Source organism: Schistocerca americana, chromosome 4 (assembly GCF_021461395.2).
Source record: "Schistocerca americana isolate TAMUIC-IGC-003095 chromosome 4, iqSchAmer2.1, whole genome shotgun sequence".
Lineage (NCBI taxonomy): Eukaryota > Metazoa > Arthropoda > Insecta > Orthoptera > Acrididae > Schistocerca > Schistocerca americana.
The window spans coordinates 466,833,517-467,986,949 of record NC_060122.1 but is presented as its reverse complement, the minus strand read 5'-3'; the positions used below and the strand labels follow the sequence as shown (position 1 = coordinate 467,986,949).

Here is a 1,153,433-nt window from a genome sequence, read left to right as displayed (position 1 = left end):
GCAGAAGCCGTCAACCGAACAATTTACATGGGAGGAAATAACAACAGTCCAGTGCAAACGCCCTTCCATACACAATCTTCTCAAATTTCCACTTGATCACTAAAGCCGCCCAACACATATTACGTATTAGTTCGCTATTCGGTCATCTAGAGGACGGCAAAGCTAACTCAGATACATTACTACACTCAAACAGGTCTCTGCATTCCGACAGCTGCTGCTGTTAACCAGAAACATGAATCATTCCCACCACAGGCCATGCATACACGGAATTATTCCAGAAAACTGCTCACATATGTTTACCATTATACCTACAAGTAAATCTTACAATCATGGCCTCAATTTAATGGCATTCGACAATGAGCGAAGTATCGGAAATACACCCTGATGTCGGCAGTGGCTCTGGAAATACAAATATCACTACCTTTCTTATGACTAGACACACTCTTCCCTTTGCTATCACAGTACTCCAGTCATATCCATACCCTCCTGACGACTGGACATAGCCATTTCCATCCCACAAACACATACTTTATAAATCTGATGCCGAAATGCGAACATATCATACACCCACAACTACTACTAAGTATAATACTTCGTCAATAACTGATTGCCTACCACACGAAATAATACTCACCGAAAATCAACCACAGGTGGGCATGTCTCTTGTGTTTTTCTTGCATGTGTTACCACTGTGCCTTGGAAAGAGAGACGTAATCGGTGAGATGTTAAAGAAAAACCCGATCGCAGCAACTACCGTATGTTACTGTCACAAGCGATCTTGGTTCGTCAGGCGTGCAGAAGTATCCAGGTTAAAACCTATACCCACTTTACGAATCTTGGTACGACATTACCTCTGATTGAGGTAGTTTTTACCGGGCAAATACCGTGACGGTGATCGTAGGAATGTGCATTACCGACCATGATACAACCTCAGGATAAAATTACCGCATTTTGAAAGTGATCTGACTAAGGAACGTTGTAAGTAAGCAGTATTTGCGACTCCCTCATACCGCCCCAACTAGATAATTATATAGTATTTCTAGAGGATTCTGTCTCAATACCATGTCAGAGATCCTGCGATATATCCACTGAGCTATAGGCAATGATTGATTGAGAAGCAACACAAACAGCAGTAGTAGATGATGTGCCGATTGAGGTTGTATGAAATGTACACTAGCTTTTTCAGATCTCTAGTCTTAAGCTATCTGCTAGAAATGATGTCTGTCATTTGGAATCAGGTCTTTCCAGTCAACCACATATCTGTATCGGATCACACCCGCAAGTCAATCATATTTCTTGCACTCTCATATCTCGAAATGAGTCACCTTCCTCGAACCTGTCTCCTACAGTAAAGTTACAACCTGGTTTTACTCACCCCCTGTGCATCTAGCAGCAATATGTACTAAGTCAGTTGGAGTCTGGGTCTCGTGGTAAATACACTTGGTGTCGCCATCTTGGACTACGTCACAGATGAGAGCGCCGTCTGGTGGTGGCGATGTGTGTTAAGTCAGTTGAGCTCTGGACCCAGTGGCAAACACACCTGAATGAAATTGTTTAAATAATGAAGAGAAGTCCTTGTTTTCCACGAATTCTTAGGAGGAGATGGCGGTCCGGCGAATGAGGTTAGTACAAGTGTCCTTTCTATTGCGCCATTTTCTTCGCTTAGTAGAGATATGCGAATTGACCTTTGTTTACTGCCAAAATTCAAACTTGGTGCCAGTTCATAGGAAGAGGTGATGGTCGGGTGACATAGGTTAGTAGAGGTAGGGCAAGTGATATATCATCCAGCGATTTTTTTTGCTTAGCAGAGATAACAGTGGTGTGATGCATTGTGCTGTTGGACTTCAAACTTGGTGCCAGTTCCTAGGAGGAGGTGGTGGTCGGGTGACTGAGGTTAGTACAAGTGTCCTTTCTTTCACGCTATTTTCTTACCCTAGCAGCGAGATGACTTTTGCCTACCACCAAAATTCAACCTTGGCGCCAGTTCGTAGGAGGAAGTGGCGGTCGGTTGACTTTGGTTAGCGGAGGTAGCCCAAGTGACTTCTTGCGATTTTCTTTGCTTACTCGAGATAACCCAGATGTGTCTCATTATCCTGTTGGAATTTAAACTTCTCACCATTTATGTGGGGGGATGGGGGTTGCGGCACTTTCCTGCCAAAATTCATACACGCAAAAACCCGCCATCTTTAATGACATCACAGCCGCCATATTGGATGATGTCATTCGTTGTTGCCAAGTCTAAACACCGCCATCTTGGATGATGTCACCACCGCCATCTTGGATAAATCTGGCAACAATGCAGAGTGTGCCAGAATCACTCTTGTCCCAATACTAATATATGTAAATGATTAACATTACGAGATCACAGCTTAATGCAAGTGCGAGGATCACCATTGCAAATGTGAAATGCTTGTACATTAATAACCGATGTAACCGCCAGAATGTTGAATTCAAGCATGCTAACATGCATGCATTGTGTTGTATAGGTACCGGATGTCATTTTGTGGGATGGAGTTCGATGCCTGTTGCACTTGGTTGGTCAAAACAGGGACAGTTAATGCTGATTGTTGAGACGCTGGAGCTGTCATTCGATAATGTCCCATACGTACTCGTTAGAAAGGCATCTGGTAATCGAGGATACCAAGGTGACATGACGACGCTCTGTAGAGCAGTGGTCGCCAATTACTTTTGCTCAAGAGCAAATACTGACATTTTTGGATGGCACCTGGGGATGCACGCCATCTTGTTATTAATTGGTGATGTACCCAATTTAGTATGTTGTGAAGCCCCAATAGATGAGCTATAATAGGTCGCAATAAATTGGTCGCCGACTCCCATGTACTGGTCATTAGCAGTCGGCAAAATTTGGATAACTTCATGCCAACTGTTCTTTGCTGCCACCCTCAGCGACCTCAAAATTATGACACAGTAATTTCCTGACGTTCTGTGTGAGCAGATGATTAACTGATTAATAACTTCCTATATTTAAAAATATTACGCAATATTAGACATGATCACAGATGTTCACTAAATGTGTCACTTGTTGTAAACAAGTACCGCATTTGAAGATGATCATCTCTATAATACATGTTACTCCCGTCTCTAAATTTTCACCATAGTAGCTAATCAGTATGAGGCAGACATGACTGTAAGTTTTTGTACTGGAAGACAAACCCCATAAATTCCACTTCTCATACTTTCAAACCTGGCAGTTGTCATGCTACGTAACCCTCTGCCACTGAGGTAAGCGAGTAGTGGGATATCAAATTAACTATGCCAATAATTTAAATTGATCAATTTACTACCTGTCAGCACTAGATGACATCATCTTTTTCCCCAGCCGGCACATGGGGCCCACTCAGGAAACTCCCCTCACACTCTCCCTCTCTCTTCCTGTGTTGTAATCCAAGATAGGACAGGGAAAAAATGGCAGGAACTTCACTCAATATGTGTCGAGCTGCTGGACTGGGAGGACCGCAGGCTCCCCTCCCCTCCCCCACCCCTTGAAATAGACAATTAAAGCACATGGCAACAGTCTCCTTTCTGTTCACAACAATTAAAAACAGTATGGTGGCTGTTCACAACACTTAAAAAGGGAATGCACAACACTGCATTATAGAGTACGAAGGCATACGGAGGGGGAGGACCCAGGCATATGTGGGAGGACCAGGACAGGTGAGGGCAAAAAAAGAGGGAGAGGAGAGGAAAGGCAAAGAAGGTGGGAGCCAATGGAGGGAGAGGACACAGAAAAAGGGGGGAGGCAGGGCAGCCGTGAGAAGGAGTGGGGAAGATGGTTAAGTGGAAAGCAAAAGGACTCGGTGGGTGGGAGGGGGAGAGAAATGAGTCAAAAAGAAGGTAGGGGAGAAACAGGATGGAAGGGGGGGAGAGGGAGCCCGGTGAAAGGACAGAGGGAGGGGGAGGTGAGGTAAGAGTTGGATAAATGGAGGGAGAGAGTTCACTATCCGGGAGGAGGTAAAGTGTCTATAGAGAGCAGGAAGGGTAACACGTGATGGTACCCATACCATGTTAGGTCTGTTAGGGCAAAAATTTCCGTGCATACAAGCTGAGACATCAGGAAAGCGAGCATGAACTATTTCTGGGACACTATACACTTTCCGTGAGGTCAACTCGATTCTTATTTTTACGTATTCATGTGACATCAGTATAAGATTGAGAACCTTGCTTGCCAGGGTTTGTAGCTACGGGCGTGTACTTTGCGGCATAGCATCAGTCATGCTGGACAGTTAAGCACGGTTAGATGTGTCTCTCATGTTGCGCAAGGAACAATGCACCCTGTGCTATTCTGGGAAGCATTGGAACATCTCTCTCTGCTGGACCGTACCACAGCTATGTATCATCACGTATGGGACCAGCATGAGTGCGCCTTGGGGTTCTGTGACGTCAGTATAACTCTCAAAGAATTCTAACTGTATACACGAAAATAGACCCAATTTTCACCTGCAGCAGTGTGAGAGCAATGGCTCGCGCTGGCTTGTGTCTGACGGTGGCTCGCAGTGGCAGCGGCGACTGTGGCAGGGGTGGAGGCAGCGTCGAGTGGCGGGATGTGTTTTTTATTAGCAATCTTTTGTTTAAGTTATATTCCCTTGATGCTGCAAATTAAGAAAAACTATCCCATACATGTGAAGAATAACGATTTAATTAATTTGCATAAATTTTTGGTATCAATGTGGTGTTAGCGGTACAGTAGTTAATGGGAGGAAGTGCGTAAGTGGGTGACGTGGATCAGAAAAGCAGGTTAAGTGCAGAACGCTAGATTAATTTGCATAATTTTTATGTGAAACGCAGTACAAAAGATTAAGGGGGTGTGTGGCAAAGAAGAATGGAGCTCAAAAGCATGTGAAATTCGAAAAGTGTACCAGAAAATGCTGGGAGGACATAACTAATTACTTAATTTGGTATCAATAGCGCTAGAATATTTTAAGGAAATGGGGGTGACATGGAAAACCTCTTAACAGAACAATAGGTTAAGTGGCAACAAAGGCCCAAACATTAATTTAAGACACCCAGAGTACAGTGGCGAACATTAGGTTATGCATAATGTTTGTTCCATGTAATTACTTCTTACAAGACCTACGTGTTTCCAGATGGCAGGGAATGATGAGCAAGAGAAATCCAAGCCCCACAAATTGATTTTTTTTTATAAATAAACAATAGGCCCTTGAATTTTCTGTTAGGAGCTCCTTCTTCTCCACCAATTTCCATATATTCCATACAATGCCTTGAATCCCCTAAATTGTAGGTTGGAGGTAATGTATGTGCTGAAAGTTCTGAGAAAGCAAGTGTTCAAAGACAAGTTGAAGCAGATCATCCATCTCTGGCGGGGATGACGTCACTTATCCGCCACTGTGCCATTAGGACATCTCCCGACCTGTAGCTGTAGGATACAGAAAATCCAGGACATTTTTCTCTTCTGAATGACAGTGCTTCGAATTCTGTTTGCATAATTGTTATGATTTCCCCCCATCTGTGCTTTGACAGTGATCTCTTTCCAAACAACAAGAATGCTTTTATGATTAATGATGTTTTAGTATGAGTGCACAGGCTTTTTAGCGGTGTGAACATTTAACGTTTCTGAGAGGTATATTGACAGCAGGATGAACATTTTGCCGTGAAGCATTAGCCGCGCTGGGTACGCGTGCATGGTAGACACAGCTTGCAAGTTCCGTTAGGGTCGCGAGGAACAATGCATCCTGTGCTATTCTGGGAAGCATTGGGGCGTCTCTCTCAGTGCTAGACATGTACCACAGCTATGTGTCATTGCACCAGCACAGGTACCTAGGTGAACATGTGTTCTGACAGGAATTTCTCAGGTGTCATGTATGAAAGAGATGTCGCAGCCTCATCCTTGCGGGACCCGAACCGACACCTACGCGTTGCTTGGCAGCTGACGGCGGCGGCATCGGTTGTCGAGTGGGGGGACAATGTGTTTTTTACTAGTGATCTTTTGTTTAAACTGTATTCCATCGATTTCACTGACCAATAGGATACTGCAAATTAAGAAAAACTACCCCACACATGTCAAGAATACCGATAAAATTAATTTTCATAAATTTTTTATATCAATGTGGTGTTAACAGTACAATAGTTAAGGGGAGAGTGTATGTGAATGGGTGACATGGAGCACAACAGCAGGTCAAGTGCAGAACAATAGGTTAATTTGCATACTTTTTATGTAAAGCGCAATACAATAGTTTAAGGGGAGGGTGACAAAGAAGAATGCGCCATAAATGGCGTTCATAAGCATGTGAAATTCGAAAAGTGTACCAGAAACTGGTGGGAGGACATAACTAATTACTTAATTTGGTTCAAAGGCGGTAGAATATTTTAAGGAAATTGCCTGTCAATCAAAAGGAAATGGGGTGAGATGGAAAACCACTTAACAGAAAATAGGTTAAGTACCTGTTAATCAAAGGAGAACAATAGGTTTGCCCCCTGAGTGCATACCTGCCCCTGATGTAGGCAACTTGCACTAACAAAATGACTCTCACCCCTGTAGCCCCACTACTGCCCGTGTGTGGCTGAATTTCTATACCACTAGGTTTTGACACTATTCCTTCCACAATCACTGAAGATGTGAAATTCCCTACGGCCACTCATTTTGATGGCTCACAGCACTGTGCACACACCACCATCGAGCTAGTATGTTTCCGCCATGTTCCCGAGACTAAACTCATGTGCACAGGCCGCGTCTGATGCGATGGCAAGAAGGATTTGACTTTAAACTTCAGAAGCAGCTACTAACCAAATTGCGTGCCTACCGATTTCACAGCTCTACCGGTCGTTGTGGGACTCCTTGACCTTGGAATCGCTCCTAATCTGTCGAACAGCTCCCCAGTTGCTCTCACGAGACTGGGTACACGCCCTATCAGCCAGCCTACCAAGGAAAAATCCCTGTCAGTGCCTAGAATCGAACCCTAGTCCCCAGCATGACAGTCAGCCACGCTGACCACTCAGATATGGAGACGTGAAAACTTCTTTACAAAGTTTCTAGAGCCATCTTTAAGTGATGAATCTAGGAATATATCACAACCTCCCACGTATTGCTCTCAAAGAGATCGCGAAGACAAGATTAGATTAATAATTACAGCACATTCAAAGGCATTTAAGTAATGATTCTTCCTGCACTCCACAAGTGAATGGAATGGGAAAAAGGCCTAATAACTTGTATTATGGGACGAACCCTATGACATGCGCTTCACATTGGTTTGCAGAGTATAGATATAGATGTAGTTATAGATACACTGCTTTTACGCCATCTGTACAAGCTGTTGTTTGCCTAACTTTGTCTGCGCCGTTCCTAAGAGGCACATGCGCAAGGAGCGGGGAGAGAGACGGGATTGCCTTCCGTTATTTCTGCCCGAAAAACTGTTCTTGAAGCTGCTGTGTCGTCCGAACAAGACACAGCCAGGGCAAAAGCACCACAGGCGCAAAGATGCAAGATGGTGCCACTGCCATAGAGACTCACCCCTTGTGCGAGTTCTACCAGCGCCACGGGTGGCGCTGAGGATGAAGATATCGTCTTCGCCTCCACCAATTGCCGACCGAGTAGAATCCACCATTGATCGGGCGATAACGGACAGAAGCCTACTCGGAAGATAGAGCAGCTCTCGCCCACTTGGTTATAAATCATCGTCCAGGGCTGACTTAGACAGCGAACGTCGTTTAGTGAACTCTTAGAAGTGAACAGACAGTTGTAAATTACATTTGCTATGGACTGTGAAGTTAACCTTCGATTATTAGCACTTAAGCATTGAGGACCTTGTATTTGTGTTACATTACAAGCAGTGTAGCAGATTTCATTATTAAACAAGTCACAAGGATAAGCAGATATTTTTAATTCATTAGTATGACTCTGTTACTAATTTCTTGGAGTGTTGTAAAACCTTCGTTATCCTGTCCTGTTATCTGGTCCCGGGACACAGCTGTGTAATAAGTGGCAGGAAGAAATAGTGTTAGCGGTGTACTACACCAGAAGCCGTTTCACGTATTCGGCTAACCATAACAACTTGGCCCCACAGCAGTAGCAACGAGGCCATTGCAAAACTGGCAACGAGGCTATACGAAAGAAGTAGTCTAAGCAGAAAATCGCGGTGTAAGTCATTTTTCTTCGAATGTCTGCCAGTTGAAGTTTCTCAGTATTTCTGTTACATGCACTCGCCAGTGAAATAAGCCTGTTACCAGTCGCTCCACTTTTCTTTTGTATGTGCTTGAAGCACCCTGTTAGCCTTACTTGATATACGATCTGTAAACTTAATTTGTATTTGGGTAAAGACCGTACATGTATTAGGCCGGTATTACACTATAAAATTTTCTTTGACAATGAAATTTCATCAAATATTCATCATATTTCTTTGACAAAGATCTTTGATGTGGCGCAAAATGGATTTTTTTTTTTTCCATAGGCATTACACTGTCATCAAGTATTCCACCACAGTTCTTTCACTGCGCTTGCGCCAACGTCATGTGTGCTCTCGGACTTTGTGGTCATATTTAACTTTTATAAACTCCACATTAAACAGAAAACAGTTGCGGCAACGCTTACGCTCCTAGCGGCTACATTCCTCAAAGCAGTAAATAGAAGACGAACGTTTTCTTTGATTAGATCTAAGGCAAGGCGCTAGATTTGATCAAAGAAAATTTGACCAAGGCCTAACTTTGACGAAGTTCCTTATTACACTGTTTTGTTGTGGTCTTCAGTCCTGAGACTGGTTTGATGCAGCTCTCCATACTACTCTATCCTGTGCAAGCTTCTTCATCTCCCAGTACTTACTGCAGCCTACATCCTTCTGAATCTGCTTAGTGTATTCATCTCTTGGTCTCCTTCTACGATTTTTACCCTCCACACTGCCCTCCAATGCTAAATTTGTGATCCCTTGATGCCTCAGAACGTGTCCTACCAACGGGTCCCTTCTTCTTGTCAAGTTGTGCCACAAACTCCTCCCCTATTCTGTTCAATACCTCCTCATTAGTTACGTGATCTACCCATCTAATCTTGAGCATTCTTCTGTAGCACCACATTTCGAAAGCTTCTCTCCTCTTCTTGTCCAAACTATTTATCGGCCATGTTTCACTTCCATACAAATCCTTTCAGAAACGACTTCCTGACACCTAAATTAATACTCGATGTTAACAAATTCCTCTTCTTCAGAAACGCTTTCCTTGTCATTGCCAGTCTACATGTTATATCCTCTCTACTTCGACCATCATCAGTTATTTTGCTCCCCAAATAGCAAAACTCCTTTACTACTTAAGTGTCTCTTTCCTAATCTAATTCCCACAGCATCACCCGACTTAATTCGACTGCATTCCATTACCTCGTTTTGCTTTTGTTGGTGTTCATCTTATATCCTCCTTTCAAGACACTGTCCATTCCGTTCAACTGCTCTTCCAAGTCCTTTGCTGTCTCTGACAGAATTACAATGTTATCGGCGAACCTCAAAGTTTTTATTTCATCTCCATGGATTTTAATACCTACTTCAAATTTTTCTTTTGTTTCCTTTAGTGCTTGCTCAATATACAGATTGAATAACGTCGGGGATAGGCTACAACCCTGTCTCACTCCCTTCTCAACCACTGCTTCCCTTTCATGCCCCTCGACTCATAACTGCCGTTTGGTTTCTGTACAAATTGTAAATAGCCTTTCGCTCCCTGTATTTTCCCACTGCCACCTTCAGAATTTGAAAGAGAGTACTCCAGTCAACATTGTCAAAAGCTTTCTCTACGTCTACAAATGCTAGAAACGTAGGTTTGCCTTTCCTTAATCTTTCTTCTAAGATATGTCGTAGGGTCAGTATTGCCTCATGTGTCCCAACATTTCTACGGAATCCGAACTGATCTTCCGAAGGTCGGCTTCTACCAGTTGTTCCATTCGTCTGTAAAGAATTCGCGTTAGTATTTTGCAGCTGTGACTTATTAAACTGATAGTTCGGTAATTTTCACCTCTGTCCACACCTGCTTTCTTTGGGATTGGAATTATTATGTTCTTCTTGAAGTCTGAGGGTATTTCGCCTGTCTCATACATCTTGCTCACCAGATGATAGAGCTTTGTCATGACCGGCTCTCCCAAGGCCGTCAGCAGTTCTAATGGAATGTTGTCTACTCCCGGGACCTTGTTTCGACATAGGTATTTCACTGCTCTGTCAAACTCTTCACGCAGTATCGTATCTCCCATTTCATCTTCATCTACATCCTCTTCCATTTCCATAATATTGCCCTCAAGTACATCGTCCTTGTATAGATCCTCTGTATATACTCCTTTCACCTTTCTGTTTTCCCTTCTTTGCTTAGAACTGGGTTTCCATCTGAACTCTTGATATTCATGCAAGTGGTTCTCTTTTCTCCAAAGGTCTTTTTAATTTTCCGGTAGGCAGTATCTATCTTACCCCTAGTGAGATAAGCCTCTACATTCTTACATTTGTCCTCTAGCCATCCCTGCTTAGCAGTTTTGCACTTCCTGTCGATCTCATTTTTGAGACGTTTGTATTCCTTTTTGCCTGCTTCATTTACTGCATATTTATATTTTCTCTTTCATCAATTAAATTCAACATTTCTTCTGTTACCCAAGGATTTCTACTAGCACTCGTCTTTTTACCTATTTGATCGTCTGCTGCCTTCACTACTTCATCCCTCAGAGCTATCATTTCTTCTTCTACTGTTTTTCCTTCCCCCATTCCTGTCAATTTTTCCCTTATGCTCTCTCTGAAACTCTCTACAACCTCTGATTTAGTCAGTTTATCAAGGTCCCATCTCCTTAAATTCTCACCTTTTTGCAATTTCTTCAGTTTTACTCTACAGTTCATAACCAATATATTGTGGTCAGGGTCCGCATCTGCCCCTGGAAATGTTTTACAATTTAAAACATGGTTCCCAAATCTCTGTCTTACTATTATATAATCTATCTGATACCTTTTAGTATCTCCACGGCTCTTCCATGTATACAACCTTCTTTCATGATTCTTGAACCAAGTGTTAGCTATGATTAATTTATGCTCTGTGCAAAATTCTACCAAACGGCTTCCTCTTTCATTTCTTACCCCCAATCCATATTCACCTACTATGTTTCCTTCTCTCCCTTTTCCTACTGACGAATTCCAGTCACTCATGACTATTAAATTTTCGTCTCCCTTCACTACCTGAATAATTTCTTTTATCTCGTCATACATTTCATCAATTTCTTCATCATCTGCAGAGCTAGTTGGCATATAAACTTGTACTACTGTAGTAGGCATGGGCTTTGTGTCTATCTTGGCCACAATAATGCGTTCACTATGCTGTTTGTAGTAGCTTACCCGCACTCCTATTTCTTTATTCATTATTAAACCTACTGCTGCATTACCCCTATTTGATTCTGTATTTATAACTCTGTATTCACCTGACCAAAAGTCTGGTTCTTCCTGCCACCGAACTTCACTAATTCCCACTATATCTAACTTTTTATCCATATCCCTTTTTAAATTTTCTAACATACCTGCCCCATTAAGGGATCTGACATTCCACGCTCCTATCCGTAGAACGCCAGTTTTCTTTCTCCTGATAACGACGTCCTCTTAAGTAGTCCCCGCGCGGAGATCCGAATGGGAGATTATTTTACCTCCGGAATATTTTACCCAAGAGGACGCCATCATCATTTAACCATACAGTAAAGCTGCATGCCCTCGGGAAAAATTATGGCTGCAGTATCCCCTTGCTTTCAGCCGTTCGCAGTACCAGCACAGCAAAGCCGTTTTGGTTAGTGTTACAAGGCCAGATCAGTCAATCATTCAGACTGTTGCCCCTGCAACTACTGAAAAGGCTGCTGCCCCTCTTCAGGAACTACACGTTTGTCTGGCCTCTCAACAGATACCCCTCCGTTGGGGTTGCACCTACCGTACGGCCATCTGTATCGCTGTGGCACGCAAGCCTCCCCACCAACGGCAAGGTCCATGGTTCAGGGGGGGGGGGGGGGGGGGGGCGCTTATGACACTATCAAATCAGAAAATTGGATAGTGTAATACCGGCCTGATGTATGTATTCTCATCTGTGAAGAAACTGTAGTTTCCCAGTATCATGTCAATGATACAGTGGCCCGTCATTCGCTTTACCTAATGCTGAGCATTTGTGATCATTCATTTTTATATGCTTACACGTTGTTACTAGCAAATACTGTGCGATCGAAAAGTCATGCACATAAAAATAGGTGTGTGTAAAGTGGAGTTTTATTGCATTCATTTTATCAGACACACCAAGATAGCAACACAGATGTTACCAATAACAAACAAAAACGCCAATTTTACGGGCGCAGGTCACATAACTTGTGTATTACTGGTAAACATGCTTATTTCCATTAGCAACGAGTTCTCATTGTTGACTTGTATTTTGCCAGTCGTTCGTATGCATATGTACACACAATTCGTGCGTAATATCCAAATGCCGCAGTGCTGAAAAATTCAATAACGAGTTTTTGTTGTTGACCTGTATTATTCCAGTCGTTCGTTTGCCCACGTACACGCAATTCCTGGGAAATATCCAGACACAGCAGTGCTGAACGATTCAACAACGAGATAAATCGCCCGTTTCCGGGAATGCGGATCGGTTGCAGACAAGAAGATTATGGGAAGAACGGGCCATTTTGACAGACGCTAAGCTGACTGAAGTGGGTGATGCGATGCTGCGCTCGCCTTCGAAAGCTTGAGGAAACTGTCAGCCCAGTCTCAGGTTTCGTACGGTAGAGCTTAGAAAGATACACAGAAGTTAAATATCGTGCATATCATGTTCGAAGTGTGCACGAAAAAATAAAATAAAATAAAATAAAAATAAAGGCGTCCAGTATTCCGTGGGCTACGTGGTTTCGGTCACTTCTTGACATCCATTGGAGTGCAGAACCGGGCCATACTTTCTTCCCTGATGAGACGTGTTTTCACCTTAGTGGATAAGCGAATAGTTAGAACACAAGAATTTTGTCAACCGAAAATCCGCAAGTCTTTCATGAAAACACACTGTCAGAAAATGCGTATGTTGTACCGTATCGAGTGGCAGAATAGTGAGCTCTATTTTCTTCGAAACAACAGTGAACAATGTCGTTAGGCCTACACGGTTAATTCGCTTCTTGAGGCAGATGAACGATTATTGGTTGCAGCAGCGTGGTGCCACTCGTCACACATCAATTACGTTTTAATGTGCTCGACATTTCGATCACTCTTTATATGTGTAATATTAGCGAATCTAGTTGTGGCTCATTAATGTGTTAACCAAAGGATATCAGTCTTTTATGTCTCGTTAAGCGGACAACCGCACTCTTCTTTACATCAAGACCAATGTGGCAGTCTTTGCACAAGGTGATATGTTGCTCAGATCTAAGTGGATATTTTACCAGCTAGAATTTCCTCATAGGTAACTGAATCATCTGCGAAAAATCTGAGATTGTAACCAATACTATCAGCCAAGTCATTAATTTATACACTGGTGTCTAAAATTAAAGCAACAAACTGCTATTTCTCCGTCCTGTGTCTAATGCACGATATAATCGTACGAACTGTCAACAGATGTCGTTACGATGGTGTTCTGCACAGAAGCTGGCATTCCGATCAACGGACAACTGCGCCAGCAATACCGTCTGGGCATCTATTAAGCGGGGTAGTGTTTGTAGGGTAGTCCCACATCCACAATCGCTGTGTACACAGTCACAGACAGTGCAGTATGGCACAGAGAAGACCCCTACACACTCTCTGCTGTGAAGGCCCATAGGAACAAAGGAAGGAGAAGAGTTGCAAACTGATGTGGCCCGATGGCTCGAAAATGTGAATCGTTCTGTTGTTTCTCGGATGAGGCGACAGTTTATAGAGACCGAAACTGTATCCCGGAGGACAGGGGCGACTTCGTGTGACGTCAGAAAGTGTGGACCCTTATTTGGCTGTAAGGCCATGGCGGTAGCGACTTACTACTGCACTGCATCTGGCAACTGACCTCGCAGCATCTCCAGGACGTTTTGTGTCGAGCCAAACGGTGTACAGAAGGCTTCAGCAGAGTGCCCTTTATTGTCGGAGACCTGCTGTCTGTTTAACTCCGGCGTGTCTTCACAGAAGGGAGCGCCTAGAGTGAAGTCGTCAACATGCCACCTGGACGGCCGAACAGTGGGCCAATGTTCTTTTCACAGATGAGTCCCGATCTGGCCTGGAGAGTGATTCTCGACGGATTCGAATCTGAAGGGCACGTAGAACACGATTTTGGGACCCAATCATTGTGGAAAGAGACCGATGTCGCGGGAGATACCCAATGATGTGAGCAGGGATTATGTTGATCAATCGAACACCTTTTTATGAAATTGCATGGGTGAATCGGAAAGTTTTATTTGCTGTCAGGTATCGTGACTCGATCTTGGGAGGTGCTGTGCGCCCAGACTTCGTATTGATGGACGATCATGCTCGACCTCATAGAGCAGAAGTGGTTGATGTTTCCTTGGAAACGGAAGATACTGCATGCATGACTTGGCCGACTCACTCTCCCTATTTGAATCCCATACAGCATGTCTGGAGAGCACTAGGAAGACGGTTTGCATCACGTCAACATCCACCAACCACTCTTCAAGACTTGCGAGCAGCTCCGCCGGAAGAATGGGCGTTATACGAGGGCTGTCCACAAAGTACATTACGTTTTGGAATTAAAAATAAATGAAGTATGGGAAATTTTTTTTATTATATACAGATGAAAGCCACAAAAAATGGTTCAAATGGCTCTGAGCACTATGGGGCTGAACAGCTGTGGTCATCAGTCCCCTAGAACTTAGAACTACTTAAACCTAACTAACCTATGGACGTCACACACATCCATGCCCGAGGCAGGATTCGAACCTGCGACCGGATGAAAGCCACACTTAAATACTACTTTTCTACATAGTTGTCATTTAAATTAAGGCAATTATCGTAGCGATGGAAGAGCTTGGAAATTCCTTCGTCGTAAAATTCGGCCGCCTGCGCCTTCAACCACGTGGTTACCTCTTTTGGAACAGAAAAGGTGTGATTTTTGTGGATTTCCTGGAAAGAGGCACTACAATAAACTCTCAAAGGTATTGCCAAACTCTGCACAACCTCAGAAGAGCAATACAAAACAAGCGCTGGGGAAAGTTGGGCTCAAAGATCTTGCTGATTCACAACGCCCGGGCCCACACGGCAAATGCCACTCGTGAAGTTCTCGAATCTTTTAAGTGGGAGTTGTTTCCTCATCCGCCGTACAGTCCCGACCTGGCACCGAGCGACCTCCACTTATTCCCAGCAATGAAGAAGTGGTTGGCTATGCAGCGTTTTGATCACGACGCACAGCTTCAAGAAGAGGTAACCACGTGGTTGAAGGCGCAGGAGGCCGAATTTTACGACGAAGGAATTTCCAACCTCGTCCATTGCTACGATAAGTGCCTTAATTTAAATGGCAACTACGTAGAAAAGTAGTATTTAAGAGTGGCTTTCATCTGTATATAATTAAAAAAAATTTCCAATACTGTATTTATTTTTAATTCCAAAACGTAATGTACTTTGTGGATAGCCCTCGTATATTGATGACTATTCACACCATGCTCTGTCGTATTACTACCGGAGGTGGTTACATCCCATAGTGAATACATTCAGCCAGTTGCTGGAACGTGTGCGCAAATCTGTTAGATTGGAAAAAACGAAGAACATTTTCATCAACTGTTATGCATGTTGCAGTTGTCAACATTCTGTATTCTTTGTTTCTACTTTGCTATCACCTGTTTCTACTGTTTTGTGGCAAAATAGAGGCAACGTGGCGAAATTCCCTCTTGTTGCTTTAATTATGGACACCAGTGTAGTAAGGCATACTTCTTAGGCGATTTCGAGAAAGTTGCAGGAGAATTTTTATGCATCAATGATGTACCGGTGCATTGCGACTCTGAGCACGATATGGTGGCGGTCCTCTTGTTTTGCATTCAGGCTCCGTAATCGGTGGATCGCTGGATTGAGTCCTGCTCGCTTTTTTAATTTACATTTTTTTTCAACACTACTTATGTTATTTCGTACATTTTACATTTGAAAGGCAATATGACAAAAAGACATCAACTGTTACTGAATTCCAGTGTTATTTGGTAGTTTTCTAATTTTTATTATCAAGACAAATGTAATTGATTATCGACACGTAAACGATCAAACGCGTAATGTTTTCCTGAAAATGTATGTGTGCCTTGATTTCTTAAATCCCTTATATCAGCTGTCGGGTAAGATATCGAGAACTGCTATGCACCTGGACGCTTCGACCTGGACACATATTTTTCAAGGACGAGGGACAGGCTTGGAAAACACAAGTCTAACATCGGTAAATAAAGTTGTATATAACTTTATTCAGTATTACAATGAGTTACAATATGCCAGAATATGAGGGTAATGTACGATTAATCGTCGGATGTGCTGTCGACATTACAAGCTGCAGGTTGATATTTTTCATACAGACACAGAAAACATAAATTAAAATGGCATCTACTATATTGAATGAATACAATTTTCCCGCATGTGCAAGAAATATTCATATTTTCTCAGAAAAATCAAAGGTCTTCGACATTTTGAAAAAATTCTCTTTCTTCCGATAATGTGGATGCAGACGATCCGTAAGGCGACGCATTCGTCAATATCGGTGGCGAGAAGTTGGCAATGTGCGATTGAATGTATTTTAATAGCATCTTCACGCGAAGCAGTTTCTCGTTCGTTGTCAATCAAATATGAACAAGTTTGAGCGCGGTTGATAAAGTCTTTAACTTGCCCACAGAAATAAAAGTCGCAAAATATTTGTTGCAATAACAAAAATATTAAACAGAGAAATAACATTGGAAATTCAATAAAACTTCATGCAAATACCCTGTTCTTTTCATCATATTACCTTTCAAATGTAATATGTACGAAATAACAAGACTATTGTTGGAAAAAATTAAAAGACGAGGGGGACTCGATCCAGTGATCCATCCATTACGGACCTGAATGCTAACCACCAGCTCGTGCTCAAGGTCGCACCACACCGATATATCACTGACGCATCAAACTTCTTTCGCGATATTCTCGAGATAGTGTAAGTAGTACGCCTTCCCACTCGCACATTCTGTCGTCCTAATGGACTGTTAACAGTGTACGAAGTTTAAAGTAAACGCGTGATCCGAACGCCGTGCCCCCACCCCCCGCCCTCTTGCAAGAGATACCTACCATGCGTCAGTAGATTCTCACATTGCTGTCAGTAGTTATTCCATCCAGATAGAATGCACGGCGTTTAGTTTCGTTACTGTACGTTGGATTTGCGCTATTTGGAAATTAAAACGTTTCATTAGATGAATCTATTCAAGATATAGATATTCTGTAATACCTTTCTCGATACTGTAAATGACCAGAAAAAAATGGAGAAATTTTGAATTTTTGTGTTTATTAATTTCCAAAATTTTTCAAATAACTTTCGGAGAATGTAGCAGCATAAAAGCTAAAAATCTCGACAATGCCAACACATTGCCATAGTATGCAGACCTGTTTTCACAATCTTAGTGCTCATACAGCCATCTCAAGAATGGAAATATTATATTACAGTTTGTTTTGAGAATTCAAAGTAGACATTAGTTTAAGTCGTACTCTGGTACGAAGTAACATAGGCTTAACAAAGGACTGAATCCGACATAAAATAAGTTTTACAGCCACAGTATACTGAAAGGAGTAAACAAGATGAAAATGTAACGCGGGATACACGGAAAAAAGGAGATCATGTAGCATCGTCGGCCCGGAGGCCCTAACATGGGAAGTTCGGCCGCCGAGTTGTAAGTGTTATTTCAGGTGACGCCGCATCGGGCGACCAGCGTGTCGGTGATGATGAAATGATGATGAGGACAACACAACACACAGTCCCCGTGCGGAGAAAATCTCCAAGCCGGCTGTAAATCGAACCCGGGCCCATCCTCGGGCAGGCAAACACGCTACCACTCAGTTAAACAGGTGGGCGGGATGCAAAGATGTAGTATGCTATAAAAATCCTGCTGGTGACACAATAAGAAATGACAAATCGCCGTTGGTACACATTTGAGATATTCCGAATTCAGTCCATATTTATCTAAAGTAACAGTAAAATGTTCTGTTGTATATCCTGCACGAACATTTGTGCAGGTGTGTAAGAACCATCTAGGCAGAACAGGGGAACAGTTTACAAGAACCAGATTTGGATATTACAGCCATACGATTAGTTACAAAAGTATTCGGACAGAAACATGCAGGAGATACATAGTGACATACATTTTGGTGAGTAGCACGTGGGAATGTAGTCAATTAATTGAGCTCTGGCATTCCCCTGGCACTGTAGCTGCCAACAGCATTAGATTAGTAGCCCGGGGAGCTATATCTTGATGTCGGCACTGTTGACGAACTCATAGCAGTATATACATATATTGCTATATCGTTGATAACAACGTTTGAAGGCTGCTTGGGAACTGATGACAAAGAGCCCGAAGATTACTTGCAAGTACGTATATGTGACACGTGTCCCCAGGACATCGTAGACATACATGGTTTGGATCTACTTCCTCTCCCCAAAGACATAGAGGGGGGACGCTTAGGTTGAGTCGGTAGAGGTGCTTGTTGAATTTGCAGTCATTAAATTTCAGCCCTGTTAGAACTGTCGTGAAGCTGCTTGATGTTTGTGCGTTTTCTACCATGGTACTCTTGGAATAGTGGGATGAATTAGTGCATAGTGACTGCCTTTGATTTCTGATGCCCGTGAAAATTCCTCTTGCCAGTCCGAGAACAACCGCTTTCTGAATCTTAGTGCTAAGTAAAATCCAGATAACGGTGAGTAACATTGGTATCCGAATAAGCTTAAGCACTAATAGCAAGTTTAAGTTACAGTAGCACATCATCCACTGCAGCAAGACAAATAGGTAGTGTCACTGCAAGTCAGGCGTTTACGAGTTCTATGAAGGCCGGACAGGAGGAACTTTCACTGAAAGGAACTGGGAACACATGGATGCCTTTCGGCTCAAAAGCTTTGATAAATTCATCTCTGCAAAACATTTGAAAGAAAGTAATCACTCTGCCACGGGTATTAAAGCCAACATTCAAATTATACACATTGCCAACAAAGGAAAGAAAATGGATCTCCTTGAAGAACTTTAAATTTAAATTCAGCGAACAAACAGAAGTAGCAAACAAGTCATTTCGATACATCTTTCTTGAATTATTTAGGAAGAAAACCTGTAATTACTGCCCTCACACAACCACCAATCATAAAATCTTGTGTTATTAAAGTCTTTAGCACAGAAAACAATTTCATCCACATTACTTGACTCGTTTAAATTACGTGAAACTCCAAGTTTTGAATACAGATTACTTTGCATTCGCTCTTCATGTTTGCATACATTTATAATTTGCTTTATATAACAGGTTAGCTGAGTACCCAGTGTTACATGGGTACGAATTGATTCCAGTCTCCTATTAGCCCATCTCCTGCTCCTCACTCTATCCATCTCCTCCTTCCCCTTCTCTCCGTCCATCTCTTCCAACCACACTCTCCATCCACCTCCTACACCACTAACTCCCTATCCATTTCCTCTGATCCCTCTCTCAGCCCATTTCCTCCTCTTTCCTTTCTCTCTCCATTGTCCCTTGCCCCTCTCTCCGTTCGTCTCTTCCTCCCACCTATCTATGACTATCTCCTCCTTCCTCCTCTCTGTCTTCGAACCAAATTTCGTCGAAATCGCTACAGGTGTTTAGCAGGAGCTTTTTACCTGTGGATTTGCTCACGTACATACATGTCACATATATTTAACGTGTTTCACACATAATCATCTTGGGGTTGAAGCCCTTTTTCCCCGTGTTTGCTTTAACAATACATATGTTTTTGGACAGGGTCTGCCTTGAGCAACATATGATTTTGTTTTTTAACCCAAACATGTTTTACTCCATTTCCGTGGACTTTTATTTTATGGCTGTTAAAGATAAAGAATGTTCTGTACTGTTTGTATACATATAAATTTTAGTTTTTAAATCGTAATTACAGATATTTGAAGAAACACATAACATTATGAATTCATACCTATTTACCACATGGTGTTGTTTTCCTGAAGTATAATGTTTCTACAGTGACTGTTTTGTTTCACAGTTTGTCACCTGCAACCACTTACACCTTAAAGTAGACAAATTATTTAAGCCAAAATTACGATTTGACAATTGTTATGGCTATGCCTGAAATTAATTAATTCTGTGTATGTGTGTGTGTGTGTGTGTATATATCTATTTACATTATGTTTCACTTACATTTTATTTTACCTCATCTTCTACACTGTGAAACACTATAATTTATCACTTGTTTTCGTTCCACTATGGTTTTTTTGTATAGGAGACACAAGCAGAAACTTTAATACCAGGTACCCAGAACATAGAAGAGCATTAAAAAGTAACAGCTGTCATTCCACATTTGCTGAACACCTTATGGACAAGCAACATAACCCAACAAACATCAATACTGATTTGAAAATTCTCAAATGCAGCAACAGCCCCCCACAAAAACTAATTATTGAAGAAAATTATCAAATACAAAAAGCCACAGTGGAAGGAAAACAAGTGATAAATGAATACACAGCACTCTGAAATGGAACTCTGTTCTCTGCCCTCAAAGAATTATTAGATAAGACCAACCTATAGCACTCTCACCCCCTCCCCCCTCCACACACACACACACACACACACACACACACACACACACACACAAAAGATCTTCAAACCTACTGTCACTCTCTTTATCTCTCTCTCTCTCTCTCTCTCTCTCTCTCTTTTCACACACAACACACAACACACACACACAAAATGCACATACACCTCTGAAAGATTCAGAACAACCACCACAAACACCTTCAACTGTTCCACTGCCAGCCATCTTGTTTTTACACCTTCAACTGTTCCACTGTCCGCCATGTTTGTTTCTACAGCTGGTAAACAGTGAAACAGTGACAGTGACAGCTCAAAATATAGTGTTTCACAGTGAAGAAGACAAGGAAAAAGAAAACGTAAGTGAAACATAATGTAAATAGACACACACACAGAATTAATTAATTTCAAGTTTAACTATAACAACTGTCAAATCGTAATTTGGGCTTAAATAATTTGCCTACTTTAAGGTGTAAGTGGTTTCAGATGAGAAACTGTGAAAAAAAACAGTCACTGTAGAACCGTAATGTTAAAAAACTAATATTTACATGTATACCAACAGTAAAGAATATTCTTCATCTTTAACAGCCATAAAATAAAAGCCCACTGAAGATGCAAAAACTGCAGTGAAACATGTTTGGGTTAAAAAACAAAACTGTGTTTTGCTAAAGGCAGACCCTAACCAAAAACATGTGTATTTCACACATATTTGTACACATGTTTCCCCTGTTGTTTGTTGTTGTGGTCTTCAGTCCTGAGACTGGTTTGATGCAGCTCTCCATGCTACTCTATCCTGTGCCAGCTTCTTCATCTCCCAGTACCTACTGCAACCTACATCCTTCTGAATCTGCTTAGTGTATTCATCTCATGGTCTCCCTTTACGATTTTTACCATCCACGCTGCCCTCCAATATTAAATTGGTGATCCCTTGATGCCTCAGAACATGTCCTACCAACCGATCCCTTCTTCTAGTCAAGTTGTGCCACAAACTTCTCTTCTCCCCAATCCTATTCAATACTTCCTGATTAGTTATGTGATCTACCCATCTAATCTTCAGCATTCTTCTGTAGCACCACATTTCAAAAGCTTCTATTCTCTTCTTGTCAAAACTATTTATCGTCCATGTTGCACTTCCATACATGGCTACACTCCATACAAATACTTTCTGAAATGACTTCCTGACACTTAAATCTATACTCGATGTTAACAAATTTCTCTTCTTCAGAAACGCTTTCCTTGCCATTGCCAGTCTACATTTTATATCCTCTCTACTTCGACCATCATCAGTTATTTTGCTCCCCAAATAGCAAAACTCCTTTACTACTTTAAGTGTCTCATTTCCTAATCTAATTCCGTCAGCATCACCCGACTTAATTCGACATCGAAATTCGCCCTGCAGTTTCGTTTTCACCCGGCTCATGGTTATGACGTGATGTCTCCTGAACAGTGTGTCGCTCAATAATACAGGGTGTGTGAAAAAGAATCTACCGATTTAGAAAAAATAACTATTATGCTGTTTGAGATATATGCGTGAACAACGTACTATTGGAAAGAGCGAACTCTCGAGTTTTACTTGGTTCCCGCTAGATAGCAGCACTGTGCGCCCACTTCAGTTCTAGTAAAAATGGTGTCGGGTAAAAAGAACGCGTTTTGTGTTCTACGCTGAGCTCAGTGCGGGTCAGTGATAACTGTTCGGCGGTGATTTTCGTACTAGGAATGGTGTGGACCCTCCTACAGCACGATGGCATTATCAATTCCGAGAAACAGGTTGTTCGTGTAAAGGCAAATCGTCGGGCCATCTTCGAGTGTCTGATACAGACGTCGAACGCATCCGCCGTAATTCCATAAGTAGTCTTTTCCCACCGCTGGAGGCTGATTCGAACGACTTCATTTACCAACAGGATGGGGCACCGCCACACTGGCATCTGCAAATACAGGAATTTTTAAATCATAGGATTACTGAATGATGGATCGGTCGTACTGGATCAAATGATTCGGCCTTACATTACTGGCCTCCAAGATCACCGGGCCCGACAGTATGTGATTTTTTCTTGTGGGGGTTTATAAAAGACTCTGTTGTTGTGCCTCCGTTACCATCAACACTGAACGAACTGAGACATCGCATAACAGCAGTTGTGGAATCTGTAACTCAAGACATGCTCGCTGCAGTGTGGGAACAATTTGAATACCGTATTGACATATGCCGCGTATTTTAACGGGGCATCTTGAACGCCTATGAAAAGATGTGAAAGAAACTTTCTGAGTTCCCTGTTCATCAAAAAACAATGAGAATAGAATAAGTTGCAAAGAAGTAATAAATTTAAACGTCATGCATGATGCGGCAGTTTTTCATGCATCTCAGTGTTTATGACGCCATATCTCCTGAACTATGCGGCGTAAAATTAGATAATTTTCCTGGTACATGCAGTGCTGTATGTGAATGCTGTCTGCAGAATGTGTCGCGAATGTAAATTAAAACGTCATGCTTCATGCGGCAGTTTTTTTGCATGATCGGCGGAAATGTAGTAAGCGGTAAACTTTTTTTCCTCTTCAGCATTTTGTGGAGGTTGTCAGCGAAATAAGGTTTCGTTAAGGTTTGAAATTATATGTGAAGTTTGTTGCATGTCGTTATAAGTGCTCCAGTTCTCAGTTTGTGCGCCGTCAGCTACTGTATGCTTCTTTTCCACCCTCACCCCTTCGATAGGCAGGCGGTTCTTACTCCCACAGCCATTCTTTTCACACAGTAAGTGATACTGAAACCGGTCCAGTTGTTTAGGAGGAGATGTGGAACATACATACGTACATCCATTTTTATAACATGTGTAGATTACAATGTCTTTAAGTTAGCCGATCGGATCCACAGTCTTGAATCGTTAGAAGCCGGTATTTGTCGGAAGTCTTCGACGGGTATTCATTTGTTTTTGGTTGTAACCAAAGTTATTATGTGACTTTAGTGTGCGAGATAGTTATTGTTGACCGTTGTATTACATTGTTGCACTTCACTCTGTTTCGTGCTGTAAGTTTCATTTGTGTATCGGTTAGCATCTTTATTAAACATGTCAGTACATGGAAGATTTCAGTTCAACATTTAAGCGATCCGTAACTCTTGTGCCTGGCTTTTGCTTTCGCGGAACCCCGAAGCACAGGTAAAGCTACCGACACTAAGATAGGCAGACGGGGCCTGTTCCCCTCCACTCCCCGCAACACCCCTCCGGCTGAAAGGTGTCGTAAAAATCACGCAATGTTCTCTCGGCGTGGCCTCTTTTCGGAGAATGTGGGTGAGCCCCCTGTTGCGTGCTCAGAAGCTACACAGGACAGTCGAAGTGGTTAGTGTGTTCATGCCGTGAGAGACTCCCTCGACTGTAGTAAATCGCTTGTTCTGATACTGCGAGCCCAACACCGCTTTCGTTTCACTTCCAGATTTTTGTGTGGAAGGGCCATTTCGCACAACTGACGGAAAAAAAACACCAGCGAAAGGAGGACAAGGGCTGGAAAACATGCACGGTTTGGTTCTTGTGGAAGGAGAGAGGTGGTGGCACACTTTGTCACTCTCCCCCCCCCCCCCTCCCTCTCTCAACCCCCACCGTAAGGCTAGGCCGCCGTAAACCTCCCATAATAACAATTAAATATAAAGTGTTCTAATATAATAACAGTTGACCGAGCGGTTCTAGGCGCTTCAGGGTGGAACCGCGCGACCGCTACGGTCGCAGGTTTGAATCCTTCCTGGGGCATGGACGTGTGTATTGTCCCTAAAGTTCTAGGGGACTGATGACCTCAGATGTTAAGTCCCATAGTGCTCAGAGCCATTTGAGCCATAATAACAGATGATAAACGTAATTGACACTGCAACTGAGAAGGAAAGGATGCAAATATTAACAATATAATAATAATTGTTTAGATTGGTACTTCGCTTTAATATAACTTGTAAGAAACTGCAATTCAGAGAAATACGAGGCATGTCTGGAAAGTAAGTACCGTTTTATAAAAAAAACAAAAACTTGTGGAAATAATTTTTAGTTTGAAAAAAAAAATGTTTTTATAAGAAAGAGCATTTCTTGAGCTATTTTTCTACACTGTTCACACATTTTTCATAGCGGGAAACCAACTTTCTATGCCCTCTTCACATGAAGACGCCACCATGAAGAAAGCCACTGCTGAATACCTTTTCTGCGTTTTCATCGCTGTCAAAGCGTCTTCCTCCAAAATAACGCTTCGGGTGAAGCAAGAAGTGGTAGGGAGAATTGCGAGGTTGGAGCTGTACAGCGGGTGATCGAACTGTTACCAACCGAAATGTTGAATAAGGTTCTGGGTGGCACCATCAGAATGGGGACGTGTGTTGCCATGAAACAAAATGGTATGACTGAGCATTCCAAGCTTTTCGTTTTAAATTGCGCGCTGGAGTTTTGTCAGAGTTTCACAGTATCGCACCGCATTGACGGTTTCACTTCTGGGAAGGAACAGAACGAGCAGAATACCCTGTGTGTCGCTGAACACAGTGCACATGATTTTTTGTGCTGACAACATTGTTTTGAGGGGATCGTGGGTACTTCACACCATCTACAGTTGTTTTAATTCTGTAGCGACATGAAATACTCAAGTTTTATCACCTGACAGAATTCTGTTTAAGAATTCATCTCCCTCAGCACTGTATCAGGTAAGAAACGTCAAAGCACTGCCAATTCGCTTCGTTTCATCTTTATCGTAATCATTTTAGGAACTCAACGGGAACAAAATTTTCGAAAAGATTTGTGACAGTCTCAAGCAAAACAGCTTTTGAAATTTGTGGAAACTCGTCACAAAGCATCCTTGTTGTGAACCGTCTATTTCCACGTATTTTCTCGTTCACTTTCTCGCTGACAACAGACTGCTGCCCAGTTCGTGCTGCGTCATGAAAATTAGTTCGTCCATTACTAAACTGCCTCACCCACTTTCTCACCATTCCACCCGTCATCACATTTCCACCAAAAATCTCTAGAAGTTGAGGTTGGATTTCAGCTAGCTCAACATTCTCTGCATTCAAAAAACCGTATCCGAGAATGCACTTCACATTCGGCGGGCTCGGTGATAACCTTAAACATTTTGAACGAGCACTAGCAAATGTAATCACAGCACAATCCGGCTGTAATGTCGTCATTGGAAAGACAATGGGCCAGAGAGATGCGTGCGAATGTGCGGAACTGCGACGCTAGTGCTGCGGTGGCGGTAGAACAAAACTGTATTTACTTTCTGGACACGCTTCGTACATAATTTGAAAAGAGCTCGCCCGAAAAATTGACATTTAAGTGTCTCGTGGGATTGATCTAAGCACTATAATAGCAAGAAACTCTTACAACTTTGATAACTTCGTAGTTTACACGATGTAAATCGAAGTCTACATTTATCATTATCAGTATTTCGCTTAGCACTACGATTGCGAAGACGGGTCTGTAGACTACGACTAAAGCAAGTGTATAATTGGAGGGGAAAGCAGTTTCTTCCAGTCGCCGTCTACATTCAGAGATGCTGTTTTTTTTATTTATGTTTTGGGAGAGTCTTTTTGTTTCTGTCTTGTCTTTTGTCTCACTCAAAGTCCTGTGGCTTGATGGTTCTGTTTACGGACTCACGAACCGTGTCGGACTTGTTGCTGGCAGCAACTACGGACAGACTGTGAGGTGGTGCTTTTTTAGCCACCGGTCAGGCCGTAAACATTTGGAAAGTGTCCTGAGTTAAACATAACTCGAAATTTCCGAAAGCTAACAGAGAAATTCGGATATCGATATGCGTAAGGAGGAAATCGATATGCGTAAGAATATAAAAACTTTTAGTAAACTGTCCTTGGGTGTGCGGGGCGGGGAGAGATGTAAGGATCCTCCAAGTCCGCCCCCCTCCCCTACCCACCCTTTTTTGTACTCCGCCCTGGACAAGGGACTACGAGAAACGTTTCTTCCGTTAAGAAGCTACACTACTCATTAGCTGGTGTTAGTCCAAACTCAAATTAGAAAGTATTAAGAAAAGCAAGAGGAAGAGCGATTACACTATAAAGGGTATTCGAAAATTCCCATTAAAAGCCTCTAGGAATTGTAGACTGAAGCGAGTACATAATATTTTGGCTAAGAACCCTTCGAGCCTCATTCACGTGTCTGTGAGTGTTAGAGTAACATAGCTGAGTACACAGTTGCAGAATACTGCGGAATACACAGACATGATCCTTCTAAATGGCGAAGCTCACGGTAGTGGAAGAGCAGCAGCTCGTCACCTTTATGGAGATCGTTGTCCACAACGTCCGACTCCATCGCATACCCTTCTCACCACAATTAGCCAATGATAGCTTCACCATCAGCAGGCGTGACTGCGGTGTTCCAAGGGGAAGCCGCACATCCGAATTGGTAGAGCCCGTTCTGCATCGCGTAGGAGAGAACCCCTCAACGAGTGCACGAGCAATTTCGTTGTATATGAATGAATGTAGTATAAGACAAGTGATGTACTGGGCACGCCTAATCAATTATTTGTAAAAGCGGTCGCGTTACCAACATGTTTAAAAATGGCTGTGACACGAAAACAGTGCATTTCTGGACACGAGTTTTAGTTCAAAATATTATTCGCTCATTCCCCTCTACAAGTCCTAAAAGTCAGTAACGGCAATTTTAGAACACCCTATATACCAAGAAATGGTTTATGTCAGTTTAACAACACTTCCTGATTAAAATTGACTTGCAGAGCCCGAAAACGACCGTAGTTTTCCGAAAACAACAATTATTTTTCAATATTTAGGATATCTTTGTTTTAAAAAGACCTAGAATAGAAAACTGTTTATTCATATATTTCGATAAATAATCAGCAGAAATCACCCAGTGTCATGTTGGTTATTAGTTTTATCCCCATTTTCTTTGTTAGTACCATAGATTACCACGAGATAACACTCAATTGCAACATTATTCCTCTGTTTTCTAGGTTATTATGTCGAGCATTTAAGATGACTCGATTCGTTCTACGACTTCAAAGAGTGCGTCAAAAGTATTCATGTTTTGTCTGTCTATGGGATAGTAAAAAATGAGCGTATGGCATCGTTGGGCGGGAGGCCCCATCCGAGGAAGTTCGGCCGCCAAGTGCAAGTCTTATTTTAGTCGACGCCACATTGTGCGACTTGTGCACCAGTGACGAGGCTGAAATGATGAAGACAACACAACACCGTCCCCGAGTGAGGAAAATCTCCATCCCGACCGGGAATCGAACGCGGGCCCGCTTGCATGGGAGGCGAGCATGTTACCTTCCGCCCAGCTAAGCAGGCGGACGGCGACAGCAGAGCAACAGCCCAGCACAGTCTTCGAAAAGAATGGCTCGTGAGAGAAGGGTTAATCCTACTATCAGATAATGTACTTACAGAACCTCATGTACCGAGGGAACAACTTTCGTTACCCTCTCCACACATTAAACTGGTACTAATTAAATACTTCATTAAATATTTCCACAGATATCTGATACAAAAATCGGAGGCGGAATTTTTACTGTGCCCAAAATAAGTGTTTCCCCAGATACGTGATGCAAAAATCGAAAGTGGAATTTTTACTGGGCCCCAAATTCTGCAAATGTTACAACCAAAAGATCTGGAGGAAGTAATGGCTCTAGAAGAACATAATGCATGGGATTCACTAAAAAAGCTGGTTTGTATGCAAGGAAACAAGCGAGAATTACTTAGAACTTACAGAAGTTTTAATTAAAAGTCGCAACGTCCTTGAATGTAAAACGTCGATAAAAATTCACTACTTGCCTTCACATGTTGATTTCTTCAGACATAATTTGAGAGATGTGAACAAAGAACACGGTGAACGTATAACGAAGGTAATGCCACCAAACAGAGAAGTCACTCTAATGTCCATGTTTTATTTAAATTCACTCCAAATATAGAATATCCTTTTCGGATGTCTAACAATGGAAAATCCAGGATGGAATAACGGCAATATTATGAAACGGAAAAATTGCTACACACCATATACACTCCTGGAAATTGAAATAAGAACACTGTGAATTCGTTGTCCCAGGAAGGGGAAACTTTATTGACACATTCCTGGGGTCAGATACATCACATGATCACACTGACAGAACCACAGGCACATAGACACAGGCAACAGAGCATGCACAATGTCGGCACTAGTACAGCCTATATCCACCTTTCGCAGCAATGCAGGCTGCTATTCTCCCATGGAGACGATCGTTGAGATGCTGGATGTAGTCCTGTGGAACGGCTTGCCATGCCATTTCCACCTGGCGTCTCAGTTGGACCAGCGTTCGTGCTGGACGTGCAGACCGCGTGAGACGACGCTTCATCCAGTCCCAAACATGCTCAATGGAGGACAGATCCGGAGATCTTGCTGGCCAGGGTAGTTGACTTACACCTTCTAGAGCACGTTGGGTGGCACGGGATACATGCGGACGTGCATTGTCCTGTTGGAACAGCAAGTTCCCTTGCCGGTCTAGGAATGGTAGAACGATGGGTTCGATGACGGTTTGGATGTACCGTGCACTATTCAGTGTCCCCTCGACGATCACCAGTGGTGTACGGCCAGTGTAGGAGATCGCTCCCCACACCATGATGCCGGGTGTTGGCCCTGTGTGCCTCGGTCGTATGCAGTCCTGATTGTGGCGCTCACCTGCACGGCGCCAAACACGCATACGACCATCATTGGCACCAAGGCAGAAGCGACTCTCATCGCTGAAGACGACACGTCTCCATTCGTCCCTCAATTCACGCCTGTCGCGACACCACTGGAGGCGGGCTGCACGATGTTGGGGCGTGAGCGGAAGACGGCCTAACGGTGTGCGGGACCGTAGCCCAGCTTCATGGAGACGGTTGCGAATGGTCCTCGCCGATACCCCAGGAGCAACAGTGTCCCTAATTTGCTGGGAAGTGGCGGTGCGGTCCCCTACGGTCTTGGCGTGCATCCGTGCGTCGCTGCGGTCCGGTCCCAGGTCGACGGGCACGTGCATCTTCCGCCGACCACTGGCGACAACATCGATGTACTATGGAGACCTCACGCCCCACGTGTTGAGCAATTCGGCGGTACGTCCACCCGGCCTCCCGCATGCCCACTATACGCCCTCGCTCAAAGTCCGTCAACTGCACATACGGTTCACGTCCACGCTGTCGCGGCATGCCACCAGTGTTAAAGACTGCGATGGAGCTCCGTATGCCACGGCAAACTGGCTGACACTGACGGCGGCGGTGCACAAATGCTGCGCAGCTAGCGCCATTCGACGGCCAACACCGCGGTTCCTGGTGTGTCTGCTGTGCCGTGCGTGTGATCATTGCTTGTACAGCCCTCTCGCAGTGTCCGGAGCAAGTATGGTGGGTCTGACACACCGGTGTCAATGTGTTCTTTTTTCCATTTCCAGGAGTGTAGAAGAGATGTTGAGTTACAGGCAGACAGAACAAAAAGACGGCCATAAATGTTGAGCTTTCGGCCATCAGACCTTTTTCTGAAGAAGACAACACACACACACGCACACACACACACACACACACACACACACACATTCACGCAAGCACAACTGTACACACACATGACCACCCAGAGACAATTCCCGTGTTTGTGAGTTGTGCTTGCGTGAATGTGTGTGTGTTGTCTTCTTTAGAAAAAGGCCTTTGGCCGAAAGCTCAACACATATGGCAGTCTTTTTTTGTGTCCGCGACTCAACATTTATTCGATGTCTTTTGTATATTATGAGAATTGTTGTCATTGTAAATATCAGTATTAATTTTTTATGTGTTGTTCTATTTGTTGAACACAGTCGTTACTCATGTTAGTCCAGTGCCAAAAAAATGATTATTTTGAAATTATACCTAAAATATTGATTTTTTAAAAAGTAGTTTTGTATCTTTCATCAGCATGGCAATGACAAATACATAAACAATACAAAGATTAAGAAAACTTGGCTAAATTTTCTTACGTTGTGTCATCAGTACCTGTTATTATTTATACGTGCCATTGAGTCCCTATTACAAAATTCTCAACGTTATGAAACACAAGTTAGTGACAGTTGTGCAGAGTGACACCGGTGCAGAGGTCATCCATCCATCTCCCTCTCATAAATATATGTAGTTTTAACCAATAAGTCGTTTATGAGACATTATTTTATCCCTTATGGAAGGTAGAACTCCGTGACTGTTGATGTAATGAAAGACTGAAAAGAGGATGGGCAAACCAGTGGGTCGCAATTTCTTCAACGTTTCAACAACATACATTAAAACTAATTCCCAGTAAGACGTGTCGTAGACTGCTCCGCGCTGTGCTACACTGCTAGACAGGAAACAGATTCTTACTGTGCCCTATACTACCTGCCAAAAGCGACGCATCCCAACAAGAGCTCCAAGCTCCACGCCGCGCGTTCTGCGGCGCCTTGTCACGGTCAGCGCGGCTCCCCCGTCGGAGGTTCGAGCCCTCCTGCGGGCATTGGTGTGTGTCGTCCTTAGCGTAAGTTAGTTTAAAGTTAGATTAAGTAGTGTGTAAGCTTAGGGACCGATGACCTCAGCAATTTGGTCCCATAAGACCTTACCACAAATTTCCAGTCCCCAAGTCCAAGCTCCACAGATGATCCACTCCGCACAAGTGTTCCGAACACCAAATTATCACACATAAATGTCAATTATCAGATCGAATACTTTTTTAACACTAACTTTAATACTACAACGAGAAATGGTGTATACTGTCCACCCTCAGCCTGAGCACGGCACAGAATGGTGTATAGCCATAAAAATCTTGGACCACCTGCTCACTGGTGTAAAGCACTTAATAGATGATAAAATTAACTTTAAACGCAAATTGAAATACTATCTGCTTGACAACTGCTTCTGCTCCATAGAAGAATTTCTGGATGTGTAATAGTATGAACTTGCGCTGCGCGCGCGCGCGTGTGTGTGTGTGTGTGTGTGTGTGTGACTGTAACTTACATGGCTCAGGCATTATTCCGAACGAAGGAGAATCTTGGCGTCCCCCTTGCTATGTCTCGTGCTGCCCTTCGTCCTAGGGGCGAGGATACAAGTTGGGTTTCTAACTTGTAGCGCCATCATTCTCACTTCTGTGAAAAGTAATAACGCGATGAAATCTTACGTTTTGGTTTCCATTGTGGCACAGATTTGGTTTCGGACGCTCCTCAAGCAAATTCCATCTTCATGTCTCGATATCTGGGGCTTAATATACTCGTAGAATCAAAGGTGAAGGATGTCACCTGCACTATTTAATATTGTACTCAGGTATAACTTCTGACCTACTTTAGTATTAATGTTTTCTATTCTGCATGAATACAGATCTCATATTCGTGCTGTTACACAGAAAGCTCCCGGTTTTCCAGGTGTGGATTGTCTGGCTTGTAGAGTACCCGTGCAAAGTTGGGCGGTTATTGAAATCAATTCTCGGATCTTCTGTTGTAATTGGAACGAATATTTTCGTTTAGAATACATGTGGCCCATGTTATGTCACGTTCAGGCACTGAAATCCACTGATCTGCTACTAGAGTTGTTGTTGTCGTTGTTGGTTAGTTTGATACAGCTCTCCATTCTACTCTACTCTGAGCAAGCCTTTTCACCTCCGACTAACTAATGCAGCCTGCATCCGTCTGAGCTGCTTACTGTTGTCATGTCTTTTTTTCCATCTACATTCCACCTCACCCTTCCCAACGTAAACATGCTTCCCACCATTACCAAACTAACGATCCCTTGATGTCTCAGAATGTGTCCCATCAAGCGAGCCCTCTTTTCGTCAAGCTATGCCATAAACTACTGTTTTGATCAGTTCGATTCAGTGCCTCCACATTAGTTACTCGATCTACCTACCTAATTTTCAGTTTTTTTCTGTAGCATGAACTTCCAAAGCTTCTATTGCCTTCTTGTCTGAACTGTTTATCGTCCACGTTTCACCTCCCTGCAGACAAATAACTACAGAAAAGGCATCATTACATTTAGATTTATATTAGCTGTAAACAAAATTCTCTTTTCTAGAAATGCTTTTCTTGTTATAGCCTTTCTGAATTGTATATCTTCTCTATCACTTATTTTACTGCCCAAAAAGCAGAAGTCGTCTACTACTGTTAGTGTCTCATTTCCTGTTCTAACTCATTCACCATCGCCTGATTTAATTCGACTACATTCCATTGCCCTTATTTTACTTTTATTGATATTCATGTAACAGGCTGTTTAGCGATGGAGTCCCTGATTTGAGAATTTATCATCTCGAAAACCATGGTCGACAGATGAGTGCAACAAAAGGTATGTTTATTGTGAAAACTGTAAAAATTTGATACAAAATTTATGCAGAAGGTTCGAGAAGCTGGTAGAACATGGCGCTGTGCAGTATGAGAGTACATAATTAAACTCGTCCTCTGCAAGCAGTCTTTGCAATCACATCGCAATGTCCATCACTTGCAGTACAGAGGTGGCGCAAATTAGCAATGAAATTTGCCATCACCGTCTATAGTGTTGAAAGGTCCCCTTAGAAAAATTTATGAATTACTGTGCTGATAAACCTCTTACGTTATTTGATTTTCAAACAGCTGAGCAGAACTGAACTTACTCAGACATTTCTCTCTTTACTTATTCTGATCAACACTAAACTGACACACAATATTTTTTAGCGCAACGCAGTCTGACTTTCAATAATCCCTACAAAAGAATGGCCCCGATACCTTTCATGAATCACTTACCTCACAAAAATCTTCGTTACACGAACTACTGCAATACAGCGAGCGCCAATACTGCCAGCTAAATAAAAGATTCTAACTACTGAAGGCAGTAACTACTGATAGACATAGTTAGCAAATGAAAGATTTTGATAGAGAACAAACAATGTATTTACCTTAATAATGTACAAAAGTCATCATATATATATATATATATATATATATATATATATATATATATATATATATATATATATATCAGTTCATGATATCCAGTATTACAAATTTACTCTTTCTGATGGGCACACGTCCAGATCGTCCGCTCTTAAAATTCTGCCATATCTCTCCCCACATCCACCACTGCTGGCAGCTCACGTCCAACTGCACAATGCTACGCGCTGTTCACATCCAACTGCCCAACACTACAATAGCGAATATTCCAACAATGCCAGCCAGCCACAGACTGCACACAGCACAGCCAGTGATTTTCATTCAGAGCGCTACGTGACGTTACCAACATAAAAACCTAAACAGCCTACTTACAGTGTCTCAGCGGAAATGGATTCAGATGCCATACATACAACCGATTTAAGCTCGTCAGAGTGGTGGGATGCTCCCAGTAGATAGTATCTTTCAGTGTTCCCCACAAAAAGGAGTCTCAAGGAGTCAGATCGGACGAATATGGAGGCCTGTCCATCCCTGCGCCAGCAAATTTGCAATAATCCAAGACAACGATCCTACTCCCGAAGTATTAATCAAGAAAGCGAAACACCTGTTTGGTGCGATGTGGTCGAGCTCCATCTTGCATGAAATGTTTGATGCCTGGTCAGTCTTCCAATGCTAACTGTGTAACAACAAATTGTTTCAAGATTGCAACGTAATGTTCACTATTGATCATTTCTCGCATGACAAAAAGGTCCAATAATGCCTCTGCTGCAAACCGTAGTCCAAACAGTAACTTTGGGAGAGTACAATCGTTTTACCTCACGCAAATTGAGATTTTCGGAACCCCAAAATCGCCACTTTTCTTTAACCACGATTCCATTTAGGTTGAAGTGTGCTTCATGTGTGAGCCAGATGCAGCCAACATCAAATTCTTCTTTATCAGCCATTGTGAGAAACTGTTTCGCAAAGCCAGCCTTCTGTCGCACACTTTTATGCAGACTTGGGCTGATGGCCTTGGATTTTGAACGGAGACATGTGTGGGCTCTGTCTCAGCATTTTCTGCTTAGTGGAACGATTCAAACCATTCTCCACAGAATTCTTCGGACGGGTTTCCTTGGATTTTGTTGATTAGTTCCAGAAACCGTGGTGACATTGTCAGGAGTAACTGTAGTTTGCTTGGGGCCATCATTCGGCGCTAGATCATCAGCCACGCTGCCTGTCCGTAGGAATTTGGCGAAGAGCTTGCGAATGGTTTTCGCATCGGGTCCTTTTGGAACACTAAATCGTGTATGAAAACTGCACCTTCTTTTATGTTGGACTCTTTTCTAGCCTATGGTGTCCAATACCAGAAAAACATCTTTCAATGGAATACATGATTTCAACCTCTTCTTTCGATACACTAACCTCCTTTCACGTTTAAACGGTGAAACTGATTGCTGTGAGCTGCGGCGTCCTTTTTATAAAAATTACGTACAAGGTCTATATAGAACCTTGTTAACGTATTGCGATTACAGCACTATCTGTTACCAGCTTTCCGAACTAGTTCGAAATTTCCGTACAACCTCTGTATAAAATACAGCTTTCGTAATGAACATATCGTTTGTTGCACTCGTCTACCGATCTTAGTTTTGGAGATACTGAATTCTGAGATCAGCGGTTCCTTTTTTAAGACACTTTCCATTCCGTTCAACTGATCTTCCAAGTGCTTAACCGTCTCTGACAGAATTACAGTGTCAACGGCATCATTAAAGTTTTTTTTTGCTTTTCACTGAACTTTAATTCCATTTTCAAATTTCTCTGTGGTTTCCTTTGCTGCTTGCTCAGTGTACAGATTCAGTAGCATGGGGAAGAGACTACAACGCTATCTCCCTCCCTTCTCAACCACTGATTCCTTTTCGTCTCCTTCGACTCTTATAATTACAAGCTGGCTCTATACATATTATAACTAAACTTTCGCTTCCTGTGTTTCATCACGCTGCCTTCAGAAATTCAAAGTGTCTGTTTCAGTCAACATGGTTAAAAGCATTCTCTAAATGTACAAATTCTATAAGTGCAGGTCTGCCTGTGTTCAGCCTGTCTTCTAATATAAGCCGTAAGACCGTGTTACCTCGTATTAATATATTTCTACTGAACCCACTCTGTTCTTCTTCGACTTCGGTTTCTACCAGTCCTTCCATTTTTCTGTGAATAATTCGTGTCAGTGCTTTGGTTATTAAAGTAGGCAGGGCTAAAATCTTTTCCTATATCGACGTGTAACTCTCCAGAAAATGAGAACTGTCGCTAAATTGTGTAATTATTTCCCGAAAGTGAACTGGAAGCAAATGGTATGAAAGGCATTGCGTTTTAAATGTAGTTCTGTAGACAAGTTGTCAGTTTCTGGTGAGTAACATGTCATACTGTGGATTTTCGGATGTGATATGTACGAGTAGCGTTTCTGTAAATAAATGGCTGTTTCTGGGAAAAAGATAATTTTGTATTTGGATTATTCGTGCTTTCCAGTTATCCGTTCAGTCTCGGGTCCGCCTTAAACGATAGCTTGCTGCATTTTTTTCTGGGAGCAATGATGCGCAGTCTCTATAATTTGTTTCATTCAGACACACACAGTTGGCAATATATAGAAAAGCATCGGCAGCGCTATAACATTGTGTGCGCCTTTGTGTGTGCAAGGCTGATGTCCACAGTGTATGAAGCGTAGGTTCGTGCCGCACGGCCGCTTATCTTATCAGCAGCGGACGCAGACGCAGCGCGATCACCCGGGAATTGTTGATAAACAAAGACGACGGGTGCCCACGCAGCGGGCAGTGTGCGAGGTCAGCTGCCTCGTCGCCTACTGGTGCGTCTATTTTTTTACTCCGCCTGAAAGTTGGTGGGCTCGCTCGTAGTTGCACAAGTCCCTCCTGTATATTCACAATAAATGTTCGAATATCCCACAGTCAACTTCACTCCATTCGTATACTCTTGGGAGAACAAGCTGTGTTGCTTGCCTGAGTGCCTCTGCACGTTCCGTAATGAGGGCAACAACGTCCTTGATGCGACCAAGTAGTTCATCTCGCGTGTTCACCTTTCGTTTGTACGCGTCAGACTTCATCCAGCCCCATAAACAAAAATTTAATGGCGTAAGGTCTGGCGATCCCGATGACCATGGCCAGCCAGTCTAGCGATTAGGGTAAGTGCAAATAAGATGTTCCCTCACAAGTCTGGTAAAACTCGGAGAGGTTCCTTCATGCTGGAACTAGATTGCAGTGCGCGTGGCCAAACAAACGAATTTGCCATAAAGTGCAAGTAATTCTGTTCCCCCATTCGCTCTTCTAAAATTAATGGACCTATCAACATGTAAATAATCATACCGCACCAAACATTGACGGAAAAACGGACTGTAAATTGGTTTCCACTGTAGTGTATGGATTTTCCTGCGGCCATTGATGATTATTACGTGTGTTGTTCATTCCATTCCGTGCAAATGCGGCTATATCAGTGAACAGTGATAATGGAAGCTAGTGACGATTATCATTTTACCAATGACAAAACTGTCGCCAATGTGAAGGTTTTGAACACGCTTTATGTGATACAGGTACAAGTTTCCGCATGTTACGTTGGCCATACACGTATTGGTGGGATACTGATACCTGCAGAAAGTTACCGTGTGGTGGTGGTGGTAGGACTTCAGTGTACCATTTCAAAAATGTGTTGTTGTTGCTGCTGCACAGGTTGTTGAACTCCACGATCAAAAAAAAAAAAAAAAAAAAAAAAAAAAAAAAAAAAAAAAAAACTGATAAACACTTTACAATCAGGAATCTAACGTCAGACGGCTTCTCTCAAGTCTCGCACAAAATTTGAGAGTATGCGACGTGTAATGTTGTATGCCATTAATATAATCGGTCTTAATTAAAACCACTTAGGTCCACTTAACTCAAAAGATTATTACTTCTATTAAACATCTGCTATAGTATACCATACCATCGTACTATAGACCATATGCGTGTGCTTCTGTGTAATGGCAGAATCGAACGCTCTTTTGCCACAGTTCATCAAGAAAGACAATGCAAGACTAGTCATTCATAATCTTCGACAAATAAGGAGGCAGGCAGCGATGGTCTGCACTGTTGTGCTTGGCCACCAGCGCCTCCTGTGCAGTGTCCTCAGTACGTCGCAAGTGCAGTCGTGGTCAGAGCAGTGTTCTAGGTAGTTGTCAGTGTATTATATCGGAGCTAAGTGAATTCGAACCTGGACAAATCGTTGGTGCACGTTTAGTGGGTGTGGTGTTTTGAGTTCCAAGAGGTACCTTATCGAAGTGGAGTTTATACTGCGCACAGGGGAAGTGGGAAAACATTACTCCTTAAGTCACAACACTGACGAAAGCGTGTGTTGAGAGATCATGACGGACGTTCACTGAAGAGGATTGTGACAAAAATAAGACGGAGATACCTGCAACCGTCACTGCAATACTGTCAGCACCTAAACAACTCGAGGGGAGCTCCATAAGCAGGGAATTTTAATGCGAGCTGGAATTCAAAAACAGCTCATCAGGAATCCAGATGCCCGTAACAGGAAAACGTGATGCCAAAGCTATAAAATCTGGACTATGGCGCAATGGAAAAATGCCATTTGGTCGAATGAGTCTTGATTCACACTGTTTCCAACTTCTGGCCGCGTTTACGTCCCAGGAGTGAAACATTGGAGAGGTGGGGATTCAGAGATGATTTGGGCAACCATATCGTGGTATTTCATGGACCCAATAGTTATTCTGCAAGGTCGCATTACTGCCAAACATTATGTGCCACTTTTGGCTGCTCAGGTCGGTCCCACAGTAAAATGTTTGTTCTTCAGTGGTGATTCTGTGTTCGAAGACGACAGGGCCCGTGTTCGCACTGCTCTCGTCTCCCATTGCCCACGCTTGTTTTTGTGCGCACGACATGAATTGTGTCTTCTCTGGCCACCACAGTCGCCAGACCTCAATATTACTGAGTCTTTGTTTTATACTTTGAGAGAAGCGTGTGTGATCGCTGTCCACCTCCATCGTCGCTATCTGAACTTGCCACTGTTTCGCAGAAAAATTCCATTGAAAACTATACAGGACCTGTATTTATCCATTCCGAGGGGACTGGAAACTGTCTTGAATGCCAACTGTTTTCCTACACTGAATTAGGCACGGTAATTTGTTATGTTTTTGGAATTTCCCTATTTTTGTCTACCCCCTCTAGGCATTCCGAAGACAGTAAAGCAAAGAAGTACGAGCAGCACAGAACACTCAGCTTCCCAAACATACTCGTATTAACCACAGTCATCTATCGCCATGTGGAGCAGAAAGTGGTGGGCTATTTACAAAATGACCAGGATGGGTTTCGAAGGAATCAAGGAACACAAAGGGCAATACTGATTTCACGGTTAATTATAGACAAATCCTCGAGACTCAACACTCCAGTCTTGACCGCCTTCAAAAACACAGAAAAAGCGTTCGTAACATTAACTGGAACAAATCGTTCAGGAGAGGGTGAAGAATATAGGAATAGACTTCAGGGGCAAAAGGAAAATCTGCAGTTCTACAGACCACACCGTAAGATATCGAAGAGAGTAAAGAAGGGGTGAGAATTATCTCCATTGTTAAGACTGCGATGAAGAAATTTTCAGAAACTAGCAACAGCGGGGTAACAATTAACGGAGAATTGTTCAAAATATTCGTTCAGGAGATGACATTGCCTTTTTGGGCAGAAACTTAAGCGAACTACGGAAGCCGCTTCAGCAGACGAATGAAATCTTAAAATAGAAGTGCCCGCCCGATATAGAGGGATGTTCGATGCTAGTCATCGGCTTCGACCACTGACAAACATGTGACAAACGCTGCAGACAATATGGCGACTATAACGTGATGTTCCTGGCGATTTTTTCAAACGGGCTAAGCTATTCCAATCCCAAAGAAAGCAATTGTTGACAGATGTGAAAATTACCGAACTATCAGTTTAATAAGCCACGGCTGCAAAATACTAACGCAAATTCTTTACAGACGAATGGAAAAACTGGTAGAAGCCGACCTCGGGGAAGATCAGTTTGGAGTCCGTAGAAATATTGGAACACGTGAGGCAATACTGACCTTACGACTTATCTTAGAAGAAAGATTAAGGAAAGGCAAACGTACGTTTCTAGCATTTGTAGACTTAGAAAAAGCTTTTGACAATGTTGACTGGAATACTCTCTTTCAAATTCTAAAAGGTGGCAGGGGTAAAATACAGGGAGGAAAAGGCTATTTACAATTTGTATAGAAACCAGATGGCAGTTATAAGAGTCGAGGGGTATGAAAGGGAAGTGTAGCCTCTCCCCAATGTTATTCAATCTGTATATAGAGCAAGCAGTGAAGGGAACAAAAAAATAGCCCGCATCTCGTGGTCGTGCGGTAGCGTTCTCGCTTCCCACGCCCGGGTTCCCGGGTTCGATTCCCGGCGGGGTCAGGGATTTTCTCTGCCTCGTGATGGCTGGGTGTTGTGTGCTGTCCTTAGGTTAGTTAGGTTTAAGTAGTTCTAAGTTCTAGGGGACTTATGACCACAGCAATTGAGTCCTATAGTGCTCAGAGCCATTTGAACCATTTGAAACAAAAGAAAAATTCGGAGTAGGTATTAAAATCCATGGAGAAGAAATAAAAACTTTGAGGTTCGCCGATGACATTGTAATTCTGTCAGAGACAGCAAAGGACTTGGAAGAGCAGTTGAACGGAATGGACAGTGTCTTGAAAGGAGGATATAAAATGAACATCAACAAAAGCAAAACGAGGATAATGGAATGTAGTCGAATTAAGTCGGGTGATGCTGAGGGAATTAGATAAGGAAATGAGACACTTAAAGTAGTAAAGGAGTTTTGCTATTTGGGGAGCAAAATAACTGATGATGGTCGAAGTTGAGAGGATATCAAATGTAGACTGGCAATGTCAAGGAAAGCATTTCTGAAGAAGAGAAATTTGTTAACATCGAGTATAGATTTAAGTGCCAGGAAGTCGTTCCTGAAAGTATTTGTATGGAGTGTACCCATGTATGGAAGTGAAAATGGACGATAAATAGTTTGGACAAGAAGAGAATAGAAGATTTCGAAATGTGGTGCTACAGAAGAATGCTGAAGATTAGATGGGTAGATCACATAACTAATGAGGAGGTATTGAATAGAATTGGGGAGAAGAGGAGTTTGTGGCACAACTGGACAAGATGAAGGGACCGGTTGGTAGGACATGTTGTGAGGCATCAAGGGATCACAAATTTAGCATTGGAGGGCAGCGTGGAGGGTAAAAATCGTAGAGGGAGACCAAGAGATGAATATACTAAGCAGATTCAGAAGGATGTAGGTTGCAGTAGGTACTGGGAGATGAAGAAGCTTGCACGGGATAGAGTAGTAGGGAGAGCTGCATCAAACCAGTCTCAGGACTGAAGACCACGACAACAACAACAACAACATGCTACAGATTGGTCTGCCACCACAACCAGATTTTTTTTTTTAGTAACACATTTCTTGACTTTGCCATCTCACAACGAAACTACTACCTTCCAACATAACCTATACCTCTGGCTAAGCTAAAGATCAATGTATCACCACAAGGAGTTTTTATTTGTGCCTTCTTTGGGTTCGTCAAGTAACACGAAAACTGTGAATATGTTCACCGAATGGTCGCGTGACAGCAGCCATTAAACGTCACTGGCCAAAGCCGACGACTCGTATTGAAGATTCCTCTTGGCCCTTGCCCACCTCTACCAACGCCACAAGAACATCAAACAATTTTTTGGAGGGAAGCTACTGTTTTTATACAAATGGTTAAGTGAACAAAGTATAATGTTAACTATTTTGTAGAAAGTTTTTTTGAATGAAAACTAATAAATAAAAAGTAATTTTATAAATAACTGTTTAACTGAACATTAATGAAGCAGTGCAAATAACCAAAGGTCTTAGTGATAGGTGACCCTAAAATGTAGCCTAGAATCTCTGTTTTCTAACTTCATTTGTTGCAGATTTTGAAATTGTCCTACCCAGTTACTGCCTTAAGCTACTCTAATTCGACTGACAAAACTGCCAAACTATAGAGCCGTGCTTGACACGTATTGGACCTCAGATAATTCTTAATTAATTTGAGCTCTGAAAAACTCTCAGTGGTGCTACCGAAACACACAAAACTAAGGAAACTGATATAAGTTCCATGGTTTTGCAACGTGTAAAGATTTCTAGTGGTGACCCGTAGATAAGTGGTCGTCAAACCTCCTTGCTCAAGAGCGATACTGAAAGTGTGGGGGAGCACTTCGGCTCACATATGGTCCGATCTTGTTATTAAACGGTAACCTGCATAAATTATGTTATGAGGTCCCAATAGACCAGCTCTAATAAAGGCGCGATAAGGGCGCTCTTGTCTCCCAGTACCGATCGTTACAAGTCGGTACCATTCGGAACACTTCGTGTCAACGCTTCTCTGTTTCAAATTGTTGGCACAGTTCCACCCTTGGAAACCCTAAGTGCGACTGAGTAATTGCCCGATCGAGTTTTGTTGTATTGTCAGTGTGAGAAGATGATTAATTGATCAATAAGAGAAATTGTACTTACATTTAAATGCATTATGCAATGCGAGACACGACCACAAATGTACGAATGCATGATTTCCGGCCGATATCCATTAACAAAATATTCTCGGGTTTCAAGCCGCGTCAAACTGCACACAAGCTTTCGGTAGAGATCACCCCTGCCATTGTCAAGTGGTTTACTGTCGTTGGAATGCCGCTGCCATGCTCACATAGACGTGCAGCCGCCAGTGACGTCAGTGGTGCCTAGTCCCACGCCACATCCAGCAATCTTTTGGTTGCGCGACCGCCGCGCCTGCTTCAGCTCCCAAACTACGGGCGGCGGCACGGCTATATAAGCACGGCAGCGGCATTCAGGCGATAGTCAAACACTTGACAATGGCAGAGGCGATCACAAATGTTTACCAAATGTCTTGAATGTGATTTTTCTTCTACTGTTGTATTACAATTTAATTTCATATTCCTTGCTACAAATTCCGCGCGTAATGGGGGGTTCTTTGGGGGAGGAAACCAGACAGCGAGGTCATCGGTCTCATCGGATTGTGGAAGGACGGGGAAGGAAGTCGGCCGTGCCCTTTCAAAGGAACCATCCCGGCATTTGCCTGGAGCGATTTAGGGAAATCACGGAAAACCTAAATCAGGATGGCCGGACGCGGGATTGAACCGTCGTCCTCCCGAATGCGAGTCCAGTGTGCTAGCCACTGCGCCATCTCGCTCGGTCCGCGCGTAGTGGCCGCGCGGTTTGAGGCGCCCTGTCACGGACTGCGCGGCCCCTCCCGCCGGAGGTTCGAGTCCTCCCTCGGGCGTGGGTGTGTGTGTTATTCTTAGCATAAGTTAGTTTAAGTAGTGTGTAAGTCTAGGGGCCGATGACGTAAGCAGTTTGGTCCCTTAGGAAGTTACACACATTTGAACATTTTTGCTAGAAATATATACCGCATCTGAAGATAGAGACTATCTGTATAATGCGCATTCACGAATCCGAGTTATTTCCGTCTGACATTGATTCCATAGCAGTTGATCGAAACGTGGAGGGTTGCCACATCTAGCTGGGACCTTGTGGTTCGATGCGTCGGTGCCTATACCGTAAAATGAAACTTCTTTCAATTTTTTTTATGCTTTCTAACACCGAGTGAGGTGCGTGAACATTTTTAAGCGTCGCTGTAGCTTTGGTCTTAGCTGTAGACTTCCTTGCTGTGGCTTCGGAGTCAGGATACTTTCCGCCATTCAGTTTTTCGGTGCAGCCAAGAGAACTGAAGGATTTTTGATGATAACTTTATAAGCTGCTGTTAGTTCTGTAGCAACAATGAACAATTCTTCGGGGGTATTTTTTTGACCATTTTTTACGGCTATAGGACGCTACGGACTATAAGACGCACCTTAACTTTTAAACAATAAAAAAAACATTTTTACCATTTTTATTATTAGATAGCAAAGCGAGTATTAAAAATTCTTGGTTTATAAAACAGAACTGACCTTTAAAATCCATGAAAATCGTCATACTTTAGTTTAGTTTTGGCCATTTTGCATTCAGTACTCTATTTGCACATTTAGTCTTCCTCATTTTTTTCATTTCTTCTTTAATAGCCCGCAAATCGCGAATGGTTTTTTCTGCTGGTGGAGAGCCGAAATTCCGCTCAGCTGCTCTGTTTCCATGTTCTTCTGCATATGCTTATTACTTTCAATTTATAGAAAACTTTTATTTTTTCCATTACGGAACTAGCTACTAAGAAAAATATTACACTGCTATCGATAACACTAATGACTTTAAATTCAAGTGCACTGGCACCGTAAACTGCAATAACGCATCATAGGCTAGGCAGTGCTCTGGGTTTGTGACGGCGGGTCGGGTGGGAGACAGTCTGAATCCCCGCAACTCGTGCTGGTTGCGTCTGTCCGCTGCTGCTGCTCCCAGTTGAATCAAATGTTGCCAGATAGGTATAGTAGTTAGCAGTAGTAGCAGTAGGTATTCTGCCTTACGGCAGGTCTTGTCATGGGTTAAGCCTCTTCCACTTTTGTCTGTCCATAGCCAGTCCTTCCATTCCTGAATATTTGTCTCCTTGGATATTGTCCAGAATTTGATATCTGCTTTTTCCTCTTCCCCTTTTTCCCTCCATCATTCCTTCTATTCCTTCCTTCAATAAACATCGTCTAGACCGGCAGATGAAGTGGGAGAGTCGTTGCTACAACCTTGCGACTCTGGCTAAAAAATGGGGGTGAGATGCGAATATAAGAACTCAACAAGAGAGTTCTCTTAGCCTCTCTCACCTCAGTTCTCCACAATCTTATCTACACGTGGTGCCCCTGTTAAGCTGAGCAACCCAGTGGAAGGTTGCGTATCTAACACCAGCGGGAAACTGGGCCAGCGAGCCGACAGGATGTGGAGGACAGTGGAAGGCAACGGAAAACCACCACTGGAATTACTTCCCTACACGTTCATGAGATGGACCTCTTTGCAGATAAGTATAGGTATGGCAATTTTTAAGACCATATACAGGGTGATTCACGAAGATACACAAATATTCTAATATGTTATTCTACAAGTAAAACTAAAAAACATAGGTCCGCAAATATTTAGTTACGGCTAATAAAAGATTTTGCCTGAAATTTAGCAACTTCGCTAACATGAAGCCATCGCAAAACTGTACGAGGTTAAAGTAAAGCACGATTTCCATTATGTTCTTTCACGGAACGATACAGAAAACTAACTCGTTTCAAGCTTAGGAAACGACTGAAGCAACTCACTAACGGTTGCCAACAATGACATAAAAGTTTCTACATTCTTAATGGAAAGTAAACAAATTTACTTGCATAATAATCTTTGCTTCTCTGGGTGTTCTGGAAAACTACTGCAGATACACGTCTGGGACGTGTTTTATTAGATTCTTCAGGTCAATAACAACAAAACAAATGGAAATCGTGCTTTAACCTCGTACAGTTTTGCAATGGCTTCATATTAGCGAAGTTGCTAAATTTCAGGCAAAATCTTTTATTAGCCGTAACTCCGTTTTATGTTTATATGAACTTTTTTCTTTGGTTTTACTTTTAGAATAACATATTAAAATATCTGCTTATCTTCGTGAATGACCCTGTATATGGCCATTTTTAAGACTGGTGGGGATTTTAAATCAAACACTGGACCTTTTTGTATTAATTTCGAGTATAATACGCAGTAATTTTTCGAAGAAGGAAGTGTGTATAGTCCGTAAAACACGGTAATCATGAATGTAGAAATAGGCTTTGTTGTTGATGCTAACACGAATCTATTTTTAAGATTCTTCGTAGAAATGTGATGCCTCACATCTGCCTTAATTCCATGAGTCACTGAGATGAAACAGCTACGAATCTCACACAACGCTTCCTGATTTGTACGCACTATCTTGACAAAATATCACTCTTTTTTGTAATCATCCGAAAAGTAACGCTTTCGCTTTCCATCCTTAAGGTGTTTTCACAACCTGTGATAAAATAAATGTCTTGCCACGGTTCGCGCGGCCTCCGCCGCACCCGCCCCCCCCCCCCCCCAACCCCTCCCTACCCTCTGTCGGAGGTGTGTCCTTAACGTAAGTTACTTTATGTTAGATTAAGTAGTGTGTAAGCCTAGGGACCGATGATCTCAGCAATTTGGTCTCATACGAACTTACCACATACATCCAAATAAAATAAATTTAGATTGTAAGCAGTCGACAGTAACACTTAAGTCATCGAAGTACATGTCACTACACACAATACCCGTAGTAAATACTTCAAACATTACTAACTTGCACTCGTCGTTCAAATCATGTTTAAAAAGAATTGTCTTGTTATATCGCTATCCTTCCGCGTGGCGCTGCGTAAATAGTACCAGCCCCGTATTACTGGAGTATTTTCTCGAATGAAGGCGCTTGATCTAGAAAGTGCTTACATCGTCGATACAGGTATGCAACATGCAACGCCATTTGTGAGACTATCTTTTCAACATAAACTTGTGGATATTAACAAATCTAACTGGTCATAGGATTTGAGAGACCAGGAAGATCAGAGAAGGAGACGAATCGGAGCTTCTCGAAACCTCTTCGCAAATTCTATATTGGCAGCCTCAACACAAATACGCTGGTCAAGATAGCCACATTGAAACGGCTTTCAGATGTTCTGGAAAAATTTCACATGAAAATCCTCGCTATAAAAGAAACACGTTTCACAGACGAAAACCACTTCAACACAGAAAATAACAGGATATATTGCGGAAAAGCTGCTGTCAGAAGAGGAACACCGACAATGTTTGGCACAGGATTTGTGGTTCAGAAATCAATCATAGAAAGAATCTCTATAATAACCTTCAAACTAGGAAACAAAGGTACACAATCATCAGTGCACATGGACTGCCAAACAATTAAAGCAGAAAGAAACCACAAGAAGTCGAAGACTTTTGGGAAGAAGTGGAAGAAATAACAAATACAGTACCAGAAAGACATGTTGAAATTGTATTAGGAGATTTCAACGCACGACTAGGCAAGGAGAAGAAGTACAAGCAAATCACAGGCTCATACACAGCACACAAACGCACCAACAATAATGGAGAACATCTCACACTTTACTGTCATAATTTTAGCTTAAAGATTATGTCAACACAATTTCAAAAGCCGAAACGAAAACTCACAACATGGAAAACCCCCCAAAACGCGCGGGAAGAATTTAAAATAGATCACGTATCCGTCACAAGCGAAAATAAAGGGCGAAATTCTGAATGTGAGAACACGCAAAGGGTTTTCCGTGTCCGACCATCACTTGCTACAAGTAAAATCAGGCCAATCCCAAGAAACAGAAAGACAACACAGAAAAAAACTATAGGACTGGACCCAGAATACTTGAAGATAAACAAAGACAAAATTATTGAAGAAATTAATCAAAGTTCAACAGAAAATTACACAGGTCTCGCGAAGGCAATTCAGAATGCAATGTGTTGGTGCCAGCGTCCTGGGAAACGAAAATGTAGCTGGTGGAACACAACTAGGGATCAGGTCACCGAACGTAGAATCCAGGCCTGGAAGAAGTATAGCAGCAACAGAACAAATGAGACATGGCAAGATTTCCACAAAGTCCAGAAGCAGTCCTCGAAAGATATTAGAAGAGTGAAAAGAACAAATAACAAAAATAGACTAAAGGAAATCGAAGAAGACTTCGAGAGAAATAACAGAAGAAACTTCAACAAAATTTTCAGGGAAAATTTAAAGGGTTATCAGCCTCCAAATATTTGCTTTAAAAGAACAGATGGATCCCTGGAAACAAACACTAAAGAAAACTGCAAAATTCTAAAAATTATTTTAATAAACTCCTCAATTGCGAGAAGCCTAAAGAAAAATTACTCTTCACGAAAACAGTCCAAGCCCAGATTCAAAGCCGCCTTTCTTAACAGAGACAGAAGAGATTATAAAATAACTAAAAAACAATAGAGCACCAGGAGAAGACGACATCATCTCCGAGATTTGTAAACCCAAAGACCAAACAACCACAAAGAAAATCGATGAACTTCTTGCAGAAATATGGAATACAGAGAAAATTCCACAGGAATGGAAATGTGCGTTGATTCTCCCACTCGACAAAAAGGGCGACAAGACAGACCCTAATAACTGCAGAGGTATCTCATTATTACTGGTAACCTATAAAATTCTCTCCAAAGCATTACTCTGCACTCTAGAACCATAAGCTGATACAAAGATAGGTGAATACCAAGCAGGCTTCAGAAAAGGAAGGTCCTGTGTTTAACACAAATTTGGAACCTGCGAACGCTCCTGAACATCACACAGACGAACAACACTGTAATCATATTCGTGGACTTCAAGAAGGCCTACAACTCCATAGACAGGCAGATTTTCTTGACGCGTTAGAAGAATTTGGAATAGACAGAAAACTAGGACACTCACACAACAGATATTTACAGACACCACATTCAAAATAAAATTTATAAGAGGAATCTCAGACCCATTCCAGGTACACACAGGGGGCAGACAAGTAGATGGTCTCTCACCACTTTTGTTCAACATTGTCTTGGCCAAAATTATCAAACAACTGGCAGAAAAAGTAAAAGCAATTCAATTAGGATGATCGTGTGCGAACAAGACGATCATAAAATGCCTGGCATTTGCAGGTGACCTGGCAATACTCAACAACAATAGACAAGAACCACCGAAATACTCGCAAGAAGTTTATGCGGAAACAGGTCTACTGATATCATATGAGAAGACGCAATAAATGGAAAGAAAGAACAACAACAACCAAGCCATGAACACAAAATACGGAAATGTTAACAGAGTGGAAAAATTCAAATAACTTGGGGAATGTATACGAATAGGAGGATCGAACTAGGCAGCCAACATACAAAGAACAGAAAAAACTTCAGAAAGCATACAAACTGACATGGACGCACTACAATAAAAGAAATATTTCAAGACCGACTAAACTCAGCCAGTATAGTACAGCAATACTATCAGAAGCGCTCTACGTAGCAGAAACGACCACAATTGGAGCATCAGCCATCATAGAGACATAAAAAATAGAAAGTAAAATCCTCAGAAAAATTTTTGAAACAGTACACAGATATGGTATGTGGAAGAAGAGACCAACCAAAGAATTATATAAAAAAAACAGACAGGCTTACAGACAGACACGATCAAAAAACGCGGGCTAACATTCTATGTACACATACATAGAATGAACAACGACTCAGGAAGATTTTTGGCGTAGTAAACAGTTAACAGTTCAGTAAAAAAAAAGACCAATTGGTTTCAAAAATAGAAGAAGACCTGGAACAAGCAGGGATCAGTACTGAAATGATAAATAAAAGAGACAGATTCAGAAACAAAATTATGAACACGAAATCTGAAGTAAAAGAAAGGATTCAACAGGCAAAATATGGACAAAGCAAAGGAAACAGGAACACAGCCAAAGAATGAAGAGGTTTTGGGAAGAGAAGAAGAAGGAAACAAGAAAAATGGATAATCATGTAACATTCAAGTTAATCACTGTTGTGGGGGCAAAAATGTCTAATACGTAATAATAATAATAAACCCTGTATTTCAACGTTGCGCTAAGGGATGGCGTTACTTTAGTACTTGGGCCAAGATCGTAACAGTATTTTGCAAAAACGGAACAAAATTAGGTTTTGTCGGGACAGGAAGGTCCACAACGGTGACGGCCCCGATGTATCGGGACGGTCCCACACACACGCACATTCACCCTCTCACATCCTCTGACCCCGCAGTGGCCGCGTTACTTACACTTCTGCCCCTGAGGTACGCGGCCAACTTTACTAAGCTCACTACCGAATTCACCAAAGTCAATGAAAATTAATCGCATCTTAAAATATTACTCTGTTTGTTGCTGAGCAGGGAAACTACACACTTAAGGAACTCTTAACGTTACCTAATTTTTGCAGATTCGGCTGTTAGCTGCTTGGTGCACATTATTATACACTGAAGCGCCAAAGAAACTTAAAAGCATGCGTATTCAAATGCAGAGATATGTAAACAGGCAGAATACGACGCTGCGGTCGTCAACGCCTATATAAGACAAGTGTCTGGCGCAGTTAGATCGGTTACTGCTGCTACAATGGCAGGTTATCAAGATTTAAGTGTGTTTGAACGCGGTGTTATAATCGGCGCACGAGTGATGGGACACAGCATCTCCGATGTAGCGATAAAGTGGGATTTTCCCGTACGACCATTTCACGAGTGTATCGTGAGTATCCGGAATCTGGTATAACTTCAAATCTCCGACATCGCTGCGGCCGGAAAAAGAACCTGCACCTGCAAGAACAGGATCAACAACGACTGAAGAGGATCGTTCAACGTCACAGAAGCGCAATCCTTGCGCAAATTGCTGCATATTTCGATGCTGGGTCATCAACCAGTGTCAGCGGGCGAACCATTCAACGAAACATCATCGATATGCGCTTTGGGAGCCGAAGGCCCATTCGTGTACCCTTGATGACTGCGCGACACAAAGGTTTACGCCTCGCCTGGGCACATCAACACCAACATTAGGCCATTGCAGCAGGGAAACATCTTACCTAGTCGGACGATCTCGTTTCAAATTGTACCGATTGGATGGAGCGTACGGCCGGCCGGAGTGGCCGAGCGGTTAAAGGCGCTACAGTCTGGAACCGCACGACCGCTACGGTCGCAGGTTCGAATCCTGCCTCGGGCATGGATGTGTGTGATGTCCTTAGGTTAGTTAGGTTTAAGTAGTTCTACGTTCTAGGGGACTTATGACCACAGCAGTTGAGTCCCATAGTGCTCAGAGCCATTTGAGCCATGGACGCATACGAGTATGGAGACAACTTCATGAATCCATGGACCCTGCACGTCAGCAGGGGATTGCTCAAGCTGATGGAGGCTCTGTAATGACGTGTGCAGTTGAAGTGATATGGGATCCCTGATACGTGTAGATACGACTCTGACAGATGACACGTACGTAAGCATCCTGTCTGATCACATGCATCCATTCATGTCCATTGTGCATTCCGACGGACTTGGACAATTCCAGTAGGGCAATGCGACACCCTACACGTCCAGAATTGCTAGAGGGTGGCTCCAGGAACACTCTTCTGAGTTTAAATACTTCCGCTAGTCACCAAACTCCCCAGACATGAACAATACTGAACATATATGGGATGCCTTGCAACGTGCTGTTCAGAAGAGACCTCCACCCCCGCGTACTCTTACGGATTTATGGACAGCCCTACAAGATTCATGGTGTCAGTTCCCTCCAGCACTAGTCGAGTCCATGCCACGTCATGTTGCGCCACTTCTGCGTGCTCACGGGGGCCCTACACAATATTAGGCAGGTGTACCAGTTTCTTTTGCTCTTCAGTGTAAAATACGGCTGGGAGCCGCAGACTTCACGAATGCTTGATTTGGGCTGCATGCAGGCCGCAGGCTGCAGTGTAACAACCACTGCTGCAGATGAACTCTGACATTGACCATCTCAGCTCTTGGTGTAAAGTCAGCGTCTCGTCTGTTGCCTCCTCTCCAGGGATCGTCTTTTTCTTCCATATAGTTATACTTTTTTACATGGGAATGCCCATCTCATCACACGTGTCTTTCGCGAATCGAAGTGCGTCGTCAACACGGTAATTTTTCATGTCTTTCAAAATTGACTTCTCATCTTAGCAACACACAATCTGAAGCTGAATCCAAGAATATCTAATACTTTTGAGCATGGCTGACTTCTTCAAAGACGAGTCCATCAACACAAGAACGAGAAATCACACAATGCAGGCAACAGAGTTTGAGCTCCTCTGGTTTCTACAGTTTTCGAAGAATCAGTATCTCAGCGACATCGATAATCTATTTAAAGCACTGAAACACAGGCTTAACAGCTTCATCTAGAGCACTTCATCACCCATGTCAGAAACTCTCTTCATTGTAACTCCAATTTTTTCAGAAGGATCGTTGATCTGTGGATAGATGTTGAGTAAAACACGAATAAACTTTGTAAGGTCACAAAACGAGGTCACACACAATGGAACTGTTGCAAAAGTGTGTAATCCGTACATATTGAGTCATTTGCACAAACAATGCTGTATGATTAAAACTAGGCGCGCACGGACGATTTTTCAGTCTGTGCGACTAAACAACCGCTGTCGCGGAAATACATCATGGTGCGCACACATCGACAGGAAAATCGCACAAATATATATATATCCTTGTTTCCTTGTCTATTTGCCAGAATTTCGACCTTGCTGGTGGCCAGTCTGCCTTCCATTTGAGGCAGCAGAAATTGCATCGAAGTACAGATACTGTCTCCGTTTTCTTGCAGCCTCGCCAAACGAAGACTTTTTCTGTGATGTCAGTTCTTTCGCGAAACAGTCCTTAAGATTCTTTCACTTCTTTTTAATTTCTTCACCTGTCATGAATGAAATTAACAATGTCTACACTTCGTTGTATGTAGCCTAATATTCCAATGATTAAATGTTGATGCTGTTACTGAAAATTATTTGTTCCAGATATTTTGAAACTGGAAATAGCTTTCGCTCGTTACACTACGAATATCTGCTAGGATGCACTACAATCAAGAAGGAAGGATACATTGAAGAAAAAAACTCAAGATGACTGGATGATTATTGCCAAACAGTTTTTAGACAGAACTGACTTTCGAAATTGCATTGATACTGTGGGCGGAAAGCATGTAAGTCTGACGAAACGTGCTAACAATGGCTAAGAGTTTTATAATTACAAGACTTTTTTTCGACAATACTTTTGGGTGTAGTGGACGCTGACTATTGTTCCACTGTAATAAACGTGGGCTCATACGGCACCAGAAAGCTGATCAGTTAAACTTCCCACATCCTCAAAAATTACCTCACGACGAGGAAGGAGAACTTCAGCCTTTTCATTTTGTACGAGATGAAGCATTTCTACTATCTAGTGCTTAACTGCTATGGATGGGCTGTCAGACCGATACAGTTTTTGTCTCGTGATATTCCACACAACCTTGCGAGGCGAAGTAGCTTCTTCTGTGTACCTTCTCATTGTATGGCAATGTTGTTGCAATTTGTTTCTTATTTTTGGGTCTTGAGAGGTCTCACAGACGTACCGTAGTGTTAGCGTGTCATGCTTTTGTTGAGCGTTACCGTTTCTCTGTGGTGAGAAAAGCTAGACCTTCTATGCAACGTTTTCTATGCGAGGCGGATGTGGTCGTTCAAGAACGCCTCAGTGTATTCTGAGATGAAGGTTTTGTTGACAGTCATAATGACGCTGATTTCGAGTTTTTAATGACCACGATACTAATTTGGAGATGGAAACTGAATGTGATGAGGATGTGACAGGGGATGGCGATGGAGAAGCGTACTTCTTCGGTAACAACAGAAAGATGTTTTCGATGGAGAAAACAGAAGCCGCTAACGTAAGAACAAGGCAACTCAACATCACCTTGCAGCTACCTGGGCTGCAACAGATTCTGAAAAGTCTTAAGGAAACTTGCTATTTCGGAGATATGAGCCGCAAATACAGAAATAATGTTTTGAAAAATGAAAGAAAATCAGTCTTTTGTTATCCTTGTTTGAAGTGGAAAACAAGATATCGGTGCCAACAGTGGGGTGTTCCGATTTGGTTGGAGAATTGTAGGAGGCTCTGCGTGAAATGCAGGCTGAAAGCGATTAAAATGTGATTCAGGGCCTCAGAAGAATACGGAAGGTAACTACTTTCTTCTTAATTTATAAAATAAATTTTTTTCGGAATTTCTCCATTGACAGCATTATGGGGTGGAATAAAAGCTCTAAGGCTGAAACGATGAGTAGTAAACTCAAAGCTGATTCCAAATACAATTTGTCGTAACTGAAATGTGTTTTTCCATACAGTTATCTTGCGAATCTGTAACAATAATCTGTGAAGGGGTAGAGAGGTAATTATGTGCTGTTATTTTAGTAATACATAAAAATAAACTGCAAATTTTGCCGAGTTTTATGTTTGACAGTGTTTTAAATTCTGCATTATTTAAAAAATGCCAATTTCCATGAAGTATATTTCCAAGAAGAGTAACGAATAACAGGAAGTCATGAAAATATATATTTACCAAAACAGTGGTTTTATACATAAAAAACAAAAGGGTGGTCTGACAGACCTCTCCATAGTAACTGTGTTCCTGTCAACATCCATAGTAGCTAAGGGCTAGACATATTGTGTGGCTTTATTCTGAGAGGAACCTGATAATGAAACAGCGTGTTTTAACTACAGACTTTTACGTGCTCGTAGAATGGTGGAATGTACTTTTGGGATTTTGGATAACAAGTGGAGAATATTCCATCGGTCTATCGATGTGGGTGTCGGTTTTTCAGACATAATCGTAAAAGCGTGTTGTATTCTACATTATTTCGTAAGAAGAAACGACAATATATGACTGGAGGACGATCATACGAATGCCTTCTACAACGCTGTTAGCCTGTAGGAATTAGAGCTGATATGTGTGGTACGCAGATTAGGGATTACTTTGCAAACTACTTTGTCACTCACACGGATCAGTACCTTGGCAATACGTCAAAATATAAAGTGTGGTAATGATGTTGTCTACATTGATGAACAAAATTAGTGAACCATGAAATACCTTTGTTATTCTTTTCTGGTCCAGACAGTTCAGTCTAGTTGCGAATGACGCTGTAGCAAACTTCACCCTATAGTTTCTTTTTCAAATTGCGATCGCTGTATTCTTTTAATTTCCTATTGTAGAGAGCTGGCCTCTTTCCTACTTCTGCAATTAGTCTTTCTGAATCGACAACACTAGTTGACAATGTCGCTATCAGACATGCTGCTGGCGCACAGAACGTGTCTGTCTGCAAACACACTGCGTGAGTGACTGACAAGAAAAACCCACTCAGATTTCCTTGGGGGTGACCACATTCACAGTCATACGGCTCTGTGAAAACAAAGCAAAAGGGAAACAGTGAGCGGTCCAAGAACAGGAAATGCAATAGAGAGCAACGTCAAATAGCAACGCGGTCGTGGGTAACGGGGCACGGTGTTGTGCTACCAACGGGCGAGCCGTATTCAAAACTCCCTCCTACTAATTATTAACTTTTTTCACAAGATTATGAACTGTCCGTCCGGTCACTGAAATGTTTGTTCTCTTTCTGTAGTCTTGGCAGTTGTTGTACTATACATTGGTTGCAGACTGTGGGTCACGTGGTAAGAATACGTTACCTCCGCAAGTAAATGTGATGAATGGTGAGAGCAGGCGAGATACCACACAGACGTCTCACAGAAATGAAAACAACAAATAAACGGGTATGAACTATATTACAACAAAGGAATTCAAGAGTTAAGTCTCCCGAAACGCAACGCAACGCAACTTCAAAAACGTTAAAACGTACTGTATATTTTGACAGAGCGCAGAGAAACTTTGTAATTGTGAAACTGTTGCGTTCATTTGTTGCAGCTTATGAGACAAACCATTATGTTTTCATCATTTCCTTGGGGGTGACCACATTCACAGTCATACGAACGCCTATATCGGGCAGGGAAGTGTTATCTCACTTGTATTGTATTGTATTGTATTGTATGGAACTGGGGATCTAGAAACGACGGAGAGGTTTCGTCCCCGCCGTAGCCCTCAGTGGTTCACAACCCCACAACAGCTACAGCAGTCCACTCACCCCACCGCCGCCCCACACCGAATCCAGGGTTACTGTGCCGTTCGGCCCCCAGTGGACCGCACCGCGAACGTCTCACACCAGACGAGTGTAACCCCAATGTTTGCATGGTAGAGTAATTACGGTGTACTCGTACGTGGAGAAAGTGTTTGCGCAGAAATCGCCGACATAGTGTAACTGAGGCGGAATGAGGAGAACCAACCCGCATTCGCCGAGGCAGATGGAAAACCGCCTTGAAAACCATCCACAGACTGACTGGCACACCGGACCTAAGCACTAATGCGCCTAGCGAATTCCTACCGTGACGACTAACCGGGCGGGCTATATCTCTCTTACTTACCAGTTGTACAAATTAGGTGCGTCGATAAGAGATTCCTATCATATGACACACGTACTGTCACGAATGCCACGTATGACAGACCAGGCGTGTTTTCCGGTGGAGGATTCGATTGACTTGTCGCCTTGTCTTCAAACGTTTGCAGTTCCCATTCGAAAGCCACTTCCTTTCGGCCACTAATAGCGTTGTTGTGCAGAATCAGCTGTCATTGAGGACCCTATCTTACACTTCGGTGTTGCAACTGAAAGTTACACCACGACTTAGACACAAATTTGGATAAAGCGAACAGCGAAAAAAAGAAGGAAGGAAAAAAAGGCATTTGGGAGGTTTGAACACGGCCAGTCGCTTTGCAATCCACTCTACCACGTCGCCCTTTGTGCAGGTAGCTGCTGTACGTTGCAGTTGTTCTTGGACCGTTCGCCCTTTACATTTTGCCTTTTGTCACAGTCCAGTACACCTTCTTGCTTTTTTCATGCTTGATCTGTGTTCAGTTTTTGACGGACTGTCCACTGGGCCCTCTTACCACTAAAGCTGAGGTGGGGGAGTGGGGGTTGGGGAGCTTCCATTGTAAGAAACAGCTTCGCCAGTGTGCTCGGGCTTGTGCCAGTGTGTGTGATCCATTCAACATCTGCGACTATCGTGTCGTACGTGAAGTAGAGCACGTTGGTTTTTTAAATCGCCGCTACTGTTTGATCGCAGGTGCGTGCGCTCTTAATCCAGCCACCGTCTTTCATTCTTGTGACAAACTATTCGAGCGACGGAAAATCGCCTGTGCGCGCCAAGCCGAAGTCCACAAATTCTTGCTTGAACTTCTGAATGCACTCCATCCATTGTAGAAGCGTTGTCGTATCCATGTCCTCGGCTCACTGTTGTGTCCAAACCATGCAGATCACTGACCAGTATAATTTTTTCCGTTATGTTAACGGCTTTCAAAACCTAGAAATGATATCTTTACTTCTACTTTTTTGTTTCCTAAATGGACGCAAAGAATGATTGCACTGATTTTACCTGTGGCAGACGTCTGGCGTGCTCTCAAAGATGATATAAAAACACTTCGAATTTCTTATCTCATTTAAAATCTTTTCCTTAACAATTCCATCCAAACGTGTGATACGTTTATTTCGTACAGCGGGCGATAAGTAGCTTACTTGTGAATAAGTGGGCTATTCTAGCTAGCTCAGCTATTCTCTTAGTACATCGTCATATTTAGTTAAGCTTGATCGGCTGTAGAAAATTTCCAGTTTTGCACCACTACTGTATATACCTTTCCCATGAACCATGAACCTTGCCATTGGTGGAGAGGCTTGCGTGCCTCAGCGATACAGATAGCCATGCTGTAGGTGCAACCACAACAGTGTTGAGAGGCCAGACAAACGGGTGGTTCCTCAAGAGGGGCAGCAGCCTTTTCAGTAGTTGTAGGGGCAACAGTCTGGATGATTGACTGATCTGGCCTTGTAACACTAACCAAAACGGCCTTGCTGTGCTAGTACTGCGAACGGCTGAAAGCAAGGGGAAACTACAGCCATAATTTTTCCTGAGGTATGGTTAAATGATGATGGCGTCCTCTTGGGTAAAATATTCCGGAGGTAAAATAGTCCCCCATTCGGATCTAGGGGCGGAGACCACTCAGGAGGACGTCGTTATCAGGAGAAAAGAAAACTGGCGTTCTACGGATCGGAGCATGGAATGTCACATCCCTTAATCGGGCAGGTAGGGTAGAACATTTAAAAAGGGAAATGGATAGGTTAAAGTTAGATATAGTGTAAATTAGTGAAGTTCAGTGGCAGGAGGAACAAGACTTTTGGTCAGGTGAATACAGGGCTATAAATACAAAATCAAAAAGGGGTAATGCGGGAGTAGGTTTAATAATGAATAAAAAAATAGGAGCGCGGGTAAGCTACTACAAACAGCATAGTGAACGCATTATTGTGGCCAAGACAGACACGAAGCCCACGCCTACCACAGTAGTACAAGTTTATATGCCAACCAGCTCTGCAGATGATGAAAAGATTGATGAAATGTATCATGAGATAAAAGAAATTATTCAGATAGTGGAAGAAGACGAAAATTTAATAGTAATGAGTGACTGCAATTCGATAGCAGGAAAAGGGAGAGAAGGAAACGTAGTAGGTGCATATGGAATGGGGGTAAGGAATGAAAGAGGAAGCCACCTGGTAGAATTTGGCACAGAGCATAACTTGATCATAGCTAACACTTGGTTCAAGAATCATAAAAGAAGGTTGTATACATGGAAGAGGCCTGGAGACACTGGAATATTTCAGATAGATTATATAATAGTAAGACAGAGATTTAGGAACCAGGGTTTAAGACATTTCCAGGGGGAGATGTGGACTCTGACCACAATCTATTGGTTATGAACTGTAGCTTAAAACTGAAGAAACTGCAAATAAGTGGGAAATTGAGGAGATGGGACCTGGATAAATTGAAAGAACCAGAGGTTGTAGAGAGCTTCAGGGAGAGCATTAGGGAACGACTGACAAAAATGGGGGAAAGAAATATAGTAGAAGAAGAATGGGTAGCTTTGAGAGACGAAATAGTGAAGGTAGCAGAGGATCAATTAGGTAAAAAGACGAGGGCTAATAGAAATCTTTGGGTAACAGAAGAGATATTGAATTTAATTGATAAAAGGAGAAAATATAAAATGCAGTAAATGAAGCAGGCAAAAAGAAATACAAACGTCTCAAAAATGAGATCGACAGTAAGTGCAAAATGGCTAAGCAGGGATGGCTAGAGGACAAATGTAAGGATGTAGAGGCACATATCACTAGGGGTAAGACTGCCTACAGGAAAATTAAAGAGACCTTTGGAGAAAAGAGAACAACTTGCATGAATATCAAGAGCTCAGATGGAAACCCAGTTCTAAGCAAAGAAGGGAAAGCAGAAAGATGGAAGGAGTATATAGAGGGTCTATACAAGGGTGATGTTCTTGAGGACAATATTATAGGAATGGAAGAGAATGTAGATGAAGATGAAATAGGAGATATGATACTACGTGAAGAGTTTGACAGAGCACTGAAAGACCTAAGTCGAAACAAGGCCCCGGGAGTAGACAACATTCCATTAGAACTACTGATAGCCTTGGGAGAGCCAGCCCTGACGGAACTCTACCATCTCGAAAGTAAGATGTATGAGACAGGCGACATATCCCCGGTTTTCAAGAAGAATATAATAATTCCAATCCCAAAGTCGATTTGCACAGGTTTATTTTAACTCACGATCTTCAATCATCACATTACATGACTCTCCTAACAGGCAGTGGTAATAAGTTGCGTTTGTGTGGAGTAAAGCGCGATAAATCAAAAGTAATTCCTATCGACTGACCCAGGTGTAATGTGAAGTGCGAGAAGAATTCTACAATACATGGCCCATGAAACCCTCGTGGAAACTTTGCCGACGTGATCCAACAAATTAATCAGTGGCCGGAGCGGGCGCAGTATCACCGAATTCAGCGTGGCGGCGTGCCGTCGTTATGCGGACATCAGCTGACCTCGTGGTGCTGCAAGATTGCGCTCGTCTATTCACTTCTAGCTATCTTGCTCAGTACATAGCTGAACGAAAACTTTCTATCTCCAAGCTCAATCGTTCCGTTTGCTAAGTCCTAAACTGAAGAGATGCTCACGCTCTCTCAGGCAAGCTGAGTAAAGAACACCACGTCCGCACTCTAGGCAAGCTGGGAACAGAAGACCACTACAGAGTCTTCTCCCAGTCCGCTCTTCATCTCGGTTTCCCCTCCAGCAAAATCACTTACGCCAATTGCAGTGCAAGTCACGTTAATTATGCGTCGCTTCCCAGCACCGACCAATCCCTGCTCTGGGAAGTGAACAAATTCCCACAAAATTTCCCTTCCTCTCAACTTCTGCTGTTTAGCTCCTCCCAGGCCACCCATCAAGGTTAGCGTCTGCACAAAACACCAAATTTTTTGGAATCCTGACTCCCAGGAGAGTACTTCAAATTCCTTGGTCCTACGTTCCCATTGGAGGCCAGCGTATTTCATTCTGTCGCTCTTCACTTGATTTACTTCAGACTCTCCAGACCGTGAATTCAGCCTGAAGTTGATATAGTCACGAACACGCATATTTTGGCCAATGTTGACCTCTCCACCGTAGCTTTGCGCGGCTTTCTCGCATGTTTCACTGAAAACGGGACGACAGACATTTATCAACAAGTTCTCCATCTGCTTCCCGGTACACAAGCATGGGGTCAACCACCCACTCACTGTCACTCATCTTAAGACAGCTGGAGGCCGCGGCCCGTTACCACTTTCTCCGAGCTTGAGCCGCCATAAGCTGCCTATTGTAGCTTCCCTTTGCCGCTCCCCAGCCGGCCACGGTTACTCGAATACTTCCCTGGGATAAACTAGCCTCCAGTAAATCGATGCGTTTCCACAAAGTTTTCATGTCATGTGAATTACTTTAAAACCATCACCTGAAATTAATTATTCCAATACGTCCATACTATACCCTCTACAAGATGCATTGTGCCTTGTCAGTCATTTTTGTTCAGCCCTACTGTTCGCTCAACGTGAGTTAGGTGATCTTTAATGACTTCATGTAAGTAGCATAGTTCTTGCCATCTTACAAATGGAAAAAACTGTTAGAAGCTGACCTCGGTGAAGATCAGTTTGGATTCTGTAGAAATGTTGGAACACATGAGGCAATACTGACCCTACGACTTACCTTAGAAAATAGATTAAGAAAAGGCAAACCTGTGTTTCTAGCATTTGTAGACTTAGAGAAAGCTTTTGACAATGTTGATTGGAATACTCTCTTTCAAATTCTGAAGGTGGCAGGGGTAAAATACAGGGAGCGAAAGACTATTTGCAATTGGTACAGAAACCAGATGGCAGTTTAAGAGTTGAGGGGCATGAAAGGGAAGCAGTGAGTGGGAAGGGAGTGAGACAGGGTTGTAGCCTCTCCCTGATGTTATTCGATCTGTATATTGAGCAAGCAGTAAAGGAAACAAAAGAAAAATTTGGAGTAGGAATTAAAATCCATGGAGAAGAAATAAAAATTTGAGGTTCGTCGATGACATTGTAATTCTGTCAGGGACAGCAAAGCTCCTGGAAGAGCAGTTGAACGGAATAGACAGTGTCTTGAAAGGAAGATATGAAATGAACATTAACAAAAGCAAAACGAGGATAATGGAATGTAGTCGAATTAAATCGGAGGATGCTGAGGGAATTAGATTAGGAAATCGGACACTTAAAGTAACAAATGAGTTTTGCTATCTGGGGAGCAAAATAACTGATTATGGTCGAAGTAGAGAGGATATAAAATGTAGACTGGCAATGGCAAGGAAAGCGTTTCTGAAAAAGAGAAATTTGTTAACATCGAGTATATTTGAATGTCAGGAATTCGTTTCTGAAAGTATTTGTGTGGAGTGTAGCCATGTACAGAAGTGAAACATGGACGATAAGTAGTTTAGACAAGAAGAGAATAGAAGCTTTCGAAATGTAGTGCTACAGAAGAATCTTGAAGATTAGATTGGTAGATCACGTAACTAATGAGGAGGGTGGCACAACATGACTAGAAGAAGGGATCGGTTGGTAGGACACGTTCTTAGGCATCAAGGGATCACCAATTTAGTACTGGAGGGCAGCGTGGAGGGTAAAAATCGTAGAGGCAGACCAAGAGATGAATACACTAAGCAGATTTCAGAAGGATGTAGGTTGCAATAGTTACTGGGAGATGCAGAATCTTGCACAGGATAGAGTAGCATGGAGGGCTGCATCAAACTAGTCTCTGGACTGAAGACAATAGGGGGGAAATAGGGGATGAACATTTTCAAGAAAATATTTCGTTATATTAAGAAAAGCTAAATCTATGAAAATTTATGTTTCACTTCTCGGTCAGATATAAAGAAATATGTGTTAGGGGATGAAAGTTGCCATGGAAATATCTCGTTTTTAAACCCAGGCGATCCTAAACCGTATATCTCCTTCCTCCACAACCTCAAGTTTTGTACGACCATAGTACCCTCTCTTGTAAAAGATCGATTTTTTTTATTTTACAATCTCAGATCTCCACTTACCACAAAATCGTAAAAGCACGAATACCTTTGCAGCAAAACCAAATCGTAAAATCCATTTAGTGACGGAGGAGCTATGTTACCAATGATCCCTGTAAAAACAAAATACATGTCGAACTAAGATGAATAAATACTGCCCCATGTTCTTTGTGAGAACAGATATTGTTTACATACTATTTTAGCAGTAAAATGTCACTATTCGCTCATCCGCTGCCATAAGTGTGAGGAACGAAACGACGAAAAAAATTAGTTTTACAACTAGTGCATAGCCCCCCCCCCCCACACACACACACACAGAGCTGATATCCAGTGCAGAAAAAAAATAATTAAAAAAGATCCGCTATCCCCTAGCTATGCCTTTGAGCATATGTCTGATTGGGCAGAAACTTGGACGCTGAGGAAGGCGGGAACGAAAATACTGTAAGCTTTCCAAGTGTAGTGTTGGAGCGGAGTATTGAAGGTACCAAGGACTCATAGTGCACCAAACGAAGAAGTGCTGAGAGGAGCAGGGGACACAAGAAACCTTCTCGAGAGTTCATGGATGAAAGATATATCGACAGACTGGTATCAAGTACATCTACATGCATAATCTGCAAGCCACCGTGTGGTGGATTGTGCCACTGCTTCCATTCCCGTTACAATCGCTAATGGAGCGAGGGAAAACCAGTCTATATGCCTCCGTACGAGCCCTAATTTATCTTATCTAATCTTATCTACACGGTTCTTACGCGAGATGGACGTTGCCGGCTATCGAATCGTTCTGCAGCTAGCATCAAATGCCGGTTCTCTAAATTTTCTCAGTAAGGTTTCGCGAAAAGAATTTTGTCTTCCCTCCGTGGATTCCCATCTAAATTATCGAAGCGGTTCCGAAATGCTTGAGTGTTGATCGAAACTTCAGGTAACAAATCTAGCGGCTCTGAATCTGAGATGGTGCGAGTCCCAAACGTTAGAACAGTACTCAAGATCATGTCGCACTATAGTTGGAGCCACGAACGAAGACGGCTGAGTTTAGGCTTGTTCTGCGCACCTACGTTTCGTATGCTCCGACAGCCAATGAGCGTTCAGTATGTTCTTAGCGCTCTGCTGAGAATGCTGTAGCTAGTGCTAGCGATAAACGTGATAGTAGTCTATAGTTTAGTGAATTTTTATTCCATTTGTTGCGAGTTGTCATTGCCGATGGTGGTGGTAAGTGATATATTCCGCAAAAGCAAGGGGAAGCATAATTTGCAGGACATACGCTTTCATGAAGCGGAAAGCACGCGCATGCGCGTACTTCAACTGTCGCTTGGAATCGTCAACAAAGCAATCCCCGTCCGTGCCTCGACATGCGCGAACCGCCATCGCTCGTCGATCGGACTTTCCTGTTCTATACGTCGCCTCTTTTATCAATACGTTACACTTTCCTAAAATTCTCCCAATAAAACGGCCATCCACCCTCCCGACTACCGCCCTTACGTGCTTGTTCAATTTCGACCGATGACCTCAGCAGTATGTCCCTTAGGAATTCACACACACTTGTTCCATTTCAAACAGCTTCGCAATCTTACGACTACACCTTCCAGCAAATGACAGCGTCGTCATAGCGGAAATAGTGGAAACAGCAAAGAAAAAGGCATGGGAAGAGTTTACAAAAAAACTTGAAGAAGATGTGAAGAGCAATAAGAAAATGTTCTATAAAATGATGATAAATAAAAGGAAGGCTTCTGAAGTACCAGTAAAGATGGAAACAGAGGACGGTATCATTATTGAAGATCCAGGGAATATAAAAGATCTCTGGAAAGAACATTTTAAGAAGCTGTTAAACGCTGAGGAGCAGGTACATGAGGAAACAACAAATAATGGAGAAATTGAGAGAAGTTGGGAAGCAGAATTAGGGCAAATTACACGGGAAGAAATGGAAAAAGCTGTGAAGAAGATGAATGGGGGGAAAGTCCCAGGACCTGATGAAGTATCAGTGGACATTATAAGAGCAGCAGGTCCAGTGGGAATGCAGTGGCTATATAGAGTACTATCAAGCGTGTGGAGAAATAGTAAAATACCTGACGACTGGAGAACAGGAGACATTGTGCCCATCTTCAAGAAAGGCAATAAAAGACTTTGTAAAAACTACAGAGGAATAACCCTCATGAGTCATACAGCCAAGATTTCTGAAAGAATTTTACTAAATCGAATAAGTGAAAAGATAGAAAAGGAGCTGAGTGAAGAACAGCATGGGATTAGGAAAGGAAGGAGCACGATCGACCTGATATTTTCTATCCGTCAACTGATGGGAAAAAGTTAGGAGTGTAACAAAAGGGTGATAATGGTTTTTATAGACATAGAAAAGGCATATGACTCAGTTGACAGGGAAAGACTCTGGGAAGAACTGAAGAAGATAGATACAGAAGATGGATACATTAATGTTATAAAGACAATGTACAGAGGCCACAATTGTAGAATTAGAACACCATTGGGGAACTCTGAATACTTCGAAATAAGACAAGGACTTAAGCAAGGAAGTATTCTATCTCCTGCGCTTTTTAATGTTGTGATGGAGGGAATGAATAGGGCAGTTAAAGATATAGTAAAAGAAAAAGACAAAAAGATGATTTTTGCAGATGATATGATAATATGGGGTGATAAAGAGGTAGATGTACAGTTACAGCTTGATGCGTGGAAGGAAATAATGAAAAGGTATGGATTAAAAATAAATAAAGATAAGAGTGAAGTAATGGTATTTGGAAGAGAGAAAGGAATCAACGGAAATATTACCTTGAATAGAGAACCCCTCAAAGTGGTAGAAAGTTTCACTTATTTAGGGAGTGAAATATCTAGGGATGGAAGAATAACTAACGAAATTTATACAAGGTTACAGAAGGGAGGCAATTTCTACCAAACAATAAAACATCTGATTTGGAATAATGAAGTTTCAGAAAGAGCAAAACTCCTTATGTATAAGAATTATTACATCCCTATTGTCACCTATGGTGGAGAAACATGGACAATGACAGAAACGGACTGGAGCAGACTGCAAGCAGGGGAAATGAAATTTCTCAGAGCAGTTAAGGGAAAAACAAGAATGGACAGAGTAAGGAATGTAGAGATTAGAAAGGACCTCAAAGTATGAGAGAAGAAATTGAAAGAAAGAGATTAAGATGGTATGGGCATGTTAAGAGGATGCATGGGCAGAGACTCCCCAAAATTATGGAAGAACTAAAGATGGATGGGAAAAGACCTAGAGGGCGCCCAAAAACACGGTGGAAAATGGGAGTGAGAATATCTGTTGAAAGGAGAGGTGTGACCTGGCAGCAAGTGGAGGAAGGAAAGTGGTGGGAGGACCGAGCCAAATGGAGAGGACTCGTCAGCACCCAGACCCGGCAGTAGCTGGAGCGGGATTCGGATATAGATAGATGGATAGATAGACCTCAGCAGTATGTCCCTTAGGAATTCACACACACTTGTTCCATTTCAAACAGCTTCGCAATTTTACGACTACACCTTCCAGCAAATGACAGCGTCGTCAGCAAAACAGTCGCAGATTTTATCTCACCCTGTCCGTCTGATCACTTATGTATGTGAAGAGTACCAAGAGCGTCCTATAACATTTCCCTGAGGCACTTCTGGCGAAACCCTTGCCTCTGATGAACCCTTACCATCCAGGACAACGTACTGGCTTATATTACTTAAAAAGTCTTCGAGGCACTCACATATCCGGGAACCTGTTCCGTATACTGGTACCTTCGTTAACAGTCTGCGGTGGGACACCGTGTCAAACACTTTCCGGAAATCTAGGAATATGGAATCTGCTTGTTGCCCTTCATCCAAAGTTCGTGGGATATCATGCAAGAAAAGGGCAAGCGGAGTTTCGCACGAGCGATACTTTCTAAATCCGTGCTGATTCTCGAACTCAGAATATGTTCAGGAATTCTGCATCAAATCGATGTTAAGGATATTTGTCTGTAATTTTGCGAGTCCTTTCTTTTATCCTTCTTACATAGGATAACCTAGCAGCGAGGGTTAATATTCAGGGATATGACAGGAACGCTCATTTGAAGCAAAAAAAGCATGGATGTATGTCTAATTCCGAATGGTGTCCCACACAGAACATATTAAACGTTCGTTTCTGGGCTTGTGGGGCAGACGTGTGCGCTTTATCCGTCCAACCTCTTTGACGTTTTATGCTAGCCCAAACTACGCCCTTTCTTTCAATATCTTTGCTTGGGATGTCTTTCTGCGATTAAACTAGCCCCTTGAACGACCAGTTGCCGATGATGTTTTGTGAATAAAGTAGTGCGAGGGATGGCGACTGTATCTGAGAAAAGCATCGGTTAACTGTGTTTGTACACGCACTGGCTAAAATGCCATACATCTACACTTATGAAGAATATGTAGATATGGTGTTACGTTTACGGTTTTCGCGGTAGTAGTGCTCCTGCTTCTGTTGAAGAGTACCTTTACTTTTTGACTTCCCCCTCGAATTTACATAAGCATTCACATTGTGTGATACTTGTTGAAACTCTTCAGGGTGTACTGTTTTCCACGTAATTTCACTCGAACTGTTCGCAAATGAATCACAGTCATCATCAAAATCATTCTCGTTCTCGTTTTCAAAAGCTCTACAATCTCTTCCTCAGAAAGTTCTGTGCGTGAAGAACTAGGTGTTTCGTGGCTACTACCTTGAAAGTGATAATTACAACTTTTCTCTCAACTCGACGGCTACAGTTCGACACAGGTACCACAGGCTTCGCTAGGTGGCAGTATTAATGCTTAATACAGTCAGCTTCGAAAATGGAGCATGTGAGAGCTACGAAAAATTTTGTTGTGTGAGGCTTGATAAGGGAGTGGAAAACAATGATTAGCAATTTCGAGCGCTGCTCACCGCTGGAGTGGAAAGGGTTAACTGAATGAAAGTTTCTCGTCTGTCTTGGCCCACTGGAGCATGCGGTGGCATTGTCTTCTTTTCATTTCGCTCAAAGAGATCAGAGTTGAGAACGCACATAGTTCGTTGTTCCCAGGCGGCTCGAAGCCTGGGTGGCCAGAGGGAAAGGCGTACGGTAGCAGACCCGTCGTAAATCACAGACCGGAGACCCGCCAGCACCACGGGCGGGCTGGCCGCTAGCTGGCCCCGACCCGTCACATGCTGCTAGCAGGGCAGAAGTGTGGGAGGAGGTGGCAGGATTTAACGTCTGCCCGTCTGTCACTACACAGCGCTGGTCCCTCCACCTTGCCTCCCAGCACTTCGCGAGCCACGGCGAAGCCCGTGCCGCAACGCTCACCCCGCGCGTCACGTTTGCGTATGCGGTGGAGTAGTTACCTCATCTGCATCTTCAAGGGTCTTAAGGTTTTGTGTAATAAACCCAAGTGTGCAGGATGATATAAAGTTGCGAAAGTTATTTTGCAACAGCATAAGCACTTGCATGCACTTTCACATTTCCAAACAAGAGATTTAACGAAATATAATTTTGAAAATCCATTACAGACGTCTTGTTATTGTGGTCTTCAGTCCGAAAACTCGTTTGATGGAGCTCTCCACGTTACTCTAGCCTTTGCAAGTTTCTTCACCTCCGAATAGTTACTACCTACATACTTCTGAAACTGTTCATTGTATTCATCTCTTGGTCTCCTGTACAGTTTTTGCCCCCCACACTTGACTCCAGTACTAAATGGATAATCCCTTAATGTCTCATAATGTATCCTATCAAGCGATCCCTTCTTTTAGTCAAATTACGCCACAGATTTCTTTTCCCTCCAATTTTACTCCTTATCTCCTCATTAGTACTCTTCTAATCTTTACTATTCTTTTGCAGCACCACATTTCAAAAGTTCTGTTCTCTTCTTGTTTGAACTAGTTATCATCCATGTCTCGTTTCCATAAGACTTCCTGACACTAAAATCCATCTTCAATGTTAACAAATTTCTCTTCACATTAAATGCGAACATTTTAGGTTAGGCTTTACTGTCACTGTTATTAACATTAAATGAAACAACAAATATACTGTTACCAGTCACAGTTTTACACTACTGGCCATTAAAATTGCTACACCACGAAGATGACGTGCTACAGACGCGAAATTTAACCGGCAGGAAGAAGATGCTGTGATATGCAAATGATTAGCTTTTCAGAGCATTCACACAAGGTTGGCGCCGGTGGCGACACTTAAAACGTACTGACACGAGGAAAGTTTACAACCGATTTCTCATACAAAAACAGCAGTTGACCGGCGTTGCCTGGTGAAACGTTGTTGTGATGCCTCGTGTAAGGAGGAGAAATGCGTACCATCACGTTTCCGACTTTGATAAAGGTCGGATTGTAGCCTATCGCGATTGCGGTTTATCGTATCGTGACATAGCTGCTCGCGTTGGTCGAGATACAATGACTGTTTGCAGAATATGGAATCGGTGGGTTCAGGAGGGTAATACGGAACGCCGTGCTGGATCCCAACGGCCTCGTATCACTAGCAGTCGAGATGACAGGCATCTTATCCGCATGGCTGTAACGGATCGTACAGCCACGTCTCGATCCCTGAGTCAACAGAGGGGGACGTTTGCAAGACATCAACCATCTGCACGAACAGTTCGGCGACGTTTGCAGCAGCATGGACTATCAGCTCGGAGACCATGGCTGCGGTTATCCTTCGCGCTACATCACAGACAGGAGCGCCTGCGATGGTGTACTCAACGACAAACCTGGGTGCACGAATGGCAAAACGTCATTTTTTCGGATGAATCCAGGTTCTGTTTACAGCATCATGATGGTCGCATCCGTGTTTGGTGACATTGCGGTGAACGCACATTGGAAGCGTGTATACGTCATCGCCATATTGGCGTATTACCCGGCGTGATGGTATGGGGTGCCATTGGTTACACGTCTCGGTCACCTCTTGTTCGCATTGACGGCACTTTGAACAGTGGATGTTACATTTCAGATGTGTTACGATCCGTGGCTCTACCCTTCATTCGACCCCTGCGAAACCCTACATTTCAGCAGGATAACGCACGACCGCATGTTGCAGGTCCTGTACGGGCCTTTCTGAATACAGAAAATGTTCGACTGCTGCACTGGCCAGCACATTCTCCAGATCTCTCACTAACTGAAAACGTCTGGTCAATGTTGGCCGAGCAACTGGCTCGTCACAATACGCCAGTCACTACGCTTGATGTCGGCCGGGGTGGCCGAGCGGTTCTAGGCGCTACAGTCTGGAACCGTGCGACCGCTACGGGTGCAGGTTCGAATTCTGCCTCGGGCATGGCTGTGTGTGATGTCCTTAGGTTACTTAGGTTTAAGTACTTGTAAGTTCTAGGGGACTGATGACCTCAGAAGTTGTCCCAAAGTGCTCAGAGCCATTTGAACCATTTGAACTACTCTTGATGAACTGTGGTATCGTGTACACGCCATCCAAGCTCTGTTGGAATCAATGCCCAGGCGTATCAAGGCCGTTATTACGGCCAGAGGTGGTTGTTCTGGGTACTGATTTCTCAGGATTTATGCACTCAAGTTGCGTGAAAATGTAATCACATGTCAGTTTTAGTGTAATATATTTGTCCAACGAATACCCGTTTATGATGCATTTCTTCTTGGTGTAGCAATTTTAATGGCCAGTAGTGTGTTTATCTCCACGACGCATTTGAAAGATTTAAACCTCCATCATCAGGTGGATTTACATTAGTTAGTGTGACATTTGTGTGTGTGTTGTGTTACGATTTTTTGGAGGAACTTGTGGCACTGTCTCCAGAGGTCAAAGGTTCCTTTCGCTGTCGTAACACATCACATGTATACTGTCATATTTTTCAAAAAAATTTTCTGACTCTGACAGAATTACAATGCCATTGGCAAATCTCAAAGTTTTTGCTTCTTCTCTCTGATCTTTAAGTCTGCCTCAAAGTCTTTCTTTGGTTTCCTTTACTGCTTGCACAGTGTACAGATTGAATAACATAGGGGACAGGCTATAACCCTGTCTCACTCCCTTCTCAACCTCTGCTTTTGTTTCATGTGCCTCCATTTTTGCAACTCTCATCTGGTTTCTGCACAAGTTCTAAATACACTTTCGCCCCCTGTATTTTACCCCTGCTATCTTCAGAAAGTCAAAGAGTGTATTCCAGTTGACATCGGCGAAAGTTTTCTGTAAGTCTACGAAATCTATAAAACTAAGTTTGGCTTTCCTGACGAATGCATAGGATCAGTATTGCCACACATACTTGTACATTTCTCCAGAATACAAACAGATATTCCCTGAAGTCGGCTTCTACCAGTTTTCCATTCTTCTGCAGCAATTCGTTTTTATTTTGTAACTAAAATCTATTAGACTGACACCTGTTAGCATCTGCTTTCTATGGAGTTGGAATTATATACATTCTTCTTGAAGTCTGAGGGTAATTCCCCTGTCTTCTACATCTTGCACGCCAAGTGCAATAGTTTTGTTATGAATGGCTTACCCAAGGAATGTCGTCTGCTCCAGGAGTCTTGTTTCGACATTGGTCTTTCACTGCCCTGCTAAATACTTATTGCAGTATCGTATCTCCTATTTCATCTTCATCTACTTCCTCTTCCTTTTCTGTAGTACTGCCTTCAAGTTCGTTTCACTTGTATAGCCCATCTTTGTACACTCCTTCCACCTTTTAGCTTTTCCTTCTGTCCTTAGTACTGGTTTTCTATCTGAGCTCTCGACATTCACACAGCTGCTTTTCTTTTCTCCAAACGTCTCTTTAATTTTCCCTTAGCTACATACGCCTCTATATCCGTGCTTTTGTCCTGTAACTATTCCTGCTTAGCCATTTTGCACTTCCTGTCAATCTCATTTTTTAGATACACCGAAGAGCCAAAGAAACTGGCACACCTGCCTAATAACGTGTAGGGCTCCCGTGAACGCGCAGAAGTTCTGCAACACTACGTGGCATGGACTCAACTAATGTCTGAAGACGTGGCATGGACTCAACTAATGTCTGAAGTAGTGCTAGAGGGAACTGACACCATGAATCCTGCAGAGCTGTCCATAAATCTGTAAGATTACGAGGGGCTGGAGATCTCTTCTGAACAGCACGGTGCAAAGCACCCCAGATATGCTCAATAATGTTCATGTATGGAGAGTTTGGTGGCCAGCGGAAGTTTTTAAACTCACAAGAATGTTCCTGGATCCACTCTGTAGCAATTCCGGGCGTGTAGGGTGTCAAATTGTCCTGCTGGAATTGCCCAAATCCGTCGGAATGCACAATGGGCATGAATGGATGCAGGTGATAAGACAGGATCCTTACGTACGTGTCACCTGTCAGTCATATCTAGACATATCAGAGGGGCCCCATATCACTCCAACTGCACACGCCCCACACCATTATACTGACCGAAAATCAGCGATAGGTGGACATGTCTCATAAGTTTTTCTTGCGAGTGGTACCACTGTGTCTTAGAAAGAGAGACGTAATCGTCTTACAAACCACATGATGTTAAAAAACACGACCATATTACAATCACAAGCGGTCTTGGTTCTACAGATGCACACAAGTATCCATGTTAAAAGCTATACCGGCTTTACAAATCGAGGTATGGCATTACCTCAGAATGAAGTGATTTTCCAGACAAATACCGCGACACTGGATATAGACGGTGATCGCCGGAGTGTATACTATCAGACCAGCAGTGCGGTTACACGTCGCTGACGGTGCATCCTCGTAATAAAATTACCGAATTTAGAAAGTGATTCGGCTAAGGAACGTGGTATGAAACCGGTATTTGCAACTCCCTCAAACCACCGCTAGATATTTCTCAAGTATTTGTAATGCATTCTGTCTCGATGCCACGTCAGAGGTTCAGTGATATCTCGACAGGGTTATAGGCAATGGTTGATTGAGAAGGATCACAAACAGTAGGAAATGGTGTGCTGATTGAGGTCATAAAAATGTACACTAGCTTTTCAGCTCTCTAGTGCTACGCATTTGGTAGAAATGACGTCTATAATTTGGAATCAATTCTTCCCATTCAACCACATGTGTACGTTGTATCTGATGGAGAAGTCCTTTAATGATTACAGCCACTAGTAAGTCATGTTTCTGGCACTCTCATATCTCGAAACGAGTCACCTTTCTGGAACCTATCTCCTACAGTAAAATATTAGATAGTCCCTATGCCTCGTGCAACTGCTGCCATTTCTGCAGCTTTTGCGCATGTGATCGTTCCAATTTAAATAGATCACCCCATCAACACTCTGTTATCCTTTAACGGAGATAAATGTAAGTTTAGAGGAAGATGGTTCTCTGTTTTCCTGAAAAGCTTCAAAAACAATAGTCAACTCGCGTGTATCTCCGGGACCTCAATAGACATTCAGTAGAATGCTGCGACGGAAAAAGGGCATTTTCCCTGGTCCCCTTCGCTTTCATGACGACGTTTCCTCGGAGTCTTCTTGCTGTCGCATCCTTGTTCACATGTACAAGAATTATTCAGCGCCAACCAGAGGATACGCAAGTACTTCCTCAATTTCCCCGTGTTTCAGTGTATTTTCCCTTAATTTATACCTATTTTCAGTCACTTGTAGCAGTTATATCGACTTTTTAATGTCACTTCTCCCCATGCGAACATGATGTACTCTCTCGTTCCGCATTCTGAAATTGCTTGTAAATCTAGTAGAGTTGCCAACACCTACCCCAAATGCACTATTTTTCTGATCGGGAGGCGTAGTATAACACTGTACTCAGTTGTATCGAGTCGCCTCCACCCACATACTTCACATTTGCAATGTATTTGCTCTGTTTTCTGTATGTCTGTGTATGTGCCTGTGTCCCGGATGGTCCCCAGGATCCGCAGTAGGTCTCACTTAATGTTCTAGTGCGGATCCGCCTCGCGTTATATTCGGAGCAATGCTTGGATGTGGATCCACACTATGCCACGTCCTGGATAGGGCTGGATAGGATTTGAAGGTGGATTCACCACACACAACGTACGAAGCGATGTTGGGATGCAGAGCCACAATATACCACAGCCGAGTTAATGTTCAAGTGTGGATCTGGCGGGCACTATATGTCCAACAGATGTTCAGAGGTGGACCAGCCAGACGCTACGTCCGAAGGCGTGTTCTGTGTTTGAAGTTGGTTCCACCAGCGGGAGGACTGGGTCCTGGGGGCTATCCAGGACATGGGCACATACAGACATACAGAAAACAGAGAAAACGCACTGCAAATGTGGAATATGTGGGTGGAGGAGACTGGATGCAATCGAGTACAGTGTTACACTATGATTTCCTATCAGAAAAATAGTGCATTTGCCCTATGTGCTGGCAGCTGTACTAGATTTACAAGCAATTTTAGAACCTGGAACGAGAGGTTATGTCATGTTCATATGGGTAGAAGTGACATAAAAAAATCGATAGAACTGCGAAAAATGACTGAAAATAGGTATAAATTGAGGGAAAATACACGGAAATACGGGGAAATTGAGGAAGTACTTGCGTGTCTTCTGGTTGGCGCAGAATAATTCTTGTACATGTGAACAAGCATGCGACAACAAGAGGAATCCGAGAAAACGTCGACATGGAAGCAAAGGGAACTAGGCAAAATGCACTTTTTTCCGTCGAGGCAGCATTCTACTGAATGTCTATTAAGGTCCCAGTGACACACGCGAGTTGCCTACTGTTTTTGAAGCTTCTCAGGAAAACAGAGAACCATCTGCCTCTACACTTACATGCATCTGCGTTAAAGGATAACAGAGAGTGGACGGGATGATCGATTGAGATGGAGCTGCAACAGGCTGATGGTGCATTCTAGAGAGGGAGAGGTTGCTGCAGGTCATATGACCATTTTTTCCGCTGTTATGTCTAGATGCATCAGTCACGTGACATAGTCTGCATTCGAATCACATACAACCACGTGTTCTGTATGTGACTTAGAGCACTGTCTACTTGCGATCGTTATCAGCAAACCTCTAGGTCATCAGAGGACTTCCATCTCGTGTGTGATGAAACGTGACCATCCTGTTTAGACATATTCCTCTAAACCAACGAAGATTTATGTGATGTACTCCATTCCCCTGTCGCTTCTTGGGTATAAAATCGAGATTTCAGTTTCATAGCTAAGATGATTCTAAGTTAGCGATAGGTGTTCATGAGACACTGCAATTCCCATGTATACATCTGCTTGACAGATGTGCTGTTTACAGAGTTAGTGCCGGCTTGACGTATAATTTCACATGTCGGACGCCGCTGCTATGTGTTTGTATGTTTCCTTGTAATAGGTATTCTCCGTTACTGACGATCATTTTGTATTCGGGCATAATATAAATTCTGAACCGTGATCGGATCTGAACAGTGGACACTATACATCTCTGGAAAGATATATTGCGCATGTATCGCACAGAGCCGCTGTTTTGAGGAAGTAGTTTTTTTCATTTTCAGGTTGTTATCATAGTTTATCGTAGAGAAACCTGCATCAAGGATGTATGTCATGCGCTGGAAATATATTTTCTTAAAGTGGTATATTAACCTCGCCACATTCCACACGACTGATAGGTCGGAAACTGAAGTGATCTAACATTATAGCCTGTTTTAAGTGCAGAACCGTGTCGCCTTAGGAGTGCGTGTGTTTATTTTATCTCTTACCAATACCCTCCAGGGTACTGATCCCGCACACTAGAACAATACTTTAAAATTGATAGCATAGTTGATTTACGTAAAATACTTCAATCTCCATCCATCTGGAGCACCATCATGCATAAAAACCACTCGTTTCTTGTTCTTCTTAATCATTTGCTATTACAACACTTTCAAATCTGTTACTATACACCGATAGGGGTGATAACCTCCTCAACATGGGCGCACCTGGAGAAATCTTTTGCACTTGGATGGGCGAGGACTTGGCAAGGTCCATTCATTCACGAGACGCGGAATCTAGTGGTCTACTTCTGGTAAGCTGCAGATTAAATTGGTAACGATTCTGCAGGATGGGTTGGTCAAAAGCAGTGCGAGGAGGTCTTTCAATCTCCAATTTTATCCTAAGACCGCGAGAATGCTCTGTGACTCCCATCTGCATAGAGACAGATTGTAAATTATGCACCATGCTCGAGGTGCTAGAAATATGTACAGCGATGTCTAGTATACTTTGATGATGTATATGTCCGAGAATTAACAATGATTGGACGTACTGAACAGGCATCTATCTACATTCGCAATGATACTCGCAAAGTAGAGAATGGGCGGTTTAGCGATGATACTGAAATTGGGAAACATGCTGTAGCATCATTGGTCGGTGTTGAAATTACTGTAAAATTGTTATCGCTATCAACTGTGATGCTTATTATTACAGTAAATCGATGGTATCTTTTCCATCCCATCCGTCAACTGGTACACTGTTGGTTATCTCATAATGATTGACTGACGTCGCTTGTATGAGTTGAAGAAAGAGTTTTGGTGGAGGGGCAACACCGTCGGTGGGGTGGGGGGGGGGGGCGTGGGGGGGGGGGGGCTAGCACCGAAACAGTGATCGCGTACATGACTGCAATATGAGGAATCAGTCGAAATGGAAAGCAGAGCCATCAGCTATTCCCTCACTGTGACAGATGAGTTTAAATGTATAGGTTGTCAATCACCTTCGGACAGCTGTTTGGAAACGCTCCACAACGCCGCCAAACTCTTTCAGTTTCCTTATGTTACAACTGTCTTTTATTTAAATTCATCCAGTGTGTGTGGTTTGTTATGGTAGCACCAGTAACAACATGACTTATACCGTGCGACATCTAGTTTTCTGCGAGAAGCAATGGACCACAATGTGTTAATGTTAGTTTAGAACCTGACACAGACCCCGAAGTCGTGGCAGAGAAACAAACTGTATGGCAGTGTACAAAGCGTGTTACAGCAGAAAAAAAACAATGCTTCAAACAAAAACGCAGGGTCACAGGGTGGAGGGGGGGGGGGGGGGGAATCTCTTTGACGTATAGTATAGTTCGTGGGATACAGTCATCATCCTACAGTACAGGCGATGCAACTTTACACTGGTCTGTGCAATGGATCAATAGCTGTATATATAATAGGATCATCATGTGCTCGATGCCAGCATGCAGACTGTATTTGTTTTCGATATAGGGGAAGAGAGAGATGTGGTAAAAATGTCTTAGAGTTCTCTATCGGATGAAGTTAATGGAGCTTTTATAGTTTTTTTCTCTGTTGAATGGTACAGAATAACGAAGATAGCATTTTGAGCTGATAGATGTGAATGGGCCCTGAGTGATGCGGATCTGCTTCGGACAGCAGTACTTATATGTAGTTTGGGGATGCACCACAATGCAGTAGCAAAATCCTCGTCCTTCCCCCAGTTCCCGTATTGTCTTTTATACTACCTCGTGTTGCAGGAGCAGGCTTCGTTTGGCGCTGACCTTACACATTGTACACTGTTGGCGGAGCTACGACAACATGTTCCCATTTCCACGGAATGGTCAAAACACGGTCCTGTCGCACTAACTCAGGTCACACTGTTTCTACATGGGTTGCAGAAGGTGGTGTATACATCTCTCTCAGACTTCGGCTCAGTTACTACTTCAATTAGAACGATCACGTGCGCAAAAGCTGCAGAAATGGCAGCAGTTGCGTGAGGCATAGGGACTATCTAAAATTTTACTGTAGGAGATAGGTCCGAAAAAATTACTCGCTTCGAGATATGAGAGTGCCAGAAATATGATTCACTAGTGGCTACAATCATTAAAGGACTTCTCCATCGGATACAACGTAGGTATGTGGTTGAATGGGAAGAACTGATTCCAAACCATAGACATCATTTTTACCGAAAGCGTAGCACTAGAGATCTGAAACGCTTGTGTACATTTCTTGCGACTTCAATCAGCACACCATCTACTACTGTTTGTGACCCTTGTCAATCTACCATTGCCTATAACCTAGTCGATATATCACTGAACCTCTGACGTGGCATCGAGAGAGAATGCATTACAAATACTGGAGAAATAGCGAGTTGTGGCTTGAGGGAGTTGCAAATACCGGTTTCATACCACGTTCCTCAGCCGAATCACTTTCTAAATTCGGTAATTTTATTACAAGGGTGCACCGTCACCAACGTGTAACCGCACTGCTGGTATGATAATATACACTCCGGCGATCTCCTTCTACGTTCAGTGTCGCGATATTTGTCTGGAAAATCACTTCATTCTGAGGTAATGCCATACCTCGATTTGTAAAGCCGGTATAGCTTTTAACATGGATACTTGTGTGCATCTGTAGAACCAAGACCGCTTGTGATAGTAATATGGTCGCATTTAATAACATCTAGCGGTTTGTAAGATGATTAAGTCTCTCTTTCTAAGACACAGTAGTACCACTTGCAAGAGAAACTTATGAGACATGTCCACCCATCGGTGATTTTCGGTATGTATTATTTCGTATCGCCAGCAATCAGTTATTGGCGAAGTATTATACTTTGTAGTAGGGGGTGCGTGGTGGTTCTCGTTGAGCATCAGGCTTATAAAGTATGTGTTTGTGTTCCGACATATGCAAAGGAAATGGCTATGTCCATTCATAAGGAAGGTATGGATTTGACGTGGAATATTGTGATAGCAAAGGGAAAAGTATGTCAAGTCACAAGAATGGTACAGATATTTCTATTTCTATTTCCAGAGCCACAGCCGTCAGCAGGGTGTATTTCCGATACTTCACTCATTGTCGAATGTTGTCCAATTGATACCGCGATCATAACGTTCAATTGGAAGTATAGCAATCAAATACGTTTGTGACTGGTTTCCTAGGATAATTCTGTCAAGTAGTGAGTGGCGCGCCGGCAGTGGCCTGTGGCAGGAATAATTCACATTTCCGGCTAACGGTACGAGCTGTCCGAATGGAGAGTCCTGTTGTGATGCAGGAATGTAGTGTCGTCCTCTAGACTAGCTTTTGTGATCGTGTGGATATTTGACAAGATTTAATATGGACGTGTGTTTGCGCTGGATCATTAGTCCCTCCCATGTAAATCGTCCTGTTGACTGCTTCTACACATTTCGCGCCTTTATTTAGTTGAGAGAACATCGATTGTGCTGTGTACATCTAGCAGGTGAAAGACGGGCGGAAGACAAAATTGCAGGTCCTCTAGACATGAGAAACACCTTAGTCGACTTTGTCAATTATAGGGATGATTTCGAATCTGTTACATAACCGACCATCGGTATTAGTGAGTAGAAATATCAGTTTCCTCTGTTTTTTTCCAGTTTTCACATAAAGGTTTATGCAGATGGGATAAGTTTCTAGTTACTCAATAGTTTACAGCACACTCCATCTCAATAAGTTTCGAGTTTCAAGAGAAAAAATTTCCAGTCTATATATTCGGAATTATGTTGAGCGAGCGATCGGTAGCATGCTGCTATGTGCTCGATATCGAGAAGTATCGCATAAATGGTATAATGAACCATTTGAAAATACATGTGTTCTTATACTCCCAGAGTCTAGAAACGTTTGTAGAAAGGAAGCAAATAGGTTGGGGCCAGAAACAATGACGCTTTTGTGCCGACGGGAACTAACCCAGCATTTGCACAACAGTCTTCGCGGTATATGTGCGATTGTCTGGTGGTCGCTACTGCATGTCCTATTGTGAGGGAGGTACAGATTCAGCACATCGATAGGCATAAGGGGAATGAAAAAAAAATTTTATGTGGAAAATTATGTGTGGATTGATACTGAGATTCGTTCCAGAACCACAGTCATGAAGAGGAGACATAGCCAGTACATTGCTCGGTGTCAGACTGTGGCAGCAATCCTAATATTTAATTGAAGTTACACTGATAAATATGTGTCTGGTTCCTAATATTCTTGTGAGTCTGGAGATGGCCGTAGGAAGTGATGCAACAAGCAAGCGTGCCATCCTTTGTACACCGGTTTGGAGAGTCTGAGAAAGCTTTTGACAGTAAGAACGTTTGCGTTTTGGAGATGTTTGTTGAAAGCAGGACTTAACGATTTCCAGGAAGCGTAACACATGGTGGACGGGGTGCCACGATAGGACCATCAGGAGGAATTCATTCGGTGTTATTCTAGGATATTTTCGTAAACAGGTTCTGTTTGGACAAGAATTTTCATGCGAAAAAGCTGAGTCATCACGAAAGCGACCGTTAACTATTTCTGGAACAGTATACAACTTCCGAGAGGTCGTTAGGGCTCTTCTTTACATAGCCATGTGACATCAGTATAATGCTGAGAACCTTTTAGATGTGGCTGTGATGATGTGTTGCTACTTGAACATTTCACGGCAATATGTCAGTCACGCTGGGCAGGTATACACGCGTGCACAGCTAGATATAGCTCGCATGTCCTGATAGGATTGCTAGGAACAATGCACCCTGTGCTATTCTGGGAAGCATCGGAACAGATTTAGACCTGTGAAGTCAGTATCCATAGGTAGGTTTCGCGCCAGCAACGTAAAACACACGCAGGCAGCCCAGAGGGTGACTTGGCTCTTATTTACATAAACATGTGACATCAGTATAACACTCTAAGAACTCTAACTGTATACCCAAAAATAGACGCGACATTCACCTGCTGGCTGTAATCTGCAGCAGCGTGAGAGTGATGGCTTGCGCTGGCTTGCGTCCGGCAGTGGCTCGTGGCGGCATATGCGTATGCATGCATTGGAGCCTCTGATAGTCGTGGTTGACGATAGTTCAAAAGCGTTTTTTACGTGCAGTGAGTGTTTGTGCACTGAATTATTTTCGGCTGTTTAACTGTTGTGTGCGGTTTGCAGAACCTTTTACATCCATTTTTTTGGGAATTTACGAGTTGTTTGTGTGTCTGTACATCAGTGTACTGCATTATTTCGACAGTTTGCGAGTAGTCTGCAGGTCTGTAAACTGTGTATTGCGACCCCAAGCACGTCAGAGCGCTGTATTGTATCAGTTTAGTAAATGAACTACGTGAAATCTGTCCCTAAATAAATTGTTCCAAAATAAAGTACACCCCTTCCTCTCTCCAGCAGACCATCGCAGGTTCAAATGGCTCTGAGCACTACATCTACATCTACATCTACATTGATACTCCGCAAGCCACCCAACGGTGTGTGGCGGAGGGCACTTTACGTGCCACTGTCATTACCTCCCTTTCCTGTTCCAGTCGCGTATGGTTCGCGGGAAGAACGACTGTCTGAAAGCCTCCGTGCGCGCTCTAATCTCTCTAATTTTACATTCGTGATCTCCTCGGGAAGTATAAGTAGGGGGAAGCAATATATTCGATACCTCATCCAGAAACGCACCCTCTCGAAACCTGGCGAGCAAGCTACACCGCGATGCAGAGCGCCTCTCTTGCAGAGTCTGCCACTTGAGTTTATTAAACTATGGGACTTAACTTCTGAGGTCATCAGTCCCCTAGAACTTAGAACTACTTAAACCTAACTAACCTAAGGACATCACACACATCCATGCCCGAGGCAGGATTTGAACCTGCGACCGTAGCGGTCGCGCGGTTCCACACTGAAGCGCCTAGAACCGCTCGGCCGCTCCGGCCGGCAGACCATCGCAGGCTGAGTCCTTTTCCCACCATCCCCCGCCCCCCAGACCGCCATCTTGGATTATGTCACGAGAGGGACAACAGCGCCCTTTGGTTGCAGTACTCTGGACCTCATCGTGGACACAGTAGATGGAGCTACTCCATCAAATTGTTTAAGACTGAAAATATAGACCTATCCAGCACAGGCTGAGTCTTTTCCCAGCCAATTCCTAGGTTGGCTCTGAGCACTATGGGACTCAACTGCTGAGGTCATTAGTCCCCTAGAACTTAGAACTAGTTAAACCTAACTAACCTAAGGACATCACAAACATCCATGCCCGAGGCAGGATTCGAACCTGCGACCGTAGCGGTCTTGCGGTTCCAGACTGCAGCGCCTTTAACCGCACGGCCACTTCGGCCGGCGCCAATTCCTAGGAAGAGGTGGCGGTAGGATGACTTAGTTGAGGTAACTCAAGTGACCTATTTTCCCGCCCTTTTCTGAGGTTAGTGGAGGTAGCCATGGTATGTTGCATTGTGCTGATGGAATTTGATCTCCCCTCCGTTTTCTGGGAGAGGGGAGGGGAGGGGGAGGGAAAGGGTTGGGTTATGGGAGGTAGCCCAATTGACCTATCTTCCTGGCAAAATTTGAACTTCCCTCCATGAATTCATTGCGACGTTGCCATATCTATCACTGCCATCTTGGATTCGCCATCTTTAATAAAGCTGGCAACAATGGAGAGTGGGGCGAAACGAATTTTGTTCTACTACTCATGTAAATACTATGGAGATGCATCGGGACTCAAATGGGAATCCCTGGAGGAAAGGTGATGTTCTTTTCGAGAAACAATATCGAGAAAAATTAGAGAACCGGCATTTGAAATTGACTGCAGAACGATTCTACTGCCATCAGCATACACTGAAGCACGAAAGAAACTGGTATAGGCACACATATTCAAATACAGAGATATGCAAACAGGCAGAATACGCTCTGCAATTGGCAACGACTATATAAGACAATAAGTTTTCGACCGCAGTTATTAGACCGGTTACTGCTGCTACAATGGCAGGTTATCAAGACCTCCAGTACTACTTCAGACATTAGTCGAGTCCATGCCACGTCGTGTTGCGGCACTTCTGCGTGCTCGTGGGGACCCTACCCGATATTAGGCAGGTGTACCAGTGTACATGTCACGTACGAACAAAGAAGATACGAGAGCCACGCAGAGTGGCCGCACAGTTTAAGACATCCTGTCACGGACCGCGCAGCCACTTCCACCAGAGATTCGAGTCCTCCCTCAGGCATGGGTGTGTGCGTGTTGTTCTTAGCATAGGTTAGTTTAAGTTAGTTTAAGTAGTGTGTAAGTCTAGGGACTGATGACCTAAGCAGTTCGGTCCCTTAGGAATTCACACGCATGTTAACATTTTTTTAAGATACGAGAAATTAGTTTATACGCTTTGTTTGTGAGTTGAACAGTAACGGAAACGAGTAGTAGTGTTACTGGGAACCCTCCTTCACACACTGTGCGGTGGCTTCTAGAGTGTGTATGTAGATGTTGATGTACAACATGCTGACCAGTGGTCTTAGATATCATGCTTCCTCCTAGTGCAGTCGATGTCTAACACTGTTGTGTCATTACACTTTGTGTAAAAACATGTAAAACCATCAAGTGAAGATACTTCAGTAATGACAAAGCGTTTGTATGCCTCTCTAGGAGTCATTATTTTTCCTATCTCGAGGTTCTTATGTGAGATAAGATTCGTTTTTATGACTGTCTGACGTTTGCGACCATAGTGTGTGGTACTTGACTGCTGAGTGTATTTCAGGCGTTGGAAATAGATTTCATACACTGAAATGTTAATGACGCTGCATTGTAGACGACTGGTGTAGGATATCTGGGCGTCTTAGGGGAGGGAGAAGCAGACAGAAGACGTAGATTTCTTAGCAACATTAACTAGCCGTTGTAGCACTAGCACCAGTATTCACCAAAATTTTGTGTTGAACTCTCGGTTTCCTAGTTGTTGTTGTGGTTCTGGATCTGTAGCAGAAATGCAAATTGTGGTGGTTTTGGATCTGTAACAGAAATGGGAGTAATGAACAAATCTTAAACTGCCATTCCATTATGCTGCCAGTACGTGTTTGAACTTCCAGCCAGTGTTAAATACAGTTCCGAGATGTCACCTGGAAAGAGAGTTAACACTTCTTTAGGTAGAAATTTCTTTGGTTTCGATATGTTATTCGTCGATTTGACCATACAGTTGATGTGAAAACCCATTGAATTGTTGTATGTATGTCACCTGTCGTCGTTTTGAAAAAGGCTGCACTAGGATCTTAGGTTTCGGATTCTGATTGATTGAGCTTCATCAGTACACCCTCGTCAGCCATCTTGAGTGCACTGTTTGTGGCAGAGCGCACGACTTGTATCAGGCAAAGATGTTCGCTTCCATTTCTCACTGCTGCTCTATTCTTGTTATTGAAAGCGTCAAAGTCCCTAACCGTGCATCGCACAGTGGCACTAAGTCTCACAGCATATGGTCAGTGCAGGGGCATGCTAACTGTGGGGTGGCAGCTGTAGCAGTGTGCAGAGACCATGTAGGCTACTCCAGCTATGAATATCAGAACTGTTCCATTGCCTGGTGCTAGCAGGTTTATATATACCTACTGCAGGTGAAAGTACTGGTGGTGAGTTACACACAGTATGTGAACCTGAGAGGATATCTCTGGTGTGGTATGCAACCTGGCCTGGTCACAGCGAGTTGTGGCAGAGATGATACGAACTGGTATCTGCATGTCGACCGATGGTCATTTCAGTATGGTATGAGGGGCAGAGGTGTTCAGATAAAGATGCAAGTGAATACCTCTCCTGCATAGTGGCGAGACTCCAACGTAACTGGTTCTTAGCAGGGCTACTGAGATCAGAACAAATACTTATTAATGCCCTGGGAAAGTTAAAATGTCAGTGGATCACTCCTACCTAGTCAACCTCTCTTCCTCATATAACGAGTTATGTGTTGTCGAATCACCCGACTTGCATTCCTAGATGCCAATCCAGAAATAACACTTACAGCTGCTCCTATCAAACCTATTAATCATTATGAAATGTCCTCATATCTCTGTCAAGTCCTATAAAACTGTTGGGATGTCATGCCCCTTTGCTTTCAGTCCAAATATTTTTAATGGCTCAGTCGCATTCTGCATACAGAACCTCATCCTACACTTTCCTCAGTTTAAACTTTGTGGATCTTAGGTCCATGAACCATGATAACATGCCCCATCATTCGATAGGAGAGCTTTCAACTTCAGGTTTGTAGACTTCTTTTGGTGTTAACATTTACTACAACCTTTGATCAATTCACAATGGCGTCATATAGCAACGCCTTATTTCTGAAGTTCAGTATACCAGGTGCAGTCTGACATACCGCTAAGTTTGTAGCCATAAAAATTACATTCAGCAGTTTTAGTGAAACAATTCAGTTTTTTATGTAAAAGGTTGCATTAATACCACACAAAAAAATGTGTTGCTGTTGTTGTCCTTCATGCTACTCTATCTTATGCAAGCCTCTTCATCTCTGAGCAACTACTGCAACCTACGTCCTTTTGATTCTGCTTGTTGTACTCATCTCTTTGTCTCCCTCTATGACTTTTACCTCCATGCTTCCTTCCAGTACTAAGTTGGAGATCCCTTGATGCCTCAAAGTTGGTTCTACCAACCTATCGCTTCTCTAGTCAGGTTGTGGCAAAAATTTCTCTTCTCTTCTATTCTGTTCAGTACCTCCTCATTAGTTGCATGATCAACCCATCTAATCTTCAGTATTCTTCAGTAGCACCACATTTAAAAAGCTTCAATTCTCATCTTGTCTTAATTGTTTATTGTCCATGTTTCACTTCCAAACATGGCTACACTCCATAAACATACTTTCAGAAAAGATGTCCTGACACTTAAATCTATACTCCATGTTAACAGATTTCTCTTCTTCCACTTCTTGCCATTGCCAGTCTACATTTTATATCCTCTCTACTTCAACCATAATGAGTTCTTTTGCTGCCCAAATAGATAAACTCATCTACTACTTTAAGTGTCTCATTTCCTAATCTAATTCCCTCAGAATTACCTGATTTAATTCACTACATTCCATTATCTTAGTTTTGCTTTTGTTGACGTTAATCTTAAATCCTCCTCGACAGAATTACAATGTCATCGACAAACCTCAGAATTTTTATTTCTTCTCCCTGGACTTTAATTCCTATTCCAAATTCCAGTTAACATTGTCAAAAGATTTCTCTAAGTCTACAAATGCTATAAATGTAGGTTTGACTTTCCTTAGCCTATTTTGTAAGATAAGTCGTATGGTCACTATTGCCTCACATATATATACTTTTTCCCAGAATCCAAAGTGATCTTCCCCAAGTTCGACTTCTACCAGTTTTTCCATTCTTCTCTAAAGAATTCGTGATAGTATTTTGCAGCTGTGACTTATCAAACTGATAGTTCAGTAATTTTCACACCTGTCAGCACCTGCTTTCTTCGGAATTGGAATTATCGTACTCTTCTTGAAGCCTGAGGATAATTCGCCTGCCTCATACATCTCGCTCACCAAATAGAAGAGTTTCGTCATGACTGCCTCTCCCAAGACTATCAGTAGTTCTGAGAGGATATTATCTAGTCCCAGTGCCTTGTTTCAACTTAGATGTTTCAGTGCTCCATCAAATTCTTCACACATTATCATATGCCCCATCTCATCTTCATCTACGTCCTCTATGATTTCCATTACGTGCCCTTTGCTTAGGGCCGATTTTCCATCTGAGCTCTTGATATTCATACAGGTGGTTCTCTTTTCTCAAAACGTCCAGACGGTACTGCGAGCTAACATCCCAAAGATGTTCAGGCTCACATCAGTTCCTCTTTGACGAAATGTCTTGCCTCAAACTCGTCTAGGGGTTGAACCACACATGTCGCATTACACGCCTTAAATTAGACGCTTGTGACTCTTTGGTTAGATTTTCTGGCTGATGGCAAGTTTGCGAAATACAAAGTTAACATAACATATAATAACAGTAATAATAATATCAGGAACTAAATTAATGACCCATAAATGATGTAGGCCACACAGTTGCGATTTGGTTAGAATAACGTTTATTCAGAAAGCAAACCAACAGCGAAAGTCGTCGTATTTAGAGTTACTGTTACACTCGAGTGCATGTGTATTTCATACAGTTCGATCATTCACAATCTCATCGCGAAATACAAATTATCTACGCGAAAAGATGGTTTACACCAGGCGCGCGGCTGCTCACCGTTTAGAGACTAAGTTCAGCTATACCACACAACACGAAATTTTCTAAGTCGTGTCACTTCCTAGCTGCCTAAAGACCGACTGTCCGCTTTCGCGTCTCAATCCGAACTGTACCCTTTGGTGTCTCCAGCCGAACTGTCCGCTTTCGCATCTGTACGAGGCACCAGCACTGTCCCTCTGCCGCCGGCCGGATTGGCCGTGCGGTTCTAGGCGCTACAGTCTGGAACCGAGCAACCGCTACAGTCGCAGGTTCGAATCCTGCCTCGGGCATGGACGTGTGTGATGTCCTTAGGTTAGTTAGGTTTCTAAGTTCTAGGCGACTGATGACCTCAGAAGTTAAGCCGCATAGTGCTCAGAGCCATTTGAACCATTTTTTGTCCCTCTGCCCGTCCCTGGCAGCGTTTCCCGCATGTCGAATATCCTCGCTCAACTGACTAGGGCAGTTCCCTTTCCTGAAGCCGTCCATCGGACTATAGCTTATTGTACATTATTTTACATTTTAACATATTTAAATAATCAAAGCTTGATCACTTTCACATTCTAAATAAATTAACAATTATAGACATTACATAATAAACGTTAAATTCTGTTACATAAAACCAAAACAATTTCCTTCTTAGCTTTGAATGCCACGGCTAGTAGCCTTGCACCAGTGTGCTTTCTGATAAATAAATAAAGAACAAAATGGTTCAAATGGCTTTGAGCACTATGGGACTCAACTGCTGAGGTCATTAGTCCCCTAGAACTTAGAACTAGTTAAACCTAACTAACCTAAGGACATCACAAACATCCATGCCCGAGGCAGGATTCGAACCTACGACCGTAGCGGTCTTGCGGTTCCAGACTGCAGCGCCTTTAACCGCACGGCCACTTCGGCCGGCAAATAAAGAACAAAAGTAACTATTATGCACTAATCTTTACAACAAATATCCTTTACCTAATGATTTAATAAGGTGTCATGCTGTCATCGTTCAATGTGTTTTGTGTGGAGGAAATGATAACCTGATGTTTAACTGAAAATACTGATAATTTAAATTTACTAAATCTTTTAAACAAATAAAGTTACTGATTTGATATTTACAACATTCATCATTTCAGTGATCCGTTTCTGTATGAAATGTCGATCGTTAAGATCGTCCAAAGCGTTCTGATTTTAGCATTGAGGTCTTTGTTACAAAACTTGTTAATCTCACTTTAACAGTAAATCCTAAACTATTATAGATATGATCAACATCCAAGTTTTAGTGGGATCACCTCGAAAATTTATGGAGGATGGCAGATTAAAATTAATGTGGCTCCATTCCCTGCATTTCTAAAGAATTAAATATTTTTCATAAATGTTTCCCTCTATGGCCAATCTTAAGTGCGCCATATTTAACACTGCTACCTCTCCTTGGCCACAAACGGCTTCTGCTGGGTTTCCCTATGATGTAGGTTCTCGCCTCTCACTCGCCCATTACAGTGCTTAGGCCTCAATAGACAACAGACGTCTGTGAGTTTTCCCATCTCGTGGTGAATCTGTGTCCTTTGTGACCCCCCCCCCCCCTAGGGGGCTCACGGTTCTTTCGTGAGTACGTGTGTGGCGAGCACGGGGCCCCGAGCTATTGCAAGCCTTCCTTCTTTCCAGGGCTACATTTCCATGCCCTTCCCCTCCTTTCCTCTCCTTGCTCCTTCCCCTTCGCCCTCTCCTCTCCTTCTCTTGGTGTCCTTGCTTATGTTTGCCCCGCTGTCCTCCTGGTTATGTTGGTTTTGCAGTTTTGTTTTGTTGTGTAATCACCTCATCCTTTTGGCATTCCCTGTTCCCCCTCTGGGGTTTGACCTCCACTACTATATTTCGATTCCGTAGTGTGAGCCATTTGGGGAAGAGCACCTTACCTAGTGTCTCCGACGTGTGTCCTAGTTCCTTCCACATCTTCTTTCACGTCGTTGTCTGATGCTAGGGTGCATAGCCAGCACGGTAGCCAGCCCGTGTGGTGCGGTCGCTATGTGCCCTTTTGGTTGAGCCCCCTGAAAACGCAGGGATCACGCTTCTGATACCTGAGCTGTGACCTCCTCATGTAAGCCTAGGAGTGGTTGCTTGTCGTCCTGGAGCATCGGAACTCCTGGCAATGGCCGCTGTGCCAGATGGCCCTTGCTGTGGCTGGGTGGCACCTGTGAGGAGAGCCCCTGATCGGAGTGGGTGGTATCAGGGTGGATGCTATGCAAATGAAACGCATACAGGTCCAGAACTCTGGCCGTTCTTCTGCGGCCGTCTCTCCGTGTGTAACTGATTCTTTTAGTGCTGCTTCTCCTGCCCCTACGGCCTTCCCTTCCATCGCTAGCCCCTGGGAGGAGGGTGAGGCCCGTCGGCTAGGGGTGAAACCTTTCCCCCGCTATCTGTTTTGCACCAGGACTGATGGGGATACTTTCACCAATACCAAACCACATCGTGGACCACATTGAACTAAAGTTTGGCGAAGTGGACTCTCAGAACAAGATGCGGTCGGGTTCGTTGTTGATCAAAACTGCTTCAGCTGCCCAGTCTGTGGCCCTTCGTGCCTGTAACCATCTTGGCACAATTCCTGTGTCCATTACCCCCCACCAGTCTCTAAATATGGTTCAAGGTGTGATTTTTCACAGGGACCTCATCCTTCAAACTGATGAGAGACTTTGGGACAATCTTGGATGGCGGGGTGTTCACTTTGTTCAGCGTGTTCAGAAGGGTCCAAAGGACAATCGCATTGATACTGGTGCCTTTATCCTGGCCTTTGAAGGGGATACCCTCCCTGAGAAAGTAAAGATAATGGTTTATCGATGTGATGTGAAACTGTACATCCCACCTCCTATGAGGTGTTTTAAGTGCTTCCGTTTTGGACACGTCTTCCCACTGTTCACAGGCCCCTCTCTGTGGTGACTGTGGACATCCACTCCATGAGGGGAGTTCCTGTGTTGCCCCTCCTGTGTGTGTTAATTGTCATGGCAATCATTCTCCACGTTCACCAGGTTGCCCAGTATATAGGAAGGAAAAGAAGATACAGGAGTATAAGAAGTATACATGTCTTCACCCTGTGTCCATGATGTATAGTTATGCTTTAGTTACATCTTCACCCCTTCCTCCCCCTTCCTTACCCCAGTCCCGAACCCCTCTCCTCCCCCCCTCCCATGTGGCTCCCACACCTTCTCCTCCGGGCACTGTTCCCCCTCCCCAGCTGGAGAAGTGTCCCACTTCTTCGGCATCTGCCAGTCAAGGACACCCCTCCCGGGATACCTCTTCCCGGCACCTTCCAGGCCAAAGGTCTGCTGCCACGCAATAACTGCGAGAACCATAGTGTGTGGGCCCCCAGGTCACCCGATCTCTTTCTGTTCCCGATCTTGCTGCAGCTGGCTCCTTTATGCCACACAGCCCTCCTTGATCTCAAATAGAAAACAAGAAGAAACATAAGTCTCGGGACAAGGAGCCTCTGGTGTCACCAGAGGTCCCATCCCAGGCTTCAGAACCTGATTCTGACCTGTTGTTCATGGATGTCGCCCCCTTCTTGTCAGTGAAGGGTGGTGACCCGGCAGCATGACTGGCTTTAGCCTGTTCAACCCCCATTTGAATCATCGTTCTGTGGTTATCCAATGGAATTGTAATGGATATTACCGTTACCTTCCGGAGTTGAAATCCCTTGTTTCGTCTTACTCTGCAGCTTGTGTGGTTCTACAGGAATCTCATTTTACTGATGGTCACTCACCGACCCTCTGTGGGTTCCGTGTTTTCTGTCAAAATCGGGTCGACCCCCTGCGGGCCTCTGGTGGCATTTGTATCTTGGTCTGTGCAGACGTTGCTGGCATGTGGATTCCTCTTCAAACTACATTGGAAGCGGTTGCTGTTAGGGCCACCTGGACTCTGAGGTCACAGTTTGCAATCTTTATCTCCCTCCTGACAGGATTCTTACACCTGCTGCCTTAACTGCCCTTCTTCAGCAACTTCCTCCTCCCTTCCTTCTTCTCAGGGATTTTAATACTCATCCTCCCTTGTGGGGCAGTGCATTTCCATCTAGACGAGGTCATCTCATAGTCCAGTTTCTTGCAGACCACGATTTGTGCCTTCTTAATGATGGCTCCCCTACTCATTTCAGTGCCGGCCATGGTACCTTTTCTGCCATTAATCTTTCTCTTTCTTCTCCCTCCCTCCTCCCTTCATTACACTGGTCGTCATACGACGACCTTTGTGATAGTGACCATTTCCCATTGATTCTCTCGCTCCCTTCCCGTTCCCCGATGGACAGGTTACCTCGTTGGTCTTTTCAACGCGCCGATTGGCCTCTTTACACTGCACAGGTCGTGTTTTCTCCCTCTTTGTCGGGTTGTATTGATGACGTCCTACGTGGCGTGTCTGACGCGATTGTTCGCGCTGCTAGCCTTGCTGTACCGCGCTCATTTGGACCATTTCGCCGCCGGCAAATCCCGTGGTGGAGTACGGCCATTGCCATTGCCATCCGCGATCGCCATCGAGCTTTGCAACATCCGTTGCCAACCTTGTTACCTGCAAACGCCTTCGCCCTAAAGCCCGTTATTTAATCAAACAGAGCAAACGGATGTGTTGGGATCGCTTTGTTTCTTCCCTTGTTTCTACTGTCCCTATGTCACAGGTATGGGCTACACTTCGCTCTCTCCAAGGTTGCCATCGGCAGTCCACCCTCCCAGGCCTTCACCTCCTGGATGGCCTTTGTACAAACCCATTGATTCTCGCGGAACATCTTGCGACTTATTTTGCAACGGCATCGGCATCAGCTTCTGGTCCGGCTGCTTTCCTTCACCAGAAAGCAGGCCGATGCTTCCGCCTTATGTTTTACCCCTTGTCAGTCGGAATCTTACAACAAACCCTTTACTGAATGGGAATTTCTTACCGCACTTTCTCCTTCTCATGATACGGCCCCTGACCCAGACTCCATTCATAACCAACTGCTTCAACATCTGAGTGCTCCACATCGGCAACATTTTCTCCGGGTGTTTAACCGTATTTGGCTCCAGGGTGACTTCCCTTCTGAGTGGAGGGATAGCATCGTGGTTCCTGTCCTTACGCCTGGTAAGAACCCCCTATTTGTCGAAAGCTATCAGCCAATTAATCTGACAAATGTTGTTTGCAAGTTACTTGAAGAGATCGTAGCACGTCCGCTCAATTGGGTCCTCGAATCTCGGGATCTATTGTCCCCTTACCAGCGTGGCTTCTGAGAGCGACGGTCTCCGATCGATCATTTACTTCACTTGGAATGCCCAGTTCGGCAGGCTTTTTCCCAGTGCCGCCATTTGGTTGCAGTATTTTTCGACCTTCGCAAGGCCTATGACTCAGCTTGGCGCCACATACTTACATTTCATCAGTGGGGTCTTTGGGGCCCACTCCTGATTTTTATCTGCCAGTTCCTGTTCCATCGGTCATTCAGGGTTCAGGTTGGTACTGTTTTTAGGTCTCCACAGACCCAAGGGACTGGCATCCCACAGAGTTCTGTATTGAGTGTACTTCTTTTCCTCATTGTTATCGATGGATTTGTGGCCTCTGTTGGTCCTTTGGTCGCCCCTGCTCTGTATGTGGATGATTTCTGCATTTGGGTTAGTTCCTCTTCGATGGCCTCTGCAGAGCGGCAGGAGCTATAAAGCATACCTCTGTAGGGACCCTCTCACACGGGTTTCAATTCTCTCCTTTAAAATCGCGGGTGGTCCACTTCTGTCGCCGTACTATGATCTACCCCAATCTGGAGCTCTATCTCGATGCACAGCGATTACCTGTGGTCCCACAGTTTCGTTTCCTGGGTCTTCTTTTCGACAACAAGCTCACTTGGCTGTCTCATATCAGACTTCTGAAGGTAGGATGTTTCCGTAAACTCAATGTCCTTCGCTTCCTTGCCCACACCTCTTGGGGTGCGGAACACACCATCCTTCTCCGCCTTTATCGTGCTTTAGTGCTGTCTCGCTTGGACTATGGTTGTCAAGTTTATGGTTTGGCTGCTCCACACTGCACCTGCTGGATCCAGTTCACCATCATGGTATCTGTTTGGCCACCGGTGCCTTCCCTATTAGCCCTGTTGATAGTCTCCTGGTTGAAGCTGGGATCCCCCCCCCCCTTTCTGTTCGGCGGTCCCAGCTTCTGGTTTCTTAAGCAATCGCTGTCCATTCCTCTCCCACTCATCCTTCCTATTCTATGCTCTTCACAGACCATGGACGTCGCCCACCTGATTCCCACCATCAGGCGGGTTTACCAGTTGGGCTCCACCTTCCGTCTCTTCACCGTGATTTTCAGCTTCCTTCTTTGTCCTGTCTTCCACGCTCCCTCCCCAACACTCCCCTTGGTTCATTGCTTGGCCTCGGATGGATCTCCGTTGAGGTCCGAAAGATTCCATCCCCCCCCCTCCCCCGATGGTGTTCCGTAGCTTTTTCCACCGAATTTTATGGGAGTTTCTGGATGCTGTTGTTTTTTACACTGATGGCTCTAAATCTGCTGATCGTGTGGGATATGCCTTCACGTCCTCTGTTGGCACGGTAAATCATCTGCTACCACCTACATGTGGGGTGTTTACTGCAGAATTGATGGCAATTTCCCAGGTCCTTACCTTTATTAACCAGTCCCAACACAACCTTGTTTTGTTATGTACAGACTCAATGAGTGGCCTTCTGGCTATTGACCAGTGTTTTTCCCGCCATCCCTTGGTCTCGGCCATCCATGACCATCTCGCTGATCGTCACTGTGCTGCTTGTTCCGTCGACTTCCTTTGGGTCCCTGGACATGTGGGTATCCCAGGTAATGAGCTTGCTGATCGTTTGGCTGGGGGAGCAGTCACTTACACCCCATTCTCTGTAACCCCTCCTGCAGCGGATTTACGGCTTCACATCAAATCCCACTTCGCACAATCATGGGCCAACTCTTTGGAGGCTACCTCCCTGTCTAATAAAGGTGACACCAGGCCCGTGCCATTCTTCCTTCCACCTCTCCCCAAAAGGACTCGATCACACTGTGTCGTCTCCGCATTGGCCATACCAGGCTGACCCATGGTTTTCTTTTGCATAACGAACCACCCCCACTTTGTGGTTGTAGAGCCTTCCAGTCAGTAGCCCACATTTTGGTGGAATGCCCCCTTCTTTTGGCTCTGCGTACTAGGTACAGACTTCCCCACACTTTACCTTTAATGTTGGCTGACGATTCCCGAATAGTCGAACTGGTTCTCAGTTTCGTCTGGGAAAGTGGTTTTTATTCTCAGTTTTAAGATTTTTAATCTTACTCTGGGGTTGGGGCAGGGAAGTGAGCGTTGGGGTATCTCCCACTGTAAGCTGTGTTTGGAGATACCCGACTCCCGTCCCTGGCCAAGATCCTCTTTTCTTCCCATTTTGCTCTGTTTTTATCACTTTTTGGAATTGGTTAGTCTCCTTTTCCCATACGCACTTCTACATTCTAGCGGTTGAACTCTTTTAAATGGCAGGTGGTCTTGCCTCTACTGCTTCAGAGGTGGGATATTTCCTGCCTCTAGCATAGCCTTGGGGTCGCTCTCTTGCTGACTTATTTTGTTTTTACCATTGACGACACGACTGCTCTTTTACGTTTTTTAGCCTTTTCCCTTTTATCGTTCTGACTTTTCTGAGATGTCAAACTGTCTGAATGGACCGCATTTGAAACAAGGGACTGATGACCTTGCTGTTTGGTCCCTTCAATCCCAATCAACCAACCATCCTTTGTGGCACCCAGTCCTGGACGACAGGATTCGTTTCACAATTCCTGAATGCTGACTCTTTCGGCAATATACTTCAATGAGAGCGAAATGCTCGTTAACTCACAGTATCTACCTTACCAATAGTGATATATGCTTCTACATCTTCACATTTGTGCTCTAGCCATTTCTGCTTAGCCATTTTACACGTGCTGTCGATCTCACTTTTTAGACGTTTGTATTCCCTTTCACCTGCTTCATTTACTGCATATTTATATTTTCTCCTTTTTTTGTGTTACCCAAGGATTTCTACTAGCCCTTGCCCTTTTACCTACTTCATTCATCCCCTGCTGTCTTCACTATTTCATATCTCAAAGCTACTCATTCTTCTTCTACTGTGTTACTTTCCCCTTTTCTTGTCAATCGTTGTCTAATGCTCTCAGTGAAACACTCTACAACCTCTGGTTCTTTCAGTTTATCTAGGTCCCATCTCCTTCCTATCTTTTCGCAATTTTTTCAGTTTTAATCTACTTTTCATAACCAATAAATTGTGGTCAGAGTCCACATCTGCCGCTGGAAATATCTTAAAATTTAAAACCTAGTTCCAAAATTTCGGTCTTACCATTATACACACATCAAAAAAGTTTTGGAACACCTCTGTTCCGAGAGTTCCGGAACCTGTATAGAAAACTGGACTAGAGATCAACATAAACATCATTTCCGCCCTTTTTATTGCTCATGAAAACCACACATTGCATGTTGTACCACCATACAGCGTGGTCTTCAGAGGTGGTGGGACACATTGCTGTACATACCGGTACCTCTAATACCCAGTAGCAGTCCTCTTGCACTGATGCATGCCTGTATTCGTCGTGGCATACTATCCACAAGTTCATCAAGGCACTGTTGGCCCGGATTGCCCCATTCCTCAACGGCAATTCGGCGTGGATCCCCCAGAGTGGATGGTGGGTCACGTCGTCCATAAACAGCGCTTTTCAATCTATCCCAGGCATATTCAATAGGGTTCACGTCTGGAGAGCATACTGGTCACTCTAGTCGAGCGGTGTCGTTATCCTGAAGGAAGTCATTCACAAGATGTGCACGATGGGGGCGCGAATTGTCGTCCACGAAGACGAATGCCTCGCCAATATGCTGTCGCTATGGGTGCACTATCGGTCGGAGGATGGCATTCACGTATCGTACAGCCGTTACGGCGCCTTCCATGACCACCAGCGACGTACGTCGGCCCCACATAATGCCACCCCAGAACAACAGGGGACCTCCACCTTGCTGCACTCGCTGGACAGTGTGTCTAAGGCGTTGAGACTGACCGGGTTGCCTCCAAACACGTCTCTGACGATTGTCTGGTTGAAGGCATATGCGACACTTATCGGTGAAGAAAACGTGATGCCAATCCTGAGCGGTCCATTCGGCATGTAGTTGGGCTCATCTGTACCGCACTGCATGGTGTCATGGTTGCAAAGATGGATCACACCATGGACGTCGGGAGTGAAGTTGTGCATCTTGGAGCCTATTACGCACAGTTTGAGTCATAACACGACGTCCTGTGGCTGCATGAAAAGCATTATTCAACATGGTGGCATTGCTGTCAGGGCTCCACCGAGCCATGATCTGTAGGTAATAGTAGTCCTTGGGTGGCCTGAGCGAGGCGTGTCATCGACAGTTCCTGTCTCTCTGTATCTCCTCCATGGCTGAACAACATCACTTTGTTTCACCCCGAGACGCTTGGACACTTCCCTTGTTGAGAGCCCTTCCTGGCACAAAGTAACAATGCCGACGCGATGACCGCGGCATTGACCGTCTAGGCATGGTTGAACTACAGACAACACGATCTGTGTACCTCCTTCCTGGTGGAATGATTGGAACTGATTGGCTGTCGGACCCCCTCTGTGTGATAGGCGCTGTTCATGCATTGTTGTTTACATCTTTGGACGGGTTTAGTGACATCTCTGAACAGTCAAAGGGACTGTGTCGGAAACAATATCCACAGTCAATGTCTACCTTCAAGAGTTCTGGGAACCAGGGAGATGCAAAACTCTTTTTGTATAATCAATCTGAAACCTTATATTGTCTCCAGGTCTCTTTCACATATATAACCTTCTTTCAAGTCTCTTGAACCAAGTAATAACGCTACGATTAAATTATACTCTGTGGAAAATTCTACCAGGCAGCTTCCTCTTTCGTTCCTTTCCCCCAGTCCATATTCATCTGCTATTTTTCCTTCTCCTCCTTTTCCTACAATCGAATTACAGTCTCCCATGACTATTAAATTTTCGTTTCCATAAGCTATCTGAATAATTTCTTTTATCTCATCATACATTTCTTCATCTCTCCATAATCTATGGTGGTATTTGAAATATAAACTTGTACTACTGTGGTGGGTGTGGGCTTTGTATCTATCTCGGGTACAAGAATGCATTCACTATGCTGTTCATAGTAGCTTATTCATGTTCCTATTTTTCATTCATTGTTAAACCTACTTTTCCATTACACTTATTTGATTTTGTATTTATAGCCCTCTATTCACCTGAACAGATGTCTTGTTCTGCCTGCCACCGAACTTCACTAATACCCAACATCTAACTTTAGCCTAATCATTTTTCTCCAGCAGCAGTAGTTTTATAAATTATGACGCCGTACCCCAGCCAGAAAACATTTATGTCGACGATCCATTTCCCTTTTTAAATTTTCTAACCTACCTGCCCGATTAAGTGATCTGACATTTCACAATCTGATGCGTAAAACGCCAGTTTTGTTTCTCCTGATAACGACGTCCTCCTGAGTAGTCCGTGCCCGGAGATCCTAATGGGGGAGTATTCTGCCTCCGAAATATTTTACCCGAGAGGACGCCAGCACCATTTAACCATACAGTAAAGCTGCATCTCTTCGGGAAAAATTACGGCTGTAGTTTCCTCTGTCTTTCAGCCGTTCGCATTACAATTACAGCAAGGCCGTTTTGGTTAATGTTATAAGGTCAGATCAGTCAATCATCAAGACTGTTGCCCCTGCAACTATTGAAAAGGCTGCTGCCCCGCTTCAGGAACCACACGTTTGTCTGGCCTCTCAACGGATACCCTTCCGTTGTGGTGTCTGTATCGCCGAGGCACGCAAGCCTCTGCACCAACAGCAAGGTCCATGATTCATGGGGGGGACGAAAAATATATTTAGTTAAATTTTAAAGTTTATTTTCACGAAAAAAACGCGTTTAGACAAAAAACATCACAAAATTAGATAATATTACATGTTGATGTTAATACTGTGAAAACTAAAATACCCTGCACTCTAAATTTTACTTTTTGCCTTACTTTTATTGTTTATTATGCATGTAATAACAAAAACATAAATTCCCATAAAATATTCAAAAAATGAAAATTATGCTAGCAATTTTAGGTTTTTAGTTTTCTTCTCAGATTTTCTTTGCACTCATTGGAAATCTGTGTAGAGAAATCATACTAAATTGGCTTCTTGCAACATTGACAAACATAAGATTTTTCTTTCTCTTCTTTTTTGGGTCACAGGTGGAGTATGTTTTGCGTCTTCTAGTCGTTCTACAACTTCTTCTACCCTTGGTTCTCCTACACCCAAAACACAGCAAATGGATACATGAAGTTTATGGGCTATGTTATAGTTATTTACTCACTTTTTAGCTGTGATGTCACCAACGAGTTTGCAAGCTTCTTCAAAAAATTTAAGTGGCTCATCTTAGATGAGGAATTCTGAAGGATACACACATTCACCCCACTTATGTCCAACATGCGGAAAAATAATGCCATTGGCCATCGTTGGAAGAGGCTTCGACGACCAGCGTTATTTGTTTCAACTAAATATATTTCTAGCAGAACCTTTAGCTGAAGATTCAGCCTCTACAATTCTGTTTTCATCAGTTTGGTCACTTGTTTCATTCGAGGATTTCACAGGTGGCAAAACAAATTCGTCTTCACTTTCGCACTGGTCCTATTCTGAATTACGTTCAACTTTCAATTTCTTTGTCACTACCTGATCAAACATCACTTCCTAAACTGTCCTCAGACCATTTTAAAACAGTATCCTCAGAGTCATGGTCCGTAACGTGAACAGCATATGAAGACTTGGCTACTGAATCCCTAACGCGAAGCCCCATGCGCAGTTCATAGACCCCCAGCACGAAAGAACCAGTAGTGGTATAGGTTCGTGTCACATTAAATGACTGCTGAGATAAGAAATCACTGCATCTCCGGGAAAGAACAACTAGATGAAGCTGTAATCTCCTACCGTACCCCTATGCTTTAGCAACGAAGTAACAAACGCTCGCAGTCTGTGAGAGTGCAGCTGTGACGTTAAGCGTTAAACATACGGATGTACACACCTTCTTCACCATTCTTTGCGCTACCTACTTCACCCTTTATGTCTTATTCACAGAGGATAAAATAGTTGTTCAGAACCATCATCGTTAACGCTACGTTTCAGCAAATTAAAATAGTCCATTTTTACCGTCACTCCGCCCTGGATTCTATCTTCCATTGGTTTCTGTCTTCCTTTGTTCCTGTCATACTCGTTTCCATTTCTTGGTCTATCACTGTTACTTCCTCATTGATTTCTACGTTTATGCGCATCATCCTCACTGAATATGAAATCTAGTTCACGGATGATTCGTTTAAAGACTTGCACGTTATCTCCCCCTCTTCCTACCAATGATTATTGATACCACAATGGGAGCTTCATCGTACAGAGATGGATCAATTTCTCCATTGCTATTCGAATTATGAAGGCACTGATTCTTCTTCGCCATGTTCTCAAAGAATTTTACTGGACTTTTCTCTCCTTCTGAAGCAGCTCGTATTTGATTCTATTCTGTGCTTCAGTAATGCGAGAGAAACAAAGATCTAAACTCCTCATACAGTGTGATAATTATTGAACTATGTGAAATAACATCATAATTTCTGAACGGTTTGCGTTAGGACGTTCAAATTGCGCGGTTGGCCGCAGGGCATGATGGGACTTAAAAGGCGCAGTATGGCTTGGTTTAGCGACGAAGCCCAATTTCATTTGGATGGGTTCGTCAATAAGCAAAATTGTCGCATTTTGGGGACTGAGAATCCGCATTTCGGGATAGAAAAGTCTCTTCACCCTCAATGGGTGACTGTGTGGTGTGCAGCATCCAGTCACGGAATAATCGGTGCGGATCTGAACATATGACTCCTTTTTGTGGAGCTATATTAAACCATTGCTGAGCTGAAAACAGCCATTCAGGAAGTCATCGACAGCATCGATGTTCCGATGATTTATAAATGTTCGGGGATGCAAGGTATTTCCATCCTCTTTGTAATATTGAAATTTTCTTGCAGTGTGGAGGTGGTCATTGTCAAATTTTGTCGTGGCATCATATTGTTGTAATACGCTATTCCTCCCTCCTCTCTAGGGTTGCCAACTATTATTCACAGATATGTGGGGAAACTAGAAATTTATGTATGAGACTTGTGAAAAAAGCGGACCCTAACTCCAAATGTACAGAAGCGAGAGAAAAACAATTGTAATCATTTATACCAGTTTTATTTGAAATTTGAAACAAAATTAACAAAATAAACTCTTCGCTATTACAAAGTAATCGTCACAAAACATCTTTAACAAATCAATAAATAAGGTACTTTGCTCAATCATTTAGTTCTTCTTTTTGAAGGAGTACTTGTCTTGCAATTTGGCACATTTGAGCAATTTTCTGTTCTTCAAAGCATAATTATAAAAATCTTTGCAATTGTACTGAAATTTAATTTTTAGTTGCAGTTCCGCCTTTATACGTTCAACACTCAGTCTGTTTCTTGAACCAGTCCAGGCATTACCACAAAGTGAAAATGGCCTCTCAGCAACGGTGTTAGAACATGGAACGGACAGAAACAGATTGGAAAATCTTTAATAAGTTGGATGTATTCGAATGCTGAAATAGTTGACGCCAAGTTTCATAGAATTTGATTTACAGTTTCCTTAACACTACAGAACTCATCATAAAGTTCGTCCATATCTATGAGTTTACTGAGTGATAATTTTTCGCAACACATTGACAGATCCTTGTTAACAAATGTATTTTCCACCGCAAATGTTCGCATTATTGACACATTATCATCTTCCGAAAAAATCAAAGTGATCGTCCAGGTATTTCAATGCATTTTTGTACCATGCAATCAAAACAATTTTGAGACACTTGTTGATCATTTGTGAAACTGGCGGGGGCATTTGAGCAAATAAATCGAAGGAATTTGTCGTTAATTCTTTGCTCTGTTTTAAGACATGGATCTCTTAGGATATTGTAGGTTTCACAAGGTAATGCTTTATCATTTCCCATAAACATGATGTTGTTTGGAAATATTTTTAAAATATCATCTAGAAATCCAAGAATGCATCCTGTTTTCTCTTCGTGGTTGTCATCAAAATGTTTTCCCAATACAGCCAGATAGTTATCTTCAAGGGTTATAAAATATGACTTCAACGTTGTAAACCAGCGTAGAATTTTTCCAACAGCAGAATGCAATGACAGCCACATTGTTTTGACGTGTCTTGCAGTATTTTGGTATTCTATTCCAGCATCAGTAAAGTGCTCTTTGAAGTTTTGAATTCTCTGGGCATGATGGGATAAGTGCCCATATGCTGTACATACCAATTTCTCCACGTCTGTGTCGCACTTCTCCATAGCATGACGGACGATATTGTGTACCGTGTGCGCTGGAAACCTTGCAGGCAAGATGTTGGCATTATCTTGAGAAAGTAGTTTGTAAACTGAATTATTTTCGCCAAAATTAACATTGGCGTTGTCAGCTGAGTAGGCAGATACATTTGTGACCTCTATATCCAGCGCTTTCAGTCTTTTTTTATGTAAGTATAAATATCAATCGCTTTTTCATCCGAGTCCTCATAAAAATAAAGTAGGCAGGTGCCGATTCCATTTTCTGGAGAGTAAGATCTGACAATTACTGGAAATGATTTTTTATGTCCGTGAATGCGTGTGGAACATGCCTGGACTTGGTTTTTCCACGCTATCTTCGATTGATGTTGGAGCCAGACCATTTTAAATCAAAGAGGACGCCATAGTTCTACCGAGCGATATTTTTGGTGCGATTTGGGAATCGTTATATGTCACGGTGCATAACTTTGAATCGCAGTCAATAGAATTGTACATGTTATGATTTATGCTAGGGCAAACGTTTGTCAGCTCTGCAGCTATCACTTTTTCTCCGTCTGTCGTCAATACGCCTCGCTTTGTTAGCTGTTGTCAAGTCTGAGTACTCTGGTTCAAATGGTTCAAATGGCTCTGAGCACTATGGGACTTAACTGCAGAGGTCATCAGTCCCCTAGAACTTAGAACTACTTAAACCTAACTAACCTAAGGACATCACACACATCCAAGCCCGAGGCAGGATTCGAACCTGCGACCGTAGCGATCGCGCGGTTCCAATCTGTAGCGCCTAGAACCGTTCGGCCACTTCGGCCGGCTGCGTACTCTGGCACCCCGTTTGTGTTCCGGGACGCTTACATGAAGCTTTACATAATTCAAACGTCCATTCAATACCATATATGCACATTTGTATCAACTTTATTCAAAAAAGGATACGAATCCTCCCGTTCTTGCCAGTAGGAACGCATCCGTTTACACTTTATGTATTTTACTTTTTCACTGTCGCTGTCAGCTGTTTCTGAATCAGACATGATTTGACTCCGAAGAAACTGTTCAAAAATAACAACAGCGAAGTTTCAACAAGACAGCAATCACTATTTATTTTATGAATCGCATAACAACATCGAAACCCTGTGACAAGTAGTGAGTACTAACTGCACGGCGCTGGCGTAACCAAGGCAGCGGGGGAAGAGAGCAAACGAGTGACCTAACGCATGCGACACTCATTTGTCTCTTTCGTCTCCGCGCCCGACCCCGTTGCATGTACGCAACGCGCCGCCCGTGTTTCATTTGAATGTGGTGGTTTCTTTTCCGCTACTGCTATGGAGGTAGAGTTGCCACTGTTGTTACGGTGAGTTTGTGAGCTCGTGAAAGAGCTTCTGGTGCAGTACACCGCTAACACAATTTCTTCCTGCCACTATTACATAGCTATGCCTCAGGGTCAGGTAACACTCCAGAAAATTAGTAACAAATTACACAAATGAGTTAAAAAGACTTACTTATCTTTATGACTTGTTGAATAATGAGGTCTGCAACACTGCTTGTAATATAACACAACTAATAGGTCCTCAATGGCTAAGTGCAAATAATCCTAGGTAGACTACACAGTACATAGAAAATGCAATTTACGACAACTGTCTGTTCACTTCTAAGAGTTCACTAGACGATGTTCCCTGTCTGATCTACGAGGTGCATTCAAGTTCTAAGGCCTCCGATTTTTTTTCTAATTAACTACTCATCCGAAATCGATGAAACTGGCGTTACTTCTCGACGTAATCGCCCTGCAGGCGTACACATTTTTCACAACGCTGACGCCATGATTCCATGGCAGCTTCTTCAGGAGTCTGTTTTGACCACTGGAAAATCGCTGAGGCAATAGCAGCACGGTTGGTGAATGTGCGGCCATGGAGAGTGTCTTTCATTGTTGGAAAAAGCCAAAAGTCACTAGGAGCCAGGTCAGGTGAGTAGGGAGCATGAGGAATCACTTCAAAGTTGTTATCACGAAGAAACTGTTGCGTAACGTTAGCTCGATTTGCGGGTGCGTTGTCTTGGTGAAACAGCACACGCGCAGCCCACCCTGGACGTTTTTATTGCAGTGCAGGAAGGAATTTGTTCTTCAAAACGTTTTCATAGGATGCACCTGTTACCGTAGTGCCCTTTGGAACGCAATGGGTAAGGTTTACGCCCTCGCTGTCCCAGAACATGGACACCATCATTTTTTCAGCACTGGCGGTTACCCGAAATATTTTTGGTGGCAGTGAATCTGTGTGCTTCCATTGAGCTGACTGGCGCTTTGTTTCTGGATTGAAAAATGGCATCCACGTCTCATCCATTGTCACAACCGACGAAAAGAAAGTCCCATTCATGTTGTTGTTGCGCATCAACATTCCTTGGCAACATGCCACACGGGCAGCCATGTGGTCGTCCGTCAGCATTCGTGGCACCCACCTGGATGAGACTTTTCGCATTTTCAGGTCGTCATGCAGGATTTTGTGCACAGAACCCACAGAAATGCCAACTCTGGAGGCGATCTGTTCAACAGTCATTCGGTGATCCCCCAAAACAATTCTGTCCACTTTCTCGATCATGTCGTCAGACCGGCTTGTGCGAGCCCGAGGTTGTTTTGGTTTGTTGTCACACGATTTTCTGCCTTCATTAAACTGTCGCACCCACAAACGCACTTTCGACACATCCATAATTCCATCACCACATGTCTCCTTCAACTGTCGATGAATTTCAATTGGTTTCACACCACGCAAATTCAGAAAACGAATGATTGCACGCTGTTCAAGTAAGGAAAACGTCGCCATTTTAAGTATTTAAAACAGTTCTCATTCTCGCCACTGGCGGTAAAATTCCATCTGCCGTACGGTGCTGCCATCTCTGAGACGTATTGACAATGAACGCGGCCTCATTTTAAAACAATGCGCATGTTTGTATCTCTTTCCAGTCCGGAGAAAAAAATCGGAGGCCTTAGAACTTGAATGCACCCCATACAACCTAATAGACGAGAGCTGCTCTTCTATCTTCCGAGTAGGCTTCTGTCCGTTGTCGTCCGATCATTGGCAGATCGTACTCGGCCGGCAATTGGCCGAGGTGAAGTCGATATCCTCATCGTCAGCGCCACCTGTGGCGCTGGTGGAACTCGCTCAAGTGGGGAGTCTCTTGGCAATGCCACCAGCTCGCATCCTTGCTCCTGTGGTGCTTTTGCCCATGCTGTGTCTTGTTCGGACGACACAGCATTTCTTTCTAACCCAGGCCATAAATCTGAACAATTGGCCGTCGAAACTGGACGTCCCGCCTCACGCGAGATTGTTGGCAGATCTACTCCTATCGTACACACTTTACTGTCGTCTGTACGTTGTTCCGCCGTCTGGTGTTACAGACATCCACTGTCATCTAGACATGTGTTACATCGTCGCAACTGTACCCAGTTCTGTGCCTCAAATTGCGCCGTACGTACTGGACTGCCTGTCACGGGTAATGCTTCGCGACCCTTGTACATGCTGTGGTTACGGGGTCTGTGTCCTGACTCGCAGTGGCACTGGACTACTGTACTATATTTACTGTCCAATACAGTGACCTGCTACTGCGGGGCTGTGAACTGATTTGTTTGACACCTGTCAGCGTTAAGTTACATTTTATGCCTGCCGTGTCGGACTTAGATGCGCTCCATATAGTTCCGTTCCTGTCCCTGCGCAAGTGATGATTTCATGTACTGATTGTCAATACTCATTGTGTGCATCGCACGTTTTATCCCTTTGCAAATACATGCATTCAGACGTTCTTTGACATCCGCGTCTGTTAACTGCTTCGCTATCTTTTTCTGTGTCATTGCCACATGGGGGTGATTTTGCTGTGCTCTTAATAGCGCTATTTTTCGGACTTGCTGTTGACTCTGACGTCACAACAGACTCTGACCATATGCTACATTGCTACTCTGACCTTACGTATTCTGTAACAATTCTGATGCGAACGGTTGGAATTGTTCCTTGACTACTGATTCAACTTTTAGCATTCGTCTATTACATCGATTTAAGCCTGCTTTCGTAATCCTGCTCTGTACTATTGTGTCTTCGATTACATGTTGCTCTTTATGAGTTGCCCTTGTTGCAAATACTTCGACCCGTTCATTAACATTTTCGACACTCTGTTCAGTGTCCTTACGGAACGTGTTCATGTCCTTTTGTACCTAATCGATGTCCGTCCGCATTTGTTTGTGACCCATCATGAGCGTTTCAATCACGTGTCGTTATTCTTTTGCGTCGTTTCGCATCAGATCTGTTCGTGTGTGTTGGATTTCCTGGTCGATATCCTCGTGCATTTTTTGTTCATCTGTTAAGGTTTCGTACCCCCCTATTAGGCTTTTTCTCAGCGTTTCCTGCAACCCCTTTTGCACGGTTCGGATGATCTGAATCACTTATTGAAACATTGCAAACGTATTATCTGGTACGCTCGTGTCTCCTCCTGTAGCTATTTGATGCTGTTTTTTCCTATCTTCTCGATGCCGACTCATTGAGTTCGGAACTGAGTGATGGTGCAGTAACACCTTTTCTTTCGGTCCTATATTGTGCCGGTTGGTTCAGTATGATTACGTTCAATTCTACATACTCTAACCGATCATCATCTGGATCCACGTGTACCTCACTCAAAACCTCTTCCCCATGTTCGTCATCTGAAACCAGGTACAGCTGTTGTGTAACTATGCCTATCTCATCATGTGACATTCCCTGCTCTGAATAGTGCTCTTCACGCAAATCATCTTCATGCGTGTCGAGCTCGATCCTATCTAGGTCATCTGCAACCTGCCTTTGCCCTGATCTACTTCCTTCCGCCACTTCGGATCTTTCTAACCATCTCAAGCTTCGCGACATTTACGCGCTTGACTTGGTGTTAACATTCGATCATACGACTTAACTCTCTTCCAAAACAATATACATAGTCCCCATGTAAATTTCGTACGCTTTTAAATAGAAATTTCAGTGCAGAGTTGCACTTACAAACTCAATATTGTTGCAATAGAATCCAATGCAACACAAGAACGACGAAACTTTCACCTGTGCGCCGACAACGAAATACATACAAATTTCTGTAACTACTGACTAATGTCAGTTTGGAGTAATCACTTTTTTTTCTAACAGGATGACGCACCTTATGACGACTACTAACTCATAAAGTATCAGTCAAATGAGAATCCTTGCAGATGATACTACTTTTCCTAGGAACTAACAATTAAATCTGTAGGCAAATTTTCAACTCTTACTTCCAGCAGGATATTTCCCCTATACTGCTTATGATCAGAATAATAACCATTTAAGCATGGTGGTAGGGTCGCCATCATCTAACGTGCGGAGTGCTCCGGCTTTTGTGTAATCTGCTCTACCTCTTACCGCGCAAAGAGGCGCTCTGAAAAGGGAAGTGTTAAGCCTGTGAACCCATGCTCTGCCAGGAAGGAAGATCCCAGACACGTTACACATCAGAAGACCAGCTGTTGTCAGAAACCTACAATAAGTCAATGAGCAAGGGAGACGTCTGTTTTAGGACAAACGAACAGTCTACTCCCTGTACACAGAATTTTTTTATTACATAAATTACCATACACACTTGGGTTCAGGACGCGAAAATGGTAATCTTAGGAACATCCTATACAGTCTTGGAAGATCCTGTGTCAAAAATATAGGGTAAGAAAAGTATATTAATCAAATTTAACACAACTTAATACGAAAAAGTTATAAAAGTGCAAGTAGTAATGTCAACTGAAATTTCCGCCTCACTCTCACAACATAAACTACGCTACTGTAGCTGGGCGATGTTTCCTATCACCTGTGTGACTTATCCAAATTTAAACCTCTGGGTGACGTGGCTGTAACGAACATGAGGGAATTCTTGCTATTACCCCAAGCTTACGTAGCTCTGAAGTGAAAGCATGCTAGTAACTTCAACATTTAGTGCCTCAACAGCGCGTACTTGCTTGTTTGAGCCAATCAGAATTTTTCTAGTAAATTGCTGCGTCGCAATAACGTCGCCTTCTGCCCCCTTGTCTTCATTCCGTCCAATCAGCGTCCGAGTTTTTGTTAGTATGCTTAAGTTTCGCCAGGGCCGGTGTGTTCACATGTGAAGCCCATGAGCTAGCACGGCAGGATCATGTGATCCGAATGTTTACCAAAACTCCGACTCAGAGGGTTTTTTCCACCTGATTTAGAAATGTTCAGGGCGAGGGCCCAGACCATTGACGTCTTAAATTGGCTCCCTGCTGTGAGCGTTGTTTTGTTGTGTCTCGCTGTTTACTAAAGTGGATTTCCATGTTGCACTTCTGCGTCCAAACCTGAGCGACTGGCCCCTTTCACTTCAGTTACAGGTCGCTATAGAAATGTACGTGTTTATCTGCATTAATACCGTGTACACGAAAGGCGTCACGTATGTGCTTATTGCTCATTGCACTCCTCATTATGCAAATTAAACTAATTACGTGCAAAATATGGCATTGCCGTACCAAACGAATCGGCATGTCGTGGAGAATCACATTTGAGGCGGTAAAATACCCTGCCATCTAATAACACTTTGTAGGGATGTGAAATGGAATGATCACATAGGCTTAGTCAGCGGTAAAGCAGGTGGTAGACTTCAGGTTAGTGGTAGAGTACTTGGAAAACGCACGTCTACATAGGAGAGTGCTTCCAAATCACTTGTGTGACCCTTTCTTGAATATTGTTCAAATGTGTGGGACCCATACCAAATAGGAGTAACAGGGAATATTGAACGTATACAGAGAGGAACAGAAGAAACAATTCAGGTCTGTTTCAGCCATGGGAGAGTCTCACAGAGAAACTGAACTGGCAGACTCCTGGGGATGGGCGTAAACAATCCTGAGGAAACCTACTTACAAAGTTTAAAAAAGGGCTTTAAAATGATGACTCTAGGAATATACCATAACCAGTACCCTCTCTAAGGCTGGGCAAGCCGGACATTTGTTCGGGGTGGCAAAATTTAGGGGCGCCACTTCGGCTGTGAGTGTGAGCAAGTGGTTGCCATTGCGTCGGTTAACTAAATTTTCATTACTATGAAGACGTCTTTCGCTGAGCGATCGAGAGCGTCTGTTTGATTTTCGCCGCTCCCTGCTGTGGAAGAGGTTTCCGCTCACTCGCTCCGAGAGACACTATTGTCTCGGTTATGTCACCTATTGTTACATGGCTCGCGGTAAAGGGAATGGCAGCATTGCACCATCTGCATAAGAATACGCCATAAGAATGACAATGAACTTCTCATACGAAGCACGAGAAGGACCAGTCAAACATCCAAAAGAACAATATGAAATATATTTGTATTTTTAAATTTAACAATTGATGAAGCATCTAACGCACTAGATGATAGATTTGAACAACTTAGTAATCATAGTAACTATTTTCAATTGTTAAATAATATAATTTAAATGCCATCTCCAACGATATACTGCTTAAACACTGTAAACATTTAGAAGGTATTGTAACTGAAGATGATTTTGTTGACATAAATTGTGCAGTACTAGCAGAGGAAATTTCAGCAGTATCTCTGCTTTTGGGCGAAAAAAGAAAGCCTAAGCAATGTACTGGGTTTGATTGCAAAATTAAGTTTGGTCCAAATCTTGTATGTTTGCATGTCTGTGTTGAACTGGAGGCCTAGAAACGACGGAGAGGTTTCGTCCCTGACTTAGCCCTCAGCAGTACACAACCCCACAACAGGATACAGCACCCCACCGCCGGCCCACACCGAACCCAGGGTTATTGTGCGGCTCGGCCCTGCAGTTGGACCCCCCCATCCCACCCCCCGGGTGCTACAGAATACTGATAGCTTCAGGCAACTACAGAATACTGATAACTTCAGGCAAGTGGCCCGCCAACATGGTGTAAGCCAAAATACGATTACGTGTAGCCTGGATGACAACTGCTACTTTCCCTGTCACCGGCAGTCCCATGGAGGCCACTTTCAACATCTGTTGTGATGTGGATGCGATGCATATCTGTACTGTGTTCTGGGACGATCTGTTCTCGTTGCATGCACACCGTACGTTTCCGGGCCTTTTTTCCTCCATTTTCAGCCAGGAAATAAAGGGTGACAATTTGTCTTTTTGTCTGGGGCAGCGTAACTGCTAGAGCGGGCCCTCCTACTTATCGCTCACAAAGGGATCGTGAGGACAAGATTAGATTAATTACTGCACAGAGACATTTAAACAGTCATTCTTCCAACGCACAATATGTAAATGGATAGGGAAGAAACGCTAATAATTGGTACAATGGGAAGTACCCTCCGCCATGCACTCCACGTGGTGTGCAAAGTATAGACGTAGATGCAGAAGAAGGCGAAAATCGTCTGTAGACATGCGGGTGAAGTTCTGCAATAAAGCTAGTGATGGTTTCAGCTGTAATCAACTAATTTGAGCCAAACCACCACTTCTTCCGCTTCTGCGCAAAAATTCACATTTTTCTGTTGGCCACGCTGTTTTACTTTGATGACCAACCGCGTGCTCGCCATGCAAAAATACCAAGTTGTATGTTCCTGTTCTTCATCTTGCTGTACGGAATATATGTTAGACAACATTCCCGCGACAATGTTTTAGTGCCAAAAAACAAAAGACAACTGTGCCTTCTCTTAAGTTGTTTTTTTTTCTTTATTGTTATTTCATCCCCATTATATGCGGCGGAGAGGGGGATGGGCTGTCAGCGGAACAATTCTCCACTCTTCAACCAAGCGAATTAAAAATATGCATATATATATATATAATGAGAAATACAAACAAAATTTAGGGCTGTTATTTATTTTTAAAAACACATCGCAGGAAGGTGAAATTCTTCTGATAAAAACATTGAAGCATCGCACTTTCACTTAAAACCTGAAGGAGCTGCACTAGGGTGAGAAATATCGCCGGAGGAAAGTGTATGCTCCATAGGGATGAGGTATTTGGGTAGAAACATCGGGGTCTGGTAGACAGGAAAACTATGGAGATGAGAAGTATTAGTTGAAAAGGATAGTGGGAAATTTAGTCGGTGGGTTCTCTTACGTTCGCTACAGTGTAAATTCTTATTCGCAGTTATAAGTCAGTGATGGTAGGCGCAAGTGACCTCCCTTCGTATTGTTTGCAGAAGCACATTCGCTTGTGTTTGCTTCGGTGTACAATGGGCTTTATGCTACAACATTGGGTACACGAGAAGAATGACTCTGTAACATGAAAATTAACCCTCAGTTTTGGGCTGCTTCATACGGAACCACTGAGAAACGCTTCACGGTGGCGTTTCTTGCTGGCGAAGTATTGCTTTCAATACCAACCTTCAAGATCTAAGTCGAAACAATGCCCCAGATGTAGACGATTTGCGTCAGAACTACTGATAGCCTCAGGAGTGCCAATCGTGAGAAAACATCTTCCATCTAATGTGCAAGATGTATGAGACAGGCAAAATACCCTCAGACTTTAAGAAAAATGTAATAATTCCAATTCCAAAGTAAGTAGCTACTGCCAGGAGTGAAAATTACCGAACTATCAATTTAATTAGGCATGGTTGCAAAATATTAACATGAATTCCTTACAGATGAATGGAAAAACTGGTAGAATCCGACTTCAGGGAAGATCAGTTTCGATTCTGGAGAAATGTAGGAATACGCGAGGCAATATTGACCCTGCGATTTATCTTAGAAGATGGGTTAAGTAAAGACGAATCCACGTTTATAGCAATTGTAGACTTCAAGAAACTTCGTGGCAATGTTGACTAGAAGAGTCTCTTTGAAATTCTGAAGGAAGCAGGGGTAAAATAAAAGGAGCAACTTGTACTACAGAAGCCACATGCCATTTATGAGAGACGAGGGGTAGGAAAGGGAGGCAGTGGTTGAAAGGGGACTCAGACGGGGTTGTAGCCCATCCCTGATGTTTATCAATCTGTACATTGATCAAGCAGTATGGAAAACCAAAGAAAAATTTGGAAAAGGAATTAAGGTTCAGGGAGAAGAAATAAAAACTTTGAGGTTTGGCGACAGCATTGAAATTCTGTCAGATACGCCAAAGGACTTGGAAGAGCAGTTGAACGGAACGGGCAGTGTCTTGAAACGTAGGTATAAGACGAATATCAATAGAAGCAAAATAAGGATAATGGAATGTAGTCAAATTGAATCAGGTGATTTTAAAGGAACCAGATTAGGAAACAAGACACTTAAAGTAGTAGATCAGTTCTGCTCTTTGGGCACCAAAGTAACTGACAGTGGCTGAAGTAGAGAGGATATAAGTGTAGAGTGGCAATGGCAAGAAAAATATTTTTGAAGAAAAGAAATTTGTCAACATCGAATATACATTTGACTTTTGGGAAGTCTTTCCTGGAAGTATTTGTATGGAGTATAGCCATGTATGGAATTGAAACGTGAACAATAAACGCTTTAGGCAAGAAGAGAATAGAAACTTTTGAGATGTGGGCTACAGAAAAATGCTGAAGATTAGATGGGTAGATCACTTGACGAGTGTCAAGGGATCACCAGTTTACTGTTGGAGGGAAATGTGGGAAGGGGAGCGGGGTAAAAATCGTAAAGAGCAAACATTGCTGAGAATGTCTCTATTATTCCTGCATCTTGTGTGTACGCTACGAATGCAACATCTTTAAATATGAACTGTCTACGCTCACCATCATAGAAACCTTGAGCGTCTGCAATGATGTTCAAGCCCTGAGATGCCATTGTGAAATGCTCTAGGTATGGTGCAGCACCTGTTCATTTATACAGCTCGTTGCACAACACCGGTGAGTGGGCACTAGTTGATCACGTGGTCATGTAGAACTAGAGCATACGCGGCATTGTGTTCTGGGAAATTTGTCGAAGATTCAAATTCAATTCGCACATCTATAGGTCCAGACTTAATTATCTCGTTCTGTTTCGCACAGTCTATTACGATGATCGGTGAAAGCTCCTTCAACTTCCGTAGTCTAAGTAGACACACTCCTCCCTCTCCTTCAGCAATTTCATAGTAAGAAGCACGAAACGTTGCATACGTCATATGCTAGACTGTATGCATTTTCATTCCACTGCAGGTGTATATTGTCATATGAGTAGAATTCTGAATTCTGGTAGACTTTGGCCTTAGTTAACTTGCAGTTGTCGAACATGGTGGAATCATTTGCTATATTACATCTTCCCACAGTCTGAAACGCAGGTATGATGAATCTGGGTGTCTCTAGCGGTGACGAGGTTTTAATAGCTCATGTTTGTTCTCTCGCAGTTGGTAACACTAGGTACTCGAAGACCACCCACAAGCGAAATGACAGTGATAGAAATGTACCGGAATTCAGGACTTCTAAAAGCTTCAAACGCTCCTCATCTGATACAATGATGTGAGGCATTGTCCATATTATCTTGCTGATTGTGATCACATTCTCTTCTTGAGCTCCTTGGATGTATGAATTATTATCCGTCACACTCCCCACCAGAATGAGTTCTTGTTTAGCTTTCATAATAATCTGCCTCACGTCCTCAAAGTAGCCCATAAGCATTTTTAGATGTATGCATGCAGTAAATCACTTGTACTCTGCAACTGTTCTATCCTCCGGATCGTCTATGAATCACCCCACATTTTCTAAACTATGCAAATCTGCAGGTGATGCAGAGACGTATGTTTTAAGGACTGATGTTACACCGACATTGCGTGTATGGTCGATCTCAGACCCACTGAGTTCATAGCGTATCTCTTGGAACACGAATGCTAAAGCGTTATGTGTTAGCTTGGATCCCACTGTATCGTTGCCATCGGTTTTCTTGAATGACCCCTCTAGATATATGAAACTCTTGCATGGAAGCGTCAGTGCGTCTTGATGCTGGATGATAATCCTAATTTCATCGTTCTTTTTATATGTGGTTGAAGCGTAAGGTATATGAGAGAAGTATTCGTGACGTATAATTCTCTCAGTATGCTCTACTGGACTGGTTATATTGAGTGAGGACGTCATTGCAAGGTTTCAAGCCAACTGATTTAAGAAACTCGTAGTTTACACGTGTTATCACTTTGCGGTTCGGTAACAAAGTGACGTGCTGTGGATTTCGTGCACTTGTTTTATACCATATGCCCATCCTGCCTTAGATGTAATCTTACAATGATTTCCTCACCACAAAAGTCAACAAGTTGATTATTCTGGTCCACATTACTCAGCTCCAAATAGTCCACTGTCTGAGCTGTCACTGAAAGTTATGTTGCATTGGCAGGGTCTCAAAAATCTTATACCTGTTGCAACTGAGGGGAAGAATCCGCAAATAGTACGAATCAGACTGTCGTTGAGGTAGGAGTTCGTTGCAGTGTTGCACTCGACTGGCATTGTGCTGATGGGAAGTATGTTCACTGTCTGATCTGACTTGTAAAATTTACTTGGATTCTTCTTCAAAACCTGCCCTTTTGTGAAACCCAGTAGGTGCCCTATTGAATGTTTCTGGTTAAAGCCAATCATTGCATTTACAGTCCTTATTTCAGATTTAAGTGCATTGATGTTTGCACATAGCTCAATACCTTTTCCAGTCTGTCTGAAGACTTTGTTTAAATCATCGATATCGTATGCATCCGGTTCCATTTCCACAATGTCTTTTTCACCACTTATAACCATGTGCGGTTTGTTGATAGTCTCAGTGATATTTGGGATGCTGTTGTACGTCTCCAGTGCAATCAATGCAATACTCCATTCTTTTAATATCAAAGTGTACGACATTGCATCTGAACCTCAACTGATAAAGGAATATTTAAAGCACCTCCTTATATAGCAGGCTTATTCTTTTTCTTTGTAAACGTCAAGAGAAACATGATGCAGAGATATCTACAGAGGTATGTATTAAAGTCCTGATAGCGCTGGTAATTGTAGGAAACATGTCTTCTGTGAGTGAAGTATCGCCATAATTCTTCTGGAGGTTGCGGGTCACCAAATGAGTCGAAATAGTAGACGATACCCACATTTTTCATAGCATATGATACCCAGTGGTAGCCGGGGCCTCCAGCAACATCTAAATTCATAATGCCACATTCACCAGTTTTCCACATAGTCTTCAGCAATGTATTCTGCATAAGCACACTACGGAATCTTGGAATGTTGAATTTCTTTCTAACAAACTTAAGATCAGTATTTTTGAGTGGTCGGTCTGGTAGGACCGCTAATCGGCTTTTTTTTTTAATGTATGAATAGAGCAAACCCTTTCCTGTACAGTTTCAAGTATAGTCCTTTTCTGATGGCTGCGGCTTCCATCATGCAGTTATGTCTTCTTGCCTCTTCTAACTGCGCTTGGAAGTTTTGCGTGTTCTTGACCATTCGAGCAATAGCTGCAGCACCACCAACGAGGGACTCTACCGCAGAGAGTACGGAGAAGGCCGGAATGAGAAACGGAAGAAAACCGCCAGATGTCTTTGGTATTGGTAGAACTCGATGTCCTTTAATTGATCCTCTTCTTCTTCTTCCCGCACCTTTCTGCTTCAGTATGTTTATAGCTACATACATCGCTGTCAGTATACAGTTCTTCAAACAGCTCTGCTTCCCGCACTTGCCCTTCTTCTTTTTTAGTGCGCAATGTGCAGCATTCATGACTCGCTTGAAATTCATCACTCCTAAACCCAACTTAATTTTTCCTCGTATGGTTTTATCAGCTGCAAATGCTGTGATGTGTTGACCTATACCAATATCCTTTCATCTCTGTATCGCCTTAGCCTTATCAGCTGAAATCCTATCTAGAATGTGACGATTTGATAGATCTTTATTTGGAGCATATGCAATGTCGTGTTCCATACACGCTTCGTAGAACAGATTAACACTCTTATCACCTCGTGCCAAGCTATGTCCCAGGTCCACAGTAGCTATACCCAGGGATGTGTAATTCCACCGGCCGGCCGAAGTGGCCGTGCGGTTAAAGGCGCTGCAGTCTGGAACCGCAAGACCGCTACGGTCGCAGGTTCGAATCCTGCCTCGGGCATGGATGTTTGTGATTTCCTTAGGTTAGTTAGGTTTAACTAGTTCTAAGTTCTAGGGGACTAATGACCTCAGCAGTTGAGTCCCATAGTGCTCAGAGCCATTTGAACCATTTGTAATTCCACCGGCAGTTTGTCTAGAATATCACCACCTCCTGTAAAGCGTCTCCTAGCACGCATGTTATGCCACTGCGGTGACTGTGAACTGTGCGCCCTCATTATATAGCAGATCGTTAGCATCAATCCAACTGTTTTGTGCAGCAGGAAAACCAAGCCATTTGACTAGTGCTTTATTCCCCCGGCGTCATATGACTCCACACATCCAGTTCTGAGCTTTTCTGCAACTCTTCGGTGTAGAAGCAGCCTGCAATTTCTTCATCTTTACCATCCTTCAATATATAAGTTCTAGGATTCGTTCTTTGCACCTTTGAAACTGTAAATAGCTCTGTTGACCAGTTCGGTAGGTATGATTTCTCAAATGCCGTCTTGTGTTTTGAGATACACACCAAATGACCTACATTAAATTTCTGTTTGCATGGCTCCAGCGTCTTAATGTGATAGTACACCGTATGCATGAGTCCATTATGAAGAACATCGATTGGTCTCATTTTTATTGTAGTATGTTTTGTTCGATTATACTGAGCAATTATTTCTGGGAGGATATCTATCCATTTGTATGAGACGCGAAGGTTAAAACGCATCCACATTCGACCTTTTATTGTTCTGTTCAGAAGCTCCACGATACTTGCCTTCAGGTTATTGAATATTGAATAGTAATGTATTCCATACTGCTGCATCACGGTCTTGAAATACCTATTGTAAAACTCTGTGTCGTGATCGGTTTGGAGGATGTCTGGGCATCGATTCGTCCCTGTCTGTAGCAAACGTGCAAAAACATCCATAACATTTCTACCCGTTTTTTGTTTTAACAGGTAATGCCCAGGCAAATTTGGAGTATGTATTAATAACCATTAAAATATAGTTGAATCCATTATTCTCATGTAAATATTGCATCATATCTACAAGATCAGCTTGCCATAATTCATCCAAACCTTTAATCGCAACATGCCTACGAAGCTTTGCTTTGGGTGCTGGTTTGTGCAGTTCTCGAACTACTGTCTCCATACTTATTGGATGATACCTTGCTCTCTAAGCTCAGAGATTACTGGAACGGCCTCATGCGAGTGAGCTGTATTACCTGCAGCAGCTGATGCCATGAGAAGCCGTAGTCGATCTATTAATTCGCTGGGGTCGTCATAATATGTATACTGCGGGATTCGATTGTTCACTGTTTTATGCTCAATGTCAATACCATCACCGCTGCTGCTGCTGCTGTTGTTGTGGTTGTTTTTCGCCATCAAGTATTGGTCTTATAATGGTTTTATATTTCTTGTTGCTCAGGCTTTGCGCGATCTTATGTACGTCAGTCATGTGCAGTATTTCACAGTGTGTTTCCCTTTCATTAACTGAATAATTTATAGATTTTTTGGTAGGTCTTAGGAAAATAAGATTCATTAAGTCAGGTGCTCTCTCAAACTGCCTACCACCAACCTGTATTGAGTCATGAGTTACAGTTACAGGATGCATGTCCAACATGTACGGTCTTCCCCTGCTAATGCCAAATGTTCTATCTATCTGAGCAGGAGCATGGCAGATAATGAATTCGTCAATGGCAACACCATCGTTATCGTGTGATTTTGTTTTTGCTGAGAGCTGTCGGAGAGATTCAGTAACCAGCTTAAAGGTCTCTGTTCGTGTTTGCTGTCAATCCATATGCCCTAACCACATCAACCATAATTTCTCTCGAACTGCTTTCCGCACTTTAATCACTTTCTGCTTCATTGACATCTCGGTGTATACTGATCAGACAACTGTGCACCGTGGGGAGCTTTATATATCCGCTCTTATTCTTCCTCTTACTATGTGCCTGCTCCCCCTTCTCAACAAGGAATTCTACATCTATTTTCCCCTCAATAACCTCGACCTTTTCAGTTAAGTCGGTTACTTTATTATCGACTTCATCAACTAAATCATTTAACGCATTCACCATTCTCAGAAGTCTGGTTCCCTGCGCGCACCTCTAACTTTATGCACAATAGTCTGAATTTTCGCATCCATGTACAGGCGCATGTTCTGTCTCTGTACACCCATCTTCTCGGGTTGAGAGGTAGACATACGCGCGAATTTGTCCATGGTGTAGCGTAGACTGATGTACTAACCTCTCTTACCAAGCTATACAGGGTGGTCCATTCATAGTGACCGGGCCAAATATCTCACGAAATAAGCATCAAACGAAAAAAATGCAAAGAACGAAACTCGTCTAGCTTGAAGGGGGGAACCAGATGGAACTGTGGTTGGCCGCTAGATGGTGCTGCCATAGGTCAAATGGATATCAACTGCGTTTTTAAAAATAGGAACCCCATTTTTTATTACATATTCGTAAAGTACATAAAGAAATATGAATGTTTTAGTTGGACATTTTTTTCGCTTTGTGATAGATGGTGCTGTAATAGTCACAAACGTGTAAGTACGTGGTATCACGTAACATTCCGCCAGTGCGGACAGTATTTGCTTCGTGATACATTACCCGTGTTAAAATGGACTGTTTACCATTTGCGGAAAAGGTCGATATCGTGTTGATGTATGGCTATTGTGATCAAAATGCCCAATGGGCGTGTGCTATGTATGCTGCTCGGTATCCTGGATGACATCATCCAAGTGTACGGACCGTTCACCGGATAGTAGCATTCAAAAATAATGATATTAATAAGTGTAATACTTTGACTATAATGAGAGAGGTATGAAATGGTATGAAATAAAACACAATCACGGTTTGAGATTATATATACATACATTCTTTATTTAAATATCATAGATAGGATGCAGTATTTCAAGAAAATCATCAGAATCTTTCTGTATCTTCTTCTTCTTCTTCTTCTTCTTCGCACCTGTACAGTATAACCCAACAAAGCTTTTTGACATGCAATAAATTCCGCGCACATCTCCGCCAATAGATGCCTCACAGCAATCGGGTTATTCACACACACATTTAATCTGCTTCTCTTTTGGTTCAGCACTCATGAGCAAACAAAAAGTACTGGTCCAAATCATCGAAATGTACACTATGCACACGTAGGAACTTCACAACATCATTGTATGCAGAGTCTATGCTCAGCAACCAATGGTTCAGTTTTTCCAATGCAAGATGTAGTGCAGTATCCAGATCGTGTAAGTTCATAACTGAGGCGTGCCTTAGATAAACACAGTTGTCACCTGATTTCACACAGTGCACAGTCATCACACACCGTTGTAGTAGATAGTGTCACACCAGTAAGGCGAATGTCTGCTGGAGAACGAGTTGGATAATACTCTGCAGTCATCTGCTGATTGATTTAGTGCTCTGCATGACATATTTCGTCCCAGTCGAACTAGGAAATGGGCACTTAAACACCCTTCAATGCATTTTCAATTTCTGTTCTCGCATGCAAGCCCCATACATGATGTCCTTCTATACTAATGTTTACATGTTTCATTCCACTGGGAGTCAAATTGTATGTAGAACTAAAAAGCATCGGAACACTCGATGCCTTCTTATCCACAGCATCTGCACTGTGTGCCTGCACTAGCTCAGGCATGTTCTGGTGTGATGGGTTGTATGTTGATGACGAGTACTGTCCTCCATCTTGCTGCTGTTTAGGACCACCAGCAGCGTTCGATGTGCTGGGAGCAGATCGCATTTCCTTATCACACAAATCGATGAGTGGGGCAGACAAAAACAGCTCCTTGTCCTGCTCCAGCAAGTGGGCTATGTGCACTACAGGATCCCACATGGTCGCTACAGGCTGTGACGTGCTGGAGGTTGTTGCAGCCGTAGGTCCAGAGGTCGGTGCAGGTCTCAATAAAATGGCAGCTGAAGTTGCTACGGGTCCAAACGTGGCAGAGATCCGTATGTTGGCGCTCGACCCTATGGGCTTGGACATGTGAAGCGCTACTGCTGAACAAAGACGAGGAATCATTACATATGGACCAAGACTTGAAAACAACCAATAATAATAACAATAATAATAATAATAAATAATAATAATAATGCTAACCACAGGGAAAGAAGTGATAAGGGATACTTACTTTTCCATTTCCTCCTGTTGTGGAGGTCTGTGTTGGATTGTTACGGCTGTTCTACATCTACATCTACATTTATACACCGCAAGCCACCCAACGGTGTGTGGCGGAAGGCACTTTACGTGCCACTGTCATTACCTCCCTTTTCTGTTCCAGTCGCGTATGGTTCGCGGGAAGAACGACTGTCTGAAAGCCGCCGTGCGCGCTCGAATCTCTCTAATTTTACATTCGTGATCTCCTCGGGAGGTATAAGTAGGGGGAAGCAATATATTCAATACCTCATCCAGAAACGCACCCTCTCGAAACCTGGACAGCAAGCTACACCACGATGCAGAGCGCCTCTCTTGCAGAGTCTGACACTTGAGTTTGCTAAACATCTCCGTAACGCTATCACAGTTACCAAATAACCCTGCGACGAAACGCGCCGCTCTTCTTTGGATCTTCTCTATCTCCTCCGTCAACCCGATCTGGTACGGAACCCACACTGATGAGCAATACTCAAGTATAGGTCGAACGAGTGTTTTGTAAGCCACCTCATTTGTTTATGGACTACATTTTCTAAGGACTCTCCCAATGAATCTCAACCTGGTACCCGCCTTACCAACAATTAATTTTATATGATCATTCCACTTGAAATCGTTCCGCACGCATACTCCCAGATATTTTACAGAAGTAACTGCTACCAGTGTTTGTTCCGCTATCATATAATCATACAATAAAGGATCCTTCTTTCTATGTATTCGCAATACATTACATTTGTCTGTGTTAAGGGTCAGTTGCCACTCCCTGCACCAAGTGCCTATCCGCTGCAGATCTTCCTGCATTTCGCTAAAATTTTCTAATGCTGCAACTTCTCTGTATACTACAGCATCATCCGCGAAAAGCCGCATGGAACTTCCGACACTATCTACTAGGTCATTTATATATATTGTGAAAAGCAATGGTCCCATAATACTCCCCTGTGGCACGCCAGAGGTTACCTTAACGTCTGTAGACGTCTCTCCATTGATAACAACATGCTGTGTTCTGTTTGCTAAAAACTCTTCAATCCAGCCACACAGCTGGTCTGATATTCCGTAGGCTCTTACTTTGTTTATCAGGCGACAGTGCGGAACTGTATCGAACGCCTTCCGGAAGTCAAGGAAAATAGCATCTACCTGGGAGCACGTATCTAATATTTTCTGGGTCTCATGAACAAATAAAGCGAGTTGGGTCGACGTCAGAGATATAGGTCCATAGTTTTGCGCATGTGCTCGATGACCCTTCTTAAAGACTGGGACTACCTGTGCTCTTTTCCAATCATTTGGAACCTTCCGTTCCTCTAGAGACTTGCGGTACACGGCTGTTAGAAGGGAGGGCAAGTTCTTTCGCGTACTCTGTGTAGAATCGAATTGGTATCCCATCAGGTCCAGTGGATTTTCCTCTGTTGAGTGATTCCAGTTGCTTTTCTATTCCTTGAACACTTATTCGATGTCAGCCATTTTTTCGTTTGTGCGAGGATTTAGAGAAGGAACTGCAGTGCGGTCTTCCTCTGTGAAACAGCTTTGGAAAAAGGTTTCCTAACTTTGTTGTTGAACCACGGTGGGTTTTTCCCGTCCCTCACAGTTTTACTCGGCACGAACCTGTCTAAAACGCATTTTACGATTGCCTTGAACTTTTTCCATAAGCACTCAACATTGTCAGTGTCGGAACAGAAATTTTTGTTTTGATCTGCTAGGTAGTCTGAAATCTGCCGTCTATTACTCTTGCTAAACAGATAAACCTTCCTCGCTTTTTTTATATTCCTATTAACTTCCATATTCAGGGATGCTGCAACGACCTTATGATCACTGATTCCCTGTTCTGCACTTAGAGTCGAAAAGTTCGGGTTTGTTATCAGTAGGTCCAAGATGTTATCACCATGAGTCGGTTCTCTGTTTAACTGCTCGAGGTAATTTTCGGATAGTGCACTCAGTATAATGTCACTCGATGCTCTGTCCCTACCACCCGTCCTAAACATCTGAGTGTCCCAGTCTATATCTGGTAAATTGAAATCTCCACCTAAGACTATAACATGCTGAGAAAATTTATGTGAAATGTATTCCAAATTTTCTCTCAGTTGTTCTGCCACTTATGCTGCTGAGTCGGGAGGTCAGTAAAAGGAGCCAATTATTAACCGAGCTTGGTTGTTGAGTGTAACCTCCACCCATAATAATTCACAGGAACTATCCACTTCTAACTACTACTAACAGCGACAAACACGCCACCACCGTCTGTGCCTTTGTAAAAATTTTGGCAGAATTTATGTCTGGCTTCAGACAACTTTCTGTACCTATAACGATTTCAGCTTCGGTGCTTTCTATCAGCGCTTGAAGTTCCGGTACTTTACCAATGCAGCTTCGACAGTTTACAATTACAATACCGATTGCTGCTTGGTCCCCGCATGTCCTGACTTTGCCCCGCACCCTTTGAGGCTGTTGCCCTTTCTGTGCTTGCCCGAGGCCATCTAACCTAAAAAACCGCCCAGTCCACACCACACAACCCCTGCTACCCGTGTAGCCGCTTGCTGCATGTAGTGAACTCCTGACCTATCCAGCGGAACCCGAAACCCCACCACCCTATGGCGCAAGTCGAGGAATCTGCAGCCCACACGGTCGCAGAACCATCTCAGCCTCTGATTCAGACCCTCCACTCGGCTCTGTACCAAAGGTCCGCAGTCAGTCCTGTCGACGATGCTGCAGATGGTGAGGTCTGCTTTCATCCCGCTAGCGAGACTGGCAGTCTTCACTAAATCACATAGCCGCGAGCGACCACCTGCAGATGGGTGCACCCTGTACCCTTCGTGGCATCTGGAAGGACCCTTTCCACATCTGGAATGACTCCCCCCAGTATGCACACGGAGTGCACATTGGTTTTCTTCCCCTCTCTTGCTTCCATATCCCTAAGGGGCCCCATTACGCGCCTGACGTTGGAGCTCCCAACTACCAGTAAGCCCACCCTCTGCGACCGCCCAGATCTTGCAGACTGAGGGGTAACCTCTGGAACAGGACAAGCAGCCATGTCCTGCCGAACATCAGTATCAACCTGAGACAGAGCCTGAAACTGGTTCGTCAGACAAACTGGAGAGGCCTTCCCTTCAGCCCTCCGGAATGTCTTTCGCCCCCTGCCACACCTCGAGACGACCTCCCACTCTACCACAGGTGAGGAATCAGCCTCAATGTGGGCAGTATCCCGGGGAGCCACAGTCGTAGTCCGATCGGGGGATGCGTGGGACGAGCTGGCCGTACCCGACAAACCCCCATCCAGACCCCCACAGTGATGCCCATTGGCAACAGCCTCAAGCTGTGTGACCGAAGCCAACACTGCCTGAAGCTGGGAGCGAAGGGATGCCAACTCAGCCTGCATCCGAACACAGCAGTTGCAGTCCCTATCCATGCTAAAAACTGTTGTGCAAAGAACGTCTGAACTAATCTACAAAGAGCACAAACAAATCGACACAAAATTTAAACGGTTATTAAAATACAAGATTGCCTAGTAAATGCAGTAATGCTGCTACTTGCGCGCTGCTGACACACTGCTCGGCGGCGGAAGGAGACTACCCGATTTTACACTATTCAGGTACTAAAACAAGATGCTACAACTCTCAAATACTATAATACGCCCAAAATTTATGAATTAAACAATGCAAGTACCTAAAACACGCAAAGAAATTAAGAATTAAACTATGTAACAAATAAGTGAGCTAGGAATATACGACTTTCTGCTGGCAGCTGCTTATCCAACGGCGGCGGGGAGCACACTGGCTGTGACCAACCGACACCAGCCGTTCAAAACAAAAACAGAAGAGACGACTACGCGATTTTACACTATTCAGGTACTAAAACGCGATGCTACAACTCTCAGATACCATAATACCCCCGAAATTTATGAATTAAACAATGCAAGTACCAAAAACATGCAAAGAAATTAAGAATTAAACTATGTAACAAATAAGTGGGCTAGGAGTATACGACTTGCTGCTGGCAGCTGCTTATCCAACAGCGGCAGGGAGCACACTGGCTGTGACCAACCGACACCGGCCGTTCAAAACAAAAACAGAAGAGACGACTACGCGATTTTACACTATTCAGGTACTAAAACGCGATGCTACAACTCTCAAATACTATAATACGCCCGAAATTTATGAATTAAACAATGCAAGTACCAAAAACACGAAAAGAAATTAAGAATTAAACTATGTAACAAATAAGTGGGCTAGGAGTATACGACTTGCTGCTGGCAGCTGCTTATCCAACGGCGGAAGGGAGCACACTCAATGGTTCTTCTCCTTCTTCTGTTGCTGCTGACTGATTGAGCAAGACCGAGGTCCCAGAGCTGTTGAGCCTGCCCTGTATCCCCTTCAATGACATTACCAGATACCGCCATCCTACTGGCTGAAGTCTAACACATGACTGGATTAAGGATTCCTATTGGTTCCCACCACTCCCCCCCCCAGATCGCCATCTTGAATTATGTCACGGGAGGGACGACAGCGCCCTCTGGTGGCAGTACTGCGTACTAGATCAGTTGGACTCCGGACCTCATGGTGGACACACTGGATGGAGCTACTGCCTCAAATTCTTTAAATAAACACTGCATACAAAATAAAGACTTATGTCTATCCTATCCAGCAGCCCAGCACAGGCTGAGTTCTTTCCCAGCCAGTTCCTAGGAAGAGGTGGCGGTCGGTTGACTTAGGTTAGTGGAGGTAGCCCAAGTGACCTATTTTTCCCGCCACTTTCTTAGGTTAGTGGAGGTAGCTGTGTGTTGCATTGTCCTGCTGGAATTTGAACTTCCACCATTTTCTGGGGAGGGGGGGCAGGGGGGGGGGGAGAAGGGATGGCGTTAAGTTAGTGGAGGTAGCCCAATTGACCTATCTTCCCGCCAAAGTTTGAAATTCCCGCCATGACGTCATTGCGACGTTACCATATGTATCGCCTCCATCTTGGATCCGCCATCTTGACTAAATTTGGCGGCAGTGGAGAATTGGGCCGCACATACTTTGTTCCACTACTCATGTTGACTGAGAAACGTCACTGAAAATTCGTTTCCACAGTATCGCGAACATATTCATTTGCCCATACACAAGAGTTGCACGTGTTGTTGATTCCATTGCAGGTAATTGTTGACTCATCAGTGAACAGAATACGTGGAATTAATCACTCATTGGCAATGGTCCATTGGCAGAATTCGTGCTGGGCGGCAGCATCTCCTTCATGTTGTACACTCTGCCGATGAAAGGGATACAGACGTTGCTCGTGTACTGTGCGTGTCACTCATGTTTGTGGGATACCAAGTTGGGCAGCAATTCTTCTAGAGCTAATACCAGGGTTGCGTTCACTACTTGAAGAATGTTCTCAAGATGTTGTTGTACCGAACGTTCATTGACAACATTTAGCTGGGAAGCGTACCACGCTCACACAATCTGTGGAATACCCTACTAAACACCCTACTATCTTGCACTCTGTGATTCGGAAATCGTTGTTGGTATTCTCGCACAGCAGCTCTGGAATTCCCATTGGACAAACAATAGACAAACACCATGTCAGCATACTCTGCACGTGTGAAGATCCGTGGCATTTTCACTACACAAAACTGTATTTGTTGTTCACGTAACAACACTGTAGTGCGGTGCACTACGACAAGCACTGTCGGACTGAGTCTTGAGGCAAACAACTGCACCTTGCGCAAGTGAACTGCGCACTGACACGGTTAGTAAGGATGTCGCTACACGTTTCCCGTTCCTAGCTGTTTTCATTGGTTTACCCGGAAACGGTTACGAAAAGGGCGTTTGTTTATTAGGAGTTGTTTGTTCAGAATCACCACTAGTATCACCCCTTAAAGCATGTACCTATGCTCCTGACTCACCTTGTATATGAAACATAAAAAGAGATCCTCAAATGCATTTTACAAAGACATATGAAATTGCAAATGCATATGGCAAGGTCCTATCGTGGAACTAAGGGCTACTCTAGGAGGAAATTTTCAGGATATTGTACAGTGTAATTGTTCTTGGCTGATCCTACTTATCAATTTATATGATATTTGTGCAATGTCTTCGTCAAAGAGACAGGGATCACAGCTTCGAGAGATAATTAATTTTAACAAACGTCTCGTTTTATTAATGTTCGTTTATGTTCTCGGAAGCGGCGGACTGGAAAACCAAGTTTGGCCGTGAGATCTACTGCTGAATCGCCCGATACCATATACCTTTGACGTTAAGGTCTATGTCCGCTAACTTTATACATTCCGTTTTTGCTTGACTGGCAAGCCTACTATGAAAATCGCTGTATCGTGGGGGTGTGTCAGCGGGAAGTAGATGTTGCACAATTTTCGGCAGCTGGTCTGAACGTCCGTTATCCCTAAATCCAACATGTCACGATAACCATTGTAGATGAATTACCTGACGCAGATACCTTGCTCAATGGAGACTTGGTATATCGCCTGCCAATGGATTTACAGTTCTTCTTTCAGCCGCCCTCGCAAGAGACTACAGGGCACACGTCGTGTCATTACATATTAGGGCTTTGTCGACTTATTAGTCGACTACGTAATATCGACATTTCGGTTGGCAACGAGAAAGATTATCCATACCCTGCTTGATCAAAAAAAAAAAAAAAAAAAAAAAAAAAAATGCGGCTCCTGCAGAGGCAGACATTTTGGAACCATTCGTGTAAAATTTGTACCAGTCATCCCAGTCATGATCCAAGTTTGGCAGTGGGCTAGAGACAGAGTCCGTACTAATGATTTCATCTGTGAAATTAAAGAAAAATACCTATATGGAACGTGGAGTGTGAGGAATATGCAAATAAACTGGAGAAGATTAATTAGTAGTTGACATTCTTTTCCAAGTCGTCACCAAAACCGCTTCAGAGAAGAAGGCAGTTGGTGACTGTTATAAAAGTGATTAAAAAAACTAAAAATACACCACATTTTTATTTTATTACATGATTAAATATGGAAACAAAACTTAATGTAACTTAAATTTTGTGCGAGGTGAACACATATTTTATCAAACTGCCATGGTAGTTGTCCCTCTGCGCTGATAAATTAGACGGAAAATTTGTCACAAACACTGTTCACATTTCTTTCTACTTTTGTTGACTCCGTTGATGTGTCAAGTACAACACAAGTGTCTTCGAATCTGTATCCATCTCGGTGTCATATGTAATTGTGTAACACACAGCTTGTGATAAATCTTGAGCAAGCTCTGGAACACATTTAAAGTCAAGGAAAAATTCTCCATTTGTTAGCAAGAATGCCGGAAGTACGTTAAAAAAAGTTCGTCAAAGGATCGCAGCTGCAGCACGACAGCTGCCCAGCGTGATTTCAGTTGCACCTCTTCTCAGTGGCCGCTTGCCTTGCCACGCCGTGGGAAGGCCAGGTTTTCGGTGGTGTGTGAAGTCAGCCTTACACAGTGTGATCGAAAAGTTGCGCGCATGAAAATACATGTGTCTATAGACGAGATCTGCACTGCATACGTTCCATCAGCCACCGCAACATAGCACCACAGCTATTACCGACAAAAAAAAAAAAAAAAAAAAAAGACGCCAATGTAACGGATACAGGTCACACATCCGTGACGTTGCGCAGTTCACTGCTATTTTTCCCAACAGCAACGAAGTTTTCTTTAATGAACGGTATTGTGCCAATCCTTCGTATGCACGTGCTGTAGACGCATTTCATGGGAAATACTCGGATGCCGTATTCCCGAACAAGCCAACTATTACATCACCCGTTTCCAGGAATGCAGCTCAGCTAAAAGTCAGAGGAGAAAGCGGTGAACCGGCCATTTTGACGCCAAACTGACTCAGATGACGGACGGTGTTGAGCAAAAAGTGATGCAGAAGTTCACATTCGTAGTGAGGAGGAATTGAAGGCACCGGATAAGGAAAAGCACTAGCGTACTGCAAGTGGTTTCCGTCATTTGTTGCCTCCTTGGAATAGCAGTATTGGGCCGTGTTTTACTCACTGATGAGACGTGGTTTAACCTTAGTGCATACGCGAATAATCAAAAGAAAAGAATTTAGGCAAGCGAAAATGCACGTGTATTTGCTGAAAACACCTTGCACTGTCAGGGAACTGGTGTATAGCGTGTTGTATCACGTCGTCGGACAGCGGGCCCCAGTATTGAACCTCAAGACATCAGTACACAGCTGCCTCTGGAGACAAGTGAACGTTATTGGTGGTTGCAGTAGGGCGGCGCCACTTTTCGCTAGTCTAGTGAAACAATTCATATCTTGCCGGCCGGTGTGGCCGAGCGGTTCTAGGCGCTTCAGTCTGGAACCGCGCGACCGCTACGGTCGCAGGTTCGAATCCTGCCTCGGGCATGGGTGTGTGTGATGTCCTTAGGTTAGTTAGGATTAATTAGTTCTAAGTTCTAGGGGACTGATGACCTCAGATAATAAGTACCATAGTGCTCAGAGCCATTTGAACCAATTCATATCTTAAGCGACTGTTATGTCGACTGAGTTGTCTCTGTCATCATGGCACCCACGTTCTCCCAATATGGCACCTCAAGACTTTCTCCTGTGGCGCCACCTTAAAGAAAGGGCCAATAAAAGAAGCCGCTCACACATAGGCTAACGAAAGATTGACAACATCAGTGTCAACGTGTTCGAAAAGTGTCCTCAGACATGGCAAAACGAGTTCGGGCATGCATTACAGAACAGGGCAGCCATTCTGCGCGTATGTCTTGAACAATACGTATTCAAATGGTTTAAATGGCTCTGAGCACTATGGGACTTAACATCTGACGTCATCAGTCCCGTAGGACTTCAAACTACTTAAACCTAACTAACCTAAGGACATCACACACATCCATGCCCGAGGCAGGATTCGAACCTGCGACCGTGGCAGTCACGCGGTTCCGGACTGAAGCGCCTAGAATCGCTCGGCCACGGCGACCGGCAACAATACGTGTGAGGTTACGAAATAAAACACATATTACATACAGAGTACTTGTTTTAAAATATATCGAAAACGGTACATTGTACGAAAAAACTTTCCTAGATGAAAAGTTTATATTAGTGAAAAAGACATGTGTCTGTGCTACAAATGGCCACTTCCTAACTGCTCCTTCTGCGTGGGCGGGGTCAACTTTAATTTTCAAACGACAAACCCCATTTTTATTGCGTAGTTGGGTTCTACGCCAAAAACACGTACAGTTTACTCCATTGTCTTTCGTCCGTGGCAGAAGGCACTATAATCGACAAATATCAAGTGTGCCTGTTTTTGCAATCACGAACCGACGCATTTGATTCTACACGTTCACGGTGTACGAGTATATGTAAACCTTTGTGTCCGACATTCAAACAGCTAACCATATTGTATTTGCACAGCCAAATTTGCAACACTAAAGAAAATTTCGAACATTAATATCGTTCGTTGGAACACAAAGGTTAACATTTACATCTAAAGGAAATGTAGGATCAAATGAGGCAGTTCTAATTGCAAAAACAGGCGCAACTGATGTTTGTCGATTACACCGACATCTACCACCTATGGAAAACAATGGTTTCAGTAAACTTTACTTTTTTTGTTTGAAGAATGCGAATATGCAGTAAACTGGGGGGGGGGGGGCGGAGGGGAGGGGGGTTGTCCCATTTGAAAATACGAAGTTGACCCCGTTCACGCAGGAGGTGGGGGGGGGGGGGGGAGGGGGTTAGGAGGTGGCCAGTTGTAGCACAGACATATGTCCTCTTTACTAATAGTAACTTTTCACTTAGAACTTTTTTTCGTATGATGCGTCGTTTTCGAGATATTTTATAGTCTCCAGTTAAAACAAACCGGATGCGGATATGGAGGGGCATGCGGTCAGCACACTGCTCTCCCGGGCGTATGTCAGTTTCTGAGACCGGATATATCCCCATCCGGTGACGCCTCTGGATGTGAGGGTGACACGGCGGCCAGTCGGTACCGTTGGGCCTTCATGGATTGTTCGGGCGAAATTTAGTTTTTAGTTTTAGTTAAAACAAACACTCTATATTTATACGCTTGATTATTTTTTATGTGCACGACTTTTCGATCAAGCTGCATAGCTACAGTATGTCCTCACGATGGCTCTTTCGTCATGCGTAATCGCAGAAGCACGGGAATAAAAGGGCATACACTAAAGTTTGTGGAAAGAACGCATGTACACATGGCCGTTCTCGTGTCCACACGTTGCCTCATCTTCTAAGCATTCCCTTCTTTGCCTGGGAGCTGCTTTTGCTTTTACTGTCATGACAAGGCGACAGAAAATGACAACACAAAAGCGACTGTAGGTAAAGAAGTACCTAAATAACAGAGGTGCGGGAAATGCGAAGCGATGACAACGTTTTTTCTGTAAATTTAAAGGAGGTCACAGCGAGATTTTTAGATTTTCTGCTTGCGAAACTGCAGTGAAAAGGCAATAAAATTTCGTTAGCTAGTGAATGGCGACTTACATACCAGTTTGATCTATTTATCACTTCAAAACAAAGCATTTCAGTGATTATTCTTGAAGCAGAGAAATATTGAAGGGAGGTTCTTAGTTGTCATGTGAAAGTTAATTAATTTTGAATGCGTCATTCGTATTTCATTTGTTTACACAGCTTTAATCATGAAAGTTGTTGTCTAGCTAGCACTCGACAAATTGGGGAATCTCATAGATGCCAGAATCAACTACAACGGCGGTTGTATTTTTGTTTTGTGTTTGTACTTAATTTCAATTTTTAGTAGTTTTTTGAGGAGCTAAACATACCCCTTCACTTCTTTTGTTCAACTGTCAGGCTCCCCGGATGGTGTACTTTTAAGTCGCCGTAGCGTGAGTATTCGTCCACGTTTTCATATAGGCCAACACTTTTCATAAATTTTTGGCTTATTCTTCTCAGTTTTTCTACTTCTAAACTTGCGGTGCCTTATGCTTTACAAAAATATCATCGGAGACCTTTTATATAATACTTGACGCTCAGGGCAACAAATCTCGATCTTTTATTCAAATAATCTTCAGAAGGGGCACTCCATACGACTTCCTTCTTTGTAATCATCTATAAACTTACGGGTCCTTCCTTTGTAGTCAACATACATGATTGCGCATAATTCGCATCACAGCATAATCTCAACACACTACATACTTAAACACACGTGAGCCTCAGCTACCTGTCGTCTGCTAAAAAATGCAAAGATTCCGACCGAAGACTTAACGCACGACCTCCATTTCCAGGAAATTACGCATGCGCTGTTCGAAATTTACGGTCAAGCGCGAAGTTGAACACAAGACAGGCATCGTGTGGACGCTTCTTATGTGCACCTCAAACAGTGCCACAGATAGGCGCGGCAAAATGATGCTATTGGCTCGAGCGTCACGGGATGTAATGGTCCTTGCCATTGAGCTTCACGTCATGAGAAGCCTTCTTCAGTGCGTTAATATTCTCACAGTGTTTAAATTACGGAAATTTAGTTCCGTTTGTTATGCAAAACAAATCATGTTTATTAATACCCAAACTTGTTTCACTACTTTTGTATTATCAATTGTGCGTACTTTTATTCAGTTCTGCAAAAAGCAAACATGGTTTAAGTACCGCTTATTCTAACGAAAGTAAGCCCAGAATTTTGATTGTCGGGTTCTGTAGAACCATCCGGACATTATTGTATACCGGTAGCTTGGTTAGTTGGTTGGTGCGAGTAGAGTGTGTTAATCATTGTGCCACCTCGCTTGGTCGATAGCTTGTCATCTGCCCCTAAATAAAGTACGGTTAGCTGTCCAGTTAACAAATCATATTGTCTCTAAAAGTAATTTTGTCACGCGAAAATATTTCGCGACAATATACTGCAATTACTTGCAGTTATATTAGTAGTATCCGTCCTCGTGTGTATGCTCCTCTTTCGTGAAAATATACACAGAAACACGATACAAGCTTCGAGAAGTTTCGCTCGCTAATTACACATTAGCACTTCACAAAACACAGTGTTTGCGTTGCTGCTGTATGATCAGCACTTGTTGAGGTTCACTTGTTTTTATACCAGTCTGGCGCCAATTTCGAACTTCGAACTTAGTTTACTTTCTCTCTCTCTCTCTCTCTCTCTCTGTGTGTGTGTGTGTGTGTGTGTATTTGTGTGTGTGTGTGTGTGTGTGTGTGTGTCGTCCTTTTTTTTTTTCTTTTTGCAGTTCCTTTAATGTGTTAGATACTGTGGTGTGCCATTGTGTAGTGTAGTCGTTTATTATCTGTTATCCTTCTGCTAATGCGTTCGTCTGTGTGGAGGTTTTCTTCTGTTGTACACTATCTGGTCAAAAGTATCCAGATACGTAATGCGGAATTGACGACTAGATGTGACAAGTGACGGAGACGCCAGTATAAAAAGGAGAGTGGGAGCATTCTGTTGTCTGTAGAGAAGCAGTAACGACAGAATAGGTCAGTCATTGACTGTCAACTGAGTAACAAATCCATCAGGGACATTTAAAACCTTCTAAAGTTGCCCAAATGATATGACTGCGAAGTAGAAACGCGAAGGAACTACCACAACTATACTACGACCAGGCAGACCTCATGTACTTACAGGGAGCGTGGAACATTGTGGAAGGTGGTTGTAAAAACTCACATGGAAGGAAGAAAGCACTACTGAGTTCCAAGATGCTGCCAACAGTCTAGCTAGCGCAATGAGTTCTAAGAGGGGTGGATCTAGTTGCTCACTTGTTAAGTCACGCGTGACGTCATTATGACGTGTGCGTGCTGTACCGAAGACGACAGAGGTCGTGTATCTTTCGTGATAGCCATACAGTAAATATCTCTGGAGTGAGCATTCACATGCGCAGAACAGATTTTGTGTTGTCAACATACATTGGTCACGTGTTCTCGGGACGTCGTGTGTTTGTCCGTATATTTGTTTGTCTGTATATTTAGAATGGCACTACATCCCCAGTACAGACGGATTCTTTTAGTACGTGTCGTGGATTATTTATTTACATTGCGCAGACATTTTAACAGAATCCATTTGATACCGGGACTAAACCAGCTACGTAACTTTTAAGGGCAAGTGATATTGCATTCTGCTTCTTTGCGATAGGTGTCACAGTTCAGATGCACTCGATTTTTGGTAGTTTTCGGTATGATACGGCACTTTATAGTATTACAGAGCCTGACGTACATTTTTGCAGTGATAGTCTTGCAAAACGACTTGACAGTACGCTAGTACTTTTGCAATTGTCCGAAAACACAGAATTTGCCACACATTAGCGATTATATCCCTGCTAATTCGTCTTTTTTTCTGCTATTTCTGCGTATTTATTTTCTCGTTTTTGCGACCTAAAGCACAATTTTTCCTGCTGATGATACTTTGAACATTTATTTAACGCATTTTACGTACTTGCTCCCAGTTTATTAAATAAATACTAGACTGAGTAAGAAGGAGGGAAAAAAGGCGATCGGAGAATAAATGTACTGTAAAGCAAATACAGTTGCTCATGTAACAGTCAACTCATATAACACCATTAAGGGAAGTGGAAAGTGACACAAATGAAAGAGTTTGGGGACATGTTTACTAGTATTTTACGCTTCTTAATCAAATGGTGAGGAAAATAAATTGAAGGTAAAATACACCAAAGAAGATGAATGTGTACTTTGATTAGCTACCTTCAGCCACACACGTCCCAATTTTTCTCTGTCTAAACATTCCTCTTCAAAGTGTTTTGAACATACTTTGGAATATTTTGTGGGGACAAAATTATTTTCGGGAGCCACATCTTTACTCGTTGTTCATCCTTCGGGAAACTAAAATATAAATCACACATAATCATTCTCCGTGTCCTAGACACACTTAACATGGTCTCCTACTGTAACTTTATAGTAAACAAAAAGGTTTGGGGACACATATTATACGAAGACAATTACAGACTCCCACTCTACTGAATTTATCTGTCTCCCGTCTTTCAAATCTATATACATAATCGACAAGTCACTGATAAATGCATGGAGGATAGTATTTGCTGAAACAACTAACCATTCCCTTTCCTGTTCCACTAGCAAATTTAGGAGAGGAAACGATTTCTTGTAAGCTTTTGTACGAGCCGTAATATCTATTATATAGTCATAAAATCGTAGAAAAATAGGTCTAAAGAATCAAGCCTTAATTATAATGCGTCTCGAAATTTTTAAACATATTACCCATGAAAAGTTACTATCCCTCCTTTCATATATTTTTCTTTGCATCCGTAGCAACAACAGTAATTCGCCATCGCTATTACACTATCAACAAACGGTGAAAACACAACAAAAAACCTTGATATTATAAACTTCAAACTCTGCGTAAAGCACATCCGCACAGCGAAGTCCCGAAAACACGTGACAATCCTGGTTTAATGATGACAACATGCGCAGTACGCAATGCTCACTCCAGAGATACCTACTCTATGGTGATAGCTCGAGTCGCTGTACTGCGGTAGCTATTTTTGCAGACGAATTAAAGGAGCGGCTCATTATATCTTTAGTTGGTATATTTGCTGCGGTTTTGGTAGCTATTGATGTCTTTATTTTCTTTGAAAATATGAACCTGCCAACTTTTTGAAAAAGCCTCACAGCACGATTGTAAACGGTAAAATTGGCAATCTGGATGCAACGTCAACATGGCTGAGTCAATTAAACACAGTTTTACGTTGACGAAGATTCCGTGTTCGAATTACCGAGAGTGATTTTTTTTTTATTTATTTATTGCGAGAATTGCCGCTAAGTAGCAGCGTGGTGCGGAATCCACGTTAAACTGACACCTGACAGATATCACCTATATTGTCGACCTACTGCACATTTGGTATCTTTGAGGACCTGCATCAGTGTGTCCAAAGTTGTTCTAGTAGTATAAGGATCATTGAACCTGACCTTCAAACACACTTTTGAGATTTTCAGTCACACCACGGAAAAAGACAGGTGGCAATATCTAACTTATTTGCATTGAGACATCAGGGAAATCATTAGTCACATCTAATGCTAAATTTAACTTCTCATTTCGTTTCCGTGTACATGATGGATGTACTTTTTTCTCAAGTACCAGTTGCAAGGGACTGTACTCAGGTGACAACATCTGCAAATGATTCATTTCATTAGGATCAACCAAAATTTTTTAACGTTACTCATCGGATACTTTGAGCACATTTTAAAATTTGCAGTAGTACTTTCACTGCAGTTTCAAAATGACGATGAATACTGAATTGAAAAATTCTGTACATGTTGACTCTCGAGTAAAATAGGACGGAGATGTCAAACTACCTGGAAAAATAATCTGCGGCATGCCATGCACTTCTATATCTAAAAGCAGCGCTTACATACATTGCCATTAGTCACTGAGTTCTTAGGATTGTGATGAGTAATGTTAACAAAACTTTGCATTTTGCTGGTATAAAGAACCAGTTGCAAATATTGTGCGCTCAGTACAGTCACCTTAAACTGGAATTTCAGGGGAAAAAAAGCCGGCCGGTGTGACCGAGCGGTTCTAGGCGCTTCAATCCGGAACCGCGCTGCTGCTACGGTCGCAGGTTCGAATCCTGCCTCGGACATTGATGTGTGTGATGTCCATAGGTTAGTTAGGTTTAAGTAGTTCCAAGTCTAGGGGACTGATGACCTCAGATGTTAAGTCCCATAGTGCTTAAAGTCATTTGAACCATTTCAGAAAAAAACACTTTTTTCAGCCAAAATGCTGTACCCATCATGTGAACAGAAACGAAATGAGAAGTTAAATTTAGCATTTGATTTGGCTAATGTCTTCCCCGATGTCTCAATGCAAATAAGTCAGACAGGCACCTGTCTATCTCTCTGGTGAGATTGAAAATCTCGAAAGCGTATTTGAAGGTCAGACTCAATAATGCTTACTGCTAGAACAACTTCAGACGCACTGATGCAGTTTTTCAATAATACTGGTATATGTAATTGGCTAACAATATGGACGATATCTGTCAAGCGTCGTGTTTTAACTTGCAGCTACTTGGCGGCGAAATTTCTTGTCATTGTAAAACTGCATGTAACTGACTAAGCCATGGTTACGTCATATCCAAAACTACCAATTTTACCGGTTACAAATCGTATTGTGTTGGTCTTTTGCCAAAAGTTGGCAGATTCACACTTCCAAGGAAAATGCGTCAAAAGCTTCCAAAACTGCACGAAATTTACCAGTTGAAGATATAATGATCTGCTCCTAAAATTCGTCTGTAGGAAAGACTGCCGCAGTTCAGCATCTCATTGGGTCACAGAAGTCCACACGTGATCGATACACAGCCTCTTGTCGTCTTTGATACAGGATGTTGACGTCATAATGTCGTTACGCGTGACTTGTAACAGCATGCATACACACACACCCGTGCTTAGGAAGTTAAGGAGAGTCGGGTGCAATGGTAGAGCAGCTTCTTTAAGTCACTCATTTCTGCAGTCAATGTTAGCGGCGCTTGAGGTGGTGTAAAGAGGGGCTGGACAGAAGATGACTGGAAGCGACTCATCTGTAATCATAAGTCAGACTGTACTCAGCGGCAATCCGATTCGTGCGTGGTCCGAACAGTGAAGTACGGAGGATGTGATGTTTTAGCATGGGGGTGTTCTCTGTGGTTGGGTATAGTCCCCTTACTGCTCTCAAGAAAACACTAAATGCAGAAGGATGTAAACACAATAAAAGTATTGAGTACTGCGTACAGTAGAGGAACAATTTGGAGACGAGGATTGTTTGTGTCAGCATAGTTGTTTGTGTTCCTGAGAAGGACTGGTCTCCACAGAATCCCGACCTGAACACTATGATGAGTTAGAACGTCGATTTTGCTGCAGACCGCATCGTCCGAAATCACTACCCGCTTTGATTTCGGCCCGTGAAGGGAAAAAAAAGAGAGAGGCTACCATTCCTCCACAGACAATCAGATATCTCACTGAAAGTATCTTGGCAAAGGTCAAGCTGTCATACAGACTAAGGGTGGACACGTTCCACACTAATGTCCACTAACAAGTGTATGGATACTTTTGATCATATAGCGTTAAGTTTTTGGTATAGGCTGTGGCTGGATTTTAGAATTTTTAAATCTGTGTCTATTGTAGCTGGGTGCAGATCGTGTGCTGTTAAGGAGCTATGCGAGTTATTACTTTGTAGTGTTACAAGTTGTGCTTAATATCTTAATTATAACTTTCGTCCATGTTTGCCCTCTGTATAATGACTAGTGTTTGTGTTTCTATCTGCTTCGCCGTTTACTATTTTCCAGTGGCGGTCGTTGTGTAAGAACACAAAGGCACGTGAACAATTCAACTTTTGACGCCTTCCGGATTGGTTATTTTTCTTTGAATGCTATTAAATGTCATGTAGATACGGTAATCTGAAGTATGCGGCACTAAATCTACCGCACTATGTTCAGTTGCTGCTCCTCTAGACTGCGTGAAACTTGGTGTCTTTGTCGTGAGCCAAACTTCAGTTGTGCCCGTTTTACGAAGCTTTTGCGCATGCGCAATTGGCTTGGCGTAATTGCCCTACGGGTCAAATTCATACAGTTTTGAAAATAACGTACACGGTTTACAGCTTCCACAACTACCTGTACTCTGTAGCTACCCGTTACCGCTCGGCGCTCAACTACAGGTTTACATCAGTGCCACCAGATAATAGCACAGTGCAGCACTCCTGCATCCCTGTTCGCTTGGCAGATTCCCGCTAGACGGTAGCACACTTCTCACATGAACCAATAGAAAAATTAGGTCGGACGTCAGTTTTATACTGACATAAAAACCTATTTTGTGAGAATCTGAATGAGATTTAATATATTAAGTTCTGACTTTTATCATACAGTAATCAATTTAAGGCGCTGAGAACCACGAAGAACATCATCGCCGATTGTAAGACTTGCATTTATTCATGCTTCTGACATCTGCTGATGGTGGGTCAAGTTGTATTGTATTGCATGTATGAATATTCACAAAAAGCTGTCTCTCTGGTTTCTCTGACATCCATTTAAATGTAGCATCGACGACGGTGTGCTTTCGGCCCTTGTGGTTCTCAGCGCATTTGTATTCTAGTCAAGTGACTATGTTAGTAGATTGTACTACCTGGAATTAATCATTTCCACAAACCGCAGTCTGTGTTTGAAGTTGGTTGTTTACGATGCAGGAATCGGCTTTCGTGTGCAGTGTCAACACGAACTTTGTTGAATCTGTTTTAAGCGCTAACAGATATGAAAATTACCGGAAAAGTTAGCGGTAAAGGAAGTTGGGCCTCCGAGATCAAATCCGTTGACTGAGAAAGTGACGAAATCAAATAAGCGTGACTACAAGCAAACATTTCACAAAGAAGTATGTAATAAACGTTTTTGTTTGGCTGCAAGGTTAAGAATGATTTTCAGCCCAGAAGTTAATTCGTTAACTAATGCATGTGCATTCAAAGGCATCGTTCAGTATGCCCTAGACAAGGTTTTAAGGGATCGGAAAGATCCACCATGATTTAATAGCCGTGTTAGAAAAGCGCTACGTAAACAAGAGCACTTCATTTCAGATTCAAGAGAAGTAAAAACCTAACTGACAAACAAAAGCTGAACGAAGCGAAAATGAGCGTAAGGAGAGCAATGATTTCGAAAGTAAGACGTTTTCAACCGACCTGAGTAAAAACCCTAAGAGATTTTGGTCGTGTGTAAAATCATTCTCTCAGCGACCACACCGGCACAGAAACGGAAGATAACAGAGAGAAGGCCGAAATACTGAATTTGGCCTTCCGAAGTTGTTTCAGCGCGGAAGATCGTATCACTGTCCCTCCTTTCAATCGTCGTGCGAACGTCGAAATGCGAGATGTTGAGATAACCGATCGCGGAATTGAAAAGCAGCCAGAATCGCTTAGTAGTGGAAAGGCTTCAGGACCAGATGAGATACCTATAAGATTCTATAAAGAGTATGCGAAAGAACTTTCTCCCCTTCTAGCAGTAATTTATCGTAGATCCCTTGAGCAAAGAAAGGTACCTAACGACTGAAAAAAAGCGCAGGTTTTTCCCGTTTTTAAGAAAGGCCGTAAGTCAGATCCACACAATTATAGACTTACATAGTTGACGTCAATCTGTTGTAGAATTATGAACATGTTTTATGCTCAAGAATTATGACTTTGTCGGAAAATGAACAGCTCCTCTATAAAAATCAACATGGATTCCGCAAGCAGAGATCCTGCGAAACCCAGCTCGCTCTGTTCCTCCATGAGATCCACAGCGTAGTGGACAACGGCGCTCAGGCTGATGCCGTGTTCGTTCCTTGATTTCAGTAAGGCATTTGACACCGTCCCAATGTTGCCGTTTAATGAAAAAAATACAAGTTTACGGAGTATCGGAGCAGACATGCGATTGAATTCAAGACTTTTTTTGTAGGTAGAACTTAACACAGACTTAATACAGAGGCTTACCGACAATCATTCTTGGTTCAAATGGCTCTGAGCACTATGGGACTCAACTGCTGTGGTCATAAGTCCCCTAGAACTTAGAACTACTTAAACCTAACTAACCTAAGGACATCACACACATCCATGCCCGAGGCAGGATTCGAACCTGCGACCGTAGCGGTCGTGCGGTTCCAGACTGTAGCGCCTGTAACCGCTCGGCCACTCCGGCCGGCGACAATCATTCTTCCCACGCACTATTCCGAGTAGAACACGGTTGGAGGGATCAGATAGTGATACCGAAAGTACCCTCTACTACACACCATTAGGTGGTTTGCGGAGTATGATGTAGATGTAAATGTTAGGGATCTTGTACGTTTGTCATAAAAAAATGAAATAGTCCCAACTTACACAAAAATGCGAAACGGACGTTAGTGAAAGCTTAAACGTTATTTCGTTCTTGCCCTAAACTGTACTTAATTATCAATAAAATTCTTCTGGGTTGTCAACTATAAAATTCCGACCTTTCCGCGACTATTGCAAGACGCCTTCCTCAGGGTGAATTGCTGAGTAAGGCGTGTTGCAACAGTTGCCGAAACATCAGAATTTTACAGTTGACAATACGGTCTCAAACCCAGAATAATTTATTGACTGTGACAACGGCCGCGGAAGCCTACGCTTACATGTACTTAATTATGTACAAAATAACAAATTCCACAAAAACAATTCTTTCTTTTTTAGACAAGGTATGCATATTGTTATTATTATTATTATCGACACGGCTGCAAAATACTAACACGAATTCTTTACAGACGAATGGAAAAACTGGTAGAAGCGGACCTCGGGGAAGATCAGTTTGGATTCCGTAGAAATGTTGGAACACGTGAGTCAATACTGACCCTACAACTTATCTTAGGAAATAGGTTAAGGAAAGGCAAACCTACGTTTCTCGCATTTGTAGACCTAGACAAAGCTTTTTACAATGTTGACTGGAATACTCTCTTTCAAATTCTGAAGGTGGCAGGGGTAAAATACAGGGAGCGAAAGGCTATTTACAATTTGTACAGAAACCAGATGGCAGTTATAAGAGGGGCATGAAAGGGAAGCAGTGGTTGGGAAGGGAGTGGGACAGGGGTGTAGCATATCCCCGATGTTATCAATCTGTATATTGACCAAGCAGTAAAGGAAACAAAAGAAAAATTCGAAGTAGGAATTAAAATCCATGGCTCGCCGATGACATTGTAATTCTGTCAGAGATAGCAAAGGACCTGGAAGAGCAGCTGAACGGAATGGACAGTATCTTAAAAAGCGGATATAAGATGAACATCAACAGAAGCAAAACGAGGATAATGGACTGCAGTCGAATTAAATCGGGTGATGCTGCAGGAATTAGATTAAGAAATGAGACACTTAAAGTAGTAAATGAGTTTTGCTATTTGGGGAGCAAAATAACTGATGATGGTTGAAATAGAGTGGATATAAAATGTAGACTGGCAATGGCAAGGAAAGCGTTTCCGAAGAAGAGAAATTTGTTAACAACGAGTATAGATTTAAGTGTCAGGAAGTCGTTTCTGAAAGTATTTGTATGGAGTGTAGCCATGTATGGAAGTGAAACGTGGACGATAAATAGTTTAGACAAGAAGAGAATAGAAGCTTTCGAAATGTGGTGCTACAGAAGAATGCTGAAGATTAGGTGGGTAGATCACATAACTAATGAGGAGGTATTGAATAGAATTGGAGAGAAGAGAAATTTGTGGCGCATCTTGACTAGTAGAAGGGATCGGTTGGTAGGGCATATTCTGAGGCATCAAGGGATCACCAATTTAGTATTGGAGGGCAGCGTGGAGGGTAAAAATCGGAGAAGGAGACCAAGAGATAAATACACTAAACAGATTCAGAAGGATGTAGGTTGCAGTAAGTATTGGGAGATGAAGACGCTTGCACAGGATAGAGTAGCATGGAGAGCTGCATCAAACTAGTCTCTGGACTGAAGACCACAACAACAAGATTATTGACAGCAGCTTTAGTTGTATAAATATGTTGATAAGCATAACTGTTAGGCCGGTATTACACTGTCATATTTCTTTGTCAAAGTTGGTGTGTCAAATATTCAAATAAATATGATCAAATTAGGACCTCGATGTAGATATGATCATAAAAGTCGTTCGTCTTCTGTTCACTGCAATGTGAAATGTAACCGCTTCGAGCGCTGGCGTCGCTACAACTGTTTGACATTTCCTTAGTGTCCTTGTGAACGGGGCTTCAAAGCTGGTTTGTTCCTTCGACTTGCTTGGTATAGGGCGGGGGTGAGCAAGTTGCACAGTGCATGCTATTAATTGTGTGTTGATGGACAGGTGAAATATGCTGCAGGCGACTTAAAGTCCACAACCACAGCTACAGCCATCTGGAAACATCCAGGCATCTTTTCAGCTACTGCGATAGAGGATCTGGTCGCACTCTAAAGTAAAAAATAGCTTTCCATCCCACTTTGTCTATTTTTAACTCTGGATGCCACATGTTAAAAAGTGCTTAATCTATTTCGTACTTCTTATTAATTTTGTAGTTGTTGGATCACTAACTCCATTCATTAAATTATTCAAAATTAAAATTCTTATTGCCCATATAGTGTACTAAAAATTTATTTACCTGCACATATTCCCCCTTCAGTGCTTTAAAAATCGCTACACACGTTCCTGGAATTATTTTGATTAATGTGCGATGTGATACTCGATTGTTGTGTTGTAAACTATAGTCCGTTCATCATAAGAATAAACCTAATGTAGACGAACACAAACGCGATGATTTATCAGAAGCCGTAGCACACGTACACTGGTGTTGCTACGCTCTTGGAATTAGATCCTACTTAAGTATTAGATATATTATTACAAAGTTACGTTAAATGAAACTTTAAGATATTCAAATGTATTAACAGCCATCAACGTTTTTCTTAATCACGCTTTAGCTACGTAGTTTTTGTTTCAAAAGTCGTTTACAGCCACAGCCTCTGCAGCGTTGTGGTCTGATCGTCGCGCTGCTAATGCGCAGTAGGGAAATGGCAGAGGTTGCTTTCTGTTACGTAGTGAAACGCGTGTGGAATACGGTTAAAAAGTGCCGAGAAATAGGCTGTTCTTAATGTTTTTCATAAATATACGGAGATAAATGGGCTTTGAAGTTTTCTCAGCCACTGTACACTCTTTGACATAAAACTCGACCGGAGGCCGGCCGCTTCAGAGGCTAAGTCAGCGCCGATCGCGACATGGGACAATAAAACTGGCCAACTCGCTAATTCTCTAAGTCCGGTTATCTGCACAATCTGGCAACACTGCAGACTGCGGCACTTCCTGGAGGAAAACTTGTCCCATGATACAGAAACACTAGGCTGATTACGCCTGTGATCTAGCGGTAGCGTGCGTTGTTTCTGTTCGTAATGTCAGTGGATCGAGAGCAGCTGGCATAAAATATTTTTATAGCCTCTTCTGTCTGAATGCTGAAGACGTGAATGTAATGGTAGCGCAGATTCAATCTATTTCGCTTTCTGACACATCGATATCAAAATTTTATCCAGTAACTATTTTGCGGCAGATTTCCCGCAGACTGTCCTCCTCTGGACGCCGTATGCGGCAAAGCTCCGGGATCCATTTGCTGGCTACCGGCAGCGACCGTGGCGACAGCAGCGGCGCTGCACTCCCCCGTTCTTTATCGAAAGCGCCTGCTCCCGCTCATCGCTTTTGATGATTTAAAACGCTTTATTATTAAATGTTGCTCCACAGAAAATTTCTACGATTTCCATTCACGCTCAAAAGCAACGGAGACAGACGCCCTGATTAGTAGGCGGGTATTATATTACATTAATCGGCAAGAGCTGAGTATGGCCCGAAATTAATTTTATAGACTGGGACGAAATTAAACCACCTCGCTACATTCGATGAATTTATAAATGCTTCATACCTCGTTTCTTTTCCTTTCAAACTCAATTATTTGTGCATCTTTTGGTCAATGTTCGGATGTTTTCGTCAAGCCGGGGTGAGCGTCTGCGGTGTAAAGTGTATTACAGTTCTTGTTTCATTCCTTATGGTAACTCTATGCGATAAACTGTGTGAATACCTTGCAATGCATGCTCTGTAGCAGTGTAGGAACACTGCACATTTGGAGTTTCATGTATGGGTTCATGAAGTATTTAATGTTGATCGGAAGTGATAGATAAGGTCATCAGATTTAGACCAGAAAAATTTGTCGTTTTGGAGGTTTCAGAGAACGGAAAGGAATTGCTAACGCCGGTGTTAGAAAACGTCTACAGTTAAATGCTATTGCAAAAATTTAGAAGAGGGGAACTATATTAATCAACATGTGCACTTCATAAACAACCTTCTGACATGTTAGACCTATATGACGAACAAAACTCAAATTAATATCGTTGACAGTCGCTTTGAATCTTTTCAGGATCTATTTTACAGTGAAGAACCTTGACATTTGCAATTAACTTAATTTACTAAGTCGAATCGGACGAAGATTGATGTTTAAAGGCATTCTTCAGATTTCGTATAAAGAATTTTTACTAGCCGTTTGCAACTCCATTAATTAAAATGGAAAATAAAAGGTTGTAGTCAGCGGCTTCCACCGAGATTGGAACTGCTATGTCATACAGTACGACCACCGCAACGCACAAGGGAACCTCTTTTTTCTTAATTTTTCTTTTTTTCTTTTACTTTGTTTGACGATTACCGCTTTTTTTCTCTCTTATTTTAAAGCCCCTTAGGAAAATGGCAATAAAGAAAGAAACTAAAGTGCCACCGCCACTTTTCATCCTATAACAAAAAAAAAAAAAAAAAAAAAAAATGGTCCACTTTAGGCGTTGGCTTCTGACTAAACCTACCCCAAGAGCTGCCTATATACCAGGGGAAATATGGGAATTCAAGGTTAGGGCTATCATTACAAACAAAACAAAATCTTCCTTTTTCTGAATTTTATTTTTATTTTGATTTTTGTTTTATTTATTTTTGTTGTGTAATTGATCAGACGCCTTTGGCGCCCCACTGGTAATATGTTGAGTCACGTCTTCTCGAAATTGGTGTGTTCCGTTCAGTAGTTCAGAAATGTTCATTGGTTCAAACTGGAAACCTTCTTCACTCTTGGCTTAACACATTCCAGCTGCGAGGCGGGTCGTGGAAAGCACTCCCAAGGAAGTTCAAGAAAAATTGTCTGAATTTTGGGTGGCGGACAACGACATAATGACGGTCGTTGAGGTATGTCCAAAAATCGAGTACAGAGTCTACAGTTTGTCCAACTAGGTAGTGAATGGCATGTCCGCGAATCCAATTCACAGCATTGGTCTTTGTCCGAGGAAAATAGTCGCGTCCCGGAACTAATAATGAAAGGGGAGTATTCCGATTCAGAATGTCCCGCGTTAGAAAAGCCACAATATGACGAATAACCTCTGAACTAACGACACACTGGCGACCACAGACGGACTATAGTCACTGCGATGTTGCCTGAGCCTCAAAACGCAACCTTAAAACACACAAATAGGTGTTACTTATGTGAAGAACGCCGTTCTTGGAGTCCAGAAATTAATTATACTTTCTAAGTGTCTCATCTTACAGTGGATTCTATCGTACGAGTCTTCGATGTGGAAAACGAATGTCAAGTGAATTTAGCGAGGTAACGCCGGCCTACACCCGGAAGCAAATGCACTATCAGAGTGTTGACAAATACTTGCTACGACGCTGCCATTTCTCGGTTCTCTTACGAGGCAGCTCTTCAGCGAAATGCTTGCCGTGATTCTCCGATACGGTCCTTCAGAGTGGAGACGCGCGCGCACGTTTGGTTTTTATGCGGCGTTCTCCCCTGATGGTTTCTGACGTTGCCTTGTGGGCTATGTCTACATTTGAGACATTCAATTATCATTAATCCAGAATGATACAAGTTTCAGCTTCCGGCGTGGAAGAAGGCTGTTGACGCCGACATTATATCATTTCAACGTAGGGAAAGCAAAACGGGTCATTCAATGTTTCTCATTCAACATAAAGCATGTGAGATAATTTTCCGTAACGTTCATAATCATCTAAAAATACAAACGAAGCAAAAGTACATCTGAAGCTTATTCGAATTGAATATAATGTAAGATACCAAACGCTTTGCACCTCGATGTCGAATTTGTCCACGTGCAATCTTTTGCACCATACAAAAAGAATGTCATGATTACCACGAGAATGAAGAAATATGTTGGTACGGATGGAAGCAAGGAGAGACGCAGTCAACAAATATTCGATTCCTCATGGCATTCATTTCATTTGAGACGTTAAAGCGGGATATTACTTTTGTTAACACGAAAGATATGCCGCACATATTGATAACGAGGAAGTCTGCGTCTTCATACATTTCCTCCTTGAAATCTGTATGCTCTCTTACGTATATACTAAGTAGCCTGATCATTGTTTCAGTAATGTTACCCTCTTGTTTGACCCCGTAACGATGAACAGATTCCAAATGCATGTCTCTGCATGAAAGTAGCTGTTCGAACCCTTCCTGGGTTGCTTTTTGTGTTTTATTGCTTGGAGTTCCTGAAGCAGACCACTGTGCCTTCTCCCCTTGTGGGTTAGGTCTCAAAACTAAACCGCTTTTTATCGTCAAACAAAGCCTTCCATTTACAGTTGCAACACTCTAACCAGCACTGACCGAAGTGTAATCCACGGTCATGGTCCGAAATTAGCAGGTGTCTGCTACTGTGGCAAAGTCCGTACTACACTTTCGATTCCGCAGCACCATTTTATCTGGTAACACTGTGTAGTTGCAGAGTTGTGCCAGCATGTCTGTCTTCACACTGTCAACTTTATGTATCTCACTTCTCCTGCAGCGTTGATCACGAGGAGCAGAAGCAAATGAGTGTATTCTGCTTGACGTAACATTCAGTATTCCCTTCTTTCATAGCCACTCTTCATGTGCATCGATACCAAATAGGAATGTGAAAACTCTTGCGAATGAGAGGATGACAATAACAATCGTAACAAGAACAATCAAATAATGAATGATGTTTATTCCAAAGCAGAACGAGAATGGCTTTAAATATAAAAATCTATATCTATATCCATATCTATTGATCTTTGACTTGGCACAATGCAAATATATTCTTAGCATTTAGTTACCGAATTTAGTTCGGGATGTTTGCAGAGAAAAGGAAAAGTCGGTACTTCTCGCTAGTGTAATATAATGTGAACCAGCAACTACCCTTTCCTTAGAACACGACTCAAGCAGGTTCCCAAGTAGGTACCAAGGCACTGCTGAATTTTGTTCCCTGACATTGCTCTGATGACGGTTAATGCAGATAGTTCCGATTATGAAATACAAAACGTATTGCAGGTTAGTTCCTAGCATAGTAACATTAAATTTGCGTTGTAGACGGCACATGAACGTGACGACTATCCATATTACTCATCAATATAAAATGACAATATTATGGGAATTTAGCAGGATTACTCAACATGAATTCTGAAATTGGTTGACTGACCGCACAGGTGCTAAACGTCGTCAAGAGTATACGATGTCCTAATCGCATTAGGAATATGAAGATCGCCTTCGACAGCTCGCAACTTTCACATTGCTATCTCCACCCTACTCCAGACAGCCCTCGGTGGAGTTGCACGAAGTTGCCGATGCAATGTAAGGCCTTCAAACCGACAACAGACCACATATTGAAAATTACAAGCGAGTTCTCTTGCAGCGTAAGCTTATTGTAACTAATCTAAAAATTATTGGACAGGAACATTGTCCTATTCAAAATAAGCTGTCCAGCAGGTTCTCTAATCGCTCCTTGGTACAATCGTTTGACTATTGAAAATGGTTCCAACAAGTCACCACTAGAAAACACTGCTCTGTCTCGCAATAACTCAAGATGTAAATAAATACCACGGTACTACAAATATCAGGGAACACCTTATCACAGATAAGACTGTCCTTAAGGCTTGTAAGCTCACATTTATTACAATAAATGACATACCTGAAATGTTACCACTCTCATTATTACGTCAGATTGGTAATGCACGTAGTAAGTTCGTCGTATTCACGATTTCCTCTTCAAAGTAACATACCGTACTTATTATTTAACACAAAATTACATTAAAAATTTAAGTTATTCACGAGCAGCTAGTTGAGAATATGTATGAACTTCAAATGACACGACGAACCGTCTTGTTCCGCATATGGATTCAAACCCAGCTCATGCAGACTAAGCAAAGATTTCGTTACTGACGGAAACTAACAGTCATTCCTGATTAAGCATACAGAGAGTGATATACCTCGATTTTAGACAGTATCAGTTAGCAAAATCAACTTTAAATTACATAACGCAAACATGTTTAACAAACGCGAATTCCTACCCGTCGCCTACTGTCCCTGTTAACGAACTACGAGAGATGTTAAATATTGCTTCTTCACAAGTAACTTACTTGAAATGCCGTGACGTAAAGCTTTGTGTTGGACACGGATTCGAACCCAGAACCTAATCGGATTGCTATCGAAGCACAGTCAAATGTGACATATCGGATTTTCGCGGCAGTAGCTAGATGTTTTAACTGAAATGACGAGACGAAACATTAATTTTTTCCTTCCCAGGCACCAACCCGGCACCTATCGCTGTTACATTCTAGAGAAAACGAACGTTAAATATGGGATTCTTGCACCAGCAGTGACATGTGAGCATGTTTGAACTAGAAATAATATGACGAAGAGTTCAGCGCTCACTGGGAATAGAGCCCCACATATATCGTTGTTGACTACACACAAAGAGACGTCAGCTAACGAATTTTTCTCCACCAGCTGCTCAGAATAACATCTTGAACTTACAGTTATCTCGAAAATAGTTCTGTGTCTCACTGGGAGTTAAAAACGTCAGATATCGTTAGTGTTGACAACGAATGAAAACACATTAAAAATCAAAATTCTTATCCACCAGCAGATAGTTGTTCTCATGCTAGAGCTTGATAATACATAACTAAATCTTTAGTGCCGGGCCAGGATTCGATCCCATTCACGCGTAATATGTGGAGATGTGGAGTTATCTGCAGTTATGAACAAACAACAAGTTGTAGCCGAGCTGTATTGTCACGAACGGAATCAAATTCCGCTTTAATGGTGGTCTGAGTTGCATTCCCAGTTCAGAACCAATCTTATCGACATACAGAAGCTCAGATAAAAGGTGGAATAAGTGTCCTGTGACCATACATAGCGTTTGTTTCGTCACTTGAAATAAATAACTAGTATATGAAAGGTTACTGGTGATAGAGTTTCTGCATGTCGCCACTCCAGACTTTATTGTGGTTCAACCTACCGTCTACTTGGTAGAGAAGGAAAATCATCTTTAATGTGAATTTTCAGACCACACTGCCATTACACCTTCTTCACATTGTGTAGCCAGGAGAGAATGAACTCTGCTTCTCCCTATCTAAAATCATTGACAGAAGTGGGAATCCAACCCAGACCATAGGTATAAGAACCTACCACCCGTCCAAGAGACCACGAAATCCTCTTCTCTCATTTTTCTATCGTAACGCCGTTGCGCCACACTGGATGAGAATTCTGACACACAGGCGTCCATATTCAGTAAATTCATTTACTTGGTTGACCGAATCACCATGAAGTAGCTGCCTCGGCTACCCAGTGCATACATTCCACTCTATATTTTGTAATCACCGAAATAAAATCACGTAACTGCCACCTACACAGAACTGCCAACAGTGTAGGATGCAGAAGTTTATATAGGAAGTGTTCCTTTCCACTTGAGCTATTCTATTGCGCTATGTGTTTGTAGAAAACGTCGTTCAGTAAAAAAAAAAAAAAAAGCTGTAACTGTTTGTCTCTCAGAAGTCAAGACCTGGCCATATGCATAATCTCACAGTGCTGTGGAATCCAAAAGTTGTGGAGGAATAGTTGTCGAGCTCTGGAGCTGTTGTAGCTACGTGTCAGCTAGTAGCGTAGATAAGATGTCGCGAGTTCGAATACATTCAGTGCTACATTTTATAAAACACAATTCTGCTGTCTGCTGAAGTTGTCAGCCTAATGGAACTTTGAACATACTTGCCTTCACTTCTCAACCCAAAGTAGTCGCATGTGGAAAAAGGGCTAACTACTGTGACATTTTGTTCTGTTCAGGTTTAATAGAGAGCAGGCAGCAGATGCATCTCGAAGATGTGTAGGGAGAGCGCATCGTGCCATAATATGTCAGAAAAGTATTTTCTACATTAGCTGTCGTGTGGTAGTGAGATTTTATTCTCCTTCAAACTTTGTTTGACAGCTTTAACTCAGAACGAGTTTTCTACATGCATGTAATCAATAAACTGCACGTGCATTGTCATACTGTCATAGATAACATCAGAGAATTCGCATATATCGTTGATGATTAATTTCTCTCTCATGTTTACTATTGTTTTAACAACACTAAAGGAAACCTTACGAAAATTGTGCACTATATTATAAGAAATGAAATAAAACTAACCACGATAACCTTACAACGAAAGTATGTTTTAATAAAACCGAGTATCTGTACACAGATGTGCCTCTATCGACACGAATTAGTAAAATACTACTCACTTAGATTTTGATTGGGTCTGTGTTTCATTGGTATGCTGTGTCTTACTCAAGAGGTATGCAAATGTGGCATTTCATAAATATAGTTACGTATTCCTAGAAACTAAAATTCGCTTGTCAGCAGCGGAAAGAGGCGTTGCCTGTTGTGCAGCATTGTAAGTTTTTCGACATTGCACTATGAGCCAAAAGTATTTTCTTGCGATTTCCTTATTGATGTTTGATCCGACTCCTTGTAGCTCTTTCACAGTAGGGATAAAAACGTTGCAGTCAGTGAGACTGGAACTGCAAACCATAACGGACGCTTTTCCACAGGTCAGCACGTTACCACAGAGCTGCCGAACTGGTATGGGTCTGAGCTTCCACTTACGAGGCCAATAGTGGCTAGAACTCGTAAACCGCTATTTAAAGGTCGAGATTAGTTACGATTTCCACCTGCAACGACTTTCCTGGGCTGAAAACCGTAAATTTACAATCTTTTGTTACCCTTCAAGCGATAATAACTCAGATTATTCAATGGAAATGACAGGTAAAATCAAGTGAATTTTGAGGCTTAATTCCGTGCACACCAGGAAGTAACTCGTCGATCACAGAGTTGCCAAACATACGTTGCCTTGTTGCCAAATCTCAGTTACAGTACCAGCAGGAAGAAGACGAACCGATGTGATCCTACAGCGGGCTGGGAAGTGATCATAGCTGGTGTCTCCAAGTCGCGGCTGCTACGGCCTGGAATACGTAATGCGTCTGACTCGCTTACTGTAACTAGGTTTAGGGACTGGAGCGCAGTTACTAATAATACTCAGAACTGACTGCAAACTAAGCATCATAAATCAGTAACTCTCATTGTTGTTTTCATATTTCTTTAGTAAGTGTACTCAAAACTAAGAAACTCATTCACAGGCGTTTTCGTGCCTCGCCGATAGTCAAGCACAACAAACAAATAAAAATAAAAAAGAATGTTTATATGTTTGTGTGTGTGTGTGTGTGTGTGTGTATGTGTGTGTGAGTGTGTGTGTGTGTGTGAGAGAGAGAGAGAGAGAGAGAGATAAAAAAGAATGAGAGTGTAAAAAATTGTTGTAAAGAAATTGAATCATGGTATTTAAAGAAATCTTTCATTGTAATGACACGTTCCATATCATTACGAAATGTCGTATTCATGATCTATGGAACAAGAAGTAATCTAATGTAATGTAATCTAATCTAAATACATCATATTGATGACTAGCCATAAAGAGTCATGAATTACCGAAATTTTTGCCAATACCAGTAACTAAATATAAACTTGAAAATAAAAGACGACAAGTTTTGTAATAAACCGTGACTCCTATCAAGACCCTTTCGTCCCTGTTATCTAACCACGAAAGATGTCTGATATACCTCCATTCTGAAGTAACAAAGTGTGCATGCATTTAAAGATGAAGTGCATGATGTGAAGTTCTGTGACGGAGATACAAACCCAACACGTAATCGGATTGTTAACTAAGAAAAATCAAATGTTACGTATCGGTTTTTCTTACGAGCCGCTAGGTGTCTGAATCTAAAATAAGGACACAAACTTTTGTGCCTAAGAGACAATCGAACTGCACACCTACCGTGCATCCACGAATGTAGCTTAAGTGTCAGTTTCTTACTCACGAACAGTAAGATGTGTGCGTGTTTGACGAGAAATAACGACACCTGTTGCGATTGTTGGCAACACATGAACAGACATTAAAAATGCGCGTTAATTTTCACTAGCAGGTGGGTGTGCACTTGATAGAGCTGGAAATGAAATTATGAATATTTTTGTACTGGATCAGGATTCGGACCCACATATTTACCTTTGGAGGAGACCTAGAGAAGACTGCAGTCTTGGGAAAAGGAACGAAATGATTGAACTATACTGTTCCGAGAGATTCAGATCCTCGAAAGAGGAGATACAAATGCGAATCAGAGTCCAGCACCAAATTTTTCAACGTCTCTAGTTCAATCAAGTACAAGTAAACTAAGAGCCCTGTCCCTTTAAATGGCTATCGGTTCATCAAATAAAATAAAATTTGCTAATGTAAGTAAGCTTACTGGCGACTGTATTTCTGTTTACAATGACTTCCGCTATGTCTTTTCCCAACGTAAACTGGCTCTGCCCAGTTGGTAATGAAGGAACGTGATGTTTAATGCGGATTCTGGATTATAACGTCTTTCTCTTGAGGTTACCAGAGGTAAAATAAATCTGTTTGTGCCTCTTAAAAGCAAATGCCTGAACCCACGAATTGCACCTGTGATAGTTCGTTCCACCAGACCATTGTGGCCACATTTCCCAGCCCCAGGAGTGTGCTGTAACGGATGATGTGCTTAGCTTACAAAATTAATCACGGTGGAAAAAATGCGAGTCTATTAAATGGTTAAGTAGAAGCAAGCTTCTGACGCAGAGATTATGCTATTCTCATTTCATCAGGATGTAAAGGCTCTTCTAGGCATCATAGGCTGGATGTGAAGCCATTTTGATTTTTCACGAATTCAGCAAATTTCTTAGTTCGAGAAAATCCACTGTGAAGTGTGAAGTTGCCGGATAATTCGATTATTACTGTTATTATTGCTATCATTTAATTCATACCGCTGCTGGAACACGACCGTAGTCTTGAGGTAAAACGCGAGACCATCTAATATGACGTCTGGCGACCGAAAGCACATATCGACAAAATTTTTATCGCCCCTTTCCTCTCGGTGCTGAAGCTATGAGTGTAATTCAAGCGAATCTACTATATAATATTATCTGGTCTCGTGTTTTACCTCAAGACTACGGTCGTAGTGAAGAGTAATGTACTAAGACTGGAGTCAAGACTTCCTCTGGGAAGTGCCGCAATCTACATGCTGCCAGATCGAGCATGTTGCCAGACATAGAATTCTGAGAGGAGCACGACTGTATTGTCCACCTTACGTGAACGACTCGGCGGTCAATTTTTTGGTCTAAGACTGTATCTACAACACATATTGCACGCTGGAGACCCAGAAGAATTAAAAAAAACAAAAGTAGTTTACGAGAGCAACGTTAACCATAGCGTTCGAAGTATTCATAGTGTTGTATACGTGTGTGTAAACGCCTTCCAATGACCACTCAAGGAAGACAAGGATACACTGTCTAGCTTCAATATTATAAATACGCCTCAGTTTGTGGATGCACTCAGACTTAGGTTGATAATAATTTTGAATATTTAGCAGCACTGTACCAATTGGTGTTAAACTTGTTTTCAACCAATGATTCCCATAGCTACAGGAACACTACTTGTGATACCTCTTAGACAAAATACTTAAGCAGTGTTATCAGGCGAAAAGATCAACCTGACACAAACTGTGGGAAGTTTGTTTCACAACCTTCGTACCTGGATAATGAGCTTTTTCCTATTTGACATATCTGTGAACGTTGCTGCTTAAGACGACTTAAGCAGAAACTAAATTCCCTCAGCTTCGATAATGTTTAAAGAAATCGTCTTATCGGCACTAACTCGTGATTTGTGAATTGTTTACCGTCCGCACTCTGCCGTATTTCGCCGGTTGGAAGGCAAAAGGTTACTGACAAATTTCAGACAGAAATTACTGTTACAGTGTACTTATGGAGCCAAATGAGTGGATTGCGTATTTTCCGGTGAGAAAGAGCACTGGCAAACAGTCTTCGCTACATGAGGTTACTTAAACTGGTGTCACTCTGAGCTAGAATTTATGGTCAGGTCAATGTTTCGTATGCGAGTTTTGCAACTGTGAAATACTTTCCTACATTATTGAAGCGAATATTAAATTTGAACTAATATTGCGAAAATTTTGTACTTGGACAGCTTAGAATGAAAATACTTCTGTTTATTTCAAAGGGAAACAATAGATTTTCTAAAACATTGTCTGTCATACACAACTTGAAACAGGTCATGTCGACCAAATCATGTGGAAGAACTGACAGCGACGTATATCGGAAGGCAGTAAGATCTCTTGCCTTTTGGTTTGTCAGTACTCGATAGCCATTTCTAGGTGCAAGTAAATGACGAAAGGCAGCGCGTTTTTGTCATCAAGTAACGTCTTCGTCAATTACTTTAGTTTTAATGTTATCTAAGAGTAATTGCTGATGTTTGATATTAACATGAAAAGGATTCCGTAGACAGGGAAAGAACCTGTTCTTGGGAAACTACTTCTATAGTAACCAAAAGGCATTAAATGATCTTCAAGCACTTGTGTTCCAGCAGCGGTATGAATAAAATGATAGTAATAATAACAGTAATAATCGAATTATCCGGCAACTTCACACTTCACAGTGGATTTTCTCGAACTAAGAAATTTGCTGAATTTGTGAAAAATCAAAAAGGGCTTCACATCCAGCCTATGATGCCTAGAAGAGCCTTTACATCCTGCTGAAATGAGAATAGCATAATCTCTGCGTCAGAAGCTTGCTTCTACTTAACCATTTAATAGACTCGCATTTTTTCCACCATGATTAATTTTGTAAGCTAAGCACATCATCCGTTACAGCACACTCCTGGGGCTGAGAAATGTGGCCACAATGGTCTGGTGGAACGAACTATCACAGGTGCAATTCGTGAGTTCAGGCATTTGCTCTTAAGAGGCACAAACAGATTTATTTTACCTCTGGTAACCTCAAGAGAAAGACGTTATAATCCAGAATGCGCATTAAGCATCACGTTCCTTCATTACCAACTGGGCAGAGCCAGTTTACATTGGGAAAAGACATAGCGGAAGTCATTGTAAACAGAAATACAGTTGCCAGTAAGCTTACTTACATTAGAAAATTTTATTTTATTTGATGAACCGATAGCCATTTAAAGGGACAGGGCTCTTAGTCTTCTCTAGGTCTCCTCCAAAGGTAAATATGTGGGTCCGAATCCTGATCCAGTACAAAAATATTCATAATTTCGTTTCCAGCTCTATCAAGTGCACACCCACCTGTTGGTGAAAATTAACGCGCATTTTTAATGTCTGTTCATGTGTTGCCAACAATCGCAACAGGTGTCGTTATTTCTGGTCAAACACGCACACATCTTACTGTTCGTGAGTAAGAAACTGATACTTAAGCTACATTCGTGGATGCACGGTTCAAAATAGTTCAAATGGCTCTGAGCACTATGGGACTTAACATCTATGGTCATCAGTCCCCTAGAACTTAGAACTACTTAAACCTAACTAACCTAAGGACAGCACACAACAACCAGCCATCACGAGGCAGAGAAAATCCCTGACCCCGCCGAGAATCGAACCCGGGAACCCGGGCGTGGGAAGCGAGAACGCTACCGCACGACCACGAGATGCGGGCAATCCACGGTAGGTGGGCAGTTCGATTGTCTCTTAGGCACAAAAGTTTGTATCCTTATTTTAGATTCAGACACCTAGCGGCTCGTAAGAAAAACCGATACGTAACATTTGATATTTCTTTGTTAACAATCCGATTACGTGTTGGGTTTGTATCTCCGTCACAGAACTTCACATCATGCACTTCATCTTTAAATGTATGCACACTTTGTTACTTCAGAATGGAGGTATATCAGACATCTTTCGTGGTTAGATAACAGGGACGAAAGGGTCTTGATAGGAGTCACGGTTTATTACAAAACTTGTCGTCTTTTATTTTCAAGTTTATATTTAGTTACTGGTATTGGCAAAAATTTCGGTAATTCATGACTCTTTATGGCTAGTCATCAATATGATGTATTTAGATTAGATTACATTACATTAGATTACTTCTTGTTCCATAGATCATGAATACGACATTTCGTAATGATATGGAACGTGTCATTACAATGAAAGATTTCTTTAAATACCATGATTCAATTTCTTTACAACAATTTTTTACACTCTCATTCTTTTTTATCTCTCTCTCTCTCACACACACACACACACACTCACACACACATACACACACACACACACACACACACACACACACACACAAACATATAAACATTCCTTTTTTTTATTTGTTTGTTGTGCTTGACTATCGGCGAGGCACGAAAACGCCTGTGAATGAGTTTCTTAGTTTTGAGTACACTTACTAAAGAAATATAAAAACAACAATGAGAGTTACTGATTTATGATGCTTAGTTTGCAGTCAGTTCTGAGTATTATTAGTAACTACGCTCCAGTCCCTAAACCTAGTTACAGCAAGCGAGTCAGACGCATTACGTATTCCATGCCGTAGCAGCCGCGACTTGGAGACACCAGCTATGGTCACTTCCCAGCCCGCTGTAGGATCACATCGGTTCGTCTTCTTCCTGCTGGTACTGTAACTGAGATTTTGGCAACAAGGCAACGTATGTTTGGCAACTCTGTGATCGACGAGTTACTTCCTGATGTGCACGGAATTAAGCCTCAAAGTTCACTTGATTTTACCTGTCATTTCCAATGAATAATCTGAGTTATTATCGCTTGAAGGGTAACAAAAGATTGTAAATTTACGGTTTTCAGCCCAGGAAAGTCGTTGCAGGTGGAAATCGTAACTAATCTCGACCTTTAAATAGCGGTTTACGAGTTCTAGCCACTATTGGCCTCGTAAGAGGAAGCTCAGACCCATACCAGTTCGGCAGCTCTGTGGTAACGTGCTGACCTGTGGAAAAGCGTCCGTTATGGTTTGCAGTTCCAGTCTCACTGACTGCAACGTTTTTATCCCTACTGTGAAAGAGCTACAAGGAGTCGGATCAAACATCAATAAGGAAATCGCAAGAAAATACTTTTGGCTCATAGTGCAATGTTGAAAAACTTACAGTGCTGCACAACAGGCAACGCCTCTTTCCGCTGCTGACAAGTGAATTTTAGTTTCTAGGAATACGTAACTATATTTATGAAATGCCACATTTGCATACCTCTTGAGTACGACACAGCATACCAATGAAACACAGACCCAATCAAAATCTAAGTGAGTAGTATTTTACTAATTCGTGTCGATAGAGGCACATCTGTGTACAGATACTCGGTTTTATTAAAACATACTTTCGTTGTAAGGTTATCGTGGTTAGTTTTATTTCATTTCTTATAATATAGTGCACAATTTTCGTAAGGTTTCCTTTAGTGTTGTTAAAACAATAGTAAACATGAGAGAGAAATTAATCATCAACGATATATGCGAATTCTCTGATGTTATCTATGACAGTATGACAATGCACGTGCAGTTTATTGATTACATGCATGTAGAATACTTGTTCTGAGTTAAAGCTGTCAAACAAAGTTTGAAGAAGAATAAAATCTCACTACCACACGACAGCTAATGTAGAAAATACTTTTCTGACATATTATGGCACGATGCGCTCTCCCTACACATCTTCGAGATGCATCTGCTGCCTGCTCTCTATTAAACCTGAACAGAACAAAATGTCACAGTAGTTAGCCCTTTTTCCACATGCGACTACTTTGGGTTGAGAAGTGAAGGCAAGTATGTTCAAAGTTCCATTAGGCTGACAACTTCAGCAGACAGCAGAATTGTGTTTTATAAAATGTAGCACTGAATGTATTCGAACTCGCGACATCTTATCTACGCTACTAGCTGACACGTAGCTACAACAGCTCCAGAGCTCGACAACTATTCCTCCACAACTTTTGGATTCCACAGCACTGTGAGATTATGCATATGGCCAGGTCTTGACTTCTGAGAGACAAACAGTTACAGCTTTTCTTTTTTTTTTTACTGAAAGACGTTTTCTACAAAGAGATAGCGCAATAGAATAGCTCAAGTGGAAAGGAACACTTCCTATTTAAACTTCTGCATCCTACACTGTTGGCAGTTCTGTGTAGGTGGCAGTTACGTGATTTTATTTCGGTGATTACAAAATATAGAGTGGAATGTATGCACTGGGTAGCCGAGGCAGCTACTTCATGGTGATTCGGTCAACCAAGTAAATGAATTTACTGAATATGGACGCCTGTGTGTCAGAATTCTCATCCAGTGTGGCGCAACGGCGTTACGATAGAAAAATGAGAGAAGAGGATTTCGTGGTCTCTTGGACGGATGGTAGGTTCTTATACCTATGGTCTGGGTTGGATTCCCACTTCTGTCAATGATTTTAGATAGGGAGAGACAGAGTCCATTCTCTCCTGGCTACACAATGTGAAGAAGGTGTAATGGCAGTGTGGTCTGAAAATTCACATTAATGATGATTTTCCTTCTCTACCAAGTAGACGGTAGGTTGAACCACAATAAAGTCTGGAGTGGCGACATGTAGAAACTCTATCACCAGTAACCTTTCTTATACTAGTTATTTATTTCAAGTGACGAAACAAACTCTATGTATGGTCACAGCACACTTATTCCATCTTTTATCTCAGCTTCTGTATGTCGATAAGATTGGTTCTGAACTGGGAATGCAACTCAGACCGCCCTTAACGCGGAATTTGATCCCTTCGTGACAATACAGCTCGGCTACAATTTGTTGTTTGTTCAAAACTGCAGATTCCTCAACATCCCCTCATATTACGCGTGAATGGGATCGAATCCTGGCCCGGCACTAAAGATTTAATTATGTATTATCAAGCTCTAGCATGAGAATACCTATCCCCTGGTGGATAAGAATTTTGATTTTTAATGTATTTTCATTCGTTGTCAACACTAACGATATCTGACGTTTTTAACTCCCAGTGAGACACAGAACTATTTGCGAGATGACTGTAAGTTCAAGATGTTATTCTGAGCAGCTGGTGGAGAAAAATTCGGTAGCTGACGTCTCTTTGTGTGTAGTCAACAACGATATATGTGGGGCTCTATTCCCAGTGAGCGCTGAACTCTTCGTTATATTATTTCTAGTTCAAACATGCTCGCATATTACTGCTGGCGCAACAAACCCATATTTAACGTTCGTTTTCTCTAGAATATAACAGCGATAGGTGCTGGGTAGGAGTCCTGGGAATGAAAATATTAATGTTTCGTCTCGTCATTTCAGTTAAAACATCTAGCTACTGCCGCGAAAATCCGATATGTCACATTTGACTGTGCTTCGATAGCAATCCGATTAGGTTCTGGGTTCGAATCCGTGTCCAACACAAAGCTTTACGTCACGGCATTTCAAGTAAGTTACTTGTGAAGAAGCAATATTTAACATCTCTCGTAGTTCGTTAACAGGGACAGCAGGTGACGGGTAGGAATTCGCGTCTGTTAAACATGTTTGCGTTATGTAATTTAAAGTTGATATTTGCTAACTGGTACTGTCTAAAATCGAGGTATATCACTCTCTGTATGCTTAATCAGGAATGACTGTTAGTTTCCGTCAGTAACGAAATCTTTGCTTAGTCTGCATGAGCTGGGTTTGAATCCATATGCGGAACAAGACGGTTCGTCGTGTCATTTGAAGTTCATACAATTCTCAACTAGCTGCTCGTGAATAACTTAAATTTTTAATGTCATTTTGTGTTAAATAATAAGTACGGTATGTTACTTTGAAGAGGAAATCATGAATACGACGAACTTACTACGTGCATTACCAATCTGACGTAATAATGAGAGTGGTAACATTTCAGGTATGTCATTTATTGTAATAAATGTGAGCTTACAAGCCTTAAGGACAGTCTCATCTGTGATAAGGTGTTCCCTGATATTTGTAGTACCGTGGTATTTATTTACATCTTGAGTTACTGCGAGACAGAGCAGTGTTTTCTAGTGGTGACTTGTTGGAACCATTTTCAATAGTCAAACGATTGTACCAAGGAGCGATTAGAGGACCTGCTGGACAGCTTTTTTTCAATAGGACAATGTTCCTGTCCAATAATTTTTAGATTAGTTACAATAAGCTTACGCTGCAAGAGAACTCGCTTGTAATTTTCAATATGTGGTCTGTTGTCGGTTTGAAGGCCTCACATTGCATCGGCAACTTAGTGCAACTCCACCGAGGGCTGTCTGGAGTAGGGTGGAGATAGCAATGTGAAAGTTGCGAGCTGTCGAAGACGATCTTCATACTCCTAATGCGATTAGGATATCGTATACTCTTGACGACGTTTAGCACCTGTGCGGTCAGTCAACCAATTTCAGAATTCATGTTGAGTAATCCTGCTAAATTCCCATAATATTGTCTTTTTATATTGATGAGTAATATGGATAGTCGTCACGTTCATGTGCCGTCTACAACGCAAATTTAATGTTACTATGCTAGGAACTAACCTGCAATACGTTTTGTATTTCATAATCGGAACTATCTGCATTAACCGTCATCAGAGCAATGTCAGGGAACAGAATTCAGCAGTGCCTTGGTACCTACTTGGGAACCTGCTTGAGTCGTGTTCTAAGGAAAGGGTAGTTGCTGGTTCACATTATATTACACTAGCGAGAAGTACCGACTTTTCCTTTTCTCTGCAAACATCCCGAACTAAATTCGGTAACTAAATGCTAAGAATATATTTGCATTGTGCCAAGTCAAAGATCAATAGATATGGATATAGATATAGATTTTTATATTTAAAGCCATTCTCGTTCTGCTTTGGAATAAACATCATTCATTATTTGATTGTTCTTGTTACGATTGTTATTGACATCCTCTCACTCGCAAGAGTTTTCACATTCCTATTTGGTATCCATGCACATGAAGAGTGGCTATGAAAGAAGGGAATACTGAATGTTACGTCAAGCAGAATACACTCATTTGCTTCTGCTCCTCGTGATCAACGCTGCAGGAGAAGTGAGATACATAAAGTTGACAGTGTGAAGACAGACATGCTGGCACAACTCTGCAACTACACAGTGTTACCAGATAAAATGGTGCTGCGGAATCGAAAGTGTAGTACGGACTTTGCCACAGTAGCAGACACCTGCTAATTTCGGACCATGACCGTGGATTACACTTCGGTCAGTGCTGGTTAGAGTGTTGCAACTGTAAATGGAAGGCTTTGTTTGACAGTCTTGTGCTGATGATGTCTGAATAAATTATGCCATTGGATAAAAAGCGGTTTAGTTTTGAGACCTAACCCACAAGGGGAGAAGGCACAGTGGTCTGCTTCAGGAATTCCAAGCAATAAAACACAAAAAGCAACCCAGGAAGGGTTCGAACAGCTACTTTCATGCAGAGACATGCATTTGGAATCTGTTCATCGTTACGGGGTCAAACAAGAGGGTAACATTACTGAAACAATGATCAGGCTACTTAGTATATACGTAAGAGAGCATACAGATTTCAAGGAGGAAACGTATGAAGACGCAGACTTCCTCGTTATCAATATGTGCGGCATATCTTTCGTGTTAACGAAAGTAATATCCCGCTTTAACTCTTCTTACGTCTCAAATGAAATGCATGCCATGAGGAATCGAATATTTGTTGACTGCGTCTCTCCTTGCTTCCATCCGTACCAACATATTTCTTCATTCTCGTGGTAATCATGACATTCATTTTGTATGGTGCAAAAGATTGCACGTGGACAAATTCGACATCGAGGTGCAAAGCGTTTGGTATCTTACATTATATTCAATTCGAATAAGCTTCAGATGTACTTTTGCTTCGTTTGTATTTTTAGATGATTATGAACGTTACGGAAAATTATCTCACATGCTTTATGTTGAATGAGAAACATTGAATGACCCGTTTTGCTTTCCCTACGTTGAAATGATATAATGTCGGCGTCAACAGCCTTCTTCCACGCCGGAAGCTGAAACTTGTATCATTCTGGATTAATGATAATTGAATGTCTCAAATGTAGACATAGCCCACAAGGCAACGTCAGAAACCATCAGGGGAGAACGCCGCATAAAAACCAAACGTGCGCGCGCGTCTCCACTCTGAAGGACCGTATCGGAGAATCACGGCAAGCATTTCGCTGAAGAGCTGCCTCGTAAGAGAACCGAGAAATGGCAGCGTCGTAGCAAGTATTTGTCAACACTCTGATAGTGCATTTGCTTCCGGGTGTAGGCCGGCGTTACCTCGCTAAATTCACTTGACATTCGTTTTCCACATCGAAGACTCGTACGATAGAATCCACTGTAAGATGAGACACTTAGAAAGTATAATTAATTTCTGGACTCCAAGAACGGCGTTCTTCACATAAGTAACACCTATTTGTGTGTTTTAAGGTTGCGTTTTGAGGCTCAGGCAACATCGCAGTGACTATAGTCCGTCTGTGGTCGCCAGTGTGTCGTTAGTTCAGAGGTTATTCGTCATATTGTGGCTTTTCTAACGCGGGACATTCTGAATCGGAATACTCCCCTTTCATTATTAGTTCCGGGACGCGACTATTTTCCTCGGACAAAGACCAATGCTGTGAATTGGATTCGCGGACATGCCATTCACTACCTAGTTGGACAAACTGTAGACTCTGTACTCGATTTTTGGACATACCTCAACGACCGTCATTATGTCGTTGTCCGCCACCCAAAATTCAGACAATTTTTCTTGAACTTCCTTGGGAGTGCTTTCCACGACCCGCCTCGCAGCTGGAATGTGTTAAGCCAAGAGTGAAGAAGGTTTCCAGTTTGAACCAATGAACATTTCTGAACTACTGAACGGAACACACCAATTTCGAGAAGACGTGACTCAACATATTACCAGTGGGGCGCCAAAGGCGTCTGATCAATTACACAACAAAAATAAATAAAACAAAAATCAAAATAAAAATAAAATTCAGAAAAAGGAAGATTTTGTTTTGTTTGTAATGATAGCCCTAACCTTGAATTCCCATATTTCCCCTGGTATATAGGCAGCTCTTGGGGTAGGTTTAGTCAGAAGCCAACGCCTAAAGTGGACCATTTTTTTTTTTTTTTTTTTTTTGTTATAGGATGAAAAGTGGCGGTGGCACTTTAGTTTCTTTCTTTATTGCCATTTTCCTAAGGGGCTTTAAAATAAGAGAGAAAAAAAGCGGTAATCGTCAAACAAAGTAAAAGAAAAAAAGAAAAATTAAGAAAAAAGAGGTTCCCTTGTGCGTTGCGGTGGTCGTACTGTATGACATAGCAGTTCCAATCTCGGTGGAAGCCGCTGACTACAACCTTTTATTTTCCATTTTAATTAATGGAGTTGCAAACGGCTAGTAAAAATTCTTTATACGAAATCTGAAGAATGCCTTTAAACATCAATCTTCGTCCGATTCGACTTAGTAAATTAAGTTAATATCATGGATGTCTGCTTTGCAAATGTCAAGGTTCTTCACTGTAAAATAGATCCTGAAAAGATTCAAAGCGACTGTCAACGATATTAATTTGAGTTTTGTTCGTCATATAGGTCTAACTTGTCAGAAGGTTGTTTATGAAGTGCATATGTTGATTAATATAGTTCCCCTCTTCTAAATTTTTGCAATAGCATTTAACTGTAGACGTTTTCTAACACCGGCGTTAGCAATTCCTTTCCGTTCTCTGAAACCTCCAAAACGACAAATTTTTCTGGTCTAAATCTGATGACCTTAACTATCACTTCCGATCAACATTAAATACTTCATGAACCCATACATGGAACGCCAAATGTGCAGTGTTCCTACACTGCTACAGAGCATGCATTGCAAGGTATTCACACAGTTTATCGCATAGAGTTACCATAAGGAATGAAACAAGAACTGTAATACACTTTACACCGCAGACGCTCACCCCGGCTTGACGAAAACATCCGAACATTGACCAAAAGATGCACAAATAATTGAGTTTGAAAGGAAAAGAAACGAGGTATGAAGCATTTATAAATTCATCGAATGTAGCGAGGTGGTTTAATTTCGTCCCAGTCTATAAAATTAATTTCGGGCCAGACTCAGCTCTTGCCGATTAATGCAATATAATACCCGCCTACTAATCAGGGCGTCTGTCTCCGTTGCTTTTGAGCGTGAATGGAAATCGTAGAAATTTTCTGTGGAGCAACATTTAATAATAAAGCGTTTTAAATCATCAAAAGCGATGACCGGGAGCAGGCGCTTTCGATAAAGAACGGGGGAGTGCAGCGCCGCTGCTGTCGCTACGGCCGCTGCCGGTAGCCAGCAAATGGATCCCGGAGCTTTGCCGCATACGGCGTCCAGAGGAGGACAGTCTGCAGGAAATCTGCCGCAAAATCGTTACTGGATAAAATTTTGATATCGGTGCGTCAGAAAGCGAAATAGATTGAATCTGCGCTACCATTACATTCACGTCTTCAGCATTCAGACAGAAGAGGCTATAAAAATATTTTATGCCAGCTGCTCTCGATCCACTGACATTACGAACAGAAACAACGCACGCTACCGCTTTTTTTTTTTTTTGTTTGTTTGTTTTTTTTTTCTTTTTTTTTGTTTTTTTTGTTTTTCTTTTTTTTCTTTTTAGTTTCTTTTTTTTTTTTTTTTTTTTTGCTACCCCTTTTTTTCATATTTTTTTTTGTTATTTTTTTTCCCTCTTTTTTTTTAGTTATTTTGTTATTTTTTTTTTGGACCGAAATATGGTCTTTTTTTTTTATTAGACGCTACCCCCTTTTTGGACCACTTTTTTCCCTTAAGAAGCCCATTAGGAAAATGGAACTAAAATAATAAATAAATAAAAAAATAAGAAAATAAAAAAGAAACCTAAGTGCCACCGCCACTTGTCATCCTATAACAAAAAAATCTGATCCACTTCAGGCGTTGGCTCCTGAGTAAGCCCACCCCAGAGAGCTGCCTATAGACCAGGGGAAGTATGGGAATCAAGGTTAGGGCTATTCGTTGCCACTTTTTCTTATTTTGTTATATGATTACATTTAGGGAGCGTATACAAATGAGAATTCTAGTAACTAAGTGTTACAAGTAAGGGTTACAACAACAAAGGTGGCATAAAAGAGTAATCAAAAAAAATAAAAATATAAACCACTGATGTAATTCTAACTAAAAGGTTCTTCAATAATGTAACTGGTTCCACTTGGAGCCTTGCCATCGTTATCTGAAATCTCCAATAGCGCCTTTGAAGGGCATCTGCAACGGAGGCACTCTGCTTCGCTAGTGCCTCAAGGAAAACAGTAGCCTTGCAGCAGCTTGTCTCTTCCTTTGGTCATGGCTGACAAGGCAGAACGTTGAGCCGTTAGTGTGATGCGGCACAGCACATTAACCACAGCCTGGCACTCCCCAGCTGAGTGGGGGGTTAACGAAAACGCTGCGTAAATAATTTGCGAAGAGCGTACGGTATTTCGGTGTGCGTTCGAGGGCATTGTGAGCATTTTGTAGGAACCACCAGTAATCAATCTGCTCTTTCTCTCCGTCGCTAAAGATGTAGGCGACGGTAAGTCCCTTGAACCATGTAAGCGCATGATATTTTGCAGCCGGAAAGTAAGTTTCATCGGGACAGAGTAGGGTCTGCGGGTCAATCATATCAGGTGTAACCCGGAGGTAACAAGCCAGTATCTTCTGTGTTAGTCGCCAAACTCCGGACGATGATGCGCAAGTAAAACGATGTTCATCAGTATCCAAAAGGTGACAATCTGGGCAATAAGGGGAGTCTGCCAGTCCGATAGTGTGAAGTCGCTGGCGTGTGGCATATTTTTTGTTGGCGATCTGATACCACTGCGAACGCACCGTGGATGACAGAAAGTGGTGGTGTATCGTTTTCCACACTCTTGGCCAGTGAACCGTAGGGTACTTGTTTTCCACCACGTTATGGTGAACAGCCCGCAGAAGGTTGGTATAAAAATCTTTCGCCTTCGGTGGACGTGTGGCGGAGAGGTTCAAGCTGACATAGCTGTAATCAAGAATGAAGGTCGACACATGGGAGAGCTGTGGTGCGACGTGCGCAACCGACACCGGCGGGACGTTAGAGGCTGGCATCAGAACCTGTAGTAAACGACCCGTGAGAGAGGTATATTGACTTTTCCATCGTTTCCTCATGTTGCTCATGTAAAGGGCAGCTGCTCTCGCCCTGACGTTGACCAATCCCAGCCCTCCTTTGTGCACTGGGAGGGTAAGAGTGTCGTATCGTACTTTAAAGATATGACCTGCGGAAACGTAGTAACTGAAGGCCGCCTGAAGCCGGCGACCTATCTGCAGCGGTAGTGGGAGGACCTGTGCCACGTGGTTGAGTTTGGAAGCTACGTGGAGGTTCAAGTATTCAACACGTTGTAGCTGATTCAAGTCCCGGAGCAGGTTCTGTCGCACCATTGCGCGTATGATCTGTAATAACCGTCGGTAGTTTGCTGCAGCTGTTTGACGTACATCTTTCTTGAATGTGATGCCCAAATATCGCAGATCAGAAACTGGTGGGAGGGGAGCGAGGGCTTCCGGTCCGAGACCACGCCCAATGTCCAACGCCGCCGACTTGTTGATGTTCAGAAGACTGCCTGCGGCCTGTCCGTATCGCTCAATCCAGGTTAGTACGCTTTGAACTTCGTCATTGGAACGAACCAGCAGTAGCAGGTCGTCAGCGTATGTCCTATAGCGAAAGGTGACGTCCCGCAGCGTGATACCAGATAGGCGGTGGTTAAGGCCCCCTAGGAGGGGCTCGAGTGCGGTTGCATAAAGGTAGGTAGAAAGGGGACAACCCTGTCGTAGAGACCTCTTAATGGGTACTGGTCCTACCGTCCTTCCATTGACCTGGACGTGTGAGCTGGCTGCGGTCCAAAGACGCCGTAGGGTGTCGATGAGGCCCGGGGGGAATCCCATACAGTCCATCACTCGTAAGAGGAAGTTTTGGTGCACTCTATCAAAGGCGCGGTTGAAATCGACGGAGACGATCGCCGCTCTCAGACGGCACGCAGAAGCGATCGCTATTAAGTCCCTGCAGTCACCGGTGGCCGTGTGTATGTTGGCTTCTCCCCCCTGCGACGTCTGTTCTGGAGCGAGGATCATCGGCAAAGTCGTCTTAATACGGCTCGCCATAATCCTGGTGAAAATCTTGTAATCGGCGTTCAACATTGTAAGCGGCCGATAGTCGTTAATCGATAGCCCTCCACCTGGCTTGTGTACAGGTATGAGGAGACCTTCTACAAACGCTGGCGGCACAACACAGTCTGGAGACATAAGTTCGCGGAACATTATAACCCAGCGAGGCATCATGAGGTCACGGAAAGTCCGGTAGAATTCGATGGGCAATCCATCAGGTCCAGGAGATTTATTGGCCGCACCTTTGTCCACGGCGTCTTCGACTTCTTTGAGTGAGATTTCCTCTGTTAGTGCATTCACGGTAGCCTCGTCGATAGTACGTGTTATCTGCTGTAACACTTCAGTAGTGGCCTCGTCAATGACGGTTCTTTCCTTGTAAAGATGACGAAAATGATCCTCCACCGCCTTTACTATGGTTGCTTGGGTCGTACATAAGCGACCGTCGTGTGTCCTGAGTTGTGTGATTAAATGTTGACGTTGTCGGCGCTTATCCGCCACAACGTGGTGCATAGTGGGTTCCTCTGCAACCGTTCGGTCGTGCCGTCGCGAGCGGACTACTGCACCTTCTAGTCGACGCTTCGTCAATGATAGTATGTGAGCCTTGATTCTGCTTTGGTCATGTTGTCTCTCCGGGGAAGGGGGTAAGGCGTCGAGGTCCCTGAGTGCCGCGTAGTAAAAATCGAGGGTCTGTCGATGCCACGCAGTCACGTCCTTGCCATATCGCATAAGTGTCCTACGGATTGCTGATTTGGCACAGAGGAGCCACCACTCCAGGGTCGAGGTGTATCGTGGGTGGCGGCGTTCACAGTCAGTCCACGTTGCTGCAACTTGCCGACGGCAATCCAGGTCCTGGAGATGAGTTATGTTGAGCTTCCAAAAGCCATTGCTGCGCCAGACTTGTTGGGGGCGTAGGTGTATAGTGCAGATATAGGCACTGTGATCGGAATAGGCTTGAGGCCATAATTCGGCGTCCACCACACCTTGTGTGAGATCTTGTGACACATATATGGGGTCAAGTCGGCTGGCCGAATGACTGGTAAGATGAGTGTGGCCAGAGCGGTTACCGTGGACTTTTTCCCACGTGTCGCAAAAGTGAAGTTCTTGGATCATCGCACCCAGTTCCGGACAAGGCATGTAATGTGGGATTTGGTCCTTGGGATGAAGTACGCAATTAAAATCGCCGGCGAAGACGCTGTGGTCGTATCGTCCAAGGAAAAGGGGAGCGACATCTGTGGAGTAGAATCTGGCGCGGTCGTGACGTCTTGTGGTACCCGACGGCGCGTAAACATTAATGAATCGGGTGTTGAGTGCCGTAAATGCTATTCCTCGCGCGGAGGGAAGAAACGTGACGTCGGTAACTTCAAGACCTTCACGCACTAATATCGCCACTCCGGTGTCTGCAGGGCTACCGGGCGTCACATGTGTGGCGTAACCGTAAAAGTGCGGGAGTGCAGTCGTTTTCACTTCTTGTAGGAAAGCAAAGTCAACTCCCATGGCTCGTATGGTTTCTTTCAAAAGTTGGATCTTGACAGGGGAACTGATCATGTTGATATTCATTGTCGCCAGGCGGTAAGCCTGGCAACGCGTTGTTTGGGCGAGGTTATCCATGTTGAAGTTGGAGAGAAGCGAACATCGGAAGTGATGTCACCCCCCGCCAAACGCGGTCCTCCTTGTGCTGCTTATGCTGCAAGGTCCGGCGGCGCCTCAGCTGGCCGCGGGTCGGGATCTTGTGTCTCGACGTCCTCGGCCCACGAAGCGGGCGCGGATGTCTGTTCATGTTCCATAGCCTCGGAATGTTTGGTAGTAAGGGACCGGGCGACTTCGCTGCCTGCACCGGTACCTTCCCGCTGCTCACTGTTTCTGTCAATGGACTGATGTTCGAAAGCTGCATGTTTTTCTGTCTGTTCTGCAAGGTTGGAGTCAGTGGAAACAGCCCCAGCTTCGCGGCTGGCTTCTTGAGGGGTCAGTTGTTCTTCCCCGGCCGAATGCGAACCGCTGTGTTCCGACACGGTCCGACGACGGCGCTTTCGGCGTTTCGGTGATCGCTGTTTCCGTACATGGCCTTCATTGTCAGAAGACGGCACTGACTCACGCTCCGCCGTAACAAACGCTTCGGTCGGTACAATAAGGGAATCAATTGCCATCTTGCCGGCGTCAATGTCTGTCGCGTTCGGTAGCTCCAGAGTCGTAGTACTATTTTCCACCGCTGGCCAGGTCGGCGGATCATCCAGGTTTTTGTCCGTGGAAAGTGATTCTTGTACCGCTGAAGCGGTCGGTCGTGTCTGTTGTGTGGAGAACGTCGTGAGCGCCGCCGCGTAAGTCACGGGTAGAACAGTCTTCGCCGCTGGTGGTGCAACGTCCTTCGGTGGGAGTTGTGTGATCCGACGCTGGAGGCACTCGGAACGAAGGTGTCCTTCTTTGCCGCATCCGGAACACGTCTTCGGCTGGCCGTCATAAATAACTATGGCCCGGCATCCTCCTATCTGTAGATAGGATGGCACGTGTCGTTGGAGATCTATGCGCACTTGGCGTACTCCATTGAGTACGGGATACGTCTTAAACTGGGTCCATTTTTCAGCCACGTGTTCGTGTACCGTGCCGTAGGGGCGGAGCGCCGCTACAACTTCTGCCGCCGGGAGTTCAAATGGAAGTTCGAATATGCGGATAGTCCGCAGTCCCATTGCGGCATGGCCAACCTCGACGTTGCCAACATTGCCATCTGCGTGGCAGAAGCGGAGTTCTTGTTTCATCTCACGAAGCACCTTGTCGCATGTAGTTTCGTTTATGAGCTTTACGTAGACCGTGCTACTGACGATCGAAAAATGAATGCCGACAATGTCGGCAGCCGGGATCTTGGCTTCCTCTTTTAAAAAGCGTTCGACTTCGAGCGCCTTTGGTCGGGTAAAGTCGTTCCGAAATGTGAATTTCAAGGTTGATCTTCTGTATTGGTTTGCCATGGTCTTGTAGCGCTACGGCGTCACGTTAGTGTCGGCCGAAGAAAGTAAACAAGGCGCGCGGGCTCTCTCTGACAGCGGAGAGCACACACCGCACGTCTGCTTCGCTCGGCTGCGAGAGCCGCACTGTCCTTAGACCACGAGAGGAGGAGGAGGAGGAGGAGATTAGTGTTTAACGTCCCGTCGACAACGAGGTCATTAGAGACGGAGCGCAAGCTCGGGTAAGGGAAGGATGAGGAAGGAAATCGGCCGTGCCCTTTCAAAGGAGCCATCCTGGCATTTGCCTGAAGCGATTTAGGGAAATCACGGAAAACCTAAATCAGGATGGCCGGAGACGGGATTGAACCGTCGTCCTCCCGAATGCGAGTCCAGTGTGCTACCCACTGCGCCACCTCGCTCGGTGACCGCTAGACCACAGGCGTAGTCAACCTAGTGTTTCTGTATCATGGGATAAGTTTTCCTCCAGGAAGTGCCGCAGTCTACAGTGTTGCCAGATTGTGCAGATAACCGGACTTAGAGAATTTGCGAGTTGGCCAGTTTTATTGTCCCATGTCGCGATCGGCGCGGACTTAGCCTCTGAAGCGGCCGGCCGCCGGTCGAGTTTTATGTCAAAGAGTGTACATAATACAGTTGATACACACGCCCATCTCATACAGGTAGTGCAGTCGGTAACGTAATGGAATGATAACGAAGGTACAGTTAATGCTTCGTTGAACAAATCTCCACAGAATCATTTCTTTTTCTTGTTCAATTTGAAATATCTACATCTCGTAATTATAAAACTCATCATCATTATTTATGAATCATGCAGGTCTTCTTGTATCTAATTACATATTGGACGCGAAATTCCTGTTTTCATTTCAAATACAAATTCTTAATTATCGATGTTTTATGAAAGACTGTTCGCAAAAGTTGCTTAAATTAAGAAAACATAATTTAATTTTTTAAGGTAAAAATAAAAAAACCAAGTCCTCTTTATTCATACCATAGAGGTAGATAAGTACATAGATACATGAAAAACATTTTCACAGCATCGAGCACATCATACAAATGCTGCATATTTGCGTTTGCTTCTGTACTATTACAATATTAACCCGACAGAACTGATCTGGAGCCAAGTCGCGGTATTTGACCTGAGAAGTAACAACACTGTTAAGCTGCCAGACGTACTGGAACTAACGCCCGCAGTTTTTTTCACATGTCGCTGCCGAACGCGGGCGGGATATAGAACGGCTCGTCACGTAAGAAGAAGAGAAAATGCAGAGCCTGGTTGGCTTTGTGAATTCTGTTGTTGACAGGTTCGTTATCAACGTAGCAAATGACACTTCCAGAACTGAAATGTATTTCTCGGATTCGGATAAGGAAGGAGCTAAGAGATTACCAGACGACTGACTGTTATAATTAATACCTTAAGTGGCTTCAGTATTTAACAGTACGATAAAATCCCTACAGTATGTTTTGCATTACACACAGCTCCCTCAGAAAAATTACCCTATGTTTCAGTTAGAAATTTTCATCACACTTGTTTGTAATTAGAATACTATGTCAGGTGACAAGGAGTGCATTTTATGCTTTCTGTCTGGTCACCTAGCGCGGTAGTGCTGGAGTTCCTCCGAACATTATTTCATTCTCTTTAAAAGTTAAATGACATTCGAAGCTATATTGTATCTTTGCTCGTCTCTTTTTGCGTCTGAACTGCAACTACTCACATCATTGCAGGTTAATTGGACCGCTGGCTGGCCAGTGCTGTCCAGGTTTAATGCGCCGGTCAAGCTGTTGTCCTGCTCATCGCTCAGTCTATGTGCGTGAACACAGCATAAAACGTATCCTTATGATCGTACTTGACGACTGCACTGGTCACAGTTTGGCTTCCGCTCAACGTGAAACGAAATCCAATGAGATTCAAGCAAACGCGGAAGAATACATGGCGTAAAGTTTACACCGGGTTTATTCTTACGATGAACAAAGTATAGAGTAGCTCTCCCGTGTATCAAGAAATCACTGGGTTACAGTGTGCCTGTCTTCTGCACATATAGTATTTCTCAAGAGAGTATTCTGTTTTGTAATATGAGAAGCCACTTTACTGAGCAAATACTGAAATACAAAAAATGGTTCAAATGGCTCTGAGCACTATGCGACTTAACTTCTGAGGTCATCAGTCGCCTAGAACTCAGAACTAATTAAACCTAACTAACCTAAGGACGCCACACACATCCATGCCCGAGGCAGGATTCGAACCTGCGACCGTAGCGGTCGCTCGGCTCCAGACTGTAGCGCCTAGAACCGCACGGCCACTCCGGCCGGCTACTGAAATACACTCACTCATTTGTAAGTAATTTATGTATTGAGACTTGGCTTCCTCCACTTGCAGCTCTCGTAAGAAATTTTTCTGAATGATTTTATATCTCGACGTAATACTTAGTGCTTCATCCAAGTATGGTTTTTTTTCCGCAGCTTTTCTTCCAAATACACACAATGCAATAGCTGTATAGCAATTGCAGCGCATAATAAGTTGTCGTCCGCCATTTTGAAATTTGACGAAAAATATGATGATAGTGTAATACCCCTTTTCAGCGCCACGTCAAAGATCTTTGTCAAAGAAATATGACAAATATTTGATCGTATTTCTTTGTCAAAGAAATATGATGGTGTAACACTGGCTTCATACAGCAGACGCTATTAATTGCACACTCCCAATTTATCTGAATCTAAAAATTTGTGAACACCCCGAATGTATACTCACGAGCCGCCACTGCTTTTTTCGCCGTTGTTTTTGGTGGGAGCCACTGTGGAATTTTTATGGTTGCTGACGGGGAGGTAGCCGTTCGAGGAACAGCAGGTGACAACAGGTATAATGGCGTAGGTGGGCACAGGGTCCCCGCTCCCACTGCGCACGCCGGTGTTCTTTTTTTTACGGGCTGGCGCCAAGGCCGTGGCGACTGAGTGGCTTTACATGGCCCCGTGAAGGGTGCAAAAACAGACAGAAAGAAAAACGAGAAAGAAAAGAATTAACCAGAAGAGGCAGGCGAGTTCTCCTACTGCTTGGGTTCCTATCTTCTGCGTAAGGGAAGTATCCTTTCCCTCGGCCTGCGACTGTAAACGCACGGAGCTGTCACAGCGTCAGTTAGTCCGTGCAGCATCATAAACAAACGGCTAGTAACGAACAGACGTCTATCGCTAACATGGTTTATGTGGCTTCTCTGATTCAGCTGCCGCCTGCGCAGCACGTTCATGCTCCATAGCTTCCGACTTCTGCTGCCGGATGACGAGCGAGTCGCGACTATGGTGGAAGCAAGCAAAAGCGTTGAAAGGGGTATGTAAGCTTCTGAACGGGACTTCGGTCTGATATATCGCTAAAGTTGACGTTAACAATGCTAACGGCGCTGCATGGCGCCCGAGAGAGGGAAGAAGCTGAGTAACCCTCAGTCGGGTCTCGAACGGCAGCTCGTTGTCGGCGCTTTCATTGTTTTCCATTAAGTAGATTTTTCATTACATATTGTGGTTTATGAGACCCTGTTCCGAAAATGTGCATTCTCTGCTGACAGATCGCGTGTTCCTAAAAGTGTGAAGTTTCGCCGGTCTCTCCGATCGGGTGTTCCTAAGGAGTTTGACACTTGTAAGGGGAGGGAATGTGTTGACATTTGCACGGAGCCGAGGACACTGTAGGTAGTGGACAGGGTGTTCCCGGCCTGTCAGCCGCTACCTGCGAAGTATTCTGGGGCTTTAACCCCATTTCCCTGTCCCCGCTACAGTTCGTAGTGTGTGTGTGTGTGTGTGTGTGTGTGTGTGTGTGGCCTTCTCCCAGAGTTCAGTACTGCAGCTGACATTTGACTGGCAAATTGTGTTCCGTGTTTTAATGCTGAGATAATATTCACCGAGACCAACTGATTTCCAACAGGCATCGGTATTAGTGGTCTATAGAAACAAACAAAAAGTGACTTACTGGCTTTGTGTAAACTTTAAAAACAATAAATGCAAAGAAAGATTATCCACAAAAATATCACAGTTTAGGGGAAGGTAGCATTGTTTGTACACAATATGAAGCAGCAAATGAAGTACGAAAAAATTTTGTCAGCGCAAAGAAGCAGGCGAAAGAAACAGACGCTACAGTTTCATCAAAAATGGCTCTGAGCACTATGGGACTCAACTGCTGAGGTCATTAGTCCCCTAGAACTTAGAACTAGTTAAACCTAACTAACCTAAGGACATCACAAACATCCATGCCCGAGGCAGGATTCGAACCTGCGACCGTAGCGGTCTTGCGGTTCCAGACTGCAGCGCCTTCAACCGCACGGCCACTTCGGCCGGCACAGTTTCATCAGTTTGCATTGAAGAAGTAGGGCAGTTCTCCAGTCGAGGCTACAACTCAATAACACCATTACCATCACATAGAAGTGCTAAACAATAGGCGAAAATTTATGGGAACTACACAAGATCCCACCTATTCTGGAGGAATATTCTTCCAACAAAATAATTTCCTGGCGAATGATGGCAGCAGTTTTTTATTTGCAGGTAATGACAGCATACTGGTGTTTGTCAGCGAAAAGGGAAAGTTCGAGCAAGCAGATTGGACAGTTGTTTATATTCCACGCCGACCTTAATAGTTCTTGGAAGGAAACAAAAACCATACCAGTTGTTTACACCGCGTGACCGCTACGGTCGCAGGTTCGAATCCTGCCTCGGGCATGGATGTGTGTGATGTCCTTAGGTTAAAGTAGTTCTAAGTTCTAGGGGACTGATGACCACAGTTGTTAAGTCCCATAGTGCTCAGTGCCATTTGAACCATTTTTTAAAGTTGTTTACACTTTGCTGCTAAATAAAAAGTGAGAAACATATGAACTTTTTTTTAAGCTATTAAAACTATAGTGCTTGGGTGGAAACCTGCAGATCTGATGATGGACTTCGAAATTGCCATCGTCCAAGCAGCTAACAGTTTGTTTCCTGGAGCAGAGGTTGAGGCAATACGCTGTCACATAAGAATTTGTTCTTTTCTAGCACATCTTTCTCTGTAAATGTTGGATGATGGTTGGCTGTTTATTCAGGAGATCACGCCTGAAAACAAAAACTTGCAGGACTATTATGCTTATTTAGTGGATCAGTTGCTCGATGACACACATGCCAAGAAACGTGGAATTGAACTGGAAGACGCCATCGCAGTAATAACGTCCCAGAAGGATGGAACCGAAGAAGAAATACATTAATATCAAAAGTTCATCCGAATGTTTACTCATTAATGAAAAATCTTCGAGAAGATGCGAAGTACCATGGACACCAGTTTGACCGACTAATTTTAAACTTTAATGGGAAAAGAAGAGAAAAGTCGGCAATCAAGACTGACGAAACGATTGAAAAAGCCTTAAATAAACCTCGAGTTGATGGGACCTTCAAATCATTTCTGTCCTGTATGGCCTATGCACAGAAGTTACAATGACGACTAAAACGTCAGAATCATTGAAAATATGTAAATACGGGAAGTAGTTTAATGTAAGCATTGGCAGTCTTGTAAATATTGTAAATAGATGTAATAGGAAACAAGAAGAGACTACCTTCTCGTGCTGTTCCCCGGAAACGATACCAAGTGGGCTAAATGTCTTCGGAAATTTGTAAAATATTCTCTAACGAAGACTGACAAGACTATCTCCAAGGACAAGCCTTTTGTAGGAAATAGTCGCAGCATTTGTCTTGAGAGGTTCTTAGAATCAAAGTCTGTATGGATGGACACTGAATACAAAATCTTTGCGGCAGAAACGCAGGCAAATGACAAGCAATTCAATCCATACTTTCTCCCTCCGTTAGAAGTTGAGCAAACCTGCACGAAACTGGTAAAGACAAAATAAATTATCATAAAAAGTGACTGGTCGCAGTTTTGCAACTTTTCAACGCGCGTTAAAACTAATTTCTAGTAACATGTGACGACAGCATGACTGTTGAGGTTGCTTCTAGCAAAGCCTTCTACCTTCTAGGCGAGCAAGACCACTCACGCTCGCTCGCAACCTGGGCTGTGAGCGCTCGCGGTGAAATGGGGCGGTCAGATGACGTTACTTACAGGAGCACGGTCGACTGGTAGCGCAGACGTGCGAACAATAGACATTCAGAGGAAAGAGCACAGTTAGGCTCGGCGTAGCCATACAGTTTATACTGCTCGGTGCTTACGGGCTGACTCCACCCAAAAATTGGGATTATTGAAGAATGGGATGCAACCCGTCGGCTTTGACCAATGACGTCACAAGTTACCACAGATGATGTATTGCATGGATTTAACATCAAAGATGATATTGAGAAACAAAGGAATGCAGGACAGAGAAAGCAGGCAGTAGGCGTATATCACATACATTCATATTTCGAACATAATGTTAGGTATATCGCTTCTTTGAGTCCAAGTATCCTATTCTTCAGTTGACTTATATAGCTCAACCGACGAATCGAATTCTAGTGCAAAAAAGAAAAAAAAGAAACAGAAGTAACGTTACCTCAGTTGACATATGAGCTGTATCCCGAACTTCAGCTGATCTGTACAAGATCTGTATGGGATACAAATTTAACGTATGTGAATGTATGCTTTCCCGGCGTATACAGCTGGCGAAGAGTTCTCGGGCTTCCAGCCGGGTGGCGGTGTCTTCAAACTGCGACGTTTCGACGAGTGACGTACTCATCATCTTCTGGCGAAGCCGGGTGGCGGTGTCTTCAAACTGCGACGTTTCGACGAGTGACGTACTCATCATCTTCTGGCGAAGATGATGAGTATGTCACTCGTCGAAACGTCGCAGTTTGAAGACACCGCCACCCGGCTGGAAGCCCGAGAACTCTTCGCCAAATTTAACGTATGTTGACCTTCTCGTCTTAGTGCTGCTGTTCTATTCTTCAGTTGAACTATGGGATAAATTCTTCATTTGTCGGCCGGCCGGAGTGGCCGAGCGGTTCTAGGCGCTACAGTCTGGAACAGCGCGGCCACTACGGTCGTAGGTTCGAATCCTGCCTCGGGCATGGATGTATGTGATGTCCTTAGGTTAGTTAGATTTAAGTAGTTCTAAGTTCTAGGGCACTGATGACCTCAGAAGTTAAGTCCCATAGTGCTCAGAGCCATTTGAACCATTTTTTTTTTTTTCATTTGTCGGCCTTTTCGCCTACGATAGTACTAGTATCCACTGAAAAATATCGTGGTAATACTAGTGACAGCAAAGGCGAAAAAAAAAGCGACAACTGTAAAATTTGTATTCCGCACTGCAGTTGACCCTGCTTCAAGTCGTCCATATTCGCAGGAATAGATAAATTCATACCTACGAACGAAAATCAAAAAGTAAAAATTGTCCAGAATGAAACACGATTCTTTCAAAATATCTCAAAATTACTAAGAATAAAAATAAATACCGAATGAATTGGAACGAACAAATGATTGAAATTAATACAAGCAACAAAAATCGTACACAAAGTCCCGGCCGGCCGGAGTGGCCGACCGGTTCTAGGCGCTACAGTCTGGAGCCGCGCGACCGCTACGGTCGCAGGTTCGAATCCTGCCTCGGGCATGGATGTGTGTGATGTTCTTAGGTTAGTTAGGTTTAAGTAGTTCTAAGTTCTAGGGGACTAACGACCACATAGTTAAGTCCCATAGTGCTCAGAGCCATTTGAACAAAGCCCGGTCTTTTGAAAACACACTCGTTTATTTCAGTTTACAGTGATGACACGTCGCCATAGAAGATAATCGATTTACTACCTATGGCTCGAAAATAAAGACATGAATACCTATGAGTAAACTGTGACATCATTGGTTTTTCAAAGCTTTCCCATTCTTCAGTTGACCCCAAAAATTTAACTTTTCTACCACTTTGCCGATAGCAACCAAATTTTAAAATAGTGTCTATTATGCAAGGATGTAGCAGTACCCAAGGTTTGAAGTCCATAGCATTTTTGGTTTTCGAGGCTTGAATTTTTAATGTGATTTTAATGGTATACTTGAAAATCCAGCTTTTGGTACTCACACCACAATTTTCACAAGCAAGATTTTGTAAGTACGTTAACATGACATAGTTTAACGGTTCTGTGCACTCCTTTTCTGAGCAATATTAATAATTTGTTTTCAGTGTTTATTTCAAATTTCAGCCTCAAATTTTCATTAATTATCGATACATAAATGTGGTGATAGAATAAACAAATTACATATTCGATAATATTAATGCATAGAGGGATGTAAACACATCAAGACATTTCTTGCAAAAATTACGTACATGTTGGTTAATATTTATGATTAAAAAGTTTGCCATGAACTTAAAAAAGACAAACTTATGGCAAAGTGGATTTTAACATTTTATCAAAATATGAATGTTGTTACCAAATACATACCTATTAAAATTCACCGGCACCATACTGTGTTCTCTTTCCGCTTATATGAGGCTTCTTGTAATTTCAAGACCAGGGCAGCCTTTTTCTTGAATTTTCTGAATCAAAATCTACGCACAGTCTTCCCGAAGAGGTGCACTGGCAGGATATCTGATTATAAGCCAGTGCCTATTTTCTCGGAGCTTGTTAACTGTACTGAACAGGACTTGAGTAGATTCTCCAAATTTACATTTACACAGTCAACAGTCAAAGTAATTGATTTCCAGCGACCGGCTGTTAATTGTTTTGCTTCAGTTTTCCTGGAAATCTTGCAATTTGTTTTTCCCAGTTTGAGTTTATGCCAAGGTCGGAATAAAGATGGTTCTGTTCGATGGTGACAGAAATCAAAAATTATTTTTGGCATCTTTTGATGTGCCGGAGCCTCTTATGCAGTCAGTATTCCAAACATTTCTTGGACATACTTTTAATTCGAACACAGTCAAACTGTTTTGGGATCGTAAGAGTAATAACATTCCAAAGATGTGAAATAGGCACTAATTATTATAAAAAAATTAAGGTTTGGGGTGGAGTCTCCCCTTAAAATGGGGAATAGCTGTTTTGTAAAAGGATGAAAAGCAGCATGATGGTCGGGTTAGGAAGTTCAAAGCGGACAGACACATCAAAATCTACAAGGGATAGGCAAAATAATGTGAACACCTGTACTTACTCGGGAATGGTTTTTTAATAAGGGATTGGGCCCCCATCTGCCCGTAATACAGCTCGACACTTCTTGGAATACTGGCATGTAATAATTGTATTGTCTCTAGTGGAATGTTGTGCCACTCATCGACCACAACGTCTTGCATTGACGAGGGAGGCGGAAATCTGCTCCGGAGTCTGCGCTCCAAGACCGCCCACAAGTGTTCGATAATGTAAAACTCTGGAGACTGTGCTGGCCAGGAAAGATGCTGCAGTTCATTTTCATGCTCCTCATACCACGCCTATACTTTGCTAGCTGTGTGAATGGGTGCATTATCGTCCTGAAATATCGCATCATTATTGGAGAACAACATTTGAATCATGGTGTGCACCTGATTACCTAAAATGTTCACATAATCATTGGCTGTAACACGGCCTTTGAGAGTATTGATGGGACCAGCAGAATACCATGATATGACTGCCCACACCATTAGACTTCCCCCTCCATGCTTAACCGTTAGAGTCAAGCAATCAGGACTGTAGGCTTCATTGGTGTTCTCCAGACGTAAACCCGGTCCGATGTTGAAAATGACGAAAACGTTGACTCGTCGGACCATATGACGTGTTTCCACTGATCAGCCGTCCAGGATTTATGCTCCTGACACCATGTTTTACGCTTCTTTGCGATGGTTGTCGTCACTAATGGTTTCGGTATAGGAGCTCGTCCATGAATATTCGCTATATGGAGTTCTCGGCAGACAGTTTCGATAGATACTGGGTCTCGATGATGGCTTTGAGCCCTGCAGTCACTTTAGCCGCCGTAGTTTTGTGTTGTTTTGACGCGATTCGTGTTAGCGTACGACGATCTCTGTAATTTAGGTTTGATTTGCGCCCACTATTACGTTACGACGGTGTCTTTTCATGTTTGGTGTAGGCTGTCATGACAGTTGAAACAGTTGCTCTCCGAACATTCAGTAAGTTAGCTGTCTTGGTTACTGATTCTCCAGCTACTCGGGCCCCCACAATATGCGTTCTTTGGAGCACTGTTGGGTCTTTCAATTGCACGTCGACCTCGGCCCCTGAATGCAAATACGAAGTGTGCATTAAGCGTAAACAACCTGCACGGATGTCTAGTCCGTACTGAACACGCACAGTTCAGCGCGACACGTGCCTAACTGCCTATGTGCGTCGTTGACTGTCGAACACAACCATCCAATGACTACCACTGTTCACATTATTTTGCATATACCCTCTACGTATCAGTGCAGGATGCGTAGTCTATATGTTTATTGTATTCGATGGTGTCTTGATACGCCTAGTGTTCTGTTAGTGTGCTTCAGAACTTTGAACACGACGAAAACATTTATCTTACAACAACAATAGATTTCCATGCAAAAGATTATGGACATTTAGAAGGCAAACAGCGAGAATGTGAAGTGCAGAAATTAAAAAAGAAAAGGCACTACTACGCTTATAAGCAATATCACTGATGAAAATATTAATCACAGAGGAGCAGAGAAAAGAATGTCTCAATGATTTTCCAAACATTTTCACTGTGAAAATACATTTTTGTTTTCAGGAAGAACACTCAACGAATGAGTTTACAGTTACATCACACTGCTTTTCAGGCTGCAAAGGTTTGGGCACTTTCACTGGTTTTCGCGTTATGTTTAAGTGTGGAAACTGTTACAGCTAGCCGGCCGAAGTGGCCGTGCGGTTAAAGGCGCTGCAGTCTGGAACCGCAAGACCGCTACGGTCGCAGGTTCGAATCCTGCCTGGGGCATGGATGTTTGTGATGTACTTAGGTTAGTTAGGTTTAACTAGTTCTAAGTTCTAGGGGACTAATGACCTCAGCAGTTGAGTCCCATAGTGCTTAGAGCCATTTGAACCATTTTTTGCTACAGCTAGTACTTATACACCTACTGTGTGACGTTTGCGTGATTAGTTTTATAGCAAAATTAGTCCCGTAGACTTCTGTTGATCCAAAGTAAATTTTGACGACTTTACAGGTCTGTAGCTACGATTATGTCGATGTTTAGACTTACGTGTACATGCTGCTTTTTTATGCCATGAAGAGAACAAAATCCACCCACAGAAGCTCATCATCAGACTTCAGCTTAAGAGGTTGTCTTCGAATTAGCATTACTCGAAAAGTGGCCAGTCATTAATCCTTTGGTGAAAGGCAAAAGAAGTAATATTCATTGTCATTATGTGTTTTCATGTTTAGCGCTTAAATAAAATTGTAATGAAATATCAATTTGTCAATTTAAATTTTATCCTGCAACGGCAGTCATCAGACTGCACCAGTCGTATGAAATATCATTTTCTTACTTAGCTGTCCCCGTTCTTTTCGTGGTCAAGATCTTAAAAAGAGACCTTGAATTTCATTGTCGTTCTCATTCATACAACAGTCATAAAAATAAATTTGGCACGAAACGTGTTAATCAATACATGGTTGCTCACTGGTGTGGTGTGGACGCGAGTGGCTGTGCTGAAATGCTAGACTTCTTAAGCGAGTGAGCTTTTTTGTTCTCTTGGCCGAAACATTTGATCAATTTAATTGAAAGTTTTGTTAGCACACTAGCGTTGGTACTTTTGTATTCATAAGAAACGAAAAAACTGTAAAAATTCCCATTTTTAAATTTTAATTCTAGTTAGTTTTTCACACACACATTCTAATTTACTACTCAAATGTCCGCATTAAGACGGCCGGGGTGGCCGAGCGGTTCTAGGCGCTTCAGTCCGAAACCGCGCGACCGCTCGGTCACAGGTCCGAATCCTGCCTCGGGCATGGATGTGTGTGATGCCCTTAGGTTAGTTAGGTTTAGGTAGTTCTAAGTTCTAGGGGACTGATGACCTCAGATGTTAAGTCCCATAGTGCTCAGAGCCATTTGAACCATTTTTTTGTCTGCATTAAAACTTCGTTGAAATACATTGGATCTAGCCTTTTGGTTTTACAAAAGACATGCCTTGCATTCTTATGCCCCCCCCCCCCCCCGCCCCCAAAAAAAGACAGCCTTGTTTCCTTCATCAATGCAACATTCCAATTACACTGACGCTTCAAATGGTAAACTTCAAATAAAATCTTTTTATAACACCACAAAAGCGGAATACACACACTAGATACGGAGTGAAGTGTTTATTCTGCTACTCGTAAAACAAGAAGGGAGCCGTTGGCTATCTTTTACCACATGGTGACCATAGCAGGATCAAATACAAGTATTTCTTATGGACTTTCTGAAGAAGAAAAAACCTAGCACGTTTTGATTTCCTGAAAAAGAGTTTCTCTATATTTGGTCCAAGATTTCGTGAACTCTCGACCTCCTCCTATAGAATTGACCTAGAATACTACAAGAAATAAGATCCATAGTCGGAATACGTCAGGTTCTCTCTCTCGGAGCTGAAAAAAAAGAAACGGCTGATGATTTTGTTTGCTGTGTAGTTTGGAGAAAGGAGGTTTGTCACGTAAAAAAGGGCGTCTGCCGACTGCTGTTGGAGAGATGCTTTGGTGGACGAAGAAATAAATAGAAAATATATCAGTTGGCATGGATTCAAGTGAAGAGTCGTTATCGCCAGCAGATGTATCAGCTGGACGTCGAATCGACAGACAGTTCAAAATGTTCAAATGTGTGTGAAATCTTATGGGACTTAACTGCTAAGGTCATCAGTCCCCAAGCTTACACACCAGTTGCCCTAAATTATCCTAAGGAGAAACACAAACACCCATGCCCGAGGGAGGACTCGAACCTCCGCCGGGACCAGCCGCACAGTCCATGACCGCAGCGCCTAAGACCGCTCGGCTAATCCCGCACGGCGACAGACAGTTGAGGAAGACTGAGAGACCAGTGTGGAAGCAGTCTATCCGTGAGCAGCGAAGTTAAGGTAAGGAAGGCACTCATGTACCCGTTTCTGATCTACACAGGCACCTAATTCAGTGACACGTATAGCACTGTCCTCCGTAGTGCCGGCCGATGCTGTCTTTTAACTCAGACAGGATAGGCAGTGTCAAATAGGCACGCGGATGTGCCATGGGGATGGGGATGGGGGTGAGGTAGGAGATGCAAGGCGAGCGACTGTCATACGACGGAAATTCACTGTGGCCGGGGCCACACGAGCGGAATATGTGCGGAACGTCAGCTGCGCGGTAAAGCTGCGTTTTCCTAGCTGCGGAAATTTCCCGCAGCGTGCTGCGTAAAACGCGTGCGAGACCCCGCTGCACACTCGTACAATGCAAACATGTTGTTGTTGTGGTCTTCAGTCTGGAGACTGGTTTGATGCAGCTCTCCATGCTACTCTATCCTGTGGAAGCTTCTTCATCTCCCAGTACCTAATGCAACCCACATCCTTCTGAATCTGTTTAGTGTATTTATCTCTTGGTCTACCTCTACAATTTTTACCCTCCACGCTGCCCTCCAATACTAAATTGGTGATCTCTTGATGCCTCAGAACATGTCCTACCAATCGATCCCTTCTTCCAGTTAAGTTGCGCCACAAACTTATCCCCAATCCTATTCAGTACCTCCTCATTAGTTATGTGATCTACCCATCTAATCTTCAGCATTCTTCTGTAGCACCACATTTTGTAAGCTTCTATTCTCTTCTTGTCCAAACTATTTATCGTCCACGTTTCACTTCCATACATGGCTACACTCCATACAAATACTTTCAGAAAAGACTTCCTGACACTTAAATCTATATTCGATGTTAACAAATTTCTCTTCTTCAGAAACGCTTTCCTTCCCATTGCCAGTCTACATTTTATATACTCTCTACTTCGACCATCATCACTTATTTTGCTCCCCAAATAGCGAAACTCATTTACTACTTTAAGCGTCTCATTTCCTAATGTAATACCCTGCGCATCGCCCGATTTAATTCGATTAAATTTCATTATCCTCGTTTTGCTTTTGTTGATGTTCACCTTATATCCTCCTTTCAAGACACTGTCCATTCCGTTCAATTGCTCTTCCAAGCCCCTTGCTGTCTCTGACAGAATTACAATGTCATCCCGAACCTCAAACTTTTTATTTCTTCTCCATGGATTTTAATACCTACTTCGAATTTTTCGTTTGTTTCCTTCACTGCTTGCTCAATATACAGATTGAATAACATCGGGGATAGGCTACAACCCTGTCTCACTCCCTTCCCAACCACTGCTTCCCTTTCATGTCCCTCGCCTCTTATAACTGCCATCTGGTTTCTGTACAAATTTTAAATAGCCTTTCGCTCCCTGTATTTTACCCCAGCCACCTTCAGAATTTGAAAGAGAGTATTCCAGTCAACATTGTCAAAAGCTTTCTCTAAGTCTACAAATGCTAGAAACGTAGGTTTGTCTTTCCTTAATCTAGCTTCTAAGATAAGTCGTAGGGTCCTCACGTGTTCCAATATTTCTACGGAATCCAAACTGATCTTCCCCGAGGTCGGCTTCTACCAGTTTTTGAATTCGTCTGTAAAGAATTTGCGTTAGTAATTTGCAGCAGTGACTTATTAAACTGGTTGTTCGGTAATTTTCACATCTGTCAGCACCTGCTTTCTTTGGGATTGGAATTATTATATTCTTCTTGAAGTCTGAGGGAATTTTGCCTGTCTCATACATCTTGCTCACCAGATGGTAGAGTTTTGTCAGGACTGACTCTCCCAAGGCCGTCAGTAGTTCTAATGGAATGTTCAAAATGGTTCAAATGGCTCTGAGCACTATGGGACTTAACATCTGTGGTCATCAGTCCCCTAGAACTTAGAACTACTTAAACCTAACTAACCTAAGGACATCACACACATCCATTCCCGAGGCAGGATTCGAACCTGCGACCGTAGCGGTCACGCAGTTCCAGATTGAAGCGCCTAGAACCGCACGGCCACAACGGACCTTTTTCCTAGGGTACAGTGCCGCAGCGGGCTCCGCCTGCGAGAAACGCTTGCGAGCCTCGGGAGGAGTCTGTCCCGCACGTCGCAGCCATTTACTTGGCCGGAGGAGCGGGGGTAGTCGAACCGGGCAGCAGCCAGACGACAGTTGCACAGTTTGTTTCGCGCGCACACGCAACAATAGACAATTTTTAACAGAGTTGTTATAGAAACAATCACCAGAAATGTCGGCTGACCGCTGCTTCTCTGCCTCACAGAATAAGAATCTGAGAAATACCTTGAACTTCTCCGCATCGTCGAGCAAATGCTTTGTAACTAAAATTTTATATGCTCCTTTTTCTTCACGATGCAAGAGCATTTGCCTCACTGCTTTGCGCTTCGTGAGTGCTCTTTCCAATAACATACAGTCCTCCTCCTTTTCCCTAACTTCCATGTACTTTCGAGGTGCCAAAATTAACAGTTTCTTAGCTCTAGCACTGCGCTGCGTGCTCGGGCTTCACTGCCTCCGCTGCCACTGTCGCGCTGCACTGCCGCGGGTCTAGCAGGAAGCTCGCAGCGCGCAGGAAATAGCCTCGCGCCAACGAACCGTACGAAACTGCTCCCGTCTAGGAGAAACTATAGCATCCAGCTACTTCCAACAAACTGTAAAAATTATTTCAAACCTTTCCGAAACTTTTTCTCGCTTTCACCCCACACAAAAAGTGTAACAGGAAAAACTTAGTCGCTTACTACATTTTGGACGGTGGTTTGGTAAAACTTTCGCGTCAGACGTTACGTTTTAATTTATTACTTCACTATTACCAACTCTAGTGGTCAGAACTCACACACACACACACACACACACACACACACACACACACACACACACGCACACACTCTCACTGGTCATACCGGGCTCGAGAGTCCATTACAGCAGCAACATATTTTCGCCATCTGTCCCTGTCTTGGGCTATTTCCTTCCATTCACCTTCAATACCTAGGCTCCTCAAATCAGCCTTCACATTGTCCTCCCATCTACGCCTCGGTCTCCCCACCGGACATTTTCCCTCTAAGTGCCCTACCAGTAGTCTGCGCGCTGCCCTGCCCTCATCCATTCGAGCTACGTGACCCGCCCATCGCAGTCTACGTGATTTAATAATACTGATTATGTCAGGGCTTGAATAGAGTTCGTGAACCTCTTCGTTATGCAGTTTTCGCCACTCTCCGCTAATGTCATCCCTTTCTGCTCCGAAAACTTTCCACAAAATTTTGTTTTCAAATACTCGAAACGGCTTTTCATTTTGCACAGTGAGAGACCAAGTCTCACACCAATACAGCATAATTGGTAGAATAATAGTTTTGTATATTCTAATCTTTAAATTCCTAGATGAAAGTAATCTATTCAGTGAGAAGTATCACGCATTTCCCGCCCGAAATCGCTTCTTCAGTTCGGATTCAATCTCATTTCTCGAAGTGATGTCCATACCTAGATCTTAAATGTGTTCACTTTTTTAAACTGCATGTCTCCAACTCTTAACATCTCCTAATCTACTGCTGTTGGCATTCAAGTAGTAACCAGGTATGTAGTTTTGTCTTGATTAACGCATTCGCATTTGCTGTTACAGATTCTTTCCTATCGGTAATGATGTTTAGATCATCTGCATACCCTACTATCTTAATATTTCCATTTAACTCCACACCCTCTGAATTATCCGCTGCCATTCGTACAATATATTCTAGGACTAAATTAGAAAGTAACGGAGACAGGGCATCTCCTGCTTAAGTCCGTTCTCTATTACAAATTCTTCTGACTCCTATACTGGCATATACTACTGAAGGCAACTATAAAGTTATGTTGTAGTACGATATTCAGCTTAGGAGATATGACATGATAAATATCGAGTTGCGCGAAAAAAACTTCTTTTAAAATCTCAAATATTTAACTATTTCAATAGCACAAAATTTACACTGAGTTAGAAAAAGGTATCAGGAGGTAATTCTAGTATCACTCTATCAGAAGCAGTTGCCAAATTCTAAAAAAGAACGGACACCGGAGGTCGCAAGCATATTCCGCAGCACGCTGCGACAAATTCCCGCAGCAAGGAAAACGTAGCTTAAAAGGACGCACCGCTATGGTGCACGGCGTAGGTGCAGCAATACACACGACGCGGGACGTCTGTGGCTGCGGAATTCGCCGCTTGCGCGTAGCGAGGCGGACGTTTTGCGTCGGCAGACGCAGTGCTATGGGCTACGAAAATCAACTGCGAAGTTCACATGGGCGGTGTAGCGGGTACGGAAGAGGAGCCAGCTGACTACAGGCTGGGAGCGGGATGGTTATTGACAGCAGGCTGTGTTGCGTTCTCCGTTGCGTGATGATGATGAAGAAGTCCCATACTGCGTGACGGAGCGTCGGGGAACGATGCGGGAGACCCGCACCGCCGCACTAGGCAAGGTCCTAGTGGAGGTGGTTTGCCATTGCCTTCCTCCGACCGTAAAAGGGGATGAATGATGATGATGAAGACGACACAACAACACCCAGTCATCTCGAGGCAGGAACAATCCCTGACCCCGCCGGGAATCGAACCCGGGACCCCGTGCTCGGGAAGCGAGAACGCTACCGCGAGACCACGAGCAGCGGACTCTCCGTTGCGTGTGTGAGACTATAAATTTTCTTCCACAATGTGTCCTCTGGTTCAAATAGTTCAAATGGCTCTGAGCACTATGGGACTTAACACCTGAGGTCATCAGTCCCCTAGAACTTAGAACTACTTAAACCTAACTAACCTAAGGACATCACTCACATCCATGCCCGAGTGAGGATTCGAACCTGCGACCGTAGCGGTCACGCGGTTCCAGACTGAAGTGGCTAGAACCGCACGGCCATAACGGCCGGCTGTCCTCTGGTCACAGAGAAAATCGACACAGAGATTTTAACAATGGAGGTAGAGAAGCGGGCCTGCATTTGGGACCTAAGGTCCGATGAATACAAGTGCACAAGCAAGAAAGATACTGCATGACATGTCATGGCATCTGTTGTGAATTATTTCTTGATTTCGCAGAGCATTCAAGTACATCAGTTGTTCTCAACCTTTCTTGTTACCATTATCCCTGAGTGCAATCAGATATTGCCAGTACCCCTCCCCTGTCACCCCTCCCCTGACACGCCCTCCACTCTTGGCTGCTCCAATCACAATCACCAACTTTAGCGTCAAACTAAACTTTAGAATGAAAAAGAATTTTCTTTGAACACTCTTATCATCAAAACGTTATTACAGCCATATTTATAAATGTACAAACATAAAATTTTTCCTTGTTGCACTCTGGTGGCAGCATTTAGACATAATTTATACGTCTGAAACTCGACTTGAGTCAATACCAATAACAGGTGCAACTCCATACAGAGACGTATGACCCCTGTTCATCTAGGTTCCATCTACAGGCACACACAGGTCAGTAACATTTGTAGAAGATTCTCTGTCATGATATCTATCCCAGAATCTATTTCTTTTTGGTTTATTTCCACCAATTCCTCCACTGCTTTCTTCATAAAACTTTGGCAGTATCGCATACAGCTTTAACTATTTTTTCAAACCTTGCACAAGACGGAGGCATGTCCAGAAAACCTCACAATAAACTACCTCCTTCCCTGCCTTGTCCAAGGCATCTCAGAGCATGTGATAAACTAAAATTGCTTTCGTAGGTACCAGCGTCCATTTTTTGGAGGAGGAAAATGGAAATTCATAGCTACACGAATAAAAAATCACAAGCTATTCCCGCTCTTCTTTCTTCAACAACAATCATGCATTCCGTATTTTTACAGCTAACACATGAACATGAAAGCTTTATAACTTGGCAGAGAAGCTCTAAATCAATAAGTCTGAATCCAGTGGAATCCATATCAACATCATTCACCCACCTGTACAATTCTCCTGTCCCAAGTTCCGATGCTGAAGCTGAGAGCTTATGTTCCTCATTTCGAGCTGCTTCCTCTTTTTTGTTGGTAAACTGGTTTCCATGAAATCTCCGTTTCCTAACCACAATTTTTCCACCACCCATTCATTATGCATAAATCTTGACTTTCACGTAAAGGTTTGAGAATTCAACCTTCCACCTAGTAATATGTGTTAGTGTTGTCAAAACGTAAATAAACCACATGCAAGAAGGTTTTCAGGTAAAGATATGGATGTCAGCCAGAGATATAGATGTCAGCCAAAGATATCGAAAGAAAATTGCCTTCACACTGACAAAAATTCCGCCGAAGCAAGCAGTTTCCCAAATGTCAGAAGTCAGTGGTCGCCAGTTCAGAGTTAATCAGTTTTGCAATTTAAAGGCATTTGTAAAGCTGCTATCAATATAAAATTCACATATGACATAGGTTACACTGTGCAGATCAAGAAAATATTTTTGAAAAATCTATTTTTTGGACCAAAATCCATTACATCCCCCTTTAAGCTAGGAATTAACGAGTGACAGACGGTTGGCACTGGTTACGTCTAACAACCTTTTTTATCCTCGTATTTGAGTGGTTCTCAGCCAGTACAATCATAAGTTGTGCTCAAAGTCCATTCAGTTTCTTGTTTTTATTTTCATTGCCATCATGGTCAAAAATCTACTATGACATCTACAAATATTAAATACGACAGTCCTTCTTCCATTTGTTGTGTTCGGTAAGAGTGTGTATGTGTGTGTGTCTGTGTGTGTGTTACAATAAGAAAGCTAACTGCCCACAGTGGGGGCAGTTACGCGTTACAAGACATTCTTCTCTTGCACTACTGCTCTCCCTGGCCGTACTTGTTTCACCTACACCCTGCTCCCCCCATTTAAAACCAACCAACTTAAAATGTTTGCTCTATACTTACTGTTGGTAAATCATTTGAGTGCTGATCTCGTTGCTTCTGAAATGGCAGAAATTGACAACTCCAGGCTGCCAGTGTTTTGTGTCTGACCAACAAATGGTTCAAATGGCTCTGAGCACTATGGGACTTAACTGCTGTGGTCATCATTCCCCTAGAACTTAGAACTACTTAAACCTAACTAACCTAAGGACATCACACACATCCATGCCCGAGGCAGGATTCGAACCTGCGACCGTAGCGGTTGCGCGGTTCCAGACTGCAGTGCCTAGAAACACTGTGGAATTTTAATGGTTGCTGACAGGAAGGTAGCCGTTCGAGGAACATCAGGTGACAACAGGTACAATGGCAGAGGTGGACACAGGGTTCCTGCTCCCACTGCCCACGTCGATCTTCTTTTTTTGCGGGCTGGCGCCAAGGCTGTGGCGAGTGGGTGCTTGACATGGCCCCGTCAAGGGTGCAAAAACAGACAGAAACAAAAACGAGAAAGAAAAGAATTAACCAGAAGAGGTAGGCAAGTTCTCCTGCCCCTTGGGTTCCTATCTTCTCCGTAAGGGAAGTATCCTTTCCCTCGGCCTGCGACTGTAAACGCACGGAGCTGTCACAGCGTCATATCGTCCGTGCAGCATCATAAAGAAACGGCTAGTAACAAACGGACGTCGCAAACATGGTTTATGTGGCATACAGTGCGCTTCTCTGATACAGCTGCTGCCTGCGCAGCACGTTCATGCTCCATAGCTTCCGACTTCTGCTGCCGGATGACGAGCGAGATGCGTCTACGGTGGAAGCGAGCAAAAGCGTTGAAGGGGATTATAAGCTTCTGAACAAGACTTCGTTCTGATATGCCGCTAACGTTGACGTTAACAATGCTAACGCCGCTGCATGGCGTCCGAGAGAGGGAAGAAGCTGAGTAAAGGCCGGTTCCCACTAGGGCTGCCGCGCGTCAAAACGGCGCGTCAGCGGCGTGGTTGCCATGGAAATGGCGTCAGCGGCAAGGCGCGGCGGGCTCTGCGTCGCGGTTTGACCATGTCGAACCGCTTCCGCTGCCGCGTGCCGCGCTCCAGGTGCGCGCCGCCAATCACAGAACGCGCTGAGCGTGACGTCAGGTACGGACTCCCGGGCCACACGAACTTTCGCCGAACCGCTGGCGCGGACGCGGCGGCAGCTATGAAATACTTATCATCCGATTCCAAGGAAACTATTCGGTAGAAAAATTTGATTCTTGGGCATGTTACAGCCTGATATCTTCTCTCGATAAAGGACCGAATTTCTTTTCGTTATTCGTCGTGGTTACTTGCTGTATCGCATTTACGTAAACCTTTACACGAAATTTTAATGAGTGTGCAGAGGTAAAAACGCATTGCGTGCACTTTGCGTACAGTTCATTTTAGGTAATACATTATTGCGTATGAAATTTAGTCAACATATCGAAATTGTTTTTAAAGCTGAGAGCAGATCGATAGCTATCACCGTTCTCGAGATATTGTCTGATATGTCGGCGGACGGGCTACGCCGTGACCGCGCGCGGGTTGCTCGGCGACGCGACCGGTACTTCGTCCTGCTCGTCGTAAACCATGTGGTTGTATCAACCGCAAATTTCGTAAACGGTTCAAGAAATCGAATTTTTTTTTTTTTTTTTTTTTTTTTTTTTTTTTTTTTTTTTTGTGAAAAGTCATGTATTTCGTCGCATGATAAATATCCTAAATCTGTTTATCTACCAAGATATGAAAGTAACTACAGTTTTTCAGAAGGGATAGATGAATTTTTTTAAATGGCATTAATAGCATGTCGAATGAGAAGTTAAACCGAAACTAATTTGCTGGTATGTCATAAGATGTAATTTACTAAATATGTAGAGCTATTGATTATTTCCTTTCTTTTTTCTTTATCCAGTGTACTTTACTGATTCAAGACGCGTTTCGCCTTTTACTTTAAGGCATCTTCGGTGGAATCTAGAATGACTCAGTTTTGTTTTGATCTGTGATACTTGGAGATTATAAAACAGTTCACATCTTTTTTTTACGTGAATGACTGATTACTTACAGTGAATTGAGTTTTTGGCGGACATATACGTTTCCCCTCACCTGCTCACATGCTGGAGGTTGAACTAAAACTTAGATTATGGAACATAAGCACATTTTCATGTTCGCTCTTTTTTCTTCTGTCACTAGCAGTAGACGTTTTACCGAAAACTCTGATTTAAAGTCGTAACTACAGTGTGTTCAGCTCATGTCCCTTCCTGTCTGGTTTGTTTATGTACATGTTGCCAACCTGCAGAATTATATGCTGAAAACTAATGTCTGTTTATTTTTGTTCTCCTTATATCTGTATGTGTGTGTGGCTAGCCAGTGATAGTTATAGAAAGTTGAAAGTGAATCCAGTAGTTGTCAGACAGTGGTTGAAAGATTTGGTGTTCAGCTGATTTCAGTTTTGGTTTAAATGTTTTAAGGAGTGCATGGAAGAGTAAATTCACTGCTTACATTAATAGATAAAATAGTAGAATAGTATTTCAACAGATGATTATTATCAGAATACTATCACCCAACCCCTTTGTCTTCACTCTTTGACGCCCCACAATACGCCCTGTCAACTAACCCCTATTGTCGTCAAAGTTGTACCGTAATTTCCTCTTCCTCCTCTATTTAATTCCGTACCTCTTCTTTAGTCACACGATCCTCGTATCTAAAGTTCAGCATTCTTATGAATCACCACGTTTTGAAAGCGTCCATTGTCTTCTTGACAGAAGTGTTCATCGTCCACGTTTCACTTACATACGAGGCTGCACTCCACACAAATACCTTTGTAAAATAGTATCCAACCATTAGCATTTATATTCGGTGTGAACAAATTTTCTTTTTCAGAACGCTTTTCTTGCTATTGACAGTCTTCAGTCAGGTTTGCGTCTGCACCAGGAAATGCCTTACAATTTAAAATCTGGTTTCGAAAACTGTTCCAAATATATATTATTCTTTCGTGATTCTTAAGCAAGGTGCTGGCGATGATTACATTATGCTCTGTGGGAAATTCTATCAGGTGGCTTCCACTTTCATCCCTTCCACCTAGTCTTTGTGTTCTTACTGTTTTCGTGTACCTGCTACCGTATCACATTTTAAATTTTTGTCTCGCTTAACTATCTGAATAATCTCTTTTGTCGTACATTGTTTCAATGTGTTAGGAGATAGTGAACAATCGTGAACGGTAGTCATGAAATCTGTTTATGGTGAAATGAGAAAACATGAATAATGAAATATGTGAAAGAGTACATTGTACAGAAAATGAAAAATCGGTATGTCTTCACCCAACTTCGTCTTTCCTTCATGTAGGTGTAAGATATAGCTAATCAAACGCACCGCGCGTTTCAGTGGGTCCTGCCCCGTACCTCAGTGGCTGTCCGTCATTGGCTACCGCTAGCGTCTGCCGCTTCCAGTGGGAACGCCAATTCCGCGAGCCGCCGCGTCAAAGCGGAAAACGCTTGCCGCTGCCGCTGCCGCAGGACGCGCTGCCGCGCTCTAGTGGGAACCGGCCTTAACCCTCAGTCGGGTCTCAAACGGCAGCTCATTGTCGACGCTTTCATTGTTTTCCATTAAGTAGATTTTTTGTTGCATATTGTGGTATATGAGACCCTGTTCAGAAAATGTGCATTCTCTGCTGGCAGATCGCGTGTTCCTAGAAGTGTTAAGTTTTCGCCGATCTCTCGGACCGGGTGTTCCTAAGGAGTTTAGAACTGCTGTAACATCATATTTGCAGCAGTTCCCAAAAGATGTTGCTTGACGATATTTAGTCTAATTTTAAATCACCAAGAACACATGCCACTTGGCCTGCTTAAGACTTCTTTATTGATTTTACTTAGCAGCTATCCCAGAATCATCACATCTTTGCTACCAAAGAATAAACAAAAAAAAAAAATGTAAGATATTATATCATGTTATCAGTAATGAACTATAACTATTAACGGTTTTGGCAACTTCATAAAATATAAAAATTACATTTAGATTTCATCACTGTTGCCTTTACACTACTCCCCCACCGGTAACGAATTAATACATGGTGACGAAGGAATTTTCTTAAAAAAAAATCTGCACAACATTAACAAAAACAATAAAAACATATTGGAATGACAAAAGATATGCTACAAAATAATTACAAAAACTTTTTACAATGTCTGGTATGATATTTGATTAATTCTCCACAGAGACAACTGCTCTAAGAACCGAGGTGGGAACCTTATAATCCGTCGTGACTTCGATACTCTGATATTTGGAGATGGTTCCTCTGTGCGATGTTGTGGTTCAATGTCCTTGGAAAAGTTTGGAAGTTCCTTCTTTGATTCCCATTTTTCTTGCAGGAGATAAGCTGATTTGAGTCTGTCCATTGACACATTTATGTGTTTGCACTTACTTTTAATAGTGAAATATTTTTCATGTCTTGAAATGGCAGGAGAGAGACCATCATATGTAGGTTCTAATGGTTTTCTAGTCCTGTCATATCTCAGGAAGACATGGGAACAGGTTTTCAGATCTTTTGGAACAAATATTGATCTTGATTTGCTTTGTGTAGGCCTACTTGGTTTCAGATGAAGCATTTGCTTTTGCAAATTAGATGCAAATGAATCAAGGTCAATCTTTGTAGTGGGCTCTTCAAAAAATTCACCAGGAAGTCTTATAGTTTTTCCATATACCATCTGTGCAATGGAATGGTAGGCAAAATTTCTGTCCAATTAGAACTGTTATGGGCCTTGATTGCAGACTTCAGAGTTCTAAGCTGTCACTCAATTTTACCATTGCATTGAGGATGATGTGGCGTTGTGTGCTGAATTTTCATTCCACATACTATGCCCAAATTATTAAACAACTAGCCAGCCGGTGTGGCCGTGCGGTTATAGGCGCTTCAGTCTGGAACCGCGTGACTGCAGGTTCGAATCCTGCCTTGGGAATGGATGTGTGTGATGTCCTTAGGGTAGTTAGGTTTAAGTAGTTCTAAGTTCTAGGGGACTGATGACCCAGATGTTAAGTCCCATAGTGCTCAGAGCCATTTGAACCATCTGAACAAAGTCGATTGAAGTGGCAAATACGGTTGGCAACGGACCTGTTCATGAAACTAAGAGCTACTGTAAGAGAAAAAATGGTCTTCTCTTTTTAAAATATTGTACTGTGTAATTGTTCTTGGATGACGGTATTTATCACATTCTATGATTAGATGTACAATGTCTCGTCAATGAAGCAAAACTCATAGCTTGGAGAAGGACCTAACTTAACTCTTTAACGTTTCATGTGCGATCTCACAGACCGCTGCCGTACTCTGTCGCTACAATAAAGTGGATGTGAACCTATACCATCTCTGCTTCTTTCGTGCTAGCAGTCTTTGAACCGCAACTGGGACTTAGCGTTATGGATTCAGTAACCAAGACTTCATCTGCTGTTCATGTTACAGATCCTGATTTTGAGGATACTGTTTTAAAATGGTCTGAGGATGGTTTAGGAAGTGATGTTGGATTAGACAGTGAATACGAAACTAAAAGTGAACATAATTTAGAATAGGAGCAATGCGAAAGTGAAGACGAATTTGTTTTGCCTCTTTAGAAATCCTTGAATGAAACAAGTGATTAAACTGACGAAGACAGAATTGTAGACACTAAATCGTTAGCTAAGGGTTCTGCTAGAAAAATATTTAGTTGAAACAAATATCACTGGTCGTCGAAGCCTCTTCCAATGATGAGCAATGGCACTATTTTTCCGCATGTTGGCCATTAGTGGTGTGAATGCGTTTGTGCTTCACATCTCCTACAAAAACGGTACACAGATGAGCCGCTTCAATTTTCTGAAGAAGCTTGCAAACTCGTTGATGACACCACAGATAAAAGCAAGTCAGCTTCGTCTGCCCATTCACCATGTTTTTTCGTATCAGAACCTAGAGTAGAAGTCGTTCTAGAACGACTGAAAAAACTCAAAACATGCTCCACCTGTGACCCAAAAAAGAACAGGAAGACGTCTTATATTTTTCTTGTTGCAAGAAGCCAGTCCAGCGTAATTTTCATTTTTTTGAATGTTTTGTGGCAGTTTTTTACGTTTTTATTATTACATGTATAATAAACAATAAACATATGGCAAAAAGTAAAATTTTGAGTGCAGGATATTTGAGTTTCATAGCACTGACATTATCATGTAATATTGTGTTCATTTCTGGCATTTATTTTAATATATTTTTTATGTGGTATTAAGTAACTTTTTACAAGAAAACTGAACTGTTTCACAGAAACTTCTGATGCAATTTTTATGGCTATTTAAACATAGCGGTCTGTCAGACCACCTCTGGGACAAGGTGTGGCAAAAAGAAGGCCCTGGAAGCTAAAGATTAACAAATGTCCCGTTTTATTCACAGATATATGTTACGAGTAGCAATCTCTCTTCCCGTGAGTGCCAAGTTCAGAAACCAAGGTTGATGTGGAGTCTGTTCTCAATCGACGAATACCATGTTCCTTTGATGTTAAGGTCTATGCTTACTGATTTTGGCCATTCTGTTTTTGATTGACTGGCGAGTATACTATGAAAACCACTACATGGTAGGGATATGTTGATGGGAAGTAGATGCTGCACCATTTTCGCCAGTTCATCAGCATGTTCGTTGATCCTAATTCCAGCTTGCTTCTTCGACACATCCTAGAAGACTAATGCAGTTGCAATTATTACGGAATTCAATAACTAGTTCTAAAAAATATGGAGAAAGCAGGTCAAATATTTACGAAAATTCGTAATGATGTGATTTCTGAAGTATTCCCGGCGTGATTAATCGATGATTGGACGTCGGGATACATGTATAACATATTTACTACTAGTAAAAAGACAAATATTTAATCTGATAATTATTTTACTGTAAACATGCAGTACAACTGTAATGAATTACCGATTAGAACGGAACATTATTATCTCTTACAAAGTGTGGCAAAGGATACTATTCCCATGCTCGGTTTCGGCAATAATATTATAGATTCTTTTGTATCAAATTAATAAAGCCACATGATCGCTTCGGATGGTTACCTTATTGTAAAGAGTGATACATGACTAAAAACAGAATGTTAAACAAAACACATTTGGTAAGCATTACTCTAAAACGGGCTTCTGGATAGTGAGGAACGGTATCCGTTTTATGTTTGAGGCGAATTTACAGGTACAGCAATGTGTCTGCTGTTATGCGTTTCTAAGCGAGCGAAGTAAGCCATCAAAGCTTTATAAATACATCCTGAAATAATTGAAAAATTTCGATTTATCTTCTCGTAGGTCGTTAAATAAAATGTGAAAAGTTTTCAGTAGCCGACTACTAACTACTGGATGCACCGAGTCCATTACTGGATGCACCGAGTCCATTGAGCGTATCTTTTTTTCCTCAAAATTTGCAGCCCACAGACACGACTACTGCACGGCGTCGAGAATCCATCTCGACTAACATGTAAAAAAAGAAGTGAAGAAACCAAATTCAGACTACTCGCGTGAACTCTTCGCAGCTACAGAGCGAGCCATCATTGTAGAATATTTCTCGTTGTTCTACAATGAACAGTGTATTTTTTCTGTCTTGAATTTCTATTGTAATTTAGTCGCAAGGTAAATTACCAGGTCGACTTTATTTTTTTAAAAAACTTTGTTAACAATAATAGTTACTGAATGTTTTGCAGCTAAAACTGTTTGTATAGACAAGAAAAGTGATACATACAGCATACAGCTAACTCTGCCGGTGGTTCTGTGAATGTCTGTCATTGCTTTTAAAATGAAAAACTTATTAATGCAATGTGACTGTAACTGTAAACACAATGCAAAATAAAAACACAGGCATTCATTACTCATACCGCGCGCCCAGTATGCTGCGTAATGGCCGTTGTGGCCAAACCACCAATACGTCTTTTCAGAAAATTCCGGAACTTTGTCCGCAAAATTTTTCTATGCTTACCTTTTACTTATTGTTCATGGCCTCCCTCGAAATACTCTCCTCCACAATTGATACACAGCTCCCAACGCCGTTTCCATTTACGGAAGCAGTCTTGGTACGCCTCTTGCTGAACCGCACGAATCGCCGTCTGCGAATTTTCTTGTATCTCGTCTATCGTTGCAAATCTTCGTTCTTTCAACGGAGTTTTCAACTTTGGAAATAAAAAAAAGGTCCGCAGGGCCAGATGTGGAGAGTATGGAGTATGAGGGAGCAAAGTGATTTCGTTTTTTGTGCAATAGTCACGCTTCAAGAGTGCGAGGTGCCAGGGCTAGCAGTGTATTTAACACTAAATTGTTCTCGAATCTTCATGTGGAAATGATGCTTTAAGCCCCCCCCCCCCTTTCCTAACTCCTACTTTTGCTGTTGCACATGGATTAAGAAGAAACGCGAACTGACGGTAATCGACCCAGCAAGTGGAGTAGAAAAGAGTTTGGCACCTGCAGTAATTTAATTGGATAGAAATTAAGGGAAGTTTCATTAACATAGTGAGAAATGAATCGATTAACAGGATGAAAGTTCTGTCCAAAATAACAATTTGATTTATTATGACTAAACTCAAAATAATAAACAAAACACACGAAACATTTACAATACATCAAATTGGATTCTCAAATAAATGCTGCGAAGGTGAAGTTGTCCATAAACTAGATTGTGACATTTATGATCAAGTGGTATGTGGAACCAATTCCTTGCAACTCAAATCTTAAGAGAAACACCCAGCCAATTCAACATTAATTGCTGCTACGGTAGTGATAACTCAGAGAATGAACACCCAAGACAGAACAAAGTTAGATGGTTCAAATGGCTCTGAGCACTATGGGACTTAACATCTATGGTCATCAGTCCCCTAGAACTTAGAACTGCTTAAACCTAACTAACCTAAGGACAGCACACAACACCCAGCCATCACGAGGCAGAGAAAATCCCTGACCCCGCCGGGAATCGAACCCGGGAACCCGGGCGTGGGAAGCGAGAACGCTACCGCACGACCACGAGATGCGGGCAACAAAGTTAGAAAAGGCGAACAGGCGCGCTCTGCTGAGCTCTGATTATCACAGTGCAAATTCCCCAATCTGCCGGTGCTGCGGACATACATTACCAAGTTGTCTTCTTAACTGCAAAGGACACGATCTGGCGTACCGGAAGCGATGGCTGGTTGCTTCGACGTCCCGTCGTGGTGATGATAATGTTGCGAGTATAGCCCGAAACAAATTGTCCTGGTCTGGTTGTTCCAGATTAAAGACTTCCTATCAATACAAATGCGCCTCTGAGGGAGATGAAGAAGGCTCGCCACACAATCACTGTCGGTACAGTGATTGATTTTAACAAGCGAAGTCACACAGTAACTCCGATACAGTCAACTTTAGCCAAAACTGCCCAAGACAGACAACATAGGCCACTTGTACGCAGAACGCTCAATAGCCAACTGTACTCGGAAAGTTACGTTGAAGTCGAAACTTCAGCAACTTCGTCAAACAGTTACAATTAAATGAAAGTATACTAGACAGCCAACGGAAGGCAGGCTGTCCAGAGCAGCGTGAGCTCAGTCTTGTAACCTACTCCAACCGAAAGGCGAGAGCCGACTCTCTCAAGAGCACCCGTACAAGCCGAACACAGAACATTACCGCTCCCACGACAGTGGCCGTGGTTAAACGTTCCAATCAGCAACTCGAAAACCTGCGGAAAATTCCACTCTATCGTCGAAGCACTACCATTCCACCAATGGAGATTCTTGGCGCCAATTTCTGCGCCGATTTTGCTACGTCACGGAGCTATGCCCTGAGCAAGCCAATCACAGTTACGATTTTGCAGAAAACGTGGGAATTTGTCCGCCAAGACTGTCTGGGAACACAAGTCATACCCACGCCGGGCTGGTAGCCCGCCAGAAACGGTTTTCACTAAGTTTCTGCGAAGTAACGGAATCTCTAGCCCAGCCGCCCCTTCCGGCGCATCTGGGCGTGTCGCTCCCGCTCTTATGACAACGTCGGCGTCTGGAAAGCATCCACTCGACTCCCTCACACCCGTCGGCTTAACCCTTTCAAGATCAGCGGAACTCGCCTGTCACCGGACCACCCGGGTGACGAGAGACGCTGCGTGGGAAGTCCGTGTGTGAAGGTTCAAAAATGGCTCTGAGCACTATGGGACTCAACTGCTGAGGTCATTAGTCCCCTAGAACTTAGAACTAGTTAAACCTAACTAACCTAAGGACATCACAAACATCCATGCCCGAGGCAGGATTCGAACCCGCGACCGTAGCGGTCTTGCGGTTCCAGACTGCAGCGCCTTAACCGCACGGCCAGTGTGTGAAGGGATAGCAGCTTTTCACCGCATGCAATTAGAGAGGAAAATCGAATTACTCAGAGTAAGATTGAAATATGAGAGGGGGCTTCTGCCACCTCTCAAGAGAGATGAATGTGCGGGTGCACTATCGTGATGCAAGAGCCATGAATTTTCTCGTCACATTTTAGGCCATTTCCTTCTCTAATTTTCTCACAGGCGTCGCAACATGTACCATCGATTAAAAGTTTCTCCCTGTGGCACGAATTCATGATGAACTAATCCTTCAAAGTCAAAGAAAACTGTCAGCATCGCTTTGATATTTGACCTGACATGATGAGCTTTTTTTTTGCTCTTGGAGAATCTTTCACGACCCACTGCGAAGATTGAACCGTGGTCTCAACATCATATCCGTGAACCCACATCTCATCTCCAGTTATGATTCTCTTAAGGAACATCTTGTTATCATTTTCGCGATCTGAAAGCTCTTCACAGACTGCGAGGCGAAAGTCTTTCTGGCCTTGACTCATGAGCCGTGGGACGAACTTGGGGGCAACACGGTGCATTCCAAGAAGCTGTGTCAGGATTTCATGACATGATCCAACTGAAATGTTACATTCTCGTGCAATCTCTCGGACAGACGATTGGCACACACCATTTCGTCGACGTTCGTGACATGAGCGTCGTTCTTAGACGTCGAAGGGTGTCCTGAACGAGGGTCATCTTTAACTTCCGTCTGGTCATTTTTAAACCGTGTGAATCATTCGTAACACCGAGTACGACTTAAACACTCATCGCCGTGGGCTTCCAGCATCATTTAGTTTGTCTCTGTACAGGTTTTGCTGAGTTTCACGCAAAATTTAATGCACACGCGTTGCTCCTGTAACTCAGTCATCTCGAAATTCGCAGACTGTGCGATACAATGTTCTAGGCAATACAAAATTGAACGATAACGAACGGACATAAACAATGAAACTTCCGGCAGTTACACATTGCCACAGGCGTGTGCAGGGACGCCAACCGCATTTCACTCCAAGACACCATTGGCGCGAAATTACGAATGTTCCGGAACTATTTGAACAGACCTCGTACATATCACTTCTTTACTCGGGACTGAAAAAGAGACTGCCCTGCCAGTATTAAAAACAATTTCGATGTACCAGGTATAATTCGTACACAGGGATGTATGACGTAAAATGAACCAGACGTAAACTGGTCAGCGAGTACATTTTCACTGTAAACTTTTCGAAAAGCGCGCGATGTTTTACATATTTTTGGAATGTGATGAAAACTGTGAGCAATTTAGAAAAGAGAGTCAGCTCATTACCAGGCTGCGATATATGACTGTACGATGCAGAAGAACTAAATTTTTTATCGAATAGTTTCCTCAGAATCGAATGAGAAAGATTGCATAGCGCAGAACACACGCGAATCCCAGAACAGTGGTTTTTAATATTTTACGTGAAAAGTAGTTTTGTAGAGAAACTAATTACATAGACAGATGTAGCTCTGCTTCATTTGCGTAATACAATTTTTTTTGGAGGACAGCAGCTGACCCGAAATTTGGCTCTCCGCATTTCGTTCCGCAGCTAGCCGCCCGCGTAGCTACAGGACAGAACGTGCAATCTCGCTGCCGTGTCTTCCGTTGCGGAGGCACTCCGCCCGTGTGGGCCCAACCTAGGCGTTGTGCAGGGCACTGACGTACCGTATCCACAACGATTACATGGGCTCTCAAATTCTGTTTTCCGTAAATTATTTCCAAAACGTCTTCTGGTTGGTCATGTAAACACTCCAGTATCCACTCTGGAAAGGCTCTATGGCATTGTTTTTCAAACTGTTGGTTATGTGGATGAAATGATTTTGTATGGAGTGAAGGAAAAAGGTATTGTGCTGACCATGAAGCCTTTATTTATTTGAAGAGAAGGGGCATTTTACCTTGCTTAAACGAAACAAAATACACAAATGCTGAAATATTTTCTGGATTAACGAAGCCAAACTAATTGGCAACAAACGTATTATGCTTCGTAGCTGGCAAAAGTGGAAACCATGATAATCACTTCCTCTTGCTGTCAAACGCTTTCGTCCATAATAATTTGCTGGTGACAAAAACATTCGCTAGCTCAGTGCTCTGGAACAGGAATGTGTCTTTCCCCATTCAGAATATTTCTAGCCATTCGAAGTGCTCAGAATTTTTGATAACAATAACGTTCAACCAGGGATTACTTCAGTTTTTTCTAAAAAGCGTGTGTAATAAATGAGTCTCTGTGGATAAGATTTTTAAACAACTCTTCTTGGACAACCTCCACTCATTAAAAAAATCTACGAAGGCACTAAAAATCTCAGTTCACGAAATTGTCTAAATCGGAACAGCTGGTTAACATAATCCATTTGTATTAGACAAATGACACTCGGAAACGGATATTTGGTCGTGTTAGCCTTATCCGCAAACACGACAGCGAACATCGCATTCGGATCTCGAAATTAGATTTTCTTCTCCTGCAAGTTGTGCCACCTGTAAATATGATGATAGATGATTTCTGACAGTGCTCCTCTTGTCAGAATACTGGAATATACACCTGTACTACATCCCCCTCCCTGTTTATCGGCCGTAAATACGACACAGTGCTGCCAAGTGTGACCACGTAACCAATTTGGTTTTACCTTGTAATACAGCTTGTCTTAGCGTATATTTCAATAGGTTATTTTTAGTGAGATTGATTATCTCGTCTACATTTACGCTTGTGTATAATAAATTAACTACATTCAAGGATATGGATTTGGCCCTTCTTGGTATACTAATGTTAATGTAGGTACATCCTCCTGACTGGAGGTTTTAGGGACTTCAGCTGTTCACTGGTTATCACGGATAACCTATAACGACCATGTTTTATCTCCTATCAGATAGTGCGAAAACCAGTTGCTAGATGTTGGACACTGGTGAATCGTATATACTATTGTAGTTAACCCCCTCGGCGTCAGTTAAGGCCTGAATATGGTATACTGGAGCACCGAAACTGTAGCCATGTAATAAATAACATCGTAAGGACGGCTGTAGGTGTTCCATTTTATTACATAAATACTTGCGGTTAGCACCACTAATTCGTTCACTTTTTTAATAGAATAACGGTTTGTAAAAGGGTAATGTTTGTTAATAATGTTATTTAGTGTTTTAATAAGTAAATAACGAGGACTGCCTATATAGCTGACGACCAGTCTGATAGGATGACAATTTAAACTGTGATCTTAGTTTAGATGGACTTGGGTTCGTGGTAACACAAGACTTTTGTTTCTGTTTCTGTGAATGGAAGATCGTGGTTTTGAATAGTGTTTTACTAGTCACTTGGAATGTATCAGTAAGATCCCAACTCATTGCTTTTATTTTATTTTCATTAAAGAATCTTAAAAGTACCTTCTTCAATTATCACTTCAGCATTTCCTGTATCAGCCTTTAAAGCAAATGCTTTTTGGTGATGTAATTTGTCATGAATTTCTTTTTAGTTAAATTAATAGGATTCTGCTTATTTAAGGATGTTACTAATTTAATTTTCCCCCTACTATTTACGAAACGTTACTGATTTTATGTTTATGTTCAACAACAGTCGTTTTAATAGAATCAGTTGCTGTTTTGTGTGTGCTGTTAATGTTTTTACATTTATTGTATTTAACTGAGCCGGAATCTTATGTTTAAACCTTCTTCTAAAATTTCTGCTTCGTATGTTTTAAAAGCAGTATCAGTAAGAGGACTGCTTTCCTGTATAGCGCAAAAGTGGGCCAACATTAAAGTTGCTCACTAGTAATTTGTTTCATAACCTCTTTAATCATTTTACGATACCTTATATATGAAACAGGAGAAATACCTCGGTACCTTAAAAAGAAAATAAGACTTCCAATAACAAAAAAGACAGGTGCTGTCAGGTGTGATTACAACCGAACACTCAGTTTAATAAGTCTAGGTTGCAAAACAATGACACGAATTATTTATAGAATGGAGAAACTGGTAGCGTTCGACTTCAGGGAAGATCAATTCGGGTTCCATAGAAATGGAAACTTGAGGCAATACTGACCCAACGACTTATAACATAGACTGAAGAAAGGCAAATCTGCATGTATAGTATTTGTAGATTTAGGGAAACCGTTTTTACAATGTTGGCTGTAGAACACTCTTTGCAATTCTGAATGTATTAGGGATACATTACAGCAAGGGCACCCATGCCTGGGGGCAAGGGGGAGTGGCCGCCTCCCCCCTCCCCCCATTGATCTCAATGAAAGGAAGAAATATAACTTATCTAGGAATTTTTCTCTCGAGAAAATAATTTTAAAGTCGGTATTATTGAGGCTTCTAAAAGGGTCGGATCTGAAACTTTATATGACTGCTTACAAGTTGCCATTCGCCTTTCAGAACAAAAACGGTTCATATACCCTCCCCCCTCCCCCCCCCCCCTTCTTTCCGGTTTGTGTCCCCCCTGCAAACTATCGTATGGGCGCTCTTGAAATACAGGAAGTGAAAGATTTTTTACAACTTCTACAGAACCAGACAGCAGTTGTAAGAATCGAGGGACATAAAAGGGAAGCTGTGGTTGAGAAGGGAGTGAGGCATGGTTGTAGCTTCTCCCCAATGTTATTCAGTCTATGCTTGAGCAAGCAATAAAGTAAATTCCAATGAAGTTTGAAAATTGGAGAAGAAATGTTTGAAGGTTAGCCGACGACATTGCAAATTCTGCCAGAGACCTCCAAATTAAGATCAGTTGAACAGGTTGGTTAGTATCTTAAAAAGAGGTAAGATAAATATCATTATTATCTTATTCCATCACTACATGAAGTACCTACTATCGCTACTTCACCAAGAGAAAAAAGCACAGACTTTGCCAAAAGAAACTGCATCATCCTTTACTCCGAATATTGCCCTCTTCGATCACTACGACATTGTTGCTGTAATAATACTGTCGTCAGTCATGTCGATAACGGCAAAGAGCGCGTTTATTTCACTAATCTGCGGAAAATTAACAATGTTCTGTACCAACTAAAACCGCTTCAATCTCCGGGGATTGATGGAATAAGTATCCCAGTGTTAAGAAACTTGTCTCCCTGTGCCAGAAGATTGGTGGCCACCATTGTTAATTTAATGCCAAAAATAAGGCATGCCAAGGTAGTTGCTATATCCAAACTGACCAAAGACCATTGATATCCCAAAAATTACAAGCAAATCAATATCTTATCCCCAATTTCGAAAGGAGCTGAACGGATAACATTTCTTCGCAAAACATGTAACGACAAATCAGTCCTACCACATACCGGGTTCGGATTGTGTCCAAAACATTCAGGTCCATTACAGTTGTTGCGACTAGCGGCAGGAATCGCAAGTGGCTATATGATGCTAAATCCACGACAGTCAAGCCCAAAAATCGCAAGCAAATTAATCTTTTATCGTCAGTTTCGAAAGGAACTGAACGGACTCCGCAAAACGTGCAACGACAAATGAGTCCTACCACATACCGAGTTCGGATTGTGTCCAAAACATTCAGGCCCACCATGGTTGTTGCGGCTGGCGCTAACAATCGCAATTGGCTATAATGATGCTAAATCCACAACAGTTGTATACCTGGACATTGCTCAAGCCTTCTATAGCATATGGCACAATGTTTTACTGTGCAAGTTAATGATATTAAAATTCCCACAGTATGTTAATTAGTTCGCATCTTAAAGACGTTACTTTTAGTGTTTTTCTTGGTGATGCTGCTTCTCGATCTACCTACGACAAGGTTCCCTTTTGGGTCCGACACTGTTTAATACACATTCATCTGACATACCAGACTTGTGTTCAGCAATCATAGCTTCCTTCGCTGATGATACAGCGTACCGAATATTCACGACAAACTCCAATGGGCTCTAGAGCTGCTTGAAAAGTGGTTTACGCAATGGCGGGTCAAAATGAATGTGGGCATAAGTCTAGCTACTTTTGATACAAGAAAAAGACAGTAGTTACAAAACTCCACAGACGCTATTCAGTGAAAGCATTCCTTGGACTGACTCTACCAAATATGTAATTGACGTAGTGAACAAAGCAAACAGTGTATTAGCTGCCTTCTATCGTTTATTACGCAGGAGGTCTATTCTAAATGGGAAAAACAGTCTCCTACTTTTAAATGGATAATGCAACCGCGCTTGCCAATGGTCTGTGGTGTTGGTCGTCCCAAAAATATTAACTGACCCGTAGACTTCCTTATCTGACTTGCTGTGGCGTGTTTCATTATTAGGCGTGTAAGCTTTCCAGTTTTTTATTTAGTAAGTTATCTTTTCTAGTTATTTATATCTGTGTTGTTTTGCTATTTTGTTTGGTACTACTTGGTTCAGTGACTGGTAAATTGGTGGTCTGCCTGTACAGTGTCGTCAGAGCGCAAGAAGGGCTGACGATTTATAAGCGACGTTATGGAAATAATGAGGAATATCATGAAATCGAATGATCAAGAAGTTTGGGCAGGAAATTTTAAATATATGGTGAAGCAAAGCAGAGCTAGAGTGTCTACAGAAACGAATACAAAAGCTCGGAAAGAAAATTCCTGTTGGTGAATGTCCTCTTTGCACTTCTGCTAAAATATATCCGAGATATGAAAAATGCAAGTTTCACTGTGATAATTTCGATACGGACGTGATAGACACACAATAACACATATCCGCTCAGTAGAGACGACACTTCCTGCTGCACAAAGCTCCTCGTAGCGATGAGGAAAAGGAAAGTATTTCCATTGTCTGTCTACATATTAAGGAGGTTATTGCAAATCGAACAGGTGTCCTAGCATCAGGTAAATTTTGCTTGGGCGCGCGAAAAATGACGTTTGGTAAACGAAATACGTGGGGAGCATAAGAACTTTCGGTTTGCAGGACAGAAACATTATTTATTTAATCTTTTGTGGGCAGTAATGTGACATTTAGTAAATGGTGGCCGAGTGAAAATGGTATGTGTCACTACGAATACCAGCTCATCAATACTTGTATGAACCGCTTGTTCGTACATGTTCCAGTAACACATTTAACATAATTTTTTCCTTTGACACCTGTTTTTTACCATTTTTTTCTTCAGCATCATCGCGAAAAATAACAACAATGAATGAGCAAATAGTCATCTCCAGCAGCGGATTCAGTGGTCGGGGACTAAGAGGCTCAAGCCCCCCCCCTCCCCCCCCCCCCCCCCCCCCCCCCCCGCCACTCTCCGCCCGAAAAAGCATCTGGTTTCCTCCTGACAAGTCTCAGATTAAACTTGATTTATCCTACCGTCTTAGTACTATACTCCCATACTACCTACAGTACAATTTTCATCACTTGTTGCGTAATCCGTTTTAGGTAGGTGTAGTATGTTTTCAAATTTTACATTTCTCTAAGAAGGTGCTTACGTGACTAGTTTTTAAACCTCGCCACCCATTCGGAACGCAGCTACATACACAAACCACTGCCACTGCCACCGCCACCCGCCCACCCGCTACGAGTGCGCGCACCGCGCTACTGTTCACATAGGACAATGTCGAATCAATCTGCCTCCGTAGCGTAGCGGTAGCGTTACCGCCTACTACGCAGGGGGCCCGGGTTCGGTTCCTGGCAGGAGAGTCATCATCATTGACTCGCAAGTCGCCGATGTGGCGTCACCTAAAAAGGGCTTACGGCACCCGAACTCCCCCGAATAGGGCCTCCCGGCCATCAATGCCATATTACCATTTCCATTTCCATTGTCGATTCAGACACAATAGAATGCGCTGTTCATGTGGTTTCAAATTGTAATCAAGATTTGCTTTTGTTTGTATTTGTCAGATTTTCAAAACAATATCGAAACATAGACAAGGAGGTTTTCGAACCAGTATTACCTGGAAACAATGTCGGTGACTTATTGTCGACTCAACGTTCAGCAGGTACATCTTTCTAATTATTTTGTATGAACTTAATGAAATTCATACAAACACGATTAGTCGAGTTTGTGACTTTTTATTGGGTTGAGCTCGTTGACCTTTCGGTCGCTGTGGTGTGGGTGGCTTGGGACTGGACTCTGGATCAGTATTGCGAAGTTAGTGATTTGTCCCACTAAGTTTGGCGGTTTTGATTACCTGTCTAGTGTGCAGATTTTGCATCTACTGGCTGGTGTTAATTATGGTGCATTTTAAAAAGATTTCGATTGTTTAAGGTAAAATTATTTTTTAAAATAACTTGATTCGTTGTACATACGCCGCGCGCAGTGGCCGCGCGGTTTGAGGCGCCATGTCACGGACTGCGCGGCCTCTCCCGCCGGAGGTTCGAGTGCTCCCTCGGGCATGGGTGTGTGTGTTGTTCTTAACGTAAATTGGTTAAGGTAGTTTAAGTAGTGCGTAAGTCTAGGGACCGATGACCTCAGCAGTTTGGTCCCTTAGGAATTCACACACATTTGAACATTTTGTTCTACATACAGCAGACAGCACTATTTAATTTGCTGACATCTAGTAGCTCTTAAATTTATATCACCCAAACATTTATAATACACGTTATTTAGTCTTCGTTTCCGTGTTGTTTTGTGGCCGTATTATTATGCACCCGTTTTGCTATGCCCTCTAGTATTAATAAATCTGCAATTGCATGCACAATGCATTTCTGTATTGCCGGTGGTAATATGGTGTTTCTTAAATCACTTGCTGTTATTTTAGCGCTAAACATATGTAAAGTAAAGGGACAGTATCTTCCTCAGACGTGGTGTCCCCTATGGGGACATAACACATAGCATTATTTGAAATTTGTTCCTCGAGCTCGTATCATGTTGGCAACACTGAAAAGTGATTCTGAAGAAAGTTCAGAGATGGTAGCTCCTCATGCAACAGCAGTTCATCATCGTTGTGTTGAATCGCACTGTTGCCAGGCAGAATAGAAAGCAGCAGGTAAAGGCATTTTTATTCACAAAACAAGTATGTATATGCTTGCTGCAGAGGATGCCCACACAAACAAACTTGTTAGAATAGAAAATGCCTGACAAAAAATCGTGTTTTCAGAGGAGAGGCTCTTTGTAAGTATTTTATTACTACTTAATTCTGTTTTAATCAATATAATTTATATGGAATAATTATTTAAAATTATTATTTAAAATTATAATTTTAATAATTTTACAACTGTGTTTGAAAAATGTATTGAAATTAAACTGTACCCCATAGGGGACATCTGGGCTTAGTGTGATGTATAATGTGATTTGTCAACAAAATATATTTCATCTTTTTTTTGCAAAAATAGTATTTTAATTGTTCATTTTATATTCTGTAGTGAATATTACATCAATATCAATTATGTTTCAGGAAATTGTAATCTCCAGGTGAACAATTTTACAATTTTTACGCCTGATTGAAAGACATTTGAAGATTTTGTAAATGAATTATTTGAAGGGGATGTTAGTGAGTTGGAGCTCTCTGAGGATGGTGACGATGATGATGATGATGATATCTCTACAGATCCAGATAACCATGTTAGTGGGAATTAGATATAGCTAATGAAGATGAAGATGAAGCTGAAGACAGGAACGATAGCAGATTTGAAAGAATCTGCTCTGGTCCATCTACCACTACAACCGATAGGACATTTTGGAAGAAGACTTTGGATTTTTCCCCTGACACCTGCACCTGAACATGAGGAACAAGTGGCAGTCGGTGTGAACTTACCATGACCTCATGACTATGTGAGTAAATATCTGCCAGAAAATATTACCGAATATACAAACAGAAGGTATCTTAGAAATACTGGGAGAAAGCTGAAGTGTACTGAAACGAAAAGGTTTATCGCTGCAATAGTGATGATGTCATACTTGTGCTATCCTAGGATTAGGATGTATTGGGCCAAAAAGACTAGGGTGGAAGGTATTGCTAAAAAAATTTGCGGTGACACATTTAACAATTAGTAAACATTTGAAACTTGTTGATGATGAAGTGACCCCCAAAGTAAAACAAAATAATAAATTTTGGAATATACAACCAATTCTTGAAAGTGTACGGAATGGTTGCAGATTGAACCCCAGGGAAACTAACGTTTCTGTTGATGCACAGATGATTCCATTTTGGGGTCACAGTCCAGCAAGACAAGTCATAAAATCGAAACCTATCCCTTGTGGACTAAAGAATTTTGTACTGGCTGCAACTGATGGCCTACCTTTAGATTTAGATTTTACCAAGGGGAAGGTGATCCTAAAGTGACCACCGAGCGAGGTGGCTCAGTGGTTAGCACACTGGACTCGCATTCGGAAGGACGACGGTTCAATCCCGCGTCCGGCCATCCTGATTTAGGTTTTCCGTGATTTCCCTATATCACTTCAGGCAAATGCCGGGATGGTTCCTTTGAAAGGGCACGGCCGATTTCCTTCCCCATCCTTCCCTAACCCGAGCTTGTGCTCCGTCTCTAATGACCTCGTTGTCGATAGGACGTTAAACACTAATCTCCTCCTCCTCCTCCTCCTAAAGTGACCGACAATCAATACCAAAATTTCGATGTAGGTGGAAAAGCTGTTATAAAACTGACAGCCACTCTTCCTCCTGGAGTGACCGTGTACATGGACCGTTATTCCACATCGGAGTCCCTTTTAGACAAATTTCACAGTGAAGCTAAGTGTCAAGCTACTGGAACGTTACAGAACTCCAGAATTCGAAAAGCTTCCAAACTATCATTCGACAAGGATATGAAGAAAAATGGTAGGGGATCCATTGATCAGTCTGTGAGAAGTGATGGCGAAGTTTGTGTAGTGAAGTGGTTCGACAATCGCAATGTTATCTTCATGTCCAGTACAGAAGGAGTAAATCCAGTTGATAAATGTCGCCGCTGGTTCAGGAAAGAAAAAAAGTACATTCAAGTGGACTGTCCCGCAATTGTAAGCACCTACAATTCAAATATGCGAGGTGCTGACTTTCTCGACAGGTTGATCAGCTAGTACAGAATAAGTGCCAGAACTAAGTAGCGGACGGTGAGAGTTATCATGCACTTCATTGATTTCGCTATTTGTGCTTCATGGATAGAATACAGATGTGATCAATCTGTCTTGGGTGCATTGAAGAATGACGTTCTAAGTTGCCTCCACTTCAGAGAAAAGTGTGAAGAATATCTATGGCACCTGAAGTGATATCTGATGATGATCCTGACTTCGAAAATCCAGCGCCAAAGCGTTCAAAATCTAGAGTTGATCACCCTCCTGATGCCCTTCGAAACAAAAATGTTCTTCATCTACCAGAATTTCCTCAACTAGTTACCAAAAATCGCTGTCGATTTCAGGGTGTTCAACTAATGAGGCACGCACTAGATATTCCACCTGCAGAGTTTTCCTTTGCCTGCAAGATACACACAACTGCTTCAAGCTTTATCATGAGCTATGAAGACTAAATGAATTAAATTGGTCATCAGAAATAAATGATTATGATAGACCTACTGTATTCCGAATTTTTTCTAATTACTTTTCTTTTGTTTATGTGATATACCTAGGTACAATTTTGTAACAATAAAATGTATTTTTAGTAATTAAAAATAATTTTCTTAATGAAATATGATTTGTGGAACTTCGTTACATGTTGATTTAACGTCTCCTGTGGGAGCAATGAATGATTTTTAAAACTTTTTTTGTGTTTCTGGTGTTGCTAACAAACCAATTATATAAGAAATATTAAAAATTAAATAAAAATTTTCTCAGGACTGAGGATGGTATACCCAGAAATTTCGTGCAGTATCGCTACGCGACAGTAAATTTGCAGACGGGCGAGGAAGAATTCGAGGCGATGACACAAGAACGTATTGTAAATTTTGCCGTAATATTTTGTTAGCGTGTTCTGCTGCAATAATAAGTGACAGTGACGTAAAAAAACACAAGGCAGCGGCAGCATAATTGTCAACAAGTAAAAATATCTTTCAAAATCGTGAAAAAGTATTCAGAAGTGAATCAAGCTGACGGTTCCCTTGTATTATTTGTTTCCACCCATTGTCCGATCATGTCATGTCATCACGTAACTGATTTGTGCAAGAATAAATTCACACACAGTAATATTGCCAGAAAACTTAAAACACGTAGAACAAAATGTAGTGCAGCTATAAAACATGTAATAAGGCGGTATTTTGTGGAAAATTTGCGGCAGGATATCGGAAAATGTAGACTGGCAATGGCAAGGAAAGCGTTTCTGAAGAAGAGAAATTTGTTAACATCAGGAAGTCGTTTCTGAAAGTATTTTTATGGAGTGTAGCCATGTATGGAAGTGAAACATGGACGATAAATAGTTTAGACAAGAAGAGAATAGAAGCTTTCGAAATGTGGTACTACAGAAGAATGCTGAAGATTGATGGGTAGATCACATAACTAATGAGGAGGTATTGAATAGAGTTGGGGGGAAGAGAAGTTTGTGGCACAACTTGACTAGAAGAAGAGATCGGCTGGTAGGACATGTTCTGAGGCATCAAGGGATCACCAATTGGAGGGCAGGGTGGAGGGTAAAAATCGTAGAGGGAGACCAAGAGATGAATACACCAAGCAGATTCAGAAGGATGTAGGTTGCAGTAGGTACTGGGAGATGAAGAAGCTTGCACAGGACAGAGTAGCATGGAGAGCTGCATCAAACCAGTCTCAGGACTGAAGACCACAACACCAACATTGGTGACAGCATGTATATCATTATCATTAATGAATCAACAGACATTAGCGTGACCAAATTTTTAGGAATAACAGTAATGTGTTACAGTGCTGCATCCAATGCGATCATTTCAACGTTTTTAAAATTAGCCGATCTCGAACATTATAATGCACAGCCGACTCAAGAATTGAAATTAGATCTAAACATGCTGCAGGGTATAGACACAGACAATACGAATGTATTGTAGGTATTCACAGTGGTGTCAATCAGATTTTGAAAAACGTAGTTCTGGATTTGATTGTTATATTCAGCTTGCTACTTCTGCTGCAAGTGAGACGCTCCAGGAAATCTGCACTTCTTGGTTAGGGAAACATATAATTGGTTTTTGAATTTTTCAACTTGGCAACAGTTGAATAGTGATATTTATCAGACTGTCAAAGGAGCAGAACCCCTTAAAATTCCACTCGCATGTGATATGCGATAGTTGTCCATACAGTCTTGCGGTAACAAGAACTACAGACCAGCGGTTGGAGGCTAGAACGGACGTTGAAATAATGCGAACCGAAGACAACTGTCACACTGCAGAGGATCCGTGTAGGCTGTTAAATAACCACGTTGTGCTAACAGAATCATTAATAAAAAAAAAGTTTTTGTCCCTACATATCCTATGCAAAGAAAATTAAATTTAGACTTTGAAACCACTTAGGTCCCAAAACATATCTAGGATATTAGTTCGAAAATAAGATTAATGAACTGAGAAAACCTTAATTATACCCAGAACAAGAACATCTCCTATGTCTGAGATGCATCCAGTTTGTGTACTAGCTAATAACTCAGTTGTTGCAACGACTTCCAGACAACAATGAAATATTGAGGAGAATTTCACTTCTTTCAGTGTCCAAAGCTCTTCGTGTCTCTAAAGAGTCATTGATTCCCCTCCTTGAATCGTGTAATATTGATAGTGGCACAGTAACAAAAACTGATTTTCAGTGACAAGATTCAGCTCTTGTCAAATGGTCCGAAACAGACGCTGTTAATTTCTGGTGTGAAGTGCTTCAACACAGGGATGCAAATGACGTCAACCCATTTCACGAACTGATAAAGTTTGCGCTGTCACGATAAATGTTACCATGGCCGAATGCAGAAGTGGAGAGAGTTTTTAGCCAGATGAACATTATTAAAACTAAAGCCAGAAATAAAATGAAATATGAAATGATGAATTCGCATTTGTCGGTTCGAACAGGAATCGGAAGGAAGAAACAATGTTGCCATAATAATGAACTGCCAACAGAAGTGCTGACGCAGGTAGGAACTTAGAACTTTGTGACATGGGCAGCCACAGCTTCATGGTGACCTGAAACTAAATAAAACCGCAGACAGCTGTTAACTGATGGTTTGTTGATCCGACCGGTTTCGCTGCGTTAAAGCGGCGTATTCGGGTGTAAGTGGTGTTACATATATTAAAACATGGAGAGGTTCCCGAAGTTCGTAGTCACAGAATCCACTACTGCTTTACCCTTGCGACTAGTGACTACAGTTGCCGCATCCCCTGCGCTATTTGCCCCAATGTTTCGCCGATTTTTATTCGTTGAGCACTTCTCCTCTTCATGAGGTTGGATTCTCTGACGTTGAACGTTGAGGTGTCTCCATGTGTTAATTTATGTGAAACCACTTACACCTGAAGATGTTGCTTTAACGCAGCGAATCCGATCGTGTTAAATAGACCATCAGTTAACAGCTGTTTGCGGTTTCATTAAATTTCATGTGATCCGATAGGAAGTGTTGACGACATGTAAAGCATCTGAACATACTTCATCCGCTGCTACCTCTGCCTCTGGTGTTGAACCTTCTGTCGCAGTGGTTAGCACACTGGACTCGCATTCGGGAGGACGACGGTTCAATCCCGTCTCCAGCCATCCTGATTTAGGTTTTCCGTGATTTCCCTAAATCGTTTCAGGCAAATGCCGGGATGGTTCCTTTGAAAGGGCACGGCCGATTTCCTTCCCCATCCTTCACTAACCCGAGCTTGCGCTCCGTCTCTAATGACCTCGTTGTCGACGGGACGTTAAAACAACACTAACCTAACCTAACCTTGAACCTTCTGTCGAGGAAGACGTTGATAACCCCGAGCTCTTCATTTTCTCTTAGGTAAGTTCACTGTGCCACATTTCGTAATATTGTTCTAGCATTAAACAAAGGGTTAAATTGGATTGCCTCATACTTTTGGTTATTCAACACACTCAGTGCTTAAAAAGTAATAATCTCATGGTTTTGTTAAAGGCACGATAAAAAATGTAGCGGTTTACAATAGTTTTGAATAAGTTCTTATAGCGGGAAATCTCATTTCACTGTTGGCATCAAAAATGCTCTGAGCACTGGATCCTCTCTGCCTGCCCTACAATGGACAGCGTGGAGTAATATTTAGCGTAAATGATGTAATGTAATATTAATCATCGGGTTTGTTCGGTTTTGAATCCTTTTTAAACTAGCTTTCTTCGCGCGCATGCTGGTGTTGCCGTGAATTTCATACTTTTACACTGCGTTATTCACCTAACATCGGTAAATAATCTTTTAATTGGTTAAAGTACTCATCAATAAGAACAGACTTCACTATGGGACCAGCTTTAAAATCACGAAAAATCACCTGTTTCATACATTTTGGTCAAGTAGGTTAGTTTCTATGCAAAGTTTACAGGGACTAGCTGATTTGAAGTTTGCCCCATAATAAAAGAAAAGCTTCATATTAATGAGTTTTATTTTAAACCCTTAAATGATTATTGGCCTTTTTAAATAACCCTGTAATATAGTTACGAGTTATTTTAGTTGTTGGTAGGTTGTTGATTTGCTTATGTATGATTCTCTGATTCACGTACAAGTTGTAGTTTTTGTTTGCTGTTGTTACAGAACCGGAACCAGTGTCAGTGGGAGTCGCTAGTACATAGACTACTTGCACTGAAAATCCTTTTGGTATTTCTTATGTGGTAGAAAAAGTACTCAGTGACGAGGAAAAGTATAAACTTCTGACGGAGTCTTCAGAACAACTTCTTAATTATGAATATCCGGAGTAGACAGAGGGTGGACAAAAAATGTTCCGTTCTGATTGGCTAAAGGAATACTCTTGGCTAGTCTGTAGCCAACAGCAGAACGTTGCATATTGTTTGCCTTCCGTACTATTTTCTGGTCCAGATAGTGGGGGTAGGCATTCTGTGGCTCTAAGACCTTTAGTCACTCGTCCACTTCGCAAATACAAAAAAGCACTAGAAATCTTCAGAAACCATTCTGCTACAGATTAGCACAAAATGGCAGTTTTGAAAAGCACACATTTCAAAACTTCCTATGAAAACCTTGAAAAATCTGTGAATAATTTAATAGAAATTGAGAAACTGAATATCATTAAATCAAACAGTGAGCGGCTGATTCCTACAGTAAAGACAATCATATTATGTCATCGAGAAGACACACCGTTAAGAGGCCACAGAGATGACGGTACACTGAGTGATGAAATCAGCCAAGGAAAATTTCGACCACTTTTAAAATTTTGCATTGACTCAGGCGATTCGTCTCTCCAAAAACATTTAGAGACAACGCCAAAAAATGCTACATATCTGAGCGAAACAACTCAAAATTAGCTGATTGTTGCCGTTCTGTCATTATGAAAAAGGTACTCGACAAAGTCAAAGAAGCAAAATATTATGCTATCCTTGGCGACGAAACAACGGATACCAGTGGTACAGAACAACTCAGTGTATGTATTAGGTATCAAAATTTACAAAAAAGCACAATACACGAAGACTTCATATGCTTTCTATCTGCAACTGACATGACTGGTGCTGCATTAAGCGATTAAATCGTTCAAGAATTAAATCAAGTCGGCCTACAAGTTGAGAATTTGAGAGGTCAAGGTTATAATGGAGGTGCCAACATGTCTGGAAGTTCACTGGCGTACAATTCCGAATAAAGCAGCCCCAACCGCTAACGACTTACGTGCATCGTGCAGCTATCGTGAGGGCCTGCAGCTTGTCTCATATTCGCAATATGATGGGAGTTGTAAGACGTTTACCAATTTTGTGTGCGAGTCAGCAAAAAGAGAGGAACTTATCAAGCCAGCTACCCTTGAAAAACACCCAGTGGCGAAAAGAATTAGGTTACAAAGTCCTAGTGAAACACTAAGGCATGGTACACTCCTTCAGTTCAAAGAGCTCTTTGAGTCTATCGTACAGGTCCTTGAAGAATGGACAGAACTTCTCCGTCGTCGGAAAGTGCAACGATATGGCTTTGCCGGTAACCGCCGCTGTATTTGAAATTACTGTTTCGCTTTCACGGCAACTTCAGGCAGCTGCATTAGATCTCAACCTTTGCTATGAGATGGTGGACAGTGTAATAAGAACACTCGAACGATACAGAGAAACGAAATATGAAGAAATTTTCCAAAAGGCGTCTCATTTTGTAGAACCTTTTGACATGCAAGTGCAGGCGCCCGGAATCGCCAAACGTTGTGCTCATCGCTGAAATATAGAAGCACCTGATGGTAAAGAATACTACAGGCAAAATAAACCTTTAATACATACACGCGCTGTTTGTCTGTTGCAGCATTCCTTTCTTTTCTTTTGTTTCGAGTTCGCGAAAAATGTCATGTTGTGCTTTGTTTCAGATTGAATGTATTCCTTCCTTTCATCGATTTTGTATTGGGACAGTTGAGAAGTCGCATTTCGAGAGCAGACCACTCTTCAGTTCTCGACCTGTTCACCCTTCTACCAAGTGCCATCGTAAAAACAGAAAATCTGAACTTTTTAGTGGCAGCTGCACGTGTTTACAGCAGCGAAAACTCTTTGGAGGAGTTCTGGAGAGACAGGAATATTCCCCCCCCCCTCCCCCCCCCCTCCGAACAGCAGCAGAGCCACATCAAGAGACAAATTAATTTTTCCCTAGTATAAAAATTCTTTCACAAATTCTCGCTACATTACCAATATCTACTTGTAGTGTGGAGTGTAGCTTCTCTTCGCTTAAACTGATAAAGTCGTACATTCGTACGACAATGACGGATGACAGGTTGAATGGTTTGGCTGCCATGTCTATTCCCCGTGATGTATCTGGCAGCCTACAACCTGTCGAAGTCATTGAAGAATTTGCAAAGCGTTATGCGAGGAGACTCGCTGTGCGTTAAATGAGCAAAATAAAATTATGTGTGCTTTTTAGTATATTAATGTTTACCTTGAGAAAGCCTACGCTCAGTTGGGTCAAGCCCCTCCCAAAACAAAATCCTGGATCCACCACTGGTCATCTCATTGCGCATTAGAAACAGTCGAGAAAAACTGACGGAATAAGACGAAACGTGTGTCATGGGTAAAAAACGCGTCAGCAGTTGAATGCACACCACAAGCTATTTACATAGCACCTGCAGAGCCCATGGTAAATAAAGGATTAACCGTTATTATTCCGAAAGTATCACTACGTTGAAAAGATGTGATGATTTCATGTACTGACGTCGCTTGTATGTAAATAAATAACTGACATAATGTTGACGCAATTCCATTAAAGATATTTTTAGAATGGCGCTTGATGTTCTGCTATCGACTACGTCACGACCTGCAGCCTATCTGCCGACAAATTTGCTCCATAGTCTGCACAACACAGTGACAGGGTTGTCGAGGAAGTGTGAAATTTCTTAGAGCGACAGAACCACACTACCACCAGGAAATAGTTGGACCTGGTGCTGTAATGGTAAAGTGCGTGCCTGGAATCCGAGTGGTGTCGCGGCATCGCGTCTTGGACGCAATACTGAAATTTTCAGTTTACCTTTTAGCCCCCCACACTCAATTGTGTGAGGAGTCGCTAGGAACGGCGCCTCGTCTCCTTTCCCTGGCTGGATAAAGGCTGTAGGTTAGGGTGTCTCTAAGTCCAATTAAAGGACTTTCACGTGGCCATTGAGCCACGTCACACCAGTCATACCAGGAAATTATATTGTGTGACAAAAAATTAAGATGTAGTACACATTGTTGGATGAACCATTCGCAGAAGTGTGCTCGTGGAGGCCAATCAGCTGCTGATAGTGCCTGCACACGCTGTACATGGTACGGAAACAACTGGTTCTCCCGTAGCACTCTCCACGCAGTGACGTGGTCAACGTTACCTTGTACAGCAGCAACTTCTCTGACGCTGACATTAGGGTTATCGTTAACTGCACGAAGAATTGCCTCGTCCATTGCAGGTGTCATGGTCGTTCTAGGTCTTCCCCAGTCGCGAGTCATAGGGTGGAATGTTCCGTGCTCCCTAAGACGCCGATCAATTGCTTCGAACGTCTTCCTGTTGGGACACCTTCGTTCTGGAAATCTGTCTCGATACAAACGTACCGCGCCACGGCTATCGCCCCGTGCTAATCCATACATCAAATGGGCATCTGCCAACTCCGCATTTGTAAACATTGCACTGACTGCAAAACCACGTTCGTGATGAACACTAACCTGTTGATGCTACGTACTGATGTGCTTGATGCTAGTACTGTAGAGCAATGAGTCGCATGTCAACTCAAGCACCGAAGTCAACATTACCTTCCTTCAATTGGGCCAACTGGCAGTGAATCGAGGAAGTACAGTACATACGGACGAAACTAAAATGAGCTCTAACATGGAAATTAAGTGTTTCCGGACACATGTCCACATAACTTCTTTTCTTTATTTGTGTGTGAGGAATGTTTCCAGAAAGTTTGGCCGTACCTTTTTGTAACACCCTGTATATATCTTTCTGTCGTGTGTGTGTGTATGTGTATGTGTGTGTGTGTGTGTGTGTGTGTGTGTGTGTGTGTGTGTGTGTGTGTGTGTGAATAGGTGCAATTACACTTAAACTTTCTTACTGCAGACAGACACATACATCTGCATTCAGTTTTTTTTTTTTTTTTTTTTACAATAGCCAAGGACATCCATAACCAGGGACATCCGCATTACACACAACATTTCTATAAGGAGAGATGCAATTACAATTTGGTAAAACTGTTGAAACATGAACGCTTACATCTAAACCTCAAATGCACTTAGCGCTACCTCTGTGCCAGAGCCAGCAGCCTAGTAGTAGTGGTGACCCACACTTCTGTGTGCAGCTCCTGCAGCGCAGACCACATGAGGCTGTCTGATGCTGCAGAAGGCGGCATGAGGCAGCAGCACAGAGGACACTTTCTCGTAATGTGGTATTGAATATAAACTCAGTTGCTCCTACTGCACAATATGACAGTGGCAACCACATAGTTTTACAGTATTCTCCAAAACAACTTGTTTAAATTGTGTTGTCAGAAGAACAGTTGTTTAAACTTAGGGGAGAAGTGGGCTTACAGATTTTTGAATGTAAATAACATGATGTTGTGTATGATATATGTGTCGGGCACTTGGACTTCAGGGTGGCAACAGTTTAAATGGTGACATTAGAGGAGAGCACCCTGGAATTCTCCAAGTGACCTGACTGCTACAAGTAGCCAAACATGTCAGATTGAAAAATAGCCTGTGGCAAACATGTGAAGTAGGTCAGCAGACTGATTACTTCCCTTTATCATAGCATCCGGAATTCTGACATCAAAGAAACTGTGTCAGCATCGCAGGGGATTCTTTACTTAATAGAAGTAACCTACTTCTACAGTAACATCGGGAAGAACTCAGAGGTCATCTTGAATTCTATATTTTTTGAATTTCCCATCAATTTATATGTAGGACAAGAGCCCTTCTTCCACAGTGACATCATAGCACTGGAGAAAAAACTTAGCTATTTTTGAATTTCCCACCAATTTTTGAATTAACGCCATTTTACATATAGGGAAATTGATCTATGTCAAAGGGGTGGAGGGGGTGGGGTGGGAAAATGAGATGACTAATTGATGTCATCTATTGTGTTACTGATGATGATGTCTTCAGTGACATACTTTGGGCCAGAGATCTACCTGTCTTTGTACTGATTTGTACAAGATTATGAACATAAAATCAAATAGGGTTAATGCTGGAGCAGGCCCAATAATGGACAAGAAAATAGGAATGTGATTAAGCTACTATGTACAGCATACAATCGCATTGTCGTAGCCAAGATAGACACAAAGCTACCGTGCACCACAACTGTACAATGTAAATAAATTACACACAACTGCAACCAGTCACTTTTTTCATTAATAATGCTTTATTACATTAACCGGTTTTCGAACCCTTTCAGGTTCATCTTCAGATGATTTCGGGAGAATCCGGGAAGTTACATCATTACTGGTAGTAGCATAATGCTGGGTGCTGGTTCTATGGCAGAAAGATGGGTCACACTTTAATGTATCGCCATGACTATAGATTATCTGTCGATATGGATGTAAATTTAGTTTTTACTTAGCCGCCTATACTGTCGCAGTAAGTAAAAACTAAATTTACATCCATATCGACAGATAATCTATAGTCATGGCGATACATTAAAGTGTGACCCATCTTTCTGCCATAGAACCAGCACCCAGCATTATGCTACTACCAGTAATGATGTAACTTCCCGGATTCTCCCGAAATCATCTGAAGATGAACCTGAAAGGGTTCGAAAACCGGTTAATGTAATGAAGCATTATTAATGAAAAAAGTGACTGGTTGCAGTTGTGTATAATTTATTTACATTAATACACAGTCACGGTTCTAAAATATCCGTAATGGATAAGCATAACAACTGTACAAGCTTATATGCCAACTCTGCAGATGATGAACAGATTGAAGGAATAAAGGAATGTATGGTAAGATAAATGATATTTTCAGACAGTCAATAGAGACGAAAATTTAAGTGTGATGCATGACTGGCTTTCAACCTGCCAGACTAGCCGAGAGTGCTAATGCGCTGCTTCCTCGACTTGGGTAGGCGCACCCACCCCGAATTGAATCCATCTGGTGGATTACCGACATTGACTGGTGTGCCAGCTAGCCTGGATGTGGTTTTTAGGCAGTTTTCCACATCCCACCAGGTGAATACCGTGCTGGTCCCCATGTTCCACCTCAGTTCCGTGACTTGCAGACATTTGAACACGTTCACACTCTTCCATGGATTACACTAGACACAGACAGATGGGGTACACTAACTCCATCCTGGGGGTTCTGGGGTGGCGGCACGAAGGGCATCTGGCCACCCCTTAACCACCCTGCCCAATCCATACTAACCATGCTGGCCCTGCAAAACCGGAACAGGGCACCAGCAAAAGAGGAAAGATGACTGGATTTCGATGGTGGGAAAAGGAAGAAGGAAAAACAGTAGGAGATGTTGGACTGGGTGAAAGTAATGACAGAGTTGCCTGGTACAGTTTTGCACAGATTGCAATGTAATCATCGCTAATACCTGTTTTAAGAATCGTGAAAGAAGGTTGAAAAAGAAGTCTTTCACGACAGCACTGTTGCTTCAGTTCAGGGTACAACTTTGAGCTTCCGATGATTACCTCCATTGTCTTCATCAGGAGCGGCTGACTGTCAAAACTGCTGCTGTGGCGATCTGAAGTATATTACAATATAATTACTATGGCTCGCATGATATGAAATCAGTGTTCTCCTAGGAAAGGAAACGTGAAAATGTTGAATATTCACGTGATGAACCACCGATTGCCTTCTTTCTTTTCTGCAGCGCTACATCCAGCAAAATAGATAGAGTATTGGGAAGAAAAGGTATAAGATTCATTTTCTGACCTCCTATGACGATAAAGGAGATGATACGCTCTGTTAAGGACAGTCTCGGCCTCAAGATCCTTGCAATTTACAACATCCCTTGTGAGTGCAGAAGCAATTACATCAGTCAGTCCATCCGCACGGTTTCCAACCACTGTGCAGACGACATATTAAAAATCAATAACTGAAGAAATCTGCAGTTGCTGAGCACAGCCTCACAAGCATACATAAAATACTGTTTATCAAAACAGATGTTTTGTCCTAGCGTCCTACATACAGGGATCCTGTAATTAAAGAGGCTACATCTTTAACAATGTGTGGGAGAACGTCTTCAACCGAGACAGTGAATATAACCTGAAAGGTGTATAAAAGCGAGTTCTGGTTGCAGAGAAGACCCAGAGATATTTGTCGCGGTGTTTACATATTGGCAGGAGTAGTGGCACCAGCAGAGGAGACATTGACACCATCTGCGACTGCTTTACGTAATTACCGACCGAACTAGGGGCTACATAAGGCCACCACAGCAGCAGTTTTGACAGTCAAGTGCTCCTGAAGAAGACGATGGAGGTAATTGTCGTAAGCTCGAGGTTTTACCCTGACTTGACGCAGCAAGAAGTCCGAGAATGTTTTATACATTAAAGAAGAGACCAGGGGACACTTGAAGGTTTCAGACTGATAATATAATGGTAAGACTGAGGTAACAAAACGACATTTTAAACTAGAAGACATTTCAAGGGGCATATGCGGACCCTCAACAAGTATAAATGTGTTTCATTCTCAAATGTTGCTGCTACACGCCTAGTACATATTAGTTCGCGTGTTTGACAGCTCTGTAATGTTGGTTATGTTATTGTCAGTAAATAGTCACCGTCCATTCCACACACAATTTTTTTGTGGTGAATTTTACAAACATAGCACCTTAGCACACTATTTTTTAGGCTTCAGAGCCACTGAACAAGCGTCCACTGTACCATGGGTTATCGAATCGGTAGTATGCATGTGGTGCTCTTCTCCGCCGTGAGCTGTCACTGAAAGATGGTGAGCTGGACCCTGACGGTTGAGAGTTCAACCCAACCTTCTCGCAATGGCGTGTGGTGGCAGACTTCTCAACTGCAGACAGGGGGCTCTTTCTGAAAAGAAAGGTATTTGTTTAAATAAAGACTCATGTGTTCCTACAAAACAGTGTACAATTTGGACTTTAACATAGGGCAATAAATTAATCGGGGCGTATCCAGAAGTTCTGTCCCTTCTGGCGTTTTTTCAAATAAAGACACAACTAAATTTAGAGTTAGGAGAAGCAGTGAACATACATCTGTGAGTAAATAGGAGCCACACAAAACATGTCAAATATGTCAGCAGACAGGTCTGGACCCACACAAACATCCTTTGTCTCTGACATCATAGTGTCTGTATTCCAGAACTCAGAGAGCCTCTCCCAAAATGCCGTAGAAGTCATGTTTGACCGTCGTCTTGTAACCCAGAGAGTATAACAGTTGCAGATAATGTTTTTTACAAGAAGATCACGTCGTACATGTTGGAGTAATTCATTATCACGTTATATATACAAAGAACGAAACTTATCCACCAAACGGATATTAACTGCGTTTTTTTTTATAGGAACCCCTATTTTTTATTACATATTCGTGTAGTACGTAAAGAAATATAAATGTTTTAGTTGGGCCACTTTTTCGCTTTGTGATAGATGGCGATTCTGCGGTTGTCCAAGACTAAAGCCTTCACTTCCGCAACCATTTCCGGTATAATGACACGATGAGCCTGTCCAAGACGACCATCGTCTTCCAGTGAGTCGCGCCCCTCAAGGAATCGTTTGCGTCATTCCACAACACTTGAACGACTCAAACTGTACTCACCGTATACAGCCTTCATCCCTCGATACTTTTCTCGGCCTCCGACTCCCCCAACTGCCAAAACTCGAATCATCCTCGTTGTTCCTGCTTACTCGCCTGCATGTTCGGTAGTGGACGATAACTTACGTGACCACCTTCTCTTAGGCGTGAAACCACACTGGCGCTATGCAACATCAAATGGTGTGCACACGTCAGTCTCTCTACCAATAGATGACTCCACCATACCTGCAGTTACGTGGTGCCTCCTTATGTGTAAGGCAAAAGTAGACGCACTGACCAGATTTCATTTGAATGAACCTCATACAGTCCTGCACCATATGTACGAAACTGCTACAGCCAAGTGTCAGAGAACCAACTCAAAAGTTTCCATTTTCCACTTCCCAGAGGAGTGAAACAAGGTGATCACATTCCCTCCCCCCCCCCCCCCCCCCCCCCCAGCTGTTCTCTGCCGTCTCGAAAATGGCAGTGTCAGAATGGAATTGGGAAGGAAAAGGAATTAGAATTAGTGAGAAGAGACTTAATAGCCAAAGATTTGCAGATGACTTCATGCTTTTGGAAAACGATTTTGAAGAACTACAGACACTAGTATTGGATCTTACCTTGGAATGTCAGGTAGTGGGACTGAACGTACACCTGTCCAAGGCAAAATTTATGTCTAATAAATGGGGCATGGTAGGAAACTTAAAACTCAAAAATACACTACTGGACACTATCAGAGTATACATCTATCTTGGTCAGCTTGTAAATATGACTGAAGACGCAAGATGTGAAATTTTTCGATGCATCAGGCTAGGCTGGCAAACGTTTGGAAGACATTAAATTATTTTCAGAGCAAACGTGGCAGTAAAACTTGACATGGACACTCAAGAATATACAAGATGGAAACTTGGAATTGCACAGCGAGGGATGGAATTATACATTGGGCTTTACAAGGAAAGACAAAGTGAAAAAAAGGGGGCAGAAGACATCTTAGACAGAACAGTCACAATGAAATGGAAAACAGTCAGCCATGTCCCTGGAAGAAATGATGACTGCTGGGCAAAGGCAGTGCTGGGAGTCCAAGAGACAGAAACAGACTATGAGGGAGACCACCAGACCAAAGGGACAAAGACCTGTAGAAGACATCTGGAGCTAATTGGCTGAATGTCGTCGAAGACCATTGCTCATGAAAGAAGAACTCAGTACTTGGAGAGGCCGTAACTTAAGGATAGAAACTGCTGCTAATGATAATGATGAGCACTGCAGGACAAAACAAGAACGAGTAGATAATTTCAAAGAGGTTCGTAAGACTAAGATCGTCAAGTTACAAACCAATGTCTAAGTCTTTATAGCCTCTGATGATGACTCCTGTACTGGAAGGTGAAACGTTAGCACAGAAATATGGCTTCGACCATGGCCTAAAGCCCATACAACAAAAATAACTTAAAGGAGTTTTTCCTCGTTCCTGTACGTGCAAAATGGTTAATTAATTTAGAAAAGCAGTATTTCACACTCTTTCATTTTATACATAAATTATGTACAGCTACATCTCCACTCTGCAGATCGCTGTAAACTGCGTGACAGAGGATACTTTTTACAGAAAAATACGTTAAAATCTGTTCCTCTTCCATTTAAAGATGGGACATGTGAAGATCCACTGCTTCTGTGCCTCTTTATGAGCCTAATGTCATTTGGATGACCTCTACGGGACAGTTATGTAGGAGCTGAAGGACATTTGTGGTTCCTGCACTGAAAAAGGGCCACTAGATTTTTCCAAGCACATTACTGACATGTACGATGTCTTGCATCCAGTTCTGTTAGTGAAGATTTTTCAACATTCCTGTTACTGTCTCTCATCAGGCCTCCAACAATTCGCGCCAGCCTCTTCCTTTTGATAATACTGCCAGACCAAATAGCTGTACCTGTGTGATGGTAGAACGTAAGTATTTTTTTCAAAAAAATAATAATAATAATAATAATAAAAATGAAAATAACTTGGAAAGAGCCCTCAGTTTTAACAATGGCCGTAACATTTGTTAGATACATCAGGATGGTTGTGCATATGTCAGTGTATCTCGACATCAGCTCTGCTAAGTCTTGTACACTGGACTTTTTCTTACATTTGTCTTTTGAATAAAGTTCTTATCAGCATTAGTTGTACTGGAAACAGAAGAGAATTGCCATTACAGAATGTCATTGAAAAACTTAACTGCCTCAATTTAAAGATCTTAGCCACAGGCGGTAACTATGCAAACAGGCAAGTAGACATATGCGTCTGTTAACATACATCATTTCTTAAAACCAGGTACACTGGTGTGCGAAAGGTATGGACAAAAGTACCTGTTGCGTGATGCGTCACTGTCAGGTAACATAATGCAATGAAACTTGGACCATATATATAAGGAGCTGATTGGTATCCATATGCCGATCATGATCCAAAGAGCATATTTTTTTAAATTCTCAGATTTAAAACCACGATTTTAGTTTTGCTGTTTCCCCCATTTAAAAATTTATATATCTTCGAATAAAATTATCATTTAATTAAAAAATAAAAATATAATAATTTTTTCTTTATAAATAAGTTCTTGAGATTGTGTTTAACTATATCGATGAATCAAATTTTCATAGATTTAAAAAACAAAAAACTAATAAATTTTTCTCCTTATAAATAAACTCTGTCAAACCTCATCTATCTATATCACTGTTTGAAATTTTCAACCATAAGCACTTTCAAAAATTAAAAAACCTAAATTTTTTCTATATAATTTTAAGTAGAAACAATATATATATTCCAAAGCTGATTGAGATGCCCGCTAAACGCGCTGGGCAGAACAGGTAATAGGGTTGTGGAAAGGGCCAAAGGTTGAGGTTAGTTTCTCCTTCTAATTGTCATTTATTGTAATTTAATAACATTTACAACCAACTCTTTCACGGCTGAGGGCTTCCAAACAAGAAATCTTCACAAATCAACAAGATAAAAATCCAATTAAGATAGCAATAAAATAATTAAAAAACCAGCAAACATATGCAAAGTGCAATACAGATGGCTCACGGCCACAATTAAATTTCAAAATTTTAGAATATATTACCATAGATTTTTAAAGGCAGAAGGCCAGAATGTTTGACAGCAACAAATCTTTAAAATCAACAAGATTAAAACGCAATTAAAGAGGGAAATCAAATAAATAAAGAAACGTATCACAGCTACGTGGAAAGCCTTAAGGGTAAGCAGATAGAACATACATAAGCAAGGTGCAATACCAATGGCTGAAGGCCACAATTAAGTTTCAAAATTTTAAAATATATTACCATAATCTTTTAAAGGCAGAAGTCCACAATGTTTAAGCTTGAATGATAAATTTAAAAATTAATTTCGCGATTTAAAAAAAATAACCATAAGCTTTGAATTTAAAGTAGCCGACAACAGATAATTAAACACCAGCGGCACTCAGAAGCCTCCAGGGAGGTCAGTCTGTCCTCGTTCACTTAGGCGAGACAGGTGGTGAGCCCAACTATACTTGATCCATTGGAACCCAACCAGGGGACAGCCATGGACATAATGACTTGCTTCCCGTCAAACAGTGCATAAGAACTCAAACCGGAAAGGTTACCAACGTCGTAATCCACAATGGAGGATGTATTGGCTGTCAAAATTACACACCATGTTGGACAGCGACAACAGGTGAGGAAAGGGCGCTGCCTGAAATACGTTAGTGGCCAGGGCAGGTAGCCGGAACGCTAACTGTCATTTGGCAGAAAATTCCGCTGGTACACTTGATTTGAAACACGGTAATATAGTTAACTTCACTCAAAAGAACACTGCCTGAATTTACGTCAGTGCCCATGGCAGGTAACCAGAACACTAACGGTCACAAGACAGAAAATTCCATTGGTGCACTCAAATTATAGTAGACCAAAATAGTTAACTGCACCGCATGGCGGCTAAATTTCAGCAGTAGAAACACGGTGTTGCTCACAGGAAAACCTCCCCAACAGCAAACCACCGAAAAGAGCCACCACAACATGGATGGACGTGGCTTGGGTAGTTGAAACAACTACTCAACTTTGACGTACTGGGTCGGTGAACCACGAATCTCGTAGCGATCGGACAGTTCCACACATGCTCCGACACTGCGCAGGGGCTGCCAGCGGTCCCAGCCAACTGCACCACGTGGAGATAACTTCCCTCGTCGGCAACAACCGACCGACTGCCTGCTGGTCCGTCCGTGACTGCTGCTCCGTCGCTACTGTACTGCTGTTGCGTCTCCCACTCACTTCCAGACACACAACGGCGAAAATACTGGCTCGGACCCAACCATGCAGAGGGAACATGCCCACTGGCTAAATGATACCCCTGCAGCAGGAAACGACCAACCCAAGTTCCACAAGATGGTAATTGAAGGGGCCCAGAAGCACTCGGACAACCAGTTACACATCGCCCGATGAGACGACTGACCTCTCAGATGCAATACGCCGACAACATTTAAAATAAGTTGTCAAGGAAATAACACCAACTAGTCACAAAACCTGACAAACACTTGCACAAAGACCGAAACGATACCCAACAGTAGCTAAGCACGCACGAAAACAAATAGGGAGTAGATACGCGCGCGCGCCCCCCCCCCCCCCCACACACCAATCCGACTTCACCCAATCCGACTTCACTAGTGCCACATTGCAATTGCAACTCCCCGACTGGCGGTTCCGGACTGCCCTCTAGACACGTTCCAACTGACTGGCCAACCCGAACTCGCAACCCAAACTCCTTACTACCGACAACGATTGGGAAGTAATACCAGTTGAGCAAAGATACTACGAGAGGGGACATATCGATACACGCTGCTAACGCCACTCATGGTCAGGCAAAGCAGCAACTCAGTGACAGTAGTAATTTAAATTAACGTAGTGAGATAGAAGTATGTTAAAAGCAGGGTGTAAAATACATGATGGTGGGAACACAAGCCACGCATGGCTCACTGATTAAAAGCTTAGAAAACTGTTGTAAGGAAAATGAAGGACTGAGCTATACACATTCAGAAAATTATTGTAAAGAATTTGGTTATTCAAATGTAACTAGACAAGATCTCTTTGAATTTATTGATTATTTTAATATGAAACAAATGAAGAAGAGAGAACTATGACATAAAACTATTTACCAAAAGAAATTAAAGATAAAAAAGCTGTAATTAATATATAAAAAAACACAAATCAAAAATGTTTTCTTTATTCAATAAAATCAGCTTTATCTGCAGCAAATGATCATGTAGAAAGGATCAATAATTACGAAAGTATTGGGTTGCATATTCTAGATATTTCCAAAATAAAAATGTATGGTTTTCATTATAACGCTATGAAACCAAAATATGGTGAAATTATTTATTTGTGTTACATGAGTACAGATTCATTTATTTATAATATAAGAACAGAAAATTTTTATGAAAATATGAATTCAATGATAGATGAATTTAACACAAATGATTAGACAAAAGATAATATTTATGGAATTCCACAAATAAATAAGAAAGTCTTAGGAAAAATGGAAGATGAAAACTGTGGAAAAATTATGTTGGAGCACATTAGTTTAGATCGATTATGTATATTTATAAAGTTGGTGATGAAGAAGAGAAAAGTCTAAAGGAGTTAAAAAACTGTTGTAAAAAGCGAAATTAGTTTTGATGATTATAAAAACATTTAGATAACAAAATAATGCAATACAGAAAAATGAATTTAATTGGAGCATTTAAACATTAATTGTATACAGTTGAATGCAATAAAATAGTTTTAAGTTCTGATGGTGATGATAAACGTGTTGTATTACAAGATGGAATTAATACATTACCATATGTCCATTACAAATTACACCCAAATAAAATAATAAATGATGACAATGATTCCTCACAAAAATTGAACAATTGTATAGAAGATTAAGCAAAAACAAATAATAAAATAAAAAGTTAATCACTTTTTAATATATGTTCATGATGCAGTAATCTCTGATTTGTTTTCAGATACATTTTAAAAACAAATTTTCCACAAAAACAATCAACTTTTTGTAAATATCTTTCTTTATGTTTTTGATAATTGGAACCTATTTTCTGTTTTTTTGATTGATTATGGTCACTGTTATGAATATATTTAGAAGAATTTTTAATTCCGTTTTTACAATTTTCACAAATAAATGTTTTTTGTTCGAATTACTAACAAGTTCTTTTATATGCTCATATCCCTTTTCCCTATATTCTTTTTGATCCTTTTTTATGCAATCGGTATATTCCATTTTTGAAGGCGTTTTGTTATTTTTATTTTTTTTAACAAGTTTATTGTTTTTTGATTGCACAATGGACAAATCATTTTTTCAAGATTTAGTTCATGAAGAAGGTTTATCATCAATTAGAGAACATGGTGAATATAAAATAAAGATTAATGTAAAACAATTGTATGAGGTTCAAATAAACCATTTAAGATCTCAATAAAATTAAGGTTAATTGTATTTTAAAAAATCAGATGAAATATATGATAGAACTTAAAAAATTTTACATGAAGGAATTGAATGAATAAATAGTTTATTAACAAATGTTGTTCTTCAAACAACTGAACGATGATTAAGACCTACCTCTGTTATTTTAAAATTATATGATTATAATTATGATTACTAAGTTATTCGAACACAATTTTAAAATGTTCAAACACAAATAAATAACATCCATGTTGAGAAGAATTTTAAGAATTAATTATGTACCAAATTCCGTAAATTTATGTCAATGAATGAAAGAAACTTTAAGAACTATTTGTTGTCAAAATTATTTCAATACTTTGAATAATTATGCACAAGAACATTTGTATTATGATATAACTAATGCAGCAAACGTTTATTAAGAACATAAAACTTATTTCTCATGATTATATTTAAATAAGATTCATAACGATCTTTATATATATCTAATAAACTAAATTCATTAAAACTATATTATTCCATTAATTCAAATTTAAAATTTTCAAATAATTCCGACATCGAAACGTTTTGTTAACCTTTATTTGAAGATCAAAATGTAGTCTCTCTCAATTTATACATAAATTTTTTTATTAATGTCTTAAAAAGTTACATTACTTTTATTTACCCAACTGTTGTGTGAATTGTCAAAACCTAACCATTTAACTTATGTTCACTACCTTTCTGTTTCAAAACTTTTTCAACAAGATCTGAGAATTTCATTTTCAATAGTTTTTGTTGATAAAAAATTCCTTTTGTTTCTTCACCATTTAAGTCTTTCAGTTTACATGTGGTTGTATTAAAATGAATAAAATCTTCCCTTTGAAACATTTCTGTTGACTAATTTGCTGTGCGTCCATTTTAGAATATTCCTTTTGATTTACTTGTTCTTTCTTTATCAACAATTTTATATTTAGCATTAATATCTAACAAATTTATTACATAAACAGTTTTCAATAAGATTTTTACATTTTCTTTGTGTACACCTTTTGGCTTCATTTTTATTTTTGAATGTTTTGTGTTATTATATTCATCAACTAATTTCGAAACTAGTTCAACCCAGCTTAAAAGTAATTTTACGTTTTCATAGACAGCCACAGCAACACAACTTCTTCTTCTTGAGTCAATGGAGGGCAGGGCATCCATAGAATTCAAGGTCCTGAATGGCAGCCAACTCGAAGATTCAATGCATCCATTTGATCTTCTCCTTTGGCATAGATGATGATATCAGTGTGGTCAAATAATCAAAGTGACATCACCATTCCTTCATAGGGTATACCAGGATCATCCTAGTGATTTCCATGCACTTCTCTGTATTTTAGCACACTTCACTTCCTTGAAAGACCTTGGTGATAGAAAGTGTGCTGAGAATGTCTCTGTTATACCAGCATCTTCTGTGTACGTTACGAATGCAACATCTTTAAATATTAACTGTTCACTCTCATCATCATGGAAATCTGAACTTCTGCAATGATGTTCACACCTTGAGATGTCATTAAGAAATGCTTCGAGTATGAGACCACAGTTGTTCATTTATACGACTCGCTGCATGACACCAGTTACTGGGCAACAGGTAATCACACGTTCATGTAGATCTAGAGCATAAGCTGTTGTCTGTTTGGGGAAATTTGCAGAACATTGAAATTCAATTTGCACTTCTATAGGTCCAGAATTAACAGTCCCATTGTGTTCTGAGCAGTCTAGTATGATGATCGCTGCTAGGTGCTTGAATTCCCATGGACAGAGTAGACATCCTTCCTCATCACAGTAAGAAGCATGGAACCTTGCATACATATCAAATACTGGACTGGACACATTTTCATTTTGCTTTAGGTGTAAGTTATCAGGTAGAATTCTGGAATGAGATTTTCACTCTGCAGCGGAGTGTGCGTTGATATGAAACTTCCTGGCAGATTAAAACTGTGTGCTGGACCCAGACTCAAACTCGGGAACTTTGCCTTTCGCGGGCAAGTGCTCTACCAACTGAGCTACCCAAGCACGACTAACGCCCCGTCCTCACAGCTTTACTTCTGCCAGTACCTGATCTCCTACCTTCCAAACTTTACAGAAGCTCTCCTGCGAACCTTGCAGAACTAGCACTCCTGAAAGAAAGGATATTGCGGATACATAGCTTAGCCCAAGTCTTGGGGATGTTTCCAGAATGAGATTTTCACTCTGCAGCGGAGTGTGTGCTGATATGAAACTTCCGTAGATTAAAAATGGTGTGCCGGACCGAGACTCGAACTCGTCTAGTTAATAGTTCCGGTCACCTTCTGGAATAAATCTAGCAGTGTAAGGGTTGTGTTACAAGGTTACCATCATCATATTTCACCTGTTTGGTGGTCAGTTGCTTGCTTTTTTTTAATTAACCTTTGCTTGTATTTGCTGTTTTGCAGCAGGTTTCTAAATTTTTTGTATAATTGCCGTTCCTGGCGTGATAGGCCTCCAGCCATGATTGTGTTCATTTGCTTTAAAAATATAATTCGATATTTGTATTTTAGCAGTAAGCCTTAAAACCTTATTTACTGCCATTCCTGGCATCTGATACCTTCTGCTGTGTTTGTGGCCACTTACCTTTTAATATTTCAATACCTTTAAGTTGTAATTTTAGCAAGTTCTTAAACATTCTTAATTTATTGACATTCTTGGTGTGTAAGGCCTTCAGCCGTGATCGCAATTGCTTATTATTCTTCTTTTTCAAAAAAAAAAAAAAAAAAAAAAAAAAAAAAAAAAAAAAAAATTATCTGTATGGTATGGTGATTTGCTAAATTGTAACGCACTGAAAACACTATTATTTACAGTGTTGTTTATTCCTTCATTAATAACGTGTGGATATTTTTTATGTATTGTTGAGTCTGGAATTATTGTTTTAAAAATAAATGTGTGTAACTGTAAAAGGCAACCAATAGTAACTGATTACGGCCCCATCCACAATCGTAACTGAATCCTGCCTTCCCTTGACTACCAGGTCACAATAACTAACTTTCCACAGCCTTCAACAGTTTGAGAGTTGTGATGATTTCTTGGCACCATCAGCTTTTATTGCCATTTTGTGCACCACCATTCACCCTTAGCCACTCCACATAACGACTTGCTATGAGGTTCAGCAAAATGTAATATTAAACTACTGTGGTCTAGCGAGGCCAATATGGTATTTACCAAAGTGAAGAACGCCACTGCAGAGGCTACCCTGTTAGCGCATGTAGTTCAGCTCCAATGGTTGATGTATGTGCTGCTGTAGTTGGTGCTATAATGCAACAACAAGTAGATGAAAATGGGCAGCCGTTGGCGTTTTTCAGTAGGAAGTTATCCCCCATCAAAACAGAGCTGGGCAACCTACACACATAAATTGTATGCAGCATATGCTGCTATCAAGAAGTTCCACTGTGACGGAGCAAGCTGGGATAATTTTACTTCCCTTTTGTTTTGCCATCTGCCTCCTTAAAATTCAGTTTTTCAGTTTTAAGTAATTATCATTAACATACGTGATTATAATCTGCATTTTTGTAAAAGAGTAAGGTTGGACCTCAGTTTTAAAGAATATAACACCAGATCTAATTTTGTGCTGTTTATGTATGTAATTGATTTTCTAATTTATTTTGACTATTCCTAGTTAGTATCTTTTGTTATAGGCTGAAATCAGTAATTGTTTTGTAACTTAAATTTTATTGTTCACTTATAAGCAAATATAAATTCTGTACTAATTATAAAAATTTGGAGGAACAACTCATAGTATTCTTAAAGGATCTATTTGGCTCTATTTGAAAGCATGTTAGCAAAGCCAACCCTTAATTAAATCCGTAGTTTCATCAAAAGTATTGTTTGTGTAACTATATCTGTTAATTTTATCATTTAAACAAATAATTTGACCTAATCCTTGTGGTGGAAGAAACTGTTAAAAAGAACAACTTTTTTTTTTCTTTTTTTTTTTGTATGCAGTTGATTTAATGAGCTAAGTTTTAACTGTAATTTCTGTAAATTAAACCTCAAACAAAGTGTAGTTTCAGTGCCTATTTTTGTGCCAATATATTAAGGTCCACTTTTTGGTCATGAGACAGTCTGTCCAGAGCTGAATTTCAGACGAGAAACCCATAATGGTTACATCAGCAGCAATGTCTCAACTTAACTGTGAAATAAGTGTAACACAATTAGGCTGTGTGTTAAAAAAATGACAGTGTCTGTTACATACGTACCTTTTTATTCTTCAAGAACCGTGAAATATGTGGTTAGACTTTTACTACTCATAGATGTTCAACAGTAAACTACTGTAGCAGTATGTGGATGTTTACCTGCAAACTATTAATGAGGCTTATCAAAAGTTAAACAATAGTGCATTGGTCCTATAACTGTGTATTATTGGGGAGGTTATGACAGTGAAAGTAAAGAACTGTGAAACGCAAATGTGCACCTGTTGGCTACATCATTTAAAGTAGTCAATGTTTGACTTCCACCCCCCATTTTTCAGACAGTGTAGCAACACAGTACATCGACACCGAAGACCATCAATGAGGAAATAAAGCACGCATATGTCACACCACTACATGCTTTAGGGGCAGCAATTTACACAGGTTATGGGTCACAAGGCACTAATATGTGTTTTCTGTCAGTGACCAGACGAAGTGTCACCATGCCAAGTGTGCCTCCTTGATTACATAGGACTGTTCACCACCTGCATTATCCACATTGAGGGGGAACTGAATGTGCGAGTGGATGCTCTCCTTCAAATAGAAGTGATCACAGATGCAACAGATCTTTAAGCACTTGCTTTGGCACAGCAATCTAACACCGACCTGCGAGATTTGCTGATACAACAATCAGGTCTGCAACTCTGTCATATCCCAGTACTGCTGTCAAGCTCACTGTTATACTATGCAGTTGCTACAGAGAAACCCTGACCGTTTGTGACCAGTGACTTTCGTCAACATGCAATAGCATCATTGCATGATTTGTCTTATCCTGCGTTACATAGTATGACACACCTAGTGAAGCGAGTTTTTGTGTGGGCAAGCACGGACAAAGACTGGCAACAGACATTTCTCCATCAATGTGTGGCTTGTCAATGGAATAAGATTTACCATCATATCAATGCACTCCTTGGCACGTTTGTCCCACCGAAATGATTATTCGAGCATGTACATCTGGACATTGTCGGCCCTCTCCCACCATCCGAAGCTACTGTTTGCTTTACTCCCTGGCCTGAAGTTTTCTCCATGGTTGACATAAACATCAAAACAGTTGTGATCACATTCTTCAGAGGATGGATAATCCATTTTGGAGCACCGCTCAGTCTTACAACTGACTAGGCAGACAATTCGAGTTGTACCTATTCAAAACACTCGTCATCCTATTGGGCATGAAGTGTATTAGGACTACAGTGTACCATATGGCAGTGATCTTATTAGTAGAATGCATGCTCAGACAATTAAAAGTATCCCTTTGGTGTCATGACTCACTATAGTTGACAGAATCAATACCATTCCGCCCCTGGACCTCCGCACATCCGTTGAGGAAGACCTATTAGCAACAACCACAGAGCTTGTCTATGGCCAACTGAATTGGCTGCCCACTGAGGTCCTCGGCATTGTGCCGAACAACCTAGCTGAGGCATCAGATTTAGTCCACAAGCTGCATTCACGAATTCAGCAGCTGTATTCTGTTGCTCTGAGTGCCAACAGACTTGCTGTCCCTCCATTTTCAATGACCTTTGGAACTGTAATCAAGTCCAACACGATGTGGTACGCAAGCCACTGCAGCCACCATATGACAGACCATATCCACTTATCACCAGGGAGAAGAATGTTATGGAAACACCAACCACCATATCTATTGACCAATTCAAACCCGCCTTCAGCACCTCCTACACTGGTACAAATGCATCACTGGATAGACTTTCCACAGACAGGACTGACTCGCCTGCCACTCCACCACCCGTCATGGACCAGTGGCAACGGACGTCCTATGCCTACACTGATGATTCAATGGCAGTTTGCACAAAGCCTGTCATTATGCAATGTGGGCATAATGTCTGTTTTAACAAAAGGGAGGATGTAGCAAGGAGTTTGTCAAAGGGATGGTTCAAATTGTAAAGAGCTCCTTAAAAATTCTCTTGTTTTTATTTATTCTGGTACAAAATTTATTTATTTCTTGATGTTATGTACATAATTTGCTTCATACAAAAAGTATGTGGTCTGTAAAATTAGCCCACAAAGACTTTTCGCAACTAAGTATAATATTTATTCTCAACAGGGAGACACACACACACACACACACACACACACACACACACACACACACACAGAGAGAGAGAGAGAGAGAGAGAGAGAGAGAGAGAGAGAGAGAGAGTGAGTGAGTTTGTGTAAAACTCTAATAAAATGTATTGTCTCTTTGCTAACAATACACAGCTCGGTCTTCTAATATAAAGTTCACTATTGAGGCAGACTAATCCTAACATTGGCCGCATGGTGTAGCCGAGCGGTTTGAGACACCTTGCCACGGTTCGCACGGCTCCCCCCATCAGAGGTTCGAGTCCACCCTCGGGCATGTATGTGTGTAGTCCCTAGTGTAAGTTAGATTAAGTAGAGTGTAACCCTATGGACTGATGAATTCAGTAGTTTGGTCCCATAGGAACTTATCACAAGTTTCCAAAATTTCCTAAAGTTGGGTTGGATATTAAAGTTAAAGGGTTTAAACCTCTCTTGAGAATAGCTATCTTTCTCCGAAAACACTCATGTACTTAAATTTCCACTTATCTGAAATCAAGTCGGAATTTCTTCAACACATCAAAGCATCCCAAGTTCCTCTATTGAATCTGAAATTAAAATCCTTCAATTTCCTTAAATGATCAAGAACTTCTTTTAAAATTATTATTTCAACAGTCTATAGCAACCAAGATTTATTTATAAAAGAAAATAGAATACACCAGTATTACGGGCTACAGTTTGGAACCTTAACATTGATTTCAACTAGATGTATGAGACACCATAAATGAGTTTGGATTTATCCATGATAAAATGGTTATAATGTCTTTGATGCTAATAAACTCCTCTGTGATGTACAACATGTGTTATTGGTTGTATGATGTTTATTTACAAATACATTAAGTCGTGAGGTTTGGACTCATTGTTCTTAAGATATTATGAATAAGACATTTCACAGTAGAACATCTTTCTTGTAGTAAAACTTGAAGATATAATATATCACCAATCCACTAGTGAGTCTTCTTTATGCACAAACAGATAGTACAAAATGAAAATTGCTAGCTACCTTCCAGTGTAAGTATCACTTAGCTCAGCATATTGCCAAAATCTTACTCAAACCAACATTAAAATTGAATACTGTTTGCCTGAGAAATTTACAACTATTCCCCAAATCAGGATAAGTAATGGTACAAAGCAATGAAAAAGTATTTTTATATAATTGTTTCTACAACTTAAAATCATTACAGTTTGAAGATAATCATAGAACATCTGGAAATACTTTGATTAGCATAGTGTCACAAGAGTGCAAATAAACTACGGATGAAAGGGATGGGAAGGGGGTGGGGCAAGAGTGGGGATGCAAGACGCAGTCAACTTGGACAAATTCAAGCAACCTGTTGAAAAAATCTTTAAACAAGCAAACTATAGAGTATGCTGCCATCATATACCCCTTCTGCTGTCTGCAAACCCCTTCCCATTGTTCTATACCGTGACTGGTTTTCCTAATTAAGTATCACCTCTGTGGCTAGACTGGACAATATTTTGCTTTTTGGGCTACTAATGATAGAATTTTGAGCACATTTTCTAAAGAAATGGAACAATTGCTGTTTGGGTGAAATTTTTGTTAATCAAAGCAATTTTTGGGCGATACAGGCAAATACGAGTGCATTTTTTTGCACTGATTTTAATTCAAAGTTATTTGTAGTTATGTTTATTGCTCCACTGCCTCCTGAAATACTGAAACATTGCAAACCAGTCTCCAAATAAAGACTCCAGTGCTATAGATAAGTAATTAGACTACTATAGTAGCACGTACATATTTTTAACTTATCATAACACAAGTGAACAAATCAGAATTGGTTTTTCTCTTCATTCTTGTTACACACTTACCTGTAATTAGAAACTATTACAACAACATAGAACAAAAGCAATAAACGGCAGCATTTGCGTTAAATTCAACTGCAAGTATAAGAACTGAACTGATGAACAAAACAAAACAACCGAGCTCAAGTAAGGCCAACAATGTGCAGTAGTTGGTCTTGGATGAAGTATGGATAGGCAACGGCTGATAGTGCTATCAATAATTTAAATCTGTCCATGCCATTGTTGACTATCAAGTGTGCATATTGATTTTCATCATAAGATTGAAAATCAAATATGTTTCAGTTTCATAACATGTAAACCAGGTCATGTGTAATTACATTTATGTGACAGGGAGGGATCCGGACCCCTGGACCTCCCCTTTGGCTACATCCTTGACAAAAGGTACTGTTAATGGGGAGTGGTGAACTGATAGTGCAATGTAGTGACATATGTGAGCCAAACATAAAGTGAATAATATATAAATCCTGACATACACTTATTCTTTGCTGTAATTAGTATTCCACTGTTGTTTACAGTTATGGTGTTTAATGTTGCAGTAAAGCAAATCTGTTTAAAACTGCAACTCATGCAACTGTGAGCACATTTCTCCTACTCTGATAGACCATGAACTTGCTCTCATCTGGCCACAACACACAATCCCGTAAGTCCACTGGACTTTCATTACATACTCACTGACAAATACTAAACGCTTGTTCATGTTTACTTAACTTACTTCCTTCTATCTGTTGTGGAATTATACCCTGTACTGCTCACAACCCCACAAATTCTTCTTTCATGAACCACCTCCCAAGATGTTCTTCCATATGCGCTCTGATTTCTGTTGCTGTTACTCAGGGATTTAACTCCACCATTTTCAGCACCTGTTAACTCTAGGAATAAGTTTCAATGTAGCATTTGCCCTATGCTGATTCACTATGATATTATTCGTTTTATAGTGTTGGATGACACACCACAGTGTCATATCTCTGTACAGATTTCCCAATTTCTTTACAAGTTCATGCATATGCGAGATGTTTGTTCTCTCCTGCAGGGTCATCTCTTTTCCTTTTTTCCCCGTGTGGACTGTGGCCACTAGCAGCTGAACTTGCTTGTATGACACTGGATGCGAATGAGTTCAGAAGCTACAAAAGTCAACATTTCCACCATTTACTGTGTTTACTAATGTATCATAGGGCTCATTTGAATACTTATGAGATAAGGTACGGTAACGTTTTATGGGAAATCACATGCTGAATAAAACACATGAATTCTTATCATTCTTGTATGGTGTATGTGTTTGAAAGACACAATAACAAATCATTGGAATCATGAAATAATAAATAATTCTGCCTTCTGTGTTGATTAATTCAAATGTAAAGCTGCATATCCATAGATATGAATATTGCTATCTGCCTCTGTAGAAAGACATGACAGCCTTACTAGCTACAAGGCCGAATGCATTGATTTGTCGAATGACATCATGAGTAAGTGGTGTCATCCCGTGATGATGTGACACATTACATCCTGCAACGGTCCATCGCATATTTAAGCATCCAGTGGACACCAAGCATAATAATCATATCTTTATGATGCTACTGGGGTGAAATGACAGTGAGAACAGTGTATGTTAACTGTGGCAGCCCAAGGTTAAAAGTGCGGGCAGAAAATAGCAACACAAAGGATAGAATTCACTTATCTGTCCCAGTTTATTCTTAAACTGTTTTCTTTTTCGCCGATTTTTGCACCCTCTCTGGATGCACCCTCGGCGGGGGCCTATTTCGTCACCCCTGTCGAGCTTCAATGTTTTATTCATACATAAAATTTTTATAATAAGTGGCGTATTCGTCACTAGAGAATAAATACGTTTTCTAATAGTGAAATATACATTATTAGTGATGTTGTTATTATTAATAATAATATTAAGTTTTAGTTACACTATCAAAAATATGTTGTTGGTTCATAAATCAAGACTTAAGTTATCTAATAATTATTATACTCTGATGCAACATTACCTTCTCACCAGAATTAATCTCTGCAGCAGATGAAAATTCAGTCTGTAAACAATCCCACTAACTGTGACTTTGCCATGTTTCTGCAGTATCCTTTCTTCCAACAGTGCTAGTGCTGCAAGGTATTCAGGATAACTTCTGCCTGCAAGGTATTCAGGATAACTTCTGCAAAGTTTGAAAGGTAGGACATAAGGTACTGGTGGAAGTAAAGCCATGAGGGCATCATGAATTGTGCTTAAATAGCTCAGTCAATAGAGCACGTTCCTGCGAAAGGCTAAGTTCCCAGGTTCAAGTCCTTGTAAGGCACACAGTTTTAATATGCCAGATAGTTTCATTAGCGTCTTGTGCTGTGTAATCTCTCACTTGGCAAGTATGATGTATGGTTAGTGACAAGCATACCAAAGTCACTAATCTTTCAAGAGGTTGGTTGTTTTTGGAAAGCAGAATTTTATTAAGCCATGCAATGCAGTCAAATTTCTCATAGTACATTCACTTCCAAAGCTGAAATGAACATAAATGCAGGGAAAACGCTTAGCAGAGTATAATTGAAGCAAGACATTTTGAGCACACAATTTATCTCCTTTACTGTTTACCAAACCGTCTATGATTCATTTTAAACTATGCTACTACAGACTTCTTATCTCTTCTCATGTAAAGTTCAGCACAAGTTTTTATTCTGTCTTGGACCAGACAGACACGGAAGGAAATCATTCATGCCCTTTTTAAAGAACCATGCCTCCGTTTGCACAGCATAATATGCAAGCCATATAAAATGTTAAAATGGGTGAAATGAGTATTTCAACCTTGCCCCACACACCATAGCAGTAACCATTGAGTCTGATCCCTTTGTGCTAATCCTGCTCCAGTTAGTACTGTTCCAGCAACTGTGTAACTCAGAACTTAATATTTACTCAAATGTAGTTAAATTTGGTTCCAAGTGACAAAGGGCGTAACATTTCCAAGAACTTGCTTGAATGCATATACAAGGTGCGACAAAGTACTGAGACTGATGTGAAAAAAAATGTTGCTTACTGTTTTAGTCAAGTTTAGTGTTGTCCCCTTCAAAGTAGTTCCCTTCTGATTCCAGTCTTTTTCCAGTGCTTCTGCCATTAATGATAATATTTATGGAACTCATCTTCTGTAATATCCTCCAAGACCCTCGTCACAGCTTTTTGGACATCTTGTGTTGTTTGAAAAAGGTGTCCCTTGACCGCCGTTTTGACTCTTGGAAATAGAAAAAAAGTCGCACGGAGCGATATCTGGTGAATAAGGTGGCTGTGGTAGTACTGAAATTTGTTTTGAGGTTAAAAATTGCTGTAGTAACAGAGCAGTATGGGATGGCACATTATCGTGATGCAGAATCCAATTATCAGCAATATTGGCATGGACACGAAGAACTCCTTTACGAAGTACTTCTAAAATTCTTTGTAGTAATACTGGTTAACTGTTTGTCCAGGAGGCACCCACTCTTTATGAACAATTCCCTTGGAATCAAAGCCGCTCACAATTATGCATTTCACTTTTGACTGACATGTGAGCTTTCATTGGTCTGGGTGATCCCTTTGAGCACCATTGCGAACTTTGGCGTTTTTTCTCTGGATCGTACTAAAAAACGAACTTTTGTCACCAGTGATAACAAGGTTGAAGTCTGGATTGATTTCCATTTCCTCTAACAGATCGGCTGCCATCTTTTTCCGTGTTTCTCGTTGTTACGGTTTGAGATTTTTGGGGACCATTTTTGCACAAATCTTTCTCATACCAAGATCTTCAGTTATTGTTAGACGACACGTTTCTTGACTGAAGTTCAGTTCTTCTGCAATCATTTTCACGGATAATTTTCTATCAGGTCATACGAGTTCACGCACCCTGGTCAAGTTGACATTCGTCCGTGAGGTTGATGGTCGTCCACTGCGGTCTTCATCTTCAACATTTGTTCTGCCTTCACTTAACATTTTATGCCAACAAAAACTTTAGCTCTTGACAACACTTCCTCTCCAAAAGCCTTCTGAAGCTTACCGTAAGTTGTCGGCACGTTTTCACCCAATTTAACGCAAAAAGAAATGGCATACTGTTGGGCAATATTATGCGGTTCCATTTCCATGACGAGACACACAAACATGTGTTAACTTATTACAGCACAACTCACGACTGAGCAGTTGCATCGATGTGCTGCTTGGACTAGAAGCAGCTTATAGACCAAGGTCAAAAATATTGTGCCTATGCAAACCTGCAGGGTTGCCACATCTTGCAAAGAAAATCAGTCTCATTACTTTATTGTCACACCTCGTAAGTTATATATTTCTTTATTCATTAGTATGTCAATTTTAATGATCTTTTACAACTTACACAGTAAATGTTCCAAATTACATTCTGGCTCGGGCCTGAGTCCCAGTCTGGCACAAACTGTGATGCAACATCCCTAATGTTGTAAACTTTGATAGATGACAAAATAATCTGTTGAAACCGGTAAATCGAAATAAAAATATCTGTCCAAGTGACGACAATTTTATTCTGAAACTAACCTTTAACCCATCTTAAATGCTCATCACAAATTGTACTGCCAGCTGTGGTGGCCCACTTTTCCATCTTCTTTCACATGTTAAGCTCTGATTACTTGACACAGTGCTCATAAACTGTAATATTTATTTTAGGCTGCATATCTCATGTGATACTAAATCCATGTGGTGCTACCATTTTTGACAACTGTTTATGACTGCAATATTTTTGAAAAAATTGTTCCAATGTTATCTTTGAGATAACTGTCCCTCATGTTCAAATCTTGGACACAAGAAATCATCCTGAAATATCATGCACATGCACACCTTCCTTTCATATTGTTTTAATTCAGTTCTGCACTTTCCATTGTCAGAAATTGAAATTTCTTGTTTTACACCTCGATTTTCACTTCTGTGACAGATGCAAAATGGACCATCACTATTTCTTACCTCGATTGACACACCAGTTACATTAAGTGCTCCTGTGGCAGCAGACTGGTGAACTACGGAAACAGTGCACAAAAAACATTGCTACAAGTAGCATTTTGTAATTTAATCTGTTAGAGCTGCATAGCACAGAATATTGTTTTCCTCTGGGCCAACGCTACCTGCAAAGTGCCAATGTTACCCCAACTAACTCTACTAAATAGAAGAAAAGTGGCACATTTTGTCTTTTTAATCCCTTCAATTTCCTCAGTTCAAAATATAGCATTTCAAATTTTTTTTACAGGATTTAAAAAGAAATAGCTTCCTATTTTGTAGATTCATTTGCTGCAAGAAAATGATGTAGTCAGTTGTGGTCAGATTTGGTAATTATAGTATTGTTAAAAGGATTAAGACTTAAGAAAGAATAAATAAATTAAAAAAGATCAACATATTTTTAATTTCCTTTGTTGACAGGAAAAGTCCACGTACAAAACACACAACCCTGAAATAAAATAAAATCTCGTGCAATGAAAAATATCAACGATTTTCACGATACAAGGTTACCCAACTTCATTTCTCCCAACATCACAAAATAAGTTATTCCAGACAATATTTGGGACAACTTCAACATGAAGTTTACTCTTTAATTTATACACACTGATTGCTTTAACAATCACTTATCATTGGCTGCCTGTCCAATAATTTTCAGGCACAAAAAATACAAGGAAGTCTCCACAAATAAATTACAATGCATTTTCTGTTAATGCTAATAATGCTGTTATGGTAAGACAGCAGACTTGTCATTCATAATTGCTGCAAGAAGTTGTTTGTCCTTTAGAGCAGCAGCAACTTCTTCCTCATCCCACTGTAAGCAAACCTGGAAGGTGAAAAACAAAATATTAAGTTGAGAATGAACTTTAGCAGATAATACAAATGCTGCAAAAAATGAAGTGCCGAGAAGGGAAAAGTAAGAAGGGGGCAATGAAGGGGAGGAAAAGGGGAGAAAGGGTGATAGAGAGGCAACTATTGAAACATTTAAATACATGACGAGTCTTGCTTGCCTAAGAGGAAATAAAATTATTTTCCCCGAGATAAATTTGTTATACCGCCACTTTCTATCTGCCATTTGAAATTCACTGCTGGATCATTGAGTGTCACTGGTGTACACACACACACACACACACACACACACACACACACACACACCACTTGTAAATAAATGTGTAACAAGCATTTGTCTTTTCACAGTAGACATCACTACCGTAAATTTGTGAAATTGTGAGTCTTAGACGTAAGCTTGTTGGCATTGGATGACATGTGATTACATTAATTCCTATCTTCTTCTCTCTGATATGTTTATGCTTAGTCAAGTCATTCACAAAGCCTCTTCCAATCTTCTGTTTTCTTCCACAGTCAATCATACAGCATTTCTTCTTCTCCAATTAAAATGACACTTCTCCTGGTCTCTCCAGCTTGTTCATGGTCTTCTTCCAGATTCTGCCCATTCCAGAGCTCAAATCCCTATCGACTTCCTCCTGTTCATCTCCTAATCTTATCTCATTACTTCTCATTGTTTCCAACCACTCAACTTCTCCTGATTTGTTTCACACTATAGTGCTGCCATGAATTTTCTGGCTGTGATTACTCACACTCATAAAAAAAATGTAATAACACAGTATTAATTACACTGACATTTCTGAAATATTTTATATTCATTACTATATATATTATTATGTGGTTCTCGAGCACTACAGTATTACAATATTAACTTTATAATATCAACTGAACTAGTTTTGTTGAAATAATTCCATAAACATACATCAGATTCTGAGGATGTTATGATATAGCTTTCCCAATAGATTTTCATCCACATACATGTTGTGGAACCGGTAATGGGCATACATCACTTAAGCATCTGGAAGTTACACCACTAGAATATGCAGGCACTAGAACAACCATATTTCACAGAATACATGGAATTTGTGCAGTGGTTTCTTCATCAAAATGCTAATGGTGCTGCCTTCCATAAATGTGGCTTAGTTCATGTGTGCCACTTATTTTAACACTCTGAACAGTCACATTTGGTAGAGTGACCACCACCATGCTGTTGCTGGCAGATCTATCAAAATAAGTTTCCCATAAATATTTGAGCTGGAATGATTGCTAATCTTCTAGAACCTGTATACCTGCAAACGTACTTAACTGGAGCTACTCAGTGTCAGTTACTGCACGGAAAACTTTACACGGTACCAGTTGCGATACAAAGCACCTTCCGGTTCCAGCCTGATGGTATTCCAGCATACTTCAACACTTGACAGATTTCTGGGCACCCTCTGCCCCTCCCCCCCACCCACCTCCAATAACCCAATAATCACTACAGCAACAGAAGAGTGAAGACAACTGTTCTAGGTAATTTTATACTATGATGTCTTTATGTGTCATCTGTATGCATGAACACCTGATGAGCAAAACATGCTTTAAATATGTTGAATGTGTTAAATTAAACATAAAATAAATAAATGACTACTAGCAGAAAAATACAAATAAAGGGTATTATGCTTGTGAATTATGCTATTAAATTCTACAGATTAATTAGTGTTATTTTACAATCTGAAGGATTAACTTCATAATTAATGTGTGAACAAATTTTAGCCCCCTCAAGACATCAGACATTTGAAGGAATTGCAGCAATACTTACAACTGCAGGTCACAAATTACAAAACATTCTTCACACAGGAAAATAAAGTTGAACATAAAAAGGTTTCTTTTAACTATATACTGATGCCTGTCATCCCAGAGTAACATTTCTGTCTTCTAAACTTGGAAGTTATATCCCCCCCCCCCCCCCCCCCACACACACACACCGGGGGAGGGAGGGAGGGAGGGAGGGAGGGGGAGAGAGGGAGGGGGAGAGAGGGATGGGGAGAGGGAGAGACAGGAGAGAGAGAGAGAGAGAGAGAGAGAGAGAGAGAGAGAGAGAGAGAGAGAGAGAGAGAGACTGACGTGACGACTTTGTAACACCTGAAAGGTTAGTATAAAGCAAAAGACCGAAAAAATAACAGCATATAAAATTTTCAACAGAGAAAAAGTAGAAACAAGATTGTTAGTCTGTACCCAGCAAAACTCTTAAGACATACTGAAGGTGTTCAAGTTACCTTTGTGAGCCGCGCTTCTTTACGAGCACCTTGTAACCGGATAATACCACGTATTTCAACCATTTGACACAAACTCCTGAACTCAGCCTGATCCACAGCTAAAATATTTCTTCTACTACAGACACGACGGTACACTTCATGTAGCTGCAATTGAAATATTGTGTTGAAAATATGATTTACAAAAAGGAAAAACTTTATGTCATACAAATTCCAGATCTCAAGAAGCATAACAGAATGGTGTGTGACTAATGCTGCTATTCTGGCGTTTAATTTTATTAAGATCTTACCATACAATTCAACAAACACAGGAGCAACTCACAACATATTAAAAGAAATTAAGGTTGGCTTACACAAGAACAGAAAACACATGCTGATGATCAATATTGATACATTAATTAAAATGAAACTATGTGAATAACCTGTATGCTATTTCTGGATCTTTATTGTCTCATTCAGGTACTCTGGTGGTAACCATTATCAAGAAACTTAACATAAACAGAATCTATAAAAGAAGGAAAAATTTCAGTTCAAGTGCTCATCATGAAACAGTTTACTTAAGAAATTCCTGTAATACTACTATCTGACAATTGAAATGGAGTACTAATTGTTCAGCATCACTTGTGGGCCCACTTCATTTTATGGATTCCAATGCCTAAAGTGTAAAAATCATCGTGAGGCACAATAAAACAGGACAGTTGCCAGAAGCAATTAGTAATGTAAGTGAGGCCTAGTGCATTTTAAAATATTGTTTAGTGCATGCCAGCAGCACAAAGCAGTCTGGACTGTATAATATCAAGGGAAATGAAGTTTAGCTATTGTCTGTTTACTTTCTAAAGAGCCATGGGCAGTGACTCAACAGCCACTGTTTCGATATTACCGCTAAAAACTGTGTCTTTGGAACAGTACTCACTTAAAGCTTCCTGGCAGATTAAAACAGTGTGCCGGACTGAGACCACAAGTCAGGACCTTTGCCTTTTGCAGGCAAGTGCTCTACCATTTGAGCTACCCAAGCACGACTCACAACCCGTCCTCACAGCAGAAATTCTGCCAGTACCTCGTCTCCTAACTTCCAAACTCTTCTAGTCTCCTACCTCCTTCACAGATAAGCTTCTGCGAAGTTTGGAAGGTAGGCAGGTACTGGCAGAATTGAAGCTGCGAGGGCAGGTCGTGAATCTTGCTTGGGTAGCTCAGATGGTAGAGCACTTGCCTGTGAAAGTCAAAGGTACCAAGTTGAAGTCTCGGTCCAGCACACAGTTTTAATCTGCCAAGAAGTTTCATATCAGTGTACACACCACTGCAGAGTGAAACTCTCATTCCGGAATATTCACTTGTTTCTGATCGTTACCAACAACCATAGTTCTGATATTCTAGCAGTCATATTGTTTCCAGCTTAATTTCGCTGTACTGTGACTTGTGTTTTGCAATACAATTTACTGCTTCAAAAACAAGTGAGTCTGAGGATGCTGCTTCAATGATGCAACTCCTTCCAGTCCTCTCCATGGAAAGAACAGCAATTTGCAGCCACACTCACACAATGATGGTGAATGTTGTTAAATATGCGACAAAGAAAAACAACAGATGAATTTGCTACATCCACTTGCTCAGTCAAGAAAGCAAGCTGCTAACGAGACTCTTCACGTTCACAAATACTCATCCTGATGAATCTCCAAAGAAGTTAGTTTCAGTATTTCTTTTATTTGACAGTCCTAGTCCATGAAAATTATTTTAATATGTGCATTCGATTATTGCCTGTATATCTGCGAGGAGAGGGAGGGTGTCATCATATTCAGCTTCTGAGAATACGCAGGTGATCGAGCAGTCAGGACTGATCAAGTGGGTGTCCAGGGCTGATGTTCAATGATAGAAAAGGAACTCAGATAAAATGTATATATACATGGGGCATGTCTAAGGTAGGAAGTTACCAAGTGTAGATCAGTCTGTGACGTCGAATGACTGGAGAGGCAGTGGAAGAGGAGGCAGTTCATGTTAAGAACTGTTTGTGACCAGTCATCGAGCGCAGAGCCAGACATTCTGTCTCCCAAGAAAGATGTCTGTTCTACTCTAGATCTGCATCACATGAGAGAAGCAACTGTGTTCTACTCTACAGACCCCCCCCCCCCCCCCTCCCAGAGTCTACACACTACCTGCCTCCTACACATGCTACTGGTTAAACTGACGGCATGAATTCGCTAGCAACTTCATCAGAGAGCCCCTTTAACCAGACAGAACTGCTTCACTTCTGAAAGCCAGGCACGTTAGATCATGTAGGCACACCCAAAGTTACTCTGGGAGAAAACTTTTAGTAAAGACTTGACTCAGACATTAGAACTATTTTTTTTTATTAAAGAAATTCCCTAAATATTCCTTGAGTAACTGCTGCCTTGTACATGCCAAATCACTTTATATAGAAGTACAACTACATACTGATGTGATATACTTTTGCCTGATGTAATGTACAATGCTGTCTAAGTTTCTCCAGTAAATTGTTCCTTTCCTTAGAGTTGCTGGTTAAGTCCAGTGTGAAATCTAAAACTTCAGAAAGGATGTGATACTATACACCATGTGTGACTTAAGTTGTCCAAAAACTTGTACCAAGTATCAGGAATCCTTCATATTCAGTGATTGTCATGGGCAATGAGCTGTATCACAACAGGCAGCTTGACAAGATACCAATAAAAAGCAATACAGAAGTGGCAACAATGGAATGGCTGCAGAAGAGCAAGATTAACTGCAATGTCATTGACTAAGTGTCTTTAAGTCTAGGCTATTAAGTCGTCCACCTGCTGCCATACAAATGTAACCTCAATGCAACTGAATTCACCTGGGCAAAAGCAAAGACTTTCTGAGAATGCAATGTCACTGGGCAAATATCCAGTGAAACCTTACAGAAGCTTGCAAACACCTGCCTCCACAGTGTCACCGGAGAGGGTACTGCAATAAGGTGGCACAATTAGTACTGAATGAACGATAGCACCATGGAAGTTGCCATCGATGAAAATTATTAATGTGGACACAACAAGTGGTAATGAATCAGAACACTCCTGAAAGGACATGTGTTACTGACAGTTTGAGTGGAAAGCACAGGCTTGAGCTAATCTATTGTAACATTTAGGGATCAAATATACATATTTTCAGAAAAATAAAAAATAAACGTGTTTTGTAAATTTTAACTATTTGCCCCAACTAGATTTGATTTCAATTTCTATTTGGCCACTGTGTTTGTAGTTGTTTTATAAGGTAATGGTATTTTAAATCCATATTACCAACTAGTGATAAATATGCAAGCAGATGACATTTCCAGAAAGAGAATCAGACAAAAAATGCTGCCATTGACATTGTCCAAGAGAGTGAAACAGAAAGTGTTAGGTAAAAACATACGTATATTTTTAGTACTTGCAAATTGGTTTTAAGTACCTTCATTTGTGCAGTATCTGCTACATACTTCATAGCAAAGAGTATAATCAGTGAGCATATCAAATTTACATCAAATTCAAACAATGGAAAATCCATGATGGACTGTAACAATATTATGAAAAGGATAGTTGCCACTCAACTTGTAGTGGAGATAAGTCACAGACAGACACAACACAAAGACTGTCAGAAAGTAAGCCTTCAGCCAACAAGGCCTTTGTAAAAAATAAATAACACATGCACGCACGCGCGAGACCACAGAGTCTGGCAGCTGGAGCCAAACACAGCATGTCCACTATATGGTGAGTAGCAACTATCCCTGTCATAATATTGTTAAATTAAATTCAAATGCAAATACATCTAACATTTCTGTGATCTCTAACCCTGTATGTTAAAATATGTCTGCTGCCGTTTACAATAAAGCACACTGTTGTCTGCAAACTACAAAAGGATGGTAATGCTGAAACTGTTTTCTGTAACTGGGCCATTTGCCTTACATTGAAATAGCAACTGCTGACAGTCATTGCACCATAGCTCTTTAGAAAGTTAGACATACATATACATGCAAAGGAACATCAAACAAAATGTTGACAGCAACAAAATGTTGACAGCTGATCACAGAGACTAGAACTTCTAAAGTCTGAACAACAATGCTGAACTGATAATTTGGAAGATAGTGTTTCAGAGCATAAAGGTAAAAGAAAATACATGAAAGTGGATCAGTATAAAAGTCTCCAACCTGAGTGCTGTGTCCTGGTAAGGATTTATGAGAGAGATTAATACACAGCATGTAAGCACTTTTCAAGTTTCTATGGATAAAACCTACAAACATAATGAGAAATATATGACGATATGTTCACTGGGTGGTGGGGTGACTATAAAGGGAATACCACAATTATACATGTTGCCGCGTGAAGACACTAAGTGAAAGAAATTTATTTTCTGGCCTTACATTCTGCTTTTTGCAGGTTGACCTAAAACTTGGAAAATAAATTCATTTATGGATGAGCTAGATAGGACACTGTCTGTCAGTAAGGTTATTATATTTCAACAACTGCTGTCCACTGCAGATGTGGAGCTACAAGTGGCAAGGTTAGATGGAAAAGACTTTCTGATATCAAGTGGGTGACAGCTGTCAAGGTGGAAGTACTGATCCCTGCAGAAGTCCTGGTACCTTGCAAAGGCCTCAAATCTAGTGCGAAAACTAAATTTAACCATTCCATAATTATAGAAGATGTTTCCTTCACCCGTTCTCTGCAGTGGAAACATTTCTTTGCCACGCATCCCACTGACAACAACCAACCAAAATCCCACATAGCATTGCTTTAAAATAGTTCAAAACTCCAACGAAACTTGATCCTCTCCGCTTCCATCCAACCATGCCCCAGTTATCTTATAGGAATTCTTCACTTCCAACCTGGCCTCGCCTTCCATTCTAAACCCTTTCCCAGTGTGTCCATCACTCCTATTGTACACACAGCTATCCATAACCTCAAAATCAATCCAGACCTTATCCTCCTTACAGACAAAGGCTCCACCACAGTGGTCATGAATATGGTAACAAGGTGGCTGCAGGTCTCCACCAACTTTCGGACACTTTTGCATGCAAATTATTATGATCAGGATCGCAAGCAAGTCCACGTGAATCAATCTCCTTCCTCATACCAGCAACAACCCCCCCCCCCCCCCGCCCTCCCAGTCTTACCTTTTACCTACTCCTCAAATTCCGTGAACCCAGCTCCAAATATCTCCCCTCTGGTCATCCCATTGTGGCTGGGTACAAAGCTCCTGCTGAACGACCTCTGCCTTCATTGCCCAACATCTCCAAACCATTGTCTGTAACACCCCACATACATTCAAGACACTGCTCACTTCCTTTGCCCCGATCCTGTCCCGTTACCACCAGATGTCTGGTTTCAACATCATTTTACACCAACATCCCCATACCCATTGTCCCACAGTGATGGAATACTATCTTTCACAATGTTGTCCTTAGTTAACCACATACTGATCCATAATTATTTCACTTTCACAGGGCAAATCTATAAAGGAATCTGTTGTGCTGCCATGGTTACTTGCATGGCACCATCCTATGCCAAATTTTTCATGTGGCACCTGGAGGAATCCTTCCCATTCAGTCAACACCTAAAGCCCCTTGCATGATTCAGGTTAATTAATAGTTTCATATCAAGTGCACCAACCACTAACAGTACCTCCTCTGACAGTTGTCACCTATTCCACGTCAAAAACAAATTTGAAATTTCCACGCAAGGTATTTCCTCACAATGTGTTACTTTTGTCATTAGTGCAGTACATCTAGGGATGGGGGCAGAAGTGAACAGGTTGTGTCTTTTTGAAACTGGGACACTATTAGCAGAAAAGCACTCAATAATACTTTGAAGGATATTATTTAACATTTCTTCCACTGCTGTATGTCATCTCTATTTACTTTCTCAATGCATAACAGTCACATAAAACATAACTGACATACTTATATATCCATTTACAATAACCAGTTAACTACACCATAGTCAACTCTACAGATCTTTCAGTATTTGTATATTCATGGTTGCATGGCAATGAAGTATGTGGGTTATGTATCACAAACAAGCTGCCCACTTAGCATTCTTCAGTACTTAATTACTAAAAATTACTATTACTCTGTACAAATCTGAATTAATATATTCTGCATGTCTTCTCATCACTGTCTTTAAAATTGTCTGGATTTATTACAGTACTAGTATCATCTGCAAAAAAAAAAAAAAAAAAAGGTGGAAGGTCATTTATATATACGAGAAACATTGGTGCTTCTAAGATTGAGCCTTGTGGAACCTGGAAGTTCTCCCCAGCCAGAAGAGAAGTCCCCTACTTAAATTGGTTGAATTATCCAGTACAACTTTCTGCATTCTTTTGATTAGGTATGACACTGGTTGGCTATACCACCAATTCCATAAAATAGAACATCAGTTCATCTAGGAGGCTATTGCGACTCACAAATGCCTTAGATAGGTCACAGAAAATACCAATAGGTGGTGTTTTATTACTTAATTCTTGTAAAATTTAGTGTGCAAATATGTAAATGGCATTCTCAGTTGAGCAACTCTTCTAAAATCCACACTGATTTACTAGGAAATTGTTGCTCAGGAGGGTTACTATTCTAGAGTACACCATCTTCTCAAACACTTTGAAAAAAAAAAAAAAAAAAAAATGCAGCTAGTGAACACGATTGACATCTCTATCACCAATAACACATCCCACCTCCGATTGTAGAAACAGGCACTGCACTTAAGATTTCATTTCAGTCAACAGCAGACTGCTCTATTTCATGTCATACAGCTCACAGCAGTGCTGAGCCAGCACTGGTCATTGTGCAGCAGGACCTCTATGAAACTCACCTGTGGGTGCAGTTGCTACTCTTATTCCATCAATGTCACCCCCAAAAGTAGTATTTTTTTTTTCTTTAGTCAGGCTGTTCCCTGCACCAACTATGATCACCCACCCCACAAACAAAATCCTTACACAAATTTTTTATGTCCTCCATCATCTAGATAAGACTAGCAATCTGCTTTACAATACTGTTGACACAATACCATGTCCCTAATGTTTTCTGTACCATCTGGTCTACTCCCTTGCTTTGACTACCTATCTCTTGATATCATTTGGCACGAAGTTTCTTTGCTGGAAGTCTTCTGCACCCTAATGTCATCTGCAGCTATATGAAGCTCTTCCCCTCCTAATACAGGCAACAAGTCGAACTTATTGGGTATTGGAAGCTCAAGTAGATAGCTGTTCCCTTTTGCCCATTACTGGTTACCTTTATCCAGTTCCTACTCCCCCCCCCCCCCTTCAAATTTAACAAAATCTAATTCAGCATGAAGGCACGAATCTTTACTTTCTGTTCAGCAATTCACTTGTCTTTTTTGCAGAGCTCACATTTCCATGCATGAGGCTCATTGAGTTCCCATTTAATTCCCCACCACAACTGCCCCAATGGAACTCCAACCGACAATCTTCATACACCACTCCTTGTCTGACTACCTCATGGCAATATCAACACTTATGATACATTGCAACAAGAGAATTAACACTTATCTATGTGCTGCAAAATCAGGTCTACAGTTTAGCATTTTAGGTGTACAATATAATTCCAAAAATATTTTGGCTTAAAGCAAGAACTCGGCACTTAACTGCACTGTGTGTTCCAAAGTTGGTAACAGCAAATGTAATTTTTTAATCACCTTATAACAAAAGTATCACTTGTCACTTGACAATGTTTACTACTAGCAAAATACTGCTTGCTTTGTATGACAATTTTACTTGATTACAAAATATTTGTCAAGGTGAAGGTGATATAAAAGAACGCTCTTGCATCACTTTTCCCTACAAAAATTGCCTATTTTTCAGTAGCAATAAAGAAATATCTACCGATTACTACCAGTGCTGTATAAGTGCACAATACATTGTTTAACTTAGAATTACTGTGGGTATATAAATAATAAATGCTTACCTTTGCTAAAGAAATGTCCTTTTTTGGTCCACTTTTCAACAATAGTAACAATGTGCAAACAAGAACCTTTTGTTGTATAGGAAATGCACTTTCTTCATTAAGGGTTTGTGATGTCCCATAAATGTTATTCAAAACATCCATAACTAGTTTAGTATCAACACCTCCAGTGCTTTTACGTGGTGATCTTGGATTGGCTGAATTTGATTCTGTTGGAAGACACCTTAGTTTAGAACATGAAAATTATTTGCATTTTCAAATGTGAGGCGTGTTTTCAGTACTACATACCATTTTGTGCAATTGGCTGTAATGGCAATGGGTCTGCCTGAAGTCTAGATTCTGCAATTTCAATTACTCGCCGTCCAATGTCTAAAGCACGTCTTGCATCTCCTGACACTGATGCAACTTTTGCAGCTAGAAGATGCACTACAGCAGGACTGAATATCTGGTTTACATTGAACTGAAAGAAGAGAAATGTGGACATTAGAAGACATAAAAATAAATATGCCTGGCTCACGGTAGAAGATTTCAAACTGTAATTAAAAAGAAACACAATGACACTTACATGAAAACAAAATAATGTTTGCTTCAAAGCTTCGAGAGATTACATAAAATAATCCTTTAAAAAATTACATATCTGTTAATAAGCAATCAGCACAAATGTTGAGTTGAATCTGTATCATAAGCATTTCATTTCCTTACTCAGAAGTACCTAGCGTAGTAGTAGTAGTAGTAGTAGCAGCAGCAGCAATGATACAATAACTCATCAAGCAACTGTACTCCTGCTATTTGATGTGAAAAAAAGCTGCTTAAAACTATAAATTGACAACAGTGAGATTTTTGGGGAAAATTTAATCATATAGTGGAAAGATAGGCTAATGGTAAACAGAGGTGGTGTATTTGTCACAGCAGACAAATACAAATCCACCAAGGCAATAACTGAAACTGTATGTGCAACTGTCTGGGCAAAACTCAATACAATGGGTGTGCACAAAAATTTAATTTGATCCTCCTGTCTACCACCAGACTCACCTCCATATGTAACAAAAACTATAGAGGAAATCCAAGTTCACTAGCACGTACCTTCCCCACCCCAACCAATGTCATTACAGGAGACTCTCAATCCAGCCATCAATTGGGATAATAACAGTTTTGTAAGTGGTGGATGTGTCAAGATGTCCTATGAAGCAATACTAAAGCATTCCCTGATAACTACCTTTAACAGATTGTTCAGAATCCCACTCCTGATTCAAATACTTTGGATCTAATAGCAATAGACGTGACCTCTTCCCCAAGATCCATGCAGAACTGTTTTTTTTTTTATTATTTTTTATTTTTTTAGGGCGCACAAAACTGCTATGGTCATTAGCGCCCAGTCCGTGACTTAGGAAACAGTAAAAAACCGAAATTGAAAACCAGCAGCAATGGGAACGAAAGTCATAAAATTGGAGAAACTAAAAGCAGAAGGAAGGCTTAAAAATCCACTACAGAAAGGGGTTGGTTGTCCCCAAAAAAAGTTTCAAATGACTGACGTCATTTCACTGGCAATAATAAACTGGAGAACGCGGTCGGCTGAGCGCGTGTCATCTGCTAAAATCGACGATATATCAGGCAATAGCAGTAGACGGGAGCGTAACGGATTAAAATAGGGGCACTCAATTAAAAGGTGTCTTACCATCCACAGCTGAGAGCAGTGGGGACATAGTGGGGGAGGATCGCCACTTAAAAGATGTCGATGGCTAAAAAGACAGTGACCTATCCGGAGACGAGTTAAAATTATCTCCTCCTGACGACGCGTTCGGGAGGAAGAGGTTCAAGCACAAGGAAGAGCTTTCACGTCCCACAATTTATTATGGGGAAGTGTCGACCAATGCGCGTGCCATAAATGAACAACACGACGACATAAAACGCTCCGTAGATCGGCGAAGTGAATCGATTGAATAGCTGGCCGAAGAAGAGAGACTGCAGCCTTGGCTGCAATATCGGCCGCCTCATTTCCACAGATACCAACGTGTCCCGGGAGCCAGAGGAACGCCACCGAGACGCCCCCCAGGTGGAGCAAGCGCAGACAGTCCTGAATCCGGTGGACCAGAGGGTGCACAGGATAAAGAGCTTGGAGACTGAGGAGAGAGCTGAGAGAATCTGAGCAGATAACGTACTGTATCCCCTGATGGCGGCGGATGTAGTGGACAGCCTGGAGAACAGCGTAAAGCTCCGCAGTATAAACTGAACACTGGTCGGGAAGCCGAAAGTGATTTGGGGTGTCGCCAACAATATAGGCACTCCCTACACGTAACGATGTTTTCGAGCCGTCGGTGTAAATAAATGTGGCGTCCGTCATTCGTGCACATAGAGCAGCAAATGCCCGACGATAAACAAGTGAAGGGGTACCATCCTTGGGAAATCGACAAAGGTCACGGAGCAGGCAGATCCGGCGACGGAGCCAAGGCGGTGCTGTACCCCAAGTTGTCAAGAAGGTTTCAGGAAAGCGGAAGGAAAGAGAATGGAGCAGTTGACAGAAGCGGACTCCCGGTGGTAGTAGGGAGGAGGGGCGGCCTGCATACCCTACATCAAAGGAGGCGTCGAAAAAAAGGTCATGGGCTGGATTAGCAGGCATGGAAGACAGATGGCTAGCATAACGACTCAGAAGGACTGCTCGCCGATTGGACAGCGGAGGTTCAGCAGTCTCAGCATAAAGGCTTTCCACAGGGCTGGTGTAAAAAGCTCCAGACACTAAACGTAATCCATGGTGGTGGATAGAGTCAAAACGCCGAAGAATAGACGGCCGAGCAGAGGAGTAGACTATGCTTCCATAGTCCAATTTCGAGCGCACTAAGGCGCGATAGAGGCGGAGAAGGACCACTTGGTCCGCTCCCCAGGAGGTACCATTCAGGACACGGAGGGTGTTAAGGGATCGCAGACAGCGAGCTGAAAGATAGGAAACGTGGGAGGACCAGCACAGTTTTCTGTCAAACATAAGACCCAAGAATTTAGCGACGTTGGAAAACTGAAGGTTGACAGGACCTAGATGGAAGGAGGGCGGAAGAAACTCCTTACGTCGCCAAAAATTAACACAAACGGTCTTACTGGGAGAGAAACGGAAGCCGGTTTCAATGCTCCAAGAGTGGAGGCGATCGAGACATCCTTGAAGACGTCGTTCAAGAAGGCTGGTCCGTTGAGAGCTGTAGTAGATCGCAAAATCGTCCACAAAGAGGGAGCCCGAGACATCAGGAAGGAGACAATCCATAATTGGATTGATGACAATGGCAAACAGTACAACACTCAGCACGGAGCCCTGGGGTACCCCGTTTTCTTGGGAGAAAGCACGGGAGAGAGTAGTGTTCACCCGCACCCTAAATGTGCACTCTGCCATAAATTCGCGAAGAAAAAGGGGCAGCCAACCTCGAAAGCCCCAAGAGAACAGTGTGTGGAGGATGCCTGTCCTCCAACAGGTATCGTATGCTCTCTCCAGATCAAAAAGTATTGCTACTGTTTGGCGTTTCCGGAGAACATTGTTCATGATATAAGTGGAGAGAGCAACAAGATGGTCAACTGCAGACCGATGCTTTCGGAATCCGTATTGGGCAGGTGTTAAAAGACTGCGGGATTCCAGCCACCACGCTAAACGGTAATTCACCATACGCTCCAAAACCTTACAGACACTACTCGTGAGAGAAATGGGGCAATAGCTAGAGGGGAGATGTTTGTCCTTTCCAACTTTCGGAATAGGAACGACGATAGCTTCCCGCCATCGTCTGGGAAAAGTACTGTCGGTCAAAATTCGATTATAAAGGCGAAGGAGGTAATGCAGACTATGGATTGATAAATGCAGCAACATTTGGATGTGGATACCATCCGGTCCTGGGGCGGAGGAGCGAGAAAAAGAGAGTGCATGTTGGAGTTCCCGCATGGAGAAAACAGTATTGTAGCTTTCGCGATTTTGAGAGGAGAAAGCAAGAGGTCGCACTTCCGCTGCACGTTTCATCAGGAGAAATGCTGGCAGGTAATTTGAAGAGCTCGAAATCTCAGCAAAGTGCTGACCCAACGAGTTAGAAATTGCGACGGGGTCCACTAAGGTATCATGCGCGACAGTGAGCCCAGAGACCGGGGAGAATCTAGGCGCGCCTGAGAACCGTTGAAGCCGACTCCAAACTTCCGAGGAGGGAGTGAAGGTGTTAAATGAGCCAATAAAGAATTTCCAGCTTGCCTTCTTGCTATCGCAGACGACACGACGGCATCGCGCACGGAACTGCTTATAGTGGATACAGTTGGCCAAAGTAGGATGGTGGCGGAAAACGCGGAGAGCACGTCACCGCTCACGTATTGCATCACGGCATGCCTCGTTCCACCAAGGAACTGGGGGGCGCCGGGGCAATTCGAAGGTGCGTGGTATTGAATGTTCCGCAGCTGTAAGAATAACGTCGGTAATATGGGTGACCTCATCGTCGACGCTGGGAAAGTGATTTGTCGTGGAGGCAGACAAAAATGTAGGGACCCCAGTGTTGAGGCAAACTAGATCCGCTTCGTGGAAGACGTCTAGCAATAGTGAGCCACGTGGACAAGGATCTGGAGATCCCCAAAGCGGGTGGTGGGCATTGAAGTCCCCAACCAGCAAATAGGGGGGTGGAAGCTGACCAAGAAGATGAAGGAGATCAGCTCGTGCCATTGGTGTCGACGATGGAATGTATACAGTACAAAGAGAGAACGTGTATCCGGAAAGGGAAAGACGGACGGCGACAGCTTGGAAGGAAGTGTTTAAATGGACTGGGTAATAATGGAGAGTTTCATGGAGAAGAATCATGAGTCCTCCATGTGCTGGAGTGCCTTCAACAGAGGGGAAATTATATCGGACGGACTGAAAATGAGGGAGAACAAAGCGGTCATGGGGACGCAGCTCTGTTTCCTGAAGACAGAAGATGACTGGCGAGTAGGATCGTAAGAGGATCGACAATTCATCCCGATTGGCTCGAATACCGCGGATATCCCAGTGGATAATGGACATAGGGTGAACAGAAAATGGAGGAATGTGACCAAGGGTGTTGTCAACTCAACGACTGCTCAGAGCTTGCGACTGACAGCATGGAATGGCATTCAGCCGAAGGCAGAAGCTCCTGATCCATAGGTTCGTCAGGAGCAGCTCCTGCCACCAGTGATCGGCTGGTTGATCGGCCACCAGCAGCGCGCCTCGGCGACACAGAAGACGGCTGAGGGCGTTTTCCGCCAGGTGGTGCTGTAGATGGGACACGCCTTGGCGGAGGAGGAGAGGAACTGGGTTTCTTTGTAGCCTTCTTGGAAGTATGATGTTTAGATGAAGGAGGAACCGATGGTTGGGAAGTTGCGGTACGTAAAAACTCTTCACGAGTATGCTCTTTTTTCGAAGTCTTGGTGTCACTTTTGGGCTCGAGATTTAGCAGAACCCGACAAAGGGTGAGCCATAGAGTGGGCAGGCGAAAGTGGTGAGGTTGAACGGGCGATCTTTGCGCTGGCGGATCTGACGACCGTGGCACTAAAGGTGAGGTCGCAAGTCTGCGTGGCGGCCTCCTTTGTTGGCCGAGGAGAAGCAAGGACAGTGCTGTATTTTCCTGTCTGAGGCACGGTGGGCTGTCGACTGGTGAATAATTTTCGAGCAGCAAGGGTCGAAACCTTTTCCTTCACTCTTATTTCCTAAATGAGCTTTTCGTCCTTAAAAACAGGGCAATCTCGAGAGGAAGCAGCGTGGTCACCCATACAGTTGATGCAGCGAGGGGATGGAGGTGGACAAGCACCCTCATGGGCATCCTTGCCACACGTAACACATTTGGCCGGATTGGAACAGGACTGGCTGGTGTGATTGAACCGCTGACACCGATAGCAACGCGTAGGGTTTGGGACGTAAGGGCGAACGGAAATTATCTCATAGCCTGCTTTGATTTTCGATGGGAGTTGAACTTTGTCAAATGTCAAGAAGACAGTGCAGGTTGGAATGATGTTCGTGTCAACCCTTTTCATAACTCTATGAACAGCCGTGACGCCCTGGTCAGACAGGTAGTGCTGAATTTCTTCGTCAGACAATCCATCGAGGGAGCGTGTATAAACGACTCCACGCGAAGAATTTAAAGTGCGGTGCGCTTCAACCCGGACAGGGAAGGTGTGGAGCAGAGAAGTACGCAGCAATTTTTCTGCCTGGAGGGCACTGACTGTTTCTAACAACAGGGTGCCATTCCGTAATCTGGAACAAGACTTTACAGGACCTGCAATTGCGTCGACACCTTTCTGAATAACGAAACGGTTGACCGTGGAGAAGTCGTGACCTTCGTCAGACCGAGAAACAACAAGGAACTGTGGCAACGATGGAAGAACTGTCTGTGGCTGAGAGCAGACATAGTGGAAGGTGAGGAAACCATTGCGGAAGAATCCCCCATTATTACCGGCGTCTCTGATGGCACACTCCTCCCTTGTGGGGGCCCCTCTCTGAGGGCACTCCCGCCTTAGGCGATTGTTCACACCTCAGGTCACACCTCCCGACAAACGGACGGAGGGACCAATCGGCACTTGCGGAAGGTATCAGCTCGGGTAATCACCCCTCCCTGGGCCTGGCCGTTACCAGGGGGTACGTACGTGTCCTACCTGTCTACCCGGGGCGGGGAATTACGCGTTACCCCGTCACCGGCTACGCATGGAAATGCGTGGGTCGGCCTTCAGACACGCACAGGGAGGAAAAAAAAGAGAAAGGAAAAGGAAAGAAGAGAGGTCTCAAACGCCGCAGCGGAGAAAAGGGCAAAGAGAAGAGGGAAGGAAAAGAGAAGGACAGAGGAAGGACGAAGACTTGCAAGTGTAGAAAGCAAGGAATTTGTAACAGTTTCGAGCGTCCGTCTCCAGACGTAGGCACAAACCATACTCCCAGAGGGGGAGAAAGGGAAGGAAAGAGCCAGAGGTGAGGGAGGGGGGGGGGGGGGGGGGGGCGAAGATGGGGGACGGTGAAGGATGCGGAAAGGGAAGGTATGCAGCCTGGAAAGGAAGGAGGGTCACATTAGCTCGGGGTCCCGTGCTCGCTATGCACGTGTCCACAAAAGAGTTGTGGACCCCCTGGGGGGATGCAGAACTGTGTCAGTAACAATGAGGCAGCTGCAGCAACAATGATTACGAAAGTACAAAAGGCACTTATAACAAGTAGAAGCACCTAGATAAAGAGGGAGTAGTGTTGCATCTCAATAAGGAATTCTTTAAACATTCAGCTCTGAAGAGGATCATGTAGAAGACATGGTAGTTTCGTCATGCGGGTGCTTCATATTCCTATTTTCAACAACACAATCTCAAAAACACAGGTGTCCACAATTATACTAGTTCGTCTTGCTCTTGTTCGTTTCTTTTTCCTATCTCCATGTTTTGCCACCCCCATTTGCACTGTACATCCTCATTTCTACTCTACACATTTCTCCTTTTTGTTTACACATCTGGAGGACATCATAGAAACTTTTGTACAACCACAAGGACTCCTTGAAAATCATGTTAAATTCTTCTGAGTTTATATAGACTCAAATTCCTGAAATTTTCCAATAAATTAACACATTTGCTCTATGAGCACAATTACATTCATTCTGTTTGAGATACCTTATTACACATAAGCATGTAACATATTCTCCGACTTTACAACAAACAGATGCCAAGGATACTGGATTGTAGTTTTGTGCAACACCTTTGCCATTCTTCTTGCTGGCTAATGTGACCTGTGGTTTCTTCCAACTGCTCAGCAAGATTTTTTGGTCAAATGATCTACAGTAAATTTTAACTAATATGTTACATCCACTTTATTTTCAAATAATTAAATTACTTCTTGCTGAATCAGCTGTTATTAAACGAATTGATGAGGGGAGTCAACCCAATAAAGAGCCTACTCTCAGTCAAATAATCACTGCTTTTGTTTTTATCCTAACTTAACTAAATTTGTGTAATATTAAAATCTTACCTCTGATAACCTTGAAGACAGTATAGTTACAATCTGCTGTTTTGTATATGGTGGGAAATGAACAAGCTTTGGCTTCAATTCCACACGAGCTTGTAACCTAGGAAGTACTCGGTCAGTTAAATCAAGTGCATTTGCAATACCTATTAAGACAAGTTTTGAATCAGGTTTTGATGGCCATTCAAACAATGTATACAGAACGGACTGATTTCGACTATCCAACTGGTCTATTTCATCCAAAATAAATAATCTGCAATAGAAAAACAGATGTTAAATCAACACACAACCAAAAAATAATAGGTTATTTTCTCATTACATCTTACTCACATCATTTTCCTGCTGCTGCAGAGCAACTTTTCAATGATCTTTACATATCCCTTAACAGTTTTTGTTGAGGTCTTCAGATTCAGCTCCGAACATATTCGTGAATATATTGTTTGTGAAGTTTTTAATGCCGTGCAGTTTATGTAAACTGTTCTGTAACCTTCATTAATCTACAAAAAAGGAAGGAATTTTAGGAAAACTAACAGAGCAGTTAAACATGTTACCATCATTAACTCAAATCACGTGATAAAAGCAGTACTATTAATTTAAAAATGCACACTGCTTTCAGGCCCACCTCTTTCAGTCCCATTATCTTTTTCAGGCAAGCTGACTTTCCTGTACCTGGAGGACCAGACACATAAACAGTTCCTGGCTTTCTCTGAAGTAAGTGGTCCTGCAGATAATTTTGGAAGAATTCCAGTTGCTCTTCCCTTCCAGGTAATCCATTGTAGGACGTGCAATGGAGAGCCTTTCTTGCTTGATGAAAGGCAGGATCTGAAAAGAGGGAAAATGAATGAATATAAGTAGATTTGTACCTGTTAGTATGCCAGGTGATAATAAACTAATACAAATTACTACATTTCTTCAAAATTTGAGTAACATTATGCAAAGAAGGTCAAATAAACTTTAGTGATGAGACACACAGATACTGTGGGGATGAAGCCCTAGAAACATAACTATAGAAAATACAAGAATACTGGGAATGCAAAAATTGCAATAATTTAAAATAATGCAATTATTTAACCTCACGCAAGTGCGCCACCACAACAACAACCACCACCACCACCACCACCACCACCACCACCACCACAAAGCATCTTACACTTCCACATAGCTTTTAATGAGACCATGGTTAAAGAGGCAAGCTTAACTCTCTGGTAATATACTAAAGTTAGACTCACTGAGAGGTGGGTTGGGGAAAAGGATCATCTTGTGGGTTATACACACAGTGGAGCAAAACACCTAATTTCAAGTTTAAATAAAAATCAGATGGATCAGGATAAAGAAACTATATTAAATTGAATGGTATCTATACAGTGGAAATTTTCATTTTTTAAACAGTGTTTCAGTCAAATAGTATCCTCCACATCAACGTATAGTCAAATGCACTTCGGAAATTCTGCATAACTAATGACTAATTCTTTAGCAGTAAGACTAGTTTCTTCCTGCATTGCAGTTTTTGGGAGGTGAAGACCTCAGCTGATGTTCAGCCATCAAATGCCATAATACAAAAGGCCCACACAGTGTAAGGTCTGGCGATCACGCTGGGCAGGCGATGTTACATGAAAAACTTAAGCATCTAGGAAACTTCTGTTTCAGCACTTTGAGAGAAACCTGAATTGCGTAAGCAGTGGCTCCATCTTGCTAAAACCAGATCTGGTAAATCTGCAGCTGATTGAGACTTACTGAAAAAAAAAGTGTTAATCAAGCATGTATGATTGAAGAGTTTACTGTCTCACTTGCTCTTCTTTTTTTTTTATTCTGGATTTACAATGTGAGTACATTTTTCCAGCACCTATTCTAGATTACAGTAAGTCACTAATTATTGTTCTCCACTCTTCTCTATTTGTCCATAAATCTTCAGGAATGATGTTCTTCCTCATTGCTGACTGAACTCCCTGTATCCATGTATCAGGTGGTCGTCCCCTTTTTCTTCTTCCAATTGGTACCCAGTCGATTATGCATTTTGGTAGCCTTTCCTGTTCCATTTGTCCGATGTGTCCATACCATTTAAGTTGTTTGTGTTCGATGAAATCAATAATTGAATTTTTACACTTCATCTTGTCTCTGATTACTTCATTTCTTATTCTTTCTCGTCTTGATATTCTTGCTGAACGTCTCCAGAAATCCATTTCTGTGGCTAATAGTTTTGATTTCAGTTGCCATTTTGTTGTCCACACTTCTGAACCATATGTAATAATGCTCCTAACTATTGTTTTAAAAATCCTTATTTTGTTATCAGTTGTTATGTGTTTGTCCCAGAGAATTCCATTCAATAAAGAGATTGTCGTCTTTCCAGAATTTATTCTTGATCTAATTTCTTTGTCCTGTTTCCCATCATTTGTAATTTTCACACCTAAATATTTATATTCCTCAGTAGCTGTTATTGTTCCCATCCCTTCTTCTAATATTAAGTCTCCATTCACTCCACCAATTACCATGTACTTTGTTTCATTCATGTTTACATTTAGACCTGATTTTTTATATTCTTGAATCAATTTTCTGGTCATATACTCTATGTCCTCACAGTCTTGGGCTATAATCAGTTGGTCATCTGCAAATTGTAACGAGTATATTGTTCTATCATTTATTGGTATTCCCATAGCGTGACATTTTGCTCTTCAAAAAAGCAAATACAAATCATCCCAAATCTTCCAACCACACATGACATAGTAGTAATAAGGTCATTATGTAGTGTTTTTTCAAGAAGTTCAAAATCATTCTGTCCACCCCTGTACAGGTAAAATCTCAAGTCCTGTTGAAAAATTTGATGCACATTCTAATCAACTGAAGAGGTGTAACATGTTCTGAGCAGTTCTCTTTACTGACAGCTGAAATAAACACCTTACCGTGTTAATGTTGTTTGGGGTATGGATGTTATGTGGCCTTCCTTCTCTTCCCACAGGGGGAACGTGGAAGCATCTCCAGAAAGCATGCTGGGCAGCAAGCAACAACAGAAAATAACCGTTTGCCAGAAATGATGATTGTAAGGCGGGTACCAGGTTGAGATTCATTGGGAGAGTGCTTAGAAAATGTAGTCCATCAACAAAGGAGGCGGCTTACAAAACACTCGTTCGAACTATACTTGAGTATTGCTCATCAATGTGGGATCCGTACCAGATCGGTTTGACAGAGGAGATAGAGAAGATTCAAAGAAGAGCGGCGCGTTTCGTCACAGGGTTATTTGGTAACCGTGATAGCGTTACGGAGATGTTTAATAAACTCAAGTGGCAGACTCTGCAAGAGAGGCGCTCTGCATCGCGGTGTAGATTGCTCGCCAGGTTTCGAGAGGGTGCGTTTCTGGATGAGGTATCGAATATATTGCTTCCCCCTACTTATACCTCCCGAGGAGATCACGAATGTAAAATTAGAGAGATTAGAGCGCGCACGGAGGCTTTCAGACAGTCGTTCTTCCCGCGAACCATACGCGACTGGAACAGGAAAGGGAGGTAATGACAGTGGCACGTAAAGTGCCCTCCGCCACACACCGTTGGGTGGCTTGCGGAGTATAAATGTAGATGTAGCATAAGCACAATCTTCATCCCTCCACAGTTGGAATTCGTCAAGATTACAGTACGCACTAGCTTAATGTCAATTCGATGTCTTAGTCAGCCCTCATTTTGATATAATTATTTCAACCTTTCATTATAGCAGAGTGCGTGAACAAAACTTCTCACTTACTCAAAGATATAATTTATGTAAATATTTTGATCCACCTGCTTTTTTTTTTTTTTTTTTTTTTTTTGAATTAGTGAGGATGTTTTGAAACACACTTGAGTATTCATGTCTCCAATGGAATGGCAGAAAAAGACCATACATGTACCACATCAACACCAGTAACTCTTCTGAAAAATTGTTATGATCTATGACTGAATCACAATTCGAGAAGTTTCTGACAATGTTGACAATCAACTGGCTCAAGCTACAGATGTTTTTGGTGTGGGACTTGTGACAGCAAAAATTTGTTCCAAAATTTCGGAATTTTGAACTCTGCAACACATTAAAACCTCCACCCTAAAAGCATTAGGGTGAAGGAAGGACATACACAAAAATTTAGATCAAATGATAAAACCCACCCTCACAAATAAAACGAAAATAAATCAGTTGATGAAGCATTGTCAAATAAAATTAGCGGCAACGAGTCCGGTAACCCAAGATTTCGTCGCAGGGCAGTCAAAGTGAGACAGTGCACCAGAATATGGGCCACTGTCAACCGGATGACGCATCGACACTGAGGCAGGTCTTCACGGCACACAAGATAGCCGTGGGTCACCCACGCGTGGCCAATTCGGAGCCGGGAGGTAGCCGTGGGTCGCCCAAGTGTGGCCAATGTGGAGCCGGAAGAGAACCAAAAAGTCCCTGCGAAAGGCCAACAGGGCACACATTCGTAGTCTCCTTAACGGCACGCAGTTTATTATGCGTACTGAGACTACGCCATTCCATCTCCCAAAGCTGAAAAACCTAGCGACGTAAAAACAAATGCAGGTCAGTTATTCGAATGCCGATCTCCATAAGCACTTTCCATATAGCCTGTTTGGCCAGCCTGTCAGCAAGTTCACTGCCTGGGATTCCGACATATCTTGGGGTCCACACAAACACCACTGAACAACCGGACCGTTCCAGGGCATAGATGGACCCCTGGATGGTCACTACCAAAGGATGACGAGAGTAGCATTGGTCGATAGCTTGTAGGTTGCTCAAGGAGTCCGTACACAGAAGAAACTACTACTCAGGGAAGGAACGGATATGCTCAAGAGCACGAGATATAGCCACCAGCTCTGCAGTGAAAATACTGCAGTCATCGAGCAAGGAATGCTGTTCAATAAGTCCTCCATGGACATATGCAAAGCCGACATGACCATAAACCATCGAGCCATCGGTGTAAACCACTTCACGGCCTTAGTACATGTCAAGAATCGAGATGAAGTGACTGCAGAAAGCCGCAGGGTGAACAGAGTCCTTTGGGCTATGTGAACGGTCCAGGCGAATCTGCGGCCTAGGTGTACACCATGGAGGTGTACCCAATTGGACCTCGAGTATACGTGGTAAAGGCAATGACTCCAGACAGAAGGGATCGCATGCGAACTGCAATTGTAAGCCCAGACCTGGGCCACCGATGCGAGAGATGAACCGCCGTGGGTGGGAAAAGGAGACGGTAATTCGGATGAGCAGGAGAACAACGAACGTGTGAAACGCAACTGGCGAACAGTTGTGCACACCTGACCTGCAATGGAGGGACTCTGCCTCCGCAAGGACGCTGGTCACCGGACTCATCCTAAAAGCTTCCATCGCTAGTCGAACGCCACAATGGTACACTGGATCGAGGAAACGCAACGCTGAGGGTGCCGCCGAACTATAAACCGGACTCCCATAGTCAAGGCGGTATTAAACAAGAGCTCTGTATAGCAGCAGCAGGTAAAGTGATCAGCACCCCAGTTGGTGTTGCTCAGGCAGTGGAGTGAATTGAGGTGCTGCCAGCAGTTCTGCTTAAGCCGAAGAAGGTGAGGAAGCCAAGTCAATCGGGCATCAAAAACCAGTCCTAAGAATCGATATGTCTCCACTACAGTTAGTGGATCGTCATGAAGGTAAAGTTCTGTTTCTGGACAAATGGTACGATGCCGATACAAGTGCATAACACACAACTTTTTTCGGCCGAAAACTGGAAGCCGTGAGCGAGAGCCCATAACTGCGCCTTGTGGATGGCTCCCTGTAGGCGCTGCTCAGCAACACCAGTACTGGTGGAGCAGTACGAAATGTAGAAGTCGTCTGCATACAGAGAGGTTGAGATGGACGGCCCTACAGCAGCTGCTAGACTATTAATGGCCACTAAAAATAGCGATACACTCAATACAGAGCGCTGCGGGACCCCATTCTTGTGGATATGGGGGGGAACTATGGGAAGCACCAGCTTGGATACAGAAAGTACGGCCCGACAACAGGAAATTCTGGATAAAAATCTGGATTGGACCTTGGATACCCCAAGACGTATAATGTGTCAAGGATATGATGTCACCAGGTGGTGTCATACGCTTTGCGTAGATCAAAAAATATGACAACAAGGTGTTAGCGTCTGAAAAAGGCTGTCCGTATGGCAGACTAGAGGGACACAAGATTATCACTGGTAGAGTGACTCTGGCAGAAGCTGCCCTGACATGGAGCCAGTACGCCACATGACTCCAGGACCCAACCCAACTGCCGACACACCATACGTTCCAGCAACTTACAAAGAACGTTGGTGAGGCTCATGGGCCGATAGCTATCCACATCAAGCGGGTTTTTACCAGGTTTGAGCACCAGAACAATGGTGTTCTCCCGCCACTGCAAGGGAAAGACGTCATCGCACCAGATCCAGTTAAAGATGAGGAGATGGCACTTGTAGTCAGGCGAGAGATGTTTAATCATCTGACTATGGATCCGATCTGGCCCAGTAGCTGTGTCGGGGCAATGTGCAAGTGCACTGAGGAGCTCCCACTCCGTAAATGGGGCGTTATAGGATTCACTGTGGCATGTAGTGAACAAACTTTCCTTTCCATCCGCTGTTTGAGGGTGCGAAGGGCTGGGGGGGTAGTTCTCCGATGCAGAGGTTCTAACATACTGCTTAGCAAAGTACTCAGAAATCACGTTTGCGTTGGTACATAGTACGCCACTGATGGTAATGCCAGTGACACCTGTTGGGGTCTGGTACCCAAACAGACATCTGATCTTCGACCAGAATTCAGAAGGTGATGTACAGCACCTCGTGGTCAACATGTACCTCTCCCAACACTCCTGTTTCTGTCGTTTTATAAGCTTGCATACACAGGCATGGAGCTGTTTCAAGGCTATAACGTGCTCAATGGAACAGTGCCACTTATGTCGCTGGAGAGCTTGCCAACACTCTAACTGCCTCAGCGACTTCAGGCAACCAACAATGAACCGTTTTTCGCTGGGGGCACCCTAAAGAGTGAGGGATCGCATTTATGCAGCACAAACGATTGCGGTAGTCACCTCCTCAACCATCACATCGATGTTACCATAAGAGAGAGAGTCAACGGTGACATTAGAGGTGAAAGTTTCCCAGTCAGCCTTGTTTAAGCCCACCTGGGCATGTGTCTGAGGGCATGACACTGGAGCAGTGACAGGAAGATGGGGAAGTGGTCACTACCACACAGGTCGTCAAATGCTCTCCAGCAGATAGATGAGAGAAATCCTGGGCTGCAAATTGATTAATCAACGGCTAAGTAACTACCTCGAGCCACAATGAAATGTGTGGCAGCCCCAGTACTTAAAGAGGCAGAGGTCGAACTGAGACGGTAAAGTTTCGACATCTCTGCATCGGCCAGTAAGCACGGTGTCACCCGACAAGGGGTTATGGACATTAAAAACTCCCAAAAGTAGGAAAGGTTTAGGGAGCTGATCAATTAGTGCAGCTAATACATGCTGGGGTACTGCACTATCTGGAGGAAGACATTCATTGCACACTTATTTCCTGAGACGTCCATATTCTGACAGCCACAGCTTGAACAGGGGTTTGAAGGGGCACAGTTTCACTACAGACTGATTTTAGGACATAAGTGCAAACTCCACCTGACGCTCGATTATAGTTGCTTTGGTTCCTGTAATATCCCTTATAGCCTTGGAGAGCAGAGGTCCTCATTGCCAGGAACCAGGTTTCCTGGAAGGCAATGCAGAAAGCAGGTGTAAAGCTTAACAGTTGCCGTAGCTCAGCCAGGCAGTGGAAAAAACCGCCGCAATTCCACTGGCGGGTGACATAATTGTGAGACTGGGAAAGGCATGGAATATTCAATGAGGCAGTTTACACCTCAGGGTTACCTGCTGCCACCAGCTTTTTGCCTGGGCAGTCTACATTCATTGTGTCTGAGGGTTTGGTGAGATCCAGGTCTCCAGGTCCTCAGACGCCAGAATCTCCACCCCATCCTAAGACACAGAGCTTGTAGATAGCGGAGCTGTGGGTGCCACTGTAAGTTCCTTGTTCTTACGGGTCTTCTTTTTCAATTTCTCAAGCTTTTCCTTGGGTTTCCTGGCTGGGAGGACTTCACTGAATCAGTCTCCGGGACAAGGGATGAATGTGAAGCCCTGTGACCAGCTGATTTTGGGCTCTTCAGCCGCTGGCGGGTGTCATCTTTCCCATTAGCAGAAGCTTGGGAAGGGAGTGACCAAAGGGACCCCTTTCTGGCGAGAGGAGCTGACTGGAATTCATGGAACTGATGGAGCTACAACTATTCTCATAGTGGCGGCATATGCGGATGTCATAGCCACAGGATGTAGGCACTCCAATTTCCTCTTAGCCTCAGTGTAGGTCAGTCGGTCCAGAGTCTTATATTCCATGATTTTCCCCTTTCTGTAAAATCCTGCAGTCTGGTGAGCAAGGCGAATTATGCTCTCCGCAATTGACACAGGTGGGGCACATGGAGTATTGGGATGCGATGAATGTCCACAATCTCGACAGGTGGGGCTGGAAGTACAGCGGGAAGATATATGGCCGAACTTCCAGCACTTTTAAGCACCTTATCGGGGGAGGGATATATGGCTTGACGTCACAGCGTTAGACAATCGCCTTGACCTTCTCGGGCAATGTGTCACCCTCAAACGCCAAGATGAAGGCACCCGTGGCAACCTGGTTAACCCTCAGACCCCGACGTATGAAATGAGCAACTCGCCAGTCTAAATTGGCGCGTAGCTCGTCGTCAGACTGCAAAAGAAGGTCCCTGTGGAATATATTACCCTGGATTGTTTTTAAGCTCTTAAGAAGCATGATGGTAACAGAAACTTCCCTCAACTTGCCACAAGCAAGTAATGCCCATGACTGGGCAGAGGATGCTGTTTTCATCAAAAGTGATCCAGAGCGCATTTTAGACAATCTCTCCACCTCCCCAAACTTGTCCTCCAAACGCTCCACAAAAAACTGAGGCCTCATCGACATTGAAGATTCCCATCAACTCTCGCACATACGAGGTACAGGGATTAATAAGCTTCACTGCCATCCTTGGGACTGGGACAATGGACTGGCATTCCTCCCATGGTGTGGCCAGGGAGGTGAACGACTTGGGGACATGTTTCTTAGCTCTTAGATTTTGCCCGCTTAGAGACTGATGGCGGCAGATCACCAGCAAGAGATTATGAACTACGCTTCATGGCGTATCATCTGCCTTGATGCCACCCACTCCGACCAGGGGGCCTCCCCACAGGTGCCACCCAGCTGCAGCAAAGGCCACCTGGCAGGATGCCCGTTGCCGAGGGTCCCGTCCCTATGCCCCAGGGTGACGGGCATCTTCTCCTTTGCATATGTGGGGAGTTAACGGCACAGCCATTAGCAGAGTGATCACTGTGTTGTCAGGGGGCCACAACCAACAGGCTACATGGTGGCCCCACCACAATGGACTGGTTACCGTGCTGAATATGATTGGTGGAAAACTTACCCAGGAAGGTGTCCTCACCAAAGAGATGGAGAATGGGCACGACTGCAATGTGATGACAAGAAAGTGGGCTAAAGATCTCGATGCACGGTGAGCACGATGCACCACGTAAGGTGCCCTTCCCCAATTAGCCCACTCTTTGGGAAAAAATTTTGAAAAATGGAAGTCAAACCCTACAGGGGACCATCACATAAAGGCTGAAACATGTGAGACTCCTTTTAGTCGCCTCTTACGACAAGCAGGAATACCTCGGGCCTATACTAACAACCGGATCCGCAAGGGGGTGGGGTGGGGGTGTAGAATGATTACAATCACTTTAAATTTTTGGAGTTTCATGTCCATGAGAGGAAGTGACATTTGCTACAACAATAACCGCAGCAAGTAAGTTTCCCTGTATAGTCCGATTTAAACTAGTTGTGATGCTATACCAAACATTGTCTGCAGGCAGCCATCTTGATGGCAATACAAAATCACTAAAGCCTCTTACAAGACCCACATAAAATATCTTTTATACAGGTATGATATATGTCTTTACAGTTTTTATATGCATTTCATAAATACATGGCACTTCAGTTTTATCAGGAGCAGGTTTTTCACAAGAAAAAAATTTTCAACACTGCATGCAGCATAAAACACAAATGATTCAACCAAGTAAACATTTTTATTGGGAGCTTATATGTATAGGATATGAAACTTATTAACATTAACTTTTTTGTAAAGCCATAAAGAGTGGAAAAAATCCCCAAACAAATCAAATTCGAAGTTCGAGTTAGCACCAAATCCTTAAATTTAAGGTCATTTCACTGTGGTTAGGCATATATACTGCCATAAATTTAATGTAATATCAACTGATGTTATCTGTATTTGATTTCAGATAACTCCTGAGGGGTTACACTGCACGCAGTCTGCATACTTAAAACTCACAGGCCCTTGCTCAAACACTAATTACAAGGGCTTTTGTCCTGTACTGAAAATCTACGATAAAATAAAGTATGATCAATCATAATCCACAAACAGATCCTTTGAATGTCTTTCCATTGCCTCAAAAACATTTCCAAACTTTGCCAATTTTTTGCTCACTCAAATGAGAACCTAGCCTTAAAGAAGAGAGTAATATTTCCAAAGACAGGGGTGAATATTACTAAATTATCATATGAATATAATGGGGAAACATTCCACGCGGGAAAAATATATTTAAAAACAAAGATGATGTGACTTACCATACGAAAGCGCTGGCAGGTCAATAGAAACACAAACAGACACATACATACACACAAAATTCAAGCTTTCGCAACAAACTGTTGCCTCATCAGGAAAGAGGGAAGGAGAGGGAAAGACGAAAGGATACACAGACACAAGCTACAAATGTCTGCTAGTGTCTGTGTATGGGCAGGTGTGCGCGCGCGAGTGTATACCCCTTTTTCCCCCCTAAGGTAAGTCTTTCCGCTCCTGGGATTGGAATGACTCCTTACCCTCTCCCTTAAAACCCACATCCTTTCGTCTTTCCCTCTCCTTCCGTCTTCCCTGATGAGGCAACAGTTTGTTGCGAAAGCTTGAATTTTGTGTGTATGTATGTATGTGTGTTTGTGTTTCTCTCGACCTGCCAGCGCTTTCGTATGGTAAGTCACATCATCTTTGTTTTTACTAAATTATCAGTTTCATAAGTAATGGATGCAAAATAGAAGGGTTGAAAAACTGGTGGAAGAGGACCTTTAAGAAAGTCAGTTTGGTGGGTCTCAGAAAAAAGTAGACCCCAGGGCTTATTTTAAAAGATACAATGAAGAAATTCAAAATTACGTTTATAGCATTTGTGTTTAATGTTCTCATGCCACACACACAGTTTGCTGCATGTTTTATTTACCACATTCCCATAGAATTTAATACATTCCCACTTCTCCCAATCAAAGATCCTTTATTGGCCTGAGCTGACCTGCCATATTGTCAGGAGGGTGTAACATAATGTTGACATTTAAGTTTTTTCATAATGCTGACTATGACTGGAAGGAAAATAGAAAATACCAAGCGGAATGACAGTAATCACTATCCAGAAGATAATCACACTCCTGTTACTTTCACATTAACACCACAAACACCTTTCTCTGCCCTGCTGCTGCATTTCAACAAAATCAAAATGTAAACCATTCAAAACCAAACAAATAAGAAGAGAACACAATGTTTATTGTTCTGCCATACAGCAATAGCTCAGCTGATCAAGACAAGTAAGGTGTAGAACCACAATATAAAGTAAGATACTAACAAGAGTGCTATATTCCATGCAGATAGCTTCCCAAATTCAGTTCACCTGTGTTGCGTGACGAGGAACGCATCCAATCGCACAGCACAAGGGAATGGTTTTTATGGAATGTATGACCCTTTTATTCTTTTGACATTGAACTTTTGGTCCCATGGCAACAGTGGAGGATAATGTCAGATAAGCAATTTTACTTTTTACACCAGATGACGGAATTTTAAGTGTTCCACAACTGAATGTTGCACAGTTTCTTCATTTTACAAAATGAACTTATACAGTTGAAGACGATCCTTAGCAAGCACTCTGTGTTAGTAGCTTATTTTAGATTGTGGTCCTACTCCTTACTTGTCTCTATCAGCTGAGCTAATAGGGTGAGGATGACCTCAGATGGTCAAATGATTTTACTTTATACACCAGATGATAGAATTTTTTGTGTTTGAAACCAACCCCGTATACAATAAAAGATTGTCGATTAATCCAGCTGTTGTGTGGCTACAACCACAGGGCTACCTAAACCAAGGGTGGGCATGCGGTGGTCCACGATTGGTTCCAATCCAGCCTGTGGAAGATATTCCGGATGAACGCGCAATGAATGTGCCCTATAAGGGGCTAGGGATGCCATTCATATTGGTGCGTTAACCCACAAACATTTACATTTTGATTTTATTTACTAGGAGCACTGCTGCATCAAATGCCAAGTTCACTCAAGAGCTTAAGTATGTGAATCAGGCCAGCTTGTCACCAAAGGTCGTCTATGTCTTATCTAAACAGTACACTTCTTATCATGGGTTCATGGTAATAAGATAGTGCTATTCAGCAAGTGACCATCTAACTCAGCTTGCCCTTTTATCATTTGATATCCTGCAGAAGAACAGATGAAAGGAAACATGTAGATTTCATATTGTTAGATTTCTGAAAAGTGACATGCCCCACTGCAGACTTAATGAATGTACGAACACACCGAATAGGTTCCCAGACATGTGAGTGACTCAAAGATCAAGTAACAGAAACTAGTGCCTCATCCACGACATCGAGTGTTCCTCAGCGAAAGATATCGTCATGAGAGCACAGGAAAGTGTGATACGGCTACATATTCTCTATATACATAAATGATCAGATGGACAGAGAAAGCAGCAATTCTGCAGCTCTTGGAGGATTCAAGATGACTTAAACAATTTCTAATTTGTGTGATGCGAAGGGCAGCTAGCTCCAAATGTAGAAAAATGTAAGTTATGCAGGTAAGTACCAAAAACAATCCTGTAATGTTTGCGTACAGCATTAGCAGTGTTGTACTTGACAAATCACATCAATTAAATATCTGGGCGCAATGCTGCGAAGCGATATTAAATGAAACAATCATGTAAGGATTGTGAATGGTCAGCTTTGGTTTCCTCAGGGAATTTTAGGAAAGCATGTTCCATCAGTAAAAGGCACATCTAGAACACTAGAGCAGCCTGTTCTGGAGCAATGCTCACGTTTGGAATCCCCATCAGGTCAAATCAAACGAAGACATCAAAGCAATTCAAAGGCCAGGCTGCTAGACTTGTTACCAGTATGTTCAATCAACAAACAAGTATTATGGAGATGCTTCAGGAACTCAAATGGGAATCCGTGGAGGGAAGATTTTCTTTTCGATAAACACTATTGAGAAAATTTAGACCCCCACATTTGAAGCTGACTGCAGGGCATTCTACTGCTGACAACATATATTTCGTGTAAAGATCATGAAGATAATATCTAACATAAAGCAAGATATTGGAAAATACTGGCAAACTTAAAGAAAATTAAAAACACATTTTCACTAATCACTGTTTCAATAAATTATCGCAAATCTAGATTCGTGGATTGAAAATTATTGTCAAGCTACATGGAGAGTAGTGTTTTATTATGAAACATGAAGACTAGCAGCCAAGTACTGAAAGATGAACAGAAAATTTTTAAATGTACAAAAATTTTTCTTTGAAAAATACCATTCTGATCAGGTAAATATTAGGCTACTAGCAGCAAATAATCAGCTACATGATGAAACTGACGCAGCAATCATACAAATTTACACTCAGATGTGTGTGAAAAGAAAAGAACAGGAGTTATATTTTATCGTTTCTATGTCGACTTGCTCTCGTGATAGTGTGTATCTTGACTCGTTACACAATCCTGAAGGATCTTCTTGATGGCGTATAAGGAACACAATGAAAAGGAAATGTATATTAACATACCTGAATCGAACAATTTTTTTGGGGTTAAGTGTTTCTCGTCTTGTGAATCACTTCTGGCTTTTGGACTAGTTAAGTTCAGTTTCATCAGTAGTTGGGATGGAGTAGTAGATGGGGTTGTTGCTGATACGCATTTCTCTCTCTTTGGAGGACTCCCGCCATCAATTTGACTACCTGAAAAATTCACATGTTAAGGCTAGCGTCTTTCATACATATAAATCACTTTAAAAAAAGGGGGGGGGGGGGGGGGAGAACTTACCAGCTGATTTCACTTCATTGCTAGTACAGCGTTTCCTTGCCGCAATACGATTCTCTGTATCTTGCTGCGGATTTTCACTAGCAATTCCTGTCTTTGAGTTACAGTTATCTCCACATACATTCGTTCGTGATGCATCAGTATTTTCTTTGCATGTACCGTAGAAATCTTTCACAACCAAGGTTCTCTTGGGATTCTTTCTCACCTTAAATCTCAGATTCGTCTGTACCATCGCCATTTTTGTGGACTTCGTTTTCTAGTTCAGTTCGTAAGCAGACACACTGATAAGCGTATAAGAGACACCGGAATTATGGCGTTGATTTAATACCACACACTTTCACATCCACATTGAAAGGAACACTACATTTGGCGCGAAAAACGCGCGGTAACGCTTGAATCGATAGCCGAAACAACCATCAGTATCGATAGAACAGAAGAAACATTTGGATATGTTTTTTCAAATTTGTATTTATTATTAGTATTATTATTACTGGCCCTTGAATGCTCCAATTACAGCGTATTGTTATTAGTGCATAAGTAAATAATATTGTTCTTTACTCATTACGTCACATTTCCCAATGACACTTCCTTATTTCTGCGTAGATTGGGTTGTATTTTGCAGAACACATGTACATACGTGTAGAATAAATAGCAGCATTAAACAATCTCTAAACATCCAAAACTCTGATCGGTAGCAAAATGTTGCTTACTATTATTACTGCATATCGTCTCTTGCGTTATTCTGAATACTTTGAGCTCCCATGACGTAACTGGTTCAGATCGACAGTTTCGTAGATACATACATTAAACCTTATTCCATAGATCATGAATCCGACATTGCGCAATGATGCGGAACGTCTCATTTAACATAAGTTTTCGTTACACAAATTAATTGATTAATTTTTTTACAATTACTACTTCATATCTAAAAATTTATCTATTGAGTAGATTGAGTTGTCATTCAGAAATACTTTTAATTTGCTTTTAAATGTTGGTTGACTATCTGTCAGACTTTTAATTCTATTTGGCAAATGACCAAAGATTTTTGTTGTAGCATAATTCACCCATTTCTGTGCCGAAGTGAGATTTAATCCAGAATAGTGAATATCATCTTTCTTCTAGTGTTGTAGCTATGCACTTCGCTGCTATTTTTGAATTGCGATGGGTTATTAATGACAAATTTCATAAGTGAATATATATATTGCGAAGGTATTGTGAATATCCGTATTTCCTTGAATAAATGTCTGCAAGGTAATATTGGGTGGGCTCCAGCTATTATTCTGATTACACACTTTTGTGAAATGAATATTTTCTCCCTTAATGACGAATTACCCCAAAATACGATGCCATATGAAAGCAATGAATGAAAATAGGCATAGTAGACTAATTTACTGAAATGTTTATCACCAAAATTTGCAATAACCCTAATAGCATAAGTAGCTGAACCGAACCGTTTCAGCAGATCATCGGTGTGTTTCTTCCAATTCAATTTCTCATCAATGCACACACCTAGAAATTTTGAGTATTCTGCCTTAGCAACAGACTTCCGCTCATAGTCTATATTTATCAATGGTGTTAAGCCATTTACTGTGCAGAATTGTATAAAATTCGTTTTCCCAAAATTTAGTGAGAGTCCATTTGCAGAGAATCATTTAATAATTTTCTGAAAGACATTATTTGCAATTTCCTCAGCTGATTCTTCCTTGTTGGGTGTGAATACTGTACTTGTATCATCAGCAAAAAGAACTAGCTTTGCAAATGGTCAAATGGCTCTGAGCACTACGGGACTTAACATCTGATGTCATCAGTCCCCTAGAACTTAGAACTACTTAAACCTAACTAACCTAAGGACATCACACACATCCACGCCCGAGGCAGGATTCGAACCTGCGACCGTAGCCGTCGCGCGGTTCCGGACTGAGCGCCTAGAACCGCTAGACCACCGCGGCCGGCAACTAGCTTTGCATCTTCATGAATATAGAGTGGCAAGTCGTTAATTTTTACCGAGCGAGGTGGCGCAGTGGTTAGCACACTGCACTCGCATTCGGGAGGACGACGGTTCAATCCCGTCTCGAGCCATCCTGATTTAGGTTTTCCGTGATTTCCCTAAATCGTTTCAGGCAAATTGCGGGATGGTTCCTTTGAAAGGGCACGGCCGATTTCCTTCCCTAACCCGAGCTTGCGCTCCGTCTCTAATGACCTCGTTGTCGACGGGACGTTAAACGCTAACCACCACTACCACCGTTAATTTTTATTAAGAACAATAAAGGACCCAACTCTGAACCCTGTGGGACTCCATTCTTGATACTTCCCCAGTTAGAGGACTCTGCTGGTTTTTACTGATTGTCTGTACTGTGTTGATGATATTGCAGCTCTGGTTCTGATTATGCAGTTTCATGTTCCAGGTGCAATCTAATTAAAAGTCATCATCCTCCTAAATTAAAAAAGCTATTGGACCACATTTATGTGGATATGGACGACTAAGTATAACATCCACCCTTTTCTGTTCGTTGTGTAATGCAGTAAAAACGAGTAAAAATTATTTATTTTGGGTGCCCTGAGATGAATATATAGGCAATTGGAAAACTCCCTTTCACGGTGAGTAATTTATAAAATACAAACCACTTAAAGAGTAGTGTAGCTGCCTGATACTCTTAATAATCATGTCATTAGAGGAGATATTTTGCACTGCAAATCCAAAGAACAAAAGTTACAAATGTCATACACCAATATGGGTAACTTTTTGAAATACTTAAGGATAAGAATAAAAATGGTAAAATTCATCGAAAGTGTGAATTTCAGTAAGGTTTGCCTAAAGAAGAAACTCATCCCAGCCTGCATCAACATCAAGATTTCAGCAAAACCAAGGTTGGTACCTCACATCAGACAATATGGGGCAAAATTATGGATGCAACGAGAAATCTGCAATAAACTGTCTTATAAGGAACACCTAAATCAAGACATGTATGTGGCTCACCTAAAATTAAGTAACAATACTACTCTATCAATTTTTCACATTATGTCACATTTTATAAATATCTATGTTCATAAGATCAGCCTAAGATCAGATCCACATACAAAAATAAAATCAAATGCCTCGTGCAAAAATAATACCCCGTTTCAAAAACTAACAACATAATATCTCCTTTCCATTTTTATCATACCATCGAACCTAGATTACACAATACTCAACAAAAACAACTAATTGCATCTGCAAAAGTATCACTAGACTTAACAAACTTACGTATAGAGCAACAGAGTGAAATCACCCTCATAATAGTGAACACAACATAAAGAGAGCTCAAAATTGGTAAAAGCTACTATTAACGAATAACAGTGGCCCAGTCTAGCTATCATAAATAAAAATGTCTGCATACAAAAAGTTAACGATTTCTTTGGTAGTTATGTTATCACAAAAATCAATAGAAACGCCACAAACAAATTTGTAGCCCCCACCAAGAAAATCATAAAAAGATGTCACACAGTGCTTACAGAATATGAAAAAAAGACATGTATCCCAATGAACCCTAGAACACCAAAGCTCTGTGGACACCCTAACTTACACAAACAATTTGTTCCTACATATCCCATAGTAGACAATGTTAATCATCCCACATACTACATAAGCAAGAAATTAAAAATTTAATAAAATTACTAATATTTATACATATAACAAAAAAACATATAATAAGGAACTCTAGAATAGTAGCTAAAAACATCAAAGACATAAAAATATCCCTGAATGCTATATTTGTATCTTCCCTTTAGTGAATTCATTTATTTCAAGAAGAAAGTCAGTTACATGGGGGTAAATTTTTAGCACATCATGGCTCTTTAATATCAAACCGTATGGTAAGTGACAGATAGGAATATATATATGGAGTGAGTGTTCAGGTGCACAGAACAGAATTATTGCCTTCAATCATGGAGGAACACCTTCAACATTTCCTTCCAGGTCACATGACATTGTATTACTTACCAAATAAAATTAGTATCACACTCTACAGAGTTCCTCTGACTGAGCAACATTATGCCCACCTTCAACCACAATTAAAGAAAAGTTATGACGCTGTAGATTTTAAACAGGGCTGCCTTTAATGTACATAACATGTAGGTTAAAAGTACAACAGTACTCTCCCACGTGTCCCCATACTTTAAGTAAGAAAAGATAATTGCAATTACTGTTCTGATAACTTGCAACAGAAGGAAATAAATTCCAAATAAAAGATAGAGGAGCAATAATTTGTAACCCAAAAAACTGATCAATAGTACAAACAGGTATTTCACCAAAACTGCAACAAAACTACAGTAAAATTCTCCAGAATCATATAAATTGCATGCCAGAAGCAACTTAAACAACTCAATGATTTTGTTACCTGCTAAAAGAGCAGGAAGTCAGAAGCATAGTGTGCAGGCTAAATAATAAAAAATCCTCAGGTTTATGTAAAAATCCAATGTGTATGCCCAAGAAATGTATAGATAGCATAAGATATTATAAATGAGTCATTCAGATCAGGCATCTTTCCTGAGTGCTTAAAGCAAGCCAGAGTGTTGTCAGAAAACAGAAAGTGTGGTACTGAAGACATAGAAAACATAATTTAGTATCTTCGTTTTCAAAGACAGAAACAGTTATGAAATCCCAATCTATATTCAGATATAGAAGTAGTACAGAAACATCAATAGCGGAATTTACTAAAGTCCTAAAACAGGCTCTTAATGAGTTTTCCAGTTGTCTATACATTCATCTCAGGGAACCCAAAATAAATAATTTTTACTCGCCACTTTGATCAACAGTGGCGAAATCACTGGATTATACAACGAACGGAATAGGGTAGATATTATACCACTACTTTGTCGTCCATATCCACATAAATGTGGTCCAACATTTCTTTTTGAATCTAGGAGGATGATGACTTTTTTAATTAGATTGCAACTGGAACATAAAACTAAGTAATCAGAACCATAGCCGCAATATCACCAACACGAAACTGTCGGCTTGCCATTGCACTTCTCTGGGGGCAAAGCTGCAGTTTTGCCTCGTCTTCCTAGTCTTCGTGAACATTTCTTCTCGGTTTGATCAGCTTCTGCTGATCTCTCCTGGGACGTACACTGTGTCATTTTACTGGTGCTAATCAGGCTTGAGAAGGCCTCGCAACTGCACCAGTTTATGAAATGGGGTTTACAGCAGCGAGCACACGTTGGTCAATCATCCTTCTTCAGTGAGCAACCGTGACTGCCCTGTTTGCCTGATTGTCGCAATATTTGGCCATATGCCTCTCTTTTTGTGGCCTGAAGCACTGAGGCTTCTTACCAAGTCCCACAGGGGGCGGTTCTACTTGCACATGGCAGCCACGCAGCTTGTGCAGCACGAAGACTTTGTCAGCATCCTTCTTCCGTCGTCGGTTCTCCGTTCTGTCCACCGCCAAGATGAACAGCAATGGCTTCTGCTTACTGCCCTGTTGTGTAACTGGACTACCACATCTCTGAACCCTGCCTGGAGCAATCCTCTGCTGACCATTTCTTCGTTGCATAGCCACAGAAACCCTCTGAAAAGTACCCTCCCTGACATCATCATCATCTTCTTCTTCTGCCACAAGTTCTCCGGTGCAGGGACGTATTAGTCGAGGAGAGGGGAGAGGGCTTTATAATCGCTACAGTTTTCGACTTGCACCTCGCGAAGAGTGTCGTTATCTGGGCACTTTATGGCGATATCACTACTTGCAATACACTACGTTCTGCCAAGGAGCTCCATGCGTTTTTCAACATGGTATTGGATTTAGAAAGAGAGAAGGGGAATCAACGTCTCTGTGTGCGGTGGTTCATCATCATCGCAGGCATAGTGACAGAGTCTACCAAATCACTGCTGGCCGGGGTGGCTGAGCGGTTCTAGGTCCTACAGTCTGGAACCGCGCGACCGCTACGGTCGCAGGTTCGAATCCTGCCTCGGGCGTGGATGTGTGTGATGTCCTTAGGTTAGTTAGGTTTAAGTAGCTCTAACTTCTAGGGGACTGTTGACCACAGCAGTTAAGTCCCATAGTGCTCAGAGCCATCTACCAAATCACTGGATGGTCACCCGATGATAGACGAAACTTGGAAGACGCTAACGATAGCGTCTCCGCCGGTGACTGTTCATCGATCGGCCAGTGATTTGGTAGACTCAGGCAGAGTCACCGAGGGACATTTCATCTACTTGAACTTTCTCCTCTTAACGTTGCATCTGCCCTTGCGCATGATGGTAAGCACAGTGTTAATATAACAAATTTACTTTTCGATGTTAGAACAGCAACACGAAAATTTGCTAGAGTCATGCAAACATCACTGGGCAAACACATCTCTCAGCATAAAACAGTGGAGCACTCAGCAGCAAAGATGCCCTAGCTACCGTTGCCCAGGAGTGTCTGGCGACGTTTGCAAAGTAGAACGGGTACAGTATTTATATCTACAGTCCAGGCCCCACCATGGCCAGTTCCAGGCATACCGGCTGCAGTCCACTCCCACTTGTAGTGTCCTTAGTCGTTCTGTATTCAGACCAGTGCATATGTCCATGTACTAGCGTTCTATTGTCGGTCGATGTCGCTGCAGGTGTTCTCGCTGTGGTGCAGTCCCATCAGGAACGTTCTTAAGTGCTCCCTCTTCAGTCTAATGCACCCATTTGTGCACTATTGTTCAGTTTTCGCCCTGGAGGAGTTCTATTCGTAGATGTTCCCTCTGTGGTCCACACTCACTATTATCAGTGTCCTTTGAATTCCATTTTCAGTTTGGTGTAGTGGTGCACTGTCTGGAGCTCCTTTTCCATGTCCACGTTCTTAGTTCTTCTTTTCATGGAGTTCTGCTGCTGCAAAGGGGGCAGCATCGGGATGCTAAAATGTCAAATAATTTATTGATGCTTTTTATTTTATTTTTTTTACAGAACTATTTGTGAAGTAAGTGCACTTCTGTTAGCTGCTATCCTGTTTGCTGCAGCATACTCTTACGTTTCTTGAAGCTATGACCATTCCTTGTTTTCAGTCGTCTTTATCGCAGAGAATGGCTGCTCACAGCAGTATGTTGACTCGAACGTGCACATAATCCCAGCTGAATTCCTACATGGCCTCAGATATGTTTCTGTGTTTAAATTAGGATAATATTGGGACAAATTCAAATAATTGCAGTACCTGTCCTTTAGCAACATTGAATTTTGTAAGTCAGGTAAAAGAGTACTAAGAAACTGCTATTCTTTCTCTAAAAAAATCTGTTCTTCGAGCTGTGACTCGAAATTATTTATTATCTGATTAATTATAGGTTGGTAATTTACAAACGAGATATCAGCAGATTAATTTAGAGAACGAAGGTGGGTGAAGAACTTCAGATTTCTCTTCCCTATTCGCATCTCAAATAAATGGAGCTAACTTTGTGAAGAGATGTGCCTTTGGGCGTGGAGGGTAGGAAAAAACTTTCCACTCAGACAGTTGAACCTGCTGCCCTTCAGGGTCTTACAGCCATCCAAGCCATACAACTTTACTTTTTTTACTATCAACAAATCTTTCGACTGCAATGACACAATTGGTGTGTTTAGGTGCATCGTTATAGCAGCCAGAAAAGCAAGATCTGATATTCATTTTGGTTCTCTGAGGCAAGGAGTTTCTTTTCTTTTTCTGTCTAGAAACGAATTTCGTCACGAATTGAAAAAGGGTCAAGAACCTTAATCTGTTGGTGCAGTGAACAGTGCTGTGGTAAGGCATATCTCAATATACAACTTCCTTCAGTATCTCGAAGAAACTCTTTGAACTGACGACAGTTGACACTGAGCCTTCATGCAAAATTCGCACACTCCATCACAATGTCCACTGCGTGACAAAGGTCCATAGTTTCAGTGCACATTGCCTCCCGATGAGGGAAACAGTGTGAATTGCAGGTATCCTTTCCAAAGGCGCCTTTAAGTGTATTTTTAAGCAAGATACGAAACCTTTATAAGGTCCAATTATTTGTGGTGCACCACGTGTGGCCACAGAATGAGGGTTTTCCACGCAAGTTCATTCTGTCCACATCACAGCTTCAAAAAATGAGCCCTGTTTTAGTGTAATCCAGTGGTACCATGCTAGCTGCAACTCCATAACTTGCATTTGCTTGTCCATACTATGTACAAAAACAATGAGTTCCACACAATCAGATTTATCACTGCTCTTCTAGAGTGCGAGGGAACTTCCGGTTTTATTCCTGAGTTTTGCGGTGTTGTGTTGCCCTCATCATCGTTTCATTTCATTTTTCATCACCGGCGCGCAAGTCGCCCAATGTGGCGTCAACTGAACTAAGACTTGCACTTGGCGGCCGAACTTCCCCGGATGGGGCCTCCTGGCCAACGATGCCATACGCTCATTTCCATTTTTGCCTCTAAACAAGCTCCCATGTTCGGGGTTCGACAGAAAGACGTTTTCTTTGAGAGACGAATGCCTTCAAAGGTTACAAACTCCGTGGAACTAAACATTCTGCTTCTGCTGCCAAACATGACTTATCTAGAGATATCAAAGACAATGGTTTGCCACTCAGTGCTTCGACATGAGCTACTTTATAACTTGCACAAATTACTGCTTCATTCAGGTTTTTTTCAGCAGCATTGAGATGAAATGAATAAACGTGTTACAGTAGTACAAGAAGTATTTTTACAGTCCTAAATAATCCTCAATCGCAGTATTGCAGTATTTTTTTAACTTACGTTATGTTGCTCTCCAAACTGGAAAGCAGTTTGTGGCGATCTTTGTCTTAAATACGATTGTAATCAGCTGCATGAAGGTGATTGCAGTTACGGTTTGAATTGTGTTTCATGACACACTATCACTTTCACTGAGGAGATATGTTCCTTCTAATCATGCAGGCAGCAGGCTTCCGTGACTAGACATTTTTACTGACTTCACAACTACAAATCCACGAGAAGACAGAGGCACCACTGTCTACTTGTGTCCACAGACTACTAGTGTGCTTGATGCCAGCTCTGTTCACTACCACAGCTCCCTCAGAAAGCGTGAGTGCTACAGCCCATAGGGCACTTGTTGGAAGAGCTTGATCTAAGGGTTCTAGCACAAGAATGTAACAATAATTGCCTTAAAGTAACTTATCGCACATATGTTTACTCAGTTACTAGGTATAATTTTTTGGGCATCAAACAGACAGAATGTAAGAATAATTATCAAATTATGAAAGAAAAATCATAAGTGAGATCATTCACTTGAGGTATTTAAGAACTAGGGATCTTGACTGTGCTCTTTGTGTATGTTTTGCAAACATTAATGTAGGGGACAGCCACGCAAAGCCGCCAGGCTAATATATTTCTCTTTTTTAACCTGAATTATAATAGACAGAAATGCATAAAAGTCGGTGATTATAATCGGTAACTGCTGAAGTACAATATCGAACACTTTAATTCTTGAGGACCAAATTAAGTACTTTAAACAATTCAGTTTTCAGAAAGTGGCAAAATGGCCACTTTATTCAACATGAGTGGGCAAAGTGGCCATTCTGATTTAAACTTAAAAATAAGGGATAAAAACGATTTTAACAAAGAACTGTATAAATTTTATTGTAAAAAATGATTCAAATTAAATTATTTACACTTTTCACAAATAAAAGTGAAACTGTGTTTCTCAATGCCTGTACAGCCAAAAGGGAACACAATTAGCAATGAATCCACTGCTCTTCTGAACCTGAATTTGAAAATTTTTCTTCGCAGTACATGCACACTCTGTCTTCACTGTTATTATTGAAATGAGCTTTTCCAGGATTGGGATTCATGCTCTTCACACAGTTCTTTTTACTGCCTTCCTTTTCTTCTGCTGCTTTTCATGTTTCCTTCTTATTTTTTTCGTCTCTTTCTTTATTTTCTGCTTCTAGGTCACTCTTAGTAGTGGACATAAATGCATTTCAGAACAAAGAACCTACTGTTCTCCTCAGGTAAACAAACTGTTCAGTTGCTCTAGTTTCGGTCTTGTTTATTTATGACATAATTAATGCCAAGTACTGTCATGATACTGTCAGTTAATGGTCAATAACTGCCAAGATAATTACTGTAATTTATAAGCAAGAGGGCGGTGTTGGTTCATGTTTACTCAGGTGTTCAAAGCTTTTAGCTTAAAGTGATAGCTGTCATTTTTATGTTGGTAATTTATGAAGCTCACCACCATCTATCGGCCATGTCCCCAACAACACCCCAACCACCTCTTAGTGTCCTCCCACCATCCCTTGACAGTTATTCTTCATCAGTACCTCACTGGAGCAGCAGCAGCATCAGTAAATTCAAGTACTATTTCACATTTCCAGCATGGTAAGAGCACCCACCGGAATTGGCCTAGTTTTCACGACTTTTTCGGCAACCCCCGTATTTCTGCAACACACGATGGTATTTACGGTTTCGTGGCTAATTTTTACCGATTTTCTAGGAAGACACAAATTTATCGCTATATTAACGATTCTCCACACTTTTTAACAATATACAAGTGAATATTAGGTTTCTGAATACCACCACGATACATATCCTACAGGCACCTCAGTGCATGACGCTATTTGCATGTTTGGGACAATTTTATCGATTTTCCAAGAAGATACACATAAATACAAGTTTTGCGGATATTTCACTGATATGGGTCTGCAGAATACCACCACCATATATTTCTAGCTGGCACCTTAATGTATGACACTATTTACATTTCTGGGGTAATGTATCCGATTTTTCGAGAGGACACTAAAAATTTAGCTGTGAATGTATAAAAATGTCTGCAATATATCTTCACACCATTGCTACGTATAGTTTAAAAATTTTTTCCTAGTAGTCTACAAATAGGTACCTTCTCCAGGAAGACCAACATAAAAATGTCACTCAATCAATTGCCACATTGCGGTAATATAATAAATTATACGGATATTCAGCATTAGACAATTTATTCCCCACACTTTTTGTGCATGACATAACTATCAGGTCCCCTAAATTATGTGATTATGCTAAAAAAAATAACTGCTGAAGAGTTTCTACAGAGGAACGTATGTTCGCTCATAAAGACTGCACTAGGCTGGGGGTGGGAGGTGAGCCTATGTGTGTGTTCGCATGTACCTAGCATATAGACATCACTTCCAGCTCATGTCGTTGCTCTGCATTTTAGGGATGCAAACTACTGGGGTAGTATGCGAATAATTGCAACATGTATATTTAAACAAACACCAATGTGTCCTTCCATTCGGTGGAGGGTTGAAATACTGGGATGAAATTCTTAAACCATGGGTTGAACATGCTGTGTGGTTTTCCAAATGCCTGTTTGGGCAACTTGTGAAGGTTAGGGATTTTGTGGCTAATATTTGTCAGATCAGAGATGCAAAAGTTACTGCAATGTATGCAACTGATATTAAACATCCATCAGGTGTTCTGACAGCATCACAGTAAACCATAATATTGTGAGAGCTTATGATAATGCTCACCTGTGTAAAATCTTCTTCTGATAAGAAATGGGGTACTGTTTTACCCTACATATATATTGCTGCTCATGTTAAATGTGAATCTCCCCTTTCCTTGTATGCTGTGTGTCAGAGATCTGTTTTAGATAGAGGAAGAGCTTTTTTGATGAAAACAGCGATGTTGTAAGAAATACTATTACTTTATGGTTTATTTTTATACACTGTTAATACACATTGTGAAAAACGAAGCATTGTTGCTGAAAGCGTTTTTCCTTGTTTTTTACTACTTCAGTCAAACTTAGGTCTCCTCTTAATACGATAGCTATGGTTACACTGTGATCTTAACGCCTCCTGACCTGTGTTAAAGAATAGTGATTTTTTTTTAAATATTCATAGACAGAAAGGTTAGAAAATATCATTATTCTGCCAATGTATGCAGTCTTCCACATGTTTAAAAAAACATTACTTCATCCTCAACAAAGTACTATTGCTATGGCCTGTGCTACACAGTTCCACATGGTCCAGTAACAAGCGATACAGCACGGAGAAAATGAAAATATGATTCTGTCTGTTCTGGCGTAACCACAAGCGCTGGAACGAAGAAGAAGAATGCAAGACCAGAGACGGAGGTGAAACGATGTGGGCCAATAGCGCACTGACCAGGACATCACCACGATAGAAGTGGCATCTAGCTGAAGTGAATATAAGCGCCACTGCTGCCAGCCTCAGACAGACATTAAGGGACAGTATTAGCATGGTCTAGCAGAGAGTGCTACAATATCAGTTATTAGTGATCGATATCCACTGCTTGTTTGGACTTTGTTTATAACGAAGAACATTACTGTTTGTATGTCGCCCATCACTTGCAACACTTCTTCTAAATATAAAGTTAAGTATTGTCAATCTGCTTATTTAAATAAAACTGTTTATGTTATCTGCTTGAATTGTTGTATAGCATTTCGAGAATGCAACATCCTTTAGGCACCCTATACGAGATGAATGGGCAGGACCCCACATTTGGCGATGAGGACTCAACATTTGGTGATGAGCCTCCTCTGAACCCCGTGCCTGATGGCCACAGACTTTTTTTTTTTTTTGATGTGCTGGCGCCTTAATTATCTCTTGTCTTCACTTTCAGGGGCACTCATTTGCGTTAACAGTTTCTTGTCGTTTTTGCTAGTCAGTGTTTTCAGGTAGGAGTTGCAGGAACTTTCTTTGCACATATTTTTGTCTATTTGTTACATTTTTGTCTCCCAACATGGCCACCCCACCTGTCCCGCCCCCTGCTCATACGCCACAGCCACAAGCATTAGATGCCACACAGCTAATGCAGACGTTTCAGTTTCAGATGCAGCAGATTTCTGCACTACTCAACATAGTGCAGCAGCTACTAATCAACGCAACACGTCCGATGGAACAAGCACTGCCTACTATAGCTGCTATACCACCTTTTTGACAGTTCTGTGAACAAGAAGAAGAATGGCTCGAGTGGTTACACCAATTTGAGGCACACCTACTAGCCCACAATGTTGCCGGTACTGTGAAACTTCCCTACCTACTGTCCACAGTAGGAAGTGAAGTGTTCAGATTAATTCAAAAACTTTTTCCTAACGCCACTTGCTTCGCTAACTAACTGTTATGACCAACAAGTGAATGTGGTAGCTGCTAGGTATCAATTCTTCAATTGCAAAAAACGATCCGAACAACCGTATCGTGAATGGGTAACATATTGCCAGGGTATGACAAGGAATGTAAATTCAAATGTGCTTGTGGTGTTTTATATTCAGATGTTATGTTGTGTGATGTGATTGTGTACAATGTACCTGATTTCAAACTCAGAGAACAGTCCAATCCATCAGTTCAGCAGGTAGTGCAAATACTACATCAGTATGATTCTGGTGCCTTATCGGCTCATACATTTGTTCAGCCAGCTATTTGCCGGGTTGAGTCCCTTGCTTCACGATTGCCCCATTCTGCACCGGCGGCGTGTGCTAGCCATGCCGAGTAAACAACTTTCCACGTCACGTAAGCAGTTTGCTAAACAGTAGGCATCACAGGCAAACAGAATTAAGTCTTGCTCTAGGTGTTATTCACGGCACAGACGCCTAAACTGCCCCTCCCAACAAGCTCAGTGTTAAGCTTGTGGTAGGGAAGGTCATGTGCAATCCGTATGTTTGCAAAGGAACAAACATAAGAATTCAGCCCACTCACAAAACTCTCGTCACAAGGTCCATGCCATTAATGTAGTATATTCCAAGCCTGCAACAGACAGTAGCAAAACTAGCAAGTGTGCAGTTTCTTTGATGATATGCCAGCCAAACAAACTTTTTGTTCATTTACTTCTTTGTGGGAAACATGTGATATTTCAGTTGGACAAGCGTGCCTCTGCCACATCGCTAAATCATCACACATGTGAACTGTTAGGCTCCTCATGCCTGTCTAAAACTAGCACGTAGCTGATGGCTTATAATGGACAAGACATTCCTGTTCTTGGAACATGTACATTGCCTGCTATGTATCGCTCGCATATGTGAACAGTGTCTTTTACAGTGCTACAATCATGCGAGTGTGAAAACATCTTTGGTCTTCATTCACTTGGTTTGTTCGACTTTAACATTCAGGACAATGTGTTGTCAGTGTTTGAATTCAATGCAAAAGACAGTGTAGTTAGCTTGCTAAAAGAATTCCCAGAACTCTTTTCTGAAGGTTTTGACAAAGCTAACAATTTTGTTACACATATTACGCTGAAAGACAATGCTCAGCCAAAGTTTTGCTGGGCCAGAACTGTTCCCACTGCATTATGGGACAAAGTCGCTGCTGAACTTAAAGAATTGCAAGTAATGGAGTTATTGCGCCCATATCAGCTATAATGTCTGGCACGAAAATATGACTTCAAGGTCATCTCTCCATCTTACAGCATTGCCAGGTCTTTTGTAGCGATAATTTCAAATGTTTGTAAAAATTTTTAATCAAGATATTGGGCAAGTTTATTTTTATTCTAGAATATGACGGAGTACTTTCCAAAAGAAAATTCTCACCAGCTGCTATGAAAAAATGTAAACTAACATTACAAGAAATTTTGGAGAAAAATAATTTTTTACTTCAATCTGTGGTGGTAACAGAATCACTAAGTAACTGGACTGAAAAAAAGAACATCCTCAAAGTTTAAAGATGCATATGCTGCGTCTTTTGTTTTGGAAACATAAAAGTATTCTGAGATATCAAATAAAATATTATAAGAGGTGTCAAATTGTGCCGGCTGCATAGCGAAAAATGTAGTCGCTGATGAATTTTTCGTTCTGTAGGACTGCGAAGAAACTTCCCGCGAGAAAGTTGTTAAGACAACTACAAAATTATTTTTGGTAACTGTTAAAAGAAAAGAAAAAAAATCCTTGAGGTCTATGTTCATGTGCTGCTCCATGACTCTGCTGTCAATGTCTTTATTCTTTGCTTTTGTGTAACTTCTGTGTTTTTTTTCATTAAATGTGTTTTTTTCGTATCCAGAGTGTAATTATAAAGTTAATAAATTGTTTTCATGCCTTTAATATAATATTTTTCATAGGGTTATGGGCCCAGTACACGTGTAAAGGCAAACAACTTAGTTTAATTAAAACAATATTTGAAATGAGCCTATGTCTGTAAAGAAACATGAGTGCTAGCGGCGATTATAAGGTCAGCATTGATAAGCTTGAAGTACCTGAGGACTGGGCCAAATGGAAATGGCATAATTCTATGGTGCTGCATTCATATGGACTAGAAGATATTATTAACGGTACGCGTGAACGTGTAGAGTTGCCGTAAGATGCGACAAGTGCACAAAAAGAAGCGTATGTGGAATGGCACGAGGACGACGCAAAGGCAGTCTTATAGCAAGTGCGCTAAGTAAACCTGATGCAGCACTCGTCTTAACGTGCAAGAATGCTAAAGAAATCTGGGACAAATTTCGCGCCCGATTTGAACGTAGCAGTACTCAGCGTTTGAGTATGTTGATCGAAACATTTTTCCGTGTTAAACGCGATGAAACGGAAGATATTAGTGCACATGTGGCCAAACTGCAAAAGTTATTTGTGGACCTGAACGATGAATTAGCAAAACATGAAGAAAATACGCTATCTGAAAGAATCTTAAATGGTCGAATTTTGTCTACACTGGGAAAAGACTACGACAGTTTTAAGGATCTTGGGGATACGATACCGACAGAAAAGCAAAGCTTGAATTTATTAATTGAAAAACTCTGAACTATTGAACTGTGTGAACAAGACATTAATGGTAGTGTAGCTTTCGTCGTTTCTAAAACAAGAAAACGGCAAACAAGTAATCAGCAAGTAAAGATTCGAAGTCACAATTAAAACAGAAGTTTCCGTGTAATATATACAAACAATTAGGTCACTGGGCAGCAGAGTGTCCACAGAACACTCGTGACAGCAATAAAAGAAAAGAGAAGAAGCGAGAACGTGAACACGCTGCATTTACTTCATACGCTATGGGTGTGTGTACCAGTAATCACAGTGACCCAAATAAATGGTGTTGCGACAGTGGCGCTACAAATCATATCACTCCCAACCAACAGTATTTTGTTTCGTGTAGTGAATTTGATGCTCCTCAGGTAATTTCATTGGGAAAACAAGATGTCAAAATGTGTGCGTACGGTCAAGGAACAGCTTACATCAAAATTCGACGAAACAAGAAATGGTACAATGCTAGAATGGACAATATTTTGTACGTCCCTGATGCAAGTACTAATCTGTTCTCTGTGGGAGCCATTGCCTGCAGAGGCTACAGTACTAATTTTAGTTATAATAATGTCTGTGTTCGAAAACAAGTCAATGGCAACACTGTCAGGTTATGTGAAAAATGGACTTTATGTGTTGAACATGCGTGTTGTTAGAAATGCAAAAACGAATCATGTGAACTTGATGACTTCATTCGAAACATTGCAAGTGTACCATGAAAGGTTTGATCATCAAAATAAACAACATGTGAAGAATATTTTAAAAGGAATGAACATTAATGTGGAAGATGGTAAGAGTGAATTTTGTGACGGCTGTGCGGTTGGAAAGATGCATAGGCTGCAATTCAAAACACGAACAATACACTCTACCAGTACTGGTGAATTAATCCACGCGGATGTCAATGGACCAATGAGCACGAAATCTTTTGGAGGTAAGCATTATTACGTACGTTTCAAAGATGATTTTAGTAAATTTCGTCGAATTTTCTTTTTAAGGCACAAAAGTGAAATGTGTACTGTGCTTGAGCAGTTTTTAAATGAAGCACGAATTAATCGACATGTTGTCAAACAATTTAGATATGATGGTGGCAAAGAATCTAAAAATAAGAATGTCAGTGAACTGCTTGCAGACAGGGGAATAGAGCTTCTGATTCCTCCTCCTTACACTCCTGAACAAAATGCTGTGGCTGCACGGGAAAATAGGACCATTGTTGAAGCTGCCCGGTCAACGCTAAATCCGAGTAAATTACCTAAAGGGTTGTGGGCAGAGGCATGTAACACAGCAGTCTAACTAATAAATCGTACTGGAAAATCGTCAGTTGAAAATAAAACCCCTTATGAACTATGGTTTAATCGTCCAGTAGGACGACTTGATCATCTCAGAATTTTTGGCACAGGCTGCTATGTTCACATTAACAAACAATTCCGTTCCAAGTTTGATGATAAGGCAGTTTTTGGACGACTTGTTGGATATGTTAATGACAAGGACGGGTTTAGAGTTTGGATTCCACCTAAAAGAAAAGTGGTGTTGAGTCACGATGTGACATTTCAGGCAGAAATTGTTTGTGATTTACATAGTGATCATATTGAATTTGAAGTCCCTCAGGAAGAATTTAATGATCCCAATTCATCTAAAGATGACCAATGTAAATCTCCTAGGCTGTACACTTCTGGAGGAAGTCAAACTCAAGAAAAAATTGGCACACTCGATTCTAGAGAAAGTCAAGAGTCGAGTGAATCTGATGAAAATAAAGAATTAACAGAATTTCTAAAAGCAGAAGCTGCTGAATCTTTTAATGAAGAGCAGCAGAAGAATAAAAGACAACGAAGAAAACCAACCTGAATGGAAAGTGGTGAATTTTGTATGACAACAAAAGTTGATGCACTTGAATACAAAGATCCAAACTGTTTTTCAGAAATATTGCATTCAAACGAGAAGGAAAAATTTTCTATGTTCAGAAATTGGCATGCAAGAGACAAAACAATAATTTCATAATTTTTTTTTTTTTTTGGAGGAAGTGTTAAAAGAAAAGAAAAAAAAATCTTGAGGTCTATGTTTATGTGTTGCTCCATGACTCTGCTGTCAATATCTTTATTCTTTGCTTTTGTGTAACTTCTGTGTTGTTTTTTTTCGTATCCAGGGTGTAATTATAAAGTTAATAAAATGCCTTTAAAATAATATTCTTCATCAGTAACATTTCAAACATCATAATTGTATCGTATCACGGACAGAGGCAAATTACTTCCGCGATATTGCGTGCGCAGCAGCGCGCGAGTCGTAGGCCGTCGCCAAGAGTTCTGTTGGGTTCGGACGGCTCGCTTTAATATGACCGAGAATATTCCCTACTTCCCGAAAATATTTTACTGGCTGTTAATACGTATCCTTCGTCATTGCATCCATCAATCAAAATGCCAATATACGCTACGCAAAAGTAATTGCAGTTAGTTTGAAGCCAATATTTTCACTGAAGTCGAGCAAAATATTTGTTAGAAAGGTTTTGTGAAACCTAAGTTTTATCTAAAATTTTCTGTAAGCCTATTATTCTCATCATGCAATACGCGCTTGGTGCAGAAAAACCTCGTTATTACTACTGCAATGTCCCTGTCTTCTGTTACAAATTTCATACATCATTACAGTTTCTGAATTAAAAACCAAGTGGGCGGAGAAGACAGTGCATTGAAGTGACTGGCGAGAATAATCAGTTTTATCACGGACATTACTCAGCATTTCTCTAGCCATCGGATACTATCCTCTGTAATACTAAAGTAATACAGTTCTACTTTCTAACTTTTTGTAAAAGTCGTCAAATATCATAGATTTCTATGCTCTTCTGGGGGAATCAGGTGCTGGGACTGTTCTGATGTTACTGCACTGTTTATATATACAGTGGGTACAGAAGCACCACAACGTTTTGTCATTTTATGAGCTGCATTACCCTTACTACGAAACAGTCATCAATTTTCACACTATTTTCTTTCTTCAGCCATAAGTTTCCCCCCCTTCTCCAATAATATTCTCTTGCAATTTGATGTCATTCTGACCAGTGATGTTATTTCTACAGTGTTTTGAAACTTTAACTTTAATTATAATCACCATGTGTATTGCTGATTTTGAAACATATCTGCTGCCAACTGAAAACAGAACATGCAGACCATGTCTCTCCAGTATAGATCATGTTGGCATACATCTTTATGATTGGGCTATAAAACTGGAGTTTCAATATTGTTTTACAGATAACAAACAGTACAAATGTGTGCAGCATTTTGTTCTGCATATGGATTTAGGAGACCCTGAGAGTTCAGTAACCTAGGGCTATGGAACTAAGCAGAACTGTGACTAATGTGTTATGCCCACATTAAAATCTGTATCATATTGATACTGTCAACACCAACTGTTGTAACCGCGACCGTTCCAGTGGCCGAGAAAGCGCGGTGGGACCAAATGGAGAGCGGCCCGCGAACAAACAAATGAACGGAAAGGATGGACACGAAACAATGACGGAATATGGATAGAGACCTTACGACGAAAACACGCATGAAGCAACTGAGTGACAGAGACAACCAAACGAATGTGAGACGTCCACTAGTAATGAAAACAAAGAACAGTAAACATGCTGTCTGTTGTCGAGGCGATATGTCAAGACACACACTCGCTGGGTGAGCTTTTTTTTCTTTTTTCTTTATTGATTTTCAATACCCCCCCCAAAGGGGATGGGCTGGCAGCAGCTTACTACGCTGCTCTACAGCCTACAGACTTTTCTTTAAATAAAGGAAGAAGAAAGAAGCAAGGAAAAACAGGCGATAAAATGGTGATTTAAAGTGTAAAATGGCGTAAAATTGCGGAAAGTTAAAACAGAAAGCAATAGGGGTTGGCAATGTAGATAAAATACACAGGAATCAGACAAGTAACATAGTAGACACACAATTAAAAAACATGGCGACAGTCTGGTTTCTGTTCGCAAGAGATAAAAGGCACACCCAGCGACAGTATGATGGCCGTTCGCAACAAGTCCCAAAAAACACAACATGGAACACTCACTGTAAAACACGTACTGTAGAACACTCACTGTAGAACACTGCACGAAAGTGGCAGCACAAAGACGACACTCCCGAGCCAAAGGCAGATGGGGGGGGGGGGGGACCCTGGGTGAGCGAGAGGCAGGCATTTAAATACTCTATCGGGGGTGTTGCTATTGGCCACTGGAACCACGTGTTCCACTGTGGCGCCCTCACACTAAGTGCGGGCCAGGAGGTGCGCGCCGCCACAGCTTACAGCGCGATGGTGCAGAGACCTCTAGGGGTCTTCGATGTCCATGACGACTGGCGGGGATTCAAATTCCGCAGTGCGCGGTACCAGACCAATCAATGCTCTCCTCATGGAAGCAGTATAGATGCATGTCCATTGTGAACACCACCTTATGGTGGATAAATTTATGTTTCAAGGAATCCAATCTCTGGAGACCTTCCTTCTACAGACATTAGTTGACCTACAGATGATCATCATTTCTCTTTTGATAAAAAGAAAGAAAGAAAGAAAAATGCTCTGCTTAATAGTGATTGGTACTAAACAGGAATGCTTACTTACTGTTAGCACTTCATAATTCCATTTTCTCTGCTTCAGTTTGTGCTCCATTCACCTGCTCCCCAAAGCAAAGTGTCAAATATTGTCAACATAGTCAAGAGAACTATGTAAATGGATTGTTCATGGTTAGCTTGACAAGGTGCACGCCCTTACAGGATATGCAATAATAGTGGCTACGGGCTGACTGATGGTTTGTATGCCTGGCACACAATCAGGAGCTTTCACAGGACAAGCAGAGGCTTACCAGCTTTGGTAAAGAGTCAGGATGTAGTACTGGTCTTAAATGCTCATGTTGGCAACCTGTTCATCTCATTGTCAAATGATTTTAATGATCACCAACTCATATACCAAGCATATCTATAATCAAGCAGGGACTGTTTTGAAAGGTTGTAGAACTCGAGCAGACTACCTGTGTTACCCCCCCCCCCCCCCCCCCCTGCCCCCAACCCCAATTTTCCTTTGGCAAGGCTGTCATGTTAGACTAAGATTTGAAAAACTGCCCTGAAACCTTAGCTGAATTGCTAAAATTGCTAATAGTGACCCCATCACTAATTCAACCAGTTAACACTTTACATAAAATTGTTTACAATCTGTTTTCTCCAAAGAATACATTAAACAACTAGCATTCAGCCACTCTGTCAACTTCGTAATAGTGAGTCACAACTGCCTGGTAGTAGCTGCAAAGCAAAAAGAAGAAGTAATGAAGTTGTCTGTGAATATTGATTTTGTACAGGGCTCCTGGATGTTATTCTATTAATCACTATTACAAACAACATGACATGTATTTGTGAAACTTTCTGGGTTTGAATCATAATTCTTACTAATCCCCAAAACGTATTTCAGAATGGAGCAACAAATGCCACCTTACATCCTATGAAATGTAACTGAGTGCATCAGGATGGTCGGTATAAAAAGGATTTTGTGAATTACTTTCGTTGGAATATATCAGATGCCAGTGAGTATTTAAAACTTAATAATTTCATACTTCTGAAGGTTTAGTGGTCATCTGGCAAATTGCTTAGCATAGTCAAGCAGCAAAGTTAGGGGTGCCTGTGATGGCGATCCAGTGTTTTTCAAAAAGAGATACATGGACAGGTTATGGTTCAAATAAAGACAAGCTAATGCATCTTCAATTTTTCCAGCATTAGAAGTCTAGTGGCTTTCATTATCACTTAGAACATTTACTGTGGCACTGGTACTGGAAGTCGTTTGAGACATTTTCATCATGCTATCAGAGTAGGGCCTATAGGCAGTAAAAGATTTTTTGTAAAATGTCGAAGGATTCTCTTTCTTTCCTTCATAACTTTTTTGTTCCTAATGGACTGTGTCATGTGGGCTGCAACTAATAAAGGAATACAGTGCAAATAGAATAGTTTTTGTGTCACTCACTAATATAAGCAATTATGCCAGATGTGTCCTGCACCAACTTCTAGCAATTCCCAGAGAGGTTGGACGTCTGCTCTCACAATTTTGATAAATTATCAGTTACTGAATGTAGCTGTAGAGAGCTGCTTACATCATTAATATTTATAGAAATAATAAAAAAAAATCGAAACGTTTCTTTCTGTTCAATGCTGATAACCTTGGCACTGAGTGCCTGTAATTTCCTTCTTTCTATTCAGTTCAATCATTAGTGGCTGCAAACACTCAACAAACTTTTCAAATAATTGAAGTGTTTCAACCAGAACCGTTGCTAGGTATTTTGTTGGCTTAGGCGACAACTGAAAAATGATGCCCACTCTTTTGTACTTCCATCGGTCTCCCTGGAACCAACAGTTTTAACTCTGTGGGCAAGTAATTCAACACATGGCACAATATCACCATTACACATGTATCTGAGAACGACAGATGGAGTTATCATCAAACAGGTTGCTATGCTTGACAGAGGGTGCCCATGCAGTGGTAACCTATACGCATGCATCTCTGTTCCTATTTCTGGCATAAACTTAGCAACATGCACCAACATCTCTAATGTAAAACACTCACCTGATTATGGTCGAATGGTTGTCAGCTGCAATTCCAAAACCTCAAGAAATATTCTGAGTTAAGTTCATCACGTCATGTTCTATCTTCCATGCATCTCACTGTAGAGAACTGGCTTAGATGTATGAATAAAGGACTACATTAAATAGCAGATAGAAATTAAATTCGCATGCTGCACTAAACGTCACTATGTTAGTGCAAGTGACCTAGGCATACACAGGCCTAACAACAAAATAAAGAAAACAAAGACAATTTGCAGCAGTTTCAAAGAAGCTAAATATTTATTTGACCATGGTCATATTTCTCAAAAATAATGATTACCTACAAGATGTACAACTTTGCTTCCACCATTTTTTCCCCCAACATTTGAGGCTTCAATGAAACAAACTGGCTACACATGTATAATTCAAAGTATTTTCCATTGCTGGCCACTACTTTCTCCCATCTTTCAGGCAGTGTACGAACCCTGTGTCGAAAAAATTGTTCATCTTTTGAATCGATCCATGAATCAGTCCAATTTGTGACTTCTTCATGAGATTGGAAGTGTTGGTCAGTCAGGGCATGCACCATTGATCTAAACAGGTGATAGTCAGAGGGGGCAATGTCTGGAGAATATGGCAGCTGGGGTAGGACTTCCCATTTTAATGTTTCCAAGTACATTTTGCAATGTGGGTCGAGCATTGTCGTGCTACAAAACCACTCTGTCATGCCTCTCACTGTATTGCGGCCGTTTGTCTTTTAATGCTCTGCTCCAACACATTAATTGCATTTGATGAAGAGCACCTGTGACTGTTTCACTTGGTTTTAATCCCTCATAGTACACGATGCTGAGCTGGTCCCACCAAATGCAGAGTATGATCTCGGAGCCGTCAATATATGGTTTGGCCGTTGACATGGAAGCATGGCTGGGATATCTCCATGATTTTTTGCGTTTAGGTTTATCGTAATGAACCCATTTTTTGTCCCCAGTCACAATGCGATGCAGAAGTCCCTTCCATTTTTGCCTCTGAAGCAATTGTTCACAAACACACAAACACTGTTCAACATCTCTTGGTTTCAGCTCACACGGGACCCAAGTTCCTTCTTTCTGAATCATGCCCATAGCCTTGACACATTTCGAAATGGCTTGCTGTATCAGTCCCACTAATCATGCCAATTCTTCTTGAGTTTGATGTGAGTCTTCACTCAGCAATGTCTCCAATTCTGTCTTTGAAAACATTATCTCTTGCACCACTATGCCAGTCTACAACTTTAAAATCACCGCTCATGAAGTGTTGAAACCTCTCATGACACATTCTTTTACTAGTAGCATCCTTACCATACGTACTTGAGAGCATTCGATGAGACTCAGCTGCTGTTTTCTTCATATTGAAACAAAACAGTAACACCTCCCCCAAATGATGAGAATTAGGCTCGTAAACTGACATTTTCAATCAAGAACAGCTTTATGATGCAGACACAAATCGACTAATGTTTGAATGATGTTATGTTGACCAAGGTCCAAGCTAACTGCCTGATGTCTGTGATCTGTTTCTTTAGACCGCTATTTACCGTTGTCACCACCTATTGGCAAACAGTGGAAGCAATGTTGTACACCTTATACATTTGTAACAAGAGAAGCCTGTTTACAGTGATCATTGTTATTTCTTGCATGCAGCCAGTAGGAATATTCAATCATTGCATCTAGATAATCAGATAATTTGTAGGAGTGACTAATAAGTCACTTTTTAAATTTTCTTTTGAATATTTAAAGATTCCAAATGTTTAGTGGAAGCATGAAGAACAACTTTGTACTGTAATGTAGAATTCTAATCTGAACCCTAAACAATGAATCAAACTCTAAATGAAAATAAGTTTTGCATCTTTCATTGTGAATGCATAAATAATGAACCGACTGAGACTGTTTTATATTATCAGCAATGGATACTACTACAGAATAAAATTACTGGAAAGTGGTTGTAAGAATTCCAAGATGTTTCAAAAAGTTTCTGCAAAATGGGAAGTTATCTATTTTACACATGCTTGTTACTGCTTGTTTTTCCTACCTAAATATTTTCAGTACTTTAACTGAATGTTGTAAGAAGTAATTCCAAAAAGCAGCAGTGAGAGGAAATATGCAAAATAAGCCATCACTCTGATCTTCAACTCAACACAATTAAAAATACTACAAAGTGCAAGAAATACAGTTTCTCAGTTGGTTTTCTTATGTATGGGCTCCTGTTTAGGTTGTTATACAGTAACTTTGTGCATAGTGTCTATTCTGGACCCAAGTGTTAATGAGACTAAGACTCAAATTGTTAGCTGGGTAGAAGTTATAGGCTCCCATGGCCAGAGTCAGCAGACATGAAAGTTTTTTGGGAATAGTACTGTGTGTTTCAGTATTTCAATTCGCTCTCTGATATCACATTTCACCATGGCACGGCAAGTATACTGGTTTCCTTTCTGCACTTTTTTGGTGTTCGGCCACTGGAGACTTGTTGTGCTACCCAAGTTGAATATAATACTTGTGCTCCTGTATGCATATTGCTGCTGGCCTGCCAGTTTCTCTGATGTAGACTTCTCCATACTCTCATTCCATCTTGTACATGCCTGCAGTGTGCAGAGCATCTACCTTGTTCTAGATGGAACCTAGCACATCCTGGATCTTACTGCTGCTGCTGTTGTAGAGCATGCGCTGGATACGAAACCACTGCAGGTGGTTACCCATCTGATCAGTGACACTCTTATGCGAGGGCTGCCCAGAAAGCAATGCACGACATTTTTTTCTCAACCAAAAACAACGCTATGAATGCGAAATATTACGTATGTATTATTTGAAGTCTCCTGAGTGAGCGCACCAAGTTTCTGTCACTTCCGACAGGTAGCATAGCTGCAGGACAGTTTCAAAATGGCGTCTGTAACTGAGGTATGTTACAAGCAGTGTACCGTCATTGAATTTTTCACTACAGAGAAAGAAACTGAGGGGAATGTTCACAAACACTTATTCAAAGTCTATAGAGCATCTGCTGTCAACAGAAGTACAGTCAGTCACTGGGCACAGAGGACGAGGCCATCAGAAGGCAGTTCGATGGAGCTCCACGATTTCAGCGGTCAGGGAGACCATCCGTGGCTGTCACACCAGACATGTTGCAGTGAGCTTCGACTTGTTCGGGCCAATAAAGGATGCCATTTGTGGAAGACATTTTGAGGATAATGAGGAGGTGACTCACATAGCGAAGCCCTGGCTCCACCACGAGGACAAGAATTGGTACTAACAGGGCATACACACCTTCGTTTCAGCTGGAGGAAGGGATGGAGATTATCTGGAAAAATAGGGTGTGTAGATAAAACACCATTCTTTCGTGTGTGTAATTCTCATTATGTTCAATAAAGAATTGTTGGAGGGAAAAAATGCAGTGCATTACTTTCTGGGTGACTGTCGTACAAGTATGTTATCGCAAGAAACTTCATTCCCATTAATCTATAATGATGCCTTAGTCTCAGATTGCATTAACAATTCTGCAAGCAATATTATTAAACTGATCAGGAGATATTTCAGCTATAGTACAAATATCTGAAGTGCAGGAAAGTAAAAGGTTCCAGCTTGGGTTCAAAATCTGTGATTGCTATTAACTGATTATCTCCATTTAGAACGGACAGGGGATGCAAGACACTGCTTATGTTTTTGAATTGCTCTTAAAAATTGTGCCTAAACAGACAATTTATTTTTTTATGGTTCCTTAATAAATTCAGAGTTGTGTTTGGACACATGCTTTTAACAGTTAATTGATTATGTCTGTTGAAGAATTCAGACAGTTCTAGCAACCGTTTTACTCACTTAGCAATAAAAATAGTCTTTGTTCTTGAATTTGTGACAGTACTTTAAAAGAATGAACATAACCACATTTAACCAGCTAAAACTACGCCCATGTTGGTGAGGGTAAAATACTCCCACAACAGTGGGGCTACTGTATTCAATCTTCTAAGAAGGGTAATGAGTGTGTGTCTTCCACATAACGTTCAGACCTTTATTCAATCCTAAGCTAATACCTACATTTTACAGGTGAATTCATTTCTAAATGTTAGTATAGTATTACCACTACGAGATTTCCTCTGAAGATTGTTGCATTCAGTTTTATCTGCAAACAAAATAGAGATTTCCTTGAATGTCCTATATATGTAATCCAGCTTTTTTTTGTTTTTTTGTAATCGTTGGAAAATAAACCAGTATAGCCTGCAGATAAAAAAAGAGGTCGAGCCTTGGTTGCTCTCACTGATATATCATGAACATACATTAGGGAAAGCAGTCTTTTATGTGTAACACAGCACCCACTGTTTTGTTTCATGGCTGTATGAGATGACTGTTTGTAGGACTGAACCAAACAATATGACACCCCTCCTGTCCCATTATATACTAATTTATAGTTCTATAATATATTAGGCAATAGTATGTGAAGCCAAATGCCTAAGTTACACAAAAAATATTTAGTAGTCAGCTCTTTTCAGAGAGCAAGTGAAAGCAAAAGGATAAGAGCTAACTTCCCTTCTGATGATCCAGTACTTAATATCAAATGTTTATGGTACCATGTGTAATGGAACATACTTGTGGGAAAAGAAAACTTTCAAAGGTGTGACACAGGACCACGATATTAGGATAGAGTGCTGATTAAGGACAGAAAGAGCAATGATTAACAGTACTGTGCTCTGAATGCAGTGGGAGCATGAAAACTCTGAAGAGTGCTTCATTGTTTCAGACACCATTTTGGAACAGCAATGACGTCGACATGTCAATAGAGATTCTATGAGCCCAATTCATGCAGTGAGCAAGCTAGGGCAGTAATTAAGACACTGCATTCACATTCTGTAGGAATGGCACGCAAAACTCTTTTTAACACAATTGATTCTCTACATTACCTTTTAGCTAACGAGTTACATAGTCTGAGGGTTAGGTTCAATATGATTTCTGTAAATCAGTTAAGGTGAATGTTAGAATGGTTCATTTGAAAAGGTTGTGGCTTACTTTCTTCCCCATCCTTATCTATCTGAGATTGTGACCTGACTCTAATGAAATCATCGACATGGCATTAAATCCTAATCTCCCTTCACAGTATGCAGTCAACATATTTTCAGTAAACTTAGCTGTAAGGTCAGTCTGAAGAATTACTTAACACATTGGATGCAAAAAGGTTGACTGTGTATTTGCAAATCATCCTAGTTCCAGGTGCCAATGGAATACATTCAGCCTAGACCTCCACATCAGGCAATCTGATTGCTGATCACACAGTAATACCAGCACAAATTAGGGAGGATGAATGATGCCAAGTTAAGTCTAATGATGAGAGCAGATTCTGCCTTGGCATCAGCAGTAACTGTTGACCAGCAAAGCAGGAACTGTGGAAGTGTGTCATACTATGATGCAGCAGACCAACTCAGAGCATCATGAACTAGGGAAGTCACCGTCTACAATGACCATTAACTTCCCATGTTTGGTGAGAGGACACGGCGGTATGGAGTGCATGTGGAACATTGTGTAGCTCATTCTGTAGCCTTTTCCACAATGGAATCAGATAATACACCACTTCAGTTGTAAAAGATTTATTTGTTCAATCACAACTAGTTCCAGTCAATTAGAAGCCCATCTTCAGGTGAAAGAAGACTGCAGTAGGAGCATGGAGAAACTGTGATAAAAGATTGTCAGCAATCTAACATCTGCTTAGTTATAATAATAGGAATACATGCCCAACTATAAATATGAAGCTGATACGATTAGGTTAGTCAGAATGGAACACAGGTTATGTGTCACATAATCAACAAAATTACTTAAACAAATGGGCAGTTAAAAGAGGGAAACAAGAAAAATGAACACTGTGAGATAACTTGCACAATGAGCTGTGTGGCCACTGCACACTGAACTCCAAGCTGTGGGCTGGTGACAGCCACATGTGAAGTCTAGATATGGTATGATGTGGTGGTAGAAGGCAGATGTGTCCAAAAACTATTGACCATCATATTGCAGAAGGAAGTAAAGCAATATAGTTGTGAATAACATCAGAGATGGATATATAAATTATAAATGGTTAGATGTATATTGTCAAAATATATTAAAACAAAATTATGTATAAATTATGAACTGGGCACAAATAGTGAGTGCCCAACCATCTGTTAAAAATGATATAAAGGTAAAATTTAAATTTAAAAAAGCCACAAATTGCTACTAGTGGCAAGTTGTATAAAAAACTCAATATAGTGACATATGAGTGTCCACAAGAAGAAATAGTGCCAGTTGGTGATTAAAATTAAAGGGATACAAAGAAAATTACAATTCTTTGCAGAGAGAATTTTGAAAAGAATATTGCTGTGGTTTGAGTGCTGTACCAGAAAAGAATAACTATTTAGAAGATATTCATGCTTCAGCCTGATTTGCTCATTTAGGGCTGTTGAAGGGTTTTTGAGCCAGCCTCTGTGGCCGAGTGGTTCTAGGCGCTTCAGTCCGGAACCATGCGGCTGCTACGGTCACAGGTTCGAATCCTGCCTTGGTCATGAATGTGTGTGATGTCCTTAGGTTAGGTTTATGTAGTTCTAAGTCTAGGGGACTGATGACCCCAGATGTTAAGTCCCATAGTGCTTAGAGTCATTTGAACCATTTTGAGGGTTTTTTGTTTAGGCTGTGCATAATTTCTATTTCCTCTAATAAATTAAGGATGTGAACTTTGTGGTAATGGTGAAGGATACTGACACTGATTGAGCCAGGCGACTAGTGCGAGTTTTGGTGTTCTCGTAAAGTTTTAGATAATAACAACATTTAGTTTAGTACTGATTACATGGTAAATAGGTGTATTAGTGTGCTTTTTAAGCATGCCATTAAAGGTTTCATTTTTCTTTACGCAATATAGCAGAAAACGCGAAAAGATTGTGCAGTCGGGTTACAGTCATATATTCTTTTACGTTTTGCCACAGCAAATCTATAGAATTTTGTTTAATTGTTCTTTGCTTTCTCCAGCAATTTAACTGTCAGAAAGTAGTGTAAAGTTTAAGTTGTTTCAGAAACATTGTGGTGTTGTTTTTGTTTACATACAGCTGCGTATAGGCCAAATTTGTGGAATCATATTTTCGTGTTTATCTGTAATTTAACTGATTTATCCTTAATAAACTATTACATTTATCACGAGTGAAAAGTGCCTGACTTGCTGTAGAATTGTTAAGTCAGGGCTTTGGTGTGACGGGTGCTGTAGTTTTTCCCATGTGGGTGACTGTAGTGGCATGGGAATAGGGGAAGTAAATGAGACTCATTAGTGGTTTTGTAGGATATGTAGTAGAGATAGGAAGATATTAGAACAGGAGGGGAAAATTGCTGCCCTTCAGGCTGAGTTAGACAAGGCCACAAGAGAGCTTGACAGGCTAAGGAGGGAGAAGGATAAAGAGAGGTGGGAAGTGGCAACAGGCAGCAGGAGGAACAGGCCTAGAACTTTGTCTGACAGCTTCATGGTGAAGGTGCAAAATAGATTTGACCTGTTGCTTCAGTTAGAAGCTGGTGACCCTCAAGCAGTTGCAGGTGTAGACAAGGCACAAAAAGCTTTCAGCAGCAAATTGAAAAGTAAGAACGTAAGGAAATCAGTAAAGAGAAAGAAAGTGTTGTTGTTAGGTAGTTCCCATGGAAGAGGTGTTGGCCAACTTTTGCAGGATGAACCAGGATCAGAATACAAGGTTATCAACTTTTTTTAACCTAGTGCTGGTCTGGAGCAGGTGACAGAGGATTTAGGATCACTTTGCAAAGATTTCACTAAGGAAAACACCGTGGTTATAGTGGGTGGGCCAGGTAATAGTATTGGCAGAGATCCTGGGTACAGTATAGAGTGTGACCTGGTAAAGATTGCATTAGCATTGAAGCATGTATCTGTTCTTGAGCGCCATGCCTGACCTCATTTGAGCTCTAGAAATGAGAATAATCTTTACAAGGATTTAAAGTCACTTACTATTGTACAAAAAGGTGTGCATTATTCAGGAACACACATTTGCAATAACTTGCCAGCAGCCATAAAAAGCTTTACAACCATCAAATTCTGTTCAAGAGAAGCCTAAAGGATTTGTTGGTGGCCAGTTCCTTCTACTCCATTGATGAATTTCTCAGTAAAACCAACTGATGGTGGTGGTGGTGGTTAGTGTTTAACGTCCCGTCGACAACGAGCTCATTAGAGACGGAGTGCAAGCTCGGGTTAGGGAAGGATTAGGAAGGAAATCGGCCGTGCCCTTTCAAAGGAACCATCCCAGCATTTGCCTGAAACGATTTAGGGAAATCACGGAAAACCTAAATCAGGATGGCTGGAGACGGGATTGAACTGTCGAAAACCAACTGGTGTTCATTGTAAATATATATATAAAAAAAAAAAAAAAAAAAAAAAAAAAAAAAAAAAAAAATTTAAAATTTTAAATTCAGTGCATCAATGTGATCTTAGTAAATGAGTGTTTGTAAAATGATTATTTCATATAGCGTTCATTAAAAAAATTATGATCACTCCACTTGGGGCCTGTGTAAGGTATATTAGCTTATTTGTTTCAGTTGTAAATATTTGTCATGTATTATTGTTTTTCTGACATGTTCTACATCCTGGAGGACCTCCTCACTATGGATCAATTGGAATGAAAGTAAATCTAATCTAATCTAATCTTATCTCAAATTGGTTTTTATGTCAGCAGTAGAGTATCCATTGTTTTTCAAATGGCTCGACAAACTGGATTTAGAATTATTAAGGTTCCGATGTTCCTTAAATTGATGTTACAAGTGTGCCCCGTCCACCCGATGTAGAGGCCCTGGCCATCATTGTGCTTAATCCTAGTTAAATTTGTTGCTGAAATAAAAAAGTAATTAAAAATCAGAACTTTCTTAACCCCTTAACAAAAAAAAGACCCATGTACCTATGAGTACTCAAAAATGCACTTTGTGTGGCCAACTTAAGACGTGGTTGTTAACACAATTGATTCTCGTGATTAACTTTTAGCTAAAGAGTTAAATAGTTTCCCACAGAGGCATTTTTACTTTCCAACCAACAATATAAGTACTGTGAAAAACAGGTATGAATTCATGAGACTTTAAAACCAGATTCCCCTGATAACTATTTAGCTAGCTTCTCTGTCACCAATATGTTTACAAATATCCTGAATAAAGAAGTAATATTGATTAAAAAATCCAGTTAAGTCGACATGCTAATTTATATTTCCAAATAATTGATGAACTTCTTGCTCTTCTAAAGATGGTTCTAAACCACAATTTCTTTAATTTCAATAATGTCATTTACCGACAGACAGAAGGGTTAGCCATGAGATCACCCTTAGTTAGTGTTACTGTCAATATTTTTGTCAGCCGCATTGAACATCATTTCTTCCAATCATTTCTTCCAACACCTTCAGAATGTTGTTTGCTATAAACATTATGCCTATGATGTCTCACTTCTCTACAGTGGTAGTAAAGAACAAGCCCAGCAGCTTCACAAAAATCTTAATATGATGCACCCTAATATTCAATTTATGTTAGAGCACCACACTAATTTTACTTTACCATTTTTAGATCAGAAATCATTTTGCAGAACAATAACATTGCCTATCACACTTTTAGGAAAGAGATCACAACTGACAATATAACTCACAGCTTATTGAATCACCCGCAGAAATATAAGATGGCTGCATTGCACGCAAATGTGCACCATGTCGCTAAAGTGCTCCTTGGCACATAGAGAGATAAAAATGAACTTGAAATTATCAGGTACATTGCAAGTTCTAATGGCTACACAGTTCAGGCTGTGGACATTCTTATGCAGTAAATGACATGTTAAGGACTTATTAGTACCCGGCAACAATTATTGAACTATATGAAATAAAATTGTCATAACTTCTGAAGGGTTTGCATTAGGACATTCAGACTAAAAACTTGGCCACAGGACATGATGGGGGTTTAGCGACGAAGCCCACTTTCATTTGGATGGTTCATCAATAAGCAAAACTGGCAGATTTGGGGGGCTGAGAATCCGCATTTCACGATCGAGAAGTCTCTTCACCCTCAACAGATGACTACGTGGTGTGCAATGTCCTGTCACAGAAAAAGTGGTGCAATATTCTTTGATACCATGGTGATTACTGAATGGTATGTGAAGATTTTGGAAGATGATTTCATCCCCATTATCCACCATATTCTCCAGATGAATACATGTGACTCCTTTGCATGGGGCTATATTAAAGACTAGGTGTACAACAACCCCAAAACCATTGCTGAGCTGAAAGCAGCCACTCAGAAGGCAATTGACAGCATCGATGGTCCACCACTTCAGTGGGTCATGCAGAATTTTGCTATTCGTTGGCGCCACATCATCACCAATGATGGCAGGTATATTGAACATGTCATAAAGTAAATCCGAATATCTGTAGTGATGTTTACATGTTGAAAAAGTGTGTGCATGCTGTGGTTTGTAATTAATTTATGTTTTTTTCCATACAGTTCAATAATTGTCACCCTGTATTCACCATGGAATTACCCTGACACCCATTGATGTAGACATTTAATGTAATTTGCACAGTGAAATATCCTATTTAGGTACTATTTCAGCTAAAGTTGGGTTTCAGTATAGGCGTTATGAAGCCAGAACCCACAAATGCAACATGGCCTCAGGCATTTATCAAATTAAGTGCAGTGATTGCCAGTGCCTCTACATTGGGCAGACAGGGCACACTTTTAACATCTGATTTGAGGAATATCAAGATCTTAATAATTCTAAAAGCCACTTTTTCCGGTCATTTGCAAGTCAGTGGGCACTCTATTGGTAACAAATACCAATCTGAGTATCCTTCATCATCACTACGAATGTCATATCCTTAATTTATTAGGGGAAATGGATATTATGCACAGCCTGAACAAGAACCCCTCAACAACCCTAAATAAGTGAATCACACTGAAGCACATGTACCTTCTAAGTAGTTATTCTTGTTTTAAATAGTGCTCAGACCTCAACAATTTCAAACATTCCTCTTGGAAGAATTGTAATTTTCTTTTTATCCCTTTAATTTTAATCACCAACTGGTACTATTTCTCCTTATGGATACTCAAATGGCACTATATTAAGTATTTTATCTAACATTCCACTGTCAGCCAATTTGTGGATTTTTTAATTTAAACCATTACATTATTTTTAACAGATGGTTGGGCACTCAGTGATTTTGCCCCAGAACACAATTATTACATATTTTTAAAATATATTTTGATGATTGACAGTTTAGCATTTTTATCAGTTACATAACGAGTATCCATCTTTGTTAACGATTGCGCTAGTCAGCCCTGGCACTATTCACCACTAGATGACTTTACTTTCCCCTGGAATAAAATGGTCACTTTTTTTGTGCGCACCTGCCTTCTGCTGCTGCATCTTCCTCTATCTCATCTTCGTGTGCAGCTGTCACCAACCCTCAGACAGGAGTTTACAGTGCAGCGGCTACTCGCCTTATTGTGTAAGTTCCCCCTTTGACCACCCATTTGTTCAGGTAATTTTGTTGATTATATGAAACATAACCTATGTTCCATTCTGACGAATCCGACCTTATCAACTTCATGTTTACAGTTGGGAAATGAATTCCTGTTATTATAACTAACCAAGTGTTATGTGGTTTCCGATCTTTTGTTATAGTTTCTCCATGTTTCATTACATACAGTCTTGTGTCGCCTGAAGATGGGCTTATAATCACCCAAAACCGATGATGATTGAACAAATAAATCTTTTACAGCTGAAGCAGTTTATTATCTGATTCCATGATGCTCAGTTGCGATGTCCTGCCAATCAAATTCTTTTTTCCATTTCTACAATGTTACAGAGATGTGCTGCACCTGAAAAACAATACTTGTACACAGTCTTCACACATTCCCCAATACCCTTTCCGAGTTGTTCTTCAGTTAAACTGGCCAACAAGATAAAATTTTGTTCATGCAAAACTTAGCTTTCATTTTCCATTAGTGTACTCTCCTTTGTTAACATGTGAATCCATACTGCAGCGTTATAGTGATATGACCTTGTTTTTGTTTCTTTCATAGAGTCCTTACCAGAAGGACTCTAATAAATGAGCTGTCCACAGCAAAATGTTTCATAAGAGATTATTTAACTGATACTCATGTACCTCTTATTACTCCAGTTTCTGTGTACACTTGATCGCATAAGAGATATTCAGACTTGGCTAATCTGCAATAACTTGCAATTATTTAACATTATTCAAAATTTTGGTGGTATCTGTGATAAGTTTAGTTTACCGTTTCACTGCCTTGCTCTAGGTAACTTCAATTTCTCTGTACATATTTTCACATTTTTCTCATAAACTCGTATATTAATTTAGCTATATTCTTTATGTGATGCTTTCCACTAGTGCAGCATATAATTTTGAATTAAGTGGTAACATTTCTAAAAATATTGTAATAAATTACTGCAGACGATTGTTTGTCTGTGTAGTTAATAGCTCTGCCTTCAGCATCTCCAGGTAAAGCAGTTTTGGAAAAAAATACAAAAAAAGTTGTAAGAATGCATACATTTATGTTTCAGGATTTTGTACTATACAACTTCTTACTATTCTTGTTCTTTCACAATATAGAGGGACCGTGCAACCTGAAGAGCAGTGATTAATTTTCTACATGCTTGTCCAACTTGGCTTTCTATTCACGCGCAGTCTTTGCACCCCCCCCCCCCACCCCCCCCCCCCCCCACCCCCCCGGCCCTTCTTGCCCCAGCATATTATGAGTTATGAGGTAGTCTTAGACAAGAATGATCTGTAGGACATTGAAAATGACTAAGAATGGCTTTTACCATTGAAAGATTTAAATCAGCATTTTATGACAATAAACTTGCTAGTTAAAAGTAAGGAAGATTTAAAATTGAAAAATGGTAAAAAATTGTGTTAAAGATATAGAAACCAGAGTGAAACTAGTAAAATGTAAAGATAGTGATTTCTAAAAATCAAAATTGGAAATTGAGATAAACTCAGTATAAATTGTGAAAGACTTCTGAAATCATGAAATCAAAGCCAAGGGTGCAATTAAGCTTACAGGAAGGAGGGACTGGTTTGTGGGTCATATGATAAGGGATGTAAGAATGGGTAACTTTACTCCGGTTGTTGTTGTAGCATGACAAAATGTTCACGAAGGACAAAAGTTTTCAATATTTCAAACAGATAATTGAGGTTGTTGAATGTAGTAGGCATGAAGAGATGAAAAGTTCAGTGTTAGACAGGATCATACTATAGTCGAAGGACAAGTGGTGTTCCATAGAATCTCCATATCATTACTGTGTATTGTGTAATGTCAGAGATAAGAGTTTTTTGAAACACTGTCAGTACACAATTTATTGTCTGGAAGTCCAAGATATTTACACACACAGGTGTAGATATGATTACTTTATGAACTAAGTTTATGCCTTTGAGGGACTATTTTGTATTTCTGTTTAAACTGAATTGGAACAAACTATTTTAAAAATGGAACATAAATGAATAATTAAAGATATTCATGATTCTTGTAGTTATCTTACTGTTAACAGTGTTTTTACAGGGCTTGCAGGCAGCAGAAAAAGATAAAAATACAATAAAAGTATTCTGATATTCTTTGATTTTCATGGATAAAAAAGCAAGCCTAATTAAAGGGAACATGGCTGTAATTCAGGCTCCAATGAACATCAGATTTTTAGCTGCAGAAACAACTTTATTTTGCTCTTCAGTTTGTAAGTACAGAGCTTTTTTAAATGAATATAATTTATTTCTAACCATCATATATAGAAATTTACAATGCTGTCCCAAATAGCTTTACTCTAACCTTTCAATCAAGCACAGTCATTCTCTCAAACATTCAGATAATATTTATAATTTGAATTTACCAATATATATTTTTCATTCCTTTGGTGTAAAAAAAGAATTGAGGCAGCAACTATGACTTCTGCGCATAGTTTGTCTTCATTTATATAAAATCACAAAAAACCAAATACTGATTTAGCTCTAATAGTACAGAGGATATTTTTCCATTCTTGGCTGGAATAGGTGGGTTAATAATTTAAATTTTATGATAATACTTGGCCTCTTGTGCATGCAATAATAAAAATAAGATTTTCATTGAGGAAAATGCAATCATATGATGTTAAAAATATTCACATGTCGAAAGTATTTTTCTCCTAGACAGTTTCTGTACTAACATTACATACCTATATTCTTTTGCATGTAAGTAACATCTTAACATACAGAAGTGAATTTCTAAATGAATACAAAACTGATGCTTTACCTTCTATACTTTAAGGTAGATATTTAGCAGAAATGACTTGAATTTAGTTGAAACTGTATTACTTTTGAACCCCCTTCAGACATGACAGGTAAGTGAATGAATTTTCATCACCTGGCATTTCCAAAAAATCATAAGCATTTTTTTTAATGGTGATAATGTAAAGCGTCACATATGTTAACAACACATACAGCATAGGAAAATTTGCATCACCTTTTGAACAATATATATAAAAAAAAAAAACTTTGCTTAATGGACATTTCATATAGGCAGAAAAAAAGAAAAAAGTCCAGTCCTCAATGAGAATCCTTCTAAAGTAAGTCTGAATTCATAAATACTTTTGCTAGCAAAACAGTGTTATAGTATTATTTCTGGAGAAAATAATTTCACAAAGATGTTTTTCATAACGTTATGTATACATGAGTGAACTGATAATCAGAGAAATTGCATAATTAAATTACATAGTACCATGCAGTTTAGAAAAATTTTGATATCAAAGATAGATCACTATATCTGCCATGTTTGGAAAACTAAGAGAATGAACGTTCTATTACTAATACAAGATATAAACTGAATGATTTGTTTTTGTGATTTTGCTATACTTCAGCATAAAAGAACAGTAGCACCATCCTGGTTGATGACGATAGCTACTAGATCACACAGTACATCTAAAAAGATATGCTCATAATAGCATACAAATTTGACAGTGCAACATTAGCCTAAATGGAATCTGTATTTGGTATAATGATCACTTGTAAAAACATCATACACAAGACGTCAACATTTTCTTTTTTCTTCTAAAAGCAATTCATCCATATATTACTTAAAGAAGTATGCAACAGGTAAAAGTTACGAAAATAGTGTAGGCAAAACAGCTGTTTTTTAGCTGTGCCATCAGACTTAATGTGTTGCACCTTGGGAGTCATCACTCCATATCAGCTAAAAAATTGCTGAATTTACATTTTTCCTATTTGCACAATCATAACAGTTACAGTGTGCATAACAATATATTACATTTCCTCTATTAATGAAAAATTACAACTTACAATTAAAAAAGTTGATACCACAATATTTATCATCGCGTAAAATCACAAGAAAAATCTGTTAGCATCCCGCATCAGGGGAGTAAAAAATGTTTATTGAATATTTACAAGGCACTTATTGATAAAACTGAAACACTCACAATTATTTGTGACCACTTAATTAGAAACATTTAATAACAAACTGTGTAATTCTTCTTACCTAACAACACAACAGCAGTTTGAACAACTTACATACGATTAGTTCACTCGCAGTATACCTCTGGTATCTGTGCCACATGGTTCGTTACGTGTTGTCAGGAGAGAGCGTAGTCAACACAAGCATTGATAATTCCCATTGTACATATCCTCGGAGAAATTTAAAGAACAAGCCGGAGTTCGGTATCTCTTAAAACGAGACACCTTCAGGACAGACATAGCAAATACTATGACCGACACAATTATTTTAAATTACTGATTGATTGGATATGTACACTTCTTTGCTCCCTAATTTACTGCTACACCAGCAACCTTCAAATTGACTCGGTATATCCTTTCCAAATGTTCAGTCGTCATCCTTCTTCTCTGGCTTCAACTCTACAGCAGCATGAACTTCCTCAGGAGAGCATCTGAAATTGCAAAATTATTTCATTAAATGGCAGGCAATCTTATAAGTGGACAAAACTTTATTGGAACATTAAATGGAGCTCAAGAAGAAGGAAATATAAATATCCAACAATCTTCATTAATATGCATCACAAGCATATATTTCCAATATTTCAGGGTGTAGAAACACTACAAAAATTTAAATCTACTGTATTGTTCACATTTTACCAACTATTTTAAAACTGAATTAAATCACAGAATCTGACCATTTACAAACCTACTCGAGTTATAGTATCATATGTACAAACACTAACCCAAGAAGAGACTGTAAATCACAGACAAAGCGATACACGTAGCGCTTTCCTGCTGTCTTGTGTATGATGTTCTTGTCATAGTAGTAACGCAGGCCTCGGCTCAGCTTCTCGTAATTCATTTTGGGCTTATTTTTGCGAATGCCCCAGCGACGAGCAACTTCATCAGGATCGGTCAGCTTGAACTCCCAACCGTCTCCGGTCCACGAGATAAATGTTTGACACGATTTGTCAGTAAGCAGCTCCAGTAAGAATTGCCACAACTGGATTGGACCTGAGCCAGTGAAACAAGGGCCTCCACCTGACAACAACAAATTACTCATTAGAAAAACAACACAACAACAACCTACTATTCTGACACATTAATATTTGTAACTGTCTTTGTAAACTGAATTGGGCTGTAAAGGGTAATGCACAAATTGTTACAATAAACTTTTCATGCCATCATTGCGCAAACCAATACTTACTACCCAAGTAAACGCTTTACACAGAGTCGTGTTATGGCACTTAATATTACACACAATGCAGTAAGAAACAGGAGACAAAACCATCGGACAACATGTTTAAAAAAAATTACTAGAAAAATCACAATCAGTTCCTTCCATACATTCCATTTGCCCTAAAGGAAACCCTTACATATACAGCTTTCACTTCTTTGATAATTAAGCTAACAGCCTGATTGTGAGGTTCCAAAAAGTATCACAATGATATCAATTTGAGCTTTTTTGATGCCAAAAATATTTTTTTGTTTATTTTGTGTGTGTGTGGGTTTTTTTTTCTGAAGGAGGCTTTGGCCAAAAGCTAATGTGTAACTGTCTTTTCGTTGTGCCTATCTGCAACTCAATGTATCATCTTTACATTGAGTAGCAACCTGTCTTTTCCTTATATAGTTCATTGTGTCCCCTCTGTATTACCAGTAGTACCATATTCTAAAGATACCAGAAGAAATTTGTGAAAATGATATCATCTCAGATTTGAGTCATATTTTACGATTACTTCATTTTTTGACATCGAGATTCTTGTGAACTGGGATTTGTTCCACTTCAAGCAAATAAAGAAAAGTTGTTTCACATATAGCACAAAAAGAAAGGTTGTGGGTATTAGCATAATGCAGAAACAGTAGTTAAGATATTCATGCCAAATCGAGTAAGCTGTTTTCAAAATTAACTTTGTTGTTGGTAGGTAGTGGACATTTCAAAGCAAAGCTCTATTATCAAGTATTTAGTTCACTATGGAGGGGATGTAATGGCAACATCAGAGCAAAATCCATTAACTAGAAATGAAAGAAAAATATTATAGTGGAATTAAAATATGTAAATGTACAGCCACATTTAGACACTGTTTTTCTCTATTACTTATCAGTTGTACGCACCAGATATGTGCATATATTTAGTCAAAGGTAATCATGCAGCTTCAAAGAACTTCACTTTATACACAAGCTGTCCAGTTGTTCTAAAGCTTTTGATGATACTGTAATCATTATGCACTGCACATTTTTACTTTTATTTTTCTAAATGCAGACCATTAATGTCATATTACATCCACATGCGATTATGCGGCATGAAGGAATATTCATTTCGAATGGTGTGTTAGAAGAATACATTCTTACTTTCATCAGCAAATGAGGGGTGTTTCTGCAGGAGTCAAACAGTTTTAATAAAATATTTTCATAAGAAGTTTCCATTTGAACATTACAGGATTAATGCAAACAGTGCAGCACGTACAGTGAAATTTTTAAAGTTTAAGCCATTCTCACAGCAAATAATTCTTTTGTTGTTTTGTACTTAGCTGATATCTACAGCTGGAATTCTCTACAAACTGTCTCTACAGACAAATTTTACTGTCACTTTGGCACTGAACTGAAGTTCTTCCATAGTAATCTGAAGCACGGTGATGGAGCTGTTAATGACATACGCTGACAGTCAACTGACAAAGTTTAATTTTTAAGACAGCCAATTGCATTTGTCACATTTAACATATCATTTAACCTTCTCACGCTCTCAAGAAAAGCTATTTGTTGCCGTGAAAATGAAAGTGTCCGATACTCAGACAGAAAGGCACATTTATTCCACAGCAGTTTACATTTTAACACATCATTAAGATTGTGGCTGTTTTTTCAGGATATTAATGAGTAACAAAAGGAATGGTCACAGAAACTGGAATAGAAGAGTTGAATTATTGCTCTCAGCGGCTGTAATAATGAAGAGGGCCAAGAAATGGAGAACTGCTTGTGACTATGACCCAATCATTTTTCTAGTTATCATCTGAGTTAAGGATGCACAAAAGTTCTGCCATTAAGGCCTAACTGAGTTTATATGTGTAATCAGATTAAATTAAATTAGCCAAAGACAGCAATAAAATCAGTCGTTGGTGAAAATGCTATAGCTGTGCCCAAAAGGATGTTTTAAAAGTTCAAAAGCTGCTTTTAAAAAATCGAGAGTTCAAAGCTGCTATTTACAGAACAAGTCAGACCAACTTAGTGAACTTCTCAACACTCTGTGTAAAAGCTGTCACAATGAACAAATATTTAGTAAATGCTAGACAATAAGATGTGGGCAGGTTTAGATGAAGATCACAGACTGGCCCCATTAGTTTTATGTGACCACTCTCCAAATGTGACTTACACTGCAAGCACTGCAGACTGGCTTGTCTTGTTGGGTATTTGTTAATGAGCCGTGTGCAATCTCTAAAAGTCTTATAAGAACCTGGTGTAGCCTCTATGGCCAAAGAGATGTATTCACGGATGGACCGACCCCCCCCCCCCCCCCCAAAATTAACATACTGCCTCCTCTTGACATTTACTATGGAATTGCAACTTTGTTTATGAAGAGCAGTCACGAACGGCTATCACATTACATTACATTGGATGCTATACATCTTGTGGAGTGGGCTCTCCAGATTGTGGACAGATGTAGATGTTATAAATGCAATACAGTGAAATTACTCAACTTAATGAAATATTATTGTGTTGTAGTGTTTATATAAATTAATTTTGATAGTTTCTATGAAGATACTCTTCAATGAAGTATCAGGATTTGCCAACAGAAAATTCTTTAATTCAATCTCAAAACTCACTGCACCACCCGCAACATGCTCTGGCAGAATGCTGAATACGTGTGTACTAATGGTAAATTCTGAGTGTTTGTAGAGTGTGTTTTTCGATTACTGTGTTATGTTCTTGTTTCTGACTATTGATTTTGTGAAAAGAAAAATATTGCTATTGACAATGGACTTAAAAACTGAAAAAAAGTATCATAACACATTTGTCAAAATAAGTTTTTGGAAGAAGTTTCTGCAAACTGACGCCAGATATAATTCTTATAACAGGTGTAAGATAATGAAATTACTCTCCTTTAAAGTCCACATTCACAAGGAAAGTATTCCACAACCCATTAGTAAATGGGAATATGGAGAATAAAGTTATTTCTTCATATATAAATTGCATATAGCACTAATCATGCACAGTGTAAATGTAGTTGAACTACATCTCTATGAATTCTAGGCAGTGGGTTTTCCTGTTAAAGTTTTGATCTACATGTAACTCCAAAAACATTATTTACATACTTCTTGCATTTCATGTTTTAAGTAGACTTTTTTTAAATTTTTTAAGTTCAATGACAAGTACTGGGTTGTGCGTACCGAGTCTTGTCGAAATATAACAGTAATACGTTTGCCTTTAACCATCTGTTAATGATTTAGGTATGTCATTACCTGTCTTTTTTCTCATTAAGCGTGCTGGTACTACTTTCTATACCTGTTCTCATATTCCCTCGAAAAGAGGCAAAATTTGTAAGCGGAAGATCATTTATGTATACAAGGTGTGAACAAAAAGTAACAGGAATTTTCATTTCCCTTAAAGAATCTTTATTTATTAATCAACATCCCTTTGTGCCCTTCAAAGTAATCCCCCTCAGATATAATACACTCGTGCCAGTTTTCTTTACAATCTCGGAAGCACTTCTAGAGCTCAACTTTTTGTTACGGTGTTCAGCTCCTCCCACGATTCTGTTTTTACCTCACCAACAGTAACAAAACGACATTCTTTCGAGGTTCTATTCGGCCTCGGGATCAGTAAGAAGTTACCAAAGAAAACATTGAGAAGCACCTTCACTTGCACTCAGACCAGTCGACTTTTTTTCAGTCTCAGCTCTTCAGCCAGTTTCCATCGGGACATTTGGGCCTCAGTTTCAGCATCATACGCGTATACCCACGTTTTGTCACCTGTTATAATCTTCTTTACGAGTTCTGGGTCGTCGTGGACTTCATTTGGCAATTTTCACGCGGTGTCTATGTGACGTCTCGTGTGATCGAAATGCAACAATTTCGGAACATACTTTGCTGCTACGTGTTCAGTACCCAAAACATAAAAAAAAAATCGAGCGAAGGGATATGCTGACATCATCAGCGACCCCAACCTTGACATAAATTTTACTGCCTGGCAGGCGTGGCCCCACCAGATATTAGAAAGAAAGTAGTGGCCAGGAAGGAAAAGACAAAGGCGTTGACCTCACCAGCCCACCTGCTCTACAAACACCAGCCAGCCTGCCGTCGACTAAAATCTAGAAAAGGCTTCCTGCACACAGCAGAAAACATCGTCGGGACACCGCAGCAAGTGAGGCTGGCAACAAGGCGAGAAGAAAACACGCACCTCGGGGAATGGTCAGTCCCAAACGAAGAACTTCTTCCCGGCCGTATGGAAGGATGGACGACATGGAAATCTCTTAATAAGCTGCGCTCTGGTGTCTCACGATCCCAAGAGAATATTCGCAAATGGGGCCTCTCAAATGAACCGACGCTGTGTGACACACTCAAACCACCAACCACCTCACGCAGTGTGTGCTGCGCCCAAGCACCTGCACCATGAAGGATTTGACGAATGCCACCCCAGAAGCGTTGGACGTGGCCAGATTCTGGTCCAAGACTTCATAAAATAAAAAACTACTTGACCCCACTTATATATCTGTATACTTTTATACTCTTTTTGTATTTGTTATATACTTGATATGTATGTGTCAATTATTCTGATTTTATGTACGATGCTTCTGACACGATTAAATAAAAATCAGCAACCCCTCTGGTGGTGATTTGGCTATTTTCCAGAACCATTTTCTTTACTTCTTCCACGCTGTCGCCAATAATTGTGATAGGACATCCAGGACATCGTAGTCGTCTTGAATGTCTTCTCGACCCCTTTGAAACGTTTAATAACCCTCGTAAACTCTTGCCTTACTCGTAATAGGTTCGCCAAAAGCCACAGTCAACATTCTGGTTGCGGTGCTGCACTTAATTCCATTTTTCGCGCAAAATTTAATGCAACTTCTCTGATCCATCTTTTTCCAAATTAAAAATTCGGCGAGCACTCAAAAACGCATATAACTGACAACAATAAAGTAAATATTCAAAACAGCTGAAATTACAGACACACACATCGGGGACACGTGCACCAACGAGATAAAAGATCTTGGAAATGAGATGTGTAAAGCCCGCGAAATTAAGAAATTGCCGTTACTTTTCGATCACACCTCGTAGAAGGCATGGTGTGAGCGCTGGACACTGACCTGAGTATCCGGCGAGCATGGAGGGCTGCAGCACGGGCTTGGTGTCGGGCGCGCTGTGCGCCAGGTCCTGCGGCCCGCGCGCCGCGGCCGCGTGGTGCGCGTGCGCGTGCGCGTGCTGCAGGAAGGCGGCGTGCTCGCCGCCGGGGCCTCCCCCGCCGCCCCAGTGGTCGCCGCTCGTCGGCACCGTCTGGAACGCGTCGTACGGCGACCCGTACGCGTCGGCATACCCGTCGTGGTGGCCGCCGTAGCGAGCTGCAACCGACGAGGGAAGTCGAGATGAAGCCTCTGTCGCGCCACACACTCTACGATTACGGGTCATATCTTTTGATAACGTTGACTGGAACACACCCTTCGAGAGTCTCTGGTTATTATGGATGATGGAGTGCAGTTATAAGAGAAGGAGGACGCGACAAGGGAAGCATTAGTCAAGTATAGACAGAACGAATAAAAGATTGCGTTGTTTTCTGATGACACAGTAATTCTGTCAGAGATGGCAAAGGATTTGGAATACCAGCTGAGCGGAATAGATAGTGTCATGAAAAGAAGTTAGAAGATGAACACCAACATAAGTAAATCACAGGTAATGGAAGGTAGTCGGATTAAAATATATATGGAGGGAAATTATTAACACATGAGACACGAAATGCAATAGGACCCGCCAGGGTAGCCGAGAGCGCTAACGCGCTGCTTCCTGGACTCGGGTGGCGCGCCGGCCTCTGATCGAATCCGCCCGGCGGATTAACGACGAGGGCCGGTGTGCCGGCCAGCCTGGATGTGGTTTTCAGGCGGTTTTCCACATCCTACTAGGTGAATACCGGGCTGGTCCCCACGTCCCGCCTCAGTTACACGACTCACAGACATTTGAAACTTTCACACTATTTCACGATTTACACTAGACGCAGACAGCTGGGGTACACTACTTCCGTCCCGGGGGCTATGGGGTGGCGGCAGGAAGGGCATCCGGCCACCCCTTAAAATTAACCATGCCAACTCCGTTCTTAACCCTGCCGACCCTGCGCACAATGCGGGATAACGGCAAAAGCAAACACGAAATCCAATAGAAATGTTTTCCTATTTGGACAACAAAATGATGAACGATGCAAAAGGTAAAGAGAATATAAAATGCTGACTGGCAAAAGCAAGAAAGGATTTTCTGGAAAGTAGTAGTCCGATGAAGTCGGATACAAGTAAGTGTTCTCTGGAAGCATTCAACTGGAGCGTAGCTTTATATGGCAGTGAAGTGTGAACAATGAACGTTACAAACAATAAGGAAAAGCATTTCCAATATGGTGCTACAGAAGAATACTGAAGATTGGGTGGTCGATTGAATAACTAATGAAAGGATACTGAATGAGACTGGGGAGAAAAGAAATTTGCGGCTCAACTACGATGGATCGATTAGTAGGACAAATCCTGAGACATCAGAGAATAATTTGGTGACTGGCTAGTGGGTGATTGTACAGGAAGGCCATACATCAAATATAATAAGGAGGTTCAAATGTATGGAATGTCCAGGAGTTAGTGTAAAATGATATGAAAAGACTTGCACAAATACGCTAACACGGAGAGATGCACGGAACTAGCCTAGCTACGACAGGGAATCACGCCTTACGTATAATTTAAGCAATTTGTACAATCAAATACTAAATTAATAGGTGATTTAACTGCAACGGAAACAGCTGATAATCGTGAATTTATGTTGTTGCATCAGTGATGTTGTAGTCAGACTCACGGGAGATATTTACTTGGAATGGTAGTTATTTCAACGAATAAAAGAGAAGAGCTGGACTTTTAAGGGTAGGAGACATTTCACCCAGTGCGTGTAAAACTACCTAACAATCTGCCGTCTGTCTCAGCTCGAACCCAGAAACTGCTTTAACCAGCAAATTGTTACATTTCTGCGATTTAAAGAGAGTGCAAAGGACACAAAATGAGAGGAGAGTGAAAAAGTTGAAGATGCTAGTTGCGAGTGTCAAGCCAAGCACTGTTATTCACTACTCGAGAGGAAGTGTGCTGTTTCCCATATGAGTAACGTTCATCTACAGAAACAGACTACAGGGGTCATAGCAGCGTTCCTCCTCGGAGAGGAAAATTGTTTGATACGCAGCACGTTGCGAGGCAGTTAGATAAAGAAGTGCTACGACGTTACTCACCGCGGCTGAAGTTCTTGACGTACTGCTGGTACTTGTCGAAGAGCGGAGGCGCAGCAGAGTAGAACTCCGGGGAAGACTCGAGGTAGGGCGGTGGTTGGTGGGCGTCCAGCGAGTGGTAGTCCTGGTCGTGATCGAAGTGCGCGGGACCGGACGGCGGCTGCTGGCCCTGCGGGGGCGGCTGCGACGAGGGGGGCGGCTGCTGCGACGCCTGCGGGGGCGGGGGCTGCTGCGGGGCGCCGAACCCGTCGTCGGCGCTGCCCAGCGCCGCCGCCTGCGCCTGCCCCAGCGTCGGCTCCAGAGGACCGAATGCGCCGCCTGCGCAAACGGGGACACTCGTCACGGTCCGTGCAGAACGCCGTGCTGGCCAACTCAGTTCGACATTCACACTTCTTTTGCAAGCCTGGTTTTTCGTGTAAGCCACCTGAGAAAGCCTCACGAACTCAAAGGTGCGTCCCTCTTACGTTCAAATCTCTGCATGAGCTCTCCTAGTAACCGTTTAAAATTCCAGAACGAAAGGATAAGTCTATGACGAAGATACTACTGTAGGCTACTCTAACAGGCCCCATACGAGAGTGACAGATCGCAGTAATAGTTCAATCTTGATCGCGATCTGCCCATAGATTGCAGTACGTGGGCAAATTGCATGTATGTGGAAAAACAGCCGGCTGCAGCGATCGACTGTTGATCGTTCGGAATTCTCGTAAAGTGTGATGAATCGCATGTGACGAATCATCTATGTGTGGCAATATGGCTGCGAGTCATTTGTCTGGTCATTGAGCGTGATTGTGTAGTTTTGTTTCGTTTCGCTATGTGCAAGCGGAGTAAGGTCTTTTCGTCGGAATTTATAATTACTTAGGGAGGACTGGCCACTCTGAAAAGTGAACTTGAATGCAGTGCTGTCACTTATATTACGAACAAATCCTAATCTGAAAGCACTGATACCCTTAGATATTACAGTTATTACCACATTGAAGCTGATCTGCAAAGTAGAAATTCATGGGGAAGTTCTTAGTAATACGATATTCTGAGCTCCAGACGGTGATTTTTAGTTACTTATCGAACGATTAAACATGTTATTAAACGTTTTAACTTCTAAACAGAATGAGATAATATTAAATGACCGCTTTAATTTAAATGCTTAGGGCGTACTATTCTACAGATATTCAATAGTCCCTTGGCATTTCATACACTGCTTCGTCATACATTTTACAAGAGTTATGGAAACGAGCAGTGGTGCTGTTGATAACATTTCTGTAGAAACACAGAGATGGCAAGGAGACTGTGTCAATACTTGCAGTTAAACTACAAGACTAATAGATGCAAAAGGAGTTGAGAACATTAAGACACAGATTGGCAGAGAACGAGTCAAACGGATATAAAATATGTAGACATAAGTCTTGCCAAGTAATATGATTCTACCAGGTATATGATTCCTGAACCAGGCCTGCAACAGCAGAGGTTTATTCCACAAACAACAAAATGTTATTAAATACTTCTAAGTACACTGTCAATATTTCCCAGCATTCACAACATGACACTAAAAGTATGAACTTCGTAATTACGTGCAGGACCTAACCGTTTCATAGTAGTGCCTAATAGTGATACGTGTTGGAAAACGTCACGGCCGTTTCTATCCATATTCGTGATATAAAAATCACTCGTTGCCATCATCGGTTTATACCATAAAAGTTTTCAGCCACTAGCAAGAATTAAGTACACAGGCATGGTGATACGTTGCCAGCTATCGTTGATTTCTATCTGTTTAACCAGTTCTGCCCGTTTTGGAAGGACCATTTAGTCCAGTTTTGTTGCAACTGACGTATCGAACTGACGTAAAATAACACCGCGTGTTACGAGCTACGTTCAAAACTTTTCAGATCAATATCGTTTAGCTTGTCGTATAAGATATTGTCACTGTCCCAGGCTGAGCGGTCAAGGTCTCAGACTGCGGTGGTATGACCAGAACCGCCAACGGTTTCTCGATTTCAGGAAGACGAGGGGGAGGTAATGGGAAGCGGGAGCGAGCAGTAATGAGGTGTAGGTGGCGGCCGCAGCACTCACCGTCTTTGATGTGGTATCCGGCGGGCGGGCGGAGGTGTATGAAGGCGGGTGGCGGCGTCGGTTCGTCGCGGCCGCAGTCGGCGTCGCGCGGCGGCACCGCCGGCGACCTCAGGTGGCTGTACCCGCCTGCACACAACACAACACCAGCGTTTAGCACAACGGCACTTGCGTCCAGCTTGTCATCCCACCAGTAACGTCGCTACATTCCCCCCCCCCCCCCCAAATGTAAACGAACGCTTTCCTCAGCGATGCCATTGTCGTTTACCATTAACGCACACAAGGCGAATTGTACCTCGTATCGTTGTTGTTTGCCAGTTCGTTCACGCGTGCTACGAGAAGACAAACGACTGCACATAAGTTGCAGACGTTACATGTGGAGTGTACCTCTAGATAGGTTTTTGTTGGTGTCATGCTCTTCAAATTCTATCGTTATGATTCGTTATACAATAGGAGTGAACACACAGAATTACGCTTGTCGCCGATATTAGAACGAAATCGTCACACTCTGTTTACAGTTTGCTCTAAAGCCAACTTCAGTATTGTAAGTATCCTATTTTTACGCATTTATTTATTAGTAACAGCAATGGTTGATAATTGTTGCTGCTACCGATGTAAATAGCAATACGTGATAGAAGCAACAGTAAATTTCATGGGGAAATACCAAGTCACCACGTGACATACAGGGCAATGTAGGTTGAAAATAAAAATATTTATCTGCTCATCTCAATGCTCATTCCATAGATATTCCTACTCTGTGTGATTCTCGTGTGACCTACGCCAGCACGGTAATATATTTTTACATCCTTCTGTGAAATCAGATGTCCTTCGTAATGATTTTACTGAACGCTCTCACAGGTGAGTTTCTTGGAACCATATAACCCTTCCACTCTGGACAACCAAAAGCCCTCGTCAATCTCGAAATGCTAACAATGCCCGATGAGACACACTCAGAAAACAAACGTACAAATTTTACTTTAAATGCTTCTTTCTTTATTAAACCAGATAACTGAATTTCCTGTCTGCCATTTGTACTTCAAACTACAAAGGGACTATTCCGAGATAAAGCATGTAACGCTGACTGCCCAAGATTTTCTATCTTTTGCATTCCATCTACTTAATCCTACTGCTTCTTGGAGACGGAAAGTACCCTGTCAGGCTTCACTGCCAAAGTATCTTGTTCCATCAATGGGGTATGTTTTGGAATTGTAAGGCGATTGGGTATGTAAGACGGAAAGAAGAAACTGTGATGGCATTTTGTTCAACGGGTGTGAAAGTCCGCCTAAAATTATACCCTGATTAAGCAGCTGATCTCTCGCGATTTCGACGCCCCTACCGCGCCCAATCCTATCTAGACAGCTAACACCTAGTGCTAGACAGGTCAAATCATATACTCTGGGAGAACGATGCAGTCTAGTAAAATCCAACTATTGCCATATGTAACAGTGAAAACATATTAGTGATACAAAACGAGGATTTCCACAATAAGATTGCACACCAACAATTTTCAGACTCTTGCCGTAGTTATGGAACTTGTAATAAAACACTCATTTCTCGCAAACACCTAACTATATACTTTTGCATAATTTGCAATGTTTTGAGACAAGTAAATTTATTTTACAATTATCCAAATATTAAATATTTTACTAGTCTCATTTGGATTGTTAAAATGCTGAGTTTACTCTCAATCAGGCTTTCTTTGATAAAAAGCCAAAACATAGACACTATGTAAAGAGTAATGTACCAATCGATGAGTGTATGTTACAAATAAGATATCGCCCGCATGGCATCAGCAGCTTGGAAACTTTTGCTGTTGCAGAAAAATTTCGCTTACAAGTGAGAAGCTCCCTGAATTTTGCAACTGAGAGTAACCAGCTGTAGGAAACTCACGAGAATAATAGACGCGTTACCTTCAAGAATATGGCCCTGAACTTTTAGTGCAAAATAATGGCGTTGTAAGCACAAGGTAAAAGACAATGTGGTGTTCCGTAAAGAGTAGGCCTAAGTCGGTGATGTAAAGTGCTAAGACCTATGGCAGCTTACGCGCGCCAAGTCTTCACAATTACCGTCATGTAAATAATCCGTGTCCACTGCTTGCACTTCTAATCTGGGCGCGTTGACCTGCGGCAAACAAATAACTATCAGAACCTCGCCACTGCTCACTTCACGGAAACATTATCGTTCATATACGGACAATCGGTTATAAGACGTCCAATTAGTTTAATAAGTTCCTTGCGCTCCATTGTCCATGTTGAAAACATCTTGTAAACATTGTTTACTACAATGGCCTTCGCAACGTTAAAAAGGTTGATTTCAACACTTGGGAAAAGTTCGGACATGAATTACTAATACAAGAAAAACTCATGGAAAAAATAAACCTACATAAAATGTAAGTTCATCACGTTTTGTCGCTGGGTGTTCTGGCATATCGATAAAGCTACATTTAAAAAAATAATGTTTAAAAAGGGTGGTACTGAATGACTACACACACCTGCATATTCTTAACTATAACAATGAGATTCAAAATGGCTCTGAGCACTATGGGACTTAAACTTCTAAGGTCATCAGTCCCCTAGAACTTAGAACTACTTAAACCTAACTAACCTAATGACATCACACACATCCATGCCCGGGGCAGGATTCGAACCTGCGACCGTAGCGGTCGCGCGGTTCCAGACTGTAGCGCCTAGAACCGCTCGGCCACCCCGGCCGGCAACAATGAGATTCTAAATCAATAAACAACGAACAGAAAACTGCAATATTTGTACTTTTTTCCGTTGTGCCTACAGAGTAGGAGCATGGAGTGGCAGCGTACTGCGGTGTCGCCAACTTCAAACGAGAAATGGCACATGACTTTTGGTATAGCAGTATTGTTCACACGAAACTTTAAAATCACCTTCAGTGCTAGAGGTGAACATCGAAATACTTGAAAGAAGGAACACTTATTTTTCACAGGTCACAAAGTCACGTGACGTGGGTGACAACGTAGGCTGTCGACACAAATCCTATTCTGCGTATCCGAGTGCTTACTCCATAGGTATTTCCACTCCATGCTTGTTCTCACCACCCCACACAATTTTTAAGCGTCTAATCCTACGGAAAGAAATTCCAGATGTTATGTACTCGTGTGCCAGAAGATATTTACAAGTTTCAAAGCGTTTAAAAAGGCATGCACTATTTATCCTTTAGCCAACGAGAACGTATTACTTCCTAACATCCTTGTACTGTCTGCTTCAAACGTGGTAAAGATTAATCCGAAATTAAAGAATTCTGAGTACATACAACGTATATTTCGCAAACTGGGAAACACTGCCTCGGTGCGTCCAAGTTCGGTGGTCGCTCGGCGTTCCATATGGGCAGCGAGGCGCGCGCCCACACGTGGCTTTCTCCTGGCTGCCTCCTCGCTCTGCCTGCCACCATTAATTGCGCGTTTCGTAACACCGACGCCGCGTAATACTGCTCTGTAACGCGCGTGTCTTACTGCAAACGCGGAAAGCCGAGGGCCAGACATACAGTGCACCACATAAAACACCTCGTTACAGAATGGAACTGTCGAAATGACGTTTGCTTTTGAGCTTCCGCTGTGAAGACAGTTGCAGAAATTTCGTTATTCATTGCGTTCGGCCGGGAAGCTGTTACATGGGGACAACAAGAAGGTATACTCCGTACTGGATGCTGTAACAAGAGAGCCAGGTTGGTCTCCGCACTTGAGCCAAAAACTGTGAGGGAGTGACTTTATCAGTGCCAAAGTCTGACAGCAATGTGCAACTGCTCACAATGCGCCCACTGTGCTCCTCACACCTTATGTCAGTAGTTCCTCACGTGACAAGAATGAGGCATAGACCGGTGGCAAATGTCTGTGTCGACGAATAATCTTCACCTTTTCAGCATCATCACGGGACCTTCGACGGATAATACCTTCAGAATTTTGCTGTAGGACGCTGCAGAGAGGTCTCTAATTCAACCAAGGGGAATGGCATTCTGGCTGGCGACAGAGAACTGTGCGACAGCATCGAGGTCATACCGAAGGACTGTACGTCTACGTACTCCGCAAACTACCGTCGGTGCATGGCACGGAGTACCATTATTATCGATTTTCTTATTTGCTCTATTCGCGTGATGATCAAGGGGAAAAAATGCCGTCTCTGTACGCGCCCTACTCTCTCCTCTCTTACACTGTCTGATCAAAGTAACCGGACACACCTATGTAATTTGGAACTGAGTATTAGATGTCACTGGAGGCGGACGCCAGGATAAAAGGATGGCGCGGAGTACTGTGTTGTCAGCAGAGCAGCAGGAACAGCAGAATGAGTCGGTCAGAAGAGAGAGAAGTGTTTTCGAACGTGGACTTGAGTAACAAACCCGTCAGGGACATCTCAACCCTTCTAAAACCGTCCAAGTAGACTGTTGTTGATATGGTGTGAAATGTAACCAGCCACAGTTAAACCAACACCAGGCAGACCTCATCTACTGACGGAGAAGGACCGCTTAGCATTGCGAAACGTGGTTGTAAAAAATCGCATCAAATCGGCGAAAGCAATCACTCGTAAAAGTCCCACCGAGCCGAATGACTACCTGAAGGCAGTTAAAAAGAATGGCAGGTCAGCCCCTCTACAGCCACACAGTTCTATAGTCTATGCTAAACGACGCTTGATGTGAGGGACGCCGCTGGACAGTGAATGACTGGAAAGAGGTACTTGGAGTGATGAATGACGCTATACCCTGCAGCAGTCCGATGGAGGGGTTTGGGTTTGGAGAGTGCTTCGAAAACTTCACCTTCCATCATGTGTAGTACTAGTGGAGAAGTACGAAGGATGTGATGTAATGGTATATTTTGTCCTCTCATAGTGCACGCTAAACGCGGAGGAATATGATCACCATTTTACAGCATTACGTACTGCGGTCAGTAGAGGAACTATTCGGAGTCTATGATTGTTATCAGCATGATAATGCACCCTGTCATGAAGCATCGTCTGTGAGACACTTGTTTGTGGATAATAACATTCCTTTAATGGACTGGCCTGCCCAGAATCACGCGCTGAACCCACTACGTTTGGGATGAGTTGGAACGTCGATTTCTCTCCGAACCCCAGCGTCCAAAACCACTGCATTACCCGGTCTCATTCGTGATGAAGAATGGGCTGTCACTTCTCCACAAACATTCAGATATCTCACTGAAAGTGTCCTTGGCTGAGTTCAAGCCGCCATAAAGTTGAAGGCTGGACACACCCCATATTAATGTCCAGATACTTTTAATCGTGTAGTGTATACTGAGGATCCCTACGCAAGACATATGCTCGTAGCAGCATAGCGGTCGCACATTTGAATAAATGTCCTGTAAATTTACTGGGTTTTGCGAGAACTACTTTGCCTTGCTTTCAAGAATCCACGTTTTAAGTTCCTCAGCTTTTCTGTTACACATTCGTATGGACCCTACCAACGTATGACAGTCCTAGTAGCGGTCTCTGTGATCTTTTGATGTCTGTTGTCGTGCCTACTTGATGAGGACACCAACACTGGAACAGAACTCCACAACTCGTCACACCAGCGTCTCGTATGCGATCTCTATTACAGATCAGTCGTATTTTCCCAGAACCCTTCCAACAAATTTGGTCTTCCATTTGCTTTCACCAATAATGGCTTTGAATTCTGCATGATCGTTTTATTTCATATCGCTCATTAGTATTATCCTTAAATGCTTATATGATGTGGCGTGCGTATGTCGACAAGCGGCGCAGGTAATTTCTTGAGCTTGTAAATGTCTCGTGTGGCTTCCAAGGTCGTGCACTGCCCCGAACGGTATTTATGGTGTACTAAGACCAACAAGCAGATGGGCTGAGAGTTTGAAGTTCGCTAGAATGCGTAGTGACTCGAAGAGGTTACCATATAAACGAAGAATGGGCTAAAGCCGTGGCAAATTTCGAAATACCGTGGTAAATTGTGTGATAAGACACCCGAATGACAGTCAGTTCACCTGTACAGTTGACGTATGAGACTTGTGGATCAGTGTGCTGTAAAAAGCAAGACAAGTGATTTACGAAAAAGAAAACGGGTGATTTATCAGACGCTCATCTCTTCTGTCGGAGAATCAGAAAGTCGACCTGGTGAAAGCTAAAATTAGTATATTGGCAAGCTTCTGACTGCCAGAGACCTTCCATGAGCTAATATCCTCCGCGAACTTTCGACGCTGGGTGACATAATAAAGCAATGATATAAATTTAATCAGAGGCCTACCGCTCAAAACGACGTGGGGCTCGTTAGAGTCCTCCTTCACCTTCGCAACATACAGCTGCCTACACGCAAGCGAAAATTCAGCTAGTGTATGTAATAACATTGTAGGATGTGTCAGTTTGTGAACATGCGACATACATCTTTGCAGGCAGGAGAATTAGCTATAGCTTCGCTGACAACAGACATTCTTTTTTTCCGAACGCAGTATTTTTAAAGTATCATCGAGATCATAAAACCAACTGTGCAAACTAAGAAGAGAAGTATGTTGTGGCTCCACATCCACATTTATTCAATTACAGTTACGTTAACTCGAATTAGTGTGACAGTTACAGCCTATGGCAACGAAAATGTGTGTATATCGGATAATATGACGACAACGTACACGGACTAAGCGTCGTGCAGTGAAATGGGCAAACGAAATTACAGACCCTAGTTTAGCACGCGTGTAGCGTAATCCGATACAACTTCGTTGTGACCATTGTCGCAATTATCTAATCAGCAGAGGCAAGCTTACCCGCTAATGAGTGACCCTATTTGGAGAGAGCACAGTTTCAACGTATCGGCTCAATGCGACCGCTCATTGTGTGCCAGTTGCTCGTTAGTGGCCGAGCGATGTTAATTAAAACTGGCCGCATCAGTGACCAGATTAATGGCACACGGGCGGCCGACTGCGCCCACCTCGTGTCCAGCCCATTGTTCCCTGGACCCGCGGCCGGGTGGGACAGCGGGAGGCGTGGCTACGCAACAGCGGCGGCCAATGGAGGCCAGGGCGGAGCCCACGGCGCGCCAATTGGCTGGCAGTGTCACGCCTCCCCCCAATAGCGTCCTGCCCCGCCCGACCGGACAACAGCTCGGGCGGGAAAGTGTAAACAGACGGCGGAGTGGAAGGCGGGGACTGGCGCGCGCTCGCCTGGAACGGCCTCCGACCGGTGAAGTTCCACAGCCGCGCGACCTCATGCCTTTCCTCGCATCCGCCTCACCTAAAGCAAAAGTTTCTTGCGAAGACAACTCACACAGCACAGAACAAAGGAAACGAAGTAGTGATCGCGTCGTCGAATTCTGTGAAACGTTTTCGTCGCCCCTGCGCAGTGTCTTTGCCTAATTAAAGGGCATGATTACTTGTCTACGAGAAACATTGTGTAGTACACGAAGTAATACGGCACCTCGTCTGTTGTGTGTAATGATATCATGTGGTCCTTCTCGACGACGTATATTATAGCTCGTGTACGAACCTTGCAGGACGTGTGTAAAGAGATCGAAAGGATTCGAAGACGCGTCACAACCACTTAGTCATTTGGGCCATTACTGAGTAATCAACAGATGCTCAGTAAGTTTAGAGGGAAAACATAAGAAAGAAACGAGATTCTTTCTGTACAAGGAGAAAATGCTACAGACTAGTGAGTCTGTGACTACACAGATTTAAAGACTTTGAGCGGCCGTCAGATAAACGGTTTTCTCCTTGTTGAATTCTCAAATGGATAAGTTACTTCCCCGTGTGCTCTACAAAATGTCACGCGCTGAACAGTGTCTTATCGTTACCAAAGGGAGGTCATCATATGCTTGCAAAGTTCATGTCCGAAATAGAATCCGATGTAGGATTTATTACCATAGCGCTCGTCTTCTGTGCTGACAGACTTACGTACTGAGGAAGGCGCACTTTCTAATTTTACCCCTCCGTACGGTAACGGTATATTAGCCTTCGGCAGCTTGATTAAGATCCTGTTGAGAGTTAGGCTGCGCCATACGGGAAAACTAAATAACTACAAAACAGAGAGTCGAGCTTCGATCGGTTTGCTTAGCTATTCTTCGGGCCGACGAAACTGCAGTTTTAATTAAGTGGTCGTCAATGGGATCGTTCTAGAGAAAAATAAATCGTCATAAAACTTATGGGGTGTTTTGTATTCTCTTTCCCAGTCAAAAGAGCAAATCTGCTTCTCCGCAACTTGAAGTTCGTCGTTTTAGCGCGTCTTCTGGCCAAATGACGTTTCCATCGCTGTTATTAGTGTTGTAAGAAATAGAAAACTACTACTCACCTTGATCAATGTACATCACTGTAATTCTGCAGATCAAAAGAGGAACAAACAAGATATCCTGTGAGTACAGTCACTCTTTCTGACTACTACAACTGCTCACCAGTCGAAAATAATCAGTATATGTTCCGGATAAAACAAGATCTGGAACAAAATTTCTAACGCATTTGGTGGATATAACCATGGAGTTAGCAGTTTCTTTTGATTGCAGGCACTTTGCATCAATAATGTCACTCGACTCTAGGTCACATTATGCATCGCGATGTTATGCCAACTACACTTCGAGATAGTAGTTGGTGGGCACTAATCTCTTGAAGGCCCTACAAGATTTCGATGTAAATCATGACAATAGTTCTTTCGGTTTGGATAGCGTGGAAATGCTTCTGATACGAAATAACGTACAAAGAAGTAGCTGCCGGTACATTTGATTTCTGATTGAATTACAAATCTGTATCATTTCATACCACTGCGGCAACGTGCAGCATTGCGTTTTGATGCCGAGGTTGAGGAAAACTTTTTATCACTTCAGAAAAATAAACTGCCTGTGTGGTAATTGGTTTTATAACGCGCAAATAACTCAAACCTTCTTAGCACTTGGTGTGACTTGCATTAAGGCTTTGCGTAAATGAAACATTCTGCAAACGTGATTCATCAAAGTGGCTCGTTACAAAGAAAAAGCCCGTTCTGCTAGCGTGCGTCTGCTATTCCAGTGATATTTATTGTGTGAAATAAACTTTTTTGCGATTAAGGTAGCTTTTAAACTAAAGATTTTGTTTGGGAGTGGGCAAGTGCCACTGTACACTGACAGATTTGTCACATTCTTCAGGAACAGGGTTGTGCAGTATCGCTGATCATATCGCAATCCTTAACAGCCATTAGACAAAGGAACAGTTTGCAAACATTTAATCCGGTGCTTCCGAAAGGAGTGCTGATAGATGAGAGACGAGACGAGTTTTACTAATGGAAATGAGACTCTTGTCTCACACTTCGCGAGGAACACTTGAGAACAGCATAAATGACACACACATCTTAAATACTTCACTTATCCAAAACTGAAATAGTCTTGAACTAACAGTTTTGCGTAATCGTTTACATTGCAACATAAAAATCTATTCTCGCAAAACGGAACGTCGCTGCGTTTAACACTGCCACTGTGTTCTGCACTTAGGTATTGTTTTACCGTAAAGGAAGGCATGAAACATGTTGTTCTTGCCAATCTTAGGGAGCGCTATAGGGGAAAAAGTGCGAGTATATTAGGAGCGATACCTGTTGCCAGCCGGTCTCCTGCCTGTTACAGTTATTCGCACGTGTCTATCCACTTCATGCTGCTCTAACCACTGCACAAAACTGTTGCATGTTACGTGAGAGAAACCTGAGACGCGTTCAAATGTAGAAGGCTCCGCATTTCTCGTCGAATCCCGAGTCGTATGACCAGTTAACATTGTGTCAAAACACAGAATAAATGATTAAAAAAAAAATTGGAATCTGCGACAGAATACTCGGACTTCGATATGGAGTGAGATAATCAAGGCATCACGAATCGCTAATCCACTGCGCTATACTCTTAAATTTAAAATTATGCTAACGCTGAATCCATACTGTTTGAACACGCTACCATACTATATACGCTCTTGCATTTCAGCGCTCTAATGTTTGAAAAGGAGCTCAGGGTGATTTATGTGGCAGCAAATTACGTGAGCAGTTTTCTGAAAACGTTCGCGATATTCATCCGCGATGTTCTATCCTGCACGCTGTGATGTGTTGTTTCACAGCAGAATCCAACATGTAAGTACATTGTTCTGCGGTAAGTGATTCGTCGAATCAGTAAATTAACTGTGCCGCCAGTATATCTACGCATGCCTGTACTATAAAAGTGTAGTACACAGTCCAACAGGATGTGTCTCTTGCAGATTATTTGTTTTCAATTAATATTTTCGAGACGAAGCCTGAGTCTCAAAGTATGACATATTACCCGCAACACAGTTTGCAAACAGTTTCCACATATACTACTGAATGGACCTCCAAATTACATCATATTACGACTCATAGTTCAAGAGATATGAGGTTTATGGCCATGGAAAGAGTCGTGAAATTGAGCGAAAATGTCAATTTTCAAATTATTTTTACTTATTAGTAGCACTCATGAACAATAAGTTCCCAATGAAATCGCATCCGAAGTGCATAACAAAATGTGTGACGCGACCTACCTGCCAAGCCCATTTTTTGAAGCAACACTTCAATGTTAACTCAGTGAACAACGATTCTGTTGATTACTTGCAAGCAAGCTTGCGGATATATCTAGAAGGCCGTGATATGTGCTCTTTGGCTTTATGGATCATCTCTGACTTGTCAGTGACAAGAAGGGCAAAATGTTGGAAGATCGAAAGGATACTGGTGGACAAAACGCACTCATAAAGAAGATGACAGACAATCTTCAAGTTGTTATGGCAAAACTATCAGACAGAACTATTCAGTGTATGTCACATGGTAAGTGCGGTATGGGCTACATATTTCCATATGGTGTCAAGAGATGAACAGCCTATTCATCATCTGTGCCACATTAGCTGTTGTTAATGTCTACAGTCTCAGAAGGATAACAATCCCTACATTCACTAGGAAAGCCTTCCGAATTGTATCCTGGGTGTTGTCAGCCCCACGTAAAGGGTGTCTGGACGAATCTGAACTTCTACAAAAGTGTGTTCGTAGCAAAACTCAGAATCCAAATGTGCCTCGTATGGAGGCGATGCCCTAAAACCACATTTTCATTTGCTACAGTTGTCAGAATTAGAACTTACGATGCAGTTCTTATATTTAATTTTGGGACCCTAGGGGGACTGAAGGTATCAGAAAAAATGGGCTTTAAGATGCGAAATTTCACTCAAGACATCTTGAGAAAAATAGATTTACAGCGCCTCTCTGCGGCTGAGAAGTCAGTTGTAGACCTAGTAAAGGAAAGAAGGCAGAAAACAAGAAACCAGAAGAGAAGTCTTAAAGAGGGCACTGAGTACAAATCTGGGGCCTTCTGAAGAGGTGGCAAAAGAAAATAACGTTGGGTTGAACTTTAAATTGCATTTTCTAAACAACACGTTCTTAAAGTTTGTGTATCTTTTTCTCACAGTCTATGAAGGTTACAATTATGAAATTTTGTACACTTATTTCTATAAACCAAATAGATGTTGCCTCAAGAGCAAATTTTGAAATTCTGAGTGTGAGCTGAGATATGAGGCAAAGTGCTAGGAATTTTGCATGAATTTTATATTATACTTACAGAATTATAATTAAAATTTTTTGCAATAGACCCCTACTTCTATTCGATATGTTCAAAAAAAACCTCATTACAGAAGCTTACTACATGCAAAGAGATTAAATAGAGAAAATTTGTAGAAATCTCTCGCATAGTTTCTGAGAAAAAGGTAGGCCTATATTTTTTGAAAATAAATGTCATTGCCGTATCTTGTTGGATTTTTGAAATAGTGTGTTTTCTTCATGAACGGCCGAGCGCCGGCCGGCTGTTCCCGAATGCAGACAGGCGCCGCGACGCCGTGCGGCTTCCGGCTACAGCGGACAAAGGGCGCCGCGAGACTACCTACAGACAGGCCCACACCGACGCCGCCACTTACACCTGCTCAGTGTCCGTACTCCTCCAGTACACCAATACACACCGACCCCGCAACTCACAGCAGACCCGTGGTTTTCTCTCGGCCACTCTCCGCAACACGTCGGTAAGCAATGTTGTACGACTCTAGCAATGTTAAGCTAAACAATACTGTTACATTTTTATTGCCAAATTGACAGAGGGATGACGAAAAAGTACCTAATAACGAGCTTCATTTCCAGCTAATTTTGTTGGCAAGCTATTTTTAAGCCTACTATACCATTTAAACTTGCACGAAACACTTCACTTCAGTGAGTGTTGTGGTGTCACCGCCAGACACCACACTTGCTAGGTGGTAGTTTTAAATCGGCCGCGGTCCATTAGTACATATCGGACCCGCGTGTCGCCACTGTGTGATCGCAGACCGAGCGCCACCACAAGGCAGGTCTCGAGATACGGACTAGCACTCGCCCCAGTTGTACGGACGACGTAGCTAGCGACTATACTGACGAAGCCTCGCTCCTTTGCCGAGCCGATAGTTAGAATAGCCTTCAGCTAAGTCAATGGCTACGACCTAGCAAGGCGCCATTAGTAACATTGCATGTATCTAAAGAGTCTCACTTGTATCGCCACAATCTCCAGATGTACCAAAAGGATGGATTAAAGTTAAGTATTCCAGAAGCTACGTACTTTTCTTTATAGCATTCATTACGTATCCTGTTTCAGACCTCACGCCATCCTGCTTTAGCTTAGCGCGTGCCTTTCGGCTTCCTCTCATTGTGTCTAGGCTGTCTTGTCTAGACACAACAAGTGTAATCCCCCATTTTACGATTTTGCAATTGCACTTTTTTGATCTGTGTTGATACCTGTCTTTCTTTAGTCTTACCAGTTTTGGTACGAAACTACAGCCGACACCATTTACCCCAATGTAATAATCCGTGTGGACTCTTTTCAAAATATTCATAAAATGTAGATGTTAGGGTGAGCCCATTCAAACAAGGAGTTTAAAACGACGATGGAAATTCTTGCGGGAACTCTCCAAATGGTCGAAAGATTCTTCTGCCCAAATTTGTACACACTCTTCTAAGTGAGGGGGCGAGATGCGGAATTCGGATAGACGTCTTCTTACAAGTCCCTCGATGCAGCAAATATCCTAATTGCGTGCTGTGGATCCTAAAGCTACATCGATAAGCAGGCGTGCTGGAGCACGAACAGGCGCCTACGTCGTTGAACTGGTGGAAGTACAGGAGCGGGACAAAAATATGAAAACACCGCGACAAATGCGTGCATAAACTCACGAGTAAATGCACTGCTAGCTAACCCGGCAGGTTGGGCTCTTGTATTTGACAACGAACCTGTGCTATATCCTCAATGCGCTGCAAAATGGTTCAAATGGCTCTGAGCACTATGGGACTTAACATCTGAGGTCATCAGTCCCCTAGAACTTAGAACTAATTAAACCTAACTAACCTAAAGACAGCACACACATCCATGCCCGAGGCAGGATTCTAACCTGTGACCGTAGCAGTCGCGCGGTTCCGGACTGAAGCGTCTAGAAACGCTCGGCCTAAACGTTGCAAATGTCAGTTGTGGTCAGAACAGTGTTCTGTGCAGTTGAGAGTCCATTACGTAGGAGCTGAGTGGATTCGAACGTGGGCAAATTGCTGGTGCTTGAATGGTGGACGATTCCGTAACTGAGATAGACGAAGTGTTCTGTGTTTGAAGAGGCATCATATAGAAGATTTATACCGCACACAGGGAAACACGAACATCATCAGGTAAGTCCCAAAGCGGACGAAAGTGTGTGTTGAGTGGTCGTGACAGACGGTCAAAAGGGGACTATGGAACACTGGAGCAATGTCATTTGGTCCAATTTCTGGCCGAGGTTACTTCCCAAGAGTGAAATATGGTTGGGGTTCAGTGCTGATTTAGGCAGAGCCATATCGTGGTATTCCATGGGTCACACGGTTACTGTGCAAGGTATCGTTACTGCCAAGGGTTGTGTGACCGTTTTAGCTGATCAGATCTATCCCACGATTCGAAGTTTGCCTGTTTTGGAACGACAGGAGCCCCGGTATCACAACTCTCATCGTCCAGAACTGGTTTTGCGAGCACGAGGATGAACTGTCGCATGTCCCCTAACCACCACCGTCACCACATGTCGACATCGTTGAGCCTTTGTCGTCTACTTTGGAGAGAAGGATGCGTCATCGCTAATCAGCTCCAACATCGTTAAATGAACTTGCCACTAATTTGCAGGAAAAATGGCGTATTTATTCATTCCGAGAAGACTGGAAGCGGTTTTGAACGCCAACGGTTTTCCTGCACCGTATTAGGCATGGTAATGTGTCATATTTGTCGCGTTTCCATATTTTTGTTCGCTCTCTGTGCATGCAGAGGAAATACTAGCATTTGCACTTAATGTACGATTTGAAGTATTATCCCTAAACAACGTCCTTAAGGTACTGTCCTATTACCAGGTTTACCAAGATACTCAAGTAGCCCGCCACCTGCGCGGTTATGCCAAACAAAACTGTTAAGATCTATAAGTGGTGGAGCTTACAGTCAATCATTCAGCGTTTTCCTTCGCTAGCTGTGAAGCATAACGACAGGGCCCAGTGATCAGAGCTTGACTAGTGCGCGAGTTTAAAAGTTCGGATATCTCTAAGTAACTGCAGGCGTGTACGAGGACAATCCCCTCAACAGTCCTTGTTAGTGGGGCATTAAAATCTTACGCTCTCCCCCTGCAGTAAAGCCGTCTCAATTTCCTTTTGTCAAACATTTTGTATTCTCCAGCAGCAAGAAAGCTTTGTACTTATACTAAGTGAAGAAACGAATTAGTATTGACTATTGAAACTTTATTCCTAACTGAATTAATCGTAATTAAATTACACCTTTTTCTCTTAGGAATAAGGAAAACAAACTGCTGTTCCATTATTTTAGACAGGGGTTTCCGACAACAGCGATAACAACAAAGCAGCTTCGTAGAAATTCGTGTCTGCTAGCGACAGGCGAAGTGTGGATTCGCTAGAATTAAGCTAAGCTTTTCCACGAGTTGAGGCAGGAGCGCTATTGCGCCACAGGTGTCAGCGGCCCGCTGCTTTCTGCACGCGATCAATAAGGTGGGCGACGCCACAGCCGCAAGGGCTACTTGAGGGGAGGGCCGCACGACAAAAGCTACTTGTGGGTCCCCTGCCGCACGTGCTGTCAATAAGGAAGGAAGGAAGGAAGATTAAAGATTGACGTTCCGTCGACGACGACTTCATTAGACCCGGGGGGATAAGCTCTGTTTTGCGAACCATCCCGGAATTTGCCTTAAGCGATTTACGAAAGACCGGAAAACCTAATTCTGGATGACCGGGCGGAGATTTGATCCGCCGTCCTCACGAATACGAGGCCAGTCTCTTACCACGCTCCCCTTCGCTAGATGCTGGCAAGAAAAAAGGAGCTATTGTAACAGAGATACGCACTGAAAGTCACCAAACATCGAGTGATGCGGCACTAGAAAAACACAGGAATGATACTCTCCCACAAGCAAGGATCCTATGCGTCGTCATTTACGTGTTATTGTTCTACACATGAAACAGAGATGTAAATGTTGGAAACTGCAAGTTTTTTACGCCTTTTTACTGAACTCATAATTGTTGTATTGCTGAAGCTGTGACTTAGGTGCGCTTACTCAGATAATGCAGACTGCACTTAATGTTCCCTGTGAGGAAGGTGGTACAAAATTGTAAAGGGAGCATGGAACACACACAGGTATCGAATGGACTGCACTTGGGCAGTTCAGTATAAGAAAATCGATCTTTCCTTAATTCGCATCCACAGTGTGTGTGTGTGTGTGTGTGTGTGTGTGTGTGTGTGTGTGTGTGTGTGTGTTTTTTAAACTGATATACGCCTTACATCTCTTTTTCACTATTGATGAATTGAAGTCTCTAAGTACGAACAAAAGGAATTATTTTGTATTATAAGGGAGCAATAATACTGACACCTTCTCGTAAGTTTCTTGTGATGTTAGCCAGGCATGTCAGTCGAGCGCAGTTCGCAGCGAGATCCGGAGATCCGTGCCCTTGTCTAGTAGCTACTCGCCATCGTATCCAACTGGTTAAAACATGTTTACCCAGGCCCACACCTGACACACACTGTATGTTAGGCTAGCGCAAGGTCCCAATGATTTGAAGATGCAATATTCGTAAAATATGGACAACATGTTCACATGGTTATCGCAACATTAACTAAGCAATTAATAAGAGATTTGTTTAGTGTTATGTGTAAGACCGTAAGTTATATTTCCGATTCCTGCAAGAGTGCCGAACGTTTCATCGCCGGACTGCAAGTAGAGAAAATGCCAGGCTTCACCCCGGTTCCTTTTTCAATTGCCACATTAAGGCTGTAGTGCCTACGCATAGTTCAAATTTCCTCACCTCTGTTAGTGACCTGACGGAAGGAAGTATTTCATTCTACGGAGAAAAAGCCGCACAAACGTCGATGGAGATCCCGAAACCGCGAACAGTGACCTAATTTTTTGAAGCGCGTAGCGTGGTATGAATCCTCTTCGTCCAACAGGAAGTCAGCCTGAGAAGTCTTTGAGTCACGAACAAATGTTCGTTTCCTGTCAGCAAGTTATTCAACGTTGGGACTGACTGACGGGTAAAAAGGGCACAATTTTGGAAGAAATTTCAAACGTCCCGTCACTGCTGGATTACAGTGAGAGAAAATATTGTCGGTAGCCTTGTTAAATAAATTCTCATTTTTGGAGCCACTTGGAGAGATTCAGGAAAACCATGGTAAGGATGACCGGACGATGATCCGAAACCCACATCTTACCCAATAATAGTCGGTCGCACATTTTCAGTGGTTCATGTTAGCGCAGGAGGACAGTACAGTATAATACGCCAGAAACATGGGACGGGAGATAAGGAGCGGTTTTAGGTACCGAAATGAACGGCTCTATAAGCAGGCACGTGAATGGAGCCTAAAATATATATTATTCAACGCTGCGCAAACAGAGCATTACAAGGCGCTAAAGAATGGAAGTGATATGGAGAAGGCTAAGCCAAATTAAACGAAAAAATCTAACCTACCCTTATGTGGGTATCTCTAAGATATTGCTATACTAATGAGTTGCTGTAAGGAAGCGCAATACTATTATCGATGGTGTCATCTGCAAGTCATGGAAACAGCAGAGGCAGGGGGGAGGGGGGCAAGCCCGACTATGCAGAGTTTTCGCGATGTGTCTTCTTGATCCATTTTACATTTCTGTTTGCAGTTATAGAAATATCATTATTAGTTAAGAACTCGAATAAGTATTCTTTTAGTTTCATAACCATAATTGAAATAAATTATCTACAGCCAAAACCTATTAAAATTTTCAATGTTACTGCTTTGAATTATTTTACAACTTTCAGTGTCCATTAATCTTATTTAAAAGGAAGACGCTGATTGGCGGACGAGTTACTTCCTGTCATTATTAATGTAAAGATATGTAAAAAAATGAGGAACCACGACGCGAGTTAAGTATCTTGACCACTGCGTCATCTCGCTCGTACAAGGTACGTAATGTTGTCGTTACAAGCCATAGCCAAGCATTTTGTCGTCATAACCCGTAGGAAGCCAAAATTTATGCCGTCTAAAAGGGCAAATTTTCAGCAAAAACGACTGCTGCTACAGGAACGAGAAAGAGAAATAAAGTGCTTCAAGGTTACTGTGGTCTGCCAGAACGATATCTAAATCATAAGGCTGTCTGTGTTGCGGAGTCTCTCCTGACGCGAATGTGCCTATTAGGCAGAATTTACAGTGTTTTGAAATGATTCATAGTGACACTGAGGGCTGCTTTCACTGCAGAATCACATAATACTCTGGACTTGCCGGCAGGGGATCAGTAAAATTTTGGGCCTCTAGAGAAATGAAGAACGCCAAGGGCGCTCATACCCGGGGGCAAGAAAATTTTTACAAATCGTTATTATGCAGGCTTTTAACTGGAACTAGAACTTTTTTTATGGCTACTTACAAGTCGCCATTCGTCTTCCAAAATACTAAAAATACTCTACATCCCCAGGTCAATCCCACCCCCATGCAAAATATCGTATAGGCACCCTTCAAGGAAGGAATATTCGAGACTTACCGTTCCGTCGACGACTTTGTCATTAGAGGCATAACAAGAACTCACAATGCAGAAGAGGGGCTGAAATCGTACATGGACTTTTAGCAGGAATTATCCTGATATTTACCTGAAGTGATTAAAAAACACACACACAAACACAGGTGAAAAAAAAAAATGAAGATGACAAGTAGTTGACGTAAAGACAGGTAGTTGACGTAAAGACCGTTGCTTCCAAACACAAATGTTCTGTGCTAACCGGGGCACCAACCCACTAGTTTACATAGACAATTTCCTACAATGGTTTTCCGACATTTAGTTCATTTTGTAGAAGATTGATAGCTGATGAAGAGGTACTGCACCGAATCCGGAAAATGGAAATTTGTGGCACAAGAACCTCAAAGAACGTGTATGTTGATTCAACATATCCAGAGGCATGAAGGAGCAATTGGTCTGATGACATCTGGCGGGTGGAGGGGGAGGGGGGTAATAATGTGGGAGACGAAGGCGTGACTAGACTGAAGCAGCTCACCGATCACTGACTCTTACGCGCAGTTCTCTGGAAAAATAAATAACTAATGAAGATAGAGTTTAGCAATCCGTCAAAGAAATCGTAGGCGGAGCATCATCACAGTTGGAGAAAGATGGGGCGGTCGTCCACTTGATGCGGCGCCAATTAATGACACAAGTTGAGCCCGACCCAACACCACACTCACACTGACGACTACATTTTGTAGAAGCCCCCCAAGCAATTACACAAGGGCACGATATGAAGGCGGTTTCGCCTGGAGAATGAGGCGTTACGAGGAGGAGGAGATTAGTGTTTAGCGTCCCGTCCACAACGAGGTCATTAGAGACGGAGCACAAGCTCGGATTAGGGAAGGATAGAGCAGAAAACCAGCCGTGCTCTTTCAAAGGAACCATCCCAGTATTTATCTGGAGCGATTTTAAGTAAATCACGGAAAACCTAAGTCAGGATGGCCAGACGCGTGTTTGAACCGTGGTCCTCCCGAATGCGAGTCAAGTGCGCCACCTCGCTCGGTGAGACAGTACGAATCCTCGGAGCTTTATTTCTCATTACTCTCTTTGCTGACGGTCTTTCGTTTGGTGTAATGTACGCCTAGCCACAGAGCAAATCCTTTTGCCGCTCGTAATTCTATTCAGGCATCTCCTCGGCAGTCGAACCACTTACAAGTTGGAGATCACTTGACTGCTCGCCAAAACAGTTTGTTGTCTTGTAATGAAGATGACGAAGAGGTGAGATGAGGCGGCGCTAAGAGGGAACAAATAAAGGGCCGGGAGGTGGCAGGTGGAGGCGCACCTGCCCAACAGATGGCGGCCGCCCGCCGCCCGCCGCCCGCTGCTGCCCGGCTGGCCCACGCCGTTCTCTGGCACGAGGCCGCTCGCCACAGAAAAGCGGCACGACTGTAAGTGAAAGAAGAGTCACGCGCACCCCGAAACAAGACTCTTCCAACACTAACACTAAAATGGAAGTGGCGACCCCCTCCTCAACTAAACTTTCCCCGGTCGTGAGTGTATATCGATTCAGAGGAAACGCAGACTTTTATAGCTTGCATCACGTTCTGCCATGTTTTGCATAGCACTGAGCAAATCCTACACGAATGTAATGGACTGATGGTTGTGTACCAAGAAGGAGCCTTCCCGTCAGATATTATTGCAACAAGTCGTGAAGCAATGTGATACAGTGAGTGGCACCAAGCACGCACACTGTGCCTGTTTCAGTTCAGTTTCTATTTTGGTCACCGACTGAACACAGGAAAGCCATCCACCTCTGTAAAAAGAAGGTAAATCTGTGCTAAGCCCGAATACCGCACTACTTTACTAGACACGCTCCTTTTGGAGGTGGTATGCCATACCATTCTTCCGTCGTTTGCACTGACTTGAGCAGAAAGTTAGAGGAGTATATACAGTTCCATCTGCACTCCGTACCAAGGTATTAAAGCAGCGTTTTTCAAGTCACTGCCAAAGGTAAAACAACCGACTGCCGATGTAGCCTAGAATCTTTCGATTTGTACACTGGCACTTATCGTGAGAGCCAGTTACAACTTTGAATAAGACCAAAAATATTTCGTAATTTTACTGCCATCTTTACACGCGAGATGATGACTGTAACATGTTTGTTGACTCGTCTTGAATCGTACATCGTAAGTTTTAAACTTTTTCCTTATTGTCGGTGTCTTTCGTTTCCCCAACCGCCTTGAATTTTTTTTCGTAGCTCGCGAAGTAGAACAGCCAGCCCTTGTTGATTCCATTCACGATTTGAGATGCTCGTGATTGTAGCAAAATTTTTTGCAGCGTAATGGGATTTTGTGGAGGGAGGAAGGGGTGAGGGAGTGTTTCGAGTGTGACCTTCGGACTGCTGTTCTGATGCTTGTTGATTTGTTCCCCTTTTCTGGTGACATCGCCAACTGAAATCCTGAGAGGCCTTCCAACACCACTGCGTGCCGACCAACACCAATTAGATGTACCGGTACTGAACAGTAGGGTTCCTATTTGAGTCATCGCGACAATCGTCTGCTTGATAGACGTTCACTTCTAGAGAGCGAATACTGGCGTCAGCATAGTACATACCTTTTTTAACGAGCGCAGGTTCATACGAAGTGACACGCCACGGACATTTTCGGAACAAAAGTGCCCATCAATATTTGGCGCCGATTACAGCACTTGCGTACGAGGGCGTATTTAACGAGCAACGTGTAGGCTGTTGCAGAACGGATGGAGGAGACAAAATGTTCAAATGTGTGTGAAATGTTATGGGACTTAACTGCTAAGGTAATCAGTCCCTAAGCTTCCACGCTACTTAACCTAAATTATCCTAAGAACAAACACACACAACCATGCCTGAGGGAGGACTCGAACCTCGGCCGGGACCAGCCACACAGTCCAGGACTGCAGCGCCTTAGACCGCTCGGCTAATCGGATGGAGAAGACATGTGCCGGTCTGGGCTGGTAGGAAGGTTAGTGTGTCGGGAAGTGTCGGCGGCGGCGTGCTGAGCACGTGGTCAGAGCGCGAGGCTGAGGCGGCCGATGCGGGCCCCGAGTTCACGGCCCATGCGGGCGCCCGCCCTCACCTTGACTCGCCTTGCTCCCTGTGGCCCTCATGTTACCGCTATAGCAAACGTCTCACCACTTCTGGCCGTATTGTCTGCCAACTTAATTGCAACACTGTCACACACACCGAGTGTACCACCAATCAATTTTTAGCTTTATTTTCGTTTTACTCTTGCTCGCTGTTTATTCGCGATGATGCTGATACAATTAAGCTCTTGTTCTCCGATAAATTACACCGAGACATCTTTCTTTTCGCTTGGTTCAGCAGTTAAGATGCGACGAATTCCACGACAAAGTATAATTTCCGGATTGAGGTGCGTAGCATTCCTTTCCATCTGTTATTTGCAGCGTTGGAACGTTATGAAACAGAACTGCAATTATGTTTATATTAAGACTTCACAAATCTGTAATCCATTTTCTCGTTGATATTTTGTCTTGCGGCTTATTTCCTTTTTTAATGCGCTTTCTTCAAGTGCTAATATTACCCTACTGATCGAAATGCGGCCACATGAAGTGAACAGATTTGCTTTCGTTTTTCAATACGATTAACGAAACATAACCTACTGTACCTGTAATGAATCAATCAGAACGCGATATTTTCCTTTAATGACAACTGATTCAAAATCGAAAATTTTCAGTTTCTCTTACTCAGTGATTAATTTTTCTTCCCAAGTGTGGTTTTTAATGATGCAACTGGTCGACATTAAATCAGAAGTGTCAGAAATCACAGCATTGATAGAAATGCTAGCTGTTGTTCCCTAAAGCTAATTCAATTTGGGAAAAGCTGTTCCCTGGAGCCTGCCTAAACACTGCTGACGTAGTCAGGTCTAGTGGGTGTGGTCCGATGAAGGTGGTAATGGAGGATGCTGAGTGCTGGCACGGTGGTGGCGCTTCCGGAAAATAAAGTACTGCTCCAATGACTGTCGCATGCCCTAAATATGAAAGAGGGGAAATGGACTCTTTACTCCATCTTACGTATTCCGTCCTGCTAAAATAAGGCCGCTAAGTTGCGTGTCGGTTGGTCCCCAGACCAATTACGTAAGGTAAGGGGTCACTGGAGTAGATGGATACTAATTTTCACCTCACGATTGATGCTGCAGAGACAAATAGCAAATTGCATCCTTCGTCTTTATCTGTAATATTACGTGCTTATACATCTCAAAACTTCGCCAGTTGGTGTTAATGTTGATAGCTAAAAAACTACAACCTATCAGTTCCGTTTCGCATTCCATTCTCTAAAAGCCCATTACGCTGCAAAAAGTTTGCTACAACCACGAACATCTCAAATCGTGAATGCAACACCTATTCTCCTCCACACGAGTCCGAATTTCTCCAATTTTGGAACTCTGTGATTACTAGGGGGTGGGGTTTATAGCAACAACATCCAGTACTCGTTTCTTAAGGACAGTAGTTTTACTTTAAGGCACAAAAACAGGCTGCTATTTGTGTGCGAGTGCACAAACTCCGCAGTTCAGTTTACGACCGTAATTTGTCTTTCTAGCGGTATGCGTGACTTGACTGTTAAATTGTATTATAGCCCTTTCGCTCTCTCATTTCGGTTAGTCGGTTAACACACCCTGATGCTCTGCACATGTGGTCTCTAGCTCATAGCTGAACAACTCAAGTGAAAGGACATACTTCATACTTGCGGCTGATACAGCTCGCTGCTTTTATAATTTGCGGGGGGGGGGGGGGGGGGGGGGGAGGGGGAATCTCCCACTCGCTGCGCAATGAACGGTTGCAATTATTACGCAAAATACGTGTAATAATCCGAAGGTATCGAAGCTTGCTCGTGCTGCTTAGTCAGTAATAGTCAGGAGACAACAAATTTCTCCATTAGTACGCGTCATTATATTGACGTTGCACATTTTCGCGATTCCGAAGCAAAAAAACGGCTTTATCAAAGCCGACTTACAATTATCTCGAATTGATTTGTATTAAAAACCAACAAGCATCTGCATTATGAGCTAATTTCAGTTGACTATACTGACCACCTTGCCCATTAATCTATCATTTCACGATGCCACTTAAAATGAACTTCATGGAGAAAACCTTTCATACACGTATTTCAAAAATTTTAGATAATGAAGTTCTGTGGCAATGAGCGTTCAAACGTGAAATTAAAAAAGTGTTGAGGTGTTACACTAAAACAGAGATTAGCTGCCGCCTTCAGTTAGAGCATTAGAGACGCCAAGGACGGAGGAAGATCTCGCAAAAGATGTCTAGCGACAATCGGGAACGGGAACAACTAAACCGACACGATTGGAGCGTTGCACTTTTCGCGGATCGAGCTGGCGCCGTGGTGTATGAGTGGCGGCCGGCGGTTAGCCGGAGACACGGGGCGGCAGATGCAGGCGACGCGTGGCAAGGCGGGCAGGTGCGGCGCCAACTGCTACAATTACGAGTGGCCGCTGGCTCACCTTTGTTCCCGGCGCCCGGCGCCCGGCGCCCGCCACCTGTTCCCTTCTCCACTGCTGCTGCCGCTGCTCTTTTCCTACCTCACAACACACCACTCGTATCGCCAACCCTTTAGTGGCTTACTTTTTCTGGGACTGTCACAGACTTCAGAAAATAACAGCACTCTTCCTCAACAATCTGCTCGAGACGTTCGAGAGCACCGGTTTTATTAGTATTGTATCAGGCTTCTGTCTTCCACCCATCTACCAAAGGACGTACTGCGAAATGGATAATCGCACCGAGAGCCACACGTTTGTCGATTCCCAATATTTATCGCTTAACATAACATGCAACAAACACGGCTCCTTATGTCTCCGCAGTTAACAAATACATAACAATATCTTTATCTGACAGCTACTTCTTCAGCATGCAGTGTTACGCAATGAAAATGGATTGGGTGGTTATTATCCCTTTCGAATGAAACCCTACTCTGTTCAATTCCTTCCAACTGCGACTCGACTCGGCCTAATCTTCTAATCCGTGCTTTCTTTTACAATCGGTAGTCTGTACACTCCGCCCTTTGAATCCAGACAAAGTGATGCAGATTCGAAAAAGGGAGAACAGAATGAACTGAAAACGGGGATTTTCTAATAATATCGAGCTGCTTTTGAATCATATAATTAAGGTATGTCCTTTCGGGCAACAGGCAGTCAATTAACAACTTACACAGAAATAGTATAGTATTGTATTTACTTTCTTGAAAGAATGTTTCTGTTGCTATTCTGTCTTTTGCAACTTCTCTCTGGGTCCGTGTTACACGAAAATATTATGGCTTCTCTGATGTCAGTTTCTCCGGTTTCCTTCTTGCTTTTCTTTTTCAGTTTTCTTCTTTAAACCCTCTGCAGTACATAGATCCACTGCCTTCGGTTCCAGTTCAAATCAGTAATGCACTAGTGAACTGTATCGCAACAGACCCGTATTCTTCAATGTTGCCACTAGCCACACAACAGAAATGCATTCTTCAATTCTACCGCCTGTCACACAATAGATATGCAATCTTCAATGCCGCCACCTGTCACACAACAGAAATGCATTCTTCAATGCTGCCACCTGTCACATAACAGAAATGCATTCTTCAATGCTGCCACCTATTGGCGAAGTAACAACCGTTCCTGTACGAATGGTTCTCTTACTGTACTGGATATATGACATACAGACTTTAAGCTTCTGAAACATTCACACCTATCCTACATCTTGGCAAAAACATGCAGAAACAATGTTGATTTTTCGTAACATGCATCTAACCTCTATCTTAAAATCTAGCCCGTATCTTAGGAGTTCGAAAACTTGACGTGTAATTTTGCAGCAGTATGCTATACTACTCTATCTTCCGTAATTTGTTCTCCTGGAGTAATCTTTGTAAATGTGATGTAGTAATGAAACTGCTAACGAACTGCAACCACATATAGATTAATCACAATAAAAAAGTTAAGCTAAACTAGCATTGTTGCAGAGGCACAGCAAGCTCCTGAGAAACACGCAATTCCAATCGCAAAACTACGGAAAGAATCAGGCAAATAAGCAAAACTTTTTTTTGCTGTCACACGAAGCGTACCTGTGTCTGGATGTTCGAACGTAGGACTATCCGCGTAGAAGGCTTCATGCGCCGCAGCGACCAGGTCTATAACTTGAAGCACCATGGCGACTAACGGCGGCCTTCCGCCTCGGGGCCGAACTCGCAACTGAAGCCAGCGAGCACCCAGTCCTTGGCTGGCCGTGGGCGGGAGGGGACGCTACACCGGCAGCGCCTCACGCGGCGGAGGACCCAACTAACAAGGTGGCGCTGCTCTCAGCGACTTCTTTGTTGGGGGGGGGGGGGGGGGGGGGGGAGAGCTGCGCCGCGTCAAGCGTTATTTGGCCTTCGCTTCGGAACACCGTGTATTAGTGTCGGCGAGAGCACCCACAAGAAACGGATACCTCACGTGCCATGGGATGTAGCCAACTGTCGCGCGGCAGCCTCAAATGGGACGAATGTTTCCAAAAAAAACATCTGAAATATAACTAATTAGACATGTGCCAGCTATTTACGTTGTGACAGGAGAACACTGGGGGATACTCCTATCGACTATACATCAATGCTTATGTGAGGGGATATATGACATTATAAAAGACAGCCCTAAGCTGGCTACTTCGGAAAATTTTGCGCATTACGATAGGTAGCGATATGGCCCAGTTCAGTACCAACTCATTGGTTAATAATTTCGGGACAAGTGTTTCCTCTGTTGCACGGTCCAGTCAGCGTATCAGAAAACATAAGTTTTCCCTCAGATTCGGCTGACATTATTTTACTCAGTCTCGTAGGGCCACATCCTCCACAGTCTTTTGCTGTGTTATATGCCGAAATATCAGAACAAGTTTGTGAAGAGGTCGGTAATTAATGGCTGTAGATAACAACTGTGAATTGTATATTAAGCTCACATTCAAAGAATAAAACTAGTTCTCACTGTCTCCAGCATACCTGAAGTAAAACTAAGGTAAGAAGTCACTTACAATTCATAAATCTAAAACGAGAACCCTTTAATAATAACTGGAAACGAGGAATGAATGGAAGCGGTGCTCTGCTGTAAAAACGTTGTCTTTGGCTTCCTGTGGTGATGAAATTGTAATATGACGCGCGTCACGAATCTCTTAGAAGGGACTCCCACGCCTTCCGGAGATTTCCCCTCCACTGTTTTCCGAAACAAGAACACGCACGGCGCTGTCAGCAGAGCCTAACAGTACATACACAACGCTGAGAGCAAAGAAATTCACATTAACTTCATAACTTTTCAAGACTCGTATGTTGCGGCCAAACTGTATGATCTAAGAATCAACTTTGCGTTGTGGCCAAAGCATATGGAAGAAAATGTGACAGAAATTAAAACGGTTTGCACAATGCACGATAAACCGTAAAGTAGGTCAACCTCCAATAGTACTACATGAGCCACACATTTATCATATTCATTATTTTGTTGAGATGTAAGTTACTGTCACTAAATCTCTCCAAGCAAACATCAGTTCGTAAAAGTATTGTGCGTACGTTTACGAGCTAAAAGATAATAATATGCAGGTAGTTACCAGATTCATGCGTTAAGAACCGTTAGCGTCGCTTCAGCACGCTGATTCGATCTCACCCACAGAGGGGGAGGGGGTGAGGGAAGGGGGGGGGGGGACAGAGAGAGAGAGAGAGAGAGAGAGAGAGAGAGAGAGAGAGAGAGAGAGAGAAATGCTTACCCAAAAATGGTGTTAAGAAAGGCATTTTCATTCGTGGAATCAGTACCTGAAATCTTGTTCAGAGCGTGCACTTTGTGCTTTAGTGCTGTCGACAGCCAGAAGGAACAACGGGAAGCCTAAATCTCACAAATGGGAGACTAGCACTTCAATCCAGCTACCTCGATCGATTCGTTAATTTGCTGAGAGAACGTGCAGCACTGTAGTTTCCTTTTCTCCATGTTGCCACATCAAATGCACTCTGTACAGGCAACATTATTAAGCTAAGAGCAAAATATTTCATAAAAGAAATGACCATAAGTGTGAAATCAAGAAAATACGAACGCTAACGGAGGTTTACCGACTTCCTCCTGGACACGATTCGCAAACGGAAGATGAAAGATGGGAGGAGAGGAGCGGATGGTATGGGTAAATGAAGTACTCTTTGCCACCCACCACAAGGCGCCCTGTAGTAGGCCCGTATGCAGATACATGGTAACGTCTGCTGTGTTATCTGACTCTGTGTATAAGGTATCTGTCTGACTCGGAAAGCAGCAAACGCGCTTGCGTAATTCAGATGATCAGAACTTTTAGATTAAACGCACGAAACAAACGATGCTATGAGGTACATGAAAAGGAAAAGTCAGACGTGACAATGTCAGATGGACCAAATAAGGCAGTACAGACTATAAGAGCGCTACAGATGTCTCAAATTTCTTGACCAAATGACTTACTTACTGGAAAATAATGATGTGTGATGAATTCAGATAACTTAACGAATGTGTTTGATTGACATCTTTACGCGTAGATAACAGAAAATAAAACGGGGAACACAGCTTGGATCTTTATATAAAGGAGACACTGACCGATATGAATACGGTGGCATTTAACTCGCAGACTGAAGAGAGCGTTTCACTAGGAGCTTACAAGTAAGTACGACAGTTGCGGATAAGGTATCACGAGATATTCGATTTTGAAGGTAACAATATCAAGAGAAACAGGCTACTGAAACAGCTAACGTTAATTCTCGGCTATCTGTCTACAGTAATAACTTAAAGAACGGTCTTGTAAACGAACGGCAAGGAAAATATTGAAGCAAAATTGAAAATTATTACAAGGAATATGTAGTGAACTGAAAATTTGTGCCAGACCGGGACTCGAACCCAGATTTGCTGCTGATCGCGAGCAGCAGTCATAACTATTAAGTTATCTGAGTCCACCTCCAGGTGTTAGTCAATTTTTTCGATTGTTATTACATATTTACTACAAATCAAGTGCAGCATATATGAATGGTCTGCAGTGATCCTACTTTGTATCGTTGCAACTTCGGAGATTTCATCCCCATCGATCCATCCACTTCATTTCCGTGCAGCCAATTCGTTTCATTATTACAAGGTACAATAAAAAAAGAGCCTAGTTACAGTAAACCGGCTCGCAAGACTTTCCGTTCGGTGTCCCACTTCCTGCGACTTCCCTATACCGCACAAGAAGATAAAACAACCGCAAGCGTCCTGCTATGACTTCTTAAGCAACGTACTGAAGAAATCGGCCGTGCGACAGAGCATTTTCACAAATACAAAGACAGAAAGAAATGAATATGTGACTACTTGCTAATGTCGCTGTATTTGTCATATCAAATTTGATATTTCTAGTAACTCAACAGGTGTGTCAGACTTATGGCGACGCAATTCATAAGTCGTAATACATTGATGAACTCTAAAAACTGAAACGTGTAAACTCATCCACATGAGTACTAAAAGGAATCTGCACAATTTCGGTTACACGAAAAATCACAAAAATCTAACGGCTGCAAATTCAGCTAAATACTTAGAGATTAAAAGAACGAGTAACTTAAATTGGAACGATCACATAGATAAAAAAGCAAACCAAGGATTGCGATTTATTGGCAGAACACTCAGAAAATGCAACAGGTCTGCTGAAGCGACATGTATTCACTACGCATGTCCGCCCTCTTCTGGAGTATTGCTCTGCGGTGAGCGATCCGCATCAGATAGGGTAGACGGAGGACACCGAAAAAGTTCACAGGACAGCTCGTTTTGTATTATCGCGAAATAGGGGACAGAGTGCGACTGAAATGATAAGCGAGTTGAGGTGGCAATCATTAAAACAATGACTTGTTTTGTTAGGACGGAATCTTCTCATGAAATTTCAACCTTCTGCACAGAATGCGAAAATATTTTGTTGACGCTCACCTAGATAGAGAAATAATGATCATAATAAAATAACATAAAGCAGAGCTCACACAAAAAGATTAAGTGTTCATCTTTCCCGCACGCTGTTCGGGAGTGGAACGGTAAAGGAATAACTTAAAGCTGGTTTGATGAACCCTCTGCTAGGCACTTAATTGTGAACTACAGAGTACTGCCGGCCGTTGTGGCCGAGCGGTTCTAGGCGCTCCAGTCCGGAACCGCGCTGCTGCTACGATCGCAGGTTTGAATCCTGCCTCGGGCATGGATGTGTGTGATGTCCTTAGGTTAGTTAGGTTTAAGTAGTTCTAAGTCTAGGGGACTGATGACCTGAGATATTAAGTCCCATAGTGCTCAGAACCATTTGAACCATTTTTTGCACAGTACTCGTGCTGACATAGGTTTCTTGTAAACTGATACTAACTGAGGAAATGACAAAAAAATTACAGTTTAAGGTTTTTCCCTCACTACCTGTGGATCAGATTTCATACACTCAAGTAAACACACTATAATTCTACATTCTCGTGATCACGGGTACCGTGGGAATTTCCCTAAAGAGTTTTCCAGTGTCATTTTAAGCACCTCGTACAGGTGGTCATAGTAGAGACCCAGTTCTGACGGAGAGAGAGAAAGAATAGGCTGTGAGTTCGATGGACGAATCATTCCGATGCGTGGAAACGTGATGTCGTATGGCTGATTAGAGATGTGATCCGATAATTCCGATTGCGGTATCAGAATTTTGTAGGTGCACTACGCCGTCCGTATGCCTCCGCGCCGCTTTCATAGTAGTTCGTTGAGACTGTCAGAGTCGCAGTCGATTCGACGCGAGCGGCACATGCGAGGAGAGCGGCAGCCGTGATGGGACACGCATTGCGCCCGCTTGTGGTTTCTGCGCGTGTGAAAGCCAGAGCTCAAAAGCGACGATCCGTCAGCTGCCGGATGGCCGAGGCAGCCGCGTGTTTATGCCGAACGGGGCAGCGTGACGGAACGGAAAACAATGGCGCGGCCAGTGAGAGAGCCCTTCCGGTTATGCGGGGGCGTTTATTTGGGTTCGGCCAGGTCGGCCACAGGGAGGTGAGCAGCCATTTGTAAGGAGGGCCCGTAACTCAGGCGCACAAGTTTGTCAGGTTGTCGGCGCGGCGCACAGGACGCAGGTGCCGCGCCCAGCTGACACCCGTCAACGCGCCGCCTCCGGAAGCTGGGAGCTGCCGCTGCAGCCTCCGGCCCACCGCTGCCACCGTGCTCTACAACCGGAACCACTCAAGCACTGCGTTCGTTCTCTTAGTGAACGCTTTCGGATCCCGGTGCCAAATCCCGACCCGTAGTTTCCCGTATCTTCGATAAATCGCTCCTCGCGGATGGCACAGAGGCTGCAACAACTAGACAACGGTCGCCCGTTCCTTCTCCGAGTTGGATTTTCGTCTCTGGTGCGAATGAGGTCCAAAGAACACGATGCTACATGGGGCTCCCTGCTGCTCGGTGTGATAACAAGTATTCGTTTATTCTTCACATCCTTCAACTTGTTGACAGACGCATGTTCCAAAGTTCAGTCCCATCTAGCTGCTATTGCTGAAATATTCTGAAATGAAACTACTATTTGTTATGCACTCGCAGAGCAGTAGGGCAGCTTATTCTATAAAAAATTAAGATATATTGTGCTATTGTCATGTGATGATACAATACAGCTCGCACCATAAATTCGCGTCGTTAAAACACGGGACATCAATTTTTAACTGAATTTAGCAAAACTATTTTAACTTATTTTAAACACTACCAGGAAAGGCAGGAATACGATAAAACTTAATAGAAGGTTCAACCTGTGCGACTTTCGAACCGTCGATTATTTTAACGGATGCACACATAAGTAGCTGTTACGTAGCGCTTCCTGTTACTACAGATGGCTAATTTCCGAGAGGTGCCTTACTCAGCACAGCTGTGTAACTGTCGGCGTGTAGACCATTTACGAAAATGTCTTTCAAATTCTAGTTTTTTATTAACCTATCCTGTCAGCCACAAAGGATCTATAGATCACTTTTCATTTCTACTTCTACAATTGAAATATGCTTTGAGGAGGAGGAGGATATTAGTGTTTAACGTCCCGTCGACAACGAGGTCATTAGAGACGGAGCGCAAGCTCGTGTGAGGGAAGGATGGGGAAGGAAATCCGCCGTGCCCTATCAAAGGAACCATCCCGGCATTTGCCTGAAGTGATTTAGGGAAATCACGGAAAACCTAAATCAGGATGGCCGGAGACAGGATTGAACCGTCGTCCTCCCGAATGCGAGTCCAGTGTGCTAACCACTGCGCCACCACGCTCGGTCAAATATGCTTTGAGAATGCTAATATGTGTCAATACTTTAGCTGTTAAACGATTTGTAACATACCGTCAGAAGACTCACGATAAAAAAAAATGCATTTAAGAAAGTCGTTGGTTGCGAGAAATGGTCAGAGTTTGCGAAGCTACAGTAAAGTCCTGACCGTGAAAGTTACATTTCGAGTAGCGATAATCGCAATTTCTGGAATTTTTATCACACGCGAGGATTAGGTCTGCACTAATTATTGCGCGTGCAAAATTTTTTGTACACCATCTCCGTCCAAATTTATTCACTCACTGGATTTCAGTTACACACAAGTACGAATACGTCTGACTAAAATTTTCATGTATAATATGATGCACTATATTTCTGCACCAGTGTGCTAGGGAGCAGTTATTATGGGTAACTACGTCAAAATGCGTACGTTAAAATAACTGTATCTGAAAAATGTGTGGAGTATGAAACGTACATGATATCGTATTTTGTGTGATCAATTGATGTTACGGCAACAACTGTAGTAATTATGAGAACCGTTCAAATACGCGACAAAATGAAAAGTTCGCTGCTGCGTTATAATAAAAGGAATAATCGAAAAATAGTCATCTATTACATAATGATTGTGTTGCAGAAGGATCCACGTGTCCCTGTACCCTTTATGTCAGTGGTTCCCAACCTTTCTTAGACCATTACCCCTGAGTACAATTAGACATTAGCTAGTGCCCCCCCCCCCCTGCTGTCTGGTCCCTATCCCCCCCCCCCCCCCCGTCACCCACATCCCACATTATCACCAACTTTAGTACCAAACAAAACCGTACAATGAAAGACTTTAGCTGAAACACTTCTATTTTTAAAATGATGAAAGATGAATGACATTTAGTTTGTGAACGTACGTACGTACGTGTGTGTGTGTGTGTGTGTGTGTGTGTGTGTGTGTGTGTAAGAGAGAGAGAGAGAGAGAGAGAGAGAGAGAGAGAGAGAGAGAGAGAGAGAGAGAGAGAATGAATGAATGACGAAGGAATTGGTGGTGCGTTGCAAATGCTACCCACAACTTCTTCCCAGATATGAAACCTAACTATCCGCGGTGATGGTACACACTTGTCACAAAACATACTTCCCCTGCATTACTCCTCTCTATTCCAGCACTTGCTTGATCTGCACTCTGCAACCCAATTTAAAGTCAACCACGTTAAAACGTGTGCACTATACTTAGTGTCGTAGATCACTTGACTGCTGCGGTCCTTACTTCTGAACTGGCAGAAACTGGAGATTTCAGGCTGTTAATGCTTTGTGTCCGACCACAGCCACTAATAATAATAATAATAATAATAATAATAATAATAATAATAATAATAATGAATATAATAGTAATTGTTTGTACAACACTATAGTGGCCCTCATGTAGTTACTGCTGTGTGGTGCTGTTAATTGATTTGTGTGTTTCGAAGCGTGAAATGAAGCAATTTCTGGACATTTGCAGGTACCATCTACAACACGGAGAAGACATTTTCTTGAGATATTTAGCATTTATTAGATATATGTCTCACTTTTGTCATCAGCGATGTACGGGACAAACCACAATATGTGTGTGTAGTGGGTGGACTATGTGAGGAACTTGTAACTTCCACCGCATTAATGCTAATAACTGAGAAAAAGTAATTATTGATAACTTACATAATTATTATTAGAATCTTACAAAATTATGATAATAGTACTAATCTTTTGAAAATAACTTAGTTTCGTGACTGAAACAGAATCGAATGGTTTAGTTTTTACCCCTCAGGGGACAATTACCCCCAGGTTGGGAACCACTGCTCTCTGTGCTGTAAATTTTCTAATGTCATTTTATTCAGCGGCAGTGAAGATGAAAGTCATAGTTGTAAAAGTACTTAAATATTATAGACAATTGCCACTCATTTGGCCTATGCACATCGGGTAACTAGTCATTCATTACTCTCCCTTTCACGGGAAAATGATTATCCAGAAGTAGCACTTCGTCCTTTAACTTGCAGATAGCATGCTGCACCGTTCCCGGAACATTGCCAAACTCAATTTTCTAGTAATTGCTTTGCATCAGCTTCCACGACACAATTTGTTTGTTTATGTTTCCCTCAGGAAGAGTTTAAAAGAATGGAATTTCATTCTCGTCAATTTCAGTGAAAGCTAGAGAAGTAAGAATCTATCGCTGAAAAAAACTACAACTTTACCATGTTTTCATGTGCCTGGAAAACTCATTAAGTACCACCAGTTGGAAAGCAACTGTATATAGCCCCAACAGTAGTACGAGTGGCACGTAGCCGGAAAGCCGAGCATTTCGTTTCGTGTCCAGGCACGGCGAGGTCGCATTCCTTTGTTGGCCCGGCGAGTGATTACACGAGTGCAGAGAAATTCCTTTCCGCAGCGGCGGACCGTGGCCACACACACATACAGGTGGCAGTGGTACAGCTGATAAGTGGCGTGCGTGCCGGTGGCAGACAAAAGCGGGTGGGGGGTGGGGGAGGCCCACCGGAAGCCTATATATGGTCCAGCGGCGCTTTGTGCGCGCTTCCGGCCGGCCGCCGGCGGCACGGCTCGGCTCGGGTTCCACGGGCAGCCACGGGCAGCCGTCGCTGTCGCACAGGTCACAGCCGCCTTCGCGACCGGGGCGGCCTTGTCCGAACCGGAGGCATTTCTCGTCGCTCCTGCATCTCGGCGATCGGGAGCGCCCGCTGGCAAAGCGGCAATGACCTCCCTTTTCCCTACCAATCCTGGGCTGTTACATCGATGCCAGCCGCTGGAAACCGCGCGACCGCTACGGCCGTGTCATGTCCTTAGGTTAGTTAGGTTTAACTAGTTCTAAGTTCTAGGGGACTGACGACCTCAGAAGTTAAGTCCCATAGTGCTCAGAGCCATTTTTTTGTTACATCGATAACAACCAGCTCTATCTTTCGTATTACTCCAAACTCTATTGAAAATGTCAATATTTACGGGCTGGGCCCAATGCAAAAATTTCGACGGCCAGAGAATTATTCTGTTGCAAGATGACACCTCATAACCGTACGACGTTGGATTGCCTCCGAGCCATGTACACTGTCTGACAGAAAGGTGAAACACCCAGAAGCGGAGGAGGAAACGAAATGAAACTTCACGAGCTGGAGGTTATGTGATGTTAGCGATTACAAATTTGATTGAAATTTACAAAGAACTCGGCAGTATGAGCCGATTTATCAGTGTGACGTTGCGTCATCTCTAGCCTGCAAGCATCCGCACATTCGGTTGAGAATGGTGTCAAACAGTAGTATTATCACGCGAGGCATGCTGGTCCACAACTTCATATCCCTGACACCGGCACTGACAAGAGTTGTCGGAACTCGTCTGCACATGTTCTATCTGGCAACGATCAGGAGATCTTGTTAGCGAAGGGATTACCTTATGACGGATACAGTTCGCAGATACACACGCAGTGAGACGACCACTGTCCAGTTGAAAAATGGCACCACGATACTGTTGCATTAGAGGTAACACTCGAGTACGCAAGACGTGAGTAACGTAACATTGTGGTGTCAGAACAAGGCCGGGCTGGTCCAAAACATTGGTAAAATAAGACCCCTCACCAGGTCGACAATGGTCATCTGGGCTGGCACAGAACTGCAATTCACCACTGAACGCAAATGTGACGCCAATTAATGGCAGTCCATGCTTCCGGTTAGTGCTTCACGCCAAACGCAATGTTTGTGTTGTGGTGTTAACAAATGGTTCAAATGGCTCTGAGCACTATGGGACTTAACATCTCAGGTCATCAGTTCCCCACACTTAGAACTAGTTAAACCTAACTAACCTAAGGACATCACACACATCCATGCCCGAGGCAGGATTCGAACCTGCGACCGTAGCAATCGCGCGGTTCCAGACTGAAGCGCCTAGATGTGGTGTTAACAGCAGCCTACGCATGGTACGGTAATTCCCGACTCCGAACTTCAGCCAGTCTCCGACCAATGGTGCAGGATGACCCGTACGTTGCAAGGAGTCCGTTAGTTCTTTTCTGATGGCAGGCGCACACATGGAGGGATTATGACGTGCTTGGTGCAGAATATGGCGCTCCTTCACTGTGGTGGTCAAACATACCCGACTGGAACCTTGTCGACGAGTATGTCTGCCCTCACGTTCCCATGCATTCCAATAAAGGGCAACTGTCACACCTGAATAACTCACAAATCTGGACACTGCAAGACGCGCCGTCTAAATGCAGACACACAATGAGGCCACCTTCAAACTGTCAGATGGCGAGAACGCTGCCTCACGAGTACGGGATGCCTCAGTGTTCTTCACTGTGATCGCTCAACATTTCACGCTTTTCACGCCCCTTACATACCCTAGCAGGCCTGCTAAAAACACTAAACACGAACAAAATTGTGCGCTCTGGTGGCCCGTCACAGGAAATTGCAACTCTAATCATTTACATACACGTCGACGCTGTGCTATGGGACTGGTGATTTAACAGTGATGTTTGTTGTTGCAAAAGTCTCTTGCTTGCTCCATTCTGCTGATTAAACACCCAGGAGACTGGGACGTCCGGAGCTATAAATCCCTGTCACGGCGATTCACCAATCGACAAAACCGAAGGCAACAGGGTTTTTTTTTAACGCCCCGTGAACGACCAGATCGTTAGAGACGGAGTTGTGGATGGGGAACAAAATCGGTCGTGTCCTTTTATTCTAAGGACCCGTCACGACATTTGTCTTAAGTAATTTACAGAAAACCGAAATGTGACTAACTTGGACAAGCATATGAATCGCCGTCCTCTTGAACCCAAGTCCGCTGTTTTACTACTGAACCGCCTCACTGGTTAACGTAGATAGTCGACGATGAAACGAAAATATCAAAATTTGTTAACTGATCAACTATTCTGTCGTCATGTTAGTATTAAATGTCCTTAACGTAACTAAGCAGCGCTGGACCTGTATTTATTAACATGTTAAGGAGGATAATCAGTTTCTGCACATCAAACTATGGTACAGTAGAGATGTTATACTGTCATTTCAGCGGACCGCCGGGGCAACGCGGAGATGTCGCTGCGTCTTTCGCGCGGAACTGGAAGTTTGTGAAGGCGATAAAATTGGTCACAGCCCGCAACCGTCACACTATTTCCCGCAGCTGAATGGCTACGCCACTATCAGCATCCGGGAAGTGTCGATGAGTGTTGCCACGTGCAGAAGCAACGCACGCACGCACCACTGTTTTACATGCGTGTCTTCATCCTACTCTAATCCAAGTCACATTTGTGGTACCAAAGCTTAGTTACAGTTCATTTGCAAGTTCAGTCCTTGGCGAAGAATCTGTTCTCCAGCTGCTAAGGATAAAGGAATGGTTAAAGTATAGTACAACTTCTCAAAACCTGTTCGGAAACGAATTAGCAATGGAGAACGTATAAATTAATGTGTGTTAATCGTTCGTTCTTATTGTTTCATAATAATATACAAAACAAACAAAACAAAATCGATTTTCACATGCATTTCATTGCTGTCAAAAGGGACTTAACAAAATATCGATCCAGTTTAGCGTCATTCTGTTCTAGTAAAAATCATTAAACCATATTACGGTTAATTTCACTTCAATAATGAATACAGTAAAGTTTAACACTATCACGCAAGGTTTCACAGGTATGCCGGCAATTTGCGGTCTAACCTCAAAATGCACTTCAGCAACGATAGGACGAGGCAAAATAAGAAATCTCCGGTGTGTTCGTAGCTAAGCAATCAAAGTCGTGTGGGGTCCGGCTGTGCAGAAATTCCGTTGTACGCTGAGCATCGAACAATACTGTCGCGATCAGCAGGGAGCTGAGAGCCGTAGCGAGCGTGATGTACGGGAGCCGTGGGTGACCAGAGGCTACCCGAGGGGCCTCCCGGCACGTCAGCGTGACACGGCACTATGTAACGGTCTGCACTCCACACTGAGCGACAAACAACTGCTGCTTCCCTAAGGTAAGGGCCTGTCTGTTCTTCTGGTTATCGATAATCCAATGTTGGGGCGAGTGTGTGTCAGTGAATACACGCAAACAAAAGTCATCGCTTTCTTACTCGAATCACTTTTACTTTTTTCTTCACAGATCGCTATTTGACAAGTAGACGTGAGACGTGCACACTAAAAGTATATTGCATGGTGCAAAGAAAACAAAATCTAGCTGATGATAATAATGCCGTGACTACTGCTACGCGTAATTGATTTTAAAGTCAAAATAAAAGTGGCTGAAGCAGCAGATCGATGATTTAGTTTATCTATTTTCTAATCAGTCTCAGGCCATGCCGACACGTTCTTCACGAACCGAGTATTTCCCTTCAAAGCAAGCGAAATAAATAGTACAAAATTATTTTCACTCTGCCTTACGAAGCAAACGGGTCATAAATCTTTCACAATTAAAACAAGAACGAAAAAATGGCTGACATCGAAATAAGTGTCCAAGGAATAGAAAAGCAACTGGAATCACTCAATAGAGGAAAGTCCACTGGACCTGACGGGATACCAATTCGATTCTACACAGAGTACGCGAAAGAACTTGCCCCCCTTCTAACAGCCGTGTACCGCAAGTCTCTAGAGGAACGGAAGGTTCCAAATGATTGGAAAAGAGCACAGATAGTCCCAGTCTTCAAGAAGGGTCGTCGAGCAGATGCGCAAAACTATAGACCTATATCTCTTACGTCGATCTCTTGTAGAATTTTAGAACATGTTTTTTGCTCGCGTATCATGTCATTTCTGGAAACCCAGAATCTACTATGTAGGAATCAACATGGATTCCGGAAACAGCGATCGTGTGAGACCCAACTCGCCTTATTTGTTCATGAGACCCAGAAAATATTAGATACAGGCTCCCAGGTAGATGCTATTTTTCTTGACTTCCGGAAGGCGTTCGATACAGTTCCGCACTGTCGCCTGATAAACAAAGTAAGAGCCTACGGAATATCAGACCAGCTGTGTGGCTGGATTGAAGAGTTTTTAGCAAACAGAACACAGCATGTTGTTATCAATGGAGAGACGTCTACAGACGTTAAAGTAACCTCTGGCGTTCCACAGGGGAGTGTTATGGGACCATTGCTTTTCACAATATATATAAATGACTTAGTAGATAGTGTCGGAAGTTCCATGCGGCTTTTCGCGGATGATGCTGTAGTATACAGAGAAGTTGCTGCATTAGAAAATTGTAGCGAAATACAGGAAGATCTGCAGCGGATAGGCACTTGGTGCAGGGAGTGGCAACTGACCCTTAACATAGACAAATGTAATGTATTGCGAATACATAGAAAGAAGGATCCTTTATTGTATGATTATATGATAGCGGAACAAACACTGGTAGCAGTTACTTCTGTAAAATATCTGGGAGTATGCGTACGGAACGATTTGAAGTGGAATGATCATATAAAACTAATTGTTGGTAAGGCGGGTACCAGGTTGAGATTCATTGGGAGAGTGCTTAGAAAATGTAGTCCATCAACAAAGGAGGCGGCTTACAAAACACTCGTTCGACCTATACTTGAGTATTGCGCATCAGTGTTTGATCCGTACCAGGTCGGGTTGACGGAGGAGATAGAGAAGATCCAAAGAAGAGCGGCGCGTTTCGTCACTGGGTTATTTGGTAACCGTGATAGCGTTATGGAGATGTTTAATAAACTCAAGTGGCAGACTCTGCAAGAGAGGCGCTCTGCATCGCGGTGTAGCTTGCTCGCCAGGTTTCGAGAGGGTGCGTTTCTGGATGAGGTATCGAATATATTGCTTCCCCCTACTTATACTTCCCGAGGAGATCACGAATGTAAAATTAGAGAGATTAGAGCGCGCACGGAGGCTTTCAGACAGTCGTTCTTCCCGCGAACCATACGCGACTGGAACAGGAAAGGGAGGTAATGACAGTGGCACGTAAAGTGCCCTCCGCCACACACCGTTGGGTGGCTTGCGGAGTATCAATGTAGATGTAGATGAAGAAGCAGCACATGTAACATTCCAGAATCCATATCAGTAATCAGTTTACAGAAAATAGAGTTTAGCCCAAGGCAACAAATTAACAAATTTTATGTACAATTTACTCAACAGTAGTTTTTACAGGAACGAAATACACACCAACAAATTCGTTACTTTAAAAATGCTTGTAAAATAGCTAAAAAAGTAAGACAAGCACGAAGTCTGATATCGCTGCCATCAGTTTTTATTTTCAACAATTCACTAAGAATAAATACGAGACAAAACGACAGACAAGAGGAAAGCAATGAGTCAAACATAGGTAAATTACTTTGGGGGCGGGGGGGGGGGGGGGAAGCAAGAAATTTATATAACTTAAAAAAGGTCATAAAAAAGCTGTTATGGCCGTCAACGTTAAACGAAGAGAAATCAGATGATGATGGGGGGAGTTGAGGATACGCTGGAAGAAGAAGAATTCCGATTACGAGCAGATCGATGTTTCCGTTCGATTGTGGCGAACCACGTGTTGCGCTGATATTTCCGAGCGATGTTGAGAGAACAAAAACGAAGCGCGGCTGGAGGCGCTTACCGTCGGCGCAGCAGAGGCAGCCGTAGGGGTCGCAGCGCAGCTCGTGTAGCGCCAGCATCGCACGCCGGCGCGGCCGCACTGTGCGCGGCGCGCGCGCTGCCCGCTCCTCGGCCGCCGCCTCGCTTGCGTCAACGACGCCGCCTCCCGGCGACCGGACGCCGTTTCCACACCTCCAGCGAGAGGGCGCTTCTGGCGAAACGCGTCTTCTACGTGTCGCCGTCCAGGACCACACTCTAACGGCTATTACGAATTTTGCCGCCTTACTCCAAATCTCTCTAAAGCGCCTGCGACGAGTCGACGTACCTGTCTCTTATCTTGCACCGCACATCGCAAACAGTAAAAGCGAATTCAAGGAGTTCAAACTGTAGACGCCTTATCAAACGCATGGTCTGCTGCCTCTCGCGACCTTGGGCCTTGTAGAGCTCACTGAATTTCGTTTCTACTCGCATCCTTACGCGGCAGACTTTATTGCAAAATTCCCTCCCATTATTTTATTATTTTCGCTCAAATATGAAATTAAGAGTGCTTTGTGAGTAATAGCATCTTTTGATCTCGCCCTGCAAAAACTGCGTGAAAGTTGTTGGTCCTCGAGTGTACAGAAAATCGAACCTAGATTACACATAATCTGTTAACACAATCAGCGTCGGTTCCAGACATTACATCATGAACTGGACCCACTGCTGCCTACAATTAACTCAAAGACGATAAATCGGCGATTCGTCTCGTTTCAAAAGAAGTAAGTAGGCCCTATTATGCACCCTATTGGAAAAAATGTTTTCAGTCACCAATCAGTTCGTTAAAAAATTAATATATAAAGGAAAAATAAAACATAAATAGCTCGTAATAAAGCTGAACTTCCGACTGTTACAGTAACGTAGTTAACAGGTAAACATAACAGAGAACAGAAGTTTTTGAAATGTGATACTTCAAGAGAATGCTGAAGACTATATGGGTAGACCGGATAACTATTGAAGAGCTACTATATCAAGTAGTGGACAAAAAACACTTAAGGCAGAATTTTACTAGAAGGAGGGACCAGCTTGTAGGACACACCTAAGGCATCAAGGAATAGTTGAGTTGGTAATGAAAGTGTGCGAGGTTAAAAATGGAGAAAGAAACAAAAGCCTGACTGCAGTAAGCAGGTTCAGCTCGATGTGGGGTAAAGATGCTTGCACAGAACAGACCTGGAGAGATGCATCAGCCCAAACCCAGTCTTCGGACTGAAGGCATAACCAATAACGATTTATTGCACATAAAATTGAGTACACGAAGCATTAGCGATGGAAAAGACTGAAGCGTCGCCCATTTCATATAGTTTTCTTTTTCTTTATCTTTGGAATTTTCTGTCAATTCATTGTTGAAATTACATGAGATGAACAAAAATAACCCAGATAGTAGCTTATTAAGGAAATGTTACATGAAGAATATATCATACATGTTCGACATCAGAAGAGCTACAGAATCAGTTGGAGTACATGCAAAAAGCCGATTAGGACTCATTTCTGATCCACCAAGAGATTCGAAAGAAAGTAGGTATCGCATCCCCGATCGACTGGGAAACTGCATACTGAATAGCGCGGTGTATACTTTCCCATGACAGTCTGAGAAAAACACGCGCATCCTAAGTCGGCGAATCCAAACTCCTTGCTGGCTGTACGGAGCACGGGAACGGGCTCGGTTCGCCGACACCGGTCCGTTATTCGTGCACTGCTTTCACCCGTACTCCATCATTACCCCCGTCTTCTGGCAGATAACAGGACGGACACAAAAGGATGTTAATAAACGGGCGCAGAGCCGAGCGTATGGAAATGGCGTCGCCGGGCAACACAAGGGGCGGAATCTGATAGAGCGGCCGTAATGGAAACTGCGCCAACTGGACCGCGCGGCTTTCAGCCTGCCATTGTTTCCGGCGGTGCGGAACGCGGCTGCCGCTGTCGGCTGCTGGTTGCCGGCGTGCGCGGTGGCCGGCGCTGGGTGGACGCGCTCTGCCCCAAACCAGCCGCACACATCGCCCCGCTGACACTTCGCGTCTTATGGGTTCATACGCTGCTGTTGCCATATTAACAAGACTCCCGAAAATTCGTACTGCACAGAATTCGTGTTTCGTCGCTTCCCTTCGCCACCAGCCAAACAACTGAAGCACGTGGAGGGGAGCCAAAACCGCGCCATCTCAGCCACAGAGGACGTAAGAAATGGTTGCAAATTTCGATACACGAAAGCACGCCCGTACGCCCGCGAATGTTCTCAGTAACGTTCGTCGATTAGTGTGCACGTCGACCAGAAGCCAGGTGTACACTAACTAAAGCCACCTCAAACAAGGAGGAGGAGGATATTAGTGTTTAACGTCCCGTCGACAACGAGGTCATTAGAGACGGAGCGCAAGCTCGGGTGAGTGAAGGATGGGGAAGGAAATCGGCCGTGCCCTTTCAAAGGAACCATACCGGCATTTGCCTGAAGTGATTTAGGGAAATCACCGAAAAACGTAAATCAGGATGGCCGGAGACGGGATTCAACCGTCGTCCTCCCGAATGCGACCTCAAACAAGAAAATGCAAACTGTAACATCAGCGAGCGAATGATGAATTTTAATTCACGCTGACCTAACGGCGAGGGCATAAGGAAGAAATGTCAACCGGATATAAGAAACAAGTCCCAGAAGTACACCGTGCAGTTCACCGCAGTCGGATTAAAATAAGACGTACCCGCGGAACTGTTTGTGAAATCTGCTGACCACTAGATAAACGTCCCAGGGACACGACGAAAACATGTGCCGCAGCTGGTCTCCACTTCCGCTTCCTCGGCGGTTGGAGTGCGAGATACGAGTTTCCGCTTGCGCCAGACTTCTCAGCTCTGCGTCGGCGATACGAGATAAACCCCTTACCACCGAACGCACCAACCCCTGCTGCGTGTTATTCTCTTTGTGACGGTCTTCCCCCTGTTCTCTCTGTCGCTTTTTGTTTTACTCCCCGGCTTGGCTCCTCATTCTGATGGCAGGAGAACAGATGAGACAAATGGAATCAGGAACCTAAAGTCATAGCTCCGAACTGAAAAATCAGCATGTATATTTATATGAACTTTTTACCGATTACTAATATAATAAAACCCAGCTGCAGTTACCAGTAATTTCTTGTATACTACACGACCAGTTTTGAAGTTTGAAGCTCCATCTTAAGGTGCCACCAAATAATAAATGTTGGCCAACCTTTTCGCCTTTTCCTCTATCCTTGTAGATGCTTCGATTGCTTCCACCTTAGCCGTTTCCGGTACATTCTACCCGCTTCCCCCCCCCCCCCCCCCCCCACCACCACTCACACACGTTACGCGTATTATCCATCCTCCCCTCATACACATATAATGTCATATGCCTCCTCCCACACACACACACACACACACACACACACACACACGTATGAAGTCACACGCGAGACAGGGATGAATGAGAAAACAAGACTGCAAAGCTTTCAGGATTCGTGGGTGGTCGGCAGTTAATTTCGGGGGAAGACAGCACAATCTGATCACTCCCTTGACAAAGGGTGGGAAGGGTGATAGAGGGATGAAAGGATAGGAATTCGCTTCTCACGACAAAAATAACTTTGTGGACACGAAAGATACGTCGCACATCGACAAAATCAGACGGAGCAATCGTAAAGAAGGCACTGGAATTGAATCCCAAGGAAACTGGGATGAGAGGCAGGCCCAAAGGCCCATTGAGAAGAATGCTGGAAGAGGAAGCAAGGTGAGTTGGCAAGACCTGATTGAAACTGAGGAAAATGGCCAAAGACAGATGACGTTTTCTCCTGATGCTCTATGATCCCAAGGGGCCAAAGGAATTAAGTCAAGTAAGTGAAAGACGTATCGCAGCCTTCTGAGCACAGGGCAACAATTGAACGTAGTTCTTCCCACAACCACGCGTAATAGGAAGCGAGGCCATTAAAGTGCCTTTAATAACTTACACCTAATTCACCCAGGACGGTGGCCAACGTGAAAACATTCATTGTTTGCTACCGTACTCATCAGTGAAGCGCTGGGGACTATGCCTCTGGGCTAGGTCCAATTGGAACAGTTCTGGCTCCACGTATTCTGATATATCTGGTATCAAATTGTACGAAACATACGGCTCCAGTGATGTGGATTTAGAAACGCTAGGCAACCCTTTGCTATATCATACACACCTTGAGCAGCAATATAGAAACTCCGTAACCCCTACATACGACAAGTGGGTCGTCATTATCAGTATCTACTACAACTACTATGTGAGTTATTGCGAGAGGTATGAGGTTTAATACCGAACAACGTCGCACATGCCCCATTCTGCCGCTGCTGATATTTGCCGCCATTTGAGTTCCAGATACATACAGGGCCATCTCTCTCACGAAGCGAATGATAGGTCAACAGTTAAGATAGTGATGGGAAGCCGTTTCACTACCTGTGATTTGTTCATGGTATAGCAATTTATCTTCAATTTTTCGTCAGCATGACGTCAGTAATCGGACCTTGCATACGGTGAACTGCTGTTGAAATTGACTGGGTAACAGACGTTCCCTCCAGCCTACTTTGCGTGTTTACCGTCTTGCTAAGTTAAAGTGTTATTAAAAGAACGTCCCTGGAGCTATCTAGCGAGCTGTAAGGGATTTCACTTCGCATTGTGTTACCGGCAAAGGATTTGGGCATTCAGTTAGCAGAACAATGCGAGTGGAGACACTTTTGCTGTCGATGTATAGAATCTGTATTGTCTGCTTTCTTGGCTGTAGGTGTTTCACTTTGTGTAAGGTTTTTAGTTTGAATGTGAGCAACTTGTTTACTCAGCCGAACAATACCTGAAGTTGCTATTAGTGATTTCGAGCTCAGCAGTGAAAGTGGATCTGACAATGATTCATTACCACGACCAAGTGTTTCAGCACAAGTTACCTTCTGCAGTCCGTTCCATGACTTGGGATATACCGAGGTCTTCAGGTACATCGGTGTTTCTTGACCCTTCAACAATACCAGACGCAATATCAGATGACTCATCAGAAGACGAGGAGAAGGATGAAGAAGGAACCACGCCTTTGGATATAAAACAGAACCTGGTATGGACAAGTAATAATGTTAACACCACGAAAACATCAGACTCTGGACTGAAAAGTGTAGTTGATACAGCAAGTTTCTTTAGCTTGTTTTCCCTGTTTGTAAGTGAAGAAATTGTGGCTCATATTTGTAACGAAACAAATAGGTATTTTACTAAACGCTTTGAACATCTAACAGGCAGATGAAGAAAGAGTGGGCTGTGCGACACCAAATGAATTCTTTATTTTTGCAAGCTATGTCTCAAATTATGGCAAGAGTAAAAACGTTGTCTTTATCGGAGTACTGATCAAAACATCCACTTCTGTAAACACCGATTTTCTCACTATTGCTTTCTCAAGCTACATATTTGTCCTACGATTTTTACACTTCAATGATAACACTGTGAATACAACAGACAACTTGTTCAGACTTCATCCTATTTTGGATCACTTTCGTATTGTTTCCAAAAAGCACTTATGCCGATGTGAAAACCTTTACGTGGAAGAATCACTCCTTCTGTTCAGAGGGAGACTAAAAGTAAACCAACATAAAATAGCAAACAACTAGCAAATAGTCCAGCGATCATTATGGTAATGACTGACAAAATCAAACTGGGCTGCACGCGGCCGCGAACCAGCCATTCAGCGGGAACAAGCGGCGAGCCGTGCCTCCCGCAGACAGCGTCGCGCCCTACGCCCCCGGTGCCCGCCATTAAAGGGTTATTTCACGAGTACGGTCTACTTACCAGAATTTTTGTGTAACATCACTGCCGAGGGGCAACCGGTCTAGCGGTATGGCGGATTTTAAGTATGCTTATAAAGACGAAAATGTTGCAGGATTCTGTTACTTGCTTGAGTCACGCTGTACTCGATGCGACCGGCGTACATGAAGCACTTTGCCGGTGGCACTGTGTTCTCAGACGGCGGCGGCAGCCAAGGAGCGTCAGCCTAAGCTCACTGAAGAAATGAAACATCTTAAAATATTATTTTATGTCAGTTCCTGTACTGAAATGTACGAGTACAATAGACACATGTCTGCTCCAGGTCAGGTTTGCTCAATGTGTTAATGGAATGAAATTAATGTGGATTAAGGATGCCAAGGGGTGCAATATTTGTTTGGAATTCGAAACAATATATCGTGCTTCAGTTACAGAATTTTGTGACTTGTGATTAGTGGCTTGAAGTTTATCGGAGTGTATTCATCAGTGTGTTTACTGGATACAAAGTTTAATATCGAGCATTTTGATTTTGTTTTGGTGTGAGAAATATTTGTGTTGATTGTTTATTCTTTTGAGCTCCTATACGACCTGTAGGAAGCTGAAATTTTAACATTCGGCATCTCTCTTTTCCAACTGCCCGCAGCCAGATACCAGAAAGTTTTCAGGGCTTATCAGGTGCTGAAAATAGCGGTTATGAGGGGATTTCATTTAGGCCCCCTTCGTGTGATATTTGACCTGGATCGATGACAAAATCTTACTGTATTCGGGTTAGGGCTGGGCAGGTTGATGGACACCTAGATCACTCACCAAGAATAATTCCGTTTTCCCCGATAGCGACATCGTCACAAGGTACAAAAATATACGAACGTATTTGTTGTTAGGGCTATGAGAATAAAAAATGTAGAAGAACCACAGTCACAAGGAACAGGTATTCTGATTCGTACGGATTTTAGACACCATGAAACCACTGAGATAAGGCAGTAGAACTACAGTGATCAGCGATGTCGCTCAAGAGCGTATTTTGAGTTATCAAATTCTAAGACAATGGTTCAAATGGCTCTGAGCACTATGGGACTTAACTTCTGAGGTCATCAGTCCCCTAGAGCTTGGAACTACTTAAACCTAACTAACCTATGGACATCACACACATCCATGCCCGAGGCAGGATTCGAACCTGCGACCGTAGCGGTCGCGCGGTTCCAGATCGAAGCGCCTAGAACCGCTCGGCCACTGCTGCCAGTTCTAAGACGATGACGTAGATATATTACCGCAAAACAATTAATGTAGCAGACAGCGGTTGCAGCAGTATGTATGGAAACTTCTTGTTATCAGCATATGATGCATTGGGAAACAGAACAGATCCGTCATCAGACTATTCGTTACAAAGTTGAGAGTTAGCGCTTTGTTGCCAACGACTAATGTTCGTATTGTTTGTCTGTCTCTGTGTATGCGGTTTTTTTTTTTTTTTTAAGAGGAAACATACGACGTTTCGAGGATGATAATTTTGTTCGAAACGCAATTGTAGGCTAGTGAATAAACGTATTAAACAAAGCTTATAACTGATAACGTGCAGAAGAAAATTTACATATTATGTGAAAACATTGTGGTAGGAGACGCAGCCGGAGGAGCAGCGGTCGACAGGTTGGTACCCGCAGACGGGCGCCAACTGACCAGCGCGACGGCGGGCGTCGGCGGAAGCGCGTCGGCGCGGCCGGAAGTGACGCAGGCGGGGTTCGGGGGAGGTGGTCCGGGCGCTGGCGAGCGGGTCGCGCCCCGGAACCGGCAACGGCGAGGCGCTTGCGTTATACTCGTAATAAGCCGGCGCGGCGCCTAGAAAGCGTGAACCGCGCACCGCGCTGTCTTGTTTCTCTTTTATTGGATGAGCCAGCCGCGCTGCAAAGGGCGCGTGCCGTGCCGCGCTTGTGCAACACTCGGCTCGTCTGCCGCGCGACTCTGCCGACAGGCGAATCCTCAATTTTCCCACATTTCATCTGCATTTACGCGTAGCTCACTCATTATTCCGGCGCCTCTCTACATCGCCGCTGCCAAAGCTTATGACTCATCAGTGGCTACAGTATGTCAAAAGCAAATTACTACAAAGAGCTTTTGGTAAGGGCCGCAAGACTAAAACCACAGTATCTATAGCAGTCCCTGCAACAGAGGCCGCTAAACTGGCGCGGCACTAGCTGGTGGCAGCGGTGCTGAATAGTGCTGCGGAAACAAATGACATCAACACGACTTGTCTCGTACAGGGGAGAAAAAGTATTAAGTCATGAACTTCACTATATCGATTTTGGCAGAGAGGAGAGCCCCACAAGTTTATAATCTTATATTTTAGTTGCAGGAGTAGTACAAATCGTGAATAAATCGATAGGAAAATATTTCCCGCCTAGAAGACCGACAAAAGAATTATCTATACAGCTTACTTGTCCACATAAAGACGCGCAGTTAATTAAAATGACGGCATGCATCATAACTTCTATACTGCCTTTACGTTAATTTTTTTTATTTTTTTTAATAGCTTTCTTCGTAAGCGGCTTTCGATTTGCTCGCTTTTACGAGTATTAGCACTATCGCCATCACCACTCACTCATTTATTTACTTATTATTCCTTTTACAATCGAGAGCTATATTTTTAAGCCTGTAAGCTAATTACAAACTTCGTCCTCTGTCGCATTCAAGTAGGTTCACGGCCCAGTAAGGACGACCTACATAAACAGGCGAAATTCGGCATATTAACTTAAGCACACGAGAAGCAGCTCAAGTTCTCGAAAATTTTAAATTCCCAAAATAGTCTCTAGTCTCATCTTTCGTCTCCGGTTTTAATGGATCAGAAAATTTAACAGCGGACAACCTGAGGTACAGTGGAATTTCTTAACCGTCGACAGATTAAATTGTTTACAATTGCAAAGGTATAGCTCTAGGGAGTCAATACATTCCTGGATCTGTATCTTTGCTATGAATGAACTATTTTTTCGATGATCGAACAATCCAGTGGTAGGGCGATAACTTGTAAGGAACGCATGACTTGAGTGTTGATTTTGGAGCGTAAATACACGGATTAATATGTGCACGTATCAGTACAGTTTTACGGATTTTGAATTGGACATTAAATTTAACTCCGTCATTTTGGCTCAGAATCCTAGACGTAGAATTGATGATTTTTAAATAATTTTTTTTACTGCAGAATCGCGTCCTGTACCACAGAGCATTGAGACTGCCCTAAACGACCACGAGAAGTCTACGGTGAGTCCATGTAATGCCACCCCAGAAAATCACTCCATACCACCTTGTTGCACATGTGAGACACAGATGTGGAGGCGTTTGATATACCTGGTTGTCTCCAGACACCATGTCTGCGGTTATGATGTTAGAAACAAATCTGAGTTTCATCCGTAAACAACACCCGAGGCCAATCTTGGGGCTCCCATTTTGCATAATTTCTTGCCCATCTAAAACGAAGTACGTGGTATAGTGATCTACGACATGTTGCTCGCCGTGGTCGTCGCGAATGGAGATCCTCTTCGCACAAAATTAAATTTTGCAGCACTCAGCCCATGGTTCCTTTGACTCAAAAGTCGTAGACACATGTCCGCATCATAGTACCTTGACTCCAGTGCACACGTCTTCTGCGCTTAATGTTATGATGTGGATCCGACAATTGGTCGCGATTGTCTTTCATAGTATGATGGATGTTCGCTATACTGTTCCACAGATGACTAACACGTCCGTACTGGTGTTTTACTTTCAACTGAAATGCTGCAATACATTCAAGGGCGGCGTTCTGCCCGTAGGTAGCGCTTATGGTAACCATATGTATGTTTACAGACATCGTCAGGGTGTGACCTTCCGACAACTAGAAGAGCAGTTAAGATTTGCGAAACATTTGTTTACGTGTTTGTTTAAAATCAGAGCGACAATGCCCGTTGTATTATACAACTTAAGTATTGAACCTGCGAGTAATAGACTAGGTTTGGACTTGCAGGGATACTTTTCAGTGCATACTGAATTCGAAAACTAAGATAACCTACTATAACAAAGACCGAAGCAGCATGAAAGATATATACGTGAGATGAAGCCCACTCTAAACACGCCATCATTAATTTTCTCTCTCGTTCATTTCCACGGGAATAGAAGTGAAACATTAATTTCATGTGAACTACAAATCGGTTGCACACCATGATTTTACACCTTTTATTTGCAGGCAACAAGTGAGTCATAGCTTAAGTGAAGTTAGTTACTTGCTACGAGATTATATAACCGGTTTACATGAGCGAGTGATTTTATTCGTAAGCAGTAGTTTACGGCGCCAATAAAAGAAACGAGACCTGGCAGTAAAATGTACAGTCTCCCTTTGAGCTTCCGGCGTGCGTTCCCAAGGAGCCGTCTCGGAACGTTGATGGAGGGAAATAGGTCCGGAGGGGATCCGTGTTATCTGCGCTCAGATAAATATTTCTAACGAGCCAATAAACGGTAGCTATAAAATTAATGTTACCGTTTATCTTTATGTGGCGTTTATGTATTCGCCCACATGAGAAGACAGAGGTTATGGTCTAGTTTGAACCCCCAGGTGTGTGGCCACACAGTTTTCGAAAAATCCGTTTGAGTATTGTGTGTGGGTGTGGGGGGGGGGGGGGGGAAGGGAGGGGAGGGGAAGAGAGGGGAGGGGAGGGAGCGATGAAACAGGTACGCTTAAGCAGTGCTGGTGTTAACATCGACACATGGCAAATGAAGACCTCTTCAGTATCTTTTGGTCTGATAGGAATAGTGAACGATGGTTTAATAACATCTCTAGAAGTAATATTGCATATGGAACTAAAGTAGATTATTCAGGTTGCTTGCACGCAGTCGTTACAGCACACGGACTCAGTTTTTCAACATCTACATACATTGATGAAGATCACGTGTGACTCCAGCATCTTTCATGTTCCAAGCGAATTTCCTGTGATGTTTCGGCAGGTATTTGCAATTTATAAGTTGGCAGTCTAGTGGGATATAGGTTTTATCGATGTGTGTTAACAGGGACAGTAAAACGCGGAAAATAACCAGTACCTCAGCAGCACCGCCATGGCCCGCGCCGTCTGCTACAGCCATGCAGCAGCGCTGCTCAGTCGCTGTTACAGTACTTGTCATTGTTTGTGTTTTACTGCCCATGCTGTAGTCATACCGGCAAAATGAATATCGCACGTCACTAATTTGAGACCGCTGTATCGAATCGGCACCTAAAATTTCGATTTAAAAATAATTTTGTTTGCAAAGGGAAGCAAACCGGCGTTTTCGGTCGACAGTGGGCGTCACAAGAAAAACGTGATGATCAGTATTGTTTGAGCTGACTCCATGAGCACATTGCAAAAACCATATTGCAAATATATACAGAAATACCAGAGAAAAGTCACCTGACGACTGTTACGAGGGACTCCATGTATACGTCTACAACATCCAACAAAGGCAACACTTCCGAAAGTTACGGCTTAATTTGTTTTCAAAAATTATGCAAATCTTTAAGAACTCATTATTAATAACGTGACTGAAATTTGTTATGTTATTTCAGGGAACGCATTGTTTTTTAAAGCCCACGTCGAGGAATTGCTGACAAGTAACGTAATCTGTTTCGATGATAAAGCGACATTAAAAACAAACTCGTCACTTTTCCGGACGATGTATTTCTTCCCACGCTGACACCACAGTGGGCGGCAACACGTGGGACAATATATCAACTAAAACATTGATCTAGTACCTATATAGTGTTGCAGCAGAACTCTTAATGTAAACTGGTGGCTTGCGTTAAGTGAACGTATTTACATAGCGGGTGTAACCGGTTTTTAGTGGGGAGACCGAAACAAACTGGAACATGAACGTCGTTTCTCTTTTGGATTGGACTAACGTACTTCTCACATGTACGGTTTTCCTCTTTTTCTGGCACGTGAGACTGAAACTGGTATTAACTCTTAGCTCCAAACACTGCGAGTATCTAGGGGATTGGTGAGACAGTTGTGAATAGAGTGAATTAGTTTCACACACACACACACACACACACACACACACACACACACACACACACACACACACAAAGGAGGGGGGAGGGGGGAGGGGGGAGAGGGGGGGGGGGAATATTCACCACAGTAAAAGCAAAAATCTGCTGACGGCAACGATCAGCCTGCTGTATGCGACGATCAGCAGCGTGTCGCGGAAGAATCTGCCTGAACTCTAATATTTGTTAGTCAAAAATGCCGCATTCCGATAAAATGCCGTAGTGAGTCTCTCTGTTATTACTTATTATAAGAAAATATTTTGCTGATATTATAGACTATATGTCAAAATGGGCAGGATCATCACAAAAAACAGAAAAATAAATGATTTCATTTTTTATTGTTTTAAATGTAAGTTGTAGAAGAGTAGCCAAAATAGTATTTACTACGTTCCGATGGAAGATCAAACTTGGCATGGTCAAGAGGAATTTTCCGGTGGCATCTAGTGACCGTTGCTACAAGTTGGAGATGCACGTTATGTGAGGAAGCTATATAACTAATGGTGGCAATTTGCGAATGATAATGTTTCGTGAAAACAAATGTGACTGTTAAAAGAAGAGTACGAAGAGGCGTGAGGCGAACTATGACAGCTGCCCCAATTGACCTTCATACGGAGAAGGAAGCTGCTTATTGCCGACAAGGAAACTGTGTAAACACTAAGAATTACAGTACAGTTAATCCCAAAATCAGTGACATAGATAAGTTTTAAGCTAAATTCTATCTTTTGTTTTCTTCCTAACATGTAATAACAGTTTTGAACCTATTTTACCAACGAAGCCTTTGCGTAATGCTGAGCAGTGGTTTATGTCACAAAACATTCTTTCAGAAACAATCGAGTTAGCAAAGGTATACTTGAACTAAATGAATGTTGCCCGCAGTTCACGTTTCCATTAAGCTGTTTCTGAGGAGATTTGAGCGCAGACTGGGCACTATCAAAATGGCAAGGAATAAAAGGACCAAGAGAGTAGTTTTGCAGACCACTGGTCTTAAGTACGATTCGCGAGATCGATCTTTGTGTGTCTATCAAAGAATTTTCGGGAATAAGCGGTCAGAGCATCATACTATTCGAGCGGGTCGAATCTACACGTCATCGCCAATCCAGTACCACAGAAAAACGCGGTTGATCAAATTTCAAAAAACAAGCAGAGGGCAGAAATGTTATAGAGATACTCGTACGCTATAATCAGAAATCTCTTTCTTCGGATTAGATACAATGACGCAATGCTGCACATTACATGGACCTTACAGCAGACAATACAAACAAACAAAAAAAAAAAAAAAATTACGAGGAACAATTCTAAGCCTTAATAACAGGAGAAACTGCGGGCTACCAGGAAAGATAACCATCAGCACCATGAGCGGAACGGAACGACACGTGATACTTTAAGTACTGGAGAGGGAATAGGAAATGGCGAAAGATAGTGGAGGCGACATGCAGACTTGGAGAATGATGCAGTCTGTTATCACAGGCACAAATAGCATAAATCATTACAGAAATGGAAACGAATAACTCTAAAATACTAAATGAACATGAGAGAACATTCATGTTGAACAGTTACTGAATGTGATTTCGCACTTCGGAAGGGGCTAATGGAAGCAGAAATGTGTCGAGAAATATTACGTACAGGTGGGTAGTTCACTGTGCTAGCCATTTTACAGCAGATATTTGTTTTTCTTTTCTTTTCTTTTTTTTTTACGGAATCATATTAGTTGGAACGATTAGTTGCGACGTAGATGTACATCGAAAACCTGCGTGCGCTCAGTGCTAACGACGATTATATGCGGCAGCGGTCAACAGCGCCAGAAGATGTTTTAATGCAACATGAATTCACACACAAATATTACTTGTCTGAGGCACATTTTGGCGATTACAGTGTAGAAGCGTGTTACGAAGCAGTTAGAAGATGTGCAAGCGCGGCTTATCGAACGCGGAGGTGAAATGTCGAGTGTTATGAATAGTGACAGTGAGGATGAATTTAATGAAGATTACTTCAATTTTCGTTCGTCTCATAGTGAGGATATTGTTAGTATCGTCGATCTTGCCATTTCTGCATCTCAGGGCCGAGAAAATCGTTCCTCGCGTTTCCTGTGCTCGACTTCCAGGAGTGAAACTGATGACGATGTTGAGGGGACAATGAAGACTGCGAAAGAGATCCCCTTTATGTCTGTGGATAGTTTCCAGTGGTAGGGAACGGGCAGAAACGACCAGCACTGAACAACCATGCCTAGCGTAAGGCGCGCACAGAAAGTGCACTGCTGCCACAGGCTCACCAACGAAAGGGTTAATGGACGTGGATGTGCTGTAAATTTCCCAGTTAAACATCCCATCATTTTAAGAAGCGGTTTTCCAACGTCCGACTGACTAAATAGTGACCAAAAGATACAAAATTCTCACCGTGCATGTGAGGATGCACCTAAGAAATAAGGCATCACTGCCGGCCGTTGTGGCCGAGCGGTTCTAGGCGCTTCAGTCCGGGACTTCGCTGCTGCTACGGTCGCAGATTCGAATCCTGCCTCGGACATGGATGAGTGTGATGTCTTTAGGTTAGTTAGGTTAAAGTAGTTCTAAGTTCTAGGGGACTGATGACCTCAGAAGTTAAGTCCCATAGTGGTCAGAGCCATTAGAACCATAAGGCATCACAAATGAGCTGTAACTCATCAACATGACGCACCACTAGATGATAACTATCGTGTACAGTGATTTGGTCGGTGAGAATCGGCTAAAGCTGTAGGCAACCGCTTAATATGAAGAGCGTCGTAAGAGTGACTGCTGTACATACTTTCAATTACTAATCTGCGGTGTCGGCAGTTTTCCGGGGAGCAGGCGGCTGAGGTGAGCTTGAGCGCGAGCACTACACAGCGGGCCTACCTGTGAAGAGCATGCGTGGCGGCGAGGTGGCCGCGGCTGCGGCTGCGCCAGACTGCGGACTTTCGCCGGCCCGCGCCTTACCCGCACGGCACGCCGCGGCAGCGCAAGGCACGCTCCGCTGCACTTACTGCTCCACTCCAGACTGCTCTTCCTTCATGCCCAATATTCGGCCTACTCTACTGTACCACGCACTCCCCGGTCGCGCTAACCCGAAAGAAACAACCGTCTACAATATTGTTAAGGCTTTCCTGGCCACTTGTTAGCAGACTTCCTGTTGGCTACTGTCTCGGGTTCTTCGGCCAAAGTTTGATGGAAAATTTTTCTGACGTTCCGTCAGCACGAGTGGCTGGCATTGTCAAAGCTTCACCCCCCACTACTGGTGGTGGACTCGCGGCCACAGATTATATATAACTGGCACTCCAACAGCCAAGGGTTTTTCCGTGGTAATTTTCGGAGCTGTTCTTCCCCTGCTACCTACAGCGGTCGTCCGCTGCAGCACGGGAATCCAGGATCCGTCCAGCTTAAGGCTTTCTTCTCTGTCATGTTTGTGTATTTCTATAGCTACATTGAACAAGCGGATATGATATCTCTTCTCTACAGCGTGTCGGCGAATTTTACTGTATGGTCGGTGTCGGACATAGGGCGTCGATTTCTCCACCTGCCCCAGCCTGCAATGTCTGCAGTTTTGTGCTGATTGATCGTCCAGTCATTCCAATATACGCTTTTCCGCATGTCCACGGTATTCGGTAATATTCCCGACTTTAAAAGTGAGTCTCTTTCCTCCTCTGCCGATCTGAGTCACTATTTCATCTTCTTTGTCGGTTTATAAATAGTCTTTAAGGTGTGTTTGCGCAATATACGACCTATTCTGTCCATTATCCTGCGAATGTGTGACAGAAAGGCCGTACCGGACACATTTTTTTAACGATACGTCAGTTTGCTTGTTTGATTCTGCGACACTTCTTATGTAGACTAACTGGTGACGTACCCATTGCTCCTCATATCACTTTCCAGTTCCTGCACCTTGTGTCTGAGGTGTTGGGACATATTGGTCTTTCTCGCGTTACTAGCGTATTAACCATGCCTCTTTTCTGGCTCCGGTGATGATTGAACTGTTTGTTGCAGGTATCGGTCCCTCTGTGTCTGTTTCCGATGCAATGCACTCTGTGTCCCAAGTTTTCATCCTATGTCATGAGCAGAACACCTAGAAAGGGCAGCTGTTGGTCATTTCCACTTCATGGTAAATTTTACGTGCATGGAGGCTGTTCAGTCACCGAGCTGTTCCTCACCACAGATCCACGCAACGTCAGTATCTATAGCACACCTTAGGTTTACAGGGTCCCCAGTCCAGCGCCTGTGCCTCATTGACCAAACGACAGCCTGGCAGCTTTGATGTTGCTTCTTTGTTTACCCAAGTGCCATTCCATGACTCTTTGTTCCATTTTCCCGGGAGACGTCACCAAGCTCTCTCATGTACGTCTCAGCACGAATTATTTCATGTGGAAGGGCAACTTCTACTAACACTTCCAAGGCGTCGCGATGGGCAGTCCACTTAGTCCATTGGTGGCCAACTTCTTCGTGGAACATCTCGAAGCACAGGCACATGAGGTCGACAATACCTTCATTGCGCGGATCCATGGTGTGGAACAGATCAATGATTTCGTAAAACACCTGAACAGTCTCCAAGCATGTAAAATTTATCATGGAGGTGGAAAAGGACCAATAGCTGCCCTTTCCACATGCTCTGGTCACACGATATGTTGAAAACCTGGGGGACAGCGTGTATCGGAAACCGAGACATACGGACCGATACCTGCACCAACTGTCAAATCATCACCTGAGCAGTAAAAAGGCATGATTAATACGCTCGTAACACGAGCGAGACGAATATGTGAGCCGCAACACGCGAGATGCAGCAGCTGCAAAGCGATCTGAGGAGAAATGGGTATTTCACCAATTAGTCTACATAAGAAGTTCACAGAATCAATCAGGTGAAGTGACACACCGTAAAAAGAAATGCCGGATACGGCCTTTCTGCCATACATTCACAGAGTAGCGAAAAGAAACGGTCGTATATTGCGGAAACACAGCGTAAAGACCTAAACCGACAAAGAAGATCGAAGAGTGTCTCAGGTCGGCAAAGGAGACTAGGGATCCACCCACAATGTCGGTAATATACCTCATCCCTTGGACTTGCGGAAAAGTCTATGTTGGAATGAATTGACGATCAAGCAACACTAGGATTAGCGAACATAAGAGGCATTGCAGGATGGGGCAGCTGGAGAAATTAGCCGTGGCGGAGGACACGTTATGTGACACCCATCACATAGTGAAATTCGCCGACACGGATGTTCTGGCTGTACAGAAGAGCTGTCGCACTCGTTTGGTCAGGGAAGCTACAGAAATACACAAATATGACGACAGCTTCAACAAGAGAAGATAGCCTGAAGATGAATGGATTCTGGATTCTCGTGATGCAGCGAACGACTGTTGCCACCAAGTAGCAAGGGGAGAACCGCAGCGGGGAGAACCGCAGCGGAAATGACCTCGGAGAAGCTCTTGGGCGTTGGTGCAGTAGGTACATATAATTTGTGGTCGCGAGCTCGACTCCAGTCCACCACCAGCAATGGAGGGTGAAGCTGTGACATTGCCAGCCAATCATGCTGGCGAAAAGGCAGAAAAATCATCAAACAAACGTCAGCCGAAGAACCAGACACAGACGCCAACAGGCAGTTTGTCAACAACCATTTACTAAGTTTCTTTTAGTACAAACACACCAGGGACTGTGATTCACCTCTGTGACACCGACATTAAACTCTGCGGCCTATTCTTTCTTTTCAAACGCAGAGAGCCTTTTGTTGGCATCTAGTTTTACATCAATTCGGTCCCATAATCATGAACAGGGACACCAATACATACACTCATACAGTCTTAGACACGGTACAGGATGTGACATTGACTTCCTCAAACATGTGAGCGAAGTGTCAATGTTAAACCCTTCTACAACGAGATACTAGTGCATGAATCTAAAGCGGAATTCCAGACCTGTCACCGCCTCTCGGTAACCACATTTACAGGGTAAAGCCCAGTTCCACCGACAAAATTTCGCAAGTTGCTCAGGGATATTTTTTCCAGTATCTCGGAATAAGGGACGCGAGATCTACAGTGGCTTGTTTCAGGGTGACTGCATTTCGTTCAACTTCTTGTCCTCTTTTATCTTGGTATCTTTAGTGCACTGAAAATACCTACAATACAGTCACCTGTTGGCATTATGCGGTATGTATGCGTTATTTGCAGACTAGTTCCATTCACTCACGATACTTGGCGTGGCCAACACTTCCGTTCACTTTACGCTTCGTTCTCAACCTTGCACTCAATGGTGCTCCGATCTGTCTACGGTTTGGTTGTTTTCCGGCAGTGTTACCTGTACGCCATCAGCGCTACATAGCAATACGGACAGGTTTAACCTACTGATTACGAGTTGTATCATTTAAAGTAAACCAACACCACTGAAAAAAATAGCCCGACAGAGATCTGATCAGTACTATATGCACGGCTGCAGGCATTACTGTTGTCAACAGCAAGAATCGTGAGCAAATAAAACAAGTTTGTTTCAAGAAAGACACTACTTTTGCACTATTGTGCAGACATTTCCAGTGCAATACAATTACAAAGCTAAACGGCTTTAAGAAATCAGTTACCCTGAAATATGTCCACGGACACCATATGTCCCTCATTCCAAAATACTTAGAAAATTTCACTATACATCCTCCGATTTTTTTTTTTGATGGAGTTCGAGTTCGCCCTTATTCCACTGGAAAACAACCCACCTCGAAAAACTGTCATACCTTCTGCCACTAAATGAAATATACGTGTCACATTACACTCGACCTATCCAGCCGGTCTGTATCTCACTGAAAAACGAAACGAGAACACTAAACATGGAAACATTTCGAATTTTCTTTTTCTTTTTCTTTTTCTTATTTGGTGTCCAAACACAAGCTACTGGCTTGGCTTCAATGGAAGAAATATTCCGTTCGATGTTGAAAGTGTTCAGTAATCAAAGTTAGGAGACAATAGTAATCATGTCAAATAGACATAGCAGCGGAAAATGTACGAAATACCGCTGAACTAAAATAACTGACATTCAGTGGCTGCGGTTCGCGTATTTAAATTTCCTACGGTAGTGACTTGATATGAGATTTTAGTCTTGAGAGTCCACAGGTAAAGAATATGTTGTGCTCACTGCTGCAAGACCTTGAATGTATTTACTCTTTTCCATACTATCAGTTTCTTAAAAACTTAGGAACTGCTGCACTCCCCCGCTATATATTATTTCTAACGTACACTGATCAACAATGTCCGGGCGCCCTTAGGCTTATGAAATGAGGAATCAAAAGTGGTTCAAATGGCTCTAAGCACTATGGGACTTAACATCTGAGGTCATCAGTCCCCTACACTTAGAACTATTTAAACCAAACCAACCTAAGGGTATCACATACATCCATGCCTGAGGCAGGATTCCAACCTGCGACCGTAGCAGCACCACGGTTCCGGACTGAAGCGCCTAGAACCGCTCGGCCCCAGAAGCCGGCAATGCGGAATCAACCACTAAATGTCACGAGAGGTGAACCTGTTACTATACAAGCGGGCGAGGGGTATTGCGTTGATTGTAGGAAAGCAATACCAGCAGATAGGGTAGGTGAGGAGAGCTCGCCAACATCGAACGTGTAGTAGTCACTGGATGTCACCTGACCAACAAATCCATCTGGGGCATTTCAATCCCCCTAAAGCTGCCCATTTCGACCATTGGTGATGTGAATGGGAAGTGGAAACGCGAAGGAACTACCATAATTAAACTAAAACCAGGCAGACCTCGTGTACTGACGGACAGGCACCGTCGAGCGTTGCAGAGGGTGGGTGTAAAAGATCGCACGAAGTGAGCGGAAAGGTAGGCTACGACTCGTGAGTTCGGAAGTGCTACCAGCAGTCCAGCTAGCACAACTAGTGTCCGTAAAGAGTTAGAGAGAATGGGGTACATTGTCGATGAGCTCCTCATAAGCGACACATTCCTGTCGTCAGTGTTACGTGACGTAAGAGATAGTGTATAGAGCCACGTCACTGGACAGTGGACGACTGGAAACCAGTAATTTAGAGTGGCGAATCTATATACCCTGTGGAAATCCGATGGAAGAGTTTGGGATTGAAGCCAATACAGTGAAGTACAGGGGAAGTGGTGTTACGATATGGAGGTATTTTTCAAGGTTAGGATGTGGTCTTATTACGTTGAAGAGGAAGGATGTGATTTTTTTTTACAGTATTGTGTACTGCGTACAGCGTAGACGAGGGTTGCTTAAGTATGCCAATGCACCCTGTCATAAGGCGGCCCCTATGAGGCAATGGTTAGTGGACAATGACATTCCTGAAACGAACTGGCCTGCCTGGAGTCCCAAGCACAACACGGTCGAACATTTTAGGGATGAGTTAGAACGTCGACCTCGCTTCAGATCCCACCGTCCAACATCACTACTTTTTCTAGTTTCAGCACTTGTGGAGAGCTGTTTTGGCATCTTTGATTTTGGTGCTGCGGTGTTTGCAGGATTGGCCGACTAGGTCGTTTCCAGGGGACGCCCGATTGCTTGTTGTTCGTGTGGTGAATACAATCTTCGTGGAGGCTCCTGCAGCGGAATACGCGGCGCCAGTTTGGAGGAACTCTGCTCACACTAAGCAAGTTGACGTCGCCGTAAACGAAACTGTACGTATTGCCACAGGGTGCCTCAAACCAACTCCCAAAGACAAAATTTATCCCATCATAGGCATAGCGCCACCCACTATCCGCAGACAAGTAGCCGCCGGGATCGAAAGATCAAAACAAAAGAATGATCCTCGACACCCGATGCATATGCACCGAAAACAACGTGTCCGGCTGAAATCTCGCAGGAGTTTCATTGAAACTACTGAAGAGCTCGCCACCAAGCCCGGCGCAAGGCGGCTATCTCTTTGGGAAGAAATGGTGCCACACTCCACAATGGAACTACTTGAGGAGGGATCTGCAGGATTTCAACTACCTTTTACAACTTGGAGGTCATTAAACCGGCTGCACACTGGAGTAACTGGGTGCAAATCAAACCTATTTAAGTGGGGCTACAGCGATAGCGATAGGTGTGAATGCGGAGCAATACAGGACTTGGACCACCTATTGATTTGCCCAGATATGTCTATAGATTGCACTAAAGACGATATTTTGAAAGTCAATGACAAAGCAACCTACGTTGCTAAGTACTGGGAAGGGAAGGTATAATTGGTGCATCCGGATACGGAAGAAGAAGAAGCACTTGTGGAGGAATGGTCTCCAGTTCCTCCACAGACATTCAGAAGTCTCCTGAAAGTATATGCGGTGAAGGCGAAAAGTGGACATACCCCAGAGTCCGGATCCTTTAGATCAGATAGCTACAGCAACAGGCTTAAATGCGGTAAAAGACGAGGCAGTGTGGACTTGGCGCCTGGCCGGGTACTCACCGTCGTGTAGGAAGGCCGCCTGCTGGCCGTGCGGGGTGTTGGCGCCGTACGCGCCGCCCGCGACGGCGTTGCCCAGGTACTCGCTCAGGTCCGGCACGCACACCGACTCGTACAGGCCGGCCGGCGCCGTGCCCAGCGACCGCTCCTTCTCCACCTCTGCAACACAACGCGCCACCAGGTCACTCCTCCGACAAAACAACGTGTCCCCGCTAAGCCTCCAGTGTTACGTTCTACTCTTATGCCCAAAATACTCGCAGACGCCCATAGATGTAAGCAACTTTCACAAAGCAATCTTCTCTTAACATCTTGCAACCTTCTGCGACGTGTTCTTGAGACGTATTTTGCACTTATTTTAAGTGCTCTCTCTCTCTCTCTCTCTCTCTCTCTCTCTCTCTCTCTCTCTCACACACACACACACACACACACACACACACACACACACACACACACACACACACACGAGCGCGCGTGCATACATATTATAAAAATGGATGTACGTATATATGAATGTATGCATGTATGTATGTATGTTCCACATCATCTCCTAAACGCTGGACCGATTTCAACCAAACTTGGTACACGTGTATCACTTCCTGCCTGGAAAGAATCGCTATGTGAGTAAGTACAACTTATACAGGGTGGTCAGAAAATGTGTGAAATGCTTGTAGGGATGTTACAGGGCAGGTTGTACTGAGACATAAATGTTAAGAAAGAAATTCGATACTTTGCTCCGTTTCCGAATTATTTATCATAGAATTTAGCCAATCGGGGAGCCGCGCGCTCGCATTCAAGCGGTCTGCCAGGGGCGGTGTTGCCCAACGAGTGCTTTGTCTCGTTAGCTGAAACTTGTATTTACGCGCGCGACAATCTGATTGGCTAACTTCAATGCTAAATAGCTCGGAACATTCATATCTCAGTACAACCTGCCCTGCAACATCCCTACAAGCGTTTCAGACATTTGCTGACCACACTGTATATCAAAGAGGTCGGGGTGGAGTGGAAAAGCATTGCAGCCCATGAAGCGCGGCTACTTTGCTCACTTGAAAATGGGGGCACTCAGTGCACTTTGCACATAACTGCAAACGTTTACAAAACTTTTCCTCGGCGACGGCTCCTACACAATGAGGAAGGGAAAAAAAGTTTACTGCTTTCTGCATTTTCACTGTTAGTGCAGTAGAGATGCTGCATCAAGCACGACGCTTTAATTTTACTAACTGTATTCGCGGCACATTTTGCGGGCAGTACTCACATTTACCACTGAATGTACCATCAAAATTGTATCATTTTATGACGCACATTTCAGAAGATATGACGTCAGATACTGCGATGCGTAAAAAATAAATAAAAAATAAATAAATAAAAAACTAGAATGTACCTAAAAAATATACCGTTACACAACACAATAGTTCAGGACATACGATGCCATACACATTGAGCTACCTGAAAATAAAACTGCAGAGAGAAATTTGATAGAGATAAACGTGAAATACGTGAACAAATACGTCTGAAATGTGTTAAATATATATTACATATCCACAGGCGGGAAAAGTCATGGGTTATCAGCTCATCCTGGACCCCTGGAACGATTTCAACTAAAGTTAGTATACGTATTAGTTACGATATGGAAAGAAATATTGGGGAAGTAAGAACTATCAGAGTTCTATTCGTGTGTGATAACGTGGAGTGAGAGAGGGCGAAGGAGGAGATGGACAGGGAGAGGGGAAGGAGGAGACAGACTAACATAAGACTGGAATAAATACATACACGGGCAAGGTCTGTTAGCTTGTTTCGAATAACGCTGTGGGCACGTAAATTGTTTTTAAGCTTACAAGGGAGCGAATTCCTGCACTTTCTCGATTTATTAGACGATTCCGTGGGATCATCGAGCATAAGTTAATTCATGTTAAAGAGGAGTAGTACAAATGAGATCATCAGAGACAAACTTAACATCAAAATGGGGACCATGCAGTAGACGAAGGGAAAGAATTCTGTATCTTGGAAGCAAAACAACCCATGACGGACGAAGAAACGAAGACATAATAATCAGACTAGCACAGGCAAAGAGAGCACTGTTGACCAAAATACGCCAAACTATATGTGATACCTGGCTTAATTCGTTACAGAAATTTTCGAGGATGCACGTCTGGAGCACAGCATTATAAGTGTGGGCCATGGACTGCGGGAACACTGAGAAAGAAAGAAAAAAAAGAAAAACAAGTAATCGGAGTGTTTGAGATGTGGTATGGGAGGATGCGATCTCTGGACGAAAGGAACTAACTAGAAGATGATACAGTATGATAGGCCAAGTGTTAAGGCACCAGGGAATAATTTCCACGGCACTAGGTCGAGCTGTAGCGGCGAAGAATTTTGAGGGAAGAAACAGACTGGAATATATTTGACAAAATAATTGAGGAAGTTGAGTGTAAGTGATACTCTGACACGAAGAGAATGGCACAGGGTAGGAAATCTTGGCGGGCCACATCGAACCAGAAGACTGGTGAAAAAAATCGACCTGCCACATAATGCAAATGACAGGAAAGCTTTTATAAGGCGAGAACACCTTGTATGAGCACGGCTGCGCTATTAACGTGCCTCAAGGTCATCTGACCTGGACGCGCTGCTTTTCTTCTCTACGTAAAGCCGTCATGTGTACTAATAGGATAACCGGTCACATTCTATGCAACGAAGTGAAAATGTTTTCTTGTTATTTTGTTTGGAGGACATGGAAGCAGGAACGTATTGACTGTCCCATGAACTATGTATGAAAATTTTGATTTAAAACATACAGATATACAGACCTTCCGCAAGCCAGGGCATAGTGCACGGCGGAGGGTGCTTCGTACTAACATTAGCTCTTTCCTTTCTCATGATCCCCACGCGAGGTATATGGTAGTGGCAGCACTATTAATTGAATACAGGTTCTATAAATTTACTCAAGAGGATTACATACATAACTATAGAAATGAATAGTCAAAATAATAGCCAGCTGAAACTTCACCTATTCCAAACACATGCCATAGCCGTGACGACTTGACTAGTGCGTTGAAGCTGGAGCTGGACGCAGTCGATTCGGATCCTTGTAGCAGAAGAAAAATTCTTCACCAGCATTCTTGACCAAAAGACTGAGTCCAGAGTCTGGAATAAATCCAGATATTCTCTGCGATGTCTCCCTTAGTTAAGGTACATGTTGGTGATCCGTGCACCTGCTGATGACCTTAATCTGGGTGACACCCATGGTGCTATTCGACAGCAGTGGGCTACGTAGCGGCACCGAGCTTCTCCGTTTTCCTTCTTGCTGTCATCACCAACAAAAACTCATTCACTCATAGTTTCCTTGTTACACAACAATTATCACTTCGCGAAAGTTATGGTGACTGATTGACGGGAACAATGAAAAACTGTAGCCATGTATTGGAGCTCCTAATATACGTAATGAACTTTCAGTTTTAGTGACGTCTGCAGAGAATAACCACATCGGACGACGTTGCTGTCGAGGTAGCATAATTTCCATCCAGTCCATGTCCTGATGCAAGGCTGCTGCACGAGCGCCCACACGTCCAACACGGAATTTTCACGTGTCCTATCACAAACACACGGACTACGCTCTTCTACGTGTAACACGAGGCACATATTCAGGGGCACCAGTTGGCGTGCTCGAAGAGTTGAAAGAAGCCTCCCTGTTGGCTGACTGTGCAGCTCGGGTCGTGTAGTCGACAGAGAATGGACGCCGCCTCGGGAACACACGATGGCGCGGAGCTTGAACAGCGGTCCCTTGTTCCTATTCGCGAGCGATGGGCAGGGGAGTGTCCAACGCACACAATTCGTTAACTACGATTTTCCCATTACGTTTCCAAGGTGCAGTAACTGCTCATCCTAGGCAGAAGGATACATTTCGGTGTGCTTGTAGTCACTCACGAGCCAGCCTGTATTTGACCCACCTGTGGAGTATAGAAGCCAGACACACAGTGGCCATCACAGTGTATTCCCCACTCACGCCTTCATACACTGGTGACAATTTGTCAGAAGGGTACATTCCGGTGTTCTCGCAGTCCCACGTGGGAGAGGCAGTCTCGGCTGCAACCTTGTGATGTAGGAGCTTGCACCGTGTATTCCGTAGCGACAACCGCACTCGCGGCCGTAGACACGGCGAACGACTGACAGCAGTAGTAGCAGCACAGCGGCGGCTGCCCGGGGTGGCGTCCGGCCGCCGGCGGGACCGGGGCCGGCTTCCCGTGCCGGCTCCTGCTGCCGCTGCGACACTTCCGCGGCGCGACGGAAGCGTCATTGTCGCGGCGTTTCCTCTCATTAGGCGCCGCCGGCAGCAGCAGCGGCAGCCGCTCCGTCCGGCCGGACGGCCAGCATCCGACCGGCATTGCCGATTGCTATTGAGCCCCGCAGGAAATCCTGCAGTCAATACGGGGGATGTGTGTCAGCGTGGTGCGCGCCGCCAGCACGCAGTTGTGGCCCGACACTCTGCCCAGACGGACGCGACGCGACGCGGGAGATCCGACGCCGCAGGTCACGCACGAGGCGAGTGGCGAGGGACGCCGGTCGCGGCGGGGTGAGTGTCGCGCTTCTGCCGTGCCGCCAGCCGCACGCAGCCACAGTGCGCTCACACCAATTTCCCCGAAATCGTGTGTCCTAGCTTTGCGTCTGTGTCGCTGCGTCCCACTCAGTGTCAGGTGCTGCTTCTCTTGCAATTATAAGCTACTAAAAGATTGTGAAAGTTCCTGATTCGCACGCTCCGAAAAACGTCTTTTTGTTGATACGAATTACGTGCAATCCCTGATTCCCGCAGTACTTATTACGCATCTTGCGTCATTCGAAAACTCTTTGATCGAATGATGTGCTTTCACACGCACACGAACACACAAAATCACAATTTAGTTCTTTATAACTCAGATAATGGCTTATTTCGTTTGTCTGCTGTTATATGGAATTTTTCTGCAGTTAATTTTTTGCTATCTGGTGCCTTAAATGTTCGAAAATGTTGACCATCAGATTGTTTGAAAATATTGCTTCGACTCGCGTCGCTTTGACTTCGTATGGAAGGACACGAAGATTTTTGACACTTACAAGCGTCCATTTACTTATTTCTCAGATACTGTGTGTAAAAGGATAAAATGCACAATTTGTGACCTTCCTATAATGGTAAAACAATGTACGGAGAAAAGATGAAATATCTGAATGTAGAGTTCTATTCCCAAAAATAAATGGAGACAAAATTTGTTGCAAGCATTAACACTAGATAGCGCGAATTGCAATGAATCCCTCCGTTACACACAGTGGCTCGAGGAGAATACATGCGAAATCCGGGAACGTGTCTCTCAATATACGCGGGTTGCCTCAGCGTATTGACTCCTACAGACACGAGAAGTGACTGTTTAGCTGCTTATGGAAAGCAGGCGGGTAAGTAGCAATTTCCAAAGCAAATGTTCTGGGTTATCTCCATTTCGTGTGGTGTGTAGGAAGAGCCTGACGGTAAAGCCTCTCGCAGGCTAGTACGTTAACGGACGAATTCATTTCTTTTAGAGCTTTGTATTAAGCTCTACAGAACATCAAGTCTCATAACTGATGTACCACACTTTCTTCTGATAGTATTTGGTAATATATCAGCTCTTGTTCTCGTTCCCTCTCAGTGCCGCCACCAACGCCAACGCCCCCGTACAGTGTTTGCTCTGTCAGGATGAATGGTTGAACCGTGCCTCGAGAAGAACTGCATCTATGTACATACAAGCAGCAGAGAGGGCTGTGCGGTGCTTGAGAGGAAAAATAGCAAACAGAAGCTAGAGTAATATGACACGACGTCTCGCTGGCGAGGAATTCGGAAATATAAAAGATGTCAGATCATGTGAGAGGTGACACTATCTCCTGGCAATTATTACATTAAGCTTAGCACCTGCGTCTCCAATACGTTGCGAAGTTATGCCTAATGTAGGTGGTTACTTCTTTGACACTGTGTCAACATTTGACGTTAGTCTTCTTCTCCACCGCAAAAAGTTTTTTGAGGTATTTATTTAGGGCGTTCCTAGCTGCAGTCACGAGATATAAGTTCCCCGAAGCCTTCTGTAGCTCCACTGTCAGGCTTATCCTCCCACACGACTTGGTCAACGCAGTTGGCACGTCGTGTGCGTGATCAACAGGTAGCGGGGCCCCCGGAGCAGCAACAGGTGGAGGCGCGGTGCACGTACTCACCAGAGCCGTCGGCGGCCATCTGGACGCCGGCAGGCCTCGCACTGGCCGCCGCGCGGCGGGCCCCAGCCGCCTGGCGGCACTCGCGCGCAACACCCGCCACCTGCTCCCGGCTTATCGCGCGTCTGCCGCCGCACTACTGCACCTCCGTCTCACTTCTCTCATTCGACTGATCGGCGCCTTCTTTCGGCACGTAAATCGCGTCCTGGTTCACTTCCGTTTCCGTTGTAGCGTGGAGCAGTAATGGGATTATGGCTCAACATCGAACCTCGGAGGAAGTAACCGTACGTCTGACTTTCGAGCACGAAGCGTGAAAAACAAACACAAATTACGTAGCAATTAGTCAACAGCATTCAGTTATTTCTTCCCATTTTATCGTTGTATTGGGTTTATTTCAGTTGAGAGCAAGGTCTGCCTGTTTTTCTTCGCCTGTGCGACATTTCTACTGTCCTCTGTCAATGGTTGTCAGTTGACAGTCTTGATGCCATATTCAGTCAATTACTTTCCGTTTAAATATATTTTTGGCTCCTGAACAGCAACCAGGTCTTACCGTCAAACGTGTCAAGTTTTCTCAGCCTGCTGCAATCATGTGAAATGTATTGCCGAAGGAAACCAATCTTTTCTTGATGGTATCTGTTACCTTTACTACTTTGTTATGTAGTTCGTCATTCTTCTGTATTCCATGCATTGTTTTAAAGCATTGTCCAGTTTTGCACTTCAAGCTTTGTGTTTCTGATGCACACAGAACATCTAGCCTTACAACGGCCTGGTATAGTCACATGTCTGTTACACTGATAGTGATTTCTTATTGTAGATATATGTATATTGTAGATATAGGCAAACATTTATGTTAATTATTCTCTCATTCATGCCTAGCTTCTCGGTTTTCCTTATGCCCAGCCACTTTCCTTTGTAGTGAAGGCTTCAATTCGTGGAGTGTCACCCTGCGTTCTTATTTGCTCAAACTGTCCCTGATGTTGGTCATATGCACGAGAGGTCTGTTCAAAAAATTCCGCAGCTTTTAACACAAAATTTTTCTACGCTTATCTTTCACTTATTGCTCATGGTCTCCTTCGAAATACTTACCTCCGCAATTGACACACCGCCACCAAGGCAGTTTCTAGTTCCGGAAGCAGTCTTGCTAAGCCTCTTGCTGGATCGTGCGAAGCGCCGCCTGCGAATTTTCTTGTAGCTGATCTATTGTTGCAAATCTTCGTCCTTTCAACGGGGTTTTCAACTTTGGAAATAAAAAAGAAGACCACAGGGGCCACGTTCGGCGAGTACGGAGGATGAGGCAGAATAGTGATTTCGTATCTTGTGCAATACTCACGCACCAACAGGGACAATGTGTGTGTGTGTGTGCGTTATCTTGGTGCAAAAGCTATGAACTGCCTCGCCACACTTCATGTCGTCTCCTTCTCATACATTCTTGCAGGCGTCGCAACACGTTCCGATAGTACCATCGATTACCAGTTTGTCTCGTGATGGATTAACTAATCCTTCAACGTCAAGGAAAACTATCAGCGTGGCTTTGACATATGACCTTCTCTGACGAGCTTTTTCTGGTCCTGCAGAACCTTTCCCGACCCATTGTGAAGGTTGAACCTTGGTCTCAACATCATAACCATAGACCTACTTCATACGCGTAGGCCCTCGGCTTATCACCGGTTATGATTCTCTTAAGGAACATCTCGTTCTCATTTGCGCGATCCAAAGGCTCTTCACAGATTGCTAGGTGAAGGTCTTTCTGATCTTGACTCACGAGCCGTGGGATGAACTTGGCGGCAATACGATGGATTCCAAGGTGCTGTGAGGATTTCGTGACATGATCCAGTTGAAATGTTACATTCTTTTGCAACCTCTTTGACACTCAGTCTTTGACTCGCACGCGAAGTTTCGTTGACATTCCTGACAGGAGCGTCGTCGGTAGTCATTGGAGGAAGCTCTAAACCCGGGTCATCTTTAACTTCCGTCCGGCCATTTTTAAACGATGCGAACCATTCGCAACACCGAGTACGGCTTAAGCACTCATCACCGTAGTCTTCCTGCATCATTTGTCGCCTCTCTGTAAACGTTTTCCCGAGTTTCACGCAAATTTAATGCAGACGCGTTGCTCCTCTAACTATGTCATCTCGAAATTCTCGAACTTTGTGACACAACGTTCTACTCAATGCAGCACTGAACAATAACAGACATACAACAATGTAACTTCCGACAGTTACACGTTAAACACAGACGTGTACAGAGATGTCAACCGTATTCCGATCCAATGCACCATTGTCTCGCAATTACCAATGTACCGGTAATTTTTCAACAGACCTCTTACTTTTCTTTCCTTTTTCCGGTTTTCTTTGCAGCTTTGAGTTTTATTTATCTTTATCTAAGAGTGTTAAGATGATAATATCGAACACAAATGATAGGCACTCTCCATCGTGACAACCATTCGACCCCCGGTAACTGAGTTGGTTCTTAACTTGCTTACCTTTAACGGCTTCTCGCCATTGTCTAATGCCTTTTTTTTTCAAATAGTTCCAACCATGTGTCTTAACTTAACCAACATACTTTTCAGCAATACGTAATGTCTGCATACTCTTCGTTCAGTTACATCGAAAACTATCGCAACTGATAGTGAAATAATGTATGCAACTTCAGAAATTTTACTATTCGTACTACCAATTTCTTCATATGCTCCATGCCTGTAAATTTAGCACAGAATGCTTCTTGATGTACAGAACAATGAATTGCGTCTGTCGATTGTTGTAATTTTTTTGCTCTACCATTTTAAACTAAATCATAAAATTCTTTTTGCATGGTTTTGCCATGTCGTTTGATAGCAAATTTAGAGAACAGTTCGATTATGTGACTGGATAATAGATACTGAGAGTTCCCATCCGCCTTCACTGCCATTCCCATTTATTTGTAAAGATCAGTAGATTGCCCCTTTTGCGCAAACTGCCACTGAACCTGGGAACGTCCACCATACGAAGAACAAACAGCGAAGGGTAAACAGCGTTGACAGCACGATTCTGCCGTACTGAGGAGAGTACTGCCACACCGCAACTGTAAATGACATGTCGCACTGCACGAGGTACTTCTGGGAAGGGCCTAGCAAAGCCGAGGCACGGCAAAGTCTCAGGCTTCTCGTCCAGCTCTCATACGGTTTGGCACGCCGTAGCCGGCCCCGATATAAACGTATCCTACCCCGGCACGAAAAGTGACCCAAGTTGAAAAATGGCAGTTTTATCTTTATCTAACTGAAAAATACGAAAATTGGTGTAAAGTGCCCCAACATACAGGAAATATGTATTGGAATTAACTGCCAACGATACTTACTTGAAATTTAAACGAAGCTGACACTGTTTCAATGCAGCCAAGTTTCATAGAAGTCATTAAGCCGATTTTTCTGAAGTACTGCATTTCTGAATTGGGTCAGTGTTCGTTTTAGAGTCGACGTTAATGGCGTTTCAGGTGCAACCCAACAACTTTACTTATCTTTGTACCCGTTTGATTCATCGTATGCTAGATGGTGCCGTGTTGCCAAGGGAACTTGTTTACATTGTCATTCGTCTGTCTTCAAGGTGTCAATTGTGTAATTGTACTACAGACAGTGCGTTAACTGAAAGCGCACCGTTCGTTCAAACATGGCAGGATATCCATTTCGTGAGCTTGCAGACATGAATTTTTATGTACAGCGGTGCGGTGGACACGAGGCAGCAGGGCTGTATCAGTCGGTGTTTTCATACCGAAGACAGCCGCGTCATTCAATCTTCGGTGCTGTTTATCGTCACGTTGCTGAGATAGAATTCGTAGCACCGCAGACTATTGATCGAGATGAGTGTTGCTTGTACGACTCACCTTGAAGAGCACTCTGTACTGGCTGTTGAAGAGCCAGGTATTAGCGCTAGACAATGCCCCTGACGTGTCGTCCACCTCCAAGTTCAGCAAGGGGGATACTTCACGAGCAACTCATGTATCCGTACCGTCATCAATGTGTGCAGAGCTTTGTGCCTGCCGATCACTCACCACGGAAGAATTTTTGCCGATGATTTGTTGCACAAACTGCCACTCCATTGTTAGTCACTTCAGCTTTGTTTAAGAACGAAACAACGTTTGAAGAGACATGACAATAAATCTGCATAACATACACCTACTGGCCGATCGTAATCCTCATGCTACAGCGCACACTAGACAGCAGCATCAGTTTTACGATTAATGTCTGGGCTGGAATTGTAGCTACTCAGAACACCCTCCAAGACCTACCACAAGATATTCCTTTGCAAATTGGAAGAAAAATGTGATTTTTTTTTCACACAACATAACATCCGCAACTGAGGTGCATGGTGAAACTGAAAATATCCGCTTCAGTTGTAACTTTGTTTTGTTATAAACAAGCCTTTTTTCCGGAAAATTATATTCCCATTTTCAGGTGTACAAATTTAGTAGTCAGCTGCGAGGTGGTTGCATACCGTGGAGATCAGACTGCACTGTAGAACAGGCGGACGTTACAGTGCATTTGAAGATGAGAATACAATTTTGCCGAAACAGGTCGTGTTTGTAATACAACAAAGTCACAACTGAAACGGATATTTTCAATCTTATCAAGAAACATATTGTTTATGTATGATGGAGCTCCACCATATTTCAGTCTCAGTGTGCGAGATGTACTGGGTGGTATCTACAATCACAGATGGATACGTAGCCGGCCGGATTGGCCGCGCGGTTCTAGGCGCTACAGTCTGGAACCGCGCGACCCCTACGGTCGCAGGTTCGAATCCTGCCTCGGGCATCGATGTGTGTGATGTCCTTAGGTTAGTTAGGTTTAAGTAGTTCTCACAAGTTCTAGGGGACTGATGACCTCAGATGTTGAGTCCCATAGTGCTCAGAGCCATTTGAACCATTTTGGATACGTAGACCAAGGCCAGTTCCTTGGCTGCGCGTTCCTCCGATCTCAATCCTTTGAATTTTATCTCTGGAGGTACCTCATACCATTCATCTATGCAGCAGACCATCCGGATCCCGAAACTCTTCATCGACGTCGCATGGAAGCCCGCGAAACCATTTGAACCGTCAGGGACTATTTGAAATAGTGCGACAGTCCGGGATTCGACGAATACATGCGTGTTTTGAAGCCAGAGCAGGGAATATTGAGCATTTATTATGAGAGTTTGTGTGCTGATGTGCTCCAGTCACTTAATCAGTAAACTTTCATTAATGACTCGAAGACGAAAAATTTTCGGACATACATTTATAGAAAGGTTTTTCTTGTTTTATGTAAACAACCTGTTCCCAAAATTTGTAAAAGTATTTTTGAAAGACCGGTAATAAGAAATCTACGGAATACTCAGTTTAAAAAGAAGTAGTACGTCATTAAGAAGGAAAAACCTATGCTTCTTTACCACTGAACTCTACTAAGCCGAAAAAGTTCCAGTGATGTAAAAGTTAAGGATCACCGAACAACATATTAGAGTGAAAGAAACTAATGCATGCACTTTTCTTACAAAACATTTTCAGAAGAAATCGGCAAAATGTCTTATAGTTACTGAACGACAACTTCATTCTTACAGAAGGAACCTTGAAACATACAAGAACTAATGTTTGTCATCGTAGCTTCGAATGGAATGAGTCAGTTTTCTTTATTAGCATTCTTCCAGTGCTTCGGCATGCGCAGGTTTCGAGTTACGCATACTTTAAGGACCAGTAGCGTATTTCTTTTCGGGAATGGAATGGCACCTAAGAGAACACGAACTTAGGCCAGCCCTGGCCCTGCGCTCATTTAGACTAACCCTGCTGACGAATTTCCACCCATGCTGTCCTCCCCTCCATTTTTTAAGTCTTCTTCCGAGTAAATAGAAGACGACAGACACCTTTTTTGCGTGTGTGTTTCTATCTGCCGCAGTTACTTCGCATATTTATGTTCAACTTCTGTTAGGAGTACTTCAGACTGCAAGATTATTTTCCCAAAATACTGTTAGTGTAGTTGCTGTCCCTGAGGTTTTTACATTTTGTGTGAACTGTGAAATTGTGCGTGAGGCTGCTGCACGCAATATGCTATTACGGGGCGTTCAAAAAGTCTCTCCGGAGTGCGGAGTGCCGTATGATTTGGGGTTAGCCGCGTGTGCCGTATGATTGTTCGCCTGCCTGGGTTACTTCCCTTCAAGCGGACTCTCCCAACATTCCACTGTTTTGTTTATCTTAGTAAAAATTAATATTCAATAAATTAATAACTTTTATTTCACTGAGTTTCATTTCGGTATATTCACTGCGGTATACGGCACGCGCGGCTAACAATCATAAGGCACTGCGGAGAGAGTTTTTGAACACTCCGTATTTCACAATTTCAGTGCCATTTGAGTGTCGTTCTGTGGTGTAACAATGAAACAGAAGATACAACTCGCAAAAAGACATTTTTAATTTTGGTAGATTATGCGCTTACTCAATGAAATCGAAAATTCTCTCTCTGGGCGCCAAATTAACTATCTGAATTCTCACGGGGCATTAAAAGAAATTGTAAATGGTTGTAGAAAAGTGCGATGATAACAATCATTTATACTTACAGCAGGTCATGTTTGCGGGAATTCGCTAAATGACCTAGAGCTGTCTGATTCTGCTCACTATTGTGATGGACGAGTTAACGAAACTTTACAAATTTAAAAGGCCCGAACTGTTTCAATTTATGATACTAAGATTAAGATTACCAATTTTTAAAACAATGACGTATGACAACATCAGAAAATGAATCTATAATTTAGCACAATATAAACATTAACTTGCCGCATTACTACAGCACATAAAGAATGTTAAGGATGGCCCTGCCACCACATTATTTCGGAAATTCATATAAACAGTGGTAAAGGACAGTACATTGTGTACTTATTTAAAGAATTATTCGCATTTACCTTAGCATCGACTTTTGAAGCGCATTGGCATTCAGGACCATACTCAGGATCTTTATTTGAGTCGTCGTCATCGCCATCTTCCTCAAAATTGTACAAATCGTCCGTGAAAAGCATTTTCCTGCACGAAGAACACCGTATAATTTCACGTACTGGAAGCCATGTTTTTGGCACTTACCAGTCTTTACATGCTCTCATCCTGACGAAGTTACCAATAGTGAGAATCTGAAATTGAAGATACAGTTGACATTTCTCGGCTTACCGTGGAGCCATCAGCTGATATGAATAAAGCATACCATGTGTCAAGTTTTGCCTACAATAACTCTGTCTCTCAGCGAGTGTCACTTACCATTACTTACAGCCGAAATATATAGATATATCTTAGTATTCAATTTTAACATGATCAGTAATTCACGACTTTGGTAATTTAGCCTTTACCGCTATACAAAAAGCATCAGAGTAGTATACTGTAACATTCTAGACATAAAACTATGTAAAAATTATCCATCTTATTTTGGTGCTGCAGATACCTCGCCATACAGACTTGCAGATCGCATTTCTTTTGCTTAAAGCGAGCTTACCTGTTGCTTTGCTGCATCAAGCCCCTCTGTGTTCTGTTCTACGTACCTGGTTTTCATGTTATTATGTTTATTATCATGTTCCATTACAAAGAGTAATACTGCATGTGTTGGTTTACTGAAGTACGGACTTTCATTATTCACTACACCACACTGGAAGAGAGGAATGTGGGTTAAAATTTTGTATCCCGCCGATGGTGTGATCACAGAGAGAGCGCACTCTTTCAGTCAGAGTAGGACGGTGAAGCGAACTCAGCCGAAGCCGAAGCTGGTTCAGAAGAATTACGAGTACTCTAGTTTTACAATGGAGCTATTGAATCTCTCAGCTTCTTTTGCACAGAAATCAAAAAAGAAAACAGTATTTTAAAACAAGTGAACGAAAGGACCATGAACTTTCACCGACCGAAATCCGCTGGTTAACTCTGTGGCATACATTTTTTGATGTGGGATGGGAACCTGTATCTTGCACCGAGATGTTTTAAACACTTCCCAATACTTGTAAGTTGTTGTCGACAAATGCGTATCCTTCCTTACATTCAACCAATATGGGAACAACGAATGAGCCAAATGTATATATTGCATGACCGTGTCTAACTTCCACGTTCTAGACCATCATGTCCCAAGTAACTGGTAATGTTACGTTATAGCAGGGCACTGGATTTTCATAAATCTTTTTAAAGGCGAGTAGGTGAGCGTAATGACCAATGGCCTGCTTCTAGCAGGGCTTCGGAGAAAAACTAACAATAGAAATCGATCTGTAAGAGAGGATTCAGCCCGATTACCTAACGTGAGGTCGGTGAGAAAACCTGTTTCATTCGCTAGTGATGGTGATGTCAAACCGTACTTCACTAATAACCACTTTTGCTGACACTTTCGCCTCAAGTAACCAAAGGATTCGTATGGTTTGTTACCTGTAAGCGGCTTCCTGGTGACTGCATTGCAGCTCACAAATGACAGTACATCGTAAAGAGAAATGCTCAAAAGGGGGAGTAATAAACGGCATATAATTACGGCAATTATGTACAGGTGATATACGAACTGGACATTAACATTATATGGTTTATTTATTTGTAAGGAGGTGCTTTTACATATTTTTCAGAAATCATGATTGGATAGAATAACTGTATGTCGCTGTATTAAAACTATCATTTTCAGTCAAATAATAAACCATCTTCAGATATAATAAAACGACATTAATTAGAGGACATGCGTCAAATCATTAGCATTTGTATCTACAGTAACTTAACATATTAACCGCGTCAAAAACTTAGAATTCTGGAAAATATCCGATTTATGTTTTACTTAATAGGCTGGAGGGCATGGCCAAAATAAGTCTGGCAATGTTCTTCGCGCTGTTAACATATTGTTTAACGTATAAATCAAGTACTTTCCTGCCTGCTATAATTCTGATGCCCTTAATGTATGACGTTGGTCTACATGCAAACGATCATCACTGGACGGACGTTCTGTCAGTTTTTATGCGCGATGATGGGCTGTTGTTCGATCACAAAATTATTGATTTATATTTAATAATGAAATGCAATTTTTTTAGCACATTTCATTCCCTCCTTTTATTAGAGGCTGAAGATGTAGCACTTTTTCAGCCAACGAGGTAAGGTTGTATTGTTTCACATTTTCACATCTTTATTCACTGACGACGGGGGGGGGGGGGGGGGGGGAGGAGTGGATTTTTACTCATGTCTCCCAATTGGGACTGTAGACCACCACGTAATGTAGATTTCAAATACGAGCAGTACTGCCGTGAAGGTGCTGTCATCAGAGGGTGCACGAAAACGACGAGATTTATTTGTAGCGTGGCGGGCTCGTTCTTACAGTGGGACGACCGTGTGCGCCTGCGTGTGACGAGTGGGCATGTATTTTGTGTAGACCGGCGTTGGTCGAGTGGCGTGTAAGCGCGTACGCGGCGAAGGCCGAGCAGCTCGCAGCCCGGCGCGGCAGGCCCCGCCATTATGCAGGTTAAAGGTAGCGCCGTGGGAACGCGCAGGTGTCCGCCGGCCGACACACAATGCAGCCCTCCTAATTTACGGTGGCCATTCCCAGACCGTCTGACGCGTTCCCTCCACGCCGGCCACCGCTGCACCACATTTCTCTACAACGCTGCAATGGCCGACACTGACCTCACTACAGCTCACCACACTGTCGTCTTTTTATTAGAATATGCGATGCTGATATTGGCCGCGGATCGTCTTTTGGATGAACTATCAACTGTCATGTTTGTTAAGCCAAACTCTAATTTTGTAAACCAGCTGAACCTTTCCGTGTCGAAGCATTCTTGACACCCCTACAGGGAATAATCAAAATTCGGCACTCAAAGAACTTTAAGATGTTGGCAGAACGCCGATGTTATGGGAAAAATGGCAGCAAGATCCAAGCTAGAGACTCGGTAATAAGTAAGTGTTTCAACAAGACTAGTTTCTGAAGCAGTAACTGAAGGAATGAGAATTCCTGGTGCATTTTATTGATATTTCTCAATTATTTGTTGTTTGCATATTAGTGAAAGGCTTATCAAGATCATCATCTATGGACTATTCCTAGCCTATGATATCGATCATCGACTCCATTCTGAAATCAGTTATGTACTGTGTACAAAAGTAACGCCACGCGTATACTTTGCAAACAGATTGAGTTAAAAGTTATGAACAGTTGGTGCGAACTCATTTAATAACACAGCAGTTATACTTAAGTCTTCTTTCAGGATTAGGCTATTAGCCTATTCCGACCTCAGTTTTCCTGCCAACACTTTATGGGTCGACGAACATACGTTTTATCCAGCCACGCTTCCACGCATCAATGTTGGCACAGTCTTACAAAATTAAAGCCTCTTCTCCCACCCCACCCTTCAGTGTTCGCACAATTGTTCCACGCACATATTGAAATGGACGAACGCTTTTCTTCATTACGTCGCCATCGTTTAAAGATGAATCACAACCACAATGAGTCTAGATTGAAATTTTTTCTGCTGATTGATCGGCAGTTACTCCCTTGGCATGATTCAGTATTTTCCTTACCATGCCATAACTTTCGTTTTTCTCCTAGATATCTGAAAATTACAACTGATATTTACCATAAGTAATGATTTATGAAACTTATCTTCACCACCCTGTACGATTAATTGATCTTCTGCAAAAAGCCAAGTATTTATGTACACATCGTAATAAAATTTGATTCTGGGGCGCACATTTTCCTACCAGTTCCTACTTATATCGTCTCTATAAGTACTGAAGAGCGTTGAGAGTTTGCAACCTTGCCGTACTCTTTGACTGATTAAAATTTCTTCTGTTAACTTATGCTTCAGATACAAAACAATTTTCGTCTTTGCGTATGTACAACAGATAACTCGATTTTTTTTTCTTTTTCATTTCAATTCAGCAGCGAAGAAACCTTTGCTGCATTGAGATTCTGATACTTCGTTAGCTTTTGCTTTGAAAACCATGCAATTCTCTGAGATATTTGCGACATAAATTCGACTAATGCGAAGTTCAAAGGGAAGAGCGAAGAAAGAACTATACCGTATGTCACGATCGACGTTGTGAATTAATTAACGACTACGCCGCAACTGCCTTCATTATAATTGGTCAGATTATAATACGTAATGTCTTAACGACAATAAAGATTTTGAACGGATTCTCGCGTAAAGGAAAAAGGTATCAAAAGTTTTCGTTTATTATTTTCGTGTGACAGAACCCACATGAAGACTAAATTTCAAGCACTAGTGCGAATTTCCCTGAAGTTTTCATTCGTCAATATAGTAAGCCACGAGCTATTTACATTCAAAACCATAATTTTTTGCTTTTAAACTTTGTCTCATGTAGAATTACATCGGCATCGAGTTTTGATTTGACTTTACGTAACCAGGATTAAAATCTACAGAATGACATCAATTACCTACTGATTAACCATTCGTTTTAGTTGAGTTCCCGATTCTGGCCTTTTTCGGACATCCGTGATGCAATTTGGGAATGACAACACGACACCTCGAACGGACAGTAACAATCCGGCGTTTGAACAAATAGAAGACAGAAACTTCTGACATTGGAAACGACAGTGGACACGTCGAGATATGAGCGTCCCTGTTAGTTTTGTAAATAAGCTGTCTGAAATGAGTCCCCTCATTGCCGTAGAAAAAGAGCTATGTTGCTGTAGTATACTATATCATTGACACTGACGTACAGTACTTTAGTTAGTCGTCAAATTACTCTATAATTCAATATGTGCAGTGCTAGCTGTCCTGCTTGACAGATTTTTTAAAAAGTACTGAAGTTATCTTTTCATACGAAGTGTAATTAAGTAAAACCAGTAGTTTATGGCGCACTAGATGACACAGTTGAATTGTACTCATGAAATGACAATATTTTCACCGAGCCACAGTTTGTTCTATATTATATTTATTCCCACATCGATTTCGGTCTTCCACCGTTTTCAAGTAGTTCTGAGGCGCCTTAGAGCATATGTCACAGACTGAGAGGAACAGCCGATGCGCCATATGTTTGACACGGTCAACACTCATGACTGTAAACAGGCACATAAAATGGAAAGTCTGATGTGTCATCGGTCGTAGCATTGTGAGAAGAATCCTCAGTGTTAAAGAGTGAAAACGAATCCGACACTCTATTTGATGTTCATGTATGCAAGCGTGTTTCATTCTTAACTTTTTTTTTTGTATTTTCTGTCTTATGTGATGTTACTGCTGCTTCAAATAACGGCTAAATACCAACACGTTAACGCCTGCCTTTAGACGACTCTTTCTGAACTGTCTCTAGGTATACTAAAAACACTCTCATAGGCTTTGCCTGTCTTCAATGAGACTGCCAAACTAACAGAACACGAAGTATCTGTCGGTAAATGAGCAGGTGATTGCAGCCGGTGTCAACCTGGAAGAAAATAAAAGCTTTTGCATATAATGGAGCATCATGAAGAGGTGACGTTTCGATCAAATGGAAACCGTTTCTTCTGGCCGTTAATAGTCAGAGCGACACTGGTGGTTAACAAGGCGGGTGATCTGAGATAATACGCGTAGAGCAGTCCTTTGCCTTTGCTGGACGACATTGGCGTGCGCTACAGGAGCGATCCGCCCCACCCTGACCCGGGCGCAGCGGCGCCGCTGCCGCAGGCGTGGGAGCCGCCGGCGTGTTCCGCGGTCGTTTCCCCGCGGTCGAGGTCATCCCAGCCCCGCTCCTCGCCCTTCAGCTCTGGTGCCTATCCTGTCTCCTCACCTCGTCAACGCTTTGTTACGGCCACAACTCAAACATAAAGTGTGTAATTGGTGCTTCCGCTGAACGTAAGTTAATCGCTTGACTGATTATACGCGGTCCGACCAAAAGGAGCTGCCCACCCCTACGTAATGCATAACTGACCACTAGATCTCCCGAGAGACGGACACGCCAATATAAAAGGAAACGGGGGTGAGGGGGGAGGGGGATACTGTGTTGTCAGTAGAGAGTCTGGAGAGCTCAGTGACTTTGAACGTAGACTAGTCGTTGGATGTCACCTGAAAACAAACACATCAGGGATACTTCAACCGTCCTGAAGCTCCCTAAACTGACTGTTGATGATGCGATTCTGAAGTAGAAACGCGAAGGGACGACCACAGTTATACCGGGATCAGGTAGACATCATGTACTGACGAACAGGGACCATCGGGCAATGAGGAGGTTGTAAAAAAACAGCATGAAATCAAAGGAAGCAATCACGTGCGAGTTCCAAGAGATACCAGCAGGCCAACTGGCACACCATTGTATGGGGAACAATGGTCGAGCAGCTCTTCATAAGAAGAATTCTGAGATTGTATCAGTATGACAATGCATCCTGTCATAAAGCAGCATGTGTGAGGCGAGGCACCAGTTTGTGGACAACAGCCGTCCAGAGTGGCCGAGCGGTTCTAGGCGCTACAGTCTGGAACCGCGCGACCGCTACGGTCGCAGGTTCGAATCCTGCCTCGGGCATGGATGTGTGTGATGTCCTTGGGTTAGTTAAGTTTAAGCAGTTCTGAGTTCTAGGGGACTGATGACCACAGCAGTTAAGTCCCACAGTGCTCAGAGTCATTTGTACCATTTTGTGGACAACAACAACCTGAAGTGGAATGGCCTGCCCAGAGTACAAACTTGAATACAATGAAATAGCTTTGGTATGAGTTAGATCGTGAACTTCACTCCAGATCCCAGCTTCCAACATCACTGCTTTCTCTAGTTTCGGCTCTTGAGGAAGAATAGTCTATCACTCCTTTACAGTCAGTCACCCACCTCATAGAAAGTGTCCCCAGCAGAGATCAATCCTTCACAAAGGCGAAGTGTGGACACAGATCCCATATTAATGCCCATTAATAGGCACCTCGATACTTTTGATCAACAATGTATGTGATTTGTATGTTTCGTAGCGGCCACAGTGCCTGTTCTTGGCAAAACCGAGACTGTGAAATAAATGGGACACTCATCAATAAGAAAAGGGGATTTCTTTTATGGAACGGTTAAAAGTTACCACACAGGTGCTGCCGCGTTCAAGAGTTCTTAATACACTTTTTTATGCTTATTTATGCGAAATTTTCACTCCTGTGCTTGTTACTGTCTAAAGGCCGTCAAGCTTCCACTTGCAGCTACACTCACTAACATGTTTCTCCGCTTAATTTCTGTACAGGAAACGGAATACTAGCAGACTTCTGAGTGACAAGAACACAACAACTGTCGCTAGTTTTCCACAGCTTTTTTATATATTGCTCTACAATTGGTTGTCAAGTGATGTGGGACAAGTATAAAGCTGTGTGTGTGTGTGTGTGTGTGTGTGTGTGTGTGTGTGTGTGTGTGTGTGTGTGTGAGAGAGAGAGAGAGAGAGAGAGAGAGAGAGAGAGAGAGAGAGAATGGTGCTCTTACGTAGAGACTTCAAACAGTAAGTTATAAACGTCGTGACACGCTAAGACCATTGCGCATCAGGAGTGGCGCACTGTCAGAAGAGTTTACATGTTTCGGGTTTCCTGCACAGACAGTTCTGCTGCAGTCCGGAAATAAGGCGCATCACACTGCGCGACTGAAATGGCGCGACAACTGGAAACGTATTCCAAAGCTATACTTGGTGGAACAGCACGATTCTTGTGGGCAAAACGTCTCAATTGCACACAGATTCGCCGTGAAAATCTGCCGGTATATAGACTAAATGCAATATCGCGTAAAGCCGTGGTGAAATCGTGCCAACAGTTTTGCCAGGGCTGCGCAGGAGTGGATGGTGCCCATCAGGAGGTCCAGATATCACACGGTGCAGTTTCCATCTTTTCGGCAATCTGAAATAACTTGTTGGGGACAGATGTTTTCCAACGATGACGACATTGTCACAGTGGTTCTCGAATGGCTCCGCTACGTGGCCAGGGAGTGGATTTCTGTCGTCAACGAATTAGAACGACTGGTAGAAAGTTTCAACTGTTGCTGCAGAGACATGGTGACTATCAAGTGAAATAGTATCATATATCTGTATCACTTTAAACTACAGTGCAGCATTCAATAAAAGCTACTTGGTCGGCCTTCCACAATATTGTGTAACTTACTCTCTGAAGTCCGTTGTATACGTTTGCAAGTGCGCGTTAAACACATACAGGATGTTTCAAAGCTGTGCGACAAATGTCTCGTAATATATCACGTCATGGGAAACAACTTTTGTTAGAGATAAACTGATTGCTGTGGCGTCGTTTAAGACTGTTTAGGCCTCAAAGAGGCGGCAGGCCGTAGGTACTCTGGGGCTTTCGTATGCATGTACGTTGCCTATCACCCAGTCACTTGCTCCTTGTGATAGCCGGTAAGCTATGCAAAATTGAAGTTCTTGATTCGGTTCTAAAATATCTTCCTTCAGTTAGAGACATACATTCTTATGGATTTCCCGTTGAAAATCACTGTCAATTTTTGGGAGTAGGTAGTATTCTGTACAGAAGACCCTGCTAGTTTGGTGAAACCTCGTTGACACATGGCTGGGGGATACTAAAGATCTCCGATCGTTGCTGGAACGAGTCAGTGAAAATTTTATCTCTGTGAAAATTTTATCTCTAACAAAATTTTTTCCCCTTGACTTTATCTGTCACCACTAGATATTTATAGAGAAGGCTTTGAAACACCCTTCATAACCATCTCTACACTTGCTTGAAACAGTAGAAAATCAGAACTTGGTGGACACAAAGGGATTTTAACTTCTCTCCCAACAAACAGGAGTTTGAAGTCCAATTTACGGCGACATATTGCTGGGCGCCAACACATATCCACATTTCTCTCTCGGCACTGAGGTGTACAGTTTCGCTTATAATCCACAAACCAGCGTGATCTGCTTTACAAAATTAGTGTACAGAGTGCGGCAAAATCTGAGGTAAACGTTTCGAAGCACGGTCTCCTGCATCTTCCTCCTGCCCGGACGGCATAACATAAGCAGCCAAGGCTTGAAATATGCTCAAAATTTATACATAGGCAGTAATCGGAAGATAATGTGTGTTTACATCAAAGCGTTTACTAAAAATCTTTGTGAACTGTTGCAGGGTACTTTTAAATCTTTGCTGCCCGACAGGACTTAAAAGTCCCGTTCACTTTCTGGAGTCATAAAACAGCATGAAGTTGAATTCTTGTACTGTCATCCTGTCTGGACGCCAGTCTATCATTACTGTGGTACAGAAAACTCTTTGGTTGTGATAGTTCAACATATCTGTCCACAGATGACAGAAAACAATGACACACCGTGTTTTCATTTCATCATAACGAAGTAAGGACCTTGCCGACGTAAAAGGACATTATTCTGAATGCTTTGATGTTTCTAATCTTGTTTCGTATTGTTTTCGTTAACGTATACGGATACGGATATTACTAAATCCAGTAGCTAAAGAGCCCTATCTTCCTGTGTGATATCAGGAGGATTCATCTGATCTGATAAACTAACACTCATATTTCTTATATCTGCTTAGAGCGAACAGTGAAGTTGGTTTGGTTGTCTAGAGACACGCCAACCCTGCTGTCAACAGGAAGGAACGTATGTAAATACACATCCACCTTCTCGGCGCAATGGCAACTGAAACACTTTTAATGTGCTGCTACGGTAAATCATGCCACTACATACTGGTACTATTACTGTTACACAAAGCGCTCAATATTGCGCCCGTCAGTGTCCAGAGGAGTCAGAAAGTGCAGGATTACATTCTGCAAAGCAGAACGAAGCATGTCCGTAGGTATGCTGGCTACCTCTCTTGATATGCTGCGCTTCATATCAGCACTTGTGTGAATGTTTCCCTGGTAAACACCATCCTTCGAGTAGCTCCACAGCCAGAAATCACAGGATCGTGCTGGCCAAGCATTTGGAAACGCTCGGCTGATAAGTCGATCGTTTCCAAATGTGTTTTGGAGAAGCAGGTGGACTTCACGAGCGACGTGCGGTGGGGCCCCACCTTGCACGAAAACTGTTGAGTTCAATGTGTCTCTCTGCTTTAAATGAAATGCTGGCGAAACATTTCGCAGTAACGCTGGCCAGTCACACAGCACGTCTTTGGTCCTTGAGCGCCAACCTGTTCAAAAAAGAGTGGGCCATTGATGAACGTAGCCATGAAGCCACACCATACGGTACCAAGTTCACCATACAGAGGAACAGTGACAGGAGGTGAAGATCCTCACACTCGGCAATTCTGTGTGTTCAGCACAGCCGTCTGAGAAAAATGATCTTCGTCTGTCCATAGGATGGCCGAGGGATAGCCCTCGTCAACTTCAGTCCTTGCGAGAAAGTGGACAGCGAAGTCAATACGTCGTTGTGCGTCCTGTGGTGTAAGCTACTGTACGATACGAATGTTGTACGGATACCATTCGTGAATGGTTCGAAGCATTTTCCGTACTGTGTACCGCAGAATGTTCAACTGTCGTGGCACAGCACGTGAACTGCCTGAAGATTAGAAATTGCGCGCAGTATACCAACACCAGATTCGTCATGAAATACGCCTGGAGAAATGGAAGAATCACAACACCAATTTGATCAACCACGTGTGGTGCAACCGGTCGTCGGCCTCTTCCCGGAGCAATGCCCAGTTCTCCAGTTTTTTTTTCGAATTTCATCATCATGCTCCGCACAGCATGTGGAGAAAGAGGATCCTTTCGTAATCCTTTCAGTTGGCGATATTATCGAAGTGCAGCTGCAGCAGTACTGTTGTTTTGATAACGTAGTTTAACCAATAATGCCCTGTTCCTTTTGTCAAAGCTCAATTTGACACGTTAAACAATTTGGTTTCAATGTGTGGTAAGTTCCTATGGAATCCTAAGGTCATCGGTCCCTAGGCTCACACACTACTTAATCTAACTTAAACTAACTTACGCTAACCACACACACCCATGACCAAGTGAGGACTCCAACCTCCGACGGGGGTAACCGCGCGAGCCGTGACAAGGCGCCTGAGACTGCACAGCTACCCCTGACACGTTAACAAGGGCAATGTAGCTAGTCAGGTGTGTGAGACTATGAATCACGGTGAAGGGAAAATTTAATTATAACCACCCAGTATGTGTGTATATATTTTCTCCGTTTGGTATCGCATACATTGCTGGATAAGAATATGGATTGTTATTATTTAGAATGATGGATCCAAGAATTAACCGTAAGTGATTAACAAAATCCAAAGTAAGGTTCGTGACAGAAATTTTGAAGACACGTCGATTAGCAGTTTGTTGTCTGAATCACTATACAATATTGATACGTACCTTACTGTAAAGCAAACTGCAAATAGCTTCGGCGAAACATTCCCAATTTTCAAACCTTTAGCCACAATCATCAGAATAAATGGGAAATGTTCTTAATGACAGTAGAGTCTTCATCAATCATACAGCGCTTCAGAATTACCCCTTCTGACTTGCATTGAGAAAAAGATCGCATTAGTGACTTACGCGTCCATTAACCGTGTAGCTGGGCCTTAATGAAGCAACCGCCCTGTGGCGTAGTTTAGACAACAGACGTATACTCAGTGCTTTATTCGGGGTGGAGTAGCTGCCATTGGCAGAGACTGCCACTACTCAGGAGCACGCACACAGAAGGTGATCTCAGTATAGCTTTTCTCCCATCCAGAAAACTAATCAAACTCAAAGACTTTTAGTTTATTATTACGATCGTATAATTACTGTGCCTTGTGTGAACTGCGCATTTTGCTGAGGTGCGGCATCTTGAACGTGTGGTACAATGACGAGCTGCGGCGCCAGCACCAGGCCTCTCCGACCGGAGACCCCTGCAGATCTACCGAAGATGAACAATAGCGATCGATGTCCGGCGGCGTATTAGGCACGCCCACTGCCCCGCGTAACAAGGCGAGCAGCCAGCTCGTTACCGACACGCCCCACACGCCGACGCCGGCGCCGGCGCTAACGAACGCCACCGCCTGCCATTGTCACATCCAGCTTCTCTGGGGCCACTCCAGGTTTCTAAGGAAATAATATCTAGGAACACGAGTCTCGCGGTTTTAATTCTGCAACCACCACGTGGGCGCCACGCCAGTGGTTGTCCACTTCTCGAAATGAAAAAAATAGTGTTTTACAGGATTTACTAAGAGTTCTGAAACCATTTTACACTGCCTTCTTTCCCGAAATCGAGAAACGTTTGGAGCTGAAGGAGAAGCAGAAAAATGTTAGCCAGGAAGGTAGCTGCGACGGCAGTTGTTCTTGGATGCCAAGAACGCAGAGATCTGCGAGCAGTTTGGATTCAGTGTGTACTCTCTTGTCGTTGCTTTATTTTTTCCGATAATCGCTTCACAGCTATTTTGTATTCGGCTGCCAAGGCTGGGATAATCTGAACTTGAGGCGTAACTGAATCATAATCCGCACGCAGTAAAATCGCAAACGGTCTCAGGGTGGAGACATATTCCCAATATCTTTTAACTTAATGAAATTCGAGAGTAGTAAACGCTGTCATAATAAGAAAATTCCCAATATGATATGGACATTAAATATTGTGGAATTATAAATAACGTCACACTACAGGTAGTAATCAAACCGCTGAAGTCCGAAAGGGATATCTATCTGCAATGGCGACACTCTTACAGTTGACAAGTTGCAATAAGAACAAACGAGAACAAGGGCTGACTTACGGCGTGTCGATAAAGAAGTTTGGGAAAAAAGTATGTCTTACTCTCAGGACGCCAACAGATAACTGAAGTAGAAATCACTAAGTTTAGTTATAATTAATGAGTACTAGTCGGTATGACGAAAATAAATTACAAAAAAATGTTCAAATGTGTGTGAAATCTTATGGGACTTAACTGCTAAGGTCATCAGTCCCTAAGCTTACACACTACTTAACCTAAATTATCCTAAGGACTAACACACACACCCATGCCCGAGGGAGGACTCGAACCTCCGCCGGGACCAGCCGCACAATCCATGACTGCAGCGCCCTAGACCGCTCGGCTAATCCCGCACGGCAATAAATTACATGAAGCAATAAATTCGGCCAGAAATGAGAGCAAGATATCTACAAGTGGTGGAGAAAGGTATGGCTTGAAAATTGAGAAAAAACATTATGTTGCTGCTGTTAAGGTACTTAAATCAAATGCGGCAAACGTTTACTTCGTATTATGGTGCCGCCATCTGCAATATGAATTGTCGCTGTTATCCCTAAATCATGTCAGGCGTTTCATTGGGATCCTTATCAAAGCTAGCTACTAGCTATCCGCACGGAATACCAGCGTAGCCGGCTGAACAAAAGGGAAAGAAATACTTTAGTATGGCAAGAAGTGGGTGGTTGCGGGACGTGAGTGTGAAAGAAGAGTTAAACATAAGAATCAAAAGAGAAAGATCGAGAGTAGTCCCGTAAGTAGTGAAATGCAAACCGTCAGATGTGCCCTACTAGAGCCATAACGATGATACCAGCAAATAACGAAAGCTGCTGACGGGATGGAGGTGCGCTATGCTTCAGGTAGGTGGTTTCCGCACGCTTTCACCTGGCTGTCGCACTGTGACTGGCTACGAATGCCGGGTGGAGCCAACCGGTCGCACACACCACACCCACCACTCACTGTACGTTCTCACACTACCTCTCTCTGTACTGCCAGGCACTCAAAGTCTGCTACCGGTACGACAACTCCGTGTCGACATCATTTTACCAACAAGTTCAGTATGCAATGCAGATTTATGAGCGGCACTCTCTTGTACGCAAATGTGTTTCAATAGAAAGTGCAATTTACTGAAGTGTCCATTAATTTCCTTGGAAAGAGGGAAAGAACATTTACTTTATTGAAGAATGTGAATACCGTCTATAGCCAAAGGTTCCCATTTTGTTAGTCCGTTTATGACGTGATTACAATTAATTCCGCATTTTTGTTAACAGGATGGACAACATTTATGCCGTTCCAAAGTCAGCCTCGGAGAGCAGTTATTAAACTAAGAATGCAACTGTGACAAATAGAAGGTGTTTCCTAGAGACTGGAATGAGCAGTTTTTGAAGGAACTTTACTTCTTTTAGATATAGCACTTGCTATAGAGCGGCAATTCACTCTGACAACTTCGTGAAAGCCGGGCACCGCAAGGAATAGTGACCAAGCTCTGGGCAACGACTAAAGCGGTCGTCACGTGTTAACGTCTTAGCTAAAGCTGACGTGGAGATCTACAAGTTTTGTGACGTCACTTCCTGCTATATCACGTTGAGAAGAGATTTCGTCAGGTAAAATGCAAAATTTTTCGGCAAAGTGCCACGTACAGTAGAACCTACAGGAAGAGAGAGCGCTCCCTGCATAACAAGCAGAACTTGCGAGACGTCACATTGTATTTTTCATGTTAAGTAGAAGCCCACATTCGTTGGGTTTTACGTTCTAACTTACACCCTATGAATATATGCTGTTTCTAAGCATCCGCATATTGATTGTCTCGCTGTTATTGGTACGATTTGCTGAAAGATGCGAAGCGTCATATTAATAGTTAAAGAATTGTAATGTTCCGTTATATTTATGTTACAACCCGTCTTTTTGAAAGTACGCCATTTTAAGGCAACGACACATTGAAGATTCATGAAAGACGTGTCGTTCTTGTTAGGATTTGTTATAATTAAAGGTCAGTTAATTATGTATCGGCGATTAAAGTTTTTGGGAGCTCGCAACGTAAAATACGAGGTCGCTCGTTGCAGAGCTTCAGTGTAGTGTAGTTTGCAGGGGCGCCAAATTACTGAACAGTGGGTAGAGGGCTAGCATCCCTCTACATTCAATTTTTTTCCCTTCACTTTCATGTTTTATAGAAGGATGTGGAGCTTTCGTATGAAATTAATAGAAATAATTTCTGTAATGTCTGATGTTACGTAAATATAAGTGCGCTCTCTGTGAGTAGTAGTTTGTTCGATTTTGTGAAAGTCTATAAGCTGATGCTCCTACTGACTGGGCGTGTATGTTTTCGTCTTATTACATGTTGACGGACATTGCAGTTTTTATTTATGGATACCACAGACATGTTGGTTTTAACAGATTTAAAGTAGAAATTCTACATTCGTAAATTTTCGTAAACAAACAATGTTTTACGAGCCAAATAAAGCAGACAACCGCCGCTGGAGAGCGCAAAATCACGATAACCAGCTAGTCCCATGTGCCGACGGCGCTGTTTCTTATGTCGTTGGATATGCCTTCCTCAGTGACGACGGCTTTAGCAGTTCTCTGTTGCTTTGTATGGAGGCCACTGCATTCAAATTCTTCCTACCACGAACGGTCCCCAAGTCGCCAGTTATTGTTTTAACGCATCCATTATGTACATCTGCTTTTTCCTTTACAGTTTAGCACCTGTTACTGCAACCTGACTGCCCATAATGTGTGTTTTTGAATCAGTCCGTCATATTGTTTTATCTTCATTTGCAGGTTCATGAACGTTTCCAATACCCACGGCAAACAGCTGCCGGCTTGCGTCGGAAGACTCAGTACTGGCAGATGTCTACATGCAACCGGTTCGAACTCACGGTGCACCTCAGTGCCCAACGCTGATTTCCTATAGTCGCCAGTCTTGACAGGTAGCCTATCTTGCACATTTCCTTCTTCCTACACTGCAAAAATACAAGCAAACGTTTTAAAAAATATCAGCAGTTTAAAAAGTCAATGATGGTATTCAGATAAAAAACATGCAGAAACTAAGTACATAAGTAAACAAACTCAATAACTATTAAACTATTTATAGAATGACTGCTTGAACGCCGCATTGATGTAGGTTAAATAAATAAATAAAACATTTCAGGTTTCTTCGTTGTTTCTAAGACTCTTCTCTCGGTATGTGGGTAATTTGGAAATTGGACAACAGCACGGGTAACTGCTAGTCTCGTATTTCAGCGCGGAGTGAAACTTAATCCCCCCCGCCTCCCCCATTTAAACATTCCGCATACCGCACAATAACTTTTGTAAAATTAAATTTCATGATATAAATGACGTTTGTACTTCATGTAAAATGGCAACAAGCAGAAAAGAAATGAGTGGAACAACAAAACGCACGTCTTTATTGTAGGCTACGGCTATTAGCAAGCAAAGCAAGCTACGCGCGTTCGATGTGACATTGGCTGTACCGAATAGGCAGAAGCCTTCACGCCTCTGTGATTAATGGGCGGAGGACAACAGCCAATGGTGCGGCCGTAACGTAGCTCTGTATTACAGTCTTGCAACCCATTCTTAGCGCCTTCAGGTTTATATACATTTATAGACGATGTGTGTTAACAGCAGTATGAACAGCCCACGTAGCTGTCTTCCAGACGATTCGGCGTTCTACAACATTCTATTATAACTTTTCCTTGTTTGTTCTTCGCTAATTCCCATAGGGTGATCAGGAGTTTGAGTTACTTCCTAAATAAAATAACAGTAATTTTACAATACTGCCAGAAAATAACTATTTTCACGACGCAAACAGATGGTGCCACTTCAACATAATTTGTCATCATAGATATATTTTTATTTTCACCAACATTGAGTTTTTTCATTATCTAAGTGTGCATTATTGCATTTAGCACGCCTCCGAATAATTTTTGATTAGGCATTTTGCAACAACTAAAAGATGGGTTTTGAAAGCAGTCAAAAGAAGGAACAACGCGAATCCCTGTACTTCTTAGCGGTCTATAACTTTCTGTTCTTTGTTTTGTCTTTTATTCTATAAAGGTATTTACCAAACTCGTTATTAAACTTCATACCGAAATGCGAGAGCCATTGGTGCGTTGTGATTTGAACAGTCCAGTACTCAATCATCGGAGAATCGATATTCACAGGTTGAAGAAATATTATAGTTTAGTGTATAATTTAGAGCGTAGAAGCATTCATTCTGTTATTTCCCGTGAGCTTCGGAGAGAAATCGAGTGACTCGAAAGAAACACTTGCCACGATCGTGTTGCAGTTATTGATTTCCCAGGCATTAAATGGCATCTGTTAATGATGGTAACAACAATAATTAGGTTGCATCCGGAGAATGTAAACTGGTTAGGAGTCAAAATGGTTTCTGAGTGTGTGTACATGTTTCACTTTGATCAAAGTGGCCTGGCTATTCTACAGTTACAACGGCTGGGTAATGGTGTTTGATGAGTGCAGAACTGTGGTGAAGCTGTAGCTAGCGTGTGCTGCAGCGGTCCCTGACTGCGGCGGAACTGGACAGATAGCGGTGGTCTGCTATCGCACAGTATCGCAATCCGCGGTGGTCTCGGGAAGTGCGCCTTGTCGCCGGAAGGCGCGAGTACAGTTGGGGACAAGCTTGTTGTACCACTGTACAGTCGCTGTTCTTTCCAACGATTCTTTGAGTCTTTCCAGGCCACGTCCTGGATCCCTATATTCTTCCGTCGTGAAGCCGTTGCTGTTTATTTAATAATGATAGTGTAGGCAATTTTTCGTTCTCCATACTGGCGCATGTCACCATGCGAAAGTAATGGTCACTGCAATACTTCTGCTCACCGCCGCCCCCGCCCCCGCCGCCGCACAGTTGAACGACTCGCCACGTACTGACGTCAGCGCCGCAGCCCTTATTAGGGAGCCCACGTGCCGGTCCCGCTAGACACGGCACGTCGCAGGGTTGATTGTACTCCGCTTCAAGGTGAGCACCGCAGCTCGATCCATCGCAGTACCACTGATACATAATAAAACAATCTGCGTGTTTAACAACAGCAAGAGCCACGTAGTATCAGCTTACGTATTAGGTGAGAAATATCTGCATCAGCTACAGATTTAAATACCTACGAAAGATACGAAGGGGCACGAACACTAAAATGAATTGCAGGGAAAGCGAATAGATTGCTCTGCAATTCTAGTGCGATTTTTTTAAGCTGCTGTTGTAATTTCCGGATCCATTTATGGGGTCGAAGGGAGGCGTGGAAAAAATTCGCTGCACGGATCGCAAGAAGTCTGTATAGCAGACAAGGAAGAAAGGTGTCAATGCTGTGGTTAAAACTCAAGTCGCATAACTTTAGGGAACAGTTATTCGAAGTGGATTGGACACCAACTCTGGTGCCTCCTAGGTACGAGGGTCACTCCAAAAGAAATGCACACTATTTTTGTAAACATACATTTTTCATTCTGCATGTGTGAAAGTTTTACAGTGTGTAGATACATCCTTCCCGCTTGTTTTCAAACTTAGTTCAACCAGTTCCCGTGAGTGGCGCCGTCACAGCATGTTTTCAAGATGGCTGCTACACTTGACGTTCGTCAGAAGCAACGTGCTGTCATAGAATCTCTGTGCTGTGAAAACGAGACAGTGGGAAACATCTACAAGAGGTTGAAAAAGGTGTATGGAGATGCTGCTGTCTATCGCCGTACAGTTAGTCGGTGGGCAAGCAGGTTACGTGATGAAAGCGGGCACGTCAATATTCAGGATTGTCCTCGCAGCGGCAGGCCTCGTACTGCACACACTCCAGACAATGTGCAGAGTTAACGAACTGGTGACTGCTGATAGGCGCATCACAGTGAACGAATTGTCACGCTACGTTGGGATAGGGGAAGGAAGTGTTTGCAGAATACTGAAAGTGTTGGCGTTAAAAAAGGTTTGTGCCATATGGGTTCCCAGGATGTTGACAGTGGCTCACAAAGAAACAAGAAAAACGATATGCAGCGAACTTTTGGAAAAGTAAGAGAATCGTGGAGATGAATTTCTTCGAAGAATTGTGACATGGCTCCATAAATTTTCACCAGAGACGAAGAGGCAATCAGTGGAGTGACACCATGCAAATTCACCCAAGAAAAAAAAAAAAAAAATCGCAACCACACCTTCTGCTGGAAAAGTTATGGCTACGACGTTTTTCCATTCCGAAGGGCTCTTTTTTATGACCATCATGCCAAGTGGAACCACCATAATTTCTGATGCATATGTGACGACACTGAAGAAACTTCAAGCTCGACTGATACGTGTTCGACCACATCGGCAAAATCAAGATGTTTCGCTGTTGCACGACAATGCACGGCCACATGTCAGTCAAAAAACCATGGAAGCGATCACAAAACTCGGATGGACAACACTGAAACACCCGCCTTACAGTCCTGACCTGGCTCCATGTGACTATCATCTCTTTAGGAAACTGAAAGACTCTCTTCGTGAAACAAAGTTTGAAGATGATGACTCCCTTGTGCACGGTGCCAAACAGTGGCTCCAACAGGTTGGTCCAGAATTTTACCGTGCGCGTATACAGGCGCTGGTTCCAAGACGGCGTAAGGCAGTTGAGAAGGATGGAAATTATGTGGAAAAATGGTTCTGAGCACTATGGGACTCAACTGCTGTGGTCATAAGTCCCCTAGAACGTAGAACTACTTAAACCTAACTAACCTAAGGACATCACACACATCCATGCCCGAGGCAGGATTCGAACCTGCGACCGTAGCGGTCGTACGGTTCCAGACTGTAGCGCCTTTAACCGCTCGGCCACTCCGGCCGGCAATTATGTGGAGAAATGAAAATATTGTACATAAAGGATGTATCTACACACTGCAAAACTTTCAAACATGTAGAATTAAAGATGGATTTAAAAAAAATAGTGTGCATTTCTTTTGGAGTGACCCTCGTATATCCCCTTTGGTCCATGAGAATAAAATGAGACTAGGTCGCGTTTTTTTCTTCGCTCCGGACCTGAATGGGAGTAACTGATTTTGGTACAAACTATGAACAAGAAGTACGTTAGATTATCCGCAAGACATCGTGTAATGCGGGGCGATACATGTTCATCTAAATACGTACTCAGCAAGCCACCGTATGGTGCATGGTGGTGGGTACCATGTACCAGTACTGGTCACTTCCTTTCCTTGTCCATTCACAAATGGACCGAGGCAAAAACAACTATCTATATGCCTCCGTACAAGCCCTAATTTCTCTTATCTTCGTGGTCCTTGCGCGAAATATGCATTGATGGCAGAAGAATCGTTCTGTAGTCAGCTTGAAAAGGTGGTTGTCAATAGTATACATTTTGCGTGGACGTACTTATCACAGGAAGCCTCTACTAGTAGTGATGAATGATTTCAGATCATGCAGGAAACACAATCTGTTTTCTATTCGTTTCATTTTCCCTCTTGCTGTCCCTTTCAACTATTTTTTGTTTGAATCTTCACTTAAAAATACTAACAATGATGTCTAATAAATTTTCTCATCGGAGCTGTAGATAACAGTTAACTCTATACTAAGTATTTTAGTCAGCAGATGTTACCATAATGCTACAGAAAATAAATTATAGGGGGTAGGGAGAGAGCCAACATTTTTTTCCATTTATTAGTATACACACATTTGTCATATTCCTTTTATTGTAAAGGAAGTTATCAACAAAGGAAATTAGCATACCAGCAAGTTGAAAATTGTAATTTTTCATAAATACTTTTATTAACAGATGATACTCATCTTTTGTATTTTTTTGTTACAACAAAATTCTCTAGTGCCGATATTTCAAACTAGTATTAACTCGTCACAAGCATTTGTATATGTAGTCTCCGTGGATACACGTTAAAGTTTCACGTAAACTGTTCACGGAATTCTTTGAAGTGTTTCTGTAGATTCTGTATAAAGTATTCCACCTAGTGCTTCCTTTATCACACTCATTTTGCAGTAGATCTGGCTCAGTGGATGTTAATCAAATATAATTATGGCTGATTCTCAAACATGGATATAAAATTCTGCTTAAAACTGCTGTAACAAGACACCGTCTGTATGCTACATGAAGGTGCGGTTTTTGTAGAGCTGGTACGACATCGGCGGAAACAAATTAAGCCCCACAGCGCACTCTTGTGTGGCGGGACATCACCCTGGGCAGGGAAGTAGATCAGCAGGAGAGAAAGTTGGCTTACCCCACGTCAGACAGCTGCACGCCGCGCCGGGCAGTAATAACTGCCTGATGCTGATACTCGGTTGCCGTCCTCAATAACAAAAGATTGCAGCCTTCCTGTAACCGCAATTACACCAGTAGCTGTCGGATCGCCTTCTAGAGTTGTAGCGCTCGGGAACAACTACAGCCCACTGCTTTACTGTTCTCGTTGGAGAGCAAGTCGTGTGGCTGCAGCAGCCTACGCCGGGATGCAAAATAAAACACTGTGGAGACGCAGGGCTGTAAAATCTCCTCTTTTTGTCGGTGGTCATTTTCAGGATAATTACTTCCATAAATTCGTGTGCTACAGTGTTGTTCAGTACTCATTCACAACCAGCTGTGGGGAAGAAGATTGTGCTCTTAATTTTACGTTCGCGTATAACGACCCGCCGGACACGTATTTTAAACACGATGCTTTTGACTTGGGATTAATTATCACAAACTGCACGTATCTCATGTTGCTTCACAAGGTTCTGTTATAGGAGGTAACCACATAATTCAAATAAAGTGTCATGCTACAACATAGCACAGGGCGAAAACGGTAGTTACGGTATTCAATCAAGCATCAGTTTTATAGTTCTTCAGCGTGGAATCCCCCCATGAACCATGGACCTTGCCGTTGGTGGGGAGGCTTGCGTGCCTCAGCGATACAGATAGCCGTACCGTAGGTGCAACCACAACGGAGGGGTATCTGTTGAGAGGCCAGACAAACATGTGGTTCCTGAAGAGGGGCAGCAGCCTTTTCAGTAGTTGCAAGGGCAACAGTCTGGATGATTGACTGATTTGGCCTTGTAACAATAACTGCGAACGGCTGAAAGCAAGGGGAAACTACGGCCGTAATTTTTCCCGAGGGCATGCAGCTTTACTGTATGATTAAATGATGATGGCGTCCTCTTGGGTAAAATATTCCGGAGGTAAAATAGTCCCCCATTAGGATCTCCGGGCGGGGACTACTCAAGAGGATGTCGTTATCAGGAGAAAGAAAACTGACGTTCTACGGATCGGAGCGTGGAATGTCAGATCCCTTAATCGGGCAGGTAGGTTAGAAAATTTAAAAAGGGAAATGGATAGGTTAAAGTTAGATTTAGTGGGAATTAGTGAAGTTCGGTGGCAGGAGGAACAAGACTTCTGGTCAGATGACTACAGGGTTATAAACACAAAGTCAAATAGGGGTAATGCAGGAGTAGGTTTAATAATGAATAGGAAAATAGGAATGCGGGTAAGCTACTACAAACAGCATAGTGAACGCATTATTGTGGCCAAGATAGATACGAAGCCGACACCTACTACAGTAGTACATGTTTATATGCCAACTAGCTCTGCAGATGACGAAGAAATTGAAGAAATGTATGATGAAATAAAAGAAATTATTCAGATTGTGAAGGGAGACGAAAATTTAATAGTCATGGGTGACTGGAATTCGAGTGTAGGAAAAGGGAGAGAAGGAAACATAGTAGGTGAATGTGGATTGGGGCTAAGAAATGAAAGAGGAAGCCGCCTGGTAGAATTTTGCACAGAGCACAACTTAATCATAGCTAACACTTGGTTTAAGAATCATGATAGAAGATTGTATACATGGAAGAACCCTGGAGATACTAAAAGGTATCAGATAGATTATATAATGGTAAGACAAAGATTTAGGAACCAGGTTTTGAATTGTAAGACATTTCCAGGGGCAGATGTGGACTCTGACCACAATCTATTGGTTATGACCTGTAGATTAAAACTGAAGAAACTGCCAAAAGGTGGGAATTTAAGGAGATGGGACCAGGATAAACTGAAAGAACCAGAGGTTGTACAGAGTTTCAGGGAGAGCGTAAGGAAACAATTGACAGGAACGGGGGAAAGAAATACAATAGAAGAAGAATGGGTAGCTTTGAGGGATGAAATAGTGAAGGCAGCAGAGGATCAAGTAGGTAAAAAGACGAGGGCTAGTAGAAATCCTTGGCTAACAGAAGAAATATTGAATTTAATTGATGAAAGGAGAAAATATAAAAATGCCGTAAATGAAGCAGCCAAAAAGGAATACAAACGTCTCAAAAATGAGATCGACAGGAAGTGCAAAATGGCTAAGCAGGGATGGATAGAGGACAAATGTAAGGATGTAGAGGCTTATCTCACTAGGGGTAAGATAGATACTGCCTACAGGAAAATTAAAGAGACCTTTGGAGATAAGAGAACCACTTGTATGAACATCAAGAGCTCAGATGGAAACCCAGTTCTAAGCAAAGAAGGGAAAGCAGAAAGGTGGAAGGAGGATATAGAGGGTCTATACAAGGGCGATGTACTTGAGGACAATATTATGGAAATGGAAGAGGATGTAGATGAAGATGAAATGGGAGATACGATACTGCGTGAAGAGTTTGACAGAGCACTGAAAGACCTGAGTCGAAACAAGGCCCCGGGAGTAGACAACATTCCATTAGAACTACTGACAGTCTTGGGAGAGCCAGTCCTGACAAAACTCTACCATCTGGTGAGCAAGATGTATGAGACAGGCGAAGTACCCTCAGACTTCAAGAAGAATATAATAATTCCAATCCCAAAGAAAGCAGGTGTTGACAGATGTGAAAATTACCGAACAATCAGTTTAATAAGCCACAGCTGCAAAGTACTAACACGAATTCTTTACAGACGAATGGAAAAACTAGTAGAAGCCGACCTCGGGGAAGATCAGTTTGGATTCCGTAGAAATACTGGAATACGTGAGGCAATACTGACCTTACGACTTATCTTAGAAGAAAGATTAAGGAAAGGCAAACCTACGTTTCTAGCATTTGTAGACTTAGAGAAAGCTTTTGACAATGTTGATTGGAATACTCTCTCTCAAATTCTAAAGCTGGCAGGGGTAAAATACAGGGAGCGAAAGGCTATTTACAATTTGTACAGAAACCAGATGGCAGTTATAAGAGTCGAGGGACATGAAAGGGAAGCAGTGGTTGGGAAGGGAGTAAGACAGGGTTGTAGCCTCTCCACGGTGTTATTCAATCTGTATATTGAGCAAGCAGTAAAGGAAACAAAAGAAAAATTCGGAGTAGGTATTAAAATCCACGGAGAAGAAATAAAAACTCTGAGGTTCGCCGATGACATTGTAATTCTGTCAGAGACAGCAAAGGACTTGGAAGAGCAGTTGAACGGAATGGATAGTGTCTTGAAAGGAGGATATAAGATGAACATCAACAAAATCAAAACGAGGATAATGGAATGTAGTCGAATTGGGTGATGCTGAGGGAATTAGATTAGGAAATAAGACACTTAAAGTAGTAAAGGAGTTTCGCTATTTGGGGAGCAAAATAACTGATGATGGTCGAAGTAGAGAGGATATAAAATGTAGACTGGCAATGGCAAGGAAAGCGTTTCTGAAGAAGAGAAATTTGTTAACATCGAGTATGTGTCAGGAAGTCATTTCTGAAAGTATTTGTATGGAGTGTAGCCATGTATGGAAGTGAAACATGGATGATAAATAGTTTGGACAAGAAGAGAATAGGAGCTTTCGAAATGTGGTGCTACAGAAGAATGCTGAAGATTAGATGGGTAGATCACATACCTAATGAGGAAGTATTGAATAGGATTGGGGAGAAGAGAAGTTTGTGGCACAACTTGACTAGAAGAAGGAATCGGTTGGTAGGACATGTGTTGAGGCATCAAGGGATCACCAATTTAGTATTGGAGGGCAGCGTGGAGAGTAAAAATCGTAGAGGAAGACCAAGAGATGAATACACTAAGCAGATTCAGAAGGATGTAGGTTGCAGTAGGTACTGGGAGATGAAGGAACTTGCACAGGATAGAGTAGCATGGAGAGCTGCATCAAACCAGTCTCAGGACTGAAGACCACAACAACAAAAGTAGTGAAGCTGCTTATCGTCTGCCATTTGATTGGTCACTAACGCTGAACTATATTTTAAGGTACTTCTGGCCAATGTCTGGAGAACATAAATTTGGAATTAATAATGACCATGTTATGTGCTCTCAGATACTTAACTTAAGCGTACTGTCGGAAGTAGTCTGTTTATCTTTTTACAGTAGTGCTCTCACAATCATGATTTCTGTTCGACCAAGGGTACGGATCTAATTAGTTAATTACATGTATTCTTTTAATTTCGTTCTCGATAGGGACAGTTCTGCGCCTGAGACAGAAGAGTACAAAATTCTTCAATTGACAATTGCCATCTCTAACAAAGGAAGCATATACTCAAACGCTCGGCGAGTTCGGTCGTATTTCGTACCATGTTGGTACGTACCTATGCATCAACGTAAAAGGCAACTGCTCTAATACGATATGCTTCTCTAGCGTTTACGAGAAATCAAGGTTCAAAATTTTACGAGCCTTTTCAGTGCCACACGAGAGAGCCAGTCTTCGACGAGTGGCGTTTGCATAACCGAGTAAGGCAGCAGATCGGAAGTCGACCCGAACTGCGTTCGAGACATGAATATTTTTCCTTTATAATCTTTCCCCAAATACTTATATCGTAACAACAAATCCCGTTTCTTCGGAAAGAGATAAAAAATAATCGTTTTGGTACATACGTGGCGAGGCACAGTTGAGATGTAATAAGGAATAGTGGTGAAATTAACATTTTTTTTATCTTACAAAGTTATCGCAGTTACGTCATTACACTTTCAATTCTTCGTAGTCACTGGTAGACTAGAATCTAATTCTAAAAACATGGTACAGACTAGCACCAAAAATATTTTATGAATGCCACATCTTGACACCAACATTTTATTTTCTATAATAATAGAGGGAAACAAAACACCTCATTAATACTTGAATGTACGTGGCCGTTTCAATGTAGGTACGAATAGCAGGAATTCTGGAGTTATCAACTGATACAGAACCAGGGGGTGAAGACTAATGCAGTCTTCATACAGTTGATACTGCCGCGAGGTGTGACGTATGCAGCGTCGCAAGGCTCATGTGCTACGGGACGCCAGTCCAAATCCGACCGACGGCAATTATTTGGTATTTAGTACTTATCGTTTCTGAGAGGTTCTCGGAAGTTCTTATGTTTGTATATTCCGGAATATTTGATATCTATATAAACAGCAGTACTCTCCGTTCAAGTTGATTTCTGTTCTGGCTGTACTTTCGCATTTGTACTCGATTCTGGTTAAGAAATGACAGTGTTTGCCGATTTGTACTCGATTCTGGTTAAGAAATGACAGTGTTTGCCGGAGACGCCGGGCACTTCAAAACATCTACCATCGCCGTGGCTTCAATTAGGTAACGTAACAGCCGCCGCATACACGGACGCGACCCGGAATACAAGCAGTACGTTGTTCCCATGGTCGGTATATTTAGGACACCAATAGATTCCAAGCCAGCAGAAGGTCAGCTGCACATCAGGCATTCACCAGTGTTGTCTCGAGATGCTGGTCATGACACGGCGAAATGTCAAAGGATTCGCCCGGATCGTCAAATACAGCAGATGGGACGACATGATGTGTTTGGCAAATGTGTACTTTTACTTGAGACGGCACAGTTGAGCAGTGGTTCAAGAACAACGAAGAGCACTCAGTAGATAGGGTAAATTCCAAACCGAACTGAAGAAAATCTTTGGCGATAATTAGCAGCAAGTCCGCTTATCGGAAGAACAATTGGACAGGGGGGAACGACAGTCCTACATACGGAATTTTTTGGTTCTATACCACATTGTGAATACGCTAACAAAATCTCAAACTTGATTTAAAGGAGTCGCTGAGGACGTGTGCCAAGCTTTTCCGATCAATGATATCACTCTGGCTCTACTTCAATGCAGACGCATTCTGGAATCGCTTCAGAAAAGTTTTGACTTGTATAGAAGTATACATTGCACAGCAGACGTAACGGTTTAACGATTCCTTATGATACCTCGATACAATTTTACTTCTATGATTGCCATTTTTATTGTTGTTCCTTTACGAAGAATATGCTTCACTGTATTTGGTAGAAGAATGGAGAAAAAAGGCAAGACTTTAACGCAATACGACCAGACCTACTGCACTAGCCCGTCTGGTATGGGATTCAACAGTCTCGTAAAACTGTAAAGCGCCATTTCTCGAAAACGCTAGAGCAGAATTTGTTGCACTAAAGCATATACAATAGTCGTAGGGAATATGGCTAAAATCGACGATCCACTGAGTGTAAGCTTTCCCTAAAATAAAATTTTATATCATTACTCGTCAGCATTAATCATGAAAGTGTGTATAACGTTTAAAAGGACAGAAAATGTGCGGCTTTCGGTATGCTTGGCTGAAGCTCCAGTGCTGTTTTGGTACGGACGCTCAAAAAGGTTCAAATGGCTCTGAGCACTATGGGACTTAACATCTGTGGTCATCAGTCCCCTAGACTTAGAACTAAGTAAACCTAAGGACATCACACACATCCATACGCGAGGCAGGATTCGAATGGAGAGCAATGTAGCAAGTGAATGTTTCTGGATGTGGATGTTGAAGATGTATTGTTTGTTGTGTGTTTCAGACGAGTACCTTTCTGGAGGATCTCGAGGTGCTCCCAGAGGATGTCGCCCATGAAGGGCGGCGTTCTGGCGAGGAAGGCCTCCTTGCCCATGTTGCAGATGTCCTTGCCGCGCATGTGCAGGTGCTGCATGGTGACGCCCTCCAGCGAGAACTCGCGGATGGCCCACGACAACCAGTGAGCCACCTGCGCCTCCGACCATTGCCTCGGGTCTGCAACACAGCGCAACCAACGTTTCAGTTAGCACGTTATCATGCGATTCTGACACTAGCCCACGTTGCTGTCGACGGAATGTAGCTGAGTCAACCTGAGCTAAAGGAAATGGGTAAACAGATCCAGTTGTGGCAAAGATACTGAAGATACTCGTAGTCGATGTAGTGAGGAATGACTGCGAGCCGATAACAGCAAACACAGTGCTCCTGCTTCCTTAGCCGGCAAGGTATCATATCATTAAGTGAATAAATAAACCAAACATTTGAACAATAGTAGACGTTCTAAATATACAGAGATTCAAAAAATGGCTCTGAGCACTTTGGGACTTTAACTTCTGAGGTCATCAGTCCCCTAGAACTTAGAACTACTTAAACCTAACTAACCTAAGGACATCACACACATCCAAGTCCGAGGAAGGATTTGAAACCCGCGACCGTAGCGGTCGCGCGGTTCCAGACTGTAGCGCCTAGAACCGCTCGGCCACCCCGGCCGGCTACAGAGATTCATGTTTTAGTTTCGATGTGAGCTCAATTTCGTGTAAGCATAGTAATTTGACTATCAGTCCAACAAAAGAAAATTTTCACCCGAACACTGTTCAACTACGTACAAGGGAAACATTAGAAAAATCGTTATCATGTATCAAATGTTGCTGCCGTGTTTTTATGACATGCCAATACTTTCTTCATGTAAAGCTAAAACAAGTTTCCTAAAATATGTTCCGCCTAAGCTTTTATTTCTGGTGAAAGTAGAAGATCTACGTGGCGAAATATAGTAGCTGCATGATACAGTTACACATGTTTACCCAACACGTTTTCCTTCTGACGGTTCCTTGATATCTCAGGATGTTTCCTATCAGCAGAGCTCTTCTTTTAGTGGAGTTATGCCGTCAGTTTCTTCCGTCTTCCACACTCCAGTTCCAATCAGTGCCTCCTCATTAGTTATCCGACTTACCTATCTAATCATCTTCGGCATGCTTCTTGTCTGAACTGTTTATCCTCCACATTTCACTGTCGCGGTTACAGTTCAAGCAAATATCTTCAAAAAGAGACTTCCTAATCTTAAATGTATAGTCGTGGTGAAAAAAACTCTCTCTTTTAGAAATGCATTGCTTGCTATTGCCAGACTGCATTTTACATCTTCTCTATATAGACCATCGACAGTTATTATGATATCCAAATACTGAAACTCATCTACCACTTTTAGTAACTCATTTACTACTTTTATTATCTCATTTCCTAATCTATCTCATTTCCTAATCTAACTCCTTCAGCATCCCCTCATTTATTTCGACTACATTCTAGTTTTCTTTTTTTCCTAAGCACTATGCTGTTGCTTTGTTGTCTCTGACAGAATTACGATCTCAGCGACAAACCTCAAAGTTTTAGTTTCTTCTCCCTGTACTTTAATTCCCTTTACAAATTTCTCCTTGGTTTCTTTTACTGCTTGCTCAATACACAAACTAAATAAGATCGGGGACAGACTGCAGCCCCGTTGGACTCCTTTCTCAACTACGGTTTTCCTTTCGTTCGCTTCAACAAATGTTACACTTTATAGATATGAATATTCCTGCATTAAATACTGAAGAACTCTTATAAATTCTTCTGTAACAGAAGAAATTCTTATTACGCATTTTATCCTTAAAATTTACATAGCTTGACAAAGATATTATGACAAGTTTAATACAGTAAGGAAGCGTCGTTACTGCCTGTGAAATTTAAATCTGATCAAGTGTATTACCGAGAAGGTCATGTGAAATTAATGTGGGGGATATAAAATTGTCGCTCGCACGAATGCAGAAAATTGCTTGGACTGGACATTTTCACTTGCTGGGACCCCTCTGAATTGTGGAGAAATACGCGTTTTTGTGGCCTGGTTGTGGCTACTAGCAAGCCAAGCAGTTTCCCACTTGCCTTCACACGGGTACTTCGTCATTCAAGGTGAAGGCTACCAACAGGAACACAACACTGCCTTCGAGCTCAGATCGGCGGCACAGCAGTAGTGGTACCATCAGATTGTTATCTGTGCTGGTGACAGATTTTCCTGCCTGTCACAAGGAGACTTAAGTAACGCAGCTGTGCAAATGAAAGTGCCCTCCAAATCCGCTGAAGAAAAGGAAAGCAAGGAGATTCAAATGTTCGACTCGTCCACGTCCGTGTAAAAGTCGTAGCGTACACACTTTCGTTAGGCCACACGGTTGCTTGTACGGTTGCTGCTAGGTTGCCCTTGAGGACATGTCCGGCAACTACGAAACGAATTCCTTATTTAATTTCACCTTGCCTAAGCGCACCAAATACAGCGTCATACTTGCGTAATTCAGACAATAGCTACACTTCCAATCTGTTAGTGTAGTCTACCTTTCATGCTAGAAGTATTAAGTACCTTGATCCCGTTTTGAAGCCAAAGCTTCAGCCTTCTCCTACAATTAAACATAACAGTTACGGATAGAATCGTTATTGATCTAAGCGATAAAGTGAAAAACTCGTTCAAATTTGATAAACACACCGGTCGGACGTGCATCTACTATTCACCATTCCAATACCTCCCTGTCTTCCGTCCTTCCATCACGCGCTCGATACTTGATGGCATTTTCATAATACGAGTAAAAACATATGTGACGAAACCAAGAGAAAAATTTTCTACACAGATGGAAGTGAACTTTAGCGCTTCGAGAGGTGTGCTGTACGTTGTCCTAATATGCAGTGTGCTTCAGGAATAAGGATTGCTTTTTTTTTCTCTGCTTGTTAATGGATGTTTCATCTCCTACCCGTAACTAATCGTTTATATTTTACCGCGCAGGAATATACTGTAGACTGTATGTGATTAACACTAGGGCCGTTCTAGCATTCTCTTTAAAGGGACTGCCGAGGGTGTCTGGAGAATACTGTGTTACGCACATTCACTTACTACTTCTGGCAGGGAATACGTTTATGAAGAAACAGACTGTCAGATGCTATAACTGGAATTAAATAGTATTATGGTTAATGGGTCCACAGTTAATAACCTAACATATCCTGAGTGCAAATTCTTGTAGATGCTGCAAGGAAAAAAAAAGACCACCTCCTTATTGGTGAAATCAACAACTACTATTTGGTTTTATAGTTCTCTGGTCCTATACTTCTTTTATTGCATATCTTTTTGATCTTGACCCTCCTTCCACAGAGTCATTAACTTTCTAATGGGAAGGCAACAGAGTTCATACTGCTTAAGAAATCTGAACAAAAGTAGTTTACAGCCGAGTGTGGTCGTCTTCCGGATGCGGCAACCATTTAATGAAGATCGTTAATTGTGTTTGTTTGCAAAGTATTCTAACTTTGGAACAAAGAACCAAAATTAAATGCAACGTCGTCTATAGAGAATGTTATGTAGTATAATGACAACTGTAAGATAATTAACTACAGGGGAAGCGAGAGAGTCCTCATACTTTTGGCTCACAGTGGAAAGCAGTAAATCAGGTTACTGGTCTGAGATGTGTTCGCTGTGTGATATTTGCTGCGGCTTTTTTGTAGTACTTATCCCTCCGGTGGAATTTCGCAATCTCAAGCACCAGGAGCAGCAGCTGCAACAAAGTCTTGTTGAGTTAGTTTCATTTTAATCATTTACGACACCTATTTAATTCTTTACAATAAAATTGATATAAACGGAGCGAAATCACTGTTGGAGGACGACGAGGCCATCCGGAAACAATCGTTTAAATGACAGACCAGAAATAATGTCGATATTGTGTAATTCTTGTATCTGCCTCGACTTAAAGAATCAGGTCTGTCAGTACGTGTATTCGGTAGTCGGATATTTATTTGGAAGAATGAACTTTCTGTTGATATTCATGTCGTTAAAGACAAAGCATTAATTTTGTTATGGAGCTCAAAAGTTACTCTCTTATGACTTCCAGTTAGTCACCTTTGTTTATCCTCTTCATATACTCTAGCAACCCCTATGTTAAGTATTCGACTGTATTACAGTATATCCTGTCGATGCATCCCATCATCTTCTAAACGTGGTAACTAGAAGAGGTTGCTGGGATACATTGACAGGATACATTTGTAGTGGGATTTTACATCGATTACAGGGGTGAAGATGTAGCCGTAATTGCTCCGAAATCGAAAATGTCTCTGAGCACTATGGGACTTAGCATCTGAGGTCATCAGTCCACTAGAACTTAGAACTACTTAAACCTAGCTAACCTAAGGACATCACACACATCCATCCCCGAGGCAGGTTTCGAGCTGCGACCATGGCGGTCGCGCGGTTCCAGACTGTAGCACCTAGGACCGCTTGGCCACTCCGGCCGGCACTCTGAAATCGGTTGCAGACAAATTACAGCAATAAACACAGCTGACTGAGTGGAAAAGCAGTGCGAGAGTAACCTTTATGCTCCGTAGCAAAATACGAGTATTTCGCAACTAACATCCTCAATTTCCATCGCGATGGAAGCAATAAGATAAAGCATTAATTCCCACACAAGTTACAGGAAAGGCAAAAAGGGTAAGAACGGGCCAGCGGCGGTTTACTAGGAGAGTTAAAAAAATAAAATACGGAAAATGTCAACCAGGACCGCCGAACGGTATGGCTTTTTTTCTTTTTTTAATGCTTGGTTTGCCCCTTCCTGAAGATCATACTAATGGTCAAGTCTTATTAGTCTACTAATGACTCAAGGAGCAAGAACCCTTATTCTCGCATCTTTTGCGGTGAAACCGATGTCGCAAGCTGCAACCACATCGAAGTTTTCGTTCAGGATGAGAAGCTTCCAGAACAAAAGAAATTCCTTTGAAAGTTCTTGTTCCGAAGAAACCGTCGACTAAGCCACAGAGGGCCTGGTGCTACCTGATGCGGCCCAGAGCTGGAAATCTGCGGCGTTATCGGCAGCGCCGGCCTTACGGGACGGCCCGAGGAATGGCGATAACGCCGCCGGCACGTCAGCTCCCGCCCGGCAGCACGTAACAAACAAACCGTTGTTATCACACGGGAGCGGCTGGTTACTGGAGCGCGTGAATCACAGCCCCACTGTTAACGCGGAGTGACTTTGACAAATGCGTGTACAGTACGCGAGGTTTTATCGCACAGGCCTAATGTCGCTGCGGTTGTCAGTTGGTACTCAAAACTTCATTTTTATGTGCAAAAGTGAGATTTACGATGGGTAACACTGACATTAGGTAATTCTGCAATGAAGATCTAGGGGTATTCGAGTGGATATGTGAAGATTCCAGCAATTTGACATTTGAAACTTTTTTCTGGTGTTAGTTCTGAGTCTTTCAATTTTTTGGGATGGGGGGGGGGGGGGAGGTACGAGGAGGGGGGGGGGGGGCAAAGGAGGATGAAACTTCTGAATGCCGCATCCTGAATGTCGTCGCCTGAGTTGGTGTATTGATGGAAATTTTTACGGCTCGTGGTAGTCATTGCACATGTGTCTGTCGAGTCAACTCGGTATGCACTGAGACTGTTTTCATACGATGGCTGATGTCTGGATTTAATGAAATCCTCGTAAGCCTACAGCGCTAGCCGTGTCTCAGAAGGTTACAGGAAACGACGTAATTGGAAATGGTTCAAATGGCTCTGAGCACTATGGGACTTAACTTCTGAGGTCATCAGTTTCCTAGAACTTAGAACTACTTAAACCTAACTAACCTAAGGACATCACACACATCCATGCCCGAGGCAGGATTCGAACCTGCGACCGTAGCGGTGGCGCGGTTCCAGACTGCAGCGCCTAGAACCGCTCGGCCACCACGGCCGGCGACGTAATTAGAGATGGAGCAAACTACTGTGAAAGTTGAGAAGTAAGTTTATTTCCAGGAAGTGAGTCCTACGAAATGATGAAAAAAAACTATTTACACAATTTTGGTCGTTAAACAGACCATACAGGCATGGTAATAGGAATTAGTTACCAATGTCGTATATACGTCTTCAGGGAAAAGCAAAATTTGGTTGAGAATGCAGAACGAACTTTTGTCCGGATTACGAACGAAAGTTGTAATACACCTCATGACACACACACACACACACACACACACACACACACACACACACACACACACACACACACACACACTTGTAAATTATTTAGTGGCAACTAGACAAGAAGTTAATCATCACAAAGAAAAACAATTAAGCCGTTTTATTTCAGTAAAAAAATATTCATTGCTGAAGTTAATAAACGAGTGATATTTTTTTCCGAACTCCAATTGGTCACGGAAAGGAAACCACACAAAAATAAATATTTGCGACATTTAGCTACATCTTTCTGCTACCTCTCTACATAGTCGCCGCTTCGACTTACGACATACGTCGTAGCGCGTGGTACCAACTTTGCGATAACCTCACCATAGAAGTCATGTGATTTTCGTCAATTCCCTACGCTGGTCTGCAGCTCATTGTCTGTGCCGAAGTACTGCCCTCTTAGCCAGCGGTTCATGTGAGCGAAGAGATGAAAATCAGAGGGTGCTAAGTCCAGAAGGTATGGTGGGTGATGAAACACTTCCCGCCGTAAACGCTGCAGGAGTGTCTTCGTTGCACCTGCAGTATGAGGCCGATAATTGCCGTGGAGAAGGAAACGCACGACGGTTATGTTTTGTGGGCTGGATGAAATCGGGCAAAAGCCCTCAGCAGGACTTCACACGTGACGCTACAGACGGGCGTACTAGAGACACTGTGCAACCCATCTGCGCAAAGCTTCACCGAATTTTCGCTTTGGTTTGAATTTCGCAACCGATCTGATGTTCGTAAAAAAATTAAAAAAAGGCCTCGTGTTTGACAATAATGAGGCATAGTAATCAGTGGTAACCCCGTCGGGTTTGCTGCCGGATCCTAAAATCAACATGACTCGATATTTCGGCTATCAACCAGCTCGCTATCTTCAGGAGAGACGTTGCTGTCGCTGCTGCTGCCGCCACCGCCGCTGAGTTCCACTGAAAACTGACGCCTAAAATGTGGCGGCAGATGGATCGCTGCAATACCGACTCATGTTGATTTAAGGATCCAACAGCAAAACGAAGGAGACTGCCAGGAACTGTTCATGCTTGCACGTGACCAGTGTCAATAATAATGTTCAGATTTGTACATCATCTTACGAGGGTCGTTCAATAAGTAATGTCCCACATTTTTTTTAAAGTCATTAATATACATAGGCAAACGTCCTTGTTGGTGCTTCACATTTGATGTTTTTTCTGCGGGCCGGTGAAGTGTCGAACCGTTCTGACGGTTGGCAGAACCTTAATACAGCGTCAAAATGGCGTCTGCTTACGACTCACGTTACAAGCAGCATGCTGTATTGAATTCTTGTGTGCAGAAAAAGAAACCGTGGTGAACATCCTTAACCGTTTGTGTGCAGTGTATGGTGATACTGCACTTGATAGGAGAACTGTTTGGCGATGGGTAAAGAAAGTTACAGCCTCAGGAGACGCAGAAACAGAGCTCCATGATCAGCCACGCTCGGGACGTCCTGTTACAGCCACTGCTCCAGACATGGTGAACCATGCGGACGCCGTTATTCGTGCCAACTGGTCCATCACAATTCGACAATTGGCTTTATAGCTGTCGGACAAGAATCCAGCAGAAATCTTGCTCCAACACGATAATACACGCCCACATCCAAGTCCGAGAACCCGGGGACACATCATTAAATTCCGTTGGACATCATTGACTCATCCATCCTACAGTCCAGACCTGGCACCCTCGGACTTCCATCTCTTTGGGCCGCTTAAAGATTCTCTACGGGGAACACATTTCGAAGATGAGGAGAGTGTCAATTATGAGTGAAAATATTACTACGCCTACAGGACAAGCGCTTTTACCAGCTGGGAGTACATGCTCTTCCACAACGTTGGCGTACGGCCATAGAACGTGGTGGAGACTACGTAGGAAAACAGGACATGAACAAGACATGTACGTGTATATTTTAACCAAATTCTGACTTAACAATAAATGTGTTCTGAGAAAAAATGTGGGGCATTACTTATTGACTACCCTGGTAGTTTCATTCGGGTATTGTCAGCAAAGATGAACCTGTGGAAAAAAACTAAAATTAGGGGACGATTATTTATCAGTGTATATTTGCATCGACTTGCAAAATAATTTTGGCTTGTGGTACAGCGGATGGCCTTACGTCGCAAGTAAGGGGTTTTTTAAAGGTTACGCCACAGAAGGCTCCACAGCAGGCAATAAATTGTTGATACGTATTTTACTAGTAACTGCTTCGTTAACCGAAAACGCGTGCACAAACAGTGGCTCGAGACACACTTCTAACACCGGTGCTACTGAGTGGACTACGCATCCAGGAAATGTTGTCAACGTGCCTGGAGACGTTTCTGATGACAGAGGTGGGTTAAGTTTTGGGCGATGCTGGCGCGCGCGTATTTGTGGGGGCAGAGGCAGGCGGCCATCCCGTCTACGGGCGTCTTACTTCCGGCGCGAGGCGCGGCGCGGTCCGCGGGCGCCTGCCAGCGGCTCGAGTTACCTGCCGCCTCCGCCGCCGCCTATTGTTAAAAGCCGCCTGTCAGCCGCGGGACGCGGCTTGGCACATCACACAGAGGTGCGAGCTCGCCTTCCCCAAACCTCGCGAGCCGTAACTGCCCAACCGCGTCGGTAACATTTTCCGCAAAATAGGCTCACAGAAGCGTATGTACTCGGGAACGCGAACGCCGCGAAGAGTAATTACGGCACAACTCGAAAGGTTCGGGATGCAGATATTGTTGTACAATTCTGAATGTGCAAACTTCTTCCCTACGTACCACTGACAACTCGGGGAGCGGAGCGTTCATCTGGAAATGTACGGCGGCAACCTCTCCTTCCCCTGTAGGGCAAATTCCGAGCAAGGAAATTTCTTTCAACCGCTACATCCGAGTGAGCACCACTGCACTACCACGGTTTTGCGAAATCGGTCGCAGGGCAGCATTCTGCAGCACATAAACTGTCATAAAGGCTACCTGAGTACCAATTACGTTTTGCAGCTACGCTGAGAGACTCTAAAAGGTGAAGTTAATTGTCTGCTTAAGAATGCGGAACCGAACAACATAGCTGGCGGCATGAGCAGCAGCATTTTAGTTCGCTGTACGACGAGACAGCGCTCTTAGTTTTGGTATTTCACCGACAGTAGCATGGGGGCTATGCAAGACTTTTTTTTTAACATACTATAACTCACGCTGGACGTATACTGTTCCTTTCTTTGCAACAGATACAATCGTATTAAGACGGAAAATAACTCTCCGACGTAAATACTTTAAATTTAAGAAAACTGCACAAGCGTATTGGTTTGAATTTCCTTATTTCCACATGTTCAGAACGTTAGCCTCTACTAGATGAGGGAACACTTACGCCGTCTGCAAATTGGTTAAGCTATGTAGAAAAACCAATTTTCTGAGAAGAGATGGAAGGAATTGAGAAGCGGAACGTAACCAATGAGACATCGACAATCGCCGGCACAGTGAACCCATCGTACGGCATATCAAACTGCCTCACTAGCCGTGCCACATTCCATTGCTTCTAAAAGACGGAATAAACACTACAGTATTAAAGTGTGGGTGGAGACGAAGAACTAAGAAGTGACACTGAAGTCAGACCTTAGCCATTCATGGCAACAACCTAACAAATCACACGCACAGGCGACATTTTCAGATACTTCTGCTGTGGTCATACACATTGGAACAGGAACCTTATTGTTAGCACAATGTGAAAGTAACTATAATATTTTATACTTGTACAAGTAGCGTTTCGGGTTTCGTTAAAGGACGGGAGAGAGATTAGTGTTCACGTCCCGTCGATGGGGAGGTCATTAGGGATAGAGCACAGTCTTGCCTTTGGTAAAGATGGAGAAGGGAACGAGGCAGTTCGAAATTTCCTGTAAACGGTTTAGAGAAACCAGTAAAACTTTAATACGGAACGGTGGACGAAGGTTTGAACCGCCGTCCTCGAATGCAAGTAAGGGGGAGTTAAGTAATTGTGGGAAGCGGGTAATCGCACGCATTCAATATGTGAAGCTTGCGACAAAAATGATGACTTGCGACTACTGTTGTCCCTATTATGTTTCATACAAGTAACAAACTGGAACAAGAGGACAGAACCCATTTGAATTGAGGAATGAGTGTGAAACAGGACAGTTTCAGTTATTTTCAACCGGAAGCAAATAAGAAGGTAAGCTTACAGTTATTGCAGATTTCTTTTTATCTGCATTGCTTTGCTTGCTAAGTACAACCGTTCAACGTAGAGAATCTGATCGAGTTAGTACGTAATATTACATTGGGGTAATGGAGTGCTGAAAGAGAACGTGCACAAACCTGTGAAAAAGAAGCCAACAAATGAACAGAACCAACAGACTGGGACGAAGATGATGAAAGCTGTTCGTAGGTGCTTTACTGAACAAACAGGAAAGAAGAAAGGACGAAACACCAGTCATCGGCCGTGCCTGATGTTTCCAGCAGATTACGACGACCAGTATACTGGAGCATTGAACTCACTAGCTGAAAGTGGTAAAGAACCTGCTGAGTCGTTTGCATCTCGGGAGAAGTACGTAAAGACAAAGAAGTGTGGTAACGCGTGTTGGGAATCATGCTGCACATACTGTCACTGCAAGACTATGTTACTGATGACTTCTTATCCAAGAAATGAAAACTTGGTGAAATGTGAATATGAAAGTAATTACACATTTCATCTTATTGTTTAATACAATCCACTACAGATATTGGCAGATAATTTAAGTGGCGATTATATTCATTCCTGTATATTTAATATAAGCTTCCCTTCTCGCAGAATTCCTCTACCACGAGGTTGGGAATCTGCGTAGTCGCATCTTTGTGATATTTGCAGTTATATTTCATTGTACTGTTTTTAGTTGCAGTTAACTTGATTTACTATAGTGAGAGTAGAGAAAATACAGCAAATTTTCTTAGCGTTGGCTTTAGATTACTTACTGTGGCTGTTCCAAAATAATAACTTTGCTTAAGTGCGCACCATTCCTCCACTTTCCCCTACAGTGTCTCACCACTGCTCCACCTCGCGCCGTAGGATTCCTTAAAGAAGACTTGCATGGTTAGAACGTCGGTGCCTCGTAAGGAACTAAACAAAGAAACAGTGAACTGCCCAAACGCTAGATACTCAATTTTTTAGACTGATCTACGTACGAAAGAGTGGAAATCGACAAATATTGTAGGGTACAATGTTAGGCATGAAAAGATGGTAACTCACTATAGCACCTGTCGTACCGAATTCCGATACAGTTAGCAGAAAGTGAGCAGGAGAGTAAATAGCAGCTGCATACACTGATGCTGCCTTTTCGTAAAGTTATTCAGGAAGTAGGCTACAGCAAAAAATTCTACAGACTCCCTTCTAAATCTACACAACTAGTTTACTTGAATTAATCTTACTTTGGCGCTATAACATTAACTTTGCGAATAATAAGACTTTTTCAAATGTCAAATAGTCAAGAACAACATCTGCATACATTATTAATTATCGTACGAAAATAATATTCTGCTGTGAAGTCCTAACAGAATTGGGTTTACAACATTTGAACATGTTCATTGGAAGATAGTACTCAACGGATATTAAACAAAATTTTCGTTTCCGTCAAAATAAAACAAAGGTTGAAGGCAGTTTCTTATACGGAGTAAGATAAATGGCGATATATTTAGCTGGCTAACGTCGCAACACAGGCGACGGTCAAGGCTCGCCATTTACATAGTGTCCCGCAGGACAGCTTGCGTCAGGGGTAATCCTACTGCGGAAGAAATTTATTTTCCCACGTCTTCTGTTGAATTTAACGTCTCGTCGACAGCAGAATCATATGACGCGGATTAAGAAAGCTTTAAGGAAGTACAGCAGACAGCGAAATGTGAGGGCGCGTAACTGCACGTCGCATTATACATATCTGTGAATGGAAAGAATGATCTATTTTAGTACCTGTTGAGAACTTTTGCAGGTGCAGAAAAACTGTTTATAACCATGACATACACGGTTTGCCGTCCAGCTTCTAGTTTTACCTGCCGGGTATTGGCACCAGGAATTGCCTTTCCCGTAGAAGGGAAGAGTAGCTTGTGGCACATGTTGTTGTGTGAATACGGAAGGTTGCGGGTGTTCGTTTTTCCACATGCTATTAGAGAGTAGACAGGTGGAAAAATAGTTTGAAACTGGTTCTACGAACACTCTGTCAAGCACTAAGATGTGACTTGCACAGTAGTCATGTAGGTGTAAAATCTAATGTCATCGTACGATCACGAGGAAAACGGCAACAAATACCTATTTACATCAACTCATCTTGATACAGCTCAGTATTCTATTGGTGTCGAGAAAAACACTAGTTACGCTCTCAGCGATTAAAAAAAGCCTCTGACGCTTTTTAATCTATTTTTGTGAACAAATAGCTATTTCAGGGCATTCCTTACGGCGAGTCCTCCTGCTCGCCAGCATACTCGTGCTACAAGCAAGATTCCGCTCTTGAAACTCAGCATATTTTTCGGCTGACTGCAGCATTTGGAAAGCGTCGTTAGATGAGTTGTCTTGTGGTCTGCACACAGACGACCACCTTGTTTCCATCATGAAAGTTCCGGGCTTTGCTAGACTGTATTAACACGACTTCATCAATTTTTCTTAAGATCATCTCTTCAGAATAACAAGCTGTACGTTGGTAGAATCGCGAAACAGCTTTTAATGAGAAAACGTGTGCTTGCTTTCCCGAGTTTTTGCGCAACACACTCATGACTACAGAAAGTGTTACTAGAATGTTATATCCTGCACCATGCAAAGTGTCAAAGAACTTTTTCTGTAACTTTACCTCCAAATCAGTCCTTGCAGCCGTAACGTTTTTAATGTGTGTGATACCTGCCCAATCATCATCTTTCATCATCTCGCTTCGCATTTTTCGATACCGACAGCTTGATTTACTTTGGCGTTAACTAGAGCTGTGCTCTGCAAAAACTGCGGTTCGGTAGTTTTGGGACAATACGTAAATCAGATTACCAGTGGTAACGTTGATAGAAAAGCACATAAATGGATGTGTAAGAGAGAAACTGGGGGCCGACGACTCTTTTGTTTGTTTTGCATGTAATTAATTAGAGTCGCACTTTATTTAATGTTAGTCCGTTGAGTAATTTATATCTTTACAGAATATAAACTGCATTTTATGAGTATAAAAATTAGTTGTCACCTAACTTCCGCACTTTTATGTTCCCAAAGCAATGACTTTTGATACAAGTAGAGTTTACAGTAATAATATATATGTAATTATTATTGTCATTTTGTACTCAGTAGACTGTTCATCATGAGAAAAGGCAAGAGTTTCCTGGTATAGATGCGAAAGTTGTTTATGGGTAATATTAACAAATTTATGTAAGTTCGACGAAGTGTTGAAGCTACATTTTTGTTTTGAGTTTTTTTAAATTTCACCTTTTTGTTGAGGAAATGAGTTTTCTAGTGCTGTATGATAAATCTGTATCGTTTATTTTTACAGCATCATCCCTCTGTTTCACATTACAAAACAATGATTTTCGAATAACACCTGAATTAAGCACCAGAGTTTCAATTTTGCTGTAAGTACTGTTTATTTTTAAGTAACAGGCCGGAGGATAGCTATGTAGAACAAAAATGTTCTGTAGGCTACCTAGCGCTTCATATATCACCACTCACTTTCTAGACTGTTCACCGCTTCCAGGTTTTTGGGGAATCTTTTAAGACACTAATCGCATACATGAAGAGAGCGAAGAACCGCCTTATAGGTATGCAACACACCTAACGCACAGGTACCGAAGGTACAAGTTTAACTGACCAATGCTACTAGGCCGGCCGGAATGACCGAGCGGTTCTAGGCTCTACATTCCGGAACCGCGCTATCGCTACGGTCGCAGGTTCGAATCCTGGCCTCGGGCATGGATGTGTGTGATGTCCTTAGGTTAGTTAGGTTTAAGTAGTTCTAAGCTCTAGGGGACTGATGACCTCAGAAGTTAAGTCCCATAGTGCTCAGAGCCATTTGAACCAATGCTACTAGGAAACCTACCGTAATCTGAGCTTACTTATGGTAACCCCAGTGCTATCTAAAATTTATGATAATGTTCGCTATATTACGCGTAGCCTCCACTGGAAGGTAATCGGAGACATAACACATTAAAGACCCATTCCTACACACACACACACACACACACACACACACACACAGTAGGTCACTACTACTGGTGATTACAAGTAGCCAATATAGCACGGTTAACCGATCCAGCTATATCAAGTCACTCCAAAAAAGACCCTTTGGTATGAAACGAAAGACGTGTTCGCACTCTTGAGTCAAAGCTAAGCCTCTAATTTACTTCAATAGTGCTCCGCCAGATCAGCTTTCTTCTCACAACTGGCGAAGGAACCGACTCAAAGCCAGCTTGACTTCTTACTGCGACACGTGTCCGCAACGTCATCAGGCACCATTCAATCTCGTAGCGGGCAGTGGTCATAATGTTTTGTGTCGTCAATATATGTCACCCGCGAACAACTCTCGTTCTATCTGAGATATTAAATGCTAAGGAACAACAATTGAGAGATTATTTAATCTTCCTTCAAAATTGCACCCAGTAGAACCTTGTTCCTCGGTACGTGGTGCAGAGCTAGAAGAATGCCGTGGGGAGATTGGCAAAATTCGACTGTCAACAGAGCTGGCTGGGCCTGTCCTCGTGCTGCCGGCGAATTAGTCACGCCACGCTATCTGCCTTTGTTCCTCCGCAGGTGACGTCAGCGCCGGAGCGGTCGGCGCGCTTGTAGCCAGGTTCGCCGGAGTGCCGCCTTGTTGCAGTTATCTCGTCAAGGAGACCGCCAGTCTACGACTCATTCCACTCAGAGGCGCAACGCCCCCTTCGGAACCAGCCCACGGCGCATGGCCCGTGACCAGCGAGTCCACGTTGCCGAGGATCGCTAGCATATCACGATTCGTGCTCGGACGTAGAAATCGGTTTCCACTTGGAACCCGCTAAATCGACGCCCTTGCGAGTCCAGAAACCAAAGCGATGCCAACGCTTGCGTACAAACCGACAAATACATCTAAGAGTTGTTCCACCAACGGTGTTGCCTCTCTTCACTGGTTTTTAGCGTTTGTACAAAGGGCGTTACAAAGAGTTTTGCACAGTCGTCTCTAATTTTTTATTTTTTTGCAGGAGGACAATGAAATTTTTTGTTAACATACTAGGAACATTCACCTATAAGTTGGTATATAAAAGTATTTTCTTTTATTTACAGGTTCGCCATAATGGACCGTGAAGTAGATGTCAGGTTGCGACAACGGTCAGTGATGGAGTTCCTCTTCAAGACCGGCGATGACTGCCATATCGATTCACAGGAAATTGCTCCCTATTTATGGGGCGGACACGGTGGATCGCAGCAGTATCCAGCGGTGGTTGCAGAGGGTTTAAAGAAGGTGATTTCTCTCTACTGTACAATCCACGATGCGGTAGACCATCCACGGCAGTGAGTGATGTGAATAACGAGACCATTGATCAAATCATCCAAAATGACAAATGTGTGACGACACGGCAGCTTGCTGAAATAACTCGTTTGTCATTGGGTGGTGTGGTATCACTGGTATGGTCACTAGGGTACAGAAAAATCTGTGGACGTTGGGTGCCTAGATTATTGACAAGAGAAATGAAAACGACGAGGAAGAATAAGTCTGAGGGTCTCATGAAGACTTTTACTGAAGAGTGGAAAAGTGTTTTGAAGGCGTCATCACCCAGGATGAAACATGGTTGTTTTTGTCCGAACCTGAGAGCAAAGCCCAATCCATGGAGTGGTGTCATCCGGGTTCCCCTCGGAAGAAAAGACCAAGACTTTCACGAACAGCAGGACGAAAGGTGATGGCCCCCGACTTCTGGGATCAGTGTGATATTTTCATTGAATTTTTGGAACCTGGCTCCACAATTAACCGGGACCGTTACTGTTCGTCGTTGGACAAGCTGCGACGTGCCATCAAGACCCACAGACCACAGCTTAAGGATCAGCTCATCAGACTACACCATGACAATGCCAAACCACATACAGCCCTTCTGACGAAGGAGAAAATCAGGAAAATGGGTAGGAAAATTTTTCCTCATCCTCCCTACAGTCCGGACTTGGCTCCGTCTGATTTTTACCTCTTTGGTAGTCTGTAGGCCTACCTGCGCGGTAAAACATTTCATAGTGAGAAATACCTTATTTCCTGTGTCAAGCGATGGTGTAAAAGTCATTTCCGAGAATTATACCAAAGTGCATTTACGTAATGGAAAGAACGTTAGGCCAGATGCGTCACAGCCGATGGAGGCTACATTGGGTAGGCTCAATCTCTAGCTAAATGTTCCTAGTATGTTAAAAAAATATCATTCTCCTCCTGCAGAAAATAAAAAAATTAGAGACGACTGTGCAAAACATTTTTAACGCCCTTTGTATAATATAGTGAGTGCCAGCCTACACTTCTTTTACACTAACAATGTCCTTGAATGCAACAGCTGCCTGAAAGTATAACGAGAGCTACAGCCGAGGAGCATCCCACTACAGAGCAACGGAGGTATCTAGGAAATCAAAACATGAAAAATGTCTAACTACTATCTAACTCCGATGGACGAAGACGATGAAGCACACGAGAAGACAAAAATATTTCAGTATCTTGCGTCAATCACTTTGTATGACAGTGTCAACACAACGTGAACGGATCAGCGATGGTTAATAGTTTTCGGGTACATAAAATTTTAAAGGAAAAAACCATGGGACTGTTGGTGAACTGTCGTGCGGCGTCGACGTCGTCGTCGTCGTCTCCTCCTCTTTCTCCTCCTCCGGTCCATACTTTTGGCTCTATCTCCACTTGACGTCATCTAGTGCGTTGTAAGAGAGGAGACCCACTATCTTGAGATATGCGTGGAGGGTGGGTATCTAGCTAATTTAGTACGTTTACAACAAAGAAAACCAGTGTTCCACTATCTTTCTTCATTTGTTCGAAATACCTGCCGATATGTCGTAGACGGCTCAACCTCTCAATGATACTTAACACTCCGTAGAGTCTACGAATTTCGTCATTTGTCACCCGATCATGAAGTGTCAGACCAGATGTCTACCGAAGCACTTTTGTTCACTATGTCATTGCTTTACTTCTTTTGTTGCGGTAAGTAGAGCAGCAACTTGCTGTTGTGCTGAACTGTAGTGTGTGAAGCGGAGGACTGGGCGGCGATGACAAAATCTGGACAAGCTCTTCTCAATGAAAGTGCGAACGCTTGGAACCGTACGCCCGTCATATAACGAAAGTACTGGTATATCAACGAGCAAAAGGGAACTGTGGGTAACAGTGTTGCTGCTGTTGGAAACGAAAGATAAACCGAGACTGTGTTAGGTCATACACATTGCGGAGATTCATTTTTCAGTACAGGACTGCGAATCAAATTAAGCAGATATCGTTTAGTGTGTAGGTTGAACGAGTGATGGGGACGCTCATTTCGATCTCACTCTGTGTCAAGGGCGTACACAGTATCAGTATTAGACACTCATTAGTAGCAAGTGTACCCAGAGCCATTTGCCGTGAAAACTCCAAAGTATTTCGTCAGTCACCGCGAAAGCAACATGAGCTGCTCCTCCACCCCCCACTCCTACTCGATCCTGACAACGTGCTTGCCTTGTTTGTATACGGAATATCAGTCAAGTGACAGTAGCGCAACGGGACGGAGATTTCCTGGTAAACAGAAATCATTGCTCCAGCCTGCACTTTCACTCCCTTCTAATACCTGCACGGACTGGATTGGATAGTTGCGAATATGCACCGCCACGTGGTGAGCGCAGAGTGAGCTGAATCCTCGAAGAGGATGATAAACGCTTAGACCGCTCTTGCGGCTCCAGCCTGAAGGCGACAGACACGCAAGAACCCAGATGTGTTCGCGAGCTGACAAGCATGGGCGGCTCAGGGTTTTTGATGTCTGCCGGGTCGAGGGAGCAAACAGCGCCGGCCGGAGACTTCTCGGAAGTGTCGTATCTGGCAGGTACGCGGCTGGGCGCTCTCCCACTGTCCCATACCCCAGGTCACGCCGGCCTTCTTTCAGCGGCGACGCCTTTCGTCCACTACACTACGACACAGCGTTTGGAGAATAACGCGGCACTGGCATTCACAGACTATGCGGCTGGCACTAGCTGTCGACAGCGAATGTGCGTCTGCGACTGTCCTGTAGAAATCCAAGCGTCACACACGGACAGACAGAACTCTTAACACTGTCTTCTATGTTGAATGCTGCTTTCATTTGAGGGTCAGATACAGTAGGGTAGAAGTAAGAACACTTCATGCACGACATTTCCCAAGTAGAGATCGCGGAGAAATTGGAAAAGGAAATTAAATTACAGGGAGAGGAAGGCGAAACTCTCAGGTCTGCCGATGACATTGTACTTACGTCGTAAACGGAAGTTGAAAGGAATGGATATTGGTCTCCAAAACCGGATATAAGATGATCATCATCAAGGGTAACGGAATGATAGCAAATTAAACCAGGCTATACTGCGGGAACTGGATTAGGAAATGAGACACTAGACCAGTTCTGCTGTTTGGGTACCAAAATAATTGATTGTGACTGAGGTAGAGGGCATTTAAACGCACACTGGCAATAGCACGTGGAGTATTCCTGAAAAAGAGAATTTTATTAATGTCAAATATAAGGCAACTATCTGAAGTTTAGCCTTGGACGGTAGTGAAACGTGAACGACAAACAGTTTATGGAAGAACAGAATAAAAGGAATGTAGTGGATATTTCAGTCTGGCTTTATCGTTGGCGCGTGAGATCGCAAATGAGTGTACTGTATCAGCTCAGTTTTCTTGATATTGATGACAGACAGGGACCACCACACACGTCTATAGGGAAATTCAATATGTTGGCTAAATTTCGTACACAGCAACATATCATGCAATCTACACCGAACACAAAATTACAGCGACCTCTATTTTTAATTGCAATTTATTTCGAATTTCGCGGTGTCTTATTTAAGTGCAAATATCGCAGTAACTATGGCCACTAACGAAACGATGGTCTCGTCATTATGAAGCTGACATATAAAGCTGTAACTAACGCAAAAAATGATTTTTTTACCGGATAGTGTCTGTAAAATCGTTTGAGAAAGGCTGCAGGGCGTGCGCCTCGACTCTGTCATCGCAGCGTTTCACCGACTGGCCGATAGAGGGAAATACTGTCGGCCTCCCTTTCCGAACAAATTGTATGAACTTGTGCAACGCATTCGACGTAAACTGGTCACTGCGCATCAGCAAACTTATCCTACAAGTGTTTCGAAGCGCACCGTTTAGCGCACGTTGTTGCACACGGGGACTCGTAGCATACGATCTGTGTATGTTCTCATGCTGAACCAACCAAATCCTCAATTATGATTGCAGTAGGCGCGAAATCATTGAGATGAGACCGTGAATCGATGGAAATGTGTTACCTGATCGACCAGATCACGTTTCGTGTTACAGCAGGTCGGTGGCCGTGTCAGGATACGCCGTCATCCAGCCGAACAACTCCTTGAAACACCCACTGCATTAAGGTCGCAGGCCAGTTCGTGCATTATTATGCTAAGGGGGTCATTAGTCTGGGCTTCCACCTGATCTGTGGTCGTAATCGAAGAAACCGTGACAGCTGTGGACAGCATTACCATTGTTGCAGACCACATGCATATCTTCCCACTCCATATCTTCCCAGTCAGCGATGGCTCTTCCAACAGGATAACTGTCCGTGTCACATGATCAGAATCGTGCTACAGTGTTTTGAGGACGATGATAGTGAATTCACATTTAGATCTAGACCACCAAATTCTCCTTGCCTCAGTCTGATGGGAACACATCTGGGACGCTGTGTGCGTGAATTGCGTGATCTCTGCATGGACATCTGATGCCATACCAACAGAAACCTACCAAGGACGTGTGTAATCCATGTCACGCAGAATCGCTGCTGTAATGCGTTTTATAGGTGGACCAAACTTTATCATCCAAGTTCTCATAATATTTTGGCTCGTCAGTGTACGAGAGATGTGAGAAAAGTACTGAAACTAATTTTTCATCTACCAAAGCTTTCATTTTTTTTTCAAACAACATTGTCGCCTTCAAAGTAATTCCTTGTAGCAGTTATACAGCGGCGGAATCGTTGTTCTCAGCCTTGGAATCAGCGCTGAAAGGCTTCAACCGGTAGGGCCTGGCCTTTTACGTGTCGGTTACATTCTGTTGAATGTTCTCCAGAGTACCACAATGACGTCCATTTAAGACATTTTTTAATTTCGGGGAAAAATCTTTCAGACCAGATGAATAGGGAGGTGGGGAGGGGGGCGGGGGGCTTTGGACCCACAGGACTACCTTTTGAGGTCAAAAATTCCGTGGTGGAAGTGTCAGTATGTTATGGGACGTTGTCATGATGCAGCATCCATTTGTCTACAATGTCCAGTCTCACTCGATTCACCCTTTTCCTTGGCTTTTCAAGGAAATCTTTATGAAATACTCGGTTGACAGTTTGTCCTATAGGAACAATCTCTCACGTACCCTTTCGACGTTCTCCCTGAGTGAGGTCCACGTTCAACGTGCCCTCGACCTTCGAAAAATGATTTGAGCCAGCGAAAAACTTGTGCTATTGTTACAAGATGTTCCCCACAAGCCTGTTTCAACTTTTCGAAGGTCACACTCTTGGATACCCCAAGTTAAATACAAAACTTGATGGCATAATGTTGCTCTAAATTCCGCTATTCCAGTTCCATAAAAAAACAAATTCACTGATGGCGCTCTCAAAAATCACGTGATGGCTGTACGGAGCTGAAACTCCTACTGAGCGTCTGGACGGGATGAAGACACCGGTGTACGTAAGTGGCACTACGCAGCGTTACCAGATCGCTCGCAGCGTTCTCGGTCTTAATACTTTTCTCACATATGTAGTATTTTGTGAACTATGCGTTGCACAGCAGTTAGAAATCTGATAAAGATTTCTGGATGGCGGTAAATGACAAACGGTGGAACAGTTTACAAGATGCGAAGAAATGCCCTGAAGATTTCTGTTAAGGATGTGTAATGTTTCGTCGTATTCCTGTGTAGTAATTATGAATATTTTCGTCTACCTTACGAGCAACACAAATTACAGATTTGTTACACGATATCGAGATTATTGCTACATCCTGTCTTAAACAACAAATCAAGTTTTTTAAAAAGGAGAATAAAGTCCTGTCGTTTACAATATTGACACAAACGATTACTGATCATTGATACTGAATTTACCAGCTATAACACTGAAATTTATAAGACTTAAGTTGATTTTTCAGCATAGGATTACACAGCCAAACGGTTGCATGTAACTAGTAGGTATATTACCTAGGTTTCGACACCTATTTGGGAGGGGGGGGGGGAGGGGGGTCTTCATCAGAATGAAATTATGATAAATCGTAAAATGAAACGTTCTAGCCTTTACCACGTGTGCCCAGCTGGGAACGACGTCAGACCTAAGTAAATACACAACGAAGTCATAACTAATACACCATCAGGTTTCCATTAGTTACGCACAAATTATCAACTTTTATTTCTCAGCCCGAAAGAGCTGAGAACGACTTTCCAAATGTTTCCAATGAGACTGGACACGTTGTGTATCGATCTTGATACTAGTACACCGATGTGTGGAAGCCATTTTTTTTCCCTGGGAAGCGAAAGGGGGGAGAGCGGGGAGGGAAAGGGAAGAGCTAGAGGGAAAGTGAGGATAAAATACCGCGAAGGAGGTTGACACTCGTATAGATCTACACAGAGTTACAGCGAACAGCAGCAACCTTTGTGGTGGGCAGTAGTGACGCCATAATTGGACGCGTCACCGGGGCAACCGGCTTCTGGTTTCACCGGTCGCTTGCGACACACAAAAGTGGCCCTGGCCCTCGGGATGATCCTCTTTGACGGACGCCGGCCGTGAAATATTTCTGGCCGTGCATTCCTCTTTCGCTGCAGCCGCCTTTGACTGGGCCCGACGAGAGCGCTGGACCGCACCACTGCCCGCCGTGGCGACGCCTGCACGCGCCGTCGTTCCGACAATGCAGGTGCCCGCAAAACGAACAGATCGCGCCGGCACGTGGACGGCCTTTTTTGTTTTAAAAAGCTGGAAACTCCAACAGGCGTAAGCACTCAAGTCTTCTCTGACACAGCACATAGGCAGGCAAATATCGGGATGAAATTTTCACACATCGATTAATCGTGAAGCGCTTTGTGTTTTTTCAACTGTAACTGGAATAACATGAAGCACCAAAGCTATTACGCTTCCAAATTCTTTTCTACCTGTGCTGGCAAATGTACCCTATGCAGGACACATATAAAGGAATTGCATTTTATCAGTTCAATCATTTAGCACAACGATTCACAGAAAATAATCCGTTGAATCTATAAATCGTCTTTACTACGGTAAAATTGTAATTTATCACGTTCCATGCGCTATGTCCAAGCAAAAAATTCATCCATCCATGTTCTGTCACAAATGAAGTTAAAACCTTGGTATTATTTTATCTTTTATTTGCAATTTCAGTGACATAAGAGATACTGCAGATATGGAAATTTTTCGCTAGCATAGTAATGGACTACGGAAAGTATTTAAAATCACTCAAAACAAACGAGAAGGTAGCAAGAACGAATATCATGAGGGTTCACTTTTGTTTATTCGCACTTTTATTTGGTCTAATTTAAATATTGATAATGTATTAAAATCCGTGTGTCACACACAATGTATACCCTAATAACAACATCACCATAACTTATATTTGGTTAAACTAAAGACTCGCAGGAGCAGTCCTAGAGGTACGTAAGTTAGGCAAATAGGGAAATAAAGAGGATAGTTTGTAAGGGACGTGAACAGGGGGCTATATTATACCATAGTTCCAATTGATGATAGAAACAAGAACGAGTTATGAGGTATATGTTAAAAAGTAATGTGATACATTACTAACATCGTCAGCTTCAAGAACACACTATTTTAATTATAACTATTGATATTTCCTTGCTTTCATCTTTACAGTCAAGACACCTAGAAAATATTAGAACTGACACACAACTGTTACTATACTTCTAACAGGCCCTCGATGTAAAGATGTAACGGTCACTTCTTGACAAACTTAGTACAGGTAATAAATGCTACGCGCAGTTAGAAGCTCGTCTCAAAAAAATCCATTGGTTTTGGTAACCTCGTCATCACCCTAAATGAAATCAAAGATCAGTCACATCTGGGAAGTCTATACGTCGCTAAACATTTATAATTGCGTTACACTTGATAATCACACTCAGTTATAGAAGACATTCCGATGTGAAGTGGCTTCCGTTAATGATTTTATTATGCTTGACATTCTTCTCACTTACTGTACTATTATTATTCCTTAAGTTTTGCTTAACAAATGTTCTGTTGCAGTGTCAGGTTAGATTCTAAAATTTTATCAACTACCTTCACTACCTAATGTTCGTGCTTGCGCAAGATGTCCTGGACTCTCACAATTATTCTCAGAGACCACGAACGCAGAATAGTGTAAGTGAACTATGGAAAGAACGACAATGTAAAACTGAAGTTATGATACAGATTTCCTGTTTTTTCTTTTCCCAAACCACCATAGAATGTGAAAGATCATGGGTGATTTTTTCTCTGAAATCTGACTTCCCCTCTCTCCACCATTTCTCCTCTTATCTCAAGTTTAGTACTCTGAGATTAAACACGTTACTGTCAAAAAATATTAAATGCATGACTAATCACGAGCTTCATTTCGCTTCTACAAAACGTATTTTCATCAACAACCGTAGCCAGTACTGACATCATCTTCCCTGAAACAAGGAAATATACACAATTAGTTCCTGTATTTTATTTTATAATCTCATCGCATGACAGGCATGACTTCGCGAATATCAGTTCTCCTCGGTCGCGGCGTGGCTTCAGAAAACTTGAACAAGTGGTTACGACATCGCCAAGGGCGCCCGCACCACATTCCACTAAACTTGGCGCATACAGGTAGGCACAAAATAAAATTCTAGCGGGCCGAAGGAACACCATCATTCTGAGTGGCCAACTCATTTGTTTTACATTTTATTTGCTCCGTTCTACGGAAAGCATGACCAGATGGTTGGTCGAAAGCAGCATTTGTCGTGGTTGAGAAGGGCAAAGCGACGACTGGATATAGCACTCAGTAAAGTCTGATGTTTCACCGTATTCCGTATCTACTGGACTCGGTCTGTCTCATATGAAGGCTTGCCTTCTGAACATGACAATCGGATTTGTTGTGCAAAAGCTATACAATATGCAGCTAATGGCGATTAGTTTATCATCAGATCAATGTTACCAATTATGACTATCGCGATACGCGAGGAACGAATAATTATAACATGTACAGTAGATGTGCGCGATAATTATGATTGTATGTCACAAAGGTCTGGAAGCGAAGCGACAAACTTTTCCTGGTCGACTGACTTTAGTAATGCTATGGAAAATGCGAGAGAAACAAACGAACGTTTGCAAATTTGAAAATGTGAAATATCGGCAATATTAGGTGACAGGCAGGGACTGCCTCTGCTAAGTACGTTAGAAATCCTACATGTTATACATCTTAGTGTAACTGCCACGTCGAAAATTCACTATCGTCGGTAATATTGTCTAGGTACGAAATGACGTTCCAAACATTAGCCCACTGTCTAAAAAGACACTTCAAATGTTCAACAGGGTTCGATGGACAAGAAAAAATGAAATAATGGTGTCTCATATCATCCTGATACAAATATTGCAGGTTAATTCAAAAGTAATGCCAAATCATTACACTGACACATTACAATTACTGGCACAGATGAAAATTTGCACTTTTACACAAGAAAGTACGTACCGTGTATTATTTAGTGGATTTTTATTTAAATCGAGCGTCTCGCCCCACATTCATTTAATTCTTTTGCGAACGTGAAATGCGTATCAAATTTTATTACGCAGTTGCCTACGAAAAAGGGTATTCAAATCTGTATTTCATCATTGTTATTTACTATTTTCGTAGATTTTGCTGTGTGCGTTGTCCTTAGCGTAAGTAGCCTAGGGACTGATGACCTCAGCAGTTCATTCCCATAGGAACTTACCACAAATTTCCAACATATTTCGCACGAAAGCCAGAATTGCGGAATAAGAAGGAAGTTGTTTTTACCACAGTAACGTAAGTCATTCACAGCACCATGAGAATTTTTAAGTCGCTTTGCACTGTATTCAGTATTCGCCGGATACAGCCGCTAAGAATAATGAATTGTTCAAAGGAATCTACAATGGGCGAAACTGCTACTGGAAGGTAGAATAGAAAGCTATACTTCGATCAATTTTTCTGTGATGTACGATGCTTGGTACACAAATCATATAAACGCTCATTGCGTATATTATGAAATACATTTCATCTTGTTAAAAAGCAAAAGAACTGCCTACCACATATTGTAAAATTTGGAAAGTTCTCGAATTATCTAACGTCATCAATCCAAGTTACTGATAGTTCAGAATCATGGAAATAGTTGCTCCACGTATTCCTCTCGAACGACAAGGACCAAATGAGGAACGGGAGGGGGGGGGGGGGGGGGGAGGGAAGTGGAATCAGACGAACGAGTATGAGGCATGTAGGTCTGGTGGTGTGCAGGGACATACACACTTCATATACCATTAAGGTGTGAGAGAGAGAGAGAGAGAGAGAGAGAGAGAGAGAGAGAGAGACGGTCCCCTCATTGAGTGATGGCAACCCATTGAGGAGAGCGCCCCTCTTCAGGGAGAAGTGTCAACAGCGGCGGTCGTGTTTAATGTTTGCTCAGGGCGAACGGTATTTGCCGATCTCAGTCAACACCGTTCACGCACGCGACTCTACCTGTCGGCTGAGTGACAGTGCCGGGGCGGGCCTCGCCACACAACAGACGCGCGGTTTCAGAGTCCGTCGCCAGGTGTTTCAGTGGGAGGAGCTAGCGGCAGGAACAGCAATTACCACTCACCTACATTTTCATGCTAACTCTGAGAATCGTTGTACAAAGTGTATCTTCCACGAGATAGTTCGCGGAACGAGTGAGCCATACTAAAATAAGCCTCAACTTGTCTTGAGGATAACTACTGTATTATTCATAACAAGGGCAGTCACAGCTCTTGAAATTCATGATAATGAACTTCAATAAAACGGCAAACAACTGTTAATTGATGACTATCCACATGACCGGTTTCACTGCTTTATAACAGCCTCTTCAACTGGTAAGCGTTATCACTTCTACTAGCACACGGAGACGTAGTCACCGGAATCCAGCCCACCGTTCGCCCCCAATGCTCTGCCGATTATTATTAGTTGACTACTTCCCCTCATGGGCTGGATTCCGGTGACTATGAACGTTTGGGCTGTCTCCTTGTGCTAATGTAGGCGATACTAATTATCAGCTGAAGAGGTTGCTTTAAAGCAGCGAAACCGGTCGTGTGGATAATCATCAATTAATAGTTGTTTGCCGTTTTTTTCACGTTCAATTTGACATACTGCTAGATTGCTAAGAAGGATGGGCGGGAGGAGGAAGACGGGGCGGGGGAAGGAAGTGCGCAGTATTCGTAGACTCCTTTAAAAATACTAATTGTTGTAACCAGTCAGATTATTCAGCTTCCCACTGCACGCCCTCCATCATCACGCAGACTTTTGTCAAGTAGTATGGTATTGTACGACAGTGGGTAACCTTTGGAACTGTGTAACTGCATAACACGAAAGAAGAATTACTTTGGTGAAAAGCTAAGTTACGTGGATCGCTTGATTACATAGGTGAACAGTAAAATAAAAACGAGCCTTTGACCACTAAAAGGTGTTTATATTAAAATGACTGTTCAAGCAATGTAATCAAAACATCCACATGACATTGAACTTTCCACTAAAACTGTATTTCTTGTTTGTCTTCTGCCGCCAAGCAGTGCAACAGTTTACCCAAAAGTCGCACTTGGCAATGCATCGATGTCGTATTAACTAACGTGATATACCTGATGAAGGAATAAGTGTAACACATTAAATGTAACACATTAAATGTCACTCTTTACAGCAATTTTGAATTGCTACTCGTAACGGTGCTCAAACAAAAATTTTCCTAGACTCTCCCGGAAATATTCATCCTTTAAATGTTTAGACAGATTTCCGCAAGATGCTCACCGTCCTCCTCCTATCGTCTAGGCTGTTCACATTCTTGTACATTCTCGAGACATTTATCGAGTCATACAAACCCACTCCTATCGTAATGCTCCTTACTGTGTGGCACCAAAACACGAGTATTTAAATGCCAAATGGTATTCACCAATATCTCCACTGCGGTGAGCTGGAAACATTCAGCTGCACGGTCCTCGTGATTCTACAGTGATTGGTATAGTTTCGAGTACATACAGATACTTCAGCTAATATAGAAAGGTCAAGAAATCTGGAACCAGAGGACATCATCATGGACGTTAAATGAGCACTGTAAGTCACCGCTCCTGATACAAGTGAGACCTTGAAACGTAGATTATGTTATGGAGAAGCAGCAACAATTATAGTGTTAAGTGTGCAAATTATAAAATCGTCGTTTGTTAATGGAACATAAACATTAAAATAATACGGGATACTATTTCGTGATCGAATGAATTTCTTGAAGAAATACAACATTTCTCCGCAGAGGATGTTGTTCAGGGGAGGAAGGGGTCAGGTGGGCGTGGGTGTTGTTTCTGTGAAGATCCGATGCACACTCAGGCTCGCAGTTGCATCAGACCTTCATAGTAGCTGCAACCCCCGTCCACGCAGTCCCCTCCCACTTGTCCTTCGCAAATGAGGACTGAACGTCAGGCTGCTCCAACTTAGTCACATAAGTACGGCATAATATCCCATAACATTTTAGTAAGCGAGACTTTTCCCGCTGCGAAAGTCTGTATTTTATTACTTTCACGCTCAACTCTATGATTATTGTCGCCTTCCCGACCATAACCTACGCCTCACTTCTCACTTGCACCAAAATCTATTACTTACAGGAATTGCTTAAGTTCGATGCTATGCACTTCCATTTCCTGGCCATCCACTGAGCAGCATAGCCTTGCAATAAAATGATACGCTGTTATTATATTAGCAACCAGAAGCAGCGAATTGGACAGAGAAATGTGTCATATTGCACTCAGAAAGGACTGCTGTTTCCACAGTGGGCGTCATTCGTATAGACTAGACCGGGAGAGAGAGAGAGAGGTGTGGAACACTTCACTCGCGACGTTCGTTTGCAGAGAGGAGCCGCGACGAGGATGCTCCGGTAGCCCAGTTGAGGCGCCAAACAATACAGAGCTCGCGAGTTTCGCAACGCACCTTCTTAATTAGGCGAAAGTGGCGTAATTGCGAGAGCGTCAAGCTGGATGCGCTCGCTTTCGGGACTGCGCCCGTGCCTCTCCCGTGACGTCACAGCTTCTGAACACACACTGCGGTTCAGCGGGCGCGCGCGCGCGCGCGCTCGCTTTTTACGTAAAAGTGGAACAGTCATCCGTATAACACCATAGTTTACGAACAATTTCTTCATACTGACGGATCAATACCCAGTATGTTGCCTGTCCCCCTTTTTTAGAGGCACAAACTTCTTTTATCGTGACGTTACACAATATCTAGTATTTGTTTGAGATTTCTGCAGCAGTTGTCCCTGGTTATCGAAAAGAGTGGCTACGCAGCTGCATATATCCTCCGAAAGCCACTGTATAGTCGGAGATTAGCTCGTACCTATATAAGTGAACACCTGTCCTATCCCATTCGCGTAAAAAGTGAGGAGAAAATGCGTGTATACATGCTGGGTTTTCTCTTATCTTATTCTTCTGGCCCCTGTGCGAGATATACGATGGTTGCGAGCTAATGGTCGCACAGTCTTTTTCGAACGCAGGTTCTGTAAATTAACGGGATAGAGTTTCGCTATAATTACTTTCCAATTCTTCCAAAAGTTCCCCGTGCATTTTAATTTAACTTTTGTATGGGCTGTACCGGTCTGTTACGATGATATCAATGCGTCTCTGTATTCGTTCGCTGTCTGTTTTTATGCCTACTCCAAACACCGAGGTAATACTCTTTCGCTCATTATTTGTTTAATGTGTCAGTATGGATTCATTCGTCTCTAAATTGTTTCTCTTGCGTCTTCTTAGCATTTTCGCCACACTGGTTACGTTGTATGAAGCCCACAAGAAACATCAACACCATTAACTCCTCTATGATAGGGAAAGCTAAAAACATGGAAACGACTGGCGGAGAATCAGCAGTGATCATTCGCGTATACTGATTTAGGAACTCTTAAAAAAGCTAAGTTGCGGTAACTGAACGAGAGAAAGGTGACGTTTAACACACTGCCAACTTAAACTGATAGGAGTGCTTGATCGCGAATAAATGAGGTGTTCAGCCGTTCTGGCTTTGTTCAAAGAACCAAGCAGACATGAAAATCTGAAAAACCAAATCACGTTAGCCTGAATGCAACACACTGTTAATCACACAGTAGGGTTCTAATCATCACCTCGAAAAAATAATGTTGCATTATTATTTTTGTTTGTTTGCAGGATGTAGCTGCAGTCCTGAAGCACACCGAAATCCCTGCGACACAGTACCGCAACACGCCGCTAGAGGACCCAAACCCAAATTTGTGCGGCACGCTGATAAAAGTCGAGTATCGTCTGATAATCCACTTTCTGAATCTGAAGGAAAACAACACTGTAACAACCCACACGAATTGGTGAAATGTACAGAATCAATGAACCAACATATGGCGCTATGGTTAGGCGACGCAGACGCTTCTATTGCCATCAAAATAATCTAAATGGCAGAGAACGAAGACCCGGGGACAGCAAGAGGGGGGGAGGGAGGGGGGGGGGGGGGCACTGGTATACGATACCGACGTGACACATTAGAGGCGAGAGCGGAGAAACTGAAAATCACTTATTAATCAGTTTGCACGACTGCATTCTCCGTTCCATTTTCTCCAGACATGGGACCCGGTAACTTCTTATTCTTTCCTCAGATGAAGAAACTGTTGCGTGGCAGGCGTTGCAGAACAACATTTTCTAGCTGCAATGTTTCCTGTACGGTCAAAATGTAAACTTCTATAACCTAGCTCTACGCCAAGCCATTCATAATCAGGAAAAAATTTTCACACTGAAGGGTGATTACGTATAGAAGGAATAAAATCACCACCAGCTTCCATGATCGCAGACTGGTTATTTCGCAGTGGTAATTCAAACTTTACGATACTTCCTTCGCGACGAAAAACGAAACTGATTTTAGTGCCGATGTTCACGATGATTAACTAGACTGCTACTGCGGCTAAAGAACGAGCAGTGCTTCAGTTCCCACTTGTGAGTATCTATGGCGACAGAATTTCAGATACTTGCACAATTGGTGAAATAAGCGTGTCATGCGATTGCCGATTTGTTTACTAATACAGCACAAAATCTGACATTTATGGATAACACGTTATTTTACTGCAGTTCAGAACTACGCAGTCTCATAGTAAAACTGGCACGGCAATGGATGCTTCAAGAATTGAAGTTCAAGCACAAACTCATACAGCCTGGTGTGAACTGAAATGTTATATGTCTCGCTCACGTATACAGGACACGAATGGAGCACAGATGCAATGGTGTGGATCAGAAATCTGGAGGCGTTATGCAGTTCGGTACGTGCGCCGAAGCCAAGGTGGGAAATGTTACCACCGATTGTGAGAGAAGCGACCGCGCTCCGTGACGCTGCGAACGTCGCTTCGGGGCATTGCGTCACATACGGCCACACTTACGGTGCCCCGACACGTGCCCTTTGTTCAACTCCTCGACGGGGAATGCTGGGAAGACGCCGCGTGACGCAAGAGCGCCACATGCGACAAGGACCAGGTAGGCGCGCCCGTGTTCTCGTCTGCTCTCGGCGTGCGGGTCTAAAACCAGGTCACCTCACTCTTTCACGACAAACTACTTTGATTCTTAAGGCACTCCAATACGACGTGGCGCAAATAATCGCACAAATTTTATATGGATTCACCAGTTTAAAAACGAGTGTCCCAATGATGCATTAATTGCTCATTTTGCTAGGTCGAAAACAATCAGCACGTTGATGATTTTTTAAATTGACTTTTTGTCAACAGGAAGAAAGCGTCCTTCGTCAATGTTTTTACTACAATTTATTACGTCATGATCGCTTATATATAAACACTGATGAGCCAAAACATTATGAGCCGGCCACTGTGACCGAGCGGTTCTAGGCGCTTCAGTCCGGAACCGCGCTGCTGCTACGGTCGCAGGCTCGAATGCTACCTCGGGCATGGATGTGAGTGTTAGGTTTAAGCAGTTCTAAGTCTAGGGGACTGATGATCTCAGATGTTAAGTCCCATAGTGCTTAGAGCCAAAACATTATGACCACCTGCTTAATAGCTTGTCTGTCCGTCTTTGGAACGAAATACATAATTGATTCTGCGTATCAGGGATCTGACAGTTTGCTCGTAGCTTTGTGGAAGTATGTGGCATTAGATGTCTACGAACATGTCATGTAATTCGCGTAAATAACGGGCACTGATTTGCGTACGCGGTGATAGCGCCCGATAGCGACCCAGATGGGTTCCATAGGATTTACATGAGTCGAATTTGGTCGCTGAGACATCAACTTGAGTTCATTTTCATTCTCTTCACACCAATGTAGCTCGGCTCTGGCTCCGAAACACTGGCAATTGTACTGCTGAAATATGACATCGTCTTCGGGGAAGACATCAAGCATGAAGGGATGCAGGCGGCTCGTAGCTGTCACAGGTCCCATTCAAACGCAGGAGAATGTCTCCATAGTGCACCCAGCAGCCTGCGTCCATGGTACGCTGCACGTTTCGAGCCGCCGTTCATCTCGATGACAGCGTTTGTGGAGACGATCACCCACTTAGTGTAGCAAAACTATGATTCACTCGAAGAGCCGGCGCGTTTTCACTGATCGACGGTCGAATCCCGATGGTCTCGTGCCCACTCAGTCGTAACTGACGATCGAACACGTAGGGGTGGGTCTTCCACGGAGCTCCATGTTCAAATGTACGATGTGCTCTGAAACACTTTTTGTTTCTCTTTCGGCGAGATGCCACAGCTCGCCAACCATCCTGCTTTGGAGAGCAGACAAGCCTATGGACCGCACGTTCTGTGAAGAGTCGTGGACGTTCAACCACTTAGCGCCTACTGGTGGTTTCACTGTCGCTCTACCTCTTTCCGTAGATGCTGACGACAGTAGCACGTAAACATTCGACCAGCTTTGCCGTTTTCGAGACACTAGTTCACAGGCTCTGCGTAACAATGGCTCTGAGCACTATGCGACTTAACTTCTGAGGTCATCTGTCGCCTAGAACTTGGAACTAATTAAACCTAACTAACCTAAGGACATCACACACATCCATGCCCGAGGCAGGATTCGAACCTGCGACCGCAGCGGTCGCTCGGTTCCAGACTGCAGCGCCTAGAACCGCACGGTCACTCCGGCCGGTTCTGCGTAACAATAATCTGACCTTTGTGAAAGTAGCTTATCTCAATGGATTTCCCCATATGTAGCCCATATCTTCGATAGTGTGAGCTCCCGTCCGTGTCTGCTCCACTTACATATAACCAGCGTGGCGGCAGGCAGTGATTGTAATGTTTTGGCTGATCAGAATATATATAAAAAAACGGTTTCGGCAATAGCTGCGATCTTCAGATGTGAAAAAACTACAAAAAGATTTTTACTGACATATAAAAAAAACAATTAGGCCCTTCGGACGTCATGAAGTCAATTAAAATATTTAAAGCAATGTAAATCATATCGCCACGTGATTAAAAAAAAGTGTGTATCATCCGGCCTCAGCTCAAACACAACAGATTACAATTTACAAATTTCCTATAACTCAGCCAAAAATACTCATAATCTAAGAGTTTTATAATCTTTCTGAACGGACAACGGGAAGCTACCACCAAAAATCCCACAGGATAATCTAGGTGTTTTGCGCAGGTCAGAATATATACAAGCGGAAAAACCTTTTCACATAAAAATGCAGGACTGAGGTTTAAAGGAAGACTTCTCCGCCGTTGAATTGAAGACTTAAATGGGAAAAGACAAGTTTTATTTGAATAAATTCTCCTGGAATTCAAAACAATCTTTGATCGTAATTTTTTTTATTTTATTTTACGATCATCAGATGCGCCTTTATTCTTAAACCTGTAAACAAAACGAAAAGGCTTGAAGCCAAGATGGGCGTCGTCAAAAATATAAAAACATTATAATACTTTGATATAGACAGTACGCTGACGGTGACCCTTCACTATGGGTCATTTGTGTTTATCAAAGTATAGTAATGTTTTTACATCTTTTGTTGATGGCCACCCTGATTACAAGTGTTCTGTGTTCTGAATACTAGTTTGGGAAAACCGACGCATCTGATGATAAGCTCACAGATTGAACTGGGTCATAAAATAAAGGGAAAAAATTGAGTTCAAGACTGTACTGCATTCCAAGATTTCTTAAAAATTAGGTCATTATATTTTTTACTATAATCATGTTCGACTTCCTCATGAATGAATTTTATTGCCGACTGAGCCGATGAACTTTTTCATCTTTGTAGGAAAATCCATTATACAGAAAGCCACAAAATGAAAAGGACATGTTACAAAGAGAAATAAATTAACTGAAAATTAAGACGCTAACCGGCAATCAAGTACAGTATGGACAAGCTTGTAAGAGAGGTTTGATGCAAAGTTCTGGGATAGATCAAGTAAAGGAATAAAGCAACTAAAGGTGAGAAGCAAGAGGTGACTTAATTTTTGCGATATAAGGTGGCAAAATACAAGCACTGTGACGGGTGCATTACTCGACGCAAATGTTGTGATTGCTTAGTTTACGATACGTTCCCGTCAGTACAGTGCTCGTGTGGCGACTGCGCTGGCGGCGTCCGCTGTGTCCGAGGGCGCGTGCTGCGCCGCGAGGAAGTGGACCGGAAGTAGACTCCTAGAGCTGCTAACATAACGGTCGCCGCACGAAACGTGGCTGTGGCCGTCCTATAGCCCAGCCATCTCTCTCTCTCTCTCTCTCTCTCTCTCTCTCTCTCTCTCTCTCACACACACACACACACACACACACACACACACACACACACACACACAGAGAGAGAGAGAGAGAGAGAGAGAGAGAGAGAGAGAGAGAGAGAACGCAGTTACATTTACTCCTGATAGCATTTGCTACAGTTCCGTGAAGCAGAAAGTCGCCAGCGCCAAATAACGAACGACAATCTAGCATTAAGACGGCTACCATCTTCAGAGTCCGCTAACTATGAAGAAATATGAAGGTCTCAGTTAAAGCCTTGTCAGAGAGAACTCTGTGTCGCATCACACGTACGTGCCGATACAATCTTTCGTATCTTGCATCCACTGCTAACAGAAAAGTCGTACTGAATTTGGCCAATAACGTATAGGTTGCCTGCAGAACAGACCAGAGCCGTGGCGCACGCCAGAGACCGAACCTCGTCGCAGCGCCCCTTGGCTGGCGGCTACCCGGCGAACAGATTCCGTATTATTTGTAACAGCACAACTGAGATCTGAAGTGGACATTAAAAACATACAAGAACATACGCAGTTTCAAGGAATATCGCGTTACGAAATTTACAGGAATCTCATTACAGATTCTTCAGCTTCTGAAGAAAACTAAAGGTGTCTGTCTGCAACGGCACATAGCTTTTTACCATCCGCAAAAGTCGGTGAGGCAATGTACCTACTACCTTACGTCACGCTATGACAAGGTACGAATGGGTTATGTTTATTTCTGTTGAAAGTTCGCTACGAAAAGATTCTCTACCAATACTATTCATCTGCTGGAACAGAACAGCGAACGGCAGGGTTTATTTCGGAGCGTATCTGTCGTATTTTACTAGTGTTGGTGTTTCTTTTCAACTAAAATAGAAACGTTAAGGAATCGAAATACAGAATTTATATTTTCCTTAGTCAACTAGTCTGAAGTGTCCAAATAAAGTGTAAAGAAGAGTTTCTCCTTTCATAATAGTTTTGGGTGGAAGATAACATGAACTGTTGAAGGCGACAAGTCATATCGCAGAATTGAGAAAGATTTTCAGCGAGATCCCCTCAGCTACATCTTTATACCTCACATGTAGTTAGCGTCTAATGACGGAAAAAGAAAGGTAAAGTACTTGGAAAGTCACAGAGGTAGACTTGCCACAATGTCATCGAAGGGCCGATTAGACATTAAGAACTGTCTTATGACTTGTTTTTCTTTTTTGGTTAAATAAAAACGGTCTGAAAATAGCTGTCGAGGTAGTTCCAGAATCTCAAAATTGTATTAATCATCCCTTTTCTGTCACTGATTTGTTTAATTTTGACAGTATAATAGTATTTGACTCTAGTGCGTTTAGTTATTTTCTAATGAAAGAAAGAAGCACATGAATTATGAAATATTCCACTGATGAACGAACAGAAAGATAAAAATCATATACAACAACTAATTCTTAGTGCACTGTATTTCACTGCCAATATGCCTACATTGTGCATTTCGACACCCACATAAATCAATGTACTTAAAAAAGATTATAAGTAATTTCAGCTACGCACTACAATCACACCTTGTTGGAGAACTGACAATATATGCACGCAATAATGAATACAATACACTATTATTTAGAATGATACTCAGGGCCAGATATGGAGAATGCGCAAGGGCTTTCCGGTGAAACTCCTGCAGCGTAGTCTAAACAAGCTTGGCAACCTGTGGGTGTACCCATCTAGTCCCGCTCTGACCCCATGCGATTTCCATATTTTTGGAGCCCTGAAGGAAGACATTCGTGGTCGTCGATTTGCTCCGACCGAAGAGGTATACGCCTAGGTGCAAAGATGGTTTCGTAGACAACAATAAACATTTTCCCGTGCAGGGAGCGACAGTCTTCTCTCACAGTAGGAAAGATGTATGAACAGTTATGGCGATTACTTCTGAAATATTTAACAGTTTACTCACTTTTTTCCCATCTGTCTCGTTTTCATTTGACAGTCCATTATATTTATGTTTTGATAGCTCTACTTCCGTCAGCGATACACCAATGGGAGCCTGGCATTATAGGGTCCCATTGGATTGCCACTTTCACTGTACACAGCTCGTGCCTGTCAGGTCTGAAAGAGTAAAATCTAGCCTATTTCAAGAAAGAAACCTAATTCGAAAAGTAATTAAAATTAAGAGCAAAATTTTCGTGGGTTTAGAGACGCTGTACATAAAGTGTGTTGGTTCAAATGGCTCTGAGCACTTTGGTACTTAAGATCTGCGGTCATCAGTCCCCTAGAACTTAGAACTACTTAAACGTAACTAACCTAAGGACATCATACACATCCAAGCCCGAGGCAGGATTCGAACCTGCGACCGTAGCAGTCGCGCGTTTCCAGACTGGAGCGACTAGAACCGCTCTGTCACAGCGGCCGGATAACATGTGTAAACTCCGGAAAAATTACGTCACTGTGGGAAAGAAAGGCCTTAATCTTCATAACTGTTAAAAATTAAACGCTGACAGATTTACAAAGAACACTGCGTTCTCCGAAGCTTATTGTCGTACATAGCAAACACAATGTGGTACGCAACATTCGAGACATCAAGTGAAGAGCAAGATATATTGATGATCAACGAAAAAAAAGTATATCAGTGAATTCAGTGACCGCTTCCATAGCCGAGTGGTCGAAGCGATAGACCTCCAGTAGGGGGACACGGATTTGGTTCCCGGTACTGCTAGCTAGGGATGTTTCCTTGGTAGAAGGACTGGACCGGGGTGTACGCAGCCTCGGGATGCCAACTGAAGAGCTACCTAATTGAGAGGTAGCGGCTCCAAGGTCGAAACGTCGACAATGGCAGGGAGTGCGGTGTGCTGACTTCGTGCACTTCCATACAGCATCCGATGATGATTGACTGAGAAGCACATGGCGATCGGTAGATTGTCGCATGGTCTCCAGGGCCTGATTGTGGCGTTTCCTTCCCTTTTTATTTCACCGAGTTCAATGGTTTCCAAGACGTCACATGATAAGTTTGACGTTCTTTCTCGGATGGGAAAATTTCACATGTTTAAAAATAATTAACACAACTGTGATCCTAATTAAAATCAAGAAGAATTTCTTTTTACATTCTTAGAGGCACTTTACAGATAAATTCTGTGTATGAATTTCAGCTCTTTCACATGATCTTTGCAGGAGATACAGTCTATGAAGCGGTCTTGACGACGTTGGACCTAAAAATCAGATGCAACCAATTTAAATCAAACTAAAGGCAGCGGTGGCATCTTAAGCATGGAATGTTGGGTCCAGACCATTGCATCAGCGTTCGTTACAGGTGTCGCACGTCACCCAGAGCCACGGCCAAAGTTCAGTGGCTTTCGTTGGCAGCCTGAACGTATTTGTCATTACATACTGCACCGAGTCCAACACCTGGAATTTTCTATGAGATCTCATACGGAAGTCTGCAGCTCATGTCACAGCCTACACTACCCGTGTCCAGTGGGGGCTCGTTCGGTTCTAGGAGACAGGTACTGCGCTCTAAATGTTGTAGGTTACCTGCTCGGATGTCGGGTCAACGACCTGCTGCTTCCTGCCACTTGATCTGAGTCACGGCGGCTGCGAGCTACTCAATGCACAAACGGTCGTAAAACGCAGATTACGCACAGTTTACTTTGGGCCGCACTGCCGGGCCGTAAAGCAGCGCCACGCATCAACGCCGACCCTGCCGTGTCCGGCGTCGGACAGCTTTCCCGACAGCGCGTGGAATTCCACTTGGCACTGCCCCCAATTGCCGGAAACGATGCATTACTCGCAACTGTAGGGTGTGTTAAACAGCGCGCATTGTGCTACACCGGGACTTCAAGAACTGCAACAAAGGTTGTGACTACGTGCTTGGCAGTAATAACTGCAACTCAAGTCGTACAGAACCCTTCAGGTGAAATGGTTCGCAAATGTCTTTCGCTTTCTTTACTTCCGAAAATAAATATTTAAGACTGTCTTTTTCAATAAGGAAACTATCTACAATTAGACACACACAAAATGTAGGGAAAGCACAAGTTACGGACGGAGTCATCCTTTTGCTGCAAGAGCTGAAGGTAAGTGATGCTCCAAAATAAAATACAAACTGATACAAGACTGCACTGCAAGTATCTAATTATTTTTTTAGAAATACCGTGCTCTAAAAGGCTGTATGATGTCTCAATTATAGATGTTTAATATCGACCTGTACAAAACGTGGTCGTCCAGGACTCAAAGTTTATTAAAATATATGCTGTATAATAAGACTCATCTCTACAACAGCTGAAAATTTCTGGAAAAGAGAACAGAAAAGCGAACGGATTAATTACAGAAACTTTTTGAATAGAAACGGGTTCATTTTAAGAAAAACGTGCAGTATTGAGTAGAAATGGCACGCGTATAGGGAAAATATATATTCCGTGATTGGGGCAGCTTTTTGTTTGTCACCGAAACTCTTTAACACAGTCACTGTCAAATGATATTTATGGGTTCTGCTTACTGGAATATGCAGAAACGGATTTACAGTTCATCGGTAAGTGCTTTTGCGCGTTGCTTGGTTGAGATGTACATAAATACTCCTTATGCCACTGCCTAGTGTATGGCCGAGGGCACTTTGTACCAGTATTTGCGATTTACTGTCCTAACCCGTTCGGTTTTGACCGAGGAAAAATGTCTGCCTATCTGCCTCTGTAAGCACTTTAATCCACTCCCTGTCAGTCTCGTTTCTCTCTCTTTTGACATAATTATCCCTACATAGGATATGCGAAGGTTGCAGATTAACAGTTGTACAATTTTCTTTGACTACCGCTTCTCTAAATTTAACTAACAGTTCTGAATTCTTCTTAAGATTCCCCATTTAACTTCTCCGAACATTCTTATCACACATTATTTTGGGCTACACTGGTTTGCAGCTCTGAATTCGTTCGGTGTCTGCTTGTCATGCCTACTGGAAGAAGACTCCAAACGCTAGTACAGTTCTCTTGAACTGGTCGCACGAGCGACTTCACCGGTCGGAGCGGCCGAGCGGTTCTAGGCGCTCCAGTCCGGAAACGCGCGACTTCTACGGTCGCAGGTTCGAATCCTGCCTCGGGCATGGATGTGTATGATGTCCTTAGGTTAGTTAGGTTTAAGTAGTTCTAAGTTCTAGGGGTCTGATGACCTCTGATGTTAAGTTCCATAGTGCTCAGAGCCATTTGAACCAACAAGCGACTTCTACTCGTATTGCCTTAACAGATTCACTGCACTTTCCTAGAAATCCTGCAACGCGTCGTAAGTCTTCCATTCGCGTTCCCACTTCTTAATGCTACTTCAAAATATTTAAAAGATGTCACGTTTTCCCGATGTCTGCATTTCCTTACGATCGTATAATTACAAGCATGGTACTTCCCCGTAGACAGTGGCATGGTAGGCGAACGATCTGATGATGCTGCCGACACTGGTTGATGAATCGTTTATGTACAGCGAGACTATAAGAGATCCTATTATACTTTTTTGGTCGGCACACGATGTTACTTCCATTCCTGTTGTGCATTCGCCGTCCAGTTTAAGGTGCTGGTTGAAGAGCGTAGCCGGACCCAAGGATCCTACCTGTACGCTACACACCAATCCCAATTTCGCGTTGGATAGCGAAATAGTTTTGGGATTACACGACAAATGCTTCAAAGTACACTTGCTACTAGTCAGTATTTCTTCAAACTGATACTGTATCGATTCATACAATTGTAGGTGTTCAGCCGTAACCAAACTTTGCTTGCTGCTAACATTTCGGCTGCAGACCAATAGTCATTTTCGCAGCGAGTCGGTTCAGACCGACGGTAAAGCGCTGCCGTTCACCTGATACAACAGTACAGCGAGCCAACTGCATTTGTGGACAGGGCAACTCACAGTGGGAAAAATAAAACAGAGACGGCAGAGATATATGCTACCGTGATCCCTCTGTGACAGCTCTTTTTTCACATATTCTGGCAGACAGGAGGATCAGGTCCGTAGTCTATGAGAATTTACTACTGCCGATGTCAGATTCCAAATTCTGTCGAGCTCAAAACCATGATCAAGATTAATAAAATCATTCGCCAAACTTATTTCAATACCTGCCCTGAAAACGCTATCCCAGTAGGATGGAACAGATGTTAAAATCTGGACGTTCGCGTTGTCCATATTTCGCAACCTGCCTGTATACAGTATACAGCGCTCAGACACGGCAGAGTTATCAGGCTGTAACAGGCGGATGTAACGTCTATGTTACGTGCGATCTTCAGCTGTATGTGAAGTACCGACAGGGACTCTTATACACTCCTGACTTCACAGAACTAACGAGCAGAAAAATGACCTTAACTTTATACTTATTATGAGAAGCATAAATAAATTACAATAAATAAATTACAATACACAAAACATTACATAACAAGAATGACTAGCACCAAGCAGGTGCACGTAAAGAACATAGACGTTACATGAAACATATGACAATTAAAATGAACAGACTCTGTTAAGACAATTAAAATGTAAACATTTGGAAATTAAATATACCTAGTCTGAACAAGTGCAGTAAAAGAACAAAGATAAAAGTATGTTGCGGATTGGCAAGACAGCCAACCCACTATGAGAGGAAGCCGAAAGGCACGCGTTTTAGCTCACGCAGGCTGGCGTGAGGTCTGGAACAGGACAAGGAAATTAGAATTTAGAAAAAAGGTCGTAGCTGGTGGAATACTGAACTTTAATCCATTAATGTTGAACGAAGCTCTTGTCTGTACATTATTTACAATATCAATAGCAACTGATAATGGCGCCTTGCTAGGTCGTAGCAAATGACGTAGCTGAAGGCTATGCTAACTATCGTCTCGGCAAGTGAGAACGTATTTTGTCAGTGAACCATCGCTAGCAAAGTCGGTTGTACAACTGGGGCGAGTGCTAGGAAGTCTCTCTAGACCTGCCGTGTGGCGGCGCTCGGTCTGCAATCACTGATAGTGGCGACACGCGGGTCCGACGTATACTAATGGACCGCGGCCGATTTAAAGGCTACCAAATAGCAAGTGTGGTGTCTGGCGGTGACACCACAAAGCACATCTCCTGGTTGGTTACATTTAATGACTCCTTTTGAGCCGTGGCCGTTCTGCGAGTTGAGGTGATGCGATACGGACTGGGGTCGGAAGCCACGCAACGGGAATGGATTTCAATGTGCCTGTTACTATCCACATTGTTTCGTTTAGCCGGACGTCGACTTTGTTGGCATGACGGCTCCTATACCACACCGGAGCGCAGTGTTCTTCGGCATAGTAGGTTAAAGGCCAACGCAGCGCTTTGTTCCCCATGAGGTTCCATTTAGTTTCCTGAGAATTTTATTCCTAGTCTTTATATTCTGGGCACTTTTTGTCACCGGCCTTGTGGCCGAGCGGTTCTAGGCGCTTCAGTCCGGAACTGCGCGACTGCTACGGTCGCAGGTTCGAATCCTGCCTCGGGCATGGATGTTCAAAAATGTTCAAATGTGTGTGAAATCTTATGGGACTTAACTGCTAAGGTCATCAGTCCCTAAGCTTACACACTACCTAACCTAATTTTTCCTAAGGACAAACACACACACCCATGCCCGAGGGAGGACTCGAACCTCCGCCGGGACCAGCCGCACAGTCTACGACTGCAGCGCCTTAGACCGCTCGGCTAATCCCGCGCGGCGGCATGGATGTGTGTGTTGTCCTTAGGTTAGTGAGGTTTAAATAGTTCTAAGTTCTAGGGGACTGATGACCTCAGAGCCATAGTGCTCAGAGCCATTTCAACCACTTGAAGAGTACTTTTTGTCAGATGTTGCTTATACTGCAATGATCTGTCCAGAGTGAGGCAGGTGTTGCGCCGTACTCTTTCTCCGCCAAAGTAAAGTCTTTTGTGAGCCAACTAAGATGGAAAGCACTTACTTCTGATTTTTGGGGATTAGGTTCGAGTCAGCATTTCATGTACTGTTTGTGCATTATTTCTAGGTCTTCCGATAGCTCGTCACTTCCTTCCTCCAATTTTGATATTGGGTTGTCAGTGTCATATCATCAGCATAGGTAAATTTCATTGATGTTCTAGGTGATGCTTCATGCTTATATATTGAAAAGAACTGGTGCCAGGACTGACCCCTGGGGTAGGCTTAATTAATTAATTAATTAATTAATTAATTAATGAGAGAACGCGTAGAACTGGATCTGTCATTAAAATGCACTGTAATTATTCTTTCACGAAGCATATTATGGGTTAATCTGGTCATCTTTTTACATGCAATTGCTTGTTGTAGTTTGCATATCATCCACTTTTTCGAGACGTGTCGTATGACGAAGAGAAATCTGTAAAAGCTCATGCGGTTTTAGGAATGGTACGAATGCCATAGACTTTAATCTTTCCCCTTCAGCTTCTTGAGGTATAATACTAATCTTTGGTATGAACTACAAAGCCTTCCGGGTTTTTCAATGTAGATAACGATTATTATCAAAAACTTTCTTGAGATGTTAGAGTACTTCCTGTAGACGGTTCTTGTCAGCAATCATACGTGCTCTGTGTACAAGTGTACTGAGGACACCAATGGATTGTGCTGGATGATAACAGCTGTCCGCTCACTGATAGAGATCCGTATCTACTGGCTTGCGGAAGACCCTATGTCTCAAGGTGCCGTTTTTCTTATAAGGAACCAGTACATCCAAGAACGGAAGGCATCCGTGCTTTTCTACATCGAGGGTAAATTGTATGGAATGATACTGAAATGAGACTTTTGCCTGTGCGGTGTAGCAGAACATGAGCTCGGTTTGTGAAGACTACTTTTCTTTCTGTTAGAAGCAGAGGGTTAGAAAAAAGGGGAGGGGGAAACAGCTGCCCGCCATGCCCTAGCCTTGTACACCCTAGTTTCCAGCTCGATCAGCGAATACCGCAAGCTCTACCCGAAAGCGCCAGGGCTGGTCCAGTGTGGACCCACCGAACACCCACACGTCTGGCCCGGCAGAGAGCGTGTCGCGCCTCTGGCGGAGCGGATCCGCCGCTCGGAGCTGCAAAGTGTGGCGCCAGCGAGATGTGTTTCTGGTCTAGTGGGATCAGCTTTGACTCGCGGCACTTCCTGTAATTGTGTTCGCCGGAGGCCGGGGAGCCGCGTATTGTCCTGTCAACAATGACTGAGCGACGGGCCCGGCGCACGGCGCCTGCCGCACGCGAGCTCTGGCCGCAAGGAGGGCACGTTCGCCTGCCGCCACTTTATGCACCTGTTTCCCTAAAACACTGCCGTGCTGCGGGAGGTCATCACTGGGCGGAATCTACATCGGAGCGTAAACAAAGTAGGCTTCTTGTAGGATCACAATTCTTGTCAAGGACAGTTTACCGACGAATAACTAAACTAGTGTACAGCTTAAATTATAGTCAATGTATGAAGGGAAGTAGCACAGAGAGAGCTACACGTAACGGCGCAGAGTTCGAAACTATTGACGTGCGTTTATGAGTTGGGCGCAAGTGTGACAACAGAATTTCTCCTCAGTTATCAAGGTAATGTGGATTCCAATTAAGTCTTCGCACTTTCTTCGACAAAGAGTGTGATATAACATGAATATCGCACATTTGTTATCAGATTTTCGAAAATACATAACGAAAGTTTAAAAAAATAAATAAATTCTGTGTTAGCAACTACTTTGCAATTGGCTGACGGGGTGAAGTAAGACAGATACAGTATCTCATCAAAAGTATCAAGACATCCCTACGTAATGAGAAACTGACAACCAGATGTCACGAGAAGCGGACCAGTCAGTATAAAAGGAGGGGAGGGGGGGGGGGATATCGTCTTGTCAATAGAGAAGAAGCAACAGCAGAATCGATAAGTCAGGAGCGCTCATTGACTTTGAACGTGGACTAGCCGTTGAATATCCCCTGAGTAACAATCCATATCGGACATTTCAAACCACCTAAAGCTGCCCAGGTATACTGACGGACAGGGCGCGTCGAAAGTTGCGGAGGGTGATTGTAAAATATCGCATGAAACTAGCGGAAGGATCCCTGGTGAGATGCGAACTACTACGAGCAGTCTAGCTAGAACAATGACTGCGCGTAGGGGCGCAATGGTCGAGCAGCTCCTCAAACGCGACACTGAAGCTAAACGACGCTTTAAGCGGTGGAAAGAATGACGCCACTGGGCAGTGAGCTACCATTCCTCCACAGGATTCCAGACACCTCACCCAAAGTTTCCTCTGCAGAGTTGAGCCCATCCTAAAAGCGAAGGGTGGACGCACCCCATATTGATGTCAACTAATGACCGCATACTTCTGATCAGACAGTGTATTGCTTTCCTCTGGCCTTTGAACTAACTGGCTCGGCCAGTTATAGGAGGAGCTATATTTTAAAATGGCTCTGAGCAATATGGGACCTAACATCTGAGGGCATCAGTCCCCTAAAACTTAGAACTACTTAAACCTAACTAACCTAAGGACATCACACACATCCATGACCGATGCAGGATTCGAACTTGCGACCGTAGCGGTCGTGCCCTTCCAGACTGAAGCGCCTAGAAGCGCCCGACCACAGCGGCTGGCAGCTATATTTTAACATGGACCCGGAATCACGGTCCAACTTTGTATTTTATTCAATAACAAATCACTGTCAGAAGTGGAAGACACTGTACACGATAGATCAGATTCTCGTCCAGACTAGGGCTCGAACCTTCTGACAGTTTCATTTGAAGGAAAGAAGGAAGGAATATTAGGATTTAACGTCGCGTCATTAAAGAGGTCATTAGGATCGGATCAAAAACTCTGATGTAAAGGATGGGAAAGGAATTCTGTTATGTCCTTTTGTCTTACGAAATTAAGGAAGAACATGGAAAACCTTAACCTGGTTGACAAGTGGACAATTTGAACCGCTGTCCTCCCAGACGTGACATCTCCTTCGGTCTTTGAATTGTTAGTCTGGCACTTAACTGCTGAGTCACCGAGATACATAGTTCTCTTGAATTCAACAGAAAAGTTGTTTGATATCGACGAACCATGTCTCTTTCTAGTTAAAACATAGAAAAAATGAAATGGTCTTATAACGTTATTGCCCGGGCGTCCCTGCCTGGGTTGTTCGGCTACCTGGTGCAAATATTTCTATTTGATCCAACATCGGAAGTTTGCATGTCGATGATGATGATTAGGACAACACAAACATCTGGTCCCCGAGCGAAAAAAATCTGCGAGCCGACTGGGAATCGGCCCAGGAGCACTAAAAACCGACGATAAGTCACTCAAATCCATGCACTGCACCTTCCTGTTCCAGCCATCGGCAGATTATCAGATTGAAAAAGATATGTATTTTTCTGCTGAAGTCTCTGTGATGCGAATAGCTGAGAATATTAGCGTAACATCATAAACAGCGCCCACGGGTTTAACGTTTTAAGCTGAACAACAGAACAAGCTATAACAATTTTCAGCATTAATGACTACCTGAAATTCACTTTTCCACAATAAGCCACTGTCACCTTCTAGACATATGATCAGTATTCTACCTTTTCTAGCACAAGCTAAGTGACTGTGACATGTCTTTCCAAAATTAGGTGCACAGTAATTCGCAATTCCTGAGGTAATTATTGAAGTATTAATCGTGTAAGAGCTTCAAAACTATACAGCAACTCACCAGTGTATAATTGATATGAACTGCTGGCAATGTGACAAAATTTTGTCCAGACAAGGAGGATTGGAAATGCTCGTTTTGAACAGCTATGCAATTCATTGTCTCTCTTTGTTTACTCGCTTATATAAGAGACTGTCAAGCTGGTTTGTGTGAGTACGTGGCTGTAAGTGGAACAGCACTTCATATATAACTGGCGAACACTGTGGTTAATTCCACCTAATTAAAAGGCAAAGTAGTTCATTACAACGGGGACCACAAAAAGGCTGTAGGGAGGCAACCAAATTGTTATACACTCCTGGAAATTGAAATAAGAACACCGTGAATTCATTGTCCCAGGAAGGGGAAACTTTATTGACACATTCCTGGGGTCAGATACATCACATGATCGCACTGACAGAACCACAGGCACATAGACACAGGCAACAGAGCATGCACAATGTCGGCACTAGTACAGTGTATATCCACCTTTCGCAGCAATGCAGGCTGCTATTCTCCCATGGAGACGATCGTAGAGATGCTGGATGTAGTCCTGTGGAACGGCTTGCCATGCCATTTCCACCTGGCGCCTCAGTTGGACCAGCGTTCGTGCTGGACGTGCAGACCGCGTGAGACGACGCTTCATCCAGTCCCAAACATGCTCAATGGGGGACAGATCCGGAGATCTTGCTGGCCAGGGTAGTTGACTTACACCTTCTAGAGCACGTTGGGTGGCACGGGATACATGCGGACGTGCATTGTCCTGTTGAAACAGCAAGTTCCCTTGCCGGTCTAGGAATGGTAGAACGATTGGTTCGATGACGGTTTGGATGTACCTTGCACTATTCAGTGTCCCCTCGACGATCACCAGTGGTGTACGGCCAGTGTAGGAGATCGCTCCCCACACCATGATGCCGGGTGTTGGCCCTGTGTGCCTCGGTCGTATGCAGTCCTGATTGTTGCGCTCACCTGCACGGCGCCAAACACGCATACGACCATCATTGGCACCAAGGCAGAAGCGACTCTCATCGCTGAAGATGACACGTCTCCATTCGTCCCTCCATTCACGCCTGTCGCGACACCACTGGAGGCGGGCTGCACGATGTTGGGGCGTGAGCGGAAGACGGCCTAACGGTGTGCGGGACCGTAGCCCAGCTTCATGGAGACGGTTGCGAATGGTCCTCGCCGATACCCCAGGAGCAACAGTGTCCCTAATTTGCTGGGAAGTGGCGGTGCGGTCCCCTACGGCACTGCGTAGGATCCTACGGTCTTGGCGTGCATCCGTGCGTCGCTGCGGTCCGGTCCCTGGTCGACGGGCACGTGCACCTTCCGCCGACCACTGGCGACAACATCGATGTACTGTGGAGACCTCACGCCCCACGTGTTGAGCAATTCGGCGGTACGTCCACCCGGCCTCCCGCATGCCCACTATACGCCCTCGCTCAAAGTCCGTCAACTGTACATACGGTTCACGTCCACGCTGTCGCGGCATGCTACCAGTGTTAAAGACTGCGATGGAGCTCCGTATGCCACGGCAAACTGGCTGACACTGTCGGCGGCGGTGCACAAATGCTGCGCAGCTAGCGCCATTTGACGGCCAACACCGCGGTTCCTGGTGTGTCCGCTGTGCCGTGCGTGTGATCATTGCTTGTACAGCCCTCTCGCAGTGTCCGGAGCAAGTATGGTGGGTCTGACACACCGGTGTCAATGTGTTCTTTTTTCCATTTCCAGGAGTGTAGCTGCTCCAGTCTCGTACTGCTTCCACCGCTGGCTCAGGCGCTAGCACATGCGCTGTGCGGGCAGCCTACCTTTGACGATACTGAGGCGCAGTTGCTCCTTCTCCCAGGACGCGAAGGACGCCTTGAGCGCCTCCGTCATCTTCTTGTTCGTGCCCGGCGTCAAGGGGGGCACTTGAGTCGGCATGTCTGCAAAAACCAAACAAAACAACTGGTCAGTAACACGGCGAGCTGCTGCGTTGGGAATATCCCAATTGTGCGTACAAAACTGAGAATTCACTTCACCAGAGAAACGGAGACGAGTCTGACAGGCACTCTTATACTGTAACAATTCCCTAACTTACCAGATATGGCTGAAAGGAAACTCCAGACTCAATTATTTGTTATAGTCAATATCAGTTTGCCTTAGTCATTTATATTTTCCATTCGGAATGTATGTCATTTACATTAATCAGTACATGTTTTGGTCCTTCCAGTGTGGACTTTATGTCTAAAACTAATGAGATAACTTTCAATAATGACAGATTGCGGTAGGTCTCAAAGACGCCTCTACAACGCAGGCATAATAAATATTATTAACAAAGATCTCATATGAAGTACTTCCTTCAAAACTATACAAAGGCATTTACAGTACACACAAACGTGAAATACGGAAATATACGTCTGTCTGAAGAGTCTAATACTAACAACTGCCAAGAGCATTTTTAAGTCGAAGGCTAGTTAACGAAGAAGTCTCGTCCATAAGTTCAGCAAGCAACACCAAACGTACTAGTGGAAGTCCACGTATAAGAATTGCCCAGATGTTGTGAGCCTACACTCATTTCCCGCAGAGTTGTCTAATATTTATACAAATATGGATCATTATATTGTGTTTACCCGGAAATTATGACACACTCAATATCTGAAAGAGAATGTTTACCAAGTACTGCACGCTCAATATAAGGCCATGTAATATTTTCATCGTGGAAGGAAGCAGCTGAATAATGCAAACGCTTGCAGTGTCATCCTAAGGTAATACTTTATGCAGCAAATGAGCCCGCACGGGTGTACACATTACTCATCGCGAGCTACGCTTTGTCACAGTTTACGCCTCACATACCGATGAGGATGTCGTTTAGAATACTACTGCCATCGCTTCCAGCAAAAACGACCACATAACAAAACTCTTCGAAGGTCCATAGAACTAGAATGATAGAATTACACACAAGGCAGCGCAAATTACGAAAGGTAAGAAGTCGAAATTCCCAGACTGAAAAGAACGACGTGAAGTAACAATCTTAGAAAGTTTTTAGAAGGAAAATAGTCGCTAGATAAACATATTCAGTGTTGCGTTTGGAACACACCTAGAATATTGGAAAAACGTATTTCTCAACTCAAAAACAGCGAAACAGATAAACAACCGAACCAAGTTGATATGAAGCAAACTAGTGAAGTGTTACAACAGTTGAAAAGTTGGCTGAAATTGACAATGCTTGATTCCCATCAGATTGTAAACGAATGATCGAAATATGAATGTCTTAAAATAATAAACAGCGGTTCCACTATAGAATTCAGCACAAGATATAGACAGTTCTTACTGGGTTTCCTCGCAAATCAACTCCATGGCCATAACAGGGCATAGTAGGTTACTCTCAGAGAATGGAGGACATCCGTCGCAATCTCAGCATCAAGCAGCACTGAAATTGATGAAAACTTACACGCAGCTACGAAAGCCACATAAAACAGCGAATATTAGAATAAATGGAGTAGTTGAACTGCAACCTTGAGAAACAAATCGTCTTGGTATCATAGGGGAAATAATTTAGATTTAAAATCTCTTGGCTACATGCAGTTCGTAGCTTTGTAAACAGCAATTAAGAGCGGGATTTATATATTAATACCACGGATTAAGGAGACGGTACTTTTAGCAAACATTAAAGGCAACCAAAGCAAAACTTGGAAAGAGAATTGAGGGACAAGAAGTAGCATGTTTCAGGTTTCCCGTTGACATTATTATTTTGTCAGAGACTGCAAAAGAACAGATTGGATAATGTTTTGAAAACAGCTTATAAGAAGAAAACCGAAAGAAGCAAATCAAGGGCAATGGAGTGTAGTCTAATTACAGCAGGTGACTTAGAGAGGAATTCGATTAGGAAATGGAATCTAAAAAGCAGTAGATAAGTTTTACTATTTGCATAGCAAGATACGGACGGTGGGCGAAGTAAAGAGGATATTCTACATGTAATGTTCTGTAATAGCCCACTGAAGCGACACGAAATGTCGTTCTATTGGCTTATACAATTGAAACCAGAAATACTTTGAACTTTGGGAGTAGGATAACTATTTTTTCGTCTTTCTTCGGCTACTGCACGTCATATGCTCTGCATATTTAGAAAGATACTACACAAAAAATTTCTCGAGAAAAATATTTCTCCACCCAAATGCAGAAGAAAATGTTGGTGATCTATCAGTGACGTCTACTGCCTTCAGATGAAACTACCAACATAAGCGATGTACAGGGATGTAAATTTGGGGTTGTCTCCGTATATTTCACCCTATGTAAGTGCGTAATGGGACAAACCGAGCTATATGTTGTCCCTTAGCGTAAGACATTTTGTCTCAGCACAGTTTTGAGATGGAGTGCGTAAGGAGGATTGTCTGGCTAAGTCGCAGGATGATACGTGCCCGCCGTTGTTTCTAGCATTCGTGGGCGGCCGACTGCCGGTTGCGCTCCGCTGCGCAGCCAAATTGCTTTCGACCAAGGACGCAACATGGCGGCGGCAGCGGCGACTGGCTGGACGAGCCAGCGCTGCCAACCGCCGGCGTCTGCCCAAACTTCCCACGCGGACGGGGCATTTTGGGCGGGGAGGGCGGGCGCCTGCCAACCAGTGGCCCTGCCCGCTCCCTTCCCACGGCTGACGGGGGGCGCGCCCCTGGCACCCGCCTAGTAAAGACGCATTTTTATGGCCGCGGCGCCGGATAATCCTGGCAGCGACAGCGGGTAATTGCCGGTGACACAGGAGGCGCCCGCGCTACATTTCGGCAGCAAACAAATTCCCCTTGCCTGCTTGCTCGCTCTCCTGGCCACCTGTGGCTCGCCCTCTGCCGCACGCTATACGTGAGTGCTGGTTATTGTGGGCAACCTCGACGGCAATTAAGTGTCACGCGAGGATAAGTGAATCCTGCAGCGACCAGCGTGGTGTTCGCGTGCTGCTCACTCATTAGTAGAATGACAAGATACGATGAAGATACATCTCTGTGGCCCAGTAGCCTAACAACAGTGAAGTCCTTTAGATACAAGAATCCATTGCTGGTAACTATGAAAACAGACTATAAAGTGAACAGGACCAAAATTAAGACTACGGTAATTGAATGGAGTTGAATCAAATCTCAGGTGATGCTGAGGAAATTGGATTCGATGAGACACAAAGTAATACACCAGTTTTGCTATTCGGGTAGCAAAAAAGGCGAAGGAGATAGGGTATAAAATGGAGACTGACAATAATACGAAAAAGGGAAATATTTTTTATCTAATATCAAGCTAAGTATTCAGATGTCTTTTCTGAAGCACACTATTTGTCTGGACTATATAAAATGGTTCAAATGGCTCTGAGCACTATGGGACTTAACATCTGAGGTCATCAGCCCCCTAGAACTTAGAAATACTTAAACCTAAGTAACCTAAGGACATCACAAACATCCATCCGAGGCAGGATTTGAACCTGCGACCGTAGCGGTCGCGCGGTTCCAGACTGTAGCGCCTAGAACCGTTCGGCCACACCGGCCGGCAGGAATATAGAACTGTACGGAAGTTAAACATGGACGATAAGCAGTTAAGGCAAGAAGAAAATAGAAACTTTTGAAGTGTGACGCTACAGATGAAGGCTGAAGACTAGACGGGTACATCGAATAACGAATGAGAAGGAACCGAATCGAATTTGGAAAGAAAAGCTTGCGGCACAACTGAGTAAAACAAGGGATCGGTTGATAGGACACATCCTGGACTATCTACGAATCGTTAGTTTGGTAACGGAGGGAAGTGTGGCGTTAAAAACCGCATATGGGAGTCCAATGCTCGATATCGGTAAGCAGGTTCAATGGATGTAGGCTGCAGTTGTTTTGCGGATGTGAAGAAGCTTGCAGAGGAAGCCACTAGGACAACAAAACAACAGCAGCAAGTAACACAATGCAATGTAAACAACTACTACAATCACTTGTATCACTGTTCAATTCTCTAACACAAAGATTGAGAGAATGAATCTCTTCACGAAATTAATTTTAGCTCCGTCCCTCTGCTTAATTTGCCTGTCACTAATAAGACACCAAAGCAATGTAACCTAAACGTCAATAAGGCGTCCAGTAGACAATTACGTCCCTTAAAATACGATAAAGTACTGGGACTTCGAGCCGCATTTAAACTCAACATGTGCGTATATTTATTTAGTTTTAGAAGTTTACAGCTGATGGTGCTTCTCCCTTCCCAACTTCATAGTTTCTCGTCTTCCAATGCCCTCTTGGAGACTGCTTGTGTGCGTAGCTTCCTTGACATCTGTCAACCATCTTCTAGCCGGCAGACATCGTTTCCTTTTTCCCCCTTGGGTCAATCACCGTGCCTTCTTGGGCCAGCTTTATCGTCCCTTCGTTCTAAACGTTAGTACTATAGCGCCTAACGAATCTTTTGAGTGAACAGGCAAGGAGCTTTCTGTTTCAAGGTCAGTCATAGACAAGTTTCATATTAAAATAAGTTGTCACATCAAATATGTCCGCTGTTATCTGTAGAACCTTCATACAAGGAAATTTTTTTTGTATGATGCACCTCAGCTTACTATTTCTGTAACTGAACTAACGTCGTATGCAACAAAGATTAGCAGCTGGTCTCAAAGAATTCACAACAATCATAAAAACACAGCTTGGATCTTATATTTACCATCAGTAATGTTGGAAATCAAACCCTGTGCCAATCATTAACATTACGGAAAACGTGAACTGCCAACACATACTACAACACGAATGACGTTTAAAAATTTAAGAAAACACGTAGGACTTTTTTATTCACTGCATTTTGAAACTGACTGACCACCTTAGTAAACACTGTTACATTTCCATCATCGCTGTGAGTTACATTGAAGGTCAATTACTTGGCTCGTGAGACAGGAATCAGGGATCGGCTGCTTGGGAAGCATGTTCCAGCGCTATCTGATACTTTCCTATGTTAACTTTTCATTACAATGTCATGAGATAGTTACTATGAAGAGATTCTAGTCACACATTAATCACTCACCTACCACAACTGCACAATTTGTTTGTGTATGTTAATAGTTTGGGTACTGGGAACATACGATACTGCACTTTGTGTTGACTTGTATTGTCGTTGCTGTATTGTTAAGGACGTTTAACGGTTATATACGGCTCAGGTCAGTCTAGAAAAGTTCGATTCGTAAACAATCGATTGTGACTGAAGACTGCTACAAGAAGATATTCCCACAGAGGGCAGCGCTGAAAATGTAGCTCCTTATCTGCGATTCTGCATAATTTCCAACAGCTGATTCCGGTTCCCCATCGCTCCACACGTACATAAATACTGCGAAATTGATGTGATAAATATCCACGGCAAATAAGTGTTTCGACACTGGAGCACACTTAGCTGTACTGCCTATACAGCAAACGTATTCAATATTCGCTTTTCCCTTCAGTTCATACATCATCCATTAATCATAGTCAACTCAGCTGAGCAGAGGAATATAAAGTGGATAATTCATTACGTTATCAGGAATGGGGTATCTGCTTTCTCTTCCTAAAGTTAAGCAACAGTCAAACCTATTTCTCCAACAATATAAATGCTGATCTGACGGACAAATACGCGCATTCGCGTACGTGGTGTCTCCTCTTGCTATCAGAGTCTGAAACCAGATATTTCTGATACTGATATGGAATAACAGCTCTTGTGTTTTCAGTCACAAAATAAATCATACGAAGCTTAAAGCACAAATTTAAAGAACTTTATAATAGTTCCCTTCAGTGAATTCCTAGTCCCGCAAAATTATTCACAGCATTAGAAACTGTACGCAAGCTAGAATAGTGTTGTTGCAAAAACCAGAAACACCACAATCAATAAAGAAAATTCGGAACATTGACATGAAACGTCAAATTACTAACATTTAATTATCTGTTTAGAAAAACACGTGCGAAGCAGGAATCCGCATGGTACATAAAGGCACATGTAACCGATAACTTGGGAAAGGGATGCCTCCGTGCATTTGACACACCTCGTGGATAATACGAAGAATATTCAGGTACATACGGTAATCATTACGTCTCCTCAGCCGTTCCATTTTACTTGACCCTGTGGTTAAATGTACTGCAAGAAACAAAGTTTATTCCAGACTGTCAAAAGTACGCCAATTTCGTGTAGCTGGGAGCGCCAATACTGTGGACAAGTCGCCGCCCCCCAGCCTCCTAGACGTGCGCCGTCTAGCACACGATGGGGACTCCCTAGCGCAACTCTCCTCTCCTCCAACATGGCGGCGGCGCAACGCGCTAGGTATAAATAACCGGCGCGGTGACGTCACGGCCAAGCTAATCGACAGTTTAAAATCACATCAGGCGCTTTCCACCAGCTTCGTATTCATGATAAATGCCGCATTTGAGGGTGGCGGATTAACAGTAGGGATTCCGAAACAGCTGGCGAATCCGCGTAGGGTGAGAAGAGTCTCAGGAGAGCTGATGGCATCGTTAAAAGAATAAAACATTTCTCAGGGAGCAGTCACAGCATCACGGTTGTTTGAGCAGAAACATCTTCGTGAAGCATGAACCGAGTGAAAAATGTTGCATAATTTAGTCTTTCGTACTGCTGTGTACCTTTTTTAATTTGATTCATCAAAGACCTTCACCTCAAGAATAAAAATTAGGTTTTTGAAGACTACTGAAAGGTATCGATAAGTTTTTATCGATGTCTTATCTGGAGACATCCTTTGAGAGATTATACGAGAGCGTCATATGAAAATCTTAAAAGTGCAATAAAATTCCTAAAACATTATACTACCATTTTGACAGTTGGCAGGAGTTGTGAAAAATGACCAACAGTTGACAGCCCGTGTCACAGCAAAGACGGCCGCCCCACTGTCGACCTGCATCGCACTGGAGCAGCGGCCTGTAATCAGTGGGATACACAATACAGTGTGTATTGTCATGGCGATACAATCCTCATCTCCTAACTGTTCCTCTAGCGTTTGCAGTTCATAATGTTGTAAAATATGTTTATATCTTTACCATTTTGCGCTTTCTTTAGAGCAATAAGGGGACCACGCCCTACACACAAAAAACACCCACATACCGTAAAACCACCTCATCCAGTCTTCAGTGTTGGCACTATACGTGATGGCAGCTAATGTTCTCCAACCAAACCCCTCCATCAGATTGACACACCATATAGGGTGATTCGTCACTTCACATCACTAATTTCGAGCCCTCCATTGTCCAGTTGCTTCGTTCAGTAGACCACCTCAAGTGTCGCTTAGCACTGACTACAGAAATATGAGGAGCTGCTCGATCATTGTACTCCACTCTCTGTAACACCCTATGCACCATCATTGTGCTAGCTGGACTGCTGGCAGCACTTGGGAGCTCACGGGAGATTCCTTCTGCTGCACCCTCCGGAATGCTCAACGGTCCCTGTACGTCATTACACGAGGTTTATCTGTCCTTTCTTTAACTGTGGTTGTTCTTTCGCTTTTTCCACTTTACAATCATACCATCAACGATGGACTTGGACAGCTTTAGAAGGGGTGACATGTCCTTGATGGATTTTTTAATCAGTGACATCCAATGAATAGTCCACGTTCGAAGCCACTGAGTCTTCCTGGCAGATTAATTCTTCTGCTGCTGCTGCTTCTCTGATGACAATACCTTACACTCCGCCTCGTTTTATAGTGCCGGTTTCGTCTCTCGTGATGATGATGATTGGTTTGTGGGGCACTCAACTGCGCGGGTATCAGCGCCCGTACAAATTCCCAACCTTTGCTCAATCCAAACTCGCCACTTTCATGAATGATGAGGACAACACAAACATCCAGTCATCTCGGTGAAAATCCCTGACCCTGCCGGGAATCGAACGCGGGACCCCGTGCTAGGGAAGAGAGAACGCGACCACGAGACCACGAGCTGCGGACGTTCGTCTCTCGTGACAACTAGTGGTCAATTCCGAGTTACATAGCGGTGTCCGGATGCCTTTAATCTGACACTGTTTTGCTGATGCTCGGTGAATACCGGTGAGCCGTGCGTGGCTCATGTTCGTGCCATCTATTATGTATTATCTTGTTTTTACCGTACGGTCGCTACGTCATTTTAAATTTCAATTACTGGTGTCACAGAATTACTGTCTTGCCTGCCCGTGAGTGGCAGCAGCAGCAGCGCGTATCGATATTTTCCCTGCCGTATTATCTTTGCTGGACGGTTATTACTTCCCGGTTGTGTTGTGAAGAGAGATCGCACCTGGAGTGGTTGGAGTTGGAACGCAGCAGAAGTGCAGTCGAGACGTAGCAGCACTCGGGGACGGAGCGCTAGTGAGGCGCGGACAGCAAGTACTCGCCGACCGCTCGCGACACAGGATGAACTGTCCGATGAACGGAGATGGCAGCGGGTTCAGTGGGTCGCCTCTTTGGGCGACGTGTGTTTGGTCTTTTGACCGTTTCTGGGCCGCGTTACTGGATCATCTTACTGGACGTGGCTGGGTTCCTTCTTGTGCGGAGATGTCGTGGCCAATTGGCAAGAGTTACCTCTGCATGATTTGGTCCGAGCCAGTGTGCCCAGATCGCCGTGTCTCCCAGTTCCCGGCGGACAACGGACGCTCATGGTTTGAGTGCCAACGACCTTGGTTGGTTGTTGGTCGGTCATCTGGTCAGATGACGTGTGTTTCGTCACAGACCTTCCTGTGTGTGTGTGTGTGTGTGTGTGTGTATCCGCAGGTGATTTGTTCTAGTTGTTCATCAGTGATTCGTTTTACGAGTGTTCGAGTTTCTCGTGGCAGTGTTTCGTGCAACACTGTGTATCCTGTGTCAGTTCGACTGAGCAATGCTTTAAATGCTGTAAAGCTGTCTGCGTACTGCAGTAGCCAGTTGATCGGTTGCGAAAGAGCAGCGAGTGAGTGTTTTCTTATCGTGTTGATGCTGTCCGCCACGGCGTGTAGTTCCACAGCCGTTGCGATGTTCGTGTATGCCAGTAGTTATTGTGCTTTGGCTTACTGACACACCAACATTTGATGACGAGTGTTACTCGTCTCTTCGCCTCGCTGGCATTTTGGTTGTAGTGCCGTTTGGTCTGGTGACCAAAATCAGGTAGTTGGTTGGTTCGTCGGCCGTCTGTCGGTTGGGTTGCCTTCCGAATAAGAGATCGTGGGTCAGGCTGCCTGTCTCCCCTAAACGGGAGTTAGTATTACAATCAAAGGTTGACCCTTGGAAACTTCTGATCGCCGTTTCTAGTTTGTTACGTAGTAATTTCCCTGTTTGGATTTTAATTATTTGTTTGATGTGTGACTTTCAACCGAGTATCAATATCTCTTAAATTAATGTCCTTGTCTTGCCCTTAAGGCATAAGATTGTTATGCTTTAAATGGGACCTCCAGCCTAGTTCCATTAAAATTAAATTTCTAAGGCCTTCACCCGATTAGATTGAAGATTTAGAATATATTCTTACGTGAAACCTCCAGAAGAGCCTTGTATTTCAATTTTGCTTAAGCCTTGTGTCTTGGATTTTGAATGTGGCCTCCAGCTGATCTTAAGTTAATCAAATGAGGTCGATTAAAGTTTTAAGTGTTTTGCACCCTTGTTGTAATATTGTATGTTCAGTGTAACTGACAGGAACTCATTTTGGCCCCTTTCTTCAACCTAATCCGCTCTGTCCTGCTAGCCCAGGCATTTCAACCGGCACGATACCTATGAAGCATCCGTGGATAATGCCCTGAGATATCGTGGTTCAATAGCTCTATCAACGGCTACGATTAAGAAGGCGCGGCGGTAACAAACGAAGACGAGCAAGAAGTGACGATAAGGAAATGTGTGTTTTACCTGCAATACACCACGATCCCAACATCAGCGTACGAGAAGTTGTTGCAGTCACTGGTATCAGCTTTACGTCAGCGTGCGTAAATGAAATGTGCGTTCAGGAAAGTGTACAATCATTTGAGCAACTGGAATAAATGCACATTCCACCACCAGTACACCTATAGAACGTAGCTAATCATACACAGGATGTTGCATCCATCCCTAAACCTCTGAACGTATCAAACTCCGTAACTAAAACTGATAGTAATTTGATTTAAATTGATTTCTACACTGCTGGTTTAAACACATCAGGGGCACGATTTAACAAAAAATTCTATTTAAAACATAACTATGTCGTAACACTCTGGAAAGGAACTAAAATTTTTTTCCTAACTCCACATAAAAAACGTTTATTCCGTTAACCTGTCTAAATAAATGAATCGTTTAATGTAGAAAGGCTACTAGTCCGAAATTTACAGATTTCTATTTTTTGATGATTATTATTCTGAGTGGGTTACTGCATTGTTCACCGCAAATAGGAAACCTGTTTGCGCTATAACAAGGGTCTAGCAACGACGTCAGTTTTCTGTTTACTGCAGGTAAGGAACTAGTCAGGGACATTTTCCGAGAGAAAGACAGAAGCCTAGACCAGAGTTATCTACAACGAAGCCCAGAGCTTTCATTTTGCAGCTTTACATGCAGCATAATGGCAGACGTAGAAATGTACCGGTATGTAAAAAAAGCACTTGTGGATACACTTTGAAGTAGTGATATCGCCTTTCACACCTCTTACAACTGAGCGATGATTTGCATGGTAAGTTCGTTCCTAGATGCCTGAAAAGGGTTCCCACTATTTCAAAATACAGTGAGATAACACTTTCAGCTGAAAATCTGCATAGTGCAACATTCATATTGCTGGCTTGGCGACGGACACTTTCAGTCTGAGAAAAGCTGTACAACCTTTGGAACTCCCTTTAATAAGAGCCTACATATCTGCACTGCTTATAAATAATGGATGACATCAAGAAATCTTTGGTCTATATCCATCAAGACAAGAAGCAGTTTTGGAACTCAGTCGCCCCATGACCGACAACAACGGCATCTCGTCATCTAGCTGAAATAACTAAGAAATGCAATCATGTAAAACCTCAAATATTATTCAAATACCTGCCAGGAGATAAACTGCATATGCAACGTAAAAGTAGGAAATGTGGACATGTTGCCTTTCTACAGTATTTCAAATTTCTTTCACTTATTTTGTAAATTGCAGGGAAAATTCCCATACATGAAACACTCTGCATATGACCTACGCACAACAGATACACTTAAAACAGAACTCCCACTCTTCGCGAATGAGAAAAGGTACCACTGTTCGCGAAGGAAGAATTAGACGTCAGAGCATACCTCTCGGTGTCTTCCAACCAAGAATCACGAACAACTTCATTTTACTTACTAATATATTGTCTTCCAAATGTTGAAAAGAGGTGAGTGTTTGACATCACAGCTAAGACGACAGAATATAAAGCGGATGTCACGGTGCTAGATATTAGGTGAGCAATCCAAAAGGTCCAATGATTTTTTTCGCGGGACTTTAGCTATGCAAAATTGATATACTGCCATTTTTGGAGAAAATCTGTCATAAATGGCGGTACAATAAATTTCGTTGTCCGTCTAGATTGCATATATCTCAGATTTTTTTGACCGGTCTCTGTTCAGTGAAACCGTCTTTATACCGGACGAAATAAGATCTGATAATGGTTCGATGAAACTGAAACCGGTCATAGTATACTTTAGCTCTGGTCATGGTTGCCATGTGAAAGAAATGTAGTTCGACTGAGCAGCACATCTACGATTGTTATCGAAAATACAATTATTATCGAAAATACGATTATATGGGGTATCGAGCGAAGTTTGTGACAGGACTGAAGATTTCTTTGTAGAGAGGACGCAGAATGTTATCTTGAATATAGAGTGTTCGACAGATGTCGAAGTAGTTTCAGGTGTGCCAGACTGAAGTGTGATGGACCCTTGCCGTTCGTGTTATATGTTAATAATAACCTTGGAGACAATATTGAAAGAAACCTCAGACTTTCGCTAATGATGCTTCTATAATGAAGTCTTGTCTGGAAAAAAAAAAACCTGCACAAATACTCAGTCGGATCTTGATAAGGATTTATAAGTGATGCAAAGATTGGCAACTTGCTTTGAATGTTCAGAAACGAAAAAACTCAACAAATTTTATATCCTGTGGCTACAATATTAGTGAGCCACATTTCGAATTGGTCATCTCATACAAACACCTGTATGTAACAAATGGAGCAATCACATTGACTAAGTCGTAGATAAAGCGTAGAAGAGTTTTGTTCATTGGTAGGATACTACAAAGTGCAATCTGTCAACAAAGATTGCTCGCAAAATACTCGTACGACTTACCCTACATCAATGCTCAAGTATGATGGTCCCACACCAAATAGGACTAACGGGGGATACGGAAAGCAGGTAAAGAAGAGCAGAACGAATTGTCACCAGTTTGTTAGACCGATGGGAGGTCGTCGCGGACATGCTGAAAAAACTGTACTGCCAGGCGCTTGAACGTGGACGCAAAATATCCCGTGAATGCCTACTTACAAAACTTCAACAACCAGCTTTAACTGGCAAATTTAGGAATATACTACAAACCCCTCCGAAAGTACAGCGCGCACTAAGGCGTCTAAGCGACCATTCTTCCCGCTCCTTTCGTGAATGGAATGGGAATAATGACCTAATAACTGATACGGGCAGTACCTTCTGCTACATATTTCACTGTGGTATTCGGAATCTGGATATAGATGTAGATGTCACATGGTGCTGCGCAGTTCCCGTTAAAAAGTATGTCGCCCCAAAACTAGCTACGTGATAGTACTGTCAGGTCAGAGGTAAATTGCTGGGGCTACGTCGAGTTGGCGGGTGGGGCGCGCAGGCGCGCCTCGGGCATCCGCCCAGAAGTGGCCGGCGGCCGGGCCCCATCTCCCTCGTGTGTACGGCTGTATCGTAATGCCGAATGTCAGGAAACCAAAATAACGTACTTGGCACGGGGCACAGAATGCCTCCCACCGCCTGCTTAAAACTCTCGCAGAACGGGGCCGGCTCCAGGTTTCCAGCTGACACCGCCCAAATACCACTTCACTTGCATGCATCAGTTCAGGTTCATAAGTTTGTAGAGGGTGGGGTCCAAAACCAGTGAACCTGTAAACGGCGTGTGAGTAACTGTTGTGTCACTTAATACATTTCGTATGGCAAAAACTTCACACACGTTCTCAGACTTTTTATTGCTGCATTCTCACCTCAGTAACTAGCTGTTGACTGAATATCAGAACACGACGATTTGGAGAGTGGGGTGTGCGGGGTGATGCGTTCACTGGGCAACACAATTACACAGCACCTTCACATATTTACGGCGTAAAATCTGTACCACTGTTTTCTGCCAGTGAGACACAGGGTTTAGCACTGCCTATTTGTTTCATTTCTCCCTCGTGGACAGTATGTACACAAATGTAATTTTAATACAGTCTCTTCATCATTTCATTTCTTCCGTAATACTTTGAACCCATAAAACTTTAAATATAATGTCGTATCTGGTTCACAAGGTGGTCTGGACACTACGTTACAAAGGAGATTCACAACTTTATCTGAATAATTGCTGGCCTTTCTATGATAGTATCTTCTAGGGAAGAAGCACTGTCTGCGTTCCCGTCCTCCAGAGTTACATCAATAATCGTCTACTAGATACCACGGTCAAGGGTAAACAGAAATGCTACGAGTTGCAAACGACTGATGCCGTAATTGTGACAAACAACTGCTCGCCAGCATTTAACTGTTGGTACACATTACATTTTCAGGAAGAGGCAAGGACTGCGTTAAACATCCGAACCACTCCGAAAGAAACGAAACTTTTTTCTAAGGTTGGTACCTTTTCCTGTGATGAAACCATTATTGGGTTTTGGAAAACTGTCCAAAATGATAGCAGCTGTTAAGAATTGAGTATATTCCTAAAAGTTTTGGGAGGTCCTAACTAAGAGAGACAGTAATGTAAGACGTCATACAAGCAGTCAGGGAGCGCTCTAGCAGGGTTGAGTGCGAAAGGAGACTCCGCAAACCGCAGTCAGTAACTTGCGAGTGCTCGAACAGAGCGGTCTGTTTGACACCGCCCCAAACCGGTGAATAAAAACACTGTGCGCCTCACAGAGAACCTCTATTTATAAACACGAGTTCTTTGGAAATGTGTCAGCTGCCTTATTTATGACGCAAGTGAACATGACGTCAACGGACAGCTCAGAAGCTTCTTCACTCGGCAAAGCACTGAAATGAGTGCATAGTGTGGAAAAAGAACCGATCCCACCATGTATCCCACAATTACCGCGTTTCGTGTAGTAAGAGCACTTTCAAACTATCATTGCATGTAATAAATATGAAATTTGACCTTGAAATCAGATAAATAACCGCTGCTAACGGATAATACTCTACTTCAGCAGACTACTACGTATCCTAACGACAAACAAGCACTCGGTAAAGTTCATCACATTGTCTTCTAAAAGAAAAGGGCTTTTGTAGCCAATACTAACTGTATAACCACCATATCCTTGAACTTTTTCTCAACGTTAGCGTTTTTTGTGTATTTTACCTGCAAAACTAGCGTGGCGATCCTTTTCGGTGCGTCCACGCAAGCCATCTGCTTTGAGCGGCATCAACGTAACATACTAACTGAATACATTGACGTACCTCATTTCCTAGTAGATTATCATTACAGAGAGCTACCTACCAACGCCTCCTCATTCTGTAAACTTACCAGAATGAACGTACACTCTGAAGCAAAATGTGCGCCGATTTGAAACTTACTGGCAGATTAAAACTGTGTGGAAGACTAGGACTCGAATCTAGGACCCTTGCCTTTAGCGGGTAAGTGCTCTACCGACTAAGGTATCCAAGTATCAGTCACGACCAGCCCTCACACCTTTACTTCCGTCAGAATATCATCACCTACCTTCCAAACGTCACAGAAATTCTGCACAACTTGCGGGACTAGCATTCATGAAACGAAGGATGTTACGGAGACATGGCTTAGCCACAGCCTGGGGGATAATTTGCAGAATGAATTTTCACTCTGAGCAGGAGTGTGCGCTGATGTGAAACTTCCTGGCACATTACAACTGTGTCAAATGACTTTCAAGTAGAGATATCGCCAGATTATGATTGACCGAAATTTTATAACATACTGTCAAATAATGAAAGAAGAGATTGCTAATAAGCGTTCCATCAAGTAATAGCAAGCCTTTGATGCAACCCGATGAATTTGCACACAGGAAGAAGATTGCCATGCCGAACTGCTCCTGCAATAAATACAAATGCAACAGCAGTAAAGATAACGTCGTGAGTTAAGTTAAATTTAAAAGTTGTTTACAGGATTTTCTCTTACTTTTACATTAGTTTTGACGTGTATCATTATATCTTTAGTCAAGGTGCTGGGGAAAGCTTTGCAAAACAACCTATTAGAATAGTAAGAATTGGCAAGAACCTCATTGTTACGAACACAGCTTCAACAGAAACGAACGAAATAATTATCGAACAAAGTACTTCAGCGATGCATTAGAAAGAGTAGAGAGAACCAACGTGGAGATAATTTTACTCAACGACTTGGCAGTCAGCGAACAAGCTGTCTGCACTTCCAACGTTAGACACTTTTAGAGATGTTATCCGCAGCTTTGGGCGCTCTGACATGTAATAAAAACTGAGAACTACTTGATACAGATTGACTCTAACAGGTTCGATTCCCGGCGGGGTCAGGGATTTTCTCTGCCTCGTGATGGCTGGGTGTTGTGTGCTGTCCTTAGGTTAGTTAGGTTGAAGTAGTTCTAAGTTCTAGGGGACTGATGACCATAGATGTTAAGTCCCTTAGTGCTCAGAGCCATTTGAACCATTTGACTCTAACACAGAAGATAACAGCAACCAGCCACATTTTACAATGCTATTTATTTATTTAAATAGTTCGTTCACGTTAAGATGAATTTTACATCAGCTTTCGCTTTTTGTTTTCCCAACTAATAAAATTTCCTTGGAATAGAGGTGCCGATTTTCAAACCCGCCCCAGTACGTTCCAGTGCAGACTGCTTGTGATCTTGCACCATCGAAAACTGTATGATGCACTTCTTTATTTTTATATACGTACATAATCTAAAGCACCACTCACAAACTAAGAAGTTTCACCATGAGAGTGGCACACTTTACGGTTTCTGAAAGAACAACAAGGAGGAGAAATTAATCGGCGTAATTTAAAACACTGTGTTGAAGTATTGATGAAGCTGTACTCGGCAGGCTTTATATAAGAAATTTCTATATATAACCGCTAAAAAGCTAACAAACCTTTATTGTTCTGCAACTAGTTTCGACAGTACGCCATCGTCTGACAGGCTCTGAAAATTTAAAATGTTTATGTCATGTATCTGTAATTTTAAATTATATCTATTTAGCACTGAGTACATGATGTTATGCCATACTCCAGGCCCTCTTATTGTAACAGTGGTAAATGGATGTTTTTTAGCATTAAAGACGTACGATATACACCAGTTAGAAATTCTGAAGTCTACCAGATGGCGACAAACTGCTGAAAGTAATGCGGACAATAAGACATTTTAGCAGTTTTGTGGTGGTTGTACGTAAGAACGACCGTGCTGAAGTGACGCCTCGCTCAGTTCCCACTTGGCTCGGGAAGGCAGAGTGTTCGTGCCTCTCCTCTCCTCCCCTATCCTACACCTCACCTCACCTCTGCTTCCCACGACCACCGCCCTTCTTTTCTTTCATTTAGCGTGCGAAAGTAGGCGTCGCGCTGCTGTCGCGGGCTTTGTTGACAGACAAACGGAGCTTTGCCAGTGGTGAAAACCATCGTTCCTCCAGCAGAAGCGAAACTTCCGTAAGCGAATCTGCCCGGCGGTACCGGCAGATATCGTCGTGTGCTTAGCGACAACGCAGGAGTAACTGCATGGAGGGCTTCTGTACTGATTATGAGAGGGATTCCACCAAGCTGCATTTGCTTAACGCAGACGAATGCAGTACTGGGTAAAAAGTCGCGTCATATCGCCCCCCGTATGTCATTTCCTGATTATATACAGGGTGTTTCAAAATTACATCGACACACTTCGAGGACGTGTAGAAGTTATCTCGAGGAACAAAATGAGGATAGGAACCCGTTTGCAGAAACGCCATCCAACTACGCTACACAGCGTCGAAGTTATAGGCGCTGGAGGCTGACAATGTGTGCATATACAGGCTGATTCCATGATGTTGTCAAAGTTTCAGGAATGATGGCGAACGATAAATATAACAATTTGAGTTGAGGGACCCTGGTGCGGAAACGAGCACTTTTTCATCTTCGCCGCGGCGGTGGAGACAAAATCCAGGAATCAACAAATACAATTATTAGTCACTACGCGTCATTAGACGCAAGATGTTTTCTTTCTGGACACACTAAATAACTCATTGCGCCTCGTGCCTTACCCAGATGAAAGCTGCCATCATGGTTAAGAAGATATTCCACCAAATATATTTCGACAGATTCCTTAATAATTGAATCACAGGACGACTTCCGTAGAAGAATAATCCACGGAATGTGGGGATACAATACTCGGCTATAGCTGACTTACTCGGCTGTGAAACGCGTGTGGCGATCGTGTTCTACGCACCTTTCCCGCACTGTGCGTGTGGTCTGACCAATGTAAGCTTTGTCACACTGACATTGTGTTCTGCAAACTTCAGCCATCCGCAAAACGAACCGAGAAGAGCACAGGTCTTTGTACGTGGCTAGAAGATATTTACAACATCATGTTTCCTTAGGAGCCTACATAATATCGATGAAATGATGTCAACGCATGGAACGCCCTGGACTTCAACAGTTCCTAATCCTAGAATTCATAAGTGACTGGACAAACAAAAACTCGTAAGAGAGGTCTGTAAGACCCGTACCTTAAAACAAGTACTAATTATTAGTATTAAAAGGGATGTTACAAAGTTTTGAAGGGGTTGATGACATAGAATGGTATTACGGTAGCGTGGCTTTAAAATTACGTTATAGTTTTCAAGAGTTCAATAACTAACTGTCAATTTTACTGATCCACAGTGGAATACTTGCTCTTCACAAATAAATTCGCAATGTTTTCTGCATGTGTTTCTGTTCATTTGCAGAATGATTGACCTCTTTTCCGTCTAACCGACGTAGGCAAATGAAGCATCTTCCTTCAAGTGGTCTTCCACTTGCCGCAATCTTCGTCTGTTGGCTAGCAATTCCACAACGTGCCGTGGATTGTAGATTCTCCTCTCTATATGATCAAAGTTCTGCTTTCGTCAGATCGACCTTCCATGTAGTTGGATGTTACTGTGAAAATAAGCACAGGATTCTTATTCCTACTATATCCAATATGTTTGTCCACAAGACAAAAAACCATATTTCTGACTGTCCGTTTCAAGTACGTACGTGCCTTCTAGTCAATAAATTCAACTCCTGATTTACATTCATTACAGAATAATATTTTTACGTCATTCATCTACAGTGGTGGTGTTTTGCAGAGACTTAGCAATATCGCACATTTGTTCTTTTTGGTCACAAGGCACGACTGTCAACTTGTCTTTAGACGAAAATGATGCTTATAAAACTGATTTAGAGTGGATTTTCCTCTTTGATTACTTAGATGGAAAAAGTGGAATTTTCATGACAGTGTGGATTCCTAATTTGCTCATTGGTGACAGTGATTTACTCTACTGAGTTCAGTCATGACCGATAAGGAAATCATTAATTCCGACGTCAGTATCATCTAATTATTCACTGCTTGCTTCACTAAGGACACTAGAAGACGTGAGTTCACTATACTGGTGATCGTCGTCGTCTGAAACTCTGCCATCTCCTTTGTCAAAGAGAGCTTCCTCTTCGAGCCATTCAGTAATAACTGATTTAAAGTTTTGATCATTTGCGCTACCTTCAGATTTTGTTGTTCTGTTCCTTACAGGTACTTCGGCATGTATTTTCTAAAGCAAGGAATAATATTATCTTAAGTACTTATTCTGTTTGTGATAGAAAACACATGATCATCAGAAAGTAATTTGGCTTTCAGAAACACATATTCAGCTGAGTACTGGGATGTTCCCAGATTAAAATTTTCACCCTGCAGCGGAGTGTTCGCGGATATAAAACTTCTCTGCAACTTCAATCTGTATGCAGTACAGAGACTCGAACTAGGGACCTTTGTATTTCGCGGGAAGTGATCTCCAACCGAGTTCTCAAGCGAAAGGCTAAGGTCCCGAGTTCCAGTTTCGGTCCGGCAAATAGCTTCAATCTATCAAGAAGTTTCATACTGGGATGTTGCTTGTACACTCTTTCTGACTTCTCATCAAAGCGTATAACTGTGCCAGACTGATACCTGTTAACAGTAATTTAGGTACTTTAACGCTTCATTCAGGTAAACTATAAACTGATTCTATAAGCTAAGGGGTCTGAAAGACACCTGCCATGCATTATATATGCAGGATTACCAAACTCATAATGTAATGTAATTACTTTGACTTGAGGCAAATATTGTTCCAGCGCAAGAAAGTCAGTTACAAAGGACATCAAATAAAGGAATTTCCCAGAAAAACGAAACGTTACCGGGTCTCAAAGACCCCTGTTATTAATCCAAGGGTTAAAGCTGCGCTAATGCTATGTGGAGAATATCGATAATCTTTGAACACAAATTGCAAGTGTTCCAGCTCGTTTTGCAGGGCTGTCTCCATCAGACACAACATGAGCCCGGTGTACCTTTGTAGGACACCCATAGTTTGTAAATAGTCATGAAATGGTTCAAATGGCTCTGAGCACTATACGACTTAGCTTCTGAGATCATCAGTCGCCTAGAACTTAGAACTAATTAAACCTAACTAACCTAAGGACATCACACACATCCATGCCCGAAGCAGGATTCGAACCTGCGACCGTAGTGGTCGCTCGGTTCCAGACTGCAGCGCCTAGAACCGCACGGCCACTCCGGCCGGCCAGGAGTGATGACTTGTCGGCGACCCAAAAACCCATCCAGTTCCCACTAAGCCTCATTTTCACACTTCCATTGTAAACTGGACATCATTGTGGACTAATACAGAGAAATGCTGTTAGAGGTCCTACAGCCAGACTAGCTGTCTACTGAAAGGACGACAATTCTTACTCACGAAACGTGAGCGAGAAAAGGCGCGAACGTAGGTGTCGGGAGTTTCCGTTACGGAGGGGGCCAGTTGGAGGACGGGCCGTCACGTCTGGAACGGTTGCCGGGGGAGTGTATCGTTAATTACGGCAGGTGTGTGCCGGCAGGTGGCTAGCACAGACGCATCCAGCTGCGGCCCGCGCCGGCACGCGCCGCTCCACTGCCTACCTCTGCCACTGCCTCCGTCTACTGCACCACACTGCACTCGCGTCCTTGCCTACTTACGTGGTTCACGTTTTCCGCTGACACGTCTCAGGAGCACTATACTAAGTTGTTTTTACACCTCGTTCGCTGGGTTCTTATTTCATGTAGGTCGTACACTGAGGCGACAAAAGACAGGGACCTAGTATTGCGTCGGACTCCTTTTGCCCGCTGTCGTATAGCATCTCGACACAGCATAGACCCAACAAGCCATTGGAATCTCCTGTAGAGCAATTAAGTCCTGCTTCTAAGGCCGTGGAGGATACTTTTTTTGTTGTTGCGAACTGACTTCTCGATTATGTCCCATAAGTGTTCGATGGGCGACGTAATCATTCGCTCGAACTGTCCAGAATGTTCTTCAAACCAGTTACGAAAAATTATGGCCCGGTGACACGGCACTTCGTTATTCAAAACACAGCGCATTGTCAGCCATAAAATTCCATCGCTGTTTGGAAATACGAAGTCCATGATTATCTGCAAATAGTCTCCAAGTATCTGAGCATAACCATTTCCAGTCAATGATAGGTTCACTTCCCTGTAAACATAGCCCACACCATTATGGAGCCACCACCGGCTTGCGCAGTGCCTTGTTGACAACTTGGGTGCAGGACTTCCTGGGGTCTGGTCGACACTCAAACCCTGCCATCAGGTCTACCAACTGAAATCGCGACTCATCTGACCAGGCCACGGTTTGGACATTGCAGGAGATGCCGTGCTCTTATCACAAGCACTCGCGTCGGTCGTCTGCTGCCATAGCTCATCAAAGTCAACGCCTAACGGATACGTTCGTCGTACGTCCCAGATTGAGTTCTGCCATTATTTCGCGCAATGGTGCTTGTCTGTTAGCACCGACAGCTGTACGAAAATGCCGCTGCTCTCGGTCGTCAGGTGAAGGCCATCGGTATTGCGTTGTCCGTGAAGAGAGTTAATGCCTGAAATTTGCTATTCTCGGCACCTTCTTGACGCTCTGTATCTCGGAATATTGAATTACCTAACTATTTCCGAAATGGGATGTCCCATGCGTGTAGCTCCAACTACCCCGTCTGTTAATTCCCGTTGTGCAGCCACAATCACGCCGGAAACGTTTTCACGTGACACACCTGAGTACAAATGACACCTCCGTCAGCGTACTGCCCTTTTATATCTTGCATACGCCATCTGTATGTGTGTCAACTCGTCACCTCAATTTAATTTCAGATATTGTTGCTTGAGAACGTACTTACTTCTTTAAACTCTTGTTCTTTATTTTGGCCTATCTAAGCCGTTGGTTGGAACCCACACTTCGGAATTCGGCAGTTATCAGGTGTCAAAAATAGATTAGGTGGAAGTTTACCAACAATTTGTACAGAGACCAGACTGCAGTTATCCAAGAAGTAAAGAGTATGAAATGTAATTGAGAAGTGAGTACGACAGTGTTGTAGTCTATTACCTCTGCTATTCCATCTCTACACTGAGAAAGCACCGCAAACATTAAAGAAAACTATAGTCAAATTCTGAAAGGTAATGGAAGTTATGGGAGAAAAAAATAGAAGAGAGTTGTCTGAGACGCTGTGTTACGGTCAAAGACGGCAAAGGACTCAAAAGAGTAGTCTAACTAATAAGTATCGTGAAATGATTGAATTGAATACCGGAAAAATAAAGGTAGTGGAGTGTAGTCAATTTAAGAAAACTGATGCTGTGGAAATTAGTAGTAGATGAGTTTTGCAGTCTGGGAAGCAGTGTAACGTATGACGACAGAGAGGAAAAATGCTTCGATCGGAGTGACACGACCTTCAGAGAGCAATTTGGTAAAAGGAGGGACAGACTGGTAGAACACATCCTGAGATATCAAGGAATAGTTAATTTGATAACGAAGGGAAGTTTGGGCGGTAAAACGTGTACGAAGAAATCAAGCCTTGAATTATGGAAACAGTGGCATACGATTGATCTGCATCAAACCAGCCTTCGGACTGACGGCTACGACGACAACAATCACAGGTGATTTTTGTCTCAGTATTTAAGGAAATAGAATGGTTCAAATGGCTCTGAGCACTATGCGACTTAACTTCTGAGGTCATCAGTGGCCTAGAACTTAGAACTAATTAAATCTAACTAACCTAAGGACATCACACACATCCATGCCCGGGGCAGGATTCGAACCTGCGACCGTAGCGGTTGCTTGGTTCCAGACTGTAGCGCCTAGAACCGCACGGCCACTTCGGCCGGCTAAGAAAATAGAACTATCGCACAGACATGGCTCGTTTTCGGTGCAAACTGGGTCAGCCTCGGAGATACACGTTACGAGACCAGCGAAGAAGCAGAAGAGATCACTTTTCTCTTTTATTAAGAGCGTTAATTCTGTACTCTGAAATGTTACACTTTTATCTACCCAGTTCAGTTTGGGGTTCATCGTATCCAACGTAATGCCAAACAGAGGCTGTCAGGAGATGTATTAATTACAGTACGAGCAATGCTGATCCCTACAGAAAATGCAAGCTGAACTACTAGAGAGCACGTAAATAACTTAATAAAGCAGTGATTAACCGACTTAGTACACAGCTGTCACGTAGTATGCATGGCCCTATTCGTCACGTTTCTGTGTTCAGTCTAGCTACAAGTCGAACTCCAGATATTTCTGGTTTATGAATTCAGTTTGTCGGACGAGCGTTTCGAGACGTTGGCAGTACTGGACAAGAACGTGAAAAGCCACCAGCCATGTGGTCCAGGCTAGGTGCAAGTCTGTTTCGGCAGCTCGATAGGATAGTTATTCTTGCCGTGGTTGCGCGGTCGAAATGAAAGAGAGCGGCGACCGCGCGGTCGCGTGTCTGCGGGCAGGCACCTGTCGCCGTCATCTGGCCGCCGCCGCCGCCGCCGCCGCCGCACGCGCCGCCACCTGCGCTGACCACCAGCTGCCTCCTCAAACACTCCGCAGTCTGCCCCGTCTCGCCCACATCTCCTACTTACCGACTCGTCGCCCCCAATACCGCGTAAGATATTACGCTCCTAACCACAATCCCGTAGCCAGACTCACTGGTCACCAGAAGACTGCCGAATCGAAAGGTAGGTACATGCATTGTTAAGCGTCAACTGCACGCGGTCAACTCTGCCGAACACGGACGGCTGGCGGACACTTTAATCCGACGCATTCTGTCCGAAGCGGGCGGCTGTTGCTGTTTGCGTCGGTGTGTTAGTATGCAAGCTTGTATAGCTACATGCGCAGTCTCATTTCTTGCAGTACGAAAGGATAAGTTGAAATTACTTCGCAGCAACTATGTTGCGAAAAACAGTGACTGTCAATTTCTCATCAGCCTCCTACCTTTCCTTAAATTATGTCCCTATCCACAGAAAATGTGGTTAGGGCATTCTGACGCCAGTAACCTACAAATAACGGGGTAAATTTACATTGGGCGCCGTTGCAAAACTTCTTATGTAATTTACAAAAAGTTGTTCTTGAGGAATAATTAAGAGCTGTAACTAACACGATCTTAATTCACATTACATCTAATCGATCGTAGGGCGCTGAATGTTCTGGCTATGATCTGGAAACAGTTCTTTTTGTTCTCAACGATATAACAATAGAAATACAACAAACATTTACTTGCTTGGTCCTACCACAGACCTAAATGCAATAGACCATATGTGCACTGCGGCCACTGACTTGACACGTTTCTCAGCCTGTAGTACAACCTCTAAGACGAAAAGTTTCCTTTGTTTTGTGTGCAGTCGCTATAGGTAACACAACAAGCTCTACATTATTACACTTTTTTCCCCAAGCTATTTTGTAATGCAGGTTTGGGATCATTAAAATAATACTACCAGCTCTGTGGACAATTTTTTCATGTGTGTTCACGAATTATTGTGTACCGAACCACGTGTCAAGCTTACCTCAGCGTTAATGCCAGACATTCGTCAGGTGAAATTCGTTAACTTCGTAATAGCGTGCTGAATTGCTATAACGATATACTGAAATGTTTCCTCGTTCGACGTCGAACAGCAGAATTTTTGCCCTGTCCCTCTTCAATTCTTGAAGTAGGTGATGAAATTCTCCTCGTCTGCTTCGTATGGTGAGTAATAGACTTACAGAGTACTAAGAATTTTCGCTTTCGCTGGCTTCTTTACCTGATGTGGTACACATTTCCTGGGAAGTATATCTCACCGTCCATCGCCTAATGAAGCAGTTCACCTGCCAGGCGAAAGACTAGCGGCTGGCCACGTATCGGACGTTAGTCAGGTGCAGTGGCGAGCTTCAACGGTAGACCAATACGGTCCCCATTGGAGGTCTAGAGAGTGTGTGTGTGTGTGTGTGTGTGTGTGTGTGTGTGTGTGTGTGTGTGTGTGTGTGTGAGCTATGTGACGAGTTAGCCACCGTAAGTACTTATTTGTGACGGATTTTTAGCACCAACTAGCAATCGTAAACTGGCCAGAAAGATAACTTATCTGTACATTACGGCGTTCGTCCTGTTGCATATCCCCCCCCCCTTTTTCTAATGCTTTCGATCACTTTCATGCAAGTAAGAGTAAGTCTAGTCTTAGCTTATGACAACACTACAATGTGTGGCGTCTTAGATAATGAACACTTATGAATAAAGCAATTATTGTAGAATAAGGGGAACCTGCATCGATCGCCACACGTTTGTGGAGAGCTCAATCATGCTTGCTCCTCTGCTGTAACCCCTCTAGAGTGTCCAGATTTACAACTCACCTTCTTTTCGTAAATCAATAAAGCGAATGCGAATGTCGCGACGGTTCCTTTCAGCGAGCTGCTGCCGGGTTTCTTTCACATTCTAGTCCAGACCAAATGGGCCACGGCGTCGGCGGAACATGAACTACGAGGAAATTTTTTCCTCTGTTGCAGATCAAATTCATCTCGCACCAATGGCAGGTACGTAAACCGGATAACTACCACAGCTTTTGCGGAAGAAGCTAGATACCAACTCCTCAACTGACTGATAATATCTGTGCTCTACCAGTTGAAGGGCGTGCTATCCAGCTTGTTATACTGTTAAGCGTTCAGTACGCACAAGAAACAGGGGACTGTAGTCCGCGTTTTGAACAGTGTTACGTTTTATCAAATAATGATGGCATCAGACCAAAGGCATTGACGATTCTCCCAGTTAACCTATTTAGCCATCACTATCTAATCGCTCAAGCCAAACCATCGTTGACGTTCAATTGTGAGAAATTTCAGTCCTGTCTGCAATATCATTTCTCCTGATGGACGTTATAGAGCCTATACTTCAGTATAACAATTAAATAGGTATATTAGAGTATTAAGAACACCGAGCACAGGAAATAGCTTCTACAGGAAACAGTAAGTGTGGGACAGTGTCAGAGGGACCATTAGGTACAAACGCACGAACTCATTTTGAATTGTGTTACAGTGCAATCGCTGTATTATTAGTTCAGACTCAAGGAGCAGATCGAGAGGACTCTACTATGTGCAACTATATTTGTATCCGACCGCAGTAAGTCTGAAGAAATTAGAGGAAAAGGGAAATTATAGGAAAAGGGAAATTATAGGAAAAGGGAAATTATAGGAAAAGGGAAATTATAGGAAAAGGGAAATTATAGGAAAAGGGAAATTATAGGAAAAGGGAAATTATAGGAAAAGGGAAATTATAGGAAAAGGGAAATTATAGGAAAAGGGAAATTATAGGAAAAGGGAAATTATAGGAAAAGGGAAATTATAGGAAAAGGGAAATTATAGGAAAAGGGAAATTATAGGAAAAGGGAAATTATAGGAAAAGGGAAATTATAGGAAAAGGGAAATTATAGGAAAAGGGAAATTATAGGAAAAGGGAAATTATAGGAAAAGGGAAATTATAGGAAAAGGGAAATTATAGGAAAAGGGAAATTATAGCAAAGGGAAATTATAGGAAAAGGGAAATTATAGGAAAAGGGAAAGGGTGACGCAACGTTGCTTTCAAGAAAGATTGCCAAGTACTCTACGAAAACCCGGCGTCGAACGAGTTTTGCTGCTTATATATTTACGACGACAATAATGTAAAGAGAAGATGATACAGAAAATGAAGTACGACGTGCTAGTTTCATTTAACATAGTTTGGCGAACTGACAAAAGAAAAAAAAAGAGCGAATGATATTGATAACGTTATTATCCGTTACTAAACATTGGTTTGTGCATCTCGCCCATGTGAGCCATTATAAGGAAAAACGTAGAGCAAAATACCATGTGGTATTCAACATTACTTAGATGTAGTTAATTACATCTACGTGAATTTATCTCTAATCTAGTCTGCTGTACCTCTCATAAAAACAGTAGATTGGAGTTTCTGTTGATTTAAAGCATTTGTGAAATGCAAATCCTATTCTTGTACTTCCAACTCCGGCATTCTGACGCCAGTAACCTACAAATAACGGGGTAAATTTTATGTTGGGCGCCGTTGCAAAACTTCTTATGTTCTTTCCCTAGCTGGCGCTTCACGACAGCGGTGAGGCGTTAAAGAGGAGTAAACTGCAGACGTACTGCACGGAAGGGTAATTCGCGCGCCTGAACGCCCCAGTAACCGCCTGTCATTAACTGTTTAACTGGCAGATAAGCCTCCTTCACTCTCCAAGTGCCCGCCAGAAAAGCGGCCTGGTAAAGGCGCACTGTTTCTGGCGGAACGCGGTCACGCCCACAATAAGCGGTCACGCCCACAATAACTCTCAACACGGTCTCTCTCTAATTCGCAGTACAAATGCCAATTCCGTATTATGTAACTGCGTGATTATACAGGTTTGAGATCTAATCCAGTATGAACAAAAATTCGCGCACTCTTTGACACCAGTGCGCGATTCTCTGCACAGTAACAGTACGAAAAAATCTCTTACAAAACTTCATCCAGCCTATTTTCGGTAGAGAATGGGGTGTCAAAGCAAAGAAATTTGGCAACACTGTCCGTCGCGTATCTTCATTCAATACGCCAGAGCTGTGCTACCCTGTTAGCGCAGTGAGTGAAGTGTTCCGTTACAATACTTGAGTTCGAGAGTTCGGCTCCAGTTTGGGAATGGTGCATCATGTTTAGTGGCGAACGAACGAATATTCAAGATGATGAATGAATAGGCCGACGTACAGTTGTGACTGATGAACTCAGGTCAACGATTGCGGCAAAATTCAACAGGACAGATAACAGCTACAGGATATTGAATTAGGAAATATATACCGCTTGAAAAGAAAAGTGGAGCACCCATAGACATGGTCAGAAGTCATTGCAACTTCGTACACGTGCACACCACTGCGGGTATGTGAATGATTAGAATTACAATTCTGTGACAGGTAGAACGGCTACCACTGTATTAGTGTTGCTCGTGTTCGGAGTTGTTTCTAGGACTGGCAGGGTAGATAAGCGGCGTGAACAACGTCAAATGTTGAGTGATTACTCCCTCACACCGAGATGCTGCATACTCGCGTGAGACAGCGTTATTAGTTAAAAAGAAGCCTCATTGTCGCTCTCCATTTGTCCGGCCGGTCGAATCATGAAAGATCCAGACTTGTGAGGCATTCACATGTGAACGTCAGGTCAGGCACAATCTTCGTCAAGGTTTCGGTCGACCACATCTGACCACCTCAGGGAAAGATCGCCCTACTGTGATCCAAGCAAATAACGCTCCACAAATTTCTGTGTCTGGAACGGCGATATGATCTGCAAGCATGGGCTGCTGAGGAATGGCGTCGCATAGTGTTTAGAAATCGATCTCTGTTCTGCAATAACCTGCACGACCACAGTCTGCGATTATAGTGGCGCCCTGCGGTAACGTCCCATTCCTCCTGCGTTCTGGAGAGGCACAAATGTGTTACTCTTGGCGTCACGGTGTGGGGAGCCATCGGGTATTACTTCAGGTTACGGCTAGCAATGACTGAAGGACTGCAGACAGAACGATGCGTCACGGACACCCTGTGTCCGCATTTGTCACCTCTCATGCGACAGAATTGCGATCCGACAGGAAAATACTCGTCCACACATGGCACGTGTATCTATGAAGTGTCGTCGTCTTGCTGAGGTGCTCCCTTGGCTACCAAGAACCCCAGATCTATCCGCGACAGAACATATCGGCAACTAGCTCGCACGTCAACTCCGCCGCAGTGCAGTACCAACGACCAGTTACAGCAAACGTGAGCCATCTTGGCTCACGAGAGGCTGCAACTGCGTTATGACACACTTCCCAACCGATCCATGAAGGTCAGAGAGAATGAAACGCCATACTGCTAAATGGTCTTATTATAATTCAAAGTTCTTCGTAAATTTGACTTTTGTAATTTTGTAGTCACTCAAATAACATCAATTATCCTTTTTTGTCACTTTTGTCATCCTTCTGTTACTTAGATATACTTCTTTTTCCATGTTTACGGACTTCTGTCGAGGGGTAACTAATGACGGAAGAACTTTCCCAAGGAGGTACACTATGTGAGCAAAAGTATCCGGACACCTGGCTGAAAATGACTTACAAGTTCGTGGCGCCCTCCATTGGTAATACTGGAATTCAGTATGGTGTTGGCCTACCTTTAGCCTTGATGACGCTTCCACTCTCGCAAGCATACATTCCCTTAGGTGCTCGAAGGTGTCTTGGGGAATGGCAGTCCATTCTTCACGGAGTGCTGCACTGAGGAGAGGTATCGATGTCGGTCGGTGAGTCCTGGCACGAAGTTGGCGTTCCGAAACATCCCGAAGGTGTTCTATAGGATTCAGGTCAGGACACTGTGCAGGCCAGTCCATTACAGGAATGTTAGCGTAACCACAGATCGTGCATTATGAACAGGAACTCGATCGTGTTGAAAGATGCAAAAAAATGGTTCAAATGGCTCTGAGCACTATGGGACTTAACAGCTATGGTCATCAGTTCCCTAGCACTTAGAACTACTTAAACTTAACTAACCTAAGGACATCACACAACACCCAGTCATCACGAGGCAGAGAAAATCCCTGACCCCGCCGGGAAACGAACCCGGGAACCCGGGCGCGGGAAGCGAGAACGCTACCGCACGACCACGAGCTGCGGACTGAAAGATGCAATCGCCATCCCAGAATTGCTCTTCAAAAGCGGGAAGCAAGAAGGTGCTTAAAGCGTCGATGTAGGCCTGTGCTATGATAGTACCACGCAAAACAATAAGGGGTGCAAGCCCACTCTAGGAGCAACACGACCTTACCACAACACCACAACACCACCGCCTCCGAATTTTACTGTTGGCACTACACACGCTGGCAGATGACGTTCACCGGGCATTCGCCATACCCACACCCTGCCATCGGATCGCCACATTGTGTACACTCCACACAATGTTTTTCCACTGTTCAATCGTCCAATGTTTACGCTCCTTACACCAAGCGAGACGTCGTTTGGCATTTACCGGCGTGATGTACGGCTTATGAGCAGCCGCTCGACCATGAAATCCAGGTTTTCTCACCTCCCACCTAACTGTCACAATACTTGCAGTGGACCCTGATGCAGTTTGTAATTCCTGTGTGATGGTCTGGATAGATGTCTGCCTATTACACATTACATCCTTGTTCAACAGTCGGCGGTCTCTGTCAGTCGACGAGGTCGGCTAGCACGCTTTTGTGCTGTACGTGTCCCTTCACGTTTCCACTTCACTATCACATCGGAAACAGTGGACACAGGGGTGTTTAGGAGTGTAGAAATCTCGCGTAAAGACATACGACCCAAGTGACACCCAGTCACCTGCCCACGTTCGAAGTTTGTGAGTTCCACGGAGCGCCCCATTCTGCTCTCTCACGATGTCTAATGGCTACCGAGGGCGCTGATATGGAGTAGATGGCACTAGGTGGCAACACAATACACCTAATATGAAAAACATATGTTTTTGGAGTGTCCGGATACTTTTGATCACATAATGTACATCTTGTTTAAGTGCGTCTGAAATGAAGTGTAAATGTAAATATGAACTTTCATCCCATGTACCCTATACTGCATAATTGTTGGAGCGTTTGTAACTGACATAAAATCGTCAATGGACGGGAGAAATGATGAAAGAACGAAGGAAGAAGATTAGGGGATTGAATTCCCGTCGACGAAAAGTCTTTAGAGATGAAAGACACGCTCGAATTACAGAACAATATGGAACTAAATGGTGTATGTCCTCTTCAAGGGGACCGTCCTGCCATTTGCTTTAAGACATTAGGCAAGACAACGAAATACCAATCTCGACGGCCAGAATGAGTTTTGGACCCTGGCCGTCCGCATACGAGTCGACTGTGTTACTTCTATGCTACCTCGATCGGTCGCAAAATAATGAAAGACGAGAGCAGGCTGGTGATATGTAACAAATCAAAAGGCGTTGTTGCCTTGCAATTATAGGGAAAGGCTTTCGCTGCCGACTGTTTGCCGAATACACTGTGAACAGTTTAACAAACCAAAGCGACAAGTGAGACTGAATCGGCTTACACAAGACCAACAAAACTGTGTGTCTTTGCCACAATTATGGAAGGCGAAATGATTAAGCGACTGTTAATTAAACAGGGCGATCGCCCAAGTGCATGGAGCGCTGAGTAACGAGTGCACCGTCATGGAGCGGCTTCGCCTTCTATAAATGCGTGATTTACTGTTTTGGTAGTACAGATTACCTTCTGCTACCAGTGCACCATCGCTTGCTGTTCAAGAACGGTAACTGAACACTAGTATCAATCACAAACGAACTACATTTGAATGATCCGTAGACAGAGAAATGTAGTCTGGTATCTACCCTTAGCTAATACTACAGAAATCGCGATGGACTCGACAGGTCAACAATACCGTATTGGACGACTCTTTTAAACCAACGTTCTCTGATACTTGAAGCCAGCAAATAAAAGCATACGGAAAAACATTTCCCCGTTTCTGTTATTTCTAATTAACAAGTCGGAGACGTCCTCATCGTTTCTCTACAGGACACGTAAAACAATTTAGTTTCACAGCGTCAGTCACAAATATTCCACGATTACATATGAAAACGCAACAATAATAGCTCTGAAAATGGCAAAGTCAAACCAACGAAACGAGAATTTATTCCAGAACGCCAGAGCTGTAGGCCCCTATTCACGCACGACCCGTTAAGTACGTAGAAGGACAAAAGCTTATTGTAATTCAAAGTTGTGAAAAATAGCCGAAAAGGAAACATTCACATAATGCTATGACATCACTTGGAGATAAGTGCTATAGGCGTTTATATATCTCCTTCGGCACCTTTGTTAACATGGCAGAACATTCGCCCTTGGAAAATGTATCTGTACCATTCTGTGACTGTTCCTGAATTGCTAAGAAAAGCGCCCATTGGTTACCAGCACAGTATTGGTAACATATTTGCACGACAAATTTCTGCAGAAAACTTGTCAGAAGATGACAGGAGTACAATGAGGTGACAAAAGTCAAGGGATACCTCCTAATATGGTATCGTACGTCATTTTGCCTGACGTAGTGCAGCAACTCGACGTTGCTGGGACTCAACAAGTCCCCTGGAGAAAAACACACACTGTTGCGTACGTGTTAGCACTAACACCTCAATGCAAACGCCGCTGCTTTCGGTCTTTAAGTGAAGGCCGTAGGCCACTGCGTTGCCCGTGGTGAGACGTAATGCCTGAAATTTGGCATTCTCGACACACCCTTGACACGGAGATCTCGGAATACTGAATTCCTTAACGATCTCCGCAATGGAAGTCCCATGCGTCTAGCTCCAACCACTATTCCGCGTTCGGCCTGTTAATTCCCATCTCGCGTCGGAAATCTTTTCAGATGAATCATCCGAGTACAACTCACAAGCTCCGCCAATGCACTGCCTTCTTACACGTTGTGTACGCGATAGCACCGCCACCTGTATGTGTGCATATCGCTAGCCACGACTTTTGTCAGCTCACTGCACACTAAATGAAAATTATTTAACGCCTTCGTTTCACTTCTTACGAATTCGACATGAAACATGTACGTAACAACCACAGACAGAACATGGTGAAACTCAAAGTGTACAAAAGATAACAACGAAGATATCAGCTGATCCCGGTTTACTGTAGAAATTAACGGCGAATAAATGTTTATAGGACAGTCAACCACGACAGATGTTACAAAGAACTGTTGTCTCTGAGTAATGTAATTCTGATCGCTGGAGCCACCTGGTCAGCTGACATCAGTCAGTGAGAGCGACGTTTCATTTTGAAAGCAGCTGCGGCAGAGCGAAGAACAGCACGCAACGTGCGTGTCGCCTGCAGACTGCTGCCGTCTGCCGCTATTGCATCAGGCGGGCGGGCACAAGCCTCCAGCGAGCACACCGGCACCGTGGCTCTTCATACTGTTTACCCCAACCGGTGCGCCTCGTAAGTGGCGAAAGCGATCGAGACACAATAGAAACGCTTTACAAATCTCGGCTTTTACTTGGGCTACCGTGTTAATGCTACCATTTTTTAGAATATCGCCGTCGCAGTTCAAACGCTATGTACATGGAGCTATAAGTAAACCTTCGTTACTTGAGCCAGTGTAGACGGAAAAACAATTTGCAGTAGGAGTATCCAACTCTCTAGGGATGATGTTCAGACAGGGCTGTGCAGGATTTGCGTTGTTAGTAGCGGTAGTTTCATGACTTACCGTTAGGCAGCCGCCCTGGTACGGCTAAGTAGCGTTGAAACTCAAGCATGAATATGCATTACAGTTGCCGACAGTCAAGATGTGTCTGGAAGAGGTGATCTGGTCTTTACTCGTGAAGCTGTTTTATCAAAACAACAGCAATAGTGCTGTTCCTCTTTGCGAGTATCGACGCATTGAGGGGGGTATGACGTCAAACGTGCCGACTTGGAGCAGGAGTGCCACCACAGGACATTTTAATTTCTACTGTCTATACTTTTACAAATAAATTCATAAAACTATGTCACCATGACCAGGAAGGATTGAGGACTCACGCTCATCGCAGTGGAAGTTAAAAAACGTAGCAAAATACCTTTTTTTACATGTGAAATTTCATCACTTTTCACTTATTAGTGGCTGCATTTGTTGCTATAGGTACACTTTTCTTCCTAAGTAAGGGATTCTTCGATGAATTTTCCATAGCATACAAACAGTAGTTACAGGTGTATGAAAATCTAGGATTTTCCAAATCTATTCAAAACTATGGAAAAAATTGAGATAATTAACTATAAAACTTGAATTTTTTCTAAACATGAAGTTTAAAATGTAGCAGTTCATTCATATTTTCATAAATTAAATAACTTCTAGAGTTTCATACGCCTGTAACTATGGTTTGTATGCTGTGTAAAAGACATCGAAGAATCTCTCTTACTTAGGAAGAAAAGTGTATCTATAGCAACAAATGCAGCCAGTAGTGAGTGAAAAAATGATGCAGTTTCACATGTAAAAAAAAAAGTGTTTTGTTACGTTTTTGAGCTTCCACCGCTATGAGTATGAATCCTGAATCCTTCCTGGTCATGATGTTAAAATTTTATGAATTAATTTGTAAAAGTATAGACAGTGGAAATTGAAATGTCCTGTGGTGCCTCTCCTGCTCCAAGTCGGCGCGTTTGACGTCCTACCCCCCTTAAAACAATACAGAGAGGTCCTCTTTCCGCAACAGGATTGAAGATGATGATTCGGAGGATCGAATTAACTGTCGACTTGAAAATTATTCCTGGCAGAGTCCGATAGTCAGCTGCGACACAAATTGTTGGACAGTTTACTGTTCCTATGGCTGAAATTGCTTGACGCAGTGCTCGAACTTCCAAAGAGTGCACGAGCTGTGTCGTAACGGCTGAACATTGGATGGTACACCGTTCTAAAATGGCTACGAGTAATTGTGAAATGGTATCTCTAGTGTGGTTCGAAGCTGTCGTGGTTGCAGATAGTCGTCACATTGAGCAATGTATGTAACCTGGAACGTAAACATAGTGTGCGATTAACAAATGTTACCCTCTCATGTGGAAATCAAGGTGTGTTTCTTTGAGTGATTTATTCGTTATTTCTCTTCTGCTTGTTAAATGTTTTCATAAAGTTTCATTGCCCTATGATTGCTCGTTTTCCATAGGGGTCGTTGCAAATAGCGAAAGGTTAATTATAACGACCTGTGAATATTGTGGAAGCACCTTCAATACCAATGACTCGTTGAACACAATAACGCAAATCAGCTGGATCCGGGGGTGCATGGACGTTACCTCATGTGTTCGCACTACACCAATCCTTGCGTTTAACATTTTCAGCAGGGTACGGCGTAAAATTCTGGCTGCACACGAAAGACTACATCCTCTGTTATCTATACTTATGAACACAATAACTAGGTTTCCTTTGTCGCCATGTGCTTCCCGATACTGTACTCATACTTTGGGAGACCCGGTATCAAATTTCCTACTGATGTTCCCTACGCCAACGAAATGTTTCCCTCTTACCTTAGCCGGCCGTAGTGGCCGAACGGTTCTAGGTGCTTCAGTCTGGAACCGCGCGACAGCTACGGTCGCAGGTTCGAATCCTGCCTCGGGCATGGATGTGTGTGTCGTCCTTAGGTTAGTTAGCTTTAAGTAGTTCTAAGTTCTAGGGGACTGATGACCTCAGATGTTAGGTCCCATAGTGCTCAGAGCCATTTGAACCCTCTTACCTTACCTTCTTCATTTCTCACAGTGGCTGCTTTCTCCACTTAGAAACTAACATTTACCAGTTAGAAAATTCGTGTTAAGGTCTTATGGGAGCAAAATGTTGAGGTCCTCGGTCCCTATGCTTACACACCACTTAATCTAACTTTAAACTAACTTACGCTAAGGACGACACACACACCCATGCCCGAAGGAGGACTCGAACCTCCGACGGGGAGAGCCTCGCGGACCGTGACAAGACGCCCTAGACTGCGCGGCTACCCCGCGCGGCACCAATAAGAAACTAACTTATTTTTTAACTCTTATAATGTATTTTCAGACTTGCACCTTCGCTACACTTACACCTTTTTTTAAATAAATGAACAAGCGTATACTATTCCCTGTCCTCCTTTCCTAATGTGTCAGAAGTGAATTTCTCCTTCATACCTCCGATAGCTTTCTTCTTTCACACCCATAGTGGCAAGCTTCGAAGTGTTTAATCTTCTTGTTTACTTTACGGATTCAGTAACTTAGTTATACGTCTGGCAGATTGAATAACGATAAGGAGAGACAATATTACGAAGAAAACGTAAATCGATGAAGCACTAACTGTTGAATATCATAGTGTGCTGCACTTTACTCAATTTGGGACAGAGCCTCGTTCTGAGAATGCTCATCTAATATGGATGGAAGCAGTTCCATTCCTAGCACAATTTTCACCTTTTCCCTGCAATTTTCTTTTCTCTTTAACCTGTTAACTTCCCCGACATAGTTTCTTACCTAGTGCGATTCCTCTGCTCCGTTTATGTCTGGTGGACTGTTCTGGGCTGTGTATGCGTATGCGTGTCTTCATTGTTAACTTGTTCAATTCGTCATAACTGTGCATACAGTTACATCCCTAAATTATTCTGCTAGCGCAGAAAAATAAAGACAAAACAATGTAGGCCTATAAGAGTAAAATTCAGAACAATGTACGTACATCATTGATAGTCTCGATAATTTCTTTTTATGAAGCTAGTAAACTATTATACTATGTAGGAGTATACAATCCTGGGTTCGGTGTCGGGGCAGGTGGACCGCTGTGGCCTGTTGTGGGGTTGTGGACCACTGAGAGCTACGGCGGGACGAAGCCTCCCCGTTATTTCTTGGGCCCCGGTTCAATAAACAACACACACACACACACACACACACACACACACACACACACACACACACACACACAATATAAGAGTATTTCGTGAAATCTGTTCCTCACTGACGGAAACGTTCATTATTATTAGTTCAATATTTTATCGGTCATATAACTTTTTGATTAGGTATTTCGTTCATCTACATCGATGCATTTATACAAACTGCTAAGAATCGGGGAAGTACTACGTATCATTATTGCTCTTAGCTGGCACACGACATTAAATGACGCAATCGTGGCTTGTGATCAACAGTAAACTCAGTTTAGACAGCATCGCTGAATGCAACGTTTACGGGGTTCACGGCTCTACAGTAGCGTGGACTCGTGCGGCAGGGAGGAATGTTCCACAGCGGCCGTTAGCCGGCGTGCTGTGCTCTGCTGGGACGGTCCGCACGTGAGACCGGCTCCGTTCCCACAGCTTCATTTCGTTTCCAATCACAGCACTGCCTGCCACCCATTGTTTCTTCTCGGGTGTTCTTCGTAGGTCGTTGCATATACAATCATATACTCTTCTGTCTTCTCGTCTCGACTCGCTGTCGAATAACTAATAAGTACTACACTGCAAATGGCAGAAATGTATATGCGAAAAGGTACACGGGTCAAGATAAACTATTTTGTAAAGAACATCTGAAATTTGGCGGACATCTCCGCCAAAACGATTATAAAAGGCACGATAAAAGCGCTTCAACACACAGACAAATATTTATAAAAGGTCGTTTATAAACTATCTTTAATAAAAATTTATTTCAGCGTGGTCTAGTGAAAAATCCACTCATCATTCATACCAAAGGTTCAGCCATAAACTGGAAGAGTATCTCTAGCGCTAAGGGGGACGATTACTGCTGCATCGTCACTGGAAGACTTGTCAGTGCCATAAAAAATATTGAGTGACTGTTACAGCTTGGGGTCTGACATAAAATTAAAGAATTAAAAATAAAAGAAACATCGACTTTCCTTATTACTTCCCTATGGTTTTTCCTCAACATTCTGAAACTATGTACCATAGGCATAAAGGTATATGAAATTGTGTGCATACATTCGTGGAGATGTGAAATGCAGCATTCAAATAGATTGCTCGCAGGTGACCCAAATGGTGTGTTTACAATCATGAAGCGTTATGAAGTCAACCGATCTGCGGTGGACTGGAAAATAGTTCTCCAGAGTTTGTAAAATTTAAACCAACCTAGTAGGAATCTCAACCAAACAATATAGATTTACTAACAAAATGCCAGAATACGTGTTCACTGAGGAATCTAGCAACAAAACTTGTAACCCCTACGTAACCTACACTTAGGTACCATGTAGGCAAAAATCAGAATTAGAATTCATAAGGAAAAGTGAATTTTTCCATTTTCAAACTTAAAAGTGAAATAACATTACCACGATACTGTTAGAATACATCACTACTCTAATAACGAAGAATTTCGTCGATTAAAATCAGAAAAGCTGTTGAATGAGAAGCATTTTTTCCTCCATTCAGGATGCCAGCTCTTTTAGTTTTACACATGACTACATTCTGCTGATATTGTGTATGGTGCCTATTTCACCTCCCACCATGTTCGTCGGTTAAGTCGCTGACTGGTGTACGCAGACGACGATTTGTAACTTCAGCGGTAAGTCAAATCAGCTTAAGAGAAAGTCAGGGTGGTTCTGTGTAAGTTACTGTTTAGTTTTTAGCATAACATTTGCCTTGCAGCATAAACGAAAATATTTTTAACATTTTCTGTTATCCTCCAATTTTTAGTTATTTAAAAGATAGCATCAGCATTGATCTTCACTTAGATTTCGAAATTCAGAAAACTTTTAATGCAACTTTTTTTTTCACGGATTGGCACTTTAACTTGAAAATTACAAAGCACCATCGTGCATGAGGGTGCATACCAGGTAGGAAAAGGAGAAATATTGTACTGGTCGATACCACCCGTCTACTGTGATCCACGACATGGCGGTTGTAAACCGCTCGTCGAAATCTAATATGCTTGAAATACCGAGCACAACAATAATTTCAGTTATTTCATGACGGCTATTGACTTTGCGAACTCACTACAAAGCTGTAACCTTCCAAACTAATCTAGACCTCTTGCTACGTTGCAGATCAAGTATGCCTGCACAATCAGAGTTAAAAAAATCTTAATTTTGACCTATGTTTGCTCATGTATGACGACGCACGCCACAATGTCATGGATCAAAGTCTGCGTCTAGATCCTGTCCCTAAGCCTAATTTTCCATTTGTGCAAGGGAATGCTATTCTGCTAATTGATAGGTAGCGAAAGTTGATGTCTTCCAGTTATCTTCCCAGATCAGAGTAATTACCTCAGTAGAACCCAGGTTGCTGTCCAACTAACACTAAAGATATACCTAAACATCCAGCGTCTTGGCTAGTATCTGAAGAATTCCGACTTATGTAAGGAGCAGCATACCGATAGACTGGCCCTTATGAACTAGGCGAGCTGTGCCACATCACTTAGCAACAAAGGGCGCAGAGCTTGCAGAGTAAGTGTTTGGTAATTAGGATATAAGGGCGCGGGAAGGCGCAGGTGAGGCGCAGCAGGGAATGCCTCTCCCCTCCAGCTGTGTCCAGCCCCCGCAGTCGCCATCTGGCAAGCGACACGGGCCGGCAGCAGGCCTCCAGGCCTCTCCAGCCCACAAGGACTTGTCATCTGCCCGTACCTGCCCCGCTCCTGCTGCGCTGCCCCATATATTTCCCGCTCGTTCACAATGCCGCTCGGCAAAGCCGCAGCAGGCGCTGTTTTGACACGTCCTCACCGGCCGCTGCTTAAAGTGAATTATTCTGTGACGTTTAAAAACAGCCTGCCTCGCCGAAAAAACAGACACACTTAATTTCCGCGCCGCAGACGAAACAGGAAGAACCGCCACTCCCGAAAAAAGCGTTATAGAAACACATTACGAATTAACGGCTAATCATTAAACTCCTTTTAAATTTAGCTTTGGTCTCAAGAAACGGAAGAGAAAACGCTGCTTCTGTGTGCTAGTATGGAGGTACCCGTGAAACAAGGTTTGACGCTTCCCTTCGAAGTAATAATAAACGAAATGACAATGACTTTCCGTGGCATTAACTGGCAGTTACTTCTAGAATGTTGTCAGTAACTGTAGTATATAGTAACGAATTGTGATACTTTTTCCATTTCTCCTTCACGTTCGATGAGCACAATGCTGATAGATTTCTAATTTCCGAGCCCAGTACAATCGCCACAAAGGAAGAAACTACGGTAAACAAATATGTAAACAATACACAGCTTTCAAGCATAGGATGCTTCTGGTTTTTCCGTCCTCTTAGGCGACCATCATTAATAGAGACAACTCAAGATGCAAACCGAGAGAGATGACACACAAATTAGATACTGTGTGTGTTTTAGCGCACCTCTCCTTCCGTCTTAATGTACGTAAATTACTGCAACGGAAAAAACTTAATGTACCTACTGGATGCCGAGAAACATCCTTTAACTCGAAGCAGTGTTAATCCTGTACTTGAAGATGGTCGCTTAACCGAAGCTTTCTGTGAATACGACAGTTTTTGGTAGTCCCATGATGCCATTGTTACCAATATCAATAATCTTAAAGGAAAATTTCTAGTATGTGCAACAACATGTGTAATAGCCGCAATCGTTGGTAAGTTGTGCCGCCGCCACCACGTGCCTCTGCTTACTGTTAAACAAGTGTTAAAAAGGGTAACCTTTCAGCCCGGATGCTAATAACCTAGCGGTTGCGGGTCCTAATCCCAAAACTAACTTGACCAACTTTCTAGCTAGTAGCGTCAAAAATACAATGCGGCAAGCGAGTTACCCATAATGATGTGCTAAAAGGTGTCTCCTAAGAACAAAAATTTTAAACAATGTTCTATAGCTTTTATGAAACACAATATTTTAGGTAGTGGAAGAGGCGTAACTAAAATAAAGTTATTTAACTCTCGGGTAATCAAATCGAAAATACACCAAGATCTAATATTAATCTTGGGCCGCACTCAGTTCAGAAAATACAAATTCTTGTAAAGGTAGAATCGACTTCAGTATGATCGATGGTATCCGCATGTTATCTGAATGTCCCCGATACTACTCTCTCAAAAATCGCTCTCGACAATGGAAATTCATAGAATCATTGTCCCTAGTTGGCTGATTAATGTTGTTAACACTAACTCTCGCATCTGATCTTGGACAACAAACAAGAAAGAAAAGTTTTGCACGATTCTCCACGTCAGGTGAAAAACCTCTTAAGCACTTCTGAAAACTAACTCACTACAACTAAAGGAAGAATTGCGTACGATTATGTACAAACGTGTCGATGAAAACTGACAGATGCAACTAGTCACATAGGGGTAACCCCTGTTGCTACAACGTCCATGCAACATTTCCTGAAGCTTACGCCATGTCGTGGCGCAACTGCAAGTAACAGGGTAAACTTTACAAGCAAAGGCGTCAAATGGAAACCTAGGACCAGGCTGCGGACCACACTCTATTTATTTAATTTTTTCTGGATTATTCACAACTAATGAGTTTTTCCTTTGTCACTCTGACCATATACCCAGCATATCAAAGATGAAATCCTAAGAAAATTTTGTCATTTGTAAATTTTTTGTGTGTATTTTACATGTAACATGAGGTTCAAAGCCAACGTAGATTATGAATGATGTTCTAATTTGTGCACAAGACATACACAGTACAGGTATATTGAAAAATCAAGAAAATAACCCAGATAATGTCTAACTATGGAACATAACTACTTCCAACAGCAGCAAAATTCAGTTGTGATTGTCATAGACTGTCTAACACTAGCTCTCGCCCACTTCCACTTTTTCCTTTTATTTATTCCTGTCCCACTGAATCAGTCTCTTTCCTTGGCACTGTTCTGTCACTGTCCACTGCATTTAATGCCACTGTGTGTGTGTGTGTGTGTGTGTGTGTGTGTGTGTTTTTCTCTCTCACATCGCCATTTTCTCCATCGCTCTTTCTATACCACAGCCGCCGTCTATTACTATCCAGTATTCATTAGTTGTCCGTCTCTTTCCCTGTTTCACTGTCTCCTCCTATTTCAGCATAAAAAAGCATGAACATTTCTGCATGTCAAAATTTTTGGGAAAGATTTTTAAAAGTGCTGAGGAAGGTAGAATCCGGCATCTGGTATCCCATTTTTCAATTAGTCTTTTAAATAGGAGCATATTAGCCTTTTTTGTGCTCCGATACAAGCATTTTTCCGCTGGTTCCCTTCTTTTTCCTACCACAGCACAGCACAGCACGTCACTCATATGAAAAGAACTTTATGGGTCAGAAAGATTTTGATAATATACTTACGGAACATTAAAACAACGCAAAAGTAAAATTACACCGCAGACCAGATTTTACGTGCACAGTAATTTCGCATATGCTTCAGTACTACAATACAGGGATCCCAGAACCATTCTGGTGATAACGGTGACGTGTTACAGCTACGTCACTTCATAAACTACGTTTTCGCCTTACACTGAGTTGATGTGCGTATTTTACGTGTACATATAAGGTAACTTTGTACCTCTGTATCCCCGAAAAGCATAAAGATATCAAGAAAATTTTCAAGGTTTTTAGCGACATATATTGTCAATATTTCAGCCAATTGCTGTGCATAGCCGTCTTGGAATCCGACCCTCTTTTTTGCTTCGAAAAAGTGGTAAAAATTTCTTTTTTGGGGGATTTTCTACAGAACTGCCCCTGAACTAATGGTGCCTCCACATAGTCCCTTAAGGCCCAAGACTCACCAAAGACCATGTCAAATGGAAAAGAAAGAAAAGAAAGAACCAAACGATTTGCTCCATTTGCCTAAACATGAGGAAGTATGCTATTCGTACTTTGACCCTATACTGTAGGATAGCGCTACTAAGACGATACTTCTGTTGGGTATACAAATGGCACCTAGCCCAATGGTTATCAAAAACACTTGGTCCTACCTTTCTGTCACCAACAGACCCTTAGGTATGAGCCCCGGAAGAATCCCCTTTTTATGCGCGACGTTTTCGAACATATTAGGTAGCGCATGCTGTCACATTCGTATCGACATCCACCACTGTTTGGCTTGCAGTCGTATAGACTAATTTTCACGCTCACCATGGAGGCAGATTATACATTTTAATTTTAATTAAAGACTTACACCGCGTAGTTTTCACTATAATGAATACAACAAATTTAATAAGAGCAGTTAAGAGAATAAATAAAAATCAGAAAGATATGTATATACAAAACAAATCGAAACATGACACGAGAACTCCAGCTACGATGAGGCTGACAATATTCTGTGCTAAGAAGAGACGTTTTTCCTGTAATTTTCCCGAAAATAATGAGGGTGTGCGTCATAACGCGCAAGCTTTGCCTTTTACGTAATAAACGTTTATTATCGTTTAAGTTTCACTTAACAACAGGATAATTGGAAACCAAAAAGTACCACGGTTCGACACGTACGGAGAAATCGTGTTTCAGTGTCATTGCAGAAGATATTCGGGCATTCGCCTGAATTATTTTGGGAAAACATGTTAAAACTGATTAGGATAGCCCCATAGTGACTCAAATCCCGTTTCTCGCCAAATCTCGTCCAATGATTTAGGCATCGGATAATACCCTCAATCTCTCTTGAAATAATGTAAGAAATTGTCCAAAGTGATTATAATCATTTAATTCTTAATACGTGAAATCTTACGCCCCATGCGCCTCACCGCCTACAGCACTAAAGTCCCCGCTACCTGATGCAATTAGCACGCCTGTGTCAGCCAGTAATCACTCCCTTACGAATGCCATCATTAGCACGTGCCGACTAGCCGCTGCACGCCATTTCAGCTATACCAAATTACCTTAACGTCTTTACAAAGTTCCTTACAACAGTTCGTCGGTTTTTTTTCTTCTTTTCTCCCCCACTCTCCCACCCCCGTCGGCTTCTCCAAGAATGATTCGTAACAAAACCTTTTGTGCTTTACGCAGAAACTGGGAACTAGCAGTCTCCACCAGCACCGATTAAAGCTCGTTTCGCTGGTTGCATATTTGCGTTTCTTGTCACCGGACACTCCCGTTACCCAGTAAAGAGGTATCTCCGGGCTGTCAGCGATACTGATTAGTCACACGAAACCGCTAATCGCCAAGTTAACACGGTGAGCAATGTCGCTGTTAACACGCGTTATCAGTCAATGAACTTACACTTGTGGACAACTTCGGCGTGATGCTATCATACGTGTCTCTCTGTTTCTTTCCTCCTTTCTTTCCCATGGTCCCAACTGAACACAATATTTCATGCTGATGGAATGCCTTTATAAGTTCCTTACAGTAACGGGATGAAATCAGTGAACATGTAATGTTATTAAATGATAACAGCTAAGCAACGCTAAGAGATGATAAACTCCGAAATATTTAACATGTTGTGAGGTCTGAAAAGTTGTGCCGTCCGAAGCTCTGATTTCCTGCTTTTCCTGAGTAGTCGCGATATCCATTACGCTATCTGAGCTCCTGACTCAAACCGCCAATATTAATGAATTTTCCCCCATTAAGTCAGAATAAATATAGGCCATATATGGATGTCCATTCCAGAACAGTACAACCAGATGAACGGATATGATGGGAGTACTATGTTTCACCTTTCAATTGTTGCAACATATTCATTCTTTTTCTTTTTCTTCCTGTCCAACAACTGAAGCTGTGAATCGCAATAGACCTATGTAGTAGTTTACTGCTTTGCGTTATCGAACCAAGATATTCTTGTATTATTCTTCACCCTTTTCTCGACCTACCCATCTCTAAGATGAAGAGGCTTGCACAGCATAGATTAGCGTGGAGCTGCATCAAAATAGTCTCTGGACCAAAACAACAACCACCCACCTATTATCAACAGTAGAAGTATGTATTTTGCGTTCCGCGAGAAATCTCCTGATATGCAATTTATTTCTTTTGAAAGTGGTTAATATTTCTCGCTGATGGTGTATTCGTCACAGTACTTTTGTGTTAATTATTCTTGCTCTCCACGGTATTTAAACATTCTGCGGTCAATCCACGTTTCAAACGCCGCGATATTCTTCGCTGTTGTCATGTTTAGCGTCCATCCTTCAGAACCGTATAGGACAGATCAGATGTGACATCTTACAAATCGGGCTCTAAGGTTTAGGTCTGGCCCTACTTGTGAAAATTTTATGAAAGCATTACGTGTGTCCTCTTTGAGATGTTTTATCTCCGTGTTTGATCTACAATATTTACACTGCAACGTCCCTATTTGCTTAAACGTGTCTTCTCCTTGTATTGAAACTTGTCTACGTTTTGTAAAGGAGCCATTTAATGGCAGTTTTGCATTTGTAAAGGAGTCGGTTGTCGTGGGACAATCATATAATGCGTCTTTCTCATGTTGATATTCACGACAATATTATTGTTATATCATCCTCCTAGGTTTGCTAGTTGCTGATTATCATCCAAATTATTGGCAATAAAAATTGTATCATCCTCAAAGCGAATGTTGTTGGTAAACACTTCATGCCATTTTATGTACCACCAAATGCGTCCTGAAAGAGATTCTGTGAATAGAAATTCAACAGTAGAGGTGACTAAATGCATACTTGTCGGACTACTCTACAAATGTAACACCAAGTCTGTGTCCTCATTAACAAACTTTGCTGCGCTGTCTGATTCCAGAATAAATTCTCTATAGAATGTCCGTCTTTTTGACCTACATCCACCTTTTTTACAATTTCCTTAAGTTCACGATGATGCACTCTATCAAATGTCTTTTCATAATCAATAAAAGGAAGGCCTGCATCATTACCCTGACCATAGCAGTTTTGCACTTGAAGTTTTAGTGCAACTATTGCTTGTCTTGTACCTAAACTCAAACTGCGTCTCAGCAATGAATTTCCCAAATTCTTCATATAACCTCTGATGGATGACTTTGAGAAATATTTTTAAGGAATAACTAGTAAGACTAATGAGTTTAGGATCTTCATATTTTCGCACATTGTTCTTCTTTGGTAAAGGAATTAAAGTTGATAATAGCTGTTGGGCAGGAACAGGGTGGTGAAGCAGCCAACTAATCGAATCCGCGCTCTAGATTAACAGCGGTAGATTTCAAACGGTTAACTAGGCAAGTTTACACGAACGCTGGCCAGCTTCACATTTCCGCCTCAGCAACATACCATATAAATAGCAGAAATAAGAAGACAATCCTTTGCATAAAGGATCGTTTTCACCATTCACAGGTATGTAGCGCATTCCTGCCTTGGAACAAAAGACGACTGAAGCAACGCGAAGGATATCTAGGAACAGAATTATAATATAATTATAACATTTCTCACATCACGGCTGGGAAGTAGGCCCTGTCATGGCGGGACAAACACTGAAGGATGAGGAAATAATAGACAATTTTGAAGCAACGCTATATTTTACTGATACTCACTCTCACATGAATTATCCGCAGTGTTGTGTACTACGAAGATCCATTATTTTCAGTCCACGATGAATACAATAGCAAATACAAAAATTTAAAAACCATCTTTACCAGAAGGTTGGGTTGTCGTCGTCGTCGTCGTCGTCGTTGTTGTCCTCGTGTTCTGTGAGAAGATCTGTTAAAGTAGCTCTTCACGCTAATGTATCCTGTGCAAGTCTCTTCAAGTCTGCCTAACTTCTGCAAGCTACATATATATATATATATATATATTTGAAGGTGTTTGCCATATACGAAACTTGATCTTCCTCACCGATGTTTATCAGCCATACTTCCCTCCATTATAAAACAATTTGTTGATGAAACAGGATTGGTATTATCAAGGAAACCCTTTTTCTATTGAAACTGTGACAAAGCTCTTTTCTCTCTGACACCTAATCAGCGTACCCATATAACTTTCAGATTCCTACTGTAGCATTTTATTTCAAATTCTTCCCTTCTGTCCTTGCCCTTTCTGTTTATTGTCCACGTTTCACTTTCACATAACGTTGAACATCACAAATATTTTCAAGCACTTCCTTACAATTAAATTGGTACTCGACGTTAATGTATTTCTTTTCTTCGGTAATCTTTTCTTGTTACTGGTAGGCTCCATTTATGCTCTGTCACTCCTGCTGTCGTTAGTTTTTTTGTTACACAAATAGTACAACTAGTTACTCCTTTCAGCGTACATTTACCAACCTTTTTCCTCGGCATCATCAGATTTAAAAATTGTCCATTACCCTGGTATCTGTTTACGTTCATCTTATAACATCGTTTGAAGACACTACCCATTCCATTCAAAAGATCTTCCACATTCTTTACGTTACTTACAATGTCATCGACAAAGTTTACAATTTCTTTATTTCTTCTACCTGAACTTTAATTTCTTTTTTCCAATTTCTCTGTAGTTTACTGTTCGCTGTATGGCCAACTTGGATAATATGAGGGATAGAGTATCATGTCCCGCCCCCTCCCCGGCAGCTACCTCCGTCACATGAGACAGATCGCAGTCTTGGATCGTTATAATTAAGCTGCATGAACATACGGCAGGCAAATACTGTAGAACTCAAGTTTAGTTACTGAAGAACTGTGACCCATAGATACGAACAAAAAAGTAGTTTCCACTTGCCGCACTAAACTGCAAGGAGCGGAAACAGAGAGGAACAATTATTTCAGAGAAAGAACGCCTCATTACGTACAACACCGTACGAATACAAAAGATTCTTACGCGGGCACTCAGATTCGTAGTGAGATACTACGAACGACCAAGACTGTAGTGGGGACGGCAGCACCGCGCCACAGCCACAGATGATGCAGCATTAAAATGCTAGGCCCGTGGCCAGCACCGTACATGTTCGGCTCTCCCGTTGCCAGCTACCTAACTCCAGGAGAGGAGTGGTTGGTTGGTTGGATTCAACCTTGCATTTATTCCATTAACGTCTGCCCATACCGTGCGTCGCAATCGATGCAGAAACAGACAACCTATCACGGATCATTCTAGTGCTTAACAACGCAACATCGCTGTTTTCCTGAACGCTTCAGGCCGGCCGCTGTAGCCGTGCGGTTCTAGGCGCTTCAGTCTGGAACCGCGCTGCTGCAACGGTCGCAGGTTCGAATCCTACCTCGGGCATGGATGTGTGTGATGTCCATTACTTAGGTTTAAGTAGTTCTAAGTTCTAGGGGACTGATGACCTCCGATGTTAAGTCCCATAGTGCTCAGAGCCATTTGAACCATTTTTTAACGCTTCTGTGCGTAATATGGCACTAAAAAATTATATCCAGGCACATACATTTTATAGAATTCTTATCTCAGCTGTTTAAGAAGTATACGATAACAATTAGAGCGGAAATTGAAAGCAGTTAAAAGAAAACTGTGTGGCGAATTAATATTCACGCATATCTTTACTCACGCGGTTCTAAATCTTCACTCGACAAATACATTTCGTTCATCGTGCGACGGAATCCTAGGATAAAATTGGCAGAGAAATTAAATTACAAGGAGAAGAAATAAGAACATTAAGATCTGCCGATGACATTGTAATTCTTTCTGAGACCGCAAAGGATTTCGAACAGTTGAACGGAACTGATGGTGGTCTTGAGAAGAGGCTGACGAATGAACGTCAATAAAAGGAAACCGCGGATTATGGAGTGCATTCGAGTTAGGTTCGGTAATGTGGGGGAAATGAAATTAAGGTGTAGATGTAGTCAAATTAGTTCCGAGATTTGGAAAGCAAAGTAAGTGGTAATAGCCGAAGCAAGGAGGATATAAAATCCAGACTGGCAACAGTAGAAAAGGATTTTAGAAAAAAAGAAAGAAAAAATGTTAGCGTCGAATTTAAATTTAAATGCTAGGAACATTTTTTCATGGAAATAACTGCCTGTAATGTAGCGTCAGATGGAAGCGAAACTAAAATAATAAACAGTATGTACAAAGAGAGAACAGAAGATATTGGAAATCGGTGCTGCAGATGGATGCTGAAGATCAGATAAGTAGATCGAATAATGAACAATAGGACACTGAATTGAACAGGGCTAAAAAGAAATTTATACGCAAACTCACTAAAATAAGATAGGATCGGCTGACAGGAGACACCCCGAGGCATCGAGGAATAGGTAATTTGGTTACAGAGGTATCTGTGAGGGTAAAAATTGTACAGCAAAATCAAGACAGAACTACAACAAGCAATTTCCAAGTGGATGCAATAGAAGAGGCTTGTACACGACAGATTAGTGTGGAGAGATTCATCAGACCAATCTTTGGTTAGACTACGGGTAAATTGAATTATACGACTATTATTTGCAGCTTGAGGCAGACATTGGAGATACTTCGAAAAGAACTGACATAGATTCAAAGAAGACGAGATGCTCAGCGCAGCCTGATTTGATGTTCTCTTATGCCCCTGGCGGCACTACTGGCATCCTTGACTTTTCTGTACAAAACTTGTATTAGCGACAGCCATACTCCAGTTACTATTTCGCTTGTTTCTGGTGCTCCGCGAATCAACAAATGGTTAAGATTGATTGTTCTGAGACAAGTTAAAAACGGTACTGAAAGAGGAGACTATATTTTCACCGCCATTACGTCCCAAGTCATCGCCGTAATGAACGCAACACGGGGCATTTTACGCTGCGCTATCCGCGGCCGTATGGGAGCGCGCGCTCGCACACAACCAGGCGCCGAACAATACGCACCATCTATACTGCTGCTCGTGTTCTGAGGCGATAACAACCTCGCCATCACATAAAATGGCTCAGCTGCTATTGTTGCTGAATCGTTTGGAGCGACTTAGCACATTCGCGTTTGATACCTGCGATAAGTAGACCCTGTTCTGTTGACTGCTGCAGGAGAGTTGTGCGAACTGCGCAAGGAAGTTTTCTCAAACTAACTTTGATACAAGACTTAGTTTTCTGATCGATATGATTCACTCTATTTGGATGAGCGTATTTGAACCCCGAACCATTAACTTTGTAGTCTGGCCTTACCCACTGACTTGTGTAACTGCCTCAGTCAGCATTACGCTACATAGATTGTGTCATGATTCTGGAAGGATCGTCTTATGCCGGCCGGTGTGGCCGAGCGGCTCTAGGCGCCTCAGTCTGCAACCGCGTGACGGCTACGGTCGCAGGTTCGTATCCAGCCTCGGGCATGGATGTGTGTGATGTCCTTAGGTTAGTTAGGTTTAAGTAGTTCTAAGTTCTAGGAGACTGATGACCTCAGATGTTAAGTCCCATAGCGCTCAGAGCCATTTGAACCATTTTTTATCGTCTTATGTGTTGAACACTGGAAATAGCCAACAGCCTGCAAATGTTCCTACAGCTAATATGGCTGCCTGATTTTTTCCTCTTCTCTGCCACGATTCGCATTTAAATTCGCTACAACTGTGGCATTAACTGTTCCCTGCCTCCCGAATTGCTAACACGACTCACGATATTGTACGAAGATATCACTCATACGCTTCTTAATGCTGGAAAAAATGGATATACTTAAGTTGAGTACCGCATCTCTAATGGAAACTTCTTAACGGATTACACAGTCAAATTTTTTGTATTTATGAATGTGTTCTATATTTATCTTCTTCTCATTTCATTGCCTTTCGATCTCATCTCGGGATAATATCGTCGGAGACGTAAAATGAAATGTAGAGAAATTAGTACGTATTATGTAAATTGAAGGCAGAGAGGGAGAAAGGAAATGAAAGGGGAGGAACTCATGATTACAGCTGCATAGGGACTTGATGCGGAGTCAGCGGCGACGAGTGAAAATGTGTGCCGTATCAAGACTCGAACCCGGGATCTCCTACTTGCTAGGCAGTTGCGTTAACCACTGCGCCACCTGAACACGGTGATTACTACAACTGCGCTAAGTATCTGTGTACGCCCTACGGCCGACCCACATCCACACCTACCTGCAGTCCCCTTCCACGTCCTCCGTGCTCGCTGCTTTGAGATTCCTGCAGGAGGTCGAGCGTGATTGTGCATTCCAACTGAAGGTGGTGGATTCCTAACCCATTGAGGCGACTCACTTACATGAATGCGTGGTGTCTGTTCTGTTGGACATGTCCGAAAGAACAGACTCCACGCATTAATATAGTAGCTGTGTTGTTTGTTATTGTACTCATAGTACATGCCGCTGTAATAGCACTAACAGCAGTAGCTGATGAAGGTAACTGTACAATTGTAGATTCAAATAACGGAAGCCTGTTTTGTCTACATAATTATAGAGTACCGGCTACGAACGCTAGTTGCGTTGTTTCGGCGGCAATACACGAAACAGAACGCTCTTCCACGCAGATGACAAGCTTCGCGGCAGTAAACGTGAAGCCGAGGAAGCAGCACCCACAGGTGAGCGAGCGGCCGTGATCGATTCTGATACTTGTTGCTGTTACGTAAAGAGCGTGTCTGCGATGGCTTCGCTGCCGTGGAGCAGTAATCTGCGAGACGTGCGCAAACCAATGTGAGCACACGCGTAAAATGGAGGCGGCACGCTAATCAGGCATCAACTAAACCGCTAAACCACATCATCTTTTAATGCTTGAAATTGTTATTTATACAGACACTTGCATAAAAAATGGCTCTTAGCACTACGGGACTTAACTTCTGAGGTCATCAGTCCCCTAGAAGTTAGAACTACTTAAACTTAACTAACCTAAGGACATCACACACATCCATGCCCGAGGCAGGATTCGAACCTGCGACTATAGCGGTCGTGCGGTTCCAGACTGTAGCGCCTGGAACCGTTCGGTCACTCCGGCCGGCACACTTGCATAACTTAAGTCACATAGTTACACAGCTACTCTCTTCACATCCCTCAGATAACTTGTGGGATCACAAGATATACTCTATACTGTTCACGTTATTAGTGAGACTCTCTGTATGAAAGAGTACTATTACATAACATTCGGTGAGTTTGAGATGTCCCTAAGTGGAATTTATTGCGAACACATTTATCTACAAAACTTTTTTTTTTCTTGTAGCATGCCAATGACGTCCCGCTTAATCAACTTCTTTTTCACGTCAGCCGCACATTATTTCCGTATTTTCCTAGAAGCGCTGCACATTACTAATTTAAACAGAGGCGAGTCAAAAAGTGAAAGCAACAGGTATGCTGCACGCTGCAGGATCGAGTTTTACACACATGACGTGTCCATAGTAAATAGGAAAGGACCATTCTAAAATAAGTGATACCTGAGGCAGCAAACAAAGTACTTTTGATATTTCAACATTGAGCAGATACCAGTGTTTGTAGTACCTGTCCAGTAGATATTTCAAGCGTCAGTGTATCATAAAACTGAAGTATTCGGACAATTCTGTACCAGTCTTCAAGAAATGTCTTGCTGAGTGAGGTGAATGTATTACCGGTTCTAATCATAAAATATTCCGTCGGCTTTTTAACATCACCGCCATCCGTTAGAGGAGGCAGGCAGATTTAGATGAAGTTTCGATGACCATTTTCTGATCAGCTCTGACGATCTCTATCCCAAGAAGCCTTTTTGATAGGCTGAATGGAAATAGAAGAGATATAATTGCTTCTCGAGAAACTATTGTTGATAACGCTGTTCCATAGTGGTGTAGATTTTTCATTGATATCCTTAGTTGTAAATGTTTTGACAGCACTAAAAAGGAAGAAATATTATGGTAAGTCTATCCTGGGAACGACACAAACTGCGGATTCAATTTCGGTAAAGTTCTCGGAAACGTGCGCTCAGGAGCAACCCAGATACTATGTAGCGTATTTTCAATCTGCTACACATCCACACTGCGGGCACCTGGATGACAATTGGCATCTGTTCTTTTATTTTATTATTTTATCTATTAACTAGGATCCACTCTCTTGATGACAATAATGGACCGTTATACACAAAATTACTTTTATGTGTATCTTTATGACAAACGATTTTATTTTCTATTCTGAAAATTGAAAGCAGTTTACAGCGCGTATACTATTTTTCTTTAACCCTGTTTCAATTACTATCCCTCTAACTTTTAGATGGCTATCTATAGTTTACTCCACATGTGGTTGTCCTATGGTATCTTTTTCCACTCTCAGTCGGTGTTCCTCTACTGCGACAGAAAAAGAGCAAGAAGTTTTCGTTATTTCAATCTATTTTGAACAATTTTACATTTACTTCTATCAGCTACTGCTATTAGTGCTAATACAACAGCATGTACTATGACAAACAACGCAACTATTACAATTATAAAAACCCCGATTATTACTACCAACACCTAGACTTTTTTTACAGAACTCACTCTCTCTCTCTCTCTCTCTCACACACACACACACACACACACACACACACACACGGAATGTATCTAGTAGCTCTGTATGTCCCGTTTCCCGTTACTGTCATTTTTTCGAATGGGTTTATATTTCTGCTATAGAAGGGTTGTCGTCTGTCGAAAATAGATGGCAAACAAAAGACCGCCAATCAGTTTCGTTCGAAGCCACAAGGAGATTGATTTTACTCTCGAGACTGAATAATAGGTCATAGCCTATCTCCTGACATAAACGTACTGTGGAAGAGTTGATATTATCTACGTAATAATATTTTCACGGCACATTTGTTAGTGTTTTATCAATCACGTTGCATAAATCTACGTTATATATATATATATATATATATATATATATATATATATATATATGATAAAACATGCATAAAGGTAATCGACATGGTGGTTATCTTCCATAGACAAAATCCTAAATTAGCGATAGAGGTTTGGTAACTGCACGGCCACAGTCATCTGAATTGAAGACTCGAACCATATTCACGCAATGGAAGTTACCGCACGGTAAAGTGAAGAGTAGTAGCCTATTGTGTAGCAGGACGACAGTCAGGTTCTCCGCTGGTCCTAGGAAGCAGAGACAGTAGGTCATGGAAGAGGGCGGCAGCAGGTTTTCATCTCGCAAAATGGCGGCCGATGCAGAGGTGGTGCCGAGGGGTCTGCAGGGCGTCCCGCCTGTACACTACCTTGCAAGTAACGCCGCTGACAAGCTGTCTACAGTCCAGAACGGGCATGTCGCTTCTTCACTAAGCACGCGACTGTACCACGCGCCCCTCCACTCTCGGAAGCTCCTTAGAATCAGCCACACGGCCGTCTGGATGTATGTAGGTAGGTACGTCACATGGAAACACAGATCGAGAATCGTGTCACCCAAATTCGAGAAATTCTGTTGTGTGAGCTCAAGCCTTCCCGGCGAACCAAATTCTTTCTCGTATGAAACAAAAACACAGCACCTTGGCAATTTTCTCCTCACTGCAAATTAAAAGAGCGGAACGCTCTCATTTTCTCCCTTCCTCTCGTCGTCTATAAACATCAGAGTTGCCAATGAGGCCAACTTCCCGAAATAATCTTTTGCGACTGACGAAATGGAGCGCGCGGCTGCAAGAGGTTGGGCGATCATTCACACGCAATGCCTGGAGAGCAGCAACACCACCCACTTCCTACAACAGAAATTCAAAACGTGGTTATCGCCGTCCATCTGGAGCAAAACGCGTAAAGACGTGCTATAACTAATTTTTCTGTTTTTTTTGTGTTGAGATGTATGCCCGATTATGAATCGATGGCGCAGGGGTCTGGATGGCACGGGTACAATATATGTCCGAAAAAAAAAAAAGAAACATACATCATTACAGGGAATAGAACGGGCTGCTGAGAATCCGTTCCATTGCGAAGTCGCGGTTATCTTTCAGCCAATACCAGACGAACTGGTCCACGGAAAACCTCCCGGAAACTGTCGGAACTGGGGTATTTGGACTATTTTAATTTATTCCTGAGACAATGTCGTTCATGTTTTGTATGTGCGCATGTGGTTCCGTATGGGGCGATGTGTTGAATGATGAGCGTGATGATTAAGCAGATCAAAATTTATTCCGAATCTATGTCAGCAATCCGCGAGTGAGGAAAGCCAGTCAAAATGCAACAGGGATTCCCCTCACGTCACTATAAAAAAAAAATTATATATTGTCTTTGATGTTTAGTTCCTGTCGTAAATGGTAATACACCCTAAAATAGGGAATTTATTTTTAAATGAAGCATCACAAAGATGGCCACACAGCAACCATCCCTTGTTGGACCTTGACGAGTGTATTACAGTAATGCGCGGTTTACTATTCGAAATAGCTATTACGCTATGAATAGATTAAGGAAGATCGATGAGGAGTACCAATCTAGCAAAGTGTGTCAAAGTGCAGCAGAGTATTTAGATGTCGCAAGAGTATGGAGTTGATTTTAGGAAAGTTATTTCTCGAGATAAAGAACTATATTTAAAAGGTAGCCATTTCTAGAAGAAATATTCAACAGCGTTTACGTATATTGCATGTGTCTCAAAAGTTGATGGTTATTTTAGGGAGCGAGGTCATTAACAATAAAATAAACTGGAGATCAGTGTGATTAAAATTGGCTGAACAATAATAAACCCTAAAACCAAACAGGAACAGCTAAGAAATATAATGAACACGATTTAGAAAAAAACTCGACCCGAAAGCAGCCGTAAAAACAAAACGCGAATACGTACTGAAAAAGGGCGCCGTATTGCTCTCCGTAAAATCTGTTACAAAATAGCAGGACAATTTCTTTTTTATGGTGAAGATTACTGTGGCTAGATGATCACTTAATAACAACAGGTGACTTGTAACAATCATCCAGAAAGAAAAAAAATGTAAGAGAAAATAAAAACATTGTCAGCTGAAAATCCTTAACTACCATCAGAGTTAGACAAAAGCATCGGTATCTGGGGAGTAACTAAGACGCAGTTTTAGAGCAACAGCAACAGCAGGACGGGTAGGCTAGCCCGAAAAGAATTCGGCCCCATGTATTGCTCACAATAACAACAGATAATTGCCGTCTATACTACTAAAATAAGCCACTTGCAGACGTTACTATATTCCCAAGTTCAATGGTTTATAATCATAGTCCACCAACATCCCTTCGCAGACCAGCAGGCAAGTAACTTTGACTGCCAGTTCACTTGCACACCAAGACGAAAAACTCAGTGCTGTCGTTACGTAACTGATTCTGTGCGATTAACACTCCTGAACATTAGGTAGAAGAATATGTAGTGAAATGGCAACTCCTTGTTACACAAAAACGTGAAATAAAAGTAAGCCTTCAGTTAAGAAAGTAATGTGAGAATATTTAGTCTACACGCTTATCTTCTGAAAGGAAACCAACACTTTGCCACAGACAGGTCGAAACATGTCAATTTACAATCAATTCAAGCTCAGAACACCCTTTCTCAAATACAATTACGTGTATCAGAGACGCTGCATCCCATTAAACGTAATTTTTCGCAAATAAATTTCAGTCTCGGATGCAACAGGTAAGTGAGATTAGAAACAAAGTATATTTATGTGAAGCATGTTCCTTATAAGATAACGACAATGCAAGCCACTAACCGCAAGCCGTTGAGAAATTTTTGAGTTACATGACAAATTTAACAGGGTGCGCTTTCCAAGAGCAATCGCAAATTAATGTTGAAGTGTTTCGTACAAATTTTTGTAAACACCGAATATCCATTCAGTTCCTGCTTTTCCTCGAAGAGGTACATTGAAAAGTGTAAAATTTCAAAGAATAAGTTTTTAATAGTTCCGCAATAAATGTATTATAAGAGCAGTGAGATCGCAAGTATCAACTCAAGCAGTAGGCTTAATTTTTCAACGGTCTAAATAGAACTTTGTATATAAATCATGCAATCAGTTGAAGCAGGAACACAACTAAAATGTTTAATTTTAGCTAATTTTTCATATTTGTATAATATGAACAACACATCGTAAAACATGTGTACTTATTAAGACCAAAAATTCAAATCGGTCGAATCAAGCACCACACTTTTGCGTGAAACCACTTCTTTACATCATATTACGTTTTGAATGAATATGTTGAACACTTTCCTTAGTACAACTTCAGAATTATTTCAGTCTTTAGCAGTAGAGAAAAATGATCAGTAAGAAAAACTGCAAACAAACCGGATTTTGCAAGGGATTCTGGTTAATGAGATGAACAGTGAATGCAGTGTTTTTGTATGTTCTACTCCTCCATACGAAATCTACAGTTCCATAAATGGTCTTCGCCAATTTATCATAAAAGCACTATAAGCTAAAAACGATCATGATCATTTTCGCTCAAGCATGTGAATATTTCCAGTATTTATCTAACACGACTGACAAAACTGTGTAACTAAGGAAACTTGTCATTGTATATCAAAACACTAAAAATTCTTTATATTCGTCCTGAGAAGTCCAGTAAATATGGGCACAGACTATTCGTTATGCATTCGCAATTGATAAGAAGTCCTTGATGCTATTTTGTTTTAAAATTTCACTAACACAATACTGGCGTCAAAGCCAATATAACCCATACTGTATTCAAAACGACTGCAACTGGCCAAAATACCGATAGCTCAAGCAAACATTTTATAATGGAAAGGGACTATTTTCTTAGAAAAAAAAAACTGCTATACTGCAACATGAATCTACAGATTGAGAATAGTTATAAGAAGAATCAGCACCAGAACGAAGACTCGAAAACGAGCAAAAGTTAAAAATGGTTGTTGGAGTCTGTATCTGATATTAACTTATCACAGTAATAAACCATCAGCACGTAGTTCGTAGGAGGAATATTACACAACACCGTTATGATCTGTTTTAATTACTCTCAAATGACAGTAACACTAAAACAAGGTGGGGGAGGGAGAGGTGTTGTTGAAGAAGCTGTGTAGCGGTGTTGCGGAAAGTAGAAGTAAATCGACTAGCTGATTCACTGAATGCACCGCTTTTCCAGTTCGGCTGATCAGAGTGTGTGTGGGCGGGCTGGTGTTGTGTGTGGTTTAGTGGCACAACTTTCAGTGTGTAATCGTACATGCAGCTCAGCCACTGCCGAGAACGCTACAAATGTGTTGTCTCAGCGATATATTTAAAAAACCTGAACCACCCACGTAACAGACAAATAGGGAACCAGACGCGTGTCTGACTAAGAGGGAAATAGGCTCAAATGTCGGTCTTTTGTCAAAATTTTTCCTGAATTGTTAGTCGGTGCTTGACAGAACGTAACAATAACATTAACTGGAAAACCTGTTCCGATGTTCTACAAATACTGCAGAATTCTGGCACATGAAATACACAACGTCAAGTCCTCGTATGGGAGATACTCGAAGAACGCTCTTTCTCTGGCGTATGTAGCACTAGGACTTATCATGATGAAATTAGGGAAGTAACACAAGGAAAATTGTGATTAATAAAACTGAAGTATTTGAAATAAAATGCTATGTGGGCTCGTAATTTGCAAGAGTGTTACAAATGCAGAGGAAGTTTGAAACATTGCCTAACAGAAGATAGTTAAATATTTCGACAAGTTTATCAGAAACAGAGATGCGATAAGGTAACTCAAAAAATTTTATAAAACATAGGATGAGAAAAGATTAAAATATCGGTTCTTTCAGTCGCACGTCAGAAGTAAGTTTCTATGGAAAAGATTTCTGTAGCAGGAATCCTCTAACGTACACTTTAAGGTGGTTTGTGGAACAGAACTGGGTGTATGCATCTAGTTCACTCTGCAAGCCACTGTACAACGTGGCTGAGTGTAGTTCGTAGCAATGTGAGCAATTTTCTGCGCTATTCTGCATGAAAATGAATATAGGCGCCCGCAATGCCTGCACCTCCCTCCTCACCCTCCCCCATCCGGAATTTGGAGTACAGTTTTTATTCATTAGAGAAATTGAAGTGAGAGTCTCAACGACAAAATTAGTTCATGTGGCATGGTACGTTGCGATCTGACCATTTCATTTATATATGAGTCCTGTCCCCCATTCATCGCAGATAAATTTTTTGCCGTCGTTCGTGAGAATGTAGAAGCCAATTGGAAGTCTCTGCTGGAAAAGGACACGTTATCATTTGAGTTATACATTGCGGCGAAGTTACGGCTTGGAAAGATCGAAACAGTCGCAAAATTCATTAGCAACATTCGCTAAGACTCAAACGGTTTGGTTCATATATAAGGCTCTCCGGGAGAGAAAAAGAAGTACCGCGAAGTGGCCGCCCCAGCGCACGCAACGTAGCCAGTGAGTGCCGACGGCAGCTCATTAGGCAGTGATTTCGAAACCGAAAGCGGGCAGACGATCCGCTGAGCGGGCTGCGAGCGGGTTGCTAAATGCCGAGCCTCTAGATTAAGGGCACTTGAGGCAATCGGTGTGGGCGCTGGGGCTGGGGCCGCAGCCGGCCTGCCACAGCAGACGCGCAAATCCCATCTGGGCGGCGATAGCAGCCACAGCCGGCGACAAATGGCCTATTACGTCTCGTAAAGATAGGGCGCTGTCCACAGTGCCGGCCGTTTAACGCGCACGCCGCCGCGGACAGCGCGGGCCCACCGCCGTATCTCGGAATGTCCGTTTCACGTTGTTTTGTAAACACCGAAAGTTCCCGCTAACGCAGCTGTCGGGGGTGCGTTGACCAGGCCGGCTGTCTCAGCTAGCAAAGGCAAGGGAAGCGAGTTTACCTTCAACTGTCACTACGAAGCAACAGCGTGCTACAGATAATACTGCAAATTTATAATTACTGCGTGGTACGATTCGGGCCCAACGTGATGTCATGCCTGTTGGGTGTTTAGATCAGTTATGATTGGCGAGTAGCATTCCGTATCAACTCTTGACCGGCGCTACGGAGTCTCTGGGACTCCAGGAAAGTATGAAGTTGTAGAAACTTTCGTATTTGTTGATAAGGGAGCGTGCTCTGTTCGATACCTTCCTATGGTAGGGACGCACATCGCGTGCTCAGGCGACTGCAGTTGTTATCTAGACAACCATTGTAAACAACGGTCTTATGGAGTCCCCGGGATACCGCGGCGCAGTTAGTGTAATATTTTCAGTTTAGTGAGCATGTCGGCGATTGCAAAAAGAAGTTAACGTTACAGATCCTAACTTTGAGGAACGTGTATTAAGAAGGACTGAGGAATGTAATGCTGAGTTTTTAGATCCCGAGAACAACATTACCATCGAAAATAATATACCAAGTGACCACGAAACACCAAGTGAATTTTATGAGATGTAGGTTACTGAAATTGAAGACGAAACTTGTGTGTCAATGCACTGCAAATCTACAAGACCCCTAAATTTTACCTCTTTTTAGATGCGTTGTCAATATTTCATAGTGTTCCCATGGAAGTAAATGTATGCTCGTTTCTTATAGTTTAGGCCTTATCAAGTGTGTATTTGAAAAAAAAGTTTGTCAGTTTTTTTCTTGGGAAATAGATATAACAAAAAGACTATGCTTCTTTCGTAATAGCTTTAGTTTCAGATTTTTCCGCTCTAGTTTGTGGTGGTAAGGTTTATGGGATCAAACTGCGAAGGTCATCGGTCCCTCGGCTTACACACTACTTAATCTAACTTAAACTAACTTACGCTAGGGACAAAACACACACACACACACACACACACACACACACACACACACACACACACACACACACACACACTCGTACACCCATGCCCAAGGGAGGACTCTAACCTCCGACGGTGGGAGCTGCGCGAACCGTTGCAAGGCGCCGCCTTAGAGCGTACGGCTACCCAGCGCTGCACTCTTGTTTGTTTCTAAATTGGATGCAAATAAAAAAAATTGTTTCTTATACGTCTTTGATTACGTATATGTCCCGAAACAACAATAAAAAACATTACCAGCCACAATTCATTTCTTTTAAAGTCCCCAGGATTCCGCAATGCATTTAGTGTTAAAATTTCCGACCACGCAGGTTAACGGTTGGGTAGCCGAAGCCTTTTACAGCACACGCAGGTCACCGATGCTTGATAGGGAGTTCTGTTTTACAGTGCTTCCGAAACATCCGTAACTATTTTAACTTCATTGTATTGCATACTGCATTTTGATTGTTTTATTGTGATTCTTCGCGAGTTTCCTATCCCTTTCCAGATCTTGAGTTTCGCATATTACACTCAAATATTCCTTCGGACATACTCCAAAATTTGTTTTCTCTTAGAATTCTTCTCCAGAATTTTTCTTGAAACCCTCAGCAAGTGTCTCATTTTCCTTTTTCACTCTCTGGCAAATGACACGAAGTTATTTCTATGCTTTTATTCATTTCAGCGGTAATTTATGCACAATCTCTTTCACTTTTTTCTGTTTCGCTTATATCACTTACTACTATTGACTTTCGTAAAGGTGAAAAAAAATTACCGGTAATCGAAAGTGAATGTGAAGCTCTTATATACTGAACTACACTTCTACAAAATGTAGCTTCGCAGGCTAGTGAGGTTATTGGTACTGAAGACTGAAAAAAAATCATTTCCCTTAAACACAAAATCTTATTTAGAGAAATGTAATATAACGTTAAGACTTACCGGACGTACGCCGTGGCGAACATTAAACACATACTCGTACAAAGAAAAAAAATCTAAAAGTCAGTAATTTTTCAGGTTAAATTTATTACGGCCCGATTTTTTCAGGGGTAACCAATGGCACGCTGCATTTCTATCACATCGAACTTGTACCTAAACACGAAAATACAAAATGTGTGAAAATATTTTCGTAGTTTTGGTAAACAGAAGTTTGCACAGATAATAATCACGCTTTGCCACTGCCACTATTAAATATTCCTACATTAATAAGTAAAACTGAAATGAGTTATTTCTAATTACTTTTCCTTCATAGAAATGTCTACGTAACTTGACACACTTTTAACTGTTACTCTACTTCAGCGTTTGAAAATTCAAAAATACATGAAGCACCCTTCTTCCAGTACCAGATTTAACCTTTTAATTATTGGATTTTGTACGTTATAACAGCATTTTACCAAAGATACTCGTTCTACAGACGGCGATGCACCGACTTAGTAATGAGTCCCACGAACAAAGCGCCTATTAAAAATCTAATTCGGCCAAGACAAGTTGAACAAATACAAAACAACTAAGCACGTATGTGTACGTAAATGAATAGCCGTTCTGAAACACACTAAAATATCCGTCCGATCGAATCGGGGGAGCAGTACTGATGCTACACAAAATATGAGCAATTTAATTTGTAACGTCTCGTAATCACTGCTATACCAAATGCCTCTCTCTAATGTCAGCATACAAAACGTAAGACATTAAACCATGATGCATGTGAGTGTTATTCCGTAAACACTACATCCTGGTGAATTTTCTTGTCGAAAGACGAGAATGTGTACGGTGACAAAATACAATCACAGACGTTGTTGTTGTTGAGGACGACGACGTTTTCAGTCCTAAGAGCGGTTTGATGCAGCTCTCCACGATTGTCTACCCTGTGCAGACATCTCTAGATACCTACCGTAACATCAACTTTCTAAGCGCTGAAACCATATTTTATGTCCACCATAGGTTGTAGGAAATTTTTAACACATGACCTTAATCACATCAAGTATCACATTAATGGCCAGTTTCAGGGTGTGGCCACTTTCAAATTCCGCATCATCAAATATCAGCGAGCTGATACAAGGGAAAAAGGCAGTACTTTCTTTCACTTTGTCATACTTTGGAAATTACGACTGGTGTTACATTATTTACAGTTGGGTCAGTAAATTATGCCGTTGTATCAAACATTTATTAGCGATCTGCCCCTGCTTTGATCGGTTAGCATTGAGTACTTATGGCCGGCCGACTTGTTAGACGTAGTGATGATAAATTATACACAGAAACCTTTCTCGCGATTCGATCTACCAGTGAAAACCGAATCAAAATCCCAGCAGTACTTCCTGAGATTAGCCTTGACGTACAGACAGAAAAACGCGGTAGAGGACTTTATAACATTGATAGAGTTAATGCTAATTGAGAACTGACACTCGTTCACCTGATACACGTCGAAAATCTGCATAAAGTATAACAATGTTACAAAAGTGTTTCCTTTTTATCTGGTATGAGATCGTTGACATTTGACATGGCAAGAATTGAAAAGGGTTGCACGCCGAAACTAGCCAGTAATGTACATTTCCGACAATCTACGACTGACATAAAAAATGGTTTTTGCACTCTAAAATTACGCAGAGAGTGTGCAGTCGCACTTGAGGAAACTACATCCATCTGCCCCTGTTTTGCTGTATTCAAACCTTGGTCTCCCTCTACAATTTTTACGCTCCACAGTTCCCTTCATTAAAAAAAAAATCTATTCGTAAATGCATCAAGACGTGCCCATTCAGCCTATTCCTTCTCTTGGATCTCGTTGTGGTCCAAAGCTCTATTCTCCCCTATACGATTCGATGCCGCGTCATTAGGTATCCAGTCCACCGATGTAATCCTCAGCAGCATTCTCTTGTGGGATCTCACTTCAAATTCTATTCTCACCATGTCTGTACTGTTTACCACTGACATTGCACTTCTGTGGAAGGCTAACCTCCAGATAAATACAGTTCGAAAATATTTCCCAATATTTATATTCGATGTTAAGAATTGCCTCTTTTCAGAAACTTTTTCTTGCTGTTACATGCCTGCATTTTACATCCTTTGTACTACGGACATTGTCAGTTATTTTGCTGTCCATGCATGGACACGGATGCAGCGCCTGGAGGGAACTGACGGAGTGAGCGTGCAGTGCATTGCAGTGCAGTTGTGCTCCCCTGCGAGTGTGGGAGTGCAGGCAGGTTAAGAGGCGCGCGGTCTCGCAAATCGGCGGCGCAGGCGCGTCAAAGGCGACGGCGAATGTGTGCCGCGAGGCGAGGCGACGGCGTAATCAGCGACCCCGGCCGGGCCCCAATTACCCTCTCAGGGCAATTGCTAGGTAATGGCCGGCTGTGTCTGTAGCTGCGGCTGCGGCCGCCCTCGCTGCGCCGTGCGGCTGCCGCACGCCACGCCACGCCACGCCATGCCACGGCGTCGACCACCGCCGCCGCCGCCTAGGCCAAAAACTGCCCGCACTCGCGCCGCCGCCGGCGCTGCCGCGCACCGGCCACTTCGCGGCGTCCACAGGCTTTCGGCGGAAGCGCTCAGCACAGCCGACCGGCCAGATGTTCTACTCGCCGCTTTCGCAACCGGGCCTGTGGGGATTTTCCGTACGCATCCACGCTGATGGGTGACCAGCCCACCACGCTATGGGCTACGTGCCGTGTGCGGAGCTAGGCACTGCTGCAGATGCTCTGAACAGCAAGTTTTCTCTCAGTGGAAAAGAGGATCTACCAATCACAAGGCTTTGACAACGTTTAGCTCTGTTACTGCCGTACAGCGGCATCTCGACTAGCAACAATACACCTCATCCGTAAGTACTTTCAGTCGTGGTACTATTCCAGCAGGTATTGCACACTAATGGTTTACTTAAAACCGATACGGCCAACAGTTACAAATTCATCACTTAACTAATAGCCTACATTGTGATAGATAATTTCTATCACCCAGCAGAAACAAATAATAATAATAATAATACCGTGTGACTTCTAGGTACACGCACACTACCTCACTTTATCTATTTTGGTTCCCATTATTTCTACATACCGATCAATCCCAAATGGTTTACGCTATTATGAGGGGCTCACTTTAAAAACGGTATTTGCACAATCTAAGCCGGCCGCGGTGGCCGTGCGGTTCTAGGCGCTCCAGTCCGGAGCCACGCTGTTGCTACGGTCGCAGGTTCGAATCCTGCCTCGGGCATGAGTGTATGTGATGTCCTTAGGTTAGTTAGGTTTAAGTAGTTCTAAGTTCTAGGGGACTGATGACCACAGCAGTTGAGTCCCATAGTGCTCAGAGCCATTTGAACCATTTTGCACAATCTACAAAAATGTTATCACACTTTCAGAAGCACAAAGTTTTCTCGCGCGGGTGTACGGCAGCGAGAAGAAGAACGAAACAGCAGAGCTCTGTATAAAATATGCCATGGCAGCAACCATCTTCAATAACGCAAACTGTAGTGAAGCCACGTAATCCGACAGCGCATTGGGCACTATAATATACCGGGTCACCGATTCTTTACAAAAGCACTGGAAATAAAGAAAGACATATGTGACGCATGAAGTGCAGGTTCCACGATGATAACAAACAAAACTTTATCGTACAGGCAACACATTTCAAAAACAAGTAAAAAAAATTGTGTTGTACCGTAACAGCCAAGATGCTGACTACAGTTTCCGTGTTCTCCTTTCTTGTACAAAGTACAAGTGTTGAATACATCTGAAGAAAGCCCCTCATACGAAACAGTTTTGAAGGGCTGACGCTGTGTACGGCCTACATCTGCACAGTATTGTTGAAAGTAGGAGTGGGAGAATGTGGTTGGCAATGAATGAGATAAGCTGTCAACCCAAGGAATACAACGCAGTCACACAGAGCTGATGACGTGTTTCGTGGAAGACACATCATGGTAAAAGGACCAAACACAACGAGTGTCAACAAACGCTAGACAAAGTCCACATGTGATTCAGACGTCTTGAAATTGCGACGGGTGTATAAAAGAAAAATAAAGGAAAAAGAAAATTGGCACGTCACATAAATTTTACAACGCCTCACATAAATCATAGAACGCACAAGCACACTATTAATTTCCAACGCATCCGTCCTGGGGCTGAATGTAACGCAGCAAGGACAGAACACCACTACGCCATCAAGCTTCGCACACGCCGCGCCGTCGGCTTCGCTCAGCTTCCGCGCACCAGCACCGAACACACGAGCGCCATGTGTCACTACGAAAACAGCGCGCGCGACCTTTAAACGGCGGCGTCAGCCGGTCTTTCCGAAGCGTAAGGAAAAAAGGGAGAAGCCGAAAACGGCTGGCGGCACACGTGCGGAGTTGCGGCTTCCGTGGCGCGGCACGTGTCCGCCGAGGCATCTGTCGCCGTCGTCTCGAGTCTCACCTCTAGGCCTGGCGAACGACTTCATCGTTTTAATTCCCATGCTGCGGCTGTGCGTGTCCGGCTCATGCGATGCGTAGCTGCCGGTAGAGGTCGACGAGGTTGACCCACATGCCGGCCGTGGAGAGGTCCGCTCGGCAGCGCGCTCCGCGGCAGACTGGCGGCGCGGCGGCGGCTACCGCCAGCGCCCGCCCCCAGCCGCCGCCATGAATGGGCTGCAGCGCTCAGTACCTGGCGCCGCCGTGGGGAGGCGCGACGTAGCGCTGGCCGCACCACGCCGCGCCGGGCTGCAGCCCATTCAGATGTGCTGCGCCTTTGGGCCGCTGCCTTCCCGCTGCTCGCACTCCGCGGGGGAGCCTGCCGCCACTCACAGCGGACGTAAGGATGCGGTCATCCTTGCCGGGACTGCTCATTACAGGCGTACCACAACAGTCGCTTGTTGTTGCTGCTGCCACTGTTGCTGTTTGCGATAAAGGTGTACGGCGAAATACGGCGATGATTCATCTTTTGGGCCACCCATCATTCGTCTCAGTGGTCTGACGACTCACCAGTGCCAACCTCTTCATCTAAGAGTAGCAGTTGCACCCAACGTCCTCGATTATTTGTCAGATGTGAAACGCGACCGATGAAGAGTTCATGCAAGAGAATAACTAACGAGAACGTACAAAACTGGTACTGCTTTCGTGGCCACTTCTTGAGAAAGTGCCTGATGCCTTCTGTCTTGCGCTCTTAGGCCGATGTTTGTTCCATGATTTTTCTGACGTTTCTCCAGCACGAGTGACTGGCATTCTCAAACCTTCATCCTCCACTGCTGGTGGTGGACCGAGTTGAGCTCACGACTGCCAGTCTCTCGTGCTGAAGAAACGTCTCAAAAACCTTCAAATAAATGTCGGCTGAAGAACCCGAGACAGAGGCCAACAGGCAATTTGTGAAGTTTTATCAATGCCGGCTACTCGTGCTGCCAAAAACTTCAGAAAAATCATCGATCAAACGTCGGATACAGCGAACAAGTATTGAATCGAATTGGCGAAAAATGAAATTTATGGCACAGCTTGACTATAACAAGGAATCGTTTAATGAGACGAGTCCTGAGGCATCAAGGAATCGTCAGTTTGGTAATGGAAGTGGGTGGGAGGAGGGACACCAATACTCGAGTACAGGTAACAGACTGAAATGGATGTACATTACGGTGCGACGAAGAGGCTTGATTAGGATGGACTATCGCGGAGAACTGTATCAAACCAGACTTAAGACCACCACCACCACCACCACCACCACCACCACCACCGACGACGACGACGACGACGACGACGACGACGACGAACGTCAATCTCTGCCTACCCTTAGAGTTTTTACCTCCTACAACTTCCACAAGAATCACGGAAGCTATTTCTTGATGTCGTAATACATGTCCTATTCTGCCTTAGGTTACGTTTATGCTGCAACCTATGGGTAGAGGATAGGCGCGTTTCCATCTGCCACGAAGGACAATACTACACTCTAATCCAACCGCTGCTTCGAAGTTCTCCTTGATTTTGAAAAGTTCAGGCAAGCAGGAAGCTGATAACTACCATGGTACGAATGCGTATCAACCGTGATTCAACTCTTTCCTACCTACTTCCGATGAGCATCAAGGACATCCCTTTCTGCGTGTCAGAAGAAAAACAAAGAGGTGTAAACTGTTTGTTGTTTTCCTGCAGTTTCTTCAAAGCTCGATAAACTCATTTACTACGAAACATTCAGAAACGTAAGGTGTCCTTTCCAACAACTGCTTCTGTGTTGTTATGTGATGAATATCTTCAGATATACAAAGCCTCTTTTCTCACGCCCGGGTTCCCGGGTTCGATTCCCGGCGGGGTCAGGGATTTTCTCTGCCTCGTGATGGCTGGGTGTTGTGTGCTGTCCTTAGGTTAGCAATACTCTATCATGGTTCGCAGAAATGTATAGTGAGCAGTTTCTTTTGTAGAGTAACTGCATTTTCGCATTAACCTAATAATGAGACCTCTCTACGCAGGCAGTAGTGTTTGGTGTGGGTCTAGAAGATAATTTCTGGGGTGAGAACTACAACAGACAATTGTAAACAAATTCTTATTTCAGCTGTTTTTGAACGGACAACTATCTCGGACCAGTGGCATTACAATCTCTTCTTACTGAATAATATTAGGTGTAATAGTTTGTAGAAATTAGTTCCTTTCTATCTAATTTATCGTGTTGATTCAGTAAAATATCAGGACGAAAATCTACATGTGGTAAATGTAGTAACTACCGAACTGTGGATAAAAACTCATCGCATAATTTCGAAAGACCTCTAGACAGATTCTTCGAGGGAAAACAGAGCGACGTGATGCAGTTGAGACACGGGACTTGCACTCACAACGGAATGGTCCATGACATTTTGGAAGCAGGAAGCATACACAGAAACAAATGCACTGTCAAAATTGTAGCTGCTAAGGCGCACTGTGAGTACGTAAAAAAATTAAAGTTATTAATTTCTACCGCACGAAGAACCACTTATAACAGCAGTTTGTACAGCCCTTCATGCCCAGTGCGCGGATTGGCGGATAAGCGGACTCAGCCGTGACAAGAAGTCCAAATCACACACGTGAATTTTAAGCACATAAACCGTACCAAAAATGTTCATATAATAACCGTTTTGAGAAACTTGCAGTTCATATGGACAGCTATGATGGAAACTGACAGTGCAGAAAAGACGGAAGTTAAACAATTCTGTTCCACAAATAAATTTGAAGTGACAAAGAGCTGTTGCAAATTATATTGCCCGAGAATTTTCTGAAAAATGCTTTACACTGTTGAAATTTTTTTTTATCGAAGGGCTGAATCACACTATTAGTTCCTGGTGGAATCAGAATTATATACACACATCAAAAAAGTTTTGCATCACCCCAGTTCCCAGAACTTCTGAAGATAGACGTTGACTGGATATTTTATCACAGACACAGTCCCTTTGAGTGCTCAGAGATGTCACTAAACCCGCCCAAAGATTTCCAGTCATTCCACTAGGACGGAGGTACACGGCTCGTGTTGTCTGTTGTTCAACCATGCCTAGACAGTCAATACCGCGGTTCGATCGCATCCGCATGGTTACTTTGTGCCAGGAAGGGCTCTCAACAAGTGAAGTGTCCAGGCGTCTCTGAGTGAACCAAAGCGATATTGTTCGGACATGGAGGAAATACAGAGAGACAGGAACTGTCGATGACATGCCTCTCTCAGGCAGCTAAGGGCTACTACCTACAGACGATGGCTCGGAGGAACTCTGACAGCAACGCCACCATGTTGAATAATGCTTTTCGTGCACCCACAGGACGTCAAGTTACGACTCAAACTGTGCGCATGATGCGCAACTTCACTCCTAACGTTCATGGCGAGGTCCATCGCTGCAACAACGACACCATGCAGGGCGGTACAGATGGGCCCAGCAACATGCCGAATGGACCGCTCAGGATTGGCATCACGTTCTCTCCGCCGATGAGTGTCGCAAATGCCTTCAACCAGACAATCGGCGGAGAAGTGTATGGAAGCAACCCGGTCAAGCTGAACGCCTTAGACACACTGTCCAGCGTGTCCAGCAAGATGGAGTTCCCTTCTGTTTTGGGGTGGCATTATGTGGGATCGACGTACGCCGCTGGTGGCCATGGAAGGCGCCGTACGGTACGGGAAAGCCAACGTCCGACCAATAGTGCAACCATATCGGCAGCATATTGACGAGGCATTCGTCTTCATGGACGACAATTAGCGCCACCATCGTGCACATGACTTCCTTCAGGATAACGACATCGCTCGACTAGAGTGACCAGTATGTTCTCCAGACCTGAACTCTATCGAACATGCCTGGGATTGATTGAAAAGGGCTGTTTTTTGGACGACGTGACCTACCAACGCCGAATCGCCGTTGAGGAGTAGGACAATCTGGACCAACAGTGCCTTGATGAACTTGTGGATAGAATGCCACAACGAATACGGGCATGCATCAGTGCAAGAGGACGTGCTACTGGGTATTAGAGGTACTGTTATGTACAGCAGTCTGGACCACCCCCTCTGAAGATCTCGCTGTATGGTGGTCCAACAATCAATGTGTTGTTTTGATGAGCAATAAAAAGGGCGGAAATGATGTTTATGTTGATCTCTATTCCAATTTTCTGTACAGGATCCGGAATTCTCGGAACCGAGAGGATGCAGAACTTTTTTTGATGTGTGTGTATTTCGTTGTCCTCGTAATGACAGGGATGTCGTTATGTCCAGGCCAAAAGACCAACAAAAGCAAGACATTATTGCCCGCAAATGGTAAGAGGACATTACGGATATAAGATTGACCATTATTCTCTTCCATTTTTTCCAGATTTTTGCTAAGTCGCCGCGCGGAGTGGCTGCGCAGTTTGAGACGCCAAGTCAACGAATGCGTGGCCTCTCCTGCCGGAGATTCGCGTCCACTCTCGGGCGTGTGTGTTAGTTTAAGTAGTGTGTAAGTCTAGGGACCGATGACAGCAGTTTGGTTCCTTAGGAATTGACACACATTTGAACATTTGCTAAGTCGATAACAAGATTTTTGCAAGTAAACAGTTCTTTATTTTTTGTTTTTGGTCCTAATTTGCGTTGATGTTCGTGAAAACAGAGAGAAAGCTGTGGAAACAGTAATGCACTGATACTTACTACTGGCACTGTTGTACACGAATGTCATAGCAATATACGAATGTGATAGCAGTCATCGATTACACAAGCGATTCTCTCTCTCTCTCTCTCTCTCTCTCTCTCTCTCTCTCTCTCTCTCTCTCTCTCTCTCTCTCTCTCTTTCACTCGAAATGATAAATGGCTTTATACACAGCATCTTAGGAGATAACAAGAAGCTTCATTTTACGTCAGCTATGGATTTCTCTGTAGTATTATTTATTGACATCTCATCGACACGTTTACCTCAAGTAAACTCCGTAATTTTGCGACTTCCTTTTCCTTATAATTTCCTTAACCTGTTTAACCACGTCGGAGATCCCTGGAAATCAGTAATGTTCAGCTCATTTGAAATTCAGAGCGTCCCAGTGTCGTGAACCTACCTCGGTAATGGCGCATTGACTCTCACGAGCAGTGCGAGACCTTTCGAATAGTTTGTAATATTTCTCGTTATGCAGCCATCATATTCAGGCACCTGAAGCTCTTCTTAGAGCAGTTGAGGTGGCAGCAGTGGAAGATTACGTCATGTGGTGTGAGGTACCGATGACAGATGGTTTGTTCGGCACGGATATCGTGAGAAAGACCGCCTAGATTGTGGTCTTTCTCCGCGATCGGCTGCTGCTTTCTGAAGATGCATGCCAAATTTATAATCTTCTGTTATTAATGCTAAAGAAACTAAACAGTGAATATATTAGTATTTCATGTAAAAGTATCTCTCAACAGCAGGCTATCATTCCATTATTTCAAAAGCGTTAAATACCATCAGTATAAAAAAATAGAAAAATGAAAAGGCAGACGAAGCACTTCGGAAATCTTCGGATCGCGCCTTTGATGGCGGGCGAAGTGGTCCGGCTATAAGATCAGAGCTGGTTCGGCAGTGGCGGAGGACAGACGTGTTGTCTGCTGCGGTCGGTATCAGTTAAGACTTCATTAGCAATGTCTATGTGTAAATCAGAGCTGGTTCGGCAGCCTCGGGGGACAGACATGTTGTCTGCCGCGGTCGGTGTCAATTAAGATTTTATTAGCAATGTATGGTTATGTGGACATGTAATTGAGAACAGTATGATAGTAATCACGCAGATACGCAGTTCAGTGTTTTGTTCGTATGAAAGTGTGAAGATTGGAGATTATTTGTGACTCATAAAGTGGAATATAACTGTACAGTTTCTCGTATTCTGCTAATAAAAAGCGAGTGGCATCCAGTATGAACAAACTAATTGGCAATTTATTTATAAAGTCTCAGTTCCTCACTAAGAGTTTATTATAGACACAAGATAGCGGATTAACGACCTACGTGCTGCTTTCTTCGAAGAGTGGTGGAAGGAAATAGACACCTTACCCGTACTGCAATCTTGGTACAAGTGGGATCTGTGACACGTCATCTGTGGTAACACAGAGGAGGCATGAAGGAGAGCAATTTTCCACAGAAGGGTTTCGTCAAACGCACGTATATATCTCACCCGCTTCTCCCTGCCTCTTTTTCAATTTGCTCTAAGTTTTTCTTTCAGACTTTTGCGAGTTTCAGTTTGTCGCGCATTTAGTACTTTGTGTACATCTTTCTTCCACTTGTACAATTCATGTTCAGATTTTACGATATCAAATCGGCTTTGTACATTGCTCGAATTTAAACGTTTTCCCCCTATTTCGTTCAACCAAAAACTTGACAGTCTTATTTCTCGCTGAGAGTTATTACTGTGGATGTTTTCTTTAGGCTTGAAAGGTATCGTGTTTTTGTTCTGGACTTCAATTAGCTCAACAATCATCGTTAGAGCCACAGTTCGCGGAATCGCTCCATTTATTTCCTGTTTCTTCTGATGTTTCCACAGTTTCTAACGGAATGCCGACATTATTTGAATGAACGTCCAAGAAATTAACTAATAAATAACACATAAGTAGGCGTTCATTGCAGTGAGTCTTAGCAGGTAAAATTTTGACACTGGATCTTTCGGTGCATTTTTCCTGCATAAAAAATGTCATGGTTAGTTTCAATATGTCGGATTGGACAGTCCCCTTTTCACTTCCGATATCCAGTTTCCTATGGATTCCGTGCCGGCCGAAGTGGCCGTGCGGTTAAAGGCGCTGCAGTCTGGAACCGCAAGACCGCTACGGTCGCAGGTTCGAATCCTGCCTCGGGCATGGATGTTTGTGATGTCCTTAGGTTAGTTAGGTTTAACTAGTTCTAAGTTCTAGGGGACTAATGACCTCAGCAGTTGAGTCCCATAGTACTCAGAGCCATTTGAACCAGCCATGGATTCCGTAAATCGCTTAAGCCAAATGCCGGAATGGTTTATTGGTAAAGGACAAGGTTGATATTCTTGCTCTATCAAAGATTGTGCTTCGTCTCCAATGACCTCGTCGTCGACGAGACATTAAAACCTGATCTTCGTTCTTTGGAGAGAACATCTGTTCTGCTTGCCGCGATTTCAGATATGGCACTTCGCCATCTCTTGCTGTCTTGTGTTTTCCTGTTTAGTTCATTGGTTTCCTGCCTCAACTGTTTGTTAGTTGATGTCTTCTTCTTCCTCTCCCAGTCGTTCCCTTTATCATCCATTTAGTTCCTCGCTTGTGTGTCTCGCTTGTTTAACTGCAGGTCACGAACTGGTTGTGGTGTTATAAACGCATCTGAAATATAGATGTGGTAGTTTTTATTAACACCATAATTTAAAAGTGTGTACCATACCGGCGCTCGGACCCAGAACCTTGCCTTCTGCAGGAAATGCTCTTACAGACTTTTTTTATGCAACATAAAGGACATTTGTCTTTAGCATTGATATTACCTAAACCTACTCCTTAAGACGATGAGAAGTAAAAAAAAAGTAAAAAAAAATTGCCAAATTCTTCCATAAGTTTCCTCCGTTGAAGTCTATGGTGCATTGTCGTGAGGAACTCTCATCGGTCCTGTTCACTTCTTTTTTTTTTCGTTCCCCGGAATGTAATATACGGTGTGACCTTCTAGCCAATTCACTGCGTTTCTCTTTATTTTGGGAAAAGAGGCATAGTTGGTTGAAGAAGACCGCTGTTGACATGCTATGAGGTGCAGTCCCTTTGATGCTCGACACCATCGTTCTGTTTGTGGTCCATATTGCTCTTGCGTTTGCACATGTAAATCTGTGCTCCTCACTGTCTATAGCGGTACATGGGGAACACACGGGTTAGCCGGTGAGGTGTACTGTGTATAGTTTGGAATCAGTTGGAATTTTCGAATTGACCGTGGTGTATGAACTGGACTCTCACTCTTGTGGGTAAATGTCTGTTATGAATCTTGTTCCATATCCCTTGCCAATTTGTGGTCTTCTATTTACCTTCTACCATGTTCTCAGCTTTGTGATCCATTAATTTATACTGTAATTAATTTACGTATGTTAGTTTCTATCGGGCGTTGTCAGTTACATACACAGAAGTGACAAAAGTCATGAGGTAGCGACATGCATGTATACAGATAGCGGTAGTATCGTGTACTCAAGGTATAGAAGGCAGCGTATTGGCGGGGCTGGCATTTGTACTCAGGTTTCCGACGTGATTATAGCCGCACGACGGGACTAACAGACTTTGAAAGCTAAACGGTAGTTGGAGCTAGACGCATGGGACATTCCATTTCGGAAATCGTTAATGTATGCAATATTCTCAGATCCACAGAGTCAAGAGTGTGCCGAGAATTCCAAATTTCAGGCATTATCTCTCATCACTGACAACGCAGTGGCCGACAACCTTCGCTTAACGACCGAGAGCAGTGACATTTGCGTAGTGTTGTCAGTGCTGATAGACTGAGAGATACGACGAACTTATCCGTATGGACAGTTTGGTGAAATATGATGATGGGCTATGGTATCAGACGACATCGCCTGCAGTGCCTCTCCTGGCTCGTAACCACATAGGTCGGACTCTAGACGGATGGAAAACCATGGAGTAGGAGTAGAAGATGATTCGAGTTTAACGTTCCGTCAACAACGAGGTCATTAAAGACGGAGCACAAGATCGGATTAGGGAAGAATTGGGAAGGGACTCGGCCGTATCCTTTCAAAGGAATCCTCCAGATATCTGAAGCGACTTAGGGAAATCGCGGAAATTAGAAACAAGGATGGCCGGACGCGGGTTTGAAACTTCGTCCTCCCGAATGCGAGTCCAGTATCGTAACCATTGCACCATCTCGCTCGGTGATTCGATTTCAGCTGGTAGAGCTGGAGGTAGGGGGGAGGTGTGCGCAGACTACACAAAGCCATGGACCCAAGTTGTCAACAAGGCACTGTGCCAACTGCCGGTGGCTCTAGAATTGTGTGGGCTGCGCTTACATGGAATGGACTGCGTCCTGTGGTCCACCTGAACCGATCATTGAATGGAAATAGGTACGCGGTCAGTCACGGAATTCATGTTCCCAAAGAACGATGTAACGATGCGCCATGTCACCAGGTCATATTGTCTGCGAATGGTTTGAAACACGTTCTGGACAGTTCAAGCGAATGATTTGGTCAGATCGTCCGACATCAACTCCATCGGTCATTTTACGGGACATAATCGAGAGGTCAGTTCGTGCACAAAATCCTGCACAGGCAACACATTCACAATTACATACGGCTACGAAGGCAGCAAGGCTCAATATTTCTGTAGAGGACTTCCAGCGACATGTTGAGGTCATGCCACGTCGAGTTGCTGCAGTGCGCTGGCAAAAAAGAGGTTCGACAAAATACTAGGGGGTACGCTACGACTTCTGTCACCTGTTTATAATTGTATGCGAAGAGAAAGTACTTTAAATGACAGCAATCCGTTCGTTATATGGTTAATGTTGATAAGTTGAGAAGGCTTGCCAGTGGTATCTCATTTTGTAAACGTGCGGTGAGGCTAGGAGGCATAGTTCTCCACTCTTAAGCATGTTGCCGATGTACAAGACCACTGGTCTGTAGTAGACGTCGGTGAGGCTGAACCGCCTTTTTTTAGTTGCTAGCGTCAGCCTGTTTTATTGTACTTTAAAAATAGGACCACAGGTTGTAAAGTGACCTAGCGCCGACATAATTCTTTTGGCGGTGTTGCGGGGTGGTGAGGGGACACGGGCCACGTAATTAATTTTAGGTATTAGAAAGACATTCACTAACTTTATTTCTTGTAATTCGTCGACTGAGCTATGCAGGCACGATTCACGCTCATATCTCACGGTTTTAATCTGCCCGACTCCGTTAATCTCGTTGAGTTGGCAGTCGCGGCTGGCTGCCGCCCGCCCTGGCCGCCTCAGCGGTGAATGAGCGAGCGCGTGAAGTGCCCGGCGCGGAGGAGCAGCATCCGGGCCCGGGCGCGGACAGACGGGCCCGCACGTTCAGGTATTCACGGGCCGCACTCGCCCCTCCTAGCTCCCGGCACACCGGCGGCCTTCCCTCCAACGTTCATTGTCCCGGAGTGGCCCATCACTAAGCAGACGCACTCCTCACAGTAATCGATTATACGACCATATATAATTATCTTATTGGCTATCTTTTTTTTTATTTCGCTTCCAAGCCGCTGCAGTACACAAACTGAATACGAGCCTGAGATGATAACAATAAAAAAATATAAGAGCGCTTATATATTCTTTCACAGATGAGTGCTCTGCGCTTTGGAGAACGGCAACTGCGCCGTGTGAGAATCTTCCTTCCCGTTTTAACTCTTCGTTCGGGTCGGACCACATTTAAATTCTTATGGGCAGCTTGAGAAAAATACGAACAGACCCTTACATTTGGCTAAATTCTGTTAGCCCTCCTCCCCCAATCTGGTAAAGTTTCTATAAATGGTGGCACTATTCGTAGCCTTCGAAGTGGTGTCTGTAATGGAGGAGCGTTCCAAGCGGAGTTCCTTTTGGCGGAAAACTAGAGCATCGCAGATATTCATAGGCGCTTCCAGAATGTATACGGAGACCTCGCAGTGAACAAAAGTACGGTATATCGTTGGGTGAGGTGTCTGTCATCATCGCAGCACGGTCGCGCAAACCTCTGTGATCTCCTGCGTGCCGACCGCCGTGACTTCTGTAATGATAGAACGTGCGGACACTCTCATTCGAGGTTGGGGCTTGTTTTGGGGGAGGAGACCAGACAGAGTGGTCATCGGTCTCATCGGATTAGGGAAGGACGCGAAAGGAAGTCGGCCGTGCCCTTTCAGAGGAACCATCCCGGCATTTACCTGGAGCGATTTAGGGAAATCACGGAAAACCTAAATCAGGATGGCCGGCGCGGGATTGAACCGTCGTCCTCCTGAATGCGAGTCCAGTGTGCTAGCCACTGCGCCACCTCGCTCGGTCTCTCATTCGAAGTGATCGACTGATTACAATCAAAGACCTCACTGCTCAACTGGACATCTCTATTGGTATTTCAAACGTTAAAATATGTATGAGGTCATCGGTACTTACACACTACTTAAACTAACTTATGCTACGAAAACACACACACACACACACACACACACACACACACACACACACACGTCCGAGGGAAGACTCGAACCTCCGGCGGGAGGGGCGGCGCAATCCGCGACATGCTGCCTCAAACCGCGCGGCTCTTTGGTAGTGCTGACACACTCGTCCACCAGTTGGGGCACTCAAGAAATGTGGTTCCTTGCCGCTAACAGAAGACCATGAAGAGTAACCATGAACAATCTGTGCAAAATTCCTTGCATGTGACTTTTCTTCTCGAACATTGTCACAGGCGATGGAACACATGTTCATCACTTCGAAGCGGAAATAAAACGGCTGTCCAAGGAGTGACACCTGTCAGAAGAGAAACCTCAAGGCCGCACCCTCAGCCAATAAAGTTATAGCGACGATCTTCTGAGACTATGAAGGGCTTATTCTATTTGATGTCCTCCCTCATGGTGGAACGATAAACTCTGAAGTATATGGCGCACCCTCACGAAGTTGACTTCAGCGTGTTCGGAGCCAGCAAAATCCAAACGATCTTCTCCTTCTCCGTGACAACGCAAGGCCTCAAACAAGTCTGCTTACCAGAAGGAAGTTCACAAAATTTCACTGTACTGTTCTTCCCTGTCCACCCTATAGCCCGGATCTCTCATCTTCCGACTTCCATCTGTTTGGCCCAACGAAGGATGCCTTCCATGGCAAGCAGTACATGGATCAAGGGGAAGTTACTGATGCAGCAAAGACGTTGGCACCGACGTCGACCAGCAGAGTGGTTCAATGCGCGCTTCTGCCTTCTGAAAATATGTCTTACACGACTCACTGAACGCCTCTCGTATATAACATGAACAACAAGGGCACCGAAACACTTCTCTGGGCACATCTGAAGCTACTTCTACATCTCTCTGCGACTACATCCAAGAACACAAGCTGTGTACTTTCTAATAATAAATTCTGAATCCGGTCATAACTTCGCTCCATATTCCGTATGGTCATACTTTCAGCAACAAACATAGGCATGGGCCTGAGTCAAATGCTTTTCGGAAGTCAAGAAATACTACCTTGATCGTCGTGTGAGGTAAGCCCAAGTCATGAGTGGGCTAGGAAGGTAGAGGCCATGGATTCGGATACAAGTTCGCTATGCGATAAAAAAATAGTTTTTTGCGGACTAGAGGTGGAGACGATGGCTGGGAGCGAGCAGCGAGCAGCAGCAGTTAACAAAGAGTGGCCGGAGGACGCACCTGCCGTGGCGGCGGCGGCGGCGGTGCAGTGCGTGGGAGGGCGCAGGCGCGGGCGCTACCCTGCCGCCGCCGGAAGTATCTTAACTCGCTGTAACTCGACCTTGCACCCCGGCCCCGCTCACAGCGAAGCATGCCCGCCCGCCTCTCTCCAATTTAAATACGTCGCCAAGCGGTGCGTATGCTTCCGCACCACCCTGCGGTCTATGTGCCCGTGTCTCTCCAGTTACCAGTGTGCGTCTGGGCCGTTACTTGCTATCTCGGAGAGTGGACTGCGTGCGCGATTTCACTAGTCTCTAATGCATCTACTTACATATTCTTGTCACAGGCCTAGCACAGGCGGACAGCAACTACCAAGCACGTATGAGCTCAAACTATACATCTGTTGGAAAGAAGGTAAAAATTTAACGTCGCGTGAACGTAGATGCCATACAAGACGGAGCACTGTGCACCTAGAGATTGAGAAAATGGGACTGTTACCGCCTCGGAGAAAGAAATGGTTTAAATAAACCACAGAAACTTAAATGAGGATGGTTGGATAAGGATTACATGTGTTTCCTCCAGAATACAAGCCAATAGTCTTCGGAGTGCGCGCATCCGCTGTTCAGTTTATAAACCAGGAATAGTACCCTTGTTGTGTCGTTTGACCGCTCGTTCAGTCATTCATTCGTCTGTCATGTAACCCTAGGTTTCTAGGTATGTGTCTGGGACGTACCCCTCATTGCCAACTGGAAGTACTATCATATTCTGTACTAAGGGCAAGTTCGAGAACATTTTTCCCCACAAGCTATGTGTCATTTTGCGACCTCCTCCTCCTCCCCCCCCAATTCCAAGCGGGCTCTTCATAAAACCTTTAAAAAACTCTAAATACAGTGGTCGTGAAAGTGAGTTGTTGTTTGTTTTAAAATAAGTACTACACAGACGGTTCCCTCTAACAGAATTAAAAAAAAAATTGCGTCCAGTGCTAAATATTACGAGAAGTAACCATTTATATTTAAGGTAAACCCTGAGATCTTTAACAGCTTTTACTGAATAAAATTCTGTTATCTACCCCGCTACGTAGGAGGATCACATTTAATAGTGAAAACTGACACTATGGAACTATGTGACAACACAAGGAAAAGCCTTCCAGTAAACATGGGTCTGCAAACAAGCGGTTTGCGAGAAAATTATGCATGTGCCACCACGCAGCATTGTTCTAGTTAGTACAAAACTACCTGAAACGAAACTTTTCCAGTAAGTCCCCATTTAATTGGACTCCAGTTTCACCCTAGAACTACCTTACCTTGCCCAACGTTGGTGAATGTGGTACGTGCATGGTACACCACAGGGACATTTTGTTACTGACTTTTAACGCCAATACGGTCCAAGACGGATAGGTCGAATACAGCATGTACCTTGACCTTCAAGGCCATCTGATCTCAATTCTTTAGATTTTTCTGTCTGTGTTCATCTCAAAAGTGAAGTGTAAAGCACTACCGCTGATACGGCTGAAGAACTGGAGCAGTGAATTGCACACTTTTGTCAACCTTTACGCTGAGATCCTGGGACACGAGTGCAACGTGCTGGAGTAACATTTTGTTCCTTGTCGAGGTAAGCCCTAGGCGAAATTTGAGCCAGAGTGGATGAGGATACAACCACGAAGTATTCATATTTTATACCGAAATATTTCAGTAGCCCACGTCCGCAATTATTTCGCCAACGGCTCTTTCGCTGGCCCATGTTCATTGGAATATGTTTGCTGTAGCGAATACTATCGTTTCCTTTCAATCGCGTCAGTTTACGCTACTAATTAAAAAATGTTCAAATGTGTGTGAATGCCTAAGGGACCAAACGCTCTAGGCCGTCGGTCCCTAGACTTACACACAACTTAAATTAACTTATTCTAAGAACAACGCACACACCCATGCCCGAGAGGGGACTCGGACCTCCGGCGGGAGGGGCCGCGCAGTACGTGACATGACGCCTCAAGCCGCGCGGCGCTGCTAATTACTTTTTACCCTATATACACACATTTTGTACTAGAGGAGCCTCTGGCCCTCCTCTCAGCCTGGCGCCCCAAGCGGCTGCTTGCATCGCTTGGGCCTTTCATGCCCTTGTCTACCCTCACGTCTGGGAGAACCAAAGTCCATTTAGCGTACTGAATTTAGTATGTGGCTCAGGACGCCAAGTTCCTATCTGTTCTGTCAGAGAGACAGAACTACTACATTATTCACTTTGTGTTCCGATACAGTCTAAAATGATCCCGTCGGCAAAATGTCGAATAACAATTACGATTTATCCAGAAGAAAGATCCATGCGCTGTGCACACGAAGGCAACTACGTCTAGAAGTACAAAGCTTTCTGTCAGAACATCAGCGTTTGTACTTCCCGACATGAAGTGGAAAGATCCAGCCAAACTGGTGTGACGTGAAAAGCGTGAATTTTAGGACGTCGAAGATCAACTGAGAAGTTACACCTTAGAAACTGTTCTACTGATCGCACTTGTGAACTATTGCGGCACTCGTATCCCTATTCCGAAGGGACAATATGGACATCCGTAAAGGAGCACCGGAAGTATAAAAATCTACCACCTTTTACAGTAGTGGTGTCGCATAAATGTTTACGCTTTTTCGATAACAAGATGGAAGAGGCGCAAAATGATTAATATTGACTTGTTTCATTTCCGAGTGGAACAAGAAAGGATAATATTTAGATAGCTTTCTTCTTCTGCACATAACGTATAGTGGACTCTTAGCTTTGTGCGAAGACTACAAGCAAACAAAATTTGCTGCACAGTTCTCAATACAATGAAGTATTCCTGCATTTAGCTATTTAAGTGCACGCTACAAAATAGGAACTTTCAACTTTTAAAGCGCGACGGAAACCAAGGTTATAGAAGATCAAAACGGGAAAACTTTCAGTTTTTTTCGTTACTTCATAATGTATCAACATAAAGAAGGAGCATATATCGCTGGAATGTGGTCTCTTAAGTATCGAGTTCGATGTCTACTCCTGAAAATGAACGTTGTACACAGAGACGAAGCGATAGTGCCACCAGTTACTTCTTTCTTTTCTTCGTTTCCATTTATGTTGCCGCCACCGGGAATGCAAGGATTAGACTCCTCGCAGTTGCCGCAAATGTGTTCCTCATCCTTTCACAGGTATAAATGTTCGTGAACAAATTTAAAACATGGGAACCACGGCACTCCGAATAAGGGCTGATTCACACAGGGGAACAGCGTTCCAGAAGCTCCGAAAGTGGAGGCATGAATACGAATGCGACGACGAACGGATGTCTCCGGATGTAGCAAGTGTCAAATAGCCCGGGTGTCCCCGCCGGTAGGTGGGTCAAGAACCTTTGCATTGTTGCGACGAGGCAGGTAGGGAGACCGTCTTCATTCATCCCGTCCCCCGACACGCTGCGAAGTGGAGTGTCCACAAGCGCGCTCGGCACAGGCCCCTACACGTACATTTGCAGCGTCGCAGCTATTACGCGACTGCAGATTTTTGTAGTAAGTTTGTTACGTTATGGCAAGCTGTTTTGGGAGCCTGCAGTATAGTAGCGTTCGGTGGCGGGCGGCATGTGGCCTGCCGTATGCGTCATAGGCCCGCCTGTCGCTAAGGCGGACCGTGAAAATGCTCACTGTGGTGAGTACTAAAATCACTTATTCACCTCACCTAAAAAACTAAACAACTACGTTAAATATTAGCTATTTTATTCCAAATTTGGTACATGACCTTTTGTTATTCAGACAAGCTTTGTGTCGAAATTTGATACCGCTACCTATAATAGTTTCAGAGATATAAAAAACCTATTAAAAAAGTACTTAACCGACACTTAACAAAATAAATTCAGATAGTAATAACAACAGTTTATATTTCTTTTGTTATATGAAAACAGTAATAACATTCTTAGTGTGATGATTTAATTTATAAAGATTTTCGGTTCTAAACTTTCGATAAATTTTCATTCGTGATGGAAATAACAGTTTAAAAGTTAATATTTATATTTTATGTTAGGGTGAGAGTAAATGAGAGTGAGTGTGAGTATGTATGTGGGACATACGTCAAATTTCAATTCTATATTGTATTACACCTTACGTAACTAGCAAGTGTTACGCCACCAGAATGTCATGAAAAACTGTGAATCCCCTTAACTGGCGGATGATGTATGTCTATGAGCGTTTGCTTTTGTAATAAGGCAGCCAGAAAGGTAGTAAGAGGATAATGAGTTCTAAAGTATATTTCAAGCATAGTTTTCTCTTACTTTTTCGTTTGGTTTGGTTCGGTGGAACATTTTGTTAATACTTGCAGCATGAAACGAGGTAGATGCATCTGCGGATGTTGATTGGAGTGAAGTAGTTTGAGCGCGAATATATCATGAAAGATTAATGTGATTGGCTGTTCGTTTTGATCAACCAAAGACAGGAAAGTCTTTCCCGCGCACTGGGATGAGTTATACGCCCTGAAAGCAATGGCAGGCAATCAGTCAGTCAGTCAATCAGTCAGTCAATCAGTCGTGGACTAGCTGCCGGACGAGGTCATGTTAGACGTGTCCAAAAAAAATTATTTGTAAAATGAAGAAAAGACTGTTATATTGCGTTCGGTTTGTATCGACGTGCAAGTAGATGCAATTACGAACAGTTCTGAGAAGTTTGGGAGATTTTGGAGTGTTTGTTGTAGAGAAAACTGCGTGTTAAACTGTCGGCCTCTGTAAAGAATTCTGCGTGGCGTGTTCAGTATGCACTTACAGAACATTTTTGGCGAGCATCTTCATTTGAAGAATCTACTGAAAAGGACCTAGTGTGAAATTCATTTCGTAGCAGAGTATTGACTGTATTAATCTCGTAATATTTCCGGTTGGACTTTCTGGCTGTCTTGCGTGTGACATAAGCTGCATGAACTAGTAGTGGATGTGCTATCGACGTAAATGTGGGCTTGTTGACACCATAGCTAACTGTACATGTGTGACTAGGGCCTCCAGTCGAGTAGACCGTCGCCGGGTGCAGGTCTTTCGAGTTGACGCCACTTCGGCGACTTACGCGTCGATGGGGATGAAATAATGACGATTAAGACAACACAACACCCGGTCCCTGAGCGGAGAAAATCTCCGACCCAGCCGGGAATCGAACCCGGGCTCTTAAGATTGACATTCTGTCGCGCTGACCACTCCGCTACCGGGGGCGGACACACCACAGCTAAAAGACAATACAAAAACATTTTCAGTTAAGGAAGGAAGGAAGCATCCCCTTCTGCTCGTTATTACTAGAGATTTTCAGGTTTATTTTGTTACCTGAGTTACGCGGACTGTGCAATCGTAAGTATGGACGATGGTTTTGTTCAACGCTGCTTTTAACATCGTCTGCATAATACCTACGAATGCAGAGTAACGGATGGTGAACGAAGGCTATATACTGAGGTAGGTGGGCATTAATTTTGCAGCTTGCTTCACTCAGTGCTAGCGATCATAGTGTCGAACCTGCTCCGTCGCACATTGTAATAACGGCTACGTTCAACCAGCCTCAACTTGTGGTCATATTACTGTCTTACAGAGAAATGGAATAACATAGACCGAACGAGGCACGATGATGGTTACTTTACTTTTAAACTGACGTGCAAACAGCCAGTTCCCGTATTTTTCTGCAAAATATTCTTTTTTATCTATACACCAAGTTCAAAAATGTCTAATTATAGCAGTAAAAACAAAGTTTCTTAGTGAATACATAGTTTGTTGCAGTAGCGGGCAACATATGGTAAACTGAAATGTTTTCGTTCATACGTGTGCGTGAAATAGACCTACATCAGCAGCTCTCAGTAACTTCGTGCTCTCTTCTTTGAATGTTTATCATAAATATTCAGAATGGCTTGGCTCTGAGCTCTATGGGACTTAACATCTGAGGTCATCAGTCCGCTAGAACTTAGAACTACTTAAACCTAACAAACCTAAGGACATCACACACATCCACGCCCGAGGCAGGATTCGAACCTGCGACCGTAGCGGTCTCGCGGTTCCGGACTGAAGCGCCTAGAACGGTATTCAGAATGAATACGGCAAAATACTAGAGAATGGTAACTCACCTTTAAATTAAAAGACATTCCTTTATTACGTTGCTTCCGAGGCGAATTTGCACTATGCAACCTATAGTGCAGGTGAAGATTAGGAGTCAGACCTGCATTTGCCTAAATGCATGGAAGACCATTCAGAAACCAAACTCAGGCTGGTTGGTGTTCCGGACAAAGACTTGTCAATCCGCCGCTTCGATTCGACCCCGGTCAGACTCACCTGTCCGTCTAGGAAGCTGCGAGTTAACGTCACAACCAGATCATTTTTGACTGTTTGTGAAAGGCTGACAGATGGGTAGGACAATTCTGAGAATTGCAACTCTTCAACAGCGACAGGTTGGTAGCCCCCAAGATACACCTCCCTTGATAATCAGCGACGCCAAGTCTTACCATTTACAGATATACGTTACGGGAACTCGGCTATTCGCAAAGAAACTCCAGAACGGAGACGGATCGCTTCGTACGAGGCATATTTCAAGCATCTTTCCGATGTAAACTGCTCGGCAGAGTCACGTCTCCTGAAGTGTGGGCGCGCCGCATTCATACAGCGATATGGGGAAGGCAGCGGGGCGGGCAGGCCGCTCACTTGGCCGGCGCCCAGCGGCGCGTCGACTGAGCGGCCTAACACGCAGGCGCAGAGAAGCGTCACGGAGTACGTGCTGCTATTAGCAGTGGCCGGCTGGCCGACACCTGGCGAAGCGCGAGGCAGACGCGTGACGGCGCGCGCATTCCGATGGCGGGGGCGGGGGCCTGGGCCCAGGCCGCGTCTCGCAGTATTCGCTACTTTGGAACGGAATCGTCGGTGCCGCATCTTTGCCGCCCGACAAATGCAGGAGAGAGGGAGGGAGGGGTGTGGGGGGGGGGGGGGGGGTAATGTCCGACAGAGTGGCAACACTTTGCTTCCGAGATCAAAAGCACAGAACAGTCTCGTCATTACCAGCACCTCCTTGCACTTGGCATCAGTCTCGCGTAGCCGATGACGTATGTCACGTGCTGTGAGCTGGCGCGATGAGTGTATTGGGGGACTCGACAACTGTCTGTGCGGAATCTATAGTTACATTCATATCTAGATCCCTTTCGTTGCCAATGTGACTTCTCAAACAGCTGTGCCAGAACTGTTCGGACGTTGCTGTGGTAGAAATCTGTCCTCAAAGGACAAATTGTATCAACTGTAAACATAACCCTGTGTTACCTTTACAGCACTATCTGTCTACAATGCAAAAGGAAGACGTAGATTACGAAGACGTAAATCAGATGCAAACGTGGAACATTTCACCGTCAAAAAATTACCTGGTTATTTCGTGAGAGCATACGACGAACACACGAGGAACTGCTGCATTGGACGCGTCGATACAGGCACATACTGTATCTATTCTCAAAGGCAGCCGCTACGAGAAACATCCATCTCGTGGCAATGACAAGAACTGGACCTTTGATCACCATCGAAACATTTTTTCTTGAGACGTGTCCTATTTTTTCTGCGGCACCCAGTAAACTGATGGACACGTTTCGCCCGAAAAATAATCGATAATGTATGAATATAAATGCTGGCGAGAACAAGGAAGTGGCACGGGCAGTAAAATGTCTTGGCTACTGAAACATACGATCGCCTTACCTGTGATGCGTCGGACCTTAAGGCAAGACATTTCATTTCATAAACAACAAGTTCACAGAAAAAATTGTGGAGTATAGACAAGCACTGCCTGAGTTTCTCAATATTAGTGTTCCCTTGGCCTCTTATTCCTAGGGCTTCAAGTCACGAGCACATGTAAGAAATTGGCTCTGGTACTGGTTCTGCGATTCCTTGACCAAGAGACATCAGGCATTGGAAGACGCTACGTAAGCAGAGGTGTGTGATGACGTGCCGGTGTTTCCCTCAGTAAATCCCAAACCATCTAGCTTCTATCTGCCCGTACTTTACGAATTAACTGGTAAACATAAGACTAGAGCGTACTTATACCCGAACAAAATTTGTTAAGGTTAAGAGCAATAATGCGAATAAAAGAAAAATCAGTATCAAATGGTAACAATAAAAAATGGTCTATATATCGAATCGGTATTCTGGAAGAGGACAGCAGGGAACTTTAGACTTTTTAAATATTTTATGTACTATCTGACGTTTGACGCTCCAGTTTGCCTCATCAGATGATTAATTCAATACCGACAAGAACAGACGTTGACACGACTAAACCACTTTATTCCAACATAGAGTTTTAACACCGATAGAAAAATAAACAAGGGCAGGGCATACATATCAAACAGAAGAACTGACGTAAATATGACTGGTACGTTTTCATTACCTACACATCGTAGTGTTTCACGGCGACTGAATCAAGTCACATTTTCACTGTTAATTCTTGTTTATTATCACCGACCACAGAAATATGAGAATTTTGAAATACTTTAATGGACGACATATTGAACTTTCCGTCTGTATTACGTTGACAATTACGTTAACTTATACCTTTAAATCATTAAAATAAATTCACTGAACGTAACCGTGTCCCATGCTTTAGTCACATTATTAATAAAGTAAAAAAACGGTGCATTAAGAAAACGTTCTTTACGAAAATGCGAGAGGGGACCTGTTGTAGGATGGAGTTGCGGAGATGGAACGAGGTGAATGATAAGAAGCAAGAAATTACCCTACCGCTAACGTCCTATGAATCAACAGTTCTCTTGATGCTCCAACTTCCTAACAAACACATATCTCATGTAGCAATTAACGCAACTGTTTATCGTTCAAGAAAAAAATGGCTCTGAGCACTATGGGACTTAACATATGTGGTCATCAGTCCCCTAGAACTTAGAACTACTTAAACCTAACTAACCTAAGGACATCACACACATCCATGCCCGAGGCAGGATTCGAACCTGCGACAGTAGCGGTCACGCGGTTCCAGACTGAAGCGCCTAGAACCGCACGGCCACACCGGCCGGCTATCGTTCAAGAATGGCGCAACAGATGTATGAGCAAAAAAAGTAAGAAATAGGCCATCTCAGACGAAAGAGAATTTCATTACACTCGTGTAATATCACCTGATACTGGGTGAATCGGCAGTAAACGTGCACCAGCCCAGCGGTGGACTGCTCATCCGCTAGGAAATTGTGAAAGGAAGCCATGAATTTACGCCGCAGAATTCCAACACTACAACTGACAAACAGCCGTCCCAAGACTTTCAAGACATTAAAAGCAAGTTTTTCAATTGCCTCTCGCGCTCTTGGTTACGCTTTAAACAGACAACGGCGTAATGGATGGCAAGGAAGTTAACTACTGTAATCTTGTGCCTTCATTTCCTGAGTTCAGGTTGTAAGCGCAAAACAACCAAAGCGATTAACTCATTCAGCAGAGACACGCTTACAGGTGATTCACGAATGTAGTTGCTTCGCTAATTTTTTCTCCGCGCCGACATATCCGTAAATTGTGACTTGCAGAACCCAGAACCAGTTAAGGGATTTTCGAATAGTCCTTAACATGAGGCTGAAATTGAAATAGTAGATTGCTAAAGGGTATTTATGCTTTATGTAATTTCTACAGAAGCCAAGAAGTAAAAGTTTTCTGCAGTACAACAACAAAAAAGATGCATTAGCGTAGAAAGTTGACATCAATTCGTATTAAATGAGCTACTACTTTCCGTTTTAGCCATACGTTGGAAACATATACGTTCTACAGATAGTACTGACGGACTGTGAGTGGCTGCTATATGAGTAATCTAAATAATGAACAACTACTGCTAAAACGTCTCACTATGAATTTAATGCTGGAGGACGAGTACTTTTTAAATGTCACAGATATATGCGACTCCAGTCCTCTCTGGAACGTTCCAGATGCTGCCATTACATCTACCGCATGGTTATAATTAACCTTTCCCTACTTAACACGTTATAACACGGAAACTTATTTCCGTACGAGTATCAAACTTGGTAGCATTAATGTCCAGGGTATGGGGTACATGATTTCCAGGCGTCACAGCGCCACCGTGCAGTTCCAACTATGGCCACCAGGTGTCGTGATCAGTCATCATGATTCACAGTCTCTGACACCTGACCAGTCGCAGTGCACTTCATGACGTGTCAACATGAGCTTGGACAAAAGCGGCACGGCATTATTGATGAAGCTCTGTTATCAAAACAACACTAATGCTGCAGCTGCACTTCGAGAATATCTCCGGCCGAAAGGATTACGGAAGGGTCATCTTTCTCCACCTGCTGTGGGGAGCGTGATTATGAAGTCCGAATCAACTGGAGAATTGGGCGTCCCTCCAGGAAGAGGCCGACGACCGGTTGCACCACAGGTGGTTGATAGAATCACTGTTGCTAAGGCAGACAACGCTGCGCGCAATTCCCGGTCGCCACGCAGTGGGCGTGCTATGTCGCGACAGTTGAACATCCCGTGTCCACTGTACGGAACGTGCATCGAACCATTCTGAAATGGTATCTCTACAAGATCCATATCGTACAGCAGCTTGCACCACAGGACGCACAACGACGTGCTGACTTCGCTCTCCAGTCTCTCCCAAATCCTATGAGTAGAGGAAGTACATTTTTCTCTGATGAATGAGGTGAACACGAAGAAATGCCGAGAGCGGGGATGTTCATCTCCATTCACCGTGCATGAAGTTCCTCTGTACGGTGAACGTGTTACCGCATGGCGTCGTTTCACGGCTACGTTCATCATTGGCCCATTCTTTTTTGAACAGGTTGGCGCTCAAGGACCAAAGACGTGCAGTGTGACTGGCTAGCGTTTTACTGCGATATCTTTCGCCAGCACGTCATACCCGCCCTACAGGAGAGAGACGCATTTTTCATGCTATAAGCGGCTCCATCACACGTCGTTCGTTACGTCCACCTGCTTCTTCAAAACATATTTGTAAATGATCGAGTTATCAGCCGGTCGTTTCCAAATGCTTGGCCAGCACGATCACCAGACCTCACTCCCTGTGATTTCTGGTTGTGGGGCTATCTGAAGGAAAGGGTTTACTAGCGAAACATTCACACATGTGCTGATCTGAAACGCAGCATATCAAGAGAGGTGGCCAGCATACCTACGGACATGCTTCGTTCTGCTGTGCAGAATGTAATCCTGCGCTTTCAGACTCTTCTAGACACTGACGGGCGCCATCTTGTGTCCCTTTTGTAGCAGTAATGATACCGGTATGTAGTAGTATGATGTACCGTAGCACCACACTGAAAGTGTTTCAATTAAATTAAATCTGCATTCTCTCTCTTCTCCATGTTCTTGACGTCGTTTGGTACTCGTACGGTAATTAGTTTCCGTGTTATAACGTGTTTTAAAGGGAAAGTTTAATTATAACCGCCCGTTATATAAGTAGAAAACCGTTGCAGCCCCGGTAGTGAGTGAGTTCAATTGCTGATGACGATGGAGGAGATAGTTATCGAAAGCTTGAGTGTTTTATTCCACATAAGGCGGCTTGTCAACCGAGAAGATTTTACTGAAGCATGGGACAGCGAAAGAGTCCGAGGATACTCTCGAATTATCCTTACAGCCATATACATTTTAATATATTTACTGATTACAAAATTTTATCGACTTATATAGTAGTTTTCTCAAATCCTAAAACTTTTTAGCGAAGCTGATGAACTGACACAGAACCGATCGAAAATAGCATTTTGTAACAATATGAGGACCACTCAATAGCTGTTTCATATACAACAAAGGTCAGTGACATAAGGAATGGCTCTGGGCTCGTCATATCGTTCAAAGAAAAAAATGGCAGTTGGTCAAAAGAAGTACCAGAATGGAGCCCAGTTTGCCAATCCACGGGAAGACAGATGAGACAGGGACTTAAAGACAGCCGGATTAAATTGGCAACGAGAAGCTCAAGATCGCCAGAAATGGAAAGAACCTCCACGCATCCTATGTTGCAAGCTAACTCAAACAGGCCATATTACCAACTGGATGATGATGATATATATGCGTGAAATGTAAAATATTGATGTCAGAAATACTTGCGAATTGCCCACAACGAGCACCGTTACCACTCGTCACTACACTTCAAAACTGATCAACTAGCCAGTCCCAACACTTAAAAAACACTCAAAAAATGATGATTGTTCTTGCAAGAGCAATGCAACACAAGAACAGGCTCTATTCGGTACTAGACTACATGACGCAACTGCAAAATTACCACGTGCAAATCCCGTAACAAATGAACAAATACCTGCAAGGGGGCAAAAAGTCCCTGGAAACTACTGTCATCAGATTACCCGTCTGAAAAGGCTAAGTGGCAAATAATGAGTACAATCTATTCTAACGATCCCGTCACGGCAACAGGACCGCATCCACTGTGGACGATTGAGAGATGGCAGGAAGTGGAATGAAAGCGGCGCGGACAATAGTTGTTGCTTTTGTTTTTCTCTCTGGCAGTGGGTGAGTCACATGATAATGCCTCATCAGCGGCGAAACAAAACAAAACTGGACGCGACGGGACGAGGTGGGAGAGCGGCTGCGCAGTGCGTGTGCTGCCGGGAGCGCTGGCGGAATTCGCTGGAACAACACGCCAACTGTGACTGCGCACTCTTAACAACCAATGAAACATACGTTGTAGAACTGTTCTCCGAAGACCCTTCAGAAGGATCAGGCAACAATGCATGGAGTAAGCTCAAACTAGTGAAACTGAATTCAAGCCGGAGGTCAAATATTTTTCCTGTGGACGGTTATAATACAAGTAAATCAGATCTGCCGCCCAGAGACAAGTGTGCAAGGGAGTCGGGAGGGTACAGAAGATAACGAGGGTAGAGTGTAGATACAGTTCATGTAAAAGACAGGGATTAACATCCAAGGCAGTTGCAAGCACTTTTCGCTCTCCAAGACCTTACACGATTATTAAGGCAGAGACCGTAAGAGTGTAAAACTGGTCAAAACAGCCCTTTGTTGAAGAAAGCAAGACTCATCAGAAACTTCTACTGATGCATTAACATTTGTATTTCTTGTTAGACGCACGTCATTTACCACCATACAAACAGTGGTAGGTCGATTTAAAAGAACTTATCACAATTGATTTTGTTTCATAACAGTGAGCAACGCAGAAGTTACTATATTACATCTACATCTTTACTCCGGAAGCCACCTCATGGTATATGGCACAGATTATCTTGTGGGCTTGTGTACAGACGTCACTTTCCTGATAAAGCTGAGAATGGAATCCTGAGAATTCTTCCAATGAATCTCGGTCTTTGATCTGCCTTATCGGCAATTACCTTTATGTGGTCGTTCCATATCTAGTCGCTCTGTAAGGATACTAGTTGATGTTTTATAGATACGACTGCTGCCAGCGAATGTTCTGCAACAATGTAATCATACAATAATGGGTCTTAAAATCGGCTGGAGGCTTTCAGCCATTGACTCCCATATGTAGCAGTGGACACATTCCGCCGTCTCAGACGAAGTGGTTTCTGAAGAAGGAAGGAGGGAAAGAAAGAAGGAGGGAAAGAAAGAAGGAGGGAAAGAAAGAAGGAGGGAAAGAAAGAAGATAAGGATTTAAGGTTCCGTCGATGACGAGGTAATTAGAGACAAACCCCCGGATTGAGGAAGGAAATTGCCTGGGTTCTTTTCGAGGGAACCGTATCCATGTTCTCCTCAAGTCGTTTTAGGAATCCCTAAGTTTTCCTTATGTGGTTTTAGGAAGAACGCGGAAATCTGAATACGCGAATTGGAAACTGAGGCCTAGTCCTCCCAGATGAGAGTCCAATGTCTTACAACTGCGATACTTTGATTGGTTTCTTCAGAAGGTAACTATGAAAAGTACTACATCAGAGGCAGTCTTTAAACAACTGTTTCACGTGTTTTATTCAGATGTACGACAACCCGTCGACGACGAGGTCCGTACGGAAAGCGATGATTTACATTTTGAGTTTTGGAAATTCTACAAGAATCAAAATCATATGAGGATGTTTCTGTAGCTCATCAAGTGATTCCGGGTCAAGGTTTCCAAATTTTGCTCGAAACATTTTAGCCACATGAAGAAATGGAAGGAAGGAAAGAGTGTTAATGTCTTGACAACATCATACTCATTAGAAATTTAACATTTTCCGAACTGACTTAGTACCGACGGAGAAATCCACTATGGGCTTGTCATAAGAGCTCTTCCGGTATTGGCCTTACGTGACACAGGAAAAGCAGAGAAAGGACAGAGATTCCAGTCTTGTTTCTGCTACATATATCTTCACCACTCTGCCTTCTCACACGGTGGATAAAACAATCCCTTCAGTAACCGAAGCCATAATCTCACTCAATCTTGTCAAAAAGTAACCTGTGCCTTACCTTCGTAACCTAACACTAAAAACTACACTCCTGGAAATGGAAAAAAGAACACATTGACACCGGTGTGTCAGACCCACCATACTTGCTCCGGACACTGCGAGTGGGCTGTACAAGCAATGATCACACGCACGGCACAGCGGACACACCAGGAACCGCGGTGTTGGCCGTCGAATGGCGCTAGCTGCGCAGCATTTATGCACCGCCACCGTCAGTGTCAGCCAGTTTGCCGTGGCATACGGAGCTCCATCGCAGTCTTTAACACTGGTAGCATGCCGCGACAGCGTGGACGTGAACCGTATGTGCAGTTGACGGACTTTGAGCGAGGGCGTATAGTGGGCATGCGGGAGGCCGGGTGGACGTACCGCCGAATTGCTCAACACGTGGGGCGTGAGGTCTCCACAGTACATCGATGTTGTCGCCAGTGGTCGGCGGAAGGTGCACGTGCCCGTCGACCTGGGACAGGACCGCAGCGACGCACGGATGCACGCCGAGACCGTAGGATCCTACGCAGTGCCGTAGGGGACCGCACCGCCACTTCCCAGCAAATTAGGGACACTGTTGCTCCTGGGGTATCGGCGAGGACCATTCGCAACCGTCTCCATGAAGCTGGGCTACGGTCCCGCACACCGTTAGGCCGTCTTCCGCTCACGCCCCAACATCGTGCAGCCCGCCTCCAGTGGTGTCGCGACAGGCGTGAATGGAGGGACGAATGGAGACGTGTCGTCTTCAGCGATGAGAGTCGCTTCTGCCTTGGTGCCAATGATGGTCGTATGCGTGTTTGGCGCCGTGCAAGTGAGCGCCACAATCAGGACTGCATACGACCGAGGCACACAGGGCCAACACCCGGCATCATGGTGTGGGGAGCGATCTCCTACACTGGCCGTACACCACTGGTGATCGTCGAGGGGACACTGAATAGTGCACGGTACATCCAAACCGTCATCGAACGCATCGTTCTACCATTCCTAGACCGGCAAGGGAACTTGCTGTTCCAACAGGACAATGCTCGTCCGCATGTATCCCGTGCCACCCAACGTGCTCTAGAAGGTGTAAGTCAACTACCCTGGCCAGCAAGATCTCCGGATCGGTCCCCCATTGAGCATGTTTGGGACTGGATGAAGCGTCGTCTCACGCGGTCTGCACGTCCAGCACGAACGCTGGTCCAACTGAGGCGCCAGGTGGAAATGGCATGGCAAGCCGTTCCACAGGACTACATCCAGCATCTCTACGATCGTCTCCATGGGAGAATAGCAGCCTGCATTGCTGCGAAAGGTGGATATACACTGTACTAGTGCCGACATTGTGCATGCTCTGTTGCCTGTGTCTATGTGCCTGTGGTTCTGTCAGTGTGATCATGTGATGTATCTGACCCCAGGAATGTGTCAATAAAGTTTCCCCTTCCTGGGACAATGAATTCACGGTGTTCTTATTTCAATTTCCAGGAGTGTATGTACAGTACCTGCCATGAACAAGAAGTTACAGATTTTGCTGTGTGCAATATTTTTATCGATATTATAATTCAAATAATATTGGTCCATACTGCATCCTTTTTTTAGTAAGCCTACTTAAAAAGACACAGAAAATCTGCTAAATCTGAGTATAAAAATTGCAGAAACATAATTTTAGTGGAAGGGAGAGGGCAACTTGGACAGTTCTGTCACGGGTGCTAGGTCGTTTTGGTACGGTTGCAGTAGAGTGACGCCATATGTAGAAGAGAAGGACAGAGCGGGATAGAGGCTTCAAGAAGCAGGGCGAGAGGAGCAGCGGCGGCGGCAGCAGCAGCAGCTGGCCGGAGGCCGTCCCGCGAGCTGCTCTCTTGGCGGCGCTGCGCGGCGCTCGCTCATTGTCTCCGGCGCACTCAATGAAAGTCCTGGCGGAGGGCATTTGCCCGGGGCGGCGTGTCGTAACGCCCTTCAATTGAGCTGCCGGCAGCCGGCCCTGGGAGAAGGGGTCGGCGCGGCGCGGCGGCGCACAGATCGCGACGCGCAGTTGCTCCGCAATTATCCCCCCACCCCACCCCTCCGTGCAGTCTCCCAGCATCGCGCAGCCTGGCCATTCGCGGCGCCGCGTCTGGTCACCGGTCGACAGCAGACAGTTCCTCATCGCGCCTTCTCACACTTACGGCAAGCACTCGCTAACTTCAGTCGGTACTGCTTGGAAAACCGGTATAAGCCTAATCCTATTAAAACTATTATTTTCGTTCATTATGACAACCTACAAACCTCACGAAAAATTTAAACTTTCCTTTCGTCCGCCTTCGGATCTAACGTAGTGTGGTACGAAATGGCACTGACAGATGTCGCTGAACTTCGCGCACTCTTAAGATACGAAAAAATTCTCATAAATTAGGCTTTCCGTTTTTTGTCCCAAAATTACACAGAGGTGACAAAGTCTTGGGATAGCGATATGCACATATAAAGATGACGGTAGTATGACGTACACAACGTATAAAAGGACAATGCATTGGCGAACTGTCATTTGTACTAAGGCGATTCACGTGAAAAGGTTTCCGACGTGATTATGCCTGCAAGACGGGAATTAACAGATTTTTAACGCGGAATGGTAGTTGGAGCTAGACGCATGGAACATTTCATTTCGAAAATCGTTAGGGAAATCAATACTGCGAGATCCATAGCGCCAGGGTGTGCCGAGAATACCAAATTTTAGGCATTAGCTCTCACCACGGACAACGTAGTGACTGACGGCCTTCACCGAACGACCGAGAGCACCGGCGTTTGCGCAGAGGTCTCAGTGCTAACAGACAAGCAATACTGCGTTAAGTAACCGAAGAAATCAATGTGGGACGTACGACGGTGTCCGTTAGGACAGTGCGGCGAAATTTAGCGTTAATGGACTATGGCAGCAGAGATCGACGCGAGCGCCTTTGCTAAGAGCACATCCCCTGCAGCGCCTCTCCTGGGCCCGTGACCATACAGGTTGGACACTAGACGACAGGAAAACCGTCGCCTGGTCAGGCGAGTACTGATTTCAGTTGGTAAAAACTGATGGTAATGTTCAAGTCTGGCACACACCCCACGAAGCAATGGACCCAAGTTGTCAACATGTCACTATGGAAGCGGGTGGTGGCTCCATAATGCTGTGGACTGAATTTGAGTGGAAAGGACGGGGTTCTCAGATTCAACTGAACCGGTTACTTGGTGACCATTTGCAGCCATTCACTGATTTTATGTTCCCAAATAACAATGGAATTTTTATGGATGACAATACACCATGTCTTGGAGCCACAGCTGTTCGCGAGTGGTTTGATGAACATTCTGGACAGTTTCAGTCTCTAAATGTGCATACTGTATTGCACAGTCATATCATCGTCAGTTCTATTTTTATTTACCTGCGTATGTTTCAAATGCTGCAGTCCCGCGGCCTGTTTATTGTTTTTGAGGCAGTGTGCCGCGAATTGAAGTCGGCTCGGAACGCGCGGCTCTGATCAGATGTACCGGATCGCGTGGCTGTAGACGTCTTTGGCCGTCGCATTGGACTCGCATCTCCAGCAACGTGCGGCGCCAGAGACAAATTACGCGATGTATCGATCCGCAAGATTTACACTGAAATGTTTATTGTCGGATCCGAATTAACCTTCTTCAGTCCGAATATTAGTGGGGGGGGGGGGGGGGGGGGGGAGGACGCTAACCTCGTTTCGAGCCGTGAGACAGAGCTAAACTTCGCATTACTCAGTTTAAATAATTAAAACCCAGTAACAAACTACTTCCAGAAAAATTCCAAGATCGGACCACTCGACGAAAAATTCACATCGTTAACAGTTCATACACTGGCTCCAGCAACTACCGCCTTTAAGCTCCACAACAACAAAACAAAATTACAATTTAAAGTCAATAGGGAGAAGGTCATATTACTGTACACAAATTTCTAGGGAAAGGGAAATGATTTGTTGACATCAACTAACCCTTGCCACGTGCGTCTCGTTCATCAACACCTCCGTCTAGTTAGCTACTTGAATCCACAACCAATGCTGAGGTCTCTGCCTGCACTCGCTTAGAATACCAAAAGTGACCCAACCAGAAATCCACGCCCGCGCAAAGGAACAGAGGTCTCTCAGTTTTCCGCACGGCACGAAACAACTTTGTTGACCACAAAGTGTCACCAACTACACTACGAATACACCACATCTGCCCCAGGGGCCACAGACCTTCTACACCCCACAAGGACTACTGGACGATTCCTTATTTCACGAAGTTGTTTAACATTTAGCCTTTCAACCGACCAGCATCAGCAACAGTATTCAGGTATTTCAATAGAATTCTATAGGAATTTGTATGATAACATGCACATATCTTGAAACCAAGTAACTAGGCCAGTGATCAATGAGTCGCGAAAGAAGTTCGTTCCTACACTAAACTCCGTCCATGAAAATGCGGAAATGGTTGCTAAATAGATGCAGTTGCTGATGTCAGCTACAGTACTTAGTCTGAATAACTCCTCCGGTTATGCTAATGCCGATAGGAAGATAGCAACCAAAACGAGATACGAGTACCTGCAGACTAAGGCATTTATTGCAACCAGGACACAAATACGCTTCCTCATCAAGAAAAGTGAAGCACCTAGAAGACATGGTCGCATGTCAACGTAACTCCGTACACTAAACGCCATCGGCGATTATGTGAATGATTAGAGCTGAATTTTTCTGTGACAGGTATAACGGCCTACACCTCCACATCCCATCTGTAAAAATGGCTCTGAGCACTATGGGACTTAACATATGTGGTCATCAGTCCCCTAGAACTTAGAACTAACCTAAGGACGTCACACACATCCATGCCCGAAGCAGGATTCGAACCTGCGACCGTAGCAGTCGCGCGGTTCTGGACTGAGCGCCTAGAACCCCTAGACCACCGCGGCCGGCTCCCATCTGTACTCAGGAAGCCACCTTACAGGTGTGTACCAATATACCAGTGTCACTTCCTCCTTTTCTTGTTCCGGTCGCTTATGGTTTGTTGAACCGTTTCTGGTAATTCCCCTTGTGGACTCGAATCCCTTTGATTTTACTTCATGTTCTTTTCGCGAGATAGGAAGCAGAAATATATTCGTTGACTCTTCTACGAACGCATGTTTTCGGAATTTCTGCAGTGAAGCTTTCATGGTTATTAAATTAACCTGTCAAGAAATGTGCTGCTGCTCTTTGGATCTTTTCTATTTCCTCTGTCAATCCTATCCGGTAGAGATCCCACATAGACGAACAATATTAAAGTGTTGGTCGAACGAGTGTTTTGTAAATCGTAAACTACTTCCTTTGTTGACGGATTACGATTTCTGAGAACTCTTCCAATGAATCAGTCCGGTATCTGCTTTACCCGCGATTTATTTTATGTAGTCGTTCCACCTCAAGTCGCTCCATACGTATACTCTTAGATATTTTATGGAAGTAACTGGTTCCAGTAATTGTTCTACAATCGTGTATTCACAAAATAAAGGATCTTTGTGTCTATGTATCCGTTGTACTTTACATTTCGGGCCAATTGCCACTCCCTTTACCCAGCGTCTATCCCCTGTAGGTCTTCCTGAATTTCGCTAAAATTTTCTAGCGTTGCGACTTCTCTATGTATTGTAACATCATCCGCGAAAAGTTAGGAACGTGAACTGCGTCATATGTTAAGTGGTTACTATAGAAGTCACGAACATGCCGCATATCCGTGTGAGACAGCGTTATCAGTACCTGACAGGGATTGAAAGGGACTTCATTGTGGGTCTCCATTTCGTCGCCTGATCGAAACGTACAATATTGTGATTTGTGGGGAATTTGGATGTGATAGTGCCTCAATACTGGACTGCAAGGGAAAGTGAGGGCATACAAATTCGTCGTCAAGGTTCTTCTCGACCACGTCGGACCATCACAAGAAAGGATCGCCTTCTTGAGCACCAAGCACATCCTAATCATTGCACATCTCCGCCTGCCATCCGAGAACAAGTTATGGACTCCCTGCAACATTCTGTGTCATCCCACATCACTGGTCCGAGATTAGCAGAAGCGGAAAAGGAAATTACCATCCCTTGCGTAGGGTGACATTAACGCCACAACACACAGCTGCGTTTTGGAGTGGTGCCGCGACCGGGAAGCACAGACAGCTGATGAATAGCGTCGTACTGTGTTCAGCGATGAAGTACCGTTCGGCGCTACCCCCCGATGACCATCTTCGGCGAGTATAGCGGCGACAAGAAAGAGGTCTCCTTCTCCCAAAGTTTTGGATAGGCACCACAGTGTTACTCCTAACATCAAGGTGAGGGGAGCCATCGAGTAAGTGTTCATGCCATGGGTGATAGTGACTGAGGGAACTGACGGCACAACAGTACGTCCCGAACACCCTGCTTTCTCTTGTGTTTCCTCTTATGCGACAGTATCGTGATACCGTTTTCCAACAGGACAATGCTCCTCTGCACATGCCTCTACGAACTGTCTCGAGTGATCATGATGTTCTCCCATCGGCAGTAAGATCCGGATATCTGTCTCCCACATAACGTGTGTGGAACCATCTCTGATGACCTCTGTTCCAGTGCCAGTATCCTGCATATCAAAGATGAGTTACAGCCTTATGAAATCCTTCCCAACCCAGTCAGTGTGTGCGTTATAAGTTTACACCTTTCGTGTGCCTTATGGCTAGAGTACTATGATCGGAATCTTTAATTAAATATCTTAAAGTAGCCCTGTATATTTGACAAGTAAATCATCACCCAGCAAAACAATGATAAAGGAATTCACCTGACTATGAAATTAAACAAGGATTTGAATGAATTCAGTTTATTACACGTTCACAGTAAACAAATGGAACAAACATTACATGAACAGACTAATGACTCGGCAATGTGGACGGGGGATTTGGAATGTCTTTCAAGTGAACACTTTTCTGGACAAAACATTTGCATATGCGGGAGTCATGCCGTGACTGCCGAAGGTTAGTGTATAAAGTCAGAAAATAATACAGAAGGATGTGTGTGTACATCTATTGCCGCAGATGAAAGCATGTTGAACCTCTTAGTGCAAACTAGTCTTAAGAATGAAGCTTGAAATCATTGTACATCGTTACAAATATTTCGTCTTTCCCTACGGTTCGCTTTGAAAAATCAATCGTCCACTGGCTCTGTACCAAGAACGCCTCACTGCTTGGTCTGTGTTCACCTCGTCCCAGATGAGACCGAGGAAGTCGTCTAGAAGTGAAGTCTGCCCACCAAGATGGCTGCTGGGATTAAACCTGGCCCAGAAGTAACTTTCTGCAGTGCACTTCCGACAAGACAAATTTTGAGCTACGAGTTTTTCAGTCTCGCGTAATTTGTGATTGGCGAAATAATAAATTTTGTGAGTGCCAACAGGTAACAAGTTATGTTAACTTACAAGAAACTAGTCTCCCTCCCGTATTCACGTTTCAGGTGGTTAACCAGTTAAATTGTTGGTCTTGGCGCTACAAAATGTATCCGAATTTCTCTCTCTCTCTCTCTCTCTCTCTCTCTCTCTCTCTCTCTCTCTCTCTCTGTGTGTGTGTCTGCCTACTTTTGTGGACTAGCCAATCTGACAGATTTCTATAAGCACAGTCACACTCCCCACTCTCAGATCTAAATTATTTACGTGAATCAGTGGTAAGCGTTTTTACATTTCTTTAATTACTTTTCTTTGTGGTACCTGGGCGAGCTCTCGGCATCCCACGATCTTCAGAGGGGGCCCGTTCACATTCCACTTTCTAAGATGTTATCTTAAGAGCACGTGTTTCTGAGCGAATTTTGACTGCCTGCTGATTTTCTCCACAATGGTAAATGTTCCGGGAGTCTGCCGCTAAGCAGTACGCACCCCGTGGCCACACCATTCGCTAAAAACAGTATCTGCTGTCCCCGCACGTCCTGGAGTTGTAATCTGCATTGTATGACTTTGGCCGGTCGGTACCAGGGCGGCCTCCTTTCAAAACACAGCCGGGTGATAAATGTCTGGCAGGTCCCTTCAGACAGCGGCGAGCAGCTATTCTGCAAATGGGGGTGGGGAGCTGACTCCCTGCATTTATGGCCCTGCCGCGCTTCCCTTGTTCTCCGTGGAGTCCGACTTGCTTCCACAATGGCTTCTCATTGAGCTATGCATGCAACGTAACACAGTAAATTGTGATCTATGCAGCAAAGTGTTGGCAATCACTGATACTGATTCACATTTCACTGTCCAGTGGGGAGTAATTTATTCTGATTAGATTTGACGCTTTCTTATGGATTTCATGTAATTTACGGGTCAGTATTGAAAAAAAACGGTCAATAAACAACATCCAGCACAGAGGGGTTGGGGGGGTAAAACTACATAATGATAAGGTGGCCCATACTGGGCAACTATTAGTCAACCTGACTTGATTTTGTAATCAATGAAACAACGTGACATACCCTGTGAATCTGTGTCTTCCTCCCCTTGTTGGTGCTTTACTTTTTTTCATGCAGTGTAATTTTATGTGTAACTTTTTGGTTTTTATTTCATCAGAGAGAATGGGAAAAAGGAATGTCTTTAGATGTTGTGACACTACTTGTTTTAATTTTCATCCTTCGTGCACAGATCCTACAGTTACTGATAAATCGACGTTTCCCCAAACATACATGGCACTGATGATTGACGAATATGATGAAAATACTAACTGATCGTACCGTGTATGTTGTCTTAAGAGTTACTGTGTAGAAGCAGCCCTTCATCAAAAACTTTCCGTCAATTAATGAAACAGTGCCACGAGGAAAAGCTTGAAACATCGGTATGGTTTGCATCAGAAGACAGATGTCGCTTGTTTTCTCGTTAGTACCAGAAACATTGAAGTGATCTTTCTGTCACGTAGATGGAACAAAAGCCGCCACACGGCAGGTTGGAACGAGGCCACGCGATACAATACGCGGGAGAGCAACGGAGAGGCGGCGAGAGACCGCGTGTACTACGTCAGCCGCCTCAATGGGATGTCTGCCCCACGGAGAAAATTGGTAAACAGCTCCCGGCTCCAGACACGTGTCGCGTGCAACGCTCACGGAATTTCCGTGGCCCAGACAATGGCGTGAGGCGGAAGGTAGAGGCTGACTCGTCTCAAGCTGTCGGGATGCTCCACAGGTAAAAAGCCCAACATGACCTTCGAACTAAGTTCTTGACTGCAATGGAGCACCAACAGCGGGTGTCAGAACAGAACACCAATGGAAATAGTTACGCCGTACTAATTCCAACACACCGATCCGTTACAAACAGTCAAATGGGTAGACTGAACTAAAATGAAAAAGTTGTCATTAGCTTAATGACGCACGCGAAGTAAGAGAACGCTCAAAACACACCAATGACAGATGCTGGATTCGAACCCACGACCTCAGCTGTGTGTGTCATTGCCCCGATGTTACGGAAATCAGTCCGGAAACACTGTTTACATGTTTCAAAGAGTTTACCAAATATTAGAAGTACACTGCACGACCTTAATCTCTTAGTCAATTATGAACGTTCACTGACGACTTAGCAGTAACGCCAAGACATTAAAGGTAAAGCTGTTATCAAATTGAGAACTACAGTATGAAAAAACACCAAAGGCTAAATCACGAATCTCTGTATTTGTACTCTGACAGAGTGTGTCCACCAAAACACTGTAGAAAAGAAGTTAGAGAGTACCCATGTGTCGCTATGTTGTCTCCATAGAGTTCCACTTCTTGTAAAACAGTCCATCATATCATTCACAGTGTACCACCATGGATGTGGAATAGAAATGGCAGATGCCTGAAAAAAAAACCCACCCAATTTTCCGTTAATTTGTGAAGTGTTTCAACACACAAGGAGCGATTCATGGGCACCAGACCGGGCGTAAGAGCCGTGACGCCCCGCGGAATCAATTCGGGTCGAATTACTTCGCACGAGTTCCCCGAACGCTCCGTCATTCGTAACGCCTTTCTTTATCTGATTCAGTTGCTCTCCGCCCACTAGCTAGTTAGAGCACCAAGACAATCATAAAAGATCAGCTGACTCCTCAGCTGCTTTTACTCTTACAGCCCATAGCAACTGGCAGGGAGTGGATTTTTTCGGGACGGTTGGCGCAAGTGATAACCTTGAAACGCTGCGCAGTAATGCATTACGCAGTCAACAGCAGGTCCCTCACAAGAAGCGGCGGCGAGCTATTCTCAGAAGGGCCTACACGCACCTTCCTGGTAGAGGCGACGGCGTTCCCTCCCAGAGCACAGTAAGGCACGGACGGCATAGTCTTGTTCCTGAGAAACCACACACGTGTGCTCTCTTTTTGACTAATACTTGTCGCTAACACAGGTAACAAGATGTTGCGGAAAGCACAGGGACTGCAGGGCAGCGTCTGTAGTTGCATGATCGTTAAGGGCATTGCACCAGCCCGTGAATATCACTATAGACGCGCTCAACTCTTTAGTGGGCATGATGTGTAATCTGTCATGAGTAGCTAATGAGTTTATTCAAAGGCAGCAATTATAAAATGTGTTTTTTTTCATTTATTGCACATTCGTGACGAATATGTAATACAACTTGCAGAAAAATGTCTCCCTCACTCGTCACAAAACCGATATGATCATAACCATCATAAGGGGACACACTTGACGGAGACGTTCTTCTCCGGAGATAAAGTACGGAATATCACTTTTTTTTTGCTTTATCGAACGTATTTCATTCCTATTGAAGATGCAGCGATATACTCGTAACACACTCCGTCCATCCAAAAGGTTCAGAGGCCGAGTTTATCCCTTGCGTGTAAGCGACGTCAGTACAGTCACTGCAGTAGTAGCTTGAACTAACAACTGTAAACGACAAATGTTCATTCGAGCAGTCAGTTGTGAGTAGGCAGTGTTAAATAGTGCACGTGAGGCCATCCTTTCGCAACGTTGTTATCACAAATCGCAATCGGGCAACGACACGAATATCTCTAAATCAAGCCGGCCGGAGTGGCCGTGCGGTTCTAGGCGCTGCAGTCTGGAACCGAGCGACCGCTACGGTCGCAGGTTCGAATCCTGCCTCGGGCATGGATGTGTGTGATGTCCTTAGGTTAGTTAGGTTTAATTAGTTCTAAGTTCTAGGCGACTGATGACCTAAGAAGTTAAGTCGTATAGTGCTCAGAGCCAAGTGTTCAAAACATACTCCAGAATGTTTTGAAGAAGAGGAAAGCGTGTGTGCAAAGTTTTTCCCGCATCCCTTTACTACCAGACAAAAACAACGACGCACGGACGCCTTACACGACACGATTGAAGTACAAAAAGTGCACAGTTCTTTTCTCAAAAAATCGAAGCTTGGCTTTATCAGTACGAGCCTACCAAAAAAGTATAATGTGCTGAAATTCACATGAAGGAACAACGCTTAGACGACATAACTGGTATTCAAGCCAAAGGGACGCGCGAGTTGAGCAATTTCCGAAATAGTACTTTTCTGTACGTATGAACGTTCTGTGCTTTGTACTCAAGTGGGGAGAACGCCAACTTCTCTATTCTTTACTAACGCACTCTCCAAAGTTTTTTCGCTAACAGGGTAGATATCGGCAAAGAAGTTAAAACTACAAAGGGCATAGAGGTTTTCTTTTTATAAAAAAACGCTGAATATTCTTGTGTCTTTTTTAGATAATACTATTATAATATGACAATTTTGCGTGAACTATAAATTGTACCATCTGCTCTCAGTAAAAACATGTCAGTCCAAATCAAACACGCACCATGTCTTTGTCTCTTAAAGCAGAGCAGTACGTATTCAGTTCTTTCAGTGAGTGCTACTGAGCAAGAAAAAGTATTAAAAGTACAGCAGAAAGACTGAAAATGCCAGCACAAAATAGTACTAGCCGGAATATATAGGCAGAACGGTGCAACATGGATAGTATGTGGGGGACTGTCCAGGTGACCCGTGGATGGCTTTATAAATAGCGCTTCCAGATGAATCACCGGATGCGTCGGAGGAGACGGCCGTCGACCGCTGTATCGCCGACTTCGTTTTAGATGTCTTACAAATCACAGAATGGAGGATCGCGACCGCTTTTACAGCCGGCAAGAAATGAACACATTTTGGTATGTTAGTCAATACGTTTTGCTAATTATATCAGTTTCGACGCCATGGAGTCATAATCCACATCTACATATATAGTTCGCAAACCAAACGCTGCATGGCGGGGAGTACCTTATTTCACTCGCAAATGCAGCGAGTGAAACACGACTGTCTATGTGCTTCCGCATGAGCCATGGTTTCTCTTGCCTTCTCTTCCCCGATCCTTGGGCAGGAAGTGAGTGAGTGGTAGTAGAATCGTTCTACATTCTGTCGCAAATGGCAGTTTTCTTAATTTTCTCACAGTGTTTCGCAAAAAGAACATTTTCCATGTGAGTTCACGGAGCATTTCCGTAATACTCGCATCGAACCTACCGGTAATAAATCTAGCAGCACGTCTCTGAACTGCCTCGACGTCTTCCTTTAATCGCACCTCGTGGGCATACCAATCATAATCAGCACTCAAGAATGGATCTCTTTATAGCTGAGTTACACTTCCCTAAAACTCTGCAATCTACCATTCACCTTCCCCATTACCGACCTTAAGTGCTCGTCCCATTTCTTCTCGCTTTCTAACAGTGCTCCAGGATATTTAATAGTCGTGACTGTGTCAAGAAGCACACCACTAATATTGTATTCGAACACTACAGGATTGTTTTTCCTACTCATATGCATTTAACTTTTATTTTTCCATATTTAGAGCAAGCTGCCATTCATCATAGCAAACAGAAATTCTGCCTAGATCATTTTGTATCCTTCTACAGTCACTCGACGACCACTTTCCCGTACACTGCAGCGCCATCACTAAACATTCGCAGCTTTCTACTCATACTATCTGTCCGATAGTTTGTATACAGAGCAAGAGCGGTCCTAACACATTTCTCTTGGACAGTCCCGAGGATATCTTCCCTGCGTTAGATGCAATATTTGACATCAGCATGACAATATCTGTACAGCCTAAGTGAGCAGATATTGTTATTCTGTTGTGAATGTTGTATTTCACGAAAGTTAGATCGACGACGATAGGGACATGACGCTAGACCGCACTGCAATTAATTCAGTTATACAACTATAACGACTGAAAAAGTCAATTTGTGCTGATTATTCGTAGAGACCAGGATTATAAAACTGAAAGGTAAGTAGTGCAGTTGTACTACAAGACTGTTCTAGCAACCGTGCTTCACAAAGATTAACCCCCTATGGCAACAGGGCGGTGATATGGCAAACAAAACGTAGCTGTCGGCCGTCAGGAAGATAAATGAGGAGAAATTTTATGGTAAGTAGCCCGAAGAAACAGCTTGCGTAATTTAGCAGCCGCATCTCTTATTCAGTCACATGTTACACAAAATTCCCACATAATTTGCATTTTGTGTCGCATTAAATAGACAAATGGACTCAAATTAAGAAGCGAGGTTATATTATTTTCGAATAGCTAACAGAGATCCACCGACCCGGGAACTGGAAACAGAAGATGCAAGTTGTGTCTTGATGAGGAGACATCAATCAGGTACCTGTCACACTCCCCATTAGCCTTGTACACGTCATGAAACCAGTTCGTCAGTTTCAGGAGATGCTTCTGAAGGACGGACATCCGTCTGATGTAGGCATGAAAGGCCTTATTCCCTCAAGATCGAAATAGCACGCGCTCACCATGCTGCATTAAACGACTAGTATGAGACCAATGAAGTCTATGAAAAGACCTCATTATCAAAGACTCAGTATCCCATTATACCTCTCCTTCATTCTCTTGGGAATCTAGAACTTGGCAATTGAACTCTGACATGTGACTGGCTGCTAGGATGCTGATTTTTTTTTATTTATTCACTCTGATATGCTATTCTCGACGTAGATAATCGACTGACACACACACACACACACACACACACACACACACACACACACACACACACAATTACCAAACTGAAGCTTTTAATGACTATGCCTTACTGTAATAAATTAACCTGGTGCGATAAGTGAAGAATCCACTTATAATTTACATACTGTCACTGCTTAAAATCGTCGATTAAATTTTGTTCTCCGACTTAAAAAATAATTGACGCTCGCATCTCATTTCTTCTTCCGTCTGCTTTCATGTAAGTACGCATTCCTGTTAATTATAATTTTACGAATAATAATGATAGTATTTAAATTTATTTATACCTTTATTTCATAATAATCCAGCACAAATCCTTTTACTAGTGATGTGTTCTGAATTTGTCTCTGTTTCAGCTTTTTAATAATGTTGGAAGGCGATTGGTTGGATGACGTGTTCATTGCGCGCCATTAGATGCACATTCGTATTTTTCGGGAGTCATACCTTGCAATCTAAGTATCTGTTTTCCGTTGCAATACATCAGATTATCAGGGTCCGTCGTCACCAAGCTTTTCTGCTCCCCATCGACGACTCTGAACCTGAATACAAAGAAAATAGGTAACACGGGAGTTTTATTTTGACCAAGCGGGAGGTTTTGAGCTTAATCAAAATTGAACTCTTGCTTGATGATATGTATTTCTTTATTTTGCTCCTGCTGTGGTCACTGTGATAGTAATGACGCTGATCCCAAGGCGTGGCAGCACTTGGCAACATATTTGGCAGAGACTGTCGCAGTTTTCTTGTCTCTCTTATTCACAGGAATACCTCTACTTCAAGTAAGGCGGTTCGTCAAAGGATTACATCAAACTCTTTGCAAATATCTGACACTTGCTACACACATAGAACGTAAAAATTACATTTTTTATGCTTGTACACCGAAAAAAGCAATACCGAGTCATATTCTTATACTATATGGAATGTACTTGTACATATACATACTTGTCTCTGGTGTTTGGGTAACTTGTGTTTATTCGGGAAAAAGTGAAATGTTATACTTAAGTTTGGTATGGTAAATTAGATGGTTGTAAAATCGCTATAAAGGAAACAATTACGAACCTATAACCACGAAAAAGGTCTAAAATATTTCTGATATTGATCATTTTCGCAACATGTCTTCTGCTGGCGGATAAGTACTACAGCACTGAAAATGGCAAACAAATTCACTACTGAAATTAGCTGCATTCCAAATTAATGTTACCACAAGATGAATTTATTTATTAGTTGCCTTGTTTTAATGTTATGGTTTCCGAGACCCACTTTTATTGCTAAAATTTGTTGTTTAGCAGCATTGTGCCGACATCCACGCACTATTTCCAGGTAACCACTATCGTCTCTACCACAATTTTTCGTTGTACATGTCCATTATATTAGAACTGACAAGTTTCGTGTTTCTATTTATTAATAATTCATCAACACCTGAGTCATAAGAGAGGAATATATTAGGTATCGGACTTGGGTGAAGTTCACAGGCTACTTACCCGTTAAATGTGAAGGATCCAAAGACGTAACTGGACAAAAACTACAGTCAAAATGTGTCGTAGACGAGTGTTTGCATCTACCAGAAATGACGAACTGAATAACCACACGATTCGATGAGATGATTACCTTTAGTTGATACTACATGCTACAACCAGCTGCACGGCGAAATTTACCCGTGCACGGATGAATAATAATTGATTCGACTGCCGGCTGTTGACTTTGTTTCAGCTGCTGTTGGCGATATTGTGCGCACTGGAAGCGGCAACGCGCTGACGATGCTTGCCACACGACACGAAACTCTAGATAACGTAAACCTAGTGTACAGAACAACCACTAAACGGCACTCGCATAGTTCGCTGTCCACGTCTTGTGGGAGCGTTCTTGTGTTGCGTAACGTGCAAAACGAAGCAAGAGCGACGAAGCCATGACTGCCGTGCAAAACGCAGAGTTTGCAAAAGTGTCAGATAATCTTCAGAATGAGGTTGTAGTGGCCTTGGCTATAGTAAATATCACTTCTTTTATTTCCTAGGGCGAAAGATGCGGTGTGATTGCATCTTACAAAACAGCCCCCCACTAGGATATGGTTTGGCAGCAACCGACTCGAGGGAGGAAGAAATTCAATGCAATAATGATGACGAGAAAATTATTTGAAATCATGACGTGTTGCAGAGATATAACGTATGATGTTCGTAATTAACTAGTATCCCTGAAGATGTCAAAGACTGACAGATGAAGTAAAGTTTAATGAGAACGTGCAATGTAACATTTAAACAGGGAAGAACACAGGAATAGAATAAAAATGGAGAATCATATCAAAATAGTACAATCAAGAAGTTTTCAGACAGATTTCTTTTTGTAAAACATTTTTCTGTCCACACATTTTAACGTTTGTACATCTGCGTTTTGGCCAGGAACCACACGCAGCACTGAAGAATATCACCTACAAACTGCAGATCTGTATCATTTATTACTCGTGTGCTCCAAGTATTCAGAACAACGCAAGGATATGTACACGGCAATGATAAGGAAAAAAATTCTGTTACAAACAGAGTTTCGATCATTTTACGGAAAGTTTGTCGCTGCCATTCGGAGACTTTATGTGCAAAAACCAATATTACTCATTTATATACTGAAAGCAGTTTAACCGAACGTACAGTGTTTTGAAAGGATGATATAAAATTAATAACAACAAAAGCAAAAAAAGGGTAATGGATTATAATAGCATTAAAAATGTAGACTGACTTTGGCAAGAAAAGCATTCCTGAAGAAGAGAAATTTGTTGATATCCAATATAGATTTAAGTGTTAGGAAATCTTTCTGAAGATATTTGTCTGGATTATAGTCACGTATGGAAGTGTAACATGGATGATAAGTCTTGACAAGAAGAGAACAGAGGCTTTCGAAGTGTGGTGCTACAAGAGATTGCTGAGGATTAGATGGATAGATCGCATAATTAATGAGAAGATGTTGAGGTGTGTGTGTGTGTGTGTGTGTGTGTGTGTGTGTGTGTGTGTGTGTGTGTGTGTGTGTGTGTGTGTTAGGGGGGGAAGAGGGGGGTAAAAATAGTAGAGGGAAACCAAACGATGAATAAAGTAAGCACATTCAGGAGTATATAGGTTGCAGCAGTTATTTGGGGATGAAGAGGTTTGCACAGGGCAGAATAGGATGGGAAGCTGCATCAAACCAGTCTTCTGACTGAAAACCATGAAGACAACAACAAAAGCATAACTGGGAGGAGAGGGATAATCTGAGAACTGATTGATTGGCTTTGCAGACGATCTTGGCATCTTAGCTGAATCTATAGAAGATGTAACATGCATATAAATCTCCTACAAGGGACAGCTTCAAAAGCAGACCTACGTGTCATCTTAAGAAAGGAAAGGGTATATGACAGATGCAAAGAGGCACCAGAATACATAGCTACTGATTATGGAAGAATAAAGAAAGTCTATATAACTGAAATATGTAGATGAAACAATAGAACCAAATACTTTGGACAAAAATGTAAACTGCGCCAAGGGCAAGGAAAATAACAGTGGCTATTCAATAACAAGAAATCGTCCATAAACACAAAACTGCAGCACTTCACCATTGTCATTAGACTGGAATGCCTTTCTATAAATACAGCCAAACAATTAGGTGGAATAGAAAACAAGAGGAGGAAAACAATGAGGAAATTCTTGGGACCAAAATATGACACCAGGAAATGGAAAATAAGAAGTGGTAAAGAAGTTTATGATAAAATAAAACGAATACTAGACACAATGAGGAAGAGTTGTATTCTATGGACACCAAGAAAAGCCAGATGAAACAAAGAATAACGTCAAGAATTTTTAACTTTTTTGACAGAAATCCAAAAATATCTATGACGTGGATGAAGGAAGTTAAGGCGGACCTGACGGAAATGGAGATAATGGGGGAAGAAATAGGAGAAACAGAGAAATTCAGAACAAAATTAAAAAGATTCAAGGGTTTCCAGGAGAAAAACAAAGAAATAGACGCGCAATATGGACAGAAGAAAGAAGAGAACAACGCAGGGAAAGGATGAAAAACTACTGGACAGAAACAAAGGAGAAAAAACAGACGACTTAAGATTTTTTCATGAATTTCCCAGTAGGCCAACCCAATTACAAAATATGTTTTGTTGTTCCTTGGTCGATAACTTAATTATGGATGCCTTGCTAGCGTCCAAGGTATGTCTATAAAGAAGGCTCTTTGTTTCTTTGCCACGCGTGTTTTGGTTATTTTAAATTTATTTCGTTTGAGAAGTACACTGAGTAAACAAGGGGCAACACGAAGCAGTGTATGGGAAAAAATGAAACAATTTTGTTTCTAATGAAGGAGCATCTAAATGAAGAATCAAAGATTTCACATCGAAGTCATTAATGACTGTACTCATTTAGATTGGACGTGGATGGAAATAAATTCGAATGTCGGTTCGCTTAAGTAACTATCTCGGCATCGAACGTAAGTACTCTACGGAAAACAAGGACAACTTGAGTGTGAATGATCGGGCGGTGTTAAAAACCACCTAACCATTGAGCGTCAGTCCAGTGTCTTACGCCTCGTTTCTCAAGGACTTTCTGAAGCAGACACAGACACTAAACTATCTCGTATACGGCAGTACTTTTTAAATGGAGACAGTGCCAATGCAGTATAACCATAAAAACTGGTCATAAAATGTATGAGTCGTTATTGCTTACCCGAATGTTAGCCACCGTCTACAACGTGTGCTGTTGTGGTACATTAGTGTTGGCGTCTTTCCTACTAAGAGAAAATATTGCAATCAGCGTTGATAGTTGACACTGTATTTTGAAAAGGATTATGAGTTGATTTTAAGCCTTAGTGGTTCGTGGTTCTTGTAAGCGTAGTGCTGAATGGTATTTTAATTCGTGCAGTAGGCTGCCGCGCTATTCCGCTATCATTTGAATCCCGATCACACGCTGCTTTTAGTTCGACACGAAAAGCTAAGCGACTCCTGGCGTTTAGTATACTAAGACGGATGCAGGTACAAAAGTGTCTGGTGTTCTACATCTACTTACGAGTGTTAGATACTGCACACTGTCTCAGGAGAGGGTGAGAAACCGGGAACTGTACTTTAATGTAACAGTGGCTGTTGCGCCTAGCCGGCCGGTGTGGCCGTGCGGTTCTAGGCGCTTCAGTCTGGAACCGCGTGACCGCTACGGTCGCAGGTTCGAATCCTGCCTCGGGCATGGATGTGTGTGATGTCCTTAGGTTAGTTAGGTTTAAGTAGTTTTAAGTTCTAGGGGACTGATGACCACATATGTTAAGTCCCATTTCAACCATTTTTTTGTTGCGCCTACAACAGAAATGTGCCCGGCTACAGGTGGCAGGTGAAATCCCATTAGTCGCTCCACGTGGGCCCGGCAGAACGCGGCTACCGCGTGGAGGTACGCGAACAAGCGAAGTCGGTAGCGGCATGATCGCAGGCTGTGCAGGGCACGTCCGCGTCATTAGGGCTGCCGACGCCATCAAGGGCTCCTCCACCTCCCTTTCCCCCTATCATCAGTAATTGCGAGAAAACCTGCTGCCTGGGCGAGACACAGCTACTGCCTCATTAGGGCCGCTGCCACGCTGTTTACTCGTACGTGGCATTGGTGCTCTCAATCTAGACTCCGCGTCAATTTATTGGCGAGCGCAAGTAACTATTGTGAAGCAAAGGACAAGACAGAAGGATGCGCTCCATCATGTTTAACAAGAGAGAATGGTGCTGCAAACATGAGCCGTACTGTACGTCTCTCAAAAGTAATGCAGCAAAATGACTTAGAAGCATAACATAACGGCAGTGAAGCTGTTGCTTCAGTTTACAGGAGAGACTGCACGAACACTAATCCACGCGGTATGCTGAAAGGAGCAGGTGTATCGCACAACGGCCGGATTCGTATTAGAAGGGCCTCTCCTGCTTCCACAGCCCGAGTGTCTGACGAAACCCGACACGCAGGGTAAAGGAAAAAAATAAGGTGGCGCAGCACTGCACGCGATAGCAGGCGACAGTGCGACTCGTAATCCAGGCGCCAGCACCGCGTCGCTGTTCCGGTTACGGCAGAGAGCTGCGTAATTCCTAACTCCCATACGAAGTGTGCAGCGGTAGGGTGCTGGGAGGTGGTATACGCCTGGCCGCGACAGTTATTTCGGCGAACGCGGAAGCCGGCATTCGTTTAACGGATAACTTTCAGGGTCAAAAAATAGGAATATATATGACGTAAGTACAGCTTACTGCGCATGTCGCCAACATCAAGCTAAGGTAGTCACATGGCGCTGTTGACGTTTTGCGTCAGGACCGGAACTTTCATGTTACACACATTTGTCAGTTTTTCACACATTTATTTATTAGTGAAAGCAACTATCATGAAGTGTCGCTGCAACACATGCAAATCGAAATTTGTCAAAGGAGGAAAATTTACTTTTCACAGGTAGTGCCACGAAGCTGTAACTGTTGTTATCGTAGTAGTAAGAGGCGCTTTATGTATTGATCACTATCGAGACCCATTATAATAAAGTCCGCCCCGGTTCCTTAATGGTCAGCGTGACGGATTGTCAATCTCTGGGCCCGGCTTCGATTCCCGGCTGCCTCGGGGAATTTTCTCCGCTCAGGGATTGGGTATTGTGCTGTCATCATCATCGTATCATGGTCATCGACTGCAGGTCGCCGAAGTGGCGTCAGATTGAAAGACCGGCACCCGGCGAAAGGCCTGCGCGACGGGGGGCCCCCTAGCCATACGATTAAGTAAATAAGTAAAATAGAGTTAATATTGTAGGGCTGATCTATGCGATTGTATCTCCCTATATTTACGATGGCGTAGGTGCCAGTCAATCAGTCTAACGTATATACATTTCGAGCAATTTTCGCCAGCATGTAAGATTTGTTTATGGAAGTCTGAGTTACTACCTGCCGATTATAAAGATCTCCGAAACATTACATTTGTTTGCAACTAACAGGAAGACTTTAGTTAAAGTGTCTATGATACTAAAATAAGTATGTGCGTCTCATAGTTTGGCTTATTTAAGGATGAGCAAATACTGAACGTATGGCACTAACCCAAGTAGAGTCAAGATGTCGAACAACAGTTTTTAAAATGCCTGTGAAATGGGTGTACACGTTACAAGGTACTTTTGATCGGTATTCATTTATACTAGTGGTGACGTAACACTTACGGACAAATTTTACGCTGCACCACAGACACGTCACTGTTGTATCTGCTGTGTGTTTCCGACAAAAATTCAATTCCGTGCATCTGAACGCTGCCTCCTTAGGTATTCCTACTCTATGTGTAGGGTACGAGTAAAGATTCAGGTGCGTAACATCGTGTATATGCCCCTTCCAACACGATGAAGTGCTTGAAGTCCATATGGTATTTATTCAGTGAGTGGGCGAAATATCTCTGGACATACATTGATCACGCTAGGTGATTCTTGCAGTCTTTGTATTCGAGACGTATCCTATGCGATCGTGAAGATAGTCAATTACGAGGCCGTAGTGGAAAGTAATGTCCCGAATTTTCTGTGAAAACTCGGAATCTTCTTTAAAGAAAGCAAAAGTTATTAGCATTCTGCTTCTTAATTCTTCCTGTCTACATACTTATTTCTCAACACAGTCACCCTGGCAATGAACAAATTTCTCCCAACCAGACCAGGTTGTTTTTCAGAATGAGATTTTCACTCTGCAGCGGAGTGTGCGCTGATATGAAACTTCCTGGCAGATTAAAACTGTGTGCCCGACCGAGACTCGAACTCGGGACCTTTGCCTTTCGCGGGCAAGTGCTCTACCAACTGAGCTACCGAAGCACGATTCACGCCCGGTACTCACAGTTTGGAAGGTAGGAGACGAGGTACTGGCAGAAGTAAAGCTGTGAGTACCGGGCGTGAGTCGTGCTTCGGTACCTCAGTTGGTAGAGCACTTGCCCGCGAAAGGCAAAGGTCCCGAGTTCGAGTCTCGGTCGGGCACACACTGTTAATCTGCCAGGAAGTTTCAGGTTGTTGTTACCGTCACCGTAGAATGTTTAATGTAGTTGACGGAGCTGCACCTTATCTCTGCTTGGACCGCTTCATCACTATCAAACTGAAGTTCCCTAAGGTGTTCTTTAAGTTCTGGAAACGAATGAGAATCGGATGGCAGCGAACACACGGCGTCGGATTGTTGCAGATGTCGCAACGCTCGTGTGTGATCTTGCGCACTGCCATGCTCAGGGAGAGGGTGCTCCATTCTTCGAATTCTAAAATCGGTTACAGCGCACTGATTCTCGCGCACCGACGTAGTTACGTTACACAGTGCCACGTGACACGCAGGAAGGATGAAAATCTACAGACGTGACGAATAAAGATGCAAAATGTTAATATTGTCTGAATAGTTTTCACATAAAAAATTCGGAGGCCATACTTTTCAGCACGCCGTCGCAGCTTCATTATAGGGACACTAGAAAGAATCCAGAAAGGCGTTTGGAGCTATTAGTCATAAAAGGGAGCAGATGACATTCTTTAAGCTCGGCAAATATAGAGAAGTACACAAATATTATCATAGTAGCACACCAGTTTTCTACTGTGGTGACCGCGTTAGTAATATGTGATGAATTTTCTTGTAGTTTTAAGTTTGTTAGTAGGCTCTCTTGTTCCTATTACTGTTGAAACACGCAGCACGGTTGCAAATATTTATTAGATAATTTGTAGCACCACCGACAAATTGAGCGCAGGTGCAAAAGTTGGTGAATGAGAAACTTGGCACAGTGCCACACTCGAAACGGGGAGTCTGCCGAACGAGCAGTCGTGGAGAAAGGGTGGCACGACATTAAAGCTAGTCGCACGCCTCGGACACCAGTTTACGAAATGTTGCCTTCAACATCGGGAAAGGGCAAAGACCATATTTATTGAAAACTTTTTGGGCGATTCTTATGAAGTATGTGAAGCTGCAATCACGAAATAATACGTGACTCAATGAAGAGAGTTCCACTTTCTATTATTAGGGAGTGGATTACTATACATCATTCTAAAGTGAACTCTTCAATAGTGCTGGCTGCTAAGAATGCATATAAAGGAGACACCGAATTTTATCGCATCTAGCTGCATCGTTACCCTACATACGTTACGAAAGCTTTATTTTTTTCTGGATTGGACAGAGGTTTCACGACTTCCTTGTTACATAAAAACCATAAATTCGCTGTTGATTTGACAGTGATGAATCGCCTTTAAAGATGTCTCTTTTTTGAATAAATGTTTTAGTTTTCCTCGATTTCCGTTATTTCTGCCTTCCCTGTTCGTACTGCGCTGCTCTTTAGTTCCATTTCACAAGGAAGACTTAGCCTGCGTATTCTAATGTCTTTTTGAGAGTTTTAATGTTTCTATTTTGATGTGAAGATGCGTGTGTCTTAGCTCTATTCTAATGCTTCTGCGTATAAGCATCGAGCATTTTGACTATATTTTGGTGAATCTGGAGACAATTTGGATCCTATTTAGCCATTTATTTTGTAATAACCTTACCTTATTGCTTTTACAAGTAATCGACCATGCTACTGAGCTATAGGCTGAAGTGACACGACAATTTTATTAATAGTTTCTATACACTGAATTTAATTTGTACAACCATGATTTTAATTTACTTGTGCAGTTATTGATACGTGCAGGGTTGCACAACTGATGATTGGGAAACAATGCTGTCTTTCGGTAGATGTTGTTGTTGTTGTCTTCAGTCCTGAGACTGGTTTGATGCAGCTCTCCATGCTACTCTACTTTGTGCAAGCTTCTTCATCTCCCAGTACCTACTGCAACCTACATCCTTCTGAATCTGCTTAGTGTATTCATCTCTTGGTCTCCCTCTACGATTTTTACCCTCGACGCTGCCCTCCAATGCTAAATTTGTGATCCCTTGATGCCTCAGAACATGTCCTACCAACCGGTCCCTTCTTCTAGTCAAGTTGTGCCACAAACTCTTCTTCTCCCCAATTCTATTCAATACCTCCTCATTAGTTATGTGATCTACCTATTCGGTAGATATGGCTCCTGATCGAGCAGGAAGTTTCACGTACTAACGAGGGCATTGCGTGTGAAGCGTAAGTTCAGTTCGACTCTACTAGGAAGTGACGGTCTTTTTTAAGCAATTGTTATAGCTTGCGCATATGAAAGTATAGGGAAATCGCTGAAGACTTACGCCAGGATAGTCTGTTGAGGATTTGACTACTGATAATCCTCAGGTTACTCCAGTGAGTTAACTATCTCTAGATACGTACTCTACATGTCACTGTTCAGCGTTTGGCGGAGCGTGGTTTGTACCACATCTAGTCAGTCCCTTTCCTGCTCCACTCGCAAATGGAGCGTGGTTGGCTCTATGTATCTGCACGAGCCATAATATCCTTTACTTTCCACTTACCCAAGACGAACGTTCTAGGCAACAGACTCGATCTCCGGTCTATCACAAACGCTGGTCCTCTAAACTTGCTCTACAGGTTTTGTGAGAAGATCGTAACGGAACATTTCGCAATACTCTTTTACTGATCAAACCGACCGCTAATTAACTGCGCCAGCTCGCTTGTTTCTAGTCACTGAACAATTTCAAATTCGATTTTAGTTTCGCCTGAGAGGAAACGAATATAGCAATTACGGTTTTCGGTGTGTACTGTTAAAATTTCTGTTTATTTGGTCGGAATTGCAGAGCATTCGTCAGTGTCATGATGTTGTCGTTGGTTTTCATTCCTAAGACTGATTTGATGCAGTTCTCCACGCTTGTCCATCATGTCCAATTTTCTTTATATCTGCATAGTTGCTGTAACCAATCTCTATTTGATACTCCTTACTGTATTCGAGCGTTGGCCTCCCTTTATAATCTATACCCCCACATTTCCCTCTTCCATTACGAAATTGATTCCTCAATCCATCAGGGTGCGTCGTATCAACGGATCCCTTATTGTAGTCTAGCTGTTATTCTCTCTACCCGTCTCATCATTAACGTTCCTCTGTAGCGTCACATTCCAAAAGCTTCTAATCTCTTGTTTGAACGGTTGATCCTACGGACTTTCTGAAGGAATTACGATACGCTCTCCCAACCCGGGATTAATGAGGGATCACTGTCTTTCTCTGCACGGGACAACCTGCTGGCAGCAACTTTTGCTACACGCTCGCAGTACGGGGAAGTCCCGGCTGGCGCGGCGCGGCGCGGCTTCAGCAGGTAGAGCTGGCTGGCGTGGTGCGGCAGCGGCCGGAAGCCGGGCACCGGAAGCGGCCGGAGCCCCGCGCGAGGCTAGCGAACAGTTTTTGTGGGCTGTCCTTGGGCCGCATCCGGCCGCGTCGCCGCACCAGCTGATTCAATAGCCTCCTCTCCTCTCCTACACACCCACACCAGCTCCAACTCCCGCAACCGCTCGGCCACGCTCGAGAAAGACTTTCGCCAGGTTGGTGGCCTCGTTCCTCTGCTGTCATCGCCCGTCAAAAAGTACTCCTATCTAGCGGCAGGGAACCACCTAGGAGAGCTCGCTACGGAATTCGCGTATCCTTGACTAATAGTTTCCTCGCTGCTGGAGATGTAGTGCTATATTCTATACGCACTGGTGAACAGATCAACTACGACAATAGGCTTGTAAATTATATAAGATCAAAGTAATGAACAATTAGATGTGGGTGTCAAAAGAATAAAGGTATTAGTACTACAGTATGGCATTACAGAACATACACGTATATACTATCTGATCGAAAGTATCCAAACACTCCTACGTAGTGCGAAATTGATCAGCAAATGTCACGAGCGGCGGACCCACCAATATAAATGGAGGCGAGGAGGACTATGTTGTTAGTAGAGAAGGTGTAATAGTGGAAAGGGTCGATCGCGAGAGCTCTGTGACCCCTACTGTGAAGTAGTCACTGGATTTCACCTGAGAAATCCTTCAGGGAAATTTCATCTCCTCCAAAGCTGCGCAAGTCTACTATTGGTGATGCGACTGTGAAGTGGGAACGCGAAAAAGCAGCCATAGCTAAACTAACGGGCACACATCATGTACTGACGAACAGGGACCGTCGAGCATTGCGGAGTATGTTTATAAAAAATAGCACGAAATCATCGGATAGTATCGCTCCTGAGTTCCAGAGTGCTACCAGCTATCAAACCACAACAATTATTGTCCATAAGGAGTTAAAAAAAGTGGGATAAAACGGTCGAAGGGAGGGAGATTAAAGTTTAACGCCCCTTCGACATCGAGATCCCACGGAGTGCACGCTCGGAATGCTTCAGGGGTAGGGAACGAAATCGGCCGTGCCCTTTAAAGGAATCATCCCGGCATTTGCTTGTAGCGATTCAGGGGAATCACGGAAAATCTTAAACTCGATGGCCGGACGCGGATAAAATGGTCGAACTGCTCCTCATAAGCCATACATTTCTGTAGTCAGTGCCAAGCAACGATTCAGGCAGTGTAAAGAGCGACGCCAGTGGATGGTGGATACCTGGAAACGAATGATTTGGTGTGATGAATCGCGGTGTACCATGGGGCAATGCGATGGAAAGGTGAACGCATGGAGAACATCATGTGTAGTGCCAACAATGAAGTACAGAGGAGGTGGGTTTACGGTATAGAGGCGTTTTTCAAGGTGTGGTTAGTTATCGCACTCAAGAAAACACTGAATGTGGAAGGATATGAACCCATTCTGCAACATGCAAATGCAGCCTCTCATAAAGCAGCATCTCTGACGCAAAGGTTTCTGAACAACAGCATACCTGAAGTGCACTAACCAGCACAGTGTACCTATCTGAACCAAATGGACCAACTATGGGATGAGTTGGAACATCGACTTCGCTCCAGAACCCAGACACCTTCACTGGTTTCTGCTCTTGAGGAAGAACGGGCTCACATTCCTCCACAGATATTCAGACACGTCCTTCAACGTGTTCCTGGCAGAGTTCAAACAGTCATACAGGTGAAGGGTGAACACACTTCATATTGATGTCCACTTCTAGGTGTCCCGATACTTTGATCAGATAGTGTACATAAGCAAAGAGAGTACAGTTTAGTGTTTAAAACTGACAACCAGATCGCCTAGAACTCTGTGTCATTTCATACAAGTCTTTCAAGACCACCTTTAAAAGCATGGAGTGGGTACAATAGGTCCTGCTGTCAATTTTTAAGCACCAGTCACACGCAGCACTTTCACAATAACTCAATTCAAGCTGTTGCCATACCTGCGTTCACTTGAAGTGCAATTCAGTCTCGACCAATAGTGACAGGGAAGATCAACTCTGCTATCTCCGTCGTTAAGTTTCGAATTAGGCAAGCTTCTGCTATGGCTGTTCATTACAGCGTTCTTTCCACTATTTGGTGTCGAAGAAGTTTCTGATACTCAGGTCGACCCAAAGTGGTTAGCATGATGTCAGGCGAATACCTGGTGGATTGTGGACAGTATTATTTCTAAAAAGTCCTTATGGGATCTACCATTTTTGTGAATTTGCAGATTTTATTTTGAGATCTGGAGAAGCAATAAGGGGTGAAAGTGGCAACCATTAAATGGGAATGGATCTGACGGTGACAGGAATAGTTCTCATACCCTCCTTCAGACGTGTATCCCCCGCTTTTGTGGACCCCCCCCCCCCCTCTCTCTCTCTCTCTCTCTCTCTCTCTCTCTCTCTCTCTCTCTCTCTCTCTCTCTCTCTCCCCCTCTCCCCCCCCCTCCTCCTTCAAGTTGGCATTCAGTCATAAATTTTTTTATTGTTATTCCGGTACGCATCTGAACATGTCAAAGACAGGCTCTTCTATAGTTTGTTAATCTGTGACTGGTCCTTGTATAAAGCTATCCAACTCAGCATTTGTACTTGATCTTCACTATTGTTATCCAGAACTGCCCTACACATTTAGCGCCGCATCCTGTATTTATTTTTTCTGGGCTACTGTATATCTCGTTTTTCATTTTAAAAGTTCATATTATCCGGTGGAGTAGAAACTTATTACTTTCTCAAAAGGCTCCAGGCGTTCGTATTTTACCTCCCTAATGATGCAGTTCTCAGGGACCGGCACGGAGGCGATTTGTGAGAAATTCTGGAGGCTGCTTCCTCTTTCGTGTTGAAGTTCAACGGTGGCGCATGAATGCACGAAACAGATTTCAGCTTATGAGAAGCCAAGCTAGAATGGAATAGCTTGTGTACCTATGGTATCCGATAATGTTGGAGATACTATAGTTGTAGTTACAAGATAATTATTTGTAAGAATATAAAATTTTGACGTGAGTACGTACGTTGCTTTCTCAGCCCCCTGTAGTTCTGCGGAATCTACTCAGGACTTCGACATAATTATATTTTTCCTGCAGCTGTCTACTTATTGGGTCAGTTGAGTTGTACACGTGCAAGAAAAATTCATCATACATTTTGTTAAGAGTCCTACGCTGCAGATCAATCGTAGTAACTCACACAATCTTCTACTGAAAACTGAATGTTCATCCGATTAGCATTATTTGTATTGATAGTACTGTCGTGCTAGCAGAATTTTTCCTTTCTTTTCAATGCTAATCTCCTGAACACGAAAGTTGGCAAGATTTCTGCAAAACATTCTGCTCTCGTGGGAATTCTTTAGGAGTTGTCTGTGAAGACGAAACGGAGGTGTGAAGAGTGTTAGAGTGGTAACAGCAGACTTGCCTAGATATCTGTAAGGATACTGCGATAACATCCGACAGATACGTGGCACACCCACAACAGCAATTTAAAAGTGAATTGTGGCACCAGTTTGCGCGGCGCTACTAATTCCATAAAGTACATAAACGAGAAAGTACGGGAAATCTCTCCTTTTGGCTATTTAGTCTGAAAAACTGGTGTGACCTTCAGTTTATTTATGTGGATCGTCTTACTATTACCTTTATTCTCCTGGCCCCACAAACCGCAATCGATTTTTGGCTTCCTCTACAGCCTTTCGTCCTTAGGGTTTCTTCTGGCATTTCTCTCAGTATTAATCCCTCCTCTCTTCTACAGACATGGCCAGCGCATCCCAGTCTCCTTGCCTTGGCTTAGCTTCCGGAACAACATCCGATTCATTAGACATATTAACTTCAAATACATAAAACAAAAATCAAAGTGCGAAAATATTAATCATTTGCCTCCACTGTTAACTAATATTTCAGAGAGAATTCTACTTATCAAATTTGTGCCCGGCCGCTGCCAACACCGACGATCTAAAAAAAAAAAAGTATCTATGCGTACCGTAGTCATTAAGCAAAGATTGCCGTGTAGTGTCCTGCCGTGCGGAACCAATAAGCACGTGCGTAGTGCCAACACTGCGTGAGAAAGTCGCAGCTTGATCTCTAGCACCGCCACTGCCCTCGCGTTGCCTATGTATTTGGTTTCTGTAAGGCACAGTTAGCGTCCTCTACTCGGACGTCGTGAATAAAATATATTTCATGAAGGAATCGTAAGGTATAATCCGGTCGCCAGTTCCTAATTTAAGTACTTTTTTTTAAGGTTCCTGCTCCCTTCCTTAGTAGTACAGTAAAGTGCTTTTCAAAAGTTTAAAAAAGGAGATATATCTGAAACGTGAAGAGGTAGGAGTGTGAGCAACGCGTTTTCGTGAAATGCACGACAACTGTGAACTAGGCGTAAGGTAGTAGGTAAGCGGCTCATGGCCACTGGAAGCTGGCGCTCAGAGGGGACGCTTCTGTGAGGCCCTGTGAGACCGAACGTTAGCACAGGCCGGCAAACATCGCTAGTGTCACAACGGAATAGGCGGCGGGGAGCCGCGAGACTGCTTGTTTCGTCGCTTGCAGCAGCTGGCAATGAAAAGCTGGACACCGCTGTCAGCTGCGCAGGTGGTGAGGCAACAGCCACTGAAGACAGCCGAGCCGCCTCACCCCTGATGCAGCAACGCCCACCAGCCGCCAACACACACTTCTCTGGCGGTTAAACACAGTGACGAAATTTCTTAAACGTCGAACAGCGTGACACCGTCTTTCAGACGGTACTTTCTGTCTTTTCAGTCTCTTAGTACCTCCTTCACGTCACACACACACTCCCACCGCCTCCCCCTCCCCTCTCCCCCTCGCTATGCGCGTGCGCGCACAAAGTGCAGCGCTCTTGAGAAAAGTACGTAACGAAGAAGCATAGGAATACGTCGTAAATTTAAAAACTAAATTTAGTGGCTGATTATGTTTTATTTGTATTTTAATCAGTTACGGAAATAGCCTACAAAAATTTGGTTACACTAAATTCTAATTAGTTAATTAATTTGTTTATTTATCCTGGCAAGATTAAGATCATAAAGCCCTCCCTTACCTCTGACCAAGCATTCTACTTATTTTGTATTTTATTCAGTGGAACACACATTTCTTCAAAAAATTTTAATATGGGATACAACATTTAGAAATAACTTATATAAACAGAGGAAAATAGTAGCAGTTGTAGTAGGGAAAAAATAGAGTGCATGTTAGTTCATGAAGATAGAAATAAGTAAGATATATGTTGGTAGATTTAAGCTGAGGACACTGACAGAAATGTTAGTGAGAGAAGGTGTAGGAGAGAGGAAGAGAGAGGTACGTGACAGAACACAGGTTATGAGGGGAGGGAGAACGAAATAGTATAATTCACTGTGATACGAAAAGAGAACGAAGCGTAACTGGAGAAAAATGGAACGATTTGTTTTACTCTTTTGACAGAGAAAATCTGGCCGTGTGCTAATTTTTTTTACGTAAAGTTATATCTTCTACGAATTCACTTTCGGCATCCTAACATCGGCTATCTGAAAGACTCCCCAAAGCCTACCCAGCTGTGTAAATCGGGCCTAACACTGAAACTGGTGTACAATTGAGGGAGGGAAATTGCGACAACGACGTAAACAGCCAAGTAAAACCGAGATAATGACGCAATTAAGTTTTTTTCTTGAGATCACTCTTACTGTTAGGAGGATACAAACACGGAAATATTATGAGGACAAGGATGGGGTAACGAGATCGACGGTATTCAGATACATCCCCAGAACTCCATTTTCACCCTCGCTGTAGCTTTAAAATTCAAATATAGCACAACCATTTTCCTTTCTCGCAATAGCGTCCAGCTTTGCATAAACTGATAAAGGGGTGCCCGCCGCGGAACACACGGAGTTGGATAATCCCAAGACAAATTTGAATGCTTACAGAAGCCACAGAGTGTTACACCCAAAAAATTAACCAAATTCGTGTAATTCAGAAACTCGATTTTAGTCAACACCACCACATACATCATTACAGCATTCCTCGTACTGGACGGCTCCTGACGCCACTGCTGTTTCCGTCCGATGCTATTCCAGGCCGGCTGCTTCGTATTGTGGTATCTTCCTCTTTTCACTTCATCTGGAATTTTTTCTTTCTATTTTCTTCTGTCTTTCTATTGTACCTTCAACAGATGTTGCTAGAATTCGTTTTCGTCGCAGAATATGTCCCACCCAGCCTGCTTTCCTTTTCTTAAACAGATTCACGGGAGCCGTTCGTTCGTTTACCATCTCCACTGCTTCACTTTTCGTTACTTTTTAGCCATCCACTCTATTTTCTTCAAACTCCTTCAATTAAACACTCCACACAAAGCATTTAAACAGCCTTTTCCTTAACCCAAATCCCAATTTGCTGCATAATAACGGTTTCTGTTTCTCGAAAGCTTTCTTTGCCATTGCAATTCTTTATCTTATTTCTTAGCACGCTCCCCGAAAATGTACTGTGCAACTTGTTCAATTTGACCTTCTATTGTTTTCATTTTCGTATCTTCTTTGTCACATGCTCTCCCATAAATTCAGTTTTCTTTGCGTTGATTTTCATTCCGCACTCATCGAATCCGTAGAGAGTAGTTTGCGTTCTTTGAAGAGATATTATTTAATCTCCAAGCAGTACCATATGCCATCAGCAAATTACATTGCAGTTGATTTTCCAGCCTCCTACGCTTTTTCGTGCATATTGCCTTTTTTCTACCAAAGTGTTAACTTCACACAACAAGGTTCTGACGGTCGTTATAGCCTGCGTCGCGTCGCAAGGTCGAGTGTCGCACTTATTTACTCTTCTGATTCATTGCAGAGGCCTCTTTGGTTCTTTTTTCCTTTTCAAGCGAATGTAAGTAAACCTCATCTTTACATCTTTATTTGGAAGTTACGAGTGTTCCGAGAAATCCTGTAAAAAAAAAAAAAAAAAAAAAAAAAAAACAAAAAAAAAAAAACAATAACCACAAATTAGCGGGAACACTTCACGCCAGGCATTCAGTGAAATGTTAGTAGGAGAGGAGAGTGGCACACAAGATCTGCTGGCAGCTTTCGAGGGCGAAGGGCTGCTGGCGGCTGCGAGCTTTGGCTCTGGAGTATGAGCAGGTCGCGCCGCAGCGACTGAGTGACGGATGTCGCCAAGTCGTCCCACAGAGGCTGGGCTCGCGTGCGCGCACTATTTCTGCTGCCGCTGCCGCTATGAATAGCCACCGGCTGATTTTATGGACCAGCCGCTCGCAATGCAACGACACGCACGTACACACGTCGCGGGTGGCAACATCCTTCTCCGCTAGTACAGCCAACTAGCCTATCAAACGATCTCTTTCCTGTTCTTGAAGAGTTAGCGAGCTACGCCGGCGGCGACGCTGCTCGGCGTCGAACACAAGCTCTCACTGTCGACGAGGTCACAATAAACCGGTCAGAGCCACCTAGAAACGTACATCCCAGCATTAGTCTGAAATCACTTAGGGAGCTGGCTGGGAACCTATGTCGGAGCCAGGATGTCTTTGGGACTGCTTCCAAATATCAATCTGTTGTTTTAGCACTTTTCTGCATTATTCGTCAGCATCACGTAACTGCAACGAAGGACAGTGTGTGAAAGAGCACTTTTTCCATAGTTCTATTCGCTCTAATCAATCTGATATATTCAGTGGTAGTTCTCAGAATCACGCGCTTTGCTAAACCACTGAAACAACTCACTCACTTCATCAGCTCCCTTAAGAATACAAGACGGAACACATCCGATGTGTAAAATAACAGCTATCTGATAATGAATTAAATAGGGTCCTGTCTTCTTACTAGAACATTTTTTTTTTGTTTTGTTTAACCCGCAAACATTTTTCACTACAACTGTGGCATCTTCAGTCGGTTTTTCTTGTACTGTTTCTGAAAACTGTACATACAAATTTTTATGTATGTTAACAATATTCTGACATAAGATTGTTATTTCTTTGGTTACATACGTATTTAACCTTTTTTTAACATTATTTATGCCTTGTACAGGTAACAGAAATCAATCACAGAAGTGTATATTAATGTAGTATGTCATTTGAAATACAGTGATGGTAGGGCAGCGTCTAACTTTAATTTTGTTTACAATGTAATCTCTACACTACGCATTCAAGTAAAATCGTGGCATATTCCCCCTTGCAGACTTTTGCCATTGCTGTAACTGATCTGTCTTGAACTGTTCTTGGTTACTATTTGCCTGCTAAATGTGTACTTTTTTTATGTTTAAATTTACCTGTCGGCATCGGTAAAATTTCGTCGAGTTTTGGTTTACAAAACTATTTGGCGCAGTTTGTTATTTATAAATTGTATCGCGTATTTGTAACACGCTCGCTTTCGTTTTCTCGTCCTCATTATCGAACTTTGGATTTTACTATGTTGCTGTCTCTTATGCGGACTTTTCACAGTAGATTTACGTTTCAGATACGCTGTTGACAGTAGACTGTTTCACTTTTTTGTTTCGATTGGCTACGAGGAATAATACTGTAAGTATCAGAGGACAAGTATTAGAGAAAAGGGGAAGTCTGAATTACCTGGGGATGATAAGATTAGTGAAAGGAGATGGAAAGCACATGGAGTCCTGAAGAGCGTAAGAAGTCTAGTCTGGAGCAAGGATGTACAGGGTGGGGCAAATAAAAGTGGCACGGAGAACAGAGTTCCAGGATACACAGGAACACAGCAGAGGAAAGAAAATAAAATACTGACTATAGCACATGTTGAAAGCGACCACCATTCATCTCTTGGCACTTTTGGGCACGTTTCGGAATGTTTTTGACTTGTTCAAAACAGCTCCTGTCTGACGCTATTTTCAGACTAAGCGTTGCCTTGCTGGCACTTTATCATCATTGAACTTCTCAGCAAATAATTGATCACACTGTTTCCACCACTTTATTGCCACACAACGTTTCACAACGAATACCCACTGATCCACTGTGAATACCATCGTCCCCTTTGCACTGCTCCCCTCACACTGACACAGTACGCACTACGCTCTGGACCGGCGTGGATCTCGTGGCGAGCGTACACATGGTGTACGTGTCACGGGCTGCGGTTATACGCATACATTCACGTCCAATCATACCCACGCGTCCTGGTCACTTATTTGCCCCACCATGTACCACCAAACAATAAACGTACGTTATGTCGTGCATATGATGCTCCAACATACACGTATGCATCGGAAACGTCGGTAATGAAGAAAAAACATGTGAGCAGGATCCAGATTTGCGAGACGAATTTTGAAAGACGCAGGATAGGACCAACGGGAATGGACAGTAAGGAAAAGGGACGATAGGAAAGACAAGATTAAGATGGTATGGGAGTGTGAGAAGAATGGGAGTTGGCAGGATACCGGGGACAGGCTAATGAAGCGACAACAGGAGGCAAGAGACCTAGAGAATCCCGAGAAACACACAGATCGTTGGGGTGAAGGGACGGGCGAAGAAGAGAGTAGACGACTGTGACGGAGTGGAGACGCAAAGATGATGGGAGGTCAGGAAAAGACGAGAGGCTTATGTTACAAGCAGACACAGCCAGGAGTGGAAACTCTAGAAAATGATGATGAAGTACTATATTCCATCTCACAATGGTGCGTCCAAGACGGCAGGTACATAGTACTCATTTTCTTAGTGCCATTTGTAACTGATCAAAGTACTCAGAGAAGGCGATTGTCTCTAAGTTTGTAGACGTATCTCTATTTCTTGTATATTATCAGTGTGTCAGGTGTGTGGATAGCACGTAGTACATAGCAACACTCTTTCAGTTCTTCTCTGAATATACTTTCTTCAACTCTGATGAGCAACGATAGTGACGACTGACGAATTGCATGTATCGAGAATTTACTGCGTATCTCGATAGGAATTTCTAACTGACCGAAATCTCATCACGAATTTTGTCATCTTCCTTGAATATCCTCTGTCTCTCTCGTCATTCTGATCTGGCAAGTATAGCCCCGACAGACAATACGTAAATGCTGTTTCTGATTAGAAGTCTCGAAATGGGTCACAGCCTGACAACCCCTCTTGCCTCCCCTACACTTTTAGCCAGTCGTTTGCAACTCGAACGTACTCAGGAGGTCCGAATTTCAGGCATTTGTGCATGTATCATAGTGTCCTTGTTGACTGAATGTGCTGCTTAACACTACACAAGACGTTTCAGTTCTACAGATGCCAGGGCTGGGCGCGCTGCGGCGGCGCTGGCAGCGCGCACGTCGACGGCGCCGCGCGGCTCCAGCTGACGGCGGTCGGGCCGGCCGGCCGGAAGCGATCCATCAGCGCACTCCGCTCTCTCCCGCTTCCTCGCCACGCCGCTCTCCGCGTGACGTCACTGCGCCAACACAAGGTGCGCGCTGCCGGGTCAGAAACAGGAAGGCGCAGCGCAACGAGACGGGACGGGACGGGACGCCAGCGCCCGCGCGTCGTCACCGGCGCCGTCTCGCGCCTTGAAACGAGCAAGCATCAAACGAGACTGGGGATCCACCTAGCCGAGATGTCGGTCACAGCTGAGCATGTGTATGCGTGTGGTGCACCAAGCAAAACGGTCACCAGTTTGCTCAAATGAACACCACAGTGCTTTACTCGTCATGGACATTCTGGATGTGGTGTGGCCTTGTCTTATTCCCGACTTAAAGGAAGCCGGTGTAACAAGGAAACCGAACGATGGCGTGATTTTGCGTTTTTCGAGTACACGTCTTCCTACATGAAAATCTCATTACCGCCCGGAAAGAAATATAACGCAGAGAATGCATCTTTAATCTCATGCACTTCGATCACATTTTTACTATTGGGTGGGAGTTGTGTGAAATCCAAATTTTTCTGCTCCGTTAGTCAACAGTGACAAAGCATCAGTTTCCTGAGTTCCCTCTAAAAGACGTCGAATTTATTATTTTTATGCCTATACAATTCCAATTTCACAAGACCCGTATCTGGAAGAGGAACATCAAACTTACAGTTGATCCAATAAGTATGATACTCGCGCAGATATTGAGGGATAGCTCGATTTTCCGAAAATTGCCAGTCACCATCGTCGTGGAACATGAACTGGAAAGTTGAAGGTAAATGAAAATAGGAGAACTGGGGGCAAAGAAAGGAAGAATAGAGTTTATCGTCTCGTCGACAACGAGATCGTTAGAAACGGAATACAAGTTCGGATTAGGAAAGGAGAGGAAAGAAATCAGGCGTGTTCTTTCAACGGAAGCATCCTCACACTTGCCTTAAGCGATTTAGCCAAATCACGGAAAACCTAAACCTGGACGCCCAAACGGGGATTTGAACCGTCTTCCTCCCAAATACGAGTCCAGTGTGCTATCCACTGCGCCACCTCACTCGGTTGCCTCTTTCAGCCATACAATTATCTAGAATGAGCTTGTCGGCATACGGATCCACAAACTCGTTCGGTGGTGACAGGGGCGGCTGAAATTAGGTCACCAGTGGCTTTTGACACACAATGTCATCTCGTATGCCAGGTGCTGCATGGTTTGTAGGCTGTACTACGATTAAGAAGGAAACTGAATGAATTTTAGATGGTACGAAAATACATTTCGCAGACTCGCAGAATTTTCGCTAAGTTGTACCAAGTTTTTCTGTGCCAAAAGTGCTCTTGCATCACGAAATGAGTCACGTCTATATATTACGAATTTTCGCAATGTCTGATAAGAATAGGAAAACTCGCTGGACAATCTCTTTTGTTTTATTTGAATTGGTTTATTTTTTACCACTTAACCTGAAACAAACGTTCAATAACTACTAACAAAGAGGTAACAGTCTTCATGCTCGTGCAGGGTGAAGGGCCACTGAATATTCCAAACAGCTGGTCGTGTGGGAGACGCTTTATAGCAGATCTCTAGAGCCCGTTCTCTGTTTCAGACGCTTAATGTGGTCACCACTGCGATATTAAAGGCTGGATTTAATTATCGCTGTGATTAGTCATAAAGCTTTCATCATACCATTCTGGTTTTTTCTCATTAAGGGAACACAGAGTAGAGACGTTCTTTTTTGTGCTGGGCGAGGAGAGACGGACCACCATCATAAACAAATTAGAAATCTTGAATATTTGTTGCGATTTCAAGTCAGATAGATCCTACAGCTGTTTTGTTTGCGTATTTACCTAGAAAAATGGCTTTCCCATGTCAGACAAACTGATACTCACAAATATGCATGTTGTAGAAAAAAGTGGCGCCGATGTGGCACAAGGTTCTTATATCAGTAACCGATCAAACCAAGTGCATTTGAAGCAAGATTTTGATATCTTCCTGATATTCTTTAGAACAACTATCAAACGGAGTATGAAGTATTAGTCGCAGTGTAAAACCAATGATAAGTGTCGAATATAAAGATAGAAAACAGAAATTGTTTCTGAGCAGTGGGACACAGTACTGTGAAGAGAGAACACTAGTCAAAAACAGTGCGCTTGGAAAGTAATAACGAGCTGACGCACATGGCTGCTTTCTCAAAGGGGAAAAGGGAGGTCAGGATTTAATGTCATGTTGACAACGAGAACAGGAAAGACTAGGTACAAGCTTTACCACTGAACAAGGAAACAATAAGAAATCATAGGTTCTTTCAAAGAAATGTTCAAATGTGTGTGAAATCTTATGGGACTTAACGGCTAAGGTCATCAGTCCCTAAGCTTACACACTACTTAACCTAAATTATCCTAAGGACAAACACACACACCCATGCCCGAGGGAGGACTCGAACCTCCACCGGGACCAGCTCTTTCAAAGAAAGATTCCAGCATTAGCCACATTTGATGTACGAAAACCATGGAAAAGAATGTTCATGGAATGCCGTGACTCTAGTGCCTTTAATCCGTATCATACCGCTTTGTGCGGTGTTACCGAAACGTATAAATGTTTACGCTCATACTGGACAAACTGAGCGTACGTAGTTCAATCGGTACAGCATTTGCCCGCGAAAGGCAAAGCGTTTTATTGCAGGTGCGGCACAGTTTTAGTCTTCCAGGATGATTCAGATCAGAGCATACTCCACTGCAGAGTGAAAATTCATTGTGCAGGTAATTCCCTAAATGTGGCGAAGTAATTTCTCTGCCGTATTCTTTCTCCCTGAATTGCTAGTTCCGCAAGGAATGCAGCAGGCGTTCTGTGATGTTTAGAAAATTGGAGAAGAGGTACTCTGGAAGTAAAGCTTTGAGAGCGAGTCATCAGTCGTGTCTGGGTAGCTATGACGGTTAAACATTTGCCCGCGAGAAGCAAGAGGTCCAGCTTCAGGTCCAGCTCCTGTACACAGTTTTAATCTGCCCCTAACCTTTTATTTGTCACGTTTGACAAAAGAATGACTTTCGAGTGGTTTGACCACGTTTTTAGATAGATGGCGTTTTATGTGCAGTTATACTTGTCAGCGAGTAATTACGATCAATTGGAACACTAGATCCTTTTGGGGTTGTCACTTAGGCTTGCGCAGTTCGGGTATGAATGTTTTAGACATACCGTTCAATTGGAACATTTTAATACTGTGTACGGGTGGGATTACTCCGTTTTTTATGTTCAAAGGTGTCGGCACGTCACAGAGGTTGAAGGTTAACTGGGACAGTGATTGCTCTTAACAGTTTGTACGACTTGTATTATTGGAGGCTAGAAACCAGCACTATGCCGCGTAATTATAATTGGGTAAATATATTTCATTATCATTAAACATTATATCTTTTTTTTTTTTTTTTTTTTTTTTTTACTTTCTGGCTCGACTGTTGAACTGTGTTTTCATATTTGATAGATGACTAAAGATGGGAGATTAATCTACCGAAACAGGTACGGCTTCAATGAAAGACATTGCACCAGAGGCGATCTATATTAACTACTAGCTCAACGCCTGCTGCTTCGCAGGCGTAGACTATATGATCTGAAAAGTTTTTTTTTTGTTTTGTTTCCCTACAATCGAATTTTTATGTTGTTAACAAATTGCAACAGTTTCTAAACTTTGCACGCCAATGAAGACCGTAGAGCCATGGCCTTTTCCAATTAACCAAAAAGCGTTTCTGGTAATTAGAATGCAACGTTTTTGTTAGTCATGCATTTTGCGTTGTTGTGGTGGTATTTGCACAGAAACTATCATCAAAAATGGTTCAAATGGCTCTGAGCACTATGGGACTCAACTTCTGAGGTCATTAGTCCCCTGGAACTTAGAACTAGTTAAAACTAACTAACCTAAGGACATCACACACATCCATGCCCGAGGCAGGATTCGAACCTGCGACCGTAGCGGTCTCGCGGCTCAAGACTGCAGCGCCTAGAACCGCACGGCCACTTCGGCCGGCAAACTATCATCCCGTAAGACATTTCTTTATATCTAACAGAGAAGTGAAATACCAGTTCTCACAGATTTAGCTTCAAAAAGGCTTTCACAATGAAATGTTTTCAAATGTTTCACCCTGACAGGGGTTGAATTTCCAAAAACAGTGAAACACGTATTTTTACTTCTAACGGACAAGCCAAAAACTAATTTTCGTAGTTACAGCTTCAAAACTGCCTTAACATACATTCAAAAAACATTTCATGCCCTATTTAACACCTCTCCCTAGGGGTGGAATTTCGTAAAATCGCTTCATAAACGACGCCTACAGTATAAGATGTATACCCTTTCCAAATACCAGGTTTTTATCGTTAGCAGTTTGGGCTAGACGATAGTGAGTGAGTGAGTGAGTGAGTGTGAGAGTTCGTTAGTCAGTCAGGACACTGCCTTATATACACTGAAGCGCCAAAGAAACTGGTATAGGCACGCGTATTCAACTACAGAGATATGTAAACACGCAGAGCGCGGCGCTGCCGTCGGGAACGCCTACATAAGACAACAAATGTCTGACACAGTTGTTAGATCGATTACTGCTGCCACAATGACAGGTTATCCAGATATAAGTGAGTTTGAACGTGGTGTTATAGCCGGCGCACGGGAGATGGATACAGCATCTCCGAGGTGGCGATGAAGTGGAGATTTTATTCACGAGTGTAAAACGAATATCAGGAATCCGGTAAAACATCAAATCTCCGACATCGCTGCGGCCGGATAAAGATCCTGCAAGAACGGGACCAACAACGACTGAAGAGAATCGTTCAACGCCACACGAGTGCAGCCATTCCACAAATTGTTGCAGATTTCAATGCTGGGCCGCCAACAAGTGTCAGCGTGCGAGTTATTCAACGACACATCATCGATACTGTCTTCAGAGCCAAAGGCCCACTCGTGCACCTTTCACGACTGCACGACACAAGGCTTTACGCCTCGTCTGGGCCCGTCAACACCGACATTGGACTGTTGATGACTGGAAACTTGTTGCCTGGTCGGCCGCGTCGTTTCAAATTGTATCGAGCGGATGGACGTGTACGGGTATGGAGACAACCTCTTGAATCCATGGACCCTGAATGTCAGCAGGGTTGGTTCAAATGGCTCTGAGCACTATGGGACTCAACTGCTGTGGTCATCAGTCCCTTAGAACTTAGAACTACTTAAACCTACCTAACCTAAGGACAGCACACACATCCATGCCCGAGGCAGGATTCGAACCTGCGACCGCAGCAGTCGCACGGTTCCGGACTGCGCGCCTAGAACCGCGAGACCACCGCGGCCGGCTGTCAGCAGAGGGCAGTTCAAGCTGGTGTGGGAGGTGAGCAGTGATATGGCACCCCTGAGACGTCTAAATACGACTCTGATAGATGACACATACGTAAGCATCACGTCTGATCACTTGCATCCATTCATGTCCATTGTACATTTAGACGGACTGGGGAATTCCAGCAAGACGATGTGACACCCGACACGTCCAGAATTGCTACAGAGTGGCTCCAGGAACAGTGTTCTGAATTTACGTACTTCCGCTGGCCACCAAATTCCCCAGACATTAACACTATTGAGCATATCTGGGATGCCTTGCAACGTGCTGTTCAGAAGAGATCTCCACTCCCTCGCACTATTACGTATTTATGGACAGTCATGCAGGATTCATGGATTCAATTTCCCCCTGCACTACTTCAGGTATCAGTCAAGGGCATGCCACGTCGTGTTGCGTGCTCGCTAGGGCCCTACACGATATTAGGTAGGTGTACCAATGTCGTTGGCTCTTCGGTGTACAAGATAATTAGCTTTAGACAAATGGAGAAGTTTATCACTTGGATGGGTGTTTAGTAGCACGAGGCAGTGTATCGCTATCTCGAGAGGCGGTGGTAGCGGCGGACAAGATGCAGCGATGCGAGGCCGGTGACACCCCGAGGCCGGAAGCGGCGTTCTATCTGCAGCCACAGGAGGCGGCGGCGGCTGTCCGCGCCCACGCCACGCGCGCTATCGCTGGCACCACTCGCGCACCGCGCTGACGCTCCCCGCGACTAACACAGTCAGGCCCGCCTACCAACGGCAACTACAGCTACAGCCACGCGGAAGGCGATGCGGGGGAAGGATGATCTTAACACCCACTGCACGGTCTTTCCTGTGTCATTTCGAACTGGGTCCGCACTAACTCCGTTCCAGAAGTAGCGAGGGGCGTTCAATAAATAATGCAACACACTTGCTTTCTCGCCCAATTTCGATTCTGTGGGACGACGTGGAATATTCCCGCATAAGCCCTAAAAGTTTCATGAAGCTCCGATAGGCGGCGGCGCTGTATTTAACCTTCAAAAAGTCTGTAGTGCAGGTGCCTTCCAAGCAGAGAGCTATCATTAAGTTTCTTTTGGCAGAAAATCGGAGCATCGCAGATATTCATAGGCGCCTGCAGAATGTCCGTTACTTCATCACCACAGCTACAGAGCCGCTCTTATTCAGAAGTATCGAGGGCGATTAAAATTGGAAATTAACAGACGGTTCAGTCTTATCAGAATTACATTGATACGCCAAAACATTATGACCACGGCCCACCGCGACGTTGGGTGCTGTCGGGTTGCGCTGCGGCCACCTGACGCGATAGCAAAAGTATGTAAGCGGAGCAAACGCGCGCGGAGATCACAATAGCGAGATACGGGCTCCAAATGGGGAAATCCCTTGACATAAGCGACTTCGACAAAGGGCAGATTATTATTATTACGCAGAGCCTGTGAACTAGTATCTCGAAAACGGCGAACCAGGTCGAATTTTCACATGCTACTGCCGTGGGCATCTGTGGAAAGATGTGTAGGACAGTGAAATGAAATTAAAGTCGCCGAAGTGGCGTCAACACAGAAGACTTGGACCAGGTGAACTGTCTACCCGATGGGAGACCCTAGTCACACGACATTTCTTTTCGTAGGACAGTGAAACTACTAGGCGCTAAATGGTTGAACATCCACGACTCTTCAAAGACCGTGAGGTTCGGAGCCTTCTCTGCGCTGTAAAAGTAGGATAGAACTTGATCTGTGGCATCTCTGCCGAAAGAGCACAATGCTGGTGCACTCACAACTATTTCGGAGTACACCGTACATTGATGAGCATAGGGCTTCGCAGCAGACCACCCCTACGTATTCACATATTGATCCAACGACATCTTCAGTTACGACTGCAGTGGACACGGGATCATCGGGATTCAACCGGCGATCGATGGAAACGTGTCGGCTCTTCGGGTGTATCATATGTTTGCTACACTAGGTCGCTGGTCGTCTCCACGAATGCCGTCATCGAGGTAAAAGACGCCTCGAAAGGTGCAGCGCGTCACAGACGCAGGGTGGTGGGAGCAGTATTGTGCTATGGGAAACGTTCTCTTGCGTCTGCATGGGATCTGTGGTAGAAATCAGAGACACGCTGGTCGATACGAGCGACCTGCATACTTTTACGCTTGAGGTCTTCCTCGACGGTGATGTCATGTTGCAGCAATGTAATCGTCCGTTTCTCGAAGCCCCCCCCCCCTTCCCAAACCAACCAACAAACTTCCGGATCCCTGATACACAGGATCAGTGATGCATTTCGTTCCAGAGAGGGGAAAACAAGTTAAGCAGGTGGTCATAATATTTTGGCTCATCAGTGTACGTTTTCACTCAGCACTGTACTGCGGGGGAAATTTGGAATTTAAAGAGTGTCAATGCATCTGGTAATTGAGAACAGTTTCCTACCACAACCTCTCTCTCTCTCTCTCTCTCTCTCTCTCTCTCTCTCTCTCTCTCTCTCTCTCTCTCTCTCTCCTCTCACCGGACAACTTCCAGCTAAGAACATCCTACCCATGGACACTTCAGGGTAGAAGACAGCGGAATCGTGCGACCTCGCTGTACAAGCCACGAAGGAGTGCGTACGGTTTCTACGTAACAACTTTCTGGCTGCTTGTGCTGTACACGTGAAGTAAACAAGTGCCACACGCTTAGCAGCAGTCTATTAACTAGGTGTCTTGAGCCTCCAATCACGTGTGCGGCTGCTGCTGATCACGGCGGCGCCGTGTGGAGAGCGGCCGCGGCAACAGGTGCCGCGTCTATCTCCGCCTATTCACACGCACCGGTTCGAGGACGGCGCGAAGTCAACGACATATTCCCATTGATGCAACAGCACGTTAACCGTCAGTCTTAATATGTGCAATCTTCACAACTGCTCTTTCAGAGGTACCAAAATTAACAAGCAGCAGTTTTGTGGGTAGGCTACCAGTTTTATTCCGAGACACAGTCACGTGCATGGATTTAATTTCCGATTTCGACCGTCAATCAAATGCATGGTACAACTGGACAGTACACTAGTATAAAGTTGACCGTTTGCCAAGGTCTAACCGGTAATATGTGTTAGTGTCTGGAAATAAAAATTATTGTAACAAATACATCATTCGGGTCTGTTTTCTTTGATCAAAAGATCATACAAATCTATTACTACCCACTTCTGCTTGTCTCAGGACCACCTCTCTCTACGGTAATAAATATTGCAACATGTGCAAAGAAAGTAAAAAATTATTGCTTTTTCGTCTTAAGCTTTCAGCAGTTTGAAAGTGTGTTTCACCCGGCTCGTTTACTATTACAAAGCATCTTCTGTGGTAACTCTGAAATATGGTATACAAAATGTGTTTCTACATTTTGCTGTTTATAGGTTAAGCACAGTTGTTTCTTAATAATCTATAAATAACAAACAAATTAGTTATACCATATTTATAATGACCACAGACGATGCTCTGTAAATAAAATTGAAACGCCTATGGTGAAAAACACTCTCAAACCGCAATAAACCTAAGACCGCAGAAAACAATAATAATTTGATATATTATAGCTGATGCGGAAGATAACAACCCAAACAAACTGCGTAGTATTCTTAAACGACTTTATACTAGGAGGAGCGGTTTCTTTAAGATGTATATAGTTGATTGCTCCCGTCTACTAGTCAAACAGAGCAAACGCTCAGTTTCCAATATCTGTAACTGCTGCATCACAGAGGCTAATCAAAACGACATTTTCTGTATTTCTGCACGTAGGATTGTCGCGAGTGACATCTGCCATCCCTTACACAATCTAGGTCTTCATTATTGCATTAAAGTCTGACCAGCAGAGCAGTTGAAACCGCGCCCTCCATTTTTTTTGGGGGGGGGGGGGGACATTACGGCGCTACATACCACCTTTATAATCAGACACGTCCATTGTTGTCTTTTCTCCATATTGCATTGTATTCTATGTCAGAATTTTGTCTTCTATGTTCATATCAAGCACCTGTTTCGCGAAGTTTGCACTTTAAGAGATTCACATGATGTGTTTACTTATAAAAGTAAGTTTTTAATTATTTTGATGCGAAAGGGACCATGGCCACAACAAACTGTCTAACAATGTCGCTAGCCACGTACGATTAAAATATTACATCCGTGAACTGGTAAGTTGCTCCACTCCGATCCAAGTATGACGATTCTGACGGATTGTTATTAAGCATACTATTGGAAATGGCCTCACATCCGACACAGTACAGTAACTGAAGCAAAATAAAGGGAATTTTTACTTCAATCTGTGACAGCCAGTGTTCTGCTGAAAAATTGCAATTCAGAAACTCTTAATTGGCCGACAGACGAATCAATGAAAAGGCGAGTTCCCGTTCATCGTTCTCACAGGCGAGGGAATGAAATGGAGTCTGAATACCCTGGCTAGCATCTTGTAATAGAGACGTCCATGGTGAGAATCCAAAGACATGTATTCAACGACAAAGAGAACCTACCAAAACAAAAAGTGCTGAATTGTTCTTGTGAAATATAGACAGACACCTAGCCGTTGGCCCATTCCCCCCCCCCCCCCCCCCCCCCTCCCCCCCTTACGTAGCAGCGTGCAGCAGGGGGCGTTCGTTCATCCGACAGCCGATGAGCAGCTGCAAAAGCCCTCCGCCGACCGTTACGGTTCCGCCTTGTTAACTTTCTTCCAAAGCTGCAGAGTCCGTTCGGAAGCGCCACAAATTGGAAAGTAGATTGATAAACGAAGATCTGCAGCTTACCCAACTAAATTACATAGCTAACTTAAATTGCAAGCAATTTATTTAAAATGGATAATATTTCAATATTTAAAGGAATCGACAGCTGAAAGCGACTAATAAATTGACGTGCTTTCTTTTATCTTTCGTTTCGTGTGAAATTTTAACAGGATACCATTACAGATTTTCTCGAAATCCAACAAAGAATGGGAACACGTGTACAGGAATAAACAACGCAATAGTTTCGCCAAAACGACCATTCCGGCCCCTATCTACGATGAATATTGTAACGCTAGGTTACAAGAACGTTGATGGTTTTTTCCATCAAAATTTAATGTCGAATACATGTGTAAATTAATGGCCCATTTTCATCCCCGAATATCTAAGAAAGTTAACAAAAACAAATAAATTCAGATTTGAATTTTCATATGCTACAAATATGCTATTTGAACTTCCGGAAGTTCTCGACTGCCGCCCAACGAATGCAACTGTCGAAGTCACATGAAGTACAGCAAACAATATAAAACAGATCCACAAAATAATTTTCCGAAGGTAAATCAGCAATCCCGTGTCAATGTCCCTCAAGCAGTTTGCAACTTAAGGTTGCGACGTTTACTTTACTTGCTTAGAAAGAAGCCTCCATCATAACTGCCTAACGATCGATGTAACCAGGGCCACGTTTATCCATTTCTCATACCTGTAATTGGACAGCGACAAATAGCTGTCTCTTTACAGAAGTATCATTTCCTCTGAAATAACAGTCGTAGGCTTTTATTCTAACACAGGTTAATAACAGCCGGGTTGATATTCGTGTTATACTGCTTACTACAAACAGCCAAAAAATTTTGCGCCATTACTTTTTGTTATGTTTGTCTATGGCATGAAGCAATATATCTTGTAAAAGTATGCACAGAGTCATTACTGTACCTGCAATTTTTTTCTATATACCTGCAGGCAGAGTTAACAAAGATGAGGTATGCGTTCATCTTGTAGCAAAATTGCTGGAACGTTCATAAAATAAGAAAATTGTTTATTGACAGGAAAGGCAATTTAGTTTTTGAAATGTAACACAGCTTGATACCTTTCAACTGTGGCCATATCAGTTGTTCTCGCACAAGCAAAAGTGGACGTCAGTTACAGGATCACACATAGGACACGGTAGTACAAATGCAAAGATTGTTTATTGAAAAACGCGAACAACGCAAATAAATAGCTCAAAGATTTTATTCAGTCATGTAAGGTTGTAGAAGTTCTTTCCAGTTACACTTTCGGATGGAAAGTGGAAAGAATCTATGCTCATATGGCTCCGAACCGAGTGAGTGATGTTACTGACGTGCTCATGGGCCCCAAGACTGGGCTGCTGCAGCCTGTAGCGCTAGTTCATCCCGCGCGAGTCTCTTCATATCTGCACAACAACTGCAGACTACAGTACATCCATTTGAACGCGCCATTTGGCGTCCCTCTGCAACTGTTACACACCCCCCCCCCCTCCCCCAGAAACACAGACTTCCTTCTGTTACCAACTACTCCTTTATCCCATAGGTTGTGTCCCATCAACTTACCCCGCTTTTAGTGGGGTTTATCCTAAAGCTCTTTTCTTGGCAGTTTTATTCTTTTAATTGATTACTGGATCTGCCAGATTTTCATGGTTTTTTCTGTGGCACCCCAAGTCAAAAGCTACCGTTTGTTCTCTTCTTGTCTGTACTGCTCTTCGTCCAGGTTTCATTTCCATATAGAGCAACTATTCTTAACCCTTGAATTAATATACGACTAACGACCTGCCCCGGCTTCGCATGGGTACCACCAAGTACTCCCATGTGCCGTCGAAGTAATAAACTATGCGTACAAACCTTCTTCATGAATCATTTACAGTACGTATAGACAAGTGGTTCCCAACGTTTGGAGACCATTGCCTCTTAGTGTAATGAGATGTTACCCCCCCTCCCACCCCGCCCCCATCATCATTAGCGTCTAACGAAACTAAACTTCGCGATGAAAAAATTTTCTTTCAACACCTCAGTTTTAAAATGACGAAGGATAAATAATATCAATTTTTTGTAGATGTTTTAATAACTCACGAACTAATGAGTCAATGAGACAATTGGTACTACTTATTTCTAATAATCTTTTTATAGTATGATCAAGTAATTCTCAGTGCATCACGAGTCCTACCTACAACTTCTGCTCAGAGAGAGAGCTAATTATCTACATTGGGGGTAGACACTTCTTACAAAACACACTTCCTCTGTGCCACTCCCGTCTCCAGCGACATTTGCTTCACCCACAGACTTCATCCTCATTTAAAGTCAAGCAATTTAAAATGTGGCCTTGTGTTTGTAAATCACTTGACTGCTGGACTTTTCACTTTTGAACTGGCGGAAACTGGAAGGCTTCAGGCTGCCAGCGGTTTGCATTTCGCTACTGGCAATAATAATAATAATAATAATAATAATAAAATAATAATAATAAAATACAGTGTAAGCCGTACAGCACTGTAGTATCCATTACATACATACTGTTGTTTTATGCCGTCAATTACTTCATTTATTGTTGCGAAGAGCATACAGAAGCAATTTCCAGTCTACTGCGGGAAGTACATATAAATTGGAGAAAGTATTTAAGCATGTGTGATGCGTGTACAAAGTAGAAAGTATACGTGTAGGGGGTGGACAATGTGAGGAAAATGAAGGTCAAAGTTTTGTTTTAGAAACTGTAATGCCTATCACACCGTGTCACCTGTGAACTTTAGTACTTGGAAAAAAATGTAATTACTGGTAACTTTTTGTAATGAGTACTACTGTCTTTCGAAGTAATAATACTATGAAGGGTGTTCAAAAGAAAAGATACGAAACAACACTGAGTGTAAATGAATTCTCTATTCAAAAGTCACCAAAGATGTGACTCTTTCACGAGCCGAAGGAGTCCCTTTTCTCAGAATTCTTGTGGCAAGAAGACCCAGTCCTCCATTGTGTCCTTCAGTTCGTCGTCCGAATTAAAGCGCTTCGCTTTGAGATGTTTCCTTGGCGGACCAAACGTATGGAAACCTCAGTGCGACATGTCCGGGTTGTAGGGCTCATGCTCCCACTTGAACTTTACCATTATATTTTTTGTGACCTTCAGGACGCGCGGACACGCGTTATCGTGGAGCATAATCACTCTCTATGTGAGCAGTCCAAGTTGTTTGCTCTTGACGGACTTGCACAAGACGGTGAGCATCACCTTGCCTGCTAAGGGCACAGCTTTGAAGTTTTTAGGGGGAGATGAAAACGCTACATCGCGTCCCTAGATAACTCACTATCTTATCCCAAAGCAGGATATGCAAATTTCAACCTGTGTGGTTGTCGCGAAGTCTCGTACCTTTCCATTTAAACATTCCTTGTGCTAATGATTTTTCAAAAATAATTTAGTTTCACAGCTGAAATACGACTGACTCCTTTTGTTTTTACTCTTCAGGAAATCAGATGTTACCTCTCAAGGGATAATTGCACCACGTTGGGAATCACTGGTGTAGATGTTAACATACACTGTCGGAAAAAAATGTTACACCCTTGTAGAGGTTTCCATTTCACTCGATATTTATTGTTGCAATAGTGCATATGGAGAACACGTAATGATTACACTTACAGATCAATAATACAAGCAGTTATGAGGTATCAGGTATCGACCGAAGCTGAAGCACCAGCACCCATATTAGTAACTGATGCAGCCTCCAAAAAATGGTTCAAATGGCTCTGAGCACTATGGGACTCAACTGCTGAGGTCATTAGTCCCCTAGAACTTAGAACTAGTTAAACCTAACTAACCTAAGGACATCACAAACATCCATGCCCGAGGCAGGATTCGAACCTGCGACCGTAGTGCTCTTGCGGTTCCAGGCTGCAGCGCCTAGATCCGCTCGGCCACCCCGGCTGGCTTGACGAGCCCATTATATCCCATACGTGCTCGATTGGAGACAAGTCCGGAGAGCGTGCTGGCCAAGGACGTTGCTTCACGTTTTCCAGAGTACGTCGAGCGTCACAGGCAGTGCGTTGGTAAGCATTATCCTGTTAGAACATCGAATTACTTTCCAGCTGCAAGAACAGCAAGATAATGGGTCTAACAATTCTGCACGTACTGGGTGCTGGTTAGTGTCCCCTCCGGAAACAACGAAGGTGAACGGGAGCTGTAGCTCATCCCAGTCCAGGCCATAAGGCCTGGGTGGGGCCAGTGTGCCCTGAAGGAACGCACTCTACGAGACAGCATTCACTAAGTTCACGTCGCACGCGCAAACGACCATCACTTGCGTGCAGGCAGAGTCCGCTTTTATCTCTGAAGACCACGGCGCGCCATTCCATCTTCCACACGATCCTATGACGGCATCACTCGAGTTCTTGTCATCTTCTACAACGTTCTCCGCGAATTGTTAGACGTTTTCGTGTCTGTCGACTTAGATTTTGCACGATTCTTATCAGAGAGTCAGAACAGCCTATGATTAAGCCGAGTCTTAGCTTACTATAAGCGCACACGCACACCGAAACAGCTAAGCTCGACAGTAGTCACCTGAGCACGAAACACAGCTCGCGAATCCGAGTGGATGGAGAGAGGAGGGCAGAACGCACGTGGCAAGTCTGCGCCGCGTGACTGGCTTTTCTCCCCCTGCCTCTGCCTGTGGCTGTGCGCCCGTCGGCTGCCTAATTAACAAGCTCGCCGCCACAAAGGGGGGACTAATTACACCACACCCCGGCGCCTCCCCAAAGCCAATACTGCAGATGGCCCTTTAATAGCTCCAGCACCTCACTCAACAATTCTCCTCTGTCTGAAGGCTTAACCGCAAACGTACCGATCGTAGCAATAGATGCCAATTAATAGAGTAACGAGAACAACGTAAGTGTGAAGGACAAACATACCAGCTACATCAACAGCGAACTGGTTCATTCCTGGTCTGAAATATGGCTTGCGTCAGGCGTTCAAGCTTCAAAGATGGTTATCTGTACTAAAATAAACTGTAATTCGTAGTATTAACTATTTTCACACCGAAAAAATTTCCAGGATGAGGATAATAGCTCTCACTTTTTAGTCTCAGAAAATCCCATGGCTGTGAGATGGAGATGCGCTCCAGATTGGAGGTGAACGTCGTGCAGCAGGCGTTACCACTCACTCGCACTGATCAGTATGGTGGTTAGACACTATGCTCTTCATGAAGTCTTCCACGTGCGAGACCATCTGCTGAACTGGAATTCGAATGATTAGCCGAAGCCTAAAATCAAGAGACAACTTTCCCAGAGCAGCTATGGACCAACTATCAAATGCTGCCTAATGCGTAAATATTATCAACCATCTCGAAAACTGGGTGGTCTCCAAATTTCTTAAAATATTACGAACATGAACTGTACGAACCACAGCTAATTCCTTAAAATGAATATAACAAGTGTCTCATAATCCGTAAAATTGAGGTGAAATCAAGACTACCGAAAACATGTATGCCTGTTCTGATTGCCCCGCCCAGTTCAGACTCGGGGATCTCGTGTCAGTTAACAATACACTCTGTGTCGTACATATTTACTTGCCCTTTTTCTGTTGTTTGTCGAAAAGTGTTACAAACGCTCTAAATGTACTTTTCTGCTCCGTCCCACAACTTGTATTCACCTCTTTCTTTCGATCTGTAACCTCATGCGTCGGACATCAAGATCACCATTTTCCGTGATTTCGATCAGACCAAACGAATGCCAGTATGATCACAGCCACCTGCTTTCCCACCCTCCTCAGTTTCAGCCATTGCCCAGTAGCAAATCAACTGGACATAAAGTCTCTGCTGGATCGGTATTTACAACGAATGCCCATGCTTGAAACACCTTTCTTGCCCGAAGGACTGTATACTATACGGCCTTACAATAACGATGTAGTACAAATCGTTTTGACTGTGTTATCTACTGTCCGGGCAATTTAACGACTTGATTTCCGTGGTCGGAAAGGTAACGCTATGGCTGTACGTGTGGAACAGCAGGACGTAACGTGAAAGGTTGTGTTCTACATCATGCATCCATTTGTTCGAGTTCGACAATTTCGTCTGTCATCCAGTACCCACTATTTGTTTATCGCAGTTTTTTGGCGGACTGAAACAGCATGCTGGGTGGGACTCTAAACCTAACCTTTGTCTTTCGCAGGCAATGTTCTTACGAACAGAGCTACATAGGCAAACCTCAAAACAGTATTCTACTTAGTACCACTCTCCCCCCCCCCTTCCCCCTCTTTTCGTAACTCCATAGACGCAGCGCATTCGGTAACCACGCGTTCTACGTTTTGTTAATTTATTCCTAATACAAATATATTACGAGGCCAAAAGTAACAGCAGTAGTGCACAATTGCAGCTCTCGAAGGAATAATGACAGATCCCAGTACTGTATTTCCGTCTCTCAGACTTTGAGTTCATCGGTGCCCCCACATATCTTTCCTACAGTTTGGACTAAAGAGGAAACTAGTTGAAGATGTGTTATCGTATATGTTGTCATTTTCGTTTGTAAAATGTCTACTCACAAAGGTGTCTACTAATCGGCAGAAAAGTTCCTTACTTTGCAGTACAAGAAAAAGATTTCAGATAAATATAATAGCTATAAAGGCGAAACCATTATCTCGTGATGAGTGCTTAGATCTGAAAAAACCTTCCATGAAAATATACTGAAGAGGAACTACAGCTGGTTGTCGCTCATCATCGCCGGAATTGAATATCGAAGGAAGCTACACGGTATATTATTTTCTTAGCACATGGAGTGTACACAGAAACTGATCATATAGTACTTGATAAATTCACAGTGAAAATTTGCTCCCTCTTTCGTCTAAACTGTAGATAAGATGTATGGGGCACAGATGAACTCAAAGTCTCAAAGGCGAACAATTAATACTGGGATGTCATTATCCCTTCGAAAGCTGCTCTTATGCACTGAATCGGGATCCATGAATAGACATTCAGCCATTTTACCTCCAAGTGACGTAAAACTCGGGACAAGTCGAAGACGTTAGGGATCACTTTGCGTTATGAACAACGAAAATGAATCATAATCATCAATTTCTCATCAATAGATGGATAAAACTCACCCCATCCACCACTCTAAGACTCCATAAACTGCACTCTTCAGATATACATACCCATCTCGGCCCTGGATATTCTCTTGTCCACTGTTATCCATTCACCATCCTTCAAATGCATTTCCAGGTCTTGTCTTGTCTCTTAGAATGTGCAATACACAAAACGAAATAGTATTAACACAAATACGTGTATACGTCAGGCCACTGAAGATGCCTTGCAAATAATAAAGGAGAAACGTGGCAGTGCAGAAAAAATTCGTTATATTCAGTTGTAATTCGACGGATCCAAAGTAATAATTCTCAACGTAATATCATAGTTATATCTTCCTCTTCAGTCTGCTCCATCATCCATTTACTTGTTTATCAGTCACTCCTACAACTCCCCACCAAGTATCCATCGAGTCCACGCTGAACAAATCTGTTCCTGAGCAGTTTTCCAACCGGAAATTAACGCTTTGAGTTGTATGTGTAGATCAATAAAGGCCCATAAATTAAAAATAGCAGATAACGACATACTCTGTACGGACAGAATATAATGCTGGCTATATTTATTAGGGCAGACAGTGCTCAAGGCAAATCTGGATACAGTATAAAAATGCCCCATTGGGGACGTAATTCAGTCCCTTCGGCGAACTGTTCTCATTCCACTGCGCCGTCGCAGACATGGGAGGTCACACGGCAGCACCTGCGCCGCAGTGATGGAGGTTCAAAAACAACAGTAATGTGGCAACGTTGCGATCCAGTTACAGGAACAAGCGAGCTGACGCGTCCCTTTGAAGTTCCACCGCCCAGCCACTAGCTGCACCAGTGGATCACCGCCGCCAGCAGTTTAGGGTCAGAAAACATGTTAAATCACCCAAAACGGCCGCCTAGCATTCCGTTCTCAATACTTCAAACACGCGCGGTATCTGGCAGTACCTCTCTTCCGAAGCGGAGTCGGCACAAAATAGAAATTCAGAGAAATCGCACGTGGCCGCCGGCCGGGCGTTCCCAGAAGGCCCTGGCAGCCTCTCTGGAACGTCGCGAACAAGTCTCCCCGCGGCACACAGATAGCCTCAGAAATTCACCGCCCCAGGTTCTGAAGAGGACAGACACAACGAGATGCCGTGCTGCATTAATGCTTCCCAGTGTTCGGCTTCAGGATCACAACAGAGTTGTAACTAACCTTTATATACAGAAGCAAAAAACATTGCTAGTGATCTACATTGTACATTAATACTATCGCAATGTAACAGCACTAATTATGTAAATTATAACGGTGAACTACAGAAGTGCATAAAAAGTACACATAAATGTACAGATAGCTGCTGTATGGAAAAATTTTAGTGGTTCACGTAATAGAACCAATCTTGTAATGAAATGAAAATGCGTTTGAAACTTTGCGTACCGGTACTCAAAACGGAAAGCAAATGCTCAGAAAGTACACAGACTGTCCTCAAATCAGACTAATAGTCTATTGTCACGTCTACGACAAGATCGCTAGCGACGGAGAACAACATCGGTTTGGGGAGAATAGGGATAGAAGGGGGCATACCCTTTCCGAGGAATCGTTCCGACATTCTCCTTAAGCGATTTAGGAAAATCGCAGAGAACTTAAACATGTCTGGCCGTTCTCATAAATCAGAGTCTGGTGTCCCACCACTGCATCACCACGCTCGGTAAAGAAGGTACACAGTACCAAAATGTGCACACTGCATGTCATCTCACAGTGAAGGAGTTTACATGTCAAAGACACTCTCAGAGGCACCAGAAGAGCAGTTGACCTTTCGTTAGTGGTACGGTTGTTGCTTTTACTGACCGCAACATAGTGTTCATTAATATTACAAAAATGTAATCAATACAATTACGTCGAATTTGCTATTCCATTACTCTTGTGAGATGTTACCTGTGTGTTAGATTCGAATTCTCAGTTGGTCTGTAAACAGTATTGTAATATTTCTTCATTTGTTAACACCCTGGTACCACATGAGAGCGACAACAGTGCGATCTGTATGACGAGCACCAACTTTCTGTAAGATTCAATCTCAAGACATGCGGTTATTCTTTTCCCTTTGTTTCTTACATGCTGCAGCATACACTAAACGACGTGCTTTTAGTTTTTTTTGCCCTCAATTGCACATAATTTTCCATATGAATCAGCATACACTAATTTTATTTACTTCACCATCGGTTGGTTGTGCGAAAGCTTGTTTCACAATTTCAGCAATGAATTATATCAAATGTTATAAAACATTCCTTACGCAGAGTAGTACTGCGCTTTGAACGTTCTTAATTTTTGTTGAAGATCACCAGTTCAGCACATCTGTAATCGACTCACTGAATCTTTTCTGGCCATCACCTATTACACAAAAACTAAAACCAAACTCGGTCATCGGCCACTCGGTTACGGAGGCGAACACCAATGACACATCCACAATGAAATAAGACTTCGCTGGCTGTTACACAGTCTACAAGGCGAGTGTGTCTGCTCTTTGTCGCAGCTACTGGCAGATTCCGAATGAGTACTATTCCTCAATAAACAAAGTAGTCGAAAGATGTGAATAGGAGGGGCCGATAATGTCGGTTCACGTTTGGCTGCGCACACAATGTGTTCTTGGCAGCAACAGCTGGACACGCAGCCATTTAACAAGCAATACAGGATTTGCTTCATAGTAGTAAAACGCATCACTTTTCTAGAACTTTTGCAACTAGTGTATGTATATGAAATTATGTAACGTAAAATAAACATACCGCACAGGAAACGATGCGAATAACGGAAACTAGTCACGAATGTTACGTCGCCGGCAGCAAGCGGCGTCTGCCATTAAGTGTGGCAACTGGTACTTCAGGTAGCAGAGCGATTGACAATATTAAACTGAACCGAAGGCGTGATCAGTCTCATTGTCAGGTCGTCGGCTGCTATTTTAACTGTCCTGTTACTTTGGTACCACTAAAGATCAGTTGGCAAAAGTGAGTTGTCACGATTCTATGAGCGATTCCTGGGTTCAGCCTAGAGTCATCAGGCGGAGTATTATGAAGGGTAGCTTACCGACAGTTTATCGTGGAGGAAATCAATCAGATGTAAAAGGGCGACATGGCACCGGACGCTATACTGTCATTACTGCGAATGCGTAATGTAGTCACGTGTCGGCTACTATGCTTATAACACTGCCTTTCCAGATTAACAAATTGAATTCCCCGTCCGTCTGTGGCTCTCTCAATAACCAGTCAAAAAAGTTATACCTGTCATCTACGGAAGAATATGGTTCCGCTCCAGCCCACGCAACGAACAGGCTGTAGAGAGCACCCTCGACAGAACTCTTCTTTTCAGGAATAGCTGCTCATCGTAAGCTGTATTCTGAGTGTGCAATTTCTTTGTGGTTAGAATACTCTGAATATAGTAACCAAACTTACACAGCTGCCATGTCAGCTGATTCCAAGGATTCGAGTATAAAATTGTCACTCGTTGAAATCACGACGATTCTTAGAAAACTGTCATATTCACTGTCCACCACAAAGGAGCTGATATTGTATGTAAGAACAGTACATGGGTTCAAGGGAAACTACGTTCACAGGCAGCCGATAGTGTTATTGATTTACAGCGTAAAGAAGGCGTCTTTCGTATGTTTGTAAGAATAGCGGTGCAATTTGGAGCTACTTAAGAAGCAGTGTGCACAGGATGTATTTGCCTCTTACTATTTTATATTCATTCTGCAGAAAGGAGAATAATATGCGCTTTCAAATTTCTTACTAGACGTTCTATTTTTTCAGTTTTTCTCAACAAATGAAAAGTCTTTTCCAAACAACGGCACTGTACAGTGTTGCCCTCAACAAGAATGAAGCTAGTTTCCCTTTGAATGCACTGAATTCCTTTTGTAGAGCTACATAAATCGTACTTTCTACATAGAATCCTTACTTGCTTGTCGAATTATTTCATCATAACCATTTAAAATTTATTTCATTCACTAACTTTGTCCCACGTTCATGTAGTACTTCCGCTGGCGATAACTTACTCGTTTTTATCATGGCATCTATTACACATTCATCGATAAATTAAATGTACTTTTTTTTCACACAAGCGCTTCGATGACTTTTTAATCTTCGTTAAAATAGAAATATTCATGGAAATAAAGTGGAGAGGTGGAAAGTCTGAGCTAAGAAAAAGTCACGATATGAGGCTAAAGATGAAGACTGGACTTTTCCTTGGCCGCTAACTGCAGGTTCCGAACATCCTATTAAAAGGTTTAGGTGAGACTGAAGGTTCAAATGGCTCTGAGCACTATGCGACTTAACTTCTGAGGTCATCAGTCCCCTAGAACTTAGAACTACTTAAACCTAACTAACCTAAGGACATCACACACATCCATGCCCGAGGCAGGATTCGAACCTGCGACCGTAGCGGTCGTTCGGTTCCAGACTGTAGCGCCTCCGGTCGGCTGACTGAAGAGAAGCCTGGTAAGGCGTGAAAGGATGAGAAGTACCTAGGCAGGCCGATTCGTGAGCGCTATGACTACAGTTGCACTCTGCTGCAGACGCTACTTGCTTCGTTCCAACAGTCGATCGATACAGGACAGGAAGGGCAGTACTCGAGCGAAAAATAAAGAAGTTAGAAGGATGTAAGATGCGACTAATTGTATAACAAACCAGTTTATTCGAGCAATAAATGTCTGAAGTCTGGCAAAAGTTTGGAAGATGTGAGTAACTTTTAAAGTGCGCCGAAGACAGGGATCTCTCTTCGGGTTGAGCCAGCGACAAGGCTGAGGTCGACAGCAGCGCTAACCGCCGAGGGGATCGGGCGGCGCTGTTTGATCGGCCGAGACAATCCTGCAAGTTTAATTGCTCCCCGCAGCGCAGAAGCCCCTGCCAATAAAGGGGGCGCCGTGAAGCGAAGCGACGGTCTGTTTGCCGAGATTTGGCGTCGCCGTCGACGCCGCAAGGAGAGAACTGCAGAGAGGCCCCTAATTGCGGACGGTAATTGCGGCCCGCGGCGGTCAAGTCGAGTCGATACTTTTAATGAGCGCCACAGTCGCCGCCACATCAAACGACACCCAAGAAGCCCCTGGCGGCGACGCCACGTCAGCAGACTTGCCGCCGCAATGGCACGTACCTCTCGCACCAGAAACGTCGACGGCTCGTTTACAGTAGACTACCACTGGATCACACGTGCGCTTATGAGAGAACGCACCGTCTAAGAAATTTACTCATCATGAACTCATTATTGTAGAGCAGTGCTCTGATGATCACAGAGCACAGTGTCCAACAGAAACATCAAATGTCTGCTTTCGTTTCAATACGGGTATGCGAAATAGTGAATCTGTGCACAAGATACACCTGACAGCACACAGTAAAAGAATAGTTGCGGTAATACAGGCAAAAACTTCTTTTTTGAGCTTCTGCCCTATATATTGTCTTGCATGATAGGCATGTTGTGTTGCCATAGTATCAGCTTACTTTATTGGCCTGCTTTGCAGGGCAGCGTACAAGTCAGAGGGAAAAAACAGTTTCAGATCTCTGATGTGTAGATTGCCCTGCATGACAGGAGTGTTGTGTTGGAGTAGTGCTGGCTGTCCTGCTTTATTGACTTGTCTTGGGGGACTGTATGTACAGATGGTCATGGCTGGGGGAAAGTTGAGATATATAGAGGTGCTGAAGGACAAAGAGAGACATGAGTATAGGAATGGGAAGGGGGGAAGACTGGTAGGGACAGAGAAACGAGAAAGGAGGAGTTTGACAGACAGTGGGGTGAACGGACAGATATATGGATGGGGGGGGGGGGGGGGTACATAGATAGAGAGAAAATCGAGGGGGAGGGGGGGCAGACAGTGAGACAGGGTAGAGAAGATGCATGGAGAGATGAGGAATAGGGAGAAATGCAGAAGGGAAGAAAGCTGTATAGGGATAATGGGCACATGTGAAAGGAAGAGAGGGGAGAAACAGATCGACAGAGAGAGGGGAAAACGGTATGAACAGAAGGAGGGGGAGATGGGCAAATACAGGGGGGGGGTGGATATAGAGGGGGAGGGAGGAAATGGGTGGGAGAGGGAGAGAGGGGGGGAGAGAGAGAGAGAGAGAGAGAGAGAGAGAGAGAGAGAGAGAGAGAGAGAGAGAGAGAGAGAGAGAGAGAGAGAGGGGGGGGGGGGGGATGATTGACAGATACAGTGGAGGATGAGTTGGAAAAGAGATGGTTGGAGGAAGAGGTGTACACAGAGAAAGGAGATGTGTACAATATGTGAACTGAACATGTGATGAGCGAATCATCTCGTATTCGTAGGAAAACATTTAGAGACCAAACCAGACAACCTGCATATCGTGGATCGGATGAGATCTTACCTTTCTCAGTAATGCAGAAATACCATGTTAAATGTAAAACAGACATTCCTTCCACGACTGTATGAATTCGTCTTGTTTCCTTATTTTTTTAAATCGAGCTTTAGAAAATACCCTACATTGTTACTAATTTTCAGAGACCTACAGAAATGTATTATGGAATCATAAAAAAATGTAGGTGCATTAATAGCTGACACTCTTCTAAGGCTCTGGACTGAGCTGCACTAGGAACCTGCAGTATTTACACTTCGCAGCACCTGCAATGGAGTCAAAAGTTCTGGAGCCAATACGTTTCAATAATGCAATGGCCATCTTTCTTTCTAGAAACAGAGCAAGCGGGAGGTGCCCTAATACCATTCCATTGCAATTGCATCCTTTTTTCGCGCTGGTATCTGCATCATCTACAAAACGAAGAGTATAAATTACCCTAAATGAGTGCCTCGGTTGTGAAAGGAAGCATTGTATTGTAATGTTTTATGAAGATTATGTTACAATGGAACGATGCCTCGGGTTAATTACTGAACATTACAAAATGTAACTTCCGTAGGATCCGAGAGCCTCTGATGATGTTCTCGCAAGCTATTAACGGTTAAAGAGTCCATTTATGCTGCAGATAACGAGTTTCACCATCACTCCCGTCTCGCAATGGTACTGCTTGATCAGATATCATTCTTACAACAACAGAATGTGAAGTTTCGGTCTTCCTTGTTTGAGATACTAATGACTAACTCCGAACTATGGTGCTCTGACTAAATTTTAACAACACTACTAAAAACATACACTGTCCACAAAATCAGTTACTGCAACGTAAGTATGGCGGTCACAATAGGTTAATTTCCGACGTTAGCAGACGATGGCATACTTCCCTGTTTCTGTGAATGTGTATAATCATAGAACTCTACCCTTGGCACAGCCAATTCATCATTGACCCCACTGACCTATATTTGACATCGTTAGCAGTTGATTTAGAAGCAGGCCTGAATTATCATCATCGTCATCGTCGTCGATACTAGGATTACTAGTAGTTATATTTATCCATGGATCACTTTTACAAGAATACTGTTCATTTGTAAATCACTTTTACAAGAACTTTTAGACATCTTACAATATTAAAGTTTAAGACTTAGAAAACATAATTCATATTCCTGGGTATTAAGTATTTGTAGGTCTAGTCTGACAACGATCGGAGAGGTAAGCGACCGTGGCCTTGTAGTAGGAAACATTCCGGTTCAAATGGTTAAAATGGCTCTGAGCACTATGGGACTTAACATCTGAGGTCATCAGTCCCCTAGAACTTAGAACTACTTAAACCTAACTAACCTAAGGACATCACACACATCCATGCCCGAGGCAGCATTCGAACCTGCGACCATAGCGGTCGCGCCTAGAACTGCTCGGCCACTCCGGCCGGCAAACATCCCGGCATTTGTCGCAGAAATTTATTTAGGAAATCTACGGGAAAAATAAATCGGGATGGCCGGATACAAGGCCTGTCTGATCAATACAGTCAGTTTATCCGTAGTGTACATCACAGATTTACGAAGACGGTATTTAATAATGTAGAAAGCCAGTGTCACACTGTTGATTCATTTCGCAACAGCAATCACTGTACAAGCTACGAACACATTATTACATAATGTAATACGACAAACTTTCAGCTGAGAGCAGGACCATGCCGTCGATGATCGCTTTCGATTTTGTGCAGCGCAACTTCCCACTTGCTAAGCGCAGCCACCACGAGTATCCGATTTTGATCAGGACGTCTCTCTTTTAAGACCGTCTTTATAGCAGGTTGGTCAGTCCGTGTTGCCTGTTGAGTGTGTGTGGGGGTGGGGGGCGGGGGGCAGGTGAGCGCGGAGGAACAAGGCGTTGTGCGGGCGGCGGTGTTTGTTTTGCGACGACTGGGCTGGCGCTGGCACCGCCGCCGGATGTGCGGAGAGCGTCGCGCGTCTCAAGGCTATTCCTAGCTGCTAGCCGCGAGCCGCGCTCAATGACTGACTGCAGTCGCCGCGGGCATACAGACTACCGAGCACAGCCGCGCGACACTACGCAGCCCTGCCCTCATTCAATCGTCCAGTTCCGATCGGTAGGTAAGCAACAATGTACACGAAGATGAACAACCACTTCATTCCGAATATGGGGAAACACGACAACCACAGGACTTGGGGGACGTGTGTCTCAAAATAACGAAATACCACTAAGAAAACCATCTGTTGGCACATAACTATCACGTTTTCAGAGAATAACATTCTTGTGAACTCAACTGGCTCTTTATTCGCGCGAAGTAATGAGTGATTTCGGCTGGGCATCTTAAGTTGATTTCATATAGGGTCTATTCCTTTTCTTTTTCTTTCCAATCACTGTAGACTCCTCACCTCCGTCGACTATCTCTTAGAGAAATCAAATAATTGTAAGCTGAAAACGAACTGCGCATGCACCTCAGTACCTGGCATCAGAGATTTACCTACCGTTTCACCAAAATCGCAGCTGTAGGCTTCCATAAACACAGTCAAACTCCTTCTCGGCACGCCTCTGGAACAAGCTACCCTGCACTCTGAGAGCAGTCCAATGCTCTGCTGCATTTAAAAATAACTATCAATCTCGTAACTGTTCCCTAGAAGTATTAAAATACATCGCAAATTTCCCGCTGTCAAACGATAAAGCAAATGCTGCCACTTCCCCCTGTTACGCACCTTTCTCTTTTCCTTTCTCAGTCAGTGAAGCAGTTTTATTTTCCACTCCGTTCATTATTTGTGTACGAACACGTTTCTCTGTCTCTTCCTCTTCCGCCCTCCTTTCGTGTCAGTTGCTGTCAGAGCTCACACCTTGTATCTGCGTAGAATTTGAATTTATCCTTAGACTTTTCATGGTCGAATGTAAACTGCGTTTTTCTGCGCTAATTGTGTCATACTAATTTCCACTTATTGTATTCTACACTAGGTGACAAAATCACGTGATACCCCCTAATAATATGTCGGACCTCCTTTTGCTCGGCGTAGTGCAACAACTCAATGTGGCGTGGACTTATCAAGTCGTGGAAGAAATACTAGCCGAGCGATCTAAGGTGCCGGCACGGTAGCTCAGCGTGTTCGGCCAGAGAGCCGGTTGGCCTCTGTAATAAAAAACTGAGTGGAAGGATCAACCACCGAACTTGAACAGGATGTCTTGCGACGTCCGCAACGACCAAACACAACGATAAAAAAAAGTGCTGCAGTCATGGACTGTGCGGTTGGTCCCGGTGGACGTTCGAGTCCTCCCTCGGGCATGGGTGTGTGTGTTTGTCCTTAGGATAATTTAGGTTAAGTAGTGTGTAAACTTAGGGAAGATTTCACACACATTTGAACATTTTTTGAAGAAATACTGACCCATGCTGCCTCTATAGTCATCCGTAATTACGTGTGTGGCTGGTGTAGGATTTTCTGAACGAAATGTCCTCTCTACCATGTCCAATAAATGTTCGATGGGATTCACGTCGGGCGATCTGGGTGGCCAACTGATTCGCTCGAATTATCCAGAACGTTATTCAAGCCAATCGCGAACAACTGAGGGGCAGTGACGCAGGGCATTGTCGTCCATAAAAATTCCATCGTTGTTTGGGAACATAAAGTCCACGAATGGCTGCAAATGGTCTCAGTTGGTTCAGCTGAACCAGAGGACTCCGCCGGCCGGTGTGGCCGTGCGGTTCTAGGAGCATCAGTCTGGAACCGTGTGACCGCTACGGTCGCAGGTTCGAATCCTGCCTCGGGCATGGGTGTGTGATGTCCTTAGGTTAGGTAGGTTTAAGTAGTTCTAAGTTCTAGGGGACTGATGACCACAGATGTTAAGTCCCATAGTGCTCAGAGCAATTTCTCTGAACCAGAGGACCTAGTCCATTCCATATAAACACAGCCCACACGACTATGGAGCCACTGCCAGCTTCCACAGTGTCTTGTTGACAACGTGAGTCCATGGCTTCGTGGGGTCTGTGCCACACTCGAACCCTACCTTCAGCTCTTACCAACTGAAATGCAGGCTCATCTGAGCAGGCCACGGCTTTCCAGTCGTCTAGGGTCCAGACGATATAGGCACAAGCCCAGGAGAGGCGGTGTAGGCGATGTCGCGCTATTAGCAAAGGCACTCACGTTGGCCATCTGCTGCCAAAGCCCATTAACGCCAATTTTCGCCGCAGAGTCCTAACGGATACACTTTCGTCGTACGTCCTACATTGATTTCAGCGGTTATTTCAAGCAATGTTGCTTTCAATTTGCACTGACAACTCTACGCAAACCCCGCTGCTCTCGGTCGTTAAGTAAGTCCATAGGCTACTGTGTTGTATGCGGTGAGACGTAATGCGTAAAATGTAGTATTCTCGGCACGCTCTTGACACTGCGGATGTCGGGATATTGAATCCTCAAACGATTTCAGAAATGGGATGAACCATACATCTAGCTCCAACTATCATTCCGCGTTCAAAGTCTGTAAATTTCCGCCGTGTGGCCATGATCACGCCGGAAACCTTTTCACACTATGCACTGCCCTTTTATACCTTGTGTAGACGCTACTACCGCCATCTGTACATGTGCACATCGCTAACCTATGACTTTTGTAACCGTGTTCATTTATACGGAAGTTAAAGGATGATTCGTGCAATGAATGTGATGTAAAACACACAGAATGGCTGGTAAACTGTAAAGAGAGGGCCTGACGGCCCTAAATGTGCCAAAGTAAACCACTGAATAAAAATGTCCCTGTCAGCCATCGTCGTCGTTCTGCCGATTCCTGGCACGGCAGCAGCTCCCACCACAACGACTGGCCTGTGTGAACGGGCACTGCAGCAACACGCTCAGCACATTAGGCAGGTGGAGGCCCGGCGCCGGCATTCCCATGGAGCGGCGCACGCTGTCACAGGTGCGCGCTTAATTGCGTGGCGTCCCTACTCGCGCGCCGGAAGTTCCTCCCCTCCCCGCCTGCCACCCACCCTTTCCATCGACCGGAAGCAGTAGGGGATCGCGCACGCTCGAGGCTACTGCCGCGCTTCCAGGGACCCGTGTTCGACGTGTATGATTACAGTGCGACATTTAACAGAGCTGCCGTCTTCGGTAACGTAATCTAATTTCTCTGGTTCCGTAACAATTGGGAAAAGATAGAGGAATGAAAATGTTTCTTCACCGAGCGGAAGCGATTATGTAATTCGTCCGATTTGAGAGTAAACAACTGTGAGTGGCATTGTCTTGTCACTTTATAAGGTGCACCTGCAAATATAGGTACTGAGTCTTGATCACTTGTTTATACGTAGATATGCTGTTTTTCACCCAAATATATACTCTGTTTCTGTTGTCAGTGTTTCGCGACGCTTGAGGTGATGTAAAGAGCGACTCCTTGGGCAGCGGATGACTGGAAACGAGTGATTTGGAGCGATGAATCACGCGATATGCTGTGTCAGTCCGATGGAAGGGTTTGGGTTTTGGCAAATATCTGGAGAACGCTACCTGCCGTAATGTGCGGTGCCAACAGTGACGTATAGAGGAGGTGGTGTTACGGTATGAGGGTGTTTATCGTGGTTAGGGCTTGGTTCCCTTATGGCGCTTAAGAAAACGCTAAATGAGGAAAGGATGTTTCACAGTACGGTGTACTGATAGAACAAAGGAACAATTCGAAGACGATGCTGATTGTACCAGCACGACAACGCAACCTGTCACAAAGCAGCATCTGTGAGGCAACTTTTTGTGCACAATGACATTCCTGAGACGGACTTGGCCTTCCCATAGCGCCGACCTGCCAAAGTTTTGGATGAGGCACAAAGTAGACTTCGCCACAGCTCCTTTCACTTCGGTTCATAGCTTATTTATTAGCTATACATTATGTGTTGGGGGAAATTATAATATACTACTGCTCGTTATTAAAGTTTAAACAACTACAGCGATAACAAACCTAGTTAATATTTATTTTAATGCAAGAACCTGCGGTAATAAATATCTGTTTCTGGTGCTATGAATGCTCCAGTACATTGCTCAAAGCTCTTGTAACCTTGTCTAAGCGCTGATTATTTCCCCTAACTGCGTCAACAAAGTAGCTTCATTAAAATGACCGCTGCCCACTGTCTACCGTGGCAAGATGAAAACAATGTATACAGCCGATTGCGACATCTAAACTGGTATAATCGCAGTACTACTTACTAATGCCAAACGTACTTATTTTGGCATGTGCGATGTCGAGTTGCTCGTTTCAGCGTGAAATTACAGGCTACTGAATATTTTACGTAATTAGTTCTAAGCACATACAGGGTATCCGAGGGGGAATGGACAGTATTCAAGGACATGACAAAAATGACAATATGAAGCACGAAATTTAATATAGACATATGCCTTATTTCGAAATGTTTCCGAGATAGAGCATGTTTAGTGTATATTGTTATTTATAGCCGGCCGGTGTGGCCGTGCGGTTCTAGGCGCTTCAGTCTGGAACCGCGTGACCGCTACGATCGCATGTTCGAATCCTGCCTCGGGCATGGATGTGTGTGATGACCTTGGGTTAGTTAGGTTAAAGTAGTTCTAAGTTCTAGGGGACTGATGACCACAGATGTTAAGTCCCATAGTGCTCAGAGCCAGCCATATCAAGTATTTTGCTTCAAATGAGCGTTTCTGCCAGATCTCTGAATATTGACCATGCCTCCTGCGACACCATGTATAACAACGAAAGTGATGCCGAGATGATATTAGTTTTTTGTTGCAGATGTACGCTGAGTGGTCAAAAGTCATGTAAGGACACTGGCTGTCCTGTTTGCCACCGACTGCTGAATCCTATGCGGCGCTACACGATACGAAGACGAGCCGTGGCTTGAACAGCGGTACTGCCAACAAGTCGCGAGCGTTAGGCAACGGGAGCAGGCGGTGCGATGACTGGTGACGAGAGACGCACTAGGACTGAGACCCCGCGACGACGTTTTCCTTAGAACTCGTGACAGCCACAAAAGGAGACGCAAAGGTGCAGCTGCTCATAAAGTGCAATTACGAGTGGATGTTTTGTGGTGCGCGCAGAATAAAGACGGAAGCGGCTCCGCGCCGTGCGGCGGCGGCGGTCAGGTGACCGGAAGCTCAGGGCCCCTCGGCCCGCGATCGGACACAATGCCTGGGCCCGCGCTCTGCGGTACCAAACCCTGCGGCAGTGCCATGTGCGGCGGGGTACGCACTGATACCTGCTGCTCCATAACCTTTTCTTATTACTGTCTTGCTAAACGTCTCAGAAACGCACGGTGTGTCCATTGGATGAAAGTTGACAGGTCATCCATTGAAGATTCCACATCTTCAGCTAAACATACACTACGCAAGTCACTTCACAGTGGATAGCGGAGGGTACATTGTACGCCTATTATCGATTTTCCTGTATTTTCTATCAGGCCAAGGTTTAGGATTTTTAATAACAGTAACAACGAAGTACATAGAATATTCAGGTTTGATTCCATACGGCAACAGTTGTGCCCGTCGACTGTGTTCGTTTCAAGTAGTACAGGGTACAACTATCAGTCGTAAATGATGAGATTTCGGTCCTGTGTGGCCATCTACAGTGCAGTAAATGTTAACGCATTAAGACCACTTGTACATGTACTAGTCCCAAATGGACTTTGTTAGAGAATGTGTGCGATTCCTCTTACTAATTGAAATTTTTATTTACAGATATGGATGTAGATGACTTCCAAGAAACTGCAATTCAGAGAAATACTGCATATCATTTACAAGTATTTTCAATACTCTTAGTTTTAATGCTACTTCATTCTCCGAAAGTTCAATGAGAAACTTTCTGCAGAAGATATACGATGGTGGCAATAGAATCGCCGCACAGTCTTCTTGGAATAATGCAGATTTTGAACATTTAGCCAACAAAACCTCGGGGGAAGCTATGTCGTCATTCTTCGTTGGACTCCCATTTAAGTTACCAAATAATTTCGATCCTAGCAGCGCATCTCCATATTCGTTCGGTGTCTGTTGTCATGCCTACTTAATAAGTAAGAGGTGTGACAAAATAACATAAGAGGTATGCATCGATTTTCAAATAATTTGAAGGTTGTATCAGTGCAGTAGCAGACAGTATAAAAAATACAAGGAAGTCACAGGTCGTTTGGTGACTACTTTCTTTAGTTACGTTTTTCTATTTATGTATCATCAGATTAATCTGAAAAAATCTGTAAAATACCACAAATAATATATAGCGCAAAATAATAGTTATAGACCAATAAACAAACACAGGAAACCTATCAAAGTACAATACGAAATCATACCAGGGTTTGGGTGACACGTCATACATGGGTATGGAGTCACCTGTCTCGCTCATGAGATTACGCAAAACTGTTTCATTGCGACACTTGCCTCGTTCAGGAACACAGCTACAAAATCTTCAAATGTGTGTGAAATCTTACGGGACTTAACTGCTAAGGTCATCAGTCCCTAAGCTTACACATTACTTAACCTAAATTATCCTAACGACAAACACACACACCCATGCCCGAGGGAGGACTCGAACCTCCGCCGGGATCAGCCACACAGTCCATGACTGCAGCGCTTAGATCGATCGGCTAATCCCACGCGGCAAACAGCTAGACCACCAGGTAGCAGTACTGGTGAGCATTAAAAAATGGCTCTGAGCACTATGTGACTTAACATCTATGGTCATCAGTCCCCTAGAACTTAGAACTACTTAAACCTAACTAAGGACATCACACAACACATAGTCATCACGAGGCTGAGAAAATCCCTGACCCCGCCGGGAATCGAACCCAGGAACCCAGGCTCGGGAAGCGAAATCGCTACCGCACGACCACGAGCTGCGGACGGTGAGCATTAATACTTATTACTTGAATACAATTGTTAAACCCTATGAAAACGACAAAGACACGGCGTGGACATCGTGTATCACTACGAAAGAAATGTACAGCATATAAAGCTCTATAAGTAACAACTGTACTAGACACAAGTCAAAACTTATGTTGAAGAGAACTAGAAGCCGTAGCACACTTTGGACGCTAAGAATCTTGAGAATATTGATGCAAATGTAAAACAACTTCTTTTCACGTAACTTCATTTTGAAACGGTAGGCTTGACTGGGCTAACATAGTTACCAAACGTTTGAAAACATTCGTAGAAAAAAGTGTGTAATAGAGAATAAATAAAGAAATAATGACTGTAAAAAATGATTAAGTTCGAGAGAGAATACATTTGGAACGTAATACATGGGTCGCATATTCCATTCCGAAAATGTCAGTATATGATCGTTTACTTATTTATCAGGTTCCTTGAGATCATGTAAGCCAAAGCTACTTGGTCATGGAATGGGTCAGTACTCAATTTATAGAATTCTTATTAGAAAGTTTATAAGCAAGTAATTAAAGATTTAATAAAAGAGGGAAAGACGGCCGGAGTGGCCCTGCGGTTCTAGGCGCTACAGTCTGGAACCGAGCGACCGCTACGGTCACAGGTTCGAATCCTGCCTCGGGCATGGATGTGTGTGATGTCCTTAGGTTAGTTAGGTTTAATTAGTTCTAAGTTCTAGGCGACTGATGACCTCAGAAGTTAAATCGCATAGTGCTCAGAGCCATTTGAACCAAAGACGGAAAGAATAAAGAGATAGTATACAGATAAATAACAATTAACAGACAAGATTTCACCTATTTCGAGAAACTCCAGTACAAAATACAAGGATAGAGATAAAAGGGAACCTTTCAATTTTGAATTTAATACATAGGTTTAATCACTCACTGTAAGCTGGAAGCTTACTGAAAATAGAAACTGCTGAATCGTGCACAGCTTTCTGTACAATGTTTACGGAAGTGTTGTCCAAGTTTTTTCTGAATGAATATTGCAGTTTCTTCTGTGTAAGTCACTACTGACAACAAAAAACCGCATGGTGGAATATGTGTAGGATTGGCAGAGTAGGAATTGCGAGACACCTGAGCAACGTACTACGCGAAGTTCGCGAACTGACACAACGTAGCAATCTTAATGCCTTCTTTCTGGGCTACGAATGTTCTTGTGGAGTGAACAGTATTGTCCAGAAATATAACACTACACGAGACAACTGAGCGAAAGTAAGCGAAGTAAACAACCGTTCGCTTTTTCAGTGTCAGAGACAGTAGAGGTCCTTCTTATAGTGAAGACCGCAGCATTCAGTTTCTGCATGAAGTCTTTAATGCGTTATTTTCAAAAAAGTCTTCCATCTCACCTTAGTCTTAAGAATTTAAAATTCTCGTATTCACTGACTGACTACATTGGACAGTAACATTTCGCTTTCACGAGTTCCGTGTCAGAAATAGCATGCATGCATGCATGCAAGCGTTTTGTTAATCTGTTCTCTCGAAGCAACGTTCTGATCATACTGACTACTGTGCCATGATTTAGCTGCATACTATACAATTTAAGTCCCGCAGATCTCTTCCCCCGCTGCGACACACTAAACATCAAAGTAACCGAGCGCAAAGCAACAGCGAGGCGACGAATGGTCCTGAAAGACAACCGAAGGCGGTCTGGTGTGTGATAGGGAAGTGGTCACAACCTGGAGCCATCGCCGCGGTCCGTGGGCAACAACGGCGGGACAACACTTCGTGAGTGACGTCAATTTATGGAAGGTGTCAGCTACCCGGTGTTCTGTCCAGGAATGGCTTGGCCCTGGAGTGGGTAGGCAGGCAGCAACACTGGTCTTTGAGTGTATGCCTGGGCAGACGAATCGCGATCAGCAGCTGAAATAGAAGCGAACGTCCCTCTGTTTCACTTGCAAGGAGTACGGGCCGACCGGTGTTGTTTGTTTGGGGGTACCAGTGGAGCCGCCAAGTCTGATAACGTGGGCCTGCGAAAAACACTGGCTTTGGCTCATGACAACCTATGATAGTAGTCACATATGTAAGGAGGAATGGAACAGTGAGTGAATTTGTGGAAAACCAACTAGGAAGAGAGCAACAGAGACGGCAGTGTGGGCAGTACGGACGGAGCTACAGGTTCACATGGCCAGCAGGGGGCAGCCTGGTGTCCAGTCCAGGTCTGAACGAGCGACAACTTATCAATACACGGTCACTGGCTCCTGGTCCGAGAGTGGACAGTGCCTAACATCTTGGCTCGACTGAAGGCCGTGCTGGCTGTACCCGTCGTTCCGGTGTGCTCAACAAAAACATCGGTTGTGCAGTCACCTATGGTCAGACTGTGCTTCACCTTTAAGCCGTTATAGGGTTTCCTTGTTTACTATTGTCTTGGGAGATTACATTGTGCTTCCCTGAAATACATTGCTGTTGTGGAAGGTTCCATCTTAAATTAGCCCCTTGTTGGAGTGCTCTTGCATTATTATTATTATTATTATTATTATTATTATTATTATTATTATGTTTAATTGGTTACTTTTTCTTATATTGTTTGTGGACTTAGCGTCGTTGCATTCGTGAACAGTTTTCCCTCATATTCTAGCAGCACGCAGGCGTTTTTCCATGTTGCTTAAATTGAATGTTTCTTGCTGTTTTTGGTTTCGATTAGCAGAATTAGCGTTCGCTATAACGTGTCGTCATCTCTCATCTGTAGTTTATTTGGGAAATAGTGCCTGAGCTTATATTCAGGAACCTTTGTTTATTGTTGTTCTTTTCCAGATTGTGCAGTTATTTAGTTATAGCCTCGTGGATTTACAATGTGCTCTTCTTTTACTGTTAAAACAACGTCTGTTTAAAGTCCCAAGATTCTGTCAAGTTGACGTTTAATGTAAGATACAGATACACTGTTCAAGTTTTGTTTGTTGGAAGCGAGCGCAATTAATATTTCCTTATTTTGTTTTTCAAGCTCATGTGCTCTGATTATCTGGGTTGTATTTGCGGCATCGACGACGTCTTATTCGACCGCAACCGGCGTGCCGCTCACAGCTACACGGGAGACGGTTCTTTTAAACCTCCCGCCAATCCGCCGCGGGCGATGTCGCTGTTCTATCGGTCGCTGCTCTCCGATGGGTGGCGGTACGCACACACACCATCAGAGGGCGCTAAATTCACATGACCTCTCTGCTTGCGACCCTCATTGTCCGGCGCGTCTTTTTAAGCAGATTCAATCCATCTGCAGACTTACCGACAGTACTACGAAAGACTGCACTGAGGACAATACATCGTCGTAGCACGACGCTACTAAGCTTTGCTAATGTTCAAAGACTAAGTACGTCAGCATTTAAGACCATCTATTCCCATCAAGAACATTACTCTCATTATACACGCGGAGAATCAGCTAAAACTTGCACCGCAAATATTTCTATACAGAAAGGCGCCATTGATATGCGGATTTCACAGATAGGACTGGTCGGTAGGGGCCAACCTTTGAAGCGCGTATACAAAATGTTATAGTTCCAAATATATGTTTATATACAAATAATATTTTAATGGAACAATGCCTACTGACAATATTGCAATCAAAGTAAACTAATTTACAACGTGTTTGCTGCAGAAGTCTAGTGCAAATAGTTTACGAGATATCGTACTTTGAACATTGTAAGCAACGACAGCTGTTTGTTCCAAGTTGTAGTACAAACGAATGCGAACTTCAGAAGGGTGCGTGTGTGCAGCCCTACACAGAAGTTAATACGTCTCCGGAGGTGTCGTGTTGTTAAACTGGACATTGCCTACCACAAACGAAAGACAAACAAAGGTGAATACAGTATCTCTGTAGTATCTGACATGTAAAGAACTAACGTGTCCTGAACGCATTTACTGAAATGCCCACCAACAGCGTCAATACAAGCTTGCAGTTTGCTATACAAAGACTGCTGCACACGTTCTAGCATTTCAGCGGAAACTGCAGCGCAGGCAGCAGTACTACGCCATAATTGTTTGAAGAGGTTGACGTAAACTGGGATATCTTTCGGCGTACATGGTACACGAACGAACGGCAAACTTCTTACATTCACCATAAACCATGAATATGTCCGCTTTTTTCGCATTGGGAAATACCATCTTCCAAGCACGTCCTACTACGTCCACTATCATACAATAAGTGATAGAAGCGTCGCAATGCAGTTGCAGTGTACACACAACATATTGTAAACGAACGTAACGTTGTCGCCTAGCATCTATGCAGTAAGACGAAACAAACAGCTTTCAGCGTTTACAATGTCCACAATACGATAACTCTTCAACTACTTGCACTTGCTTCCTGCAACAAACGCCACTGACATTCTCATTGAAGCTAGTTTTAAGATTTTATTGTCAATAACCATCGCCCTATTTAAAATTTTGTAGCTATTGTAAAATACTGCAATTTCATCAACGTCTTAGACTCTGTGTACTGGCCGCAAATACACGCCCTTGCCTACAATTCCATTTTTTGTAGAAACCGCATATCGACAGTGCTTTCCATGCCCGAAATATTTAAGTGTTACGTGACTCACCCTGTATAACCCAGCTACACAGAAGAATCCACAGCATTCAAACGCAATTTTCAAAAAGAGTACATAGTGTGAATAAACTTTTTAATGTGTTATCTTTTTGTATATGTCTGTTTGTGTTTATTGACCACCTCCACTATCGGAACGTCACCATAATTAATAAATAATAAAGTACTGAAGTTGGTAAGTATTTACGACACCACATGTACGGCCACCTACCAGTCCCAACGAAACCTGCGTTGCATTACCCTGTTATCTACATCATTTATATTCCGTTCCACATCGTTCGTAATTACGAATGCGACATATAAAAAGCGAAAAATTTATGAGTCATCTGTCACGTTTAGTGGCAGATCACCGATACAAAACAAGAACCTGTGGCGCCCAATGCAACGAGGCAGTGCGTCATACAGTTAAGGACGACCGTACTTCAATTCAGAGGCACTCTATTACCGTACTCGTGTTCCGTACAGGGGCACTCTACGAGTTCAGGCGTTACGGGGACGACTGCCAGACTGTTCGGGCTAATAGAAGAAACGCAGCTACCCCCTCCTATCGTACAGTCTGCTGGTCTCGACGCACAGCGCGGAGTTAAGAACGTCGAGCGCTCAAGACGCAGCAGGAAGGCAAACAGTACACGTGCCCGTGGCGTGCGCAAAGGACGTGCGTGCGTTCGCTCGCGGCTCGCGAGTGCTCTGTCTCCGTCAGCGGCTCGCAGTTTCGAGTGTCCCGCTTCCCGCGATCAATAGACTTCCGCACGTGGTCGGCTCACCAGGTGTTTCGGCCACGAACCTACCCCAACAGGCTCGGGTTACGCGGCCTCTGTACAGATCGAGCGTCGCGCGGAAATGCCGCTGGCACGCCGGAAGCCGAAGCCGCCCCCGCGGGGGAGAGCCGCGGCGAGCAGAGGTGAGGTGAGGTGTCGGCCCCGGCCCCCGCAAGGCCGGTCGCAGTTGCCACGGACTCGAGGTGGCTATGATAGCGCAATTCGTCGTACACTAGCCATGAAGCCGTTTGTTATGGCATTTTTATTTCACTCGTATAGAATTATAGCGAGGTTGAGGACACGAATTAAAATTCAGGTTGAAAGGATATCAGTGATAATATTCGCTGACGATATTATTCTCAGTGAAAGTGGCGAAGAACTGCAGGACCTGTTGAATGGAATGGAATTATCGACTATAAAACATGGCTTGAGAGGACACCAAAGAAAGATGAACCTCATGAGGAGTAGCAGAAATGAGACTACCGATAAACTTGGGATCAAAATTGGTGACCACGAAAGAGACGAAGTTAAGGAACTTTGCAAACTTGGAAGCAAAGTAATATATGAAGGACGAACTAGGAGACAAAAAAATAGGACAAAATTTTGTGGAATAAATTTCTAAGAATATTCGTTTGAAGCACAGCGTTGAATGGTTGTGATTCATCGACAGTGGGGAAAACGGAAAAGAAGAGAATCAAAGCGTTTGGGGTGTGGTGCTATGTCATGATGTCGAAAATAAGGTAAGGAATTAGGAGCTGCAGAACCTGTAAAGATAGGGGTATGTTGAAAACACTGAAGGAACAGAATGATACAACATACGTTAAGACGTCAGGGAACAACTTGTTTGGTACATAAAAACTATGGGGAAAGACAGAGATTGGAATATATTCAGCAAACAACTGGGGACGCAAAATTCAAGTACTACTTTGATATCAACAGTTTAGCAAAAGAAACGAATTAATAACCAAAAAACTAAGAGAGAACTGGCTGTCGATGACTATCGTCATCAGTATTTAGAAGCGCGAACAGTATTATTTTCTATCTTTTCTCTCGATTAATATAACACAATGATGGATGACAAAAGCAATGAAATATACGACCAGCCACAAACAATAATGTTACACATGAGAACAATCAATTACGGAAAATTGTATTGACATTTAAGGCTTTTTAAATCATACCATGCACAGAATAAAACAAAAACGTCCAACACAAGCAAACATTAAACAACAGGTGTACATTAGTTCCTTTCCGGTAATTTAATATTTGCCGTCAAAGTCGTCACAACTATTATTTTTCAAGCAAAAGCGATCTCACGCAATATTATAAAACAATTAATTTTAGGTGTAACGAAAAAGACGTAATATTGGTGAATGTTCACTCTCATCTTCAATAAAGCTTCTGCGGGTAAATGACGGCAATGTCATGTTCTTTTACTGACACATATTCAGCCAATGTTGAAAATGGTACTGCATACGCTACTATATTTTACTGAACATTTTACTTTCCACAGTTCGAATAACTCTGCACATTACGTGTTTACTTTTTTTCTCGGAATCACGAAAATTTGATCTCAACATTGCTGTTACTTCGACGTGGAAAGTTGGTTGGTTGATTTGGGGGAGGGGACCAAACAGCAAGGTCATCGGTCCCATCGGATTAAGGAAGGATGGGAAAGGAAGTTGGCCATGCCCTTTCAAAGGGACCATCCTGGCATTTGCATAGTGTGCTAACCACTGCGCCAGCTGAAAGCAATTCTACCGTATAATCATATTCTTGAAATCTGTTCGTCGAATTCAGTGTTATGCGTCCCTGAGGACAATCAGGCTATATATAGACGGACGACGAAAAGTATATTTAATAGGACTGCACGGAAACTTTTGAAATGTTAATTTGCAGTCTGTGCTTTTTCGGCAAATATTGAAATTATATTGATTACTAGATAATAGAAGTTTACATTTGTTTAGGAAAATTTTATTTACAACACTGCCAGAGGACACAACAGAAACTCTCATTAACAATTTACTTTAGGCACTGCTTGTATCATAATGTTCAAAGTGAATGTTTTTTTGCAGAATATATTAGCGAATGTAATGATAGCACCAGGCCCTCGTTAACATTATCTGTACTGCATTTCATCCTACGACAGCAACGGCTGTGTCTCCTACCATAGATACTACTTTTAATCTCGGTGTTCCTGCAGATAAATGTCGGTACCTCTGTCGACTATCCAGAGCATTCTTCGAATACACCAGCATTTTACTGACATGGTCCTACTGAGAGTCATACTGTGTTGCGTTCCTCTGACTACTGGACCTCAACTATTGAGGGAAGTGTGGGGTGAGGGATGTGGAGGGACAACTTTATTTTAATGTTGCTTCCAAATCACACTGATGACGTTATTCATGCGTTCAACCTAAAGTAACGGACAAAAATCGCATTATTCTGACAAACAAAACATTTAAAACAACGGGGTATCGAGCGCTGAGACTTAGCATCATTAGTCACATCATAAACACCCTGAGTTACAGATCTATACGTTCACAGCATTAATAGACACCAAATGTGTGGTACCGCTTGTAGAGTGAACTGGCATCATTCTGAAAACAAAATGGTGGCAAACTCTAGTCGTCATTTCATTAAGTCATCTCAAAGTCGTCAGTTACATTTCCTGGGACATCTACAACATATTCCCGTAAGTAAATTTCTGTGAGCTACTACTGCAGTTCATCCATGACGCTTCTGTTACATATGTATGCAAAACTGCTTTTACTGAAGTCAGTTCAAAGAACTTGAGTTACTGGACCTCGAATGTTATTTAAAATTTATTTACAAGCGTGTCACACTTGCTGATAACTTACAAGCACTCAACTTTAATCTCTTTGACTTAAATAAGTTGCAGTGTTTCTAAATACAAGCCTAAGTTCTTAAGTACGTGGTCGTACCTTGGAAATATTCTTCAGCGCGGCAACCTTGCTGTGAAGAAATTACTTCTAAAATGTCGTCGAGAGCTGCGCTCGTGCAGTTTCCACTCTCATCCATCTGCTGTACGCCAGTAGAGTCTGAGGATCCAAGCCCTCGTAATAGCCCTCAACTGCACACCGCGCTTGTCCGGTCGATACTACATTGATGACGATACTTCAGTTGTCGACTAAGCTCTATGTCGTCTTATTTGATTCCAGATCGGTTATTCGCTGTGCTACCCCGGCCGGGACGCTAGTACTGAGAGAACGTGTCGTAACGAGGAAGGGCGAGCGTACTCGAGTAACGACAGTTCCGTGTAACAAGCAGTAAGGAGATAAGAAATCACCGCGAACACATCATCCCCCGAAGCTTGTCTAATGCCACACCTACAACTATTTGTCCCCCCCCCCTCTCTCTCTCTCTCTCTCTCTCTCTCTCTCTCTCTCTCTCTCTCTCTCTGCGTGTGTGTGTGTGTGTGTGTGTGTGTGTGTGTGTGTGTGTGTGATTAACTTTGGTGTAGTAAGTGTTGACATCAACACAAGGTAGGTTTTTTTTCATATTGGTGATGAAGGCCGGCTGCCAAGGCTTTGTTGTACCTTTCAGCTTGTGAATTTAAAAATACTTATCATCAATAAGAATTAAAAATGATTTGAAGCTTTGTGGCATGTTGGTAATGTATGTTGATTTCATCATGTGAAGACATTGGTGCTTTGAGCTCCTGGTAACGTTCTGGGTAGGGAATACAGATTCAAACTGGATTTTAAAGGAAGAAGTTATACAAGGTGGGGACAAATAAAAGTGGTTCGGACAAGTGGATACAATTGGACGTAGATGGTGCATATAACAACGCCCCGTGACGCGCACAACATATGTACGTCCACCATGTGATCCACACCGGTTCCTTGGAGCACATTTGCTCAATCTTCGCGCTTTACAGAGTTGTAAGCAGAGGACAGTCGGGTCGCGGCCAAAGCCGCCCACCCAGGTCACCTGATCTGTCAGTTTGCGATTACTCTGTGTGGGGAACTCTCGAGTTTAAGGTGTTCGCAACAACCTTCAGTCTTCAACAACTGCAATAGAACATCTCGAATGAGACTGCAGCAATTCCAGCTGTCCAGCCTCGATCCGCCTTCAGCAACTTGCTGACCAGACCCCAAAAGTGCCAAGGGATGAATAGTGGTCATTTTCAACATCTGATATAGTCAGTTTAATACTATATTTTCTTTGCTCTGTTTCCTTGTACCCTGGAAATCTGTTCTCCGGGTCACTTTTATTTGACCCACCCTGTACGATAAATGGATGTGAGACGAGTGTTGCGAAGTTTCAAGAGGAGGGATGAACGTGATAAGATAGGTGGATACGATCGCGGTTAAGCAGAAATGGACTCACTGGAGCTCTCGTTTGGAATGTAAAAGATACGATAGGGTTAGTTAACAGAATGACTAGACTACATAAACGATGAAATAGTCTGGAAAGGTGCCAGAAATTACCAGGGAATGGACACGAATGTCTGGAGATATGACGATTGGACGTGGTTACTAAGGATAGGCGATACAGTGCGGTGTTGGGATTTGATCGCACGAGCAATATAAGACTGACACGGGTATCAAAGAGAAAACATGGGGCCTTTACGGAATGGAAGGTGAAGGGCTTGACATGCGATGACTGAGAAGGGGTTGTAGTATGTAGAGAGAGAGAGAGAGAGAGAGAGAGAGAGAGAGAGAGAGAGAGAGAGAATGGGGGGGGGGGGGGGGACGACAGCGGAGGCACATTCAACATTTTCATAGGTACACATGAGATCGGTGAGGGTCTTAAGTATCTATGATAGTCGTGAGATTTATCATCAAGTTCATTCGGTCAGTAGTTTTAGTCAACTGTGGGTGTTCTCTTGGATAATTAGTAGGTAGGGTTTCAAAGTTAGCTTCTGATCAAGTGCAAGGTATTGGAGAGTTCTCGTTAAGTGAATTGGACTGTTTTGGGGTATGATTTAAAGATATTGCCGACGGAAAGTTCATGTGGATATTCCTATATTATAGCCCAGCCTGAAACTTAACTCGTCCCTCTCTAGCCACGCACAATATTTCACCTGGGCGCCTGCCAGACATCTGCAGGAGAGCCGTAGACGACTGACATCAGCTACCCACGTCGCAAAAGTTAGTAAGACGCTCCGTAAATTTCGCTTCTGTGTCCTGACTGTGTTGCAGAACTGACCACACTGCCTGCAGCCAGCGGAAATGCTAAACTCAGCAGTTCGGTGGGTTGCCACTACGATAAAAAACGATTTTTGCAAACAACCAACTCTTTTTATGATTCCATTATTAAAGAGCACGTGGAGATACATTTCCGTATGGGCTACATCCACTTATGACGATCCTAGCAGCCCGTCTATCAATTCGTTCAATGTCTGCTGTCGTGCCTGCTTGAGGGTTGATGGAGAAGTATCACTGGTTATACCAGACGGAGTAATCGTTGAGACGAATGGAGACTGGGCTGTACAGCAAAGAAAGATGTGTTGTCTGCATGATGAAGTAAGAAGTAAGAACACACGAAGGGATTTTTTAAATTTATTGTACTTTGGCATTAACTGTTTAGCCAGAGAAGTGAGTGACAACAGATCTGGTACACAATATCACATATACAGCATAGGCACTAAAAATTACATTATTTCCAGGTAAATTTCATGGTACACTTTGTACATTCACACAACACAGTTCCATATCACAACCCCTCACGCTGGATCCTTTTGTCAGATCTATAATTGGATGGCATCCTCTTGCAGAAACCGGGCACTACTGACATAGTCCGCTGTGGACAGCTTTCGAAATCGGTCCCTCAGAGATGTAGGTTGGGAATTCCTGCTCTGATCAAGGCCTTAAGAAACTTGCGGCGCTGTCTGTCATAGCGTGACAACGTAGTATCACACGCTTGTCCGCCCCTGGTAGCTGAATAATAGTCGGCGTGACAGATTGTCAAACCTCTGGGCCCGGGATCGATTCCCGACTGGGTCGGGGAATTTTCTCCGCCCAGGCACTTAGTGTTGTGCTGCCATCATCACCATCCTATCATCCTCATCGACTGCAGATCACTGAAGTTTCGTCAAATTGAAAGTCCGGCTCCCGGCGAACGGTCTGTCCGATGGGGGGACCTAGCCATACGAATTAAATAAACCACACGCTTGAGGTCTGCAATCTCAGTTGGGTAGACTTCGCAGTAAGGAGAAGGCTGAACTTTCATCCCATAAAGATGTGAAGAATAATGACCGTGATCCAGATAGACCGCCGGATGAGCGTTATAGCAGTGGTATGACGTCCACATAGCTTGATATCGGAGAAACACGTTTCTCGCGGAATACTCGTCTGTACTGCGGCATCATGTCTTCCTTTGGACTGCTGCGCGATCTCCTATGCGTGTGACCATTTTTGATGGACCTCTTTTTCTACGCCAGTAACAAACTCTGTAGGTGGAAGGGAATTGTAGTAAGGTGGGCCATTAATCACACTTTGTTTCGCCAGGTGGTCCGCATGAGCTACTAGTGTGTCCATTGATCCATGATAACTGGACACGTTTATGTTGACTTTGACACTGATAGATTAACTTAATTACATGAAGCACTTAGCGGTTAGTGTTGGAGCCCCACTGCTACTTCTCCAAGTTTTCTAGTTCACACATCAAATCTGTGACAATAAGAAAGTCATCGAACTGATTTGCGGCATATAAAAGGGTCTCCTTCATTGCAAGAACTTCGGCAGTGCAGAGGCTGCCTTCTGTCGGAAGCCGACACACAGCCAAAGACACTGAATCTCCGCAGGAGCAAGAATATTCGGTGCTCTCTCTTGTTTTGGAGCAGTCAGTGAATATTTTGACAGATGAGAGCTACGTTTGTTGTTGTTGTGGTCTTCAGTCCTGAGACTGGTTTGATGCAGCTCTCCATGCTACTCTATCCTGTGCAAGCTTCTTCATCTCCCAGTACCTACTGCAACCTACATCCTTCTGAATCTGTTTAGTGTATTCATCTCTTGGTCTCCCTCGACGATTTTTACCCTCCACGCTGCCCTCCAATACTAAATTGGTGATCCCTTGATGCCTCAAAACATGTCCTACCAACCGATCCCTTCTTCTAGTCAAGTTGTGCCACAAACTTGTCTTCTCCCCAATCCTATTCAATACCTCATTAGTTATATGATCTACCCATCTAATCTTCAGCATTCTTCTGTAGCACCACATTTCGAAAGCTTCTCTTCTCTTCTCTTCTTGTCCAAACTATTTATCGTCCACGTTTCACTTCCATACATGGCTACACACCATACAAATACTTTCAGAAATGACTTCCTGACACTTAAATCTATACTCGATGTTAACAAATTTCTCTTCTTCAGAAACGCTTTCCTTGCCATTGCCAGTCTACATTTTATATCCTCTCCACTTCGACCATCATCAGTTATTTTGCTCCCCAAATAGCAAAACTCATTTACTGCTTTAAGTGTCTCATTTCCTGATGTAATTCCCTCAGTGCCACCTGATTTAATTGGACTACATACCATTATCCTAGTTTTGCTTTTGTTGATGTTCACCTTATATCCTCCTTCAAGACGCTGTCCATTCCGTTCAACTGCTCTTCCAAGTTCTTTGCTGTCTCTGACAGAATTACAATGTCATCGGCGAACCTCAATGTATTTCTTCTCCATGGATTTTAATACCTACTCCAAATTTTTCTTTTGTTTCCTTCACTGCTTGCTCAATATACAGATTGAATAACATCGGGGAGAGGCTACAACTCTGTCTCACTCCCTTCCCAACCACTGCTTCCCTTTCATACCCCTCGACTCTTATAACTGCCATCTGGTTTCTGTACAAATTGTAAATAGCCTTTCGCTCCCTGTATTTTACCCCTGCCACCTTCTGAATTTGAAAGAGAGTATTTCAATCAACATTGCCAAAAGCTTTCTCTAAGTGTACAAATGCTAGAAACGTAGGTTTGCCTTTCCTTAATCTAGCTTCTAAGGCAAGTCGTAGGGTCAGGAGAGCCACGTTAACGCAGTCAAATGGGAAAAGCCCGTAGAAGTAGTGAAAGCTCGATCCGACCCTCTGTGCTGATAGAAGATTGTGGGCCGGTAGTTCAGTGATTCGTATTCCAAGCTAAATGCAGAAGGGGATAGTTTGAGAAAGTCGTCTGTCTGTAGAATATATTGGAGCGATGAGTAGGCAGGTCCTCGGTGCACGCCGGTAGTTGGGTGGAAAATGGAAGATCGAGTGGTGTTTACTGCGCTGACGGCTCTTAGGAGTCTCATAAGACACGGGATGGGAGACGGTGGTGACGGGATGAGCGGGGTTGCCGGGTGACGTCACGGCAGGGCAGGGCGCGCCGTCACGGCAGCGCAGGCACAAAGGTCGGCCCAGCCGGAAGCGCGCTCCAACAAGCGCGCCTCCCGCCAGCGGCGCGCACTCCACACGCAAGCCGGACACGGCGCGCCCGCCGGCTCAGCGCGCCCATCAGCCGCTGCAGATGCACCTGTGCTGCCGCAGGTCGTGGGAAAGCCGCGTCGACCCGCTCTCGGGGCACCGACGAACGTTGAAAGTTACGTTCCTGTCTGCGTCCCGCTCATGATGGACGCAGCTCTGTTTCACGTAAAAGAAATTCATATTGCTAGATCGGCTGGGAGTACCTCAAGATGGATGTTCAACTGCCTGTCTGTAAGTTCTTTCGACTGGATATAACTTTGGCGACTTACACACCCTTGGCCTTCCCCAACAATCCTATCAGGGAAATAAGGTCTAAGTTTAAGCTTGAACTGATCCACCTGTCTTTTCTGGTATATTTTCATCTTACTGAGAGATTGAGGGCTGCGTAAAACCAGATTGAAAAATTAGGTTCGATCGCGCGAGCTAATGGTTTCCAGGCTCCAACTTTACCACTAGATCACATCACGCCCGACTCTGGCTCGGGCACCCGTCGGGAGAAGAGTGTCGGATATTGCCTTCTTGAAAGAACCGTCAAGGTTTTTATCTGAAGTGATTTAGGAAAATGGGGAAAGCATTAATCAGTATAGCTCAGTGCAGATTAGGAAAATGGGGAAACCATTAATCAGTATGACTCAGTGCAGATTAGAAAATTTCTGTTGCGGGTCCGATACGTCAATCGCTGCCGCACCTCATTTCATTCCCCACCAAAACGGCTTCTCGTAGATAACTCTTATCAATGGGAACACAGGAAACTAAACTGTAACACATCAAGCAATTAAAATTCAGGGACAAGAAACAAGAACTTTGAGTTTACCCGAGACATTATTATTCTGTCTGTGGCAGCAAAGGATGGTTAGTGGTTTGAAGAGAAGTTGTAGGAGAAAATAAATAAAGTAAAACAGGAGTTACAGGCAGCAATCTAAACCAAGTTATGAGGATATGGCTTTATTAGGAATTGAGAAAATGAAAGTGCTAGATAGTTTTTATTATTCTGACAGCAAAATAACTGATGATGGTAGAAGTATAAAGGATATAAAAGATAGAAAGGAAATAACAAGGGAAACGTTCCAGAAATAAAAGAAAAATTTTTTAAGTCGAATATCATCTTGGAAATATAAATTTAAGGAGTTTTTTTTCTTTCAGAAAGCAGTTTTTTCAAGTGTAGCCTTATACAGAAATTGATGATCAACACTACAGAAACCAAAAGAAAGTTTTCAAATGAGTGCAACAGAAAAAATGCGTAACATCAGACGAGTAGATCAAGTAAATAATGAAGACGTGCTCAATCTAAAGGGAGGGAAAACAGTTTTGTGACCCAAACTGACCGAAAGATCATACAGGTTGACAGGACACATCTTGACGCATCAAATAATAGTTAATTTAGAAAAGGAGAGAATTGTCGAGAAGTTGTAGATGGACAAAAAATGGTTCAAATGGTTCTAAGCACTACGGGACTTAAAATCTGAGGTCATCACTCTCCTAGACTTAGATCTACTTAAACCTAACTAACCTAAGGACATCACACACATCCATGCCCGAGGCAGGATTCGAACCTGCGACCGTAGCAGCAGCGCGGTTCCGAACTGAAGCGCATAGAACCGCTCGGCCACAGCGGCCGGCTGTGGATGGACACCAAGGATTCAAAACAACAAGCAGGATGAAAAGGATGTAAGGCACATTATGTGGTATCGATAGCATCTTCGTCGACCACACCCGGCGCGCCGCTTAACAGCTAAGCGTGAGGTGGCACTTTTAGATTCCCGCTAGCGCACCGCCGGGCAGGCATCGCTCACAGTTCTCGTCGGATAGCGCCACGCATGCACGCTGCCAGAGAAAGATAAATTGACATAAGCTCGCTGCGTGCGACTTCGATTATTCGGCGTATTTTTTTAAGCAGCCGTACTCCAGGGCTTTGTACCCAGATTTAGTGTATCTTTATATTTATAAACATTAGTATCGCAGACTGCAGTGAGGACAATAAACCGTCGTAGCACTATACATTACTAATATCCAGTGACATTCAAGGCTACTTGTTAGAACCAAGAACTTTACTCTCTCTGTATACACCTCAGAACCGTGGAAGAACCTTTAGCATTCCAAGTTATTTATACTCATTGAAAATACACTTAGCCGGCCGGTGTGGCCGAGCGGTTCTAGGCGCGTCAGTCTGCAAACGCGCGACCGCTACGGTTGCAGGTTCGAATCCTGCCTCGGGCATGGGTGTGTGTGATGTCATTAGGTTAGTTAGGTTTAAGCAGTTCCAAGTTGTAGGGGACTGATGACCTCAGATGTTAAGTCCCATAGTGCTCAGAGCCATTTGAACCATTTTGAAAATACACTTATTAATATGTTACCTTTTTGTAGATGTATGATGGTGTTTGTTGGCCACTTCCACTAATGACACAATACAATAGTTACGCAGAGGTGAAGATACTTCCATAGTATAGATTAATATGGAGAGGGCCATTTAAATGGTCTTCAGATTGAGAACGACAACATCAAAATACAGCAGACGTACATCTGACTGTCCCTAACATTTTGATACATTTACCCCTTCGAATAAAATGTCTGGATCACTCACAGTGCCACGAACGCAAACTGGCGACCATATGTAACACACAGTATACAAAAACAGGAAAAGTAATTTTCTTAGTGCACTTCTACTCCTCCACTCATCGTGAAGCATGTTACACGAGCCATACGTGTGGATACAGAAGAACGACAGAGTTTCCAGCACATAGTTTTAATATGTCCCACACAACCAGTCCAAAGGGGACTGGTTCTTGTAACCTAATAAAGGTGGAGGCATTCCTAAGGCCTCTGACGATTCTCTGGGACCTGAAATTCTCCTCAAAACTTTGTGAAGTAATCAGAACGTCACTCTTGACAGCAAAATGTCTCTTACAACACAATCGACTTCCAGGGCTCAAATATTTTACTATCTTTTCTCTTGCTGTAAAATCCAAATTAGTAACCTTTCATTTATGAGATGTGACTTTTCTTGAAGCATCATAAAATCACTTGTTTGCACCGAGTCCAGTGTTTCAGGTGCTTTTACGATGTAATTTTCAAGCAGTTCACATTACCCACTTACTATCTCACCCAGTGCAGCAAAAAATTAGAAGGGCGAACATCTAGAGCACCTTTACTCGTGTCCTCGTAAGTAAGTGACCTAAAATCATGGCAGCTTAGCGGCGAGAGTTACAAGAATGGTACGACGCTACACATTACCTGCGTTATGACATTTCCACGCAACTGCTAGACTAATACAGCTTTACTACTAATCAACTACGAAAGGAAACAAAGTTGACGAGCAAGGAGAGAGATTGCTCTAGACTTACGAGGTAACTGATTGGAGAAGCGGGGTGCGAGCAGGGGAGAGCATCGTTATTGGAGTTTGCCGTAACTTAGCGAAAGTGTACCACCTGCACGACAGCCTGGCCACGCTACGACTCCAGACAGCTAGGCTGTAGCAACGGCGTTTGCGCAGCCGTGACTCACTTGCCGATGTTAGTCTACGGGCCACCCGTAACCCATGCAACATATGCTGAAAGCGGTGAAACGGAAGCGCGCAAGTGCATATGTCCGTCCTCAGGAACTGGCCCATGACTGTTAAAGGTAAATAAAAATTATTCTTGTGGCAAGACTTCGAAGAAGCCGTCTGTTGGATGCATTCGTGTTCTACTGTAGACTTTGATTGTTGCCTTTTTCCTTGTCTCGGATGAAAGTTCCATCAGGTAAACCGGAATGATAAAAAGCTCATTATCTACAGCACATCGGAAATGTCTGTATATTAGCAGTTTGCACGCGTGATATGAAATATACAATCGAGAACTTGCCAATGATTGATTGTATGAAGACTATCCCGTACAAAAATTGTGACAAATACTTAGTAAGGATAGTAAATCAAAAGTTGCTCTTCTGGTCCAGAAATGCATGCGGTTTTATTGTAGAACTTCCACGAGCCTCACACCTATACTCAATTACACTAGGCTGTATCCCTATGCATCACATTCACAGCTGCGAATATCGCTGCAGGAAGCTGTAAATGTGTCGAACATCGATTTCATGCCAGTATGCGAGTACATCAGTCTGACCTGTGCCACAGCATAGCTCAGCAGCGGATGTAGCTAAAACACGGTCGCGTGCGGTTGCGATGTAGCCGTGTCAGGTCCTGGCAGTGGAACAAATTTTCCTTTGAACGGCAATCGAAAGAGAGCTAGACAATTTTTGATCACGCAACAGAGCGCAGATGACAGGGGTTAAATCTGAATCTTCTCCTTAGTGTCTTTCTGAGTGAGGGCAAGGGTCACTACTTACGATGATCCGTCCGAAAGGTGGCACGCTAGTCCGGCCGCTACAAGAACAGAAGACTACGTACTAGTTCATGTTTAACTCTGACTAGCTTTCTGTCAAATAGGCACCCATTAAAATACAAACACAGCAATCCACTGAACAGTGCTTCTCTGTACGAATATATACCACAGTCGTTCATCAAGCACATGTTCTTACTCCACACACTACGCATAGTAAAAATAAGAGAGACTGGACTTCAGTATTTGGCATGACCACGCGTCTTTGAAACAAATGACTCGGGAACACATGTGGATTATAATTGGTAACGTGTGATAACTCACATTTCTCTCGAGATTCCTTCACGGCGTTGATATTTGGTCTGTCGGCAGTTGAATAATTTAATTTCAATTATTAACCACAGCAAGATACACGAACAGTGATTATGTTGAAAAGAGATTTTGTAGCCAGAAGAGTGGGGAATAATATGGTGTACTGGTATCCAGAATAAAACCTACCTGCTTAGAGAAAAAAAAGTTGTTGCATTACTGATTGAACGCCCCTCGTATTTAAATCCCAGCTCACTCTTGTCTTGGGGACACACACAATCTCTAATCGAGGTCCTTTTATTTAAATTTATAACTTAATTCCCTAAACAAATAAATGTAGTATCCCAATATATTGATCACCAACTACATCTGTGTGTATGTGATTACGGGAATGTGTAATCTAGATCGGACTAAAAATGACATGCCTCTATGTACAGAGAAAAATTACATTCTTTTTCGATCACTTAGCTCTGTCAGAAGGGATTTAAAAATTAAAATAAAAACATACAGAACTCAAAAATATTTCCAAGTCGTAAGAAGAAAGAGTAAAACTTTTAGATAAAAAAAAGAGAGAACCGGTATCAATATGTAGAAATGCTCGACTCAGCGTCACGTTATGGGAAGACGCGCGAGCAGCTCCCCGACAGGAAGCAGGTAGGTCAGTAGGCAGACGAGCTCCCTGAATCACGTCAACGCCAAGTGCCTTTACGCTAGGGCGACAATCGGATTGTAGCCTTCCGCCCTGTCAGAGGGCGCCTTACTTCCAGAGTCGTCGGAAATGCGATTTTGCATCTTCGATCTCGAGTCGCGCCTGCCATGTACAAATTGCCGTAAACTCAATATTGTCGACCTTGAGGAATAGTCGTCCAATTGAAGGCACAATATCGGTAACGCACAACCGAACAGCAACACTCCTGCTCTCAATTTGTAAAGCAATAGGTAAGGAACCCACGCGCGCGCCCCACGTTGCATTCGTTCCCTATTGTGAGATTCTCTCTCTCCCCCCCCCCCCCCCCCCCCCCAATCGGAAAGGAATCCAGTATATATCGCAACAGTGTAGCAATCACGAGTCAGAAAATTCAGTAGTAGTCGCTCACTTTATTTAAACAGAATGTAAGATCACGTAGAATATGGAGTATACTGAATACTCCCTTGAGGGACAGTATAGAATTTGCAGTTGTTCTGGTTGTTAACAGAACGCATGTAGTAACACCGAAGTACGTTATTCCCTCTATATGAATACCAAGACTTGTGTTTTAAAGCTATTTCTTAGTACATGACATTACTCCGAGATGACAAAAGTCATGGGATGCTTATAACATGGTGACGAATCTGCTTTTGGGCGGCGTAGTGCAGCAACTCGACGTGTCAGGATTCAACAAGTCGTTGCAAGTTCCCTGAGGAAATACTGAACCATGTTGCCTCTATAGCCATCTATAATTGTAGAAATGTTGTTGGTGAAGCAATTTGTGAACGAACTGACCTCTCGATTATGTCACATAACTACTCGATGGGACTGATTTAGGGCGATGTCAATGCCCAATTCATTCATTTGAATTGTCCAGAATGTTCTTCAGACAAACCGCGAATAACTGTGTCTGTCATCCAAAAAATTCTGTTGTTGTTGTTTGGGAACATGAAGTTCATGAATTGCTGCAGATGGCCCCCAAGTAGCTGAATATAACCAGCACTGGTCCATTCCCACACTATTATGGATCCACCACCGGTTTGCATGGTGCGTTCTTGACAACTGGATCCCTGGCTTCGTAGAGTCTGCGCCACATTCGCAACCTACCATCAGCTCTTACCAATGGAAAATCGGGACTCATCTGACCAGGCCACGGTTTTTCAGTCGTCTAGGGTCCAACCGATACGGTCACGAGCCGACGGGATTCACTGCAGGCGCTGTCGTGCTGTTAGCAACGGCACTGGCGTCAGTCGTCTACTGCCACAGCCCACTAACGCCAAATTTCACTGCACTGTCCTAACGGATACGTCCGTCATACGTCCCACATTGATTTCTACGGTTAGTTCACGCAGTGTTGCTTGCCTGACAGCACTGACAACTAGACGCAAACGTCGCTGCTCTCGGTCATTAAGTGAAGGCAGTGGACCACCGAGTCGTCCGTGGTGAGAGATAATGCCTGAAATTTGGTATTTTCGGTACACTCTTGACACGGTGGATCTCGGAATACTGAACTCCCTAGTTTACGAAATGGGATGTCCCATACGTCTAGCCTGAACTACCACTCCATGTTCAAAGTATCTTAATAGCCATCCCCTGGGGTCATAATCACGTCGGAAACCTTTTCACATGAACCACCTGAGTATAAATAATAGCTCCGCCAAGTCACTGCCCTTTTATATTTTTTGTTAGCGATACTGCTACCATCTGCATATGTGCATTCCCTATCCCATGGCTTTTGTTATTTCAGTGTATAAGGATTCCGTGGCCGTATTATATCTTTCTTCAATATACTTTATTGTTTCTTGCCATTACAGTTTTCGAACGTTTTGCTGATCATCAGATCGGTGCATTGTATTTTAAGAACGAACAGTTATTCAGCTGTTGAATGCTTCGAATGCCATGGTGCCAGTGAATATGTCCTAGTTTCTTTGAAGGTTAACGTTTAGTCTGTGTAGCGCGAAATATTATATTGAATAAACATGCCGATGTCACTTCGTTGCGTGTTTTTAACCACACAGTTATGAAAGCACACAGTTAAAAGCGTATCACCATTTGCGCTTATGCATTGAACAAAATGATTTTACGTTACCATCACGTGTTCTACATGCGCTCATGGCAAGCACAGACGCTACACTATTGAGCTTACTGCGTTTTATTACTGAATCCTTGGAAGAAAGCCAGAACGATCCACACCCAGGAAAGACATTGGTAATAACACAAGAACATGGCCCCACTGTGTTAGTGTCTGTCTCCGTGATAGTATTTTCCCTTTCATAATAATGACGCGTTTGTAATCTATGTATGAGCAACAGCACGAGACAAGATCTCTCCTTACCAACCTAATTTCCGCACTAGACTTATTTCGGCAGTTTCAGGAACAGGGCCATTGCAGGGTGCCTACAAGTTAACTCTGTGATACTGGTGGATAGTATGACTAACGACCATCAACCTAACAGGATCCGCCCAACTTAAGCACTGATAATGCACGCGTATTCATAATAGCTCGCAGTACCTAACAGCGTGTGAAAGATTTTTGTGTTTTACAATATAGACGTCAGCGGTTACCTATGGAATATTTTTTATTCGAACTGCTCTTGATTTCACATAATGATTGCCCGAGTTACAGGTGTTCGAATGCAACGATTTCTACACGATCAGTAGGATAGCCTCAACACCAGGTTGACTCAAAATGGGAAAAATAACAGTGCTTTCAGCACGGGGCTGAAGATTTTGTTTTCCATGCAAGAATATCTGAGTTCCCTGTGGCAGATAAAATTTCTTAACAGATTACTATTTATTTACATTCACTGGAACGATTTATTGAGATGCATAAAGTTAAGTCTGTAGCAGACTCTAAGCTCTTTTGTTTGTTCATAATGTGTACTGGTGTAAATAGTAATTGAAAGAAAAAGTTACCGTTATTTATCAAGGTAATAGTTTATTGCTACTCATTAACACATGGAGGCCCGATAGGTTGCCCGTATTAGTTTGTTAATCCATTTCTGTATTCCGTGGAGGCGACCAAAAAATGAAGCTGGATCATTTCCCAACCAAATTCCTTCAGTCGTTGGTCATCGACCAAGATAATTATTAACAACTGTTACACTGCTTCAGTCACACTTATTCTAGCCTAAAAAGCATTTCGATTATCGTACCATAACCATCAGATGGTGTCTTTCACATATCTGAACTTCTTTGTGACATATACCTAAGTCGTTTACTTGGCAGACAACTCTGCGACTGGGAAGTAATGTGTCGTAGTGGATTAGTGCAGAAACGTTAGCGTTATTTACAGCAGTGAAATAATTTACACACTTATCAATCCATACATGGAAGCGGTTCTTTCTGCATATCCGAGTGCATATATTTGCTGTATACTACTATACGCGTGGAGGTAGGCGGGTCACGAACACATGTATGGTAGTGCAGGAGAAATACGTTCGCTCAGATATGCAGCAGGTTTAGCTGTGACATATATAGAGAAAAGTGTGTAAACCATTTCAGTGCTGTAAATAACGCTAATGCTTCTCCACAAATGCAAGATGACACACAACCTCCTTGCCAGAGTACTATCTCCCAAACAGAAAAAACGCAGATTTATGCAACAAACAAATTCGACCTAAGCCATCTCATTATGATGGCATTATCATCGAAAAGCGTTGTCGCGTTAAATGAAAGTTACTGAAGCAGTTTACCAATAACCGTTTGTATCCACATCAGTCGCGGCCCTTAAGAAGCACTCCATTATGGACAACAACGTATTTAGAAACGATAAATGGTAAATCCTCACGAAACTCAAGCCAACCTCGATGCAGATTAATCACTTATTCAGCACCACTATAGAGGTGATTCTTTTCTTTGAACTCTCACCCAGAGCCATGACTGTCGGGGCACCTGAGCTATGGAAAATAGTGACCCATTGTTGGTACTTTACAGTCCAACCTTACTTGTTTTCAGAGAGCTCAGATGTACTACACAAAAACTGAACAGGGTACCAGGAGAGACCTCGCGACCCTAGCTAGCATTCCCACGCGATCACCAGCCAGCAAAGTTTACGGACCGGGTATAGGGGCGGCACAAAAAGAGGCCCAATATTTGGACGGTAAATTGAAACGAGGGGGAGGAAATTACCTATGCTCCCCTGCTACCCTGGGCAGGGCAGCGCGGCCCGCAATAAAGTAGCGAACCTAGTTGGTAGAGGGCGCTGCAGATACTGATCGGCGGGGGCTTCCGGCGGCGGCGGTGCCTGCGCAGGTGGCGGCCGCCGGCGATGGCGGCGGCGGTGGGAAGCGTCTGGCGCTGACCCGCACCTGCGCCGCAGCACCTGCTGCCGCGGTCGCGCAGCCGCGAAAAATTCCCGTTCCCGCATGCCCGCGCTCCTACAAGGGTATTCCATCAGCCGGCCGGCGACGCTAATGTGGCCAACTGGCGACGCACTTGCGCGCCGTGGCAGTTACGCGCGCTGCCTGTTGGCGGGAGTGTGCCGCGCGAGGCAGTTGCCACGCCTCTGACCTCGTCAGAGGTCTGCATGACGGAACTACACTAGTGTGCGAAACATAAGGACGAAAGTAGCTTTCGTATGATGTGTCACTGCGAACTAACGTAGTTTGATGGAACTTGGACCATACACTGCTACAGTGTAGTACAGTAACTGAGAAGTGCGCAGTGAGATTATCAAGAAATGAGATTTTTATTGAAAGACAATAGTTACACTAAAGTCCCCGCGGTCTACGATGGTCCCCTGGACGATACAAAAGGCGGGACATGGTTCTTAATAGGATGCGTGATCACCAAGGACGGGACAAGTCTGGCAAAGATTTCTTGTCGTAAGGCGTTCAACTCCTCTACAAATTCAGCAGACAACTGCTAGACTATGGTTAGTGCACGTAAATGTGCTGTAATACATTTCCCCCAATGCATCCAAGATATGCTTGATAGGATTCAAGTGGGGGGAGTGTGGAGGGGGGAGGTGGAGGGGGGGGATAACGGGCAGACCAGTCCACTTGACAAATATCCTCCCGTTCCAACAGCACCTCCATCTGCTGTGTTCGATGTCATCCACAAAATTTAAGTGAGGGCAGAATGCACCCCTGAAAAGACGCACGTGGAGAAGGAGTGCTGTGTCTCAATTAACGTTCACCGGTGGGTGTACGGGTTCGAAGCTTTGGAGATCAGTGTGCCCATGAAATATTATACTCCAAATACGGTAACATCTCGTCCACCAAAACAGTATTTTTCGAGAATGTTCCTGGGTGTGCTACGTGTTCGCACTTCTCGCCATACGCCGGTACCTCCAGAATCACTACCCAGACAGAACCTGCTCTCAATCGAGCAGAGCACGCGAGCAGTGCTCCACCACCTACGCTCTTGGCACAATTGCAAACGGTGCGGGTGGCAACGGAAAACAACGTACCTCAGGCAAGGAGACCGTCCCCGCGCAGTCGCCATGCCACTGTGGAGCCCTGTTAAATGTGGTTGCCGTTGCACCCGTTGTTTGACGTAGGATCCTTTTTGCCTTTTGCACAATCGAGCGGTCATCTGCTCCTCCCAGCAGCAGTGCCTGTGGTTCGCAGCGTTTTCCATGCTCGTGTAACAAACCTGTGTGCAATACCACACTACTGGGCTACACCCATCGCACCTCGTCCTTAGTCCGGTTTCCCGATGATTCTTACCCATGAGAAGTCATTCAAGTATCGTCTCTGAGCCACGTTATAATGAAGAATCTAACCACATGCACCGTAATTGCTCGCTGATTCAGACGCCAAACCTGATGCGAACAGTAAGAATTATATTTAAAACCACTTCTGTAGAGATGACCATACTGTGAACATTAAACTGCGTGTTATTAGCTCGAACTGTGTCGATATATGCTGTTAGTATACATAAAGCACTTACGACGATTTCTGAGGAATATTTAGACGTTATCGGAATCTGAACTAGAAACTTCAGTAATCTGAGACTGAATATTTAGGAGAGATTAATTCTTCTAATTAATTGAAAGTTAATTCAACATAGGAAAAGAATTAGACGTTCAGGAAAGGAGAAGAATATTTCATTGACATAAAAAGAGGGAAAATTATTTGTTATGTACAGTAATATATCAGACTATAAACAATTTAATCGAAAGGGAATGTGATGTGTTTTTGATTGTGGAATCGTAGGATGTACTTGAATTCTACGGCGAATTAATGGAGAAGGTCAAACTAAATCATGAACTGAACATTCCAAGAGACAATTCGTAATGTGCTTCTACTGGAATTACATTACCAATCTGTACTTTCGGGAAGTGCAAGTTCAGAATAACGTGTAATGGACTTCGCTGATAGTTCTGTAGGATCGAAAGACCTCTCAGTAATCGTGTGATACATTGCGTGAAGTTAAATTTTTTTAAACATCAATTTAAAAAATAAATAACATTACGTATAGAAATTGAACTACTAGGAGTATTAATATCTTTGACTACGACTCATAATTAACGGAAACTGTGATTGTAAATACACTGAACTGTAGTACGGGAACGCCTAAGTTAAGCCAAGATATTTATTATTCAGAAGATGAATTATCCAGTTACGATAATCCAGAGTCGTGTGGAAAGTGAATTAAATGGTTATTGATATCAGAGAGAACATTTGAAGATCGATAAAACAGCGACGGCGTTTTGTTTTAGGAAAATTGTAAGTTAAGCACACTGCTATTTTACGTAAACAGCAGTAGGAAGATCTTCGGGTTTTCTTTATTGGAGAGAAAAGGATCTACAAGATGCAACTGAATCCACCATTAGAGGATGTTGCATCACCGTGAAGACTAATTTTTATGCTTCAGGCCTGTTCACACACAATATATATATATACTTCTACGGCTGGCTGCTCACAGTTTAATCAGAAAGTATCAGATATAAGCAAGTCCTTATCCATTTCGAACATCATTACCGTGAAAGGTTTGATGGCCACCTTTCCGTTATGAAGAAACGTTGACTGAGTCATAGATCTGAAACTCTCTGTGTTTGGCTTCGGCACAGTACTTCATTGTAGATGTGTCCGATACTAAATACCGACACGTCTAGTGAGTTGTGTGTGAACTCCAACACACTACTTCTATTACCCTAGTCACAGAATTTTCTCGGTCTTGGAGTTGTCCCTCAGAGCCATGTTACTCTTTTTGTCTCTTGCCGATCTATACATAATCAATGACAGTATACGAGTTTTACTATTAGGACAGCAAAACAACTGACAACGATGTAACATGCCGATTGGTGATAGCAAGAAAAGCGTTTGTGAACAAATAAATTTGTTAACATCGAATACAAATTTAAGTGGTGGGAAGTCTTTCCTGAAGGCATTTGTATTGATTTGTATGGAGTTTAGCCTTGTACGGAAATGAAACGTGAACGCTAAACAGTCAGACAAGAAGAGAATAGAAGATTTTGAAATTTGATGCTGCAGGAGAATGCCGAAGACTGGGCAGTTATATCGAATAACCAATGAATCGAAAACGGGGAGAAAAAAATTATGGCACTACAAGGTGTGATCAGTGCATAGGACGCCTCCTGAATCATCAAGAAACTGTCAATTTGGTGATGAACTGAAGTGTGGAGGGTAAAAATTGTACAGGGAGTTCAAGATTTGACTATAGTAAGCAGGTACAAGTAGACGTAGGTTGCAATAATTATGAAGAGGCTCACGGAGAATAGACTTACTTGGGCAGCTGCATTAAACAAATTTTCATGTTGAAGACAACAACAACAACAACAACAACAACAACAACAACAACTGGCATTCTGCACATGCAGTCATTGTACACTTAGGGTTCGCTTGGTTAAGTACATACACGAGAGAAGCATAGCTAATAATCAAACATTAAAATACTCGCCCTCTGCACTCTACGATAGGCTGAAAACCCTGTTTCGGTGTTTTGGGTACTTGGAGCGTTTATGGCATATCGGTGGCTGGGAAGGGTGACCAGGGGGGCGGGGGGGGGGGGGGAGAGGGGGCTAGACTACAGGGTGGGGCTTCATTTATCATACACGAACTGCTGCAGACTGTAGTTTTATTTGTGTTACTATATCCGTTACGAACTTTGGAACTGAATAACGCACAGCAGCTGTGTTGGGCTAGATGAGTGAATAACCCACGATCTATGCTCCGCATGTGCGTGTGTGAATAAATCTGAGTGTGTCGAGCAGTCTGGGGCGCGGGCCGTGGCGACGGGCGCATCCGCCCATTAACGCGGCAGACGGCACACGCGGGTAATGGGCAGAAGTGCCCGGTTCCGCCGGTCACTGGTCCCTGCCTCTGCCCACACCCAAACGCTACGTCCAGGCCGTCCTCAAGGACACCTCGGGGCCTCCCAAGCAGTTATTCAGGTGTTCCCCACTGATTAACAGCCCAGAAAAATATCTTTTTGTTTCTTCTACCTGAACTTTAAATCACTTTCCAAATTTCTCTTTTGTTTCCTATATTGCCCGCTAATTGTACATACTGAATAATGTTGGGGTATGGTACTAACACGTCTCAATCCCTCCTCAACCAGTTCTTCCCTTTCATGTATTTCGGCTCTCATAACCGGTTTGGTTTCTGTAAAAGTTGTAAATAACCTTCCAACATGTATTTCATACCCTCTCCCTTCAGAATTACAATTTGTGTATTACTGTCACCACGGTCAAAAAATTTTACTCAATCTATAAACGTTGTAAATGTAGGTTTGTCTCTGTTAAACCTATCTTCGAAAGTACGTCACAGGATCAGTAGTTCCAACATTTCTCCGGGATCCTAACAAAACTTCTACCGTGAAACCTGTCAGTATTTTCGAGTTCTCGTATATAGCAACAGTATCAGACTCTTTCGCATTCATAATCACCTATAAACATTAGTGCTGTGGCGCTCGATCCATATAAGCACAGTAATTCGTCAGATTACGCTAGTGTTTGGGTTAAAATTCGAACGTCTCCTATGTCTTCTTAGGGGTCAGGGCCGATTGGTTCATCCCACAGTAGAGGCAGCATTCCAGTCCTATCAAGGAAACTCACTGCTCCTATGGACTGAAATCAGCCCTTCAGCGAGGCCGCCATACATGCTAATCGCTCAGCTGCTAAAAAAAAAAAAAAATGCAGAAACACTTCTTGTTATGAATTTTCTGCAGAAATTCTGTTCATGCCGCAGCTCTTCATTCGGATAGAGCGAACACAATGTAGCACTTTTAGTATTGGTGGGAATGTATGTATTTGAGCCCCTTACGTTCGATCTACAAGTACCAACAAACCATGAACATACATTTTTAAACCGATGCATATCGTTTTATTTCAGAGGTCTTCCGTCCAGCCATTAACTAGATGTCACGTCCAGGTCTTCCAATTTAATGACCTCGTGAGACAGCGTAGTACCTACAATTTGCAAGTCACCCTTAACTTCAACTCTTGTGTCTCAGTAGCTCAGCGAATCGACCCTGCCTATAAACATTACAAAACGAGTCCACAGCCGCATTAGCTTAACTTAAAATACACTTAACCAAGAAGGCGTCGAAAAAAATGGTTCAAATGGCTCTGAGCACTATGGAACTTAACATCTGAGGTCATCAATCCCCTAGAACTTAGAACTACTTAAACATAACTAACCTAAGGACATCACACACATCCATGCCCGAGGCAGGATTCGAACATGTACCATAGCAGTCGCGCGGATCCAAACTGAAGCGCCTAGAACCGCTCGGTCACACAGACCGGCTAACGCGTCGACATTAAATCAAGTGACAGAGCTGTGCTAAGGGCATGAACCAAACTAATACCAAATCAACATCTACACATGATTCATTCCAACGCGCAAAGCTATGCGAAAATGCACTGTACCTCGTGCAATGAATTAATAAAGTGGTAGACAGTTCGCTACTGTGGCGAATCACGTACCGCAAATACTTTCAGTCTGGGCTGGCTGCTACTCACCTGAAAAGAAAAAAAAACAAGTTTATTTAGCTTTCTCACAATCAGTAAGAGAATCTTTAGCACTGACGCAACTGCATGTAACACATTAAAAGCTTCATGCCGTATGACCATAATATTTAATTTACTTTGAACCAAGTTGCACTTACGGGTTATTAGCCGTCACGGAAGATTAAAACACGATGTCCTGGGAATATTTCCCACTTAGTAATAAATCTGGTCTAACATTTGGTGCGAAACCGAATTTATTTATTTTTCATGGAAAAAATATTCCTCTGTTAGAGCAATATGATACTGTATGTTGTAGTTGGTGTCACCACTGAGTGGGTTCATTCGTGGGTGTCAGATTTATCGGGAGAAGGGTGGTTTACAAGTGCGTCAACATTCGCCAGATCAGATTAAAGCATTTAAGTGCGAAAGATAAGTAAAAGCATTGACTCATTAGGTGAGGCCTTCCGCACGAGAAAAACTCAGGCTCGTAGACGATATGGGTGGTAACTGGTCACTTGTAAACTATTTCCCAAGCAGTTGGATAGGTGTCCGTAGTCTGTGCGTCCTTGTACAGACTCAAAAGTACATTGTTCGCAGTGTGTTATCGACCAATTGCCAACGATTTGGGAGTCGGCGTTGTAAAGCGAACTTACAATGAAATGCGTCATCTCCTCGAACAAGTGCTGTATTGTTTTATTTTGAATATGGATGAGCAGGTTTTGAATAGTAACTTTGTACGGAAGTGGAAAAAAAAACATCCGTTTTATACAATTATTTATTCTGAGGCTACTGTAGCAAGGATTTGACACACAACGTTGTTTTGTAGAGGGGAAAATAAGTTCAAATGACAGGTATGTAATATACTGAGCATTTATTGTTTGAAAAAAAATACGTTGATGCAAGTAAGTACACAAGAAAAACTAAAATCATGGTGGTCACGCTCTGTAAACTTACATTATCGTGTCCAAACGAACGGTAAAAACGGCGGGAAAATAACAGAAAAGGCAGAAACCTCTTAAGTGTACAGCAAATTGTGTTCATAGACCAAGAGAGAGAATTTCGAATGTGCCTGTGTCAGCTCGTTGTCTGCTACGAACATTCAGCAGCTTATGTTTCTCTAGACGTATAGATGAGTTTAGAATTTTTTGTTTTTTTTTCACATTCGTCTGTTTTTATAACAGAGTACCATATCTTTATTTATACTGTACATGTCGAATGAAATAAAAGGATGCAAGCCGCAAGAAACGATATTCTTCCGCGCTCACAAATGACTACAACGGCTTGTTACTTCAGAGTTGTCGCCGCGTGTAGAACTGTGTATCCGGGTAACCAGTGACCGATTGAGATCGGTAGCCCGTTCCGATGCTTTGGAGTCGCTCCGAGTGCGGACGGCCTGAGAACGGCAGAGCTCGTTGGGATATGGGTTCGTATAGGCAGATGTAAGACATCGTACATTATCCAATCAAAAACAACCAGATAACTCTGCGGAATGAGTAATCGACAAACAGATGTAAATAGAAAAACAGTAACAGCAGAATGGGTCTGTCAGGAGAGTTGATTGACTTCAGGGAAACCTGAACCCTTCTAAAGCTGCCCAAGTCGACAACTGGTAATGTGACTGAAAAGTGGAAACGTGAAGGAGCAACCACAGCTAAACCAAAACTAGGCAGACGTCATGCGCTGACGCACAGGCACCATTGATCATTGTGGATCGTGGTAGTAAAAAAATCAGATGAAATCAGCGGAAGGAATCACTCTTGAGTTCCAAAGAGCTACAGGCAGTCCAGCTACGACAACGACCGCGCGTTGGGAGTTAAAAAGAATAAGGTGCAATGCTCTTCATAAGCCACACATTGCTCTAGGAAACGCTAAGCGACGCTTGAGGTGGCGTGAACTGCGACGCCACTGCACAGTGGACAGTAGGAAACGAGTGATTTGGAATAGTGAATCACGCATGCTGTGGCAATCCGACAGGGGTTTTCGTTTTGGCAAACGCCTGGAGAACGTTACCTGCCATCACGTGTAACGCCACCAGTGAAGTATGGAGAAGGTGATGTTACCGTATAGGAGTGTTTTTCGTGGTTAGTGTGTGTACTAAATGCGGAAGGACACGAATACATTTTACAGCAGTCTTTACTACGTACAGTAGAGAAACTATTCGGAGACGTTCATTGTACAAGCATGATATTGCACCCTGTCATAAGGTGAATCTTTGAGACACTGGTCTGTGGACAATAAGATTCCTGAAATGGACTGCCTCTCCGAAGTCCTGGCCTAAACCCAATATAACACCTTTGGGATGAGTCAGGATGTGGGCTTCGCTCCAGACTAGAGCATTCAACGTCACTACCTTCTCGGGCCTCGACTCGCGAGGAATAATGGCCTGCCACTCCTCTAACACATTCAGACACCTCGCTGAAATTGTCCCCAGCAGAGTTGAAGGGGGACACACTCCGTAATAATATCCGGATACTTTTGATCAGACAGTGTATGCTCCTGCTGGACCGGCGACGTGGAGGAGTGCTGTGCCTGGCCAAGTCGTCCGGCGACACCAGGGGGGCAGGAAGGAGGCGCGAGGGAGGCGGCGACGCGTGTGAGCGGAATGAGCGATCCGCGACACACATTCTTCTGCGTCCAAGGCCGCATTCCGCCCACGCCGCACGGGCGGCTTCATTCATGAGTCGGCGAGAGGCGGGAGTAGAGAGATGCGCCACGGCGAGGCACGCGGGAGCTGCGCGGAGCGGGCAGCAAGAGGCGGCGCGAGCGCTGCAGCCGGTGCGGCGCCAGCGCAGTCGCCCGGTCTAGTTTTAAAGGGTGGCCCAGTCTCATTTACGTCCCCGTCTCTGCGTGCTGTCATAATCTGCTGTCAGTTAGTATGTGCACCAGTATTTCCTTACACAGTTTATTCAACCCTTTCGTGGTTTACCAAAGGAATATGCAATTTTAAGTGTTGGGACGTCTACGTCCTATATCTATCTAGTGCTACCGTCTTTCGAGTACCTTTCAGAACTTGGAGAAAATACTGTGGACCATAGGCTGGATGTATAGAACTCTAAGAGCGAGCAAGTGGTACGGTGTGTGTTTAGAATACGCATAGTTCAGCTTTCTCAAGAATACGAATCGAATCACTATCTTCTTTGCTACAGGAATGTCTTATGTCAGTAGGTTCCTTCATGCATTGTAGGCATTATCTTGAAACATTACCACACTCTCAAGTAACTGTCCGCTTTTGAACATGATTTGTTGTTAGTGGGATGTATATGTCTCAGTATATTTGTTACAATGAAAAAAAGTAATATTTTACGTCAAAGTCATCCTAAAATTTTATGTTAAAAATTCATGGTTCCCTCATGCAAACGGAAGGGGGGGGGGGGGGGGGGGAAGGAGGAAGGGAAGGGAAGGGATGGGAAGGGAAGGGAAGGCATGGTATCAGCTACTTCAGGACTTAACGCGCAGTCGGCAGCGACGAGTGAATGTGTGTGCCGGACGGGCACTCGAACTCGGAATCTCCTGCTTACCCGGCAGCTGTGTTATCGACTGCGCCACACGAGCACACTGTTTATCGCAAATGCGCGGGCTATCTCGGCATTCTCCCCGACTGACCCAGACTCCCACCTAGCGCCACCTATCCGCAGTCCCCGACAATGCCCCCATACTCGCTAATTTTAGATTCCCACTGGAGGTCGAACGCAAATGACCATCCGCACTGAAGGTCGTGGATTCATAGTCCATCGAGGCGAATCGATTATATGAATTTTTGGTGTCTGTTTTCGGACATGCCCGAAAGAACAGCACGACACATTCATATTACTCATGGTTTTATTGTAATGAGAATAAATATGTTTTGACACATATTTGTAACACTTTTACCACGTTTACCATCCTGGTAAAGTCCTTCTAAAGAGAGAAATGTGACTTTGAAGATCCTAGGGCCTAATGAAAACATGGACTTGGTTAGGACGTGGGACACGTGTCCCACCACGATGATTGGTGTATGTCTAACTTCTCTTTGATACGAAAAGTGTAATACTGATCGCAAAGGAAGAAAGTTATCGATCTTTTATTTTTGAAATATGTATAGAATGAGTTTTAACCATGAAAGGGTTAAATAATGTGTACCAGTTGCAAAACAAGATTCTAGTTGCAGGAAAAGAACATTATTTTTTTTTTTAAATTCCCATTGGCTTTCACCCATTCGCTCAATAGCTACTTCATGATTATAACAACAGGAGACATTCTTTATGGTTCAAATGGCTCTGAGCACTATGGGACTTAACATCTGAGGTCATCAGTCTCCTAGAACTACTTAAACCTAACGAACCTAAGGACATCATACACATCCATGCCTGAGGCAGGATTCGAACCTGCGACCGTAGCAGGCGCGCGGATCCGGACTGATGCGCCTAGAACCGTTCGACCACAGCGGCCGGCTTTACATTCTTTAAATTAATCCTTGAAAAATGTAGCAGCTTTACAGTGTTTAAAGTATCAACCTGTCGCAGACAATTAGCGACTCGCCCCTCGCCCGTTCCATATTCAAGAAAAGTCTGTGACAAAAAAAGAATGATTGCAATGGTACGACGAGCGCTTTGGAGCGATAGAAAATAGCACTCTAGTTCTAAATAGCCGAAACATGCTGGAATCTTTTAGCAGGTAACTCGAACTAACATCAATGTTATGTTAACAAGAACTGAATTGTCTTTCTTCCAAGAATTTCCATCCAAGTTCCACGAATATCTATGTTATATTTTGATACAAGTTACATCAACCTGTTACGATCCTAGCAGCGCGTATCAGAAGCACAAACGCCTTGTATGCGATTGGGATTTTCGTAACAGGTGTGTTGCATTTTCCCAGAACCCTTACAACAAATCTCTGTCTTCTGTTCGCGTACCATTTTTATATCGCTTCTATATTCAGTGTGAACCACAACTCCAGCGACAAAATTTCGGAGCTTGTTCATGGACTTTATTATTAGAGACCTGTGGCCTCTGATGTCTCGTTAGAGATTAATTACTTTTCGTTTGATTTGTTACTGTCTCATATCGTTGTTGCATTGATGATACGTGTAGAACAGTGCATATGTTTTGCGTGTCTTGTCTGGAAAGAAATTTGTTCCATTCACTCAAAGTACTTGCTGCTGACAACAGAAATGCTTACTTTACTCTTTGTCCTCAAGACTGCATCCAGTACTGTTCGGTTGTGTCTTGCGTTTGTTTTTACGGCAACATTAGCTGCAGAAATAAACAACAGCATGCAAATAACTGGAGAGAAGTTGACCGATATGCTGCTCGTGTATGGTTTGACTGAATGCAGTGGAAAAGCGCCACGACTACACTGTGCTCAGCTGTTCTCGCAGCGACTGCAACTATATTACAGCAGTGTTGCATGTGTCCTTACGCACCGATGAGCAACATCTTTTGGTGTTACTACGTTTTGGTGGTTGTGTACTATACAGGCATTTCAACTGTTATGAAAGTATGTTGACACAAACAAAGATAATTCTGCAACAAAGCCGAATAAACCGTGACCACCGAAGACCACAGGTCCCTTCCACCGAAACAAAAAGTGTCCGCGAACAACCTCCGAAATTTTGTAGGGTGGAGTTCTGATCCAGCCCATATACTGGCTAGATATACGATGTGACGTTTTTCTCCAAATTAGAGTTTGTGTGTCCGTCGTCGACGAGACATTAAACCCTAATCTTTCTTTCTTCCTTCCTTCCTTCCAACAAAGTGATCAGTGTATTAAGTATACAGACAGTTTATCCATTCCGGGAATCGATGATACGATTTTTGCCTGTTATCGACATTGATACTGGCAAGATGTCAGTCCCAGGGATTCCAAGACTTCCGAGAATATTTTAATTTCAAGTTTTCCGTGTAAATAATTATAAATTAACGATTTTGGATTTTTCCCCTTTACTTGCACTGTGAAATATTGTTTCTTCCAAAATTTCATGATTCTTAGTCAACGGTAAGTACCCTATTGGTGACTATACTGCCTTAGAAGCTTAAAATTTCTACAGCGTCATTGGACGGTGTACCTTAATATGTGACATATATCTGAATTTGACACGTCTACTCGTTCCTGAGAAAAAGGGTTTTAACAGTCGAACAGATAAACACAAGGACAACAAAGCGATCCGATAGGGGTTCCTTTTTTACAAATCGATGCACAGAACCCTGACGAAGCGTTTTCGGAAGTATGTTTTCGGAAGCAGTTCCTAATACTTCTGTAACGATTTCCGATACAGCCTGCAGTTTTGTTGGTGCGTAAAGTAAGGCTTAAAGAGTTCGCAACAAGGAGACTTGCGCTGGAGGTATGCGGTGCAGGCTAATTTGTGGGCAGCGACAGAGAGGCGCCGTCTGGCCGCCTGCAGTGGCGTGACGCGGCGCGGCGCTGGCCGCATCCGCCGCCGACGCGCGCGGCCCACGTGGGGGCGATTCTTCTCAATGAGCCGGCCGCCAGTGCTCTCCCACCACACCGGCTACTCAGCACCTGTCACCAAGGTATGCTCAATTCCACCACGGTACGTGGGTCTTCCTAAAGATAAAGAACCTGTGTTTCAACAGATATTCAAGGCAAGGGATGAAAATATTTTAAAACATATTTTGATATTTTAGCTGTTTTCCTACGTAGTCACCGTTCACTGCTTTGGGGAGAAGGAGATAATCACTCGGGGGCCAAGTACCAACACAAATGTTCACGAACTTCCCACTTAAACTGCCGAAGAAAATCCTTCGTCAGCGCAGCAGAATGGGAAAGAAGCGTTATCTTGAAGAACAATGCCGCTGAACAACAACAGACACCGTTTATTTTGAACGGCGCGGCATAATCGATGAAGGGTATGACAGCAGGCCATTGTATTTATGGTTCTCTAGACTTAGACGATGAGTAGGACGCCGTTTCAATCGGAAAACACTGTGGCTATAACCTTTTTGGTGCTCAGCGTTTGTCTTTTTTTTTCTAGTTTGGTGGAGATCGTGACATGCCATTTCAACGGCTATCGCTTTGTTTGTGGACTTTTACGCGAATCCGAGGTCTCATCATCAGTAACAATGTCGTTCAAATACTCCACTCCATTCTTGTCCCGAGTGAGCAGTTTTCACCCTTTTTTTGTGTTTATCCGTCAAAAGTCGAGGAATCCAATTGGCAAGCAGTTTCCTATAACCGAAATCACCAGTTAAAATTCGAAAAGGAACCGATCGCGAAATTTCCGGTGAGCACAGTCTCAGTCTGCCCGTAATGAAACGTCTATCCTGTTGATTTTTTTTCCTCAACCCTCGATCTGAGTTCGTCAGTCACAACTGAGGGTCGACCTGATCGGTCTTCTTCATGAATATTCACTCGTCCGCCATTACACATAATGCACCACTTACGAACTGAAGCCTGATTCATCACATTTCCTAAAACTTGGGCTTCCTGCCTGTAAATTTCTAGAAGGTAATTTTTTTTTTCAGACAGAAAATGTATTTCACTACGAACCTCATACTTGATGGGATCGTTAATTCAGTCACACATTAGAAAATTGCAAAAATAACCACCAAACAACGATCCTATTCGCTGATGGCGTCATACTGGCGCCAACAATAAAGAACGTTTATAACATGGGGCGGGCGTGGAGGCAACAATTGCATGGTTCATCAGATGAAAACGTTCTTTACCCCAACCTGTGCTAATTACGCCCTGAAGGGTAAAACGAAATTATGTGAAGCGGTAAACATAAAAGGGTTCGACTGTGTTTCGATCATGAAATTACAATATTTTTAAAAGATCATTAACATTATCACTATTTTATAACTTTGTAATGCTGATTACATATGTTACCAATAATTACGTTTTTTTATTTCAAGTACTGACATTAACGCACGACGAAGTGTGGCGAGGTTAGAGCTTTTGAAAGGAATGTATGAACATCATCTTCCTCACACTCTTCAGCCACACATACTTCGTAACTTTTACCACGCGTCTTTCATACAAACTAACATATTAACATTATCATCACCATCACCATCCTTATTATTATTTTCGTGGCTGTGGTCAGACACAAAACATTGGCAGCCTGATAACGTATTCGAGCTTGAGCTCCGAATGTAATGATCTCGCCCTGAACAGTACGTTATAGTGGAATCCACCTCCCTTCCCTCTAAGTGTCGGAAAAGTTCTATACAGTGGCGCACTGTTACTACGGGAACAAAAAAAGAAAAAACGAAAACGCTCGTGTATTGTGGTGGCCCAGAGCCTACCTAGTGCCTCTGCCAGCGACCAGTTCCGCGTAAGAACTCTGCTCGCGCCTAGTAGCGTCCATCCCGCACGACAGCTGGTTCATCAACGATGTTCTCCCGCTTTCCGTGCGGTAGCTATGTCCAGCTGCTATTTAACGATTTTTTTGCATGCTGCATTTGACCCTCGGAATTTACTGTCAACACAGTATGTCTCTCCGAGATTTGCAATGAGTTATGTTTCTAAAACAGCCTCCTACTCACAACTTATTTTCAGATGCAACCCATCAGCGATTGACTGGCCTTATCGTATTCATCATGAACGTGATTATGGAAAGAAATTAAAGCCACTTTTGATGTACGAGTCCATTTCAGAAGCTTAAAATGACAGAGGAAAGCACTGGAAACTAAAGTCAGGCTGTCCTGCTCAAATTTGAATATCTTAGCAGTGTAGCACCGCGTTGCATATCTCACAGTAACTAAGTGCTGCGCGGTTTGTATATATTTATTGAAACACATCGGCATCTATGAAAAACTATATTATGGAAATATAAGAAGCAAGCATGGAGTGAAAAAAGGGAGTTTCAACCAGAAGATGAATACTTTTATTATAGTTAACGATTTGTATTATTACAAACACTAAGGTTCCTGCGACGCAAAAACGAACATTTAAAAAAATTAACAATATGCAATCAGTGCGCAAGTACAGCAGTACGTGTGCTTTCAGTCATGATTCAGACGTCTGATGGAGATGTCTTCCAACGCTTTAAAGATGTTCAGGTGTTTGTCTCTTGTGAACACTGTTTAGATTTTACCTATCAGGTGCCTATTTTCAGATTACGTTTTCGACTGGTTGCATATCACGTATGTATACATTTAAATAATGTGACTGGAAAAATTTCTGTTCATCATTCAGTGCTATAAAATTGTGAAGTTCTTATCCATTTCTTTTTTTCATCAATAAGTCTACGCCGGTTTGTATCCGTGGTGTCTGACGATGAACTGTCTCAATGTAAATTGGTCGAAATAATGAAGGTTTTTCATAGCACTTAACTGTGGCACAATATTATTTTCGAGTAGTAAATAAATGTTTGCTCCTCCACTACTCTATGATACCAATTGTGTTTCAGAGAGCTAAACAACAGCCTCCGTTAGATTGTTACAGCGTAGTCTTATCGTCACTGGTGTTCTAGCGTTAAACGGAAACGTACTCTGCTATATAGATTGTCCCCAATGGCTCATCACACAGAACATTTCGCGTCAATGAACAGATACTGTTCTCAGTTCACCGTAAACAAAGAACTCATTTTCAAACACCCCAAGTGCAAATAACTCCTATTGGTGGACTATTTAATGTAGCTGTCGTAAGATTATGTTCAAAATTTTTAGAACCTGTTCTCACGAAAATTTGCAGAAAACTGAGATAGGGCAAATGAGAACAACGGAATTATGGTAAAGTGGCACCACTTCGTGACAGCCAGCCCCTTGGCTACATGTGACTAATGTAGAGTCTAACAAGAGGGTTTAGCAGACTTAATAAGAGAGCGCTTGTCGGGCAGAGGGTTGCTCGGCGCGCCGCACCCCACTGCCTACGTCACGCTCCGCCTCCCTGCAAATACTTCATTACAGTGACCGAGGTTTCGCCGCCGCGCTGGCCAGCAACTGCTGACCATTTCATGTCACCAAACACGGCAAGTCATTTTTTTCTCAAATGCTGTTCGATGCTTTCAGTGCGGTTGTAACACTACAGCGCAAAATACTTACTTCTTCACGATATGACATTACATCGTACTAAGTTCGTTAGCCTTTTTTCCATGTGTAACAAGATGACAGCTAATTTTACTTACGAGGATATTTCGAGAACAATGTCGGGAAAAAAATCTGCCTTGATCGAGGTATCCTTCCGAAATTTGCTCGGAGTGGTTTCAGGAAAACTTTATCTCGATGACCGCACATGTATCCGAACCCCGCTCCTTTTGAACATGGACTCATTGTCAGGAACTTGGGGTCTGGAAATTAAAAAAGAATTATTTAACGTGTAACGTGGATCTTCATGGTTTAATAGGCCTACTCTTGAACCACTCAAGATCAGGCACAGAGGCAAAGCATGGATTGGTTCTTGACCATTAATACTTTGGAAGTATGTTGGATTGTAGATATAGATGAAATGTCGGAGCAAATACTTGGAAGTGTAAAACGTGTTGAATATATGTGAAATATGTTTGACATACCCGTATGTGGGCAAAGTATGATGATAATGTTAATATGTTTCAGTTTGTATGAAAGACAAGTGGTAAAAGTTACGAAGTATATGTGGCTGAACAGTGGGGCCTGCAACCAACATGTCTGTGTGCTAGACACATGGGACCCTTACCTGAAGTTTGCTGCCATTCCACGAGGTGTGTTCCAACAACATAACGCCTCGCCCACATGCCGCTATTGTAATACAACATGCTCTACAGAGCCCAATCAACACTGCCATCACTGGCACCGAGGCAGAACCTGCTTTCATCAGAAAATTCAACAGACCTCCACCCTGCCCTCCAATGAGCTCTCGCTTGATACCACTGAAGTAGCAAATGACGGTGGTCATTCAATCTCAGTGAAGTCTTAAAAATGGCAACCTTGTCCCCTTAAAGGTGTACTGGACTAACATCAACTCACCACGTCAGCCTAAACGCTCACGATCGTTACAGCGTGTATTTAAAGCAAACCTGGCTTGCATCCTCATAGTGGCGCTTCTAGCGCCACTCTTATGCGACTGGCGCGAAATGTAAATAGACATCATCTTTCAGATGTAGAGACATGATTATCCATATTCGTTTACATCGTACACTTCCCTCTTGGTGTTGAGAGATTTTTTTTCTTTTTTTTTCTTTCTTTGTCAGTGCACAAATGTGATGGCGCCAACACAACAAGATAACCGATATCAGAGTCTCAGCCTCAACAGTATTACGGTGTCGTCTTCTGAAACTTCTCGTTTCTGTCACTCGCATCACGGGAAGGGCCTACGTGTGTGCGCGCGCGCTCGCGGCAAAGCTAGCTGTACGTCCGTAACGAGCGCGCCGCACTCATTTCGTGCAGCTGTCGTCGCGAAGCCGGGAGTGGCTGGGGGCTGCGACTGTGCGACGCTAGAAGTCGAACCGGTAGAGCAGGGCGGGTGGATGCTCGAGATTCCGCTAGGACAAAGGCGGCAGCTGAGGCGGCGGTCCCCTTGGAAGAGCAGGCGCCCGGCCGCCCCGCCCCCCGCAGGCGCATCTGCCGGTCCTGCACGTGCGCGCCGCTCCGGTGTCCATTGTGCGCGCCCGGAAGTGGGCGGCCGCCGCCCCAGGTGGGCCTCGCGGGCCGCCTCTCCGCCAATCGCGAGCACGCGCTACCCGCTGCCCGAGGAGAGCGTCTCGCCTCGCCTCCGTAATCACATTCACCCGATGCAGTCCAGAAAGGGGCGTTGCCCGGCTTTCGTCTTGTCCTACACGACTGTCTGTATGTACCCCTCCCATCGTCCCCCAAGGCATCACTGCCGCCCGTGTGCCCTGCGACCACCTGGAGACCAGTTTACATACACAGTCGAATACGTGGTCAATCCGCAAAATTATTCACCGCTGCGTCAATTATGAACTCTACTAACAAATACGAGGGGGAGTCATCGAGCTTTGGTTACCTCTAAAAAGTAACGTTAAGTATTTAATTTTTATCATCTGTTATCGTTTTTTTCGCCCCTTAAATTTACTGAAATTTCAGCTTTTGACAAGACCAGTATCGGTTTTATTTACAAAGCATCTTCAGTGCTCATTCTGTAAAGACGATAGTCTGTACATAATGTTTCTACATTTTACTATTTGCAGAATGAAGTAGTATTTTGTAATGAAGTTGGATAATTGTCCTGCATCTTTTACAGGTGAGATAATTGTATCTCATGAAATGGATTTTGCCTGAAACCGGTAAATAATAATAATAATAATAATAATAATAATAATATTATTATTATTATTATTATTATTATGTGATGTAGATGTAATAGTTAACAAAACGGAGAGCGCATACGGTTTGACAAAGACCATTTACAACAAGAAACGCAGATCTAAAGAAACAAAACTAAAACACTGTACCACAGTGGTACGCCGAGAATAGTCATATGGATGTGAATGCCTAACAATGCCTATAAGCTGAAAAGAATAGAGGTATTGGAAAGACGAATTGTTAGAAAAATAATGGGTGTAACAGAAACTAAAGACAGCTGGAAAATGAGAAGTAATGAGTAGATTTACAGAAAACAGAAAATATCAGAAGCAACGGCTAAAAGATTTATCTTTTTTGGACACGTCTACCGGATGAAAGAGAACAGGTTCATGAAACAAATATTCCTGTGGGTGACAGACGCAACCAGCCACATTCACCAACTACCATTAACGGCCGCGAATTTCACAAGATCCAACACGGATAAATGGCTCAAATGGCTCTAAGCACATTATGGGACCTAACATCTGAGGTCATCAGTCCCCTAAAACTGAGAACTACTTCAACCTAACTAACCTAAGGACATCACACACATCCATGCCCGAGGCAGGATTCGAACCTGCGACCGCAGCAGCAGCGCGGTTCCGGACTCAAGTGCCTAGAAACGGCCGGCCAACACGGATAAAATAACATCTGAATATCCATGTATTTCTGGAAGAGGAAGTCGACAATAGCATGGCTTACAGAAATTAGAAAAAAATAGAAAGAAACAACATTAAAAAAATCTGAAGACAAACCATTCTAAGAATAAGATACTAAATTTATAAGGCTTTCAAGTCCAGAGAAATAGGGAACGACATGGACAATGGAAAGGAAAATACAACACGGGGAGAAGATGAATGCGTACTGTAGAAAAACGAAACAACATGGAAAGATGACGATCTGAAGTTGCTACGTGATCCTAGTTCGTCAATATGAAAATTAAAAAGAAGGTTAAAAGGGGAAAAAATACCATAAGCAAATCGCACACCACATTATCACGACCCAGTGACTTTAATGTGACCGCCGCTTTTTATGTTCGACATCATCCTGCAATAACTACTCACAGACGGCGCGCGCGTGTGCGGCGGTCCGTGCTGCAAAAGGTGGTTATTCAGGCTTTTAAAGGTGTTCACAATAATGTGAGTGGACAGCGTGCAAAGGAAAACTGATTTTAATCTATAAACAGCAAAATGTAGAAACATTTTGTGCATACCATATTTCCAGAGCGATTACTGAAGATTTGTAAATAAAAGCGAAACGCTAACAGCTGTTCCGGCAGTCCGTCGTACAAACAAACTTAATTATAATTAATTTCTTTGTTTGTTTGTAGGTACATGTCTGCAGTTATGTACACATGAAATTCTTAAGCAACAGTATCGTAGTACGCTGCAACTTCCGCGTGCACCTGCAACTAAATAAAAATCTACTAGCTAACTATACTCATCTTTTTTTAGGAGTGATAGTTAAAATTTAATGACTACCCCGTCGAAAAGCCATTCCCCATTTCATAACAGGGCATAAAATAGTCTCTCCATCCGAGAAAACAGTTTGTTTTGAATCACACGTTATTCTAATTACGTTCATGTCAATGTCTTATTTTGCATCTTTGATATAATATGTTTTAGGAACGAAATAAGATTAAACACTTGAAATCTTGTCGACGTAATAAAATACTTGTACGTCGCATTAGTTCATATGGACAATGCAAGGGTATTTTATCTGCTCGTCCAAGTTAGTCTGTAACCGGACAAGTATTCGTTGGTCATTGCAGTTTTGACGATGGGGACTTCTGGTAAGAACAGGTGCGCGTTCCTAATTTTAGTCAGTTTTGAGTCGTCGTGACAGATGAGTTAGTGTCGTGCAGTATCGCATATTAGATGATGTGTGTAGATGATGGGTGTAAAAGAGAAAACTGGGAAGAGAGGAAGGAATAATATTAAAACGAGTGCAGAGATTGTGATACGAAGCACGAAGAAGTAACAATGTAATTACGACTGAGTAAAAATAATTAAGGTTAGCAATAGTGCATGAATTTAAACTAACTGCAAGTTGTCACATATAATATTTAAATTAAACCCCGTGGGTTTAATAGTGCAAGTAAATATTTAATGAGACAAGAACAGTAAACTACCTTCTATAAAAATGATTTGGTGAGAGTCCAGAATGGCATACTCCGCAGTGAAAGTTGTACTGCAAAGAAACTGAAAAGTGCCGGCCCATGTGGCCGAGCGGTTCTAGGCGATTCAGGCTGGAACCGCGCGACCGCTACTGTCGCAGGTTCGAATCCTGCTTCGGGCATGGATGTGTGTGATGGCCTTAGGTTAGTTAGGTTTAAGTAGTTCAAAGTTCTAGGGGACTGATGACTCAGATGTTAAGTCCCATAGTGCTCAGAGCCATTTGAACCATTTTGAAACCGAAAAGTGCGAGGGTAAACATAAACTGTTCAGATTGAGCTTTTATGATTATAAAATGAACAGTGACTGTATTCGGTACTTCTATTGTTCAGAATTACAGAATATACACCTCTCTGACAACCGTTATTTTGAATTAATATGAGTTATTGTTGTACCGTATTGAAATCGAAAAAGGAATATGGAAAAGGTATTAGAGGCAAGGTCACGGGTTTTAACATCCGTGTGTTTATCTATATATGTATTCATCCGTCCAGATAAATGTATTCCGATAGTGTAACTGAATTTCCGACCGAAGAAATCCTGTTCACATTTTTAAAAAAAATGTACTGTGTATTTACCGTGAGATGTATCCATTAACGACTGCTAGATTTGTTCAGTTGCACAAGCAAGAGTGAAGAGACGCCGTTGCAAAAGGAAACTACACGTCGCCGGCCATAATCATCTCTCAGGTGTATGGCTATAGCAATGTCGGACGAAGAATACGACAAATATCATAAGTTTCCCGATAGGTCTGAGTTGTAGCGCAGCACTATTTACCCTTGGATATTTTTACGTCAATTCTGAAAACATGGGAATACTCATGAAAAATCCAAGGCGTTTAGTTTGGCGACAGTATTTACAATTCTCAACAAGAATAACAAATTCATGGAGTGAGCGGTTTTAACTGTTATAGTAATATTCTATGCATATCACAGAAGGAAGTCCCTTCTCCTTTCCCTCGCCAATAAATGTAAGTACTTCTGTGTATCATCAAAAAGTTCATGTATGTTCTCGCTCTAGCTACTCACACCTTTTATAGGTGCCGTTTTGCGATATTTATCATAGATCTGATAAGAGTTATTCCGTGAGGGTTCACTATTCAGTCTTCCTCATGCAGACATAAAATGAGGATTCCAATTTTTCCACCAGGAGTTCAAAAATTTCGCTGATAACACTGCCAACATGAACAAGCACTGCAATAATTATCAGCAGATTGTCGGATGAAGTTTCTGAAGAATAGATATAATATTAACGATTCTCAGTTTAAGAATACACCAGAAAACGTCATTAAATTGCCAGATCTGGAGTGAAACAGATACAAAAGTTCTGTTTCTTGTCTTTGCATTTCAAAAAATGTTTCAAATGGCTCTGAGCACTATGCGACTTAACTTCTGAGGTCATCAGTCGCCTAGAACTTAGAACTAATTAAACCTAACTAACATAAAGACATCACACACATCCATGCCCGAGGCAGGATTCGAACCTGCGACCGTAGCGGTCACGCGGTTCCGGACTGAAGCGCCTTTAACCGCACGGCCACACCGGCCGGCCATTTGAATTTCATTATAACAAAACAACAGTCACAGTATTTCTTGAAACTAATATCGAAACACAAACAGATGTGAAATCTTTAGTTTCGACGAAGCAAGAGAACATTTCATTGTGAGACACTTTAGGAAGAATCAGCTGGACGCCCAAGACTAGAAAGAGACGGTAGCCGCGTAGAAACGATGCACCGACCTAAGGTATCACGTGGCAAGAATTAGTCGCCAGCCGTTACACAACTGACGCGCAGGTGCCTGCCTACACACACAGGTAGCCGGTGAAGTAAGCGTAATGGATGCACACGGCCGCACGAAGTTCAAAAGAGGTTACAGCAGGAAATGCAGCTAACAAAATACATTCCCCGTAACGGCGTTCGTTCACAGGGCACAAGTAAACTCAGTTTTACAAATGACAAAACTAAGTGCGTCATTGGAGAATGTGGTTAATTCAAAAAGGCATAATCTTCGTAAATCAAGATCTGTAATTTTTATCGTCTCTCTTCCTGTGTACGTGGCTAAAAATGTCGCTAACTGCTTTCTAAATAAAATTTTAATTGGAATTTTATCGGAGCAGCGTGAGCCGACAGATATCACAAACGAATACACCAGTGAACTGGGAATCCAGTATGATTTTTGGTAGAAGATTCCCATGCAACCAACGACCTGTAAGAAACTGTACCCAAAAGTAACTTATCAGTTTAGACTGTCTCTCTCTCTCTCTCTCTCTCTCTCTCTCTCTCTCTCTCTCTCTCTCTCCCTCACACACACACACACACACACACACACACACACACACACGTCCCCGCCACTTCATATACAAATACTCTTCCAGTACTAAATATTCAATACATTGACAGTCTTATTAATTTTACAGCCTCGTGTCACACAAATAAGTTGACCGCCAGTTCCGAATTCATAGCGAGTCATCGACTATTGACCTGTTTAAAAATTAAGGAGGAGCATAGTAAAATTCTAGGCTAGTATCGTCATTTTACTGTTTTCTGTCTTCCTTAGTTGCTTCTTGGAGTTGCGGCCCCGTTTAAGCAACTAAATGAAAGTTTTCTTTCTACGCTGTATGCATTGCACTTTCATTTTTTTCTATGTATCCTCAGTGGCCTGTAATACATGTTTGTTGTTTGCATATTACAATTGCCTTTCCATATATATTACAATTTTACAGATTTTTCCTTATTCTCTTATTGTCAGATAAGTAAGAGCTTTTTGACGGCAAAGTTATTATTTACCAAATAATAACAGGCTTACGAAAAGTATATATATATATATATATGCTTCCTCAGTAAAAGGAAGCAAAAGGCAATTGAATCTGCTTAGACGGCAAACATCTCAAAGATAATGATGAATGATGATGATGATGATGATAATAATACATGCTAAAAAAAGTTAAGCACCCACATGGGAAGGAGGAAATGAAACTTCAGGTGTTGGAACGGTATGCGATGTTGTTTCAGTGATTACAATAATGAGTCAGATTTACAAATTACTTGGCCGTAGGTTCTTAGTTATCTGTATGACTTTGCACCCCCTATTGCCAGAATGCACACACTGATTCAGTTTGGAAGTGTGTCATAATGTCGTCTTCATCATCTCCTGAGGGAAGCTGGCCACTGCTCCCTGGATACTGGCACTAGGACGGGGTTTACGTCTGAGCTGGTTCCAGACAGGAGACAGAACTGGGATTGCCGGCCACAGGAGTACCTCAACATTTCGTAGATAGTTGTTTCACAGACCTGCCAAGTGTGGACGAGCACTGTCCCTTTGATAAATGGTACTATGATTCTGTCTCATGACACATGTGGACGCACGCTGTCCGTTACGAGCCTCAATCACTGTCAGTCGTGACCTGAGGGCGTATCCGATGGCTCACCTCACCATAAAGAAAGGAGTAACGCAGATCTGCCTCTCCAAAACTTTGGAAGAAGGGGAACTTTCTCCTGGTCGCCGCCATACTCGCCGACTATGGTCATGCAGAGTTGTGCACAACCGCGATTCATCGCTGAAAAAACAATTCGACGTCATTCGTTAGCAGTTGATGCTCCTCGGTCATGGCACCACTTGAAACGCAGCCGTTTGAGCTGTGATGTTGATGGCAGCCTGCACAAGGTACAGTAATTCACTAGTCCTGCTGCTGCTTATCTCCGACCAGTGGTGTGGGGTGAGGCAGTATGTGGTACGGAGTCCAATTCTTATTCTCTGACGGCAGACGCATACATGAAGGGGTTACGATGAGCTTGGTGCACCACAAGTCGATCCTCACTTGCAGTGATTGGACATGACCTAGCAGAACCGTGACAATATGTATGCCGTCACGCTCCCGTGCAGTCCTACATCGGGCCATGTCATATCCGAATGCCCCACATGTCTGGATATACCACGATTTGACCAGTCGACCAAATGGAGATCCACAATGAGACCCTGTTCAAACTCTGTCATGTGCTGATGACGCTGTCTCACACGGACACACGGTAACTCCGTGCCCTTTCCTGTGATGAACATCCGACACTGTTGACGCCCCTTCATTCCCTACCGGACTTGGCAACGACAATAAACATGCACCACATCAACGCAACCTGGTTGCCGTTCTGTCACTGGTAATTGGAACTTCAATCATTTTCGCACCAGCTGATGGTGTGTACATGTGCGAAGTTAACATTGACATCCGACCATGTATTCTGCTGATTTCATTTTTTTGTAAGGAGGTATACTAATAAATCGGGAAACTAAATTAAAAACGAGACTAACTTCTACACAGAACTATACGCATTTGAATACATTTCATAGTAATTCGTCAACTGAAGAAGCCAGGAGAGCTGCCCAGAATGTGAACAGATCAGAGTTCTGCTTGCTGAAACTGGCGGCTACCATTTCCTTCCAATGGTCACATCGCAAATACAGTCTCGTTCTGAGAGCCTTTCCTGGCCTGTTAAGTTGAGAAGTTACTATTTAAAGTACTCAGATGCGTTTGGTTGTGTGTAGAAGTCAGTCTAATTTGTAATTTACTTTCACAGTATTTTATTGTCCGACCTGCTAATTAAGCTTAACGCGCAGCGCGCTAGTTTGCTAGACACGGAGGTGAGCCAGACCTAGATCAGGATGGAATCCTCGCGACGGATTAACGACCGTGCGCTGGTACAGCGGCCATTCTGACTGTACGTTTTAGGCGGCTTATACGTTTATTTAGGCAAATGCTCCTGTGCTGGTTCTCGAATTTCGCCCCAGAGAATACAATACAGTTAAAATGTAACACACAGAACAAAGTTTACACGTTTCAGAGACAGATGGTTACCTTGACCTCTGTGGAGTCGGGTGGGCACCTGGCCTCAAACTAAAAGAAATAAAAATAAATAAAATTAGCCAAAACTGAAAAGGTGGAGCTCGTCCTCAATGGGATCACGCTAGGAAAAAGACGTATTTCACTATCTCCCTTCTTTCTTTTTAAACGTCATCTGATCATTGCTTGACAAGAAGTCGAAACCAGAAGTGAAACCTTAGTTACGCCAAGGCCGTATAACACAACGAAAGAATATCGTTTCAACACGTTCGCTGTGTTCCGATTAAGTAGAATATATCATTTTATAAAGTATGAACTCATCACGTTTGACTTCACAACGTCGGCAGTAGATGGAGCTTGTACAACTGTAATGAGTCACCATTTTAAGCTAAATCAAACACACTGAAGACAAATAGAGTTATTCATAGGCACTGCAATGACACTGAACGCTCGATTCAAGTTCTGCACAACAGAACAGAGCGGTTCTGCTCCGTATTTCCGGTAATGTGACAGGCGACAATGGCTTGCGCTTCGCTTGGGTACATTTCTTGGCCGCAGTGACCGTGCCCGGCCAGCACAGCGGCTGGATGCTGATCGCACGTGTCGGCGACAGCCGTGACACTGGTAAGCACCGGCAGCGGAACAATGCGGTGACGCACGGCGCGCCGCACGCCGCCTGCCTAGCAAGCGCGCCCGCCCCCGCCGCCTTATACAGGCGCATCGCGCCGTTGCGACGCTGGCTGGACGTGCCGTCCTCGGGCAAGTGGACGCTGACGCTGCCGAAGGCGACCGAGTCGCACCTCTTGTTTGATTAGTTGGGAGTAAGGAACTAAACAGCAAGGTGTAGCCCCTCGTTCATGGGAAAGTCCATCTGGAATTAGTGACGTCAGCTAGAAATTTGATTCAAGACACAAAGGAATTAAAGACATAAGCCGCCAATGGGCACTGACTTAAATCAATGGGGAAAGTTAAAAATTTGTGGCGGGCCGGGATTCAAATCCGGGTGTCCTCCTTACCAGGCAGATGCGCTGACCACTGCGGAATCCGGATACAGTGGTCATCGCAACTGCGCGGACTACCCTAGCACGCCTTCCGTCAGACCGAAGTTCTCAACTTATCCACACACTACTAATGTGCCGTTGCCCAGTATCCTCATTACTCGCGGCATTTCGTCGATTCCCGTAAGAGTTCCAGCCTGCTGAGCACTAGCACGGAATGGATCATTGGCCGCCCTCGCCTTTATTATACACGTAGCGACTGTTCTTTCGGAAATTTCCGAAGCACAGACACCACAGATATAGAAATCTGATAGTAGAAAGGTGTGGTTATATTGAAGTGTTGAGAGCAATTTTTATGCTAGACATAAATAATTGCAAGAAAGATGGTTCCGGCCGATCGACAGGCCAGAGAGTACACGACGCTTCCCCCCCCCCCCCCCCCCCCCCCACCGCCCCCCTCCACCGCCCACCAACCGCGTCTAGTCCAACTCAACTTTCGTTGGCCCTACTGCTGTCATTCTAGCTGTGGTGCCCACAAGTACTTGAAAAGCATGCCTGTTTTCTACCTCATAACTGATTTCCATTCCCGTATCTGCAATTTATCTTGAGATTCTCTGTTTCACATGATTATGATACTAGTCGTTTCATCTGGTAGCACTGGACTGCCAACCATTTCACTTATTGCTGAGGGAAACACTAATGTGATTCATTAGGGTCTCTCTCAACAGTTCTTAATTCTCCTTCCTTCCTCTCTTTCACGCTGCATTTAAATGGAACTGATTCCGAAAGTAACATTTATTTGTCTTATTCGCTGGGAACGATGTTATACTCGTAAAACGTTGACGGAGTATTTCAGTCGTGGTAATGGATTCAGAATAGTTTCCTTCACAGGAAATAATAAACGAATTTGAAGGTTGGTTTCGTACGATCTATCAATATAATAGGAAAATGCACGTGTAGTTACTTGGCTAAAGTGAGTGCATGATTCTGCAGGGCGACAATCGTGTGACGGCACTCTATTCGCGGGTGGTCACCCTGAACGTCGTCTTTAATTGTCAGAAACTCATCCAGTTCTGCAACTCAGTTATAATGGTAACTAGGAAACGAAGGAAAACAGAATTCACGGGTGCTTTTCTGTTTGTTTAACTGTAATCAAACTAATATGAGTCCCTTAGGATTCGAACTGAAAAGCCTACAGTATGCAACACATAGCAGTCGCTCTGGCAGTCAGAGGTCAGTGAGTTTTCGGACATTCCAGTAATGATTATTTTACTTTCGAGTAATTTGATTCGTTTCCCTTTCTCCGCTTTTCCAGTTCCCACGCACAGCAGATTGATCCAGCTGCACGTAAGTATTACTGGTTTCCTGTCCCACACTTTCATATCCTCCGCACGCTGATTGCGTCTTCTTCCCACGGGCGGATCAGCGCGAGTTCGAGTTCAGAGATGTCGAACAAGAGAGAGACTTGTGTAGTCAATCTCATCTTCAATGTGTTCACACTCCTGGTTGCGTTGGCCGGCATTTCATTTTCCGCTTAATTCTTTTGAGACATATTGAAAATGTAATACTTGCCGTGTATTTGTAAACAGCTGAACAAGAACTTGGCAGATAAGTCTTTAAAGGTATGTGTGCTGTTTTGAAACTGATGGATTCTAATCGTGTGTCGGACCTTGTCTTTTGCAGACAGCGTACTTACCGACTCAGCTATCCAGGCACTAGTGACGACCAGCACTCATACTGCCTGCAGAAGGTAAGGTTCCATCTTAGAGACACGATCGTACGCAGAGTTTGAGTCTGTTATGAGCTTCCACGAACTTCTTCAGTTTATTATTGTGCGTATGGCAAACAAATAATGTAGACACCGCGTCCTGAGTCGGTTTTGTCTGATATCATTGCACTCAAACATTTAATCAGCGACAGTAATTGAATTCCATGTTCTCTCAGTTATTGATTCTGTAGGTATTCCATCTTCTCTAAGCGTAGATAAATACAACTGACCCTATGAATATAATAGGACTACTCATTTTTTCGTCTACTTTCTTCCAGGTTTGGTTGGATGTAACAACGATTGTTCGTAGCGAGAATTTTTTTAATTTTTTGCCATAAACCATATATCAAATAGCAGGTTGGTTTGAAGATCCATAGCCAAATACGAAACAGATAGCAAGAAAACTTACTCTTTTACATTTAGGTATGTTTGGCGCGTCGAGGAGACGTGTGAAAAGTCAAGAGAAAACAGGACTGGCCCTCAGAACAGGAAGTTCGATAACTTTTAAAAACTAATTCTACAAATGGCGGAAGCCGTACTCAAATATTGAAGTATATTACGAGAGGTAACTGAAACGGCAGCTACGGAAATCGAGTATACGGTAATAGGATATACAGCTGCTTACCCTGATTAAAAAACAAACTCGTGTATAAACAGCAGAGTTTCTATTTTAGCAATGTACGCTTCAACATTACCAGATGCTGAGTTGATCATGTAACATCTCTTGCTCGGTATTCGGAGAGCTAGTACATACGAACTGTTCGGGGCGTGTCAGTGATCGTTCTGGCGAACATGTAGACGTTTTTTTAAGTTGTGCCAAGGCAACGCCACACACTATCTCTAGCTGGCTTCAACGAATAATGTCGACGATAAAAACGGAGTATTAAAAACGAAGGACAGGTGGAGAAAAAATAATGACGACGGACGGCAGCGACAAAAGCTTAGGAACCCTCTGATGTGTTCTTATGATCCTCTTATCAGTCAAAATCGAATAACGACAAAAGGAAGTTGATTGTTTAGGTTGTGGAAGATACCGAAGTTATTGCTAGCGGACTATTTCATTCGGGCATGATTATGGGGGCCAAATAATTCAAAGTGTTGTTGAGACAATCTGGATTCACTTGTAGCTAGTAAAACCATAGTAATGAAGACCAGATATGAATTTATCTCTCTCCTCTAGTACGCAATACCAAAATCTACAGTATGAACCGAAACTCCGACAAAATTTTGGAATTTATCCCGCGGTATTTTCTGAGCATTTTGGTATAAGGGGCCCATTTCAATTTCGTTAGATTTCTTACCGAAATTTATCTTTGTATCTGTCTTGTGCTAAAAGTATGTGAAGAGCAGTGCAAATTATGTGTCTCTTGTTTGGAGACAAACTTGTTCGATTCACTTGTTATTGACAGCAGTAATACTCATTTTACTAATCACCCTGAAACTTGTGTTCGGGACTGCTTGGTTCTGTCTCTGGTTTGTTTGTCCCGCAGTGACAACTGCATGTTAACAGTGACAAAACGCAGTGTGGATAGGTTTTCTAATGAAGGGTTACAATAGGCACAGATACGAAAGTACCGGTACTTTTCTTCGTGTATGTACCATACAAAACTTCTGAAATGAACCATCGGAGACATCAAGTCTCTTAACCAAAATATTCAGAAGAAATCCCTGCCGAACCTTCGGGGGATTCGGGTTAATCCTGCATACATCGCCGCGCGTCGCAGCCGCGTGGCCTAGGGGGCCTTGTCACGGTTTGCGCGGCTACCCCCGTCGGAGGTTCGAGTCCTCCCTCGGGCGAGCGCGCGAGCGGGCGTGTTTTGTGCCTGGCGTAAGTTAGTAAGTAGTCTCTAAGTCTAGGGACCGACGACCTCAGCAGTTTGGTCCTACAGCAGCTTACCACAAATTTCAAAATTTCCTGCATATATCGCTGCACTGTCACGCTCGGTAAGAACATTAGGATGGCTCCTCCGGCCTCGCACATACTGAGTCCCAACAGCTACGAGAAAGAGGACGCGCACATATCGTGTGCAGCTGATTGACTTTCGCACTGCCTTTATTCCTGCAGAAAATCCTTAATTTAAAATAAGAATAATGTGTCAAGAAGTACAAAGGTACACCCCACCCCCACCTCCCTCTCATGCTAAGGTGGCCACAGCTGGCTACTTGAAACCTGCAAGTACACGTAGCAGGTAGCAGGTAGGAGGTGAGTGCAGGGCGGAAGCTGTAATGGCGGCGGCGTGCAGCGGGAGCGGCCGGAAGGCGGCAGGTTTGCCAGGAAGCGACGCTGGTGACCCAGGCCAACGCCCACTCGACGGCGAGATCTCGCTGGCCTCGCGCGGTGCCATTTCAATGGCTACCACTCTCGTGTCGGTGTCCAGTCTCGGAATAATCTATATCAGAAAATCGACGACCTTAGGTTATAGTGGCGCACAAGTAAGGTAGCGAGTGGTGGGGCGATGCGCAGCGACAAAGGACAGTGTGCCACGTAATGTTCCAGCCAGTGGTGTCATTCTGACGCGTCTAGCTGTAGCGTGTACTTTTGCGGTGCGTCTAGGACATTTAGCGTTGATTTTCATGTTAGTTTATGTGTGGCGAAGTTACTTAGCCAGTGCAGTCTTTTTTATGGGTGGCACAACGATGTCATTCCCTTAGGCTTCAGATTATGCTCACCAGAATTAGCAAAAGGTTTTACCTGCCTTGGTCCTCCGTCTAGTGGATGAAAATTGAAACACTTCCAGAATGAGATCTTCACTCTGCAGCGGAGCATGCGCTGATATGGAACTTCCTGGCAGATTAAATCTGTGTGCCGGACCGAGCCTCGAACTCGGGAACTTTGCCTTTCGCGGGCAAGTGCTGGTGGAGCACCTAACTGTTAACATCAGGGACAAAGGAGGAGAGAGGGGGTGGAGGTGGGGGTGGGGGGTGTCCGCACCTTGCTGTCGATACAAGACAAACGTGTGTGTGTGTGTGTGTGTGTGTGTGTGTGTGTGTGTGTGTGTGTGTGAGAGAGAGAGAGAGAGAGAGAGAGAGAGAGAGAGAGAGAGAGAGAGAGACAGAGACAGAAATTCTAATGAAGACGGACGTATTATTAGGAAGTCTAAAGGTAGAAACAAGAGGTATTAATTGTATGTATATGTACAATAGATAATACATTCCTGGAAATTGAAATATGAACACCGTGAATTCATTGTCTCAGGAAGGGGAAATTTTATTGACACATTCCTGGGGTCACATACATCACATGATCACACTGACAGAACCACAGGCACATAGACACAGGCAACAGAGCATGCACAATGTCGGCACTAGTACAGTGTATATCCACCTTTCGCAGCAATGCAGGCTGCTATTCTCCCATGGAGACGATCGTAGAGATGCTGGATGTAGTCCTGTGGAACGGCTTGCCATGACATTTCCACCTGGCGCCTCAGTTGGACCAGCGTTCGTGCTGGACGTGCAGACCGCGTGAGACGACGCTTCATCCAGTCCCAAACATGCTCAATGGGGGACAGATCCGGAGATCTTGCTGGCCAGGGTAGTTGACTTACACCTTCTAGAGCACGTTGGGTGGCACGGGATGCATGCGGACGTGCATTGTCCTGTTGGAACAGCAAGTTCCCTTGCCGGTCTAGGAATGGTAGAACGATGGGTTCGATGACGGTTTGGATGTACCGTGCACTATTCAGTGTCCCCTCGACGATCACCAGTGGTGTACGGCCAGTGTAGGAGATCGCTCCCCACACCATGATGCCGGGTGTTGGCCCTGTGTGCCTCGGTCGTATGCAGTCCTGATTGTGGCGCTCACCTGCACGGCGCCAAACACGCATACGACCATCATTGGCACCAAGGCAGAAGCGACTCTCATCGCTGAAGACGACACGTCTCCATTCGTCCCTCCATTCACGCCTGTCGCGACACCACTGGAGGCGGGCTGCACGATGTTGGGGCGTGAGCGGAAGACGGCCTAACGGTGTGCGGGACCGTAGCCCAGCTTCATGGAGACGGTTGCGAATGGTCCTCGCCGATACCCCAGGAGCAACAGTGTCCCTAATTTGCTGGGAAGTGGCGGTGCGGTCCCCTACGGCACTGCGTAGGATCCTACGGTCTTGGCGTGCATCCGTGCGTCGCTGCGGTCCGGTCCCAGGTCGACGGGCACGTGCACCTTCCGCCGACCACTGGCGACAACATCGATGTACTGTGGAGACCTCACGCCCCACGTGTTGAGCAACTCGGCGGTACGTCCACCCGGCCTCCCGCATGCCCACTATACGCCCTCGCTCAAAGTCCGTCAACTGCACATACGGTTCACGTCCACGCTGTCGCGGCATGCTACCAGTGTTAAAGACTGCGATGGAGCTCTTTATGCCACGGCAAACTGGCTGACACTGACGGCGGCGGTGCACAAATGCTGCGCAGCTAGCGCCATTCGACGGCCAACACCGCGGTTCCAGGTGTGTCCGCTGTGCCGTGCGTGTGATCATTGCTTGTACAGCCCTCTCGTAGTGTCCGGAGCAAGTATGGTGGGTCTGACACACCGGTGTCAATGTGTTCTTTTTTCTATTTCCAGGAGTGTATTTACCGAATAGCAAGTCACACAAACCTCAGGAGGCGCCCAGCTTTTGCAATCCTAACTATCGAGGATACATGGGCTGTGTTGCAGTTGGTCCAGGCTACCATATTAAATAATACAGGATTCTCTCTTTGCAACATTTAACTCTATAGCACATAGCAACCGTAGCCGCTGCAACGAGAGGCTTGCTGGACCAATGTGGTTGGAAAATTGTAAATTACTCTCTGGTGCGATTTTATACTTCTCTCAGAGTTTGAAGAGTTCCTAGGCGGGGTACGTTCTAAAACTAATACCGAGCTAAATAATGCTGTAAAGAAACGGCGGCAGACAACTACGACATGGGCATTCTAAGGTTTGTAGTCAGATGTGTGACACGCGTAAATAGAGGTGATTATATACTTCTAATGGCATCAAATATTCTGGTTTACGTACTCCAATACTAACCTGCCGCTACAAGGATGTGAGGGCATTTTGCTACCTCGAAAGCAAAGTAACGCAGTGCGGACGAATAAAGTAAGCTTTGAAGAGAAGGTTATCAGAAGCAAAACATAAGTGTAGTAAGTATCAAATATAGGTCTTAGCTCGAGAAAGAAGCATTCTGGGAATGACTCCAGTTCGGCACACAGTTTTAATGTTCCAGAAAGTTTTAAAACAGTCGATACTGCGATGCAGAGTGAAGATTCACTCTGGAAACTAACGCTTCCGTGACGTAGAGTTTCATACAACTGATATTTTTACAAGATTATAAGTCGTTCCCAACGTTGCAAATCGTCTCCTGGTAGTTTTGTATCTACGTCAAGTATTCCGATTTATCGTACACTACACAACCCTCTGGAGGTTGCACAGTCGAAATGTTTAAGAGTTGATGTAGAAGTCTGCGAAAAACGTAACTGATGCTGTGACGCATGTTTCGTTACCAAACAAAGGAGAAGGAAGAAGTCCAGTTGAAAAGGGACAATATTTAGCCGGACAGAACAGGCGAAGGGGGAGGAGATGAGGACGACGTGGCGCCACCTGCCAGTGGCGGCCACAAAGGGCGGGCCCCACAATGGTCGGCGCCTCACGCATGCACGCGTGCTCTAATTGCCTCCGCGGCCATTGTGGGTGCGCCGCCTTTTTGCCGGCACCCTGGCCCCGTACGCGACACTTTAATGAAGTTGGCGCGCATCGCCTGATGCCCGCAGCCCGGGAAAAAGCCGTAATCTCCCAAATGCGGGCCCCTGGCCAGGCCGGCCGGAGTTGCTAATTTGCGATATTGGCCGCTTAACGCGTGGCGGCACTAAAATCACAGCCAGCTCCGGCCGGCCGGCTCGCCACCCCTTCCGCGCAGGCGCGCCTAATGACATTGTGCCCGGACGCGCGTAATCGCGGATCACTCGCCAGAGAGCGCGCTCCCGACAAAAGGCCGGTCCTGGGAACGAGCATTCCTGCCCGCTTTGTGTGCACCCTGCGCGTCACAGGCCAACTTTACTAAAGCACTGCCTCACAAAGGGTTCGACCACACTTTTATTGCGTTCGCTGACGCGTCTTCTTAATACCGTTCTCTTTTTATACAGCCTAGTCATTAATCTTTTGGCTAATTTCGTGTCGTCCTACAGCCTTAATAATTTGGACTAATCGTTTAATATCTAAATTTTCATTCGACCCAAAACTTTTCGATGTACTGTTTTACATATCGATAGTAGGTAATGAAAACCTCGTAATTCCATTTTGTTAAATTTTGCAGGAGAAACAAAAACCGTTTCTTAAAAATAATGTAAAGTAATACAGATGAAGTTGCTACATGTGTAACTATATAGCGGAAGTCCGGTTATTAACAGATTAGAGATATCCATGCACTTTCAAATCTCTCTTTGATAATGTAGTTACTGGTTATTGGAACTACGATGTCTTCATTGCCTACCATCTACATTCTAATCTTTACCTATCCCTATAAGAGCCTACCCAAGAGGGCGCGGGGCGTGTGTGTGGGGGGGGGGGGGAGGGAGACGACGACGACGACGACGACTCTCATTACTTTCGCGATGAATGGCTAACTTCGAGGTACATTCACTAAATAAACACATAAACATACCGGGTGAACATTGATGAACACAAACTGCAGGGACGATTCATGACTGGAAATGGAGAGAAAAAGGTCCTATGAACATGTGTACGGAAATGCATCATTGTCACGGTATAGCACGCTGACAAGTGAAAGTTACTCTGACCACGTGTCATGTATTCCTTGGGTGATGCAGGCTGTATGCTTGACGTAGCGTATAGTAAGTAACAGGATGGTCCGATTTTCATGTCGAGAACCAGCCAAGATGGTGTTTATGTACGGCCAACTGGATGGAAACGGTCGAGAGGCAGAGACGGATCAGTAGATGGAGTTGGACAAGGCTTTGGTACGCAGGCGGCGTTGCTTTGTTTTTAAGTACTACCACAGTGCTCACTTGATGCAGTTTACTAAAACAAGTGGAAATCTGAATCAGCGTAGTCGAACTGGGATTGAATGCTCGATCCTCACGCATGAGAGACGGGTGTCCCGCCCACTGCACTAGCTCGCTGGGCCATAGCTGCTCAGTGACGCTGCTCTATGTGCAGCAACAATCCGCCACTTGATGATGCACCGTCAGGTTCCCATCATGTGCAAACACATTACAGATATTTATGGGCAGTTCGTATGGGTGAGGAAATCAGCATAATGTCAACACAAATAGCAATGAAACCCATTCAAAACTTTTTTTTTTCATGTTTCTTCTCAATTTCAAGAAGTCTGTCAATTTTAGTGGATTCAATATCTGTCTTGAAACTACTACTTTCCGAAAGTTCTGATTAATGTAACATATAAAATAGTCAATACTATGAATTCAACTGCACCAAATACTTTGTTTTCATTACCGTACTGTTAACCTTACTGTAAGTTCTTTGCATTAGCAATTTCTGTTGTAAACATTCCTTGTGAAACCATAGCGTTATCAAATATTTGTAAACTATTTTTTTTTATTCTTTCTCCAAAATACTTCAAGATAATCGCTGTTGGACCAGTATGAGACATTAAAATTTGGGAATATTTAATGTTCGTAATGAATCGATCCTTTTAATGTGCTGAGATCCATATATCTGTTTTGGTTACTACCTCCAGTAACGTACTGACTTACATCGCGTCTATTGTTAGATTTCCAGAAAGTATACAAAGCTATTAGCTAACACCTGGCAGTTTAACATGTTACCCAGTATCACTCGTATCATTTAATGTTCTGATTTTCAATATGATTTTCTCCAGAGCGCAAGTGGAGGGAAATGAAGATCAATTAACCATCACCTTGTCATGATCCTGTAATTATTTTGATTGTACGAGTATTTGATATTCCATCTATATCTATTTGAGATAATGTTTGTGAATGTACCTAACTTTCAGCGAAGTTAAAAGGCTTTTGACTATGATCTTAGCTTCTGGTAATCCCTAATGAATTAGGAATTTAAATGGTATAGTTTAAACTGGTTCAGAGTTCAGACTAAATTATGCTCTTTGTAAATCCACCTTGATATTTGCATATATGAGTCAAGCGTCAGTAGCCCGTCAGCGATAGTTCTGATAGCATCATGGAAGCAATTTTTGATTTTAATTATCGTGTACTTAATTCTACATATTGTGTTTTGCTCAAACTGATACACAAACACGAAAACTACAATTTCATCTACTATGATTGAGGAAAAAATTCCTGGGACCATGTGTAGTTCTGCTCGTTCATTATTCACAGAGAGGAAAAATATAAGGGATGATCTTCCTTCTAATCCCTTTGTCCCTTTGGTGAGAGGGAACCGAGCCCTGGTAAAATAAGCAGTCTGTGGGCAAAGCAAAGAAGACAAGAGAAAAGCCTCTGTTTTTCTAAAAATGTCTTGTTTATTGTAGTAAGTTACCATTGAACTGCTGAAGGGAAGTCAGTGTCATGATTTGCTTAATTTCTGCAATGACCTTCATATCGAGTCTAACGGAGAGGTTGGAAGACCCCCCCCCCCCCAAAAGAAAAAAAAACCACACACACACACACACACACACACACACACACACACACACACACACACACACACGAGAGAGAGAGAGAGAGAGAGAGAGAGAGAGAGAGAGAGAGAGAGAGAGAGAGAGAGCGAGAGAGAGAGAGGAAATGGGGGAGGTGGAAGGCAGCTGCACGTGTGGCCCCATGGGAAGGTCCGCAGCTGGTGGTCACACTACTGCTGGAACGCCCGCCATGCGGGCGCTATGCCTTCAACGTCCAACGCCGACCATCGCTACGCTCGGCGGGGCGCAGACATCGTAAATGGCGAAGCGCAAAATGCGTGTCGTCGCTTCCTAACATGAATCCGGCTTACAGCTATGTCCACGTCATAAAACCAATCGCAGGAAAGGCATATGCCAGACTGCCTCACTGGAAGAATCCTCAGAATATGTAGTGCAGCCACAAAACAGGTACTCTTTCGCCCAATAATTAGAGTATTGTCTGTCAGTGTAAAATCCATATCAGATAGGACTGATAGCGGATACAGAGAAGAACAGCGCGTTTCGTTATAAATAGCAGGCGCTTCAAGAGTGGCGATGTGGACAATGGTGTGGTTTACTTTTAAAATACGTACCTACAAGTATCAAACAATATATTGCTTCCCTCTACGCATGTCTCGCGAAAAAGACTGGAAGCTAAAATTAAAAACATTCGAGCTCACAACAGGCTGACCAACAATCATTCTCACGGCAGACTATTCGCGACTAGGGAAAGAAAGGGGTGAGTAACAGTGGTACCCTCCACCACACACACTACGTTACGGCGTTCCGTTCACACACCGAGTAAGTTGCTTCATTTAAAAGGCATCTTAACTGATTTTTCTCCACGCTTACCATCACTGTGCAGTTCGAAGTTCCACTAAAATATTGGAACAGTTCAGCAAAAATTATTGCGAGTTATGGTGCAAATGGGACTATCTTTTTCTGGAAGACAGAAATGGCGACGCACAACCACTGTCTCCTAGTTTGCACAAGAAAAGACTATGTTGTTTATGCAACCTCAACCCGCCTGCCCACCGTCCCCGCCACCGGTCTCTCCCGTCAATCCCTAAACGCGAGTAGTCTTCTAAAAAGGAGGAGTGGGAGGGCGGTGACCGAGAATCTGAATGCATTGATCAGTTTTAAAATTTTTCATGTGCTCTTTGAATGGTTTCATGAGCTGAGCGGCATTAGTTTATCGATTCATTAAAATCTACGTATTTCTCACTTACAATCAGTTCGTCTTCACAGCTGTTTGATTCATAGGACGAATGTACGATTGACCGGTTTTACAGAGCAAATATCGGGTGATTCGTAATTATCTTACAAGTTACCGTCTGTTCGTTGATATTTTCACTATCAATGTATATGTCGACACTGTGCATTTAAATTCATATTCAATCGCCTGGTATTCACTACTAAGACCTCCGTTTATTACGTGGATACGGCAGACACGTGTGTAGTTGCTGCATTAAAGTAGTTCTTGCTGAGTAAATTTTATCTGTGCTCCGAAAGCCATCCTACGAAGTGTGACGAAGGCTATATAGTGCAGAGTATTCTTTTCTATTTTTCGTACTCCATACGCAGATGGTACAAATAAACACTGCCAGTGCGGATCCGACGCCGAATTTCTCTACTTTTAGCGTCTAATCGAGGTACGTACAAGTAAGAAGTAGTAATAGAGTATTTCTCACGTTTGATTACCAAACTCGTGGTGAATCGCGCACCTATTCGAATCTACATCTACAGTTCACGGCGGAGCACACTGCTGACCCTCACCCTCCCCCTCTCCCTCCCCCTCCCCTCTCCCCGCCAAAAACACACACACCTAGCGAATAATACTCAGTAACTGGTCGAAAAACCGTTTCAAAGGTACCTCCCTGCTGCGTGGATTACATTTCCTTAGGATTCTCCCAAAAAATCGAAGCTGATGTTTGCCGTCCGCAGGTACTCATTCAACATTAAATCACAGCGGACAGACGCTCTCGAAATATTTTAAGATTGTGACCGATTGTAGCGACTAATCTCCGATAGCGATGTCAAACGACATCGGATTCCTTTGTCTACTAAACTGCATTTCATTGCATTTATTGGTGATGGTGGTGGTCCGCCAATCTTTGCATCAGGCACTGGTAGTCCCACAGATTTCTAAAATAGTTTTAAAGTTGTCTGTTCGCTGCACACGACTGCAATGTCTACGAACGGCCACACGGGACTACGTACTTTATGCGCCAGATCACTTATATTTCTCAAATACATCAAAGATAGAATTTCCTTTGTGACTGTCAAAATCGCCTTTGTAATAGTAATCTAAGAACAATTCGTACATGCCTGACGTCGTCGTTGTTGTTGCTGTTGTTGTTAGTGGTGGTCGTGGTCTTCAGTACAAAGACTTGTTTGACGCAGCTATCCACGCTAATCTATAATGTGTAAGCCTTATCATCTCCGAACATCTATTAGAATTTACGCCCATTTGAACCTGCGTCCTGTATTCGATACTTGATCTCCCCCTACAATTTTTATTCCCCACACTTCCCTTAATTACCAAGCTAACTAACCCTCGACGTCGCAGGCTGTGTTCTATCAACCAATCTCTTCTTTTAGTCAAGTTACGGCACAAATTTCTTTCTCCCCAATCCCATTCACAACCACATCATTAATCATTGTACCTATCTAATCCTCAGCATTTTCCTGTAGCATTATATTGAAGAAATTTTATATACTCTTCTTGTCTGAGCTGCTTATCGTTCACATTTTATTTCCGTACAAGGCCACAATGCAGATTATAGCACCGTGCGATACTGCTGGCTTCAAAATCTTTACATAGGTTATTGTTTACTTGGATCTCTAGGGGATTATTTACGTTCATTTCGTTGATTGGCCAGTTTTGGCGTTAAAACTTAGTTTATTAAAACATAAGTAGCTAGCTGGGAAAAGAAAACTCTGTTAAAAAATCACTTTATTCCGAACATGTCTACATGACTCCAATGGGAAGACGCCAAGTATGATATGTCTGTGACCTCCAAAATCCGTGCTACTTATGCAACAGTCCCAACACAGAAAGTAGGCCCCTCCAAAATGACAATTTTTGCAAATTTCATACGCTCTGGAATTCAAAACGGATTAGTATGGCTTTTAGTGACAATTTCATCTGTTGTTAAAAGAAATATAATTATTTTGTTTAGGCTCAATGGGAAAAATCGTCCACAGGGAGTGGCGCATGGATACAAACATGGTCACAAACCGCGTGGACTATGGGTACAATGCCCAAGAGCTCATATTTCTGGTGGAAGCAACTGACGTCTGAAATCTTCAGAGTCTCTGTAGTTAGATATGATTTTGACATTATACGGCGAATACGTAACACTAATTCAGGATACATATTAAAGTCTTCTGTTTCAGGAATGCAATTTTGCCACAGATAGTCCGCATTTTGTCTCTTCTGCTGCAGCCATGCACAGCTATTTTGACAAATAATAAAACTCATTTACTGCTTTTAGTCTCTCGTCTTCTAATCTAAGTACCATGGCACCACCTGATTTAATTCTGATGTTAATCTTATAATATCTTTCGAAATACTCTGTCAAGTTCTTTCCCATCTCTGACATGCTTACAATCAGCAAACATTAAACTTCTTATTTCGCCTCCATGACCTCTAATTCTCTTTCAAAATTTCTGGTTTCCCTTATTGCTCGCTCAATATACAGACTGAACAAAATCGAGGATAGGGGACAACCGTGTCTCACTCCGTTATCAACCGCCTAACGTAATGGAACAACGGTGCTTTCAATAGCACTACCGGACGCAAGCAGGCAAGGTGAGCCAAGCTTTCGCAGGAGCAGATACCGTCCCGCAGCACGCGACAGTTCCACGATAGGCGGGAAGCAGTGCCGTGCCAACTGGGTATTGTTTCACCTTTACGTCAACCTTGCAGTCACAGTATCAGGTAATATTTCTTTGTGATTTAATAGTTCGATCTCTGGTTATTGTTCCTATTTAGGTCACATTTACTTACTGAACATTAACTTCAGGTTAACTGTTTGTTCATGCGGTTTCAACAGGGAGGATGGGGGAGGGGGGGGGGGAGAGAGAGAGAGAGAGAGAGAGAGAGAGAGAGAGAGAGAGAGAGAGAGAATATTGTCAACAGTGCATGAAATTCCCACAGCAATTCACGCACTGCATCACACAGGAGGGATAAATACGCAGTGTTGTTGCGGTGCTGGAGGAACGCAATTTTGCTCGCGCCAGGCAGGAGATAACATCACTTGTGCTGTGGTCGCGCACGGGCGCCTCCCCCACACGGCTGTAGCAACTAGTCACGGCCGAGCGCAGACGAGCCCACATCACCTGGTAGGAATTCCCACAGACGGCCGGCCGGCCCCCTCGCGTGTCCGTCGTCGCAGCGAGCAATATGTCAGCTTTCAGCAGTGCGTGATCTGCGTCTCTGCGTCGGTACGACTCTGGCCGACATCTGCTCGTCAACGGAGTCTACTGTGAAATCTGCGAAGCCGGCGTTCTCACTGCAGTCGCGGTTCCAGAGGGCCTCCATCATTCAGACAGCTGTTGCTGTCTCAAAGGGACTAACTGTTGCGCTCACGCTGTTTTCAAAATAACTCGTGCTCTTCACACTCCATAGTCACGTTCCACTTACAGAGCCCATAATGTCAAGCGTACTCGACACTGTCGATACGAGGAAACGGATGTGTAGAGACAACTGATATTTGCGCCAGACCGGAGAAATCTAACGAAGATTCACTGCTTGTCGTGAACAGCAGCATTACATACCGGGCAGTCTGACCATGGTTCAAATGGCTCTGAGCACTATGGGACTTAACATCTATGGTCATCAGGCCCCTAGAACTTAGAACTACTTAAACCTAACTAACCTAAGGACATCACACAACACCCAGTCTGACCATGCCCGAAGGCTGGTTACGTGTCCTGGATTGTCACGAATTTTCAGTTGTTGCTACGTATTAGGGAAGTTCGATGATCATCGGTATTTACATATCAAATACACACAATATTACCTTTCGGATTGTAAAAATGAATGTTTTAATGTCGATATAGGCGTCTTTGAAATATCATACCAAACGATAAAAACAAAACATAGACTTTTGCTGCTGAAAAGAAAAAACGGGGTCTTGTTACCACCGTTAATTTTTTTGACATTTAAACGAGTCGTTTGGTGAAAATGTATCTCAGCAACAACAGCAATGAACACTTTTGCTACTTAACAAACGCTATCATGAAGGAGGGCGGGAGTACAATGTTTTTGAACAAACTAAGTTAGAAAAAGTTTTTGATGTTGTTACTCTGTTACAAGATGGTGATTTCACATCTGTCATTTCTTGGGGACCCAATATTTTTCTTAATTTGGCCAACTTTGAGCTTGACAACATGTTAAGTGTCCTGCAATATATATTAAAGGCATAAAATCAAATGCTTGAAAATGGCATGAAAGACCGAAACCTGAGTTATACTTAAATAAACAATACGACAGTTAAATGGCGAAGGCAGAAACAATATATATCGTTTTAGCTCAGCGTGGGCTAATGCCTCTCATTATTTATTCAATCAGTGTCTTCGTGGTATGAAGTAGTGTGTGCAATTATTTTTCTATTTGCTAAAAATGACACTTCGAATTTTATAATTACATTTTCCGTTTGTGATGCGTAAGACTACATCTGTTCCAGGTAAATTTAAGTGCTTATATAAAAGAAAACACCATATTCACAGTTAAGGTTTTCCAGCAGTTCCGCATTTTGTCAGTTTGTGTATAATTTTACTATTTCCTTTTGTTACTTATTATGAGTAATCAACATTTTTAACTTGCTTTCATTTTCAGTCGGTTCTTGTTAACATTACGTATGATATCGACATTATATGTCTATATAGGAAGCCGTATTCACGACAAGTGATGTCAGCGGTTGATACTTCGTTTTCGTAATTTAATACTTACGTTGTTACGAAACCCGCTATAAACATAGAGAATTTCGAGTTATTTGAAATCTAGAGTGAACAGTTAGAAACATTTTGTAACTGAAGCATCACTGTAACTACCAACATGTAACAGCAGAGCATTACAGTCCATAGTTGTGGGAAATTTAACGTTAAGTATTGCTATATTTATCGATTAATAAAGATATTACATGCATTTGCACGTTGCTTTTGTGCCATTGAATACATTCTAAATTTAACATCGTTGTTAAAAACATCGAGCTTTTGGAGTCATTTATTATCAGCTGTTGATGGTTAGATGTCGACAATGAAATCTAAATCAGCGTACATGATTTGCCACCATCACATCTCTACTGCATATTCATTACACTGTAGGTTTAATGTATCTGACAGCACATTCGCGCTGACATCATTTCATATGATTGAATTTTTATTGGTTTCAACCCTATCCATCAGTTCATATTGAATTTTTATTGGTTTCAACCCTATCCATCAGTTCATTTTGGTTCAGTGACTTAATTCATTTCATCGAGATCCCTTAAGGCAAGTTAAGCCACGATCCTCCACCGACCTCGTGCCCCAGTGGTGCTATTGTCACATACCCCGTAGAAGAACCTCTGGAATTTGTGCTCAGAAATCGACGATGGAAACTTCAGTGAAAATGAAAGTTTCGAGTCAGGCGCACAGGCGTGCCCAGGACGCTTAAAGGTTAGGGCGACTGCTCACAATAAACAGCAAATCTGGATGTGAATCCATTCCTGATACAAATTTTCAATTTTCACTACAATTTCATCGCATTGTATTTAGGCATGTCTAGGCGGTTTGCATTGATACTACTTCACGTCATATCTTCTATATCGATTTCATGCATATTTACCATTTTATTTCACTTCATTCCAGTGTATTTAACATATTTCAAGATGATTACAGGCGTTTAACGAAAATGTTGGGTTCTAAGAAAATAATGGTATCGTGCTTTTACCCAGTAAATTTGAATGTTGATAGACATGGAAAGTGCCTCCTGCCCTTGGCAGTGGAGAGTGTACATGCAAAGACAAAGTACAAATGAAGCTATCACTGTGCACGATTTAATTATGTTTCTTGCTCCAATATTTATCAGTGAAACTATAAATTTTCTCTGATTTTAAGCATCAATTATGACATTAGCCACAGCTACAAGTATACAGATGGAATAAACAAGTTGGCAATTGGTACGATTCTTATGACATATGCTACAGATTCGGCGTAATTATAGAAAATATTCAGTAAGTCTAATTCAATAAGTCTAAGGCGATGTTAAAACTAAAGTCATGATGTTCTGTCAATTTATTTTGTGCATCATACGCTCTAACTTAACGATGTCTCGCCAATAACGTCGCAATATCTGTCTGACTCCTAAATTGCAAGAACGACGTGGACAGTAGGCAGTAAGCGCTACAATTTGACGGCTTTCTTGCAGCACTGTAGACTTAGCCCGACTCATCGCACCAAATGGACTGGTTTCGTCTTGGGAAAATGTATTCCTTAGCATAGCACGTCATATTTAGATGATCTAAATAACAATTGCCTGTATTCATATCACAAAACATACCGACCTAAGTTATCTAAGTGAGGAAAACTTTTCATTTTAATGACGGCGACGTGCGGATTAAAATCTGTTGCGTATCCAATCAAACAATATCTTATGTTCGAGTTCATACATGTTCAAATACCTAGTAAAATTTCATTTACCGACATGGAGATTATGTTAAACATTAACACAGTAAGTTGCCTTAATTCTGTGGAGTTATCGTCTCTGTAGGAAACTGGCATGCAGTCCGACCGCTGCTCCGCCTGCCGCCTATGGTCACACTGAAGGAAGGAACAGAGGAAGACTAGGTTTGAAGTCCCGTTCAGGAGAAACTCATTAGACACGGAGCACATGCCAGGATTGGGGAAAGATGGTGAAGGAAATCAGTTGCGTCCTTTTTCAAAGGACATTCAGGCATTTTGCTCAGTCAATTTAGGGAAACCAGGAAAAACCTAAACATGGATGGTGGGAAGTCGATGTGAGCCACTGGCCTCCACAAAGCGAGACCAGTGTCTTTAGAGTACTGTTGGTGTATGTGGCCAAAATGAGTCTCTGTCCTCGATATAAATACAGACAGCAAATTGAATAAAGTGCAGCGTTCCGTTGTAAGAACTGGAATAAATTTTACTTATCAGGTAGACCGTCGTATGCATAGGACTTTCAGTTGCCGAGAAATATGATGTTAACCGTCTTTCACTGGTGTTGTTATAACTGATGCGGAGGACTTCATCTGCTGTCAGTACGAGTATCAGTAAAATATTACGGGGAGGGGGAAGGCAGAAGTAAACACAAATTAAGTACTAGATACGAGAAACGATGATTAACATAACGATGTCATTATATTGAAAAACCACAAAGTAACAAACCGCATGATTGTGGAGGTCGCTTTAATACTATGCAGATTACTGACGACACGCTCCGCAAGCATCGTATGCCAGTTGTTTCGTCGCCAACTGAATATGCGACGAATTCGTTTGCTAGGCATTGCTGCCACTCTCTAGCTACAAACTATAGGTTTTCAATAATTCCAGAATTATCTCTAGTCAATAATGTGTTGTGTAGAAGCAGTTGTTACAACGCATATCTATTCCATTTCTGAACGAAAACTAGTTGTGTGCTGATGAAGCTGAAACTATTTATCATTTGTATTACGATTAGTAAATATTACTTTATGAAAAAGAAAAACTAAGGATGATGATGATTAAAAAATTCAGTAGTTCCAGTTCATCTGTTATTAGAATTTTAAGGAATTACAAATGACTAAAAAACATATTCATAAGTATATGTTTTAAAATCAGTAAGTTACAAATTAAATAACAATGCCGTAACTATAAGAGATTAACGTAAATGTACAGGTACGTCAAGTTGTTTTCGACTCTTCTGCAGACGGTCCGTAGCAGCATGCTGCACAGTTGGCAGTTACACGGCAGTGGGGCCAGACCAGCCCAGGTGTGGGCGCTCGTAACGAATATCTCGTGGGAGAATCTGCCCCGGACTGAGTGAGTCGACGCCAGCGCCAGGTGCTGCAGGCAGATGCCGCTGCTAGGAACAGGCAATTACGGTAACTAGACTCGCGAGGCAGCGAGACAAAGCCGCAGTGATGTTGCAGCTGGTCTCGGTTCGAGCCACATTTCGCGGCAGCGTCCTTGGGATCTTCTCCGAACGCGGTTGATTCATGGCCGTGTGACGTACGTTGAGCGAAACGCTCGCGTCGAGGGCTGTGCATCACCTCTGCACGTCCGTCGGTCTCGCCTCTGTGTGCAATTCACCTTTACTGAGGCTTACCACGTAACATTATCTGATGCGACTTTTCTGTTTGAGCTCCACTTTAATGTTGTGCGAGTGAGATAAGACTATTGGAGATACCCGTATTAGTCGAATGGCGTCGGAAAAATCATTTGCCGAATGATCGGCGATAGAAGGTTATTGACAGTGCTGGTGGCAAGTCGCTCTCTGTCTACTCGCCTTAATCACGATTTGAAGGCCACTGACGGAACATCCATTCCCTAAATAAGTACGTTGAAATTCTACAAAAAACCCTAAATAAAAATTTTGAAAAATCATCAAATGTTTCGTGAAATGATTTGTATAAATGTAAGACAGAGTATTTGAATGATGTTCTGAAACATAAATAGCAGCTGAGTTGCTCATGCATCAATCACGTAACGATAAAAGTGGGTAGTTTTCACCCGACAAACATCCTGAAGTACTCCTTAAACTTCTGATATTCTAAATTGAACATTAAACATTTAACGTGCTTCTGGATGATGCTGATCATCCAAAGGCGCGTTAAATGTTTCTCTAATCTATTTTATTTCCTACTTTTAGACAAAACATGACTTTTTTTTCAAAATTTTTTCGATTCTCATGTTTTGTTCAAAAACCATGAAATATATTTAAATATCTATGTACATACTATTATCATTAATGGCAGGTAGATCAACTCCAGAAGTTGGGATATAAGCGTAACACAAATTGTTTCCCTTAGTAAGTAAGCAGTGTAAGCAAATTACGTGTAAATAACATAAATGATCTTCACATTAAAAAATATCACATTTATTTCATCCGTCCATCTTCCAAGACACGATTAAACACAAAACATCTAAGAACAAATAAGTGAATGAAAACAGTTATATTGCTTAAACAACGAACACACCATCAAAGAAAATCAAAATAATGAGGAAAAACAAATCGTTCACAACATTCCACGTGTGCTTCTCCACTGTGGACAACGTTGATTGGTACCAAGTCGATAACCATTTCGCCTTATGTTAACGTCCACTAGTAGGACGGTCGTCTTCTGCCTGGTACATCCCAACTGTAAGCAGGGTTTATGAAGATACTGCGCAAGTAATTTGTGAAGAGTTAGTTGTTGATAGCGAGGAGTGTGCCCAAGTGTGCTGTGATTATCTTGGAGATATTACCAATAGTCAAGAACCACCCTCTCATCATGGCACAATAAGTAGTATTGTATTGCATGTTAACTGGGGGCCTAGAGACGACCGAGAGGCTCCGTCCCCGCCGCAGCCGCAGTGGTCCCTACCACTACCGCAGTTCACTTCAGCCCTCCGCCGCCCTCACGCCGAACCACTCTTTCAGAGTTATTGTGCGGTTCGGCCCCCGGCCCCGGCGCCGGGCGGATTCGTGCCGGGGCCCAGGCGCTCCTTCCCAATCCGGAAAGCCGTGCGTTAGACCGAACGGCTAACCAGGCGGGCTAATAAATAGTAAATGAACATGCCTTTAAACCCTATAAGAGCGCGAGTCTTGGCCGTCGGGAAGTAAGTATTCTCCGGACATAGGAGGAGCCGTGTGTCAATCGTGAGAGCCACGGCACGAAAGTAACAGGCGAGGATCTTCTGTATCAGCGTCCATACATTAAACGCTGCACTCAACTACTGGCTAATATGATAATAAGCTCTAAAAGTTTTGTAATCGTTGGTGGTCGCAAATCTAATTTTCAAAGTTTTTTCAAGTCGCTCTCCCTATCCGTGTGTCGTGTGTGTGTGTGTGTGTGTGTGTGTGTGTGTGTGTGTGTGTGTGTGTGTGTGTGTGGTTAGCTCTACACTAATACATCAGATTTCAATACCTTTTCAGACAGCAATCAATACTGCGGTGTTGTAGATAAAAATCACGAAAACAATGTTAAAGAGCAAATTCTTCCTGTCTGGAATGGACGAGTTCCGCTATGACGTAATCTGGTCAAGAGCAAGAGGATAAAAGAAATTAACTGTATTTGGAGCACCCATCTGGAGTATGATGCTGGCAGGCAGTCTGGTCATGTCCTCAATACACGAGTGATACTTTCACGTGATGTTAGAATTTCGTTCCGTATAGCCCGCTAATGGTTTCCGACCGTTGCGCCATGCCAATGAACGTATTTTTCTTCACGCAAGGCCCCGTTGTTCCTTTCACTGTTGCCGACTGTGCGGAGTAAGTGTTCCGCCTTTAACGACCGTGGTAACGACGACACATTAACATTAAGCATGGAGCGGTAATTTCTGGCTATGCTCCACACGTAAAAGTCAAACTGGCCCTAAGAACATTCTCAATGGCAATCAACGCTCGACTATCTCAATTTATTGCTCCTAGCTCCCTCGCCGAAAATTACTTTCAGTGGTTTGTCTCTGAACAGTCTTGGAGACTTTACAGGCGACGTTATTTCACACAGTATACTATAAACATGACGTTCCAAAAAGTATAGTCGTCAGGAAGAGGACAATTAAGGCGAAAGCTACTCGTGTCATCAGAAAGTCCAGAGACCGGCAGTGGGCGATGTTGTCATGATCTAATTTGTTTTGGGTACGTTTAGCGTCGACGTGTATCGATCTAACGAATGTTCTCGTCTTCATGTAGATCCAGTGATACCAATGTATATTTCCAGAATGTGCATGTCCAGAATTTGGGGTATGCTCACTAAAAGCTGGGTAGTGTTGCAAGATTGATTGCAATGGAAGCTGGAAGAATTACCACGACTGTGGCTGCCCGCTCGGCAGGATACTCAGATGACGCGGAAAGACACTACAAAAGTTTCTATCCTCTGCAGTGTATCGCTGAAGAGGCTACAGCCTAGCGGTAGTGCTGGTTTGGTCGCGACTGAAGTACACTGTCTGTGAAAAGTATTGTCTTCTTGAGCGGCTTCCAATATGACGTATCACCAAGAAGTGTACGGTGGATTATAGAGTATATATGTAGGTGTAGACACAACTTCTAAAAGTAGTTATTCAATACCATCACATAAAGATATGTAATGTAATTAATATACTACTATGATTTCCAGGAATTCTTATCTATTTGCACCTCATTTCTATTGCCTTAGGCGGGAAGGGTGCTGAAACAGAACGACGTACGAACTATTCACGAAGAAACTGTATTTCTTGCAGAATAGCGCATGCCATTGCATACACGAAAACTTTCGCGAACCAGGATGTGACGATGTAGTCAAGACAACATTCGGGAGAATAGTGACTCAAATTCACGCCCGGCAGTGTAGATTAAGGTAATTCAAGTTTTCGGCAAATGGATTACGGTAAGTGCCGGGATGGTTCATTTGAAAGTGTGCAATCGATTCCCTTCCCTAATTTGATCTCGTGATCCGTTTGTTGTTATGACCTCGTCGTCGACATAAAGATAAGTACTTTTTTCGTAAGTTCTTCATTTGTGGTTTACCTTCGGTTTCGTACTTCCGTTAAATCGAATGTAGAAAGTGTTCTAATCATTAGAATGTAAGCAGGTGACTTCCATATACTGATATCTGGTGCTATCTGCAATACAGCGACACTGAAGCAGTGTAATCGTTGAGACAGTCTAGTTTAGGATCTAGTCGGGATGACATGTGTGAACGACGACATGGAGCTGAGTCTGAGTTCGCAGCTAAATGCAGCGTTTAATGAAAGATAGGAGAAAGGTGAAAGAGTAAGCGAAGCGCGCACAGGGAACGAGGTGAAGGCGGCAGTGCGCCTGTGCGGGGTTGGCACCCCGCTGGCAATGGGCGTGACCGCCGCCCGCTGACGAGCGGGCTGCACTTCACGCCACTACCTGACTACAGTAACTCATTTTGAAAAGCGCTCAGTGTCATTTAGTCTTCAACCAAGTGAAGTAATCTCCGCTAACAACCCTCATAATGCTGTCGTCTTAGCACTGATTCTACATTGTCATCGGTTGACTGCTGCACTATCATTCGTGAAACTTCATGGCGCATTAAACTTGTCCGCAGGACCGATATTCGAACTAGGACGTTTGCCTTTCCTGGGTAAATCATCGACCGACTCAGCTACCCATGCACGACTCACGATCCGTCCTAACAGATTTACGCCACCTTCTAAATGTAGCATAAGTTATGCTGTAAAACTTGCAAGACTAGCTCTCTTGGAAGAAGAGATATTGCGGAGACATGTCTTAGCCACAGCCTGCGGGATGTTTCCAGAATGAAATTGTCACTCTGACCGAGACGCGAACTCTGGACCTTTACCTTTGGCTGCAGGCACACAGTTTTAATCTGCCAGGAAGTTTTACATCAGCGCACTGAAGAGAAAATTTCGTTCTGAACTTATTCGTAATGTTAAACCACACGTTCACGCACATCTGATAACTGTAACCTGGGTATCGAAGTGTAACTTGTATCGCAATAACTTGTTCCTATTCTGTTTTATTTCACGTACGCAATGATATGTGTAACGCATCATTCCTGTTGTGACGATACCGATTTTTTGCTGATTTACAGGGTGACAATTATTGAACTATATGAAATAAAATCGTCATAACTTCTGAAACGCTTGCGTTAGGACGTTCAGAAGGCTCGGTTGGCCGCGAGATATGACGGGAATTAGTGTGGTTTGGTTTAGCGACGAAGCCCACTTTCATTTGGATGGTTTCGCCAATAAGCAAAATCAGCGCATTTGGGGGACTTAGAATCCGCATTACGCGATCGAGAAGTCTCTTCACTTTCAACATGTGATTGTGTGGAGTGCACTGTCCAGTTACGAAATAATCGGTGTGATATTCCCTAACGGCACAGTGACTACCGAACAGTACATACAGGTTTTAGATGATTTCATCCCCATCATCCGAAGTGAACCTGATTTTGACAAGATGTAGTTCATGCAAGACGGGGCTCAAACCTATCGAAGCAGGAGAATGTCTGATGTCCTGGAGGTGCACTTCGGGGACCAAATTCTGACTCTGGCGTACCTAGAGACCACTGGCATGGGCCTCGATTGGCCACTATAGTCATCCGATTTGAACACGTGGGACTCCATTTCGTGGGGCTCTATTAAACACGTGTACAACAATGGCCCCAAAACCATTGCTCAGCAGGAAACAGCCATTCAGGAGTTCATCGCCTGCATCGATGTTCCGACCCTTCAGTGGGTTATGCAGAATTTCGCTATTCGTCTGCGCCATTTCATCGCCAATGAAGGTAGGCATATCGAACATCTCATAACCTAAATCCGAATATCTGTAGCGTCGTTTACATGTTGAATAAAGTGTATGCACGCCGTAGTTAGCAAGTAACTTACGTTTTACCATATAGTTCAATAACTGTCATCCTGTAAATACGAGGTTTTTTCCAATAAGCAGTAGACGTGTGTAGTTTTCTATTATATGGTCGTCTATAAATGAGCAAGCAAGCCGATAATTAATTTTATTTTAAAGGTTACACTGTTTAAATACCGGCCATGTGCGTCATTTCTGTATATAGGATATTTTGTATAGTTCATATGTTTGTTTTGTATTTATTTATTTGAGGTCCTTGTGCGACGTGCAACCGTTGTCGTTTGTCGGCAGACGTACTTGTCACAGCAGTTGCTGCATGGAGCTACAGGATTGTTACAGATTTTGCACCTGGAGCCTTTTTGATGTCGGCGCAAGTATGCTCGTCCTTGTTGGCTACTGTGGACCACAGGGTCGGTTTTCTGTATCTAGGGATGAGCTTTCGATCCAGCCTTGACATGATTCGGAGTCTGATACTATTTATCTTCTTTTAGTCAGGAATGCCCTCTTTGCCTGATCTAATCTGCTTTTTATGTCATCATTGCTTCATCCGTCACGGGTTATTTTGCTTCCAAGGTAGCAAACACCCTTCACTTCACTTAGTTGTTGGTCATCCGTTTTTAAGTTAGGTTTTCCAATAACTTCATTTCACATGCCCCTTCATTATTTTCTTCTTTCTTCGGTTTACTCTCATCAAATTTACACTCATCAACCTGTTCATTCCCGTTAACAGATCCCGTAATTCTTATTTACTTTCACTGAGGATAGCGCCGCAGCTCGTGGTCTAGTGGCGACGGCAGGGTAGCTCTGCGTGTTGGGTCAGAGGGCATACCGCTGTAATAAAAAAACTGAGTGAAGTATTCAACAATGAACTTGAAGGGGTGTAATGTGACGTCCGCCCAGACCAAAAGATGAGATCGATAACTAACAAAATGGGAAAGAAACGATTAGCGTCGTTGCCTCTAGATCACAAGGTACCGACATCCATTCCCGGTTGGCACCACTTTGCACCGTGAGTCAGCACTATGTCGTCCTAAACATTTCATTTCATCTCATCTTCACCACAACGACGCTCAAGTAACTGAGGTGACACCAAATAGAAAGACTTGCGCCAGGCGGTCGAACTACCCAAGACAGGGTCTCCTGCCCGTACACTCATTCATACTGAGAATACCAAAGTAGTCTTATTATTGATATCCCATCACCGTGAATTTTAATTCTACTCCTGAAATCTTTTATTTCCGTCACTGCTTCTTCCATGTATAGACTGAACAACAGGGGGGGCGAAAGAGTGCATCCACGCGTTACACCATTTTTAAACGGACCACTTCACTCTTTGCCCTCCATTCTTATTTTTCCCTCTTTCTATAACCTATCTGACTGACTTGTAGTTGGGGCGTGCTATAAGTTTAAGAGCTACGGACTCCCCCCCCCCCCCCCCCCAATCGCAGGTGTTTCACAATACGTGTTAGAATTACTTCTGGAAAGTATTGGCTGGAAGCAGTTTGTAAACGAGTGGCATTTGTGGAGCCGGAAATCGCCAATGAAAATAGCGGAGTTTAATTGGCTGAAAGGTCTGAATGTTGAAACAGTTTCGGGGAGCAGTGTGGAGCTCGGGAAAGCGCAGGACCGCCCGTTGGCATCCATCATGTATGTAGGAAACGCATCGTCGGTTCCATGGGGCGGAGCTGGTGTTAGTATGGTTGTTGGATGTTTGCATTCGCAAATGAGGGATTTTCCAAAAAATCATTTCTGCAAGACAGAAAGCCTAAAATGGTTCGCAAGTTCGTTCCCATGTAAGGGCATACAATTCTGATGAATTTTTTTCCAGTTCTTCTAGTGAGTTTTGCAATACAGAGACCTCACGCGGGCCCGTTAGGAATAAGGCTCATTATATATATCATGTAGCCATTAGCTAGATAAATAGTGATATTTACTGAACGAGACACGCTTGGCAAGGTATAAATGAAGGCAATAAATTCCATTGGTTTCTCTTTATGTATGGTATGGTCAAATGGCTCTGAGCACTATGGGACTCAACTGCTGAGGTCATTAGTCCCCTAGAACTTAGAACTAGTTAAACCTAACTAACCTAAGGACATCACAAACATCCATGCCCGAGGCAGGATTCGAACCTGCGACCGTAGCGGTCTTGCGGTTCCAGACTGCAGCGCCTTTAACCGCACGGCCACTTCGGCCGGCTTATGTATGGTATATTTTGTGAACTTTTCTCCCAACTGACATTGAACTGTTATCTTCATTTATTTTTTGTGGGGATAATCAACTTAAGTTGCTACGTGTCACCTGCAGGCGATGTATGAACTGTTAGAAGAGTCCGTTTTACAGCCTTATTATTTCTTCTTGAGCGTCGCACATCGCTAGTGGTCCGTTGTATTCTGCGGCGGCACGGAAGGAACGTTAGAAAGGCAATACTGTTGCAAATTTGCTATTCAAAGGTCAGTTACAATTTTTGCTTCTTCCCTACATCGCATCCAATGTTCCATTGTTTTGTAACGCGTTACAGTCAGTGAAGCATTGTAACTGCAGATTACAGGGTAATAATACTGCAGATTATTATTGTATCGTCTGGAGGCCGCTTTACATTTTCACTATAAAATATGCGCTGTACTTTGAGATTGTTTCAAAAATAATTTTAGGTGACATTCTAGGTTTTTTCCACAGGTTGAAACACATTGATCAGCCAAAACGCTGTGACAACCTGCCCAATAACCCTGTCTGCCAGAACATTATGATCACGTACTTAAGCCGGTATGTCCACCTTTCGCACGGATAACAGCGCTGACGTGTCTGGAATGGAAGCAATGAGGCCTCTGTAGGTCGCTGGCGGGAGATGGCATCACATCTGCACACACAAGTCACCTTATTCCCGTAAATTTCGGGGAGGGGGACGACGAGCCCTGAGGCCACGTCCATCACATCCCAGATCTGTTTGATCAGGTTGAGATCTGGCGACTTGGGGGGGAGGGGGCCGGGGGGGGGGGGGGGAGGGCAGCACATCAACTGGAACTCGTCACTGTATTCCTCGAACCACTGCATCACCCTCCTGCCCTTGTGGCATGGCGCATCATCATGCTGAAAAATGTTACCTCCATCGGGAAACATGATTGTCATGAAGGGGTGTACGCGGTCTGTAGCCAGTGTACGATACTCCTTGGCCGTCATGGTGCGTTGCACGAGTTCCACTGGACCATGGATTCCCAAGTGAATGTTCCACAGCATAATGGATCGCCGCCAGCTTGTCTCCGTCCCGCAGTACAAGCGTCAAGGAGATGTTCCCCTGGAAGACGACGGATTCGCACCCTCCCATCGGCATGGTGAAGAAGGTATCGGGATTCATCAGACCATGCAACGCTTTGCCTCTGCGCCAACGTCTTGTGCCGATGGTCACGTGCCAATTTCAGTCGTAGTTGCCGATGTCGTGGTGTTAGTATTGGCACATGCATGGGTTGTAGGCTGCGCAGGCCCGTCGTTTGGACTGTTCGGCGCAGTGTGTGTTCAGACACACTTGTCATTCGCCCACCATTAAGGTCTGATGCTACTTCCACCACAGTTCACTGCATGTCCTGTTTTACCAGTCTGCCCAGCGTACGACATCCGACATCTGTAATGAGCTACGGCCGCCCAACAGCGCGAGGTCTGGGCGTGGTTATACCTTTTACGTCACGTGTTGAAGACATTCACCACAGCACTCCGCGAACACGCGACAAGTCGTGCAGTTTCCGAAACGCTCGTGCCGAGCTTTCGGCGATCACAATCCGCCCTCGGTCAAACACAGATAGATCGCGGGCCTTCCCCATTCTACAAAGGGACAGCACGCTCACTGATACTACATGCACTGTGCGTGTGTCTAACTAGGGATTATTCGTGTCCTGTCGCTTGGACGGGTTTATATCGATAGTAAGTAAGTGGTCATGATGTTGTGGCTGACATGTCATTTTTGTTGGTAAGCCTACTCTCCGTAGTCGTAGTTATACAAATAATGTAAGTTATATACCGTGTTTTGCGACTGTGATTATAGTTGTGACTTAGATCATAGGCGTTTCGCTTTATTTCAAAGCAGCTTGCGCGGTCACTGTAACTACGTGTTTTTTATCTTGCAAATCAGTTTGGCAAGACGACAAACAAGATTACAATTTAATACTGTTTAATATCTTGGCAAACAGACTTTTAAGAAAAATCTTATTGTTACAATGATCACTGTAAATGCTTTGAAATAAAGCGGAACGGATCTGGCATAAGTAAGACTTTTATTACAGTTGTAAAAGACGTTACTCTATGTTACTTGTAAAGTAAGTTTCTTTTTTTGGGAACTATTTGCAAGGCTACATTCTAATATTTCGTAATATGTAGCTAATAATGACCTTTTAGAAACTAGTCCATCGTATTCCAGGGGAAAAAATACTAGCACCTGCTATAACATGCGGAATTCTTCGAATGTTCAAATGTGTGTGAATTCCTAAGGGACCAAACTGCTGAGGTCATCAGTGCCTAGACTTACACACTACTTAGACTAACAAACTAAGAACAATACACACACCCACGCCCGGGGGAAGCCTCGAACCTCCGGCGGGACGGGCCGCGCAGTCCGTGACATGGCGCCTCAAACCGCACGGCCACTCGGCGCGGCGCGGAATTCTTTTTAATATTTAAAATTATTATGTATTTGCAACGCTATGACGTGAACATGCCTGTTGGTTGAAAATATTCACTGCCAGCACTCGACAGGAAAGGGGAGGGGAAGTCGTGGCGTAAAGTTCGTGATCACCAGTCTTCGGGCCAATATGCTGTATTACATTCTAAACAACTCCGCAGTTTCTGATGAAGTGAGTTCATTCGATAGTGTTGATCGTCATCCGTCCGTCGGATGGGGATGTTAAGCTCGGTGGCCCCTTATGTGTACTGTAGAGGAATAGGCTAAGTACCGGAACCGGGTTTCACCCCCTTCTTTCCTTTCATCCAAAACAATAGAAACGCTAGAATGAAATTTTCACTCTACAGCGGAGTGTGCACTGATATGAAACTTCCTGGCAGATTAAAACTGTGTGCCGGACCGAGACTTGAACTCGGGCCTTTGCCTTTCGCGGGCAAGTGCTCTACCAACTGAGCTACCCAAGCACGACTCACGCCCCGTCCTCACAGCTTTACTTCTGCCAGTACCTCGTCTCCTACCTTCCAAACTTTACAGAAGCTCTCCTGCGAACCTCGCAGAACTAGCACTCCTGAAAGAAATGATATTGCGGAGACATGGCTTAGCCACAGCCAAGGGGACGTTTCTAGAATGAAATTTTCACTCTACAGCGGAGTGTGCGCTTTTCATCTGCCAGGAAGTTTCATATCAGCGCACACTCCGCTGCAGAGTGAAAATTTCATTCTAGAACCTACCCCCAGGCTGTGGCTAAGTCTCCGCAATATCCTTTCTTTCAGGAGTGTTAGTTCTGCAAGGTTCGCAGGAGAGCTTCTGTAAAGTTTTGAAGACAGTAGACGAGGTACTGGCAGAATTAAAAGCTGTGAGGACGTGGCGTGAGTCGTGCTTGGGCAGCTCAGTTGGTAGTGCACTTGCCCGCGAAAGGCAAAGGTCCCGAGTTCGAGTCTCCGTCCGGCACACAGATTTAATCTGCCAGGAAGTTTCAATAGAAACGCTGCTCTACACTGTACAAAAACTCATCACAGTCAGCCACACGACGAAGGTATACAACTGACACTTCGTAACAGGTCAGAGGAAGGTAATGGCAAACCACTTACAGTAAGGACGTTGCCGTGAGGGGCGGTAGAGGATCCCTGCTTCTGCTCCCTTACGATCCTTCCCGGAGTATGGGACTATGTTGCCTTTTGGCGGTCTCATAATGCAGATAACTGCAGACTTGCTAAACTATACCTCTCTTTGTTATTTGGAAGAAACTTGTAGACAGTGCGAGGTATTCAGACAGGGTCCTGCTAGTTGTGGAGTAAACAGGCTACCGTTGGCACACTTGTTTGGAGGCACATACAGGTGCGGAAGGACTACGTGGAGCGGACAGCGCGAGGGCGCTGTAACGGCAACCGCGTGCTCTCTTTCAATTTGTTCCCGATCGGCCGGCTCGGGGCCAATTACGAAGCATAAAAACGCGGCCTGCGGGAGGCGCCGATAGCTATCTTAATCGCCGCGCTGGCGCTCGACTGGACCGCGGACGAGCCACCGCCGGCAATGCTTTCGCGCGGCTACTGCGACCGCGGAGCGGGGAGCGTGGGAATACAACACACGTGGCTGCTATTGTGTCGCCACAGATCTACTTGTCTCGCTGTTGCGACTGTTGTAGACTTGAACCGAAGGAAAGGGAAAGAAGATGAGGATTTAACGTACGTTCCGCGCCGAGAACGGACGAAATTGGTCTTTATTTATTTAACCTGGAAGATGCATATTGCATCTTAACAGGCATTCTACATATTTTACATTACATTTATTTCCGTAAGCATGCAATACAACGTTTAGAAATCAAAAATTAAAATATTACAGATAAAAAACGCAACCACTAACCTTATACGTTGAACAATAAGGAATCATAAAAAGGTAATGGAGTGCAGACAAGTTCGATCTGTCGATGCTGTCAAAATTAGATAAGAAAATGAGATACTACAATTAGCACGTTAATTCTGGTATTTGGGTGCCAAAAATAAAGAATGATGCTTGAAGTACAGACAATATGAAACACTGTCAATAGCGAGAAAATTATTTCTGAAAATGAGGAATTTATATAAAGTGACAGTTTCGGTCACAAAGTTATTTTACCACATATAACGCGTTTCGCCTGGTTAAGGCTTCCTCAAGTTCTCTAAGAGAAAAGGAAAAGCAAGGACGTAATTATATAAAATTATAAGTCACGGGGCATGGTTCTAAGCTGCGCTAAAATATTGGAAATTTTAAAAAATTAAGGAAAATAATTAGCACCAACGAAAGACTGTCAAGGTAGGACGGTTAGTCAGAACGATGGCAATGAACCGTCTAAAGGAAGTATCGTCGAACAGGATGCTGGAACAAAACCAAGTTTTATATACTTAAAAAGGATAAAACAGAGGATAAATAAAGGCAAGCATAAACCGGAGGAAGGGGAAATACCTTAAAATAGTGAGAGCCGCCATGTGAAGCTCAGCATAGAGCCATAAGTAATAGAATGAATATGGGTATCAGGCGACTAAACGGTCTAATAGATCGCCACATTGAAACTCGAGTGCAGAGAAAGGCCATGTTGTCCGCGCTAATAGTGCAGTAAAACAACAGAAGGCGGTATTGTGGTAAAACTTAATTAATCTAGGCATAATACTATAAGAAGAAGCGGCTAGAGGTAATAATGGAATGGAATAAACATTACAATGATGAATTTGTTAACAATGAATGTAAATTTGAAGGTCAGAAAGCCTTTTCTGGCGTTATTTGCCTGTGTCGTATCATTGCATGCAGGTTAAGTTTGGTGACGAACAGTTCAGACAAGGAAAGTATTAGCAACTTATGAAGTGTGGTGCTGCATAAGAATTCTGATGGCTGGTTCGGAGAACTAATGAGTAGTTACTGAATCTAATTAGGGAGAAAAGAAATATATGACATAACTCGCCTAAAAGAAGGGACCGCTTGATAGGGCATATCCTGAGGCATCAAGCAATAGTCAGTTTGGTCATGGAGTGAAGTGTGTTTGGGGATAAACACAGAAGAGGGAGACATAGACATAAACGCAATAACCAGTTTGAAATGGATGTAGGTAGCAGTAATGTTCAAACTGCAGTTATTCAGACATGAAGAGCCTTGCACAAGACAGACTAGCGTGGAGAGCCACCGCTGCCACAACCACAACCACCACCACCACCACTAAAACAACAACACCAGTAACAACCATGTTGAGACAGTTGGAGATGCAACTCGGTTTCATCAAGTACGGGGATTAAAATAGGTGGTGGCCTTTTTATGGAACCATCCTGGCATTCGACTGAACTGGTTCTGTTTCCGGAAACCATATCAGTACTCATTTGAATAAAAGAATTAGTGCCTGAGCTACAAATAATGCAACAAGTTTCAAGAATTTCTCATTTTCGGATATTACATTTTTTTAAATCAAATGTTTAATTCTGTGTTTTCCACTCCAGTCTTTTTATGTTCACACTACAATCGGAAAACATAATGTATTGAAAAAGCAGAGGTGATATCTTTTATCACTCCCATTACACACAAATTCGATTTCTCTCTCATATTATACATATATACATATACATATACATATATATATATATATATATATATATAGGGTGAGTCACCTAACATTACCGCTGGATATATTTCGTAAACCACATCAAATACTGACGAATCGATTTCACAGACCGAACGTGAGGAGAGGGGCTAGTGTAATTGGTTAATACAAACCATAAAAAAATGCACGGAAGTATGTTTAACACAAACCTACGTTTTTTTAAATGGAACTCCGTTAGTTTTGTTAGCACATCTGAACATATAAACAAATACGTAATCAGTGCATTGTAAAATGTTAATTACATCCGGAGATATTGTAACAAAGTTGACGCTTGAGTACCACTCCTTCACTGTTCGATCGTGTGTATCGGAGAGCACCGAATTACGTAGGGATCCAAAGGGAACGGTGATGGACCCTAGGTACAGAAGAGACTGGAACAGCACATTACGTCCACATGCTAACACCTTTTTATTGGTCTTTTTAACTGGCGCACATGTACATTACCATGAGGGGTGAGGTACACGTACACATGTGGTTTCCGTTTTCAATTACGGAGTGGAATAGAGTGTGTCCCGACATGTCAGGCCAATAGATGTTCAATGTGGTGGCCATCATTTGCTGCACACAATTGCAATCTCTGGCGTAATGAATGTCGTACACGCCGCAGTACATCTGGTATAATGTCGCCGCAGGCTGCCACAATATGTTGTTTCATATCCTCTGGGGTTGTAGGCACATCACGGTACACATTCTCCTTTAACGTACCCCACAGAAAGAAGACCAGAGGTGTAAGATCAGGAGAACGGGCTGGCCAATTTATGCGTCCTCCACGCCCTATGAAACGCCCGTCGAACAACCTGTCAAGGGTCAGCCTAATGTTAATTGCGGAATGTGCAGGTGCACCATCATGCTGATACCACATACGTCAATGCGTTTCCAGTGGGACATTTTCGAGCAACGTTGGCAGATCATTCTGTAGAAACGCGATGTATGTTGCAGCTGTTTGGGCCCCTGCAATGCAGTGAGGAACAATGAGGTGGTCGCCAATGATTCCGCACCATACATTTACAGTCCACGGTCGCTGTCGCTCTACCTGTCTGAGCCAGCGAGGATTGTCCACGGACCAGTAATGCATGTTCCGTAGATTCACTGCCCCGTGGTTTGTGAAACCCGCTTCATCGGTAAACAGGTAGAACTGCAATGCCTTATCTGTTAATGCCCATTGACAGAATTGCACTCGATGACTAAAGTCATCACCATGTAATTGCTGATGTAGCGACACATGAAACGGGTGAAAGCGGTGACGATGCAGTATGCGCATGACACTACTTTGACTCAGTCCACCGGCTCTCGCAATGTCCCGTGTACTCATGTGTGGGTTCATGGCAACAGCAGCTAACACACCTACTGCACCCGCTTCTCCTGTGACGGGCCTGTTACGGACCCGTTTGCGTGCTACGACCATACCTGTTGCATACAGTTGGCGGTAGATGTTTTGCAATGTGCGGCACATTAGATGCTCTCTGTCCGGGTACCGTTCTGCATACACCCTGCAGGCTTCAGCTGCATTTTGTTGACACTCGCCATAGGTATCATCTCCGCCTTTTCAGAGTTCGAATACACTATGGTCAGTTCCTACAACACTACACTATCACAGACGTCTGGTAACACGGTGTACTACAGTTGGTCTGCGTGCTCAGACGAATGCAGAATAACAATAGTAGCAAGCGCTACATGCGGACACTGCGACAGCTAGACCAAACCACAACAGGCACTACAGCCACACTCGTAAACACGGTCGTCATCGTAAACATGTCTCTGCAGATGCTGCTCGCCGACCGTGGCCCGTGTTTGTTACAAACCGCAACTGAACGTCGGAGGTTTCAAGCGTCAACTTTAGGTTACAATATCTCCGGATGTAATTAACATTTAACAATGCAACAGACGGCACTGATTACGTATTTGTTTATATGTTCAGATGTGCTAACAAAACTAACACGAGTCCATCTAAAAAGACGTAGGTTTGTGTTAAAAAAACATACTTCCGTGCATTTTAGTATGGTTTGTATTAAACAATTACACTAGCCCCTCTCCTCACGTTCGGTCTGTGGAATCGGTTCGTCAGTATTTGATGTGGTTTACGAAATATATCCAGCGGTAACGTTAGGTGACAGATGATATACAGAAAGTTAGGTTTTATTAAAATTTACGTAATTAGAAAGATAAGGCCTGCAAGATCTAGTCCGCAGACTATCCTAAACCACACATCACAGCCGTACTCTTTCTATAACTTTATTGCAGTAATACGTCAGTTCTATTGAACAACTTATGAATAAAAATGAGTGTTCCACAACGTCACTGATGACAGGACACTGACTTCGGAGAGGGTCATTTCCTCGCGGCGTGGGAACAACTGCGCGAAACCCGCATCACTCTTCCCGAACCAGCATAACGATTCGGGGCACGTTGTCCTAATGCGCGAATTAAGCTGGTCGTTCCACTGACCGGGAAAAGCTTCGCCGGCGCGCCGTGGGAACCCCCTCAAGGTTACGATCGCACCCGCGACAAGCCTGCCAACTGCGTACACGCAGACCAGTTTCGAGGTTCTAGGAACACCCACATTTCACTTATGCAGTGGTCAGTTTACGGCGCTTTCAGTAAGTGCAGAACATCCTTTCCGAGAAATCAGCACGTTGTTAGTAGTTGTTTCTACTCACAATCTGTGTCTAAGCTCTTACACCTTGAAGAAAAAAAAAATCATCCATTCGCTTTCGTTATAGACCATCATTACAAAAGATGCTGCTACTACTTCCAGTCTATCATAAGATTCGATTGTAATTCAAGTTAGAGGCGTGCTCATGCAGGGAACACGACTGTTGAGACCTGTGACTGATCTGCTATAAAGAATATCTACGTGGAAAAGGTAGTTACATTCTTTGGGAGGGATATTTGACATTATAAGGTTGTAATACCTAGTCGAAAGCGTGATCGTTAGCACTGTTACGGGGTACTGTAAATTACCTTAGGAAGGAATCACTTTAGCCATGCCGAAGGATGCGTAAAAACATAGACCTAAGAAGTACAGAGAGAATACACACACTGAAGCACAGCAGATATTACAAAATACGAAAACGAAAATTGTTATATGATTGTGGAAGCACACTGTCATTTATAATCTATGGAATTGTTGCTGCCAAGTTGTGTGAGAGTAAATAGTCACTGTCAAATAGTATATGTGAAGGGCTTATTTCAATAGTGGTACAAGTCCATTACCTCCACTTTTCTGCCTTAATGCTTCTGAAATTAATGATCCAAACAAACAGAAAGAAAGGGTCATCTCTAGCAAGAAGCCATATGCTTCAATATTTCTGGTATTTCAACTGCCGATTTTTCAGCGCTCATTTAACTTTAGGGCTCTGTATCTCAAAATGAACATAAATGGATTTGCACCACTACTGAAATAAGCCCTTCATATGTCGATTACATCTGGGTCGAGAGTGTAAAGTGATCCATTTTCATACAACAGATTTTCATAAGACTTATTAAAACCAAGTATTTAGATGATTCTTCTAGGTTTAAGGCGGTTATCATACAGGATTTTTTGATGGGAGGCAATGAGTTACAGTGTCTGTTTCTAAATATTTAATGGAATATGTTAGTAATGACTTTTTGTCGCGTATGCTTGTTTATTAAGAATGAGGTGTTGATGCAAATTTCGAGCTCTTAAAGGGGACTCACTGTCTTTCTTTTGCTGAATATGTGTAGTATCTGCTGGTTGTCTTCATTACCTGTGACAGAATGGCCACGTTGTTTCGGATGTGTTGCAAAAGCGGATTTACCTAAGTTATTTAGCCAGAAGGCCTAGTATCGTACAGTGAAACTCCTTCCTGCCTGGACTATGCAGAACTGTGGGAAATTGTCACCTAAGAGCTTGGAAATATCTGATTTGTGCTGACAATAGCGATTTGCCTTGTTGCTGTGAATCACGTCCTGTTGTAGTTCGTTGTTTGTGCTGAAGGATTTTTAAATACCACATCTACGAAAAGGGTTGGCAACTTGGTATGAAATTTTTTCTTGTAAAGGGGATATGACCAAATGTGTGTACTTGGTCTTGTGAGCCTCATTTACAAAGAATGAAATGTTATCGTTTAATTTTGTTGTGAAGTTAATCAATTATATCTGGGTTGTATCCGTTCTCTGTGCGTTTTTTTGTAATGTTTTGACTTCTTTCTGTTTGAGACTTGGTGTACACGTTTAAGTATAGATCTGAAGAATGTCATTTGTATGGAATAACAAATGGTTCAAATGGCTCTAAGCACTATGGGACTTAACATCTGAGGTCATCAGTCCCCTAGACTTAGAACTACTTAAACCTAACTAACCTAAGGACATCACACACACCCATGCTCGAGGCAGGGTTCGAACCTGCGACCGTAGCAGCAGCGCGGTTCCGGACTAAAGCGCCTAGAACCGCTTGGCCACCGCGGCCGCCTGTGGGATAACAGGCTAAGTTGTTAACGACTACATCGTTGGTGGTGGATTTTCAGTAAATTTGAGAAGCATGTTTGTTATTTACGCTAGAGATTGTAAGATCAAACAACGTTGTGCAGAGAGGATTATCAAGTTTTCAATCTCCATCAGTTGTGCCATATTACAGGACAATAGTATCATTCATCTACCTTTCACAATAAATTATTTCATCTTTATAAACAATCTGACCTGAAGAAGTTATTTTTTGTGTGAGTAATCTAAATATCTGCAAGGATTTCTGTCAAACTGCTGCTCATTGCAAGACCATCTTCTTCATTATTAATGTTGTTGTTAAAACACAGGAAATTTTGTCACAGGATTAGTTCTGGAAATCCACGGAGTACATGTATATCAGCTTCGGATAACTTTTTGTGCTGTAGTCTGTTATTTTTGATTGTAGGAATTGTGTAATGAATAGGTATGTTGTTGTAAATGTTTACTATTTCTGTTGATGCAAATTTGGCACCCTCTGCTATTGATGTTTTGATATCTTGTATATAATCAGTGCTATTCTTAACTGAGAACGTTTTTTCGTAAGTATAGAAATTGTGAGAATGTCGTTATTCTTCCTGGCGATAAAATGCGCAAGACAGTTTCTTCAGTTAATTACACGATGTATAGGTCAATCTGGATTGAGAGTTTTTGGTTGTGAATGTAGTTTTGGTGCTAACAGTTCATGACAAAGCAATTTAGGACACCAGAGTCAGATAACAGGAACTCTGAATATTTCAGTTGTTTCCTTAACTGAGCCTAAACTTTGAAAGTGAGGTCATTCTGTATTTCATGGATGCTGTTTTTATGAAAAAAAATCAAAGAATTTCTGTATAAGATGCTATGCTTTATGTGTGTAACATCTCTGTACTTCTTATAACTATGTTATTTGATTATAAGCTCTGTATTCCAATGTAAACACATTTGATTTTGCGATTTTATGCCTCATATGCATTTCTTAACACATGAAGTGCCATTACTGTGTTAATAGCATAATATGGAAATTCAAATAATTACAATGATGACAAACGCGCAGTGAATGTGTGAAAATCACATTTATTTTGCGACAAATGTGTAACTACGATTTGGTTACTGCACTTATATGTAAGCAAACTAATACACTCCTGGAAATGGAAAAAAGAACACATCGACACCGGTGTGTCAGACCCACCATACTTGCTCCGGACACTGCGAGAGGGCTGTACAAGCAATGATCACACGCACGGCACAGCGGACACACCAGGAACCGCGGTGTTGGCCGTCGAATGGCGCTAGCTGCGCAGCATTTGTGCACCGCCGCCGTCAGTGTCAGCCAGTTTGCCGTGGCATACGGAGCTCCATCGCAGTCTTTAACACTGGTAGCATGCCGCGACAGCGTGGACGTGAACCGTATGTGCAGTTGACGGACTTTGAGCGAGGGCGTATAGTGGGCATGCGGGAGGCCGGGTGGACGTACCGCCGAATTGCTCAACACGTGGGGCGTGAGGTCTCCACAGTACATCGATGTTGTCGCCAGTGGTCGGCGGAAGGTGCACGTGCCCGTCGACCTGGGACCGGACCGCAGCGACGCACGGATGCACGCCAAGACCGTAGGATCCTACGCAGTGCCGTAGGGGACTGCACCGCCACTTCCCAGCAAATTAGGGACACTGTTGCTCCTGGGGTATCGGCGAGGACCATTCGCAACCGTCTCCATGAAGCTGGGCTACGGTCCCGCACACCTTTAGGCCGTCTTCCGCTCACGCCCCAACATCGTGCAGCCCGCCTTCAGTGGTGTCGCGACAGGCGTGAATGGAGGGACGAATGGAGACGTGTCGTCTTCAGCGATGAGAGTCGCTTCTGCCTTGGTGCCAATGATGGTCGTATGCGTGTTTGGCGCCGTGCAGGTGAGCGCCACAATCAGGACTGCATACGACCGAGGCACACAGGGCCAACACCCGGCATCATGGTGTGGGGAGCGATCTCCTACACTGGCCGTACACCACTGGTGATCGTCGAGGGGACACTGAATAGTGCACGGTACATCCAAACCGTCATCGAACCCATCGTTCTACCATTCCTAGACCGGCAAGGGAACTTGCTGTTCCAACAGGACAATGCACGTCCGCATGTATCCCGTGCCACCCAACGTGCTCTAGAAGGTGTAAGTCAACTACCCTGGCCAGCAAGATCTCCGGATCTGTCCCCCATTGAGCATGTTTGGGACTGGATGAAGCGTCGTCTCACGCGGTCTGCACGGCCAGCACGAACGCTGGTCCAACTGAGGCGCCAGGTGGAAATGGCATGGCAAGCCGTTCCACAGGACTACATCCAGCATCTCTACGATCGTCTCCATGGGAGAATAGCAGCCTGCATTGCTGCGAAAGGTGGATATACACTGTACTAGTGCCGACATTGTGCATGCTCTGTTGCCTGTGTCTATGTGCCTGTGGTTCTGTCAGTGTGATCATGTGGTGTATCTGACCCCAGGAATGTGTCAATGTTTCCCCTTCCTGGGACAATGAATTCACGGTGTTGTTATTTCAATTTCCAGGAGTGTATTTTCAACATAAGTTACTTCGCTACATCCAATTCTTTCACTTGTTTCTGTTCAGTCGACATCATACAATTTGCATTTTATGTAAACAATCATCACTAACACAGACTGTGGAAACATGGAAATGAATGTATTACCTGAAGATGGGCCCCATGCCCAAAACCCGTCGTATTTTTAATAAATCACCGTCATTCGTGACTGGAATCTGATCTTAATCTTATTCTACACTTTGTACAGAAAGAGTCACGCAGTTCAAAGGTATCCATTATGGATAAAATACATGAAATTCTGGGTATTTTGTTCTCAACTTCTATGCTTTCATATTGCGTTACAAATACGTAATTAAGGTCTACTCTCAGTAATGAATGAGGACGTACACCATTTCGTGTCGTTAGAACAATTATGAACACACTAACAATAAGGACGAAAAATTATTCCGATTTCCAGAGATCTGAAGTTGCGCTGGTATTTTTTTCCTTCGTCCCTTATTTTGTGTGTGTTATATTGGGGAATTACATCAATTAACTATTGAATAAAAGACCAGTATGTTAACTTCTACGCCACTTTCCCCGTATTGTAACATTGGTAACACCAGGTCATTGGGCACCTTAGGGTCTCACATGGTTCTCTTTCACAAAAGCAAAGAACTGAAACTGATTCACGGTATCGATAATAGCAGTATTTTGTAACTTATTCATGACAGATTAAAGTCGTGACGGAAATTTTAAAGTGATCTTACACACTTAAGCACCAACGAAGTCCTTAAACTCGACTGCAGAGATACCACCAACAGTGCCACCTTGATGTGTCAAATAGCCGATGATGTAAATTTGTATTTTTCTAAGTGATCTATTTCTTTAAGTTCTTATATACTACCTGTATTGAGATTGTCAGTTGTATTGTGCTTTGTTAGGGTTTCTTTTGGAAATGCAGTTGAGCCGGTCATTTTCGATCTGGATACCTAGACATTCATGAGTAACAGACTGAAGAAGGTAGCCTAGGGTTGTTGCGTACAATGTCATATATAACGGACAGCCGTCTGTAATGGACCTGCTCCACTATTCACTCTGCTGAACAGTTCAATCGAGAACGTCACGCGACTTTTCTATGGATTGCGCATCTCTCATCCCTGTCTATTTCAGGTACCCTCTCGAGATGAACTACTACAATGATTGATGCTGCCTGTCAAAGCTATTTTTATATTTCTTCTCTTTTGCTGTTGCTCACATTCTTCTCCGAGGACAAAATTATTATGTTCCCGAAACACAGAAGATTTAACCAAATCACTACGCCTACAATGGATATTTTAGCAAATTATGTTCTAGCACAGCTTAAAAATGGTTGCGAGAGTGCACTACATTCTGAGAAAAGTCGACACCACTCAATTTCAAATGCACCAACTTTATCCAGTTGACTTACTTCAGAATCCATGATTTGCAGTCACAGACGGATTTTGAAACGATGACGTTTGTCGATATGAATGTGGTTAACGTACTAAACTCCTTATTGTTACTTATTTTTGTTTTCATGCTGATGCTAGCAATCGTCGCTTAATTTAGAGCAACGAGAGATAAGTCTAACACTAAGTTTCTTAACTATAAATTTAGATGCCGCTTCTACTGGAATCAATATAAGGTAGTTTAGGGTTTAATATGCCTCCGACGGCGAAGCCATTAGAGACTGGCCCAAAGTTCGTATTGTGAAAGCATGGGGAAGGAAATTGGGTGTGCCCTTTCAAAGTTCCCATTCTGGCATTCGTCCTCAGTGAAGGAGGGATATCACAGAAAATCTAGATTTGAATGGCCGGGTGATAATTTCAGTCGCTATCTTTCCGAATGCGAGTCTAGTACCTCGCCACTATGCCACCTCGCCCGGTCTACTGGATCAAAATGCTTTTTGATTTCCTGGTATTTACGTATCCACTAGCTATCAAACAATGTTAACCTTTCTGATCAGATACAGAAGATTTAGTGCACTCTTTGCTGTCACTATTGTTTATCAACATGTCGTAAACAGCTAACGTTTCTACAGTCAATTTACTCACGACAGACACTTGAAAAGCTGAATCTCTCATTGTAACCTGCTTTATAACTACGAAAATGGCTGTAAAGGGAAGAATTTTAAGCAGTAAAGTACATGTATCTGCTCGACAGTACAGTAACTAATCTATGTCACTAAACAATGACTGAACAGCAGTCACTAGCAGTACATCATAGTTACGAACACAGGTCTGATTCCCGTGTTTCGGTAGGTCGACAAGATCATTCTGCTTGTCATTCCTATATATGGGTCCGTTACTGGTGTACATATGGTAAGAGCTGAAGCTGAAGTCGGCAGAGTGTGTCCCCAGACGTCTCTATTGACGACAGGCCCCTTTCGACTGCAGCAGATAAGGATGTGGGGGAGGCCTCCTCAACTCATCGACCTTGGCTGCAGACCCTCTATGTAATTGCGTGCAGTCATCCGCGCCGAAGCAGTAGGGCCACTACGCCTTTCGCGGCACTGCGCAACACGGCAAAAAGATTTTCAGTGTTGCTCGCTGAATGCCTCTGAAACATTTGTGAAGCTCTTTTGGTATGAATTATAATTTACATCTAAAGTTTTTATGTACGTCACTCTTTACAACACATTTTGCTCCGTGTGGTCCGAAGAATGCGACAGAGAATGCTGTCGCAGGAATGTCGTGTGATTGCAACGGCCAAGAAAACTTTGTTCACTTACGAAACATTCACAACACTTAATTAAGGCTTTCTGACATTTAATTCCTGGCCAGAAGATTATGTTGGATTATTCTCTTTGGTTAATCTGGTGGGATACATGTGGGTGAGTACTGCAGCTGACAGAATTCCTCAGTAAAATACTGTATTTTGCTTTTGAAAAAAGAATACGCCTAGCTTGGTGCCGGATCAACTGGGCGATCTATTACAAATACGATGGGTTAATCACTATTAATTGTAGCTTTAAAGATGTGTTATAAAGTTCTGAAGTTATGGTCGGAAACTGAAGTAACAAACAAAGGATTTGTCGGCCTACAAAAGAGTTCTACTACATTAAGTGGTGTAAGATGTCTGTAATGCTCAAAAAGATATACGCTACAGAGAAAGACAGGTAAAACAGAATATATTCAAGAACAAAAAGGGAGTAATAAGATGAAAGTCCAAGACAGGAATTTCCAGATTAAAAAGGCTTGTAATGCAGGGATGAAGTAGTTCCCCTATGTCGTCCTCCCAGCATACCGAGAAAGCAATGAAGAAAACTTTCAAAGGTGGTATTAAAGTTCAGAGTGAAATGATATCAATAATAAGACTCGCTGATGACATTGCTACCCTCTGTGAAAGTGAAGAATATTACGGGATCTTTCATAGAATACGGACTGGGTGTCAACCATAGAAAGATGGAAGTGCTAAGCAGCAGCATGTAAGAGATTAGCAACAAATTTAACATCAAGCTGGGGAGCACGTAGTAGATAGGAATTATACTAATTTTGCAACTTTGGAAGCAAAATAATGCACGACAGACAAATCGAGGAGGACGATTAGACTAACACAGCAAATAGAACATTCCTAGCCAAAAGAAGTCACTGTATTAAACACAAGACGTTATTTTAGAATTAAATTTCTCAGAATGAACGTCAAGAACAAGGATTTGTGTGGAATTGAATTATGGCCTGTGGGATAACAGGAAATGAATTAAAACGTCTGAAAAGAGGTGTTGCAGTAGAATGCTCTAAATTTAGTGGACTCATAAGGTGAGACCTGAGAGTGTTCTCCACAGAATCGGCGAGGAAAGGAAATGTGTGGAAAACCTTGACAATAAGAAGGGACATGATGGTATCGTGTTAAGACATCAACGAATAACTTCCATGGCATGGAGTAGTAAGAGCACTGTAGGTACTACTACGAGATGCAAAAATTGGTCCAAAAGCGAAAAACTGTGCCGTGCTGCATTAAAGCAATCGTAAGTCTGATGTGCAAAAACAAATTTCAGTTTAAATTTATTAATCCTAAGATGATGTTTTTGTGAGTAGGGGTTTTCGTGGGAACTTCAAGGACCAAAATACTTCTTAATTTCCCAACATTGGTTTGATAATCTAAGAGAATTCTCTGTTGAAGTAAAGTCGAGCAATCTAAGATTGCGACCATCAAGCACGTCCTGACGGAATAGTGATGGCGGACATCTTACCCATAGTGTCAACTTGTTTGATGAAATTTTGTCAGTGTAACTGGCGACGTATATAGCGTAGAAATGTTTCCCTCATCCTTGACATGACAAAAATTGTATTCTCACAGTTTATAAAATTATGCCTTAAAACCTTACCGACTAGACACAGCTGTAGAATACGTCATAGATAAACTTTTTGTGGTGGCAAGCATGTAAAACGCAGACGATTTATCTGAAGGGAATTGTCAACGGAGATCACTAAGTGCCGCTTATACAAACTGCGGCTTAAACTAAAAAAATGGCTCTGAGCACTATGGGACTTAACATCTGTGGTCATCAGTCCCCTAGAACTTAGAACTACTTAAACCTAACTAACCTAAGGACATCACACACATCCATGCCCGAAGCAGGATTCGAACCTGCGACCGTAGCGGTCGGGTGGTTCCGGACTGAGCGCCTAGAACCGCTATTAAACTAAAACATGTAGTCATTTCCGGTCCATATTTTCTGAATCGCCGATGCAACGCTGTACCGTAATTCTGCTACGCTATACGGCAATTAGAATTACGTCCTCAGCTACGTACCCAAAGCAGTGCAACAAGTAAGGCTCATAAAAAGCGAAGGGAGAACGTGGCTGTTAAGAATCATTATCGCGCAATCGACCTGCAGCACGTCCTTTTTTTACACTTTCACAGGAAACGGCCGATGTGGGTTAAAGAACCCAAATGGTCTTTATGGAGGGAACAGAACACCCTGAGTTACAAAAGGACATCGAGAGCAATAGAGGCGGAACATGGTTTTGTTAAATAAATCATTGGAAGTACAAAAAATAGCTTGTAAGTAGGAGAATTATCAATTTATCACTAAATTAAGCAAGACTCATCATCATTCACCGTATCCCTAGTACTAAACGTAAATTTTCTGCGATGCAGAACAGCGTTGTTCGCAATACAGCGCTGGTGTATCAAGGTTACTTCATGTTTTTATGGGTTTTCACTATAGAGTCATTTCGTCGATCTGTATAAAGCTCCTTACGAAACAGGTACACAACGGCAAAACGGCCGTGTTCTCCAAGTAAGAGAAGCTGTTACTTTTATATTGTACATAGAGAAGCCGTTTTCGTTCTGCGAGGAGAGGCTTTGGATAGAAATATACATCAGGACAGTAGCACTACAGAATAAATGTTGGTTCCCGTGAACAAAAACAGTATGATAGGTCGTCTTGTTGAAAAGTGAGCGGAAAAAGGAGCCTGGAATTCTATGCTGAAAATGTAGCTGAGTGTTTCATCCACCCAAATGGAGCTGCTTTTTCCAAGACTCGCTATGATATAAACACATTAGAGGTGTGGACAAGATTGCAGAATTCCAGTGGCAAGTAACGATACTACGAAAACAGAAGCGCAGAATTCATCTACTAAGTAGGGCACCTATCTAAATTGCTACATAATTACACCAAAAGGTCGAACTTTCATTCGAAGCAATGTCAGAATGAGCGAAGCCGTTCAGAGGGATCTTTACATCATGTCGACTATTTTCCGTTAATTTTGCATATCTGAACATCTGTTAATCGTAGACACCACAGCACGAATAAATTTTTTTTAAAAACTAAACCAACGTTACAAAACGCTTTATTACACTTACGTAACAGACGCAAATTACAGCTAGTATGTTCTACTAAAAACTGGTGGCACGGGAAAAAATTAATCGTAAGAACATTGCCAATAGGAATAGCAAGCACACTTCACTAGTCACCTCCTCCGAGTCTAACCTGTAATCGCAATAACGAGCAATATAAAAGTTATGTAATAACGTGTTTCATTGATAATAAGCGCTACGGTATGCTGCAGTGTTACTCACAAGGGTGAATACAATGACTTAATTATATATCTGTTTGCTTAGTTACATACTCTAATGCAGACGTCATCGTGATATATCCCCTTCATCAGACAAAATCTAGGCAAGAGTTCCTCACAGCTCTTCGTCACAATGGGGAAAAACACCCCAAAGGATTAAGGAAAAAAAACTTTCTAATATTTTCAACTGGAATATACAAAATAAGAGAAGCTTTATTCAGTACTCCAACAATTCGGTATTATGCCTGGTGTCAAGGATCATTCTCACTGAATGCATTACTTCCATCTCGTAGGAATCATGCTACTATTCTTCAATATATACACTTATACAGCTTCGAATTTTGATCCCAGGTAGTATTTGCAAGTGGCTTGACTTCTATTCTGTACTTCCTGCATCTATGCAACCTACAGTACACAGGCGTGTTGCGTGTTTAATTCGTAAAGGGGTCAAGCTACATCAAGTGAACCACGGCACGCAATCCATCGACCCGAAATTCTATGAAAATTGGTACACATGGTTTCACAAGCCATTTCAGAAATAGAAAATCTTGATTTTCAGATTAAAATACTTGAAAGAATCATCCGTGGCTCTCGCAAATTCAATAAATAGTCTTAAATTTAATTTCCCCTAAAAATGAAGTAGGAAAGTTTTTACATTTTCCATACTCCTGTAAAATTTTCTGCAGAATTCACATGTATCAAATATGAAGGGTCATTTGAGCCTCCAAAATGAAAATATTACTTTCTTTTGAATGCCCACAACTTAAATTGCAAATTTCCGTGTATATACTGTATACGATGTCACAATATTATGGCTGGTATCATTGGAAAGAATCATCATTTCATTTTCAAATTTTTCTTCCACACCAGCTGTCACTACTGATAGTGCATTTTCCCAGCTAGCTGCCATGAGAAGTTGCAGCTAGTGTGGTTAGTACACAATTTGAATACCTATAAAGAAGAATGCTTAATTTATTGTGTTCATTTTATAGGAGAAGTAAACCATGTAAAAAGTTAACTTACTTGCAGGAGTGTGACAAGTTGACCTGTAGATGGCGCAAGTTACCCATCACTCATACTTTTCTGCAGGGAGAGTGCCTGTCCTAAGACTGTCTACTCACCTGTTGCGACTAACTTTGTGGCTAACACCTTCACTGCTGTACCCAATGAACTGTTGGTCTGGAGAACAGGAATTGAGTAACATGTTAATTTAACTAATCTTTGCAGTCGTCATAAAATTTAGCACCTGAATCAGAATGAAAATTACGCTCATGTGCGTTTGATGTGATCCATTTAAAAGGCACACAAAAGCAATAAAGCATGATTTGCGAGTTTTTTCACTTGATTTCGCTAAGCAGTTCCGTGAGAAATTACCACTGTAATTTCAGGGTCGAAGTTGTGTTCAACATGTCGCAAGCATGCCTTAAGTGAAATTTCAAGTCCAGATCAGGAGGAGCCAAACAAACACAGCAGTTATGAAAACAACAGTGAAGGGAAGACTACATGCGATGAAGACTGTTAAAAAGGGGAAGCAGCAAAAGATACAATACAGAAGGACTGGATAAAGTTAATATTAGATTAACAGGCATAGAACACTCACCAATGAAAATGAATTCTCTAGCTCCACGCCAAAAAGCCACGGGAAATGTAAAATAAAGGCAGCTAAGCAAAATCTCCGACAGAATATGGCTCCTGTGCTTCATTTTCCAGAAGAAAAACTACGCGAAGACAATACATTCGACTCAAAGTATACCAAGAAAGCGCGACGAAAAACGAAAGAGTTAAAATTTAGACAGACTGGTTTAATTAATTAAAGAAAAATTACCAACTGCAAAGAGGCAGGGAAGTATTCGTATTCTTACTTTTGCTCCTCCATCGTGGCCAACAGAAAAAAATTAACGAACGTTTTGTGCATCACGAAGAATTGTGCGTGAAGTTAGTGAGGTTCTTATGCGAAAGGGTATCTGTTCACTGCCTGACCCAAAGCAAGGCAGAAAGTTGTCAAATGAAACTGTATTACTTGTAAGGAATTTTTGTGGCAATGATGAGTACAGTTGACTAATTCCCGGTACGAAAGACTATGTCAGCATAAAAAAGAAGGTTCATGCTCAGAAACGTTTCATATTTAGTAATTTAGAAGAGTTGTATGCAATATTTAAGCAAATTCATCCCATCATTAAATTTCTGTACATGTAAATTTGGATGTTATTTTGAATTAATTTTGTTTCTGTGTGTAAAATCGGATCAATTTGTTAATATGCCCTAAATATAGCTTTTTATGACTACTAGTGTACTTGTCATTTCTCCAAAGATTTTTTAAAGTCTGTGTTACAGGACTTTTCTTCCCGGTGGTATCAGCCATAATACTGGTACACTGTAACTGCAATCCGCAGGCAAAGGCTGTTCAAACAGTACCCATTACGGTAGAGTTACTGTATTTGGTAAGGTAATTTAAATGACAAAAATTGTTTTGCATACACAGAACTCTTATTTTTTAAGCTATCAACCAGCTTCCACACAAACACAAAAATCTTTTCTGAAAGTGGATTTTCAACGTTTTTGAAATATGTACCTTCTGTACGATTAAGGCGCCTGGTTTCCTGGCATGTATCCCCTAGAGCCTAAATGGTACTTAGGAAACGAAGTCAGCGACGACGCAACAAATCAATCGAATAACGTTTTGTTACATCGCAACAACAAATTACAAATTCTAAACGTAATGTTACTTTCACAGTTATACATAATGTAATTACACATATGAAACAAAATATAAATTCTTAACAAATTAAGCTGTTTCAGTTGGCATAACGAAACCTTTACCTTCTACGCAGTTATTACGTCTTCTTCTCGATCTTCCTCACACAGTTGACGTAGCCCATTAACTCTGTCATTTATTTTTCATCCTTGTTAAAGTTTCCATTCGCCTGTCTTTTTTATAGGTTTTTTGCAAAGGACTCTTTTTATTTCCCTTTTCTTTGATTTCTATTTCTTTTCAGCAAGTATTTGGTCTTAATTCCATTGTTGGTTTAGGTCATCTCGTATTTTTCTTGGTAACTGTTGTTATACATGGGGTAAGAAATGAAGTATTAAAGTAAGACTGTGTTAATTTCGGCAACTGTTGCAATATTGGTTTTGTATCCACATTCTTGAGACATTGTAGGAAGTGGAGATCCAACGTTAGACGGCCTTTCTGATTTTCGCGTCGTTGTCTCAGTTCTATCAGGCGATTCTTGGTCTGAGTGACCAGCAATATTTACAGTGGACACTACAAAAGCCTCTCCTTTGACAACATTTCCATTAAATGGCCACAAAACTGCTAGCATACAAACAACCGATTTTGGTTATGCATTACCCAGAAGTTGTGCAACGTTAGCAGGTTTCATAACACTGCCAGGATTTGAACGTACCCACGAAGGTGCCGCGTCATTTTAGCTATTTTTTAGTGTTTTAAAGAACGATCTGTTGAACGGCTGTAGGCGATGGATCATGTGAGGCAGGAAATGATAGCATGAATATACCATACTCACGACTCACCTGAAGTGCCTCTAAATTTTTGGTGTGTGCGCTATCTCCATCGAGTAAAAGTAAAACTTGTCTCTGGTCCCTTTTGCTAACTTTATACGCGTTTTAAAATGTTCTTGCCATCGTACAAACATTTCTGATGTTATCCATTCACTTGTGAGCGTCCAAACGCTGTGTCTGATAGAGCTCCTCTTTTAGGGACGTCATTTCGCTGCGCCAAATATTTAACATCGGAGATATGAATTCTCCTGTTACATTCATTGCAGTCGTTGTAAGACCCTTTTCTCCGCTTGTGATTACGCCCTTTTGGTGTTTGCCTTTTCGGGTAATTACTTTAGACGGTTTGTTGACAGTGGATAATACAGTTTCCTCCAGGTTACATATTTGGTCAGCATTGAACTTATTTTCATCTAGCATTTCTTTATATTTATCAAAATCTCATTAACATGCTCTTTATTAAACCGCCTCATTCGTGTCATCGATATTGCTTCGGGAACTCTCAAGGACAAAGTGGGATGATCTTTCATAAACTTGTTATATTTCTTACCGACTATCTTTTTTTCTGTTTTGAAGTGACGCGATAGATGATATTTCTTAGAAAGTCTGTAGGCAAGTTTTCTTAATTCAATAGTGGTTTCTCCGAAGAAACTAGACTAGATTAGTTGTATGCTGTGCATGGTATGTAATTTCCATAATTTCCATCAACGCCTAATTCGTACAAGTACGATTAACGTATTCACCGTAAGTACGACTTAGGCAGTTAGACCTCTACCGTTTCATGCCAGAACTACAGGTATAACCTGTAAGTTTCATATCGGTTAATTGTGAATATCAGATAACCACGAAAGTAGACGTGATACAAAACAATTACTTTCTCATGTGCTTCTCTGAAACTACTTACAAATGAGTGAAAGAATGTTATAAAAACATTCAGACAAACTTACTTGTTAATTATTTATCTGTCACGACAGCCAGCGGTCAGCTCACGTGTTTTTGCCTACTCGCACGACTATCAATTTTAAAACACTTGATGCTCCATGTTATGAACGTGGGATCTGATATTACTAGAGTACGAGGTAGGCCGTGGTACGATTAACGCAATTGTACCCTACATAGGAATATGTATGTTAAGTTGTGGACATTTAAAAGAAAGCAATATTTCTATTCTGGTAGGCTGAAATGAGCCTTCAGAATGTGGTACGAATTTTACGTAAGTATGGAAAATTTCAAATGTTTCCTACTTTAATTTCAGGAGGCATTAAATAAATTTAAAATTAATTATTGAATTCGCGACAGTAACGGATGAATTTTTTTTAGTATTCTATGGTTGAAAATCAGGCTGCTCCAGTTCTGATATGCCTACAGAGAGATGTGTCAAATTTTAAAAATGTGGCACATGTAAACAGACCATGTGCATCAAATTTCATGAAAATCTTAGTTGATGGGTTGCATTTTGCCATTTTTCTGGTCATTTGAGACGGAATGACCCAGGACGACATTTCCCCCTGTGGCGCAGTGTGGAGACCGCGATTACGAACACGACGTGCAGCATGGGAAAGTTTTGCGACGTACCCATCGTTTATCAGTAATTTTTAGTTTATGTTCAACTTGAATGTCTGATTTATATCAAAATCTTCAGACTCAAATAACTTCCATTAACTTGCGGAAAAAATGTACCATTCGAAACAATACTGTAACTGATGAATTACTCAGTTACAGTTTACCACCTACGTGTCAGCACAGTATTTCTAATTGTATGAAGCCTTTTTATTTTCGATGCAAACGGAAAACTTAGCGCAATAGACTTGCCAAATTTGTTTTGCTTGGTATATAAGCATTCAAATGAACAAAATGGCAGTTTGAACATAACGCCTAACGGGGCGCGATTTCATTCAGCGTTTGTGGGTAATTACGGTAAGACCTCGCTCTGAGTCATCGTGCAATAATGAGGAAGGTGCATTGGCGATCAGTAACTAGAGTTTTATTATAAGCAGAGTTTTTCGTAACGGACATAAAAATGGATGTCAGTGTGTCTCGCCCTGCGACCTGTCACCGCGGCTGTGAAACTTAGCTCTTGCTGCACGAGGAGAGACGAGCACTTTAACGAGACGCCACGCTGGTCGGCGTTTGTGGATAAAGCAACACCGACGCCTGCAGAACACGTGCCTAACGTAAACGATGTTAGTAAAGAGCACCAACGTCGAAGCCGGCTATTCTTTGCATCACAAAACATACGCCATTCCGTGCAAATAAACACTGGCAAAAGGGCAAAGGTAAATAAAAAAAAGAAGAACACGGACAAAGGACGGCCGAAAATAAGTTTTAGTGCCATTAGTAAGGTGTCCGCGGGTGCGGCGGCGGGCGCAGGTGATTTATGAAAGTGTTTTGAGCAATCCGCGCCGCCGTGCCGAGAGTGGCTGTAAATATTTTCGCCAATAGCAGTTAACTCCCTATCAGCGGGTGTTTACCCGCCTCCGTGTATTTGTTCAGCGCCGGCGGCCGGGCGGCGCGCGACCGCTAAATGCAGTCCCCGGTCCGTTGTGTGCTGGCTCGTCCACCAGCACACTGCGACAACGTAACTCGTGTCTCCCGCAACGTGGTATTACAATCACCTGAATGTTATTCTGTAACAACTGTACAAGACCACATAATGCAGCTGCAGACCCGTTATGCACAACTGATGGGATACAAAGTGCTACACCATGAAGCAACTATCCAATATTTATCAAACTTCATGAAGATATCATTACACAACAGACATTAAATGAATAAATTTTTATTTCATTCCGAACTGACGCCTATCATAAACATCGGCATGAGGTGCGACATCCACAGGCACGACCCGACCACGATACAACTGCAGTTGCCTTCCCGTGACTGTTATGTGAAACACAGAAAACAAGTACAGTGGTGTTTTTACGAAAACGCCTTGCTTCCGGGAGGCTAGTGTATTTATTATAAAGTGTTCAGCGTGTCCTCCCGAATGAAACTTCACGATTAGCCGCCCGAAACGCCCTCACTCCCAGGTGCAATAATACTGTGGTCGACTGACACACGCTTTTATTTGTTATGGCATCCAATCAAACAGCCTCTGAAACTCGTCTTCAGGAATTTCTTGCCATGCCTGAAAAACATGCTGTGTCAGTTCATGATGACTGGTGTGTGGAGGATGGTATGAAAGTGTACATCTTCCCATCGCATCCCAGACATGCTCCATGGGTGACAATTCTGGGAACCAGGCAGGACAATCGGGGATCCATACATTCCTCAAAGTGGCTGCGGTGTGAAACTGTAGCGTTGGGTCTTGCATTAACCTGCTAGAATATCCTATTTGGTACTCTTGTCATGAAGCTTATGACAACAGGGTGTACCAACGGTGTCATACACAGGCAGCATTCAGCATCCAGTTAAAAAGTTATCAAATCAGTCCCGCTGACCATGACTTTTCTGTAATGAAAATAAGATGGCGTAAGGATGAAGCAATCAACGTATACCAAAGGCAAGCAAACACTGGAGTATTACGTCTGTTAGCGTTCGGCTGACGTGTTCGTGGTGTAACACTTTCCATTTCCGCCAGTGTATTAACATTACATATCGCACAGAAAGCAAACGTGAAGTATGTTTTACTACGTTGTAATGAACTTGGTGAATGCGAAGATTCTCTTGTACAGAACGATTCGTGATCTTCACAGTCCAATAAAGTGAAAGATATGGTCGTTAAAGAGAGACATTTTTAAATGAATATTTACGTTATGAAGAACCATTTTGAATGAGTGGAAGGTTATAGTTTAATACCCTATCTGGACTGAGACCGTTATAGACGAAGTTCTAGCTCGTATTGGGTAACGATAGGGAAGAAAAGTGACCAATTATTTTTTCTGTTACATTACTGGCGGTAAAATCACTGAACCAGTAGCTACCGCAGAGCATCTAGAGGTATCCTGTGTGTGGAACGGTCACATATAACTAGTTGCAGGAAAATCAGTTTCCAAACAGAAATTCTTCAGAAGAATCTTACAAAAATGCTAATTATTCATGAGAAAAAATGGCTTATAAAGCACTACTTGCTCCGATGCTTGAATATTCCTCGTCGGTCTGGGGCCTTTGCCAGGTAGGATTGGCAGAGGAAATTGGAAATATTCAAAGAAAAGCGGCATCTTTCTTAACAGGAATTTTAAGCTGTGTGGTAGCGATACCGAGATGCTCATCAATCTCCGGTGGCACACAATGCAAGAGAGGGATTGTGTATCAAGGAGGAAACATGTTAACATTACGAGAAAGTGCGTTCCAAGAAGAGTACGACAGCATACGGATATGGAATGGAATAATCACATAGACTCAATCGAAGGTAAAGCAGACGGCAGACTTCGGTTCATAGGCAGTATAATGGAAAAAGGAAGTCTACAACGAAGACCGCTTGCAAATCACTTGCGCGTCTCATCTTAGAATAATGCTCCATACGAATTAGGACTAACAGGCGATATTAACTGTATATATAGAAAGGCAGTAAGAACAGTGACAGGTTTGCCTGACTCAACAGAGAGAGTCAAGGACATGTAGAGAACTTCTAAGTGGCAGACGTGTGAATCGTGTCGGACCTTCTTTTGCCCGGCATAGCGCAGCAACTCGATATGGCAAGTCGCTGGAAGTACCCTGCAGAAATATTGACCTATGCTGCCTCTATAACCGTCTATGATTGCACAAGATTTTGTGCACGAACTGACCTCTCGATTTCGTCCTACAAATGCTCGATGGGCGATATGCGTAGCCAAATCTTTGCTCGAATTCTCTAGAATATTCTTCAGACTATTCGCTAACACTTGCGGCCACTGACATAGCTCATTCTCACCCATAAAAATTCATCGTTGTTTGGGAGCATGAAGTCTATGAATGGCTGCAAATGGTCTCCAAGAAGTTCAGCTGGTTCAGAGCGCCCACTCACTTTATGTATACACAGCCCACAGAATTATCAAGCCACTACCAGCCTGCACAGTGCCTTTTAGATAACTTCGGTCCATGGCTTCGTAGGGTCTGTACCACGCTGTAACCCTACCATCAGCTCTTACCAACTGAAATCGGGACTCATCTGACCAGGCCGCGGTTTTACAATCGTCTAGCGTCCAACTGATACGGTTACGAGCCCAGGATACGCGCAGCAAGCGATGTCTTGCTGTTAGCAAAGGCACTGGAGTCGGTCATCCGCTGCCATAGCCCAGTAACGCCAAATTTCGCCGCACTGTCCTAACGGATACATTCGTCGTACGTCTCGCATCGATTTCTGTGGTAATTTCACGCAGTGTTGCTTGTCTTTTAGCAGTGACACCTCTACGGAAACTCCGATACTCTCGGTCCTATTAAATTCCCTGGCGGTTTTCGAAATAGAGTGTGCTATGCGCCTAGTTCCAACTAACAAACAAAAAAAACCATGCCCGAGGCAGGATTCGAACCTGCGGCTGTAGCGCCTAGAACCGCTCGACCACCTCGGCCGGCTCCAACTTTTTATTTGTTTTATTTAGCGTATGGCATCTACAGAGTAAAACTGCACGCATACTATTAGTTAACGTAATAAACGAATTACAAATACATAATTAAATGATTGATTGCAAACAACATTCCGCGTTCGAAGTTTGTTAATTCCCGTCGTGCGACCATAAGCACGTCGGAAACCTTTACACACGAATCACGTGAGTACAAATGACAGCTTCGCAAATGTAATACATTTTTGCATTTCGTGTATACGATACTATCCCCATCTGTGTATGTGCATATCGGTATCCTATGACTTTTGTTACCTCAGTTTATACGCTAGTTACCCCGCGAAGCCTACTTACATCGTATTAAGAAACAGTTTTAAGAAAAGAATATAGATATGTTTTCAGCCCGTTCAAAATGGTTCAAATGGCTCTGAGCACTACGGGACTTAACATCTGAGATCATCAGTCCCCTAGAACTTAGGACTACTTAAACCTAACTAACCTAAGGCCGAGGCAGGATTCGAACCTGCGACCGTAGCAGTCTCGCGGCTCCGGACTGAAGCGCCTAGAACCGCACGGCCACCGCAGCCGGTTTCAGCCCGTTACATGTCTCCCGTTACGTGTCGCTCCCATAGCGACGGCCAAGAGAAGATTAATCACAGTGCGCAAAAAGGTATTAATGAGTGAATCTTCTCTCCCTCCATACGTCTATGGAACAGGAAGAAATCCTGAGATGTGGACAGTCCTAAGTACCATCTGCCATGCATGTAGTCACATTACTTGCTACAACACACATCTTGTGAAATGACCATGCTGGGAAAAAAAATCAGAGAAATTAGTCCTCCTTTCCAGGCACAAGCTGAAAATGAACGAGAAAGGGGACATTTTATAGTTGTACACGACGTACCCTCCGCCCAAAATCGTGACGTCGAAGACTTCTCCTGTTTAACTGCCAATGTTTTAGGCGAGTAGTGAACCGTGTGTAAAGAGATCTATTAATGGTGCTTCATTATAACAGAGGGAACCAGGAACCCGATCGGTTTGCGTACGTAGCACGGATAGGGGCAACGGCCCGAGGCAGAGACAGGGAACTGGCGGGCTGCAGACTTCCTCTCGCGCAGCGTGTTCTGTGTCCGCTGTAGGCGCGTCCGGCCACACTTGTCCCGCAAGACAGAAATACTGCAACAGTTGCTTTGTGTCCCGCCCGCTTTACAGTGTTTACAGCGGCGCGCCGCGCCGTTATGAAGCAGTGTGCACATCTGTTGTCTTCGGCGCTAACACGTCCTAGCCAGAGGCCGCCGCGGCCGTTGCCTGCGCTAAGCCGCCCAGTCCTATCTTCCGCCACTCGTCTTGCGGTTACGTGCAGCCAAGTGTAGCAGATCCGTTTACAAGTTTGTGGTTTTGAACGAACGCCCGACATCAGAGTCGCCGTCTGGGTGTTTAGGATCCACTTCTACTGTTGCGCTCGGTATATTATTGCCGATTTTCAGCTACAGTACACCTCGTAACTACTGCACACAGGGTAGCAAACTGGAAATAAGGAATCACATTTATAGGACGTCCGAAAACCATCAGTTTTGCACTTATTCGGTGATTACGTAAAATACAATAACGGAACTCTGCAGACCAACAGTTAAAAATAATTTTAAACATTTTTGAAGGCTGTTACCGAAATCTAATATGAAGTATTTTATGAAGAACATGACATACAGATCTCAATTATTGTCATTACCTGTTGCGCCCAACAGCCATTGTCACGGTGTCTGTGTAAAAAAAAATTACACTGAAGAGCCAAAGAAACTGGTACACCATTCTAACGTGATGTCGTGTAGGGCCCCCGCGATCACGCGTAAGTGTCGCAAGACTACGCGGCATGGGCTCGACTAGTGTCTGAACTAGTTCTGGAGCGAATTGGCACCATGAATCCTGCAGAGCTGTCCATATATCCGTAAGAGTACGAGGGGGTGGAGATCTCTTCTGAACAGCACGTTGCAAGGTATCCCAGATATGCTCAGTATTGTTCATGTCTGGGGAGTTGGTTGCTAGCTGAAGTGTTTAAACTCATAAGAGTGTTCCTGGAGCCTCTCTGTAGCAATTCTGGATGTGTGGGGTGTCTCATTGCTCTGCTGGAATTTCCCAAGTCCGACGGAATGCACAATGGACATGAATGGATGCAGGTGACCAGACAGGATGCTTAAGTACGTGTAACCTGTGAGAGTCGTTTCCTAGACCCATCAGTGCTCCAACTGCACACGCCTCACACCATTACAGGGCCTCCTCCAGTTCGAACAGTCCTCTGCTGACATGCAGGGTCCATGGATTCATGAGATTGTCTCAATACCCATACACTTTCATCCGCTCGATACAATTTGAAACAAGATTCGTCCGATGTGGCCACATGTTTTCTTGTCATCAATAGTTCAGTGACCGTGTTGACGGGCCCATGTGAGGCGTAAAGCTATGTGTCGTGCAGTCATCAAGGGTACACGAGTGGGCCTTCGGCTCCAAAAGCCCATATCGATGATGTTTCATCGAATGGTTCGCACGCTGACACTTGTTGATGACCCAGCATTGAAATCTGCAGCAATTTGCGAAAGGGCTGTTCTTCTGTCACGTTGAACGATTCTCTTCAGTTGTAATTGGTCCCTTTCTTGCAGGATCTTCTTCCAGCCGCAGCGATGTCAGAGATTTGATGTTTTATTGGATTCCTGATATTCGTGATACACTAGTGAAATTGTCGTACGGGAAAACGCCCACTTCATCGCTACCTCGGAGATGCTGTTCAAAATGGCTCTGAGCACTATGGGACTTAACATCTGAGGTCATCAGTCCCCTAGAACTTAGAACTACTTAAACCTAACTAACCTAAGGACATCACACACATCCATACCCGAAGCAGGATTCGAACCGGCGACCGTAGCGGTCGCGCGGTTCCAGAATGAAGCGCCTAGAACCGCTCGGCCACAGCGGGCCATAGCTCGTGCGCTAACTATAACACCGCGTTCAAACTCACTCAAATGCTGATAACCTGCCATTGTAGCAGCAGTAACCGATCTAACAACTGCGCCAGACTCTTGTCTTATACAGGCGTTGCCTATCGCAGAGCCCTATTCTGCCTGTTTCCATATCTCTGTATTTGAATACGCATGCCTATACCATTTTCTTTGGCGCTTCAGTGTATAACAACCAGAAATGCATGGAATAAAAGCAATTGATACATGGGGTTATATAACCTAATACTTACTAAGGGTGATATTTATGTACCACGTCATATCCATATGGCAATGTTTTTAATACATCCCCATCAGAATCGCTGAACATCAAAAGAAAAAATAAGTATCGGTACACTGGAGGTGTATGTTAGATGTGAAAGCATAGTACACCTGAGTATGAGTTAATCCCCACTGAACCCCAGGAATTAGTGTTGGGGCCACTCCTGTTCCTTATTTATATAAACGATATGCCCTCTAGTATCACGGGTAATTCTAAAATATTTCTTTTTGCTGATGAGACTAGCTTGATGGGAAAGGATGTTGCGTGCAACATTGGCTCGGTTTCAAATAGTGCAGCTCATGACCTAAGTTCATGGTTTGTAGCAAGTAAACTAACGCTAAATCACAGTAGGACTCAGTTTTTACAGTTTCTAACACAGAATTCAACAAAACCTGACGTTTTAATTTCAGAGAATGCGCATATGATTAGTGAAACTAAACAGTACAAATTTCTAGGTGTTCAGATACATAGTAAACTGTCGTGGAAAGCCCACGTTCAGGATCTTTGTCAAAGACTTAGTGCTGCCACTTTTACTATTCGAAAGGTATCTTAAGTGAGTGGTCGTTCGACACGAAAATTAGTCTACTTTGCTTATTTTCATTCGCTTATGTCGCAAGATGTTATGTTTTAGGGTACCTCTTTCCATTGTAAAAGGATATTTTTGGCTCAGAAACGGGCGGTTTGGGCAATACGTGACGTAAGTTCACGAACATCTTGTCGACCCCTGTTCACAAGTCTGGGTATTTTGACATTGGCCTCTCAAAAAAAAAAAAAAAAATTATATATATATTCCTAACTGTCATTTCTTGTTAACATTATTAGCTTATTCCCAAGGATAAGCAACTTCCACTCAGTTAGTAATTGGCAGAAATCAAACCTGCATTTGGATCGGACTTCCTTAACTCTTGTGCAGAAAGGTGTGCAGTATACTGCTGCATCCATTTTCAATAATCTTTAATTCAAAAATCTTAGCAGTAATCCACGCGTTTTCAAATCGAAATTGAAGAGTATCTACAGGGGTCACTCCTCCTATTCTGTCGAGGAGTTCCTTAAAAGATTAAGCTGATTCTTGTTGTACTGTTGCCTGGGTTTACTTAAACTTCTGGCTTGGTTTTTTTTTTGGGTTTATAAACATTTTATTTTTATCTCTTATTACTTTTATGTTATAATTTCATGTACTGACTCGTTCCATGACCTTTGAGATTTGCTTCTCAATTTGGTCCTACAGAACTTTACGTGTAAATAAATAAACAAAAATAAATAAATGTGATACGTGTATCCTACCACAACTACGGGACATGAAAATCAATAAATACAAAGGAGAAGAATAACATTCTGGATGCTACCGTCGTAGGCGGAGATCTGGAGCACTGAATCATAACTGTATTCTAAGACACGTTCGTAAAACTTCTATACTCTTTTTGTTTTAACTTCATTACGTGTTTCATCGTTCATGGGTTGCAGCTTTCAAATAGTCCTTTTTTTTATTACGACCTTTGCAAAGATTACTTTTCACGTCCTACAACTTTGATCGTAGATGCAGCGCATTTATGATATTCGTAATTCTCTCGTAGTACTGGCGAAAAACAAAAAAATCAATAAGATATTAACATAAACGCCTGATTTTTGTTTCAAACTACTTTATGAATTCCTTGAGTTCTTCCACTAAAACGTTACAAATGTGTAGTACAATGACGCATAACGATGAAAAGTACCCTTTGAAGAACTGTGAATCAAACTCCTGTATGAATCGCCGGCAACCAAATCACCAATCTAGTTTTAAACTAGCATGCAGTCTTTCTTATTCTACCGCATCTCAGACCAGTTGCCTTTATTTTACACTCGCGTTTCAACAAAGTGAAATAAGTATACATTTAATATCAGTCCACAAGTTAAACTTTCCGAAGTAGTTCGCCTACTTAAAGAAGAACGGATCCAGCACACTCAATTCCTCTTTTTATCACTGACTTTTATTTCTCATGGACGAAAGCAGCACTCATTTTCCGTAGCGATCCTGTGGACCTTGTTAACACAACTGGAGCGAAAATGTATTACTGCCGAACATTGCTCGGCAACAGCGGCTCTTAATGTTGCCGAACATGATTGCTATTCTTGTGGCCACCAATATTGTGAGACAACATTGCCGGGTTATGTTGTCGGCTATATGCCATTTCTGTGCTCCAGGTAAACGTACATCTAGATTTGTCTTGTTTGATAAGCAACACTCTTCGCTACAACCGTACACAAAATCAAATATGTGTCGGCCTACAGCTGTCTAAACCAGTTGAAATTTGTGGAGTTTTTAGCATGTTGCCACCCTCTATCGCACCTAACCTGACCTTTTATTAGTGGGAGCAATGAGCGATTTTCTGCCAGACGGACTTGGTTGTCGCGATCTTAACGGCCCGAGAGGCGGTGTTGGTGATGACGCGACTGACGGCGGAGGTGGTGGTAGAGCCGGGCGCGGGAGGAGACGGCCGGCAGGTGTGTCAGCGCGACGCGTGGGAACATCTGCGCCAGCTGTCCTCTCTGACCACTCGCGTCGCGCCGCTCGGCGGCGGCGCCGTGGGAAGTCGCAGCAAAACACAAACGCGCTGATGCTGCCCACTTTTTATTTCGCTCTGGGCGCCGGAATATGTGAGTCACCGCCGCCGCCGCCGTCCAGGTTCCCGCTCTCCTTGCTCCTGCAGCGCAGCCATTAGTCGGTATGCCTCTGGCGTCTAGGTGGAGCACCTGGCGGTACGTGGCACTTCTTCAGCACTACCACTCACTGAGCAGTGTGCTACACGTATGATACCGTATAACATATTTCGTGGCCGCGCAAGGGTGCTAGTCCTTGCGTTGTTATGGTCGCCACGGACAATTTCCTCTTACAGGGGAAAGCGGGTCTTTGTCCGAACTGAAGATATTATGAGCTGGTCTTTCCTTAATTCTCCTAGATTGATATTGGTCGGAACACACTACGCTGGGTGAAGTGCGGTTGACTTTCCTAGGATGGCACGTCTTTTGAAGCATCTGTTGGAAATAAATGCCTGGCAGCAATCGGTATTTTGCAGTAGAGTTATTATAGCGAGCGAGGATTGGCCAATGAAATTATCTGTGTGCCGCTGCTAATTCTGACTGGTCGAAAGCCTCGAATATTAAACAATTTCGTGGCGCGCTCGACAGCCCTCGTGTAGTGTGGTAGTCGTGTCAGCTCTGTGGTGGAGCTGGTGTATTCGCAGCGTATTTCAGGAGAAGGGAGTAGGTGATACTTCGCGATCAACCAAGTTGTAGCTTATAGCATGGAAAATTGAGATATTCCAAAATGTCCTTTCCGTACGCGAGTGGGAGAGGGAGGGGTGTGGATTTCGGGTTGAGCTCCTGACACATTCCCAACGTCCTGTAAGGCGGCCATGCTGTGCCATCTACCAAGGAAGGACTGCAAAGTCCCACTTTGCAACCATAGTTCATTGCCTGGAACAGGCTTTGCGTGTTCTGTGTAACGGTATTGCAGTTAACGATATGTTAGTCATCGCATAATGTCTTTAAAGTAGAGAGAAAAGTTTTATTGCTAACTGAGAAGAAATAAAAAAAATACAGCTTTCTAAAATAAATTTCACGCGTGAAACAACTTCATTCCCTATTTACGAACTTCAGGCTATCAGCAAAAGTAAAGTTTGACTATGAAAATACTTCGATATACTTAATCTGTAGGCTGCAGTTTGAATTTTTCTGCAGCGAAAAGTTTTTTTGTTGCCACGTCATGTGTAAGGCGATCCTTGGAAAGCGCATCGCGAAACGAGGGTTGTGTCAAACACGAAGCTTAGATCAGATCTGCGACAACATGCATACTGCGAGAACTTACCGTGGTGGCGGGGAGAGCTGTACGCATTTTAACAGCGAGAGTTTCCACCTGCGAGGCGCATTAGTAGTTCTGTTAAGAGCACATTTAACGAAGGGAAAAGCCTGCAATGAGCACACCGCAAAAAAAAAGGCCGACTGTTCCATGGTGAGCAATATACTGTACGGAATTGGCCAGGAAGGAGAGGCAACGCGAACAAGTCTAACTGCTGTGGAAGGTGGAAAGTGTTACTGCGTTTTCCTGACTAATCTGTATTCGTTGACGTTGTTCTCCGTACATTACGTCATCACTGTGGACGCCTTTGTGCACGATGTGTGGCACAGCAGTTTTCAGAAAACACACACACACACACACACACACACACACACACACACACACACACACACACACAAGACAGCGACGACTAATATGGAACACTGCGCACTTCGGCGAAAACAAATGACGTGCATGCTGTGCCAAACCAGCTGCTACCAGCGCAGCGACCAATTTGTGCCACGAGGGTAATGGAAGTATTTCGCTACGTGACGTTACTAGCGCAGTGCCAATGCCTGCCGCACCAGCTTTGGCACCAATATGGTCAGACGTCTCTCCAAAGCCACAACAAACGGTTAGAACAATTTCCTGTTAATTTAGACTCGACGTTTAATGTAAACTCAGAGCAATAGTTAAGGAGCTCGTTACAGTGGACTCTTACACGGAATCAGACTCTTGCTCGTGTCTACTCGCTCATTCACCTACGGTGCTGTTGTGTGTTTTGGTTACAGGGCTGGGATAATGGAAGGCGATGTTGAGTAGCCAACCAACGAGTGCGTCCCGTGAGTACCCTGTTTACAAAACAGACCGTCTGGGGGCGGAGCAGGTGCGCTTTAATTAAATTATTCATTAAAACAATACCTATATATAGCCAACGCGGGCTGTGAATGGGGCTTGCTAAGAATAGAATGGAACTCGCTATTTTAATAACACGGCAGATGAAAAAACGTAATTGCACTTCTCGCGCGACCGGACGGAGCTACGCTCAGATCGCTGCGCTGCTGCCATCTGTTGGCTTCGCTCAACGTCGCGCGACTTCTGCAGCGGAACGAAGCAGATGGAGGTTCGTTTAAACAAACCTTCGACTACTCAGCTGCAATGGTTGAATGTTCTGTGTGTCTACTAAATCAAGCTCAATAGAGAGATGTGTTTGATGTATGGCGACAGAAATATTTCGTATACCACGGTTTGGGAAACATTTGAGTTGCGCTGACTTCAAGGAAAACAGTCCGCAGAGCTCTGAAACACTTCATTACATGTTTTCGCAACTGTGAATAAGGACGCCCACCAGTTGTAGAATGGAATGACGACAATGACAATTTGTGCCGGAACGGGACTCTAAACCGGATTTTCCGCTTATCGCGAGCGGTCGCCTTACCATTTATTTGCCTATCCGTGCACGGCTCACGCCACACCCCAGCTTCCACGTGTCGTCAGTCATGCGCCTCGGACCTCTACTCTTATTTCGATTGTGTATATTCCCGCGCAGGTCAGATGTTATGCTTTAAAGACACTTGCCGGGTGTCCGCAGATATATACGATACTGCAGTGCCAGTGTTAATCTGAATTACGATGCATGCATGTCCGAAGGAACTTTGCATTGTGATCAGAATAACACAGGCACTACAATATAGTATTTATCTGCCGATACCAGACAAGAGACTTAAGTACAACGTCTGACCTGCACGAGAATATACATAATGGATGTAAGAGTAGAAGTCGTAGACGCATGACTAACGACATAGAGAAGTTTCTGTCTGACCGTGAGTCGTGCACAGATAGTCAAATGGTAAGGCAACCGCTCGCGATAAGCGGGAAATCCGGTTTAGAGTCCCGTTCCGGCACAAATTTTCATTGTCATTTCATTCTACAGCTGACGATTGTCCTTATTCGCAACTACGAAAACATTTAATGTATTTCATAAGGCCTGTAGTCGCAGCAGTGCCTGTTCCTTTGGACATGCTTCTTTGCACCGTGATTAGAATAACACAGGCACTGGAATATCGTACTGAAGGACTTCTGTCGGTGCTTTAACCTGACCGAAGAACTCCAGTCTTTCACCCTTCTGTAACATCACCGCCACGTCTTTCCCTCATATTTTAAATACACCAATGATCAAACCAAAACCAAACGCATGACTGCTGTCACTTATCTCGTGCTATGGACTCTTCTTCATATTCTGTTGAATTTTCCAACAAAATACTGCTTAACTCGAAGAGTAAAACTAAGCACATGGCAGCTGACATGTAGCAATTTGCTCTGTCTTCTCTATTCATCATTTCATAAACAATGAATAGTTCTCAGAAAACACACACACACACACACACACACACACACACACACACACACACACACACACGTCATCTTGACAGTTTTGTCTTCGTAAAGGCAGGTGCCACGAAACTCAAACATTTTGCTCTGGAAAGTGGAAACAATTTTCTGCATGCCGTTGTGGTCTTGTAAGCGTATGCTGAAATCACCAATGCACAATACCACGGTCGCTCTCCACCTCGAGGCAGTCACTTCGAATGCTTGGCTGCGACCACCACCAAAATTCGCGCTCGTTGCTGAGCGTCGTGATCCCATGAACTAAGCGTCTCCATCCTGAACGGTTACCACTTTCTCTTAGAGCCTGCTGAAGAGGACGATCAGAAATTATCTTGACATGATCCATCTACCAGTTCCCTGCTCTTCCACTCAGTATCTTGCCCATGATTTTCCGTTCCATGATTATTTTCTCTGGGTTCTCGCTCTCTCCTCTTAATATGGGCGAAGAACTTGTGAATCTTTTGGGTGACACGAGAAGAAAGGAGATCAGAGATAGTGAGTTGCCTAATAATGGACACATTTGCTGTTCTTTCACACCGTTTTATGCGCAGTACACTGTGGCAGCACCAAAGCTCAAACGCTAGGACGCGCAGCATGTCTGTGGCCTGAAGGGTTCGTGTTCGCAACTACAAAAGAAGAACGAAAACTCGAGTGATGTTTTGTTCCTATTGCTCTGTTCTGCCAGATCCTGGTGAGCTCCTTCACAGCCACTCGCCCTAGAGTGATCCGTGTTCTTATCTCATCTTCACTGGTTCCAATGCTAGATGAAATAATACACAACTTCCGTTTCCTTTAATCGATCTGTGAGTTGACAGATGCTCCTCTATCGATTATTGATCTGACATTGAGACCCAGTCTACACTATAGACTAATGCCCTTTACTTTTGTTAGTAGCTCAGCAAGTTCATCTTCGATGCTGACTAAAAGCACTGTGTCATCAGCAAATCAGAGAATTCTACTACCATTGAGATGCCTTTAGTCGAAACATAAAGAGCATTCATAATGACAAGTTCTGCATAGATGTTCTACAGTTGAGGGGGATAGAACAACCAGACGCGCCAGCACTTGTCTTCACAACTGTGAGGTGATTGTTGTATAGACTTCTGGTGTGCTGTCAAATGTGGTGGGGCACCGAACTTTGCAAGCACCTGCCACAACTTTTCCCAGACAAGGCTTTCCTTTAGCCAAGGAAGCAGCTAAAGACAGGAACACAGAACTGGCGATTTCTCGTATATTTGTGTTATATAGAGTATCTGTTCACGAGCTCCTTTTCCTTGAACAAAACCTGGTTGTTCTGTGGATATTAGAGGCTGAATGCACGGATTCGAACACTGGTTCAAGATGTGGAGCAAAAGTTAGCTTGCATGGAATATGAGAACAATAGTTCAGTAGCTGGAGTAGTTTGTGTTTGACCCTTTCTTTTGAAATGAGGTGAACAGAGACTTCCGGTCTCCTGGCCGCTCCCCAGTTCCCCATATTATTGAGCACGTTGAATGCAGCTCATCAACATCTTCCTGCCCATTTCCTCGATCATCTCATCAAAGATACTATCTAGACTAGGGGATTTATAGTGCTTCAGATGTTGAACTGGGTTCTCTATTTCGCTGTAGGTTCCAATGTAAGTTGCTCAACTGCTTGGCTGTCCATTCTGTTGTTATTCCCAGAATACAACTTTTCAAAGCACTGTTTGCACGTCGCAACAGCCTCTTCCTTGTAGTGTATGTAATTATCATCAGCGGTCTATCTGAGGAGAAGCTGACACAATCAAAGTAGATGCAAATGTGAGATGTACGTGATTAACTTCTCTACAGTTTCTTTGAGTAAGTACATGCGATATTGTAGACGATAAGTTTGGTGCAAACCGAAACAAGGTTGTTTGTCGAAGCTGTGTTTATCTCTTGCTTCCTAACTTTTCACAACAATCCATGGCTACAAAAACTCATTGCTACAACGCCTAAGTCACTCACATGCTCAAACACATATCCTATCCCGATAAACGACACAGATGCTACTGTAATAGGGCCTACTTCAGTGTCGGAAGAAAGTCCATAGCAATGGGTTTGGGGGAAAGATTATTATGTCAGATTTATCGGAGTGTAATGAGAGGCTTGGTAATTCAGTCTTGAAATTAAAATCTTTGCTGGAGCACACACATTAGAAAGGCAATCTACACTTAGCAGCTGTCACTGCACTACAATAATAAAGCACCATGGGATTCTAGTAATGTGAAGGCGTACTGGAATTATAAGGGAGGTGGGGGGAAGGGGAGAGGTATTTGCGCGAATTGTTTAAGCACTATATACATCGTCAGTTACGCAGAGGTATAGGCTGGATTTTCTGTGGTCTACAGCTTGTGTCACTGTCAACAGTTCCGGAAAACGACTGAACGGAGACATCCAAAGAAAAGTCTGTCGGTCACAGTAAAGAAAATAGGGAGGATCGGCACTGCGTTAAAGGTGGACATTACGGGTACTGAAAGGTCTTGCCGAAGGTAATCTACTGCGTCATTCACTTAAGATCGTCCGTCTGATCATCGAGTCCACAAAAGCCTCTGTAGACAGCTGCGTAACAGCTGGTAGGCCCATGATCTGGAGCCCTTTATCGAAAGGGTGGAAGGTGTCTGCTCACCGATTACAGGAATGATAGGCCTGGTGCGACAGTTTTAGTTTTGACTTGTTGCCACATGCGAAGGTTTCTTGGGCAATATACAGGGGAGAAGGTGAGGTTCTCTGACCTCATATCTTCTGAAACAATGAACTTCGCTCTGTACGTCAGATTGGGACGTCACACTCGGCAATACCATTGCAGCTTTTTGACAGAAATGTGTTTGGTACCAGGATGATTTCTACATCTCATCCGTAGCGACACCACATCGTACAACACTTCGTCGCAGTACCCCACAGAAGTGTGACAGGACCACTCCTTGTTCTCTCGATCTGACGGAAAGAGTGAGCGACAATCTGCGACTGTTTGGTGATGACGCTGTAGTGTGCGGTGAAGTATCGTTGTTGATTGACTGTATGAGGGTACAGTAGGACGTACACTAGCTTTATATGGTGTAATTAATGACATTGTTCTAAATGCAGAAAAAATGGAATGAAATGATAGTATGGTATTGATGGCCAGGAGTCGCCAACTAGGAAAGTTCGACTGCCGAGTTGTAAGCCTTTCCAGTTGACGCCGCGTAGTGAGACTTCCGTGTGGATGATGCCGAAATGATGATGATGACAGCACAACATCCACACCCCGAGAGGAGAAAATCTCAGACCCAGCCAGGAATCGAACCCGCGCCAGCTGCATGGCAGCCAGACACGATGACACTTAGCTAAGGGAGCAGAAAAATGGAAGCAAATGCAGATGATTAGGAAAACGTTCCTGTACTGTTCGAATACAGTTTTAGTGCTGTGCTATCGACACAGTTACTTCGATTAAATATCAAGGTGTAACGTTGCAAAACCACTTGACATGAAGTGACAATGTGAGCTCGTTTGTAGGTTGCGAATGGTGGCAACGGTTGATAAAGAGAATTCTAGGTGTCATACTTCATTTATAAATGAGATCATATACAGAACATTTGTGCGACCCATTCTTGACTACTGGCTGAGTGGTTGCAATCCCCACCATATCGGATTAAACGAAGACATCGAAGCAACTCAAACATGCGCTTCGAAATTGCTTCCAGTATGTTCGAACAACATGCGGATATTACGGAATGCTCTTTTCGCGGAACACAAGAAAGTTTAGATAGTTGACATTTGCGACAGACTGCAAAGCGATTCTTCTGCCATCAACGAACATATCGCGTAAGGCCTGTGAAGACAGGGTAAGACAAGTAACGGCTCGATTTACCTCGTTCCATTTCCAAGTAGAACAGGAAAGTGAATGACTAGCAGTGGTACAAGGTAACATCTGGCATGCTCCGTATGGTGGCTTGCGGGAGTGTACGTAGGTGCAGAAGAAGCAACGTAAAGTGAAACGGACAGATAACAAATAAATAAAGGCGGTAGCCGGTAAATACGCGAGATGTTACCGACGAGTCACTTGACGGTAAGCAGATAAGCCGGCTAGGGCGCGGCGGACGCGCATGGAAGACAAGTCAGTCTGATGGATGGACGTGGCTGCCGTCACATGTGCCAAATTCAATTAAGAAGATTACGCCGAAGGGACCTGACAACTGCACAGCCGCGGACGCGAGCGAAACAGCGCCGGGCAAGTACCCAGGAAGCGCGATAAGTGGCGAACAGCGAAGGGGAGTGGTGTGTGAGTCAGAGGCAGCGGCGGTGCACGAACCCGGGACCGCGGCGGGCGCAGGTGAACGACCGCCGGCACGGCGCGGCGCGGCGCGGCGCAGCCGCCGCACCGGACGTCCATTAGAGTAACGGGCGGCGCTCAGGACGGCTTTATGAATGAACGGGCCGGGCCGAGCTGCGGGGTCACATTTCCGTGGTGCAGCTCCAGCCAGACCAGAGCAGGCCAGGCCGGGCGGGACGGGGGAGCGGGGACCAGCCGGGGCCCCAAGAGCGGCCGCAAAAAACCCGGCCCGCCGGCGGCGCTTTGCGTAACAGCCAGGCCGGGCCCGGCCGGATGCTGCCGGCGCGGCGCCAGCCAAAACACCGGCTACCTGCTGGACCCCGCCCGCACCTCTTTGTCTCGCGGAAGCCAAACATGCTGCCGCCGTAACCACGACCTGCTGTCCACAGGTACTACTTCCGTAACAGCTAAAATTATTTTTCTTCTAATTCAAGAATATCCCCAATAAACTAAACACAGCTCTCTAGCTATCCATTCAACAAGGTAATAAGTGAAGGTATTAGTAACCAATGCGATACCGATTCGACTGATCGATGATGCCGTCAACTTGACGGGTACAAGAGTCTCGAGATACGATCGATGATGGCGTAACGAAGAATATGAACACATTACCCAAACAGCAGCTGAAAAACTAAGCGGGCCTCCACGGGAGTATGGATGTCTTTTTTAACGCCTTCGTACACATTAAAAACTTTAAAATGAGAGTCCAGGGAATTTCAACAGACACGTAAATATAACTGCAACATATTAAAAACAAAACCATTTTCATGGTACTAGCAACCAAACTATGACTTTTCAAATACAACAAACTTCGTGTTATGCAACATATCAGTCTGTAACCACAACCACCATTAAATAAAAATAAAATAAATAAATACACAAAAAAATTTTTTTTAGAGTAATGAAATTTCGGGAATTCATTTGGCTAGGTAACATACATGATTCACATTCAAAAATCACATATTAATGTAAGGGCGAGGTAAGCCATTCCAAATGTGAGATGCTAGTACATAATCGGTGCAACCGCCAGAAAGTTAATTGCAAGCATGCAAAGGTGCATGCATTATGCTTTACAGGTGCCGTGTGTCAATTTTTAGGGTGGACTTCCATGACTGTTTCGCTCTGTCGCTCGATACAGGACGGTCAATGTTGTTTGTGGATGACGCTGGGGTGGTTGTCCGATGACGTCCCGTATGTGCTCGATTGGTGACAGATCTGGCGATCGAGCAGGCCAAGGCAGTATGTCGACACACTGTAGAGCATGTTTGTTTACAAAGCGGTATGTCGAATAGCGTTATCCTGTTGGAAAACTCCCCCTGCAATGCTGACATTAATGGCAGCTCAACAGTTTGAATCACATGACTGACGTAAAAATTTGCAGCCACTGTGCGTTGGATACCCACGACAGCGCTCCTGCTGTCATAGGATATCACAGCCCAGACCACAACTCCAGGTGTAGGTCCACTATGTCTAGCACGCAGACAGGTTGGTTGGAGATTCCCATATGCACCGAGGCAGAACCATATTTTATCAAAAAATATAACAGATCTCCCAACCTACCCTCCAATGAGCTCTCGCTTGACACCACCGAAGTGGCAAATGGCGATGGTCATTCAAACTCAGTGAAGTGTTGATAATGGCGCCTCTGTCGCCTTAAAGGCATTCTGGACTAACATCAACTCACCACGTCTAATCTCAAAGGTAACTAACGCTCAGGACCGTTACAGCGTGTATTTAAAGCAAACCTGATTTTCATCCTCATAAGTGGCGCTACTAACGCCAGTCTTATGCTACAGGCGCGAAATCTGAACAGACATCATCTGTCATCAGTGTGGAAACACGTCTACCAACTTTCGTTTATGTCGCACAACTCCTCCTTAGCCGGCCATGGGGCCGTGCGGTTCTAGGCGCTTCAGTCTGCAACCGCGTGACCGCTACGGTCGCAGGTTCGAATCCTGCCTCGGGCATGGATGTGTGTGATGTCCTTAGGTTAGTTAGGTTTAAGTAGTTCTAAGTTCTAGGAGACTGATGACCACAGATGTTGTCCTATAGTACTCAGAGCCATTTGAACCATTTTGAACTCCTCCTTGGTGTTGCGATTTTTTTCCGTCGGTGTATATACTTGCCAATGATAAATGCAGAATGTCAGTATTGCAATTTAAGTACAGCTGTCATCTTAATTGACGTATATATTTCTCATATACAACAAGATCCTAGTCATCTATTCCTTAATGGGTCTCTTACTTCAGTATCTGAGAGACGTCTGGTGAACAACACGATGCAGCCTACCATCCGGAAGTAGTAAACATTTTGTAAATGAAACACACGAACGACATCCACAACACACAAACGAAAAAATTTCATAGTCCATCTCCCTTAATACACTACTTAAAAGTTTCCAGAATTTACCGGTGCCTCGTTCAAGGAGAATAATACTGTGTCAGGACAGTAAACGATAGTGGCAGATGCTGCGGGTCATTAACGAGCAGTAGGAACTAGGTTCCCTCGACGTGAGCCCATAGGACGAACACCCCTTCGACCGTTTCTGCTTCGTGCCACGCAGACTTAGGAGCAGCTGAATTAAACGCACCCACCATCAGCGTGTAGCAATGGGTTTCGACCTGAAGATGACGGGCAAAGCTTTGTAGTATAGACTCCCTAAGATGATGAATGCTTTGTTGGAGATACTATGTCCATTAGCGCACAACCTTCACCCACAACGCAAGAAGAATTTCCGGAGCTACGTCCAATATACACACATATCGCCGATAGCTTCTCATCTGTTGTCAACAGGGTTCTGATCAAGTGGTCGAAGGACGAGAAGGAAGAGGGGCGGGTAGACTAAGGATAGGGGCGGGTCTCTAGAGACAACCACCATCGCTGGTATGTTCCTCAAACCGTTCTGAAATGGACCGTGTTGAAAGTGCAGGTCGCCTGCAGGTTGCTGCATAGCCGAACAAAAAGACACACATCTACCTGTAAACCTCGCTAGCCATTTTATGGTGTGTAGTTGAGGGTACTTTGAGTATAACTGTCAGTTAGCAATTTTCCTGTTCCATCCACGAATGGTCAGTAGGAAGAACAATTGTTGGTAATCTGTCGTCTCACCTACAATCTCTCTAATTTTACTTTCATAGTCTTTTCGCTAGTAAATATATGAGAAATAAATATATATTCACGACACTTCTAGGAACGTACGCTCTCTGAATTTTGACGGTAACTCACATAATGATGCACAACGCCTCTCTCTTAACGTCTGCTACTGCAGTTGCTGAGCATCACCGTGAGGATTTCGCAGTTACTAAAAAAATAAACAACCTGTAACGAGACGCGCTGTTGTTATTTGGATCAGCTCTCTATTCGTTCTCGATCCTATCTGGTACGGATCCCAGACTGACGAGCAATATTCAGACATTGGTCGAGCGAGTGTTTTGTAAGTTATCTCCTTCGTGAGTCGATTATACTCCCCGAGGATTGTTCCAATGTATATCAGTCCAGCATTGGCCTCACCTGCAATTAGTTTAATGTTGACATTCCACTCTAAATTGGTGATTATGATTACTCCTTGATATTTAATGGATGTGACTGCTTCCAATGATTATTCTGCAATCGTTTAACCAAAAAAGAATAGGACTTCCTGACTATTTATACACAATGTGTTACATTTGTTGATGTTGAGGGATAACTGCCCATCCCTGAACCAAATATCGAACATCTGCACCTCATCCTTCCTGCATTCTGCTGCAGTTCGATAGCGTTGCGAGTTCTCTGTGTACAACAGCAACATTCGTGAAAATCCTAGTCATCCAGAAGCTTATTTATATACATATTGTGAACGGTACTGCTTCCATAACACTCCACTGGAGTATAACCGGGGTGACTTACGTCTGAAAGTTTTTCTCCTATGAGAATGACATGCTGTGTTCGGTTTGCCAGGAACCTTTCAGTCCAGTCACAAGGATGGTCTGATATTCCGTGCGCTCTTATTCGCGAAGTGGCAGTGTGGAACTGTATGGACCGCCTTCTGTAAGTCAGAAACGTGGCATTAACCTCGGCGCTGGTATATCTGCTGTTTTCTGGGTCTCGTGTAAGAGTAAAGCGTGCTGGGTTTCACACGATCGTTGTTTTCGGAACCCATGATGATTCCTATAGGGAAGATTTTCGGTCTCAAGAAATGCCGTAATACTCGAGCATTAAACACTTTCAAAAATTCTACTGAATACTGTCAGCAACATAAGCCTATCATTTTGTGCATCTGTTCGACAATCTTTCTTGAAAATGATAATGACCGCACTTCTTCGAATCACTAGGAACGCTTTGCTCCTCCACAGACCTACGGTACACTGCTACTAGAAGAGAAGCATATTCACCCGCATACTCTATGTAGAATCGTATAAGTATTCCATCAGATGTAATAGCCTTTCATCTGTTTCGGATCTTTCTGCATGTCTCGGTGGTGAGAGACGAAGGCAGATGTATCAGGGCCTGCGTTTCATGCCGTGTGAACATTCCCTACACGACAATACTTGTACCATGGAGACCTATTGGCAAGCTAGATGCATTGACTCATTCGATTTTCAATGTAGTCGCACCCTGGTAATAAATGTGTACTGCGCCTAGTCAGGCCGAGACATCTTTTTCCATATGTTGGCACCTCCAATGGCGGTGTTACAGCGTTCATATTACCTACGTCCTGTGATGTGCGTAACCAGAAATGCACAGTTGGGGCGATCGCTTCAGTACGTCATATGGAGGTGGTGGTTCAGAGTAACATAGCAGGGTATTGATTGATTGATTGTTAATGTTGTTGTTGTTGTTGTTGTTGTTGTTGTTGTCGTCGTCCGTCGTCGGTCGTCGGCTCCAGAGTTATATTGGTGAGTGACTTGCTGCATTGTGTCGTGCCATTCCGCAGGTCCGGTCGACGGCGAACCCCGTCAACAGAACGGTGTTGACAGCAGCTGTTTAATCTTCTAGTACGACCTTTAGACTATAACACGAGGAAACCCCAGTTCTCGCACGGATTCAAAGTTGTCCCACGCATTGGGGACTTATGATCTGGTAGCGATGGCGCATGTTCCATCCTGCGCACGACTAATGTCGCGCCGAAAGCTAGTACAAGGTCTGCCGATATCCCTAGCATCACGTGACACGCCGAATATTCCCAATCGACAAGGAGCCAAATGACCACGTAGAGAACTTGAGTCTTGCCACGTCTGTATTGCATTATTTTCTAACTCATGAGATAGTGTTGTTAGACAATGACAAGACTGTAGATATACAATTACGAGACCTTCCTCAAATAGGAGGCAATTTCGTAAATAATGCTATCCAGATACGGGATAGATTCAAAGATTATTTTAATTTCGCGTAAGACAGTTTGGTCTGGAAAAGCGACAAGGTAAAAAGGAATGTCGTCGAAGAGAAAATAACTAGTAAAAATGTAATACTAAGCATGTACTCATACAAAATGGAGACCTAATAGTCCGTTTCACAAAATAAAAAAGTAATTTGTAGGTATTCGTAAGTTATGCTTACTCCCATTTCCTTGCCAATTTCTTTCCAGTTGTTGCTTTTTCTGGTACTATTCATATAATGTTCAGTTTGAAGGTCATAACTCTGGATATCCAGTTACATACAGTTAACTTTTCCTCGTCTTACGCCATTTTGGTAAACAAACTTTTGTTTCGCATGTCAAAACAATTAAGATTTGAATGACGTGCAGTGTCGCCTCACTTACCGTACAAGCGAAAACAGAACTACGCGACGCCGCACGGGGTGTCACAGTCGGCCAGCTGGTCAATATTTTGCTTCGCAGTACTGCGCCGTGCAGTACGTTCTTCTCATACGATTTCATATAAACAGTACTCGGTCGCGTCGTGCCATGAGCCTGTGCTGCTGTCTTACCTTTAATCTACCAAGAACTTTCAGTGCTAACTTTGTTTGCAAGTATGAAAATTTGAAGGTAATAAAGGGAATAGACGTGAACCCTGAACTGAGATTTGTGGAACTCCTATTTGTACCACTGAACTTTACTTAACTCAATGCAAACAATGTTTCTGGTATGCGGGGCAACGCAACTTTTGGTGTAATTACACCTATCAGAACAATGTCACAGGTTAGTTTTGTAGCTGTCAGAAAGCAGGGCCCAAAGGTAGCGGTGTTGTGTTGTGTTGTGGTGTGGCGTGCACGCCTTCGCTCCTCAGCGGCTTGACGCAAAAACGCCTGGGGCAGCCGGGCTGCAGCGACGAGTAAATCACATCTGGCTGGCCGATAGCGCGCCACAGTTCCTAACTCAGTCAGCGCCTCGCGCCGCCACGAAATACGCCGACAGGCGCCGGATAACGGCCTCCAGCGCCCACGGCTTACCCTCTTTTTTTCCGGCCCCTCCTGACACCGCTATCAGATCAGCCCCTGGTGGAATAGCTGTTAGAATGAAATGTGAAACCAGCCCGACGTGTGTTTTTCTCGGCAGTGGTAATTTGGACGCGGCCCGCCAGTACGTCACGCGTAATGACGTGTCCCCCGCCCTACAGACAAATAGAGGCACACCGCAGAAAGCAGGGGCCGCTTGCGGTGGCGAGCAGCCCGTAATTAAAACATACGTCTGCTCTGCAGTTTTGCTGTAACTTATCGCAAAGACCGCAAAATTAGATCGTATGTCGCTTCTGACAACGGAATATTCAACATTCTCTGTAACTTTCCAGCCCAACTAAATCACAATAGAATGTTTTTAACGTTCAAGATATTGATCGAAGAACAGAACTTGTAGTAATCCAGAACAATGTTACTAAGAACTAAAACAAAATAAATACCTACCGAAAACTTTTTAGGATTAAAGCCTGTCCGTTAAGGGCACCGAACACTTCAACCACGGAGCCGGCTGTACTTGTAAAATTCGCGTTTCTCGAATGTGTGTCTACTGCATAACGTGGAATTTCTTACAGCTACTGCGACCGTAAATGTGTAAATGAAGCAAAGCTACATCCGCGTCGTAAGTGCTAGTGAAACCGAAGTGATATCTGCTGTTCGCCAGTCTCCAGTTTTTAATTTATATAAACGATGTAGGAGACAATACGATGAGACCTCTTAGGCTTTTTGCAGGTCAAGCTGCCCTTTACCCTCCAGCGAAGTCACTGGAAGGCCTAAACGAATACCAAAATGATAAAAAGACGTTAAATTTTTGTTACAAGTTAAATATTAGAAGTTTACAGGTTGTCGATTCAACTAAATATCTAGGGACTACAATTACGAACCATCACTTAAAATTGTCGTGGAGAAGGAGATCAGGGATTATTTATGTTTTATTGCCGGAACACTTCGATCTGACAACAAATCTGCTTAAGAGACTGCCAACACTATGCTTATTACAATCAGTAAAATGTATAAATTAATGTTTACACTACGCTTGTCTGTCATCTTACGGAGTATTGATGAGCGGTAGGGCATATTTAAGTATTGACGGAAGACATTAAAGAAGGCCGAAGAATGGCAGCTTGTTTTACAGTATCACAAAACAGGGGGGAGAGCGACGGGTGTGATAAGCGAGATGGGATGGCAAGCATTAAAACAAAGGCCGTTCTCGTTGCAGTGGGACCCTTTTTACGAAATTTCAATGACCAAGTTTCTCCTCCAGCTCCCAAAGGTATTTTGCAAACTGAACACGGAGAAATAACCATCGTAATAAAATATGAGAAATCAAAGCTGACACGCAAGTTTTAGGCGCTTATTTTTCCGCACATTGTGTTCTCAGAGCTATTTTCAAACTTTTTCTCGATCGTTCTGCTGTCGGATACAATGACAAACACACAAGTGTGAATTGCAGAGTAAGCGTGTAGGTGTAAATGGGAAGAGAAATTTAGTTTTCGGAGAAGATTTTATTTTTTGCAAGAAAATGGAAAAAACAGTTGTTAGTTTACAATCTTTTCTTTGCAAGGGGGATATACCAACAAAAATAACATACTGTGCACGCTCCAAGCTTTTTTTTAAATTTATCTTTCAATGCAGCGATCTTCTCTGAGTAACAAGTGAAAACCGTTACTCAAATTCTCGCAATAAGAGGCAGGTGGTTTCAACGGAGAAGCGAGACCTTTACGCGAATGACAGATGACTCTTTATGTTATATTCTCTGGCACTGCTGGCTTCCTACTAGTTTTGAAGAACATTGAGATATATGCAGCAATTTTTACCCTACACGGTGAATAATAAATAACTCACGCACAACTAACGCGGCAACACTTAGCAGTCTCATTATTACATTTTATCGCCGGCCTAAGTGGCCGTGCGGTTCTAGGCGCTGCAGTCTGGAACCGCGAGACCGCTACGGTCGCAGGTTCGAATCCTGCCTCGGGCATGGATGTGTGTGACGTCCTTAGGTTAGTTAGGTTTAACTAGTTCTAAGTTCTAGGGGACTAATGACCTCAGAAGTTGTGTCTCCTAGTGCTCAGATCCATTTGAACCAATTTTACATTTTATCACTACAAATATCTGCGTCATACATAACAACCTGACACAAAACTTACTATGAGTGTAATTTTTATCAACAACTCACGATAGCATTGATATACAATACAAACAAATTCTTTTCGAGTATTCTGAAAAGTCATAGAATACAAGGGCGAGCTGAAAAGTAATGCCTTCGAATTTTTATGTGAGAATTCTTTAATGCTTTTTAAACAGAACAAACGTTATTAACATTCGACATATTTATTCTTCATGTCTAAGTATTTGGAGCCGTATGTCGCTTGAGGGCTCCGAATTGTAGTGTGGAACATGGCATTGAGTAACGTAACTGTGTCGGTGCACGAGAAACAGCGTGCTGTAATCGAGGTTCGAATTTGAAGAGTTCGTCCACAGATGGAACATCCTCTCATTCAGCATGACGATACCAAACCACACACGAGAGCTGCGACATCTGCAACAAACCGACGCTTTGGGTTGACTGTCATCGGCCATCCTCCATACAATCCCAACCTGGCACCATCTGATTTTCATCTTTTTCCAAAATTTAAAGAACACACCTTCGATGACTTCACTACGATAACGATGAATCGGTGCAGGTAGAGGCGAAGTTGTGGCTCCGTCATTCTAAAGTGACGGTATCAGCAAACTGATCTCTTGTTGGAAGATGTATGTTCGTCACCAGGATGACTACGTTGAGAAATAAATATGGAGACATGAAAAATAAAGATGTAAAATATTAATAACGTTTGTTTTATTTAAAATGCTTGAAGAGTTTTCACATAAAAAATTCGGAGGCATTTCTTTTCAGTGTGCCCTAGTCTCAATTATCAGGAAGAACAGAATTGTTTGTGCGAGACGACATAGCGCAGCAGTCGTTGGAATTAGTAATACGGCTGAACTTTTTTACTGTGCACATTTATGTTTCGTCTATGTATAACAAAGTTAACTAACGCCACAGATCAAATATAAAAATAATTTCACCCAATACAATTAAAGTAGCTAAATGCTTCATTTATATGTGACGACAGCCATTTTTGTCAAATTTTGCAAGGTTTTACAACTTCGACCTTAAACAAGTGGGAAGTTACTCTCTGTCATAAAAGACTGACATCTTACACGTAAAATGAGAAGGAGGTCATGGTATGATGATAGCTGCATAAGTTCAAAAAATTTTACATAGTGATATCTTCCACGGATGCCGAGAACGAAGTCATGGTATGATGGTTGCTGCATTAGTTGTAAGGCTTTTACATCTTGTAGGGCTCATACTAAATTGTTTGTGAAATTACAATTGTTAGTAGCGTGCTGGAATAAAGTTAAACGCATTTGCTGAAATCGAGATTTACTGCAATTGGAAAAGACGTCATAACCAAGATTATACCCGTTGAAGTACACGGCTGTGAAAGTGATCACAATAAGCGAACATGGATCTGCAAAAATGATTTGAGTAGTTGCGAAGTTATATATGACATATATATATATATGACATATAGAACATATATATGACATATATCTATGTCATATGTACTCATTTTAGGACCAGTATTGTATCGTATGGAACTGGGGACCTAGAAACGACGGAGAGGCTTCGTCCCCGCCATAGCCCTCAGTAGTTCACAACCACAACAGGCTACAGCAGTCCACTCACCCCCCCCCCCCCCCCCCCCCCCACACCGAACCCAGGGTTATTGTGCGGTTCGACCCTCAGTGGAAGCCCCCCGGGAACGTCTCACACCAGACGAGTGTAACCTCAATGTTTGCGTGGTAGAGTAATTATGGTATACGCGTAAGTGGAGAAAGTGTCTGCGCAGCAATCGCCGACGTAGTGTAACTGAGGCGGAATAAGGGGAACCAGCCTGCATTCGCCGAGGCAGATGGAAAACCGCCTTAAAAACCATCCACAGAGTGGCCGGCAGACCGGACCTCGAGACTAATCCGCCGGGCGGATTCGAGCCGATCGCAGGTTCGAATCCTACCTCGGGCCTGGATGTGTGTGATGTCCTTATGTTTGTTAGGTTTAAGTAGTTCTAAGTCTAGGGGATTGATGACATCACATGTTAAGCCCCACAGTGCTTAGAGCCATTTGAACCATTTTTGATTCGTGCCGAGGACCGGTACGCCTTCCCGCCCGGGAAGCAGTGCGTTACACCGCACGGCTAACCGGGCGGGCCAGGGCCAGCATACTTTTCAATCACGTAGTTATCTTTTGGACTGTGAGTGGGGAAAGAAATGCTTCGCTTTCGGCTGGCGTGCCTTTTGTAGCGACAGAGAGCCATCGGTTAACTCACTTCGTCAACCGCGCTCACAGTGTGTGTGGCCCAGACTTGGCGTCAGTCTGAACGCATCACACCATCGAGCTTGTATGCCGGCGAACGTCACCACGGCGGGCAAAGATGTCATGTCAGCCTCGCCACCCCTTGGATGTAAGGTAGGTACAGGTTGGAAGTTGGACAGGGAGAAGGAACGTTTTTCTGGAAGTCGGGGACGGAGGTTCGAGCCACACGGTCGGAGATAGACAAAGAAGGTATCTGACGACCATCTGTGGCTATTTTGCAGCACTCTGCTGACTTTGAGCAGAGTTAAGCGTTCACATTCCGCAGTAGCGCGATCCGGAATCTTAGCAGTTACCTTCTCATACGTTTTTGATGTACAGCCGAGGTTCCTGATGTAGCTCCAATTTGAATTTGGATTCGTAAATCTTGCAACAGCGAGCTGCACAAATAAAGATATGTTGGCGCTGTTGCCTCCATGCAGTTTTCCTTCCATAGTATTCCTCCCACAGTGTTAGTCTTATCTATTTTGTATACCCAATAAGAGGTTCACTTGATTTTATTTCACTGCTAATTTCTGTCTAGTATTTGCGTCTTTTACGAAGAAATAATATCCTGCGAAAGGCAGGTTACTTATTAATTTTATTTCAGTTAAAAGCAAAAAAATTACAATTTGACTCATCTCGTTCAACTTTGGAGTAAATAAATATTTCGTTCAAAACAGACCTGACTTCGATTACAAGATCCTTAACAGCTTTCCTGGTTGGGTAGTCTAAAGATAGTCTGTTGTGCTTTGCGATGCTGGTGCTCTTTTGCGTGCAGTGTCCACATGAATGAGATGGCATCGTTGTTGCACTAACTGCAACACAAGCAGTTTGATCACTCGCGCTATACCACCTATTCCGAGACTTCAATTTAATAACTCCCTTCAACTTCTTCGAGTTTGTTCCGTAATTGTTCCACTAAAATCATGGTACTTAAATAGAGGATACAATGCTCCCTTGCGAATCAGAGATGACAGACTTCGAATCCCGCCTCGGTTAAGGTTCTGTATTCTTAAATGGGGCATTACGTACTGTGCCTATCCTGAAGTAATGACATAAGAGAAATTATTATTGTTGTGCATATGGTAACTAGAGATTTCTTAGAGACTATATATTATAATGATAGTCTCTAATATATAGTCTCTAATAGACTATATGTTAGAGACTATGCACAATCATTGTGCTAACAGGTCGGCTGATAGCACTTTGGAACCCACGAATGATTTCTTGCGACGTTTTATAACCACCCCCCATAACCCTCGACAATCGCTGTCCATCAGTACATGAGATCTGCTTGGTCTTGGTGACGTATTTGTGAAGAGGAAAGGCAAATGAACAACCACAGCTAAACCAACACTTGGACAGCTTTAGAAGGGTTGAAATATCCCTGATGAATTTGTTACTCAGGTGACTAGTCCACGTTCGCAGTCCTTGAGCTCTCCTGTGCTGTTACTGCTCCTCTCGCGACGTCTATCAGTCAGTTCAGAATTACCTAGGTGTGTCCGGATCCTTTTGATCAGACAGTGTGTGGTAGCAGCGCCACGAGACCACAGACAGAGCACGCCCCGCACGCGCAGGTGTGCGCCAGCCTGGCGGCGCAGAACGGGAGCTAGGCGCGGCCCGCGCGCTGGCCGCCCCAGGGTTTCCGGCGCCGCTAACGGCGGCGCTTCCTGCCGCAGAAACCGAGAGTTGCGCTGCTCTTGCTCACAGCACGCCACGCGGCCGCGTCTCGGCTGCCAGCGCCCACTGATCCGAGTTTCCGTACGCCGCACACGTCGTAGTTTTGTCACCCTACAGGGGCCTTCACTATGACGACTACAGTGAACAAGCCACGACGTGGTGACGCACTTCAAATCACAGCTTAACATCTTGTCAGTAGCCACTCAACAGCTGGCGGACAATAATCCCACATCCATACCTAAGTTTGCCCTTTACTGATGGTTTATATCCCCCCCCCCCTCCCTTCCGTGAACTAAGCATACGCCTCAAGATAGTATATTGTCTCGAAAAGCGGAGGTCACCGGTGCGGGTCCCTCCTCATGCACTGGTGAAGATATCAAGATTTGAAATATACAGTTAATAATAATAATGATGGTGATAATAATACGGGATTCAACAGGGTGGTTATTAGTCCCTTTACCTTAATAATCAACTAACGATTAATGTACAGTCACTCGGGCAATACTGTGACGATAGAAGATAAAATGACAAAAACATAACGATGAACTATGAGTCTTGTTAAAAGAAGATACAGTAAACGCAAAGGTGAAGGTTGAATAGGGGAAGGAAGTGGGTGACAAAGGTTCTCCTTCCGCCCCCCTCCCCCCTCCCAATACGAATTGGGGAGAAATGTGTGCCCCATGACTCTCTCTTTCTGCCTCCTCCGTACCGATACCAGGAGAGGATACACAAAACGAAAAGAGGCAGTCTGTGTATTGTAGGTGATATGGACGAATAACATGTAGCATGTAGACAAGCATAGGTTTCAAATTAAAGGAAGTAAGATTTGGACTTCATGCCCGGGGGCACAGGTGGAACTGTATAGTAATTCCGTGAGTAAGAAGAAAACACTTAAGACCGCAGCCCCTCCGCCCCCTCCCCCTTCCATCATCGTTTTCTGGAGCAAAAGAAAATACCAAAAGCAGGAGATTTCCCCTTCTCATCTGCACAAGCATGTTAGCTAATGCATATAGTGTGTCCACAGAGAAATTAAAGAGGTAAAAACGACTGTATATGTGTGTGTGTGTGTGTGGGAGAGAGAGAGAGCGCAGTGATTATGCGCAAGGAAGTCGTATGGCAAGTCGGCCAGCAAACGCCTTGGGGTAGATTCAGCCACCTAATTGGAAACGTTTCCCTTCCTCGCGCACATTGATACCTTCCCTTCGCAAATTGCTGGTGACTGACGAAAGCGTATGGCGCTCTTGTGTCGCGTCTGTGTTACTGCCGACTGTGTGAAGGAAGGGCAGATAGTCTCGTCTGCTCCAATACGACCAAGGAGCTCCCGAGCTTATCCTTTCCTTCCGATGCACGGACACCATCAACAGCGTCGGATGTCCTCATTCCACGATACTGCCGAGAGGTCTGGAATTTAACCGAGGATACTGGCGCAATGTCTGATGAGCACAGCACCTATACACCACCTATCCTCTCCTCACCAGCCACATACGGGCAATGATAATTATTCCCTCCGCCAAGATTCGAATCTGCTACCTCCGAGTCGATTAAAAGCTTATTCATTCACGTAACTCTCTGTAATACCACTAAAACCAATCCAGTCGAATCCCAAGATGACTGGTTCAGTGAGATCACGCACAGTTCTTCCCCCGTATTACTAAAATACGTCAATCCTTCATCTAGAATGACCTCAACATTTACGGGACACTTGTTCATAACACCGCGTATTATTTTAAAACATGGGCTCATTCTTTCATGAAAGCACTTTTATGTGTAGTTCGAAACAGTGCTCATCGTAGACAGAATGCGGTCCCTGCATGGCTATCCTGGTAAAAAGTCCGTCGGCGAACGACGCAACGGAAGATCAGCAATGAGTGACGTCAGGCAGATTGTACTCTTACGTCTTGTGTACGCGCCTCTTTTTAATTGTTCGGTTTCTCCTCTTCCGTAGTGCACCAACTTTCGTTCGCTTTGTGCCAGACACTGAGAAAGGGCCGAATGCAACTCTCTCTCTCTCTCTCTCTCTCTCTCTCTCTCTCTCTCTCTCTCTCTCTCTCTCTTCTACCTGCTTATTTATTTATTTATTTATGTCTCTCGCAGGAAAACAGGAAAATATACATCAACTACAATTGTCAGCAGTGTGTTGGGTATGGAGCGCTTGTAGAGGACTGACAGTATACATCTTATTAGGAACATTCATCGGCTCTGTCAGCTGTTATAAATTACCGTCGCTGATACAACCTGGGACTAAAAGCAAAATAATATTACACTTGAATCCACAAAGTGGCACTGCAGGCTGAGTGAAGCATGTTATGATTATGGTTAATCCGAAACTCCGCTGCGCTTAAGTACTGTAGATCGCAATAAGGTACTACCGTTTATTGTTTCATTCTCACCTTATCCTCTTACTCCTTTCCCTTACCAGAAGTAATCCATGCTCAGTTAGCCACGGATCCGCCAAGGAAACATGTTTCAATACAAAATCAAACATAAAAACAGGCAGGTGGAAAGAAAATTAAGTTGTGTCGTTTGCAGCATGTGGGGAATAACATACATGGCACACCCATGACAACGACAATCTAACGATACAAAACCGAGATTACATCTATTCTACGTGAATAACATTACGAATTAGTCAAAAGATTTTCAACCTATTTTAGATTCTTCAGTTCCAGTGCACTCAATAAAATACTATCTTGCAATCACTTAATGCAAATACAACATCGTCACTGATGGAGCTCATTTTATTGACTAGTAACAAAGTATTTACGTCGACGACGGCAGAAGTGCATATGTTTTTTTTCCGGTATTCCTGATGTAGCCGACCAACAGACAGCGAAAGAACTCTATCACCATTTCCGATACAATCGAAATGTAGCTTATGTTCAGAGCTACAAAAAAATAAAAAACGAAGAAAATAAACTATCGTGCCGAAAATAAATTGAATAGTATACGCAAAAAAATAAAATACGCAATAGAGTGAGAACGTTTGACAAGGAAATGAAGGCAAAATCAAATCTGCTCGTGCCCAAGTCATCAGCGTTGCGTTTCAGATGAATGTACGCAATAAAAGTTTTCCTTCAGTTTTTAGGAGTTAACCATATTTCTTGAACACGAGGACGTACTCGTAATTTGGTGCTCATAACCGAGTTTTTTTATCACCTACCTATAACAGTATGCTCTCGTATAACTACTGTAGAAAATTAATTCTAAGCTGTTGCCAACATTCGTAATAGTGTGTCAGTATTACCTTATTTCTTTTCAACAGAGGTTATACTATAGAAATCAAACTGAAAAATCATACTTTTTTATTTATCGTTGTACACCTAGCCGGATATTCCTTAATATTCCTCATTTATACTAAACTGGTGTCTTTCAGTCACTTTTCACGGTGTTTCTTTAACATTTATTTATCCCATTGTAGCCTGTCACTTTAAACTTAAACTCAGCTGTACTCATCCTTATACAGATTCTTACATAAATTATGCAATACTACCACCTACACGATACTACCTCTATCACCATCACTATTTCTACTATTATTAATAATAATTAGAAAAAGTAATTACTTCTAACATGGGAACCTCCCAATCGCACCCCCCTCAGATTTAGTTATAAGTTGGCACAGTGGACAGGCCTTGAAAAACTGAACACAGATCAATCGAGAAAACAGGAAGAAGTTGTGTGGAACTATGGAAAAAATGAGTAAATTATACAAACTGAGTAGTCCATGTGGAAGATAAGCAATATCAAGCACAATGTCAGTTCAGGTGCGCCGTGGTCCCGTGGTTAGCGTGAACAACTGCGGAACGAGAGGTCCTTGGTTCAAGTCTTGCCTCGGGTGAAAATTTTACTTTATTTATTTTCGCAAAGTTATGATCTGTCAGTTCGTTCATTGACGTCTCTGTTCACTGTAATAAGTTTAGTGTCTGCGTTTTGCGACCGCACCGCAAAACCGTGCGATTAGTAGACGAAAGTACGTTCCTCTCCAATGGGAACCGAAAACATTTGATCGTAAGGTCATAGGTCAACCGATTCCTCCACAGGAAAACACGTCTGATATATTCTATACGACACTGGTGACGGCATGTGCGTCACATGACAGGAATATGTTGTCGACCCACCTAACTTGTACACTTGGCGAATGGGTAAAAAGATTCTTCTACCTTGCCCGATCTAGGTTTTCTTGTGGATGTGGTAAATGGAAATGAGCGTTTGGCGTCATTGGCCGGGAGGCCCCTCGCGGGGCAGGTCCGGCCGCCATATCGCAGGTCTTATTACATTCGGCGCCACATTGGGCGACCTGCACGCCGGATGGGGATGAAATGATGATGAACACAACACAACACCCAGTCCCTGAGCGGAGAAAATCTCCGACCCAGCCGGGAATCGAACCCGGGCCCAGAGGACGGCAATCCGTCACCCTGACCACTCAGCTACTGGGGCGGACTGTGGATGTGGTAATAACTCCCAAAAAAGTGATGAAAACATAAGAGTTTGTCACATAAACTGCAACAAATGAATGCAACAGTTTCACGGTCTCACAGTTTTCCCTGTGCTCTGTCAAAACATATGTTTTTAACGTTTTCCAAGTTTTTCCGTGTGTAGACCGTCAAATCCCGCATGTGTCCAAGCAAATCTGAACATGTCCTGGAATTTTCGAGAGCGAAGTTGATTGTGTGAGTGCCTGAACTTTGATAATTGACACACGTCAATTGCTAGAAAATAAAAAAGTTAGAATTGTTACTCAAGGGGAGACTCGAACCAAGGTCTTCTCGTCCCGCAGTTGCATACGCAAACCACGAGACCACGACGCTCCTCTGATTATATTGTCCTTGATGTGGCTTATGTTACACATCGACTACTCAGTTTGTATATTTTGCTTATTTTTTTCATAGTTCGACAAAACTTCTTCCTGTTTTCTCGATTGATCTGTGTTCAGTTTCTCAAGGCCTATCCACTGTGCCAACTTATAACTAAATCTGAGGGGGGTGCGATGGGGAGGTTCCCTTGTAAGGTTTTCTGTTTCCTTGAACAGTAGGGGTCCATAAAAAAATCAAGATTCGGTGTCAAGAAAGAGAGACTCGTTTTACCACCAAAAAATGATTCGCCCTGTTTACAGATAAAGGACTTACTGAAGTTTTAAGTGCAGTATAGAGAAGTTCACTGAGACATCGGCATGCGTTCGTATACGGCAACAGAGTTTGGAAACTCCTTGGGAGTTGGCAATAATCTTTTTCCGTGAGACGACTTTGGAGGAATGTTGAGTGAGAATCTAGTAGTAGGAACTATGGAGGGGGGGGGGGGGGGGGGACTTTGCCCTAGTGAACGGCGGAGAGCTCGCCAGCTGCGTCGCCCGTGGGCCGAATCGCCAGCGGAGCGCCATCGGCCGCAAGTGGTGCGGAACCCGCCCAAACTCCATTACGTTGCTAATTGCGTGTGGAGAGACGTGCAGGAGAGGGATAAAAAAATGTCTCCGTCGCCGTCTGCGATATTGCGTTAGCCGCTGAGGACAGACAAACAGAATTACCAGTCGCGAGCAAACTTAATAAACGGGGCGCAGGGGTTAATTGTATTGCTCTTAAAAGCCCCCGGGAGGAGCCGTGGGCGCCCGAGCTTTTACCTACCTTTTAATTGTTGCACGCCACCGCTTTGGTAGGGGCCACGCCGCGAGTTCTCCCCTGCAACAAGCCAATCACAGAGGGCGTTAGAGCGCCACCGGCCAATGGCAGGCCGGGCAAGGGACACACACACAGACAGAGTATCCGGCGAGCGAAGAAAACACGTAGAGGGTGGAAGCGACCCACGAGACTCTTAAAGCCTGCTAACAAATTCATCGGTGATGACTCCTCGAATGGATGTCTTCCGTATCGCCTACTTCCCCATCACTCGGAGGAAAAACTGTTTTACTTTACGCACACAACCACTACGAAACTGTTCTCCAGAACGCTCCTTCCTTGCTATTTCCTCTGTTTCAAAGTCACAGGTGTCAAAGTCAAAAACCCAGCCACGAAAGAAAATACATAGCCATTTCGGATCAAAGAACCTCCATATACAAAACGTTACTTAATGATTAAAATGAAAAAAAAAAAAACACACACTTTTAATACTTAACGATGCAGGGCCGTTATTAATGTATAGAGTGCTCGAATGCATAGAGAAAAATCTGGGATATTTCAGTTAACGACAGGCTGGTCGTCTGGTTTTGTGAGATTCCAACGTCTACATCCATGAGATTATTTCAGATCTCTATGCTCAGTGCATGGCCGGGGAAAATCCATAATGCTACGAGTCGTTTCCTTTCTTGTTACATTTATCTAGTTACAGAGTGGATGGGAATAAGACATTCTGTAAGCTTCGCTTTTATACATCTATATTGGCCTTAGGTGAAGTACACAATCGAGGTTGCAGTGTAGTTTCACAGACAATATGGATATTTAAAATTACACTGTAATCTTTTGAGAAAGTCCGTTGCCGTTCTTCTGACAATTCTCATTAAGCCGTGGCGGCTCGTTTCACCTCCCCCTATCGATAGCTTCTAACTGGCGTCTCAATAGGTGGCAGTGTAATCACTCTGCCGTCAGTCGTAAATGCTGGTTGACCAAACCAACCAGTAAGAAAGCTAGCAGCTGCCTCTTAATAGCTTCGATGTCTTCCTTTAATCCGACCCTACAGAGGTCGGAAATACTCTAGCAGTATTCGAGAATGGACACGCTCTCGTTTATGGAAACGCTAAGTTTTTCTAGAATTCCCCTAATCAACTGAAGTCAACAATTCGCCTTCCCTACAACCGATGTAAGCTGCTCGTTCTATTTCATGTCCCTTTGCAAAGTTACTTCTAGATATTTAGTAGATGTAACTGTGTCGGCAGCACAGCGCTACAACTATATTCGAACAGTACAGGATTGTTTTGCCTGCTCATCTGCAGTACCTTATTTAGAGCAAGCTATTAGTCACACGGAATAGATATTAACTCATCTTGCATCCTCCTACAGTTACTCAACGACGCGACTGCCATATCGCTGCTCAATCTATCTGTCAGGTAGTTTATGTATATAAAGAACAAGAGCAGTGCTATCAAACTTCGCTGGAACGCTCCTCACTATACCCTTGTCTCTGATGAACACACACTGTCCAAGACAACGTAGTGGTTTCTGCGGTTAAATGTTTTCACAAGACTCTCACAGCCAGAGAGCCTATTCCATATGATTGAACCTTCGTTAACAGTTTGCAGTAGGGCTCTATGTCAAACGTTTTCTGGAAATCTAGGAATCTCCCTGTTTCCCTTCATCCATGATTCTTAGGACATCGTACGAGAAAACTACGTCCATGCATTTTCATCGCCACGTAAGTCAACATATTTTCAAATGGCTAGCTACGTTTAATCTGTGACCTGTTTTTCCGTTTAGAATCGAAAGGACATTACAGTACTTTGTCACAAGTGCCGGGTTCCTGCTAAGACATTCTTTTTATCACACCTGAAAAAAGTAGGTTTGTTTCACAACGCTACTACCGCAACAGCGAGGCCCTTGCAGGTACTGAAGATGCAGGCTGCGGAAGTGAAGTAACAGGAAGCCAACAACGATAACACGACTTCTCGGTCGTCTGGCGTGTGGCGACACATCTCCGCTAACGAACACACTCTGCCCAGCGAGTGGCAAGACTCTACGCAACGTTTCCGCTACGTGGCCGTCACAACTGCCGACAAGTGTGTCCTACAATCACATTTGCAGTTCCATCACAAGGGAACACCTCCGACAGACTAATGCAATGCCGGCTGCGAGTTTCACACTGTCGACAAATTGATATGTCTAAGGAAAACATCGTCCGAGTTAAGATACGACCAAAGCGTCAGACTGCTAGCGGAGCTAAACGAAATAAGTCAACATCATGATGGTGATGAAGCAGCCAATCGAGGTAAGTTCGCAGCTACATTCCTGATAACCATAGCGTGCGTCATAATTCAGAATTAAACTGCAAATTTGTAGACGGTGTGTGAGCGTCGTTGTTCGTCGTGGTTCAAGCTACGATGCTGAAGAGTAACTGTGGGGCTACATACATACATTACCCAACATTAAATATTGTTAATGGAAGTGACAGGAGAGCTATTTGGAATGTTCGAAAATACACTCCTGGAAATTGAAATAAGAACACCGTGAATTCATTGTCCCAGGAAGGGGAAACTTTATTGACACATTCCTGGGGTCAGATACATCACATGATCACACTGACAGAACCACAGGCACATAGACACAGGCAACAGAGCATGCACAATGTCGGCACTAGTACAGTGTATATCCACCTTTCGCAGCAATGCAGGCTGCTATTCTCCCATGGAGACGATCGTAGAGATGCTGGATGTAGTCCTGTGGAACGGCTTGCCATGCCATTTCCACCTGGCGCCTCAGTTGGACCAGCGTTCGTGCTGGACGTGCAGACCGCGTGAGACGACGCTTCATCCAGTCCCAAACATGCTCAATGGGGGACAGATCCGGAGATGTTGCTGGCCAGGGTAGTTGACTTACACCTTCTAGAGCACGTTGGGTGGCACGGGACACATGCGGACGTGCATTGTCCTGTTGGAACAGCTAGGTCCCTTGCCGGTCTAGGAATGGTAGAACGATGGGTTCGATGACGGTATGGATGTACCGTGCACTATTCAGTGTCCCCTCGACGATCACCAGTGGTGTACGGCCAGTGTAGGAGATCGCTCCCCACACCATGATGCCGGATGTTGGCCCTGTGTGCCTCGGTCGTATGCAGTCCTGATTGTGGCGCTCACCTGCACGGCGCCAAACACGCATACGACCATCATTGGCACCAAGGCAGAAGCGACTCTCATCGCTGAAGACGACACGTCTCCATTCGTCCCTCCATTCACGCCTGTCGCGACACCACTGGAGGCGGGCTGCACGATGTTGGGGCGTGAGCGGAAGACGGCCTAACGGTGTGCGGGACCGTAGCCCAGCTTCATGGAGACGGTTGCGAATGGTCCTCGCCGATACCCCAGGAGCAACAGTGTCCCTAATTTGCTGGGAAGTGGCGGTGCGGTCCCCTACGGCACTGCGTAGGATCCTACGGTCTTGGCGTGTATCCGTGCGTCGCTGCGGTCCGGTCCCAGGTCGACGGGCACGTGCACCTTCCGCCGACCACTAGCGACAACATCGATGTACTGTGGAGACCTCACGCCCCACGTGTTGAGCAATTCGGCGGTACGTCCACCCGGCCTCCCGCATGCCCACTATACGCTCTCGCTCAAAGTCCGTCAACTGCACATACGGTTCACGTCCACGCTGTCGCGGCATGCTACCAGTGTTAAAGACTGCGATGGAGCTCCGTATGCCACGGCAAACTGGCTGACACTGACGGCGGCGGTGCACAAATGCTGCGCAGCTAGCGCCATTCGACGGCCAACACCGCGGTTCCTGGTGTGTCCGCTGTGCCGTGCGTGTGATCATTGCTTGTACAGCCCTCTCGCAGTGTCCGGAGCAAGTATGGTGGGTCTGACACACCGGTGTCAATGTGTTCTTTTTTCCATTTCCAGGAGTGTATAAGAGAAACATGTTTTATAAGAATTTGACAGCGTGGGCGGAAACAAAAATCTGGATCGTTGAAGAAGTAACGTTACGGGCGACGTTACGAAAAGGGTAAAATAATGTGTCCTGAAAGATGACGTCAGTGTTGCTTGTAGGGAGGTAGAGGTAATAAATAAGGCCAACTAAGACGGACACTGAAGTGTGAAGAAATTAACGATAGGCTATTTTGAAATGATTTTGTAAGAGCAGGAGTAAGAATAAGCGTATCGGGTTTGAGTGGTGTTCCTCCTAAACATTAGTCCAGTATTTTAGCAGTTGCGTCACGTATCTCAGAACTCGGGAAGTCAAATCTGTGGTGTGAGAGGGAGAAGATAAGACCAAAGAGGAAGCAGAAGCGTGTCAGTCGGGGTTGTTTTCCCCCTGGAAAGAGTGGCTGGTAATTGTGTGGGGCGACTGCGCTCCCTGCTGCGCGGTGCCAGTTGTGACAGCAACCCCCCAGCGAGCCACTGCCGTAAACAGCGAGGGAGTCCCGCACAACAGGTTGCTCCCCAGGCAGTCGCCCTAATGATCTCCGGGGCGCGTAGCGGACAGGCCGACTAAACGTCCAGATACCGCCACCACTACAGACTTAGCCCCTAATCTCGAAGCCGGCCGCGGTGGCCGTGCGGTTCTAGGCGCTGCAGTCCGGAACCGCGGGACTGCTACGGTCGCAGGTTCGAATCCTGCCTCGGGCATGGATGTGTGTGATGTCCTTAGGTTAGTTGGGTTTAAGTAGTTCTAAGTTCTAGGGGACTGATGACATAGATGTTAAGTCCCATAGTGCTCAGAGCCATTTGAACCTAATCTCGAAGTAAGAGAGCAACAGTATTTAACGGAAACGGTATTATGTTAAGCGATTTTGGGGGGGGGGGGGGGTCGTCTCGAGCATCTGTTTGTACCATCTTCTGATGTGCTGCGGAGGGTACTTTGTGTGCTATTGTTACTTTCCCGGTTTCCTGCTCCAGTCACGAATGTTATGCGGGAAGAACGATTGTTGGTAGCTCTAATTCTCCAATTTTACATTCATGGCATTTTTTCAATATACATATTGATCCACTCTTCTAGGAATGTATGCTCTCAGATTTCAACAGTAAACCATGTACTGGTGCGTCAGACCCTTCTTGTAGCGTGTAAAACTGTAGTTGGATTAGCACCGCCGGGACGCTTTCGCGTTTACCAAACAAACCTGAGACAAAAGGCGCGGCTCTTCTTTGGGTCTGCTTAATTTCCTATATCATTTATACCCTTTATTTCTTGTGTCATTTCTGTCTGGTAAGGATCCCAGTCTGACGAGCAATGCTCACGTAATCGGTAGAAAGTGCTACTTGCTACCTCTAAGAATCCTTCCAATTGATGTGTTCGCCATCTGCCGGTCCTTCGATTAGTTTTATGTATGTGGTCGTTCGACTTTAAATCTTTCCGTACGGATACTCCTGGGTGTTTAACGGTTGTGACTACACAGTTGCAGAACAATAAAAGAAAGCAATCATAAATAACTGGTCTTTTCGCCTACTTACGCGCAATACGTTACTGTTTGGGCAAAACTGTCGGTACCTGCTCTACGTGTAGATCCTCAGCTAGGCATTCTTGCAATATAACTGGTTGGAACATCTTCAGTGGAAATTTTGAAGCTAATATTACACGATGCACGAAGCTTTTATCGATCGAGTAGAGCACATCTGGGTCGTATAGTTGTAATAAGCAAGAAATGAGACTTCGCATTACTATGACTATTTGATGAAGCAAATTAAACAAGAAATTCACTAGAAATATGACGTTGTTGCAGGTGGAAAAAAATGTAGGAGCTCTGGGGAAAAACCACGAAAATGAAGCAGTAAATTTGTGTACTTATAAAATATTATGTTCAATTAATGACGGTCGATTTAAAAATAGCACTCACTTCAATCCACACACGTGTATACTCCTTGCTTAAAATGTTCGAAACATTTCTGCAAGCTATTTAATGTATGTCAGTGCTTTCAGTGACTGCTCAGCAATAACGTATCTTTTCTCTTATTTATACGCAATACAAGACATTTGTTTACGTCAAATCTAAAACACGGCGCCAAGTGTTGGTCTTTTGCAGGTCTTCCTTGATATCAGTATAATTTTTTAGTATACTTCTCTATACACTGCAGCCTTATCTGCAACCGACTCCTGGAGCTTCTGACCTGATCTTCAAGGTTATTTAATTATATGTGACTAAATCGATCGTCATTATATCTCCGGAATGTTTGGGACTTCCATCGTAGGGTCTTTGGGCTACTCAGTTAAAAATGTGAGAACAGGGTGGTCATAACCGTCGCTGATGTCGTCAAGGCGTAACTGCTATCGACAGTTAATAGTAGTAATGGACGATTCTATAAGCTACATTTGGCATTTAAACTGTGACAATGGACAAATTAGTTGCATTTGTAAGTACCATTTTGTGCTCTGTTGATGAGCAGGAGATCGAGTATATTGTGGTCTTACGTGTATCCAAACATGCAAACTGTGTATACTGAAACAGCCTTCGCGATTAAACAAAGCCTCGTCGGTGTACAGGACATGGGCCGAATATTATGGGTGGAGGGTAGTTGTTTTAAAAACCAATTTGGGAACGGCACGCATTGAGGAAAATCTGCAGGTGCTAGTGCTGACAAGCGCTGAAGCTGGAAAGGATGCAATTTCTGGTCGTGTAACAACGCTGTGTCTGACGCCAAGGATGTGTGAAACACGTTGTGTACTTGTAGATAGAGCGTCGCAGCATCTCGTCTTCTATTTCGGGAGTTAGCACTGTTTGATTCCGACTTGTATTACGCTCACTTGCACGGAGAGTGCCTGTTTCAGATACCAGGCGATGTAGACGTCCGAGTGTTCGGTGTTGTAGAACCCGCCGGTTAGGAAAGCGCTGTCTTTACTGTCTCACTGCAGTTCGTCCATTTTCATTCACAGACCCGTATACCAGATGTATGTCAGCCGTTTCAGTGTACGTAAACCGCTTCACGTTCACTGTTGTTACAAGGCGGTAATGACTGCGACTGAATCTGTGTGTTTCCAAGGACACATCAGAGCCAAGCATCCGCACAAAGAGCAGTTTTCAGTGTCAGTGTTCCCTAGCATTACAAGTTGACATCAGAGACCAAATGCTCCTTGTCGAAACATATTTGTTTTTATGTTCTCTATATCCTGCATTAATTTGAGTGAATAATTTCGGAACACTGTCTATATACTCGATGGTTACACATTGTACACACTTAGAATGAAATTTTCACTCTACAGCGGAGTGTGCGCTGATATGAAACTTCCTGGTAGATTAAAACTGTGTGCCGGACCGAGACTCGAACTCGGGACCTTTGCCTTCCGCGGGCAAGTGCTCTACCAACTAAGCTACCCAAGCACGACTCACGCCCCGTCCTCACAGCTTTACTTCTGCCAGTACCTCGTCTCCTACCTTCCAGGAGAGCTTCTGAAAGTTTGGAAGGTAGGAGACGAGGTACTGGCAGAAGTAAAGCTGTGAGGACGGGGCGTGAGTCGTGTTTGGGTAGCTCAGTTGGTAGAAGAGCACTTGCCCGCGGAAGGCAAAGGTCCCAAGTTCGAGTCTCGGTCCAGCACACAGTTTTAATCTGCCAGGAAGTTTCACTGTACACACTTGTTGTTTGGTTTTCTCCTTTTGGTGCAAGAGACCCGAAGGCGGTCAGATGTTGGACCGAAATCGATTGTTTTCCATAGAAACAGTACAGCTGTGTATTTAAAATGCATTTCTTAACCCTACCAAATTTCAACACCGCCTACACAAAATATTTAAATAAATGTGTTGTGGTCGGTAACAATCCTACAACACTTCCTTACTCTCTTGCCATTCGCTCGTAGTCACTTTTACGTGATGACCTCGCCTTAACTCTGCGACATGCTCTCAGCCGTCGACAGAAGAGGAGTCTGCACCAACAGCGGTCGGCGGGCAGCGACTGTGTCCGCTAGGTGACGGTGGAGGCACGGGAGGGCAGAGCACGGCGAGACGCGTGTAGCCGCATGCGCCGGACAAGCTATTTGCGCCCGTTTCTGGGAAGCGCCGGAAGGCGGTGTTTTTCTGGCGCGGGCCGAGGGCCGCTGTGACAGTGTCCCGGCCAGGCGAGGACAGCCGCGCCACGCGGACGCCTCCCTCCGCGCTAATTGGCAGCGCAGCAGCGAGGGACCAACGACGGGCATACTCGTTTAGCTCTCCTGATATTATCTTTGCTTTCAACAGGTAATGAATACCAACGTGTTTCTAGTGCTTGCGTGGAAGCTACTACCATCTCTTGTTAGCTGTCGGACGCGATTTTGGGGTAATTCTTTTGACTAGAGTGTTTCCGGATCGAGGTTCTTCCGTCATGCTTTAAAGTGTTTTTTAAATCGTGAATCTTCTGACTGGTGTATGCGGCCCGCTAATTCGTTTGTATTCCAAACTTTTTCTCCTGGTCACTTCCTTGGCAGCCCACTCCCTCTGATGCGAATGGGGGACAAATCTGTGTCATTTGCCAATGGAGAAAACATTGTGAAACACTTTTTTTTCAGTTACAGAGGACATGTCCTGTGAATACAGGCCTACATGATGTGCCTTTAATAAAGTGGTTTCTTTTGCCTTCCCCATCCTCCTGTCAGTGATCGTTGCTGATTCTTCCGCCGTCAGGGCTAGTTTCTCAAATCAAGGGGAAGAGGTTGCCATGATCCTCTGTCCACTCCTGTGTCCTCTTTGACAAAGTCGCTGGCAGAATGAGGTTGACTCCTCGTACCGGAATTCTTTGGCCATCGTTGTTGTGGGATTTTATTCAAATAAGCAGTGGCTGAAATCGAATGGAGACTCAGACAAGACGCTGCCCTCCAGACCACGGTGACCGCCTTGCCACCACATAAACATTCTGTTTGCAGCTGACCGTAGTAAGCGCTCTCCATGAATATTTTTAGGAGATAAGATGAAAATGAAGAGTAGTGTCAAATCAGGTGCTGGCACAAACCCTACCAATCTCGAAATGTAAATTTCCATCAGATGCTCTGATATGCGTAAGGGAGGATGTCAGTTAATGCACAATTTGAATAACATTCATGAAGTTGTCAGTAGCAGAGCACCCGTATCGTCGAGGAGAACTGTCGTGAACTAGATATTAAGAGATTCTTTCATTCCACTAAACTACGAAGTTGGAATTTAGAAGGAATGATTGGTGCTAAATGGCGTATTCATTTACTGTATGCCGCCATCCCGCTCTTTTTCCTTTGCTGCCTATATTCTTCCGATGAAAATTTTATTCGGATTCAAACCAGTTACTCATTTCAAGACCCAATGGCATCACCACTACTGAGCGCCACAACAAGCGTGTGATTATGGAGGCAAAGTAAGCTTGTGATAATGAAGTTACAGTACAAAAGAATCAAAAAATTGTTTTACACCAAATAATGAACAAATACAGTGAGGTCCAAGGGGTATATCAAGCAATGCTCACTTTCGAAATACTCCGGTGAAGCATGTCTGCATGCTGCTTCTTACTGTAATGAAAAATTCGATATTTATGAGAATTGATAGGAATGATGATCGACACTGAACGGACGGTCGCGCGAAACGGGAGAGGATGGCAGCCAAAATTTGGTAATTATGTTCGTATGTACGTTTGCTACAAGTTACTTTGAGTTCATTGATGGCTACATTATGAATAACGAATACATAGTGGTAATCTAAAATTTGCACCCTCTCAATGCTAGCAATCGCCTGGACCATTAAACAACCTGAGAACAGCTCTAGGCCTGGCTCAAACTTGGTCACCGATATTTCCATCTGATGAGCACTACCCGCGGGAGGGGGGTTTGAGAGAACAGCATCCAGGTAAACGAAGTCTGTGAAGGACCTTGGACAGACCCTGCCACAAGTGAAATATATAAAATGAATTAAATATACGGAAATGAACCGGATGTATCAACATGGATGAAAGCAATGCAGCTGCACAGTCGCCAAATATCAGTGCAAACAGTTCAGATATGATGAACGTGGAATGTAATGAATAAGTGGTGACACAATACTTGAATGGTTTGCACTGAAGTTACTTCATGTCATTCCAGTTTCACTGATTTCATCCCCGTCATCAGTCCAGTCACTTTATTTCAATCCAGCTCAATTAATTTCATTATGAATAACATTCACCGATCTAGTAGCGTTTTACTTGCCATTTATTTTTAAGGTGGGCACCGAACATGACGGGATGTGTGAGTAGTAGCGGGAACCACTGGTTTCCGAACCTTTGTATACCAAGTTTATTTGAGGGGCTGACAGTACAGCTGATACAAGCACTTGCCGGAACAAACTAAGTAAATGACTGCCAAAGGTAAATCGCTATTTATAAATTGAGTTGCCAGATTTTTTTTTCCTAATTGTCAGTTGATCTATGTGTAATTGTAGGTATGGTTAGAGACCGTAGTGTTCCTGTATTATTTTTTAAATACTTAACTCAGTGCGTAAAACACGTACAAGTGCAAAAACCGTTTACTTACTGTGCTATATTTGAAAGAATTTTCGGAACACCACAAATGACATGCATAGTAATATAAATGTTCATTATAAAAAAAGGCTATGTGAGTAATTAAAGCGAAATTAATATAAAAACAGAAAAGCAGTAGGTAAATAGCAAAGACAATTAATAAACCTAAACGAAAATATATTGGTGTGGTTCTAACGCATACGACACAGTATCCATAGTTGCTTTCTATAATCCCCTCAGTGTCTATAGAATCATTATCATTTTCTTCTGTGGCATCTCTTGAAGAACGTCCGTCCCGGGCAACACTCATGACGCTGTACCATTGCTTGTTCCTTTTTTGGTCTTCCTCGTCACCTTCTTTGACCACGTCCTCGTCTTTCTCCATTCCCTCTTGTTACACCCATGGTAACTGCTCCCTGGGAGTGAGATGGAGGGATGTAGTTCATCTTCTGCAGATTTATGTACTTCTCAAATTTTATTTCAAACCCATCTTGATTCAAAGGCTACAGAAGAGGTACTGATTAAGGACCAACATTTGGCCTCCTAGAATCCGCTTCTATAAACTCAAGATCACCGTTTAGTGACTACTTGAAGTACACTGTTAGAGAATTTTCTTTGCTGATTCAGATCCATCTGGTATTTCTCCACTGTATTTTGTTTTCTTCTGTCTTTAGCTACTTATTCTTTGCTATGGCAGTCATGCCATAACTGGAAGAAAGTTTTCTGTTTGCATCTCTATAAAGGTGAATTTTCTGCCGACCTGCTTCACTGCTTACATTCTGTCTTGGGAAACAAGTACATGTTCCATATGTTACTTTGCCTTTTCTGAGAGACCAAAATCTTTATCACATTCCACGTACGTATAGCCTGAATCTAAGACAATCGACATACAAGATCCTAAGTTCCATGTTGATTTTGCGTCGAGATGTAAAATTGGTATTTCAAAACATTGTCTCCTTAAACATACATTAAATATTACTGTAAATACTTCTAAAAGCACACATATTACTTTCAAAAAATACATACCTTGACCTTACTGAAGGACAGGTTCTCATTCAAAATGTTTGAAAATTCGATTCTTATTTCACTTTTTCAAAGATATGTTTTTCTACAATGATGGGACGAAAAGGTTTCTTAATCCGAGCGTTACAAACGTTTCTAGAGTTCGTAGCAGTGTCTCGGCCGCCATGGGACGCTCTCAGCCGGAGACGCCTGCCTCAAGTAGAAAACTTTTCGTGCCGTGTGTAACATTACTGCCTTGACAGCCATCATATACGGCGACAAGAAGCTCTTCTTAAAGCAGTTGAGAAGGTAGCAGTGGTAAGATGACCTAATGTGGTGTGAGGTACCCGTGACAGATGGTTTATTCGGCATGGGTATCGTGAGACCGCCTAAATTGTGGTTCTCTTCGCGATTGGCTGCTGCATTCGGGATATGCGCGCCAAAATGGTAATCTTCTGTTATTAATATTAGACAAACTATAAAGCATATTCACTTGGATTTAATATTAAAGCATCTCTCAACAGCGTGCTGTCATTCCGTTATTGCACAAGTATTTATAACCAGCACAATGATAAACAACTGCTAAACGAAAAGGCAGACGAAGCACTTCGGTGATCTTCGGATCGCGCTTAAACTTTGATGGCGGGCGAAGTGGTTCGGCTGGAAGATCAGAGATGGCTCGGCAGTGTATGATAAGAGAGATGTCCGCTGTGGTCTGTGTCAGTTAAGACTATTAGTAGTCTATGGTTATTTGGACATACAGTGTGATAGTAATCATGGAAATGCGCAGTTCATTATTTTGTTGAAGAATGGAAATTATTTGTGACTCTAAAGTGGAATACAACTGTGCCGTTTCTCCTGTTCTGCCAATAAAAAGCGAGTGGCATCCCATATAAACAAACTAATTCGAAATTTAATTTCTCACATAACATCAGTTCCTCGCTAAGAGTTTCTTACAACCTCAAGATAACGGATTCACTATCTACGTGCTGTTTCCTGCGCAGGGGACAACAACCGTAGAAGACTGCAGTTTGATGAACATTACTTAGAACTTACGCATTCCACTCAAGGCGGTAGAAGCAAATAGGCACCTCGCGTGTAACTGCAATCTCAGTACAAATGAGATCAGTGACATGTTATCTGTGGCAACACAGAGGAGGTATGAAGAAGAGAAATTTTCGACAGAAAGGATATATAATACGCGCATATAAATATATCTATTTACACTGCAGTAACCATGCAAACATATTCGCCGAAACAGCTGACGAACAATCTGCGCAGTGTCCTTAACGTAGCATATCCAGCTCAGTCAGATCGGTTTTCCTCGCCACGAAAAACAACTCTCCAGGAACAACTATAGTTAGAGGAAGGGTTGATATACAGTCCTGGAACTGCGGACTCAATGTTAGTAACGAAAACACTTTTTTGGTCAAATTATGGTCCGCCATACTGGATTAGCCATTTTGAGTATCTAACTTCAGATTTGTGTTTAGCGACATTAAAAATATAGAACATGTAGTTTTTACGCAAATTAAAATAATAATACATATAAAAGTTTTTCCAGAACTTCAGACTGGTTTTCCTCGAGAAAGGAATCTTCAAAACTGCCTGCAGCATAAAATAAAAACCGTTGAATCTATTAACTTCTACCTTTGACCCCGAAAAGTAATCACTTTTCTTGAGATCTTACATCTATAATACACTCCTGGAAATGGAAAAAAGAACACATTGACACCGGTGTGTCAGACCCACCATACTTGCTCCGGACACTGCGAGAGGGCTGTACAAGCAATGATCACACGCACGGCACAGCGGACACACCAGGAACCGCGGTGTTGGCCGTCGAATGGCGCTAGCTGCGCAGCATTTGTGCACCGCCGCCGTCAGTGTCAGCCAGTTTGCCGTGGCATAAAGAGCTCCATCGCAGTCTTTAACACTGGTAGCATGCCGCGACAGCGTGGACGTGAACCGTATGTGCAGTTGACGGACTTTGAGCGAGGGCGTATAGTGGGCATGCGGGAGGCCGGGTGGACGTACCGCCGAATTGCTCAACACGTGGGGCGTGAGGTCTCCACAGTACATCGATGTTGTCGCCAGTGGTCGGCGGAAGGTGCACGTGCCCGTCGACCTGGGACCGGACCGCAGCGACGCACGGATGCACGCCAAGACCGTAGGATCCTACGCAGTGCCGTAGGGGACCGCACCGCCACTTCCCAGCAAATTAGGGACACTGTTGCTCCTGGGGTATCGGCGAGGACCATTCGCAACCGTCTCCATGAAGCTGGGCTACGGTCCCGCACACCGTTAGGCCGTCTTCCGCTCACGCCCCAACATCGTGCAGCCCGCCTCCAGTGGTGTCGCGACAGGCGTGAATGGAGGGACGAATGGAGACGTGTCGTCTTCAGCGATGAGAGTCGCTTCTGCCTTGGTGCCAATGATGGTCGTATGCGTGTTTGGCGCCGTGCAGGTGAGCGCCACAATCAGGACTGCATACGACCGAGGCACACAGGGCCAACATCCGGCATCATGGTGTGGGGAGCGATCTCCTACACTGGCCGTACACCACTGGTGATCGTCGAGGGGACACTGAATAGTGCACGGTACATCCATACCGTCATCGAACCCATCGTTCTACCATTCCTAGACCGGCAAGGGACCTAGCTGTTCCAACAGGACAATGCACGTCCGCATGTGTCCCGTGCCACCCAACGTGCTCTAGAAGGTGTAAGTCAACTACCCTGGCCAGCAACATCTCCGGATCTGTCCCCCATTGAGCATGTTTGGGACTGGATGAAGCGTCGTCTCACGCGGTCTGCACGTCCAGCACGAACGCTGGTCCAACTGAGGCGCCAGGTGGAAATGGCATGGCAAGCCGTTCCACAGGACTACATCCAGCATCTCTACGATCGTCTCCATGGGAGAATAGCAGCCTGCATTGCTGCGAAAGGTGGATATACACTGTACTAGTGCCGACATTGTGCATGCTCTGTTGCCTGTGTCTATGTGCCTGTGGTTCTGTCAGTGTGATCATGTGATGTATCTGACCCCAGGAATGTGTCAATAAAGTTTCCCCTTCCTGGGACAATGAATTCACGGTGTTCTTATTTCAATTTCCAGGAGTGTATTACATTTGTTAATATTAACTATTTTTTGTAAAGCTCTGAATAGTGAAAAAAATTAAACTCAAAGTTCGAGTTAGCAGCACATCGTTAAATTTAAGGTTATTTCATTATGACTACGTATAAGCTACCACAAATTTAATGTAGTATCGACTGAATTTATCCATTTTTCATTTCAGGTGTCTCCTAAGGGGCTACACTGCACGCAGTCTTCGTACTTTAAACTCGCAGGTTCTTGTTCAGATCATCATTACGGGCGTCAATCTTTTGTTTTGGTATTGAAATTCTTAAGAAAATTCAAAGTTTTATGTCTTTACATTTTCTTAAGAAAATTACAAACTTTGCCTATTTTTTGCTCATTTGAATGAGAACCTGGCCTTAACGATAACAGCAATTCTCCTTGCGTCCGCCATTTCACTTATACTAGTCGTATTCTAAATGCAGTCCAAACATAGTCTTGGATCTCAGACTTTACCATTACGGTGTACGGCAGTTTCTTGTGAATTGACAACGTACTCTCAGCCCCTCATTTGCGTGTTTTACTGTTTTCTACTTGTCCCTTTCGTTTGTAACAGTAATAGTCAAACACCCAGCGGATGAGAAAGAAGCAGACCGATAAGTGAAATCAAGAGTGGCTTTACATATTTGACGTAAGGTTCATAGTTAACGAGCTGAGACGGAAATTCGTCTTCAGGTAGTGCACTTTGTGATGTGCGACGTCTTTCTATCTGACAAGCTGAGAGCAATGTGTGCAAGCCCAACATCGGCTCGTACCTGTTTAGTGTGGCGAGGCGTTATGAAACGCTTTAACGAGAGGCGGTCCGAGAGACCAGAGGCAGCGGCGTGACTCACGCGCCCGAGGCCACCCGCGCCAGGTTTAACAGCACGCAGATACCATCAGGCGCTCTGCGATTGTTTGCCTTGTGCCCCAGGCCCACTTACCGCCTGCTGTGCGCTGCAGGACGTGACATCACCTGATTAACTTACCCGCCCTATGCAGTTCCCGTATTTTCTTCTCTTCGTTTTATTGTTTTGTAGACTGACTGGACACTAGTTCTCCACAGTTCTTCGTTAAGTAAAGAAGTTTTTGACTTTCTATCCCGTGCCGTAGTTAGTTAGCTCAATGGACAAAACATTGGTCTCCACCTTAAAACAGCACACAGGTCACTTTGGAACGCTGTAGATGCAGCACTGGTACCAGGCTGTCATACGACCCACCGCCGCTAAATTACGTCGAGGTAGTGAAGTGGTGTGGCTTTAGTGCAGCGTCGTGGTAGTCAACTGGTATGCACGTGCCAGCCACTTTAATGCAATCAGCTCAGTGCCATGGGTCCACTTGGAGATGTGACAGGATGGCAGAGAGGAGCTATCGTGTTTGGACGTATCAATGACTATACCATTAATAAAGTTGCCCGGCTTGTTGGTGTTTCAACGCGGGCTGTTCAACGTGGCTACAAGAAATGGGATGAGAAGATCCAGACAGACAGGCACCGGCCAAGTGTGTGGCACCTTGTCAATGACAAAGCGTTTCCAAACCGGAAACGAACTGTAAATAAATGCGAAATTATGTCAACTAGTTTACAAGTGAACACAGAGAGGAAATACACGCAATGGTCATTTGGAGTCTGGTACCTTAAAGAAACCGTTGCTCCCCGCAGCACAAGAAGCTTCACAACAAAATGGGCCAAACAACACACGACAGTAGATAACTGGAAGCGTGTAGTGTGGTCCGTGTTTCTCCTCAAATTATGCAAGGTGTCGAGGACAAGTTGGACGATTGAAGCATTTAACCCATAAAGGGAGAGGGTGGGGCATCTGCAATTCATGGTGCAGGTGCTTCTGTGACATTTTGGAGCGTTTTCCGTACCATGACTCGTTCAGGATGAGAAGAACATCAAGCAAGAAATTTACTTCATTCTAGGGGATCAAGTCTTGCTCTTCCTTCCACATATTTGCAATGTGTATGCTGTGGGTATTCCCATCTTCCAAGAACGGAAACGCCGCGTTTACATGGCTGCACTTAAGCGTTCCTGGTCTGATTATAACTAAGGCATCGTATCGCACCTCTACTGGCGCGTTAAATCATTCGAACTTTTTTAATCCCAAAAGAAATGTCTTGGGCTATTTGGAACAGCGGGTGAAACGAAGGAATCAACATCCTGTAGTTTGGAAACACTGTAGGATCTACTCATCAATGAGTGGCTTCAGCTGGATATGTCACATCCGAAGAAGCTTGTGGACACTCTTCCTCGACGAACTGAGATCATTATCAGAGCCAGAGGTGGTGTTACACGGTAACAGCGTGATGTCTCTTGGGACTGACTAACTTCATGTTCAGTGTGCTTATCTTCCTTCGTGATCCCTCTGTAGTGGGCTCCACATTTAGAGAGTTGTCTAAGAAAAACAAAACAAAAGAAATCCGACGTATTACGAAGGAATTTTCCAAAAGGGAGAGAAATCAGTAGAAGTGACTTAATTACATGCACAGACAAACAAAAGAATACAATTTAAGAAAAAGTGGCTGATTTATTAAAGAGAAAGATCGCACAAATTGAACAAGTCAATAACGCGTTGCTCCACCTTTGACCCTTATGCCAGCAGATATTCGGCTTGGCATTGATCAGTCATGTTGCTGGATGTCCTCTGGAGGGATATCGTGCCAAATTCTTCTCTCGTCATCGGGGCTCAGTCCGAAGCGGAACCCGTCACTGACGACAATTCTACTCCAGTCAATGAGATTTCAGGCCGAAGGCGTGTCTGGGGACGACCTGGACAGCGGTCGAACACCAGTCTGATTGTCGCTCGCCATATGAACCGACAACCAGGAGTTACGGTCTGGGATGCCATTTCTTTTCATAACAGGACCGCTCTGGTCGTCATCCAAGGCACCCTTACTGCATAGTCATAATACGTCAACGATATTATACGTCCCGCTTTATTGCCCTTCGTGGCAAGCCAACATGGGCTTACGTCTCTGCAAGAGAATGCCGGTCTGTACACGGCGAAAGGTTCTACTGTTTATCTTCGTCTTTGCCAAATCCTGCCTTGGTCAGGAAGGTAGCCGGATCTCTTCCCAACTCAAAACGTTTGGAGCATTACGGGCAGGGCCCTCCAAACATTAGGGATTTTGTCGATGTAACGCGCCAATTGGACCGAATTTGGCACGATATCCCTCAGGAGAACATTCAAGAACTCTATAAATCAATGTCAAGCCAAATAACTGATTGACTAAGGACCAGAGGTGGACAAACTCATTACTGACTTGCTAAATTTGTGAGGTTCTTTCTCTTAAATAAATCATCCAATTTTCCTGAAATTGTAATTACTAATTTGTCTGTATATTTATATTACATCTACCAATTTTCGTACCATTCTTTTTTTCTTTTCTTTGTGTTAGAGAGTATTATGCCAGCAGCAGTACCGTTAGGAACGAAGCATGTTTACCATTACTTTGACAAGTATCTAAACATGAGATCATGTCGGTGTCTAGCTGATAGGAAACAGAGCTATTCTGAATCAGCAAGGATGGTCTGGCAAACAGAAATGCGGGTGCAGACTCAACTCGCTCTCACATTTACCTCAGAGACGCTTCATTGGTAACGCTCTCTTCCAACTAATCATTTTTTTCTATAATTGCAAACCGAAACATAACAGTGGGTACGCAACAGTTACCAGACAGTCAAAAAAGGTTCGTTGGTTCCAGTATCAAGAATTTTAATCTGCGTATCTTTCGCGCAAGCATTGGCGTAGGTGCGTCATATTCTTTTGATTGCGGCTTCCCATAACACTGACCTCACAAAGATACATCCTGTACTCTTGCCAATTTGTGACCAAAACAGCCCACTCGAGCTAAGTGTGGAGCTGCAAGGACATTTCGACCGTTTTGAAACAACATGAGTGGGAGTATGTCCGTGGCATCTGTCCACTCAGAGATGTAATAAATAGTAAAATGCAATACTTACGTCTTCCATTTTTCATTTCTTAAAACACCAACATCTCCACACGTTTTCATCTGTAGCAGAAGGTACTATGTCACATTCTTGCTCATGCACAAAACTTTTGTATTCGAGAAAGACTGATGAAAGGGAGGCATAGAGACATAGCGATTTTCAATATATCTCGAGTGAAACTCGAAACTAGAAGAACTCTCAAATGTGTCAGATGCATTACCTTTGTCTTACTTTGTCGGTGTTCATCTTCTCAATGATGATGATGTTCGGTCTGTGGGGCGCTCAACTGCGCGGTTATCAGCGCCCATACAAATTCCCAACCTTTGCTCAGCCCAATCTCGCCACTTTCATGAATGATGATGAAATGATGAGAACAACACAAACACCCAGTCATCTCGAGGCAGGTGAAAATTCCTGACCCCGGGAATCGAACCCGGGACCCCGTGCTCGGGAAGCGAGAACGCGACCGCGAGACCACCAGCTGCGGACATTTCTTCTCAAGACAATCTATCTGTTCACTTCAGCTTCCGACACTTTCGCCGTCTTCTGACAGAACTATAATGTCATCGGCGTGAAGGAATTACTCCCTCCTTAATTTTAGTGCAGCCAACGGCTTGCTGCATTGCTAACGCCGGTTCCCGCCGGAATCATCGAAGTTAAGTGCTGTCGGGCTTGGCTAACACTTGGGTGGGTGAGCGTCCTGGTCTGTCGAGCGCTGTCGTAAGGCCAATAGAGGAGCTACTTGATTGAGAAGTAGCGGCTCCCATCACGAGAACTAACAACGGCTGGGAAAGCAGTGTGTTGATCACGTGCCCCTCCATATTCGAATCCAGTGATGCTTACTGGCTGAGGATAACGCGGCGGTCGGTCGGTACCGTTCGGCCTTCCGAGGCCTGTTCGGACAGAATTAACTGTAGCGCAGAAACACCCAGATACGGGCTGGTAAATGTAAAGAGAACCATTGCGTTCCAGGACGTCTAACATTTTACAGCGCCATTGATACTGCCTTTCCGGTGTCATTTAGTTGGAAATTCCTCGCTCTCAGTCCATTCATTCAATGTCGGCTTGTAATTTGTTTGGTGTCTTCTCGTATTAACTCTGGATGGAAAAACAGGGGACGCACTTCACTGCTGCATTCCTTCGCCGATCGCATTACTAAAGCGACCGTTGCATCGGAAGGCAGCATTACCGAAGCCGCGGCTTAATGGTGGGAGCGAGGCGGAAACGGAGGCGGCGGCGTCGGCGCTGACAGGCGGCGTGGTGTAAACGCCTGAGATGCCGCGGCCTGGGAACGCCGCGTCGCGGGCGCCGGACGCGGCCCTCATTAGCATACTGGCAGCGGCAGCGGCCGCGATCGGTGACACAGCCGCGCCTCCCCGTCCCGGCGTCGAAATTGGGCCGTTCCGTCTTGCGCCCCCGCTTCTAACGGAGCACGCATTATTCCAACCAATAACAACGCAAAACTCGTTCCAGCAAATAAAATCAATCTCACCGAGCGACAGGTTGCAGGTGAGGCTGTCGTTTACCGTCTTGTAAAGTCATGAAAATACTAAAACCAATTGTAAAATGTTTTACATGTCTGTATGGTGAGAAAACTGACATCTGACTCCAAACAACAAAACATGTGAGGTCATCCACATGAATATTAAAAGGAATCCGCTAAATTTTGGTTACACAAAAAAATCACACTAATCTAACGGCTGTCATTTCAACTAAAGGAGAGTTGCCTAAATTGTACCACTTTTGAGATTTTGTGAGTTACAACTGAAACAGTAAGTCAGATAATTACGCACGCTGAAGCAATGACTTAAAATTTGTACGAGCACCAGGATACGAACCTTTGTCTCCTGCTTACTAGGCAGATGCGCCACACTGGCACTTTGCCTTCAAGAACTGTACAGAATACCAGAGCAAGCACGAGAGGCGGCTTCGAATCCAGGCACTGGTAAAAATTTTAATTCATTGCTTCAGGTTACATCACTATCGTAGATAAAAGTGAGACTCAATATGTCTCAGACTATCAACTGTGTATGATCAATATATCATTTACACCTGGGGCACGGGTAGGATTAAACCCTTTTCGCTCATTGCTAAGGTACTATTCCAATGTCGGAAAGCCTCTGCAATACTGATGAGTGTTTAGAAGGGGAATAGCAATGGGCTAAGGCATGAATTGGAATTAATTATCAGCGAGGGAGATATACGACGTTATTCCATGCAGCTATGGTAGTCGGACTGCAAGGTAGCAGAACTGCCAGAGTAGTGCAGCTGATAGCGCATTTATCAGTAAGCAGGAGACCAGAGTTCGAATCCTGACTCTGGTACTAATTTTAATTCACTTCTTCAGTCTACACCATTATCATAGACAGAGGTGAGACTTAATATGTCTCAGGAATATCAACTGCATATGATTAATAAACAGTAAGTTACAAAATTATTTACCCTATTCCATTCTCAACGTTAGGATGCTGTTCTTGATATCAGATTAAAAGGATGGAAATTTACAGAAAAGTAAACACGCTACGTATGATTTTCTAAACATCCGCAAGCGGTACAAATTAAGAATCTGGTTTCTTAATTCGTACCAATGGGTCCTAAAATTATACCACTCTTATGAACCAAGTCCCTGACCTTAAAAGATATGTACTAGTCTAAGTTTAAGCAAATGTTCCTCATCTTCTTACATCACTATTTGCAGGAACTGCGACAGAATTTTCTCACCCCTTTCCTCACGTTTGACCATTTTCTACGACTCCAGTTTTACATTACATGCATCTGGACATTTTCTTCACCATTCTATCTTCCTCGCACAACTCGCAATACCATTACTCTGTTTTAAGAATGAGTTTTTTTTGTGGTAGTTTCGCCCCAGAAATTACGGGACGATACATTTCTTTCTGCAATGTCGTAAGCAAGTTTTCTTACGTCCGATATTTATTTATTTATTTATTTATTTCATTAAGAGTACAGAGGAACCCGCCGCCTTGAAATGTAAGTTGGGTCGGATGCTTTTAAATCTAACAGCAAACACTTATTGTTATTACAGTATTATTGCAATACAGTTGTTAACGCTTTTTCCAATAATATACAAAACATAATTTATATAACTTTCTCTAAGGTTGCAGAGTATTGAAAGCTTAACTATTGTTAAAGCGGTTCTATAGAATTTGTTTCTGCGTAGTTGATGAGAATATAATTTATATAATGCAAATGTCAATATACATAAACCCAACATCATCTCTTCAAATGTAAGAATATGCTCTTCCAATTCATTTTCAACTTCGTTGAGAAACATTTTCTGCGGCCAAAAATTTTAGCAACCTGGTTTGCACGGTTATTTTCAGCATGTCCTTTTATTGTTGGCTAAGGCACTTTTTACATCATGTACTTTCATTTAACCCACGATCCCCATTTGGATATACTGTTACAACTAAATACTGTTCATCAGCGTTCCACTTTCCATAACGCCTTTCCGTTGCCATACTGTAATAGAAAATAATGATTTAATTAATACGAGGGTTGGAACTTTAATAGTGGCAACTATTTATTTACAGCTCGTACAAAATAGATACGTATTTCAAAGTTTTACTGACCTTCAAAGTAGTCACCAGCATTGTGCACAACCCGTTGCCAGTTATGTGGAAGTAGTAGGATACTCTAAGCTGGTCGTAAGTTGTGTTCCAAAAATGAACGGCATAGAGACAGAAGTGATGACTTTTTCTGCAGGACCTGACCATCATTTTGCAGGACAGTACTCAAGCACGTACAGTGCAAGCTCTTCCTGTATTGTTTGACTGGTAAGTGCTATACCACCTACTGCACTTCCCCTGACATAAGCCCTCGTGACTTCAACTCTATTTCTAAACTGAAGAAACACTTTACGGCACTCGCTTCAGAACTGCTACAAATTCGTCGGGCAATAGACCGCGCCGCTCGAACTGTCAACACAACTGGCACTGCTAAGAGTATCCTACGACTTGTACATCGCTGGCAACGGATTATGCACAATGCTGGTGACTACTTTGAAGGTCAGTAAAACTTTGAAACACGTATATATTTTGTACGACTTGTATATTAATACTTGCCACTATTAAAGTTCCAACCCTCGTAAATTAGGATAGAGAATGCATTAGAAAATACACAGTATCCTTTCTAACTCTTATGTTGCACTAATAATGCTAAACACATTTTCTGAAGCTCACTACATCGGTAAGTTTCTTAAATTGTACCGGTACAATATCAGAAACATAAGGCGATACAATATCAGAAACTTATCAGAGGGGTACATTATAGGCTATGTCATCATTTACAAACGAATCACAACGAATGCTGATTCGTTACTCTGTGAAAAGTAACATTATTTCAAGAATATTCATCCGTAAATAAAACCTTACATTGCCACTTACCTTATACAAGCAACTCTCTTCGCCACGTACACAAAAAGATAGATGAACACCACAACAAAATAAACACTGGCTTCAGACGATCTGTTTCTCAACACACAAAACTTACAGCTCGCAATATGGCACCAAGAAACGCGTAGCTCACGCTGACCTCTCTAAATATCGGACAGCACAAGAGGTATGAATTTTATAGTAGTGGCACTAATTAGGAGCCGGTACAATATAGTCTACACTATGAGATCAAAAGTATTCGGACACCCCAAAAACATACGTTTTCATATTAGCTGCATTGTGCTCTCACCTACTGCCAGGTAGTCCATATCAGTGACCCCAGTAGTCATTAGACATCGTGAGAGAGCTCCGCGGAACTCACGGACTTTGAACGTGGCCAGTTGACTGGGTGTCACCTGTGTCGTACGTCTGTACTCGAGATTTCCTCACTCCTAAACATCCCCAGGTCCATTTTTCCAGATGTTATAGTGAAGTGGAAACGTGAATGGACACGTACAGCACAAAATACCTCGTCTGTTGACTGACAGAGACCGCCGACAGTTAAAGAGGGTCGTAATGTGTAATAGGCAGACAGCTATTCAGACCATCATAGAGGAATTCCAGACTGCATCAGGACCCACTGCAAGTACTATGACAGGCGGAACGGCGGGAGGTGAGAAAAACTGGATTTCATAGTCGAGCAGCTGCTGATAAGCCACAGATCATACCTGTAAATGCCAAACGACGCCTCGCTTGATGTAAGGAGCGTAAATATTGGACGACTGAACAATGGAAGAACGTTGTGTGGAGTGACGAATCCGATACACAATGTGGCGATCCGATTGCAGTGTGTGGCTATGGCGAATGCCCGGTGACCGTCAGCGTGTGTAGTGCCAACCGTAAAATTCGGAGGCGGTAGTGTTATAATGTGATCGTATTTTTCGTGGAGGGCACTTGCACCCCTTGTTGTTTTGCGTGGCACTATCATAGCACAGACCTGCATTGATGTTTTAAGCATCATCTTGCTTCCCATTGTTGCAGAGCAATTCGGGGATGGCGATTGCATCTTTCACCACGATCGAACATCTGTTCATAATACACGGCCTGTGGCGGAGTGGCTACACGACAATAACATCCCTGTAATGGACTGGCCTGCACTGAGTCCTGGCTTGAATCCTTGGGGATTTTTGGAACGCCGACTTCGTGCCAGGCCTCACCGACCGAGATCGATACCTCTCCTCAGTGCAGTACTCCGTGAAGTATGGGTCGCCATTCCCCAACATACCTTCCAGCACCTGACTGAACGTACGCCTGCGAGAGTGGAAGCTGTCATCAAGGCTAAAGGTGGGCCAACACCATATTGAATTCCAGCATTACCGATAGAGGGCGCCAAGAACTTGTAAGTCATTTTCGGCCAGGTGTCCGGATACTTTTGATCACATAGTGTACGTAGTTCTCCCCTAAATATATTCGGATTACAATTGCGAACAGCCCCGAATTGGAAAGATCACATAAAAATATTGTGAGGATGGCGAAACAAAGACTGTGTTTATTGTAGAATTCTTACGGGTGCAACAAATCTGCTACAGAGTCTGCCAACAATACGCTTATCCGTTCTCTTCTGGAGTGTTAATGCACGGTTTGGGACCCTTACTAGACCAGATTGAAGTAGAACATCGTAGAATTTCAAAGAAGGGCAGCCTATTTTATATCATCGCGAAACAGGGGAGTGTGTGTCACGGATAAGATATTAAAGTTGGGAAGGCAATATTTAAGGCTAAAGTGTTTTAGCTGTAGCGAGCTATTTTCACGAAATTTGATCACAAATTTTTTCCTCGGCATGTCAAAGTATTTTATGACTCCCTCCTACAAAAATAACCATTGTAATAAACTGAGACCAAACAGGAATCACACGTTCTATTCCAGAGTGGAATAGTCGAGAAAGAGTCTAAAATTGGTTTTGTGAACATACTGTCCAACATCTAAGTGTGAACTGGAATCATGTAGCTGTAGATGTTAGTCAAACTTTTGATTGTAAGCTCGAAAAAATAAAGTCATGTAATTCATTGTGAGCTGATCCTAGGTACATGTCTGCAGAACTGATATTAAGTATCGAAGCGTGCCGCCAGAAACGCCGAAACAAAGTGTTGCACGTCCACAGTAAGTACGTGCAGCCGCATTCGACGAAGTTGTGGATAAAATACTGGAAGCTACAATTTATTCCGCTGTCTTTTTGCGAATTTACTGGCTCTGGTCAAGCGATCAGGATATTCATCGTGATAGAAATGTCCCTCAAAAGAATAGTCAACGAACATTATGCAGTATTCTAAAGATATATGAACTCAGAGAGAGAGAGAGAGAGAGAGAGAGAGAGAGAGAGAGAGAGAGAGAGAGAGAGAGAGAGAGAGAGATAGAAGCACTTGGTTGCTTGAAGTCACGTCAGACATACCAGCCTTTTCCTTTCCCTGCAACAGGACAATTTCTGCCCCTCGCGGCCTTTACGACAGCCATAAACCTGACTTACCACAAAATCGTTGCTATTCCCCTGAGTCACCATTTTCTTGCCCCAGAGTGGTATCTTTCGACATCGCCAGGTGTAGGTGCTTTCGGAACAGTTCATTATGTCTAATTTCATATTGCTCCAACCTGAACTACAGCATAAATAGGGACAAAGGCAGTAACATAACCGAATAACTACGTTGGCGCTGAACTGCTGTCAAGGCGATAACTGAGTACCGGAGTACCGTATCTCACAAAAAATGGAAATTAGTGGAGAACATTCGTCGAATCCAGATACAGTTGTGTACATATTCATGACATTCCGACAACAAAAATTTCTTGAATATTAGTACCATGAACTTTTTTTCCCGACGTTAACGTCAAGTTGAGAAAGAAAGTTTTGTAGTTACTAAACCATTCATCCAGTGAGTATCCGGGCATAAGCATGAATATAACAGAAACGTAAATAGAGGCTGCTTACCAGTAATTGAATTACGTTCATCGAGTTACGAGGTCAATGGCAGAACCGATCGCCGATTGTTAGTAAAAAAGGCCAATTGGTGACTCGGTTAAATAAGGAGAGAGAAAATCCGGGGCTAATTCTTGTTCAACTAAAGCATGTGGCTTCTGTTTTCGAAGTTTTCTAAGTAGATTCGAGTTTATTGCTCTGTGTAAAAATCTGAATGGGAAAGGGCAAGAGCTTCGCATACCTGCAGTTATATTTGACAAAATGTGGAACTCTGTAACGTAGAGTATCTTTACTTCCTCTCGCATCAATTCTAGACAAAATAAATGTTCTCTCTCTCTCTCTCTCTCTCTCTCTCTCTCTCTCTCTCTCTCTCTTTCTTTAAAAAAATCCTACTCACGCTTTTCACAGAGGACATCCTGAAAGCCATACAGCAAATCAACAGGGTACTCCTCCCTTTGGAAAGTATTAGGTACAATACTAAACCAACACTTATTAACGAAACAAACTATACGGTGTATCAAATATATAGTCCCATTTTAATGCAACATAAACGGGTGCAAAGCTTTGGAGTTTCTTTAATAATTCAGATATGTAAAACTGTGCTCTTCACATATTGCAACCACATTTTACCTTAAGAGTAAAAACGAATTTTTCAACTCGTATGAATACCTGCATGCAACAATCACCTAAGATTAATTTCAGCGCGTACACAGCCCTTTAACCAGTCGTTCTTCCTGCGCTCCATACACGAGTGAAATGGGAAGGTACACTAGTAACTGGTACAATGGGACGTACCCTCTGTCATGCTCTTCAACCTGGTTTGCAGAGTAGAAATGTCTATGCAGATGTACGGTGTCTTTCTTTGAGTGCCTGACCGTTAAGATTTTTCAACAGTTCCGTCAGACACTCACTCTCTTGCGACCATTCTTATTACCCTTCTACGTATATGCTCGATAGCCACTGCTAGTGTGACTTGATATGAATAGCACACATTTTATCACAATAAAGGATGAGGAGTGCAAGTATTTTGGATGCCGTCTCTTTTATAGACAAACTGCATTTTTGCAGCCTATTACTAACTTATCATAGTCAGCCAAGAACTGAACATATATGGCTGCTCCAATTCATACTTCTGCAATTCATTACTCCCGAACAGTTGTATGACACGACTAATTCTGCCTGTCACTCATTAATCCAGCTGTCAAAGAGGACCACGCTTTCACTTTTCATGATATGCATATCTTTGCATTTCTCCACACCATGAAGAAGTTCCCAGCCTTTGCACCAGGCCGGTTTTTGTAAAGATCGTACTGAAATTTGTACTGGATGGAACATCCTCATAAACAAAAATCCTCGTGTGCGACTGCAGTTAGTACTATCCCCTAAGTTCTTAATGGGTGATGTACGCAGCAAGATATTAGATATTGTTACTCCAGTGTTTGTAGGCGATTCCCCATCAAAGATGACGCGTTGTATTCTGTTTGTCAGCAAATTGTCTGGTCGCAAACCTTTCTAGATATACCATAGGGAAATATTTTCTTAAGAAAGTGTCATTATGGTACTGCCCGAATCAAAAGCTGTAAAACTTAGCTATTCTTTCATGCTCTTACAACATTAGAAAGCTTTGGTTCTACGCAAGCCACTCTCTCAGACCTGTTCCGCTGGCCACAAAGCGCCACCAGGCGGCAAAAAAGTCCTCTGTCGTGTTTCAGTAGCAACATGCAACACACACACACACACACACACACACACACACACACACACACACACAGCGGCATCCACAAGAGAATGTCGCTGCGGAACTGCCAGTCTACCGGGCATATTGTGTGGTCTTGCAAACAACACGTTAAGGAGTTCTATGTGAGATATGCTGGGAAGTAACTCGTGAGTGTCGACAGAGCTACATAAAACAAACTCCAGATGGCAGTGTGCATACGAGGGTTGCCTAGAAAGTAATGCACCGCATTTTTTCTTCAACAATTCTTTATTGAACATAATGAGAATTACACACGAAAGAATGGTGTTTTACCTACACACCCTATTATTCCACGTAATCTCCATCCCGTTCTATGGGCCTCCTCCAGCGCGAAACAAGGCCGTGTATGCCATGTCGGTACCAATCACTGTCCTGGAGACGAGGCCAGTGCTTCACTGTGTGAATCACCTCCAGCTGCAGTACCGTCTGCCGAGTCGTGCTGTGTCTGTCCTGGCGAATGAAATCAGCATCTCGCTGCAACATGTCACGTGTGGCAGTCTTAGATGGTCTCCCCCGGTTGCTGCAAATCGTGGAGCTCCGCCGAACCGCCTTCTGATGACCTCACCCTCCGTGTCCAGTGACTAACTGTACTTATATTGACAACAGATGCTCCACAGGCTTTGCACAAGCGTTTGTGAATATTCACCAATTTCTTTCTCTGCAGGGAGAAAACAATGACGGTACGTTGCTTGTAAGGTACATCATCTACAGATGCAACTTTGGAATTGCCCTGCAGCTACGCTATTCGTCGAAAGTGACGAAAACTTGGCGCGCTCACTCAGGAGACTTCAAATAATACAAACGTAACGTTTCGCATTCGTAGCATTGTTTTCGGGTGAGAAAAAAAAAAATGCGGTGCATTGCTTTCTGGGCAACCCTCGTAAGTGTATGTATATATATATATATATATATATATATATATATACTTTATCCAGACAGTGGCGACAGCTTTCGGCTGTACAGGTCCTATCTTTTTGGTCTATGTGATGGCATTTTGTCAATGAAGAGTTCTTGATGCAACTGGGCGTTTTGCCCATGACAAAACTCCCAGATGCAACTGGACAAGTTTCTAAATTTGAGGTTGAACTATATCCACCACCAATCCACACACAATTCCGACAAAATTAAATGCCTCTCTTACTTCTATAGTACAAAAGATGTTATTATGAAACAAGTACTGATCCTCTTAAGCGAAGCCAGCGGGGATCTGAGCCACATCCCTGACATCCAACTACTGATAGCTTACGCTGGGTAGCTAAAATGTAGCTTTTGTCATTTTTATTGCACACATTTAAGAGTATGCTAGGTTGGTTCCCCACTTTGCCTCAGATACGTGACACACAAAATTAAGAAGAGTAAACAAACAAGACCGAGTTTATATGATTCGTAGATCTCCTTATATTGAGATCATTCTGCGTTCCGGTAACTTTCATTGAAACCTACGATGACCAAATACAACTTAACTGTGGTCTCTGCAGCCGGCCGGAGTGGCCGAGTGGTTCTACGCGCTACAGTCTGGAACCGCGCGACCGCTACGGTCGCAGGTTCGAATCCTGCCTAGGGCATGAATAGGTGTAATGTCCTTAGGTTAGTTAGGTTTAAGTAGTTCTAAGTTCTAGGGGACTGATGACCTCAGCAGTTAAGTCTCTCAGTACTCAGAGCCATTTTGAAAAGCCTAAGAAAATAATATTCTTATTTAAATACATATAATCCCGAGGATTACCCTGTTAAGACAAGTACCTTTTGGCCACATTGCGAAGTATATAGGCAGATGTTTTATCAGTTAAGTTTCTGTGGGTAGAAAATGAAGTGTGCAAGTAATAGATGGAGCATATACCTTCCGCTGTACGCCCCTCATTATCATGAGGATCACTTACCGTATGTTCAAATACTCCTTTCCTCGTCCTCCGTGATGTAGCATCACTTGAGCATGCACTTGCGTCTGCGAGCGGAAAGCACGCGCTCCGAGCGATGTTACTTAACATGACGACGATCAGTCACGGATACAGTTGTCAGTGGAGCCGGATCAGTTCTCCACATTGCTAAATCTTGAACAATATCCTTACTAAGGGTCGCCAACCTCGCTTACATAATCAAGGTTAAAATAGTCGCCACCCCAGTACTAACAGTAAATGTCCTGCAGAGACCTAACTGTAAACAAGAAGACAAAGATTCGTTGGATATCGTTTATAATCAACTCATCACCTCCACTCTGCTCAATGCACCTTCACTACAAATTTCCAAATTGTGATCAATTTGAAGCTGCGTCGGTCAAGAGTCAATTCCAAATCAAACTACTACTTGTTTCCCCGGAAAGACATACAGTTTATTTGCTTTAACTACACCTCCCCGAGTCAGTCTCTATCATAAGCACTATTTACTAGAGAGCATACCCAAATTCTAATACGACGCATCATATGCGCATGTACTAAACTGCAAATTTGCCAAGAAAAATCGTACAAAAACTGTTAAGGACCCATTCCGACGTACTAGATACGCACTTGCGAGTTCTTACAACCTTCCCATACTTGAAAAATAACTTTATGGATCACTGTGTATCATTAACGTCTGATCCCAGCAACGTAGACTCACTCTATCATCACCTCCGTCACAGATGGTCCATGACTTCCTTCCCACATCCAGATGAGCCAGTTCACGATTCTCAAACTTAGCGTATTCTTACTTTAGTTCAACATTGTTTAACATTGAGGCCATTTTGCCGACAATCCTGGAGGTAAATAATAACTGCCCTTTGCCGCAAACGCGATCACTCTCATCGATCGAGGATATCTTCCCGTAACATCACTTCTGTGGCCTGCGTTGTCTTCTGGCTAGACTTCCCCACACTATCATTCCCCAAGAAATGATGTTACTGGGTGTGTCTCGATAGCACACAGGGTAAATGTCAGACTGCATATCCAAAAGGTTTGTTAGTTACACAAATTTCGGGTGGTTCTACGATTTTTTTCGTTTACGTCTGGAAACTTGATTTATGTATGTGAGAAATGCCGAAAAGTATCGTGGTTCCGAGTCCACTTGGCCCCCTGTGACTAAGTTCGAAGATCGGAACGAAATGACACGCATAGTAATGGACTGTGGCGTTCCAACCAACCAGCAAAATGAGGATAGCTTTAGCTAATGTTATGGGCAATATACTTAATATCACCAGAGAGTCTAACCCTTAAACGAACCTAGTAGTTTCGGACTGTAGCTTTCTGTGAGCACTGAGAGTCAACTCAACAACCTGCAAAGCCGATAAGGCCTTACACGTCACGAGAAAATCCCTAGAAGGTGCCATTTCCTAGTTAGTAACTACGTTCACATTCCAAGGCACGGTTGTCTATCGAGCAAGACTCAAATTAGGATAAAACCACTGCTCCAATTAACCAAGCGGCCACGCGGCTCTTTACTGCTGTCGTCAGTTATGGCATTGATGTTAGTGTTCATGTGCCAGTGGACAGTATGGATCAACGAAATAACACGGATCGGCGTGCGGCCGTCACAGAACGGCAGAAAGGAGCTGTTTGGACGCATAAGTGTAGAAGGCCTATAGAGCAGTTAAACTGTTGTCTGTGTGGGGATAGCTCAGGGCGGAGGATGTTCTGTAGGGATTTCGCATCGTGACTCGAGCCCTCTTCTTCAGGTTACCGTGAACACAAAGCAGGATACGAAGGTTCCCCAGAAAGAAATGCACCGCATTTCTGTCTTCAACAATCCTTTATTGACCATAATGAGACTCAAAAGACAGAAAAGAACGGTGTTTAATTTACACACCCTATTTTTCCACGTAATCTCCATCCCGTTCTATTGCCTTCGTCCAGCGCGAAACAAGGGCTTGTATGGCCTGTCGGTACCAATCCAGTGCTTCACTGTGTGAATAACCACCTCATTGTCCTCAAATGTCTTCCACTAATGTAATCCTTTAATAGCCCACACAAGTAGAAGTTCGAGGCGGCTAAGCCAGGGCTATATGGTGGATGAAGTAGCACTGTCCAAAGCTGCTTTGCGACGTGTTCAGACTTGTGTAGGGCCGAGCGTTATCGTGTTGCAGCAAAACATCTTCTGGGTTGCTGTGGCGCCGAAATCGCCGGAAGCGCGTCTTGAGTTTTGTTAATGCGTTGACATATGCTTCTGAATTAATCGTACCGCCTCTCGGCATCACATCAATGACATCACACCTTCACATCCCAAAACACGGTGACCATGACCGGCGGAAGCAGTTGTTTTGAATTTTTTCTTCTGTGTGGAGTGGGAATTGCGCCATTCCATCGACTGTCGTATCGTCACCTGTCACAATTCGGGTCAAGAATGCTTCTTCCTCAGCTTCGAAACGCTGCAACAAATCAAGACAAATGTTTTTTCTGTGTGATTTGTGATCCACTATTAGACTACGCGGGACCAATCTTGTACACACTTTTGAATATCCAAGAGTGCGGATAACTGCATCCACACTTCCTTTGATGATTGACAAATGGAGCGCCAACTGCCGAGTCGTAATGCGTCTGTCCTCACGAATGACGTCAGCAGCTCCCTGCAACATGTCAGGTGTGGCAGCCTTAGATGGTCTCCCCCGGTTGCTGCAAATCGTGGAGCTCCGCCGAACCGCCTTCTGATGACCTCACCCTCCGTGTCCAGTGACTAACTGTACTTATATGGACAGCAGATGCTCCACAGGCTTTGCACATGCGTTCGTGAATTTTCCGCAATTTCTTTCTCTGCAGGGAGAAATCCAATGTCGACACGTTACTTGTAATATATATCATCTACAGACGCCGTTTTGGAACTGTCCTGCAGCGACGCTATCTGTCGGAAGTGACAGAAACTTGGCGCGCTCACTCAGGATACTTCAAATAATACATACGTAACGTGTCGCATTCGTTTTTTCTTGGGCAACCCTTGTACATTTCAACAGTCTCGGTGAACAAATGTTGCCTTTCCTTCTACACATTCATGGTGAGTATGCCGTGTACACTGTAGTCTTCAAAGATGTTCACAGGACTGCACACATGCCTTCCTGGTTTGAGGAACACTCAGGTACTCTATCGCATCTCGAATGACCCGCTGTATCACCTGACCCCAAAGAAAATGTACTGAGTTATTCCGAAGAGTGGGTGAAACGCAGCAATTTACGTCCCTGAAGTTTGGTTGCGAGACAAGATCTAATCATCAACTGAGTGACTTCAGCTGAAAAAACTTGTAGACACTCTTCCTCGAGGAACTGAGGCCATTATGAAGGCTAGAGGCAGACGATATTAGCATAATGTCTTCTAGGGGTGGCTAATTTATTGTATGATCTGCTTCTGTCATAATGTGGATGTGGCTTTACCATAATGAAGCACTAGAGCAAAGGCCTTTTTCAAAGGAGGCTGAACTGTTGAGGGTTAATGTACAACGAGGATCCCTGTGGTTCTACAGTTCACTGTAAACCTTGGTCTCGTCAACAATTCTCCACCAGTTATCAATAACAAATGCCCGAGGTTTCATCGCCTACGCTCATTTTCTGCAGGGCCTCCAAGTCTCCGCCCAATAATCTGGTTCTATGTCGACCCAGTTCTCTTTGAGCCCCCCCCCCCCCCCCCCCCCCCGCCACACTCCCCCTGGGTTTCCATCTAATTCAATTGTAGACACTTCCGAATCGCTCATCCGTGCCATGCGCCTTGCCCTTCTCAGTCACTACTCTTGTAATAGGTGGATCTTCATCCACACTATATATATCATGCTGTCTCTCCTCCTCCGGCTTCGTCTTTAACACATGGGCCACCGACTTTTCGAAGTTCCTTCCTCTCTCAGGCACCTAGCATTCCAACACCTTAGATGCTAATGACCAAGATCCCGATACATATGTAGACATTTTCTTAGTTTCATAAATCGTTACTTTGGTGATACAAGTTAGAGTCTTGAGGGAAAGTAGCTTTGTAATGCAAAATAGGCTTGTTGGATGCAATAGCTTTCTATTTAATTTCATGAAAGGCTTTATCTGAATGGGGGACTGTCGATCCCAGGTATTTACATTGATCAACCCTCTCAGAAGTATAAATGCCAAAAGCTGTTGTAGTGGGTTTCATGTTCTCACTGCGTGCTTTCTAGTAGCCATTTGTTTTGTTTTATGCTAGCTGATATTCAATCCATCTTCCTACTGGCCTCCGCAAATGCGAAATGTGATTAATGTCTCCGAGTTTTTGGAACTGACGTAAACGAATTTCCGTATTGATTAATGTATACTTTTAAGACATATTTATGAAGTTTCGTGTGTTTCAAAATAACTACACTGCCTGCCAAAGAAAATTAAGCACCCAGAATGGGAGAAGAGAAACGAAATGGAATTCCACGAATTGGGCGGGTAGGGCTGTATGATGTTACTGCAGTGATTACAAAATCGAGTCAGAGTTACATACTACTCTGAAGTATATGCAGACTTATTACTATGACGTTGCACTCACTGTGGTCTGGATTCGTGCAACAATTCGGCTGGGAAGCCGTTTCATCTTCTCCTGAGGCAATCTGGCTCGGAACAGTTTCAGCTGGTGCTTGATATCCTGGATACTGGCACTGAAACGGAATAGACGTCACGAACTGATCCCACACTTGTTCTATTGTGGACATATCGCGAGATCTAGCTGGCCTCTGGAGACCTCAACATCACGCAGAGAGTTCAGAGACACTTTCCACACGTGGAGAAGCTCTATCTTGTTGAAAAATGGCACGACTAAACTGTGCGGTAAAATTTCCATCTCCTCATCATGACGCCAGGAGTAACACCGCTATGCCTCTCCGAAACAGAGGGAGGATGATGGGATCTCTTCCCAGGTCGCCGCCATATATGCGAACATTGTCATGCAGGGTACTGCAGAACCGCGATTCATCCCTGAACGAAGTAGGACGCCACCCATCAAAGGGACGACAATTCACTAGTCCGGCTGCTGATAGCTACAATATAGCAGGTCACCAACTGGAAGCAGTTAATTCCATAAATTATCTGGGAGTACGCATTAGGAGTGATTTAAAATGGAATGATCATATAAAGTTGATCGTCGGTAAAGCAGATGCCAGACAGATTCATTGGAAGAGTCCTAAGGAAATGCAATCCGAAAACAAAGGAAGAAGATTACAGTACGCTTGTTCGCCCACTGCTTGAGTACTGCTCAGCAGTGTGGGATCCGTACCAGATAGGGTTGATAGAAGAGGTAGAGAAGATCCAACGGAGAGCAGCGCGCTGCGCTTCGTTACAGGATCATTTAGTAATCGCGAAAGCGTTACGGAGATGATAGATAAACTCCAGTGGAAGACTCTGCAGGAGAGACGCTCAGTAGCTCGGTACGGGCTTTTGTTGAAGTTTCGAGAACATACCTTCACCGAAGAGTCAAGCAGTATATTGCTCCCTCCTACGTATATCTCGCGAAGAGACCATGAGGATAAAATCAGAGACATTTGAGCCCACACAGAGGCATACCGACAATCCTCCTTTCCACGAACAATACGAGACTGGAATAGAAGGGAGAACCGATAGAGGTACTCAAGGTACCCTCCGCCACACACCGTCAGGTGGCTTGCGGAGTATGGATGTAGAAGTAGATAGTCTGCGACTATTGGTGCAGTGTGACACAGAATGTTGCAGGGAGTTCAATTACTTTTTCGCGGAAGGCAGGTGCATATATATGAAGGTGTTACGATATGGTTAATTTAGAGCATGGCGATCCTCCCGTGTGGCGGTCAGACGTGGTCCACTATGACCTTGACATCGAATATTGCCTTCTCTCACATTTCCCTGGTGCCACTTCCACATTCGAAAGCCCCACAAATATGCACATTGCACGATTCGACCAGTCGGCGAAATGGAGATCCATAATGAGATCCTATTCGAACTATTACATGCAGATAATGCTGTCTCATACGAGTACACGGAATCTCTGCGTCCTTCACAGTGATGACTCATCATCTAACTCTGTTCACGCCTCATATACCCTACCAACCTGGCAGCTGTTCTGTCACAGACGGTTGCATTTCTAATTATTTACATACCCTGCGATAGTGTGTACGTCTACGAAATTACACTGACATCCGATCATGTCTTCTGTGCGTTTCATTTTTTTTGTCAGGCAGTACGTGTCATTCAAAACAACACCGTGAAGCTTCATAGGGAGTGGAGTGGTGATCAGGAAGACGGTGAAAGTTGCGCAGTTGAGTTTTGCTGTGTGTGTGTGTGTGTGTGTGTGTGTGTGTGTGTGTGTGTACCCCGGAAGCGGCGAGCCGTGCGGCTAACGAGCGGAGTGGAGCAGGCGAGGCGAGGCGAGGCGAGGCGAGGCGCAGCAGGCCCGGTCGCCCACGCCGGGCCGCGCGGCGGGCGCGTGTGGCCGGCCGGAGGGAGGGGGCAGCGCCACGCGACCGGTCCGCGGCGCTCCATTCATGAGAACCTGCCGGTCCATTCAGCGGACGTGGGAACCGGAGGCTGCAGCGCTGCGCCGGCCGGCCGGTCACTGAACGCCGTGTCAAGGCCGGCTGCCGGCCCAGCCGCAGGTGCCGCAGCTGCTGCTGCCCGCGCCCGCGCCGGCGCTTCCCTCCTACACTCGCACTTCGCTCACCACACACTGACTCCTACCCACACCAAACCACCCCGGTCCACACTTCCCATAAGCTCTACTTTCCTTTCTGACATTTCCCAGCACAAACCTGGTAGGCTCCTTTCACTTTCGGAGAACAGACTTGAAAAAGCACCGTGGCTGCACTCGTTGACGGGTAGGGTCACTTTCTGCAACATGTTTATAGTCTTTTACTTTATTTTATTAACAATTATGCATCCATATACAATCTTTTTTAGACCACTGTGAAATGCATGGTAGAGAGTACCTTGAATTTACAGCACATTTTAGCGTTCCATTCGCGCATGGAACACTATGTCGTAATGCTGAATCGACACGAACAATAGCCATGGTTAACCACGTCTGTCTACGAACAATTTAACAACCAGTCAAAGCAAAGTCAAAAAACCAGTCTTGACTATGCGAAATACCCATAAGCTTAGCAGCATCAACATTCGTACTATACTCGGTCTCAACATCTAAAACAGTCTTAAAATAAGACACCATTTGTAGACGCGATGCATACGTCGGCGCGGCGCGGCATCACTTATACAGCAATGTGTGAGTAGGATGAAATGCCTCTACGTGCTGTGATTAGGCAAAACTTGTCTTTCCGGTCTCTACGCTATCGGTACATAGGAGGTTGTAGTATCTCCCTAGGATCCTCATTTAAAACCAGTTCTTGAAACATTGGATTTAGATTTCCATTGGATAGTTTCCGTCATCTTCCACCGTCTGTCAATTCACACTTTCCAACATCTCCGCGACACTCTTCCATGAGTGGAACATACTTGTGAGCATTCGTGCTGCCTTCTTCGTATGTGTTCAATATCCGCCGTCCTACTTTGTATGGGTCTCATACACTTGAGGAGTATTTTAGGAAGAGTCCTAACTGCGTTTTGTTAGAATCTCCGCCTTGAATTGCATTTTCCCAGTATCCTGACAATGAACCGAAATCTGTGTAATTCTTCACCTACGATTGAGCTTATGTGAAATCCCTGTTTCACATTGCTACAAATTGTATCAACCAGGAATTTGCATGAGCTAAATCCAACTGTAACTAACTGATAACGTAGTCAGGCAAAGAAAAACTGTTTTCAGTTCAAAGACACTTTCTGATTTATAAATGCTTTACGTTTCCTCTTCGCTTATACCACTATCCCATCTCCCAAGTTGTCAACTACCCTCGGGTGCATGAAGTATTTAGGCGGTATTATAATCCAAGCACAGATAATTTGTCCTTTTCTTATAGTTCTTTGTCATGGATGAGCTTCCTATGAAAGGAAGGGAACGATAGAGTCAAATCTGATTCCTACATATCCTATTCCTCTGCAATAGCAACATGTGGGCCTCGGAATGTAAACGTCTCCATATGACGGGAAGAACACCAACAGTATCAAGTGGTATCACTCCACGGGACACTGATGCGAGCTGTGGTGCGAGGTGTGGTGTGGTGCTCAAGAACTTTTTCGCTACCACGTCTTTCATTCTTGGCGAAATACCGATGACGAAAATTTCGTCCATTATCAAGAGTTACTCGGGTAATCTTGTTTCGTGTTCCAGCGCACTAGGGTGTATTCTCGACGGCACGTCGGTCTTTAAGTAACGAAAAGCATTTTTCAGCATTTTTACCTTAGTTATACATATATACTTAATTGACACCTTCGCTGCTAAATTGTCAAAATATGTTCCTCGATCTGATAAATGTCCACTGTACGCATCGTTTTGCTTCCTAGTCGTGGGCTTTCTAACACGTTGAAAAAGTGCCCGTTTGGAACACGCCAACTGAAGTACTTGACTATTAGAAACGCACGTATACTGGAGAAGTTAACGACAGGGGAACATTGGGGCAGGCGGAACAAGCTGAAGTCAACACCTACTCCGGCTTCTCGCACTTGCTTCCGGCGCCCACCGCCCGCGAACCGTTACACATGGCTGCCCATGTCACTGCCTGGAGCGGACAGCGCAAAATCGGACTCTTACCCCTTCTAGTGAGCTAGGACAAATGAGGCGAGGACATCGTAACAGAGCTGGTGCCTTCAGGTAGGCCAATGACAAAACGTAATCTGCAGCCTGAAGCTGTTACTGTCAATGCACGAAATGGGATGCCCCACCTTCAGTATTTGTAAAGTTATGAATTACTGCTGGCAACAATGCTCTCTTTTACGTTCGAGCCATGACAGGTAGATAGATTTTCATATTGTAATGTTTTAATGTATTTACAATACTCTTGTGTCTATGTATTCAGTGGATCTGTCTACCTTCGTTTCATGAGAAGTTAACGGGACTCCTGAAAACGCGGTATCGTCTTTTTCAGGTAACGTGGCCTTTCGCAGCGCCGGACAACTCTGATCTTTTAGCTAACAGCCAGCGGCCGCCAGATGATGGCAGACGCGCTGTCTTATCTTGCGGCCATTACTGTTAAAATAAAAAAGAAATCATATATTCAACGTTAGCCAACGCACGAAAAAGTTAGTATTTCCTGGCCTGTTGACAGATGTAGTTCATATTTACATTGTATCTATGCTGGTCAGTTGGTGACAGTTATCTGCAAACTCAATATGAATGTACTACAATTCAAGATGAGACTGTTTTTAAAAAATTAACACAGACGGCTTTCGTCTTCCGCAGAAATATATTCACTTCACGAAACTGAAATAATAGCGTCCAAGTCTGAGCCGAAGTAAGACAACAAAAAATTTGCATTAAGCAAATGATTTGAAATTTTATTGCGTTACAAACGCAGAAGAATATTTACAATTTTTCGTAGAAGTAACAGGTAACTCTTTAACCTGACTAGTTACGAAATACTATTTCTAGAGGAAAACGTTAGTCGTCTTGGGATGTCTTCTTTCATCTGTAATTACGAGACAGAACGAATCTGGGAATTTATGACAAAAAAACCATGTAAATACAAAAGGAATTAAAGACAATTTATGTCAAAGAGAAGTTATTTCACGTTGTATTTTCCAGCTATTCATGCTGTTAAAGTCTATTCCACGCACTGTCATCGAAATTTCAGAAAGTGGTGTCAATTTTAAATAAATACATACTGGTGGAGAAATAATACTAAGCCAATAAATGGGAACACGGGATATTCAACCAGTATTATACATTATCTCAGCGGCTGAATACTTGCTACTGTAAGGCAACGTACAGCAGAAAAATCTGAAATGTACCAGGAAACAGATCGGAGTAATTCCAGAAGTCTGAATACCAGATCAGTGAGGTGTTCGTGAGAGGGAGGGTTTAGCGTCGATAGAGTACAATTCATTCAGAGCAGAAGCCCATGGGAGAATTACCTCGTACAGAAAATACCAGTGCTGAGAAACGCTTTACTAATGAGTTACTTAAAAAATAAATTGCCCACTAATACTTAGTTACATATAGCAACATAAGTGGAATAATGCATTCATCGATTGAATCTCCCTTCAGATTAAAGCACGTTACAGACGTGAAGACAAACTTTTAGCTTTGTCTTTCACTGGCACTGCGCTACAGGTCAAATGCTCTCAGCACGCCATACAATCGACACTGCACTTCTTTCTCTTCTTTTCCAAAGTCTAATATCCACATCTGCGAGTATCGTCAAAGACCAGTGGTTGAGGGAGTGGGGGACGAGGATGAGGATTTTGTCTCGTCGACGACGTGGTCATTAACAGACTGGATACTACGGTATCATTAAAATTACTTGTTAGATGACGCATCATAAGCGGAGAGAAAGGTACATACGAGTTATATAGATTTAAGTGTCAGGAAATCGTTTCTGAAAGTATTTGTATGGAGTGTAGCCATGTATGGAAGTGAAACATGGACGATAAATAGTTTGGACAAGAAGAGAATACAAGCTTTCGAAATGTGGTGCTACAGAAGAATGCTGATGATTATATGGGTAGATCACATAACTAGTGAGGAGGTATTGAATAGAACTGGGGAGAAGTTTGTGGCAGAACTTGACAAGAAGAAGGGACATGTTCTGAAGCATCAAGGGATCACAAATTTAGGACTGGAAGGCAGCGTGGAGGGTAAAAATCGTAGAGGGAGACCAAGAGATGAATATACTAAGCAGATTCAGAAGGATGTAGGTTGCAGCAAGTACTGGCAGATGAAGCAGCTTGCACAGCATAGACTAGCATGGAGAGCTGCATCAAACCAGTCTCAGGACTGAAGACCACAACAATAACAACAGTGCAGCCGCTTTAACAACCTGTTCAATTCGAGGTTCACAGAAACAGTTCCCATGGATAAGAAAGAACAAGCAAGTGAAGCGACTTTTGTTCCTATAACACCTGGAGAAGTAAGATCTGACATGGAACGACTGGAGGACAACACGGCGTCCGCAACAGACAAAAACCCTGCAGAATTACAAAAACAGCATAATCACAAATTCGAACAGCTCCTTTAAAAAAAAAAAAAAAAAAAAAAAAAAAGACTTTCATTTGACAAGGCGAGAAAATGCCACAACAGTGGAATAAAGGAGTTACATTCACACGCTACAAGAAAGGAGATCATATGGGGTGTGGGAATTATCAAGGGCTTACAATCCGATACTTGTGGTGTAAGGTGTTCTATTGTTCTATCTCCTGTATAATCGCCTCCTCCTAATCATTCAGATGAGCACAGGTCGATATAAAAGTAGACCTCTCCCACTGAAGTTAGCCGTGAATCACATTTTCACCCTGAGATAAATCTTAGAGAAAAAAAAATTGGAATCGACACATGTCATCTATTCATCGACTTTAGAGCTGTGCATGATAGCGTAAATGGGGAGAAATTATATGCTGCCCTGGGATAGTTGTGAGGATTATGATGAGCAATGTGAGAAGTAGTCATCGTTCGAGGAGTGTTGTTGGAGCTACTGGATATTCACTGTGGTTTACGCCAAGGGAAGGCGCTGGCATATCTTCTTTTTAATGCAGCACTGGAAAACGTGATAAGAAAGGGTGGCGACCTTCCACAAATCGATGCAAATGTAAGTCGATGATGTAGACATAGTCGCAATATCTCCAATGGTAACATGTCCCATGAACATGGCCTCTAACAGTACAGGATGCCAGCATGTCGGATGCCTTTGTGACGAAGCTACTCCGGAGATTAATAGCCCCTGCTGCGAAAGAGTGATAAGGAGATAGTATAACAATAATCTTTATACCAAATATAAGGAGCCAGCTATCACAAAAAAGTGAAGACAACAACCCTGATGTGGGCTGGCATGTGGCACGGAGGTTAAAATCTAGGAGCTGAAGGAGATACTAACTGTAAATCCAGGAGGGAAAGATAGCGCGTCCAACTGAAAACGATGTGGGTAAAAGGTATGCTATGGAGAATGAGATACAGGAATTGGAAAGCACTAGCAAAGAATCGGGACATCTGGAGGAAAATCATTGAAGAGGTAAAGGTCCAGAATGGACTGGAGAACGAAGAACAAGAAGTTGAGACTTCACACCCTGAACCTCCAACTAGAGTTGACAACGCCATGGCTAGACTGTCTCCCTTTGCTGAAACGCCAGAAGGCATCTGTTCACTTGCAGTTTTGAAGCAGTGCTGTGTATACGCTTAATCCAGTTCAGTTGGACAAGGAAATACCGGGAAAACTAGAGTAAAGATGGCCTGTTGGCAGTTTTAAGCCTGTTGTGTCTTAAGCAATGATACACATCGCTCGGCAACACGATGTGATCCCAGCACGGAGTCGTAGGCTTTTCGTTTTGGAGAAAATTATGGGGCGCATCAGCGCCAGTTCGCAGCCCCGTTTTTGTCACGCCGATATAACCTCCCAGGAATATCAGTTTCAACCACAGTTGCAGTTTCGTCAAGCTAACTACCGAGTGAGATTGTGTTGTGGCTAGCACATTGGACTCTCATTAGCGAGGATAGTACTTCATATCCTTATCCAGCCATCCAGAGTTAAGATTTCGTTATTTTCGTAAACTGCTTAAGGCAAATCCCAGGATAGTACCTTAGAAATCACTAAGCCGATTTCTTTCCCCCGTCCGAGTTTGTGCTGAGTCTCTAGTGAACCCTTCGTCCTTTCCATCCCTCCTTGCGGGCTAACTGTGTGTGTGTGGTGTCGCCTATGTGACGGACAGGATAGACCCATGTGAGGGGAGCACCTGACCAGTGTGTGCAGGTTGGCCGCGCCGCGGCAGTGACGCACATCCCGGCGCCAGCGAGAGGCCGCCGCCTCGAGCAATTGAGAGCGGAAGTCTAAACAGGTTTTTCTCTCGTTTGCCCGCTCGCAGCTTCACACCGGGACTCTGGGGTCATTTCCTGTCACCGACTTCTTCTGATTTCTGCCAGTGCTGACCCGGTAGAAGAGGTTGCCTCCTCGCTGCCGCTTCAGGTTAAATTCATGTGAGACTGTCCTCATATCGCCACCTCGCGAAGTGTCCATTACTTTGCTTTCGTGTTGTGTATGCTCAAGAATTTTGAGAGAAACTGCAACACCGGTGGGTGGCCTGAAGTGAAACTGCATTGTAGTCTGTACCCTGCTGGCATTCTCCAGTACTGAAAATAGCTTCAGACGACGTAAATGTTCAAACATATGCGAAGCATCCACTCACACGTATTGTTTCCTGGAGTTGCAGGAAACGTTGTGGCGTGAGTGCTATTAACGGAGTCATTATGATGTACCATCCCAGTCACTACACATTATAAGCAATCGTTAATAACTCATGGCACATGATAACGCTGCACCATAGTTAGCCAGTATGTCACCGTTGCGCTGTACAGATGATTGTGACATGTTACGAAAACTAGTCGTTGAGTAACAGTAATAACTGGTTGTCTTCAACAGTTTTTATGCCCCACACACAACTCCGCAACGCGTTTCTAGAGAATGCTGTCATCAGCAAGTCGTCAAACTCAACTCATAAGGTGAAAATACTAAAACGTGTTACCAACATATTTGCGGTACTCACAAAATAAAATGGAATAAAAATAAATTGGATTGTGGGTCTTACATTAAAAGTGATCGTCCCATCTCACACAGTACCGCAAACCAAGCTGATCCGCTGTGGGCTCCAAGGCTGCCAAGTCGAAGCTTCACCCGCTGTGCGCGAGTTGTTGTGAACTGACATGTCAGAATGCCACAGTATTGCACTAATACGTCGGACACGTCAGTCTATAACACCTCCCTGACATATGTGGTCATGCCGTTGTTAGAAGCTGTTGAGTACCATCTGAGCAAAATAATTTTTTAGGTTTTTTGGGGCCCTAACAACAAATTGTTAGTCACAACGTAAATTTTAGCAACCAGATAAATAGGTTCAAACTTAAAACGACAAAATACCGGACACACCTGCAAACGCAAATATTACCCCCAATTCACTCTATGGCCCAACGTGTTGCTATCTATCCTTACTTTATTCACATATCCAACAGACAGCTCAAGAAATTCCTATCAGTCACCATGAGCCGACCTTCTCTTCCCCACTTCCTGCAGCTTCATTTGTCTTTGTTAGGTGAACTACGCGACAGCACATTACACTCAAAGACAGCCAAAATTCCCTGACAGCAAAGAGATCCTCGTGATGAGAAACGTGCAGAGCGTCAGCAATAAAAACCACAGTACATCCTGATTTAATCAGGCCACAACACAATCGGCAAAGGATCTATTACACCCACCAACTTGAATGTGGTTTAATGTTCTGCCGAATAGGCTGTGCCACATATACGAATCTATAAACACCACATGAGGTATGATCGCAGAGTTCGGCGAAAAGCTATATACTACTATTACACCCTACGCCTTTCCCTTATATACCAGATTAATTATGTGCTGCAGCGAGAAGATGGACATCCACCAAAGGAAAACGAAGTATCAAATCAGATAGCGAGCAAATGCATGTCTGTTTAGACCATGCAGGAACTGGGACGACGACACTGAAAATTTACACTGGTGTTCAAAACTTAAGGACGAAAGTAACTTTCGTATGATATGTCACTGCCAAGTAATATAGCTCGATGATATTTGGACCGTACATATAACGAACTGCTACACTACACTGCAGAAAACGGTTCAAATCGTCTGAGCACTATGGGACTCGACATCTGAGGTCATCAGTCCCCTAGAACTTAGAACTACTTAAACCTAACTAATCTAAGGACATCACACACACCCATGCCGGAGGCAGGATTCGAACCTGCGACCGTAGCAGTCGCGCGGTTCTGGACCGAGGCGCCTAGAACCGCATGGCCACACCGGCCGGCACACTGCAGAAGTTAGCAGAAAAAAATACGCAATGAAACTAACAGACATGACAATTTTACTCAAAGACAATAATTATACTGAAGTACTGAAGACACTTTAGTTCATGATGGCCCCCCGAAAATTACAAAAGGCGAGAAATGGTTCTTTTTGTAAGTGTGTGTGTGTGTGTGTGTGTGTGTGTGTGTGTGTGTGTGTGTTTGTGAAGACCACTAACGGCAAGGCATGCTCTGCAACGTGCTCCCATACAAGCCACAAGGATTCCCTCATTACCTTCTCGTTCAAGAGCTTCACCTGTGCTGTTTGATGCGATCGCGCACAGTCATCCATAAAAGTCACAGCCAAATGCATCCCTGCGACGTCGTAGATGGGGAAGGAGTGTCACAATAAAGTTGACCAGTGAGTGTACAGTGTTGAAAGATTTGGAGGTCAGTACGCCCATCCAACATTACGCCTCCCCACACCCTAACACCACGACCCCTAAGACGACAATGTTCCAACGTGCATTACGTAATCTCGCCTGTCGCCATGTGACGGTACGTCCAACATCGTCGAATATGATTGTTTTGGTGGTCCTGGTGTTATGGTTAGTCGGGATTCGTGTGTCTATGAAAATACCTAAGCGCGAAGCATCCAACAATTACCACCGTCTTATCTTAGCAAAAGATCTGACAGACAGCCCGACACAATTCTGATCCTGTGCAAAATAGCTAAGCGAGTTTAAGGCTTCCATTCAGTCCTCTGTTGACCAATCTGGTGTGGTAGCTGAATATAGAAAAGGGAAGCCGAAGTTCTAAATTTCACCTTCAAGAAATTGTTGACGCAGGAGAAACGTACAAACATATCGCCGTCTGACCATCGAACAGACTATCGTATGTACGACATAGTAATAAGCATTCCTGGAGTAGAGAAACAACTGAAACATTAGAAAGCAAGTAAGTCACCAGGACCAGATGGAATTCCACTTCAGTTTTACAATGAGTAATCGACGACACTGGCCTCTTACCTAGCTTGCTTTAATCTCTCGCCCTGCGCAAAAACCCAAGCGACTGGGGAAAAAAAATTCCTGGTGGCCCCTATATAGGGTGACCAAAATTTTTTAAAAGAAAATAAGAGAGATTAAGCCGTATTTGTAAAAGATAACTCGAGTCCTAAATATAAGAACAGTGTAAGAATGGACCCACAAAATTACAGACTAATATCCCTAACGTCAGTTTTCTGCATAATCCTTGAACATATTCTCAGTTCGAATACATTAAACATTTTTTACACTAAGAAGCTTATGTCCATGAATCAGCATGATTTTAGAAAGCATCGCTCGTCCGAAACTCAACTTGCCCTTTTCGCACATGATGTACTGCGATCTACGGATGGAGGGCAGCAGGCAGATTCTAGATTTCCGGAAAGGATTTGACACGGTGTCCCATTTCAGGCTGTTAACGAAACTACGAACAGGCAGAACAGGTTCACAAATGTGAGTGGCTCAAAGATTTTTAAGTTACAGAATCCAGTATTTTGTCCTCGACGGCGAGTGTTCAGAGACGCGGGTATCGTCAGGGAGTTTGTGTCACTTGCACGGAGTGACACTTTTACGGAGAGGGAATGTGTTGATATTTGGACGGAGACCAGGACACTGTGGTTTTCCAAAAGTAGGATACACCAGCCTATCCGCGCCTACCTGCGACGTATTCTGGAGGAGGTCAAAGCCCATTTTCTGCACTAAGTTCCCTGTCCCCGCACCAGTTCGTAGTGTGAGTGGCTTTCTCACAGAGCTAGTACCGCTGCTGATCTCTGACTCGCAAGTAGTATTGCGTGTTTTACTGCCGAGACAACTGAGTTCACCGAGATCACGTAGGGGAAGCCTTCATTGATTTACAACGGACATTAGTATACAGCAGACTATACAAACAACAAGAAATGACTTAATGGCGTTGTGTAAACTTTAAAAAGAATAAATGCAAAGGAAAACTGTCCACAAAAAAGAACAGTTGTAGGGGAAGGCAGCCACTTTTGTATTCCAGATGAAGCAGCAAATGAAGTGCGAAAGCATTTTGTCAGGCCAAGATGTGGGCAAAAGAAACAGACGCTACATCTGTTTACGTTGAAGAAGTAGGGCAGGTCTTCTGTCGAGGCCACAACTTAGTAACATCGTTACCATCACACAGAAGTGCTAAACAATCACTGCATATTATTAGGCAAAAATATATGGGAACTACACAACATCCCACTTATTCTGGAGGAAAATTCTTCCAAGAAAATAATTTACTGATGAATAATGGTAGTAATTTTTAACTTGCAGATGATAACAGGGGACCGAATGACAGAATACTGGCGTTTGCCAGTGAAAAAGGAAAAGCGTGTTTATAAAGCTGCGTATTATAATTTCTGGACGGAACGTTCAAGAGTTCGAGCAAGCAGTTTGGACAGTTGTTAATACTCCTTGCTGACCTTAATAGTTATTGGGAGGAAACAAACACCATTTCAGTTGTTTACGCTTTGTTGCCAAATAAAAAGTGAGAAATATACGAGAATTTTTAAAGCCATTAAAACTAACGTGCCTGGATGGAATCCTGCCTCTTTGACGATGCTTCGAAACTGCCATCATCCAAGCAGGTTTACGCCTCGCCTGGGCCCGTCAACATCGTCACTGAACTATTGATGACTAGAAACATGTTGCCTGATCGGACGAGTCTTGTTTCGAGTTGTATCGAGCGGATGAAGGTGCACGGGTATGGAGACAATCTCATGAATCCATGGACCCTGCATGTCAGCAGCGGACTGTTCAAGCTGGAGGAGGCTCTGTAATGGTGTGAGGCATGTGCAGTTGGAGTGATATGGGACCCCCGATGGGTCTAGATACGACTGACACGTGACACGAACGTAAACATCCTGCCTGATCACCTGCATCCGTTCATGTCCATTGTGCATTCAGACAGACTTGGACAATTCCAGCAGGGCAATGCGACACCCCACACATCCAGAATTGCTACAGAGTGGCTCCAGGAACTTTTTTCCGAGTTTAAACACTTCCGATAGCCACCAACTCCCCAGACATGAACAATATTGAGCATATCTGGGCTCCCTTGGAACGTGCTGTTCAGAAGATATTTCTACCACTTCGTACTCTCGGATTTATGGACAGCCTTGCAGGATTCACGGTTTCAATTCCCTCCAGCACTACGTCAGACATTAGTCGAGTCCATGCCACGTCGTGTTGCGCGACTTCTGCGTGCTCGCGGGGGCCCTACGCAGGTGTATCATTTTCTTTGGATCTTCAGTGTACATTCAGAAGATATACATAGTTCAATGGTTCTGTGCATTCATTTCACGAGAAATATTAGTAATTTGTTTTCACTGATTATTTAAAAATAAGCTCTGTAAGTCTTTAATTACCATTACATAAACTTTATGATAAAATAAACAAGTTACATTTTCGATAATATTAATGAATGTAAGTAAGGAGACATACTAAGTCTCCTCCCTACAAAAATTTCATTCAGACTAGTTAATATTTATAATAACAAAGTTAGCACCAAGCTTAGAAAAACAAATGTATTTGACATATTATCAAAAATGAGTGTTACTAGGAGACACATATCGATTAAAATTCACCGGCACCATAAATATTTCCCTTCCTGCTTACATGAGGCTACTTCTTGTAATTTCAAGAGCAGGGTAGGCTTTTTCTCAAATTTTCTAAACGTCTTCTTGAGGAGGTGCAGTGGCAGGGATATCTGATTGCAAACCAATGTGTTTCCTTAGAGCTTGTTGATTCACACAGTCAACAGGCAAAGCAATTGATTTTCAACGGCTGGCTGCCAACTGTTTCGGTTCAGTTTTCCTGGAAATCTTGTAACTTGTTTTTTCCAGTTCGACTTTATGCCAAGTTCGGAGTAAAGATGGTTCCGTTTGAAGGTGATAGAAATCAAAAATTACCTTTGCGATCTTCCGGTGTGAGACAGTGCCTTACGCAATCTGCATTTTAAACATTACTTAGACGTAATTGTAATCCGAATACAGCCAAATCGTTTGGGGAATTAATATCACACACACTAAAGATGTGAACTACGCTTTTTTCTTCCTTTTTTAAAATGGAGAGTAGCTGTTTTGAAAGGGATGAAAAGCAGCATGGTGGTTGGGTTAGGAACTTCAAAGTGGTCAGATACACCAACAACAACACATCAGTGCAGGATGTCTGTGTTTTATTGTACGTGATGATGTCTTGATGTGTTTAGTGTTCTATTAATGTGCTTCAAAACACGAATATATTCAGTTTACAACAACATTACAACAGATTCCATGGAAAAGATTATAGTCACTTGGAAGATGAACAGTGAGGAGCCAATGTGGGTAACTTGTAAGTGATATCACTGAAGAAAGTATTTATCATAAGAGAGCAGAGAAATAAACATCTCAATAATTTTCCCAACGTTTTCTCTAAGTAAACACATTTGTTTTCTAGAAGAACACTCAATGAATGAATCTGCAGTTAATTCAAATTACCATGCTGAGTTTCAGCTTGAAAAGGGTTGCGCAGTTTCACTGATTTCCAGGTTATGTCGGCAGTGTGGAAACTCCTGCTACAGTTAGAGCTTTGCGTCTAAGGCGCCTTGCCACGGTTCGCGCGGCTCCCCCCCGTCGGCGATTCGAGTCCTCCCTGGGGCGCGGATATATATATATATATATATATATATATATATATACACGTGTGTGTGTGTGTGTGTGTGTGTGTGTGTGTGTGTGTGTGTGTGTGTTGTCGTTAGTTTAAACGAGATTAAGGATTGTGTAAGCCTAGGGACCGATGACCTTAGCAGTTTGGTCCCATAGGAACTTACCACAAATCAGAGACTTCTGTTCCCTCAATGCGAATTTTCACGACTTCATAAGTCTGCAGCTACGATTATGTCAATGTTTAGACACACATGTACAAGCTGCTTTTTCTCGCAACTAAGAGAACCAATTCCACCCACTGAAGCTCATGGGCAGACTTCACCTTAAGAGTTTGTTCTCGAATTAGCATCAATCAAAAAAATGGTATTAGACACTAAGCCTTTAACGGAAAGCAAAACAATTAATATTCATTGACATTCTGTGTTTTTATGTTTAAATAAAATGGTAACGAAAAATAAATTCGTCAGTTTAAATTTCTGCCTAAAGCGGCAGTCATCATAAGGCTGCAACCGCCTTAAGAAATATCGTGTTTCTTACTTTGCTGTCCCCCATTCCTTGCAATAGCATAATGTTAAAAGATATGTTGAATTACATTGGCAGTTCTCATTAATACAAGTCTTAAAAATAAATTTGCCACGAAACCTGTTAACAGGCCACCCTGAAGCGATACGTGGTTGCTCACTGCTGTGATGTGAGCGCGAGCCAGCCCGCGCGACAAGCTGTGCTGACTTTCTAGACTTCTTAGAGCGCCTGTACCTGTGAAAAGTCAGCACCAGGCTCCGTGCAAATGTCACTCGATGCACACGTTCCAACCCTACCGTCAGGAGTGCCCCAAGGAAGTGTGATATGACCGCTGTTGTTCTCCACATACGTAACTGATTTGGTGGGCAGGGTGGGCAGCAATCAGTGGTTGTTTACTGATGATGTTGCGACGTATGGTAAGGTGTCTGAAGGAGGATACAAGATGACTTAGACAAAATTTCTAGCTGGTGTGTTGAAAGGCTGCTAGCTCTAAATGTGGAAAAATGTAATGCGGATGAGTAGGAAAAACAAACAGGTATTGTTCGGATACAGCATCAGTAGTGTAGTTGGTTTCCAGTCACGTCGTTTAAATATCTGGGCGTAACGTTGCAAAGCGGTAATAAATGGAAGGAGCGTGTGAGGACAGTGGTAGAGAAGGCGAATGGTCGACTTCGGTTTATTGGGAGAATTTTAGGGGAGTGTCGTTCATTTGTAAAGGAGACCGCATGAAGGAAGCTGGTGCGACCTGTACTTAAGTGCTGCTCGAGTGTTTGGAATCCGTATCAGTTCGGGTTAAAGGAAGGCATGGATACAATTCAGAGGTGGGCTGCTGTGTTTGTTACCGGTAGGTTTCCATCAACACAAAAGTACTACGGAGATGCTACGTGAACTCAAATCGGAAACCTCGGAGGAAAGGCGACTTTCTTTTCGAGGAACACTACTGAGAAAATTTAGAGAATCGGCGTTTGAATCTGACTGCCGAACTATTCTACCGCCGCCAACGTAAATTGCGCATAACGACCACCAAGGTAATTACGGCTCATACGGAGGCATATAGAGTCTTTTTTCTCTCGCTGTATTTGCGATTGGAACAGTAAAGGGTATCACTAGTATTACGGCAACCTCCGCCATGCGCCGTACGGCGGCTTGCGGAGTACCTGTGTGTGGAGGCGTGATGTTGCATGAACGTACTAACCTACAAATCTTTGAACACGGTACACTCACTGATGAACATTATTGAATAAAAGTGTCATTTCTGTTCGCCTCATCGCTTATTTCTTTCAGTTACCTACTGCTCTATACTGTAGCTGCATGGTCCAAGTTTCATCGAGCTATGTTACTTGGCAGTGAGACATCATGCGGAAGTTACTTTCGTCAAGTTTTGCAAAATAGCCTACTGTAGATTTAACAGCAGGAATATAATAATAATAGACGTAATCAACTCCAATCTACGAACAGTGGCAGTGATTAGGAATCTGTACTGAATACCGTTTCCCTTCATTTCTTTCGTTTACAAGCTAAATACTTTCTTTCGAAACTGCGCTAAGCTGCGCAGACGAGAGACGCATAGATCGCCTGGTTGCGCACAAGAGCTGCACTAGAAGGGCGGCGGAAGTGGCGCGTGCTGAGTGTCTGCAATAAAGAAACGCAAGCGGGGGCGGGGTCCGCATTCCTGGCGTAGAAAGCGCTAATTGAAGTGAACATCCGGGAAAGCCCTCCCCGTCCCCTGTCCCCTCTCGCCGTGGCGGGCGGCAAAGGCGGAGGCTAGCAGTGCAGATCGCAGAGCCGCTCCCTGCCAACCGAAGTTCCGATTGAAAAAGCCAGCAAAAAAGACAGCTGCGATGCATTCACCTGCAACGACCCGCAGCGCAAATCGCTTGGTTACGCTGGAGCAATTTTTCCGTTGCTACGCAATTTCGCACAGAAAATGACTGTGTTACGAAAACTCGCTCACACTAGGCCCCAGTTCTCTCGCCAGTAAAGGTATACATCGAAATGATGGTAAAGGAAATGAAATGAGTATCTTCAAGAAAAGTAAAATACCAAAAAGTACGTAATGTGTGGCTCAATGCTTCAGTGCTAGAAAACAAATATAAACGTCCGGACTTCGAACCACAATCAGTTCTAAATATTTTTCTATCACACATTGCTCCGTTCGCTTCAGCAATGAGTTTGTAAGGTCAAAAGGAGCAAACTGTACTCTGGTTCAGGGTCCCTTATACTGTAGTTCCCTCTGTAACTGGCTTGGTGAGTTGGACGGTCGCTGAAAGGCGAAAGGACCAAGTTTAGTACAGTATTGTGATGTTCAAACTAACCAACATATTCAGGAGAGCTTACGTTTGTTACAGAAGTAGATAAGGGAGACTGCTGCTTAAGAAAAATGAAATTTATGTGCGACACCTAGGCTTCCGACGCACCACATAAGTAACTACTTCTGATTTAACTTCCAGTTTTTCCAATAAATTTTCATACGGTCGCAGTGTTGTTTCCGAACTTCTGACTACTTTGCTCAATTTTTCTTTAGCTATTTCCTCCGTATATGTAAATTTAAAGCCTTCTTTCGAAACTTATCTCTGTTCATAATTACATGTTCTTCACCCCTCATCTCTTTCAGGTCACTTCTGATTTCTTGCAGCTGATACGTTCAGAAATTCTCTTCCATATCCTGTTTTCACAAGACCGTGAAACATCCTCCTACGTCATCTCATCGTTACATTTAGTTGTTTTATTTTCTTGGACCTGTATTCACCGTTGTGCTTTACTGTCCTCGTATTTCTCTTAGAATTTTCCTCTGTCTTTTACATGTTTTCTATTTCTCTTTTCTTAGTAGGATCCATGCATTCGACTGCGTACAAATACTCTGGTTTTATTACTCTAATTGGAGACTGATGACCTCAGATGTTAAGTCCCATAGTGCCTAGAGCCATTTTAACCATTATTATTCTAACACAGTATTGTAATAATAATTTCGTGTGGCTCAACGGCCTGGTGTAAGTCTTTCAAACGGACGCCACTTCAGCGACTTAACGTGTCCCTAGCCTACCTCCGTTATCGAAACGGGGAAACGTGGAATTGGAACCATGTACCGTTTCTGGCGACTCGTCACATCGTTAAAAGGTGAAGGTAATAGTTTAAAATGTCAACTGACAAAAACCGTGGCCCGGCCAGCATTCGACCCCGTGACCTCTCGGTTTCCAGACAGGCGCTTTACAGCTAGACGCCCATTCCCGACTAAGTGTAGCAACTTTCTTGGGATGAGATAGATCTCTGTAAGTGTACATTTTAAATCAAGTGATGGGCCATTTCTATTTTGCCTACCATGAATCTATCACCCTCTCTTTCACAGCCGTTCATCTGTATTACATCACCGAGGACCTGTTTTTATCTGCAGTTCTTTCAAAATATCGATTTTTTTCTTCTTTCCACTGGTATGTCCCTGGACAGTTTTGCAAGACCGTCGGTAACAGCTAAACACTGAATGCTACGATTAATGTTTCCATAGTCCCATTGCACTTCGCCATTTATTTCCATACATTCTGAGTTGTTCTTCCCGTCCTCGGATCACCTTGTCAAGGAAAAAATTGAACAAAATAAAAGATAAACGAACTTCTTGTCTGATACCCGTTCGCACCTCGAAAGTATCAGATCTCTCCCCCAAAAATTTATATTTTGTTTTTATTACTGTTTGCCGACTTATTTGTTTTTAATCCAAACAACTCTCTTCCTTTACTTGAAACAGAGACGTTCTGTCAACATTTGCAATCACTTTTGAAGTTTACGAACAAAGCGACTTAGGGCATGCGTCTTACTGTTCTATCTTGGACTCTCTGATTAAGCCTTAGGCTCTGCTGAACACACAACCTTCCCTTCCGAACTCCAACTTGATACTCCCCGATCTTGCTGTGTACCTGCTTCTCTAGACTCTACCGCTTTGGAAATGAACTTGTATGTAATTGGTAGTAGTGATATTCCTCTGCATTTGTTGGTATCAGTTTTATCTCCATTTTATATGAAGGTCTGATTACTGCGCACTTTCAGTCCTCTGGGATTACTTCTGGTAGTCATACATTCCGCATTATTCGCTTTCAACGTCTGTGATACATTTATATCAGCCAGTTTCCACGATTGTGCCAATTCCATCTTCACTTGCTGCTTTCTTGTTTTTCACCTCTTGAATGATTTCTATTAAGTTCCTTCGTATCTGGAGGCTTCGATATTGAAAACATCACTTCAGTAGTTGAGGTGAGAAATCTCTTTTTCAGTTCGTCAAAGATTAATATTTTCTAGAAACGTTTGTTTTCTTTGTTGGATAAGGCTACCTTTCCATTTTCTTTTTGAAAACAAAGTTTTGAGGACTTATACCCTGCGAGGCTATATTTAAACATTTTGTAGTAGTCTCGGGTCTTGCTTTCCTGAAAATCATTTTTAGTATGACGGAGTCTGTCTTTATCATATACACGCTTAACATTTCTCATCACTCTTGCTATGTGTTGTCGAACTTCCTTTAATTTTAAAAACTAATTTCCTTTCTTGTTTGAATAACGCTGTTTCCATGTCTACTTTCGTTTTGTCAGAGCTTCCCAAAACTCATTAGCAACATTAAGGCAAGCGTCTAGAACAAATGAAGCCGCAAAAGATCATACTCTTTTGGCGGCTGGGACGTTTTGAAGAAGAGTATTATCAGTCAAGCCAGGCAGGTTTTCCATATGACGTGAAGAGCTAGGACACTAATGGCTAAGAGCTGATGGAGAAACGCGGATCACACAGCAGTTAAGAGAGGATTCACTGAAGGTATCTTTCATACAGTTAGTATTTGCTTCATTACGTCTACCTCTACTATCAGAATGCAGATGTATATACGAACTTCGTTAAAATTATTTAATTTAACCAAAGCGTTCTCATTACAATAATCAGGTTGTTAAAGTAGCTCCCTTATATGGTGCTGTTAATGGACTAGGTACACTAAAGACCCAAAGAATAAAAGGTTAGCTAGAGGAATTACAGCAGTGATAAATTATGAATCGTAATTCGAGTTTATAGGTGAGAGATGGCTAGAGTATTATTTTGCTCGGAAGAAAGCGGTTCACCAAGTCCATCATGGACACTAAGTGAACAATCATTTCAGTCCTCAGTTACCTTACATTATCCAATTCAGCCATGACTAGTAAGGTGCAATCAGTTTCAAGACACCGAAATCCAAAGAACCACCTGTGCTCGTCCACGACGAACAGCGCATCCACCAGAGTTTGGCACATAGTTAGCAGAAGTCTACTCTTTGTTCAAGTCCAATGCTAACCATTTTTCAAGCGCCTGTCTGGAGAATTAGCGCTGTTGTTTCTGTTTCGAACCATACAAAATACAGGCTACAAACTGCTAAAATCCCTCTACGATGGTGAGAAACAACAACACAGAGACCCGCGAATTCATTCTAGGCGTGGAGATCGTAGATGATTTCCTTTAAAGTTTAGTGTTCAGTGATGAAGCTCCGTTTCGTTTACACAACCCGTGGTCAAGGGGTAGCGTCTTTGATTCATAATCAAAACGTCTTCGGTCCCGGGTTCGATCCCCGCCACTGTCTAAATTTTGACAAATAATCAGCATTGGCGGCCGAAGACTTCCGGCATAAGAAGTCAGCCTCATCCTGCTAACGGCCTTGTCAAAGAGGGCGGAGGAGCGGATAGAGGTTCAGGGCACTCTCTTGTCCTAGGGGTGGGAAATTGCCCCTAAAGGCGGAAGAATCAGCAATGATCAACGACATGAGGACGCAGAAGGCAATGGAAACCACTGCATTAAAGACACGTAACGTGTATCCACAGGACATGTGGCCTGTAATTGAAGAAGTGTCATGATGATCTCTCCATTGGCAAAAGATTCCGGAATAGTCCCCAATTCGGATCTCCGGAGGGGGACTGCCAAGGGGGAGGTTACCATGAGAAAATGATTGAATAATCAACGAAAGGATAACGTTCTACGAGACGGGGAGTGGAATGTCAGAAGCTTGAACGTGGTAGGGAAACTAGAAAATCTGAAAACGGAAATGCAAAGGCTCAATCTAGATATAGTAGGGGTCAGTCAAGTGAAGTGGAAGGAAGACAAGGATTTCTGGTCACATGAGTATCGGGTAATTTTAACAGCAGCAGAAAATGGTATAACAGGTGTAGGATTCGTTACGAATAGGAAGGTAGGGCAGAGGGTGTGTTACTGTGAACAGTTCAGTGACCGGGTTGTTCTAATCAGAATCGACAGCAGACCAACACCGACAACGATAGTTCAGGTATACATGCCGACGTTGCAAGCTGAAGATGAACAGATAGAGAAAGTGTATGAGGATATTGAAAGGGTGATGCAGTATGTAAAGGGGGACGAAAATCTAATAGTCATGGGCGACTGGAATGCAGTTGTAGGGGAAGGAGTAGAAGAAAAGGTTACAGGAGAATATGGGCTTGGGACGAGGAATGAAAGAGGAGAATGACTAATTGAGTTCTGTAACAAGTTTCAGCTAGTAATAGCGAACACCCTGTTCAAGAATCACAAGAGGAGGAGGTATACTTGGAAAAGGCCGGGAGATACGGGAAGATTTCAATTAGATTACATCATGGTCAGACAGAGATTCCGAAATCAGATACTGGATTGTAAGGCGTACCCAGGAGCAGATATAGACTCAGATCACAATATAGTAGTAATGAAGAGTAGGCTGAAGTTCAAGACATTAGTCAGGAAGAATCAATACGCAAAGAAGTGGGATACGGAAGTACTAAGGAATGACGAGATACGTTTGAAGTTCTCTAACGCTATAGATACAGCAATAAGGAATAGCGCAGTAGACAGTACAGTTGAAGAGGAATGGACATCTCTAAAAAGGGCCATCACAGAAGTTGGAAAGGAAAACGTAGGTACAAAGAAGGTAGCTGCGAAGAAACTATGGGTAACAGAAGAAATACTTCAGTTGATTGATGAAAGGAGGAAGAACAAACATATTCCGGGAAAATCAGGAATACAGAAATACAAGTCGCTGAGGAATGAAATAAATAGGAAGTGCAGGGAAGCTAAGACGAAATGGGTGACATTAAAAGCAACGGTGGTAACATTAAGAGTGCAACGGGAATTCCACTGTTAAATGCAGAGGAGAGAGCAGATAGGTGGAAAGAATGCATTGAAAGCCTCTATGAGGGTGAAGATTTGTCTGATGTGATAGAAGAAGAAACAGGAGTCGATTTAGAAGAGATAGGGGATCCAGTATTAGAATCTGAATTTAAAAGAGCTTTGGAGGACTTACGGTCAAATAAGGCAGAAGGGATAGATAACATTCCATCAGAATTTCTAAAATCATTGGGGGAAGTGGCAACAAAACGACTATTCACGTTGGTGTGTAGAATAATGAGTCTGGCGATATACCATCTGACTTTCGGAAAAGCATCATCCACACAATTCCAAAGACGGCAAGAGCTGACAAGTGCGAGAATTATCGCACAATCAGCTAACAGCTCATGCATCGAAGCTGCTTACAAGAATAATATACAGAAGAATGGAAAAGAAAATTGAGAATGCGCTAGGTGACGATCAGTTTGGCTTTAGGAAAAGTAAAGGGACGAGAGAGGCAATTCTGACGTTACGGCTAATAATGGAAGCAAGGCTAAAGAAAAATCAAGACACTTTCATAGGATTTATCGACCTGGAAAAAGCGTTCGACAATATAAAATGGTGCAAGCTGTTCGAGATTCTGAAAAAAGTAGGGGTAAGCTATAGGGAGAGACGGGTCATATACAATATGTACAACAACCAAGAGGGAATAATAAGAGTGGACGATCAAGAACGAAGTGCTCGTATTAAGAAGGGTGTAAGACAAGGCTGTAGCCTTTCGCCCCTACTCTTCAATCTGTACATCGAGGAAGCAATGATGGAAATAAAAGAAAGGTTCAGGAGTGGAATTGAAATACAAGGTGAAAGGATATCAATGATACGATTCGCTGATGACAATGCTATCCTGAGTGAAAGTGAAGATGAATTAAATGATCTGCTGAACGGAATGAACAGTCTAATGAGTACACAGTATGGTTTGAGAGTAAACCGGAGAAAGACGAAGGTAATGAGAAGTAGTAGAAATGAGAACAGTGAGAAACTTAACATCAGGATTGATGGTCACGAAGTCAATGAAGTTAAGGAATTCTGCTGCTTAGGCAGTAAAATAACCAATGACGGACGGAGCAAGGAGGACATCAAAAGCAAACTCGCTATGGCAAAAAAGGCATTTCTGGCCAAGAGACGTCTACTAATATCAAATACCGGCCTTAATTTGAGGAAGAAATTTCTGAGGATGTACGTCTAGAGTACAGCATTGTATGGTAGTGAAACATGGACTGTGGAAAAACCGGAACAGAAGAGAATCGAAGCATTTGAGATGTGGTGCTATAGACGAATGTTGAAAATTAGGTGGACTGATAAGGTAAGGAATGAGGAGGTTCTACGCAGAATCGGAGAGGAAAGGAATATGTGGAAAACACTGATAAGGAGAAGGGACAGGATGATAGGACATCTGCTACTAAGACATGAAGGAATGACTTCCATGGTACTAGAGGGAGCTGTAGAGGGCAAAAACTGTAGAGGAAGACAGAGATTGGAATACGTCAAGCAAATAATTGAGGACGTAGGTTGCAAGTGCTACTCTGAGATGAAGAGGTTAGCACAGGAAAGGAATACGTGGCGGGCCGCATCAAACCAGTCAGTAGACCGAAAAAAAAAAAAAAAAAAAAAAAAAAAAAAAAAAAAAAAAAAAAAAAAAAAAAAAAAAGAGAGAGAGAGAGAGAGAGAGAGAGAGAGAGAGAGAGAGAACCATCAGAACGTAAGAATACTGGGAGCACAGCAGCCACATACGGGTAACCGTGCACCGGAGACTCCACAAAGCTTCGGGTATTCTGGATCATTTTCTCAGAAAAAATGACGGAGTTTTTCTTTTTGTTTTCTTTAAGACGCTTAGAGGAACCTGTTTAGCAGTGTGTTGGAGATCTGGATTCTTCCACAATTGTGAGAATATGCCATATTTATTTATTTAACAGTGCACGTACCCTCGCGTCAGAGCATTTCTTAACGAGCTGGCTCATCTATGATTCGCCTGATCTCACGATAAGTGACTTTTTTCCTCCGCAGTTTGTGAAATACTCCGCCTATGTGTCTCCCCTTACACCGATTTTGAGGTAATTGCGACATCGAATAGCAAAAGCACTGAGAGTGCCGTGCGGATTTTAGCCGCGCGTGTGTTGTACTGCCCACTGAACATTGTGAATGGGATACGAAAATTTTAACGCTAAGGCAATTTCAAAGTGTACCCGAATGTTGTATGCGTGTACATGTAAAAGGTATACCCTTTTAAAATTGAACTGTTCTGTCGAAAATAAAAGTGCTGTAGCCCTCCTATGTGTAAGTTAAAAGTTATACAGATTTTCTGTCTTCATTCATGTAGAAGATATGATCTCAAGGATTCCCGTGGGTCTATTTAAGCCATCCTCTACTGTGCTACTAAGATGTTCCTTAAGGTGAAGGATCTTACCCCCTTCGTTTTTGTTAGCGTTCGCCGTTCTTTCCAGAGACAGATCTTTATAGATGGATGCATTGTCCATAGAATTTGGCACCATGGGAGGCTGATAGGGAGATTGCCATGAAAGAAAAACTTGCTAGCCGAGTGAGCGCAGAAACAAGTGGTCGCAGGTGATAAGGCCGGGAGAGCGCCCAAGCGAGTAACTAGGCGTGCTTCCAGGTCGGCCGGATACGTCGCGTCTAACTGCAGATCCTTGACGGAGCGTGCCCAATGCGGACTGGGACCTCGCCCGATCCTATCTGGCTCGCAACCCGCTACCAGCTACCTGCTACCGCCTGCACCACGCGCCCTTTCTCAGCCTTTTCTAACTATGATGTCTCACGACGTTCCGGTCCCAAACCTCCAGACACTTGGTAAAATTTAACTCACTGCTACAAAAAGAAGGAACGAGAATCACATTACTGCATCCTTACGCCCACACATGCTAAAGAAACGCTGCATGCCCTTGGAGAAGTCCGAGGAAATTAGCACCTTACATCAGTTTTTTTTCCGGAATGAGATTTTCACTCTGCAGTGGAGTGTGCGCTGATATGAAACTTCCTGACAGATTAAAACTGTGTGCCCGACCGAGAGTCGAACTCGGGACATTTGCCTTTCGCGGGCAAGTGCTCTACCATCTGAGCTACCGAAGCACGACTCACGCCCGGTACTCACAGCTTTACTTCTGCCGCTGCAGAGTGAAAATCTCATTCTGGAAACATCCCCCAGGCTGTGGCTAAGCCGTGTCTCCGCAATATCCTTTCTTTCAGGAGTGCTAGTTCTGCAGTTTCGCAGGAGAGCTTCTGTAAAGTTTGGAAGGTAGGAGACGAGATACTGGCAGAAGTAAAGCTGTGAGTACCGGGCGTGAGTCGTGCTTCGGTAGCTCAGATGGTAGAGCACTTGCCCGCGAAAGGCAAATGTCCCGAGTTCGAGTCTCGGTCGGGCACACAGTTTTAATCCGCCAGGAAGTTTCAGTTTTTGTTTTGTTTTTTGTTTTTGTTGTTGCCGTTGATGGATTGATACAGACAAACAGGAATTTTAGAGAGTATTCAGATTATTATTATTATTATTATTATTATTATTATTATTTTTTTTTTTACAAAAGAAGAAGACTGACGGGGAGTCGTCCCATACAACTTCTACAGGATTAGCAAATATGTCACAATTGATAAATTTAAAACCCTGCGCACGATATAGTTCGCTATGATGTTACTTTAACCACTGGGTGACATAATGCCTTCTACAGCATAACAACGAAAGTCATAATTCGTATGTACTCTTTGGTAACAGTAATCAATAAAACTGCTCCATTAATTATATATTTCCAAGTCCACCACGAATTACAGAATAAGCTATAAGAAGAAAAACATCTCCCGAAAGGGCTCGGGATTCACAATCAACTTTAGACCAAGCACATAAATGCACTTCTGCAGCCCCTTCCATATTTGGGTCAGTTTTACAACTTGCATGAAATGCCTCTTCAAAAGCAAACAGTCTGCCCTGCCAGCTGCAGCTGTATTAAACGTTTCACCCACTTTTCCACTTGGCACTGTTACCGAGGCTACCATCATTTAATGTAGAAATGTTTGAAAGTTTAGAAATACCTCCAAATTCTGAATCGTCTGCATTCTGTTCTTAAGCCTCTTTCCAAAAGTCCCATTACACTACCAGCCTTGACTTCATACACCACGGAAATAAGCCAACTGCATGATGTCATTCTTACAGATCTAAAAGAAATATTCACGAATATCAGTATGATACATCTAATTACAAAATCCAACCAAAATGAGTAAATAATATGCCTATGACATTCAAGTCTTTGAATAAACTGTTTTCGTCATGTTGCATATTTTCAATAATCATCCTAAATGTGCACTGTCGGCGGAAATAACTTATACTATCTCAGCGGCTAACATTTCAGACATAATTTGTGTAACAACATTATTTGCGATGTTTGTTCTTCATTAAAAGAATGATTTCACAGCATGTAACCAGTGAAATCGCGACAGTCTATTTGCTTACATTTAAAGCAACTAGGCGTAAATATTCTTACAAACGACTCCATTATTCATTTCATACTTTGTAATTTAGGAAACGTTTCTGTGAATTGAAATTATCGTCGTTTATGTCAGAAGAGTGAATTCACAGATGAGAAGTGCTAGCTGAACACAAACCCAGCTCTGGAGACCAGTGGCCCAAAGGCCATCGGTAAATGTTCACAGCATAACTCACTTGTTCGCAGACATCTCAAGCCTACTGGCTTCGAAAAATAAAAATGGTATAGGCTACATACTTATCAGAGAAACTATCGTGAATATATTTATACCAATAAAATGATTGCTGTAAATAAAGTAATCAACAGCAATTAAAACCAGTAAAGCAAACAAACACAATCCGAATAGGCATTGAAGACCGAACGGTACCGACCGGCCGCCGTGTAATCCTCGGCCCCTAGGGGTCGCCGGATGCAGATACGGAGGGCATGTCGTTTGTACACCGCTCCGCCGGCCGCTGTCAGTTTTCGTGACCGGTGTCGCTAGTTCTCAGTCAAGTAGCTCCTTAGTTGGCCTCTCAAGGGGTGAGTGCACCCCGCTTGCCAACAGCACTCAGGAGACCAGAAAGGTCATCCAACCAAGTGTTAGCCAAGTCCGACAGCTCTTAACTTCGGTGATCTGACGGGAACCTGTGTAACCACTGCGTCAAGGCCGTTGACAGTATTTAAAACCAATGGTATGCATATTTACCGGTATCACTTAAATAAACGGTTACGTCGAACATTTTAGAGAAAATGAGCTGATCTGAAGCGGTAATTTGTTACAATCGCTGTGCATTTTAGGTTCATATGAAACTCATAATGGCTTCCGGCAAATGCTCACTCACATTAAATAGTATATACTATCAAGTTTTAGCTCGGTGCACATGAAACAAAGCTTGTATTTGGCATTCATCGAATTACTTCAACACTGTACTGATTCTTCGCGGTACCATAATAACATAAGCTCTTCAGAACCAATCTGAAGATCTCGAATGCAAACTACACAAAAAAACCGACGTCAAAAAAAACGATTTTTCTCCAAAGAAAATAACGACGATGTAGCACTGACTGATACACATATTCACAAATTCCCTGCTCATGGGTTATCACACCCACTCTTTTCCATACAACACTTCGGAATTTCGTATTATCTTAAAAAGTGATTGATCTGTGGAACAACGTAGCATGCTGTAGCTACATATACTTAAGGAGAAACATGGAAATACTGAGACAGTACACAAAGAATTAAGGCTCTGATGATCTGTGCCATTAGTAACATTGCTGAGAGAGAGAGAGAGAGAGAGAGAGAGAGAGAGAGAGAGAGAGAGAGAGAAGTAGCTTCCAGTACGTTGAGAGTAAGAGTCGGCCCTACTTTTCGTTTGAACACAATGTAAGCCACTGCTATTACAGGAAACTTGTTGCTTATCAAGTATCTATCCGCCAAGGTGTGACATCGCGCCACATTTCAGGTTCAGTCCGCGTCTGGTCTATCCAATATGACTAAGTCGAGTCATACATTTTGAACGTGTCACTGTAATGCATTTTTTGTACTTAACTCTCACTCTTACTGGTTACACGTACATGCCGAGTTGCAGCATATTAAAGTCGTTTACAACGTGGTTAAAACAAATAAGGCCATACTTCAGTCGTTCTGAGCTATAAGTACATCGGTTTGCGCTCTAAGATTGAAGAAATGAAAATTTTCATTGCTAGAGTTCTTCTGTCTTCCAGATTAAAGTATACAAGTATTAATGGTTGTAGCATATTTACAATGTTATGTGGCAGTTATCGTAAAACAGCGAATTTCATAAACGATGCATTCGCCTTCATTGACATAGGAAATAAACAGTGCTTCACACGTCTCCAGCTTCCATGCACACCGCTCGTAGCGTTTATGACAAATGAATCTGTCTTCTTCCACTGTGGCACTGGAAGATAGAGCCATATTGAGGAACAACAACTGACAATTATGGACTGATAGTTTACAACGTGTTTTGGTATTCTGAGGAGTTGGCTGCCAGTATATTTTTTGCGAGGTTATGTTCGTAAAAACTCTCACTTTAACGACGCCATCGCTTTACGTTTGAAACAGACGACATGATACTGGAGATGCGTAATGCGACACTCGAAAAAAATTCAATACCATGTGCTGCTGTATTATGTTGTTACAGCCTTATTTGCTTCCGATAAATAGTTAACATTCCCGCACAGGAGGCAACACTTGTCATTTCCCGTTAGGTGGACGTATCCGTACTCTTTCGACCAATTCAAAAATAAATTTCGAATTTTCTACGCTGTCTTTTATCCTCATACGTTTAACTGCATTTGGATAAGCAGACAGATCAGATATTTTTCATAACAAATAAAATCTAGCAGAATGTTTTTCAATACACACATTTGTTCGTGATGCACACCGCTTATGGCAGTAAGGGTACAGCACGCCCGTGAATTCTAGGTTTTGAAATTTCGTCGTTCAAGTGGGATATTGTATTAACTATTTTACGAGTCAGTTATTGTCGACAGTAAAATGTGCTCTTTCCCCCACATAAATGAAAATAGAAAGTCTGTTTCATTTTACTTATATTGAAGATGGATTTCTTTTCAGAAATGGTTAATGTTCCCAGAAATTACAGTAACCGTCATTTAAAATATCCATTGTTTCATAAGATGCTTAAAATGTGATTTCATATATATGACAAATAGCATTCTTTCACTGTGACAATCACAAATCAGTTGAATTACTTATGATGCAATGTTACATCCTAAATATGTTCACATTCCGAATCGTCGAAGCATGCGCAAGGTACAGGCGAATTACGTATCAGTGGAAAGAACAATAGCACACGCCCGCTACACATCTATTGGACGACTCACTGCGCCTGCGTCAACCGCAAACTTGCGCACAAAGCAGTGCGGCGGGTAGCATCCGACGGTGCGTCAGGCGCAGTTTCAGGCAGGTAATCCTTACGTGGAGCTAGGCTATTCCAGTGCAGTGCCGTTAATGTACTGTCACTTAACAAACAGAAAGTGTTTCTCCTGGTATACAACTACAGCACGCCATGTCATTGTCCTTTTGAGATTGCAGCTTTTCGACGAGAAGTACGGAGATGCGATGGGCTTAAAGATGTAGATCTTGCAGTATGCAGTTGCTGCCGCTACTCCTCGAATGGAACGTGCGGCCATTACGGGAGAACATGCACTGAGTGCCTCCAAGCCTCACATTAATTGAAATGTGTATTGCAGTTAATCTACAGAGACATGGAAAAAGTAATGAGCTACAAGCCGCACCAGCCCCCCACCTCTCTCTCTCTCTCTCTCTCTCTCTCTCTCTCTCTCTCTCTCTCTCTCTCTCTCTCTCTCTCTATTAAATTGTGTGCTTCCCTAGAAAGACGCTATCCTTTCTATTGTAATTCTGGATTATCGTGAACAGCTGAGCGGAGTATGCAGCCGGGAAGAAGTTTTGGCAAACAGCTAAATAGTTTTGTGAGAAACAATGCTGAAATAATTTAACATTATAAGCATTCTTCGTTGTCTGTATCTCAAATATCCAATGTGTCACAGTATTACGAATAGAGAATTTTTCCAGGCAATGAACTGAACTTTAGTTCCCGGGTACGATTACATTACTCCACTCATGCTTGTGGATTCCTAACAATCTTTTCGGAAATGGCCACACAAACAAACTTGTTTGTAATCGTCGTTCGGTACGTACTTAAGAATACAATTTCTAGCATATGTTTGTTAGTGGCAGATCAGATTAGCAGATAACCTCTGTCGCTGAGAACTGTGCGATTTTGCCAATGACAATAAATAACTACGCACTCCTTGACACGGTTCGGTGCTTGGCAAATAAATGGCCACATGCAGGGAGAGATCTCTCCCAAAGTCGTGCCTGCCTTTGAAGAATGGGAATACCAATCGGCAGCGGCGACTAAGGTATATTTGTTCGCTGCGGGCGTATCCCATTACGCGCGCTAACAGTTCCCTTGCAGGTCGGGCGTCTCCGCTTGCAGCGACAACAATCCTGCGATATTTCTGCGTGTTTATGTGCCCACACCGGATGTCGGCCGGCGACCTAGTTGCTGGGGATGCTGACAGATGGCAGCGCCTACAGCGCCAGGCGGCCAGCCTGCGAGGCGCGAGCGCCCGCCAGCCGGCACCGGATGTGACGTCACGCGGCCAGGGCTTCATTCACAAAGCCGCAGTGCCAGGATGACGTCACCGCCAGCCCCCGCCCGCTCATCCTGAGCGACGACACCTTCCACACACAATCCCCTCTTTCATATGAAGTGACACCAACAACTCAACAAGAACCCTGCGTTAACGATAAAGGCGTAATTGAGTTGTCACTCATTTTGAACTTGTTTTTTTAATTTTAATATGGAACCATAATTTATAAATTCTTGCGAAATTCGCTGAAAGTGATGTGCACAAACTTTCGTTATAAAGCAACACTGCTTGCGGTCACTCCTGATTCAAAGACCATTCGACCAGTTTCTCATGTTTGTATTTCCCACACAGGTGAGTACGGTGAAAAATTTATTTTAGGATAGAATGGTATCCAGAATCAGACACTGTGAGCTAGCTAATGGACACAGTAATGATACCATGGATGAGTATTTATTTTCCCAAGAACACATACGCACATGTTTTCGTCCACATGCAATACTTAGTGCTATTGAATAAAATGAATCTGCCGTTATATTCGGAAGTTAGCAGATGCCGGGAGATACAGACCTGGATGTTCACAGATTATCAACCGCTGCTAAAAATGTACAGAATACATTCTTCATTGATTTCGCATGCACAGAGTGTTCGGAAATTCCCGTTACAAACCTGTAGGACTTGTAAAGGGGAGTGAGTACGTAATAATTTGAAATCGAACCCATGTCCAGGAAGTACGGTTTCCGTTCGACGACAGTTTCTTTTCAGATGTTTAACTCATCTACTTTTGCTTGAGGAACTGAATTTGGCGTTACGACAAGTCCATTAATTACTCAAGTACATTGGCTTGTATTAACACTTTAACATCATGTGTTTACATTATTCCAAACAACAACGAAACCAGCACTGATGCAATACAACAGCGGCTCGATGCGGCGACCACCAACGTTGTTGCAGACATCGTACCTAGGAAGCATGTTCTGATACACATTCTCCATCCACCTGGTCTCTCTCCAGTTCCAATGCAGCGGTCAGAATGCATGTCAGCAGATCTTTCTCTGTTTCTACAGAAGTTCCGTAAACTAGACTTGGCAGACCACCCCACAAGAATAACCCATAGAGGTAGTGCATGTCATTCTGTCTACGCTAATGTATACCAACACAAGTAACTCTGAGATTTTTCTCTTTCCGTCAGGAGACGTGGACGCGTTATACATCCAAACTGAAAGCGTGGTAGAATGGAAACGAACGTTTCTGGACACGGGTTCCTATTCAAAAAATTATGTACTCACTCTCCTCTAAGGCGCTAGAAATTTGTAAGGGGAATTTCCCAACACCCTGTACGGGACTTCCAACGTTTCCAGCCCCAAGCACATCAGTCTCAGTGGAACGTACGTTGTAAAATCAGAGGCATGAAGTTATCCGCATAAGGTGTACCAACGTATACCTGCTTGCAACTGGTGTTTTATTCCTTTTGTTACAACAAATATCCAATCAAATTCTCCCCCTCCCTCCCCCCCTCCCTCTCTCTCCCCCTCCCTCTCCCCCTCTCCCTCTCTCTCTCCCTCTCCTCTTCCAAATGGCTCTGAGCAGTATGGGACTTAACATCTAAGGTCATCAGTCCCCTAGAACTTAGAACTACTTAAACCTAACTAACCTAAGGACATCACACAACACCCAGCCATCACGAGGCAGAGAAAATCCCTGACCCCGCCTGGAATCGAACCCGGGAACCCGGGCGTGGGAAGCGAGAACGCTACCGCACGACCACGAGATGCGGGCCTCCTCTTCCAGCTAAGTTGCATTCAGAGATGTTAGCACTGTAATTTATACTGATGAGACAACACATTATGAACACTGCTACCGCCTACCGCGAGACTGAGTGCACATGCCGCGGTAAGGAAGATATATACGCTGAGCAAAGACAATTGGAAATCATTTTAGGATAGGGAAATCCATCGACATAAGCGATTTTACAAACGGTAGATTATTATGTCCTGGCCCCCTGGAAACGAACATCTCGGAAACGACGAAGATGGTCGGTGCTACTGTCCTGATCAGTTACGGAAAATGGTAAAATGAGGGTGAAAACACGAGTAGGCCACAAGATGGACGTCCACGCCTCAACCCAGAACATGGAAGTCGGAGGCTTGCCCGCTATGTAGAGCGGTATATACCAGATGTGACGACAGAGTACAATGCTGGTGCATAGCTCTTTCGGTAGAAACCAACACTGAACATGGGGTTCCGCAGCAGACGACCGCTATGCGTTCTCAGATTGACCAAAGACACTGTCATTTTCGATTGCAATGGTAACAGGACCGTCGAAATTGAACGGCAGATCAATGGAAGTGTGTCGCCTGGTCGAATGAATCACTTGTCTCATCACACCAGGTCGATTGCAATGTGCGGATACGCGGACATCCAGGCGAACAGCGGCTATGCACATGCGCCGCGTCACGTACGCAGGCGTGCGTGCGCGCAGTATTATCCTATGGGATTTATGCAGCTGGGCTTCCATGAAAATTGTGAAAATAACTGAAGGCACCATTAATTTGGACAACGTTAACATCATTGGAGACATCCTGCATTCCTTCTTCCTTGAAGTCTTTTCCCCGACGGCTATACTATCTTCCTGCAGACTAGCCAGAATCGTATTATAGCGATTTGAGGAACATGATAATGAACTAAAATTTATGTCTTGGCCACCAGATTCCCTTGATATGACCATGATGGGACATATTTGGCACGCCGCACGTAATTTTCGAATTGCATTATCTTTGCGTAGACGTCTTGTGCCACATACCTCCGGAAACCTATAAAGGACTTACTCAAATCCTGCGACGCAAAATTCTTGCTGCATTCGATTCGTAAGGTGGAACAACGTGCTACTAAGGAAGTGGTCATAATGTTTTGGTTCATCAGAGTATGCAGACGTAGACTGCCATACGCGTTCAATAGAGCCAAAAGGGATGACACATATAAGATTCCGTCAGTACTTTATACGTTAAGCACACTAAAACAAACAAATGCCATCAGTGTAAAACAAAGGAAGTTCTTCAAGCAACACGCAACGTAATCATAATCCACCATTGGCAAAGCAGGTTTCCTCGCCACGTCACGAGTTTCAATATTAGTTATCAATACAATGCGAAAACTACATCCTAAACACCTACCGCTATGGGGTGTTATTCATGGACTTACTTTGTATCAGCGTGACATTTTCAAAGAACATCTGCTTTTTGCTATGTAAACTATTCTAGACGGCCGCCGATCAGATCGAAATGTTTGATGTTTCCAATTAGTCGACGGCTGCAGCGGGGCGAGTAGTATAGGCATTACGAAATGCCCTCCTGTTTCTCGAGCCAAATCAATGCGCGTTAAGATCATCAAATAGACAAATCTTATGAACCATTGAGGTTCTGAAAGGCGCGCGCGCACACACGCAATCACACTTACAGTCATATCGCGGGTGGTTAAAAGTTAGTCAAACAAAGGGAAAATCCCGTTGCAGTGGAGGTTAGGGATGAAACAAGTTGGAGGCTTGCATTCAGCAAGTTGGACCAGAAATCTTGTAGCCACCCTCCGTCGATCTGCTGTCGTCGACTTCTCTGACGTAAGACATTGATTTTGTTATCTACATTATACGTCCGACGTTTCGTTACATCTACACATCAGATGGACCAGCCACAAACATCCTCACTGTAACTGCGACAAAATTACGGGTTTCCAGATAGTTAATGTTGACTTTTTACACAGTCGATTACCCTTCATTTGTTGCTGCGTTACCGAAGACAAGATAGTTAATAAAGTCTTTGGATATTAGTTATTATCTCAACTTCCTATTTCCGACGTTACTTTTTATCCGCTCTGTTTCTGGTTTTGTATTATTTCGGTCCGATCGGAAATGAAATGTTGATTAGCTTTTAACTCACAATTGACGTTTGGTAATATTTCACACTCAAACCTTCTGTAATCCAGAGATACAGTTTGCAGCTTTCTTATAAATATCGTTGATTAATACACATGCTATTATGGAAATCTCACTAGTTTTTTATTAACAATACTTAATAATAATTAAATAATCATGAATGATTGATTGCGTTTTGTATATAGGGAAAATGAGGGTTGATCCTACAATTACTCTCAGCAATTACGGGAACTAAAATCGCGATTTTTTTTTTAGTTCGTCACTCAAAGATACAGCAAGGACTATGGCCCATTAATATATTTCGATACGATCATACACTTCGTACGCTTTTACTTTCACAAAACTAAGTGTCCAATTCCGTTCTTATATTCTGTTTAACGTCCCTTCGTATAGATCAGATCCCATCATCGGTTATTCGGCATGTAATAGTAGTTAATACTGAGCGCTACATTTTCTCGCCTAGACAATTTCTGAGATATTCTTAGTCCGTGACCTTACGGCAAAAGTCCGTCCCGTGTAAATTAACTATAGTCAATTTGAAACTTCCTTTCTTTCAGGAGTGCTAGTTCTGCAAGGTTCGCAGGAGAGCTCCTGTAAAGTTTGGAAGGTAGGAGACGAGGTACTGGCAGAAGTAAAGCTGTGAGTACCGGGCGTGAGTCGTGCTTCGGTAGCTCAGTTGGTAGAGCACTTGCCCGCGAAAGGCAAAGGTCCCGAGTTCGAGTCTCGGTCGGGCACACAGTTTTAATCTGCCAGGAAGTTTCATATCAGCGCACACTCCGCTGCAGAGTGAAAATCTCATTCTATAGTCAATTTTCTTGCAGTGTAACAATAGTGCCCTGATCCCTTCCGTATCATATCACACGGAAACGCCAGCTATATCGCACGCTGCAGCTACGTAGACTTACTCAGGTCGCATAAAACAAGAAATTCAATGCTCGCGCATGGGTTATATAGTAGAATTTAGAAACAAAAGTAACCGCATTAAACCCTCTTTGATTTACTTGAAGCGCTACTTTGCTGCGGGCGTTATTCTGATGACAGATTATATATCGACTGTTTTAATTGAAACTTCTTGAATGCTATTAGTCATTTCCGATATTATCGATCCCTCTCCCCTATATGAGAATCAGCCTGATAATACTGTTCTCAATTAAAAGAGCGGTCAAAATCTGCATGCGACATAGGGAAGCCACTCACTTTCAACAGGGGTAGAACTGATTGGTGGCGAGTATGAGAAGGGAAAACTACCTCCCAGGCTGAGCGTTAGGCAGCCCAGAAGCTACACTCCAGTATTTCCCGTTCCGCTTTTTATACTAAAACATCTCGACAGATGGATATACTTACTTCCAACAAATTGACTCAGTGTTCGTAATTATTACTACCAGACTGTTCACAGACAAAAACCGAACCCTATGAAATCACTGCCGCTGACATCGCTACATCCTGGTGCTGCGCGTGTACCAATTTCGAAAACTGACAGTGAAAATCATCTTCATCGATAACGTACAAGTTCCCCAATAATTAAAGATTTTTTTTTTTTTTTTTTTTTTTTTTGTGAGTTAGCAGTCTTCTGACTGGTTCGCTGCGATCCACCAAGAATTCCCTACTTGCGATAACCTCTTCATTTCAAAGTAGCATTTGCACCCTACGTCATCAGTTATTTGTTGGATGTATTCCAGTCTCAGTCTTTTTACAGTTTTACCCTCTACAGCTCCCTCGAGTACTACTGACATTTTTCCCTGATGTCTTAATACGTATCACCTCCTGTCACTTCTTGCGTTATTTTCCTTACGCTCATATTAACTGAATCTTCCGTCGGTTCTTGGTAGAACAAAAGCAAACTGGTGCTTTTCATTTATTCCTTACGCTCCTTTCTTCGACGAATCTGCGGAGAACGACTTCATTCCTATCTTATTAGTCCCCCTAATTTTCAACATTCTTCTGTAGCACCACATCTCAAACGCTTCGATTTTCTTTTACCCAGTTTATCCTGTGTTCATGATTACCATACAATACTGTGCTCAAAAAAACACATTCTCAGAAATTTCTTCCTCAAATTAAGGCCTGTATTACATACTATTAGACGTCTCTTGCCCAGGTGTGCCCTCTTTGCCTGTGCTAAACTGCTTTTCATGTATTCTTTGCTTTGACCAACCTGGGTTATTTTTCTTCCAGGGTATCAGAATTCCTCAACTTCGTGATCACCAAGTTTGATGTTAACTTTCTCGCTATTCTTATTATTTTTTGTCTTTTTCAGTTTCACTCTCAACCATTTTCTGTTCCCATTAGACTGTTCATTCCATTCGACAGATCCTGTAACTCTTCTTCACTTTCAGTGATGATTGCAATGTTGTCAGTGTCTCGTATCATTGATATCCTTTCACCCTCAATTATAAATCCACTTTTGAATCTTTCCGTTATTGCTTCTTCCATGTATAGACTGAACATTAACGGCGAAAGACAAGATTGACCTAAAATGGACGTGATGATGAACACGGCAAAATAAGGGAAGTTATAATGAAGACAGTCTTCTTCGCCCAGGAGCCAGTAATAAAGTATTGGAGTATTTAGTACAGTGAATTCTCGCATTCGTCTTCACAATGATAACTGCTTTCGTTCGTATTCAGAACATCTTCCGTTCCATTGTAGTTGTAAAATAATCTGCCACTGTTGGTGGCTGTTAGTCCAACAGATGGCAACGTCAAACATGTGGGTGCCCTTACTATTTCTCTTCCTCATTTAGTTTTCGACGCGTTCCGCTACGGTTATTTTATCACTGTCAATGTTAAGTTCAATTCTACACATTTACGAAAGAATATTCGGCTGTATTTACAAAATAGTCCACTCGTCTTGATATCGCTATTGATCATTCTTTGTTTTCTGATGTTTGTGTCCGCAAACGGCAGTGTGGTTTATGCGAAAAATCACCGCAATGAAACATTCCCAAGCTGTGTTTTGAAACGTAACACAAATTTGTTCAAGCAACAGCGTTCGAGAATCCAGCAATATCTTTCAGTTTTGAAACTTTGGACGAGATACTGGCAGAAGTAAAGCTGTGAGTATCGGGCGTGAGTCGTGCTTCGGTACCTCAGTTGGTAGAGCACTTGCCCGCGAAAGGCAAAGGTCCCGATTTCGAGTCTCGGTCGGGCACACAGTTTTAATCTGCCAGGAAGTTTCATATCAGCGTACACTCCGCTGCAGAGTGAAAATCTCATTCTTTCAGTTTTGTTCATTCACAACGAAGGCCGTGCACCTCACATTGTCAGCCATTGTCTGTTACCTGTCATTTCGAAAAATTCGTCTCTCAGTGGTTTAAATCAAAGACAAAAATATCATTTGGATTGTTGTTACAATCTTCAGTCCGAAGACTGATTTTCGTCTACTATTTTTACGCATTTCCCCACGTTTCCCTCCATTATCAACCTCTTGCAACCTCAGACTGTTTTCTTACCATATCGTTTTTCCCTCCAGTTTTTGGAAGCCTGTCACTACATTAAACTTCAACCTCTTAGTTCATTAGGCACTACGAGCCTGGTTTTAATGTCCTGAAACGTTCGCTTTTTAATGAAATCTGACGAACAAAAGAGCAAAAACTTTGATTTCATACGTTTGGGCAGTGAACTGGCAACTCATAAAGTACGTAAGTGTGATAATTTGTAGGGGAATTGAACTATCACCTAGGCTAAGTCGTTGGTAAAGCAGGTGGCAGCCCTTGGATCATTGGCAGAACACTAATGGAACGCAGTCTGTCTACAAAGGAGATTCAAAGGCTCATGTGATCAATCCTACCGTACCAAATAGGGTGAACAATAGAAAAAACAGCACACATGATTACAGGTTTGTTTGACCCATGGGTGAACGTCACAGAAATTGCTTGAAGATAGTTTGTGTCTATCCCGAGAGAGCCGGCTTGCAAAGTTTTAAGAACCAGCTTGAAGTGATAAATCTAGGAATATACTACGAGCCCCTACTTAGTAGTCCAGCAGGGACTGTAGAGACAACGCAACTACTCTGCGCACAGAGGAATTAAAGTGGTCACATTTCTCGTGCTCCAAACGCCACTAGAATGAGAAGAGACTCCAACATGAGGTACCATTCAAAGTAACCGCTGCCATACGCTTCATAGTAATTTAATACCTCCCTGTAATTTAACTATCTTTCCAGACCTACCCTTAATTTCATTTGCGCTTGCTCAATCACCGGAAGAGTGAGAGTGTGTGTGTGTGTGTGTGTGTGTGTGTGTGTGTGTAGTGGGAGAAGAAAGCATCACTGGACCCGTCCCGCTAGTGTGGCGCCATAACTGTTGACAGCTGGCGGTATCTGAGGCCACTGTCAGAGTGGCGAGAAGGCCGCGATAGGCACGGCCGCGGGTAATCGGCGAGCGCAGCCCACGCAATGCTGCCAGATAGCGGCCGCTATCTGCAGGCACCAGCCCCAGCTAAACAGACGGCTTCTTCCCCTGTGACAGTCGGCCGATGGGTGGTCCCCACACGCAGCCACACAGAGGGGAACAACACGTCCTTTTGTTGACAACTCCCTTGAGAACTGATTAAGTCACACAGCACTATGAGACGTCACGCCCAGCAAACTGACAGGACACAGATAACGTTTCACAGCCAATGAAAGCTATCACATATCCTTTCGTAGAGAGCTTATGAGACATTTCGGACGGATCAGTGTGATCCACTCTCTTTTCTTCAATAGTCACCCAGATCCAAAATTAAGAAAGGTATAAAGCAGGGTAGTTCATTTAAATTTGGGGAGCTGGTTTATCTGAATAGTTCGGGACGTGAAACTTTCTGGCAGATTAAAACTGTGTGCCGGACCGGGACTCGAACTCGGGACCTTTGCCATTCGCGGGCAAGTGGTAGAGCACTTGTCCGCGAAAGGCGAAGGTCCCGAGTTCGAGTCCCGGTCCGGCACACAGTTTTAATCTGCCAGGAAGTTTCATATCAGCGCACACTCAGCTGCAGAGTGAAAATCTCATTCTCGAGTCCGGGACGTATCAGGGATGATTTGTTTGCGATTCTGACTAACACGTATAAGATTTTTGAAGACTTACTACAGCCAACGCCCGACCCTTACCTTACCTGTATTATCTGGACACTATCGACGACAGAAACGAGGTAATGGTAGGCAGAGTAGAGGAAAACATTTTTAAAAAATTAGAAAAAGTTGGCCAAAAGTTTTGTGAAATGACATATCCGACAGCAACAAAGAGAATAGATTAGACAAACATCTGGCGCACCTCATTTGCTGTACACAATTTCGAGCATCATCCTAGCAGACGGCATTTCCCGATGTAGGCGAGAAATCAACCGAAAGTCACCGTAAATACAAATCAATTTATTCTTAACGAACTATTTTTCGATCTAAAAGCAAATCAAAACGTAAATAACTTAATTACAGACCACTGATGATGCTTTACCTCGATAAAGTGAAACTCGTCTGGTGAAAATAATAACGCATTTTTGTAGTTGCAACGACAGAACAAAGATACCCTCAAGAATTATAAACCAACTATGGACACTATGGCCACACAAATGAATTTATGGCCACACAGATGAAGAATAAAACTATGCACATCAGACACACTGAATGGAACTCATAACTTTGAGTGAGATACAATTTAAAGAAACTAATAAACTAATAAATATCCTAGATACATGATTACGAACCATGACTGGGAATTTCCTAGCGCTTATGTCTATTTTTCCTTGCGGATTCTTTCATTTGTACAGGATGAGAACGCCGCTACAGATGTTTTCATCTATAATGTCCACAGTTTGTGTTCTAATGGTTAGTGTTGCTGCTTCTAAATCGCGGAGTCCCAGGTTCGATTTCCTTCACTCGTGGACTGGGTGTTTGCAACGCGTAAGCCTCCTCTGAAGTGGTGGCAAATAGAAAGAATTGCAACAGGCGGCATCTCCCGAGCAATAATGCGATATGATCATTCATTTCATTTATAATGCGGACAAATTTAATTTACAACTGATCAAATCCTCTTAGTCACGGCGAAAAAAATAAGTCACGGAAATATATCAACGTTTTCAACCGACAGCTAACTGGCAACTGAAACTCTGACGTTGTAGATTGCCCCACCTTTTCCTTTTTTTTTGTTTTTTTTTTTTTTTGTTTTTTTTTTAAATCTGCGGACGTCTGTCTCAGACACGTAATCAGTGCAACAAACAACTGCTATGTAGCGTTATCATTCATCACTTTATATGGCAACTGCCTCCGTAAATCGGCAGAACTCACTGGTACCTTTCACATCCATCTAGCAGAGATATAATCAAGCATTCTTTTCAGCCCTCCTTGTCCTTCGCAGAGCAGACCAGCCATACAAAAAGACACACCGCGGCGGAAGCATAGTGCAGGGAACACCAGATAATTACCTTGGTCAGTGGGGTCGCCAATTTGAGGGCGCCAGCGACCCACTTAGTATGATGCAAAGCAGTCGACAGCAAAACTTAGAAAATTGAATTCGGAGACTGGCGGCATATGATGACCTTTTGGAGAGGGCGGAGAAAGTGTAAGCGGTAGAGAGTGGCGCTAAACGTTACGCAAAACGCCCCGCGCGTGGACAGGTGGAGCGAGGGAAGTGGTGCCAAGTTACGCAAGCAGGCGGCGCGGGTTCGAATCCCCGGCGAAGAGCCAGGTGGCATATTACATAAGCAGCGGCGTGGCGAAAAGTTGCCATGGGGAGCTATGTTCCTTTCACGAATATCCGAACAACGCTTTTAGAGATTTTGAACCCCAATATTTAAGCTTTCTACACTGGGCTGCTGAACACAATGCAGTGCACACCATTCGCATAAGCATCAGCCGAAATTAGGGACTGGACGCAACACTTCGTTACTCAATATGGTCTTGCTTCAGAAGCTAAGCCTTCGTTTTTCCTTCGACATTTTGAGATATGCCCACATTTCTCGTCTACACCTTTGCGATGTAACTACAAAAGAGGGGGAGGCGACGGCGGCTATCAATTTCTATTTTGACTGAGACCACAGGAAAGAATTCAAAGATGGATCTTATCGCGACGCACTTCTTACAAAATATCCAATGTTTTCCGAGCACCTAACTAATAATGATATTGCCCAACTCTTTCACTAACTCCACGCAACTTTTTTCTTTGGATTATCTCCAAACAGCCACTCAGGACTCCGGGAGAAAATGTTTCAATGTAACAGGCAACGATTTACCACCTACGCCATTAACAAAGCATTTAACCCAATAATCTCAAAGACTTTCCTTCCAGCGTATTTTGAAAGAGACTACATGGCGACAGAAATGGCATCCGACTATAATAAAAAAAACACCAGGTCAGGAGGGGGGAGGGAGGGGGGGGGGGGGGGGGGAAGACCTTGTATGAAGCACCTGGTGTACTGAAGGGATATAAGAAAATTCTGTGTGTGCTCTCCTGTCACAGTAAAACCAAGGTTTGGCTGTAGAGTAATATTCTGTTCTACGGTAAGTCTATCTCACTCCGGCTCTATGATACCTAACAAAGAAATTTTGCTCTTCGCGCGAATGTCACCTAGTGGTGTCTTACGTGGTTCTGTTGAGCGTGAGCGTAGTTACGTGTAGGTGTAGGTGTGTGCGCGTGCGCGTGCGTGTGCGTGTGCGTCCCCTGAGGTCATCAGTCCCCTAGAACTTAGAACTACTTAAACCTAGCTAACCTAAGGACATCACACACATCCATGCCCGAGGCAGGTTTCGAACCTGCGACCGTAGATGCCACAGCGGCCGGCAACCCGATGTCGAGACACACCATAGTCCACCTGAGTAGCATGCCCTACTCCACTGCAGTCGCACCGAGTGTACCGTGTGCTGAACATCCCCATGCCCTCATGCCATGGGACACTTCGGAAAGGTGGATTTAACTCAGAACACTGGCGCAAACTATAGTGATAAGGAACTTGACGCCACTCTCATCCCATTATCGAGCAAATACAGGCTATGAAAATTTCTTCCTCTACCATGATTGGAACTAGCTGCCTCAGAGTCGAGTGACACCGCATAGCTATGCGTTAGCGACATCTATTTCGGAGATGGGTTTGGTTGCACGGGTCATCGTTATCTTCGAGAGCAGAAATCTGAAGAACAACTTAAATTTCACCTGTATACACAAAAACGCTCAGTCCCTAATTCGCCTACAGCTTACGCATTATAGACTCCCATTATCGCCGGTGACTACACTTCCCAAGCACAGTCGACAAGAGCCTAGCCTTTGTTGAAAACATCACCACGTTTACATTGTGGTAATCTACTTTGTAGGTTAAGTGACTTGACGAGAGCCCCAGGAAAATATTTTTCCACTGGTGGGAAGGTGGGGAGGGGGATCTCAAGGGTGCCCCGGGGAGAGGGGCGCGCACCGACGACGGGGAGTAGATCCACTTGGCGAGGGCTAGGTGGTTGTCCGTGCCCGGGCCCCGCCTGCAGGTGTAGAGACGGAAGGGCTGCTGCGGCGCGGCGCGCCGGATGTTTGCATTGAGAGGGGGTTCGTCTGCGTCTGGGGCGGCCGACAAGAGCGGACTCAATGCGGCGATTTGTCACGAGCTCTCCGCGCCGCTGCGAGCACAATGCGCGCGAGAAAACCCTGCCACCGCGCACCCCCTCACGCCAGCTGCGGGGGCGGGGCGGCCATTCTTCATTCCCGGCGGGCCGTCGGCTGGAATGTCAGACAAAAGGCGCTCCGGTCCTAGCTGCCATCAAATTCTCGTAAAAATTTTTCGACCCTATACAGCATTTATATTTGAGGCCTCGCTCGGCGCACCATGATCTCTTAGCCATTAGTTGTGGTTGTATTTCACAGGTAACGGCGATTTGGGATTTCAGGCCGGCATTTCGTCAATTAGCAAGGAAAATTATGCCACATGAACAAATTCTAATATTTTAGTTGCAATGGAGCCTACAGCCATTACAATTTTTTAAAATTATATCAGACTGCCACACTGACTGTTATTGTTAGAATTAAACCATTCTTTTATTCTATACTGTTCACTCATACGTAGTTTCGGCTGTGCAGTCATTCTGAAGTATTTGCAATATATATAATATATACCGCGATTAAAACACAAAGCATACAGCAGTCATTGGTTCTTTAGTCGACAGATAACACGAGAATTTGTAGAGTATAAACCGTTAAACGCACATACTTGCGTTACTGTCAGCATACTTCACGTTACACAATTTTAGAATGAAAGCGTGGGAGACCTGATATAGTCCTACAACAAAATGAACAGGAATTAAGTAAAATAAATAATTAATTAAAACAACAAACAGACACAAAGGGAAGATACCATACAACTAAAAATTTATTTACATTACTGGACTCTAGAATTACAGAAATAACTCCAGGTGTTACAAACCAATAGTTACACAGCACGGTCACCTAACCAGTGTACGAGAATACTGAACTATGACAAAGACACTTAGTGCCTGTTTGGTCAATGAGAAACAGGAGTGGAAGTACTATATTCTTTAACCACAAAACTAACATTCTAGAATATATGAGTGGCGGCAAGGGAAAAGGTGAACACTGTGTGCTACGGGCTTTAACCCGTAGTACGTGGTTCGTGAATTCTCTTTTTATTACGCCGAGTAAACAACTAATGGTTGCTTTATGCTTCATATTTCAATTATGCTACATTTGGTATATACTTGAATACACCTGAAAATAGCTACGCCGATGAAATTACGTAGTCGCGAACAATATAAAATGAAAGGATTGTTTAGTCCTAGCAAAATAGCCAGTGCTATCACTCAAAACAATCAGATAAAGGTAAAATTCAACGTACTACTGATGAAACCCGTGTTTGTAACCAGTTATCGTACGAACAGGACATATTCGGTTCGAGCTCTGGCGCTGACAGTAATTTTAGTCACCATTTTCCAGCCTGCAAGGGGTGGAGGGAGGGGACGGTTGGTGGGGTCAGCTCTTGGTCGCGAGGCTTGGCATCTATTTCCTGGGTTAAATCGCAATACCTGAAGTGTCTTTGAAGATAGGGTACGAGACATCGTTGACGATGAATCTTCCCATTGAATGTGGATGTTAAGTGCGGCGGTTACCCATGGCACTGTTAGAGAGGATTATACAATGTTCTAGCGCCCAGCGTTTCTTTCGAGAACTAAAAAATGCTCTGTTCCAGCATTAGAAGAAGAAACAGAGAAAATTAACTGTACGCATTATCTACAATTACTTTCGCACAAACAGCTGTTGACGACCTGGAAGAATAAGATAAGAAGACGGGATTACGCGGTTTTCGCAAATGGCTGTTGCGTTACAGCTATAACAATCCAGATACACTCGGGAACGTAGCAACACAGATGTTCATTACGCGATTACTTACTTACCGTTTTTATATCTCCTTTTACATAGGTAACGTAACCAGCGTTTCCCACTGACCGTTTATGACATCGTGTTTAACAGGTATCCACTGGCGCAAACATTCACAAGAGGAAACGAATAATTAATCGATGGATCACTTAAATAGGAAGAGACTTATTCCAAAAGAAAAGAGAGTTTTCTGCCGTTAGCAACCTCTAGATAACCATAAGTGGAGGCTCGACGGTTCTTCAATCTTACAGAACCATCCGCAAGCCTGACAGCCGCTCTCGCTGTCTCAGGTTAATTCTCCAGCAAACTAAGTTGCACAATTCAGCCTCACTTATTTTAGAATAATGCCTTCCTGCTTCTCGTATGAAGAGCGTTTCGGTCTTCGAATCGAATCGTCAACGATACGGCGATGGTTGAGACTTACGCCTAAAGCAAGTTTTCCGAGGCCGAACGAGGGCGTACAAGTGTCAGGTGACTGCCTACTGATCTGATTGTTATTACTGCTAGTTGCGATCACCTAACTCGCAGTTAATTCTATGTAAAGGCTCATCAGCTTTCTGGTGCTATGAGATCTTGCCGTTAATTTCCCCAGCTTCGTGAGATCACCAGAGCACTTGCGTTAGTAGATGAAACAGCTCATACTGCCTTATTTTATTTCTCGCAAAGTATACGCTGTGCTGAAATGTCCATCACAGGCTAAAACTAGGAATCTAATATGGAGAGTTAACTTTCGGTTGCACCGTTATTTCACTGTCTTTCATGTCATAAAATAGAACACTGACTCTAAAAGCTTGTAGCAAATCGCCCAAGAGGGTCTCAGGGTTCATTCAGAAGTGCCGTGGCGTATCATGGCTGCCGATGGAGGTTTCTTAAATTAAATAAGCTTCAGAAGTTCTTAAGAACGGAATTAGTAACTGAAAAGTATTTTACAATATGATTCTACATGACTTCACATTTTAATGTAACTGTGCTTTTAACGGGTTGCAGCAGTTTAGTTCATCTAGAAAATACATCATCGTAGAGCATGTAGTATTAGAGTCATGGTTTGGCTTAAAAACCATTCGGAAATCCCACGGATTTGATGAAATACCACTGGTATTAGACGTAGTTGTACTAACAACAGATGTAGTCACTACTAGTAACACTAGGAGTAGAGTCCTTGCGAGAGTGTGGGCTGGTATGAAGTTCTTTCCAGGACATAATCAGTGGGTGGGGAATCTGTAGGTTAGATTTTTCTTCTTTTGTTTTCTCTTCATATGATAGTTTATTTTGCATTAGAAGTTTCATTATCAGTTTTTGTCTTCGGATAAAGTTTTGTTATCCTTAAGGTGGTTGGTTTCTTTCTGTTTTTCGTTTAATTACTTTCAGTTGGGTACATTTTTTTACACACACACACACACACACACACACACACACACACACACACACACAGCTGAGAGCTGGATCTGCTTTACACAGTTCCGTCATGCATCGACTGATGCTTCCGTTGTTGGCGAAAAATTGGCCATCCTGCAAGCTCACTTCTCCAAATCATGTTACCTTTCAGGGGGAAGTTCATCCGGAGGTGCTGGTGCCAAGGACACGTCACTCGCAGCGTTGAAATGAATGGTGTTTGTGTCGGGAGAGCCCGCCGGACGCACCGCGACCAGCACAACGTACGGCCCACGCCGTGAAAGCAGCCTCCTAGCTCCCATTCAAACGGCGCGCCAGCAAGAAAGGAGGACAGGAAAGGGAAGGGAAGGGAAGGGAGTGGACAACTCATTCAGTACCATTAATTCGCTGGGGCCTCGCTTAATCGGCCATGGTCCTTATGTATGGAGGCAAATGGGAAGAGACGGGAGTAGGAGGAGGAGGACGAGGAGGAGGAGGAATGAAGATGAAGGAGTGGGAATAGGGATGGGAGGAAGAGGCACAGCAGCGCCAGAGAAGGAGTGCGGCTGAGGTGGCGGCGGTGCAGGCGAGTGGACCCGTTGCGCAAAGCCGGGCCAGGATGTAAGCAGGCGCAAAAAGTGGTCTTGCCGCCGGCCACTTCAGGAGTTTTAAAGGCGCTACCAGCGCGCCACGGCGCACGCTAGGCGAACGCATAAATCATGTATGCCTTCCGCAGGTGAGGTATCATTACAAAAGCAACAAGTTGATCGTCTGTGCGACTCTCATGCGCACAATGAAGCGTCATGATGTTATATAAATCCACTGTTTCGGCAGCAGCTGGCCATCCCTCGGGAGCGAATAGGTATTCCTGTGTTAGCAGGTGTGGCTGTGGTTGTTCGTCACTATCAGACTACCAGCCTGATCTCCAGTTCATACACGAATAAGGTAAAGATCTTTAAAGCTTTATTTTTTTATTTTTTTATTTTCAGTGAAAAGAAAGTGTCCGATATTCAGTGCGTCTCCCACTACAGAGCAGACGAGATGAGAACCCAATACATACATAAATTTCCTGAGTCGACATCTAAAACGTGGTTATTCGAGTCACACAACAGAGGTATTAACAAAATAAACTAAATATGCGTGGCAATCTTTTTTTAAACTACACCGTCCAGTCACATTAATGTGGCCAGCTGCCAAAAGTCTGCATAACCACCTTTTGCAACGCGGATCACTGCGAGACGTGCGGAGAGAGTCAGTGAGGTTCTGGAAGATATAGACAAGGATGTGGAACCATGTTGACTCCAGTGCCGTTACCAGCTGTGCTATTCTCGGTTGAGGATACATTGACAGTACAGCCCGAACGAAGTGGTCCTACAGATTCTCATTTGGGTTTAATTCCGTGGAATCTGCTGGCCAGGGGAGTACAGTACACTAAACTTGGTGCGCTTCGAACCACCCACCGTGCGACAAGTTACATTGGCGTGCTGGTAGATGCCATCGTGTCGACGAAAAATAAAATGGACATAGGGGTGGACATGTTCCCAAAGGATAGATGCACACTTTTGTTGATCCACTGTGCCTTCCAGAATGACGATAACATCCAGCGAATGCCACGAAAACATTCCCGCGACCCTGACACTCTCCCCTGGTTACAGGGAGTTTACTTTCAGGCGATTCACACCGTACACGCCAACGGTTGTCTACTTGATGGAGCAAAAAACTTGATTCAGCTGAAAAGGCCACCTGTCGCCACTCAGTGGACGTCCATTTTTTGTACTTGAGTGCAATTCCACCACGATGAAAGGGGGACGCACCAAGTGAATTAATATCGCTGATAAGAAATAGATGGAATCAACGGTGGTGAAATTAATTAAACGCAATGCGATGAAATTGTGTAAGTAACATACTGAACTTACAATGCAATAAATATATCGTGGTGATGAAAATTTTCTCCAGACCGGGAGTCCACCTGATTTCCAGCCGATATCTGAGCAGGCATCATAGCCTGATTTAAATTTCCAATCTCACTGAAGTTTCCTCTTACAATTTAAGAAAAACTACAATCAGAAATCCTCCCATATAAGTACCAATTATTTGATTGAGTACTGTGATTTACCCTACTGCAGGGATACACACTGATCAGCCAAAACATTATGACCACTGCCCACCGCGACATTGGATGCCGCCTGGTGGCATTGCCGACACATTAAGCGGTGACAAACATACAGGGTGCGGCACATAAAAGCGGCTCGAACGAGTGAATACCATTAGGGCAGCATTAACGGAGGAGGAAAAGACTTACAGTTACTTCTAACAGGATGGAGGAGCAACTCCCCCTACAGCCTGCCGAACCTTTGAGCACATTTATACAATCTTCACGCCTGACAGAGTTTATAGTAGAGGTCAGGTTGGTCGCTACTCCAGCTGGCGAACCAGGTCACCTGATCTGTCAGCCTGCGCTTACTTTGTGTGGGCAGGCCTCAAGTCTCAGGTGTATCGCAACAACCCTCAAAGTCTGCAAGAACAAGAACTGAAGCCGGACATTTCGGACGAGACTGCAGCAATATCAGCAGTCCATCTGTGATCCGGCTTCAGAAAATTGCTAAACATGGCCCAGAAGTGCTAAGGGATGAATGGTGGTCACTATCAACATCTCCTGTTAGTACTGTATTTCCTTTCCTGTGCGGTGTTTCTTTGTACCTTGGTACTCTGTTCTCCGGGCTACTTTTATTTGTACTTTTATTTGCTCCACCCCGTGTGTAAACAGGGACGAGGGATCATCCTGGCGAAGATACGGGCTGAAAATGGGGAAATCCGTTGAGACAAACAACTCTGACCAAGGGCAGATTCTTATTACGCAGAGCCTGTGAACGAAAATCTCGAAAACGGTGAAGCTGATCTAATGTCCACGTTCTACTGTCGTGACCATCGACAAAAGAGGTAGAGTGAAACTACCACTAGGCGCTAAAACGTTGGACGTCCACGACTATTCTCAGAACTTGGATTCGGAGGAATGTCTGCTGTGCAAAGGAGGACCGACGGTGATCTGTAGCATCTCTGCCGAAAGAACACAATGCTGGCGCATGCGCAACTGTTTCGCATCCCTCATCGTACATTGCTGAACTTGGAGCTCGGCAGCACATCACCACTAACGTGTTCACATGTTGGCCAAATGACATAGTCAAATACGATTTTAGTGGGCACGGGACCATCGGGATTCGACCGTCGATCAGTTGAAACGTGTTGCCTCTTCGGGTGAATCAAACTTTTGCTACATTATACCATTGTTCATCGCCGCAATCGAGTTGAACGACTTCTCGAAACGTGCAGTGCGCCTCGAACGTAGGCTGGTGGGAGCAGTATTATGCTATGGGAGACGTTCTCCTGCGCTTGCATAGGACCTGTGGTAGTAATCTAAGACACACCGCCAGATGCGAATCACATGAATTCCTTCATGCTTGGTGCCTTTCTCGACGGCGTTGTCACCTTTCAGTAGTACAATTGTCCGTGTCTCGGAGATACAACCGTGCTACATTGGAATGAGAAGCATTATAGTAATTGATTGATTCAGTGGGTTTATGGGACCAAACGGCGAGGTCATCAGTCCCGCAATTCCCAAGTTACTCACAGAAGAAAGAGGGTCCGCTAAAAAAGGACGGATTCAGTCAGGGGCGTCAAATTATAAAATAACGAAGTACGACACACAGTAAAAGGCATAAAAGGTGAGACCAAATCTATAAACCAGAAAAAAGAGCGACCATTATAGTGAACTCGCGCTTATGTCTGGGCAGCCAAATTCGTCTGAAGTAAATCCTATGGAATTCATCTGGGTCGCTATCTGGCGCCATCACCGCGTACGCAAATCAGCGGCCCGTTATTTACGCGAATTAAATGACCTGTGCGTACACACTTAGTCCCATATAGCTCCACAAACTTACCAGGAAACTGTTGGATCCCTTACACGCAGAATCAGTGATGTATTTCGTTCCAAAGACGGACAAACAAGCTATTACGCAGGTACTCATAATGTTTTGGCTCATCTACATCCATGCTCCGCAAGCCACCTACGGTGTGTGGCAGAGGGTACCTTGAGTACCTCTATCGGTTCTCCCTTCTATTCCAGTCTCGTATTGTTCGTGGAAAGAAGGATTGTCGGTATGCCTCTGTGTGGGCTCTAATATCTCTGATTTTATTCTCATGGTCTCTTCGCGAGATATACGTAGGTTGTTCCATTTGAATCAAATTCTTTGAAATAAAGTGAATGAAATCAAAGGAAATTATTTTCGTAAATGTTTCGTGATAAGCAAGTGATTCGGGTTCGATTCCCGGTCTAGCATAGAGTTTGATCTGTCACGACATATTCAATACCCTGCGGACATAGCCCATCCGAATGCAATTTAACCAGTATGATACATATTATTTGTCATGACATATTTGTTGCCTGTAAGAAGTCTTAATGTGATGCTACGAAGACAAACCGTACTGGCTAGGAGAACCAGACGTTGTCAAAGGAAAGCTTTCGTCATGATTTGACAAAGTAAAACGAAACACGACACCACAACGTTAACACATAATTAAGGAAAATTCTGGCACTAAAAATTACACTGCCTTAACTATAGCCGGCTGCGGTGGCCGTGCGGTTCTGGTGCTGCAGTCCGGAACCGCGGGACTGCTACGGTCGCAGGTTCGAATCCTGCCTCGGGCATGGGTGTGTGTGATGTCCTTAGGTTAGTTAGGTTTAAGTAGTTCTAAGTTCTAGGGGACTTATGACCTAAGATGTTGAGTCCCATAGTGCTCAGAGCCATTTGAACCATTTGAACCTTAACTATATCTATCACCATAGTGATAATGGCTCTGGATCTGAAAATACAGGAGAATCTATCAAAATAAGTGAGTACACGAGATGAAGCACAGGGAAAAAGAAATAAATATCCTGGCATGTATCTTATTTAAGTATAAGATAAAAAAGCACCATCTCTACAAATGTTAAAATGTAGTGTATGACAAGGGTGTCGCAATCTTTCCTAGACTCATGCACAGAGCGTGCAACTTTCGGTCAACGGCTGATCTGGAAGCTATATGCACTTGCACAGAATTATACAAAAGTATTTGTCTTCAACCAGACTTTTCATTTGTCCCGTTACATGCACTGGATAAATGCGTTTCCCCGAAGCACAATAAATCAAGCTAGTACAAAACACTATATCCACTTATATTTGTGACATATGAGTCACATTTCCTTCCTCTTGTAATAAAATGATTTGGACTGTCTATAGCGAGTATTAACTATTTTTCCGATCTTTTTTCTTCTTTTTCGCAGGAACTCCTGTACACACGGTCCTTTTCAAATAGGCAGCAACCTCTCTTCATTATGCGCAACTCTTAGTTTAATGCTGTAATATTAGTTAAGTGTCTAAGAACTACATCCTGTGATGCCGAAGATGCAGATCATCCTCTTTCGTTATACACTCTCATTCGTCCACGCCGGGTTAAATTTCAACGACACTATTCATGAGTTGTGAGACAGTCATTAATGAGCCCCTCTAAAAGAGAGGCAGAAGTAACATCTGAGTTCGTCGAAAGCATTTCATCATAATAATTTTCCTTTACGCCGACTGCAGAATAACGGAGCAATAGAAAAGGATTTTTTCCGTAATCCCTTTCCCACATTGAAGTAATAAACAGGTGAAAGGATGTGGCGAACTTAATTTTTAGAACATTTAATTTCAGTCACCGCCCCCTTTCCATTATATATTTTCTAAACTTTCTTAACCGACAACACAGTACGTTTACCAATACAACATTTAACACAGTAAACTGCCTTCAAAAGTCTGTTAGAGTGCGATCGAAATTCCTTGCTAAGCATTTTACATTTGTATCTCTGAGGCTTATTTTAATCATTTCCAGACGTTTCTATGTATTTGTTTATACTACTTACACATGCTAAAATAGTTGCGAAAACGTCTCTGTTTTACATCACAGAAACTTGAACGCCTGCCAGCCTTTCCTCCTCCGCAGTTCTCTCTCTCTCTCTCTTTTTTTTAAATACAACTTCGAACTTCCCCGACTGCTGTTTCCGTTTCCTCAACATGCTTGGTACTGCCTTCGCAGTCCTTGTCAGTGACTTCGTTTCACTGTTCCGCGTAGAGCAAATGGACTATGCTAATGATGGAGAGCTCCGCTCATCTCTGAACACGCTGTAATATACTGTCTTCAGTAAACACCTCTAGACATATCACGAAACTATAAAGTTAACGATATACCTAGAAGTCTGTATCAGACTAACCGCTGACAGCTCCTTAGTCATTTGTTGGTGAAGTGTGTGACGTTATCCACATCCATTTTAAGAGACTTTCCCAAAAAACCTGAGAAAGCAGAGATACTTTGTTACTATCAACGACATCCTGTCAGGTACTGGGCTGTGTCGGAACAGTATTTCGTATTACCATGTCTGCTACTACCTTCTCTGGATATTACTTTTCGCTACGTCACTCCAGTATGGACCCTCTTTTGCGTTTCGGAGTTCCATGATAAACAGTTATGTATCTCGAAGTCACTGCTCAATGCTAAAAGCCAACGCATATTAGTTCGAGTTTGCAGCTCTTACTGCATATGATGGTGATTTCTTCTTCCGTCAGTCCCCTAGACTTAGAACTACTGAAACGTAACTAACCTAAGGACATCACACACATCCATGCCCGAGGCAGGATTCGACCCTGCGACGGTAGCAGTAGCGCGGTTCCGAACTGAAGCGCCTAGAACCGGCTCGGCCACAGCGGCCGGCATTTCTTCTTCTTCTTCTTCTTCTTCTTCTTCGTTTCGAATGGGCCTGCTTTGGACCACGCTTGTTCAACTGTTGGGCTTTGATCTTTGCCCAGTACTGTTGCATCCTCTGCTGATTTAACTACTCCCTTTCTTCTGTCCAGGGGTAACTTTTCTTCGGGGCTTTTCCTGAAATCCTCGAACTTCCTTCAGGGTATGTCTCACAGACTGTGTGTTCTGGAGATCAGTTATTCCCAGTTATGTCCTTCTCAGTTTCTGTCAGCCAGGTGGCGCGAACCTTCGTATGTTGCCAGAAGATGAACATACGGTTGGTCAATCTGTTTGGAAGCAATCTTGCAACAAGGCTGTAGAAAGTTACCCTTCTTTCTCTTACACAGTCAGGGAGCCTCTTCACAGCTAATCAGTAAATTAGTCTGTCTAGCCAATGCTTGTTGCAAGTCCTCCTTCCTCCAATAAACAGGTAACCACATCTGCATAGTATGCCAGGCGTTTGACCTATAGTTTCGAAGGAATAATCTTCATCATCATCGATCCACATCATTTTAGCAGGAAAAACATGTGTGGAGGACAGTGGCATTTTCGTGGAGAGGAAGTAAACTGGAGTTACTACCTGCGTAGAGATACTTTCATATTTCAATGCGGCTTTTACAACGTAAAACACACTGTTCATTTAATCAACAACGGGAGTCCGGCATGGAATTTTCGCTAGCGTTGTTAGCAGCAGTCTAAGGGCATCAAGTTTTCTTACGCGCCTTAGAGATAGATTGGAGTCTAGAACGCAGACATCTGTCTGTGACGACTTATGTTACCTTTCAGTTATTGTATCTGAGTACAAAACAGAAGAACTACACCGCTGAGAACGTCGGTTACCGATTTTTATACAAGTTTGTCCAGCAAGCCCCAGACAACGAGAATTGGGGAGAATGATGGAAACTGTCATTGCTGTCCTCAACAACAACTTTATAAAAGTGGTGCGCTACTTCCTTCTTCGACCTAAATATGATCTATCGCATATATGGCTGTCGTATGATTGGCTGTGAGGTAGTGCTGGGCAAAAATGAGAACTTCAAGGTGTCGAGAACTCTGTTCTCGAAAACCAAAACAAACATTCAAGAACTCAGACTTTCTTGCAATTACAGGCTAGCTACTATGGGTACCACATGGTTGAGTAATAAAGTATTTAATATTGTCCTCGGTCTTCTGAATAGTATCCAGAGGGCCTGCATCCATAATGTGGGATTTCATTTCATCAGCTGAGCCTTTAATGAAAACAGTTTTATCTAGAGGAAGTTAGTTTTGAGATAATATTTTACTTTTTGCTGTTTTAGATTAGCGTATTTATAAGTAAATTATTAGGGTAGGAAATTGAGTGTTTAGCTTATTATCCGTCTACGAACTATGGGCCTTGCCGAGGTGCGATGGCTTGCGTGCCTCTACAGTACAGTACAGATAGCCGTACCGAAGGTGCAGCCACATCGGAGGGATACCTATGAATAAGCCATACAAAACTGTTCTTTCTGAATAGGGTCAGCAGCTTTTCAGTAGCTGCAGGACCACCGGTTTGAGTGACTGACTAACGTAAGGAATTAGCCGAAATGGCCTTGTTACATTGAACGGCGAACGGCTGAAAGCAAGGGGAAATTGCAGCTTTTACTTTTTCCTAGGCCATGCATGTCAACTGTATAGCTTAATGATGATGGTATTTTCCCGGGTAAACTTTTCCAGAAGTAATACAGTCCCCTATTCGGTTGCCCAGGCGCGGACTACTACTCAGGATGATGTCACCAGGAGCCCATAAATCTCATGAAATCAAGACGTCTGTCTGAAGACCACAGCAACAACGGGTTATTATAGTCTCACATTGCCAGTTGCATATGAATCTTCTTCTTATTGGTCATAGCTATTATAATGCTCCGAAACCAAGTACCTCACTGCACATAATACGAAGAATTTGGAATTAAAATCTTAGCCACAGTACTTCATGTTCGGTTCACATTACGTAATTCACTGACGCATACAAAATATAGCTACCATACCGAAATATTACAGTATATTCATAAAGTATTGTTTGCAAAATATTTTTCTTCTGTTTTCATACTATTTTTTTGAAATTTAATGGAGCAGTTCGTAGCAAAATTGTATCATTGTTTTATGTTAAAGCAAATATAACAGTTGCTTGAGATAATCTACCTCTATAGTCCGTAAGTTACCTTACGGTGTGTGGCGTAAGGTACTTTGTAAACCTCTGTCACCTTCCCCTTTTCCTGTTCCAGTCATCGGTTGGTGCTAAGTCTCCGTGTGGGCTCGAATCTCTAATTTTATCGTCATGGTCTTTTCGCGAGATGTACGTAGGAGGAAGCAATATATTGGCTAACTCTTCTAGGAACGAACGCTCTCGGAACTTTTAACAGTAGACCATACTGCGATGCAGAATGCATCTCTTGCAGCTTGTACCACTGAAATTGGCTGAGAATCTCTGTGACGCTTCCGCACTTGCTTAATGCAACCTGTAACGAAACGTGCTGCTCTTCTTTGGATCTTCTCTACTTCCTGTGTAAATCCTGGGTGGTATGGATCCCACACCGACGATCAGTATTCAAATATTGGTGAAAAGAGTGTTTTGTAAGCTTTTATACACCTTTCAGTGTGTAAGCTGCACATCGTACGGATCGACAATCCGCCGTTAGTGTCCTCATAGTTGCTTTGGCGCGCGATCAATGGCGACTGCCGCGGAACGAGTGTGTTGGGATCCTGTTGGGATCCCCCGATATAAAGTAACGGAATAGTGGGTCGCTCGTCAGAACTTGGAGTGGGACTCCAAGATAAAAACTCTATTTGAGTGGTAAAGCAATTACTTAGTGGTGAATGTGTATGTGTTGACGGTGGATGGTCGTAAAACCAACTTTCCTATCTTCTACTGGAGGCAGTGTATAAAAGCTAATATTTTTCCATCCAGGCCGCTTGCATTTGCATTTTTGTACAAGAAGTGAACAAATGAAAACCATTGCCCGAAATCGCATGCTAAGAGGAAGGTAGAAGCAAATGGAAATCAAAACACACTCCAGAAGCGAGACCTTTTACGAGAACAACGTACAAGACTGTTCTCGAGTGCTTTCGGCATGAGCAGATACCCAACGTGAGACGTGACGTCTTGTTCTCACATACTGGAAGGCAGTTCTCGAAAACAGCGAGGTCACGTTTGGATCGGAAACTCCTCGGATGGCCAACAACACACCAGCTGGCGACAGGGTGAGGATCTCCGGCACGTCACGTGAGCGCGCGGCGGTGCCGCTGCTGCTGCTATTTATAAGCGCCTAATTGAACCTGTTCTGGCGAGCGGCAGCGGCAGGAAGGCGGCCCGTTCTCACGGTCAGGTGTTGTCCAGGCCAGGCCACCCAGCCTCCAGCCTGCCCCCTCCACGCCGCCTCGGACCGGTCGCGGCTTCGAGCCCCGCGGCCACTGCCGGCCGCGCCCGCTTCCTACTGCCCGCCACTGCGTCGTGAATAATCACCTTAGTGAGACACTCGCCCCTAAATGTTCGCACTTCCTCTTGGTTCCTGTCAGTGATAAGTGACTTACAACCCGAATCGTACAAGACGACGTTACAGGCAGAAGCAGTTAACAAAATCACAGCTGAAAATTGACGTTTGAAACTTTTCCTGTAGTCAGCCTGTAGAAGTATTACAATGAATGCACCACCTACTGAATGATGAATTAAGGTTGACACACACAGGAAGAGAAAGACCATGACGCCGAAGAAAAAGAGACACAGGGTCGCAACCACTTAAGAGCAACAATGAAAATACCTCCCAATTAGAAGACGTTGAAGAAATTTTTTCCGTGAATAAATACAGAAGAATATATAATAGTCCCCATTGAAGAAACGGAATGTAAAAAGCTTCGTTGTAAAGCCAATTGGTTAAGCATTTATGGAAATTTCGTCGGCACTTGGAGGAACACAGGCATACAAGGGGCAGTCAAATGAAAAAAGAGACAGGTGAGTGAAAAGTAAGTAAACTGTTCATTATTTCTGAAGTAATCGCCATAATTCTTACTACATTTACCCCACTGTGGAACAAGACGGTCAGTGCCTTCACGGAAAAAAATTGCGGTTGCCTACGAAACCATGATTGTATCCTGGCATGCACGTCTTCGTCCGAACCAAATCGACTGCCACGAATGTATTTTTTTAGGATACAAAAAATATGGAAAACGCTTGGGGCGAGATTGGGACTTCACAGAGGGCGTGTAAGAGTTTCCCTGTGAGATTTTTGCAGCGTAGTCTAAACAACCTGCCAACGAAATGCCTGCCCGTATGTTCCAAAGATGTTTCGACGGGCCTGCAGAAGTTTTGGTGGGCAGCGCAGTTCTTAAACATCATCCGTACAGTCCCGATTGCCCCCCCCCCCCCCCCCCCCATGCGATTTCCCAATTTTTTGGAGCCTTGAAGGACATGCGTGGCTGTAGATATTCCTTCGGAAGAAGAGGTGCACGCCTGGGAATAATCATCGTTCTGTAGGCAACCGCAAACGTTTTTTCACGAAGGCGTTGGTTGTCTTGTGTCACAATGAGATAAGTGCATTAACTGATATGTTGATTACTTTTAAAATAATAAACAACTTATTTTTTCCATCTGTCTTTTTCAGTTGACTGTCCATTATATTAAAATACAGACATAATGCTGATGTTCCACAACAATGTGTATTTCATAGTTCATTGTGGACCAGCTTTCGGCTTTTTAGGCTACCCTAAAAACAACTTAAGCCTAGACAGACAGTCTACCCAACATCAGGGACTGTTTAGAGCTGTATAAATATGGTTTTCCAAAGATATGTAATCTTTTATGATTAACATATATAACTATATGAAAAACACAAGCATACGAAAATAATACACGAAGTAGTTATAACGAATAAATCTTATCTTGTGTTTGTTCATGGCTGCTTCGTGTATTTCATTATGCCTTTGTTTTTCGGGTAGATATATAGTCGCAAAAGGCTAATAATGCAAAGCAGGAAGAATGAAAGGCCTTTTATAACTACCAGAAGAAGTAAAGAGTAAGGTTAAAGATAGAGGTAGCTCATTGGTAAGCGCGAGACTGCAAATCGAAATATCTAGAGGTCGATACCCATTCAGTGCAAGGATTTTGTCTGTCACTTATCGTTTCTTTAACTTCTGTCAATTATTTGTTAATGGTTTGGAGTCCACGTTAAACTATCGCTACTCCTTCCCCTGTAACTGGCTAAATCAATTCAACTTTCGGAGGAAGACAAAAGGATATACCACCTCTCATAGCACCATGTCTACTAAAATATTATGGTGCTCAACCCATTCTTTGTGTCGACGACAGCTTTACTAAAATGAGATCTTCGTACAAAATATAATCATATGATACTATGGCATGAGGTGTGCATATTCTCGAAGAACTTAACCTCGAGGAGTGCAACATTACGGAAATAGCGTCTTAGATAAATAAAACATCATCTCTTGCTTTGAGATATTTTTTAAAATTAGGTTAAAGTAGTGAATCGTAAATGTGCTGTAAAGCAACGAATTTGGAAATATAAGATATTGCAATGTCCAATATTACGCAAAAAGAAAAGAATGTGGAGTGAAAGACTAAGACATACACGACAACAGGATTTAGCAACTAGAACGTACCTTGGAAACGGAGAAGTTCATTTTATCAATCTTACACTTAAAGGTAATTCACACTATTATTTCCCTACATACCTTACGTATGTCTGTCCATTCTTTTTTTATTAGTGATATTTATCAATTGGATCACCAGTTTTTGCTACACAAAGCACAGCACGAAAATAGTGTGTTTTAGACTTCAGATTGAAACTTGGGATCGACACGTCTAGATGCATACTTTTGTTCCATTATCCCCGAGAAAAACGCCAAGCATCCATCAATATATTAAGGTGTTCCATCTACGGACAGTGTCCCATAAACATTGACCCTCAGTGAAATCTCTTGCTTCTGCCAACACTAATACAGCATTCCCGACATATGGCGGCGTTGTGCTAAGGACACTGACGGCACAGTAGTGAATCAAATTCCTTCCATTAATTTCGATTTAGACTTTCCCCGAATTAAATAACAATATTCATTCCCAGCTCAATCTCTAAGGTGTTCGGCGTCGATAGAACAATAAATCCAAACAAATGTGTACTGCTACACCATGATGGAATTATCAGATACAGAATTACAAATAAACGTTAAGACTAGCACAACCACATCACTGGTACAAATGAACTGATACAGTCTTTCGTAGAGTCCCCCTGACCATATGCATCATGTTGCCTCAACTTGACGACCTCCACCGTTCTGGCTGCCTTGAGTACGCAGCTAATGACTATTTCAGAACACCTACTGGAAGGTTGGTGCGTGACTATATTCTACTCACGAAGAAATGGTGAAAACGATGCTGCGTTTGACAGTCTGCCTGGCCGAATAAAAAGCCTGGCCGAATAAAAAGCCTGGCCGAATAAAAAGCCTGGCCGAATAAAAATCAGTACCTATTCAGCTACAAATGGAAAGAAAAACTGTGCTTAGCTATTGCCTGTCGGGGTAAAATGACAGCTGAACCGACGAAGAGGTACAATTTCGGCACCACATGCTGGAATGTAGCCCTGAAACTACAGTGCTTTAGGCTTGAAGGCGTGTATCTGTTAATAACAGCACGCGAATAGAGCGAGGATTTGTTTCTTTTACATTTTTCTTCACGCCCAGCTAGAATCACGACGAATACAGCATGTGCATTTGAAGAGCGGTAGATCTTAATTGATCCCTCTAATTCTGTCTGCAGTGCAAGGTTGTGGTGAATCACTGAAATCATACTGTTCCCAAGATCTTTATAAGCCCAAGGTCTACCCAAAATGTGAAAGGTTTCCACGAGACTACCAGGGGGTGGGGGAAGTGGAAGGGGGAGGATGTACAACAGAAGAAACAACCTTTCTCCAACTCCTAACCGTGTCTGCTTTGAGTGGTCGCTCAGCAACGTTGCGGAAATTATGCAATAACCCGTGACTCACCGAATTAACTGCACGGCGTGCTTCCTGCACCAGTACTTTGCGACTTAAGACCTTTGCAGTGATAGTTTCCGGAGTTATTCGGATCAAGGAAGCCCGGATTTATAGCACCGCAACGCAAAATTGGATACGCTTTTTGCAGAGGACTAGACAATAGTTACCGTATCGCCCATTCATATCAACCTGGGGTACATTGGTTGTAAGGATTTTGACGAAACGTGGTCGTTTCTGTTTACTATGCCACTGAAGAAGCACATAGAAGTTTGTTTACATTTCAACATCTACTATCTGCAATTTTAATACTTTAAGAAAAATCGTAAGTGTACATTTCGCAGCCTAGTGACAGACCTACGTTTCACCATCAACGACATCGTTCGTTGGTTTCCACTAACTAAAGTTCGTGCTGAATGTTGGTTCTACCCAATTTTATCAATAGGCTGCATAAACATAAACTAATCACACGTGCTTTGAGGCCAGATTAAAACCCTGCACAGACTTTAACGGCACCATATTAATTGCCTAGCATTCCGACAGGATGGCGAAGGAAGGACTGCCAGGGGTAAGTACTTCGTTCTGCAGCACTAGCTGAGTCTGACAAGGGTTAGGGAACGGCCGTGACACTATTAAAGAACCTATCCTAAAACTCGCCAGATATAATTTAGAAAAGTCAAGTAAAACTTATCTAGATGGAAGTTCTACGATGTGATTCATACGATCTTAGGATAATATATGCCTCACCTGCTACGAATATGTTTGCACCCTGTTACCACAGTGTATTCCACTGCAGATAATACCAGCTGTCAGTATCATTTAGTTTCTGAAGGTATATAGGTTTCTGTATGAGTTCTATGTAGCTAGTCATGCGGTCCATACATGTATTTAAGTGAGAACTTTGCAAAAATTTAAGCGCGACATCATGTCAAACGCCCAGGAATGTTGACAGAAGACATAATTCTGCTGCAGGATAATGTTTGCCCACATGTTGTTTTTTGGTTTTATTTTGGTTTTAGGGCGCAAAACTGCTATGGTCATTAGCGCCCGGTCCGTGACTTAGGAAACAGTAAAAAACCGAAAATGGAAACCAGCAGCAATGAGAACGAAAGTCATAAAATTGGAGAAACTAAAAGCAGAAGGAAGGCTTAAAAATCCACTACAGAAAGGGGTTTTCCCACATGTTGTCAAGGCTGTTTCGACTAGTATGCAAAGTTTCGTTGGGAAGCCCTTGCGCATCCTGAATACAGTCCTGAACTCTCCCAATCGATTTCCATATAGTTTAGAGATGTGAAGAAAGACATTCATAGCCGTCGATTTTTTCCGGATGAAGAAATGCACTCCTGGATGCAATCATGGTTCCATAGCCAAAGCGAACATTTTTCCATGAAGGCGTTGACAGTCCTCTCTCACAATGGGGTGGATGTATCTACAACTATGGCGATTACTTTCGAAATAATGAACAGTTTACGCACTTTTTGTCCATCTGTCTCGTTTTCATTTGACTGCCCCTTATAATTTGTAGTATTATACGTATCTAGTACATTTATGATTTAGCAACTCAACACTTAATATTACAGTCGCTGTTAAATTGCAATTTCTTGTTTGTTATTCATTTTCCCATACATTACATTCACAGGCCATGTCTACTATCAATTAAGCAGTACTTAGCCATTTATCACCCTTTGCTGCTCTACAGCGGAAAGTGAAACGTTAGTTCGCGTCCTGTATTACCTGAATGAAACTTGAACCGGATGTGTTATTAGCAACATCGAAATCGATGGCATTCTTGACAGAGTGGCGAACCAGGAAGCGGAGATTAGGACAGCGCGGACGCTCATGCATATGCAGACTCGACAACTTTCGCCACGCGGTCCACGTTCATTCATCCGAGCGCGTCCGGTGAGTGACCCCATCGTGAGGGGATTGGCGGGTGAGGGGGAGCGGGGATACAGCCTGCCCGGCTCCATTCATAAAAGACGCGCCAGGGGTGCCAACCTGCGCACCTCGCGCACCAAGATCGCACGCGGTGCAGCACCTCTTCATCCTCCGACCCCTGCGTTAACTTAGAATCCGCCAGCCCTCGAACGCAGACAAGTGGTGCTCCTGAAATGGCGGAAACATGAAATTAATATCCGATGGTTGGTTCATTTTTCTCGCTTACATTCCACTAACATTACTGTTCGTCTGGATACCACGGCGCACTCTATCAAGACTTGCGACGACGTGGCTAATAGGGATAGGGGATCGACCAAAATCTAAATACGGTGAATGGTATTGAATGCTTTCAAGCTGTACAGGCATTACCCAGAATATAAAATAGCCTTTAACTCGTCTGAAATTAAATAAATAAGATATAATCTCCGTTGCATATAACATTTCGGCCACCGTTAATCAGGGTTTAGTAGACGTTGACACACTTAACACAGTGTTGCACGACAGTGAATGCTGACAGCGACGAAAAGCAATTTCTATCGAGTGATGTCATTCGATACCTATCGATTTAGGTAATCCTATCAGTAACCTAGGCCAAAGTATTGTCAGAGCGCGCGAACAGCAGGGTGTAGGCTGCATCTTCTTCTGTGTTAAACATACTACTGCAAATAAAGTGCTTCATATACTGGCGTGACCTACCATGTTGACATCCACCAAATACCGCATCTTCTGCACAGTTTCTAAACCTCTTTTACGATACGCCCGAGCGAGGAGAGTGTCTGTAGTGACGACTGTGCGTCTTCAAACCAGCTTGCTGATGCGCATCCACTGTAGACAGTTCACGGACAATTATTGTTTTGCATTTGCGCCTGCACTTTAACAAGTCAGAAACATTTCATTTTAGTGTATTCAGTATACACCAGCAGATCACCGATTCTGTAAAAGATCGAACTCCCATGTATAAACAGCTTCAAACTTCTGATTAAAATTGAGTTAATGTTTTAAATATTAAAGCATGTAAACGAGAAAAGTTCATAGAAATGGCCTGAACTTGTGTTTAAGGTTTGTTGAAAATATTTGTCCCCATTATCAAACACTGAATGAATATAGTTTAGCTAATTTGCGCTAGTTTTTCACGCATCTCAATGTTCGAAAAATGGTTCAAATGGCTCTGAGCACTATGGGACTTAACTGCTGAGGTCATCAGTCCCCTAGAACTAATAACTACTTCAACCTAACTAACCTAAAGACACCACACACATCCATGCCCGAGACAGCATCTCAATGTTCATGACGTTATTTCTCCTGAACTATGTGTCGCACAATGATACAATTTTTGTAGGTATCATGAGGGGACTGCAAAATGTGTTGCGATTAGAATTAGTAGTGAAGAAGTAATAAATTAAAAAGACAGGCCTAATGCGGCAGTTTTACTGCAGGAAAAGCGGAAATGTAGTAAGTGATAAACTTTTTCCTTCAGTCATTTTTGTAGAGGGTGTCAGTGAGAAAAAGTTCCCAAAATGTATGAGATTACGTGTAAAGTTTGTTGCAGGGCCTAAGTGCTCTCATTCTTAAATACTGATGAACGCGGTCTTTGTGATTTTTCGCCGGTTGCATAAGATTGTCTCACGCCATACACACGGTTTCCAACTAAAGTACTTCTCTTACTGTGTTATGCATTTAACAGAATATTATACCTATTAATAAGTAGATTACGAGACCATTTTAAATGTTTTAACACTGAAAATAAAGTTTCTGTCTCCGCCAGAAGTTGTTAAGCACGTAACTTGCATCTGGAGCCTTGCGCCATCAACAATACACAGTAGCTCCCTGGTATAGTGTCTTCCATACTCCAAAGACACACGTCACTTATGTAGGGTGTCACAGATCGTCAGGGTCAAAGTAAAAGGAACGGTAGCGGATTCTAACCTGCGAATTTTTAGATCGGGAACCAATGTCCTAAAATTAATATTTCAGGTGGCATGTGGTTCTGAATGAGAAATTCTTGCGAGGCACGTTCTTATGAAACGCTTATATCTCATGGAACAACTACTTCCACACAGATGATTGTAGCGCTACCTTGAAAAATAATACGCAGTCTTCAGTCATCTATCCATGTTTAACATCGCTTAAATTAAATCCCGGAAGCTTAAAATAATGTCTGCCGTAGCGATTGTTATAATCCGACGCTCCGGGAGTGGATTTTGAATCCCTGTCAGCCTTCTTTTACCTCATTCCATTATGAAATATATTAAAATAAAATGCTCTATTGAAAAACCACCATTTTGTCCTTGTCAGATAAAGAGTCCGGATATACATTTGATTGACATCATCATCTGAGCTGCATCGTACCAAAAATTACTCGTCCTACTAGGTATACTAAATAAATTTACGTAACATTCTAATTATTTCATTCAAACAATTCAACTGATATTAGTGAATACATATCAGAAAGGTCATAGGGACTTTCCAAGTACTTTTGTAGTGTGACAGCTGCGTGTCCATCTGATGATACAACTAATCGAAGCGCTGAACGCTCATTTTTAGGGTTCCCTACCTAGGTCAGTAAATGCGAAACGCTCATAGGATCACTTTGTTGTCCGTCTGTTAACAGATCTTTCTCTCAGACACGGTTAGAGGTATCAAGTTGAAATTCATGTCAAATGCTAAGGTCTACGGTCCCTTGGTGATGTAAAAGATTTAAGCTTGTAAGTCAATGCAATCAAATGATACTGCCATTTGTGTGTCATATTTTGATACTCGCGAACTCACTAATCAAAACTTTTAACTTAACTATCTATCTACGTAATTAAGTTTGCACGGCGACCTCTTACTCACACTTGTCCTGTTTTTGTTCATTCATTTAATTATACTTACGAACTCACATGTTCTCGAGAGTTTTTCCAAAGATATTCTTAATTTTAACTTACAACGTTATCACTTATTTATCATCATGAATCAGCTGGTGCAGCGAAATATTTACATTATACGTGGTCGAATTAACCGCTGTTTACAGTTCATAACTAGTCTAAGATGACGCATCATTACTCATTACATGAATTTGTAACCCTGTATTTAATGTGCGTAGGACTGCCCGTAAAGCCGAAAGAATGTGGGGCTGCAGAGGAACGTTTTGCAGCAGACCTCCTCCTAGCTGGACGACATCGCCGTGGACAGAAATTAACAAGAAGCTCGTTCGTTTACGCCACAGGGAGCTGGTCATAGTTGCCGACGAAGAAGTGTTTGCACTGTAGAATTTGAGAGTCAGTGTCGAATCGTGTGGAGAAGGTTCTCCAGCAAGCATCTGCCAACTTCGCGGACTTCAGTAAGAAACAATAAATTGATTTGAAGTTCCGTTGTTGCTGTGACTGTTTATGTCAATAGGAAATTGAGCAGTCAGCTATGAAGATTAGTTCCTGACCTACCACTGCTTCAGATAGGATTCCCTATCGTCTGTATGGTTTTCATCCTAAAGCTATGGAACATACTGTAACTGCATTTCTTTTTCGTGAGAGAGAATACAAGAGACTGCTCAATTTTCAAATTGTTTTGAATACGGAGCTAACTTCCTCTCTACATCACAATACAACGCGAAGAACTTCCGCCCTAACCGCCAGGCATTCGTTTTGCTTGACGTAGCTACAGATAATATCTCCCTATTTGTACTTACAATGAGTATCAGTATAATTTTTGATTTTAGCTGCAAAAAAATCCTTTGTAATGGTATAATTTTCGCACACATCTGAACATCGATTATTTCCTTATCTGCAATGGCAAGCTTCGTCTAATTCCAGCGTTTTTTCATACACATACAGCTGGATATTACAGTTTAACGTCGACTAGGCACAAACATATAATTTGGGATTTTTTGCACATAAATTATAAGGAGCGACAGAGTAGATAAATTCCAGAAAAACTCTTATGGTCGACAGACGACTGCAACCACATCGTTCGGGTTTGTTGTCTGAAACAGCCAAAATCCAAGTTACGAGTCAGGAAGAAGGCAGTGAATACTTTCAATTAATTACTTACTGTACGTTTACAGTCTCCCACCCTGTTTCTAAAGAAGATACTTATGCATATGGAATAAAAGACTGCAGCATTTGCTTTGTGGCTGCAGAGTGTGTTAGATGCTCGACAAACAACACCGTTTCGTATTCTATGACTCTTCAAAAAGATGAGTGGTTGAACTCAAGGAAATTGCCAATCCTAGGAAAACTTCAATGTTTGTTGTTACAAGTTATACCACAGTATTCCTGGTCAAGACACAAACGTGAATTTGTGCGTAGACGCATGAGTTACTCAATAAAATTATAGTGCTCCTAGACAGTAACCAATACAAAACACTAAAATGAATACACCTTTAGGAAGTTTTCATGAAGACTACATGGAGGTAATGACTTCAACGACGCAAAAAAAGAAATAAACGACAAGTTACTCACATCAACGTCCACACAAAGTATCTAACGAGCTGGACAAGAATGGCCTTCAGCTTTTCTCTGGTCTGATTTACGAAAAATAAGGATGCCTAGTACCAACAAAAGAGTATTCATGTGGACTTGGACCTGATCTAGTATTTCCTCTCAATGACCTCTTCTTACATGGGACGCTAAATGGTAATATTCCTTTCTCCCTTGTTAGAGGTGTAATCGTGTTTAGACTTTCTAAATTAACGCATACAAACAACCTATTCCACTAGCTTCTCATAGTGACCTGTAGGAGGTTCTCGCAAAGTCGTGCATTTGACATTTATAAACGGAAAAGCAAGCTTTAATGACTCAGGGGGAGATGTTCAGATGATGATATTTGGTTTTTAGGGCGTTCAACTGCACGGTCATCAACGCCCGTACAAAGTCCCAATTTTTTCACGTTATCCAATCGAGTCACTGTCACGAATGATGATGATGATGATCAAATTGAAGAAATGAGGACAACACAAACACCCATTCCCCGGGCAGACAAAATCCCTAACCCGGCCGGGAATCGAACCCGGGACCCCGTGATCCTGAGGCAGCAATGATGGGAGATGTTCAGAAAGTAAAAAAATGTACAGTATTGCGTACTGAGAAGAATTAGTTAACAGCCCATACATTTCGTCTGTGCCCTGAGATCGAAGGAATTCCGAACACATCACATATCCAGTCTTAACGTAAAAAATTTATCTTCATTCTGTTGTCCCAAGACTTAACGATGACCATGACATTTCACTTACCTGCTATCTACACCTTGCCTAGCGTAACGTTGGGAAGTATCTCCGGGGCGTTCTATACAATCCAGTTCATGTGTAACGGAGCAAGTTGAGTAGCAACAACGAAAAAACGATCGTAGCAACATCTTTTCTTTATTAACTTAAAATGGGTGTTCACGTTGTTAAAACTAAATACCATTCCGATAACGCGGGCACAATAAGTTATTCGAAACAAAATAATCTCTCAGTTCTCTTAATTATCAGTGCTTCCTGTCTGAACATCACCATTACATTTCTCGCTTTTTTTGGACTTAAGACGGTTGATCGGCGTCCTTGCCGCCAGAGAAAATAAGTGAACAACCTTTTTTCTCTGGCGTTAGTTTCAAGGAGATGGGGAACTAACTGCTCTGAACCAACAACACGATTGACTCCTACATTCGTGTAACTGTTTTTGGAGAGTTTCTCTATTGTCTCTCTTCACGAACGTAGCTGCCTCGCGCAGTACAGTGCGTCGTAAGGGACGGCAAGTCATTAACATAATACCACTTGCTCGTTTCCCACGCTCCAGTTTTACGGTCACGGCAGTACAGAGGCCATGAAAGCGGGTTGTTCACTTGCATATTCATAGGTTTTCATGAATATGCTAATCCTCAAACGAAACAATGTACCACTTGCAGCAGGAGCCCTACTGCAGCGTAGATGCTAGACGAAGAAGAAACACACATACTACATCAAAACACACAGAAATCTGTGACAGCAACTATTTGGTTTGTTCGAGAATTGCATGACGTCTTAAAACCAAGCAGATAAGGGCGACGCGAGATACAGTGAGGAAACTTGGCAGCCTCTCTCGTTTCCCTGTGGACACCTGGGAGTCCAAAATTAGTTACCGGGCACACTGTTTGTAGGTCAGGAGAGCCGTAAGCGACTGAAGATCGGATTAACGTTTTGCCTCATCTGCGGCCTCCCGCTGTAAATGTCCGCTCAACTGGCGTTGCAGCAGCCAGTGCCACCTGGCGGTCCCTCTGTGAAACTCCTCGCTACCTGCGCGTCTCCTGCTGCCCTCTGGCAGCCAAACGTGGAATCTCCAGCTGCCGCTTGGCGCTAACGTCTCGGGAGCGAGTTCGTTATAAAAAGGAAATACGACAAGATGTACAGAGTAGCCAACAAATTTAGCGAGAGAGACGAGCATACACAGAGCATCTTGTTCCCATGAATAGTCCGAATGTGAAGCAAGTCTAAATAATTACTTCGCGCAAAAGTTAAGTTCGGATAAAGCTCGCTACTGAATTCCCGTTCGCAGGTGCATCGTTTCTGCGGCACTTCTTGATAAGTGGCTCAGTGACTATAAATCAGTCAGGCGTCATGTATGATGCGGGGGTACTTGTTATTGCGTCGAGCCTGCCAGTTCTGGTTCAAGGGAGTAATAAGAAGAAACCTTCGATCCTAACTTTTAACGGCTACCAAGACACTTCTGCTACAATTTTTCTTAGTATAAAAAATAATATATTACAAAGAATATCACAGGATTTCCTTGAAGATGTTTCGAAATAATGTAGTGTATTATGACAATACAAACATACGCGCAATCTTTTTTCGGACACAAAGAGGAAAGTCTTACATGTGAAATACTTATTTCAAGCACTTTGCTAAAGCAGGCAGTGGAGAGAATGATAAAGCTGTTCTGAGCTAACGTGATCACCTGCGCTCGTGAGCAACAGACTACGTATTCTCGCAGAATTTCAGTCAGCAATAAAGCTTTTAGACCACGTCTAAGTGATTATTAAAAAAAAAAAATAAAAAAAAATAAACAATGAAAGATTTGAGCCTATAACGATTATGTTAATCGGCCTATATTCAGCCATTTATTTTTAAAAAGGAAAACCATTCATTACAACTTATTTTCTTAGTTCCATGTATCGTATGTAGTAGGTGCATTGGTAATGGAACTGAGGTGCTGTTCCTTCTTCATTGATATGAGGTTCTTAAATTTAATTTCTGTTAAATACCACAGTAGTAACGGCGCCATAAGGAAAGGAAAGCTACATCGTTTGAACAGGTAACGCAAGGACCATTTAGTGCCCATGTTTTGGGACCAACTCAGTATTCCGATAAAGCGATAGCTGCAAGCCGCACGAAGCGTTAGGAGTGCGCTCACCAAAAGCTGAAATGCTCCGTATTCTCTAGTGCATAACAATGCCATATTTCGCAAGTATTTACACTACATGGAAACTTCCAACGTTATTGTCGTTACTAAATGTATGCGTTACAGTCTTCCAACAATCCCGGTAATTCTTATACTGACAAAAAGGATCGAGTCTTTTAGCGTCACTACAGAATTAATTGTCGGATCGTACTACCAATCCACCGTTTGAACCGTGTGGACTACCGCCGGAGCTCCTAGGCCGGGTTTTTTAGTGTGACTCAAGATGGTTGCTCCAGACTTCTTTAGTCCAATGATCAACCAGACACATTAATCTGTTGTATTTGATTAGACCTTTCAAATCGCGGTGTGCACACATTGTTTTAGAGAATTTTGTATTTAAACACTGGTTTAATTTTTAAAATTGTTTTATCTTTTTACGCACTCGTCTCTTAAGATGTTTTTAAGCAAGGGCGCGTCGTCCTCACACTGTGAAAAGTTTTAACTTGCTCGATCAAATCAATGTTGGTGGGCGAACAATTTATTTCCTACGTGTATTTGCGTTTCTCCAAAGAACGTGTACGAGGTCCAGCACAAATAACACGAGACTGATGCTGCAAATTCGTGCCCACATATGTTCCGTTAGTGACGTTCGAGTTAACGTAGGCGTCTGTATTCGTTATTTTCACTGCTCATAACATTTCTGCGTATTGGTCATAGTGAGGTTGCGGAAGCGCCCCACCGTTTTTGCCTTCCGGCGGATACCAAGAACACAACACGTCTACTACAAATTACTCGTCCGTCGCCAGTGAGAATCTGTTTTGTTGAACGATATCACAAGCCATGCACTAACGCTGATACCATTACTAATGTCAGCTTTCTCGTTTCCTTATTGCTGCACACAATCGTGAACGCGGAACATTTAAGCATTATGAGGCTTATACTTGACGCCATTAGTAGCAAGTGTTTCGTACGCATGACTGACACGATCGGCTTACACCCCAGCAGTACTAAAACGGCGGATATAAGGCGCGAAATAAAAATTCTTACGTCTGCTCCGGGATGCACTCGTCCTTCCAAAAGGGATGTAATAAACAATATTAGAGGTAATCGCGCACGTGAGGTGAAATTAGCGAATGTTTAAAAGCCTACTCACATTTTCATTTAAAAAAAAAAGCTACGCTGTTAGTCCATTGACCTTAACACAATGAAGATAAGGAATCTCCCGGTACACTGAATTATCATTATTATTTACATTTCTATCACGCAAGAATCCATATAGTTAACCACGCGTTGAGTACTTACTGCGTCTAACGGTTTGCGAATGGCAGGCGAATAGAGTGACTGGTAAAGCAGCAGCTTTTCTATATATGTATTAAGTAAGATATTCTTTTATATCTCAACATCAAACAAAAGCAGTGTACATTTTATAGCTCATAGTCTTATGTCTCATGCTACGGCTAGTATGTGTGTTGTTCCTCCAAGTGCATTACAGCGCGAACAGCGGTGTTTAAATAACAATCGCCCCCCCCCCCCCCCCCCGGCCCCGTACGTGAATGGAACGGAAAGAAGCCTTAAGAACTGGAACAGTGGGAACTGCCCTCTGTCATGCACCTTACTGTATCCGGAGTATGGGTGTACAGCTAGACGAAGGAGTTGAAGCAGGTTATCTTTCCGACACTGAAGTTCATCGTGTCCTCTACCCACTGCATCACGCAATCGCCCTTTCTGTCAGCATATTTGTAGTCTTTTCACTTTTAACATCTCGTGGAAAAGCAAACAAGTAACATACACCAAACTACGTATTTTAATAAATAGTAAGGTAAAATAATCTTTACTAGTTTCATGCGTGACATTATTTGTCCCCGTAGAAAATGGTCACAGAACAACAATAATTGACAACATTAACGGTTAAATTACGAAAGCGTGTAAGAAATGCAGGATTGCTACACACATCCCTTCTGAAATTTCTAATGAGTCGCGTTATTTTAAAGGTCCTGAATTATTATGTTTTGCTTCCGCGCTCTCCGACTCAAAGCAGGCTTTTAAGTTCGAGAATATCTTCAGCAACGATTCGTTGATATCGTTTGATATAGCTTCTTAATTCAGTACCCTTTTCAAGCGCCCTTCCGCATTACGGAGGATGGGAGCTACGACGTCACCAATGAGATGGACGTGTGAGGCCTTCTTTCTCCTAGCATCTCTCCTTTAACCTTTATGTTGCAACTCCTCATTTCAGTCACGCCCATCTAGGATACAATTTCACTGATTTTACGCGTTTGCAGCACCACCGCTTACTATAGTTCTGTGAAGATCAAGTTACAGAAGGGACATATGCGGTGCTAGAATCGAACCAGTGACCTTCATACCTGACGATCATACATGCAGCCGTCACTTTTACTTAAATTTGTGGGTTTTTTAACGTTTTTAGGGACAAAAAACTGCAATAAAAATCTTCGGGCTGTTGGGAGTATGGAGATGGTCTGTTTCGACAACGTAGCGCCGCAAACTGGCAAGAATGTCCTCGTAAAACAATGGCAACGTTACTGAGACGGAGCTCAGTCAGCACTTGTAGCTGTGAGGCGACCAGAGCAGAGACCGGAAGCAAGGATGTTCCCTGAAATGACGTTAGGCGCCGCTCCCGGTGACACATCAACTTCTCTGGAAATTCGATAACGCGAGACGCATCACTATCGTGGTGTGCACCACACGCATGCTTATTGTGGCAGCCCCTCTACGAGAACAAGGCTTCACGAGTATTCCAAAGGGATGCTATAGGGCCATTACTGTTCACGATATAATATACAGAGTGAACCGTAACACCACCGACAAACTTTCAGGGGTGATTCTAAAGACCAGAACAAGAAAAAACTGTCCAGTAAACATGGTCTCTAAAATGCATACCTTAAGAACCATGAGGACTTGCTCAGTAGAAGAGATGTTTTCCACACCTGCATTTTAGAGTCCAAGTTTATTGGACACTTTTCCAGTACTACCGCCTCCGAAAGTTTGTCAGTGCAGTTCTGGTTCACTATATATAGTTGATAATGTAGGAAGCACTGCTTGCGGTCGATACTATTACATATAAAGTGGTGTGGAGGCTGTGAGTTGATGCGGAACGTAAACAAATGTAACGTACTGCAAATAACTAGACGCATAATTCCTTTACGGCTCGATTCCACTATTGGTAATAAATCACTGCAAATAGCAAAAATCGTAAAATGCTGAGGAATAACTCTTTTAACAGTTTTATACATCACAGGGATGATGTTTGATATGATAATAAATATATAAGTAAAATGAACACACGAGATCGCATTAATATATCTTTACTGACCAGGTTCGACTTACCTACAAGCCATGTTCAGAATTTCATGGCCCCGTATGGCTGGTGCTGACGGGCCTTCTGATTTCTCCCTGTACCCTGATCGTGATATTGCGGACAGACAGACAGACAGACAGACAGACGGACAACAAAGTGATCCTTATAAGGGTTCCGTTTTTACCAACTAAGATACGATATCTTAAAAACGACGAAAAAAAGCCCGAGCTCATGCGTAGGTTTATCGATACTCAATGTTCAAGAGCGCCAACTGCGAATAGAACAGGGAACGGAGAGAAATGATAACGATAAGAGAAGAACCCCGGCCACATCTGGAAGGTAACACACAGAGTACAGGGATAGATAAATGTGTCTTTCTCGTCATCATTATAGCCCTCAGATGTTACTGATATCACGGTGGCTTTGGGTCAGAGAGTAATTTTCTCAAGACGAGATCTGCAGGCAGATCAACATCGTCCCACAAACCAACTACTGTCTCCTGTGTCTGACACCTATACAAGTACGGACCAATTCTGTGAGGAGCTAGGAGCGAACTGTACGATTTCTAATTAAAAGTATCCGGACACCCTCACGTAATGTGGGACTGACCACGTCACGAGAGACGAGGGAGGAGAGAAGTATTGTGTTGTCATTAGAGAGGCAGTAACAGCAGAATAGCTCGGCCAGGAGAGCTTAGTGGTTTCGAATGTGGACTAGTTATTAGACGTCACTTGGGCAACAAATCCATCAACAGCGTTTCAGACCTTCTAGACTGCAGGTGATGGGTACATCACCAGTGGAAGCGCGAAGGAACAAACCACAGCTAAAGCGATACCAGACACACCTCATGTACTGACGGATAGGGATCGTCGAGCATTGCGGCGAGTGGTTATAAAAAATATCAGCCGACTGATCATTCGCTAGTTCCAAAGTGCTACCCGCAGTCCTTGTGAAACAATGACTGGGCGTAGGAAGTTAAAAAGAACCCACGTTAGTTGACATCTTCCAAGTTAAAACAGACGCTAAAGTGACCACTTTAGGCAGCAGCGCGGTTTCTCACAGTAACGCGTACAAAAATGTTTTCTTGATTCCATTTTTAGGCCCTATTTCGCATAAAATTCGTCATCTTTGATTTAAAAATATGGAGTCAAAGTTAGCTTTTCCACGAACAATAAGTTGAAAAAGAAAAAAAATCTCAGTCACAATCTTAAGACCACAATTGCTCCTACACACAATCCAGGAAAGTATAAAATCACTTGTGATACGTATCCCGTTATACAGAACCAACTGGAAAGTCTTTTAGTGTCAGGTACAAGGAACATTTATTGGAAAAAAAGAGGCATTACTGTACACTATTCCACTTTTGCTCATCATCTGTTAATTTCCGGACACAAAGCGAAAGACGCCTAAGACATTTCCATTTCACATAGAGAAAAGAAAGGTCGTAGGCTCGATGTACTCCAAGAGCTGGAGATTTCCATGCATATTTCTAAGAACGATGGCCTCATCCTCGAACAGTTACAACTACGTAATAAAAATTTTTTCAATGGTTTCAATCCACAGCTCACGAAGTTTTGATTCCCCTATTTTTACTATATTTTCCTGCCTCTGGTTTTGAAACATCATTTTCTTCGAAACTCATAGATATGTATTACAAAAGTTACCTTCATGCAAATACTTTCTAGATTGTACAGTTGACTGTAAAATATTTCTGTATTATCCTATCCTTAACGTAATAGTAATTTCTGTAAAGCCTAACAGATGGTTCTTAGTTACACTTAATCTGCTTGACTATTGTGTATTTTCAACAATACATTAAGCTCTCTTCCTTTACATTTTGTTTTTTAAAATTAACTGTCTTTTTTTCAATTATTTCTGTCAATGTTTTAAATGGACACATGTCACTGTCCTCGCCCGATAAGCAGCACAACTTGTCTTGTTTACGTGGCAGCAATGTAAGCCACTGGGCCGATCAGTCTGACGATGTCCCTAGCGAGGCACACGTGGAAAAGGCTGGGACGTTTTATTTTATTTTTAACTTGAGCATAGCTGCTATAAATTCTGACCATTGTTTTTTCGCAATGTAATTTTACGTAATTAACCTTTGTACGTCACGACAATTGTCATCTTGGTTAATGTTTTTCGTCATAGTGCATTTTCTATGTATTATTTTATAGGGTTTATCAAAATTTCATTATGATGAAGATTCCCTTAGTAGGTGTCTAAACCTAGGTCATTGTACCAAATAGTTATTTGAAACCGGTTGTCTGTATAAATCCTATGTTGAGAATGAAATACAACTGTCATGCAGCTCCTCATAAGGCACACAATTCTGTAGTCAGCGACGCTTGAGGTGCTGTAAAGAGTGACGACACTGGACGGTGAATGACTGGAAACGAGTGATTTGAGGTGATTAATTACCGTGGCAGGCCGATGGAAAGGTTTCGGCTTCGCTAAAGCCTGGAGAACTTTACATGCCATCATGTGTAATTCCAAAAGTGAAATAAAGGGGAGGTGGTGGTGGTACGGTTTGGGGGTGTTTTCCGTGATTAGAGTGTTGACACCTCATTGCGCTTAAGGAAACGCTAAATGTGGAAGGATATGAAAACATTTTACAGAATGTTGTACTGCATGCAGTAGACGAACAGTTTGGATATGATGGTTGACTGTATCAGCATGACAATGCACTTCGTCATAAAGCAGCATCTGTCTGCCAATGGGTTCCGAACAGATGTATTCCTGAAACGGACTGGCCTGCCCAGAGTCCCAACATGAACACCGTGGACCACCTTTTGGGATGATTTAGAAAGCAAACCTAGCTCCAGACCCCAGCGTCCTACACAACTGCATTCTACGGCTTCAGCTCCAGAAGAAGAATGAGCCGTCATTCTTCCACAGACATTCAGACAACTCAATGGAGGTCCTCATAGCAGGGTTCAAGCCGTAATGAAAGCGAAGGGCGGACACACCGCCTATTGATGTCCACCACTGTGTGTCAGCAAATCTTTGATCAGATATAATACATATGGATCATAATAAGCTGACACTTAAAACCCGCGAGAGAACTGCAGACTTAGTAAACCAATGAAGTAGCTAATTTTGTGAAAGTACTGTTATCTACTTCCGTACAACATTTTTCCGATACAATGTAAACTTACTATAGAATTGGAGAAATTCAGATTGGACGCACCATTAAAAGACGTTTTATGCATTATTTCTCTTGTGCTGCACTTAATGTTCCCTCCAGAATCAAGCTTAGAAGTCGTTCGCGGGGTTATTTTATTAGGTCTGTACATAAAGCATATTTCCTTACCGTTCTTGTGAGTGTAGTCTCAATAGGTTATGCCACCAGTGCACCAGCAAAACAATTATTATACACTTTACGAAATAGCTCCTGATTATTTTATCGTAGCTACGTAACAATAAAAAGATACTTTTTGCTAAACCACAATATTTAGTACTTTATTCGCATTCCAAATTCCCGCAATATTATTGGATGCTGCACGTGGTTCGAAATTTGAATTTCAAATACTAGTGCGTTACTTAACCAGAAATGCAGATCACTGGTAGTATCTCAGTTAGGTTTAAACAGAAACAAGCCTGTGAAACCTCACACTTTTCATCAACACGAAATAATTCATAACTTGTAATCGAGGTAGCCCCCTGAGTACGTGTTACCGTTATTTCATGCTCCTACAGGCGACATCATTGTGATATTTTGGTGATGAAATGTAATATTAAAACAACTCTTATTAGACTTTCACTCATTGAGGACATATTCGACTCTATATATTTCACATGTCGTTAGCAGTTCAGTATTCTCCGAGAAGAGAGTGTTCTTGCAGCTGTTGGCATGGTGAGTGAGACATTTATGTGAGGTGGTTTGTAAAGAAATAGCTCAGTGGAGAATATTCGCAAATTACTGATAACACTTGGTCTGACCCACGCTCAGTATGCATCTCACTGCGGCTGTGAAATATCTTAAGCTTATCTAACAGAGACGACATCTCTAATCTTATTGCGGAGAGAAAATAGCTCTTATCGCTACGCGTGAAATTTTATAGAGAAGCAAACAAATACTGAACACATTGTCCTTGACAAGGAGTTCTTTTCTTCTTGTGGCAACTCTAGGTCCTCCCGTTCCAGAAAACAAACCTGACCTGCAGGGCTCCTGCATATATTCAACGACGCAGCAAAACAAAGACACATGATTATTCTACGCGGAAAGGGCCCCATATGGAACGTATCGATGAAAGGCATAAGTACATGGAGTACGGAAAGTATGAGTAGACTATGTTTTCCGTGTTTTGCTTGTTAATACACTAGTCTAACTCGGGTAGTAGAAAGTGTTAAAACGGCATATATTTAATATAGTTGCCGCTTCTTTTTATACAGTAAAGATAAAATGGACGATCAGTTATGTAACTCGAGAAGTTTATCTCTGAACTTTTACTGCCCGATCATTCCTCGACCTGCGTAAATGCGCAGTTGTTCGGGTGGTTGTGGAGAAACGAGAGCAAGAGGAGGGTAAATAGTTTACTTGCCTGAAACAGAGGGAACTAGAGACAGAACACTATCTCATCTGGAAAAGAAGGACGAGGGAGTCGACATTTGTTTTAGCAGCCGTAATGGAACTGGTTTGAAGCGAGTTAGAGGCACCAACGGAAAGCCTTGAGGATACGGAGGCAGAGACGAGTTCGGAATTTCGTCGTGTCTGCGACTTGCTATAAGACATGAACTTTTCACAGTACGAAAATTTTGCTTCCCCTTAATGACAATTACGTATTTGGCCACCGAGCCTTCATACGTGGCCGCAAACTAAAGTCGTTATAATGGAACGTCAACAATGCAAGCTCGGACAGACTCGTAATATCTGATTGATCTTGCTTTTCCATGCATGACGTAAGTACCTACACTCCCCCGGCGCTGAAGCGTAAGCGCATAACTGCGATAGTCTCAGGATACCACACTGAGGCGCCACGCACAACTCGTAATCGCACTCCTGCGAGCCTCTGCACATTCTTCGCAGGGCTTCCCACAAGGTCTCACGTGCGCCACACGGTCGTAATACTGGTCGCCAATATCTTCGCTTTGCACCCACAGAAAACTTACGCCAGTAGTCAATTATCTTGCCTTATGAGCCTTGTTAGATACCTACAGGGTGATTCCGTGATGATGTTACTAAGTTTCAGGGTCGATAGAGAAGGGTAAATGTATCAAATTGCGGTAAGGAACCGTGGTCCGGAAACGACCTAGTCGTAAGTTACAAGGGAAAATCGTTACCTCGGACAGCGCATGCCTTTTACTGCAAGGTCTTTGCTTTCCATATTCTGGGAGGAGACAGCATACACCAAAACAAGATTAAGTGTCCAGTAGACATGGACTCTAAAATGCATACCTTAAGAGACGTGAGCATTTGCTCAGTAGAAGTGATGTTTTACAGTAGCAATTATGCATTTTAGAGCCCATGTTTACCGGACTTTTTCTCTGGTTTTGGATCATACTACTTCCACTCAAAATACACTCCTGGAAATTGAAATAAGAACACCGTGAATTCATTGTCCCAGGAAGGGGAAACTTTATTGGCACATTCCTGGGGTCAGATACATCACATGATCACACTGACAGAACCACAGGCACATAGACACAGGCAACAGAGCATGCACAATGTCGGCACTAGTACAGTGTATATCCACCTTTCGCAGCAATGCAGGCTGCTATTCTCCCATGGAGACGATCGTAGAGATGCTGGATGTAGTCCTGTGGAACGGCTTGCCATGCCATTTCCACCTGGCGCCTCAGTTGGACCAGCGTTCGTGCTGGACGTGCAGACCGCGTGAGACGACGCTTCATCCAGTCCCAAACATGCTCAATGGGGGACAGATCCGGAGATCTTGCTGGCCAGGGTAGTTGACTTACACCTTCTAGAGCACGTTGGGTGGCACGGGATACATGTGGACGTGCATTGTCCTGTTGGAACAGCAAGTTCTCTTGCCGGTCTAGGAATGGTAGAACGATGGGTTCGATGACGGTTTGGATGTACCGTGCACTATTCAGTGTCCCCTCGACGATCACCAGTGGTGTACGGCCAGTGTAGGAGATCACTCCCCACACCATGATGCCGGGTGTTGGCCCTGTGTGCCTCGGTCGTATGCAGTCCTGATTGTGGCACTCACCTGCACGGCGCCAAACACGCATACGACCATCATTGGCACCAAGGCAGAAGCGACTCTCATCACTGAAGACGACACGTCTCCATTCGTCCCTCCATTCACGCCTGTCGCGACACCACTGGAGGCGGGCTGCACGATGTTGGGGCGTGAGCGGAAGACGGCCTAACGGTGTGCGGGACCCTAGCCCAGCTTCATGGAGACGGTTGCGAATGGCCCTCGCCGATACCCCAGGAGCAACAGTGTCCCTAATTTGCTGGGAAGTGGCGGTGCGGTCCCCTACGGCACTGCGTAGGATCCTACGGTCTTGGCGTGCATCCGTGCGTCGCTGCGATCCGGTCCCAGGTCAACGGGCACGTGCACCTTCCGCCGACCACTGGCGACAACATCGATGTACTGTGGAGACCTCACGCCCCACGTGTTGAGCAATTCGGCGGTACGTCCACCCGGCCTCCCGCATGCCCACTATACGCCCTCGCTCAAAGTCCGTCAACTGCACATACGGTTCACGTCCACGCTGTCGTGGCATGCTACCAGTGTTAAAGACTGCGATGGAGCTCCGTGTGCCACGGCAAACTGGCTGACACTGACGGCGGCGGTGCACAAATGCTGCGCAGCTAGCGCCATTCCACAGCCAACACCGCGGTTCCTGGTGTGTCCGCTGTGCCGTGCGTGTGATCATTGGTTGTACAGCCCTCTCGCAGTGTCCGGAGCAAGTATGGTGGGTCTGACACACCGGTGTCAATGTGTTCTTTTTTCCATTTCCAGGAGTGTATGGAAAGCAAAGAGCTTGCCGTGGAAGAGGTTCACTGTGAAAGCTATCACATCGATTTTCGGTTGTAACTTTCGACTATGTCGTTTCCGAATCGGGATCCATTACCGCAAACTGGTTCATTTGCCTTTGTCCATCATCCTTGAAAATTTGTATCATCATCATGGAATCACCCTGTAGGCATAGAAGCTAAGCATATATTGTTATGTGGTTCGACTTTCATGGTGTCACTGTGTGTAGCCCGACGCCAAGGGAGCAGCCATTTGCAAAATACTGTGAAAGTCTTGATATTAAACAGAAGTTGAATCACTCTTTAGCTCGAGTTTCTCTATTCCAGGTAATAAATTAATTTCATTCAAACTGCCACTATTGTATAGAATAATAGGCAGTGTTTGACCATGTCTTTAGTGGACGAATACAAGAAAATCCCAGCAAAATTTGATTTAAAACTTTAAAAAAACCCTTGCAGTCAAGCAACGCTACAGGACAATGGAGTCGTGACCATATAAATGTTAATTTATCCCTGTTTTTCAAGGAACTTTAAAATGCATTTTTTCCGATTATAGAAAACTCAATTAGCAAGTACAAATTGATCATTTTCAACTATCGAATGTTAAGACACGCTTTCAAGTCTGATTAATTCCCAAACTTCACACAGTACAAAACCTTGCCAATACCAGTCTACCCGATATTCTTTCTCCCATTAATTCTGCAAAGATTCTAATACCTTAGTTGCAGTGGGGGCCACAGTCACAACAATTTCTTTGACTGACAATCTGCCGAACCGATTGACGTTACATGGATTACAATTCTTCGTCTTCATTACTGTACAGTTCCGGCTGCACAGCCGTTTTTAACCATACGCTATCTGATCGTCAAATGTATCCAGACACTTATCAGTGGACACATATACGAGGTGTGCCCACCCTTCGCCTTTATGAGGCTTTTACTCTGCTGGAGACATTTTCAATGAGGTCTCAAAGCCTGTGGAGGAATGACAGCTTATTACTCCTCAAGAGATGAAACCAGAAAAGGTACTGATATTGGACGCTGGAGTATGGAGCGAAGTCGATGTTTTAACTCATGCCGAATGTGTTCAGTTGTGTTCTGGCCGGATTCTGGGAAAATCATTCCGTTTCAGGTATGTTTTCGTCCACAAATCATTGACTCACAGATGATGCTCATAACAGATAGCGAACCACTGACTCACAGATGATGCTGCATGACAGAGAGCGTAGTCACGCTGATACAATCATCATCTCCGAACAATTCCTCTACTGTACGCAGTAAACAATGCTGTAATGTGTGTTCATATCTTTCGGCATTTGCGTTATCTTATGCCCAATAGGGCACCTCTCACTAACTACGAACAGCACCTCCATACCATGCACCTCTTCCGTACTTCCCTGTTAGTACTACACACGACGGCAGGTAACTTCCTCCAGGCATTTGACACACCCAAATCCTTCCCTCGGAATGCCACAAGGTACAGCGTTATTATTCATCGCTCCAAAGCACTTGTTTCCAATCACCCACTGTCCAGTGGCGTCGATGTTTACACCAATTCACGCGTCGCTTAGCACTGAGTACGGAAATGTGTGGCTTATGAGGATTTGCTCGATCATTGTACCCTATTATTTTTAAGTACTACACACAGCTGGATTGCTGGTAGCAGTCTCACGATTAATTCCTTCCGCTGATTTCATGCAACTTTTTACAACTGTCCTCTGTAATACTTGTCTGCCCGCGTCCGTCAGTACAACAGGTCTGCCTGGTTTTGTTTAACTGTACTTGTTTCTTCGCAGTTTCTACTTCACATTCTTATCACCAAAATGGTTCAAATGGCTCTGAGCATTATGGGACTTAACTTCTGAGGTCATCAGTCCCCTAGAACTTAGAACTACTTAAACCTAACTAACCTAAGGACATCACACACATCCATGCTCGAGGCAGGATTCGAACCTGCGACCGTAGCAGTCGCGCGGCTCCACACCGTAGCGCCTAGAACCGCTCGTTCTTATAACCAACAGTCGACTTTGATAGCTATAGACGTATAGAGGGTCTGAAATGTCTGATAGATCTGTTACGTTAAGTGATATCCAATGACCATTGCACGTTGCAAGTCATTGAACTGTTCTGACCGACCCATTTTATTGTTACTGCTTCTCTACTGGCAACACACCACACCCTGCCTCTTTTTATATTATCGGATCCGCCTCTCGTAGCATCTAGCGCTCAATTGTATAGGAGTGTACGAACACTTTTGATCATACGTGTATAGTACAATCTGCGCAACGGACATATTTTGGATATTCATAACTTATTTTATTGATACGTTGTTAAAATGCAGTGGGTTGACCGGATTTAAAAAATGTCGCCAGTTCACTGCATTTTATCAATGTTAAGTATTGACTGTAATCCAAATATTCGTTTGATGGTTTATAGTAGAGAAGTGGAAATGGCGACACAGCTGAAACCATAAAGTAGTGAAGAAAATATAAGGATAAGTTATTCGTTATTCAAGCAATGATAGTGCTGCTGATCATCACCATTTAGAAAATCTGAAATGTCAAATTGTGAAATTTGTATAACAAAGAGAGAGAAAGGGGCAAGCTGAACCATCGCGTATGCTGCACGTCTGAATAGCTCGGCATGTAAGTAGATTGCCTAAGAAACAAACATGCAGAAGGGTACAGCACTGATGAGGGTGATTGCTTCAAACCAGCATGAAGCTTTAAAATATGTCAGTGTTCACTTTGTTCACACGTGAGGCTACATCACTTTCCACGTTAGAATATCTGTTACGTACGGAAGCTTACCCTGATGGCTATAGCAGAGGGTTATTCACGCACTTCATTCTGTGGGGCGTGACCAACAGTGGCATGCAGTAGTGAAATATGTTTTACGTGAATCCGTCAATAAGACTATTTGATGTTCTATCCTCCCTTGAATAACGTTGTATAAATGAAGATCGTATTTGCAGTGATTCCTTGGTCCTTTACTCCAATGTCACATGCTTCGCAACTGACCGTAGCATGCCAACAGATTTTAATAATGGATGAAAACTTGGTTACTGCAACCGAAATGACAAATACGAACAGCAGAGCAGACACAGCAACAGATTAGAGATGAGCGGAAGGGGGAACGAAAGGGCATTGTGGAGCAGCTAACTATAGGAAGAGGAAGCGGATGTGGTTCTGGGAGGCCGGAGATGAGGAGCTCAACGCGACTGCTGCCTCCTCGGGAGGGCCTCTGCTGGAAAACAAGAACACCAATCTCTTGCACGCAGCTTATGTCTCAGCGTGAAGAAGAAGCAGAATGCTACAGCATGTCAATGAACGTATTTCAGCATATCAGAACAAACATATGCAAGCGTTAACAGATGGCAGACGATGAAATAACTTCAAAAACACGCGCGCACACACACACACACACACACACACACACACACACACACACACACACACACATATTCACTTCGGAAACTAGCACTACACGCACCGGCAGTTGTTGACATTTTGATATTTGTGTCTTCTGAAATAAAGTCATTTACGCTATTTTGTATCACGACGGTTGATATATGAGTCGATCAAGCGTCTGATGAACATCGCTAATACTTTTTGCCAGATTTAAACTTTTACATCAGCTAGTATACGTTTCTGAGGATTAAACGCTTTCATTCACACTGTGTCAACATTTTTGAGTAAATTTCGAACGGTTTCACGTCTTTGGATGGCAGAAAACATATTACTAGAAGTTGAACCGCTAATGTACACATATCGAGAGGGGGCGATGTTTTAAAATTAACTAAAAGAAGTCAAGTTTACTTTACGTGTTTTACGCAGCTGACTGAATTTGTCCCAAAGATTAACAAATTGCTCCACAAAAATTACGATTTGTATATACCCAGTGGTTTTCCTGCTAGTACATTTTTCCCTTAATTATTGAATTTCCCTTGTAGTCCACGTCCTGTGAACACAACAAGAAATTACGAAATATTCCGCAGGCCCTACACAGAACAGGAACATATGGAAACATTTATGTTGTGTTGTATGAGCGAACTTATCACGCAGGGCAACAGCGTGTTTCAAGCTGAATAATGTTCGATATTCTATCTCCACTGTCCTCATTTTGGGAACCTATTGGCTGAGAAAAAATGGGCAGTAATGTTCACTGAGAAAAGGCCTACGGTTACAACAAAGAAAATCTCTCTGACGACCTACAAAATAAAAGCACAACAGTTTCCCAATACATGATTATTGTGATTATTGCTTTTCACTGTGAACCTACCGATTCCACTAAATTCATCGATGTGTAATCGGTATAGTACAAGCAATGGCAGACGCAAATGGAATGAAATTTGATAGTATGAAGACTGCTGACTCAATGCCGTTTACGTTAAGTACCTTCCACCAGAAGGCTTTAGGACCCACTATTATTGCCGTCGTTACGGATGGCGCAATATCAGGCTTGGTTTTGCAAACTCGTTACACTTTCTATTCTTCCGAAATCATAGAGTAAAATAATCAACCAGTTAGTCGCCAGCTCTCTCTCTCTCTCTCTCTCTCTCTCTCTCTCTGTCTCTATCTCTCTGTCTCTATCTCTCTGTCTCTATCTCTCTGTCTCTATCTCTCTGTCTCTATCTCTCTGTCTCTATCACTCTCTGCGCCTCTACCTCCAACCTCCAATTCTAGATGCCGCCAAAGCAAAAAGAACCTCAGAACAAATAATGCAACAAAAAGCCAAGGACAGTAAAGTGAGTGTTTTATTTAACTGACGTCCTGAATTACAATACGGGATTCCGCTAATAAGACGAAACTGGTAACAACGAAGCAGTCAAACTGGAGCTGGCCGTAGGGAAGTAATTGAGGGATCTTAATTTCCGCGGACAATGGAGGTCTTCCAGTCGTGTCCGAACCATTTAGTGTTTGCTTTCGTTGTCTTTTGGCAGGGCGTGTTTTTCTGCAGGCGGCAGCCAGAACGCCCGGCGGTGTTGCCGCTGGTGAGGATGCGGCCGTTGGCGGAGGCGATGCTGGCGGCGGTGGTTGCGTCGATGGTCGTTGTGCGGCTGTCCCGTCCGGAACAATGGCCGGCCGTCTTAGTATGCGCGGGTGTGTGCTGTCATCCCGCGCATGCGCGATGCTTCGTCTCGTCCCGTCACCAACTACGGGGCGCGCTTGAGGGAACTCCGAATCTCACAGTGCCTGCAGTGTGTGTGTGCGTGTGTGGTAGGGGATGTGATCTGGAGCAAAGTGAAACATACATGAACTTCATGTGTTAGTTTCATTCGCGCTAGAATAACAACCAAATGTCAAATACATAGGTTAAGGCCTATTGTCAGTATTCTTACGACACCAGGTGCTTGATCATTGTAGCCTATCACCAATGGCAGGGCATAGGTTTGTTAAAATCAGGATTCATCTTAGATACGCCGAGTATAGCTGTCTGTAGGCACAACGACTGACAACTCTGGTTATATTATTCATCAGGCACGCACGATTATCACCGAATCTCTTTTTATGTAGACAGCACCGGTTGCCATTTTTTTAAATAAATGATTTTTTCAAGATGTGTCGTGTCACAGGTAGTAAATTCTGTAGGCGACACTAAAAAGTTGTTATATCCCAGTGAATTTCTGGTTATCCATAGCGTATCAGTATTCTGCAATGCACAAAACCACTGTGCCCCTTTCTCCCGCCCCCCTGCCCCTTGCGGAAGACTATGTAACCCCGCCAGTTTTTTGCTTGGTCCCACCACCGCTGCGTCTAGCTCGATTCCTCAGTTGGTACAAATCGGTAAAAATCCGAACTCCATTGCTGAACGTGAAAGAGCTGTGCAGGAGGCAGCTGGTGATGTAAGGGCACTGTTAGCATATTAACATTTCAGCGATAGACGTCTGTCCGATAATAGCCGCATCTTTATGATTCTGTATGGACGAAATTATACTGTCGAAATGACACCGTGACAACATTGTGTGTTTACAATCCCGGGTGAGTCACTTGAATCAGTTGAAGAGAATTGGGTTTGATAAGGGATTTACTCAGCTGGGGGCGTTGTATGAGACATTTCACAGGACGTATATAAAAGTGCGGAGGTCGACTGTTGATGGGGTCACTACGAACTGCACTAAACACTATAACGGCAGCGGTAGGCCTAGAAATATTTGCTAAAGACCGCGAATCCCCAGACTGTATTGCGCGAACCAGATGCCGGACATCATTGTCAAGTGTTTCAGAGGGCTTGCATCGCATCTCAGATAGAGGGGATCAGTGACAGAACGATCGGCCAAGAGGTGATAGGGTTCGGTTATCACGGCCATGCTGTTGTCGAGAAGGCAGCGATTACACGAAATAGTAAGCGAAGTTGCTTGATGCGTGACAAACGAAGTCTTATATGTGGAACAATGGATGAAGACATATGGAGTGATCAGCGGTGATAGACGATGCAGAACTCTGCTGGACGTGCATGGAGCCCGTGGATGCTCGGCAAACGTTGTTTATCCGAGTGTGTATGAACACGGTTCAAACATTAAGTTGCGGAATACAATCAAGCAAAAACAGACAGTTTCCATGATCTCGAAAAGCAGTGTTCAGTACCGTTTGGAGCATAGGTGCATGTTTTAAATTTGTCGCTACACAGATAGAACTTCAGTTCATTTATACCAATTCATAGTGGATCTGGCAATTTACACTAGCGAAAAGGTAAAAGAAGTTTCGCCAGCTATACAGGCCTATACAGGCCAAAAGGCAATCAAATTTAAAACGAAACGAGAAACGAACGTAGATAACATTTCTGACAACAGCGCGTTTCCCGCGCTGTAGCAGCAACTTGGAGTCGGACCTTATCTGTATCAGCACGATAATGTTCCTCACCATATCTACCTCCGCATTAAGCAAGCTACTTTACTGTGTATGGCAGAGAGAACTTCGAATAATACTACTGTACTACTACTACACCCTCCCTCCCCTGGCCCCTACTTTCTCCAGTTGCATTGACTAATGCAACAACAAAAGGTCGCAAGAGTATAGTAGTAAGGTGGAGCGGGCATACACTTTAACTTTGGAAACCACCTACGATGATCTGTTGGAAGAGTCCTGAAGAAGCGTAGTGCATTTGTAAGGGACTCTGTATCGTTACAAGTCGGTGTAGCCCACACGAAAGTGTAACAGGGATACTCGGCGAACTTAAATCGTGAATCTTTCAAAGAAAGGCGAAGTTTTTCTTCCGAAATCCCCTTTTTTTAATTGAGAACCTGTATTTGAGGAAGAACGTTGTCATAAGTGTTTATTTTCCCTACGGATAATGAGAATAAGATACGAGAGTTCGGGCGCGTGCAAGTACATATAAAGTCATTTTTTCAATCGCTTATTTCGGGAAGAGACTGCGACACAAAATCTCTGACACTGGTATGACAAACCCTCCGCGACACACAGTATACTAGATTGTGGAGTGTACAGATTACTTCAAAATCTTTATATCAAAGGTCTAGGGACGTTCCCGGCGCCAGCCATGAGACAAGACTTCACCGAATTAGTAGGGTCTAGTAACCAGATGGTTCAAAATGGCTCTGAGCACTATTAACTTCTCAGGTCATCAGTGCCCTAGAACTTAGAACTACTTAAACCTAACTAACCTAAGGACATCACACACATCCATGCCCGAGGCAGGATTCGAACCTGCGACCGTAGCGTAACCAGATGCGCTGCGTACTATTACCCCAGTAAATCGATAAGAGTTATCCTCAGCAACAAAACCGTAAGTGGAGAAAGATATTTTACAAATGAATCAGAAATATTTCACACGAACACTGATTTCAGCGATGTGCTTACTCATTATTTTACGCAATCACACTGGGTAGGCGTATATAGTGTATGTGTCATTTAAATATCTGAAAATATCTGAATGACTGACATGCATTGTATACAAGTACACAGAGTGACGGTAAAATGACGAGGATTTGTGTAAGCACTTGAAAACGCTAAGCGCCAAAATCAGCTGGCTGTGTGAAATAAATGTCCGCGATGGAATATTCTTTTGAGAATGCTACGCCCAGAAATGATTCCAATCTGGACCTGAACAGCAACGTTGAAGTAAAAGGATTATGAGAATTTATGACAATGGAATGCAGGTTGTTACGGCGAGTTACATTACTTTATATACTAATAAACTGTATACTATGAAAATTAAATGTAATGCTATTTGCTGTAGTCTGCGAAACGTGGTGATTGTATCTTGTTTGACCTATTATTTCTCGGATAGCTAAGGGAAGGGGGTGAAACAGTTGCATGATTACTTGCGTCCTAACAGATGAGAAATTTGCAGGAAGTAAATTCTCTGGCGCAAAGTCAAAAGTTTCTTTGCGAGCCGGCATTACGAAGGGTTTGGCGGGCGTCTATACTGTGCAAGGAGAGCAATGTTGGGGGAAACATGCGAAATGGCGTTAACACTTCTCAGCTAGAATCTCGTAATTTCATAACTTCTCATCAAAGCAATATGCGAGGCGCCGTTATCACGGTAGATCTTGCGACTGACAAACAATAACCGCTTAGATATCAGTTCAGTTTTCGTTTTTCTTTCTGCTGCGGCTCGCAGAGTTCAACCTCTATTGTTACAAACAATTAACAAAAATTGCTAATATGAAGCTCTGAGTCGGCGGCTAATGAGGCACGTACAACAGAAGGCGCTGTGCCTGGACGCTTGTCCTCGCCACAACTTTTTGCGCTAGAGGATGACGAGAGCAGGCAGAGCGCAGCCGTCGTCGCCGGTGGATAGGACCGCGAGCTGAATGCTGGCTGGCAGCGCGGCAGTTGCGTGACGGCGCGTGCACTGGCGCAGACGGGCGTGGCATGCAGCCCGTGCGGAGCACTGCGGCTCGATCGCCGCGTTCGCTTCCACGAACTCCGCCGCGACACTGCTGCCCCGTCTTCCAGTACACACGGAATCGTGGCACCGACTACTCTCTGACGTAAACTGCAAACCTCAAAATAAGCGTGCGCCAGCTGCTGATGCTCAGAGGGTACGCAACAAGTTTGTTGCTGAAGTCGATCGGCTCAGTGCTGGAGCTTTGAAGGAGAGTGCGTTCCAGAGTTGAAAGGCTAGGCAGACTGACTGAAGGGAGCACAGCGCCCATCCTGTAACGAAATTATTGTACTGTATTTCTGTGTGTCGCAAGTCGCACGTACCATCACGACCGGTTTCGATTTCTAAGAAAGTCACCATTAAATGATGTGAATCCTTTATATAGTAGCTCGTCAATTGCGAGTTATTGTGTAACGTATTCACACCATTTGGTGATGACTTACTAAGAAATCGAAACCGGTCGTGATGCTGTCTGTGTAACCCGAGGGCCGATGCTGAGAAATAACTATAAAATTCTTCTTTATAGAGGTGGGCTGTAGTTTCCCGTCAGCGACAATTCAACATGCTGAAGAGCACAGCAATGCAGTAACGGATCTCCATACAGTTACAAGCATGTCTGACATCAATTATGTGTAATCACTTGCTTCCATGCTCTTTTTTTGCTGGTGTTTTCTACATCAAAATAGCAAGCCTGTGAAAGACTAAGTCCTGCAACTTGTTCGTAGGATGTTTCGAAGATCGTTGAAAATCAGGATAAGAAACGAGGAGCTTCTCTGCAGAATCGTCCAAAGGAGGAACATGTGAATAAGCAGAAGGGACAGTATGGTAGAGCATATGTTAAGACATCAAGGAATAGCTTCCGTGGTACTCGAGGGAGCTCTAATTGGTGAAACTTGTATGGCAACGGAGATTGAAATACATGGGTCAGTTGAGGACGTTGGGTGTAGGCCCAAAGTGCTTCTCTCAGATAAAGGGATTTGCACAGGGTGATAGGAATTCGGAGCGGGCCGCGTCAAACCAATCAGAAGACTGATTTCAAAACATATGGACAAGAAAATGTGAAAAATTTGTGGAATTTTGTGCATTGTTGTTGCCGTTTGAATAGCGCTGCCCGGAAGTTTACACCACTCTCCTCGTATACTAGTTCCGGCCTCGACGGAGACTGGTGGACTTCCTGGCAGGGCCTACCAAGAAAAAGGAGACAAAAACAACTATCGGCATAACGGGCACCTCTGATCCAGGCTGACACTGTCTCTCTCTTGGTCCGTATGGATGACTTTTGCGAAGGGGGAAATGTGTATGGTGTGTTAGGAGTGAGAGAGTGGGGAAGGCATACTGCGTCGTGGAGTGGTCCGTGATCGAGGCTGGCAGCAGCAGCCGCCTGCGGCGTTGGCGCGCATCTCCAGGCCCACACTAACTGCGCTAACGAGCCAAGGCTGCTCACGACAAGGCCGAGGCGGTGCTCACAGCGACGATCGCCAGCCAACTTCGCAACGCAACACCGACGTGCTCGTTGGCCCAAGCCAGGGCAAAGCTTTCTAATCTTGTGTCGCGTTTGACGCGGCCGTTATCCTCTTTGTAAATGTGATTCCCTTTCCGCGTGGCATTTCTGATAGCACCGATAAGATCCATCAGGCCTCAGACGTGATGGACCGCTCCTGTTCCCCTTTTACATAATCTGTTGGGAAGGGTAAGCAGCTGTTTTCAGTGTTTGTTAATGACGCTGTTGTGTAAGGGAAAGTGTAGTCATTGTGATGAATGACAGGTCGCTTCAAATTCGGAAAATGTAAGTTAATGCGGATGGGTACAAGAAGTATTGCACGAATGTTCTAAGGCACTATCAAGATAACAAATACATGTGATGTATCACTCAGCCACGTAGAGCAAAAATATTTAAGTGTGATTTTGTAAAATGACATTAAATGGAACGAGCACGAAACGTCATTGCAGGGAAGACGACTGACTGGTCGGCAATAGCGTGTGGAGGGAGGTCTGGAAAAACTGCAATGCGCACCTGTAACGGAGACCGCTTGCGTGAACCATTCTCGAGCACTGCTCGAGCGGTAGTTACCCACCAAGCGGGATCAAAGGACGACATCGAAACAGTTCAGAGGTATACTGCTCGATTTGTTATCACTCGTTTCGACCGGTTCGCGAATATTATGGAAATGCTGCGTAACCTTAGACGGGAATCTTACGACTTTTTTTTCCAATTCACGAAATTAAGAGAATCAGCGTTTGCGACAGATAGCAGCACGATTCCTCTGTCTACAGTTGGGGGGTTGGGTTGTTTGGGGGAGTAGACCAGACAGCGAGGTCATCGAATTAAGGAAGGATGGGGAAGGAAGTCGGCCGTGCCCTTTCAAAGGAACCATCCCGGCATTTACCTGGAGCGATTTAGGGAAATCACGGAAAACCTAAATCAGGATAGTCAGACGCGGGATTGAACCGTCGTCCTCCCGAATGCGAGTCCAGTGTGCTAGCCACTGCGCCATTTGTCTACAGTCTCCGATTAAGGATTGTAAGCACAAAAAGGAGATCATGGTTCAGACAGGCAATCATTATTCCCTCGTTTTCTTTGCGAGTGAATAGTAGAGGCTATTACTAACAATGGTAGAATGTATACTCCGCCACGCACTGTACAATGGCTTCCGGAATATGCACGCACGCATGTATGTACACAATCTGATCAAAAGTATCCAGACAACCATACGTCATGCGAAACTGACCATTAGATTTCACGAAAGGCGGACTCGCCAGTATAAAAGGAGGCGGGGAGTACCATAACGAAGCAGCAACAAAAGAGTGGGTCAATTAGGAGAGCTCAGTGATTTCTAACGTGGACTACTCATTATGTGTCATCTGAGTATCAAATCCATCAGAAGCATTTAAACCCTCCTAAAACTGCCCAAGTAGACTGTCGGTGATGTGATTGTGAAGTGAAAACACGAAAGAACAACTACAGGTAAATCACCACCAGGCATACTTCGTGTATACTGGGATCGTCGAGCACTGCGGAGGGTAGTTGTAAAATATGATGTAATCAGCGGGAGAAATCATTCGTGAGTTCCGAAGTACTACCAGCAATCCTGCTAAAACAATAACCGTGAGTACGAAGTTTAAAAAAATGATAATCATCGAGCAGCTCCTCATAACAAGTAAATGCTAAGCGACGCTTGAGGTGGTGTACAGAGCGACGCGAACTGGGCAGGAAATGACTGGAAACGAGTGATACGGAGTGATGAATCACGTGTAACTCCAAGACTGGAGCAGGAGGAAGTGCTGTTCTGGTATGTGGGCGTCTTCCGTGTTTGGTCCCCCTATTGGACTTAAGGAAACGCCAAATTCGGAAGGATATTAACACATTTTACAGCACTGTGTACTGCGTGCAGCAGAGGAACAGTTCGAAAATGCTGACTGTTCGTATCATCACGACATTGCATCCTCTCATAAAGCACCATTTGCGAGGCAATAATACGTGGACAAGAACATTCCAGAAGGGTAGTGGCATGCCCGAAGTCCCGACCTGAACCCGATGGAATACCTTTGGGATGAATTAGAAAGTCCATTTTTCTCCAGACTCCAGCGTCCAATATCACTCCCATCTCTGGTTTCGACTCTTAAGGTAGAACGGAATACCATTCCTACACAGACATCCAGACATCGCATTGAAAGGGTCCCCAGCGAAGTTCAGGATATCACAGAGGCGATGGGTGGACATACCTCACATCAGTGTGTACCAATAAGTGTCTAGGACCTTTAATCAGATTGTGTCCATATGTAGATCAGTCCTTGGCACCATCTACTCATTTTATTCTCTTCATGAAGCAAAAAAAGTTATATTCATTCGGCTATGAAGAGGTGACCTCAACTGGGCACAAAATGACGAACCATATTTGAATGTGAAACATACACTGTTGCAACGGTTCCTTAAATCTCAGCACCCTAGACTTCATTCTTAAACCATTCTTCATCACACTTTATTTATAGAGACAGGTGTTGGAGCTAGGTGGAAGAGTCCTTGTAGCGTTACGAACCACACGAGGGAAACGATGATAATTGAAGCATCGATGCTCGACATGTAACATCTCCCGACACGAAGCTTCAATACGTCGGTTGTGTTAATAACGGTTCGTATGCCGCGAAAGGAAATAACATTTTGTGTTTAACATCCTGTCGAGGACGACATCACGTATAGGGCATATGCTCTAGTAGGCTTCAGGATGAAATGAGGAGGATTTGAAGCTCGCTTCTCCAGAATGCAGATCCATTGCGTTAACCTCTTCCCCACTTCTGTCGATAAATACTCCGCGAAAACAATAAGTTTACGTCCCACAAACCCTGGCGCAAATCTAATACTACTACGTTGCTGGACTTCTAATCTCATTGTAGTCAACTCTGTATCTATTGAACAGTATACAATTTCTTTTAATTTCCACTGCGCACTCGTACCCATCTTCGACAATAAGACGTGCTAAAAACACACACATTTTCCGTGAGTAGAAGTGGGGGGAAGGTTCAACATAGTTTCGCCTTGCTATCCTGACTGTGGTTTCCTTGTAACACTTCAGTCAATGTAGAGATAATTACTACAACAGCGTCAAGGCAAATTCCTTCACCTTCGTATCTTTATCCACCCTCTGTGTCTAATGAGCTCCAATGAGACATTGAAATCTTTTGTTTTCCTTCCGTTTTTTTCCCCACTACATGTTATTCATACACAACTGGACACTTTAACGCTCGATACCTGTAAGTAATGAATGCTCTCCTAGCTATTCTGCACTCAGTCATAAAACGCTAACCAATCGTTAACTTTACGTAGACCGTGTAGGTACCTGTTATTAGCTGTGGCGTGTAGGTTTACTCAAACGTATCACATACATCTGCGGTTACCTAGAGAACCGAACGTCTGCAACCATTTATTATGGAAGCTCTTAGATGGCAACGTTATGGTTTTCTGGTTGAGGATAACTTGTTCTCGGGAATATGGCTCTGAGCACTCTGGGACTTAACATCTGTGGTCATCAGTCCCCTAGAACTTAGAACTACTTAGACCTAACTAACCTATGGACGTCACATTCATCCATGCCCGAGGCAGGATTCGAACCTACGACCGTAGCGGTCACGCGGTTCCAGACTGAAGCGCCTAGAGCTGCACGGCCACACCGGCCGGCTTCTCGGGAATATTTGACGCTTAAATTTCGTACGTTAAATTGTTACTATTGATACTTTGGCAACGAATCTAAGAACAAAAATGGGCAGTGGGATTGATGGGTATATATTTTATCATTGTTCTGAAAAGATAATCAGTAACGGCCAATTTAAATCGCGTAAATAAGTGTAGTCTGTCCGACAGGAGTATCTTTTAACACGTGGATGAACAACGAGCCTCACTGTCTCTTTTTGAATGAGACTACTGTCCGCCGAGATACGGTCAATATCAAACTTCCTGAGAGGTGGCGAGTTGGCTTGTGTTCAGCGCATATCGCTTGCCATCCCCTGGGGCAGAAACCTCATTTCCATGGCTGATTGCAAGGAGACTGCCTGCCTCCCCCCCCCCCCCCCCCCTCACCGCGCGCACGCACACACACACACACACACACACACACACACACACACACACACACACACACACACACACACGACGAACCATGTAAGACAGTCGGTGAGACCAGCAAAAGATGATACATACGTTCTAAAGACAGAACCGTTTGCTCCCCTGAATTAAGACTACCCTCCGCCACTCACTGTAGGGTGGCTTGGCGAGTCTAGATGCAAATATAGATGTGTAGAAGCTCATCACAAATCCAGAATCATATACAGCCGTGAAACACGTTTTCCAAAAGGAGGAACTTCACATATAATACTTCGAAAACGGCTAAGAATAAGAGCAGTGCAGGAATTCGAAGATGTTTAATTCATTCAGAATTATAAGAGAATTCGCTGAGTTAAGAAGGGAACTTTCTGTACCATACGACAGTGGCTAATGGGGAAATAATTAAAGCGTTCATTAGTCCCAATGTTGGCCGGAATACTAGTGCAACACTGCATATTGACATCTTGGAGGTATTTATGTTGGATTACTTTGATCTATAAGCTGGATGATACAGCGTGAGGACGGGCCGTTTAACGTGCAATCCAGTGGTGTTCAACTTCAGTTTCCCACAATCATAAAATAGGCCTAATACAGAAGATGCAAAACTAGAGTTCCTAAGTAAAAAAAGGTGATTCACTCAACTGGTTCGTTGCTTGCAACATAAGTGGAAATGATAAGAAACTTTGAGACGTCGTCGTCCTCTGTTAACATACACGTGATCCCGCTCCTTTACAAACGCAGTATTGATGGGCTCCATATGGTACTTTGAATATCCGGCGAGCATGGACGTGTCTATGGCAAGGAGACACGCAAGTAGAGGAAAAATACATACTAGAACAAAGGCACGACATGTTTACGTCGAACCAAAAGCAGCTGTCAGTGCACGCTAACTGCACTTGTGTTCTGAGTCAAATACGAAGTTCCAAAAGCTTGCAGTTCACACTGACATATCAATGTAACCTACATGCTATGCCCATCCCACAGGTTAAGACTTCAAATTTCCGGCTGATAGCAGTGAATAACCAATGTGTGAATGTTGTTATTCATCACTACAAATACTGAAGACCTGTTTCCGCACAATCTAATCAGATTTTGCATTATTTCGCGTTGTCCACTGTTAAGAAACATTGTTTCAACACACGTAAATCATTCAAAACTGTTGCTGCATTCTAATGTTCACGAACTCTTAAGTACTTAAACTACTTTAGAAATAAGATGCCAAGTGTCCTTACCTTATCTGCATTTCTCTCTTTTGAACTAACAGTCAAAATATAAGAGTTCAAGGAAGCATTTAAAGGTAAATTAATAATTCTAGTTGTTAGTCTCGCCTCTCCAAAGATACCTCTCCAGTGTGGCTGCAGCCACAGTACGGCTATCTGTATCGTTTTAGACACACAAGCAACCTCTCAGTAGCTGGGTCCATAATAGTCATGGTTAGTGTAGTACAAATGCTTCAAATCAGTGTTCAGTTTATAAAGCCTAGTCTTAAGACACAATTTACTGTAAGAACTAACAAAAATGGATATATGTAAATAAGTGTGAATCAGTCATGAAATTACAGACAAAATTCCTGGAACAAAATCTGGTCAGCCATCCCAGACATACTGAGCAACCAGAATATTCACAATTACAACTGTTGGCAAATTACATCACTATGTCGCACTACGACTCGAACCCGCAACCTCACCTTTCAACGCTCTCAGTGAGGGCGGACATTGTGTCTTGGCCTGATAGCTCAGTCGGTAAGTGCATTGCCTCTAAAAGGCAAGGATACAAGTTTGAATCCCGACACGGCATGCAGTTGTAATGTGCCAGGCGTTCACTGCGGAGTGAAAGGCTAGTTTTAGTTATGCGAAGTTTAATGCACTCTTGTAAACAACGGACACAAAAGGTAAGGAAATCAGAATGAAACAAACGTCGTTAAAGCATATCAATGACCGCAGGAATACTAATCCGGAGAAGGAGAAATTTGAAACATTTTCAATGTAATGCTTTTTAAAGACCGTCAACAATTAAGGGACAGAGAAGGTACAAAATACAAAGATACTCAAAGAATGAGATGGAAAGTAATTTTATGGAAACATTATCTTACAAAGGGAAGGATAATAGTTCTCATGCCGCTGGAAGAATAAGCACAGGTGAAAACTTCTGCAGACCGACAATGATAGACATATTTATTGTAGGTTAATGATGTTAGGTGAAACAGTTATGTAGAAATGGAGAGACTAACAAAGGACAAGAAGATTTGAAGGACAGCATTGAACCAGTCCAGAAGGATTAGCTTTAGCAAAAGGAGTAACAAATGGCTATACACAGCTGTTAATACTGTAGATGAAATTAATTCATGTCCCTCTTTTGCATTACCAGCGAGTTTGCGTAGTGGTAAGACACTGTACTCGCTTTCGGGAGGACGGAGGGTCGAATATCCGTACAGCTGTCCATATTTGTGTTTCCCGAGGTTTCCCTAAATCGCTTAAGGCGAATAGTGGACGGTTCTTTAGAAAGAATAGAAGGGGCGATTGTCTTCTCTAATCGGAACCTATGTATTAAGTGGACCTATCCCTCTCTGCAATAAGAGTCAAAAGATCAGGGAGGCATTTGATGTGTTTCTGAGATGTTACGGTTTCAGTTAGTCTGGAACAGGATGTCTAGACAGTACAGATGGTCCTGTTACCCAGTAACAGCCTGATCCACATTTGTAACTGTCCATACGTAAGGTCATCAGATAAGATAGGAATGAATCGATATATTCTGTTCCGTGGGATACAGAGTTCTTCATTCCAGGAAACGTATGATGGGGCGATAACTTGCAAAATAGAACCAAGAGAACGCCGAAGAAAGATCGTGCCTCCTCGCTCCAAAACCAGAGCAGTCACTGATGTAGGGACGTTGCCCGAATTGTATGAATCTACACTGAGTAGGAGAACGCACTGATTATATGGCAGTTGTCTGATCACAACGGGTGGAAATTTTACCCCTCACTTACACAATTACGAAACCGTAAGGTTATTTAAGGATGAACTTTAATATCGAGGAAATAGAACAGATAATGACGGAACATGCAAGGAGGACATAATAGCAAGAACTGCACAAGGTAAAATAGCTTTCTGTAAAAAGAAACACCTGCTAACATCCGAAAATAAACCTTGAAACTCAAAAATAGTCATCCAAAGCTATGTCTGGAGCAAAGCTGTGTATCGGAGCGGAATATGGACAATGGAGACGACATAAATGAAACGAAGAAAAGTCTCTGAAGTGCGATATTACAGGAGACTGTTGATGATCAAATGGACTGATCGAGTAAGAAAACTTTCTCCAGCGAGTCAAAGAAAAAAACGTGCAATTAAGAACATAAGGAAACGGAGAGAGAGAAAGTTTGGACAGGCATTACATGAGTCTTAGCCGAAAACCTTTTTGGAGGGGCACGCATAAATATGACTAGACGGGATGTATCATAATTAGTGGCGAAAATCGACAAGGGTGGAAGTATACGACAACAGAAGCGAAAAAGTTCCAGTAAACATGGATCCCCAAATAAGCCGTTTGCGAGATAACTGCAAATGTATGGCTACGAGCCGCCACTGGTTTCAGCAGAAAATATTGCCTTAGTTAGTAACAAAATTCAAATGTTTCATTAGTAAATCTTTCGATTAACTTCCCAAATAACTGGACTAAAATTTCAGCTGTGGTTTACCTAAATAAGGAATACAATACTAATTCAGCACGTTCCATTTACAATTTACTGTACACTTTAAGATGTTAAGACTGGTGTTCCATATGTCAACCTTGCATTTGTATGCAGTAGTGCACTCCCTTCTCTAGTAAGTCACGGATCATCGTGACAAGACTGTATAATTCGCTGCTCCAGCTATTCAGTGACATCAACGGGAGTGCTGTACTCTTCACTTCTGAGATGACTCTAGACAGAAAAATCCATAGGACTGAGGTCAGATAATGTTGGAGGCCAACGTTCAGGTCCACCTCGACCAACCTAACATGGGCCAAACTGGTGCGTTGGACGTCGTCCTACATGAACAGCAAAATGGACCGGTACCCCACCACGCTTGTAGCACATTCCTCAACCATGGATCCTTCGTGATACTCCAGCCAGTTGGATGAGGAGTTAATCTAACTAAGTATTTCGTGCTGCAGTCAGTTGCGGCTCATAGCCACACATTCTAAATTATCTCGCCAACGGGTCATTACGGATCCACATTTACTGGAACGTTTTTGCTTCTATTGTTCTATACTTTCACACATGTCACTTTTCGCTATCACATATAATACACCTTGTATCGCCAGAACCACGTAGAGGAGATCAACAAGGGAACAATGAGAAGGGAAAGCAAATCTGAACATTCAAAGTTCGGGTAGGGATGATGACCGAATGGGACACTGATGAGTAGGTTACTTACTGAATTTCAAGGTTGCTGATTGCCACTGTAACAGAATAGTGGCTGCAAAGGGTCCAGGGATGGTGGGTTTTTCTTTCGCTTCTGTTTCACTCTTCTCGCTTTCTTTCATTTCTATATTTTTTCTGTTAATAAGGCTCAGAAAGTAGTTGCAGTCGTTTAATGTTATGGATTAAATGTCATATGGAAAGAAATATACACTGACTGAAAAAAATCGGAACACCAAAAAATAATTAATGCAGAGTAATTAACTTCCGGGAACACATTTTTCTAGATAGCATATTTACATGATTAACATTTGAAGATTATAGGTTAATGTAAGAGCGAGGTAAGACATTGCAAAGATGAAATGCTGGTACATTAGTAACAGGTGTAACCGCCAGAATGTCGAACGCAAGCATGCAAACGTGTATGCACTGTGTTGTAAAGGGGTCGGATGTCAGTCTATTGAATAGAGACCCATACCTCTTACACTTGATCGGTCAGTACCGGGACGATTAATGCTGTTTGTGGATAATGCTGGAGTTGTCGTCTGATAACGTTCCATAGATGCTTGATTGGAAACAGATCTGGAGATGGAGCAGGCCATGCAATGTGTCGACACTATGTAGAGCGTGTTGGGTTCCAACAGCGGTATGTGGGCGAGCGATTTCCTGTTGGAAAACACACCGTGGAATGCTGTGCATGAACGGCAGCTGAACAGGTCGAATCAACAGACTGATGTACAGATTTACAGTCAGGGTATACGCGGGAAAACCACGACAGTGCTTCTGCTGTCATACGAAATCGCTCCCCACACCATAACTGCAGGTGTAGGCACACGGGCTGTTTGCACGCCCTCAACTGGCCTCCTCTCCTGACCAACACACGGCCATCACTGCCACCGAGGGAGACCAGCTTTCATCAGAAAACACAACAGACTTCCATCTTGTCCTCCAATATTCTTTATGCCGTGTGGCTAGGGCCTCCCGTCGGGTAGACCGTTCGCCAGGTGCAAGTCTTTCAAGTTGACGCCACTTTGGCGACTTGCGTGTCGATGGTGACGAAACGATAAGGACAACACAACATCCAGTCCCTGGGCGGAGAAAATCTCCGATCCAGCCAGGAATCGAACCCGGGCCGTTAGGTATAGCATTCCGTCGCGCTGACCACTCAGCTCCAATGAGCTCTCGCTTTACACCAGTGAATTGGCAAACGGGGTGGTTTGGGATCAGTGGAATGCATGCTACAGGGCGCCTGGTTCGGAACTGTCCTTGAAGTAACAGTTCGATGTGTCACTGTGGTGACAACTGCTGCTCAGACTGCTGATGCAGATGCAATACGATGGATCAGAGCCATACGCGTAACACGAGTGTCTTCTCTCTCTGTACTGTCACGTGGCCGTCCGGAACCCGGTCTTCTTGCGACCGTACGTTCTCGTAACCATCGTGCCATCAATTACTTACAGTGGCTACATTCCTGCCGATTCTTTCTGCAATATCGCAGAAGGAACATCCAGTTTCTCGTAGCCCTTTTACAAGACATCGTTTAAACTCAGCGTGCTGCTCACAACAGCGTCTTTGTCGCGTTAAATGCATTCTTGACTGACATCAACTCGCCACGTGTAATCTCGAAGGTAATTAACGCTCACGGCTGTTACAGCGTGTGTTTACAGCAAATTTGATCTGCATCCCCAAAGTGGCACTACTAGCACAACTGTTACGCAAGTAGTGCGAATTCTGGATAGACATCATCTCTCAAATGTAGAAACACGCCTCCCTACTTCCGCGTATGTCGTACAATTCCTTGGTGTTGCGATTTTTTTTTCCGCCACTGTATATAAAAGACCTCTGACAGCGTACCACGCAGCAGCTATACCGAATGAAGAGGATGGCTGACAAGCTAAAGGAATAGGGAATTGCAACAAACCAGTCACAACGCTGATGGCCGAAACTACAGAGCTATTGCACCGTTACATTCATAGGAGTAGAAATTGTAGTTATAGGTACCGGTCGGATTACTGCTGGACAGTAGCGTTCCACAATTGTGAGACGTCGTTTTGTGCAGGGAATAGGTGAGGTGGCAGCCCTGTGGTAGGGGCCGCCCCGCGCCCGCCTAATAGAATAATCGCCAGCATCCTCATCAGGCGGCCGCGACACGCTAAATCAATGCCAGCCAGCTACGCCTGGCCTCGCCTCGCCTGCTCTAGCCAAGCGGCGCCACCTGCCGCACAGTGAGCGCAAAAAAACCACACGCAAATATCTATGGCAACGAAATTTTTGTTTTTGCGCGACGCCTCAGCACCTGCTGGATGCTTGCTTTTCTTCAGACACTGTCTACGATCTGTCCAGAGGACGTTCGTACGCTCAGATGCACCACAAGGTACAATGCGTGAAACTACGTAAACTTTATTTAATACGTAGCATCTTGAAGATGTGTATCACTGCTTTAGAAATTCTGAAAAGCTGTTCTCCTTATCGTATACGTCATTTACAGACCAAGCTGTGTCAATTGTACTGTTCCTCTTCCTCGTGCATGGGATGTAACTTTAACCTACTGCCCTTTTCCTGTCCTGTTCCTTCCTCGCTTCATTCCACGATTCTCCTGTTTTTAGTTTCTTGGAAAGCGTGGTGCTCACGGGGTTTCTTCTTAAACGGAGTGCGTTGCTAGATACCTACCCTACCTCCTTGGTTTTCTTGCTGGGAAAGTAGCGGAATATCCGGTAGCTCAACCATGTAGAATTCAAACAAGCAATCCACCTCCTAGGAGTGGTCGCTATCATCTTTCCCACGTGTCTCTACAGTTCACGAGTATTCTCTCCGAATGCACCTGACATTCTCCTTTAGATCTGGCTTTCCCTTATTTCTTGAGATGATCTTTTCCATTCATAGAGAGCCATTCATCTGCATATAGGGCCTCTGGCTGTATCACTATGCAACAATGAGGTCTCTTGACTTTACTGGACGTTGATTTGCTTTTGTAGCTACTTTTGGTTCGATCAGTGGCACTAAGACTTTTTCTCTCTGAGGTTTTGATTCTATACTAATACATAATAATATACACAACAACGACTATGATTTGTTTACAGTTTCTTGGATCACAAAATCCGAAGAAAAGGCTGAAATTTATTGATTGGCTCTCACTTTTCGACAATGACTTATTGTATGTATTTTACAAGAGACGACGCGAAAGCTGAAAAGAAGTAAAATATTTTAAGGCAGTTTTTTGGCCTGCCTCTGGTAGGCTTACTGTCTTCCAGCAGTTCTCTTACCATACAGCAATGATCACTTAACATGGCAGCCCCCAATTCAGCAGTCTATATTTGTTTCATTAATGAAACAATGTCATTTGCGACTTCCGAAAGATCCACGGTGTTGCAGCCATTAAACGAATCATATGTCAGAGTCGAATTACATAACCACATTATGGCGCGACAGAATTTCAGTCCAATTTCATAAAAGCATTTTTCATAGTATATTACAGTGCGGCTCTTCGTAGAACCATATCATGTAACCGTGAAGCTCTTTGGAATTTTCTGCTTTTAAGTGTTGCAGAAAGCCACTTGCACCCTTTTTTTAAGGTTTGCCATGGAGTTTTCTTTTTTCCCTTTAGAGCTCATCACGCTGAGTGTTGTTCAAAAGTTATCTGACCTGTTGACCGATAAACACATCTTTTTTCATTTTTTCGAAACTAAATTTTTGATATAAATGAATGCTGGGAAATTTGTGTGAAAATCTTATACAAATAAGTCCGAGTTTTATATATTTGAATTTCAGGGCATATATTGGTATACAAATCTGTTTCCTCTTCACGAACGAGAATAGAGAAGGCAACAGGTACTGACCTTGTTGACGGTATTGTTCTGGCCATCACCTGAATTTACTAATTACGGACCACTCAGGACTATGCGAATGTGATAGTCTGATGTGGATCTGAACCTCTACAATTCGAATCGAGGAACACATTGCTGTTGGAAGAAGTGCATGAAAAGCTGTAAGGTAACTAGTGCACACTGCTCGCTATAAATGTTCTATTACATCACGACAATGTGACTATGCGAGAACAACAGTGGAGGAAAATCCCCAACAGCTTGGAGGGTCAGGCACATAACAAGCTGTCATAGCCATCGGTTATCTCAGCAATAAGCGTACCAATTTTTTTAAAATTATTCTCCGAACTGTAACAGTCCACCTACATAGTAATTGGCTAATAGCACTTCTGAAAGATTCTCCTGCCAATAACGTCTATTACTTACGTAATTGTTAATAATGTGTAAGTAGAAGTAGGGAGAAGTGTATCGTGTAGTCTGATAAACATTTTAATTAACAAAATTTCGTAACTACTTTCGGAAATATCATTATCAATTCTGACGGTTAAAATCAACCTGGCACGTGGCACGTATAACACAACGACAGTCGTTGAAATAATCATGTACACAGTAACAAACTAGTATAAAACCTATTCTTTGAAGAAAGATCTACAATTATTATGCTACAGGGCTTACAGTATTTTATAAACGTAATTTTATTAATATTCTCTCACATTCGTTTCTATTGCGTGGGAATATTATCTAAGGTATAACAACAACATACCGAGAAAGAACTACATTTAAATAGCTGCGAATCGCCAATTTTCTACCTCAGGACGTTTCTGCCGAAATACTGTTCTTTTACAAATATTTCCCCTTCTTAATGCATTACGCTACATTTAACAAGTACTGTTATGACGGAGAAAATATATCACAGGTGAATCGGTAATTCCGCAAACTGGAAGAGAAGTGAGATTTCTAAACAGTGTTTGATCTTTGTTGCAATAATTTCGACGATGAGATGATGTAGTTACAAAAGTGTAAAAGTTGGGTATTTAAATGTGTGCGGATTGCTATCTTGTCTAAACGTGTCCTGTTTACAGGATCGTACTCAGCCGAAGTATTGTGTAAGGTTCGCTGGCTGAAGAACTGAGCTGCGCACCGGTTCCTGACAGCTATCGGTATACGCGAGTGCCCCTCTTTGCAGCGCGCGGTCTTAGCTGCATCCGTTTGGAATAATACATGCTTAATAGTGCGTCGGCAGCTGCATCGCCTCATAGTTTAGAGTGAATAATTCACCACTTTCGTCTTGGGCATCCTTGTTCTCATCTAGCAAACATCCGACGTCAACCATCTCATAGAAATTCAGAATTAATCTTCACCTCCGACTGAAAATCGTATGACGATAATGAAGATGAATACTAATGCTCAGTATCTTACATATTCGCATATTACAATAATGTCGTAACGAGGAAATTTTAGTATCAAAAATTTTCCCCACGACAAAGTGTACACTCGATAGAAGAAACAATGAAAGCTAACCTACCTGTGTGAACACAGTCAGTATTACCCAGTTGACGGTTGCAAAATGGTTCAAATGGCTCTGAGCACTATGGGATTTAACATCTGAGGTCATCAGTCCCCTAGAACTTAGAACTACTTAAACCTAACTAACCTAAGGACATCACACATATCCATGCCCGAGGCAGGATTCGAACCTGCGACCGTAGCAGTCGCGCGGTTCCGGACTGAAGCGCCTAGAACCGCTCGGCCACAACGGCCAACTGACGCATGCAGTGTTCATACTAGAACAGACACCGCTCACGGCTATCGTGCACAGCCACTTCTGTAAGCCATCTGCCTTTACTTTTGCACTTGGAGCAAAAAGAGTGAAGCCCAATCCTCGAGAAAGAGAACGGGGATGCATGTATCGCAGCAGAAATTCCAATTGATCTCGGTAGGCTCCGTTGAATCACAGTCTTCAGTCGGAATCCCATGAGGTAATCACCACAAGACGACCGTCCACTGCTCCACAGCCCGGTGTGGTTCTGCATACAGTATCTGGTATGGTGCAATAAACATCTTATGGACCAATGGCGGGATATGGAAATCGAAGTTGCCCAGCTCGCACCGAACATTCGTGGTACTGGAAAAACGAAGGGTGATTATGTTCAATCAACGGCAGAGTCTTTAGAAACGAGGGACAAACTCGGATTGAGAAAAGATATTAAAGAAAATCAATCATTCCCTTTCAAAGGAACCACGCGCACGTATTATTGCAAGGCGCGAATACGTTGAGAAAAGTGTAAATCGAAGGTGGAGAGGGGAAGAAAAGGAAAGGGAGGGGAGGGGCTCACTGCTGTCAGTTGCACGGGGACATTAGGCGGAATCAGCAGCAACAAATGAAAATGTGTACCGTACCGTGAATCGAAAACAGGATCTCCTGCTTACGAGGCTGTTGCGTTAATCACTGCGCCATCTGGGACACAGCGTTATCGCATCGGCGCGGACTAACTAGGCACGCCTCACGGCCGACTCACATTCTCATCGAGTGCCACCTATCTGCAGTCCCTGTCCACTTCCTCCATGTTCGGTCTCTGAGATTCCCACAGGAGGTCGGACGTATTTGTGCATTCTCACTGAAGAATGTCGATCCATTGCCCGGCTAGGCCAATCAGATTATATGAATGCGTGATGTCTGTTCTTTCGGACGTGTATGGAAGAGCAGACACCAAACTTTCAAATACATTGAGAAATATCTCGCTTAGAAACCGGACAACGATCCCTCGTTACACTCAGAGTATCCAAGCCACACACTATATAGATTCTGCTCTTCCAGTTTTTATCTCAAGTAAGTACCATATCAATATACACAGTGCACCAAAACACACAAACAAAATTTGGAGGTGGGATTCTCGTACCAAAATGAAGAGTAAAAACATGTAAAGGCAGGACAAAAAAAAAACTCGTTTTAGTCACTATCTGAAGATCTTTGGCTTGTTCACTATTTACAAACTACAGCCCACAATAACTGTTCACAACGTCACCAGCTCATGGAACACGAGCATAATTTTTAGCATTTTAGATATTCGACAGCTAAACTTTACACGTCGGCTTTTATTTTAATTTTATCCATTTCACAACCTGTGTGTGTACATGACAGAATAACACCCTTGTCCACCATCTATGTACGTTGAGTACTTCGGCTCTGTGTACGCCTAAGCGTAAGATCTTTGGAAGAGATCTGTGGTTAGTAGTCGCATATCCACGTTGAACAGTGTGTGGCCTTGACATCTTCGTTTAGTGCGATGGAACACGAAATGCATATAGTTTTAAAAACTATGATGTTCTCCCGCGACAACTGAGTTAGTAATTCCATTTTTATAACAGTTACGACATCTGCAACCATAGGCAACGCTATTTAGACATGAGAAGAGAGTTTTTTATGGCATAATGTGCCATCACTGAATTTGATGTAAAGTAAGTTATATTTCACTAACGTACCCTAATATCTGACTTGTTTAGTTTAATTTTTAAGTGTTTACTAATATATTGAATCTATGGTGATTTTGCTGTATACATACTTGATAATTTTCTAAAACCAAAACTGTATATACGAACAACCAATGAAGGAAAAAGACTGCTGCTAGCGGCACTAAATCACAAATAATTCATCGCAGCTGCGGCTCCAGTGCAATGAAGACCACCGAGATTGGCTCTTAATGATTACACCAATATCTTTTGATATGAACTCGAAAACGGAAAATTTCGGAACCTCTTTCAGTGACATTTTTGCAGATTTTTGAATTGAGTGATCCGGTTCTCAAAATGTGCCTAAGTATTTTTATGTGTACCAAACTGTCAGTAGGAGTAAGGGGCCGTGCGGAAATACACATACAGTAATTTTTCGCACGCTTCGTTGGCTACTGTAACACAAAAGTCAGTGGTTGATACTCGTTCTAAGTACCTTGCACGACGCACTTTCTATTGTTTTCCGAAGTATGTACGGCAACTTAAGGAACGCTGGGGTAATAATTTCGATCGTCTTGCGCCGGTCGAATGACATCCGTGTGACCAGCAACGGACCGCGATGGGAAGTCCGTAAGTAGAACGCCCCATTTTGGACTCGTCGCCACTCTCGTTTACGGGAGACGCTCTCCTACTGTGTCACCCCGAAAGTGAAGTCGGATTGTGTCCCCATATTTTTTGACACAATAGCACAAATCATACGAGGAACTGAAGCAACCGGTGCTGCTTTTTATCTCCTGGCTACTGTGATTCCACATACGAGATCGCTTCCATCCCTTGGCACAGCACCTTATTAGTATATACGACATGCAGAGTAGGTAGCAAAGTACTCACCGAGCGAGCTCTCGGGGTCGCTGAGGTCAGACAACGAAGGCACCTTCTGCATGGAGCACGAATTGGGGCCGGAGCCGGGTACACAGGAGTCTCCGCCATCGACGCGCTCCTGCTTCACCACCAGGGGCACGGGTTCGCGTTTCTGCAACGTGAACACCACCATCACTATACCGCTACACGCATGGACCATACAGCTAATACAAATGTTTACACTAGGTAAACGGCAATAGTCAAAATTTAACAGAAATATTAACCGGAAACAGAATAATCTACATGCCTACACATGTCAGGACGCAACTGCAAAGGATACAAAGAAAAATAACAATATTTCAGCATTACTATCATCATCGTCATCATCATCAATTACTATCTACATTATAATGTTTGCTACGCACGAAGTGTTATATTGTCAATGAAGCACAGCAGCAAAGTAAAAAAGTTTACTATTTTAATAGAATACAGGAACAAAAAAACTAAATAATAAGAATTAATGGCTTTATGTTCCGCTGGTACTGCCTGATGAAGTTTTACGAAAATGTTTCGAGCAATACTCAAACAAGGTGGTTGGGTAACTGGAACACCATTCGAACATCACACCTTAAGAGTCATGTGTACACGGATGTGTTGATGTACCGGACAGGCAATTAAAACACTCTGCGACACTGCCGATGTGCGTGTTACTTAACGAACTCCGGGATCCAAAACGATAAAAGCAGAATGAAATATATTGTGATTTAACGTCTCATCAGTAATTAAGTCACTGGAGACTAATAACAAGCTATGTTTCAGCGAAGCAGTAATCTGCCACGGTTTTTTGAAACACACACGCAGAATACTGAATCACGGGGAATGAGGCTCGCACATATGACTTATCCTCGAGTGCTGGGGGGTGGGCTTGGACCCCGCCCCCTCTGCCGAATCTGAGGCCACCCCATAACTGTGCACAGAGAGAGAGAGAGAGAGAGAGAGAGAGAGAGAGAGAGAGAGAGTTGATAATATGAATGGTTCTAGGAAAAATGTACTTGTGAGACCAAACCGTTACAAGGATGACATATCCTAAGGCCTAATCGGGGAAGAATTTATATGCTTTTGGGGTTTTGCTCCTCGATGATTTAGTTTTGTCCCCACTCTCTCTCTCTCTCTCTCTCTCTCTCTCTCTCTCTCTCTGTGTGTGTGTGTGTGTGTGTGTGTGTGTGTGTGTGTGTGTGTGTGTTTTCTGAACAGAAACTAAGTGACAGTGACTAGTTCTTCTCAAATAAATAACGTCACTTAGTCTTGACGAATAACTTCCGGCAAATAACGAGGCTATTGACATTGTAAAACATTTTATTACGCGTAAAATCAGCAATAAAAGTGGATTGTATTGTACGTGAAAGTACGAACGATGCACTATTTTTCCACATTATTTTCTCCATTTGCGATCCACATACATATGGCGTGTAATCATTTCTTTTATATCACTGTCGTATGTTGTGAATGATAATCAGCTACTAACATTTCCCATCATTTCCTTTCGGCCACAGGTGCAACTTTCATCAAGGGTTGTTTTAAGTAGGCTTGCAATGAACACATGGTGCAATGTGCCACTTCCCTATAGGCTGTCATTTCGCTGTTAACTCGGACAGCCATGTAGCTGAGAGGCGATGTGGCTGACTAACGGACGAAAAGCTGCACTCAGTGAAGCCAACAGCCCGGCTGTGGCTCCCAGTGCGACACATTAACTCACTGCTTCATACTCCAGCAGAAGCCCCCCCCCCCCCCCCCTCAGTCTGGGATGCCTCTGGTGTGCATCATTTTATATTCTGACAAGATGGAACAAGCAAATCTAAGTTGCGGTATGGCCTCTGTTTTAGGTGAAGAGAGGAGTGCGGTAAAAGTTATAAAATCTTGTGTAGTGTCGGTACTGCAGTCAAAGCTCTTACACAGGAGAATTTAGTGTGTTGCATAGTAGCTGGTCCGTCCTTTTTAACCCTGTGGTCAGTCAACCACAGTTATTGGTTGAACTGCTTTAGATCATTAAACTGAATTTCTCATTTATATAGGAAGTTACAAAATTGACTTCCTCTGCATCTGCACTGTAAGTATCAGGTCGTTGTCTGTTACGATGCCCATCTCTTCCTTGGCCTTCTCAGATTTCTCCAGTCAACTGAATTAGACTCTGTAAGGTAGTCTGCTGATCTTCATTCTTTCGAAATGTCCACTCCATTTTCTTCTGCTGCATTCAGTTTTGTTTCTTACGTTAAATACGTGTAATTCCTCTCAAATCTCGTTTTTTTAAAATCTGTCTTCTCTGGTACAGCCTTTCACAGCACGAAGATCCCATTTCAGAAGCCTGGATTATACTTTACTGTCGTTTGTAAATGACTCACGACCCACTTTGGTAGTCTATGTAGTGTATGCAGCCAAAAAATATTTTAACTAGTGTTATTTTGTATGTTTCGTTCTAAAGTATGTTTTATGCTCCATAATTGTTTTCAAATTTTTCAGTTTCTGGTCCATGTCGTGATCACACTGGTATTGATATAAAATCACCCATAATTAAAACGTTTGACCTACTCTACTACGATATTGTTCACCACTATAAAAAGCAGTTTTAATTTTCTTCGGGATATAGTGATATTCGGCTGTTTTGTTAGGAAGGTAAATTCTAACTATAAACGAAATTTTAGTATTTTTTTGAATCACCACAGAAACTGCGAATTAAGTCATAACAATTAGTGGCTAAGTGCACTGTATGTGGGATCGTGTGCGTGCGTGCGCGCGCGCGTATAGCACGGCTGCTAAAGACCAAACCAGCACACAGTAATAATAGCAAACACCACCACCACCACCACCACCAATAATAATAATAATAATAATAATAATGATAATAAGTGAAGACAGATTCCAGCTGTAAGTGGTGACTAGAGGCGCCTTCGGTTCCAAATCGTTAGTTTCACGTGAGCAGCAATCTGTAGACGCAACGTTTAGCTGCTGGAGAGAAGTGAATACGATAGCGGTATGCAGCTGCTAAGGGGCACTAGTTGAACGTTACAAGGCGGGCGCAGAGTGCGTGACGCAGCGCGAGCAGCGGAGCGGCCAACCCAACGGCCAGCCCGGCATGCGTGCGGCGACAGAAGCGGTGCGAGCGAGAGGCAGGCAGGGGGGGCGGGTGTCGGATTGCCGACGTCCACTCGTGTGTCCAGCCAGCCGGCCACGAAATCTATGGCTACCGCCGCGTCTGCCACCTGTTGCACCAGCTGCCTCCACTCGCTACCTGCCATTCGTTCCACTTCCATCACATACGACGTACTAACTAGTCCTTAATATATCTCTGCCAAAGCGGCTGTTCATTTTCACAACTCTATTATCGATCACTCAAAGCAGTTTCATGCAACTCTCAAAAATTCTCAAGAAAATCAACTTTCTATTTCTCCGCGCGACTTAAATTAACTGAAGGGAGGACAATTTTCGATGGCTGCGTGGCGTTATCGGTAGCGTTCAAGACTGTATCGCTGGTTCGTGTCAGGTTTCAGTCATTAATGTTTCTCGCTTTTAATTTTCGGTCAGTTCGAATACCTACGTCGTTTAAACATAAAATTTATCAAATATATGCTTGTTATATATATTGATTTAAGCCCACAAAGGATTGCTTATGACTAGTTCTTCTTCGATGATCTCTTCCGTTCCCACTATGTCTTGAGCCCTGCTGTGAAAGGGGCTTCCGACGTTTAGGGACTCTAGGAGGTGGTGACCAAGACTCTACCACAGCACAAGATTTGCAACTATCTTCTACCTCAAGATCAGAGATCCCAGCCGAATACAAGCCCTTAGCACTTCATTAAGCCACAGGCTTCCAGTCTTGTAACTTTGAACCACTGAGAAGATCTTCTTGGTAAGCCTACTGTTGTTCATTCGTTGTAGGTGCCCATAGAACTTGAGCCTCCTACGTCGCATACTGGTGTTCTCTAACTGTTGGTAGAGTTCAGAATTAGACTTCAGTCGGTATGTTACATCTGGGAGCAATCTCGGGCCATGAATTTTTCTGACAATACGTCTTTCGGCTTTCTCCAGGTCATCCATCGCACCTTTTCTGTTCATCGAGAGGGTCTCTGCGGCTTGCACAAACTGTGGTCTGACAGCAGTTCTGTAATGACAGACCTTAGCATTATTCAAAATACACTTCTTGTTGTACTGATTGTGGGACAGATGGTACGCTGCGTTGAGTTTGTTACCCCTTTCTAAGATGAAGGTGTCGTCTCCACCATTGGGGTGGATCCATTCACCAAGATAACGAAAGCGATCGACCCTCCCAATCGTTCCATGTATAGTCGTTAATGGGGTGTTACTGGAGTGCCGGTTCTCAAAGTATTTGGTCTTGTCATACGATATTTGTAACCCTGACTTCACCACTCTCTCATGCAGGGCTTGGACAGCAATGGCAGCATCCTTCGAGTTGTTGGTTAAGATTACAATGTCATCTGCGAAAGCAGGGCATCTTATCTCGATTCTTCTGGTCCCAGCTCCAATGGTAACTGGTTTGATTCCTAAATTCCTCAGCGAATATTCCCAGGTTTTGATGACTTTATCAAACACCAGATTAAACAGAATGGGTGATACACCATCACCTTGTCGTACTCCCTTTTTGATGTTGAAACTCTGAGGTAGTTCTCCCCTGAACTTCACCTTAGAGGCTGTATCCGTGATAGTCTGTTTGATGTGTGTGTGTGTGTGTGTGTGTGTGTGTGTGTGTGTGTTGTAATCCTCACCTCGTTCTTGCAATACTAAGAAGAGTGTTTGGCGGTCGATGGAATCATAAGCTTTCGTAAAGTCGGCGAAAACCACGGTGATGCTCGTACTCCTTTTTTGTTTTAGTTGGAGAATGGTTTTCAGATTGAAGATCTGCTCAGTAAAGAACCTTCCACATCGAAATCCTCCTTGATATTCACCAACTGTTTGATCACACTGACTTTCTACATTGTCCAATAAAATCTCGAAGAGCACTTTATATCTACACTTTGCAAAGACGCTTCCCAATCTACACTCTATTTCTCTGCCTGTTCAAACCTCGTCCTTTCGGGCGCGTGTCTTTTTTATTTTATTAAAGGCGATCAATTATGCATGGTACTATGCAAATGTTCGTTTCCAGAAACATATTTCTTTAGTTCCTCTTCTGTCATCTGTTGTTAAATAATAACCTTTCCCTAGTGATTATAGCTTCGTTGATCTTGCGTAATCTTGCTCCTTTAGCACCACGATTACATTGTTTGTTCTATTAGATATTTCCAAATTTCAGTGCTTTCTTGATTATTGTTTTGCCTCTTTAATCTTTAAACTTTTCTCGGTATTCTCACGAAGCCCAGTTCCGTGTTTCGTGTCGTTTGAACTTCTAGTCAGCCACATAATGCCACGTGAGCGCTGACAGACCAGTTCATTTCCTTTCACTTTTTTCTCCTGATCTTAACTTCATTTTAATCACTGTCTTTTCGACGTACCATCAAGTAGTAGTGATAATAAATTTCATAAATGCGCTACAATCCTTCTAACTAGCACTTAATATCACCGATAATCCAGATTGTTATTTCCGTACATATTATACACGAGTATTGTTTCGGAAGTCCCTCGAATTCTGAACATCTTATGCGATTTTACACAGAAGCATGTAACTGATCATCGTATATGACACACAAGTTAGGACGAAAGATAGTTTCGCCCAGTAGCTACAGTTACTTCTAAAGGGGAATTGCATGATCATGATACGTCCTGTCTTACCCAATCCACCACGAACCAAGTATATTGTACCTAAGTACAGAGCTCGTTCTCTCTTGTCTCACAATAAGTGGAGTGAAATAAAACATAATATGCCATTTTCTAAGGGCAATTGGTTCAAAAACAACAAGGACAGGAACAGTGAGAGGGCGCAGCTTCATGATTTAAAAGACAAATGCGGGTAGGATTCGCGCTATGAGGGTTTCGGACATACACAACTATGTACATAGCTACTTCACCTTTTGGGTTTTTGATGAGTGAGTTTGTGTCATAACAACTGACATAAACGGCAGTATCTTTTTACTGAATTGACTCAGAAGCTTAAATTATTTACGACGCCAAGGCGCAATTGTATATGCTCGTCCCTCGGAAATATGATTCTTGGGAGAGTCCTCTATCATGTGATTAAGCGAAATAATCGCGTTCACGCATATACAGTCTGCCATTTGTTTCCACGAATGGATTTCTCCACTGCAAGTGATTAGCGAGCATTGTTTACACAGCAACTGCAGAACGCTAGTGTTGGACTGTACTAATACTGATGTCGGAGTTATTAGGAGTAAACTGAAAATGTAGGTTACTATATTCTAGAAACGATTCAACAAAAATGAACGTATACGTTCAGCATAGATACAAGACAGTTTATTCTCGGTGTACGAGTATGTGTCACATCCTGTATGATAATCTCCACAGGAAGTGATAAAGATACATATCGGCATCGATAAAGAGATGAAAGTGTGTGACGATATTTTCACACTTGACAACTCCGAATACAGAAAGTACTCCTGTGTCCTACTACCGTGTTAAGCATCCGGGTAGACTGAAATCTCCACCGAAAGCTGGATAACCAACGGAAGCAAGTGAACAGCAAAGCGCGACCTCAACGAACTACATACGGTTTTTCCGTCATCGCTCAACGAAATGCTACTACATCTTTTACTGTCCTGGAAGTTTGAAACGTACTCCACCTCTTTTTATACTAGGAACTTGATTAAATCCTCGGTGAACAGTACTAAATTCTGTGATTCATCCCTCATGATTAAAGTAAGTAATAAGTAACAATCCGGGCTTTTTTATTAATTTCCCTGAAAAAGGTATACATATAAGTCTGCCCTCTAACGGGCTGTGTATAGAGTCCTGGCATAACCTACCAGTCTTTCATAACTTCACGATACCGATATGGAGTTGCTGATTCATGATGGAGACTATGTCTTTCGGGCACATTACTAGAGGAAAATGATAAGCGACAATCAGATAACACTACTGGAGTATATTCCACGCTTCTCCAACGTAATTTCATTATTTTCACCGCTTGCTTTTACGAATAAAGGAGAATCCAGTGACTAAGTCTGAAAATATTTTTTTTTACTATATTTTAGGTACAGACACACGACGAACAGAAATATTACCGCATTTGTTGGACCTGTGTTCATTCGGTAGAAAGATATTTGTCCTAGAGAGAGTTTGACACAAGGTCCTACGGCATCCACAGTATGGTTGTTTTCCTTATGGAAAGGACACGTAGCAGGCTCTCACCCACCGATCAATTTTGTGTTTAAGTTTCTGGCATTAAAAGGCTCCTCCAACAACAGTTCAAGTGTTTCGATACTAGTGATGCAGGTTTCGAATGTACCTGGATCTCTTCACAGTGTGGAAATACTCTTTTTTTGTCTTACAAAATAAATAATTTATGGTTTCTTATTTTTCGACTTTGTACTTTTCATTAAGGCTGATATGAAGACACATTGCACTTCTTGTAGGTTCCACACCCAATTGCTATTTTTCGAATATGTTCACTTTCCGAGTTTAATGCGCTATTTAGCTCACTATCTCAGGTCAGATTTCAGCGCATCCAGTCAAAACAGTTGTTATATAAGGTCACACTATTTCTTCATTACACCGACTTCCTACTTACCTATGCTACAGCGTTTTGAGATGCTAAGATTGCATTTCACAGTTACAATTGTCAAACAGTAAAAAATTAGAAAAACTGAACAGCACTAAGCAAAATTTCAGAAAAATGGGTCGTATGTGCACCATGAGACTAGTACAATATAAATTAAAGATTAAAGTTTCAAGCAGGCGGCAACGTAAACGGCACGAAGTATTTGTTAAAGTTGGCAACGGCTCCAATATGAGCGACTGTGTTACGATGACGCCTGAAATAGTACCGTTTGGATTCGAGTCACAGTATATTATTTAGCGCCTGCGAGAACATATATGTGGCTTAGCTGCTAAACAAACTATAAATCATAAATTGCAGATCGGTGACTCGCCTGGTATCACATAAGTTACAGATCGATGACCCCCCTAGTGAAGGAGTAGTGCAGAGAAGGTTGCTGTTCTGCGACACAGGCTAGGGAATTCCTCTTGTTAGACGTTCGCCTCCAACTGTAGCGCTGTTTAAGTGTTTCGTTCTCCGTGCATTGCTAAACATTCGGTCAACTAACGCTACGTTTTCATTCACTGGTGGTCCGAGGAGCGTTCTGCGTACAGTACCTGGTCTTCCACTTCGTATCGTTTCCCGCATCGTTCACTGCTTGCCGCCTCTTGTACTATATCAATGTAATAGCCCTCTTAGTTTCCGAACATTGTTATTCTGCGAGTTTCACACACGCTGCGGAATTAGTTAAGTAAATGTCTGTTTAGTTGATAGGTCAATGCTAATTTTTTACGCTGTGTTGCTGCAAAGACTGTTTGCTGTAGTTCTATGTACTCTTTTATATACTGTTGTTCTATCTTTGACAAGCCATGTATACTTGAAACGTCGTCAAATGGGCTCTGCATAGGGGGCTGTGCATTTTTACTAAAACTCTGTCATGGAGGAGCTTGCTTACTCAACACCGAATTTTGTAATGGTTTACTTACTTACTTATACTGGCCACACAGACCGCAGCCGGTGCTTGGCCTCACTCAGTCCAGCCTTCCATACTTTTCTGCCATCAGCATCATCATCACCCAGACCCGGTATCTGCATGTCTCCCGTGGTATTATCCTTCCATCTCATTCTCGGCCGTCCCAGTGGTCTCTTTTCTTCAGCCTCTCCATCCAGTACAGCCTTTATTACCGTGTTCTCCCCTCTCCACCTCCTCACTTGTCCGTATTATCTAAGTCCCATCATTTTCACACTCGCTACGACGTCAGGCAATGTGTATAAATGTCTGAGTTCTCTTTATTTCCTTATTCTTCACTGTTCATTTTCTTTCATTGGTCCATATACTTTTATCAGTACTTCATTTTCAAAAGTGATGAGCTCTTTCTCTGTCTCACTTGCATAGCACTTGATGGTGGTCTGATATATTCTTATTTTAACTTCGATGTGTATAGCTCCTAGACATCTTCCCCCAGCTTGAATTCTTGTTACTATCTCTTGTTCTACAAGGTTTTGTTGGTTGATGTTGACACCGAGGTACGTGAATGTCTCTGACTTCTGTATTGTTAGATTTCCGATTTTTAGATGGTTTGCTCCTAAATGAACTCTTCTTCCTACTACCATGAACCTTGTTTCACTTTCATTTGTACTTGGACCTACTTTCTTAGCTTCTTCCATTAGCACAGTCCCCATTTTCTCCAGGTCTTCCATGTTCTTTCCTATCAGCACAATATCATCCGCAAAAACCAGGACGTTTATCTTTTTTCCTATGATGACTCCTGCTCTTTCATATGTTACTCTCCTCAGCGTGTTGTTGAGGGCCAAATTCAACAGGGTTGATGATATAATATCTCCCTGTCTCACTCCTGTTTTTACTTCAAATGCTTCTGAGAACGGCCCCTGTACTTTCACTCTACACTTTGATTCCATCATAAACATTTTAGTTAGTTTTATCAGCTTTTCAGGTATCCTATACTCTGCCATTATCCTCCACATTTCCTCTCTTACTATGCTGTAATGGTTTAACGATTGAAATTGCTAGAAACAAAAAAATAAAGAAAGTAATAAAACCACCCAGCAAAATAACTTTGCACTGCGTTTGTGAGCATGGTGGATTATTTAAATTAAGACCCTGAAATATAATCACTTAATACCTCCTAAAGAGTCTCAGTAGAGCTCCCTCGTTCCGTGAACATCTTAAACATTAATCCGTGATCATGATTGTTGAGCTTAGTGGCTGTGGAGTAAGATCTTTAAGAAATACAGAACTGGCTGCTTTTTACATAGATTTATGTTGTGGGTTTTCACCCAACGTCAGCTGGCGAAACAAATTTGTATCTTCATCAATACAACGTTTTTGACGACTGCATTTTGAACGCTGAGCTGTTTTTGGAGTTGTATACTTACGTTTCGTTCATAGTCAGGCGCACTTTTATTACGTAATTTTTAGCTCCTTTTTCGCAAATACGTCGCCTGACAAAAAACGAAAGCATACATAAGAGGAGGCGGGAAACAAAACTTCACGGGCTGATAGGGTGACTGACATTACTTCAGTAACTGCAACATAGAGTAAAATTTACAAAGAACTTGACAGTATGAGCCCACTTGTTAGTGCGACGTTGCACCCCCTCTGGTATGGATGCTAGCACTCATTTGGTTGGGATAGGCGTCGTAAATCCGTTTTATCCTCTCCTGAGGCAAGCTGGCCTACAACTTGTGTAGCTAGTCCGTGAGATCCTGGTTACTGATAGTGGGACAGACTATACGTCCGAGTTGGTCCCTTACATATTGTATCGAGGACAGATCTGGAGACCTTTCTGGGCACGGAAGTACCTTAACATCACGCAGACAGTTCATAGAGAGAGGTTCCATGTGTAGATGAGCACTGTCCTGGTGAAAAATGGCACCACAATGCTAGCGCAGGAGAGGTAACGCATGATGTAGGACGAGCACGTCGTACCATTGTGCCTTCGGAGTGCACTCAGCCACTACCAACCGTGATATGAAGTCGTATCCAATGGCTCCCCACACAATGACGCCAGAAATTACACCGCTATGCTTCTCAATAACACAGGAAGAATGGGACCTACTGGCCGACGGTGGTCAGTTGACGTAGTGCAGAATCGCGATTCATCGCTGAATACAAATGCGACGCTACTCCAGTCGCAGCCGTTTATGTTGTGGTGTTAATGGCAGCCTACGAATGAGATTGTAATTCCTTAGTCCGCTGCTGCTTGTCTCCGACCAATGGTGCAGGGTGACACACAATGTTGCAGTGAGCGCATTTCTTGTCCTCGAATGGCAGGCGCGTATGTGAAGGGCTTGTGATGTTCTTGGTACACAATATGGCGATCCTCCTTGTGTCAGACGTAGTCGACCGGGACCTCGATGACGTGTACGCCCGACAGCAATTTAGTTTGTGAGCACTGACATCGTTCAAGCCATGAGATGTGCATATTCGTATGGTAAGGGGTCCGTAGGCCCTTACTATAACTTTGCACTCGGCACAGGTCGATAGGGCGAACAATCGATTGTGACGTGTTGCGAGAGCGAGTGGAGATGCGCCAGTGTGGTTGGCGGGAATGATGTGTGTGAAGGCCATTGTTGAAATACAGGGTCTTTAACCGAGAAGGGTGTCACCATCGCCGTGGTTAGACCCCTAAGTAATAGATTAACACCGGGAAAGTGAAGAAGTATCATTATGAAAGTGATCAGTGACGTTACTAGTGCCAATATTTGGTTTCGCGTCTACCGCGCCGGACTAACCTTGGATTGCAGTGTTGGATGCAGTGATGGAATAGCGTGTGACGATAATGGAAAATGAGGAAAGACTGTGCTGAGATTAGCCGTAATTAGATATGTATGACGAAGGCAGTGGCTGTCTCCTTTTTGTGTTTTCAGAAGAATATAAGTTTGTAATTAGTAAAACTGTGTTGGTGTTCCTTATTACCAGACATTCAGTGTTATAGTATTGAACAGGACGAACTGGAAAGTAACAACTTCCGTAGCAGTCAATTCCGATTACCAGCCCCATTAGGTTCACGGTCATGTTGATGATAAATATTGGGCTGCTATTCGATCAGATCAGGTCGGGATAAAAACGGAGGTGTTACAGTATCCAGTAACGGTGCTAATGACAGTATGTGATAGTGTCCTTTCAACGTGTTCCCTGTGGCTTCAGTACTCACCAGTTTTCCTGCCGAGGTAAAAGAGGTCAAAACTTTGCAGTTGGTGTGTCGTGCCTTTTGTGGAGAGTGGGATTTGTGGAAGGATGGCGACGTAACTCGCGGGCGAATGCCGCACCGGTGGGCGCGCGCACGTCGCCGTGTCCTGTGTCCGCTGTCACCGGCGATTAATGACCCCCGCACACCGGCGCGCGTCTTGGGCGCACATGAATTAAATATCGCGCCGATAAGTCCCGCCTCTTCTCGGAAAACTACTGCGCCACAGTAGCACCTGATACGTCCCAACTTCAGAAAAGTGCGCAGCCGACGTTCTGCCGATAGAGTATGAGGCTGTGCCTCCCTCCGTTATTGAATTCTGATACTGTGTGGTCACTCGCGGTTTCGGAAAAACCGATCTGTTTTCGAGAGTGCATTTATACAAGATGCTCCATCTAACTCTGACTTCTGGAAGAATTACGTTAATTTTATGAGCGCAAACAGGAGATGCAGCCATCGTTGGGAATTTATAAATCATTATGATGTAATACAGTTGATTAGCGGTTTCGGCCATCTTCATTTGTTTTCGCATTGGTGTATGGCTGCCTCAACGTTAAAATGCGAAGGCTGTCACTAGCAGCCATGAAGTTTACGTATTACACTACATTTTATTTCAAAAGAGCTGAAATAAATAACCAGTTTTTATGTTAATTTTGGTGTGGCAAGAAACTGGCTCATACAAAAGTTGTTTAGGTCCGAAAGGCATATCTCCTTACGTTACCGAGTATCACCTGAATGACATTCTGTTAAAAAAGGATGAGCTACGCTTTTTTACGCCAAATTAGCAGACTTGTATGAGGCAGATTTTGTGATATAACACTTTTGTAGCTGTGGCAACAATACTGAGTAAAAATACACTGACTGGTGATTTTTTTCTGCTTCGTTGGAGTCGTTTCAATGCCATGTTGCCAACGCTTCACGAAAATTGGTGCAGCCGCAGCAAGCGATATGTGACGTTTACGCTACTCTCGGCGTTGAGTTTAACATCTGGCTATTCACACGACCGCAGCAACAGGACAAAAATCCTCGTAATCAATGTATGTATATTCCATACTTTCTTGTTCTACCAACAGAAGAGTATCACTCAATTTGTCTCATACAGATCTCTTCTATTCCATGGTAAAAAATACCTTAGTTCCATTTAAATGTCTGTTACTGCTCCTTTTATTATTTACAATGTGCCATTCAAGTGATTTTCAATAGCGTCAGAATATAGAGCTTTTGCATCCAAACAACATTTGTCTCCACCGCTTCCTAGAGACACAACAATTTATGTAGTTACTGCAGGTGGGAGCGTTAGGTGGTTCATCAACTATAGGTCACTGATGGATAGGGTATTATTTATTAGCCGTCGGGACTTGTGACATGTCTTAAGAACGGCTTTCTATCGATCGACTGTTGGACATCCAACAACGTAAATCGATAGCAGCATCCAATCAAATCCACTAATGCGAGCTTAACAACGCGCTACTTAAGTTGCGGCGGAACATTCTCCATTATCGCGCCCCCCACAATGTCCAGTCGTTACTGGGACATTGGGCTAACCCAAGAGCATTGCTGCACGAAGATTTCTCAAGATTACAGGGGAAATGTAAAACAGTGCCTTGAGCAACTGCAGTTTGACTTTTTTTTCCTGTCGTGGCCTTGGCCTTTAGTTTATTTCACAAGCTAAGGCACGAAAGAATGTGTGTTCACACTGAAAATTTGTCCGAGCGCCAAAAACAACTGTTACAGGAGAATACGTCTCTTACACTTGGTGAATAATTGAAGAGGATGCCCGGCGCATCTGTCAACTCTTGAGACCACATCTTCACGATATTACATGAGAGTTCATAGATGCCACATGTCTGCAACTGATGGAATTGGCACAACTTGATCTGAGAACTTTTTCAGCCTCTAAAGTTTGTCAACGAATGATTCGTACAAATGATTCTGCCTCGCCAAAACTCACTTTCATCAATTTAACTGGGAATGAAGATGGGTATACTAATTTTACTTAGCGATGATGTGGAAGTCAACTGCACTAATTTCCTCCGTACATGGTTGTCCAACAGAAGTGAAAACTCCATGCATTGTACTTCAAATTTTTTTTTTCTGCGTTTGAGGTATCTGTACATATTTGTTGCGATTGGATAGCATCTAATTCTCATCCCCATTCACTCTCCTGTACCTTTAATTTTCACTGCATTTCGGAAGAAAATATGAAACTAATAATAATGTCCCGCCGGCTGTGACGTCATCGGAGACTGTACCAACTGCAGGATGATCGGAAAAGAAACAAGAAATGACATTATTCGAAGGAACCATTGCGACATTCGGCGAAAATGATTTAGGAAACCCATGGTGACCTAATCCACGCTAGCCGGACAGAGATTTTAACTCTGCTCCTCATGGAAAGGGGCCTACCGCTTTCATGACACACCACCGTGCTTGGCAGGAAAGACTGTGGAGGCTGCGCTAGCGATGTAAACGGATCTAAGAGCTTCAGTGTCATAGGACTGCTATGTTCTACATCTACATACTTACTCCGCATGGCGCCATGCTTGTAAATTAGAAATTCTCTTTCTATTCCAAGAATCTCTTATTCGCAACAAAACCTCTTAAAAATCGTGTATGTCCCTACCATAGCCCAAGAACTGGACACAATTTGTACCTTGTTGTCGTCTACAGGATGTGGTAGATACCGACTCTCGTATCTGTTCTCGGCAAGCCTCAATAAGTGGTAAGCCCAGGTATCACCTTTGTCACAATTGTATCAAACGAGAGAATATCGAAAGATGCACGTCCCATGAAAAGTACCCTCTCATAGAAACACAGCGATTTTAACAAACCGTTATCGCATTGTCGTGAAAATATTACGTAGGATGCGAGATCTAAAAAAAATGTACGAAATACGTATTCAAGTAAGCCACACGTTTTTCTTTTGAAAATATTTAGCAACGACCTGTCCAGTATATTTCTTTCATGTACTGCTTCGTATACTACAGTCTTATTATTTAATTATTTATTTCACTTTGTAACGCTTCTATTACCCGTACAATCAACTCTCATCATTATGTAATTGTTTTCTCGATATTAACGCAACAACTTAAACTTTAAATGCACTTTAGATACGATTTTCTAAGTGAAGACAATACGATGCAAATTTCTCATTAAACATCACACCGTTATAAATGTGAGTAAGGATTTCCCTCGAATTATTGAAAAGAGTAGAAAGAACAAATAGGAATGTTTAATATAGTAATCATTTCAGTGCCTTTAAAATTAATTTTTCTCTGCGACTACCGACGATTAGTAACCGACTTAATTGTAACCACACGAAGATAGCGGGAGATTTCATTTCTAATATAATCCATCATTAAAGGTAACGTGACAAACCATTAGGAAACAACGAGCAGCAACAGCAAGAACCAGATCACGGATATTGTTCCATGCATTCAAGCAACAGTGTGACATAAAGGTCATTTTTCGTCGTCCAGCCTCATGTGAGAGAAGACGCGGGAGGTCTTATTTGTTTGCGAAAACTGTCACTATTATTAGATTAGTTACACTGCGAAAATGGTAACTTAACGGCGGTATTGTGTGAGAGGATATGCTTTATCGAGAAACGCAGTCATCGGGCAACAAATAGTATCTGCTTGTTTGGATGAAGACTGAATATGCCCTTGCTCTGCGGCACCTGTGAGGACACAGCGTTACGTAAAGCATCGCCGTAATCTCAAGTGGTTCCATCCGCCTACGCCAGCTGTAGCCAAGCACGTCGTCTGCCACAAGAATGCCAACACTCAGCCAGGCCCTTATGGCTACGTATTCCAGACAACAGCTACTGTTAGAGAAGGTACCGAAGTAGTCATCTCAATACGAAGCAGTTACATCGGATATGGTTACTTGGGCACCAATTAAGTTTCTTTTTTCATGAAGCTCCTCAGTTGCCCTCAGGCTACTCACTGAACCTTGCCTCATACATCACGACTAAGAAAACTGGGACGTACAGAAAGCTGAAGAAAACGTTCTCTAGACTTCGTAGTGCAACGCTGCATACTATAAGTAGATCAAAAGTAAGAAAGCAGCGGACCACTTTCGCGTAAACAGCTTCTGTATTAGACAACCAAACAAGGCACGGGAAATTGTCAACATCAGAGTTCTTGCCAAATTAAAACTGTGTATTGGACCGGGTCTCTAATTGGGAGTGGCTAGCACACTAGACTCGCTTTCGGGAGGACGACGGTTCAATCGCTCCAGGCAAATGCCGGGATGGTCCCTTTGAAAGGGCACGGCCGACTTCCTTCCCCGTCCATCCCTAATCCGATGACCTCGCTGTCTGGTCTCCTCCCCCAAACAACACAACCCTCTAATTGGGACTTTTGACTATACTTTTGACTATAGCGGGGAAGTTCTCTACCGACTGAGATACCGAGCACAGACCCCGACCCGCCCTCGTAGCCTTACTTCCACCAGTACCCCATTTCCTGCCTTTGAAACTTCATGAAAGTCTTATCTTGCGGGACTAGCACGTCTGGAATAAAGGATAATGCGGAGACACGAGTTTGCCACAGCCTGGACGTTGTATCCGGAATAAGTGCTCAGTAGGTAGAGCAATTGCCCGGGAAAGCAAAGGTCCCAGGTTCGAGACCTGGTTAGCATACAGTTGTAATCTGCCAAGTGGTTTCAGATCAGTGCAATGAAAATTTGATCTGGAACTGTCGACATGCTCCATAACGACATTACGTAAAGTCCACTAGGAGCACAACTCATTTTTAAACGTGAAATTTACTTTGTTTATTTGCATAACATCAGCAAAGCATATTTGACGCTTGCTAGCGTTGGAAAGATGTAGTTCACACTATTTCAGTGCCATACGAATATCCACTTCGCTGTAGTAATGTAGTAGATCTAGTTCTTGTCGTCTTACTCGAAATTCATGATTCTGCAATATTTATACGAACTATCCATAGGAATTAGTAATGTTCATGGCGCAAAAGGATGGAAACAAGCAACAATCATACTCAAATGTCAAGGTAAAGATTTATTCGCATCAGTATCGTCGAACGCTTCTTTTTGGGTACCTGCAAAATGTAGCCTGCTGCAAAAAATTTACATGGTTTTGTTTCAAGATCTCATTCTTTACGTACGGGTACCTGCCAATCCACATGTGGTTGCTACTAATCTGTGTGTTCTAGTGATATTTTTACTTGTGGGACATGGTCCATGAGAAATGCGATAGCTCGATTTATGCCGAATCAAACAAGTTAACTGGGTTCTGGGGACTCAGAAGAATACATTACGAATCTACACGAAGTACCAAATGATGCGATAAGCCTTGTACTTTTACGCGGAGAAAAAAAAAATGTATGAATGGTTCTTTGAGTCATTTTTTCCCGTTTTCTTAGACGTCATCACTCTTCTCTATAAACGCTGAAAAACTACCGTAAAAATTGCGAGCGTGATGCATTAATTGTTGTACAAGACTTGATCGCTTATAGGCAACTGATAGACATGTGTTACAATATACTGAAAATGAAAATTAAAATGTTCATGGAATTCTCGCAGATTATAATTGCGATTACAAATAAGTTGTGGTTTATGTATTTACGAATTTCATGAAGAGATTACAAATACACAGAATTTAAGGAGTCAATAGCAATCGCGTTACTATACATCTGATGCATCTGACCTATCACCGTCCCACAATAACTTGCAATGAAAATATCTGACAAGAGTCAGATCCCGATTATAATCTCTACATACATTGTTTCTTCGTACTGTCCGGGTAAAAAGCAAACAAATACAAGAGTCTTATTGGCACGTTTGCTGACATACAGCCGATGTTTTTCGATTGTTGTCCCCGGCATCCTCAGATTATATCGTGACTGATCTACTATAAACGCCATCGAGCTGAAGATAGCTTACATAAGGCACAGGTCATATATCCTGAATGAACTTCATACATTAACATTTGCGAAAATCGCAACACCAAGTCGATAGTATGACAATGGACCGCAACAAAGGTATATGATGAGATATAAAAGATCGGGATTCAAAACTGTGCATGATCTCTGGCTTTTAAAATTGATTGTGAAGTGGCCTTTGTCTTGGGCTGCAATCAGAACGTAAGCACATCGTGCACTGAATCAAGTTTCGCGCGGAATCTCCTTTCGTTCAGAATGCGTGTGAATCCGTAAAGGATCGACAGACCTTGGTGGAAGAGTATACTGAACGAGGTGCCGACCAACTGCACCACTGACAGTGTAAGATGACACCTGACACGCCCCGCCCCACCCACTCACGACTAGATGTATTTTCAATTACGTTGACCGGTTCTGAATGCTTTCCGGTTGCTACCAACTTAAGCTAGCAGGCCACATCCAAAGAGTCCAACAATATCAGTAATAAGATTATTTTAAACTTAAGTTCAAATAACACATTTATGATCATTAACTCCGCGTGTCACTTCCGCTTTCGTAGATATATACACGCACGGAAGACAGTATTGTTTGCTAGTTAACGTTGTCAGTGATCAGAAACGTATCGGTAGCGGCCATGTTATTCGATTTTGATTTATTCAGCTACACCCGTCAGCCGCTTCAGTGAGAATCTTCTTTCAATGCGCACACAGTAAATCATATAGGTTCGGTAATGTTGATGTCAGGCAAAAATGCACATCAACGAAGTAGCGATACCCTTCGTTTATCGAAGATGCCTTGCACGTTTCTTACCACACGTAGGTGGATGTTGTCCTACTAGGAGGGGGGTCGAATGAAAAGTAATTCCTCCACCTTCGGAACTCTTCAACAACTTGCATCATTGGTATGAGGCAGGTACTGGCTTGTTCCCTAGCCTCTTCTCTACAGCTCCAGTTGGCGGGAAGCCTAGCATTGAACGGTTGTACTGTTAAGTATGGAACCCTGCGCAGACGGTCGGCCAATGCGATTTAAGCAACGTGCAGTTATTGAATTCTTGACAACAGAATGTGTCACCCTAAAGGACAGTCATCAGAGACTGAAAGCAGTTTATGGTGATTGTGTTGATGTGAGTACTGTGCATCTTCATTCTCGTAACGCGAGAGGAGTTCCTGGCAAATTTCAAGTCTGTGCGCTTTCATTTCAGGAGTAAGCACCCGGGGTACCCATCGTGCACTGATCTTCCGACAGCCAAGCAAAACAATAATGTGATCCATATATTCTTGTGAAATGCCGATTGTGCTTGCGATTTCTCTCTAGTGATACGACGATCGTCCTGAATCAATTTGTCAACATTTTGCTTGTTAAACACTGTGGTTGCTGACACAGGACGTCCAACTTTTTGTTTGTCACACAGGTTAGAAGCTACCGCCTCAACATCTTTAAACTTACTCCCCCAACGACGCACAGTACTCACATCAACGCCATCACCATAAACTGCTTTCATTCTCTGATGAATGTCCTTTGGGGTAACACCTTCTGCTGTCAAGAATTCAATGACAGCACGATGCTTAAATCGCGTTGACCGACCGTCTGCGCAGCGTTCCATACTTTACATTCTAACAACACAACCGTTAGATGCTAAGGCTTCCCGCCAACTGGAGCTGTAGAGAAGAGGCTACGGAACAAGGCAGTACCTGCAACGTACCAATGCTGCCAACTGATGAAGAGTTACGAAGGTGGAAGTATTACTTTTCAGTCAACTCTCGTAGCATGTGGAGTTATCTGAAGCAGGGGCTGTAACTCCGTTTCGAAAACCGATTTGACGGAGCGATTGCTATTAATGCCATAAATATATGTCAGTAGTACCACTATTAAAGATAGCATGTTATATCCAGTGGTGTCCTAAACTACTGCGCTTAGTGTTTGCCCGTTATCGCCGTCAACAATGCAAACTACCTGACTATTGCCATCGTGAGAACCTCTTATACGCTTACTGCCATCCCTGGAGGACAAGTTGAAATCGTACCCATATGCTGTCACTACATATCGCTACGCAGCCTGCCAGCATTGGGGTTCACGTGGCCATTACAATTCGAGCCGTTTGCGATTCCTTGCTTACAACCAGTTCAGCCCTCAGTGAACAGTAGACAAAAAGACTTCCATGCCCACTGTAGTGCTCTACAGATGCGTTTATATAGAACATATTTTACTACACCTGCGGGCTACATCGGCATGCCCCTGCAAAACAACATTGACTAGATATGCCAGTGCTATTAAAGCCGACCAATTGGCTACAGGAAGGAAACCGACAAGCTCGCACATAACGCACAAACAAACCACTAACACTACCCTACACTGTGTGTATCTCATATATGACTTATCGGACACTAAAAGCTGATGAACCCAACTGTTACAGGCATGCTGATGCTGACCGAGAAGCTAACGCCAGTACCCAGCTGCAGCTGCCGAGTAACACTGCTCCATAACGTCAAAGGTATCCGCCTGGATGATACCCATTACTAACACAAGCCTACCCTTGCATGACCTGCAACAGGCAGCAAGAAAATCACTACTGCTCTTACAATACGACCCAACTAGCCCACGGCTTTCTTTCCCTTGGAAAGAAAGTGCCTTGGCACTTTTTTTCCCCTCAGCCCTTCAAGCCGCTACCCTTTGTTCAACTTTGCACCTGATCTGTCTCCAGGTGAGCGCGTATTAATAGTTAACCATAACCAGACGTACACAAACATCGCAGTACCGACATCGTGCGAGACGTCCCTTAGTAAAAACTAACCAATATGCAGAGATGGGACCTGGATAAACTGAAAGAACCAGAGGTTGTAGAGAGTTTCAGAGAGAGCATAAGGGAACAATTGACAGGAATGGGGGAAAGAAATACAGTAGAAGAAGAATGGGTAGCTCTGAGGGATGAAGTAGTGAAGGCAGCAGACGATCAAGTAGGTAAAAAGAAGAGGGCTAGTAGAAATCCTTGGGTAACAGAAGAAATATTGAATTTAATTGATGAAAGGAGAAAATATAAAAATGCAGTAAATGAAGCAGGCAAAAAGGAATACAAACGTCTCAAAAATGAGATCGACAGGAAGTGCAAAATGGCTAAGCAGGGATGGCTAGAGGACAAATGTAAGGATGTAGAGGCTTATCTCACTAGGGGTAAGATAGATACTGCCTACACGAAAATTAAAGAGACCTTTGGAGAGAAGAGAACCACTTGTATGAATATCAAGAGCTCAGATGGAAACCCAGTTCTAAGCAAAGAAGGGAAGGCAGAGAGGTGGAAGGAGTATATAGAGGGTTTATACAAGGGCGATGTACTTGAGGACAATATTGTGGAAATGGAAGAGGATGTAGATGAAGACGAAATGGGAGATAAGATACTGCGTGAAGAGTTTGACAGAGCACTGAAAGACCTGAGTCGATACAAGGCCCCGGGAGTAGACAACATTCCATTAGAACTACTGATGGCCTTGGGAGAACCAGTCATGACAAAACTCTACTATTTGGTGAGCAATATGTATGAGACAGGCGAACTACCCTCAGACTTCAAGAAGAATATAGTAATTCCAATCCTAAAGAAAGCAGGTGTTGACAGGTGTGAAAATTACCGAACTATCAGTTTAATAAGTCACAGCTGCAAAATACTAACGCGAATTCTTTACAGACGAATGGAAAAACTGGTAGAAGCGGACCTTGGGGAAGATCAGTTTGGATTCCGCAGAAGTGTTGGAACACGTGAGGCAATACTAACCTTACGACTTATCTTAGAAGAAAGATTAAGAAAAGGCAAACCTACGATTCTAGCATTTGTAGACTTAGAGAAAGCTTTTGACAATGTTAACTGGAATACTCTCTTTCAAATTCTGAAGGTGGCAGGTATAAAATACAGGGAGCGAAAGGCTATTTACAATTTGTACAGAAACCAGATGGCAGTTTTAAGAGTCGAGGCGCATGAAAGGGAAGCAGTTGTTGGGAAAGGAGTGAGACAGGGTTGTAGCCTATCCCCGATGTTATTCAATCTGTATATTGAGCAAGTAGTGAAGGAAACAAAAGAAAAATTCGGAGTAGGTATTAAAATCCATGGAGAAGAAATAAAAGCTTTGAGGTTCGCCGATGACATTGTAATTCTGTCAGACACATCAAAGGACTTGGAAGAGCAGTTGAACGGAATGGACAGTGTCTTGAAAGGAGGATATAAGATGAACATCAACAAAAGTAAAACGAGGATAATGGAATGTAGTCGAATTAAATCGGGTGATGCTGAGGGAATTAGATTAGGAAATGAGACACTTAAAGTAGTAAAGGAGTTTTGCTATTTAGGGAGTAAAATAACTGATGATGGTCGAAGCAGAGAGGATATAAAATGTAGACTGGCAATGGCAAGGAAAGCGTTTCTGAAGAAGAGAAATTTGTTAACATCGAGTATAGATTTAAGTGTCAGGAAGTCGTTTCTGAGAGTATTTGTATGGAGTGTAGCCATGTATGGAAGTGAAACATGGACGATAACTAGTTTGGACAAGAAGAGAATAGAAGCTTTCGAAATGTGGTGCTACAGAAGAATGCTGAAGATTAGATGGGTAGATCACGCAACTAATGAGGAGGTATTGAATAGGATTGGGGAGAAGAGAAGTTTGTGGCACAACTTGACTAGAAGAAGGGATCGTTTGGTAGGACATGTTTTGAGGCATCAAGGGATCACAAATTTAGCATTGGAGGGCAGCGTGGAGGGTAAAAATCGTAGAGGGAGACCAAGAGATGAATACACCAAGCAGATTCAGAAGGATGTAGGTTGCAGTAGGTACTGGGAGATGATGAAGCTTGCACAGGATAGAGTAGCATGGAGAGCTGCATCAAACCAGTCTCAGGACTGAAGACCACAACAACAAAAATATGCAGAGATGGCAGTAGACCTGTTTGTGTTAGCCATCATGCCGGTGTGGGCGTGGAGGGGCTCCACCCTATTAAAAAAAAAATTACGGCCATATTGGCCGCAATAGAGTTGCTGTCAACATCGCTGCAATAGACGGCTATTTTGTGGTTTGGCTGGGCAATATAGTTGACGTCGCTGGCTGCTGCTGGGAACTGGCAACGTATAACCGAGTTACTACCAGTGTTGTCCACCAAAGGCGTAGATCATTTCGTCCTGCAAGACACTATCTCTGTCTGTCTCTAAATGCTTCCCTCTCGTTATCTTTGTTTCCTACTTGTCTCACCGACAGCGCTGCAGCCACGTGTCTGAGCGAAAACAACATTGTAGGCTTTTGTTCAAAAGTTAGGATACTTAATACAGCCACATGTTTTGTAGTTATTTGTTGTCGAGAGTTTGTCGTGTACAGCAATGGAGAATGGATGTATTATCGGCAATATGCAATTTTTATGGACCATGTAAACGTCCCTTAACTTCTATCCAAGGAGACCGAATCTGTGCAGGCCATCACGACTATATAGACGGACACGATTTTTCCGTGACGAAGTCACACTGCGTTGTCCCATACCTTCTCGACACCGCGTATGATCCTTTTCCATTAATTGATTTCACACAGGTATTACGACAAAGTAAAGCACCTAAGAGTAGTGTCACAAAGAAGTACAAACCGTTTATTCAGCACATCACAGTTTGGATTACGGGAGGGTCGCACGGATCAGTTATATATTTACTCACCTTTACGTGCCTTAAATAACGAAAAACATCAGTTGGTATTTTTCGTCTCCTGTTCAAGGTGTTTGTTTGTACGGGTTATGATGCGCTCTTAATGCATATGGTTTACGTGATTGACGGTTTTACAAACGACTGGTTTGGCTAAAACTTAATAAATATAATGCAAAAAGTTGTGCAGAATAAGTCAAACAATGCTGGAAGAAGACAAAAATTTACTGAGTGAGTGGAAAACACTAAGAGAGCCCCACAGCCTCATTTTCGTTCCACAAATATTTTCTGTATGTGTGAATGAGTTTGCAATTAACACACATGAAGCAGCGTTTGCAGTTTTTGCAGACGGCACAAGCTCTGTAATTAATGTTGTTAGAGAGAGTAAGCAACAGAAGAAGTTGTTACTGTTTTTCAAAGAATGCGCTTGGTTTCCTAGAGTTGACCCACCTTTAGTAATAATAAATAAAACAGTATATTCTGTATAACAAATAGAATAACATCATCCATTAATGTAGCTTATGAACAGAATTCAGTAAATAGTGTAGAATATTGTGAGCTTTTCAGATGGATATTTAGATGAAATCTGTAACTGGAAGAAACGTATTACTGAATGCAACAAATAAGTTCAGCAACTTTTGCCCTTTGCATAACTCTTAGGTAGGGAGCAAACGAATCAACATTTTAACATATTTTGCATATTTTCAATCATTTCTGTCTCACGGTATAATTTTCTAAGGCTGGTCACCACTTACAAAGAAAGTACTCATTGCGCAAAAACAAGCAGAAGGAAAGTGGTGCGGCACCTACAAAACTATAAACAAAAATTACCTTTATTTTTCATTTCTAAAACTAATAATTGCTCAGAAATGAGATCGGTATGCAGCCACAAAAATCTCTCATCATTTGCACAACATGAAATGCCTGACAGGGAATAAATCAAATTTTAAATCCGGCCTAAAATCATTATACTGAAGAATAACTTCTACTAAAACAGATGAGCCGGCCGCGGTGGTCTCGCGGTTAAGGCGCTCAGTCCGGAACCGCGCGACTGCTACGGTCGCAGGTTCGAATCCTGCCTTGGGCATGGATGTGTGTGATGTCCTTAGGTTAGTTAGGTTTAAGTAGTTCTAAGTTCTAGGGAACTGATGACCTCAGCATTTAAGTCCCATAGTGCTCAGAGCCATTTGAACCATCTTAAAACAGATGAATTTTTTTATCAAAACTTAGTAGCCTGTGTAAATGAAGAAAACTACACTCAAGCGTATCACTACTTATATGAGTCCTTTTTATCAAATTTTAGTTTGCTTGGAGTTTTGTAACAATGCCGAGTTTTACGTGGTTCGTACGGAGCCAAAGTCACAAACACATCATGTATACATAGTCTATAAACTGAAACACTCCACATCACTTCGATAAAAATCGTACAAATCATATGCGGAACGTATAACTCATTGTAGTGGTAGCAGCAGCATGACAAGCTCATTCCGCTCCTGAAACAGGCGGAAGATGTGATTTTCCCGAATAAAGCTAAATTTCACACAATCGACGGAATTTTATTAGACGTGTCTACCGTATACAACCAGTTTGCTTTTCATTTCTATTGGGCCTCGATGACATGTATTGAAAAACTGACAGATACAACAACAGTGTAGTCTTTTGGCGTTGTTGGCTTGCATATCCAAAGGGAGTCGTCTAACTGAAAACTTTTTTTCTCTCTTGCCCACAATAGCTCCTAGCCTTCGTGAAGTCCGAAGGTTGTTTCTTAAATGTATCTATGATTGCAATGGGTGTGTGTATACTGTAGTGTCGTGTTGTGTGATGGTGAACGAAGAGTGTGAAACCCTGTGTTAGCACACTGTCTTGCCGTCGCGAACAGCACCAAGGCAGCCGCCAAGCTGAACGTCCACATGCAATGAATCGACCACCATCAACAGCCTCACAAGCCCTCACTCCATGAGACACTGCGGAGGGATTCAAAATTCAAACCAGGTCATTGCTGCAAGTTCTGGTGGTCGGGAACTGTGTTCCTTCTCCTATTGCCAGCCAAATAATACCTTTCTTTCCCGCTACAATGATTCGAATCGGCTTTATCGGAGTCCGGCGCCAACAGCACAAGCATACATTGGCAACAGAGCCAGATACACATACAATGATTTCTAGCAAGGGAGTTCAAATGCCGTCTGAGGGTATCCTTGAGTTTCGGCCCGAACATAATTCAGAATGCTGCACGAGAAAAGCATTTGTGAAGTTCTCGCACAGTGGTCAGTTCAATTCTTTTATGCTCCATGCTAGATTATTCCGTAACATCTAACTCCAATAGATGTTTTGAGCTCTGAATGTATTGACGATCTTTAATAGTACTCAGGTAGTTCGTCTTACATAAATCACTATTTTGTTGGAAAAGTGGTCGCAGCATGTGGGAAGAGCCTTGGGACATGGAAATGAAGTCGTGCCATGCCAACTGGCTTCCCGCTGTATTCGCGGAGCAGCGTCACTTTTCTGCTTCAGCCAGCACCGGCCTCGTCAGATAGTATTACCGCTGAAGCGCCCTTCTGTTTGCGGCAGCCGCAGGTTTCAATTACAGCCGCGTTGAGCGGTGAAAGAAGCTAGCACCCAAATATTTATGCCCGATCACGCCTGCACCGCTACTTGGTCGCAGTGAAGAAAAATGAAGGACCGATGCCAACTGTTTTATGCTAGCTTTCGTAACAATCACATGACAATAGTTACAGTTTTACATTCTCCCGGGCATGACGATGGAATTCAGCAACGCTGGATATTCCAGGTTCTCGCTTTCGCTTTCTGAGAATCTATGCCGTTACTAGATGGAATCGTCACCAGATTGTGATGCTCATTAGAACAGCCACGAAACGTAAGATAAATTCTATCTTCTGTCTCTATTCATCTACGTCTATATTTTACATGACAGGGCATTTGGAAATCAATACTGTGTGTGCGCGCGCGCGCTTGTAGAGGGAGGTTAGATCAGAGGAAAGGAGACGTGTATCCAAATCATACAACGAGCTCGTTCGCTAAACGCAGAACTAGACACAACTCAAAATAAATACTTTAATTTTATGAGAAACCTTATAAACTATAACGTTTACTATCCATTACATAACGAAGACTTAACGGCTCCTAGTGAGTAAGAAATCACATAATTTCTTTTACTGAAATTTATGGTAAACGTGATCCGTTGTTGTGCTTACTCACCCAAAAACCAGCGACCTCGTCGGCAAAACTCAACATTTTTCAGTCTGTTGAACTCTAATAGACGTTCAATTAGTGGTTCCAGAATAGACACTCAAACGATGCGCCTTCGCTATTTGCTGAAAGAAATTTCACTTGATAATGACCTTATGTAAGTAAAGCGCACGCGATTCCCGAAGGTACAAAGGGGAAAATAGTACACACCACGCAGTTACCAGCGTGTAGTATTTGCAGGCGCGCACAGAAATTTGACACCAGATTCTTTCTAAAGCTTGCCGACGACTGAACTTCATAACGCAAAGAACAAAGTGCAATGAAGTAATGTTATCTGCGCGCATATCTGTTGGTGGGCTCATGATAACTCACGATTAGTGTGCCTTATCTGAGCAGATATCTGCAACCACGTTTTATAATGTCGTAACATCTTGACACCAAAGCAACTGTGACAAGAGTTAAACGGTTTTGTGATGAGAACACATTACGTTTGCAGTTATTTTTTATTATCTGAAATGTTTCGTGCGCTGTTTTATGCTTAGTTAGGAAAAAATATTGATCCAGAAATTCAAATTATGCGTAATCATATATGTGAATACAGGAATGATTCCAATGAGCGAGGCGGCGCAGTGTAAAGCCAATGGACAATGGTAGAGAGGAAGAACAACTATGGGTAAGGCTGATTTGCAGTACGAAGTAGTTCGCGACGACACCGTTGTATATAACATTCTCAGACTTTTTGCTGCGTCAGTTCAGGAAAATACCTCGAGCTTTAGACGGTTACTTCCATCCTCTTCGTCATGGGCAACTAAGTAATCCGTACGGCTTCCGACCGTTGTGCAGAACATCAACAACATATTACAAATCGAAAATTTGCAGTTGAACACAGCCTCACAAACAAAAAATACTGTTTGACAAAATAAAATTATTGAGCCAGGGTGCTACATACTGGAATTCTATAACTAGAGAGATTATAAAAATACGAATACGCGAGACGAACTTGAACGGTGACAATGGATGTAATCCTAGCAGTGCATGGAAGCGAGCTCTCGATGCAGAGAAGAAGCAGAGCTATTCGTCACAATGTTTACGCCACTATCAGAAGCCGTCTATGGGCTATATAAGGCCACGACAGCAGCAGTTTAGACAGTCAGTTGCTCTTGATGAAGACGATGGACCTAATCGTCGATAGCTCGAGGGTTTACCTTGAACTGTCACAGCAAGAAGTCCGAGAATGTTTTAGACAAGCCTAATTAGTGTTGGAAGCCCTCTAATTTTACGTTCGTGGTCTTTTCGCAGGACGTCTGAAAGAGAAAATAATATATTGGTTGGCTCTTCTACGATCGGAAGCTCTCGAAATTTTAACAACAAACCACATCGTGATACAGAACGCCTGTCCTGCACTCTGAACTGGGGTTGCACGAAACTACGACGAACAGCGTGGCTTTTCATCGGATCTTCTGTATTTCCTCTTTCAATCCTACATGGTAAGGGTCTCAGGTTCAGGAGCAATATTCAAGCCCTGGCCGAACCATATCTTTGTAAGATATCGCCTTCGCGGGTATTCACTTCCAGAGAATTCTTCCAATGACTCTCAATCTACGAATATGGTTCAAGTGGCTCTGAGCACCATGGGAGTTAACTGCTGAAATCGTAAGTCCCCTAGAACTTAGAACTACTTAAACCTAACTAACCTAAGGACATCACACACATCCATGCCCAAGGCAGGATTCGAACCTGCGACCGCAGCGGTCGCCCGGTTCCAGACTGTAGCGCCTAGAACCGCTCGGCCACTCCGGCCGGCAATATACGAATAGTTTTAAGTGGTCGTTCCACTTTAAATCGCTCCACACGCATAATTCAAGATATTAAATGGATGTGACTGATACCAGTGGTTGTTCGGATATCTTCTAATCTTACAATAATAGGTCTTTCCGCCTATTTGTGCAAAATACATTTTGTTGATGTCGAGGATAAACTGACAATCTCAACACAAAGCGCCCGTCCTCTGCAGAGCTTTCTGCATTTCGCAATAGTTTACTAGCGTGACCATATCTCTATGTACTTTGAGCTTTCGACATTATATACTTATAAAGTTCTTAAAATGTTGATCTGCGTAATGAGAAATGCCATCATATTCGGTACTTCCAGAAATTAGATACCCTGTTGTTGTTTTAGTGTTTTATAAAAGAAACCTATTAATCCGCCCTTGATTTGAGAGACAAATGGACACAGATTCATTTCTATGTGGAATCACCAACGTAAGACATAAAAATGACGAACGCCAGTGTGTTTACTTAATAGAAACGAGGAAACAATAAAAGTGAAGGAAATGAGCTAACAGCAAGCACGAAGATAACTGATATTTCGATAATGGATTGGAGCCACGCATAGTAACTCCGACGGCAGCATCGATTCGAGAATCAATTACTGCACGCGCGCGGGATGGGCGAGACCTCTGCCGCCTGCGTCCTTAGCCGATAACAGTTTCCAATCCATAAAACTGAGTACCTATTCTACCAACGTCCTAGCACGGCAAACTTCTAGCATTATCAGTAAAACTTTACGTTTCCCTATACTGCTAATGTAAACAAGAACGGGTATTATTCGAAAGCATCTAAGTACAAATCTCGATTCAGTGTAGCTTTGTCTTTTGATTCTTTATTTCACTCAAATATTAAGTTTAACCAGGACCTAGATCTGAGATCTGTCTCGAAAATACTAGGTACCGACGGAATGTTGTAACACCACATCTAAACCATGCAGTGAAAGGAGACAACTGATTTACCGTCGCTTAAAAGTAGGCCTCACCGAAGAAATGGGAAGCAACACAGCTACAGGGCTTTCAATAACTGTCTTTGGATTTCAAAAAAGTTTAACCCAGTGTAGTGTCGCACGTCAAATTCAGGCTAGTGACGCTTCAGAAGTGACGGTTAATGTAGCAGAGTAAATAATTAATCCCTGCCCGCCAATAAACGCGTTTTCAATTATATCTGCGACAGCAGTACATCGCATAATTTCCCTCGCGCGTCGCACGATGCCGAGAGTGTGTGGATTCTGGACGCGACCGCGAATCGACACTGGAGCTCCGAAGGCGAACGGAAGAAACGTTTCAAAGATAACACCCAACACAGTTCGTAGCTTCGGGATCACAGGAAAGGACTCCGACGACTCGGACTTAGCTCTGGGGCAGGCACTGGCGAGTGAAGAAACGCAAGCCCAGACGCAGAGCTATAAGAGTCGACGTGGCGTAACGCCCTGCTACGAACAGTTACCGGAGGAGGCGGTTACAAAAAGCGGACTGCGAGGCCATTCCGCCGCCTTCTGCCTGTCGGCACCAACCAGCCGAGCTGCATTCTGCGCTGCCAGCTAAAGACAGACAATAGTTGAACCACGTGCCACATGCAGTTCCTGAGATCCATGACTATTCCGTGCAGTTCGAGGATGGCTAGTAATCGTAATACGATCAGTAATACATTTTTTTTTTCTTTTCAAGATATGACATCTCTTGAGGCAGTTCGAAGTTATACATGAAAATTAGCATTTTCTTCGCATATACGCATCCTTCCGCTATTTCATCCCAAGACAACATTTTAAAAATAAAATTCATCTGTTCAAGGCTATGGACTCACTTCACAGCACGACTCCAAAGGCTTCCACTAGATGAGCGGATGCTTGAGCGGTGGCGTCCAACTCGAAGATAGTCTGTTCGAATACTGGATGAGGAAATGTTTGAATCGCAATGATTTCGCCAGCAGAGGAACGAACAGTTCCTGCTCACCATTCTTCGCTTGAAACCCCATGTCAGACATCGCATCTCTCCGCGGCATCTCTTTGAGTATTTATTTAATCGTATGGCTAGGGCCCCCCGTCTTCCAGTGATATCAGGTGACGGAAGCGAAACTGAATCCAACTGAGGTGGAAAGAAATTTGTGGTACAACTCAACTAAAGGAAGGAGCACGTTGATAAGACACCAACAGAAGCATCAAGGAATCGTGAATTTCGTAATAGAAGGAAGCATGGGAGGGGGGAGAGACCAGGGTTTCAGTACAGTAAGAAGGTTCAAATGGATGTAGACTGCATTAGTCATCCAGAGATGAAGGCTTTCATGAGATAGACTGAAGTGCAGAGGTGAATGAAAAGTGTCTTTCGAATGAAGACCACAACAGCATTACGATGATAGGCGGTGTGATTTGCAGAACAAATTACACAGTTGAGTTCCACATGTCTGCAAGAAACATAAATTCTTCCTGTGTTACTTTTCTTGCGCAGACATGGTTTGGCATATTTCTGTCATTACCAGTAGGTTCTTATGAAGTTGCAATCTGAAAGTAGGTTTGGTGGGAGTAAAGCCCCATGTAGGGTAAAAACCTACACCAAGTTTTTGAACTGACTGCCATCGATTCAGGAGTTGACCACCAGGTGTCAGGTTTGTCTTACTGCAACTTACTGTTCCATGAAAGTTAGTCCCAGCAGGTCGCTTCGAAGGGGAAAAAAATTAGGTGACACTGGTTCTTACGACTCACATTTAACTTTTCTGAAGTTTTACTTGAAAACTGATGTAGGTTCTGAAAAGAAGAATCGACGATTTACTCGTTGACACTACTGCATTTACGGTTCGCTTTCGCGTGGAAATAATTGTTCCAGTTGCTCCTCAAAATCAAGAATAGCACACTTCTCAGAAAATAGCGAAATGGGGAAATCCACGCAGGTATTTTGGGGGTATATCCCTGCAGTTCCAATGTAACAACAATTCTTCAATGATAATCCCCACCCAAGATGACAGCACGCACTGAGTAAGATTACCTGTCTTGAAGATGTAATTCCGCTGTCTAAAAAAAAATTAGTGGAAACTTTTTGACGAAGCTTTGAAATCTGTGCTTCTAACGTCGACACCAAACAATCAACGAATGGAAGAAGAATCCACGATATGAGAAAAGAGAAGTTTTCTAACTGAGAAGGAATGACGTGCCAATGAAAGAAAAGAGTGTGGCATAGAAACAAAACGACGTAAGCTGTTTTTCATTATATCAATGACAATCAAACACATAACAGATCGAACAGTCAGCTAATTATTCTTCAGCGTCAGTTTCAGACTTCTCACATTATGGCAGCAGCTCAGATATAGACATGGACTTATTATTTGGCGAAGAAGTATTCGAATACGAAGAAAAAAAGAAGAAGAATCGGAGGCTTCAAGGAAGACTCAGAGGACCTAGCAAAGTACACTATTTACTAGGTACCTAGATAGCTTAGCCTCAGTAACTGAACTCTTTCAGGTTGCCCTACTAATCGTCCTTTCGTGACGAAGACGTGTCTTTTTTGCAAGTATTTTTAAGCATGAATTTACGAGACATTTCAGTTCAAACCCTTCAAATAGCCCTTTGTGACATTGTTGTGTTGTGGCCATGTTTAGCTCAAATGAGGAAAAGACACGCACTGCGGGAATTTAACCCGCAATATCTGTTTTAGCTAAATTGTAAATTTCTCTGTAATTAATAATTAGATAGAGCTGTAATTTGCATGTGTTATAGGGAACAGCCCAACCAATGACTTCAATTTGAAATCACGGGAAAAATCTACCCTTCGTTGCTACAACGATAGAAAAATTGAATACTGCGTGGCTTTATCCCCTCCTACCACGGAAAAAGGTTTTGTGATAACATTTGTGACTGCCAATTACCCCTAAAATATTTTTTATCTGTTGCGGTCTCGTTTCAATTAATAGTCGTCCAATCTTCTAGTAATGAATGTCCTACAAAGCCTGACTAACTAGTAGTTACGCTAGAAGATCGCAATAAGCAGAAATTGTTTTAAGCCTGTTTTACATTTGCAAATTACACTACTGGCCATTAAAATTGCTACACCACGAAGATGACGTGCTACAGACGCGAAATTTAACCAACAGGAAGAAGATGCTGTGATATGCAAATGATTAGCTTTTCAGAGCATTCACACAAGGTTGGCGCCGGCGGCGACACCTACAACGTGCTGACATGAGCAAAGTTTCCAACCGATTTCTCATACACAAACAGCAGTTGACCGGCGTTGCGTGGTGAAACGTCGTTGTGAAGCCTCGACTAAGGAGGAGAAATGGGTACCATCACGTTTCCGACTTTGATAAAGGTCGGATTGTAGCCTATTGCGATTGCAGTTTATCGTATCGCGACATTGCTGCTCGCGTTGGTCGAGATCCAATGACTGTTACCAGAATATGGAATCGGTGGGTTCAGGAGGGTAATACGGAACGCCATGCTGGATCTCAACGGCCTCGTATTACCTGCAGTCGAGATGACAGGCATCTTATGCGCATGGCTGTAACGGATCGTGCAGCCTGCAGCCATGTCTCGATCCCTGAGTCAACAGATGGGGACGTTTGCAAGACAACAACAATCTGCACGAACAGTTCGACGATGTTTGCAGCAGCGTGGACTATCAGCTCGGATAGCATGGCTGCGGTTACCCTTGACGCTGCATCACAGACAGGAGCGCCTGCCATGGTGTACTCAACGACGAACCTGGGTGCACGAATGGCAAAACATCATTTTTTCAGATGAACCCAGGTTCTGTTTCCAGCACCATGATGATCGCATTCGTGTTTGGCGACACTGCGGTGAACGTACATTGGAAGCGTGTATTCGTCATCGTCATACTGGCCTATCACCCGGCGTGATGGTATGGGGTGCCATTGGTTACACGTCTCGGTCACCTCTTGTTCGCATTGACGGCACTTTGAACAGTGGACGTTACATTTCAGATGTGTTACGACCCGTGGCTCTACCCTTCATTCGATACCTGCGAAACCCTTCATTTCAGCAGGATAATGCACGACCGCATGTTGCAGGTCCTGTACGGACCTTTCTGGATACAGAAAATGTTCGACTGCTCCCCTGGCCAGCACATACTCCAGATCTCTCACCAATTGAAAACGTCTTGTCAATGGTGGCCGAGCAACTGTCTCGTCACAATACGCCAGTCACTACTGTGGTATCGTGTTGAAGCTGCATGGGCAGCTGTACCTGTACACACCATTCAAGCTCTGTTTGACTCAATGCCCAGGCGTATCAAGGCCGTTATTACGGCCAGAGGTGGTTGTTACGGGTACTGATTTCTCAGGATCTATGCACCCAAATTGCGTGAAAATGTAGTAACGTATCAGTTCTAGTATAATATATTTGTCCAACGAATACCCGTTTGTCATCTGCATTTCTTCTTGGTTTAGCAATTTTAATGACTAGTAGTTTATGTTGCCAAACGTCCTTTATTTTCAGATTTCAGTCAAATAAGAAATCGTTGGCGACCCACATGTGTGCTGAAAAACGTTTTAGAGGCAAAGGAACACAAGAATAATTAACTGTTTTGCATAAACAGGTGTAACCCAATGCTTTAATCCGTCCATAGGTTTGCTAAAATGCGGCCGTGTGATAATTGTACAGGCCGGGAACACGAGGCTATGGGTGCAGCCTTATCGCAGCCGGCGGCGCGCCTCTACTGGAACAGAGGGCCCTTGTTAACGTCGGCGCGAATGCGTTTCGGTCCGCCCACGCGGGACCACACAGCGGCGACGGCGCGCCAGCTGAGCACCGTCACAGACGCGACCTCATTCTGAAGCCGCCTGGTGGCACCCGTTCGTCACGCTCCTCCACAGACTTAGGCCTTGCAGTCACAAGACACGCCCAGTCAAAATTCGATACGGATTATTTGGAGAACTGGACGCCAAAACCGTGAAAATATTTGTTTTCGCTTTCTTCGATTTCTGTGTGTGCAAGCATGTACACCTATTCACCTATTCCACAGTCCGTAACCATTCATGTCTTGAATCTACTTCATTCTCCTTCACCTCTGCTCCCATTACAATCGGATTCGTTTTGTCGATATTCATCTTACAACTTCTTTTGAATATCCTATCCATTCCGTTAAACTAATCTTTTAAGTCTTTTGTTGCCCCCGAAAGAATTACGAGCGGTGTTCAATAAGTAATACTATATAGCTTGATTCCAATATACAGGGTGATTCAAAAAGAATACCACAACTTTAAAAATGTGTATTTAATGAAAGAAACATAATATAACCTTTGTTATACAACATTACAAAGAGTATTTAAAAAGGTTTTTTTTTCACTCAAAAACAAGTTCAGAGATGTTCAATATGGCCCCCTCCAGACACACGAGCAATATCAACCCGATACTCCAACTCGTTCCACACTCTCTGTAGCATATCAGGCGTAACAGTTTGGATAGCTGCTGTTATTTCTCGTTTCAAATCATCAATGCTGGCTGGGAGAGGTGGCCAAAACACCATATCCTTAACATACCCCCATAAGAAAAAATCGCAGGGGGTAAGATCAGGGCTTCTTGGAGGCCAGTGATGAAGTGCTCTGTCACGGGCTGCCTGGCGGCCGATCCATCGCCTCGGTTAGTTGACGTTCAGGTAGTTACGGACAGATAAGTGCCAATGTGGTGGCGCTCCATCCTGCTGAAATATGAATTGTTGTGCTTCTTGTTCGAGCTGAGGGAACAGCCAACTCTCTAACATCTCCAGATACTGTAGTCCAGTTCCAGTAGCACCTTCGAAGAAAAAGGGACCAAAAACTTTGTTGGCTGAAATGGCGAACAAATGTACAACTAAATGAAACTTTATAGCTCCCTTAATTCGCCGACACATAGTGCTTAGCTCTGCCTTTTTTCGCTGCAGAGTTTTAAATTCCTAAAGTTGTGGTATTCTTTTTGAATCACCCTGTATCATATAGTCCCCATTCTTCTGGCTACAAAATCACATTTTTTAACATAATCTACGTTCAATGCGACGGCCTTACGCCATCTTACTGGGAGGGCCCCTATGACGGCGTGATACCACTTTACTGCTCGACATCGGTGCCAACGTCTTGCTGAATCAGTAACCTCCCTATCATTCACTTACTGCTTCCCGCGGAGAGCATCCTTCATTGAGCCATGCGGATGGAAGTCGGAAGGTGCTGATCGGGGTTTTACGGTGGATGAGGAAGAACAGTCCAGTATTGTTTTGTGAGCTGCTCTCGGCTGCGCAGATTTCTGTGAGGCCTGGCGTTTCATGGAGAAGGAGAAATTCGTTTGCAATTTTGTGGCGACGAACACGCTGAAGTCATTTCTTCAGTTTCTTGAGGGTAGCACAACGCACTTGAGAGTTGATCGTTGCACCATGAGAGAGTCAATTAAGCAGAACAGCAGCTTCAGAGTCGCAAAAGACCGTCGCCATGACTTCACCGGCTCGGGGTGCGGCTTTGAACTTTTTCTTCGGAAGAGAGCAGATATGACGCTACTTCATATATTGCCATTTTGTGGTTCAAATGGCTCTGAGCGAGGCAGGATTCGAACCTACGATCGTAGCGGTCGCGCGGTTCCAGACTGAAGCGCCTAGAACAGCTCGGCCACCAGCGGCCGGCTTGCCATTTTGTTTCCGGATCGAAGTGATGAAGCCATATTTCATCGCCCGTGACGATCTTCGACAAAAAATTGTCACGATCAACCTCGTAACGCGTAAGCAATTCCGCACAGACGTCCTTCGTTTGCTCTTGTGTTAGCCGGCGAAAAACCCAGCGGTCACACACCTTTGAGTAACCCAACTGGTGGATGAATGTGTCAGCACTGCCAACAGAGAAGTCCAGTTGTGCAGCGAGATATTTGACTGTGATCCGTCGATCACACCGAATGAGAGAGTCCGCACGTTCCAACATTGCAGGAGTCAGAGCTGTGTGCGCCCGGCGCACGAGAGAGATCGGTCAGGTTTGCGAGACTTGTTGCGATGATGACAGACGCCTCATCCAACGACTCACCATGTTTTTGTTCACTGCCAGGTCTCCATAGACATTCTCCAAGCGCCGATGAATATCTGCGAATGTCTGGTTTTCCGCCAAAAGAAAATAAATGACAGCCCTTTGCTTGGAACACACCTACGTCACAGATGCCATTTTAAACGCTGCGTATAGCACCTACCAGAACTTCATGAATCTACAGGAGCAGAGGCGGGAATATTCCACGATATCCATGTAAATTCCGTATTTTTCATCTGAAGACGTCAGAGAAAAAAATGTGTTCCATTACGTATTGAGAGTCTCTCTCTAAAATATCATCGGTAAACTTTCGTTTTTAATTTGTTCTCTTTGAACTTCAATTCTTTTTGTAAATTACTCCTTTGTTTCCTTTACTGTCTTCTAACTGTACAATTAGAGTACGCTGGTGGACGAGCTCCAAAGTTCAGCTTGCCTTATACGCGCGCTGATGTCATTCTCACGATGCCTGTGCGAGTTATACGATTATGACAGCTGAAATGGTGCAGTCTTCCTATAATACCAGTTCTCCACATTTGCCAAACACGGTTTCGGGAGAACACCATCGCCTTTCTACCAAAGATTACCACTGACGAAAAGTGTGAGTTCATCCACATGAGTGCTAAAAGGAATTCGTTAAACTTCAGTTACATGACAAATCAGTCAAATACAAAGGCCGTAAATTCAACTAAATACCTAGGAATGACAATTACTAACAACTTCAATTGGAAGGAACACAGAAAATGTTGTGGGGAAGCGTTTTATTGGCAGGACACTTAGAAAATGTAACAGATCTGCTAAGGAGACTGTCTACACTACGTTTATCCGTCCTCTTTTAGAATACTCCTGTGCGGTGTGGGAGCCTTACCAGATAGGACTGACGGAGTACAGCGAAAAAGTTCAAAGAAGGGCAGCATGTTTTGTATTATCGCGAAATATGGGAGAGAGTGTCACAGAAATGATACAGGATTTGAGCTGGATAACATTAAAAGAAAGGCGTTTTTCGTTGCGACAGAATCTTCTCACGAAATTCCAATCACCACCTTTCTCCTCCGAATGCGAAAATATTTTGTTGACACCGACGTAGGGAGACACGATCACCACGATAAAATGAGGGAAATCAGAGCTCGTACGGAAAGATATAGATGTTCGTTCTCACCTACTACACTCCTGGAAATTGAAATAAGAACACCGTGAATTCATTGACCCAGGAAGGGGAAACTTTATTGACACATTCCTGGGGTCAGATACATCACATGATCACACTGACAGAACCACAGGCACATAGACACAGGCAACAGAGCATGCACAATGTCGGCACTAGTACAGTGTATATCCACCTTTCGCAGCAATGCAGGCTGCTGTTCTCCCATGGAGACGATCGTAGAGATGCTGGATGTAGTCCTGTGGAACGGCTTGCCATGCCATTTCCACCTGGCGCCTCAGTTGGACCAGCGTTCGTGCTGGACGTGCAGACCGCGTGAGGCGACGCTTCATCCAGTCCCAAACATGCTCAATGGGGGACAGATCCGGAGATCTTGCTGGCCAGGGTAGTTGACTTACACCTTCTAGAGCACGTTGGGTGGCACGGGATACATGCGGACGTGCATTGTCCTGTTGGAACAGCAAGTTCCCTTGCCGGTCTAGGAATGGTAGAACGATGGGTTCGATGACGGTTTGGATGTACCGTGCACTATTCAGTGTCCCCTCGACGATCACCAGTGGTGTACGGCCAGTGTAGAGATCGCTCCCCACACCATGATGCCGGGTGTTGGCCCTGTGTGCCTCGGTCGTATGCAGTCCTGATTGTGGCGCTCACCTGCACGGCGCCAAACACGCATACGACCATCATTGGCACCAAGGCAGAAGCGACTCTAATCGCTGAAGACGAAACGTCTCCATTCGTCCCTGCATTCACGCCTGTCGCGACACCACTGGAGGCGGGCTGCACGATGTTGGGGCGTGAGCGGAAGACGGCCTAACGGTGTGCGGGACCGTAGCCCAGCTTCATGGAGACGGTTGTGAATGGTCCTCGCCGATACCCCAGGAGCAACAGTGTCCCTAATTTGCTGGGAAGTGGCGGTGCGGTCCCCTACGGCACTGCGTAGGATCCTACGGTCTTTGCGTGCATCCGTGCGTCGCTGCGGTCCGGTCCCAGGTCGACGGGCACGTGCACCTTCCGCCGACCACTGGCGACAACATCGATGTACTGTGGAGACCTCACGCCCCACGTGTTGAGCAATTCGGCGGTACGTCCACCCGGCCTCCCGCATGCCCACTATACGCCCTCGCTCAAAGTCAGTCAACTGCACATACGGTTCACGTCCACGCTGTCGCGGCATGCTACCAGTGTTAAAGACTGCGATGGAGCTCCGTATGCCACGGCAAACCGGCTGACACTGACGGCGGCGGTGCACAAATGCTGCGCAGCTAGCGCCATTCGACGGCCAACACCGCGGCTCCTGGTGTGTCCGCTGTGTCGTGCGTGTGATCATTGCTTGTACAGCCCTCTCGCAGTGTCCGGAGCAAGTATGATGGGTCTGACACACCGGTGTCAATGTGTTCTTTTTTCCATTTCCAGGAGTGTACATATGGGCTCCAAATAGTGGAGCAATTCTCTAGTCTAGAACGAAATGTAAAGCGTTATACATGTAGCGTCCAGCGCTGAAACTACAGATGTCCCGTGTCCTACCTGGTGCACGCACATAGATGATAGTGCAGTATGACGTCAATTCGACAGAAATCAATATTGTAAGTAACGTACTTGAAATATGCTTAGTGAATTCCTGTCCCAACACCTAGTTTGACATACCGTTCTCGTTTTTAGTGAAGTGTTATATACTTCCATATAGATGAACGAATTCTGTTCTACCTATGCCTCCATCCAACCGCACTTGAGTCTCCTCGTCGAGTGGAGTAATATGTGGGAACTTCAGATTTCCACCGCTCAATCTACAATCAACTCAACTCTCTAACACAGTAAAGTGTTAGGACTAATCATTGACAGAAAAATAAAATGAAATGCACAAATCCGATAACCACGAACTACCAACAGATCGCACCTGGGTTTTACATCTTTCTACCATTATCCTGAACTATAAATCCCTCATACACCCCATGTAAACTCATGCCAAGATTGCCTGGACCTCCGCCTCAACTAAATGTTATAAATCTTTTGAATTCTAAAAAGACATGCACTCGGCTTCGCCTTCTGCATCCGACTACCTTCACCAACTCGCGTCCTATACCAACTGATCCACTTCCCACATCCTCTACCTGGAGCACCTTCTGGCCCAATATATGTACTAATCGCAAAATCCAGTCCCGGTACCCAATATCTTACTCACTATCACCATCCAGGCAGCCTGCTGCGCCACTAGAAATCCCACTTTCAACGCACCTCCATGCGTTCATTATCCATCCTCTCATGTCGGAACCTCATCCAACACCTACTACCCAACGATGAAATACAGCACGAGCTATACCCTTCTTCCAAGCCCTAGTCACAATGCCCCACCTCACACCATCCTTCCAGTTTAATCCCTACACGTTAATGACTTTTCGTCGCTACCTGTCGTTCCACAGAGCCCCATAGTCAAAGGATCATTCCACCGCCACCATAACCCTGATCATATGCTTGCACCACCGTTACACCCCCTCGTCATTCACATTATCATCATATATTTTAACTGTAATATTAAATCATATAAAAAGTTTCAAAAATACTATACAATGAGGTGACAAATGTCTTGGGATAGCGGTGTGCACAGGTGACTGTAGTATCTTTTACACAAGGTATAAAGGGTAGTGAATTGGCGGAGCTGTCATTTGTACTTAGGTGAGTCATGTGAATAGCTTTCCGACGCGATTAAGGCCACACGACGGGAATTAACAGATTTTGAACGCAGAATGGTAGATGGAACTAGAAGCAAGGGAGATCCCATTTCGGAAATCGTTAACGAATTGAATATTCCGGGATACACAGTGTCAAGAGTCTGCCGAGAATACCTAATTGCAGACACTAACTCTCACCATGCACAACGCAGTGACCGAGAGCCTTCACTTAACGACCGAATGCAGCGGCGTTTGCGTGGAGTAGTAAGTGCTAACAGACAGGAAACACTGTATGACGAATGTATCTGTTAGGACAGTGCTGCAAAATTTGGCGTTATGGGCTACGGTAGCAGACGACCGACGCGAATGCCTTTGCTAACAGTACGACAATGTCTGCAGCGCCTCTTCTGGGCTCATGGCCACATCAGTTGCACCTCTACACGACCGGAAAACCGTGGTATCGTCACATGTATCCCGATTTCAGTTGGTACGAGCTGATGGCAGGGTTCGAGTGTGCCGCAGACCTCACGAAGCCATGGGCCCAAATTGTCAACAAGGCACTGTACAAGCTTGTATTGGCTCTATGATGGTGTGAGCTGGGTCCTCTGGTTCAACTGAACCGATCATTGACTGGAACTGATTACGTTAGCTACTCGGAGACCATTTTCAGCCATTCATGGACTTTATGTTTCCAAAGAACGATGGAATGTTTATGGCGCCGTGTCACCGAGCTGCAGTTGTTCCCGATTGATTGAAGAACATTCTGGACAGTTCGATCGAATGATTTGACCACCCAGATCGCCCAACATAAATCCCATCGAACATTTATGTGATATAATCGAGATGCCAGTTCGCGCACGAAATCCTGCACCGGCCACGTTTTCGCTATTACGGACGGCAGTAGAGCCAGTATGGCTCAATATTTCTGCAGGGGACTTCCAACGCCGGTCGAAAGGAGGCCCGACACGATAATTGGAGGTATGATTTTTTTTTTGTCACCTCAGTGTGTGACTAATGTGTTGTGTGTTTTTAAACAACATTTATTATTGTCTGTTTTATCTATTTTGAAACCCCTTTCAAATTTTTGTAGCCTTTTGCTGAAGAGTAGTTTCATCCGCTGTCAGCCTCCCCCCCCCCCTCCCACCTGGCTCCACCCTCTCCATTGGCGGGGAACTGAAACAATAAACTCCAGATCTATTATGCACATGGAAGAGGTTAACAAGATTGACACGAACACGATCTCCTCTTAACACGCATGACGATGTATCGACGCGCTTCGTAATGAGGCAGGATGTGGTATAACTAATAAAAAATCATTTGGATTTTAGAAACTTTTGAGAATAGAATGGCTCCATTAAACTAAACTGGTCTCATAGTAATTTGTGTTGTTAGATCTGTTACTCGAGATTGGTACAAGGGCTGAAACTGCGATCCCAAATGAATTTAACAACAGTCCAGGTGGAAATGTCATTTATGAAAGACGTTCTGTAGACGCTCTACACAAGCGTGCTCACCACTGTTTCGAAGTGCGGTTGCACCGTGAATCGTGCCTGATCACAGTACAGTCTCCGTCCGTCTCTGCCCCCACCCCCTTTCCCTCCCGTGTCATTACTTATGACCTGTCGGTTATGTCAACAGCAGCGTATCATTTCGTGTGATGGCCATTCGAGCGCGTTGCGGCAGCGCAGCCGGGCTTCACTTGTTGCGCCGCACGTGATACCAGAGGGCGCGGCCCCGCGCTGCCAGCGTTGCCAACTTCACTGCCCTCGCGCCGCCGCAACCCCTAGGCTAGGGACAGGCGGGCGGGCGCGTGCCGTGCCGTCTCTCCTCGTTCCGTCTCCTGTCTCCTCGTGTCGCAGCGCGGCGCCCGGTTTTTCCGCTGACTTCTTATCGCCCGTTACCGGCCACAGCAGCCGGTTTCACCTTGTCGCCCATCCATCAGGTACACGTGCAGGAATCCGCAGCACGAAGCGGCGCCAACGTTCATTCACAGTTCGCTTTTAAGGCAAGGAATTCAGTCTTTTTTAACGGCGGTATACTGTCGAGCTAAAAGGTTTCTGGAATACCAATGAGGGAGCATATTTATTCGTACCTGTTGCTGCACATCAAATAGTATGACGTACTTTAGATTCGTAAATGCTCCCAAAGAGAATAAATTAATCCCGAACAACATAAAACTACACACTGGTTGTTCCACGGTTCCTACATCTCATTAACTCTGTTCACGCTACTTAATACGCATTGTGTTAGGTCAGGTTTGTCCTGTACACTTCGACCCCAGAACAAAATCAACGGCTTCACTGAAATACAAAACACGGATAATTCTTTACTGGAAAAACATCACAGATGAGAGACTTTATGTTACCAGCACGAACATACCACAAAGCGAATTAAGTGCAGAATTCACATGAAGGGACAACACTGCCGACATACTCGATATTCATGCCAACGTGACGCGCGAGTTGAACAACGTCCCAAAGAAGACATTTTTGACAGTTTCACATTGTCATATGAAAGTTTTGTTCGTTGCACTGGAGTACTTGTAGATTAGGGGCCTATACAGAGCACCTGTAGCATTAAAACTAAATTCGTAATTTTTCTCTTTTTTAGTACACCCTCGAAACTTTTTGGGCTGACAGGGAAGAAGGAAACGCAAACTGTGAATATTAAATAGAAGAGAAGAGAAGACTAGGTTCTGAATGTTGTATTATAGGAGCACGCTGAGGATCAGATGACTAATGACGAGATGGTGGTTGTTGTTGTTGTTGTTGTCATCGTCGTCTTCAGTCCGATGACTAGTTTGATGCAGCTCTCCACGTTACTCTATCCTGCACTAGTTTCTTCATCTCCGAATAACTTCTGCAATCTACATCAGTTTGAACATGCTTACTCTATTCATCTGTTGGTGTCCCTCTTCAGTTCTTAACCGGCACACTTCCCACTAGAACTCTCAGAATGTATTCAGTCAACAGATCCATTCTTTTAGTTAAGTCACGACACCAACTTATTTTCCTCCTCATTCCGATTCAGTACGTTATTAGTGGTCACATGATCTACCCATGTAACCTTCGATGTTCCTCTGGAACAGGAAATTTCAAAAGCTCCTACTCTCTTCTTGTATGAACACTCTGTCGCCCATGTTTCACTTCCATTCAATGCAACTAAGCCTTGTCGTTTCACCTATTTGAGCCTCTTCTGCCTTTAACATTTCATCTCTCAAAGCTATCAATTCATCTTTACTGTATTCCTTTCCACTGTTTTAATCAATCGTTGCCTAATGCTCCCTTAAACTCTCAGCAACTTCTGGTTCTTTCAACTTATCCAAGTCTCCCATCTTCTTAATTTAGTACCTTTTTGTAATTTCTTCAGTTTTAATCCACAGCTCATAACAAACAAATTGCGGTCAGAATACACATTTGCCCCTGGAAGTGTCTTACAGTTTCAAATCTAGTCCAGAGATCTCTGTGTTACCATTACTTACTTAATTTGAAACCTTCCGGAGTCTCCAGGTCTCTTTCGTGATTATTAAACCAAGTGTTAGCGATGGTTAAATATGCTCTGTGTAAAACTGTAGCAATCTGCGTACTCTCATTCCTTTCCCCTAGTCCATATTCACGTACTATTTTCGCTTCTCTTCCTTTTCCAACTATCGAATTTCAGTCCGCCACTACAATTACATTTTCCTCTCCCTTAACCAGCTGAATAATCTCTCCTATCTCATCATACATTTATCCAATCTCCATCATCTGCAGAGCTAGATGGCATGAAGAGGTATAGCATAAAACTGGGGAGAAAAGAACTGTTTGGCACAACTTGACCAGAAGAAGGGATATGTTGATGGAACACGTCCTGGAGCACCAAGAAGTAGTTAGTTTGATAATTCGGGGAAGAGTGGGGGTACCTAGGTTTCTGTAGTTATGCAGAGATGAAGAGACCTGCACTGGACAGACTGTTGGGAAGAGTTATACCAAATTAATCTTCGAACTGAAGGCAACAAAAACAACAGTGAACATACTAGCTGTTAAGTCTTATCAGTTAAATCTTTTAAACGAATGAAGTACAGTGAGTTCATTGTTGAGTCGTACAAAAGTTAAGTTGCCTTTAGTATTTTGTGTCAACTTTTCAAATACAGAGATAAAAATCTATCACCTTCAGTGACATCTGGTGCCAAAATAAAGGAGGGTTGACCACTTTTACTGCATTATGCAATTCAGCTTTCAAAGTTATTTAATTTTTCTATATTACTTAAAATATTTCTGTAGCTCTAAAATTACCGTTAAACGAACCTGACGCCGTTAATAGGTTTGACTCTTCTGCGGAGATATATTTAAAGAGAAAGTTCATCCCCGGTTCCTTTTTCGTGGTGAATCTGTCCATGGCTCTACCGCTGAACTTTGGAAGCCTGTGGATCATTTGATTTTCAATAGACCGCATAACAAGAGTAAACAGCCTATATTCAAACACGGTACTTCTGTGAAACGTCTTGATCTCTCTGCTTCGCACGTTGTTACTGGGACAGCAGTTAGTAATTTCAACAATTTCATAACGTCACCAGAAGATTCTTGCAGGCTATTTTCAATCAGAAACTTCAGGAACACTGTTTCACTTTAGATTTCTAGATAATCATTTCGAGAATAAATGATTTGTAGTTCTTGTTGCGACCGGACGAAACTACAATCATCCGGCCATTGCTGTGGGTTCTTCGCTTGCTCGCCGAGTTGGCGCATTATACGGTAACACATGAAATATTAGTTTACTTTACTACATAAATGAATAAAAGATTTACTTAACTTTGTCACAGGAGTGTTTGATGAGTTACAACTTTTATTGACTATTATGCATCACTTGATGCACAGATTAACGAACTGTTGTCTTTCAGTACAACGTTCCATATTTAAATGACCAAGACCATCAGAAATTTTTCACGTTGGTCCTATGCTATGATGTCTCCTTCAGATGAAGTCACCAACTGGAAGCAGAGTTCTTGCTGGCCCGACCCTATATTGACCTCAGTATGACCACTGCTATAGTGAGCGGGAAGGCGTGATCTTCAGAAACGCCTCCTATACATAGCTGCGGATTGCAGTGAATCTTTGCTAGTGCCTGTGGTATCGATATTCGTTGCAAACTTTGGTGTGGCAACGCGATCTCTGTACGATACCACAGTTCTGTTTTAGCTTTGTTTAAAAATGATAGTACTTTACAACAGCAGAAAATTTATTTTTCAGTGAAGAGTAGAACTGCTGGTCAATTAAATTAGACGCCAGTAAGTGGCTGGATAATTCAAACCTCAATTTGCTCTGCTCAATTATTATGTCACAGACTTCCTTTGCTGCTACATTCCTTATTGTAGACACGCCCTCGCTCCTTTTTGCTGCCGAATGAGGTAGCGCCGTCGTTGGCACACTGGACTCTTACTTGGGAGGACGACGGGTCCAACCCGCGTCCCGCCATCCTGATTTAGGTTTTCCGTGATTTCCCTAAATCGCTTCAGGCAAATGCCGGGAATGGTTCCTCTGAAAGCGCGCGGCCGACTTCTTTCCCTATCCTTCACTAATTTAATGGGACCGATGACATCACTGTTTGGTCCCCTCCCCCGAATCAGCCAACCTACCTTTTTGCTACATTTGGTTCTTCCTCATTTATGATATTATCAATACTGCCCTCATTTTCAAAATTTCGTTTTCTGATGATGTTATTGCTTGCTTTATTGAGATGGGGTATTTCGCTATACAAGATATGTACCTTGGGCATTATTTTATAAAATACCTCAAACCAACAGGAAAATTTTGGCTGATGTAGTTTCAATTTTAGGCCATGTGTTGGATTCACAATTGTCGTCTGCTTGTCGTTAATCTTCAATGTGTTGAAGACAATCTAGAATGGCTTCTTTATTCTTATGATCGGTGAGGATTGTTCTGCATTTAGAGTTCCATCTTGTGGCTTATCCATGAGACACTTTGTTTCACAATTGCATACAGAACAACCACTCTGAGGTTAATAAGAGAAGATCATTGGTACTTCTGCAGCAGTACTGAGAAACAATTTTACTTTTTTATTTTGACTTATAGCTTGGGCATGAATTATGTTCAGTTGATGTGCATAACAAGTGCCTTTAATACGCGAAATAATACTCTTCTCTTACAACTGTTTGTGGTTTCGCTAAGCTACAAGCAGTGGTCAGGATGAATAAAGAAAGAAACAGAAATCATATATGGAAAGCCCACGTGAGATTCCATCGTGACATTTATATATCAGCAGAGGTGTAAAAGGCGCAAAACGTAAGCACGTACTTGCGCTCTCTTCATAATTCATTTATAACTGTTGTGTAACATATTTGATAAAAGACTGTGTATCTTACTGTTCAAGTACGGCTGCTCATCTCTTCTCAGAAGCTAGATGCAAGAACACCTCTATTTAGATCTGAATAAGTGCACCAATGTTGTTCACACATCATAAATGAATCTGGAGGGGGAAAATAACGAATGCCAAAGAAATAACGAAAGCCAAGGAAGTCGCCTTGCGAAGTTCTGATAGTGCATACTGCAATACGGTGTATTTACAATCCTCTTTCACAGTACTGTTAAACTCACATTAAAAATATTCCTCGTATGACAGTAATTCTAAAATATGTTTGGGTTAATAAACATGCGAACTACCTCCAGTCCAGTTAAAGATAATAATAGTCTATTCCACACTACAGCGATGTTTTACTGAAGCCCAAATGGTCTGTTTTGTAGCCGACTGGCCAAGGGTGCTTTGGGCTCTTACTGGGAGTTCACTCTAAGACAAACATAATTCTTTTTGGAACTGACTGATTGCAATATTCTTAATTTCATACACTTTCCATGGTTTCTGAGCGATATGACAGAAAGATGTTGAATAAATACCTCTCTTTCGCCCTCTTTATTGAGATCGAGCCATGGAAAAAAATCTATACAAATACACAACAGGAAAACCTTCGGCTGTATTCAAATTTTAAAAGCGTACCATGTTCATTAAAGACAACTTACTATGTGATTTCAGCGATTTTTCCAGCCTCCCTGTCTTTCAAATATCTCAGCTCTTTGAACAGCTTTTTTATTTCTTTTTTATTTTAGTGGATACATCCGCACTTCCCTGTATGTTAATGCGCTTGCTGCTCCGTTCAACGTTTGTGTTTACAGCAATCTGAAGAATACAATCTTATTCTAATCACGCCAAGAGAAAAAGAAAGGCCTTCCGCAACACTTCATTAACTAGGCTTTGTCGGCTCTACTGTACGTGACTAAATATACCGCTATCAGTGGCCGGACAAGCTTGTGCCCTTTGCTTTTGTCGGTAAGTAAATTTGTGGACCCAGATAAATCAGTGTCCGTAGCGAGCGAGGGCAAGATGCTTCTGAATGAATGAGTCACTCGATACAGCGCGCGTGACCCCACAGCAGCTTTCGTTGCTTATTATCTGGCCCCGCTTTTTTGTGCTTTCGATGTCTTTCATTAACGAGTTGGCTTGCGTCCCATTTATTTGCAAAGAGTTACTACAGTTCTAATGCCTCATGTGGAACTGCTTACACACGACCTGGCCCCTGAATGGATTCTCCTTCATTAACAATAACCTATTAAGCAGTCTTCAATTGAGTTTCCAATCATGAGTATTTATGAGATGACGGATGCGGGAGCAAAGAAGCATTTCTCATCTTGCGTAAGAGCAGATAGCAGACGCTTTCTACTGTTTTCAGGAAGTTCTCTTTTTTTATAAGCATTGCACATGGTGAAAGATTCGGGAATTGTCTGTGACACACTTAAATTTTTTGCCTTCGAAAAGAGATTGCGCTGGCCTCCATATTTGTAACAGATCCGCATAGAATACTTGAATACTGTTTTTAAACTTTTTTCTGAGCGCTTCGTAACTAAAAATTTTGTTTAACAGCGTACACTTATTGTGCCATGCCCTCTTTCCCTCTTATCTTCCCTATAATCTTAGTTATCCGTTAGTGGAAATAGCGGTCCCACAAAGAATCACTGCGAGGGGTGAAGTGCGGAAGCATATGCTCAGGAATCCGTATATTCAGATCAGTTAAGCGCACCATTTTTGTTCTCTGCACCTAAAACGTTTCTGAAGCATAGAAATAAGTACAGCTTGCAATTAACTCAAGGTTTCAGGTTAATTTCCCCAAAGAGCTATAAAACGCCGACAACCATAGTAGTGGAATGCAATCTTGGTTGAAGTAACACGATAACAGTTCTCATTTTAAGGAAACATCAGGTATCAAAAAAGAAGTGTAACATCTGATAGTAACAGCAGTTTTGTTTCAGGAAATTGCTTTATTAAATGTGGGGTCCTGCCCACTCTCTCTCTTACAGAGCGCCTAAAGGATGCTGCCTTCTCGGATAGCTATACAGCAATTCAAGCAAAACACATTAACAGTTTCTTATTACAATAAAGAAGACTGACAATACTTAACTTCGGATTTTCAACGAGTTGTCGCAAGCGATGGGTGACATGCACACTATCAGTGTCCTTCACAACATACAACGTCCATTTAAGCATTCACACTCGCTCATAATTCACTGCTATCGTTAATATCACCACTGCTCTCTAGGCCTCTCTGCTAATATGCATCTTCTACTCTCCGGCCCAGGCTGCCAGGAGCGGCGCTTATATTCTCTTCGCATAGAGGGCGCTCCTGTTGTGGTGCGGTCCCAGTCAGCAGGCTATTGGCTGACGTCGTCTCACAGCCGTCTCTGCTCTTGCCGCCTTCATCTTCCCGCCGGCGCTTGCCGATACCCCGGAAGATTAGACACTTGGCACTTGGTGCAGGGAGTGGCAACTGATCCTTAACATAGAGAAATGTAATGTATTGCGAATACATAGAAAGAAGGATCCTTTATTGTATGATTATATGATAGCGGAACAAACACTGGTAGCAGTTACTTCTGTAAAATATCTGGGAGTATGCGTACGGAACGATTTGAAGTCGAATGGTCATATAAAATTAATTGTTGGTAAGGCGGGTGCCAGGTTGTGATTCATTGGGAGAGTCCTTAGAAAATTTAGTCCATCAACAAAGGAGGTGACTACAAAACACTCGTTCGACCTATACTTGAGTATTGCTCATCCGTGTGGGATCCGTACCAGGTCGCGTTGACAGAGGAGATAGAGAAGATAGAGAAGATCCAAAGAAGAGGGGCGCGTTTCGTCACATGGTTATTTGGTAACCGTGATAGCGTTACGGAGATGTTTAGCAAACTCAAGTGGCAGACTCTGCAAGAGAGGCGCTCTGCATCGCGGTGTAGCTTGCTGTCCAGGTTTCGCGAGGGTGTGTTTCTGGATGAGGTATCGAATATATTTCTTCCCCCTACTTATACCTCCCGAGGAGATCACGAATGTAAAATTAGAGAGATTCGAGCGCGCACGGCGGCTTTCCGGCAGTCGTTCTTCCCGCGAACCATACGCGACTGGAACAGGAAAGGGAGGTAATGACAGTGGCACGTAAAGTGCCCACGCCACACACCGTTTGGTGGCTTGCGGAGTATAAATGTAGATGTAGATCCCTGCTGCTTTCCCGTGAACTACGCCATCTGTCAGTTACGGAATAGAAACATTTGTTATTTCGTACGCATAAGTTTCGCGTAAATTTTAAGCTAGCGTGCTAGAAAAAGGAGACATAATTTTTCACCTTACGAACACAGAACCACGAAGGTGCTAAGGATAAAAATAAATAAATAAATAAAATAAAGTCTTACACTGAAGCGAGATTTGTAGAAACCAACAGCTTGCGGCAGTTGAGCATACTGCTGTGAGCTGTGCTGCATGCCGTATGGAGTAACGGTTAGAGTTGCTGGCTGGTGTCCTGTGGGTCGCCAGTTCAAAACCGACCACCACCAATTATTTGTTATTTAGAATGAGATTTTCACTTTGCAGCGGAGTGTGCGCTGATATGAAACTTCCTGGCAGATTAAAACTGTGTGCCCGACCGAGACTCGAACTCGGGACCTTTGCCTTTCGCGGGCAAGTGCTCTACCATCTGAGCTACCGAAGCACGACTCACGCCCGGTACTCACAGCTTTACTTCTGCCAGTATCTCGTCTCCTACCTTCCAAACTTCACAGAAGCTCTCTTGCGAACCTTGCAGAACTAGCACTCCTGAAAGAAAGGATGTAGCGGAGACATGGCTTAGCCACAGCCTGGGGGATGTTTCCAGAATGAGATTTTCACTCTGCAGCGCAGTGTGCGCTGATATTGTTATTTACTATCATTTCCAGAACGTTCTCGAAATTTCTTAAGTTTCTCTTGTTTCTATATTCCCAAATTCCAGATTCGTAGTAACAGTAGCACTCTCCATCTCGAAGTCAGTTTTGTTCGGTGTGAAAGTTGGTGTCAATATAGAACGTGATTTCAGTATCAAGTATTGTACCCCATTGACGGCCCTGCTTACAGATTTGGACTTGAGTGTGGTTACGACGTTACAGAATCAATACTATCCCGCGTCTCTGCAGTTAGAGACTACTGACAATGAAACAATTCTTTGAATTCACTTTAGCAGGTAGATTATAATGATGCTTTACTACTCGAGCCAACATAGAACAAAGCACATTATGATGCATATGCTGACGGCAGAAAAATATGTATCTGCAGTAACCACAGCTTTTTTCACGAAATGACGGTGCGCACGTTCGATGTATGGCGCTGATTCTTCAAGGAAGGTATATTTTAGGAATTGTAAAAAGAACTGAACGAGCCGTTTCTTGAGAGGCTTGTACGTGTTCATCGAACTATTCAGTGTCGTCCTCTCGCTAAGCGAATACATTCGCGGCGGTCTTCTGCACACTCCTCTAACTGACAGCGTAGACCACTACGCAGATGGTAATCAGTGTCTCCACTACACGTGGAAGCATATTGGTGTCCACCAATTCGGCCAGCCGCTGGAAAGATCTGAGATCATCATCACAACTCAGACGGCTGGCGTCACAGATCGTGCCACGAACCGTACTGTAGTTGACTGTCCTCCGCGCACTCAGTAGGCCTTGTCACGCTGCATCGGACCTGGTATGAGTGTTGACAACACGCCTCACATCCGTCATAACAAGACTATTGTCTCCCTCCGACATATCAATACCTGCATAATTTCGGAGGTCCTAAAAACTAGGAAGATGCCGTAAGTCTATCCATTCCCGGGTTTTGGAGCAAAAGGCCCTCGGTATTGGAGCGGGTTCGAGCTGTTTTAGGCATCATATGAACAAAAGACAGGGCTTGGTATCAGGAGGACGTGTGAGCTGGTAGGTTCGTAGAACCATAACGACCTCCTATCCTGTGGTCCAAGACCTGGATGCGGTCTGGAAAAACTGGACATATCAGGTGCATCGGAAGCCACAACTGCGTGAAAGCCACCAGGCGACTCCTTCGGCACTTTAGGTGCTTCAGTCGTCCCTTTGCGCCTATTCCCGGAGTAGCTGATTGAAAAATAGAAGTAATAAGTTTGCTTCACTCACTAGATGAACCGAATCAAAAACTCAGAGGAAAATAGCATACATTACCCGAAATTTAATTTAAAAAGTTCTAAGAGAGGGTTTCCTAGAAGGCTTCCAAGAATATGCATCTGCTATGAACACACACATCGTATAGAGAGGAGCAAGATAAGATTTTGATTGACTACATATAGTGCAAGGGCTATTTCTTCTAGCGCTCTGTCCGTGTATATTGAGACCTTAACGAATGTTATGGATTTCACTGTTATTTGTAATGTGTAAATGCAGATTTTATAATATCTTGTGTCTGTATCACTGGTTCAGCATACTCATCACCGTCAAGTCATCTATTACACATTTCCAGCATAACTTCGTCAAATTGTCTGTTCTATATAATGTGTACTTAGACGTGCGCAACTGGTCATTTCCTTCTCGCGCGACTTTCGTTTGTATAAAAGTGGCAGGCAGAACGCGTATTAGTGAAGATTGTACTGCAAAGTGATTTTGGAAAATACTGAGGATTTACTGACTGGAATGAATAAGCAGAATCTCATCTTCAATCCAGTGATAGAACTCAGTGAATCTGAACTTAGCGACAAAGAAAGACGTGACGATAATGTGGAGACCGTCGTACGTATCTACAATATTTATCGTGATGGCGATCTTATCATGTTCTCGTACTCGTACACTTTCTTAAAGTTCTTGGGCAACAATAAAACTTGCATATCTATGTTCAAATGTGTGTGAAATCTTACGGGACTTAACTGCTAAGGTCATCAGTCCCTAAGCTTACACACTACTTAACCTAAATTATCCTAAGGACAAACACACACACCCATGCCCGAGGAAGGACTCGAACCTCCGCCAGGACCACTTGCATATCTCCAAGATTTTTTTATACAGATGATATTGGCGAAACTGTTTTGAAATAGACGTGTAATTCAGTTTCACTTCGAAAATAAACAGCAATTGGGGAGCATGTTATTGCCAAAAGAAAGGAGGTAGAAATGGTTAAATGGTTTGGGAAACAGTCAACGAGTAAGTGATACAGGTAACGCGAAATCGATCTTGCAGATTTTCATCTCAGGTGCCGACGAATTTTCTTGGACGCTTAGAGTAATAAGATGTGATACGAACATCTGGATTCGTTACCACACAGCCGGACGCCAACTAATCAGGCAATATTATGTACTTATAGATATATTTTTAAAACAGTCAATGACGTGAGCAAGACAGATAAAAGATAACAGCATGACACGCATTGGCGAAATACAATCCTTGGCTGCACGCTGGAGGGATTTTGCAAAATGGGCGCTTCCTGGGGACAGGAAGTGAGAGCATTGTCAACAAGTTCATACTCGATGTAAAAGATGGCGAAAATGTTACTCAAAGTGCTCGTGCAACTTCGACTTTACCAGGAAACTTAAATTCGTTTTTCTTTCTCCGAAGGGCCACCGGCTTTCGTCGTGGAACAAGAGATTCCTTCTAGACGGACAGTGCTGGAGAGGAGATTTGTCGTGCGGCCGTCTCCGTGAAGAATGAGTCTGCTTCCGACGCCGAGGCTGCGAGCCATAAAAGGCCACTGTCGCCCCAGTAGACGACGTTGGAGTGTGCAGGTACACTCTCCGTGCCGTATCAAAACCCTGACGCAATTATTCCTATAGTTTCTCCCGCGCTCAGTGCAATTCTGTGCTACTAAAATATTAAAATCTGGTACAACCACATAAAATTCGTGATAAAGTCACGAGTCAAACGACGTGTTTCGAGAGCAAGCTCTCATCGTTAGGTAAAATACGATACAAGAACCTTTAAGAAGGTTCATAATTCAACAACTTAAAATAACAGCAAAAGCGTCGAGCTAAACAGCTACTGAACTAACACCCTTGTTTCCTCCTGCACGTCGTCTTCTTGCATGGCTGACACAACCAGCTCACATCGTGTATTCTCCTACGGCTTTACTATGGGACGTTGATCGGCACCTTGGAGCGACCGTGATTTAAGAAGTGCTGAAGATCAGAGCCTGCTCTCGAAACGGGTTGTGTGACTTGTGATCTTACCATGAATTTTATGTGGATGAGCCAAAAAACTGTAATATTATAGTAATATTTGACAACCGCTACCTCATTGACAGACAAAATAGAAAATTCTAAACTGGAATTCTGTGCGTTTTTATCATCATAATTTGAGCATTGATATTCATTAGCAAAGCATGACTAGCTCAAGTAAGACACCAACTCATACAAGCACAGGTTACGCGTAAGTTGGGACACGCCTCTGCGGTTTATTGCCGATGTCAAGTGTACAAAGATGATCTGCCTCTTAAGTTACAAATGCCTCCTTCATTCATGTAGTGACACACACACACACACACACACACACACACACACACACACACACACACACTTATGTTCCTAGATCTCATATTAGCTTGTGTACGTGAAGTGTGTTGAACAGTGTAAATAGCCGTGTGTATGCTAAACATTGGTTGTTTCGCTGTCTTTCTGTGGCATTAGAATACGAATAATGACTCTGCTCTGCACTGATTTGTTTTACCATACGATTAAATAATTTAACAAAATTGCCCGTATGTTACATTTCTGCTTTATGATGCATTCAGATACCATCTCATGTAGGTTGTGCGTTATGAGCCACACCAACTGTTTTGTGTCACTGATACAAGGAGACTATAGCCCCCTCCCAAGGCCGATGTGGCACTATACGTTTCTACATCCTAATGAGTAGCTCATGTACATCAAATCACTTTGTGTACCATCACTCCTCGTAACTATTATTGTATTAATATCATAGGCTGTTTGATCTCTGAGTAATAATTATAAATATGACGCAGTATGGGCAAACATTTTGCTGGTCACGTGCACATATAAAACTGGAATCTTTTTAATTTAATGGAATTAATGTATGATGAACTTTAAAGCTAACTAGAAACAATTTAATACTGCATTTTGCATAGTTATGATGAAGAGATGTTTCATGTATTCAGAGACCTGAACATGGCGTTACGTGACACAGAAATCTATTAGAAATAAATTAAGACTTATAAATACGGTTTATGGTGTCACCTCTACTACCCTTCGATCCCATGCATTTCCGTCAATACTATTTTTAGTAGTGTGAGGGTTACTCTTCCGGAGCAAACCTCGAGTAACATTAACACTATCTGAGCGAAAGTACCCAGACACACAATAGTGGATATTAGTATGACTGTGTCCACACTTTATGACGGCTTAAACCCTACTGGAGACACTTTCAGAGAGATGTCTGAATGTGTCTATAAAAATGGTAATCCTCCTTCCTCACTAGCTGAAACCTGAGACGGTGGTAACGTTGGACGCTGGGGTCGGGAGCGATGTCGACGTCCATAAAGTGCAGGTCGAGCCACTGGGCAGGTCAGACCATTTCAGGATTGTTATTCTTCACCAATAATTGACTCACGGATGCTGATTTATGGCAGGGTGCATTGTCATGCTGACAAAACAGTGATCGTCTCCAAATTGTTCCTATACTGTACGCAGCACACAATGGTGTACAATGTCTTCATATCCTTCCGCATTTGGCGGTTCCTTAAGTGCAATAAGGTATTTAATTATTCTGAGGCTTAGGCAGACGGGAGGGGGATGGGGGTAGTGTTATGCCACAGAAAGACCGCAGAATAAGAAATGGGGCAAGAAGCAGACGCGTTGCTGCTCGGTCTTTGTACATTGGGAGACACGGTCGAATGAGCGATCTGCAGACGGCGCGGCGGATAAAAAAGCGGGGCCGCGTGGTGGCAAGGCCGCGGTGCGACCGCCAGCTGCGATCGCGTGCAGCCTCGCAGGACCGCGCGTGTCGGCGGCGGGCGGCCAGACGCCTCGCCGGCGAGGAGATGGCGCCTTTGTCTCGCAGTGGTGGACACCTGTGGCGACTGGCGACTGGCGCCCTGCGTTTGCCGTACTCGGCCTCACGGCCCTCCGCTGTCCTCAGACAACATTCCGACACACCAGAGTAGATCCAGGGTTCGGTTCTCAGTAGAGACAGTTTGTTGTTCTCCCGGCCACTCCGCCTCCCCCCCCCATTCCCCCGCCAACCCTCCAAATATCAAAAATAACTTGCCATGAACACCGCTTTTAACGTGCCACAGAAGCTTATGATTTTAATAATATAGACAAAATGTATAAAACGTCTTGATATGATAAACTAAAATCTCTAGAAGCCTTACCAACTTGGACGAGGAAAAGGTGACAGTATGCCCTACTTAGCTTTCGCAATGAGTTAGCGATACTAGCCGACAGTGAAATCACAATAATCAAACCGATGTCTTCGAAGAACGTGCCGTAAAAGCTGGCCTACAAATCTCTCTTGAAAAACCTGAGTTCACTTGCGCTAAATTCAATATTCAACAATGAAACACGATGTGCGGGCAAATCAAAAGGGTCGGGTACTTCAAGCATCTCGGCGAGATCATAGGACTGACGTGGGGCCTGAGAAGAAAGCACAGATAGTTGGATTACAAAAACTCGGACAAGCGTACGGGAGAACACATTAGTTCTACAACAAAAAATGCAAGTGCACAAGCGTAAAGGTTAGATTTTACAACACGATGATGAAACCTGAAGCTCTGAACGAGAGAATAACTAATTCTCAACAGAGAGGCGATCTGGATAACATCCTGAAGGAAGGACGAAGGATATATGAGAAAAATTCTTGGCCCTCCCAACAATCAGGTTTACACACGAGATTTTATATGTACACATGAAAATTAAATAATATAGCATGGATTCAACAAGTAAAAAGTGTATCTAGAGAAAGTCCAGATAGTAGCAGTGTAACCGGCAGATAGGGATATGTTCAGTCAAGAGATAAACTGCTACGTAGTTTCACCAGAATACGATATATATATGTAAAAAAAAGAAACCAGGTGGACTGAATAACGTAAAACAACCCACGTAATAATTTAAATTCAGAGTCGTATGTAATTTGGAAAGCATTTGTCCGAAAGTATGGTAAATGTGTGTGTTGTGTAATTTATTTGAAAACTACAACAACAACAAACTCTAACAATTTTGAGAACGTCGTTAAATCTTTCTGTTCTTCCTTGCTTAACTTCCTGTGGTTTTCCATTCCTGCCACTGTCCCGACGAATCTTGTCACTTTCGTTGATGGTAGGAGACATGGGCACCGAATCGATGTCTGTATCTGAACGGAATGATTCCTGCTGTCAGTCACGCCGCATCCATGACGACTATCAGAAAAGCATCGAAAAATATTGTTTTTTAGACTTCAGTGCTCGTGCCATTTCATTCTCCGAATATTAGCTAAAAAATTTGAAAACTGGTATTTATAAAAATAGAAACGCTTACAAAAACATTTTCTTAGGGATGGGGTCATGAATTTAAAAAGACAGGTAATCGTGGAATCGTCGCCTGCAATGTATAGCAAACAGGAAACCCACAAACTTAGGATAGACGATGTCACTCTAAAAACTCTTCTACTGACACTGACTGTAGCGAACTTCCCGCGTCAAGAATGAACGCAGGGGGGAAAGCGAGACAAAATATAAATACACTGTATTGTGAATTTGAACATTAATAAACAAAACAATGTTGAAACTCACTTTAAATGGTTTTGTGACTTCAAGTTTGCACCTTTTATAAACAATATTAAAAACATTACATATCCAAGTTACATTATTATACAGGATAGGTCAAAAGTCGCTACTCATCGTAACATAATTGTACACCAATAGACGCAGTTGTGTCTGTTGACATGACTTGATAATTTGGAAGTTGCCTCATCACTCCAAATTATCATAGAAAACAACTCATTATCACCACCCCTTTATTTGTTTGATATTGTCTAGCAATATTGAAGCCTGCGATCAGGATCGCTTTTCCAGTAGCGATGTTTGAATTTCATCTCACCACAGGAGTTCCAGAAATATCCAGTTCGAGAAATAGCCTATTAATAGACTTTTTAGGTCTCTGGATAACCGCTTGTATACCTTTCAGCTTAGTTTCATCACTTATTGGTGGCCTACCTGTCCTGTGGCAATCCGCTATAGGGCTTTCCCTAAATTGTAGACAGCCTTCCTTATAGATATAACAGTGTTGCAATTATTATTCCACTCATTTATTATTAAATTATAACCACCTTTGTGCTGCGTTTTTTCAAGCAAACACTCTTTCTTCATTAGGAAACATCATAATCAACAATAAAGAGTGTCATAGATGTTTGATTAAATAGCATTGCACCTGATATTTGTATCAATAATTACCTGGAAAAAAAAACATAGTGGTGTACTCTGGTGTTTGCACCAATAATTACCACAAACAAATTACCTTAATGATTTGAATAGGCTACGAAAGGTAACCCGATTTTAGGATGGACTAGTTTCGCGTAGGTCAAACTCGTTCACCCTGTTACCGGTAGGATAGAACAGTTTAGCCTAGGTTTGTTTTGGTATAGTGCTGAAATTCCAGTCTTATGGTACGGCTGTTAATGCCCAAACCTGCTGCACTGCATTGAGGGAACTGCAACGACTTGTACTCCTGACAGCGTGATACGTTTGGGTAATACCCGCCTTCAAACAGCAAAACAAACGCAGGAATTATTGCAAACATTTCACTGTCAGCGTCTGAAATATTCACCGTACAACCCAAACTTAGCGCCAAGTGACTTAATTGTTTCTGCGCTTACAAACCATCTTGGTGGAGCAGCTCTTTCAAAACGATGAGCCCGTAGCCCGAGAAATCACTCGTAGGATGAGTTGCCCTAGGCTTTCTTGACATTGTCAAACGATTTGCAGGGGGAGTTTTTTTTTAAACGTAAAATAAATTACATGGTGGTCCTCGCGGTGCTAATGTCGCAATACCATTTAGTGACTAATGGCATAGAAGACAGTATTAATAGTAACCTGAGACTTACAACAGATGGTTGGTTGGTTGATGGAAGAGACCAAACAGCGAGGTCATCGGTCTCATCGGATTAGGGGAGGACGGGGAAGGAAATCGGCCGTGCACTTTCAGAGGAACCATCCCGGCATTTGCCTGGAGCGATTTAGGGATGGCCGGACGCGGGATTGAACCGTCGTCCTCCCGAATGCGGGTCCAGTGTGCTACCACTGCAACAGATTGTCGTGATATTTAACACTACTGTCTGAATGGAGCTGTACAAACATGATCAGATCTTGACAGAATTTCAATTTGCTGAATAGGGTGGTAACTTGCTCTAAATTTCTAAAACGTAAAATTATAAAATTTACGAAACAAAGAATATAGTATACCATGAGTATAATATCGGCGAGTCACAATTGGAATCAATCGGGACATTTGCTAAGAGCACGAGATGACCTGCAGCGCCTCTCCAGGACTCGTGACCATATCGATTGGACCCTAGACGACTGGAAAACAATGGCCTCGTCAGACGAGTCCCGATTTCAGTTGGCGACAGCTGATTGCAGGGTTCGAGTGAGGCGCGGACATCAGGAAACCATGGACCCAAGCTGTCAACAAGGCAGTGAGCTTGCTGTTGGTGGCTCCATAATGGTGTGAGCAGTGTTCACATGGAATGGGGTGGGCCCTCTGGTCCAACTGAACCGATCATTGACTGGAAATGGTTATGTTCGGCTACGTGGACGCCATTTGCAGCCATTCATGGAGTTTATGTTCCGAAAAATGGAATTTTCATGGATGACAATGCGCGAGGTCACTGAGCCACAATTGTTCGCGATTGGTTTGAAGAACATTCTGGACAATTAGAGCGAATGGTTTGCCACCCCCGCCCCCCACCGCTCCCCCATCAAACATTTATGGGACAAAACCGAAAGGTCAGTTCGTGCACAACATCCTGCACCGGCACACTTTCGCAATTATGAACGGCCATGGAAGCAGCATAGCAGCATGGCTCAATATTTCTGCAGGGGACTTCCCACGTCGAGTCGCTGCACTACGACAGGCAAAATGTTAGGCGGTATCCCGTGACTTGTCAGGTCAGTGTAAGTAAGTTCGTATGACTGTGTCTCTTTATATCTTACAAAATGCAGGCACATTAACAGGTTTTTGCTACCCACACAACATACGAAGTGGTGCTAAAAACTCTCCTGCAGTGCACAAGCGGACGTCATATTGCTGAGTAACACGTTACTGTAATTAAAAAAGTTGGCCTTTTGAAGATTGGCATGATCGCCCTAAATTGCTACTGGAACTGAAATGAAACTTTTTTAAATTATTTGCGGCTGATTTCGTTCTTCACCAAAAGTGAGGAATCCATTACTATACTACGTCTCCTTGCGTATCACTCCCGTAGGGACTGCGAAGACAGGATTAGCCTAATGACAATTAAGTGGTGTTGTTGAAGCCTTTATTCTTACTGCGCTTAATCCGGGCATGGAAGGGAGGTAAAGCCCTAATAAGTGGTACACTGGGAAGAAACCACTGACACGTACTAGACAGTCATTTACAGACATAGGTGTAGATTTATTAATTCATACTAGTGTTAGTGACAGAGGATTACTCATTTGTTGCATAGGTTGTTGGGAAGTGCTATGGTCAACTAGCAGCCCGTATTAGTGTCAGAATCATCGAAACAGTGCTGTCTGTGGAAACTGGATTTTGCGCATATTCGGAAACTGGCGTTTGGCGGGTACACGTCTACTAGCACACGAGGTCGTGTTGGCGCAACAGAGCGGGGAGGCGCTACCCCCACGGCGCAGGCGTGGGCGTGCGGAGCGCCGGTGAGAAGAAGCAGGTCCCGGAGCCAAGCACGGGGCTAAATGCGGACCCTCCCCCGAAATAGCGGCCGGCGGGCAGCGCGAGCGCACGGCAGCCTCCATCGCTGGCGCCGCGCTGGACGCTCCAGCCGCGCCTGACACCTGGTCCCAGCCGGCCGGCGTGCCCCTCGCCCAGCTGCCAGCAACACTCCGCGCTTACGTCTAGGACAACAATTCGTGCTGCCAATGTATTTCACACGTCCATAAACTAACAACGAGTAAAGACAGCAAGTCGGACACCGGATAGGCTCATTCACAGTCATAGCAAATGGCAGAATACTGTTCATAAGCTGAAGTTTGGCTAGCAAAGCTGTAGAACACAAACTTGCATACTGTGCTCAAGTGTAGGGGGCCCAAATCAGATCGGAATAAAAGGGGACGGCGAGGACATACAAAAAAGGACAGTGCAAATTTTCACAAACAAAACTTTTCATACTAATCGAAAATGTTAATTTTTTATCTACCATGTCATTTCGTTCGTCTCTGTGTTCACGATAAGACACGCCAACTTGAATTTCTTTTTATTTGCTGTTAACGTGGGTCGTTATCTTGTTAACTAATACAACTCAGTGTCTGCAATTAGTCCGAATTACAGTACCTGATCAAAAGTATCCGGATACGCCTATGTAATTCGGTACTGAGCACCAAATGTCACGAGAGAACCACCTACGAGTATAAAAGAAGGCGTGGAGTATTGTGTTCTGTCAGTACCGAAGGAGAAAAGACAGAATGTGTCAGTTAGGAAAGCTCAGTGACTAGTCACTGGATGTCACCTGTGTAACAAATCCATCAGGGATATTTCAATCCTTCTAGACCAGAGCAAGTCGACTGTTGATGATGCGATTGTGAAGTGTTAACTCGAATCAACAACCGCAGCTTAACGAAGCTGAAGCAGACCTCGTGTAAACACGAACAAGGACCACTGAACATTGAGGAGGGCGGTTGCGAAAAATCGTAAGAAACCGAAAACGCTAACAGCAGTCCAGCTAGCGCTATGATTGCTAAAAGAATGTGATACAACGCTCTAAATGCTCCTCATAATTTACGTTTCTACGGACAACGCAAAGCGATGCGTGAGGTGATTTAAAGAGCGATGCTACTGGACAGTGAATAACCGGAAATGAGGGATCTGAAGTATGAATCACGCTATACAACGTTGGCAAATCCATGGAAGGGTTTGGGTTTGGCGAATGCCTGTTAGCAGTGAAGTACGGAGGAAACAGTGTTACGATAGGAAAATTGAGTGTACTGCGTACAATAGAGGAAAAGTTCGGAGTCAATGATGTTCCAGCATGACAGTGTACTGTCATGAAGCAGCAACTGTGAGTCACTGGTTTGTGGACAACAACAGTCCTGAAACGGAAAGCCCTGCCCAGAGTGCCGACCTGAACTCAACGGAACACCTTTGGGATGAGAAAGAACGTAAACTTGGCTCCAGACCATGCCCTTTCAGAAGAACCATCCCAGCATTCGCCTTAAGCCATTTAGGGAAATCAGGGAAAATCTATTTTTGGGTGGCCGGACTGGAATTTGAACCGTCGTCCTTCCGAATACGAGTCCAGTGTGCTAAACGCTACGTCACCTCACTCGGTGTATCTATGGCTCGAGGTCATCCCGTTGTAAGTAACAGCTAACGAGAACGTTACTGTTTGTTTGTGCATTCCGCAGTATCTTGTCTCATATGTTGATACTGTGGTGAACATAAAAAGATACGAGTGCATAGTTAGCTTTCTTATCCAACTATTTCCACTTCTAGTTACAACGAGTTATTACTGCCACAGAATGATTGATTAGCCGGCACTTGCCACGAGAGCTGTCGATGCAACAACGTCATCCGTCCCCCCCCCCCCCCCCTTTTTTTTAAACTGTGTCACTCGGCCGCACTTTCAGTGAAGTTATCGCCGATCAATGAACTTGTGTCAAATTTTGGTACAGAGCTGCTGTGCAAATATTCAAATATCTCCACAAGCGCAGTCGCTATTAGAACAAGCCCGTGGTCAGATGTTGTAGGTAAGAAAAAAAGAGCGCACTCGACCACGGTGTTACGAGTCAACTGGTCACAAGCGCCTAGTAATCCCTGAACCGTTCAAAACACAGTATTTTCTTTCAGTAATAACAAACGTGCGGTTCATCTGCACACACTGCTGGATTGGAAATTTAAAGCTCGTGTGCCAGCCGTGTTGGGTGGGAACTGTAAAATATTCTGTGAATGTGTTCCGCAGCACACATTTTTGATAACTGACGCAGTACATTCCTGTAGAGTTTTATACTGATTCTAAAGGTAGAGGAGAGCGACGTAATCAACTCAGTAAGGAGAGGTAATGAACTTCACCCTATTCGGGAGGCGTAAATAATCCATGTGATTGACACGATCGGAAGACCATCGCTGGCAGATGTCTGCACAACACGGCGAGATACTGTGCATCCTACAGTCTAGAATCTAGATAAAGCGCCATCGTGCTCCACTGTTGTTCCTCGTTGCTAGTGTATCTCTCTCGCTCTTCTCAACAATATAGTAACTTCCTTGGTATTATTTTGTAGCTTTTCTTTTTAACTGATGCTTGATCACATTTGAAAAATGTTACTGAATATTAGTGCAATCTTTCTATCCAATTTGAAAGCATAATATTAGTTTTCCTGTTGGTACATAAATCTCTCCCATTTTTATAATCGTGGAATGTCACTTCCTATTCACAGTGACCCCACGATAAGCCTTCAATAATCAGTGCCCAAAGTGCCTGTCTGATCCACGCCTGTAGATAGGAGAGAGTCTGATGCTCACAGTATGGCATCATCATCTTTGGATTCCACTTGTTGGAGGAAGTGTGGGAGCAGGCGTGGTGTTCCACCACAGAGTCTTGCCTCCCATTTCGTAAAGTACAGTTCCTGCAACAAGGCCAAACGTCTAACTACGATGGATGATCACTTTTCGTAGCGCCTGAGCCCTCATTCTAAAGGACTCTAATGTAAGTCATTAGCTTAACTGAAATTTTGCTCCGTAATGTGGCAATATTGACGTACACGAACATGGCTGCTGGTCTCCTTGCAAGTTAAACACTCCAACACGACCAACAGACTTTAGTACACAGAGCCAGGACTATTTCCAACAAGGACCACCTCGGTCCCGAGATCAACCATTTGACGACTGTTTTCAAGAGGAATGGTTATTCTGCCGGTGAAATTAAATCAGTAGTGTCCAAGAAAGTAAGACACGATGCCGGCCACATACAAGAAGAGGACCAACACATAGCGCGGCTTCCTTTTTGCGGTGCTACAACGAGCAAGATAGCCAGAGTCCTGAAGAGCCAAGGAATAAAACCAGTTTTCCGACCACCTAGGAAAATTAAGGAAATGTTGAGACCAGTCAAAGATAGTCTCGGCTTAAGAGTGCCGGGAATTTATACCATTCCTTGCGAATGCGGCAAGAATTACGTGGGCCAGTCTGTAAGAACCGTTGCCGACCGCTGCATCGAGCACCAACGCCACCTGAAATACAGGTATTTGGAAAAATCAGCGGTGGCTGAACATAGCCTGCTTAACAAGCATAAGATTTTATTTGAAGAAACCAGAGTAATAGCCCACACATCGAATTACTGGGACTCTGTGATCCGGGAAGCAGTCGAAATTAGACTTAGCGATAATAACTTTAATAGAGACAACGGCTATGCACATAGCAACACTTGGAAGAGTGCACTGGATAAAGAAAAATCGCAGAGAAAAACTTCTCGCACTTTACCTCCTGATTTAAGGGATGGCGCTGCAAGCAACGCGGGATAGCAACTACATCTGTGGAAGTAGAGGGCACCACTTCGCTACGCGCCATATCGCTGACGTATTCCAGCCAATAAGAAGCCGTCCTTTGCATATAAAAGTGGGAACCTCGCTAGTTCACGACAGTCAGTTTTAGCCCTGACGACGACCATGGAGGTAGTGGTCGAAAGCTTGGAGATTTATCCTGATTTGACGCGGCATGTACACCGAGAAATTTTTACTCTGAAACGTAAATTGCACGTAATAGATATAATCAGTTTGACAGTATGTCTTTCAAGTTATTAGTCGAGGAGGATTGTACATTTCTTGGATTTTAGTTTTGTAACAGATGAGTTCTATTTTCTTCTAGAGTGAGTTAGAGTATTGAAAAAACTTCCAGTTGGCTCTGATGTCATTGGAGACAGAGCATAAAGGATATGAATCGCTTTGCGCGTGAATACAGCGACACCCAGGCAGTAGCGAATGTAAAGTAGATGATTCGATCACATGTCGGTGTTGCAAAAATCCTCCGCTATAACTTCTTTCGAGCGATGCCTCAGGAGACACATTTTCCCATTTCAGTTCTGGAGGAGACTGACAGCTACTACACCCAGACCGACGAAGAGCCAAGAGCCCACTGGCATGTTTCAGATGTTCAGGATGGGGGAGCGTGTGAGTTAGTGGGGCAGTTGTCCGGTGTACAGAGGTTCACACGGTGAGCGCAACTCGGACGGCGTGCGACACCCTATCCCCATGCCAGACCAGCGCAGCCGCCGTTATGTGGGCTGCTTGGGTTTCCTCAGGGCGGTCTTTGTTTCCACTCACTTGCTCGCCCTGTGCAAGTAGCCAGCCGCCTTCAAAAACCCTTGTTCCACAGCACCGACATGTTGCATATTATGCTGGACTATGTGCCGCACGTCTGTTCTTGTAGTTCTTGATATCACTCCGAAGACTGGTTTGTTGTATCTCTCCCTGCTAGCCTATCTGAAACAAACCCTTCTATATCTGCACTCTAAAACCGTTTGAACCTGCTTAATGTATTCACATGTCTTGGTCCCCAACTATTTTTACCCTCGACAGTTCCCTCCATTACCAAATTAACTATTTCTTGATGCGTGAAGAATGTCTTACAATCTGTCATTTCTTCTTGTTTTTTCGTATTGGTCAGCTACGCACACGACACTGAACTATTTTGTTTGCGGTCTCTTCTGATGTTCGTCCAGTGATTGCGGGTCCTCTGGCTGCGTTGTTTCTTCGTTTCCTCTGTTCAGAGAGCACCTGTCTTCTTTCTCGATGGTTTGTTCTGGAAATTAAGTATTCTCCTAAGAGATATCCGTTCTGTTACTGTGTTTGTCCAGTTGAGATTCAGCTCTGTTTAACATACGTTGGAGTACTGTGCGTGAAGTTGTAAATGGGATCTCTCGATAGTTATTGAAGTCAGTCAAGTCTCATTTCTTGCGCAAGGCATAAATCAAAGAAGACCAATCACTAGGTAACATTTCAGTCTCCCAAATACTTAGTAGTATACCTGTCATCTTGATTACAGTCCTACTTCCAGCTTACTTCCATAGTTCAGCTGCTACTGAATTGCTCAGTAGGGATAGAAAATTGCTTTAAAGTTTCTATCTCCTACAAAAACCACGTAATGAAACCGAAATACCTGAACAATATTATGAAAAGGATAGTTGCCACCCACCACGTAGTGGAGATAAACTGAGTAGCAGATAGGCGCAACAAGAAGACTGTCAAACCAGTAACCTTTCGGCCGGAAATACCTTCCTCAGAACTGACAAAAAAAAAAAAAAAAAAAAAAAAAAAAAAAAAAAAAAAAAAAAAACCACACACACACACACACACACACACACACACACACACACACGACCAGTCTCTAGGTGCCGAGGCCAGAGTGTCTCTATGATGGTTCAAATGGCTCTGAGCACTATGGGACTTAACATCTGAGGTCATACGACCCCTAGAACTTAGAACTACTTAAACCTAACTAACCTAAGGACATCACACACATCCATACCCGAGGCAGGATTCGAATCTGCGACCATAGCAGTCGCGCGGTTCCGGACTGAAGCGCCTAGAACCGCTCGGTCACCACAGCCAGCTGTCTCTGAAAAAGCCGTAAACATACTCCTAATTTAAATTGGTCGATGCTGCAGAAGAATCACGCGTATAATCGGTCACTCATGGTAGTAGGAGCACCCCAACAAAGTACTTGCCTCGGAGCGACGCACAGATAAACAGAACGTTTCCATCTCGAGGTGTTTACTATTTGATAGAAGAATCCTGCGAAAGGTGTTCAGGACAAAGATCTGAAAGTTTTCTACGACGACTAGCTAGACAGTAAAGGGGTGTGAGTACAAGTTCAGTGGGCTACGACTGTCGTCGAATTAAGTCAGGTGATGGTAAGAGAATTAAACTAGGAAATAAGACGCCGCAAGTGGCAGACGAATTTTGAATGTGGGATGCAAACTAACAGTGGAAGGCAGAAATGTGTTAAGCATCTAATACAAAGTGAGACCTACGAAAGTAAGAATAGTTTTCCCTGAAAACAGAAATGTGTTAGCGTCTAATACAAACTGTAAGAAACTATTTTCGAAAGCATTTGTCTGCACTGAAGTGAAATGTGGACGATAAACCGCACAGACAAGATCAAACAAGAAGTTTCTGAACTGTAGGGGTACAAAAAAGTGCCGAAGATACGACAGATAGATAAAATTATTAACGAAGACATACTGAATCGACTCTTAGAGAAAAGGTCATCCTGATTATATATATATTGTGTGTGTGTGTGTGTGTGTGTGTGTGTGTGTGTGGGAGGGGGGGGGGGGGGTGTACAAAGTCTTGCCGACAGTATGCAGATTTAAATGGCTGTAGATTGCAGGTATTTGCAGAGATGAAAAGTCTACAACTGGAAGACTAAACAACAACAACAACAACAACAACCACCACCACCACCACCCATGAAACAAACTGAAGAAGATGACGATGATAAGTGAATCTACATTAAAAGTTGGGTGCTCTGCCACGGAGCTATGGGCCGAGAGGCCCTCGAGACACTTGCAGCTGTAGACCCACAGCTGCATGCCGGGAATACGATTTCAATGCAAATGAGTGAAGCGGATCATTACTCTTCAGGTGGCAACAGTAGCGGCAAGAGACAGGTGGTAACGAGTCATTGTGTAGGTAATTAGTGTGTCACTGTGCCACCGCATAAACAGCAGTAATTGAGTTAGCGGTCGCTATTCCCACGGCTGGTTGCCGGGTGACGTCGTCCGGGGTCCAGTAAACAAACTCGCACGGCTGTGTCCACCGTGGGAAAAATTCTACACTTACAAAAACGCACTGCAATTCTTCCCAACGAACGCAATGACTAGGTGGTAAAATGTGGCCTTTGACTCGGAAAAGGCCTGATTTAATTATCACTCTAGTACGGGGTGGATAAGCCGCAGTGGCTTTAAATCACTTGAGAATATTTAGGTAGTCCACGACGCCGTTACTGAGATAACGTAGTATCCACGAGGGAAACCCTTCATCGCCATCAATTGCTTCCTGCAGATGGAAGAATAAGCTATGTGGTGATACGGTCTGTAGTTAAATATGTCACGGAGCCGACACCATTCACAAAAACTAATAAAGCGAAGTTTTGATAAGATGAATGCAAAGCTGGTCATTTGAGTATACTATAACAGAGATTAATCAAATGATATTCTACACTAATGCGTCAAAGTAATTGGCACAGGCATGCGTATTCAAATACGGAGATATGTAAACAGACATAATACGGCGCTGCGGTCGGCAACGCCTATTTAACACAAGTGTCTGGAGCACTTGTCAAATCGGTTACTGCTGCTACAATGGCAGGTTATCAAGGTTTAAGTGAGTTTGAACGTGGTTTTATAGTCGGCACACGAGCGATAGGACACAGCATCCCCCAGTTAGCGATAAAGTGGGGATTTTTCTGCACGATCATTTCCTAGGTGTACCGCGAACATCACGAATCCGGTAAAACATCAAATCTCCACATCGCTGCGGCCGGGAAAAGATCCTGCGAGAAAGGGACCAAGAAGTGCAACCCTTCCGCAAATTGCTGCAGATTTCAATGCTGGGCCATCAGCAAGTGTCCGCGTGCGAACATCATCGATATGGGCTTGCAGAGCCGAGGGCCCACTTGTGTATCCTTGTTGACTGCACGACACAAGGCTTTACGCCTCGACTGGGCCCGTCAACACCGACATTGGACTGTTGATGGCTGTAAACATATTTCCCCGTCGGACGAGTCTCGTCTCAAATTGCGTCGAACAGATGGAGATGTATGGGTATGAAGACAACCTCATGACTCCATGGACCCAGCATGTCAGCAGTGGACTGCTCAAACTCCTAGACGCTTCGTAATGGTGTGCAGTTGGAGTGATATGGGTCGCCTGATGCGTCTAGATACGACTCTGCCAGGTGACACGTACGTAAGCATCCTGTCTGACCACCTGCATCCATTCATGTCCATTGTGCATTCCGACAGACTTGGGCAATTCCAGCAGGACAACGTGACACCCCACAAGTTCAGAATTGCTACAGAGTGGCTCCAGGATTTATGGACAGCCCTGCAGGATTTATGGCGACAGTTTCATCCAGCACTACTGTAAACATTAGTCGGGTCCATGCTACGTCATGTTGCGGCACCTCTACGTGCTCGCGGAGACCCTACACGATGTTATGCAGGTGTCACAGTTTCTTTGGCTCTTCAGTGTATTATCTGATGAAGTAAAAAGGTTGAAGGTTTTAGGAAAATATAAGATAAGCAGCACTGACTACATTTTTAACTAAGACGTTTATTTCAGTCAATGTTCACATCTGTTATTAATGGAAATACCGGTTTCAACTGATCAGTCATTAACAGGACAGTCGGTCGTCCAATGTAGTCTCAGGGGAAATACTGCCTCCTAGCACACTTTGAGTCAGTCGTCGGCGAAGGAATTTTTACGGGTTGTTAATAATAGCTGGCATATTGGAAACCAATATAGCCAATCGACAATTTATTTGAGCATTATAGTAGTTCGACAGTTTACTATTTTCCATATACTAGGATCGCAAAGTAAACATTAATAACTTCTGACATCGTTAACGGTACACTGAGATCGTACTTAATATTTTAGTAACACTCATTCTAGATGGCAATAATTTTTTTGTTCATTTTTAATTCTGGTTACCAGTTTCGGTCTTCTAGAAATCCTCAGACCAAGACTCCATGCAACATGAGAAGCAAGAGCACAAAGCCATTCTGCAGTTCGAGCAGTTCCTGACTGGTACCAGATGGTATTACGTATTGGCCTCATTGTGTCATCTGGTGCCTTTCTCTGACAGTAGTCTTTAAGACCAAATCTGGTAATCAGGATAGTAAACAAAAAATATTTTTAAAAATTAATCGTTTATTCGTAAATTTTTATATATGTCTAAACACTGCCATCTCTTTCTAATAAAATGGGATGCAGAACATTCATAAACTACAATCTAGTGAATAAAATTTCTGACCACACCATGGTACAGAAAATAGACAAAAAAAAAAAAGCCCGAGAAATGACTGAAGCTCTTTGCCTTGTTGATCTTGCTGAAATGCAGTAAATTTACTGCAGAAGTAAAGTTTGTCCTGTCAACATGGAGATCAACAGGAGAGGGCACCACTGAAAACCTACATCACAATAAATACAAATACAGACAACTGCCACCAGCCAGTAGGGTATCAAAGATATAACAGGAACAGATAATGATCTTATATCAAGGCAACTGGTCAGCTTCAGCTTCAAGGTCTGCAGGAACCCCCTCCCCTCCCATCACCCCCTGGCGCCACACCCCCCTGTCCCCCTCGGGAAATCCTCACCTCGTGGGCAGCCTACATGGTAAATTCCCAATGTTCATCTCTGCAAGATATGGCATCAAGGTGCAGCTACCACTTCCACTAAATGGGAGCAAATTGTGACAGCATGAGAAACATTAGAAAAACTGGCAAGGAACCATTTTGAGGAAATATAAAAATCTTGTGGCTACACCATGTATAGCATGGAACTGACTGGTGCCAAAATTTTCCAATGGACCAGCTGCTTGGAATTGTGCAGACGATTATTTCATTGTCAGTTCAGACATAATGCAAGACATTCTTGGGTTTCTAACAAAATGGAGACGTGTGACTGCCAAGAACCAAACCATAAATCTCCTAGAACAGGAGACTACCAAGGAAATACAAATGTGATTGTAAATAACGATAAGACATTTGTAAGAGGCTGTTTAATGTGGATGAACAGTTGCACACAAAGATATATAACAGATTTATATCCCAAATCTCAAGTCCATAAGTGAACAAAGATATCAGTGAACCTTATAGATTTTATGAAGTATACACACATGCATGTACGAGAACTCTTATTTCCTCCTTCGCTCAAGAACATGGTATTACCAGGCTGGAGGCTACAATATACAACCACAGAATGGATCATGTGTTTGATCACTGTTGAAGACTGTATTAGTGTTTTGAATATTAACATACAGTATACACAGTGCGCTGCACTGCAGCCCATGCGAATCACTGCCATATGATATCAACTAACAAGTAACTTACAGAACAGCTGCTGCGTCGTGTTTAACTGTGTTCTGTGGTTCATTTACTGGGATAATAAGAATACCAAAAAATTGATTGGTGTGCACGTAATCTTTGTAGGCAGTCAGGACTGAGGAAAGATTGTAAACTATGGACAGTCTGCATATAGTTTTAACTATTTGCCTGGGTAAACTATGTAGAGTTCCTTAACACCAGACTCCAACAAAGATACAGATATTGCCAAATTAGGACTGGTTCCCGCAACTAATGTTATTCCATACATTGTAATAAAAAAATAAATAAAGTGAATGTATCGCACTGACTTAAGCCATACCTCATTGCAGAACTTACTTCTTTAAATGCAATTATGTGTACGAAGAAGAAAACTGGAAATGGAAGAGAATGAATTAAAAAAAAAAAAAAGGCAAAATTAAAATTCCCAAATGCTAGGAGAATTGCAAGGAGGAACGGAGGTAATAGCTCAAGCTGTAACAAGGGTTTAAAGGGAAAAAAATTAAGTATGTATTGGAATTTGAGACTATACGTTTCCTGTACTTTTAATCTAAAACTACATTCAAATGTTGTAATTTGACAAGTGAAAACTACCCCAAACACAAATACAGGAAGAGTTATTTTCTGTATGTAAATTTACATGCAAAAATGAAAAGTTTTCATACAAGAATATTTGTTTTCTTATTTGCTAAGCTGACGGATCCTAAAAAGTCGTCTATTTGTGATTATGTACAAGCGTGTGTTTCGAATGGAGGACATGGGTAGTTTGGTGGTTTTGAAAAGTAGTTGAAACTAGGTGGCTGAAATCAATACAATCCTCATTTTGTACCTATATGATAGGAACATGTTTTGTTTGGGTACTTGTTATAAATAATAATGTAACCCAAACAAAACCGATTTTTTCACTATGGAGTGCAAATGATTAGGCTCATAGAATTGCTCTAGAACCAAAAGCAGGAGGGGGAGAGATTTCCCCACCTTCCTATTGCCCCAAAGAAAAAGGGGGGAGAGGTTTCATACTTTCCTGTTGGCTTAAATCCTTATCTGTGCCGTAACTGACACACACGTTCAGTGACGTTGAATGTACTGTGTACAAATGCCTGAGATGTGGGGATTCCCCAGGCAATGGGATAGGGGTTCATCCTGACATGGAAGATAACAAACCCAGTTGTCTCAGGTGCATGGACACAGTTCACAGAAGCATTATGGTATCAGTGACCTTGAGATAAGATCGTTCGCTCTTTTATACCCCACTCCAGGCACTTTTTGAATTATGTTTCCATATTTAAGTTTTTGAGGCTGATCTTCTGATGAGGCAAATTTAGTTCTCTCTACTTCTGTGTACTGATGCTGGATACTGACTCCATAAAGTCATCATGTGACATTGTATGCAGCATTGTATGTCCTACAGAATTTCCATTATTTACTGTTTTGCGACAAGTAATCAGTCAAGCCTCCCATCCAGCTTTGTTCCTCCCCTTCACTTCTTAACTGCACTTATATGGTTATTACCATGCAGCAACTTACAGGTGTATACTTCCTGTGCTATGTAGCTAAATAACTAATCTTTCCACTGTTAAATAAAAAATATGACTGACTTGACAGCTATGCTAAACATAATTACATACATACTGACTTAATATCCATGTAGCTGCAATAAACTGAATCTATGCATCTTTCAGGCCACTTTAATGTAAGATTAGTAGTGAAGCGGTAGTTAACTTTGAAGTTTTGTTCAGTAAATTTAATATCCATAAACAACTGAGTTTTTGATCCCCTAGTTACTGTATTACTACATCTTGGCATAAACGCTAACACCAATTTAAGTCAATATCTTTTCCCCCACCAGACTGCATAAGATGCGCAAGAGCCAAGGAATCGTTTCTAACCGAAGCACGTATTTAATCTGTGCCAATAAACTATAAAATGAAGATGTCAGGTGGATAATAATTGCAACGTTGCCCATACTGTCGCGTCGTGATACGTTAATGATCTTTTTTTAATCTTGTTGTCACAGAGCCAGTACCCAATATCACGCTACTGAACTATAGATCAAATTCTATGTGCTCCATCTGAAGATTAGCCTGAAAAGGCTCTAAAATTAGTTTGTGGCAATAAACAAAAATTTCAAAAAGTGACTGGTTGCAGGTTTCTGTATTTAAGTCACGGGTTCAAGAGCATGCATAATGGATAAAATTAACATATCACAATGCTCACAGAAAGCTTTGCATGATCTCCTCCTGAATAAGAATCCAATGCTTTAACCACCACAGTAGCTCACTTGGTTGGGACGGTGTGCGATAAGAATACTGTTTCATGCTGAATGTTCAGTTGCAATAAATTAACATTTTCTCTCAGTTTATCTCACGGGTTTATTGATGTTAATAATAGAAACGTGTGCTGCTGTGAACAAAGGAGTACCATTTTCCTAAAGAGCTCAGCGTGAAAACAAATAAACGACTACCCCCTAGCGTCTTGCTAAGGACTTCCGTTGAACTAATTTCATTAGCGATAGTTTTCTAACAAAGGTAATTTCATCCACATACATACTGTTGTGTCAGCTGTGTGCGGTTGACACTGTGCAGCCATTAAAAACTACAAGGAAAATGGGCGCAAAGAATTACCGAAAAAAAGAAAAAGAACGTGCTTTTGCATCAAAATTAGGTACTTTTGCTGTCATAGCATTTGATCAAATTTTCTTTTATGTGCATGCTGATACTCTCTGTAGTGGCATTACAACAGTGTAACACACACACACACACACACACACACACACAGACAGAATATCAGATTCGTTCTGTGTTTTGTCATACTACAAATTCTTCTACTAAAACTTCCTCAGAAATTCAGAAATTAGAAAGCAGCAACAGACATTAATGGGCTTTCAAAATTAAGATAGAACTATTCTCACGCAGAACATAGATTTGAACGTGATCGTTCTTTACTAGGTCTGTCCTTGTCGAAGGTGGTACGTTATTGCCTTCCTTTGCTCTATGAGCTAATAGATCCAGCCAGTTATAGATTTATCTATATTTCTAAGTGGGCTCCACCGGCGATATAGGTTGCCGAATATAAACCAGTGCCGAGGGTGAAACAGGTAACAGAAAAAAATATCAGACCCAACTTGGGATCGAATAGTGGACCTTTGATTTTGTAGTTTGACGTCTATTGAACAAACTTCACATATTCATTTCGGTACTGCTACCTTGCTTCATCCACTCAGCTAATACTGATTTTGTGGAATAATTTAATTACACCCTAGAAACGCGTAATATGAAGCAGGCAGAGAAAGAGCAAGTTAGAGCATTAATATCATGTAGGTAGAACTTATTAACTCACTGTGCGACAGAAAACGTCATTTTTACAAGGAGGTAATTCAAGAGCAATGCATGGTTGTACATTAATTTCCGGACATATGCTATGCTATGGAAATTCTTACCAGTGTAGAAAAACAACTAAGAATCGTGATGTGGTAGCGAATGAGGCTCATGGATAAAAATCCTTTGGTTCGTTGGTTTGGGGAGTAAAGGGTTCAAACTATAGAGTCATCAGTCCCTTTTTTCTCATACAAACAGGTCTCGGGTTAAACCATTCCCAAAAGGAATTGGGGAAGGTGAAAAGGCGTAAAACTAACTGGGAACCACACTGAAAGAGAAAACGAAAGAAGCAAATCAAAAGGGGGAAACGTGCACTAAAATGGGAAAAAAGCGGTGGAAGATATTACAACCACATAGAAGATGGCCTGGGCTGGTTGATTGATTGCAAGAATAAAACAGCATGAGTCAACTACTCTGCAACACACTAAAGTCTCCTGCCGAAACACACAAGACTAGAGAAACACAAATAGGGAAAAGGCGAACAAACAGCAAAGAAAGAGCGAGTTAAAAAAGAGGGAGGGTGAAGGTATGGGAGATAAAGCCAGACGCCCAACCTTAGACTGAGTGATAAAAACCTCCCTCTTGAAGAAAACGTGAAACTATATCAGCTGTTGAGGCATTATCTCCTAACACCGTTGGCAGTGTGGCGGGAAGGTCCAACCAGATGTGGATCACAGTCAAGCGACACTGAGGTGGGTCCTCGTGACGTATGACGTGACCGAAGAGTCAGCCACGTACGCCCGATGCGGAGCCGGCAAAGGACAACAGAGTCCCTGTGAGTAGCTCGCATGAATGATCTCCACACATTCGTTGCCTCGTTGATAACAAGTAGTTTTTTGGTGCACTGAGGGTGTGCCATTCAGTGTCCCGGGTCCCAAAACCTTTACAATTTAAGACCAATCTAAGATCAGTCACCGGTGTGCCGATCTCTAGAGTCGGTTTACCGGTAGCCTGTTTGGCCAGCCTCTCAGCAAATTCATCGCCCAGGATCCCGACATGTCCTGCGGTCCATATGAAGACTACATCATTCGCTCGAGTTGCCCAGAATGTTCTTGAAACCAGTCGCGAACAACTATGGCTCGGTGACATGGCGCATTGTCATCCATAAAAATTCCATTGTTGTCTGGAAATAGGAAGTCAATGAATGGCTGCAAATGGTCTGCAAGTAGGCGAACGTAACTGATTACAGTCAGTCAGTGATAGGAGCAGTTGGACCAGAGCACCCAGTCCATTCCACGAAAGCACAGCCCACACCATCAAGGAAACTATCACCAGCTCGACAACTTGCGTCTATGGCTTCGTAGGGTGTGCGCCACACTCGAACCCTACCATCATCTCTTACCAACTGAAATCGGATCTCATTTGACCAGACCACAGTTTTCCACTCATCTAGGCTCCAACCGATATGGCCACGAGACCAGGAGAGGCGCTGCAGGTGATGTCGTGCTATTAGCAAAGGCACTCGCGTCTGTAGTTTGTTGCCATAGTTCATTAACGGCAGATTTCGCCGCTCTGTCCTGACGGATACGTTCGTCGTACGTCCCACACTGATTTCTGCGTTTTTTTTTTCACAGCGCTGCTTGTCTGTTAGCAAAGATAACCCTACGCAAATGTGGCTGCTCTCGGTAGTTAAGTGAAGGCTGTCGGCCACTGCGTTGTATGCTGTGAGAGGTGAATCCTCTAACGATTTCTGAAATGAAATGTCCCATGCATCCAGCTCCAACTACCATTCCGCATTCAAAGGCTGTTAATTCCCGTCGTGAGGCCATAATCACGTGAGTCACCTGATTCCAAATGACAGTTCCGTCAATCCACTGTCCTTTTATGCCTTGTGTACGCGATACTACCTGCCGGGTATATATGTGCATATCTCTATCCCATGACTTTTGTCATTTCTGTGAATAGAGGCTTGCTGGGTATACTCGTAGATGTAGGAATAACACTCGGCGAGCTGTCTGTCAAGACGACCCCCGGTCAGCCCGCACGCCCTCGGCGCCAGCCCCCTGCGGCGCTATACCTGAGCCCCGGTCACTGCTCCCAGTGCGCAGTGGCCTCCGCATTATTCCGCGCCATCAGTCTCTCTCGTCTTTTCTGTTGCTGACAAATGGCGCACGCATTGTTTCGCGACCGTCACATCTCGGTCACACGTTCGGAGACTAATGTTTGTAACCCATGACAGTGCCGCATTACGGCAGGCCACAGAGACCACCAGCTGTGTCGATTTTTCGCTGGCCCTGACACGTTACATTAGGTTACATTTCATTCCGCTGTCGTAAAATATAGAGCTCTGGTACGCAAACAGACATGAGCTGTCGCCGGTGGTAGCAACAGTGCTCCTGTATTTCAGTTGTAACTCTCAAAGATCGCCCGATTCGGCCGAAACCTAGAGCAACATTTAAGTAATAACCTAGACTATTTTGTTCACAAAATAAAAAGGTATGTGCAGCGTGGACATACTCTACTGGTATTGCATTTGTATTCACCAGTGCTGACGTATGTATAAGTGAATATGTCCCTTTTTGGCTTTATTTGACAATGTAGTGAAAGGAAACTCACAAAATACTGAGTGATCCAAAAAGGAAAAAAAATATTAATTCGAAAATCATTGTGAAGTAGCAAGATGCAGCTTTTCCACAGAAACGCAAGGAAAGCCGTTTCGAAAATGCTTCCACCCTTGGCCCGACGTCAATGCTCATACCCTCTTGGACGTCAGATAAATAGCTCCAGTACCCAAATATAGATAATACCCGTCGTTTTCAGTCATTGCCAGACAGCAAATCTGCTTAACGACGGGAATCAACACTAGCTTTTTTCCCGTTCTGACGATAGCTCATACTTCAATGCACGGATGCATGGCACCACTTCGCTTGTCAATCAATTTCGAGTATTCTGTTTTGTTACTTTATTAATCAACTGCTGGTTTCCTGTTCTGTAAGATTTTCGGATTAAACAAGAAATGATTGTGACAGACATCAAACTGGGGTCACCATATCTTTCGCAAATGAAGTCCTCGAATGGAAACCACGACAACGGTAACAACACTAAAATGGTTTACGAAAATGTGGCTATTCTTTGTTTATTGCCATTTACCTGTAAACTCATATGGATACATTTACTTTGGACTTTATTGCAGAGGATACTTGCCATTGTTTCCGTTCCATTTGTGGTGGAGTGGCGATAACAGAGGTGCTCTTGTGATTCCGAAGTTTTTTTACTTTCATCATTGAGATCGTTGCCTGACACGTATACTTTACAACGCTTTATCCATCACTCCGTCTCAGTGGTAAGGTTTTCATAGTTTAGAGAATAATTTGCTTCCAATCTTTTTGACACAGCAAATAACGTGACATTCGGACAACTAAAGCCACAACGACCACTACTATGTCTTCAACTCTCTATGTGTAATGGCTCTTTGTAGAAATTACTGACGCTCACTGTGCCTTGTTCTCTAAAAGAAAGACGTCGGGAGTCTTGCAGCCCTTCTTAGAAGAATCCTCAACTGCTGATCTGCTGAAACTGATGTGATCTACTGCAATCTATAGGACGTGTATTTTCGCAACTTCGCAACTTTCAGGATGAAGAAGAGTCAGGCGACCAAGTTCGCAACTGAATATTCGAGATCAACTCACTTTCTGACAACACAGAAACACTCTACTGCAGCGCATGTTCTGCAAACCTAGTGCTTCCACGACCATTTTAGAATCCTGCTTCCCAGCCTACCAGAGATCTTTACCCCTAAACGGTGTAAGTTATCCGTCAATAACGCCAACAAAGCTCATCGCATAACCAAACTTCGAAAAATTTTCTTTGTAGATTTCAGGTTTATAGTAATGAAGATCAAGAAATACTTACCTAACGTTCAAACAAATGAAAATAACGTCTTCCAGTACGTGTTTTACTGAAGTTATAAATAATGAGCACGGGGTGGCCGAGCGGTTCTAGGCGCTACAGTCTGGAACCACGGTCGCAGGTTCGAATCCTGCCTCGGGCATGGATGTGTGTGACGTCCTTAGGTTAGTTAGGTTTAAGTATTTCTAAGTTCTAGGGGACTGATGACCTCAACAGTTAAGTCCCATAGTGCTCAGAGCCAAATAATGAGCGAATGAGGTGTTCAGTACTGGTATTTTCCAATGTTTTTTTTTATATTAGGTTTCGTTTCTCTCAGTGTACATTTGATGTTGGTTGACCCTTTCCCTTCTGGTTGTTATCATAATATTACCTTCGCTGAAAATTATCTTAAATTCCTGTCACTTACCTATAGTTTTTCCAAGTCATGAATATAGTTTATCTACATCTACGTGACTATTATAAAGTTCACAATTGAGTCCTGGCAGTGTGTTCAACGAACCACCTTCAAGCTATTTCTTTACCGATCACTCTCTAACAGTGCAGGGGGTGGGTGGAGGAACACATCTTTCCGCGCTTGCTCTGAATTATTTTATTACGACTCATTTCTCCTCATGTACGGGGCGTACACAAAATATTGTTGCATTCAGAAGAGGAAGTTGGTGACCGAATTTTCGTGAAAACATCTCGCCTCAACGAAAAACGCCTTTGTTTCAGTGATCGCCACCCCAATTCGCGTATCGTAATCGTGACACTCTTGCCCCTAATTCTATGTCCTCCGTCAATCCAATCTGGTAAGGATCTCATACCGTTCACGAATATTCTAGTCGAGGACGGACAAGCTTAGTGCAGGTCGTCTCTTTAGTGGATTTGTTTCATCTTATAAGTGTTCTACAATAAAATTTAGTCTTTGTTTCGCCCCCCCCCCCCCCCCCCTTACCTACGTGATCACTCCAATTTAAGTTATTCGTAATTGTAATCCCTAAGTATTCGGCTGAAATGAAAGCCTTCAAATCTGTTTAATTGATCGTGTAACCGATATTTAAAAGACTTCATCTACACCGTCCAGTCACTTGAATGTGACAACTTTTCAAAAGCCTGAATAACCATGGTTTGCAGCGCGGACCGCTGCGAGATGTGCCGGAAAAGTCAGTGAAGTTCCGGAAGCTATAGACTGGGATGTGGATTCACGTCGACTCCATTGCGGCGCTAGGTTTCTCAGTTGAGGATCCATGGCGCGAACAGCCCAGTCAAGGTGGTCCCACAGATTCTTGGTCGGGTTTAAATCCGGGGAGTTTGGTGATCATAGGAGTACGATCAAATCAATCTGGTGTTCTTCGAAACACACAAATACCAGTGTGTGACACGTTATGTTGTGCTATTGGTAGATGCCATTGTGTCCAGGGAAAAATAAACAATGTGATGGACATAGTCCCCCAAGGATAAATGCGTACTTTTGTTGATCCATTGTTACTTTTGGAATAACACGATCACCCAGAGAATTCCACGAAAACATTCCCCACGCTAACTGCTGCAGGGTGTTTCCTTTCATGTGCTTCACGCCGTACACGCCAACGGCAATCTGCACGGTGGGAGGTAAAACGTGATTCATCCGAAACGAGCTCTGTTGCGGTATTGGCGTGCAAATTCCAGCCTTTGTCGCCAATGAACAGCGATAAACATGGCTGTACGAACCAGGTGCCTGCTGCGGTCGCCCATACGCAGCAATGTTCGCTGCACTGTCGAGGAGATACTGTTGGTAACTCCTTGGTTCATCTTGGTGGTCAGCTGCTCAACAGCTGCACTTCTGTTCGCCCGTACATATCTCCGCTGCCGTCGTTCACCCAAGTCATCTATGACCCGTGCTTCACTAAAATCGCCTCAGTCCCGGTTTTGCTTAGGGCCATTTTGCCATGCAGTTTGCAAATTTAGCCGTTTCGGAAATGCTTCCACCCTTGGCCCGAACGCCAATGATCATACCCTCTTGGACGTCAGATAAATAGCTCCAGTGGCCATTAAAACAACAGCTGCACTGTTTCCCGCGTTCGCCGGTACATTTTACGTACCTTCCACTACTGGTGCTGCCATCTGCCGTCTGTGAAAGGCTACTGCACATTGGCGTCGAACATAAGCGGGGGTAACATCAATGTCACTGGACCGTGTAGTACTAGTGTGAATGACCTAACACTTTTTTTATTCAGAATCAATTGCCACCTTTCGCATCATACAGATATCTTGTCTAAGTCATTTTTAAATTGGTTTTCATCTTTTAAAAACTAATAGATGGTAAACGACAGCATCATCCGCAAACTAAGAGAACTGCTCAGGTTGTCTTCTAAATTGTTTATTTAGATTAGCAACAGCAAAGGGCCTATAATACTTCCTTGGGGAATACCAGATGTAACTTCTCTTTTACTCGATGACTTTCCGTCCAAGAACGTCTGACAGGGAATCACGAATCCAGTTGCACAACTGACACGATACTCCATAGGCACGCTATTTGATAACGAGTCTTGTGAGCAAAGCTTTCAAACGCCATCTGGAAGTGCAGAAATATTAAATCGATTTGAGATGTCTTGTCCATAGCTCTCATTACTTAGTGTGAATAAGGAGTTAGTTGTGTTTTTAAAAAAAACCTTTTTTTGAATACGTGACTTAATGTGTGTGAATATATGATTTTCTTTGAGGCAGTTCAATCTGCTCCAACATCCAACACACTATATGTACCAGAATCCTACAGCAAATAGTTGTCAGTGATATGGGTCTGTAATTTAACGGATTACTCCTATTTTATTTCTTGGGTATTGGCGTGACCTGTGCTACTTCAGTCTTTATGTACGACTCTAACGTAGAGTGAGCGATTGTATATGATTGCTGAGTATGGAGCTATTACGTCAGCATACTCTCAAAGGAACCCAACTGGTAAACAATTCGGAGTGAAAGACTTACCTTTAAAAAGTAATTTAACTGCTTCACTACATCGAGGAATCTACTACAAAGTTACTCATGTTGGTGCCTGTTCTTTATTTGAAATATGGAACATTTTTTTCGCTGAGGGTTCAGTTCCGTCTTTTTATTTGTTAACTGCCGTCGATAGTAATTGTTTGAGAACAGAGAGAACGTCAGCATAGGTCGTAACATTATCTTTTTTATTACAGATTTAGATTTCAGTAAACAGTTCAGCTATCATCAGCGCGTTATAGGTAGCCATGTGTACTCAACGGAATTATAACGACACAAATTCCAATACAACTTAGGCATGCACAAGCATTAGTCCAACGTACTGCCTGTACAAGCCTAAATTATACTGGAATATGTTGTTGTAGTACAGTGAGTCAACACGATTACCGATAACACATTGATGATAGCTGCACTGTTAGCTGAAATTTAAATATGCAATAAAAAAGATATGCTATATTACGACCGATGCTGACCATCGTCCTGGATTACATCATAGTCGTGGGGCACAATCATTGCCATGGAATGAAACATGATTATTTCTTTGAATTCAAACCACACCTGGTCTACGTTTACATAGCTTGGAAAGAATGGAAACTGTCTTAAGAATGCGTCAAGCGAAATTTTATATGCTTTTTGAAGTACTGTAGATATATTTGCATTTATTTTTGGTGGATTTGGATGTTCCTGTATTAAGTCTCGGTACAACGACCTTGTGGCCACTAAGCCCTGTAGCCATTATGATGCTCCTTGTTTGTTTAGGATTAATTGTTGCTAATACGTCAAATATGTTTTCGCAACCATTTACTCTTCGAGCGGACTCCTTAACTTAATGCTCTAATTTTCGGAGAGAGCATCCTGTATAATTTCAGTCGATGTTTTATGTCTACGACCCGATATTTCATACTTACCACCTACTTTAAATATATATTTTCGTCAACATATGGAGGGTAGATGGAAGTCGCCAGCAATTATAACTGTATGAGTGGGGTACCTATCTGAGACGGTACTCTAGTTTTCTTTGAACTCTTCGGCAACTGTATCATCTGAGCCGATGAGTCAATAAAAGGAATGTATTGTTTATTTATTCCGACTGAAGTATAACATGTACCTACATTAACGTATGGGAACAATGTACTTCAGTTTCACTACAAGATTAACTACGTCTAACAGCAACAAATATGCCACCACCAACTGCATTTAATCTATTTTCCCTGAATATCATAGGTCCCAAGTAATAATTTCGGCTGAACTCATCTCCGGCTGTAGCCTGCTTTCAGTATCTGTAACGATTTGGAACTCTAGTTCTTTCACAACACAGCTTTGATGATTTACAACAATAATACTAATTGAATTTATTACTTATTACTGGGGTTTGACGTATTTGAACTGTGAAGGAGTGGTTTTCATTGCTTGAATTGGACACCACTGTCAGTTTTTCGAATAAACCACAAATAAGCCTTTTCAAGAGATATTTAAGTGTTCTACACTTTCGTGTCACTTTTTACTTTCGTAGATTCTCCTTATGTACGAGTACATAAGGAGTGGTTGTACCACTTGAGGGATAAAGAGCTCGATTCCTTCGAGTTTACGAATGGTGTATCTTACCAATTTAACTAATTATGCTCAATGATAAACGAAAGGCAATGGTTAAATTACCATTTGCTGTCAAAAACTTGACAGCTGAATACAAGTACCTGTATCTACATCTACGTGATTATTCAGTAAATCACACTTCCGTTGGCAGAAGGTTGGTAGAACATATTTCGTACTATTCCTGCATTCTGCATTCTCGAATGCCAAGAGAGGGGGGGGGGGGGGGGGGAAGAGAGACTAATGCTTGAATCTTTTCGTGCGAGCTCTCATTTTTTCTTATTTTATTACCATCGTCATTTCTCCTTGTGTGGGTGATAAAATACTTTGGCGTCGGAGGAAAAAGTCGGTGATTTTTAATTTCGTGAAAGTATTTCGCCGTAATGATGAACGCATTTGTTTTAATGACTGACACCACAACTTATCATATCCGTGATACACTGCCTATTTCGCGATAGTACAACAAGCTGCCTTTCCTTGAATTTTTTCGACGTGCTTCGCCAACCTTATCTGGAAAGGATTCCGTACCGCGCAGCAATACTCGACAACAGGGCGGATAAATGTAGCGTAGCCAGTATCATTGTAAATTTGTTGCTCCTTCCACGTGTTCTGACAATAAAACATGTTTCTGGTTCATCTCCCCCGCAAACATTGTTTATGTGACGGTTCCAATTTAAGTTGTTTGCGACTGTAATCCCTTGAATCTACAGTCTTCAAATTTATGTGCTCTATAGTTTAACCGAAATTTAACGGGATTTTTTTTTTTAGCACTGAAAGTGGGCGACATCTCACTTTTTATTGTTTATGGGCAACTGCCATTTCTCGCAACACGCAATTATCTTGTCTAAATCATTTTGTAGTTCGTTTTGACCTTTTGATGACTTCTGTAGTTATCTGTGACCGTATGCGATTTCCAAATAACGTCCTTCACATATCCGTTTCAAGGGATGTGGCTTCTCTCGCATTAAATCTCGTTACAATCCTTGAATCTGTAAATTTTAGGTATTTACTGTTTGCTTACTTAGTAAGTGTTAGATTAACGAAGTATTGATAACACGCATAATTTATTAATAATTACTTAGTTTTGTGACTGTACGATAATAAAACCCGTTTTTCTTTCATCTTTCAGAAAATTTCAATCCCTCCCCCTCCCAACGGAGCAACTAACCCCAGGGTGGGGACCAATTCTAGAACAAAGGGTAGCCATACACTTGCTCGTGTATACGAGTGGGTTGTTCGCAACAGTAGACATCATAAGAACAACTATAGAGAGGAGACCAGCGTCCGGCGTGGTCACAAACCGGTTGAGAGGCATTCCGCACACGTCGAGCTAGCCGCTGGAGCGCGCCAAGTCAATGAACAGAGCGGTGGGTGGACAGCGAGCTGCACCGCGGGTCAGAATAACTGCACCTGTGTAGGCGCAGCTACCTCTGCGACACCAAAGGCCATTTTCACGAGCAACTTTCTGGTCAAAATTCCCTAACGCACTCATAGTGGGTGTGCGTCACGTGCCTGCGCGTGAATCAGTCGCGAGTGGATCTTTGGCGTTAACAATCAGCTGACTCTCTCGAATGTAAGCTCGCTTGTGCAGAAACAGGAGACATCAGCGTCGTCTGCTAACAAATGGAATTTAACCTATCCCGCAGCGTTCTCTCACTTGTGGCAACGTATTTTGCGCTTTTGTGCCTCCTTGATACTTATTTTATTGTTTTTCTGACCCACAGTATATGTTGCATGTGAACTTTATATTTTTGCTACTAATACTATCTCGAAAGGGAGATCAAATACTTGAAAGTACGAAAGCATTTCGGTTGGGCAACGCCTGGGCAAAGAAAACGCCTACACTGTGCATACAAAAGAACGTAAATAGATGAAAGACTGGTCAGATCTAGTGAACGAGACGGTTTTCGATGTTATTTGGCACTCAAGCTCGTATTACAATGATAAAGTTTGTTGACTAACTTTTTATTAAAGCTAGGATGGGATCTAACTTCAATTACAGACGGGATAACAGTACTCCAGTACACTATCAAATATTTTACAACACGTCTTTTATAAAATATATTTGACAAAAATCTTTCAGAGTGTAATGTGGGCCTTAGGGAAAAGTATATACATATAATGAATAAAATAATAAGGCGTTTCTAAATATTGTTTCGTGTGTTTCTATGTATAAATTTTATCGAGCAAATAATTGTTGATGTTTGGAAGACATCTTGCCTATTCGTTCAATTCCCAGCGGTGTGGAGATTTTAACATACGGCGCTTGTTAAGAAGAATTTTGCCTCGTCATTAATAAACTCATTTATCACTGCTGTTCCCGCATTTCGACTTTTAGTAAGGACGGTTCCTCATATCCTCATAACCGCCCTTCATGTGCCAAACTGCACTGCAGACGTTGATCCTACTAAACGCAAATATTGCGCTGACAGGTAAGCAAAAATATATTTATTCGTGACAAGCGAGACGCAGTACAGGAATAATACGCCAGAACTCACTTGCCACGAACAGGCGACTGACGTTAGGGGAGTCGTCCGTGTAAAAGGGGCTTGAGGTATTGCAGCAACCCTCAGTATTCCATCTGTGCGAATTTCGATGCTGTAGAAAATTCTTCAGATGAAACGCATTGCGCTATACTCCGGTGGTCATCATCTTATAGTTGTGCAACAAATGAAGTGAGCCTAGAAAATGTAAAGAAAATACTTCCCTAGTCTGCGCTCACGTAAATGACGTGTTTCATATTCCTGGAGAGCAACGAAATGGACTGTTTGAGAACTGGTGCAAAACAGTATCAGTTTTCATCTATCATATAAAACCTCCAATATGATTCAGTCACTGACACCCTGATCAGAAAAGTGATTTTGCTTTTTTCACTTATGCTTTATGCGTTCATTCCACTGTTATGTGATACAATGCCACGAGACGCAGTAGAAATCCATAAATTAAATACCATTTTACTCAAAGCTTTTAGTATGCGTGATTGGTAATATTAACTGTGTCGAACTATGCATATGTCTCTTGAACAAAAGCTGAGATTGTTTGCCGAGACATGCCGCTTTGATGAAAAAAAATTGCAAATGAAATGTGCAATTACATGTTAATTACTATTAATATGTTATTTCTGGTCACCTACTTCCAAATCTAAAGCTTAGTGCAGCTTCCCATACTTGCTACTTTAAATGATGTTTTGTCTACCGGCACTTATTAGGCCTACTATCGCGCTCATCGCTCTCGTGGAACTTTTCTCCTCGTTACTGGAGAAGAATGTATCAACTGATCCAAATTCACTGAATAAAAATTTATGAAATTAGTGGAACTGATATCAATGAAGTGCAATAACATGAAATATCAGAGAAATATGTTCAGAAATACTGAGACTTTGTGGCCCATGCACAGAACTCGTTTCTAGGTCTGGGCGAGTCCGTTTACTTCACTGTGAACGTTTCGTCTCATCTAAATCACGGAATTGTAAACTACAAGGGAAAGGAAACAATTTTGTCGATTTTATAAGCTATTTCATTCGAAAACAAATTATCTCTTTTTACTCAAGATTTTGAAAGATAAACACTGATTCACTTTCGAAGCCTGTTGAAATATCGCTAAAAATATTATTCTGGTATCGACATCGGTTATTTCAAAACACTTTCAAATATAAGGGAAGCTTCCAGGGATTCAGAAACACCAAAGTGACGTTAGCCTTTGCTAAAAAACCTATTGATGTTAGTGTGACAGAATTAACTTTCCCTACAATTAATACTGACATTAGAAACTTTGAAATGCAATTACTGGATTCAAAAAAGAAAAATTTTGGAGCTCGAAATTTAAACGTCTTTGTTCTGGTACAGATATAGTAGAGAAAAACCAAGTGTAGACTTTGTTCGCAAATCAAGGAGCCCGCTTTGAAAGACCTGGAGAAACGATATGTTTATTTTTAAGAGTATTACTGACATTCGTAATCAGCTGAAAAATCTATCATTTGCTGCTCTTTCCTCAGTCGGATCTACATGCTCATGTGGAGAATCATTTTCACCATAAACCTTATCAAGAGTAAATTAAGAAGTCGTGTTATTGATAAGAACCTGGAATCGGTCTTAATTTTAGCCACAACAACATTGAATTTGACTTACTCAAACTTTCCAAGAAGACACAAGATCGTTTTTCACATTGGTGTTTGTCAGCACTGTCATGATTTAATTTTGTCGATAAATAATATCTTTCTTAAATATATTAATTTTTATTCGATGTAACTACGACTTAAAACTTTAATAAATTTTATTAAGTTAATTTTAGTGGGCGCTATGTAGTGAAGAAGATGCAGTGATTAATAACGAACAAGGTATGTTTCGATGGTTTGGACATATATAGAGGTTGAACGAAATGAGACAGATGGAAGAAATATACAAAGCAAGTTTGGATGGGGAAGTTGGAACAGCATAGGAGTACACTATTAAGTCAATAACAACACTATACCTATGTACCTACCTATGTGGCTTAAGTTTATGAAACTTGGTTCCAAAAGAAATTTCAGTCGTTGTATTGCTCATACCTGGCTCTGCTTACTAATGAGTTTGCCGACTACTGAATTATGCATCATATCACGCCGTCAGAAGTGACCCAAACTCTCCACGTCATTTCCACTGTCTTCCTAATTTTCCTGAACAACAACCAAATTTTTTTCCTTTTGGGATATCGCCATTAGAGAATGCATATGACGCAGGGTTGCGACTTAAATTACATTTACTGTGCTGAAATCAATGGAATCTAAGGTAACACTTTCCAGAAAGTGTTCGCGATAATCACGATATCCCGGTTTGAAACCCGGTCTGGCACAAATAATCTTTTCTCACGATGGATGCCTTTGAGACCTTTTGGCTATAATTGGGTACATTAATTTTTACTGTGTCTTAGCTGAAATAGAAGTATTTTTCCCCAATGGAAACCTGAGGTACACATCTGCGAATGTTCAATGTTTTCATCGTGCCTAAGTGCTGTAGATGTAGATAATTATCAAAATGTCAGTAAGTCTATGCAGCAGTGCGTAGCAGCTCGTGACCGAATGTGGTTTATTCGCAATATTCCACAGTATAATTGAATATCGTAATTGTTATTTTGCATGGTAGTTATTGAATGATCACTTTATTTATTACAATAGAAAATATTTCTTGATTGGCTATTTTAGCTCATAAAATGAAGCCAATTTTACGAAGTATGGTTTGAAAACGTATTTTTGGATAAATCTTGCCTCATTAAAAATCATCTAAGAGCATAACCACAAAAAGATCTTTCCTTCTTCCAGGCAAAAATTCAGGTCTGAAAGGGATGTACAGTTCTCGCGAAGAGTACCGTATCTGGGTGTGTAATAGTGAAAGCAGAGGGCAGTGAAGCATGGTCGCACGTCAGTAGTAGCAAACGCCTGGAAACGAGATTCAGCCGTTTATTTCTTCAGTCCTTGTTGCTATGGATTCGGAAGGCTCTTTCGTAGTCTTAACAGTGGCGCTCGAGTAAATAAACACCAATTCAAAACAATGTAGCCAGGAAGACGCACCCGGTGGAATACGTGCAAGAAGCAAATCCGTTAGTGAATGTGTAGTTTTCTCTACTTACTTGGTTCATGCACTTGTATGTCTAAGAACACAGCTAGCGCACAAATTTCAGGTTACGAAGGAAATTAGTAACTAGAAGCAAAAGAGGAAGTACAATTTTGGTAAACATTTTTGGAAAGCAGTGATCAATTAATTGTTATATCTTGACTAAAGTTCAGTCTTGATCACATCATGTATGTTTTAATGATATAGGTAACCGGTTTCGGTTCTTTCTACAAAACCATCATCAGACCTATGGCTCCCTTAGGATGGTAGGCGGAGCTCTCCTCGCTGCTACGCAGTTGACTGTGTAGCAGCGAGGAGAGCTCCGCCTACCATCCTAAGGGAGCCATAGGTCTGATGATGGTTTTGTAGAAAGAACCGAAACCGGTTACCTATATCATTAAAACATACATGATGTGATCAAGACTGAACTTTAGTCAAGATAAAAGAGGAAGTTGTTAATCATACTCATTATGAGCGTGAAACTTCAACTTTTGAGTTCTTCAAACACTGAATAACAATAACTGATTCGTAAATACTAAATGGCGAACTGTTTTCTGAATATTTACGATACATACAAAATGTGTTTCCATTAGCGTACTGAAGAAAGTGTAGCACCAGATTCACTTCTGACAATTTTGTCCATTGAAACTGATATCAAGAAACTGCAGAAATCAAATAGGAAAACCCAATCGCTTTCCTATTGCGGTTTCGAGTGCCTGATGCATTTCATTCGCGAAGTTCTTTAGAGAGATCTGTTTCCTTAGTAACGATGAAAGGTAAAACTCAAGAGGTGGTCCCAAATTCAGTGACAGGCACTCTTCGCAAAGTGCTCCTATTCTCTTCTGGCCGTGAGTCTTGATATGAATCGCTCCTGAGAAAAGAGCCACCGTCAGCCCAGGAAAAATGAAAGGGAACGACAGGGAGGACCAACTGCCTTTCTCTCGTTAAGAGCTCGCAGAGCTCGGCCTGCTCCCGCTATGAGCAAAGCAGTCTCAGGCACAAAGGGATAACAACTTTGATCGAGATACTACGCGAGATGAAAAAAACCTTGTTCGCGCATCACTTCTTACACCTCCCAGCGTCAGCCAATCAGAAGTGTTAAGTGACCAGTAATATCCCAGCCAGGCCCGTAACTCTGGGTAGAATACGTGGCATGAAACTTGTTCACGTCCCACTGTTATTCTTGCAACAGTTCCGACGTCACTCGAAAAACCCTCGCCTACTGCTTAGGCACTATGTAAAAATTTGTGTATTAGATTATCCATGTGATGCTGGCGCCTAAAACATCTTTTGCATTTAACCTGATCTGCTTCAGAAAACTAGCAAATTTTCAGAAAATACGGCACGCGGAGTTGACCACCTGAAACACGTCAGTGTTGATGACAGAAATTATTACAACGGCATAAATGGATGCATTCCATTAGCGAGTGAAGACAACTGAGTCTCCCTCCCTTCATCTTTCGAAGTTACTGACTACTATTAAATGTTTGACGTAATCATGAAATACACACTCGCATCAATATAATATGTAAAGTAGAGAAGAGAGCGTTGACCTTTTCCTTGCCTCGCTATTCTTTAGGGGAACTGAATCCTTAAATATCCAGAGCAAGCCCGGAACGTTTCGTGCTGTTTGTTGTCACTAGATCTGTTTAAAACATATCAGTTTCGAAGAAACTTATAATTTCTCGACCCGTATCAATGAACCAAACATTTCACTTTGCGTCAGGAGTTCGATATCATGTTGACGGTACGGGAGGCAGCAAGAGACTCTTGGAGGCTTTCCAGCCGCCTCTAGTTTACAGAGGATCAGATATTCGTTATATCAGTTGGTTAGTAAATACACCGAAACTGGGACAACAATCTGCGTCATGTGCTTTCCAGTGAAATACCGAAGTCGACAGCAGTTAAGAACGGTAGCTGATAATTTTTAACAATACGCCCATATTCACGTTACCGGTCAGGAATTGACGTTACATGACATGAAACTATAAACTCAACATCATACGCCTAACTAATGACTAGTTTCACGAAAGCTGTTGCTGTAATAAAAGTTTCATAGACTGCCGCGTTTTTTAACCTTTCAACTGCGGATCATGGATTATAGTATTCCAATTGCTGCTTTCGAATTTGTGTGGGCACTATCGCTTATGATGGCTTGCCAAAGCTATCAGTTTTAGCTACTCCTGCGGTCACTTCAAAAGAAATTAGTTGGCTTTTAATGACGTTACCGAACACAGCACGTTAATTATCTCTAACTCTGTTACAATTAGGTGAGAACAATGTCACTTAACAAGTCTTACGTACTCCTTACTTCGTACCACAAGACGTTGGTACGTTCTGTGCCATTGAGAAACAAAACTACATTGCGAAAGACTTCCTGTGTTTGTCGCGTCCAGCATCTAATATGCAGTTCGTGAATAGGATACAAGTACTGAAAGAATTAGGCTCCATAATTTGCTGAGCAGTAAGATTCTAACTATTCATTCTGCAGTGCACTAATCAAAGCTAAATGGCAATTACAGTTTCTCGTTTCGGATACTGTTACTGCTCCTCAGTGAAAACTGCAATTATCTTCGATGCCACACTAGCCAATCGCTAGAAACACTTTTCCTGAAGACAAACTGTACAAATATACCCTAACAACTGTACATGCGCCAACCAATAGGCGATGTACATATAGTATAGTCTGAGCAGGACATTACATAACGCGTCAATATTCAGACACGGCGCTAGCCTCAGAAAACATGAATGAAGGCTTTACGGCGCATACTTTTCAATTTACCCAACTTCGGAGAGTGCCTTAGCGATTCAGATGACACAAAATTTTTGTCCTTTTAAGACGCGTACTGCGCAAAGGGACACATTGTTCACGTGGCATCTACATCGGCCCACACCTCCATCTCTGAACATTCGACGATTTTACTAGCGAGATCAGATATCTTACAGTTTCTTAGCGGTGCACAGTAAATCTGGGAAAGAAGCTACCGTACTGAGCGTTTAATGTTTATTACGTAAACAGTATATGTATCTAAATTGGACTTTTTCCACTCACAAACAGAAACTACTGAGCTGAAAGAAAATGTAACGTTGGCGCTTGCTTCTATATAGGATTTTAAGGCAGTTTCCGCTGATATATTTTCTACATTATTGTTCACTCATTGTGTTAGTAATATCAGTTACTATGTTGGGCACTATAAGGACCGGACGAAAAATAAATGTTTATTTGAGATAATCTAGCGGACGAACAGGTCAGTGAATAACAGAACCGAAAGCAGCAATTCAACGGTTATTTCGGATTACCTATTAGCCCTGTTAGCAAGTAGTGTTACATTCTGTAACGTACGTACCCGAAAAACCAAAGCGTCATTTCCATTAGCTCAGAAATGGGCAGAGCAACAGAGGAAGAACGTACATGAGCGTAACATCCAACAGTGGGGTTCTCAAATTCCATCCGCTTTCTTGTAAACTTCGAATCTGTTTCTTGCATGGTGGGCGTCGGCGAATCTGCGGACAATGCGGGCGAGATCGTTGCCGGACACGGCAAGCGACTTACTCTCCACAGTAGCTGCCTGCGTTGCTTACTGAGCGATCTGAGACTTGGTCGCAGCACCTGATACGAAATCACGTGTTCTTTCCGAGGACGCTTAACCGTCTGAGTAGTTTCTCTCTCAATTACAACATCAAAATCGGAGAGGAGCGCTGATACTCTGCGACACGTGCGTCGTTTCAAAGCCGCATAGTGTCTTAGAAAAGGAGGCGATACAAATGACATCTCTCGTAACGTTTCCTTGAAGCCACTCCCCAAATACAGACGTTGTTGAGTACTTAGTACAGGGAGTACCAGCAATGCAGACCCCACATTGCTATGGTAGCAGTATTCCAGTGCATTTGGCATGCCAACAGCGTTATGTGTCGTTATGGCGTACGTGAAATCATTGCTAAGTGCGTAGTACAGAGTACTGCAACGAATTATCTTTAAGAGTAACTCCTTTATTTTGTTGCTTTTGCCACGCCTGAGCGTAAATGAAATGGCTGACAAATGGGGAACATGAACTCCGACGTTAGCAAAACACATTTTTCTCAAAACGTACGAAATGGACTTGTGGAGTCGTTAAGCTATGTGCCACCGAAATTTGCATAATAATGTGTCACGGTTTATCAAATAATACAAATGAAATGCGTAAGTAATAAGAATTTAAAATTTGTATCAGGTTGTGACTAACCCAGTTTTTCTGCTTTTCATGGCAGACACCTGATCATTACGCTGTACGAGCACCAGCAAATCGGTCAATTTCATTCGAAGTGAGGCCATGGCACGGTATTAGCTCTCTGCTGGTCTGTCACGTCTCCATGTGGAGCCATCTTACTGTGCTACAGAGCCCCAAAATCTACCAGTGCGTTATTTTAAAAGGGGGGGGGGGGGGCGAGCGCTAATGTTTTGCCTGCCGTCTTATATCTTGCTTGGATCAAAATAACGAAACGATTGATAGCAATTTGTTACAGGACACTTACCAAAGCAATAATCAATTAGAGAATGAGCATCACGTGTGTGCTATGTGCACAGTTATCATGTCGTTCTGTTTCCCGAAGTGCCAGTGACCACAGTCACTTGCAGTCGACGACCGCAGCCAGTAGCGCTACAGTAGTGATTAATTTTTACTGTTTGCTTTGTTTCTCTGTCCGGTGTGTTCTTCAGATTCCGAGAGCATTACCAGTTTTGACTCACGGCTACGTGCACACGTACTTTCTATGCGAAAACCATTTATAAACTGAGGATTACCTATTGGGAATCTGGCGATACAGGAAACCAAATAAATCGATAAGAGAACAGATTAGCGTGGAAGACGGAAACACGATTGTAGTGAAAAGTTTGCGGGAGTAGACGGGACATATAGGGATGTAAATGGATGGGCAAGTGGATACCCAGAGTTGAGGAAAACCGGTGACGTAAAGGTCGCTGTATAGAATATGTCACAAAAACGTGATGCAGTGATCTGAATTTTATTTACATATATAATCTCCTTGCCCGTCTCTCTGTCCGTTTCGTCATTCAGATTTAGAGAGAAAGAGAGAGAATCTGAAATTGCTTTATTTCCGAGTTATGGCGCATAATGTCATTTGCGATAGGCATTATATCATGGGTGTTGAGAACATCCTGGAAATGGTATATGATCCGACCATAAGTATCCGCCGTGTAAATAGTGCCACTGCAAGGGTTCCTCAATCAATTGTATGGCGCCTTCTTGGGAGACAACAAGTCGACCCTGCAGGAGTTGACACCTGTCGACTGACCTAGACGTCAGTATTTCTGTCAGTGGTTACTCGAGCACCATGCTGCTTATCCACTGTTCAGTCGTCTGGTACTGTCTACGGATGAGGGCATCTTTACCTGTGCAGGTATAGTGAACGCTCGTTACATGCACATGAATATACTTGTGTAACTACAGTAAGAGGATATGAGCATCGTTTTGCGGTAAGCATTTGGTGTCGTATAGTGGACAATCAGTTACTCGGACCGCATGTTATTCCAAAGCGCCTGACTGGACGAGTGTTTCGACAGTTTCTTCATGATATGCCATTCGCTACACAAATCCACTTACGGTTTATGCACCACGGTGCCCCTTCACATTTCATTCTGGAGGCAAGATAGTATCTCAATGTTGCTTATCCCGATTAGTAGATACATCATGCAGGACCAGTTGCTTGGTCCACCATAACTCCGCATCTTAATGCCCTGGACTTCTTTCCTCCTTTGGGTCCATCTCAACGAGTTCGTGTATGGAGTTGCAACTGAGGATGTAGTACAACTACAAGAGAGAAATGAAAATGGCTGTGCAACTGTGCAGAACGAGATGAATGGGGCCTGCAACATTTCGAAAACGATGAGACGTCGAGCACGGCACTGTCTTCATCCACACGGACATCATTCCGGGCAAGATATAGGGAAATGTACAGTACGTAGTGATGGTGAATTTCAGTCTCCTTCGTGTCGTTGCTTTTTGAGAATAATTAAGTTTATGTTGCATATCTCGGAAACAAAGTAATTTCAGACAAAACTTTATTTAATATTTTAGTCATACTTTGATGCATAAATTACACTAACCAAGTGTGTACAGTCAATTTTGGATCACCTTGTATATTAAAAATACAAATCCTGATTCTCTTCCGATGTTCATCAAAGAATTGTGTAAAAGTTTTAAGTAAATCTGTCAGGAACTTTTGGAGATTTTTGGTTGTAACATTTCCCCTGTATGTATTAAATATTTCTTCATATACTACATATATATTACAAAATTTAGTATATAAAAACACAACATTCCGTCAAAATTTCGAAGCAACTGGTGAAGCACTTTCGAAGATATAAGATTTGAACAAACGAAAATATGTACAGCGCTTCAGTATATGCTTCATTCGCAGTGTTGCCATGGCACATGTGAACACAGTAGTAGCTTCCTGCCATTCTGTCACGTCTCCACGTGGAGCCATCTTACTGGTCGACAGATCCCCAAAATCTACCAGTGTTTTATTTTCGTATTCGAATGCAAGGTTGTGTCAAAATTTCAAAGCAATCGGTGAAGAACGTTCGGAGGTACTCGATTTTGAACAAACGAACATTTACATTTTTATTTATATAGACTGGAGTAGGCGAGAAGAACCGCCAGTTTCCTCGACCATTTTATTATAGTTGTGCTCGTAACACTCATTTTCTTGCCTATTTCACCCCGGAGAGAGCAGAGCGCCCGCAGTCAGATGGCCGGCGGCAAAGCGAGCGTGTCAGGGCGTGAGAGCGCGTGCCAGCGCGACGCAATCCGACGCCGGCGGCGCGGCGTGGTGGGGTGGGGGCCGCGCGGCGTCCCACGCGCCGCTCGCCGCTGAATGAGCTGGTCGCGGCCGCCATGAATGGAGCCGTCCGTCCCGTCCAGCAAGGCCAGCGAGAGTGCCAGCGCCGGCCTTGGCTGCCGCCCAGGAGAACGGCCGCAGCTCCACACCCCCTCCCTGCTGGACCATCTCCTCTACGCTTCTCATTATCAGCCACCCGTGATCCACTAGTAGGAAAAAAAACCACCCTTCGGGCTTCTACTTCGACCTTCATTTCTATTTGTTTGTAGGGGCTTTAGGGCGCAAAACAGCTGAGGTCATAAGCGATTAAATCATTACTGAAAATGGCCGTTCTCTAGGGAACGCAATCCGGGGGTCTTGAAATTACTTGACACATAAGAGCCTAGACAGCATAGGTGGGTAGGTAAAACTACAATCAATAATGACAGTGATCCTGAAACGCTACTTAAAAAGCAACAAACGTAGTGGAAACGTAGAACGAACAATTATAACAAAATTCCTTTTTTAAAACGGTTTCTGTATGGGACACTCAAAAATGAGACAGATGGGAAAAAAGTTACTCGTATTATTTCGAAAGCAGTCGCCATAAGCGTCAATACATTTTACCCGCTGAGACAATATGGCCAATGCCTTCATGGAAAAACGCTTGCGGTTGCCTATGGAACTATTATTGTACGAAGGTGTGCACTTCCCTCGTGCGAAGCAAATCGGCGCCCACGAATATCTTCCTGTAGTTCCCCAGAAATACGGAAATCGCACGTGGAGAGAGATTGAATGTCTGACTGCTTCCATGTGAAATTTCTGTAAGTTCCACATAACATAATAACTGAGTGCCCCCAGTAGCCTGCCTCTGTGGCGCAGTACAGGTTTCAAGCAGGCATTTGCCTGGGCGTCGACGCGACGTATCCGGACACGACCATCAACCTGGTGTAACAAGATACGTGGGTTATCCGACCAGGCGTCATGTCTTCTTGGACCCGTGGTCCTAACTAGGTGGTCCCGTGCCTACTCCAATCGTAACTGATGTTTTCGTATGAAGGAAGGAACACGTCCTGTCGACAGCTTGGTCATTAGGGACTGAGCACAAGCTCGGGTTACGAAAGAATGGTGAAGAAAATCGTTCATGCCCTTTTCAAAGGAACCATCCGGACATTTGCTTAGAGCGATTTACGGAAATCATCGAAAACGTACTACTGGATGGGCGGATGGGGGATCTGAACCGTGTGCATTGGCGGAGGTGTCATTTGTACTCAGGTGATTCATGTGGAAAAGTTTTTGACGAGAGGATTTAACAGACTTTGACCGCGGAATAGTAGTTGGAGTTAGATGCATGGGACATTCCATTTCAGAAATCGTTATGGGACTCACCTCTCACCACGGCCTTTACTTAACCAAGAGCGTATGAGTTTGCGTTATCATTGCTAACAGACAAACAACGCTGCGTAAAATAACCGCAGAAATCAGTGTGGAACGAACGACGAAAGCACCGTCATTACAGTGAGGCGAAATGTGTCGTTAATGGTCTATGGCACCAAATGACCGACCCGAGTGCCTTTGCCAACAGTACGTCATCGCCTGTAGCGTGTCTCCTGGGTTCTTGACCATATCGGTTGGCTCTAGACGATTGGAAAACCGTGGCCTGAGTTAGATGAGTCCCGATTTCCCACTGGTAAGAGCCGATGGTAAGATTCGAGTGCTGTAAAGATCCCACGAAGTCATGGACCCAAGTTCTCAACAAGTCACTAGACAAGCTGGTGGCGGTTCCTTAATGGTGTGGGGGTTGTGTTTACATGGAAGGGAATGGACCAACGGAGTCGATCATTGACAGGGAATGGTTATGTTCGGCTACTTGGGACCATTTGCTCCCATTCATGGGTTTCATCCCCCCACCCCCAAAAAAAAGCAGTTTCGTGTCACCAGGTTGGTTTGAAAAACATTCTTGGCAATTCGAGCGAATGAGCGTCCAGATCGCCCGACATGAATCCAACCTAACAGGGGCATAACTGAGATCATTTCGTGCACAAAATCCTACACGTGCAACACTTTTGGTATTATGGAGGGCTACAGAGGCAGGATGGCTCAATATATCTGTACGGGATTTCCAATGAATCGTTAAATCCATGACACGTCGACTTGTCACCTCATTGTATATCTAGTTCGCGTGAAATGTGTAATGCAAACCCTCGTTCTTGGATATGTGCGATATGGTGAGCAAACACTGTGCTGTAACTGGTTTAACTGATAACGCTTTTCTACCCATCATTTAACTCTGGAATTTTCCCCTTATCGAACTGGCAGTTACACTGATCTTTCGTGTCCAAGAGAATGTGGTTACATTTCAAAAAGCACCTGATACTGTTATTCAACGAAGACCTTCTGTACTTCCATTTTTACAGTGGACGGTAAGTGTCTCAGACTGAGCCACTTCTTTGTGTTGTAGCAATGTGTACGAAAATACAAGTGGCGTGTCTCCAATGTGTTCTTCTATCGTCTGGCGAATTTTACAATTTTCTTCATGTCTTATAAAGGGGATGTTACAAAATCCTCCATCGACCCGTTCAAGTTTGATTTGCTGATTTTTCGTAGGTGACTAGGATAACCTCCTGGGGAAGGTTCTAGTTTATACTGATTTACAGTCTTGATATGGGAAATCATCGTCCACATACACGAAAACGTGCTTAAAATTAGCTCTAAGAAAAATATTGACGACATGAGTCTGAAATACAATTGTTATACGTATTTGTTAGTACGAAAAGCAGTGTTACACATTGATTAACGACGGTCGAAGTAAAAGTAACCTCACGCAAGGTGGAGTTAGAGACAGCACTGTTTGTATCATGTAGCACTACTTTTACCTATTATTTTATTACAGGTGAACGGTTTCTAGCACGAACTGCAAAGTATTGGATTAGTGCATAAGTTCGGAGAGTTTTTGCATGAGTTTAATAAACACAACAAAGACACCCGATAGAGTTTTTAGTTGTCAATAATACATTCTCCTCCACTATTTACAAGTCTGCCAACACTGGGGTAACTTTTCGATTTCGCGACTGTAAAATCACGTGATTCTGAGGAGAAGAACTCTTCGAGCCATGTTCAAGCTCGCATTTTCATTCGGAAAGGACGTTCCTCGAAGATTGTTAGAGAGCGGAATAGGGGAAAATTTGAGGGCGCAAGATCAAGTGAATAAGGCGCGTACGGAATGGCTTCCCAACCGAAGTCCTGTGTAGTGTCTTTTGTCTGTCTAGCAGAATGCAAGCGGGCGTTATCACGGAGTAGTATCGCTTTACGCAGTTTTGCTGGTCGTTGTACTTGGACTGCGTCTGCAAGACGTCAAAGATGTTGACAATAAATGTCAGGAGTAATGGTGAAGCCTCCGGAAGCAAGTCTTAGTATATCAAACGATCGCTATTCCACCAAATGCCTCTATTGTGGCTGCACTCATGTCTTTGTACAGAGTTGCTGCTTTGTTTGGGCTCTATTCTTCCTTTCGTTCTTCCTCTTCGTTGCATTAGCATAAAGACACTATTACCCGTCACCAGCAACGACACAGGATAGGAATGATTGCTTCTATTCATGAGCCTATCTATGACGAGCAAGGAGAGATGCATATATGGCCCACCCGCTGATTTTTGTTGTTATGGCTTAGAGCAGGCGATATCCGTATAACAGATTTTTAAACCTTCCCCGCTGCATGCGAATGTTGCACGACGGCGAGATGATCACAAAATAATACGTAGACAAACTGCAACAGTGAACCACAAACACAAAATGACAATCGATAAATAAACTCATAGAAACCGGAATACCACCAAGCTAACCTAAAACGCTACAAACTTATGCAGCAACCTTGTAATTAAATTGGAAGAGACCAGCCAAAATTTTTAAAAGTGTAATAAGCCTATCATTGTACAAAAACTTTTTTTTTTAATTTGCAAGCTTAAATACGACCCTATCTTAGAAGAAAGATTAAGGAAAGACAAACCTACATTTCTAGCATTTGTAGACTTAGAGAAAGCTTTTGACAATGTTGACTGGAATACTCTCTTTCAAATTCTAAAGGTGGCAGGGGTAAAATACAGGGAGCGAAAAGCTATTTACAATTTGTATAGAAACCAGATGGCAGTTGTAAGAGTCGAGAGGCATGAAAGGGAAGCAGTGGTTGGGAAGGGAGTGAGACAGGGTTGTAGCCTCTCCCCGGTGTTATTCAATCTGTATATTGAGCAAGCAGTAAAGGAAACAAAAGAAAAATTCGGAGTAGTAATTAAAATCCATGGAGAAGAAATAAAAACTTTGAGGTTCGCCGATGACATAGTAACTCTGTCAGAGACAGCAAAGGACCTGGAAGAGCATGGAATGAACCGTGTCTTGAAAGTAGGGTATAAGATGAACATCAACAAAAGTAAAACAAGGATTATGGAATGTAGTCGAATTAAATCGGGTGATGCTGCGGGAATTAGATTAGGAAATGAGACACTTAAAGTAGTAAAGGACTTTTGCTATTTGGGGAGCAAAATAACTGATGATGGTCGAAGTAGAGAGGATATCAAATGTAGACTGGCAATGGCAAGGAAAGCGTTTCTGAAGAAGAGAAATTTGTTAACATTGAGTATTGATTTAAGTGTCAGGAAGTCTTTTCTAAAAGTATTTGTATGGAGTGTAGCCATGTGTGGAAGTGAAACATGGACGATAAATAGTTTGGACAAGAAGAGAATAGAAGCTTTCGAAATGTGGTGCTACAGAAGAATGCTAAAGATTAGATGGGTAGATCACATAACTAATGAGGAGGTATTGAATAGAATTGGGGAGAAGAGGATTTTGTGGCACAACTTGGCAAGAAGAAGAGATCGGTTGGTAGGACATGTTCTGAGGCATCAAGGGATCACCAATTTAGTACTGGAGGGCAGCGCGGAGGGTAAAAATCGTAGAGGGAGACCAAGAGATGAATACACTAAGCAGATTCAGAAGGATGTAGGCTGCAGTAGGTAGTAGGAGATGAAGCTTGCACAGGATAGAGTGGCGTGGAGAGCTGCATCAGATCAGTCTCAGGACTGAAGACCACAACAACAACAACAACAACAACAACAACAGCAACAGCAACAAATACGACCCAAGCAAATTTTGGTGATGATTCCGACATTTTACTCGCATTATTGTCACTAATGTGAGAGATCTTCATTGAATATTTCATTAAGAGTGATACAGTGAGTGTTTGGGAGTACGGTTTGATAATGATAGCAACGTAGACATCACCTTGACAATGGGACCATGTCTTCCCGAAACTTGTGTTTTACATAAATGAGAGAGTTGGACACGTGATGCGTTATCACCTCCGTACAGTGGAGGCCAAAAGAACTGCAGAGGGCAAACTGTACCAAAATATTAGCTCTACTGTAGATGACATGTGACTATGTGATCAACAATACGTGCTAGTACGGAAATAAAGGAAACAATGACGATGCTGTAACTTCAGCGAAACATGTGTGAAAACTGAAGAAACCTGTTTCGTGGAGGCAGAATCCTTTTCCGAAACATACTTATTCCAGCACTTTTAACTGCGCATGCATGACCTCATAGGCCGAGCGACCTCCCGCTGAGACTAGAAAATTGCGTTTAAGCGCCGATGTGTCAGAGTTGCGGCAGCTATTGGCACGGTGACAGGGGCGGGCAATTGAGGCTGGCCGGCGGCGGTGAATTAGGCGCGTCTCCCACGCCGGCCGCCCACGCCCACGCCGCCGGCGGGAGATGCCCCGCTGCAGCTGGGCAGGCCGGCGCTGCAGAGCTGGCAACAACGGCCGCTAGCCTATGAGCTGCGTCTCGAGCGGCCGCCACCGCGAGTCGATTGCCGCGCGCACTGGCCAGCGCGAGTGACCGGCGAGCGGCGACCGTTTCGGCTGGCTGGTCGCCACCGCCGCAAACTCGTGCCGCACGGCCACCGGCCGGGCCTGTTTTGCACCCGCCCAAAGGCGCCGGCCGACTCGGCGCGAAAAACGCCGCTGCCGCCCCGTATCCGCCTCTGCGGCAAGCTTCTCCTCTACATTTGTTGTGTTCTTGATGCAGCCCTCCAAGCTATTACATCCTGTGGGAGCCATTACATCGAAAAACTGCTACAACCGACGTTCATTTGAACCTGCTGACAACTCACACCTTGGTCTCCCTCCACAATTTTCACTCCCCTCTTTTTCCATATTACCAAACTGACGATTACTAGATGCCTCAGGATGTGTTCTATCAACCGCTCCCTTCTTTTAGTCAAGACGTGCCATAAAACTGTCTTCTTCCCAATTCGATTTCGTACCTTCTCATTAATTATTCAATCCATCTACCTAAGATTCAGCATTCTTCTGTAGCTCCAATTTTCTTCTTACATCAATGAGTTGCGTGGCAGAGTGTACTTCCTACCATTGTATTAAGTCTTGACTGAATTTTTTCATGTTGAGAAATCAGGAGCGATCTGTTTTACTTGGTAAAAAGCTTTCAGTAACCAAGATCGCATAAATTCGTGTTTATTTTTGACAACCGTGTTAGACAGATATAGCTGTCATCATCTGTTCTTCAAAAAAATTTTGTTACTAAGAGTGTTCATTGTGAGTTAGAGCCTCCCGTAATGTTGTCATTATGGTGTATAAAATATAGCATTTCATACACTGGTTTGTCAGAAAAAAAACATTTACAGTAAAAAAAGCACTTTGTGCACATGGCTATGTCCGTATGTGTTCGCTCACAGATGACTTAATTCGCTACATATACGGTCATGGCCATGTACACGAGATGCTTTTTAACTGTAAATGTTTTATTTCTGACAAACCTGTGCATGAAGTGCTATGATTTAGCCACCATAATGCCAATGACATGAGGCTCTAACTCACAATGAACACCTTTAGTAACAACATTTTCTTGAAGACCAGGAGATGACAGTCATATCTGCCGAAGACGGTTGTCAAAAATAAAGACGAATTTATGCAGCTACTGACAGTTTTTTTATTACGTTTTCTTCCCGCTCCACACGCGTGTAATCCTAACCACAACGAAAACTTTTGTCCTTGCACATGATATATAGGTTGAAGGCGGTATTCACTTGTGTTTATCCAATGCAGTGTACTGTTCTGACAAAAAAAAAAAAAAAAAAAAAGACCACGAATCCAGTTTCACGAGATTTAATTTCATCTGCTACGTACCGATGGTGTATGTGACGAACATGAGCTATGCTTTTTACTTGTTTTGCTAACGTTAACAACTGCTTTGTTCTCAGTACCTCAATCACTTGGAAATTATTTAAAAGTCGAAGCTGCTATTTAAGAAGTCATAATAAATGGTGCTGTTGATGGCGAACATGTTGCCACTCAAAAAATTCAGCGAGACTGGAATTCCAAAATAGATGGCATTCTATGAAGAAAACTTCGTTGCATGGCCATCTTCAGCTGCAGCTGTTAAATGTCGATTACTTTCTCCGTCTTAAGCCTACTCCAGTTTAAGAGTGTTTTACATCAGTTAAGTTTCGCTTTTATTTACAAAGCATCAGGTGTAGTCCTTGGTGTTTACTATCCTTTCTACATGTTCGGAACTCCGTAAGTTTTCCTCCCTTGTCAGCAGAAACTGATATCGAAGAAACTTTATTATACTTTCGGCCTTCGTGATTTTTCGGCTTTTGAGAACCCGATTTTTTCTTTTTCTGCAATTGTCTTCTTTGCACTTCTCTTCCGTAAAACTTTTACTAAAGTTGGCATCATAAAAATTGTACTGTGGCTATACTTGTTTTGCGCCGGGCGAAGTGGCCGAGCGGTTCTAGGCGCTTCAGTCTGGAACCGCGCGACCGCGACGGTCGCAGGTTAGAAGCCTGCCTCGGGCATGGATGTGTGTGATGTCCTTAGGTTAGTTATGTTTAAGTAGTTCTAAGTTCTAGGAGACTGATGACCTCAGATGTTAAGTCCCATAGTGCTGAGAACCATTTGAGCCATATGCTTCTTTTGCATTCGGCACTATGCTGAATGCAAATCAGATACAAGAACTATCATATTTTACCAGACAACTTTTGTGATGACGTACAAATGTAAAGTGAATTGAAGTTCAACTGACCCGCCCATTCTTCGTTTACAATACTGAAAGCAATTCTGCTTCTTCACAATTCCGAAATTAGTGTTGATAACGCTGAAATAAAATACTGTTTATTTTCAAACTAACTCTTAAAACAGGTGTTTTTATGTAACTAAAGGTGGAGTGGGGAGAAAGGAAAGGGAAGAAACTGATGGTACGAGTCCTTTCTCCCCCTCCTCCACCTACAGTTACATTACATGTATCACAGCTACGGATTCCGCGTGGTATCTGTTCTTTCGATCATGTCTGAAAGAACAGACACCACCCATTGATGTAAAAATTACGTTTCACAACTATAAGCTGCACCTTGACCTGAAATATTTTATAATTATAAATCTTGAGAATTATAACTCTAAAAAGATTCTCTGATAACGGAGATATACAAACAAATAAATTAAGTAGAGTAAATCGTGTATTATCAATCACCGGGTAGGTTCCTCTGAATGGAATGAGATACCGCCAAATTCTTTGGGTTTAAAGAAACTACCGCCTGATTTAGTATAAAATTAAACTGGTTGCGGTTCTGTGGCGCAACAGTTAAGTTTCAGATAAATGCACTAGTTCGATGTTCGATCTCATGTCATTATTTCTGTGTGTTTTAACTCGTTTCGCCATTCCAATGCTTTCTACAAGTGAAAAATGCAAAATTAGTTAATGTTTTGGATTCTACATTAACTCAGGTCTGAGGAAGACAGGACAATGTCTGTATGGCACAACACAATCGGGAAGGAGGTAGTTCTAATTTTGTTAGAAGTGCCGCACGTCGTTTCAGAACAACTGTCTAAGCAGTTATGGCGTGCCCCCCCATTTTAAAAGCAAGCTATAAATATGTGGTCCAGTTGTATGAGTTTGTAGGGGAATAAATCGCAATAAAGCACAAACACGAAAAATATCTGCCTCTTCCTCGGTGGTATGGTCGCTGGGGTTCCCAGCGATCGGGACGACAACTGATAAGGACAAGGAATATGTGAAAGTTGGATGGAGGAGCACGAGCGGGCAGCGTTTACGAGTAGCAGAAGGTCCAGGCGCAGGGTGCAGCAGGGCCCCCAGCTGTCGCATGGCTGATGGCTATTTTTGCCTTCCGATCTGCCTCGTGGGGCACGCCCGGCGCCTGCAGCCCTCTGGAGGACAGACTTCGACGTTAGTCACGGAACAGATCTGGTCAGCGACCATGCCAGAATAAGGCGAAAGATAGCCCGGCGCAGAAATAAGTACTCTGCCGTCTCCCCAGATACTACACATGCTCCATCACCAACGTGAACACGCATTTGGTATGCACACAGCTCAAACTGTCACTTCACCACGTAAAAGTTACGAGAATTTACTTCCTAAACTCGTCATTCTCGTTCATTGTACACCACGTTTGTACTCTATGTGTATTTTAAGACCGGAAGAATTCTTCGTTCACACAGTTTTTGTCCTCATCTTTGGGCTGAAGACTGGTTTTTCGAAGCAGCTTTCTACACCGGTTTATCCTGTGCACGTCTCTCTCTGTGTAACTACTAAAACCTACATACACTTGAACCAGTATATTATTGTCAAACATTGGTCTCCCTCTACCCCCAAACACACAAAAACACACACACACACACACACACACACAAAATGGAAAATCGTACTGAAATGCAGGAGGATCTGCAGCGAATGCAGGAGGATCAGCAGCGAATTGACGTATGGTGCAGGGAATGGCAATTCAACCTCAATGTAGACAAGTGTAATGTGCTGCGAATACACAGAAAGATAGAACCATTATCATTTAGCTACAAAATAGCAGGTCAGCAACTGGAAGCAGTTAATTCCATAAATTATCTGGGAGTACGCATTAGGAGTGATTTAAAATGGAATGATCATATAAAGTTGATCGTCGGTAAAGCAGATGCCAGACTGAGATTCATTGGAAGAATCCTAAGGAAACGCAATCTGAAAACAAAGGAAGAAGGTTACAGTACGCTTGTTCGCCCACTGCTTGAGTACTGCTCAGCAGTGTGGGATCCGTACCAGATAGGGTTGATAGAAGAGATAGAGAAGATCCAACGGAGAGCAGCGCGCTTCGTTACAGGATCATTTAGTAATCGCGAAAGCGTTACGGAGATGATAGATGAACTCCAGTGGAAGACTCTGCAAGAGAGACGCTCAGTAGCTCGGTACGGGCTTTTGTTAAAGTTTCGAGAACATACCTTCACCGAAGAGTCAAGCAGTATATTGCTCCCTCCTACGTATATCTCGCGAAGAGACCATGAGAATAAAATCAGAGAGATTAGAGCCCACACAGAAGCATACCGACAATCCTTCTTTCCACGAACAATACGAGACTGGAACAGAGGGAGAACCGATAGAGGTACTCAGGGTGCCCTCTGCCACGCACCGTCGGGTGGCTTGCGGAGTGTGGGTGTAGATGTAGGTAGACAGACAGACAGACAGAGACACACACACACACACACACACACACACACACACACACACACACACACACACTTCCTCCATTATCATATTGGATATGAAAAGAGTAGAAGCTTTTGAAATGTGGTGCCACAGAAGAATGTTTAAGATTAGATGGGTAGATCAAGTAACTAACGAGGAGGCGCTGTATAGATCTGCGGAGACAAGAAATCTGTGGCACAACTTGACTCAAAGAAAATATCGATTGATAGGACACATTCTGAGACATCAAGAAATCGCCAGTTTAGTTTTGGAGCCAAGTGTGGGGACTAAAAATTGGAGACCAAGGGACGAATACAGAAAGCAGACTCAGAAGGATGTAGTTTGCAATTGTTCTTCGGAGAAGCAGCAGCTTACACAGGAGAGAGTAGGATGGAGAGCTGCATCAAACCAGTCTCTGGACTGATGACCGCAACAACAACACGAAATTAACTATTCCTTGATGCTTAGTATGTCCTATCAACACATCCCTTCTCTACCTCAAGTTGTAGCATAAATTTTGTTTTCTCCCCGATTGAATATAGCACCGTTGCAATAGTTTTCTGAATCACTATTGTTCTCTTGCACCTCATTTCAAATGTTTCTGTTCTCATCTTGTCTGTGATGTTAATTGTCCACGTCTCAATCCCATATATGGCTACGTTCCAAAAATTTATTTTAGAAAATACTACGTAACTCTTGTATTTGAGTTAGATATTAACATATTTCTATTTGAGGAAAAGGCATTTGTAATTGTTTACACCAAAGCTGCTATTTATTTATTTATTGGATGACAAGTTTCAGGCTTTGCCCATTTTTAAAGGTCATATATTACAAAGAACGAAATATTCGATGATTTTATACGTCGAATGTGGATAATAATAGTATCAGTCACAATATGGTGCAAATTGTAATTGTATTTTGCATTTGGGATACATTTGGCGCGGACAGTTGTATTTATGTCATCAAACTTTAAATGTAGCTGAGCTCTGCGTTAAAACATGTCACAATTGTGGCCATACCGTACTGTGGTATGTCAAAGTGGGAGCATAATATAATATCTGACATAATTGTGGTACCTTCTTTATACAGTATGACCTGATCCATGTGACAACGATATTTCGTGTACTACTCCACGTTGGAATATACTATACGTCACGCTCGCTTATTTTTCTTATGTGCTACGAATAAATAAATTTACGAGTAAGTAGAAGTACAACTATAGTAAATTTGACTGATATTAATGCTAGAAATAACATGGACATGTAATGTAATTTAATGAAAAGTCTTTGCATCAGCACCTAAGAAAAATAAGTCAGCGAAACACAATGTTTATTCCAACGTGAAAAATTGCTCCATTATACTCGTATATGAAATATTGTTCTCACTTGGCTCAGATCATGCTGGATAATGATGGTACCACAATTAAGACACGTATACATTATACTCATACACTGACATATTACAATAAGGTGCAACTGCAATGTTTTAACACAGATCTGAGCTACATCTAAAGTGTGAAAACAAACAAAATCCTTCATACCAAATATACCCCAAATACAAAATGCGTAAGTAATTACCATCTGGAGCAAGTTATTAGCGATATCTTTATCGTCCACATTCGAAGTATCCACTCATAATAATTTTCTTCTCTGTAATAGGTGGCTTGTGAAAATGGGCAACTGAAATTCGTTAGCCAATAAATAAATAGCATCTTTGGTGTAAACAATTAAAAACGAATTTCCTCAGTATTTGAGAGCTGTAACCCACGGCATACCGAAAACCTTTACATCTCTCTTTTCTGAAAAGCATAGGTACCTACACTAAGTCCGCAATTTTTATCCCCTCCACCTCGGCCGTCATCAGTTATTTTGCTGCCTAAATAGCACAACTTCCAATTTTAGCGTTTCATTTCCTTATCTAATTCTCCCAGCATCACCAAACTTAAATAGCTACACTCCATTAGCCTTATCTTACTTCTGTTTGGTTTCATCTCATAACCTCTTTCCAAGACACTTTCTACTGTGTTGCGTTCTTCCCGATCGTTTCAAGTCTCTGACATCATTACAGCGTCACCGGCGAACCTCATAAAACTTTCATTTCTGTTCCCGGAACTTCAATTTGTTTTCCAAATTCCTACTTAGTTTCTTGTACAGCTTGCTCATTGTACAAACCGAATATCGTATGCTTCACTTCTGAAGGTTACGTGCATCTATGCTTCTCAGGAATGAAAGATCTCAGGGCCATATGTCACTTAAAACAGGACAAGAAGTACTCTAAGCAATCTAGATATCCTATCGTTGTCTAATAATCTTTTTAAAAAGTAAGATTTCGTGTATAGTGCAGTTATTCATGCCGACTGTGACTGTTTAAGATAGGAATGCAACGACGAGATGTAAAGGTCTTCAAAACAAAACCAGTACGCTATTTAAAACCAACATTACATCAAACCACTGAACAACAACTATTAACCGACCTGGTCTACTGTCTTGCTCAGACAAGGGCGTACAGTGGGCCTGAATAGTGATTACTAATTAATTTCTTGCGAAACACTATATCATGAAGCATCACACCATCTCGACAACTCAAAGTCCCTTTAATCTGTCTCCCTCCGCATGGTTTTAAAAGGGAATGCATTGAAGCGTAAATGAAATTGGTACAGGCGTACGTATTCAAATACAGAGATATCGAAACAGGCAGAATACGGCGCTGCGTTCGGCAACACCTATGTAAAACAAGTGTCTGGCGAAGCTGTTAGATCTGTTACTGCTGTTACAACAAAAGGTTATCAAGATTTAAGTGAGTTTAGCCGGCCGGAGTGGCCGAGCGGTTAAAGGCACTACAGTCTGGAACCGCACGACCGCTACAGTCGCAGGTTCGAATCCTGCCTCGGGCATGGATGTGTGTGATGTCCTTAGGTTAGTTAGGTTTAAGTAGTTCTAAGTTGTAGGGGACTTATGACCACAGCAGTTGAGTCCCATAGTGCTCAGAGCCATTTGAACCATTTAAGTGAGTTTGAACGTGGTGTTATAGTCGGCGCACGAGCGATGGGGCACATCTCCGAGGTAGCGATGAAGTGGAAATTTTTCCGTACGACCATTTCACGAGTGTATCGTGAATAGTAGAAATCTGGTAAAACATCAAATCTCCGATACCGCTACGGCCGGAAAAAGATCCTGCAAGAACGGGACCAGCGACGACTGAAGAGAATCGTTCAACGTGACAGAAGTTCAACCCTTCCGCAAATTGCTGCAGATTCCAATGCTGGGCCATCACCAAGCGTCAGCTCGCGAACCATTTAACGGAACATAATCAATAAGGGGTTTCGGAGCCGAAGGCCCACTTGTGTACCCATGATGACTGCACGACACAAAGCTTTACGCATCGCCTGGGCCCGTCAACAACGACGTCGATGACTGGAAACATGTTGCTTGGTCGGACGAATCTCGTTTCAAATTGTATCGAGCGGATGGACGCGTGCGGGTATGGAGACAGCCTCATGAATCCATGGACCCTGTATGTCAGCAGGGGACGATTCAAGCTGTTGGAGGCTCTGTAATGGTGTGGGGCATGTGCAATTTGAGTGATATGGGACCCCTGATACGTCTAGATACGACCCTGACAGGTGACACGTACGTAAGCATCCTGTCGGATCACCTACATCAATTCATGTCCATTGTACATTCCGACGGACTTGGGCAATTCCATTAGGAAATGCGACACCACCCACGTTCAGAATTGCTACAGAGCGGCTCCAAGAACGCTCTTCTGAGTATAAACACTTCCGCTGGCCACCAAACTCCCCAGACATTGACATTGTTGAGCATATCTGAGATGCTTTGCAACGTGCTGTTGAGAAGAGATCTCCACCGCCTCATACCCTTACGGATTTTGGACAGCCCTGCAGGATTCATGGTGTCAGTTCCCTCCAGCACTACTTCAGACATTAGTCAAGGCCATGCCACGTCGTGTTGCGGCACTTCTGCGTGCTCAAGGGGCCCAACACGATATTAGACAGATGCACCAGTTTCTTTGGCTCTTCAGTGTAAAACAAAACTTCGGTACACGTCGAACGGCATTTACCACCGGTTGCTACTAGGACCAGTCAAAAGCTACAACTTCAAATGGCTCTGAGCACTATGGGACTTAACACCTGAGGTCATCAGTCCCCTGGAACTTAGAACTACCTAAACCTAATGAACCTAAGGACATCAAACACATCCATGCCTGAGGCAGGATTCGAACCTGCGACCGCAGTAGCAACGCGGCTCCGGACTGAAGCGCCTAGAACCGCTCGGTCACAGCGGCCGGCCAAAAGCGACACCTCTTGATAATACTTGATGTACATGTAGCGAACACGCTGTGAATTCCATAACTACGAGCCGCACATTACAAAATTTCTCTTTCCTGAAACAGACAGCTATTTAGTCACGACCGCGTGTTAATGTTTGCCGTGTTATAATCTGCAGTGAGTACTGATGGAGAATAACGCACTATATAACCGGTGAAATTTATCTTCGAGAAAAAAATTACAAATAATGGAAAGAATAATGGAGCTTCGGAAACAAGCTGATCTACATGAAAGCGTCAGTGTTAAATAAACTAATATCTGAAAGTCGAAATGGGAACATTTCATCATAGGATCTGTATAGACAGTAAGGGTAGAAGTATTTATTGTTTCAGCGATATTTTGCCGAGTGAAATTCTACAACCACCCAACTCGTTTTCTTGAGATATATCCGTGAAATAACGTTTCACTCGCTGTTACATTTTTGTCTCTTCCACGGGGATGGAGTCATCGGAAAATACGCATCAAAATACATCGCGAAGTCCCGACGGAGGGCGTTCCAAGGTTGTCCTGAACAAATATCTATCTGAAGTGATAACACCTTATCTCGACAGCCCAACATGTGCTGCATTAACGCAAGAATCAACAGATACGGTCCTTTGATTACAATTTATCGACAAATTTTCCATCTTAAATATGGTAATCTGTACGTGCGATGTTACCACAGGGTCCGTTAATAGCTACGTCTTTATTTTGTCTACAGTATGAAATGCAGTCCTGTACGTAATCCCCAATCAATAGACGTGTCGTAAAGTTATCTGTTTTTATTGTACACTATTATCTGGATCTTTGTACAACTTCTGCGAAAAGACAAAGAAAATACCTAGGAAGAGGAATATGAGAACGATAAATTTTTTTTGAAAGTATTTGTTTCGAGTGCAGTTTTATATGGAAGTGAATCGTGGGCGATAAACAATTAAAACAAGAAATGAATAGAAGCTTTTGAAATGTGGCATTACTGAAGAATGGTGACTATTATATGGGTAGTACGAATAACAATTGTACAAGTTCTGATTAACTGTGATCGAAATTGCTTTGCGGTACAACTTGACTAAAAGTGAGGATAGGTTGAATGGATTCACTCTAAGACGGCAAGAAGTAGTTAATTTGGTGGTGGAGAGAAGGGCAAGGATAAAAACTGTAGAGGCAGATCGAAGAATGAGTACATTATGCAGCTTAAAATGGACTGTGGTAGTCATGTAGATATGGAAAAATTTGCAGAAGATAGTTTAGCGTGATGAGCAACAGCCATGCAGTCTTGGAGCTGATGACTTACACCAGCAGCACTCACTAACTAGATTTTATTGATATAGGTCAATGTTGGGATGCAGGTGTCTTTGTATACAGCTGACTTATCCCATCCAGTACTACACACTTGCTGAGAGACTTATGTCTACCTGACAATTTTAGTTTCCAGACTAAAAACAGGGTTTTGGTTTACCTAAGAAAGTTTCTCCGAGATAATCTGTGTTTTTCTGAGTATGCTGGCCAGCTGAACTATTTCAGCAATTATGTTACTGTCAAACCTGCCTATTATCATTCACGCTGTTCTTCTTTGCATACACTCTGTATTCCCAACTAGATCGACCTGCAGTGGATACCCCAAGATTGAGGCTCATCACAACATTGATTTTTCGATAGTTCAAAAATCTATGTTTTTCGTAGTTCCCGGTATCCAACCAGTAAAAAAGTGCCCTAATTCATTAAGCTCTGAAAAAAAGGTCTCACGCGAAAACAAGAATGAAAACAAAAATGAAGAATAAAAAGTTAGCATCCAAACTCACTATTAATATCTAGACTAAGAAGAATTTTTGTATCAATGAAAAATGTAGAAATTACCAGATAAAGATCCGCCCTGAAGCCTTATTCGCAGCGGAAAGTTTGAACCTCATAAGAACAGGATTACTTAAGATGGTACAACTTGCGAACGAAGGAGTTCTAGGGGCATAATGAGACCTCGAAGGACTGTCATTACAGAAGACGATACAAGTACCGTGTACCGAGACAGAGACACACTGGCACCGTCTGGGGGGGAAAAAAAGCACAATATTCTTCGGACATCTCCTTGGAATGGACCTGGGAAGATTGACATCAGATAATGCGTTTTTGTGAACAAGAGAAACAAAGTACGCTGAACCCAAGAAGTACAAAGGAATCTGGAAGAAGGAGAATACGGGAAACAAATTTACAACATGGTGACTTCCAAACAACAATTAAAGAAAAGAGATTGTCGTAGGTTTGCAGGACAGAATTAAACCCAGGGTAAAACCATTTTGACGTTTCTAGAGAATGAAAATTTTATCTGTAGAAACAACATAGATTTCGTAAACGGGGATCTGTTCTTTCATGAAACCCTTAGCGGCGTAGACAAAGGCCACCAGGTTGATACAATGTTACTTGACTTCTGAAAGGTCTTCGATACAGTTAAGCACATGCAGTTGGTGAACACAATACGAGCTTATCGAGTATCGGGACAGATTTGCGACTGGGTTCTATACTTTTCAGGAGATAGCATACAGGTATAAAGGTAATTGCTGGAGTACGCAAAGGGAGTGTTATAGGGCGATTACTGTTTACACGATATATAAATGTACCAGTGGTGCACTAGGAAGCTCTATGGGGCTCTTTCCAGACGATGCTGTTGTCTACAGGAAGGCTGCAACGCTAGAACACTGTAGCGAAACGCTGTGGATGTTCGATGATTGGTGCAGGAACAGGCACATGATCCTGAACGTAAATAAATATTACATATTTAATATCTTAAATAGGCGACAATTCCCATTACGGTAGGGCTGTTGTTGAAAAAGCGCTGGAGACAGTAACACCCATAAAATACCTAGAACTAACCGTCCGGAGCCAATTGAATTGGAATGACCACATAAAACAAACTGTAGGAAAAGCAGATGGCAGGCATAAATTCGTGAGACTTAACGAAATTCAATTCATCCGCGCGCGAGAGCTCTACGAACTCCAATGGCGGTCGCTGCTGAAATTCAGAGACCGTACGTTCATGGAAGAAATATTTCCTAATTTTGCTAGAATGGAGGCGATCCGTGGTATAATGAACTCCGGAAAAGCTCCACACAGCCACGATCGCTAGCAAAGTATTTACTCAGGTAACCGGCTTCAGTGAGACCATGTTACTATCTTGGGATCTTCAACTTTACAATTCACGCAATATCCGCAATCTGCGCTTTGTGTCGTGTCACATCACAACTGTGTGTACAAGGACCGTGCAACACACTGGATGTCGGCATGTCATAATTAAAATAGCTGTATATACAAAACAAGATTAACGCGCTGACTGCCGGTGTTCGTGTTCACGTTCATACCAAAGCTAAATACGGACAACCTCGGTAGTTAGTATGTTTTCTATGTAAATACTTTACTAGCGATCATGATGGGTGTTTGGAGTTTTTCCTAAGTTGGTTCACAGCTTCATTTTTATGGTCTTTATCCCTGTCCAATATTCTTTCATCCTCATACTTTTGCAGCCTTCTTCGCTCTTCTGTTCATGTTGTTCGTCTACATCTATACTCCGCAAGCCACCTTATAATGTGTGGCGGAGAGTACCTTTGGTGCCACTGTCACTCTCCCCTTCATTTTTCTATTCGTTCGCGATGATGAGTCGGGAGAACAACAGTCTATAAACAACCATATGGGCTCCAATTTCTCTGATTTTTTTCCGCGAGACATATGTTGCCCAATTGTTTCGCGAAATGATCACAGCGAAAAAAACCAGAGAAATTGGAGCCCATACGGTAGTTTATAGACTATCGTTCTTCCGTCGCACCATCGCGAACGAATAGAAATCAGAAGGGAAAAATGGTGTCACTAGAGGTACCCTCCGTCACACACCGTAATGTGGCTTGGGGAGTATAGACGTAGACGTATAAAGTGGACAGAAGAGCGAAGAAGGTTGCAAAAGTATGAGAATGAAAGAATGTTGGAAAAGGATAAAGACCAGAATGAATGAAGTTGAATCGTGGTCTTCAGATGGACGAAAAGAAGAAAAAAGGCCCTTGAAACGTACTATGTTAAATTTTGTGCTCCTGTGGATATGGTGCGATTCAGGACTTCATTTACATGAACGACCTCACAAAATTGTGTGTGTGTGTGTGTGTGTGTGTGTCCATGCTTGAGGCAAGGTTCCGGGCGACTCGTTTATAAGACTGAGATGGAGTAAATTCGGCGGCAGTGCTGGGCGGTCCACAAGAAGTGTTTACAACACGCGCATCTGGTGGCCGCGTGCGCCCATTGAAGCGAGCAGCGGGGCTGGCTGCTGGGGTCACAGGTTCCAACGCGGATGCGCATGCGCGGGTGCGGGCGGAGCGGACGCCCGCCTCTGTGCACTCAGCTGCCCAAACTGCACTAACAACGCAAGGTTATTTTTCTTCTCTCTATTCGCACTATTGCGGTTTGTTATTACAGTGCCCCATTACGTACAACTTTGGATGAGAATAGTTTGGGGAGAGCGGCGGAGGGACTGATCAATACTTGTTTCGAGCGGTGTTTTATTGGCAGGTAACAGAGCTGCCCATTCACATTTAGGTGGCGAAATAGTTTATAGCAGAGTCATTTGTAAATCGGTCTGACAGTCTGAGAAACAGTTCTATACCACCAGTCTCTGCACATGGTGAGTTCATAGTGATCCGTCCATCGAATGGAAACGTGTAGCTTGTCGACTCCTTGATGGTGGTGGTGGTGGTGGTGGTGGTGGTGGTAGTAGTAGTAGTAGTAGTAGTAGTTTTATTCATCCGTGGATCATTTATAGAAGAATATTGGACACGTCGTGGTGTTACAGATTAACAAAAAGCAGCCTGATAAGGTAAGAGCATGGTGGTCATCGACAGGCATGAAGTATATGCAAAACTATTAGAAAAGATACATATTAACAAATCAACAAATCAAATTAATCGCAACGTTATATCTCAGTTTATAGTCGAGTTGTTGCATTTCGTTAGCATGGATAGTATTCAAAAGTTATGCAATCCTTTTGTTCCTGAATATGAGCACTAGTGGCTCGAAACGTGTAGCAAATAAACTGTTGTAAACAACAACACAAACATTGTGCCTGGTTGCGTTGAACATACACAATTCTCAGCTTGGGGGAGGAGGAGATTAGCATTTAACGTCCGATCGAGAACGAGGTCATTAGCTACGGAGAACAAATGGCTCTAAGCACTATGGGACTTAACATCTGAGGTCATCAGTCCCCTAGAACTTAGAACTACTTAAACCTAACTAACCTAAGGACATCACACACATCCATGCCGGAGGCAGGATACGAACATGCGACCGTAGCAGCAGCGCGGTTCCGGACTGAAGCGCCTAGAACCGCTCTGCCACCAAGGCCGGCTTACGGAAAACAAGTTCGGATTATGGAAGAATGGGGAAGGAAATCAACCGTGCCCTTTCAAAGGAACCATCCCGGCATTTGCGTGATGCGGTTTAGGGAAATCAAAGAAAACCTGAATCAGGATAGCCGGACACGGGTTGGAACCGTCGCCCTCCCGAATACGAGTCCATGGTGCTAATCAGTGCGCCACCCCCTTCGATAATTTTCAGCTTGAAGAAGTCGCGGAAACTCACAAGGAAATTTGAAGCTTCGTTCCGTGAGTAAAGTACATCACAAAGAAGAGAAAGGCATGAAAAGACTCGCTGAAGCGTAATTTTAGCATCATACACTGGTATATTTTCACAGCGTTTATGAAGGCACCTCCAAACGAAATGTGGCACATTGATAAGGCTAAGAGAATCCAATACAACTGTCAAAAGGTCAATAATGTGATTCATTAACTGCATCTTGCAAGTGATAGATAGCGTGGTGACACTCGTTTAATCTCCCTGATGTCAAAACTCAATTTCCTGGTGAGTTCCACAAGCCTGTATTTCTGAGTGTCAATTATTTTGTAGGCAAAACAATTTAAGAACGGCTGGAGATAAATAAGATACTTGCACTTAAGAACTTTTAGGTAAGACCGTAGACAAGGACCATAGTAGAAAACAGATTTCTGTAGTGCACAAGAACAAGCTATTGTCAGTTATGAAGGTATTTCGTGCCTAGCACAAGGCCGGAAAGCTCACTGTGTGTGTTGAAAGGGTTGGGGGGTGGGGTAAACAGACACTATTTGTTGGTAGGGTTCACACAACTAGGTAAAACACAACAGGAGATGCTATTATGGAAGGAAGTACTGTGAGCCACAAAGAATGAATGAAGGACGGGAAACCAAGATCATTCGTACAGGGACGAGAAATGAAATCGGTAGCGGTCTGTTTGAAGGCAACATTAGTCTTAATGTATAGGATAAATGCGGAAATTCGTGGCCCGACTAGGATTACAATTTTGCTCTTCCTGAGTCTGAGATCCAACTTATAGACGTTTCTCATTCCCATTTATTATAGAGCGGTATGCTGAGGTTAACCACAGCAACTTAAAAAATGTTTACATTGGTCAAAATTATTTTATTTATTAAGTAATTTGTTTAATAAGGCAAGAGCGAGGCCTTCAGACCGTCTCTTACTTCTAATCTACCACTCTACATGTTTTACATGTCGTTTATTACGATAATAATGTCATATTTTATATAGGACCCAATGTTTAGAAACTACTGTAGTGCCGAAATAAAAAAAAAAAAATCTGTTTACATTTAGTAAGCCACAAGAAAAAATTCTTTCCATTTCCAGATTTTTTTTTTATTTCAAAATAACGATTCCGAGAGAAATAGGACACTAGAAAATGCTTCTCCTGCTACAAATCAGTTCAGGCAAATCGCAATTTTAAACTGTGGTGCCCACAAAACAACAAAACATTCAGGACATATCGTAGTTTTGTGGGTGTAAGTGCTCTAAAGCTCCCCTTGCAACTTCTCTGACTTTTACAGAGGACTGAGTAGATGATATTTTGAATTGGAATCCATGTCCGGAAACAGCCGTTTGGAAACATGTTTGCCAGGTAGGTATTCAACAGGGTGATTATGGTGGAGTGTGGTGGGGTGGGAGTGGGAGAGGTTGGGAGAGGGTGCTCACATCGTATCAGTTGAAGTCAATTGACGTCTATCCTACCCCTCTGACCTCATTCGAGCCTCATTCACGTATTTGTGGGTGTCAGAGCAACGTGATTGAGTACGTGTTTGGAAAACACCGACATGATCCTTTTGTACAGAGCAGCTCACGGTAATGGAAGAGCTGTTCGTCGCCTTCATCAGGATCGTTATCTACAACGTCCGATTCCATAGCATACACTTTTAGCCACAATTACGCAATGGCTTCACCATAAGCAGGCGTGAATGGTGCTTCAAAGAGACACCGCATACCCGAACTGGAAGAGGCTGTAGGCAGCACGTTGAAGAGAACCGATAAGTAAGTAAACGAGCAACTGTGGGTGCACTGGACGTTGCTCTCTGCACCGACTGGTATGTTCTGCGTGACCAACAAGTACATCTATTCCATCTGCAAAGACTACAGTCACTAGAGCCAGCTGATTTTGCACCACGCGTTGAGTTCTGAAGGCAGTTTCTGCGCCGCTGTACTAACGGGCCCCCGGTATTACTACGGTCCATTATTTTCACAGAAGAATGTAAATTTACTAGGGGCTGTTTAGTCAATTCTCGAAACAGCCACGTCTGAGCAGACAAAAACCCACATGCCACGCGTGTCCAGGGATTCCAACACAGATTTGATACAAATGTGTGGGCAGATATTCTGGATGGTCATGTGACTGGGACGTACATGCTTCCACCGGAGCTCACGCATCCAATCTACTTGACCTTCCTACAACGAATATCGGGGGTGTTTTTAAATGCTGAGCCACTGAAGGTCTGTCAAGACATGTGGCTTCAGCATTACGACGCATCCCATCACTTTTCACGTCATGTTCGGCAACATCTGGACCAACGATTCGCACAGAGATGGATAGGCCGACGTGGTATAATCGTATGGCCTCCGCGATCACCGGAATTGACTCCACTGGATTTCTACTCCGGGATCGAATGAGGAGTTTGGTTTATTAGACTCCTGTAGATACGGATGGTCGCTGCGGGATCAGGTATGACAGAGCGCGTTTACTACATCATTCGTAGGTGCAATGTGTGCACCGAACTTTGTGATCGCCACATCAAACCTTACTTGTAGCGGATCAGAATGTTAATCATTCGTTTAAAAGGACAAAAACAGTTTAACTGTAAACAACCGTGTTATGTTGCTTTGGTTAATAATGAGTGGATTGGAAAAACAAGTGATGAACTGAGTCACGCCTAACGAATAAATTGTAAAAGTGGTCGCGTTGACAACGTGTTTTCAAATGGCTCAGTCACCTCTACAAGTTATCGAAGTTTGTAAGGGGAATTTTAGAGCACCCTGTAGTATACACCGTTTAGAAACTACTACAGTGCAGAAATGAAACACAGTTTACATTTAGTAAGACAGAAGAAAAAAAATCTTTGTTTTTTTCCATTTCCAGAGCACATTTTTTGGAAATTCGAAAACTGTGATTCCAAGGAAAAGAGGGCCCTAAAAATGCTTCTCTTATAAATCAGTTCAGCCAAATCGCAATTTTAAACTGATGCCCAGGAAACGACAAAAAACTCGGGACGTATCGTAGTGTCGTGGGAATATATCTGTTATTTCAGACGTGGTCCGCAGGTGGCTACAAATTTGTTGGGCACAAGACCTCTCTGTCCCGCAGCTGACAGCTGTGGCAGTAAATCTGTCACGCAGTCGTGACCCGGTGCCGCCATCCTTGGCCCAAGGCACTGGAGAGAAAGAGATGTCCAGCGAACGGCCCATTATATCCGTAGGCCGTTTCGTCTCGTTAACTCTCCTCGGGAACCACAAATCTCGCGCCCACGTGGAGAAACGAGTGATCTATGACAAGGTGTTGTCTTATTTTACATTCTCCGAACCATCGTACTACGCTATCTTCCTTTATATTACTGGACGATATGTTGTTTTAATATGTAAATAAGGTGGCGACTCATTTTTTTCCAGTTCTTTCGATTACGCATGTCATTTACACAAGGCCCCCATTATGAGACCAAAGCCGCAAGAGGATAAGAGGAAGACTGCGCTGGAAGGTTGGTGGCCTCGAAAGTGGACAAGAAACTTTTCAAACCTAATGTTTAAGATAAGATCTTCCTGTCTCTGCAGTGTGGAACTAACAGTGGCTGCTGGGAAGAAACATTGCAGACAAACTACGGAACCGCTGTAAAATACTGAAATTCGTCTCGTATACGATTAGCAGGCACACTGATAATGTTAAAAACTTTCATGTACCGACACTGACGCTAATGTTACGAAATGAGTAATTTGTTTCTACAATAGATTTGCAGCGATTCATCAAAATATGTACGTGCGGTCACAACTCGCAGTTCATCGACAACAACTGTTGGCTCAACTACCGATTGGTAACAGTCCTTAAGAGAACGATCGCTTACAAATATGGTGGCCGGAGAGTCCAGGGAAGAAGTAAAATCCGCTGTGTAGCAACCAACACCGGGGCTTAACGACCAACAGTGTTAGGGCCTTGCAGTGGAAGTACTACAGTTATGAGCAAAAACATTATGGCCTCTGCCCACCACTGCGAGGCTCTTTGCTGCCTGGTGGCGCTGAGGGAACGTGACGCGGTAAGAAGTGTATGAGCGGAGCATAGGCGAGCGGGGAATCATTCTAACGACGATAAGAGCGGCAAATGCGTAAATCCGCGATTTAAGAGACTTTGTCAAGAGCCAGATTGTTGTGGCCCAGTGCATGGGAACGTGCATCTCGGAAACGGGGAAGCTGGTCGGCTGTTCTACTGTGGTGAGTATCCATGGAAAGTGGTTGAAGAACGCTGAAACCGCGAGTAGGCGACAAGAAGTTGGGCGTCCGTACCTCATGGCAGAACATATGGCTCAGAGGCTTGCCTGCCCTCTAAAGCAGCCTCGGCGGCCGATCTGGGGCAGATCTGACGACAGAGAACAGTGTTGGCGCAGACACAAGTGTTTTGGAGCACATCGTTCAGCGTACAGTGTTGAACATGGTGTTCCGCAGCAGAGGGCACATATCAGTGTTGAACATGGTGTTCCGCAGCAGAGGGCACATATGTGTTCCGGTAACGAGCCAACAGCATCGTCAGTTATGATGACAGTGGGCACTGGGTCATCGATATTGGACCACGGAACAATAGAATCGTGTCGCCTGACTGGATGGATCTTGCTTATTGTTAAACTAGCTCGATGGTCGTGTCCAGAAGCGCCATCACCCAGGCGAACGGCTGCTCGAAACGTGCAGCGCGCCACGGAGGCAGGCCGGTGGGTGCAGTATTGTGTTGTGGGGACATTCACCGGGGCCTCCATGGGGCCGGCGGTAGTAATCGAAGGAACGATAACAGCTGTGGACTACGAGAACACTATTAGGGACCACCCTGTAACTCCTTATGCTTGATGTCTTCACCAGGCCAGAACCGAGTTGCAACGGTTTGAGGATCAAGATAGTTGAATTCACGTTGATGTCTGGGCCATCAGATTCGGCTTATCTGAATCCGATGAAATCCAGCTGGGACGCTATCGGGAGCCAGCTAGGCGCCCACAAACCAACCCGCCCGTAAATTACGGGAATAGTGTGACTTGTGCGTAGGCATTTGGTTCCACAAACCTTTGGAAACTTACCAAATACTTTTCAGATCCGTGGCGCGTGCAGAATCACTGCCTAATTGCGTTCCAGAGGTGACAAACACGGTTTTAAGTAGGTGATCATAATGCTTTGGCTCATCAGTGTATACTGGAGTTTAGACTGCGCGCCAGAGTTCCCACAGATCAAGGAAGTCGGGATCGCCTTTGATGGCCTGGACCACTCTATACCGCTAGACCTGATTACCAAACTCCAAAGCTTATGCTGTAGCATAATGTTACACCATTGACGTTTGAGACAGTGAGCACGTTAGGATATGCACACGCGAGTTGGCAACTAGTGATGTTTCCCCCGAAATGCAGCTGTTATAGTCGTTAGATTCAACTTTTATAATGCATTTTAGAAACCCATTTTGGATAAAGAATAGACGGGTTGTCAGTCGCAGAATCGCAGACAGTGGTATATGCCGTCATCCGTCAGCACTGTACATTCCTTGAGCTGTATTCCAATAGAACAATGCCTAACTCCTTGCTGCAAGGAATGTCGAATTATTCAAAGCGCTGCTGTCTGTACCTATTGCCCTTGAGATATCGCTGACTGCTGATGTTGTCTGGGTGAACAATACATATTTACTGAACACGACTCAAGCTTCAGTGATCTGTAGAGATAATGCATGACACCTCTAAGCCAAATTTCTGTCAGCCACACAAAATACTGATTTTTTTTAAAACCAGTGAACTGATAATGACTTAATTTATAAGACTTTATTACCATAAATCACTCAACGCCTAAGTTTCATTTAATGGAAACCACAAGGGCTCTTATTTGCAAAGTATTATATTTAGTAAACAGGCTGTACACTGTATTCAGTAGCGTATTTTATCGGCCAGCGCAGATTTCAAAGCATAGCGTCATCTTCGGCGCCCGGTTGACTATCAAAGAGCCTTCATTGTGATGTCAACGTGACAGAAACGTGTCTATCGGAGGTTAAAGCCCTGTTTTAAATGGAATTTGCAAATTACGGTAAAATATATAAAAATTACGGTAGAATCCATGACAATTTCCTTATTTCAGTTGCATATGACCTCGCAATTAAGTATTGTCTACGTGTGCTTACAGTCTTATGTATCCACATCGTGTTCAAAAACGACGCTACAAGTTTCGAAGAACATCGCAAACAGAATGGATGTTTTACCTGTTCAAAGATGATAAACTTACAACCACAACATAATCTTTAAATAAATCTCATATGTGGTGTTTAACATATAAGCTGACAACTAAAATATGCTTTTCAACGAAATCTACATATTTTCTATCGCCACTGCGGGTATATTCTATCGCAACTTCGAGAATTTCAATTAAAATTACAATCTGACCTTCCACGGTCGTTTCTGTCGCGATGACATCACAATGAAGAGTTATTGTGAGCCAACTGAGCCCTGAAGATGACGCTGTGCTTCGACATTGGCGAATAAAACAAGTTATTGTAAAGAAAGTAGATGGAAGTAATTACTATGTTTTCTGTCAGTTACATATTTAATATTTCTTTTGCCTGCTGAATAATTTCTATCCAGCGGCAACAAACAACGACACTTTGTAGTTTATGTTACGGTATTGTGAGGTGGTTATAAACAATTTCTGACACTGCCAAATCGCAGTTTCTTTCGGGTACTCAATCTGACATTAGCTGATGATATTTTCTATGACTACGAATGTATTCATCGTTGGTACTGGTTAGACAAGTACAAGAGGTAGCTGCAGAAAGTTACAACTCACCAGACAATGAAGTCATAAGGTGAGGTCCCGAAAGACGGGAGGGTCAAGATGTACAGATCGCTCTGTGATTTTAAGCGTGGTTATGGTTTGTGCTTTTAGGGAGTTTTCTTTTTTCCCCATATTTCAATTTCCATCATCGTCCATTATAGCACAAACCCTACAGTCAAAACTCACGTGATACAGATACGTGCACAGTACAAACAAAGTTCGTGCTAATGTAATCATAGCTGACGACATCCAGACCCGCCGTGTGAGGATTTATGCCTCTGAAAATGACTACCTGATAAATACGTTTTGGCTTTTAAATCATATTACCAAACGCATTTCTCCGACATGCGGCAAGTGTACGAAGTTCGGAGGAACACACGCCATCCCAGCAGTTAGCTCCGGGCACAATGGCAAACTATAGATCGGAAAACAAAGGCTGTGCTTGGCGAGGCGTGCAGGCGCAGGTTGGCGTGCATCCTTCGCAGGTTACGGACATGACAAGCGTGGGCGAACCAGCAGTCAAAGGACGTACCCCGATAAAGCTGCGAGCTAGCGACCAAGTCGACGCGTACTTCTGTACACTCACAATACGCGTCCGCGTATTTTCTCCCCAAACATTAATATTGACTTAAAAAGAGCTGACGGTTGTGAAGGATAGCCTTATTTCGATCGTCCAGGTATTAATTAATTTATTAATGATACAGAATACTTCAATTGAGGTACGCTTCCAATGATACAACCGGGGACTGACAGCAGCCGGCAAAGGCAGGGAGCAACCGACAGCATGACGATAACAAGAGGCGTGGAGAGTCAGCGAATCCCCATCGAGGCCGGCTGGACATTATAAAAAGTTACATTGTATTGTCAGTACTGTTCTGTTTTGTATGATCTGCTGTCCTGAGAACTATTCAGCACCTAGCCATATGGAATTGAGATTGCCTATGAATAATTTACACTACTGGATGATGTGTACACAAATGGCGCTGTAAAAGCCTATGCATGAATTTTGAAGAATATATGTCACTGTGTTACAATTATAATTTGCGAATGTGATTGGTAGATTGCATTTCTTGAAGCGACTTACTATCGTATAGACTGCGTGACAGTTCAAGTTCACCGATTCTGGTTCATTCAATGATTACGCCAAAGTGACAGTTATTTAGTCTTGGAAGTGCTAGATGGTCTGTGGAAGTTGTGGATTTTAAAATCGTGTGACTACATCTCCCTTAACTTTCTTGTCGGATTAGTCTAGATTCTCATCATTGTTTCGGTAGCTAACAGGTATGTAAAAGTAGCTATAATTTCAGCATTAATTCCCCTATTGTGAAGCATCTCTGTGACGATCGTGATAGCTGTGCTCTCAAGTTCTGGTGGACCATTTGGTAACAGTTATAGTAGCCCCGACGGTAAGGAGAGCCCCTAAAATACGAGGTTTGTCACACGGTGGGCGCGCACTACGACACTGAACGACGGTAATTTCGTGATTTCTACAAGTACTTTCGTCAAAGAGGCATGCAAAAGGCAGTCAGTTGACTACATTAGGGACTCCATTAACAATTACAATTAGACAGCTGAGGAGGCGTCTTTACCACAGAAGCTTTAAGGGAATTCTTGACTAGATTGAGAGTAGATAACTCCGTATTGGCACTTGGAAAGGATTTGTGAATGTGAGAGGAGGTGATTTTCCACGTGATGTTCAGTAACTAAAACATTAGTTCTAGTCATTGTTACCCAACCACCGCTTCGCAGTGACTTACATTTTTTTGTTGTTCTTTTTCTTATTCCTTTTACGATTCTGTAGCTCTTTTTTGCTGTGGAGCTCTTCAATCTCATGAAATGCTGATTCAACTGGAGCATACGTCATCGTCAGGAACAGGAACATTTTTGATGGCTTTATTCCATAGCCCTCATGTTTCTGTTACTTAAACCTTTCCTCCTCCTATTTGTAAAGGAGTGTGTGTTCCATCCTACAAGTGGTGACAGTGTAGACTGCGTGTAAAATGAGTAATTACCTAATTTTATTCAGTTTCTACGTACGAACTACATCTCCTCCAGAAATCTGATAGTGTCTGAATTCTGTGCAGTATTTCTCGTGCAGTTATGTAATACTTTGGTATTAAACTGTCTTAATATTTTCTGTGTAAGAGTAATCCCTGCGAGGTTCTCTCCGGAGAGATAGTGGAATCTGTTTTTGCTCTGTTGGTGGTCATTTATACTGTTACAGTTTTTATGGTAGCGTTTAGTTATTATTGCAAATACGCTATATTTCCTTTCTACGTCTTTGTTACTCTTGTACTTAGCATCGTTTCCAAACGCATCAAAACTAGCATAAAAATCTAGTGATTCTGATAAGAAACCTTCTAAACATTATTGGCTAATTCTGATGGCAACTCATTTGCATTGCAAAAACACACGTATCATCATTCAGAAACAAAAACAAGCTTAATCCGAAATACATAGTTTCATACAAAGCTGCCTGTATTTCCCAACCACAATTATTTACCTCTCTTTGTGGACTTAAGGAAATATTCCGAGTCGCTTTTCTACGTTTACGTTAATCAAGCACTATAGGTCTAAAACCTAAATTATTACCATTACTCTTTACATTACAGTAACTTCCGGTTCTCTCTCTGTGGTGTTTTTATCGTTCAGATTGTTAGCCAAGCTTACAAACACTATTCACGACACACACCAAGTAGCAAGTTGTTTTTACTGTTTCAGTGCCAACTGGAATGTACCAGTCCATCATATAATAAATCAAAATCTGTACACAAACAATTTTGCCTTTGCAGTTTCGGAAAATAATAATCCCCGACGCTGCTTTAATTACAAACAGCTTGTATATCGTCAAACAGTCTAGAGTAGCGTGCATTATATCCAGCGAGATGGCCTGAAGACCAACAAAAGATATTGTGAAACTGAAGCAGAGAAAACGTGGTGCCTTGAGAACTTTAAATAGAACAGTGAGGTAGAGTATTTGGAGAAAATTCTCAATAGTTGCCGTCTTTTGTTTACTAAACAAAATCTACACAGTTCCTCGAAAATATCCTTTCTATAACAGTCTCCGGTTCTCGAGTTCTGGGTGCAGTTTTCAGTACAGCGGTGATGCAAACTTATGATACGCCTCGCTGAAAATCTGTGCCTTGCTTTTAAAGATTTTACCCTTCATCAACCGGGGCTTCCTAAAACCTCTTGACAACGTAGGTGGGGTAGTCAATACTTTTACAGAGCAATACTCAAAGCACAAATTAAGAAAATTAAGGGCTACCAGTCTCTTTTTTAAACTGTTTCGGGAAACTATAAACTTTTCATCGACAGTGTCAAGGTCTCTCTAAACAGGTAATAAATCCTTGAAACTAACTTTCATGCAGACACGTCACGCAAACAAAATGATAGCTGTACAAATATCGTCAGCCCTTGACAGCAGCCACTCAGTAGCCCGCGATGTTCAACCAAACCAATCCAAACCATGATGAAGATACCCAGACCATCACTATGGTTTGGGTTCCACGTTAAAATGAATGATCTTACCTCTTTACCTTCCGTAATTTCTCTGGATGATCTAGTTTACATGTCCTATGACAAATCACCTCCAAATACGAGTATATTTAGAAAAATCATACCAATGACCACACATATCTTTGTATTGGAGGTATCTTTACTTCGTATGAACTTCATAGTTTTGTGATCTGTATCACGTGTTAGACACGTAAATACATCTGTAGCTCGGCAAGCCAATGTGCAGTGTGTGGAGGAGGATATATAATATACTTATCTCTCTCTCTCTCTCCCTTTTCCTATTCAGTTAAATGATGAAACACACTACGAAATACTCTCAGAATTTCCCAAATAATGGCGTTGTCATTACACGACGTGTATGTTGGGAGAAAAAGTATATTTGGAACGTGAGATATTCGCGTTGCACATCGTCTCTCTTGATATGTATCACACTGCAGTTTACTGAATATTTCTGTATCACTCTCATGCTGACTTGCGATGAATCCTGTCGGCCTCTTTTCAATCTTCTAGCTCTTCCGTTAATCAAATTTTGTAAGATCCCACACTGAACAGTCCGCAGCTCGTGGTCGCGCGGTAGCGTTCTCGCTTCCCGCGCCCGGGTTCCCGGGTTCGATTCCCGGCGGGGTCAGGGATTTTCTCTGCCTCGTGATGACTGGGTGTTGTGTGATGTCCTTAGGTTAGTTTGGTTTAAGTAGTTCTAAGTTCTAGGGGACTGATGACCATAGATGTTAAGTCCCATAGTGCTCAGAGCGATTTGAACCATTTTGAACCCACACTGAACAACAGTACTCAACGTTGGTCAACGAGTAACTTATGTGCGGGAATTAAACTTCCTCGAGATTCTCCATAGAAATCTGAACCTACTATCTGCCTTCAACGCGACTAGATTTATGTGCTCCTTAGATCTGGAAGTCTTAGAAACTTTAAGGTCGTGACCGACTGCTGTGCCTGGTCGCCGATTGTGTTTCAGCGCCATGTCTGATCTTTTGTCTATTTACACGCATTACATTACTGTTGGTTGTGTTTAGAATCAGCTGTCAACATCTGCACCAGGCGCTGAGCATCTTCACCATGTAAGATGTTTCAAATGATGTCAGCTTCACGCTGACAGCTACGTCGAAGTGTAAATATTCTCCGAAAATTAATTGAAAATGAGCGCTGGAAAAGTTAGTTTTAGAAATCATAAATTTCCACGCATTTTCGATACGACAAAGCACACGTTGCAGCGGTATACTACAGATATTCAAATTTTCTACTATTTCTTTGCAGTTATACACTGACTATAAAAAACTGCAACACCAAAAAATTATGTAGAGTAATGAAATTTATGGAATACATTTGTCTAGGTAACGTATTTACGTGACTAACATTGCAAGAGCACAACGCGAGATAAGCCACTGCTAATGTGTAATGCTGGTACGTTAATAACCGGTGTAACTGCCAGAATGCTGAATGTAAGAATTCAAACGTAAATGTATTGTGCTGTACAGGTGCCCCGTGTCAGTTTGTGGGATAGAGTTCCATTCCTGTTGCACTTGGTCGGTCAATACAGGCTGTTTGTGGATGACGCTGGAGTTGTCGTCCGTTGATGTCCATATGAGCTCGATTGGGGACGGATCTGGTGATCCAGCACGCCGAGACAACATGTCGACACACTGCGGAACATGTTGGGTTACAACAGCGGCATGTGGGCGAGCGTTATCGTTTAGGAAAAAACCCAAGGAACGCAGCTCAACAGGTCGAACCACCTGACTGACGTACAAACTTGCCGTCAGGATGTTTGGCATTACCAAGAGGGTGCTCCTGTTGTCATACGAAATCGTCCCCCACACCATAACTCCAGATATAGATCCAATGTGTCTAGCACGTAGACAGGCTGCGTTCAGGTCCTCGACTGGCCTCCTTATAAACAACACACGACCATCACTGGCACCGAGGCAGAGCTAGCTTCCTTCAGAAGACAATAGACCTCCACCCTGCCCTCGAATGAGCTGTCGCTTGACAACAGTGAATTCGCAGATTGCGATTTTGGGGTCAGTGGAATGCACGCTACAGGGCATTTGGCTCGGAGCTGTCCTTGAAGTAACCGATTTGTATCAGTTCGTTGTGTCACTGTGATAACAACTGCTTTCCAAATTGCTGCTGCAAATGCAGCATGATGCTTCAGAGCCAATGCCAAACACGATAGTCTTTCCTCCCGGTAGTGCTACGTGATAGTCTGGAGCCTGGTCTTCTTGGGACTGTACATTCTCGTGACTATCGCTGCCAGCAATCATGTGGAGTGGCTGCACACCTGCCAAGTCTTTGTGCAATGTCGCAGGATCATCCAGCTTCTTGTGTACTCCTATTACACGACCTCGTTCAAACACAGTGAGGTGTTTATAATGGCGTCTCTGTCGCCTTAAACGCATTCCTGACGAACATCAACTCACCACAATCAGTCTCAAAGGTATCTAACGCTCACGACCCTTACAGCGCGTATTTAAAGCAAACCTGATTTGCATCCTCAAAGTGGCGCTACTGGCGCGAAATATGAAGAGACGTCATTTTTCAGATGTAGAAACACGTCTTCCATCTTTCGTCTATGTCGCTTAGTTCTTCTTGGCGTTGCGATTTTTTTCCGTCGGTGTATATACCTGTAACAAAACTCCCACTAAAATTCTATATCGTAAATATTTTGTTGTTAGTCACTTACACTCGGTTAAAAGAGTCTTCACGAACGGAAAAAAATTGAGAATGTGCATATACATATCAGATGTATTTCGATAAACGTATGTAACAGTTGCCATAGTGGCTTAGTGTAAAATACCTAACTATTGTGGAATATTTACTTGTGTTAAACCAGTCGTAATCTTGTTCTTAAATTTTCGCACATGGCATTGTTTTTAGTGACATGGCTCTGAGCACTATGGGACTTAACATCTATGGTCATCAGTCCCCTAGAACTTAGAACTACTTAAACCTAACTAACCTAAGGACATCACACAACACCCAGCCATCACGAGGCAGAGAAAATCCCTGACCCCGCCGGGAATCGAACCCGGGAACCCGGGCGTGGGAAGCGAGAACGCTACCGCACGACCACGAGATGCGGGCTGTTTTTAGTGAGCGTTTTGCTCATACAGCTATGTTAAATGTTCTGTAGCTAGTGTGTCAGCTGGACAACTGACACCAATTTTCTCACCTGCCCCTCTCCCTCTAACTTTGACCTCAATTTGCCAGCCGTTAATAACATTGGACATACTTTGTTCCCCAGATTCATTGTTATTTCAAAAGTATTTAACGTAACTTAGCGTAACTTAGTAATCTGTATGCAGGTATCACTGAACATGAACAAAATATACTCTAAACTCTTTCCTATTTATTCACTTAAAACGTGAATATGAGACAACTGATAATGGCACAAAACAAACAAAATTGGAAACTTTCATTTTCACCCCTCTCGACAGTGTGGATGTGTCACGATAGTTTTCTTCCTGAAACTGCTTCTGGACGCTTACCTGGTCTCATTGTCTATTGGGTCGAAGTTATTTTTTATTGTTGAACAATAAGCCACACAATTCAGGAGCCTCTTACTAGCGTATCTTCCAACACAAATTGCGTGACAGTTCACAGGCCCTTTCGTCCGCAGCTCGTGGTCTAGTGGTTAGCGTTAATGCCTCTGGTCACGGGATCCCGAGTTAGTTTCCTGTCCGGGTTGCCGATTTTCTCTGCCCAGGGACTGGGCATCTGTGTTGTCCTCATCATTTCATCATCTTTCATGTAAGTGGTTAGATTGGACTGTGTAAAGCTTGGGCACGGGCGTTGATGACCGCGCAGTCGAGCGCCCTACAAACCAAACATTGTCAACAGAGCCTTTGGTCTTTTTCTTACAGCCCTCATAGTCAGCTTTCCTGACATGTGGGACCAGATCTTTGGCACCTTTCAAGACTCCTACATAGAGTCAGTCTGCATGATTGTCATTGGAACATGACTATACTAAATGCGTATTGTTCTGTTAAAGATATCTTTTCTTGCCAAGGTTAATCGCAAAGAAATGTTGCTAACATGTCTTCGAATGAAGCACTAGTGTAACGATTGAATTCGCAACATCCAGAGATTTATGACTCTGTATGACATTTTCGTTTGTTTGGAGAGATGCACATGGGGCCTGAATATGGCATAATGAAATGCTGAAACTGGTGGCCTTTAAAATAAAATAACATCTTAGGTTACACGGATGTTGGTGAACCTCACTAACATTGACAATTACTTAACCAGCCGATGACCCCTCCTGTCCATGATGAACCAACAGAGAACAAGAGGAATGTTCATCACTATCTTCTGTCAAGACCGTAATTCATTTCGGGTGCTTATTTTTCCCGTAATAGTTTTTTTTTTTTCTATATAACGTAGAAAGCAGCAGCGCTCTGTGTGGCCAAGCTGCATGACGACAAGAATTGCAATTTTCTTGAGGTCTTCGCATACACGCCATTTTTATTTGTCGTACTGGTTAACCGTGAGCAGCAAGTTACAGTTTTCACATGTGTCCTTCAAATTAACTGCATGAGCAGTCGGAACGAAAGGAACTTTATTCCTATTGTGGAAAATTGCTGGAATATATAAATACGGGCCGCTCATTTACACTGAAATCATGACCAAGAGCCTCGATGTGTCATTTGTTGGAGGGTGCATTTTTAAACATCGGGTAATGTGTTAAAATTTTTGCATATATTTAGATTACTTTTGAAAATTAATTCTACAAAAGAATAACCAATATTCACCGTTTTCAGAGATTTTGATAGATGCAGGGTAGCATGTCACAAGGAAACTACGCCCGACAGCCAAAAATTGATTTAATTTTCGCATCCAGCATAAATTTGTGTAACAGAAATATCGTCGGCAAGTGTAATAACACTTCGTGTCTTCTCGCTTTGGTCATATGTTTTACCGGACGATTCCTTTCTTTCCCGTCTGTGACGAACCCTCTGCTCTGTTAGGCAGACCGTTCGGTTATGAATATCAAAAGTCATCCACACGCACGGAAGCGCGATACGCATTTTAGGCGGGTGCCCCACGGCGAACTTCCCCCCGGCCCCTTTTGTAGGAGGCACAAGGCGTGGCGCGCGTCCAACAAGATTAGTCACCGGACCACACACCGCAGGCGCAGCCAAGCGCCGTGCTCGCTGCGTACAGCGGACCACGACAAAAAACAGAAAGAAACGCAACGGCACAGCTTGCCCCGAGTCACAGAATTAGTGTGGCGCCGTAACTCAAGCATCGTCGACTCACTTCTCTCCGTCTTTCTGAAGCCAATTACAACAGTTTCTGTTTCGTTAGACGTAACTAATCGTTTTCCAGAATTCCACCAAACACATCTACATCTGCACTCTACAAACTAAAATTAGTCCCTCAATATTATAAACTTAGGGCAAGTTATTTCAGCTTTCTTCCGCTTTTCGAAAATACTCGGCGAGTTTTCGTTAAATTTATCACATAGCCCTTCCTTACATTAGGTTTCGTCCAAATATATGCTTCGTCACACCTGTTTCAGTTCCAACACCTGAACGAACTTTTCAGAGCCAGTTGGCATGTAAATGTTAGCTCGAGGTAGGTTCATGTATCTGAGCGATGAAGGCTTGGACTCTAAGACTTGTTTAACGTTTACTAGCGAATTCCTACACGGCCACCTACGGTGTAACAAAGTCAAAAAGTGGCTCCAGAAAAACACTCCACCACACACCGGAAGGTGGTTTGCGAAGTACAGAGGTATAGCCGCCTTCCTGACTACTACTGTTTTTATTATTTCTGTAGGAAAAGAAAATCTGAAACGTCAACATTATCAATCGATTACAGAGAGTCTAATTTTAATACTTTGGTTATGATCAGCAATTCGTCGACAGTTACTTTAATACTCTTACAGACCTCAGTTTTGACAATGAACTTGGGAGAGGGAAGACTTATTGACATCATCATCCTGAATTTCGCGGAAACTACTATGGGAAATCGAAATGAAATTCTGGACGGTCGAATGGCAAATGCGACCATTCAATTAGCGTCTAAAAGCTCGAAGTTCTACACTCAAATAGGTATGGACTTTGATTACGATAATGGAGCTTTATTCTGAGGTACGGTGTTGCAATGCCCATCGAGATTATAGTGTACTACGGCTTTTGTAGATTACTTCAGCCAATGACGAATTCCTTCTCTCTACTTCAACGTTTTGTCTCCTGTCCTGTGAGCAAACATGTCCCTAATTTTCTTTTCCCTACTTGAATTTTCGTTCACATAAACCACTAATGGTCAGGGCCACCAAGTATTTTTATGTGACGAAGACAAAATTCGGAATGTAGAGTTTGAAACACTCTTTTCAATGTACAGCAAAGGACGTAAAGAGTTATGGGAGTAATGGCCGAAGCAGAGTATAGCGTCAGACATCGGATACCTACCAAACATTGTATACGAAACGTAAGTTTTACTATTTGGGCCGCAAAGTAACTGATGATGGTTGAAGCAGAGAGAATGTAACATACAGACTGGCAATACCAAGAAAAGTGTTTCTGTAAAAAAGAAATTTGTTAACATATAATAGTTAGGAAGTGTTTTATGAAGGTATTTATCAAGTGTAGCCTTGTACGGCAATGAAACGTGGACGATAAGCAGTTCAAACTAGAAACCAAGCATTGGATATGTGCTACAGAAGAATGCTTAAGATTAGATTGGTAGATCGAGTAACTAAAGTCAAGGTACAGAATCGGTTTGGAGAAGGGTTTAATTGGTAGCACACATTCTGAAGCCTCAAGGAACCGTCAGTTTGGTAATGGACGGTAGTTTCAGGCAAAAATTGGAGAGAGAGAGAGAGAGAGAGAGAGAGAGAGAGAGACAGACCGAGCTTTGCACATAGTAATCAGGTCAAAAGCATGCACTAGCGTGGAGAATTGGATTAATCCAGCCTTTGGACTGAAACTGCAGCAACAACATTGTACACGACGTCGCTTAGCCTATCTAATAGCATGGTCCGTCGTAGTAAAGGTGTGAAAAGAAGATTAATTCGTACAGTTAAGAAACAAGCCCGTAAGACATCATTCTGAATCTTAATATTTGGACACGAATGAGAAACTCGCATATTCAGAAAGATGTTTGACAAGATTCACACGACGCTGTAGATAGCAAAATTATGAGCCACAGGTCAGAACGCTCTTCACATCAGTGTCAAATGACGATGGTAGAGGAGACACGGCGAACTGGCGCACGTTGCGGGGTATATCAGGTTCAGACAGCGCGCTCAACCGACTAGCAACTGAATGTACAGGGCGTCCCAGGAGGAATGGTATTCAGCAATATGACAGGAACGGCCATTTGAAGCAAATAAAGTGTACTGAATGTAGGTTCTAAAATGCATACCTTGAAATACCTTCAAAACTATGAGCACCTTTTAGCTTTTAGTTGAAGGGATGTGTTTTACAGTAACGAAGATGAACAAGTGCTCATAGCTCTTAAGGCATGCATTTTGGAGTCCAAATTTACTAGGGTTTTTTCTTCTTCGAATGTTCGTTCCTGTCATATCCCTGAACATTGACCAATCCTCCTGGGACACCCAGTATACTACTTTTCTGCTGTACGGAAGACTTGGTAGGTGCAAACATGTTCCGCGATGAAAACTGAAATCGATTGTTTCTAGATGTTTGCCTTACGTCTGGCAAACACCGTTAACTCGCACCAACTGAAATCTCTATTCATATAATGCAATTACGTTTGTGGTTTCATCTAGGACCCGGTTAATGGGTTACCGCGCCCAGAAAAGGTACTGTTAGTATTCGTACTGATGTCAGCCATGTAATATCATGTTTCTGTTCTGATCTAATCTACAAATCTCTGGTGCTCTATTATTTAATGTGGACCCAATGCCCATCTCTGTTGCTGTACAGGGCTCTGCTCGCACGCAGGTAATCACCGTCACTACACATATATTCGATCATGGCGACGACCGTGGGGGTACCTGCCACCTTCAAGCTGTTATTCTGTACGATCTCGATACATGAAATATATTTATCAAGTATAAAATCTTGTATGTTTCGCTCCGTTCATTCAAACACGAAGACCTACGCTATGGGGAAAGCCATACGAATGGGCAGAAGCTTGTGTATATCATCTTTACGAAAAGTTACAGACCTATTGCTGCCATCGCCGTCAGAAATTAACTAGAAAGATCGTTCCATCGTCATAAAGGGCAACGCTGTCTAAGGAAAGCCCTGAACAAACTTGCTCTAATCAACAGTATACGGAGACTGCTGTGCACTCAGTACTACGGCTCAGGTGCCCTCGCAAGATGTTCCCACAAAAAGAGCGCTGAATGCAACTCGAGACCCGCTCCGATGCAGGTTTCAAGAAACCGGAGCTCAGCGGCCGACAATGCAGGTGGCAGTCTACCGTGACAGCAAAGTGGCTGATTTTCCACTGACTTAGCAAACTGCTTTCCGAATAGCGTTCATTCTACGCTCCCACCTCCCACTCCAAAACGCAGACGAGTTTAAGGGCACCGTTTCGCTTGGCTTGTGGACACAAGGACATTTTCAGCGCTCCGCACAGAAGACCCGCCACGAGACGCAGCCATTTCGCAAACAGTTGAGGCACACGAAGGGAAAAAATAAAAAGTGCGCGGTCGCTAAACGTGGCGTGTCTGTTATCGATTAACAAAAGCCTCGACCTTGGCGCGCGCACGGTAATCCAATCAGGCTCGGTGCCGTGTCCGCAGCCTGCAGAGTTGGAAAACAAGCGAGAAGCGGCGTAGTGCGCCAGTACATCCGCGCCTTATCCCATTTCCTTACGCTTCAAACATACAGCTCTGTAGTGTAACTGCAAAACTTAACGGGCTGCAAACAGTTACGCGGCAACTTGTGCCTTTATTCGAGTAACAACCTCATGATTCCTACATGCAGTGTGCGTAGCAGATGGTCTATGAAACGGGAAGTGACATCTTATCAAAGCAGAAGAGTGACAAATGAGAAAGATCGATGGCGTACCATGAGTCCTAGGAAAACAAAATTACATCGACTGCTTAAGGAAAAAAAACACGGACACCGGTCGCGAGTCACAGAAATAAATCACTTTCCAATTCCGATAACGGGCGAAATGCAACACTGTTGCAGGAAAGGGTAAGTTATTTCCAGGATAGATGGCAATAAAAGTTACCAGTTTATCAGCTATATATGTTCAAGATACCGCTGTTTGCCAACCATATCATAACAGGATAACATTATAACTCCAATGGGGCAGTACCACAGATGTTTCACATCTACAACTTTACATGTGGCTAAAAGAGCCATCAGATTTTTACTTGAATTTTAATCTACACGTCCACTGTACAGAAACAAGTCTAAAATACTTCCATTGGGTATCTACACGGCAGTCTTGTGTGTAGTTTTACGACAGATCTCACAGGCAACAGGAGAACGTGGTGAAACATCAAACAATTATACAGATATTAAATAAACTTTACCAAAAAATTGTAAGGGGATGCTCAGGAAAGTTAACTGGCTCACCTGAGCACTCTTGCAGACTAATTCGGTTCTTTCAGTTAAGTTTACTTTTACATTCAGCAACTTTTATGTTATTTAAGATCAATTTCACTTTGTCGGTCATAATTTCGTGTTGCAGAGCTCTCAAACTGTAGTTCAGCCACTCTTTACAACTACAGTCAAGCTGAAACAAATTATTCTACATTCTACGTATTCGTTTAAATATCTGGAGTTACAGGACGTCAGCGAAAACAGCCCATGTTGCGCATTCCTGTTTTCCGCACAGCTGTCAATCAGTATTGAAATGTTTGTTGGAGAAGAAGCAGAATAATGTGGAATATTCCATTTAGTGAGTCGTTCGTTGCCGCCCAAGTCTGCTTTTGGCACTTATCTGAGAATAGTGATAAGGGAAGAGCCTTCCAGTATATGCTGATAGTCACAGCAGGATAATGGAGATGCGGCACTAACACGCAAAGACCGTTTCCACAGCACGCGACGTTCACATAACATATCTCAGTATGATACACAGTACACACAAACTAGTCGTATGTGGTTTGTAAGAAATTTTAACGGACTTTCAATGAGGAAATGCAAGTGCTACGTCTCCTTCGAAAACAGCGATTTTTGTACTAACTACATTATTCTTCGCACAGCTTACACAAGTGAAGCAAAGATAACCATACTTATAAATAATCTTTTGCCTGCCTTAGAAACGCTTAACACAACTGAAACCGGTTTACTTCAATGATTTTACCGCATCACATAAACTAATAGTAAATTGAGTAGACGTTGCACAGAAAGCATAACAAAAACCACCAAATACCGACATTGCGTTGTACATGTCAGGTAGGTTCATCTGGTAGAAAATTAGCTTTTTCCATACATATTTGTAGCAAAATTTGCTTTCTTTCTATATACTTTCGCTAGTGTTTGAGAGATTTTAGTTTGTGTTAGTTGGGACTAAAAAGTTATGTATCATATTTTAGATACCATGGATCCAAGTACTACTATACAAATGGAGAGGGGAATGAAGAGAGCGTGACAAAGTTGTCAGGAAATAAGGAGGGTCGTGGAAGAGGGGCATATCTTGGAGCTTATACTGTTGAACAGTACGAAACGCAGACTCCAGTATGAACGTCACTTCGATAGATGCGAAGATGTTATGTACAGCCTAAAACAGTTCACAGGCATTGTATACTACGAAACCGCCAAGGATGAATTAGTAATTCGATTTTAATGTTAAACGATATGTCATAGTTACCACTGCGTTGCATTTATTCTAAAACAAAACGCTGTGGTACTAGGACAAGCTCTTGAAATCACAAACAGCTGCGACTCACGAAAACAGCGTGGATTTTATATAAAACTAAGAAATCTTATCAATTCGATTTTTTCTTTTTCACAGCCTGCGTTTTTGTAGTACCTTTGGTTTTATCAATCAAAAGTTTCCAATAGTCTTTGTTCGAATTTTACACGAAAGATCAACACGAAATTATGAGTGACAAAGTGAAATTACCTTAAGAAAGAAACGACATAACTCGTTAGAAAACATGTCATTGTTTGGAGTAATTTGACTAAATTTATACCAAAATGACTGGTTTAAATGACTTCGCATTATCCCCCCCTTCTCTACTCGGTCTGGTTTTCAGTGGGCACACCAATCTTCTCACCTGTATACCTTGGACAGCAATCTTAATGATGAAAACGCTGGGAAACTTTAATGATTTGTCATAAATAGGGCGAACGAGTTTACCAAACGGTGCGGATGCGTATTCGACTAAAATCCTTCCACCAGGCACGCACGTCTAATTACGATTCGCGTATCATTGTCTTATTATTAAGGACGGGAGGATTGGAGATTCTCACTGGATCTCGCGCATAATTGCTTTGAATAGTCTCTCACGACGGGTGAGAATGGCGGAAGTCCGCAAAGCCGTACACCTCAGCGTCGCTCATCTAAGGGTGAAGATCTACTGGGACCTAGGCTGGCAACGCGCATTCACTGGCACCACATCCCGCCCTCCCCACCGCAGGCTCTAAAATTAGGAGCAAGGTCGAGATGTAGTTCCCCACTCCGCCACGCACCTGTCTGCTGGCGTGGCAGAAGTCAATCTGAAAACTCTCTCCTCATATCATTAATCTCTTACATTTCGCGCGAATGCTGGTATCGGTAACATTACAGAAGTACTTCCTGTTCAGTTTGGCTGTTATGGAAAGGATGTGAAAGTCACGAAATAAGAAAATCGCATTTCATCTTTTTTCTGCAGCGAATGTAGCTCAGTGGCTAACTTGTTTACCAGTTAAAAAGGCAAGGTCTGCGGATTTGCTTTGCCATCTAGCGCTTCTTTTAATCTTTGGCAGTGACCTGTTTGTGTGAAAATGCTATTTTGTATAATCTACTAACCACTTCATCATGTACGTACTACAACCTGCGCTGCTCCACACTTCGTTTTTTTGTTTTTTGTTTAATGAAGAATAACAACCTCCAACCTCCAGTGCGACACAGATTAATCGATATCCGACTTTCAACATCGGATGCCATTTGTGTCGCATCCCGCGGATTTCTAGTCGTCACACTCAGTTAGAAATCAATATTATGCCACTTTACGTAGTTTCACTTTCTCCCCAGTGCGAGTGAGGCTGGAAGCGGTCCTGTCTGTCGTTCTTCAGCTAACGCTATTTTAAAATAGCAAAAATTAAATGAAATATTCAAAAAAGGAAATATTTACAGTTACAATTTGAACACAGAAAATTAAAAGCTAGTCTGTAACTGTTGTCTTTTGAAAAATAATGCAAAGGAGAGGAAGATAAAAGAAGCAACGCACGTAACAGGAAGGGTCTGCTCTAGCACAGGGCAAATTATGCGAGGGGAGGCAGAATGGTTTTGTGGGGCAGTAAGGTGTAGAACTGACGATGGAGCAGGTGTAATGTGTAGGATTTGTATTAACACGTCATTAGAGTTAGAGTAAGAAAACTGATAGGCAGTCGGGCCTTGCTCATGGAAATGAAACATCAAGGGGAGAAGGGACTGGGACGGGAAGGGACTGACGAGGGAAAGGATTGAAAGGAAGTGTCTTTGATGTAGTAGCAATAATAGCTTTCAGGACAAATTTCACGGCCACAGAATGGGAATCTGTCTATATGCCCTGGCAGAAAATGTAGGGTGTGTAGTGTAGGATCGCATAGGGGCGCGAGAAATGTAGGGTAGGTACAGTGGCATACTGTTATATGAAATTAAGGCGAAAACAAGGGAACTATGTGGCTTGTTGCAGTCGATTGTGTGCAATGCATTTGTAGGTGCGTTGTAATACCCGGCGTTCCGTCGGTTATGAGGCCATGTGTGTTAATTGCATTGGCTAGATGAAGCGACAGACTACAGATATTAGGATTTTCATCTGTCACTTCTTTCACCTTTAACAATTTTTTCACGACTTCGGCCTATTACGTACAGCGGGAAACAACCGGTTTTCTGCCTAGTCTTTTCCCAGAACCTATTCGTTCTTTCACTAAGGTTCTTCCTCCTTTCCTCTGTCCAGATGATCTTGGTCCTTTTGCTTTTGGTTTTCCTGAAAATCCCTGAATTTTTTTAACATTCGAAATATCTCTCTGTTCTACACCTCTTCCTGATTGATCCCATGTTCTTCCATGTCTTATTTCCTCTACTCATTTTGTTGTCACATTTTGTTTGGTCACGCAGTTGAAGATTTTCTTTGTCTATATTCATTGACTCATTTAGAACAGGTTCCGTCTCTTGCATAAGGTATCTGATCTCTACTTGTTTATACTCATTTTTGTTCATCTCCCATGTACCGTCTTTTCTTTTTGCAGTCCGAGGATCTCCGAATTTCTTTCCTTCTGTTCTTCTTCCATTTCTCCTTTTTTATTCAGCATGAGGCATTGTCAACTGTTAAGTAATTCTGACTCAACAACCGTAGTGTTATATCTATTCTGTATTAACCAGTGTGCTACTTCTATCTTCTTGGATCGTCCTTTGTTTGCTTCTTTATCTGGCCCATTCGGTTGGACCCATTCACAAAGATACTCGAATTTGTCTGTTCCCCTCGTGTTTCTAAACCTTGTATTCAAATGAATTTACCCATCGTGCTGGTATCCCGAGTACCCTGTGCTTTCGTAGATCGTGAGATCTGTTCTTTCTGGTATCTCATATAGTTTTTCGAGCATTATTAGAGCTGCTTCTTTATCGTCGGCTAACGATGCCAAATGCTCAGCGAACGCTAGGCACCACTCCTTAAAAGCCTGCTTCTCTGGAGGTAAACAGATTGCTTTTACTCAATCTTACGTAGCTTCCTTCCATGTTCTGATTCTCTTTTCCGGGACGATATGAATTGGGCGATGGTCGATTTCCCTGCCTAACTCACATCTTTATCTCAATGGGCTCTGAAATTTCCTCCATGAGATCTCCTTTAGAGATGGTTTCCATAAGCGTTTCCGTTTCACGAAGCATCCGTAGTTTGTATTTACAATGTTTACTAATGTGAAAAATGCGGAGTCGCACTGTGATTTGGAGTTCACTTTGAATTGCGTGTCCCCCTATAATTGGTTGGGTAAGTCGGGCCAAACGTTGAAGGAACGCAACGGCTTACCACCTACAATAAGACCAAATCCCCCTGTACTTTCGGATTGATAACAGCTTCATTATGAAACTTCCTGGCAGATTACAACTGTGTGCCGGACCGGGACTCGAACTCGGGACCTTTGCCTTTCGCGGGCAAGTGCTCTACCAACTGAGCTACCCAAGCACGACTCACGCCCCGTTCTCACAGCTTTACTTCTGCCAGTACCTCGTCTCCTACCTTCCAAACTTTTTCAGAAGCTCTCCTGCGAACTTTGCAGAACTAGCACTCCTGAAAGAAAGGATATTGCGGAGACATGGCTTAGCCACAGCCTAGGGGATGTTTCCAGAATGAGATTTTCACTCTGCAGCGGAGTGTGCGCTGATATGAAACTTCCTGGCAGATTAAAACTGTGTGCCGGACCGAGACTCGAACTCGGGACCTTTGCCTTTCGCGGGCATCGCGGGCAAGTGCTCTACCAACTGAGCTACCAAAGAAAAGGTCCCGAGTTCGAGTCTCGTTCCGGCACACAGTTTTAATCTGCCAGGAAGTTTCATATCAGCGAACACTCTGCTGCAGAGTGAAAATCTCATTCTGGAAACGGCTTCATTAGTTTGATAGGATAACTGTCAATGGTTACGTAGAAATCGCCGAGGCTAAAGCTGCCAGCGCTTCATCCTGTTATCATCGCATGTGTCTTGGAATGGTTGATGTTAAGGCGCCAGTGCGATAAACTAGCTGATACTGTACTACGGGACCTGCACAACACACGAGAAGCGCACAGAAAAGGATAGAAGAGAATGGCCTGTAAATGAGGAAGAAGGGCGAGTCTATAGTAGGATCTGACGGACAGGAGCAGGATTTGGGCGACACGGAAGACGGCGCACCCTCCCAGGGGCGAGTGTTGGTGTATGCGGCTTCCTGGAGGAGGCAGCGAGCCGCACTTCCCCGGCTGCGGGAAGGGACGCCCACCTGTCTGAGCGCAGCGCCGAGCTATCTGCTTACCGGGGCCGCACTCTGCAGCTCGTCGCTCGCCACCTGACCGAGCAGCCATCAGGCACGCAGCCGACACCCATACCGTGTCACGGAAATGGCTATTTGCTTATCCTGTGCACCACTGGGCACTCACTCACAGGGTTTCTGAGCCCTCCACGAAGCATCCGCCGTTTGTAATTCCACACTACGCAATATACCAGTCACTTTCACATATGTATAAATATGGAATTTACTCAGTGGTGTGGTTTTGGGTGTTCAGCCGAGTTGTTGAGGTTGGTCGCCGAAATATCGTATAGAAAACTCGGCTGAACAACTACAGGTACACCACGAGAAAACTCCTGCAGTCACAATAATTTCAATTATTCAGCTACATGATTAAGTTGCTACTTAATTCTCAGTTCTTCTTACCAATCTGAGATCCAGTGCTAACACTCAATCTACGTCCTAGAGAATGATTCAGATGGAAAACTCAACGTTCATAATAACGCAAACTAATTTCGTTCTGATGGGACATGACAGACTCTTTCAGCAACAAAAATTAAACTGCTGGAATTATCCGTCTCTTTTCGTACCAGTCACTGAAATTATAATTACTCCATCAACTCACATTGCGTAATTCATGTTTCCGCTCTTGGTTTCCTTTTCAGAAATTATATCCGACATTATTAACATTTACTGAAATTCACCGCCATCTCTTCCTCACAGTAAAATAATTAAGCTTTCTGGGCGGCAGCTTCAATGACCACTGCTAAACTTTTTCTGGCAATTTTATTTTAGAAAAGCCTTTCAAGCAATTGCAGACTCTCACGCGAAGCAGGTGGTCAAAATACCTCGACTCAGCTAACTAGTTTCACATAGAAGACGATGTCTTACTTCGTATCAATTACGACAAATTTTCATGTCTGTAATCCCTTAATTAAACTAAAGCATTTCATATACGTAACAACATTCTTTCACAAGTTGTGACAGTCACTAAGAAGTTCTCAGTGATCCAGGAAAATATTTGTTTTATTATAATTTTAGTCTTGGATCACAATGTTTATCTGTAATCAGGTAATTAATTTTGGTCGGTAATTACAATCTTCAAACCTGAGTAGAGACGTGTTGCATTACACATAACATGTCATTACATGACAGTACTATCACATTTCATGGCGTGGTATCTAATATAATGCAACACGTTTCTACTCAGGTCTGAAGATGGTCATTACCCGTCAAAATTAATTACCGGATTACAAATAAATATTGTGACCCAAGGCTGGAATTACAACATTTTGCTCAATCTGTATCTTGCACTTTTGTAGCGACTCTCACACGTTTTAAGTTTTATCATTCACGTGACAACCCAGTTCAGTCGAAATACACTCCTGGAAATTGAAATAATAACACCGTGAATTCATTGTCCCAGGAAGGGGAAACTTTATTGACACATTCCTGGGGTCAGATACATCACATGATCACACTGACAGAACCACAGGCACATAGACACAGGCAACAGAGCATGCACAATGTCGGCACTAGTACAGTGTATATCCACCTTTCGCAGCAATGCAGGCTGCTATTCTCCCATGGAGACGATCGTAGAGATGCTGGATGTAGTCCTGTGGAACGGCTTGCCATGCCATTTCCACCTGGCGCCTCAGTTGGACCAGCGTTCGTGCTGGACGTGCAGACCGCGTGAGACGACGCTTCGTCCAGTCCCAAACATGCTCAATGGGGGACAGATCCGGAGATCTTGCTGGCCAGGGTAGTTGACTTACACCTTCTAGAGCACGTTGAGTGGCACGGGATACATGCGGACGTGCATTGTCCTGTTGGAACAGTCCCAAACATGCTCAATGGGGGACAGATCCGGAGATCTTGCTGGGCAGGGTAGTTGACTTACACCTTCTAGAGCACGTTGAGTGGCACGGGATACATGCGGACGTGCATTGTCCTGTTGGAACAGCAAGTTCCCTTGCCGGTCTAGGAATGGTAGAACGATGGGTTCGATGACGGTTTGGATGTACCGTGCACTATTCAGTGTCCCCTCGACGATCACCAGTGGTGTACGGCCAGTGTAGGAGATCGCTCCCCACACCATGATGCCGGGTGTTGGCCCTGTGTGCCTCGGTCGTATGCAGTCCTGATTGTGGCGCTCACCTGCACGGCGCCAAACACGCATACGACCATCATTGGCACCAAGGCAGAAGCGACTCTCATCGCTGAAGGCGACACGTCTCCATTCGTCCCTCCATTCACGCCTGTCGCGACACCACTGGAGGCGGGCTGCACGATGTTGGGGCGTGAGCGGAAGACGGCCTAACGGTGTGCGGGACCGTAGCCCAGCTTCATGGAGACGGTTGCGAATGGTCCTCGCCGATACCCCAGGAGCAACAGTGTCCCTAATTTGCTGGGAAGTGGGGGTGCGGTCCCCTACGGCACTGCGTAGGATCCTACGGTCTTGGCGTGCATCCGTGCGTCGCTGCGGTCCGGTCCCAGGTCGACGGGCACGTGCACCTCCCGCCGACCACTGGCGACAACATCGATGTACTGTGGAGACCTCACGCCCCACGTGTTGAGCAATTCGGCGGTACGTCCACCCGGCCTCCCGCATGCCCACTATACGCCCTCGCTCAAAGTCCGTCAACTGCACATACGGTTCACGTCCACGCTGTCGCGGCATGCTACCAGTGTTAAAAGACTGCGATGGAGCTCCGTATGCCACGGCAAACTGGCTGACACTGACGGCGGCGGTGCACAAATGCTGCGCAGCTAGCGCCATTCGACGGCCAACACCGCGGTTCCTGGTGTGTCCGCTGTGCCGTGCGCGTGATCATTGCTTGTACAGCCCTCTCGCAGTGTCCGGAGCAAGTATGGTGGGTCTGACACACCGGTGTAAATGTGTTCTTTTTTCCATTTCCAGGAGTGTACTATGAGCATCATTTCTAGGCGGACAGAACCGGCAGTGCTCTGAGGGATTATGATGAACTTCATCTTGCATACATTTTCCTTCAGTTCAGTTTATAAGTAAAATTATATAAAAATTAATTTGAATTATAGGACGTGTAATTACGATAGACGGCTCGGTTGACGTCATAACAGTCAAAGGCCGCCATTATAAAACTAATTGCCTCAGCTGACGGTGGACAGGGACGGGAAACAGTTGTCAGACAGCAAAATGGACAGTTAATACATTCTGTGTGCCGCTGAAGAGGGTTCTGTATCTTCATTTTAAATAATTCTATGCTGGCAACATAGATGCGACCAGACTGGTGTGATACAGATATATTTTTACTTGTGTAGAAAATAAAGACAAAAGAATCATTTCCTAATGTTTTTCTTTGTTATTCGAACAATTTTTATCACCTCACACATCAAGTTAACCCGTAGAATTTTAACTATGGAGAAAATACCACCAACAAAGGTAAGTATACACGACGAAGTTGTGTGTCTTGGTATCTACTAACAGAGTCCGGCTAAAATGTAAGAAAAAAACCATAAGCAGGATTCAAAGTATGATCATTTATTCAAAACTTCGTAAATGTAAACGTACAGAAACTTCATAGAGCGCATAAACCACAATTCCCACAAATTAGCTTTCAGTGGCACTCGAATAAATAACACGAAAACTTTCGCCAACTTACCATCTAATTCGGATTTCTGCTCATGCGATGTTTTCTTTCTCATCGTAGATATCACTGATTTCCTATAACGAAACGTCAGTACATCGTTCTAAGGGAATCTAGAAGCATCGCTCTGTTCCTAATAACTATTACGCAGGAGCTGACTAGAAGATGGGATTGGTTGATGGGACGCATGCCAAATCATCAAGGAATAGCTAATTGATTTGCTGATAGAGGGAAATGTGGTGCTAAAAATCTTAGAGGGAGACCAAAGCCGGAATACAGAAACCAGGTTCTAATTGGTACATGCAGATACGAAAAGACTGACAGTTAAATAGATCGACATGGAGAGCTGCAACGAATCATTTTTCGAACTGCTAGAAACAATAACAATAGGCAAGGCTTATATCACTATGTTCTCCACCCTTATGACTTCCGTGTATTACTCCGCGGCTCCCGTCTGTTCTACACTGCTTGGAAATGACGCTATCAATCCAGAACAGACCGACCTGCTACAGATCACAGAGCTGCTCTTTCAAATTCGTTGTCGCTTGTTTCTGCATCTGTATATTGTGACGTAATCAAGTCATACATATTCTGAAACGTTCCATACCAATGGTTATCGGGTAATTTGATTTATGAGTAGAAAAGTTTTATACAAGCTGATCTCTAAAATTCAATATTTCATGCTTAACTATTTATATTTTATGTAATTATGATAATTTTGAAGCTTTAAATTGAAAATCTGTAAATTTGTAATAATCTTGTTAAATTATGTATCAATTAATCGAAACATTGTCTTTAACAACAATGTACATCATTTAAATCTGTTTGCCTCAAACGTAATATTTGTCCTCCTCCTTGTTCGAACTTGACGGGAAGTGGTTGTGTATTAGAGTCAAGTCATGCTTTGATGCTTTAGACTGGAATTAGAAGCTGAAGGGAGCCAACTGATGTTAAATATTGTTGACCTGATACTTGAAGAGATGAAAATACCTAAGTTGTAAATGGAGAGAGTTTATTTTATTTCATAGTCAGTGATTAATCGAACATTCATGTTAGAACCTGTACACATTCTTTGCGCAATCAAGACCTGCTACCATAGTCACACTCCTGATTAGACGACAACGAGACCGACTTCACGACAATCAGCTAAGTAAGAAGTTTTGTTTTAGTAACGTGAACGTTCCCTACAGTGGCATTTTCTTCGGAATAATGACGAAAGTCCGTTCATAGGACGAATCACTGTATAGACGTTATTGAAGAGGTGTGTTACAGTCTGCACATACAATATGCAGTCCAGGGCGTGGCGAAGGGCACTTAGAAACAATATTAAGGATGTTTCGTCCATTCGTGCGTGAAGCAATCTGAATACATTCGTGTGTGAAGCGAACGTAAAAGTGCAGTCTTTTTGCCTCGGTCAGTGGCCAAATTGCTCTTATCTTATTCTCGTGCTCGCTACACGTGATAAACGATTGGAGTGGCAGAATCAACACACAGTCTTCTTCGAAAGCCGATCCTCTAACTCAGAAAGGTCCCGCGAGAAAAACGTACCCTTTCCTCCAAAGATTCCAGCTGATGTTCTCTGAGCATATGTCACGTGTTTCTATGAGCTATGGCGACCTGCTGCGATCCTAACATCGCGTCCCTATATTCGTTCGATTTCTGCTGTCATGGATACTCAGTAAAAATCTCCAATCGCTGGCGCAGTACTGCAGCATTGGTCAGTCTTGTCAGTAGCCCTTCCACAATTCGAGGTCTTCCACACGCCTTCCCTAGTACAGTAGTGATTTCACGTGTTCGTCCCATCTAATATCACATCTAAAGGGTTAAATGATACGCCGAGCTCCGTTTACTACACTGATCTTATAATGCGATAGAGGGCACGCTACTACAGAGGCAAGAATTGTTCGGATATCTTAGGAAGATAGGAGCACCATTTCGGAAGAAAGTTACGGAAAAGAGTTCGGGGGTTCCGAACTCCGACTTTTACGCGCGCGCGCGCGCGTGTGTGTGTGTGTGTGTGTGTGTGTGTGTGTGTGTGTGTGTGTGGTGTTTTCACTCCCATCTCGAGATGCGCGCCTCTCCAGAAGTGAAGAAACGACGTTTCAATAATTGCGTAGGCTTCCGCCTTCAGACTCAGGTAACATGAAAGTTTGCTGGCCTTAACGACGTCACATTCTGAAACAAGTATCAATATTCTGAAATAAGTATCACTGGATATGCTTCAGTCACGACTGCAGTGGTCTCCTCCTGGTAACCAGTACAGCCAAGAAAGGCCACTGTGACTGAAACGGCAGTTTTATCCAGTGTTAATTATTTCACAATATGACGCGGTACCACATCAGACCCTCCCGGATAGCCAAGCGCGTTAACTCGCCGCTTCTGGAACTCGGGGAGGAGCGCCGGCCACGATCGAATCCAACCGACGGATTAACGATAGCAGCCACTGTGCCGGCCACCCTGGATGTGGTTATTAGGCGGTATTCCACATCCGACTCGGTGAATACCAGGCTGGTAACCCAAGCCCTGCCTCAGTTACACGATTCGCTAACATTTACAAAACGTTCGTTCACCTTCACATGGTATAAACACTAACACTAGACGCAAATGTGGTACATAAATCCCACCGGTAGGGGAGTTGGGGGGCGGGGGGTAGCGTTGACAGAGCATACAGCCAACCTCTACCAGTCATCGCAAGTGTTCTGCCCAAAGGCAGGGTTTATATATGTTGACTGTCCGTACTCTCCTGTCTTCTACAATCCTATTCAGGTCCACCTAATTTCCGCTTGCAGTCGGTTACGTCGTGTATCATCTCGCATCTCCTCCTTCCTCTCTATCTTTTCCCACAAACTAGTACTTCCAACGCATCTGTTAGCAAGAACTCCCGTCTCAACGAATGTTCCATCCAGTTCTTTTCTGTTATAGCCTGTAACACCCTTCTCCTCTAATCAACCCAACCCAACACTCTTTCGTTACTCTTTCCATCCTGATTATCCTCTCTATTCTCTTACATAACCAAATCCCAAACGCTTCAAGCATTTTTTTTTTCAACTTCTCGTCTCAGTGTCCATGTTTCTGCCCTATATAGTGCCACTCCCAGACAAAACACTTGCCAAGCATTTTCCTCATACCTTTTCTACACATAATAATATCCTCTTTCCATTGAATGTCTCCTTCGCTATAGTAATGCGAGTGTTTACCTACTGATGACATCTCAAGTCTTCACTGATCGTACATCGAAGATATTCAAATACTCTTACTTGGCTAATAACAATTTGTCCTATAATTGAAATAAATGGTCGTAACTTCGTAGTAAGTTGCATTGAGAAGTATATATTTTTTATTTCTTGATGGTGACTAATTTCGGACACCTGTGTTCATTTTAAAACCAACCGTGTTGTAAGTGTAACAAATGCAGGCAATAGCCCTTGTACAGAAACTGTCCCTGCATTAATCAAAGCGTATATAGGCGACTTAAAAGTTGTTAAGCTGTTGTTAAGTCGGTGCAGTTTCTGTAGGCTACATGGGCTATCGCCTGTATTTGTCACACTTACAGCACGGATGGTTTGAAAATTGACACACGTGCCCAAAACTAGTCACCATAAAGAAATAAAAAATAGACACTTCTCAATGCAACTTATCGTGAAACTACAACCATATATTTCAATTACAAGACAAGTTGCGGATCTATAGCGTGTTCAAAAAGTCTCTCCGCATTGCCGTATGATTGTTAGCCACGCGTGCCGTATGCCGCAGTGAATATACCGAAATGAAACATACTGAAATACAAATAATTAATTTATTGAATATTCATTTTTACTTATAAATTTTCACATTAAATGTTGAAAGTGTCCCCCCTGTTGTTGAATACACAATTCAGTTCGTCTAATCATGTTTCCAAACACAAGTTGTTACATTTCTTCTGTAACAGAAGCAGGGAAAGTGGATATTGCAGTTTTCAGTTCATCGATGGATTTTGGACGGTTTTTATAGACAGTTGCTTTCGTTGCACTCCAGAAGAAAAAGTCAGGTGGTGTTAGGTCAGGCGATCGTGGAGACCGAAGATCCTGTGAAATTATGCGACCACCAAAAAACATCGGCAAGCAGTGACATTGAAACGCGAGCTGTATGCGCGGTTGCACCATCTTGTTGAAAATAACGGTTCAGTATTTTACTTAACACAAGTTCTCCTATGAATGGGTACAGAATACACTGCACTATCGTTGTGCAGGCGAACAATCATACGGCACTGCGGAGAGACTTTATGAACACCGCGTATTTTTCACCCGCAGCATGTTCCGTTCGTAAACTTGTCCTACATTAATATTTGCAAGTCTCCTCCCTCTACCAGTCACCATAGTGTGTTTTTGTTGTGCTGATCCTCATCTCATGAGCCACGCAAGCTTCGTTTAGATTTTTTTGCATTTTATCACTGCCAAATCCAGAAAAACTGCTAGAAGTCGACCTCGGGGAAGATCAGTTTGGATTCCGTACAAATGTTGGAACACGTGAGGCAATACTGACCCTACGACTTATCTTAGAAGAAAGATTAAGAAAAGGCAAACCTACGTTTCTAGCATTTGTAGACTTAGAGAAAGCTTTTGACAATATTGACTGGAATACTCTCTTTCAAATTCTGAGGGTGGCAGGGGTAAAATACAGGGAGCGAAAGGCTATTTACAATTTGTACAGAAACCAGATGGCAGTTATGAGTCGAGGGACATGAAAGGGAAGCAGTGGTTGGGAAGGGAGTGAGACACGGTTGTAGCCTCTCCTCGATGCTATTCAACCTGTATATTGAGCAAGCAGTAAAGGAAACAAAAGAAAAATTCGGAGTAGGTATTAAAATCCATGGAGAAGAAATAAAAACTTCAAGGTTCGCCGATGACATTGTAATTCTGTCAGAGACAGCAAAGGACTTGGAAGAGCAGTTGAACGGAATGGACAGTGTCTTGAAAGGAGGATATAAGATGAACATCAACAAAAGCAAAACGAGGCTCATGGAATGTAGTCGAATTAAGTCGGGTGATGCTGAGGGAATTAGATTAGGAAATGAGACACTTAAAGTAGTAAAGGAGTTTTGCTATTTGGGAAGCAAAATAACTGATGATGGTCGAAATAGAGAGGATATAAAATGTAGACTGGCAATGGCAAGGAAAGCGTTTCTGAAGAGGAGAAATTTGTTAACATTGAGTATAGATTTAAGTGTCAGGAAGTCGTTTCTGAAAGTATTTGTATGGAGCGTAGCCATGTATGGAAGTGAAACAGGGACGATAACTAGTTTGGACACGAAGAGAATAGAAGCTTTCGAAATGTGGTGCTACAGAAGAATGCTCAAGATTAGATGGGTAGATCATATAACTAATGAGGAGGTATTGAATAGAATTGGGGGAAAGAGGAGTTTGTGGCACAACTTGATTAGAAGAAGGGATCGGTTGGTAGGACATGTTCTGAGGCATCAAAGGATCACCAATTTAGTACTGGAGGGCAGCGTGGTGGGTAAAAATCGTAGAGGGAGACCAAGAGATGAATACACTAAGCAGATTCAGAAGGATGTAGGCTGCAGTAGGAACTGAGAGATGAACAAGCTTGCACAGGATAGAGCAGCATGGAGAGCTGCATCCAACCAGTCTCAGGACTGAAGACAACAACAACAACAACAACAACAAATCCAGAATTAAGATGCGGACCCGTGAAGATAAGGAATAACTGTCAGGAAAAAGAACCAAGATGCGGTACCACAGCTAGAAAAAATTTATATGTTAACGGATTTTAATGTTTAATATCTCGTCAAGGTCAGTAGAGATAAAGTATTAACGCTGATGGAAGGATGTAGAATCGTATCACCATGGTTTTGTTAAAGTATTCATCCCAGCATTCGCATTGAGTGATTTAGGGATACTGCCGAAAACAGCAGTGTCCTCCAGCTCTATTACATAGCTTGGGCCCAGTGAAAAGTTGACGGCTCTCAGTCGTCTGCGGCTGATTAAGCGCGCTATAAATCAGTTGCGCCTGCGGACGAGAGCTGAGAGGGCGACTCCTCCGTGACTCAGGCCCGCCCGCAGCGACGGAACGGAATGCCGCGTGGAGACAACTTTCGGAAGCCAAAGAGGGTCGGGCGCCTCCACACCAGCATCTGGCAGCGGCAGAGGGGGAAATATCCTCGCAACTAGAAAAGCGTTGTCCCCAGCGGGGTGCGTTCTACTTTCAGACAAATCTATCTCTCCAGAATGAGATTTTCACTCTGCAGCGGAGTGTGCGCTGATATGAAACTGTGTGCTGGACTGAGACTCGAACTCGGGACCTTTGCCTTTCGCGGGCAAGTGCTCTACCAACTGAGCTACCCAAGCACGACTCACGCCCCGTCCTCGCAGCAAGGTTCGCAGGAGAGCTTCTGTAAAATTCGGAAGGTAGGAGGCGAGGTACTGGCAGAAGTAAAGCTGTGAGGACGGGGCGTGAGTCGTGCTTGGGTAGCTCAGTTGGTAGAGCACTTGCCCGCGAAAGGCAAAGGTCCCGAGCTCGAGTCTCGGTCCAGCACACAGTTTTAATATGCCAGGAAGTTTCAAATCTATCTCTGTTCAATAACGATCACCTAAACTTTTCACCGGCGAATTCGTTTCACTAAATGTGATGGTGCCGTAGTAAATATAGAATTCTGAAGAAATATAATGAGACGCCGATCTATCGGCTTGGCTGGTTTTTCATACAGTTATATTTTGGAACGTAACAAAAATCCGACTTCTGAGAGTGGCAACGGATATAAGTATCTGAGGACAAGTACTAAAGAGAGTGGAAAGTTTTAATTACCTGAGGAGCGTAATGGAAGACTACGGGAGGAATGATATGGAGATAAGTGAAATGAAAAGGCAAGCACATGGATTCCTGCAGAGTGTAGGAATCCTGAACTGGAGCAAGGATGTGCCACCAAAAGCAAACAAATATCAAATGTGATACAGAGCAGATTTTATTCCAATACACACGTAAGCGTCGGAGAACTGGGTAACGAAAAAAGGCGGGGTTGCAGGGTACGAATTGCGACATGATTCCAAAGACGCAGGACAGGATTGACCAGCATGAAACGCCGAGAGAAATAATAATGAAATAAAGCACATGCAACGTATCACAGAAAAGAGCGGGAGTTAGCAGATACCGAAACAGGCTAGAAGAAAACCGAGAAACACATGGATCGTTAGAGTGAAGGAATGTGTGAATGGGAGAGAAAACTGGAACAGAGTGGAAAGTAAGTGGTGTGAGGACAGAAGAAGATGGAAACTGTACACGATTACGAACTCCAACTTCTGAGCTTATGACAGAGGATATACAACGTAACTTCAAAGAAATGGTTCCATGAAGGCAGTTCGAGGACGGTTTTATAAATTCACCGTCTATAGGTGAAAGTATCAAGTGTTTCACATTGATACTCTTTTTCAGAACATTCGAGTGTGATTTCTGTAATCTGGGAAAGTATTAAAGAGATTTACTGCGCGGAAAGGGAAAAGGGCCCGGATCTAAAATGGGGCAAAACCAGGATATCTGCCCCAGCCGGCAATTTTAGGTTTTAGGGGGCGCCGAAATAGTATTCTAGAAGGAAAAAAAAAAAATTGTTTCACAAAACGTCTAGCATCAAGCGCACATTGGTCTATTGATTGTTCATTTGATTTTGAAACGCGTTCCTTTTGGTTTTCGAACATTTTTGAGCACATTCGAAGTTGATTTCTGAACGAATCACAAGTTGATTTTTAAATGCGTTGCATAGTGTACGTAATGTATATGCCGGAGGAAACCCCGTCGCATCTAGAAGTAAACTTTCCCGCAGACATATGGGGGACGGGACTATAGGAGCTGACGGTGAGATGAATAAACCCCAACAGGTGAATGCCAATCGCTGTTTGTTTATGTGGTTGACTGTCTGCGCGAATGACAAGCGTCGTTGTGATTTTAGTGAAATCTGTAGATTAAGACTAACAAAGTGGAAATAAACGACTAACAGAAATAACAGGTAAGAAAGATTACATATTATCTTCTCGGTGTAACCAAGAAAATGAAATTTTGACAGAAAATTTTCGCCAGATCGCTACACTACTAAGGGCCAGTTGTACAGTCCCCAGTTAGCAACCGCTAAATTCTGTTCTAGTGAAGTTAACCGGACAATAAGTTTTGCCAAGGGCAGGAATAGTTAGAAAATTAGTGGTGACAAGATTGATTGTTAGAAGGAGGAAGGAGAAGAAACTGAGGACATCACACAAATTGTATGGAAGAATATGACGATTTCAAATTTATATACAAATTTCGTACTACTACTACTACTACTACTACTACTACTACTACCACCACCACCACCACCACCACCACCACTTTCTGAAGTCGTGCTTGAGGAACTGGAGCATATGAATAAAATTTGAAACTATTTCCTAATATAAAACTTTTGTTTGTAATAGAGCTAATAGGCATTTGATATTAGTACCTCGTGAATTATATTCTATCGTATTAGTTATGAAAATGAGGTAGATAAAAATGAACATTTGTGCCAAAACTGTCTTACAAAGTTGGCGTGTGTTACAATTGTTGCAATATTAGAACGACCTGTTTCGTTTTACCTAGCAGACAGTGACAAAATAGACGTAATCAAGTTGAGGAACCACACCAGTCTTTGCTACTATTCGCAGAAAGGAAAGCACGCCGTGTATTGCTGTAGCAAGATTAGAGAGAGAAAAAAATGCTGTGACCTAAGGATTGAAGGAATGCGTACTGTTTTGCTTGCCTCTTCTCTTTACTGCTTTTATCTTTCCTACATTTAATTTTATGTCACGCAAAATATAAAGTTATTAGATAACAGGAATTAAAGAGTGCAAATTTTTTGAAGAGTTCTTATTCTTCCGATTACAAACAATTCCACCCAATAATAATTGTGAGTTTTTTGAGGGTGGAGGGGGGGGGTATGATATCTAACCGACCCCTTGGGAGAAGGAGAGGTACTACACGATATTTTAATTTCCACTGTGATGGCTTCCATTACAAAATATACACGTCTGATTTCCACGATAATTCGGTGAAATACCTTTCTTGACGCTTAACGCGAAGACAGTGCATCAAATGATTGAGCGTTACGGACAAAATTATTTGAGAAATAATTTAAGGGCAGCAAGCAAGCAAGACGTACCACGGCTGATGCGCTCTTGAGCGGGCTGGAGGACGCGTAGAAGTCCTGTTCTTCATCCATGGCGAAGTCCCCGTACAACGACTCCAGCTCCATATCCGGCCTCCCACCTCTGCAAACAAGATACTAGTTGTCAGTTAACTATAAAAGCTGCCGAAAGAAGGAATTATATCTAGGATTCAAAATATAATACATCAAGTAAGTCGACCTGAAACAATCAGCCCCAACGTCACAACTAGGAAATAATCTGAAGCTCTTTAATAGCTTGGATACCGGCAATAACAGGTCATTTATATGCAGTAAAAAGATTAATAACACGTTTTGGGCTCTTTGTGCTACTCTTCTTACCTTTGTAGTATTGTTTTTACTGTGACTTCAGAACAAAATATCCTACGCTACATGGAACGTCTAATGTTTAATGACGCTCCACCCTTTAAGCACAATCACAATTCGTAGCGAAGATAGCATCGCAAGACCATTTTTAGCCATTCAATAATCAATATTGGATCTCTAGTCGTTAAATACACAAAACGATGTTTCCCTTTTATCATCCTTGACCTAGGTCAGTAGCCTCAAGGGTTACATATCGGTGTTTCTCCATTTTTATGACTTCTACGAGTTAAATTATTAGGCACAAGTCATTACCCATTCGGAATAAGATATTCCCCCCCCCTTCCCCCTTCGGTGTAAGAAGGTATCACTATCTTCGCTGGATAATGTCAGTTTGAAATATGCACACACATCCATATATTTCATTCGCTATTTTATATGTCCTTTTACAGAAGAGACATCACATTACCAAGCGCTCGCTCGCACGCACACACACACACACACACACACACACACACACACACACACACACACAATTTATTGAGCATTCTTGCTATTGCAGATGAAGAACACTTGCGATGTTAAGGCAGGTTTCCTAAAAAAAACAACGTAACTTCTGCATAGAATGGAACTTACAACGCAAAGAGCATTCTATTCTCTCCAGTATTCACAGTGTTATTCTCGAAGACTGGAGGGGTGGCGGAATCGTTGGCGCTTTTCTGGAATATGAAGGGCGTGTCCGAATCGACGTCGATATTCTCGAACGAACTGGGCGTGCCCATAAAATAGCTCCCTCTCTGTTTCGCTTGGTACGCCATAGCAACAGTTCTAAAAGCGGTGAACGTTAGCTCTGCGACGCACTAACAAAACTGTGCAACGCCTATCTCAGCCTAACATTTTGCCTGATAAACTCTGCGATAAGGGATAAGCGCGCTCGCGGACTGCGTTATGTCCTGCCACATGTAGTTGTATCGTTCAATGAACTGAGTGACAGAGTTATGCTATTTGCACACGCTCTGTCTGTCAGTCTAATGCTGAGACGACAGCTACTACCCGTGGTGAGCCCGAACGTTTTGCTCCTTACAACTTGGGCGTTGGAAGCGTTTTTCTTGGCGGAATATTCGGGGTCGCGATAGCGTGCAGAAACGGCGAAATATGCAGAAATTGCCGCACATTAATTTGTACGATGTGTAACTAAAAAAAAGTGCAGCTTCCAGAAGTACTGGATATCTCAGCGTTTTGGAGGTCTGATGTCACAGGGGGGGGGGGGGGGGGGGGAGAGTGATACAAAACTGTTCCTTTCTTCTCTTTGTCTTTCTCCAATTTAGCATTTTTTTCTGCATAGTAACTAATCCGGCAACTACGACACATTTTTATCACCATGTAACAATGTTATAACAATCCCAATTCACTCGAAAACTCTTCTTTACAAAACTTTCGTGGAGCTTCACCTGCGTGGAGAATCAAGCACTGAACAGACTGCATAGATAAAGACTAAAGAGAGTAAGCATTTTTTTGTCATATTGACAGAGATCATGAGTGAACTACCCTTGTGTGAAGCGTTAGCCAAACCAATAATCATTTTTCAGGAGCAAATTGATCAATATCTACAAGCAGCTGCATTCGTATTTCTTTGCATAGTAGATTCAAAATGACGGTGCTTAACAGCAAGCGCGCCACAGGCACTCGAGTCACTAGTTTAAAATAACCACATGGAACTGTTCCCACTACACATTTAGTTTTTATGTTATTCTCCAGAATTACGTTGTCTGTGACTGAGGATGCACAATAATTACTGGGATATCGCATAGCTTTAGAGATCTTGGACAAGATGGACCAATGGGGTCATCGAGCATTGCAGAATACAGAGGGAGAGAGTGCACGGTTACTGGCTTGTTTGAGGAGTCAAGAATACCAGAAATATCGCGAAAAAAATCTGAACTGCCGGGCACCCTAAGAAAGACGCCGATTATTGTGAAAGTCTTTTTTGATGAACTCAACAGCTCGTTTCCAAGATAATACATACAATCTGTTTAAATTGGAGATACATTTATTAATAATATTTCATCTTGAGCACAATAGTTTTATTTTGCAATTACTGTCCAGCGTGTTTACGAGCTACAGCTCCATTTTCAATGACCCTGCAGACGTAATGGGCATTACAACTGTTGGTTTCTCACTTAACAGTAACAGAAGGGAACTGAAGTTTACTTTACGAGAAAAGTCTCTCAGGCTGGTTTAATGAGAGAAATACAGTATTTTAATATATTACCTACATTTTACCTTTCGCCTTCTGCATTGGTGAAAAACTTCCACTTATGCACTTACATTCTGAACGATTCAGAAGTTTATGAGTGCACTACGTGGCTCAGATGAGGTATATACACAGAAGCGCCAAACAAACTGGTGTGGCATGCGTATACAGATATATGTAAACAGGCAAAATAAGCGCTGCGGTCGGCAACGCCTATATAAAGACAACAGGTGTCTGGCGCAGTTGTTAGGTTACTGCTGCTACAATGGCCGGTTATCAAGATTTAAGTGAGTTTGAACGTGGTGTATAGTCGCCGCACGAGTGACGGGACACAGGATCTCCGAGGTAGCGATGAAGTGGGGATTTTCCCGTACGACCATTTCACGAGTGTACCGTAAACATCAGGAATTCGGTAAATATCCGACATCGCTGTGGCCGGAAAAAGATCCCACAAGAGCGGGACCAACGACTACTGAAGAGAATCGTTCAACTTGAAACATGTTGCCTGCTCGGACGAATCTCGCTTCATATTTTATTGAGCGGATAGACGCGTGCGCGTATGGCGACAACCTCATGAATCCATAGACCCTGCATGTCAGCAGGTGACGATTCAAGCTGGTGAAGGCTCTGTAATGGTGTGGGGCATCTGCAATTGGAGTGATATAGGACCCATGATACGTCTAGATACGACTGACAGGTGACACGTACGTAAGCATGCTGTCTGATCACCTGCATCCATTTATGTCTGTTGTGCATTCCGACGTACTTGGGAAGTTCCACCAGGACAATACGACGCCACACACGTCCAGAATTGCTACAAATGGGCCCCAGACATACTCTTCTCAGTATAAACACTTCCGCTGGCCACCAAACTCCCCAGACATGAACATAATTGAGCGTATCTGGGATGCCTTGCAACTTGCTGTTCAGAAGAGATCTCCACCCCCATCGTACCCTTACGGATTTACGGACAGCCCTGCAGAATTTATGGTGTCAGTTCCCTCCAGGACTACTTCAGACATTAGTCAAGTCCATGCCACGTCCTGTTGCGGCACTTCTGCGTGCTGGCGTGGGCCCTACACGATATTAGACAAGTGTATCAGTTTCTTTGGCTCTTCAGTGTATAACCTATGCTACAGCAAAGTGGTGCAGCAATGAATTTCATACTATTTGTTTAAATAAAATATTACTTACAGGAGTTAAAAATGTAAGTTTTTTTTATTCTTACATATTCAAAACGAGATTTAACATACTTATTAACAAAGAGTGACTCAAAATACTCGTTACAATTTACCACTTCTCTTGCAAAGTGTGTAATTTGCACTAGTTGGGATTGTAACCTAGTAATAACATATTACTTTAATTTATGCATACAAGTGACTTTAATCACCCGCTGCAATGTGATAGTGTGTACGATATGGTGGGAGGAGGGGGGGGGGGTTAATGGGAGGAAGGATTGGGACAGAGGGGGGGGGAGAGAGAGAGAGAGAGAGAGAGAGAGAGAGAGAGAGAGAGAGAGAGAGAGAGAGAGAGAGAGAGATCGCGATAGTGGAATGAGATTATGCCTGAGCTGAGACAGAGATAAAAAAATTTGTGTTTATCATTTTTTGTGAGGTCCTTGTCTTAACAGACAGGAAATGATCTATTGTATTCACTATCTGTTCCTTTAGCCTGTCACAGTGGATTGGAAAACCTGTTGTCTGTGTATTTCTATGGCTTTCAGTATGTTGAGTCTTGTGCCTGAGGGTTGTCTAGAGCAGATTTTGATATCTTTATTAATGTCTGGAAGAATGGGTTCGCTGTTTAAAGTCAGATGCCACTGCAAATTTATGGTGTACATTTAAACTTAGAGCTGACATGTGTTCAGTACATCGTCTAACAAATGATATGCCTATTTGAAAACTGGGGCAGTCTGAACACGTCAATTGTTAACACCTGGTTGTTTATGTTAAGTTTGTTGCAACTGTGAGGCAGAAACTAACAATTGTGTCCTCCTGTTAGTGTTAGGTGAAAAACAGCAAGACATAATGCCCAATATGTCTCTACAGTAATTCAAAATAGATCTGTGGTTCCGAAACCCGTTGGAAAGTAATTAGAAAATAAAAATATTGTGACTGAAGACGAGATATTGTTAATAAATGTAACCCTAATCTAGAAGTCACAGTATCGTTAATATCTGCAGCCATCTCTGTTCAGTTGCTATTTCAGCTATGCTATATTAAGCGTAAACGTTATCTCCATCCCTAGGCTCAGCGACCACTTCGGTACTGACCAACCTCCGCGTCATCCTCAGCCAACGGTGTCACTGGGTGCAGTATGGAGGGCGTGGAATCAGCACACCGCTCTCCCGGCCGTTGTTAGTTTTTAAAACCTGGAGCAGCCACTACTCGCTCGAGTAACTTCTCAGCTGGCATTAGCTGGCTGACTACACCCTGTTCCAGCCCTCCCACTAGTGGAAAGTTCCTACAAGTCCTCCAAAAGGCAATCAGAGATAATGACCACTCACATAGATAAGAAAAAAATACGTCTTTGCATCTGAATTATTTATATGTGTGAACCAAATTTGTTTCGCCTATTCGTGCTAGGCATTTTCAGTGGGATTCATTTTTACGTTCTTTTCATGTCTCCATGTGATTATCTTTTTTAGGTCCTAGATGCATATACTACTCGTATCTTGCAATTAACTGGCACACAAATGGCTCTGAGCACTAAGCGACTTGAATTCTGAGGTCATCAGTCGCCTAGAACTTAGGTTTGATTAGTTCTAACTAACCTAAAGACATCACACACATCCATGCCCGAGGCAGGATTCGAACCTGCGACTGTAGCGGTCGCTCGGTTCCAGACTGTAGCGCCTAGAACCGCACGGCCACTCCGGCCGGCTAACTGGCACACAACTCAGCTGCAAAAAAAAAGGCAAATTTTTCTTATCTATATGACCGAGCATACTAGAAGTTACAATCATGTACAGCCCATGACTCAATGACTCCTCCCATCGCCCCCACGTTTCCTTCATAAGTGGTAGAGAAACAGGCAGTAAAACATGATATAAGAAGTTTCTTCCGCTACATAAATTAAGCGGTTTGCATAATATACGTGTAGCTATGTTTCTGTGTCTCGGTAAGTAGAAATGCATTCGCTTAATTGAGTATGTTTTCTTCTATGAGATGTTCTAAACGGCTTTGACTGGCGGACAAGATAGATACGAAGGGGTAACAAAAGAAGAGGTGAAGTAGTGTGACAGAAAAAAAAAACCACGATAACAGTGACAAAACGCCATAACCAGCCAAAATTAATTACATATTTCTCATTTTTATATTTCTATTTAGTAGCAAATTACTCAAGCTGGATAAAATAAAAACTTATAATTGGTATTACTACAACATGTTTAAAATCAGCCTTTTTAAATTTCATTCATCATAATAGAGGCTGCAATTATAGAATTAATGATTTACATAATAAAACACTGCACCAGTTACTATTTTTCATCCAACGACGCGCTTCAGCAGTTCGTTTCCAACTAAGTGCAATTATTTCATTGGTATTTTCCATGATATCTGCTTCTCTTGCCCTGCAGTCGCCTTGCAAAGTTTTTAGTATGCCCATAAAATATAAATCTTGGGATGTTTTACACACTAACGTTTGAAAATATTATTTTTTTAACATTAGCGTCTAAAAACACACACGCAGACATCGCAAACAATACGAATGAAAGTGGTTGCACTGGAAACTTGGAATGCATCTCTGCTAAGCATGATAAATCGTAACTGCCGCGGTTTTTCACTATTTAAAATTGTCATCAGAGTTATTAAAGGGTTCTGTGATTCAAGTTATCCAGATTATGGGTTTCCTTGCCCACCCACAGACGACAGAAGCGTACAGGAGACAACGGTTGTCCAGTTAATGCGGTTTCTTTGACATCACATTGAAGCAATGGTTTTCAATTGTTTCTCACTTCAGTTTCGAAGAGAGGTCAATTTCTTCTTATTATATACATACATAATTGTCGACTTTAAATAGCAGTGAATCACCTCCGCTAGGCGACATTAATAGTTGACCTATGGAGGATAATCGAATTGTATCACACAGCGCTGAGGTAATTAGATTATGTTTAGAGCATCGAAATTATTAATGATGGCCGATGTAAAGAGTATATAAAAATGGAGATCGACAATAGCAAGTAAAGTTTCAGTTAAAGAAATGAATATCTTAATATGAGATACAAATTTAAATTATCACGTTAATATACATACGACTTCCGCTGTTCAATACAATGTACTCTTTTACTATTTTCATTCTGCTCCCAGACTACTATTTGTCAGATGCCCATCTTCAGTGCCATCTACTGAGCAGCTTAAGTCTGTTAGTACATAGTAACAGGACATAGTATTTGCGACGCGCAGAGCATCACATGTACAAGACTTAAATTTAAGAGTCAGGAAGTACTAGGAACATTTTGGTATGGAATGTCATCTTACATGGAAGTGAGATGTCGACGATCAAAAGCATAAACAGATAATAGAAATTTTTGAAATGTGGTGCTAGAGGAGAACACTGAAGAATAGACGGGTAGATCACTTAACTAATGAAGCGTTACGGAATCTAATCGGTGAGGACAGAAATTTATGTCAGAACTTGGCTAAAGGAAGAGAGAAATCGAATGTTACTCAAAGGATCAAGGAGTAGTCAATTAGGTAATATCGGGCACTCTGGGGGTTACAAATTGTGTAGTGGGGCCGTGGCTAGATTACAGGAAGCAGTTTCAAATTTATGTAGGATGCAGCATTAATGGAAATATGAAAATACTTACGCAGTAAAGACTTGTGTGTAAAGCTGCATCAAACCAGCCTTCTGGTGAAATACCAGCTGGTTACCAGGAAGTAACGTGAAACGTGGTTTCAACATAGTTATTAGTATCTATTTCACCAACAAAATACACGTGGATAAAAACAGTAAGCAGATAAATGTTCCATGAAAGTATTCGAGGAGAAACACGGCTACAAAAGCTGAAATGTCGCAAATACTAACGGTTGCGGACAAACTAATTCAAACAGGTATAACATGTACCACACACCGAACGAATTTCAACTATGATTACAACTGCTACACAAAGCAAGTAATAAATCTTAAACATTCCACTCGCACGAGCTTTTGTCGTCTTCTACGGTGCACACAGCGGCGAACCCGCAAACACACACTGGCTCAAGCGAACACCACGGCCAAAAGAAAAAGGCAAGCAACGTGCCCCGGCAGGGCACATACTGGCATCCCGAAACGCGGCCGCTTAAGGGATAAACGTGGGGAAAACCACGACGGCGAGACTCTCATTGGTGGGCTGCTCCCTGGTTACAAGGCATTGTCAAAGAGTACGGCCACAGGGCGACTTCGTCGGAAAGGGGCATCTGCGTATCAGGAAAGAACTCTTATCTAAAAATTTGTTGCGTTTTTATGTCGGAAGTAATACGCCGGTAAAGCAGAAATGAATATCCTCATTGCCTGATACTGCGCGAAGCGCATGCGGTACCATTAGTAGCTAGATTCGCAAACATGTCCTACAAATTTACGAACTCTTCCAATAATGGTGCTCAGTGCAACACGATATCTGATGTACAATTTTTTTTAAGCTGTCGTTTCATTAAATATAGAAAAGAGGGTACACGTATTATTCTCTAAATATAATGCACCTTTTCCGCTGAGTATATTCTATGTCAGAACAGAGATCCTGTAAGGTCTGCGAAAGAACCAACTACGAATTCTATAAACTTATCACTGAACTGTAAACGTTTTCCAACCACAAACTTCTTTAAACGGCGAGTAGCAGGAAATAGAGGGTATAAATCTGCTGACTAGAGTGGATGCGCCAATAATTCTGACTTCAAATCCCCCTCTTTTTCCACTGAACTGGAGTAAGTTTTTTCCTCATTATTTTGCAATTCACGTCTCCTCCCGCGTAATTTTTCATCACGCTGGTCCCGAAGGTTTTCGTAGTATTTGCCAGATTTTTTTACCCTTTGCTAGGAAATTAACAGCGCCAATCTCATTTACGTCAAAGAAAACACTGTCCATTATCTTCCCGGCAAATAAAATTGACTGTCTTTTTGTGTTCGTACATCAGCTTCCACCCACTGAGTGGTTTGCTATTTAATAGTGCTGAATTCACGCAACGTTCAGAGTAAAAACTATCGCGAACAGTCGCCTAATTATTTGATTATCTGAGTACACCAGCAGCCCTGGCAAATATTTACGGTCACTGATATTTCTACCTATGATTTTCGAACATTATTACTAGACATTCTCCCAGGGGGTGTGTGCGAATAGTGAAGTCTCAGTTCCTAATTCGATATGATAGATAATGCACCGATTACTACACTTCCATGATATCGTAACTACATCCTGCCAGGCTCGCAATATATCTGCTACTTTGTTAGATGTTTTAGGCATATCTTTAACGCAAATGAGCGTACAGTATTTATTAGGTTGATGCATAAGTTCGTAACGTTTTTCTTTTGCATGTTGGTAATCCAGTTGCTATGGGTTTATTTATCGATCGTCATTTTGTAGTTCACTATTGCTATTTGAGTTTACGTATTGTCATTTAGTTATCTGTACATAGTGAGTGCAGTTGTGGACTGCTTGAAAATAGAGTGCCTAGTTGGGGAAATCTTAACATTTCCGACACATTCTTCTGTTTGTGTTCAGTATAGGAGTGACAGCAGCGGAGCCAGGCAGAAACATTAGCGCCGTGTATGGAAATAATGCCATTGCACAGAGCACGGGAAGAAAATGGTTTTTTCTATTTAAGGGAGAGGGGGGTCATTTTGACGTCAGTGACTCTCTACGATCAGGAAGACCTTCGAGGTTTGATGAAGATCGTTTAAAAGCATTAATCCACAGTGCCCCACGGCAGTGTAGTCGAGAAATGGCAAATGTGATTAACTGTAATCATTCCACCATCGTGTGACATTTGCATGCAATGAGGAAAGCTCAAAAATAGGGTGTTTGGGTACCACATGCTCTAAGCCAAAATCACAAAAATCAGCGGGTGGTCATATGTGCATCTCAGTTTCCTCGTCATCAATCGACTCGTGAACAAAAGCGACCATTCCTATCCAGTATCTTTAAAGGTGAGGCTGAAATGGTATTTTTATGCTAACATATTGAAAATAAAGTAGTGGTTGAGCACAAACAAAACAGCAGCTTCCCATACAAAGAGCTGCGTGCATCCACAAAAGATGTTGTGCATCTGGTGGAACAGCGACGGTGTTGTGTACTACGATTTGCTCCCTAGAGATGTAACCATCACGTTGACATTTATTGTTAACACCTGAGACGCAATCCAAGAACAACGGTCAAGATGACTGCGTGTAGTGATGCTACTCCACGGTAGAGCCCGCACGCATTCTGCTGGACTGACAAATATCACTGTACAGGAGTTTGGTTGGGAAGTCATTGCGCACCCATCTTATTCATCTGATCTTGTGCCCTCAGATTTTCACCTTTTCCGCTCTGTCCCTACCAACTTTCAAGGAATTTCCTTTCCGGATGAAAATGTGCTCAGAACACGGCTCGACGAGTTCTTCGTCTCGAAACCATGAAATTTCTACAATAGCGGAATTAAAAATTACCCCAGCGTTAGCAGACTCTTGTAAATAATGAGAGAGAATATATTACTGATGACTGAAGTCTTTGTTATGTGTGTGTCTGTTGTGTTTAGTAAACTTACGGGAAAACCCTACGAACTTATGCACCAACCCATTACAGCAACGGATGAAACATGGATATTATGACAAGATAGGCGTGTCACGTTAAGATAGAAACATAAGTAGTAAAGAATAAATATATCAGCCCCACGCAAAAATATAAACCACGAGAGAAATTTTATGCCACACTTACAGTACTTTATTAGAAGCTTTCCTTTCAGACAAAAAGTTCGCATTTCGAAAGTGGTAGGTACATACTTAATGTTACTTGTATATACTGCTGCAATGTAATACGTTCATTATTAAGTGCACATAGTGTGCACTTTTTACTACAGCACTAGATTTTCATGTACACATTTCCAAACGGTTTGCATTGATACCATTTAATGTCATTCCATTCCCACCGATTTCATCCCCATCTATCGACTAAGTGCTTTATTTTCGGCATGCGGCAATATTGACTTTGTATGTTTTATTTCGCACAATTACACGTTTGGATTGTAGTACTGAGAGGAGAGAGGGTGAGCGAAAGTTCCGTCCGTTTGAAATAAGCAGTAGGAAGGCGAGTGAAACAGAAAGCTGGCGACGGCCGTCCCTGGAGTAAGAGACGGCGCTTCCGTGCGCGTTGCTGGCCCTCGAGAGCCACTCGGAAATTGCTTATTGACGGCTTGCCACGGCCCGGCAATCTCGATATCGCGCCTGAACGACTAGTCTGCAGCCCGACACCCCAGCACGGCAGATTTGGAGTCGGGTGGAGTGGCGCAACACAACTTTTAATACTACTGGGCGTTTGCGCCCGCTGCTCTGAGGCTGTTCCGCCATCTCTTCCTTATTAAAACCCAATCCCGCATACCTTAACAAAGACTTCGTTAGACAACGTCGAAGTTTGATAGGCGTCTCTCGCCTGTAGAGGATTTCATTCGATCTTTAGCCTGTTCCTTCAATAGATAAACTACATTAAAAGACTACCTTTGGGCTCATACAGCCTTTGATTTGCACCCTTTTTTCTGATTCATTCTATAGAGTTCAACAGCATTCATAATACGGCATTCAACCTACATTGTTCATTGGAGACGAAGATGTATAAGCACGTCGGACAAAATGTCAGTCACTTCCAGGATACATCACGCTAATGATGATTAACACCTCGTCCAGTCCTGATAATGGCCCAAGTTCGGCGAGGAAGAAAGATCACAGGAATCTTCGGGGATGTCACAGCCTACTGAAGCCACTCATTGATGATTCGAATCCGTAAAATTGCCATTATTGCAGGGATGACGATTACTGCGTTTCACTCGCTGTTCCAAATACAGGGGATGGGCAAAACTATTGGAACACAAAAAACAACATATTACCATGCCTAATATGGCGTAGGAAAGCCGTTGGCATTCAAAACAGATTACAGTCCTCTCGGAGTGGATAAATACGGGTCCTGCATGGTTTTCAAGGGAATTTTATATCATTCTTTCTAACAAAATACCGGCAAGTTCAGGTAGCGATCATAGAGGTGGACAGCGTCACGCACCTTTCTCTCCAAAGTAGACCTCAAAGTCTCAGTAATACTTAGATACCGTGTTTGATGGTCAGGCCACATGCGACAGTTCATTCTCGTGCACACAAAATTAGTCATACACGATGCAAGGTATCTGAACATGAGCCCTGTCTATAGCACAAAAACACCGTTGAGGGACAAACGTTGCACCATAGGGTAGACCTATGAGCCAAAATACACATAATCCTTAGCAGTAAACGCGGTCTTGCGGAGTATCCGCAGGGCTAATGGTATTCCACGACATGGCTGCCTAAATCAGTACCGAACCTCAACCATGTTTCACTCCAGTGACGTAAACTCTGCCAGAAGCTGGAAACAGTGTGAAACGTGGCACTCCATTACTTCATTTATGACTTCGGCACCATGTTTTCCCGTTAAAGGCATTTGCACCACTGATGAATTATTTTTGGAATTTCAGCTTTCCTACAGTTCTCTGCTTATGGAGCTCCGTTCGTGTTGTTTTGGTGCTGACAAGGTTCGCGAGTGCGACAGTCAGTTCGGCAATGACTTTTACAGCTATCGTCCCCTCTATTTTTCGTCAAAATCCTCTTCAATGACCGTCCGTCACTGTCACTCAACACACACATTCGTACGCATTGTGCCTTGGCTGATGATGTTTTGCCGCATTCCTGTAAGTGATATAAATACTAGATTTTGTTCCAAACGCTTCAGATATCTTCGTTATGGAAACACCCACTATGCGAGCACCAACAACCTGCCCACGTTTGAATGCACTGACCTCTGACATAATGCATTTACAACTACACATAACACTGTTCCCACCACGACTTACACTTTTAACGTATTGAGGAAATTGCACATGTGCCGTTCGTTGCCAAAATCAAATGCGAAACCTGCAGGCTTGGCTAGCATCTGTATTTAAGTTCAAGGATCCATTTTTCGCGGTGTTCCATATTTTTGTCAAATCCCTATAGCTCCAGACATTTTCTATGGCATTAAGATAGGGCGATTTACCGGGATAGTCGAGGTGCAGTAGGATGCTCGAATGTTCGTCGAAGCAGGGAAGTATGCGTGCAGCCCTGTGAATCATCTCGAAAGACGGAAGTGTCCACAGCATATTCGTCAAGAAGATGTAGAAGGAAGGGCAACACACAATCACCGAGAATATTGTAATAAACATCCTGCTTCGTGTGCATGGTAACCTGAATGAATGAGCCCACGCCACGTGACGAAAAACACCCTCAAAACATCACAGATCCACTTCTGACCTGAAATATACGACCTGCAAACACTGCGCGTGTAAGGCCGTCTGCTGCAGTCTGGAACCGCAAGACCGCTACGGTCGCGGGTTCGAATCCTGCCTCGGGCATGGATGTTTGTGATGTCCTTGGGTTAGTTAGGTTTAACTAGTTCTAAGTTCTAGGGGACTAATGACCTCAGCAGTTGAGTCCCATAGTGCTCAGAGCCATTTCAACCATTTTTGTAAGGCCGTCTGTGGACTCAGTGCATTGCACCATTCGAAAGCAGGTAAAATCGTAACTCGTCGGAGCGCACTACACACATCAGTTCATTCACGTACTGTCCAGTTTCTATGTTGTTTAACCCTGTGAAGACGTGCAGCTTCATGTGCCGCTGTGAGAAATGGCCTTAAGAGAAGTACATGTTTCAATTTGTCGACTGTATGCAGTTCTTTTCTCAATGTTCGCTAGGAAACTCGTTGAGATGGATCCGCATTCACTGACAGCAGCAATTCCTTTCGGTTTTGAAACCGTTGTCATTGACAAGGCGCGTCATTTGTCTCCGGTCCCTGACGGTCAGAACATTTTCACGACTGCCGTTCTTACGTCACGTTAGCTGGCTGCGAGTGAATCGCCGTTTCTTGTACATACAATGAACAGTTCACGTTGATACACCAACAAATCGAGATTGAGCTACTTCATTCATGGTTTGTTCAATGGTTAAGTCCAAATACGATAGTTCTTTTCTGCAAGCTTGTCACGACGACCTACCCTACTGTGCTGGCATAAATCACACTTCACTGTTACGACTCACGTCAATGGTGAAGGCCGCGTGACGGTCTGGCAACAGTTCTACAATCTACACAACCTACATCCCTCCAAATCGACCCGTGAACTTTTATAACGTTGGTGAGCAAAATTAAGTTCGACGAGGCTACGTTGATTCAGGAAGTTTAAAGGAAACTATAGTAAACATGTTGGAAATGCATATTAACGTAAGCTAGTTTCACACCTCACAGACTTTCAAAAAGTCTTTGCTGCAGCTGAGGAAGAACTTACATTCACTACGAATAAAGCCACTGAACAAACGGAACCTTATGAGGGACCCATGCTCACAATAAATACATCAAACAGCCCGGCTTCTCTGATGTAACTCCGTTTGATTACTGCATCTGATTAGAACAGGCACCACAGAGCGGACAATCTCGCGAGCAACAGACCGGCTTCGCTCACGACGGCATACTGATTGGTCTGGAGTTGCGCTTCAGAAACCGTATAACTGCTCCTCTGCAAGTGCCCCGAATGCAGTTCATTTTCTTTTCTGGAGCACAATTTTGCGGCGACCTCTTTCACAGTAATTCAGCTACTTGCTTCTAGGCCATGGGCGCGGAGGCGGGAGGAGAGGGGGGCGGGGGGGGGGGGGGGAGGCGAGGGAGATGTAATGATAGGGTACAAGTGACTGATTTCCTCCTTTTTCTGCTACTCACTTCGGTTCTGACAGAACAGGATAGTGATAAGCAGTTATGTCACCCAGTAAACCACAAAGCTGGCCTTTCTATCCGTCATGGACCTTATAAATAGGCGGTATTTTAACTTCTGGATGTAAGTGCCCACATCTCTGCCCTTCTCTCAACTTTTTTTTTCCGTTCCCATTCAACAATCCAAATAGAGTACCCACTTGTTAATCCTCTAAGCACATTACGATAATTAATCGAAGTCTCTGAAAAAAATGCTGTCATCGAATATCAAACTAACTGGACTTAGTTGTAAATTTCTGCAAAAATAGCGCTACAGTCCATTGTTTCAATACAATGTAAGATCAATTGTAACACTGAGATTTAAGAATATGTTTTCGTTAACTCTTACAGTAAGCTCACTGACTTTCCTTGAACACTCACACTGTTTCTTCCATAACCCCCCCCCCCCCCCCCCCCTCTCTCTCTCTCTCTCTCTCTCTCTCTCTCTCTCTCTCTCTCTCTCTCTCTCAGTACATCTAGTGTGCAACTAAGTTAAAGGGAATATACTACATTACACTTCCCCCATGAACCATGGACCTTGCCGTTGGTGGGGAGGCTTGCGTGCCTCAGCAATACAGATGGCCGTACCGTAGGTGCAACCACAACGGAGGGGTATCTGTTGAGAGGCCAGACAAACATGTGGTTCCTGAAGAGGGGCAGCAGCCTTTCCAGTAGTTGCAGGAGCAACAGTCTGGATGATTGACTGTATGATTAAATGATGATGGCGTCCTCTTGGGTAAAATATTCCGGAGGTAAAATAGTCCCCCATTCGGATCTCCGGGCGGGGACTACTCAAGAGGACGTCGTTATCAGGAGAAAGAAAACTGGCGTTCTACGGATCGGAGCGTGGAATGTCAGATCACTTAATCGGGCAGGTAGGTTAGAAAATTTAAAAAGGAAGATGGATAGGTTACAGTTAGATATAGTGGGAATTAGTGAAGTTCGGTGGCAGGAGGAACAAGACTTTTGGTCAGGTGATTACAGGGTTATAAATACAAAATCAAATAGGGGTAATGCAAGAGTAGGTTTAATAATGAATAAAAAATAGGAGTGCAGGTTAGCTACTACAAACAGCATAGTGAACGCATTATTGTGGCCAAGCTAGACACAAAGCCCATGCCTACTACAGTAGTACAAGTTTATATGCCAACTAGCTCTGCAGATGATGAAGAAATAGATGAAATGTATGACGAGATAAAAGAAATTATTCAGGTAGTGAAGGGAGACGAAAATTTAATAGTCATCGGTGACTTGAATTCGTCAGTAGGAAATGGGAGAGAAGGAAACATAGTAGGTGAATATGCATTGGGGGGAAGAAATGAAAGAGGAAGCCGTCTGGTAGAATTTTGCACAGAGCGTAACTTAATCATAGCTGACACTTGGTTCAAGAATCATAAAAGAAGGTTGTATACATGGAAGAATCCTGGAGATACTAAAATGTATCAGATAGATTATATAATGGTAAGACAGAGATTTAGGAACCAGGTTTTAAATTGTAGGACATTTCCAGGGGCAGATGTGGATTCTGACCACAATCTATTGGTTATGAACTGCAGATTGAAACTGAAGAAGCTGCAAAAAGGTGGGAAATTAAGGAGATGGGACCTGGATAAACTGAAAGAACCAGAGGTTGTAGAGAGTTTCAGGGAGAGCATAAGGGAACAATTGACAGGAATGGGGGAAAGAAATACAGTAGAAGAAGAATGGGTAGCTCTGAGGGATGAAGTAGTGAAGGCAGCAACGATCAAGTAGGTAAAAAGACGAGGCCTAATAGAACTCCTTGGGTAACAGAAGAAATATTGAATTTAATTGATGAAAGGAGAAAATATAAAAATGCAGTAAATGAAGCAGGCAAAAAGGAATACAAACGTCTCAAAAATGATATCGACAGGAAGTGCAAAATGGCTAAGCAGGGATGGCTAGAGGACAAATGTAAGGATATAGAGGCTTGTCTCTCTAGGGGTAAGATAGATACTGCCTACAGGAAAATTAAAGAGACCTTTGGAGAGAAGAGAACCACTTGTATGAATATCAAGAGTTCAGATGGCAACCCAGTTCTAAGCAAAGAAGGGAAGGCAGAAAGGTGGAAGGAGTATATAGAGGGTTTATACAAGGGCGATGTACTTGAGGACAGTATTATGGAAATGGAAGAGGATGTAGATGAAGACGAAATGGGAGATAAGATACTGCGTGAAGAGTTTGACAGAGCACTGAAAGATCTGAGTCGAAACAAGGCCCCGGAGTAGACAACATTCCATTGGAACTACTGACGGGCTTGGGAGAGCCAGTCCTGACAAAAATCTACCATCTGGTGAGCAAGATGTATGAAACAGGCGAAATACCCTCAGACTTCAAGAAGAATATAATAATTCCAATCCCAAAGAAAGCAGGTGTTAACAGATGTGAAAATTACCGAACAATCAGTTTAATAAGCCACAGCTGCAAAATACTAACACGAATTCTTTACAGACGAATGGAAAAACTGGTAGAAGCGGACCTCGGGGAAGATCAGTTTGGATTCCGTAGAAATGTTGGAACACGTGAGGCAATACTAACCTTACGACTTATCTTAGAAGAAAGATTAAGAAAAGGCAAACCTACGTTTCTAGCATTTGTAGACTTAGAGAAAGCTTTTGACAATGTTAACTGGAATACTCTCTTTCAAATTCTGAAGGTGACAAGGGTAAAATACAGGGAGCGAAAGGCTATTTACAATTTGTACAGAAACCAGATGGCAGTTATAAGAGTCGAGGGACATGAAAGGGAAGCAGTGGTTGGGAAGTGAGTAAGACAGGTTTGTAGCCCCTCCCCGATGTTATTCAATCTGTATATTGAGCAAGCAGTAAAGGAAACAAAAGAAAAATTCGGAGTAGGTATTAAAATTCATGGAGAAGAAGTAAAAACTTTGAGGTTTGCCGATGACATTGTAATTCTGTCAGAGACAGCAAAGGACTTGGAAGAGCAGTTGAACGGAATGGACAGTGCCTTGAAAGGAGGATATAAGATGAACATCAACAAAAGCAAAATGAGGATAATGGAATGTAGTCAAATTAAATCGGGTGATGCTGAGGGAATTAGATGAGGAAATGAGACACTTAAAGTAGTAAAGGAGTTTTGCTATTTAGGGAGTAAAATAACTGATGATGGTCGAAGTAGACTGGCAATGGCAAGGAAATCGTTTCTGAAGAAGAGAAATTTGTTAACATCGAGTATAGATTTAAGTGTCAGGAAGTCGTTTCTGAAAGTATTTGTATGGAGTGTAGCCATGTATGGAAGTGAAACATGGACGATAACTAGTTTGGACAAGAAGAGAATAGAAGCTTTCGAAATGTGGTGCTACAGAAGAATGCTGAAGATAAGGTGGGTAGATCACGTAACTAATGAGGAGGTATTGAATAGGATTGGGAAGAAGAGAAGTTTGTGGCACAGCTTGACCAGAAGAAGGGATCGGTTGGTAGGACATGTTCTGAGGCATCAAGGGATCACAAATTTAGTATTGGAGGGCAGCGTGGAGGGTAAAAATCGTAGAGGGAGACCAAGAGATGAATACACTAAGCAGATTCAGAAGGATGTAGGTTGCAGTAGGTACTGGGAGATGAAGAAGCTTGCACAGGATAGAGTAGCATGGAGAGCTGCATCAAACCAGTCTCAGGACTGAAGACGACAACAACAACAACAACTACATTACAATGTGGTAGTCCTAATGAAAGTGAATAGACATAAACCGGGAAGAAGTTTAATAACTTAACAACCGTTTTACCCGAAAATGGACAATCGAAGTAAAGCCATTTAGTAGTAAGATTCGACTGTTCTCAGACTATTTATTTGCTTTCGTTACGCCAGGCATTTTTTTTTTCGTATTTCGAAAGCGACAATGTTTAACATCAAAAGGAATGGAAATCATGAACGACCACCACTGACAAATGAGATTATCTTTACCACGATCATGAGCATTAATTTGGCGTAGCTGTGTTAATTCAAGTACAATGGTCGGAACCAACAAAATAAATGGCCACGTCCTTTCCACTGAAGTCCTTTGGAGAACTACGATTAACTTAAATCAGGATGGAACGACCAGCCCTCGAAAATGTCATCGGTCGTGGTTTATCACTTCTCTTATGTGCAAGAGTTGAAACTTCTAAAATTTGTACCGGGAGGGAGTACCCACGCTAAAGCTCTGCCATTATAAAGTCGTTAGAGTAAGGCGTATCATGTTTAATAAAAGACTGGAGAGAAGGTAGTACGGCTGTAAAGAAGATTACATCATCCAGTCAGTCGCCTGCGAACGTAAAAATATAAGAATAGAGTTTCACTTCAATAGGAAAACGAAAAAAAACGGATGAAGGATAAAGTGTTATATTTAGAAATCTTCTGCGGCCATCAAAATATTCGAGAGAAAGGATTAAAAAATTTCCTTTACCACAGCTACAACCCAGTATCATAATGGAATTAACAGGTGGCTTCTCGGCTCTCGGAGGGGGGGGGGGGGGGTGTTGTTTTAGGGGAGGAGACCAAACAGCGAGGTCATCGGTCTCATCGGATTAGGGAAGAACGGGGAAGGAAATCGGCTGTGCCCTTTCAAAGGAAACATCCCGGCATTTGCCTAGAGCGATTTAGGGAAATCGCGGAAAACCTAAATCAGGATGGCCGGACGCGGGATTGAACCGTCGTCCTCCCGTGTGCTAACCACTGCGCCACCTCGCTCGGTGGTGGCTTCTCATTCACAACATAGCACTAAGAATGAAACCGGTATTTAGCGAACAAAAGTACGTCTGAAATATGTGTGGCACACCATTCTATATTTCTGTCTGTCTTTTCATTTAGGCATTGATTTTCTTTTACAACTTACCTAGCACGCGTGCGGCTGTATGGAGGGAAACAACAGTTGTTCTTTAGTGGCACCCGACGTGAACTCTTTCCATTCTTTCCATGCAATGCTCCTGTTAAGGTCTCAGCAGAATCTAGGATATATGAGATTCAGCACTATCTCATTAAAGAAGGATAGGAAAGTTACCGAACGTGCCCCTGTTTGCGGATCCATTCCGGTACTCCCGTAAAGTAACTTAGTACAGCTATAGAAAATCAGGAGGTGCGAATGGATAATTTAACATCCTACCTCACCTGTGCCATCTCGTTTAATAATGCCAGTGCTCTAGTGTCCAAAATCGCCGACCGTAAAAGTCACATGTTACTGAACATGTGGAGTCACAGTTGCGATAACAGCATATTGTACATATGACACTGAAGTGATCTGAACAAGGCAGACCTAGTTCTTTACTCGACAAAAAGACTTGATACGAGATGATGATGTTCTTGTGGTCTTCAGTCCGAAGACTGGTTTGATGCAGCTCTCCACGCTACTCTATCTTGTGCGAGCCTCTTCATCTTCGAATAACTATTACAATCTACATCCTTCTGAATCTGCTTGCTGTAGTCATCTCTTGTTCTTCCTCTGCGGTTTTTAACGACCATACGTCCCTCCAATACTAAACTGGTGATCCCTCGATGTCTCGCCGGCCGGAGTGGCCGAGCGGTTCTAGGCGCTACAGTCTGGAACCGCGCGACCGCTACGGTCGCAGGTTCGAATCCTGCCTCGGGCATGGATGTGTGTGGTGTCCTTAGGTTAGTTAGGTTTAAGTAGTTCTAAGTTCTAGGGGACTGATGACCTCAGAAGTTCAGTCCCATAGTGCTCAGAGCCATTTGAACCTCGATGTCTCAGAATGTGTCCTATCAACCGATCCCTTCTTTTGGTCAAGTTGTGCCACAAATTCCTTGTCTCCCCAATTCTATTCAGTACCTTCTCACTGATCACGTGATCGACCCACTTAATAATCAGCCTTTTTCTGTAGCACTCCACTTCGAAAGCTTCTGCTCTCTTTTTATCTAAACTGTTTACCGTCCATGTTTCACTTTCATACATGGCTACACTCCATACAAATTCCTTCAGAAACGACTTCCTTCCTACCACTTAAACCTATATTCGATGTTTACAAACTTTTCTTCTTCAGAACTGCTTTTCTTGCCAATGACCATCTGTTATTTTGCTGCCCAAATAACAAAACTCATCTACTACTTTCAATGTCTCCTGTCCTAGTGTAATTCCGTTAGCATCACCTGATTTAATTCGATTACATTCCATAACAGTACATATGCATTATATTCCGTTACATCCATATATATCAGAGGTATATCTTTACAAATAAGTACAGCCACAAGTTCGTAACACATCGGGGAAACAAATAATGGGATTTGTCTTACGTCCGAGACGGATATCCTAATCCGAGAGTGTTTATTCTTTTGTGTTACAGGGCTGCTGAAAAACTGATGAGGCAGTAGCATAAAACAATGACATGCATGCAGTTACAGCTGCAGCTCCAAGAGTCTTGGAACGTCAATGTGGTTTGCACAGCTGGTTCCACTAGGCGGTGGCCTGACTCGCTGCAGTCGAGGCCACATTAGCACAAGCGCTCGAAAAGTTGCACGAGCGAATATGAGAGCTCGCATATCTGAAGCAGTGGTTTTCCACATCTGTTCCCTCAAACATTTGTTTACATGATAAGGAGCACAGATGTTAAAAAAATCAATAATAACATTGTCCCTCAACAACGAATGAGAAGGGAGATTAAGAGCTTGACATCCTGTCATTCTAAGGTCATCGAAGAATTAGTGTAAACGCGGATATGACTGATGGTGTCAAAATTAACTACGTTACGGATGAAACACATGTCCACAATCTTCAAGAATGAGCCATTACGCTTGGTACCAAACCAGAGAATCAATAAAACCGACAGTTCATGAGATGCAAGCGTCAATTATTTTTGCACTTAAGTATGTTAATCGCCATTCCGTTGTCATAACTGTTGCAGATGTGTTGACCGCATTCAGCTGAAGGCCTTACAATTGGCTGCGTGAAACGTTATTCAGGCAAGAGAAAGGAAGCAGGAAGCATCTCCAACGGGATCATAATCATTACAGGACTATCGTGCCTAAGCTGGCTTTCCTATTTGGGAATATTGCTCTTATGCAGGTTTTCTGTTTTAAAACCTTTTGAAGCTATCATTTAGATATACGTTGTACTACGATTTAACTATCTTACGGTGAAAACAGGAGAAAAACTGGAAATTTGTGGTAAGTACCAATGGGACCAAATTGCTAAGGTCATCGGTCCCTAGGCTTACACACTACTTAATCTAAGTTAAACCAACTTACGTTAAGGACAAAAAACACACACACACACACACACACACACACACACACACACACACACACACACACGCCCAAGGGAGGACTCCAACCTCCGACGAGATGAGCCGCGCGAACCGTGGCAAGGCGCCCTAGACCGCACGGCAGAATGTTTCTTCGTTACAATCAAATATGAATATCAGTATCACTATTGTTTTTTAGGTTGAAGGTGCAGAAGATCTAAGTCTACGTTGCGACACGAATAACTTTGTAATTGACAACTGGTTTGACAATGCACTGTTTTAGTATTTAAAAAAAGTGACCTCAAGGCAGCGAGTCATACCACCGCGTGGTGTTATCAGCTGTGCAAGCCACGCTGACGTTCCCAAAAACTTGGAACCGTAGCTGTAACTGTATGCGTGCCACTGTTTTACGTAACTGGAACTGGCAATACAGAGCATGTGGTGCTCGAGAAAGAATTGGCGGCCGGCCCATACCAGTCGATCGCTGAAACCGAATCACAAAGTTACATTAACTGATGTATTACGGCGAAAGGTAAAGCGCTAAGGTATGATTTTGTAATTTTAAAAAATCATAATATTTATGATGTTGGGTGATAGTGTTTCAGCCCAGAACGTGGTGAAGAACAGTCATGCATTGCCAATGTGTATATTACATACTTCAGTTCCTGTAACACAGGGGTGTCGAAGAAACATTGTCGTCTTTCGCGGCCTATTGATATGTAGCTAAAGATAAGCTATGTACACATTAAATGTGACCAGGGAATACATCCTACCCCGTCAAGAAAAGTGACAAGTCAAAAAACGGCAATTTTCAGTTTATGTCACTGATCGGCAGTTCGTCTGTCGCCATCGAATCCTACTTTACACAGATGCAAATACATTGTTGATTCACTTTTCTGGATCTGGACATTTGACTCTGAAACTCTCACTGTGTGTGCTGCTGTTTAGCAAGATTCTGGCGTAGTTCATCGGTACTGATTTAATCTTACGACATTTGCAGTCGTAACTGTCGCACGATAACTGTATTTTAGACTGTGGCCTCGCTGCCGATCTCAGTATCCACACACGATGTGCGCCTTTCTGCCAGCGTAAGACGTAAGACTTATTATGGAAGAACTGCAGGCCTTGTGGGGACATTAATGTTTCCGTCAACAATAGCATATAAAGCGCTGCGTATCAGCTGTTACAAATCATCCACGAGTTAAATTGGTAAACAACGCAGCACATATACTTGCAAAGGGAACATCAAAAAAGTGTGTACTGTGAAAACTGAGACTTCCCCATCGTACCGAATGGGATGTGTGCGACCTATGTTGCTGAACTTTTGCACGAATAATAACTGTTTTGCAGATTACTATAAAAAGTGGATAATCTCTGATTTACCAGTGGTTTCCCTTTAAAGCTACACAAAAATATTGTAAAACATTTTCTACGAAAAGTTCTTTTGCTTCAGTTAATTCGACGTGTATGTGACAGAACTTGAAAAATACTATTCAAACAAGTGTTTTATTACTGGCAAACAACAGGTTAAACGGATTTAGGAGGTATTGCAGTGAAATTCGAGGTGGGGCGAGAGAAAAAAGGACGATTTCAGTTTTCCCACTTGCATGTGACACAGGAGAAGCAACTAACGAAAACATTGCAGACTGGTAAATAGACATCCACGTGTCACATCGCCCTCGTCATAGTCTTGGATGTTAATATATAAGGTGCTCCATTTGCTTGAACAATCCATATAACTTTTTGTCAAGGGGCAAAATAAAAAAAAAAAACTATCATGCAAATGCCGTTTAGCTACAAGGGCGACGCTAATCAGCACGATTGTAGTTCTTGTAATTTTTTGTTACGAATATAGAACGAGCAGTGCGTCTTTATTAAAGAGCATCCTATATTTTTTTGTTCGGAAGATCACTTTTTTCTCTGAAGGTCTCTTCAAAACCATATCACAGAGTCGCTTTCACGAAAATACAACATTCTTAAAAACATAACACAAAATCCACTTTGACTTTCCTACTCACATCGTGCAGGTATCAGGGGTAACCAACAGAACTCTCATTTGCTGTAGTCGGCAGTAAACAAATTGAAACAGAAGGAACTTATGTTGTTGTTGTTGTTGTGGTCTTCAGTCCTGAGACTGGTTTGATGCAGCTCTCCATGCTACTCTATCCTGTGCAAGCTGCTTCATCTCCCAGTACCTACTGCAACCTACATCCTTCTGAATCTGCTTAGTGTATTCATCTCTTGGTCTCCCTCTACGATTTTTACCCACCACGCTGCCCTCCAGTACTAAATTGGTGATCCCTTGATGTCTCAGAACATGTCCTACCAACCGATCCCTTCTTCTAATCAAGTTGTGCCACAAACTCCTCTTTCCCCCTATTCTATTCAATACCTCCTCATTAGTTATATGATCTACCCATCTAATCTTGAGCATTCTTCTGTAGCACCACATTTCGAAAGCTTCTATCCTCTTCTTGTCCAAACTAGTTATCGTCCCTGTTTCACTTGCATACATGGCTACGCTCCATACAAATACTTTCAGAAACGACTTCCTGGCATTTAAATCTATACTCGATGTTAACAAATTTCTCTTCTTCAGAAACGATTTCCTTGCCATTACCAGTCTACATTTTATATCCTCTCTACTTCGACCATCATCAGTTACTTTGCTCCCCAAATAGCAAAACTCCTTTACTACTTTAAGTGTCTCATTTCCTAATCTAATTCCCTCAGCATCACGCCAGTTAATTCGACTACATTCCATTATCCTCGTTTTGCTTTTGTTGATGTTCATCTTATATCCTCCTTTCAAGACACTGTCCATTCCATTCAACTGCCCTTCCAAGTCCTTTGCTGTCTCTGACAGAATGACAATGTCATCGGCGAACCTCAAAGTTTTTATTTCTTCTCCATGGATTTTAATACCTACTCCGAATTTTTCTTTTGTTTCCTTTACTGCTTGCTCAATATACAGATTGAATAGCATCGAGGAGAGGCTACAACCGTGTCTTACTCCCTTCCCAACCACTGCTTCCCTTTCATGTCCCTCGACTCATATAACTGCCATCTGGTTTCTGTACAAATTGTAAATAGTCTTTCGCTCCCTGTATTTTACCCCTGCCACCTTTAGAATTTGAAAGAGAGTATTCCAGTTAAGATTGTCAAAAGCTTTCTCTAAGTCTACAAATGCTAGAAATGTAGGTTTGCCTTTTCTTAATCTTTCTTCTAAGATAAGTCGTAAGGTCAGCATTGCCTCACGTGTTCCAGTATTTCTACGGAATCCAAACTGATCTTCCCCGAGGTCGGCTTCTACTAGTTTTTCCATTCGTCTGTAAAGAATTCGTGTTAGTATTTTGCAGCTGTGGCTTATTAAACTGATTGTTCGGTAATTTTCACATCTGTTAACACCTGCTTTCTTTGGGATTGGAATTATTATATTCTTCTTGAAGTCTGAGGGTATTTCGCCTGTTTCATACATCTTGCTCACCAGATGGTAGATTTTTGTCAGGACTGGCTCTCCCAAGCCCGTCAGTAGTTCCAATGGAATGTTGTCTACTCCGGGGCCTTGTTTCGACTCAGATCTTTCAGTGCTCTGTCAAACTCTTCACGCAGTATCGTATCTCCGATTTCATCTTCATCTACATCCTCTTCCATTTCCATAATATTGTCCTCAAGTACATCGGCCTTGTATAGACCCTCTATATACTCCTTCCACCTTTCTGCTTTCCCTTCTTTGCTTAGAACTGGGTTTCCATCTGAGCTCTTGATGTTCATACAAGTGGTTCTCTTATCTCCAAAGGTCTCTTTAATTTTCGTGTAGACAGTATCTATCTTACCCCTAGTGAGATAAGCCTCTACATCCTTACATTTGTCCTCTAGCCATCCCTGCTTAGCCATTTTGCACTTCCTGTCGATCTCATTTTTGAGACGTTTGTATTCCTTTTTGCCTGCTTCATTTACTGCATTTTTATATTTTCTCCTTTCATCAATTAAATTCAATATTTCTTCTGTTACCCAAGGATTTCTACTAGCCCTCGTCTTTTTACCTACTTGATCGTCTGCTGCCTTCACTACTTCATCCCTCAAAGCTACCCATTCTTCTTCTACTGTATTTCTTTCCCCCATTCCTGTCAATTGTTCCCTTATGCTCTCCCTCAAGCTCTCTACAACCTCTGGTTCTTTCAGTTTATCCAGGTCCCATCTCCTTAAATTCCCACCTTTTTGCAGTTTCTTCACTTTTAATCTACAGGTCATAACCAATAGATTGTGGTCAGAGTCCACATCTGCCCCTGGGAATGTCTTACAATTTAAAACCTGGTTCCTAAATCTCTGTCTTACCATTATATAATCTACCTGATACCTTTTAGTATCTCCAGGGTTCTTCCATGTATACAACCTTCGTTCATGATTCTTAAACCAAGTGTTAGCTATGATTATGTTGTGCTCTGTGCAAAATTCTACCAGACGGCTTCCTCTTTCATTTCTTAGCCCCAATCCACATTCACCCACAACGTTTCCTTCTCCCCCTTTTCCTACTACCGAATTCCAGTCACCCATGACTATTAAATTTTCGTCTCCCTTCACTATCTGAATAATTTCTTTGATCTCATCATACATTTCTTCAATTTCTTCGTCATCTGCAGAGCTAGTTGGCATATAAACTTGTACTCTCTCAGATACCCCTCCGTTGTGGTTGTACCTACGGCACGGCTATCTGTATCGCTGAGGCACGCAAGCCTCCCCACCAACGGCAAGGTCCATCGTTCATGGGGGGAAGGAACTTACATCCTCCATAAATGAGTACCATTTCTAGCTTATCTTTATTTGTGTATGCCGTAATCACACGAAACTTCAATTGAAGGCGGTTGATTGAATGACTAATGTACATTTTTCTTGTGTTTCCATTTGTTTATTATCAATCCAGCAAGTGGATGTGTTACGTTACCACGGATACCCGCACTGGGTGCTATTAGCGAAGAGTCAAAGTTTTTAATGACATTACGTATACGCGAAGATGATATATGTTTGAATAGATCTTGAGGAGAGGATGGTGATTATTGAATAAAAAACACGCCGTTTACTATTTTATTTACAACAAAGAATCTATTTTCTTGGTATAAATATAATCACAATAGTTTCTCTGACAAGTATAAATACAACTTTACTGTTTCTATGTCGGTAAGTTGCGGTATCAGCGAACACGTGGGTAATAAGAATATTTACCGATGCCCTTTTAGGCACTCGTCTTCAGAGCTGGATTTGTGTTGAGTTAGCGTTTGTCATCTGTGGATTAACTCGTCTGATAAAAACGACAGTAAGGTCAATGAGCAGTACCATTTCCTGTATTATAAAGTATAACATGAATATGGTTGTCGTTTGCAACCATATTTGCAGCTAGTTTTCTTCCGCGTCGTACATGTCAATAAAAAGATTTTAGTAAATCCGTTCCTAGCTACTTCTAATGAAGAATGAACATTGCAGATATTATTGTTTCAAAAATTATCTGGCAAATGTTAGCCGCTAAGATAATATAAATTATTTCCGCTGGCAGTGCACATATAGGATTTCCGTTAAATAATATGTACTGCAACAATGATTACTGAAAACGTGGAACATGAGAACATGTTTATGCACACACTTTAATGTAGTAGGCATATATTTACTCTTTTTCGGTTGATTTTTATAATTAAATTGATCATATTGACACTCGTGAATATTTTTTAGCTCTATAAGAATGACGTCACGGAGCTGGTATAGTTCCACAGCAGATGAAGGTCTGGCTGATCGTGTAACGAAGTGCTGGGAATAGATTACAGAAGAGCACACAGAAGAGGCAGAATTTAGAAGAGACTCAGATTCTACAGTTCCAGATACTGTCACAGTAATTCTAGTCAAGTGGACCAGTGGATGAAGCGTCTAGTACAAGAAGCAGCAGGTAGGGCAGACTGCCTGTGCTTGAAGAAGCATTTCATTAAAGTCGAAAAACTGACTCTGATGCTGAAGTGGCTGCAAGATGTGGATTTACAGTCACTGAAAATAGTATTCATATACCGCTCGCTATTCATGTGTAATAACTATTGATTAAAACTAAAGATCACAACCACAGTTGTTATTCGGTAAACTAACATTATGGGGTTTCCTTCCTAATCTGTACATATAAAAGGATTAGCTAAATTAGTATTCTACACGAAGTAAATAAAAATTCTGTACCAGCTAGCTCCACACAGTGATGAAATAAGTATTCATATGTTACTGCAAATGTCAACACTGAAACGAATGACGAACCGCTTGCAGCAAGGAACGCTTTCAGTGGCACATTGCACCTCGCGCATGTTAGTTTTGATACGAGGTGAATGCCGTGCAACGGAGAAATGAGTTGCAAAGGAAAGGAAACAACTGTAGAGGAAAGCCAAACAGTTATCTCCCAATACGAAAAGGAAAATCATTTTCAGAAATAGGCGATATTGGAAGAAGCCTGGCAACTGTGTAGGCCATAATATCACGATTTAGAGAAAGAAACACTATCTTTAATAGCGAAAGAAGAGGCGGATCACAGAAGATAACGCAAGAAGAACTGTGTTAATAACGATGGTCAGAAAAGACCCTAAATTGACAGCTTCTGGATTGTCTGCTCATGTTAATCATCAGTTCGGAAAAAAAAATCATACCAAGGACTGTTCACTATATTTTAAGCAGTGTAGGTTATTGAGCTAGGGTACCTACAAGAAAACCGTACATCACCAAGAAGAATGAGACATTGAGTTTGAATTTGCTAGAGAGCATACAAGCAAGAACAGAAGTTTCTGGGACAATGTACAGATTAAAGTAAATTTAACATATCTTTAAATGATGGCAGAATTTTGATATGGAGACGACCAAATACTGAGCTGGATGTCAAACGCATTCAACCCACAGTAAAGCAGGTTGAAGGAGGAACTGTGATTGGGTGGGAGGGGTGTATGGTGTATGGTCACATCTGGTGTTGGGCAGCTTCTTTTTGTTGAAGATAACCTAAAGGCAAATAGGCAAAATGAATGTTGATAACTGTGGTTTAGACACATATTACTATTTTCAACAAGACAATGACCATGATCACAAAACCGAAATTGTTCGCTGTGGTTGTTGTACCATACTCCCCATGTTCTGAAGTTTCCATCACAGAGCGCAGACCTTAATACAGTTGACCATCCTTGGTGTACGCTTGAAAGAATTATAAAAAAATGCGAAATACGAAGAAAGACTGATAATTTCTTCATAATGTGGGGCCACAGTCATAATATATTTCTGTAAAGTCAGTACCGCCATTGACTTTATTTGCAGTGTTACATTTACACGATCAAGATTTCGGCTTCAAAGTGCCATTATCAAGTGTTTTAAGTGTTATACAGTGCCTAAGATAGCATACAGTCGTATTTAAAATAGACAATGTGTCTAATAGTGCATTTTAAATACGACAGTATACCATCTTAGGCACTGTATAACACTTAAAAGACCTTATGATGGCTCTTTGAAGCCGAAATCATGATAGTGTAAATGTAACACTGCAAATAAAAAAGTCTATGTGGCGGTAATGATTTAAAGAAGTAAGACTGCTTTGAAATGACGTCTGCTACAAGGCCAAATTTTTTCTCAGAGACTACAAAATAAAAAAACAAAAAAAATGGTTCATTCCATGCCAAAGAGGCTAACAGGAGTGATACATCGAACAGGAATGATTAGAGAGTATTAATATTATCATTCATCGATGTGCACTCAAATTTTCTATTAAGTACGACTACTTTTTCCCCCCTATGCGAAGCCGTTACAGAATTTTTATTCACTTTTTGCAGCAGGGTAACTTAGTTGATCCATTTTTATGTACAGATCCTATACTGTTAGTTTACAAAATAACATCTCTGGTCTTCATCTTTATTTCTAATACATAGGCAAGTTATTCTACATGAACAACGCTGTATGAATACTATTTTCCAAGACTATATTTTGTTGTCTAACGTTGGTTGTGAACTACTTCCTCCTGAGGGCATCTGTTTACTAAAGGAAAGTGACATTGCTACCCTCTTGTCCATTTTTGGAACTTCTTGAGCACAAATTTAGTGCTCCTGATTCATTCGTATGACCATTAACTCACGGTGGACTTTCAAATACATATAAATTTGAGAGATTTTACTTATTACTACTCCCAAAGACTACATACTGGCATGTATTTGTTTGTCATGTCGGATGAAAGACATTGTCACTTAATTGGCTACGTAAGAGTACTGCTGTTTGAACAATGTTAGAAGAAAGGCAGCCACGATATTTATGCTCCCTGGTAGCTAAACAACACTTACTTAGTGCCGGTTCTTTTTATTTTTGCTTCTCGACAAAAATGTTATTTGAGGTGGTCAAGTGCATCGAAGATGATCTTGAAATCACAGAGCAAGCGGGGGTGGCAGCTGAAAGTGCAGCGGCTGCAGACACCGGAGAGGCTCCGGCAGAGGCAGCGCGGGTTCCCACGGGATGGGCCTGCAGGTGCCGCGGGCTACCTGCCTCAGCCCTCCCAACCCCACAACAGATGTCTGACAGCCGCGCCGAGATCTTGTTCCTGTCAACGCGCGCGGCTAAAGTCTGTTTTACACGACCACATGGCTTGTAGGAAGACGAACACAGTCTGCTGCACGATACCTGGCGGACTGTGCTGTAGCTCAACACAGATTACCGTTAGTGTAAATAAAATCATTCAATAGGTTTGTTTATAAATAAATAAATCTTCTGCTACCAGTCACGATTTTCTTTATTTTACTATTTGCACGACGCGTTTCGAGAAATAATTCCCATTTTCAAGTGCGTTTTTATGATGTGTGTTAAGCCATTTCTTTTGATGTTGTCAGTGTGTGTGAGTCTGCTTCACTTTGTTGACTTTTACTGTAATACATAAGAAACGCGATTTTTAGTTGGGTGTCAATATTTTCTGTGAGGTTAGTGGCTAAAGTTTGAGAACAATTTGTACTTACAATTTTCTAATGGTCCATTTGTGTAGAGAGTCACACACACTTAACATCACACACAACTTGTACATTTTACACATCGGAAATATCTGATATAAACAAAACAGTTGCAAAGATCTTCTTATAGGTAGTTCACAGAGATAACATTATAGGTCTTCCACAGATTATGATATGCTTTTGTACAGAGGTTAATTTATCTTTACAATTTGGCTCATGAATTACTTATACTGATTTTACATTTGTGCTTATTTCTATGTTTTACTATTTTTATTTAAGTATATTATCAAAACATCTGAAGAAATTCACTGATTCATTTTCAAGTTTTTCATTTAATATTTTATCTTCATATTTTCTATAATGTGAATATATCTCCAGTTCTTCAAGCAAATCCATTTTATGTCCTTTATCTAGTCGGTGGAGTACTTTGACATTTTGCTCTATTTTTCCAAATGGGTGTCCTGTATTATGTATGTGTGTTGCTATTGCTGATGTAGCGTGTTTGTTGTGGGTGTATGCTCTAATGTGCTCTGTGTACCTGGTGTTGATATTTCGGCCTGTTTGTCCTATGTAGAACTTGGAGCATTCCTGGCATGTTACCTTGTATATTCCAGAGTCTGAATATGGATCATGATTACACTTTATATTATGTATTAGTTTTTGGTGTAGTTTATTGGATGTAGAAAACCCAATTTTTACTCTGTGATTTTTGAAAATATTAGATATATATTTGTTTTTCTCTTTTTCTTCTGTGGTGCAGTTTGTACCTGGGTTTCTCTTCATTTTGTCTAAGATTGTGTCAACCATGGAAGCATTGTAACCATTGGCAACTGCAATCTTCTTCACTGTGTTTATTTCTTGTTGCATATTTTCTTGGTTCAATGGTATTTTTGTTGCCCTATGCAGCATTGACCTGTAAGCTGCCTGTTTATGAATATTTGGGTGACATGAGGTTGCAGGGATTGTGGTGTCAGTCATTGTGTTTTTCCTATAAATTTTGAATGTGCATGTGTTGTTGTGTCTTGTAATATTTAGGTCCAGAAAGTTGATATTTTTATTTTGCTCATGTTCCACTGTAAATTTGATTTTCTCATTTAGATTATTGAAATGATTAAGAATGTCTGTGATGTCTTTGGTATCTCCTTTCACTAACAGTAGTGTGTCATCTACATATCTCCTATAAAATTCTATTTTCTTTAGGCAGGGTTCTTGGCTGTCAAATAATCAACCTTTATTCAAACATACCCATACAAGAAGCTCTAACAGTAATACAAAAGAACCTTATGCAACACAAGAAACTTTCATACACAGAGATTGTAGAATTTATGGAACTCCTTCAGCTAACCCTAAGTTACAACTACTTTACCTTTAATGACAACATTTATAAGCAACCAGATGGCCTAGCAATGGGATCATGTATATCCGGTACCATAGCTGACATATACTTAAATCACTTAGAACAAAAATTATTTGACAGCCAAGAACCCTGCCTAAAGAAAATAGAATTTTATAGGAGATATGTAGATGACACACTACTGTTAGTGAAAGGAGATACCAAAGACATCACAGACATTCTTAATCATTTCAATAATCTAAATGAGAAAATCAAATTTACAGTGGAACATGAGCAAAATAAAAATATCAACTTTCTGGACCTAAATATTACAAGACACAACAACACATGCACATTCAAAATTTATAGGAAAAACACAATGACTGACACCACAATCCCTGCAACCTCATGTCACCCAAATATTCATAAACAGGCAGCTTACAGGTCAATGCTGCATAGGGCAACAAAAATACCATTGAACCAAGAAAATATGCAACAAGAAATAAACACAGTGAAGAAGATTGCAGTTGCCAATGGTTACAATGCTTCCATGGTTGACACAATCTTAGACAAAATGAAGAGAAACCCAGGTACAAACTGCACCACAGAAGAAAAAGAGAAAAACAAATATATATCTAGCATTCCATACATAGGCAATGTATCACAGAAGATTGCAAATATTTTCAAAAATCACAGAGTAAAAATTGGGTTTTCTACATCCAATAAACTACACCAAAAACTAATACATAATATAAAGTGTAATCATGATCCATATTCAGACTCTGGAATATACAAGGTAACATGCCAGGAATGCTCCAAGTTCTACATAGGACAAACAGGCCGAAATATCAACACCAGGTACACAGAGCACATTAGAGCATACACCCACAACAAACACGCTACATCAGCAATAGCAACACACATACATAATACAGGACACCCATTTGGAAAAATAGAGCAAAATGTCAAAGTACTCCACCGACTAGATAAAGGACATAAAATGGATTTGCTTGAAGAACTGGAGATATATTCACATTATAGAAAATATGAAGATAAAATATTAAATGAAAAACTTGAAAATGAATCAGTGAATTTCTTCAGATGTTTTGATAATATACTTAAATAAAAATAGTAAAACATAGAAATAAGCACAAATGTAAAATCAGTATAAGTAATTCATGAGCCAAATTGTAAAGATAAATTAACCTCTGTACAAAAGCATATCATAATCTGTGGAAGACCTATAATGTTATCTCTGTGAACTACCTATAAGAAGATCTTTGCAACTGTTTTGTTTATATCAGATATTTCCGATGTGTAAAATGTACAAGTTGTGTGTGATGTTAAGTGTGTGTGACTCTCTACACAAATGGACCATTAGAAAATTGTAAGTACAAATTGTTCTCAAACTTTAGCCACTAACCTCACAGAAAATATTGACACCCAACTAAAAATCGCGTTTCTTATGTATTACAGTAAAAGTCAACAAAGTGAAGCAGACTCACACACACTGACAACATCAAAAGAAATGGCTTAACACACGTCATAAAAACGCACTTGAAAATGGGAATTATTTCTCGAAACGCGTCGTGCAAATAGTAAAATAAAGAAAATCGTGACTGGTAGCAGAAGATTTATTTATTTATAAACAAACCTATTGTATCTACAGTCGCAGGCTTTCAAAAACCATTTATAATGGATCAAATCAGATTATTAGTGCCAAGCCAGGCAATGAAAGCTATATATAAATACAAAAACCTCAAAATGAAAGTACTAAAAACAGTTGCACACATAAGATTCAACAAGCACTGTCAACAACTAGGCATAATTCCGAAATATATAAAAGTGAAAATATGTTCTAGCAGCAACATAGCAAAACTTATAAAACATAAAGCAGAAAAACTCTGGCTGAAAACCGAAATAAGGCAGTTACATAAGAAAAAGGACTTACTAAACAGAAAGCTACTCAACATGCAGATAGAAGCAGCAAACAACATGGAACCTACAGTTTATGACAGAATTAGCAGGCATATCCAGGAAGTAGTCGACAAAGAGTACTTGACGATTTGCAACACACATAACAAGAAACTACAGACCTTGACATCCAAACAAGACAAGAGATCCAACCTTGCGATAACTGACATAAACAAACACACATTTTACAGTAGAGTGGTAAACAACACTGACATAAAGTTCAACCAAAGAGAAAACGATCTACTCCAAAAAGGACTAAAATACAACATAGAACCTAACCTCAACAACCATACACTGAAACAGGTTATAGCTGCAACTAAAAGTGCAGCAGATGCTGCAAAATTAAATTCAAATACAAAAGCAGCAATAGGACACAAAGTAAGCAAGCTTCTTGAGAAAGAAATGAATAAAGATAAGTTTAGATCTAAATATACAATAAATGATACAAAAACTTTAAAATCTATAAACAATAAACTGGAAAACAACCAATCCATAGTTGTAAAGTCAGACAAAAGTAATACATTAGTTGTGATGAAAGAAAAAGAATACATAGACAAAACAAATGAATTTTTTGCTGCTAATAAGATTCAGCACATTGAAAAAGACCCAACCAAACAATTCCAAAGTAAAATTAAGGAACAATTAAAGAACACACATTTCCTGTTGACAGAAAATGAAAAGAAATACCTTACATGTATGAATCCAAAAGCACCACGCCTAAGAGCACAACCAAAAATACACAAAAATGGATACCCGATACGTCCTGTGGTCAACTCTATAAACAGCCCAGCATACAAACTGTCTCAAAAACTGAATAACATACTGGTGAAAAATTATACGTATGAAACAACATATGCCATAAAAAACAGCATGATTCTAGCCAAAGAACTAAGAACCAGAAAGCTCCCCCAAGATGCACAGTTTATATCACTTGACATCACCAACCTTTATTCAAACATACCCATACAAGAAGCTCTAACAGTAATACAAAAGAACCTTATGCAACACAAGAAACTTTCATACACAGAGATTGTAGAATTTATGGAACTCCTTCAGCTAACCCTAAGTTACAACTACTTTACCTTTAATGACAACATTTATAAGCAACCAGATGGCCTAGCAATGGGATCATGTATATCCGGTACCATAGCTGACATATACTTAAATCACTTAGAACAAAAATTATTTGACAGCCAAGAACCCTGCCTAAAGAAAATAGAATTTTATAGGAGATATGTAGATGACACACTACTGTTAGTGAAAGGAGATACCAAAGACATCACAGACATTCTTAATCATTTCAATAATCTAAATGAGAAAATCAAATTTACAGTGGAACATGAGCAAAATAAAAATATCAACTTTCTGGACCTAAATATTACAAGACACAACAACACATGCACATTCAAAATTTATAGGAAAAACACAATGACTGACACCACAATCCCTGCAACCTCATGTCACCCAAATATTCATAAACAGGCAGCTTACAGGTCAATGCTGCATAGGGCAACAAAAATACCATTGAACCAAGAAAATATGCAACAAGAAATAAACACAGTGAAGAAGATTGCAGTTGCCAATGGTTACAATGCTTCCATGGTTGACACAATCTTAGACAAAATGAAGAGAAACCCAGGTACAAACTGCACCACAGAAGAAAAAGAGAAAAACAAATATATATCTAGCATTCCATACATAGGCAATGTATCACAGAAGATTGCAAATATTTTCAAAAATCACAGAGTAAAAATTGGGTTTTCTACATCCAATAAACTACACCAAAAACTAATACATAATATAAAGTGTAATCATGATCCATATTCAGACTCTGGAATATACAAGGTAACATGCCAGGAATGCTCCAAGTTCTACATAGGACAAACAGGCCGAAATATCAACACCAGGTACACAGAGCACATTAGAGCATACACCCACAACAAACACGCTACATCAGCAATAGCAACACACATACATAATACAGGACACCCATTTGGAAAAATAGAGCAAAATGTCAAAGTACTCCACCGACTAGATAAAGGACATAAAATGGATTTGCTTGAAGAACTGGAGATATATTCACATTATAGAAAATATGAAGATAAAATATTAAATGAAAAACTTGAAAATGAATCAGTGAATTTCTTCAGATGTTTTGATAATATACTTAAATAAAAATAGTAAAACATAGAAATAAGCACAAATGTAAAATCAGTATAAGTAATTCATGAGCCAAATTGTAAAGATAAATTAACCTCTGTACAAAAGCATATCATAATCTGTGGAAGACCTATAATGTTATCTCTGTGAGCTACCTATAAGAAGATCTTTGCAACTGTTTTGTTTATATCAGATATTTTCGATGTGTAAAATGTACAAGTTGTGTGTGATGTTAAGTGTGTGTGACTCTCTACACAAATGGACCATTAGAAAATTGTAAGTACAAATTGTTCTCAAACTTAAGCCACTAACCTCACAGAAAATATTGACACCCAACTAAAAATCGCGTTTCTTATGTATTACAGTAAAAGTCAACAAAGTGAAGCAGACTCACACACACTGACAACATCAAAAGAAATGGCTTAACACACATCATAAAAACGCACTTGAAAATGGGAATTATTTCTCGAAACGCGTCGTGCAAATAGTAAAATAAAGAAAATCGTGACTGGTAGCAGAAGATTTATTTATTTATAAACAAACCTATTGTATCTACAGTCGCAGGCTTTCAAAAACCATTTATAATGGATCAAATCAGATAAAATCATTCAGATACACCCAGACTAGAATTTTTAAGCCCGTTTTACAGGAGCGACACTTTTGTCTCTACCTGCTACTCGTGGCAAATGGCCAAGTGAGTCAACCGCAGTGCCCCTGGCGTATTACTCTTGTGTACGAGTTACGCCTGCCCCAAGTGGTCCTTATCAAGTTGGTGCCAAACTTGCCTGTGTCGCCAGAGTTGTCTGCTTTGCAGCTTGGCATCCGAACTGTGCAAGAGAGTTTATGAGAGACCAATCCTCTTACAAAAAGCTGAAATGTAATCGCAGAATTAAGGACCTAACAGTTACAATAGAATTTACTAGAAGTGGCATCAACAACCTTCACTGAAATTATTTAAAGTATAAAAATCCTAAAAAACAGAAGTCCATGCGGGGGTGATGGAAAAGACTTCTGAAAATCTGTGCCAGTTTAATACGTCCTTGGTGATATATGCTATGCATCACTGGCAAGAGAATTTTTCCAGACAAGTTAAAATATGCAGCTGTTAAACCACTTTATAAGAAAGGAAACAAGACAGAGCTAAACATTTATCGCCTAATTTCCTAACTGATATATATTTTTTTAATTTTCCAAAAACGTAATGTACTCAAGAGTAGTGGCATACTTAAGTGGAAACAATTTACTTAGCATATCACTGCTTGGATTCTAGAAGGGTTGCTCGACAGAGAATGTTGTTTATACACTCACTCATCAAACAGTACAAGCCTTACATAATAGTACATCACCAGTTGGTATTTTTTGTGATCTTTCGAAGGTGTTTGTGTGTACATTATGTACTTTGCACACAGCTGGTTTGAATCATACATAACGCCCAAAATGCAGAAGATTGAGCTTGAATAATTCATTGTCAGAAAGGTAGAAAATTTTAGTGATTGGTAAGAAAATGGAATCACAAAGGGAGACCCAAAGGGTTCAATTCTAGGTCCACTCCTATTCCTTATATACGTGAATGACCTTCCACTTAACACTCAACAAGCAAAATTGGTACTTTTTCCAGATGATACTGGTGTTATAATAAATTCCATTCGAGAGAAAGCAACAGAAGAGTCAGTAAATGATATTTCAGAGAGAATTATTCAGTGGTTCTCTGAAAATCGACTCTCCCTAAACTTTGAAAAAATACATTACATTCAGTTCTGTGCAACAAATAATCATATAAATAATTGGTCTAGCACGTCAGCAGAAGTCAGTAAATAGAGTAAATGCTCCAAATTTTTGGGTCTAATATTGGTGAAAGCTTAAAGTAGAAGAAGCATATTACTGAGCTTCCCAAACAATTAAGTTCAGCTACTTTTGCTCTTCGTATAATTACTAATCTTGGAAACAAACTTAACATCCTGACATAATGTTGCATATCGCCACTCGGTAATGTCGTACGGAATAATTTTCTGGGATAGCTCGTCAATTAGAAAGAGAGTATTGACTACATAAAAACCAGCAATAAGAATAATATATGGTGTTCAACCACAGACGTAAGGAGGTGCCTCTTTAAGATAATAGGCATTTTAACTGCGCTGTCATACATAATACATACATTCGCTAATGATATTCTCATAAATAATCCATCACAATTTGACAAGAACAGTGAAATCCATACCTACAACATTCCAGGGGAAACTGATCTTTATTACCCATTATTAAAGAAGTCAGTGACCCAGAGAAGAGTTCAAGATGCAGCAACAAAAACTTTTGATCATTTGCCCAATAACATCAAATGTTTGACGAAGATTTTCTCAATGCTCAGTGATTTTGCGTGACAACCATGCCGATTCTGGTCTGTACGGACGGCCTTCGAGCGGAAACTTCTTGATAGCGTCCCCCCCCCCCCCCCTCTCATACAACTTAGTACTGTGGACAGTATATTAAAAGATAAAGGTGACCTAGCTCCAATCGAACTGAATCTAAACATAGTTACACCAAAATGCAAGTAATACAATCATCGTTTAAAATTTTGAAGAAATTGACAAAGTTTCACAAAAAGCTGTAGAAGCTGGGCGAAAAGGTGTGCACACGCAAAAAGTATTTACATGGAACATCGACATCGTGATGCTTCAAAGGAGCAACAGCTTCAAAAGAGGGTGTGACCGAGATATCGACATTGTCTCAGCCATGTGATGGAAAGCACTTTTCTACAAATGTGAAAACACTGTCCACTGATACATTTGATAAAATTACAATTAAGAATTACGAAAGCATATGGTATGGAAATGGAAGAAAAGGTGGTTGAGGTGACATGGAAGATGTGATAGTGGTCTGATTGACTTAAGTCGAGGTAAGGCAACAGAAGTAGACGACATTCCCTCTCAGTTATTAAGATGTATCGAAGGACAGAGGGTTCACGAAAAACTATTCCACCTGCTAAGCAAGTTATATGTTACAGGGAAATTATTCCTCAGACTTCAAGAAGAATGTAATAATTCCAAAGATGAAAGTCTTGACAAGTGATAATGTTACCCAACCATCACTGTAATAAGACATGGCAGCAATACACTCACGTAAAATACTTACAGTGGAATGTAAAGACTGGTAGAAGCCGACTTGGGTGAAAATCAATTTAGACTCCAGAGAAATGTGGGTCAGCACAAAGCACTAATTTCCTACGATTTACTTTAGAAGATATATTAAAAAAGAAAACAACATTTGCAGCATTTGTAGATTGGAGAAAACTTTTGACAGTACGGTCAGCAACACAACCTTTGAAACTCAAAATGTAGCAGGGATAAAACACGTGCAGCGAAAGGTTATCAAATAGTGAAGAAACCAGACGGCTGTTACGAGTAGGATATGATACGGAAGCAGCGATTGTATCACCTTTATGTTTTAATCTTATATCCGCGGTAGCACGAGGTTGCAAGATTTTTCGGTCGTATGCCAGTTCCTGAAATTCACCAATTTTTTTATTTTAATGTGTGTCAGTTAACTTTTTTTGCATTTCTTGACTATCGGGCGCGACCAAAAAAATAAGTGACCGTTCGCATTGTTGTTATTTGCACACGCTCGCTATTTTTTTATTCGTCTAATGTTACATTGATTCTATGCCCTTATTTCTGCAGGCAAACTGCCGATGCTACAAGGTGTGGCAGAAACATTTTACATTCACGTAACACGTTATGTGAGACATTACGGACTGCAGCAGACTGTGGCCCATCATAGTTCGCAACTAATGGCACCCACGATAAGGATATATTAAAATTAGTTTGCGAGGGCGGTATCCTAAACAACTGAGAACTGATAGTTTCTGGTACCTATCTTTAATCACATATTGACTACATGGGAGGAGTGGCGTTACTTAGTAAAACCAGTGCTGCCCGGCGATGGAGCTCTATCTATTTAACCAATGTACAAATCCCATTCCGAAAATCCACCTGTCGTCTTCGGTTACTGAACTGCACTTTTGTAATAAATTTTTAAATGCTGCATTAATTCTGCTGCAATAAGCCAACCAATGCAGAAGTGGGCTTTATTTTATTTCACTTTACCTATTAGCAGCTGTTTACGCCGAAGTTTTACTGTTTACTACTTTATTTCCTTTAACATAACTATTGCGTTACCACTTACTACAATAAGCAGGTAGTTAGGATAAGTTTCATAGTTAATCGGTAAATTAACGTTCAACGAAGAAATGATGCTGTGTACGTACCTTCTCTGTAAATGAGCTTTCGCATTTTAAGTCTGATTTCAATTATGTTATGAACTGAAATTAGACCGCACATATAATACTTCTTTTGCTCCGCGATTGAAAATAGGGGCATTTCCGAGATGACTGCAGAATCCGATGGAATAGTTCCCAACATTTAAAACAGCCGCAGAGCCTATTGCAGAAATAACCGAACAGTGCAAAGATAAAAAAACCGTGAAGGCAAGCACATTGATTTACTTTCGTTGTCCCTTTGTCGATATCGATTTCGCAAAAATATTTTACTTCTCAGAAATATGTAATGTTTTTCATCCAGTAACAATGATGTTTTAAAAATTAATAATCCTATTTCTAGCATATCATTGAATATTCAATTCTATAATGACATACTGTGGAGATAAATTTCTAGATTACAAAACGTCATCTCTTTCTACAGTGTTTCATTGTTATATGAAGCGTTTCTTTCGATACCTTTCTCTATTACTCACGTAAACTGCCTTTAATGTAAATGTAAATATAGTGTGACCAGGGGCCCCCGTCGGGTAGAATGTTCGCCTGGTGCAAGTGTTTCGATTTGATGCCACTTCGGCGACTTGCGCGTCGATGGGGATGAAATGATGACGATAAGGACAACACAACACCCAGTCCCTGAGCGAAGAAAATCTCCGACCCAGACGGGAATCGAACCCGGGCCCTTAGGATTGACATTCTGCCGCGCTGACCATTCAGCTACGGGTGTGGGGGGGGGGGGCGAACTGCCTTTAATGAAATCAGTGAAAGGTTAGGGGCAGTTGCAGTAATAAGACATACATGATCATCTGCGCAGAAAATACGTTAGCATTTTTTGTTGAAGAGGGTAAGCAGCCGATACACTATCTGCAAAGCTTCGGTTTTATCCGGAAACGACCTAACGTTTAGAAGTCCACGGAGATTGTGTTTCTATAGAATAATACGTTGTACAGCGTACGCATGACCACAACCAGTTAAACAGTTTTGTCGGTTTCAGCTCTACTGATGGTCAACCGACTTTCGCTTGACGTGTTCGTAGTGCCTAAGTGAACGACACATGTAGTGACTCAAACTTTATTATGAATGCACGCCTGACATCTCTCTTAAAAGTGGACAGGGCAGAAATAACGCTGTAATGCGGAACTAATAAATCTTGACACAAAAAGGAGTTATTACGGGCCACAACTGAAGGCAACAGAACACTGGCAAGGCGCGTACCGTACCAACAAATTCACAAAGAATAAACATACAATGTAAGAAGCACAGAGCCCCTGGCGGTTGGACGTGGAACTGCACATACAACCGCGACTCACTTCCCAAGAACACTGCAGTGCACGGTATAATACAAAACACCGCGTTAGTTCGTGGTGGCTGGTGTGTAGGCCGCTACAGTTCGTTGGACTTGTACGAGCATGTAAAAACGCTAATACCACTGTCTTCTAATTCTGTGGATGTGACACTACAAACAACAAAGGTGAAGTGTTAAAGATATTTTCCTCGATCTAAAAATAAATATTAGCAGCTGCTAATACAACATCAAATTCCTAGGAAAACAGTTGTTCAGCACTAACTTAAAAATTGGCGGTGTTAGTTTACTAAGTGTAAGGTCAACAGAACTATATAAATCTAAAGCAGTAAATTTTGGGAAATGATTTAGGGTAAAACTATTAATATTTGGAAGAAAAAAAAACTAAGAACAATTTTTGGGCCTGTGATCAATTAACATCACAGGATGTGGATTATCATAAATAAATAACACATTTGAAGCTGTACAAACACTGCTGCGTCGTCAAAACGCTAAAGAAGCGAAGACTGAACAAACGAGGCCACGTAGTAAGGATATCAGGAAAAACACAACCTAAAGTTCACTAGAAAAATTAATAGAAGGCAAGGAAGAAGCAGACCCAAAAGAACATGTTGGGATAACGATGAAAAAAACATACCAAGAACGGGTATCAACACGAAACAGACGCTCAGTGAAATACAAAGAATGTAAGAGGCTTATGGAGCAGGCACATGTTCGATAAGGCTGATGCCATAATAACGCAAGTAGTCTGTTATTTCACCCCTCATAGTGCTTTCTATGAGTGAAGAACGGAAAGTAGCTCCATGTTCTGGATTCAGAATTCAAACTGTACTCCCCCTAGCACTGCCCGAATAGTACTGTTACCAAATCTGAGGAAAACAACGGCGTAGAACGTCCAATATTACCAGATTCCCAGTAAAAGCACTTAGACAAACCAATCTTCAGAGGATTTCAACCTTTTTTGTTTTACATCATACAGAAAGGGAGCACGGTCAATCAGTTACTTGATCGTTTAAGCGATAAAAAACTGCTTAGTACGACGTGTTTCCAGAATTTATCCTCAATATCAAGTGCAAATATTTACATTAGTATTTTATGTTATGTTTGCCTGTGTGTTGTTCTGCCTCTCTTGCCCTGCAGTCGTCTTTTTAAGGTTTTACTGCAATCGGATACTATAAATTGAGATTTTTTTATATGTCAATGTTAGAAAATAGTATTTTTGTCACCTAATTACACGAACAGTCCCTCTTTCACTGAGCAGAAATTCACATAAACGCAAACCATCACACACACAATTTTGTTTATGTGAAGTCAAAATATGACTCGATAATATTACGATAGTACGGCTTCCCAAAGAGCCCGGTTACAGTCAATAGTTATTCCATTTTTCGGGTAAATATTTGCATTTATAATGAGAATTTCTTTACAGCCAGACGACGACAACAAGTCCATGCAAGAAAATGAATTTGATCATTCACGTAATCAAGGAAGATAAAAATGCAACAGTCAGTTCATAGTATTATTCTCTCTACTGAAGAAACACTAAAAGATTAGGAGTTTTTTTTAACAATTATTATTTGGAGGGGTCTTACGTAACGTTTTCCGGGGAAGTGTCCTGGATAGTATCAAATTTTGCAGAGATCGTGATGACGTTTCTGCATCGGTGCTCAGACACTCCACAGCTCTCTTACAGCACAGACATTGTCAAATGTGAGGTTGACACTGCAGAGCGGTCTCTGCAATCTGGGTGGGGTGTGTAGCACGTATTTCTAGCCCCCCCCCCCCCCCCCCCGGTTCCTCCCACCCAATCTCACCCAAACACATAAGCAGCGGTAGCAAATCAATGTAACGGTCGAATTCGATATTAAAACGTTTATCAACACCCTACAGTCCACGAACAACTCGCCACCGGGGGAGGGACCTCCTCTTCTCTAAAAAGTCCGCTATCCATATTTAATGCACCACAGTTAGTCTTCCGATCTTGCTACAAGGACTGCACTCGCCAGTCTTAATGGGAGCCTTACAGTAGTTTTTCATAGGTTTATTAAGTGAACGTGAACACTCAACTAGAAAGACATTGTTTATTCGTTTACTAACGAAAGTTGAGTTCCTATTTGTGTTGGTGCAATAGGTTACAGCATACGTTTCTGACAACACTGCATTTTTTTGCAGCGTATAATGGCGACCGGAAGCACGAAATTGGAATTGCTTCTTACAGACTAAAAAGATATTTCAAATCCGCAAACCTGACCGTTGGCTGTTAAAATGCAGAACTTCTCCGAGTTACTTCGATAGTTACGGGCGTAAGCAGCGAACCATCGTCCGGAAACCGTAAACTGCTTCTGCAGATCATACAGACGATTTTTCGGAATTTGTTCAGGCTATTTCCAGAGTATTTTGGTATAAGAGACCCGCGGTCTCCAGTAGTACGTTACAGAATAATTACATTTCGTCATTGCATGTCGTTTGAATTCTTACCTTTATTTATCTCCGTATTTGCTATGCACTGGAAATATCGGCACGACAGTGTAAATGTCGGCGATATGCGCTGTGTCTGATATGGAAGCTAACCACATGGCAGAAACGTTTGCAAGCCTTCAGCAGTAAATCTGTCCATACCGTTTGCTACCGTACGACTTGTCGCAGAACCAAACCACGGACAGAACCGACCAGTATTGAATGCAAGCTCGAGGGCGTTACAGTTGTAAACAGTAAGCAACGTCAGTGTAGATCACAATTTTTTTTCAAATCAAGACACAGGATAGATCGTTGACATTTGTACTGTTGTGCAAATGTTTTCAGTGCAATGCAGATACAAAGAGAAATGGAGGGAGAAATCGAATGAAGTGTAATTACTCCAACACTTCACCGGAAACCGCAGGCAGCATGTTTCAGATGAGCCGGATTAATGCGGACCTGAGACTGCACGGATAACCGAAAAACACGCATACTCCAAATACTCTTTTTTTACTGGAAACCACTGTTTATTGTATTTACAAAACATGTCACAGCTGGAAACCCACTGGATTACTTATTACTTCCCGGATTATTATTAAAAAAATACACCCAAAACACACAATATTTCGTATCATTTATTCTCAGTTCACTATTCGCAAATGATCGTCAAACTTTTGTTTTCGTTTTTCAGTCACAGTTTTCCTGACGGCGGCCTTCGTTTTGCAGGGAGTCAAAATTATGGTAAAGTAAACCGAATGTTGTGCAGCATACTCTGATAACGTATCAGTCAGTGCCTCGGTGTCTTGTAACTAATTCCTCGATCGCCCTTCTTCGCTGTCATTCTTTATCTAAGATACTTCGTTAATTGCATCCGCGTCACTTCAACTTGTTTCAAGAGGCCAAGCACTGTCTCTGCAGACACAGCTTCCTCTCTTCAGCTTCGTCCCATCTCACTGATCGTATTTCTTAGATAGGATGGTCCCGGTTGTCCCCTGCTTTTCTTCCCTATGATCTTGACTTCAAAAACATTTTGCAGAAGAATATCACGTCTAATTTAAGTGTCCAAAGAGCTCTGCTTTGCTTTGGCTGCAGCTCTTACTACTTCTTGTCTCCCGTTTCTTGTAGAACTAGTTCATTCATTTCCCTGTCAGTCCAGTTAGTTGTAGCAGTTCTCCTCCAGAACCACTTTTCCGCAGCTTCGAGGCGAGCTTTCTGCCGCTTTGCTATGTCCCGGTATGTATGTCAAGACACTCCACAGAGAGGTCTTTACAAATATTTCGTTAGAGTCAAAGCTGATGGCTTGTTCAGCAGAAGCTGTTTCTTATTTTGGAAGGCACTCTTGCCCAGTGGTTTTCTTCCACTGATTTCCGTCACTTGGCGGCTCAAATCCCGGTTCACAGGCATCGCTGCTCAACAGCTCTTAGTTGTTTTCTCATTATCACTTCACAACCATAAATCTGTATTTCAAACAAAAATATTCGTTCTAATTACACTATACAACAGCCATTTTGCAACTGGGATGTACTTTACTGTGTAGAATACGAATATACCTTTCAAAATGTTCTAGCACGCAACATATTTACGTTTTTTAGTGTTTTTGTTGTTTATTTTCTTTATTTCGATCTTTGAATGTTGATTTGCGTCTATGCCTAATTTTTTAAATTTTTGTTTTTTGGGTACAGGTGTAGCAGATCTACAAGTCAGATGGTAAGCGTGATAAAAGAATGACAAAGAAAAGAAGAGCATCGTTGTCACAGTTTTCGAATAGCAAAGAACAAATAAGTTGACAATGTTGTGAACTAATTGGAGTATATTGGCGTTATGTCCTAATATACTGCATATGTACATTAAATGGTGTCTATTTAGAACGTTTGCATACGTATTTCCTGTTTGTATTAATCCAGTCCATGTTCGCCAGTACCGTTTTTGATTCTGCTGTTTATTTAGAAAATGTGACTTGACAGAAAACTTATCATACCAATGACTTCAGCACCCCAAAATTAGGTAAATCCAGATAATCAGCCAACCAGATAAGCCGTACCCAGATAATCAGGACATTGCTGTACTTAAAATAATATCCGAAACATTATCACTGGTGTTAGAGTTTTGTGTATGCTTCAGGTAGTGACCAGCTCGAGCCATCGCAGGAAATTTTCTGAGAGTCGTCCAAGCAATAAGGCTAAAAGAATTAACGTTTACTTTGCGTTATTTGAAGTAACGGGCCAAAACAAATGTTGGCTCGAAGAAGAGGACCAGTTCACAAGCGGAGGGTCCGAGACCTTATCGGGAGAATGTGCGGGACAGGGATGAAATCTTAGCCAGCCAGAAGGATGGAGCTAGCGGGAAAGAACAAATGTTAGATGGGGGCGGGATTTGTGTAGCCCTCGGTGGAGATTTACACCAGAGAGATAGTGGTGACGGGTGACTCCTCGTTACGGGGGCGCGATACACCCCAGGCATCAGCCACCACCCTCTGCGAGACGATTATCAGTGGCGAGGCAGAGGTTGCGCCTGCACCGTTACGTCACGGGTGGCTGGCGAGCGGAGGGCCGCGATCTCTGGATGATAGCAACAGGTGTCAAGGGCTGGACCAGCTGTCGGCCGGCGCTGTTGCCAAGCGCGTCGCGCCGCAGCGGTAGCTCGTGGCTCCGCTGCAGCACGCCCATCAGCGACCCGGCCCGCTGCTACGAGACAGCTGCCGGCCGCGCACACAAATTGGAAACACTGGGGCAGAGAGGCGCCCTCAGTCTCATCGGCGAGGGTGTGAGGACGCAGGCACCTGCGGGTATAAAGGAGCAACCACGACCTGTGGCTAGATACAAGATGCTGCGAAACGCTGCTGTCACAACTAACGTTGCTAGAGATCTGCTTCGAAGCAGTAATATGATTCTAAATGATGAAACAATTTTAAACCGTCGCACGCTGTCAGTTTTATTATGTTAAGTGCCTTTATTGCACAATGTGCGTTGGTGAAGTGAGTGTCACATTTAATACCTATTTCGTGCTTTGGGGGGCTGACATCAAATGTTAAACACACACACATCACCAACGCTATACACGGAGGTGACGAAAGTCACAGGATACCTCCTAATATCGTGTCGGACCTCCTTTTGTGCGGCGTAGTGGAGCAGCTCTACGTGGCATGGACTCAATAAGTCGTTGGAGGACCCCTGCAGTAATTTTGGGCCATGTTGCCTCTATAATTGCGAAAGTGTTGTCGGTGTACGATTTTAGCACGAACTGACCTCTCGATTATGTCTCATACGTGTTCCGTGGGGGTCCATGTTGGGCAATCTGGGTGACCAAATCAGTAGCTCGAAATGTCCAAAACGTTCTTCAAACTAATCGCGAACAATAGTGGCCCGATGATACGATATCATTGTTTGGCAACGAAGTCCACGAATGGCCGCAAATGGTCTCCAAGCAGCCGAACATAACCATTTAAAGTCAATGACAGGTTCGGCTGAAAGAGAACCCGGTCTATTCCATGTAAACACAGCTCACATCATTACGGAACAGCCACCAGCTTCCATAATACCTTGTTGACAACTTGGATCCATGGCTTCGTGGGGTCTGCGCCACACTCTAGCCCTATTACCCGCTTTACCGACTGAAATGGGGAGTCATCTGACCAGGCCGCGGTTTTCCAGTCGTCTCGGGTCCAACCGATACGATCACGAGCCCAGGACGGGCGCTGCAGACGATATCGTGCTGTTAGCCCATTGACGCCACATTTCAGCGCACTGTCCTAATAGATACGCTCGTCGAACGTTTCACAATGATTTCCGCTTTCATTCACGCAGTGCTGCTTGTCTATTAGCGCTGACAACTCTATGCGAACGCCGCTGCTCTCGGTCGTTAAGTGAAGGCCGTCGGCCACTGCGTTATCCATGGAGATGGAGTAACGCCTGAAATTTTGGTACTCTTGGTACACTCTTGTCACTGTGGTTATCGAAATATTGAATTCCCCAACCATTTCCGAAATGGATTGTGCCATTCGTCTAGCTCCAACTATCACTCCAGTTAACAGTCTTAATTCCCACAACTGGCCATAATCACGTCGAAACTTTTTCACATCAGTCATCTGAGTACAAAAGACAGCTCCGACAATGCACTGCCCCTTTATACCTAGTGTACGTAGTGTACGCGATACTACGGCCATCTGCATATGCGCATGTCGCTATCCCGTGACTTCTGTCACTCAGTGGACATTTGAACATGGGCGATGCTCGATACTGGCCCTTAACATGAAGTATAGACATTGTTCAATAAAGAAACTATGCATAACAAAACTGGCAGCGTACTGTGTTCTAAAATCGATTCATCATTTGAAAGTTACATTGAAGGTGTGAATACATGAATGAAGAAACTGACAGTAATATTGCATAGTACTGCATCTGTAGATTCAGTGACATTGCGAACAAAAGCCTACGACATTTGGACATCGGCGTTTGACTCATGAGGAGAACAAGGAAAACGCCATAACCCTATTTTCCAGAAACTTCGCTCAGTAAATAAGCAAACAGATATCTCGGTTTATCCGTACATACTCGACAGTTTCTAAAAAGAACCACGTTCAAAGTTTTTTGAGGTGTCTTTTACCCCGCGATATCTTCAGAGAAATGGAGGCTCAGTGGGTAGCGTTGCGGCTTCTTAATTTTGCGCATTATGTTCGAAATCCAATTATTACCATTGTTTTTGTTTTTCATTTATATACGTACTTCCGTAAGTTAGTACAGGAATGGTTTCCAGTATACACTGATAACGTTGTCCTTATTCGTCTACTAATTGTATGTCAGATGAACGAATTAAAAAAAAAAAATATTTGAAATTGTTTTCGGTCTAATTCCTGTAGTATACCTTTATTCATAATCAGCTGTGAGCTTCAGTTTCCAGAAAAGCGATCCGTTATGCATAACTTGACGCGAAATTATTGCCAACGCGCGAGATCTTCACCAATGTTGACGGTGTTTCTTCCCCGAGTGAGAATCATACAAAGAAACATCACTAAGGCAAACCTGCCTTGGTGCGATGATCGTGGTGTTGACAATATCTGTACTTCGAATGTCTCTACGATCGGTCTCATCTAAGGCGGTATGCACCAAATCTTCATGAAGAATAAACATATGAATAAAATATAGGAAGAGAATGAAACTCGGAATATGAGAATTTAAAAAGAGATTATAGCTCTCAACATACCATACACACATATATTAGATAATCAATGTGTGACACTTACTGTGAAAGCCAGTTGTAATTTTACAATTACTATAACGCTCTCGTATAGGCCTACTATAATTTAATAGTAAACATTCGTGCAGTAACCTTTTGCAGATATGGTTAGGTAAACGCAAACAAACTAAAATAAATAAAAACAATAATCGGGTTTCGAACACTGGGTGCACAGCTAAGAAGTCACAACGCTGACCACTGAGTCACCATTTCGTCTGAGGATATCGCGCGGTGAAAGACACGCGGAGTACCTGGAAGACACCCCGGAAACTTTGAAGCTCGTTACTCTGGAAACGGTCGAGTATCTACAGATAAGCCGAGACACGTCTTTGCTTATTTTGACTCGTCTTCCACTGAGCGTAGTTCCTGAGAAATTGGGCGATGGCACATGCCGTGGTCCCTCGTCAGTGCCACACCTACGTTTATTACTGAGAGTACGATCGTACGGAGTATGAAGTGTAATTTGTGATTAGTGAGGGGTGGCATGATCACCTATAAGACTACAGCGATCCAGTGTTTAACCAACATCGATAACAATATGCAAGTCGTACATACTGTGCCGAAGGAGCGCCAGTTGAACCTTCTGGAGGGAACAGATCTACGGGTATAAGAAACATGATACCACTAAAATTTTGAATGAACGAACTCAATTCACACTGTACACCCATTATTCACTTTTCAGTCCGGAACCGCGCTACTGCTACGGTCGCAGGTTCGAATCCTGTCTCAGGCATGGATGTGTGTGATGTCCTTAGGTTAGTTAAGTTTAAGTAGTTCTACGTCTAGGGGACTGATGACCTCAGCCGGCCGAGGTGACCGAGCGGTTCTAGGCGCTACAGTCTGGAACCGCGCGACCGCTACGGTCGCAGGTTCCAATCCCGCCTCAGGCATGGATGTGTGTGAAGTCCTTAGGTTAGTTAGGTTTAAGTAGTTCTAAGTTCTAGGGGACTGATGACCTCAGAAGTTAAGTCCCATAGTGCTCGGAGCCATTTGATGACCTGAGCAGGTAACGTCATGATCAGTGTTCTGGGATGTTCACGATGTGGTGCATTCGGAATTCATGCCTGAAGGCGTCACCATAAACTCTGCTAGGTCCTGTGAGAGCGCCAGAAACCAAAGCACGAATTCTAAATAGTTCGTCCACAGAAGGAGCAGCCTCTCCTTCATGACAATGCCAAACAACACATGAGAGCTGTTACAACCGCAACAGTCGTACACCTTAGGTTCACTGTCATCGATCATCCTCCATAGTCTCTACATGGCCTCCCCTGATTTTCGTCTGTTTTCAGAACTCTAACACCTTCGATGACTTCATTTTGGTAGTGATGGAGCGGTGCAAGCATAGGTGAGGTTGTGGCTCCGTCAGCGAAGCCATCTTTCTACTGTGACAGCATCGGCAAACTGGTCTCTCTTTAGAAGACATGTGTTCGTCCCAAGGGTGACCATGCTAAGAAATAAATATGTGGACATGAAGAACAAAGATGTACATCGTTAGTAAAATTTGTTTCATTCAAGAAGTTTCAAGAGTTATCACATAAAAAATTCAGAGGCATTTCTTTTCAGCACGCCCTCTTAAATACTTGGGTGTTGCAATTTGCATGGGTATGAAATGAAATGGATCAATAGTGGGTAAAGTAAGTGTCGTACTTCAGTTCATTTGTAGGATACTAGGAACAATCAATTATTTATACAAAGGTGATGGCTCACGGAACACTCGCGCGACCCATCCTACAACATTGCTCAAGGATGTGCGAACGTACATCAAATAGGGTCAACAGGGGATAGCAAAAATGGTCACACGTATGTCTGAAATGAATTTGGGGATTTACCACAGCTGCCAATATTTCGCTCTCGCAGGGGTCCACTAAGGGAAGGTTACACCGATTATAACGCACACGGAGGAGTTTAAACATTAGATATGTCTTACTTCGCAAGCCATCTAATTGAGTGTGGCCGTGAATACTTCTGATTCTACTAACTGATCCCCCCTGCCCTGTTCCATTCGCGAATGGATGTGGGAAGAAAGACTGAATAAGCCTCCGAATTAAATCTAATTTCTAGAATTTTGAAGTCGTGGACATTACGCGACATGCTCTTCCAGGAAAAAGCGCTCTCAAAATTTCGGTAATATACCTCTCCGTGATGCACAATTATCTTGTAACGGCTGCGAATAAACTTCGTTAACCATCTCGGAAACGCTCTGGCGCCGACTAAACGATCCTGTGACGAAACGCACACCTCTCGCTTCTCCCTCCCTCCCTCCCTCCCCCCCCCCCTATCAGTACTACCTGACAAGGATCCCCTACTGATGAACAATACTTAAGAATCGGTCGAACAAGCACCTTATACGCCACTCCACTTCCTTCGTGGATGAATCACATCTTAAGATTCTTCCTATGAATCTCAGGTTGGCATCTGCTTTTCCTACTGTTCGTTTTATGTGGTCATTGCGCTTAAGGTCGTACTGGATAGTTTCTCTTACGTATTTTACGGTAGATGCTATTTACAGCAGTTTGTCATCAATAGTGTAGTTGTACAGTATTGGCTTTCTTTTCCTATGTATACATTTATTTACGTTCTGCAGATCATTCTGCAAATCGATACTGTCTCTTGACGTTGCTACTTTGTTGTAGACAATCGCATCATCTGCGAACATTCTTAAAGAGCATCCGACACTTTCTACTACATCATTTATATACGAGGAGAAGTCCTAATATGTCTTATAATAGTAAGTACCCTCTTTCGTGCATTTTACGGTGTACAGATGTAGATGGGCATACACAGCGTTACTGCTTTACTGGGCGTGGCGCCACAGAAGAAGATATCTATTTGTCCTCCTCCAAACATTAAAATGACTTAATCGACCAGACAGAATCAGACAATACGACGTCTGCGGCGGCCTTTTTAAAGTAGCATGACGCAATTAACCTGAAGTGAAACTGAGGGAAACCGCAAGAAAAAACTAAATCACAAAAATAACTGGCAGTTTTCGCAGCACACCGCTCCTCCTAAAAACAGAAGGAATCTTGGCATTATTTTGTGATGCACACGGAAACTGCCAGCCTAACAGCTTTAATGACACGGCGGGATATGAAACCGCGCGCTGAATGCGAGAATGAAAAATTTTCGCGAAATTCTTCACGAAGCAACATGATGCCACATATTACGTATGTTTACTGGGAAAACTACGTTAACTCTACTCGGGCCGTTCTTCGAAACGCACTGAACGCTCACATGTCGCTGGGGGAAGGGTGGAGGGAGGTTAGTTACCTTCCTACTGTGCTATGACTGCAGAAGAGTTCGTTCGCATACATGTCATCGCAATTCATCTTGCACTAACGCTTTAGTGTTACATTAAGAAAAGTATAAAAGCAAAGGATCTCCCCAGCCAATCTACAAAATATATTTTATTCTCTTTGGAGGGAGGCTTGTTACAGCAGCGCGTCCCTTGGAGGGTGACTAACCCGTGTTCAAGGAGTCACTGGTTCGTAATTTGGAGGTTGCGCGTTGGCATCCCGCTTCGATCGTGGTGTAGGTTTCACATGTGCCGTTATTGTATTTCTCCCCTATATACAATGACAGAAATATAGAGTGATACACCATGATGACCTCGACCGAACACTCCGTTATTTCTATACTCATCAGATATACCGATTAAAATTTCATCTTTACGCGAGCAGCGATAGGATTGTTCTCATCGAGTCAACAGCAAACCACGGCCAAAAAATTGCAGTTCAGCTACACATGTCGGAGCCGAAGTTACGAGCAGAGGATGAAGAGGGAGAGAAATTGTATGAGGATATTGAAAGGGTGGTTCGGTATGTAAAATGACGTGATAATCTTAGTGACGAGGTATTGGAACGTGGTAGGAGAAGACGAAAATGAGATTGGTAGCAGGAGTGAGCGAGTAGGAAGACTAATTGAATTCTACAATAAATTTCAGATAGCAATAGCGAATACACAGTTCACAAATCCGAAGAGAGAAAAAAAAGGGGGGGGGGGAACCGAAGTACTGAGGATTCATGAGATGCGTTTGAAGCTCTTTGAGACTATAAATATATTGCGAGAATGAATCCCGCAGTAGGCAGTTCAACTGAAGAAGAATGGACGTCTCTAAATAGGGCAATCACAGGAGTTGGGGAGGCAGACACAGGTACAAGGAAGGTAACTGCGAAGAAACCTTGGGTAACAGAGGAAATGCTTCAATTGATCGACAAAAGAAGTACAAAAATGTTCGGAGAAGTCACTTAGCAATGAAATGAGTAACAAATGCAGGGAAGCCATAGTGAAATGGCAACAAGAAAAACGTGGAGAAATCTAAAAAGAAATGATCGTTGGAAGGACTGATTCACTACATAGAATCGTCAAAGCGACTTTCGGCGAAGTAATAAAAAAAAGGGGGGGGGAGACATGAGCGATCCAGTATGAGTCAAAATTCAACAGAACTTTGGAAGATTTGCGATCAAATAAAGCAGAAGGGACATACTATTCCTTCGAAATTGCTAACTCCACTGGGAGAAGTGGACACCAAACGACTAGTGAGGTTGCAGGGGCAGATGAGCGTGAAATATCGCACTATCACATCAACAGCTCACACATCCGAGTTGCTGATATGAATAATATGCAGAAGAATGGGAAAGAAAACTGAGGATCTATTAGATGACGATAAATTTGGCTTTCGGAAAGGTAAGGGCATCAAAGACGCAATTTTGCCGCGATTAATAATGGAACCAAGGACTTGTCGACCAGGTAAAAGCGTTCGACAATGTGAAATGGTGCTAGATATTCGAAATTTCGAGAAAAATAGGAGTAAGATATAGGGAAAGATGGGTAATACAAAATATGTACAAGACACAAGACGGCAGTAAGACGAGGATCCGGTTTGTTGCCCATATTATTCAGTCTATACATCGAAGAAGCAATGACGTAAATGAAAGAAAGCTGCCGTGCTGGGATTAAAATCAGGGTGAAAGGATATCAATAATAAAGATTCGTTGATGACATTGCTGCCCTCAGTGAAAGTGAAGAAGAATTACAGGATGTGTTGAATGAATGGACAGTCTACTGTGTACAGAACATGGTTGAGAGTAAATAGAAGGAAGAAGAAAGTAATAATGGTTACAGAAATGAGATTACCGTCAAACATAAGATAAAGACTGGGGATCACGAAGTAGACGAAATTAAGTAATTCTGCTACCTTTCAAGTAAAATAACACGTGACGGACGAAGCATGGACGACATAAAAAGCGGATTAGCACTTGCACAGACTATTCTTGGCCAAGAGAAGTCTGCTAGTATCAAACATCGACCTTAATCTGAGGAAGGAATTTCAGCAAACGAACGTTTGGAGCACAGCATTATATGGTAGTGAATCATGGACTTTGGGAAAACCGGAAAAGATAAAAAACCGATGCATCTGAGATGTGATGTTGAAAATTGGGTGGTCATCATATACCGAATGAGGAGGTTCTCCGCAGAATCGGACTGACAACAAGAAGCGACACGATGATAGGACGTTTTAAGAGAAATGAGGGAATAACTTCCTTGGTACTGTAGAAAGAGCTGCAGAGAGTAAAAACTATAGGAGAAGCCAGAGATTGGAAAGTATCCAAAAAATAATTGAGGACATCAGATGTAAGTGCTACTCTGAGAAAGAGAGACTGGCACAGAGAGGAATTCGTAACAGGCCGTATCGAACCAGTCAGAAGTCTCGTCACTTTTAAAAAGTGCGAGCTATTTTCGGTACAAAAAGAGTCATTCCTACGGATGATTAATGGTGTATGTGATGCCTGTTTGGTATGTTCTAACGTTGCTGGAACTTTTCAGGTCCAGGCCCAGAGGACGCCATCGCCATCTTCCGGACTTCTAAAGTCGAATCACTGGCATGAGGAATATGAGAGAATCACACAGGCAGACTGCACAGACATTTGGCTGTGGTGCAGAGACTGCGAACCGAGTGGGTCAGTTGACCTTTTAAGATTCTTGCCCTTCAGTTGCTTGAGAATTGTTGCTGGTTTTCTGAGACGAGCGTGGCGTATGATTTTGGCTATGTGGCTATTGCGACATCAAAAACCAATGAGCGCTAATAAGATTAGGAACGACTACACCACGCGTATGTATTACGATTGTTCGAATGGCACTGACGAGCAGACAGATGACAACTGAAATTTGGGAGGAGGTTACAGGCAGTGTGTCACCACGACCCGCCGGGAAAAGATTTCCGAAAGCTAGGTTGGAATCTCTACTTGCAATGCTACGTTTACCTTTGATGTCATACCACAGGCAACATAAGCTTGCATGGTGTAGAGAGAGTCGACTTGGGCACACATTCTGTGGCGTTCAGCGATCAATTGTGCTTTTTAATGGTGCCCAGATCGACGACAACGTGTCCATGAACCAGATGGTGACAGGTCTCTGTTTCATCCAAAGGAATTATGGTGTGGGATCCTACTGGATACGGCAGTAGGTTTGACTTGCTACTGGTTGAAAATATGCTGAATGTTTAACATTAAGTGGCAAGAATGTTAAACCCTTCCTGACCAGGTCAAGACCCCACACTGCGGATCAACCGCAAACAAAGCCTTCAGCAATGTACGGATCCTGGACATATCTGTCCTCTCCCCTGATTTGTTACCCATAGAGTATATTTCGGATAGAGAATATTGCTCACAAACATATAAGTCACCCGCACCAACGAAACGGGTAGGTGTTAGCTAAGAAGGTCTGTCAGTTGACCTTTTAAGATTCTTGCCCTTCAGTTGCTTGAGAATTGTTGCTGGTTTTCTGAGACGAGCGTGGCGTATGATTTTGGCTATGTGGCTATTGCGACATCAAAAACGTCGTCACTTGAGCATATCCTGTACGGAAAATCGAACTTGAAAAAAAAAGCCATCTGTGATTAATACAAACTGTGTTATTTTGTCAGTGGATTATTGAGCTGCATGATCCGTTGACAGGTTTGGACGCTGAAATTTAGTCAGCCTCTTTGGTTGCACCAATTATTTTATGACAGTGGTGTAATTATCGGTCCACCAGTATCCTCCATCCAGCATTCTTTGGAGTGCGTCTTTCATGGGCAAGTTGACGGGTGTTCTGTAATCAAATTTTTCTCTATAGGCCTACATTCGTTGGACTTCCTGGGCACTACACCTTCTGTTACATGCATGTCCGCAATTCCTGTAACGAGAAATGCTCCATGTTCGACAAGCAGTCATGAACTGTAAGAGGTTGCAAATTCCACCATGGACACATCACGGACGATTTTCAAAGAAACGACACCAATGGCTATGTGGCAAGCAGCTATTTGTTATGAAACACAAGCTGTTCAGGACCTTGTAGCGCCTCAAATATTCGGTTCCGAATCTCTGCATCTACTCTTGTAACCCATCACCCACATTTACGATGTGGCGGAGGGTTGTTGTGGAACCACTATCTTTGAACCCTTCCCTACTCTGTCCACGAATACTGAAAAGAAAGGCGATCAATATAGCTCCGAATGAGTTCTAATTCCTTCGTGTTTATTTTTTATTTATTTTCTGTAATGGCCATTTCGCGATTTGTACGTGGGAGGAATTTCTTGAAATTTACGCTCTCGCAATTTTAACAGTAAATCTCGCCGTGATGCACACGCCTCTCTCTCAGTGTCTGCCGCTAGAGTTCGCTGAACATCCCTGCAACGCTCTGCTGTCAACTAAACCAACTCTTGACGAAACGCGCCGCTCCTCGTTGGATCTTCTCCCTGTTTTATGAATCTAGTATGGGAAGTGTACCAGGGTGAGGTGCAATAATCAGCAATCCACTGACCAAGTTCTTTCGGGAATAAATTGCATTTGCTTAAGATTCCCAATGAATCTCAGCTTGGAATCTGCTTTGATTTATGTGGTCATTTCACTATAGGGGGATCCGGATTGTTTCTCCTAGGCATTTTACGGTGGTTACTGTTTCCAGTGATACGTCGGCATTTGTTTAATCAAACAGTTTTGTTTTGTTTTGGGGCGCAAAAGCAACTAGGATCATACACGCACATGTCAAAATTGTAGAAAACGAAGAGAGGAGTTAAGAACGACTACATGTCAATCCCAATCGATGGAAGAGAAGACAGCTTAAAACAGGGACGTGGAGAAAGGTCTATAAAATACGCCATAGAAAAACGGAGGTTCAGAACTAAAAATTAATGGCCTTCGCCATATTGCTACGACGGATAAAAAGAAAACGCGGTCGACAGTCCGCTCATCATTCGCAAAAACGGCCGATAACTCAGACGGCAAACACAAACGGGAACGCAAGCGGCTAAAAAAAGAGGGCATTCCGTCGAACAGTAGTTGATTACTTCGCCTCTTTATGCCCATCACCAATCGTCCACCCTCGGCAAGTCATCCAGCGTTTCGCTGAAGACTTCTCGATTTTCAGACAGCAGCATCGCCCGCGAGTAGCCTCAGAGAACCTCCAACGTTAGCCACTAGTTCATTAACAATAATGGCCATCCGAAATTCCTACACCAAAGTATATAAAGAAAATATTCCCGAATTCGAGTCAAGAACAGCTGTCAACATGAGTAATTTCTAAGTAGGATATCTTCGGTGTAGCGAAGCAGCTTAAATCACTTAAAGGCAAGGCCTCCGGTTGAGATTGTACACGAGTTAAGTTCCTTTCAGAGTATGCTGATACAACAGCCCAATACTTAGCAATCATATACAACCGATCGCTCGTCGAAAGTTCCTTACATACAGATTGGAAATGAAATAGGATTAATCCGATGAATTACAGATCCATATCTCTAACGTCGATTTGCAGTAGGACTTTGGAACATATACTGTATTCGAACATGACGGGTTATCTCGAACAGAACGATTTATCGGCAAACAGCCAACACTAATTCATAAAATATCGTTCCTGTGGTATTGTATGGAACTGGGGACCTAGAAACGACGGAGAGGCTTCGTCACCGCCGTAGTCCTCAGTGGTCCACAATCCCACAACAGTCCACTCACCCCACCGCCGCCCCACACCGAACCCAGGGTTATTGTGCGGTTCGGCTCCCTGTGGACACTCCCGGGGACGTCTCGCACCAGACGAGTGTAACCCCCAATGTTTGCATGGTAGAGTAATCATTGTGTAAGCGTACGTGGAGAAAGTGTTTGCGCAGTGCAACTGAGGCGGAATAAGGGGAACCGTCCCGCATTCGCCGAGGCAGATGGAAAACCGCCTTAAAAACCATCTACAGACTGGCCGGCACACCGAACCTCGACACTAATACGCCGACGGATTCGTGCCGGGGACCTTCCCGCCCAGAAAGCAGTGCGTTAGGCCGAACGGTTAACCGGGCGGGTTTCGTTCTTGTGGTACTCAACTAGCTCTTTATTCTCACAAAGTAATGAGTGATATCGACGGTGGATGTCAAATGGATTCCTTTTTTTATATATTTTCAGAAGGCTTTTGACACTATTCCTCACATGCGACTTCTAACCAAATTGCGTCCCTATGGAGTATGTCTCAGTTGTGCGACTAGATTCGTGATTTTCTGTCAGAAAAGTTGCAGTTCGTAGTAATTGACGGAAGTCATCTAGTAAAATAGAGGTAATATCTGGCGTTTCCGAAAGAAGTGTTATAGTCCCTCTGCCGTCCCTGATTTACATAAACGATATAGGAGGCAATCTGAGCAGCCCTCTTAGAATTTTTGTAGTTGATACTGTCATTTACCGTCTTATAAAGTCATCAGATGATCACAACAAATTGCAAAACGATTCAAACAAGATACTGGTATGTTGCGGAAATTGGCAATTGATTCTAGATAACGAGAAGTGTGGAGTCCATCCACGTAACTACTCAAACGAACCCGCTAAATTTCGATTACAAGACAAATCACACAAATCTATAGGCTGTAAGCTCTGCCAAATTCTTGGGGATTGCAACAACGAATAATTTAAATTGGAGCTGTCACATAGATAATGTTGTGTGGAAAGCAAATCAAGGACTACGAGTTATTCACTGAACACACAGCAAATGCCACAGGACTACTACAGAGACTGCTTACACCACATCTGTCCGCCCATTTCTAGAGCATTACTGTGCTATGTAGGATCCGCAGCGGATGGGACTGAGAAAGGACATCCAAAAAGTTCAAAGACGGGCATCGCGTTTGGTATCATCGCGAAATAGGGAAAAGAATGTCACGGATATCATAAGCGAATTGGGGTGGTAATCATAAGCAAAAGCGATTTCGTTGCGGCGAGATCTTCTCATGAAATGTCTATCAACAACTTCGTCCACAGACTGAAAATATATTTTGCTGGCGCCCACCAACAGAGGGAAAATGGATCATCACAATAAAATAAGAGAAATCAGAGATCGCTCGGAAAGATTTAAGCGTTCATTTTTCCCGCGCGCTGTTCTACGAGTGGAACGGTTGCGAAATAGCTTGAAGGTGGTTCGATAACCCTCTGCCACGTACGTAATTGTGACTTGCAGAGTAAACATGTTGATGTAGATATTTAAACTTGCTCAGTGTATTCCCGAAATTACCGCCACATCTGTCGATTCTGTTTCGTCAAGAATGGCGTGTTGTATGTCAGGAACTCTTGCCACAAATCTCTTCCACCACTTGGTAAATGGCCGCATTTTGTTCACTAAACGACTGCGCGAAACTATCGAATTCATTCCGGAAGTGAAAGAACACGGGATCATCTTATCGCCTTTATCTACGGCGCTCTGGATATCATGGACGAACAGAGCGGTCCTCTGTTTCCGGAGTTCAAGTTGACTTTTAGGAAGCAGATTTTCGTCCCCAGAAAACGTCATAATGCGTGAGAATGACAAATGTTCCATAATTCTACAACATCGGTATAAGTCTCTAATTTACCCTATGACCGTCCATGAAAACGGGATTTATCTGTTTTTTTTTTTTCCAACCGCTGAGTATCCTTTGATGCTCCAGTGGCCAACCATAAACAACTGCTAGGAGGGGAGGCATGTTCTTTCGCATGGCCACTGTACAACCTCTCAGATGAACTGCCTTTCCACTACTGAGATCTTTTTATTTTCTATTTTGGGGTCGCTTATCATTATCTGCCATTTCGGCGTCAGTGCGACAGCGGTAGGAAGACCCGTATTATGATCTTCTGCGACGAAACATTTTCGGGAGATATAATTCAGTATTTCGACAATTTTTCTGTCGTTCTCCACTCCGGTGTCAATATGGGCACTGAGCGAATGAACAGACTATTTTGATCTCTTCTCTGACATTATGTTACAACAAAATTTCTTACGTCTTCTTTTTAAGTTCGTTTGGCAAAATTTTACTTTTGCTTTTCCTATGAAAACATTCACTTTAGGACCCTCTAAGGTCCGCATAAACTAGAGTCTGAATACCTGAGGCAGCGTCTCTGTTTTCCAATCCGAGCGACGTGTTGGTATCAATCTCGGTAAAGTCTGATAACTTTCTTGAAGTGGACTACTGACCTGGTATTCATATGTTTGAAATTCGCCATCAACAACATCGCTGCTGGTAGAAAACTAAATCACGAAAAGAACACTCCGCGATGTGAATTCAAATTGGATATGCAATATTTTGAGCTACTACGTAGAATATCAAACTACGTGAAAGCTTCAGAGAAGGGTACAAAGAAAGCCATTCCAGAGATATAACATCACTTACTGGAAACGGGAGTATTACTTGTGACATAGCACAATGGCACTTGCGGAAAGGAGACTTCTTTTTTATGTTCTTACACCAGCTGTAGAACACGGCCGCCATTCTTCACGTGGCAGAAGTGCAAACGAAATGTACTGTGTGTATTGCATGCGACCTACGCCATTTCCATAAAAAAGTGAGAATTTTCTTGAAAACTGCTCTATGTAGAGAACTTCTGCCTTGTCCACAAGGTAACTATGCTCCTTTTGGGTAAGTAGAAAACTGAATATGGTGGCTAAGACGTCTTTCAGCTATTGTTAGATAAAGACTCCCTTGTCCCTTCAGACATCTCCATGTATAATGCTCTTAGGTACGCACGTCCACGTGTGTAGTTATTCACTCACCATCCATTGGATTGGCATCTCTGTTAATTTATTATTTCCTAGGCTAGAATCCCGCGAAGAAAAGCTTGGTCCATTTACCACCCTTTCGTTGGCCAAATGCATAGCTCACTTTAGTATTAATTGAAGCAGTAATTACATTTTCCTCTAGTCTGTCCCCTAGTCCATTTCTCTGCCTACTTCTCTCCCCTGGTAAGTCCATATTTCTAATAATTCCCGCAATTTCTCGCTGCGCTGCTCTCAGGTTTTGAAAGGTTTTCGAATTAAAAGTCCATGTCTCAATGCGGCTAGTCACAGTTGGTAATACGAAGCGACTGTAACTTTCCTTTTCAAACGCTTGAGTACCGAAACCACTACAGGCAACTTTTTCTCTTTGGTTTATTTAATTCGCTGACGATCAAAGTTGTTAACTACAGCTGCACAGTATGCAAAAAGTTCTTTATTGGTCTGTGGCTCCATTGTTAATTTGTATAATTTTTGGTTTCCGTAATTGGTTACACGTTATGTAAATCTTATTTTCAGGCCTACTTTCAAAATTTTTCTGTGAAGTTTACTGGTTACTGCCGCTGTACTGGAGAGACAGTGAAATATCAGCAAAACGAAGAATGCCTTTTATCATGAGTGCTGCCACCTGATAACTGCCTCTACGACAGCTTGTATCAAATATTAACTACAAACTGGGTAAGAAGTTGCTATAATTACGCCTGGAGGGGAGCTTTATATAAAAGTGAAACGTGGTGTACATGAAAAAGGGAGAAGAAACGCTGGAAACATTTGAAATGTGGTCGTAGAAAATAATGTTAAAAGCTTTGTGGGCGCGTTAAGCTCGAAATTAAGAGACACTACACAGAATACATGTCGTCTTCGTTCCTCGGATTCTTTCTTTCACAGCTGAAGATATCCAAGTTACATAGGTTACATAGCTACCGTTGCAAAAATGACAGTTGCCATTTAACCTATACAACTATAAAGAATGTTTGAGGAAAGAAGCTCATCGGAAACTTCTTACAAAAAGAACTATGATTCTAAAGTGAAAAATTGAAGGAGCAACTGAGAGAAAAAAATTGATGGGCCAGAGAAATGAATCGACATTCTATGATGAAACATTGGCGGCGAATATAGATGAAGGTGCAAGATAACAAACATGTTACAACGAAATAAGATGATTCATCAACTGGAAGTGCAAGGTATTTGGAAGGTGAGCTTTGAAAACTTAACGGAACCTCAATTTCTTCAGCCAGCTACAAGAGACTGTTAAGCATATGAAGCAGGCCCACCGCAAATCAAAGTTGTGCCACAGAATGCTTCGACTGAATTCACTGGAAGACTGTATGATAGTAGGAAGGAAGCCTGTTAAGACATTACGAGCTTCGGCTACGGTAGGGCGAATTGGCTGCATAGCGTTAGCTCATAAAAATGATTGCAGTGATGCTATAACAGATTCGGTTCCCTATATCAGTAATTTAATATTCGAAACTTCGGTAACACCAGATACTTTCACTTTTTGGCGATTGGACGTTAGTACGCCCCACATCTCAGCCAATGTGATTAGGGATAGGGAATTTTCTCTCTCTCTCTCTCTCTCTCTCTTACGCACACACACACACACACACTATTTGCGCTTGTATGACATTACAATTTTACTACTCATTATTTAAATAGAGTGTTAGCTAGAAGAAACATCAGTGTTGTTGTACACCCTTCAAAGCTTCCTGCAATTATAATGCGTCAGAACCTACTTCAAGAGTGCGCACCGAAAGCTTGCAGTATTGTAGGCAGATGTAACTCTATCACGTCGAATATCGACATTCTTCGGAATTCCACGCAGTAGCAGCCACCACCTGTGACTTTTGACCTGATAATTGTAAAACCGCCAAAGTTATGCAACGTCACACCGTAGTCCAACAGTTTAGTCATCGATGGTTGTATCTATTGTAACCTAATTCAACAAGTTTTCTGGCCACACGCCCCCCCCCGCCCCCCCCCCCAAAAAAAAAAAAAAAAAAAAAAAAAAAAAAAAAAAAAAAATTGGTCGTAACATGTATGTTACTTTTCTATGGTATGTCCCTACATGTCGTCATATACTGCTACCGTTGTTTCTCACAGATTTATACATTTGATTAAACACAGTTGTTCAAAAGAACTCGCGTATCGTTGTTTTAACTTTAATGGTGATTAACATTCGACAGACAAAATTAATATCGTGCATAAATATACAATATAAATGACTCGGAATATACACAGATGTACAGCAGTTGTCTATCCCGAATTGTCGTCATTACCTCATTTCCTCACAAATTCCTGTTTGCTTAGACACTGCCATTTTGTTTTAAATTTATTTATTTACGGGGACGCATCATTTCCATTGTTTCCTAAATGTCAAATTCTCTAGCCACATCAAAATTAGTGTGTTCTAGATTTCTTATTGTGAATTTATTTTTATGTGTGTGTCTGGTTACTTTCGAGCAACAAAATTTTAATATATTGAAGAAGACATGGGATGAAAATTCGAGTTACCTAGCAGTTTTATGAACCTTACACAAGAAGTCGACATTATATTTAACGATGCTTCTGTGGATTTGTTGGACAAGAGTAGTGGAACGATCCTCCCATGTAGCTGATAAAGGAATCCTACCACTTTTCAGTCAGATACCACAGAAAACAAAATTCAGATTGACCGGATGTGTTCTCCGATTCCTGTGAACATGATTCCCCGCGTCTCGAGGACTGCGCCAGCCGGCAATTATTATTGTCAGAAAACAGTTTTCACGTATATAAGTACAGACATAAAACTTACATATTCAGACCCATACATAACAGGTTTTTCTGAAGTCATGTGCACGACATGCTTTTCCAACAGCGATACAAAACCAAATTACTTCATTTATTGCTGTGTGGACGTTCGCCGATCTATTTTACAATTCTGCGTCAGTAGAAATAGACATTTACCAAAGTTCGAAGAGGTCACAAAAAAGTGTACAACTGGAAAAAAACCTCTTACAACAAGCTCAGATTTTACAATTGGTATCTATACAGTCATATTAGAAACTAAAATGAATACAGTTCCTTTGATAATGAGAGTATGCGATGCCGCCCGGTGCCTGGAAGCACAGATAAACAATGTTCATTGTTGACGCGGAAACCGCGTGTCTTCGCGCAAGGCATGTTCTACGTATCACACAAGACATACGATGTAAATGTTGGGAAATTACAGAGATGGTACGAGTTTCTTACGGGCTTTTCAATTTATTAATAGATGACAACCATTTTCCCGGTCAGGAAAACGTTGTGTACGATTAGTTCTAATTTTTAACGGCCTCACCTTTCAGTAGCAAACACAGCAAGTCGCTCGAACTGTTCTAGGTTTACGCGTCCTCACAGCTAATGACAGCCACCTTTGTACGTCACGCTCGCGCACGCACACACACTCACACACACTGCTCTGTAGTACTGATCACAACATAAAACGCAAAGATTATGGCTGCCGAGCGCAGTCAGTAAATGAATGAATGGATGAATGAAAGGAAACAACGTTTCCTATTGGTCGCCTCTACCACGCTGCTTGTGACGTAGGAAAACACTATAAACATCAGTGACGTAACTAAATATAGCAAAACTTGACAGTTTTGAACGCATTTTTGGAGTTATAAATAATAATATATATTTTTGTATTTGTTTCCATATGCATTTAAGCTGTTGTTTCTTTCTTACAATTGCTACGCCACTAACGGAGTGGTTCCGCTCCCCGTCCGCCATTAGCGCCTGAGCATCTGATAGCGGTCGTTCTCGGTGGAAGTGATCGCGATAAATAAGTTGTGCACGTAAGAAGTTTATTAGAAAATTAGTTTGTGTTTAATAAGAGTATGGTACTAGAAAAAATATATTGATGTGGGTTTTAGTGGATACAATCTGAAATCGATTGTATATCATAAATTGTGTAATTCACTGAGAAATAAAGCTCATATACTTTTTAAGACTTTCCCTGTCGCTCTTTTGTATTATTACACTCTAATGGCTGTATTAAGGAGTTCCAACTTTAAAATTCTGCCCTCGTTTCAGAATGCTCACATCTCATTTTCTGCAGCGTTCAAAGAAAGCCATCCCCCTTCTGCTTCGGCGCAATTTTGGTATAGTTGCACCTGCCCTCCAGAAGGCTACAGATCCGATTCAGCAGTTATTCATCGATAAAGTTAGAGATTATGCCAAGAGAAGCCAGTAAGTACTAAAAATTAAACGAATTTAAAATAGAAAGGAGCTAGATTATGTACTTGTATTACATTGCACCCTAATGCATCAAGTTCCTGGAGTAGTGATTAATTAGAAACGTAATGAATATAATAGCATTTCGTTCTGTAGGATGTAAAGGCAAGAACTTCGCAAATCTAGCTTTCACATTCGTTGGCTACTCCAACTCTCAACCAAATTATCATCTTGCAACCTATCATAGACGTCAAGATATGCTACAGGCAGTCTGTCACCACAACCAAGCTATCAGACAGGTCAACAAAATCTTTTTAGCCAGTTCTTGGAGCAATAGAAATCCTATCACTTCCAGGTACTATATGAAAAAGTCCAGATTTCTTTAGGTTTTGTTAATGTGTCAACAGCTGCAGAGGAGTCAGTTCTTACCTTTTGGGTATCGAGATATGAAACCACTTGAAGAAAATAGCATGAGTGTAATTTGAGTGCAAGGATCACAGCAAAATTATGATTATGTGAAATTAACTCCATTTGCGTAAGGCAAATGCCTGTGGTTGCTCAAAGCACTACTCAGATTAAATTCCGTGCAGTTTTGATATGATATTCCGATTTTATGTGGGCTGTATTTCGTAGCTTACATCTGCCCTCCTTTGCTAGACTTACACCCTCCAGTATCTTACATTAGCGGCACTCTGTTGAGATTTTCCATTGTGACCTCCACCAAATTACAATGTATTTGATACTAGCAGAGGTATTGGATGTATTTCCAAACAATCTACACAGAACTTCAAAATGAATATATATACACTAACTTGTATGGTATGTACAGATTATGCTTTGTTTGTGTGTAATACCTTGTGTATTACTTTACACATCTTTGTTTGGGTGGTGACAAGTATGCCATTTGTGTAGGAATATATTGTAGAATGTATTGATCATTGATATCATACATCCATAATCAGAAATTGAAATAACTCAATGTTCATTTGGTTGCCTCTGTGTTATGTTTTTAAATGAGGATTGAAGTGGCATACCGAGCCCAAGGTCTTGATAAGATTGAAAGGTGACAATTGATTTTGCTTCCTCCTTTGTTTTATACAAACGTATCACAAAAGACCATGAAGGTTGAAGTAGACATTCAAGCTCACACTGAGGCTTGGCAACGGTTGATCTTTGTGTGAAAAATTCATGCCTGGAATTGGGGAAATGACAGTGGTGTATGAACTACCATCTGTCACACGTTATAATGTGGCTTGTGGAGAAAAGATGTAGACTGGTAGTGCACTGCTCTTGACAGACAGTGTTTCTCGTTTGAGGCCCAGTCTGCCTTCTAATTTTCACGTAACGTGTATTGAACAATGGTATACTTTGAAGTTTAAGATGTATAACAGAGGATGTGAAAAAATACAGATTGCTACTTACCATAAAGAAGAAAGACACTCACATATAGCTAACGGCCACAGCGTTTGTCAATAAAAACACACACACACACACAAGCAAGCACATCTCACGGACACATGACTGCCAGCCCCAGCATGTTGGGCCAGAGTTTATTTATCTAAATAACAAATAAAATGCAGATAGCATTGTAAAGCACAAGCTGCAAATTAGCAATGATTAGGAGTTAGGTGGCTTGTCTTTAGAATTACCATGCTTAAGAATGCCAAGCAGCCAATGTTTGGGACATTTGTTCATTGTGAGAGTAAAGGTGTTGCAAGAAAATTCCACTGATAGCTTAGAAAAACTCATTTCAATTGCATAGGTTAACTTCCTGTCACCTCTGTTCCACTAACAAGTCCCAAAAGGATACAGCTATCGGCAGGATTGAAAGTCTTCATAGTTCACTATCAGGCTACTGATAACACAATGTTCACCACCACAGAATTACTGCCTAAAGACAGTAGATGTGATCCCAATGTTCAGTGCACAATATCTGTACTTATGTGTGGCATCACGTACTTTATCCTTGGCAACCATTTGCATATTTTTCTGCATGAACACTACTTGAGCTACTCTCTCTTCTGCAAATATGATGAAGTAAATTCTAGTACACAAACAGTATGTGAGGAAAAAGTGGTTAAACTAGACGAATATATTGTTAAAGAACTATTGCTAAGATAGTGGATTCAGTCTGCATTTGCTATACTAATTAGGGTTATGCAATTAAAATACCCTGTAACTACAGGCATCCCTTTGGACTGAGTGCTTTAATCTTTATCCTACTTTGTCTTGGGAAATTGACTTTATGAACTAGGGACTAGGATTACCTACACTCTTGAAATAGAATACTTCTAGGCTTTTCAGGAATAAAGACTATGCCACATCTGGAACTAACGCGGTCACGTGACTGGGTAAACCATGTTCCATTTCAAAGTAGTGCACATTGTTATCTTGCAATGCAAAGACGAAAACTGTTCATAGAAAATACTTTCTGTTAACTTTATTACATTTATTACCAAGGAGAAAGGGGTGCGTGTGCTAACATCTAGGTGTAGAAAAAATATTTAAGTAGAGTAAGTCAGTGTTGTGCAAAATAAAATTACGAGGTAATGATGCTGAGAAGGATATGGTCGAAATTGAAAATCAATTACGTTGATGACATGGACCAGTGTGTTAGGCATTAATTTGCAATATTTTGAACAGTGCAAAGAAATACCAGTTTTGTATTTAAAATCAACACCTTTTGTTGCACAGAAGTGTGTTTCGAGGCTAACAGGAGAACTCTGAGAAAAATTATTCTGACTGTGGTATCTGGTCTTAAAAGATGTCAGAACAAATGAATCATCATATCCATGAACGAGATGCTTCAAAATGGTACATTTGATTTTTATGAAAAATGAAATAACAATGGAAGCAGTCAGTGGTTAATAATGGCTCTCAGATTTTACACTGTTAGTATGTTAAAGTGTTGAGAGGAGTATTGTCAAACAAAAGTGCCAGTCAGTGTTTAATTATTGTGCTGTTGAAGGCTTTGACTTATAACTGTGTAGTGTGTGGTGCTGTCTCATTTGCAAGAATACCTCGGTGTATGCCATTAATGCTTTCCATCCCTGTTGCTTAGAAATAAATGACAGTGCCACCACTCTATCTAGACCTTCAGTTCACTCTGCAGGGTGATAAATTGGCTACTGGTAATGCAGGTGTGTCAGCTGTAATGATTACTGTGGTAGTTGGCAGCATTTTGAATAGAAACTGAAATCTCTTAATGCCTGTGAGAGCTCATAAAAATATTAATAATACAGTAGTTCCAATTATTCAGGTTACAGCTGACAGTACTGTGAGGTATTTGTAGATGTTACTGTTTAGTGATGGACTAAAATAATAGCGCAATAAAAAAAAAGAGGGGGGGGGGGGATTCACTGTAGTTTAAGGAGGAAATTAATAAGCTGTTAAAAAGAGAGAATAATATCTCAGGTTTAAAAGCAGCAACAGGCTTGCAGACAAATGTTAAATGTCTTTAAGAAGAGTTTGACTTCAAACTTCAAGGAATTCCAGAGCTACACACAAGCCACAAATCAGCTATAAAAACCAAGCAAGTTGTAGGTACAATCCTGCAATGCCTCAAAGACAGTCCCCTGCTGCTTTTACTGGTATGGAAATGAATTATTGGACCATAAATGCTATAATAATGATGTTCACTACTTCTTGTCACGCTTTCTTTGTAGTGTATTTTTTATTTATTTATTTGTAACATGCTCTGTTACAATATTTGCAATACTACATACGTGTGTGTGTGTGTGTGTGTGTGTGTGTGTGTGTGTGTGTGTGGTGGAAGGAAGGACCACCACCAATAGTGTCATGCCTTCACTTCATGAGACACTGCGGAGATGTTTGGTATTTAAACCAGAACATTGGCGCAAAGTCTGGTGATCAGGAATGCCACTGCCTCTCCTCCCCTTGCCAGATAAATACTGGCAGTGAAAATTTTTCCCGTGCTTTGTGTGTAGTGTGTGTGTGTGATTTTCTTGTTTCTGGATTGACTAATTTTTATGCAAAACAGGAAGGTGTAGGTATAGCACCTTTAGTTCAACTGGCTGTGAATGATGGTATCCCTGTTACACACAGAATATACTACAGATCTAGCCTGATTCTTGATAAATTTTCATTTGGGTATTCCTATAATAATAGAGCCTGTCTCATGTTAACAGGTCATCTACACCCTTCCTCTTTTAATAAGGCTGTTCTCAGATACTACATGCAGGTGATGTCTTGTTAGATTGTAAATGTATCTTGTTTCAAATACAATGAATACTCTGTAAAAATCAGTGTGACTTGGTGGTGTCAGATTACAGATTAAGAAAACTGTGTTTATACTCTCAGTTGGTCTTAGGATTCTTTTTTGTTGATCATTTGTTTTGCTTCTGACAAGCATTTGTAGATGTGAAAGTTGACTAGTTGGGCTGTGGTTTGACATCCACATCTTGCTGTTGGTTGGCAAATAACTGGCCTGGATAAGTAAGTTCAATGGTAGGAGGAATGCAATAGCATGCCAGTTTTAATAGAGCCATCCATGGGTAATGATTGCAATGTGATGTTCAAACCAGCTTTTTGGTTTGATGACAGCTTTACCTTTCCTTTATGGTTTGCTTTGGTATTTGGTGTAGAGAATTCCACAATACTTATAAATTTCCACAAATGAGATTCTTAATCTTATTTGTTGTGTTGTTAGTACATTATATGCTTTATAATTTTTGAAAACCTTTACTGAGGTTCATTTTGTTACTTAGTTACGGCAATACATTATGTGTGATTACCAGATTAGATATTCACTTGGGTTGAAGATGACTGGTGTAATTGTCCATTGTGTCTTTAATGCAGGGAGGTGGTTACCAGAGGTTCCTATGCCAGTGTGTTGCTTGTAAATTATAGGTTACTAAAGTTCCCGAGACATTAACACCAAGCACAGGCATCTTGCACATTGTGGACAGCATTTGGAATAGTAGCGTATCCTGATGTTTATTGAACATTACTGTAATTAGACATCTGGAGAGGACTGAACAAATGAACACCCATTTCCTAAAATAAAGATAAAAGTAATGTAACTTAAAAACATTTATATGTAAAATAAATAATGCAAATTTTCATGTACAAAAGTAAAGAGCAGCAGCTTTCTAAATAGTTGTGATTTAGTAGTTACCTGACAATGTCCTCCCAGTGCTACAGGTTAGGCATCAGATCTAGTGCATCCAGGGCTCGTGCATCCATCAGTGAAGCCAGTAGATTTTTGTCTGTTGAATTATAATAGCATGCAGTTTAAAACTGAAACTTGGTCAAAAACAGTCCAAACATTGTGATGCCACATGTTTGACTTTATCCTCCAGTGACATGATGTTAGTGGTCAAAGAATGTTGAATGTCGTGCAGCTTTGCCCTATATTAATCAGTTTAACTTCAGTATACTGGATTTACAAGCAGTGCCAGTCAGTTCTTTCAACAGTATGAATGTCTGAAATCATTCATTCTCACCATTCATTGCCACAGCAGTTAACATATTGCATTCATGTTTAAATTTATACCTCACCATTCTGGTTAACATTTTTCGTGGTTTCCTTAAACAACTTCAGGCGAATGTACATGTTTCCTCCAGCACTTTGATAGCCAGTTCCTGATTCTTTCAGATAAAATGGAAGACATAGATGAAACCAAGGCTGAGAGCAATGAATGACAGTGTGAAATTTGGAATAGATAATTGCATTAAGAAGAGAGGTGGAATGACAATTTTCAGTTGCATAAAAGCTTTGACCATTGCTGAAGTATTTCTTATAAAAACTGGGTCTCTTTTGACCAGTTGACACTTAAACCACCATCTGTCACCTGTATGTGCTTGATTATTATTGATTGTGCAAGTCATTTGTAAGATTTTATTAATGAATTTAGTGTATTTTAGCTCATCCAGGATTTTCATAGCTTTATGCCATTGCATTTCTTAATTTTTGATACTTCCACAGGGCAGCAGGAGGAAAATTAGTGGATATGACTCCTGAAATAGAACGTGAATGGAAAGCAGAACTGGAAAAGGTAGCAAAGCAGTTTGGTGGCAAGCCTGGTGAAGATATGACAAAATTCCCAGCTTTCAAGTTCACAGGTTTGTGTTAATTGTAACTTTCATATGAAAAGCAGAAAAACTTACTCATTTTAGTTATTAATTGAGGTACTTTTAAGCAGTGACTATATTTGACTTTATTTTATTTGTTTCAGATCCAAAGATTGATCCTATCAACATGTCCTAATTGTATGGAAATCAACTCAGTTAGTGTTAATTCTCATTGTAAATATTGATTAAATAAATGTTGTTAATATCAGATATCTGAAACCTATCATATTACATTTATTTTGTGTTAATTAGAAAATGTGAAGACTCATAGAGGAAGTAGGCCAAAGTGTAAAGCTGCTATTAATCCAGAAGTTGGTTTGAAGAAAGTGATCTTCACCAGGTGTGGACCTAGTGCTCTTGCTTTCACTGACTTGCACATCCAATTAAATGGAGACTTACAGCTTAATGTGGGACACAGTGCAGCTAGGCATCTTCCGCGTATATAAAGTATTCCCAGAGGTAAAGTAAGTGATAAAATTTGTAGGAATCACTGAAAACCAAATCTCAAGCTTATGGATTTGAAACTGACACCTACTTACCCACTGAGTTGTGCAAAATTAAATTGTATGACAAATAGGATAGTTGGTTTTGTAGTAAAGCATAATTTGGGAGTTTGGATCAATATATTTCTGCTTCAGCCACCAAGATTTCAGCATTTTTATGAAAGGGAATTACTTTTGGTGTCATTATAGCTAAATATCTAACTGAAAGTACTTAAAATGTAATACTGCATAATTTTAGAGTGCTGCCTTTGTCTGGTACAAGTGTTTACAGTAATAATGTAATTGTTTTGGTGTGCAGCTGACAGCACTGTGAAGTGTTAATGGGCTCAAATTAAGAGGTGTAACTGAACCAACAACTTCATTAACAATTTGTCACCCAAATATTGTTCAGGAGTATTTTTATGGTTGCCTTCTCATGTTTTCTGGGTGCAGTGGACCTGCAATGCAGTGCCGCTCCTTGTACTATGGGACTACTTCATTGTCTGCAGAGGGTCACGGGTTCTAAGTGAGCTCCAGACTATATAAACTAACTACAAAATCATGTAACCACTTCTGAAGAACTTTTCTGTATTTGGTTGTTCATGTGTTTAACAGTTACAGCATTAGGTGACAAATATCTTATTATCCAGAACAACATATCTTATGTGAATCTCAGAACAGAACACAGGAGAAAGACATATATCTCACTTTGGCTTCTGTCATGTAATTTTTTTTTTTCTGCTCCTCTTGTTCTCTGCCTTCCAAAACATCACCAAGCCGCATTGCCAAAGCATATGTGACCCATTCACAGGAAGTGAAGACACTCAGTTGGTGTTGTTCCTTGGTAACATTCTGTGCTCTTGTGTCACAGTCTGTACATTGGCAAACGCTGTGTGTGTGCAGAAAAAATTCTTTATGCACTAACTATGTAAACATTTTTACATGAACATCTTTCATCTGATTGTGAGGAAGAGATGGAACAACCTGTTACACCATAATTTCTATAGCTTTCTAAAGTAATATTTGACAGAGGCTTACAAAATTGAGATGCTGAAAATTTGTTTTGAAATTTTAATCCCAATTCAGCTTGCTTATACAGACAAAAGTATTGGAAAATGCTGTGTTACAGGCTTTCTGTATGATATTATTGCCTGCAAAGATTATTTTGGTTCAAGGTAGTATCCAAGGTCACAGAAAGGAAGAGTTTGGATATGACTGATGAAATAGTTTTTAGATTACATGAGAAATTGGCCATGATATTTTTTATTGCTAGTCAGAATCAATTACATTTTCCAACTTTCTTCAAACTGATACTAAATATATAAGTGTGTGTGTGTGGTGAAGCAGAATTAGAGTTTAGCTTCCGATTACTTTTCTGCCTGCTTCCCTCCCTAGCTCCTCACTGGGTACACCCTTGTTTTATTACCTACCTCTTGTAGGCATTTCCATATTTTCTTCCATAAGTTGTCTGCATGCTTTCTCTTTGTCATCCATGTGGAACTAGCCAGTATTATTTTTTTTACTTCCTGAGGGTTCGCCTTTAAGTAGTTTTTAAACTCTTTGAAATTTCCTACTGTTGGTAGAGTGTATTGCATCTGTCCCCTTGTATTGATGACTGACCTGTGATCTTTGACATACTTCCTGCCATTACTGCTGCTGTAAACTCCCAAGATATTCAAAATTTGATGTGTACAAAGTTTTTGTTGGTTGGGCTTTTGTGATATCTCCTTTTCATTATTGTATGTTAGAATTTGTACTTGGGTGTAGTTACTTTTATATCAGCGGCACTTGGTAGGTGACTTGGGTTGCCACTTAAGGAGCCTGTCTGGAAAAGAATATCTGCAGGAGCACACTTACTTGGTTCCAAGTATTCAAATTAAAGAAATTTCTGTGTCGTATGGTGAGTGAAATAACACTGAACATGCTTGTTAGTTCAGTGCAGTGGTCATGCTCGTCTCCAGTTAAATTTCTGACATCTTCATTTTGCACATGAAAAGTTTATTCATGTAATGAGGAGGACAGAGTCAGCCAGTTATGTAATGGACGTTTTTAACTTTTATGAAAGTTAGCAGATACACTTGAAAGTAGTGCCTGTTAAAATGCTTCAGTTTGTATTCATTAGTGAGAAGCTAAATGTCTTAATTGTATCAGAATGAAAAATGCCTTGAGAAAAACAGAAATAAGAGACAGAGTGGCTGCCCTGTAGGTGTAATTCTTGTACTGCCGGTAGACATATCCAAATATGGAAGAAAATAATTCTAGCTTTTGGAATTATTCATTCCGTCTCCAGAGGGAGAGAGATAGATTTGTTATGGGAAGGTTAAAGTGGAGGGGCAGTCAGCTTCTTCTCATTTCCACCGGTTTCATTCTGATTTACCATAAGAACACATTTTGTTCTTGTTGTCACAGCCTTTGTAGTTCTTGCAGTAACAATAATCCGGATAATTGACTAATCTGGCCTTGTAACATAGCCATCGTGGCGATGTTCTGTTGATGCTGTATACAGCTAAAAGTAAGGATAAAGTCAGGAATTGTATTTCCTGAGGACATGCAGCTCTAATGTATGTTTGAATGATGATTGCTTTCTCTTCACTAAAATAATTCCCCATTTCAACCTCTGAGCGAGATTTAAAAAAAAAAAAGACTGGCACTCTATGGGTCAGAGTTTGGTATATTAGAAGTCTTAAAAAGATTGATAGATTGGAGAATATGAAGAGAGAAATAGATAGATTGAAGTTATAATTAGTGATGTATAATAGCAGGAAAAGGCAGACTTTTGGTCAGGTCAGTATAGCATTGTCAATATAAAATCGAACAGGAGTAGGTCTGATAATTTAAGTGTTGTAGATGCATTGTCAAACCCAAGAGCCACCACAGCGGTTAAAGTGTATGTGGCTAATAGCTCTACAGATGATGAGATTTTTAAAGTAAGAAAAATATTGTTTGGTTGAAGGAGGGAGACATTTAATTGTAATGGATGATTGGAATTAATTAGTATAAAAAGAAGGAAGGGATAAATATTTGGAAACGTGGTCCTTGGGAAAGGAATGAAAGCAAAATCTGCATGATAGAATTATGCTCAGAGCACAGTTTACTCATTGCAGAAACTTGGCTTAAGAGCCACTAAAGAAGGTTGTATTGATGGAATAGGCCTGAAGATAGTGAAAAGTTCCAGGCAGATTATGTAGTGATAAGAAAGATTTAGAAACCAAATTTTGAATAGTGGCCCATTTCTAGGAGCATTTGTGGACTCTTGACTGCAGTGAAACAGTTATGAATTGCAGAAAAAGCTAAAGAAATTACAGAAAGTTTGGAAATTAAGATGTGACCTGGACAAATTCAGAGACCCAGAGGTGGTTGAGAGTTTCACAGGGAACATTGTGTAATGATTAATGGAAACAGAAAAAGAAGACAAATTGGTAGTTTTCTGAGAAGGCAGCCATGGATCACATGGGCAACAAGGCAATGGCCAGTAGAAACTCTTGGATAATGTATTAGATATTGAATTTATAATATAATTCGCTTTCCTTCTTATCGTATTCAGTAAGTCTCTGTTGATCTGGGCTTCTGAGTGCCTTTTCCATAGCTTTCCCATGTTCTGAACACTGCCACTCCTCTTCCTTCAACCCTTTCCTTTCCCTTGTGCCAGAAAAAGGAGCCAGTGGCTCCAAAAACTTGCACATTTCCATAGCTGTAATGTTTTTCCCCTGCCACCATTTTGTGAGCAGAATTTTTTATCCATCCAATTGTTGTTGTTGTTGTTTTCAGTCAATAGAGTGGTTTGATGCAGCTCTCTATACTACTATATCCTGTGCAAGCCTCTTCATTTCTGAGTAACTACTGCAATCTACATCTTTCTGAATCTGTTTAGTGTATTCATCTTGTGGTCTCCCTCTACGATTTTCACCCTCCGCAGTTCCCTCCAATACTAAATGGATGATACCTTGATGCCTCAGAATGCATCCTACCAATCAATCCCTTCTTCTAAAGTTGACCCACAAATTCCTCTTCTCCCCAATTCTATTCAGCACCTCCTCATTAGTTATGTGATCTAATCATCTAATCTTCAGCGCTCTTCTGTAGCACCGCATTTCGAAAGCTTATATTCTCTTCTTGTCTAAACTATTTACTGTCCATGTTTCATATCCACACTTGGATACACTCCATACAAATATTTCTAGGAAAGACTTCCTGATGCTTAAATCTATACTTAATTTTTATACGAATGTCTCTTCTTCAGAAATGCTTTCCTTGCCATTGCCAGTCTACATTTTATACCCTCTCTACTTTGACGATCATCAGTTATTTTGCTCCCCAAACAACAAAACTCATCTACTATTTTAAGTGTCTCATTTCCTAATCTAATTCACTCAGCATCACCTGATTTAATTTGACTACATTCCATTATCTTCGTTTTGCTTCTTATATCCTCCTTCCAAGGCACTGTCCATTCCGTTCAGTTCCTCTCCCAGGTCCTTTCCTGTCTCTGACAGGCCGGCCGCGGTGGTCTCGCGGTTAAGGCGCTCAGTCCGGAACCGCGCGACTGCTACGGTCGCAGGTTCGAATCCTGCCTCGGGCATGGATGTGTGTGATGTCCTTAGGTTAGTTAGGTTTAAGTAGTTCTAAGTTCTAGGGGACTGATGACCACAGATGTTAAGTCCCATAGTGCTCAGAGCCATTTGAACCATTTGTCTCTGACAGAATTACAATGTCATTGGCAAATCTTACTGCTTCCTCAGTATACAGATTGAACAACATCGGGGACAGGCTGTCTCACTCCCTTCTCAACCATTGCTTCCCTTTCTGTGAAAATTGCAAATAGCCTTTCGCTACCTGTATTTTTCACCTGTCATCTTCACAATTTGAAAGAGAATATTCCAGTCAACATTGTCAAAAGCTTTCTCCAAGTCTAAGAAATGTAGGTTTGCCCTTCCTTAATCTGTCTTCTAAGATAAGACATAGGGTCAGTATTGCCTCACGTATTCCACCATTTCTACGGAATCCAAAATGATCTTTTCTGAGATCGTCTCCTACCAGCTTTTCCATTTGCCTGTAAAGAATTCGTGTTGGTATTTTGCAGTCGTGACTTATTGAACTGATGGTTTGTTAATTTTCACAACTGTCATCACTTGCTTTCTTTGGGATTGCAATTATTATATTCTTCTCGAAGTCTGAGGCTGTTTCGTCTGACTCGTACATCTTGCTCACCAGATGGTAGACTTTTGCCATGGCTGGCTCTTCAAAGACTATCAGTAGTTCTAATCGAATGATGCCGACTCCCGGGGCCTCGTTTCGACTTCGGTCTTTCAGTACTCTGTTAAACTCTTTATGCAGTATCATATCTCCCATTTCATCTTCATCTACGTCCTCTTCCATTTCCATTCCTCAAATACATCGCCCTTGTATAGACCCTCTATATACTCCTTCCACCTTTCTGCCTTCCCTTCTTTGCTTAGAACAGGTTTTCCATCTGAGTCCTTGATATTCATACAAGTTGTTCTCTTTTCTCCAAAAGTCTCTTTACTTTTGCTATAGGCAGTATCCTTCTTACCCCCAAGTGATATATGCCTCTGCATCCTTACATTTGTCCTGTAGCCATCCCTACTAGGCATTTTGCACTTCCTGTCGATCTCATTTTGAGACGTTTGTATTCCTTTTTGCCTGCTTCATTTGATGCATTTTTATGTTTTCTCCTTTCATCAATTAAATTCAATCTCTTTTCTTTTACCCAAGGATTTCTACTAGCCCTCATCTTTTTACCTACTTGATCCTCTGGTGCCTTCACTATTTCGTCTCTCAAAACTACCCAGTCTCCTTCTACTGTATTTCTTTCCCCTGTTCTTGTCAATTGTTCCTTAAAGTTCTTTTTCTGAAACTATCTATAACCTCTGGTTCTTTCAGTTTATCCAAGCCCCATCTTAAATTACTACCTTTTTGCTGTTTCGTCAGTTTTAATCTACAGTTCATAACCAGTAGATTATGGTCAGAGTCCACATCTGCCCCTGGAAATGTCTTATAATTTAAAACCTGGCTCCTAAATCTCTGTCTTACCATTATATAATCCACCTGAAACCTTCCAGTGTCTCCAGACCTCTTCCAAGTATGCAACCTTCTTTCGTGATTCTTAACTTAAGCTCCATGCAAAATTCTAGTAGGTGGCTTCCTCTTTCATTCCTTACCCCCATTCCATAGTCACGTACTAGTTTTCCTTCTCTTCATTTTCCTGGTATTGACTATTAAATTTTTGTCTCCCTTCACTATCTGAATAATTTCTTTTATCTCTTAATAAATTTCTTCAATCTCTTCATCATCTGGGTAGCTAGTTGGCATACAAACTTGTACTACTGCAATAGGTGTGGGCTTTGTGTTTATCTTTGCTACAACAATGGGTTCACTATTCTGTTCATTGTAGCTTACCCTTGTTCCTAGTTTTTTATTCATTATTAAACCTACTCCTGCAATACCCCAATTTGATTTTGTATTTATAACTCTGTATTCAAGTGACCAGAAGTCCTGTACCTCCTGCCACCAAACTTCACTAATTCCCACTATATCTAACTTCAACCTATCCATCTCCCTTTTTAAATTTTCTAACCTGCCTACTTGATTAAAGGATTTGACATTCCAGGCTCTGATCCATAGAACACCATTTCTCCCTCCCTCTCTCTCTCTCTCTCTCTCTCTCTCTCTCTCTCTCTCGATAACAGAATCCTCCTGAGTAGTCCCTACCTGGAGATCCAAATGGGGGACTATTCTACCTCTGGAATATTTTACCTAAGAGGACGCCATCATCATGTGACCATACAGTAAAGCTGCATGCTTTCTGGAAAAATTATGGCTGTAATTTCCATCTTGCTTTCAGCCGTTTGCAGTATCAGAACAGCAAGGCTGTTTTTGTTAATGTTACAAGGCCAGATCAGTCAATCATCCGACTATTGCCCCTACAACTACTGTAAAGGCTGCTGCCCATCGTAAGGAACCACATGTTTGTCTGGCCTCTCAACAGATATCCTATGTTGTTGCGTCTGTGAGGCTGCCTGTATCGCTGAGGCACATAAGCCTCCCCACCAACGGCAAGGTCCATGGTTCATGGGAGGAGGATCCAATTATGTATTCAAAAATTGGTTATTTTCGTTGATAGAGATATTGAATTTAATTGGCAGAAGGGGAAAATATAAAATTGCAGATAATGAGTAAGATGAAAGAGAATCAAAAAACCAAAAAATGTTCTGCAGAATGGCCAAGTAGGAATGACAAGAAGGTAATTGCAAGGCTGTAAAACCATGCATGACTGTGGGAAAGATTCTATCATAATATAGGAAAATAGAAGAAAGCTTTGGATAAAAAAGTAGTAGTAAATGAATGTCAGGGATTCAGGTGGACAAGCACTAATAGCAAAGAAGGAAAGGCCAAAAGGTGGGAGGAATATATAGAAGGGAAGGAAAGATACCACAAGACAATATTATTGATGGGGAAGAGGCCATAGATATAGATGAAATTGAAGGTATGATTATGAGTGGAATTTGACAAAATCATTAAAGAACTAAGAAGGAACAAGGCAATAGAAACAGTAACATATCTTCAGTGTTATTGAGATCCTTGGGGGAAATGACCATGACAAAGCTTTTCTACCTTTTTTGCAAGATATAATAATGGAAAATCTACGATAAAATAATGAAAATACAAGGGAAAGGCATCCACTCACCTCTAGTGGACCTATGCATGGAACACAGAAACACACAACAGGATACAGCACTCACATTGGCTTTCAAGCTTTTCTAGCAAAAGTATACACATTCACACACAAGCGTGCATTTAGGTGGTTGTGTGTATGAATAAGTGTACTTTGCTAGAAAAAGAGCAAGAGCTTGAAAGCTAGCACGAAAACATCGTTTTTCTTTAGTATGTGCTCCACAGACTGGTCTGCAAAAGGTGAGTGGTTACCTTTCCCTTATTTTACGTATTGCTCCATCCAGGAATTTCCATTATTTTTGAACCCTATTAAATAGCGTAGACTGGTACTCACCACATAGTATGGGTGTTTAGCGGCAAACAGTTAAATTGAAAGGAGACTAGTAGATATTATCAGCTATGGGACTAAGTTCTCTGCAGGTGCCCCCCCCCCCCCACCCACACACACACACACACACACACACACACACACACACACACACACACAGAGCCACTGCTGTGTGCCCAGATCAGTCTGTCATCTACAGTGGTTCTCTCTCTCTCTCTCTCTCTCTCTCTCTCTCTCTCTCTCTCTCTGTGTGTGTGTCTGTTTTATGCAAGACATATAAGACAGACAAAATACATCCACACTTGCTTTGTAATACCAATTTCAAGAACTGGTGTGATTGTTACCAAATGATCAGTTTAATAAGCCATGGCTGCAAAATACTAACACAAATTAACAATAATGTTAGTCAATAATGGGCCTGCAACTTAGAGGTTAGCCTAAAGAAAGGGAAATCTACATTTCAGCATTTGTTTTGTTTGAGACAACATTTGATGATTGTGACTGGAATACACTCATTGACATTTTTATAGTAGAAGGGTAGAAAACTCTGGGAGCAAAAGGTTATTCTGAGTACATACAGAAACCAGACCAGTTACAACAGTCGATGGTTATGAAAGCAAAGCAGTAGGTGAGAAGGGAGTGAGCGTTTATGACTGGGAAAGACAGCTGTCATATATGGGAAAATTAATGAAACCTTTTGTGAAAAAGAAATGCCATATGAATATCAAAAGTTTAAATGGAAAGCCAGTACTAAGCAAAGAAAGGAAGGCTGAAATGTAAAATGAATATGTGGCAGGGAAGGAAAGGTATTAGAAAACAATATTATGATAAGGGAAGTTGTAGATGATCCAGGATGTTATTCAGTTTATAATAAACAAGCTATGGAAAAAGAGGAGTAAAAACTTGCAAGGTTAACTGATGACATTTTAATTTGTTTAGTAATGGCAAAGGATACGGAAGATCAGTTAAAAATAATGGATACGGCCTTGAAAAGAAGGTATGAGATGAACAACAACAAAATTAAAAACCAAGGTAATGGAGGTGTAGTAAAATTATGATGCTCAGGGCATCAGATTAGGAAATGAGACCCCAAAAGTATGAGATCAATATTTGGGCAGCAGAACACTAATGATGACTGAAGTAGAGAGCACATAAAACGAACACGCCAAAGCAGCAAAAGCATTTCTGAAAACGATATTTTAACATCCAATATAAACTGAAGTGATAGCAAGTATTTTTGTGGAGTGTAGCCATATTTGGAGATGAAACATATAAGGTGAAGACAGTAGCTTTCGAAATGTGTTGCTAGAGGCGAATGCTTGTCAGTGGCTAGATCAGGTAAGTAATGAAGAGATACTGTTTTGAAAGAAATTTACGACACAACTTCCCTAAAAGAATGGATAAGCTGATACGGTGTATCGTAAGGCATTAAGGAATATTCCATTTGTTAATGGAGCAAAGATGTGGGTGGTGGGGAGGTAAAAACTATAGAGAGACCGAGAACTGGCTACAATAAGCATGTTCAGATGGATGAGGTTACAGCACTTGCAAAGAGATGAACAGTCTAGCACGGAGTAGACTACTGTGGAAAATTGCATCAAATGAAGCTTCAAACTGAAGACCATAATGATGATTGTTATTTGAATAGATAAAAAAGAAATGGGGAAGGAGCGGGGACAGTTGGATGGATAAGGGACAAACAGTGGAGTCAAGGAACTAAACGAGGAATTCACTAGGAATGAAAACTAACAAGGAATGCAGAAACACTGATGCAGCCTAATGGAAGCATGGTGAGACTTATCCGACCATGCTGCACTTCCATATCGATAATCATTGATCTGTGTGTAATATGCTGTTAATAGCAAATTGCTTTCTCCACTGTCGTTTTGACTGTCACCAAAAGAAAAGGTAACATTTGTTTGGACATGCAGCTGGCTTTTGAAACGAAAAGCTCAGTAGTGGGCTGTGTTTAAATTACAAATATGATTTCCTAAATTACCTACACATGCATGAAGACTTCATATAAATCTCCTGTAAAGATCCCACCATTTTATAGAAACGTTTTAAAAGATTCAGAAAAAAAGAATGTTTCATGTATTTTCAGCTTCAAGTAGGAGCTACAACGCCCTCAAAGGTGTTCTTTTACTCTCCTCAGACTCTTGGCCATGTAATTCCAGACCTGTCAAGTGCAGTTGAATATATGAAACTAAGAAAATGAAATACATTTTAATATTAAGCATTTTAGGGACTTAACTGAGACATAGGTTGCTCAACCAGTTGTATTTATTTAGCATGCTGCAGATTAATGGTAAATATAATTGTGCATTTTCAGAGTTGTGCTCTCACTATGTAGCTGTCAGCGATTAAATAACGAATCAGAAGTACTTCAAAATTTCAAACTAGCAGTGATAAAGTAAATGTCAAATTTATAATTTTACTTTTATGGTGACAAATGCTGTTCTTCATAGCTTTGGTGTTTATTCTCACTGTTGTCTTAATCATTCCTCTTTAGTTTGTACACTCTTGTTCAGAAAAACAGAACACCTCGATTGATTAGGTGTTGCCTAGTAGGCACAGGGTCCAACATGGGCCCTGATAACTTGTTCCATGTGTGATTGCATCAATGGGTATTAGGTGTGAATGGCAACCTGTGGTATAGCCATCCGTGCTGCATCCACATGGTTCCAAAGTTCATCTGTATCAGTTGGCATTGGGCCACAGCGTCGCACCCATCATTTTATAATAGCCCATACATTTTCGGTTGGCGACAAGTCTGGTAATATGGCAGGCCAGGGCGAAAGGCTGACATCCTGTGACACCAAGAAGGCAAGTGTTCATGCAGCATGTGATCGTGCATTGTCTTGCTGAAAAATGATGTCTGGGGTGCTGTGCAGAAAGAGTATGGCTACAGGATGTCTTTAACATGGGCCACACTGGTTACAGGGCCTTGGACACACACCAACTGTGATTTGTGGATGTACCCAATAGCACCCCACACCATAAGGCCTTCAGTTGGCACTGTATTTCTTTGTGAACGCAGTCGCTGTGATGCTGTTCCCTCTGTGTGTGATGAACAAAAGTATTACAATCATTTTCAAACGAACAGAACCTGAATTCATCTGAAAACACTATCTGATGCCATTCCTGTCTCCAGTGGTGTTCCATACCCCATTGTCATCTAGCATGTTTCTGTGCATTTGTCAAAGGCAGGCGGAGAAGTCGATGATGTTCATGTATTGTCCCCATTCATCTGTATTTTTCATTTCCATTGTTTCCTTTGTTTTGCTCCCACTGCTTCTAACTCCATCCTTCTCTCTTTCTTTTTTACTGCCACTCTGTCAATTACCAATCTATATCTCCTCTCAGGGGCTCCCATTGCCATAGTCTATATCCGTCTCTCTTTCACTGCCACTTTCTCTTTCCCATTGTCAGTGTGTCCTCTCTGTTTCTCTCCAACTAATGCTGTCTCCTGTCCCTACTACTGTCTCTCTCTCTCTCTCTCTCTCTCTCTCTCTCTCTCTCTCTCTCTCTCTCTCTCTCTCTCTCTCTCTCTGCTACACTCTTTCAGCACAAAAAAGCAATAATATGTTTGCATGGCAAAATTTTTGGTGAGGAAGGTGGAATGATAATTGAGGCAACTGGTTCCCCACTTTCCTGTCAGTCATTTAAAGAGGAACGTACACTCCTGGAAATGGAAAAAAGAACACATTGACACCGGTGTGTCAGACCCACCATACTTGCTCCGGACACTGCGAGAGGGCTGTACAAGCAATGATCACACGCACGGCACAGCGGACACACCAGGAACCGCGGTGTTGGCCGTCGAATGGCGCTAGCTGCGCAGCATTTGTGCACCGCCGCCGTCAGTGTCAGCCAGTTTGCCGTGGCATACGGAGCTCCATCGCAGTCTTTAACACTGGTAGCATGCCGCGACAGCGTGGGCGTGAACCGTATGTGCAGTTGGCGGACTTTGAGCGAGGGCGTATAGTGGGCATGCGGGAGGCCGGGTGGACGTACCGCCGAATTGCTCAACACATGGGGCGTGAGGTCTCCACAGTACATCGATGTTGTCGCCAGTGGTCGGCGGAAGGTGCACGTGCCCGTCGACCTGGGACCGGACCGCAGCGACGCACGGATGCACGCCAAGACCGTAGGATCCTACGCAGTGCCGTAGGGGACCGCACCGCCACTTCCCAGCAAATTAGGGACACTGTTGCTCCTCGGGTATCGGCGAGGACCATTCGCAACTGTCTCCATGAAGCTGGGCTACGGTCCCGCACACAGTTAGGCCGTCTTCCGCTCACGCCCCGACATCGTGCAGCCCGCCTCCAGTGGCGTCGCGACAGGCGTGAATGGAGGGACGAATGGAGACGTGTCGTCTTCAGCGATGAGAGTCGCTTCTGCCTTGGTGCCAATGATGGTCGTATGCGTGTTTGGCGCCGTGCAGGTGAGCGCCACAATCAGGACTGCATACGACCGAGGCACACAGGGCCAACACCCGGCATCATGGTGTGGGGAGCGATCTCCTACACTGGCCGTACACCACTGGTGATCGTCGAGGGGACACTGAATAGTGCACGGTACATCCAAACCGTCATCGAACCCATCGTTCTACCATTCCTAGACCGGCAAGGGAACTTGCTGTTCCAACAGGACAATGCACGTCCGCATGTATCCCGTGCCACCCAACGTGCTCTAGAAGGTGTAAGTCAACTACCCTGGCCAGCAAGATCTCCGGACCTGTCCCCCATTGAGCATGTTTGGGACTGGATGAAGCGTCGTCTCACGCGGTCTGCACGTCCAGCACGAACGCTGGTCCAACTGAGGCGCCAGGTGGAAATGGCATGGCAAGCCGTTCCACAGGACTACATCCAGCATCTCTACGATCGTCTCCATGGGAGAATAGCAGCCTGCATTGCTGCGAAAGGTGGATATACACTGTACTAGTGCCGACATTGTGCATGCTCTGTTGCCTGTGTCTATGTGCCTGTGGTTCTGTCAGTGTGATCATGTAAAGTATCTGACCCCAGGAATGTGTCAATAAAGTTTCCCCTTCCTGGGACAATGAATTCACGGTGTTCTTATTTCAATTTCCAGGAGTGTATTTGCATTTTTCTGCTGGTTCCATTTTCTCTGCTACAGCAGGATGTGCTGTGATTGTATGAAACAAATTCTATAGGTTAGTAAATTTTGACTGTTTATTTATATATTTCAACACATATAAACAAAAAATAGTTATGCATAATATAAGGCTAACATAAAATCGTTTGCCTATCATTTTTTCTGGATACTTCGCTCATCAGGCAGTTAATCAAAAATTCCTGGCTTATGATTTGTGTGTTAAAAGTAGAAAAATATTATTAGAAATATTTTACTGAATTTGCAGTCTTTCCAGTTTTATATAATGTTTGACATGTTAAGACCCTTTTTAGCCCATTTTTTGTTATTGCAGTACGACTTTGGGCAAATCTGTATCGGTGTGAAGTGAAGTGCCCATTAGACAGAGAGAGAGTGTCATAAAGTTTCATTGGTGAAAAAATGCTAACTAAAACATAGTTTTCTGACCTCAGAACCCTTGCCATGTGTGCACTATGCCAGTTACAACTACTGTGCCGTTCAGACTGGGTATTATGTGCATAAGTATGGTAACTTTGGATGTCGGTAATGGATAATGATATTGAAAAAAGCTAGAAAGTTCCCCGAGAATGTCAGCTGCCGTGAACAGAAATTATAGAAGTGCCCATCCCCACAACTGTCAAAAATAGAATGTAATTGGATAGATAAATAATCTACTCACCAAGCAATGACAATGGGAAACAGTTGGGTAGTCTCGGTCCGGCAAACAGTTTTAACCTGCCAGGAAGTTTCATATCAGCGCATACTCCGCTGCAGAGTGAAAATCTCATTCTGGAAACATCCCCTAGTCTATGGCTAAGCCATGTCTCCGCAATATCCTTTCTTTCAGGAGTACTAGTTCTGCAAGGTTTGCAGGAAGGTAGGAGACGAAGTACTGGCAGAAGTAAAGCTGTGAGGACGGAGCGTGAGTCGTGCTTGGGTAACTCAGTTGGTAGAGCACTTGCCCGCGAAAGGCAAAGGTCCTGAGTTCGAGTCCCAGTCCGGCACACAGTTTTAATCTGCCAGGAAGTTTCAACAGTTGGGTAACTAAATAACCGACTCACAAAGTGGCGACAGTGGAAAACACATACAAAGTTATTGAAATTTGCATGTTTTCAGAACCAGTAACTCGTTCTTCTGGGAGAAGGGTGAAGAGGAAGGTAGAAGTGAGAAGGGAAAGGACTGATGAGGTTTAGGAAGTGGTGAGAATTCGGAAAAGTCAGCCAGAAATGTGAGACAGGGGAAACTTACCGGATGGGATGAGAAAGAAAGAAAGACTTGTTGTCGAGGATTGCACTGGACAAGATTTGCAAATCTGACAAAAAAAAGATAGGGTATTATATAGACTGGTTGGATTAAAGAATACACTTGGGATGTTGGAAGGCTGATATTGATTCCTCGTTCTGCGGCTTGAGAATTGGTGACAGTTTGATGAAGGACACGATTCATCTGTTGAGATACACAGAGTTGCCCATTGTGAGAAGATTGCTGCTGTCTCTTGGCTGTTAGGAATGGTACAGGGAGTATTGGGAATGGGAGAATCTGATACAGTAGATTTTGTAAGTACCAGCTGTGGAGAACACTTCCTGTTACTAAAAGTCTTGGCAAGATGTTCACCATATTTAAATACAAAATAATTATTGCCACATATGTAGCATCTACAGTAATTCAGTGTATGTGGGAGGCTTTATATGTGGAAAGTTTAGGTGTTTTAGGTATTGGTGGCATCCCCAGGGTATTGGAATTAAATGTTGAGTAGTATGCATTTTAATATGTTTGTTGCAAGTGTTCACTATTTTTCCACATGATGCCATAAATTAATCTAAACCAGATCTAAGAATTCTTCTAGGTTACAAACATATCTGAATAATTGGGTGGTCAGAGTGCCCATTCAGCCCCTATTGTAAGCAAATGAGAAAAATCATTTCTGTGCTTCCAAACTGTAAACTGAAGATTGAGGGCTCTCATCAGGAACAATGATAAGACACTCTTCCTTTCTACCAAGTGAAATTAAATGCCCTTTGAGAGTTTATTAAATAGGCATGAATAGTTGCATGGATGGAATGCCCATCAGTGGCTTAGTATTGGACTATACATGTAAAGAATCAGATTTCAGTCATCATTTGTTCCTGTCACTGTCTTCTTTCAACTCACAATTATTGGTATAGGTGAAAAATGAAAAGTTGCATCATGGTTCTGTGTCCACATTAAAATGTAAATTTTCGCATAAGTGGCTGGATGTGTCAGTTGAAATGTGAATATGAACTGACCACCCCATAGAACTGTGCCCAGTAAAACATGGTTGTGTTCAAAGCAACTTGTGGGTTGAGAACAGTTTGATATTGACTGCCTGTGACTATGGTGTGAATCTGCTTCTATGCATTACATTCAGAGGAAAAAGTGTGGAATATTATGTGTCGTCTGTATAAGGAAGAAATCTTGATTTAACAGGATGTTGTTCAGCAGTAGTAAGATCATCGCCATGGGAGATATCGGTGTAAAAGAATGTAGTACTTACAGTGATAAACAGAGAACCAAATGTCAGACAATGTGGAGAGGTGCATAGGAAAGGTGTGTTCATGATAAGCAGAAAACACCTACGGAGAACAATAAGTAGTTACAAGGCAGCATCTTGAGTGGTTCAATTTATAAATTTTAGAAAGTATGTAAAATGGAAAGGGAATCGGTGGCTGATAGACAAGTTTTGAGGTAAGTGTCAAGATGGAAGGTGTCTGAGATGATGTTACGTGGACATTTATCCAGAATGGAAACAATATGATAGCTAAACATTTTCAACTATTTCCACAGAAATAAACTAAGGAAGAAAGCCCACAAACAAGAAATAATAGTAGGATGTGCTTATGGCTCAAGGTATTCCATTACAGAAATAAGCAATCTTTGAAGAAAACAAAATAATAATTTAATGTAAAAAAGAAAATAGATGAGTAGAAATTAAAATTAGGGTTCAGCACCAATAAGACATAAAAAACCTCTTGAATGAGATGTAAATAACTGCATGAAGTTATGTAAATTGTGTGTAGAATGTTTGCCTTCGCATGTAAAGATCACTTCATACCCTACTCCCTCTTACTCCCCCCCCACCCCCTCCCCTCCTCACTCTCTCTCTCTCTCTCTCTCTCTCTCTCTCTCTCTCTCTCTCTCTCTCTCTCGGCTTGTGATAGATGAAATGTTGAAAATAATTGAGACAGTAGGACAATATAAGTATATGGTCACAAAAGCTTAGTAGCCACTAGAAATAAAGTTATAATGTACACTGGTTTCCTAAAATCTAGGAAAGAAAAATGAAAGAGGCAATGTGTAGAACACAAAATGTAAATAGAAAGTGGAAACACAGCCCTAGACAAAAGGGTGTTCTAATAAAATCATTAATTCCACAAAAGGGCAGTCAGAGTTCCTGAGCCAGACTTCATCATCACATGTTGGTGGTTATTGTATTACTAGTAGACTATGGTTTACGTTGCTGTTAATGATGATGCATATGATCTGCACAGGTAATGAATGCTAATTTTGCTGCAAAGCTGCTCTCTGTGGTGCAGAAGTATCTAGAAGGGGCAGGCAAATAGTGGTATGCTTCCCGGGACATCACACACATGTTCTATGCTTCCTTGCATTTGTGGTTTGTAATGAAATAGTAAATTGTAGAAGATAACATATCATTAATGTCATTATAAACTTTCCTCATGATCTAGGGGCAGCATCTTTGATTCATAATCGAAATGTCTTCGGTCCCACGTTCAATCCCCGCCACTGCCTAAATTTTGATAAATAATCAGCATTGGCGGCCGAAGACTTCCGGCATAAGAAGTCAGCCTCATTCTGCCAACGGTCTTGTCAAAGAGGGCAGAGGAGCGGATAGAGGTTCAGGGCACTCTCTTGTCCTGGGTGTGGGAAATTGCCTCTAAAGGCGGAAGAATCAGCAATGATCAACGACATGAGGATGCAGAAGGCAATGGAAACCACTGCATTAAAGACACGTAACGTGTATCCACAGGACATGTGGCCTGTATTTGAAGAAGTGTCATGATGATCTCTCCATTGGCAAAAGATTCCGGAATAGTCCCCCATTCGGATCTCCGGGAGGGGACTGCCAAGGGGGAGGTTACCATGAGAAAAAGATTGAATAATCAACGAAAGGATAACGTTCTACGAGTCGGGGCGTCAGAAGCTTGAACAAGGTAGGGAAACTAGAAAATCTGAAAAGGGAAATGCAAAGGCTCAATCTAGATATAGTAGGGGTCAGTGAAGTGAAGTGGAAGGAAGACAAGGATTTCTGGTCAGATGAGTATCGGGTAATATCAACAGCAGCAGAAAATGGTATAACAGGTGTAGGATTCGTTATGAATAGGAAGGTGGGGCAGAGTGTGTGTTACTGTGAACAGTTCAGTGACCGGGTTGTTCTAATCAGAATCGACAGCAGACCAACACCGACAACGATAGTTGAGGTATACATGCCAATGTCGCAAGCTGAAGATGAACAGATAGAGAAAGTGTATGAGGATATTGAAAGGGTGATGCAGTATGTAAATGGGGACGAAAATCTGGTAGTCATGGGCGACTGGAATGCAGTTGTAGGGGAAGGAGTAGAAGAAAAGGTTACAGGAGAATATGAGCTTGGGACAAGGAATGAAGGAGGAGAAAGACTAATTGAGTTCTGTAACAAGTTTCAGCTAGTAATAGGGAACACCCTGTTCAAGAATCACAAGAGGAGGAGGTATACTTGGAAAAGGCCGGGAGATACGGGAAGATTTCAATTAGATTACATCATGGTCAGACAGAGATTCCGAAATCAGATACTGGATTGTAAGGCGTACCCAGGAGCAGATATAGACTCAGATCACAATATAGTAGTGATGAAGAGTAGGCTGAAGTTCAAGACATTAGTCAGGAAGAATCAATACGCAAAGAAGTGGGATACGGAAGTACTAAGGAATGACGTGATACGTTTGAAGTTTTCTAACGCTATAGATACAGCAATAAGGAATAACGCAGTAGGCAGTACAGTTGAAGAGGAATGGACATCTCTAAAAAGGGCCATCACAGAAGTTGGGAAGGAAAACGTAGGTACAAAGAAGGTAGCTGCGAAGAAACCATGGGTAACAGAAGAAATACTTCAGTTGATTGATGAAAGGAGGAAGTACAAACATGTTCCGGGAAAATCAGGAATACAGAAATACAAGTCGCTGAGGAATGAAATAAATAGGAAGTGCAGGGAAGCTAAGACGAAATGGCTGCAGGAAAAATGTGAAGACATTGAAAAAGATATGATTGTCGGAAGGACAGACTCAGCATACAGGAAAGTCAAAACAACCTTTGGTGACATTAGAAGCAACGGTGGTAACATTAAGAGTGCAGCGGGAATTCCACTGTTAAATGCAGAGGAGAGAGCAGATAGGTGGAAAGAATACATTGAAAGCCTCTATGAGGGTGAAGATTTGTCTGATGTGATAGAAGAAGAAACAGGAGTCGATTTAGAAGAGATAGGGGATCCAGTATTAGAATCGGAATTTAAAAGAGCTTTGGAGGACTTACGGTCAAATAAGGCAGAAGGGATAGATAACATTCCATCAGAATTTCTAAAATCATTAGGGGAAGTGGCAACAAAACGACTATTCACGTTGGTGTGTAGAATATATGAGTCTGTCGATATACCATCTGACTTTCGGAAAAGCATCATCCACACAATTCTGAAGACGGCAAGAGCTGACAAGTGCGAGAATTATCGCACAATCAGCTTAACAGCTCATGCATCGAAGCTGCTTACAAGAACAATATACAGAAGAATGGAAAAGAAAATTGAGAATGCGCTAGGTGACGATCAGTTTGGCTTTAGGAAAAGTAAAGGGACGAGAGAGGCAATTCTGACGTTACGGCTAATAATGGAAGCAAGGCTAAAGAAAAATCAAGACACTTTCATAGGATTTGTCGACCTGGCAAAAGCGTTCGACAATATAAAATGGTGCAAGCTGTTCGAGATTCTGAAAAAAGTAGGGGTAAGTATAGGGAGAGACGGGTCATATACAATATGTACAACAACCAAGGGGGAATAATAAGAGTGGACGATCAAGAACGAAGTGCTCGTATTAAGAAGGGTGTAAGACAAGGCTGTAGCCTTTCGCCCCTACTCTTCAATCTGTACACCGAGGAAGCAATGATGGAAATAAAAGAAAGGTTTAGGAGTGGAATTAAAATACAAGGTGAAAGGATATAAATGACACGATTCGCTGATGACATTGCTATCCTGAGTGAAAGTGAAGAAGAATTAAATGATCTGCTGAGCGGAATGAACAGTCTAATGAGTACGCAGTATGGTTTGAGAGTAAATCGGAGGAAGACAAAGGTAATGAGAAGTAGTGGAAATGAGAACAGCGAGAAACTTAACATCAGGATTGATGGTCACGAAGTCAATGAAGTTAAGGAATTCTGCTACGTAGGCAGCAAAATAACCAATTACGGACGGAGCAAGGAGGACATCAAAAGCAGACTTGCTATGGCAAAAAAAGCATTTCTGGCCAAGAGAAGTCTACTAATATCAAATACCGGCCTTAATTTGAGGAAGAAATTTCTGAGGATGTACGTCTGGAGTACAGCATTGTATGGTAGTGAAACATGGACTGTGGGAAAACCGGAACAGAAGAGAATCGAAGCATTTGAGATGTGGTGCTATAGACGAATGTTGAAAATTAGGTGGACTGATAAGGTAAGGAATGAGGAGGTTCTACGCAGAATCGGAGAGGAAAGGAATATGTGGAAAACATTGATAAGGAGAAGGGACAGGATGATAGGACATCTGCTAAGACATAAGGGAATGACTTCCATGGTACTAGAGGGAGCTGTAGAGGGCAAAAACTGTAGAGGAAGACAGAGATTGGAATACGTCAAGCAAATAATTGAG

General features: G+C 42.9%; 3 protein-coding genes across 5 annotated transcripts; 1 reads left to right on the top strand and 2 right to left on the bottom strand.

The window, feature by feature from the left end:
- Window positions 1-241,149: 241,149 nt before the first annotated feature.
- LOC124612634 (cell division control protein 6 homolog) lies at window positions 241,150-274,303 on the bottom strand. Its single transcript, XM_047140931.1, has 9 exons — window positions 273,913-274,303; window positions 273,657-273,827; window positions 260,348-260,547; window positions 260,056-260,222; window positions 259,732-259,978; window positions 252,075-252,246; window positions 251,790-251,995; window positions 243,872-244,015; window positions 241,150-241,593 (listed from the first exon to the last, which is right to left on the bottom strand). Exons 1-9 carry the CDS (start codon window positions 274,145-274,147, stop codon window positions 241,495-241,497), a joined length of 1,641 nt encoding a protein of 546 aa, XP_046996887.1. The 5' UTR covers window positions 274,148-274,303; the 3' UTR covers window positions 241,150-241,494.
- Window positions 274,304-309,792: 35,489 nt separating this feature from the next.
- LOC124613864 (ETS-like protein pointed) lies at window positions 309,793-1,126,099 on the bottom strand. Of its 3 annotated transcripts, XM_047142590.1 has the most exons (12): window positions 1,125,933-1,126,099; window positions 1,061,114-1,061,222; window positions 907,499-907,640; window positions 766,134-766,187; window positions 470,919-471,035; window positions 423,364-423,564; window positions 382,971-383,126; window positions 322,089-322,214; window positions 320,028-320,342; window positions 317,875-318,126; window positions 312,320-312,617; window positions 309,793-312,028 (listed from the first exon to the last, which is right to left on the bottom strand). In XM_047142590.1, the coding sequence occupies exons 2-12, from the start codon at window positions 1,061,204-1,061,206 to the stop codon at window positions 311,965-311,967; spliced, it is 1,818 nt and encodes a 605-aa protein (XP_046998546.1). In that variant the 5' UTR covers window positions 1,061,207-1,061,222; window positions 1,125,933-1,126,099; the 3' UTR covers window positions 309,793-311,964. The 3 variants fall into 3 exon arrangements, with proteins under 3 accessions (XP_046998546.1, XP_046998547.1, XP_046998548.1); XM_047142591.1 differs by lacking the exon at window positions 766,134-766,187 and having other exon boundaries at window positions 1,125,933-1,126,098; XM_047142592.1 differs by lacking the exons at window positions 766,134-766,187; window positions 907,499-907,640; window positions 1,061,114-1,061,222; window positions 1,125,933-1,126,099 and adding an exon at window positions 535,741-535,884.
- Window positions 1,126,100-1,126,273: 174 nt separating this feature from the next.
- Window positions 1,126,274-1,133,113, top strand: LOC124613865 (ATP synthase-coupling factor 6, mitochondrial). Its single transcript, XM_047142593.1, has 4 exons — window positions 1,126,274-1,126,431; window positions 1,126,670-1,126,825; window positions 1,132,758-1,132,894; window positions 1,133,008-1,133,113. The coding sequence occupies exons 2-4, from the start codon at window positions 1,126,671-1,126,673 to the stop codon at window positions 1,133,037-1,133,039; spliced, it is 324 nt and encodes a 107-aa protein (XP_046998549.1). The 5' UTR covers window positions 1,126,274-1,126,431; window position 1,126,670; the 3' UTR covers window positions 1,133,040-1,133,113.
- Window positions 1,133,114-1,153,433: the final 20,320 nt, after the last annotated feature.

Excerpts from the sequence above, each read along its gene's own strand:
- LOC124613864 (XM_047142590.1), bottom strand. The coding sequence starts at position 1,061,206 with ATGGAGCTGGAGTCGTTGTACGGGGACTTCGCCATGGATGAAGAACAG. Across the intron at positions 766,188-907,498 it reads CGACCCCGAGAGCTCGCTCG|GGGAGAACTCGCGGCGTGGC; the intron begins GTGAGTACTTTG and ends GGCTTGTTGCAG. Across the intron at positions 383,127-423,363 it reads CCTCGAGATCCTCCAGAAAG|AGGTGGAGAAGGAGCGGTCG; the intron begins GTACTCGTCTGA and ends GTTGTGTTGCAG.
- LOC124613865 (XM_047142593.1), top strand. The coding sequence starts at position 1,126,671 with ATGCTCACATCTCATTTTCTGCAGCGTTCAAAGAAAGCCATCCCCCTT. Across the intron at positions 1,126,826-1,132,757 it reads GATTATGCCAAGAGAAGCCA|GGCAGCAGGAGGAAAATTAG; the intron begins GTAAGTACTAAA and ends ATACTTCCACAG. Across the intron at positions 1,132,895-1,133,007 it reads CCCAGCTTTCAAGTTCACAG|ATCCAAAGATTGATCCTATC; the intron begins GTTTGTGTTAAT and ends TATTTGTTTCAG.
- LOC124612634 (XM_047140931.1), bottom strand. The coding sequence starts at position 274,147 with ATGGCGATGGTACAGACGAATCTGAGATTTAAGGTGAGAAAGAATCCC. Across the intron at positions 251,996-252,074 it reads ACAGCCAATTGCACAAAATG|AATCAAATTCAGCCAATCCA; the intron begins GTATGTAGTACT and ends GTCTTCCAACAG. Across the intron at positions 241,594-243,871 it reads AAGAAGCGCGGCTCACAAAG|GTTTGCTTACAGTGGGATGA; the intron begins GTAACTTGAACA and ends TTCACCTTCCAG.